At 42.2% G+C, this 1,153,433-nt stretch overlaps 3 protein-coding genes, 1 non-coding gene and 1 pseudogene across 6 annotated transcripts; 2 read left to right on the top strand and 3 right to left on the bottom strand.

The window, feature by feature from the left end:
• Window positions 1-270,261: 270,261 nt before the first annotated feature.
• Window positions 270,262-466,499, bottom strand: LOC124606646 (fidgetin-like protein 1). 3 transcript variants are annotated; one of them, XM_047138644.1, is made up of 12 exons: window positions 466,315-466,499; window positions 441,543-441,679; window positions 439,158-439,325; window positions 428,608-428,796; window positions 406,066-406,349; window positions 402,610-402,764; window positions 335,171-335,357; window positions 334,188-334,414; window positions 333,984-334,098; window positions 325,024-325,152; window positions 279,830-280,021; window positions 270,266-270,671 (listed from the first exon to the last, which is right to left on the bottom strand). In XM_047138644.1, the coding sequence occupies exons 1-12, from the start codon at window positions 466,449-466,451 to the stop codon at window positions 270,546-270,548; spliced, it is 2,046 nt and encodes a 681-aa protein (XP_046994600.1). In that variant the 5' UTR covers window positions 466,452-466,499; the 3' UTR covers window positions 270,266-270,545. The 3 variants fall into 3 exon arrangements, with proteins under 3 accessions (XP_046994601.1, XP_046994600.1, XP_046994602.1); XM_047138645.1 differs by lacking the exon at window positions 279,830-280,021 and having other exon boundaries at window positions 270,262-270,671; XM_047138646.1 differs by lacking the exons at window positions 270,266-270,671; window positions 279,830-280,021 and adding an exon at window positions 314,653-314,909.
• A 2,016-nt stretch (window positions 466,500-468,515) lies between these two features.
• LOC124606648 (H/ACA ribonucleoprotein complex subunit 2-like protein) lies at window positions 468,516-501,774 on the top strand. The gene is made up of 3 exons (XM_047138649.1): window positions 468,516-468,878; window positions 469,015-469,087; window positions 501,259-501,774. The coding sequence occupies exons 1-3, from the start codon at window positions 468,671-468,673 to the stop codon at window positions 501,488-501,490; spliced, it is 513 nt and encodes a 170-aa protein (XP_046994605.1). The 5' UTR covers window positions 468,516-468,670; the 3' UTR covers window positions 501,491-501,774.
• Window positions 501,775-503,205: 1,431 nt separating this feature from the next.
• LOC124606647 (rho-related BTB domain-containing protein 1) lies at window positions 503,206-888,226 on the bottom strand. The gene is made up of 14 exons (XM_047138648.1): window positions 888,025-888,226; window positions 679,766-679,921; window positions 621,885-621,988; window positions 617,002-617,199; window positions 607,288-607,495; window positions 600,378-600,614; window positions 598,349-598,440; window positions 586,099-586,219; window positions 585,326-585,490; window positions 540,861-540,974; window positions 539,936-540,106; window positions 531,066-531,323; window positions 522,498-522,646; window positions 503,206-505,644 (listed from the first exon to the last, which is right to left on the bottom strand). The coding sequence occupies exons 1-14, from the start codon at window positions 888,049-888,051 to the stop codon at window positions 505,464-505,466; spliced, it is 2,181 nt and encodes a 726-aa protein (XP_046994604.1). The 5' UTR covers window positions 888,052-888,226; the 3' UTR covers window positions 503,206-505,463.
• A 35,668-nt stretch (window positions 888,227-923,894) lies between these two features.
• Window positions 923,895-924,011, top strand: LOC124608014 (annotated as a pseudogene).
• A 107,541-nt stretch (window positions 924,012-1,031,552) lies between these two features.
• Window positions 1,031,553-1,031,627, bottom strand: Trnat-ugu. Its single transcript has one exon. It is a non-coding gene; the product is annotated as a tRNA-Thr (tRNA).
• Window positions 1,031,628-1,153,433: the final 121,806 nt, after the last annotated feature.

Below are 1,153,433 nucleotides of genomic sequence, written 5' to 3'. Positions count from 1 at the left end.
CGCGTGAGACGACGCTTCATCCAGTCCCAAACATGCTCAATGGGGGACAGATCCGGAGATCTTGCTAGCCAGGGTAGTTGACTTACACCTTCTAGAGCACGTTGGGTGGCACGGGGATACATGCGGACGTGCATTGTCCTGTTGGAACAGCAAGATCCCTTGCCGGTCTAGGAATGGTAGAACGATGGGTTCGATGACGGTTTGGATGTACCGTGCACTATTCAGTGTCCCCTCGACGATCACCAGTGGTGTACGGCCAGTGTAGGAGATCGCTCCCCACACCATGATGCCGGGTGTTGGCCCTGTGTGCCTCGGTCGTATGCAGTCCTGATTGTGGCGCTCACCTGCACGGCGCCAAACACGCAAACAATCATCATTGGCACCAAGGCAGAAGCGACTCTCATCGCTGAAGACGACACGTCTCCATTCGTCCCTCCATTCACGCCTGTCGCGACACCACTTGAGGCGGGCTGCACGATGTTGGGGCGTGAGCGGAAGACGGCCTAACGGTGTGCGGGACCGTAGCCCAGCTTCATGGAGACAGTTGCAAATGATCCTCGCCGATACCCCAGGAGCAACAGTGTCCCTAATTTGCTGGGAAGTGGCGGTGCGGTCCCCTACGGCACTGCGTAGGATCCTACGGTCTTGGCGTGCATCCGTGCGTCGCTGCGGTCCGGTCCCAGGTCGACGGGCACGTGCACCTTCCGCCGACCACTGGCGACAACATCGATGTACTGTGGAGACCTCACGCCCCACGTGTTGAGCAATTCGGCGGTACGTCCACCCGGCCTCCCGCATGCCCACTATACGCCCTCGCTCAAAGTCCGTCAACTGCACATACGGTTCACGTCCACGCTGTCGCGGCATGCTACCAGTGTTAAAGACTGCGATGGAGCTCCGTATGCCACGGCAAACTGGCTGACACTGACGGCGGCGGTGCACAAATGCTGCGCAGCTAGCGCCATTCGACGGCCAACACCGCGGTTCCTGGTGTGTCCGCTGTGCCGTGCGTGTGATCACTGCTTGTACAGCCCTCTCGCAGTGTCCGGAGCAAGTATGGTGGGTCTGACACACCGGTGTCAATGTGTTCTTTTTTTCCATTTCCAGGAGTGTATGTCCTTTAGAAAGTTGTCATCAGCTTGCGGCGTGAGGTTGAACAATCGAACATTGGCACATATACATGCATGTACATGTACGTGGAACACTGCAAATCACATTTAAGTGCCTGGCAGAGGGTTCTTCGAACCACCTTCACAATTCTCTGTTATTCCAATCTCGTATAGCGCGCGGAACGAGTGAACACCTATATCTTTCCGTAAGAGCTCTGATTTACCTTATTTTATCGTGGTGATCGTTTCTCCCTATGTAGGTCGGTGTCAACAAAATATTTTCGCATTCGGAGGAGAAAGTTGGTGATTGGAATTTCGTGAGAAGATTCCGTATCAACGAAAAACGCCTTTCTTTTAATGATGTCCAGCCCAAATCCTGTATCATTTCTGCGACACTCTCTCCCATATTTCCCGATAATACAAAAAGTGCTGCCCTTCTTTGAACTTTTTCGATGTACTCCGTCAGTCCTATCTGGTAAGGAACCCACACCGCACAGCAGTATTCTAAAAGCGGACGGACAAGCGTATAGTGTAGGCAGTCTCCTTAGTATATCTGTTGCAGTTTCTAAGTGTCCTGCCATTAAAACACAGTCTTTGGTTAGCCACCCCCCCCCCCCCCCCCCCACAACGTTTTCAATGTGTTCCTTCCAATTAAAGTGGTTCGTAATTGTAATACCTAGGTATTTAGTTGAATTTACGGCTTTTAGATTAGACCGGTTTATCGTGTAACCGAAGTTTAACGAATTCGTTTTAGCACTCATGACCTCACACCTCCCGGTATTTAGGGTCAACTGCCACTTTTAGCACCATTCAGATATCTTTTCTAAATCGTTTTGCAATTTGTTTTCATCTTCTGATGACTTTATTAGTCGATAAATGACAGCATCATCTGCAAACAACCTAACACGGCTGCTCAGATTGTCTTCCAAATCGTTTATGTAGATAAGGAAAGGCAAAGGGCCTATAACAGTACCTCGGGGAACGCCAGAAATCACTTCTGTTTTACTCAGTGACATCCCGTCAGTTACTACGAACTGTGACCTCTCTGACAGGAATTCACGAATCCAGTCACATAACTGAGACTATATTCCATAATGACGCAATTTCACTACAAGCCGCTTGTGTGGTACAGTGTCAAAAGCCTTCCGGAAATCCAAAAATACGGAATCGATCTGAAATACCTTGTCAACAGCACTTCATGTGAATAAAGAGCCAGTTGTGTTTCACAGGAACGACGTTTTCTAAACCCATGTTGACTATGTGTCAATAGACCGATTTTTTAGAGGTAATTCATAATGTTTTAACACAATATATGTTCCAAAATTCTGCTGCAAATCGACGTTAACGATATGGGCCTGCCTTTCTTGAATATTGGTGTGACCCGTGCAACTTTCGAATCCTTGGGTACGGATCTTTCGTCGAGCGAACGATTGTGTATGATTGTTAAATATGGAGCTAATGCATCAGCATACTCTGAAAGGAACCTAATTGGTATACAGTCTGGACTAGAAGACTTGCTTTTATTAAGTGATTTAATTTGCTTCACTACAGCGACGGTATTTATTTCTACGTTACTCACGTTGGCAGCTGTTCTCGATTCTAATTCTGGAATATTTACTTCGTCTTCTTTTGTGAAGGCATTTCGGAAGGCTGTGTTTAGTAACTCTACTTTGGCAGCACTGTCTTCGATAGTATCTCCATTGCTATCGCGCAGAAAAGGCAATGATTCTTTCTTGTCGATAACATACTTCACATACGACGATAATCTCTTTGGATTTTCTGCCAGGTTTCGAGACAAACTTTCGTTGTGGAAACTGTTATAAGCATCTCGCATTGAGGTCCGCGCTAAATTTCGAGCTTCTGTAATAGATCTCCAATCTTGGGGATTTTGCGTCTGTTTACATTTGTCATGTCTGTTTCGCTGTTTCTGCAACCGTGTTCTAACCCGTTTTGTGTACCAAGGAGAATCAACTCCGTCGATTGTTAATTTATTTGGTATAAATCTCTCAATTGCTGCCGATACTTTGAATTCAAGCCACATCTGGTCTACACTTATATTATTGATTTAGAATGAGTGGAGATTGTCTCTCAGGAAGGCGTGAAGTGAATTTTTATCTGCTTGTTTGAGTAGGTATATTATTCGCTTATTTTTCGAGGATTTGGGGATAACAATGCTCAATCTCGCTGCGACAACCCTGTCTTCACTTATCCCTGTATCGGTTTTGATGCTTGTTATTAATTCAGAATTATTTGTTGCTAAGAGATGATGATGTGTGTTTTCACAACCGTTTACTATTCGCGTGGGCTCATGAACTAACTGCTCGAAATAAATTTCTGAGAATGCGTTTAGCACGATTTCGGATGATATTCTATGCGTACCTCCGAAGTAAACATGTATTTTCGCCAACATATCGAGGGTAAATTAAAGTCACCACCAACTATTATCGTATGAGTCGGTTACGTGTTTGAATTCAAACTCGAGTTTTCTTTGAACCTTTCAGCAACTGTGTCATCTGAACTGGTAGGTCGCTACAAGGATCCTATTATTATTTTATTCCGGTTGCCAAAAATGACCTCTGCCCATACTATTTCGATTTCAGCATGTGCGAGTGACACCATACTAATGGAATTATCGCGATGCTTGAACTGGACTTGAGAACCATGTCGCGACAGCAATGGCTGGTTCAAATGGCTCTGAGCACAATGGGACTTAACTTCTGAGGTCATCAGTCCCCTAGAACTTAGAACTACGCAAACCTAACTAACCTAATGACATCACACACATCCATGCCCGAGGCACGATTCGAACCTGCGACCATAGCGGTCGCGCGGTTTCAGACTGTAGCGCCTAGAACCGCGACAGCAATCTTTCAACGTGAAGGTAATCCGTAAATTTGACGTAAAACACTTACTCGTCTGCATCAAAATAAGCGGTGTGGACCTGATCAGAGTTCGCATGAATTGTATCGACAACTTTAAATGCGAACATTTTTAGGTTGGGCTTTACCGTTACTGTTACTGACATTAAATGAAACAACAAGTTTACTGTTACCAGTCACCGTTTTATTTATTTCCACGACGCGTTTCGAAGGTTTAAACCTTCATCATCGAGTGGATTTACATTAGTTAATATTACATTTGTGTGTGTGTTGTGTTACGATTTTTGCAGGAACTTGTGACACTGCCTAATAGAGAAACAATACACTATTTCAGAATATGTTTTAGGATTACTTTTGACAAAAAATTGAACTGATGTCTAATGGTAAACATTAAATAAGTAAACTAGAGTACCTCCAGTGGTCACAGGTTCCTTTTGCTGTCGTAACACATCACATGTATACTGCCACATTTGTAAACAAATATAGCGTCTGGAATCAGCTGGGTGCAAGGTTCGTATAGCAGAAAAAAAGACATAATCGCAAAGTGCAAAGAATATACATTGTAACAACATTATTACAGAATAATTGTTTAAAGCATTTGGAGGTGTTTATTTTGAGGTGTCGAATAGATGTGCGTGTACTTCACGTGGTATATAAATCCAATTTTGACAAGTTAAAACAGCTAAACATTCGTACTCGTTTATACAATCAGGTGAAATGTTAAAATGGCTTAAACTTCATACTTGTTAATAACAATTAGGTGAAATGGTACAGATCGTATTGGCTACAGCAGTAAAGTCATACATAGAGGACACTCTTTGATTGGGATTAATAAACAGATGTGAGGGGCTGAAGGTAGAAGGAGAGGAAGAGAGAGAGAAAGTGTGTGTGTGAGAGAGAGAGAGGGGTAGAGAGAGAGAGAGAGAGAGAGAGAGAGAGAAAAGAGTGATTATACGAGAGCAAACATTTACATGGCAAGGAGTCTTAAGATTACATGTTGCATATATTAGCTGCCTAAAGGTTGGGGTAATACATTCGTTAATGCTATAAAATATGCAGACAGATATACATTTGTACCAGTAGTTGATGTACATACAGTTTTAAGTTGACAAGGGGTACAAGCTATTGGTGTGATGAATTATCTGTGAATGAGGTCAATCTCTTGTACTCTTGGCGGCTGTCAATATTTATGGTAAATATCAGGATGTGTACACATGTCAGACAACAAGATTGGACAGAAGTTACCCCACAACATCGGCACACGAAACCCACTTCATCACACAGGTGTGTACAAAATTGAATGTTTGGACTGTGACTGCTTCTACATAGGCCAGACAGGCAGATCATTTGAGATTAGGTTCAAGGAACACATGGCAGCAGTAAAAAACAAAAAATACCACACTTCAGCAATAGCTACCCACCTGCATGAAACAAAACACCATGTTAACAACACAAGTATTAGCACCCTACACATCCAACCAAAAGGCAGAAGACTAGACATCCTTGAAACACTCCAAATATACAAACAACAAATGAAACAACCAGAATCCATCTTAAATGACAATATTTACAATAGTATCATCTCTGTTTTCAGCAACTGCCTACACTCTTAAAAATGGACGCACACATACACACACACACACACACACACACACACACACACACACACACACACACACACACACATGCGCACACATCCTAATGTTTACCATAAATATTGACAGCCGCCAAGAGTACAAGAGATTGACCTCATTCACAGATAATTCATCACACCAACAGCTTGTACCCCTTGTCAGCTTAAAACTGTAAGTGCATCAACTACTGGTACAAATGTATATCTATCTGCATATTTTGTAGCATTAACCAGTGTATTACCCCAACCTTTAGGCAGCTAATATATGCAGCATGTAATGTTAAGACTCCTTGCCATGTAAATGTTTGCTCTCATATAATCACTCTTTCCTCTCTCTCTCTCTCTCTCTCTCTCTCTCTCTCTCTCTACCCCTCTCTCACACACACACACACACTTTCTCTCTCTCTTCCTCTCCTTCTGCCCCCAGCCCCTCATATCTGTTTATTAATCCCAATCAAAGAGTGTCCTCTATGTATGATTTTACTGCTGTAGCCAATACGATCTGTACCATTTCACCTAATTGTTATTAACAAGTATGAAGTTTAAGCCATTTTAACATTTCACCTGACTGTATAAACGAGTACGAATGTTTAGCTGTTTTAACTTGTCAAAATTGGATTTATATACCACGTGAAGTACACGCACATCTATTCGACACCTCAAAATAAACACCTCCAAATGCTTTAAACAATTATTCTGTAATAATGTTGTTACGATGTATATCTTTGCACTTTGCGATTATGTCTTCTTTTCTGCTATATGAACCTTGCACCCAGCTGATTCCAGACGCCATATTTGTTTACAAATGTGGCAGTATACATGTGATGTGTTACGACAGCAAAAGGAACCTGTGACCACTGGAGGTACTCTAGTTTACTTATTTAATGTTTACCATTAGACATCAGTTTAATTTTTTGTCAAAAGTAATCCTAAACCATATTCTGAAATAGTGCCTTGTTTCTCTACTAGGCAGTGCCAAAAGTTCTTCCAGAAATTGTAACACAACACACACACAAATGTAATATTAACTAATGTAAATCCACCCGACGATGGAGGTTTAAACCTTCGAAACGCGTCGTGGAAATAAATAAAACGGTGACTGGTAACAGTAAACTTGTTGTTTCATTTAATTGTATCGACAAGCCAATCGTACATTTCTAGAGATCCGGGCAGCACGTGTTGCGTTGTTTTATCTAAAGTAAAGCTCACAATACCTTTTCGTTGAATACACGAGGAAACCATGAAAGCTATTGCGGAGCGGCCGACGCCGCTGCAAGCAGACGAACACAAACAGACAGGCGGAGCGGAGGCGCTACGACTCACTCGGCAGACCGAACAACACTAACGACGAAAACTTCACACAAGCGACGCTGCAGCAAAGAATCTTCCCGCTCGGCGCTCGAAGCGGAACTACCACCTGACCATGAACTCTAACATCCAGCACCTACGCACAGATACATCCGTTAAATAACAGACGCGTAAAACTTCTTTTGCAATTTTTTTGGAATTGCCAGAGTAGTGCACCTTACTAATTGCACATAATGTTCTTTCAATGGTCTACTAAAGGTGTGCAAAGTCTGAAGTAAATCTGTGATCCCAATGTTGTGGCCTCCCCGTGTGAGTCATTCAACGATATTCCAGTCCGAAGATGTCTCTGGAGACGTCCCAGACAGTGGTGGGATATCAACCACATTACCACCCTCCACAAGGCCTACATCTAGGATTGTCATCCGCGTTACCGTTAGAGCACAACGGTACGTCGATCATATTCTACGGCCCGTTTTGTTGACCTTCAAGGCAAGCCATCCTGGGCTCACATTTCAACAAGATAATGCCTGCCTTCATATGGCGAGAGTTTCTCCTTCTTGTCTTCGTGCTTGTCAAAACCTACCTTAGCCAGTAAAGTCGACGGATCTCTCCCCAATTGAGAACGTTTGGAGCATTATGGAAAGAGCCCTCCAACCAGCTCGGATTTTGACGACGTAACGCTTCAGTTGGTCATAATTTGGCCCTATATACTTCAGGAAGAGGTGCACCTCTACAGATCAATGACAAGCTATAGCCGGACCAACGCTTACGTCTATGAAATTCCGTCCCATTCGGGTAATTCCTTCGTGGCGCGTCATTCCTTCCCCTTAGAGAGTACTTATGGAATTACGTGTTCCTTTGTTCATTGCTTATTCTGAGCGTAAGTTTTTTAAAATTGTGTGTCTGTAGCCATCGAAGGAATTCGCAGAAATGGAGTTTTCTGCAACTTCAATTACTTGTTAGGTGACCTGCACCGAGAGACGTGACCAATTAGGTAAGTTACCATCCATTTGGGAGAAGAGTATTGAAATCCCTATCTGATCATCCAGATTTATTTTTGCTATGGATTACTTAGACTGAAATAAAAAATAACAAAATCACGATGACTACTCTGGAAAAGAACGTGGCCGATTTGCTTCCCTATTGTCGACCTATACGAGTTGTAGTACTGTATCTAATGACTTCCTCGTCAAAGGGGCTCTCCTTTTCCAGTAATGTCATGCACCAAACTTCCTGCCTATGGAGCAGGCTGGCAGTACAATGACCTCGCAGATCAAAATCGTATGTTTTGTTATCAAACAACTGCGCTTCAGGTAAAGCATTTTCCTACCATCTTTCTAATCGTGTCTTTTATGGTACATGAAGTGTTTGTATCAAGTGGGATGGCCTACATCTTTCGAAAAGTTCAGCCAAAGGATGTTTGCAATGTTTGACTTGGTCCGATTCTTGGTTCGAAAAGTATGAAGTCACCCATATGAATACTAAAAGGAATCCGATAAATTTCGGTTACACGAAAAATCACACAAATCTAAAAACAGTAAATTCAGCTAAATACTTAGTGACTACAATTACGAATAAATTGAACTGGAATAATCACATAGTTAATGTTGTGGGAAAATCAAACCAAGACTGCGAACACTATAAAATGCAACAGACGCACTAAAGAGACTGCTTACACTAAGTTTGTCCGCTCTCTTCTGTAGTACTGCTGTGCGGTGTGGGATCCGCATCATGTGGGACTGACGGATGACATCGAAAAAGTACAAAGAAGGGCAAATCGTTTTGTAATATCGCGAAATAGGGGAGAGGGTGTCACAGATATGATACGTGGATTTCGGTTCCAAACATTAAAACAAAGCGTTTTTCGTTCAGGCAGGATCTTCTTATGAAATTTCAATCACCGACTTTCTTCTCGGAGGGCAAAAATGTTTTGTTGGCACCCACCTACATAGGGAGAAATAATCATCACGATAAAACAAGAGCAATCAGAGCTCGCACGGAAAGATTTAAGCGTTCGTTTTTGCCGAGCGCTGTTCGAGAGTGGAACGTTAGAGAAGTAGCTTAAAGTTGGCTCGATTAACCCTCTGCCAAACACTTAGTCGTGAATTGCAGAGTAACAATGTAGATGTAAGTGTTGGTCTTCTGGACAACTTAATGGACATAAGTTCATCTTTTATAACAGTTGCACCTTTGCGGCATTTTTCTCAAGGTAATTTGCAATAATATGAAGAGGAACTTTGGTAGGTTTCAGTATCAACTCCGTAAGAAGCGGTCTCATTTGTGTTTTGGGGTCTCCTATGAGTATTGCACCCTTTTCAGTAGTTGCAGGGGCAACAGTCTGGATGATTGACTGATCTGGCTTTGTAACACTAACCAAAACGGTCTTGCTGCGCTCGTACTGCAAACGACTGAAGGAAAGGGGAAACTACAGCCGTAATTTTTCCCGAGGGCATGTAGCTTTACTGAAACTTTGAGGTTCGCCGCTGATTTTGTAATTCTGTCAGAGACAGCAAAGGACCTGGAAGAGCATTTGAACGGAATGGACAGTGTCTTGAAAGGAGGATATAAGATGAACATCAACAAAAGCAATACGAGGATAATGGAATGTAATCGAATTAAATCTGGTGATGCTGCTGGAATTAGATTAGGAAATGAGACGCTTAAAGTAGTAAATGAGTTTTGCTATTTTGGAAGCAAAACAACTGATGATGGTCGAAGTAGAAAGGATATAAAATGTAGAGTGACAATGGCAAGGAACGCGTTTCTGAAGAAGAGGTATTTGTTAACATCGAGTATAGATTTAAGTGTCAGGACGTCGTTTCTGAGAGTATTTGTATGGAGTGTAGCCACGTATGGAAGTGAAACCTGGACGATAAATAGTTTGGACAAGTAGAGAATAGAAGCTTTCGAAATGTGGTGCTACAGAAGAATGCTGAAGATTAGATTGGTAGATCACATAACTAATGAGGAGGTATTGAATAGAATTGGTGAGAAGAGGAGTTTGTGGCACATCTTGACAAGAAAAAGGGGCCGGTTGGTAGGACATGTTCTGAGGCATTAAGGGATCACAAATTTAGCATTGGAGGGCAGTGTGGAGGGTACAAATCGTAGAGGGAGACCAAGAGATGAATACAATAAGCAGATTGAGAAGGATGTAGGCTGTAGTAGGTACTGGGAGATGAAGAAGCTTGCACAGGATAGAGTAGCATGGAGAGCTGCATCAAACCAGTCTCTGGACTGAAGACCACAACAACAACATGAGTATTCGAAGTACAGAATCACGTGCTATGCTACACTCACAGCTGTGGAGTACCCACTGCTGCTGACGACATTGGACCGGTAAGACTAACAGGAAAAAGTGCAACGTTTTTAATTGTATGCTGCTACACAACTTAACTTGCAAGCCTGTATACGAGACCTGTGAGCTCGAGGAGAGGCATTGCCTTCTCAGTGAACAGGTGAAGTATATAGTCTTACCTCACAGAGATCTTTTACACTACTGGCCATTAAAATTGCTACACCAAGAACAAATGCAGATGACAAACGGGAATTTATTGGACAAATATATTGAACTGACATCTCATTACATTTTCACGCAATTTGGGTGCATAGATCCTGAGAAATCAGTACCCAGAACAACCACCTCTGGCCGTAATAACGTAATACGTCTGGGCGTTGAGTCAAACAGAGCTTGGATGGCGTGTACAGGTGCAGCTGCCCATGCAGCTTCAACACGATACCACAGTTCATCAAGAGTAGTGACTGGCATATTGTGACGAGCCAGTTGCTCGGCCACCATTGACCGGACGTTTCAATTGGTGAGAGATCTGGAGAATGTGCTGGCCAGGGTAGCAGTCGAACATTTTCTGTATCCAGAAAGGCCCGTACAGGACCTGCAATAGGCGGTCGTGCATTATCCTGCTGAAATGTAGGGTTTCGCAGGGATCGAATGAAGGGTAGAGCCACGCGTCGTAACACATCTGAAATGTAACGTCCACTATTCAAAGTGCCGTCAATGTGAACAAGAGGTGACCGAGACGTCTAACCAGTGGCACCCCATACCATCACGTCGGGTGATACGCCAGTATGGCGATGACGAATACACGGTTCCAATGTGCGTTCACCGCGATGTCGCCAAACACGGATGCGACTATCATGATGCTGCAAACAGAACCTGGATTCATCCGAAAAAATGACATTTTCCCATTCGTGCACGCAGGTTCGTCGTTGAGTACACCATCGCAGGCGCTCCTGACTGTGACGCAGCGTCAAGGGTAACTGCAGCCATGGTCTCCGAGCTGATAGTCCATGCTGCTGCAAACGTCGTCGAACTGTTCGTGCAGATAGTTGTTGTATTTGCAAACGTCCCTATCTTCTGACTCAGGGTTCGAGACGTGGCTGCATGATCCGTTACAGCCATGCGGATAAGATGCCTGTCATCTCGACTGCTAGTGATACGAGGCCGTTGAGATCCAGCACGGCGTTCCCTATTACCCCCCTGAACCCACCGATTCCATATTCTGCTCACAATCATTGGATCTCGACCAACGCGAGCAGCAATGTCGCGAACCGATAAACCGCAATCGCGATAGGCTACAATCCGGCCTTTATCAAAGTTGGAAACGTGATGGCACTCATTTCTCCTCCTTACACGAGGCATCACAAAAACGTTTCACCAGGCAACGGCGGTCAACTGCTGTTTGTGTATGAGAAATCGGTTGGAAACTTTCCTCATGTCAGCACGTTGTAGGTGTCGCCACCGGCGCCAACCTCGTGTGAATGCTCAGAAAAGCTTATCATTTGCATATCACAGCATCTTCTTCCTGACAGTTAAATTTCGCGTCTGTAGCACGTCATCTTCGTGGTCTAGCAATTTTAATGGCCAGTAGTATATGTACTGTGTGCTATGACCGGCAGAAACAGAACTGCTGAAGAACCAGTCAGTTACAGTTGACAAAGCAACTAGGCTCTTTTTCGGGATACCATTACACTTCCTCGAGAGAATATAGTGCTTGTGACAGGTTTTACCGTAACAGTAGGGCCCGAAAGCTTTATCATGGCTAACCAGACTTCAAATACAGTTAACTTTAGAATTATTTAACCAAGGCTGCGTCACTCGTTCCACTTGGGTCTTGTGAGTAGCTACAGGTCGCGTGGAGATCTTAATGACGAATGGTACGTTCACAATCGATCCTGTAACCAATTTGGATTCAAAAGTTATCATCATCTTTTATCCATGGTCCTGTTTTGGCCATTCCCCGTACTCCTGTCCAAGGTTACCTGCGACTCGGGGCTGCATGGGCTTTTCGACGGTGGTGCTTGCGACCCTTGTTGGTACTACAGGTACGATGAGAGATCGAACGAAGCAGTTTCTCATAGTGGGGTTTTCGGCCAAAGCCTCCCTCACTGCTTATTTACTATCGGCGGCCGTGTTGTGACCCTCAGTCAGGCAGTGCCCTCGCCGACAGCCTTCTTTTCTGTACAGTTTAGTAGGCCTAACTACTTGCATTCCATACACTGTTAGTATGGAAATAAGTACAACAACGAACGGAAAGCCATGTCTTCTCAACGATGCTCATAGGTACCGGGTGGAAAGAAGCTGTGATGAGTATAGGAACTGTTGTACGTCAATTTCCAAAGGAGTAAGCATCAAGGCTGCAGAAACATGTCTGAACAGCTTCATTCCTGCCCATTTGAGGAAACAGATGTACACATTAACAAACAAATGTAGAACTCAGGAAAAGAGAGTCCACGAAGAAAAGACAGTTCCTGTTTCTAAATTTTTAAAGTGCAGTTTCAAGATCTGAAAGATAAAGGTCTAGAATTTAGTTGCAAAAATGTCAAATTATGAGAATTCCAAGACTGCATTGACAAAGCAAAAGGGGAAGCTGTTGGGATGACTGGTGCTAGTTCGGAGATTCAGTTTTTTGAAAACTGATAAGGGGTCTGGCGTTTGATTGTGAAGAAAATCCTGTATGAAAATGGAACTGTTCTTAGGGGCGGGACATTTGACAGTTGTTCGGAACAATTCAAACAGCTGTCCACCACACACACTGACGGCGGAAACACGGAAGAAGAGACGAAGGTATTTTTTGTTTTATTTGCTTTCCTCCGAGACAAAAGTAAAAACACATATGAAAGCCTTTTTGTGGTTTTTAAAAATAGGACACCTGGATGGTCACAGAAACCTGCAGTGCTAAAATCAAAGCTATGAAAGCAGTGTTCCCCGGAACATCTCTCTCCGGTTTGCAGTTTACACTTCAACCAATGTCTATGAAAGAAAATATAAGGACAGAGAAGAAGTTCAGTTATTCTGCCGCATGTGTGCTGCAATGGCGCATCTTCCACCAAACAGTGTTAGTGAAGTATGGCTGGTAATATGGAGGTTAAAATGGCTCTGAGCACTATGAGACTTAACATCTGAGGTCATCAGTCCCCTAGAACTTAGAACAACTTAAACCTAACTAACCTAAGGACATCACACACATCCATACCCGAGGCAGGATTCGAACCTGCGACCGTAGCGGTCGCGCGGTTCCAGACTGTAGCGCCTAGAACCGCTCGGCCATACCGGTAGCCTCATATGGAGGAAAACACCCAGTGCGGAAAGGTATTGAAATTCGTAGACTTATTGTCAGTCAAGAGATGGATAATCCTAGTATTCCAACTGAAATGTGCAATGTTCTTAACCAGCGGTAGAGGACCACAAATGCAGTCGAACGTTGGCATAGAAAAGTGAAGTCCTCAATAAATCAAAAACATCCTGACAAATAAGCTGAAGGAGAACACAGTAAATGCTATATTTGAAATTAAAACAGCTTCCGTTTGGCTGCCTCTTCATAAAACAACAAAAAGGTACATAGATCATGACAAAAGAGTAAAAGAAATTAGAAGACTATATGACGACTTGGGGGTTTTAAGAAGATGATTAAGATTTCTCGCCTTTTACAAGAAACTGAGTGAGAAGTTTAATAACATGCTGTAGCATTATTACAAAAAGAAAAAAAGTTGAAAATAAAATAGTAAAGGTAAAAATAAAAAATTGAGAAATAAAAAAACACCTTAACAAACATGCCTATGTACTATGTGCACAGCCAGTACTAAACCTGGACAAAATCTGAAGTAATGTTCTTGTCAGAAACCGGTCAGCGCAGCTTCCCCCAATGTTGCGGATTTCTTTGACAGTTGGCTAAGACATTTGTGGTCGTAAACACAAAATTGACGCCCGGGATCGCAAAACCCATGGTCGGAAAGCCCACGACACCGTTTTATGTCCTTTGGCTCACACCCCAGATGGCTGTCCGTTTCTATAGAGGGGCGACAGCCTGGGATCCACGACGTGTTTGCTGTGTAACTCCAGCTTCAACGACTGTGACTGACCAAATAATTGGTTAGTACCTCTAGCTACTACTAAAAGATATCAGATAGATTATATAATGGTAAGACAGAGATTTAGGAACCAGGTTTTAAATTGTAAGATATTTCCAGGGGCAGATGTGGACTCTGACCACAATCTATTGGTTATGAACTGTAGATTAAAACTGAAGAAACTGCAAAAAGGTGGGAATTTAAGTAGATGGGACCTGCACAAACTGAAAGAACCAGAGGTGTACAGAGTTTCAGGGAGAGCATAAGGGAACAATTGACAGGAATGGGTGAAAGAAATACAGTAGTTGAAGAATGGGTAGCTCTGAGGGATGAAGTAGTGAAGGCAGCAGAGAATCAAATAGGAAAAAAGACGAGGGCTAGTAGAAACCCTTGGGTAACAGAAGAAATATTGAATTTAATTGATGAAAGGAGAAAATATAAAAATGTAGTAAATGAAGCAGGCAAAAAGGAATACAAACGTCTCAAAAATGATATCGACAGGAAGTGCAAAATGGCTAAGCAGGGATGGCTAGAGGACAAATGTAAGGATGTAGAGGCTTATCTCACTAGGAGTAAGATAGATACTGCCTACAGGAAAATTAAACAGACTTTTGGAGAAAGGAGAACCACTTGCATGAATATCAAGAGCTTTGATGGAAACCCAGTTCTAAGGAAAGAAGGGAAAGCAGAAAGGTGGAAGGAGTATTAGAGGGCCTATACAAGGGCGATGTACTTAAGGACAATATTATGGAAATGGAAGAGGATGTAGATGAAGATGAAATGGGAGATATGATACTGCGTGAAGAGTTTGACAGAGCACTGAAAGACGTGAGTCGAAACACGGCCCCTGGAGTAGACAACATTCCATTAGAACTACTAACAACCTTGGGAGAGCCAGTCCTGACAAAACTCTACCATCTGGTGAGCAAGATGTATGAGACAGGCGAAATACCCTCTGACTTCAAGAAGAACATAATAATCCCAATCCCAACGAAAGCAGGTGTTGACAGATGTGAAAATTACCGAACTATCAGTTTAATAAGTCACAGCTGCAAAAGACTAACGCGAATTCTTTACAGACGAATGGAAAAACTGGTAGAAGCCGACCTCGGGGAAGATCAGTTTGGATTCCGTAGAAATGTTGGAACACGTGAGCCAATACTGACCCTACGACTTATCTTAGAAGAAAGATTAAGGAAAGGCAAACCTACGTTTCTAGCATTTGTAGACATAGAGAAAGCTTTTGACAATGTTGATTGGAATACTCTCTTTCAAATTCTGAAAGTGGCAGGGATAAAATACAGAGAGCGAAAGGCTATTTACAATTTGTACAGAAACCAGATGGCAGTTATAAGAGTCGAGGGGTATGAAAGGGAAGCAGTGGTTGGGAAGGGAGTGAGACAGGGTTGTAGCCTATCCCCGATGTTATTCAATCTGTTTATTGAGCAAGCAATAAAGGAAACAAAAGAAAAGTTCGGTGTAGGTATTAAAATCCATGGAGAAGAAATAAAAACTTTGGGGTTCGCAGATGACATTGTAATTCTGTCAGAGACAGCAAAGGACCTGGTAGAGCAGTTGAACGGAATGGACAGTGCCTTGAAAGGAGGATATAAGATGAACAGCAACAAAAGCAAAACGAGGATAATGGAATGTAATCGAATTAAATCTGGTGGTGCTGCGGGAATTAGATTAGGAAATGAGACGCTTAAAGTAGTAAATGAGTTTTGCTAGTTTGGGAGCAAAACAACTTATGATGGTCGAAGTAGAAAGGATATAAAATGTAGAGTGACAATGGCAAGGAAAGCGTTTCTTAAGAAGAGAAATTTGTTAACATCGAGTATAGAGCTAAGTGTCAGGAAGTCGTTTCTGAGAGTATTTGTATGGAGTGTAGCCATGTATGGAAGTGAAACATGGACGATAAATAGCTTAGACAAGAAGAGAATAGAAGCTTTCGAAATGTGGTGCTACAGAAAAATGCTGAAGAGCAGATGGGTTGATAACATAACTAATGAGGAGGTATTGAATAGAATTGGGGAGAAGAGAAGTTTGTGGCACAACTTGCCTAGAAGAAGGGATCGGTTGGTAGGACATGTTCTGAGACATCGAGGGATCACCAATTTAGTACTGGAGGGCAGCGTGGAGGGTACAAATCGTAGAGGGAGACCAAGAGATGAATACACTAAACAGATTCAGAAGGATGTCGGTTGCAGTAGGTACTGGGAGATGAAGAAGCTTGCACAGGATAGAGTAGCATGGAGAGCTGCATCAATCCAATCTCAGGACTGAAGACCACAACAGCAACAACCTGTAGCCAATACGAACCACACTGTGCAACAAATTCTGGATTAAATTATGGTTTTTCGCTTGTAACGTTTATGGGGAATAACGCTTCCCAAAAGTAGAAGTTTTATTACTTGTGAAAGTACGTAATTTTCAAACCATGGAAAGACGTGGATAAGTGCAGAACATTATTGGACCTTTTCTTTTGTATTCTATCTCTGCAGTGTCGCTATCTAACAAAGAACAATATTCAGCCAGTATGCCGCTGTTCCACCGCCCCACAATTCACTTTTCCATTATTACAAAGTCTTGCTGAAACCTTCCCGTATTCGTTACTTGTATCCTTCAAGCTCTGAGGCAAAAAGTCAGGATGGCAGTCAAGGAAATGTAACTTTGGTGACATCCGTCACTTCATACGCTGGAAATATCATGTTATGCACAATCTGTTTATAGTCGTCAGACTGTGATTTCAAAGATGGTGCGTACACGCTGACCTGAAGACATTTTCGATGGGTCGAAGAGAGATTTGGTATGTTATACCTGTCCTCACATTAGTTTCGTCGTCTTAACTGATGGTCACAGCAGCTGGACATATTATGACATGTGTTAAGTACCCATAGTCTGTTATTATAAGCTTTTGGTTCAGTGTGATTGCTTAAAATGTGTTGCAGAATGTCAATGCAGAAGCAATGACCTATGTCAATAGAGAAGCGAGAGGCAATGATCATACCAGAATCGGTGGCCCACGGTAATAGCAGTTCGAGCGGTAAAGATCCTATAGAATGCGGAAACGAGCCACGAGAAGAAAATACGACGGTCATCTGAAATAACGATTTGATTCTTAAAAGTAATGGTAGCGCAGTATGTTTGTTTGCATAAGTGGTTCCAAAATGGTTTAATATGGGTCTTACGGTCAGTTCTCAGAGGAGGTGGCATGCACATAGTCACAGTTACCCGCTGGTCGGACAGTCACAGCGGACTGCTAGAATTTGCAGTAGCAACAGGATTTGGGGTACTTAAGGGTCAGAGTGCTGACTAGTCTGACATAGTCATAAGTATATTTGTGGGTTTCGTTAAGCCGACTACAAAGAGTGACTACGATTCGCTTTGTTTAGCTCTGCGTCTTAATGCCTATGAATTACTGTCTAGTTCCCGTTATTAATAACTGAATTGCTAGAGAAGGAGCTCTTGTTAAATAACGATGTAAACATATTCTTTGTAAGATAGCAACATTTTATTGAGACAACGGCACTGAGGCTAAGTCTTTATTGTTGGTACATGATTCGTGTTATGTAAGTTACTGTTCGGAACTGTTCCGTTTATTTTGTCTGGTGTTCCTGTTTGGCATACTCTGAGATAATTGAGTGTTTGTATATATATATATATATATATATATATATATATATATATATATATATATATAAACTAGCACGCTCTGTGAGAGTAGTGTGTTTGATATTCTTATTTGGAGAATTAGTACACACTAAGGTGATAGTTTGGTACCCTGACTATGTAGAGAAATGATTGGTGGCTTGCACTGAGCGATAGTGACTCAATATGGAAAATATTTTATTGGACGGGCACCAGAGAATTTCGGAACGGAGCTATACTTGGTCGTACAGTGTGGATTGTCAACAGACTGTCATGATCTTTTCCATAACTGTAAACATTAATCCATTGGAAGCATTTATGGAAGCACGTCACACTGTTATCACTACTTTCAGCTTTAAAGTGGCATGTCATCATTAAATTAGGAAACGAAATTGGGATGTGATTCGTCATCACATGAAAAGGCTTAATTTTTGAACTTCATGAGCCAAAGTGATCGTGATTCTCTTTTTTTCATATTTTTAATTTTACTCGTTGTTCTTGAGGATATTTACCCGCTGGCATCACCGATTTCTAATGTAAACGTAAAAAGCAAAGAAAGCTTCGGTACATCAAAAGGAAAAAAGAGTTCCCGAATATTATTTGAAGGAAAATAGAGTTATCACCAACTCAATTTAAGTCCCAAAAGAAGAGAAATAATAAAATTAAATTAAGGAAACTAAATACTAAAAACTTCAGGAAAGAAAGATATAGATACAAAGATATTATTAGTTTGCCTTTAGTTACTTGAACGACAGAAACAAAGTTCAGAGATGTAGTATATTAATAATATTAATACGTCTAGCTTGGCGATATTATTTGAGCACAATTTGGTGAGTTAAAAAACGAATAGAAAAAGGAAATGTAACGTCTGTAAAGGCTCTTGAGCCCACAGAAATATTTCAGAGTAAACGTTTTGGATAAAAAGGGATGAAAGAAAGAGTTCTATTTTGTTTGTTGAAAGAAAACAGAAAGATTTCGGTGTCGACTGATATTTTATCGCTGAATCGGTGTTCAATTAGCTCTTTGGCTGTAGTTAGCAACATTAACTCACAAATAACCGAGAGGCTACTGTAATTACTTATTGCAAAAGATTGTAAGGAGAACAAATTCCATGAACGGTAAGTTTCTCCGAATTAATTAGTCTTGTTTGCATAAAGACGGTAGCCGAAATATACAGGGCGAATCACCTAAAACTTGCACTGCAAATATTGCGGAAACGAGAAGTGCTATTCACGTGCGGTTTTCACAGGATGGATTGGTAGTCCGGGGTTCGTATTGCTAGCCAATAAACAGGTTGTAATAATACATAGTGTATTTTTTGTCAAACATACACTTTTTTTAAATGGAAAAGTGGCTATTGACATTAACAAACTGAAAGTACGGTAAATTAGAATGTCAGTGGAGTTCGTTGCTGAATTCTAGATCGAGTTGTTTACGAGACATAGTATTTTTAAAAGTTTCGGCACCGATGCTTGTTTGTACCATTCAACCTGCACAGCTGCTAGGTACGATGTGGTTATGTTTGCTTAGAATGTGCTTGCGTGTTCCTTGAGTGTACTGCTACACGCTAGTCAGTTTGTGTGTGACAGTCTGAGCAGAAGGTCGTGAGTGAACGCAGAGAAAGCCAACATGCTTATGGTGTACGGAGAGTGTAGGAAGAATGCAGTTCGCTCTTGTACGGTCTATGTGACAAGATACCCCAATAGACATCAACCATCTCGGCAGTTATTTATCAGTGTCTTCAGCCTGTTATCAGAAAGTGATAGTGTAACACCTGAAGAACGTAAGAGAAGGAAACAAGTGACGACAGAAGAAGGAGAATTACTGGTCTTGCTGTTGTTGCAGTTGATCCGCACATTAGCTCTCGCGCAATCGCACGAGGAAGTGGCATGGTCAGGAAAGTGTTCTAAAAAAGAAAGAAAGATATTACTATTATCATAATATTATCTGATACACCTAAAAAACATCGAATGAGAAAGAAGCCCCGACCAAGAATCGAACACGGTCAGCGATTTGGCTTGACCGCTCGACAGCCGACCTCGCTCTGCTACACACCTTTTAATGAAGGGTACCGAAGTTAAAGCATGAAAACATAAAAACTTTAATAACACAAACATTACTAACGTTGAACCCCATGTTATATCGACAAAAATGTTTGATTTTTTACTATCTTTCGGTGTACTGCATAGGAAATACGATTTTCCGTTTACGTTTGACCACGATTTTTTCAAAAACTATTGAGTGTCTAGCAGAAAGCCAAAATCCTTTATTTTCAGTACAGAACGACGTTGCAAAACTTGATCAAACTAGGTGACCCACAAGTCAGACCCTCCACTTGTAAGCATTATTAACCAGTAACTGAAAAAGTGCTCGCGAACGACACTTGGTACTAATGGTGCAGTCCAGATGCGGTCTTGTGCAGAGTTGCCTGTGAGTATTAAAAACAGTAACTTTAATCTTGTTCTGGAAGTGGTAATATCGGTTCTATGAGCAGGGCACGTAATTATTTCCTCACATATGCACGCCTTGCGCTTTGTCTCCCTATTAAGTTCATGAAGTATAGGTGTCCTCTAGGATTAACTGTCTACCAATACATGAAGTAACTGATGGTCGCTGTTAGGATATTACGTCGTCTACTCAGTTCATAAAGTGTCCCCATAGCCCGCGATAAGTTTTAGACCAAATTAAGTGGGTATTATTCGGACACAGTGCACATTCCATAGTGTGTTGGTGAAATCCGGATCTAGTGTAAGCTGTCGTACTTTGCGCCAATAATCTTTGCACCGCTGACACTGGGAAACTTTGTCTTCGGCCTGCAAAAGCTTGCACTTCTCTATCCAGTGATTATACAAATGTTTTCATTACCACCATTTCAACATGCACGGGTGGAAAATATACATCTTCTGGGTTTTCTATCGGCTCATACGACACACTTATTTTAGCTGGAATTGTGACGTCAATTTCGTTTGTATGCTTTTTAGCAAAATTTTGTGAATTTAAAAGATTGTATACCAAAACGTAAATGCGGCAATCGTTCTGCTATTTATGGTTTATAAGAACGGAATTCCCGCAGTTCTAAGAAAATTATCTTAGTATCTGTCATCCTAGTATGCTACGTGACGTCGTTATTGACCGAGTTTCGTCTTTCCGTTGAAAGTTCTGAAGTGAAGAAATACCAAAACGAAGAAGCATTAAAATATTTACGGGAAATGCCATCAGCTACATCACATGTTGACATTTCCAGAATCATATATATATATATATATATATATATATATATATATATATATAGAATCTGGTGTGAATTCAGAGAAATTCCTCATAGCTGCAGAATCTTGTTGGGAAGTTTAATAGTTACAGGATCGGATGCATGGTTCGATCGTCCAAATTTGTGAGTAAAACCAACACCTAGTAATTTTTCATCTCTGTCACTCTGTATGATCACTTTCCAGGTTCGTTTGAGCAGTTACCAGAAAGCGCCAGACAACAGGCTGTACTGCGCATGCGCAGCTACGATGACGTAGGCTGCCCGTGCTTGGTGCTTGCTCTGCTCATACGCTTTTCGTCGTATTTCTGGTGGGGCATCACGTGACCATGTGTAGCCGTGCCGCCCGTGTGGCATGTTGTTGAGAGGACAACTGAGTTGTACTTAGAGCAATTGTTTTATCATATCCCACACAGATAAAGGATGCAAGTAAGGAAGCAGTTCTTGGCAAAATATCATTTCAAAATTAGACTCCACAGCTCGAAGCACCATAAAATTTAGCTAAGGGGTGACAGACAGATATTTTTTTTTTTTTTTAATTCGTACTCTCCAATATTGTTATGCAGGATTTCCAACAGGTTTACATCTACACAACACTGCAAAAAGCTACTAGTATGGAATACAAGTTACTTGCAACAAAAAAAGAGACAGTTTCTTGTGTAGCTTATACCGGAATAAAGGACAATAAATTTCATGACTATTTCAAAATGTGAAAAAATTAACATGGTTGTCTGTGAGGCAAAGAAACTGTACAACTGACAGTTTATATTCTACCCTAGGAATAAATATGAAGCCATGTGGGGAGTTAGAACGATAAAACATGGTATGCTGCCAGTCTAAAATTTAGCATAGAATGGCATTCTATAAATTTAAGACGTAAACACAAATTAAGAAATAACTTCAGGCCCAGAGGAAGTACTAGACAAGTGCCTTGTGATCGAAAAACACTTTCACAGAAGGCAGATCTATAAAATTCTGCTACAGCTGTCATTATATTTGAAACAAAATATTTAGTTCAAAAATACTGACCAAATTTGCCTACTTAGCTTCAAGTCAATGTTTACGTATGTTCGTACGTATATAGCATTAAGAGATCTTACAGTGTCATAAAAGGAACAGGACATCAGAGACTACTCCAGCAGCATCGGAATTTCATAAACCATTCTAAAATACTTCATTCCGCTCTAATTGCACGTTTCTATGTCCAGATGGACTCTGAAGTACCTGATATTCAGCTTTTCATGTGGTTCTCGTGATACCAATTTTCTTGGAGGTCCCGTACTGTATTCTCATGTTTGGTTCTTTATTATGGTATAACGTCATTCGTCCCAGAAAATGAAAATTTGCACTTTAAACTGAATGAGGTTGAAAGTAGCCAATAGCGCGGAATGAAACACTTCGTTTCAAATAAACTAACTGCCTCAGCGCAAAAAAAATTAACTGAAGCAAATTTCTCCATAAAACAGACAGAAATAGCTTCATTAAGACATTAATGGTTGATTGCTAATAACGTGGAAATAATATAAAATCAGAAAATTGAAACTTCTAACTTAATTTGGTCTTTCATGGTTATGAGAATGTATATTAATTCACTTGATGGCTACCGGCCACAGAAATCTGTTTTGTTTTCATTTGACGTGGGAGCTGTAAACGAAGACACGAAACATATACACGGGTACGGGTCACGTGGGGAAGGACCCCCCACTATAACTCAGCTTGCTCTGCGCATGCGCGAATCTGGCAGCTTGGGCGCGCCAGGAAAATTTTTCCGGGTAGCGTCTGGCTACTTGCTGCTACTGCTCATACACCAAACAGCCACTCTCCAAGTAGCCAGAAGCGCGAGGAAGGCACTGCTCATACACGAATTCGGCTCTGCGCATGCGCACGAGCCCGCTGGCAACTGCTCATACGAAGCTTGGCCTATATTACTTTAAGGTTCTTTTCTTTCTGTTTTTTTTTAGAATAGTTTACAGAGACTACTTGGTTTAATGCCAATCGAATTAAAATCGTATCAAACTTATATTCTCCAGTTACTTGTTCAACAAATATACCATTTGTTATCAAAGTAGTCAGTTGTGCTGTAATAAATATAGTTCTAATTATCTTCTCTTTAATTAGGAGTGATCTTATCTCTGTGTTATTGTGTCCTCTAATTTTAAAGGTTAAAGCTCTTGTTTAAACTGAGAAAATACCATTACGAATATATAACATTTACGTAAAATTGTGCCATTATTAAGGAACATCGCAATATTGCCTATGAATATTATCTTTGGTGGTATTTACTACGATGTGAATTTCACACGTCCATAATCCAGCAAAAAAAAGTCAAAGCTCATTTATTGCAAGATTTACCATCTGGATTAAGATTGGGACTGAACAGCTGATATTCGTCACGCTGTTTCTGACAATGTACGTTCCTATTCACGATTACGGGGGCAACGAATGTATCGATGTAAATGACACGTGCATTCACTACGATTAGAACTACCGAGTGAGACGTAACAAAATACACGATTTAAGGCTACTTCATTCTGGTTGCTACCAAAGATACGCATAAAACAGTACCTATAAAATAAATATTATTTTTTTTATTTGCATGGCATTTCCCAATGTATGCACTTCGCTTGGACCACTCTTTACGCAGGTAATATTCTTTCCTCCCACTTGCACAGAAAGCAGCAGTACTTCGTGTAACCTGGTTGCATGCTAGTCAGTAGCCGAATTACTTTCAGATCTCCGCTCAGTTACTGGTTAAACACATCATAGTCAAGTGAATGAGCAAATCTCACGTAGTTACTGAAGTCTCTATCTTGTTAATTGAATATTCGATGGGAACTGAGGGATATTTATTGCCATTATGAAGGAGGATTGCCTTTAAACTTCATTCCGAAGACTCAATAAAGAGTCTCCATTCCTCACGGTTGTCATAATGACGCAGTGGTCCAAACAAATAATTGAAGTCACTACGGTACATAAACTCGTTGGAGGCTGTGACTCCTACATGAAGTCACTTTAACACCCTGAGCGAGAAAATTCCATCCTGGCAATCGCGAAGCCAGTAACTCAGATTGTGCCTGCGACAGACTAGAGGTCGTTAAGTTCTCCCTGCGTAATGCGATGATGTATGTTGATTACAGTAACAAATGCTCCGGCTCCGGGCCAACACGTGCTGTGTTGGTTGCTGCTGTTTTGTTGCCACTGCTGTTGCATAGCTCCACTAAACGTTTTTCGTCAATTCTCCAGTCACTTGGTGGTTTAGGAACTGAAGAAGCATCATGAGCAACCAGCTGCATGGCTAAGGGTGGGTTTGAATATTGAACAGCATGTTTTGATTTTGCAGAATATCCTTTCAATTCGGTCAAGCAAAAATAGTGGTGTGAAGTTTGAGTCATGTCAAGTTTGCACCCGACTTTCGAGAAATTTTTTTTAGAGTTCTTGACAGCATTGATATAGTTCTAGAGTTCTCTGTGCAAAATTTCAAAAGTTCTGCGGAATTTCGTGAGAAAAACAATAGTAGTCAAGAAAAATGTAATCTTGTAAAAAATAACTGACAAATTTACAAAACAACATAATGAACACATTTCTGAACACACTAGTTCTACAGAAAACAATAGTGACATTTTTTTCTGTAGATGATAGTGTATGAGACAATTGCAGTAATGAGAGACCCATTGTCACTGCTTGAGAAGTTGGCCCTGACTTTCGAGAAGTATACATTTTCCAGAGTGTTTGGTAGATTTAATACAGTTCTAGAGTTCTCTGCAAAAAATTTGAATAGTTACGTCGAATTTCACCAAACAACAAATGATCACTATTGTCAATAGGTGAGTAGCTGTGATGTTGGCATCCAAATTCCGAGAAGCATACATTATTTCAGAGTTCTTTATAGATATGCGATAGTTCTAGAGTTTCCGTACAATATTTGAAGAATTCTGTAGAATTTAGCGGAAAAAAATTATGATCACAATTCTGAATTGCTAAATAGCTGTTATTAGAAATCGGTAAATTCATTATTTTTCGGAACTTGTTCACTGGTTGTCGTTCGTTTTTGGAAACAAGTCATTTTTACTCGTTCCCCGTTCCTTTTCTTTTTTACCTATTTCTAAGCTTATCGATTTAAGATAAATTTCCAGAGAAAATATCAAGTACGCACAAGTACTACTTCTGCATGATAAATTCATTGATTACCTAATGCAGACAGTTAGTTTACTTCTATTTCGTCAGCTGAATGTGTTCTCAGAGAGCATTAGCTGGGAGATATGACAGGCCAGTGACCGCAAACCAGGTAGTGGCCAGGACAAGTTGAACGGAAGTACGGATTATGGAACCTGTTTACGACCCAGCGCGGGCAACCTCAATCGCCATCCACTTCCAGGGAAGCTCGTAGTCGTAGAAAATGCAAAGCCTTGGTTGGCAGCTCGTTTACAGAAAATGCAGAGAGAGAGAGAGAGAGAGAGAGAGAGAGAGAGAGAGAGGGTGGGGCGTTTGCTTTTACAATTTTCGGGCGTGTAAATTCACTACGCATCAAAGTGTCATACCCCGTGGGAAGTTAAATTTGTCTGGAAAATTAACGTTTTCTGACACAAGAACTTAGAAACTACAACTGAAATTACAAGGTTTGTATCAGCAACGGCGGCAGCTGCGTAAGTATGCTGGGAGATCGTCGAAACTTAACATGTAAAAAGAACCAATACAAGTCTTCTTTTCAAAAGTTCGACGACAGAGTACACCATTGATTTGAAGATCTTTAAGTCGAAAAAGATTAGTTTTTTATCAGTCTGCAGCTTGTGTTTACCTTGCAGGCGTAAGGTATGTGAGACGGATTATATGGATAGTTCTTGAATTAATTGCGAATTCTCTTTTCGAAGAATGATCTCATGGAGTATCTTGGGTAAGATGGATGAAGATGGATGACGAAAACTGTTTATGTTTTGAAAAAGTTTATGTTCCTTGATGACGTTGAATTACGGCCACAAAAACGACTGTATTTTGTTCTGTTCGTATTTTTCTTTCCACTGTTTACGTCCATGCGTGAGCCTGTGCAGCTTCACAAGCCAAAGTTCTGTATTAGGATGTCAGAATTCTGACAAACATTTATATATATATATATATTGTACACCCTCACACTGAGTATATCGGCAATCTGATATATACACTCCTGGAAATTGAAATAAGAACACCGTGAATTCATTGTCCCAGGAAGGGGAAACTTTATTGACACATTCCTGGGGTCAGATACATCACATGATCACACTGACAGAACCACAGGCACATAGACACAGGCAACAGAGCATGCACAATGTCGGCACTAGTACAGTGTATAACCACCTTTCGCAGCAATGCAGGCTGCTATTCTCCCATGGAGACGATCGTAGAGATGCTGGATGTAGTCCTGTGGAACGGCTTAAAATGCCATTTCCACCTGGCGCCTCAGTTGGACCAGCGTTCGTGCTGGATGTGCAGACCGCGTGAGACGACGCTTCATCCAGTCCCAAACATGCTCAATGGGGGACAGATCCGTAGATCTTGCTGGCCAGGGTAGTTGACTTACACCTTCTAGAGAACGTTGGGTGGCACGGGATACATGCGGACGTGCATTGTCCTGTTGGAACAGCAAGTTCCCTTGCCGGTCTAGGAATGGTAGAACGATGGGTTCGATGACGGTTTGGATGTACCGTGCACTATTCAGTGTCCCCTCGACGATCACCAGTGGTGTACGGCCAGTGTAGGAGATCGCTTCCCACACCATGATGCCGGGTGTTGGCCCTGTGTGCCTCGGTCGTATGCAGTCCTGATTGTGGCGCTCACCTGCACGGCGCCAAGCACGCATACGACCATCATTGGCACCAAGGCAGAAGCGACTCTCATCGCTGAAGACGACACGTCTCCATTCGTCCCTCCATTCACGCCTGTCGCGACACCACTGGAGGCGGGCTGCACGATGTTGGGGCGTGAGCGGAAGACGGCCTAACGGTGTGCGGGACCGTAGCCCAGCTTCATGGAGACGGTTGCGAATGGTCCTCGCCGATACCCCAGGAGCAACAGTGTCCCTAATTTGCTGGGAAGTGGCGGTGCGGTCCCCTACGGCACTGCGTAGGATCCTACGGTCTTGGCGTGCATCCGTGCGTCGCTGCGGTCCGGTCCCAGGTCGACGGGCACGTGCACCTTCCGCCGACCACTGGCGACAACATCGATGTACTGTGGAGACCTCACGCCCCACGTGTTGAGCAATTCGGCGGTACGTCCACCCGGCCTCCCGCATGCCCACTATACGCTCTCGCTCAAAGTCCGTCAACTGCACATACGGTTCACGTCCACGCTGTCGCGGCATGCTACCAGTGTTAAAGACTGCGATGGAGCTCCGTATGCCACGGCAAACTAGCTGACACTGACGGCGGCGGTGCACAAATGCTGCGCAGCTAGCGCCATTCGACGGCCAACACCGCGGTTCCTGGTGTGTCCCCTGTGCCGTGCGTGTGATCATTGCTTGTACAGCCCTCTCGCAGTGTCCGGAGCAAGTATGGTGGGTCTGACACACCGGTGTCAATGTGTTCTTTTTTCCATTTCCAGGAGTGTAGTTATTGTGCTACTGGTTCCTTTTTCAGCCTTTTTCTCTTTTGGTGAAAGATACGCAACACTTCGACGCGGCACCGATACGCCACTGTGTAATCACACTGCATAGAGCAGTTATCAGATCGCGATATGTAATTTGCACTTTCAAAAATTCCGTGTGTCCACATCTTTAGCTGATCTGCTCCCGACACCAATCCGTCACAATTACAACTCTTAAATTGCTTCGGTGTCCCTTTAGTGAGCGCAGGTGGCAGCCAACTCGCAAGATGTCAACGCTCTGCGCCTGCTTGCTAAACTAAACGTTCTAAATTATCCGACTGATATAGACGTCAAGCTCATGTAATGCTGTAATAAATAATGTACAAAAATAAAACCAGAAACAGAAGCAATCTTTATCTCAGGTTGTGTCTGAGTATCCTCATAAGGTTTCAGGGAAACAAAAAGGGGGAAAACTATCATCGAGTAAGTATGTTTAAAAGAAAACGTATCTTTCTCGTCGTATCTGCCTCTCAGGCCTGGTAAATGGTAGGGTTATATGTCGTATTATTAAAGTTAACGCAGCAACACGGTATTAATAATTAAGTTGAAAGTAATAACATTTTTCGCTGAAAAGGTGCTTCTTTATGAATAAGCATTGAAAGACATGTCATTCAAATCTTCGCCTTTTATTTTAGCAGAATTCTCGTACATAATAAATATTTTGGAGGTGGTGTGTGGTCACGACTGTCCTCCAAACTTGAAAATAAGTTTCCGCTGCCTCCCGTAAATAAAAGAGTACCGCGAATTCTTATTGGAGCTTCTCCATAGTACTTCTGATTTTAGACAACTTCCCATTGCATATTAAATGCATGTTATCACGATCATTTTAAATGGTGCAAAATCAACCTTTGCCACAGTTTTACTTTAAATGGCTAACTTAAATTAAACAACAAATCACTACGTAATCTTGTGAAGATTGCTAACCAGTTGGGGACTGGACTGTGCTGCTACCTGAGGGCAAAGTTCTTTGAGCTTGAGTAGGGGTTCAACTGACAGTTTTCTAGAACTCTTGGGGGTACTATCCGGAACTGTGATCAGAGCTATTGCACGAATTTGTTGTTTTGTCTTGTGAAAATGTGTCCTTCATTATTGCAATCGTCTCTTTGAACTGCATCTGCACAAAAATATCATTAATGTTTTCTGTATTTTCCCGAAATTCTGCTGACAGACAGCTCCAGAAATATGGCATATCTATCAAAAACTCTGAAAAAATGTATGTTTCTCGAAATTTGAGGCGCGCGGGGTAGCCGCACGGTCTGAGACGTTTTGTCACTGTCCGCGCGACTCCCCCGTCGGATGTTCGAGTCCTCCCTCGGGCATGGGTGTGTGTGTTGTCCAAAGCGTAAGTTAGTTTAATTTAGATTAAGTAGTGTGTAAGTTTAGTGACCGATGAACTAAGCAGTTTGGTCCCATAAGATCTTACCACAAATTTACAATTTAAAAAAATTCGAAATTTGAGTGCCAGCTTCACAGCTACTCACAAAAGTGATCATATTGTTGTTTCGCGAAATTCTACAGAACTGATCAAAATCTGTACAGAGAAGTCTAGAACTATAGCATATTTGCCAATAACTACGAAAAAAGTATATTTCTCTAAAGTCGGGTGCCTCATTATTGTAGTTATCTCATTGACTATTATTTTGCACCAAAAAAAATTGTTCGGGTTTTTGTAGGACTTTTTCTCAAATTGGAACTGTTTTTTTACAAGATTAAAATTTTCCTGAATAGAGTTGATTTTTTCGCGTAATTCTGCAGAAATATTCAAATTTAGTACAGTGAAGTCTAGAACTATAACATATCTATTAAGAACTCTGGAAAAAGGTATACATTTCGAAAATCGGGTGCCAATTTCACAAGACTCAGTCACTGGACTGATCCTTCTGCACACACCACACTATTGGCACCAAAATGACATTAATGCTCGAGTACCCTCCAGTCAGTTACGCAACTTACTTGTACATGTGCCACAATAAAGATAAGGAGCAAAAGGCTTATTTCGGTCCCCAACTCTGCAACCAAAGTAAAACTCATGTATCTTCTTAACTACAACAGTAAGATATTCCTCACATATGTAACAAAATATATTGGCTTTATTTACACATTTACTAGACATGGCAGAATTGTGACTTCTTTTTATGATAGCTAACATTACATGGATAAACAAAGGGATCAAAATACACATAGAGAGGAAAGCTTCCATTTTGCATGTGAAGTGAAACTAATTTCATTTACATTAAAGCGTATTTCAGTAACAAAGAAAAACTAATATGCAGAAGAAACCGTACTTAATGGAATAAAACTAAAATCAAATATGAATTCAGCATAGGAAAATTAGCCATAATCACCTATTTTCAGCGCACAGGGCAACAGGTGTGTTGTGCAATGTTGGTAAATCGTAGTTAATGGAATAGGATTGGCACCATTGTCCTCCAAACAGTTCGATTTGACTGGATCCGTAACACCCCCGACAGCAGCAACGACGAAAGACAGTCTCCGGACTTGAAAAGAACTGAAACGACATACATGCACACAAACAGCGAAAAATCTAACTACTAAACTAAAAAAATTGAGAAAGACTGCAGTGGTCAGGCTATTTGAAAAAGCAGCGGTTAAAGTAATTATTTTAGTTAGTGGGAGAGTTTTGTTCAAACCAGGTTTTAAGTCAGTTAGGTAGTATTATCTGAATAGCTGACGCACTAAACATTGATTCACTGGTCACTATTTCTGACAGATGTTACTCACTGCCTGGTAATATTGACGGCGTAGCATCCTTGGCAACAGCAGCTACTGCACACTGGATCCCCATGCGTCCCCATCAATCCCTTGCCTTTCGACGTCTATACGAGTATAACTTGCGTTCTAGAAAGACCCTTCAAACTGAATTTCAAGGCAGATAAGCAAATGAGATAGCCGCGAGTAGATAGGTAATCCTTTTTTAAATCATCCAAAACTGTAGTCGATGTCCAATCAGTAGACATATTAACTCATTTGACCAATCCCCCGTTGGTACATAAAACACTACCACCGAACGGAGTGGAGAAGAAAGAGAGTTCCAGCGAGTTCCTTGCCGTATTACAGGCTCCAGTACTATTGGAACGAGTTAGTTCATAGTTTTGCTCAACAAGTACGTGAACAATATCATTGCTGTGGACGTTCTTTACTCTATTTCCACTCAGAAATCTAGTTTCGAAAGCGCTCAGTTGTGTGATTTTTCTTGGTTCAATAATGTATCGTGGCATTTGAACCCCGTCATTCCCCTGGTTTGTCTGCGCGCTCCTTTTAGTTATTTCCAAAACTGAAAATGGCAATGAAAGGAAAGTGTTTCGACACGATTTCAGATATCCACAAAGCTACGACCAACGTACTACGGGAAATTTGAAAGGCTGAATATCAGAATTGTTTTGAACAATTTTCCTATCGCTTCCAGTTGTGTGGAGCCTCAGAAAGAGAAGATTTTGAATAAAAAATGTAAACTAAAAATAAAAAACGTCTTGTATTTTATTTCACATTAGTCACCTTACGTGCGGGACGTACTGTGCAGACGCTTAGTGACATTCATTGCCCGTAACACCGTACAAGAGGATCGTTACGTCACGTACATTTCAAGAGATATAGTCCTGTATATCTGGCCCTGTCAGCTGATGAGTAAGTACCTATTGTATGTCTACCACGTATTTACTTGTGACCCGCCTCAACAGATGTAGACATCACTCCCACACTCGGAAAACTGCCCGAAGAATCTCTAGCTATCTAACTGCAGCAAACATTGACAACTCATGCATGGATCTACCTACCTACTTAAGCCAATTACTTCTTAGACGATTACGACCAAAATTGGCTGGAGCATGACTCACAAGTTTTGAAATGCGTGTGATGTTCCAAACCAATAAATAAATTACTAGTAATAATTAGTGGTACATGACTTCCGTCATTGCAACAACTTTAATTGCCAATACCCATCAACGAAAGAAAAAAATGGTTGAAATGGCTCTGAGCACTATGGGACTTAACATCTGATGTCATCAGTCCCCTAGAACTTAGAACTACTTAAACCTAACTAACCTAAGGACGACACACACATCCATGCCCGAGGCAGGATTCGAACCTGCGACCGTGGCGGTCACGCGGTTCCAAACTGAAGCGCCAAGAACCGCTCGGCAACTCCGGTCGGCTCAGCGAAAGAAATAAGTACAAAAATGCTATGGGAAAGTCAGGAATACACAATATAAGTCACTTAAGAACGAAATAAATGGGTGAGAGCAGGAAAGCCAGGTGAAATGGCTTCAAGAAAAAGTGAAGAAATCGAAAAAGATTTCGTCTTCGGAAGGACTAATCAACCATACCGAATAGTCGGAACGACCTTCGGTGAATTTAAAAATAAGGGTCTCAACATTAAGGGAGCAATAGAACTCCACTGTTAAACGCAGAGGAGAGAGCAGATAGGTGGAAAGAGTACACTGAAGGCCTCTATGACGGCGAGGACCTGTATGGTGATATGACAGAACTACAAATGGTAGACAATATGGAAAACATGGGTGACCCAGTATTAAACTCAGAGTTTAACAGAATTTTGGAAGACTTCCGATCAAATAAGGCAGAGGAGGTAGATAACATGCTTTCGGAATTTCTGAAATCATTGGGAGAAATGGCAAAAAAATGAAGTTATGTAGAATCTATTACACTGGAGATACACTGCGCAAAAAAAGTATCACTTTCTCGAAACCCCATAATTGTCTCCCACTGCAAACCAAAAATTTGAAATTTGTCTCAAAACATGCCTACAGCTTTCCCCTGCAATGGTGCAAAAGCGTGGCGTTCTATGGCGTCGCCTTCGGCCTTCAGGACGCTTCGAACAACAAGATGTGGAGGCACGCGGAAAAAGGCCACATCGCAGAAGTTCATGTAAGGTGTAAGGTGCGCTAATAATGTCACATTGACACCAAATTTCACAAAAATTGTGCCCAGCACCATCGTGGACATGTCACACTGTGGGAAGGTCGTCACACCCTGTCTTACCCACACTTCACCCGTTATTTCGAAGTCGTCCGCAGCTCGTGGTCTAGTGGCTAGCGTTGCTGCCTCCGATCACGGGGTCCCGTGTTCGATTTCCGGCCGGGTTGAGGATTTTCTCCACCCGGGGACTGGGTGTCCGTGTTGTTCTCATCATTTCATCATCATCATCATTCCTGAAAGTGGCGAGGTTGGACTGAGTAAAGATTGAGAATTTGCACGGGCGCTGATAACCGTGCAGGCCTCATTGAAGGTCAGAACCGCGACACCCAGGGGTTTTAGACGGACCCTTTGCCGTTTTATTTACCTAGTGGTTCCACCTTTGTATACTAGAGCAAAACTTGCAGTCGTACTACACTCCAAAAGCGTCAGATCAGTTCAGTGGGGTTGCAGCCCCATGATGTCCTAAGAGTAGAGTTGAGGCGTTCGGTGGGTGTCAGCAGTGTCGAACCTCGTCAGGGACGTCGTCCTGCTGCTCATCAGACTGCGAACGTCGTTTCCGGCCGCAAAATGTATGGGAATCGATGCTCAGGGGAAGATATGGATTCACTGACGGCCTTTATGCCACCTTCTGAGGGATTGTCGTGGCGATTCTGAGCGGCTGTGTGTCTGAAATGTTTTCCTCGGCCACCCACGATAAAATCTCGTGATTTTAACGCTCAGTGGCACGGTTCTCACCTCCAATGCAGAGGAATCAAAAGGAGGGGTGAAATTTGGGTAAGATGTGTTGTGACGACCTTCCCATAGTGCGACTACGGCGTTGGGGTGAATAGTGGTGAAATTTTCTGCCAGTGTGACATCATTAACTAACCTCACACCTCACATGAACCTCTGTGCTGTGACCTTTTTTTCGCATGTGTCGACACCTTGCTGTTCGAAGCGTCGCAGAGCCCGAGGGTGACTTTGTAGGGAGCCACACTTTTGTACCATTGCTGGAGAAGGCTGTAGGCACTTTCGTGCCAAATTTGGAACTTATACGTCTCAATGGGAGGCATTACGGCGTTTCGAAAAAGTGATTTTTTGGTGTGGTGTATATTATCAGACTTTCGTAAAAATATCATCCACGCAATCTCTAAGACAGCAAGGTCACGTAAGAGAGGGAACTGTTGCACAGCTAGCTTAACTTTACATGCACCCAAGTAGCTGACGAGAATAATGTAAAGAAGAACGGGAAAAATTGAGGATCTGTTAGATGACGTTCGATTGGCTTTAAGAAAGGTAAAGGCAAGAGAGAGGCAGTTGTCATGTTGCGATTGATAAAGGAAACAAGAATTATGAGAAATGGAGCCGTCCGGGGTGGCCGAGCGGTTCTAGGCGCTACAGTCTGGAATCGCGCGACCGCTACGGTCGCAGGTTCGAATCCTGCGTTGGGCATGGATGTGTGTGATGTCCCTTAGGTTAGTTAGGTTTAAGTAGTTCTAAGTTCTAGGGGACTGATGACCTCAGATATTAAGTCCCATAGTGCTCAGAGCCATTTGAACCATTATAAGAAATGCAGACACGTTCTACCAAGAAACAGCTTTCGATGCTGCAGAAGAGTGCAAGAGTTGAAAATTTTCAGACAAATGGATGTACACTATAGTAAAAGACGGGTAATATACAATGTGTACAAGTACTAAGAGGGAACGATAAGAATGGCAGACCAAGAACGAAGTACTCGCGTTAAGTGGTGCGTAAGATAGGGATGCGTTTCGATCCTACTGTTGAATCTGTATTTTGAAGAAGTAATGACAGAAATAAAGGGAAAGTCAAGGAGTGAGATTAAAATTCAGTGTGAAAGGATATCGCCGGCCGCGGTGACCAAGCGGTTCTAGGCGCTTCAGTCCGGAACTGCGCCACTGCTACGGTCGCAGGTTCGAATCCTGCCTCGGGCATGGTTGTGTGTGATGTCCTTAGGTTAGTTAGGTTTAAGTAGTTCTAAGTTCTAGGGGAGTGATGACCTCAGATATTAAGTCCCATAGTGCTCAGAGCCATTTTTTGAAAGGATATCAAAGAAAGATCCGCTGATGACATTGCTATCCTCAGTGAAAGTCAAGATGTATTATAGGATCTGTTGACTGTAATGAAGAGTCTAATAAGGATATACTATACAGGGTGGTCCATTGATCGTGACCGGGCCAAATATCTCACGAAATAAGCGTCAAACGAAAAAAGTACAAAGAACGAAACTTGTCTAGTTTGAAGGAGGAAACCAGATGACGCTATGGTTGGCCCGTTAGATGGCGCTGCCATAGGTCAAACGGTATCAACTGCGTTTTTTAAAATAGGAATCCCCATTTTTATTACATATTCGTGTGGTACGTAATGAAATGTGAATGTTTTAGTTGGACCACTTTTTTCGCTTTGTGATAGACGCCGCTGTAATAGTCACAAACATATGGCTCACAATTTTAGACGAACAGTTGGTAACAGGTAGGTTTTTTAAATTAAAATACGGAACGTAGGTACGTTTGAACATTTTACCTCGGTTGTTCTAATGTGATACATGTACCTTTGTGAACTTGGCACTTCTGAGAACGCATGCTGTTACAGCGTGATTACCTGTAAAAACCACATTAATGCAATAAATGCTCAAAATGATGTCCGTCAACCTCAGTGCATTTGGCAATACGTGTAACGATATTCCTATCAACACCGACGTTTTTGAGTTTCCCGATTCTCGCGCAGTTTGTCTGCTACTGATGTGCAGATTAGCCGCGACAGCAGCTAAAAAACCTACTTGGGCATCATCATTTGTTGCAGGTCGTGGTTGACGTTTCACATGTGGCTGAACACATCTTGTTTCCTTAAATAACGTAACTATCCGGCGAACGGTCCGGTCACTTGGATGATGTCATGCAGGATACCAAGCAGCTCACATAGCACACGCCCATTGGGCATTTTGATCACAATAGCCATACATCAACACGATATCGACCTTTTCCGCTATTGGTAAACGGTCCATTTTAACACGGGTAATGTATCACGAAGCAAATACCGTCCGCACTGACAGAATGTTATGTGACACCACGTACTTATACGTTTGTGATTATTACAGCGCCATCTATCACAAAGCGAAAAAAGTGGTCTAACTAAAACATTCATACTTCTATACGTACTACACGAATATGTAATAAAAATGGGGTTCCTATTTTAAAAAAAGCAGTTGATATCCGTTTGACCTATGGCAGCGCCATCTAGCGGGCCAACCATAGCGCCATCTGGTTTCCCCCTTCAAAAAAATGGTTCAAATGGCTCTGACAAGGGAACCTCCCCATCGCACCCCCCTCAGATTTAGTTATAAGTTGGCACAGTGGATAGGCCTTGAAAAACTGAACACAGATCAATCAAGAAAACAGGAAGAAGTTGTGTGGAACTATGAAAAAAATAAGCAAAATATACAAACTGAGTAGTCTATGTGCAATATATACAACATCAAGGACAGTACGAGATAAGGAGCGCCGTGGTCCCGTGGTTAGCGTGAGCAGCAGTGGAACGAGAGATTCTTGGTTCAAGTCCTCCCTCGAGTGAAAAATTTAATTTCTTTATTTTCGCAGTTATGATCTGTCCGTTCGTTCATTGACGTCTTTGTTCACTGTAATAAGTTTAGTGGCTGTGTTTTGCGACCGCACCGCAAAACCGTGCGATTAGTAGACGAAAGGGGAACCGAAAATATTTGATCGCAAGGTCGTAAGTCAACCGATTCCTCCACAGGAAAACACGTCTGATATATTCTATGCGACACTGGTGACGGCATGTGCGTCACATGACAGGAATATGTTGTCGACCCACCTAACTTGTACACTTGGCGAATAGGTAAAAAGATTCTTCTACCTTGCCCGATTTAGGTTTTCTTGTGGATGTGATAATCACTCCCAAAAAAGTGATGAAAACATAAGAGTTTGTCACATAAACTGCAACAAATGACTGCAACAGTCGCACAGTTTTCCCTGTGCTCTGTCAAAACATATGTTTTTAACGTTTTCAAAATTTTCCGTGTGTAGACCGTCAAATCCTGCATATGTCCAAGCAAATCTGAACATGTCCTGGAATTTTGGAGAACGACGTTGATTGTGTCTGTGTGTGTGCCTGAACTTTGATAATTGTCTGAAAATAAAAAATCAAAATTTTCACTCGGGGGAAGATTCGAACCAAGGACCTCGGGTTCCACAGCTGTTCACGCTAACCACAGGACCACGGCGCTACTGATGTTGTACTGTACTTAATGTTATATATCCTGAGCATGGACTACTCAATTTGTATATTTTGCTTATTTTTTTCATAGTTCCACACAACTTCTTCCTGTTTTCTCGATTGATCTGTGTTCAGTTTTTCAAGGCCTATCCACTGTGCCAACTTATAACTAAATCTGAGGGGGGTGCGATGGGGAGGTTCGCTTGTGAGCACTATGCGACTTAACTTCTGAGGTCATCAGTCGCCTAGAACTAAGAACTAATTAAACCTAACTAACCTAAGGACATCACACACATCCATGGCCGAGGCAGGATTCGAACCTGCGACTGTAGCGGTCGCTCGGTTCCAGACTGTAGCGCCTAGAACCGCACGGCCACTCCGGCCGGCCTCCCCCTTCAAGCTAGACAAGTTTCGTTCTTTGTAGTGTTTTCGTTTGATGCTTATTTCGTGAGACATTTGGCCCAGTCACTATCAATGGACCACCCTGTATATTGACTGTAGACCGAAGAAAGACGAAAGGAATGAGGAGTATCAAAAATGATATTAGCGATAAAAGCAAAAGGTGACTACGAGATAGACGAGATTAAGGAAGTCTGCTAACTTGTAAGCAAAATAACACATGGCGATCGAAGCAAGAATGACATGAACATTAGACTAGCACAGCAAAGAGATCATTCCTGGCCAAAAGAAGTCTGCTCGTATCAAACGTCTCTCTTATTTGGGAGACAGGTTTCTACGGATGTACGTGAGCAGAGCATTGTATGGAAGCAATCACTGACTTTGGGAAAACCAGAAAAGAAGAAAATCGCAGCGTTTGCGATGTGGTGCTACTGAAGGTAGCTGAAAATTAGGTGGACTGATAAGACAACAAATGAAGAGGTTCACCGGAGAATCGGATAGAAAAGGAATATGTGTAAAACACTGATAAGAGGAAGGGACAGGAAGGTAGGCACGTGTTAAGACATCAACTAATAACTTCCAAGGCAGTTGAGGGAGCTGTAAAGGCTAAATGCTGCAGGGGAAGGCAGAGACTGGAATACATCCACCAAGTAATTGAGGATGTAGGATGACCGTGCGGCTCTGTTATTTCAGAGCTACATTCAACAGTACATTCTTCTTAGTTTCTTCTGAACAATACTCTGGATAAATAAAAAATTACGTAATTTCATAAGTAAGTGTAAGAGCCAATCTTAAGAGACTTACCACTTTTCTCATAACTGAGAGGCAGTTCATAAATTTTAATAACAAAAATTGTAATAAGAAAGTGCAAGAGAAATAGGCTTGGAGCCAGCAGCGGGAGAAAAGAACTTAACATACACCCTGTGTAAATGAAATTACATAATTTTCTATTTGTGAAGAATGTTGTTCAAGAAATTAAAGAAGAATGCACCTGGTCAATGTGACTATGAAACAACTGCTTTTTTGTAGGCTGTAAATTGAAAAAAACTGCAAAAAGATAGGAATTTAAGAAGATGGTACCTGAATAAACTGAAAAAAGCAGAGCTTGTAGAGAGTTTCAGAGACAGGGAAAGGTTGACAAGAACGGGGGAAAGAAATATAGTAGAAGAAGAATGGGTAGCTTTGAGAGATGAAATAGTGAAGGCAGCAGAGGATCAAGTAGGTAAAAAGACGAGGACTAGTAGAAATCCTTGGGTATCAGAAGAGATACGGAATTTAATTGATGAGACGAGAAAATATAAAATGAAACACGCAAAAAGGAGTACAACCGTCTCAAAAATGAGATCGACAGGAAGTGCAAAATGGCTAAGTAGGGACGGCTGGAGGGCAGATGTAAGGATATAGAAGCATATATCACTAGGGGTAAGACAGATACTGCCAATAGGAAACTTAAAGAGACCTTTGGAGAAAAGAGAACCACTTGTATGAATATCAAGAGCTCAGACGGAAAACGAGTTCTAAGAAAAGAAGGGAAAGCAGAAAGATGGAAGGAGTACATAGAGGGTCTATACAAGGGCGATGTACTTGAGGCAATATTGTGGAAATGAAAGAGGACGCGGATGAAGATGAAATGGGAGATATGATATTGCGTGAACAGTTTTACAGAACACTGAGAGACCAAACACGAAACAAGGCCCCAGGTGTAGACAACATTCCATTAGAGCTACTGTTAGCCTTGGGAGAGCCAGCCATGACGAAACTCTTCCATCTGGTGAGCAAGATATATGAGACAGGCGAAATACCTTCAGACTTCAAGAAGAATATAATAATTCCAATCCCAAAGAAACTATCAGTTTAATAAGTCACGGCTGCAAAGTACTAACACGAATTCTTTACAGACGAATGGAAAAACTGGTAGAAGCCGACCTCGGGGAATATCAGTTTGGATTCCATAGAAATGTTGGAACACGTGAGACAATACTGACCCTACGACTTACCTTAGAAGATAGACTAAGGAAAGGCAAACCTACGTATCTAGTACTTGTAGACTTAGAGAAAGCTTTTGCCAATGTTGACTTGAGTATTCTCTTTCAAGTTCTGAAGGTGGCAGGGGTGAAATACAGGGAGCGAAAGGCTATTTACAATTTGTACAGCAACCAGATGGCAGTTATAGGAGTTGAGAGGCATGTAAAGGAGGCAGCGGTTGAGAAGGAAGTGAGACAGGGTTGCCTACACTGTTATTCAATCTGTATACTGAGAAAGCAGTAAGGAAAACAAAAGAAAAATCAGGAGCAGGAATTAAAATCCATGGAGAAGAAATAAAAACTTTGAGATTTGCCGATGACATTGCAATTCTGTCAGAGACAGGAAAGGACCTGGAAGAGCAGCTGAATGGAAAGGATAATGTCTTGAAAGGAGTATATAAGATGAACTTCAACAAAAGCACAACGAGGATAATGGAATGTAGTTGAATTAAATCAGGTGATGCCGAGGGAATTAGATTAGGAAATGAGACACTTAAAACAGTCTATGAGTTTTGCTGTATGGGAAGTAAAATAAATGATGATGGTCGAAGTAGAGAGGATATAAAATGTAGACTGGCGATGGCTAGGAAAGCCTTTCTGAAGAAGCGAAAAAAGTTAACATCGATTATAGATTTAAGTATCTTTTCTGAAAGCGTATGTATGGAGTGTAGCCAAGTATGGAAGTGAAACGTGGACGATAAACACTGTAGATAAAGAGAGAACTGAAGCTTTCGAAATGTGGTGCAACAGAAGAATGCTGATGATTATATGGGTAGATCACGTAACTGATGTGGAGGTACTGAATAGAACTGGGGAGAAGAGGAATTGCCGGCCGCTGTGGCCGAGCGGTTCTAGGCGCTTCAGTCCAGAACCGCGCTGCTGCTACAGTCGCAGGTTCGAATCCTGCCTCGGGCATGGATGTGTTTGATGTCCTTAGGTTAGTTAGGTTTAAGTAGTTCTAAGTTCTATGGGACTGATGACCTCAGATGTTAAGTCCCACAGTGCTCAGAGCCATTTGAACTAATTTAGAAGAGGAATTTGTGGCACAACCTAACTAAAAGAAGGGATCGGTTGGTAGGACACACTCTGTGGCGTCAAGGTATCGCCAGTTAAGTATTGAAGAGAAGCGTGGGTAGGGGGGGGGGGGGGTAAAAGTCGTAGAGGGAGACCACGAGATGAATACATTAAGCAGATTCAGAATGATGTAGGTTGCAGTAGTTATTCGGAGATGAAGAGGATTGCACAGGATAGAGGAGCATCAAGAGTTGCACCAAACTAGTCTCTGGACTGAAGACCACTGTTGTTGTTGTTGTGGTCTTCAGTCCTGAGACTGGTTTGATGCAGCTCTCCATGCTACTCTATCCTGTGCAAGCTTTTTCATCTCCCAGTACCTACTGCAACCTACATCATTCTGAATCTGCTTAGTGTATTCATCTCTTGGTCTCCCTCTACGATTTTTACCCTCCACGCTGCCCTCCAATACTAAACTGGTGATCCCTTGATGCCTCAGAACATGTCCTACCAACCGATCCCTTCTTCTGGTCAAGTTGTGCCACAAACTTCTCTTCTCCCCAATCCTATTCAATACTTCCTCATTAGTTATGTGATCCACCCATCTAATCTTCAGCATTCTTCTGTAGCACCACATTTCGAAAGCTTCTATTCTCTTCTTGTCCAAACTATTTATCGTCCATGTTTCACTTCCATACATGGCTACACTCCATACGAATACTTTCAGAAATGACTTCCTGACACTTAAATCAATACTGAATGTTAACAAATTCCTCTTCTTCAGAAACGCTTTCCTTGCCATTGCCAGCCTACATTTTATATCCTCTCTACTTCGACCATCATCAGTTATTTTGCTCCCCAAATAGCAAAACTCCTTTACTACTTTAAGTGCCTCATTTCCTAATCTAATGCCCTCAGCATCACCCGACTTAATTAGACTACATTCCATTATCCTTGTTTTGCTTTTGTTGATGTTCATCTTATATCCTCCTTTCAAGACACTGTCCATTCCATTCAACTGCTCTTCCAAGTCCTTTGCTGTCTCTGACAGAATTACAATGTCATCGGCGAACCTCAAAGTTTTTATTTCTTCTCCATGAATTTTAATACCTACTCCGAATTTTTCTTTTGTTTCCTTTACTGCTTGCTCAATATACAGATTGAACAACATCGGGGAGAGGCTACAACCCTGTCTCACTCCCTTCCTAACCACTGCTTCCCTTTCATGTCCCTCTACTCTTATAACTGCCATCTGGTTTCTGTACAAATTGTAAATAGCCTTTCGCTCCCTGTATTTTACCCCTGCCACCTTTAGAATTTGAAAGAGAGTATTCCAGTCAACATTGTCAAAAGCTTTCTCTAAGTCCACAAATACTAGAAACGTAGATTTGCCTTTCCTTAATCTTTCTTCTAAGATAAGTCGTAAGGTCAGTATTGCCTCACGTGTTCCAGTGTTTCTACGGAATCCAAACTGATCTTCCCCGAGGTTGGCTTCTACTAGTTTTTCCATTCGTCTGTAAAGAATTCGTGTTAGTATTTTGCAGCTGTGACTTATTAAGCTGATAGTTCGGTAATTTTCACATCTGTCAACACCTGCTTTCTTTGGGATTGGAATTATTATATTCTTCTTGAGGTCTGAGGGTATTTCGCCTGTTTCATACATCTTGCTCACCAGATGGTAGAGTTTTGTCAGGACTGGCTTTCCCACCGCCGTCAGTAGTTCCAATGGAATGTTGTCTACTCCGGGGGCCTTGTTTCGACTCAGGTCTTTCAGTGCTCTGTCAAACTCTTCACGCAGTATCATATCTCCCATTTCATCTTCATCTACATCCTCTTCCATTTCCATAATATTCTCCTCAAGTACATCGCCTTTGTATAGACCCTCTATATACTCCTTCCACCTTTCTGCTTTCCCTTCTTTGCTTAGAACTGGGTTTCCATCTGAGCTCTTGATGTTCATACAAGTCGTTCTCTTATCTCCAAAGGTCTCTTTAATTTTCCTGTAGGCGGTATCTATCTTACCCCTAGTGAGATAGGCCTCTACATCCTTACATTTGTCCTCAAGCCACCCCTGCTTAGCCATTTTGCACTTCCTGTCGATCTCATTTTTGAGACGTTTGTATTCCTTTTTGCCTGTTTCATTTACTGCATTTTTATATTTTCTCCTTTCATCAATTAAATTCAATATTTCTTCTGTTACCCAAGGATTTCTACTAGCCCTCGTCTTTTTACCTACTTGATCCTCTGCTGCCTTCACTACTTCATCCCTCAAAGCTGCCCATTCTTCTTCTACTGTATTTATTTCCCCCATTCCTGTCAATTGCTCCCTTATGCTCTCCCTGAATCTCTGTACAACCTCTGGTTCTTTTAGTTTATCCAGGTCCCATCTCCTTAAATTCCCACCTTTTTGCAGTTTCTTCAGTTTTAATCTACAGGTCATAACCAATAGATTGTGGTCAGAGTCCACATCTGCCCCTGGAAATGTCTTACAATTTAAAACCTGGTTCCTAAATCTCTGTCTTACCATTATATAATCTATCTGATACCTTTTAGTATCTCCAGGGTTCTTCCATGTATACAACCTTCTTTCATGATTCTTAAACCAAGTGTTAGTTATGATTATGTTGTGCTCTGTGCAAAATTCTACCAGGCGGCTTCCTCTTTCATTTCTGTCCCCCAATCCATATTCACCTACTATGTTTCCTTCTCTCCCTTTTCCTACACTCGAATTCCAGTCACCCATGACTATTAAATTTTCGTCTCCCTTCACAATCTGAATAATTTCTTTTATTTCATCATACATTTCTTCAATTTCTTCGTCATCTGCAGAGCTAGTTGGCATATAAACTTGTACTACTGTAGTAGGTGTGGGCTTCGTATCTATCTTGGCCACAATAATGCGGTCACTATGCTGTTTGTAGTAGCTTACCCGCACTCCTATTTTCCTATTCATTATTTAACCTACTCCTGCATTACCCCTATTTGATTTTGTGTTTATAACCCTGTAGTCACCTGACCAGAAGTCTTGTTCCTCCTGCCACCGAACTTCACTAATTCCCACTATATCTAACTTCAACCTATCCATTTCCCTTTTTAAATTTTCTAACCTACCTGTCCGATTAAGGGATCTGACATTCCACGCTCCGATCCGTAGAACGCCAGTTTTCTTTCTCCTGATAACGACATCCTCTTGAGTAGTCCCCGCCCGGAGATCCGAATGGGGGACTATTTTACCTCCGGAATATTTTACCCCAGAGGACGCCGTCATCATGTAATCATACAGTAAAGCTGCATGCCCTCGGGAAAAATTACGGCTGTAGTTTCCCCTTGCTTTCAGCCGTTCGCAGTACCAGCACAGCAAGGCCGTTTTGGTTATTGTTACAAGGCCACATCAGTCAATCATCCAGACTGTTGCCCTTGCAACTACTGAAAAGGCTGCTGCCCCTCTTCAGGAACCACACGTTTGTCTGGCCTCTCAACAGTTACCCCTCCGTTGTGGTTGCACCTACGGTACGGCTATCTGTATCGCTGAGGCACGCAAGCCTCCCCACCAACGGCAAGGTCCATGGTTCATGGGGGGGGGGGGGGGGGGGGGTGAAGACCACAACAATAACAAATTGAAAATACATATTCTTTAACATTTTCATCTCTGTTCTTATTTTTTAGAATTATTTTCTTAGACTCTCCATCATTGACGGAATTGCAGGAATGCAGTCGTATGCTAAACTGACAGCAACTGTTTGCCACAGATTGTAATTAAAGGGTCTTAAATTTTATTGTAATATCATCGATCTTGAAGCTTTGAGATGAAGCTAGCAACTTGGAAATCGACCATATTACAGTTAACTTCAGTGTGAAGCAAGTTCATCCTCACTCTCAGAGGAATAATCAGTATAAAGAATGTCCTTTTGTCAAAGAGGAACATCGTCAGTGAGCGGCAAGCAGGTTTTCCAATCCACTGGCCAGTACACGTGGGGAACCACACAGGGGAGATACAGAAGAAGCGATCTCAAGTTACAAATCAGACGACCCATTATCCGCCCAGTGAGTTCGACTCCTATTGCACTATGTGGCGTCGATAGTTACGATGCCACAACGTAGGTGCACGCTCTCGTTAAGTTGACACTACGCGAGAAGACTCCATCTACGCCGACCACAGCGACCTCTGTCCGACGCCGTGGAGCTCAGCGAGTGCCGTCTTGATTTCACCCCATTTGATCAAGAGCAGACGGCCTGGAAACATCGCTTCGACTACCGAGCGGATATATGCACTCGAACGAGATTTACAGCCTTCGAACACGAGCACCACACCTGCACCAACGCTTGCCGACTTCCGCCGACGAGGTCAGTCACCAGAGCAGCCGGAGACGGCCGAGAGAGACGCAAACCCGCAGAGAAAGTGAAGAGTGCCTGTGTGCGGCAGTCACGCAGCAGGAAGAGACAGCTTGCGCGTTTTCTGCCGCCCGCGCCTGTCCTCGCGCTCAGCCAAGGCCACCACACGGCGGCAGCACTTGCGCCAAACGCCATCAGCTGGATGGAGGCAGCACCTGGTGGAAACGCGCGCGTGTAGTAGCCCCAGCCGAGGCGTTGCCTGATCACTGCAGCCGTATCACGCGGTCGACTTGGTGGTAGCTGGTTCGAATCCTTGCTGTAGAACTAATTTTCATTGCCACTGTCAGGTGGGCAAGGGAGTGAGCGGTTGGGGATGAAGTTTCTGGTCGTCACACTTTTGCACCAATATCCCAGTTGAATTTGAAACATTGCTGTTTCGAAAAACTTAATAATAAAGTCCGTCTACTGCAATTGTTCCTGATCTGGAAATAATTATCCAGTGAGGAGTAAAATGAAATTATCTGAGGATTAAAACAAAGGGGTTACATTGTGTTTCGGTCACATAACTAAATTATTTTTAAGTGATCATTACTATTATCAGTCTTTTCGTAAGACTACATAAGTTACCAAAAATTACTTTTTTTTCAAATACTAGTATTCACGCGTTGGAGGTCACTGTGAAATGAATATATGAGCATCTTCCTCACACAGTCCACCCACTGCACACATACTTTGTACTCTGTACCAGTTAAACTGAGATATGTATTTGAACACGTTCCTGATATGGTTCGTAACTCCGCACACAAAAACAGGATTTTTCCGGGGCAAACCTCGGAAAGGTAGAGTCTACTGTTTTAGACAGCTCTTGGGCTAGGGATCATATGTATACCACACGGAAGGATCACCTTACTGTAACGATCCCACAGTACAGAATAAAAGTGTGAATATTGCACAACCTCGAAGTTATGCAAATGGAGCAAATCGATTGGTTCCTTTTCGATTGGACGTGGTCAACGGTGAGTCTTAAGGGGCTTCTGGAGGCAGCATTTAGTTAACGGGCGGTTCCTCTGAAAACCCGTGAGACATGGTTTTTGGGAACCAAAACCGATCCGCGGTTTCCAAGTCCGTTACGCACAGAAAATTGCAGAAACTTTGAGATATATTCCTAGGATCCCCTTGTCGAACGTCCTTGAAAACTTCCTTGATAACTTCTAAGGTGTCAGGCAAATTCAAACCTTCCATGAAAACCCTGACATGATAGCAAATCTGGCAGTATGTCACATAGCTCCGAATAAATCCTGACATTAAATTAACCAAAGTAATACGATCAACGAGTGAGCAAACGGAATGCCACAGACTAACACAAGAACGCCTAAATGCATGTCATACCTTCCCACCGTGAAACAGACGCAGTTCCGAGGGGAGAAACGAGAACAGAAGCCGAGAGCAGAGTCGTGTAAGCTGGAAGGTCCTACGATAAGGGACACCCACATCGCCCGCCGACCACCAAGACCACCCCTCAGCCCATGATAAAAGATAGAGCCCTTCAGAAAAAACAGTATAGATCTTACGATAACACTAAAAGGACCACACCAGCTGAAAGTTTTAGCGTGAGACTACACACGGGTCTGTTACGTTGCAAACATTAAAAACCACCACGAAAAGTATAACGTTTCTCATTGGATAGACAGAATTTTTGTAGGCGAAGCTTAAAGTTAACATTGAGACGATGATTGGTCAGTTGAAAACACAGCCAGATACCTTTTCTTAAACCAACTTCGGCAAAATTGTAGTAAGGAGAGGTTAGAGAGAGTTGCTTCCGAGACGGCGAGGTGTGTGGAGCTGCGCTGCCCGCCGCCCCCTGACGCTGCCTAACCACCGACAAGGTAATGAACACATGCGATGCCGCATAAGAGCGCATAAGGCTGCACTCAGAACTGCAGAAGTCTCATCTGCTACATCCCCTTTTTACGTAATACTAGTGTGGATCGTCAATTAAATTTCGTGGTACTCACATTTGCTATTAGAAGTTAAAATCTGAAATGCGATGATTTTTCTGTTATATAATTATTAAGAAACCACATCAGCCACTGTAATTTACAACAAGTTAAATAAGTAATTAAAGATAATTGAGGATCACAGTAGACCATTTTGATACTTTTCTCTTTTATGAAACTTAATTTAAACCTAGATTATAGATGTGATATGGCATAGGTCATCCCTTCGATCCATTTTGGAAACCCATTCAGGGAATATTCATTCACATTTTTGTTGAACGCAGTTGGTTTTTATCATCCTGTATTAAAATATTTCCTTTTATCAATAGTGCAATTTATAAACAATTTTTTGTGAGTAGAATAAAAATTCCAATGGTAAACTTAACTACTTTCTCGACGTTATTTTACCAGCTAACTAAGAATAGGAAAGCCTTGAACCCTTTCCACTAAATTTAGTTAGTATTAAGATTCTTTTACAGGGAGTGCAGTGGAGCTACGCTGAAATCATTAAGTATTTGATTATATCATCGCTAGTCTCACTGAACTCTTCTGAACTCTACATGTCATGTGTGGTCTGGCGTCTCCTTACCAGCAACATGTCCCAGGTTCAAACTAGTCAATTCCCTAAAAAACACGCTCAGAGCGTCGTTGCGCGAAAGTGGCAGGGAGACACGACTTAGAACAAACAGACACCACGCAGAATGTTAGAAACTTTATCCATTTCTGATATACAGAGGTTCAAAGTTATGCTACCTGTACAAGTAAAATACCCACGTAAAATCCGGTGCGAGGCGCAAACGTAGTTTTAAAGTGACGCAGGACGGAGAAATAGTCCGTAAAGTGTCTCTGTTATCATCAGAAGGGTTGTAGTACCGAAGCACACGCAAAATTTTTGTGTGCATAAAATCCTGTCAGAGGTGTAAAATGATTTAGGTTTTCGTTATTTCAGTTTCACGTAATCTGCTGTAGCAGGGAAAAGACGGGAACCAACGGAAAAACGCTATTACTGGGGCTCATTTTTAAAAGAAGATGACTGAAAAGTATGGCACCAGTTGCCCGTTCTGTCTTCATCAGCACCTTTAAACACATCTCAAACATTTTCGTATTCTAACATATTCGCACTTGTTTATGCTGAGAAATAAGGAGACAGTGGCAGCGGGAAGGAAACGCAATAATAATAAATAATGGAAAACAGTAGGTAGTGATGGTGGCATAGAGAGAGCGACGGGGACAGTGGCCGTGTGACAGAAAGAGAGGGACACAGTGGCAATGGAACACAGCTGACTGTGACAGTACTGTTCGGAGAAGAGTGAAGGATACAGTGTCGGTGGGAGTGGAATAAAGAGAAGGGCAAAGTGGGAGTTGATGAGCTCCAGTGATAATGAGAGACAGAATCTATGACAATGACAACGGGGAAGAGAGGTAGTGACTGTGAGAAGAGAGCAGCAGCAATGGGAAGGAATGAATGAGACGCTAGCTGTAAGAGAGAGCTAGAGGAAGACAGTAAATGTAAGAGGAGACAGTAGTAGTAGCACAGAACAAAGGAGGCTGTGGCTGTGAGACAGGGGACAGTGACAGACGCAAAGAGAAAATGATAATGAGTTGGGCTGAATGAGTGAAAGAGAATGGGTAAATGGGAGTGGATGGGGACGGGCGACTTACAGCCGTGGACCAATGGATGAGGGCGAGTTATAGTTAGGGGAGCTCGTGGGAGTGAGAGGTGAGTAGCGTGTTAAAAAGAGCGTGAATATGTTCACAAAGCAAAATTTTTGGGAAAACTTTTAAAGGCACTGAGGAATGTAGAAAGAAATAACTGGTACCCCCACTCTTCAGAGTCATATTTGCCTTTTTTCTGCTCCGATAGGAGCATTTTCCCGTTGGTATCGTATACGCCTAAACATCTCATGAAAATGCCTTGTTAGAGTTGCAGGTAAATCTCGCAACAGACCAAAAATTGCTTCATTATTAACTGCGTAACAATAAACGCACTAACTGACAGCACAACACAACAGTAACTGCATAATGGCTGCTACTGCGGGACGTACACAGTATTGCATTGTATTTCTATTTGTGGTAGTGGTCAGACACAAAGCATTCTCAGCCTAAGGTCTTCCTATTCCTGCCAGTTCAGAAGTAAGGAATCCAGCAGACAAGTGATTTGTAAATAGTAAGTGTAGCGTACACATTTTAAGTTGGTTGCTTTTAAATGAGGGTGCAGGGTATGGGGGAAGCAAGTCTCGCTGGCAAGAGTAGTGGTGCGCGGGATGCATCTATTGTAACAAGTTTCTGCTCTCAACGTTGATTATTAGCTCTCTGTTCTGTGGAAGAGCTGAAAGTAGCAGTCTCTATACACTGAGAATTAGTTAATGATTCTAAACGAAAGGTTGTTACATATAAGCACTGCGAATTGTTTCATTGGTTCATTAGTTCGTGATTTAATAAAAGACCTACAAAAACTAAATATAATTCATCTTGCGTCATTTTAAAGGTAAAAGTGTTCACAGAAAATTCGTTTTCTCTTTAAAGTTTAGTTAGGCGTAATATTGATAAGATAAGGGCCAAAAGGGATGGTGGGGGTGGGGTGGGTGGGGGAGATACTAGCTAATATTTGATTGCACTTTTGTATGAAGTCTCCAAAAAGATTGGCAACCACTTGCCTACTTTATTTTCCGTAGCATTTTTAATTCACCAATATATTACAAACTGATCCCAGATATATTTATGACTAGATGACCGTGCGCTACACTGAGTAGCACAATGATTGATGTATGTAGATGCTATATAATTCGCGTATTTGGAAAAATATTTATCGTTGTAACATAGATTATTAGATGTTTAAATATTTTGAAAAAATTGTACCACTCTTTCAGATGTGAAGATGGTTGTTTAAACTGCGGAAACCAGTTGCCCGTTTATGTATACTACTGGCCATTAAAATTGCTACACCACGAAGATGACGTGCTACGGACTCGAAATTTAACCGACAGGAAGAAGATGCTGTGATACGCAAATGATTAGCTTTTCAGAGCATTCGCACAAGGTTGGCGCCGGTGGCAACGTACAGACATGAGGAAATTTTCCAACCGATTTCTCATACACAAACAGCAGTTGACCGGCGTTGCCTGGTGAAACGTTGTTGCCTCTTGTATGGAGGGGAAATGCGTACCATCACGTTTCCTACTTTGATAAAGGTCAGATTGTAGCCTATCGCGATTGCGGTTTATCGTATCGCGACATTGTTGCTCGCGTTGATCGAGATCCAATGACTGTTAGCAGAATATAGAATCGGTGGGTTCAGGAGGGTAATACGGAACGCCGTGCTGGATCCCAACGTCCTCGTATCACTAGCAGTTGAGACGACAAGCATCTTATTGGCATGGCTGAAACGGATCGTGCAGCTGCGTCTCGATCCCTGAGTCAACAGATGGGGACGTTTGCAATACAACAACCATCTGCACGAACAGTTCGACGACGTTTGCAGCAGCATGGACTATCAGCTCGGAGACCATGGCTGCGGTTACCCTTGACGCTGCATCACAGACTGGAGCGCCTGCGACGGTGTACTCAACGACGAAACTGGGTGCACGAATGTCAAAACGTCATTTTTTTGGACGAATCCAGGTTCTGTTTACAGCATCATGATGGTCGCATCCGTGTTTGGCGACATCGCGGTGAACACACATTGGAAGCGTGTATTCGTCGTCGTCATACTGGCGTATCACCCGGCGTTATGGTATGGGGTGCCACTGGTTACACGTCTCGGTCACCTCTTGTTCGCATTGACGGCACTTTGAAAAGTGGACGTTACATATCAGATGTGTTACGACGCGTGGCTCTACCCTTCATTCGATCCCTGCGAAACCCTGCATTTCAGCAGGATAATGCACCACCGCCTATTGCAGGTCCTGTACGGGCCTTTCTGGATGCAGAAAATGTTCGACTGCTGCCCTGGCCAGCACATTCTCCAGATCTCTCACCAATTGGAAACGTCTGGCCAATGGTGGCCGAGCAACTGGCTCGTCACCATACGCCAGTCACTACTCTTGATGAACTGTGGTATCGTGTTGAAGCTGCATGGGCAGCTGTACCTGTACACGCCATCCAAGCTCTGTTTGAATGCGCAAGCGTATCAAGGCCGTTATTACGGCCAGAGGTGGTTGTTCTGTAATCACATGTCAGTTCTAGTACATTTGTCCAATGAATACCCGTTTATCATCTGCATTTCTTCTTAGTGTAGCAATTTTAATGGACAGTAGTGTATTTACTGCGATCTGGGCATATAAAACGTCTCTACTAAGAAAACTAAATTTTTCACATTCAGAAAACGCTCTCCTCTGACAGTGTCAAGATTGTTCTTCACAAAGATACGTGATTTTATAGATATACAGTCATAAAATTGTCACATATCTTTCGACTACTCTGCGGAGAACCTCCGCATTTCTTAACAGTCCACTTAATTTTCAGCATCCTATTACAGCAACTCTTGGTTCTTGTACACGTTGTGTATTACCTGTCCTTCCCTGTAGCTTACAACCATCTGTCTGAAAATTTTGATTTTGCACCATTTTACATTGTCGAACGCTTTTACTATGTCGACAGATCCGAAGAACGTGTCTGTTACGAAGTGCTATGGTAGAAATTCTTCTCTGGTGCCTTTACCTTCCCTAAAGCCAACCTGACCATCATCAAACAGTTTCTCGCGCATTTTTCCATTCTTCTGTGTAATATTGCGATCAGCAGCTTTGATGCGGAGCCATTAGGCTTATTGTACTATAGTTTTCGGACTGATCTGTCCTAGCTTACTTTGGGACTGTGTGGATATTATCCTTCCGAAAGTCTGATGGCATATCTCCAACGTCACTGTTCCTACACACCAACTTGAATGGGTATTTGGTTGCCACTTCCCCCAATAATTTCAGATATTCCGCTGGAATGTTTGGCTTCTCTTTTATTTATTTGACTCTGATATTGGATCACCTAAGTCATCCATATTGACTCCCATTTCTTCTTCTATCACGTCATCAGACAGTTCCTCCCTCTCGCAGCGGCCTTCAATGTACTCTTTCCGCCTACCCGATCTTTCCTCTGCGTTTCATAGTCGAGTTCCGCCGTTGTATTTGATTTCACCTAAGGTTGTTTAGATTTTCTACATTAGTTCTTCCAAAAACCATTTCTTATTCGATTCATCCACATTGGCTCCCGTAGCAATTTCGCTTTATCTTCCCCGCATTTCTTTTTAATTTCACTCCTAAGTGACATATATTGCAGTAATTCTGTATTTTCCTGAAAATTTTTGTATTTCCTTCGTTTACTGCTCCTCCGCAGTTGCCTTCCTTGCACCTATATTCGTCTGTACAAATTCTATGATTGCCATTTTTAGAAATATTCATTTCTCTTCAGCTGAAGTACAGCAGTACCTGAAGCCTTAGAGAATTTTAGACTCACCTCATCATTTGTTAGGCGTTCGTAAATCACATGTTTCCATTCTGACTCGTATGGACGGTTTTCTTAAACTTAACTTCACAATTACTAAACTGAGATCTGAACTTGTATCTGCTACTGAGTACGCCTTATAGGCCAGTATGATGCATTCTAGTAACACATTAAAAAGTTCTTTTTATGATTTTTTTAAAGAGTGAACCGTCATTTGACTGAGTGTTGCCATATTTACCTTCTGCACTATCTACTTTTCGGCTTCTATACCCTTATCAAGTACAATGCTAGAAATTGTTAGACGATTATTATCTCTAACAACTTTTAGCACTATACTTGATAATGGCATAAAAGCCGATATCTAGATAGTATAAAAGATAAATATAGTAATAAACTGTCAAACGTCCGCCCCTGGTAGCTGAGTGGTCAGCGCGACAGCATGTCATACCTAACGGCCCGGGTTCGATACCCGGCTGGGTCGGAGATTTTCTCCGCTCAAGGACTGTGTGCTGTGTTGTCCTTATCATCATCATTTCCTCCCCATCGACACCCAAGACGCCGACGTGGCGTCAACTCGAAAGACTTGCACCAGGCGAACGGTCTACCCGACGGGGAGACCCTAGCCACACGGCATTTCCAACAGTCAAATGGCGGTTTACTCTTTTAAAAAATTGTAGCACATTGATGTAATTCACCTGGAATCTTCTCGTATTTCCAGCCCTTGTCCATGCCTTCTCATTCTTCTGGTGGCTTTTTAAAATTGTATTCGATATCATTAGCAGAAATTCATTGAAGAACTCCATTAATCTTTCTCTGGTTTATTCTGTCTTCTGTATCCTCCCTCACCCCTACAACATCGTTCCAATCCTCCGTGATTATTAGATTATAATTTCGCTTTACAAACTGAATTACCCGTTCAGTTTCATCTTATACTTTCTCTATCCCTTCATCTTCTACTTGTGACGTCGGCATTTATACATAAACTATTTTTGCTGGCGTTGGTTTGCTGTCGTTTCTAATGAGAAAAATCCTATAGCTGCGTTGTTCTCGGTTACTCATTCCCTCCTCTGCCTTCCTTTTCATGACGAATCTTACTCCCGTTACACCATCATCTGGTATTGTTGATATTATCCTACATTCGTCTAAACAGATATCATTACTTTCTTTCTGTCTCATTGACACCCACTGACCCTATGGATTTCCCGTTTCAGTATTTCTAGCTTCTACCACACTCAGACTTCTGGTATTTCACACACTGATCGGAAGAAGCTTAATTCACTATTTTTCCCATGTCCACCTTCCAACTGACAGTCCTCTGCTGAATATTCAAGAGGGGGCAAATCCAGAATAAGGAGAGATCATCATGATATTTTTTTTCAATTAGAGGCCACACGTCCCACGGATATATATTATCCATTGGTTCCTGTTGTCTTCCTCATTCTCATGCCGTTGATCATCGCTGCTACTTCTGCCTTTTACAAGGGGGGGTCGCCAATTGTGAAATTCAGATTCGATTCATGCTGCGCACAATAAAAGCTCATGGCCAGAGGTGTAATGTGGCAAAGCACCAAGAAGCACTGCTCAGCCGTTGTCGAGAAAATCGACAGTTAAAAGAAACCGTTGCGGTGAAATACTCTTTACGATTACTTTCTTTCTACAGCGTCGTGGCGCAGCAGTAAGAGCTCGGGTTCGTAATCCTAAGGTCGCCGGATCGAATCTCGCGCCATGCAATTTTTTTATTATTAGTTTTTTGTAATATATATATATATATATATATATATATATATATATATATATATTACAAAAAACTAATAATAAAAAAATTATATATATATATATAAACTATTAATGAATTGCTTATGCATTTTGGTGAAGGCGGATCGCTCTCCAATTGTACCGCCTCCATTTTTCCGTTTGTTTAACAGGGTGTACCAAAGCTCTCACGTCCGCACTGATTTTCAACGATGTTATAAGTTGCGCTACGGACCGCATCTACCTTCTTTCGAAGTTAGCAGGTTACTACGCTGTTATGCGGCAGCCCGTTTCGGCCCATTCAACATCTGTCCTTCAAGTGTAACGAGCGAGTAACGGAGTTTATATTTCATACCTGCCACAGCAAATTTGTGTTCGTTGGGTCTCTATTCCAATTCGAACGTTTGACTTACGCTATACGTATTCGCTTCGGAATATCGTTTCTACGTCTTCCGTTAACTATACGTGTTTAACATTATGAAGACAATTAGTAACATTTGTGAAATACAACCTTGTTTGCGGAAAACATAATGATGTTCGAAGTCGCCAGTTTTTCCACGACAAACGACGTTCAACAACTTATTATATGCATAATCGTTGCAACTGATTGCCGGTATATATACACTCCTGGAAATGGAAAAAAGAACACATTGACACCGGTGTGTCAGACCCACCATACTTGCTCCGGACACTGCGAGAGGGATGTACAAGCAATGATCACACGCACGGCACAGCGGACACACCAGGAACCGCGGTGTTGGTCGTCGAATGGCGCTAGCTGCGCAGCATTTGTGCACCGCCGCCGTCAGTGTCAGCCAGTTTGGCGTGGCATACGGAGCTCCATCGCAGTCTTTAACACTGGTAGCATGCCGCGACAGCGTGGACGTGAACCGTATGTGCAGTTGACGGACTTTGAGCGAGGGCGTATAGTGGGCATGCGGGAGGCCGGGTGGACGTACTGCCGAATTGCTCAACACGTGGGGCGTGAGGTCTCCACAGTACATCGATGTTGTCGCCAGTGGTCGGCGGAAGGTGCACGTGCCCGTCGACCTGGGACCGGACCGCAGCGACGCACGGATGCACGCCAAGACCGTAGGATCCTACGCAGTGCCGTAGGGGACCGCACCGCCACTTCCCAGCAAATTAGGGACACTGTTGCTCCTGGGGTATCGGCGAGGACCATTCGCAACCGTCTCCATGAAGCTGGGCTACGGTCCCGCACACCGTTAGGCCGTCTTCCGCTCACGCCCCAACATCGTGCAGCCCGCCTCCAGTGGTGTCGCGACAGGCGTGAGTGGAGGGACGAATGGAGAGGTGTCGTCTTCAGCGATGAGAGTCGCTTCTGCCTTGGTGCCAATGATGGTCGTATGCGTGTTTGGCGCCGTGCAGGTGAGCGCCACAATCAGGACTGCATACGACCGAGGCACACAGGGCCAACACCCGGCATCATGGTGTGGGGAGCGATCTCCTACACTGGCCGTACACCACTGGTGATCGTCGAGGGGACACTGAATAGTGCACGGTACATCCAAACCGTCATCGAACCCATCGTTCTACCATTCCTAGACCGGCAAGGGAACTTGCTGTTCCAACAGGACAATGCACGTCCGCATGTATCCCGTGCCACCCAACGTGCTCTAGAAGGTGTAAGTCAACTACCCTGGCCAGCAAGATCTCCGGATCTGTCTCCCATTGAGCATGTTTGGGACTGGATGAAGCGTCGTCTCACGCGGTCTGCACGTCCAGCACGAACGCTGGTCCAACTGAGGCGCTAGGTGGAAATGGCATGGCAAGCCGTTCCACAGGACTACATCCAGCATCTCTACGATCGTCTCCATGGGAGAATAGCAGCCTGCATTGCTGCGAAAGGTGGATATACACTGTACTAGTGCCGACATTGTGCATGCTCTGTTGCCTGTGTCTATGTGCCTGTGGTTCTGTCAGTGTGATCATGTGATGTATCTGACCCCAGGAATGTGTCAATAAAGTTTCCCCTTCCTGGGACAATGAATTCACGGTGTTCTTATTTCAATTTCCAGGAGTGTATATATATATATATATATATATATATATATATATATATATATATATGTGTGTGTGTGTGTGTGTGTGTACACACATTTGAATTAAAAAAAAAAAAATACTAAAACAAAAAGGTTGCATGGCGTGAGATTCGATCCGGCGACCTTCGGATTACGAACCCGAGCGCTTACCGCTGCGCCACGACGCTGTAGAAAGCTATTAATCGTAGAGAGTATTTCACCGCAACGGTTTCTTTTAACTGTCGATTTTCTCGACAACGGCTGAGAAGTGCATCTTGGTGCTTTGCCACATTACACCTCTGGCCATGAGCTTTTATTATGCGCAGTATGAATCGAATCTGAATTTCACAATTGGCGGCCTCCCCTTGTTAGTGCCAGTTTTCCTACCCCAAGGATGAGAGATTGCCCCGAAACTGTGTCGGGTGTTCTGCAGAATGAAATGGTCATGAGTTTTACTCCAAGGGTATGCAAAAACGTAAGTAGAAAATATAGCAGAATTGAGGCGATAAACTTATCATCAAAAATGGTGACCACCAAGTAGCCGAAGTTAAAGATTCCTACCACCTAGGAAACAAAATGACACACAACAAACGAATCAAAGATGACATAAAAAACATACCATCGCAGGCGAAGAGGGCGTTCCCGGCTAAAAGAAGTGTACTCGCACCACATTTCAGGAAGAAAAGTCTGAGAATGTAATTTTGGTGCACGGCATTGTATGGTAGTGAACCATAGACTCTGAGAAAACCAGAAAAGAAGAGAATCTAAGTGTTTGCGAGGTGATGGAATAGAAGAATGTTGAAAATTAGGAGGAATGATACTGTACGGAATTAAGAGGTTCTCTGCAGAATCGGCGCGGAATGGAAAACGTTGACAGAAAGAAGCGACACGTTGATAGGACATCTGTTAAGACATGAGGGAATAGCTTTCGTAATACTGGAGGAAGTTGTAGATGGTAAAAACTGTAAGAGAAAACTGACACTGGAATGTTGTTGTTGTTATGGTCTTCAGTCGAAAGACTGGTTTGATGCAGCTCTCGATGCTACTCTATCCTGCGCAAGCTTCTTCATCTCCCAGTACCTACTGCAACCTACATCCTTCTGAATCTGCTTAGTGTATTCATCTCTTGGCCTCCCTCTACAACTTTTACCCTCCAATACTAAATTGGTGATCCCTTGATGCCTCAGAACAGGTCCTACCAGCCGATCCCTTCGTCTCGCCAATTCTACTCAATACCTCCTCATTAGTTATGTGATCTACCCACCTAATCTTCAGCATTCTTCTGTAGCACCACATTTCGAGAGCTTCTATTCTCTTCTTGTTTAAACTATTTATCGTTCACGTTTCACTTCCATACATGGCTACAGTCCATACAAATACTTTCCGAAACGCCTTCCTGACACTTAAATCTATACTCGATGTTAACAAATTTCTCTTCTTCAGAAACGCTTTCCTTGCCATTGCCAGTCTACATTTTATATCCTCTCTACTACGACCATCGTGAGTTATTTTGCTCCCCAAATAGCAAAACTCATCTACTACTTTAAGTGTCTCATTTCCTGATCTAATTCCCTCATCATCACCCGATTTAATTCGACTACATTCCATTATCCTCGTTTTGCTTTTGTTAATGTTCATCCTTCTTTCAAAACACTGTCCATTCCGTTCAACTGCTCTTCCAGGTCCTTTGCTGTCTCTGACAGAATTACAATGTCATCGGCGAACCTCAAAGTTTTTATTTCTTCTCCATGGATTTTAATACCTACTCCAAATTTTTCTTTTGTTTCCTTCACTGCTTGCTCAATATACAGATTGAATAACATCGGGGATAGGCTACAACCCTGTCTCACTCCCTTCCCAACCACTGCTTCCCTTTCATATCCCTCGACTCTTATAACTGCCATCTGCTTTCTGTACAAATTGTAAATAGCCTTTCGCTCGCTGTATTTTATCCCTGCCACCTTCAGAACTTGAAAGAGAGTGTTCCAGACAACATTGTCAAAAGCTTTCTCGAAATCTGCAAATGCTAGAAACGTATGTTTGCCTTTCCTTAATCTATCTTCTAAGATAAGTCGTAGGGTCAGTATTGCCTTACGTGTTCCTACATTTCTACGGAATTCAAATTGATCTTCCCCGAGGTCGGCTTCTATCAGTTTTTCCATTCGTCTGTAAAGAATTCGTGTTAGTATTTTGCAGCCGTGGCTTATTAAACTGATGGTGCGATAATTTTCGCACCTGTCAACACCTGCTTTCTTTGGAACTGGAATTGTTATATTCTTCTTGAAGTCTGAGGGTATTTCGCCTGTCTCATACATCTTGCTCACCAGATGGTAGGCTATCAGTAGTTCTAATGGGATGTTGTCTACTCCCTGGGCCTTGTTTCGACTTTGGTCTTTCAGTGCTCTGTCAGACTCTGGAATACATTCAACAAATAATTGAGAACGTGTGCTGCAAGTTCTACTATGAGATGAAGAGGTTGGCATAAGAGATAAATTCGTGGCGAGCCGCATCGACCACTCGGAAGACTGATACAAAATCTGTGACTGAGATCAAATCCGGGCCCAAGAACGTTTGATTACTAGGCAAAGAGCCGGCCGAAGTGGCCGTGCGGTTAAAGGTGCTGCAGTCTGGAACCGCAAGACCGCTACGGTCGCAGGTTCGAATCCTGCCTCGGGCATGGCTGTTTGTGATGTCCTTAGGTTAGTTAGGTTTAACTAGTTCTAAGTTCTAGGGGACTAATGACCTCAGCAGTTGAGTCCCATAGTGCTCAAAGCCATTTGAACCATTTTTTTACTAGGCAAAGACCCAAATCATAGAAAACGGGACCTCTGAAAACACAACAGACCGACTTTCTTTCTTTTTTTTTTTTTTTAGTTTTTCCATTCACTTCACCATCTCAGTTTTGCCAAGAATAGGCACTGTAGAACCTGAGGGAAGCAGGCGGTAGAGTTATTGTTTCATACTGCAGATCTGAACATTTAGATTGATGGACATGTTGACGTAATAGAGAGGAGTTGGCTTTGTGCTGCAGCATTCTTTACCATCCCCCTGCTATGACGCGATCAACAAAAAGACGGGACGCTAAACTCTACAAGCATCCATTATATTCATCGATATTGTGCAGTTACGTAGTTGTCGCGTTAGCACATAGCCTCCAAAATGGTCTACGTGGAAGTCTAGTCATCTCCTTTTTACTACTTACTTCGATCCAGAGCTGCTGTAGGTTACAGTGGGCAGGGTCGAACGCGTCATTGGGATCTCACTGGTATCTGGAGCCGTGCTGATCTCAGACCTCTCGTGGTTGTACAAGAGTGCGTGGAAAGAAATCGCTAAATCTACACGGCAGTCGACAGTTGAGCTTGTACCAATGAAATTAAAGGATCGTGATGGTGCTTGGAAGCCTCCAGTACATTTTCCAACCTCTGTAGAATTTGTTGACGTAGTCACTCCTCCGAACCTCATCAGAGTGTATGCTTTGATTTTCTGCAGAAACTTAATTTTTGCTGCCCGTGTATGCGATTTTTCTTCTTGAGAGGGAACATTATCGAAAGCGTTGTCATTTCTTACGGAAGTACAGTAATACGTCCTTTCCGAACTTTGGGTCTATTCGGTGGCTGACCTATACACACAATATCCAACAAAAAATGTGAAACACCATGAACACATGGTCTGCTGTCTATGTAACACAGTACATGTAAACATCATCGACGTGTATGTGAAAGATAAGTTTGAAAAGGACCTCATTGCGGGTTTCTATGTGTCCAGCTGGTCGAATCCTGCAATGTCCATATTTGTGGGGCATTCGGATGTGGCAGTTACCCGATATTAGACTGTATGGAAACGTGAGAGCAAATATACTCGTCGTCAAGGATCTGGTCGACCACGTCTGATAACCACAAGAGAGGGTCACCGTATAGTGCGCCAACCACACCGTAACCCCTTCACATCTGCTTCTGCCATCCGATAAGTAATGGATTCCGTGCAACATTTTGTGCCCACCCAGCACCGTTGGCCATTGATTAGCAGCGGCAAGACTAAGAAATTACTGCCTAATGCGTACGCTGCCTATAACGCAACAAGACACATGGCTGCGGCTGGAGTGGTACCGTGGCTGGGATGCTTCGAATGATGATGAATGGTATCGAATAATGTGCAGCGATAAATCGGGGTTCTGCACTATCCCTAATGGCCATCGTCGGCGATTATAGCGACGACTTGGGGAGAGGTCCCATTCTTCCAACGTTTTGGAGAAGAAGAACGGTCTTATTCCTGATGTCATGGGGTGGGGAGCCATCGCTTATGACTTCGGGTAGTAGTGACTGAGCGTACTCTGACGGCACAACGGTACGGCATAGACATCTAGCGCCCTCACGTGTTACCTCTCATGTGACAGTACTGTGGTGCCATATTTTAGCAGGGCAATGCTCCTCCACATATGGTGCGTGTGTCTATCAATCGACTGTGTGGTACTGTGATATTCCCGTACCGCGGAAGTTCGCCAGATGTGTCCCCTATATAACATTGTAAGATGTCGTGGTCTCGTGACCTTCATTGCTTACATATTCTGCCCTCACAAAAAAATGGTTCAAATGGTTCTGAGAACTATGCGACTTAACTTATGAGGTCATCAGTCGCCTAGAACTTAGAACTACTTAAACCTAACTAACCTAAGGACATCACACACATCCATGCCAGAGGCAGGATTCGAACCTGCGACCGTAGCGGTCGCTCAGCTCCAGACTGTAGCGCCTAGAACCGCACGGCCACCTCGGCCAGCCCGCCCTCACAATCATATTCCACACATCAAGACGCTTCATTCGAACCCAAACTCGATAAGATAAAGTCAATGTTGTATGAATTCATGTAAACGATATGCAATTAACAAGTAAGCACACCATGGTTGAAATACTCGAGGCTGGCGTACACACATACATTCCAGACACGACGGTCACAAAAGATTTTAGTTTGGGAGAGAAACCGCACAACGGGACGCCAGTCCCTTCAGAGGACGAACCAGCCTATGTCGGCCGGTGACCGCCCGTGTAGCGGACAGCGTGGGCCCGAGTGAAAGGGGGGAACAACCCCGTGTTCGACTTAAAAGCAAATTCCGCTACACTGTGTGGGAGTGGCCAGCCTACGAATTCTTTACACATAGCACGCAATTTCAGAGAATTTCACAGGGAGACAGCAAACGCCAAACGCCAATGCTACAGGTTTCTGGATTGGTCGCCTTAAACGAAACGTCATTCTCCCGTTTTAGAAGAGCAATGCTGATTGGCAGACGATATTTCTGACGCCTTGAGCTAAAGGAATAATGGAAGAGACCGAAAGATATACCCCTTCACGTCTGGCATGGAGAGGCGCCGTTCCCTTGCCGCTCTTGGAGCGAGGAACAAGTCTCTCGTCAGTACTTCACTGGGAGAGCACCTCTGTCGAGAGCGAATCGATATGCTACTCTATATTGAGTCCTTGTGATTAAGCGTTGTTCACTGTGTTGGCCGACACACTTATTGTGCGGTGTGAATGGACAGAGTTATAGTTAAATGCCTGCAAGCGAATTTTGAGTGGCATCGCGGTGGACTGGCTATATGACCGGTGTACCACACCAATAGTTAGACTAGGAGCGAATAGGAATCCTTGACTTCATCAAGGCATAGGGAGAGTTTGATTGGCGAAGGTCAATCCAGATAGAACGAGAGTTATCTTATTTGTAAGCAGCGAGCGGCGCAGACAGCAGTCATCGCAGCTTACGGTATTGTGCACTACAGCTATTGCGAGCCCCATATGTCCTCCACAACAGTACACTTCACTGCATTTCGCACGCGACAGCCTCGACCGTACCTAGCAACATTCTAAAGGATAATTGAGTAGGCACGCCTCTCAGACATTCTGCCAAGTCAACAACCATCTTAAACTTCGTATAGAAATTTCATTAGCGAATCCTATCCTTGAGAGGTAACTTCACATTCCGAAAAGTACCAGGATATAACTTGTTCAATTCATAACTAAAAGTGCCATTGTGATTTCTCAGAATTTTTGCAAAATAAATAATAACTTTCGTTAGTTTCATGTTTTTCTTACCATAAATAGCACTACTTCAGTACCCAAGTATCCCACTACTTACGTAAGAAATTTTGTGAATTTTTGTATCATTTCCTTACAGCGGACGACTCCAGAAGATATTTATTGCTGAAAGTTTTTCAGGCATTTCTCTTTAGATCGTTAGGAGCGTCTGTCTGACTTCTGTAGTAGTGTGGGGGTGGAAATTGCATCTTGCAGGAGCCACAGGGTAAAGGGTACATCTCCGATTAATCCGTTGTGCAGAATAACAGAATGACAGATCAACCCCACACACCTCAGAACATGTGTGCGTGTACCTTGAACGTCAATTCCGTCCCATTACCAATATCCAGGATATCAAGGCCTTTTACAACAGTTATGGGCCAGCTTGCCTCACAAGAAGAGTCAAGACCTCACGACACCCTTCCGAAACGAATCAGTGCATCCAGGCCTATCCATATTGATAGGGGGCTAATACTGCCAAGTTCTTCATAAATTCCATTCGATTTCGTAATCACTGAAATAACATTGCATACCCTCTCACCTCGTGAAATTTCGTTCCCTCTTCCCATTCTGGGTGCTGCACTTTTTTTTCAAATAGTGTATGCTGAAATCAGTGCGATTGTTTCTATGCCGCAATTTCGGTCGTGCACTGACGTGACAAAAGTCATGGAATTGCGATGCGTACATATACAGATGGTAGTAGTATCGCTTACACAAGGTATAAAAGGGCAGTGCATTGCAGGAGCTGTCATTTATACTCAGGGGATTCACGTGAAAAGATTTCCGACTCGATTATGGCTGCGCGACGGGAATTAACAGACTTTGAAGGCGGAATGGTAGTTAGAACCAGACGGACGGGATATTCCATTTTGGAAATCGTTATGGAATTCAATATTCCGAGATCCACAGTGTCAAGAGTGCGCCGAGGATATCAAAGTTCAGACGTTACCTCTCAGTGGCCAACTGCTTCACGTAACGACCGACAGCAGCGACGTTTGCGCTAACAGAGAAGCAACACTGCGTGAAATAGCGGCAGAAATCAATGTGGTACGCACGACGAACGTAACCGCTAGGACAGCGAGGCGAAATATGGCGTTAATGGGCTATGGTAGCAGTCGACTGACACGACTTCCTTTGCTAACACCACGATATCGCCTGCAGCGCCTCTCCTGGAGTCGTGACCATATCTGTTGAAACTTAGACCACTGGAAAACAGTAACGTGGTCAATTTTGCAGTTTTTTTTACTATTGTAGTCAATTAAGGGTAGATTACATCTTAATTTATGTATTTTTGCGAATATGCCTGATACCTTTCAGCAATTGTTTTGGAAAACATCTCACATCCGTGATAACTTCCATCTACGAAATTTAGGGCACTGGAAAACTATAACGTGGTCAATATGCAGTTTTTTCTATTGTAGTCAATTAGGAGTAGATTTTTCCGCGATTTGAAATTGAATTTAAAGGTGGGGCTGTTGCCTATAACCCATCCAAATACGAGCCCTGTCTGATTATTAATTATAGATAAATTTACAATGTAGCTAAAACAGAACCTGCGGGTTTTAATCCACAAAATGCGATGAAGTCCCGCATTGCCGGTTTCTGCCCCATACGATATAAATATTGATAGAAATCAATGACTGCATAATAAAATCGTTGAAATAACCCTTTGTAATATCGTTTATTGTGTCAAAGTTATCCTACACACTATTGATTAAAATTTGTCGTAAATTTGAAGATAGCTACTAAAAATAGTAGTACACAAGTAACAGTTTCTTCTCCACTGAAGGATTATTAGCTGGATAACCTGAAAGAGTTGAAGTACTGAAACTAAGCTATCTAGTATATTTTGTTAGGTCGTTTGATTCTTCCTTTGTGTCCTAGGCTATTCTTCATCTTACTATTCTTCGGATACTTCCTCGCCAAATAGTAAATCCATATCTATATCTGAGATGCTGTCAAGATGTGAGAAGTCTGAATCTGATTCTGAGAAATAATCAGCTGGCTGTTTGATCTGTTTTTTTTCTTTTTTGACATACATGTAATGAAATGAAGCTTACGTCGTCTTGTTTTTGTAGCACGCTCCTTTCTTTATTTAGCACGTTTTTCCTTCTCCATAGCAAGCTTATCTTTTCCCCTGCATTCTTCTTCCACACATTCTTTATTCGGTTCGACGTTGAGAGGACAGATTTCAGTGCTTTACCATAAAGTAGTAGAAATCACGCTTACCTCTTTTTCTCACCTCTAGAGCTACCTGCCTGGACAAACTTTTATGGAACAATAACTTACAATAAGACAAACCTGCCAGCTAGTTGTCAACACCTGAGTCGATGGCAGTCAATTCAAAAACTCGGTTCGGGTTTTACCCCACGCAGTGCTTTATCCCCACCTGTTCTATACATTCAACAAATATTTTTGACAGCGAATTTTATTTTCGTTGTATTGCACTTGGTTTCTGTTCAATACTTGCAGTAGTACAGGATCAGTCTGCATGCGCCACCGTCGAAGGTTGTTTCCGTTAACTTGGTCTGCCTCCTACTCCGCTCCCTTGATGTGATCCTCCTTCGCGAAATGGTGACCACTAAAGAATTTCTTTGTGGAAAGTAATTAAATCACATGGCGCCAAGTAAAAGCTGTAGAAGAATGCATAAATTTGTCCTACCCAAATGAGTTTACCAAATTCCTTCTCTGAGTGTTTTTTCTGGAAACTTCTCGTTTCGAACTGTAGATTAGTATACTTCGTGACCCACTTCCCGACCCCTGTAACTCTCATTGCATGATCTTCACGGACATCATACAGTTCATGGCAGACAACTTTTTACAGCAGGTAAGGCGCCTATATTTCTTAGTCATTTTGAAACCGCCCAACAATCCTGTGTCAATCGGCTAGCAATAGCTTAGTAACTAACGAAGAAGTCAGCTACAGTAGACTCTCATGTGTGACCTGAATTTACTGATCCATAGCATCTTTGCTAAAGAATATCTACCACATAGATTAATGCCTCTATAAAATGCTACAGCCGGCCGTTAGGCCGAGCAGTTCTAGGCGCTACAGTCTGGAACCGCGCGACCGCTACGGTCGCAGGTTCGAATCCTGCCTCGGGCATGGATGTGTGTGATGTCCTTAGGTTAGTTAGGTTTAAGTAATTCTAAGTTCTAGGGGACTGATGACCTCAGCAGTTAAGTCCCATAGTGCTCAGAGCCATAAAATGCCACAGAAAAGTTCTCTACACGACAGTAATAGTACCGTCAGTTTATAAACCTTCGCCAATATATGCAGTTTCTTTTCTGGTCTTTCTCGACCGGTACGTCAATGAGCATCTTTTTGACAATATAAAGGGAGCCTATTTGAAGAATGTCACTCTTTATCAGTTGGTAGAGTTACAGTTTCGATACTGCATTCAGACTGTAGCCTCTTCCGGAGATACACCATCGTTAGCGTAAGTGTTTCGTCGCTTCGTTTGAAGTATGATTATTTGACGTGGCATTTCAGAGAACACGTCGGTGATTTGAGTACTGGACTCGCATTCGGAAGTACTGGGGTTCAAATTCGAGATAATCCGCATAAGTAGGCGGGAAAATCTGGTAGCTTTTGAATACGTTAACGTAGTCTAGGGCTGCAGTGTGCCTTCGGCAGTGCTATGGTGCGGACACGTGCCTCTGTTCCATGCGCAAGATGATGCTCGCCTGTGTTACACGCGCTGCACCACGTGGCGAACCAATACCGTAAAGCAACGCTACGATTCACATTTTGCCACGACCTGGAGCACTCGAGATGGAATGGTTCATAAGAGACGAGGTCAAAATACCAGTTTAGACATCACAGGCATAGACTTTTCCATCGTCGGCAGCACAGTGTACGTGAAGCTTATCAGTTACACCACGTGTGACAAGACCATGAGGGAGGCAAGTCACACAGATGGTAACGTAGGCACTGTGACGGTCGATTACGCGGATTTGGGCATCCGAACATCTAGAGTCTTCCAATTGCCTTTTGAACTACCTACTAAAGCTGTAATAACCACCCTCTGCCCCTACAGCTACGGTTCTCCAACACATGGCCGAGAAGTGGGCACAGTTCAGGACGTATCCTGTCTTGAAGGATGTCCAATGAGTGCGTATTGATCTCCATACCCATGTGCCCTCCAACCTCCATATCAAGGGCTGCAGAATAATTACCACGTATGCTTGGGATGCAGGAAGGTTGGAATGTATACAGCACCACATAGCTCAATTACCGCCTATGGACGTGACGCCCCCACCTAACGTGAACCACTCTGCCAGTGACTTATGCAATGGAGCTTACTGCAGCCACGACTTCACGAAGCCTGCGACTTAGACGCTCCAGTCCACAACTGCCACCACAAAACGACTCTTTGGACGATGTAATGGGACCAATAGACAGCGAGGCCACGACGAGACTGCCTCCTGCATAACCCATGTCAGGGGCTTGAAGATGGCGTAATGTATCTCCGAAACTGGTTGCTCAATAACATAACAACTGGAAATTTAGATAGCTGAAAGGTGTTTTGATTCGAAATTATGAAGAAGATACGTCGGTGATCCCACTGGAGCTGACACACCCAGTTAGCACCACCAGCCAATGACTTACAAGCGTGCCACTGCCCCCATTCGAGGTGATGTCACACTTTAACTACAGCCATGTCCTCTCTCAGCGATGATGGGTCAACATTCAACGACCCTGCAACAAGTGGAAAGAGTAGTTACAGTCAACATCAATATGATTCACAGTATAGTGAGGATACAATTACCCCGAGAAATGATTCACGTGTCAGACATCGACATTGGCCTATTAAAAGAGGTGCATATTGCAACAATTCTGGATATTTATGGATACAGCTTGTACCACTGGAGATCAGGCTGTATGTAGGGTAGCCATCTGCATCCGAGAAGGACTACTGGTCATGGATATGATTATGCACCCATTCGCATGGGGCATAGCCCTACCATATTTGTAAAGCATGTCATCAATCTATACGCCCCTTCGGGCACGTCAAACCGACATCAACATTCTGTTTTTTACTCCAAAGACATCTCCCCCATTCTTTGGTCGCTTCGACCATACTATTGCTGGAGGCAACATTAACTGCGTATTGCATCGAAAAAACCTATGTCCTGGCTCCTTACCATGTCCAGTTGTACATACAATGGTGGAGGAACTACACTTTGTTGATGCATGGCTGAAGGTCCCGGCGACGCCTCCAGCCATTCGCATCTTACAAGCCATTCTGCAAGAAGAACAGATGGCATCTCTGTCTCCAACACCCTCCAGTCCAGAGTGACTGCTGCAGAAAAGTGACAGCTTGCCTTTCCCGACCATTCCGCGCTCGTCAGCTCCTCCTACTTCCACCAAAATGAGTCTGGTGCAGCCGTGGGACATGGAAGCTTAACATGTCCCTCCTCTGTGACCCAATTTGTCGACAGCGCGTCACAGTGGTGTGGACTTACTGTGAACGTTGCCTTTCCAGGCACCCCTCTACACTGATGTGGTGGCTCACCTTCACCAAACCAAAGATCACGAAGGAGTTTGTCCAACGCAGGAAAGAATCAGTCATGTGACACTAAGACACCCTGAACTATTACTACACCATGCTACGAGAAGTCGACGAACAACCCTCGTCACCTGAAACGCACAGGGAAAGACAACGAATTAAGGCCGACCTACTTTCGTTGATGTGCAATAAAGTACAGGGTATGGTGGCGATATCGCACAGGCAGGACATCGCGCCCAACGAACCACCATCTATGCCCCATAGGAGGTCTGATCAGCAGAGTCATCGTCACCAGCTTGTCTCCACCCTCCTCAAACAAGATTGTAGACGGGTCATTACACTGGCAACTATCGCCTCCACCTTTGCTGACCGTTATCGATTATTTTACGACAACGTACCGTGGACGATGTGACATCTGACGATGTTCTCCAACATGTCGCAAATATTCTCAACGCTACAAAAATGGTTCAAATGGCTCTGAGCACTATGGGACTTAACAGCTGAGGTCATCAGTCCCCTAGAACTTAGAACTACTTAAATCTAACTAACCTAAGGACATTACACTCATCCATGCCCGAGGCAGGATTCAAACCTGCGACCGTAGCAGTCGCGCGATTCCGAACTGAAGCGCCTAGAACCGCTCGGCCACCGCGGCTGGCCTCAACGCTACAAAAGCAACATTCTTGGTGGTGGCAGTCGCTATGGAAGAAGTGGCGGACGTTATCGCCAAAGGTACGAGAAAAACGCCAGGCCCAGACGGCCTAGCCGGCCCTTCTGGCCGAGCGGTTCTAGGCGCTTTAGTCTGGAACCGCACGACCGCTACGGTCGCAGGTTCGAATCCTGCCTCGGGCATGGATGTGTGTGATGTCCTTAGGTTAGTTCGGTTTGAGTAGTTCTAAGTTCTAGGGGACTGATGACCTCGGATGTTAAGTCTCAGTGCTCAGAGGCATTTGAACCAGACAGCCTTTCGGTTGAATTCTACCAGGTTTCCATCATCTGATGATGCATCGGCGAACTAAAATGTTCCAAGAGCTGCTCCGTTCCAACCTCCACGTGCCTAGAGCTTTTGTCGTCAGCATTTTAATTCCGGTGCATAAGGCATCCAGAGGTCTGGAGATGACCAGATTTTGCATGCGTACTCTTCTCAGTGAGGATTATAAGATCTACCTGTGCCTAGAGGCGGCGCGCATACACACGGTATTGCCTTCAATCCTTTCATCAGAGCAGACGTCGCACGACCTTGGTGCCAATATACAAACTGTCACAGGTGAATGCTGGGATCTCATCTTGCTCGCTCTCTCCTGCTGTCTCCATGCAGCGATGGTATCAGTCGACTTCGATACTGCCTTTGATAATGTCCTCCGCCAGTTTCCTTTACCACTGGTGATACTTATGGGTTCCCTCTGTCATTCGTCAAAGGCCTGTGATGATTGTACGCCAGTGTCACATCAAGTACTGAAGTCAACGGGTGACTGATCCTGATATGGTGTTCCATCAGAGAGGGCTGTCCCATATCAGAAGCCTCCTACCCCACCTTACTGGACTCACTCCTTGCAGCCATACCTTCCATTGCCGGGGTATGGGAACGACCTCGTTCTCCAGGTATGGACAGCAACAGAAATACATAACGTCATCACATCGATCCGACAGTATGGTAGAACCTCAGAAAACATCCTCGCTGTGGCCAAGTCAGCGGCTACGAGCATCGGTCATGGCCTCCAAGATGAAGTGCCTCAATGGACGAACTCTGTTACTTACGCATCATGCACACACCAAAAAAGTTTTGCATCACCTCGGTTCTGAGAGTTCCGGAACCAGTACAGAAAACTGGAATAGAGATAAACATAAACATCATTTCCGCCCTTTTTGTTGCTCGTGAAAACCACACATTGCATGTTTACCACCATACAGCGAGACCTTCAGGGGTGATGGTCCAGATTGGTGTACACACCAGTTCCTCTAATACTCAGTAGCACGTCCTCTTGCATTGATGTGTGCCTGTATTCGTCGCGGCATACTATCCACAAGTTCATCAAAGCACTACTGGTTCAGATTGTCCCACCTGTCAACGGCGATTCGGAGTAGATCCCTCAGAGTGGTCGGTGGGTCGCGTCGTCCGTAAACAGCCCTTTTCAATCTATCACATGCATGTTCGACAGGGTCCGTGTCTGGAGAACATGCTGGCCACTCTATTCGAGCGATGTCGTTATCCTGAAGACAGTCATTCATAAGATGTGCACGATGGGGACGGGAATTGTCGTCCATGAAGACGAATGCCTCCCCAATATGCTGCAGATATGGTTGTACCATCGGTCGAAGGACGGCTCACACGTATCGTACAGCCGTTAAGGCGCATTCCATGACCACCAGCGGTGTACGTCGGCCTCACATAATGCCACCCCAAAACATCAGGGAACCTCCACCTTGCTGCAGTCGCTGGACAGTGTGTCTAAGGCGTTCAACCTGACCGGGTTGCCTCCAAACACATCTCCGACGATTGTGTGGTTGAAGGCATATGCGACACTCATCGGCGAAGAGAACGTGATGCCAATCCTGAGCGGTCCATTCGACATGTTGTTGGGCCCATCTGTATCGCGCTGCATGGTGTCGTGGTTGCAAAGATGGACCAGGCCATGGACATCGGTAGTGAAGTAGCGTATCATGCAGCCCATTGCGCACAGTTTGAGTCGTAACACGACGTTCTGTGCCTGCACGAAAAGCATTATTCAACATGGTGGCGTTGCTGACAGGGTTCCTCCCAGCCATAATACATAGATAGCGGCCATCCACTGCAGTAGTAGTCCTTGGGCGGCCTGAGCGATGCATTTCATCGACAGTTCCTGTCTCTCTGTATCTCCTCCATGTCCGAACAATATCGCTTTGGTTCACTCCGAGACGCCTGGACACTTCCCTTGTTGAGAGACTTTCCTGTCACAAAGTAACAATTCGGACGCGATCGAACCGCGGTATTGATCGTCTAGGAATGGTTGAACTACAGACAACATGAGCCTTGTACCTCCTTCCTGGTGGAATGACTGGTACTGATCGGCTGTCGGACCCCCTCCGTCTAATAGGCGCTGCTCATGAATGGTTGTTTACATCTTTGGGCGGGCTTAGTAACATCTCTGAACAGTCAAACGGACTGTGTCTGTGATACAATATCCACAGTCAACGTCGATCTTCAGAAATTCTGGGAACTTGGGTGATGCAAAACTTTTTTTGATGTGTGGTTTTACCAGACACACCTACCATAGGGCGGCGTACGTCTAATGCCATTTGCTTCAGATGAAAGAACCCCACATCCAACACAACCTCCACGGAAGCTTTAATCTGATCCAGCAAGTAGTCTACATCGGTACCTATGTAATGGCCAAGTTGGTACACGTTGCCAAAGCTCTTGGGACGACAATTCTGTCGGCCTTTGGGTATTTCATATCGACGGAAACCATCTTTAAGATCCACTACGACACCCTCACCCTTCCCACTTCAGAGGAGAACTCGCTCTCGTCCATTAGAGCCAGGACATCCGCTTTATGCTTAACTACTGTGACAAGGAGTTGGCCATCCTTTATACGCAGCTTGTTGAAGGTTTTTATGCCGGCCTTCTCTGTCTCGCCAGTCTGTGTGTCCTAAATTGCCCCAACACGTTGCCACGTATCAACATACTTTGAGAACTCAGCTATGAAGCTCTTCCGACCACGTGCACACCATGAGCAAAAGATTTTTACAAGTTGCTATGTACCCTCCACAATAAGTTTCGGAACTTCTGCCCTGATATCAGTTGGACAACCATGTGGAGCAACATCCATGTGCCCTTCTTCACAACCAAAGCACGAGCACCATGATACCGTGTCTTTAACAGCAAATACCCGACAAACCAGTGACTTCACCATATTGCACTGGCTGAATAACCATTATGTACTCGCTGTCGTAGTAAGGATACTGAAGAGCACCGTCTTGAATGTCTGCCAATACACAATGTCCGGCAACTCGCTCAGCGGATAAGCCCCGCCAATGACGGTCAGTCTGTAATTCCTTCTTCTTCCGGAGGACACGCATTTTCCTCTCACCGAACACCATGCCGTCACATGGTTCAATGGCCTGACGACTGCCTACTTTTCCAGCGACGGGCGGCACTCCAAGTTCGACTTTTGGTACTACGTTTCAGGTGCTCACCCCCTCAATTTGGGAGTACCCGACATTCGACGTGCCTGACATCTCACGATACCCTTTTCAAACGTTATGGTGTACCAGCTTATTCCCGGCCAGTGAGCGGGAGACGCGCTTGCAGAGTTGTGCACTACGCCTCCCAACTCACCTTTCTTAGTTTTATCCTTTATCCTTCCTCTTTGTTTCCGTTTCTTGTCATGTTTCTCGTGTTTTTGGGCCTTGAGTCGTTAGGGAAGTCTACCCATATTGAGCAAAGCCAGATTAAAAATAATTTTAAAAAATGGTTAATATCTTTTACTAGTAAAGAAAACGTCGTCGTCCAGGGTCCAAATCCCACCACTTCTTAATTTTTGGATAAAAATCATCACCAATGGCGATCAAAGACTTCTGCCTCAAGAAGGCACACTCATTCTGCCAACAGCCCTGTGAAAGAGGACAAAGGAGTGGGCAGAGATTCAGGGCACTCTCTTGCCCTTGTAGTGGGCAACTGCCCCTAAAAGGCGAAACAGTTACCTATGATCAACGGCATGAGGATACAGCAGGCAATGGAAGCCACTGCATTTAAGACACATAATATGAATTCATAGGACATGTGACCTGTAATTGAAATACAGTCGTAATAGCTCTCCATTGGCAAAAGATTCCAGACTAGTCCCCCATGCGGATCTATGAGAGGGGACTGCCAAGGGGGAGATGACCGCAGGAAAACATCGAATAACCAAGGAAAGTATAATGTTCTACGAGTCGGGGTTTGGGATATCAGAATTTCGAACGTGGTAGCGAAGCTGCAAAATCTGAAAAAGGAAATACTAAGGCTCAATGTAGATATAGTTGGGCTCATTGAAGTGGAATGAAAAAAAAAAATCGGCTGAGTATAGGGTAGTATTATCAACAGCAGTGAATACTATAACGGGAGTAGTATTCGTTACGAATAGGAAGGTAGGGCAGACCGTTATATTTGAATTTGTCATTGTGTGTGTGTGTGTGTGTGTGTGTGTGTGTGTGAACGCGCGCGCGCGCGCGCGCGCGCGCGTGCGATTGATTACTTTTTTGCTCTTTATAATAGCTTTCTCGATGTATTAATATTATATTTTAGATGAGGTGATCTACAAATGTGGAATGTGTTCTGCCATTTTTCAGTGCCTTTAAATACTCTAAGTATTTTATCCCGGAATTTCTAAATGTGTGTCCGACATATACTGAATCAAAGTCTTTGCATTTAGTTGCTACATACCTGCTTTCTTGAATTTATGTATGGTGGCATTAGGTATTTTTAAACTTCTCTGCAAGAGTGTTGTTTGTTTTATATGCCACATTTATACCGTGTTTCTTCATGATGTTTCCTATTCTGTGTGTTATTTTCTTGTCGAACGTCAGGGTGTGTCATGTTTTCTTTGGTAAACTTCTGAGTGTGGGTGCCCTGGGGTTCTTCAGACAAATCATAAGAAAGAACAAAAATTCTATCAGCGATAAAAAGATATTCAAAGAGGAGAATACACCCAAAGCCAAATACAGAAAACTGAAATCACACAATGCAATGGTCTCAAAGGCAGACAAGGGCTATACCGAGAAAACACTACGTTTCGTAATAGAAAACCATATAACAAAGGTAGAGAATGACTACTAAAAAACATAAAATCTACATTCTCACCAAGTCAAATAAAGAGAACAACACTAAAAAACCCAGGGCACACAGACTCTCAAGCCCGGTACTCCAATCAGGTCAGTGACCGATTTCACAACTGCATCAGCATACTATGTAAGCCAGAGACATGCACACATTTCTACAAAAACACTACACTTACGCAAACAACAGGAGCGTTGAAAACACTAATGACCTAATCAATAAAATCAAAGATATGAATGTATTCAACACAGCTACACTACTCTCATTCGACATAACATTAGTGTACACCCACACAACGCAAAATAAAAGGTAAAGTGCACGTACAGTTGAAATGACAACAAAATATGATGTATCATATTCCTCAACCTAAAAACAACCTCTATGTATGTACGGCTGAAAGCAAGGGGAAACTACAGCCGTAATTTTTCCCGAGGACATGCAGCTTTACTGTATGATTAAATGATGATGGCGTCCTCTTGGGTAAAATATACCGGAGGTAAAATAGTCCCCCATTCGGATCTCCGGGCGGGGACTACTAAAGAGAACGTCATTATCAGGAGAAAGAAAACTGGCATTCTACGGATCGGAGCGTGGAATGTCAGATCACTTAATCGGGCAGGTAGGTTAGAAAATTTAAAAAGGGAAATGGATAGGCTAAAGTTAGATATAGTGGGAATTAGTGAAGTTCGGTGGCAGGAGGAACAAGACTTTTGGTCAGGTGAATACAGGGTTATAAATACAAAATCAAAAAATGGCTCTGAGCACTATGGGACTTAACATCTATGGTCATCAGTCCCCCAGAACTTAGAACTACTGAAACCTAACTAACCTAAGGACAGCACACAACACCCAGCCATCACGAGGCAGAGAAAATCCCTGACCCCGCCGGGAATCGAACCCGGGAACCCGGGCGTGGGAAGCGAGAACGCTACCGCACGACCACGAGATGCGGGCGAAAATACAAAATCAAATAGGGGTAATGCAGGAGTAGGTTTAATAATGAATAAAAAATAGGAGTGCGGGTTAGCTACTACAAACAGCATAGTGAACGCATTATTGTGGCCAAGATAGACACAAAGCCCATGCCTACTACAGTACTACAAGTTTATATGCCAATTGGCTCTGCAGATGATGAAGAAATAGATGAAATGTATGACGAGATAAAAGAAATTATTCAGGTAGTGAAGGGAGACGAAAATTTAATAGTCATGGGTGACTGGAATTCGTCAGTAGGAAAAGGGAGAGAAGGAAACATAGTGGGTGAATATGGATTGGGGGGAAGGAATGAGAGAGGAAGCCGCCTTGTAGAATTTTGCACAGAGCATAACTTAATCATAGCTAACACTTGGTTCAAGAATCATAAAAGAAGGTTGTATACCTGGAAGAATCCTGGAGATACTAAAAGGTATCAGATAGATTATATAATGGTAAGACAGAGATTTAGGAACCAGGTTTTAAATTGTAAGACATTTCCTGGGGCAGATGTGGATTCTGACCACAATCTATTGGTTATGAACTGCAGATTGAAACTGAAGAAACTGCAAAAAGGTGGGAATTTAAGGAGATGGGACCTGGATAAACTGAAAGAACCAGAGGTTGTAGAGAGTTTCAGGGAGAGCATAAGGGAACAATTGACAGGAATGGGGGAAAGAAATACAGTAGAAGAAGAATGGGTAGCTCTGAGGGATGAAGTAGTGAAGGCAGCAGATGATGAAGTAGGTAAAAAGACGAGGGCTAATAGAAATCCTTGGGTAACAGAAGAAATATTGAATTTAATTGATGAAAGGAGAAAATACAAAAATGCAGTAAACGAAGCAGGCAAAAAGGAATACAAACGTCTCAAAAATGATATCGACAGGAAGTGCAAAATGGCTAAGCAGGGATGGCTAGAGGACAAATGTAAGGATGTAGAGGCTTGTCTCACTAGGTGTAAGATAGATACTGCCTACAGGAAAATTAAAGAGACCTTTGGAGAGAAGAGAACCACTTGTATGAATATCAAGAGCTCAGATGGCAACCCAGTTCTAACCAAAGGAGAGAAGGCAGAAAGGTGGAAGGGGTATATAGAGGGTTTATACAAGGGCGATGTACTTGAGGACAATATTATGGAAATGGAAGAGGATGTAGATGAAGACGAAATGGGAGATAAGATAGTGCGTGAAGAGTTTGACAGAGCACTGAAAGACCTGAATCGAAACGAGGCCCCGGGAGTAGACAACATTCCATTAGAACTACTGATGGCCTCGGGAGAGCCAGTCATGACAAAACTCTACCATCTGGTGAGCACGATGTATGAGACAGGCGAAATACCTTCAGACTTCAAGAAGAATATAATAATTCCAATCCCAAAGAAAGCAGGTGTTGACAGATGTGAAAATTACCGAACTATCAGTTTAATAAGTCACAGCTGCAAAATACTAACGCGAATTCTTTACATACGAATGGAAAAACTGGTAGAAGCCGACCTCGAGGAAGATCAGTTTGGATTCCGTAGAAATGTTGGAACACGTGAGGCAATACTGACCTTACGACTTATCTTAGAAGAAAGATTAAGAAAAGGCAAACCTACGTTTCTAGCATTTGTAGACTTAGAGAAAGCTTTTGACAATGTTAACTGGAATACTCTCTTTCAAATTCTGAAGGTGGCAGGGGTAAAATAAAGGGAGCGAAAGGCTATTTACAATTTGTACAGAAACCAGATGGCAGTTACAAGAGTCGAGGGGCATGAAAGGGAAGCAGTGGTTGGGAAAGGGGTGAGACAGGGTTGTAGCCTTTCCCCGATGTTATTCAATCTGTATATTGAGCAAGCTGTAAAGGAAACAAAAGAAAAATTCGGAGTAGGTATTAAAATTCATGGAAAAGAAGTAAAAACTTTGAGGTTCGCCGATGACATTGTAATTCTGTCAGAGACAGCAAAGGACTTGGAAGAGCAGTTGAACGGAATGGACAGTGTCTTGAAAGGAGGATATAAGATGAACATCAACAAAAGCAAAACGAGGATAATGGAATGTAGTCAAATTAAGTCGGGTGATGCTGGGGGAATTAGATTAGGAAATGAGACACTTAAAGTAGCAAAGGAGTTTTGCCTATTTAGGGAGTAGAATAACCGATGATGGTCGAAGTAGAGAGGATATAAAATGTAGACTGGCAATGGCAAGGAAAGCGTTTCTGAAGAAGAAAAATTTGTTAACATCGAGTATAGATTTAAGTGTCAGGAAGTCGTTTCTGAAAGTATTTGTATGGAGTGTAGCCGTGTATGGAAGTGAAACATGGACGATAACTAGTTTGGACAAGAAGAGAGTAGAAGCTTTCGAAATGTGGTGCTACAGAAGAATGCTGAAGATAAGGTGGGTAGATCACGTAACTAATGAGGGGTTGTTGAATAGGATTGGGGAGAAGAGAAGTTTGTGGCACAACTTGGCTAGAAGAAGGGATCGGTTGGTAGGACATGTTTTGAGGCATCGAGGGATCACATATTTAGCATTGGAGGGCAGTGTGGAGGGTAAAAAGCGTAGAGGGAGACCAAGAGATGAATACACTAAGCAGATTCAGAAGGATGTAGGTTGCAGTAGGTACTGGGAGATGAAGAAGCTTGCACAGGATAGAGTAGCATGGAGAGCTGCATCAAACCAGTCTCTGGACTGAAGACCACAACAACAACAACATGTATGTATTTCACGAAAATAATAAAAATCCCACTGAGGATGCCACAACTGTGGTGAAACATGGATGAGTGATAAATCAAACAATAATTTGTGTACTTGCAAAAAGGTGGACGCACCTTGGTCTGTTTCGAACCACGCTGTGTTGTCCTGCTGGTAGATGCCATCGTGCCGAGGAAAACCAAGCTGCATATAGGGGTGGACAGATGCACACTTGTGTTGATCCAGTGTGCCTTCCAGAATGGCAAAATCACCCATGGAATACCCTCCGGCCAGAGCCCTTCTCGATTGTTGGAGGTTTTTGCTTTCAGACGTTTCACGCCATACACGCCAGCGGCATCTGTTCTACAGAGTATAAAACGTTATTCTGTAAGTAGGCTGTTTAGGTTTTTATGTTGGTAACGCCATATAGCGCTCTATACGAAAATCACTGACTGTGCTGTGTGCAGTCTGTGGCTGGTTTGCATTGTTGGAATTTGCCATTGTAGTGTTGGCCAGTTGGCTGCTAACAGCGCGTAGCGTTACACTATTAAGGTAAATACATTGTTTGTTCTCTATCAAAATCTTTGATTTGCTAACTATGCCTATCAGTAGTTAGTGCCATCAGTAGTTTGAATCTTTTATTCAGCGGGCGGTATTGGTGCACACTGTATTGCAGTCGTTTGAGTAACGAAGATTTTTGTGAGGTAAGTGATTCATGAAATGTATAGGTTATTGTTAGTCAGGGCCATTCTTTTGTAGGGATTTTTGAAAGTCAGATTGCGATGCACTAAATATATTGTGTGTCAGTTTATGCACAGTCATTTATAACTTTTCTGAGGGGACGTTTCAATTCAATTGAAAAGGCATCTGCCGCCAATCAGTGGACGTCCAGTGGCGGTATTGGCGTGCAAATCCCAGCCTTCGTTGGCGATGAACAGAAGTCATCATAGGTGCATGAGCCAGGTGCCTGCTGCAGAGATACATACGCAGCAGCCTTCGCTGAACGGTAGTTGAGGAGACACTGTCGCGCCGTAGTTCATGCGGGCCGTCAGTTGCTCAACAGCTGCATGTCTATTCGCCGATACACGTCTCCACGGCCGTCTTTCACCGCTGCCACTGCAGTTGCCTCGGCTCAGGTTTTGGATAGCGTCATTTTGCCATGCACGGTATACTTCCACCATGGCGGCACGCGAACAGCTTACAAACATAGCCGTTTCGGAAGCTCTTCTACCTTTCGCTCGAAAGCCAACGGTCAAGCCCTTTTGGACTTCAAATAAATCTTCCTGCTTCTACATTACAACAACGACTGCACTGTTTCCCGCGTCTCCCCGTCACGCATTTTATACCATCCAGTGCTATCGGTGCCACCTGCGACCTGTCAGTGGTTACTGCACCTTGACTACGAACGTAGGTGGGAGTCGCTTTTAGTAACTGGACCGTGAATAATTGACTGTTACGTTCATCTGAGATCAGTCTGTGGTGAAGTTTTCACTTATGATGTTGCCGTTAGTTACGTGCGAAGAGTTCCTGCTAACCGTGGCAGGATATTCGTTTCGTGAGCAAATATGGTTTTTACTCACGACTGCGGGATTGATAGTGTACACGTGGCCGTATGGCCACATTGAAATGCGTTTCCTAACACAATACAGCAGAATAGTATCCGTCCCCGGTAGCTGAGTGGTTCGCCGTGACGGCAGCTCAGCGTGTTCTGTCAGAGGGTTAGCTGTCCTCTGTAATAAAAAACAAAGACTGAGTCAACAGCTCAACACTGAACTTGAACGGGAGTCATGGGACATCCGCACCGAACAAATGCAACGAACAAAATCGAACAAAAATGAGAACAATAAAAAAAAAGTGGTCAGCGCGACAGAATCTCAATCCTAAGGGCACGCGTTCGATTCCCGGCTGGGTCGGAGATTTTTCTCCACTCAGGGACTGGGTGTTGTGTTGTCCTAATCATCATCTACATCTACATCTACATGATTACTCTGCAATTCACATTTAAGTGCTTGGCAGAGGGTTCATCGAACCACAATCATACTATCTCTCTACCATTCCACTCCCGAACAGCACGCGGGAAAAGCGAACACCTAAACCTTTCTGTTCGAGCTCTGATTTCTCTTATTTTATTTCGATGATCATTCCTACCTATGTAGGTTGGGTTCAACAAAATATTTTCGCATTCGGAAGAGAAAGTTGGTGATTGAAATTTCGTAAATAGATCTCGCCGCGACGAAAAACGTCTTTGCTTTAATGACTTCCATCCCAACTCGCAGATCATATCTGTCACACTCTCTCCCCTATTACGTGATAATACAAAACGAGCTGCCCTTTTTTGCACCCTTTCGATGTCCTCCGTCAATCCCACCTGGTAAAGATCCCACACCGCGCAGCAATATTCTAACAGAGGACGAACGAGTGTAGTGTAAGCTGTCTCTTTAGTGGACTTGTTGCATCTTCTAAGTGTCCTGCCTATGAAACGCAACCTTTGGCTCGCCTTCCCCACAATATTATCTATGTGGTCTTTCCAACTGAAGTTGTTCGTAATTTTAACACCCAGGTACTTAGTTGAACTGACAGCCTTGAGAATTGTACTATTTATCGAGTAATCGAATTCCAACGGATTTCTTTTGGAACTCATGTGGATCACCTCACACTTTTCGTTATTTAGCGTCAACTGCCACCTGCCACACCATACAGAAATCTTTTCTAAATCACTTTGCAACTGATACTGGCCTTCGGATGACCTTACTAGACGGTAAATTACAGCATCATCTGCGAACAACCTAAGAGAACGGCTCAGATTGTCACCCAGGTCATTTATATAGGTCAGGAACAGCAGAGGTCCCAGGACGCTTCCCTGGGGAACACCTGATATCACTTCAGTTTTACTCGATAATTTGCCGTCTATTACTACGAACTGCGACCTTCCTGACAGGAAATCACGAATCCAGTCGCACAACTGAGACGATACCCCATAGGTCCGCAGCTTGATTAGAAGTCGCTTGGGAGGAACGGTGTCAAAAGCTTCCCGGAAATCTAGAAATACGGAATCAACTTGAGATCCCCTGTCGATAGCGGCCATTACTTCGCGCGAATAAAGAGCTAGCTGCGTTGCACAAGAACGATGTTTTCTGAAACCATGCTGATTACGTATCAATAGATCGTTCCCTTCGAGGTGATTCATAATGTTTGAATACAGTATATGCTCCAAAACCCTACTGCAAACCGACGTCAATGATATAGGTCTGTAGTTAGATGGATTACTCCTACTACCCTTCTTAAACACTGGTGCGACCTGGGCAATTTTCCAATCTGCAGGTACAGATCTATCGGTGAGCGAGCGGTTGTATATGATTGCTAAGTAGGGAGCTATTGTATCAGCGTAATCTGAAAGGAACCTAATCGGTATACAATCTGGACCTGAATACTTGCCCGTATCAAGCGATTTGAGTTGCTTCGCAATCCCTAAGGTATCTACTTCTAAAAAACTCACGCTAGCAGCTGTTCGTGTTTCAAATTCGGTAATACTCCATTCGTCTTCCCTGGTGAAGGAATTTCGGAAAACTGCGTTCAATAACTCCGCTTTAGCGGCACAGTCGTCTGTAACAGTACCGTTGGCACTGCGCAGCGAAGGTTTTGACTGCGTCTTGCCGCTTGTGTACTTTACATACGACCAGAATTTCTTCGGATTTTCTACCAAATTTCGAGACAATGTTTCGTTGTGGAACCTATCAAAGGCATCTCGCATTGAAGTCCGTGCCAAATTTCGCACGTCTGTAAATTTTAGCCAAACTTCAGGATTTCGCGTTCTTCTGAACTTCGCATGCTTTTTCCGTTCCCTCTGCAAGAGCGTTCGGACCTGTTTTGTGTACCATGGGGGATCAGTTCCATCTCTTACCAATTTATTAGGTATGAATCTCTCAATTGCTGTTGCTACTATATCTTTGAATTTGAGCCACATCTCGTCTACATTAACATAGTCAGTTCGGAAGGAATGGAGATTGTCTCTTAGGAAGGCTTCTAGTGACACTTTATCCGCTTTTTTAAATAAAATTATTTTGCGTTTGTTTCTGGTGGATTTGGAAGAAACGGTATTGAGCCTAGCTATAACGACCTTGTGATCACTAATTCCTGTATCAGTCATGATGCTCTCTATTAGCTCGTGATTGTTTGTGGCTAAGAGGTCAATCATGTTTTCGCAACCATTTACAATTCGCGTGGGTTCGTGGACTAACTGCTCGAAATAATTTTCGGAGAAAGCATTTAGGACAATCTCGGAAGATGTTTTCTGCCTACCACCGGTACTGAACAAGTATTTTTGCCAACATATCGAGGGAAGGTTGAAGTCCCCACCAACTATAACCGTATGAGTGGGGTATTTATTTGTTATGAGACTCAAATTTTCTCTGAACTGTTCAGCAACTATATCATCGGAGTCTGGAGGTCGGTAGAAGGAGCCAATTATAACTTAGTTCGGCTGTTAAGTATAACCTCCACCCACAACAATTCGCACGGAGTATCTCCTTCGACTTCACTTCAAGATAAACCACTACTGACAGACACAAACACTCCACCACCAATTCTACCTAATCTATCTATCCTTAACACCGTCTGAGACTTTGTAAAAATTTCCGCAGAACTTATTTCAGGCTTTAGCCAGCTTTCTGTACCTATAACGACTTCAGCTTCTGTGCTTTCTATTAGCTCTTGAAGCTCAGGGACTTTCCCAGCAGAAGTACAACAATTTACAACTACAATTCCGACTGTTCCTTGATCCAAGCACGTCCTCTATTTGCCATGCACCCTTTGAGATTGCAGCCCACCCCGTACTTTCCCGAGGCCTTCTAACCTAAAAAGCCGCCCAGTCCACGCCACACAGCCTCCGCTACCCGTGTAGCCGCCAGCTGAGTGTAGTGAACTCCTGACCTATTCAGCGGAACCCGAAAACCCACCACCCTATGGCGCAAGTCAAGAAATCTGCAGCCAATACGGTCGCAAAACTGTCTGAGCCTCTGATTCAGACCCTCCACCCAGCTCTGCACCAAAGGTCCGCAGTCGGTTCTGTCAACGATGCTGCAGATGGTGAGCTCTGCCTTCATCTCGTAACAAGACCGGCAGCCTTCACCAAATCAGATAGCCGCTGGAATACAGAGAGAATTTCCTCAGATCCAAAGCGACACACGTCATTAGTGCCGACATGTGCCACCACCTGCAGCTGGCTGCACCCTGTGCTCTTCATGGCATCCGGAAAGACCCTTTTCACATCAGGACTCCACCCAGAATGCACACTGGATTTCTTCCCCTCCTTAGCCGCCATATCCCTAAGGGGCCCCATTACGTGCCTGACATTGGAGCTCCCAATTACCAATAAGCCCACCCTCTGTGATTGCCCGGACCTTGAAGGCTGAGAATCATCCTCTGAAACAGGGCAGGCTGCTGCATCTGGTCAGCCAGAGACAGCACCTGAAACCTGTTTGTCAGACGCACAGTGGAGGCTTTGTGATCAGCCTCCGGGGACGTCTTTCGCTGCCTGCCACGCTTTGGAACAACCTCCCAATCAACCACAGGCGAGGGCTCAGCCCCACTGCGGGCAGCAACCGGGGAAACCACAGTGGCAGACCGATCTGGGGACAAACAGGACGAGGTTGATATCCCCGTGATACCCAAGTCCGGCTTCCCACAGTGGTGCCCATCGGCAACAGCCTCAAGCTGCACGACCGAAGTCAGCACTGCCTGCAGCTGTGAGCGAAGGGATGCCAACTCAGCCCTCATCTGAACACAGCAATCACAGTCCCTGTCCATTCTAATTGCTGATGAACAACAGCTACTGAAACACGAGTCCGTGCCTAGATAACGATCATCATCATCATTTCATCCCCATCGACGCTCAAGTAGCGGAAGTGGCATCAAATCGAAAGACTTGCACCCAGCGAACGGTCTACCCGACGGGAGGCCCTAGCCACACGACATTTACTTTTTTTTTTTTCAGTGTAGTCCAAGGTTTTTGTCGACTGTATCGCCACGTGTCATAAATCTTCCATTTCGATGGATCTAGCGAAATGAAAACACCAAGGTGACTATGTAGAAAAACGATCTTATTGTACATTTTTCATATTTGTTAGAGTAAATTATAAATATTGAGTGTAGATACTCATTGGTATACTTCCGTACTTAGTGTCAAACTCGAGGCCAATCTATGCCGTTCTTCCATCAGCATTCCGGTTTTCTAATATTTTCATCCTGTAATTGTTACGATATTATTGCCCCTTGTTTAGATACAAGAAGGGACTGTAGATGCGCTAAATATTGCTACTGTTATACAAATGTGATCTGTATTCTACTTTAAATACTTTGCACGTTAATTGTGACTTGGCACGCCGCTGAAAGGGACGAGATAGCTACCTCCGGACACCATCCTACTTGGGACACGGAAGACTTGTCCACGGCCCACCATCAGACTGGCGCAGGCTAGACACGCAAAGAACGCCAGCGGTTGCCAGCTTTCCATTAGTATGCTCCGCCAATCAATGCTAGTGAACCGCAGACACGGGTCGAGCGAGATATCTGGCTGGCTGTACCTCCGGAGTTCATCCAACTCATGTTCGACACGGCGCCTCGACGTAACTGATGCCAGCACAGCTGAAACCTTTCTCAGTAACATCTTTCGTACTGCCGATATTCGCAAAGAATAGAATTCTGAGTTGAGGTTAGAAATGAAACTTTGGCGAAACAGATACGTTAAGACAATTGCTCAATGTCAAATCACAATGAATCAAAATAAAGAAGAACTACAATTGCCGCAGCAACAACTGGAATGGAGCAAGGATCTAGGTTGAGCGGTAAGTGTCCAGGCCACGAAAATATTAATCAATACTAAACAGTCCCTGTATCGATACTTGAGAGTATTTAGTACACCCATCACAAGTGAATCAATGAACAAAGGGTGCAAAATCTTATTACCAAATTTAGCACTTCTTAACAGGAAGAACACTTCAAATTTAAGTTCACAATAATGCAGTTCCGAGCCACAGGTAACGGATTCTCAGATTGGCCTCTTGGACAGTTGAGGCACAACTAAAACAGAGAGAAGGTACATTGTAAAAGATGTAAAACATACAGACTTAAGGCTAGCCAGAATCGACCACAAATAATTTAGTTAATGAAATTCTGAAGATTCCTTTTAACAGCTGAGCAATTGGACCTTAAATATTTAAGTCATTAGGTTTAGCTCCAGATACTAAAAGAAATCTTTAAAACAAGGAACCCTAAAAAAAACTAAGTGATAAGAAAAGTTTAAGACTTCTGATCTTAACTGTAGGTAACGAACTCATTAAGAACATTTAAACAACACTGAGCTACTGGAAAACTTCAATTTCGTGAATTTAACCAAGCTGAACTTTACAGCACACCTCATAACTCTGTTGCTGCACAACAGCAGATAAATGATTTGTAGCAAACACGTTACGTGCTTGTGATACTGCGCATCAGTTCACAATGAGGTAAACAAGAAATCCGACTTCCACAACTTACACTTCGTTGTAAGGTTAGTATTCAGCAACTTAGAAGTTAAGTAGAGAACAAATGACCATCAGATGCTGATAATTAAAACCACAATCAAATATACAAATGGTATTCAGGCTGAATCTTAGGACAATAACACGCGGAGTAAGTGGTCCAGGCACACAGCTCGTTTTCACGGGAACAGCTGACGCATCGAACACACGTGATGCTCACCTTTTATTGCACTCTGCCAAACTATGCGTCAAGCGGTTGGGGTCAACAGTTTCCGGAAATGTCCTCCTCACCTGAGGCCATCATACTGCAGAGTGTACCAGGTCACACCTCCTCCCAAAGTAACCAAGTACGTTCGACATCCAACAAATCACTCAGCTCTGGCACCATCGCGTCACGTACATCACAAGTGATGCTGGGCACAACAACACAAAGGCCATCCATAGCACATTGTCAGTGAGACCCTAAGTCTGTTACAGCAACTGGAGATATACCTCCACAAAATCAAAAATCCAGAATCTATGTTAAATGAACAAACAGATTTCGCAAGCCAAAGTTATTTCAGTAATTTTAAAGGCCTATTCTAAAGTTATTTCTTGCATATGTCAATTGTTTACTAGTTATATCTTTAGCACTACGAATAAATTCATCTTTAACAACACCATGTACAAATACATCTGTGAAGTGTTTGTAAACATGTTTGCGCAAATGTACATCTTGAATCAAGTGACATGTACTAAATCGACAGAGAAAAGGATATTTGCCGGTACTAAAACGTTAACAATGCTTTCCTTGGATGATGTGGTTAAGTTTACACTGTTCATTTTCCACTATTTTGCACATATTTTCCTCGTTCGACTTACTAAATTCATAATTTAACAGTAAACCTTTTCGTGACAGGAATATGCATTTCACCTCATTCAGGAGAAGAAATAAAACATGTATTAAGACGAATTGCACCTGACGATGGACCGACAGTGTCCGAAATGTATCGTGTAGTTAATAAAACACGAAAAAGTTGTGGCTGAAGGCGTTGTTTAATTCCTACCTCCAATGATAGTCCATTGCTTTTAAACAAGACGAAGAGGTCGCTGAACTCAACTTTTCACCTCGGCAGAAGTTATTGCAACAGTGTCCTTCATTGCGAAACTCTGCGAGAAGAGTTGCACAAAGATGAATGGTGCTCAGTTCCCTAATCATCACGTCAGGCGTTACACGTCGTCTGAATTGAGGCGATGCAAGGCCTAACCACTGTGGGTCTAGGCGCCACCACGTGCCTCCATATAGCGACGCAGGCCACGGAGGCGGACCAGTACAATGCGACGAGTGTTACAACACGGCAGAGGCCAGTAGCCTCTGGAAGCGGCGGTGGCGGCAGCACGTGGCAGGGGGCGGTACTGCACTTGCCCCAGTTGAGTCGTGCCGCTGCAGTCAAGGACTGCTAAATGAGCGCAGCGTCTCCACAGCACGCACTTCCTGCACGCTGCTCCAGATCGCCGCTCCACACCTTCCCCGTCGAACACTGTACCGCGACATAACAGCGTTATCGATTCGATTCTCGGTCGCATTCGGTGTGACCTCTACCTCTGCTTAAGCCTAACAAGTAGAAGGAAACACGCAGATGTTTGCATAAGAAGACAACGGTCGTATCGTTTCCGCGCCACTGCGCATGCGCGCCGCGCGTTTGCGCAACTCGTTGGTGAAACTAAACACTTTCGGTGTGTTCCAACTTTGGCGACACTAGCTGCATGAGTTTTGAGGTTATGTGTGTTCGTAGAGTGTGGACAAATTGAAATATGAAGTGGGGAACGGAGAATAATGTTCGCTTTTTGGATACCTATGCTTTGCATAGGTGTTTGTGGGATTTCAGTGATAGTGATTACAAAAATAAGCAACATATTGCTGCCTCTGAGACCGTCATCATACTTAGATGGTTTGACAATACCGGTGCTGCAGGGCAAAATTTATTGACTCAGGGACACATATACAACAGTATTAAGAAAAATACAAGCAAGTGTAATTCTAGCTGTGGCAATGCTCTCGTCTACAATACTAAAATCCCATCGTTCGAGTTAGCCAACTCCTTGTTAAGGAATATTGTTGACAGGAGGGAAGGCTATACAAATTCAAGAAGCTGCATTCTTTATTCAATATTCATCTATTTAAAACGTCGCTGCAGTGTTCCCCATCTACATCTACATCTATACTCCGCGAGCCACCTTACGGTGTGTGGCGGAGGGTACTTATTGTACCACTATCTGATCCCCCCTTCCCTGTTCCATTCACGAATTGTGCGTGGGAAGAACGACTGCTTGTAAGTCTCCGTATTTGCTCTAATTTCTCGGATCTTTTCGTTGTGATCATTACGCGAGACATATGTGGGCGGTAGTAATATGTTGCCCATCTCTTCCCGGAATGTGCTCTCTCGTAATTTCGATAATAAACCTCTCCGTATTGCGTAACGCCTTTCTTGAAGTGTCCGCCACTGGAGCTTGTTCAGCATCTCCGTAACGCTCTCGCGCTGACTAAATGTCCCCATGACGAATCGCGCTGCTTTTCGCTGGATCATGTCTATCTCTTCTATTAATCCAACCTGGTAAGGGTCCCATACTGATGAGCAATACTCAAGAATCGGACGAACAAGCGTTTTGTAAGCTACTTCTTTCGTCGATGAGTCACATTTTCTTAGAATTCTTCCTATGAATCTCAACCTGGCGCCTGCTTTTCCCACTATTTGTTTTATGTGATCATTCCACTTCAGATCGCTCCGGATAGTAACTCCTAAGTATTTTACGGTCGTTACCGCTTCCAATGATTTACCACCTATGGCATAATCGTACTGGAATGGATTTCTGCCCCTATGTATGCGCATTATATTACATTTATCTACGTTTAGGGAAAGCTGCCAGCTGTCGCACCATGCATTAATCCTCTGCAGGTCCTCCTGGAGTACGTACGAGTCTTCTGATGTTGCTACTTTCTTGTAGACAACCGTGTCATCTGCAAATAGCCTCACGGAGCTACCGATGTTGTCAACTAAGTCATTTATGTATATTGTAACCGATAAAGGTCCTATCACGCTTCCCTGCGGTACTCCCGAAATTACCTCTACATCTGCAGATTTTGAACCGTTAAGAATGACATGTTGTGTTCTTCCTTCTAGGAAATCCTGAATCCAATCACAAACCTGGTCCGATATTCCGTAAGCTCGTATTTTTTTCACTAAACGTAAGTGCGGAACCGTATCAAATGCCTTCCTGAAGTCCAGGAATACGGCATCAATCTGCTCGCCAGTGTCTACGGCACTGTGAATTTCTTGGGCAAATAGGGCGAGCTGAGTTTCACATGATCTGTGTTTGCGGAATCCATGTTGGTTATGATGAGGGAGATTTGTATTATCTAAGAACGTCATAATACGAGAACACAAAACATGTTCCATTATTCTACAACAGATTGACTTAAGCGAAATAGGCCTATAATTATTCGCATCTGATTTATGACCCTTCTTGAAAATGGGAACGACCTGCGCTTTCTTCCAGTCGCTAGGTACTTTACGTTCTTCCAGCGATCTACGATAAATTGCTGATAGAAAGGGGGCAAGTTCTTTAGCATAATCACTGTAGAATCTTAAGGGTATCTCGTCTGGTCCGGATGCTTTTTCGCTACTAAGTGATAGCAGTTGTTTTTCAATTCCGATATCGTTTATTTCAATATTTTCCATTTTGGCGTCCGTGCGACGGCTGAAGTCAGGGACCGTGTTACGATTTTCCGCAGTGAAACAGTTTCGGAACACTGAATTCAGTATTTCTGCCTTTCTTTGGTCGTCCTCTGTTTCGGTGCCATCGTGGTCAACGAGTGACTGAATAGGGGATTTAGATCCGCTTACCGATTTTACATATGACCAAAACTTTTTAGGGTTCTTGTTTAGATTGTTTGCCAATGTTTTATGTTCGAATTCGTTGAATGCTTCTCTCATTGCTCTCTTTACGCTCTTTTTCGCTTCGTTCAGCTTTTCCTTATCAGCTATGATTCGACTACTCTTAAACCTATGATGAAGCTTTCTTTGTTTCCGTAGTACCTTTCGTACATGATTGTTATACCACGGTGGATCTTTCCCCTCGCTTTGGACCTTAGTCGGTACGAACTTATCTAAGGCGTACTGGACGATGTTTCTGAATTTTTTCCATTTTTGTTCCACATCCTCTTCCTCAGAAATGAACGTTTGATGGTGGTCACTCAGATATTCTGCGATTTGTGCCCTATCACTCTTGTTAAGCAAATATATTTTCCTTCCTTTCTTGGCATTTCTTATTACACTTGTAGGCATTGATGCAACCACTGACTTATGATCACTGATACCCTCTTCTACATTCACGGAGTCGAAAAGTTCCGGTCTATTTGTTGCTATGAGGTCTAAAACGTTAGCTTCACGAGTTGGTTCTCTAACTATCTGCTCGAAGTAATTCTCGGACAAGGCAGTCAGGATAATGTCACAAGAGTCTCTGTCCCTGGCTCCAGTTCTGATTGTGTGACTATCCCATTCTATACCTGGTAGATTGAAGTCTCCCCCTATTACAATAGTATGATCACGAAACTTCTTCACGACGTTCTGCAGGTTCTCTCTGAGGCGCTCAACTACTACGGTTGCTGATGCAGGTGGTCTATAGAAGCATCCGACTATCATATCTGACCCACCTTTGATACTTAACTTAACCCAGATTATTTCACATTCGCATTCGCTAATAACTTCACTGGGTATTATTGAATTCTTTACTGCTATAAATACTCCTCCACCATTGGCGTTTATCCTATCCTTGCGGTATATATTCCATTCTGTGTCTAGGATTTCGTTACTGTTCACTTCCGGTTTTAACCAACTTTCCGTTCCTAATACTATATGCGCACTATTTCCTTCAATAAGAGATACTAATTCAGGAACCTTGCCCTGGATACTCCTGCAGTTTACCAATATTACGTTAACTTTTCCTGTTTTTGGTCTCTGAGGACGGACGTTCTTTATCAACGATGATAATGTCCTCTCTGGTAAGCCGTCAGGTATTTTATCGTTTCGCCCAAGGGGGGGTCCCTCTAACCTAAAAAACCCCCGTGTGCACGCCACACGTACTCTGCTACCCTAGTAGCTGCTTCCGGTGTGTAGTGCACGCGTGACCTGTCTAGGGGGGCCCTACAGTTCTCCACCCAATAACGGAGGTCGATGAATTTGCAACCATTATAGTCGCAGAGTCGTCTGAGCCTCTGGTTTAGACCCTCCACACGGCTCCAAACCAGAGGACCGCGATCGACTCTGGGCACTATGCTGCAGATATTAAGCTCAGCTTGCACTCCGCGTGCGATGCTGGTTGTCTTCACCAAATCAGCCAGCCGCCGGAAGGAACCAAGGATGGACTCAGAACCCAAGCGGCAGGCGTCATTCGTTCCGACATGTGCTACTATCTGCAGCCGGTCACACCCAGGGCGTTCAACAGCTGCCGGAAGGGCCTCCTCCACATTACGGACGAGACCCCCCGGCAAGCACACCGAGTGCACACTGGCATTCTTCCCCGACCTACCCGCTATTTTCCTGATGGGCTCCATAACCCGCCTAACGTTGGAGCTCCCTATAACTAATAGGCCCGCCCTCTGTGACTGTCGGGACCTTGCCGGAGAATCGGCCACTGGCCCAACAGGCGAGGCATCCTGTGGTGGCTCGGAAACGATGTCATCACCACTAGGAAGCACCCCGTACCTGTTGGAAAGGGGTAAGGCAGCTGCCACGCGGCCAGATCCCGCCTTCGCCTTTCGGCCAGGCACGCGCGAGCCCACCACTGTCCGCCATTCACCCTGGAGTGATGGCTGACCGGTAAGATGCTCACTGCCGGAAGACGCAGCGACATCACATATGATAGAATTTTGAAATATTGCCACTACGCAGATCTGTCTTCAAGAGAGTAAGTAGTTTGAAAACCATTCTCTTCTTAATGTGGCCTGCTTCGAATAATTATTATTGTTGCTAATGTTAATAATTATTACTGTTAATGTTAATAATTATTGGTGTTCATAAAATAGCGTCATCACCAACTAAAACCGTATCTTATAGCATGCCGAGTGTTCACGATTGTAAAGCAGGCAATATGATATATAATTTCAGTTCTGGTGACAGTGCTTCATGCATAACAGTACCTTTATTCCTTATCGCATAATTAACTCTATTTAGAAGAAACGTGAACAGTTCTGGTGGAATTCTAAGATAATTAAAAGAACTTCTGGGATCTTCCGTTATAAATTATTTCAGCAAGGATGCTGAGCAACCGAGCTGACGTCTTTTCTTAATCCAGTCACGAATCGAAACACGTTTCTTATTTTTTTCTTAAGCACCGATTCCACGCAACAAACTTTAACCCCATCACATCTCGTGCGACGTGCAGTTGCCAAAACTTTTATTTCAGACACAACTCAGGGAACCACAAAACGACGAAACTGAAGAACACACTGGTTACGCCGTGTCTACAGTCAAATATGAAACCACATGCGTGTAACTCATTCGACGCAACGAGTGGCGCAACCCAATGTCGTCGTGTAAACTAGGCTTTAGCTACTGTCCCGTCTCTGAATGGGCGTCAGACTCTAGCCGTCATTCCCCATATAACGTACATCTACGGTGAACAATTTTTTTTAAACAAAATAACGGAGATACATCCTTGACAAAAAGCAAGGCGAAATTTCACCGAAAATCAAAGCAGTATTTGAAAAGGATAACGATTTAATTACACATCGCAAATACTTACACATATTTTGCAACAGATTTTGCCTCAGTCAGTAGTTTTATATCATTTTTAGCAAATTCAAAGAATTCACTGCATAAGGAAAATTCATGCAAATCGCAGTTCAGATTTAATTAGGTTTGTACTACTTCTATTCCTTACATCTGTCCACTTATTATTCATAAGAGAAAATACTCTCTGGGTGTGAGCATTACTTCCTGGTGTACTCATAACGTAACCCACAGCTTACCCAAGTTTTCAGAATTCACATTATTTGATTTAAAAGCTGTTAAAACTTTTATTCGTTCCCGGCCAACGCAACCCTCTAAAGAGACAACACATTTAATTGCATCATTCGAACTATAAAATTCATCTTCACTCACATAATCCAGCTCGACACATTCCACAACTTCATGCATGTCATTGAATGACAACTGTCATCAAGTTTGCTAACTAAATAACAATTTAAGGAATCATCGAATTCAATGAAGTTGTTCTCACTGGTAGATTTCAAATTTAAATCAATAACAGTGGCTAACAATTCATGAGTACCACTTCTAAAAAATCTATCTTCCTTTTTCTAACCTTTCTAACTAATAACAGTACAGCGTCACGAAATTCCATAATACTATCGTCGGAATTCCCCAAATACTTTGCTTTTTGAATGAAAACATTTTCAATATTAACAAAGAAACTAACACAAGCCTGAAAAATTGTCTACTTCTGTGTTTTCATTGCAAAAACTCTTTTTCAAAACTTTAGGACACTCTGAATCATCTATGCTTTTAAAACAGCTTTTTGTAGGGTCCCATTTTTTTTTAAAAGCCAGCCTTTCTACAGCAGGTCTGAGAGATAACCATCTAGTATTCACATTTCGCCGGATGTCTCATCCTTCAACATCAACAAATTAAAAAAAAGAAAATGATTTTAACGTTTCCCTTCGTTTGGAAGACGTCGAAAAGTAACTATACCAACACTTCAACATCTACACATTGTAAACATTTGCATGCACGTTTCATAGCAATATGAAGCACATGGTTAATACAACTGACTTTGAGGATTTTTTCATTCTCATTACTTAATAGTCTCATGACTGAACGGTGCTTGCTATAATTTATATTGGCACCATCAGCGCTGTATGATGATATAATATCGTCACTCAAATTATTTGACTTCAGTAAGTTTTTAACAACCTACAGACATTCATTGCAATTTCATCTGCCTGTTCTATGAAATCCAACGATTTGTTTTAAATTACTCTGAAGTAGTCAAAGTATCGTGTTATAACTGGAAACATTTTCCTGTTTAGGTGATTGGAAGCTTCTGTTGCTAAAGAAAAGAATATGCTACACTTTTCGGGGTCATTTAAAACTTCAAAAAAAAAAAATCTTTCACACTTCTTGGGGCCTATACGTTCATTATGATCATTTCAGTTTTAGTCCGCCCGCAAGATGCTTTCTTTGACACATTAGATTCACTGAATACGTTTTTTGAAAGTTTGATCATACAGTCCAAACTCCTATAGCTTAGACTGTGTTGTACTGTGTGGTAGACTAATGAAAGTTCACCAGCAATGGTTTTGACGTCGTCGTTTGTTAGGTCGTCGCTCAGGTGAGGAGAGCTGAAGGAAGTAGTTATCTTGGATGAAGTAGTAATGAAATCATTTGCTTTGCTTTTGTGACCTACAAGCAAATACAAAAAGTTAACACAGAAAACTGCCAATTACTAATTACTTCGTGCTGAACAGTACAAGGTGCGTTCCATAAGTAATGCGATCAAATTAAAAAGAAAATCATTTATTGAATATATTCGTACAAATAATCAAAAATTTTCAAAATGGCGCCCTCTTGCGTCGATACACTTCTGGAGGCGGTGTTTCCATGCCTGGAAGGCATCCTGGAATGCCTTTTCCGGAATGTCCTTTAGAGCTGATGTAGCATGCGCCTGGATGCTTTCAATCGTGTCCCAGTGTTTTCCTTTCATGACTCCTTTTAACTGAGGAATCAAAAAAAAGTCAGCGGGAGCCAGGTCAGGACTGTAGGGAGGCTGGGAAACCAATGGGGTCTTGGTCCTGGCTAGGAAGTCGTTGACAATGAAGGCGCTGTGACTCGGCGCGTTGTCGTGGTGAAGTCTCCACGTGTCCTTGATGTCGCTTCGGCAGTGCGAGACCCTCCTTTTCAGTCTTTTGAACACTTCCAAGTAGAAAGCTGAGTTCAGTGTAGTCCCGCTAGGTACGAATTCGTGGTGGACAATGCCTATGACGTCAAAGAAGACAGTGAGCATGGTTTTGATCCTGGACTTGCTCATGCGTGCCTTCTTGGCACGGGGCGACGATGGGATGTGCCACTCTGAATTCTGCTTTTTTTCTCAGGGTCGTACTCAAATATCCACGACGCGTCACCAGTGATAACTGAGTTTATAAATTGAGGATCATTTTCACACACTTCCAACATTTCTCGGCACCGAAGCACTCGCATGTGCTTGTGTTCGTCGGTCAACACTTTTGACGAGTTTGGCACACACCTTTCTCGTGTTCTAGTCTTCGCTCACAATGCAGAAAACGGTTGTTTTTGACATGTTTAGAGTTTGTGCTACCAATTGAAGGCTCAGCCGTCTGTCAGAGTTCAAACAATCGCGCACACGCGTCGCTCGTGCGGTTGATGGCCGTCCACTGAGAGGTTCGTCGGTGATCTCCTCTCGGCCCTCTATGAACGACTTGTGCCATCGGAAAACTTGTGATTTGGACAAGAAATCAGTCCCAAAGGCATGCTGAAGTAATGGAAACGTTTCGGTGGCGGACTTCCCAAGTTTAAAGCAAAATTTGATAGCGTACTGTTGCTCTACAGAATGATCCATTGTACCGTGTTACATAATTTCAAAACGGGGTTGACGGAAACGCAAGTCCTGACTCTCCAGCAGCTCGCAGCCGAATGAGACAAAGAGCGTTTGAAGCTAACACCTTAGCCCAGCCGGTTACAAGACGCTGTGGTGTACCGTTGCGTCAGAAAAAAATTGGTCGCATTACTTATGGAACGCACTCTGTAAGATACACTACTGGCCATTAAATATGCTACACCAAGAAGAAATGCAGATGATAAACGGGTGTTCATTGGACAATTACATTATACTAGAACTGACATGTGATTACATTTTCACACAATTTGGGTGCATAGATCCTGAGAAATTAGTACCCAGAACAACCACCTCTGGCCGTAATAACGGCCTTGATACGCCTGGGCATTGAGTCAAACAGAGCTTGGATGGCATGTACAGGTACAGCTGTCCATGCAGCTTCAACACGACACCACAGTTCATCAAGAGTAGTGACTGGCGTATTGTGTCGAGCCAGTTGTTCGGCCACCATTGACCAGACGTTTTCAATCGGTGAGAGATCTGGAGAATGTGCTGACCAGGGCAGCAGTCGAACATTTTCTGTATCCAGAAAGGCCCGTACAGGACCTGCAACATGCGGTTTTGCATTATCCTGCTGAAATGTGGGGTAGAGCCAGGGGTCGTAACACATCTGAAATGTAACGTCCACTGTTCAAAGTGCCGTCAATCCGAACAAGAGGTGACCGACACGTGTAACCAATGGCACCCCATACCATACTGGGTGATACGCCAGTATGGCGATGACGAATACACGCTTCCAATGTGTGTTCACCGCGATGTCGCCAAACACGGATGCGACCATCATGATGCTGTAAACAGAACCTGGATTCATCCGAAAAAATGACGTTTTGCCATTCGTGCACCCAGGTTCGTCGTTGAGTACACCATCGCAGGCGCTCCTGTCTCTGATGCAGCGTCTAGGGTAACCGCAGCCATGGTCTCCGAGCTGATAGTCCATGCTGCTGCAAACGTCGTTGAACTGTTCGTGCAGGTGGTTGTTGTCTTGCAAACGTCCCCATCTGTTGACTTAGGGATCGAGACGTGGCTGCACGATCTGTTACAGTCATGCGGGTAAGATGCCTGTCATCTCGACTGCTAGTGATACGAGGCCGTTGGGATCCAGCACGGCGTTCCGTATTACCCTCCTGAACCCACCGGATCCATATTCTGCTAACAATCATTGGATCTCGACCAACGGTAGCTGCAATGTCGCGATACGATAAACGGCAATCGCGATAGGCTACAACCCGACCTTTATCAAATTCGGAAACGTGATGGTACGCATTTCTCCTCCTTACACGAGGCATCACAACAACGTTTCACCAGCCAACGCCGGTCAACTACTGTTTGTATATGAGATATCGGTTGGAAACTTTCCTCATGTCAGCACGTTGTAGGTGTCGGCACCGGCGCCAACCTTGTGTGAATGCTCTGAAAAGCTGCTCATTTGCATATCACAGCATCTTCTTCCTGTCTGTTAAATTTTGCGTCTGTAGCACGTCATTTTCGTGGTGTAGCAATGTTAATGGCCAGTAGTGTATTTCAGACGAGTTTAATAATTCTTGACTGCGTCTTTAAAGGCATGCAAGCACATGAAAAATTTAAGACCTTTAGTGGGTGCGTTTGTATTGACATATTGATTTCCCGTGTGCCTCCTACAAAGCCGACCGTTGGCGATGTATGTCGAACAAGGCAACTAGTTTGATGTCACAAGTTCGTTGTAGGGCCTGTATTTTTCGTGACCCCCGAACTGAACTATGGGTCGTACGATAACACAATTTTGCACGTACGTTTAGTGGTAAATGTGGATACTGTCTGCAAAATGCCTTGCGACTGGAGTTAGTAGTATAGAATTAACAAATTAAAACGTCATAACCGATGTCGAAGTTTCACTGTGTCAACAGCAAAATATAGTAAGAAGTTTCGAAAGTATTTTAAATTGCGTGTAAAGTTTGTTGGAAGTCAACAAGTACTCTCATTCTCTGATAGTCTACTGGATGAGTATAGTCCAATAATTTCGTGCCATGAGTTACGCTGTCTCAAAACGTATACATAGTTTCTATTTGTAACATTTGACTTGTTTTATACCATTAACATGAAACTGTACTTCTTAAAGAGTAGACTATGACCGCCTTTTGGAATTTCATATTCGGCCAATAATTACATGAAGTTAGGAAAAAAACTTTTGTTGCCCCTGCAAATCGTTGGACAGGGAATCTGCAAATGGGACCGAGTGACGGTTTTATCTGTTTAGTAAGTGAGGAGTACTTGAACAGGGGCGTGTTCATTGTGTCATGGATGCTTATCATGATAACGTAAATGAGAGAAAGGTGGAGGGGGAACCCTAGTGTCGGGACGTAGCCAATGACTCACGAATAGCAATGACCTAACAAGGGAACTGTCGAATCCGACATGTCGGAACCCGCCCTGAAATTTTTTATACAGGAAGAATACACCGAAAGGAACACAACGTAATAATTTTACCTGCAGGACAAGCTGTAAGTATTTTTTTTCTAAAATGTTGAAATTTTCCTAATTCTTAGTTTTACAGGCGGCTTGAGAAATATACATCTCTGCCGTAGCTTAGCAACAATACATGCTGCTCAACACAACACATCGGTGAACAGATAACACGGCATGACATGACTGTAATTTGTAGAGTGAATTTCGGTTTCCCTTGATAATTTCTCTGACAGTTATTCACGGTTACTATCTGCTCGAATCTGCGATTCGTTTAATACCCACAATAATCAGCAATTGCCTTTGCGTTATCCCCAAGTGTTAACAATGGAGATAAAACTACATAAATTTTCTTTGTGTTTTCTTCGTATATGTTTGCTAATAGCATGTCTTTGTACACGTTCTAGAGTTTCGCAGTAACGTGGAATCTAAGTAATGTTTTCAACCTTTCAAAGATGAAATATGAAGAACGTGGTATGCAATCAAAATCACTCGCTTCTCCTGAAGACCTATATATGTTTTATTTATTAGTTAATTTCTTGGACATTCATTCCAGTGATTTCGACATTTTGTTAGAGATTGTGGAAACGTTAGAAGAAATAGGAAATAACGATTCTGAGAATTGTATTTCGAAAGATCATAGTTGTGCTAGTTACAATCTACGACAAAAACAATGTACCTACCAAGAAGAAAGAAAACATGTGCACTAATAGCTTTCAGTGAGAAAGGAACGACTGTAAGTTTTTTGATTAAGCAAAGGAGGGAGAAAACGCTTAACCTTAAGCAGTGTGCGAAGTCAGTTTCGTTCCGTAAAATCTGAACATGAATTGTGTAAATGGAAGAAAGCTTTACGCAAAGTATGAAATATGCGCCGCAATTAAAGTCGCGTAAAGCGTGAAAGGAAAACAATTCGAAAGATTTAGATCTGCTCACGAGAGTCAGTTCACCGTTACCGCGGGACATCTATGAGTCTGGGCGCCCTGAATTGCAAGTGTGATGAACATAACTGATTTCTAGACTTCTTCGACCTGGTTAAACTGATTCGGGAAATTATTCGAAAAAGGAAGTCTCAAAATTACATAATTTACTTTAAGTTAACATGTAGAGATGTCATCAATAGATAATACTGTTTAGAAATTCGTAGCTGACGTGAACATGAAGCGTCTTATTACAACTAAAACCTATGTCTGAACCCAATAGTGAAGCCAGCACTTTACCATTTTGAGCGGAAAAACGACAGAGTCGCTTGCGCAGTCGATGAGTACTATTGCCGTTCGTGTACAACAAAGCCAGTGGTATCAGTGGATTACTGTTCGCACAGCTTCGTCTCAGTCTTCAGGAACATTAACACAAATTAGAACCAAAAATTTAAAAAAAGTACTCTGTTTGCAAAAGTCTCGCATCGACGTAGTAAAAATTGGAAATGTGGTAGAGTATAATTTTCGATGTTCAGTGGATTACTGTTCGCACAGCTTGGTCTCTGTCTTCAGGAACATCAACGCTAATTAGAACCAAAAATTTAAAAAAAAGGACTCTGCTTGCAAAAGTCTCGCAATCAACGTAGTAAAAATTGGAAATGTGGTAGAGTATAATTTTCGATGTTCATCCGAAATGTCTTCTCACCGTTTGCAGAAAGTTATTTACTGCTTTTGTTTGACTTACTGTACAATTGAAAATATAGATGAAGCAGCGAGGGTAATAAAAGAAACGATCAACAACAAATAGCTTCACTGATGACATTGTTATCCTCTGTGCAACTAAGGAAGATTACAGGATCTGATCATCTTAGTACAGACTATGGACTGAGAATAACCCAAGGAAAGACAAAAGTGTTGAGGAGTAGTGGAAATGAGATGAATGACAAACTTGATGTCAAAATTGGATCATATAGTATACGAAGTGAATGAATTCTGCTACCTCGTAAACAAAATAACGCATGGCGTGCGAACCAAACAGGGCGTAAGAAGCAGACTATTACACTCACAGTGCGCATTCCTCGCCATAAAAAAGACTACTAATATCAAACACAGGCTTTAATTTAATGTACATCTGGAGAACATTTTACAAAGATGAATAATGAACTGTGGGAATAGCGGAAAAGGAAGAGAATCGTAGAGTTTAACATGTGGCGTTCCAAAACTCTGCAGAAAATAGGTAAACTGATATAATGAGGAGGGCTCCGCAGAACCAACAAGGACATAAATGTGTGCAAATCACTAATAAAAAAAATTGAGAGGATGGTAAGACTTGTGTTACGACGTCAGATATTCCATGCTATTATAGGTGGCTGCAGAGAATAGAAAAAAATGAAGAGAGAGAAACACATGAGGCCACCTTCAACGATTAATTACTGAGGACGCTGGATGTAAATGCTACCCTTAGATGAGGAGACGGGCACGGAAGAGGGAAACATGGTGGCTCGCATCAAATCTCTCACAAGATCGACGTACCACAAAAAAGGTGTAAAGTTTATCAGTGTGTCCCTGTAGCAATATACTCGCTCATTTGCCAGTTATCATTTGCCAGAAACATGTTTCGATTTCTTCATTGGTTCCGAACATATTTGACGCTAATATAGGTGACTCAATTTTATGCTGATTTGCTTGTATGATTTTTTCATTGATATTAGTAGTAACCTAGTCGCAGCTTTGTGAATGTATCATTCAGAATATCCTCTTCCGGAAAGCTGTTAATAATTTCTTTCTCTCATTGGGGTCAAGAAAACATTGCAGGGCTTCACATTGGCGTCCTCGGCTGGCTAGGATCAAGGAGCTGTAATTCATTGGTTCCTGCCGACGCGACGCAGAGTGGCGGTAGCAATCCATTCGGGGAGCAGCTTCTCAGGATCACTGGTCACTTCATTGGAAGTGTGTAATCTTTGTGGTAACTCTTCGTAACAGAACTAAATAATACTAAACTAAGCTAAGTCTGAACAGGTCTCCGAAGGCTCAACGGTACCGACCGATCGCCGTGTTATCCTGAGTCAATAGGCGTCACCGGATGTGGATGTGGAGGAGCATGTGGTCAGCACACTGCTCTCCTAGCTGTTGTCAGTTTTCGTGACCTGCACTGCTATAATCTGCTTATCATAAGAATAAACCTGATGTAAACATTGCACTATATATTCTTCCGCGTTTGTTGGAACCTCATTGGATTTCCGTTTCACGTGGGACTCCAGCCAAGCTGTCTCGAGTAAGATCAAGTACGATAATAAGGGTGCGTTTTGTGCTGTGCGTTATGCGCACATCGACTTAGCGATAATACAGGACAACAGCTTTACCGGCGCATTTGACTTGGGCAGCACTGGCGGGTCAGCTGTTACAGCTAGCCTGCAATGACGTAGCCAGCTGCAGTTCACACGTAAAAAGAGACGAGCAGAGGAGCAATACAGCTTTGAATGTCATTTAATTTTTAAGCAGAATGAAATGATACACTGCAAATCTCCTACAATACGCTCCAAGCCCTTTAGCGCCTTGCATTGCCATATGGCAACGTTTGTAGCACTTTTTAAAAATCGTTGATTCCACGTGATCAACGAAGTGAGGGTGTTGGCAGCACTGGATTCCGTTCCGCAAGACTGTAAAGACCACTACAATGCAACAGTTTTAACAATACATTTTAATTCTGCGGCGTAAGCAGTGTTGGAAGTCGTTGTTTGCTGAATGACGAAGGAAAATGTATAAGTTCGAGTATGTTTTACACAGTAACTTACGATATATAACTTGCTTTTTAGTATGATTGTGCTTTAAATACTCAAATATATATTCTTTGGAGGTTACTGCTTGCTGTGAAATAAATTACGTTCATTTAGGCCATTTGAATGTCAGTGTTGCCATATGGCAACGCTAGGCGCTTGTACTCAGTAAAAGGACGAATTTTCTCTTTTTTGTTTTAGATGAGGTTTCTCGCTTGCTGAGGCGCTGGAGATTCTTTATAATGACGATATTGAAGGTGATGTGTTTGTTGAGCCCCCAGATCCTAATAGAGAACATGATGGATTATTGTTTGTGCAGTGGCTGGGCAACGCAGTTGTCGTAATGATCTCTTCTTCATGTGGTGCACAAGAAGTTGGCAAAGTCAAGAGATTCTCGCAACTAAAAAAGCGAAATATAATGATTCCCAGACCAAAACTGGTAGCCAAATATAATACATATATGGGAGGTACTGAACAGATGGATCAGAATCTAACATGTTATCGCATTGCAATAAGAAGCAAGAAATGGTACTGGTGTCTCTTCGCATGGATGTTAGATGTCGCCATACAAAACAGTTGGATTTTGTATACTAAAGAAAGAAACCAAACTATTCCTCAGGTTGATTTTACGAGAGAAGTAGCAACAGTATACTTGCAAAGACACCAACCTTTACCAAAAGGAGCCAGGAGACCATCTGCATCAAGGGCATGTTCCGACAGCCGCATATCAGATTCAATTAGGTTTGTTAAGACTGACCACCTCGTCCAGCACACAGAAGGAAAGAAGAAGAAAAGGTGTGCACACAAGGACTGTAAATCTATTGTGAGAACAATGTGTTCAAAGTGTAATGTGGGATAATGTATTGATTGTTTTATTCCATTTCATGTAAAATAGTGCTGAATTCAAGGTTTGATTATTGATTATTAATTGTACTGTGTAATAAAGTATCAACTGTATGATGAAGACTGAATAATAAATTTCCACAAAACTTGTATATGTAATAAGAAATTTCAATAACCTACTTAATTTAGTTGAAGTTGTAATCCATATAAATATAGGTAGTGAAAGCGCCTAGCATTGTCATATGGCAACATCATATATCTCGCTAATGGCGGTAATCACTTTCGTCGAACAACTCTGTTGTGTAATTTATGCCTTTTACAGACATAATAACGCAATATTTTTAAAAAAATCACGAAAATATTAATTCCGGCTCTAATGGGTTAGACGACTAGACTAAAACCACAACACGTTATCGTATTAGATAACTTACTGTGTCTCCCCTCCCCCCCCCCCCCCCCCACATTAACCATGGACCTTGGCGTTGGTGGGGAGGCTTGCGTGCCTCAGCGATACAGATGGCCGTACCGTAGGTGCAACCACAACGGAGGGATATCTGTTGAGAGGCCAGACAAACGTGTGGTTCCTGAAGAGGGGCAGCAGCCTTTTCAGTAGTTGCAGGGGCAACAGTCTGGATGATTGACTGATCTGGCCTTGTAACACTAACCAAAATGGCCTTGCTGTTCTGGTACTGCGAACGGCTGAAAGCAAGGGGAAACTACAGCCGTAATTTTTCCCGAGGGCATGCAGCTATACTGTATGACTAAATGATGATGGCGTCCTCTTGGGTAAAATATTCCAAAGGTAAATTAGTCCCCCATTTGGATCTCCGGGCGGGGACTACTCAAGAGGACGTCGTTATCAGGAGAAAGAAAACTGGCGTTCTACGGATCGGAGCGTGGAATGTCAGATCCCTTAATCGGGCAGGTACGTTAGAAAATTTAAAAAGGGAAATGGATATGTTACAGTTAGGTATAGTGGGAACTAGTGAAGTTCGGTGGCAGAAGGAACAAGACTTTTGGTCAGGTGAATACAGAATTATAAATACAAAATCAAATAGGGTTAATGCAAGAGTAGGTTTAATAATGAACAAAAAAAAATAGGAGTGCGGGTAAGCTACTACAAACAGCATAGTGAACGCAGTATTGTGGCCAAGATAGACACGAAGCCCACGCCAAGTAGGGTAGTACACGTTTATATGCCAACTAGCTCTGCAGATGATGAAGAAATTGATGAAATGTATGATGAGATAAAAGAAATTATCCAGGTAGTGAAGGGAGACGAAAATTTAATAGTCATGGGTGACTGGAGTTCGAGAATAGGAAAAGGGAGAGAAGGAAACATAGTAGGTGAATATGGATTGGGGGTAAGAAATGAAAGAGGAAGCCGCCTGGTAGAATTTTGCACAGAGCATAACTTAATCATAGCTAACACTTGGTTCAATAATCATAAAAGAAGGTTGTATACATGGAAGAATCCTGGAGATACTAAAAAGTATCAGATAGATTATATAATGGTAAGACAGAGATTTAGGAACCAGGTTTTAAATTGTAAGACATTTCCAGGGGCACATGTGGACTCTGACCACAATCTATTGGTTATGAACTGTAGATTAAAACTGAAGAAATTGCAAAAAGGTGGGATTTTAAGGAGATGGGACCTGGATAAACTGACTAAACAAGAGGTTGTACAGAGTTTCAGGGAGAGCATAAGGGAACAATTGACAGGAACGGGGGAAAGAAATACAGTAGAAGAAGAATGGGTAGCTCTGAGGGATGAAGTAGTGAAGGCAGCAGAGGATCAAGTAGGTAAAAAGACGAGGGCTAGTAGAAATCCATGGGTAACAGAAGAGATACTGAATTTAATTGATGAAAGGAGAAAATACAAAAATGCAGTAAGTGAAGCAGGCAAAAAGGAATACAAACGTCTCAAAAATGAGATCGATAGGAAGTGCAAAACTGCTAAGCAGGGATGGCTAGAGGACAAATGTAAGGATGTAGAGGGTTATCTCACTAGGGGCAAGATAGATACTGCCTACAGGAAAATTAAAGAGACCTTTGAAGAAAAGAGAGCCACTTATGTGAATATTAAGAGCTCAGATGGCAACCCAGTTCTAAGCAAAGAAGGGAAAGCAGAACGGTGGAAGGAGTATATAGATGGTCTATACAAGAGTGATGTACTTGAGGACAATATTATGGAAATGGAAGAGGATGTAAATGAAGATGAAATAGGAGATACGATACTGCGTGAAGAGTTTGACAGAGCTCTGAAAGACCTGAGTCGAAACAATGCCCCGGGAGTAGACAACATTCCATTACAACTACTGACGGCCTTGGGAGAGCCAGTCCTGACAAAACTCTACCATCTGGTGAGCAAGATGTATGAGACAGGCGAAATACCCTCAGACTTCAAGAAGAATATAATAATTCCAGTCCCAAAGAAAGCACGTGTTGACAGATGTGAAGATTATCGAACTATCACTTTAATAAGTCACAGCTGCAAAATACTAACGCGAATTCTTTACAGACGAATGGAAAAACTGGTTGAAGCCGACCTCGGGGAAGATCAGTTTGGATTCCGCAGAAATGTTGGAACATGTGAGGCAATACTGGCCTTACGACTTATCTTAGAAGAAAGATTAAGGAAAGGCAAAGCTGCGTTTCTAGCATTTGTAGACTTAGAGAAAGCTTTTGACAATGTTGACTGGAATACTCTCTTTCAAATTCTAAAGGTGGCAGTGGTAAAATACAGGGAGCGAAAGGCTATTTACAATTTGTACAGAAACCAGATAGCAATTATAAGAGTCGAGGGGCATGAAAGGGAAGCAATGGTTGGGAAGGGAGTGAGACAGGGTTGTAGCGTCTCCCCGATGTTATTCAATCTGTATATTGAGCAAGCAGTATAGGAAACAAAAGAAAAATTTGGAGTAGGTATTAAAATCCACGAGGACGAAATAAAGACTTTGAGGGTCGCCGATGACATTGTAATTCTGTCAGAGACAGCAAAGGACTTGGAAGAGCAGTTGAACGGAATGGACAGTGTCTTGAAAGGAGGGTATAAGATGAACATCAACAAAAGCAAAACGAGGATAATGGAATGTAGTAGAATCAAGTCGGGTGATGCTAAGGGAATAAAATTAGGAAATGAGACACTTAAAGTAGTACAGGAGTTTTGCTATTTGGGGAGCAAAATAACTGATGATGGTCGAAGTAGAGAGGATATAAAATGTAGACTGGCAATGGCAAGGAAAGCGTTTCTGAAGAAGAGAAATTTGTTAAAATCGAGTATTGATTTAAGTGTCAGGAAGTTGTTTCTGAAAGTATTTGTATGGAGTGTAGCCACGGATGGAAGTGAAACATGGACGATAAATAGTTTGGACAGGAAGAGAATAGAAGCTTTCGAAATGTGGTGCTACAGATTAGTTGGGTTGATCACATAACTAATGAGATGGTATTGAATAGAATTGGGGAGAAGAGGAGTTTGTGGCACAACTTGACAAGAAGAAGAGACCGGTTGGTAGGACATGTTCTGAGGCATCAGGGTATCACAAATTTAGCATTGGAGGGCAGCGTGGGGGCTAAAAATCGTAGAGGGAGACCAAGAGATGAATACACTAAGCAAATTCATAAGGATGTAGGTTGCAGTAAGTACGGGGAGATGAAGAAGCTTGCACAGGATAGAGTAGCATGGAGAGCTGCATCAAACCAGTCTCAGGACTGAAGACCACAACAACAATAACTATTGTAATTAAAAATAAGAATGATGAAATTCCTTACTTAACCACAGGGTAATTTGTCTGTATAAGCTGTGTGTAGCGTAAGAGAGTATTGAAGGATTTCACCGTGGAGATAAATATTGCAGCCATTGAAGGTATTACTTACAGTCAATCGTCTGGTAATCTCTTATTTCCTACCTTATCCGAATCTGAGAAATACATTTCAGTTCTGGAAGTGTTACCTACTACTTTGATAACGAGCCTATCAACAACAGAATCCACGAAGCTAACCAGGTGCAGCATTTTCTCTTCTTCTTTTATGACGAGCCGTTCTATGTCCAGCCAGCATTCGGCAATGACGAGAAAAAGCTGCGTGCGTTAGTTCCAGTACGTCTGGCAGCCTAACAGTCTTGTTACTTCTTGGGCCAAATCCCGCATCCTGGCTCCAGATCAGTTCTGTTTGGTTCATATCGTAATGGTACAGAAGCAAATGCAGCATTTGTATTATGTGCTCGATGCTGTGAAAATTTTTGTTTTTCATGTTTCTACGACACTTATCCACAATGTGGTATGAAACTATGGACATAGTCCAAATAAAGAGGATTTGGTTTTTCACTTTTGCCTTAAAAATTAAATTGTTATGTTTTCTTAATTTAAACAACTTTTATGAACTGTCTTTCATAAATCATCGATAGTAAAGAATCTGTATTTGAAATGGAAACAGGAATTTCGCGTCCAATATGTAATTATAAACAAGAATATGTCCATTATTCATAAAAAATGATATTGAGTTTTATAATTACGAGATGTAGATATTTCAAATTGAACGAGAAAAAAATGCTTGCAAGATTTGAACCATCGAACGAATTACTGCATTTGGTTTACATTCCAATTCGCTTCCAACTCTGCTATACGTTCAATGTGAGTATGATTATCAACTGCATTACGCACGATCGCTGCGGAAACTTCAAAGCCGATTATCTCCGTAAATTTATGAAAAACATTAAGAATAACCTATTTCTCGGCACTTTTTAACCGTGTTCCACGCGCGTGTTTCACTGCGGAAGAGAAAGCAGCCTCAGCCATTTTTATAATGCGCATTAGAGTACAAAGCTGCAGAGGATGTGACTGTACACGGTTTTTGAAATAAAAACTACGTAGCTAGAGCGTGATTAAGAAAAACGTTGATGACTGTTAATACATTTGAATATCCTGAAGTTTCATTTAACGTAACTTAGCAATAAGATACCTACTACGTACGTAGGACCTAATTCCAAGAGCGTAACAACACCAGTGAACGTGTGATAGGCTTCTGACCAACCATCGCGTTTGTGTTTGTTTACATCAGGTTTATTCTTATGATGAACGGATTATGGGCTGAGTGCACCTCGCTTGCCAACGGCGCCAGCAGACTCAGACAGACATCCATCCAAGTGCTGGCCAAGCCCGACAGCGCTTAACTTCGGTGATCTGACGGGGACCGGTGTTACCACTTCGGCAAGGCCGTCGGCAACTAAAAATGGTTTCTCTGATTTCAGGTCATACTGCCATGCTCGATCCGTAGACCTTTCCAGTTTTCTGGATGAGATTATACAGGTATCTAGAATGCTGTTCGTCTGTTAAACTGTCATTGGATGGATCGATTCTTCGTAGTATTTCATTCATAAAGGAAAGATGCATTTCATGTGGCTTACAGCGTGGTTGCAAATTGAACGTACAGTATCAGATAACTTGTATAGGTGCTGTATAGCCCTAGTAATTCGAGACATGCATTGTAGATTCGGGCCGGCCGGGGTGGACGAGAGGTTCTAGGCGCTACAGTCTGGAACCACGCGACCGCTACGGTCGCAGGTTCGAATCCTGCCTCGAGCATGGATGTGTGTGATGTCCTTAGGTTAGATAGGTTTAAGTAGTTCTAAGTTCTAGGGGACTGATGACCTTAGAAGTTAAGTCCCATAGTGCTCAGAGCCATTTGAACCATTTGAACCTTAGGTTAGTTAGGTTTAAGTAGTTCTAAGTTCTAGGGGACTGATGACCTTAGAAGTTAAGTTGGGGTTGTTTTGGGGGAAGAGATCAAACAGCGAGGTCATCGGTCTCATCGGGTTAGGGAAGGAAGTCGGCCGTGCCCTTTGAAAGGAGGCATCCCAGCATTTGCCTGGAGCGATTTAGGGAAATCAAGGAAAATCTAAATCAGGATGGCCGGACGCGGGATTGAACCGTCGTCTTCCCGAGAGGTTAAGTCCCATAGTGCTCAGATCCATTTGAACCATTGTACATTCGGTACATGAATGTCACATGCGCACTGGATCGTTTGGCATTGACAGATTCAAGGTTCTGCGACTGGAATTTGCCGCCGTGTTGCTGGAAAGCAGATAAGCAGAAATATTTCGTGGTCCTCGTGCCTTTAATTTTTTCTGTCTCTCTAACATTTTTATAACGTGATCGCATGAAACCTGTAATGAGTGAGACTTTGTCCCTCGTAGATACTGACCAGTTATACTTTCTTCCCTCCAAGTATTACTTGCACTTAATAGTGTAGCGTCACCTTACATGAAATTCTTGACCTGAAATTAATATGTAACGGTACGAATCTTTACTGAAGAATGATTGTGTGTCTAATTTCTGACGTACAGCTTATTTCGGCATTTCCTTCATGACACTGTGCTGTCTTTCCTTTTTATTTTTTGTAGTGATTTATTTTAAAGCTCGTCGAAAAAATTTTTAAAGCCTCAAAACATAGATCTGAAATCTGTCATTATTAAACTCTCTCGGAATGTTTCCTCCAGATTACGAGGCCAACATTTTATCACTCGCATAACGTAAGATCTAAGCATTATAGAAGCACTGATGTTGAACATTTTTGGATAAGTCAATATTGTATTCCAGTGTGCCCCCACGCCAATCAGTTCTTGGAGATACTTCGTTGATGTAAAACATAGAATGGCAAAAATAAAAGTGTTCTCGAATTGCACACAAAAAACAGCTATAACTTTTTGCTACGGCTTTTCAACGTACGTATTCCGCTACATAATGGTGCATTTTTTGTGCGTTGAAATACACGAGGTGGCTGAACTAAACCTCATATGAAGAAATGGAGAACTAAGAATCCAAATACAACTTCATTCAGAAATTATCGGTATAATCGGACATATGCACGTTGGTCTACAAGTTTTATCACAGGGATACCAGAAAATTGTTGAGAATGAAGATACTGGTCATGTTTTAACAAGATCGTCTCTTAACTTTCATTTGTACAGCTAGCCGGCGTCGTGACTTTGTCGAGCTTTTTCAGGAACTACTTTTCACATCAACAATATTTTACGATTTTCGAAGTTGTTTCGGATAGTTCGCTAATTGGCTACTTACTTCTTTTATATTGGGTTGTCTCTATACATCGATAAAACTCTTTGAACCACTTTTCTTTTCGCTACCTTGTATATTATGTGAAACTAGACAGTAACCCTCGCTCCTCTAACGTCTGCCGATCGGTAGGAGTCTATGGAGTGTCGTACCAAATATTCTCAGATTCTAAGCCATAGTTAAAATCAACTTCGTCCAATCTGTCTCTTTTGCTGTTGTGACCTCCTCGAGATGTTATTTTCTGCATGCAACTGTTTCTAATTCACAGTCCACTATTTAACTTAGTTCCTAGCATCTGCACTGATTTAACGCCACAAAAAAATGGTTCAAATGGCTCTGAGCACTATGGGACTCAACTGCTGAGGTCATTAGTCCCCTAGAACTTAGAACTAGTTAAACCTAACTAACCTAAGGACATCACAAACATCCATGCCCGAGGCAAGATTCGAACCTGCGACCGTAGCGGTCTTGCGCATCCAGACTGCAGCGCCTTTAACCGCACGGCCACTTCGGCCGGCTTTAACGCCACACTACAACTCATGATCATCATCAAAATTCAACTGTGCTTTATACGGTTCTTTTTGCTGGCTTTTCCAGTGATAAGTGTATACCTTGGAACATGCAGCACAAAGCTACTCTTTCTTCTGATAAGGGTTTACTAAGTACATCTTTTAACTGTCATTTCCAACATTTGTTTCTCCTTTGCTTCGTAGACAGGAGACATGCTTCGTTTCTTCTCCACTTTCTATCCTAGATATCTCTCTCTCTCTCTCTCTCTCTCTCTCTGTTTTTCTCTTTTTCAAGTTCAGTAGCCCAAACAGGATGGCGCAGTGGTAACTGGACTCCCATTCGGGAGGACAGAGGTTGAAATCCTCGCCCGGCCATCGACTATACGTTTCCTGCAGTTTCTGTAAATCGCTTTTTTTATTTTTATGGTTATGAACTTTAAAAGGTAAATCAACGTTTTAGATTGGAAATGATTTGATTCTTGACACAATAATTAAAAAAAAAGAGACAACAAAAAAAACTTCTGGGAACTCTTTCGATTTTCCATATTTATGATCTATTTATATTGCAGCTGGAGGTTCATAGTGGCTGAATGTTTCCGGGAGGCCGACTTCGTTAAGAAGGAGAACTCGATCATCAGACTGATGCTGCTCCCTTCCTAGTGTTGCTGCATCCTGGGGCTGATACGGGACCATCGGTTTTTTGATGTTGTTGCTGTTGGCCGGCTGACATGTACAAAAGATTTTTGAAGGCTGTGTGTAATGCAGTGATTAAGCAGTTCATAAAGATTCCTTTATTTTTCCGTGTTATTCGTGTTTTCTTATGACCATGCCATACATAATTTAGAATTTTTAATTTCTCAGTTTATCGCAGGTAGAAGATGAAGTGCGCTGCGTGGGCGACTATCCATGTGGTGGCTGATCTCTTGCTTCTGCATCTACATCTACAGACATTCTCCTCTGGCCACTGTACAGTGCGTGTCGGATATTACCCTGTACCGCTACTGTAAGTGGGCTGTTTCTGTGTTGGCAGCGCAGTGTAGCGCTTTGCATTGGATCTCTGACTGCGCTTTCTTCGTAAGAGGCTCTGGCTGGTTGGACTCGTTGGAAGTTAATCGCCAGTAGTATAGGGCAGTTTGAAGTTAGTCGCCAGCAGTGATGGAAGTACTGTTGGGCAGTTGGCGGTGAACAGTCAGCAGTGATGGATGTTAGATGTGAGAAGTTAGCATTGATGGAGGGTAGAGTTCTGAAGTGTTAGCGTAGGCTAACGATTTGTACATGTTCGACTTGGAGATTGAATATTATTCATGATTATATACCTTTGTACTAGATGTCAATGACGATTTATATTAGTGTCTGAACTGGATGTCACATTATTAAGGTTAAAAAATTCATTATTTGGTTTGCAACAAAATCTTTCGTTTGCTAATCACATGCCTATTAGTAGATAGTCTCTTCAGTAGTTAGAATCTTTTATTTAGCTGGCAGTATTTACGCTCGCTGTATTGCAGTAGTTCGCGTAATGAAGATTTTTGTGAGGTAAGTGCTTAATGAAACGTATAGGTTATTGTTAGAATTTCTTTTTAGTCAGGGCCATTCTTTTGAATTAATTGTTTGAAGTCACGTTATCTTTTTTTCTTGAGCAGTCAGATTGCGTTGCGCTAGGATATTGTGGGTCTCAGTCATTCAGCAATTTAAGTACAGCCACACTCATCTAAATAAAGAAGTTTCACTACTAGTCTTTTCCTTTCCTGTTCCACTCTCAAACAGAGCGATGTAAAAACGACTGTCTATACGTTTCCAATGGGTCCTTATTTCTCGTATCTTATCTTCCTGGTCCGTAAGCGAAATGTATGCTGGCGGCAGTAGAAACGTTATGCAGTCAGCTTCAAATCCTGGTTCTCTAAATTTTCTTGACAGTGTTCCTCGAGAAGAACGCCACCTTCCCTCCAGTGATTCGCATTTCAGTTCTCGAAGTATCTCCGTAATGCTTGGGTGTTTTTCGAACCTTCGATAAGAAATATAGCAGCCCACCTCTAAAATGCTTGCATGTCTTTCTTTAGTCCGACACCGGTGAGAATCCAGTATCCAAGAATAAGTCACACTAGCGCTCTATATGTGGTCTGTTTTACAGATGAAACACACTTTCCTACAATTCTCCCAGTAAACCTAAGGCGACTATTTGCCTTCACCACAATCCACACATGCTCGTTTCATCTCGCATAGCTTTGAAACATTACGCCAAGATATTTAACCGATGTGACTGTGTCGAGCAGAGCACAACTAATGCAGTATTCGAACATTACGGGTTTTTTCTCCAACTCATCTGTATTAACTTACATTTTTCTACATTTAGAACTGTCTGCTATTCATCACATGAACTAGAAATTTGGTCTAGATCACATTGTATCCTCCTACAGTGACTCAACTTCGACACTTCCCTGTACACTACAGTATCGTCAGCAAACAACGGCAGATTGCTGGCTAGTCTGTATGTCAAGTCATTTATGTATACAGAAAATAACAGCGGTCCTGTCACACTTCCCTGGGACACTCCTGATGATATCCATGCCTCTGACGAACACTCGTCGTCGAGGACACCATACTGGCTTCTATTATTTAAGAAATCTTCGAGCCACTCATATATATCGGAGCCTATTCCATATGCTCCTACATTCGTTAACCGTCTGCAGTAAGACACCCTGTGAAATGCTATCCGAAGATCTAAGAATATGGAATCTGCCTGTTACCCTTGGTCCACAGTCCGCAACATATCATGTGAGCAAAGGTCAAGCTGAATTTCGCACTAGCGATGCTTTCTACAATCGTGCAGATTCGTGGACAGAAGCTTTTCCGTCTCGACGAAATTTATTATATTTCTAACCCAGAATATGTTCAAGAATCTGCAGCAAACCACTATTTGTGTGTCCGTTCAAATGGTTTAAATGGCTCTGAGCACTATGGGACTTAACATCTGAGGACAACGGTCCCCTAGACTTAGAACTACTTGAACCTAACACATCAATGCCCGAGGCAGAATTCGAACCTGCGACCGTAGCAGCAGCGCGGTTCCGGACTGAAGCGCCTAGAACCGCTCGTCTACAACGGCCGGCGTGCGTCCGTTCCTTTACGCTTCTTAGGGTATATACCAGTCACTTTGGTCTTTGCGCTGGGCGAGAGATTCGTGGTAAATGCAAGCTAAGTAAGGGGCCAATGCCGAAGAGTAATCTTTGTAAAAGCGAATTGGGATTCCATCCGGACCTGGCGACTTATTTCACTTCAACTCTTTCAGTTGTTTCTCTGCGCCAGCGATGCCTATTAGTAAGTCGTCCATACGAGAATCTGTGCGATTGTTAAACAACGGTATGTTTGTAAGATTCTCCTCCGTGAACGATTTCTCAAACGCGAAATTTAGATCTTCGGCTTTCGTTTTGCTACATTCTACTACCACACGAGGCTGGTCAATGAATGACTGGGTGGAAGTCCCCGACCCGCTTAACGATTTTACATAGGACCAGAATTTTCTCGTGTTCTCGGCAACATGTTTTGCTAAGGTATGACGGCGGCAGTTGAATGCTTCGCACATATAGCTTTTCAGAAACGCACGAATCTCAGCTAACCATTTTGCCTGTCGTTATTTGCGCAATTTCTTTTGAACAGAGAGTGCAACAGCCTTTGCTTCCTCAGCATAGTCTTCTTAACTGATTTATTAACTTTCTAACCACATTCGCTACGATGACATCAGGATCACTGATCCCCGTCTCTACACTGACGCTATCGACAAGGTCCGACCTTCTTGTAGGTACGAGGTATAAGATATTTCCATTGCGTGTGGACTGCCGAATTAGCTGCTCAAGACAGTTTTCGTAAAACGTGTTCAAAATTACTTCACAGGATCATCCTTCTCTACCCCTTGCAATGAATCCATAAACGTCCCAGTCTATACTCTGTGTCCGCCCCTCGTGGTCTCGCGGTAGCGTTCTCGCTTCCCGCGCACAGGGTCGGGGTCAGGGATTTTTCCTGCCTCGAGATGAATGGGTGTTGTTGTGTCGTCTTCATCATCATCATTCATCATCAAGCATGGGACTTCATTTCCATTTTCTATACTCGGTAGGTTAAAGTCGTCTCCAAGAATTATTGAGTGATCTTGGTATTTAGTGCTTCTGGCTGTAGATTGTCTTTGAATGACTGTGTAACTCTTGAAGCGGAATCGGGAAGCCGGTAAAAGCAACCAACAATTAACTTGGTTTCACCTAGATTTGTTATGCGATTACATAGCGCCGACCGTGTGGCCGAGCGGTTCTGGCGCTTCAGTCTGGAAACCCGCGACCGCTACGGTCGCTGGTTCGAATTCTGCCTCGGGCATGGATGTGTGTGATGTCCATAGGTTAGTTAGATTTAAGTAGTTCTAAGTTCTAGGGGACTGATGACCTCAGAAGTTAAGTCCCATTGTGCTCAGAGCCATTTGAACCATTTGATTACATAGCTTCACTGTCACACTCAATTTTGACCTCAATAGAGACAATATTTTGGTCAACTGTTATAAAGATTCTCTCTCCGTCTAATCTGTCTTACCGACATATGTTCCATGACTCGCTAGCTATCTTTCTACTTCGGGTTTCAGCCAGCTCTCCGCCCCCAAAAATAATATGAACGCGAGAACTTCCCTGGAAGGCAGTAAATTCGAGAATTCTATTATAATGCTTTAAAAATATACTGATAAAATTTTGACTGTCGAAGTGTCTTTGCTCTGAAAGCGGTCTGGTTTCACTATCTGCCTATTAACTGGCGAGTGTTCATTAGAGTGGCTCAAACTACCGTCTAGCCTAGAGAAAACTTCCACAAGTACTATGCTTCTTTTGTGTAGTGCACCCCCGACCTATGAAGAGGAATCCTAAAATCCCCCACCCGATAACACAGGTTCAGAATTATGCTGCAAAGACCGTCACAGAGTCCACGAAGCCTTTGGTTTAGACCCTCCACTTGGCACCAAACCGAAAGACCCCGAAAACTCTGGGAATAACGCTGCAAATCGCGAGCTTTGCTTGCACCTCGCACGCTAGACAAGCAGCCTTCACCACCTCCGCCAGCCGCCTGTATGAACTAAGGATAGCCTCAGAAGCGATGCGACAGGCGTCGTTGGTGCCCACGTGAGCCACAACGTGTATATGACTGCACCCTGTACGCTCGATAGCCGCGAGCAAGGCCGCCTCCACATCACGTACGTGGCCCCCGACAGACATACCGAGCACACATTCGCTTTCTTTCCGATCCTGAACGCTACTACTCCTATGACCTCGCCATCGATGGGACGTTACAGCTCAATCTTCCTTCCTTTATGTTCACAAAATCTTTTTTTCTCCTCCCTATAGCTCTCCGTCGCTTTTCTCTCTGGTTTGTTAATCCTCTACACAAATTTCTACTAAGTAGTCTGTTCCATTAGGCACTTCAGAGACTTTCTCTCTTTCAGTCATGAGAACAGTCTCTTTTGAGAACTTTAAGATTGGTATCTTTTCCCCTCCAAATTTTAGTCTTAATGTGAAAATTTAATTTTATTTATTGCTCATTCGATATTCTCGTTACTTAAGTAAGTATTCCAGAAAGAATTACACTACTGGCCATTAAAATTGCTACGCCACGAAGATGACGTGCTACAGACGCGAAATTTAACCGACAGGAAGAAGATGCTGTGATATGCAAATGAGCAGCTTTTCAGAGCATTCACACAAGTTTGGCGCCGGTCGCGACACCTACAACGTGCTGACATGACGAAAGTTTCCAACCGATTTCTCATACACAAACAGCAATTGACCGGCGTTGCCTGGTCAAACGTTGTTGTGATGCCTCGTGTAAGGAGGAGAAATGCGTACCATCACGTTTTTCCGACTTTGATAAAGGTCGGGTTGTAGCCTATCGCTATTGCGGTTTATCGTATCGCGACATTGCTGCTCGCGTTGGTCGAGATCCAATGACTGTTAGCAGAATATGGAATCGGTGGGTTCAGGAGGGTAATACGGAACGCCGTGCTGGATCCCAACAGCCTCGTCTCACTAGCAGTTGAGATGACAGACATCTTATCCGCATGGCTGTAACGGATCGTGCAGCCACGTCTCGATCCCTGAGTCAACAGATGGGGACGTTTGCAAGACAACAACCATCTGCACGAACAGTTCGACGACGTTTGAAGCAGCATGGACTATCAGCTCGGAGACCATGGCTGCGGTTACCCTTGACACTGCATCACAGACAGGAGCGCCTGCGATGGTGTACTCAACGACGAAGCTGAGTGCACGAATGGCAAAACGTCACTTTTTCGGATGAATCCAGGTTCCTTTTACAGCATCATGATGGTCGCATCCGTGTTTGGCGACATCGCGGTGAACGCAAATCGGAAGCGTGTATTCGTCATCGCCATACTGGCGTATCACCCAGCGTGATGGTATGGGGTGCCATTGGTTACTCGTCTCGGTCCGCTCTTGTTCGCAATGACGGCACTTTGAACAGTGGACGTTACATTTCAGATGTGTTACGACCCGTGCCTCTACCCTACATTTCAGCAGGATAATGCACAACCGCATGTTGCAGGTCCTGTACGGGCCTTTCTGGATACAGAAAATGTTCGACTGCTGCCCTGGCCAGCACGTTCTCCAGATCTCTCACCAATTGAAAACTCTGGTCAATGGTGGCCGAGAAACTGGCTCGTCACAATACGCCAGTCACTACTCGTGATGTTCATCGCTTATCGTGTTGAAGCTGCATGGTCAGATGTACCTGTACACGCCATCCAAACTCTGTTTGACTCAGTGCCAAGGCGTATCAAGGCCGTTATTACGGCCAGAGGTGGTTGGTTTGGGCACTGATTTCTCAGGATCTATGCACCCAAACTGCGTGAAAATGTAATCACATGTCAGTTCTAGTATAATATATTTGTGCAATGAATACCCGTTTATTATCTGCATTTCTTCTTGGTGAAGCAATTTTAATGGCCAGTAGCGTAATTATTGTTTTATTTTCTGTAATATTCCTCCTGTGGTCTTTACATTACACATAACTGTCACGTTAAATGATTACGTTACAAATAATTCCGTTTTGAACTTGTGCAATTATCCATACTATGTTACCTCCGTTTCATACCATTTACTTTAGTCGGAATGTTTGTTCTCATACTGGTGGAACTCTGGCTCTTGTGGCCAGCTTCATGTTAATCTACACCTACGATGTTGACAAGAGCAATACTTGCGAAAGATGCAATTCATTATACACTTCCAGTCGTACTACAGGTTCAGTAGTATTTAGTTTGGAACTGACCTGACACTGTCATAAATACTTGCCAAATTCCACCTTCTCATACCTATTAGATTTCTTACACCAATTTTCTAAGATAATCTTCTCTGGTTTGCTAAAATCTGCTATAGTTTCGTTGTGGAAACGTTAACAGTGTTGTTTCAATTAAGGGGAAAATTGTGCGAAACAGAATCGTTCTAGTGAGGTAGAGCATCAGGTACGACAATGGCCGCATACTCAGGATGAGCGAGTTTCAAATCCACATTTAGTCATCAAAATTTAGGTATTGTGGCTTCCCAAAAATCGTTTTAGATAAATCCCGGGCGTAAACATTTAACAAGATACATTCTCTCATCCATGCGAGCCATAGACAAATGAAAGTGACTTGTTAACCGATTGGCCTTAGAAGCCGATTCCTGCACCCAGAGCTCTCAACTCGCTATTGCGCCACTGTAAAGCTCCAGTCACTGACAGTTTTCAGTGAGTTGAGGTATCGTGTGAGATTCATTATCAGCATGTTTAACCTACGCGGGAGCGCTATCTGCCCGAATTGGCAGCCTACTCACAGTTCATGTAATGGTTGTACGGCATGGTTCATTGTTCGTTATACAGAACAATATCCACAAAATCCCACTTACCCTCAGAATCGACAGTAAACACTTCTTCACCAGAGCGCTAAGACTTTTAATTATACAGGATGGTCAGAAGCAGTCTGAAAGGCTTGTAAGCTTGTTGCAGGGTAGTTATGTTAAAAAAGAACCATTTAGAAAAAATTCGATATGTTGCGCAAAAAAAATGGTTCAAATGGCTCTGAGCACTATGGGACTTAACTTCTGAGGTCATCAGTCCCCTAGAACTTAGAACTACTTAAACCTAACTAACCTAAGGACATCACACCATCCATGCCCGAGGCAGGATTCGAACCTGCGACCGTAGTGGTCGCGCGGTTCCAAATTGTAGCTCCTAGAACCGCTCGGCCAACCCGGCCGGCGATATGTTGCTCAGTTTTCGTGTTAATTAACATTGAAAATTTGGCCATTGAGCGCGCAAATTCAAGCTGCCCACCAGAGATGGTGTCGCTAAACGTGTTCTTCGTTTGACTTCCTAAAACCAAACAACAGAGTGATATAAAAACTTGGAATGTGACGCTAGAACGGATCGAACCCGACACTAATATTGCATGTGGCAGGCTACTTGAATTTTCACGCGCAACGATGTGATCGACTAACTTCATTGCTAATTAAATCGGAAATGGCGCTACGTATCGAATTTTTTCTTAACATTATTTCTCAGCACAGCCTACTCTGTAACACCCTTACAAGGTTTCCAGACTGTTGCTGACCACCCTCTATATTCTGACATTCTTTTAACACGCAGAGCAATAAATATCCTTCTACAAACGCATAGTTCCGCATCTTTAGCAAACCACGCATGCACGCAACGTCTCTATCTCATCGTAGCTACCCGACCCATTGTGTGTTTCCTTCCCCACGCAATCGTTGCGTTCGAAGTTCCGATAATCGATATGTAAAGCAGCGATCTGCATACAAATGGAAACACGTAATCCACTGCATTTGTCACAGTTAGGCAGAAACTGCTAGAAATCGCTCTGCGATACTGTATATAAAATGACATTTAATGGCACAAATAGGGATTTAAATATTGCGAAAATAGTTGTTCATACTGAATGACTTTCAGTGTACAGGGCCGTGCTGGCTACATAGATAATGGCCACTGATACAGACCTGTAGTTTTTACGATTATCTGACGTTAAATTACGAAATGCTTCTACAAGCATTAGTACCAATTACACTCAAGAGCCAAGGAAACTGGTACACCTGCCTAATATTGTGTAGGACCCCCGCGAGCACGCAGATGTGTGGCAACACGAAGTGGCATGGACTCGACTAATGTCTGAAGTAGTTCTGGAGGAAATTGACACCATGAATCCTGCAGGGCTGCACAAAAATCCGTAAGAATACGACGAGGTGGAGATCTTTTCTGAACAGCACGTTGCAAGGCATCCCAAATATGCTCAATAATGTTCATGTCTGGGGAGTTTAGTGGCCAACGGAAATTATTAAACTCAGAAGAGAATCCTGGAGCCACTCAGTTGCAATCCTGGACGTGTGCAATGTCGCTTTGTCCTACTTGAATTGCCCAAGTTCGTCGGAATGCACAATGGACATGAATGGATGCATGTGATCAGATAGGATGCTTACGTACGTGTCACCTGTCAGAGTTGTATCTAGACGTATCTGGGGTCCCATATCACTCCAACTGCACACGCCCCACACTATTACAGAGCCTCCACCAACTTGAACAGTCCCCTGCTGACATGCAGGATCTATGGATTCATGAGGTTGTCTCCGATATCCGTACACGTCCATCCACTCGATACAATTAGAAATGTGACTCGTCCGACGAGGCAGCATGTCTCCAGTCATCAACAGTCCAACGTCGGTGTTGATGAGACGTAAAGCTTTGTGTCGTGCAGTCATCAAGAGTATACGAGTGGGCCTTCGGCTCCGAAAGTCCATATCAATGATGTTTCGTTGAATGGTTCGCGCGCTGACACTTGTTGATGGCCTGGCATTGAAGTCTGCAGCAATTTGCGGAAGGGTTGCATCCCTGTGACGTTGAACTATTCTCTTCAGTCGTCTTTGGTCCCGTCCTTGCAAGATCTTTTTCCGACCACAGCGACGTCTGAGATTTGATGTTTTACCGGATTCCTGATATTCACGGTACACTCGTTGTAATGTAATAAAATAAAATATGAGCCGTGACTTATATAAAAAGAAACACACATTAACGCAATGGCTCAGCATAAAAGGGAAATAACTAATATGTTGCAATGGTCTTCAGTCCTGAGACGGCTTTGATGCAGCTCTCCATGCTACTCTATCCTGTGCAAGCATCTTCATCTCCCAGTACCTACTGCAGCCTACATCCTTCTGAATCTGATTAGTGTATTCATCTCTTGGTCTCCCTCTACGATTTTTACCCTCCACACTGGCCTCCAATACTAAATTGGTGATCCCTTGATGCCTCAGAATATGTCCTACCAACCGATCCCTTCTTCTAGTCAAGTTGTGCCACAAACTCCTCTTCTCCCCAATTCTATTCAATACCTCATCATTAGTTATGTGATCAACCCATCTAATCTTCAGCATTCTTCTGTAGCACCACATTTCGAAAGCTTCTATTCTCTTTTCAGTCTAGAACCGCGTGACCGCTACGGTCGCAGGTTCGAATCCTGCCTCGGGCATGGATGTGTGTGATGTCCTTAGGTTAGTTAGGTTTAAGTAGTTCTAAGTTCTAGGGGACTGATGACCACAGATGTTAAGTCCCATAGTGCTCAGAGCCATTTGAACCATTTTTTTTTCTATTCTCTTCTTGTCTAAGCTATTTATCGTCCACGTTTCACTTCCATACATGGCCACACTCCATACAAATACTTTCAGAAACGACTTCCTGACATTTAAATCTATACTCGATGTTAACAAATTTTTCTTCTTCAGAAACGCTTTCCTTGCCATTGCCAGTCTACATTTTATATCTTCTCTACTTCGACCATCATCAGTTATTTTGCTCCCCAAATAGCAAATCTCCTTTACTACTTTAAGTGTCTCATTTCCTAATCTACTTCCTTCAGCATCACCCGACTTAATTCGACTACATTCCATTATCCTCGTTTTGCTTTTGTTGATGTTCATCTTATACCCTCCTTTGAAGACACTGTTCATTCCGTTCAACTGCTCTAATATAGGAATATTATTAACAGTCTAATATGTTGTTTAATTTAGCCCGACGTGTATAAGCACTCAGTAAACTAGATCAGTTCTCAGGGCAGTTACGTAATCATCGATAGTTAATTGTCCTTTTCTTATTTATTCAACACTAGAGAATATTTGCCAAGTCTGTTCGATGTACACTACTGTAATACGTAACTTAATGTCGTGGTTTCGTCTAGATTCCCCATTATAAGATAACAAGAGTAGCATCTACAAATGACATCCTAGAATGGAACTGGAATCCTGTGACCAGACCTTTTTCTGCCTGGGTTCAAATGGCTCTGAGCACTATGGGACTCAACTACTGAGGTCATTAGTCCCCTAGAGCTTAGAACTAGTTACACCTAACTAACCTAAGGACATCACAAACACCCATGCCCGAGGCAGGATTCGAACCTGCGACCGTAGCGGTCTTGCGGTTCCAGACTGCAGCGCCTTTACGGCACGGCCACTTCTTTCTGCCTGGGATGTTATCTCGTTATATAAAGAAAATCTGTAAGTAAAATTGTTAAATTATTAGTAGCTGCCTCCGGTCTCGTGGGATCTGAAATAAAATTAATTGTCCTAACCGACGGCACGTCTCGTAGATGAGCTAAAAGAAAAATGTTAAAGATTTTCTAAGATGGTGCCTAACAATGAAAATTCTTTGTTAAGGCCCATATCTACTTAAGACAATAAAGGTATCAGATTTACAATAGATTGACCACATACACAAATTCTTTTGACAAAATAACCATTATATTTTTCGAGTTTTAAGTACAACTTACATTATCAGCTGGTAGAGCAAGATGAGCTTTACACAAGAACGTCCTCTTAGGTCCGAATCCAAGCAGATAAGATAAGTGAATGACAAAGGAAAGATATTTCATGCATAGAAGCGCAAGAGTCGATGGAATAACACGTCCATTGTAGTTCTATCTCTTCTTCTTTGGCGTACTTGTCGATTATTTATAAAATTTGTCGTAATATTTAGTTTACTTTTTTTTTAACCGAAGTCCACGCAGGAGAAACAGTACATCGTGAAATGATTGTACGGGAAAATCCCCACTTCATCGCTATCTCGGAGATGCTGTGTCCCATCGCTCGTGCGCCGACTGTAACACCACATTCAGACTCACTTAAGTCTTGATAACCTGCCATTGTAACAGCAGTAATCGATCTACCAATTGCGCCAGACACTTGTTATCTTGTATAGGCGTTGCCGACCGCAGCGCCGTATTCTGCCTCTTTACATATTTCTGTATTTCAATACGCATGCCTGTACAGTTACTTTGACGCTTCAGTGTATTATTCTGTAGAATCATTAATTATCAAAGAGCAGATGAAATATAACGTTACTGAATCTTAACAACTAAATCAGAAATGTGAGGTGTCAGACTTCGAGTGTATAATACAAGTCACCAGCATTTTAATTACGTGTTGGTTTGCAGAACGACATGAAACTGTGCATGTGGCCTTGCTCCCGATGGAGGTAGTGGTCATAATATTCAATGGATATGCCGTTTTCAAGAAAGACTTTTGTTGGTGTTTGTTTACCTCTGAACGTCGATATCATTTAGAAGCACGCTGAAACGACACTGTGAAGCAAAATTACATAACAACGGGAAGAGTTCTAGGAACTAATGAACCGTAACTTCGATTATAGAAACATTGTGGCATTCGCCTACAATAGTTCACGGAAACGTTGCAGAGGTTGGATTAAAACGGCAGTACTGGGAACCGAATCCGGAGCTTCTCATATAACAATAAGGCATGTAATTGTCCCTCCGCCCTTGAGTTTCCGAGAACCAACAGACTAGCTTTTAGAGTGGCGGCAGCTTTGTGGGGAATGGCCATGGTGGAGGGGGGGGGGGGAAGGGGGGGGGGGCGGTGCAGCACGTGCAAGTATAGAAGAGGACAACAGATGAGCAGAAGGCTGCTGTAAAACGGTTGCTAGGTCCATCGCTTGTCTGTGGAAGTGTGTTTTGCCAGTAACAAGAATGCTCTCGCAAATAGTGACGATGAAATGTCGTAGGCTTCTACGGCCGGTGGCATTTTGAATAAAGTAATTTTTCTTGTTGTTTGAGCGGTTTATAATGACGCAGAGCAGCACTCAAAATTATTTTATTCAAAAAGTAACGATGGAACTTCGAGTATGAATGAACATGTATTCAAAACTGAGTGCTTAAAAAAAAGTGTAAAAACGGTTACATTTAGTGCATGAAAAAGAGCTTCTACATTACTTGACTGTTTGTATGTCTGTCTGCGAGAGCAGCCTTAAGTCCAGTCTACACGTTACGTTTTGTCGCTAGTCTTGCACGATCACACAAGACTGACACCAATCTCGCAGCTACACTATTCAAACTTGCGCTCAGTCTTTTGTCCAGTCTTTCGCTCAGTCGCTCCGAAATCGTCTTGGACCAAGAGCTTTTTTAGTGACGATGGCTGCACAATGTGCTCTTTGATTGAGGAAAAAAGGTCCCGGGATTGGTTAATGAAGAAAGGGACGTTCTTCCATATAAATCTCCTCCGAGAGCTACAGCAGAAACTAGGAAGATTGGCACGATTATGTATGGACACAGAAACGTACTGTGAACTGTCTGCGTTTGTAACCCGAGAAACTCAAAAAGAAGATGTGTATTGGGGGCAGCTATCAGCCCTCGCGACAGACTCTTTGCAGTGTTGACGTTTTATCGACTGGTAGGAGCTATAACGAAATTGAATTGCCTAATTTCGTATGAGGGCTGCAATAAATAATCCGATATTTCATTGTCTGTTTTATTCTGATTACGATGTAAAGTTCCTTTGGTCATGCACACTTTCAAGAGCAACATCTGACCTGTACGGGAATATACATAATGGATGTACGAGCACTGGTCCTACACGCATGGTTGACGACGTTTGGAAGTTTAGGTGTGGCCGTGAATCGTGCACGGATAACCAAATGGTACGCCGGCACGGTAGCTCAGCGTGTTCGGTCAGAGAGCTGGTTGGCCTCTGTAATAAAAAACCGAGTGGAAGGATCAACAAAACGAACTTGAACGGATGTCATGTGACGTCCGCAACGACCAAACACAACGAACAAGATGAAAAAAAATGGTAAGGCGACCGCTCGCGATAAGCAGAAAATCCGGTTTCATTGTTGTCATTCCATTCTACAGTTGACGGTTGTACTTATTCGCAATTGCGAATGCATTTAATGCAATAAATTATCGTTTTTGGCCACGAAATTTTAACTGATTTATGTTACTTAGCGTATTGTCAGAGTCTTCTATGTCTGACCGTGATCTTCGACATTCAAGAAGGAAAATAAAACAAAATAACACAAAAAAGTTTTATAAATTTCTCCCGTTCCAGCTCCAGATCTCGTGGACGCTTTTACTTTCGCACTCGCTTTGCTGTAAATTGGTCTAAATGAGTTGATCTTTAAGGTGACCAACTTTTTCGTTGCTTCACGATTCACTAAAATTAAAACTAAATTCCTCCCGAACAGGCCATGAAGGCCCAACGGTACCGACCGGCCGCCGCGTCATCCTCAGCCCATAGGCGTCACTGGATGCGGATATGGAGGGGCATGTGGTCAGGACATCGCTCTCCTGGCCGTATGTCAGTTTCCGAGGCCGCAGCCGCTACTTCTCAATCAAGTAGCTCCTCAGTTTGCCTCACAAGGGCTGAGTGCACCCCGCTTGCCAACAGCGCTCGGCAGACAGGATGGTCACCCGTCCAAGTGCTAGCCCAGCCCGACAGCGCTTAACTTCGGTGATCTGACGGAAACCGGTATTACCACTGCGGCGAGGCCGTTGGCTTTCACGATCCACTGCCCTGTATTTATTAACCAAAGCGGCGTGTGTGTGGTTTTTCTTGTCTGGATTGCTGTGATCGTTAGATTTTACTGACAGAGGCAAGGAAAACTTCGCTCCAGCTCTATGGACTCCGTGAGTCCAGTGTCGTAAGTCTACCATTGTCTTTCACTACTACACGCACTAAAACGACAGCTGCAGGCTCCAGTGTCACGGAGAGTTGACTGGTAGCGGAGCCAACTGTGAGAGATAAGACTGACGCGCGTCTACATGCACAGGCTTGTCAGCAGTATTGCTTCTACACAAAGCTCCAGTCCATTAGTCTTTTACGACTTCGAAAACCCTCATTCAGTTCGTGCAAGACTGATAAACTTCCATGCCCACGTACAGTTTCATTTGAAAAATCTGGCATGGTTATGCAAGACTGACGACAAAACGTTACATGTATACCAGGCTTTAGTCTGTGCGCCGGGTGGTATATTGAGTCAAACTATACTGTGTCCTTTTCCTATTTTATTCATGGATGATATGCAGGGATGCCGACTATCAGTACTTCTCCGTGTAGTAATGAGTTTCTCAGACCTTCAGTAACGTTCTTTTCGACAGATGTCTGTAACAGGAAGTACGTACGGACTTCAGAAAATAAGTTAGTCATGACGTCCCGCGCTAATACCAACGCGCAAGTAGAGTGCCGCATTGTCAGAAGAAAATACCCATTCTGGGCTCCCTGCAGACTTAGTTTCTGCGATGCGGGGAATAGGTGCATCAAAGTGGGAGAGTGAAATGGAGCAGCAACTGGAAACGTACACTGAAGGCGCTGAACCAAATATGTTAGTAATCTGGCGTCCTGCCGTAATGAAATAATGCCAATAATTTGATCAATGCCGCACCAGCGTGTGATTCTGGACGCGAAGTCCAGATCTGGCACCATGTGGTTTCCATCTTTTCGGCAAGCTGGAAGAACATCTGAGGTGGAAAGAGATTTTCCAACGATGAGTACACTCACACAGCGGTTCTCGAAAGGCTCTGTGACAAAGAAGCGGACTTCAACATTCGAAGAAGTGAACGATCGGTAAAATGTTCGCTCGTTGTTTGGTGACGTTTAATGACTAGGTCGAAAAATAGTCTCATACACTGGATTGACTAAAGTCATGAGACAGTAATATGCACTTATATAAATGTAGCTAACATGGCGCACACGAATTGCAAAACGGAAGCGCATTGACGGAGCTGTCTTTTGTGCTCATGTGATTCATCTGAAAACATTTCCGGCGTAATTGTGACCGCACGACGGGAATTAAGAGACTTTGAATGCGGAATGGTAGTTGGAGCTGCATATATGGGACATTTCATTTCGGAAATCGTTAGGGAATTCAGTATTCCGAGATCCACAGTGTGAAGAGAGTGCCGAGAATACCAGGTTTCAGGCATTCCTCTCACCAAGGACAACGCAGTGACCGATGGCCTTCACTTAACGACTGAGAGCAGCGTTGTTTGCGTAGAGTTGTCAGTGCTAACAGACAAGCAATATTGCGTGAAATAACCACAGAAATAAATGTGGAACGTGCGACGAACGTATGCTGTAGGACAGTGCGGGGAAATTTGACGTTGATGGGCTATGGCAGCAGCGCCTACAGCGCCTCTCCGGCGCTCTTAACCATTATCGGTTGGACGCTAGATGACTGGAAAACCGTGTCCTGGTCAGATGAGTCCCGATTGGTCCCGAAATGGTGTTTGGAGCTAGAAGCGTGGGACATTATTTCGGAAATCGTTAGCAAACTGAATATTCAGAGATCCACAGTGTCGAGAGTGTCCCGAGATATCAAATTTCAGGCATTGCCTCTCACCACGGACAACTCAGTGGCCTTCACTTAACGGCCAGGAGCAGCGGCGTTGGTCAGTGCTGATAGACAACCAACGCTGCGAGAATAACCGCAGAAACAATGTGGGACGTACTACGAACGTATCCGTTTGGATAGTGCGGCGAAATTTGGCGTTAATGGGCTATGGCAGCAGACGACCGAAGCGAGTGTCTTTATTAACAGCAGCACATCCCTTCATCGACTCTCATGGGTTTGTGACCATATCGGTCGGACCTTAGATGCCTCGAAAACTGTCGGTGGCTCGGTTAGATGAGTCCCGATTTCAGTTGGTAAGAGCTGACGGTAGAGTTCGAGAGTGACGCAGAGCCGACGAAGCCATGGACTCAGTTTGTCAACAAGGTACTGTGCAAGCTGGTGTTGAGTCCGTAATGGTGTGGGCTGTGGTTACATGGAATCTCTGGCCCACCTGAGCCGAACATTGAGTGGAGCGGGTCATTTTCAGCCGTTCATAGACTTCACATTACCAAATAACGATGGGATTTTTATGGATGACAATGCGCCATGTCACAGGACCAAAATTGTTCGCAACTGGTTTGAAGAACATTCTGGACAAGTCGAACGAATGATTTGGCCATCCAGATAGTCCAACATGAATCCCGTCGAACATTTATGGAACATAATCGAGAGGTCAGTTCGTACACAAAATCCTGTACCGACGACACTTGCGCAGTTATGGACGGCTATAGAGGCTGTAGGACTCAATATTTCTGTAGGAGACTTCCAGTGACTTGTTCAGTGCATGCCACGTCGAGTTGCTGCAGTATACCGAGCAAAATGAAGTCCGGCACGATTTTAGAAGATATCCCATTACTTTCTTCACCTCAGTGTTCTTTCTGAGGTCCTCTCTTAATTCATTGCCAGACTGTTCTTGCAATGTACGCTCTCAAGAATTTTAACCTCTCTGTGATGGCCAATATCTCTCTTATAGTGTCTGGCACCAGAATTGGATGTCTTTGTGACGCTCTCATGCTTACGAAATGTAGTGGTGAAAAAAACAGCCGCTCTGGATGCAGGATTCTTGCTTTTCAAGGTAACACTCTTACAAACTGGAATATCTGGGGTATCTCACGGTCCACTCGAGGCTTCCATCTGTCAGTATTTCTCTATTACCTTCCAAGTTCTGAAGAACTTCTCCTGCATACGTTACGGACAGTATTTCTATGAGGAAGCGTACACGTGAGCTACAGCTTAGCATTTGTTTGCGGAACGCAACTTTCACTCTGTTGCAGAGTGTGCGACGTTGTAGGGTAAGAGCAATGCACCTAAAAGGCGTTGTCCGCATTCTAGTCCAGAAACAACAAAGAATAATCTTCAAATCAAATGGCTCTGAGCACTATGAGACTCAACTGCTGAGGTCATTAGTCCCCTAGAACTTAGAACTAGTTAAACCTAACTAACCTAAGGACATCACAAACATCCATGCCCGAGGCAGGATTCGAACCTGCGACCGTAGCGGTCTTGCGGTTCCAGACTGCAGCGCCTTTAACCGCACGGCCACTTCGGCCGGCAAAGAATAATCTGTCAGGAAGTTTCTGCTCGCTGTAGATTGCACAGTGAAAGTTTCATTCTGAAGGTAATGGCTCTGGCATGCCACGTACCCGCTGCGACACACTCCACGGTGGTTTGCAGAACACAGCTTTGCACATGCATGTACTACAAGGGCTAGCCATAAAGTAGCCTCCGTTTGGGTATACTTAAAATACTGGAATAGTTAGAGTACATCTTTAGAAAAACGTTAATATTAATCCTTATTATTATTTTCTTGGATAATCACCATACAACTTAATGTATTCATTATCTCCATGTCTAAGGTTTAAGTGCCAGAATGCAGAGTAAGTCAGTTCAAAGGTCTGAGGAAGAGAAAGACATATCACTTCCAATACTACCGCGCCTAATAAAGTACTGTGGTGCTCACCTAACGTTCGGATTGATGACAGCCTAAACATTTTTGTCATATCTCTTAACCAGTCGACAAATTCCCTCCGTACAAAATTCTATCGCCTGAGACTGCAGCCAGTGTAAGATCACGTCTTGAAGCTCTTCGAGTCACAGCGTTGGGAGCCAAGCTAATTTTTCATGTCCGTGAAGTCGTGGATATGACTTGGGCTGTTGCACAGAAGTTCAGTGAATGTTCAAAAATGTTCCATTTCAAAGTACGCAAAAATTCTAATGGTTGCTGGAAAGAGTGTGGCTGACTATTGTGCAAAAATACGACACGGATAGTAAAGAGATCGTATTGCTTATTTTGAATAACTCTTCTCAGTTGACCGAGCGAGGTGGCGCAGTGGTTAGACACTGGACTCGCATTCGGGAGGACGACGGTTCAATCCCGCGTCCGACCATCCTGATTTAGGTTTTCCGTGATTTCCCTAAATCGCTCCAGGCAAATGCCGGGATGGTTCCTTTCAAAGGGCACGGCCGACTTCCTTCCCCGTCCTTCCCTAATCCGATGAGACCGATGACCTCGCTGTCTGGTCTCCTTCCCCCAAACCAACCAATCTTCTCAGTTTTATTGATGTCTCAGTAGGTTTCAGAAATGACTGGCGTTCCAAGTTCCATAAAATTCCCAAACAAGATACCTTCAGAATGTCGAGAAACGATACCCATAACCGTTTTGTCTGACAGAATTTGGTGTGCTTTTCAGGATTATTTGGCGAAGCGATATGTTCCCACAGCAAACCCATGACACCGGTCGGAATTGATGTTGGTTGGTTGGTTAGTTTGGGGAAGGAGACCAGACAGCGTGGTCATCGGTCTCATCGGATTAGGGAAGGAAGTCGGCCGTGCCCTTTCAGAGGAACCATCCCGGCATTTGCCTGGAGTGATTTAGGGAAATCACGGAAAACCTAAATCAGGATGGCCGGACGCGGGATTGAACCGTCGTCCTCCCGAATGCGAGTCCAGTGTCTAACCACTGCGCCACCTCGCTCGGTATTTGATGTCAGGAGACCACTTTCCACATCGTAACGAAAAATAAACGCCAGAGAAGCAGTCATGGGTCGAAATTTGTGGTTCTCAGAAACGAGTTTAGAAACATCTAGGCACAGTACTTGTGGTGAATCTCATTCAAAAGATGCTGAAAAATCTGTAGAAAGTTGAGTGAGAGTTGACATATAGTGAAGGATTATATGGAAACCTCACAGAACCATTTTTCAAAAATATTGATTACCTGTAATGTCATGTAAATTTTCTGTGCATTAATGAAATTACCAATTCCATCGTGTAACAGGAAAAAAAGTTTATCATTCATACAAGTAAAGACATTTTACACAACACACAAGATAAACAAAGGTAACGCGAGGGAATTGGTGCCTTCAACAGTTCACGAAAAATTTAGATGGCTTTGCAATAATAAGAATTTAAAAAAAAAATAGTCTTATGATGTTTCCATCCAATGTTTCACTATGTCTCAACTGCCGGTCAACTTTCCGCGGATTTCTAGAAGAGTTTTGTACCAGTTAGTAAATAAAAAATTAGGCTACTATTGGGCCGTTGCTTTTCGAGAATTTTTTCACCAGTCTTATTCACCAATTTTCGGTTGAATGCAAACAGACCGTTACTTTTATCATTATAAATATTCACCCTTGAAATTTTAAACAAAGAACAGAATAGGTGCATAATACCTCCATCGCCGGCCGCGATGGTCTCGCGGTTCTAGGCGCGCAGTCCGGAACCGCGCGACTGCTACGGTCGCAGGTTCGAATCCTGCCTCGGGCATGGATGTGTGTGATGTCCTTAGGTTAGTTATGTTTAAGTAGTTCTAAGTTCTAGGGGACTGATGATCACAGCTGTTAAGTCCCATAGTGCTCAGAGCCATTTGAACCATTTAATACCTCCATCCATGACATTCGGTTCGTAACAGGCATTGCCAGGCATCTCGATTTAAGTGAGACTGGGCTGATTTTCCTGTTGAAAGCCCGATCCCCGATTAAAGCTTGTCGGGACACGGAAAAATCTCGATGACACTAAACTTGCTAATATATCAAAAGCATAATGTGTTCATTATGCAGGTATTTAAATTAAGTGGTAGTCTTGCAATTAATAATTCAGTTTTTAGCCCGAAGAGAACTAAGTTGGCAAACCTGTACTCAACATCCGTTACCTCGAAGTTCCTCGTATTCGACAGCAAGTCAGAAGTCGATCAAAACAGTTGGTGCTTGTTACTCTGCACTTTAAAGTTCATGTAGCAGTTTTACAAATGAATTCGTCCGCAAACAGTGAAGCTAATGAATTTCCAGCGCTGAAAAAGGACCAAAAGTTGAAACTGAAAGCAATGTTTAATAAACATGGCGTAAGGTCGACTTAATGCTTAAAAACGGTAAAGATAATCGTAACGCTCACTGTACTGCGTGCACCTCACGTTTTTATGTGTCTCATCGAGGCAAAAAGGACATTACAAAAACATTCAACGACAGGAGCACACAAAAACCATTAGTTCAGTTTAGAAGTTGAAGTTTCGTAAAAAATATTCCTGAGATCGCTCAGAAAAAAAAACCTGGCAATCTGGTCCATAAAGAGCACAGATTTAGAGTGGGATATCAGCAGTTTTGAGTTTTTTGGTTTTTTTTTTGTTTTTTTTCTAAAACTGATATGACTGGATACATTTCACCCTTGGCGAGATTTTCAGTTGCAGTGCTCGTTTGGAAGGCCTATTGCCATCAGTATCATTATGATAATATATTCTGCTTATTGGCAAGTTTCTCATGCCACTGCTGTCTCCATCTGACCCCGTTTCAGGCTAACTGCTTTGTAGTCTGGTATCTTTCTCTTTCCACTTTCATCCGCCTTCCTTCTTCACCTTCCTGACTTCTTCCGTTCTTCCACAGTACCTTCGATAGCTGCTCTCAGAATTTATTTTCTTCACAGTATATGTTCCACCCAGTTTGCTTCCTCTTAAATATGTTTATCAAAGTTCTTTGTTCTCTTACGCTTTACATTATTTCTCTGTTCTTCAGTTTATCCACACACTTCATTTTATCCATTCTCCTCCAAATGCACACCTACAATGCTTCAAACTCGTCTCTTTCTTTCTTCTACAATATGCAGCATTCACACCAGTCCAGAAGGGCACTCAACACGAAACACTTAACCAACCTTTTTTTTTTTTTAACTCCAATCCATTTCTTTTGATGGAAATCTTGTTTTGCCATTACAGTTCCTCATTTTAATTTCTTTGTCGCTCATCCAGTTATGAGTTAGGAAGGTCCACAAATATCTGCACTATGCAGAGATGAGATAGAAGCAAGGAAAATGGAACTTCAGTCCTGGCATGTAAAACAGGAAAACGGGATAAACGAAATGACTACATATAAATTTACTGGACTGGCTAGTGTTCATATTAAATTATTACATTTTATAGATGAAAAAGACGTAGCAGAATTGACAAGTTTGTGCAATGCTATGTACGAAAATGGTACATGGTTACAAGACATTTTCAATAGTGTGCTGGTTCCAGGACCCAAAAAATCGGGTGCTAGAAAGGCACAGAACACAGAACAATAAGAAGAATTCTGCCAAAATTATGCTTTGGAAATTGAATCATAGATTGGTACGTATGATGGAACAGAATGCAAGATACTAGAGAAGAACAATTTGGTTTGAAGATCTTATTTTATAACATCTCCCTTCCTAGTATATTTGTTCACAAAGCATGTTTAATCAGTACGACCACTCTCCTTAGCACGATGCTTCACAGCCGGGTGACCAAATTCCCCCTTCATCCACCCCCAAGCCTTCCCTTCCCAATTTGCTTTTGTCTTTCAATATGCGCAGTTTCTGTGTCACAAAGTGTCCTTTGATTGTTTCCAGCATAACAGGGGCAATTGAATACGTCTGCTGTTGGGCCTCTTATACAATGATAACGTTCCTTGAAGTGGTTTTGCTTTGATACTCATGCTTTTTATGCACGTATATTCCCGCACAAGTGCTTCTCAAACATTTCGTAAAGAATCGAGTCTGTTTATTACCTGAGCCTGTGGGCTCTTTGTAAGCTTACTTTAATGACATTCATTTTATCGCCCCCTCTTTCCTCTACCTCTTTTCAACTGTTTAGTTAACATGTTAAATCTGTTAATGATATGTACACTAGTGAAATTGTTGCAGCTACGAGCATATGGGACGCACAGGAACGCTACCTACCAGAGGTAAGTTAAGGCTAGTGTCTCTACCCTTTAGCTAGTCGGCACGAGTCAGTAGCTGTGAGCGTGACACGTTTACGCTCTAAAGGATCCGAAGCCACGTTTTATATTTAAATGTCAGTTTTATACAAATCTTTCAAGTGGCATACTATATGTTGTTGTATCCAGCTTCAAATATGTGATATTTTAAAAAATTTCTTAAAATGTTTTAAGATAAAGACCTGCAGTAGACAGCTACTTCTTTCATATGTACTTTAAATGATGAAAGTGGATGACATGTACTAGACAGAGTCAACGACTCCCACAATGACACACTGACTACATATAATGTAACTTTACGTGAGTATGCTTCACTAGAAAAAATTGTAAACATTTCATGTAATTATGCTAACTTTAATGTTACTATCTTTGTTCCATACACAATGTCGTACTCTTGTTAACAGGTACTAAATCTTCTGAAGAGGACGGTTTAAAACCATCGAAACCATGGTCAAGGTTCAATAAACCTGTATTTTGCAAGTGATTTATAATCTATTGAATTCGTTTTCAGAAAAGGGGGAGCAATTAGGAGATGCTGCTGCACTAAGTAGAACGATGAACGATTGGTGAAAGATATACCGGACATCTCTCCTATGGGTCGTCAGGCGTACTTTCTCTGATGTTTCGGCAGATACTTGTGATTTGATTTTTGCAGCGTGATGCTGGAGTCATCCCAAACAAATTTTTTCATACGACATCCAGCACCCACGGGAAGTATCGGTTTGTTTCCCTTTACAAACAAAATTATTTTTAAAGTGGAATTTTGTGTGCCTATTCGTTTGAATGATCGCACATTAGTCTAGAGCTGCGTTATTCTTTTTATTGGTATGTATTAACAGGAAAAATAAAACAAGAATAATAATTGGTACTACAGCAGCGACTGATCAGCACTTCTGCATGGCGGTAGCAGTCAGAGGGGTCAGGGCGATGTTGTACTGGCCGGCGTACTGGTTATTCTTCGTGTTTTACTGTTACTGTTAATACATCACATAGATAATATTGTGAGGAAGGCGAAACAAAGACTGCGCTTTGTTGGCAGAACACTTAGAAGATGCGACAAACCCACTAAAGAGACAACCTCCATTACACTTGTCTGTCATCTGTTGGAATACTGCTGCGCGGTGTGAGATTCTTACCAAGTAGGATTGACGGATGACATCGAAAAAGTGCAAGGAAGGGCAGCTCGTTTCGTGTTATCGCGCAATAGGGGTCAGAGTGTCACTGGTATGATACGTGAGTTGGGGTGGCAGTCACTGAAACAAAGGCGGTCTTCTTTGCGGCGAGATCTATCACCAACTTTCTCTTCCGAATGCGAAAATATTTTGTTGACACCCACCTACGTAGGGAGAAATGATCATTATAATAAAATAAGAGAAATCAGAGCTCGAACGGAAGGATTTAGATGTTCCTTTTTCCCACGCGCCATTCGAGAGTGGAATGGTAAAGAACTAGTATGAAAATGGTTCGATGAACCCTCTGCCAGGCACTTAAGTGTGAGTTGCAGAGTAACTATGAAGATGCAGGCAGATGTAGACATACCGATAAAATGAAAAACGCAGCACTAGACCAATGTGGAATTGCTCTATCGAATAGCCCACTTTAAAATCATTTTCTTTGTAACGGGAAACAAACAGATGTTTGACATGGACGTTGGGTGCACTACGAAGGTTGTGATGAGGACTATTTGTTTGACTGACTCTAACTACACGTTACAAGAAATAAAACGCAGATAAGTGCCGAAATACCGGAGGAAATACGCCTAATGTCTTTTAGGAGAGACGTCTTGTTTAGAAAGAGGAAAAGGAATGAGTCTGTGCTATGTACACTTCGAAAAGGCTGTAGACCAAGTGAAATGGGACAAGATGACCTAAATACCAAAACTGCAGAAGGTGAAACGGCAGATGAATGAAAGAGCTATAAATAAGAAAGAAAGTAATTATGGAGTTAAGATGTGGTACGACTGACTGGTTTGAAATAGGAAGAGGAATAAGAAAGGTTTGTTGTCTTTCACGAAACCTGTTTACGTACATATCAAAGACTTGATAACGAAGACACTGCAAGTAGAGAAGGAAGGCTTGAACATACGTGGACAGAAGACTTGAACATAGGTGGCTAAGCCATGTCTCCGCAATATCCTTTCTTTCAGGAGTGCTAGTTCTGCAAGGTTCGCAGGAGAGCTTCTGTAAAGTTTGGAAGGTAGGAGGCGAGGTACTGGCGGAAGTAAAGCTGTGAGGACGGGGCGTGAGTCGTACTTGGGTAGCTCAGTTGGTAGAGCACTTGCCCGCAAAAGGCAAAGGTCCCGAGCTCGAGTCTAGGTCCGGCACACAGTTTCAATCTGCCAGGAAGTTTCATGACAGCGCACACTCCGCTGCAGAGTGAAAATCTCATTCTAGAAGACCAATTGCTTCAAATAACATTATCAGACTTTAAGAAGGAATGCAAGAGTGCGGAATGAAAACTGACAGAAAGAAAACTAAGGTGACGAGAGTGCATGACAAGGAAGCGGTAACATCCGTCAAGTATCTGCGTGTGACTATTCGAAATGATCTCAAATGGAATGATCAGGCCGGCTGGTGTGGCCGAGCGGTTCTAGGCGCTTCAGTCTGGAACCGCGCGACCGCTACGGTCGCAGGTTCGAATCCTGCCTCGGGCATGGATGTGTATGATGTCCTTAGGTTAGTTAGGTTTAAGTAGTTCTAAGTTATAGGGGACTGATGACCTCAGATGTTAAGTCCCATAGTGCTCAGAGCCATTTGAACCATTTTTGGAATGATCAGATTACACAGGTAACGGGAAATGCGAACTGTAGATTGCGGTTTATTGGTAGAATCCTGAAGCGATGTAGTCCTTCAACAAAGGAAATTGCTTACAATACGTTATTTCATCTAGTTTTATAGTATTGTTCGGCTGTATGGGACCCTTACCAGTTGGGTCTCATTCAAGAGATTGAGAAGATCCAAAGATGAGCAGAAAGATTCGTGACTCGTATATTTAGCCATCGCGAGAGCATTACAAATCTCATAAAAAGTTTGAAGTGGGATACACTTGCAGATAGACGACGCGCTAAACAGAAGGGGCTGCTCACTAAATTCCGAAACCCGATGTTCAGCGAGGATGTAGAGCATATACCCGGTGATCAAAAAGTCGGTATAAATTTGAAAAGTTAATAAACCACGGAATAATGTAGATACAGAGGTAAAAATTGACACACGTGCTTGGAATGACATGGGGTTTTATTAGAACCAAAAAAAAAAAAAAATTGCTAGATGCGTGTAAGATCTCTTGCGCGCGTCGTTTGGTGATGATCGTGTGCTCAGCCGCCACTTTCGTCATGGTTGGCCTCCCAGGTCCCCAGACCTCAGTCCGTGCGATTATTGGCTTTGGGGTTACCTGAAGTCTCAAGTGTATCGTGATCGACCGACATCTCTAGGGATGCTGAAAGACGACATCCGACGCCAGTGCCTCACCATAACTCCGGACGTGCTTTACAATGCTGTTCACAACATTATTCCTCGACTACAGCTATTGTTGAGGAATGATTGTGGCCATATTGAGCATTTCCTCTAAAGAACATCATCTTTGCTTTGTCTTACTTTGTTATGCTAATTATTGCTATTCTGATCAGATGGAGCGCCATCTGTCGGACATTTTGTGAACTTTTGTATTTTTTTTGTTCCAATAAAGCCCCATATCATTCTAAGCATATGTGTCAATTTGTACCTCTCTATCTACATTATTCCGTGATTTATTCAGTTTCCAAATTTATACTTAATTTTTTATCACCCGGTATTATTACCACCAACTATCAATTCGCGCAATGATCAGCATTCGAAGATAAGGGAAATTAGAGCTCGTACTGGGGCGTACAGACAGTCGCGATCGGCGAGTGGAAAAGAGGAGGGGAAATATGACTTTGGTGCGAATTGTGCCCTCCACCACACACCGCTTGGTGGCTAGCGGAGTATTGTGTAGATGTAGATGTAGAAGATATGAAAGTGAACACAACAGAAAGTCTACTGTAAGTCGCTTTCTCACTGTGAGAGCTTTAAGCATACTGACGTGCTGATGAGTCACTGCATCGATTTACGTGAAAACGGGAGCTATTTTGCAGGCAGCAGCCGTACAGAAGGTACGCTGTTGCAGAGACCACTTGTCTGAGCTGCGGCGCTGCCACAGCAAATAAGAAGCCATTTGCCGCCACCGACGCGGGAGGAACTTCACCTAGCAGCGGCAGCGGCGGCGGCCAGTGGGGCGGCCGGGTCCTGCGTGTCCTTGGCGCGCCGCGTCTTTTCGCGATGGAAATCGCAACCGGAACAGTGGGGCAGCGGGCCGCTGCCGGCTGCCACCTGCAGGATTTCCCTAATTTACAGCGCCGCACCACGCCGCATATGAATAATGATCGGCGCTCTTCCCTGGGCAAGCCCGCACATTCCGCGGCGCTGTGGAGCGTGAAATCCGCCTGTGGGGCCCCGGCCCCACCCCGCCGCCAGCGCCGGTGAGCGGGCCCGGGTTTCCCTGCTCTCCCACACGGGCACGGCATGGCACACGGCGCGGCACGCACGCCACCACTCGTTCCCCCGTCTGGCCGCAGCCGCAGACGCTAATGTCACTGCGCGTCACTAGCCAGTATCCTGCTCCGACACGCGGCGCCTTTATGTCCACCGTGGGCTCCCTGTGTTACTGTTATTGCTGCTACTCGTGAAGGCCGCCCAGTTCTCGACCAGAGGCTCTCAACCTGTGCAGAGCAGCAGCAGTAAGTCAATACTTTGCAAGTCTGAAGGTATCGAACGGATTAATACACAGCAAGCGAAAGGTTATCCGCAACTTGTAAGGTAACGGGTCCTAACGTCCCTCCCTCTAATTTCGTCCCACTAGGAGTTTTCGGTTTCCACAATTGGTAAGATTTGTCTAACTGCGCGTGCGCTCGTGGACCTCAGTCCATAGTTTTGTTAAAAGAGTCAACAACGTAATGTATTGCGAATACATAGAAAGAAGGATCCTTTATTCTATGATTATATGATAGCGGAACAAACACTGGTAGCAGTTACTTCTGTAAAACATCTGGGAGTGTGCGTACGGAACAATTTGAAGTGGAATGATCATATAAAAGTAATTGTTGGTAGTGCGGTTGCCAGGTTGAGATTCATGGAGAGAGTCCTTAGAAAATGTAGTTCATCAGCAAAGGAGGTGGCTTACAAAACACTCGTTCGACCTATACTTGAGTATTGCTCATCAGTGTGGGATCCATTCCCGGTCGCCGGCCGGTGTGGCCGAGCGGTTCTAGGCGCTACAGTCTGGAACCGCGCGACCGCTACGGTCGCAGGTTCGAATCCTGCCTCGCGCATGGATGTGTGTGATGTCCTTAGGTCAGTTACGTTTAAGTAGTTCTAAGTTCTAGGGGACTGATGACCTCAGATGTTAAGTCCCATAGTGCTCAGAGCCATTTGAACCATTCCCGGTCGGATTGACAGAGGAGATAGAGAAGATCCAAAGAAGGGCGGCGCGTTTCGTCACAGGGTTATTTGGTAAGCGTGATAGCGTTACGGAGATGTTTAACAAACTCAAGTAGCAGACTCTGCAAGAGGGGCGCTCTGTATCTCGGTGTAGCTTGCTGTCCAGGTTTCGAGAGGGTGCGTTTCTGGATGAAGTATCGAATACATTGCTTCCCCCTACTTATACCTCCCGAGGAGATCACGAATGTAAAATTAGAGAGATTCGAGCGCGCACGGAGGCTTTCCGGCAGTCGTTCTTCCCGCGAACCATACGCGACTGGAACAGGAAAGGGAGGTAATGACAGTGGCACGTAAAGTGCCCTTCGCCACACATCGTTGGGTGGCTTGCGGAGTGTAAATGTAGATGTAGATGAACAAAAGCAAAACGAGAATAATGGAATGTAGTCATGATGCTGCAGGAATTAGGTTACGAAGTGAGACGCTTAAAGTAGCAAATGAGTTTTGCTATTTGGGGAGCCAAAATAACTGATGATGGTCGAAGTAGAGAGGACATAAAATGTAGACTGGCAATGGCAAGGAAAGCGTTTCTGAAGAAGAGAAATTTGTTAACATCGAATATAGATTTCAGTGTCACGAAGTCGTTTCTGAAAGTATTTGTATGGAGTGTAGCCATGTATGGAAGTGAAACGTGGACGATAAATAGTTTGGATAAGAAGAGAATAGAAGCTTTTGAAATGTGGTGTTACAAAAGAATGCTGAAGATTAGATGGGTAGATCACATAACTAATGAGGAAGAATTGAATAGAATTGTGGTGAAGAGAAATTTGTGGCACCACTTGACTATAAGAAGGGATCGGTTGGTAGGACATGTTCTGTGGCATCAAAGGATCACCAATTTACTATTGGAGGGCAGCGTGGAGGGTAAAAATAGTAGAGGGAGGCCAAGAGATGAATGCACTAAGCAGATTCAGAAGGATGTATGCTGCAGTAGGTACTGGAAGATGAAGAAAGAAGCTTGCACAGGATAGAGTAGCATGGAGAGCTGCATCAAACCAGTCTCTGGACTGAAGACCACAACAATAAGAGAGTCTGCCGGGTTCAGCACGTTTAGCTTCCTTTCACGACAGGATTGATCTTTTTGCACTGAGTTGAGTTAGCGTATTAGTCAAATTAACAGCCTGCTATTCCTAGTATCCGCAACGGTTTGCATTCCAATATTGGGCTTTATTTCAGTCGTATGTTGTAATTTCTGGCTCGTAATCGCTGTTGTTAACAGTTCGGCCTGTTGCTCTAGCGGACATTATAACAAATCTGGGGCTGCTCGAAATTTCGTCACACTTCAATTCCTATTTTCACTCCAGGGAAAAAAATTTGAAACTGTTTTTAGAAATTCTTTTTATTTGGTTTTTACAGAGATTTGCTACTTCTTCCTACCGAAAATGGCAGAAGAATGAATCCGTTGCAGATAGTGCTTGGTTTTGTTATCACGAAAGATTCTCTTCGTCTACCCAGACATACAAACTTAATGTCACATGTTTAGAAGGCTGAAAATCACTCGAAAACATTGCTCATTTAGGGCCATCAAATTATTCATAATAGTGGAAGGTTTGGCAATGTTACAATGATAAAAATATTTAAATTGTGAATGTAGGCTTTCCCGGTGTATACTGCTGATGAAATCTTCTCGGGCTTCCATCCGGGTAGCTGCGTCGAAAATCCGAGAAGTTTTGATGAGTTTCATTCTCATCATCTTCGCCAGAAGATCTTCTCGCGAAGATGATGAAAATGACACTCATCGAAACATCGCGGATTTTCGATGCAGCTACCCGGATGGAAGCCCGAGAAGATTTCATCAATATTTAAATTAATTGTATTATTGAGAATCTTTATGGGAGATGAAAGTGAAAACGCTTTTCTTATTTCTGTTTTTGCAGCGTTAGCTTTTCTTTCAAATAGTGGCTTTAATATGTTATAACAATTTGACTGTAAGTTGCCTACAAGTCTCAGGAATGTATATACAAATTGGTGGTCTTTTCCATAACCTACGAGGACTTATAAACGTCTTAACCTACTAAGGTGACGACGTTTGGTCCCCGTACAAACAGAAAAGTGACTGCAGCTATAAGAGTCGAACGACTTGGAAGGGAGGCGGCAGCAGCAGAGAAGTGAGACAGGCTTATTTAGTTTGTACATGGAGCAAGCAGTAAATGAAAGCAAGGAGACAGAGAAAAAAGAAATCCTTCGCACCACGAAGGAATCATCCGAATAGAACGGAAATCGGTAGATGTGGTGTAGAATTTCAGAAACATTGGATGATTTATTCAAGAGAAAGAGGTTCACAAATTGCGAAAGTCAACAACGCGTTGGTCCACATCTGGCCTTTATCCAATCAATTATTCGGCTAGGTATTGTTTGATAGAATTGTTGAGCGTGTTCCTGAGGGATATCGTGACAGATTCTGTCCAACTGGCGTGCTAGATGGTCAAAATCCCCACCTGGTTGGAGGGCCCTGCCGTAGTGCTCCAAACGTTCTAAACTGGGGAGAGATCTAGCGCCCCTGGCTCGACAAGGCAGAGTTTGGCAAGCACGAAAACAAACAGTGGAAAGTCTCGCCGTTTGCAGGCGGGCATTACATTACTGTAATGCAAGTCCAGGATGGCTTGTCATGAAGGCCAACTAAACGTGGCGTAGAATATCGTCGACGTACCACTGTGTTATAAGGATGCCGTGGATGACAACTAGTCCTGCTGTGAAATGACATGCCACCCCAGGCCATCACTACTGGATATGGGGCCGTATGGCGGGCGTCAGGTTCGTATCCCACCACTGTCCGGGGCGTCACCAGACACGTCTTCAATACGACGCGGGGTTCATCAATGAAGACAACTCTACTCCAGTCAATGAGAATGCAGGCCGTATGTGTCTGCACTACTGCAAAAGGACTTGTTGGTTTACAGAGGTCAATGGTAGTCGGCGCAAGGGGCATCGCGAGTTCAGCCTCTTTCAGTAAGCCACGTATTAATGGTCCTTGTGGCCATTCGAGCACAATTTGCACGTCTAATCGATGATAATGATGAATCCGGAGCTCTAAGTGCCTCTCTAACGATTGCTCGGTCCTCGCGTTCTGTCGTCTCTCTAGGTAGACAGCTTCCTTCTTGACGCTGTGCTCAGCCATGGTGCACCCATTCCTGACAACACTGTCGAACAACGGCATCGCTCCTATTCAAATGTCAAGCGATTCGTCGATTATTCCAACAGCCTTCTTTGAGCCCAACTACGCGTCCTCTCTCAAGCGCTGCCATTTCCGTATATTGTTCACGCGGCTGACTGCGAGACGTAGTTACTGTCCAGCTGAGTACATCGAATGAAATTCGCAAAGGGTTTAAGCCCTGATATCGACATGTCCCATGTTTAGCATCCCAGCCAGCTGCGTGGTGAAATTGTGCTGCAGCGTCACACATTCATCCATCGGCCGCCAGTGTATACACTTCTGCATTTTCCGTCGATAACTGTATGAATATCGATTTGCATAACTCCTTCATGAAAAAAAGGGGAGACTTAAGACAGAGATCTTACGTGGCAAGACACCAGTGAAGATTTTATTGCACTTCCACGCCGCGGCAACCGTAATAGTCACAGTCATCATCTTTACAGAAAGAATACCTTCCGCTATGTGCATCAGCTGGCCAGAAGATGGAACAGAGTGTTTTGTTGTCGTCCTTGTCCTGTTCTTCAGTCCGAAGACTGGTTCAATGCAGCTCTCAACCCTGGTCTATCCCGTCTAAGCTTCTTCCTCTTCGAATAGCTACTGCAACCTACTTCCATTTGAACTCGCTTCTGCATTCATACGTTGGTCTCCCCCTAAAATTTGTATACCCTCATCCATACACCTCCCTTCAGCATCAAACTGACGTGATATGTCCCATCAAGCAATCCCTTCTTTTAATCAAGGTGTGCCATAAATTTCTTTTTTCACCATGTCGATGGGGTACACGAAAAGACCCTGTCAGAAGATGGCGATGATTTGTGATCAGGGCAATAAAAGCAATCAGGTGCACCATGGGAAACATCAGGGAATGACGGCTAAGTCTTTCACACCAGAAACATCCACATCTGAGCCATTTTTAGGGGCACATTTAACTATTACTTCTATTATCATAGAAGGCATAATACCAGCCACAGAAAAACTGATGCAAGAACTATGCAGTCATCACCAGTGTCATATACTGTGCATACAGGAGACACACAGAAGTTGTGACACGCGTAGACCGAAAATAGATTCAATGGATTCAGTTCTCTGAATGTTATCTGCGAAAAGTGCAAAGTCAGGCAATAACGTTCTGTTCGAGACGGCAAAGACCTTGAACGTAATGAAAAGTGTTTTGAAAAGCAGTTACAACATGAAGGTCAATAAAAGCTAAACAAAAGTGATAGAGTGTAGCTAAGGTTATTAGAGTAGGGAGTGAGACACTTAAGTGAAATGACAACAGTTTCTGCCTTCGACTACAATTGTTACTTGCTTTTCGCTGTTAGCCAGTTTCTATTGTTGAGCAGTTTTCACGTGGTAGTGGACGAGCAGTGACACAAGCCACTAAGTTGTCCAGCCACCAGCGTATGGTACGCAAAGTGAAAATACTTATTGCTACAATCAATATCTCGCATGAGTACCTGTCACCATCGAAGTCTAGGGGTACCGGGTTCGGTTCTAGACACGCCAAGGTTTTGAATAAAAATAATCTCCAATGAAGGCTGAAGGCTTAGAATATAAGAAAGAAGTCACCCTCATTCTGCCAACAGCCTTGCCAAAGAGAGAGGAACAGTATGTAACAGTTTCAAGGCGTGTTCTCGCCCTTGGGGTTGGAAACTGCCCACACACGTCAAATACCACTTTAAAATGTCAGTCGCAATTGGTCAAACGGGGAAAATCAATCTAATAGTTATAGTTGAAAGCAGAAAATCACGTTTTGCACGTTTTGCACGTTTTGTATGGCTTTGCTACATGCCCGAAGAAAAAGAATACGACAAGTAGAAGACGAACCTTAATTTTTGGAAAGCGTTATAGCGAGACTGAAAATCGTAACACCCAAATTCACCACAAAGAAGCCCAAAATACACCCATTTAAAAAAGCAGATACAAATTAGCTTGATGCCTTCCTAGGAGACAGTGTCCCTTCGTTCCAATCTGACTATGCAAGAGTACACAAGACGTGGTTTCAATTCAAAGAAACGGTATCGACGGCAACTGAGAAATATACACCAAATAAATCAATAAGAGATGGTACTGATTCCCCATGATACACAAACCAGGTAAGAATACTGTTGCAGAAGCATGCCAAATTAAAAAAAATGGCAAAATCTCCAAGATTGATGAAATTTTGTAGAAGCTCGAAAATTTAAATGGTTCAAATGGCTCTGAGCACTATGCGACTTAACTTCTGAGGTCATCAGTCGCCTAGAACTTAGAACTAATTAAACCTAACTAATCTAAGGACATCACACACATCCATGCCCGAGGCAGGATTCGAACCTGCGACCGTAGCGGTCGCTCGGCTCCGGACTGTAGCGCCTAGAACCGCACGGCCACTCCGGCCGGCTCGAAAATTTATTTCGAACTTCAATGCGAGATGCTTTTAATAGTTCCCACAACGAAAATGTCTCGAAATCCGGCAGAAAACCCAAGAAGAAACTGGTCGTACGTAAAGTACATCAGTGGCAAGACGCAATCAATACATTCACTGCGCGATAACAGTGGTGATGTTATCGATGTGAACACCACTAAAACAGAGTTACTAAACACGGTTTTCCAAAATTCCTTCACAAAAGAAGGCGAAGTAAATGTTTCAGAATTTGAATCAAGAACAATACTCGCTATGGTGAAGCGGCTTAGAACACTTAAGAAAGGCAATGCCTCCAGTCCACATTATATATCAGCCAGGTTTCTTTCAGAGTATGCTGATACAATAGCCCCGTACTTAGCAATCATACACTACCACTCAATCGTAGAAAGATCCGTACAGAAAGACTGGAAAGATGCACAACTCACGCCAATACCCCAAAAAAAGAAATAAGAGCAATCCGCTGAATTACAGATCCACAACACTAACGTTGATTTGCAGTAGGGTTTTGAAACATATACTGTGGTCGAACATTATAAATCATTTCAAAGAAAACGATTCATTGGCATATTACCAAAACGGATTCAGAAAATATCGTTCTTATGAAACACAACTAGCTCTTTATTCTCAGGAAGTAATGAGTGCCATTAACAGGGCATGTCAAATTCGTTCCCTGTCTTTAGATTTCCAGAAGGCTGTCGACACAGCTTATAACAAACGACTTCTAATTAAACTGTGTGCCTATGTAGTGTCGTCTCAGTTCTGTAACTGCATTCGTGATTTCCTGTCAGAAAGGTCACAGTTCGTAATAACTGACGCAAAGTCATCGAGCAAAACAGAACAAATATCTGGCGTTCCGCAACGAAGTGTTATAGGCCCTCTGTCATTTCTGATCTACATCAACGATTTAGGAGACAATCTGAGCAGCCCTCTTAGATTGTTTGCAGATGATGTTGTCATTTACCCTCTTGTAAAGTCATCAGATAATCAAAAAGAATTGCAAAATGATTTAGACAATACATCTGTCTGGTTAAAATGTGGCAACTGACTATAAATCATTAACAGTGTGAAGTCATCCACTTGAGTACTAAAAGGAATCCATTAAATTTCAGTTACACGATAAATACACAAATATAAAGGCTATAACCTCACCTAACTACTTAGGGACTACAATTACGAATAACTTAAACTGGAATAATCACACAGGTAATGTTGTCGGGAAGATAGACCAAGGACTGCGATTTGTTGGTAGAACGCTTAGAAAATGCGACAGGTATACCAACGAGACAGCTTACACTACACTTATCTGTTCTCTTCTGGAGTATTGTTGTGGGGTGTGGGATCCGCATCAGATAGGATTGATGGAGGACATCAAAAAAGTTCGAAGAAGGGCAGCACGTTTTGTACTATCGCGAAATAAGGGAGAGAGTGCCACGGATATGATACACGAATTGGGGTGGCAGTGATTCAAAAAAGGCGTATTCGCAGGGCCTTCTCGTGAAATTGCAACCATCAGATTTCTCCTCAGAGGGTGAAAATATTTCGTTAGCGCCTACCTACAGAGGGAGAAATGATCATCGTAATAAAATAAGAGAAATCAGAGCTCACTTGGAAAGCTTTAAGCGTTCGTTTTTTCCGCGCGCCGTTCGAGAGTGGAACGGTAGATAAAGAGATTAAAGGTGGTTCGACTAACCCTCTGCTAGGTCCGAAAGTATGATATGCAGGGGAATCATGCTGATGATTTTGGTTTGTGGGGCGCTCAACGGCATAGTTATGAGCGCTCGTACAAATTCCTAATCTTTTCACTTTTCCATCTCGCCATTTTTCTGAATGATGATGAAATGATGAGAACGACACAAACACCTAGTCTCCGGGTGGAGAAAATCCCCAATTCATCCATGAATCGAACCCAGGACCCCGTGCCAGAGGCAGCAACGCTAACCACAAGACCATGAGCTGCGGACGCAGAGTAATCGTGTGGATGTAGATTGTAACCTTCCCACCGTAATTTTAAAAGAAATAAAGCAATACTTAATAGAAATGGGAGCCAAGTGTAACCTCCCCACAAAAATTTTTAAAGAAAATAACGATACTAATTAGAAATGCTGATGGACATGGCTCTATGAGTAACCTGCCCACAATCAAATGTACTGACAATGGCAACAAATGTGAAATTCGCAATCTGACTCAATTATAAATCCTTCAAAAAATTAAAGTCCATTCAGTGACAAGAAAATTCAATTAAACCGAAATATCGGTCTTTGGCCCTGTGTAAAAACAATCAGAATTAAAGTCTTACCTCAGAATAAATGGATGTCACATATCTGCTCTTGTTGTTGCGCACCACTTGGAGGAACTGCATTGCAAATAATAATATTCTCTTTTTTTTGTGATTTTAGTGGAATTTTTCTTCAAAAGAAGTGGAATGAAATGGGAAGTGCAACGAAATCTTGAGTTCAATAAAAAATTAAATTTTTGAGAAAATGCTTTTGAAATAAAAAAATTATTATTGGGAGACTTGTTGGAGAATAGTTACAATAAATAAAATTTTTCATTATCTAATAATTATATTAATTAACAGTATACCTTATTCCTCATCTTGACCAGTGTTGCCGACCGCCTACATCACACAACCGCACTGGGCTGCTACTACTGACCTACCGCTCTGCATGACGACTACAGACTCAGTTCTGCTCTCAACTAGACAGAGCTACAGACTCGCAACGACTGACTGACAGACTCGCAACGACAGACTGACTGCTACTGACTGAGAACCGCTCGCAACACTCGCGCGGTCAAGCGCATACTCTCTGGTCACAGATGCTACAATGCCTCGCCATCGCTGCTGCGTTACATACGTGTTTCATAACCCTCCACTGGGGGGGCAAAAATTTGGCAGCGATGGTGAGTCATTTGGACTTGCCAAGCGCGGCAAAATTTTTCTTTAATTAACAAAATCCTACAACTTACAGAATATTTAAATGTTGTGCACACGCACTAAGTACAAAATATATCAGACAAAGGCAAAATGTGAATACAAAACATAGTAGCAAATCAGAAAAATGTATATACAAATTTTTTGACAGATAAAGTGCACAGGCACTGAAAAAATTCTTTAGCATATTCAGAACAAATAAACAGACTGGCAAAAAATATTATGTTGACAAGTGTACATGCACTGAAAAATGTCTTTAGCATTTTCACAAGAAATAAACATAATGGCAAAAAAAAAAATCATGTCCAAAGTGCACATGCACTGAAAAATGTCTTTAGTATTTTCACAAAAAATAAACATAATGGCAAACATCATGTCGACCAGTGACATAAGTGTACTCACACTGGAGTTTAGCGAATCGAAAAATGTATAACCTATGAACATAAATGATGTTACCAAAAAAATTTTTTTCTTTATGTGACAAGAATCAGGATAGGAAAGGGAAGGATTGCATCATGGTTGTAGCACTTTAGATTGCACACAGCTGCTCTGAAAGTCCATATCTTTCCACAGAAGTACAACACCAAGTGACACAACTTGAAGATCTTTTCCCATCAGAATTTATCAGTGTAGCAAAGACACTGAACTGTCGTAGTAATGTTCCATGTTTTCATTTTGGCAGTACATTAGGTACACCAAACAGTGGGACCATAATAATGTCTTCATCGCTCATGGTGGTGGACAGCATGTCGTGTCAACACCACACTCTTACAAGGCACACCAACGTAGAATTAGTGCAAAACCAAAGATAGTGCTCCATGATCACTAGGATAAACAGGACAAATGGACATCGCAGTAATTCAGGGTAGTCAGCTTATGAGGTGAAGGACATCAAGTCACATAATATTGACAATTACAGACTTAATTAGTGGTTTGTGGCATTCATAGCCCAGTTATTGAACATTTCTGTACCAAGTATGTAGTATTACAGAAAAATGTTCATTAATTGTTGTACATAGAATCAGTAGCCTTCTTTTCCTGGTTACAAAGCATTATGAAATAATCGCATTCTTTTCAGTTACAGAGTATAATTAAGAATCATTAACCTTTTCCTAATTACAGTTAATTAATCATTTGTCATTCCAATAATCATTAGCCTTTTCCTAATTACAGTTAATTAATCATTTGTCATTAATTGATCATTTGTCTAATTACAGTTAATTAATTGATCATTTGTCATTTCAATATAGTAAGAATTATTAGCCTTAATTAATTACAAAGCATTATTAAACAGTACCATAGTTAATTAATTATGTGTCATTCCAATCTATTAAGAATCATTAGTCTTTTCCTAATTACAAAGCATTATGAAACAGTCACATTCATTTCCAATAACAAAGTATGGCATCGTTAATTAATCATTTGAAATTCCAATATAGTAAGAATTATTAGCCTTCTCCTAATTACAAAGCATTATTAAACAGTCACATTCTTTTCTGGTTACAAAGTATCAACATTGGAAACAAGAGCTAATCAATGGCATAATTAATCACAATTCTTCAAGTGACATTAATTATTGGCACTCAGTGGCCAGCAAGTATTGAATAGAATCATCATTCAGCATTATTCAGATTATTACGAAGTCATTATTAAAAATCAGTTAATTACAGTCAAATCATTAATAATCACAGGCATTATAAGTGGTATCATTACGATAAACAGTGGCAGTTATTAGCTAGTGACAAAGCATTATTTTGAATATAGTCTCATTAAGAGGTCATTACTCAAGTGACATGCTATTCAGAGTTGATCAGTATTATTCAGAATTTTCTCAAACTGGTATCACTATTTGGGACTGTTAATACATTTTATATTTTTTTTTTTTTTTTTTTTTTGTTAGCAATGCATTGCGTTGGGATCGATAATTAATTGCTGAAACATAACACTATTTGCTTTTGACCTATTGCAGCAAATGAGGATAGGTAACGTCATTCGTCATGAGTCAGCTGTAGCAAGATTATGTAACAAGGCAGTACATGTGATCACATTTAGAAGTGATAAACACAAATGGGTAAAAAATAAAAATGCAAGTACTAGAACAGGTATAATAACTAACAGGTTTAGTAAGTGTCATGAAAAACTTCTCCTGGAAAAAATACAAAAACGGATTATTGACCTGAAAGAAGAAACGCACACTATGCTGAAAAGTAGTGAACTTTGAATTAACAGGCAGTGAAGTGTGTATAAAAATGTATTCCATAGCTGTCCTTTCCAAAACTTTCCGTCATCCTACTATGCAATAGTACACCTGCTGTCAAAGCAAACTGCAACAAATACCTAAATAACTACATAACATAAATACATAACTTCAACATTATCCTCATCTGTAAAGAAAACTTCACTATCCATATCATCACAACTTCACTATTATCATCATCTGTAAAGAAAAACTTCATTATTCATAACATCATATCCTTCATCATTATTCATCAGTATTCATTATCATCTGCAAAAAATCACTTCATTACTCATTATACAATTATTCCTTATCTCTAGCATATTTCATCACTAAAACTAAGATGTGTAGTTCTCTCTGACAGCCTGCATCAATCACCTTGTATTCTGAAAGAAAAAATTAGTTAAGACTGCTATTCTGTGATGAGTATAGTATATTCTTGTTAATGTTTGTTAATCCTGATCCATTTACTCTTCCTCATAAAGTTATTGCATCTCCTTTCGTTTATTCCGTAGGTGAAATTCCCATTTATGTTAAATTTATTTCTTAGAATCATCATTCCTTTCTGAAATTGATGAACAAAGATTAATGTCCTGCATTTAAATCATATACCCTCTAGATAATGACTGGTTTATGGTAACATAATTAACCCTACAGCATAACATGACAGAAAACGTAATATGTCAAAAACATTGACAGTGTTCAAAAACAAAATTATACACAGAATAATACAATGCAGCAGCAAAAAAAAAATGTGAAACAGTCACGATGTTGAGATGTCATAAGGCAAAAAAAAATGTCAAAGTCGACTGGTGTGTGTTATATCTTAACTATTTCATAGTCCATACAAACAAAACTGGAGTACAGTCATACACACAAAAAAGTGGAAAATGTGCACGGTCTGATGTGTAACGACAAGAAAAGCGACCTGCTAACCTTACCTTGCCGGGCACTTGCCAAGAAAAAATACGATAATCATCAGTAATTAGTCAGGTGAATTAATTGCATTAGTAAATGGCATCATAGTGTGTTGAATCATACAGTGGTTTCACTCAATAAACGGTTTAATGTTTGAGATATGGTGATTGCCTTTCGATTTTCTGGTTCTCAAAGTTTCGACGTGTACAACATTGGGGTGAGGGATGCTGCGAATCCGATACGGACCTGCGTATAGAAGTTCAAATTTACTGCACTTACCTTTTAATTTGCTGGATAAATAGTGTGTACGTACTAGTATCTTCTGTCCAACGTGAAAGTCGCGGCGTGTACAAACCTGTTATTGCTGTCTTCTCCGGCGCTCTGCGGCACGTTTGATGTTGTTCAGCGCAATGTCAATTATTTCGTGGTGTCGTAGGCGACGATTTTTGGGGAATTCTATTAATTCTTTAATTTTGTTCGGTGGTTCAACGTTTTTCAGTATAACAGTCGGAGATAGCATAGTGGATTCATTTGGAATGGAATTAATTACATCTTGGAATGAGAGTATGTGTGTATCCCAATCAATATGTCTTTTGTGGCAGTATATTCTACACAGTTTACCAATTTCTTTCATTAATCTTTCACAGGGGTTCGAAGAAGCGTGGTACTTGGATATATAAATCGGAGAAATGTTTCTAGCTCGTAACATGCGTGTCCATACGCTACTACGAAATTGAGATCCATTGTCAGAAATTACTTTCATTACATGCCCTACATGAGATAGAAAATGTTTTATAAATGCATTTCGAAACAGTTTTAGCAGTAGCTTTGCGTAACGGAGTGAAAGTAACAAATCTTGAAGTGAGCTCAACAGCGACAAAGATGTAGCAAAAACCTCTGTTAGTTCTCGGAATCGGACCAAAAATGTCTACTGCGGCCATGTGTCTTAATTTCACAGGTATAATGGGATATAAAGGAGGAATATGTGAAGTGGTGTCTGATTTAGCTTTCTGGCAAATTTTACAAGACGCTAAAACTCGTCGTATACGTTTCTCCATGTTGGCAAAATAACAGTTCTGTCTCAGTATAAGAAAACATTTTCGTGCTCCGTAATGTGCGTAACTTAAATGAGTGTACCAAATTAATTTGTTAACCAGTTCGTCAGGAATGCATAATAACCAATTGTTGCTGTCAGGATGAGAGCGGCGAAACAGAACGTCATTGCGTACAGTGTAGTGGTTTCTAATCGTAACATTATTCTTATCTTGCCAAAGCTGTTTAATTTCTTTCCACACATTATCTTTATTTTGCTCCTTTGCTATGTCCTGTAATGACGATGAAATAAAGTTTTCAAATGCAACTTGTTGAATGTACATGACACTGAAATTTGTTTTGCAGAAGTTGGTTGCTACGTCTTGCTGATTGTTGCCGAGAGAACGCGATAGTGCGTCTGCTATAACATTTTGCGTGCCGGGAATGTGAACTATTGTAAAATTAAATTCCTGTAAATAGAGTTTCCATCTGCTCAATCTGTCGTGAGTGAATTTAGCCGAAAGTAAAAATTGTATCGCTCTGTGGTCTGTGTAAACGGTGGTATGTCTGCCATAAAGAAAGTGCCTAAATCTCGTGAAAGCCCATACAACACATAATGTTTCAAGTTCTGTAACAGAATAATTTCGTTCAGCGGGTGACAAATGCGGCTTGCAAATACGATGTTTTTAATTACTATAGAACCATCTTCTTCGATTTCCTGGAAAATGTGTACGCCTAAAGCGGTGTTGGAACTGTCGGTAGCAATGGAAAAATTTCTAGTAAGATCTGGGTGCGATAATAGTGGAGCATTCAACAGACCATTTTTCAAATAACATTCTCGTGAGCAAAATTCTGCGTGTCAAAAGTAATGTTTGCGTTACTGTAATATAAAACCTGTACTGTGTCTGGTGAAATTCTGTCGTACGTACTATTATTTACGGGAGAATGTTGTGGCATATCCACTATATGAATTGTTCTGTTATTTCTTACTGACGTGTTACGCTATGGATGACACCTATTGTCTGTTTCATTCATGATTATTTGTTGTTGCTGATGTTGTTGTTGCTGATAAGGTCGACTGTTATTAAGTGTACGCTGAAAATTGTGCTCGTTATTTTTTTTTTTACGTGCGTCATGATAGTAATTTTTATACGGCGCATTGCGATACGAGTTGAAATAGTGTGTTATCTGTACGTAGTTATTTCTTTGCTGCCATGCGTTACTATTTGTTGGATCTGGGACTATACGTGCACGCGGCGAAACATTAAAGTTTGGTTGACCTTGTAGACTGCATTGTTGGTTAGGCATGCTAAGCGGCTTACTTTCATGCTGTTGTGGTGAAAAACATCTATTGTTACAAAAATATGGTTCCTATTGCTGATAATTTTACACATACTGATGATTACGATTTTATCTGTTATTAAAATTACGGCGGTAGTTGCCATTACGGGAGTGCCTACTGAAAATTGTCACATTCGGTAAAATATTTGTCATATCGGGTTTTCATTACTCGTTTCTTAATACTACGTAGAGCAATAGTTAAAGAGGAGTTTTGATAGATATAAAGGATAGTAGAAGAAAAGGCAGCAGTGCAGAAAACTAAAGATGAAATAGCACTACTACAGCTCGGGGCCCTATGCTCGCTACGGCACATATTCATTAAAGCGTAATGAATCCCCTGAGGTCATTTACGCACTGCAAATAAATTTTGGCTTTTGCGTTACAGGCAATTGCTGTATAAATCCAAAAGCAAATAGTTGTATCCATGTTAATTCAAGTTTCCTCATTACAGGCAATGCTGTTGTAAATACAAAAATAAATTGTCGCATCTGGTTCAAAGCTAGTTTCTGCATTACACGCAATAGCGGTGAAAGCATAAAAACAAATTGTCGTATACACCTCAAAGCGTGTACCTGTGTTCTGTCATTATTAAATTCCTTACATTTTCTTACAAATGCAAATTGCTCGAAATCTACGTTCTCGTCACTCAGTTTGATAACACGTTCAGGTTTGTGTGTGAATCTGTTTGTCTGTGTCGTTACGGATTTCAAGTTGGATAGCTTTTCAGATTTTAAGTCGCGTGGTTGCTGTAAATTGTTCAAATTATACACGCTGCGTAAGTCTGACACATGTTCATAAAGTGGCGTCTGTTGTGACGTATTGGTGACTGAAATAGTTTTCAACTCTGTTACGGTAACACTTTCGTCAATTTGGTTGATCTGTCGTGCAAATTTCTCGTCAGCTTCCGTATTCGGAGTGTGTGAAACTTCCACTGACTCTAAATTAACTTCGTCGCGAATCTGTACTACGTTTTTAGGGCATTGTTCGGTGACTGTATTAATTTCGTGTATCTGTGTTTCGTTCGCCAAACATTGTTCAGTGATCGCATCAATCTTGTCTTTATGTAATTCTGTTGTGCCTACACGTGTGCTACTTGATTCTTGTGCAACAGTGCCAACTTCTTTATTACTGTTTTTAGCACAAGCCTCAGCATCCTCACGTAATTGTTCTTTAATGTCCAGGCATTGCACGGTAATAGCTGTATTCTGTTCATTAACTTGTCTGCTCCGTTCGTCAAGGTTGTCTTGCTTTTCTTTCGTCAGTTTGAAACTTACATTAACTGCTTCGCCAAGTTGTTTGTAATGGTTGTCAAAACTTCCATTAAGTTGTTCGAAATAATTATTCATCATTTCCTTCCGCTGTTTGTACTGTTCACTAAGTTGTTTGAGATCTTCGGCATAATTGTCAAGTTTTTCATTTAAGTGTTGTTTGAGTTTTTCATTATCTTGTTTGATATCTACACCAAGATCGTTCTTAAACTGTAGCATTATTGTCATAAATTGATCCAAACTTAAAGTAGCTGTTGCATTCTCAGTACTGTTTAATGGTGTACCTGCAGTTGTCGCGCTTTGTGTGACCATTTGGTCATTTTGCAACTTACAAAAAGGATTATCAGTCCGATGTACACTGTCAGACATTATTTCGGAATTAAATGGATCCGTCATACTCTCACTACACTGATCATTTTCATTCGAAAAATTTGTCTGTACATTACTTGGATTTTCTAAATCGGGTGTGTTAAACTCGGCAGCGCTCATTACCATAGAGCATTCTGCGTCATCAATTGTCGTCAAGTTAACAGACGAGACAATTGAGTTCGTTTGTTCATCATTAAGGTGAAAGTCATCTTTAGTGGTTGGAATGCACTGATTGTTAGTGAACGCAGGATTGTCATCATTACGTTGCGTATCACAATTACTATCGGTCACGTTGTTTAAGTCGGTAATTTCATTCACAATACTTCGCGATACGCTATTCACAGTCTTTCGCGGCATTTTTACAATAGTCAAAATTTTTCACAAAACAAACCAACACAATGCAAAAGCAACACACAAATACAACAAAGCAACAAATTGCCGTTGACCTGTAGAGAGAAAGTCACAAGATTAATAAAAGCGTAGCGCCAAATCCTAATTATACTTAAGCAAATAAGAGCAGATATCTGACTGTTGTTCAAAAGACTCTCAACGAAATACGATCCTGGACTGGGTGTCGCCAAGTGTAACCTTCCCACCGTAATTTTAAAAGAAATATAATGACAATACTTAATACAAATGGGAGCCGAGTGTAACCTCCCCACAATATTTTTGAAAAAGTATGGGCAATATTATTTAAGAATGCTAATGGACACTGCTCTAAGCGTAACCTGCCCACAATCAAATGTACTGACAATGGCAACAAATGTGAAATTCGCAATCTGACTCAATTATAAATCCTTCAAAAAATTAAAGTCCATTCAGTGACAAGAAAATTCAATTAAACCGAAATATCGGTCTTTGGCCCTGTGTAAAAACAATCAGAATTAAAGTCTTACCTCAGAATAAATGGATGTCACATATCTGCTCTTGTTGTTGCGCACCACTTGGAGGAACTGCATTGCAAATAATAATATTCTCTTTTTTTTGTGATTTTAGTGGAATTTTTCTTCAAAAGAAGTGGAATGAAATGGGAAGTGCAACGAAATCTTGAGTTCAATAAAAAATTAAATTTTTGAGAAAATGCTTTTGAAATAAAAAAATTATTATTGGGAGACTTGTTGGAGAATAGTTACAATAAATAAAATTTTTCATTATCTAATAATTATATTAATTAACAGTATACCTTATTCCTCATCTTGACCAGTGTTGCCGACCGCCTACATCACACAACCGCACTGGGCTGCTACTACTGACCTACCGCTCTGCATGACGACTACAGACTCAGTTCTGCTCTCAACTAGACAGAGCTACAGACTCGCAACGACTGACTGACAGACTCGCAACGACAGACTGACTGCTACTGACTGAGAACCGCTCGCAACACTCGCGCGGTCAAGCGCATACTCTCTGGTCACAGATGCTACAATGCCTCGCCATCGCTGCTGCGTTACATACGTGTTTCAAGATGTAAATGAAGAAATGGCTGGCTACGATTTATTAATATTTTATTAATATCCACGGAAATTTCATTAACTGTTCTTTCTAAAATTACATAGTAAGAGCTGCGGCCGGCCAGAGTGGCCGAGCGGTTCTAGGCGCTTCAGTCCGGAACCGCGCGATCGCTACGGTCGCAGGTTCGAATCCTGCCTCGGGCATGGATGTGTGTGACGTCCTTAGGTTAGTTAGGTTTAAGTAGTTCTAAGTTCTAGGGGACTGATGACGTCAGATGTTAAGTCCCATAGCGCTCAGAGCCATTTTAAGAGCTGCGGACGGCGAGAAAACCTCTATGTAGAAAATGGGAAAGCAGCTGAAATGCAGCAGGCAGTATTGCATGATTTTTTTTTCATGTACTTTGCGAGTGGTTGTGTAATTAGAGGACGATAACGATGAGAACTGCAGTGAGAATATTTTTATTGAAAATTTCAGACCATAGGGAGTAAATTGCTCTATGGAGCTTCATTTCACTTCCTTAGCACTGTGACGGACTCACTGGTTTCTGAATGCTTTTTGCATACGTGAGAAGACAGTGGATTGGAGTTAAGACGGAACCAAGAGAGATTGCTAGAGAAAAGAGCGCTTTCCTAGTAGCGGAGACCGGAGCCTCAGGTGGACTTCAAGGAACCGAGGCTGCCGAGGCTCCCAGGGGATAGCAAATCAATGTCTAGCTTAAAAATCTCACCCAACCTAGTGTCTGCCCGGAGGGTGAAGAGCCGCCACGAGCAGTCGATGAGGGTCGTTGCCTCATGTTTTGCGGATAAAAATGGTTCAAATGGCTCTGAGCACTATGGGACTTAACTTCTGAGGTCATCAGTCCCCTAGAACTTAGAACTACTTAAACCTAACTAACCTAAGGACATCACACACATCCATGCCCGAGGCAGGAATCGAACCTGCGACAGTAGCGGTCGCGCGGTTCCAGACTGTAGCGCCTAGAACCGCTCGGCCACCCAGGCCAGCCTTTGTGGATAGCCATCGGTCGCGTTAGAAACCACGGGCTGCAGAAAATAATATACTAGCCCCGTGAGCTATCATTCATAATTTCAGAGGCCCTACGATGCGAGGCTAGGGAAATTGGCACGAAAACGCGCGATTGGTGTGTTAGGATGTGACGTCACGAGCACAGAGCCGAGGCCCACGAGAAAGAAAGGCCGCGGCGTGTACGTCACAGCACGTGACACTGCAGGGCTTACGAGTGCCAGCAGCCGTCTGCGGCTGGAGCGAGTAACTATTTCAGATGAGTTTAATGATTCTTTACAACGCGTTTAAGTGCATGCAAGCTCTCGATAGCACACGACAAAGTTACGACCTTTAGTTGGTACCTTTTCAGTTTCATTTGACTTCCCGTGGGCCCTGCATGGAGCCAAGTGTTCTCCAATTGTGACGGACAAGCCAACTAGTGTGACGTCACTAGTTCTTTGCATGGCCCGTATTCCTCGTGGGCTCAGCACAGAGGTGGAGCGGACGTTTTTTAATAGCAGAGCGTGGTTATGCTATATTATTGGCACCTGATCGCGATACACCGGTTTGGCAGGATTCTCAATGGTGAAGAAACGTTGCCGTCGGGCAGCATCGTTTTATATCTTCGCTTTTGGTGACTGGCACTGTTTGGCGGAAAAGGGGAGCAGGGCGTAAGAGAGAGCTAAAAATACTAAGGTTGCCCAGAAAGTAATGCACTTCATTTTTTCTTCAACAATTCTTTATTGAACACAATGAGAATTACACACACGAAAGAATGGTGTTTTATCTACACACCCTATTTTTCCACGTAATCTCCATCACGTTCTCTGGCCTTCCTCCAGCGCGAAACACGAGCGTGTGTGCCCTGTCGGTACCGCTCCTTGTCTTGATGGCTTTAAATGGCTCTGAGCACTATGGGACTCAACTTCTGAGGTCATTAGTCCCCTAGAACTTAGAACTAGTTAAACCTAACTAACCTAAGGACATCACAAACATCCATGCCCGAGGCAGGATTCGAACCTTGTCTTGATGGCGGAGCCAGTACTTCACTGTGCGAATCACATCCTCATCGTCCTCAAAATGTCGTCCACGAATGGCATCCTTTAATGGTCCAAACAAGTACGACGTGGCTAGATCAGGACTGTAGGGTGGATAGGGTAACACTGTCCAACCCTGTTTTGCGATGTATTCAGCAGTCCTCAGACTTGTGTGGGGCGGAGCGTTATCGTGTTGCAGCAAATTATCTCTTGGGTTGCTGTGGCGCCGAAGTCGCCGGAAGCGGGTCTTGAGTTCTGTTAATATGTTGACATATGCTTCTGAATTAATGGTAACGTCTCTTGGCATCACATCAGTGAGAATCACACCTTCACTGTACAAGAACACGGCGATCATGACCTTACCGGCGGAAGCAAATGCTTTAAATATTTTCTTCTGTGGGTAGTGGGAATGGCGCCATTCCGTCGACTGTCGTTTTATTTCGGGCTGAAAATGGTGAACCCATGTTTCATCACCTGTCACAATCCGGAACAAGAGGGCCTCCCACTCAGCTTCAAAACGTTGCAACAAATCAAGACAAATGTTTTTTTTTTCTGTGCGATTCGTAATTCACCGTTACACACCGCGGGATCCATCTTGCAGATACTTTTGAATATCCAAGAGTGCGGATAATGGCATCCATACTTCCTTTGCTGATTGACAGATGCAACGCCAACTGCAGAGTCGTGATGCGTCTGTCCTCGCGAATGACAACATCAGCTCGCTACAACATGTCAGGTGTGACAGCCGTGGATGGTCTCCCCCACAGCTACAAATCGTGGAGCTCAGTCGAACCGCCTTCTGATTGACCTCACCCTCCGTGCTCAGCGACTAACTGTACTTCTGCCGGCGTCAGATGGTCTATAGACCTTGCACATGCGTTTGTGAATATTCCCCACATTTTCTTTCTCTGCAGTGAGAAATTCAATGACGGCACATTGCTTGTAACGTACATCACCTTCAGACGCCATTTTGAAACTGTCTTGCAGCTACGCTATCTGTGGGAATTGACGCAAAATTGGCGTGCGCACTCATGTGACTTCAGATAATACATACGTAACGTTTGGCATTCGTAGCACTGTTTTCGGCTGAGAAAAAAAATGCGGTGCAATACTATCTGAGCAACCCTCGTATAATACTCGGAGTTTAGACATGGTGGAGGTAGCTTAGACTCTGCATCGAGGCCAGGCGGAAGAGGCATAGACTACGGGTGAGACACGGTCTAGACAGCATCGACTCGGAGTTGAGACGACGTACGGACTGCATGGATTTCGAGCAGAGACGTGGAGCTGAGCACAGTGACTTTAGGAGACGTCCAGGGAATGGTGTTGCAGTTGTAGCGAAGGGCCGTCGTCTTCTCGAGCGTGACTGCACGACAGCTTCAACGTACCTGCGTCGAATATATGAACCGTTAAATCAGTCGACAACCTTTCAGTCACTGTTTTACGTCAGGAAATAGCGAGTTTTGAAATTGAGTTTCAAACCTTCAGTTTTCAGTTAACAGGGTGTAATTTCTCATGCGGTCGAGCCATACTGATAATAATAATCACCAATAAAAAAAATGGCTCTGAGCACTATGGGATTTAACTTCTGAGGTCATCAGTCCCCTAGAACTTAGAACTACTTAAACCTAACTAACCTAAGGACATCACACACATCCATGCCCGAGGCAGGATTCGAACCTGCCGGCCGGTGTGGCCGTGCGGTTCTAGGCGCTTCAGTCTGAAACCGCCTGACCGCTACGGTCGCAGGTTCGAATCCTGCCTCGGGCATGGATGTGTGTGATGTCCTTAGGTTAGTTAGGTTTCAGTAGTTCTAAGTTCTAGGGGACTGATGACCACAGATGTTAAGTCCCATAGTGCTCAGAACCATTTGAACCATTTGATTCGAACCTGCGACCGCAGCAATCGCGCGATTCCAGACTGTAGCGCCTAGAACTGCTCGACCACCTCGGCCGGCAATCACTAATACAATCACTAATCAAAATTTTCATATAGATGAGATTAGTCACCTTTTGATTGTCTCCCATTCATGAGTTCTGATCATCTAAATTTTAATGAATAAATTAGAGTGTTTAAATGAAAGTTTTCTATGTCAAACACCTCCCTGTCACTTTGAATTATTGTGTAAATCAACCTCTACGTCTGGGGCCTAAAAATCATGTTATTAAATATAAGTTTTGCACATTAAATTCATAGGATAAGTCTCAAAGGTGTGTAATGCCCACAGTTAGTCTTCTGTGTTAGAGAAATTTCGACGAAGAGGAGATTTTACACAGCTAATTTAAGCGACAAGGACAAGTACACTAATGGCCATGACGTGCTACAGACGCGAAATTTAACCGAAGGAAGAAGATGCTGTGATATGCAAATGATTAGCTTTTCACGGCATTCACACAAGGTTGGCGCCGGTGGCGACACCTAAACGTGCTGACATGACGAAAGTTTCCAACCGATTTCTCATACACAAACAGCAGTTGACCGGCGTTGGCTGGTGAAACGTTGTTGTGATACCTCGTGTAAGGAGAAATTCGTACCATCACGTTTACGACTTTGATAAAGGTCGGATTGTAGCCTACCGCGATTGCGGTTCATCGTATAGCGACATTGCTGCTCGCGTTGGTCGAGATCCAATGATTGTGAGGAGTATATGGAATCGGTGGGTTCAGGAGGGTAATACGGAACGCCGTGCTGGATCCCGGCGGCCTCGTGTCACTAGCAGTCGAGATGACAGGTATCTTATCAGCATGGCTGAAACGGATCGTGCAGCCACGTCTCCATCCCTGAGTCAACAGATGGGGACATTTGCAAGACAACAACCATCTGCACGAACAGTTCGACGACGTTTGCAGCAGCATGAACTATCAGCTCGGAAACCATGGCTGCGGTTACCCTCGACGCTGCATCACGGACAGGAGCGCTTGCGATGGTGTACTCAACGACGAACCTGGGTGCACGAATGGCAAAACGTCATTTTTTCGGATGAATCCAGGTTCTGTTTTCAGCATCATGATGGTCGCATCCGTGTTTGGCGACATCTCGGTGAACGCACATTGGAAGCGTGTATTCGTCATCGCCATACTGGCGTATCACCCGGCGCGATGGTATGGGGTGCCATTGGTTACACGTCTCGGTCACCTCTTGTTCGCATTGACGGCACTTTGAACAGTGGACGTTACATTTCAGATGTGTTACGACCTGTGGCTCTACCCTTCATTCGATCCCTGCGAAACCCTACATTTCAGCAGGATAATGCACGACCGCATGTTGCACGTCCTGTATGGCCCTTTCTGGATACAGAAAATGTTCGACTGCTGCCCTGGCCAACACATTCTCCAGATCTCTCACCAATTGGAAACGTCGGGTCTATGGTGTCCGAGCAACTGGCTCGTCACAATACGCCAGTCACTACTCTTGATGAACTGTGGTATAGTGTTGAAGCTGCATGGGCAGCTGTACCTGTACACGCTATCCAAGCTCTGTTTGACTCAATGTCCAGGCGTATCAAGGCCGTTATTACGGTCAGAGGTGGTTGTTCTGGGTATTGATTTCTCAGGATCTATGCACCCAAATTGCGTGAAAATGTAATCACATGTCAGTCCTAGTATAATATATTTGTCCAATGAATACCCGTTTATCATCTGCATTTCTTCTTGGTGTAACAATTTTAATGGCCAGTAGTGTATTATGGATACGGCTGAATTTGTCGGACGTATACGTGCTGCCGTCATTACCAACTTATTTATCTGAAGTGAACGAATAGTGAAAAGCACGAGTCCAAGTTGTTGGGTGCCCATACCTCTTCCAATAATGTAAATGTTGGAAACTTCTCGTCCTGTCAATCAGAATATGTGGCAGTTTGCACCGCAAATAGCAGATAAGTATGAGGCTGGTGTAGATTGGAGTTTTTCACTCGGAGCACATTGCTGCAAAAGCACGTCGCTGCTAATGACTCGCACGTGTTATGTTAACAGGAAGCCATCGCATCTTAAGATTGCAGTTGGCACAGCACCGTCGTGATTAGTCCATAGAATAACTGAAACGCTTTTTCTGATCTAATGGGTCGTGCTTCGTGTTACCCCGCAAGGAGGAAGAAAAGATAACGAAGGAAGTAACAAAAGAAGAATGTAAGACAAATGATTACTTCACAAGGATATCGTAATTTCCACTCATTTTCTACATTTTAAAGCACTATGGCTTTATGTTTCACAAATAAGACTCTTTTGTTCTTTATCAACGCCATAATGATACATGGAGAAATAATGTGGCAGTTAAGCTGAAAATACAGCATGTTAGGGAAATTTTCGAATTAGAAGTCTCTAATGATACATTTCAGTTCGTGCACAAAATCATGCATTGATAACACTTTCGAGGTTTTGGACGACTATAGAGCCGGCGATATGGTTTAATATTTCTCCAGAGGACTTCCAACGACTTGTTGAGAGCGCGCCACAACGAGTTTCTGTACTACACCGGACAAAAGGGTATCCGACACGATATTAGGAAATATCCCATAACTATTGTCGTCGAACATCGCCGATGTGAATACATTTACGATTCAGTTGTGCACATCACAAATAACGGTGATAATTATTTCAGAAACAGCTCTGTCTAAGAGCATGGGACAATCTAGACTAAGACGAACTTTGATAATGACCGAAGTGAATAAATGAATTAAGATTCGTGTCATGACTGAGACTTGAACCCTGGTCACGTTCTTACTAGGCAGATGTGTTAGCCAACTTAGCAGTATAACTAACACAGCTACACAGAGCACCCAAGTCCAGTGCCCTAGTCTGTCAGTTGTGTTAGCCATACTGCTACGGTGGTGTAACGGCTAACACATCTGCCTAGTAAGCACGTGACCAGGGTTCGAGTCTCAGCCATGACACGAATCTTAATTCATTTATTCAGCTTCGGTCATTATCGAAGATAAAGCTAAGACTCATATGTCTCAAGGAAAATTTAATTCCACTAGATAAATAAAAAGAACTTGTTTAAGAAGGATGTAAAAAGCACCTGTTAAGTAGCGCATTCTATAGAGTGAAGAATTAGTCAGATAAAACAGAGCAGGGGTATGATTAAAAATATAACACAGGTCAAGAATAATGACGACAATAATAACAAAACATCTACCATTTCTCACAATACTTTCACACTATTCTTTTTCTTATTTTTTTCTTTTTGGGAAACCTTACTCTCAAAGCTACGCACTGTATAGTACTCGTAACATCTAATCTTCTTTCTGCACTCAGCATCTCACTCATTACAGAGAGAAGCTGACTCAAATTTTCAGGCTAGCAAATGGGAAATTCTGCTACATAAAATTGCAACATCGTCGCCATGGTCTTGATGTCAGCTGATAATGTGCGTAGTGTTACGTTATGGAATAGTGTGTATACAGGGTGTTTCCGCAAGGGCGTGCAAGAACTTAACAGGACATAGATAATGTTCCACTGAACTATTTGAGGTAGAGAGCCTGGGGTCGGAGAAGCAAGCTTAAGGACATAATAGGAATAAAATGAAATTAGTGTGTACTTTTTTATTTACATTAGTTACAGTTAACTGCAAATACCATCATTGACACAATGAACTTACCATTTGTACTGTATCCTACAAAATGTGCTGAAACTGACGGCCATCAACCTCAATGCAAGCATGGACATCGATTAACAAGATTCTGACGCACCTTGACAAATATCCCTAGTGTGTTACGAATGACATCATAGACAGCTAAAATTCTGGCAGCTAATTCCATCAGCGTATCCACTGGGGTCTCATAGACAAGTGACTTCAGATATCACCATAAGAAATAATCAAGAGGTTTCATGTCAGGTGACCTCGCAGGTCATGCAATAAGACTTCCCCTTCCAATCCAATGATCACGAAATACAGCACTGAGCAATAGCTGCCTGGTCATTTCATCCCCATCCGGCGCCCAAGTCGCCCAATGTGGCGTCGAATGTAATAAGACCTGTACCAAGGCCCCGTAAGGGGCCTTCTGGCCAATGACGCCAATCGCTCATTTCATTTCCATAGCACTGAGATTGTTGCAGACATCCACTCTGAAGTGAGGCGGTGCACCGTCATGTTGAATCCACAACTTCTCACGAACAGCCAAGGGGACAATCTTAAAAGCAAAGTAAACAAAACCTGCATCATGACTTCCCTATAATCAGGCTCGTCCTCCTTGTTTCCTTGCAGAAAATAAAGAATGTACATGTAAATGAACATCAGTGTACGTGTGAACTTGTACGCATGTTAGTTGTAATAAAGCTGGAAAGCAGTAATGCTAGACAAAGCGGTAGACAAGTTTGCTTCCATATCACCTTAAGCTGGCTTCTCTGACCCCAGGTTGGTTGGTTGGTTGGTTGGTTGGTTTTGGGGAAGGAGACCAGACAGCGAGGTCATCGGTCTCATCGGATTAGGGAAGGATGGGGGAGGAAGTCGGCCGTGCCCTTTCAAAGGAACCATCCCGGCATTTGCCTGGAGCGAATTAGGGAAATCACGGAAAACCTAAATCAGGATGGCCGGACGCGGGATTGAACCGTTGTCCTCCCGAATGCGAGTCCAGTGTCTAACCACTGCGCCACCTCGCTCGGTTCTGACCCCAGGTTCCCTGCTTCAGATTGTTCAGTGAAGCATTCTCTATGTCTTGTTACGTTTTTGTATGCTCTTACGGGAACACACTGTATAGTCGTGTAGTGTGTGCTACGGCCAACTACCTGTCCCATGCTTGGGAAATTAGATCTGTAAGTATGTAAATTCCTATATATATGAATTACGTTATTTTTGTTGATCTTAAAATTGCAGTACCATAACATGTCCAATACCCTTTTAATTATGATTTATGGATGAATAAAGAACAACTACTACTACTGTAGACGGCATTACTTCGAAACACGAGGTGGATTCTACTTCGCGGGCAATGTTCTTGCAGAGAAACTACCCAGCATGGTTCCCTCCAGCTGTGTCCCTCTGTCTGGAATCTTTAGAAATGGTTAGAGAGCAAGCATTGCCTGCAGGGGAAACAGCGACTGTTGAAATTGAATTTTTCAGGACAGCTACAAGTCGCATCCGGTATGTTTTATTGACTGGTTTCGCTCCTTAATTCAACAAGAGCAGCATCAGAAACTCTGAAATTTACGCTTCAAAACACAGTAGTTGCCTGTGACACGCTTGTTAAATTAAAGAGCGAAACTGGCCAATAAAACATACTGAGTGCGACTTCCGGCTGCCCTCAAAAACTTACCTTCAGGAAAAGATTTCAGGGCGCTAAACTCGCCATGTTGTCAGTCTTTCCCCTCAATCTGTCTGTCCATATTGGAAAGTAATACTTTCAGTTAAACCACTTGTAAACAGAACATTTTTAAAAGTTTGATCAACAGTAATAATTGTTAGGCTTCATTAGTAATGCTGGTTTGGCACACTGTTTTTCGTGTAATGAATTCAGAGTATCGGCTTCATTTCACTCAAACAAGAATGCCGAAGCTTAACAATCACTACAGGACAACTTTCCGAAATCCAGTACGAGGCATCCGTTTGGCCCTTTTCTTTTCTAACATGGCAATAGCCTCATACATTAAGCAAAGACGATAATCTACTATTTTAAAACGTAGGTACTATCCTTGGATCCACAATTGCTGCGCTGTGTCACCGGCAGTAAATTATGCTGCTTCGATCTGGAAAGCCGGTAACCTACTTAGGTTTCCCTGGCAGCCACTAACAAAAGATGTAATCACACCGCACAGAGGCAAACGAGTCCATTGCATCGCCGCTGCCAAACGTGTCGCTATAGTGGCCGCACACTTCACGAATCGACTGCTGGCTGCTCCCAAACAAGATCTGCGGCCTTGGTGGATGTATCATAAGAGAAGGTGCTATTTGAAAAAGACGTGAGAATCGTTATGCAATCTTGATCCAGCACTTCGCTAACTCGCTTACGAGCGTACACCGGCTCTCCGCTTCGTCCACTTGACGGCTACTGTGTAGGAGAGACACTTGAACGCATACCGGTTGCAACATGTTCCGAACTTGGTGCTACAGCTGAATACTGGAATATTATCCGGAAAGAGCCGAGTTAAAAATCCCTGTGTTACTATCTTCGTTCATAGCGTTTATTGAATATTGCGTTGGTACACGGAAGAACACAGACATATTAAAAACTGAAACATACAGTGTCAATTTTCCACAATAATAAAACTTCCTGGCAGATTAAGACTGTGTGATGGACCAAGACTCGAACCCGTGACCCTTACCTTTCCCAAGCAAGTGGTCTACTAACTTTTTTTTAAAAAATCTTCTTCCGGGGACATCCACAGCAGCCAGATGGAGGGGTGTCCAGGTCGCTTCTCGTTCAGCGAAGATTAAACACCCTATAATTACCATTGCTGTATCTCCTCAGTGGCCGCGCGGAGTGGCCGTGCGGTTTGAGGCGCCATGCATGGATTGCGCGACCCCTCCCGCCGGAGCTTCGAGTCCTCCCTCGGGCATGGATGTGTGTTGTTCTTAGCATAAGTCAGTTTAAGAGTTAGTTTAAGTAGTGTGTAAGTCTAGGGACCGATGACCTCAGCAGTTTGGTCCCGTAGGAATTCACACACACATTCTCTCCTCAGCCCATACTGTGCTATATCTTCAACTTCTTCCCACACCCGGCACGCCCCAATGCTGTGGAGGGTGCGTAAACAACGACCCCAAGTAATTTGCGAACCATAAGACGCCATGCGACGTAAAACCGTGTGCTTGCTCGTTAAACAGTGACAAAAATCTAGGAACACGGTTTTAACGCAGCAGGAAGTTTCATAGCGGCGTACTCTCCACTGTACAGAGAAAATTCATTCCACAATAGTTTTTGTTTTACATTTTGTTGTGTATCAGCTTTCTGCATTCTAGGCAACCATCAGATAAATTAAAACTGAACAGCGAGAGCTTCTGGCTGTACATAAATTGTTATTTCCAATTACACTCCTGGAAATTGAAATAAGAACACCGTGAATTCATTGTCCCAGGAAGGGGAAACTTTATTGACACATACCTGGGGTCAGATACATCACATGATCACACTGACAGAACCACAGGCACATAGATACAGGCAACAGAGCATGCACAATGTCGGCACTAGTACAGTGTATATCCACCTTTCGCAGCAATGCAGGCTGCTATTCTCCCATGGAGACGATCGTAGAGATGCTGGATGTAGTCCTGTGGAACGGCTTGCCATGCCATTTCCACCTGGCGCCTCAGTTGGACCAGCGTTCGTGCTGGACGTGCAGACTGCGTGAGACGACGCTTCATCCAGTCCCAAACATGCTCAATGGGGGACAGATCCGGAGATCTTGCTGGCCAGGGTAGTTGACTTACACCTTCTAGAGCACGTTGGGTGGCACGGGATACATGCGGACGTGCATTGTCCTGTTGGAACAGCAAGTTCCCTTGCCGGTCTAGGAATGGTAGAACGATGGGTTCGATGACGGTTTGGATGTACCGTGCACTATTCAGTGTCCCCTCGACGATCACCAGTGGTGTACGGCCAGTGTAGGAGATCGCTCCCCACACCATGATGCCGGGTGTTTGCCCTGTGTGCCTCGGTCGTATGCAGTCCTGATTGTGGCGCTCACCTGCACGGCGCCAAACACGCATACGACCATCATTGGCACCAAGGCAGAAGCGACTCTCATCGCTGAAGACGACACGTCTCCATTCGTCCCTCCATTCACGCCTGTCGCGACACCACAGGAGGCGGGCTGCACGATGTTGGGGCGTGAGCGGAAGACGGCCTAACGGTGTGCGGGACCGTAGCCCAGTTTCATGGAGACGGTTGCGAATGGTCCTCGCCGATACCCCAGGAGCAACAGTGTCCCTAATTTGCTGGGAAGTGGCGGTGCGGTCCCCTACGGCACTGCGTAGGATCCTACGGTCTTGGCGTGCATCCGTGCGTCGCTGTGGTCCGGTCCCAGGTCGACGGGCACGTGCACCTTCCGCCGACCACTGGCGACAACATCGATGTACTGTGGAGACCTCACGCCCCACGTGTTGAGCAATTCGGCGGTACGTCCACCCGGCCTCCCGCATGCCCACTATACGCCCTCGCTCAAAGTCCGTCAACTGCACATACGGTTCACGTCCACGCTGTCGCGGCATGCTACCAGTGTTAAAGACTGCGATGGAGCTCCGTATGCCACGGCAAACTGGCTGACACTGACGGCGGCGGTGCACAAATGCTGCGCAGCTAGCGCCATTCGACGGCCAACACCGCGGTTCCTGGTGTGTCCGCTGTGCCGTGCGTGTGATCATTGCTTGTACAGCCCTCTCGCAGTGTCCGGAGCAAGTATGGTGGGTCTGACACACCGGTGTCAATGTGTTCTTTTTTCCATTTCCAGGAGTGTATATTTGACTGTTTGAAGATACGCATCTATGCGAAAACAAAAAATGCAGTGTTTCAATCTGGCATGGGTACAAAACAAGAAATATTATTTAGTAACGTGCTCAAAGTCTTAAAACTCTATAGATATGAGTGTAAAACTATATGACATTACAGCTAAACCCATGCCATTTTGTGGAGCAAATGCCAGACTACTTGTTTGTCCGTTATAACTATTGTAGCCAACCCAAAACAACCCTTGGCTCACAGCACTCCAGACTAGTTGCCGTAGGGTAACTATTACTGACATCGTCAGACTGTACATTTACGCGTTGTAATTAGTATATTCAAAGTAAAACTACCCAAAATTGACGGCATTCGACGCTATATCTGTAGTTTACAAGTGAGTGTGAAGTGGCCGAGGACATTGGAGGGTCGCCGTAAATTTATCTTCTGTTCCATGCACACGCATGGGTGGATGGCTTGAGCCGTCCCTTATTTACTGTAATTGTAAATGTCGTATCTCACCTTTACTGATGTGTCTGCTGCCTTCACTCAAGCGTTTATCAGCTTAGGAACGATATTACTTCAATTTCTGTCGCCCTCTAAAATGACCTCTTCGAAATATTTATATTCAGTGTCTTTCATAATGTGTAAAACATTTTGCCTTCAGCTTAATTTCCCCTTCATGCCGGAATTTTTTAATCCGCAGTGCCTTAGAAGATACTGCAGAAAACTTTCCGTTTTGTAAAAATTCAGCACAGACATCTTTCCTCGCCACTTTAGAAACTGTTTAGGTAGTGTTTAACCTGTCCACTTACTTCTCGACATTCCTCCGTATCATCACATGTAAGCTTTCCTCAGTTATTTCTTCTCCAATACTTGCGGAGTCCAGGCTTCACTTCCAAGCAGTGCTTTCCACCAAAGGTACAACCTGAAATATCTTCTTCAATTGCAGGCTAATTCTCTTCTCCAACATATTACCTATTAATACGAAAGTTTTCTTCATCTGTATCAGTGAGCTTCACCTCTTCACATCTTCCTACCACCATTAATTTTGTCTCTATCTTTCTCTCCGCTTACAATTCTGCGAGATGATTCGTGTCCGCAAAACATGAAAATGAAAGCATTTCACTTCTATCTCTCTGGGCATTCCATGTGAATTTCTGATGTCAATATCTTCCTTCCCATCTTCCCCACACTGTGTTAAATTCTCTTGCTCGTGGCTTAGGATCTTCAAAAATCCCCTATTACGTTTTTTCACTTATTACTCATTCCGTTTCTAAGCAATATTTTTCTACTTTCTGTGCATTCCTATATTTCATTCTTTTATCACTTATGGTCTTCCTTACACTTGCAGTATTCACCTCCACCTTTACATATTTCCTTTTTCAATACATTTCTTTACATAGTTGTCAGTGTCCAATTCACCCCACAAAATCATAATTTGTCAGTGCTCGAATTACTGTGATGGCGTTTCTTTTTTGTTTATCATTTTGAAAGGCAACCTGCTTCAGCATAATCCATTTGATCAGATACACAAATATTTCGTTATCAGACTTCAGTACTAAACATAAAACTCAACGTATTACATAAAACCAAATTATATAAAGATAATCTAATAATTATGCTAGATAAATAGTGACTGCATCATTACAATAAAAACCGCAATTTGTTACACATGACTACTCTGCTATTCACTGTTACGTGCTTGACAAAGGGTTCGTCGAACCACCTTCAAACTGTCCCTCTACCGTTCCGTTCTCGAATAGCACGAGGGAAAAACGAACACTTAAATCTTTTCTGTGCGAGCACTGATTTATCTTATTTTATCACAATAAGTATTTCTCCCTAAATAAGTGGGTGTCAACAAAACATTTTCTCATTCGGGGGAGAAAGTTGGTAACTGAAATTTCGTGGAAAGATCTCGCCGCTGCGAATAAAGCCTTTGCTTGAATGACTGCCACCCCAACTCGCGTTATCATACCCGTCACACTCTCTCCCCTCTCTCTGTGTTCTGTCACACTTGCCCTATTTTTAATACACAAAGTTCATTTTCTTTTAAATTGAGAGCATATCGCGTGATGGCATTTAAGAAACCTAGGGAGCTATCTATGAGTGATAGTGGCATCTGTGATAAAGAGAAGACCAGTTTGATCAATATTGGGATCCATAATTTCAGTTTAAGAAAGTTGCATGCTTCCATTAATAATATTCTTGTAATGCAAAACCAAAGTGCTTCGCGTACAATACTTACATAATGAAATGCATTTTTGTGAAAATTCGAGAGTTCATTAGGGAAACGTTAATTTCCAAAAATGGAGTCATTATCATGCAGAAGAAAGGACACTTGCTTTATGTTTTGTATCTGTATGTCATGTTCCGTAGGACCAAATTGAGGAGCGAATATCCATGATCATGCATCGAGTGCGTATATGAAATTGTGACAGAAAAGTAATAATGGATAGAATGAAAGTACATCAATCTTATACAGACGATAAGCCATCAGTTTGAATAAACATCATCAGCACGTGACGTAAGAATTAGCTTATTTTTTTAAATGTTTCTAGGAGTTCCTAAATAGAACATGAGGAGTGGACCATGAGGAAATTCTTCAGTTTAGACTTCAAAGTTCGCAGATTGCTGCTAAGATTTTTAATTGTTGTGGCAGCTTATTCGAAAATGGATGCAGCAGAATATTGCACGCCTTTCTCCACAAGAGTCAAGGAGGTGCGTTCCAAATGCAGATAGGTTTTCTGCCTAGTATTAACTGAGTGAAAGCTGCTAACTTGTGGGATTAAGCTGATACCGCTGACAACAAGCGACATTAAAGGAACCTATTGGGAGGCCACTGCCAGAATTCTCAGACTCCTGAATAGGGGTCGACAAGAATACCACATATTGCTCGAAGCGCCCGTTTCTGAGCCAAAAATATCTTTTCTGAATCAGAAGAGTTATCCCAAAAAATAATACCACATGACATAAGCGAATGAAAATAAGCAAAGTAGCCTACATTCCGTGTTGAACTCTCATTTCCCTCAGATACTGTTGTAATGGTAAATAAGGCAGTATTTAGTTTTTGAACAAGATCCTGAACATGGGCTTACTATCTACGTGGATGCTAAGAAATTTGAACGGCTCAGTCTCACTAGCCATATGCCAATTCTGTGTAATCAAAATGTTAGTTTTTGTTGACTTGTGTGCTAAAAAAGCCTTAAAAATTGAGTCCTACCGTGATTTAGCATCTATTTATTTTCTACAAGCCATGAACATGACTTGAATTGCCGTACTTGATACTATGTCTATATTGCACACAACATCCTTCACTACCTAGTTAGTGTCCACAATAATCACAAATATTTTACAACCAACTGTAATACTAGCAGACATATCACTTGTATAAATAAGAAAACAGTAGCGGTCCCAGCACCGATCCCTGGCGCATCCTCCACTTAATTATGCCCCATAGGGCCTGCACGTCGTAGACACACTCAATTCTGGGGACAATGACCGTCTGCTGTCCGTTCTTAAAGTAAGAGATGAACCAGTTGTGAGCTACTCCCCTTATTCCATAATGGCCCAACTTCAGCAGAGATATTTTATGACCAGCACAATCAATGGCCTAAATCAAAGAGGACGGCTAGATTTCGCAACCTTTTATTTAATTCATCTAAAGCCTCACAGAGAAAAAAATATAGGATTTTCAGTTGTTAAACCACTTTTGAAACTAAATTGTATACCTGACAGCGAATTACGTGAACTGAAATGATAAATTGCCCTCGTATATACACGTCTTTTAAATAACTTTAGCATAGAGAGAGACCATAAATTGTCTATACTAAAGTGTCTTCACTCCTGAGTACTTTAATCGGTCATGGAACTAACCATTCCGAAAGGAAAATTACAGATATGGCCAAGTACTGGGCTAACATCAGTAGAACAGTACTTCAGTATTCTGCTAGATACGCCGTCATATCCATGAGAGTCATTAGTCTTTCGTGATATAATTATTGACTCAATTTCCCCTTTTTAGGATCACAGAGGAGTATTTCAAACAACAGTCTCGGAAAGCTATTTCCTAAGAGAGTTATGTGATTCCCTGTAGGAACTAAGCTTCTATTTGGTTCACCTGCTATATTCTGAAACTGGTTATTAAATACAGTACATAAAGCCGACTTGTCATTAACTCAAACATTTTTGTTACCCACTGACTTTATATTCTCAACCTGATGCTGCCGACTATACACTTCATGACTGGCCATATGGTTTTAATTTTATCGTAATAACTAGCTACTCTATTTGCGTACCACACACTTTCTGCCTTCCTAATAACATTTTAAGCACCTTAAAATACCGTTCGTAATGGTGCTACAGCTCAATTGTGACTGCTTCAAAAATTTGCTATAATTTCCATTTTGCCCCACATAATGTTCTCATCCCCCTAGCCAGCCACCCAGACTGCCTATTAGTGATAGTAATTTGTTTTGAACATTCTACTGGTTCGTAACTTTCAAAGAGCATGAGAGTTGTGTTGAGGAATGCTTTATATTTTTCGTCTAGGTTGTCAACACTATAAACATCCTGCCATTTTTATTCCTTAATGACGTTTAAAATTGTATCTATTGCTACTAGATTAGCTTTTCTAAATAGTTTATATTTAACATGTGACTGAGTACAAAAACCTTTAAGCGTTAAAATTTGTCAGTTCCGTTTCAGCCGCGCTCGCGAGTGGCCGCTGTTAACTGTTGCGCTGCACTTCAGTGTTTACATCGCTGTACTTGTGCTTCGCCGAGTGCCGTCCGTCCGTTAATCTCCGTGTTCGTTCCTGTTCCTTGTGATCTGATCGCTCTTTCTGGTCTTGCTGCTGCTACTTGGAATTTCGGTTGTTTAACCGAAATTGCTTCGCTGGATTAACCATGGCTACAAACCTCAGGAAGAATACTCTGGTATTTGCTTTTGACAAAGAATCCCGTCCTGTTCAGCCGACATCCCTGGAAATAGATGACTGGATTACACAGGTAATTGGTCTAAATTCTGAAACCGTTCATACCTGGCAACTGGATCAGGAAAAATACTGTGTTTTTGTCAAGTTAATCAGTGCTTCGACTGTTGATAAAGTGTTACGAAAGTGGGGCTATGAAGTAGATTTTGTGCATAGAAATGGTTATAAAAGTAAGGTTTCCATCTATAGAGCGGACATTCATTACAAAACCGTTCGTGTCTTGAATCTCCCCATTGAAATTGAAAATGATAAGATTAAGGAAGCTCTTTTAAACTACGGAGACGTTAAATCAATTGCAAATGAAAGATGGTCGCCTCGCTTTAAACTGCAGTGTTTTAACGGGGTCCGCTGTGTAGAGATGGACGTTAAGACGAATATTCCGTCTCACATAACTGTTTGTGGGTATAAGGCACAAATTGTTTATACAGGTCAGGAAGCTACATGTCATGTATGTAACGAAACCGGCCACTTCAGACAGGAATGTCCGCGGCGAACTGTTGTGCTTAAAAGTAATTTGATACAGCGTCAGAAGCTTACCTTAAATGATCTGTTACCAAAGAATAGCCCGGAACAACTGGTTGAGGATGTTAACGCAGCGGGACAAGCTGATGTCTCCCTTCACGATAACAGTCAATTTCCCCCGTTAACAACAAAAGGAAACCCCGTTGCCACTACTCGTGAAACTGAAATGCAACCGAAAAAACGACCTCTGGAGATAACTGATAGTTGTTCAGAGGACGAGCTGTCTTGTCCCACTCCCTCACTTCGCAAGCAAAAACAGTGCGATGAGAAGGCAGAGGAACCTGAAGGCAAAATGCGAATGGAAACTAATGAACAGAAAGATAATACACATACGGTACCAGAAAATGAAAGGGGTGTAAGCAGCATTAATTTGCAAGAAACAACAGGTGCAGTAGCCGATTGCAAAGATCGGAATCTATCTGTTAATAAACAAATTCAGGGAGAGGATGCAAAACTGCAGTCTCCTTTTGTTTCCCTCGATCAGAAAGTGAGTGAAATTAATAAAGAACGAGGAAGTGGTGGCCAAACTGAAATCACGGTCAACACCTCAGGGCAGGCGCCGGCAGCCGAAATTGCTAAAGCGTCTGCTGCTGCTCCAGATAAGCCGCGAAGTAAAATACCGACGCAACCAAATGAGAATGTAGCTCGTAACCAAGGGAAGGGAAAATCCAGTAGGGGCGACCCAAGCCCAAAGAATGTTCAGTCCGAAACGGTCGTACACGAATCACTGGAGGAAAAATCAGAAAGTTTACCAGGAAATCAGTCTGCTTGCGGTACAAGAGAAAACATCAGAAGTAGAAAAAAAACGGGACAGTAACCAATAAACTGATTGAAGTGTTATTCCATGTTCAGCCTTCCGAGAAAACTGTTACAGCTTAACTGAACCCTGAACCACAGTAAACTAAATTAGTTCAACAAAACAACTACATAGTGACAGCACAATGACGCAATCTTATTCTGTCACCACTATAAACATAAATAAAATCACGACCGGTTTGAAATTATCGGCCCTTAAGGAATTTTTGTACGAATCCGCGACTGATATTGCCCTGTTACAAGAAGTACTAATTTCGGATTTGGTAATTCCCGGTTTTGTCAGTTACATAAATGTGTCTCCCGAAACAAGTGTTGGAACAGCTATTTTGGTGAGGGAAGGGATTACAGTAAGCGAAGTGGAACGACTGGAATCCGGAAGGGGAATAGGACTAAATATCTATGATGTGACTATCATCAACTTGTACGCCCCTTCAGGAAGTTCTCATCGAGCTGACAGGGCACGTTTCTTCAAAGACGACTTGATACACTTGTTAAGGAAATCACCAAGACAGTTATTACTTGGAGGTGATTTTAATTGTGTTTTAAATCGAAAAGATCAGTTACCTAATTTTAATTTCTCAAGTGAACTAAAACAATTAGTTACTGGTTTAGAATTAAAGGATATATGGGAAATCAAATACCCCTCCATTGTTGAGTTCACTTATGTCACGGCAACATCACGTAGCAGGATTGATAGACTATATATTTCTAAAAATCTTGTAACTTCCGTGACAAAAGTAGAAACCATTCCTACGTACTTTTCAGACCATTCAAGTGTCTTAGCTTGCATAAATCTAACAAGACAGCCGGTTTGCCGATTCAAGAATCAGTGGAATTTGAACACTTCCTTGTTAGTTAATCATGATTTAGAAGATCTGATTAAAGAAACATGGGCAATATGCCTGCGAGCCCGTAGTAGATATGCCACTGCTATTGACTGGTGGGTTAAAATGGCAAAGCCAAAGTTGAGGAAAGTTCTTATTCAATACAGTGCCCAGAGCGCAAGGGAAATGAAATGCACTATAGAGTATTACTATTCCGTTTTGAGAGATCTATATGATCAAGTCTCAGCAGGTTCCTCACTTCGGATAGCAGACATCAAAAAAGTCAAAGCCAAGTTACTTAATATCAAGAGAAGTCAAATGGAAGGGTTGAAAATAAAATCGAAGGCAAATTCGGTGTCAGCGGATGAAACTACTTCCCTATATCATTTAGTGAAGCATACGAAAAACGGGAGAAGGACTTTTATTGAAGAAATTCGAACAAAACACGGCACGATTCTCAGAACCCAGCAGGATATCATGAACGAGATTTATCGCTATTATTGCGAGCTATATTCTGTACATCAAAGTAGTGATGCTTCCTTGGAAGAATTCCTTGACATCCTAGCCCCACAGCTGACAGAAGATGACAACGAAAATTTTCTCGAGGTTGTCAGTGAAGAAGACGTGTATGAGACTCTGTGCGCCTCGCCACCAAAAAAATCCCCAGGACCGGATGGTCTGCCAGCAGAATTTTACATCCGTTACTGGCCAATAGTGGGTGCGAAAATCACGGACATTGTAAATGAGGTTATTCAGGGTAACATGATTCCGGCTGAGTTTAAGGAGAGTAAAATTGTTCTGGTGCCAAAAAATAATGGAAACAAAGATTTAAATAATTTTCGTCCAATTTCACTGCTGAATTCTGATTATAAATTAATAGCTAGAATAATAAACAAGAGAATTTCATGCCTTACAGATAAAATTATTAGTCAACATCAGAACTGTACGCAAGGCAGAACCATTTTTCAAAATCTAGCGGAATTCAGGGATATCATTGCAATAACTTCTGTAACAAACATAAAGTGTGCTTTATTGTTTTTAGATTTTTATAAGGCGTTCGATGTAGTAAACCATGAATATCTTCTACAGACATTGAAGAAAATAGGTTTCAACGATAGGGTTATACAGTTGATTAAGAACATAGCAACTGGAATAAATGCTAAAATAGCGGTGAATTGTCAACAATCCAGGCCGATGCAAATACAACGAGGTGTTCCTCAAGGAAGTCCTCTGTCCATGTCGCTCTTCGCAATTTCGCTGGAACCTTTCCTCCGACATGTCAATGCTACATTAAAAGGCTTAACATTATCAGGAAACAAAACAGTTATAAGAGCCTATGCTGACGATATAGGGGTCATTATAAGGAATAATGACGAGGTAACCACGCTAGCAACAGTGATTGATTCGTACTGTAGAGCATCTGGAGCCAATGCAAACGGAAAAAAAAGTAAGATGTTAAATCTCAGAGGTTTTGATAATATCAACGTCGAGTGGGCAAACTTAGTCCGACAACATAAAACACTTGGGATCACCCTGACAGCATGCCCTATGAAAATGACGGCTTTAAATTGGAAAGTTGCAGCAGATAAAGTGCAAGGAGCCATTGTAGAGAATTTAACTCGATATATGAACCAAGTTCAAAGAACACAGTATATCAACTCATGCATCCTTGCTAAGGCTTATTATACTGCCCAGCTGTTTCCAATACCGAGAATGATAGCGAGGAGAATAATGTCCAAAATCACAAAATTTTTGTGGAGAGGTGAAGTGTTCAGAGTACCTGCTAAAGTAGCCACTTTAGATCCTAAAAATGGTGGACTAGGAGTAACTGATATAACGGATAAAGCCTCTGCTCTTTGTATCAAAAGGCAAGTTAATTTAATAAGAGACTCACGAGAAAGCATAACCAGCCAACTTTTCGACATCATTAAACCTCCAAGCCTGCTACCCCCGATTGACGTGCAGAATATCAACAGTCGCTTACAGCACGTGAGGATTTTCTATGTTGAGTTTAGTTATGTCAGTGTCGAACTCAGGCAGTCCCGACACTTAACATCGAGAGCCATAATGCGGGAACGAAAGAAAAGCGAAGGAAGAAACAAATTAGAACGACAGTTTCCAAACATTGAGTGGACTGAGATTTGGAAAAACATTAGTTCTAATGTGCTCACGTCTAATATAAAAACGTCATGGTACAAGACAGTTAACAACATAGTTAGCACCAATGAAAGACTGCACGCAATCGGACTCTGTGAAACAAATTTATGTCAACAATGTCATCTAGTTGACACAGTAATTCATCGATATACTTGCAGTGGTCACATGAATAGTTGGAAGTGGATCCGGGAGCAAATAGCTCTGATTACAAGAACATCCCCTGAGTATATATCGCTGTCATTGATACACAGGCCTGAAGCACGCTATTTCCCAGAAGCAAAAAATAACGCTGTGTACTGGTTGCTGGGAAATTTTGTTAACTACGTCCTTAACAAATTAGGATCCGATAGCATCATAGAGTTCAAGGTACACATGCTGTGTGAGTTCCACAAAATTAGAAGCTATTCGAATCACAAGAAAAAGTTCGGTAATATGCTAAAAATTGTATTTGAAAGAATGGGCATTGGTTAATATAAAAAAGAAGACTGTGTTGACAGTGATGTATTGTAGTTACCTTAAGGATACTATTTAAGATTTTACAGTATATTTATGATGTGTGCTTTCTCTACTTCAGAGAGTAGTTTTTTGAAATTTATAATCTAATGTACAGAACTTATGTGACATTGAGATTGTGTGTCTAATAGTGCCAAACACAAATCATGAAAGGTGCACTATTGGCTTATACTAGAAATTTGGAAATAGACAGTTTTTATAGAAATCTCCTTATCGATTTGTTAAAACCATAAGATACTATCCGATAAATGTAATATTCAATGGCTGGCACATTGCCCTGTTCATTTTTGCAGTGAAAGACTGATTATATAGATCTGATCACTTCAAATACTTAGATTCAATTAATGTCCAGAAAGTGTAGTTGGAAGGCTAGTCAACTTTATTATATATCTCCTTTCCGCCATTCTCAAGTATTTATGTATAATTTAATTCTTTCTGGTGATTTAGTCAGTAACACAATCTTCTGTTGTCTTTCCTTAATGTCAGCGCAATTGAAATGATCAAACCGCTTTGTTTAAATAACTTCATGTATGTATAACTTAGTATGTATTTGCAATGTGTAACATTGTTTTTTTAATAAAGGTTTTATAAAAAAAAAAAAAAAAGATGGTAGAGCACTTGCCCGCGAAAGGCAACGGTCCCGAGTTCGAGTCTCGGTCGGGCACACAGTTTTAATCTGCCAGGAAGTTTCGCTTCGATTCTCTTCTGTTCCGGTTTTCCCACAGTCCATGTCTAACATTGTCAGAAATTTCTTCCTTAAATAAAGACTTTCCAGTAGACTTCTCTCGGACAGGAATGCCCTTTTTGCCTGTGCTAGTCTGCTTCTTATGCTGTCCTTGCTCCGTCCGTCATGGGTTATTTTGCAGCCTAGGTAGCAGAATTTCTTAACTTTATCTACTGTATGATCACCAATCCTGACGTCAAGTTTCTCATTGTTCTTATTTCTTTTACTTCCCATTTCTTCAGTCTTTCTTCGAATTACTCTCAGTCCATATTCCGTACTCACTAGGCTCTACGTTCCATTCAACCGACCCTGTAATTCTTCCTCACTTTCACTGATGAAGACAATGTCATCAGCGAATCTTATCATTGATATCTTTCACCTTGAATTTTAATCCTACCCTTCAAGCTATCTTTTATTTCAGTCATTGCTTCTTCGATTTATACATTGAACACTAGGGGGCGAAAGTCTACATTCCTGTCTTTCATTCTTATTGTTCCCTCTTGGTTCCTGTACATACTGGATATCACTCTTCTTTCCCTGTAGCTTAACCCTATTTTTCTCAGACTTTTGAACATCTTGCACAATTTTAAATTTCCGAAAGCGTTTTCCTGGTCGACCCCATGAACATGTCTTTATTTTTCTTCAGTCTTGCTTCTATTATCAACCGCAACGTCAGAACGGTCTCTCTGGTGCCTTTGCCTTTCATAAAACCAAATTGATCGTCATCTAGAAGATCGTCAGTTTTCTTTCACATTCTTCTGTATACTATAACTGCCAGCAACTTGGACGCGTGAGCTGTTAAACTAATTGTGCGATAGTTCCTGACTTGTCGTCCCTTGCAGTCTTCGGGGTTGTGTGGATGATGTTTTTCCGAAAGTCTGATGGTATATCGTCCATCTCATATACTCTACACGCCAACATGAATAATCGTTTTGTTGCCACTTCTCGCAATGATTTTAAAATTCGGCCAGAATGCCACCTATACCTTCCGCCTTACTTGAACTTACGTAATCCAAAGCCCTTTGAAATTCTGATTATAATACTGAATCCTCCATCTCTGCCCTGTCGACTCCTGTTTCTTCTTCTCTAGCGCCATCAGACATGTTCTCCAGGTCAATAAAGGCCTTCAGTCTAGTTTTTCCACCTATCTGCTCTATCTCCTACGTTTACCAGTGGAATTCTCACTGCACTCTTAATGTTACGGCTATTGCTTTGAATTTCACCTCAGGTTGTTGCGAATTTTATATTTTCTGAGTCAATCCTTCCAATAATCATTTCATTTACGATTTCTTCACATTTTCCATGCAGCTATTCGGCTTAGTTTCCCTGCACTTCCTATTTAATTCATTCCTAAGTGAACTGTATTTCTATATCCCAGAGTTTCCCTGGACATGTTTGTACTTAATTCTTTCATCGACGTCGGAGGTTCGAGTCCTCCCTTGGGCATGGGTGTGTATGTTGTCCTTAGTGTGAGTTAGTTTAAGTTAGATTAAGCAGGGACCGATGACATCAGCAGTTTGGCCCCATAGTACTTACCACAAATTTCCAATTTATTTCTTTCATCGATCAGCTGAAGTATTTTTTTTCTGTTACCCATGGTTTCTTCGCAGTTATCTTCTTTGTACCTATGTTTTTCTTTCCATCATTTGTGACTGCCCCTTTTAGAGATGTCCATTCCTATTCATCTGAACTGCCCAATTAGCTATTCCTTATCACATTATCTATAGCCTTAGATATCTTCAAGTGTATCTCTTCATTCTCTAGTACTTCGTTATCCTATTCCTTTGCACATTGATTCTTCCTGCCTAGTCTCTTAAAATTTAGACTACACTTCATCATTAATAAATTGGGATCTGAGTCAATATCTGCTCCTGGGTACACCTTACAATTCAGTTCCGATATTGGAATCTCTGCCTGAAATGACGTAATCTAAGTGAAATTTTCCCGTATGTCCCGAGCTTTTCCAACGATACCTCTTCGTCTTGTGATTATTGACCAGAATATTCGCTATTAGCCCACTAGCCGAGATTTATTGTAGAGCCCAATTATCTTTCCCACCTCTCTCTCCAAGTACAAAGCCCGTATTCTGGGACGTATCCGGCTCCAAATGTCCACTGCATCCAGACTACTTCGCGAAGTTGGCTCAGTAACTTACTGAGTTGGTCTGCAATTGCTGTCGGGTTGAAGGCGTCACACTCGTCTCTGGTCCCTATTAGTTTGGGTCCTTTTACGATTACTGTTCTTAACCTGTGTTACATGGTTGCGAGTGGTACACCATTCCTTGTAGGCAGATTGGACAATCCGCTAGGATACACCAACGAGTTGGGCGACATTGTTCACGGTGCGGTCATGGACACGTCCAAACACGACAGCTCGTTTCTGCCATTCGGCCACGTCTCCACATCGGCCATCTAAAGCGCCCACAGCGACCGAAAGTGACCAGTGCGCTCTTTCAAGGGCGTGACTAACTTCGTCTGATGATCTTATTTCTGGGTGAGCGAATCAGTGGTATTCGGGGAATGTGATGGCCTTACCCCGGAACGATCGTTCCCATTTAGGTATTCAGTGGAGTCTAAGAACGTCTGGTGAAAGTTGAGGCCAGGGCCCTTGAAACTCTCAAGCCGCTAATTGGCGTGATTTCACAGGATGTTACGCACAAACAAAACAATGAAAAAAAAAAAAGGTCACTAGTTACTGTTAACACAGCGGAACCGCTGAGTTGTGAACGAGACATCGGTCAAGGATTTGCGTTCGCCAGCGGTCACTGGCGCAGTCACCCTCCGGTGGCCTTGAACGTCGGTTAACCGCAAACTGCGCCTGCAGCCCACGCACCAGTGCACCAGCCGTCAGTGCGAGGCTCGATGCACGCGCCCACTCGTTCGCTCGCGGCTGCGACTGATCGAAGGGCAAGACCGGGGAAGAAGGCGACGCCCAGCCGCGAGCGAAACAGGACGGTAGGCGGGTCTGTCCCGTACATCTGTAATGCGCTCTACCTGTGCACCAGAAGCGTTTCCACAACTCGTCCACGATTTGCACTATAAGCAAAGCCCGTAGTAAAGACATGTGTTTCGAAACTGCTGTGTAAAAGGCCAGTGTTTTGATGTGCACAATTAACACAATCTGATGATCTTTTTAAGTTGTGACATAGCATTTGTGGACGGGCAGTCCTCATAAATCGTAACTGATTTTCCACCATTTAAATCATGAAGGTTGTTTCTCTTCATTAAGTCCGGTTGCAGTGCTCTTCGAAAACCGACATCAGATCGAAGCGGAAAAACTGAGCACAGACTCAGAGAATTTTACATGACTCAAATGTAGCATACAGCACAGCATACACATACATATAATACAGGACATAACACCATAAGAACAGAGTAAATTACAATTATCAGTCATGGAAACAATGTCTATTGCAATCCTTGTAGTACTCATTAAGCTGACAACAGGTCTACTTTCAATTGCAGAGTAATCACTTTGCTGTAGGCACAGCTGTAGATTTAGACAATGCGGTCCGTGCATCATGTGCAGTACTTCGATTTGTGGTCAACAGGGGAAAGCAAAATCACGTGATTTATTGTCTATGAGCTTGACAGCGCATTGTTGTACTCAATACATGAAACAAAACCATAAAATTAGATAGGGAAATATCATTCGATTGTCTTCTTCTACATCTGTGCCAATAACAAAACTATAAAACAGTTATCTGTTTGAACACGCTAATCTCGCAAACCACTTGGCAAATTTTCATGGGCTTTCCACATGTAACTTGGGCAACATATAGAATTTATTTCTTCAGAATCGGATCACGGGAAAAAAAGATATCCTGCTTTAAATTGTTATCTAAAACTGTCCTGTCTGTTTGAACACGTTAATATCCAAAACTACAACATGAATTTTCACGGGGTTTTCAAAGGTAATGTCAGCGTAGCTTGAGGCAACATAAAGGCTTCTTTTAATCAAAATCGGATCATGGGAAAAAATATTTCATAATTTAAATTTTTAAGAGTTTGCTCATCTTATTAGTTAGGATGCTTAACTTAGTGACAGCATAATACACCAAAGAAGCAATAAATGGCGCTGTTAGTTTTGTAGAACACCTAAGAACCAGTAGATGGCTAGTTTCCTTGTTGTTGTTTCTTTTTTTTTTTTGCCTTAGTGATGGAAGTATTTTCAGAAGTTTACGTCAGTGACAGAATTAAGCGCCGCAATCTTATGTTTACGAATACAAACTAACATTAAATTTACTTGTCTAGGATATGCGGATTCGCTGATTTCGCTTTGTGTATTACAAACTTAACGAAATTGCTTAGCTTCTTGCGACAGGTTTCATTTATATATCACTTCTTGGTTCGGAAAAACGAATTTATTGGCAAACTGATTCTATAATGATTCGTGCTTTTACCGTCTGAGGTACTTACTTAACTTTTGTGTTCTGCTGACGGCAGGTCTTGTCATGGGGGAAGCCTCGTCAGAGAGGTCCACCGTATGAGCGTCTAGGGAAGTGATTCCAGTGGTGGTTTCCCGTTGCCTTCCACTGGTGATGATGAAATGACAATGAGGACAACACAACACCCAGTCCCTGAGCGGAGAAAATCTCCGACCCAGCCGGGAATTGAACCGGGACCCGTTGACGTGGCAGACCGATTCGCTGACCACTCAGCTATCGGGGCGGACGACTGAGGTACAGAATCCTAAAAACCGACGGTACGCAAAGGCCCTTCTTTAACTTCCGTTACGAAGCACGGCGTATAGCTATTTTTGTACATAAAATACATTACCTTAGTAAGTCTTGCAAATTTACACGTACCAGTGGTTTGGCTTACGATTCGTGCGAGACTATCCCGGACAGTCTTGGTTTTTTAGTGCTGACCGGGATAATATCCAAGGTTCCGAGAATGCCTGGGGTTTGAGAATTTTAGGTAATCAACCCCCACGATAGACAGTCATGCTTGGTAGTTACCCGTTCGTCCTTGTCATCTCTCTAGTGAACGCTGTAAACAGTATCCATAACTCCAGCCACCAATATAAAGTGCTTTATCAGAGAGACTAAACTTTTCTTCCATCTTGAATAAAGGGGGAAGAAGCACTTGCGGGATTCTTTTTCAATGCCACCAAATATCCAAATATGTTCAACTTCATTTTTCAACGTTCGTCCTCTCTGATATTTCCTAGTAGCTATATGCGATTCGTCTATTTCGACAACCTTTTTTGTCCGCCGATTGGGACACTCTCATTCGTAACTATGACGTAACAGACTTCTGTAGTAGTCGCACACGATGTTCGTTGACAATTGTGTTCCAGAAGCTGTCGATTGTAGCGTATAGTCTTCTATCCAACAAGAAATTAAAATGGTGCTATTCTCGACGGATAACTTGAACTGTAAAACCATGTACCCTTTCTTATAAATGTTCTCTCCTGACAAGTCGCAAATTTACACGTACCAATGCTTTTGCTTACAATCATCAGCACGTTTATTGCTATGTTTTACGTAGTTGAGTCCATGGCATTCTACACAATTCCTGCAAGCCTCACTTGGAAGTAATCCGAAATCTCAACAAATTTTCAAATAACTTTCTGCACTACATACCCGAGGAATTAGATTTCGCCATGTGAGATTATCGGCACTCGAAACAGCAACGCTTTGGCTCATTGCTTTCACAATCGAAAACAATAAACTATGTTCCCCTGGCAACGTACCAAACATTTACCATAATGTGCGCCACCAGAGTCTTGTCGTCGACGCGAGTCGCACGTTCGATGTATATCATTGGAGCCTGCGCGTTCGATGGGCGACCATTCTTGGAAATTACCGAATTTTGCGACTGGCGAGCATTATTTCTTTTTTTAATTTTAGTGCTATATCTTCGATATCGCGTTTTTAAACATTGTTTTACGGCCATAGTTCTCGCAGTCTACCGTGGGCCAAGCGCTGACCTCGATGGGAAGGCATAGCCACCAGTTCTGTCACGCCTTTTCATTTAGTCATTTGATTATACAACAGGGGAATGTGTTTATGCTGTTTTCATGTTTGACGTAAATCTTCTACACGTTTTGATCGTTTACTTCTTTTCATTTTTTGCATCATCGTTTAGCGAGGGGCAAACGAAAGTGTGTCTCGAATGTTAGCCTGAAGCAGGAATACAAATTTTTGAAATTTTATCATTAATTCAGAGCTTTCTTGTCGTGAATTTTATGATGTAATTATAACAAAACATTTCTGAAAGTAAGTCATGTCTAGTGACAAATACAACTGAATAAATAAAGTTCAATGATTCAGTAAACTTTTAAAAAAATTCAAAAAGATATCCTGGGTTGGACCCAAAAATAAGGTAAATGTCCTGTATTGAGCCCAAAAACAGTATAGTAAGCCGACCAATGGCTCAAAGGTCATTAGATAAGCGACAAACGTTTACACACGTCGACCTGTAATAAAACGTGATCTCAAAGTAAAGCGAACTGTGAATAAAACCACATTGTTCTGTACAATCATTGTGTTTTGCTATACATTCAACGTATTTTCACTGGCTGATGAAACTGAAGCGCCTATCTTAACAGGATAGGAAGAAAGTGCAACTTTTTATGCCGAATTCCTTTCATTGCGACGAATCTCCATTTCAGCTTTAAGCAGATAGTAATTTCCAGACAAGCAGGGAGCAATAAAACTAACATCAGAAACACAGAACGCGTGAGGAAGAGTGCTTGCGAACAGAATAAAAAAGGTAACAAAATATTATTTTACCAGCTATTTAGTCGCTATAGGTGTAATTCATACTGTTAAATTCCAGGGGAGGTATACAAAGATCTCAACAAAGACCTGCATCTTGTGTTTATTGATCTGAATAAATCTTCTGAACAAGTGCCACGAAAGCTTATAATATATAGCACGTAGTGTCTCTCAGAGTACTACACCTATCTTCTCGAGGTGACATGAAAATTCAAGCAAAAAGTTCTAGTCGTCACAGGTGTCAAAACAGAATTCGAGGTATAAGAGGTTGTCCGTTAAAAATCTACTTTAAGTCCACTGCTGTTGTCTGGTAATGAACTATGTCACAGAAACAACTTTTAATTGCTGACGAAATAGCTCTAGTAGTAGAATCAATACCAGAAACTCAAAACGACTTTAATGCTTGGTGCACTTGATGAATTTTATTACTCATTACTGATTAGTTATAAATTGCTTTCAAATTTTTGAGGCCTTGGAGTAAGTAAGAACAAAACAGAGCATATACACAAACGGGAAAAAATCGCAGCAGCAAAAAATAGTTAATGTAGAGTAAAGAAGCTTTGGAAATATGTACGTCTAGGTAATATATTTAAGTGATTAACATTGCAAGACCACAGGTCAATGTAAGAGCGAGATAAGCCATGTTGTGTTGTTGTGGTCTTCAGTCCTGAGACTGGTTTGATGCAGCTCTCCATAGTACTCTATCCTGTGCAAGCTTCTTCATCTCCCAGTACTTCCTGCAACCTACATCCTTCTCAATCTGCTTAATGTATTCATCTCTTGGGCTTCCACTACGATTTTTACCCTCCACGCTGCCCTCCAATGCTAAATTTGTGATCCCTTGATGCCTCAGAACATGTCCCACCAATCGGTCCCTTCTTCTAGTCAAGTTGTGCCACAAACTCCTCTTCTCCCCAATTCTGTTCACTAACTTCTCATCAGTTATGTGATCTACCCATCTATTCTTCAGCATTCTTCTGTACTACCACATTTCGAAAGCTTCTATTCTTTCCTTGTCCAAACTATTTATCATCCATGTTTCACTTCCATACATGGCTACACTCCATACAAATACTTTCAGAAACGACTTCCTAACACTTAAATCTATACTCGATGTTAACAAATTTCTCTTCTTCAGAAACGCTTTCCTTGCCATTGCCAGTCTACATTTTATATCCTCTCTACTTCGACCACCATCAGTTATTGTGCTCCCCAAATAGCAAAACTCCTTTACTACTTTAAGTATCTCATTTCCTAATCTAATTCCCTCAGCATCACCCTACTAAATTCGACTACATTCCATTATTCTCGTTTTGCTTCTGTTGATGTTCATCTTATAACCTCCGTTGAAGACACTGTCCATTTCGTTCAACTGCTCTTCCAAGTCCTTTGCTGTCTCTGACAGAATTACAATGTCATCGGCGAACCTCAAAGTTTTTATTTCGTCCTCGTGGATTTTAATACCTACTCCGAATTTTTCTTTTGTTTCCTTTACGGCTTGCTCAATATACAGATTGAATGACATCGGGGAGAGGCTACAACCCTGTCTCACTCCCTTCCCAACCACTGCTTCCCTTTGGTGCCCCTCAACTCTTATAACTGCCATCTGGTTTCTGTACAAATTGTAAATAGCCTTTCGCTCCCTGTATTTTACCCCTGCTACCTTCAGAATTTGAAAGAGAGTATTCCAGTCAACATTGTCAAAAGCTTTCTCTAAGTCTACAAATGCTTTCTTCTAAGATAATTCGTAAGGTCAGTATTGCCTCACGTGTTCCAACATTTCTATAGAACCCAAACTGATCTTCCCCGAGGTCGGCTTCTACAGTTTTTCCATTCGTCTGTAAAGAATTCGCGTTAGTATTTTGCAGCTGTGACTTATTAAACTGACAGTTCGGTAATTTTCACATCTGTCAACACCTGCTTTCTTTGGGATTGGAATTATTATATTCTTCTTGAAGTGTGAGGGTATTTCGCCTGTCTCATACATCGTGCTCACCAGATGGTAGAGTTTTGTCAGGACTGGCTCTCCCAAGGCCGTCAGTAGTTGTAATGGATTGTTGTCTACTACCGGGGCCTTGTTTCGACTCAGGTCTTAAAGTGCTCTGTCAAACTCTTCACGCAGTATCGTATCTCCCATTTCATATTCATCTACATCTCTTCCATTTCCAGAATATTGTCCTCAAGTACATCGCCCTTGTATAGACCCTCTATATACTCCTTCCACCTTTCTGCTTTCCCTTCTTTGCTTAGAATTGGGTTTCCATCTGAGCTCTTGATATTCATGCAAGTGGCTCTCTTTTCTCCAAATATCTCTTTAATTTTCCTGTAGGCAGTATCTGTCTTGTCCCTAGTGAGATAAGCGTCTACATCCTTACATTTGGGTTCTAGCCATCACTGCTTAGCCATATTGCACTTCCTTTCGATCTCATTTTTGAGACGTTTGTATTCCTTTTTGCCTGCTTCACTTACTGCATTTTTGTATTTTCTCCTTTCATCAGTTAAATTCAGTATCTCTTCTGTTACCCAAGGATTTCTACTAGCCCTCGTCTTTTTACCTACTTGATCCTCTGCTGCCTTCACTATTTCATTCCTCAAAACTACCCATTCTTCTTCTACTGTATTTCTTTCCCCCATTCCTGTCAATTGTTCCCTTATGCTCTCCCTGAAACTCTGAACAACCTCTTGTTTAGTTAGTTTATCCAGGTCCCATCTCCTTAAATTCCCACGTTTTTGCAGTTTCTTCAGTTTTAATCGACAGTTCATAACCAGTAAATTGTGGTCAGAGTCCACATGTGCCCCTGGAAATGTCTTACAATTTAAAACCTGGTTCCTAAATCTCTGTGTTACCGTTATATAATCTATCTGATACCTTTTAGTATCTTCAGGATTCTTCCATGTATACACCCTTCTCTTATGATTATTGAACCAAGTGTTAGCTATGATTAAGTTATGCTCTGTGCAAAATTCTACCAGACGGCTTCCTCTTTCATTTCTTACCCCCAGTTCATATTCACCTACTATGTTTCCTTCTCTTCCTATTCCTACTCTCGAATTCCAGTCACCCATGACTATTAAATTTTCGTCTCCCTTCACTACCTGAATAATTTCTTTCACCTGACCAAAAGTCTTGTTCCTCCTGCCACCGAACTTTACTAATTCCCACTATATCCAACTTTAACCTATCCATTTCCCTTTTTAAATTTTCTAACCTACCTGCCCGATTAAGGGATCTGACTTTCCACGTTCAGATCCGTAGAACACCAGTTTTCGTTCTCCTGATAACGACGTCCTCCTGAGTAGTCCCCGCCCGGAGATCCGAATGGGGGACTATTTTACCTTCGGAATATTTAAGCCAAGAGGACGTCATCATCATTTAACCATACAGTAAAGCTGCATGCCCTCGGGAAAAATTACGGCTGTAATTTCCCCTTGCTTTCAGCCGTTCACAGAACCAGCACTGCAAGGCCGTTTTGGTTAGTGTTACAAGGCCAGATCAGTCAATCATCCAGACTGTTGGCCCTGCAACTACTGAAAAGGCTGCTGCCCCTCTTCAGGAACCACACGTTTGTCTGGCCTCTCAACAGATACCCCTCCGTTGTGGTTGCACCTACGGTACGGCCATCTGTATCGCTGAGGCACGAAAGCCTCCCCCACCAACGGCAAGGTCCATGGTTCATGGGGGTAGGAGATAAGCCATAGTAAACGTGAAATGCTGGTACGTTAATAACCGGTGTAACCGTCAGAATGTTGGATGCAAGAATACAAAAGAGCATGCATTGTGCGAGATGTCAGTTTTTGGGAAGGAGTTTCATGCCTGTTGTCTTGGTCGGCCAATATATGGACGGTTAATGTTGGTTGTAGATGACGCTGGTGTTGATGTCCTATGATGGCTGGAGACAGATCTGGCTATCCGGTTGGCCAAGGCAACATGTCGACGCACTGGATATCATACTGGGTTACAACAGCGGTACGTGGCCGAGCGTTATCCTTTTGGAAAACACCCCCTGGAATACTCTTTATGAATGGCAGCACAACAGGTCGAATCTCGAGAGTGGCGTACAAATTTGCAGTCAGCGTGCGTGGGATAACCACGATAGTGCTCCTGCTGTCATACTAAATCGCACCCAAGACCATAACTCCAGGTGTAGGTATAGCGTGCTTTAGCATGCCAACAAGTTGGGTGCAGATTTATAACCAAAACTCAGCCATCACTCGCACCGAGGCAGAACCAGCGTTTATCATGAAATACAACAGCCCCCCATTACACCCTTTGCTCAGCGCTCTCTTGACACCACTGAAGTCAGAAACAGCAGTGGTTTGGAGTCCGTGGAATTCACGCCATTGGGCATCTAGTTCGGAGCTGTCCTTGAAGTAACCGATTTGTAACAGTTAGTTGTGTCACTATGGAGCCAACTGCTGCTCAGATTTCTGTCGCAGGTGCAGTAGGATGCGCCGAAGCCCCACGCAGAACACGATGGTCATCCCTCTCTGTAGAGCCACGTGGCCGCCCGGAGACCGGTCTTCTTGTGACCGTACATTGTCGTGACCACCTCTGCCAGCAATCAGTTACAGAGGCTACATTGCTGCCAAGTCTTTGCAGAAGGGGCAACCAGTTCCTCGTAGCCATATTACACGACCTCATCCAAACTCAGTGAGGCATCTTTGTCGCCTTAAACGTATTCTTGAATCATAGAACTCACTCAGTGGTAACTAACGCTCACGACCCTTACAGCGTGTGTTTAAAACAAACCTGATTGGCATCCTCGTAGTGGCACTACTAACGCCTTTCTCACGCCACAGGCGTGAAATTCGAATAGACATCGTCTTGCAGACGTATAAACACACCTACCAACTTTAATTTGTGTCCTTGGTGTTGACATTTTTTTCCGTCAGTGTATGGATGCACGTGTAACACCAACCGATTTGTTCAAGTATTTCGAACCGGTAATAAAATCTATAGTTAAAAAAAAAGATACAGAGGAGTGATAAGATCAACTCTAACGTACGGTTCAGAATTTTGGAGCATGCTCAAATCAGACGAAAGGAAGATGAAGGTAAAAAAAAAAATGCTGAGAAAAAATGCTTTTCTGGTCTTATGAGCGTAACAGACAGTAAGAAATGACCATATTCGAGGCTCGTTTGAAGCAGGAAGCATAGCGAGAAAGCTTCAAGAGAATCGCGAACGCTGGAAAGAGGATATCATACGGCGTGAACATAACCGTTATTTGACCTAAATGAACCCAAGAAGGCCCTCGACGTCCATCGAACACTTACTGTATATTAGGATCCTAAAGAATAGCCTGCAAACGATGAGACTGCGGCCCGAAAAGACACAAAGACGTTCATAATGGATTAATACGACTAGAGGAGCCGACCTCAAGAGATAGGAGAGATGAGAAACTGAAGCAGAGAGTGGAGGCTCATTTCTAATGTGCCAGGATACCTACATATTTCCACAAACATTCCTCAAGCACTGTCGACGGATGGCACCTACTGCGTACAGGTGAGTAACCTGCTGCCTTTTTGTCAGTGTAGTAGCAGCTATGAAATGAAACTATAAGGTTCCAGATACCTTTTCAAGTCTCAAACGTACATATTTACGTAGACTGAAGCGACGAATGAGAAATTATACCAAGGAAAGGATTCGAAACCAGTCTCCTGGGCACTAGGCAGATACGCTAACCTCTAAGCCACCCAGTCACAGTGGCTTCGCACAACTGCACGGACTACCCTAGCACGGCTCCTTCCTCAGTCCAAATTCCCATTCACGCCTCAGCCAACTTTGTATTCCCGATAACTCAAATAGCATTCCAGAGCCTCTCCAATTGTACTGGAATAGCATCTAAGCTGGAGGGCAGCCAGGATCCCTGGTTTCATTCGATACTAAGGTGCTATTCCAGTGCAATTGGAGAATCTCTGCAAATTCTATGTGAGTTTAGGGGTAATACCAAGTGAGCTGAGGCGAGAATGGGGATTTGGATTGAGGAAGAAAGTGTGTTAGAGTAGTCAATCAGTTGTGAGAAGCGACTCTGCCAGTAGTGATGTAGTGGCCAGCGCATGTTCCTAATGAGCAGCAGACCTGGGTTCGAATCCTGGTCTTGCTACACAGCGAAGATGACGTGCTACAGACGCTAAATTTAGCCGACAGGGAGAAGATACTGTGGTGTGCAAACGATTAGGTTTTCAGAGCATTCAAACAAGGTTGGCGCCGGTGGCGACACCTACAACGTGCTGACATTAGGAAAGTTTCCAACTGATTTCTCATACACAAACAGCAGTTGACCGGCGTTGCCTGGCGAAATGTTGTTGTGATGCCTCGTGTAAGGAGGAGAAATGCGTACCATCACGTTTCCGACTTTGGTAAAGGTCGGATTGAAGCCTATCGCGATTACGGTTTATCGTATCGCGACATTGCTGCTCGTGTTGGCCGAGATCCAATGACTGTTAGCATCTGTGGGTTCAAGGGGGTAATACGGAACGCCGTCTCGATCCCAACCTCGTATCACTAGCAGTCGAGATGACTGGCATCTTATCCGCATGGCTGTAACGGATCGTGCAGCCACGTCTCGATCCCTGAGTCAAAAGATAGGGACGTTTGCAATACAACAACCATCTGCACGAACAGTTCGACGACGTTTGCAGCAGCGTGGACTATCAGCTCGGAGACCATGGCTGTGGTTACCCTTGACGCTGCATCACAGACAGGAGCACCTGCGATGGTGTACTCAACGACGAACCTGGGTGCACGAATGGCAAAACGTCATTTTGTCGGATGAATCCAGGTTCTGTTTACAGCATCATGATGGTCGCATGCGTGTTTGGGGACATCGCGGCGAACGCACATTGGAAGCGTGTATTCGTCATCGCCATACTGGCGTATCACCCGGCGTGATGGTAAGGGGTGCCATTGGTTACACGTCTCGGTCACCTCTTGTTCGCATTGACGGCACTTTGAACAGTAGACGTTACATTTCAGATGTGTTACGACCCGTGGCTCTACCCTTCATTCGATCCATGCGGAACCGTACATTTCAGCAGGATAATGCACGAACGCATGTTGAAGGTCTTGTACGGGCCTTTCTGGATACAGAAAACGTTGGACTGCTGCCCTGGCCAGCACATTCTCCAGATCTCTCACCAATTGATAACGTCCTGTCCATGGTGGCCGAGCAACTGTCTCGTCACAATACGCCAGTCACTACTCTTCATGAACCGTGGTATCGTGTTGAAGCTGCATGGGCAGCTGTACCTGTACACGCCATCCAATCTCTTTTTTACTCAATGTCCAAGCGTATCAAGGCCGTTATTACGGCCAGAGGTGGTTGTTCTGGGTACTGATTTCTCGGGATCTATGCACCCAAATTGCGTGAAAATGTAATCACATGTCAGTTCTAGTATAATATATTTGTCCCTTGAATACCCGTTTATCATCTGCATTTCTTTTTGATGTAGCAATTTTAATGGCCAGTAGTGTAGCATTGCAGAGCCTCTCCAGTTGTACTGGAATAGCATCTGAGCAGGAGGGCAGCCAGAATCCTCGGTTTCGTTCGATACTAAGGTGCTACTCCAATGCAATTGGAGAGTCTATGCAATTCTGTTTGAGTTTAGGAGGGATACCAAGTGAACTGAGGTGTGAATAGTGATTTGGATTAAGGAGGGACGTGTCTTAGAGCAGTGCAATCAGTTGTGCGAAGCGACTCTGCCAGGGTGGTGTAGTGGCCAGCGCATATTCCTAATGAGCAGCTGACCTGGGTTTGAATCCTGGCCTTCCTACAAATTTTCATTTGTCGCTTCAGTCTGTGTATACACATCATAGCAGCAGCTTGCTCTTCCTAAAGCCAACATTCCCCCTGGGAATTCGGGTATCTGCGGCGGGACGACGAGGTAGCCAGCCTGGTATTTAGCCATTTTAATGTGGGAAATGCCTAAAACCGACATCCGGGCTGGGCGATTCAGCGGTCGTCGTCGTTAACCCGCGAGACGAATTCGATCCGGAACAGGCCCTTTAACGCGTTCGGCCGTCCGAGCAGGTAATAGCGTGTTTTTACCTGTGAGAATAATTTCTTATGCGGTGTGTATGGAGAGTTTCGCAGGTTTTCCCTGCCCTCTTAGAATCACAGTACCCGTAATGACGTCGCTAGTGTGACGACACAGTTGTCACTTTGACGACGATGGGATAGGAGCGCGGGTGGTCGGCCTCGTCTCTGTCTTTCTGCCCGCCCACTTGCACTCAACCTTGATATTTCGCGCGTTCAACCTTTCAGTTTCGCGGAAGGTGGTTCGTCGGTATTGCGGTCAGTACAGTGTACCCTTCACCGGCGCGGAGCATTCGCAAGGAGACGAGATGCTATCTGAGGCGGGAGGGCACATTTTCGCCGATACGTCCGTGACCTTTCGCCGGAGCCACCCCGACCGCCGATCATCCCCGAAGCGGACGGTTCTTCCCGCAGCGCTCTGGCCGCCCGGCGGTTCGCGGAAGCGCGCGCGTCCGCAGCCGGACGCGTGGTTTCGGCTCGCGGGTGAGCGGACGGCCTTGTCGGGAGGAACGGGTTCGACTCCCGGCAGCGGCAGCCCGGAAATCCTGGCCGTTTACCTCGCGGTGCCTTTGCCGGCGGCCTCGGCCGCCTTTCCGCGGAAACGCCTTCACATTTTCAGCTAACAGCGGCCGCGCTCCCTGAAAGCGGCGGCGGCGGCGGCGGCGGCTGCCGCTATCGCGTTGTGCGATCAGTCCTTCGCGTCGCGCTGTTCTGCGCCAGTCGCGTGTGTAAACGTCGGGTCCGCAATGGCGTGCTCGTCTGGCCAGCCGGTCTGATCATGTAATCCGTCTCCATGTGCGGCGCTCCGTCTCAATTCGCATATCTCCTACTGCGTGTCTAGCCACCAACAACACAACGCTGTGTGTAAAGCATCTTGTAATATGCTCCACAGATATTACCCTATTATTTCCGTCGACGGTGCCCCGTTTGTCAGCCGTACTGTACAGTGTCGGATGGGGTAACGGGCGGAATCTCTCATAGAGTAGAAATATTTCTGAAGTGAGCAGTCAGATGCACAAAAGTGATTTTTGTTGTCAACATGCGTTGCCAACATGATAACACGATCTAGAGATGGCGTAGGTTTGTCCGCAATGCGTCGTATGAATTTCGAATGTCATTATATCGCTTGTACAGGCAAGAATCTCTTCGTATCTGGTATATGCGTTTTGAAGACACCATAAAAATTTGCATTTGATGCCTGGAATAAAGTGGGCTCTTAGCTTTGAAGAGCAAAAGGAGCGGCCATCTCATCACAGCACCGTCGCTCCAGCGTGCGTTTACCCTATCCGTCACGTCGTGTCACGTCATATCAATTTGCTTAGCCCAGGACCGAACGGCGAAAGTGAGGTTATGAATCACCATCCCTGATAAAAAAAAAGTTAAATTTTATTACGTGAATCGAGGAACTAACAACGAAAAGTTTATTAATGACCAAAGCAAATTTGGTAACGTATGTTCATCAGTTTTGTTTGTTAAAGTATGAGATATGAAACATTTCAAAACATCAGCATTTATTTGACACGGAAACTATAGCCACTGAAGAGCCGAAGAAACTGGTACACCTGCCTAATATCGCGTAGGCCCCCCGCGAGCACGCAGAGGTGCCGCAACACGACGTTGCATGGACTTGACCAATGGCTGAAGGAGTGCTGGAGGGACCTGACACCATGAATCCTGCAAGGCTCTCCATAAATCCCTAAGAGTACGAGGGGGTGGAGATCTCTTCTGAACAGCACGTTGCAAGCCATCCCAGATATTCTCAATAATGTTCATGTCTGGAGAGTATGGCTGCCACCGGAAGTGTTTAAATGGTTCAAATGGCTCTGAGCACTATGGGACTCAACTGCTGTGGTCATAAGTCCCCTAGAACTTAGAACTACTTAAACCTAACTAACCTAAGGACAGCACACAACACCCAGCCATCACGAGGCAGAGAAAATCCCTGACCCCGCCGGGAATCGAACCCGGGAACCCGGGCGTGGGAAGCGAGAACGCTACCGCACGACTGGAAGTGTTTAAACTCAGAAGAGTGTTCCTGGAGCCACTCTCTAGCAATTCAGGACGTGTGAACTGTCGCATTGTCCTGCTGGAATTGCCCAAGTCCATCGAAATGCACAATGGACATGAATGGATGCAGGTGATGAGACAGGATGCTTACGTACGCATCATCCGTCAGAGTCGTATCCAGACGTATCAGGAGTCCCATATCACTCCGACTGCACTCGCGCCACACCATTACAGAGCCTCCACCAGCTTGAACGGTCCCCTGCTGACATCCAGGGTCCATGGATTCAAGAGGTTGTCTCCATACCCGTACACGTCTATCGGCTAGATAAAATTTGTAACGAGACCTGTCCAACCAGGCAACATGTTCCCAGTCGTCAACAGTCCAATTTCGGTGTTGACGGGCCCAGGCGAGGCGTAAAGGTTTGTGTCGTGCAGTCATCAAGGGTGCACGAGTGGGCCTTCGGCTCCGAAAGCCCATATCGATCGTTGAATGGTTCGCACGCTGACACTTGTTGATGGCCCAGCATTGATATCTGCAGCAATTTGCGGAAGGGTTGCACTTCTGTCGCGTTGAACGATTCTCTTCAGTAGTCATCGGTCCCGTTCTTGAAGGATCTCTTTCAAACTCACTGATTTGACGGTACGGTTGGCGCGTACGTCTGCGAGGCATCCTGCACGTCTTCTTAAGTCGCACTGACCCATTAACTTCTGTTTATAGCGACAACAAGAGCCGCGGGCACATTTTACCGGTAGGTAGTGTTGCACCGCGATATCGATGCTGACCTTGAATCTGCGGGCCAACATGTTTCAAATGCTAATCGTTTCTGCAGAACATACTAATGCACAAGTCCTGTCAGTATGAACGTTCTATCTCTAGTCGTTTGAGATATTCTATTTTTTCTGAAAGTGAGTGTATATCAGGAAAGAGGAGCGGCGAACCTTGCTCAGCCTCTCCTGCACATGACTGCTGCCTTTTAATCATCCTCATCAATTGAGTTCACTTTGACAGAAATGGGGCAATCCCGTAAGAGCGATCCCATAACTGGAAGTTAGAATTAGCGCGTCGTCTATGTGGTCAACTTAGTGGAGCAGCGGAATACATTTCCTGGCGGCAGCGTCATTGCCTTCTGGCACAGATAAAATGCCTCTGAGATTCTATAGAGAATCTTCAACCGAAGTAGACCTTCTCTTAGCCATAACATACCGCAGATTCCACAAACAGAAAACTTTGCCCAGTGGTTGGGAGAGAGCACAGCTCACACGCGTCCACAAGAAGGCTGACGGAAGTATCCCATAAAATTACTCATTAGTATCTTTGACATTTAATTGTTACAGAATCTGAACAAATATTTTGAGATCAAATAAATGTGATAAGCTGTCTGCAACAAAGTGACCCTCCCCATGCCAACCAACATGGATTCCGAAAACATCCATCATGCTAAAAGCAACTCGCATTTTTCTCACATTAATCCTGAAAGCCATCCATCAAATCAATCCTTGATTTCCAAACGAATTACACTCAGTAATAGCAACTTTTATTGACTTAAGTACGGCCATACAGGGAACCAAAGCGCCTGTAATGATGGTTCTCACGACGAAGGACGCCACATAGGATCTTGAATGGAAGGTGGTCAACAGATGTAAAATTAACTTTAGGCGTACTGCATGAAAGTGTGCTGCGACCCTTGCTGTTCATGTTATATGTTAATAACCTGTCAGCCAGTATTATGAGTAACTTCAGACTTTTGTCAGATAATGTAGTGTTTCATAATAAAATATTATCTGAAAAAGACGCACAAATATCCAGATATATAGCGTTCAAAGTTCATAGTGATTCAAAGATTCGTAGCTTTCTTTAAATGTCAGGAAATGTGAAATTGTGCGATTCACGAAACAAAGAAACGTAATACGCGATATCTGCCATAGCGATAAGTCACAGGTAACGCACCCAGGACTACTGCCAAAAACCATCATTTTTGTACCCCAGGTATTATGCTGTTGGCTGGCATAATGTTGCAAAGGCATTCTGACTTCCAAATCTTTGAATACGGTACACTCAGCGGCCAACTACGATATTAACCATACTGTGATGATGTACTTCTTACCAGTGCGCATCTTTTCTGGGTCGCATTCGGCCCCGACTTCAATTTTAGGGATGGCAGTGTGCGACCACATCGAACAGCGCACATGGAGCAACTCTTGGAACGAGAGGATATGCGGCGAATGGACTGGCCCGCCTGCTTGCAGCATTTAAATCCTATCGAGCAAAAGTGTGTAATGATCTTTGATTGGTGCCAGCAGGAATTTATGGAAGAGGCAAGCCCCAGGTTCAACATGACTCGTGATTGACAACATCTAGATTTATTTCGTGAAAACATTTAGTATTTTCCTTTACAGTGGAATGAAGCGGAAAGCCAGTTAACAACAACAAATAATCAGAGCTCCAGAAGCGCTTACAAATCTTCTTTGAAATTTATCCCAATTTCTTTCTTAAAAATTATTACACCAAAATCAGCATCAAGAATCACATAGCGCCAGAAGGCTTAGAATTTACTTTAAAATTCTGTCTTAGCAAAAATTACAACAAGATCAAAACGAATCATCACCAAGCGCCAGAAGGCTTAGAAATTGTCTTGAAATTTCTTAGTATTACACTACTGGCCATTAAAATTGCTACACCAAGAAGAAATGCAGATGATAAACGGGTATTCATTGGACAAATATATTATACTAGAACTGAGATGTGATTACATTTTCTCGCAATTTGGGTGCATAGATCCTGAGAAATCAGTAACCAGAACAACCACCTCTGGCCATAATAACGGCCTTGATACGCCTGGACATTGAGTCAAACAGAGCTTGGATGGCGTGTAACCAACGGCACCCCGTACCATCACGCCGGGTGATACGGCGGTATGGCGATAACGAATACACGCTTCCAATGTGCGTTCACCGCGATGTCGCCAAACACAGATGCGACCATCATGATGCTGTAAACAGAACCTGGATTCATGGGCAAAAATGATGTTTTGCCATTCGTGCACCCGGGTTCGTCGTTGAGTACACCATCGCTGGCGCTCCTGTCTGTGATGCAGCGTCAAGGGTAACCGCAGCCATGGTCTCCGAGCTAATAGTCCATGCTGCTGCAAACGTCGTCGAACTGTTCGTGCAGATGGTTGTTGCCTTGCAAACGTCCCCATCTGTTGACTCAGGGATCGAGACGTGGCTGCACGATCCGTTACAGCCATGCGGGTAAGATGCCTGTCATCTCGACTGCTAGTGATACGAGGCCGCTGGGATCCATCATGGCGTTCCGTATTACCCTCCTGAACCCACCGATTCCATATTCTGCTAACAGTCATTGGATCTCGACCAACGCGAGTAGCAATGTCGCGATACGATAAACCGTAATCGCGATAGGCTTCAATCCGACCTTTACCAAAGTGGGAAACGTGATGGTACGCATTTCCCCTCCTTACACGAGGCATCACAACAACGTTTGACCAGGCAACGTCGGTCAACTGCTGTTTGTGTATGAGAAATCGGTTGGAAACTTTCATCATGTCAGCACGTTGGAGGTGTCGCCACCGGCGCCAACCTTGTGTGAATGCTCTGAAAAGCTAATCACTTGCATACCACAGCATCTTCTTCCTGTCGGTTAAATTTCGCGTCTGTAGCACTTCACTTCATCTTCGTGGTGTAGCAATTTTAATGGCCAGTAGTGTACAACAAGGTCAAAATCAATACAGAGCTCCAGAAGGCTTATAAATATTCCCTTTTAAAAAATTTAAAAAAAGAAACACTTTAATCGAAATAGATCAAGATATTGTACAATTCTTCCAAAACAATTTAAGAGAGTAAACGACACACTTCATAACAACAAGGCGACGGTAGTGGCTGCCAGGAATACAAGTGTAAAAACAGTGACAGCAAGCAGACCTGTAGGGAGTTAAACGTTTGGTAAATTAGCAAAAATTGGTGAACTTAACTTACAATCGAGTTTCTGGAATTTAGTAACCGTCTGATGGCTTGAAGCTTTCCAGTTTGCACAAGTTTGAGGCTCAGTCCCGGGAAGGAAAAGCAGGCAAGTGTAAATTTAACGACGAACGAAAAACTAAGATCCCCGGGACAGAGCGTCGCAGTAAGTATAACAACTTACGTGACTGACGACCCGCAACGACAACTTGGCACGGAACAGCGGTTCCGAAGAGGTTCTAGGACCAGACTCCTCCCACAACCGCCCCCGTTTCCTTTCCTGTCATCAAGTCGGCCGGTTGGTGAGGCACTACGGAACAATTTGTTGGCCGGTCGGACAACCAGGAGCTGGGACAGCATACGATATGGATAACTAGCGCAGCCTGCAAAACTAACAAGCTGATATTACTGTTAGATCAGCTTAGACAGTAACTACGTAAAGCACGAGAATAATTCACCACTTGGATCTTTTGCAAATTTGTTCCCTCTCTTTAAAGAAAATTCCAAACACTTATATAAGATTATAACACTTAAGCCCAAGAAATAATCAAAGTAACTGCAATAGAACTATTATTTGTACCCAGAACCATAATAATATATATATATATATATATATATATATATATATATATATATATATATATATGTGTGTGTGTGTGTGTGTGTGTGGGTGGGTGGGTGGTTCTGGGGACAAATAATAGTTCTATTGCAGTTACTTTGATTATTTCTTGGGCTTAAGTGTTATAATCTTATATAAGTGTTTGGCATTTTTTTTAAAGAGAGGGAACAAATTTGTAGAAGATCCAAGTGGTGAATTATTCTTATGTTTTACGTGGTTACTGTCTGAGCTGATCTAACACTAATATCAGTTAAACAAGAGGGTAATATTTAAACATAAGATTAGTCCGAGGTAATTGCAACAAATTGCCTCCACAGATCCAGTACTCTGACAGCCTTAAGACTGACTGCTCATTAAAAAATTTCACTGGACACAGATACTGCACCATACCGATATAGGGCATTCATCTACAGGCCACAGGCATCTCCCTGTGTGGCTAAGGCTAGTGGACACCCCACTGGCTCGTCAACGTAATTCTAAAATACTATTTTTCAAAAAAGTAAAAGATTTTAACAGCTCGGCATAATAATTGTCCTGTCTTTCCCAGTAGAACTATTAATTGGACCCCTTCACAGACCTACCCAGAAAACAATACCACAACCAATTCAAACAACACTAAAACCATTCTCTGTGGAGCTACGGCGACGAACTGCAAGTAAACAGGGGCACACAGAACCCAGAAGTGGGCAAAAATCCAATACACATCGTCCGCTGCGACGACTGACAACCAACCCCACTCGCCAATAGCGCTCGCCACACGGGCAGACCGGCCGCCGTGTCATCCTCATCCCACAGGCTTCACTGGATGCGGATATGGAGGGTCACGTGGTCAGCACACCACTCTCTTGGCCGTACGTCAGTTTACGAGAGCGGAGCCGCTACTCCTCTATCAAGTACCTCCTCAGTTTACCTCACAAGGGCTGAGTGCACCCCGCTTGCCAACAGCGCTCGGCAGATCGCATGGCCACCCATCCCAGTGCTAGCCTAGTCCGATAGCGCTGAACTTCGGTGATCTGACGTAAACCGGTGTTACCGCTGTGGCAAGAACGTTGGCCATTCAGTCTGAAAAATGGTTCAAATGGCTCTGAGCACTATGGGACTTAACAGCTGTGGTCATCAGTCCCCTAGAACTTAGAACTACTTAAAACTAACTAACCTAAGGACATCACACTCATCCACATTCAGTCTGAGAACGTCTTGATAATTACTTTGTGATACACACATTTTTGACACGTTATCAAGTCTGTGACGACAGCACAAGAAAACAGGACATGAAGATCAAGCGTATTCTCTAAATTGTGATTAAATATTAAAATAAATTTACAGTAGTCTTCTAAAAACTTAAAGAACTGAATGTTATTACCATATAAACACAAGTTGCCATCACCAAAACAGTACCCAAAAAGAGTGCTTTTTGGTCGCATGGACTTAAGAGAGACGTTGCTTTGTGCCCAGTTTTCGTTTGACGGAGTACGTATGTTTTCTCACTTGAGAGATGGAATAAACGAGAATACGACGACTTCATTTGCACTGGGCGTAATTTGTATCTTTTTGTCTGAAGCTTGGACTATAGCACCGAACTCATTCCAGACATCACTCTTCCTCTATTGGAGCAAATTATTGTAATTGTACTCATCGCATCATTTAATTTTCGTCTGACACCCTCCACAGTCACACAAAACACAGTTTTGTTACAGGCCATCTGATCCCGACAATCGGTCATTTCGCCCTGTCACCGCTACTTCACAACAGCAAGATCGTGCACTCTACTTTCGCACTAAGTCACGACTCACCTGACACTCCTGCACGCTTCAGTAAGAGAGAACGAGTAAGAAGCGACCGCAAACGTCACCGTTCTCAGACAAAACAAAAGTTCTGCGAACGTGCTGGAAGCTACAACCAAAGATCGTATGTATAAAGTAAGAGGCACATTTTTACATAATTTTTGTTGTGCCGAAACATTACAACTCCCCATCGTGAGACTGATTCCTGCCTGGTGTCGTTGCAGGCACGTGACACGGTCAGGAAAGCCTGTAAGCGCAGCAGAGACGAATGACGAATCATTCTAGCGACCATGCTGGAAACCAATGGAGAAATCGACTGACATGAGCGATTTTGACAAAGGGTTGATTGTTATGACACGGAGACTGGGAACGAGCATCTCGGAGTCGGCGAAGCTGGTCGGCTATTCGCGCACTACTGCCGTGAGCATCTATAGTAAGAAAATGAAGCACACTAAAGCCACGAGCATCGTAAGCGACAAGATGTGGACGTCTACGTTTCATCAGCGAACATGGAAGAGGCTTTCCAGCTCCGTAAAGTAGGATGGGTGGCGATATGTAGCAGACCTGACCAAAGAAAACATTGCTGGTGTGGCCACAATTGTTTCGGAGAAAATCATTCAGCGCACATTGTTAAATATGGCCCACAGCAGATGACTCTTACGTATTCCTATGTTGAGCCAACGACATCAGTTACAACTGCAGTGGGCACCGCATCATCGAGGTTGGATCGTCGATTAATGGAAACACATCACCTGGTCGGATGAACCACGTTTCTTGTCACACCATATTGATGGTCGCTTCCAGACACGCCCCCATCCAGGCGAATGGCGACTGGAAACATGCACCGCGCCGAAGACGCAGGCCGGTGGTTCAGTGTTGTGCTGTGGGGAACTGTAACCTATGATTCCATGAGACATGTGGTAGTGACCGAAGGCACCTTGGCAGCTGTGCACTCCAAGAACCTATTGAGGACCACACGCAGCCCTTCATGCTTGAATTCTTCCCTGAGAACGATGGCTTGTTCCAGCGGATTAACTCTCTGTATTACAAGACCAGAATCGTGCTACAGTGGTTTGATGTGCATGACAGTGAACTCACATTTAATGTATTGGTCTGCAAATTTGCCTAATCTGAACTCGATAGAACACATCTAGCGCGCTATTTGGCGACAACTTGATGCCCAGTGGCCCATCATCTGCAAGAACTGCGTGACCACATATGCCCAGAAACCTACCAAGGACGTGTCGAATCCATGGCACACAGATTCGCTGCTTTATTGCGATCTGATGATGGTCGAAGTAGAGAGGATATAAAATTTAGACTGGCAGTGGTAAGGAAAGCTATTTGAAGAAGAAGAGAATTTTGTTAACATCGAGAATAGATTTATGTGTCACGAAGTCGTTTCTGAGAGTATTTGTATGGAGTGTAGCCATGGATGGAAGTGAAACGTGGACGATAAATAGTTTAGACAAGAAGAGAATAGAAGCTTTCGAAATGTGGTGCTACAGAAGAATGCTGAAGATTAGATGGGTAGATTACATAACTAATGAGGAGGTATTGAATAGAATTGGAGAGAAGAGAAATTTGTGGCACAACTTGACTAGAAGAAGGGATCGGTTGGTAGGACATATTCTGAGGCATCAAGGGATCGCCAATTTAGCATTGGAGGCCAGCGTGGAGGGTAAAAATCGTAGAGGGAGACCAAGATTGAATACACGAAACAGATTCAGAAGGATGTAGGTTGCAGTAGGTACCGGGAGATGAAGAACCTGTAACACCTCCGTTTTTATCCCGACCTGATCTGATCGAATAGCAGCCCAATATTTATTATTAACATGACCGTGAACCTAATGGAGCTGGTAATCGGGTTTGACTGCTACGGAAGTTTGGTTCTTTCCAGTTCGTCCTGTTCAATACTATAATACTGAATGTATGGTAATAAGGAACACCAACACAGTTTTACTAATTATTATATTATTCTCAAAACACAAAAAGGAGACAGCCACTGCCTTCGTCATACATATCTAATTACGGCCAATCTCAGCACAGGCTTTTTTCATTTGCCATTATCGTCACACGCTAATCCATCATTGCATCCAACACTGCAATCCAAGGTTAGGCCGGCGCGGTAGACGCGAAACTAAATATCGGCACTGATCACTTTTATAAAGATACTTCATCACTTTCCCGGTATTCATTTATTATTTAGGGGTCTAACCACGGCGATGGTGACACCCTTCTCAGTTACAAAACCCTGTATTCCAATAATGGCCTTCACGTATACACCATTCCCGTCAACCATTCTGGCGCATCTCGACACTCGCTCTCGCAACACGTCACAATCGATTGTTCGCCCTATCGATCTGTGCCGAGTGAAAAGTTATAGTAAGGGCCTACGGACCCCTTACAAACCCTGCCCAGGATAGTGTATCATGGAGAGCTGCATCAAACCAGTCTCTAGACTGAAGACCACAACAAAAACAACAATTGCGATCTAAAGGTGGACCAATACGCTATATAAGCAAGTGGTCATAGTGTTTTGGCTCATCAGTTTGTGTCATTTAAAAGCTTACAATTTCTTTAAAACTGTGTTAATTCTAAAAGGGAGGAGCGAGAGGATCTTTATTTATCACGAAACACAAATTGCATTAAACTAATGGCACTCATATGCTAACACAATCATTCGTATATATATATTTTTGTATTCAGTATGGATTCGATTCTTGTTCATGATATTACATCTCAACAATATTATCAACCCTAAAAAGAACCAGTTACACATATAGACTAGTCGTTATTAAATAAAATCTCATATAGCAGCAAAAACCTTTTTTAATACAATAAAAGAAAATATTGTATAAGATGCATGCACATCCTACACTGTTTACACTATCAGTTCTTTGACAGCTTATCTAAACAATATGACCACTGTCCATCGTTATGTTGGATGCCTCCTGGCGGCGTTGCGCGCATGTGACACGATAACAGGAGTATATAAGCAGAGCAGACATGGCCAGAGGATCACACTAGCTATGATATAGACCACGAATGGAGAAATGCATTGGATAAGCGACTTTAACAAAGGACAGATTATTATTGCCTAGAATCTATGAACGAGTATCTCAAAAATGGCGAAGCTAGTCGAATGTTCACGTGCTACTGTCGTGAGCATCTACGGAAAGAAGTAGAAGGGCAGTGAAACAGCCACCTAGGCGCTAAATATTTGGACGCCCACGACTCTTTACAGAACGCGGGGTTCGAAGGCTTGTTTGCTCTGTAAAGTAGGATAGATGGTGATCTGTGGTATCTCTGCCGAAAGAACACAATGCTGGTGCACGCACAAGTGTTTCGGAGAACACCGTTCACCGTACGTTGTCGAACTAGCAGCTCCGCAGCAGACCGCCCTTACGTGTTCACGTATTGACCCAATGACATGGTCAAATACGACTGCAGTGGGCACGTGACCATCGGGGTTCGACCGTCGATCAATGAAAACGTGTCAGTCCTTCGGGTGAATCACATTTTTGTTACCCTAGCTCGATGGTCGTCTCCATTCGAGGTGGACGGCGCTTCTAATTGTGCAGCGCGCCACAGACGCACACTGGTGGGAGCAGTATTATTCTACGGGAGACATTATGCTGCGCTTGTATGGGACCTGTAGTGCCAATCGAAGACACAGTTATGGCTGTGAACTACCTGCATCTCTTCATGCTTGATCTCTTCCCCTACGGCGATGTCATTTTTCAGCAGTATAATTGTCCGTGTCTCGGAGCCAGAACCGTGCTACAGTAGTCTGTGGAGCACTACTGTAAACTCACATTGATGTCTCGGCGACCAAATTCACCTTATGCAAATCTTATGGAACCCATCTGGGTCGCTACCGGCCGCCATCATCACGTACGCAGATCAGCGACCCGTTGTTTACGCGAATTACATGACCTGTGAGTAGACATCTAATGCCACATACCTCCACAAAACTGCCAACAAACTGTTGGATCTTGATACGAAGATTCGGTGATGAATTTCGTTCCAAAGACGGACAGACAAGCTATTAAGCGGGTGGGCATTACGGTTTGGCTCATCATCGTGTGTCCGGCTTCGAGCCGGTAATTTAATTGATTTATTCTAGCTAAAGTATTATTTTTGCCATGAGTGAGAAGTGCCTGACTTGCTGTAGAATTGTTAGTTCCGGGGTTTGGTGTGATGGATGCAGTAGTTTTTTTCATTGTTGGGACTGCAGTGGCGTGGGTGTCGGGAAAGTGGATTAGGCTCATCAGTGGTTATGTAGGATTTGCAGCAGAGATAGGAAGATAGTGGAACAGGAGGGAAAAATTGCTGCCCTTCAGGCTGAGCTAGATCAGGCTAGGGAAGATCTGGACAGGTTAAGGAGGGAGAAGGGCAAAGAGAGGTGGGAAGTGGCAACAGGTAACAGAAGGAACAGGCCTAGAACTAAGTCTGACCGTTTTGTGGTGAATGTCAAAAACAAGTTTGACCTGTTGCTTCAGTTAGAAACTGATGAGCCTCAAGCAGAGGTAGGTGTAGACAGGACACAACAAACTTTCAATACGAAATTGAAAAAGAATGTAAGAAAGTCATCGAAAAGGAACAAAGTTTTGTTGTTACGCAGTTCTCATGCCAGAGGTGTAGGCCAACTTCTGCAGGAGGAATTAGGACCAGAATACCGGGTCACAAATTTTTTCAAACCAAGTGATAGTCTGGATCAGGTGACAGAGGATTTAGGTTCACTCTGTAAAGGATTTACCAGGGAAGACACCGTCGTTATTGTGCGAGGGCCAGGGAACAGTATCGACAGAGATCCTGGGTACAGTATAGAGTGTGACCTGGTAAAGATTGCGTCGGCATCGAGACACACCAATGTTGAATTTGTATCTGTCCTGAGACGCCATGACCGGCCTCATTTGAACTCTTCTGTTGGGAGAGTTAATTTGGAGTTGGAATGGCTGCTTGGGTCGGGTGCGGGGGCTCATATTGGTGTGGTTCCTGTTGATTCTCTCAGTAGGTGGGACTATACCAGGCACGGCCTACATCTCAACAGGAAAGCGAAGGGTAAACTGGCTGGGGTAATAGCAGGAAATCTAAGGGGGGAGGCACTGCCATGAATGGAAAAATACCAGTGGTTACAGGTGTTGGAGCAGCACCTTTTTTAGGGTAGGTAAGACAGAAAGATGTCAAGTTCAACGAGAGGTCAGGATTGAAACAAATCTTCAGTTTAGGAAAGAAATTAAACAGCACAATTCTAGCACTTTGGATCACCAATCACAGCTGTCAATTATAAATTTTCACCAATCACCAGAAATTTTATCTCAGTCGTAGGTAATTGCATTGATGAATTAAAATCACCCAACCCAGTTGACATAATCTGCCTCTCTGAACACCATGTGACCACTGGTATAGGAACTAGGCCTAAGCACAATGAGAAACTCAGACAGGAGAGTACTGCAAATGTTAGAATAAGGAAAGGTTCTCATAAAAGTATAATTAAAAATAATGTAAGTATATTTCATAAAAATATTGGGAGTTTAAAGAATAAAATAGATGAGCTTCTGGTTTCTTTTGAAGATTTAGAAGCTGAGGATGAAATAGATACACTATGCCTGTCTGAGCATCACATTGTTACTGATATGGATAAGGTAAATGTAAGTGGATATAAGCTTCCTGCACATGTAATTAGAGAAAATATGGAGAAAGGAGGAGTTGCCATATATGTCAAAAGTTATCATTGTGCAAAAAGTATAGAAACAAAAAAGTTTTGTGTAGAGAAACATATAGAAGCATGTGCCTGTGAGCTTAAATTAAATAAAGGCACATTTATAATTGTAACTGCATATAGGTCCCCATCAGGAAATTTTCATCTATTTCTGAAAAATTTGGACTCCTTGTTGTGCTATCTGTCAGACAGGGGGAAGCAAATCATTATTTGTGGGGACTTCAATGTAGATTCTCTGAAAGAGGGTAATAGGAAAAATGACCTTGAAGTATTACTCGGTTCTTTCAGCTTGACACCCATTATTGATTTTCCTACTCAAGTGGTAAAGGATAGCAGCTCACTGATAGATAACTTCTTTATAGACCAAGATAAGTTTAACCAGATAAATACTCAGCCTGTTGAGAATGATCTTTCTGATCATGGTACACAGCTAGTTACAATATATGACATAGCTCCATCCAGCAGTACTAAACAGTCCTCCAAAGTAGTATGTTCAGTCAACGATTTAACAATTGCAAATTTCAGGGAAATCCTACAGCAGTTAGACTGGGATGAGGTGTACCGTGAACCTGATGCCAATTTAAAATATAATTTATTTCATGACACTTTTGTAAAAGCATTTGAAAACTGCTTCCCCAAGAAAATAGTTAAATATACTCGTCAGAAACCATGTAACAAACCTTGGCTTACTGAGGGTACTAAAATATTTTGTAAACGGAAAAGGAGAATGTATCTGACAGCAAGAAAGAGTAGTGACCCAGAAACTATCAAACATTATAAAAACTACTGTGCTATATCAAGAAAAGTTGTTAAAAAATCCAGAAGTATGTGTATCATGTCTGAAATCAGCAACTCTGATAATAAAATTAAAACAATTTGGAATATTATTAAAAGAGAAACAGGTCAACCAAGAGCACAGGAAGACAGTATTACCATCAAATTGAATCAAAACTTTATGAACAAAAAGTCAGAAGTTGAAAATATTATTAATAATCATTTTCTAAATGTTGTGGATATAGTAGGATCCAGGTGTTCATTAGAAGACGCTAGGCAGTTAATGGAAGAGGCCATACCTATGCAATTTGATACAATTGAAATTTCACCCACTTCTCCCTCTGAAATTAGGAAAATAATAAACTTGCTTAAAAGCAAAAACTCACATGGATTGATGGCATTTCCAGCAAAATACTAAATGCTTGTTCTCAACAAATAAGTAAGATTCTCAGTCACCTGTATATCAGCTCTCTGGAACAGGGCATTTTCCCTGATAGACTGAAATATGCTATTGTTATACCTTTGCATAAAAAGGGGGATAGATCTGATGTCAACAATTACCATCCAATCTCCCTTCTAACAGCTTTATCCAAAATTTTTGAGAAAGTGATGTATTCAAAAGTAGCTTCACATATCTGTAAAAATGAAGTACTAACAAAATGTCAGTTTGGTTTCCAGAAAGGTTTTTCAACAGAAAATGCCATATATGCTTTCACCAATCAAATTTTGAATGATCTGAATAACCGAAAACCACCCGTTGGGATTTTTTGTGGTCTCTCAAAGGCTTTTGATTGTGAAAATCATGAAATTCTGCTAGACAAGCTCAAGTATTGTGGCATGAGTGGGACAGTGCACAAATGGTTTAATTCATACCTAACTGGAAGAGTGCAGAAAGTTGAAGTAAGCAGTTCTCATAATATGCAAAGATTAGCACATTCCTCAAACTGGGGAACTATCAAGAATGGGGTTCCACAAGGGTTGGTCTTGGGTCCTTTGTTGTTCTTAATATATATTAATGACTTGCCATTCTATATTCATGAAGAGGCAAAGTTAGTTTTTCTTTGCTGATGATACAAGTATAGTAATCACACCTGAAAAACAAGAATTAACTGATAAAATTGTCAATAATGTCTTTCAGAAAATTACTAAGTGGTTCCTTGTAAACGGACTCTGACTGAATTTTGATTAGACACAGTACTTACAGTTTCGTACAGTAAATGGTATGATGCCATTAATAAATATAGACTTTAATCAGAAGCATATAGCTAAGGTAGAATGTTCAAAATTTTTAGGTGTGTCCATTGATGAGAGATTAAATTGGAAGAAGCACATTGATGATCTGCTGAAACGTTTGAGTTCAGCTACTTATGCAATAAGGGTCATTGCAAATTTTGGTGATAAACATCTTAGTAAATTAGCTTACTACGGCTATTTTCGCTCATTGCTTGCATATAGCATCATATTTTGGGGTAATTCATCACTGAGGAATAAAGTATTTATTGCAAAAAAGCGTGTAATCAGAATAATAGCTGGAGTCCACCCAAGATCATCCTGCAGACATTTATTTAAGGATATAGGGATATTCACAGTAGATTCTCAGTATATATACTCTCTTATGAAATTTGTTATTAACAACCAAACCCAATTCAAAAGTAATAGCAATGTGCATAGCTACAATACTAGGAGAAAGGATGATCTTCACTATTCAAGATTAAATCTAACTTTGGCACAGAAAGGGGTGAATTATACTGGCACTAAAGTCTTTGGTCACTTACCAAATAGTATTAAAAGTCTGATAGATAACCAACAAGTATTTAAGAAGAAATTAAAAGAATTTCTGAATGACAACTCCTTCTACTCCATAGAGGAATTTTTAGATATAAATTAAGAGAAAAGAAAAAAAAACTATTAAAAAACTAAAATAAAATAAAAAAGTTGTTGTATCAACTTAATTATTGTTAAACTAACTTAATTATGTCATGTACTGGAAAATTTGACTCGTTCCACATCATTACGAAATATCGTATTCATGATCCATGGAACTAGTATTAGTCTAATCATAAAACGACCTCCCTGTTTAACGGCAACAGACGATGGCTGAGTTCTGATGTTGTCCTACTACCCCTAAGCTGAAAATCAGCTTTAAATCATCGAAATCTAGATGTCTGAGGGTGTGATGTCACCCATTGTAAACCCTTGTTGCTGATATGTCACCTTGAGTCGTCAGTGACGCATAACCTTGGTGAGACACGCTCTCGATACATATGACACCCAAGTCGCCTTTCATTCAGAGGCTCCAAAGCTAAATATGCTCCAGTCTCCCTCCGAAACTCATAATTTACCTCATGCCTCTGCGAACACGTAACGCTCTGAAGATTAATTTTCCTCTCTACTGTAATGTACCTCAGTATCATAAGAATGTTTAGTCTTTCTAACTCTCAAAGTGTTAAAATTCGTATTCGTGCTAGTAGCAATAGTTTTGTTTATCCATGGATCACTATTACAAGCATATTGGACATGCCATGTTATTAAAGATTGGGAGCAAAAAATAGAAGTTGTTCATACTTACAGGCCTAGCTTGCCAAGGACAGCACAGATAGTCGGCTGTGGCCTTACATAAGGGTCAGTCAAATGAAAACCGAACACTCGCCACAATGAGACCATAGAATGGTGCCATTATGTCGACCATTGAAGGAAACACAATCGCACCACTGCTGTAATTCCTCGTCAGATTGAAACCGACGACCACACACGTCTTTCTTTACGTGACCAAAGATGTGAAAATCACATGGTGAAAGATCCTGGCTGGAGGCAGCGTGTTGCAGTGTTTCCCAACCAAATCGCTGAAATGTAGCCTTCGTATGATTGGGAGTGTGGGGGTGGGCGTTATGGTGCACCAGGAGGATTCCATCCGACCTCATTTCTGGGCGTTTTGAATTTATGGTGCGTCGCCGTTTCGGCAAAGTGTCTTCGTGGCGCTGCAGATTGATTTTGATTCCACGCTCGAGAACTCGACGAGGAGAGGAAGCATCCTGTTGCACGATAACGCCCGCTCGCACACTTCCAATCGGACGAAGGACATGCTTCAGCTATTTGGTTGGGGAACAGCGAACATCCTCCATGCAGCCAAGATCTTTCGCAATGTAATTTTCACATCTTTGCCGACCTGAAGAAATACATGTGTAGACATTGGTTTCAGATGGATGAGGAAGTGCAAGTGTGCATGCGGTTGTTGATCCGTCACCTACCGATTGTTTTCTGCGAAACAGGAATTGAACGTCACGTCTCCCAGTGATACAAATGTCTCAACGCGTGTGGCGATTACTTTTGAATGGAACTATTCCATGGTCCCACTGTGTCACGTGTTCGGTTTCCATATGACTGTCCCTAGCAGTAGATTCTATCCTATCATTTGTCTCATGTAAACTTAAATCAAGATTGCCTGATGGGGAAGAGCCTCCATGTTCTCAAGTACAGTTGTAGTTTCTTAACAACGGTGTAACGCCATTCGTCTTATGTCTAGTGTTAAATGCTATTTTGTTTAAATTTTCTTGCATAGAAATTATTTCACAATGTAAAAAAACTAGTGCTACCTTTTCATTCATTGTTCAACATCGTTCACTAGTCACACTTCACACCATATAAATACTCTTCCAGTTGTCAACAGTCAAACAATGATTATGTTTGGTTTGCATTTTGTGTACCAGAATTTCCCAATAGCTTGCTTGAAAAATTACATTAGGAACCCCGCTCCCCCCCCCCCCCCCCCAACAAAAAAAACCACTTAATAGGAGCCTATCTGCCATTAATAGAGACTTACAACCCACCAAAAAACACTTATCGTCCCTTGCCCTGTCACCATAAAAAACTACAAAATGAATCATTAGTCATCGTTGAACACATTAACCAATTATTCTCCACAGTTTTTGAAAGTATTTCGTTCCCATCCGGCACGCAGGTCGCCCAATATGGCGTCGAATGTAATAAGACCTGCACCAAGGCGGCCGGACCTGCCCCGTAAGGGGCCTTCCGGCCAATGTCCCCAAACGCTCATTTCCATACCAGTATGAGGAAGTTATCTGCGGAAATTCCGCTGTGACAGTATAGGCAATGGCTATTTTGAAGGATTGAGAGTACAGGAAATTGTATTGAGGGCAAAACTATCTTTTTAACAGATCTCAGGCTGCAGTCATAACCCTGAAAAAAAAAAAAGACAGTTTCCACAAAACCCAACAACCCTGTGGTCTTTGAAATTATGGAAGAGGCTAGTATTTGCAAAATCAGCACAAAGAAGTCACTTAATCTGAATCAAAGGCAAATGTGAGATTCCTAGCAAAGAACGGGCTGACCAACCGGCTAAACAATGTGTAACGTCAGGCACACCATGTCGCCCAAAGATACCACACATTGATTTTCAACGTCTTAAAATGATGATGTGAGTGATGTGGAATTCTGAATGGGAAAGGAGGACTAACACAATGGGAAACCTTATGGAAAAATACGCCCTTTGATCCCAACAACTCATTGGTATTCAGGTATTGCGATTCATTTTGCCCAGGCATAGTGAACAGCTCTTGCAACCAAATCAACTAAATATTGTCATAAGGAGGGTGTCAAGGGCATCTCAGCAACTAGACATCCTGGCCCAAGGACACACATTCAATATGCAAGAACAAGTATTCAGTAAGCTGACATTGCCGCCCGAGTCAAGAAAAATCCACATCGATGCCAAACTATGGCAGTCTAATTTCAAAATTATGGTAGAGTAAAAGGTGGAAACCAGAATGGAAAATATTGTTATCGTAGCACAAAAAAGGAGAATATGTCCTGGTCAGAGTTAGGGATATAAAAGAAGGGAACTAGCTTTTCGGCTTATCTGGTAGCTTCAGAGACATTTAAATCAAATCATTTTGACATATTCGTGCTTCGTTTACAAGTTAATCCTACTTTTCTTCGCAATGAGCTCTCTTAGCTGCAAGGTGTTGGCACACATGCATCTGTAATTTACAGGCTAAGGTCCCTGATCCTGTGCCCAGAATACTCGCCAGCCTTAATAAAGAATATATAGGTACAGTATCATATGGCTGAAGGGCACACATATAATGACTAAAATGGTTATTTTTTTGGGGGGCGGGGGTGTAACTTCCCCCTCACTTATCGACCTTAATGACAGTGAAAAATTAAACCGCGTGTACCTAATAGAAATTTGGGAAAAGCAATCCTCACCGAAGTTAATCTGTCGGTAAAGAGGGAGGAAAGGGTTACATCTAAATGAAAGGAAAAAACCAAATGAAACTGGTGGAAATTAATTTTGAAAAGGGGTAAAGTTAATAAAGAAAGTAAATGTGCGGTCGTCACGTTAACAATTAATTGTCGCTAATTAGATATTTGAGATTTGGGGGAAATTACGGTCGCCAGTCCTAAGGACAATTACTATAGTAACTAAAAAAGAAAGGTTATTACACATATAATTAGCAATTAGCAACTGAAGGTTGACACGTGTAGTGTGAAAACTGAAAGTTTGTCAGAAGTAATAAATTTCGCTACACTTTGACTTAATTTAGCAAAAGAATTAATTAAACCGGAAAATCGAAAGTTAATTTAGTGACTAAAGTTAATAGTGAGCTTTCTTTCTGAAGCACATCGAAATTCAGTAAGATACGGTTAGTCTTGGACTACCTCAACAATCATTTCAAAAGCTACTTGAATCTACGCAATTTAGAAATAAGAGATTTAACTTTGAACTTGAATTAAATGATTCTGGACAATTCACAATAGTAAAATTTAGTACGTACCAAGCTGAGCTGCAGTCACAGGTAAGCTAAAATACGGTAACAAAACTCGCACTCTTAATTTGTGCTTGTATAATCTAAATATTGTAGCCAGCTATGAATACCTTAACTGAACTTTGAAATTAAAGCAGTGAAATCGAATGATGCTGGCGTTTGAATTTCAACGACACTCGGGTTCATTCCGGAAAAGGAAGGGACCCTGCTTGGTAATGCAATTGGGACAATGAGCAACAAAGGTTCATGCTACGTTGCTGTAATTTTGTGATTTGAACAGTTTGAAAAGCTGAGGTCTGCCATACAGTTCTAAAACTTTACGTGCTTCCAGTCTTCCTTGTTGGTTGATTGAAGGTTTGAAGCCGTCGATCGAGGAGGTGGCGACAGTCACTCATTGCCGGCCGTCGCTGTTGCAGAAGCTGGATGTTGGCGCGCCTTCTTCTCGACACGGTCACCAGGCGAAACGGGCTCTTGAAGTGCGCCAGCTAATGCTTCCCGTCCGCGACACCGTGTCAGAAACTATCATAGCAAGTCGAGCACAATTACATGCTGCCCAACCCCGAAAGCGCGGCAACTCGCGGGAGCGTCACACAACACACTTACTCCACTGCACTACCCCAGCCAGACCCTGCTCTGACCGCGCTCCACGCGGCAGAGTTAACACTCCCAAAGATCCTACACACTTTGGTTCTCCACACGACCTATCGATGTAATCGTTCGATAGCATAGTTTTCCCTAGGCCAGACCCAGCGAAAAAATACAAATAATATTTACAAAACAAACCAATTATACATCGACATATATATATATATATATATATATATATATATATAAAATAGTAAAACAATTACAATACATAAAGACACAGAAACGTCATCTCTTCAGGTAACAAAATACGGAAAACTCTATAGTACAGTAGATGGAAATAGAAGGATATGCATTTCCGGCCTTACACGTGCCCCACATGGTCTGAGGATGTTCGTGTAACGTAAACAGACTCAGAAAATGTCCCAAAAAAGAAATAGCGGAAATGCATATGCTCAAAACATCAACAAAATTTAGCATTCGTCTAATTGAAATCAATTTTTAGACCATAATAATTGAGTGGAGACACTCCTAATCTTATCCCACTCTGTCATCTTGCACAAAATAAAACAGGTTGACAACATATTAAAATTCATAGAAAACATAGAAAATGTTTTAGCTATTCCAAAATCATTAAAATTCGTAACACTATCAAGAAATGGAATAATATTTACAAAATTAATCAGAGTACATGGTCATAAAAACAGGTAGATCAACATACGCAAATTAATAATTAATTACATAGAATATACATTTTTATGTAACCTTTTCATAATTAATATTCTCGCCATGAGAGTCCACTTGACGCTAAACAACAAAATAATACACAGCGGATCGACAAAATCATAAATATTGACAGCAGGATTCTTTCACATCAGCTGTCCGGGAAGAGAAACAACTCCGCCTTCCGTACCCGCAAGTTCAAAGAATGCCGACAGCGGCACAAGAGCCGACAGCGACTACGCCTCGCCAGTATTGTTGCGCCCGCCTGTGCGGCACGCTTGATCTCGCTCGCCCTTGTAATGGCATTTCCAGAACGTCCGTCTCACTGAATTCTTTCGGAAAAACTCACTCCCGAGTAATCTCAAGGAGTCCATTAACACTATCACAGTGGATAACTCAACACTGTCCATCATCACACGCATGTACTAGCCTGAAACTTAAAACAGCGTCTAAGTACATCGGCAATGACTAGTAAATCACATATTTATAAAATCTTACAGCTAGTAACAAAATCACATTTACATTCCTTAATCTACTGTGACTCAGCTGAAAACTTAAACTAGCAGCTTGGATTTATCAAATGATAAATAATCACTCTCTCTTAAATCATTTAGTAAAAATTAATTACTTATTAATTACAACTTCTTTAATGTCCTCTTGGTCAGGCAAAAGCATGGCAATCTAGCAAATCGTTTAAATCTTACACTCTATATTTACATACTGTACAAATTACCCGTTCTGTGGTATCAATCAATCCTTGGTTGGTACAATTTCAAGTCTACAATATTCCGTATACCTAATAGTTTTCCAGAGCTTGGGTACTCTAAGCAATAAGCATTTGTGTGAGGTATACCAATGACTTTATATGGTCCATTATAAACAAAGTTAAATTTAGAGATTTCATTGTCTATCTCGCTCGATTTCTCATTGGCCTTTACAAGTACTAAGTCTACGATTGCAAACTTAGTGAAACGCGCTTTAGCGTCATGACGACGTATGCGAGCATCGGCTTTTAGCTTCATTATTTCTGTCAAACGATCTTTTTTCACACCAATACTCGGTTTGTCTGGAAACACACTCTTATTCCTCATTATTACTTCATACAGGCCTCGTCTTTGTTCGTGTGTTACGTTTGACACACCGTCTACAATACTTTCCAATTCACTTTCTACAATATCGTCAATGCCGAGATTCCTCACGTTACAGTAGTCCAAATTCATACCTACGTCAACAGCATCCGGCCAGTTAACAATGTGTATAGGCTGATATTGTCTATGCACACCGTCTCCTGCCTCGTCAAAACTAACTACTATTGTTTTATCTTGTGACGTACATGTCAAAGTTTTGCTTTCGCAATTAATCACTGCACGGTACTTTAATAGCCAATATAACCCGATAATTACTTCTGTAGTTAAATCTGGCACGACGACAAACCCTTGTTCAAATCGTGCCCCACATATATCGAAGTAGACAAAAATCTGTTTTGTGACCGGTTTACTGGCCTTCCCAGTAGCACCGATAATTTTCGCTCCTGTTACTGGCATAACTACGATGGCGGGTCTGTCTTTCAGTAACTCAAATATTATCCCACATACAGCACTCAATTCTGCACCGGTGTCAATCAACACGTTTAGTTGTAGGCCGTGCATATTAACAGACACTACTATCTGTCTACACTTGTTCACGACTGTTTCCTTATTTTCCCGCAGTAAATCCTCGTCTATATCCAGGTCATTCCAGAAAAAAACCATCCGGCTTTGATCCCAAATCCGGCTTATCTGGCGGCTTTTTCAACCTCTGTTCACATACAGTTTTAATTTCAACACGTTTGTCCTGAGGCTTAGTCTGTAGCTTCGCCTCCAATACCGAAACCTTTTCCTGTAACTCGTCAACTATTGAGTGTTGCTTTGCTATCAGTTTACTAATTGTCACCTTCGTTGATTCATCTTTGGCCAGATTGATCTCATCTGCCAATCTACCTGGAGGAATGTGCCCAGTAGTATCTGCAATTACTTCCTCTGGGTCTGCGCAACCCACACTGCTATCGTCCGACCGTATAACGTCAGCTCTAACCTCATACACGCTGTAATCTACGTGCTTTTCTACCAATCGTGTCCGGCTGCCACTAAAATTCTCGTAATCTTTCTCCTTAATACTTTCGCAATGTTTAAACTGGAGTTTTGCGTCGGATGGGTCGGCCACTTCTCCCACTATAACTTTCGGTAAAGTCTGCCGGTCAGTGCCAGAACTTTCCGTTACTACTTCAACATCCAACTCTTGCGGGACGAAACACGACGGATCTTGCTCGTGCTCCCCATTAAGATCAACTATTTCTGGTAAAGTCTGCCGGTTAGGGCCAGAACTTTCTATCACTTCACAAACACCACCTTCCTGCGGGACGAGACGCGGCAAATCCTGCCCGCGCTCCCCATAAACACTTCTCCCGTACAGGCCCCTATAATCTCTTAGTTCGTCGTATAAGCGACCGAACTGCCTTAACCAGACCTCATCCCTCTCTGCATCCCCTCGCTCGATGACGGACGTGTTATCCGACACCTGATAGTACAATAGATGGAAATAGAAAGATATGCATTTCCGGCGTTACAGGGGGATAAAATTTCTGGGGAAGGATTTGTTTCTGGAGGTGACATCACATATCACGTTATTTCAGTTGATTCGAAGCAGCAAATTCACGACATGCCTACTAATAGTAACAAGTTAAACAGCGCGAATACGTCAAGATGTTTTGATTGAAATGTCTGTGAAGCTGCCATATATGTCGAAAAGCTAGTCCCCATCTTTTACGCCCCTAACTCTGCACAGGACATATCTACCTTTTTGTTGTATGATAGGAACATTTTTCATTCTGGTTAACATGTAAAAATATGGATTGCTTTATGACCGTGAAAACGACGGCCAAAACAAATAAGAAAAAGTCTCTATTCTGTGTTTCACAACAGCCAAGGCGACAGATAGTAAGACGCTCATCAAAACAGCAAGGTATTTTTATACTTCTAAGGCGTAAAGAAATTTGGCACCTAATTCCTGTCAAGGTTAGCAAGCGTCTTTTATCTGCTGAAATGGTCTGAAGTAGTATCATTTATGGACTTTAGAATTAACGCTCGAGTAAATTGAAGGTGTGATCCAGCAGTGGTCCAAAAATATCTAAGCTAATATCGATGTCAGTTACTGAGACAATACCTGTTTCACCAAGAAAGTAAACTTTTCTTTTCCTCCACGGCAATCATAAGCGTCACACATTTTGTAACAGACTGCTTGAGCGGTTTATTGCAATCAGTAACTGGTCGCAGCTTTTTTCGCCTCTTTTTTTTCACGCCCTAAATACCATTGCGGCTGGTAACGACACATTTAGATTATATCCAACCTATAATAATAGGCTGACGTTTTAACGAGATTGCAAATGATAGAATGTTGAGATAAGAGCGGAGAAAAATCCACAGTACGGCAGCAACGGAACAAAATTGAAACGCCGCCCATTGTCTGCGATGGCAGCGCGCATTACTGTGAGCCACCTTGGCTTTCCAAAAAAGGACTCACCAATCCGGTTAGGAAGATGGATATCTCTAAATGAAGCGGGTGTGCGCAGGAAATCATTTACTATCCACGTGTTATCCAACTATTGCCAATTTATGCGTAAGATGTATGTTTGCATTACCCTCACTCGAAGCTGTTGTTATACAAGAATCATTATTTTCTTCTCGTATTAAGTGACCGCAGTTTAAGAGTGTTTCACACCAGACACGTGACGCTTTTATTTACAAAGCTTCACCAGCGGTCCTACCGTACATATGGCACACACAATACGTTCTACATTTTGTTGTTGTGGATTAAACAGTTTTCCTAGTAAAATTTGAGTTGAATTTACTTACGGTGTTTACTCCTCTTTTTTCTTTTTTTTCTTTCAAAGCCGACAGGTTTTTCCCTCGTCGTTAGCAAAAGGTTAAAATGGAGAAAATTTTGTTGCAGTTTCAACATTTGCGATTTTTAGAAACGCGCTTTTAGAAACTGCTTTTTTGCTGCATTTACGTTTTCTGCACTTCACTTTTGTAAAACTTCACGAAGGTTTCTTCGTAGAAATATTACTATGATTTTTCTGCTTTGAACTTTGATGATGTGTGTTTGGTATTCATTTGTTTCTCGTGTAGGTTGTGCAAAACAGTTGGAATCACTGTAATATATTTATGAAGACAACTTTTGTGAAGTGTTAATAAAAGTCAACTACAAACAACGAAAATGCAGCAATGAAAAGCGGGTTCTAAAAGCTGAAAATCGCGAAAGGTGAAAATGCCATTAAGTTTAAATTGTTGATGGTGCGCAGCAACCAGCCACAAATTGATTTCAGGTCACTTTATTCCAAAAGTAACGTTACCGATTTCAAATTTTTTTACAGTTCATCGCCAGACTTTTTTTCATGCTTTAATCAATACATATTACACAATGTTTTCCGGTTAGTTTCCCTAAGATTAACAATAATTTAAAATACAAACGTGTAACCAAAATGGTTGCACTACGTATTTGTGTTGTAACGCAACGTGCTTGAAATGTCCTACTGGCGCTTTTGTATTAGCAGTTTTCTTGCATTACAACACGAATACGTAGCGCAACCATTTTGGTTACACGTTTGTAATTTGTAAATTATTATTTATCCTGGAGCAGCTAACAGGAAACCAATGCGTAATACGAATTGATGAAAGCATGAAAAAACCGTCTGATGATGAATTGTAAAAAATTCGAAACCGGTAACAGTACTTTTAGAATAAACTAACCTGAAACCAATTTGTGGCTGGTTGCCGTGCGCCGTCAACAATTTATTTACATGACAGACACAGTCTACGACCATGTCTACATATGAGAAAATTACATTCAGTTTACCTCGCCAGGTAGTGAGAAATACGCATGCTTTCAAGAAACACAAAATTAACCTAATGAAAACGTCTGTTGACATCAAATTCAACAAGTAATGTGTCTCTCTAAACGTATTCCGAAGTATATGAAAGTCAAAGTCAAGTGCGATCCTATAGCTGCCTGGTTAGCGAAACAAAAATTTAAAATTATTTGGCGAAAACTGAGATAAAAATGCAACACAAGAAGAAAAAAACTTAAGCGATCTCATGTACAAACTGCATCTGCAGAGAGGAAACAGCCTCTCGCCTTTACAACTGTCACACATCCTCCAGCCCACAGATGGTAAAGCACATAAAGAACAACAAATAATCTCATGTAAACAGAAGAAGAAATAAGAAGCATTAAGATCTTTTAATAATTCTGATTGGGATAAAAATAAACAAGCAGGCCAACACAAATTCTTTGACATGGTAGTTAACTCCACTGACATCCAGTGAACTTAATCTGTTAAATAAGAGTCTGAAACATAATCTTGCAACAAAACTCAACAGTCACAGTGTCAAATATCTCATATTCTGTACAAAACTTGCATATGACACAGCTAAAGTAGATGCATGTGAGAAAAATGCAATAGCTTTTAAGTCAAATAAACTGATAATGAAACAGCTAAAAGTAAATAATACTCACAGAAACACTGAACTAAAAGACTTGATAAATATCAATATCAGATTATCTGAAAGCAAAGCACTCTAGTAAAGGCTGTTAAAGGAAGCTCCGTTATCATATTGCACAGAAAGGAACATATACACAAAACATTACAGTTTTTCCACTCTAACAACATTACCGGAGTAAAGTCTGATCCCACAATGAAATTCCAAACCAAAGTCCATAAGCTTTTAAATAACTGTAACTTTTTATTGAACACATGTGAAATGCATAGGCTTTACAAACAATGAATCCCTCAGCAGCAAAACTACGTGCACAGCCAAAGATACATAAAGAACGATGTCCTTTTACCCAATAGTGAACTCCAGAAACAGTCCTTCATATTTTTTAAACCATGAGCTTTAAGATCTCATTGTCAAATATTATATACCCTCTACTGAAGAGATCCACATCCCATCCACAGCTAAATTTGTATTAGCTGACATGGTCAATCTCTACACAAATATCCCTGTTAAAGAAACTATAAACAGTATAAGAAAAAAATCTGCATAGGTATAAGGAAATTAGTACTGCAGATACCCATGAACTCATAAAAATACTCACACTCATCCTAGAGCACAATTATTTTAGCTTCAACAATAAGTTTTACCAACAACATGATGGTTTGCCAGTGGGAAGTAGCTTAGCTGGGATATTAGCAGCCATCTACGTCAACCACATAGAACAAAAATACTTCTCAACTAATCATCAAATCAGAAACAAAATAATATACTACAAAAGGTGTGTTGATGATAAAATCCTGATTTGTGATGATACAAACAGTGAAATTGATAAATTGATACACTGGCAACAGACTTCAGCAAAATGTATAAAAACATTAAATTCACGGTTGAGCATGAAACATATAAGAACACAAATTTTCTTTATTTTAAAATCTGTGGCGTTAACCATAAACATTAGTTTAGTATCTACAGGAAACCCGTCACAACATATGTCAGCTTTGACAACACCTCATATTATCCCAGCCAACATAAAATATCATATTTCAAAGTCATGGTACACTTAATGCTAAAAGTACCTATGAATCACACAGATCAACAGAATGAAATCAATTTAATTAAAACAATTGCCGACAATAATTCCTATGATCCCATGACGCCAGACATACTCCACAAAAAACAACAAGAAAGCAACAGCTCCACAGAACAGCATTTCACAAAAATTAAACCAAAAACAAAGCAGCCTCCTGCAGAAGCCAACCCTAAATATACTGTTATCCCATGTGTAGGCCCAACATCATACAAAACTGCAAACTTATTTAATAAGAAGAATATTAATATCAGCTTTCTACTAGCAATAAATTACAGCAAAAAGTGGCCTATGATGTAAATCTTTCCAAAGCCCCCTCCAGTAAATCAGCTCCAATGTGATTCATGGCCAAAATTTTACATTGGTCAGACAGGCAGAAGTTCTGAGGTTAGGTACAAGGAACACCTCAATGCCTTAAGGCTTGGAAACTTGAATAAATCTACATTTGCAGCCCATATTGTGGAGGAAAACCATTCAGTGACAAACATTGAAAGCAATATGAAAATATTACATTCAGCAGAAAAAGGATCCACTATGAATATACTAGAGGAAATAGATACACACAAAAACGCTTCCCCTGATAACATCCTTAATTAGCAGACAGACTTGCTTAAAGCACCTTTCCTGCAAAACTTCCTAAAAGTACTTTCTGTGCTCCAATATAAATAATGTTTGTACACCTATCTGCAGATCAGATAATATTTTATGTACCTACAATAGTCAGTATTTTTATGACACTAAATACTGATGAGTTCTAATATGTTTTCATCATTGATGTTCAAATAGCACATAAGTATTCACACACTTCTTGCCCACATATGTGTCTCAATTGTTGTATAAATAAGTTTGTAGTGCTGTAATTCATAAAATACCATGTGTTTATCGTATCTGTCTGCATTTAATATCCTAAATTTAATGTAAAACACTATTTCAATATAACATACAATTACGTTTCCTTCCACCTAAAAAAATGGGTGATGTCTTTGTGTGATTGCATTGTAGCATCTTTGATACTCATGTACTTTGCAAACTGTCTATTTGTGTTCGGGAGCTATAACGCAAAACATATGGTGCACAGTGAAAATTCGTTTTGTGACCAAACAAAATGGTTTACAACGCAGAGCCTCGTTTTTGATTGTGAAAATACAAACATCCGTCAGAATGTGCTTCATTGCAAGAAAATTGCTAATACAAAAGCGCCAGTAGGACATTTCAAGTAAGTTGCATTACAACACAAATATGTTGCGCAACCATTCTGGTTACACGTTTGTAATTTGTAGATCATCGTTTATCCAAGACCAACTAACAGGAAACCAATGCGTAATATATATTGATGAAAGTATGAAAAAACAGTCTGATGATGAATTTTAAAAAATACGAAACCAGTAACGGCAGTTTTTGAATAAAATAACCTGAAACCAATTTATGGTTGTTTGCTGTGCACCATCAACAATTTATTTATGTAACAGCCATGGTTTCCAACCATGTCTAGATATGACAAAACAGCAGTTAAGTTTTCTTCGACTTCAGCCTGTGCTAACAATTGAAAGATCTGTCGATATCAGAACATCCAAGAAGAAGGTATAAACACTTGAGTAAATTGTACACCAAATTTATGAAGGAAACGCAAAACATAGGAAATCAGTATGACACTACCTGATCTGAAGCGGCTGGACACCTACACTACTGGCCATTAAAATTGTTACACCAAGAAGAAATGCAGATGATAAACGGGTATTCATTGGACAAGTATATTATACTAGAACTGACATGTGATTACATTTTCACGCAGTTTGGGTGCATAGATCCCGAAAAATCTATACCCAGAACAACCACCTCTGGCCGTAATAACGGCCTTGATACGCCTAGGCATTGAGTCAAACGGAGCTTGGATGGCGTGTACAGAGAAAGCTGCCCATGGAGCTTCAACACGATACAACAGTTCATCACGAGTAGTGACTGGTGTTTTGTGACGAGCCAGTTGCTCGGCCACCATTGACCAGACGTTTTCAATTGGCGAGAGATCTGGAGAACGTGCTGGCCAGGGCAGCAGTCGAACATTTTCTGTATCCAGAAAGGCCCGTACAGGACCTGCAACATGCGGTCGTGCATTATCCTGCTGAAATGTAGGGTTTTGCAGGGATCGAATGAAGGGTAGAGCCACGGGTCGTAACACATCTGAAATGTAACGTCCACTGTTCAACGTGCCGTCAATGCGAACAAGAGGTGACCGAGACGTGTAACCAATGGCACCCCATGCCATCACGCCGGGTGATACGCCAGTATGGCGATGACGAATACACGCTTCCAGTGTGCGTTCACCGCGATGTCGCCAAACACGGATACGGCAATCATGATGCTGTAAACAGAACCTGGATTCATCCGAAAAAAATGACGTGTTGCCATTCGTGCCTCAGGTTCGTCGTTGAGGATACCATCGCTGGCGCTCCTGTCTGTGATGCAGCGTCGAGGGTAACCGCAGCCATGGTCTCCGAGCTGATAGTCCATGCTGTTGCAAACGTCGTTGAACTGCTCGTGCGGATGGTTGTTGTCTTGCTAACGTCCCCATCTGTTGACTCAGGGATGGAGACGTGGCTGCACGATCCGTTACAGCCATGCGTATAAGATGCCTGTCATCTCGACTGCTAGTGATAAGAGGCCGGCGTTCTGTATTACCCTCCTGAACCCACCGATTCTATATTCTGCTGACAGTCATTGGATCTCGACCAACGCGAGCAGCAATGTCGCGATACGATAAATCGCAATCGCGATAGGCTACAATCCGACCTCTATCAAAGTCGGACACGTGATGCTACGCCTCTTTACACGAGGCGTCACAACAACGTTTCACCAGGCAACGCCGGTCAACTGCTGTTTGTGTATGAGAAATCGGTTGGAATCTTTCCTCATGTCAGCACGTTGTAGGTGTCGCCACCGGCGCCAACCTTGTGTGAATGCTCTGAAAGCTAATCATTTGCATATGACAGAATCTTCGTCCTGTCGGTTAAATTTCGCGTCTGTAGCACGTCATCTTCGTGGTGTAGCAATTTTAATGGCCAGTAGTGTATTTGTGGGTCTTAATATGTAGTGTGTTCACCTTTCGCCTTTAAGATGGCTTGAACTCTGCTGGGAACATTTCCAGTGACGTGTCTGTGTGGCTGCAGAGGAATGGCCGCCCAATCTCCTTAAGAGTCGAAATCACAGATGGTAGTGGTGCTGGATGCTGGGGTCTGGAACGAAGTCGACGTTGCAAGTCATCCCAAAAGTGTTCCATGGTTTCAGGTCGAGGCTCTGGGCAGGTCAGTTGATTTCAGGTAAGTTATTGTCTGCAGATCACTGCTTCGCAAATGCTGCTTTATGACAGGATTCGCTGTCATGCAGATAACAAACAACCATCGTCTCTGAACTGTTCTCTACTGTACACAGTACACAATGCAGTAAAACTTGTTCATTTCCTTTTGCATTTTATTAAGTGCAATAAGTGGACCACGCCCTAACCTCCATCTCCTCTGTACTTCACTGTTGGCACTTCACATAATGAGAGGTGAAGTTCTCCAGGCATTCACCAAACCCAAACCCTACGCTCGGATTCTCTGCCTCGAGATGACTGGGTGTTGTGTGCTGTCCTTAGGTTAGTTAGGTTTAAGTAGTTCTAAGTTCTAGGGGACTGATGCCCATGGATGTTAAGTCCCATAGTGCTCAGAGCCATTGAGCCTACGCTCGGATTGCCGCACTGTATAGTGTATTTACCACCCAAATCACTTCAGTGACGTACCTCTTTACACCTCCTCAAGCGTCGTTTAGCATTGACTGCAGAAACGTGTGGATTATGAGCAGATTCTCGACCACTGCACACCAACCTTTTCAACTCCCTACTCACACTGTGGACTGCTTCGGAACTCACGAGTGAGTCCTTCTGCTGATTTCATGCGATGTTTTACAGCCTCCCTCAGCAGTACTGGACTGTCCCTGTCCGTCAGTACATGAGGTCTGCCAGGTCTTGTTTTAGCTGTGTTAGCGCTTTCGCGTTTTCGCTTCAGAATCACATCATCGACACGCGATTTGGGCAACTTTAGAAGGGTAAAATATCCCTGATGGATCTGTTACTCAGTTGACATCCAATGACTAGTTCACGTTGGAAGTGTCTGAGCTCTCCTGACCGATCCATTCTGCTATTACTGCTTCCATATTGAGAACACAATGCTCCCCACCCCCTTTTATACTGGTAGGTCCATCTCTCATCACATCTAGTGGCGCCGGCCGCGGTGGTCTAGCGGTTCTAGGCGCTCAGTCCGGAACCGCGCGACCGCTACGGTCGCAGGTTCGAATCCTGCCTCGGGCATGGATGTGTGTGATGTCCTTAGGTTAGTTAGGTTTAAGTAGTTCTAAGTTCTAGGGGACTGATGACCTCAGATGTTAAGTCCCATAGTGCTCAGAGACATTCTGAACGGTGGCTTCGTGTGAATCGTTCTGTTGTTTCTCGGATGTGCCGACGGTTTATAGAGACCGAAACTGTATTCCGAAGACCAGGGCAGGGCCGACCACATGTGACTTCAGAAGAGAGGACCGTCATTTGGGTGTAAGGGCAGGACATTACCGCCTCAGTACTGCATGGAAACTGGCATGCGAGGTCGCAGCATCCACTGGACGTGTCGTATCGAGGCAAACGCTGTGCAGAAAACTTCGACAGAGTGACCTTTATCGTCGGAGACCTGCTGTATGTCTACCTCTGACGCGTCTTCACAGGAGGGAACGTCTATAATGGAGTCATCAACATCCCGCCTGTGCGATCGAACAGTAGGCCAATGTTGTTTTCACAGATGACTCCCGATGTAGTCTGGAGAGTGGTTCTCGATGGATTCGCATCTGGAGGGAACGTGTATCACGACTTCGGGACCGAAACATTGTGGAAAGAGACCGATATCGAGGAGGATCCCTAGTGGAGTGGGTAGGGATTATGCTTACACTCGAACCCCTATTCATAAAATTGTACGGGTGAATCGGCAAGGTTTAACTGTTGTCAGGTATCGTGGTGAGATCTTGGGACCTCATTTGGTGGTTGCGAGGTGCTGTGGGCCCAGACTTCGTATTGATGGACGATAATGTCCGACCTTATAGAGCACATAGAGACCTAAACTGCATCCTGAAGACCAGGGCAGGGCCGACCAAATGTGACTTCAGAAGAGAGGACCGTCATTTGGGTGTAAATAAATACTTTATATTGTACACTGATGGACAGTATATAGCAACAGCATGATATATGTGTACCAACAGGGAGGGCGGTTTAGGGGGATGGGTTGGTGGGTCATTCCCGGACAGCGCGCATACCTAGTAAGATTAGGTATCGTGATGTGATCTTGGGACCTCATTTGGTGGTTGCGAGGTGCTGTGGGCCCAGACTTCGTATTGATGGACGATAATGCTCGACCTTATAGAGCACATGTGGTTGATGCTTTCTTGGAAACGGTAGATACTGCACGCTTGGCGTGGCCTCCTCGCTCTCCCGATTTGAATGCCATAGAGTATGTCTGGGAAACACTAGAGAGATGGCTTGCATCACTTCAGCATCCACCAACCACTCACTAAGACTGCGAGCAGCTCTGCAGGAAGGATGGGCGTTATTGCCTCAACATGAGACTGATGACATCATTCACAGCATGCTCTATCGTCGTCAGGCCTGTATTGATGGCAAAAGGGTTCACTCCCCCCTCCTTCCCCTCCCCCCCCCCCCCTTACTGAGCACATTAACACATTAACTAGTTGCCGGAACATGTGTGCAAATCCGTTAAGTTGGAAAAACGGATAACTTTTTGGCTACCCTTATGCATGTTGCAGTTGTTTACGTTCTGAATTCTTTGCAGTGTTTCTACTTTATTACCACATGTTTATACTGTTTTGTGGCAAAAAAAGCCACCTTACAAAATTTCCGTTTTTTTGCTTTAATTTTGGAAGCCAGTGTATTTACAGAACGACTATTAAGAATTCATTGTAAATAAAACCGAAGCAGTGCAAAACATTCTTAAACTGCAGTACGCTTAAGACGAAAAATAAATAACAATTTGCACATTGGCAATTTGTTTCTTCCTAGGGAGAAACATACTGTAAGTTGTAACTACAAGTCTGCGCATATAGGAAAAATACTGTCCGCATCAGTACAGCATCCGTACGTCCCTTGATCGCAGCCGCACCAAGAAGTATTTTCCCACATCTGTTCGCTATCTCGGAGTTCTCGACGGTGGGCTTGCACCCGGATTGAATTTTCGTCCGCTGAAGTCGAACCTCGTAATTCTAATTCCACACTGCTGCCAGTGCTTTCAATGGTTTTCGGGAAACAGAGAAGTGGCAAATCTCGGTACACATAATTTTCTGTCAAACTCGCAGGTTAGCTGGAGGAAAGGAGTATCCACAGAAAATGCGGTTTACTTTTTAATGTGAGGCACTAACAGGGCTGAATAAAAGGTTGACAGCAGTAGATAACGGAATTTTCTTTGATTTAACAAATCTATTTGTACGGACCATGTAATACTTTTCTACAAGCTAAAACATTACGAGATATGGAAATAGAGTCAACAATGGTCCGTTTCCTATCTGGAAAATAGGAAGCAAAAGGTGTGAGGTGCCTGGGTTGAGAGGTGGATATGTCAACCAAATTCATTAAAGAAGTCCGTGTTAGTTGGCTAATATACTCAACTACCTCTTTAACTACCACAGTTTCTATCACACATAAGAGATTTTGTACTGGAAATTAAGATGTGGCCCTGTTTGGACTCGTATCTGGCAAAGGGCCCTGATGTTAAACGGGAAATTCAACTACCAAATAATACAAAGATTTTGGTATCACACATTTAATTGCGAGACTTCCTAAAATATTTTTTTCTACTTTTGTGATCAGTCTTCTGACTGGTTTGATCCGGCCCGCCACGAATTCCTTTCCTGTGCTAACCTCTTCATTTCAGAGTAGCACTTGCAACCTACGTCCTCAATTATTTGCTGGATGTATTTCAATCTCTGTCTTCGTCTACAGTTTTTGCCTCTACAGCTCCCTCTAGTACCATGGAAGTCATTTCCTCATGTCCTAACAGATGTCCTATCATCCAGTCCCTTCTCTTTACCGTGTTTTCCACATATTCCTTTCCTCTCCGATTCTGCGTAGAACCTCCTCATTCCTTACCTTATCAGTCCACCTGATTTTCAACATTCGTCTGTAGCACTACACCTAAAATGCTTCGATTCTCTTCTGTTCCGGTTTTCCCACTGTCCCTGTTTCACTACCATACAATGCTGTACTCCAGACGTACATGCTCTAAAATTTCTTCCTCAAATTAAGGCCTATATTTGATATTAGTTGACTTATCCTGGCCAGGAAAGCCTTTTTTGCCATAGCTAGTCTGCTTTTGATGTCCTCCTTGCTCCGTCCGTCATTGGTTATTTTACTTTCCAGGTAGCCTAATTCCTTAACTTCATCTACTTCGTGACCATCACTCCTGATGTTAAGTTTCTCGCTATTTTCATTTCTACTACTTCTCATTACCTTCGTCTTTCTTCGATTTACTCTCAACCCATACAGTGACTAATTAGACTGTTCATTCCGTTCAGCAGATCATGTAATTCTTCTTCACTTTCATTCAGGATAGCAATGTCGTCAGCGAATCGTATCATTGACATTCTTTAACCTCAAATTTTAATTCGGCTCCTGAACCTTTCTTTTATTTCCATCATTGCTTCTTCGATGTACAGATTGAACAGTAGGCGCGAAAGGCTACATCCCTGTCTTACACCCTTTGTAATCCTAGCACTTCGTTCTTGGTCGTCCACTCCTATTATTCCCTCTTGGCTGTTGTACATATTGTATATGACCCGTCTCTCCCTATAGCTTACCCCTACTTTTTTCAGAATTTCGAACATCTTGTACCATTTTATGCTGTCGAACGCTTTTTCCATGTCGACAAATCCTATGAAGGTGTCTTGATTTTTCTTTAGTCTTGGTTCCATTATTAACCGCAACGTCAAAATTACCTCTCTCGTATCTTTGCTTTTCCTAAAGCCAAACTGATCGTCATCTAGCGCATCCTCAATTTTCTTTTCCATTCTTCTCTATATTATTTCTGTAAGTAACTTAGATGCATGAGCAGTTAAGCTGACTGTGCGATAATTTTCGCACTCGTCAGTTCTTGCCGTCTTCGGAATTGTGTGGATGATGCTTTTACGAAAGTCAGATGGTATGTCGCCAAACTCATACATTCTACACACCAACGTGAGTAGTCGTTTTGTTGCCACTTTCCCCAATGATTTTAGAAATTCTGATGGAATGTTATCTATCCCTTCTTCCTTATTTGACCTTAATTCTTCCAAAGCTCTTTTAAATTCTGATTCTAATACTGGATCCCCTATCTCTTCTAAATCGACCCCTGTTTCTTCTTCTATCATATAAGACAAATCTTCCCCCTCTTTCCACCTATCCGCTCTCTCCTCTGCATTTAACAGTGGAATTCCCGTTGCACTCTCAATGTTAGTACCCTTGCTTTTAATGTCACCGAAGGTTGTTTTGACTTTCTTGTATGTCTGACCTTCGAACAATCATTTCTTTTTCGATGTCTTCACATTTTTCCTGCAGCCATTTCCTCTTAGCTCCCTTGCACTTCCTAATTATTTCACTCCTCAGCGACTTGTATTTCTGTATTCCTGAGTTTCCTGGAACATTTTTGTACTTCCTCCATTCATCAACCAACTGAAGTATTTCTTGTAAATTATAGAGTGCAGCAATCAGTCGTACTTCTTTAGATTTTATTACATAAATTCAGATTTCAGCCAGTAGCTAGCCATTCTCAATGCACTATTTTCAATTCTCAATGGATGTAAGTCGCTGTTGTTCGGACGTCAGTCACAGATTCAAAGAACTGAGACTAACGCCCTAACAACAGGGACTTACATGCATTGAGAATAGAAAACAGAGCATTGAGAATGGCTAGCTACTAGCCGAAATCTGAATTTACGTAATAAAATCTAAAAAAGGACGACTGATTGCTGCACTCTATAAGTCACATAACAGTCGCTGAGGGCACCCACTTTCCGGATGGAAGGTAACCTGATGAAGTATTTCTTCTGTTACCTATGGTTTCTTCGCAGTTACCCTCTTTGTACCTATGTTTTCCTTCCCGACTTCTGTGATGGCCCTTTTTAGATATGTCCATTCCTCTTCACCTGCCTTCAAAAATGGTTCAAATGGCACTGAGCACTATCGGACTTAACATCTGAGGTCATCAGTCCCCTAGAACTAAGGACTACTTAAACCTAACTAACCTACGGACATCACACATAGCCATGCCTGAGGCTGGATTTGAACCTGCGACTGTAACAGCAGCGCGGTTCCGAACTGTTGTGTACATAGTTCCGCGTAGCCACCGCATACACAACTTTCCCACTAGAGCGCGCCCCGCTAAGTACAACAGCACAGGCGCAGCGCTCGTCTGTCTCCGCACTACGAGATGGCGCTGCCTACGAGACGGACCAAATTCTGCTTCCTCTGATCCACGTATTAATATTTAATGCAGCCAGTGAGATTGCTGCTAACATAGAACCTTTTCTCCTCGCGGATCACACTCGCGCAGTGATACCCGAACGCGCGAGGTATTATAACGAGTGTACAGACCTCCGATTAGTCAGTCTGCATTAGTCTGCACCAGTCTATAGTCAAGTTTCAGTCTGCACCTAATAAGATTATCATATCCCTGTACATAACCATGAAGAGCAATGTATAGACACTTTGTCAAGTATCAGAGATATGTGAGAATAAGATTAACGTGCCAATACCAAAGGAACTTCCGATTGTCAATTATAATAGCATCCAGAATCAAGTTAAGTAATTTTATGTTGTTATTATTCTAATAAATGTGAGCGAAAATTAATCAAGTTCTGTTTAAAGTTGGTCACCGTCAATCTGCTACTCTAAGCGTGCAAGTGGTATTTCTACTGTCTGACCTAACGGCAGAAGATAAACACGCCACGATAAGACCACGAGACATATTGCTGACACTCGCCTACTTCATTAAAGCGACAAGTCAAATAATCTGATGGTGTGTGTACCGAAGGTCTTACAGTACGCACACCACACGAACTGTAGTGCCTAGAACCGCTCCGCCACAGCGGCCGGCTTGTCTTTTCCGATGAATGACGTTTTATGCACCATTGGACAGATAGCCATTGGTTAGTATGGTCCTGCAACAATCGTCAGAAGGATCCTGCCTGGAGGAGGGACTGTCATGGTCTGGGGAAGTTTCACTGGCATTCACTGGATGATCTCTTCATTGTGCATGCTTCAGGACGAAGTCCACCCTTACCTGAAGTTTGTTTTCCCTTCAGGACGTTGGCACCTACCAGCAGGACAATCGAATGTGACACAAAGCTCTCAGGGTATGTGTAGGGTTGGAAGAACACCAGGATTTTACAGTACTCCCTGACCACCAAACTCCCTGAAACCCAATCAAGAATCTGTGAGACCATCTTTGATAGGGGTGTTTGCGCCATAGATCCTTAAACGAGAAACCTAACGCAGCTGGTCATGGCACTGGAGTCAGCACGGCTCCACACCCCTCTTGGTACCTTCCAGAATCTCAATGACTTTCTTTTTCCACGTCTCGCAGCCGCCTGTGCTTTTGACAGGTGGTCATATTAATGTGACTGGACCATGTATTAAGAATACAGGTAGATGGAAAACTATCTTGTAAGCATAATGTTCAAAATATTAAACAGAAATCGAATGCTGCTATCTTCATTCTAAGAACAATCTCCACTGTCTGCCACTAAAATGCGAAGGTTCAAATGGCTCTGAGCACTATGGGACCCAACATCTGAGGTCATCAGTCCCCTAGAACTTAGAACTACTTAAACCTAACTAATTTAAGGACATCACACACATCCAAGCCCGAGGCAGGATCAGAACCTGCGACCGTAGCAGTCGCGCGGTTCCGGACTGAAGCGCCTAGAACCGCTCGGCCACCGCGGCCGGCGTCATGAAGGGGTGTACATGGTCTGCAACCAGAGTACGATACACCTTGGCCACCATGTGCCTTGCACCATCTCCACTGGGCCCATGGATATCCACATGAATGTTAACCAGAGCGTAATGGATTCATCGAACCATGCACTGCTCTGCCATTGCGCCAATATCCGGTGGCGATGGTCATGTGCCCATTTCAGTTGTAATTGCTATGTCGTGATGTTAACATTGGAACATGCAAAGGTCGTCGGCTGCGAAGACTCGTCGTTAGGTGTGTTTGGTGCACTTTGTGTTCAGACTCACTTGTCCTCTGCCCAGTATAAAAGTCTGATGTTAGTTCCGCCACAGTTCGCCTCTTGTCCTGTTTTCCCAGACTGCCCAGCCTACGACGTCCAACATCTGTAATGAGGGGGTGGCTGCCCAACCCCACGACGTATGGACCTGGTTTACCTTGGTTTCACCATGTGTTGAAGACGCTTACCACAGAACTTCTTGAACACCTGACAAGTCATGCAGTTTCCGAAATGCCTGTGCCGAGCCATCACAATCTGCTCTCGGTCAAATTCAGACAGATTGCGTGCCTTTTCCAGTGTACTCCCGGACCTCTCACTGATACTACACGCAACATGTGTGTGTCTAACTAGTAGTCATGGTTGCAAGGTTTCCCTGTGGTACACTCCTATTCTGTGTAGGATACTTCTCAGGATTTAGAGACTCTTCTGACTAACGAGTGATTTATTAACATAATAACTCACAATTTTCTTTAATCATTCAGTTTATAAAATTTCTCATTAGCATTCTGTAAACATGGCCAGGCATACTAGCATTTGGTTGGCATGGTCCGACGTAGCCTGACAAAGAATTGAAAAACATTAAAAGTATAGACACCGATCATGACCACATTTTAATACGCGTCCCTCTGCCTTGCTGTGCCAACCAGTTCATCTCAAAATAGCATTTGCTTCAGCGTCCTCAGTTATTTGCTGGATATTATATTCTTCTTCCCCACAGTGTTAACCCCTGTATATGCCTCTAGTGCCATGGAAGTTATTCTCTACAATCCTGCCGCTTCTTCTCGTCAGTGGTCTCCATATGTTACTCCCTTCGTCGATTCCGCAGAGAACCTCCTCATTTCTTACCTTATGAGTCTACTTAATTTTCAGCATCCTTTCAAAGCAACACATTTCAAACGCTTCGATTCCCTTCTTTTCTGGTTTTCCCACAGTTCACGTTTCACTGACTCACCAAGCGTGCTCCAAATCACATTCTCAGAAATTTCTTCCTCAAGTAAAGGCTGATGTTCCATATTAGCAGATTTTCTTTGCCAGGAATATCCTCCTAGCCTATTCTAAGTCTGTCTTTTACGACCTATTTGCTTCGTCCATCATGTATTATTTTGCTTCCAAGGTATTCCAAGGTTGCAGAATTTCTTTACATCATTTACTTCTTGATCACCAATTTTTGTCTTATGTTTATTGCTAATATCATTTCTGCTACTTTTCATTAAATTATTCTTCGGTTTACCCTAAACCCATATTCTGTACTCACTACACTGTTCATTCCATTCACCATGTCCAGTAATTCTCATTTACTTTCACTGAGGATAATATGTCATCAGAGAATATTACCATTGACTTCCTACCACCACGAATTTTTTCACTCCTGAACTTTTGTTTCCTTTGCATCATTGCTTCTTCGATGTACTGACTGAACAGCAGGGGCGAAAGGCTGAATCCTTGTCTTACGCCCTTTTTAATCTGAATACTTCGTTCTTGAGCTTCCATTCTTATTGTTCTCAGTTGCTTAACATACTCTATATTACCTGTCTTTCCCTATAGCTTACATTCATTTTTACGAGAATTTCGAACATCTTGCACCATATCACACGGCCGAACGATTTTTCCACGTCGACAAATCCTTGGCACGTACCTTGATTTTTCTTCAGTCTTGCTTCCGTCATCAACTGCAACGTCAGAATTGCCTCAGTGGTGCGTGTACCTTTCCTAAAGCATGTGGATTTTTGTAAACCGTTTTGGTGCGTGAACTGTGAAGATGATTTTACGGCAGTTGGCCACACTTACCTGCCATTTCTTCGGGACTGTAGACGATTTTCTTCCAAAAGGCTGGCGGTGTATCTCCTGTCTCATAGATCTCACAAACCAACTTGAATAGTCGTTTGGTTGCCACTTCCATTAATGATTGTAGAAATTTAAGGGAGTGTTATCAATGCCTTCTGCCTTTTTTGTCGCAAGTCTTCCAAAACACCGCTACGCTCTGGATATTTGATTCCTTATGCCTTCCATACCGACGCCCTTTTCTTCTTCTATCTTGTCATCAGAGAGCTCAACCACTCGCAGAGCCTTCGGTATACCCTTTCCATCCATCCGCTCTTTCCTTTGCGTTTAATAATGGAATTTCTTTCTCACTCTTAATGTTGTCGCCTTTGCTTTCATTTCACAGGAAGTTGTTTTGACTTTTCGGTATGCTGAATCAGTCTATCCATCGACCTGATTTCTTCACATTTTTTCTGCAATCATTTCACTCTAGCTGCCCTGCATTTCCTCGTTGCTGTTACCCAATGTTTCTTCGCAGTTACTTTCTTTGTGCCTATGTGTGTCTACCCAGCTTCTCTGATTGCCCTTTACAGGCATATCCATTCCTCTTCAACTAAACCAACAACTGTGGCATTCATTTTCGCAGTATCTACAGGCTTAGACAATGTCAAACATGCCCCAGCATTCCACAGTATTTCAGTATCCTACTTCTCTCCAGTTTGATTCTTCGGACGATTCTCTTAAACTTCAATCTACTTTTCATCATTACTAAATTGAGATCTGATTGTATATCTGCTACCGGGTATGCACTTAAATCCAGTGTCTGATTTCGAGATCTCTGACTCGCCATGCTGCAATCCAGCTGGAATCTTCACGTATCCCCAGGCCATTGTCAAGTACACCTCCTTCTCTGATGACTTTTGAACAGGATTTTCGCTACTATCAGTCTAAATTTATTGCATAAATCAATTATTCTTCCTCTTCTCTTATTCCTTTCACCGAGCCCTTATTCTACTGTAACTCATATTCCTTCCACCACTACCGCCTACCAATTATCTTCTTTACATAATGTATTACCCGTTCAATGTCCTCACATTCTCTCTCTATCCCCTAGTGTCCTGCTTGTGACATCGGCATACACGCATGAACCGTTTGTTTTCTGTCGATTCTTCGGACAATAACACTACCAAGCGAACTGTCCAGAGTAACTCACTCTCTCCCATTAATGACGAATCTTACTACTATTACACTATTTTCTGCTACTATTGATAGCACTCTGTACTCGGCTGACTTCACTGAACCCCAAATGATCTAGACTGGGTCTTTGCATTTCCCTTTTCAGATTTCCTAGCTTCCCTACATTTACACGTCCGACATTCCACGCTCCCACTAGTAGAATATTACAAATTCGTTAGTTATTCCATCTTTTTGTCATGCTCACCTCCTCCTTGACAGTCTCCTCATGGAAGGGTTAATCTGTATCTCTTGCCAATGGAAAGATCAAACAAAACTTTACCAATTATAGGCGGGTGTCCTGCGGATGTGCATTGTGCATCTTTAATTCACTGATTTCCATTGCCTTCTGCGTCTTAATGCCGTTGATCGTTGCTGATTCTTCCGCCTTTTAGGGACAGTTTCCCATCCCAAGGGCAATAGAGTGCCCTGAGCCTCTGTCCGCTCCCCCGCCCTCTTTGACAAGGCCGTTGGCAGAAAGATAGAAAGACTTTGGAATCTATTGCCCAAGATTTCATTCAAAATGTCGTCACTGGCTGGGACTGAATTCGACACACAGATCGTTCAGTTTATTACTCAAAAGTGCTAACCCATTTCTTGTGCTGGGCATCAATCGTCTTCGTAGGCATTGGTTCTTTGGCCTTACTCGTACGCTTTCATTAGTGTTAACAATACTGCCTTCTATCTTGTGTGTCTTCTTGAATGTTGGATACAGAAACATTACTAAAACGAAATTTTCCTCACGATATTTTGTTACCTCCCGAAACAATAAGTTGTCCGTAAAAGATGAAACAAAGGATATAGATAAACTGAAATCTTTCTTTACGATTTTAACATTTCTGTAATTGAATCTCCAAATTATAGCATTAACAAATAACGGGAACTAAAACCATTGAGGACATTTGAGCATTTTGAGAATACGTTCCCCTGTTTGTTCGATGCTTTTGAATAATCTACATTTCTGTGGTTTGGTAACAGATTAAATTGCTAATAATGATTTATTATTATTATTATAAAACATAGTAATAGTAAGTTTGTTTCTGTACAGTTTCATAAACTTAAACTCTTCCTTGATACAGTGCTATTGTTAGGAAATTTCAATTCCAAGCCACATGTCCTGTGGATAAAGATTATCCATCCTTAACGCAGTGGTTTCCAAGGCCTTCATTATCCTCAAGCTGATTCTTCCGCAGGTTAGAGAGTGTTCCCTGCCGCAAGAGCACGAGGGTATCCCTAACCTCTATCCACTCCTCCGGCCTCTTTGAGAAGGCTGCTGGCAGGAGGAGGAAGACTCCTTATCCAAAGTTCTTCAGTCTCCATTGTTAAAGGTTTTAATTCAAATTTAAACAGTGGCTGGGATCGAACCGGTGATTCAGATTGTTCTGAATACTAAGACATTATCCCTAAACCACAGAGTCTTTGTACGACATGTTACGTCATGATCTCGATACAATTCCTTATTACATAATGTCTATCGTAATAACCAAAGGCTGTTTGCGAAAGTTTCTACAGAATATTTCCTCGGCATTGGGAAGTCAAATGAAGTACAATTACAGGTTGTCATCAAATCCTACATACCGTTAAATGTTAGCCCTATAGTTTGTTTATTAAAAGTAGTTTAATTCACGATAATGTTCAGTCATATTAACATGCCACATTCCTCAATGTACTTGAAACTATTTTTAAGACAAACGTTGATATAATCACTGATTTTATACCGAACATTATTTACATCGTATGTGATACACTCAGCGAAGCCAAGCTTCTAGTGGCTAGAGTGTCCTAGAACATTTCGATTTACATAGGCTTTTTCTGTCTGGTTTGAGAATATCGAAGAACAAACAAATAATAGTAAGTAATGATACTAGTATGCGATCAGTTTTTACAAACTTTGCGCGCTTGACAATGGCTTTTTGCGTAAGGTCCGTTCGTTGTAAGTTTGACCGTGAGTGATTTTTCTGAAAATATTTCTTTGCCGGACTTCGTAGATTGAATAATACCAAAGCTTTGGTTCGTACTGGACCTTTGATATACTTTGAAACACGGAACCGTTAGCCTTGGGAAGACGCAGTTTAATTGGAACAATAGCTTGCTACATAAATGAAACACTGGATTAAATAATATCATTGTATTCACAAAATATTATACTAAATTAAATTACACAGACACTTACATTAATTCGGTTGCTGTGTGCACTATGAGTACGCCTAGTGAGATTGCATCTCATAGAATAATGGCGGTGTGCCAAATAATTATCTGCAGAGATGGCTTCCAGAACAAAAAAGGTGCCGTCTTCTCGACAAGACAACTGAACAACGTAATTATTCTAATGTTTTAGCGGTTGCACGCCACAGTCGATATAACTGCTTATACTAATTAATATCTCAAGTAATTATTTATTTATATTCTTAACTTATGTCTACGATTTTTCTGTCTATCCTCGCCCATCCTGCAAATGTGCCTTTAAAACGTCCCTCGATTTGTTTTTCTAATGGCTTTCGGTAATTACTAAGTGACTTCTGTTAACGTAAACAAAACAGGAGGGACTCAGCTGTAAGACAGCTTGTAATACGACGGAAGCAGCACCTACCTGTAATTGTAGGAAAAACAGGAAAGATCGCCATACTGTCTGTGGCTCTTGCACATGTCAACAAGGATACTAAACATTCAAATCAGTATAAAGGCATTGCGACGAGAATGGTGATAATAACGATTTTATTGTCCATCATTTGTAATGCAAAAATAGACTGAAATTTTATCATTGGCGCCGCCATTTAACTTTTATCCAGGAAGTAATTATTACTGCGAATATCCGCGCGCGCACACACACACACACACACACACACACGCACACACACACACACACACACACACACACACACACACACATGTGGATATCCGCATCGGTATAGGCTTCTATCCGCAATGTCAGTATCACTGTGAATTTCCTCGGATATATCAGAAGAAACAGTCAAGAATGCTGGCACAGGGCTGAAGGAACTTAGGCTTTCTAGGACAATATTTTACTTCAGGCAGAGCAAGGCCCGTTCGTCATTTTTCTGAGAAATCATCAGCTTCTTAGTAGGGCGCAAAACAGAATTGGAAAAGTCGTGACGACGAAGTCTAAGGGCAAAGTACGATGATATAATTCCGGAGCGGGAAGGAGCGCCTGGTCCCCGGCACGAATCCGCCCGGCGGACTTGTGTCGAGGTCCGGTGAGTGGCCAGTCTATATGATTTTAGGCTGTTTTCCATCTGCCTCGGCGAATGCGGGCTGGTTCCCCTTATTCCGCCTCAGCTACGCTATGTCGGCGATTGCTGCGCAAGCAAGTTCTCCACGTACGCGTACACCACCATTACTCTACCACGCAAACATAGGGGCTACACTCGTCTGGTGTGTGACGTTCCCGGGGGGAGGGGGGGGGGGGTGTCCATCGGGGGCCGAACGGCACACAATAACCCTGGGTTCGGTGTAGGGCGGCGGAGGGGTGAAGTGAACTGCGGTAGTCTTCGTGGAGCACTGCGGCTGGGACGGAGCCTCTCCGTCGTTTCTAGGTCCCCAGTTAATATACACACATAAATAAATACATACATACGATGATAAACTATAACTGAGATAAACTATAACTGAGATATGGAAAACACAACCCTCCCAGAGGGCCGCGCTTGTTAGCGCGCCTCTTCTGGGACAGGGAGATGCGCTGGTCTCGTATCGAATCCGCCCGGCGGATTATGACAAGGACCGGTGTGCCAGCCGGCCTGAATGTGGTTTTTAGGTGGTTTCCCACATCCCACGAGATGAATACAGGGCTGGTAGCCAAATCCCTCTCAGATACACGATTCGCAAACATTTAGAAAACTTTCGCTCACTTACACGTGAGTAACACTACAAGCAAACAGTTGGGTATACATACTCCGTCACTGGGAGTAGCTGGGTGGTGATAGGGAGGGCATCAGACCACCCCTTAAACTAACCAAGCCAAATCCGTTAACGAACATGCCGATCCTGCACCTATGCAGGACAACGCAAAAGAAGGAGAGACATGGGGAAACAGCCTCCTGTATAATTTTTTCTCACTTCCTTACTTTTCGTATAGATTCTTCCCAGAAACGATGCCCATACTTCTACCCTGTCAATTTGATGGAGTTTCATAGGTAGGAGGAGTTTTGTTATTATTTCTCAGCTTCGAGATTCTAAGCATGTATTCTCTGAATGTTTGCCCTGCGAGTAACGACTAGTATTATGATCCGTCAGACTGCTGTTATTTCATTTATAGAACATTAATTTTATAGGTACGAATCGTGCAGTTTTCTGGTGTATTTTGTGCCACACGATCATAGAGCAGGAGTATCTATGGCGCAAAACAGATATTTGTGGCCAACGCGTATTGCCTCCAAAGTCACACGACTCTGTACCATTTACTTACTAATAGTAGTTCTTATTCCTTTCACGTATTTCGGTTTGCATTCTCATCCCTCCTGTAGGGGTCGTGATCACAAGATTAGATTAACTACAGCACGTACGGAGGCATAAAAGAATCATTCTTGCCGCGCTCCATACGTGAATGGAGCGGGAAAAAAACCCACTGATAACTTGTACAGAGAGTAGTGCACAAGACAGTGATTTGCAGAGTAGAGATGACATTTATTTGCCTTTGCTGTTGCTTATAAATAAGTATGTAAAACAGTACACATATTTGTAATAATAAAGTTTCGGTCTTTCATTCATAATGTAAACGACAGCCAATTACCAAACGTCACATGACATACTCGTATACCGCTTATTTTAGCGTCATCTGCAGTACGCTCCACGAATATTCCTCCTCTCTGCACACAAATATAGACACACAATATCTTTCAGACAGTCATCTGTATCCAAGGCTTTCTCTCTACATTCGAAGTCTCCTACTCTCTCTCTGAACTTACAGGTACTTGGCGTAGGTGCGACTGTGACTAAATACAAAGCATGAGTATTCTTCGAAGTATGTCCCTTTAAAATTGCAAACCAGCAAGTAGACAAAACATTTGAAAACCCTACGAACGTTCCAACCGCCGACCTTCAAGCGTTGTCATCAGATTAAAGGCATTTATTTTCATAGCATACATTCCTAGTTCTCTACAACATCTTCGAGCACTTGTTTCGAGAACAACTGAATAAAATCGGATATAGTCAGCTCCTTTTCAAACAACTGTTTATACAGAAAGGCTCCCACAATTTGAAGTTAAGATTTTGCATGGATTTTTTTTTCGTACTGACCAACTAGGATCACGTAACAACTTCAATTTCTTTTCTTGTTGTTTTCTATTTTTCGAGTACTCCATCAACTTCTCCACATGTTGTCTTTTCCTTTCTTCTTTCCATGTTGTTCCGATTTCCTATGTCTTTTCCTTTCTTCTTTCCATGTTGTTCCGATTTCCTTTTTCGTCTGCACTGAAAGCCTTCTAATATTAATATTTTATTCTTAAAAAGATTTGTCTATTATTTCCGATTCTATAATGATGTTTCTTTCTAGAACTTTCCTTATTTCTGTAATCCATGATATTGTCGATTTCTGTTCTCATTCATTCGTTAGAGGTGTTCAAATAAAATTAATCTTGTTTTAGCCATTACTTCTGATATTATCTCTACATTTTTGTAGATATCCTCATTACTTCATACTTTTGTATGTGCTACTTCTTGTTACTTTTCTTCTTTTTGTATCCACGCCAACGTGTCTCAGTATTTTAAAATGAGGTTTTTTTTCTTCAGAGAAGCAGAAGTCTTCAAAGATTACAACGTAAGACACTGATCTTGCTGACCGCAACTTGTATCTGCATCTACCGATTACTCTGCCGGTCCCTGGCACGAATCCGCCCGGCGGATTAGTGTCGAGCTCCGGTGTGCCGGCCAACCTGTGGATGGTTTTTAAGGCAGTTTTCCATCTGCCTCGGCGAATGCGGGCTGGATCCCCTTATTCCGCCTCAGTTACACTATGTCGGCGATTGCTGCGCAAACACTGTTTCCACGTACGCTTAACCATAATTACACCACGCAAACATTTGGGTTACACTCGTCAGGTATGAGACGTTCCCGCGGAGGGTCCACTGGGAGCCGAACCGCTCAATAACCCAGGGTTGGGTGTGGGGTGAAATCATTAAAAACTGTTACTTGTTCAGTTCGTTCAGGCATAAATGAGAGTTAAAAAGTTATTTTCATCATATACCAGGTGATCAAAAAGTCAGTATAAATTTGAAAACTGAATAAATCACGGAATAATGTAGATAGAGGGGTACAAATTGACACACACGCTTGGAATGACATGGGGTTTTATTATAACAAAAAAAAAAAAAAAAAAATACGAACGTTCATAAAATGTCCGACAGGTGGCGCTTCATCTGATCAGAATAGCAATAATTAGCATAACGAAGTAAGACAAAGCAAAGATGATGTTCTTTACACGAAATGCTCAATATGTCCACCATCATTCCTCAACAATAGCTGTAGTCGAGGAATAATGTTGTGAACAGCACTGTAAAGCACGTACGGAGTTATGGTGAGGCATTGGCGTCGGATGTTGTCTTTCAGCATCCCAACAGATGTCGGTCGATCACGATACACTTGCGACTTGAGGTAACCCCAAAGCCAATAATCGCACGGACTGAGGTCTGTGGACCTGGGAGGCCAAGCATGACGAAAGTGTCGGCTGAGCACACGATCATCACCGAACGACGCGCGCAAGAGATCTTTCACGCGTCTTGCAATATGGTTTTTTTTTTTGTTCTAATAAAACCCCGCGTCATTCCAAGCATGTGTGTCAATTGTTACCTCTCCATCTGCGTTATTCCGTGGTTTATTAAGTTTTCAAATTTATACTGACTTTTTGATCACCCGGTACTATGAATGAATTGTTAAGTTTTAATTTATTGCTGTTACCACAATTTCCTTCCTTTTTTTATTATTTCATAGAAATGATAAACAGCTCTTTAATCTTGTAAAGCAAATGAAGCGATGTATTTCATTGCAACGTCAGTTGCTACGATTCGTGCCATTCTGCAACCCAGCGGATGTCCGGCCTCGACAGTGAGAACCTACCGTATAGACCAGGTGGGGGCAAGTCTTGCACACCACACGTACATGCGTACCTTATGCCTCGACACACGACAACATAGCTATACCAATTCTTACGTCATGTGTTTGTTGTTCGTTTCTGTTGGCATTGTTATTAAAATAACACTGATCGCTTTTCCCGTATTCTATAATAACGCATTATTTTAAACCAGTGCCAATTTCTTTTTAAAAAAAGGTTTATTTAAAAAACGAAAACGTTTTGCACTGCTGCTATGGCTAATTCATATTTCGGTTTCTTTATTCGGTTATTAGTAAAAATATGTTATAACCGACACTAAACAACTACCGAAAAATACGTTATTAACTAAAATACCGAATCGGTTTTGACTGGTCGTTTTTTTCTCATGCCTTGTTGGGGGGGGGGGGGGAGGGGGGAGGAACTCGGCATGTTGCCGTGGTCCCGCGCTGGGCAGTAGCGCGACTACTGTTCAACAGCGGCTTAGCGACAGCGTGCGGCGCGCAGCTCGGCGCTGAGCACTGCTGGCGGTACAGGAAGTGTGAGAGGTGGCGGAAGCGGTCGGTGCGGTTCACTGGGGCAAACAGTCAACGACCGGCCCGGGATGCTGGCCAGCGACACCGTGCACCGCCGCACGACACGCCGCTTCCTGGTTACCGCCGCGCCTCCGTCACTTGGTGTTCCTATCACCTCCCCTGCCTACGCAGGTACACAGCTGACTTGACATCAACCTAAAACTAGCATCTATTAAAAAAAAAAAAAAAAGGGAGGATATAATTAGGACTTAACACTCCGTTAGAGACGGATTGGGAAAAGAAGTCAGTGGTGTCCCCATTCAAGTAAACCACTGCAGAAGAAACTGCAATACTTTCGAGATAAAAAAACCTAACAAAGACAACGTAACTAAATTCGGCACAGTTGTTAAGAAATGTTATATGCATACAATCACAAGTTTTCGTGCTTATTGACTTCGTGCATTTTTAATTATAAAAAAATTGGAATTTTTTTTTCAACAAGGTGGGTACAAATCTTCATTGGTCTACCAGAACGAAATTAATGCATTTTTGTACAAAATTTAATATACCGTTATTACAAATATCTGCGGAACAGAATTTTGACATCTTCTTTTGCTGGATTTTTACAGCTGTCTTAAATATCTGAGGAAAAATGCAACAATTTTTAGGGTTTTTCTCTTATATGCCTTACTATAGTATTAAATGAAAATTTATTGCACACACATGTGACTATAATATTCACAAGTTGCGTGCTAAATTTCAGTACAGCCGGCCGCTGTGGTCGAGCGGTTCTAGGCGCTTCAGTCCGGAACCACGCGGCTGCTGTGGTCGCAGGTTCGAATCCTGCCTCGCGCAAAGATGTGTGTGATGTCCTTAGGTTTAAGTAGTTCTAAGGTTAGGGGACTGACGACCTCAGATGCTAAGTCCCATAGTGCTTAGAGCCATTTGAACCATTTGATTTAAGTAGACTAACGTCAGTGGTTTGCCAGGCAAAGGCACATAAACTTTCCTAAACGTAAGTTATGGGAAACATGAATTACAGATGTGATGGTGTTTGTGTGAGGCCTTACCTTTCCGTAGGATGAACTAGTGCAAACCATATGCATATTCCTCATCATTCTCAGGCAGTTTCTTCTTTGCTTGTCTTCCTCGGTTATTCTGATTTTCAAACTAACTAGCAACAATGCCAGTTGCAGCAATTCTTACGTTATCGATTTCCTTCAATATCGACAATGTGAAAGCTCCTGAATCAGATCCCAGCCACAGTAGGGTTCGTAATATGCCAAGATTATTAAATTGTAGTAATTACTCGTTACCGGAACGAGGCATGCTGAAAATTGTAACAACACATCTACACACGACTTTCGCAGAGTTTACACTACTCCTTTGCAACCACTTGTAAACAAACACCATAATAGAAAATCAGTGGCAGTGATACTATTCCACAGCCTTGTTGATATACCACACTATATTTCCTGCGTGGTAATTGCATAAAGTGGAGGAAAATGCCGCAACAATAAGTAGTATGGGGAAATACAGAACAAGAAAGGGGTAGCGTTCCGTGCAAAATTTTGTCAGTTACTATTTTTATCTTGTTCAGGAGTGGAATTGGATACCAATGTTCAGAAACTGAAATTTCAATTCCATGTAGTAAATGAAGAGGAAACAAAAAAATTACAATTTTGATTGCTTTTACGTACGTGCTCTCCTAAGCTATTTACGGAATCCATGGAAAACCTAAATCTGCGTGGCGGGATGGGGACTTGATCCGTTGTCTACATTTATATTCCACTAGCCACGTTACGGCGAGTTGTGGAAAGTACTTCTGGTACTACTTCTCCCGCCCCCTCACCCTTTTCCTCAGTTTCATTTCTGAATTGTAGGTGGGAAGAACGACTGTCGTAGAACTACCGTATGAGTTCCAAGTTCCCCGATTCTCTCTGCGTGATCATTTCGCCCGACTCTTCTTGGAACGTTCGCTTTCGGAATTTCAACATATACCTCTCCGCGAAACACAAGGCCTATTATGTAGCTTCTGTCACGAGAATTTATTAAGCATAACCGTAGCGCTCTCGTGCCGAATACACAAACGTGCGACGCTCTTCGTCAAATCTTCTCTATCTCTTCTTTTAATCATACTTGATAAGGGTATCAAGCTTATGAACGGCGCTCAAGAATTTGGTTTTGTAAGCCATTTCTTTCGTGGATGAATTGTATTTCCTAAAAATTCTCCCAGTGGACCTCAGCGTGGCATCTATTTCTTCTACTATTGGTTTTATGTGATCACTCCACTTTAGGTAGCTCCGGAAGGTCACTCTTACGTATTTTACTGTTGTTACTGTTTCCACCAATTTGTTGACAACCGTGTTATCGAACAGTAACGGATCCCTTCGTGTTTTTACGCGAACTACGTTCTTTTTTTTCGTTCAGGATCAACTGCCAGTCTCTGCAACAATAATCGATCCTCTGCAGGTCTTCCAGCATTTTACCAGTGTTCAGGCGTTGCAACTACAGACAACGCCGTTGTCTGCAAATAGCCTCATGGAGCCTCCGGCGTAATCCATTACTTCATTAATATAAATGATAATTCTCCCTTGGGGTACTCCCGAGTTTAACTTTCTAATCTGATACTCGGCAAGCACGTAGTTTGTTCACTGTCCTCCCAAATCGCGTCCATTATTGTAAGCACAGCGCCACCTCCCTCGGCAGGAGCGTCTAGGCTAGCCCATAGGTTCGACGGAGCGTCAGATTCTACGCAGTGTGTCACTGGTTACTGCAAGGCTCGGTCAACATAAACGCATGTACAGGGCGGCACGCATCTAGAGGTAGCATTTTTTAAAGTAAAAGTAGTTTCAGGAAAAATAGGCCTAAGAGAACAAAATAAATGCTAACTTTGTCTATCTTAATTACCAGGTGATGTGCCATATTGCTTATGTCAAACGTGCCGTGAACCAGGGGGTATATAGTACAGCCACGAGAGCCCCTCCCCACTCCATTTTGATCTCAACAAAACGTCGCCAACACATCGTCCTCTACAGCCAGGCCCACGCCATGTCCCCTCATACACACACAAACTACATTTTCCATTATTCCGGTTACTCTCCTACCTGAGTGAAAATGCTAACAGGTAAGAACAAATGAAAAAAAAACCAGTTTATTTTATTTTAAATATTTTTGCACATCTTAACAATTTTTTCCCCACTTACGCATGAAACAGATATTTGTCCCCACACATTACCCAAGGCACATTTTAATTAAATACAAAACAAAATTCTTTCTTATGAGAATCTTCTCACGTTCAGGATAAAAATAAAATATAAATTGTAAGGTGGGCATGTTCTTTAGATTTTTTTGTAAGTTATCGATGTACACTACAGAGAGAGGGCAAGATGTGTTACTGTTTAACAATCTTTGGTCTTGTTGTGGCACAGTCCTTGCCTCTGCGCCGTCTGGTACATTTGCAGGTAGTGGGGAGCGGGCATGGTAATTACGACGATAGGTAATCACTCGCACTCCCGTCACTTACAACGAATACCTTTATTCTCGCAGCGTATACACAACAAGTGTAGCATAGAACGCTTACTGTAGAGGACTGATGTGGCAAAGATACGGTTGTTCTTGCTGAGGTAGGACAGCGATATTATTGAGGGTACAGCCAGAGTATAAATATCAATTGAGTGAACATAGAGTACTGCGAATGAACTCAACACCAAACTGGGCTAGTCACGTGGTAATAGGACGTCGCTGCATGTGTGCAATTTGTGGTAACAGCGAAGCTTTAATATTACACGTACTCACCTGTTTTTAGATACGTTTCTACACGTTTTAGTAGTAATAACAACTGGCCGCAGTGGACGAGCGGTTCTAGGCGCTTCAGTCCGGAACCGCGCGACTGCTACGGTCGCAGGTTCGAATCCTGCCTCGGGCATGGATGTGTGTGTGATGTCCTTAGATTAGTTAGGTTTAAGTAGTTCTAAGTTCTAGGGGACTGATAACCTCAGATGTTAAGTCCCATGGTGCTCAGAGCCATTTGAACCATTTTAGTAGTAATAACAGCGATGGTGCAGTATTGTTGTTGCTACAAATATAAAGAGGAGTACGAGAAAGGAGGACCAGTTACTTTTCAAGGTACGCACAACAAATCTCTAATAGTGAATATCATATTGATGCGAGGCACTTTATATCTTTAAAAATATCGAGACGCAGTATTGTAATTATCTTGTATTGTGAGCAAATTTCTGCGATATTTGACAATATGAATAAGTGCAATAGAAAACAAAACAAAAAAATGTTGGCTGTCAAATAAATAAAGCAGATGGTGTAAATTGCTTATTTACAGTAACGATTTCATTGCTACAAATGAGTTTCCACCCCCCCCCCACCCTTTCCCTGTGATGCGCCGACGCCCGATATAGTGTCACCGTGACGTACTTAATTAGAATGGAGATTCGAAAACACGAATAAGTGCAATAGTAAACCTAAAAAGGGATTGTTGGCTGTCTCTTCTTTTCCACACACGAAAAAACGTGAGTGGAACTGAGCTCTGACACAGTGGCGAAAAAGCACAATACCCTTGCTCTTCACAGCTTTAAAACTATTTCAGTTCCAGGTATAAAATTGTTAAGATGTCTATAAAACGCATATACAAAGTTTTAGGACACTTCTGAAGGTGATCTATCTGTTCTAGGGAAGTAATAACACTAAAAATACGCTAAGCTCTGCACGGGCTAACATGCGCCGTCCCAGTACCACGTGACTTGGGCGGCAGGAGATGTCGCGGACAGATTTCTCGTGCTGCGCATCCGAATGCTCACTCCATAGATATTTTATACTCTATGGGTAGAGCCAGTGGTTCTACGCCCCCACACATTCTTAGCTGAAGTGTGGTAGGTGATGGACATGTTCAGTAGTGCTGTGTTGACTTGCGGTTGTATCTGTTAGATGATGAAAGATATATTGTACAGGACAGCAAATACGAATATGATGTATATACTGAAAGGCGAAAAGAAATTTTGAACAATGTTATTATTTTTGAAGAGAAGAAGTTTGAGGTAAGACTGGAAAACTGCACAGTTAGTTTGTCGGACTGATTATTGTGAGCTAGTTAACTTGCTCAAGCTGAAAGGCCACCCTACTTCCCTGAGTCATGCTTAAGATATCAACTGATTAAGCCGTTTGGTTTTTATAGAAGTTCTCTGTTAACATTAGACCTTTTTAAATCATTGTCAATCCGTTAAGCACAGTATTGCTCAGACCACTGTTATGTGCAAAGATCCAAGAATGTAAAATTCGAAATTTTCCCGGAGACTCAACTGTTCAAAAAGATTTCGAGCTTGCTGCCGCTCGTCGTGAACTTCATTGCACGATATTTCGGCTGGACAACTGCCAGCCATCATTAGGTGAGCGAACGAGGATTGACGAAGACTTTTTTTCCTTTATTGAGTTTCGATTACCCCCGAAGGGGCCGGGCTGGCAGCAGCTTAGTACGCCGCTCTTCAGCCTATAGAATTTTTAAAACACAAGAAGAAGATAATAAACAATAAAAGCAGGCGATAAAAACGGTGACTTAAAATGAAAAATGGCGGAAAATTGTGGAGTTAAGACATAAAACAAAGGGTTGGCGATGCTAATAAGATACACAGGAAGTAGACAGCTGAAAAAAAAAAAAAAAAAAAAAAAAAAAAACGGCGACCGTCTGGTTTCTGTTCGCAAGACACACAAAAATCACACCCAGTGACAGTACGATTTCTGTTCACAACACTTTGGAAAAGATGCACAACACTTAACATTCACTTAAAACACTACACTAAAAAGTCGGCACGAAGATGACACACCACAGCCAAGGGCATGTCGGGGGAACCTTGACAGATGAGGGAAAAATATGGGGAGGGGAGGAGAGGAAAAACGAAGTGGGGGGGGGGGGGAGACTGACAGAGGGAGTGGGGAAAGGCAGAGGAGGGGAATGCAAAAGGACTCAGGGGAGAGAAGGGAGGCAGAGAAAGGGTAGATGGGGGAAAAAACAGGATGGAAGGGGGGTAAAGGGAGCCCGGGAAAAGGACAGAGGAAGGGAGGGGGAGGTGAGGATTAGAGTTGGTAGGAGTGATAAATGGAGGGAGAGAGGGCATCATCCGGGAGGGGGAGTCTACGGAAGCCACCTTGAGAAATGCGACGAAGGGTGTAGATGTGGAGGGTAGGGGGGACACAACAGTGAAGGCACGGCAGAGGTTGGCTCTGAGCACTATGGGACCTAACATCTTAGGTCATCAGTCCCCTAGAACTTAGAACTACTTAAACCTAACTAACCTAAGACCTGTGACCGTAGCAGTCTCGCGGTTCCAGGTTCCAGACTGAAGTTCCTAGAACCACTCAGCCACCGCAGCTGGGCATGGCAGAGAGCGGGGGTTGGAGAGGAGAGGAGCAACCAGGGGATGAGGGGGATCAAGGCAGCGGGAGGTGTAGAGTATGCGGATATGTCTGAGGAAAAGGAGCTGATGGGAGAAAGAAATCAGGTCATAGAGGATCTGCATGGGGGACGGGAGGCGTATAAGGATACGGAAGGTGAGGCGGAGTGCATGTTGCTCGAGGATCTGGAGGGACTGATAGAACTTTTGGGGGCAGATATCCAGGCGGGACTGGCATAGCAGAGGATGGGACAGATTAAGGATTTGTAGGTGTGGAGAATGGTAGAGGGGAGTTTGAGGAGTCGGAGGTGGTTGTGGGCTTTAGAGTGGATAGAACAGAGATGAGAGATCCAGATGAGGTGACGGTCAATGGTGAGGCCAAGGTAGGGTGAGGGTGGGGGAGAGGTGGGACATTCTGTTTATCGTAACCCCACTCACACTGATTTGTACTTGCATTCTTCAAGTTGCCGTCACCCATCCCAGGCCATAAGTGTACTTAAAACCCTTGTGCACAGGGCACATACAGTGTCGGGTGCAGAGAATTTACCTAAGGAGCTTGCACATGTAAGGACGGTGTTCAGAAACAATGGATACTCGACCCGGCAAATTAACAGGGCCTTCTCAACTAGAGCCAGGAACCAGGAAGTGGATAAAGAGGAGAGTGCGCACCAGCCGGGTCCCCCAGCTTTTCTCCCCTTCGTGGGAAATATCTTCTTCAAAATAGCGAGGATTCTTAATAATTTTCATGCGAAAGTGTTTTTCGTCCACCTTCTAAGATTTCGGATTTGCTGGGGTCGGTGAAGGATGATTTGTTACTGCGGAAGGCGGGAATTTACAAAATACCGTGTCAATGTGGTATGGTCTATATAGGACAGACAACGCGTACAGTGAAAGAGCGTTTTACAGAACATCAACATTGCACTTGCCTACTGCAACCCAGTAAGTCTGCAGTTGCAGAACATTGTATTTCTAACGGACATTCAGTGGGGTACGACAAAACTTCGATTTCGGCCACAGCAACAACTTTTTGGGACACCATTATCAAAGACTCCATTGAAATACGTACTGCGGGAAATCTAATGAACCGTTTTTTGTATTCCCAGTTTTAGTCATGTCATGTTCCGTAGATCATTTTCCCGATTATTTTATCGATATGACGTGGAACAGTCAGATTACAAGATATATATATATAGACATATGAATAGTGCTAATATTAATACTACTGAAATTTTTAGTTCTACACATGAAACTACATTCAGAGGTACAATTTTTTTTCTTTTTTTTTTTTTTACCGTTTCTGAAACAGAAACTCGTCCATGGAGTAGAAGGAGTTGTCCAAAAGATATGATTTTAAGTTAGATTTGAAACTTGATCTGCTGCCTGCCAGACACTTTATGTTGTTGGGCAAATGATCAAACATTTTTGTTGCTGATTAATGTACTCGTTTTTGAGCAACTGACAGCTTCAATAACGAATAGGAAAGGTCATTTTCCCCTCTAGTGTTGTATGTACGACCATCACTGTTCTTCACGAATTGAGATGGATTATTTGCAACGAATTTCATTAGCGAATATATGTATTCTGATGGTGCAGTTAAAATACCTAACTCATTGAAAAGGATGACGTCCTTGGGTGAACACCACTGATTATTCTCACTGCTCTCTTTTGTGCAATCAATACTTTTGTCTAAGTGGTGAGTTACCCTAGAAAACTATTCCATAAGACATTACTGAGTGGAAATATGCAAAGTACGTTAAGAGGCTGATCTGTTTATTACCAATACTAGCGATTATACGAAGAGCGAAACAAGCTAAACTTAGTTGTTTGAAAAGCTCAGTAATACGCCTCTTCCAGTTCAAGTTGTCATCAATTGGAGAAATCTACCCTGTTTATATGCTACATCAATTGTCGGTATGACTCTATTCGGTGTACAGAACTGGATATAGTGAGAGGTTTTAAAATTAAGGGAGAGTCCATTTTCTGAGAAACACTTAATAATTCTTTGAAAGACATCCTTAACAATATCCTTCAGCTACTTTTTCTGGAATAGGATTTATTATAACACTCGTGTCATCTGCAGAAAGTACTAGTACCGCTTGCTGAACGTTAAATGGGAGGTCATTCACATGAATAATGAACAGCAGAGGACCTAAAATTGAACCCTGTGGGACTCCCTTTGTGATAACTCCCCATTCACTAGAATTTACCACACTCCTTGTGCTATTCAGTACAACTTTTTGCTTTCTGTTCATTAAGTATTATTCAAACCAGCTGTGTGTATAGCCTTCAGTTCCATAAAACCTGAGTTTTTCTAAGAGTGTGACATGATTCACACAGTCAAATGCCTTGGAGAGATCACAAAAAATACCAACTGGCGATAATTTGTTATTTAGGGCTTGTACTATTTGATGGGTAAATGTGTAGATAGCATTCTCAGTCGAGTAACCCTTCCAGAATCCGAACTGTGACATGCTGAGTAAGTTATTTTCAATTAAATGTGAGACTACTTTTGAATACAGAACTTTTTCGAATATTTTAGAAAATAGAAGTCAGCAACGAGATTGGTCTATAATTATTTAAGTCACTCTCGTCCCCTTCCTTACGAAGAGATTTCACAATTGTGTATTTCAATCTGTCTGGAAAAATTCCCCGTGCCAGCGAAGCATTACATATATCGCTAAGGACTCCACTTATTAAATTAGAACAACACTTCAAAATTCTGTTAGACTCTCCATCAACACCACATGAGTTCTTGTTTTTCAGTATATTTATAATCCCCTTAATTTCAGTGGGGGATGTTGGTGCTATTTCTAAAGGCCTAAAGTCCTGGGGAATGACATTTTTAACATATTTTTTTACTTCTTCAACTGAACCTTTTAACCCTATTTTTGCTCCTACAATCATAAAGTGATTGTTAAAAGTACTTGCAACTTGTGAATTATCACTCACAACATCATTTAGCTTTATTTTTATGGTATGTTGTACACTGTCAGGCTGCTCCGTCTCCCGTTTGACAATATTCCATATAGTTTTAATCTTACTATCCGCATTATTAATTTCTGTCAGAACACACAAGCTTCTCACCTTCTTCATGACTTTCCTTAAAATATTACAGTATCTTTTGTAGTAAGCAAGTAACATCAGATCCTGACTTATTCTGGCCTATATTTCCCTTTTCCTCTTACACGATATCTTAATTCCCTCAGTAATCCATGGCTTACTTGACTTTGTAATGGCTTTTTTGGGTAACATTTCTGGAAAGCAACTTTCAAATATTGAGACAAATTTCCGGTGGAATAAATTGAATTTGGCACCAGCATCATTTTCTGTGTATACTTCATCCCATTCTACCTCTTCTAGGCTTTATCTAGCTCTGTATCCTGTGCGCATTAATAAGCCTCCCCGCCTTGTATGAATCTGCCTGAATCATGTAAGGTGCTATATGTGTTATTTCCATTAACTGTGCATCATGATCAGATAGCTCAATAACAACTGGGTACACATTAATTGTTTCTGTACTTAACCTTACATTGAAGCCTATTCTATTTTCGGATGGAATCCCTCTGTGGAAAATGTTATGTCCATAACTTTATCTGCACGATATCTATGAGACAGACACATAGGAGGCAGATGTACATTCATGGTTTCGGCACAGAGAGATTAATCTTGGAGATTTTTAAGCATGCATGCATTAAATACAGTCCTTATCAGTATGAAAATGTTATCAGTAAGTGACCTACTATCCTGCTGCACATGAGTAGGAAAATGTACAACAGATTACTAGATTGTAACAACCAAACAAAGATTCTAGCTCATTTTTCCTATCTGTGACAGTGGTTACCAATTGAATAACGCATCGAATCCCGTGATCTCCGAAATGTATTCGTGAAAATCATGAAATGGTTGTACACAAAGAAATGTGCATAATATGCAAATGTATAAGTACAGTATTCACATTAAGAAACATGATACCAGACCGTTTCTGTACACTGGACACAGCAGTTTCGCGTATCTAAAATGCAATATTGTAAACATCTCTTAGCTCTATAGATGGCTATCATTCTTGCCTACAGCCATTTGCACTCTGAAGTTTAAAGCTATCAAAAGCGTTGCAAGTTGTCATTTATTTCCTTAAGTTGACTTGACTGTAGGAGTGTCTTAACAGTAAATATATTACAACTTCATGTATGAATGTGGAAGTTTTTCACGCATCTCATTGTTTATGAAATTATCCCTCCAGAACTATGTGCGGTACCATGATATACTTTCGTAGGTGCATTTAGTGGCACATGTGGATACTAGTTGCGAAATTTATTGTGATTACAGTAAGTAGCACAGGAGTAATACATTTAAACGTCATGGATGATGCAATAGTTTTTCATGCGTCTCATTTATATGGCGTCATCTCTCCTGAACTGTCACAGGCAGGTGGTTCTTACCACCACAGCGTCTGCTGCGTCACAGTAAGGGATATGTGTACCAAGTTAGGTTGAAATCAGTCCATGGTGTAGGAGAAGTGGAACAACCACCCCCCCCCTCCCCCCCCACACACACACACTAACAAACATATATGCAAGCATTTTTATAATGTGTATGGATATCTTCACCTTCACTTTGTGTCTCGTTATAAACTGCGTGGCAGAGTTGTTTTTACTTAACCTTACATTGAAGCCTATTCTATTTTCGGATGGAATCCCTCTGTGGAAAATGTTATGTCCATAATTTTATCTGCACGATATCTATGAGATAGACACATAGGAGGCAGATGTTCATTCATGGTTTCGGCACAGAGAGATTAATCTTGGAGATTTTTAAGCATGCATGCATTAAATACAGTCCTTATCAGTATTAGATGTGATGGAAAAAGAAGGAGAAAATGAGATACTGTCACCAAAAACTTAAGCGTGTTATTTTTAATATATTCACAGACGGTAAATATGAAGAAAGGTTAGACTATCTGATCCAAATTATCTGGACATCTTTGTGTAATGTGAATTGGCCACTAGATAACATGAGGGTCAGAGCTCCCATTATAAAAGGAGGTGGGAGGAGGGGGGGGGTATTGTGTTATCAGCAGAGATGCTGTAGCAGCAGAATGCATTGGCCAGGTGAGCCCAGTGGCTTCGAAGAGGATTAGCCAAGTGATGTCATCCGAAGTAGTAAGTGGGCAGGCTGAGTGTACTAGGAGATAAATTACTGAGCAAACCCAAGTCACCCACAAAATAAGATATAAAAAATTAAATCAATAAAAATTTATTCAAACAATGAACTCTAGAGCATGAAATTCGTTAGCATTATTTTTGGTTCTCTTCATTCCTTTATACTATGGTTTAATAATACCATCTTCAAAAAATTGAAAGTCCCAGTCACTTATTATTTTATTAAATCTGTCTGGCAAAATAATTTTAAATTTAGTATCAAGCTCCATACAAATTTTCTCCCCATATCTAGTTTTTAAATGTCCACAGCCTGTAATGTAATAGAATTCCTTTACTTCTAGTTCACTAATCTTTTTAAACAAATTAGAATTGCTTGCATTATTTAGCTTCTTCAGTAGAGTATCCATTTATATATAATGAAATGTAACGATATTAAAAATTTTCACTCAAAATTCTATGCTGAGCATCATATGTTAAATTTTTCTTACCATACATGACTATGTAGGCAACTGTATCTTTTGGAATTTTATCATTAAAAGTGGCAACTAATTTCATTGTAGTTTTCTGTGTGTCTAACACATTCATTCTCCTAGACGTACCTATGACAAAAATTGGATAATTTTCAACAAAACTGAATGGAATTACATTAACATCCTCATTCAATTGAGTGACTCTTAAAATCGAGGAAAGCATCATATGCTTTCAGATAATTATTTGGTGGATCAGGATTCCAAAATTCTTGAGGAAAAACTCCATTTCTTCCATTTTTCTCATAGATATTTTGTAATTTAACATGATCGAATAAAGAAGAATCAGTTACGAGATTATTTTTTCGATTAGTTTGGAAAAAAACGAAAATAAAGTAAGGTATATCAAAATTTCTTTTTCCTTTTAATCTGGCTATTTCAACTGTTTGTGACTCAAAGGAAGAAATTGGAATTTTTGAATTTTTTAATCTTTCTTCTTCTAGTTCTAATGAATATTCTGGTTCATACTTTTATTACACATTTTAATTATTATTAGAGAATACAACTCACTTAGGAACAAGTACTGTAGTTTAAGGACGGATACTGTAGTTTCGAAATTGACTTTGGAAAATAATTCACTTAGAGCATTTAGCAAGGGCATAATACAATATCTTCTCACTCTATCTGAGGGTTCTGAATGGTGCCCTCCTGTTTTGCCTTCTTCTCATTGGGCTCTCTGATTTCTGCGTCAACAATCTTCATTTTAATCAGATCATTCTTTGTTCTGGACTCCACATCTTTTAGCTTTTTGAGATTTTCAATATACCCATCACTTGAGTTTCTCGAGGAGTGAATAAGGGACTTTGTTGTAGGCACATCTTCGATCCTGTCGTAAGTCATTACTGCATCATAGACCATTCTTTGACTCCCTCGAAGACGCTCTTTGTTGACCAAAAATGTTTGCTCCACAGCTGCTTGCCCATGTGACAAAGTGAGTGCAATTTCTATTGCTGTCTGCAGTTCATGGCACACTGCATTCTAGTTCTTGAGACAGTTCAGACAGCTGGTCCTCCTTTTTGTTGAATGTCTCGAATTTTATCTTGCCATTCCTGTTTACAACAGAAATGTATCATCCATCCAATTGCTCTCTACCAAAATCTGTAGAATGGAATGGAATTGTTTGGGACCAAGCTACCTGCAAGCTAAGACAGGATTAGAGTAGCTAACAGTTTCTTAAGTGTAGGGGAGATTTCTTTTTCAACTCTGACACAAGCTTGATTGTTGTTCTTCTGCAGTCATTCTGGAACTTCATGATTTCAAGTGGGGTTGGAGACTTGCACTATCTAAACTCATTTTTGATGGTGAACCAAAACTTAATGTGGTTTTCCCCCAAAGGATTGGATTCTTTTCCCAATTAACTGATGATTAGATCTTCATTGGCTAGACAAATTGTGTCACCGTTGTCTCCATTACCTCCGTCAAAAAATAATGTAGGTACGGTCGTAGCGGCCAATCGTATTGGAAATTGTTTAGAAAAAGTGTCAAGTCTTCAGCAAGGGTCTTGAAAAGGGGGATTTTTGGACCAAGCAGCTTGTCCTAGAGGTGATCTTCAACTACCATGTAGCTAGCACATTTTGATTTGTTTTTGTCTTCTGACTATGCAACAAATATTCGCAGAAACAGAAGCATTACTAGAGCTCGCTCAGCCACTTCTACCTTCTACAGCCATTGGATCACCCAAACTTTCAGGGAAATAGTTCACATTCCCTTGTTGAAATACACAGATCTCTTCTGGCAGGGAGTCCTTAGAAAGGTTGCATAACACATGTAAAAACTTGATCATTAGTCAGCATGTTTCTGTACTGCAGACTTGAAAACACTGTGAATGATGTGAAGCCCACACATTTCAATCCAATAAAACAGTGTCTGATCCTTCACTTTCTTTCAAAAACTTTTCATGCTCCCTTAAGAATGTGAGGTTGACGTTAGGGCCATCCATCAATATTTGGAAAAGTTTTTTCACTGCTTCACTGGGACTTTTTTCCCTTGAAGGCCTTAAGTAGCTTAGCTGCTGTCTAACTGCGTAGAATAGCCAATGCATAATAAAGGGTGCACACTAGATTTTTTTTAATGACCCAAAACCACACTAAAATGTCCATCTGTATTCTTTTGCACACCCTGGTCAAGGATTCAGGAAGCAACAACCCATGACACATTTAGGAGGTCAGCTTTAACTTCAGTCTCAAAGAAAGGGAGCTAATCCTTATTGCACTACATAACTGATTTTGTCCTATAAACGCATACTTTTGGCCACTGCACTATCAGAGAACATGCCAGGGAAAACAACATAATTCGCAGCACTACATGCTGACTTACGTGGAGCGATGTGCTCAACACGGCACTGTATTTCCATTTTTGAAACTTCAGGTTTATCATCATTCACTGGAGTCCTCTCAATTTATTCCCGGGTTTTGATGTTGCAGTGATGTGCAACAATTGGAGTGGCCAACATCACTGTTGGTTGCATACAGACATAATTTGCTGTGCTTCTCATTGCAGCTGCTTTCCCTGTGTGTTTCTTGCATTTTCTCATGTGACTTGCAAGAGCTGATCTTCCCATAGTATGGATGTTGATGAGGGTCCTTGGACATGACCATATTTAGCATTATGGAAGTCTGTAGATATTTTCACCAACCAGTACTTGAGTGCTGGGTCTGAAAGCTAGCTGTCTTGAAAATAATTCAACATGGTGCTGTTGGTCAGCAACCTGTATTGGAGAGAGAGGAAAAATATAAATAAGGTTGCACTTCATCATTATGCACGACAAAATATAACACAAATGAGCAATACCTGCCATGTAAATTAATAAAACTTTGCTCCGCCTGAGCACAACTGAACTCATCGGATTAACCCAGGGCACTGACTGACTACTGAGTAACTGGGTGATTATAGAAATGAGAGAGGGCAGTTTGGCAACCCTGTACCTGCCAAGCAACAATTAGCACAAGCTGATGACTTATTAGTAGTTCTGCATTTCCTTGATCCTTTAACACATTGACTGCCACGTGAGTCAATGTTGGCTTACAGTTACAAGGATTGTGACGCCACGTGAGCCATATTTGGTTCACGTATACATTGTACTGTGGACTCTGTGAGCCTTAACTGGCTCACATGCAGAGTTGTGTTTAGAGGCTTCGTGAGCATCGTAGGGCTCACAGATAATGCGTTTCAACTATGGATTTAAAAGTGGTGGCTCCACTGAACACACTCATGTTCGTAGCACTTAATATTTTTTACAATTGGTAGCCACGGTGATTCCTAACTTCGGCATACAGTTAAATGGTACAGAAAGATCACTTTTGAAATCCTTTTTGGAACATCTGTTATAAATGCTCAAGTGCTGTACAACTTTGCGAACAAGGGATCAAAGTCTTGCATACAAATAATTCCTTCCAGGGAGCACTTGCCTCTACTGCTATTGAATCCCAAAGATCCAAATCCACGAGTGACACTACAGACGTTCCACAAAGATAACAGCCATCGCCTTGTGACACGAGAGGGACCAAAGCAGAGCAGTGGAAGATGATGTTTGGGCTGTTATAAGTGCCTGCGAAGAATAGAAGAAAGAAAGGATGCTGCTAAGAAAGTGAAGAGGGTGTGCAATAAATGTGACAGTTTTATGTGCAAAGAGTGTTTAAGTGACGTTGACAATGCTGTGTTGAAGAAGTAGAATATTCTAAAATGTTTACTCATGAACATTGTCAGACCAAGTAAAAAACATTGTAAATAATATCATATATAGCTAAGATAATCAAATAAACTAAGTGTTTGAATCATTTCTTGAAAAACAATGTTTTTATACCTATTGAGGAAGGAATTATTTGTATGCCAGACTTCGATCCCTTGCTTGCGAAGTTGTACAGCACTTGAGCATTTACATGGTTTTAGATCATGTGAGCCACATGTGGCTCATGTGGCCACAGATTCTAATTGTGTTAAAATGTTGTTGTTGGGCTATGTGAGCCATATTTGGCTCACGCCTATTGTCAGTCCAGATCAGTCATAAATTGACACTTTATCAAATAACTTAATTCTACATGTTCAGAAGAAGACATCTGATGCAAAAAATCAATTTGGCTTCAGGAGTAATATTTGTGATTTAAATGTGGCATAGGAATGCATGGTCCAAATTTCACCATGGCAGTCAATGTGTTAAGAAACTATCAGTGGCAAGACTTACCTACCAAACTTAATCCAGAAGACTGGTACATGTGCAGTACAATGGAGATGAAAGATATGCTCTCCGACCAAAGTTGTGAAGGCTGTGCGGGATATCCATTCCCCACCCTCTCATCCTCTCTCACTCCTACTCACCATGAAATTTCTCCCCCCCCTCCTCTTCACTTCCCTCCTCTCCCCTCTACAATTCTCCTCCCTTTTGTCCTGTCTCATTCCTTCTCTCTCTCTCTCTCTCTCTCTCTCTCTCTCTCTCTCTCTCTCTCTCTCTCTCTCTCTCTCTCTCTCTCTCTCTCTCCATTGGTCGCTACTTGCCACTTTCCCTCTTCTCCCATGCATGATCTTAAAGTTATGAAGTCTACCGATTATGAAAGACTTTGCCTCCATGTTACCTCAAAACTGAGGCTCCGAAGTGCTTTAGGGCGTGTTAGACCCTTTTTTGTACATATACTGATTTTAATTTAATGCCTAGATTTTATGCCAGTGTACATAATGGTTTACTTGTAGAAGCATGATTTACCCACTTACATTTGAAATATGGTGTTACTTCACATCCACCATATTGATCATCTCACTTTTATTGTGTAGCCGTCCATACTTGAAAACATAACAAACACTATTAAGATATTATTGTGTTCACATTATGTTTGCCTGCTGTTCTTTGATGTACTTGCTCTCCAACCTCTCTATATATTCCTACCTAAAATAAAATGTGTGGGCTTCACTTTGTTAACAGCTCCTTCAAGTCTGCAATAAAGGAAACAGTCTGGATAATAATTCAGTTCTTACATGCCTCATACAACATTTTTAAGGATTTCCATGCCAGAAGAGCCCTGTTTATTCAGACTACCGATGCTGAACTGCGTCCCTTGAAGTTTTGCATGATCCGATGGCTGGAGAACATTTTTGCAAATATTTGTTGCAAAGGTAGAAGACATGAACAAACATAAATGTGCTAACTACACAGTAGTCATAGGCATATAGTGTCAACATTTTCTTTACTCTCTCTCTCTCTCTCTCTCTCTCTCTCTCTCTCTCTCTCTCTCTCTCTCTCTCACACACACACACACACACACACACACACACACAGAGAGAGAGAGAGAGAGATAGAGAGAGAGAGCTATATTTTTTTGTAGTGGATGGAAAATGACATTTCACTATTGGGATTTTGAGGAGGCATGTAACAAAGTTAGCTGCTAAAAGTGACACCTCATCTCACTTGAGACCGATTGTTGGCTCACTTACCTCTCCAGCTTGCTGCCATGTTCCTTCTCACTTCATCCAGTCACTACATTGCTTTGCATCGAATAGCTGATGGCGTAGAGACTGCACCTATTCCGCACCATTCTTCATTGCCACTCCCATAACAGTCAGGCAGAATGCTGAATTCTCACACAGATCCTTAGATCTTGCAGTGGGTGCTCACAGTCTCATGTCACTGGACATTCACATATTGTACAGTATATTTGGAGATTTGAATAAAAACAGTGTAAAAGTTATTGCATCGCTCTTCATGAAAACATGACACCAAATAAATCTAAGTGTAAATATTTATCATAAAGGTTATCCTAAATCGCTGCAGCCACAGAGAAGGAAAGGGGGGGGGGGGGGGTGGAGGAGGGTGAAAACCGAAAAAAAACACGACCATTTTGGAAAGATCTTTCATGTGCAATAGCATGTGAACTGCATATTTGTGTAATGTGAAAGTAGAAATTTGAATTGCACCAAATATGGCCCGTTAGCTTCCAAAGCACTGAATCGAGACTTTAATGCACTCAGGTCATGTGATTTCGCTAGCCTATGACAGCCCATGCCATCAGATAGTCATTAAATTGCAAAATCACTATTCCTCTGCGCTAACACCCAAATGCCTTGGAAAACAGTAACTTATTTTCAGGAGGTACACATCCCAACACAGCTGACACAAACACTCCTCACATGCATAAATGTTAAGTACGCGGTGTTAAATTGTTAAATAATCATCAAATGAGTAACACAACTGATAAAGAGCATGTTGTCAGCAATGCATCATCAGTATTTTATTAGTATAGTATATTTAAAAAATTACCCTGTAAGAAAATGGCTTTAGCATGGTTGTGTACACTGGCACTAAGAAGATCAGTTTTAATGAAACTTATCACAGCACAAGGACTTAGTTCAAGGCTCGCAAAGAAGTCCCACACTAATATAGTATTACAAACTGTGTCTTAATATTAGGAATCTAGTTTCTTTCATGTCAAGTTAGTACAACTAATCAACATCACTAGTTGTTAGTGTAGAGTGTAAACGTAGTACACAATAGCTCCTTTCTCTACTCATGTATTCTCTCACCACTTTCAAATCCTTAAGATTCTTTCTCATTCATCAAAGGGATATGATATATGCATGCATTCATTCAATTGTAGATACTGTTACCAAATAAACAATGACCATGATATAACACTCCTCACGGGGGAAAAAAAAAAAAAACCACTCGTAGTTACCAAAAAAGAAGCAAAAGGGAAAAAGAAACCTGTCATCTCTCAATTGGTGTGACAAAAAGTTTAATTCAACACATGCAGGTATTCAAATTATATAACTGAAAAGTCAGTAAAAAATCTCAGTTCTAGTGCAAGACTTACCAGTAGTTTTCACAAAATATCTAAGTTCATAAAGAACATAATATTATGGCAACTCTCTTTCAAAGAGACCACATGTCTTAGCCATGCATAATGTAACAGGAAAGCATCACACACAGGGTTAGAGCAAAGTCTACAAAGATGCCATGGATTACTCAAGGAATAGGGGTATCTTGTAAAACAAAAAGAAAACTGTATCTGTCAATCCGAAACAGTTCCTATGTTGATGCTATAGCACATTACAAGAAATACTGCAAAATATTAAAGACTATTATACGGACATCAAAGCAAATATATTACAAGGAAAAGATAGACATATCAGTTAACAAAATGAGGAGACCGGCAGAACCGGGCATGAAGAGGAACAAACAGAATTAAGAGTAAATGATACATTGGTGACAGATGTGTATAGTGTTGCAGAACGTTTTAACAAACATTTTATAACTGTTACTGAAAAGGTGGGGTTGTCAGGTTAGGTAGATGCTGCTATGGAATACTTCAGGCCAGACATTTCAAGTAACTTCCATAATATGAATTTGACCCTCACTACCCCAGCAGAAATAATGTCCATCGTAAAATCTTTAAAATCAAAAACATCTAGTGGGTATGATGAAATATCAACAAAGTTAATTAAAGAATGTGATTCTGAGCTAAGTAACATTTTAAGCTATCTGTGTAACCAGTCGTTTATCAGAGGAACATTTCCTGAATGGTTGATTTGATTTGATTTGATTTATTTCGTGTTCCATAGGTCAACTGTGTTGAATACACAAGGACGTGGAACGAGTCAGTTTTTTACAAATACAGTCTGATAATCTTATAGCATATACAGAAATTTGAGTACATAATTATATAAAAACTTATACAGTAAATTCTTTGGGCAGCAATATAGAAAAAGAAAATACATATTTTCTTAGAATTATTAAAACACTACAGAAAACAGATACGGAGCACACACAGATACAGATCTCAGGTTAAATAAAATTCGTAGTGGCATTATGTCAACTTGTATTATATAATATTAAAATATTACAATTTATTTAGTTAAAAATTCATCTAGACTGTAAAAAGCTTTTTCTAGCAGAAATATTTTTAGTGCTTTCTTAAACTCGCTATTGTTATGAATCTTTGTCTTTATTTCGGGAGGAAGAGCATTGAAGAGTTTTGCTCCAGTGTAATGGACACCCTTTTGTGCCAAGCTCAAATTTCTGAGTTCACTGTGTATGTCATTCTTCCTCCGTGTGTTATGCTCATGATAATTACTATTTGGTTGAAATATATCTATATTTTTACAAACAAAACACATGAGAGAAAAAATATATTGGCATGTAGTTGTGTATATTTTAAGATTACGGAAACTATTTCTACAAGAGTCTCTTGGGCGCAATCTACATATAATTCTTAAAGCTCGCTTCTGTGCAATGAACACTTTCCTTGCTAATGGCTGGTCGCCCCAAAAAATAATTCCGTACTCAATGAGACAATGAAAATAGCCATAATAGGCCACTTTTGCAGTGTTAGGTTCAACACATGTAGTGACAACCCGTAAAGCATAGGTAGCAGAGCTAAGCCTCTTACAGAGATCAATAATATGTGAAGACCAGTTCATTTTCTTGTCAATGTGCACTCCAAGAAATTTTGTTGTTTCCATTCTGACTATTGGTTGATTACCACATGTCACACTTATCTCTCTCTCTTTTTCTGTTTTTGTACAGAATTGAATAAAGCTGGTCTTACTGGAATTTAATGAGAGACCATTCACCTTGAACCAATTAACCATATCTGAGAGTATGTGATTACTGAGTTCCTCAAGATTGTTGACTGTTCTACTGCTCATAAAAATTGTGGTATCATCAGCAAATAATGTAAATTTACACGGCAGGCTTGTACATGATGGTAGATCATTTATAAAAATCAGGAATAATAGTGGCCCAAGAATTGAGCCCTGGGGCACTCCACATGTAATGGAACTCCATTCAGAATCTGAGGAAGTGTCACCTACTCCACCCGAGCTATTCAACACAACTTTTTGTTTTCTGTCTTGGAGGTACGACTGTAGCCAATTGCCTGCAACACCACTTATTCCTACTAATTTTGCTTTTTGCAAGAGAATCTGGTGATCAACACAGTCAAACGCTTTGGATAAATCGCAGAAGACACCAAGTGCTAGCATTTTTTCATTAAGGGTTTCTAGAACTTCATTTGCAAGTGCGTAGACTGCGTCTTCTGTTGAACGGCCCTTTTGAAAGCCAAACTGGCTTTTGCTGAGAACTCCATTCTTCATGAGATGATCAGTAATTCTTACATGTATTAGCTTTTCTAGAATTTTGGAGAAAGCTGTCAGCAAAGAGATAGATCGATAGTTAGTTAGTTCAGCTTTATCCTCCTTTTTGTACAGGGGCTTCACAATGGCATACTTAAGTCTACTGGGAACAACACCTTTCTGAAGGGAAGCATTGAAAATATGACAGAGAATGTCCCTTATCCACACACAAGAATATTTCAATAAGTTACTAGATATATTATCAACCCCTGCAGAATTCGTACTTTTTAGAGACATGATGATTTTTTGAATTTCTTCTACAGTGACAGGATTAAGGTGCATTTCTGAAATTGTGTTAGAATATACAGCTTGACAAAGAGTTACAGCTTCATCAACATCGGGCTTGCAACCAATCTGTTGAGATACTGATAGGAAGTGTTCATTAAAAATCTCAGCCACCCTTTTGGGGTTATCTATTAGGATACCTTCATATCTGATATTATTTATATCTTCTTTACTTGTTGCATCTCTTCCAGTTTCTTTTTTTACAATGCTCCAAATTGCTTTTATTTTATTATTAGAATTATCTATTTTCTTCTCATAATAAAGGGCTTTTGATTTCTGTATTAGTTTCTTCAAAATTTTACAGTATATTCTATAGTGTTCCCATTTTTCTACATCTTTACAGAATCTTATTGCAGCATAAGTTTCCCTTTTGGTTTTACATGACTGTTTTATACCTTTTGTAATCCAAGGCTTGCTTACAGAATTGGAAGCACTGTTTCTGACCCATTTCTTGGGAAATATTTCTTCAAAAAGAGCACAGAATTCATTTATAAAACAGTTAAATTTAGTATCAACATCATCATGGCTATATACTAAAGACCAATCCATTTGCTGCAACCTGTGGTTGAAAGTTCCTTTCGCCTTTTCATTAATTACTCTTATGACTTTCCATCGAGGAAATTCTTTTTTGAACAGATTAACGTCATAAATAGTGAGAATTTGTCCATCATGATCTGAAAGCCCACTTATAACCTGCCTGACAATATAGTTCTGATGTCTATTTACATCTAAAAAAACGTTATCTATCATAGTTTGGCACTCGGATGTAATTCTTGTTGGGAAATTTATTACTGAAGTCAGATTGAGTAAGTTCATCACAATCTCAAAGTCTATTTTATTCTTATTTTCTGTCAAAAAGTTTATATTAAAATCACCTAATACTACAATATGCTGAAGTTAAGCCACTGTTTAAGAAGGGAGATAAAGAAATAGCATCAAATTTCCGTCCAATTTCACTGTTGCCAGCATTCTCAAAAATTGTAGAAAAAGTTATGTACAATTGGCTTTATAACCATATTATCTCAAATAACATACTGTCAAACTCACAGTTTGGATTTCTAAAGGGTTCTGATATTGAGAAGGCTATTTACACTTACAGTGAAAATGTACTTAATTCATTAGACAAAAAACTGCAGGCAACTGGTATATTTTGTGATCTGTCAAAGGCATTTGACTGTGTAAATCACAATATCCTTTTAAATAAATTAGAATATTATAGTGTAACAGGAAATGCTGCAAAATGGTTCAAATCTTATATCTCTGGCAGGTAACAAAGGGTGTTATTAGGAAAGAGACATGTATCAAGCTATCAGGCATCATCCAACTGGGAACTAATTACATGTGGGATCCCACGAGGTTCCATTTTGGGGCCCTTACATTTTCTTGTGTAGATTAATGACTTTTCATCAGTAACATTACCAGATGCCAAGTTCATTTTGTTTGCCGATGATACAAACATTGCAATAAATAGAAAATCAAGTGTAGTCTTAGAAAGATCAGCTAATAAAATATTTGTGGACATTAATCACTGGTTCCTAGCCAATTTTTTGTCACTAAACTTTGAAAAAACACACTACATGCAGTTCAGAACTTGTAAGGGGTGTCCCACGAGTATATGCCTAACATACGGTGACAAGCAGATAGAAGAAGTGGACAGTGTTAAATTCTTGGGATTACAAATTGATAATAAATTCAACTGGGAGGAGCACACCACAGATCTGCTGAAGTGTCTTAACAAATCTCTATTTCCGATGCGAATTGTGTCAGACATAGGGAATATAAAAATGAAAAAGCTGGCATATTATGCTTACTTTCATTCCATAATGTCATATGGGATTATTTTTTGGGGTAATTCATCAAGCCAAGCTAAAGTTTTCCAGGCACAAAAACGTGCAGTAAGAGTTATATGTGGTGTGAACTCAAGAACATCCTGCAGAAGCCTGCATCCTGCAGAAGCCTGTTTAGGGAACTAGGGATACTAACTACTGCTTCCCAATATATTTATTCCTTAATGAAATTTGTCATTAAAAATATATCACTTTTTCAAACCAACAGCTCAATTCATGGAATCAATACTAGATATAAGAATAATCTTTACAAGGATTTAAAGTCACTTAGTCTTGTACAAAAAGGTGTGCAGTGTGTGTGTGTGTGTGTGTGTGTGTGTGTGTGTGTGTGTGTATTACATGTTTATTACCTTATAAATAAATAAAAAACTTTTAACTTTTTTATTTTAAATTCAGTGCATTAGTATTTGTAAAATGCCTCTTTCATATAGTGTTCATTAAAAAATGACGATCATTGCACTTGGGACCTGTGGAATGGTACATTAGCTTATTTGTTTTAGTTGTAAATATTTGTCATGTATTGTTGTCTTTCTGACATGTTCTACATCCTGGAGGACCTCCTCACTACGGATCAACTGGAATGAAAGTAAATCTAATCCAAGTTAAACATTTCATTTCAAATACATTGACTGCCTCTGCAGAAAAGATTAATAAAAGAAAAATTTCTTTAGCAGACAGACAAAAATAACTTCATAGTTCTGCAAGGCGGAAAGGTGGAAATAAAATCTGAGCCTTCCTTAATTATGTGAATGTATTTTAATTCACTTGATAGCTCTTGGCCACAGATATCCATTTGGTTTTCATTTGACATGAGAGTAAATGAAGGGGAAACAGCAAAATCACTAAATGTAAACACCGGTCACGTTGAGACTACCCACTGTAACTCAGACTGCTCTGCGCATCAACCCCGGATCTACGACATTTGCGAACCGGGTCAGTACTAAAAAAAAAATCGAATTTTCAAAAATCTGTTCATCTTGTAGCGCACATCTTTCTGAAAAGTCTGAAACATAAAACATAGGTCTTTGAGGAAATGTAAGACATATTATTTGGTCTTAAGTGTGCCAAAGTGCTGTGCCACGCCTCTTCATAAAGCGTTCTTCTACCGCACATCACTGTATTTCGCTTTGTGGAATTGAAACATGTATATTTTGTAATGGATGCCATCAAACTATATTCAGGACAGTGGAAATTGAAATGTCCTGTGGTGCCTCTCCTGATCCCGGTTGACCGGTTTGACAGCCTGACCCTCTTAAAAAAAAAATCTCGCAATTAACAGCGGATGGGATTATTTGTAATTGAGAGAACAAGAACTCTTCAAAAAATCTGCACTCTTTATTGCCTATTAGCTAATAACTTGCCGTTTTGTGTGACATAGAATTAAATACAGGATACATAAAACCAATAAAGACAAGAGATTGGCAAGAAAGTACACATTTATTCAATCCTTAGCTCTTAGAGTTTATTTCTCTCTAATCTTGCTACAGCTTTACAAGGTGTGCTTTCCTTTCTGCGAAAAGATCTATTACCTCATCAAAGTTCGTTAAACGTTTTGCTACAAGAAAAATCTAAATGTCGCTATGTAACACTGAATGTGCTGTTAACACAAATAATACCGAAGACTGGTGTGGTTTCTCGATCTGATTACGTCTATTTTGTCACTGTCTTGTAGATAAAACAAAATAGGCCTTTCTAATATTGCAGCAATTTTGTAACACACACTAAATAAACGAGACTGTTTGGTACAAATGGCCATTTTTACAACACGACAGAATATAATTCGTGAAGTACCAATATCAAATGCCTATTAGGCCTACTACAAGCAAAAAGCTTTATGTAGGAAATAGTTTCACATTTCATTCACATGCACCAGTTTTTCAAGCATGAAATCAAAAGTAGTATTACGAAATTTTTACATAAATTCGGAATTGTCTTATTCTTGCATAATTTGTGTAATGTCCCTGTTTCTTTTCCTTCCTCGTTCTAACAAACAATCTTGTCATCACCAATACTGTAGCTGTTCCTGCCATTGTCAAAATTTGTTCGCCGTTAACTTCACTAACCCTGCCAGAATCACAGGTTTAGTTATCCCATGATTATTTTCCAGTTAGGCACTATTACGTGTTCGTACAACATGTTTTCCACGTTACTTCCAGAATAGAACTTAAGCGGCTGCTAGCCCGGGGACTGTACAACTGGTCCTTACTAGTGTAGCGATCTGGCCAAAACTTTTCTGGCAAAATTTCAGTTCCTCAGACACACCGAGAAGATAATACATAATCTTTCTCACCTGTTATTTCTGTCAGTCATTTATTTCCATTCTGGTAGTCTGAATCTATGGATTTCACTAGTAATTATAACAATGCTGATCATTCGCAAATCCAATCAACCACATAATCAGACAGCAATTGGCATTCATGCGTTTGGCTTTACTCCGCTCAGCTCGTATAGCCCCATCCCCTTTTGTCTGCGGAGAGATTATTTCTAGATGCGACGAGGATTCTCCTGACAGAGACATCACGAACACTATGCACGCATTCAAAAATCAGCTTATGATTCATTCAGAAATCAAGTTAAAATGTGTACAAAAGTGTTCAAAAACCAACAGGGAATCATTTCAAAATCATATGAATAATCTGGTTATAATAGAGGGAAACATTCCACGTAGGAAATATATATCTAAAAACAAAGATGATGTGACTTACCAAATGAAAGTGCTGGCAGGTCGACAGACACACAAACAAACACAAACATACACACAAAATTCAAGCTTTCGCAACAAACTGTTGCCTCGTCAGGAAAGAGGGAAGGAGAGGGAAAGACGAAAGGATGTGGGTTTTAATGGAGTCTTTGTCTTTAAATATGTCTGCTTGTGTCTGTATATGTGTGGATGGATGTGTGTGTGTGCGCGCGCGAGTGTATACCCGTCCTTTTTTCCCCCTAAGGTAAGTCTTTCCGCTCCCGGGATTGGAATGACTCCTTACCCTCTCCCTTAAAACCCACATCCTTTCGTCTTTCCCTCTCCTTCCCTCTTTCCTGACGAGGCAACAGTTTGTTGCGAAAGCTTGAATTTTGTGTGTATGTTTGTGTTTGTTTGTGTGTCTGTCGACCTGCCAGCACTTTCATTTGGTAAGTCACATCATCTTTGTTTTTAGATACATATGAATAATCGATAGATAAACATACACTGGATGCTAAGCACTTTGTGAAACAAGTTTCTTTCCTCAAGAATACAAATTTGGCACCCCCTTTCCCCGGTAGCATCTAGCTGCTTGCTCCGACTGCTTGCACAGCCAACAGCCACATTCCTGTAGCTAGAAGTGGGAGAATCTAGTACTCAAACGCAACTCAACTGCACATGCACATGAGCCCACTCGTAACTGCTAAAACGAATCTAATGTAAACAGTAATGACTTCACACTCGTCGGACGCAATTTGTTGTTATGAAGCATTACATAGTCTTCCTAAAGCCTTTGACACATTTTGCTGTTGGCAGACGCTTGCATGAGCACTGCGTGTCATTGCTGTATATGGCGCATTTCCTTTGCAATTTAAGTTATTTCCATTTTTTCTCTCGTTTATGTTTTATTGTTGAAGTATTATTCTGCAATAGCAGGATACAGTGATATACTTTGTTAAAGTATTGGTTCTTAACAGTCAAAATTACAAAAATTTAACTGAAAACTAAAACAATGAAAAATTCCTGGAATTCTAAAAATTCCTGGGGTTTCCCCGGTTTTCTCCTGGATGAAAAAATTCCCGGGTTTTTCCCAGGTCTCCCAGTTGTCCTGGGTCATATACACCCTATTATATTAAATTAATATTATATTGAATCTTTAAAATGTCTCAATTTATAATTTGTATGCTGTACTTATATTTTTAAACATGGAAATAAAATTACTTCAGTTTTTCACTATAGGCAGATTTGATTCCTTTTCCTCTCTAATGGAAGATAAGGATAAATAAGTAACTAGAAAATGTCAGGCAATCAGCTAGTGAGGAAGTCTAGGAAATGTCGGGCAATCAGCTAGTGAGGAAGTCAAGAAAATGTCAGGCAATCAGCTAGTGAGGAAGTCCAGGAGATTGCAGACTGTAAATGCAGGTTAGGAGCGATATTTCCATCATGTGTAATTCAGAGAAGCTGGTGGTGGTGGCACAGTGGAGAAAAATGGGACAAGTTGTGAGGCAACCATACTCTAGCACTGTTTTATGCCATTGATTGGTTGTTCTTGTACTTGACCACAGTCTGGCAATGACTGGAAATGTAGGTGGACAGCTGGCTGATGATCATACTTACAGAGAACTATGTTGTTATGCAGTAAAGTTGATATATATGATATGGCTACTTTCACACACAGACCTGCCTCTAACAGGTTAGGATGTGTAGTTACTTACATCTTGCAGTTTTTCTGTATAATGTCCATTTATTACATTACAACTGATCAACACATAAATTAACAAATTTTCAAAATAGCAGAATGATAACCATTGCTATTTCAACAAGAAAACATATATCCTTTGACTCGAAACTGAGACACAGAAATTTTTCTGTTATGCCTTAATAAGTAACAAAACTAACATATCCACATAAGCTATTTCTCAGCTTACAAAATAGCTTATTTATGTTAAAACCTTGTGTTTGCTTGTACCAAACACAATAACATATTTCCGCTCTCATGGAAACTGGACAAACAAAGTTTGTATTCAGCCTCAATTAATAATTCTCACAAAAACCTCATATTGGGCCTCCTGATCCATACTGTTTATCCCATGTCACGTATTGTATCAGGTCTGTCTGTGAAACACTAGCTCTTACCCTCCTTAAGGCAGTCTTGAAATCCTCTACAGTCACGGGCCGAACCTTTAACAATAAAAGAGAAATGTGTGAACATAACAAAATTAAAAATTTTAAGTGTAGCAGGGAAAAAATGTATTTGGTATTTTCATTACTTCATTACAACAGTATGTTATGAAACTTGAGTTTAATGACAGCGCTACATTACCAATTCATGTTCAAGTGTCATTTGATAAGAAATATCTACCACTTCCAAATCTGCAAAATATTCTTTTGGGTTGATCCCTAATAGCCTAGCCACATTTTGATGACTTTTATGCAAGTGATCATCCAATTACTGAACTGACATCAGAGGCGCCACTGCCGCCGCCGCCGCCACCACCACCACCACTGCCTTCAACTTTTTCAGCAATATAGGAGCACACTCCACATGAATGTCTTGACAATTTGTTTTTGCTTTCCTATACTAAATGACGTATTCACTATTGCTTACCTTTGTTCATTGAAAGTATGTTTAACTGCTACAGTATATTGAGTTCCATGCTGTATCTAGTATATCCTGTAATGCCTAAACAACAAACTTTATTAACATTCTCTATCTTATTCCTTCCAATAATGATGTCAGGTGGTCTTTTCATTTTTTATTAGATTACTACAAAATTTTTTAGTTTTTCATAATTGCTGAAAAATTACAAAGCAAATTCTGCATGTTTACCACTATCAGTTACGGTATCATCATCTGCAAATCTTCTGTTCACTTTAACTTCAAACAATTTTCCTTCTGAGATTCCTAAGTAATGAACATCCTTATCTGAAACATTTTCTAATTCTTCAGACTATGCAAGAAAGTTCACTTTGCATGCTGCTTGCTCAATGGAAAACAGTCACCAGTAAATGTGTGTTAGCTCAGTTCTCCAGATTAGCATGCATGCTGCCGTTCTTAGGTTTCAAACGAAAGTGTAATGTGTTCGTAGTGCACTGTACCAGAAATCTCGGTGTAAAAAGATAATCTTGTTTCATATATGTAACAGCTACAGTAGAAGCAGTAAAAAGGCTTCACAAAACTATAACAACCGGGACCAGCTACATCCCACATTTTGCCCTGAATTATTTATGTACGTGAACTGACTCAAGCACTTTTCTTTTAATGTCCTTCCAATATCACAGCCATCTGAGTATCAATATCTACAATCTGTTTCTCCTCATACACATGACAGATGGTTCTGTATCATCCTGGGATCTAGGTAGCCTGCCACCATTTCTTCCCTTACCCAGTTACCTTTTCTCTTGTAGTGCCCCCAGAATTTTTTACGAAGTCTGGAGACACTTGCGTTCCAGCCGTTTCGAACACGCGTTATTTTAAAGCAGGGCGTAAGGATGAGCATGGGATATGGCACCCATTTATTGTTTGTGCAGGCGAAACTGGAAGGGAGATAATTCATCGGTGCTGGCAAGTGTTCAGCGTGACCTGACAAGAATAAATAACTACGGCCCGGAAGCTCCGTGGCCGGCTGCAAAGAGTAATGTAGCTTTGTATTGTTGAAAAACAAATGGAGTGACTCGAGATAGAGACTGTTTAGTAAATGTTGAACTGCTGTTGAGAGTATGTGGACTGGATGTGGATAGTCAGCCTTGATAAAAGCTTATGTATTAATTGTGTTCAAAAATGTGTAATTAACTGATCTTGGGTGCCCAGTAATGTGTGGGCTTACGTCATAAAGTTTAGTTGTTTTTTTGTACAAAGTGGAAATAAATATGCTCTGGTGCATTGAATGATATTCGACGAGTAGCATATTTTTAAATAAGAAGAGAGAGAGAGAGAGAGAGAGTGAGAGAGTGAAAATTTCCCCTTCCTAGCAGTGAAATCTTCGGAGAAGCGTCCAGTGCTAGCAGAAGACATCGGCGCTGCAAGAAAGCAGAACCAGCATTCTTCAACAAGTAAGTCCACGAAAACGCTTAAGCTGTACAGATGGAGCTTAACATTACACCGGGTCACCACAAGAACGTGGCAACTGTAAAGAAAGGACCTGAGAAAGAAGGCGAAATAGTAAGGAAGTTATAACAAAAAAAAAAAAAAAAAACAGTTGGGAGTTGCCATAGCACCGATAAAAGCGAGGCTGAGGAGTGATTCCACAATACTTATCCAGAAATATCGTGTTGATAAATGGTGAAATGATTAAGGGAATCAAGAAAATCGCACAACGCTGCAGTTAGGCTCAAATCGCCGACGCCGCCGTCTACAAACGCTGCCGCTGCCGCACACCAACACCGACGCCGCATCACACTAACGCCGACGCCGCCGTCCACCTACGCCGACGTCCATCGACGCTGACGCTGATGCTGCCATACACCGGTGCCGACGCCGCCTTCCACTGATGCCGGGTGAGCTACTACTGACCTTTGATTGTTTGTGAAGTGTGTGGTGTTGTGGAAATAAGCGAGTGTACTTTTAAAGATAACTAGATTAAAGGCAAAACAAAACACAATGAAAAAGGAACATCAATCCGTAGAGTCTGTTGGGGCAATGGGAATTGAAAAACAGGGGCCAGATTTAGGCGAATTAATGAGGTTTATCAAAGCGCAGTTTGAATCACAACAGGACAAACTGAAGGCAGAATTAAACTCTAAGTTAGTTTTGCAAAACACAAAACTAGAGGCTCAAGTTGATATCCTAAGTAATCAGATGCAAGAATGGAAAAAAGAATTGAAAAAAGAATTGTCCGTTTCCCTGAGTGAACAGACAAATATTTTATTTAAAGATTTAGAACAAAGAAATGAAGCTAATATAAAAGGATTAATTCAAAAATTAGAATATGATGTAGACTGTAGATGTAGTAATTTGGAAACACAATTTAACGAAAAATACGACTCTTTGAAAAATGTATGTTATGTTACATTTGATGTGGTCGAACAAGAATTAACTACACTAAAAACCAATGTCCAGATACAAGATAAGTTGCTCCCCCTAGTACAGGCGCAAATTTCAGGGGTCAAATCACGGGTGGAAACCGTAGAACAGAACTTCAAAGAAAAGTTAATGACTGCACAGCTTATAAATTTGAATGGCTTAGAAGAACAAGGATGAAAGGTTGAAGAGAAACTAAGTGTTGATATCTCTTCGCCTATAGTAACTTCTGATTTAGGTAACACCAAGAAAGACTTAGAAACGTTGAGGAAAGAATTCAAGCTTATGCAGGAGAAACTAGAGAAAGGCACAGTTCCCCAAAATATTATATTAAATAAGGACATGATAACTAATTTGCAATGGGGATCAAGTTCAAGCTTGTCGAGACAGTTTCCTAAATTCAAACCAGACGGGGAGGTACTCCCCACCCATTTCTTAAAACGGTTTAACCAAGCCATACCTAAAAGTTGGGAGGATGCTAAGAAAATAGAGTTTGTGGTAGGTTATTTGGAGGGTGAAGCTTCAGAATGGGGCACAGTAAATATTGAAAACTTCACATCCTGGGAAGATTTTCAGAGAAAGTTTAAGGAAAAATATTGGTCATCAAGTGCACAAGAAAAGTTGATCTCAGGTTTGAGGGCTCCTAAATACTATAGTAATGTCTGGGGTAAAATGTGCAAGTATTTTGACTGGCACTTGACAAAGGCAAAATATTTAGTAGATCCTGTGATGGGAGAGGAAAAGGGAATGTATAATGTTAAGGATATAAAATGATATGTACAAAACCCCCAGGGACGTTGACGTTCTGTGTCAACGGGCGGAGTGACGTCCGCTGGTTCCTGAGTTGGGTTCGGTGTTACTTCCACATTAGTTTTCCTACACCGAACTCTCTTCAAATCTTTGACTATCCTGTAATCTATTTATAGCCCTTAAGCTATCCTATCATATTAGTATTAAAAGAGACCAATTATGACCAAACAATTATGACTAATTTAAGGAGTCACAATAAACAGTAACCACTAAGCATGAGATAAAACTAACAGGGTAACATTCTAACAGGAGATATAATATGATGGTACTGTTTAGGAAGAATGATACCTAGATGACATAAACTGAACATGTGTATGAAATATAAAGTGAAGTGACTAACTGAATAACTATTTGATTATAGTGTATATATTTTTCTATTTTTATAGAATGTTTTATATTTTTTGTAAAGTATGATGTGATTGGGGAGGATTTATATCTAATTTTGAAAGGGGTGGGTAGCATAGGCACAGACACGACCTACACACCATGCCCTTCATACAACCCTCACAAACGAGTGTGACTGGTTCTTCATCATTTGCCATTCCATAGGGGTTGCGTTGTAGCCTCTCCCCGATGTTATTCAATCTGTATATTGAGCAAGCAGTAAAGGAAACAAAAGAAAAATTCGGAGTAGGTATTAAAATCCATGGAGAAGAAATAAAAACTTTGAGGTTCGCCGATGACATTGTAATTCTGTCAGAGACAGCAAAGGACTTGGAAGAGCAGTTGAACGGAATGGACAGTGTCTTGAAAGGAGGATATAAGATGAACATCAACAAAAGAAAAACGAGGATAATGGAATGTAGTCAAATTAAATCGGGTGATGCTGAGGGGATTAGATTAGGAAATGAGACACTTAAAGTAGTAAAGGAGTTTTGCTATTTAGGGAGTAAAATAACTGATGATGGTCGAAGTAGAGAGGATATAAAATGTAGACTGGCCATGGCAAGGAAATCGTTTCTGAAGAAGAGAAATTTGTTAACATCGAGTATAGATTTAAGTGTCAGGAAGTCATTTCTGAAAGTATTTGTATGGAGTGTAGCCATGTATGGTAGTGAAACATGGACGATAACCAGTTTGGACAAGAAGAGAATAGAAGCTTTCGAAATGTGGTGCTACAGAAGAATGCTGAAGATAAGGTGGGTAGATCACGTAACTAATGAGGAGGTATTGAATAGGATTGGGGAGGAGAGAAGTTTGTGGCACAACTTGACTAGAAGAAGGGATCGGTTGGTAGGACATGTTTTGAGGCATCAAGGGATCACAAATTTAGCATTGGAGGGCAGCGTGGAGGGTAAAAATCGTAGAGGGAGACCAAGAGATGAATACACTAAGCAGATTCAGAAGGATGTAGGTTGCAGTAGGTACTGGGAGATGATGAAGCTTGCACAGGATAGAGTAGCATGGAGAGCTGCATCAAACCAGTCTCAGGACTGAAGACCACAACAACAACAGGGGTTGCTAAGATCTTTTCTTCGGGGACTTCAAAGGTGACGGTGAGAATGTTCGTTCTGCAGGAGACGCCGAACACCATACCTCCTCCAGCTTCTCACTGAAGTACCAGCAAAGTGGGGATCCTGGGGATGGGGGGTGGGAAGGGTTTCCTGTCTTTGGGGCTGTCTTCTTTCTTTCTTCGATCTTAGCAACCAATTCTTTTATTTCCTTTCTTACTTCTCTTAAGAGTACCAATCTATCTTTCCCTCTGTCCACATTCACATACTTCTATCGCTGCAGTCCTTCTCTTTTCTGTGATTTCTAAAAATCTTCAACTAAGAACCTTAGTGGGCTGAAGAATCAGGATGCATGATCACACTTCCACACTCAGACAATTAAATAAAAGACACAGACAGGTAATACACAGGGAGATGTAACAACCGTCACAGATAAGGGGGGAGGTAGTGCTCAGGAAGGGCTCGAGCACATGTGCTAAGTAATGACGGTTGCACATCTCAAGTGAAATGGTATAGTAAGCTTAAGCTAAAGGAACAAGGGGGGACAAAGTGTATATCCACCTGTGTTCATAGCTATAGTAGTACAGATATTAAACCGGAGGTATCGAGCCAAATAAGTTTCTGATGAATAATAGGATAGTGCAGACCAAATAGCCTGATGAAAAGAAATAAAGTTACAACAATGGACGAAACACATTTAGTTATTAAGGCTATATAAGTGAGCTGTAAGCAATGAACAAGCGAAGAATTTAAGTGGGTAGGCTGAAGGACTCAGGAGGAGGAAAGGAGAGGTAGATAGAAATTTTACCAGGAAATTTTAAATAAAGTAGTGTGCAGTACGAAAGAGGCAAGATTAGGAATCATTGTTAGAGAAGATAGGGAGGGCGCATCAGATGTAGATGAAATGAGGGAAAGAGAGGCAGGTAGGCAGACCCAGAGGAGGCTGACCTATACTGTGTGGGCAGGGGTACCAAAAAGGGGATTGACCTGTACCATAGTTTAGTATAAATGGAAGGGGCGTACCTACCCAAGGTGAAAAAGAAGATGTTTTCATAGTATCAACCCTTATGTAGATTGGATCCCAGAGGGATCGGGTGGTATAGTCACCTGAGATTGTAGTGGAAAGTTTCTCCGGGTAAATTTGAATTCAAAATTTTTTTAAATAGAAAAGACGAGTCCTGCACGAAGAGACAGAAACAAGAGAAAACTCCCCAGTACAACAAATTTTTTTTCAGACCCGGAAAACCGGTGATTATCATTGCATAAATCTATTGGAAATAGCTAATACTTGTTGTACTATTCGTCTATCATACTACTATGTCTATGAAAGATATTACCAACAGCTTAATGAAATACCGGAGATGGAAGAGAGATTTTGTACCTAATGTTTCTATGTAGTATAAATTGACAAGATAAGTGTTAAGAAAAAAATTATTAAAATACATGTTTTGTGCAAAATAATAAGTGTTCGAGGTAAGGGGAGGGATATGTAGTGCCCCCAGAATTTTACGAACATCTGGAGACACTTGTGTTCCAGCCGTTTCGAACACGCATTATTTTAAAGCAGGGTGTAAGGATGAGCATGGGATACTGCGCCCATTTATTGTTTGTGCAGGCGAAACTGGAAGGGAGATAATTCGTCGGCACTGGCAAGTGTTCAGCGCGACCTGACAAGAATAAATAACTACGGCCCGGAAGCTCCGTGGCCGGCTGCAAAGAGTAATGTAGCTTTGTATTGTTGAAAAACAAATGGAGTGACTCGAGATAGTGACTGTTTAGTGGATGTTGAACTGCTGTTGAGAGTACATGGACTGGACGTGGATAGTCAACCATGATAAAAGCTTATGTATTAATTGTGTTCAAAAATGTGTAATTAACTGAGGGTGCCCGGTAATGTGTGGGCTTATGTCATAAAGTTTAGATGTTTTTTTGAACAAAGTGGAAATAAATATGTTGTGGTGCATTTAATGATATTCCACAATTAGCGTATTTTTAAATAAGAAGAAAGAGAGAGAGAGAGAGAGAGAGAGAGAGAGAGAGAAAATTTCCCTCTCCTAGCAGTGAAATCTTTGGAGAAGCGTTCGGTGCTAGCAGAAGACATCGGCGCTACAAGAAAGCAGAACCAGCATTCTTCAACAAGTAACTCCACGAAAACGCTTAAGCTGTATAGAGGGAGCTTAACATTACACTGGGCCACCGCACTCCCTCAGGAAGGAATTTGACATTCCAAAAGCAAAGATACTTCTTTGTACTTTCATGTGTGTGTAATTCTCTGTACTTTCATGTGTGTGTGTAATTATCTCGTGTGAATTTTCCTTTTGAAACAACAAATACCCATAAAATATCTTCACCTCCAAATGAGATTACAAGCTGTCAGTATCCTGACAAAAACACCAATTGGGCGATGTCTGTTTGGGAAACCTCACCCCACGACTTCTTCCATTAGAGCTATGTTACTGAGGGCAGAATGGTACATCCTGAAAACACTCTAGTTCATACTTAACAGACATTGAAGAGTTCCCCCCCCCCCCCCCCCCCCCCCCCCCCGTGAAATTAGGGAATCATCTGCGAAGAGTACAATGCCCTCATCAGATTTATTGGGGTACTGCCACAACTGTTTCAGGATACAATACAACTAATCAAACAGAACAAGGGCTTTTTTAAATATGAAATTAAATTTCAATATATATTGTATTACTTGTCATCTGCACTGGATGCTGTATCACTAGCCATAGACACTGCATTCTAAATGAAGATGCCTCCTCCTCCTCCACCTTCTCCCCCCCTCCCCCCATCACCACCACCACCACCTCCACCAAATACAGGAACTACCTACTACTCATAATGATGCTGCTGGTGGTGGTGGTGGTGGTGGTGGTGGTGGTGGTGGCAGCAGCAGCTTGCATCAGTTTAGACATTGAAATATCATTAGGTTTCTGCAGATGCTTACCTGTAAACCTGCACAGTTTCCCCCTTCTTTCCATTACAGGCATATATTTCTCATTCTCCCAATGAGCAGTGTAAGAGATGTTGATACTGCTACGGTAGCAACTTCACGGGCAATGCAGTGAACTATCTCTTTAGCAGGCGTCTTTTTCTTTGTGTCAATTATTCACCTTTCTTCACCCTGCCTCCATGGCCAAGATCGTGCTTGTGCAGTGGTGCTTGACTCTGAGGTAAGCCAGTTTGAATCCTGGTAGTGATAGAAATTGTCATTGCCAGCATTTGGCTGTAAAGGGGACGAGAGGCAGTAGCAATAAGTTCATGATCACCAGTCTTCCCGCCAATGTCCAGGATTACATTCCAAACCTCTCCACAATGTCTAATGAAGTGAATGCCTGTTACATTGTTGATAGTGATCCATCCATCAGATGGGGATGTTAAGCTCGGTCACCGCTTTGGTGCTTTTGTGAGAAGTAGGCTACCTTCCTTTCATCCATAACAACACGAATCCAGCACTATACCGTACAAACACTCATCACAATCACCCACATGACACGGATACACACTTAACAGTTTGTAAAAGAAGGAAGAAAGGCAACAGCAAATCACCTCCACTGAGACCTTGTCATGAGCGGTAGTGCAGGATTCCTGCATTCACTCCCCTACACTCATATCCTGAGTGTGGGACTACTTATTATTAATCCTTCTGGTAGATGAACATAAAACTGGAAAGTCTGCAGTGAGTTTAAAAAACATATGAACACTGCCATCATTCCTTGAGGTTCATCTTATTTGTCAGCATACAACCTGCTAAGTATGGTTCTCCCCCACTTGGGCGCATAAGCACAACTACAACATGCACAAGCAAGCACGCTCCCCCCCCCCCCCCCCCCCCCCCCCCAAACTATCTGGATCTTTTGTTTCCAAACACTTTGTTGTACAGACAAGTGATGAAAATGAGAAAGATTGTGTCAGATTAAAAATCTTGTCAATAAAATTTAATGTCTACATAAGCATTTGCTCATTAATTTTAAATTATTCTACACCAGAAATTTCAGACTGTAACACAAACAAATGTAGCAGAATATTTCTACAGAAAAGAACACTGATAATACCTGGTCTGAAGTAATGTTTTCAATATGTAGGAAATTCATTGACCTAATAGGTCCAAGAGAGGCTTCCTGACAAAGATTTTTCATGTCTGCTCCTGAGTACCCCTCTGTTAGTGATGAAATTTCATTTACTTCAGCGGGTGATAAGCAATGTTTCTCATTTGACATAAGACGTTCCACAATTTGCTTCCTTGCCTAATTGAAACAAAAGAGAACCAAAAAAAAAATTAAAATAATTTTGAAGAACTCATTACAAACTAGACATAGAACAGCATGAACTTGATGAAGATATTTTTATATTAAAGAAGAGTTGCAAAGTCTATTCACAACTTTAGATTTTTGCATTGTAACAGCAACAAACTAAATCACTACACTGACATAAAACCAAGAAAGCAATGGCTAAAATTGTAAAAGTAACAGATAAGGCTTGTTTTGTGCATATACTTTCAAATGTTGCATACTGAATGTAATTAATGAAAATTTTATCATTCATCAAACACACAGCACTGGCTGATAAAATAAACTACGTCACCCAAACTCTCCAAATTCCCATTCTACATCCACATCTACATAGATACTCTACAAGCCACCATGGTGGAGGGTACCCTGTACCACTACTTGTCATTTCCTTTCCTGTTCCATTCGCAAATAGAGCGAGGGAAGAACAACTGTCTGCATGCCTCCATATGAACCCTAATTTCTCCTATCTTATCTTTGTGATCCTTCTGCACAATGTATGTTGGCAGCAGCAGTAGAATCATTTGGTAGTTAGCTTCAAATGCTGGTTCTCTAAATTTTCTCAGAAGTTTTCTTGAAAAGAACGTCGCCTTCCCTCCGGGGATTCCCATTTGAGTTCCCAAAGAGTCTCTGTAACACTTGTGTGTTGCTCAAACCTACTGGTAACAAATTTAACAGCCCACCTCTGGTCCCAAACATTCGAGCAGTACTGAAGAATAATTTCCATCAGCATCCTATATGCACTCTTCTTTACAGGTGAACCACTCTTTCCTAAAATTCTCCCAATAAACCGAAGTCATTCATTTGCCTTCCCTATCACAGTTCTCACATGCTCGTTCCATCATCAAGGACAACATACTGGGTTCTATTATTTAAGATGTCTTCGAACCACTCACATATCTGTTAATTTAACCCGTATGCTCATGTCGTCGTTAACAGCCTGCAAAGGGGCACTGTGTCAAATGCTTTCCGGAAATCTAAAAATATGGAACCTGCCTGTTGCCTTTCATCCATAGTTCTCAGTATATCATGTGAGGAAGGGGCAAGCTGAGTTTCGCATGAGCAATGCTTTCTAAAACCAGGCTGTTTCATGCACATACACTTCCTAGTCTCAAGAATTTTTAATATATTCAAACTAAGAATATGTTCAAGGACTCAGCAGCAAACCAAAATTAGGGATATTGCTCTGTAATTTTGCAGGTCCGTTCTTTCACCATTCTTATATAATGGAATCACTTGTGCTTTTTTCCAGTCGCTCAGTACTTAGCACTGGATGAGAGATTTGCGATAAATGCAAGCTAGGTAAGGGGCCAATGCTTCAGAGTACTATTTGTAAAATTGAACTTGGATTCCACCCAGATCTGGTGATTTATTTGCTTTTAAATCTTTCAGTTGTTTCTCTATGCCAGGCATGCTTATTACTATGTCATCCCTACGGGAGTCTGTCCGATGGTGAAATGACAGTACGTTTGTGCTATTCTCCTGTGTGAATGATTTCTTGAGTGTGAAATTTAAAATGTCAGCTTTCATTTTGCTATCTTCAACTGCCACACCAGACTAGTTAACAAGAAACTAAATGGAAGACTTAGACGCACTTAGCAATTTTACACATGACCAGAATTTTCTTGTGTTCTCTGCCAGACCTCTTGCTAAGGTGCGACGGTTGTAGCAGTTGCACGCTTCACGCATATATATCTTTTCATAGATGCACATATCTCTACTAACCTTCGCTTGTCGTCAATTATGTGTTCCCTTTTGAACCAAGAGTGCAACAGCCTCTGCTTCTTCAGCATCTGCCAAATTTCGTTATTAAACCATGGTGGATCTTTTCCATCCTTTATCCACATATTAAGCACATAACTCTCCAGGCCACAATTTTCAATACTTTGCTCATAGTTCATCTACATTCATTTTACTGCAACTAAGTGATGCCAATTCACTGTCTAATTGAGATGTTAATAACTGCTTATCTCCTCTATCTAACAGAAACACTCTCCTAGTCTTCTTGACTGATTTATTAATTCTTGAATCATAGTTGCTATAATGACATCATGATCACTAATCCCCATTTCAATACCCGACACTGTCGATAAGGTCCCGCCTATTTGTAGCTACAAGGTCCAAGATATTTCCACTGCATGTGGGCTGCCAAGCAAGCTGCTCAAGACAATTTTCAGAAAATGTGTTCAAAAGTATTTTGAATGACTGTCTCCTCCTCACTCGGCAGTCGCCTCCAACCAGTATTGCATGATCTGGGTATTTACACGCTACTGACTGTAGACTTTCTTTGAATGACTCAAACTGTCACAGCAGAACTGGTGTCTGGTAAAAACATCCAACAATTAATTTGGGTTCACCTACACCTGTTATACGTGACCAGATGACTTCACTGTCACACTCCATTTCGACCTCAATAGAAAGAATATTTTTGTCAACTGCAATGAATACTCCCCCTCCTAAGGCCTCTAAGCTGCCTTTCTGATAGATGTTCCACAACTTGCTTAATATCTCAGGGCTTTCCACTTTGGGTTTCAGTCAGCTCTCAGTCCCAGGAATAATCTGAGTGCAAGAACTTTGAGAACTTTCCTGGAGGGCAGAGATTCAGGAACTTTAATATGAATACTTCGACAGTTTACTGATAAAATTGTGACAGTCTTAAGTATCCTTATTCTGAGCGCTATTTGACACCATTGCTGCATATTAACTGGTCAGTGTTCATCAGAGCACCTCAGACTACTGCCTAGCATAAAAAACCCTGATGTGCAGTTCACAAGTACTCTGTTACCCGAGTAGCTGCCTCATTTGTGAACTGCATCCCTGGCCTATCACGGGGAGTTCAACAAATCTCCACACGATAATGCATGTCTAGAAATCTGCAGCCAAGACTGTGACATAGTCGACAAAGCCTCTGTTTGGGGCCCTCAATTCGACTCCAAACCAAAGTACCCCGATCAACTCTGGGAACAGTTCTGCAAACTGCGAGCTCTTGTTGTACCCTGCACATGAGGCCAGCAATCTTCACAACCTCTGCCAGCCAGCTGTAAGCACTAAGGATCGCCCCAGAACCCACGCAGCAAGTGTCATTGGTGCCAGTGTGAGCCACAACATGCACACGACTGCACTCTGCATGCTGGATAACCACAGGTAAGGCTGCCTCCACTCCTCGGTTGAGGCCTCCCAGCACACACACCGAGCTCACATCGGCTTTCTTTCCAGCCCTGAATTCTACCTGTCAAAGAGGCTCCATAATACACCTAACATTGGAGCTTCCACTAACTAGTTAATTCCTTCTCCCATGTGCCTGCTCACTCATAGGGTGCATGGGCGAGGCCAGCGACCAGTCTCCACATTGGCCCTCCGCCTTGTGCGATGCAAACACGTTTCAACCCGCCACTCACCTGCTGTGAGGGTGGATCCAATGCGTCAGGTGCACTTGGAGGTGCCTCAGAAGCAGAGCCCATGGGCAAAATAAATGACACATGATGTGTCCCATGTGATGTGCCAGATTCTCTGCCACCTTGCCCAGAGGCAGCAGCCTGAAGGTGACTGTAGCCAGAGGCACATCCAGCTGTTCGCGAACTGTGGCCAGCTCCTCCAGTGCCCACACACAACACTAACTGAAGAAGTGAACTATGCAAGCAGACAATCCTAGATATGTAACTTGCTGCCCTCCTGGTGTGTCACCAATGAAAGCTGATGCAATGTGTTAATGAGCTAGGTAGCTGGCTGTTCAGTGACCAACTACTGCGCTACAGACTGATTGAATTTACACTTTCAAAAATACGAGATTAACCTCTTACACAGAGAAATACGCACAAAATTCAATAAATATACTATGATGAAAACACAGAAAAAGATAATGTTTAACTTGCCACTCTACAGATGTGTATTAGCTGAGAGCTTGAGCCTTACTGAGGTTTGCTCCAAATACATTTGCCATATGTGATAACTATTTTGTTATTTATGTATCAAAGCAGCCAACAATGATTTGCCCCTAAGATGTTTGATAGAGGTTTGGCTTCGAGTGGGTTAATCCAGCAAATTCTTTAGAACATGATACTAAATTCTCTTCTTTCTGAACAGAAACACCATGTTCATACAGAAAAGGTCTGATACCTAACTACTGTTGGACTTATTTATTGTTTGGAGGTCCTAATCAGATAAATACTTATGCCAGCTTGGGCAACAACTTATTTAGTGCTTTCCTTAAATTTCCGCTTGACAATAACATTGCTCTAACAGTAGGTATGCTCACATGTAACACAAGTGAAATTTCAGCTCGAAGTCTTGAAATTGTTGGTCCCTGTAATCATCTCCCATTAGAATTCATTCAGTTCTCCCCTTTGACATATTCTAACAGGAAATATGCCTATGTTAACAAAGTATTGTGTCAGAACTTGCAAGCCCCCTAAAAACAAAGTCTGATGCTACATAGAGGATATTCAGTGGGGTATCTGGAGACTTTTAACCATATTGTGTAGTTGATACAGTTACAGGATTTCTTCATGCTTTTACAAGCAATGACAAGAGTTTCTGCTAGTGTTTGAAAGCTAATTAACACATTTTTTTATAATATTATAAAAAATGGGGCATTTCAGTAACATACTTGTAAACATACAAAACAGCAGTTCCAACGGTGTACAGAGCAGTGATAAAAATATCACCATCAAAAGTAGATCCATTAGCTTTACTTAGACAGGCATTGCATACTCAACCACAAGAAATCAGTTTTGCCAAATCATCTGTCAGAGAGATTATAAAATTATTACATCAATGGAAAGAAGTAACTCTTCTGGCAATGGTGGTATTTCAACAAAAGTACTAAAATCTTTTCTTTGCTATCAGTCAATGAGTAATACTGTATTTTCTGAAAGACTGAAATCTGTGCTATTAATACCCATTTATGAAAGCTGCTTCTGATTATATACCCATCTCCCTCCTTCTCATAATCTAAAATTTTTAAATTTTTATTTTGAGAAGGATGCATACAATGGAATATTGAACCACCTTCCTGCAAATATTTTAACAGCAGCTCAGATTAGTTTCTGAAAAGGCTGCCTGCTGAGAAACAATATGTGATCTCGCAAATACCATTTCAGTAGGACTAAACAAGAAACCTTAATCTGCTGGAATTTTTTGTGATCTTACCAAAGCCTCTGATAGAGTTGATCAAAGTTATACTAGAAAAACTAAAATGGTATGGAGTTAAAAGTATTTCCTTTTCACGGGTGGAGTCGTATCTTGACAACAGAAAATGAAGGATCAAATTAATAAATTATACAGTTGAGATAAGACTAAATTTGATGTGGGGACACACTGAATGTGGCATTCCACAGAGTTTTTGATGCTTAGCTCACTCCCGTTCTTAGCTTACATGAACACTTTACCTATGATATTGAAGGATTGTTCAAAAACCGTGATGTTTGCTGTTGACATTAATACACTGATAAATATTACACACACATCCACACCAGGCACAAGTAAATGGAAAACCGAACAAGCTTACAACTGGATCATAACAAACAGTTTAACCCTTAATCTTAAACAGACCTTTGTTATGTTGTTCCAAACAAATTAAATTGGGTTCCAGAAGTATAGACCAATGGGCACATACTGGATGAGGTTCCATGTTTGAAGTTCCTGGATGTCCAGATGGATAATAAACAAAGCTGGCACCAGCACACAGATAAACTAACCAAAACAACCAATTCTGCCTGCTTTGCACTTACAAATCTCTCTCATTGTGATGAACTGCAGACGAGTTTGCTAGCAATTTTGCATACTTTGGCTCACAAGAGGAACCTCCCACAGATCACTCTTTGACATAGTTGAGTCTTGACAGGATGATCAAAGGATGAGAATAAGGGGACATCTATTTTTGGCTTAATTGCCAACACACAATAGCATCTGAGAAAATGATGGTCAAAGTTTAAACATGACTTCATAAGGCTACTGGTGTGGCGTGTAACGAAGTGCATTAGTATCACAGTGGCTGAGAGCACAATTCATTTTGTACTCCATGTTCAAATCCAAACTTAGTTTTCTTTTCGTTTCATTTTGAGGAAATATGTGACATTCTATTTTTTTATGATTTCGTAAGATACAATGGAATTAATGGCAAAAGAAAGATTTCAAATCTCATTAAAAACAGATTTTATCATCACAACTTATACAGATTAACACCTTCCAGATAACTGCTACCAACAGTTTTCATTTGTCTCCAAGAAATTAGTGAAAAATTTGATCTTCAAATCCATCGAGATGTAAACCAATTGGTGAAACAATATCAAAATGTGCATGTAACAGTACCAAAATGTGGAAAACTCACACAACACACCATTTTTAAACTATGGAAAAACTTGGTGCCATGCACTCCAATTGGCCGTGGGATTGTCCTGTTGCCATTCGTTGGTTGACAGGCAGTACTATGGTTGCCAGTTCACACAAACAAACATCCTTTGCTCCATCGCTGCCCCAATATGATACGCACACATGTTGAATAGAACTTGCTGTTTGTTTCCACCTCATGTCAGAGGCATTCACATGTAAGCTTCGCTTCAGAGCACACATACACATCACCTGCAATTTCGTCATACAGTAAGCATGGCAGCACAGTGTTCATTTGAAGAACAACAAGATACGTTTTTTGCTTATGGACTAGCCAATGGTAATGTGCATGAAGCTCAACAGTTGTATGAGGAACGGTATGAAGCAAGATGCCACCCACACCCGCAAACCTTTACAGCAATTGTGAGGTAACGGGTGAGTTGTGGCACCCTGAAAATATTCTAAGTTCGGAGTTGGCATGGCCGCACGGGCCGCTCAGCAAGCCAGGGCTCGTCAGCAACCGTGTGGCGCCGAACATTAGCCGGAGAGAGGGGTAGCCCCAGCACGTGGTCCAGGCCAACCATGTGGCTCAGAATTCCATGCTGACGTAGTGTCGAGGACTGTGCTTTGTGTCGATGAAGGAGATTTGTATGCCGAGAGTGCCAAAGATGGCAGACTTTGTGAAACCATAATGGCAGACATTTCACAGTTCATGTAGAAATTAATAATAGCCAGAGATATCATGATACCTTAAAAAGAAACATGTACATTACCATTATTTGCACGCCGATTCTGATGGTGTAATCAGATTTTCAATATCTTTATTAGTTTAAAGTTTCGTATCTGACTGTAAATTATACAAGTAACATCCCAGCAATGAATTTCCAAAATCTAAACGGCTCATCCAATTTTGTCGAATGATGTGTCTTTAGAAAGCCATTAGTGTAATCCTAAATTGGTATGAATTACATCCATGTAACTTGAATAGTACCCGAGTTATTGGAGTTCAAAGTGGCCAATTACTATTGATCGCGTCAGGCCATAAGTACTCCACAGTTACACGAAAAAATGGTAGCAGCATGATTATACATGTATTTATTCGTCTATGTCATTGTTTATACCCATACATACTATTCATGAAGAAATTGATCAAATATTTACTGTGTTTTAGAAAGCACAGAGACATTAGCCTACTGGCCTACTCCTGTTTCTATTCGTTTGATATATGTTTATTTCATTTGTTTATGTCTGCCCCCGGTACCTGAATGGTTAGCGCGACAGACTGTCAATCCTAAGGGCCCGGGTTCGATTCCCGGCTGGGTCGGAGATTTTCCCCGCTCAGGGACTGGGTGTTGTGTTGTCATCATCATCATCATTTCATCCCCATCGACATGCAAGTCGCCGAAGTGGCGTCAAATCGAAAGACTTGCACCAGGCGAGCGGTCTACCCGATGGGAGGCCCTCGTCACACGACATTTCATTTCATTTTTCATTTGTTTATGTATTTAATATGTGTGTTAGAGCATGTTTATGGTCCAGCCGTAGGAATATTTATCTCATTTCAAGTTATTTAAATATAAATCCAGTATTTCATACGTGTTTCAATATGTCTGTGAGTGTGCGTTGGCTTGGAGACATGGCGGGAGTGCTCTAGCCAATCACAGCGCTCATTACTGCTGTAGGTGACTACCGAAGTCAATGGAGAAACTGTATGGAAGTTGTGGAGGAGCATTGGGTCGCACAGGACACAGGGACTGCTGGACGGGAAGGCGCAACAGGCGGTCACAGGAAATACTTGGAGAGTGTTGAGCAGTTTGCGCGTGGTCGCAGGAGATGGAAATATTTCATAGTGCCGACTTGTGCACTTGTGAGATTTCCGTAGTTTCTGCAGTGAAGACGTAGTATGCATTTAGAAGTGAATATCTTGCAAGCTATGTTGTTGTTCATAACTAATTACATGAAGTAGAAATCTATAGTTTCTCTGTTATTCAACTTATATTTTATTTAATTGCTGGATCATCAACACCAATAAGTGTTTTGCAGTAATAAATGGCATTCTTAAAGCTACTTCTCCTATTGTACTCATCATTTAAAGTCGTTAAAAATAGTACCTGCAGCTTTATTTAATTGCAATCTTTTATTTATAAATTTCTATGTTAAATTCAAAATTCGCAATTGCCGAGTGATAGGAACCTCCGACCATTCAATTCATGTCTATATTCATGTTGTATATTGTAGACACAGCAGTATTTGGCTTGTAATGCGGCAACTACGTATCCCAGCCCCTAGACAATGAAACCAGCCACAGCTTTTAACATTTCAACTCTTGAGTCTGAGGGCATACAGTTGAGGGCCACCACTATTATTTTTAAATCCCGCAATTGTGGGCTCATCTGGGATTTGTGTCCTTCAAAGTCAACTTCCACTACAACTGACGGCATCACCATGGCAGAGGGAACCATCTCAGATCAGGTAAGTGCCTGCGCAAATAGTGAGATAGTGTTTAACTCTGAAGTTCAAGCTCCACTTATAGATCTCATGAATATAAAACAGTCACCTAGTATGTGTAATTCTGAAAACAGAAGTGAGCCAGTTAGTCCGAAATCAGAGCACGGAAGTGTAACTAGTAGGAATTCAGGCAAGGGGAATGAATGTGGGGGATATATGATGTCTCAGCTAATGCAAATGATGCAGGGATTGGGAAATAATATGAATACAATGGCAAATAATATCAGTACAATGCAAACAGATATGGGTACATTGCGAACAGATGTGGGCACATTGCAAACAGTTACAGATACAATTCAGACTGATATGGGTACAATGCACACTGAAATAGGTTCCGTTATGAAAACACACTGAAATAGGTTCCATTATGAAAACACATTGAAATAGGCTTAGCTATGAAAAAGGAAGTTGAAAAAATTATGGGTAACCTTGAAAACACAATTGATGATAAATTAAAATGTGTCGGAGTGGATATGGGGAAAATTACAGATGAAGTTGTAATAGAAAAATCTAAAATTGAATCAGTGGAAAAAAATCTAAGGGAAAAAATGGATAAGATACAGACGGAACTTGGGGCCAAGGTAAGCGACTGTATAAAAGTGCAAGATGCTCATAAAAGCAATATAAGTTTAGCAATTAGTGACATTGCCAATCATGTACATGAGGGGGGAGAAACAAGTGGGCGAAATTAAAGATAAAACAGAGTCCAATATCACTCGTGAAAACGAATTTAAAAAACAAAGGAAACAGTTAAAAAGTGATTTAAATTTGTTAGCCTCCCAACAGGCTACGCCAATTATAAATACCCCGTGGGCAAATACCGGATCTGTGAAATGTTACACAGATGACGGAAGATATCGCCGAGTAAATTTCTTGGGTCTTTTGTTCACAGCATGACGGACAAAGCGAAAATAAAATACGTTAAACGACATTTGGAGGGAGACCCACAGTCTTGGGCAAATGTTACGTGTAGTTCATGCGAATTGTACAAAGAGTTCAAAAGGTGTTTTTTGAATAAATTTTGGAGCGAGGCAAAACAGACGCAGATCCAAAATGAATTTTTAAACAGGCCAAGTTACAGGTACAGTAATGGGACGATGAGAGATTTTTGCAAGCTCGAATTTGGCAAGCTTATTCATGTGAAACATCCGTTGGGGGTTTTAACGGATATCACCATGTTCACAAGGTGATTACCCAAAAATTTGCAGTGGGATCTTGTCCATAGTCCAAGTGATTCCATGGACGAATTTCTCGAACTTGTAGAAAAATCAGAGAGGGCTTTGAAGTTCAAAGCTCAGAGCAAACTAGGTGGTAGTTATCAAAATGGGAATCCAAATAATCATCACCAAAATAATAATCATGAGAGAAATCAAAGGAATGCTCAGGAGATAGTAGCTAGAATGAGCAAAATGGTCGGAGAATGAACGGAAGTGATAGCTTCTGTGAACAGGACCCAAGTAAAGAACGCAGTAACGGGGGAAATTTGCGCGAAGTGCAATCTATAACAACCAGTCGGGAAACTGATGTTCACCACATCTCAGGGCCGGGGATGGCGATCTGAACAGGTGATGAAAAGAACTGGAGATAATGGTAATGGTAGAAATGTTGATAGGTTTGGCGAAAGGCAACAAATATGTAATATGGAGTATGTTAAAGAGGAAGACTATATAGGTGGCTCTTTCCATAAAAGCAGGTGCGAACGGCAGAAGCATAGATTTGTGAATGATTTAAGTAAAAGTAATGGGAATAAATTTGTGGGGAATGATGTAAGTCATGAATATGTAATGAATGAGTGTGTGAATGGTGATGAATGGAATGATTCAGTGGTTCAAAAAGGAGTTAGTCAGGAGATGAATTTTGTGAAAGCAAATTGTGTGGAGACTTCTGAAGAGGTATTAGCAAATAATAGCAGCAATTACAGTAAGGAAGGTGTTGTAGTAGCAAGTATTTGTGAGTCAACAGAAAGCATCGATGTTAGTAAAGGCGGCATAGCTTTGGTCTCGCCAGCTGCAAGTGAGGGTGATTTTGTTTCGGCGGAAAGCATCAATGTTACTAAGGGAGGCTTAGCACTGGTCTCGCCAGCAGTTGAAGTTAAAAATGGACCGGCGGAGGTAGATGATTTCTGTTTAAAGGGACAGAGTAATGGTAATTTATGTAATGATGTAAAAGCTACTGGTATTGATAATTCGGAGGAAGGAATTTACGCATTTCTAGTCACAAATGAAGGCAAAACGAAACTTATTGATGAATGTGTGGATCTAAAACGTTCGTCAGAGTGTGAATGTGACAATGTATATAAAGTAGGATCGGGGATTAATCTGGATGAAAAAGTGTAGAAATGGCAGCGTGTGCTGATTTTTGTCCGATCACAGTGGAATGTAGCAAGTCTGGAAGTCCTGAAATTGTACGAAAAGGTAGCAGGAATTTGTGTAAAGTAGTGGTGGAGGATAAAGTTGTGTATGATTCAAGTAAAGTTAATTTGTCAATGGAGGAAAGTAAGGTTTCTGGTGTGAATTTATGTAGTAATTTAAATGGTGTATCAGCATCTCGCAAACTTTCGCTGAGATGAATATTTATGGTGATGATGGCTTAGGCATTGATGTATTATTTCAGGAAGGTAAAGTGTTTAACAGTGAATTGATGTAGCTGCAAGTGTAGATATTTTGGAGGGGAAAAAACAGTAAAGTTGTGCATGCTGTGGGTAGTGAATCGTCGAAATGTGTGGAAGAACTAACAGAAAATTTAGAGAGGGCTGAAGTAAATAGTGTGGATGGGGATGGTTTGTGTAATGAAATTCGTACGAATTGGTATATGAAGGAGTGTGATTTTAGTGTGACTGATTGGCACTGGTATGGTAGAATGTTACGGCCATTACTGTCGCATGTGTGGAAATGAGAGAAGTTTATAATTTCTAGAGGTTTAGAAAAAGGAAGGAATGAATTTGGGACAAAGGAAATACTTAATGAATTATTTTGGGATAAACATGAGATTGAGGGATGGATAGAACAGGATGTGTGTACACTAGAAATGGAAGAGAAGGGACGAGACATAGAAAATGATTAATTAAGGGAGAAATATTTAGAACGAAAGGAAATGGTAAGTGTACAGCCAATTATTGAAACTGAAGCTGGCAAAGAAATGGTAGATGCACTTCTAGATTCAGGCAGTAATGTGTCAACGGTGTCAGAAAGTTTTATGAACATGATCAAAAATAGGAAACTAGTAATCCTCCCAGTGACTTGTGTTCAGATTAAAACGGCAGTTGGTGGTATGAGTAAGCCAATAAGACAACAAATACTTTTAGAATTAAAATGTGGAGAAAATAAATTCGAGATAGAATGTTTTGTAGTGAGTGGTCTGGTAAAGGAGGTAATTTTAGGAACTGATTTCCTGTGCAAATACAATGCTTTGTGTAATGGTGTACGGAAATGCCAAGAATTTGAATGTCAGAATGAAAAAAGGCAGGTAAAATTTAAAAGACTTAACAGGTGAAAATCAGATTGCTCATGCCATAGTTACTGAGGGTTGGAGTGAGGAAGTCGATATGCATAACAGAATTAAGGAAGTGATTGATGCAGTCAAGGGTATATCAGAAGGGGAAAAGAAAGAGTTGTGTGGGTTGTTGTACCGCTATGAGGATGTATTCTCGGATCGACCTGGTAAAGTCACCGATTTCGAGTACTCTATAAAAGTGAAACCTCATGAAGCAATTAAGTGCAAACTGTATGTAATACCTATAGCTGATCAGGATGCAGTCAGATTTTGATAAAAACAAATGTTGGATTAGGGTATAGGCAAACAATGTAGGAGCGATTATTGCAATCTTATCGTTATTCTTAAAAAAAAAAAAAAGTTCATTAAACTGTACCCGATATGGAAAGTGAATACCAAAATTCTGTCGCCAAACTGGAGAAGGATTTCTTCAAGAATATTGTAAAACCAATAAGGCTGTTGTCTGACAACGGATCATAATTTACTTCGAACGATTGGAACACGTTCATGAACAACCAGGGTGTGCAACATATCCGTATATCCGCCTACCACCCACCGAGCAACCCGTGTGAATGGTATATGCGGGAAGTAGGACGTTTACGTAGGATGTATGCCAGCAATCGTCATTCCAAGTGGGTGGAGTGCATGAGCGCGTTTGAGGACATACTCAACAGTGTAAAAAGTAAGGCTACTGGGTACTCACCTTTGGAAGTCAAGACCTATTCGCAGAAATGGTAGAATTCCCACCGCAAAAAGCTGAATCGCCTGCTGAAAGAGAGCAGGCAGTAACAGCCTGCATGAAAAAGTTAGCCGCTGACAGGAAAAGATGACACAATGGGTGATACAAACCGATGAAGTACAAAGTTGGGGACAAAGTGCTTGTATGCACAAAAGAGTGTTCTGGTGAAGTGGACGGGGAGTTTAAGAAATTATTCGAGTTATACTATGGACCATTTGTTGTAGCAGAGTGCCCACACCCAAATGCATACTGTTTAAAATGTCCTATTTCACGAAAACCTTTAGGTCTAAGAAAGGTGACAGAGTTGAGGCTGTATATAGAGAAAGGGGAGAGATGAAAAGCTGTTCTAATTTCTAATTAGCAGTATTAATTTTGGAGGGATAATTTTATATGTTTTACTTGGTGAGTCATTAGTTTTGTAGCACTGTACATGTGCAAGAGGGGGAAGTTTAAGCACTGAGGGTGCATGGAGGTCAGTGACCTCGTGGATTTAAGTAGAATATGTATTGATTTATGCTTTCTATCACTTATGGTCCAGCTGTAGGAATATTTATCTCATTTCAAGTTATTTAAATGTAAATCCAGTATTTCATATGTGTTTCAATACGTCTGTGAGTGTGTGTTGGCTTGGAGACATGGCGGGAGTGCTCTAGCCAATCACAGCGCTCATTACTACTGTAGGTGACTACCAAAGTCAATGGAGAGACTGTATGGAAGTTGGGGAGAAGCATTGTGTCGCACAGGACACAGGGACTGCTGGACGGGAAGGCATGCCAGACGGTCACAGGAAATACTTGCAGAGTGTTGTGCAGTTTGCGTGTGGTCGCAGGAGATGGAAATATTTCATAGTGCCGACTTGTGCACTTCTGAGATTTCCGTGGATTCTGCAGTGAAGACATAGTATGCATTTAGAAGTGAATACCTCGCAAGCTATGTTGTTGTTCTAAACTAATTACGTGAAGTAGGTATCTATAGTTTCTCTGTTATTCAACTTATATTTTATTTAATTGCTGGACAACACCAATAAGTGTTTTGCAGTAATAAACAGCATTCTTAAAGCTACTTCTGCTATTGTACTCATCATTTAAAGTCGTTAAAAATAGCACCTGCAGCTTTATTTAATTGCAATCTTTCATTTATAAATTTCTATGTTACATTCAAAATTTGCAATTGCCAAGTGATTGGAACCTTTGACCATTCGATTCATCTGTATATTCATATTATATATTGTAGACACAGCAGTATTTGGCTTGTAATGCGGCAACTACATATCCCAGCCCCTAGACAATGAAACCAGCCAAAGCTTTTAATATTTCAAACGAGTCTGAGTGTACGTAGTTGAGGGCCACCATTAAATTTGTTTGGAAGTCCGCACAATTCAATTCACCGGCGACTTGGCAAAACAGGCTCATTAGTGGGATATCATGGCGATGCTGGAAGATCTCAAACACTCAAACATGACAGGATGCTACATTTGAAGAGACTGTCCTTGAGTGCTTTGAGGAAGCACCAACGACAAGTACTCAAGCAGCTGGGCACAACATGGAGGTCACTCATTGTCTATCGCTCTAGACAACAAGAATCGATGTGGAGCTGATTTATCAACTTCAATCTCCAAAAACTACTACTCTGAAGAATAAAGCTGGTTAAGGGAATTTACCCGACTCTCACTCTCTCTCTACTCATGAAATAAGTGGATACTCACAGAATACTTTTAGTTTAGTCTTGGTATATTTCAACTTCCACAAAGAAAAAGAACAAATTCACCATTTCTCACACAAATATTCGAAAGTTTGCAAGTCGACCGATGCATCTTGCATTAGACTTGATTAAATACATTTACAATAACGTTGGTTTAACAACCATGTAATTTATGAACATGTCTTGCTTCTAGCAAGTCCAACATATGAATTACTTGAAAGTCTAACATCATTTCTTCAACTGTCCTAATAGGTACTTGTCGGCTGCCGTTCGGCTGCGGCGTCCACAAGTTGCTCGTGACGGTTTTTAGACCTGCACACACAAACATGCAGTGCGCAGTATGTCGGTTTCGTCATTCTCACACTTCTATTTAAAATATCTTGTGTTCGAGTTGGAGGAAGGCGAAGTCGTTCTAGAATTTACACAGCAATTCTCGAAGCACAACATATTCTCCCCCCCCCCCCCCTCCCCCGAGTTCGAACATGCTATATTTTATATACAATCATTATGTACATTTATATCACGCATAATAACAATTCATATTTCAACAGTATACCTTGTTCTTTTCATAACCGTGAACACTCTTTTTCTTATTATTTAGCTATTCCTTATTGTTTTCATTTTACTTTAATTATAAAATGTAAACATTTCAATCAATGTTGGAGTTCGTTTTCTTATATCTAGGAATTGTGAGGACTAAACCTTTAGTTTCCAATCATAAGCTCCAGGAGAATTTCTTGTCCTATATTTTCCTTAGTACGTACTAGTATCATTATTTATAGTAGTGTGAAGGAACTCTGAGAAACTGAAAGTGTTCTTTTCTACACTTGTAAATTCACGTAAAACATAATAATGCTAGTGATATATAGAATTCAAACTTACCAGAATAATTCCTATTAAATGTGTGACTTCTATCATGATACTGTCCTTTTCCCCTAGGATCATTACCTATACCTTACATGTGGGTTGGCCCTATGAGTTCACTTCCTCCTTCCATTCTGGTAGGTACGCCTTTTTATAAAACATCCCTATGTATCAGGCCACAGGTCGCCCTCTCTCTATATAGGTACGCCTGCCCTATATCCTTAGCAAATGCCGGGTATGCCATCTTATACTTTATGAGTAGGCCTCATGGATGGTACATTGCCCTAGTATACATCTTTATGTACACTATAATTGAATATTTCCTGGTAAAATAAAAATCTATTTTACACTTCACTCTCACTTCTTAGTACGTCATTTAATACCCTAGAGTCCTCTTCTATTTTTCAACTTCAAATGGTTCAAATGGCTCTGAGCACTATGGGACTCAACTGCTGTGGTCATTAGTCCCCTAGAACTTAGAACTACTTAAACCTAACTAACCTAAGGACATCACACACATCCATGCCCGAGGCAGGATTCGAACCTGCGACCGTAGCAGTCGCACGGTTCCGGACTGCGCGCCTAGAACCGCGAGACCACCGCGGCCGGCTTTTCAACTTCTATAATCTTAGTAGATACAATGTCTATACATAATATTCAACTCAAGGTAGATACTATGTCTACTTATTTTGTTCAAGCCCCACTATCGTACTATTTATCCAAGTATTCGCTACACTGACTTTTCTTAAGTATGCATCACAATTTACTCCAATCTGGCTTGCATTCTCCTTCATTACTCATGCTTCCTGCTTATGTATGCTCGTTCTAAGATCATCATAGTTTTTCTATACTTACGTACATACGCAATATGGAATCTTAATTGTTCAATGGCTTTTCATGTAAATAGTCGATGCAGAACTGTCATAATAAAAACAATGTGTGCATCTTTCTAGATGTACATATATCTTCTTGACGGTTCTTACAGCCTTCTAATCTGTAACTTCATTGTTTGTGTATTTGTATTTCTTTGTGTGTGTTTGAGTGTTCTGATTCTTCAGCCTTTGTAAGTGAAAATAAATTATAGGTTACTGGAAACAATGGAGACTAGGAAGTACTTCTGCAATAGAAGTATATGAATATGGAAAGAGGGAAAAAATAGTTAGGTCTTCAAAAGAGAAGTAAGAAAGGAAAAAATAAAAATGGTTGGTAAGATTGAAGAAGAGAAAGAAGACAGCCCCAAAGACAGGAAATCCTTCCCACCCCCGTTCCCTAGGATCCCTACCTCGGTGGTACTTGAGTGAGAAGCCGGAGGAGATATGGTGTTAAATCGTCTCCTGCAGAATGGACATTCCCACCTTCACCCTTGAGGTCCCTGAAGAAAATCTTGGCAACCCTATGGAAATGGCAAATAGAGAAGAACCAGTCACAAATGTTTGCGAGGGTTGTTTGAAAGGTGTGATGTGTGTTCTGTGTTAGCCATGATTTATCTGTAGGTGTAAATCATGCTCTTATTTACACTACCCACCCCTTTCAAAATCAATACAAACCCTCCCGTCTACATCACATCTCATAAAAGGTATAGAATATTCTAAACGAAATAGAAAATTATTGCTATGGTACCATCATTATTTAATTAGTCATCCGATATTATACGTTCTGCTAAAGTAATATTCACTTATGTTCATTAAGATAAATATGCATTAGGAAATATAAATAAGAAATCTGGACCGACTATCACGGTCCATCCGTCAAAGAATAATGCAGTAGTTGTAAGGCCAGTTCAGCGAGGACGGAAACCTCGTGTAGAGCAAAATGGTAAAGGCTGGCTTGACTATATTAGATTCTACTTGAGAATAGTATTCCCATGACCAAGGGAGATAAGAACTGACCAGGAACCTAATATATCCTGTCCCAAGGCTGTGCCAAATGACTAAGATCGGAAACATGTGTGACTTACTCCGCCTCATGCTGCAGCCGAGCAAAGTCGAGACATATGACTGGAACAAGAACATCTCTTACCAGAAGCAATTTTGGATGATGTAATAACAAATGCTCACTGGTATGTTTCTCTCACAACCGAAGACAACACAATCAAAAATTCATAGGGAGTTATAGGTTGTTAGTAGTCTAAATGACTGGAACAAATAAATCTCTTACCAGTAGCAATTTTGGATGACGTAATAACTAATTCTTGCTCGTGAGGTTTTTATCAGTAGCTCTAAGCGGAGGATAGAATAGTTTAAGAGTTTGGGAGAATTCAGTGCAGGAAAATTATTGCAGAAGCAACACCGAAAACAACTTGGGACCCAACGGTCGTCACTCTGCCCGTTAACTAAGAATGTTAAAGTCCATGGGGGATATACAACTTTATGTCTTTTACATTGTATTTTCCCTTTTCTGATCCAGTTGTTGGATCCACTAAAAATAATGTCCGAAATGGACTACCGTTTGTACTCAGTAAGGTCCTTCATATTTTTGGAAAAACTTACGTGTTTCTTTCTTTAGGACTGAGCTTTGAAGATGTTGTTTTACTAGAACTAGGTCATCGATCTTTTACTGAGGTTCTACAGCTTTCTAATTATGCTTATTCACCCTTTGTTGAGCCTTTTCAACTAAATTCTTAAAAACGAATTCCTGTTTAAGTTCGTAATCGTCATCAGGCTGTTCGGTCCAAATAAAACATTTAATAAGAGGTTCTCCAACAAAGGGTTTGCCTATTATTTCTGAAGGTGTTAATCCAGATGATAAATGTGGAAATTCATTTAAAATAAGTTCAAAGTCTTTAATTTTCATTGCTCATAAAGTATGTTTTTTATGGCAGTAGGTGCGGCATAATTTCCCAAATTCTTTCATAACCCTTTCACACGGATTCGAGGTCAGGTTCTAGTTGGATATTAACACTTGGCGAATATCTTCCCGAAATTCTTTAAATTCATTACTCACAAACTGTGGTCCATTATCTGTGAGAAATTATTTTGGTTTACCTACCTCCAGAAAGTATTGTTGCAAACAGTGTATCGCTATTGGCGTATTTGTTTTTTTGATAGGGTATAGCTTAACATACTTTGACCAGCACTCTATGACGCTCCTCCCTTTCCTTTGGGAACTGGTCCATAAAAATCCGCTGCTGTGATATCGTGTAACAACTTACGAATAATCGGGTACATTTTGTACTTCGCATGAATGTTACTCTCTTTCACCTTCTGACAGATCTCACAGGTTCTGATTAAAGATGCTACTTTACGCCCTAGCTTCTTAAAATGATAGAACTTATTCATGTGAGCTATACACTTTTTTATTCCGAAGTGTCCATTTCCCATATGAATGTACCACACAATTTTGTCTTCCATTAACTTTGGAATACATATGCGCCAATGTTGCAATGTTATACTGTCTCTCCAAAACAAATTATGCCCTATAATTTTCCACTTCCGTGATTGATTAGGAGGTAAGGAATTTCTGACACACATAGCAAACAATTCTGTAAAATAGGGATCATGATGGATGTTTTCTGTTATTCTTTGAGCCATCTCTTGTACCCTGGTGTGTGTATATTTTACTGTCATAAAATTAATTGCCAAAATTACGCCGGGTCCTTTCATACGTTTTAATTCTTCCATGCCTATTGGTAATCCAGACAAAGCGCCTGGTACAATATTCTCAGAACCTTTTACGTACTGTATCATAATGTCATATTCCTGTAGGAACAACACCCATCACATTAATCTACTAAGTAACAACCGACTACTCATTAAAAAAGCTTGATGATTTGTATAGACATGGATTTTTGAGCTCCATACTAGTGTTTGGAATTTCTGGATACTCCATACTATTGCCAATAGTTCTTTTTCAGTAGCTGTGTAGTTTAATACATGTTTATTAAGACTACGGCTAGCAAAAGCTATGGCTCTATGATTTACATTATCTAGACCCCACTCTCCTTGATATTCTGCTGCAATACCATAATCAGATGCATCGGTTGAAATTTTAAATGGCTCACCCATACTTGGATGATGTAATATGGGTGATTCTACCAGTGCTTTTACATTTTCAAACGCAACATTTGCCTCTTGATCCCAAATCCACAGTATTCCCTTTCTTATTAAATGTAAAATTCTTGCGTCATTCAGTTCTTGACCTTGTATATACCGTCTGTAGTACCCAGCCATTCCTACAAATCCCTTCAACTGTCTTACGTTTCTAAGGGGTTGACATTCTTTAGTAGCTTTTATGCACTCAGGATCTGGTCTAAATCCCTTCCTAATGCCTCATCTAGAGCACATATAAATACAGATACTGAGATTTTTAGCCAGAACGGTAATACATTGAAATGATATGATTTACCATCAAACAGAAATGCTGTATACTTCTTCGATTCAGGATGTAGCCTAATTTGCCAATATCCCACCGTCAGGTCCATCATGCTACAAATCCCTGCTTTTTCAAATTTGGATAATAATTCATCGATGTTAATTGGTATGTCTCATTCTGTCTCTAAGTGCTTATTCAATGTACGCAGGTCTAGCACCAATCGCACACCTCCTGTAACCTTTCTTACCACTACTAAAGGGTTATTCATGACACTAGAACTACGTTCTATTATATTCTTGTCAGTCATTTTGTCAATTTCCTCCTTAACTGCTTCTTTCAAACTTACCAGTACCGGATATGGCTTACAGAAAAATGGAATGTCATCTTCGATTTTAAACTTACATATGTAATCGCTGATATTACCTGGACGATCGGAAAATACTACTTCATATTCCATTAGAATTTTATATAAATCTTTTTTTTACTGGTTAATATTAGAGACTGACTCACTTTTTTTTGTATGTCAGCTTGATGCGATACATGCTCTACATTATCAATCTCTGGTGACAATCGTGCTGTAGCAGTTAATCGTAAACATTGACACTCAGTTGTTTGTTTTGCAATGTAATTATCGGTCACAAATGGTATCCAACATCTACTGTCATCTTTACCAAAACAAAGATTTTCCTCAAAATTCAATATTATGTTAAATTCTAATAACCAATCTAAGCCAAATAACACATTCCTATTGATATTTTCTACTATTAACAGTGTTTGACGAAATTGAATATTTCCAATGTGGCAGTTCACTTGGGTTTCGTGTTTCACAATATTACTTTTCGTCCCAGTTATACCGACTATGTATATTCTAGTTACTGGTAACAGTGGTAAGAAATGTTAAGTCTGTAATGTGTTAAAGAACGCACTAGAAATGAGTGACACCTCACTCCCTGAGTCTATAAATATGTTAACTTCAGAAGTCTCCACAGTTCCTGCTACTATTGGTTGTGGATTATTGGTAGTCAAGCTTGGTTCCTCCAGTAACAATCACTCTTTCTTAGGTATTTTGTACATGAAATTCACATACTTATTATGAACCAGCCCTCCTAGTGTATCTCTACAACCTGGGCCCCAGCTCTGGATCCAGATCGCACTAAGTTTTCCTCATTATTAGTAATCACTGGTTGGTTACCAAATCAGGGTACTATGTTACCACTTTGTGTTCTATTATTACTTGGCACAAATTCCTGCGAAGTTACTGGACCTAAATTTGAAGGTGGATGCTTCTTATGATAATTACTGTTGCCATTATTTCTGTTGCAGTGGTGTACTCAAGCTAAGTTGGCCTCATGTCTTTATTTAAGGCATAAAGTGCACCCACAAAGGACAACAACTCTTCTACTGTTTTCCACCCACTACACAATATATCTTTCTTCACATAAATGGGTAATCGTCTTATTAATATTCTCACTAACCAGTCTTCTTCCATTGTCTTATCTAAGTACTTTGCTCATGTTAAATTCCAGTCGAAATACTTTCTCATTGTTCCCTACGTATTATTGTAATACTTCGGGTCCCACAAATCTAATATCAGTTTTTCCGGCGCACTAGCGGACCAGTATTTTTCCTTAAATTTCTTCTGGAAGTCTCCCAAAGAAAAAAGTTCTCGATATTTACAGTACCCCACTCTAAGGCTTCCCCTAAAAGGTACCCCACAGCAAATTCAGATTTCTTAGAATCTTTCCAGTGGTTTGGCAAGGCATGGTTGAATCTTTTCAAAAAATGTGTCGGGTGTACATCCCTTCCTTACTCAATTTCATAGCCATGGCTGGTTCTGAAGTTTCCCCAGTTCTCTGTGTATTATCCATATTCCTATTAACTTTAGATCTAGTAATCATTTAACGAATTAACTATGTATAATAACTACACCAATAAAAGTCACTCTACTGTTTCTATCACTTCTTGCTAAGGTACTTATGTTCTATTTTGCGCTCACCCCGTACAGAATTCTCGTAACGTAGGCAAGCGGATGTGACGGCAAGTCAGCACTGTTGAACAGCAAGCCGGCGACATCAGACGTTGGTGTCGACGTCGGCAGGCAGCTGTGGAAGCGGGTCAGCACCAGTGAATCGCAACTGGTGCCAGTTGCGTCAGATGTTGTTTCCGCTTTGGCACTGCCGTGATGTGTGTGAGAGCTGTATACTCCCCCCACTGGATCTTCTAAGTTGAATTATTCTCGTCGTATCTCCTCTTAGTCTAATACGTCGAGGTCTTCTTTCCGTTCTTTTAATGTTATTACTTCCGTATGTCTTCCATTTTGTTGCATCCAAAAAAAATTTCCATTTGATTTTTGGATTTAATCCAATTACACGAAACAGTTCTCGTCTTGTTATATGTGGTTGCTATGGCAACACATCAATCTTCTTCTTCTTCTTCTTCTTCAATTTCTTCTCAAAATTCCTGTTTTTTCGAGTCTTTTCCACTCGTCACCACACACACACTAATGCTTTAGACGACAGGAATCGATGTGGAGCTGATTCGTCAACTTCACACTGCTCTCATATCAGTTGACTTATTTGGTATGCATAGCCAATCTTCCTCTCTGCTTTGTCATCCATGTCAATCTCCAAAAACTACTACTCTGAACAATAAAGCTGGTTAAGGGAATTTACCCAACTCGCTCTCTCTCTACTCATGAAATAAGTGGATACTCGCAAAATACTTTTAGTTTAGTCTTGGTATATTTCAACTTCCACAAAGAACAAATTCACCATTTCTCACATAAATATTCGAAAGTTTGCAAGTCAACCGATTCGTCTCGCATTAGACTCAATTAAATACATTTACAATAGCGTCGGTTTAACAACCACATAATTTATGAACATGTCTTGATTCTAGCAAGTCCATCACACGAATTACTTGAAAGTCTAACGTCATTTCTTCATTTGTCCTTAACAATCATCACAGTCACTAAAAGCACAGAATAATACATAAACACTCCTTGTTCTTCTCTACACATACACTGACATTCTATGTATCGTGCAGCAGGTACTTGTCAGCCCCCGTTCAGCCACCACTTCCACAATTTGCTTGTGACTGTTTTTAGACCTACACACACAAACATGCAATGCGCAGTAAGTCAGATTCGTCTCTCACACACTTCCATTTAAAATATCACGTGTTTGAGATGGAGGAAGGCTAAGTGGTTCTAGAATTTACATAGAAAGTCTTGAAGCACTACAATTGGTTAGCCTGTGAGGTTTATAGGGATGACCGTCACCATCCATTTAGTTTCCACCCTATCCAAGACCTAAATCCTGTGGCGGACTATGCACACAAGCTAGGGTTTTGCCAGTGGTTTCTGCGATGTGTTGCACAAGATCCCGACTTCCCCACCATTGTTTTGTTTACTGATGAGTGCACCTTCCATTGGAGTGGCCTTTACAACACTCGAAATGTTCATCACTGGGCAAGGGAAGTCCTCACTTTCACAGATACCAGGAATGATTTTTGCTCAACATTTGGACAGGCATTGTGGATGACCATCTGATTGCCCTGGTCCGTCTACCTCCTCAACTTACCAGGGCAAATTACCTTCACTTTTTGCGAGAAACTTTACCCGGCCTGCTGGAAGATGTTCCCCTGGACATTCAGCTACGCATGTGGTTGCAGCATGATGGGGTGCCCGCACGTAACAGTCGTGCTTTGCACGGATATTTACGTGAAGTCTTTGATGTCCAGGTAATTGGCAGAGGTGCTCTTAGGACATGGCCCACGCAATCACCAGACCTTACTAGGGTGTATACAAGGACAAGGAAAAAAAAATTCCCGGATTTCCCGGTTAAAAATACGCTTTCTCCTGGGTGGAAAGATAGTTTTTCCCTGTTAACTGACAGTATATTTTCTCTCTCGGAATTGTGTAACTTATCAATCCTTTGAATGGTTATGGTTCTATGCACGGGTGTAGAATTTCCTGGCACTTTAGAAAACGAAACTCAGGGGAAAAAAACATCTTTTGGAAAGATGTTTGATGTGCAGCAACATCTACGCTGCATATTTTCTTATTACGAAAGTATAAATTCGAATTCCACCAAACACCGCATGTTACTTTCTGAAGCATTGAAATCGAGATTGCGATGCGTATTTGTAAGCCAGTCATAGCTCATGTCACCTGATCTTGCCAGCTGATGACAGCGGATATTCAGAGCTTCGGACACATGGTGTAGTCTGTCAATAGCAACATCACTGTTAAATAGCGTGAACACATGAACAGGAACAGTTAATGGTTTAAATTAATATATATATAATGTTGCTACAAGAAAAGAAAAGCTTTCACATATAATATTCATCTCCAAGGCCAATATGCAGCAAGAGAAGCTAAGCTTTCACATATAATGTTGGTCTTTTATGCGCGTATTACATTTTAGGATATATCGCACAAATGTGCCAGTAAATATTTTAATAATGACATAAATGTGTGATCTTCTGGGCTCTAAATTCTTCTAAATGGCTCGTCATCAAAGACCTGATTTTTAAATGAGTTGCAGATTCCCAGTGAAGTAGTCTTCGAGCTGATATTAAGCTCTTCAATGTGGTTTTCGGGATGTAAATTTTGTTGAGTACCAGTACTTTGTTATCTCATGTTTGGTTCTTTGTTATGGCATAATGCCATACATGCTAGAAGATGAAAACATACACTTGAAATGCACCGAACAGTTGAAACTAGCCAATAGTGTCGAATTGAACACTTCGTTTCAAATATATTGACTGCCTCAGCGGAAAAGGTTGTTGTTGTTGTTGTTGTTGTCTTCGTCTTCAGTCCTGAGACTGGTTTGATGCAGCTCTCCATGCTACTCTATCCTGCGCAAGCTTCTTCATCTCCCAGTACCTACTGCAACCTACATCCATCTGAATCTGCTTGGTGTATTCATCTCTTGGTCTCCCTCTACGATTTTTACCCTCCATGCTGCCCTCCAATACTAAATTGGTGTGCCCTTGATGCCTCAGAACATGTCCTACCAACCGATCCCTTCTTCTAGTCAAGTTGTGCCACAAACTTCTCTTCTTCCCAATCCTATTCAACAGCTCCTCATTAGTTACGTGATCGACCCAACTAATCTTCAGCATTCTTCTGTAGCACCACATTTCAAAAGCTTCTATTCTCTTCTTGTCTAAACTATTTATTGCCCATGTTTCACTTCCATACATGGCTATACTCCATACAAATACTTTCAGAAACGACTTCGTGACACTTAAATCTATATTCAATGTTAACAAATTTCTTTTCTTCAGAAACGCTTTCCTTGCCATTGCCAGTCTACATTTTATATCCTCTCTACTTCGACCATCATCAGTTATTTTGCTCCCCAAATAGCAAAACTCCTTTACTACTTTAACTGTCTCATTTCCTAATCTAATACCCTCAACATCACCCGATTTAATTCGACTACATTCCATTATCCTCATTTTGCTTTTGTTGATGATCATCTTATATCCTTGCTTCAAGACACTATCCATTCCGTTCAACTGCTCTTCCAAGTCCTTTGCTGTCTCTGAAAGAATTACAATGTCATCGGCGAACCTCAAAGTTTTTATTTCTTCTCCATGGATTTTAATACCTACTCCAAATTTTTCTTTTGTTTCCTTCACTGCTTGCTCAATATACAGATAGAATAACATCGGGGAGAGGCTACAACCCTGTCTCACTCCCTTCCCAACCACTGCTTCCCTTTCATGCCCCTCAACTCTTATAACTGCCATTTGGTTTCTGTACAAATTGTAAATAGCCTTTCACTCCCTGTATTTTACCCCTGCCACCTTCAGAATTTGAAAGAGAGTAGTCCAGTCAACATTGTCAAAAGCTTTCTCTAAGTCTACAAATGCTAGAAACGTAGGTTTGCCTTTCCTTAATCTAGCTTCTAAGATAAGCCGTAGGGTCAGTATTGCCTCACATGCTCCAATATTTCTACGGAATCCAAACTGATCTTCCCCAAGGTCAGCTTCTACCAGTTTTTCCATTCGTCTGTAAAGAATTCGCGTTAGTATTTTGCATCCGTGACTTATTAAACTGATAGATCAGTAATTTTCACATCTGTCAGCACGTGCTTTCTTTGGGATTGGAATTAATATATTCTTCTTGAAGTCTGAGGGTATTTCGCGTGTCTCATACATCTTGCTCACCAGATGGCAGAGTTTTGTCAGGACTGGCTCTCCCAAGGCCGTCAGTAGTTCTAATGGAATGTTATCTACTCCCGGGGCCTTGTTTCGACTCGGGTCTTTCAGTGCTCTGTCAAACTCATCACACAGTATCATATCTCCCATTTTATCTTCATCTACATCCTCTTCCATTTCCGTAATATTGTCCTCAAGTACATCGCCCTTGTATAGACCCTCTATACACTCCTTCCACCTTTCTGCTTTCCCTTCTTTGCTTAGAACTGGGTTTCCATCTGAGCTCTTGATATTCATACAAGTGGTTCTCTTTTCTCCAAAGGTCTCTTTAATTTTCCTGTAGGCAGTATCTATCTTACCCCTAGTGAGATAAGCCTCTACATCCTTACATTTGTCCTCTAGCCATCCCTACTTAGCCATTTTGCACTTCCTGTCGATCTCATTTTTGAGACGTTTGTATTCCTTTTTGCCTGCTTCATTTACTGCATTTTTATATTTTCTCCTTTCATCAATTAAATTCAATATTTCTTCTGTTACCCAAGGATTTCTACTAGCCCTCGTCTTTTTACCTACTTGATCCTCTGCTGCCTTCACTACTTCATCCCTCAAAGCTACCCATTCTTCTTCTATTGTATTTCTTTCCCCCATTCCTGCCATTTGCTCCTTTACGCTCTCCCTGAAACTCTGTACAACCTCTGGTTTAGTCAGTTTATGCAGGTCCCATCTCCTTAAATTTCCACCTTTTTGCAGTTTCTTCAGTTTTAATCTACAGTTCATAACCAGTAAATTGTGGTCAGAGTCCACATCTGCCCCTGGAAATGTCTTACAATTTAAAACCTGGTTCCTAAATCTCTGTCTTACCATTATACAGGGTGAGTCACCTAACGTTACCGCTGGATATATTTCGTAAACCACATCAAATACTGACGAATCGATTCCATAGACCGAACGTGAGGAGAGGGGCTAGTGTAATTGTTTAATACAAACCATACAAAAATGCACAGAAGTATGTTTTTGAACACAAACTTACGTTTTTTTTAACTGAACCACGTTAGTTTTGTTAGCACATCTGAACATATAAACAAATACGTAATCAGTGCCGTTTGTTGCATTGTAAAATGTTAATTACGTCCGGAGATATTGTAACCTAAAGTTGACGCTTGAAACCTCCGACATTCAGTTGCGTCTTGTAACAAACATGGGCCACGGTCGGCGAGCAGCATCTGCAGAGAGATGTTTACAATGACGACCGTGTTTACGAGTGTGGCTATAGTGCACTGTTGTGGTTTGGTCTAGCTGTCGCAGTGTCCGCATGTAGCGCTTGCTGCTATTGTTATTCTGCATTCGTCTCCGCACGCAGACCAACTGTAGTACACCATGTTACCAGACGTCTGTGACAGTGTAGTTCAAATGGCTCTGAGCACTATGGGACTTAACATCTGTGGTCATCAGTCCCCTAGACTTAGAACTATGTAAACCTAACTAACCTAAGGACATCACACACATTCATGCCCGAGGCAGGATTCGAACCTGCGACCGTAGCAGTCGCGTGGTTCCGGACTGAGCGCCTAGAACCGCTAGACCACCGCAGCTGGCGATAGTGTAGTGTTGTAGGAACTGTGACCATGGTGTATTCGAACTCTGAAAAGGCGGAGATGATACTCATCTATGGCGAGTGTCGACAAAATACAACTGAAGCCTGCAGGGTGTATGCAGAACGGTACCCGGACAGAGAGCATCCAACGTGCCGCACATTGCAAAACATCTACCGCCAACTGTATGCAACAGGTATGGTCGTAGCACGCAAACGGGTCCGTAACAGGCCCGTCACAGGAGAAGCGGGTGCAGTTGGTGTGTTAGCTGCTGTTGCCATGAACCCACACATGAGTACACGGGACATTGCGAGAGCCGGTGGACTGAGTCAAAGTAGTGTCATGCGCATACTGCATCGTCACCGCTTTCACCCGTTTCATGTGTCGCTACACCAGAAATTACATGGTGATGACTTTAATCATTGAGTGCAATTCTTTCAATGGGCATTAACAGAGAATACGTTGCAGTTCTACCTGTTTACCGATGAAGCGGGTTTCACAAACCACGGGGCAGTGAATCTACGGAACATGCATTACTGGTCCATGGACAATCCTCGCTGACTCAGACAGGTAGAGCGACAGCGACCGTGGATTGTAAATGTATGGTGCGGAATCATTGGCGACCACGTCATTGGTCCTCACTTCATTGCAGGGGCCCAAACAGCTGCAACATACATTGCGTTTCTACAGAATGATCTGCCAATGTTGCTCGAAAATGTCCCACTGGAAACGCGTTGACGTATGTGGTATCAGCATGATGGTGCACCTGCACATTCCGCAATTAACACTAGGCTGACCCTTGACAGGATGTTCGACGGGCGTTTCATAGGACGTGGAGGACGTATAAATTGGCCAGCCTGTTCTCCTGATCTTACACCTCTGGACTTCTTTCTGTGGGGTACGTTAAAGGAGAACGTGTACGGTGATGTGCCTACAACCCCAGAGGATATGAAACAACGTATTGTAGCAGCCTGCGGCGACATTACAGCAGATGTACTGCGGCGTGTACGACATTCATTACGCCAGAGATTGCAGTTGTGTGCAGCAAATGATGGCCACCACACTGAACATCTATTGGCCTGACATGTCGGGACACACTCTATTCCACTCCGTAATTGAAAACGGAAACCACGTGTGTACGTGTACCTCACCCCTCATGGTAATGTACACGTGCGTCGGTGAAAAACACCAATAAAAAGGTGTTAGCATGTGGACGTAATGTGCTGTTCCAGTCTCTTCTGTACCTAACGTCCATCACCGTTCCCTTTGGATCCCTACGTAATCCGGTGCTCTCCGATACACACGATCGAACAGCGAAGGAGTGGTACTCAAGCGTCAACTATAGGTTACAATATCTCCGGATGTAATTAACATTTCACAATGCAACAAATGGCACTGATTACGTATTTGTTTATATGTTCAGATGTGTTACCAAAACTAACGGGGTTCCATTTTAAAAAATGTAGGTTTGTGTTAAAAAACTTACTTCCGTGCATTTTTTTATGGTTTGTATCAACCAATTACACTAGCCCCTCTCCTCACGTTCGGTCTGTGGAATCGATTCGTCAGTATTTGATGTGGTTTACGAAATACATCCAGCGGTAATGTTAGGTGACTCACCCTGTATAATCTATCTGAAATCTGTCAGTATCTCCAGGCTTCTTCCATGTATAACACCTTCTTTTATGATTCTTGAACCAAGTGTTAGCTATGATTAAGTTGTGCTCTGTGCAAAATTCTACCAGGCGGCTTCCTCTTTCATTTCTTAGCCCCACCATATTCACCTACTACATTTCCTTCTCTCACTTTTCCTACTACCGAATTCCAGTCACCCATGACTATTAAATTTTCGTCTCCCTTTACTATCTGAATAATTTCTTTTATTTCATCATACATTTCTTCAATTTCTTCTTCATCTGCAGAGCTAGTTGGCAAATAAACTTGTAGTATTGTAGTAGGCGTGGGCTTTGTGTCTATCTTGGCCACAATAATGTGTTCACTATGCTGTTTGTAGTAGCTTACCCGCATTCCTATTTTTTTACTCATTATTAAACCTACTCCTGCATTACCCCTATTTGACTTTGTACTTATAACCCCGTTTTCCCCTGACCAAAACTCTTGTTTCTCCTGACACCGAACTTCACTAATTCCCACTATAATTTTAACCTATCCATTACCATTTTTAAATTTTCTAACCTACCTGCCCGATTAAGGGATCCGACATTCCACACTCCGATCCGTAGAATGCCAGTTTTCTTTCTCCTGATAACGACGTCCTCTTGAGTAGTTCCCGCCCGGAGATCCGAACGGGGGACTATTTTACCTCTGGAATATTTTACCCAAGAGGACGCCATCATCATTAACCATACAGTAAAGCTGCATGCCCTCGGGAAAAATTACGGCTGTAGTTTCCCCTTGCTTTCAACCGTTGCAGTACCAGCACAGCAGGGCCATTTTGGTTAGTGTTACAGGGCCAGATCAGTCAATCATCCAGACTGTTGCCCCTGCAACTACTGAAAAGGCTGCTGCCCCTCTTCAGGAACCACGCGTTTGTCTGGCCTCTCAACAGATACCCCTCTGTTGTGGTTGCACCTACGGTACGGCTATCTGTATCGCTGAGGCACGCAAGCCTCCCCACCAACGGCAAGGTGCATGGTTCATGGGGCGGGGGAAGATTAATAGAAGAAAACCGATAAAAATAACTTTATTGTTCTGCACGGCAATTAATGCTCGACTGTCAGAAAGGTGGAAATAAAATCAAATCTGTAACTAATAATGTATTTTAGTCTTCCATAATTACATGAATGTATTTTAATTCACATGATAGTTCCCAGCCACAGAAATCAATTTTGTTTTCATTTGATGTGAGTACAGTGGACAAAGAGGAAACAGCAAAATCACTAAATGTAAACACAGGTCACATGGAGACTACCCGCTTCCCTATTATAACTGAGGCTGCTCTGCACATCAGCCCATATCTACAATATTTCTGAACCAGGGCAATAGTAGATAGTGGCTTCCCTCAAGCATTTGAGATAGGACATCAGAAATTTTAAAAAAAATCGAACTTTCAAAAATATGCTCATTTTGTAGTGCACATCTTTCTGATGAGTCTGATACATAAAACATATGAGTCCGAGGAATTGTAGGACATGTTATTTGATCTTAAGTGAGCCAAAGTGCAGTGCCACACCTCTCCACACAACATTCTTCTATCGCACGTCACTATTTCGGTCTGTGGAATTGAAATGTGTATATTTTGTAATGGATGCCATCAAACTATATTCAGGACAGCGGAAATTAAAATGCCCTATAGTGCCTCTCCTGCTTCCAGTCAGCTGATTTGACATCCTGCCCCCCCCCCCTTTTTCTTTTTTTGAAGGAAAAATAAAAAATAAAAATAAAAAACTCCTCAGAAAATTTGCACTCTTTATCCCTAATTAGCTAACAACTTGCCGCTTTGTGTGACATAAAATTAAGTATAGGATATATAAAACCATTAAAGATAAGAGACAAGCAAGACAGAACACATTTCTTCAATCCTTAGCTCCTAGAATTTTTTTCTCTCTAATCTTGCTATAGCTTTACATGGCGTGCTTTCCTTTCTGCGAAAGAATCTGTTACATCATCAAACTTCGTCGAACGTTTTGCTACATGAAAAATCGAAATGTGTTGTCTAATACTGAGAAAGCTGTTAATACAAATAGGATCCAAGACTGGTGTGGTTTCTCAACCTGATTACGTGTATTTTGTCACTGTCTGCAAGATAAAACAAAACAGGCCTTTCTAAAACTGCAGCAATTGTAACACACGCCAAATATACGAGATTGTTTTGGCACAAATGGTCATTTTTATAACACGGCAGAATATAATTAACAAAGTACCAATATCAAATGCCTATTAGGCCTACTACAAGCAGAAAGCTTTAAGTTAGTAAATAGCTCCAGTTTCTCAAGCACGAGATTGAAAGTAGAAGTGCAAAATTTTTATATAAATTTAGAATCATCATATTCTTCCATAATTTAAGTGATGTCCCCGTTTCTTCTCCTTCCTCATTCTAACAAACAGTCTTCTCATCACTAATTCTGTATCTATTCATGCCAATGTCAAAGCTTATTCACCGGTTAACTTCACTACCTCTGCCAGAATCACCAGTTCAGTTATCCCACAATTATTCTCTGGTTAGGCATTGTTACATGTTCGTACAACGTGTTTTCTGCGCTACTTCCAGAATAGACCTTAAGGTGGCTGCTAGCCGAAGACTGTACAACTGGCCCTTACTAGTATAGCGATATGGCCAAAAATTTTCTGTCAAAATTTCATTTTCTTGGATACACCGAGAAGATAATACATAATAATTCTTACCTGGTATTCCTGTTAGTTGTTTATTCGCACTCTGGCAGTCTGAATCTATGGATTTCGCTGGTAATCAACGCTCATCATTCGCAAACTGAATCAACCACATAGACAGTGGTTGGCCTTCTTTCGTTTGGCTATGCTCTGCTCAGCTCGTATAACGCCTTTTGTCTGCAGGAAAGTTTATTTCTAGATGTGACGAGGATTCCACTGACAGAGACATCATGTACACTAGGCACACATTCACAAATCAACTTATGATTCATCCAGAAATCAACTTAGGATATGTTCAACAATGTTAAAAAACCGGCAGGGACACGTTTCAAAGTCATACGAATAATCGATAGACCAACTTGTGTTGGATGCTAGGTGCTTTGTGAAACAAGGTTTTTTCCTCAAGAATATGAGTTTCCCCCCCTCCCATTCCTAGATCCATGGCTGCTGCGCATGCATGAATCTGCCAGTTTGGGCACGCCAGTAAAATTTTTCCCGGTAGCACCTAGCTCCTTTTTTTTGCTGTGACTGCTTATACAGCCAACAGCCACGTTTCTGTAGCCAGAAGCGGAAGAAGATACTACTCAATCACGCATGCGCATGATCCCACTCGTAACTGCTAAAACAAATCTAATGTTAACAGTTGTGACGTCATGCTCATCGGAGGCAATTTGTTGTTACAAAGCATTGCATAGTCTTTCTAAGGCCTTTGACACACTTTGCTGTTGGCAGACGCTTGTATGAGCACTGTGTTTTGTTGTTGTATATGGCACATTTCCTTTGCAATTTAAGTTTTATTTTTGTTTTCTCTCTCGTTCATGTTTTATTGCTGCAGGATTATTCTGCAGTAGCAGGATACAGTAATATCCTTTGTTAGAGTATTGGTTCTTAACAGTCAAAATTAGAAAAATTTAACTGAGAACAAAAACAATGAAAAATTCCCAGAATTCAAAAAAATTCCCAGGTTTTCTCTCGGATGAAATAATTCCTGGGTTTTTCCTGGATCTCCTGGTTGTCCCAGGTCATAGACACCCTGCTTGCACACCAAACTTTTTCCTGTGGGGATTCTTCAAGGTTCTAGTTCACCCAACCAGATGCAAAAGACCTAGAAACAAAGAGGAATAAATGGATCGCATTCAACATGCCGCCAATCACATCAGGGCAATGATAGGAATCTTTGAAAGAGTTCGGCAAAATACCGTTCGATGTTACCAAGCTTGTGTTGTATCAGAGGGTCGCCAGTTCGAGCACCTGCTTTAACTAAACAATGTCCTAGCTACACAAAAGGCCCTTTTCAGGGCCGACACAATTTGTAAAAGACTTTCTGTACACAAATTAACAGCTGTTGATGAGTTTGCCCCCAGTACGTCTCATCATGAAACTACTATGGGCGTGTCGGGACCCCAGCAGAGTGGTCCCCAGAGTGGAAGGTTGGCGTGCTGCCACTGAGCATGGATACATCATGATCGCCAGCAGGCAAAGCATTTGCAGTCATGAGTTGTCCAGAGCATCTGGCAACAGGGCAATCCCACGACCAATCGGAGTGCATGGCATCAAGTTTCCGTAGTTTAAAAATTGTGCATTGTCAACCTACACAATATTAGTAACTTTGTTTCCCACTGGCTGGCACCAGCTGTCCAGGGTTAAAATTTCATGACACATTTTTTCTCCACCCTGTGTGTGTGTAACACACACACACACACACACACACACACACACACACACCCCTCCGGAGTTTTGATAGGTTGGTGTTGCCCTTCAATATATTCTCTCTTCCCGTTACCCACCAGGCCTCAACCTCAGTTAATTTCAAGTTGCCGCCACTCGTACCTCACCTGTCATTCAACAACATCTTTGCCTCCGTACTTCCACCTCGACTGAGATCTCTGCCCAACCTCTTTGCATTTGCATATGTCTGCCTGTGTCTGTATATGTGCGGATGGATACGTGTGCGCGTGCGAGTGTACAACTGTCCTTTTTTCCCCCTAAGGTAAGTCTTTCCGGGCCCGGGATTGGAATGACTCCTTACCCTCTCCCTTAAAATCCACATCCTTTCGTCTTTCCCTCTCCTTCCCTCTTTCCTGATGAAGCAACCTTGGGTTGTGAAAGCTTGAAATTTGTGTGTGTGTTTTTTATTGTCTCTATCAACATACCAATGCTTTCTCATTTGATAAGTTACAGGATCTTTGTTTTTATATATATTTTTCCCATGTGGAATGTTTCCCTCTATTATTTTGAGATATTTACACAAAAAATGTGACTGGTGTGTGTGTGGCTTTGCACATTCCCCATCGTGCTCCAGATTTTTATATTTTTAATATTTTTACGAATGAATTGGTTCTCTTGAAGCACAAAAGTAAAATACACCAAAAACTGAAATACTAGACTAGTTATATTTTTAATTTTCAGTTATATTTAACTATATAAGATCTGAGATGATTCAATCTACTTTCAATAAGATTTGAAATAGCTATTTGTTTTCTCATCAATTAAATTGTAATTTACGATATCACAAGAAATATTTATATGACATTTCTGCAACAACAAAAGAGCAACAAAACATGAGATTGGATTTGAAATGGGGCATGAAATTTTAAAACTGCACTCTTAGCCTTTGTGCTACCAACTCACTTGGTTTTACAAGGCGCAAGTGGAGTGATTATGTCACATTGAAAGCCTGACTGTCATTTTCTTGAAAGCTGTCGAGTGTTGCGGGCTAACCCAAAATAGGTGTCCCTGTATTTTCACCTTTTTTTCATTGTTCCAAGATTCAGCTGTATCAGAGAGTCACCTACAACAGATTCCCATTGTCAGTACTTTCCTATAGCATAATATTCTGAGGCACTGAATCTAAGTAAAAAATGCATTTGGTTTCAAAAAGCATGCAGTACAAATATTGCATAAAATTCGTAACCAAATATCTTAAACAGGTCTCGTAAGGGTTCTAGGGATCCTTACAATTATGTGTCAATGCGTATATTCCTAATGGTAAAATAGTATTTGTTGTCAATAACAAGTAATTCATAGCTACAACACAAGAAGAAGAAATAATTTCCATTAAGTTTTATAATCTGGTGCAAAAGTCTGTAACAAGTTGCTGTCAGATATGAGACAGGAAAACTGATAATCATCAGATACATAAAATTACAGTAAAAAAGTGAGTCATTAGCAACTTTTATCATTTCTACCAGAATATTTGGACTCAGTGATGTTTATTCTGCATAACTCTACTGTTTTGTCAATATACAGTCAGCTGTGATGTGTTCTGTGCAAAGTTACAGGACAAGGTAGATGTCAACTTTGTAAATATAAAACAAAATGAAAGCCTCAAAACATTCACAAAAATTACCAGAAAAATGTAAAAGATGCTGTAGTGTCTTTAAAAAACAAGAATTCAGCCAGGCGGAATGAAATTCCAACCACTGTAGTCAAGATTGTTTATAACATTATTTCTCATCCATTGGCTAAAATTATTAATCACTCATTTGACGAAGGATATTTCCCGGATGTGTTAAAATATGCTGAAATAAGATCACTGTTCAAGAAAGGCTCACCAGATGACATGGGAAATTAGTGCCCTATTTCCCTGCTGCCAGTTTTTGCTAAGGTGATAGAAAGGATCTTTGTAAAACATCTTGAAAACTTTCTTATAGAGAATAATGTTATAGTTAAAAATTAATTTGGATTTCAAAAGAGGAAATTTATAATAAATGTTATCAGGGAATTCACTGTAAAGATAAGCTCTGATTTTGAAATTGCAATTCTGTGGTAAGTTTTATGGGACCTAACTGCTGAGGCCATCGGTTCCTAGGCTTACACACTATTTAATCTATCTTAAACTTACGCTAAGGACAACATACACACACACACCCATGCCCAAGAGAGGACTCGAACCTCCAAGGGTGGAAGCCGCACAAACCATGGCAAGGAGCTGTAGACTGCACGGCTACCCCACGCAGGTCTCCGCTTTAGACATGGGTAAAAGGGTCACAGGTATTTTTTGTGATTTGACCAAAGCTTTTGACTCTCAATCGCTTACTACTTCTTCACAAGCTAGAGAGATATGGGATTATGGACAGGGCATTACAGTGGTTAAAGTCTTATTTGTCAGAAATAAAACAGAGTGTTATTCTAAACCCAAAAGGAAAAAAATCATTCTCGGGCTGGAAAAAGATTTGTGCAGGCGTCCCACAGGGCTCAATTTTAGGGCCTTATCTTTTCTGCTGTACAAAAATTATTTATCTGTAAGCATTGATGTTCACTCCATTTTATTCGCAGATAACACCTCGGTTTTAATTGAAACTGACAGTAAAAAAAAAAAAAAAAATAAAAAAAAAAAAAAAAAATAAAAAAAAAAAAAAATAGAAAATAAAAAATCATGATACTGTAGAGAATATAATGGGAAACCTCGAATTATGGTTTCAGCAAAATGGATTAAAACTCAATGTCACAAAAATCACAATTAATGCAGTTCAGTGCTAGAACATCATCAGCATTTCCCATAAAATTAGTGTGCGGCGATCAGGAAATGACTGAAGCAAGTTATGTGAAATTTCTAGGTCTAAATTGTGACAAAAATATAAGTTGGAAGACACATGCAGACTTCTTAGCAAACAAACAGTCTAGCTTATGCGATGAATGTCTTATCTGCTCCACACTCATGGACACCAGGAAGACAGTCTACCACATCTGCTTTGAAGCTACAACTCATATACCAAATAATTTTCTGGGAAACTCTACGAACAGCCGAAGATTACTTACACTCAAAAGAGAATCATAAGAAACATGTGTTTAGACCAAAAAAGATCATCATGTCGATCCTTATATAAAAAATTAAAAATACTAACTATTCCTTCTCTGTACATCTGTTGTTGTTGTTGTGGTCTTCAGTCCTGAGACTGGTTTGATGCAGCTCTCCATGCTACTCTATCCTGTGCAAGCTTCTTCATCTCCCAGTACTTACTGCAACCTACATCCTTCTGAATCTGCTTAGTGTATTCATCTCTTGGTCTCCCTCTACGATTTTTACCCTCCACGCTGCCCTCCAATGCTAAATTTGTGATCCCTTGATGCCTCAAAACATGTCCTACAAACCGATCCCTTCTTCTAGTCAAGTTGTGCCACAAACTTCTCTTCTCCCCAATCCTATTCAATACCTCCTCATTAGTTACATGATATACCCACCTTATCTTCAGCATTCTTCTGTAGCACCACATTTCGAAAGCTTCTATTCTCTTCTTGTCCAAACTGGTTATTGTCCATGTTTCACTTCCATACATGGCTACACTCCATACAAATACTTTCAGAAACGACTTCCTCACACTTAAATCTATACTCGATGTTAACAAATTTCCCTTCTTCAGAAACGCTTTCCTTGCCATTGCCAGTCTACATTTTATATCCTCTCTACTTTGACCATCATCAGTTATTTTGCTCCCCAAATAGCAAAACTCCTTTACTACTTTAAGTGTCTCATTTCCTGATATAATTCCCTCAGCATCACCCGATTTAATTTGACTACATTCCATTATCCTCGTTTTGCTTTTGTTGATGTTCATCTTATATCCTCCTTTCAAGACACTGTTCATTCCGTTCAACTGCTCTTCCAAGTCCTTTGCTGTCTCTGACAGAATTACAATGTCATCGGCGAACCTCAAACTTTTTACTTCTCCATGAATTTTAATACCTACTCCAAATTTTTCTTTTGTTTCTTTTACTGCTTGCTCAATATACAGATTGAATAACATCGGGGAGAGGCTACAACCCTGTCTCACTCCTTTCCCAATTACTGCTTCCCTTTGGTGCCCCTCGACTCATATAACTGCCATCTGGTTTCTGTACAAATTGTAAATAGCCTTTCGCTCCCTGTATTTTACCCCTGCCACCTTCAGAATTTGAAAGAGTATTCCAGTCAACATTGTCAAAAGCTTTCTCTAAGTCTACAAATGCTAGAAACGTAGGTTTGCCCTTCCTTAATCTAGCTTCTAAGATAAGTCGTAGGGTCAGCATTGCCTCACGTGTTCCAACATTTCTACGGAATCCAAACTGATCTTCCCCGAGGTCCGCTTCTACCAGTTTTTCCATTCGTCTGTAAAGAATTCGCGTTAGTATTTTGCAGCTGTGACTTATTAAACTGATAGTTCGGTAATTTTCACATCTGTCAACACCTGCTTTCTTTGGGATTGGAATTATTATATTCTTCTTGAAGTCTGTGGTATCTGTACATCTACAAAGTTTTATTTTCATATATAAAAATAAAAACTTGCTTGAAAATTTTCAATTCAACCACAATTACAGTACTCGTCACAGACACAGCTTCAAACTTCTCTCTCATAATTTAAAACTTTATGCTCAAACACTATTGTAAAAGGGATTAAAAATTTACAATAAATAAAATAACAAAAATCTGTTATTTAACAAATGGACTTTGACACACTAAAAGGATTGTTATTTAATACACTAGTGGAAAAATGTTGTTATTCAACTGAAGAATTCATGCAGGACAGTTTGGCAACTTGAAAAGAAAAGAAACAATACAGATTATGCATTGTATAATAAATTGTTAATACACTGTATAAATTGTATTGCAAGCTGCAAAATTACCACAAGTGTTACATATGTTCTCATTAAATCGTTCCTGTCTAAAAATTCAGAAATGCCTGCTTAAATAAGCTAATTATTATAACCTTATTTTTTTAGAAGTAATTTGATGTGTCTACAGTACAAAAATCTTTGATTTTTAACTGCACGTTATGAGACGAATAAACTACATTCTACATAAACAGCTGTTTTCCTCTGAATTGACATATCCTTTCTTTTTGGTGCTCTGTATCCAGCCAATGTTGGGTCAGAACTGATATGACCAACTTTCATGCAGAATTAACCCCCCTTCTCATCAAGGTATCCATGAACACTTTCTGCCTGCATTTGGTGTACAGTCGATTCCTGAGAATTTGTGACTCAAGGTACCAACGAAAAACTTCAAATTACCGCGAGTTCACATAATTAAGAGGGCAACAGGAAACTCCAATAAATGAGAGTCTGACTGAAAGTAAGGTGTAGTACATACATATTACATAATGTCTACATTCATCTTTATTTTAACAATGTGCATACACACACACATAAGGTATATGTACACAGCATACAGAGTGTCCCAGAAATGTTGTGACATACTTCAAAGGGTTGTCAAGACTGTCTTCAACAAATCACAGGTACGAACCCATGATTGGAAATGTCATCCAATGACGTGTCGAAGTTGTAAACACCGGTGCCCTCCGCTAGGCTTCCTCTTCGGCAACAGAAGTGCTTTTGTAAATTGACAGCCTGTAGAAGGAACATCTCGCGATGTTATTGATTATTCAGTGATTGCAACTGATTGCCGTGATCAACAGTGGACAGTAGCTAGATCCTGTCTCCTATTGATGTGTGTGTCTCCTATTGATGTGTGTGTCTCCTATTGATGTGTATGTCTCCTATTGATGTGTATGTCTCCTATTGATGTGTGTGTCTGTTGCCTTGTTGTATGACACTTTATGACACAGGTTTCCCTCCGCAGTTTATTTTTCTCCTGCAACCCGCTAAATACAGGAGAAAAATAAAGTGCAGATTAAAACCCATCTCTAAAACTGTCATCCAATGAAGCAACTGACCATCGCACTCTTAGGAGATACGGCTGTGCATGCAGCAGCTAGCTCCATCTTCTCCACTAGCGATCCTGGCAATCCTTCTCCACTGGCAATCCTGGCAATCAGTGGCGATCAATGAATAATAAGCAACGTTACAAGGTATTCCGCCTATGGGCTGTCAGCATACAAAGTCACATTTGCTGCTGAAAGGGTGGCCTAGAGGCAGGCACTAGCGCTCATTATTTCAACGCTCTGTAGTATTGTTGGATGATGGTTCCAGAAACAGGTTCCTATCCTCTATTTGCTACACAACACACCCTCTACGACCACTCGTAGTTTGTTGCACCATTTCCAGGCCATCCTGTATGTGGGAAGCTTACCAATAAACATGTTACATGTCATTCTGAAAAATAGTTGACAATTTTCTTTTGAGAGAGCAACTACCATCAAGCATCGTTTAACGACTTTTCGATGGTGGTGAGGGCTGAGAAGAAATTATCATCATTACCATTGTGAGGGTTGTGGACAGACGACCTTGCCTCACTCAATGCAACTGGAGTTGGTCGTTATTCTTCAGTATCTTCCTTGACCGCATCCTGACAGGTCAACAGTTCAGCATCAGTTAGAACACCAAGTACACCGATGTCATCATCAACATGAATGAAACCATTACAGAGTAAATCATCTCAGCAGAGTAGAAGTTACAAATTTGAATATGTAAGGATTCAGTTCATTAATTCTCATGACTCTGATGGCTGTTCTGCTTTTCTTCTTTGAATTAAAAATCCACTTTCAGAAGTAGTTATAAAGAGCAGTAGGGCTGATATTTTTTCAGGCCTTATCAGTAGTGGTTATACAATTCAAAACTGATACACTCGCCTTCTCACCTTTTAGTGTTATCCAGCACAATTGAAACAACTTTTCCATGGTAGAGAGTTTTAAAATGCATTATGCCCTACTCTAATATTTCCAATGTCGATGTCATGTTGAATGGAGAAAATCAGTTTTACATTACTTATGATGGGCTGTTACATACAACGCTCACGTCCAAACAGTAAAATTTTGCATTCTGCCTTTTCACATCATTGTTAACTGAGGTCAGTCATTCATTAAACAATTCTGTCATCATCCATAATTTTTTATTCGTGTGTCACAAGTTGTGGGGAGCAATATTAATACCTTGAAATAGAATGGATTCACTGATTTCCCTACTGTAATTGGATTCAGTTTCTGAGATCTGTCCATGATCCAAGCTAGGACAGTTGTTCTGTCCTTGTTCAGTTTTCCTCCACGACAGTCAACCTTTCAATGATAGGGAGTGATCAGGAAGACATTTATTTCAAAAAATAATAATAAATAAATAAATAAATAAAAATAAAAAATTTAAAAAAGGTTAATTTTCATCTGTGTGGAATGTAGATGTTGAAATATCGAACTGCTTTGTAAATTCTTTTTCGAAATTACACTCTCCACAGCATCAGTAACAAGCTTTCTTCATTAACTGAAAGTCACTCGTTCCTTCTAGCACTTGTGGCACTTCACAGTTTCAAGAAACAAGGATTGACTACAAAACAGTATGAAAGCAAAATGCAGAAGAGTGGGCAGAAAGTAACTAGGTATCATTAAATGGCTGTTACTTTTTTAATATTGATGGAATAATATTGGAAATAGCACAGACATACAGAACAGTAAACAGGATAGTGATTTTTCCATGCCAGTTAGTACAGACGGTGGCCACGACAGGCAGTACACTCAGAGAATGAGCACAGATTGCTTCACGGTACAAGAGAATGAGCACAGATTGCTTCACGGTACAATGTGTGGAATTTGATCGTTCTTATGCAAACATGGTGGTATACAGTAAAGAGAGGGAATGCCACAATTCGCCCGGAGACAATAAAGAACGGTCACATGAAGCTGATGACCACAGGTTTGGTAAAGGATGCAGCAAAACAGGTCATCCATCCATGTCTCCATGTCCCGAGAATGTGGCAATTGTGCAGAACATGTTCAGTCGTAGCCTATGGAAATCAACATGCCAGGTAGTTCGTGAGAAAGGACTCACAAGGCACGCTATGCAACAGGTATTCAAATATAATTAAACTTTCAATCAAGGACACCCCGTTATGTGCAGACTTGACACCATAAAACAGTGATTGCAGAATGGAGCATGGAGGATTGGCCTAAACTGTTTCACAACATCCTCCGAAGCGGTGAGGCCGTATTCCATGTAGGAAGTTTTGTCAATCAGCACAATTGCCAGGATCCTGGAGTTACTGTGGAGAAGATGCATTCTTGTCCAAAACTGATCGAGTGGTGTGGAATAACAGCTGAAAATTTCATCAGCCCATATCTCATGTATGACACAATGAACATGGATTGCTACCTTCAAATTCTTCAGGATTATGTTTGCCCCATGCTATCTGGATGGGAAAATACTGATGACATTATCTTCATGCAAGATGGCACACTGTCTCAATTTTCAAATGTCATGTAGAGCTTGTCAGATGATAAGTTCCCAGGACATCACCTGGGGAGACATGGACCTCATGAATGGCATGCAAGAAGTCCAGAGCAAATACTCTTAACTTTTTTTTTCCTTCTTCAGAGAGCTGGGAAAAAGAGGGGGCGTACTGAATGAAATATCACACACTGGACAAATTGGAAGCAGGGATTCGAAATGTTCTTACCAACATCCCATACAACTTCCTCCAGGGAGCTGTGGATTCCATTCCAGGTAATTGGAGGAGATTGGTCGATGCCCTAGGTGCCTACATCGAAATGTAATGGACATATGCAATCATATTTGCATATAATAGAGTACGTACTGTCTCAATTTCAAATAAGTAATTCTGCAAAGATAAAAGTTGTGTGTCAATTTGAATATCTAGTTACTTCCTGCCCACACTGCAGGTTGGAGAAACAGATGAGAGGTGGTGTGAGCCTGTACTGAGAATAACAAAAATATGGGACTTCAAATTATAAAGAATACAGAACTCCTGTCTTAAAATTAGAAAGTGTTGGCGAGATGCCCTCACTACTATTACTTCCAATTATTGAAAGGACCAATACACAACTAACCCCCCTACCTCAAGGAACCAGAAAAAAATTTCATATTACCGAGAGTTGAATGTTATCAAATGTCAAATTATCAAGAGTCAAATGTACTTTGCAAGTTCAACTGTGAAAACATTTTTCAGAGTGTTTGTATGAGACGTATTTGAGGCAGGATGTGATAATCAGCCTGGTATTTACTTAGAAAGATGCAGGATGCCTCTCTACACACCACCACCACCTGTGGCAGGCACTACCTGCATTGCCAGCCCTCCTGTTGGTGGGCCCAGTCAATGCTGTCACAATTTTGGCCAGCTCTGTCATTGCTGAAGCTCATCCATCTGCCATCAGCCTGATCACCACCAGCCCTACTGTGACTGGCCTCGGCATCAATGCCACCCATTTTGCTGCCACCATCTTCACCACCGCCAGCCCTGTGGCCAATCCCACCACCAAAGCTGTCACTGCAGCTTGCCCCACTGTAGCCGAACTGGCAGCCAGTCTCTCAGACCCTGTCAGGTTGCCCATTCCTCGGGCACTCTCGGGTTCATTCTGCATCTTCTTCTTTGTGCCTCTTGGGCTTAATCTGCATACATGCTCTGGGGCTTCTCCCTTTCCTTCCACGGTGCTCCATTCTTTGGCTGTGATGATTGCAAGTTGTTCCTCTCTGCCGTCACACTTGGTTTTGTCACGTGTGAAATTTTGCCACAAACCTTGGATGGTGCCATGCTCTGCCATGTCGCATACCCGCCTTCCCCCACAACTGGATGGTCCTTCTCTATGCTGCTGACCCTGTCTGTCTATGGTTTCTGACGTTCCTAGTCAATACAGCCTTTTCTTGGCAATATTAGATGCCTCAACAGCCTGTTGGTGTCTGCACAGTCTGCCCAGCCATTGCTGATGGAGCATCGATCTCATCAGACACCGATACCTCTCAATGCTGTTGGCAGCTCTCCATCCCCAAGGTGCCTACTCCTGGCAGCAGGCACTTTGCCCTCAAGCTGGCGGGACCCTGCAGCTCTGCCACCTCTACACAGGAGGCCCTATGTAAACAGCTCACATCAACTAAACTCATTGATCTATTTACAAGCGCAGTCTTGCATGGCTCACGCTGTTTTCACTCATAGCTTCACACAGCTACATGGTGTTCGGCAGTGCTAATCTCACCAATAAGCAGCAAGCCGTGCCTATTGTGTCAGAGCACTGTAGTCTGGGCACTACATTCTTATGCTTCATCAGGTGCTCATTCAGCGCCACGCTGGTGTCCCTCCATTGCAGAGTATTTAGGCTGCTGCCAAACTGTGCTTCAGCCAGTACCATTCTAGGCTTCATGCTGGTCACACCAACAGCTGACCAATCAAAATTATCACCCATGCCATGAGCACTTTCCACCAATGCTACGCTGGACTGTGGTCCGCCACTACCGGATGCCACACCTCGCTGCACATTGCCCCTGGTTAGCGTTGTCGTCACGCCATCGTCTCCGATGTCTTTCGACACCCAATGTCCCAGAAGCCCACTGTCCTTGAGGGCACACTCCAAGTGCCAGGTTGTAGTCTACCATCCATCATCCTCAGCTCCTTCTGCTCTGCTGCTTACTACGACACCTGGACTCAATGTGTAGGCATGTCTCACATCTCAGGCAATGTCCAGGAGTGACATTTCTATTTGTAATTTAGAAGTGTGGACATTCATCCATGGTCACTGTGTTTGAGCTCTGTTTCTTATATTGATAATAAACAGTTATTCTGGCACTTGCACATTTTGTTGGCAGGCCTTAGCACTCCTCACCCACCAACATAGAAGAGATAAAAGTCAACTTTACTTTATGCAAAGCTACACTGCATCACCAATATACAATCTCAAGTTTGATACATTTCTTTCTTTTTTCAGAACCTCACAGTGTCATTACAATAATGTGATATATCATTGTTCTTGATAAGCTCTCTAACACCATTAAATATAGTAAATGAGGTAATTCCAGTAAATAAGAAATAACATTTGCTTCAATATCCCAACTCAGTAAGTTACAAATATTAACTGAAGAGCTAAGTACTGGTCCCCTTGGGTACTAAAATTTGTTGTAAAACTGGATTCATTACCTTGAATCATTTGTGAAAAATTACAGTGGTGTACGATACCCTAATGTAAGTCATGCACATAGAAACACATAATGAAGTTCAATATACTGTAAGTTTAGCAAATGTTACCTATCGAGGTTACCTGAAACTCGGGCAGCGGAATGTAAAGACGTTTCACAAGTCTGCGGCGCGCTGCCTCATCCAGTTCCTGAGGCCTATTTGTTGCCCCTATAACTAATATACGATCTTCTTCTCCAGTTGCAGCACCATCCTGTTAAAATTAATTTTTGACATTGGTTTTTTTTTCTGCTTTAGGAGTGATAAGTTACATCTTGCATGGATTCAGTCACAAATCACATATAGTTGTAGGTTAGGACATGAGATTAAAGATACATGAAACTTAGGAGGGATCAAACAAATAAACAATTATGAAAAGAGATGTATCTATGCAAGAAGATACTTGCTCAAAATTTTACAATGACGCCATGAAATGTGAACAACAACATAGTCTTTGTATCAAAAGCCTCTCATTTGTTGCCTCTGAAATCTGTCATTTGTCATAAGTGCCTCATGCTGTTGCTTCAAATGGACATCTGGTGTTCAGAATGAAGTTTTATAATCTGTTACCAATGTTATCAAAGTCTAACAGGTTGTCAGTAGACATCAGGCATCAAATTTGAATCCCCCCCCCCCCCCCCCCCCCTTCTTTAAGCCTAAATAATACCTTATCAGCCACTTCCCTTATAATTTATCAGAATAACTGGACTCCGGTAAGTAATTTCCAGTGAACATTAATGTTCTTTGAAGTTAGTATAGTTATGTAAATGCTTGGTGTGAAGTAGCAGAAGGAATTCGTATAATTACATAACAGTCACACTGTCCTCCGATTGAAAAAAAAACACCCTCCCTAGCTTTTGCATGTTGCTTCTCTAAAATAGAGTTGTTAAATATTTATTTGCAACTCACATTTGATGAAACAACCAAACACATATTGGCAATAAACACACCAGTACTACTATAAGCTTCTGTGTTATGGCACAGTGAGCATACCTGTAATTTTACAACAGTATTTAAAACACACTGCAATCCAATTAAAGTTTTTTGATGTTTGCACATCTGTCACTTGCCACTGCAGTGTTACCACATCACCTGCTGCTTGGCTATAGGTGACACACAAACATAGCAGTTCACTTCACAAATGCTGCTAATGTGTAACGCGAACAAATGTTGAAAGTGCCCGCCGTGAGGTGTATCGGGAATGTGAGACGCTCTGTCAATGGATGATTTTAAGTGACAGATGACTGAGCTCCCAGTTGGTGCACATCGACAGCACAGAAAGATACGTATATAGCTTCTTTTCTGTGTTTACTTTGTAGATTCTTACTTAAATTGCATGTGAGTTTCGTATAGGAGGTGTAATTTCGAGTTTTAGTTACTGTAATTGTAAATTCAGGCAGATTGTAGCGCAGTCGTTAGGCATTTGTACAGGTTAGTTCATACATTCTTTGCGTGTTTCCCTTGCGTTATCTAGGCACGGACTCGTGTTTCAGTAACTGTTGTTCAACATCGATTAGAATGGACAGGGACTGTGATTGCTGTGTTCGGATGAGGGCTCCGTTGGCATCCCTTCGCTCACAGCTGCAGGCAGTGCTGACTTCGGTCGCGCAGCTTGACGCTGTTGCCAATGGGCACCACTGTGGGGAGCCGGACTTGAGTATCACGGGGACATCAACCTCGTCCCGTCTGTCCCCAGATCGGTCTGCCGCTGTGGTTGCCCCGGTTGCTGCCCGCAGTGGGGCTGACTCCTCGCCTGTGGTTGATTGGGAGGCCGTTCCAAGGCGTGGCAGGCAGCGAAAGACGTCCCCGGAGGCTGATCAGAAAGCCTCCCCGGTGCGTCTGACAAACAGGTTTCAGGTACTGTCTCTGGCTGAGACAGATGCAGCTGCCTGCCCTGTTTCAGAGGATGATTCTCAGCCTTCAAGGTCCGGGCAATCGCAGAGGGTAGGCTTATTGGTAGTTGGGAGCTCCAATGTTAGGTGCATAATGGGGCCTCTATGGCGGCTAAGGAGGGGAAGAAATCCAGTGTGCGCTCCGTGTGCATTCTGGGTGGAGTCATTCCTGATGTGGAAAGGGTCCTTTCGAATGCCATGAAGAGCACAGGGTGCAGCCAGCTGCAGGTGGTGGCACATGTCGGCACTAATGACGTGTGTCGCTTTGGATCCGAGGAAATTCTCTCTGGATTCCAGCGGCTATCTGATTTGGTGAAGGCTGCCGGTCTTGCTTAGGAGATGAAGGCAGAGCTCACCATCTGCAGCATCGTTGACAGAACCGACTGCGGACCTTTGGTGCAGAGCCGGGTGGAGGGTCTGAATCAGAGGCTCAGACGGTTTTGCGACCGTGTTGGCTGCAGATTCCTTGACTTGCACCATAGGGTGGTGGGGTTTCGGGTTCCGCTGAATAGGTCAGGAGTTCACTACACTCAGCTGGCGGCTACACGGGTAGCAGAGGCTGTGTGGCGTGGACTGAGCGGTTTTTTAGGTTAGAAGGCCTCGGGAAAGTATGGGGTGGGCTGCAATCTCAAAGGGTGCATGGCAAATACAGGACGTGCTTCGATCAAGGAACAGTCAGAATTGCAGTTGTAAATTATTGTAGTTGTGCTGGGAAAGTCCCTGAGCTTCAAGCGCTAACAGAATGCACAGAAGCTGAAATCGTTATAGGTACAGAAAGCTGGCTAAAGCCTGAAATAAGTTCTGCAAAAAGCCTTAGATGGTGTTCAGGAAATTTAGATTAGGCAGAATTGGTGGTGGAGTGTTTGTGTCTGTCAGTAGTGGTTTATCTTGTGGTGAAGTCAAAGTAGATACTCCGTGCGAATTGGTATGGGTGGAGGTTATACTTAACAGCCAAACTAAGTTAATAATTGGCTACTTCTACCGACCTCCAGACTCCGATGATATAGTTGCTGAACAGTTCAGAGAAAATTTGAGTCTCTTAACAAATAAATACCCCACTCATACGGTTATAGTTGGTGGGGACTTCAACCTTCCCTCGATATGTTGACAAAAATACTTGTTCAAAACCGGTGATAGGCAGAAAACATCTTCCGAGATTGTCCTAAATGCTTTCTCCGAAAATTATTTCGAGCAGTTAGTCCACGAACTCACGCGAATTGTAAATGGTTGCGAAAACACACTTGACCTCTTAGCCACAAACAATCCAGAGCTAATAGAGAGCATCATGACTGATACAGGGATTAATGATCACATCTACATCTACATGATTACTCTGCAATTCACATTTAAATGCTTGGCAGAGGGTTCATCGAACCACAATCATACTATCTCTCTACCATTCCACTCCCAAACAGCACGCGGGAAAAACGAACACTTAAACCTTTCTGTTCGAGCTCTGATTTCTCTTATTTTATTTTGATGATCATTCCTACCTATGTAGGTTGGGCTCAACAAAATATTTTCGCATTCGGAAGAGAAAGTTGGTGACTGAAATTTCGTAAATAGATCTCGCCGCGATGAAAAACGTCTTTGCTTTAATGACTTCCATCCCAACTCGAGTATCATATCTGCCACACTCTCTCCCCTATTACGTGATAATGCAAAACGAGCTGCCCTTTCTTGCACCCTTTCGATGCCCTCCGTCAATACCACCTGGTAAGGATCCCACACCGCGCAGCAATATTCTAACAGAGGACGAACGAGTGTAGTGTAAGCTGTCTCTTTAGTGGACTTGTTACATCTTCTAAGTGTCCTGCCAATGAAACGCAACCTTTGGCTCGCTTTCCCCAAAATATTATCTATGTGGTCTTTCCAACTGAAGTTGTTCATAATTTTAACATCCAGGAACTCAGCTGAATTGACAGCCTTGAGAATTGTACTATTTATCGAGTAATCGAATTCCAACGGATTTCTTTTGTAACTCATGTGGATCACCTCACACTTTTCGTTATTTAGCGTCAACTGCCACCTGCCACACCATACAGCAATATTTTCTAAATCGCTTTGCAACTGATACTGGTCTTCGGATGACCTAACCAGACGGTAAATTACAGCATCATTTGCGAACAACCTAAGAGAATGGCTCAGATTGTCACCCAGGTCATTTATATAGATCAGGAACTGCAGAGGTCCCAGGACGCTTCCCTGGGGAACACCTCATTTCACTTCAGTTTTACTCAATGATTGCCGTCTATTACTATGAACTGCGACCTTCCTGACAGGAAATCACGAATCCAGTCGCACAACTGAGACGATACTCCATAGGCCCGCAGCTTGATTAGAAGTCGCTTGTGAGGAACGGTGTCAAAAGCTATCCGGAACTCTAGAAACACGGAATCAACTTGAGATCCCCTGTCGATAGCGGCCATTACTTCGTGCGAATAAAGAGCTAGCTGCGTTGCACAAGAATGATGTTTTCTGAAACCATGCTGATTGCGTATAAATAGATCGTCCCCTTCAAGGTGATTCATAATGTTTGAATACAGTATATGCTCCAAAACCCTACTGCAAACCGACGTCAATGATATAGGTCTGTAGTTAGATGGATTACTCCCACTACCCTTCTTAAACACTGGTGCGACCCGCGCAATTTTCCAACCTGTAGGTACAGATGCATCGGTGAGCGAGCGGTTGTATATGATTCCTAAGTAGGGAGCTATTGTATCAGCGTAATCTGAAAGGATCCTAATCGGTATACAATCTGGACCTGAAGACTTGCCCGTATCAAGCAATTTGAGTTGCTTCGCAACCCCTAAGGTATCTACTTCTAAGAAACTCATGCTAGCAGCTGTTCGTGTTTGAAATTCTGGAATATTCCATTCATCTTCCCTGGTGAAGGGATTTCGGAAAACTGCGTTCAATAACTCCACTTTAGTAGCACAGTCGTCGGTCACAGTACCATCGGCACTGCGCAGCGAAGGTATTGACTGCACCTTGCCACTTGTGTACTTTACATACGACCAGAATTTCTTCAGATTTTCTACCAAATTTCGAGACAATGTTGCGTTGTGGAATCTATTAAAGGCATCTCGCATTGAAGTCGATGCCAAATTTCGCGTGTCTGTAAATTTTAGCCAATCTTTGGGATTTAATTGCTGTTGCTACTATATCTTTGAATTTGAGCCACATCTCGTCTACATTTGCATAGTCAGTTCGGAAGGAATGGAGATTGTCTCTTAGGAATGCTTCTAGTGACACTTTATCCAATTTTTTAAATAAAATTATTTTGCATTTGTTTCTGGTGGATTCGGAAGAAATGGTATTGAGCCTAGCAACAACGACCTTGCAAGAGACAATCTACATTCCTTCCGAACTGACTATGCAAATGTAGACGAGATGTGGCTCAAATTCAAAGATATAGTAGCAACAGAAATTGAGAGATTCATACCTCATAAATTGGTAAGAGATGGAACTGATCCCCCCATGGTACACAAAACAGGTCCGAACACTGTTGCAGAGGCAACGGAAAAAGCATGCGAAGTTCAGAAGAACGCGAAATCCCGAAGATTGGCTAAAATTTATAGACACGCGAAACTTGGCTCGGAATTCAATGCAAGATGCCTTTAATAGGTTCCACAACGAAACATTGTTTCAGAAAACATCGTTCTTGTGCAACGCAGCTAGCTCTTTATTCGCACGAAGTAATGGCCGCTATCGACAGGGGATCTCAAGTTGATCCCATATTTCTAGATTTCTGGAAAGCTTTTGACACTGTTCCTCACAAGTGACTTCTAATCAAGCTGCGGGCCTATGGGGTATTGTCTCAGTTGTGCGACTGGATTCGTGATTTCCTGTCAGGAAGGTTGCAGTTCGTAGTAATAGATGGCAATCATCGAGTAAAACTGAAGTGATATCAGGTGTTCCCCAGGGAAGCGTCCTGGGACCTCTGCTGTTCCTGATCTATATAAATGACCTGGGTGGCAATCTGAGCAGTTTTCGTAGGTTGTTCGCAGTTGATGCTAAATAACGGAACGTGTGAGGTGATCCACACGAGTTCAAAAAGAAATCCATTGGAATTCAATTACTCGATAAATAGTACAATTCTCAAGGCTGTCAATTCAGCTGAGTTCCTGGATGTTAAAATTATGAACAACTTCAGTTGGAAAGACCACATAGATAATATTGTGGGGAAGGCGAGCCAAAGGTTGCGTTTTATTGGCCGGACACTTAGAAGATGCAACAAGTCCACTAAAGAGACAGCTTACACTACACTCGTTCGTCCTCTGTTAGAATATTGCTGCGCAGTGTGGGTTCCTTACCGGGTGGGATTGACGGAGGACATCGAAAGGGTGCAAAAAAGGGCAGCTCGTTTTGTATTATCACGTAATAGGGGAGAGAGTGTGGCAGATATGATACTCGAGTTGGGATGGAAGTCATTAAAGCAAAGACTTTTTCATCGCGGCGAAATCTATTTACGAAATTTCAGTCACCAACTTTCTCTTCCGAATGCGAAAATATTTTGTTGAGCCCAACCTACATAGGTAGGAATGATCATCAAAATAAAATAAGAGAAACCAGAGCTCAAACAGAAAGGTTTAGGTGTTTGTTTTCCCCGCGCGCTGTTCAGGAGTGGAATGGTAGAGAGATAGTGTGATTGTGGTTCGATGAACCCTCTGCCAAGCACTTAAATTTGAATTGCAGAGTAATCATGTAGATGTAGATGTAGAGCTGTGGCAGATGATGCGTTTTGTTGTCCTGAATTCAAACTCGTGTCCTAATCCAACCAAAACCTCACGATGTGCAATGTACCCAAGAAAATGGCGGTCAACGATCTGCAGCAGAACTAAAATCATGATTACTTTGTTCATGCTGATTAAAGCCAATCTCTAGGAGCAAACTCAAGACAGAAAAAAAAATCAGTTAAGGCACCAATATCAAACTGTAATTCCTCGCTGTCATTTCTTACCTGAAACTGTCTTCACACTGGCTGCACAAGCAGCTGCCTTACCAACCAATCAGCAGTCCTTGTTGATAATTGGCTGTCATTGGGTGTACCACTGTCTGAGTGCCCCTCTCTGCTGCCGCGTCAAGGGAAGCCATAACAATTGTAGACATGCCAACAGTATGTGGCGTGCGAGACATTGCACTGTCTGTGTCGTTACCTGTCTTGCTGTAAACAAGGCCTGACTCAACCCGTGTGAGGTACCTGTGCGATCCTGCTGACTGAACCAACAATCCTCTGAGGTGATAGTCACGTGGCACCATTGAGATACTGTATGGTGTTGTGTGTGGCCCTCCTGAACCTGTTGATTCCATTTTCGCATGACAGTTGTGGAATTCTGATTAACAAAAAGTATAAAGTGTAGTTCTGATACAACACAACTCTGCTGCTCCCAAATACCAACACAGGCTGGTAGACAGTTCTCTTTCTCACATAAAGTATAACAGTATATTCTTGCAACAACTAACATTCAAATGCAATTTCTGAATGAGAAACCTGCTGTGTAATCTTGTACATAGAATGTAGATGGCGTTACTCCTGCTTGCTTTGTATAGATGTCCTGAAATGCTCATTATCTGCATATCCAATCATGTAGTATACTTCGTGCCAACTCAATTCATTGTTTGTTCCAATTTTAATGGCCAGCAGTGTATTAGCCAATCAGGCTTCACTATGTATCCAAATTGTCTTTTACTAATAATGCTATTTTTACCATTTTTATACCTGATTTAGACTTATTTTGCGTACTGTTGTGCTGTGCTATTGCTGATCTTCGTTTGTATCTACATTTTATCAGGTTCGTTCTGCTATATCAATCGTATATGCAGCCTGCACAAGTAGGAACTGTTTCATAAAAGTTTACCTCCAACAGAAGAAATATATACGATATGAAAGGACAAAGGTGTATAAGGGAATAAAAAAGGATTGGTAATCAGATGGAGAATAGAATGACCACATTGATCCTGCTGCAAGGTCACAGCATGCTCAACAATAAAATATTCAATATTTATGATGCATGCAGCTTGTCTGTACTCATTCATTCTGAAAGATAACTTGTTAGTGCTCTTATATCAGCATAATCTCTTGATTAAGTAAATTATGCAAGTAGTGTGACCAGAGTATGTGATATTAATGGGCTGGTGTAGAACAGCTCTTACCAAAATGATCATTCATGTGAGCAAGAGGCACTTAATAAGAAGATGTGATTAGGAATGTATTGGTTCATTACTAAGAATGATTGAAGTTTGGTGCATCACTCTCAGCATAGGGGGAAAATTTTGGGATGATGTTCCCACCAATCTTATTTCACAGTACTCATGAATGTAGAATAGCTGCCAAGAGTAGATTTTGGTCCAAAATGGTAGTCACCGAGTTCAGCTCCCGTCTTTGATCTACTGATAACTAGCAGTTAATAATAGTAACCTGAAATTTGAATCTTCATTATTAGTTGACTGCTATTATCAAACTGTCTCCTGGAGCTTCTCTCTTTCCAGACCCAGGTTTGGATAAGCACCTGTCAGTTTTATCTCTTCTTTATATCATTATTTCCATCAAAATTTTAAATGTGGTGTGTAACATTCATGTGTCATTTATTGATCTTTCAGCAATTGTTACACATACATACATCTTTTGTGACAAATACTCTTAGCTTGTAAAGGTTCTAGAACAGATGTACCACGAGTTTCACTTGTTGTAAACTTGCCTACAGCCTTCTACCAGGCACAACCTGTTTTCGTCTTCCTCTTTCAGAGCGGTTCTTCTAAAGATGTATTTTAACGCTACCATACCAAGTCAAAATTAAGTTCTCTGAGAAGGAATTCTACACTATATTTTCCCCAATGTTGCCAAAATGACTACTATTATGACATTTGTCTCTACAATGCTAGGAAGAACAAGCAAAGACAAAAATCTACTGGAAATTCTTACCATAAGAAGGTACAAAGCTAAAGCATCCACGCAGTATTTAATTCAATACTCAAGTAGTAGTAGTATGGGAAGACAGTATAGGCAGACACAAATTTGAGTTTTTAAGCACGGATGAAACCGAAATAAGTGTGGAACACTTGCAAATGGGTGTATAACCATAATTATTCAGATAACATAAGCGCACAGTATTCTTTAACTCAAAAAATATAAGTGGAGTATTCTTACCAGCTGAACAAGGAATTCAGTTTTTATGCGCCGAGAGCTTTCATGTTCAGTCTCACTTCTTTGACTTAACAGAGAGTCAATTTCATCTATGAAGACAACAGATGGTTGATGACACCTACGAATATTACACATGATAATTTAAAAAATTCCTTATTTAATAGTAAATCAAGATATTCATAGAGCTCTTGTGAACAATAAACATACCTCGCCACAGCAAACAAAGCTCTAACCATTTTTTCTCCTTCACCAATCCACTTTGATGTCAGGGAAGATGCACTTATACTGAAGAATGTTGAACGTGATTGTGAAGCAATACATTTACCAATAAGTGTTTTGCCTGTACCAGGTGGTCCAAACAGAAGAATCCCTTTTGGTGGCCTACGCAGACCAGTGAAGATATCAGGTCTGAGCATAGGCCAGACAACAATTTCCTGTCGATATCAGAGCCAGATGAGAAAGCATATGATAACACATTATTCAGATATAATATTTAGACAAAAATGTATTAATTATAGTGCTATTAAATATACACTAGGAACTTTGAAAATAAGTTACATGTGTTGTCTCGTGCTAAGATCACTGTGCAATATGAGTGGCTCATTGATGTGTGTATATGTTAATTTCCTGCAGAGACATTTCTGCTGTGGTGCAGATGGCAGATGCATCACAGCGTGGGAGTGAAATGGTGCAACAACAGAAAATGTACTCCAAAGTTAAAGAAAACTTAACAGTATGATTCTTGTGGGCAAAATGTCTAAATTGCATACACATTCACCATGAAATTCTGCCATTATACGAACCAAATGCATCATCTCATTCAGTTGTAGAGAAATGATGTCAGCAATTTGACCACTGCCGCATAAACGTGGGAGGTGGTGGTGATCAGGATGGAAGGCCATCAACGTCGACCACAGAGGACAATGTCAGGGATCGAGGGGTGAACATCTGAGAGGAAACATTTTCCATGATCAAGTAGCAGATTTCTATTGCCAAAGAAATGAACGATTTGTAGAACTTTTCAACTGCTGTTTAGGGACTTGGTGACTATGTTGAAAACTAGTGTCATTCAACTGTGTCACTTTTGAAGTGTTTTGCAGCATTCAATAAAAGTTATCTGACCTCAAGCAATAATCTGTAACTTACTTTCTGAAGTCCCCTCAGTGTTCTATAGGTAAGTGAAATTCTACCTGGATTGTAGACTTTGCAAATTCAAGTCCAGCTATGTCATCCCATGTGATAGGGGCTCCACAGTCCATAATTTCATTTCGTATTAACTCAATCATTTTCGGGTCAATGTTTTTCAGTCTTTCATCCTCTTCTTGTACCATTCCCTGGTTATAATCATTTCTTGGATGCCTTTCCAGCATATCTCCTCTGTAACAAAAAATTGTCAGATTCTTTTCTGCAGTTATTTGTCTGTTATCTGCTCAGAAATAGTATAGGTGTCCCACATACAACGGGTATGCCTCATGTACTGGTTAATCATCCCTAATCGAATCGCTTGTGAAGTGGCACACTGCCTCAACAGTTGGTTATACTGCATTTTATCAGAAAGTTGAGTGCAGCTGTGTGTTCGTGTGTCAGGTGTTGTGAGAAGCATGTATTGTTGATTTGTTACAGAAATGGGGCAGTTTAAATTAGAACAGCAAATTGATAATGTGGAGTGTTACATAAAGGCAGGTTCCATCCAGAAATGTAAAGAAATGTTTCAAGTAAAGTATCCTGGCAGGGAACACCCCATGACCAGCACTATTCAAGATCTGTACAGGAAATGGAAGGCTGTAGGGTCCATTTACAATGTGCAAAGGAATATTCAACCTACTGTCAGGATCCCTGAAACTATAAACAGAATTCCCATGGACATTACAAGAAGTTCCCACAAGTCGGTAAGGAGGTTGTTGTACAGGTTGGTTTACATTGTGTCATCATGTACTAAAAAATATCAAATTAAATGCCTATCATGTGAGTGTGAGTTGAAATTTGAGGATCAGGAAAAAAAGAGAGTTCATTATTGTAACTGGCTGTTAACATTGATTGCAAACTGTTACCTGGGTCCATTGTTTTACTTTATGTTCTCGTCAGGTTATGCAAACTCCCAGAACTGCACATACTGATTAAAGGACAATGCTCATATGCTACATAAAGAACATCTCCACCCAGAGAAAATAGGTGTTTGGTGTGCATTGCCCAGTGTGCACATTATTGGCCCCACATTTTTCAATTACACCTTACACAACACTAGATAACTAGAGATCTTTAACTCTTTCTATTCACGATTAACAGATGTAGAGAAGCTTTATGCAGTTTTCCAACAAGATGGAGCAAGTGCTCAAACATCCAAGACAGACTCTGGCCCCCAAGGTCCCCCAGACATAACATTGTGTGATTTTTATTTCTGGGGCGCACTAAAAAGCAAAGTGTATGCTGACATTCCTTGCACAGCAGATGATCTTAAACGAAACATTACTAGAGAAATTAACACCAGCCCACAGAATTACAGCGTGTTGCTGGTAACGTCATCACACAAAATCAACAATGTCTGGAAGCCCACGGTCACCACTTCCAGCATCTCTTACAATCAGGTAACTAAATGTTTTTTCACTTTTACTATTATCTGCTATTTTTTAGTTAGTTCTCTGTTACTTCAATCTTGGGCAGAAGGCATAATAGTTTTATGTGGGAAACCCTGTATAAGAATGTGCATATTAGAAAAAAAAGAAAGTAAGTTGCTAGTCACCACATTGCACTAGAGGCAGCCTACATTACAGAACATATGGGAATGGCACATTAAATGAGCAAACGATTCAGATACGATTATAATATCCCAGTTCAGCTGCTGGAAGCAAACAGTGTGACATGTATTAACAGCTCAAAAAAGCTCTAAATGTTTGTTGAAGATAGCTCTAATCAAACAATAAAGGATGCAGCACTGACACGGATTGCATGTCCTTCTACAATTTTCATTTTGTTTAGTTAGATACATTTAGGTCATTTGTATATTTTAATGATGTGGAATGAGTTACGTAACAAATATTTAAATTATGCAATTTTGTCAGATGTAGATATGGTTGGAGACTGTGGCTGTTATATAAATAAATTGTTGATGATGTACAGCAACCATCCACAAACTGGTTTCAGGTTATTTTACTCAAAAAGTACCATTATCAGTTTTGAATTTCTTTTTTACACTTCATCATCAGACAGTTTTTCATGCTTTCATCAATACATATTACACATTGGTTTCCTGTTAGCTGCCCTACGATAAACAATAATTTACAAATTATAAATGTGTAATCAAAATGGTTGCAGCACATTTTTGTTGTAATGCAATTTACTTGAAATGCCCATCTGGCACATCTGCTAATACAAATGCACGAGACGAACATTTCCCATAAGCTGCATTTCAACATAAATATGTAGTGCAACCATTTCGGTTACACATTAGTAATCTGTAAATTATTGTTTATCCTACAGCAACTAACAGGAAACCAATGTGTAATATGTATTGATGAATATATGAAAAAAAGTCTGATGATGAATTGTAAACATTTCCAAAATGGTGACAGTACTTTTTGAGTAAAGTAACCTGAAACCAATTTGCAGCTGGTTGCTGTACACCATCAACAATTCATTACGATATTTAGTTTAATAACAAATTTGGCTTGGAATCCATTTGCACAGTATAAGCTGCAAGGGACTGAATGTAATTCTTCCAAATGCCTGGATATACATTTTCAGCTTTGCTATTTGTCTTGCATCATCAGGTGATCTCAAAGATTGTAGTAATGACATAATTCACCCCTTTCTCAGCCAGATGTTTTTAATGAGGTAACAATGTTCATTTTTCTTTACACCACTTGTGCACCTAATGATCTAACCATCCCCATGCAACAGATGCAAATGAGTTAATTATCTCATTATCTAACATCCCCCCAAACTGGAACAACTTAACATCATTTGCCTGGGTGTTGACTACCTATAACTGTGCCTGGCAATTGGGAACATGCTTTCCACAATTCTTCCCACATCTCTCAAAGTGGTAATCTCTTGCTCATCCAACCAACAAAATATCCTGATTTATCCTTATGCAATACCTCAGATTTGAGAGGACGAAGGTTCAAGCTCTGTCCAGCCATCCTAATTTAGGTTTTCCGTGATCTTCCTAAATCACGTCAGGCAAATGCAGTATGTTCATATGACTGTATAGACGAATCATGTTTTTCTTGCATTAACTCTTAACATCCCAGATGCAGTTTCACAGAGTGCATTTATTGTTACTCTGTCACTAATGTGTGTGGGTGGGATAGGAGATTACAGCCTTGCCCAGTTGTTCTTCCCTGAAGCTGCCATAGTTTCCTTTGTCAGTAGTCATTTGAATGTGACATGGACTAGTGCTATCACTGCTTCTTTTGTGCTAACAGTCTCTGATATTGCACCTGGGGCTTTGCATTATGGATTCAGTAGGCAGGTCTTCGACTGCTTACTTCAAGGATACTGTTTTGAAATGGTCTGAGGACAGTTTAGGAAATGATGTTGGATTAGAGAGTGACAATGAAATTTAAAGTGAACATAATTCAGAACAGGAACAATGTGAAAGTGAGGACAAATTTGTTTTGCCATCTCTGAATTCTTTGAAAGAAACAGGTGATCAAAGTGATTAAGAAAGAAGTATAGAGACTGAATCTTTACCTAAAGCTTCCACTACAAATAAATTTTGTTGAAACAGATACCGCTGGTCGTCAAAGTCTCTTCCAATGATGGCCAATGACATTATTTTTCCGCATGTAGGGTAAATGTGTTTGTCCTTCACAATTCCTACAAAGATGATAACTTAGGTGAGACACTTCAATTTTCTGAAGAAGCTTGCAAACTCATTGGTGATACCACAGATAAAAAGCAAGACAACAACTATCTCATAATCTGTGAACTTCGTGCAACACTTATCACGTTTTGCGTGTAGCTGAACCAAGAGCAAAATTCATTGCAGAAAGAGTGTAAAAACACAGAATATGCACCACCAGTGACTCAAAAAAGAAGAGAGAAGTGGCTTATATTTGTGATCGTTGCAGGAGCCAATCTAAATTTATTCTTCTACAAAAATGTCCAGCGAGTGCAAAGAAAACCTCTGAGAAGAAAACTGAAAACCTGAAAAGTACTAGCATAATTTTCATTTTTTGAATGTTTTATGGAAATTTTTATGATTTTATTGTTACATGTATAATGAACAATAAAAATATAACAAAAAGTAAAATTTAGAGTGCAAGGTATTTGAGTTTCCACACTATTAAAATTATCATGTAACATTAAGTCCATTTTGTGCAGTTTCTTGTTGAAATGCATTTTTTTGTAAAAATAAACTTTAAAACTTATTTGGATACATTTTTGTGTGGTATTAATGTAACCTTTCACATAAAAAACTGAACTGTTTTGCTGAAATTGCTGGATGCAATTTTTATGGCTATTTAAATATAGCAGTCTGTCAGACCACACGTGGGACAAAGGGCAACAAAAAACTGACCTGGGAAACTACGGGTTAACCTGAGAGATTCTGTATCATTGTAAAATGATCCCTGGACAAAATGCATCACTGATACTATAAGAGCTGGAACAACCAAGAATTCAGCACACAAGTAGGTTTTCTTGTGCCGTAACTCTATCGCCTGATTGCACACTTCCCTCACTGCTCTGCCACGCTGTCTGAGATTCAGGAAGTGGAAGAGAGGGAAACTGGAAAGTGTCACATTTAAATGGCAATGCAATCAGGCTGCATAAGACTGTTTCATATTTTATATTTCTCAACATAGATCACAAACAAAACAGATTTTCAATATTATTTATTTATTTTTGGAGCAATGAAGATATAATATGTTGATCGACATATTTTCTTACATTTCCAACCTAATTATGGAGACGTGGAAACTCTTTCTTAAAAATCAACATAGACATCCCAGACAGTTTTAACATCAAAGAATTTATCTTTCAAAAGGAATTACACTGCAGATCAATCAGCTACAGCCGCACATGACAGGTGTGCTTTACACTTGCACATGTACTGCTGTGCTTTCAACTGAAATGCAAATGGTCTCAAAAACAGATGTAAGACTGGCAGTGTCCTCAAAGGTTTACAAAACTATCCTTGTAATTTTTTCAAGGCCACAATGAATTTTTCAGACCTCGGGTTTGCTTTAATGCCATTGAGTTTAGGAAAACAGATGGTGATTTTTTATAAGAATTTGTGCCTTCTTTAAATGCACCCCATATCGGAAATAAGTTGTTTCTCACCTTGCAATATCTTACTGTGGACAGTGTGCAGTCAAGCTGCAATCCATTCCAAATGTTCTAGTCTTCTCATTCTGCTCTCCTCCTCCATTCATAAATTCAAAGGTGGTGGTTGTTGTGGTCTTCAGTCCAGAGACTGGTTTGGTGCGGCTCTCCATGCCACTCTATCCTGTGCAAGCTTCTTCAACTCCAAGTAACTACTGCAACCTACATCCTTCTGAATCTCCTTAGTGTATTCATCTCTTGGTCTCTCTCTATGATTTTTACTCTCCATGCAGCCCTCCAATACTAAATTGGTGATTTCTTGATGCCTCAGAACATGTCCTACCAACCGATACCTTCTTCTAGTCAAGCTGTGCCACAAACTCCTCTTCTCCCCAATTCTATTCAATACCTCCTCATTAGTTATGTGATCTACCCATCCAATCTTCAGCATTCTTCTGTAGCACCATATTTCGAAAGCTTCTATTATCTTCTTGTCTAAACTATTTATCGTGCATGTTTCACTTCCATACATGACTACACTCCATACAAAACTTTCAGAGACTTCCTGACACTCAAATGTCTACTCGATGTTAACAAATTTCTCTTCTTCAGAAATGCTTTCCGTGCCATTGCCAGCCTCCATTTTATATCTTCTCTACTTCGAACATCATCAGTTATTTTGCTCCCCAAATAGCAAAACTCCTTTACTACTTTAAGAGTCTCATTTCCTAATGTAATTCCTCAGCATCACCTGATTTAAGTCGACTACATTCCATTATCCTTATTTTGCTTTTGTTGATATTCATCTTATATCCTCCTGTCAAGACATTGTCCATTCCGTTCAACTGTTCTTCCAGGTCCTTTGCTGTCTTTGACAAAATTACAGTGTCATCAGCAAACCTTCTCCATGGATTTTAGTTCCTACTCCAAATTTTTCTTTTGTTTCCTTTACTGCATGCTCAATATACAGATTGAATAACATCGGGGATACTCTATAACCCTGCCTCACTCCCTTCCCAACCACTGCTTCCCTTTCGTGCCTCTCGACTCTTATAACTGCCATTTGGTTTCCGTACAAATTGTAAATAGCCTTTCATTCCCTGGATTTTATCCCTGCCACCTTCAGAATTTGAAAGAGAGTATTCCATTCGACATTGTCAAAAGCTTTCTCTAAGTTTAGAAATGCTAGAAACGTTGGTTTGCCTTTCCTTAATCTATCTTCTAAGGTAAGTCAGTATTGCCTCACATGTTTCAACATTTCTACTGAATCCAAACTGATCTTCCCCGAGGTCGGTTTCTACCAGTTTTCTGGTAGGGTAAGTCCCTGCAGGTGCATTATCCTCTGCGCCCTCAGTGGCTCAGACGGATAGAGCGTCTGCCATGTAAGCAGGAGATCCCGGGTTCGAGTCCCAGTCAGGGCACACATTTTCAACATGTTCCGACTGATGTATATCAATGCCTATTTGCAGCTAGGATGTTGATTTAATTATCTCATTCTAGAGAAGCTTCACGGTCATCAATTGTAGCTGTTCTTTCGGGAACAGATACTACCTTCATATATAAAAAGCTGAATTTACAATGAAATGAATACCCCTAGCTGCATACAGGTGTTGATATAAGTCAATGGAGACAGTTGAAAATGTGTGCCCCAATCGGGACTCGAACCCAGGATCTCCTGCTTACATGGCAGACGCTTTATCCATCTGAGCCACCGAGGACACAGAGGATACTGTGACTGCAGGGACATATCTCTGGCATGCCTCCCGTGAGACCCACATTTGCAACTTACTGTCCCGCACTATATTCATAGTGCCCCTGCCCATCATACTCATTACTCATGGCTTTACCGGCAATTCCCATAAGAGTTCAGGCACTGTTTGTTCATCCACACAGAAGAAGGTGGTCAAATAGACATAAAAATAGGATATCAAATTAGAATTTTCATTATTCTGACAACAGTTAGAAACTGATAAAGCTCCAGAGCACCCCAAAAATAGACCCTGAACAGAAGATAAACTATATGGTCATGTACTATAACTGTTGTTGTTGTTGTGGTCTTCAGTCCTGAGACTGGTTTGATGCAGCTCTCCATGCTACCCTTTCCTGTGTAAGCTTCTTCATTCCCAGTACTTACTGCAACCCACATCCTTCAGAATCTGCTTACTGTATTCATCTCTTGGTCTCCCTCTACGATTTTTACCCTCCACGCTGCCCTCCAATGCTAAATTTGTGATCCCTTGATGCCTCAGAACATGTCCTATTAACCGGTCCCTTCTTTTTGTCAAGTTGTGCCACATACTCCTCTCCTCCCCAATTCTATTCAATACTTCATCATTAGTTATGCGATCTACCCATCTAATCTTCAGCATTCTTCTGTAGCACCACATTTCGAAAGCTTCTACTCTCTTCTTGTCCAAACTATTTATCATCCATGTTTCACTTCCATACATGACTACACTCCATACAAAACTTTCAGACTCTTCCTGACACTTAAATCTCTATTCGATGATAACAAATTTCTCTTCTTCAGAAACGCTTTCCTTGCCATTGCCAGTCTACATTTTATATCCTCTCTACTTCGACCATCATCAGTTATTTTGCTCCCCAAATAGCAAAACTCCTTTACTACTTTAAGTGTCTCATTTCCTAATCTGATTCCCTCAGCATTACCCGACTTAATTCGACTACATTCCATTATCCTTGTTTTGCTTTTGTTGATGTCCATCTTATAGCCTCCTTTCAGGACACTGTCCATTCTGTTCAACTGCTCTTCCAAGTCCTTTGCTGTCTCTGAAAGAATTACAATGTCGTCGGCGAACCTCAAAGTTTTTATTTCTTCTCCATGGATTTTAATACCTACTCCAAATTTTTCTTTTGTTTCCTTTACTGCTTGCTCAATATACAGATTGAATAACATCGGGGAGAGGCTACAACCCTGTCTCACTCTCTTCCCAACCACTGCTTCCCTTTCATGCCCCTCGACTCTTATAACTGCCATCTGGTTTCTGTACAAAATGCAAATAGCCTTTCGCTCCCTGTATTTTACCCCTACCACCTTTAGAATTTGAAAGAGAGTATTCCAGTCAACATTGTCAAAAGCTTTCTCTAAGTTTAGAAATGCTAGAAACGTAGGTTTGCCTTTCCTTAATCTTTTTTCTAAGATAAGTCGTAAGGTCAGTAATCCATCACATGTTCCAATATTTCTATGGAATCCAAACTGATCTTCCCCGAGGTCGGCATCTACCAGTTTTTCCATTCGTCTGTAAAGAATTCGTGTTAGTATTTTGCAGCTGTGACTTATTAAACTGATAGTTCGGTAATTTTCACATCTGTCAACACCTGCTTTCTTTGGGATTGGAATTATTATATTCTTCTTGAAGTCTGAGGGCATTTCGCCTGTCTCATACATCTTGCTCACCAGATGGTAGAGTTTTGACAGGACTGGCTCTCCCAAGGCCATCAGTAGTTCTAATGGAATGTTGTCTACTCCTGGGGCCTTGTTTCGACTCAGGTCTTTCAGTGCTCTGTCAAACTCTTCACGCAGTATCGTATCTCCCATTTCATCTTCATCTACATCCTCTTTCATTTCCATAATATTGTCCTCAAGTACATCACCCTTGTATAGACCCTCTATATACTCCTTCCATCTTTCTGCTTTCCCTTCTTTGCTTAGAACTGGGTTTCCATCTGAGCTCTTGATATTCATACAAGTGGTTCTCTTTTCTGCAAAGGTCTCTTTAATTTTCCTGTAGGCAGTATCTATCTTACCCCTAGTGAGATAAGCCTCTACATCCTTACATTTGTCCTCTAGCCATCGCTGCTTAGCCATATATATAACTAGGAATCATTAAAACAAATAAGGCAATGACAAAAAGCATTGAGTATCTTCTGTTAGGTAATGACCTAATCTCATGGTGTGTTGCGCACTGAATTCTTACCTAGCATCATGGTTTTTCTAAACACAGCTTTGTCACGTTGTGATTTAGTTATAAACTAGAAAATTCGTTATACACTTATCACTGGAACGAGAAATTTAATTTTTCAATATGAAGCATAAACTCTTTATTGTATAGGGTCACACCTGGATACACTGTCATCCAGCATGGAATGTGCAACACATCAAGGGCAGAGGATGGTAGGGGCAGTATTATGTTATGGCGAATATTCACCTAAGCTTCCATGTGACAAGTCATAGTAATCAAAAGCACCATGACAGCTGTGAACTATGTGACCATTACTGTAGACCACATGCATCCCTTTGCACTTGATGTCTTCCCCAATGGTGATGGCATTTTCCAGCAGGATAACTTCCTTGTCACATGCTGGAATCTTGCTACTGTGGTTAGAGGAGCATAATAGTGAATTCACAATATCCTGACTACTAAATTTGGTGACCCGAATACATCTGTGATTCTATCAGGTGCCAAACACATGCCCACAGCACACCTACATATGATTTAAGGGAATTACATTTCCAGGGTACACATCTGGTGTCACGCACCTCCATTAACTTGTCAAGGACTTTGTATTGTTTTCCAAAGGTGAGCCTTGTTGGTATTAAGGCAGTCATAATATTTAGGATCACATGTATAACCTGAAACATTGAAAAAATTTGGTGGAGAAAGAGAGAAAAGGGTGAAGGTAAATGTCTGGGGAGAGGACAGCCAAGAACAGGAAACTGCTTTAATCAGCGAGAACTGCAAGAACAGAGAATGTGCAGGAGGAACAGCATTGAGTAGCAGAGTTCTGGAGGTATCAGTGTTATGTGTAGTGCAGTGTGAAAAGTTTATTTTAATGGAGCCATCTGATAATTTAGACATTAATGATAAAATCTCCTTCACAAATGACAATAATCAGGTATGTACTTACAAAACTTGTTAAAAATAGCCTGTGGAGATTATATATTCCAAACATGGAACTACAGAAATACTGTTGTAAACTCAAGTAATCATTTGCGACATAGTGACACTTAACAAGTGGTAGCAAAGAGCAAAAAATCAATATAGATGTACTGTTTAAATCCATGAATAAATTCAGTGCTACAATAAATCATTAAAAATGAAGGAAGGCAACCATCACTTACAATTGATTGGAATGTTATTTGTATACACAACGAAACACCGACTTATCTCACTTTTGAGATACTATTCATAAGTTGGCATTACTGAACTTTAAATGTTGCCCTACAGGCACTTTAAACAGGTTTTTGAAATAAATTTCTGCCACCTGACTACAGCTTACTGTTAATTTATTTCACATAATCATGATTTCAGCTTTATAGCCATTCTTAAGTGCATATTGAACTGAAAATTAATAAAGCGCACATTTCATATGGTGCATATCGTAGGAAAAAGAAGTCATTATATATTTGAAAACATTACCCACATGTTACAATATATTCGATCTGTCTACATGACATGTCATTGTTGAAGAAACAAATTTCGGGTCTAACAGATTTGTTATCGTATTATACAATACAATAACATATTGAAGATACATAAGACAGCTAACATTATTGCACAGTGAATAACCATTAACACACAGTATGACGTATTTAATAGCCACTACATTGCTGTTACCTGCTTCCATCATATCCGTGCATTAACTGACAACTGACATTAACATTTGTCAAAACAGGGTGCAGGACCCTGCTAGCAAAGAAATTCAGTGTACATAATTTGCAGAAGACAGTAGGAAGAAAAGAGTTTGGCTGCTAGGTAGACGCCATGGGAAGGGTGTAGGCCAAAAGTTACGAGACAAATCAGGAACAGGGTACCAGGTCACAAGTATTGCGAAGAGAAGTGCTAGCCTTAGCCAGGTGACAGAGGACATAGCAAATTTGTGCAAAGATTTTGCCAGAGAGGATCAGGTTATTGTAGAAGGTGGAATGGGGAACAACCTGGCTAAGGAAAGGAATTACAGCATTAGGGGTGATCTAGATGAAATGGGAGTAGCATCTACACACACACACACACACACACACACACACACACACAAATGTAATTTTTGTAGAGGTCTTACAATACCATGACCACCCCTGGTTAACAGTTCCGTCCGCCACGTGAACACTGAGTTGAGCAGGTTGCTGCTGATTCAAATGGAATCTCACATGAATGCAATGCCTGTTGCCAACGTTAGGAGATGAGGATATACTAGATACAGATTGCAACTGAATAGAAGAGGGAAACATAGGCTGGCTGACATTCTTGCAGAAAATTTATGGGATGGGGGTTGGGGGCTGCAAGGGGGATTCACACAAGCTGTTTTGAAAGAAGTCAAAATAACAGAAGAGTCCCCCTAAATGCTTACGAATGACAGGAAAAGTGAGGTTACCGTATTTCATCAAAATATTAGAGGACTGAGTAATAAGATAGAAGAGCTTCTTGTCTATTTTGAAAATTTAGAGACCTCTGAAAAGATAGACATACTGTGCATATCTGAGCACCACATAACCACAGGGTTACGTAAGGACACACAAACAATGGATGAGATATAGGTAGGTTTGAACTTGTCTCATGATCCAGAATGTTGACGTGATACAATGTATCTAATGAACAATTTTACATGACTGACATAGCACTGCCTTTGAAAGCGACACAGCAGAAACACGTAAGTTTGTTGGAAAAATAAAAATGTGGTCAAGACATAACAAAAATTATTAAAAGTGCATCCAAATGACTGTGTCGTCTCTCAGCACTTTCATGCAAATTGCAGCTGATATTTAATAATCATTTTTATAGTAGAAAGTATAGGGGCACACAGTTCAAGAGAAAAATCAAAGCAGTATGTTGAAAAATCTCATAAAATTCAGTCATAGGAATGTATCACCAACATCTCCTTCTGAAATTAGGAATATTATATGTATTTTCTCAAAAATAAAAGCTCATCTGGTTTTTGATGGTGTTACCAATAGAATACTAAAGATCTGAACCCATATAAAAAGCCCTGTCTTTCTGATATATGTAACATCACTAACTCAAGGCATTTTTCCAGAGATACTGAAACAGACCATTGTCAAACCACTGCTAAGAAAGATAACAGAAGAAGTCCATAACTACTGAGCTGTCTGTCTCGGTACCTGTGTGGTCAGTGCAGTGGACTGCTAACCAAAGGGGCCCGGGTTCGATTCATGGTTTTCCAATTATTAAATAATAAAAGGGTGCCGTTTGATATTTTCTGTTATCTATCTACGAATCACAGTACTCTCCTAGATAAATTGAAGTTTTATAGAATTGATGGTATAGCCAACCATCATATAATGTTATACCTAACACAAGACTGCAGAAAGTTGTACTTAGTACTTCAACCACTGTTGTGTGGAGACATTATTCTGATTCTCATTTCATCTTTGCATAATGACAGTGCCACTGACACTAATACTGCAGAGGAAAAGAAGCCAGAAATTATAACAATGTACAATAAGACCAAAACAGGTATGGACACAATAGATGAAATGTGCGCTACTTATTCAACCTCAAGAAAAACTAGACACTGGCCACTTGCCCTACTTTTGACACTGCTTGCATTAATGCCTTCATCATATACACAAATAATAATGAGATGCTGACTCACGATAGGCACAACAAAAAGATTCACACAATTAAAGCTTTCAGCCATTAAGGCCTTTGTCAGCAGTAGACACACATACACACATGCGCGCGCGCGCCCACACACACACACACACACACACACACACGTGCGCGTGTAAAAGCAACTTGCACACACGTCTGTAGTCTCAGAGAGCTGAAACCACACTGCAAACAGCAGCACCAGTGCATGATGGGAGTGGTGACTGGGTGGGGGTAAGGAGGAGGCTGTGGTGGGGAGGGGGAGGGATAGTATGGTGGGAGTGGCAGACAGTGAAGTGCTGCAGTTTAGACGGAGGGCAGGAGAGAAGGTGCAGAGGGGGTAAGTAGTGAAAAGGAGAGGAATAAAAGAAATTAAAAGACTGGGTGTGGCGGCGAAATAACGGCTGTGTAGTGCTGGAATGGTTCAAATGGCTCTGAGCACTATGGGACTCAACTGCTGAGGTCATTAGTCCCCTAGAACTTAGAACTAGTTAAACCTAACTAACCTAAGGACATCACAAACATCCATGCCCGAGGCAGGATTCGAACCTGCGACCGTAGCGGTGCTGGAATGGGAACAGGGAGGAGGCCGGATGGGTGAGGACAGTGACTAACGAAGGTTGAGGCCAGGAGGGTTACGGGAACGTAGGATGTATTGCAGGGAAAGTTCCCACATGCGCAATTCACAAAAGCTGGTGTTGGTGGGAAGGATCCATATGGCACAGGCTGTGAAGCAGTCATTGACATGAGGGATATCATGTTTGGCAGCGTGTACAGCAACAGGGTGGTCCACTTGTTTTTGGCCACAGTTTGTCGGTGGCCGTTCATGCCGACAGACCACCTGTTGGGTGTCATGCCTACTTAGAATGCAACTCAATGGTTTCAGTTTAGCTTGTAGACCACATGACTGCTTTCACAGGTAGCCATGCCTTTGATGGGATCCCCCACCACTGTATACTACAGTCCAGTCACTGACATCACCTATCCCCCAAACTGCTGTTGTATGCTTCTGTCACTGAGTGCACTATAAATTTCATTTTGAAATGAACTGATCTTCCTTTTTTAAAGCCATACTGAAGGGCTCAATTAAAAACTGCTTTCCAGGAAGTTAACAATGCATACATATATTGCTTTTTCAAGGACCTTGAATATATTTGATATGATTGCGATGGGCCTGTAGTTATTAATATCATTTCTTTTGCCTTTTATGAATAGGGGAACCCTGCTTTGAAAATTATAAGGAATTGGCCCGAGAGCAAGGAGCAACATAGATAATAGGTTCTTCTTACATTTTCAGAGATGGTACATCAATATACTATATTAAACAATAGAAAATCCAGGATGAAGTGTAACAGTATTATGAAAAGGGTAGTCGTCACTCACCGTAAAGCAGAGATGCTGATAGGCACAACAAAAAGACTGTCATGAAACGAGCTTTTGGCCAACAAGGCCTGTGTTGAGAATACACACACACACACACACACACACACACACACACACACACACACACACAACTACAGTCTCATGAGAGCATGCAGAGGGATGAGGTGGGGAGAGGGTAGGACAGCTAGTTGCAGTTGGGAGGTTAGATGGAGAGTGGGTGTGAGGGGGCCCAAAAAGGATGGACTAAAAAGACTGTGGCTCAAGCTGTGCCATATGGATCCTTCCCACCTACACCAGCTTTTGTGAGTGGCAGGTGGGAACTTTCCCTGCAATACATCCTACGTTCCCGTAACCCTCCTGGCCTCAACCTTCGTTAGTCACTGTCCACGCCCATCCGGCCTCCTCCCTGTTCCCATTCCAGCACTACACAGCCGTCATTTCACCGCCACACCCAGTCTTTTAATTTCTTTTATTTCTCTCCTTTCCACTTCTTACCCCCTCTGCACCTTCTCTCCTGCCCTCCGTCTAAACTGCAGCACTTCACTGTCTGCCACTCCCACCATACTATCCCTCCCCCTCCCCACCACAGCCTCCTCCTTACCCCCACCCAGTCACCACTCCCATCATGCACGGGTGCTGCTGTCCGCAGTGTGGTTTCAGCTCTCCGAGATTGCAGACATGTGTGCAAGTTGTGTTTATGTATGAGTGTGTATATATATATATATATATATATATATATATATATATATATATATATATACTGCTGACAAAGGCCTTAATGGCCGAAAGCTTTAATTGAGTGAATCTTTTTGTTGTGCCTATTGTGACTCAGCATCTCCGCTATACGGTGAGTAGCAACTTTCCATCTCTGGTATTGTTACAGTCCATCGTGGATTTTCCATTGTTCAAATAATAATGAGAGGATTTCCCGAAGAATGTTTTTACGTGACGTCGGAAGGTCATTAGTAAATCCCATAGTGTGGGAGAGAGCAGCCATTCACTCGTTACCTAAACAACTTAGACAGAAAGCCACTAAAATGGTGGGAATTGAAGACAGCAACAATGCACCACCCTCTGAACAAAGAATACTTAAGCCCAGGTGCTGCACGGTTTCTCCTCGGAGTAAAGATATAAAAGTTAAATTGCACTGTGCTCGATGTTTGAAAGTTATGTGTAAAACACATCAGAAACGTGTGTCACGATAATGCAACCCTTGCAGCCAGTGATAGTGACTGGTTTCATAAAATGTTCGTATGAGTTGACTGGACAAATGTTTAATTACATGTATAATGTCTTATACCTGTAATACAGTATGAACAATAACAGAAATAAATAATTAAGCAAAATGTTGTAAGGAAATGGGAATTATTGCATTTGTTTCAAATAATCCAATTTAATAGTAAAGTAATATTAAACAAAATGATAATGTACCGGGAAATAACATTCAAAATAGCCACTTGTGAAGTAAAGATATTCATATCAGTGATATGCTGCACAACAATGTCATTACAGCCACTTTTATTTGGGGTGTTAGCAACACCCCGCGCGGCTATTAACATTACGAAAAGCTGCCCGACCGAATAAGGGTTAAGGAGCTGGGCATTCTGATTACTACTTCACAGTATATTTACTCCCTAATGAAGTTTTCTGTAAATAATACACTGCAGTTCAAAGAATTATAATACCAGAAGGAAAAATGACATTCATTAATTCACATTAATGCTGTCTTGAGCACAAAAAAGGGTATACAATGTTGCAGGTAAAATTTTTGATAACTTACTCAGTGATAAAATATCTGACAAATACGAAAGAAAAATTCGAAAATGAACTGAAAAAGTTTCTCCTTCACAACATCTTTTACTTCATAAAAGGACACACACACACACACACACACACACACACACACACACACACAGAGAGAGAGAGAGAGAGAGAGAGAGAGAGAGAGAGAGAGAGAGAGAGAGACCCCCTCTGGTTCGCCTTGGCTAGTTTGCCACACCAGTTGATCCAACCACCACACTCGAGCCGAACTTGCCGTAACTCATGGCAGTGACTCACTACCTGTTGCACCATTTTTGTTTACTGTATTGTTGCTTACAGTAATTGTTGCTTACAGTAATTGTTGTTAATGCTCATCTGTTTTATTTCTCTGTCATCTCCTGTACTGTCATTGTCGTGTTTTTTGTACAATACTGCACTGTGAAGTTTTTAGCACTTACTGTTAAGTCATTTTATGACACTGCTCTTCTGTTTTTCTTACAGTACTGTAATATTTGTTTCACATTGTATGTACTGTACAGTTTTGTGTGTGTGTGTGTGTGTGTGTGTGTGTGTGTGTGTGTGTGTGTGTGTGTGTGTTTTCCAACATGTCAGGAGTGAAACATAAACACATTACTCTTTCATTAAATGAAAAATTATTAATGCTACAAAAACTGGACAAAGGGGAATCGCTCCAAAAGTTGTCAAGGAACTCAATGTAGATGTGGTAACAATACAAGATTGGAGAAGAAATCAGAAACACTCTGACTCACGTACAGTGACAACAGATGGTGAAAGCAATCTTACGATTCGTAAAACATTGAAAAAGCCTAAACTTGAACTGCTTGACAACGCATTGTGAATGTGGTTCCACCCAGAAAGAAGGAAAGGAATCCCACTATCTGCAGCCTTTATAAAAGACAAGTAACAGCTTTCCACAAAAAATTAGAAGCCGAAAGTAAGTTCGCAGCTAGTGAAGGCTGGATTTATCACTGGAAAATCCATCACGGTGTTTGGTTTGTTTCAACTCCTCATGAAAAATTATCTGCTGATACCGAGGTGGCTGAGGAGTTTTCTGTGAATCTTCAGGAAATTGTTATCTTGCCAAGTCTATAACACTGACAAGGCAGGACTAAACTATAAAATGCTGCCAAATAAAATGTTTGCTGCATAAAATGAAACCTTAGCAGGAACAAAACTTAAAAAAGATAAGCAAACCATTTCTTCCTGCAGCAATGCTGATGGGACACACAAGATTCCTCTGTTCATTATTAGGCATTCAAAAACATTACTAACTTATCTTCGTTACCAGGTCTATTACCACAATCAAAAATCTGCTTAGATGCACTGTAATCTTTTCAAATCTTGGTTTTTTGATGAGTTTATTCCATCTGTTGAAAAGGACTTGAAACCAAGAAAGGTCCCTGCTCACACTCTATTGCTGTTGGGTAAACCACCACCACATATCTCCGAGGAGGATTTAGCAAAAGGAGACATGAAAGCTATCGTCCTTTCACCCAAATGTCACATCACTTATCCAATAAATGGAGCAGACAGTGATAGAACGGTTAAAGAGGCAATACCTCAGAAAGTACATCAGCTCAGTTTTTGAAAAGTCTCAAGAAGGTTGTAACATATCTGTCCCTTAATGTCAAAGATGCTATTTATAAAATGTATGAAAAAGACAGACTGCTGCTCATCATATAGTGGAGAAGTAGTGTCACAGACAAGTACAACAAAAAGACTGCTACACACGTAATCTTTTGATCAGAAGGTCATTAACACACACACACACACACACACACACACACACACACGACCACTGTATCTGGCTACTGAGGCCAGACTACAAGCAACTGTGCATGATGGCAGAAGCAATCTGGGTGGTGAGGGTAAGGAGGAGGCTGGGGCAGGAAGGGGAAGGGAGAGAAAGATAGTGGTGAAGAATGGTGAGGTGCTGTTTGTGGGAGCATACAGGGATGAGCTGAAGAGAAGAGAGAGCAGCTTGGAGCAGTCGGAAAGTTAGACAGAGGGTGAGAGGGGGCGAGAGCGGAAAAGGAGAGAAGTAGAAAACTGCGAGTGTGCTTGTGGAATAGAGGCTGTGGAATGTGAACAGCAGAGAGGAAAGGTGGGTAAAGAACAATGACTATAGTGGCCGGCACGAAAGTTTTGTGATTCAAGAAGTGTAATGACAGATGGAAATTCTTAATGGAACACAGAGAATTGCACCAGCAAGAGCGAAGTTTTTGCGTACAATGCACTTCTTGCGTGCTGAAGACAGCAGGCCTTTAGTGTACTTGGATGAAACTTAGGTTTCACAGAAACACACCAATTCGTATATATGGCAAGATTCCAAAGGGAAGTGCCTACTGGTAGAGGTGGCCGATTTAATCATCGCCCACACTGGTTCATTAACCACAGGCTTCATACCAGAGGCCAAACTTGTTTTTCGTTGTGGGAAAAGTTCTTGCCAATCTAATTACCATTCAGAAATGAATGGAGAAGTTTTTAAGAATTGGTTTATTCAACTGTTGTCTGCGCTGGAAGAAGGGTCAATTATCAAGATGGATAACGTCAGCTACCATTCCATTCAGATAGAAAAGCTGCCAAGTTCAAACTGGTGCAAGGCAAATATTATGGAGTGGTTAAAGAGACAGAATGTTTCATTTTCAGTCAATGAAACTCCTGTCCAAGGAAGAAATCGTAGGTGCCAAAAAGTCTTACGAATTAGATCAACTGGCAAACGAAATGGGACACCAAATGGTACATCTACCACCCTATCACTGCCAGTATAGTCCTACTGAATTGATATGGGCCCACGTAAAGTGAGAAGTAGTGAAAAGAAATACTACTTTCAAACTTGCTGATGTCAAGAAGCTAACACACAAAGTTCTTGACAATGTTACTCAGCAGGACTGGGAGAGGTGCATAAAACATGCAGAAGCATTGCAAGAAACTGATTTCTTGAACCAGGGTTTAAGAGACGCCATAGTGGAATCTGTGATGATACACCTGGCTGAAACAAGCAACAGTGAATCTGAAGACATGGAACCAGAAGACCCTTCAGTTTAGGTGAGTGCTGTCTATGTAAAAAGCTGACTTGATTTAAATGTTTGTCTATTCATTTCAGTTTTAGAGGACATACTGCAAATGTTTTTCCCTTACAGTAGACATCTGATAAATTTATCACAAGTGGTGGTGATTAGTTTACTCGACAGTAACTGTCAATTAAAATAAGATTGTCAATCCTGCATTAATTAACAACAGTTTTTCCTAAAAACCTGTATTGAATGTCTTTACATTCGGATATAATCTTATTGCATTCAGTTTACTTGTACATTCGAAATTTAAATCCTTTTTTCATAGAAGGATTTACTGGCTGTTTCATAGTAAAGGTAAGGCAGTTCATAAAATGACAAAACATTGTGTTGCTTCTGTGTCGACTGTATATATAAACAGTGCAGTAACATCAGAACAGTCCCAGCACCTATTCTGATTCTTCAAGAACAGCATAGAAATCTATGATATATGATGACTTTATACTTTAGTATGGCAGAGGGTAGTATCCGTTGGTCAGAGAAATATAGGGTAATGTCCATGATACAATTGATTATTCTGGCCAGTCACTTCAATGCACTGTCTTCTCCACCCACTTGGTTTTTAATTCAGAAACTGTAATGATGGACAAAATTTGAAACACAAGACAGGGACATTGAAGTAGTAAGAATGAAGTTTTTGTGTACCAAGCACGTATAGTGTTCTGAGAATAATAGGCTTACAGCAAATTTAGATAAAACTTGGGTTTCACAAAACCTTTCGAATAAATACTTCTCTCGACTTCAGTGAAAATATTGGCTTCAAAATAACTACAATTACTTTTGCGTAGCGTATATTGGCGTTTTGAGTGATGGATGCAATAATTGAGGATATGTATTAGCTGCCAGTAAAATATTTTCGGGAAGTAGGGAATATTCTCGGTCATATTAAAGTGAGCTGTCTGAACAAAACTCTTGGTGACGGCCTACAACGACTCGCGCGCTGCTCCGCATGGAATGTCGCAGAAGTAATTTTCCTCTGTATGTGATACGATACAATAATGATATCTGAAATGTTACCAAAAATAAAAAAAATAATTTTGTAGTTTTCTTAACAACTTTCTTGCGGGAAGTTTCTTCACATTTCTACAGAACAAAAATTAATCAGTGACTACATATTTCACTATGCATTTGGCACAGTTTCGCACCTCTTATAATATTTTATTTTTTTATCTGAGAATACTTTTACGTTTCCGAAATAAAAGACGCAGCATATGCATCTGTAAACTTTGAGGATGTTCTTTTTTTTTTCAGTCCAATTACTTTAGTGATTCTTTTACTACCACGGGTTGAAGTAAAAAATTATTTTCGTCCAAAATTTCTTGTAATGTTAGTTTTCATTTTTTTCTCTAGCAGCTAGTGAGAATTTTGTTTTGGAAAGTACTCCATCATATTCTAGACTAAAAATAGAGTTGCCTCCCCCCCCCCCCCCCCTTTTTTACGAACATTTGAAATTATCGTTGTAAAACCGCATCCCTGTCGCTGATACCAGTTTCCATGTGGACATTCTTAAAGAGTTCAGGTCTATTTCTTGCCATTAGATCCTATATTTTGATCATGAGTGGGGTTCCTATCTGTTCTAGGTAGGTTTCAGAGAAGGCATTTAGCAATGTTTCACAGAATGTCTTATGTCCACACACCAACAAAACTGTAATTATTTCAATTAATTGTTGGATGATTAAAGTCTCTACCAATAATTACAGTGTCAGTGTTGAATATACGTTACAAGATAAATGAGGTTTTCTCTAAAGTTTTCGGTCATATCAGGAGATGAGTACGGTGGGCAACAGAAGAAGAATCTAATTATTTTTATGTCCACCCCTGATTCTGAGTCTTGCCCTAACAGTCTCACTTGCAATTCAATTTTCTCTCATTGGATTTGAGTTTCTTGTCTACTGCGACAAGTACACCACCTCCATTTCCCATTTGGCTATCCTTTTGATATACACCTAAATTTTCCACAAAAATTTCACTGCTATCAATTTCAGGTTTCAACTAGCTTTCCATAGTACTATGTGAATTTCACCGCTTTTCACGAGCACTTCAAACTCTGGTGCTTTGTTGTGAATGCTTCAGCAGTTAACCTTTAGGATTTTAATACTCGCACCTGTGGGAGGCATTTCTTTTGACATTAGGTGACACTTCTGAGTTTCCTACAGCTATCATTCTCTGGATTCGATGAAGAGTTCCCTACTCCAAAAAACCCTTGTGTGTGCCCCATACACAGTCTGCTACCTAGGTAGCAGCCTCTGATGTGTAGGGCACACTTGGACCATTTAGGGGGATCCTACTGTTGTCAACCTATGGCCCAAGTCCAGGACGCTGCAGCCCTATGACCCAAGTCCAGAATATTGCAGTCTAGCTTGTCACAGAATGTTCAAAACCTCTCTTTCATTCCTTCCATTCAACTCACAACCAAACAGACATGATCAGTTCTGGGGACACTGCTGCAAACTGTGAGCTTCGCTAATACTCCATGCACAAGGCTGTTCTCCTCAACTTTCTCTGCCTGTCAGTGGAATGACCCAAGTAAGACCTTGGAGGCCAGGCAACAGGCATCATTTATTCCATGGTGCGCCACAATCTGCAGTTGACTGCACCTTGTTCCCTCAATGGCTGCTGGAATAACCTCTTCAACATGTTGAATGAGGCCCACAGGCATACACACTGAGTGCACCTAGTGTCCTTTCCTGTCCCTTGCTGCCAATTCCTTAAGTGTTATGATTGTTCACTGTATGTTTGAAATGCCGACAGTTAAGAGACTCCTACCCTTTTGTGTTTCCTCCTCTTGACACCAGACAAAATATGTTTCCTCAAAATAAGTGAAGTGAGTCCCACTGGCTCAGTTTCAGTTTCAGTGAAAGCCAGCACCTCAAAACTGTTTCTTATGGGGATCGGTACAACTTCCTGAGTCCTCTCTGGTCCCTGTCCACCCTGTACATGACACATAGATCTACCATTGAGATGTCACTTGCAGTCAAGTTGAGAGTAATGACACATCCACAGGAGGGGCTAGTACTTGAAGTATCTCTCATACCGATATCACAGACACACGATTCTCGGGAGCTCTTCCAACACAACGATTGGCAGTAGCTGCCAGACGTTTGATGCAAGTCTGGGCGATTTGCAGCTGCTGACGAAGATCAATTGGCTCATCCTATGTTTAAGAACAGCATTCACAGCCGGTTGCATTTTGATGGTGCAGTGTATTACAAGGCAGTGAACAAATGTAGTGTGAGGAGGCCTATGCAAGAGGCGTTCAATGAATTCGAAAGTAAAGTTCTATGTACTGACTTGGCAGAAAATCCTAAGAAATTTTGGTCTTATGTCAAAGCGATAGGTGGATCAAAACAAAATGTCCAGACACTCTGTGACCAAAATGGTACTGCAACAGAGGATGACAGACTAAAGGCCGAAATACTAAATGTCTTTTTCCAAAGCTGTTTCACAGAGGAAGACTGCACTGTAGTTCCTTTTCTAGATTGTCGTACAGATGACAAAATGGTAGATATTGAAATAGATGAAAGAGGGATAGAGAAACAATTAAAATCGCTCAAAAGAGGAAAGGCCGCTGGACCTGATGGGATACCAGTTCGATTTTACACAGAGTACGCGAACGAAGTTGCCCCCCTTCTTGCAGCGGTGTACCATAGGCCTCTAGAAGAGCGGGTCCAAAGGATTGGAAAAGGGCACAGGTCATCCCCATTTTTAAGAAGGGACATCGAACAGATGTGCAGAACTATAGACCTATATCTCTAATGTCAATCAGTTGTAGAATTTTGGAACACGTATTATGTTCGAGTATAATGGCTTTTCTGGAGACCAGAAATCTACTCTTTAGGATTCAGCACAGGTTTCGAAAAAGACGGTCGTGTGAAACCCAGCTCGCGGTATTCATCCACGAGACTCAGAGGGCCATAGACACGGGTTCACACGTAGATGCCGTGTTTCTTGACTTCCGCAAGGCGTTCGATACAGTTCCCTACAGTCGTTTAATGAACAAAGTAATAGCATATGGACTATCAGACCAATTGTGTGATTGGATTGAAGAGTTCCTAGATAACAGAATGCAGCATATCGTTCTCGATGGAGAGAAGTCTTCCGAAGTAAGAGTGATTTCAGGTGTGCCACAGGGGAGGGTCATAGGACCGTTGCTATTCACAATATACATAAATGACCTTGTGGATGACATCGGAAGTTCACTGAGGCTTTTTGTAGATGATGCTGTGGTGTATCGAGAGGTTGTAACAATGGAAAATTGTACTGAAATGCAGGAGGATCTGCAGCGAATTGACGCATGGTGCAGGGAATGGCAATTGAATCTCAATGTAGACAAGTGTAATGTGCTGCGAATACATAGATAGAAAGATCCTTTATCATTTAGCTACAATATAGCATGTCAGCAACTGGAAGCAGATAATTCCATAAATTATCTGGGAGTAGGCATTAAGAGTGATTTAAAATGGAATGATCATATAAAGTTGATCGTCGGTAAAGCAGATGCCAGACTGAGATTCATTGCAAGAATCCTAAGGAAATGCAATTCGAAAACAAAGGAAGTAGGTTACAGTACGCTTGTTCGCTCACTGCTTGAATACTGCTCAGCAGTGTGGGATCCGTACCAGATAGGGTTGATAGAAGAGAGAGAGAAAATCCAACGGAGAGCAGTGCGCTTCATTACAGGATCATTTAGTAATCGTGAAAGTGTTACGGAGATGATAGATAAACTCCAGTGGAAGACTCTGCAGGAGAGATGCTCAGTAGCTCGGTACAGGCTTTTGTTAAAGTTTCGAGAACATACCTTCACCGAAGAGTCAAGCGGTATATTGCTCCCTGCTATGTATATCTCGCGAAGAGACCATGAGGATAAAATCAGAGAGATTAGAGCCCACACAGAAGCATACCGACAATCCTTCTTTTCATGAACAATACAAGACTGGAATAGAAGAGAGAACCGATAGAGGTACTCAAGGTACCCTCCGCCACACACCGTCAGGTGGCTTGCGGAGTATGGATGTAGATGTAGATGTAGATGAAATAATTTTAAATTAAGCCCGCTGGTTTTCTTTTAATCTGTTGAGCTAAAAAGTGCTAATTCCCTATAAGAATATAAGCAAATACACAAAACAAGATTTCTATTAAGGTAACACAAAAACCTGTGGTAAAAATTACTAGTTTTAAAAAAAGGTTTTGAGGTTAATTGAAGTTGTTAGCAAACTCGAAAACAGAGTTAATTTACAGTAAATGTAGATAATATAGAGGACTACTCCTTTTCAAGAGATAACTAGATTTAACATAATTTGTTAAGCAGAATATCTGATACAGTAACTAAATCACAAATTCCCATTTACTACAGATTGCTTGTAGATTATGCAGGTAGAGTTTTTGATTTCCGAAATCAATTTGACTCTGTACCACACCTACAATTACTGTCAAATGTACAATCATACGGAATATCAAATGAAATTTGTGACTGGACTGAGGACTTTTTAGCAGGGAGGACACAGCATGTTATCTTGGATGGGAAGTCATCATCAGATGTAGAAATAACTTCAGGTGTGCCCCAGGGAAGTGTCTTGGGACCCTTGCTGTACATATCATATATTACTAACCTTGCAGACAATATTAATAGTAACTTCAGACCTTTTGCAGATGATGTAGTCATCTATAATGAAGAACTACTTAAAAGAAGCTGCATAAGTATTCAGTCAGATCTTTATAAGATTTAAAAATGGTGCAAATATTGGCAACTTGCTTTAAATGTTTACAAATGTCAAATTGTGCACTTCACCAAAAACATAGTATCCTATGCCTATAACACCAATGAATCACTGCTGAAATCCACCAACTTGTACAAATACCTGGGTATAACACATTAAAGGGACACAAAGTGGAATGATCACATAGGCTCAGTTGTGGGTAAAGCTGGTGGTAGACTCCAGTTTATTGGTAGAATAATGGGGAAGTGCATTCAGTTTACAAAGGAGATTGGCTACAAATCAGTTGTGTGCCCAGTTCTAGAATAATGCTCAAGTGTGTACGAACCGTACCAAATAGGACTAACAGGGGATACTGGACATATACACAGATGGGCAGCACAAATGGTCACAGGTTTGTTAGATCCGTGTGAGAGTGTCACAGAGATACTGAACTGGAAGGCTCTTGAATATAGATGTAAACTATCCCAAGAAAGTCTATTAACAAAGTTTCAACAATCGGCTTCAAATGATAACTGTAGGAATATACTAAAATCCACTATGTGTCACTCACATAACAATTTTGAGGATATGATTATAATAATTACAGCATGTACAGAGCTATTTAAACAATCATTCTTCTCGCACTCCATATGTGAATGGAATGACAAGAAACCCTAGTAACTGGTATAATGGGTTGTAACCTCTGCCACAAACTTCACAGTGGTTTGTAGAGTGTAGATGCAGATGTAGATGTAGATGTGGATTTGCTTGTAGATGATTCTTCAAAGGAGAAGTAATTGTGTATGAGGATGTAGTTGGTCATAGTGACGAAGAAGAAGGCTACAGGTTTGGAATCCATTGGTCCTTGGGGCAGATAGTGTATAATTGTGGTTAGGCCACGGACGTTAAAAGGAGTGGCATCACTACTGATGAGCATGGGACTGTGTGGTACGGGAACAGGAACTGTGGAGGTCTGGTGGAGGAAATGGTAGGTACCTTTTATATATGAGGGTAGGATGCGGGTAATAGGCTGAAGGTAATAGATTCTCTCAGCAGGGTCACAGTAACCGGCCGTAATAGGGCGTCTGGTTGGTTGGGTTTATGGACTTTAGGAAGCATTTAGGCGGCAGGACTGCAGGGAGTATTAGGAGTGAGGAGAGGGAGAGAGTCTCTTGGGGAGGTTTTGGGATGGGCATAAGGATTTAAGGAGAGACTGGAGATCCTGCTGGATTTCTGGAATGGGATCTCTGGGGGCAGGGTTTGTACGTGGTCAAATGTGACAGCTGGTGGAGTCCTTTTGCTCATGCAATCCATGTGGTTCAAAACAACAGTGGTGGAGCCTTTATCAGCAGATGGGGTAATAAGGTCAGGGTCAGATTTTAGGTGATAGATTGCAGCTCTTTATGCAGATGTAAGGTTAGCTTGTATGTTGAGGGATTTGGGGAATGATGGAGAGGCAAGGGCATTTGATTTTGCCTAATGGCTTTTCTTCCATCCCATAACCCAGTTGTGTTTACCTTCATTACTATGTTCTAATGCTACTACACTCAGTGTCTGTTCTTTTCTTTCTCTTCTTTCCTGTGTTCTACTTGACAGCTTCCAAACTGCACTGCATGCTCTTACTTACAAGGCTACAGGACTGCGCTCATTGTTGGTGCAGCATCTCACATCCCTCATTACTCCTGTCAACATCATTAATTCAAGACTTTCCAGTTGATCATTCTTCCTGCATCACTCACACATATTTTCACACATTTTTCTTACTGTCCTGTGCCACGAGAACTTGTACCTCTTCCTACCAATCTCTCCCAGTCCCCACTCTTTCTCCTTTCCTATTCCAGGTTGCACATACTAATCTCACTTCCACATACATATGCCCGCACATGACAATCTTTGTATTTCTTTTTGTCTTTGATATCATTGTGTTTTTCAGTTCATTTCACCTTTCCCTCACAGTCTACTCCCTCAGGTTTCATCTTGTTTCCCCATACTTTGCCTGTTTCATCCTTTTTGTGATTTTCCCAAATATTTTGGTGTAACTTCTGAATTTTTTCAGATGTATTTCTATGTTATTTAAATATTTTTGCATGTTTTTTTTCCTCTGTTATGAAACCTTGCTCCCTCCATCTGCATCAATACAGAAAAGTTTCCTTACCTTAGCCACAACCCAGCCCACATACTGTTCCTGTCCTGTTGCTTGGCTCGTGGAATCCGCCAAATGGCCTTACCATTAAATTACCCATCGCCAGCTGCAACCCCTCCTTCCACAATCACCACCATTTGTTCAGATTGTACAAATTCTTAACTCTCACCAACATAGCCATGCAAATATCCTTGCAGTACCTCATCTCCATCCGAAAAACTCTTCTGCTGTGCAGTCCCAAATTCCTGGACCCCATCTCACACACAAACTCTTGCCCTCAAGGAATTAGAGCAGCTTGCACAAAGCCACCTTAAACCTGTTCACTTCCTACTCCTGCCTTGGACTACCACTATTCATCAGCTCTACATGAGCCTCCAAACCACCTCCACATCCCCTCATAGCTAACAAACCTGTCTTGCAGACACACTACATTTACCCCACCCTCATAAACTCCCTCCCCCCACCATACAGAATCCAGAACCTAAACAGATCCTAAACACACTCATGAACCTTTCCTCTTAAAGCCTTAGCCCCACAGAAGTATCAGTCCTCTCCAAAGGCCTTACCTTTTGCCCACTCCAAAATTCAATCACACTGGACTTTTTTCAGATCTTTTGTCGTTCTCTCGGTCCCTACAGTTGAAACACCTTTTTCCCACCAACCCTACCAATCAGACTCAAGCCAAGACCAATGCTGAACTGTGCCTGATTCAGTTCACTCCTCCTTCCAACTGCAGTTGACCTCAATTGCCCCCAAATCAACCCCTATTAACTTTCCAGAATTTCTTAACCTCGAACCTTGCTTCACCATCATTCCCAAAATTCCTCAACATGCAAGCTAACCTTACATCCACACAAAGAACCAAAATCCATCACCTAAAATCTGATCCTGACCTTATTATCCTACCTGCTGATGAAGGTTTCACCGTTGTTGTTTTGACCTGCAAGGATTACCTGGCAGAAGGACTCTGCAAGCTGCCAGATTCATCCATCTACCAACCCTGCCACAATGGACTCATTCCAGAAATCCAGTGGGTCCTCCAGTCTCTTCTTAAAACCTTTGGTCCATTACAGAACCTCGCCCCAGAGGCTCTCTCTCCCCCCACCCCTACCACTCCCTGCACTCCTACCTTCTACTGACTTCCTAAAGTCCATAAACCCAACCATCCACGACACCCCATTGGGGCCACTTACCATGCTCCCAGTGAGGGAATATTTGCCCTTATAGACCAACACTTTCAGCCTATTACCCACACACTACCCTCTTATATGAAAGATACCAAACATTTCCTCCCTCAACTTTCAACATTTCCTGTTCCTTTGCCACATGGTGCCTTGCTCGTCACTATTGATGCCACCTCCCTTTATGCTAAGATCCGTAATGTCCATGGACTAGCCACTACTGAACAGTACCATTCCCAATAAGCAACGGGTTCCAAACCTACAACATCCTCGCCACACTTACTTCCCCTTTGAAGGCATCACCTACAAACAAATTTGGGGTTTGGCAATGGGCATCCACATGGCATCATCCTATGTCAACCTATTCATGGGCCATTTAGAGGAATCCTTCATAACCAGCCAGAATCCCAACTTCCTCACATGGTTCAGGTTCCCCGCTGACTTCTTTGTGATCTGGATTGATGACGAGGACCTCCTATGCACATTCTTCCAGAACCTCAACACCTTCTGCCCAGTTCACTTCACCTGGTCCTCCTCAACCCGACAAGTCACCTTCCTTGATGTTGACCTCTGCCTCAAAATGACATCAGTTCTTCTCTCCACATCAAACCTACCAACCACCAGCATTACCTCCACATTGACAGCTGCCACCTATTTCACACCAAGAAGTTCCTTCCAGACAGCCTAGCCACCTGTGGCTGCCACATCTTAGTGACAAGCAATCCCTCTCAAAATATGCCAAGGATCTCACCAAGGCCTTCACAGACTGTAATTACCCTCCCACCTTGTACAGAAACAGATCGCCCATGACATATCTTTCCAGTCATACACAACATCACAAAGTCCCACAGCCCAGCCACAGAGGAGCATTTCCCTCATGACTCAGTACCAGCCAGGACCTGAGCAACTGAATCACATTCTCCGCCAGGGTTTTGACTATCTTTCATTGTGCTCTGAAATGAGGAATGTTCTACCTTCTATCATCCCCACCCCTCCAATAGTGGTATTCCACTGCTCACTGAACCTAGATAATATCCTCGTCCGTTCCTATGCAACACCCACTCCCAACCCTTTGCCTCATGGCTCATTCCTGTAATAGAGCTAAACACAAGAGCTGTCCCATACATTCTCCCACCACCACCATCACCACCACCAGGTGGGAACACTTCCAACAATATATCCTACATTCCTGTGATACTCCTGCTCTCACCCTTTATTAAATAGTCATAGTCCTTCACCCACCTATCCACTTCCGCTGTTCACACTCCACAGCCTTCTATTCCACAAGTGCACCCACAGTCTTTTTACTTCTTTTTTTTCTGATCCCATCCCTTCTCGACTTCCGACTAACCTCCCAATTGCACCTAGCTACCCTACCTTCTCTCCACCTCGTCCCTGTATGCTCCACAAACAGCGCATTACCATTCCCTACCCCTACACCTCTCTCCCACCCCTCTCTACCCCGGCCTCCTCCTTACCCCCACCATCCAGATTGCTTCTCCCACCAGTGCAGTTACTCGCTGTCTGGCCTCAGAAGTCTGAGACAGTGGTTGTGTGTGTGTGTGTGTGTGTGTGTGTGTGTGTGTGTGTGTGTGTGTGTGTGTTTGTTTTGTCTATTTCAGAAGAAGACCTTCTAGCTGAGAGCTTACTAGTTTAGTAGCCTTTTTGTTATGCCCGTCTGTGAATCAATTACTCCGCTATATGATATGTAGCAATCTATCCGTTTAATAATATTATCTGTATGACTGATGAGTCACCGGAGGAACTAAAACTTGTCATGCTGCAAAAATCTTGGCGCATGTTTTGGCTGTAAGTTACGACCAAAAGTGACCAGATCTAAGGCAATCAAAAAGATGACACACAGTAAAAACTTTATAACCAAACTTCCATGCCAGTGAAGTGGAGGAAAGGACTGCTCAATGTGAAACCAGTGAAGAGCTCAATGACAACAAGATTTAATCCCACTGTTTTGGAAAAACATGGTGAACGAACTGTGAATGAAGACTCTGATGAAGATGGTGAACCCCCTACCCGGATTTCAAGCACTGATGCCAAGAACACTTTTGAAATTTCCCCTCAGTACACTGAGCAGAGCTAAATCACAACATCTACCAATATTCGGTGGATCAAGAAATGGGGGAACATTGCAGCTAAGTCTAGAATTTCTATAACTGACTTTCCATTCGGGAGGACGACGGTTCAATCCCGTCTCCGGCCATCCTGATTTAGGTTTTCTGTGATTTCACTAAATCGCTTCCGGCAAATGCCGGGATGGTTCCTTTGAAAGGGCACGGCCGATTTCCTTCCCCATCCTTCCCTCACCCGAGCATGCGCTCCGTCTCTAATGACCTCGTTGTCGATGGGACGTTAAACACTAATCTCCTCCTCCTCCTCCTATAACTGACTTTCATCCTAAGTAATTTTTATTAGTGTATAGGCTACTTTCAATTTTTTACAGTACTATACATGTGTACTGTATAGACAGTACATTAATTACATACAGTACCATATTGCTCTTTTCAATATGTAATGATAGCTGCTTTTGTGCAGTTTATTGCAATGTTTTTACTGTAGACATATACATACATGCAGTAGTCATTTTGTAGTTCATATATTATTTATTTTGATGTAAATATGTATTTTTAGCTCCTTTCTCATAATCCAAACTATTCTGCATTCTGACTAATAACCCAGCCCCAATGAGACGTGACTTATAAATGTTCATCATGTAGCCCTAGGGACAATTTAATTTGCAATGTGAATGTAAAATGACTAGTTACACATCATTATGATGTATTATGCAACTGCTCCACGGAATATGATACTAACTAACCTCCACCCTAATATTCAATTTACCAAAGACATTAAAGAAAAGTTCATTAATTTCCTTGACCTGTTTACATGTGACGTAGAGGTTATTTTATATATTTTTGTGGTGTACCAGAAGTGGAGTCCAAGCCAGTGAGTCACTAAACTTCCACCGGTTTTGTGTAACATAGGTACTCGGCGTATTACTACACTGAAGTGCCAAAGAAACTGGTATTGGCATGCGTATTCAAATACAGAGATATGTAAATAGGCAGAATACGGCGCTGTGGTCGGCAATACCTACATAACTGTTGTGACTTGCCGATCTTTCAAAGTGCCGCCGCACACTTACGCGTGTCCTCTATATGCGGCGCTGTCTGCCAGCCATGCAGCAGCAGCACCACCTAAGCGGCCAGCCAGCCAGCGGCCGCTAGACTCGGACCTAGTTATGATTTGACTGTTAAAGTGTACACATGTCTTACTCTGTTTACTTGATCTGTGACTTTCATGTGTTGTGTCTTCCTTGAAATATATTTGTTCAACTTGAAGTTATAACAATTGGCCATGAGGTATGATTTTCCTTTTCCATCGTTGACCCACATGTTTCCATGGCTACATTAGAGCAACGATTGGAAGGTCTCATAGAACAGCAAACGCTTCTCACAAATGCGATTCGTGATTTCGTCGCGGCATCAAATGCGGGGCGTCTCTTGTCGTTGTCTCTACCTCCTTACGACGAGACGGTGGGAGACTGGTCTGATTACAAAAAACCGTCTTCAACAGCACTTCTTGGCATTTCATGTTGCGGACAAATAAACATGTAAGTCTCTGTTCCTTTCATGGATTTCACCTCAAATGTATCGGTTGTTGTTGCAGTTGGCTCCTTTGAAAGATCCTGCGTCTTTGTCCTTTGCTGAAATGTGCTCACTTCTGTCCATCTATTTTCAAAAGCAAACGCATGTGGTAGCCTCTCGTGTTGCCTTTTATAGTTGTCAGAAACAACCGAATCAATCCTATTGCGCTTGGGCTGCTGAACTTCACGGCATCAGTAGAATGTATCAATTTGTTACTGAAGTTCACAAAGAATCCTACACCGATTCCATGATATGGAACGCAATTATCCGATCAGAACATGACAAAGAAGTTAGGCAACGTGCCCTTCAGTTGGCAAATCCGACTCTAGATGAAGTCCTATCCATCGCTCAGTCTTTTGAAATTTCTCACACCACTGGAGCACAAATAGAGGCTTGGGGCGACATCGGGGAAATACAACCTCTGTGCGATGGTGACGAAGTGTGAAGTGTGTCCCTGCTGGCCGATGTGGCCGCAGTACGCTCCCAAGTGCAGCCTCGGCCTAACCGTAAACAAACCTATAAGAAACTGCAGCAAAACCCACGGCAACTTCCTTCATGTCCGCAGTGTTTTACAAAGCATTCACGAGAAGATTGTCCACAATGTTGGGCCCTGTGTCACAAATGCAAAAAAAAAAAAAGGGTCATGTGTCATCCGTTTGCAAATCTGACCGCATACATGATGTTCATGAACATGATGCCGATTCTGATTCTGTGTTGTCTGTCAATTGTACTTCTTCCCTTTCAGGGAAGTTATTCCTCACCGTCCAAATACTTGGTCGAGATGTTCGTATGCAGGTGGATACAGGTTCTGCTGCCACTATCATCAATTCTCAGACATATCTTCAGTTGGTTTCTCCAACCCAGTCACCTGTCACTAGGCAATTACGGACTTACAATAAACAGAAGATTTCTCTCTTGGGACAATTTGATGCTGAGGTATCTTACAAATCTGTCATTCGCACTGTTCCCATATTTGCGGTCAACCATAGTAATGTGGAGAATCTTTTTGGTTTTGATGCCTTTCGCATTTTTGGGTTCTCCATAGATGACTCTGTCAATATCGTCTCTGATGCTATTCCTTATGTTCAATTGGATTCCTTGTCGACGACATTTTCGTCTCTTTTTTTCTCCTGGGTTAGGCCGTGCAAACAACTTTGAAGCTCATATCACACTCAAACCCACTGCTCGGCCTAAGTTTTTTCAGGCTCAGCCCATTCCTGTGGCCCTTCGTAATCAGGTCAAATGGGAGCTGGATAGTCTCACTGCTTCAGGGGTCTTGCTTCCTGTCACTTCCAGTGAGTGGTCCTCTCCTGTCATCGTTCCTAAGCCAAATGGTGATATTCATCTCTGTGGCAATTTCAAAGCCACTGTAAATGCTCAATGCCTTATTGACACTTACCCTATGCCTCGACCTGAAGAATTGTTCAATAAACTTGCTGGAGGCGAGTATTTTTCTAAACTTGACCTGTCAGAAGCTTATTATCAACTTCCTTTCGGCACTGCTTCCTGGTAGTTTCTGGTCCTTAACACGTCTTTCGGCCTCTATCAATACCAATGATTGCCATTCGGGGTTGCCAGCACCCCTGCTCTCTTTCAGCGATTCTTGGAACAATTATTGCTCACTGTCCCTAGGTGCATAAATTACCAGGACGACATTGTTGTCACTGACTCCACCACTGACGAACATCTTCAAAATCTCCGCACACTTTTTCATGTCTTACAGACTGCCGGTCTTAAGTGTAATCTTCAGAAATCAAAATTTTTTTCAGGCATCTATCACGTACTTGGGGTTTCAACTCTCTCGGGATGGTATTCGTCCACTTCAGTAAACTGTCGTTGCGATCGATGCCTGAGTTTGAAAATATACCAAAGGAGAATAAAGTAACATTAAAAGCTGGTGTGCAGGTTTCTCACTACACTCTGAGATTGCAAGCTATTAAACAGAAATAAATTTCTCTACACGAAAAATTTACACTAGGAAGCCGCCCTACACAAGGACATTCACAAGACTTATGCAACAACAAAAACTATGATTAAATTTCTAACTATTAGTCTACACCAGGGCTTCCCATCGTGTGGTCCGCGAACCCCTTAGGGGTCCGCCAGCTCTTTCTATGGGGTCCGCAGCCACCTTTCACCAAATCATGTAAAATAATGAGTAAAATTATTGAATAAAAATGTGAAAATCAAATTCATCACTTTTTTTTCGTGTGAAAAACGTGTACTTTTACTTCAGGTCGTATTCCCAAGCAGCATTTGCGGTTCCTAAGTGAAAACGCATACACAGATTAGTGCCGGAGAATGTGGCTTCTCTGATCAAATGTTCTGCAACAATATGGGGGTCGTTTGTGCGCCGGCTGAAACCTTTTAGACATGCGCGGAGTGAGCTCTGTCGACCAATCACAGCGATCGCTGGCAAGTATGCGGACCAGGCATCATTAAATGTGAAACTTGCTTTGTCTATGCACTACCTATTTCATAAATCGATTTTTGACCAGTTTATTACTTCTAACATGGATCGGTGGCTGAAGTCAGGATCAGTGAAGAAGGGTGCAGTTTCTCCATCGCCTTCACAACAAAGGAAGTTTCCAGTTGAAATGAATGAGGAGGGAGGACAACCAAAGGAAGAACAATCACAAGAAGCTCCACAGCCCGATTTATTATGTGAAAACGCTGCAAGTACTACACTGGTTGCAATATCCTGTGGAAGTGGAATAACCAAGAAGCGTAAGTACAACGAAAGCTATTTAGAAATGGGCTTTATGGAGACAAAGGAGGGTAAAGCTCAGTGCGTAATTTGTGCGCGAGTCCTTCCGAACAGTTCAATGGTTCCAGTTGAACTGCGCTGTCATTTTGAAGGTACTCACTCGGATTTCCAGGCTAAAGACATCGATTTTTTCAAAAGGAAGAGTGCTGAACTAGCTGCTTCTCAGCATTGCGTGAAAACTCATGCAAAAACAATTAATGAAAACTCATTAAAAGCTTCTTTCTTGGTTAGTTATCGAGTGGCAAAAACAGGCAAAGCTCATACCATTGCAGAAAATCTCATAAAGCCGTGTGTTAATGATATCGTTTCTTGCATGCTAGACGAAAAGGCAGTAAAGCTTGTATCTTCGGTACCATTATCAAACAATACTGTCAAGAGACGCATTGTTGACATGTCAAATGATGTGAAAGACACTCTTGTGTCTCGAATCCAACACAATTTTCTCTGAAGATAGATGAATCCACTGATGTTGCAGGATTAGCGATTTTATTGGCTTTTGTCAGTTATGAATATTCTGGATGTTTTGAGGAGGGCCTCTTATTGTGCAGACCACTACCTGCCAACACAACAGGTGCTGAAATATTCTGTCTATTGGATAATTTTTTAAGGACTAATGACGTTTCATGGTCTAATTGCATAGATGTGTGCATAGATGGTGTAAAAGCTATGACGGGTCCTACAGTCGGAGCAATAACAAAAATAAAAGAAAACACCATTAATTGCAGCAGTAGGCATTGTGTTCTCCACAGATAAGTTTTAGCTACAAAACAAATTCCTGTTACATTCAAGAAAGTTTTAGACGAATCCACTCAAATCATTAACTACATAAAATCAAGGCCGTTGAAGTCAAGACTTCCCACAATACTGTGTGATGATATGGGAAGCCTTCAGCGTTCCCTGCTTCTCCACACAGAAGTGAGGTGGCTCTCACATGCAAATGCACTCTCTCGGTTGTACGAATTAAGATTGGAAGTCTTAGCTTTCCTTTTGGAGCATAACACTAAATTAGCAGACCTTATTAATGACGAAAATTGGCAGCGTATACTTGCCTATTTGTCAGATATTTTCTCCAAAATAAACGAAATGAATATTTCCCTCTAAGGGCAAAGTGAAACACAGGTCACTGCTATCGACAAAGTTCGAGCATTCAAGAGGAAAATCAATTTTTGGGCAGAGAGTGTCGAGGAGGGGGAGATGGAGTGTTTTCTTCTTCTCAAGGAGTTTTTGAAAAGCAAAACATTGGCGCTTGGGAAGAATTTGTTTCATCAAATCCTGGAACATCTCCGGAGCTTGATGTCATTGTTGGAGCTGAAGATGAGAAACTGCAGAAATGCGAATGGGTGGTCAACCCATTCACTGTATCCAAAAAGCCGAACATTCTATCATCAAATGAATATGAGTTGTTGATAGAAATTGCCACAGAACGTAAGTTGAAATCAAGTTTTGACATTGAAGGTTACTCAAACTTTTGGATCTGTTTGGATAACAAGAAGTACTACCCCCTAGTTGAAAAGGTAAAACGTGTACTTCTTCCGTTTGCCACAACATACATTTGTGAATCTGGATTCTCGATCCATGCTGCCCACAAAACTAAGTACCGAAGCTGTCCAGATGTGAAACCAGACATCTCCAGTTGTCAAGAATTGAACCCAAGTTTTCAAAATTGTGTCAGAAGAAGCACCCTCAACCATCACATCAGGATTCCATTATTACTCCTAGACCCTAATCTATAGTAAAGAAGAAAGCATTTTTCTTTGTAGATGCTCAGTGAACGTACCTGATCTATAACTCTGTAGGAATTTTGTTTCTGTCTTCTATCATTTACAAAATAATTATTAATTGAATTCTGTTGGCATTGATATTTTTGTTACGAAAATTACAATGATCTCTAAAGGTAATTTCTTTTCTTTATAAGATATTCCGTCCTCTCAGTTAAAAATATGGCCTGCCTATACTTCAATTACAATTACTTGCTATTACTCTGACACTATATTGTGGCAGCTGGTTGCGAGCGTAAACAAATGAGGACTTTTCATGTGCCACATTGTAACCTGCCAGAATTGTTTCCTTTGAGAAAAAAAAGTCTTACGTTCTGTCAAATGCTTTGTCTTCTTATATAGAAATAAGAGAGTCTGTTTGTTTTCCTAATTTGTTTACAGTCGAGGCTGACTGCCACGATATAGTGTCCAAGTAGTAGTTGAAGTTGTCAGCTGTTGCTAGAATGTTGCCACGCCGCCTGCCAATTGCCAGCTGCCACCAGACAGTACACTGTTGCAACGCCACCTGCTAGCTGCCGCCTGTGGACTGACAGCTGCCGTTCAGTAGATATGCAAGGACGTAAAAATAAGTAGACTTTCTGAGCTGTTTACATGGGCACAAAAATCGATTGTGGAACTGGAAAACGGCTTTATAAAAGCAAATTTCCAGAATCAATTCTGAAGTGTTAACCTGACCAACCAAAAGCGAAACTGGCACATCGGATTAGGAAATCCAGTTTTGGAAACCCATGTAAACTGGGTGAATGTATTCCCACACATTGCACAACAGATGTCACAATAGTCCTTTAAAGGCAAGTTCTTGGCCTCTTTTCTTTCGTGATGAATTTGTATCCTGAATCATGGGTCTGCATCTTTTCTTCACAGCCGCGCAGAATGGCCGCGCAGTCTAAGGCACCATGTCGTCGTGGATTGCGCGGCCGCTCCCGCCAGAGGTTCGAGTCCTCCCTCGTGTGTGTGTGTGTGTGTGTGTGTGTGTGTGTGTGTGTGTGTTGTCCTTAGCGGAAGTTAAACTTAGGTTAACAGTGTGTAAGACTAGGGACTGATGACCTTAACAGTTAAGGCCCATAGACTTAACATACATTTGAACAATTTTCTTCGGGTTTCATGAAAAACCACACACACACACACACACACACACACACACACACACACACACACACGACTGTTACAAAATATGCATGCTCTTTACACAACAGTAGACAAACAGTGGAAGTGAACAGACCACAAGCAGCAGCTTGTCAACAGCGAACAGTCTGGACGTGATGTTGATTGTTCTTGGAGGAAGGAAGCTCCAACGTGTGAAACGTCAATTACCAAGTTATTTTAATCAGGCTGTAGTGTGTTGAACAAAGGAAGTAAATCCACTAGTAAGTGTCTGGACACAGTGGGAATTCAAATTGGATCGTTAATTTCAAGTTGTTTTCATTCATCTCTAAGCCAAAGACTATAAATACTTCGGGGGAGAGGGGACGGGGGGTGGGGGGGGGGGGGGTTATTGGGAACATGGCACTTGCATTAAGAAGCTTTCAGTTCCCATGGGTTTCACTCTGAAATTTAAAGTTACTGTGCTCTTGACTGATGGGTCTGCCATGGATTTTCGACTGAAGAAGGGGTCCGCCAGCTGAAAAGGTTGGGAAGCCCTGGTCTACACAGTAAAATACACACACACAGTTCACTTCTTTGCAGAAGCACGTGAACAAAAAACAAAGACTAAATTAAGCTACAGTTTATCCTAGATGCAGTGCATAAATTTATTGAAAAGATAGGCAAATCATTGGATCAGAGGAATAAAGTTGCACATATCTTCTGCGATCTCACAAAAGCATTTGACTCTGTGAACCATGACTTGCCAATCTATAAATTAGACAAATACAGGATTAAGGATAATGCTCTAAATTGGCTATCGTATATACGCAACAGAAAACAAAGGGTAACTATCACCTCAAGTGGACTGAATTATTGTTCTAAATGGAATACAGTATCACAAGATGTGCCACAAGGCTCCATTTTGGGGCCAATCCTCTTCCTGTTCTATGTAAATGACTTACCCATAAATATAAATTCCCCAGCAGTTCAGTTTGCACGATACTTCTGTTTTAATTAAAGATGACAATGCAGAAAAAAATTACGAGGTCCATTGTAAGCACACTGGATACCTTAGAAAACTGTTTCCAGTTAAATGGGTTGAAACTGAACATGCAAAAAACACATATGGTACATTTCAAAACGAAACACTCAAAAAGTGTGAAACTTAAAACACAAAATAACAATGAAGTTATAAAATAAGTTGATACGGTCAAAATTCCTGGGACTATATGTGGACAAGAGCTTAAGTGGAAATACACATATTTACTTTCTATCAAATAAACAAAGCAGTTTTGCATCTGCAATGCAAATACTAGCAAATTCCACTGACTTGAGTCCACGAAAAATTGCTTATCATGGTTATTTCGAATCTGTCATTAGATAAGGGATAACTTTCTGGGGAAGTTCAAGTAGTATATCTCGAATACTGAAACTGCAAAAGAAAATTGTCCAATACATGTGTACTGCACAGCAATCAGAATTTTGTCGCCCAATATTTCAGAAACTACAAATACTAACTGTTCCCTCCATAGACATCTATGAAATTGTAATCCTCCTACACAGCAGACAAAAATTATTTGAGGAGAATAATCTTAACCGTACATATAATACAAGAAATAAAAATTATTTTATGCTACCCACACACCAGTTGAAATTATATGCACAGACTTCAGAGTATGTGGGGACGACAACATACAAAAAGTTAATGAGCAAAAATATATTTAATATGAAGCCACAAATTTTAAAACCGAGGTTACAGCACGTTCTGTGGGAGAAATGCTACTATTCAATAGAATAATTCACAGAGGATGAAATGATAATTTGAGCAAGGGGTAATTAAGTGTTAGATTTCATTTTGTGTGTGTGTGTGTGTGTGTGTGTGTGTGTGTGTGTGTGTGTGTGTGTGTGTAAACAATAAAACTGTATTATTATTATTATGCTGTTTGTTAACATAAGCTGTTCTACGTTTGTGGTGAAATTTTACCGCAGTTTGATGTGTCTCCTGTATCTGAATCAAACAATTCAGATTATGTACAGGGTGATTATAATTAAAGTTAAACTTCCAAAACACTGTATAAATAACACCACTGGCCAGAATGAAGTCAAATTGCAACAGAATATTATCGGAGAACAGAGAAAACGTATGGAAAAAAAAGTGTGAAAATAGACCAATAGATGGCACTGTATGTGTCGAATATGTAAATGAAAATACCTGTCATACACACAACCCATTGAAGTTGCTACAAACATGTCAGGTACACGGCTTTCCCTCCTTTAGTGTCTGCGATGATCGCCATGACTGTCTCAATGCAGAATTGCGCTCTGCTTGTAAAGCTGTATCAAAAGATTGATGAGTGTGCACACGTCATTCAGCAGAAGTTCCAGACATTGAAGAGTTTGAATAAAGGTGTTGGTCCGATGACTGCCATGGGTCTGGAGAAAATGATCTGGAAATTCAAAAAGACGCGTTCTTTTGGTGTGGCACCTGTTAAAGGGAGGAAATGAATTGATTCGACGTCAGTGGAAGCAGTGGCCACAGCAATGCAGGAGGAGGAGACAAGTGGTGGTATGCAAATGTGTAGTGTACGGAGAAGTGTCCAAACATTGGACATACCTGTGAGCAAGGCGTGTAAAATCCTACAAAACATCTTTCTTTGCTATCCATTCAACATTACTCATGTGCACGAGTTGCTGCCTGTTGAACTGCCAGCAACAGAGACCTTTGCTTTAGAATTTATTGCTCACATGGAAGTGAACAATGATTGGCCGTGGAAGATTTTGTGACAGACAAAGCCCAATCCCATCTGACAGAATATGTCAATACACAGAATTGTCGAATATGGGCAATGGAAAATTCACACCAAAATCAACCAGTACCACTTCATCCTGGAAAGGTCACTGTTCGGTGTGGGTTTATGGCCTCTTTTATCATAGGGCCATATTTTTTCAAAGAGACAGACGTGCTTCCAGTCCTGTTACATGTACGGTCACTGGTTAGCGCTATGAGTGGCTTTTGCCCAACTGCGTCATTCCAGCTCTCCAAAAGTGTCGATGTGTGGATGGGGTCACTTTTATGCAAGACGGCGCACCTCTGCACAAGGCAAATCCAGTTAAGCAGCTGCTGAAGCACAATTTTGGAAATTCTAGATTTATCAGCCGCCATTTCCCTACAGCCTGGCTGTCCCAATCACCTGATCTTAATCCATGTGACTTCTGGCTGTTGGGTTATCTGAAAGATGATTTGTTCAGTGTTCAGACTGCAAACTTAGCTGTTTATCACTGTTAGCATTTAACTGCGATTCTTATACATATATTTTAACAACGTGTTTCAAGAGACAATGGTCTCATCAGGTTGTAAAGTCTATGTCATGAAATTAAACGGACTAAAAAGACAAAATACCATCACAAATAGTTGGGAAGTCCATAGAGTAAAACAGAATTAAAAGTATATTGGACTGTGGGTCCTCGTCTTACATTGACGTTGTTGACACAAGTCGATGGCCGTCCCACAGCTACCAAGTATGCTGTCGCACTGTGTCGGCTTGGGAGCTGTTGTGGACTGACGTGCCTAGGTGTTGTGGCGTGGTTACAGCCATGTGCTTGACGGTAACGCTATGCTATTGGGTGCCTTATTTCCATATTGCATTGGTCTGCCATCATTAGCCTCTCGCAACTCCGTCAGTGACATGCTACAAGTTTAAAGTCGCATACCTACCCTAAAATAATTCTAAAAACCCGCTAAAAAATCTCATTTCTTTAAAATTATCTTGTGCATTTAGAATATTGCTTTGTTTCTTTTCATGGATAGCTATCTCGAATTCCTCTAGTAAATCAAGTTTCCTCCCTTTCTTTTCTGCATGCAATATTTCTACGTTATCTTCTATGCTATTAAGGGGATGGCCTGTTTCATATATATGGTTCGGAACAGCTGATTTGTCATAGTTTCCTAACTTGAACGCATCTTTATGTTCTTTATACCGGATTGCGAATGATCTTCCTGTCTGCCCTATATATTTTGCATCACAAGTTCTGCACTGAATCTTATAAACTACCGATCTTTCAAACTTATTCCTCTTCTCGCCAATAATGTAGAAATATTGCATGTAGAAAAGAAAGGGAGGAAACTTGATTTACTAGAGGAATTCGAGATAGCTATCCATGAAAAGAAACAAAGCAATATTCTAAATGCACAAGATAATTTTAAAGAAATGAGATTTTTTAGCGGGTTTTTAGAATTATTTTAGGGTAGGTATGCAACTTTAAACTTGTAGCATGTCACTGACGGAGTTGCAAGAGGCTAACGATGGCAGACCAATGCAATAAGGAAATAAGGTGCCCAATAGCATAGCGTTACGTGAAGCACACGGCTGTAACCACGCCACAACACCTGGGCACGTCAGTCCACAACAGCTCCCAAGCCGACACAGTGCGACTTGGTAGCTATGGGATGGCCATCGACTAGTGTCAACAACTTCAATGTAAGACGAGGACCCACAGTCCAATATACTTTTAATTCTGTTTTACTCTATGGACTTCCCAACTATTTGTGATGGTATTTTGTCTTTTTAGTCCGTTTAATTTCATGACATAGACTTTACAACCTAATGATGAGAGCATTGTCTCTTGAAACGCGTTGTTAAAATATATGTATAAGAATCGCGGTTGAATGCTGACAGTGATAACCAGTATAACGACAACTGCTACCTCGACTCCATAATGGATTATATTAAAACTTAGCTGTACTGAAGGCACGTATTGCGCAACACATTCTGAACATGACCACAGAAACACGTCGATCAGTTGTGGAACATGCTGTTTCTTGATTTCAACTTGTTGCAGAAAATGGGTGGCAGCATATTGAACATGTTTTGCACCAGTCACACGGAAATTAGTAATTCGATTTGATTTTGATTGGTGCTTTTTATGCACTTTTTGGCCTCAGGACAATTAAAAACTGAAGTGAGTGATGCTTTTTATGCAGTTTTTGGCCTCGGGACAATGAAAAACCGATTTTTCCGATCCGATGGGATATGACCTAGCCGCGGTGGATGGGCTTACGTAACTAACAGTATCACACCTGTACACTCATGTGCATTGAGAAGCATAGTTTAAAATCAAATGAACACCTTAGCCATTGTTGTATGATTCATTTGTAGTCTATCACAATTAAATTATGATGCTTACAGTGTTATCTAATGTTACATTTTGTAACTATCTATTTTTCTTCTGCCATACGTTTTCCCCCTTCTCTGATAATATTCCATTGCAATTTGAAATCATTCTGACCAGTGGTGTTATTTCTATAGCAGTTTGAAAGTTTAACGTTAATTATTATCACCCTGTACATTATGAGAAAAGTAAACCACAATTCAAAATACATAGTACAAATGTACAAAGATCCAGTACAAATACGATTAAATGTAATACATGTGACACGTACTACACTGGGCAAATGGGGCACACTTTTCTTGAGAGGTTTAAACTGCACATTGAGAAACAGAGATCTGCACTTTACCTTTCAGTAAGTATCTAAGAGAGAATTTTCACCAAGTAAAAGCGATTGATGTAGCTTTGCACATTATTTATATACTTCTCCAAAATCAAGAAAATGAATGTATTACAGGTTAATGGAGATATATAGCTGTGTGATTAACTCTTGAAACAATCCACTGATGATCAACTAGAACTGCACAATACAAAGTTCTTAGATAATTTCAGGTGCAATTGTTTAACCCTTTTGCAGTCAACCATTTTCAGTAGTGAATGCTAAAAATGTAATACTTTTTTTACACTGTCACACAGTGTTCTATTTAAACTGCCATATATCATAGAGCATTCACTTTAAAAATATGAAAAATACCACTTACCTAGTTTATTGTCACACTTCTTCACTTTAAACTATTTACAAGTGAAAAAAAAGCTTTTTTTTAATGAAATTAAAATAAATCTGATTTTGTTGCTGTCTTATTAACATTACAATTGATTTAAGGAAAGCTCACCATCATCAGAAAATCTATACAAATTTCTGAGTAAAATTATGTAAGAAAAGTAAAATTTTTAATATTATTTACATAAATAATAACTATGATAATTGAACAGTACATTACAGTCTGCCCGATGTATGCAGTTCTGCAACATCTAAAAATTATGTTTCGAGCAGAATACTTTTTGATAAACCATGGAAATGCCTTAGCTGTTTTTGCTGTTCAGTATTAGAACAATGTAGCTCTTTTGTTGAGTCCCATATTCAGTAAGTATCCCATAAAACCTTACTTCAACTACTGCGACATTCTTCCATTCTTTTATATGGGCTGGACAAAGTAGCAGCATGTTTGGTTATACATTGCTTAGTTGAACCATTTGTTTTAGAGACCATTAGTTGAAGTAACATTTCAGTGTAAAATAAATTGAAAAATTCAGTTGCAGTAGATCCCACTGGTGGCATATGCTATGGTCCAGGCACCTTCTGGAATGGATGTGGCAGCAGCTGTAGAGTTTCAAGTGCAACCATTTCAGTGTACTGTGTACTTTCCATTCTCTCTTCACTTTCAATCAATACACCAGCAAGAACATCACTATCATATTCTGAACCGCTGTTATTTTCATTAAAATGCTCTGCATTGCTAGTATTTTCCAGTGACTCGCGAATTTAATTATTGGAGATATTTTTATTTTAAAAGATTGCAAAAGTGAGTGCAATAAACAAACTGGAAACATTAACTCAAAGAAAAATAGCACAGAAACAATATTAAACAACAATACTGCACAAAACAATAGATGAAATAACAAAATGTGAACACACTATCAACAAATGAACACTGCAGTAGCAGCGTTATCGATCGTCGATGTTTCACTACAGCGGACACTCAGAATTTTGTAACTGTTGACATGCACGGAAGTCGAAATGTTGAGCATCAGTATTGAGCAGGCACTACATCTAGTGGCAAATTTTAAAAGCTGAGCAAAAGTAAACAGTGTACAAATGAATTCGCATTCTGACAATACTGTCCTCGGTAGGGCGTATTGATTGACTGAAACCTTGACAATCAAAGGGTTACATAAAGACATCAGTAAACCAATGAATGTTGTTCTTGAGTGCACCTGAGCAACACTTCACAAGTCAGTATTAAGGTCTCATATGTCATGTCAGCCATATTTAGGCCTCGTACGTCATGACAGAAATATATCTTTTAGGTCATAAGTTTCTTTCTTTCTTTCTTTCTTTTTTTTTCTTTTTTTTTTTTTTTTTTTTTTTTTTTTTTTTTTTTTTTTTTTTAAAGAAAAAGAAAGAAAGAAAACAGAAGACTGAGGTTATCTGTATGATATTTGATGAAAGTATGTAAAAGCTGACCATTCATCTTCCCGACCACAATCCTCACATGCTCGTCCATTTCATATGGTCTGCAATGTTACCCCCAGATATTTAAGTGACGTGACTGTGTTCAAGCAGGGCAGTACTAATGATTTGTTTTGCCTAATCCTCTACATTAACTTAGATTTTTCTACATTGAGTGCTAGCTATCATTCATTGCTCAAACTAGAAATTTTATCTAAGACATCTTGTATCCTCCTACAAACACCTAAGTTCGACACCATTCCATATACCAAAGCATCATCAGCAAACAACTGCTGATTGCTGTCCACCCTGTCCGTCAGATCATTTATGTGTATAGAAAATAATATCAGACCTCTCACATTTCCCTGGGGCACTCCTTATGATACCCTTGTCTCTGATGAACACTCGCCATCAAGGACAACATAGTGGGTTCTATTATTTAAGAAGTCTTCGAGCAACTCACGTATGTGGAAACCTATTCCATATGCTTGTATCTTCATTAACTGTCTGCAACGGGGCACCATGTTAATTACTTTGGGGAATCTAGAAATATGGAAGCTGCCTGTTGCCCTTCATCAATTGTTCACAGTATATCATGTAAGAAGAGGGCAAGCTGAGTTTTGTACGAGTGATGCTTCCATAAACCATGCTGATTTGCGGACATAAGTTTATCAGCCTCACAGAAATTGATTACACAGATGAGACCAGAAAACTGTAGACACACTTTCATAGTTAATATCTTTGGAACAAAATGACACACTATTGTAATTTTGTGTGGAAGCTTAGACCATTGTTTTCTCAACAGATCTTGGTGTGCATTTTCCAGGATATGACAGTGCACAACATAGTTAATATCTTTGGAACAAAATGACACACTATTGTAATTTTGTGTGGAAGCTTAGACCATTTTTTTCTCAACAGATCTTGGTGTGCATTTTCCAGGATATGACAGTGCACAACTGAATGAAATAAGATTGTCATTTGAGCAATCCAAGGCCACATTGAAGTGGTACTGGAAGTATGAAAATATGATGGAGGTACAATGGCAATGTACATAGCATGTACTGAACTCAGCCACTAACATGTACAATAATTTATTGTATTCGGGATAAATCTGAAGCCGACGGTACTGTTCTGTATGTGCATAAGGAAAGGTCTGGCCGACCTAAAACATCAACACGTCCAGCATCCAGCACTGCTGTGTTGCAACATTTTACTAGGACACCTCAAAAATCTGTGAAGAAGGGTGCATCTGAAAGCAGGGTAAGTCACTTAAGTGTACGATGAATTCTGACGGCTGCAAAATGGAAAGTTTAAATTCCAAGACAAGGATGACCCAGACTGAAGGATGGAGTACTGTGAGTAGTTTGAAGGCATGCTTCATGAGGATGAACAGTTTGCAGGGATGGTTGTCTGGTCCGACGAGGCACAATTTAAACTGAATGGTACTGAAAAGTGCCACAACTGTATGTATCAAGCTCCTGAATATCCTCACATTCTTGAAGACAAACATGTTACTGTACTGGGTTTAATGTGTGGTGTGGTCTGTCACTGCGCAGTTTGATTGCCTGTTCTTCTTTGAAGGTACAGTAACTGGTGAGGTGCATCTTCATATGCTGCAAAGATCGATTTTACCTGCCATCTGAAAGTTGTTTGGAAATGAAAGATTTTACCTAAAGCAAGATGACACTCCACCTCACTACCATAGTGATGTCAGAGCATACTTGGACGAAGATCTACCTGGACAATGGGTTGGTCAAAGAGGAGCTGTTGAATACCCACCACGGTCTCTAGACCTTACACCACTTGGCTTCTACATATGGGAGATCTTGAAAAATGAGATTTATCAACAGAAGCCTGCTACACAGAATGTGTGCTATGTGAATGAGAAACCATCGGTGTCCTTTGTGCTATCACCGCGGCACCACTTACAGCCATAGTTCGGTCAACAGTTCAGCAGCACTGACATTGTTTAGCTGCTTATGGGGGTCACTTTGAACACAAAATTACCTCCCCCCATGTAAGAATTGTAAAGGAGGTGTCATTTTGTTCCATTAATACTGACCATCAAAAAATGTTTGCATTTTTCTGGACCCCTCTGCAATCAGACTCAGAATTTGTTCAAGAATTGTGCAGCAAAACAATGTTAAGGACGCCAGTTTGTAATTTTGCGGACCCATTCTTTTAACCTTATTATACAGGAGTCACCTGTGCTTTTTCTCAGCCACCTAAGATTTTACACTAGGCAAGAGATTCACAATAAATCAAAACTAAGTAAGAAGCCAAAGTCATAGAGTACGCTTTGTGAAACCAAATTGAGATTCCACCCCAGACCTGGCGACTTATTGTTTTCAGCTCTTTCAGTTGTTTCTCTATGCAAGGGATGCTTATTGTTACTATTTAATACCATCCATACAGGACTCTTGTGATGGTAAATGACAATATATTTGTACGTTTTTCTGGTGTAAACAATTTTTTAAATGCAAAATTTAAAGCTTTGGCTTTTGTTTTGCTGTATTCTACTGCCACACCAGACTAGTCAATGGGTGGTTGGTGAAAGACTTAGACCCACTTAGTGATTTTACATAGTACTAGAATTTTCTCGGGTTCTCGGCCAGATCTCTTGATAAGGTGTGATGGTGGTTGTAGTTGTATGTTTTGTGCATATATCTTTTCACAGATGAATATCTACTAACCATTGCCTGTTGTCGTTTGCACATTCTCTTTTGAACTGGAAGTACAACTGTCTTTGTTTCCTCAGCATTTTCTGTATTTTGCCGTTAAACCAGGGTGGGTCTTTTCCATCCTTAATCCACTTACTAGGCACATACTTTCCAGAGCAGCATTTACAAGATGTTTAAACTTTGCCAATAATCCCTCTACAGCCATCACACTGGAACTAAATGATGTCAATTCATTGTCTAAGTGAGATGCTTAACAGTTGCTTATCTTCTCTTTCAAGCAGAAAGACTACCCTAGTCTTCTTGACTGATTTACCAACTTTTGTAATCATAGTCACTATGTGGACATCATAATCACTCATTCCAGTCACCTGTACTGACACCTTTGTTGAGGTCTAGTCTGTTTGAAGCTACAAATATTTCCATTGCTGTGGGCTGCCGAACTAGCTCCTCAAGACAGTTTTCGGAAGACTGTGTTCAAAACTATTTCACAAGACTGTCTGTTCCCCCTACAATGATCCATAGACATCCCAGTCTATACTCAATAGGTTAAATACACCACCAACAGTATTGCATGAGCTGGGTATTTATGTGTGATTGACATTCTTGAATGACTTGAGAACTGTCACAGCAGAAATGGGTGGCCTTTAAAAAAATCCAACACCACTTAAACCTGTTATGTGTAACAATATAACTTCAATTTCACACTCAATTTTGACCTCAATAGAAATAATATTTTTCTCACTGCAGTGAACACTCCCTTCCTATGGTATCTAATATGCTTTTCCAATATAAGTTCCATGACTCGCTATATATTTTAGAGATTTCAGTCAGCTCTCAGTCCCAAGAATAATTGGGGGGGGGGGGCAGTAAATTCAGGAACTTTTTTTATGAATACTTTGACATATTACTGATAAAATTTTAACAGTTGAAGTTCAAATGGCTCTGAGCACTATGGGACTTAACTTCTGAGGTCATCAGTCCCCTAGAACTTAGAACTACTTAAACCTAACTAACCTAAGGACAACACACACATCCATGCCCGAGGCAGGATTCGAACCTGCGACCGTAGCGGTCGCGTGGTTCCAGACTGAAGCACCTAGAGCCGCTCGGCCACTCCGGCCGGCTAACAGTTGAAGTGTCTTTACTCTGAATGTGGTCTGGTTTTACTACTTGCAAATCGACTGGCGAGTGTTCACCAGAGTATCTCAAATTACTTCCTAGCCTAATAAAAACCTCCAATGTTCACTCCACAAGTACTCTGCTACCCAAGTAGCTGCTCCCTTTGAGTAGTCCATGCTTGACCTATCAAGGGAAGTCTTACATTTCCCTGTCCGATAACACAGGTCCAGAAACCAGGAGCCAAGACCATCACAGAGATGACAGAGCATTCAGTTGAGACCCCTCCACTTGGCTCCAAACCAAAAGACCCTGATCAACCCCGTGAACAATGTTCAAAACTGCGGGCTTTACTTTCTCCCCATGTACAAGGCCAGCAGTCTTCACCATCTTCACCAGCCATCAGTGTGAACTGAGGATGGCTCAGAAGACATGCGACAGGTGTCGGGGCCGAAATTAGCCACAACTTGCAGACAACTCCGCCCTGTAAGCTCAATAGCTGCAGACAAAGCCTGCTCCACGCCCCAGATGAGGACACCCAGCAGACATAGTCCGTGCACATTGGTTTTCTTTCCAGCCCTGAATGCTATCATCCTAAGAGACTCCATAATCTGCCAAACACTGAAGCTTCTGGTAACTAGCAAATCCTTGCCCATGTGTGCCTAATTCAAAGAATTTAAAATGTTTATGCAATTTCAAATTATGTAAGCTTCAGATCTCCACACAAAGGAACATATATTAGTGGATATTTGTGTAACACTGCAATGTATGGTCAGGCACACTGCGTATATACTATTGTGCAGTCTTTTTTATGGAATAAATTATGTATGCTTTACATTCATCTTGATGTAATTAGTAAGACCACATCACTACGAAACTAAATGGATGTTTACATAACACTGAAATGTATGGTTAATTATATAGTGTAGTATACCAATGTACCAACTTTCATCCAATCCTTCCCCCTGCCCACCTCTTTTCTCTTCCAAACCTTATCCCCCTCCCCCCCCCCCCCCCTTCTCCAAACCCCTCAATGCAACTGTGTTGTATACACTACATAGTTGTAATTTCTGGTCCACACTGCTTAATACTGAGACCACTGAACTGTGACTATATGTTTTTAGCGGATCCACACAGGTTGAGTTCTTCTAATGCACTACACCTTTATCACATAAATATATGACTTACAGGACCGTTCAACAACAGATAGTAACTTTGGAATTTTCAATAACTTCTAATAGTCTTTATAGTCTTTGATTAACTCCATATTTCAATATTTGTAAAGTGAACATATTGATACGTCACTTTGAAAATATATATTATGTTTGGTTTATCCTTCACACACTTTAAGCAGTAACACTACAGTAATATGTAATTAATTATGTTCATGCAATGTGGCAGTATATGGTTTAGGTACATAATAGAGCATGTTATGAAAAGTATAGTTGCTACTCATCATATAGTGGAGATGCTGAGTCGCAGATAGGCACAACAAAAAGACTGTCTCAAAATGAGCTTTTGGCCAACAGTGTCTTTTTTGATAATAAACACACACACACACACACACACACACACACACACACACACACACACACACACACAAACAAACAAACACGACCACAGTCTCTGGCAGCTGAAGCCAGACTACAAGCAGCAGTGCATGATGGGAGCGGCAACTGGGTGGGAGTAAGGAGGAGACTGGGTTGGGGAGGGGGGAGAAGGTAGAGTAGGGTAGGAGTGGGGGTCAATAAAGTGCTGCTAGTGGGAGTGTCCAGGGACGAGGTGGAAAGAGGGTAGGGCAGCTAGGTGCAGTTGGATGGTTAAGACGGAAGGTGGGGGAGAGAGGTGGGTAGTGGTAAAGGAGAGAAGTAAAAAGACTGGGTGTGTTTGTGGAATAGAGGGCTGTGTAGCACTGGAATGGGAACAGGGAAGGGGCTAGATGGGTAAGGACAATGACTAATCAAGGTTAAGGCCAGGAGGGTTACAGAAACATATGATGTATTGCAGGGACAGTTCCCACCTATGCAACTCAGGAAAGCTGGTGTTGGTGGGAAGCATCCGTATGGCACAGCTTGAGCCACAGTCTCTTTAGTCCATCCTTTTTGCCCCCCCTCACCCCCGCTCTCCATCTAACCTCCCAACTGCAACTAGCTGTCCTACCCTCTCCCCACCTCGTCCCTCTGCATGCTCTCATGAGACTGTAGTTGTGTGTGTGTGTGTGTGTGTGTGTGTGTGTGTGTGTGTGTGTGTGTGTGTGTTTCTTGTTGGCCAAAAGCTCATTTCATGACAGTCTTTTTGTTGTGCCTATCTGCATCTCAGCATCTCTGCTTTACAGTGAATGACAACTATCCTTTTCATAATACTGTTACACTCCATCCTGCATTTTCTATTGTTTAATACAGTATATTGATGTACCATCTCTGAAAATGTAAGAAGAACCTATTATCTATGTTTCAAATCTTCACATGCTCTAAGTAGTGGGATTATAATAACATGAATTTAATTAATATTCATGTAACATCCAAAGTATATGGTCAATTATATAATATAGCTCACTAATGTACCATCTCCTATCCATCCCCTCCCCCTCTATCTCTCCCTCTCCCACTCCCTCTCCACCCCCTCCCAGGCCCACCTCTAAATCTGCTCCACCCCCATCCATCCTCACATCTTCCACTCCCCATCAACTGTTCTCTAAATTCACCTCCCAATCATTCCTTCCACTGTCACCTGCACCCCTCCCCACTGCCACCCTCTTTAACTGATTCCTCACCTCCCTCCCTTTCAATCTTCCTCTCCTGAAGAGTCCTGTGGGCACTGTCTTATTGTAGGAGTGTCTAGTGAACATCATTGAGCAGGTTTTGGCTCAGGATCTTTCAGTTTCTCTATTTTGTGGCATTTCTGTCATTTAATACACATCACGCATGTTGTTGGACATCTGTGATTTCTTTTATGAAAGTCTCCAGGAATCAGTGAATTATGACTTTATAACATTGCATCTACACAATCACCTCTGAGATCACATTTTGTTGTTCATCAAAGTGGGAGTATTTATTGCATTATCTCTCTTTGAGAGTGTGTTATGGCTGTGTACTGCAAGGTACACTTAGCCAAATAAATACCCACCTTCCCTTTACTGGTAATCCAAGGATTATGTGGGTACTACAGTGTTGCTATGTTGTTAATATCTGTGGCACTATTCTGACAAACATTAACACCAGGTGATGCTTGGATGTGATGAATGTAGGTAACAGCAATGTATTAGCTGTTAAATATGCCATATTGTGTCTTAATGGTTATTCACAGTGCTCGCTGCCAATCATATTTTGTATCTTCGATGTTACTTATATTCTGTAATATGACAACTGGCTTATAAGATCAGAAATGTGTTTTTTCAAGAACGTCATGCGACGTAGACTGGTCAGACACATTGTAGCATGTAAGCAATGTTTTCAAATACACAATAATTCTTGTTACTATGCCATGTACTGTATGAAATGTATGCTTTATTAATTTTCAGTTCAACATGCAATTGAGAATGGCTAGAGAGCCTAAACCATGATTGTGAACAGAAAGTTACAATATCGCAGGACCCAATGGCAAGTTTAAAGCAAGTACACAGTCCCCATTTCTGATTTCTACCATACTCTCTGTCTCTGGCTTGGATCAATTCTCTGATGATGCAGGCTGACCTCTGCTTTCCTTTGGTACATTGGAGAACAAAGCCTGCCAGGAAAATTTCAGCCGAAAGATACAATCAGCTGAGCACAATCTGACTTTCAGCTGGTGTGTATTCACAACCAGTACCTAAGTAAACAGGAAATAGGCACAGTGTCAGCATAGTTGTATTGAGGACAAGCTACTCTTCCCATCTGGTCAAACAAAAGGCTACCACAACTGCGTGCACTCTACAATACCTACACTGTCTGCAAACTTATCAGTGAAGTACCTGCAAGGGTGAGATTGTGTTATGGATGGGAAATGAATGCCTAGTGCTGAAAAAACTGCATACTCGGCAAACCACAGTGACGACCATGGCAAAGAGTACATCCCATTGTACTAGTTATTAGGGTTTCTTCCTGTTCCATTCACGTATGGAGCATGAGAAGAATGACTGAATGCCTCTGTGCATGCAGTAATGATTCTAGTCTTATCCTCATGATTATCGCGTGAGCGATACATAGGGGGCTTAGTATATCCTTAGAGTAATCGTTTAAAGCTGGTTCTTGAAACTTTGTTCAGGGTGTCTACATGGACAAGGAAAAATAATTCCCAGATTTTTCTCGGATTTCCCGGTTGAAAATACACTTTCTCCCGGGTGAAAATACACTTTTTCCATGTTAAGTGACAGTATACTTTTTCTCGGCACTTATCAATCCTTTTATGGTTTATGGTTTTATACACTGGAATAGAATTTCCCGGCACTTTAGAAAATGAAGCTCAGGGGGAAAAAAAACACGCTTTGGAAAGATCTTTGATGTGCAGCAACATATACACTGCATATTTCCATGTTACGAAGGTATAAATTCGAATTGCACCAAACACCGCATGTTACTTTCCGAAGCATTAAAATCGAGATTGCGACGCACTTTTGTAAGCCAGTCACAGCTCATGTCACCTGACCTCGCCAGCTGATGACAGCATTTGACACGTGATGTAGTCAGCGAATAGCAAGACCACTCTTAAGTAGCGCGAACACTCAAATAAGAAAAATTAATGTACAATTGTTGCTACAAGAAAAGCAAAGCTATCACATATAATATTGGTCTCTAAGATTAATAAGCCGCAAGAGAAGCTAAGCTTCCACATATATTGTTGATCTTTTTTGCACGTCATACATCACATAAATGTGCTAGTAAATTTTTTTAATAACGACGTAAATGTCTGATCTTCTGGGCTCAAAATTCTTCATATGGTCATCCCCAAAAATTTGATTTTTAAATGAGAGTCAAACGCTCTGTGATTTAAGAAATTCATCGTACACTCTCTCACATTGTTTATCTTACATAAAGGGAAATTTACTTTGAAAGTAACTCTTTTCAAAGCAATATTCGCAATATTTTTTCGTGACCTATTAGAAAGGTATGTTTCAGCAGTTGCCAGGGAGCACCAGATAACAGGCGTCACTGCACTTGAGCAGCTACGATGACGCAGGAAGCCCGCGTGTTCGTACGTGCGAAGCATTAAAAAATCTTGTATTAAAACGAATCTAATGTAAAAAACTGTCACGGCAATTTGTTGTTAAGAAGCACTGCACAGTCTTCCTAAAGCTTTTGACACACTTAGCTGTTGGCAGACGCTTGTATGAGCACTGTGTTTTGTTGTTGTATATGGCGCATTTTCTTTGTGACTTAAGTTTAATTTTCATTTTTTTCTCTCGTTCATGTTTTGTTGCTGCAGTATTATTCTGCAGAAGCGGGATAAAGTAAATTTTTTTGTTAGATTATTGGCTCTTACCAGTCAAAATCACAAAAATTTAACTGAAAACTAAAACAATCAAAAATGCCCGGAACTCAAAAAGATTCCTGGGTTTTTCTCGGTTTTCTCCAGGATGAAAAAATTCCCGGGTTTTTCCTGGATCTCCCGGTTGTCCCGGGTCGTAGACACCCTGTTGTCAATAGACGAACTTCCAGCACGCTGGAGTAACTCACGTCAGTAACTTCTGATAATCAATAAAATGAAAAACCAGTCTGATTCATTCAATGACTAGTTTCACACTGAGACACATTTTCAAATCAACATAACAAAGTCGAAAATGGCATTTCTGAAGATTTCAAAAAATATGTAATGTACACTCACAGTGCATACAGATAACTATATGCACTGTATGTACATCACACATTTTTTGTCTACCGCGACAAGTACACCACCTCAGTTTCCCCAATTGCTTATCCTTTCAATTTACACTTAAATTTTCACACAAAAATCTCATTGCTATGAATTTCAGCCTGCCCCCACGAACCATGGACCTTGCCGTTGGTGGGGAGGCTTGCGTGCCTCAGCGATACAGATGGTCGTACCGTAGGTGCAACCACAACGGAGTGGTATCTGTTGAGAGGAAATACAAATGTGTGGCTCCTGAAGAGGGGCAGCAGCCTTTTCAGTAGTTGCAGGGGCAACAGTCTGGATGATTGACTGATCTGGCCTTGCAACACTAACCAAAACGGCCTTACTGTGCTGGTACTGCGAATGGCTGAAAGCAAGGGGAAACTACAGCCGTAATTTTTCCCAAGGGCATGCAGCTTTACTGTATGGTTAAATGATGATGGCGTCCTCTAGGGTAAAATATTCCGGAGGTAAAATAGTCCCCCATTTGGATCTCCGGGTGGGGACTACTCAAGATGATGTCGTTATCAGGAGAAAGAAAACTGGCGTTCTACGGATCGGAGCATGGAATGTCAGATCCCTTAATCGGGCAGGTAGGTTAGAAAATTTAAAAAGGGGAATGGATAGGTTGAAGTTAGATATAGTGGGAATTAGTGAAGTTCGGTGGCAGGAGGAACAAGACTTTTGGTCAGGTGAATACAGGGTGATAAATACAAAATCAAATAGGGGTAATGCAGGAGTAGGTTTAATACCGAATACAAAAATAGGAGCGTGGGTAAGCTACTACCAACAGCATAGTGAACACATTATTGTGGCCAAGATAGACACAAAGCCCATGCCTACTACAGTAGTACAAGTCTATATGCCAACTAGCTCTGCAGATGATGAAGAAACTGATGAAATGTATGATGAGATAAAAGAAATTATTCAGGTAGTGAAGGGAGATGAAAATTTAATAGTCATGGGTGACTGGAATTCGAGAGTAGGAAAAGGGAGAGAAGGAAACATATTGGGTGAATATGGATTGGGGGAGAGAAATAAAAGAGGAAGCCGTTTGGTAGAATTTTGCACAGAGCATATCTTAATCATAGCTAACACTTGGTTCAAGAATCATAAAAGAACGTTGTATACATGGAAGAATGCTGGAGATACTAGAAGGTATCAGATAGATTATATAATGGTAAGACAGAAATTTAGGAACCAGATTTTAAATTGTAAGACATTTCCAGGGGCAGATGTGGACTCTGACCACAATCTATTGGTTATGAACTGTAGATTAAAACTGAAGAAACTGCAAAAAGGTGGGAATTTAAGGAGATGGGACCTGGATAAACTGACTAAACCAGAGGTTGTACAGAGTTTCAGGGAGAGCATAAGGCAACAATTGACAGGAATGGGGGAAAGAAATGCAGTAGAAGAGGAATGGGTAGCTCTGAGGGATGAAGTAGTGAAGGCAGCAGAGGATCAAGTAGGTAAAAAGACGAGGGTTAGTAGAAATCCTAGGGTAACAGAAGAAATATTGAATTTAATTGATGAAAGGAGAAAATATAAAAATGCAGTAAATGAAGCAGGCAAAAAGGAATACAAACGTCTCATAAATGAGATCGACAGGAAGTGCAAAATGGCTAAGCAGGGATGGCTAGAGGACAAATGTAAGGATGTAGAGGCTTATCTCACTATGGGTAAGATAGATACTGCCTACAGGAAAATTAAAGAGACCTTTGGAGAAAAGAGAGCCACTTGTATGAATATCAAGAGTGTTGATGGAAACCCAGTTCTAAGCAAAGAAGAAAGGTGGAAGGAGTATATAGAGGGTCTATACAAGGGCGATGTACTTGAGGACAATATTATGGAAATGGAAGAGGATGTAGATGAAGATGAAATGGGAGATACGATACTGCGAGAAGAGTTTGACAGAGCACTGAAAGACCTGAGTCAAAACAAGGCCCTGGGAGTAGACAACATTCCATTGGAACTACTGACGGCCTTGGGAGAGCCAGTCCTGACAAAAGGAGCAAGATGTATGACACAGGTGAAATACCCTCAGACTTCAAGAAGAATGTAATAATTCCAATCCCAAAGAAAGCACATGTCGACAGATGTGAAAATTACCGAACTATCAGTTTAATAAGTCACAGCTGCAAAATACTAACGCGAATTCTTTACAGATGAATGGAAAAACTGGTAGAAGCCGACCTCGGGGAAGATCAGTTTGGGTTCCGTAGAAATGTTGGAACACGTGAGGCAATACTGACCTTATGACTTATCTTAGAAGAAAGATTAAGGAAAGGCAAACCTATGTTTCTAGCATTTGTAGACTTAGAGAAAGCTTTTGGCAATGTTGACTGGAATACTCTCTTTCAAATTCTAAAGGTGGCAGGGGTAAAATACAGGGAGTGAAAGGCTATTTACAATTTGTACAGAAACCAGATGGCAGTTATAAGAGTCGAGGGGCATGAAAGGGAAGCAGCGGTTGGGAAGGGAGTGAGACAGGGTTGTAGCCTCTCCTCGATGTTATTCAATCTGTATATTGAGCAAGCAGTAAAGGAAACAAAAGAAAAATTCGGAATAGGTATTAAAATCCATGGAGAAGAAATAAAAATGTTGAGGTTCGCCGATGACATTGTAATTCTGTCAGAGACAGCAAAGGACTTGGAAGAGCAGTTGAACGGAATGGACAACGTCTTGAAAGGAGGATATAAGATGAACATCAACAAAAGCAAAATGTGGATAATGGAATGTAGTCGAATTAAGTCGGGTGATGCTGAGGGAATTAGATCAGGAAATGAGACACTTAAAGTAGTAAGGGAGTTTTGCTATTTGGGGAGCAAAATAACTGATGATGGTCGAAGTAGAGAGGATTTAAAATGTAGACTGGCAATGGCAAGGAAAGCGTTTCTGAAGAAGGGAAATTTGTTAACATCGAGTATAGATTTAAGTATGAGGAAGTCGTTTCTGAAAGTATTTGTATGGAGTGTAGCCATGTATGGAAGTGAAACATGGACGATAAATAGTTTGGACAAGAAGAGAATAGAAGCTTTCGAAATGTGGTGCTACAGAAGAATGCTGAAGATTAGATGGGTAGATCACATAACTAATGAGGAGGTATTTAAGAGAATTGGGGAGAAGAGGAGTTTGTGGCCCATCAGGGGATCACAAATTTAGCATTGGAGGGCAGCGTGGAGGGTAAAAATCGTAGAGGGAGACCAAGAGATGAATACACCAAGCAGATTCAGAAGGATGTAGGTTGCAGTAAGTACTGGGAGATGAAGAAGCTTGCACAGGATAGAGTAGCATGGAGAGCTGCAGCAAACGAGTCTCAGGACTGAAGACAACAACAACAACACATGAATTTCAGGTTTCAACCAGCTTTTTGTACCTAGTAATATGTGAGCTTCACTGCTTTTCATGAGCACTTCAAACTCTGGTACTTTGTTACAAATGCTATGGCAGTTTACTATTAGGATTTTAATATTCTCATGAGTGGGAGGCATTTCTGTCAATCTTGTACTGATACTTCTGCGTTTCCTATGGCCATCATTATCTGGACTGGATGGAGAGTTACCAAATGTAAAAGACCCTTGCGTGCACCCCACACAAAGTCAGCTCCCTGAGTAGCAGCCTCTGAGTGTAGCCACACTTGAGCTATTTAGAGGAACCCTACAGTTCTCAACCCTATGGTGCAAGTCCACGAAGTCACAGTGTAGCTTGTCACAGAACTTTCGAAGTCTCTGGTTCAGTCCTTCCACTCGACTCAGAACCAAAGATCCACTATCAGTTCTGGTGACAATGCTGAAACTCCAGGCGCAAGACTGGTCTCCTCAACCTTCTCTGCCACTCACTGGAATGACCCAAGAATGACTTTGGAGTCCAGACAACAGGCATAATTTGTTCCCATGTGCGTCACAATCTGCAGTTGGTTGCGCCCTGTTCCCTGAATGACTGCTGGAATGGCCTCTTCAACATGTTGAATAAGGCCCCAAGGCGTACATGATCAGTACATATGGTGTGAATCACCACAGTGTTATGGTCAATTATGTGACCAGGGACATCTCTCACTGGGGCTTTGCTGTGCTGATCACTCAACATCTCTAGGTAATTAAGGGGCCAGATATTGTGATATTGTGGCAGTTCAAGGCAGCACAGATTATGTCATTGTGTTAGGGATACCTACAATGCTGGCGCACATCTGGACCTGGACTCGTGTTACAATGCTGAAACTGCCTGTTGTGATACAGCACTTTTCCATTAAGCCACAAGAAATGTGTACTGAGATTGCCACTAATTTCCTATATATTGCCTTCACAACAGCTTTTGAAAACACTAGTAGCAAATAAATTGTTTGATAATTGCCCACATTATCTCTTTCACCTATTTCAGTCTGTCAGGAAATTGGCTGCACCTGAAAGACACATTACACAGATGACTGAATATAGAACTAATGAATGGTGCACTGATCTTGATAATCCTACTTGAAATATCATCAAACTCATGGGACATTTTACTCTTGAATGATGCAATAACCGATTCGGTTTCATCTTTTGCTTGTTTCCTGTAGCTACATGTCAAGTAGTTGTCTTGGAACACCAGATCTCAAAAGTGCTGCATATTTATTTGTACCAATTACATTTGTACTTAACTTGTTGACTAATGATTATTAAATATTTTTCACTAACAGTTTCAGTCTCATATAAGAAAGGTGTAATATTGTTGATCACTCACATTCTGCCTTGTACCGCTTTCACAATTAACCATATAGTTCTAGTTTTGTTCTGAGAGGTTTTTATTCTCTTGGTGTAATACACTGCTTTATCCTGGGTGATGACATTCCTCAGCATTGACTGTCCTCATTTTGATACAGCTCTTGTTTCCTCCTAAATGATATTCTAATGTTAAAGAGTTATCCAGCATTGCTGGTTCCAAGTGACAGGTGCTGTATGCACACAGAGGTGCAGACATCAAACATTTCCGGAGCTTGTGTTTTGGGGGTTGGGCAGAGGAGAAAGTTAAGCCCCACCACCACATGATTACCATAGGGAGATGACTGGTGCAGGAGCAACACGAAACACAATGTTGGCTTACACTGCGTATGTGTTTTGCGTTTTGCCCTCAGAAGCTGTATAACCAAGCATTTACATACACATAAGTATGAATGTTTGTGCCAATGGGCAGACTAAAAGTTTACAGATAATAATTTTCATACAGTATTGAAAGACCAGTTATCTGTAATGCTCTGATAATGCAACAGTTGGCTGCCCCCCTGGACTACATGTTTCATTACCACCTGTTTGTTAACCACATCTTATAAGCTTCTGTGCTTCACGTATGCTGCACTGTCCATGTGCAGTGTACAACTATTTCCAACTTGAATGCAGTCTACCAAACATTATGCATTACATGCCATTCTGAAGCAAACAATTTAAATGCTGCAAAAATATTGTATATAATATGGTGATATATGCCAACTTTTATTACAAAGTGTTACTTATACCAGATGGGCTTTATTTTATTTATAAATCCACAGTTCACTTTTGTGCCCTTTGTCAACTTTGTTCTGTTCAAAATGCACGCAAATGAATTATAAAAATATGATAACTAAAATATATCTGTTAATGAAGTTACGGGTGCTAAAAATTAACTTATGTATGTAGAAGAAAGTACGAAATTGATGTAGGAGCCAAAAAACTGTCCACTGAAGATGCTTTAAAATAATGTGAACTGTGTGGGGTTCAAACAAGACTTTTATTATAGTGGCAAGAGATGGCATATATATTACTTGTAAAGCAGTGACTGCAGGAGAGACACCACAAAAAATAAAAATGACATCATAAATATTGTATGTGTGCCTTACCTTTCATTGTTTTTAGCCACTCCCATTGACATAATTTACATCACTGCAGTCTGTGTCGGTATCTGGTTCATCCCGTGTTAGATTGATGACGATGGGATCAAGCAGGTTGTCGGTTAAATTTTCCCTCTACATGTCCTCTTCCTGTAGCCAGTCTGCATACTGAACACTATCTGCCCAGACTGAAGAAGTTATGTAGTCAAGTGCTTTATCTAAAGGCCTGTCTGTATTGGTAGTTTTAATTAAAGGTCACCGTTCATTTTGCGACATACTCTTTCACTTGTGCCCATAGGAGCTCTATTTGTTTGCACTGGCGAGATATGGTGGCAAACTTAAAATAGCACATCCATGTTCCTGTGGAATACAATCGATCTCATAAATTTTTAAATGAGACTTGTGAAGCGCTACAAGATTCAACAAATCAGCACAAGTTTCGTTGGCAGTATGCAGTATCTTTTTACTTTGTGGGTGCCTTGTCATCAACAGATGAGTGATAACTCACACTTTCTATAACAATCACTGTGTTTTCAGGCACTAAATCATAATTTAAATGTCTTTGATTTAATATCAGCATGATAATCTCCTGAACTGCTCTTTTTGCCAGGAACACAAATTTGCTTTCTGGAAAGAATCCGGAAGCAGAACCAGCATGAAGCACAATTATTATTCCACCTCTACCAACCAGTACTTTAAAACTATCTGAAACATCACTCATATTACAATGCTTTCCTAGTATGATTCTGGTTTACATACTTTTCATTAAAGCAAAAACATGTTCGGATTTCCAGATTTTCTTATTTCAAGAATACTTCTTAAAAACTGTGCCCATGAAACAATGATATCACAATGTTTCACTAAAATTTTTCTTCCTACGTTTGTATGTGCATATCTGAATCCAATTTTTTTTACGTATTCTTTGCATTGAGTTTCGCTCATTTGCAACAGAAATATTTTGACAGTAAGAAATTGAGCACAACACACCTTAGAACATCTTTGACACAATCATCTAAACTTGTGACAGGTTTCTTACAAATGTGATGTATTCCTGGTGATCTGAAAACTGGGCTTCACAGATCTGGACAGATAAATTACCTTCACTGTCAATCCACTGAAGGGTTCACAAGCTGACGCACTTGCTTGTGAAGCCTGTTTCTCAAATCTGGCAATATCTGTGATAGGCCCACCATTTTCTGCTTTGCTCATGAAGAAAGTGTGTTTATGTGGAATTTGTCACTTTCTACCACCATTAAATATGACAGCTCACACTAAGTAAGTCACAACAACCAAGTTTAACACTTGTAGTGGCGATGATGTTCACAGCAGAGAATTCAGAAAACTACTGAATGTGCACTGGCTGTTGGAGAATGCATGATGTCAGATGCACAGAACAAGCCTAAACTCTACGGTCTTCCTTCATCATTCCAACTAAGATACTGCATATGCGCCTACACTTTTTAATGGGAAAGAGCTCAATGTCACACTGGACTGGAACAACTGAAACACTTCCTTTGCCAGGGCTTGAATTACCTCTCACTTCACCCTGAAATGAGAGAGAACACACTCAAGACCCTTCCCACCCCTTCTAATGTGGTGGTTGCAATGCCCACCCAACCTACACAACATTCTAGTCCATCCCTATGTCGCTCTCACTCCCAACCCCAACCCTTTGTCACACGGACCATATCCCTCTGAAAGACCAAGCTGCAAGACCTGTCCAATCCACAAACCTAGCACCTCTCACTCCAGTCCTATCACAGGCTTATCCTACACCATCAGAAGCCAAGCCACTTGTGAACCTAGCCATGTCATATACCAAATCTGCTGCAAATACTGCACAGCCTTTTATCTCAGTATGACTACCAACCAGCTGTCTACCAGGATGAACAGCCACTGCCAAACTATTGCCAAGAAAAAAGTTGACTACCCAGTGGCAAAACGTGTAGCTGAGCACAACATGCTCAGTTTCAATGGCTGCTACACAACCTGGATGATTTGGATTCTGTCTGCCACCGTAGCTGAGTGGACAGCTCGCTGGCTTGTCATGCTGGGGGGGCCCCGGGTTTGATTCCCAGGTGGGTTGGAGATTTTCTCTGCTCAGGAACTGAATGTTGTGCTGTCTTCATCATCATCATTTCAGCCTCACAGATGCGCAAGTCAGTCAGCGAAGTGGCGCCACCTCGAAAGACTTGCACCAGGTGAGTGGGTCTACCTATTGGGAGGGCCTCACCACACAACATTTCATTTCACCTGGATCTTTCCCTCCACCACCAGCTTCTCTGAAGTTTGTAAATGGACGTCCTCCTTGCAACACATCCTACACATCCCACTCCCTCTATCCACCTCACCTAACACTACTCCCACCACAAATCATCCACCTGCCAAGAAATAAAGCACTGACAATATTAGTCCAGCCAGCACCATGTAGATGCAGAAGTGTGTGTGTGTGTGTGTGTGTGTGTGAGAGAGAGAGAGAGAGAGAGAGAGAGAGAGAGAGAGAGAGAGAGAGAGTTAATTCCAGAAGCTAGTAAGTTTTCTTTTTCTCTCTAACAACAACTCAACTCTTCTGTTTTTCGGTGAATGGTCTCCTTTAATCCAAAAGTATTTACAATAACACTAGTCTGCATTGTATCAGAGAACTGAAAACTAATACGTGATACTACCTCAACTTTTTATGCTGATTCCAAATCTGATTTCAGTTTTTTGCTATCACGTATAGTTTTGCCGCACTTTGACTACAAAGATATATAGCTGCACCAGTAGGTCATGTGTATTATTGGAGGGAAGTTTTTCAATACGACTTTGTATACTTTTAGGTTGTTACTCCTATTGATGATTGTTGTTGTTATGTTACCCTGAGTGTCTCACAGGATTGGGTTACTAGTGCTATATTGTGATTATTTTGTATATTTAAGACAGTATTAAGAAAACACTTCACCTACTATTGACAGTTGCTATAATCCTAACGCAGAAGTCTGTGTAGGACTTAAATCTTTTCTGATATATTTTTGGGAATTATTCAGTAGCTAAGCAGACTGTGCAAAAAACTTACCATGCTTATTTTAAAGTGAAACTCTGTGACCAGGACAAGGGATGGGTGCCAGAAACAGTCTGCCACTATTGTATGGAATGGTTAAGATTGGGGACAAAAGGAAAGAAAATATGCACACCATTTGTGATCCCAATGGTGTGGAGGGAGCCTAAAAGTCACATTAATGACTGTTACTTCTGCTTTGTTAATGTTCAGGGGTGCAGCTCAAAAAATAAGAGAGAAATTGTGTATCCAAGCACTGATTCAGTCATCAGGCCAGTTTTCACACGGAGAAGATCTAATTGCTACTCTTCCTCCAACTATTGTAGAGAACGTGGCAGAAGATGATGAAGAAAATGAAGTTGATGGAATTACTGAAGACAATAGTTATGTCCACGATTCTGAATGCGACTTTACTCCACAGCTGTTCTCTCAGAGTGAACTTAATGATCTCATACGAGATTCGAAGTTGCCTAAAGAATCTGTGTAACCAGAGAGAAATAATTAGTTCATTTATTCTCATAGATCAAGTCCTTGGTTTACTGTTTTCATTTTTTTTTTATTTTTTTATGGCCTTCATTGGACCACTGTAGTCAAAAATACAAAGTTCTAAACAAGTTGTTACACATGGATACAATTTGGTTCGACAATAACTTAATATATTTAGGTAATAAAATTATTAGAGGCTATTCTTATATGAAAGGTGTTTTGCTCTTCTGTCTGCCCAATATTTCTTCATTCTTTCAGATATTTTCTTTCTTTCTTCATCTGAGACAACTCTTCCTGTACTCCTTTTATTGATTTTCATTTGTAGTCTGGTTTGCGGGTCTTGCAGTATTCTGGTTTTCTCTGTCTTGTTTTTTAGGTCATCTACTGTAATTTGAAGTTCTTTTATATCTTCCTTAATTTCTGTGATCCATTTAATGTCGCTCTTGCTATTCCACAATTTTTGTATTATTTTTTTACTAATTCTGTTTTCTGGAGTTCTCATCAGATGTCCAAAGAATGAGATGCGTTTCTTCCCGATTGTGCTCATGACTGGTTCTATTTTCTTATATACTGTTTCATTTGATTCTATTCTCCAGGGTCCATTTATTTTATACTGTTTATCTATACATGTCCTAATTATTCTTCTTTCTATTTTTGGTATTCTGTCAATTTCTGCTGTATTAGTTGTTTTGAAAATAGTTTCAGCTGCATACGTTATTTCTGGTTGTGTAACTGTTTTATAGTGTTTTAATTTTGCATCTATAGATAGGCTTTTTTTGTTGTATGTAGTTTTGGTAATGTAATTTGCATAGTTCAGTTTTTTTATTCTATTTTGCCATGATGGCTTCTCATTTAGATTGTATGTTATTATTTCGCCTAAATACTTAAATTTATCAACAATTTTGATTTCCTGTTCTCCTATTGTAATTTTGTTTGCAAGTGGTGGATCAGTTAGCATAATCTCCATTTTTTCAAATGATATTCTAAGGCCTACTTTCTCTGCTATTTCTTGTAGTGATTTCACTTGTTGCCTGGCTTCTTGAACGGTGTTGGCTAGGAGAGCAAGATCATCAGCGAATCCCAAGCAGTTTAAGCTCATATCATCTTTTGCACTTCCAATTCTTATCCTCTTTGGATTGTCCTTGTACCATTCTCTCATTATGTATTCCAGTGCACAGTTGAAAAGTAATGGTGATAGGCAGTCACCTTGTCTTAAGCCTGTTTTTATGAGGAATGGTTCCGAAATTTCTCCTCTAAACTTCACTTTTGATTTGGTGTTAGTTAGAGTGAATTGTATTATTTTAATTAGTTTTGGATGGAGTCCTAGATTTCTTAAAATTTTTAATACTGAAGGTCTGTGGAGACAGTCATATGCCTTCTTAAAATCTACAAATGTTATTGCCAGAGGTTTGTTCCGTTTCTTGTAGTATGCCATAATCAATTTTAAACTAATTATCTGCTCTGCACAGCTTCTCCACGGTCTGAAACCTCCCTGATATTCCCCTAACTCCTGTTCTAATTGCTCCTTGATTCTTTCATATAGGATCTTGGATAGAATTTTATATGTGCAATCTAGGAGAGAGATTCCTCTGTAGTTTTCTGGGTTGCTCTTATCTCCCTTTTTGTGTAGTGGGTGGATGATAGCTGTGGTCCAATGTTCGGGAAATTGTTCTGTTACCCAAATTTTTGTTAGAGCCATGTGTAAGGAGGTCTTGACTGTGTCACTTGCATATTTCCACATTTCAACAAAAACCTGATCTTCTCCACATGCCTTATAATTTTTTTGTTCTTTAAGAATTTCTTCTACTTCTTGGAAAGTTGGAGGGTCTAGTTACTGTAATAATATAAATGAGTTATTGCACTTCTATGGCATTGAACATGATCCTACACAGTGGAGAATTTTCTAGACTCATTAGTGAGGAGCCTGCAAGGGGTGTTACTGCATAATGGAAATGCATATGAGTATATTCTTGTGGCCCATTCAGCTATAATAACATCAATGTATCAGAACATGAAGACACTTTTAACGAGTATCCAGTATGAGGAACGCGCGTGGCTTATCTGCAGTGACTTTAAAGTTATTGGGGTACTATTCAGACAACAAGTTGGGTTCACAAAAGTGCCTTGCTTTCTATGCAAATTGGACAGTTGGTTAAAGCACAGACATTGGAGTGTGGGTATTTGGCCAGAGCAGAGAAATTTTGTGCCCTTAACTAGTAATATCCTGCACTAACCACTTGTAGAAAAAAGAATAAAAAATAGAAGTGTCTTGCTCCCACCTCTACAAATAAAATTGGGCTTGATGAAGTAATTTTTAAAGACTCTACCACAGGATGGACCCTGCGTCAAGTACCTTTCCATGAAATTTTCCTTCCTCCCACAAGACAAACTGAAAGTTGGATTTTTTTTTTTTTTTTTTAAGTCCTCAAATAATGAAATTGATGAGGATGTAAATTCTGAGAAGATGACGAATAAAAGAGAAAAAGGGGCATGACCGCCTTCCGATCAGTTAGAGAACTTTCTGTGGAATAAGAAAGATCTTCTCTCCAAGGCCATTGTTGAAAATGATTGGTTGGTGGGTTGATTCAGCGGAGGTGACCAAACAGTGAGGTTATCAGTCCCATCGATTAGGGAAGGATGGGGGAGGAAATCTGCTGTATCCTTTCAAAGGAACCATCTTGGCATTTGCCTGAAGATATTTAGGGAAAGGGAAAACCTAAATCTGGGTGGCCAGATGTGGGTTTGAACTGTCATCCTCCCAAATGCAAGTCCAGTGTGCTAACCACTGCACCACCTCGCTTGGTGAAAATAGTTGCAAAATTGTTAAATCAGTGAGAAAGTCCACTTTCTGCACTCACAGATTGACTACTTCCTGGAAAATTTAGGACATTACATTGAAGATATATTAAGGAGATGGAGAGGAGGTACCAGTGGCAATGGACTGCAGCTATGATGGCTGACTACTGTTGGATATTGAAGAGGGACAGTCATCATATACCAGGATCTGGAAGGAAATCAAGGAAGGGAAAGTTTAAAAATTAATGGAACACTGCTGACTTCTTGTTTTTATTCAATGTAGTCATGAAACAAGTTAGGGGAGTACTGAGGAGTATTTTTAAATTTAGTTTATTTTTTAAATGTGTTTTGATTAAAAACTTACCTCCTGTGAAATTGTGTTAGAATATATTTGTGGACTCAGAAAAGAAAATCATCAAATATTACTTCTTATTTTGTGTAAAAACCTGATGTGATAGACAAAAACAGTAGTTATTTCTAGACTCAGCATAAAAATTGATTCAAGAACACCTACTTTTAACAAATCATCTGACAAAATGTTTTAAAATGCAGGTTAGTGTAATTTATCTAAATCTGCATTTACTAATTCAAAAGAAAATTTCATTCAGGTAATGTCATACCAAACAAACAACGATAGACTCCATTCCACAGGCATGTGGACTGTTCTCTAGATGGGTCTCATGTCATCTTTAGTTGTATAACTAAGATTACATTCAAAATCGTTAGCTGCTGCACTATTACATATTATTTAATTATTTTTTAGCATTATTCTTTAGTGTGTGTGTGTGTCTTATTGCCTTCTTAACCCCTGTATGCCTTCTAAACTCTTGTATATCACTTATGCTTGATTGAGGTCCCTGTGATTGCTAAAATGTTTCAGTAGCTTGCTATAGAATATACACCACAGAAAAACAAATGTACATCAAAATTCCTCAGGTTTTTTTTATCACATATTTATCTACCGTTAGATATATTTAAAATACATTATTTCCACACTGCTATTTCATCAGAATATGTTCTCATCACACCTATTTGATCAATGTAAGTTTCTAATTAAATAGAACATCATATTTGAAATGTAAATAAGTAACTACAAATTTAAAGCAAAAGAATACTCACTCTTCATTTCTTATTGGAGGAATAAATTTGTTCATAACACCACGTCGAGTGCCAAGGGACCGTTTCTGAGCACCATAGGCATAGGATGGCTGCTGTTCCATTGATGAGGCACTGCCACATCTGCCAGAACCCCACTTCTTCTGATTCTGAAGGCTCTGCAAAAAGAGCAACATTGTAACTGCTACAAAAAATATAATTCAGTAAAAAAAAAACCTCTCAATTTCACATCTACTAAAATATATGTATATCGATTAATAAGATTCTTAAAGGATATTTTCTTACAAACAAGAAAATAAAAGACTTCACAAAATGTGTATCAAAAGATGAACAAAATTAATTAATGATGTAGATCTGAAGAAAGTAAAGCTACAGAACTATCCTGCCATGCTTGCAAATCAAAAGGGTCAAATGAAATACATGGAGAGTCAGAAAGCTCTACCTAATGTAATTTGCACAATAAAACAGTATTCTTCTCAATGCAATTACTTTTGTACACTGGTAAATGCTGCCTATTTACAGATGGTTATATGTGACTTCTGCTTCTATGTTCTGCAAACCGCCATTAAGTGTACGGCATTCCATTCACATACATAGTACTGAAAGAATGATTGTTTGAATGCCTTTTTGCATGATATGCAAATAGCTACAGTATATTCCTAGATTCTAAGGCTGATACTGGATTCCAAAAATTTTGTAAGTAGATTTTTGCAGGGTGATTGGTGTATCTTCAAGATTTGCCATTTCAGGTTTATCAGCATCTCCTGACACTCACCACAAGGTCAAACAAATCTGCGACCACAGGTGCCACCATTCTTTGTACACATTCAAATATCCCTTGTTGAACCTATCTGGGTTCCTTGTTAGACCAATTTGGGTCCCATAAACATTGTGTAAGCAGTCTCCTCTGTAGTCTGACTGCATTTTCCCCATATAGTACCAATGAATTGAAGGCTATCACCTTCTTTACTTACATTGAGCCTATATCATCAGGCCATTTCATATCCCTATAAATTATTGCAACCAGGTATTTGTATGCATAGATCAGTTCCAACTGTGACTCACTGTAATTGTAGGTAACTGACAATTGTCAGTCACTGAAACACTTGGAAATTTTATCACGCTCTGACTAATAACTTAGAAGTAAAGGACACACACACAAAACCTACACTCCTACATTGTGCCGGCTGCAGGTGTGCAGGAGGGGGGGAGGGACGGGTGGCAGCTGCACAGTCTAGGCATGTGGCACACTGGCACCAGAGCTGACGAGATGCAGTGCACACTGAAGATGACATGCAGGCACGGATTTGGAGTGGGTGAGAGAACAGAGTAAGGGGAAACTGTTGGGTAGAAGGTGTGGGTGTAATGGGTTAACAGAAATTGAGACCAGGAGGATTACGGCAGCAAAGGATGTGCTTCAACTGTAACTCCCTTCTACGTGGTTCAGAAAAACTGGAGCTGGGAGGTAGGATCTAGATGGCACAGAATGTGAAGCAGCCATTGAAGTCAAGTGTATTGTGCTCAGCCTGTTGTGTCACTTGCTCTTAACTTTGTTCTTGGCCAGAGTTTGGCAGTGGCCATTCATTCTGGTGGACAGCTGGCGGGTCATCACACTCACATAAAATGCTGTGCAGTGACTGTGGCAGAGCTTGTATATGACTTGGCTGCTTACACAAATGGCGCTGCCTATGATGGGAAAGCTTGTTTATCAGTAGTGTTATTAAGTTATGTTTCTCAGCCAAGTTATACCATTGACAAAACGAACTTCACTGATTCAGAATTTCTGCACGATTGGGAAAATCTTTTCCGATCTGCTCACAGGAGGGAAACAGTAATTGATGAACACAGGGCTTCATTTCTCTACAGTGCTAATGAGAAACCTCAAATAATAATGAAACAACAGAAATGCATTTTCAAGTTTCAGCCGACTAAGCAGACAGACAAAATTTGTTTTCAGTGATTTCCACACAACACATGTGATACTCACGTACAACTAAGAATGCTGTAGAAACAGAAATGACAGGCCAATAATGCAATACTAACTGTTTGCACATCATCTTCAGCTGGGGGAGACAACAGTAACCCTAATTATGTACTTTGTACTGACATTACGCTGTGTTGCCCTGTTCTAGTAGGGAAGCTCAATTAGCCTTGTGTGGAGGCACACACGAACAGCAATTAACTAAAACCTGTCCTGCTGGAAACATCAGTGAAAACAACAGCATTGGTGACGACAGAGAGAGAGGCTACATGCAAGCCTTACATAGCACTCACTAATGTGTCTGGAAGAATAGACACAACTATAGAACATAAAATGGTAAGAAGCCAGGTACTGATGAACTCAATGTAGAGATGATAAAAGCTAAGAAATATATTCAAAGCACTCTTCAGAGAATAACAATGGAGATTCAGGAAGAACAGAAGCACTACAAATCTTTCTTTTTGTTGCAAGTATTTTAATGGAGTAGTACTGGAAACTGGGAAGGAATGTCGCCACAGTATTTCTAGATACAGAAAATGCATGTCACTGTCCCAAGACAGGAGATTAGGAAATGCCCAGGAGATAGAAACATATCAAGCTTTCTTATTAAAAACCTGAAAATGTGCAAGGAAAGTTACAGCTGTGTTTAAATAGAAGTCAGAAGATCCTAGTGCTTTGAAATACACAAAGGAGTGCAACAAGGCAGCGTCTTATCGTAACTAATATTTATCTTGGTTTGTTGGAATAAACAGTTCAGAAAGTTCAAACTTAAAATAAGCAGCACAAATGAAAGTCACTGAGGAAGAAACTATTTCAAATGCTTGGAATATACCATACCCCAGCAAGATAAGAAATACCCAACAGACGTAAAAGACATCATAGCTATACAGCCAAACGAGAAACCGAATACAAGAGAGCAAAATGCTCAAAAAATATAAACTAACCATGTCACACACTCACTTTGTACCAATTCTGATCTATGGACTGGAAATAGATACTCTCCTAGATAAGAACAACAGAAAACTTTATAAGCTAAAGAAATGTAATTCATGAAAATTATATATCAGAAAACTAAGAATAACAATGAGAAAAACAAAATGAACAGAAGTTATGCTGGCACCAAACTGCCCATTATTGTTGGCATATGAAAGTGCAGCCTGCAGTGGTATGGTCACTTGATGAGAATGGAGAAATGTAAAAAAATGCAAGAAGATACTTTGATGTGAGATACTGGGGAAACAACCAACAGGAAGGTCACAGAAACATTTGTTAGAGACAGTGAAATCATATTCAATGACGATAAGGTGAAAGCAGGACATTTTACAGCTATTCATTCACTTGTCAAAATAAACCTAAAAGTCCAAATGTATTCATTACAACCAGTTTGTAGAATAAATTTGGCACCACACACACACACACACACACACACACACACACACACACACACACACACACACACACACACGTCATTTTCTTACCAGTTCTTCTCTAGCAGTATGAAAAGCTGTGTTTTGATGTTGGTTCCCTTCATCAAAATTACTGTAACCTTTCTTCTCTTGCCTGAAGATATTTGATTGATTAGTAGATGATGTGGATGAAGGAAGTGTATCCCTCTGATGCACTGATGGACCCCAAACCACATCTTTCTGCGGATTAAATTTTGGTACTGCTGCTGACATTCTGCTCTGCATAGTTTTTTTGACATCAACAGTGTCTGGGAAACCTACACCTGGCAGATTTTGCCTGCCTGGCATCCACACACCTGAGGAAAAAAAAAAAAGTGGCAACTCTTAAATTGAACCTATTATTATTAACTGTTTATAGGGTCTCATCACAGTTTAAATTGTAATCCTTGATGATTATGTATGTTTATACTAGTATCAGCACAAAAGCAATTTCCACAAATCTGGTTGACACAAAGAATTCAATAAAGTTTCAAAAATTATAAAATTAAATGCGTGCTTGACTTATGTAGCAGTTACCATCATGCCCACTTCGATTCTCCAGAAAACACGCCCACCTCAGACTGGGTTTGAAACACCACAGCATGCATGCAGAGTGGTGTTTTCAGATGCATCCCTTTCCAACATGATTTACAGTTTGATCGCGTACATGTTAGACGCTACTGTGGTGACTACAATCTGCAAGCCAACATTGTTGAGTGTCATGGCGAACACCAAATGTGATCTCTGATTATGCCACTGGGTACAAAATTTGAACATTAGCCACTACTTTAGAAACATTTCAGAGTCTGAAGTACTACCACTCTTCGGTACTCAAATATAGTATTTCAGTCAACTCCCAGCAAGCAATATGTGAATCACAGCATACGCAGACAATGGGATGATTTGGGAAGCCAAAGATCAGAAATTGGAGGAACAACTATATACCTGGCAGAGGGTTCTGAAGGTCCAATACAAACTTAATTACTTATGTAGATTGATCATCTATAGCTTTTGATGAGCGAGATTGCGAATATCAAAATACAAGGCATAAATGGTTTTTGACTGCAGTGACTTAGAAGCTCAACTTTTTAATATTGCCAAGGGACTGTAGACCTTAGTATTTCAACTCAATACCTCTACCCCTTTCTGAGGGGAGGGGAGGGGAGGGGGGGGGGGGGGGGGGAACGGTTCTTAAGAGACGGGCAACAAAGTGATCCTTTAAGGTTCTATTTTTACCAACTGATGTACTAGAACCCTAAAAAATGAAGGATGTAAGCTGCTATGGAAAAAATTATTACAGTATAAGCTTTCAAATATCTAGATAGTAAGCTAACCCAGAAATGAAACACTGAAGATGAAATTTTGGAGATGACAGGAAATTGCTCAAAATTTTATTATTGTTTAGTGGATATAATTAGGAAACTGAAAATACCTGTTAAAACATAGATCATCACGTACAAGTCATATTTTCTACCAATTTTGACCTACAGATCAGAATGTTGGACTTTGACAAAGAAAGATCTGAGCAGAATACAAATGACAAAGATGGGTTTTCTATGAGGGATCATGTGTAAGACGAGAAGATCCAGGATAAGGAATAAAACAATACGAAACACGCTTCATATCAGTCCCATAAAAGAAACTATGGAGAGAAACTGGATGAAATGGTTTGGCCACACTAAAAGAAAGGGATAAAAAAGACTTCCAAGAAGAGCTTTGGAATGGACAGAGTCTGAGAGAAGACCAATCACAAGACCATGAACAAGATGGAGAGACCGGGTGAAGGATGATGTGAACCGAAGAGGCCTACAATGAGAGGAAATTGTGAATGATAGACAGTGGGAGAACGAGAAGACTGGAAGAGGCTCTGTGAATGACCCACATAAGCAGAAATGTTTCAGGAAGAATAATTCTCTACTGTATTTGGTGAGGAATGTGCAAGCCTCATCTCTGATTACATATCACAACATTAAGAGACACTTGTGCAGTATTTGATGGCTTCATATCATACTGAATTTTCATGCCACAGATCACGTATAGTTTCTCTGTTGTAATCACTCGTGTGTTGTCTTGTACTTAATCTGTGGAAGTCATATGTATCCTGCTTGGTGTTCCAGTTTTAATTTGTTAATGTCCATATGGTAGTTAAAACAGCTAATGATGTTTGACTAGCTGAATATCAAAGACAGAGACATGTTTCCCTCGTCAAGGTAGAGAAAGTTGTCAATATTTTCCCTTACTCTTTTCATTGATGAAATCCATTCCTTCCAACAAATATCCAAACATACAAGCTTTTAGCAACTGAACGTTTGTGTGAATTCCAAAAATGGACTCCTATCAATGCATTTAACTTCAGACTGTGGCATCTATTGGACAAGCCAATAACAGCAAAAATCAGAATCACATAATCCAGAAAACAATAGGGCTGCAGCTATTATTTACTAGTGCACAGGACATAAATCTGTTAACTAATTTTGCACTTTTTGAGACTTTTTTTAATAAATTTTAAGAAGTGCTACATAACAAAGAAGAAAATCACTACAGCAACTGAAGGAAACCCTAGAAGAGACAAGGCCAATTAGAAAAATGGAAGAGAGCCTTTCTTCCTATTATTTATACAACAAACCAACAGTGTGTTTCCACATATAATATGACAATCAAAAGAACTTCATCATCTCAAAGGCACAGAATTCGATTGTCTACTATTCAAGGAAGTTTTACTGCAGCAATTTTTTCATTAGTTGAAGAGTTATCAACAGCTTTTATGAAACCCTACAATTGTTCCACAGTAATGCTGCTCTGAAGAGCAAGCTAGAAAACTGTTGAATGAAGCTGCTTTCTCGAAAACTGCTAATTTTTTAGAATACAAGTCAGTAATTTTTACTGCTATTGGCTGTGATGGATTAAAAAAAAAAAAGTCAATTTTTTTAAACAATGTGCTGCATGTTCCTGGCAATTTGTGTACTTTAGAGTGTACCTTACATTGAAATAATCATCTTGGTAATAGGTCAGTGATACCTACTATCCGTACCTCTGAAAGGGACCTTAGCAAAAAAGACAGCATCATACAGAAAGACTACCACAAAACATTTCAGAGAGCAAAAATACAGAAATGCACATTTAAGAAGAGGTTTCAAAACTGTTCAAATGGCTCTGAGCACTATGGGACTTAACAGCTGAGGTCATCAGTCCCCTAGAACTTAGAACTACTTAAATCTAACTAACCTAAGGACATCACACACATCCATGCCCGAGACAAGATTTGAACCTGCGACCGTAGCGGTCACGTAGTTCCAGACTGAAGCGCCTATAACTGCACGGCCACTCCGGCCGGCAAGACGTTTCCTTGACCTCCCACTACTGTCAATCACTCCCAGGCCACCACACACACAAAGTTGTTACCAGAAATGACCCACAGTGACATCATCAGAACTGAGCCCACAGTGATATGTGCCAACAGCAGCCCAAACGCTGCTTCCAGCTCACAAGTGGACAGCACCTACTCACCATCAATTTTGTCCATATTTATTTACAGACTTGGTCAGAAATGAAAGTATCAGCAGTGGGAGCTCGAGATAGCCAAGTACTTAGAAAAAATAACTTTTGGTGCAGGTCGGGTGAGGCATGAGCCACTTACATTAGCGTAGTTTCCAGGCAGCAGTTGGTGCAGCAGAAAAATAACAGAATGGGAATCTGGTTGCCATGGGGTTGAGAATGTACACATTAACTTTTTTCCTTTTCAATTTTTATGTTACATTGTAAATAAAACTGAAATAACATTCAGTACAATGTTTTTTCAGAAAGCAAAGTGTCACCATCTTTATTTTGTCAGAGTGATTTCCATGCATCATAAGCTTTCTGGAACTCCTCAGTTAGGATGCTCTTCAGGAAAGCCATCGAAGTAGCTTGCACAGTGTACAGCGACTCAAGATACTTTCCTATGAGGTCCCTTTTCTGCTGAGGGGGGGAAAAATCTGCTGGGACCAGGATGGGGCTGCACAGTGGCAGGGCACTGTTTTTACACCAATCTGGGTCAGTTACGCCATGACAAGAAAGGCAGTGTGAGCCGGCGTGTTGCTGTGGTGCAGTTTCCACTACGCACAGAACTCCTTTCAGATACGGGCAACCCTGTGATTCAGTCTCTGGAGCACTTCCTCATAAAACTGAGCACTGACAGCCTGGCCAGTGGGTATAAACTCGTAGCGCACTCTCCCTTGAGTATAAAAGAATATGAACCTGGACTTCGCATGGGACTTGCTTATGCGAGCACACTTCTGGCAAAGGTGATGAAATCGTGCACCATTCCGCACTCAGTCCCTTTGAGTCTAGATAGTACCATGAACAACTGTTTTTTTTTGGCAAGTTCAATAATTTTGACATCAAGAGAACAATCATATGATGGTCTGAATTCAATAACTGGCAATAAAAATCTATGGTCATCCGTTTGCATTATTGACACGTGTTTGTAGCATTTCCACGTGCTTTATTTATTTCGTTTGTTGTCCTCGGTGTTGATGTACCGTGCTGCTACACTGGCTGAAAAAGGGGTTGTGGATTCCGACACTGACTACTGTAAATAATGTAGCCAACAGGCGAACAGTTGCATTTCAAAGTGCTTTCATTTCACTTTTCACAACCCCCCAATAATACACATTTATATGTGGCCAGTGCCCTATTGTTCTAACTTCCTATAAGCCTCATTAATAGTTAGCAGGCAAACCATCCACATACTGCTACCATAGTTTACTGTTGAACATCTACGAGCAGTAAAACCATAACCACATAATTCATAGTTCTTGAAGAATACGTATGGAGCAGACACTATCATTGTTTTAACACACGGCCTATTGGTGTAACACTTATTTGACAGTTTAGTTGAAGCATTGTTGTTGTTCTAACCAACATGGGTTCCCCATCTGAAACTCGGCTGTGGATTGACTGTCTCTTGACCAAAAATCGGGCTTTTATGTATCATCACAATAATAGGTACTGAAACTACATATTGTTCAAAATTAAATTTACAGAAATTACAATTAAAACTTAACACATAACATTAACTGAATACATTAAAAAAAATCCGCCTTTTTAACAGTTTCTTCTACTGCAAGGGTTAAGCCGAATTATTTGTTTAAATCATGAAATTAACAAATCTAAGTATGCAAACAATACTTTTGACAAAACTGTTAATTACTTTGGAATTAATTAAGGGCTGGCTCTGCTAAATGTTTTCGAACAGAGCCAAATAAATACTTGAAGATTACTAGGATTTTGTCTTCCAAATGTTTACAATTACTATGTCAATCTTCTTCTTATATGAAAATGTAGATTATACTAATGTATGTTAATGGTAATTAGCTCAAAGTGAAAAAGCGAATTTAAGGAGGCAGATGGCAAAACAAGAGGGGAATTAAAATTATCCCAGCTTGCTTCATCATATGTTCTGCGCGGGTCTCGTCCGTAACCTTCTCCTGACCATATATAAGTATCTTGCACCATCTGTTCGACTGTGGCCTGGACAGGAAATCAGCCATGAAGGCTTTCTTTAAGCATTTCAAAAGCTTCCAGCAGTGTTTTGTTGAGTTTCACACAAAACTTTATGAAACAGTGTTGGTCTAAAGTTTTCTCCATCATAAGTTCAATGCTTGGAACAGCAGTTGAACGGAATGGACAGGGTCTTGAAAGGAGGCTGTAAGATGAACATCAACAAGAGTAAAATGAGAATAATGAAATGTAGTTGAATTAAATCAGGTGATGCTGATGAAATTAGATCAGTAAATCTTAAACTTAAAGTAGTAGATGAGTTTTGCTATTTGGGGAGCAAAATAACTGATGATGGTCAAAGTAGAGAGGATATAAAACGTAGACTGGCTGTGGCAAGGAAAGCTTTTCTGAAGAAGAGAAATTTGTTAACATTGAGTATAGATTTAAGTGTCAGGAAGTCTTTTCTGAAAGTATTTGTATGGAGTGTAGGCATGTATGGAAGTGAAACATGGACAATAAATAGTTAAGAGAAGAAGAGAATAGAAGCTTTCGAAATGTGGTGCTACAGAAGAATGCTGAAGATTAGATGGGTAGATCACATAACTAATGAGGAGGTACTGAGTAGAATTGGGGAGAAAAGGAATTTGTGAGACAACTTGACTAGAAGAAGGGATCAGCTGATAGGACACATTCTGAGGCATCAAGGGATCACCAATTTAGTATTGGAGGGAAGCATGGGGGGTAAAAATCATGGAGGGAGACCAAGAGATGAATATACTAAGCAGATTCAAAAGGATGTAGGTTGCAGCAGTTACTCGGAGATGAAGAAGCTTGCACAGGATAGAGTAGCATGGAGAGCTGCATCAAACCAGTCTCTGTACTGAACACAACAACAACTACAACAACAACCACAACAAGTTCAATGCGACCACTACATAGAGGTTAATGAAAGAAGCAGTCCTAACTCTCCAAGAGTGCAGAAACAATTGAGCAACCTACCACTGAAAAGCAAGGTCCCCCCCCACCCCCCACTACTCTCCCCAGCCCGAATGCACTGTGACATACAGTCCATCACAAAAAAATGAGATGCATTACTTTCTGGATTCAAACTGTGGATTTGGGATTTATTAACATTTTCATACAGGCATGAACAGGAAGGGCAAAGGAAAATGTGGGATTGCCAATAAATTTCAATGAAGGGATTGTAACGTGTACACAAGAACTTTGTATGTAAAATTAGATACTTTTAATTAGTTCACATTTGATGATATCCAAATGCTGCAATGATATTCCTCACAAAAATAGAGACAGTAGTAATTTTCTTGGCACCTTGCACACATTATAGACATGATACTTTTACAATTAAATGGTTGTTTTAAAGCTTCTATAGAAAAAGAAACCTGGCTTACATTCATAAAAAGTTCTCTCTTATTGTGCATTTGGTCAGCAAGCCACAACATGAGAGAGTTGTAGGAGTCACTCTTGGATGTAAAGTATGTGCCTAACCCTGGGGGAAGGGATTTAGTGTCTGCTAGTGCTGTTGGTATGAAACATCCAGAGTACAACTGGTGGTGTTACCCATCAGGCAGCAGCATTTCACACTGTATGGCTCAAGTCCACATCTGTATACAACACATTCAGTAAAATAGGCATGACTAATAGCAGTCCACTGCAAAAATACGTGATTGAAGTGGAGCACATGGTTACTTCTAGTTGTCACATAACTAACTGTTCACCTCCACTAATCAAAAGATGGATTCATCTATGATACAATTTTGGCTACATGGACATCCCCAGAATTCTTAATGCTCATGTTAACGACAGACTGGCTATATACTGATTTCTGAGTGGTAAGAGGATGGTTCCAACTACTGTTAGGCTAATTATCTCTAGACTGTGCCTTGTGACAGGACTGTTTTTCGATTGTGACTTCAACAAAGAGCAGGCCAGTGCCATCATAAAATATTTAATATCCACACCTTTCTGTTGTTTATCTCATCATTTACCATTTTAAGTAAAATGATGCTTGTCATGAATAACTAGAAGACATCTGTCTGAGAAGTTCACTGACCACATTAGTACTCAACTCTTTAATGACAGACTTGAAATGACAAAACAACAGCCCTTTCAGTTTGCAAACCTACTATGTGATACATATGCAAGGAAATCCTCTATTATATGGAATCATAATTATAGATGGACAAATAAAATAAATAGCAACAGCTCAAAATCTTAAAAAGGCAAAAACCACAGCCTATGTTCCATTACTAATCATGTAGGAAAGAATAAGATTGCTACTCACCATAAAGAAGACACATTAAGCTGCAGACAGGCACAATTAAAAGACATTACACAACCTTTCGGCTACAGGCGCCATCAGCAAAAGAGAAACACAAATCATTCACTCACACAAGCAAGCACACCTCACGCACACATGACTACCAACTCCGGCAGCTCCGGCCAGAACGCAGCAATCACATGGGATGGAAGCAGCAATCTGGAAATGGAGTGGAAGGGGTAATGTCCGAATGGGGGAGAGAAGAACGCTGTCTGGCGGAGTGTGCTAGGACTAGTTTCTACATTTCATTATTTATTCATAACCGAGGAAAATGACCAATGTCGGTCATATTTGCTGGGGTAGTGTGATGAATGCTTACAACCTTTTTTTTCTTTTTTTTTTTTCAGAAATAATCCATATCATCATTTACTGACACCAGCTCTCTTATTCCTATCCTTTTAAAAGAAAAAGTCCCTTAATTGATAGCTGTTCAGTAACAAAGATGTGCTTCATGAAGGCATCATTTAATGACAAATATTAGCCTCTCCAAAGTCAGTTTTCAAAATGAAGACCTAGAAAAAAGTTGGATAGCAGAAAGTTTTAAAGATAGAAGGAGACAAGGTAGTTCATACAGTTTGGCTATTGTGAACATCTATATGTGAACCAACTGTTCTGTTGTTGAAAAATCATCTTTTACTTTACAAACTTTTCACCCACAGGCCTTTGAGGAGATCATTGTTGTGGTGTCACTGCCAGACACCACGCTTGCTAGGTGGTAGTCTTTAAATCGGCCGCGGTCCGTTAGTATACATCGAACTCGTGTGTCGCCACTGTCAGTGATTGCAGACCGAGCGCCGCCACACGGCAGGTCTAGAGAGACTTCCTAGCACTCGCCCCAGTTGTACAGCCGACTTTGCTAGTGATGGGTCACTGACAATTACGGTCTCATTAGCCGAGACGATAGTTAGCATAGCCTTCAGCTACGTCATTTGCTACGACCTAGCAAGGCGCCATTGTCAATTCCTATTTATCTTGTGATGCATGTACAGTCAGACCGATGTTCACCAATTATGGATTAAAGTTAAGTATTCCTGAAGCTACGTACTTTTCTTGATAGTATAATTACTTTACCTGTTCCAGACCTCACGCCAGCCTGCGTGAGCTTAAACGCGTGCCTTTCAGCTTCCTCCAAACCCCGTGAATTGGCTCCTGCCAATTCACAACAGTTGTGAAGAGATGCATAATAAGCATGTGTTACCATGTTATACCTTCTTTCAGAAAACTGACAAAAAATCTTGTGTGTCACGAGAACTGTAGCTCCCAAGACCACCAATCTGAACTAAAGAGGAACTTTGTGAGAGTGATTTTGATTCACAAAAAAAATTAGAGGCGTTACAGAACCAAATTGTTCCACCCAACATCTCTTCTAAAACAACAATAAAGACTGCACCGAATGAACTTCATTCCCTTGACACATAAGGAAGACCACAAGCAGGATCCATACTGGATATGGAAGAGATACAAATATGCTCCATAAATGTGAATAAGTTGTTTTTAGCAGAATTTGAGCATTGATATGTTAAGCAGAATATAAATCAAATAGTACATCATTGAAAAATTAGGTCAGATCCAGGAGCTGAGTTGTCTATTTCACTTTGCCACTTACCATTGTCAAGTGAATCAAGAAGCTGGATTCAGTATATAATGCTTTCTAATTACTGCATACAGTTTTTTACTGGCTTTTAGAGTAGTGTGATATTCAGTTTAATGACATGTGTCAATATTGACAGTAGAATATGAAGAATAAACACAGCAATTGACAAGGGGAAACCACCCTCAATAGGTCACACACTGACACAGCCAAAGCTTTTCAAGTTGAAGGAAGGGTGAACATAAAATTACACCTATTTTGGCACTGGTGCCAACACTCAATAGTTTCTGAGAAAATGATTGCTGATGTTGACACCATTTCATCAGTGTGCTTGCACAACACAAAAACGGGTTAGTCAGTAGCGCATTGGGTATGAGCACTGTTTTGAATTTTTGAATCCTGCGTTCAAATCTAATTTCTGCTTTTCTTTTCCCTTTTTTGTCATGGAAGTATGTGACAGAACATATTTTGTGACAGAACAGAATCACTGACAAAAGAAATACGCATTTCAAATCTCATTTATCATGAATATTATCATTCCAAATCTTATATACGTAACAATAAATGAAAACAAAAAGCATACAAATTCTAGTCTTTTAGGTTTTTCTTTGATTTTTACTTTCACATTTCAGGAGAACCAGTGCATTCTCTGGCATGATATCTACCACAAAAACATTAAAAGCATAAAAATTCAGAGCACCTCAAGCAATGTGATAATTTTGTGGCAAACCACAAATCTCAAAGCATTTTCCAAAAGCTGGAGCCTGCAATTTGTTATAGATCAAGCCAAAGTAGGTTTCCCTTTATTTTACAACTTCTTTCAACTTGCAAAGTTTCAACTGTGTCAGAGTGACCTATGGACGGTTCCCCTTGTGAGCAGTGTCACTTTACAGCATTATCAGGCAGACAGTGTGCTGCAGGGAAGAGGAAAAGATGGGGGAAGAATATGTGAGAAACAAGATGTTTGTTGATATGATGTGTGCTAGAAGATACTGGATCTGGCTGACCCTCTCTCCCTTCCCCTTCCCACTTTCTCTGGACATTTGCAAGTACAGTTAATTATTGAGTAATTAAGCTCCAGAAAATTTATAGTATTTTAAAACTGACCACACTGATCTAAATACCCAAATCAAGATTCACAAACAACTAATTTAAAATAAACTAGGGACTTGAGACTTCGACACAAGGTAAATAATGTAAAAGCAAACACTTTGCTGAAGCTGTTATGCTTAAAAGCAATAATGCATATTCACTGTTTGTAGTTCCAACTGAACTTTATAGTAGCCATCCATGATTCTTGCCCTCCATGTTTCACAGTCAGAATCTAAGAACTAGCAAGTTCTAAGGTCTGAAGGGTGAAAATACATATTTGAATTCATGTATTAACAGTTTTTATGAAAATTCAAAGTGACAGTTACTTGGAAAATGAGAAAAGAAGCAATTTAACAATTCAGGAAACTTTACCACTGGAGATCTAAATGATAGAATGGAAATCAATTTTTATTCACCTTTAAGGTTTGTATTTCTTTTAGTGGTGACATCGAAGATCTAATAAGCAATAGTAGTGGGTCTTTTTATAACAATGAACCAAACATGATATGTCCATAATAAGAAAAAATACATAAAACATAGACTGTGTTTATGCAGAGAGAGGACAAGTTCTATTGAGTGGAAACAAAGTTTAATTCAGTCACTACCCGAGAATGAAAACCCAAATTCACTGAGCAACTATAGGCCGATTAGCGTATTGTCTTGTTGTATCCATAACATTGAAGTACATTGTTCATAGGCAGATGTCAGACTACATTCAGACTCACAAAATTCATTACATGCCTTGATCAGGTTTTTGTAAAATGGTACCAAAGGAACTGCATTAACAAAGTGACTGGTGACATCAAACATGCCGTGGACATTTGTGAAGTGATGATGCATGCAGCACTTTCAATATATATTACTTATGAAAGTAGAACAACTGAATTCTAAAATAATGCAATGCTGTGCTTTGACAGCTGCCTTAAAAACAGCCATCAAAGTGTTGCATGTGGGTCGAGGAAGTCATTATGGAAATATCCACTCTAAGGAGCCCCTAAGAGTTCAGTCATTGGTCTTTTGCTGATATATGATATGTCAATTATATTTCATCTTTGGTACAGGCTAACAACACTAGTTGTATTAACTGCCAGCCCTAAGAATATTACTGGTGTGAATGGCTTTATTCAGTGTCATGATGGTAACAAAACCTGAGTCACACTAAACCCTAAGAATGGATATCCTCATATCATAATTCAAGTTGATCATTGAACATTTTTGTGTAACAGTTCCTTCTATACTCCTTGATGGTACTCAACTACCTTGTCATAAAAAACACACTAACAGATCTCAGCATAATCTGGGATGAGCATCTAAACTAGAAAGAACACTATAACAGCATGCAGGAAATCTCTTTTTTGTCTACATGCAATTCACAAATTTAGAAAAATATCAGGGCAGTCAAATGAAAATAAGACATATAAAAATGTATGTAAACTTTTTATTATTTCAAAATAATCAGCATAACTTCATGTGCATTTATCCCACTGTGGCACAAGATGGTTGATGCTTTCATGGAAAAATGTTTGCAGTTGCCTACAAAGCCATGATTATTCCTAGGCATGCACTTCTTTATCCAAAGGAAATCACAGGCAACAAATCTATCTTATTCAGGTTTCAAAGAGTTGAAAAACATGCGGCGAGGGTTCAGGATTGTATGGAGGATACGTAAGGGCTTCCCAGCAAAACTTCTGTAGTGTAGTTGAAAAAACCTTGGAAATATGTGGGACCACCCACCAGTCCAAAATCTAGTTCTGGAGAATCTTTACTTATGTGAGGTAGTTCAAGATGGCACATACTGCAAAAACTCCAGATGATTCAAGCCAGCCATGAATGCTTCCTAAATATGTGCGTATAACTGTCAGTCGGTTGACCACAGTCCTTCCTGTGCTCAGGACGGAGGCAACTGGATAGGCAACATGACTTTCCCATGCTATCATTTCCTGACTGATTTCTTAGTTACTGGTTTCCTCAATATTTCTCCTTGCACATCAATCATGAGCCTTCTCCTCATAACTGCAACTAATGCACCTAGCATCTTGGCTGTACCTACATCTACATACATACTCTGCAATCCACCATATGGTGCGTGGCGGAGGGTACCTTGTACCACAACTAGCATCTTCTCTCCCTGTTCCACTCCCAAACAGAACGAGGGAAAAATGACTGCCTATGTGCCTCTGTACAAGCCCTAATCTCTCGTATCTTTGTGGTCTTTCCGTGAAATGTAAGTTGGCGGCAGTAACATTGTACTGCAGTCAGCCTCAAATGCTGGATCTCTAAATTTCCTCAGTAGCGATTCATGAAAAGAACACCTCCTTTCCTCTAGAGACTCCCACTCGAGTTCCTGAAGCATTTCCGTAACACTCGCGTGATGATTAAACCTACCAGTAACAAATCTAGCAGCCCGCCTCTGAATTGCTTCTATGTCCTCCCTCAATCCGACCTGATAGGGATCCCAAACGCTCAAGCGGTACTCAAGAATAGGTCGTATTAGTGTTTTATAAGCGGTCTCCTTTACAGATGAACCACATCTTCCCAAAATTCTACCAATGAACCGAAGAGCACTATCCGCCTTCCCCACAACTGCCATTACATACTTGTCCCACTACATATCGCTCTGCAATGTTGCGCCCAAATATTTAATCGACATGACTGTGTCAAGCGCTACACTACTAATGGAGTATTCAAACATTACAGGATTCTTTTTCCTATTCATCTGCATTAATTAACATTTATCTATATTTAGAGTTAGCTGCCATTCTTTACACAAATCACAAACCCCGTCCAAGTCATCTTGTATCCTCCTACAGTCACTCAACGACAACACCTTCCCATACACCACAGCATCATCAGCAAACACCCGCACATTGCTACCCACCCTATCCAAAAGATCATTTATGTAGATAGAAAACAACAGCGGACGTACCACACTTCCCTGGGGCACTCCATATGATACCCTCACCTCCGATGAACACTCGCCATCGAGGACAACGTACTGGCTTCTATTACTTAAGAAGTCTTCGAGCCACTCACATACTTGGGAACCAATCCCATATGCTCGTACCTTAGGAGTCTGCAGTGGGGCACCAAGTCAAATGCTTTCCGGAAGTCAAGGAATAAGGCATCCACCTGATACCCTTCATCCATGGTTCGCAAGATATCATGCGAAAAAAGGGCGAGTTGCGTTTCGCAGGAGCGATGCTTTCTAAAGCCGTGCTGATGCATGGACAGCAACTTCTCTGTCTCAAGGAAATTCATTATATTCTAACTGAGAATATGTTCGAGAATCCTGCAACAAACCGATGTTAAGGATATTGGTCTGTAATTTTGAGGATCCGTCCTTCTACCCTTCTTATATACAGGCATCACCTGCACTTTTTTCCAGTCGTTCGGGACTTTACGTCGGGCAAGAGATTCGCGATAAATGCAAGCTAAGTAAGGGGACAATGCAGTAGAGTACTCTCTGTAAAACCGAATTGGAATCCCATCAGGACCTGGCAATTTATTTATTTTCAACCCATTCAGCTGCTTCACAACCCCAGGGATGTCTATTACTATGTCCTCCATACGGGAATCTGTACAAGACTCAAATGGTGGTACGTTTGTACGATCCTCCTGCGTGAAAGATTTCTAAAATGCTAAATTTAAAATTTCAGCTTTGGTTTTACTGTCTTCCATTGCCAGGCCAGACTGATCAGTGAGTGACTGGATGGAAGCCTTCGACCCACTTACCGATTTTACGTAAGACCAGAATTTCCTTGGGTTTTCAGCAAGATCTTTTGCTATGGTATGATGGTGGTAGTGATTGAATGCTTCGCGCATCGCTCTTTTTACAGCAGCACGAATCTCTGCTAACTTTTGCCTGTCCTCATCCTCCCAATCTTTCTTGTACCACGAGTGCAACTGCCTTTGCTTCCTGAGCATTCTCCGAATTCCGCTGTTAAACCACGGTGGGTCTTTTCCATCTGTAACCCACTTTTTCAGCACATACTTGTCCAATGCATGATTTACAGTGTGTTTAAAATTTTCCCATAATTCTTCCACGTCCATCGTACCGGAAGTAACATTAAATCTTTTTCCATCCCCATCACAGCCTTACGACCCTACAACAAACTATCCAGAAGCCTGTCTCTTATCCTAAACCACTCTGCATTCAAGAGGGGTTTAAGGCTTCATCTGTTAACACTGGTGGTGGTGTGATCATACTGCCATTCTACCTTATGCAATACTAGCTGTTACCTGCGACTGCACTCGCATACCAGTACTTTTGTTACAATGAATGTTGGTGAGCAAGTTATTGTACATGTAAAAACATCAGCTGCCCTCATGTGTGTACCTATTTAGGTACACACAGCTTGTGAAATGCGTGACTGCACTGCCCCCCAACTTCCCACATGCCACAGTGGAGGGCACGACATGCTGCCGAGCAAGGAAGGAAGGAAGGAAGATTGGACTGAACATTTCATTGACTCAGAAGTCATTAGAGATGGAGCACAAGCTCATAGTTTGTCAAGGATTGGGAAGGAAATCAGCCGTGCCCTTTCAGAGAAACCATCCCAGCATCTGCCTGGAGTGATTTAGGGAAATCACGGAAAACCTAAATCTGGGTGGCTGGACACAGATATGAACAGTCATTGTCCTGAATCGAGTCCAGTCTTCTAACCACTGTGCCATCTTGCTCAGTACACTGTCGAGCAATGCGTGAGGAAGGGGGGCATGGGCACGAGTGTGCACCTATTCATCAGACTACTGTAGTAGCTGTACATTATGCAACAAATATAATAATTATTTAACTTGGTTTATGTTCACTGAAGTTAAAGTCCCTACTTCATACTCTTAGGGTCCTTTTTGTAATATCCACACCATATTTCATAAAAATTTATTTGGCAATTTAGTCATGAAAAGGTAACAGACAAAGTTACTCTCACATTTAAAAGCTTAGTATGGATTTGGACATTTTGGTAGTGTTGCAGTGCTTGTAATTTGAGGCACTACACTGGAGCCAGTCATAGTCACCAGCGTGGACATAAGGCAGTCAGCCTGTGTCAGGAATTGCGTGAGCAGCTAGACATGCCCTATCGTAACATAAATTGCATTACACAGAAACTGGTGATATTTAGACTTATGCTTCAATGCACTGTGGTTTGAATGTTATGAAGAACTGGATGAAAATATTTTTACAGGAGTGTACTGTAAAGGAAATGCAATACTAACTAGTGAGACTGAAGAATCAATGAAGGAGATGAAAAACAGAAAGGCAATGGGAATTGATGAGATTCCTGTGGAAATGTTAAAGTCGTTGGAGAAAGAAGGGAAAAGGGAGTCGAATGAATTGTGTAATCAAATTACATGACAGGAAAATGGCCAAAGGACTTCACAGAAAGTATCTTAATATCTATGAAAAAGAAAAGCAAAAAGTGTGAGGAACATAGAACAGTGAGCCTGATATCACATGCAGCCAATCTAGCTGAGGACGCTCAACAGAAGGCTATATGGAAAGCTGAATTGTGTAATAGGAGATGAACAATTTGGTTTCAGGCAAGAAGTGGGAACTAGAGACGACATTGGGCTACTGAGAGTGATAGAGGAGAGGTACATGGAGAAGAAAAGGAAGGTGTATGTTGTGTTCACTGATCTTGAGAAGGCTTTTGACTGTATCAGATGGGACAAACTGATGGAAATCCTAAGGAAACATGGAGTTCACTGGAGGGATGGACAGCTAATTGGAAATTTACAATTGAACCAGAGAGCAAGAGTAAGAATAGGAGGTGTGATGAGTGAAGAAATTGAACTGGGAAGAGGTGTAAGACAAGGTTATTGTTTATCACCAACACTGTTCAATATATATCTGGAGGAAATTATTAGTGAAAAATTTGATGGAAGGAGAGGAGTTTGTACAGGGGGTCAGAGAGTGGAGTGTGTAAGATTTGCAGGCGACATGGTTGTGATGGCACAGAGTGCAAGAGAGATGGAACAAATGTTAGACGATCTAAACACAAAATTAGAAGAATATGGAATGAAGGTTAACAAGAAGAAAACAAAAAAGCATGGTAATTGGAGGAAAGGGGAGAAAATGCTGTATGAAAATAGGGGGAGAGGAAATAGAGCAAGTGGATAACTTCAATTACTTGGGAAGTGTAATAATGGATGATACGTATTGCTCTACAGAAATTAGGAAAAGAATTGCAATGGCAAAAGAAGGATTCAAGAGGAAACAGAAATTACTTTGTGGACCACTAAATAAAGATCTGAGGAAAAGACTTGCCAAATGTTACATCTGGAGTGTTGCACTATCTGGTGCAGAGACCTGGACATTGAGGAAGGAAGATGAAAGAAGATTGGAGGCACTAGAGATGTGGATATGGAGAAGAATGGAAAAAGTGAAATGGGGAGACCGAGTAAGGAATGAATAAGTATTAAGAAGAGTTGGAGAAGAAAGAAACATGCTGAAAGTCATCAGAAAGAGAAAACGGAAATGGGTTGGATATTGTTTGAGGAGGGACTATTTATTGAAGGAAGGAAGGAATAGAAGGAATGATGGAGGGAAAAAGGGGAAGAGGAAAAAGAAGATATCAAATGCTGGACAATATCAAAGGAGGCAAATTTTCAGAAATGAAAAGACTGGCTATGGAGAGACAAAAGTGGAAGAGGCTACACCCATGACAAGACCTGCCGTAAGGCAGAATAGCTCACATACACTGTATCCATTAACAAATGGAAAATGCTGTTTGCTTATTGTGTTTATGTACATGTGAACATGAACTTCAATAACATAACTAAAATTATGTGGTGCTTTTAGTTAACAGATGCGCTTACCAACAATATGAAGCCAGTATTTATCAACTTTATTGCAGTACTAGGTCACAAAAATATTAGTTGCACAACAATTAATTAGTTCTGAACACAGATGTAGAATTAACAGTTATCAAATGCAAAGTGCAACAGGTAATTTTCATGTGAGGATTTCCACAGTATATGTAAGTATATTTTCAAGTTTGAAGTATGTTATTCAAAACTTGCCTCACTGCTTAACATAGTTGATGCCTTCAGGTACGATCTGTGGATAGTGAACAGTTGCAGCCTATGTACTGTTGAAAAGCGAGTGATTGATACAAACTGTGTAATAACATTAATAAATCTACAAATGCAATTTAAGTTTCATAACTTGCCATGTACGGGTAGAGGCACTGCAATCAAACAACATTATCAAAACAATACGCAGATAAAAATACCTTTCCAGGATAGTCCAAATGTCTTCATTCTGCCTAACAATGAACCAATTAATTTCTGTCACAGTGTAAATGCTACCAATGATTTCCTCACCCTCATTTGTCTCTGTTTATTTTCTTTCACTTATTTTTCACTCTTTCCTGGACTATCCAAGTTGTTCTCCAGGTTGCGTTCTGTACTGCCCCCAAATTTGACATTAATGTAATGAAGGAGTTATTTACCACACACACACACACACACACACACACACACACACACACACACACACACACCGAGAGAGAGAGAGAGAGAGAGAGAAATTAGTAGTACTGCAAAAATATTAGCTGAAAGCAGGTGTTATCTCAATGATATTCTTCTCATGCCTGCAGACGGATCATGGATCATGCAATCATCTGAATATAATATATACTTGGTCCAGCTGACTGCCATCTCCAGGCGAGAACACTGTACGTTAATCTCACCAGAACCGATTGATACTGTAGATGGTCCTTTTACACACCACGGAAGGTCAACAGCGCATACATCAGAAACCATTGCTGCTGCTCCCTAGAGCAAGTGAACATACAGCACCCTGATGACTAAAGCTGGCAAAAAACTGATGAATTGCTATTGAGTAGCACTGACATTATATTCTGCCGGCTGAGTCAATGACCATTATCTTTTTAATGTCAGGTTAAAAGGGGTTCCACATCTTGCTTAAAGGGTAACACTTACCTCTATTTATAATTTTGTCCGCCGGTCTAATTTTTATAGCTTCCTTTAACACACAGCCCCAATAGCGAGATGCATGGGCAACCATTTGCATCTTATCATAGAATATTTTCTGTCCCTTGGTAAGACAGTACTCTGCAATCCCAGATTTTTCACGCTGCATTAAATGTGTGGCAATGGTGCTCAGCACACAGACTGAATGGTGTGCATTGTCTGGCCAATATTGACTTCCCAAAATGGCAAGGGGTTTTATAAACACTGGGCTTCATAAGTCTGAGGTCATCTTTTGCCAAGCCAAGGAACACACTATTCTTGGCTGGCAGATGAAATACACTTCTGATATTACATATTTTTAAAACCCTTCCTATTTTTGAAGATACGCCCACAGTATACGGCAGAGAAGCCACCAATCTATGTGCATCTTCTTGTGGTTCAGGCACAGATCCAAACTCGAAGGCACGATAGATCTGTTGGTCTGTGTAGCCAATCTGCTCTTGAACACAAGCTTCAGGTGATCCAGCTCTTGGGTCGAGCTCTCTGCATTTGAGATGGCACAAGTGCTCTTTGACAACATCCACATAACCCCCATGGGGATTGGTACAATGGATGGCAACTTCTTGTGTGCAGATACTGGTCTGTGTGTGCCCATTGTTGGTAAACACTATGTCTCGCAGTCATGTCATCCTTCCTATAGACCCTTCAATTAAAATGATCCAGGAAATGCCTCAGACCCTTTTCCATGAACATATCATCAACATACCTCAAAAAATGGGCAAGTTTTAAAAACACTGTCCACAGTAGCCTTTCTTCTAAATCTGTCATAAATAAATTGGTGATTCTGGGGGATAATGGACTCCCCATAGCCACTCCAATCAGTTTGTTCAAAATAATTGCCACTGAATAATAAAAATGTCAACGTCAGCACATGATGGTAAAGACTCATCATTTCCATATCCATTTTTTCACTAATTACCATCGAGGATTCTTCAAGAGGAACCAGGTAAAAAGAGAACCTACATTAAAGCTCACAAGTAAGTCTGGGGGGACCAAGACACAAAGACTTCACTCGCTGGATAAAGATCATAGAACTGGAAATATGATGTTCACATTTTCCGAAGTCAGGGATAAGAACAGACATTTAATAATTACCAAATTCATATGCAGATACACCTAAGTTAGGCACAATATGATGTAGTGGAATCCCTTGTTTGTGAACTTCTGGCAAACTGTATAATCTTGGCAGAACGACAGCACCAGGACAATGCTTTTTAACACTTCTTCAGAACTGACAGACTCTTCTGTTTTATTTATTCAAAGGTTATTCTGCAATCTTCGGCATGGTGAATCCTTAAGTAAAAGATCCATTTTGCCCACATAATCATCCTGTGAAAGAAGAACCATGGCATTACCTCTGTCCGCTGGTGGGATTAATAAATCTGGATCTTCTCTAATGGATGAGATTGCTGGCCACCTGCCATCTGTTGGGACAGAGCCCAGCGCAACATTTGTGAAAACTCTTGTCTGATTTTTTCTGCTCAGTTCTCAGGAAAGCTGGATATCGCTTGCTGCACTGAGCAAATACATTGTGGGAAATTTTATACAGACAGGTAATTCACACCATTTGACAAAGATGAACTCTGTGCCACTCCTCTACATGTTTGATGCAGCCTGAGAAATCTGTGGTGGTGGAATACTGTATTACCGAAGGACACAGAACATTATATGATAACACACAAACGGTTGCCCCTGCATCTCTTTATTGGGTCTGTGTATTAAAGGTAGAAATCGAAATTACACTGGAAGGTAACATTATAAATCAAGACAAGGGTTACCCTATAAGCAAGATTTGGAATTCTGTTTCTTCTGGCAAAAAAAAAAAAAAAAAAAAAAAAAAGCAGCCAGTGGTAATTAACTCAGCCAGAAGAATGTATTGACAGTGGTACTTGATAACAACTCATCCTTTATTACCTGCTTTCACCGCTGGGGCACTTAAGTTCACATGCGCTATGGGACAGCAACTAAGATTTGTAGCGCACGTGATGTTGGCCTTCTGTGGCATATAAAAGGGCTGTCATTCACGCAACCAATAAGTTCCGGCAAGATTAGCATACAGTGTTCTCAACTGAAGATGGCAGCCAGGTGGACCACAGAAATATTTTCATATGACTGTATGACTCAACTGCAGATCTGAAACAAACATCGTTAGTTGATGTCCTGGGAAAGTTTACTTAGCCACAGGTATTACCTCAGTTACCACTTTTATGTCAGCAGGGCTGACTCCATACTACACTGATCCGATACAGTTACCAACAAGTATAATAATTAATCATATTACCAACAGAAAACCTCCAATCATTAATGTCTGCTGTAAACAGTGATGAACTGAATTCTATATTTACTTCAATTATTGTTAATTAGTTGCTTTTTATCACCTTCCATATCAAAAATATTTCAGTGATTCAAAGAAAACAACAAATTTAGACAAATATAGTGATCAGGTGCTCTTCAGCAAACAGAAGTTACTTTGCCTTATATAATGAAACAGGCTGTATTGGGTCATGTGGAGTACCTGATGCAGCAGGTTTTGTAGTATGCAATACATGCTAAAACAGATGTGGGTAGTGTATAAAGACACTTAGTGAATAAGGTCACTTAGTGCAACAGTGTGAAATAGTTGTAACGAAAATGTTAAACTGTGTCACAGACCAATTAATGTATGTTCTTAATCAGGTAAAGTAATGTACAGTTAGAATAAGTCATTATCACTTTGATATGAATTTAGGGATGTTTTGAAGAGAAAGAACAAGTTCTGGAATCAGTGTTAACAATGTATAAATGGTAGTAACCTTTTTCATTCAGTTTTGTAATTATAATTCAATCAGTATAATTCATTGTTTGCCATAATGCAAATTAACTGTGTAAACCATTAATTTTGGAAAAGCTTAACATTTATGTATCTTTGCAAGTCATTATATACAGAAATTCACTGCAATGTCCACATATTACGAAAACTAGAGAAGATTCGTTTAAACTGGAGAAATAATGTTACAAGAATGATTCATTAGTTGTTTTTTTTTTTGTAACACAATTTAAACATTTTGTGATGTACATAATTATTATGCATTTTAGCTTTCAAATGTTGTAAAATGTCATTTTGAACGTTTGAATTGTAATTTTGAAGTTGTAGAAATATTACCAGCTCAAAATTGTTTCATACAACTGCATAATTAATTAAATTAGATAAAGATATTTGAGAATGTTCTGGACTGAATAATAATAACTTTATTGTTAACTGTATGTATGTTTCAAAATTGCACTTGTAAAAGATCGTTAATTTTAGAAATGTGCATTATCATTGTACTTTTTTTAATTTCTACTAAAACTGTGCAATGTCAGTTTTTGCTGGATTAACTTATTGCAACTGCAACATCAAACACGAAATAACATAATAATGTCAAAGATCATAATTGTTAAAAGGTGTATAAATACACCTTGTTGAAAGCCTTTGAGGTGTATGTGGAGTGCAGCTGGAGTACTATCTGGTGGGCACTGGTTCCTGTAAAGTAGTGACAAATAAAAAAGTGTCGCCAACAGATTAATTGGTGTACATTTGATAGAGACCCAAGACTTTCTGCAGCAAAGTTATCACCTCCAAAAATGTAAAACATGGTATGAGTACTATGTTAAACCTGAATTGACAGGATTGCTACGTTAGATTTGGTGAATGGAGCTGGTATGAGAAGTTATGTTAGATTTGACATTGGAGCTGGGCTTCTGGACCTTTTTATGTTTCACTTACCAGTAGCAGATTACTTATTGTCACACGCTGACGGTCAATTATTTATTCTCTTTTGAAGCCAGCATGTTCACTTCTGGAGGCCAATGTGTCTTACCCATAAGCCACTTCTATAGTGACAGAAAATGTCTTAGTTATCTAATCACCATGTTTTACTAGAGACCCAGCAGAAAGTAAACTGTACTGTTCTCATAACAGCCAGAAAACAATTTTTATTGTCCCTCAGTTTATTACTTTCTTACAAAATAAGTTTCTCCATAAATGCACTCATTTAACAGTGTACTTAAAAAAACTAAGGAAATTGATTGTAATAAAAAATGAGATAGTTCATATTACCTGTTTCTTGTTTTTGGAACAAAGGGTGGTTGGGGATTGGTGCTTGCTTCAAGTTAGAATGTAATAATGAGTTGCCACGATTAGCATTAAAGCTATCTTCTACCTCTACGGGTAAATCAGACCCCAAATATTGCTGATTATTATTCCGCAAACCAGTTGCCGATCCATTGTGGGATGACGTACTGGGCACTGAAAAGGTGATAATGTTTAGAAGATTATCCTAATTAAAATAATAAAGTAATTAAAAACTACTACTGCCCAACAAACTCTGTCCTTCCCATAAACTCTGTGGTAGCTGTAAAGCAAAGGCATGTTTCTATATGATACTATCATGTCGTAACAATACAATAGCACAATCAACAGTGAACAATGAACAGCTTAACCCAAGAATGAAACAAAAGAGTACTGCACCAGGAGGTAAAGGCCATGACATTCACAACACACATGCAAGAGTCTAAAAAGGCTGCTGAAATATTAGCAAAACTGTAAAATAAACAAAAAAGTAAAAGAAATTGGGGTGTTCGAAATATTAATGTGTTTGGACCTCAACATTATCATAGAAAATGTCTTAGCCGTTGTTAGGAATTTTGTATAGAATTAGACTTATCAGATCATCTTTTTCAACTTGCAGTCTCTATAAGGCACTCTAAGTGTAGGCATCCAAAAAGGGGGAGGGTGGAAGGGCAAACGGGGGGATGGGGGGGGGGGAGGGGGGGGGGGAGCCCAGGTATACAAATATTTTATTTATTACAGAGTTCTAGGTACAATAGTCTATAATGGTATTCAGTACATAGAAAAGTAAAAACAACCATCAGCGAAATTAAAAGCTAAGGTATCACCATCAAAAGTGCAAGAGATATTCTACTGTTACAAACAGAGCATCTCTCTGGTGTGATTAAGTGCTAGAAGATGACATTGGAGTCATTGTGGAAGACATAAAGGTTCCAGTTTTAGATCAAGAGTTTAAAACAAATTCAAAAGACTTTCAAGCAAAAAAGGCAGAACTTTCAAGCAAATAAGGTGGAAGGTATAGACAACATTCCTTCAGAATTTCTAAAATCATTGGGGGGAGTGGCAACCAAATGACTGTTCAACTTTGTAGAGTCTATGAGGCTGGAGATACACCAATAAACTTTCAGAAAAATATCATCCACAGAATTCCAAAAATACCAAGGGCACATAAATGTGGGAACTATCTCTCAATCTGGTTAACAGTTCAGCACAAAAGTTGCTGACAAGAATAAGAGGCTCTGTTAGATGACAGTCAGTTTTGGTTTTAGGTAAGATAAAAGCACCGGAGAGGCAGTTATGATACTGCACCTGATAATGGAAGCAACACTTAAGAAAAACCAGGATACATTCATTGCACTTTTTATTCTAGATAAAGTGTTTAGCAGTGAAAAATGTTGGAAGATGTTAGACATTCTCTGGAAAAAGAGAGTAATGTATAGGGAAATATGGATGATATGTATGAAAACCAACAGTGAACAATAAGAATGAAAGACCAAGAACAAAGCGCACAGATTAAAAAAGGTGTATAATAAAGATGTAGTCTTTCATTCCATACTGCACATTAAAGAAGCAACGAGAGTAACAAAAGAAATGTTCCAGAGTGGGATTAAAACTCAGGGTGAAAGGAAATCAATGATAGGATTTGTTGATGGCTTTGCTATTCTCAGTGAACGTAAAGATGAAAATAAAGAAGTTATCTCCGAGAAGGTGTGCACTGTAGATATTCTGGACTCACCTGTCTGCCATGTGCATCCATCCAATGTCTAGGGCTTTGTGGGAATTTGAGTAAAGGTGGAATTTTTAACCACAATGCCTCCTCAACCATTACAGTGTCCTCAGCATACTAAACAATTCCGTGTAGTAGGCAGAAAATAATTCTGGGAGCACAGTGAGCCATTTAAAACCACATAAAATTTGCTTGATTGGTTCCCAGGAATTACGCCGGATAATATTGTAAAAACCGCACAATATTTCAGCAGGACAACTGCCCGCCATCTTCAGGTGCTACAGTCGTGTCGCTGAGAAGCTCGCCAATTTATATGTTGGCTTTCTAGAACAGTGCAGGCGCCAGCGGGTGCATAACGTCATCGAAGACCAATCGTAGACGGAGTCAAATACCAGAGCCCTCTGCTGGAGAAATAGGTCGAGGTCTGCGGAAGTGTGCCGCGCCGCGGGAAAATGTGGCCGGGAGCGACTGACCCCGTTCACGCGCACGAGGTGTTAGCGCGCGATTTAAGCATCTGCGTTAAGGTTTCCCATCTGTGCTGACTCAGTGCAGTTATTAATCTGTGGCTGACGATTTCTTAGTGCCGCCAAGGCTGGCTCCCAGGCTTTGCTCAGGTGAAACCTCGTGTCTCTGTTTATTAGTTAACTGCCTATACATATTTTGACTGCCTCTTTGATGATGGAGTCCTAGTATGTGTAAGCATACGAGAGGATCTTGGTTTCTTCATAGTTCATGCCGTGTCCCGTGTCAAGGCTGTGTTCAGCAACCACAGATTTCTCTGGCTGACTCAACCTCGTGTGACGTTTATGTTCGTTGCATCTGTCTTTAACTGTGCAACACGTCTGGCCAATATAAGACTTCCCACAGTGACATGGGATTTTATATATTCCTGGTCTCCTCAGGCCAAGGTTGTCTTTAACACAGCCCAGCACTGATTGCTCTCGTGCTGGAGGCCGGAAAACACATTTAATCCGATATTTCTTGAAAATTCTGCCCATCATCTGTGTTTAATATCACAGATAAACCACTGAGTGAAGCTGCAATGTCAGTGTTAGAAAAGGGACTTAATTTTGCACCTACTCCCAAGACCTTGCCCATCAAGGAGTTCATCAGTGCTTTGAACAAGGTGTTTTAAAACTTCCGAATGATGCTGCTGAAGAAATAAGGCAAGAGGCTTGCAGATCAATAACCAGGATGCCTGCACCCAAGCAGAACGTCACCACTGAAGAAAGAAGAGCGTTCCGTTCTTTAAAAGAAGACAATTATATCGTAATTTTACCAGCTGACAAGGGTAACGCCATTGTTCTTCTGCCTGCTACATCTTATTTTGGCAAGATGATGGACTTATTACAGGATACAGTGTATCGTCATCTCCAGAAAGATCCGACAGATGCTGTACAACGGAAGACATCCGTTCTCCTCAAATCCAGCCAACTTCCTCACCATCTGAAGAAGAGTTTAAGGGAATGAGCACCAGTTCCACCACGACTTTATGGCCTGCCAAAGATACATAAGGAGAATGTTCCGTTCGCCCTATTGTCAGTAATATAGGTGCCCGAACATACCACCTAGCTAAACGTCTGGCTTCTCTTCTGAGTCCCATGGAGGGTAAATGTGAACACCATATTTGAAACTCAGAAGATTTTATACGGTGACTGAAGAACCTGCGCCTTGAATCTACAGACTTACTAGTGAGTTTTGATGTGTTTTCTTTGTTCACACGAGTGCCTCTGATGGACTCATTACAACTCATAGGAGCTAAGTTGGAAGAGGGCAGCTTACACCTTTTCAAACACGTGCTTACTTCGACTTACTTTTTATTCAACGACCAGTATTTTGAGCAGACTGATGGTGTTGCTATGGGTAGCCCTCTGTCTCCAATAGTAGCTAATCTTTTTATGGAAGATTTCGAGGACAAAGCACTTCAGATGGCAGTTTTGAAACACAAATGTTTTTGGAGATATGTAGATGATACGTTTGTGGTATGACCGCATGGGACAGCAACGCTTCCTTCAATTCTGGAACATCTGAACTCCCTCCATCCAAGCATCTGTTTCACCATGGAGATAGAGAAAGATGGTGAGCTCCCGTTTCTGGATGTTTTGGTTCATAGAAAAGGAGACAGCTCCTTGGGTGACAGTGTGTTCCGGAAGCCTACGCACACAGACTTGTATTTACAAGCTACGAACTGTCATCATCCCTCACAGTGCAGCAGTGTATTACAGATGCTAGTGCATAGGGCTAGAGCCATCTCCGATCAGGACAGCTTATTGGCAGAGCTTAGCCATCTTTGCTGTGTGTTTGCCCAGTACAGGTACTCCGAGAAGCAGATCCGGAATGCATTTCGACCAGCACGCTCCAAACCTCAAGAACAGCCTGAAGAAGCAGAGAACACCACGGGGTTGGTTTTTCTACCGCATGTCGGTGGCATGTCTTTTAAGATGGGCAGAATTTTCAAGAAATACCGGATTAAATGTGTTTTCCAGCATCCAGCACGAGTGCAATCAATGCTGGGCTATGTTAAAGACAACCTCGGCCTGAGGAGACCAGGATTATATAAAATCCCATGCCATTATGGGAAGTCTTATATTGGCCAGATGTGTCGTACGGTTAAAGACAGATGTGACGAACATAAACGTCACATGAGGTTGGGTCAGCCAGAGAAATCTGCGGGTGCTTAACACTGCCTTGACACGGGACACGGCATGAACTATGAAGAAACCAAGATCCTCTGGTATGCTTCCACATACTGGGACTCCATCATCAAAGAGGCGATCGAAATACGTATAAGCAGTGACCTAATAAACAGAGACACGAGGTTTCACCTGAGCAAAGCCTGGGAGCCAGCCCTGGCGGCACTAAGGAATCATCAGCCGGAGATTAGCAACTGCACCGAGTCAACACAGATGGGAAACCTTAGCGCAGATGCTTAAATTGCGCGCCAACACCTTGCGCATGAACGGGGTCCGTCACTCCCGGCCGCATTTTCCCACAGCGCGGCGCGCTTCCGCAGATCTCGACCCATTTCTCCAGCAGCGGGCTCTGGTATTCGACGCCATCTATGATTGGCCTTCGATGACGTTATTCTCCCGCTGGCACCTGCGCTGTTCTAGAAAGCCAACATATAAATTGGCGAGCTTCTCAGCGACGTGACAGTAGCACCTGAAGGTGCTGGGCAGTTGTCTCACTGAAATATTATGTGGTTTTTCCAATATTATCCGGAGTAATTCCCGGGAACCTATCAAGCAGAGGCAATGCCGGGAAAGCCTCAAACAGCACACATAAAATTTATTTTTAAATGTTTAATCTGGAGTACTGGTTTTCCTGCAATACAATTCTAAATTTTCTGCAGTTGCTAGCAACAACCATTCCACAGAAGTTCACTCTTCAGGTTTTAACCTATTTTGAGTTAGTCCTGAACACTGACAAAGACCACATGGATGAATCCAACAGTGAAATTAACTTTGCTGACAGCCAAAAAGACACCTTTCATCAACCCACCTACGAAACTGCCATGTGGGGAGAAACCACAGCTGTTCAACATGGCTGGTAAACTTCCACATGTGACATTGTCCTGAGGCAGTTTCACAACAATCAGCAAGCAGCGAGCACAGTGACAGTTATATCCATCACCGATAGTCAACATGACCAGCAAAAGGTAGGAAACAATACTGAAAATTTCTATGAACAATATGATGTTGGTCCTTACACTGCATTCACTGAAAGTGCGCATAAAGAGAGAAGCTTTTGGAGGTTACATCCAACAGCTGTAGGTTGGGAGATATAAGTTCAGTCTGCAGATCTCAAACAGTGCTACACAAATCAAATCATCAAGCCATAACCACGTCAAAACCGAATTAGAGACAGCAGCAGCTGCTATGGTTGAAAATGCTGTTTTCACTCAGGAGGGTCTTGCAATATATACGTCCACTTTCCTTACAAGACAACAGGAAAAATGAAAGATGTAATGACTGGTGAGTTGCCAGAAGAAGAAATAATGGATGTTATCAGTGTCAATGTCCAGTACTCCCAAGTCAAGCAGTATGTTAACAAACTCATAGAAAATGAACAGATTAAGGGATCAGTGTAACCAATATCTCTTGTAACCTTCAAAGTGCAGAAAGGATCCAACTGTTTATGTACACGGTGTGCACTATTCTGTCACACTGTGTGTGAGAACTATTCTGCAATGCTTGAACTACTTATGGTATGCTCACTCCAGTAAAAAATGTCATAGTACGAAATGCTGCAGTCGCTGCTCCACACTGCACAACGCAAGTGTGTCAAACAAACACCTTGCTTTTGTTCCACTCAGGAGGACATCTGTCTAATTATAGTGTGCCCAGAGTACGTTTGACTTAGGAGAATTAACCAGCATATGGCTATAGAAGGCATAACATACCAACAAACAGTCTCAAGGAAATTTAGTAATGTAAGCAGATGTAGTCACAGGAAACTTGGCACCCTCCCAGACAATTGTATTTTCTCAGTCCAATATAGTTGGCCACCTGATACATCAGGCATCACAAAACCTTTAAATGAAAGTAACTAATCTTTGCAAGTCAACCACTTGAACACACATCACGTTTTACCAATGTCGACTACATATTCCTGGGAAAGGCTTCATATGTTTAACAATTCAAGAGGCAATGATGAAGCAAATAGGGCAGAGACAGCAGTGGCACAACAGAGAACTGCACAGGAAAGAGTACATTCGGTACCGGATAATATGTATGAAAGCTTATGGATGCCAGAGTTCACATCACTCCACACACTTTCACAGGCTTCAGGAGGGTCCAGTTGTTAGAACTGCTGAATAGGTAAAACTGATAATGGGTAGCCCACATGCAGGACTGGACAACAGTAACATAAGAGAATTCATTGCAGAATTGCTACCCAGTCTGTAACTCAACAATGGCAAGATATGTTAACAAAATGGTCCACCAGAAAGCTCATTCCAATAAAAATAACAAACACAACCTCCTACATTTTTTACACTCAACCAGATACCAATATGTGCAATGTTTGAAACCTGGTTGCTTCTTGGATTTAATGTAATTCAAGCCAAAAGAGATTATGGATATGAGGGGAGTACACTCTGCATAAGAAAAAGGAATCTCATATAAAATTCGAGGACACTCCAAGCTTCTGAACAAAGAGGAATAAATACACATAACTTCCATTTACAGATTGCAAAGGATGACCGTAATGAAACAATAGCTGAGCATGCTGGTTAGTTTGGTAAGGCATCTGTAGATAACATTGTGAGATTTTAAGGCACCATCACCTTACTAAGGGCTCAGACCAAGAAGGCAACATCCGCAAAACGACAGCGGAGACTGTCAATGTACATAACTTAATCATTTTAAATGATTGTTCCCTGACAAGGATAACTGTATCAAGTGACCATGTAGATATATGACTGGCATCAATGAGTTCTTTAATATTAGACTTCACATGGAAGGGAGTTACATAACCTCTTAGATCTGAGCAGCTAACCACCATTCGCAGATGTGATGCAGGGATGATACATGGTGTCATATGGCTAGCCTACAGGTGGAACATTCTGAAAATGGAGTGCAAGAAGCACAATACTGTGCTTTCAGAAAAGATACAGACTTTTCCAGCATGTGGACAAACAATAACGAGCCACGCTAATTTTATTGCTTGTATTAACGAACCACCAGGGGCAAGTACAGCAACTATTCAAATACGAAATGAAATCTGCAAGGATAAATTTCTGTAACAACCTTAAAGATGACCCCAGCTCAAGCATCTGACAACAAATATACTTTATTTGTGGAGCCTGAAACAAAAATAGTACAAGAGTGCTTCAGAAAAAAAATTAGTGAATGACTTCTTTGAACACTTGGCACCAGACTCATTTGAACAAGACACCGATGAGGAAGGAGATCATTTCCTGACAAACACTTTACTGTTCCAGAACTCAACAGCCTTCTTATTTGGGAGAACAATGTCCCAGGAACTGATAGTACACATTACCACATGCTCTCTTCCTTAATGCAGAAAGGGAGGCCTGGAAAGGAAGGAACCATCCATGTTGTACTTGTAATAATATTTGAAACAAAAGAAATAATATCCCCAAATAGAAGTCATCATGAATAGTGCTGACAGGAAAACATAGTGAACCACCTCATTTTCAATTAAGTTCACTGACCCCATGCACTGAACGACGCATCATGGGCTAGACAGTGTTCTGGGTTTGTGATGGTGGGTTGGGAGGGAGACAGTGTTTGCAAGCTTGTGAATCCCCAAAACTCACGTTAGCTGCATTGGTGCAGTGCTGCTGTCAATTGAATCCAATGTTGCCAGAAGAGAGAGGTTTCCTGAGGCATCAAATACACGGCCATTTTAAAGACTGGTGGGAATCTGAAATCAAACACTGGACATTTTTAGATTAATTTTGAGTATAAGATGTATCTGAATTATGGAGGTAATTTTTTGAAGGAAAAATTACGTCTTATAGTCCATAAAATATGGAAATAACCTACATCCATGAATGTTTCAGGTGTTTACCTTATTGATGTTGGTCGACAAAGTGTGGAGGCAGAATATTTCTGACAGCATCATCAGAAAACTTATCCACTTACTTTCACATCGATCACTGGTTGTAAGAAGTGGAAATAATTACGCGGGACCGAGAATGACAAGCAATGAACTACCACAGGGATCAATTATCTCTCCCCTGATTTTCAATATATTTACACTGGTTCTATATAACAGTTAGTCACAAAAAGTAACAATTTTACGATATGCTGATGACTTATTCAGCAAGTTACACCCTTCCTGGTGAACTGCAGGAGATTGATCAAGCTATGTCTAGACTTCACATGTACACAGTGAAGACTAGTTTGATATATCACCTAGGAAGTCTTAGGTTCTACTCTCTACCAGACACAGGGTTCCTCCTACGGAGGCACTAAAGCTTGGGCAATAAGAACCACCAGTCAAAACAGCAGTCAAATATCGTGTACTCTATACTGACCACAAACATCAGTGGAAGACACATCTTACCAAAGCTGTCATATATTGCAGAAAGTCCGCTGATATATTTATGAGCTATAATGGGTGTAAGACGAGAAGCAGATACAAACACTGGATGAGGACTGTATCGGGCTTCGGTACGTCCATACAGGGATTATGCAAGTCTTTGTTTTGAGTTGGCTCACAACACATACCTAACATAATCAGATAATTGTCAGTGAAAGGCACTCAGTGTATCCCTGGAAGCAATGCAATCTACACCAACTTACACTCAGTTGAAGCAAATGAGTCTCCCTAAATCTAAACCAGGAATACCCAAGTACAAAATTTTTACCTAAACAGTCACAGTGTGCACAAGACCAGATATCACAAACTTAGGCTGGAATTACCCAAATAATTGAATTTTGATGGAGTACCTTTCTCCAAACAACAATGCAAGATTCATCTACATCTACGATTCAAAGAAAGAAGGCAAATGTTGTTGTACTTACTGGGACAGCAACTGTCAAAATGCAATGAAAATAAGTTCCCAAAGGAACTTGCACTTGAATTATTGACACACCTGAACATTACATGATCCAACCATCTAATAACATACGACATCATGAATCTGACTGAACAGACGACAAATAAGAATCAGGAAGTTACCATGTGCTGGGTAGAAGTGCACTTTGGTATAACGGGCAATGCAATAGTAGACAAGCTAGCCAAAGCAACTGTCTACGAAAGAGCAAGAGGACACATGGAATTACCAGTTACATATCTTTCAAACATTATTAAATCAACAATCAGAGAGAACTGGAGCATAGAATGGCAAGAGACCTCCAAATACAAAGATGAAGATTATGTCAAAGTGAATTCTGTGTTGACTGCTAACTTCTGGTACGAGAAAAAAATCTTCGCACCAGAAAACTCATGAACACTATAAGTCACCACACATTCTATGACAGCTGTTACAGGAAGCACCTACATCATATTGGTCTGGTCGCATCCCAAATGTGCAAATGAGGTGATGAAGAGGATGTCACTCATCTTATTTGGCTGCTTGAACAGATACAACACTACAAGCTGCCACCTACATCTGCTCACCATCCGTTACTGTTTGCCGACCGTATCACTGTATTGCTCTCTTTGAAGGAGTTGAGATTATATCACCATTTAGATGCCTTTTTGCAGGAAGAGTAGGTAACCTTCTACATGATATTGTGTTTATTTCTATGAAAAATGTATTAAATCCAATGCACATGTTTAAACTTACATGCATTATGATAGCTGTACAAGTCTGATATCTCTTTCTCTGGGCCTCCTCAGTATTCAATGGGATCCACTATGCCATCCCTGGCTTTGGACATAAATTTCATCAATCTGTACCGCAATGAGGCTGTTCCTCATCTAAATCCAAAATTGCCTCTTTGCCTTCAAATGACTGTTGAATAAACAGTCCAGTGACAGAGTAAATATTCTAGTGCTGGTCCGTTAACAGTGATTGATGCTGGCTATTCTGGAACAGGCAATGCCCTATATGCTAAGCTCACAACGAAGAGAAGCCATCCTGTGGATAGTGATGGCTGCTCAACCTGTGTACATGAGTTAGGAACTGAGCTTTTGTAATAAGCCCCTGTTGATAATGTAATTTCCTCATAAGTGTACTGTGTTCATATCTTAAGTTATGGAGATCTTGCTGACCCATACATCTGGCAGCCATATTCAATCTGGGAGCACAAGGGCTTTATATAATCAAGGCAGCCATTAGCTGCACAAATTTGATAAAGTATGTAATTTCTGTGAAGATTCAGAAGAAACATACCTGAATTTTTGTTCCAGTTCTTCTTCAGGGCTGATCCCAGCATCTTTATGTCACTATCTGTTACTCTGGCAGCCTGACACTCTAATGTACCACTGCAGTCAAGTGGAACAAGCATCCTATTCAAGATTGATTGTGCATCCTTTAGGTCACTTTTCCACTGGAAGCTTTCTATATGATACAGAAGTTCAAATATTTTATAAGGATTTTTTTTTTTTGCTTTGAGAATTAATCAAAGATGAAAATTACTGAAATTACAATTACTAATAGGAATAACAATGTCATTAAAAATAAAAATCACTCTTCGAGAAACAGTGATGGTAATAGAAGAAGTAAAGTTAAACTTCTGAATATAACTGTTCCATCTTCAGAGTATATGTTACAGAAGAAAGAGAACATGCTTTTGCACTATCAAAATTAAGGTCCCGCATTCTGTTTCATGAAACCTGCTTGTCCGTTGGAGTTACTCCCAACGGCCTAACATTGAAAGTCCCTGTTTCTGGATGTAATCCTACTCTACACCAGCCTCTTTTACAGTTTTAAGTACAGCAATCTCCTGCACTTACCCAACTAATCTGTGACCTATATGCCTCATCTGCCTGTTTCCACTCCTGAACGATCAGTCTTTCTTTCTCATCCCATCCGGTAAGTCTCCCCTGACCCGGGGTTCAGGATGACTTTTCTGAACTGTTTCCCTTTCCCTAAACCTCTCCAGTCTTTTCCCCTTACCCCTCTTTCTTCCCCTACAACTCTTTTGCCAGAAGCAGCCACTGGCTCTGAAAGCTTGTAAAGTTAAATCCTTTCATGTGTATGTTCCCCTGCCGCCACTTGGTGAGTAGACTTTTTATCTATCCATTTACATTAAAAGAAAGAGAGGGGAAGATATATCTCAACGGAATGACTATGACAAGGATTGATCTGTAGCATTAGCGAGGATTTTTCCCTTAGTGGGAGGAATGAGGTGATGTCCATGAGAACAACTGAAGAGTTCCATCTTAAGTTAGCACAAAAATCTAGTAGATAAATGTTTTGCCCTTTGGTTCACATTACCATAAGCAACACTGTCACTGGGTTCATATGTATCGTTGACTACTGAATAACTAGCTCACCACAGTGTCAGCATTTGTAACAGGCAGAATCAAAATATGTCTGTTACAGCAGAGGCATTTGCGCAAAACATTTGAAAACACACCCTTCCTGACCACAAAAAGGAAGTAGTCAGCTACGGAACCATTCCAGGAAGGTCCCACAATCTCTTTCACTTATTAACAGTAATGACATGCGCACACAATCCTTGGAACAGAAATATAAATGAAACCAAAAATAAAAAGCAGTAACATTTTAAAAAGTAAATGGAATACATACCAAAAATACAGTTGATTTTCTGTCATATTCTTTTTCTTATCGAGTGTAGGAGTAAAATTACTGTGTACAGCCCTCTTTACATGCATTAATCTCTCTTAAATAAACATTTTAGAATTAAAGAGTGTGTGTGTGTGTGTGTGTGTGTGCGCGCGCGCGCGCTCACTAGCGAGTTTTACTGTAGCTCATCAAAAGATAACTCCGAAAGCTAGCAAGTATTCTTTCTTTTGTATGTACCTATCGACAACTCAACACTTGTACTTTTCAGTAAGTGGTTTCCTTTAATCCTGAAGTATTTACATTCTACACTTTTCCTACTACATTAATTTCTGTTATAGTATTCTCATGATACCTAAGCAAGATACTGATTATGGCAGTATAATGTTCATACAGTCTTCTTCGGATACAGGTTCACTAAATTTTCCTAGAAAATTTCACAAGAAATATATCATCTTTCTTCAAGGATTCCGATTTAAGGCCTCTGAGCAACACTCACAGTGAATTTTAAGGAGAAAAATAATTCCAAACTGGTCTTCAACAAATCTAGGTGTGCTCAATTGGTACTATCTGATAGAAAATCACCATTAGAATCCCCACAAACAATGATTCTCCACTGAAGTCTGCAAAACTTTATTAAAAGTCTCTAGCCGCTGGAGGGAAATTAAGATATTTCCTGCTAGTGGCCTGTAAACTAAAAGCTTGTGTATTTCCAAACTCACAATTGTGGCACAGCATTCATGGAGCTGTTCAACAGCTGTTCATGAATGTGAAGAGTCTAGGACTTGACTTCTTATACAGCCACTAGCCATTTCTTACTGACATCATCTTGTGCCTTTGCATGCCTGTGCATGTGTTTATACACAAACCATCTTATTTCTCACATAAAGTGGAGAGGTTTTTGTAACTCAAATTATTTCAAAAGCCTTAAAAAAATGTCACAGTGTGAGAGTTACAAATTCTTAAGCACCTTAGTTTTGCAATTTTCAGAAACTGCATATGTAACAAGGTTTGGAGAAAATAACTTACCAATTTTAGCACGTGCTGTGAGAGCCTCAATGGGCTTTGCATAGTTATTAACGTCATCATCATCCTGATTGTCAACCAATTTTGCATATTCTTGCAATTGCTCTTCTAGTATGGTGCATGTTGTTTCATTGGAAGACCTGAAAAATAAAAAAAATAAGTGTTACCAACTGTAGTGGAGGGCCCATATTCCTGGCATTTTAACCAGTGTATCAGATTTGGCAAAAAAAAAGTTTCTCCTTCAGTTAAATGAATTGAACCCTGATGTGTTCAGGAAGTTATGAGAACCAAATGTTAGAAAGAAGGTGGCACCCTGCAGCTCACTTCCTTCATTATCCATTTTACAACTCAGCAGTACGCATATCAATGATTCATCTACAACTCAGGAGCCTCTTGCTGAAATTATGTTGTGCTGTGTTTTTCCACTCTTACAGGATACTCTGATTATTCCATCAAGATAATTTCTTGAGATGTATAAGTGAGGAAGTAATATTTTTTGCCTGAAACTTTTTGGAAGGTAAGATCTCTGGAAGTTAACAGTAAACCTCCCTGTGAAGCCCCTCTTATCTTATCTGCCACTGATGTATGATGAGCATCTCCACAATGCTCTTGCATTGCCCAAATGAACCTGTTTGGTGTACTGGCCTGGCACATTCGAAGATCTGCCAGATGGTACGGATATCAGTGACTGCCACTAGGTAGCACTGCTACAATTGCAGGCATTGTGAAGTAAGGGCCACCATAAGCCATGATGTCCGCCCCACTTACAAGGCATCACAACCAACCTTTAAAGACAGCAGTGCAACTGGTCCATCTCTTAGTTGTGATTTCTCTGTATTACCATATTGATCTTGCTGCACATTGTCGTCTTGGTTCTGAATTCACTATGTCTCAGTATTCAATCTCAGATTTCCCCTGGGACGTGTTATTCTGCCATGCCATCTCCATTGTCTGTCATTCTCTCGTATTGTCCGTCTTTTGTTCTCTGGTGACTCACTGTCCACCAGTCACTGCTAGTTCTGAAGTTGTTCCCAAACTTGCCTGATTTCTGTCACTGTAACTGGCAATGAGGTAAAAGGTTAGAGGTGTTCCATGGACGCCAAGCTCTTCCAGCTTGTGGAAAAGCAACAGCTGTTCCTGCAGCAGCAGTTTCTACATCAGTTCCAATAACAATTTCAGCCTGTACTGGATTGCTTACAAGTTCAGGGTTCCCAACCCATCCAGGCTGCAGTCACTCCCCATGCCGAGTGCTGCTCACCTACATTTCTGCCATTTAACAATACAAAAGAGGATTGTGACACACATTTGCAGTGAATGAAATAACATTTCACAAGTTTTCTGGTTTTGGATGACAATCTCCAATGATCGCTCTCCCTTCCTTGGGCTTCCCCAGAGACATTTTTCTTGCTAAAGAAGTTGGCTTTACTGTCAAATCTGGTTGCACTCACATTTGAGGAGATGTATTCATTCTTGTCCAATTATTATTCACAACAATTTCATGTGTCACATTGTGCCTCAAGTTCTGTCAATACCATAAGCAGTCTGATCAGTCACATGGGTGACAGACCTGCAAGGGTTGATCGATATTGGAATATCACTTTTACAAACCCGGCTTGCAAATTTTCATATGCAGATTCACTGATCTGAGGTGACGTGGTGCAATTGGTTCCCAGTCCGGAAGTTAATACTGCAACCCTAAAACTGGACAACCCTTAGATGAAATTTTGAAAATCATACACTCATTTGAGATTGCACAGGCTGCTAACGAACACCTCATGGCTTGACCTCAAGTAGCAATGTTCCAGTCGCCACCTCGGGGGTGGAAGTCTCCTAAGTCTTCCTCCAACCAGCGTTGTCATGATTCATTGATTTCACATGTCTCTATGGCCTCTGAACAACCTATTATGTCCCACTCACATAAGCAGCAGGGTCTTCCATCATGTCCCGACTGCTTCAAGGCAAATCCACTTGCGGACTGTCCAGATCACTGGGCACACTACACCCATTGTGGGAAAGATGGGCATCTCTGCACTGTTTGACGTCAACTGTCAACACAGTCAAATGCCACCCGTCACATGCCTTATGTGATTGTGAATGAGCTTCAGGCAATTGTTTCTTCAACCTCCAAGTTATTTCTCACCCTTACAATTGGAACCTATGATGCCTTGTTATAGGTGGACACAATAGCTACTGTTTCTTTGATCAACTTCCACAGATATTTTCATCTTGGTTCCCCGACCTGGCCCTGCCCTCCGGTACACTGGTCACCTATGGAGACAGTTCAGTTCCTCTACAGGGTCAATTTACAGTCAACAGTACATACTAATAGGTAATCTCACTGATAGCTCTATTTGTTGTCGGTAGACTCTCAGGTGGCAATAATTCTGGTCTTGATGTCTTCTGGCTGTTTGGGCTCTCCATCACTGGCGAGGTTCAGGTCGTCTCCATCATGGTTCCTTTTCAGAAAGTCAGTTACCTCTGTACCACCATCCGCATCTCTGTTTGAACCTGGCCTAAGGTGCATCACGGATTTTCAGGCCCATATATTCTTATGTCCAGATGCTGCGGCCTGTGTGTGCTGAGCACGACCTCTCTTTAACTCTATACAGACTGAAGAGAGAGATCTTGCTGAGACAATTTGCAGATTCCCTTGGATGAGGAATGACAATCCATTATGATCATCAACAGCCCTTTTGGCTTATAAAAATACAGGTGCGCGCCATTTGGGATTTCTTCCACTCCAGCGATTTTCCAGAGATCCCTGAGACAGTTACCCATGTCCCTTTCTGGTTGTACTAACAATCTAGATGGTCTAATTGTCATGGGCACTATGCGCCAGGACCTTCTGCACAACATTTGTATCCTGTTTGATATGTTGCCTGATGCAGGGCTCAAGTGCCAGTTACACAAATGTCAGTTTTTTTCAGGAGCAAGTGGAATAACATAGCCACTTGCTCAACAAAGATGGATTCATCCCACCGACCACAATGTTTCTACCATTGACTTTCTGTCCCAAAATCTCCAGGAGGTGCAGGCGTTTTTGGGGAAGGTAAATCATTAGTCTAATTTCCTTCCATAGAAGGCCCACATCTCAACCAGCTGCAAAAGAAAGGTGGTCAATAAAGGTGGACAGCTGTCTGTGAACATACAATCACACAGCTGAAGCACATGTTGCACTCGGCACCCTGCATTACAATGTTTACTCCATCACATTCACTGGTTTTGTCCACAGATGATCTCCCTATGGCATTGGTGCAGTGCTGGCACAAAGTAACAATGACAGTACAGAGAAGCTGACTGCCTATGCATCAAAGATGCTGAAACCCATTCAAAAGAATTACTCACAGATTGAGAAAGAGGCTTTTGCGATCATCTTTGTTATCAAGCAGTTCCACGTTTGTCTTTTCGGGACCAAGTCTACCCTCATTACAGAAAACAAGCTGCTAGTGATTCTCTTTGGACCCCATCTCAGCTTCCAGAGTGGGTTGCACAACGCCTCTAGAGTTGGGTGCTCTTCCTCATCTCCTGCATTTATACCATTAAACACAAACTCACAGCACAACGGACAAATATGGACAACCTTTCTTGTCTTTCCTCACGGCCTGACCTGGCATTTGACCAACAGGATATCCCCTGTTTTCACATCAGTGAAGAATGACAATACACAATGGATGAGTTTCCCATTACAACTACTCACATTGCTGCGAATACCCACCGCGACACCATCTTGCGGTGTGTCATGCACTATGTGCTCTATGGGTGGCCCACTTCTTTTTCAAAGTCTGCCGAGCCTGAGCTCCAGGCACAGGCTTGTCTCTCCCACATTCTATCAATCATCTCCAGTGTTCTACTTGAAGCAGAGACAAATACTCACCATGTTGTCATCCAACCTACCTTGTGCCCACATGTTCTGCACCTCCTCCATCATGAGCACTGGGTATGTCATGGATGAAGGTCCTTGCGAGGTGCCATGCCAACTGGCCGGAACTGAACAACGATGTGGAGGAAACATCGTGCAGCTGTTCCGTTTGTGCCTGACACAAGGTAGTTCTGCCTTAGTCTTTTGCCCCCTGGCTCGCACCCCATTGCCCCTGGGATGGCATCCATCTGAACTTTGCTGGCCCTTTTCTGGGATCTATGTGGCTCATTGTCATGGATGCTTATTCTAACTATCCATATGTGGCCAGCATGGTATCCACCATCACAGATGCCACTGTCACTGCTTTTGTCCAGATTCTTGCCATCAAAGGCCTACCTCACACCATAGTGTCAGATAATGAGCCCTAATTCATGGTGGCAGCTCTTGAACAGTTCTGCACCTCCATTGGCATCAAACACTGGTTTAGTCTGGCATTTCACCACTCCTCCTATGGTGAAGTGGAGTGTATGGTGCATACGTTTAAGTAACAAATGTTGAAAGCCGTGGGTACTTCCACTTCAACAGCTGTGCTCATGCTGTTTCTCAGCACTTACCGGTCCACCCTGACCATGATCTTAACCCCAGCGGAGATCCTCCATGCATGGCAGTCACGTACTCTCCTCCACCTCCTAGCCCCACAGCCCATGGAATCCTGGACCTGACCCACCAGACGCTTTCTGCCAGGCATAGCAGTGTGGGCAAGTTCATTTGGGGTGAAATCCTATTGGGTGCCAGCCACAGTAGTTGCACCCATGTGAAGCATCTTAGGATGGTGGATACTTCGAGGTGTTTGGAACGCAGTATACCACCAGTCCCATCTGCATCTGCCAAGTGTCCTGCCTGCTGCTGCCTCAGTCTGTCCTGGAATGCGCATCTTTGATGCTCCCACACCTGCCAAGTTACAACTTATGCTCTCATCCACCAGCAGCAGTTCCAGAGGATGCGAGCATGAAACTGGAGGTCTCAGGGAAACCTCCACCCTTTCAACCATTGCCATCCACACTGTCCTTGCTCACACTGCTGGGCACCCCAGAGTTTTCTTCCCTGCTGGCAAGTTTCTATGCCAGGCTTCAAGCCATGCCATCTGTTCACCTTCCCCAGCACTGTTCAGGGCACTTCCAATCCTATGCACCCATTTCAGAGAAGAGGGATCTGGTACCTTCATGTTTGAAGACCTGCTGGGTAGTATGGACACCAATTACAGCTGCTAGGCATCACTGCTGCAATTCTGGTACTGCAGGTGCTGATGGAAGTGCACTGTAAGACACGCCTGTCCAACCAGCCTAACAAGGCTCACAGCCGCCCTTTGAAACCAGCAGCATGGCAGCTCTGTCCATTAGATTTGATTTCTCTGCATTACTGTACTGATCTCACTACATATCTTGTCTTGGTTCTGTAATCGCTATGACTTAGTATTTGATTTCAGTTTGCCCTTGGGACTTGTTATTATGCTGTACCATCTGCATTGTCTGTCATTCCCTTGTGATGTCCAGCTGTTGGTCTCTGGCGACACACTGTCGGCCAGTTGGCCAGCCACAGCAGGATCTGAAGTTGTTTCTGGGCTTGTCCAACTGCAATCACTATACCAGTGTCACAATGCTCTGTTCAGCTTGGAATCTCTCTATCTACACTATTAATTATATCTGCGAAAGGTCCCACATTGATGTGCAATCATGAAGAGTAAGATGAATGGAGATTTTGCAAGCTACTTCACTTCTTTGGTTTCTTCTAATGCATTTCAGTCTAACATCTGCTTTACCTACATTTAATTTTATGTGATTTTCACATTAAGCTGATCTAGATGCTTTCTCCTAGATATTTTACAATTTTTAATGTTTCCACTAACTGGTGGCCAATTATCTAATGACACAATAGGTCTTTCCACTTATTTATGCACAACAAACTAAATTTATTTACGTTCAGATTGAAGTAGCAGTCCCTAAATCAAGCTATATACTCTCCATTTGTATCATATACAAGGTCATTATGAATGACTGAAAGGATTCCACAAAATCACTGTAGCTGCTTAACCGACATATTATCACAAAAGTCAACACTCATATGGAAAAACTCAGTTTTACACTGTTGCAGCTGCATTTCAGACTTCTGCCACTAAGAGCACAGCAGTAACACAGTTACGCACGATAGTGAAAAGTGCTGAGAAAGCATATGTTATGCTTGAAATGCATTCACATCAGTTTGCCTAACAGTGCAATGAAACTTCGGAGCAAAGTTCAACAATGATTTACCAACTGCCAACTCCATTCAGAAATGGTAAGCAAAGTTTAAAACTTCAGAAAGCCTATGAAAAGGGTAATCAATGGAGACCAGCCCATAGTGAGTGAAGAAGTGATTGATTGCGTGCAGGCAAGTTTTGCACGTAGCCCACAGAATTCAACAAACAGAGCAAGCAGAGAGCTGAACATACTGTAACTGACTGTTTGGAAGATCTTAAGGAAACAACTGAGGCTGAAGCCTTACTGTTTGCAATGGGTACAAGCCCTGACTCTTGATCACAAAGTCAGACACTTTGAATATTTGGCACAGCTACAACAGCTTACGGATGAGATGAGTCTTTTGAGAAATTCCTCTTCAGTCATGAAGCAACATTTCTTGTGAGCAGTACAGTGATCTGTGCAGTCTCTCAGTTTAGAGTTTTCCATCAATTTATCCTCTGCAGAAAAACTGTTACTGGAAACAGTGTATCTGTACATGTTGGAAAATTGGGTTATCTACATCGTAGTCCGCATGCCACCTAATGGTGTGTGGCGGAAGATACTTTCAGTATCACTATCTGATCCCTCAAACCCTGTTCCTCTCGCAAATAGTGCATGGGAAGAATGATTATCGGTAAGACTCTGTATTGGTCGTAATTTCTCATTTTCTCCTCGTAGTCAATACACAAGGTATGCACAACGCGTCTCTTGTAACATCTGCCAGTGGAGTTCGTTTAGCATCTCCATAATGCTCTCTCACCAGCGAAATGCGCCACTTTTCATTGGATCTTCTCTGTCTCCTTTATCAGTCCTACCTGATAGAGGTCCCAGATAGATGACCAAAAATCAAGAATAGGACAAACAAGTGCCTTATAAGCTGCTTCTTTCATGGATGAGTTACTTTTTCTTAAGATTCTTCCGATGAATCTGAGTCTGGTATCTGCTTTTCCCACTATCTGTTTTATATGATCATTCCACTTAAGGTCGGTCTGGATAGTTACACCTAGATATTTTACGGCAGACGCTGTCTCCAGCTGTTGATCATCAATAGTGTAGCTGTATAGCAGTGGATTTCTTTTCCTATGTGTGTGCAATACGTTACATTTATTTACATTCAGGGTCAACTGCCAGAGCCCGCACCATTATCGAAACCCCAGTGTGCCCTTGCCCCCTAGTTCCGGGCCTGTTGCGCATACATGAATCTGGCAGCTTAGGCGCACCAGTAAAAATTTTCCAGATAGCATCTCGCTGCTTGCTGCTATTGCTTATACAGCTAACTGCCACACTTCTGTAGCCAGAAGCGGGAGAAGGTGCTACACATATGCGACTCATCTGCACATGCACATAAGCTAACTTGCAACCGCTCCAATGAATTTAATGTGAACAGTTGTGACGTAATGCTCATCGGAGGCAACTTGTTGTTATGAAACATTGCATAGTCTTCCTAAAGCCTTTGACACATTTTGCTGTTGGCAGACGCTTTATGAGCACTGTGTTTTGTTCTTGTATATGGTGCATTTCATTTGCAACTTAAGTTTTATTTTTGTATTTTTTTTCTCTTGTTCGTGTTTTATTGCTGCAGTATTATTCTGCAGTAGTGAGATACAGTAATATTCTTTGTTAGAGTATTGGTTTTTACCAGTAAAAGTTACAAAAATTTAACTGAAAACTAAAAAATGAAAAATTCCTGGAATTCTAAAAAATTCCCGGGTTTTTCCCGGACCTCCTAGTTGTCCTGGGTTGTATACACTCTGTCAATATATCCTCCATGAACATATGTGAAGCCTACGTGACCATCGGCCATTGAGCCGTCAGTGCATACTGCTTCAGAGCCCCAGAACACGTCAAGAATCAAGAGGAAGTGACAGCGGAGAGTGGCAGGGTTAACGGAGTCCCTAGGGCCATGCAAAAGGTCCAGACGAAGCTGCGGCCAAGGTGTACACCATGGAGGTGTACGTGGACAGACCGCAAGTAGAGGTGATAAAGGGAAGGACTCCAGTTCGGAGAGAAGGGACCGCACACAAACCGCACTCGTTAGCCCCAATCTGGGCCGCCGATGGGGGTCATGGACTGCCAAGGGCAGGAAAAGGAGACGGTAATTCGATGCTGAGGGGAACTATGAATGTGTGCTGCATAGCTGGTGAGCAGTTGCGCACGTCTGATCTGCAGTGGAAGGACACCAGCCTCGTCCTAAAAGATCCTGTCGCTAATCGAACCCAACAGTGGTGCACAGGGCTGAGTAAATGCAATGCTGAAGGCGCTGCCGAACCATAAACCACACTCCCATAGTCAATTCGGAATTGGACAAGGGCTCTGTAGAGCTACAGCAGCGTACAGCGATCTGCACCCCAATTGGTGTTGCTCAGGCAACCGAGGGCATTGAGGTGTTGGCAGCACTTCTGCTCAAGCTGACGAAGACGAGGGAGCCAAGTCAATCGAGCGTCAAAAACCAGTCCTAGGAACTGATGTGTCTCCACTACAGTGAGTGAATCGTCATTAAGGTAAAGTGCAGGTTCCGGATGAACGGTACAACGCTGACAGAACTGCATGACACTCGACTTTGCGGCTGAAAACTGGAAGCCATGGGCTACAGCCCATGACTGCGCCTTGTGGGTGGCTCAATGGAGGCGCCGCTCAGCAACAACAGTACTGGAGGAAGAGTACGAAATGCAGAAGTCGTCTGCATACAGAGAAGGTGAGGTGGAGGCTTTGACAGCTGCTGCTAGACAGTTAATATCCACTAACAATAGAGAGACACTCAATACAGAGCCCTTCGGGACTCCATTCTTCTGGATATGGAGGGAACTATGGGAGTCACCAACTTGGACACGGAAAGTATGGAGCAGAGGATGTTTTGGATAAAAATTGGGAGTGGTCCCCGAGACCCCACTCATACAATGTGGCAAGGATATGATGTCGCCAAGTCGTGTCGTATGCTTTAAATAAGTCAAAAAAGACAGCAATCAGGAGTTGCCGTCAGGAAAAGGCAGTTCGGATGGCAGACTCGATGGACACAAGGTTATTAGTGGTAGAGTGACCCCGGCGGAAGTCGCCCTGACATGAAGCCAGCAAGCCACATGACTTTAGGACCCAACCCAACCGCCAACATACCATATGTTCCAGCACTTACAAAGAACGTTGGTGAGGCTGATGGGCTGATAGCTAACCGCATCAAGCGGGTTTTTACCGGGTTTGAGCACCGGAATGATGGTGCTCTCTCGCCATTGCGATGGAAAGACGCCATCACACCAGAGCCGGTTGAAGATGACAAGAAGATGTCACTTGTAGTCAGATAAGAGATGTTTAATCATCTGGCTGTGGATGCGATCAGGCTCAGGAGCTGTGTCAGGGCAATTTGCAAGGGCACTGAGGAGCTTCCACTCTGTAAATGGGGCATTATAGGATTCACTGCAGCATGTAGTGAATGAGAGGACATTCCCTTGCAGCCGCTGTTTGAGTGTGAGAAAGGCTGGGGGGTAATTCTCCGATGCAGAGGCTCAAACAAAGTGCTCGGCAATCGTGTTTGCGTCAGTACATAGCTCGCCATTTATTGTAACACCAGGGACAGCTATTGGGGCCTGGTACCTGAAAAGATGTTTGATCTTTGCCCAGACTAGGGAAGGTGACGTGTGGCACCCAATGGTGGAGAAGTATCTCTCCCAACACTCCCTCTTCCATTGTTGGATACGGTAGCGAACACTGGCTCGGAGCCGTTTAAAGGCTATGACGTGCTCCAGGGAAGGGTGCCGCTTATTCCTCTGTAGGGCTCGCCGACGCTCCTTAATTGCTTCAGCGACTTCCGATGACCACCAAGGGACTGCCTTATGACTCGGGCACCCTAAAGAGCGAGGGATCGCATTTCATGCCACAGAAACAATTGTGCTAGTCACCTGCTCAGCCATCACATCGATGTTACCGTGTGGGGGAGATTCAGAGGTGACAGCAGAGGTGAAAGTTCCCCATTCCGCCTTGTTCAAAGCCCATCTGGGCAGACGTCCGTGTGCCTGACGCTGGGGCAGTGACAGGAAGATGGGGAAGTGGTCACTACCACAAAGGCTCGTCATGTGCTCTACAAGGATAGATGGGAGAAGTCCTGAGCTGCAAATTGATAAATCAATGGCTGAGTAACTACCATAAGCCACAATGAAATGTGTGGCGGCCCCAGTATTTAAGCGGCAGAGGTCAAATTGCGACAGTAAAGTTTTGATATCTCTACCTCGGCCAGTAAGCATGGTACCACCCCACAAGGGGTTATGGGCATTAAAATCTCCCGGAAGTAGGAAAGGTTTAGGGAGTTGATCAATCAGTGCAGTTAATACATTCTGAGGTACTGCCCCACCTGGAGGAAGATATACATTGCAGACAGTTATTTCCTGCATCGTCCTTATTCTGACAGCCACTGCTTCAAGGGGGGGCTTGAAGGGGCACACGTTCACTACAGACCGAGTTTAGGACATAAACGCAAACTCCACCTGACATTCGATTATAGTTGCTACGGTTCCTGTAATATCCCTTATATCCGTGGAGGGCAGGAGTCTGCATTGCTGGGAACCAGGTTTCCTGGAGGACAATGCAGATAGCAGGTGTAAAGCTTAATAGTTGCCATAGCTCAGCCAGGCAGAGGAAGAAACCGCCGCAGGTCCACTGGAGGACGATATTGTGAGACTGGGAAGACATGGAACATTCAATGAGGCAGTTTACGCCTCAGAGTCACCTGCTGCCACCGATTTATTGCCTGAGCAGTCTATATCCATTGTGTCTGAGGTTCTGGCGAGATCTAGGGCCTCAGCCTCCACCCCACCCTCAGCCGCAGAGCTTGTAGGTAGCGGTGGTGTGGGTGTCACCATAATTTCCTTGGTCTAAGGGGTTTTCTTTCTGGATTTCTCTCGCTGCTCCTTGGGTTTCCCTGGCTGGTAGGACTTCACTGCCTCAGTCTCCGGGACTGAGGATGAGCATGAAGCCCTACGACCAGCTGCTTTTGGGCTCTTCAACCACTAGCGGGTGTCATCTTTCCCATTAGAAGAAACCTGGGAAGGGAGTGACCCAAGGGACCCCTTCCTAGCGAGAGAAGCCAAAGAAGACTTATGCTTCTCTGGCTTAGAAGTGGGGACGGGCATCTCTGATGGTTGGGGGTGGGGGGGGGGGGGGGTGGGGAGGGGGGGAAGGGTGTTGCTCCTGAAGTAGGTGGTGCAGGAGCAACAAGGAGGGAAATGCCCCCCACCATCAAGGGGGCAGGTGTAGTCTTCCGGCTCTGAGAGGTGACCTGGATTGGCAGAGCTGCTGGTGCCAGAACTCTTGTAGTGGCGGCGTAAGACGATTTCATATGCACAGGATGCAGGCGTTCAAATTTTCTCTTAGCCTCAGTGTAGGTCAGTCGGTCCAAGGTCTTGTACTCCATGATTTTCCTTTCTTTCTGGAGAATCCTGCAGTCAGGCGAGCAAGGCAAATGGTGTTCTTTGCAGTTAACACAGATGGGAGGCGGATCACATGGAGTATTGGGATGTGATGGGCGTCCGCAATCTCAGCATGTGACGCTGGAAGTACAGTGGGAAGACATGTGGCTGAACTTCCAGCACTTAAAGCACCGCATCGGGGGAGAGATATTGGGCTTTACATCACACTGGTAGACCACCTTGACCTTCTCGGGCTATATATCACCCTCAAAGACCAAGATGAAGGCACTGGTGGCAACCTGATTATCCTTCGGACCTCTGTGGACACGCCGGACGAAATGTACACCTCGCTGCTCTACATTGACACGCAGCTCATCATCGGACTGCAAAAGAAGGTCTCTGTGAAAGATGATACCCTGGACCATATTTCAGCTCTTATGGGGCATGATGGTTACAGAAACATCCCCCGGCTTGTCACAAGCGAGTAACTCCCGTGACTGGGCATAGGATGTGGTTTTGATCCAGACTGACCCAGATCTGATTTTGGACAAGCCCTCCACCTCCCCGAACTTGTCCTCTAAATGCTCAGCAGAAAACTGAGGCCTCATCATCATGAAAGATTCCCCATCAGCTCTCGAACATACAAGGTACCAGGGCAAATAAGATCCACTGCCATCCTTAGCCTGACGTTCCTCCCATGGTGCGGCCAGGGAAGGGAATGATTTGGGGTCGTACTTCTGTGCGTTGAATTGAGTTCGTGATCGCTTAGAGACTGCTGGTGTTTCACCACCAGCAAGAGATGATGGACTACACTTCATTGTGTGTCATCTGCCTTGATGCCACCCACTCCGACCAGGGGCCCTGCTCACGGGCACCACCCAGCCGCAGCAAAGGCCGCCTGGCAGGATGGCCATTGCCAGGAGTCCCGATGACCCAGGGGGATGGGCATCTACCCCTTGGCATACATGGGGAGTTAATGGGGCAGGCATCAGCAGAGCGATCCCTGTGTGGTCAGGGGGCTACAACCAACAGGGTACATGGCGGCCCCTCCACAACAGACTGGCTACCGTGTTGGATATCAGGTGCAAAGAAGTCCATGGTCATCGTCGATGCAGAAATCGACACTGCATAGTGCATGGTGGAAAATTCACCCAGGAAGGTGTCCTTGCCCAAGAGAAGGAGAATGGGCAGGACTGCAATGCGACGATGAGAAAGTGGGCTAAAGATCTCAATGCACGATGGACACGATGCACCTTATAAGGCACCCTTCCCCAATTGGCTCGCTCTTCGGAAATACTTTGAAGAATGGAGGTCAAACCCTACACAGGACCATCACATAAAGGCCGAAATGTGTGAGACTCATTTTAGTCGCCTCGTACGACAGGCAGGAATACCTCGGGCCTATTCTAACCCCCAGACCCGCAGGGGTAAATTGGGTGGAGGTTATAGGACAGAGGGGGCAGAAACTATCGGGCAGAGGGTGTGCGGACAGTAGATTATCATATGTTGATGCTGGGATATTTACGGAAGTGGAGAACATGTTGTAAGGATAACTGCTACCTGTGCAGTTCAGAAAGGCTGGTGGTGAAGGGGAGGATCCAGATGGCTCGGATTGTGATGAAGCCACTAACATCAAGCATGTTATTTTCAGCTGCATGTTGTGTTATAGGATAGTCCACTTTTCTCTTGGCCACAGTTTGACAGTGGCCATTCATCCTGATGGACAGCTGATTGGTAGTCATACCGATCTAAAGATTGGTGCAATGACTGCAGCAGAGCTGGTATAAAACATGGCTGCTTTCACACGTGCCCAGTCCCTGATGCAGTAGGGTAAGCCTATGACATGCTGGAATAAGAAGTGCTGTGTGGGCGAAGGAGAAGTAGTTGTTTGTTAGGATAATTTAGTAAGGCATATGAGGAATGAGACAGCATGTTTGGAGTCTGAATGACGTTTGGAGACCATGGGCATGGGGGATGTTGAAGTATAGGGAAGTGGCATCAACAGTGACAAGTAGGGGTCTAGGAGATAAAGGGATGGGGATGAGTCGATGAAGGAAGTGGTTATTGGTTGGAGGAGTTAGTCAATCAGGGCCAAAATTCTTTCAGTGGGGGCACAATAACCAGTTACAATATGGCATCCAGGGTTGTTGGGTTTGTGGATTTTGGGGAGCATGTGGGTGGGAGTGTGGGGTGTCATGGGGGTAAGGAGAGAAACAGATTCAGAGAAGAGGTTCCTCGAAGGGCCTATGGCTTTAAGCAGGGATTGGATATTATGTTGGTCTCCTGGGATAGGATAATTCTGGCAGTTTCTGGGTGGATGAGTCAGACAATTGGCGAAGGCCTTCCACCAGGTAGTCATTGCAGTTCATAACTACAGTGGTGGAACATCTGAAAAATGCAATACAAAGGCATTTTGCATCTATAGTACATATGTACAGAATTAACACTTCCTTAGTTTTAGTCTAAGCAAGCCTACTCACTTATGAGCAGATATGCCCTGCACTTTTTTTCCAGGACAAATATCTGATAATGGTGACTTTCATCTTGAGCTTCAAGCCATCACAAGGCAGTATCTAAATATGTAAATACTTCAGAAGCAGCCAGTAGGATGACCCGGTGAGACTCTGTTTTCAGGCTGTTTATGGCTGTCCTTTCTTCTGCTGAAAGGTTGGTGTTCTTAGGAAGGCACTTGGGGAAGGATGGTGAGGCCAAGCTGGAGGTAAGAAACTTCTGGAAGCTGACCACAGGGTGGTTGGTTACGAACTGGGGGTGGGGGGTGGGGGTGGGGGGGTTGGGGGATCATGGTTGGATGGTAGCGTGAACTGGTAGAGCCAGGATTCAACAGGGATCGGGAGAAGGTAAGTACATCTTCGATCAATATAACATGGTTAAATTTGGATGCAGAGCTGAAGGTGAGGTCTTTGGATATGACTGAAAATTCCGTGGGGCTGGCGATTTTGATGGCAAGGTTAACAATAGTGTTTCAGGATTGTTCCGGCTTTGGATTTGATGGAGTGTATCGGAGGGGGGGGGTCTGTCAAGTTGAAAAGATCAGGTGTCTGGGTGCTATGAGGGGTTGATGAGGAGGAACACTGTGGGTAGGATAGCAGTTGGATAGTGGCGCCCCAACTTGGCAGTACAATGTCAGCATGTTGGATAACTTATGGAAGTAGTGTCTGGAATGCTCCTGTAAGTTGGATAACTCAAGGAGGTAGTGACTGATATGCCCCTGCATAGATAGTGAGAGATTCAACTTCAAAGATTTTTTTTTTTTTTTTTTTAACTTGCGGTAAGATCCTATGGGACCAAGGTGCTGAGGTCATTGGTCCCTAAGCTTACGCACAACTTGGTCTAACTTAAACGCTAAGGACAACGCACACACCCATGCCCGAGGGAGGACTCGAACCTCCGACGAAGGAAGCTAGGCGAACCATGACATGGCACTTCAGACCGCGTGGCTCAACTTCAGAGATGTGTTGTATGTAGCAGAGATTGCACAGCAGCAGTATCTTGCAGGAGGAGCAGGGGTGGTTCTAGGATGCTTGTGCCATGGAGATGTGTTTTTGCAGTGCCAGGTTTATGAGGGGCAGGGATTGGCAGAATCTGGAAAGGTGAAGATCTTTGTGAAAGGAGGGGTGGGGTCCACAGAAAGGAAATTTTACATTTAGGCCATTGGGGGTGGGGATGAGTGATTCCATGGTTTCGGTAGCATTTAAAGAATAGGATGTCGGACTGGTTTTCAGCCAGGGAAAGCGATACATTTCTGAACTGGTGCAGAGATTTGAAGCATGGGCCCATTGTGGCAGGGATGGCATTGGGGAAACAGGAAATGGTGTACGAAATGGTTAAGCAAAAGCGTTAGGTGGTTGAGAAGGGAGCTGGATAACTGAAAAGGAAGTGCAAAAATAGAAACAAATACATGAATATACGCACCAATAAGTGAAAAAACACACCAATATGTGAAAATATGTAAAGAAAGGAAAAAATTGCAAAAACATGCAGAAAAAGGAAGGAATGGATGAGGTATGGCAATATGCACACCTTGGGATAAGAGAGAAGAGAAGGGTCCTTGGTTAGGTCAAGATACACAAGTTTGTATGGCACAGGTAGTGTGGAAAACATGCGAAAATATGAGAGGATAAGATACGAAATGGGATCGACAGGAACAATTTAATTAGCAGCGAGAAAAATTTGGGCATGAGAATCTGCACTAACAATTTGTACGGTTACGCAACCATGTATTGTTTGAGGAGAAGAACTCTGATATAGTGTGTCTCAGATTTCAGAGCGTGTGCAGTTTGGAATGTGATGAAAAAAGAACAGACAATGAGTAGAGTAATGTTTTAGGGATAGTAACATCTACACATACACTCCGAAAGCCACTGTATGGTGTGTGGCGGAGCATATCCTTTACCACTATTAGTCTTTTCTTTGCTGTTCCTCTTGCAAATATTGTGAGGGAGAAATGACTATATGCTTCCGCATTGACTCTAATTTCTAGTATCTTACTTTCAGGTCGTTATGGAAATGTATGTTGGTGGAAGTAGAATTGTTTTGCAGGCAGCTTCGAGTGATGGTTCTCTAAATTTTTTGTAGCATTACTCAAAAATAATGTCACCTTCCCTCCAGGGATTCCAATTTTAACTATCGAAGCACCTCCAGAACACTTGCCTGTTCTTCAAATCTTCTGGTAATGAATCTAACAGCCTGCCTCAAATCTGATACAATGTCTTCCTTTAATCCGACCTGTTACAGGTCCCAAACACTCGAGCAGTACTCAAAACAGGTCACACTAGTGTCCTACAAGCAGTCTCCTTTACAGATGAACCACACTTTCCCAAAATTCTCCTAATAAACCGAAATTGACCATTCGCCTACCCTACTAGAATCCTCACATTCTCATTCCATTTCATATCGCTTTGCACTGTTACACATAGATACTTACACAATGTGACTGTGTCAAGTAGGATACTACTAACGCTGTATCCAAATATTACAGGTTCGTTTTTACCACTCATCCGGATTAATTTACATGTTTCTACATTTAGAGATAGTTGCCATTGCTCACAATGACCACAAATTTTGTCTAAGTCATCCTCCTAGTCACTCAACTTCAACACCTTACCGTACACCACATCATCATCAGCAAACAAACTGCAGACTGCTGGCAAACCTGTTGATTGGTTTGGGGTATAAAGGGGCCAAACTACAGGGTCATCAGACCCTTTTTCCTGATGCAAGCAAGGCTCAAGGTACAAAAACACCCAACACCACACCTAAAAAGAAAACGAATGGAACAAACAAAAAAGGAGGAAAACATACACCACAAGGAAGTGTGGGAAAAGGTATTAAAACCAAAGAGCATATGGTCTGGGCTGGCTGATCACAATAATAGAAGAGGATAAGCCAGCCAATCTGCAACACATTAAAATGTCCACCCCAGAAAGACAAGGCAAGGCAATGCAAGTAGAGAAAAGATGACCACCAAGACAAAACAATTGCAAAGAAAGTGCGACAGAGTTAAAATGGAGGGAGGGTGGCAGCCTCAGAGAGAAGGCTAAATGCCCACCCTTAGATGGTACAATAAAAAAAACCCCCTCACGAATAAAATGTAAAACTAAATCTGATGTTGAGGCATTGTCACCCTACACCAAAGGTAGGGGCTAGGAAGGTTAAAAATCTGCCACACAGCAGCTAAAGGTGGGTAGTCCAGCAAGATGTGGATGACAGTCATATGTGAGCCACAGTGGCACCGAGATGGTTCCTTGCAACGGAGAAGGTAGTCATGTGTTAGTGACATATGGCCAATGCAAAGCCGGCAGAGTCCCTGCGAGAGGTCCACATGGAGGTCTAGCACACATTCGTAGTCTCCTTAAGGGCACGCAGTTTGTAGCGCGCACTGAGATTATGCCATTCTGTCTCCCAAAGCTGAAAAACCTTGTGGCGTAATAATGATTCCAGGTCAGTTACAGGGATGTCGATCCAGAGAAGCAGTTTCCATGTAGCCTGTATGGCCAGTCTGTCGGCACGTTCATTTCCTGGGATTCCAATGTGGCCTGGGCACCACAGAATGACTGGACCATTCCAGGGCATAGATGGACTCCTGGATGGTCACTACCAAAGGATGGCGGGGGTAGCACTGGTCGATAGCTTGTAGGCTGCTCAAGGAGTCAGTACAGAGACTAAACGAGAATGAGAAATGGCTGCCAGCTCTGCAGTGAAAACACTGCAGCCATGTGGCAACAAGTGCTGTTCAATATGTCCTCCACGAACACATGTGAAGCCAATGTGACCATCAGCCATCGCGCCGTCAGTGTAAACCACTTCATGGTCCTGGCACATGTCAAGAATCGAGAGGAAGTGACAGCAGAGAGCTGTGGGGTAAACTGAGTCCTTAGGACCATGTGAAAGGTCCAGGTGAAGCTTCGGGCTGGGTGTACACCATGGAGCTGTACGTGAATGGACCTCATGGACCTCGAGTATAGGTGGTAAAGGCAATGACTCCACTTCCGATAGACGAGAGAGGACGCGAACTCCAATATTAAGCCCTGCCCTGGGCCTCCGATGCGGGAGATGAACCGCCATGGATGGGAAAAAGAGACAGTAATTCGGATGCTTAGAAAAACTATGAATGTGTGCAATGTAACTGGCGAGCAGTTGTGCACGCCTAACCTTCAATGGAGGGACTGTGGCCTCCACCAGGATGCTGGTCACTGGACTCGCCCTAAAAGCTCCTGTTGCCTATTGAACACTACTGTCGTGCACTGGTTCGAGTAAACACAATGCTGAGGGCGCCGTCGAACCCTAAACCAGACTCCCATAGTCAAGGCAGGATTGAACAAGGGCACTGTAGAGCCGCAGAAGCGTAGAGCGAGCTGCACGCCAGTTGGTGTTGCTCATGCAGCGGAGGGCATTGAGGTGCTGCCAGCACTTCTGCTTCAGCTGACGAAGATGAGGAAACCATATCAATCGCACGACAAAAACCAGTCCTAAGAATCGATATGTCTCTACTACAGTGAGTGCATCGTCATTAATGTAAAGTTCTGGTTCCGGATGAACGGTATAATGCTGACAGAAGTGCATGACACATGACTTCATAGCTGAAAACTGGAAGCCTATGATTGCGCCTTGAGGATGGCTCCTTGTAGGTACTGCTCAGCAACACCAGCACTGGAGGAGCAGTACGAAATGCAGAAATCATCTGCACACAGAGAAGGTGAGACAGACAGCCCAACAGCTGCTGCTAGACCATTAATGGCCACTAAAAATAGAGATAAACTCAATATAGAGCCCTGCGGGACCCCATTTTCCTGGATGTGGGGGGAACTATGGGAGGCACCAACTTGGACACAGAAAGTACGGAGCGATAGGAAATTTTGGGTGCCAAACCTGTCTGTCAGATCATTTGTGTATATATAAAATAATAGTGGTTCTATCACACTTGCCTGGAGCGCTCCTGCGGATACCTTTGTCTCTAACGAACATTCGCCATCAAGGACAACATACCTGTGTCCTATTACTCAAGAAGTCTTTGAGCCACTCACATATCTGGGAACCTATTCCATATGCTCGTATCTTCATTAACAGTCTGCAGTGGTGCACCATGCCAAATGCTTTTCAGAAATCTAGACATGTGGAATCTCTGTCTGTTGCCCTTCATCCATAGTTCACAGAATATTATATGAAAAAAGAGCAAGCTGGCCTTGCTGATTTGTGGACATAAGCATCTCAGACTCAAGAAAATGTATTATATTCTAACTGAGAATATGTTCAAGTTTTCTACAGCAAACCCATGTTAGGGATATTAATCTGCAAAGGAAAACATCACAGGTTCGTGGTATCGAAAAATCAAACTATGGAAAGTCAAGCTTGGAATATCAACAATTATGAAAAGAATACATTACTAGTCATATGAAAAGAATAAATTGCTAGTCACTGTAAAGATGGCATGCCTAGTTGTAGTCAGGCACAATGGAAAGACTTTTACACACTAAGCTTTTGGTAAAAGCCTTCTTCAAAAAAAGAAAATAAAACACATTCACACATTCGCTCCATCAGTGGCAACTTTAGCCAGACTGCAACAAGGAGCGGGGCAGGAAAGGGGGAGGGGGCGGCAGGAGAAGAAAAGAAGAGGAGCAGAGAGAGGAAGAGACAGGTGGGTCTGTTGGAAAAGAGTGAGCTCAATGAGTGAGGGGGACATTAATTGAAAAGAGGTTATGCGGCAGAGGAGGCAGAAGCTGTTGGGTGGAGGGTTATGTGGACAGTACGTTACCAAAGCCAAGGCAAGGATAATTTCGGGAGCTGAGAATATGTTGCAAGGATAACTCCCATCTGTGCACTTCAGAACAGCTGGTGGAACAGGGGGACATCAAGGCAGCACAGGTTGTGATGCAGTCATTAAAATCAAGCATGTTATGTGATAGGGTAGTTCACTCTGCTCTTGAGCACACTCTCGGAGTTGTCATTCATTCTGGTAGACAGCTTACTGGTAGACATACCAATATAAAAATCTGTCCAATGATTGCAGCAGAGCTGGTGTACGACATGGCTGCTTTCATATGTGGCCTGGTCTCTAATGGGGTAGGACAAGCCTGTGAAAGGACAAACAGGATGTGCTGGTGGGTGGATTGGGCTGATTTTGCACCTGGCTCTTCTGCAGGGATATGATGCCCGTGGCAAGGGTCTGGACTCAGGAAAGGTGTAGAGATGGACTAGAATATTGTGGAGGTTGGGTAGATGATAGAACACCACTTTAGGAGGGGTGGGAAAGATCTTTGGAAGGCTGTCCCTCATTTCAAGGCATGACAATAGGTAATCAAAGCCCTGAGGAAGGACGTAGTTCAGTTGTGCAAGTCCACGGTTATATTGGGCAATGAAGGGGACACTCCTTTGTAGCTGGTTCTTGGGTGGTGGTGGAAAGATTTGTGGGGGTGGGGGTGAATGTGATATGGACAGGAAATCTGTGCCCACTCTCTGCCAACCCACACATTGCTTTGTTCCCATCTTTGGTCCCCTCCTTTTCCACTTTCCATTCTTCCCTCCCCCGGAGCCCACTGACACTGCACCTGGCTGCGTTCTAGAAAAAAGTGCACCTTTTACAGTGACCCCATCACCTCCAAGAACCAGCTACCATGACCTGAAATGAGGGATATCCTTCCGAAGGTCCTTTCCATGCCTTCTAAAGTGGAGATCTATCGCCCACCCAACCTCCACAACATCCTAGTCCATCTCTATGCCACGCCCAATACAAACCCCATGCAGGTGCACGGCCTGCCCAATCCACCCATCAAGTAATACCCATCTCAGCTTGTCACTGGCTTATCCTACCCCATGGAGGCCAGGTTACCTGTGAAAGCAGCCATGTCATATACCAGCTCTGCTGCAATCACTGCACAGATTTATACATTGGTATGACTACCAACTAGTTGTCCAGCAGGTTGTACAGTCATCACCAAACTGTGGCCAAGAGTAGACCACCCTGTGGCACAACATGCAGCTAAATATTACATGCTTGATTTCAATGGCTGCCTTAAAACCCTGGCCATCTGGATCTTCCCCTCCACCACCAGCTTTTCTGAACTGCACAGATGGGAGTTATCAAGACATTCTCCGCTCCTGAAGTTATTCCAGCCCCAAGCTCTACTGCCCCCACACAAGAGTTTCCACCCAACAGTTTCTGCGCCCTCTCTCCGATTACTTCCTCCCTATTCTCATCCCTCTCACCCTCACTGTGTGCCACACTCTGCCTGTCTTTCCCCTTCCTTGCTCCTCTCTTTCCCTGCTTCCTGTCTCCCCCTCCTTCCAGCTCCCTGCCCCACGGCCTCTTGACACTGCTCTCGGTGGCAGTCTTGTCATGCCTCCATCTAGTCCCTACACACTCAGCCAGACAACACTCTTCTCTCCCCCAACCGTAAGCTTCCCATTCCTCAACCCTTCCAGATTGCCACTTTCATTCCATGTGACAGCCGCATTCCAGTTTGAGCTGGCAGAGATGGCGGCCATGTGTGCCTGAGGCGTGCTTGCTTGTGTGAATGAATAAGTGTGTGTTGTGCTTTCTAAACAAGGCTTTGACAGAAATCTAAATGTGCAACAGCCTTTTTGTTGTGTCTGTCTGGAGCTCAACGTGTCATCTTTATGATGAGTAGCATCCTAAGAATGAGAATTGGAAGAGGAGGGTTAGAAGTGATTGAGGAATTTACCTATCTGGGAAGCAGGATCACAACATATGGTAGAAGCAGGAAAGAAATTGTGTGCAAAATACAGCAGGTTCAAAATTGCTTTTAATTTCAGAAAGAACTTTGTGATGAGTGTGACCGTACATCAGGCAAAATTAAATGGATAATGGAAGCATTTATTTGGAGTGTGATTCTATACAATTTGACAGTAAGAAAACAACAGAGAAGACTGCTAGACTCCCTGGAGGTATGGTGCTACAGAAGGATGACAAGATAAACTGGAGGGATAAAATTACCAGTAAAGAGCTGTTCAGAAGAGGACAGGAAGCCAGATCTCTCTGGGGGCACATCCAGACAAGAAGGGGCAAACTTGTAGGACACAACAACATCATAAGAACAATAACAAAAGGAACTGTCAAGGGAAGGAACACAGGGGAAGACCAAAGATGTCATAAAGGCAGCAATTATGAGTCTGTGGGATGCGCTGTCTATGCAGCAATGAAGAGGGAGACAGACTGAAGAGTTTATTTGCATACTGCTGCAAACCAAACTCAGATTTAAACACTAAAGAAGAAGAAGAATAGGGATGAGAGAGGAGTAAAATTGAGTTCTGCATAAATTTTGGCGACTAATAGTGAATACACTGTCCAAAAAGTCACAAGAGGATGTATACTTTGAAAAGGCCAGGAGACTGGTAGATTCCAGCCCAGTTACACCATCATCAGCCACAGGTTCCAAAATAATATCAGACTGTAAGGCTTACCAAAGATCAGGTACAGATCAAGATCACAATTCAGTAAAGATGAAGAGGAAACTTAAGGTTAAGAGAATCACCCTGAACAATCAATTTGGAGAGAAGAGGGTACTGAAGTACTGAGGAATGATGAGGTGTCTGAAATTCTCTGAGGCTGTTTGGGCATCTCTACATAGGGCAATCACAGATATTGGACAGACAAACATAGGTGCAAGCTAGGTAAGAGGGAACAAACCTTGAGTAAGAGAAGAAATATTATAACTGATCAACAGAAGAAGAAAGTACACACACCTTCAGGGAAAGATGCGACTATGACAATATAAATCACTTAGGAATAAAATAAACAGCAAGTCACATTAACTGATTCTTCCATTGCTTCATGGTAGGAGAGTACAGGCAAGCTAAGTGAAATGGCTGCAGGAAAAATGTGACAAAATTGAAAAAGAAATGACTGTCCGAAGGACTGTTTCAGCATATAGAAAAGTTAAAACAGCCTTCGGTGAAATCAAAAGCAAGGGCGACAACATTAAGAGGGAAATGGGGATTCCATTGTTAAATGCAGAAGAGAGAGCGAATAGCTGGAAAGAGTACACTGAAAGCCTCCATGACAGGGGACGACTTCTCTGATGAGGGTGACAGAAGATTAAATTGCAACCAATATGGGAAAGAGAGGGTATCCAATATTAGAGACAGAATTTAAAAGCACTCCAAGACACTTGGGATCAAGTCAGGCAGAAGGTATAGCAGACAGTGCAGATATTCTATCAGAATTTCTAAAAGCATTAAGGAAAGTGGCAACCAAGTAACTGTTCAAGTGGATGTGAAGAATCTACGAGACTGAAGACACAATATCAGAAAAATATCATCCATACAATTCCAAAAATGGCAAGGGCAGATAAGTGTGAGAACAATCGCACACTTGGCTTAACAGCTCACACACACAAGTTGTTGACTAGAATAATATTCAGAAGACTGGGGAAAAATAAAAATTGAAAATCTGTCAGATGACAATCGGCTTGGTTTAAGGAGGGTAAAGGCACCGGAGGGGCAATTCTAACATTGTACTTGATAAGGGAAGCAAGACTTAAGAAGATCCACATCACAATCATAGGATTTTTCAACCTAGCTAGAAGAAAAATACAATAGTATAAAATTGAGCAAGAAGTTGTAAATTTTCAGAAAAATAGGTGAAAGCTAAAAGGAATGGTGAGTAATGTTGTACAAAAACCAAGAGGGAGTATTACAAATGAAAAATCAAGAATGAGGAGCTTGTATTATAAAGAATGTAAGACAGTGAAGCAATCTTTCGCCCCCATTGTTCAGTCTATACATCATTGAAGCAATGATACAAAGAAAAGAAAGATTCAGGAATAGGATTAAAATTCATGATGATAGAATTTCAGTAATAAGATTCACTCATGACATTGCTATCCACAGTGAACAAAAACTACCGGACCTGTTGAATGGAATGAATAGCCTAGTGAGTACAGATTGTAGATTAAGAGTAAATTGAAGAAAGACAAAAGAAATGGGGCGTAGCAAGAGTGAGATTAATAATAACCTTATCAAAACTGGAGACTTCGAAATAGGTGAACTTAAGTAATACTGTTACCTTGAAAGCAAAATAAAATGGACAATGCAAGGATAAAATAAAAAGCAGAATAGTGCAGGCAAAGAGGGCATTCCAGGGCAAAAGAATTCAACTAGCAAGTAGTAACAAATTGAGGAAGAACTTTCTGGGTATTTGTGTATGGAGCACAGCACTGTATGTTAGTGTATCATGGACTGTGGGGAAAACCAGAAAAGAAGAGTATAAAAGTGTTTGAAATTTGATGCTAAAGGCAGATAATGAAAAATAGGCGGGCTGATAAGGCGCAGAAAGAGAAAGTTCTCCACAGAATCTGCGAAGCAAGGAACGTATAGAAAACATTGATAAGGTGGGCCATGAAGATAAGCCATATGTTGAGACATAAGGGAATAACTTCCATTATACTAGAGGGATCTATAGAAGGTAAAAACTGTAGAAGACAGAGATTGGAATATATACAACAAATAATGGACGAAATTTGGCAACATTGCTACGATGAGATAAAGAGATTGCCACTAGAGAGATATTCATGGTGGCTACTTCAAACAAGTCAGAAGACAGGTGACTCAAGGGAGGGAAAAAAATATGGGGGTGAATACATACCTCTGTTCACTATACCTCAATGTGTTTGAGCTCAGAATATGTTCTAAGAGTGATAAGTTTGTTATTTACCTCTTACCGAAACATTGCCGAGGTTGTGAAATGAGGAAATTATTAGAATTATACTTACATGGTGACGGATGTTTTGAAACTTTGCGCAAGACATTTTCTTTTAATGCTGCATTTTTCAAAAGAATCTACCTCATCAAACTGAAACGAGAGGGACTGATAATAATGCATATATTCGTCTGTCAAGTCCGACATCATTTCTTCAATTATTCTCAATCAAATCATCATAATTTGGCGCGGCGTCCAAAGACTTCCACAGCGAAGAAACACTCCTTGTGTTACTGTAGGCTCGTTTGAGCAGTTACCAGAAAGCGCCAGACAACAGGCTGTACTGCGCATGCGCAGCTACGATGACGTAGGCAGCCCGTGCTTGGTGCTTGCTCTGCTCATACGCTTTTCGTCGTATTTCTGGTGGGGCATCACGTGACCATGTGTAGCTGTGCCGCCCGTGTGGCATGTTGTTGAGAGGACGTACTGAGTTGTACTTAGAGCAATTGTTTTATCATATCCCACACAGATAAAGGATGCAAATAAGGAAGCAGTTCTTGGCTTTTGAGTCATTGGAAAATTAGACTCCACTGCTCGAAGTACCATAAAATTTTGCTAAGGGGTGACGTTGACAGATTTTTTTTTTTTAATTCTTACTCTGCAATATTGTTATGTAGCATTCCCAACACGTTTACATCTACACAGCACTGCAAAAAGCTACTAGGATGGAATACAAATTACTTGCAACAAAAAAGGGACAGTTTCTTGTGTAGCTTACACCGGAATAAAGGACAATAAATTTCATGACTATTTCAAAATATGAAAAAATAACATGGTTGTCCGTGAGGCAAAGAAACTGTACAACTGACAGTTTATATTCTACTCTAGGAATAAATATGAAGCCATGTGGGGAGTTAAAACGATAAAACATGGTATGCTGCCAGTCTAAAATTTAGCATAGAATGGCATTCTATAAATTTAAGACGTAAACACAAATTAAGAAATAACTTCAGGCCCAGAGGAAGTACTAGACAAGTGCCTTGTGATCGAAAAACACTTTCACAGAAGGTAGATCTATAAAATTCTGCTACAGCTGTCATTATATTTGAAACAAAATATTTAGTTCAAGACTACTGACCAAATTTGCCTACTTTGCTTCAAGTCTATGTTTACGTATGTTCGTACGTATATAGCATTAAGAGATCTTACAGTGTCATACAAGGAACAGGACATCAGAGACTACTCCAGCAGAATCGGAATTTCATAAACCATACTGAAATGCTTCATTCCGCTCTATTTGCACATTTGTATGTCCAGATGGACTCTGATGTATCTGATATTCAGCTTTTCATGTGGTTCTCGTGATACCAGTTTTCTTGGAGGTCCAGTACTGTATTCTCATGTTTGGTTCTTTATTATGGTATAACGTCATTCGTCCCAGAAAATGAAAATTTGCACTTTAAATTGAACGAGGTTGAAAGTAGCCAATAGCGCGGAATGAAACACTTCGTTTCAAATAAACTAACTGCCTCAGCGGAAAAAAAATTAACTGAAGCAAATTTCTCTATAAAACAGCCAGAAATAGCTTTATTAAGACATTAATGGTTGATTGCTAATAGCCTGGAAATAATATAAAATCAGAAAATTGAAACTACTAACTTATTTTGGTCTTTCATGGTTATGAGAATGTACATTAATTCACTTGATGGCTCCCGGCCACAGAAATCTGTTATGTTTTCATTTGACGTGGGAGCTGTAAACGAAGACACGGCCACGGGTCACGTGAGGAAGGACCCCCCACTATAACTCAGCCTGCTGTGCGCATGCGCGAATCTGGCAGCTTGGGCGCGCCAGGAAAATTTTTCCGGGTAGCTTCTGGCTACTTGCTGCTACTGCTCGTACACCAAACAGCTACGCTCCAAGTAGCCAGAAGCGGGAGGAAGGCACTGCTCATACACGAATTCAGCTCTGCGCATGCGCACGAGCCCGCTGGCAACTGCTCATACGAACCTTGTGTGACTTGGTCATGAAGCTCTGTACACATTTGAAAGGCGTATTGTCAGGCCAACAACACTCGACCTACATTTTGACAATACTGAGAATATTTTTTGGATTATCAATACTGCTCGTCAGTATATCTATTATAGACAATACGTCAATACAATCTCTCAGACAGTCAATATATTAATAGTTTGATAATATTATTTAACGTGTGAGGGCGCGTTCGCAAATACAGATGTGATGCTGCATAGCACGGAAAGGTCTTTGGCAATAAATATATGTAGTCTGTGGCGTTTTTTGTTTATCTGTTGTAGGCACGTGTTGTTGTGTTTGTGAGTTTCAGTTGAAAAGTGGGAATAAACAAATGTGCAGTGTATCGTAACTCCTAGCCGGTACTGTTTATTTATTTAGAAAATTTTGTTGAAGTAATGGGCAAAACTAAAAAGATCAAGCAAGAGCCTGGTGCGGAAAATGAACCAGTAGCTGAGGAGCAAGAAACAGCAGAAATTCTCGATGTTTCCACAATTAAGAAGGAAGACTTAAGTTATGACGAGAAGTGCGCATTTGCTACGTCGATTGCAAAACCAATGGCCTCAAGGAAGCTTGCAAAGAAACTGTATAAATTAATTAAGAAAGGTCAGAAGTTGTATCCGTTTGTGTTAAAAATGTTTGTGTTCTATATGTGTGTGTGTGTGTGTGTGTGTGTGTGTGTGTGTGTTGTTGTTGTTGTTGTTGTTGTTGTTATTGTTATGATTTGGGCTTTGTTTTACAGCGGCAGCCCACAAAACATATCTGCGGAATGGTCTTAAGGATGTACAGAGGAGGATAAGGAAGGGAGAATCCGGGTAAGAAAACACTATTTTATTAACTTTCTGGAGTAACGATTGCATCTTATATCGTTGCCACTGTATAAATAAATCTCAGATATTAATATATACTAGAAAAATCAAAAAGGTTATACAGAATGTCGTTGTAGTTTATGCAGATTAACGCAAATAAATGACAGGTAACAACTATTTAAGGGACAAAATAGACTTATGCTTTATTCGCACAACACATATTAATACATTTGACTACCAGATTATATTACGTTGCCTTATCAACAAACACGGAACATGTATATTCCACAGAGTCCAATGCACTCAGCACATCATATCTTGTGCGCCACTATGCACTCTGGAAAATGTTTATTCACATATCCCCAACACTCCCCCTTGAACAAATATTTTTCAGATACTCAACACTATACACTCGAGGTTAAACCATAATGTTTAGCCAGCTTCTGAAATTTATCCTTACTGGGGGGCTTGGTTAGGAGATCATTTAACATTTCTTCTGTGCATATATAACTGAAGTTTATATTTCCCTGTTCCACATGATGTCTTATAAAGTGATGCCTTATGTCAATATGTTTGGATCTTACACTGGTGACATTATTTTCTGCAAGTTTAATAGCTCCCATTTGTCACAATACCAAAGTTGGCTTTAATGTTGGAGGAGATTCAATTTCACTCATCAGTGTACGGATCCAAAGAGCTTCTTGGATAGTGGAGGACAAGGCCATATATTCAGCTTCTACAGTACTCAAAGCAACAGTTACTTGTCTCTTATATGGCCATGATATCAATCCTCCCATTAGTCTAAAACAACTTCTAGTGATGGAGTGTCTGTTTTCCAGCTCATTTCCCCAGTCTGCATCACTGTATCCTTCCAAATTCTCTTGATTGCCATCCAGCGCTTTTCTCTCGGATCACTGCAAAACTTGCTTTATGCATTTGTGGCAAATGCGATGTCTGGTCTGGAAGTCTGTGCTAAGTACAGTAGACGTCCTACAGCTTCCAAATATGGTACACTTTCCTTACATTTCTTGTCATCATCAGTTATTAGCAGTTCTGCATTGTTTTCAATAGGAGTAGAAATAGGTTTACAATTTTCCATATCGAACTTTTTTAATATCTACCTTGTCTTCAGAGATTGATCAATCCATAATTCATCTCTGTTGGCACTTCTTAGAATCTTCATGCCTAAGTATTGATTAATTTCCCCTAAATCATGCATATTAAATTCTTGCCATAACTGTTTTTTAAAAAATTCCATCTGGCCTTTACTATTGGTTAAAATAAAAAAAATCATCTACCCATACGGCCATGATTGCAATTTCTTCATTGCTCCTTTTATGATATATACTGGGATCTGCCTTTGACTGTAACATGCCTAGTTTTATCAAACTTTTATGCAAACATTTATTCCAGCATTGGCCACTTTGCTTTAATCCATATATGCCTTTCTTCAAATGCCAAATGGGTCATTCCATGTCAATTCAACCAATTTGAGAAAATGTTCCAGCTGATAGACTCAGGTTTGGCTGAAATTTAGTGCACCAATGCTACCAAGTGTGGAACACTTGTGTACAAAATTTTAAGTTCCCTTGCCAATTAGTTCCAGAATAAAGGCTTGTAAAAGAAGGTGGCGTGACCCGCATCTGGCAATCTATCTTCAGACCCAACTTCAGGTCTTAATAACTTTGGAACTATTCCACACAGTCCAGTGAAATTTTTACAACCCAGTAACATCCACTTGGAGAACACACTCTAGGAATCAAAATACCAACAACATATTTCTGAGGGAAAATGATAAATTCCAAAATGTGATTAAAAAAATGTAATATGTTAAAAGGCAAATACTGTAGGTGCCCTCTATGCCAAATATAATTCACTCAAAAAGGGTATAAATTTTTTTGTGGTAAGCTTAATGTGCCCTAAACACACACACAACTCATCTTGCCCATATTAGTCACACAGAGTTACATGCACACGAAAATACAAAAATTTGAAAATTTACCTGAAAAACATGGATTTTCTAAGTGTGGTAGCACAAAAAGGACAAGTGATATCCAAGCCAAATTTCAAACACTACATAAGTAGACCATAATATAATATGTGACAAAATTTCAACGTGTTATTGCAAGGAATTTGTGTACAATAAAAGTTGACAGAGATGTATTTGGTTACGTTTCTTTTAACATGATTTAGCAAGTAATAGTGATGATGCAGCCAGCTTGTTTCAGATAAAGCTGCAGCAATTGTTGGGAACCATTAGGCAACAGAAAGTTAAACAATGGTAGATTTCAGGGACAGAATGAGTCATTGTTAGGCAGGAACAACAAAGGAAACGAGCAACAATTACACAGGTTACTCATGTTTTTAAGATTCTAGTTCAGACTGATCAGTAGTGTTGTGGAAAGTCAATATGGAGGCAGAAGACTGTACTAGTGGTGCTTTTATTCAAACAAGTTGCAGTATTGGTAGAGCACAAGCATCTGAATGTCATAAAACAACATATGGAACAAAATGTGGCATTTGCTTTGTACTGTATGATCTGGATGAATCGGACCAAGATTTGTTGCTATTGAGATCTGGGATACACCCAGTGGGCACAAGAAGTACAGTTCCAGGAAACTTTAGTGTTTGTTATCTTCATATGAAAGGGTTTCTGGATAAGTATTCTTTCCTACAAAGAAGTTGTTTTGATCCATTTCGGATTCATAAGAAGACAGTGAAGTGTCAATCAATATTGAAAGTGAATCAGTGCATGGGACTTAACATGAAACCAGGACAAAAGTTATGTTCCAGGTGTGTTATACTGCTAAAAAATGAAGAATATTCTGATAATTTACATGACAGTGACGAAGAGTATCAGCCACCTACAACCACTGTGGATGAGCAATTAAATACTTCAGTGACTGCTCTTGGTTTGTCTCCCATGAAGACACACAAAGTTGGGAAAAGAGACGAGCCCAGCTATGGTAGAAGGAAACTACAAGAAGCTCAAATGGAATTAAAACACTAAATAGCTGACACACTAATGGTGGAAGAGGAAGAACTATCTGCTCCAAAGGAACAGGAATCATGCCACAAATGCTCTGATTTGGACAAAATTGTGCATGATTTGAAAGAAAAAATGTGCCATATCCACACGCCAGAAAAAAGTAGCTATTCTTACCCTTGCACCTTCCAGCTGGTCTATTGACTACACTGCAAAGGAATTCAATGTTTCTACATATATGGTACGGCAAGCTAGGAAAATAAAAGCAACACAAGGAGTGCTTCCACAACTTCAGCAGGCTAAGGGTAAGCAATTGAGTTCAGAAATAAAGGTGCTAGTGTCGGAATTCTATGAAATAATGACTACAGCCAAATAATGCCTGGAAAAAAATACTATGTAACAGTGAGAATGGGAAATGTACGTGTACAGATGCAAAAAAGACTGTTGCTATGCAACATATCAGAACTAGCCCTATATGTAGAATTCAAGGAAAAAGTAACCCAATACCAAAGTAGGTTTATCATCTTTTTTCAATCTTCGGCCAAAATGGGTTGTGCCTGTAAGTGCAAGGGGCACACACAATGTTTGTGTATGTGAGACCCATCAAAATGCTAAGCAGATGTTTGCTGCTATAAAGGATTCTGGTCTGGATTATGAAGGTGCAATGAAGCTGCTAGTGTGTGACATCAGTTCCTACCAGTGCATGATACACAGGTGTGAAAAGTGTCGTGGTAAGGCAAATCTTGCAGAACACATGAATAACAAACTGTATGGTGAACTCCTTATGGATGATGATAAACTTGTTTCTTATAAACAATGGACACACATGGATCGCACAAGTCTTGAAACAAAGCAAAGTACAGTGGAAGATTTTGTTGAAATGTGTTGTCCAAAAATGGACAATCTGACCCCACACAGCTTCACAGCAACAACACAATCAGCTAATCTCCAGTTTTGTAAGGATAATTTGAAACAAGATGAAATTATAGTACTACTAGACTTTTCTGAAAAGTATGCATTTATAGTTCAAGATGCCATCCAAGGATATCATTGAAACAACAGTCAAGCAACTCTCCAGCCATTTGTGATTTACTATAGAGGTGAATCAGGTGATGTGTCTGTTATGAACCTGTGGGTTTTTAGTGACTGTTTAATTCATGATGCCATTGCAGTTCATGCCCACATTTGCACTGTCATGGCATATGTGAAAAACAAGCTGCCTCACATACATTTTGCGAAATACTTCAGTGATGGGGCAGCTAATCAGTACAAAAACTGTAAAAATCTCAAAAATTTATGCATTCTTTACCATGATTTTCAGATTCACGCAGAATGGAATTTTTTTTCGCAAGTCATGGTAAAAATGTATGTGATGGTATTGGTGCTACCATTAAGCGCATGGCATCACGAGCTTGTCTGCAGCACCTTATAGAAGGTCACATTCTAACATCTCTTAAATTATTTGCCTGGGTACAGAAAAATATCTCTGGCATACAATCATTCTATGTTTCAAAAGATGAGGTGAAATCAGTTGAAGAGTTGCTAAAAAGCAGACTAGAACACATTAAAACCGTTGCAGGCACAAGGAGCCATCATCACTTCTCTCCAGCGGACTCTGACAATGTGCAGATGAGCAGACTGTCTGGTTATAACTATAGGTTCATGCAGAACATGTGTCTTCACAGTGTGTTATTCAGGATTCAGAAGCAAAAGCAGCAACATACAACCAGATTGCTACGTTATTGCTGTTTATGATGACAAATGGTACTTAGGATGTGTTGGAGAGTGCTGTGAAGCAGAAGGTGATGTATTTGGGAAATTCATGGCACCAGCAAGATCATTTCATTGGCCACGTTTGGCAGACAGGTGTTGGATTCCTTTTGAACATATTCTTATGACAGTTCCAGGCCCTACCACAGTGTCAGGAAGACAGTACAATTTGCCACTCAATGTACAGAGTACAGTAGCTAAAGTGTGGAGAACTTCTGTTCGAAGCACAATCGACTGGTTTTTAGCAGTTAAGGTGCAGCAAACATTAATGATAGGTTGTGTTAATCTGTCTATATGTTGTTGCTTGGTGATTAAAAAGTTGTGGGAGAGGATAAGAAGAGGCAGAACAGTTTACGATATGTTTTTACAAAATAGTGTTGTGGAACAATGGCCACATCACCAAATACGTCTGTCAACTTCCATTGTACACAAATGTATTGCAATAACATGCTGAAATTTTGAGATATGTATCATTATGGTCTACTTATGCAGTGTGTGAAATTTGGCTTGGATACCACTTGCCCCTTTTGTGCTACCACACTTCGAAAATCCATGTTTTTCAGGTAATTTTTCAACTTTTTGTATTTTCGAGTGCATGTAACTCAGTTTTTGTGACTGATATGGGCATGATGAGTTCTGTGTGTGTTTAGGCCACATCAAGCTTACCGTAAAAAAATTTATACCCTTTTTGAGTGAATTATATTTGGCATAGAGGGCACCTACAATATGTACCTTTTAATGTATTACATTTTTCAAATCACATTTTGGAATTTTTTATTTTCCCTCAGAGATATGTTGTTGGTGTTTTGATTCATGGAGTGTGTTCTTTCTGTAAATGGATGTTACTGGGTTGTAAAAATTTCACTGGACTGTGCGGAATAGTTCCAAAGTTATTAAGACCTGAAGTTGGGTCTGAAGATAGATTGCCAGATGCAGGTTGCAATTTCCGGGTCACACCACCTTCTTTCACAAGTCATAATTCTGGAACTAATTGGCAGGGTAAACTAATATTTTGTACACGAGTGTTCCACATGTGGTAAAATTAGTGTACTGAATTTCAGTCAAATCTGAGACTTATGAGCTGGAGCCCCTGGTTGAACTGACATGGAATGACCCAAATTCTCCTTTTCCCTTGATAGGGTCGCTTAACTTCATCAGGTGGAATCATATATATTTCCTCTTCCAGTCTTCCATTCTGGTAGGCTGTTTTCACATCCATTTGATGAATTAATAAGTCTTCTTTACTGCAAGAGCTAAAAGGTATCTTAATGATGAATACGTCACCACTGTGAGAAAGTTTCATTGTAATCTATTCCTTCTTTTTGGGAATATCCTTTAATTACCAATCTGGATTTGAATTCCCATTAAAAAGAATTAAAGTCAGTGAGAAGACAAACACATGGGTAACACAAGGGATTAAAAAATCGGCAACCATCCTTAGGAACCTAAGCAAACATACTAAAATAAATACAACAATAAAACCATACTATAGGAAATATAGAAGGGTCTGTAGGAAAGTTTTACAGGCAGCAGAAAGGCTAAGCAATGATTCATACATTAATAATGGAAGCAATAAATCAAAATCGATTTGGAAGATTATAAGCAATAGCATAGGAAAATATAAAACCAAGACCTATAATTTCAAAATTAAAAGTGAGGGTAAAGTGATAGAAGATGCTCAACAGGTAGCCAATATATTCAATGAACATTATGTGAACATAGCACCGAATCTAATTAAAAGTCTGTGCAATTCAAACAACAAAAACATGTTAAGTGCCAACTTGTGAAAAGACAATGTTTCTGTACCCAGTAACAGAATGTGAAGTCACAAATGTGATTAATAATCTAAAAAGCTAAATGTCTTGTGGTACTGGCGGAATTCCAGACAAGGTAATCAAACATAGTTCTACCAGTATAGATACTCACCTAACTGACATTATTAATAATTCTTTCAGGACGGGGGTGTTCCCGTCAAAACTAAAACTCTCCATAGTGAAGCTACTTCACAAAAAGGATAGTACAGCTGACGTAAATAATTATAGGCCAGTGTCATTATTGTCAGGTTTCTCTAAAGTAATTGAAAGAGTAATGCATGAAAGGCTAGCTAACTTCCTGAATAAAAATAAAATACTGACGAAAGAACAGAGCCACAGAAACGGCAGTCTTCCAATTCATGAAAATTGCCTTGGACAAGAATGAATTAAGCTGTGGAATATTCTTAGATTTATCTAAAGCATTTGATTTAATCAGCCTTGACTTATTGCTTATGAAACTAGAATGTTGTGGGGTCTGTGGACTTTCCTTCAAATGGTTCAAATCTTATCTCTCTGATAGACAACAGAAAGTACAAATATGTCATGAAGGCAAAGAGTATCTTTCAGATTTTAGAAAAAAAATCTAGCTATGGAGTGCCCCAGGGTTCCGTGTTAGGCCCTCTGTTGTTCTTGGTGTACATAAACAATTTGCCAAACCATCTGACAGTTCCAGAAACAGTGATGTTCGCTGATGACACTAGCATTTTTATAAAAGGATACCCTGAGGATGATCTACAGCAGTGTGTCTCTAGGACAATAAATGAGACAGGAAAATGGTTTAGTGATAATGCTTTGATCATAAATAAGGATAAAACAGTATTGATGAATTTCAGTAATATTAAAAGTAAAGCTAGAAGAGAGTAAAAGCTGAGTTAGGGAACTATGTTATTGCACAAGCTCCATACACAAAATTCCTCAGTGTATGGGTGGATGAGCACTTGAGATGGAAAAAGTATCTACAAGTTTTGAGTATAAAATTAAGTAAATGCTGCTATGTGCTAAGAATGCTTCAGGAATGCTGTCAGATTGAATCATTTCTGTGTGCCTATATGCTTACATGAACAGTTTGCTTAGATATGGTATGATCTGGGGAAATACAGGTATGGCAAAACAAGCTTTCAAACTTCAAAAAAGGGCTATTAGAATAATGAAAGGGGATCCCTGCAGAGTGTCATGTTGGGAAATATTTAAAGAATTGAAGATAATGACTCTTCCTAGCATATACATCTATGAATATGTATGCTTTCTGAAAACTCACCAGGAATTTTCAACATTCAGTAATCAGGTTCATAACCATGAAATAAGGAACAGAGATGATTTTCACAGAGACACCCACAAAGGAGCACTCTACCAAAAAAGTGTAAACTACCAGCGCAAAATACTCTTTAAGTGCATTGCCTTCTACAATAAAGAAAATTAAAGAATTTCATAAATTCAAGGTAGATCTTAAACGATTTTTACTGACATAGTTTTTATAGCATTGTAGAATATCTGAATATGGAAAAGTAATATTATTTATATATACTGATATAAAATATTTGTGTTTATTATCCAAGTTTTTGAAACAAATTAAAGATAAGAAACTATATTGTAATTGAAACTGTGTGCCCGACCGAGTCTCGGTCGGGCACACAGTTTTAATCTGCCAGGAAGTTTCATATCAGCGCACACTCCGCTGCAGAGTGAAAATCTCATTCTGGATATATTGTAATTGACTACATCCATACAATGTATATTGTTAACGGATGAATAAAGAGATTGATTGATTGAATTGAATTTTGGTATAGCACTCTTAGGATTTTTAATACTGAACACCCATCTTGTTCTTAGTGGCTTTTTATTTTCAGGCCTGTCAACCGATTCATATGTATCATTATCCATAAAAGATTGGAGCTCCTTTTCAATAGCCTTTTTCCAATCTTGAGCATTTGAACTTGCTAAAGCTTCATCGACTATGATTGGTTCATTGTTGATTGTTGGGCAGCATACATGTCATAATCTGGATATTCTTTTGTTTTGCTATACGTGAAGACCACCGTAAACTGACTTCCTCTGTTGAATCTTCTTCCTCAATTCGATTCTCAGGTAGCACATCAGCTTCCTCTTTATTCTCGTCTTCCTCTGTTTCAGTTTCCATTTCTGTTTCAGCTCTAACACACATTATGCTTGGTTGCATTACTGTATCATTTTGACTACTTTTCTTTATTCTAGGCCTATAATCCTCCAAAAAATACATCTCTACTACTTATTATCTTCTTATTCACAGGATTATAAAATCTGTAGCCTTTTGAATTCTCACAGTAGCCAACAAAAATATATTTTTGAGATTTTGCATCCCACTTTTCTCTTAATGGTTTTGGAATATGAACCATTGCTTCATATCCAAAGACTTTTAAGTACTTCAGATCCGGCTTCTTCCCAATCCATACTTCGTAAGGTGTATTGTGTCTCACAGCTTTGGTAGGTGTTCTGTTAATTAAATACACTGCTGTTGATGCAGCCTTTGCCCAAAAACACTTAGGTAGTTCAACATCACTTAACATACTTCTTGGCTTTTCTACAATGGTTCTGTTGGCTCGTTCTGCAACTCCATTCTGAGAAGGACTGTAGCAAATGATAGTCTGATGTCTAATACCATTCCATTCAACTGTTCCTTAAACCACCTGTTTACATACTCTGATCCATTGTCTGATCTGATAATTTTAATTTTCTTCCCAGTCTGTCTTTCAACCATTTTCAATAAACAACAAATATATCATTCACTTGATCCTTGCTACTTATAAAATAAACATGCATGTATCTAGAAAAATAATCTATGAATGTCAGGAAGTAGAAGCTACCTTCTAAGGATTTATTCTCCTTAGGTCCACAGAGATCTGAGTGTATGAGTTGCAAGACTTAGATAGATCTGCTCTGACTCGATTTAAATGGCAATCTAGCCTGCTTCCCTTGCTTCATTAAAAGAGTAAAAAACAGAAAATGCCTTACCTTTATCGGTAGTCTTTCTCTCAGGACTACTAGAATTAACATGCTTCTTTTCTTTTATACTTAACTTTTCGTTACACTTTGAAGCAATGTGTCCAATTTTCTGGCATCTGAAACATCTTATTGGCTTCTTCTTCTTGTAATTAGAGTATAAAGCCGACGCTGTTTCTTTTTCTGAAGCATTAGAATCTGGTTCATTCTTCACGTCATGTAGAACCTTTACTTTTAACACTATCCACTGTAATGGTTATTCCCGAACTTTCCAAACCCATAATCAATGGCGAATATTTATCTGATAGTCCAGCTAACAATAAAGTTCCAATCCATTCATCTGCAATTTCAAAACCATTATTCCTCAGATGATTGGAGATTGAAATTATTTTATTCACATATTCATCCACACTTATACACTTATTCAATCTTGTGGTTATCAGCTCACGAAGTAATCCTACTTTTCTGGTTAAACCACCATCTTCAAATCTTTTTCAGTTTGCCCCATACCTCCTTTGCTGACATAGCCTTTTCTATGTGAGGATAAGTCACTGGATCAACCAAAAGGATTTGTTTTGATTTTGCCTTCCGATCCTTAGTAGCAAAACTTGATTCTGTAGGTACCAATTTACTATTTACGACATCCCATAAGTCATCCAAGTGCAAATCCACTTCAACGGAAAATGGTCACGTAATTTTCAAAACTTACAAGCCGCTCTATTTGTGGTATCTGTGTTGTACTCATTTTACAGTTATTTTCTTCTTCATGTAGCATACACAATCCAACTTTATACAAACTTCCGCGCACTTTTTGCGCAAATACACGTCACCTTAAAGCTTGTTATTTCACTTTAATCCAGTAGCTCTGCCCATTACCTGCTGTAGTTTATGCAGATTAACGCAGCTAAATGACAGGTAAAAACCATTTAAGGGACAAAATAAACTTATGCTTTATTCGCTCAGCATGTATTAATACATTTGACTACCAAATTATATTACGTTGCCCCATCAACAAACACAGAACATGTATATTCCACAGAGTCAAATGCACTCTGCACATCATATCTTGTGTTCCACTATGCACACTAGAAAATGTTTGTTCACATACCCCCAACAAATGTGCTTAGGAGGATTATAATTTCTGCGATAGCTGCGAGTGTGCATCCCCAATGAATTGTGTGTACATAAAGGTGCCAGAATTTAGAGCAGAATAACTGTCAGTTGTATGGTTGGCAGATGAAGTCCCTTGAAGCCGCACATTTTTAATTTCCATCACTAATTTCCTTTCATGGTGTGTGATGTAATTGGATGGATAAATAATCTACTCACCAAGTGGTGGCAGGAGAAAACACGTATAAAAGGCATTACCCATGCAAGCTTTTGAAATCAGTGGCTCCTCCTTCTGGCAGAAGGGTTGAAGGGGAAGGAAGAGGGATGAAAAAAGATTTGTGAGGTTTAGGAAAAGGGGTAGCAGTTCAGAAAAAGGACTGATCACTCTTTTGTTCTCATCCTGTCCAGTAACTCTCCCCTGACCTGGGTTTGTGGATGATTTTTCCATGAATCTTTCATCCTCTTCTTCCCATCTGGTAAGTCTCCCCTGAGCTGGAGTTCTATGTAATTTTTGTGAACTCTGCCCCATTTCCTAAACCTCAGCAGTCCTTTTTCTTCCTCTCTCTCCCTTCCCCTTCAACTATTGTACCATAAGAAAGAACAACTGGCTCCGAAAGCTTGTAATACCTTTTATATATGTGGTCTACTGCTGGAACTTGGTGAGTGATTTTTTTTATCTGTCCAATGACAGTGTATTCTCAAAAATTGATCATTTTCTTCAATGGCATCTGTTTAACAGGTATTCACATTTACTCTTTGGTTCCCTTCTTCAGTAGTAGCCATATAGGCTACTTGTTAGATAAGTACATGAAAAAACGACGACGACTTAGTTCTCTCATAAATACAGTGTAAGCACTTTAGGCTGGCTTCCCTGGATTTCATTAATGACATTCTCTTCCACTGCCTGCCCATCTTTTTGTGAAACTTTGTTGTATAATGTAAGTGTGGCAAAGTAAATGGTAAAAGGTTGTCCTACTGCTACACCAGCATATTTTATTATGTCAGTTTGTATTTCGAAACACTGCTTCAACTTGTTGGTGTCACCTAACTGTGATGTGGCTAAACTTGACATTGTGATATCATGCAAAGAAATTGTTTTTTTTATGATGATATAATGAATTTCCAGTGTTAAATGTGAAAAAAAGAGTTGTGTATTTGCAATATGAGGTCTGCTGTCCAGTGGCAATGGCCGACTTTGTGAAATGATATAGAAAGAGTATGATGGAGACCCTACAATAACATTACTTTACAATCTTTTTTGTTACTTGAACTCTATCACAGTGTTCAGAACTGACACTAGAATATATAAGGAATTTTTAAATGTTTCATGTACCAGTAGCCTACTTAGTTATAGACGTTGCTGCTGCTTATGTGTTGTAATATCAGCCGCCTCTAATTGTACTCTCTTCTCACACCTCTAAATTTTTCCGTAAGTTTTAAAGAAAGAAAACTATAGATAGATTCATACATTTTTATTAAAGTTTCTTTTTGTGTCATAAGTGGTTTGAAGTGAAAAAATCTATTTTTTATATCTCAAGTCATTTTGTGGTAGTTAAATAAGGAATATAATTACAGCATTTGCTATGAACTGGCCAAGATTGTGTAGTTCATAAATTTTTGCTTGGGATCCTAAGTTGTCATGGTATCATTGGCACACCAGCTACGCGACTGTAGTAGCATTACCAAGAGGAGATGGAAAAATTTTAATACTGTTGTGGCATATGATGTCATGTATGAGCCATGTGACAGAAGTGCTTTGAAGCAGGTGTGATGCTTCCGTGAGACCTCTGTTGTGCTAAATATATCCAGATTAGAAAAGTTGTTAGTTGTTGTTATTTGTAAATGTCTTTGTATCTGTTGGTTGTGCGATTGATCTGACTGTGAAGTTCAACAAATACGAGACAGGACTGCTGGCTAGTACTGCCCTTACCTTCTGGAGGTGGTATGTGTAGTACTTCTGATGAATGCACATAAAAGAAAAGTCATAGTGATGGCAGTATCCTAGCTTTCAGAAGTATTTTTTCTGTCCTTTGGGAGGAGGGTAGCGGAGAGAGGGGAAGGTCCAAATTGAAAGGCTGATCGCTCCAAAGCCAGGATGAGAGGGACCCATCAGTTGTGAGGATAAGGATATTATCTTCCTTACTGCTGGTGGGTCATTCTCATTCTGGTGACTGAGTGACCTGCCTTTCTTCTTTAACTTTCCCTAGTCCGTCGCTCTCTCCTCCCCGGCCGGCCGGTGTGGCCGTGCAGTTCTAGGCGCTTCAGTCTGGAACCGCGTGACCACTACAGTTGCAGGTTCGAATCCTGCCTCGGGCATGGATGTGTGTGATGTCCTTAGGTTAGTTAGGTTTAAGTAGTTCTAAGTTCTAGGGGACTGATGACCACAGATGTTAAGTCCCATAGTGCTCAGAGCCATTAGCCATCTCTCCTCCCCAAGGAAGGAACTAATAGTTGTTAAAGCTTCACTTACACTTTTATGCATGTCTGTTGGCAGTATTAATCATTTCACCCCCTGAGGTATAGCCAGAAATTCCATCTCGTTTATTAATTTTCTAGATTGATTTTTCCTTTAACACAATTGAGAGTGAACTTTATCAGCCCTATTATGTTGACAGAGGAGATCTACAACGTGCCAAACACCATAACTTTACTACATAAGTAGGGTGCGTTGATGGAATTTTGAAATCTCAGAAATGGCTAAAGTTGGTCCTTCCCATAGCAGCAATGGTTTTATCTACATCTGCATGAGTACTCTGCAATTCACAATTAAGTACATGACCGAGGGTTCATCAAACCACATTTAAGCTGATTCTCTTCTGTTCCACTCCTGAATAGTGCACAGGGAAAACGAACACTTAAATGCTTCCGTGCAGGCTCTGATTTATATTTTGGTATGATGATCATTTCTCCATTTGTAGATGGGCACCAACAAAATATCTTCACACTCTGGGCAGAAAGTTGATGATTGAAGTTTCACGGAAGGTCCTGTCGCAGAGAAAAACACATTTGTTTTAATGACTGCCACCCCAATTCGTATATCATCTCCATGGTACTCACTCTTGTATTTCGCAATAATAAAAAAAACGATGAACTTTTCGATGTACTCCTCCAATCCTATTCGAAGTGGATCCCACACCACACAGCCGTACTCCAGAAGATGGCAGACAAGCATAATGTAAGCAGTCTCTTTAGTAGGCCTGTTACATTTTCTGTGTGTTCTGTCAGTAGATCATAGACTTTGGTTTGCTGACTCCATGTCATTCTCTGTGTGATCTGTCCAATTTAAGTTATTCATAGTTGTTATCCCTAAGTATTTAGTTGTGTTTACAGCCTTTAGATTTGATAATATTATGAAATGCTAGATTGTTACTCACCATATAGCGGATATGTTTATTCGCATATGAGAACAACAAAAAGACAGACAGACAAGTTAGTTTTTAGATTTCTGTGATTTATTGTGTAACTGAAATTTAGTGGATTGTTTTTAGTGTTGGTGTGGATGATTTAGAGCTGATTGCCACTTTTTACACCATACAGATATCTAGCCTAAATGATCTTTCAATTATTTTTGATCATCTGATAACTTTACATGGCGGTAAATGATAGAATCATGTGCAAACAATGTAAGAAGAATGCGCAGATTGTCTCCTAAATGGTTTATGTAGATCAGGAACAACAGATAGCCTATAACACTTTCTTTGGGAATGGCAGATATTACTTCTGTGTTACTCGGTGACTTTCCATCAGTTATTATGAACTGTCATCTTTCTGTCAGGAAATCATGAATCCAGTCACACACCTTAGTCAATACTCCATAGACAAACAATTTAATTAGAATCCGTGTCAGCTACTTCTCAATAAATCATTTTCTGTAAGGTGATTCATTCAGTTCAGGTACAGTATATGTTCCAAAAGCCTACTGTAGATTGATGTTTGTGATATGAGTCTGTAATTCAACTTATTACTCATATTTCAATTCTTGGATATTGGTATGACGTGTGCAACCTTTCAGCATTTGGGTACTGTTGTGACACTGGCACTATTGAGAGGAAAATTTGTGTAAATTGCAGGGGGATTGCTGCTGTCAGCTATAGTGGGACATCAAGTGGAACCGGCGGCAGCGAATGAAAATATGTACCAGACCGGGATTCACACCTGCTTACTAGGCAGGTGCAGTAACCGCTGCACCATTCGGGACACAGTGTTATCGCAACTGCACGGACTACGTCAGCATGCCTCATGGCTGATCCACATACCCACTGAGCCCATCTAGCCACAGCCCCTGTCCATTACACTCCCGTTTGCTACTCAGAGATTCCCACATGAGGACAGATGTATTTGTGTGTCCCCACTGAAGAAGATGGATCCATTGCCCAGCTAGGCTTATCAATTACATGAATGCATTCTGTTCTTTTGACTTGCAGATGCACAAATACGTCCAGCCTCCTGTGGGAATCTTTGAGTGCCGAACAGGAGTATAATAGACTGAGATAGTGTATAGATGGTGCTTTATGGGAATGTGGAGTGGCCGTGAGGCATTCCAAAATAGTCCATTCAGTTGCAATAATGCTGTGTCCTGAATGGCACGGTAGTTATTGCACCTGCCTAGTTAGCAGGAGGTCCCAGGTTTGGATCCCAGTCCAGTAAACATTTTTGCTCGGTGCCGCTGATTCTGCTACTTTATTTACTTGAATCTAAGCCGCACCTGAAAAATGAGACTCGAAATAATGGGGAAAAAAAACCCGAATCTAAGCCGCACCTGAAATTTGAGACTCGAAATTCAAGGGGAGAGAAGTTTTGGCCCGCACCTCCAAATCGAAACAAAGTTGGCCCATTGTAATATGAGACACAATTTAGGTCGAATGAATGACTATACAGCTACAGTAGTTTGGTTCGAGTCGTACGCTTAGCAGTTAAGCTTTACCAGGTAGCCATTGCTGTGCGTCTGGTGCTCCGTCCGTATTTATACGGGTACCCTTCCTTTTTCACGTGCTTTGTCTGGTTTGAATTGATTGCTTATTTTGCTTTGATCTGATCAGTGCCGTTTTCTTTGCTATGGGTGTTTACGTCACTCTAAGCTGAAAATGCGTTACTGTACAGTGTCATGCATTGTTTGCCGCATTGTGATGGTGCGTGTTTATGGCCTGTCGCCGCTCACGGCATGGCTTGCTTTTGTGCGCGCTACCACCGCTTACAATTAAAAAAAATATAGAGGAATCGTCTCATTAGCGAAACAATGGCAAGAGACTGCTATTTGTTGTTACTTACACTGCTGCTTTCTTTGATAATGATCACCAAGAACCAAATAATAGACTGCGTATGATAGAACATGTTCTGACTGAGAGTTAGGCGAAAATTTTTCTCCGTTTGAAAATCTTTGCGGCCATTTCTTTAGTGCATCAAATTCTGCACAGAAATTAGAGTCATCTTAGATTTAAAAATCTAGTCGGTTGCCGTGCTTCATTTCTGACTGTATCACTATTAGGCAAGAATAATACGAATATAAACATATATTATTCCGCGTTTGCTGTTGTCTCAGTCTAGTTTCGTAGTTTATTAGGCATACAGGATTTAAATGAGATAGCAGCAAACACGAAAGAATACATGGCAAAATGTTTATATTCGTATTATTCTTATGGTGAAGAGAATACTGCATGTGATTCACATTTCATCAGGTTCCTATTAGCAACCATCTCTTCTCACAGGTAGGAAACAGTCTTGCCAGTCGGATTTTCGTAGTACATTGAAATACTGCTACATTCGAAGATGAACAATACGGAATTTGTATTTACTTCGTTGGATAATGTATGTAAATGCAGTGGTCGAAACTCGGGGCGGAGAAAAAAAGCTCGTCTTCCACCTTTTTTTTAAATTTATTTACTGATGCAGAGGTTTTGGCGCCAGTTTTATCTTTGTGCCTACAAAGCATGCCTATGTAGCGCTACATATATTCAACGGCAGAAGTTAGTTGTGGCGGCACGTACCAACATTTTTCAGAACATCCGCTTGCTTTGCACTCGATTCTAAGCCCCAGGCAGTTTTTTGGATTACAAAAACAGGAAAAAAAGTGCGGCTTAGATTCGAGTAAATACGGTAAATGTCCTGCTACAGCTGATAGCAGTGATCCCTTTTCAATTTACATATAATGTGTCACAGCTTCAGATTCTGTGTGGTGTCTGTTTTTTCGGACATGTCCGAAAGAACAGTCACCATGCATTCATATAAAAGAAAATCTGTGTGTTTGATTTGGGGGAACAAAATGAGTGCTTTTTAATTTTTTTCACTTAATTTTAGCTTTTATTTTGTGTAGACAAATGGGTATTGATTCATGTGAGGGAGAGTTTCTTGTTTTCAGCTGAAGGAAGATAAGTAAAATGCATGCACTATGTTGTGGCATTTGGTCAAAGTGTAAACAAACTGCTAAAACTTAGACTGCCCAAGGGGACAGGAGAGGAGTAAGGGAACAAGACCTGCCTCTTGCTCTCAGGACTGGCAGCTTATGTCCAAGTTCTGTGTTCCTGTGAAAGCAGAACACACAATGGTCATAGGGATTGTTGATCTATTTTGATGATGTGAGATTCATACTTGAAGCTGGACATGGGCCAAGTTTATCTCTGCAATCATTGCAAAATGAAAAATAAAAAAAAGAACAAGCAATTCACAACACAAAGCAAAGCAGTTACACAAACCAGTCACTAATGGCTACATCACAGTTGTTTGCAGTGGTAAATGTGGAAGTTAAGGCTTGACATCTGCCAGTATTTTAAGCAAGTATTGTCCATTCCCTCCTCCCAACTAAAACTGCCACGATAAAGTGTCAGCATAATAGACACATTTGTTTTGGAGAAGGTAGGTGGGTGAGGTACATTACTTGGATTTATTCATTCTTTATGTTGTTTGGTTTGTTTATTGAAGTGTTTTGTTTATGTTAGGTGTTTTTTCAGGTAATTATGTTGCTAAGACGTGTTTTTTGTAACATATTCTGCATCTATATACATCCTCATCTGCATGATTGTTCTGCAATTCACAGTTGAATGCCTGACACAGGGTTCATCTAACCACCTTTATGCTACTTCTCTACCATGCCATGTCTGCTCAGCACACAGGAAAAATGGACACCTAAATCTTTCCATGTGATCTCTGAGTTCTCTTATTTTATTACTGTGATCATGTCTCACTATATAGGTGCACGCCAATAAAATATTTTCACAATCTGAAGAGAAAGTTGGTGATTGAAATTTCATGAGAAGATCCTTTCACAATGAAAAAGCATTTGTTTTAATGATTGCCACCACAGTTCCTGGAAATACAAAATGAGGTGCCCTTCTTTCAACTTTCTTGACGTCCCGCATCAGACCTATCTGATGTGGATCCCATACTGCACAGCAGTACTCCAGAAGAGTCCAGACAAATGTAGTGTAAGCAGTTTCTTTAGTAGATTTGTCGCATTTTCTAAGTGTATTGACAGTAAATCACAGTCTCTGGTTTGCTTTCCCACAACATTATCTATATGGTATTTACAACTTACGTTATTCGTAAATGTAACTTAATCCCTAAGTATTTAGTTGAATTTACAGCCTTTAGATATTTGTGATATTAAAATTTAGCAGATTCTTTTTAGTTTTCATGTGGATGACTTCACACCTTTCATTATTTGGAAACAGTTGCCTCTTTTCGCACCATACAGACATTCAGTTTGTTTTGATCACCTGATGACTTTACAGGATGCTAAATGGCAGCATCATGAGCAAACAATCTAAGAGAGCTGCTCATGTTGTCTCGTAAATCATTTATGTAGATCAGGAACAGTAGAAGGCCTATACAATTTCATTAGGGAACGCCAGACATTACTTCTGTATTACTCTGTGACTTTCCATCAGTTACTACAAATTGTGACCATTCTGACAGAGAATAACAAATCCAGTCACACAACTGAGACAATACTCCACACATACACAATTGGGTTAGAAGTTGCTTGTGAGGAATGGTGTCAAAAGTCTTCTGGAATGCTAAAACTATGGAATCAGTTTGACATCCCTCGTCAATAGCATTGATTACTTCGTGAGAATAAAGAGCTAGTTGTGTTTCACAGGAATGTTATTGTCTGGATCCTTGTTGACTGTTTGTCCATAAATCATTTTCTTCAAGGTAATTCATAATATTCAAGCACAGTAACTGTTCAAAAATCGTAGTGCAAATTGACATCAGTGATATTGGTCTGTAATTCTCCATCTTTAGGTACAGATCTTTCGATGAGAAAGTTGTTGTGTATGATTGCTAAGTATGGAACTGTTGTATCAGCTTACTCTGAAAGGAACCTGGCTGATATACAGTATAGATCGGAGGAGCCTTACCTTTATTAAGTGATCAAAGTTGCTTCGCTACACCAAGAATATATACTTTAAGTTCCTGAAGTTAGCTCTTGTTCTTGATTCGAGTTCTGGAAAATTTTCTTTGTCTTCTTTGGTGTAGGAATTTTGGAAAACTGTTTTAGTAACTGCTTTAGTGGCATTGTCATCAGTAACATACCATTATTATTGTGCAGCACATGTGTTGATTGCATTTTGTACTTTACATATGACCAGAATCTTTTCAGTTTTCTGTCATACTTTGAGACAGTCTTCCTTGTGGAAACTATTAAAAGCATGTCGCATTGAAGTTTGCACTAAATTTCGAGCTTCTGTAGAACTTCATCAATCTTGGGGATTTTGCATTCTTTTAAATTGGCTTGCTTTTCTCTTGTTTTCTGCAACAGAGTTCTGACCTGTTTTATGTATGATGGGAGATCAGTACCATCTCTTGTTAATTTATGTGGTATACTGTGTATCTCTTAGTTGCTGTCGATACTGTTTCTTTGAATTTAAACGATGTCTGGTCAATGCTTATAATCAGGTGGGAAAGAGTGGACTATCTGTTAGGAAGTTGTCAAGCCAAATTTTATCTGCTTTTTTAAATAGATGTATTTCACAATTATTTGTGGTGGGTTTGAATGTTACAGTATTCAGATTCATTACAACAACCTTGCGATCACTAATCGCTGTATCTGCCATGAGCTCCCTATTTGCTCAGGATTATTTGTTGCTAAGAGGCCAAGTATGTTTTCTCAACTGCTTACACTTCAAGTGGGCTCATGAAATAATTGTTCAAAATAGTTTTCTGAGAAAACATTCAGTATGATTTCGGATGAACTTTAATGCGTACCACCAACTTTAAACGTGTTTTCACCAGCATATCGAGGGTAGATTGATGTCACTACCACCTATAATTGTATGAGAAGGGTGCCTATTTGATATTAGACAATTTCTCTTTGAACTGAATGAAATTTTCACTCTGCAGCAGAATGTGTACTGACATGAAATTTCCTAGCAGATTGAAACTGTGTGCCAGACCAAGACTGAAACTTGGGACCTTTATCTGTTGCTGGCAAGTGCTTGGGTAGCTCAGTTGGTAGAGCACTTGCCAACAACAGACAAAGGTCCTGAGTTTGAATCTCAGTCTGGCACACAGTTTTAATATGCTAGGAAGTTCCTGTGAACTATTCAGTAACTGTATCATCTTAGTGGGGGGAGATCAATAAAAGGAAAGAATTATTTTTTTTATTCTGGTTGTCAAGTATAATCTCTACTCATATTAAGTCACAGGCACGATTTATTTCAGTTTCACTACAAGGTAAACTACTTTTGACAGCAATTAACATTCAACCACCAACTGCATTTAATTATTCTTGTTGAGCAGGGTTAGGTCCCTAGTATAAAAATTTCAGATGAATTTATTTCTGGCTTTAGCCAGCTTTCAATACCTGTAACACTTTGAGTTTCAGTGCTCTCTATTAGTGTTTGGAGCTGCTGTTCTGTCCCAACACAGCTATGACAATTTACAACTCTAGTACTGGTTGTTGCTGGGTCTATCTTTCTCTGTTTTAGGCTGATGCCCTTTCTGTAACTTCCTGAGACTCTCTAACCTAAAAAGACAACCCTGCCCCCTCCACACAGTCCCACTATCCGTGTAGCTGCTTCCTCTGTGTAGTGAATCCCTGACCTATTAAGTGGAATCCAGAAACCCACCAGCCTATGGCGCAAGTCAAGGAATCTGCAGCCTGTGTGGTCACAGAAGCATGTGAGCCTCAGACAGCTGTGTACCATTGGACCACAATCTGTTGTTGACAATGCTACAGATGGTGAGGCTCTGCCCACATCTTTCAAGCAAGACTGGCAGTATTTACCACTGCAGCTAACACCTGAAACCAGAGACAACCTCTGCCAATCAAAAATAGCACATACCACTAGTAGCGACCTGAGCCACCACCTGCAGTTGGCTGCTTCCTGTGCTCTTCATGACATCCGGAAGCAGCCTTTCGACATATGGAACAACTCCTCCCAGTATGCAGACTGGATTCCTTCCCCTCCTTGGCAGCCATATCCCTAAGGGCCCCCATTATGTGCCTAACATTGAAGCTACCAGTAATCTTGCCATCTGTGAATGTCTGTACATTGTGGACCGAGAGACTTCCTGACATTTGATTGACCACCTGGAAAATCTTTTGCTGCCTGGCACTCCTTGGAACAACCTCCCATGCTGCCAAGGCTGAGGGGTCAACCCAGTGCAAACAGTACCCGTGGAGGTCACATTAGTGGACCGATGGATATGTTTATAGTGAATATCGTAGCTTGATGGTTGGTGGGTATCATGGAGTGTGTTAAAGTTAATTTATTAGTATTAGTATTTATGTTTTTTTCCCCTGTGGATATCTCTAGTTCATATTCTGTATTGGAGTCTTACTTGGTGTTTTCAAATTTGCCCATTTCTTAAATAATAATTTCTACAGTAACAGTGAAAAACGGTTACATTAGTCGTTAATATGAACAGTCGTCAGTTGGTGTTGTGGAGTTCATTGTAGCTGTCTGTATAGGTTAGGGGAAATTAAATGACCATAAGGCATTTCTTGCTGGGAAATCCCACCTGGAGTCATTCGGCTGCCAGAGCTATTCTCTTTTATTTGGTGCCACTTGGGTGACTTGCACGCTAGTCACTTTTATTTGGTGCCACTTCAGTGACTTGCACATCAATATAAGTTAGGTGAAGTTAACAATATCAGCATTTGTGTCACTCTCCCTGCAGATATCGGTGTTCCATGGATGGTTGGTACTGTGGAACTTAGCTTAGTTATAAATATTACTTCAAGATAATGATACTAATTTTGTATTACTTTTTGGAAGATTTATCTAATTTGAAGTTAGTTGTTTTTGTGTTTGATTTTTGGACTTGTTTCGTATTTGGGGGAAGGAAGGGTTGTTAGTCCAGTTTGTCCCCACCAAAAACCTCTACATTCCTGCATGTGACTCGTTAGTTACAAATTTCTTTTTTAGATTGTTTAAAATATTTTTTATGATGAAAAGCTTGTGTTTTCATTATGGTTTCCTGAGTGGAATCATTGTTGCCATTTGATTTTAGTTGAGTTGCGTGTATCCACTTATTAGCAACATGCATTTATCACCCTTTTTACTGCCACGTAAACGGTTGCTCCCACAGTGCACCTACAGACAAGCCTAACAATATGCTCTTCTTGTATCTATCTTCATATGGATTCCCACGCACTGAGGAAAGCTGTGCCCCTTCAAAGGAACCATCCTGGCATTTCGTGGAACATTTTATGTAACTATGGAAAACTTAAATCTTGATGGCTGTTCATGGACTTGAACCATCATCTCCCGAATGCAAGTCCAGTATATGAATTACTGTGCTACCTTGCTCATAATTCCGGAAGTTGTACTGATCCAACACTTAAGTTTAAGGTCATTAATAGAACTTCAGGGAGAGGTAGATGGCAGCCTGTTACTGTTGTAATGAGCATTGGAGTCTTATGACCAGTGAGTGATTGCCCAGATTGTGACACAAGATTTTTCTTAAATTACAGTTACCTTCAGCTTAGATTCAGCTTTCGTTTTTTATCAGATAATTACTGACATTAGCAATCGGGCTTCAGTTGCACCAATAGTTTACAACTGCCCTTTATTTACGTGGATATGAGATTCTGTATTATGGCACAAGACACTACGTCAGGTCATGGCAAAATCCACATTATTTTTTAGCAAATTATCAGATCGTTTCAGAAATTCATCTCAATGTTTAATAGGTTCATTGCTTTACCTGTGGAAAGAAGCTATTTTGATTTCCTTTCTTAGTCTTAAAAAGGGCTGTATGTTTCTGAGAAGTTCACAAATTGCTGTTGTTATTAACTGCATAGATGGTGAACTGTTACCTTGCCTGATTCTCAGCCTCCTTTACTATAGGTTCAGGAGATGTTCACAATTGATTATCTGACCTTTCTGAACCTGACTTCTCTGCATAGCAACACGTAATAGATCCTCCTCTCTCTCTCCCCCCCCCCCCCCCCAGCCATCCTCCCACTTCCCCCTCCCTTTATTTTGAAAAAACGAGTAATACTACTCATAGGCATAATACTGTCCATATGCAGCACGAGTCTTCAAGGAAATCATCAGTAAAGGGCCGGCGTCACTGCTGCAGATACATTTTTTCAGCCCTTCTTCCTGTTATCTAGCGAACACATTGCAGTTGGAACTACCAATTAAGAGGCAAGAAAAGTTTATGCAAACTAATGGTTTTCAGTTTTTTTGTAAAAGTAAATTGTGTGTGTATTTAATTGTTACCATGTTATTTTTGATAACTTAGAATGGCGGAATGCAGTGTAGAGGGAGACCAAGGCTTGACTATAGCAGGGAGGTTCAAACAGATATAGGTTACAGTAGTAATGCAAAGGTGAGGAGGCTTGCACAGGATAGATTAGTTAGAGAGTTGCACCATACCAGTCATTGATGTGAAGACCACATGAATGTAGAATGAGTTAAAGATTTAAAAAAAAATCAATATTTACCTGAGTGCTATGAATGATAGACATGAAAGCGTAAACACTATTTTAAATGTAGTAGTTATATGTCATGGGAGTGGACAGGTGATACTTCCATATATCCTTTTTTTTATCCAAATTAATTGTGAATGCATGGTATTTTGATCCACATGTCCAGCATGCCTGAAGATACTAGATGGAATGTTCCAAAAGAGAAGTAAAATGGTTGTTGTACTATTTGTCACCAGTCCTGTTTCTAGGCTCAGTGCCAAGGCTGGTGAGCAGCTACTTTGTTAGGCAACTTCCTCGTGCTACAACAACCATAGTGAACATCCTTTGTAACCCAGCTCCTGCATACCATATCATTGCTCAACCACCCCTAAACAACTTTTCAGTAACTAATTGTTAAGAATAATGCCCTTAGGGATTGTGCCAAAAAGCTGCTCTAAAAATGGGTAGGGTTAATATTAATTTTTAATGCAAACGTTGGAATAAATTTTAGTTACGTAGTGATATCGTGTGAAGCTACTTGCAGATGATGTATGGATGGAAGGTGCGATGCTACAACATTATAGGAGATTACAAGAAGACCTACACAGGATCTAACTGTGATGTAACTGGCAGCTGACTCTCACTACAAATAAATACAATATGTTGCATATAAATAGGCTAAAAGTTATATTAGCGTCCAATGTCACATCAAGCAACAGCCTTAGAATAGTTTGAATATGTGTCCAGACTAAGTTAACATCTGTTGACCGTGCAAAACTAGTTCTAGGAACAGCAGATGGCACACTGAGATTCAGTGTATCATCCATGAAGGAAGTATGTTACAAAACCCCAATTTGACTGATTCTTGAGTATCGTTAGGTTGGTGCACAAGTTTGTACCATTTTTGTTTTGCATATTTGTATTCCAGTTGCTATGAGGATATTTATCAATCATCATTTTTTATTTGTAGTTCAGTGTTGCTATTGGAGTTTACATTTCGTCATATGGGGAGAGTGAGTGCAGCTGTAGGCGCTAGAAAATGGAATGCCAAGTGGAGAAATTGGAACATTTCCGACATATTCTTCTGTTTGAGTTGAATAGATGGATGACAGCAGTGTAGGTAGCCAGAAACATTTATGTCATATGTGGGGATAATTCCATTGGACAGAGCACAGCAAGAAAATGGTTTTCTCATTTTAAGGAGGATCATTTTGGCATTAGTGACTCCACATTCAGGAAGACTTTCAGGGTTTGATGAATATCGTTTAAACCTATTAATCCACAATGATCCATGTTAGTGTACTCAAGAACTGGCAAATGCGTGTGATGGGGAAGGTTCAAAAATTGGGTGTATGGGTACTGCATGCTCTAAGCCAAAATCACAAAAATTGATAAGTGGCCATAAGTGCATCTCTATGTGCTCGTTGTCAGTTGCCTTGTGAACAGCACCGACGGTTCCTATCCTGTATCATTACTGGTGATGAGAAATGGTGCCTTTATGCTAACATAAGGAAAAAAAGAGAGGAATGGTTGAGCTCAAGCAAAGCAGAAAAACCTTGTGTGGAGACCTGTGCACATTCACAAAGGATAATGTTATGCATCTGGTGGAGCTGCGACTGTGTGTGGTGTACCACAAATTGCTTCCCCAAGGTGTAACCATCACTGCTGAAATTTATTGTCAACAACTGAGACGTCTTTCAGATGCAATCCAAGGACAATGACCAGGAACACTGTGTGAATGAAGAGATGCTACTTCACAACTACACCTGCCCATGTCCTACTAGACTGACAAAAAATGCTATACCGGGGTTAGTTTGGTAAGTCATTCCACAGCCATCTTATTCGTCTGAACTTACATCCTCAGATTTCCTGCTGTCAGTCAAACAACCTTCAAGGATCTTCTTTTCTGGGTGGAAAAGTGCTCTGAACATCGGTTGATGAGTCCTTCACCTCAAAACCATGTGATCTCTACAGTCACGGAATCAAAAGGTTACCCCAGCATTTGGCAGGCTATTGTAAATAGTGAAGGGGAATATATTATTGATGATTACAGTCTTTGCTATGTTTATTAAACTCGTGGAAAAATGCTACAAACTTATGAACTAAAACTGTTTTTAAATGTAGGATCCTTACGAAGTAGATGTAATGGAGAGAAAGAAAACATTTGAAAGAGAAGTTGACTGTTTTATCACAAGCTCATTCAGTCGGAGTTTCATAGCATGATCATCTAACTCTGGTAGCAGAATAGCCTTATCCGTCACAGAGAGCCTTCCTGTTAAAATTTGGAGACTGCACGTTTGAAGAAGAGTCACATGACTTGTTCCTTCATCTGACATATAACTAACTGAGTGAGGTAGTACAGTGACAAAACATTGAATTCATTTTTTTTGGGGGGGGGGGGGGGGGCAGGCAATGTCAGTTCAAATCTCCAACCGGCCACCCAGATTTTGGTCTTCTGTGATTTCCCAAAATCGGTTAAGGTGAATGCCATGTTGGTACCTGAGGAAGGACACTTCATATTTCCTTTCCTATCCTCCTCAAAACTGAGGTTGAGCTCCTTCTTTAATGAAGGGGTGTTAAATCCTAATCTTGTTAACTTTTTCCATTCCACAAAAATTCACACAGTTCCATCCTCCACAAACCATAAGGTATGATAATAGATGTACATATGTATTATAACAATGCATTTTATTTTTTTGAGAAAAGTCTTTGTTTTTAGTGAACCCCTGAAGTCATTAAAAGGCTTTTCACCATTGGTAAAAGTATAACTAATAATAGGTCTAAATTGGTTGTAGTCTGATATGGTTAAAATGTAGTGTGCCTAGAATATTTGGTGCATCCATGGTGTCCCATAAAATACATTCTCTGTATGGTGGCAAGCAGCTTCATGAACTCAGCCAGCTCATTTTTGGTGGGAGTTTCACTTCATATTTTGGAAACACTTAGAAAACTTGTTTCAAGAGACACAGATAGTTTTGCCTATCATTAATTTTTGTAATATTTTATTAAGGCCAAACAGTGACAACTCTTAGCAACTTGGCCTTGTCCTGAATTCCTGTGTGAAATAAATTCAACATACCATTGTGTGATCACATTACCTGTTCCTACAGAGATGTATTGTGGTTACATTCAGTCCAATAACTCGATTACCACACACTTCATTTGCCCTCTCTACGCCTTAGTAATCACTAACCAGAATGCTTATGCTTGTATACAGGGAGAAATTGAACTCTGACAAAAATTCAGAGGTTGTGCGGAGCTATTTTCTGAGTATTTTCATATGCATGTGAGAGCTGTGTGATCTCTAGTGACTACATAATTAGTTGTATTTAGTTTGATTTCTCACTCCCATTTACATACCTATGTATCTATATTACACTGAAGATATCTGCACTACAGTGCACTGACTGTTTTGTCTGCAAATAAACTTATTCAATTCATTCATGATATTTGCATTCATTACTATTCAGTTCTTTGTCTGGTTTGTGTTCCATTCAGTGTTAGTTGTACATTAGAGTCATGTATAGTTTCACTGACTGCAATGAAAGAGCGTCACAGTGAGGCTATGCTGAGCTGAAATGAAAGTGCATATGTTTCGTCTGATGGTTGTTGCATTACTCTGTGTTTTGTATTGTATATTGTGGTATTTGCTTATTACAGGTTTTTTCACTGTTGTCAAGGTATTTTCAAGGGAAAAAAATGTAATTGGGGAAAAAACCAACTAAATTGTAATCATATTATTATTCTGTAACGAGCCACCAGAGATCACTGGTCCCTTATACTAAAATACTCAGTAAATATTCTTCCCTGAACACCCTCATATATTTTGTCATTGGGGTTCACATCCATCTTGTATACTGGCCATTTATACTAAATCTTTTGAGTTATTTCAAATGCCAGATGTTTGGGTGTGCTGCAATTACTTGTAATGTTTTGGTATTATCAATCCAAGAAACAAGATTTCTGTCTGCATTTTGTATACATCTTTCTACATCCTGGATCTGGGTATTCACGCTAAATAGAGTATAGAATATCTTGTCTGTATCAAGGATCAGATAATTCTGGAGCTAAAAGTCATCCGGAAAATATCACACGGTGACGTGAAATAAGCATTTATGGCAGTGCAACTTCCCAGCTTTTGATATTTCTTTTGCTGTGGACGTGAAAAGCTTATCAGAAGGAAACACCACAGTACAGAAGCAGAGCATTAAGGCTGCTAAAAATATTTGCTCCTGCAAGTACATTGGCAGAGGAATGGTAGATGAATGGTGTCGGCGGTAGTTTTGCTGCATGTTGATGTTAGTGATAACTCGTGTGGTGAACAATTGGAACTGTCTATGACTTATCGTGAGTCGGTTGTCGGTAGTCAATCAAAATGCTCATTCTTCATTTCCTATGTTTCATAAATAAAATTAGCTGGTATTTTCTTCAATTAGATTAGGTTACAATCAACAGAATGTTTGGAAAAATCAGAAGTAAAGACATACATGTGGGTTATTACAATGACAAATGTATAGCTCGGGCTATGTTAAACGTCAGTCTATTATGAATTATATTTTTGTATTGACATTTGTTGACTTCACCAACTCGCAAGCAAATTATCACATTCCAACCTAAACTAGGCTTTGGGCTTTGCGACAGGTCAATCTATTGGCACATCAATGAAATACTAAACCCATTAACCAACTTTCAAATTCCTAGTAACCAAATCAATAAAATCTATTCTGCTACTCTCCATATCAAAAACAAATGTAATCAATTCGTATCTTCTGAAAGAAATCATGAGAGTTAACGATTCTCATTGGCTACCATACACTATCACCTGATTGGCTATGACTGGTGTCAAGGAATTGCCAACATCAGCACATGGTAGAAGAGCCACCGACACCATAACTGCACATTATCCTATATCTGTATTAATGCTCCACCAAAAATTATGTGTCTGTTCTGCAGGATCAGCAAAAGACATACAACAAGATGACGCAATATGAGTTCCTCAGTCTGACACAAGAAAATATTATTATAGTGAAACACTTTTGTGCCCTGTCTTACTTGTTGAGAGTAAGTGTTCAAGCCTTTGTAAACATTTTTTCATCACAGGTGGCTGCTAGATCAGAACTTTTGGACCAGTATCTGCATGTTTGTTTATTATCTAATCCTATGTAATCTGGGAAACTACTCCAGTACAAAGACTTACAATCTCCACATGCTGCTCATGTATGGATTATTATAAAATAAGTACATGGCCTGGAGATGGTTTAACCACCTGAAAACTAGCCAAAGTTTCCAGAAAATGTGTCATGGTAATTCTGTTATTCAGTTAACAGATTGACAATCAGGTTTAGGATTTGGTTTCTGTTTGACCTTATTCATGACCAGCAAGATGATGCAGTGGTAAGACACTACACTTTCATTCAAGAGGATAGGAATTCATAGCCATGTCTGGTCATCCTGATTAGGTCAGTTTCCTTTCCTGATGCAAGCTAGCACCTCCATCCTAAATGACCTCGTCAACAATGGGATGTTAAACCCAAACCTTCCTTCCTGCATGCACAAAAGCTGACATTTCACCTCAATGCTTTGTGTGAAACAATATATGCTGGTTTAAGTTACATGTAAAGTGAAAAACTTCTACTGCAAAGATAGACACTGTAGTAATTAGGTGCAGTCTGCTGACATTGAGCCAGACAGACAGACTTTTAAGCGGTGTATAGGGCTTCTATATAAGCTCTTCTCCCCCCCCCCCCTCCCGCCCCCCGCCCTCACACACACACACACACACACACACACACACACACACTCACACCTTTATGTATCTGTTTTATTTTTCTGTAACCTTTGTTTCTATATTGTGACAAATATTTGTAAGTTATGATTTTTGAAGTACATTTTTCTTTGTATATTTTCCAATAATACACTACTGGCCATTAAAATTGCTACACCAAGAAGAAATGCAAATGATAAACGGGTATTCATTGGACAAATATATTATACTAGAACTGACATGTGATTACATTTTCACGCAATTTGGGTGCATAGATCCTGAGAAATCAGTACCCGGAACAATCACCTCTGGCCGTAATAATGGCCTTGATACGCCTGGGCATTGAGTCAAACAGCTTGGATGGCGAGTACAGGTACAGCTGCCCATGCAGCTTCAACAAGATACCACAGTTCATCGAGAGTAGTGACTGGCGTATTGTGACGAGCCAGTTGCTCGGCCACCATTGACCAGACGTTTTCAATTAGTGAGAGATCTGGAGAATGTGCTGGCCAGGGCAGCAGTCAAACATTTTCTGTATCCAGAAAGGCCCATACAGGACCTGCAACATGCGGTTGTGTATTATCCTGCTGAAATGTAGGGTTTATTGAAGGATAGAACCACGAGTCGTAACACATCTGAAATGTAACGTCCACTGTTCAAAGTGCCGTCAATGCGAACAAGAGGTGACCAAGACGTGTAACCAATGGCATCCCGTGTAACCAGTGGCACCCCATACCATCACAGCGGGTGATATGCCAGTATGGCGATGACGAATACACGCTTCCAGTGTGCGTTCACCACGATGTAGCCCAAAACGGATGCGACCATCATGATGCTGTAAACAGAACCTGGATTCATCCGAAAAAATGACGTTTCGCCATTTGTGCACCCAGGTTCGTCGTTGAGTACACCATCGCAGGCGCTCCTGTCTGTGATGCAGCGTCAGGGGTAACCGCAGCCGTGGTCTCCGAGCTGATAGTCTATGCTGCTGCAAACATCGTCGAACTGTTCGTGCAGATGGTTGTTGTCTTGCAAACGTCCCCATCTGTTGGCTCAGGGATCAAGACGTTACTGCACGTCCGCTACAGCCATGCGGATAAGATGGCTGTCATCTCAACTGCTAGTGAGACGAGGCTGTTGGTATCCAGCACGGCGTTCCGTATTACCCTCCCGAAACCACCGGATCCATATTCTGCTAACAGTCATTGGATCTTGACCAATGCGAACAGCAATGTCGCGATATGAGAAACCGCAATCTCAATAGGCTACAATCCGACCTTTATCAAAGTTGGAAACGTGGTGGTACGCATTTCTCCTCCTTACACAAGGCATCACGACAACGTTTCACCAGGCAACAGCGGTCAACTGCTGTTTGTGTATGAGAAATTGGCTGGAAACTTTCCTCATGTCAGCACGTTGTAGGTGTTGCCACCGGCGCCAACCTTGTGTGAATGCTCTGAAAAGCTAATCATTTGCATATCAGAGCATCTTCTTCCTGTCGGTTAAATTTCGCGTCTGTAGCACGTCATCTTCGTGGTGTAACAATTTTAATGGCCAGTAGTGTAAATGTGTAAATTTAATGGTTTTCTTTGGATTCCATCTGTCTGTAGTGATTTTTATCTCCTTGTTTTAGTAGGCCTGCTCAGCAATTTAAAAAAGTAATTTAGACCTGTGTTGCACATATTTTAAACACTCTTATATCCCTGCCTGTGAGTTACACCGTTGCTTTGTACCGAGGTCATTGAACATTGCAAAATGAGATTAGAAGTTTGTGGCGTACCAGGATTTGAACCTAGGACCTTTGAGATGTTTTGGAAGATAGGAGATGAGGCTCTGGTGGAAGTAAAGTTGTGAAGGCAAGTTGTTAGTTGTTCTTTGATAGTTCAGACATTAAAACATTGTCCCACATTAGCAAAGATGCAAGGTTCAAGTCCTGGTCTGGCACACAGTTTTAATCTGCCAGGAAGTTTCAAATCAGCACTCACTCCACTGCGGAGTGAAAAATTCAGTCTATTGCAAAAGCTGATTGCTATATTCCATTAAGCTTCGCTCCACCATCTTAATTGAAGGTGCCACCCACCGTGTTAATTCCATGTACTTCTTTGAAAACCTGTTTGTTCTTGTGACATCAGATTCGGTGGCAGTTGAATAAAGCAAGTTCCACCATAGCACAAAAATACAAAGTTGCAATTACCTGTCATGTTCTTTCTTATAGGATGTTTACAGACAGCTGGAAACTGATTTTAATATTGTCTCCTCAAAATCCTGTTAAAGTAAATACAAAGCACCCTTCTTGCAAGTTATCTACAAGTTTGGAAAGTCAGTAGATGGTTGTAATGATGTATTCCGAGTATTTTGTGTAGGTGGCTCAGTTCTTAGGGCAGAATTTTGGCATAGTATATTGCTTTCCATTGTGTTCAAAAGTGCTTGTTGTTCAGATGCTTGGCAGTTTACATACAAGCATCAGTAGGTAAATAGAGCTCAGTGTTCCTTATCTCTTAATGAACTGTTGATTCACTTGGCACCAGACCATATTTGTAACTCACTCACTTGTTGAAACAATAATTTGCTTGTGGTTTCACACTGTTGAATATAAAAATATAATTTCACAAAGCATACATATGTGGAATGTGTTTTTGCCTTTGAGCTATCAGTGCTTATATATTGAGATTAATCTACATGTGAACTATGTCAGTTTTTCTGTAATATAGGTTGCTGCATTTTTTGTTTGTAAATTACTATTCTATTATAATTTTTTCCCATTTTGAAATATCAGAGAAAATAGTTCTAAGATACGGCAATTTTTATCCCCCCCTCCCCTTCCCCTCCCTCCCATTTCTTTGGTAGTTTCAAGATTTGTTATATTTATTTTATACTACTGTATCCTTGAATATGTTGCAGAATTGTGGTGTTGGCAGGGGATGTGACACCAATTGACATAATGTGCCACCTTCCAGTTGTCTGTGAGGATAGAAATATACCATATGTGTATACACCATCACGTCAAGATCTTGGACAAGCTATGGGTGTGAAAAGGAGCTGTATTGTCATGATGGTGCGTGAACATCAAGAATATAAAGATACTTTTGATGAATTAGCAAAAGAACTAAAGACATTGACTTACCCAATTTAAATGCTTTTGCATTTTGTTGGTGAATAATTATTGAATAAAATCTCCGATCTCATTAGAGAGAACAAATATGGGGGAACTGGGAACAGTTACTGTAAATGACTATGCATTTTTCAAAAAATATATATATTGATTTTAATATGAACTATTGCACACAACTTGACTGTGACATTGCTTTGGTAAAGTGAGAGATCTTTGTTCATGAATGTGAGTGCATTATTAATAAAAACTGACTTTGATGTATCATTAATGCGTAAGTCAATGATCAAATAAACCATTAATTTTAACGGAGGATATAAGATTCAAAACATTACAGTGTGGTGAAGAAAAATTAGGCATTGCCATTTGACTTTATTTTGTTGATATTGAGATACCCTGCATAACATAACAGTAATGGTTACCAAACATTGTTACAATACTCATGAAATTAAAACAGAAATTAATTTTCCATTTGAAAGTTTTCTAATTTAGCTAAGTTGGTTAAAAGGTTTATGCAAAATATACATTTCTTTACAGCTTTTGTACAGATTTTTTAATTCTCTCAGTGCAGCTTAACAGCTATTTTCATATCACAAAACAGCTAGTGTATCTCAGTATGTTAAATTTCATTAAGTGTTTCAAAATGAAGGTAATACTTCAGTTATTGACCAACATTATATATGGAATGTGAGCAAATGGATGGCACACTGCTTTGGCGCTTGTAATGAGATCAAAATTCAGTCCAGATGTTACCTTCTGGAAGCAACTTATTTCCAGCAAACAAAGATTATTTCAAAGTATTTATTTTAAATCTGTTTCTAGTATTAACCACTGCACTTTTCCTTTTGCTGCAAATAATTTGGTCCATCAAATTCAGAAAAAAAGGCCAATTATTAGGCTTTAAAAGCAGCTGTTTAACTGCCAAAGATTATTACAGAACAACTATGTGCCATGATGTTGTAAACAGACAATGCATATGTAGATGTAACTATTTGAATTTTGTGCAGGAACTATTCTGAATAATTGCAGTAACCTTCATGGAGGATTATTTGCTGCATAAAGCCTACCTACTCCACTTGTGGAGGAATGCCAAGTATGTTAGCTGACTTTAAATTGAAAACATATTTTATACAAAGTGGCCATTCTTTTAATTTTTTTAAGTCACATCAGTAAACGTAAAAAATAAGTGGTGCAGTTTCCTAAGTACAAAAGCTATGGGAGATCAGTAACAGATCTGAATACGTAATTAAATATGTGGTGTTGCAGTATTTTTTTAATGGGTCTTTTTTCTCCTTTTTCTTTCATTTCCATTCTTTTTTGTAATCAAACCAAAGAGAAAAGGGAAAATATTCATTAACATCTTTTATAGTAAGTGCCTAATTTATTGGTTTGTAGCCATCAGCCAAATCAGTAACCACTGATGTGAGAGAACCTAAGCTTTTGTAAAAAGGTTCATATAGCTAATAACTTATTGTGACAACATTCAGCCTTTGTTAGTTTGCTTTGAGAATACTGCCAGTAATGGATATTGACATTTCTGTAAAATGTCGATATGTACAAAAGTGCTTGTTTTCACCCCTAGTAAAATATTCTCACTTTACTTACCAGCTCTAGTAGCAATATATTGCCTATTCCTACAAACACATATTACTGAGTACTAGTCTGTGTGTGTGTACTTGACTGGTGGAAATAGAAAAGGACAAGAAGTGAATGTTTCATATAACAGGGGCTACACATAATACCAAAATATTTAGTGTATTCTGGGAAATATATTCAATTACAACAGTGTGCATTAATCCATTTCATTATATTATTTGTGCCTGCAGAAAAGTTTAGGCATGGCAGGGTTTGCATGTGGTAGGCATATCTGCTCTAGGTAAGCATTTACATTTTGATATTCACGTGTCCTGCATACACCAGATTCAGTGATCACATACACATTATGCTACTCATGAACAGCTTCCAGCTTCCATTCATTCTACGAACAATTATTAGTATAAAAAACTGTTCAGTTATGTACAATAGCAAGGAATATTTGGAAAACAGAACATGTTGATTTGAATACGTGACTAAGAAAAAGAGAGCTTTCATTCTTTAAAACTAAAATTATGCAGCTTAGGGCTTTGAAATCTCCTTTTCTGTCAACTATGAACTAAACTTAAGTCTGGATTACTGCCAGTTTTCCTGAAAAATGGGAGTTAATTTGAAGAGTACTACAAAATAACTCCACAATTCTTTTAAGCTCTTGAGCAGTATATAAGAACAAAGATACAACAATTTTTTTGTAGCATAAAAATATTTTACAGATTTTATCACAGTGCAAACTTTCCATAAAAACACAGCTTGAAAGTGATGAACATTCATGACTTACACAGTATTGGTAATCAAATGTTTATTAACTAGTGTCCATAATACAGAAAGACTGCCTGAGACGCAGAGCAAGGCAGGTGTGCTATAGCATGTGAAGTGAGATTAAGAAAAACTATACAAAAGCAACATGGAAACATTATTTCAACCCTACATTTCTTCTGTCTGCTCAGAATACTGATGATATTGGTGACACACACAGTTCACTGTATCCATTGTAACACAAAATAGACAAGTTGGTGTACCATTTCGATGCAATACAATTGCCGTAAGTGAAACATTTTCAAATCAGCCAGACCTTTCCCGGATTGGTGCAGCAGAGCTACTTTTTCCCTGTTTACATATTCAGAAACATTTGTTAATGAGTGACACTAATGGGTTTGATTTTTGATTTAAAAGAATAAAATGTGAAGTTATCATAAAGTTGCTAAACTGTTATTTACAAGTGAAATGAATTTTTGTTGCAAAAAAAGACACTGTGAAATGTATCAAATCTATGCTGTGCCATGCACATAGGAGTATAATAATGACAATGAAACATAACAAACCTTTTCATTTTTTTATGTTCTGGCCATGACAAAAATGCAGGACTGACGAAAAAAGGAGAAATAAAGTTCCTTGATTTAAAGTCATTGTTACGATGTTGATTAATGCGAAATGAAATATTTGGAATTACTATGCACTTAAAATTGACTTGTAACAACCACATCAAGACCATACCCTGCGTGATTCATCAGATTATACTGAACAGTACAGAATAGGCCTAAATTTTCAGGTAAGTAATGCTGAGAATAGTACCAGGCATTAAGGTAATGATAGAAGAGAGATTTTTTTATGATTAACAATTTTAACACTCTTGTAGGTTAGGAATTACGAGTAATCTGCACTGATCAAAGCAGACTAAAGTGAACAATGCACATAAAACATTTTCACACTCCAGCAGAAATAAAAAGTAATTTGTAATGACAGAAGTAATTACTATTTTGACTGCTATTGTAGCTACTATGAAGTTCCCTGTAAAGAACACTTTTATCATTCTTTCATTGATTTTTATTATAAAAGTTGTCACAAAATGCATCTAAATACTAAATGCACTGCTCTGTACCTGAATCACACATATGCTTACTTAAGTTCGTTCTCTCTCTCTCTCTCTCTCTCTCTCTCTCTCTCTCTCTCTCACACACACACACACACACACACAAATTCACTCACTCACAGGATGTCACAATATTTCCAGAATTTATATTTTTCTCTTTGGTTGTCACTTTCCATCAGTCATATTAAAGTGCAAGACCACTGTGTGTGATGTATGCACTAATGCATTACAAAGCACTTGCAGTCCTTTTATTCACACTTTCAGTAAAATGTGAATCTTCGGTTTCTGTTACAGTAAGTATAGAATGATTTGCTAATTTCTTGGTCTCCACAAAATGTACTCACTGTTGAAAAAGAAAGATTACCACACAAATGTTTATGCCACTGATATTCAGTAACAACAATTTAGTCCACTGATGCAAAGAATCTACCAAAACTGCACAAGTAATGTGAATGTTGTGACCACTGCACACACAAAGGCTGAAAATCCGAGAGCAAGGGCCAGGGGGCGACCCCCACACCCGGAGCAGCACTGTCATACAGTTGCATGCCTAATATCGGATGCAGCGCCACTCCTAGATGTGTCGCGACGAGCTTTCCCCCCAGTGAAGCACAAGCAGCCACCTGAATTATGTCGGCTCCTCTTCAGAGATGGTTTTTCCTCCCTCTCACGCTCAGCCACACACTTCTGGTAGTAATCATAATCTTTCAAGTACCTGCACATAATTTCAATACAAGTAATTAAAATTTAGCCACAAGGCACTAATGTCAAACACAACACTACCAAAACCCCTGTGCAAAATTACTGCACACATACTAATGTTTAAGGTGTACAAACTAAAATATGAATAGTTTTTGATAAAGCCTGCTGTGTTATCTTGTGATTGCATACATGCAGTTGATATGACAGTATCGTGTATAATGTAACATCAATTTGCCACAAGATAATTATGCTGCCTTCCAATGACAAAAGAAAGGAAAGGTTTGAAGGAAATGAAACTGTTAAGGAAGGAAAAGACTCAAAAGTCAAAGAGTGATCAGGCTGAATGAAAAAAATACGATTTGAAATTCTGATTAGTTTTGTAAGTGGCACAAAGAACAGCCCACAGGTCTCACATAGGTGGGAACTTGTTCTACATGGTACATGGCTCCATTTGACCTGGAAAGCAGGGCAGTTACTACTTCCTCTCCTATTGTTTTCTGCTATTCTTTGACATTTACCTGTTGTTTTTTCCCCTTGTTATCTTTTGAGTGTTTTGTATCATCTCTTGTTATGTTCTTTTCTGCTACTCCTTTTCCATTTCTGCCTGTTACAATTGTGCCCCCCATGAACCATGGACCTTGCCATTGGTGGGAAGGCTTGTGTGCCTCAGCAATACAGATGGCCGTACCGTAGGTGCAACCACAACGGAGGGGTATCTGTTGAGAGGCCAGACAAACGTGTGGTTCCTGAAGAGGGGCAACAGCCTTTTCAGTAGTTGCAGGGGCAACAGTCTGGATGATTGACTGATCTGGCCTTGTAACAATAACCAAAACGGCCTGGCTGTGCTGGTACTGCGAACGGCTGAAAGCAAGGGGAAACTACAGCCGTAATTTTTCCCAAGGGCATGCAGCTTTACTGTATGGTTCAATGATGATGGCGTCCTCTTGGGTAAAATATTCCGGAGGTAAAATAGTCCCCCATTCGGATCTCCGGGCGGGGACTACTCAAGAGGATGTCGTTATCAGGAGAAAGAAAACTGGCGTTCTACGGATCGGATCGTGGAATGTCAGATCCCTTAATCGAGCAGGTAGGTTAGAAAATTTAAAAAGGGAAATGGATAGGTTAAAGTTAGATATAGTGGGAATTAGTTAAGTTCGGTGGCAGGAGGAACAAGACTGTTGGTCAGGTGAATACAGGGTTATAAATACAAAATCAAATAGAGGTAATGCAGGAGTAGGTATAATAATGAATAAAAAAATAGGCGTGCGGGTAACCTACTACAAACAACATAGTGAACGCATTATTGTGGCCAAGATAGACACGAAGCCCACGCCTACTACAGTAGTACAAGTTTATATGCCAACTAGCTCTGCAGATGATGAAGAAATTGAAGAAATGTATGATGAGATAAAAGAAATTATTCAGGTAGTGAAGGGAGACGAAAATTTAATAGTCATGGGTGACTGGAACTCGACAGTAGGAAAAGGGAGGGAAGGAAACATAGTAGGTGAATATGGATTGGGGCTAAGAAATGAAAGAGGAAGTCATCTGGTAAAATTTTGCACAGAGCATAACTTAATCATAGCTAACACTTGGTTCAAGAATCATAAAAGAAGGTTGTATACATGGAAGAATCCTGGAGATACTAAAAAGTATCAGATAGATTATATAATGGTAAGACAGAGATTTAGGAACCAGGTTTTAAAATGTAGGACATTTCCAGGGGCACATGTGGACTCTGACCACAATCTATTGGTTATCAACTGCAGATTAAAATTGAAGAAACTGCAAAAAGGTGGGAATTTAAGGAGATGGGACATGAATAATCTGACTAAACCAGAGGTTGTACAGAGTTTCAGGGAGAGCATAAGGGAACAATTGACAGCAGTGGGGGAAAGAAGTACAGTAGAAGAAGAATGGGTAGCTCTGAGGGATGAAGTAGTGAAGGCAGCAGAGGATCAAATAGGTAAAAAGACGAGGGCTAGTAGAAATCCTTGGGTAACAGAAGAAATATTGAATTTAATTGATGAAAGGAGAAAATACAAAAATGTACTAAATGAAGCAGGCAAAAAGGAATACAAACGTCTCAAAAATGAGATCGACAGGAAGTGCAAAATGGCTAAGCAGGGATGGCTAGAGGACAAATGTAAGGATGTAGAGGCTTATCTCACTAGGGGTAAGATAGATACTGCCTACAGGAAAATTAAAGAGACCTTTGGAGAAAAGAGAACCACTTGTATGAATATCAAGAGCTCAGATGGAAACCCAGTTCTAACCAAAGAAGGGAAAGCATAAAGATGGAAGGAGTATATAGAGGGTCTATACAAGGGCGATGTACTTGAGGACAATATTATAGAAATGGAAGAGAATGTGGATGAAGATGAAATGGGAGATGCGATACTGCGTGAAGAGTTTGACAGAGCATTGAAAGACCTGAGCCAAAACAAGGCCCCGGGAGTAGACAACATTCCATTAGAACTACTGATGGCCTTGGGAGAGCCAGTCCTGACAAAACTGTACCATCTGGTGAGGAAGATGTATGAGACAGGCGAAGTACCCTCAGACTTAAAGAAGAATATAATAATTCCAATCCCAAAGAAAGCAGGTGTTGACAGATGTGAAAATTACCGAGCTATCAGTTTAATAAGTCACAGCTGCAAAATACTAACGCGAATTCTGTACAGACGAATGGAAAAACTGGTAGAAGTGGACCTCGGGGAAGATCAGTTTGGGTTCCGTAGAAATGTTGGAACACGTGAGGCAATACTGACCTTATGACTTATCTTAGAAGAAAGATTAAGGAAAGGCAAACCTACGTTTCTAGCATTTGTAGACTTAGAGAAAGCTTTTGACAATGTTGACTGGAATACTCTCTTCCAAATTCTAAAGGTGGCAGGGGTAAAATACAGGGAGCGAAAGGCTATTTACAATTTTTACAGAAACCAGGTGGCAGTTATAAAGAGTCGAGGGACATGAAAGGGAAGCAGTGGTTCGGAAGGGAGCGTGGCAGGGTTGTAGCCTCTCCCCAATGTTATTCAATCTGTATATTGAGCAAGCAGTAAAGGAAACAAAAGAAAAATTCAGAGTAGGTATTAAAATCCATGGAGAAGAAATAAAAACTTTGAGGTTCGCCGATGACATTGTAATTCTGTCAGAGACAGCAAAAGACGTGGAAGAGCAGTTGAGCGGAATGGACATTGTCTTGAAAGGATGATATAAGATGAACATCAACAAAAGCAAAACGAGGATAATGGAATGTAGTCGAATTAAGTCGGGTGATGCTGAGGGAATTAGATTAGGAAATGAGACACTTAAAGTAGTAAAGGAGTTTTGCTATTTGGGGAGCAAAATAACTGATGATGATGTTCGAAGTAGAGAGGATATAAAATGTAGACTGGCAATGGCAAGGAAAGCGTTTCTGAAGAAGAGAAATTTGTTAACATCGAGTATAGATTTAAGTGTCAGGAAGTCGTTTCTGAAAGTATTTGTATGGAGTGTAGCCATGTATGGAAGTGAAACATGGACGGTAAATAGTTTGGACGGCAAGAGAATCGAAGCTTTCGAAATGTGGTGCTACAGAAGAATGCTGAAGATCAGATGGGTAGATCACATAACTAATGAGGAGGTATTGAATAGAATTGGGGAGAAGAGGAGTTTGTGGCACAACTTGACGAGAAGAAGGGACCGATTGGTAGTACATGTTCTGAGGCATCAAGGGATCAAAAATTTAGCATTGGAGGGCAGCGTGGAGGGTAAAAATCGTAGAGGGAGACCAAGAGATGAATACACTAAGCAGATTCAGAAGGATGTAGGTTGCAGTAGGTACTGGGAGATGAAGAAACTTGCACAGGATAGGGTATCATGGAGAGCTGCATCAAACCAGTCTCAGGACTGAAGACTACCACCACAACAACAACAACTATTGTCTTATCTTTTTTTCTATTGCTTATGTACATGGGAGTTTCTCAACTAGACTTGAAATGTACTTTCTCAGAAGTTTAAGAGTTACGCCTTCACGCAGCGGACAACTTATTATTTGTAGTGTCGTTCATTAGAGTCTGGCCAATATCTCTGGGACACTCTCACTCTTACTAAATGTGGAAAGAAATTGTGCAGCTTCATTTTGGATTTTATTGCTATCTTCCCTTAATCCTATGACTGTGGATAATTTATTAGAGATCACACAAGAACAGCACTAATTTGTATCCAAACTGTCTTTGTCATAGTAATTAAAGTCTAGCCAGTATTAACTTTTATTGTATTCAACAAGTGAGTAAAAAGGACTACACCCAGTAAGAGGATGCTTACGATACTTGGATATCAACTTGTGAGATGAAACACAATTAGAGATTCCCTGATAAGATTACAGATATCTCTACGCTATGTTGGTGGTACGTTCTCATTGAAGGATTGCAGTGTCAAGGAGCCATTAGGGTCTTGTACACTTAATAACTACACATAACTTATTGAATCTAGTTGAAGCAGCATCCACTCAGGAATATCTCATTTTAGATTATTGTACGTGTGTTCAATTAACACTGAGGTGGTCTTAGGAGCTACTAACATTCATAAAGTCAGTGATTCAACTCAGATGTGATGAGGTAATCTACAGTTTTGCTTTCACATAGAGATCCCCAGCAATGTGCTGTTGATGGACAGATTGGTACATATAATTTACTAGTAGAATCTTGTATCATTTTCAGTAGCATGCCATCAGTAGAGAAGTTATTGTGTACAATGGTTTTTATGTCTCAGGGTCAGGAGATAGCGCTAGATGGGATGATCACTATGTATGTATGTATGTAGTACAATTGTTTATGTACATGAGAGAAGTTAATGTTTCTCAACTAGACTTGAAATGTACTTTCTCGGAATTTTGAGAGTTACGCTTTCACACATTGGACAACTTACTAGTTGTAGTGTCATTCATTTTGTTTACTCTGCAGATTTTCTGCACTGTATCCTATTGGAGTACACCAACTATATATGATCTGTCTCATCTTGTAGCTGATGCCAATGGTGACAGATTTACTCAAATCAAAGTAGATCCTTGACTTGATATGCTGTGAAATGTCCTGGGCCTGCATGATTTGACTCTGTCATGACACAATTACTATGTCTCCAACATGACAAATATATCTCATTTTAATTCATTTACTCATATGCACAGCTGCGGAAGCTGAGTAATGCACTGGTTCCAGTTTAGTCTGGCAGCCACCAGGATCCAAGAAGTTCAACACACATAGTTTTATGTACTTTATGACTAAAAGTATGTGTTTATGTTAGCTGAAAATCACCTTAAGTCATCATCATCATTTAAGACTGATTATGCCTTTCAGCATTCAGTTTGGAGCATAGTCCCCCTTATAAAATTCCTCCATGATCCCCTATTCAGTGCTAACATTGGTGCCTCTTCTGATGTTTAGCCTATTACTTCAAAATCATTCTTAACCGAATCCAGGTACCTTCTCCTTGGTCTGCCCCGACTCCTCCTACCCTCTACTGCTGAACCCATGAGTCTCTTGGGTAACCTTGCTTCTCCCATGCATGTAACATGACCCCACCATCTAAGCCTGTTCGCCCTGACTGCTACATCTATAGAGTTCATTCCCAGTTTTTCTTTGATTTCCTCATTGTGGATACCCTCCTGCCATTGTTCCCATCTACTAGTACCTGCGATCATCCTAGCTACTTTCATATCCGTAACCTCAACCTTGTTGATAAGGTAACCTGAATCCACCCAGCTTTCGCTCCCATACAACAAAGTTGGTCGAAAGATTGAACGGTGCACAGATAACTTAGTCTTGGTGCTGACTTCCTTCTTGCAGAAGAGGGTAGAATCGTAGCTGAGTGCTCACTGCATTAGCTTTGCTACACCTCGCTTCCAGTTCTTTCACTATGTTGCCGTCCTGTGAGAATATGCATCCTAAGTACTTGAAACTGTCCACCTGATCTAACTTTGTTCCTCCTATTTGGCACTCAATCCGTTTATATCTCTTTCCCACTGACATTACTTTCGTTTTGGAGATGCTAATCTTCATACCATAGTCCTTACATTTCTGATCTAGCTCTGAAATATTACTTTGCAAACTTTCAATCGAATCTGCCATCACAACTAAGTCATCCGCATATGCAAGACTGCTTATTTTGTGTTCACATGTCTTAATCTCACCCAGCCAGTCTATTATTTTCAACATATGATCCATAAATAATATGAACAACAGTGGAGACAGGTTTTGTCTTACCCCTGAAACTACTCTGAACCATGAACTCAATTTACCGTCAACTCTTTAACTGCTGCCTGACTATCCATGTAAAGACCTTTAATTGGTTGCAAAAGTTTGCCTCTAATTCCATAATCTCATAGAACAGACAATAACTTCCTCCTAGGAACCCGGTCATATGCCTTTTCTAGATCTAGATCTATAAAGCATAGATACAATTCCCTGTTCCACTCATAACACTTCTCCATTATTTGCCGTAAGCTAAAGATCTGATCCTGACAACCTCTAAGAGGCCTAAACGCACACTGATTTTCATCTAATTGGTCCTCAACTAATGCTCGCACTTTCCTTTCAACAATACCTGAGAAGATTTTACCCACAACGCTGATTAAAGAGATACCTCTGTAGTTGTTACAATCTTTTCTGTTTCCATGTTTAAAGATTGGTGTGATTACTGCTTTCGTCCAGTCTGATGGAACCTGTCCCGACTCCCAGGCCATTTCAATTATCCTGCGTAGCCATTTAAGACCTGACATTCCACTGTATTTGATGAGTTCCGACGTAATTTCATCCACCCCAGCTGCTTTATTGCACTGCAATCTATTGACTATTTTCTCCACTTCCTCAAATGTGATCCTGTTTCCATCATCATTCCTATCCCATTGTACCTCAAAATCTGAAACATTACTGATCGTATTTTCACCTACATTGAGTAACTCTTCAAAATATTCCCTCCATCTGCCCACAGGATTCACCAGCAGTTTTCCTGACCTGTCCAAAATACTTGTCATTTCCTTCTTACCTCCCTTTCGAAGACTGATAATTACACCCCAGAATGGTTTTCCAGCAGCTTGACCCAAAGTCTCCAACCTGTTTCCAAAGTCTTCCCAAATTTCTTCTTGGATGCTGCAATTATCTGTTTGGCTTTGTTTCTTTCTTCAACATAACTTTCTCTGTCTACCTGAGTTCTAGTATGTAGCCATTTTTGATACGCCTTCTTTTTCCTTTTACAGGCTGCCTTGACTGTATCATTCCACCAAGCTGTTAGCTTCATCCTACCTTTACACACTACTGTTCCAAGACATCCTTTAGTCACTTCTAGTACTGTGTCCCTGTACCTTGTCCATTCCTTTTCCAATGACTGTAATTGATACATTCAACTAACTGGTACCTTTTTGAGATCACTGTTATGTACTTGTGCCTGATTTCCTTATCCTGAAGTTTCTCCACTCTTATCCTCCTACATATGGACCTGACCTCCTACACTTTTGGCCTCACAATCCCAATTTCACTGCAGATTAAATAATGATCAGTGTCATCAAAGAATCCCCTGAATACACGTGTGTCCCTCCTGATCTGTTATTATATAGTCAATGACAGATCTGCTTCCCCTGCCTTCCCAAGTATACCGGTGAATGTTCTTATGTTTAAAAAAGGAGTTTGTGATTACTAAGCCCATACTGGCACAGAAATCCAAGAGTTGTTTCCCGTTCCTGTTGGCCTCCATATCCTCTCCAAATTTACCTATAACCTTTTCATACCCTTCTGTTCGATTTCCAATCCTGGCATTAAAATCACCCATGAGCAGAACACTGTCCTTGTCCTTTACTCTAACAACTACATCACTGAGTGCATCATAAAAACTATCCATCTTATCACCTTAAGTGCATATAATAATTATCTTAAATTTATTTGCATGTTATAATCATCTTTTATAAAGCGTTGATTCAAGATAGGTCCAATTGCAAACTGTACGAAAGCATACCCTTGTGTGAAGTGTTTTATCTTCATTCATTTTACTATCACATCACCTTCACCACTTTTCACTGTCACCACTCTTCACTCATAGATACCATTCACCTGAGATCTTCCAGGACTACAGATGCCCATCTAAGTTCTACAACATGTACCATGATTCATCACTCCATAAAAACTTCTTCCACTGCTCCACAAAAATCACTGTAGTATGTTCAACTGGAAGAAATGTTACTTTTTTCCCCTTGTGTTCAGTACCTGTTTTGCTGTGGCTTGACCTCGAGGAACGAGTCCTATCACTTCTTAAAGACTTACTCTGTCAAAAACCTCTGTACGTAAATTATGATGGAAATCTTGTGCAATAACTGACAAGGACTGGATAAATGCATCACAGAGTTCTTGCCTCATCAGATTTGTTTGTAATCTCAAGCTTTAGACAGCTACCTCTGTCTTCATTGTCAGAAGTTATCTATGTATGGAGTAGCATTGATAGTGATGCTGACTTCATTGGATGTTGGATAACTTGGCTCATTTCTCTGATGCCTTTCAGCATCAATCACTCATTTACATGCACCATGTAGGGTATAGCCAGTGTCCTGATTAAAATTGTTGCACATTCTGACCTCTACAGTTTTTTTGATGACAGAATCCAATATGTAGATACATGGGATAAGATTTCCATTTCATCAAACATAGTCATATGTTTACAATATAAGGAAAAGGAAGATTGCTACTCCCTGTAAGGATGACACATTGAGTTGAGACAGACACAACGAAAAGACTTCACACATTTAAGCTTTCGGCCACAGCCTTCTTCAGAAAAGGAAACACACAAATTCATCCCACAAGAAAGCACATCTCACGCACACTACACCATCTCTGGCAGCTCTGGCCAGAATCAATAACCCGGCATGGAGTTTCCATTCTTTCATAATCATATATTTGTTCTCCAATAGCAGATTTGTCAAAATCATGATATTTAATGTGGTGTTGCTGCTCTATGCAGCGTTCTGAAATCATTCATATTGACTGACCAATGTAACTGTTACCACATTCACATGGAATTTTATAAATTCCAGGAACACTGATACAAAGTCTGTTTCTATTGGGTGCAGTGGCGCTCTAATTTTCATGAGTGGTCAGAAAATGTGTTGAGTACCATGTCTGCACAGGACTCTAGTCTATTTTATTTGTAGTAGCTCTGAAGAAGGGAAGAAGTTCTATAAGCTGATCATCTTCTGATGATTGAGTATCTCTGTGTTTTCATTTCTTAAAGATTGCTAATTTAATATCTCGTTCACTACAGTAGTTATTCAAAACACCTCTTTCAGATATATGATCTCTCAGTATAGATACTCTCCAGAAATAGTTTGAGCTTTATACACTCCTGGAAATGGAAAAAAGAACACATTAACACCGGTGTGTCAGACCCACCATACTTGCTCCGGACACTGCGAGAGGGCTGTACAAGCAATGATCACACGCACGGCACAGCGGACACACCAGGAACCGCGGTGTTGGCCGTCGAATGGCGCTAGCTGCGCAGCATTTGTGCACCGCCGCCGTCAGTGTCAGCCAGTTTGCCGTGGCATACGGAGCTCCATCGCAGTCTTTAACACTGGTAGCATGCCGCGATAGCGTGGACGTGAACCGTATGTGCAGTTGACGGACTTTGAGCGAGGGCGTATAGTGGGCATGCGGGAGGCCGGGTGGACGTACCGCCGAATTGCTCAACACGTGGGGCGTGAGGTCTCCACAGTACATCGATGTTGTCGCCAGTGGTCGGCGGAAGGTGCACGTGCCCGTCGACCTGGGATCGGACCGCAGCGACGCACGGATGCACGCCAAGACCGTAGGATCCTACGCAGTGCCGTAGGGGACCGCACCGCCACTTCCCAGCAAATTAGGGACACTGTTGCTCCTGGGGTATCGGCGAGGACCATTCGCAACCGTCTCCATGAAGCTGGGCTACGGTCCCGCACACCGATAGGCCGTCTTCCGCTCACGCCCCAACATCGTGCAGCCCGCCTCCAGTGGTGTCGCGACAGGCGTGAATGGAGGGACGAATGGAGACGTGTCGTCTTCAGCGATGAGAGTCGCTTCTGCCTTGGTGCCAATGATGGTCGTATGCGTGTTTGGCGCCGTGCAGGTGAGCGCCACAATCAGGACTGCATACGACCGAGGCACATAGGGCCAACACCCGGCATCATGGTGTGGGGAGCGATCTCCTACACTGGCCGTACACCACTGGTGATCGTCGAGGGTACACTGAATAGTGCACGGTACATCCAAACCGTCATCGATCCCATCGTTCTACCATTCCTAGACCGGCAAGGGAACTTGCTGTTCCAACAGGACAATGCAAGTCCGCATGTATCCCGTGCCACCCAACGTGCTCTAGAAGGTGTAAGTCAACTACCCTGGCCAGCAAGATCTCCGGATCTGTCCCCCATTGAGCATGTTTGGGACTGGATGAAGCGTTGTCTCACGCGGTCTGCACGTCCAGTACGAACGCTGGTCCAACTGAGGCGCCAGGTGGAAATGGCATGGCAAGCCGTTCCACAGGACTACATCCAGCATCTCTACGATCGTCTCCATGGGAGAATAGCAGCCTGCATTGCTGCGAAAGGTGGATATACACTGTACTAGTGCTGACATTGTGCATGCTCTGTTGCCTGTGTCTATGTGCCTGTGGTTCTGTCAGTGTGATCATGTGATGTATCTGACCCCAGGAATGTGTCAATAAAGTTTCCCCTTCCTGGGACAATGAATTCACGGTGTTCTTATTTCAATTTCCAGGAGTGTATATTAGCGTGTTTTGGGATGGGGATGAAAGCTTTGTGCACTAATTATACACTGATCAGCCAGAACATTCTGACCACCTATGTAATAGCCAGTATATCCACCTTTGGTACAGATAACAGTAACAACCTGTCATGGTATGGAAGCATTGAGTGACTAGTACATCGCTGGAGGGAGATGCCACCAAATCTGCATACACGAGTCACTTAATTGCCATATATTCCAGAGGGACAGGGGCTGCAATAAGCTCTGACACCATGTTCCATCACATCCCAGATGTGTTAGATTGGTTCATATCTCGTGAGTTGGGGGGGGGGGGGGGGGGGGGGGCAGCACTTCAACTGGAACTTGCCACTGTGTTCCTCGAACCACTCCATCACAGTCCTGGCCTTGTTATGTGGTGCATTATCTTGTTGAAAAATGCCACTGCCGTCGAGAAACAGGGTCGTCATGAAGGGTTGTACGTGGTGTGGAACCAGTGTATTATACACTGCACGAGCTCCACTGGACCCTTGAATACTCACATGGTGGTTTCCCAGAGCATAATGGAGCCACCACCTGCTTGTCTCCATCCTACAATACATGTGTCAAGAAGCTGTTATCCTGGAAAACGATGAATTCACACCTTTCCATCAGTATAATGAAGAAGATATTGGGATTCATCAGACCATGCAATGCTCTGTCACTGCACCAACATCCTGTGCCATTGGTCACGTGCCCATTTCACTTGTAGTTGCTGATGTCGTGGTGTTAACTCAGGCACATAAATGGTTCATCGGCTACAGAGGCCTATCCTTATAAGTGTTTGGTGCACTCTGTGATCACATACACTTGTACTCTGCCCAACATTAGAGTCTGATGTTAGTTCCCCACAGTTCGCTGGCTATCCTTTTTTCCCAGTCTGCCCAGTCTACGACGACCATTATCTGTTACGAGGGGGTGGCCGCCCAATCCCACAATGTCTGGATGCAGTTTCACCTTGGTCTCACCACATGTTGAAGACACTCACCACAGCACTCCTTGAACACCCAGCAAGTTGTGCAGTTTCCAAAATGCTCATACCGTGCCTCCAGGCTATCACAATCGGCCATCACTCAAACTCAGACAAATTGAAATGATAATTAATCGAAACCCTCAACAGCCAACAGGTGTTGATATACCTCAATGGGGACAGCTGAAAATGTGTGCCCCGAGTGGGACTCGAACCTGGGATATTTGCCTATTCACTCATTACTCGCGCCAACTAAGGAGACGATCCCCTTTAGAAACATTACGAATGTAGGTTGTGGACAGTTGGGAATGTGGGTCTCACGGGAAGTGTGCAAGGGATAAGTCCCTGCAGTCGCACCATCCTCTGTGCCCTCGGTGGCTCATATATTTAGATGGATAGAGCATCTGCCATGTACGCAGGAGATCCCGGGTTCGAATCCTGGTCAGGGCAGACATTTTCAGCTGTCCCCATTGAAGTATATCAACACCACCTGTTGGCAGCTGAGGGTTTCTATTAATTATCATTTCTTTCTAGCGAACCTGCATGGTCATCATTGGTACCTGTTCTTTCAGAACAGTTACTATCTTCATATCAGACAAACTGCGCGCGCACCTTCTCCATTCCAAATACAGACAGCACACTCACATATACTACGTGCACCATGGATATGTCTGACTAGCAGTAATTCCTCACCAGGTGTTAGTGCTATCACCTGGACAGGTTTATATCAATAGTAGGTTGGTGGTCAAAAATGTTCTGGCTGATCTGTGTAGAACAGTATGTATGACTTCCAGTAAACAGAGTGGCCCAGCCTGCCATCTAATTTTTTTTTTTTTTTTTTTTTTTTTTTTTTTTTTTTTTTTTTTTTTTTAAAGCAACATACCTAAATATGCTTGTTTTCCTTTCCTTTCCATCTCAGCAGTGAACTTGATGTTAGTGTGCATACTATTCAGTCAAAGGGTGAAGACCTTTGATCCCATGTGACCAGATCATAAATGTGTCGTCAACATAACAAAAGAAGTAAGATGGTTGAAAAGGTGCTAAATTTAATGTATTTTCTTTGAAACACTCCACAAAAAAAATTAGCCGCTGCTGGAGACAATGGAGAACCTTCATTTAGCTCTTCTGTCAGTCATTTCATAAAATTTAACATTTTTACAAAAAATAGGCAGTTGTCAATGTATGGTAAATCAATTTAATTGTGTCAGGAGGGAAGTGAACTGCTAATAACTGAAAAGCTACAGAGAAATGAGCCAAGTTATCCAGCATCTAACAAAATCAGGATCAATCCCAATGTTTCTCCACCGTAGACTTCAACGTAATATCTGGTGGCATATGAAAGTTCTGTAACTCTGTGACATATCCATGATGTAGTTCAACCAACTAAATAAAGTACCACACAATCTACACATAATTCCTGACGACGACATAGTGATGACATTTCAACAATGATTAGGTCTTTGTGCTTCCTTGATGTTTCTTTCTAAAAACACCACTAACAGTGAACCTGAACATAGGGAAGTTGTGTTCCAATGCAAGAATGTCTGAACTTTATGACCACTGCAATCCTGCACTGTCTAAAGTTAATCAAGTTTCTCCAGTGAATCATGCAGAGAGGCAAACATTTGGGACAACTTAACACTATGGATATTCAGTTCGAATCCCTGGTCTTTCCCTATCAGGAAGTTAATAATGCCACGGTCGAAGCATGCCTCCTGGATCGATTAAATGCTTCGACTTGTCACTACTTCTCCACCTTGTCGTCCACACTCCAAAGAGATTCTCCCACAGCTCCATAGAGCTAGTACCTCTGGATAAAGGATGTAGAAAAGAGTTTGAGTTAACCACAGACTAAGTAAACACTATGGGGCAAGCATTTGCGACAAAAATGTATGTACATTATATTTTACAGGCAGTGAAATGACTCAATCAAGATTTTCTTTGTCCTAATACAAAGCTCTATAAGAAATAGAGTTTGATCTGTTTACAGTAAGTGCTTCCTTACTTATGAAGATGATATTCTGGTAAACTTTTAAAGGTCATCCACCAAGACGCACTGGAGCATTTAGTGTGCCATGTGCTAATAAGCTTTCAAAACAGAATGTTCACTGCTGTGAAGTTGAGAGTGTGGAAGTCATATATAGAGTGCAGTCTCAAAATTTTAAGTCTTGGAATTACAAGTTTCTCGTAAATCCAAGCCTTCAATCATGTATCTATCTCCCCACCCACTCATAGCACAACAACAGTGAAACCACTCACTCCTCTTAGTTGTGTCTGTGTCAATGACAACATGCATATGCTCCCCCCACCTTTTAAATGTTTACACAAGCAAATCTTTAGTTGAAAGTGGTGTTTTAGGTTTTGCCGCTGTTAATACAGTGTACTGTTGTATTCAATTTTCTATGTTTGCCATGCAAAGCTGTTTTGACATTGGAAAATGTGTCCTCACATCCAAGTGCAGAGGAACTGCATTGTGATGGGATCCACACCTTGTTTCTCCCATTAAACATAATTGATTTGATTCAGTCAATGGATAATGGCATTCTGAAATGCCCGAAAAAAAGTATTGTCTGTAATTGCTATAATCAATCTTGCATTTGGAAGACAATGAAAGCATTGCAGGAGCTTTAACCCTTGAACGGGCATGCAACTTTTTATAACATGAGCGGGCGCACAGTCTGCTTTGTACGAATGTAAAGAATACTTGTCTTTATGTAACGAAGGTAAACATGTAAGAACAAAATCACACTTTAATCTTAGTTTAAATAAACAACAATAAAATAAACTTACATTATATGAGCTAAATCACATTTTAATTACACAATGATGAAATAAACTTTAATTATACCCCTCTGATGCCACTTACAAGTATTACCCAACAATAATGGCACTTTTGAAGTATGAAACAGCGCTGTTGCATCAGACCACAGCCAACCGCTTATTCGATTGCTAGTTATCTCAGAGATAACTTCCACATTGTGGGATTGTGCCACTAGCTCAGAATCTAGGTCATTTTCTTACATGGATCGTACATTTTTCCTCCCCTAGTTTGCTGTTTATTATATATTATTGCTGCTCCCTTGGGCATATGATAGCAATGTTAGAAGTGTGTTAGATGATGCAACAATGAAGGAATAGGTACGGGCTCACAGTTTTAAAGTATCAACAGAACTGTACCAGGTAAAGTTACTTGTGGTTGTTGCACTTTATACATGGGCATATCTGCTTGAGGGCTAAAGAAACTGACTGTGAAGTACTTTGTGTACTGTAGCAGTGAGTTTTGGAGTGAGATAAAGTTACATATAATTTATTTCTCAGCCATGGAGAAAAATTCTACAGAAAAGTGGACCTAAGACAGAAACTGAAGAGTTTGATGATGAGAATGATCACCTGTTGTATTATTTAATCAGAAGGTTGGCAAGCTGTGATGAGGCAAAAAATGTGGAAATAAGTGAGCTGTTATATTCAGACAAATGATTGGAACTTACAGATTCTTCTATAATCAATATGGTTAACACCAACACTGTGAGGGCGAAGAGGCAGAGACTGTACCAGTGATGAGTTACACTGATGGCTACATTCACTTGAGGCCACCATGCACTACGTGGGGCAACAGTCTGAAGTGATACCAACCAATACCCCACTCTTCAGGTGGTCGGGTGATATTGCCGGGCAGAAATATTGCAGCTTCACCCAACAAGAGACACTCCAACATTATTTCATGAAGTACATTGTTATCCAGCTTACGACAAAACCTTTATTCTGACAATGTAAATACCTATGCAAACACTTTGTTTTAATAAAATTCATATTTTGATGCCTGTATTCTTTTCAACATCATTTTATCTCTTTTTCCCACATAAATTTCAATAGCCCGAGTCTTCAATAATTAGAGGTGGTCCTGATCCTTTAAGTATCGAGACTCTCCTGAACCACATAAATGTTATGTTATCATGATACATTCATATTTCTTAGAGTGTATTCAATGATTCTGTGGGCCCTCAGGAAAGTGTATGCATTTCATTTAGTGGCACCTTCTGCCGCCCCCCCACCCCATTTTCCCTCACTACTAATTGCTATACATACTGTATATAAATCTTGCAACTGGGTGCTCATCTCAGCTTGATACTCCAAGTGGCCTTGATAATTGTGACATGTCTTGTATAGTAACAATATAATAATACAGTTGTGGCCCTCTGGCGCCCCAAGCAAAGGCTTGTGTTACTTGGGCTTCAATTGGCCATGCCTATATCGTCCTTTGAAGACCTGCTGGCCAGTGGGCAAATGAATAACCCCTCATTTGACAACAAGATAGTGGATAACCAAACCACCTACCAAAAGTAACCAATTATAAAGGCGTCAGGAATTAGTTTCCTTTTTTCCTTCAGTTTTTGGCCTGAAGACTATACAGCCATTAAGTAACAAGTTATGCAGACACTGCAGCAAATATAATACTAGATGTGGAAGTACAAGTTTCTGCAAGAAATTTAAGGAGTCAGTTATTGTCAGTGAGAGTACAGGTGCACTGAGATGCACAAATGACCTGCCTGCCAAGTGGACCAAACCTAAAAAGGAAAAAGGATACTTCCTGCAAGCTGAGACTCCAAGTACTATATATAAACTTGGATACCAATGGCCCTTGTCAATGGAAAGCTAACATTACTATCAGCACGCAGAATATTTAAATTATTCTTGAAACAACACACTGATGCTCACCTGCTCCCTTTCCATGCAACTCACTGTGCTCAACAAGATATACCTCAAAGACTTTCCTGGTGTACATGATTATCTGACTTGATCTTACTCAAGTGTTTGTGTGACACATCTAACAGATGTACAAGTCTGTATGTGCAGACAAGTTATATACATGTGAATTAGTATGCAAAAATAGTACAGCTAAGTACTTACACTGACCACGTAAACATCACACACAGTTATTCGATGAGAATATATTAACTTCATATACTCCACAAATAATGTTAATACACTAAATGTTGAGCAAATTTCAAACTAAACAAGGTGCCCAACAGATATTTTTTCTCACATGGTTGTTGTGACACACACAACCCAAATTACATATGGGGAGATATTTACCAGACTGGTGGCCAGCGATGCTCGCTCAGATAGTCCTGGTTTTCTGGATGGAGAGTTTTGAGCAGTTTTGGAGACATCTTACAAAGTCTGTTGTAGTTTGTACACAAATAATTCATGCACCAGTCAGCTAATTGGTCAGCATTGTGTAACTGCAATACATAAAAGTCTCAAATAAAGAAGATTGCAAAATGTAATTTCTGGGATTTTACACAATATTCCACCAACAAAAAATATTTTTTGACAACAAAGCAATAACAGTTTATACTAGTAATTAAGCAAAAGGGAATGTTGAAATAATAAGGAAAAACTTTCTTTAAATGCGAAAACCAATGACATGTGTTTTTATTAAATTTAACATTAATACTGAACAATGCCTTCAATTCCATGGAGAAATTTTTATTTAAAAACTGGTAGCCTGTAAAAAATAGCCTGGTTTTTTAGTGTAGTTGCATGAGTAGGGCTGAAGAACAATATGCTCATTAATCTTAAATCTTAGTCACTCCACATCATTTCAACTGAACAATCATACAAATGATCTCTGGAACATGCAACTAACCATCCAACACTGACATGTTCAATCACAGAGAAGATGTTTATTTCATGAATACACGAACTTACTGTTGTAATACCGTTTTCTGCTTTAAACTATGCTTATTGGAGAACAAAGACCAACTGAACTTGAGATGCACTTTCAAAAAGAATTCATTACATCAGCTTATTGCAGATCAAACTTTTTGGAGAAGGCCTTGATTAAACAAAATACAGATACATTTCTCTACATGATGCCAGTGAATTAACTCCCAATGGGATTAATGAAGCTTCCATTTGAAGCCAGTTTATTGGACTGAAGAGTCCTGCTTCTTTATTTATTTATTTCCTCAGTAAAACGGTTATAATGCTTAAGAAACTAATGGTCAGTCAATGAAAGAGCTAATGATTATGGTGACTGCTGAAAATTCTCTACTTTGTGTACGTCTTCCCGGCCAGGTTGGATAATTTCTCTGTTCAGGGATGAGTGGTGTTATCCTCATCATCATTTCATCATCATCAACACAAGGCACCAAAGTGGCATCAAATAAAAAGATTTGCACCAGGCGGCTGAACTTATCAAAAGGTGACTCCCGGCCAAAATATGACACATGCATATTTCATTTCAGTGCACTGTATTTTGGTGAAAGAACAGATGTAGACTTATAAATCATATTTGTCCTATATACTAAAGTAGGTAGTGTCCAGTTGACAATATTTTGTCTTTTAAATTTTATATAATCTCATTTGTGAACTTATAAATAATATGTGCTATGGAGAGACCCTTTCAAGATTGAAATTGAGGCTAAATATCATATTTTGAGGAGAGGAGGTAAGTAGTGAGAATAGTCAGTACTTTTTAAAATCTGTACAGGGGTCTGATAGTAGCGTATTTGGAAATATCCCTCATGATAGTGATGTTTGCATATGTGACTGAACACATTTATCTATGTGAAAACAGGGTTTTAGTAATTTACTTGAGATATTATCAATTCAGCGAGCATTTTGCTTCTTAAGGAGGTAATTACATTCTTAATTTCTTTGGCAGAGCATGGAGTAATTATGATTTGCCCGTGTATGTGCAGCATTGGTTCTTACATGTGTTCTACATCTACGTGGATACTCTGCAAATCACACTCCAGTGCCTGGCAAAGTGTTCATTGAACCACCTTCACAATAATTCTGTATTATTCCACTCAGAAACAGTGTGTGGAAAAAAAGAACACCTATATCTTTCAGTGTGAGCTCTGATTTCCCTTATCATTATGATTATCACAATCTGTGACATCGTCGCAAATTGAACAGTGACCCAAAAATACAATAAATTCCCTTTGCTTCACATCTATGATCACAATTTTTTTATGTCATCAGACGTAAAAAAATCTGTGACCATAGATGTGAGCAAAGGAAATTTATTATGGTGATTGTTTCTCCCTATATAGGTCGGCATCAGCAAACTACCCTGATCAACCAGAACATTACGACCACCGACCTACTATCAATATAAACCCATCCAAGTGAAAGCAGCATCACCTGGCAAGGAATGACTGTTAGTCAGACACACACACAGTGCATGTAGTATCAGTGAGCATGCTGTCCATACGTATAATGGGAAAGGTGCACAGTCTATCTGAGTTTGACTGAGGGCAGATTGTGATGGCCTGGAGGCTCAGCATGAGCATTTTGAAAACGGCATGACTTGTTGGGTGTTCAAGGAGTGCTGTGGTGAGTGTCTTCAATACCAAGGTGACACCACATCTAGCCATTGTGAGGTTGAGAGGCCACCCCTCATTACAGATGTCGGACACCATAGGCTGGGCAGACTGGTAAAACAGGACAGGCAGCAAACTGTGGTGCAACTAACCTCAGACTTTAATGCTGGGCAGAGTAAAAGAGTGTGTGTGAACACACAGTGCACTGAACACTACCAGTGGGTCTCTGCAGCTGGTGACCTATACATGCATCAATGTTAACACTACGATATCGGCAACTACAACTGAAATGGGCACATGATTATTGGCAATGGACATTGGTGGAGTGGCCGAGAATTGCATGGTCTGATGAATCCCAATACCTTCTTCATCAAGCCAATGGGAGGGCACAAATCCATCATCTTCTAATGGAACAACTCCTTGACACTTCCACTGTGGGGCAGAGACAAGCTGGTGGCGGCTCCGTTATGCACTAGGGAACACTCATGGTAGCATCCATGGGTCCAATGAGCTCGTGCAAGACACTATGTTGGCCAAGGAGTATCATACACTGGTTGCAGACCACATATACTCCTTCATGGCAATCATGTTTCCCAATAGCCATGGCATTTTTCAACAAAATAAAGCATCATGTCAAAAGGCTATGAGTGCGATGGAGTGGTTCGAGAACACAGTGGCAAGCTCCAATTGATGTGCTTACCTCCAACTTGATAGACCTGAACTCAATCGAACACATCTGGGATTTGATTGAACATGGTGTCAGAGCTAATTGCCCCACTCCCCGCAATTTACAGGAATTTGTTGACTTGTGTGTGCAGATATGGTGCCAACTCTCTCCATTGACCCACCAAGGTCTCATTGCTTCCATGCCATGATGTATCGCCGCTGTTATCCATGGTAAAGGTGAACATAAGGCTATTAAGTAGGTTGTCATAATGTTCTGATTGATCAATGTATTTTGCTTTCGGAGAAGAAAGTTGGTGATTGAAATTTCATGAAAAGATCCTGTCACAGTGAGAAATTCCTTTGTTTTAATGATGTCCACCACAAATCCTGTATCATGTCCATGACACTCTTTCACCTATTTTTCGATAATACAATATGTGCTGCCCTTCTTTGAACTTTCTTGGCATACTCTGTTCAAGCTATCTGCAAGGATCCCACACCATGCAGCACTACTCCTAAAGAGGATGGACAAGCATAATGTAGGCAGTCTCTTTAGTAGAACTGCTGAATCTTCTAAGTGTTCTGCCAATAAAACACAGTCTTTGGTTCGCCTTCCCCTCAACATGTTCTACACAAGCTTTCCAATTTAAGTTGTTCGTAATTGTAACTCCTAGGTATTTAACTGAGTTTATGGCCTTTAGATTTTATTGATTTATCATGTAATCAAAGTTTAACAGATTCCTTTTAGCACTCATGTGGATAACCCCATGCTTTTCATTATTTAGGGTCAACTGCCAATTTTTGCACCATACAGATATCTTTACTAAATCATTTTGCAATTTGTTTTGATCTTCTGATGACTGAATTAGGTAGTAAATGACAGCATCATCTGCAAACAATCTAAGACTGCTGTTCAGTTTGTCTCCTAAATCGTTTATATCGATAAGGAACAGCAGGGGTCTTGGAGAACACCAAAAATCACTTCTGTTTTACTCTCTGACAGAAAATCATGAATGCATTTTGTGTAAATTTTATAATTAATCTATAATACGAAAAAACAACAGTTGTAGCTGCAGAATGAAATTAATCTATTAAAAACTAATGGTCTTTAAGAAGAAAAAAAAGACTTTGTTATTTGAGATTCATAACAGTCACATCTGTAGAATGGACTATCAGCTATAAATTTATAGTACATAAGAAAACATTCAATTTGAGTAGTTTAAATGGACATTCATAAGTCTTCTACTGTATAGATACAGTTATTTTGAAGTAACGTTGCATAGTTATAGATACATCATTGGAATGACAGACCTTTATTTGTTGTGAAAATATGTACATTTTCATGAATAAAACGCTGTTTTGTGGATATAAATACAAGTCACAGGCAGTATATTGAGCCCCTAAAAAGATAATTTTGTGGTGGAGGGGAGATGCACTTGTCTTGTTATGTTACTTATTCTCCTTTGGTTAATAAATATCTCTCTGTGTGTGAGATGTCCCAAAATGGAATGCAAATGTGAGTACTGAGTACAAGTACCAAATATGAGTATTTTTAGTGCTTTGGTGTCACAGATTACTTGAGGACATTAAATGCATAGCACAAACTGCCCAATCTAGTTACTAACTTTTTTATGTATGTCCCGCTGTACTGTGTCATCTACCCAACTATGAGAAATTTAGTGGTTTCCTCTTGGTTTATAGGTACACTTTCAAACCTGGCATTACCTATCCTTGATGAAACTATATGTGGTGGGCAAAAGCTTATATACACAGTTTTGTCATTCAGTAACAGTTTGTGTTTAATCAACTTAACAGCTTGGAATTTGTATCAGAAATTGTGTTTTGTACATCATCAGCACTGTGATATGAATTAGTACATACACTGGAGTCATCAGCAAACATTACGAGGAAACCCTTTCAAATGCTTTGGGGCAGATAACTGATAAATGTGATAAACAGGAGTGGAAGAACCCTAGAGGAATGCCTTGTCTTTTGACTTGGCCCTTTGAGTGTATGCTTCCAACATTTTTTTGAATCGCAGACAGGCATAAGAAAAAGACTCTCACAATTAAAGCTTTCGGCAATTACCACCTTCATCAACAATAGACAAGCACACACACACACACACACACACACACACACACACACACAAAACTGTAGTCTCAGGCAACTGAAACCACACTGTGAGCAGCAGCACCAGTGCACGATTAGAGTGCAGACTGGGTGGGGGTAAGGAGGAGGCTGGGGTGGGGAGGGGGAGGGATAGTATGGTGGGGGTGGCAGACAGTGAAGTACTGCAGGTTAGATAGAGGGCAGGGGAGAGTTGGGAAAGGGGGGGAAGTAGTGGAAAAGGAGAGAAATAAAAAGATTGGCTGTGATGGTGGAATGACAGCCGTGTAGTGCTGGAATGGGAACAGGGAAGGGGGCTGGATGGGTGAGGACAGTGACTAATGAAGGTTGAGGCCAGGAGGGTTACGGGAAAGTAGGACGTATTGCAGGGAAAGTTCCCACCTGCACAGTTCAGAAAAGCTGGTGTTGGTGGGAAGGATCCACATGGCACAGGCAGTCACTGAAATGAAGGATATCATGTTTGGCAGCATGTTCAGCAACAGGGTGGTCCACTTGTTTCTTGGCCACAATTTGTCGGTGGCCATTCATGCTGACAGACCGCTTGTTGGTTGTCATGCCTACTTAGTATGCAGCACAATAGTTTCAGTTTAGCTTGAAGACCACATGACTGGTTTCACAGATAGCCATGCCTTTGATGGGATCCCCCACCATTGCCTGCTCCAGTCCGGTCACTGACATCACCTATCCCAAACTGCTGTTGTATGCACTATAAACTTCATTTTGAAATGAATACAGTGCAGTATTTAATGATCTTCCTTTTTGAAAGCCATACTGAAGGGCTCAATAAAAAACTGCTTTCCAGGAACTTAACAATGCATATATAAATATTGCTTTTCCAAGGACCTTGAGTATATTTGATATTATTGCAATGGGCCTGTAGTTATTAATATCATTTCTTTTGCCTTTTATAAAGAAGCAAACCCTGCTTTGAAAATTGAAAGGAATTGGCCTGACAGCATGGAGCAATTCATTACATCTGACAAGGGCAGATGGCAGGTTTGTTTGAGAAGGTAATCAGATATTCCACCAAAATCACATTAGTATGAGTTTGGTTTCTGTTTTACAACACTGCAGGTATCACGTGGTGTGAGTGTATCAAGAAACTATATTTAGGGGAACAACTAGGTCTGAACCCAGAAGGGCATTAGAACAGCATTTGAGAACATTTGTTGCCAGTGTTTATTAAGTGGTTATTGAAAACTTCACATATCTAGATAACACTATCCTCATACTAAATGCATTCATTGAGTAACACTTGCTTTTCTTCCAAATTGTCTCATTGATAGCTTCCCACATGCCATGAGATTTATTCCTAAAGTTGACTACAAACTGCTGATTATACTCTTTCATAGCTTCAGGACAACATTTTGGCCAAATTGGTAGTACTGTAGAGTCATGTTTGTGTTGTTGTTTTTGTTGGTAGTGGGGCGTATGTGTTGATGCTGATGCTGATGATGATGATGATGATGAGAGAAAGCTATAGAAGATGAATATTTGCTGTTTACTTTAACTTATATTTAAATAACCTAATTTGATAACCACTTCTGTTTATGAGAATAACAGTCATCCTGTTCTTAGTTTCATATTAGCCCTTTGTGTTTCAGTTTCATAATAAGAATGACAGTATAACTAAATAAGCTGCACTAGGACATGCACATACAGTTTAATGTACAGCAGACTAGATTTCGAGTGAAAGGAGGTGAGCCAGATGAGGATCAAATCCACACGGCAGATTAATGACTGTTGGTGTGCTGCACCTGCCAACTGAATAGCGTTTATTAAGCAGTTTTACAATTTCATTTACGCAAATGCTGAGCTGGTCGCCACCTCTTAGAAAATACAATACACCAACAGTTGTGATTCATGCACAACTTCCCTCCCTTGAATTAATTAATGATTGTGGTGGCAGGAAGAGCATACAAGGGGAAGGGGGGGGGGGGGGGGGGAGGCAAAAATAACAACTTTTTCTCTAGCAGTTGATAAAACACTAGTTCTAAATTCTCCTGCTGGATGCCTTTACTAGATGCCATTTTCTACAAATTGCTCTATTGGTGTAGAAAAATTAAAGTGGTCAGAGTAACTATTTTCATGAGCACTGTTTCATGTTCAGCAATTTTTCAATGGCAGACATAACAACATGCTAACATCAGGTCTTGTATCTTGTTAGAGAAACCAGAAGCAGAAACTATCACAATGCTTCAGACAGCACATGTGGAGCAAACTTTGAGCCTGTCAATGATTCACTAGCGGTTTTCTCATTTTAAAAGTGGTTAAATGTCAACTGAAGATAAATAATGACTGGGACATGGACAAAAACATTGCAAAAACATGTTGCAATCATGTTTGACCATCATAGAACAACTTATGAATTGGTGGAATTGACTGGAATATCCTGCAGTGCATTCCAGTTAATTTTCTCTGAAGATGAAACGTGCTGCAGCAAAATTTGTTCTGTATGTGCTTTCTGATGATCAGGGAGCCAATTATTTGCACATTTGCTGGGAAGTGAAAGAACAGTAAGAAATTGATCCAAATTTGGGCACAAAAGTCATCTCGAGTGACGAGTTGTGGTGTTATGCATACAACCCAAGAACTAAGCAACAATCCAGCCAGTGAAGACTTGAACTTCATCACTGAGACGAAAGACAGTAAAACAGATGAGATCTCATATGAAGGCAATGTTTGTTTGTTTTTTTCAACACCAAGGGAACTGTCTGCTGTGAACTTGTTTCTTAGGATACCTCTGATAACCAACATTATTATCTTGAAGTGCTAAAATGATTATGTGAAGCAGTGAGGGAAAAACTATCTGCATTTTGGAAATCAGGAGATTTGCTTTTGCACCACAAAAATGCCTCTCCACACACAGCACTGAATGTTGGACTGCTTTTGCTTACAAGCCCAAATGACAATGATTTCTCACCCACTCTACTCACTGGACATGGTCCTCTCTAATTTTATACCTGAAAGGAAAGTGTTTTTCAAGATTAGAGGAAGTGAAAAAAAATCAATGGTAGCACTACACAGCATAATTTCATAAGAGTTTAAAAGCTGTTTTCACCAATAGAAAAATATTGGGACAAATGTATTATGCCTGATGGATACTGTTTTGAAGGTGTTTTAAGTTTTTAAATTGTTCCATCAAATACATGATTTTTTTGTAAAGCAATTCTTGTTATTTTTTGGTCCCTCCTTGTGTGAAAACACATTTAAAAAAAAATATTATTTCCAAATCAGGAAAAACACTTGGCCTCATATACACATTAAATGCTACAAAAGAGAGAGAGAACTGAATAATCTACGGTACAACCTTCGCCCACAATAATCAAGGAATCCACATAATTTTTCAAAATTGATGCTGTAAAGAATATTGGGTAACTATTTCAGTTTTCAGAATGAGTTAATAAAATTACTTGCTATTAGTTGTGGATCATTTTCTTTGTTAGTCGCATTAACAATGTAATTGTTTACTGCATTTTCAACAACACATATGTAACTGTTAAAAAACTGTGTAAAAAAATAATGCAACAACCTTGCATGGTTCGAGCAGGCGTAAACAGTGCTCTAGCACGGCATCAGATGGAGCACCATCAATGGAAGCTGATGCTAAATGTGACAGTTCCTCAACTACCCGTTTTTCAACTAGATTTACTAATCGTGGCAGGCATAGCCGATTTCCTAGTTCAAGCAGATCAAGGCATCTTGCAGGAGAAACTGGTGGCACATCATCTGTATACAAATACACAAGTAATTGATGAAATGTGTCTTCTCGCACTCCTGGGAACAGGATCTGTTGGCAGAACAAGAAAAGGTGCGTTAAATACTTGAAGACAAGAGACAGTCAACAAAGGGTACAGAATTCAGTCAAAAGTACAGTTACTAAATGTAATGGATATACATTTTGTAATATATGTTTTTATAAAATCTGGATAAAACATTACAGTAAGTTAAAGAATGTACACGATGGATGAATGAGCCCTACATACTTACAGCAGACTAGAAAATTGCCGATAGCAAACTCATTCATACATTCATGATGAAGCAAAAGCTCATGGATGTGGCAATAAATTTTGAGTTGGCGGGAAACAAGAAAACATGTCTACAGGTAGCAGACCTAACAGGAGAAGAACAAGTGAGTAGGTCTCTCAGAATCAAGAAAGATATATAATAGGGTGTCACATATGAGATTCCATGTAAGTTAACAAAACTATAAGACAGTTGAGTGGCCACAGCTGATCAAATATTAATTCAGTTTGATGCAAAGAAGTAAGACATTTTATGCATTTAAATTTATAGTTCAGAGATAGATGTAAACAAAGGCAAATAAGACATGTAAGTAAGAACAATAAAATGTTAAGCTGTTATTGATACAAAAAAGAAGAAAATATATATATATAATGGAAGGAAACATTCCACGTGGGAAAAATTATATATAAAAACAAAGATGAGGTGACTTACCGAACAAAAGCGCTGGCAGGTCGCCATCGACCTGCCAGCGCTTTTGTTCGGTAAGTCACCTCATCTTTGTTTTTTATATATATATATATATATATATATATATATATATATATATATATATAGAGAGAGAGAGAGAGAGAGAGAGAGAGAGAGAGAGGGAAACATTCCACATGGGAAAAATATACCTAAAAACAAAGATGATGTGACTTACCAAACGAAAGTGCTGGCACGTCGATAGACACACAAACAAACACAAACATACACACAAAATTCAAGCTTTCGCAACAAACTGTTGCCTCATCAGGAAAGAGGGAAGGAGAGGGAAAGACGAAAGGATGTGGGTTTTAAGGGAGAGGGTAAGGAGTCATTCCAATCCCGGGAGTGGAAAGACTTACCTTAGGGGGAAAAAAGGACAGGTATACACTCGCACACATACTCATATCCATCCGCACATACACAGACACAAGCAGACATTTGTAAAGGCAAAGAGTTTGGGCAGAGATGTCAGTCGAGGTGGTAGTGCAGAGGCAAAGATGTTGTTGAATGACAGGTGAGGTATGAGTGGCGGCAACTTGAAATTAGTACTCTCTGCTGGAAGTATCACTTTGCCACGAACGTATCTCTGCCTACGTAGATCAACACCTTCAACCCATTACATGCAGTCTCCCATCCTTCATCAAAGACACCAACCACTTTCTCGAACGCCTGGAATCCTTACCCAATCCGTTACCCCCGGAAACCATCCTTGTAACCATTGATGCCACTTCCTTATACACAAATATCCCACACGTCCAGGGCCTCGCTGCAATGGAGCACTTCCTTTCACGCCGATCACCTGCCACCCTACCTAAAACCTCTTTCCTCATTACCTTAGCCAGCTTCATCCTGACCCACAACTTCTTCACTTTTGAAGGCCAGACATACCAACAATTAAAGGGAACAGCCATGGGTACCAGGATGGCCCCCTCGTACGCCAACCTATTCATGGGTCACTTAGAGGATGCCTTCTTGGTTACCCAAGCCTGCCAACCCAAAGTTTGGCACAGATTTATTGATGACATCTTCATGATCTGGACTCACAGTGAAGAAGAACTCCAGATTTTCCTCTCCAACCTCAACTCCTTTGGTTCCATCAGATTCACCTGGTCCTACTCCAAATCCCATGCCACTTTCCTTGATGTTGACCTCCACCTGTCCAATGGCCAGCTTCACACATCCGTCCACATCAAACCCACCAACAAGCAACAGTACCTCGATTATGACAGCTGCCACCCATTCCACATCAAACGGTCCCTTCCCTACAGCCTAGGTCTTCGTGGCAAATGAATCTGCTTCAGTCCGGAATCCCTGAACCATTACACTAACAACCTGACAACAGCTTTCGCATCCCGCAACTACCCTCCCGACCTGGTACAGAAGCAAATAACCAGAGCCACTTCCTCATCCTCTCAAACCCAGAACCTCCCACAGAAGAAACACAAAAGTGCCCCACTTGTGACAGGATACTTTCCGGGACTGGATCAGACTCTGAATGTGGCTCTCCAGCAGGGATACGACTACCTCAAATCCTGCCCTGAAATGAGATCCATCCTTCATGAAATCCTCCCCACTTCGCCAAGAGTGTCTTTCCGCCGTCCACCTAACCTTCGTAACCTCTTAGTTCATCCCTATGAAATCCCCAAACCACCTTCCCTACCCTCTGGCTCCTACCCTTGTAACTGCCCCCGGTGTAAAACCTGTCCCATGCACCCTCCCACCACCACCTACTCCAGTCCTGTAACCCGGAAGGTGTACACGATCAAAGGCAGAGCCACGTGTGAAAGCACCCATGTGATTTACCATCTGACCTGCCTACACTGTGACGCATTCTATGTGGGAATGACCAGCAACAAACTGTCCATTCGTATGAATGGACACAGGCAGACAGTGTTTGTTGGTAATGAGGATCACCCTGTGGCTAAACATGCCTTGGTGCACGGCCAGCACATCTTGGCACAGTGTTACACCGTCCGGGTTATCTGGATACTTCCCACTAACACCAACCTATCCAAACTCCGGAGATGGGAACTTGCTCTTCAATATATCCTCTCTTCCCGTTATCCACCAGGCCTCAATCTCCGCTAATTTCAAGTTGCCGCCACTCATACCTCACCTGTCATTCAACAACATCTTTGCCTCTGCACTTCCACCTCGACTGACATCTCTGCCCAAACTCTTTGCCTTTATAAATGTCTGCTCGTGTCTGTGTATGTGCGGATGGATATGAGTGTGTGTGCGAGTGTATACCTGTCCTTTTTTCCCCCTAAGGTAAGTCTTTCCACTCCCGGGATTGGAATGACTCCTTACCCTCTCCCTTAAAACCCACATCCTTTCGTCTTTCCCTCTCCTTCCCTCTTTCCCGATGAGGCAACAGTTTGTTGCGAAAGCTTGAATTTTGTGTGTATGTTTGTGTTTGTTTGTGTGTCTGTCGACCTGGCAGCACTTTCATTTGGTAAGTCACATCATCTTTGTTTTTAGATATATTTTTCCTACGTGGAATGATTCCTTCTATTATAACCATATCATTAATTTGAACCCAACAATTACGTTTGTTATTGATGCTGTTGCATTTCGAAATCTTTCCTGTCGTCTTATTTTCTCTTTATTTTCTCTTTCTGTTTTTACCAGTAGTCTCACTTTGTATTCACCTTCCCCTCTTTACGGTAATACAATTTTATCCCGCCTATATATACTCAATAATACGTAACCCACTTCCAAACCATAACCAAAAAATTTTTATTTTACGCTTTCAACACTTTCGCTGCTATAAAATCCACAGTTTCTAGTTCAATAACAGCTGTTTTCATGTATTAAACAACCATTTCGGCTAGTTCTGATAACTTTCACTTTATTTCCACTTCCGTTTTTCGCACATCGCTGATCATTTTTAGCCGCTCCCCACAGGTTTTAACGTCATTATTTCTTCGTCAGACAATTGTTAGCCCCATTTTCGTAATCTTTCACCACAACACCACTCCTTTTAATACATTTACACGTTTTTTCGAAATTTTCCCGAATTTATCCATCCTTTAACGTGTTCTAGCGGCAACACAACCACCTAACCTTCATGCACATCGCTGTCTACCAACCCAAGTTCACCACAGGATCAACTTAACTGACACTTTTTCGCCTTTTTTCATACCAGATCTCCAGTTACTTTCCAGTTCACCCTTATCTCTCCCCATATATTTTTATCTTTCATTTTCATTTCAACCTCATGGGTCTTTAAATATGTCTGCTTGTGTCTGTATATGTGTGGATGGATGTGTGTGTGTGTGTGTGCGAGTGTATACCCGTCCTTTTTTCCCCCTAAGGTAAGTCTTTCCGCTCCCGGGATTGGAATGACTCCTTACCCTCTCCCTTAAAACCCACATCCTTTCGTCTTTCCCTCTCCTTCCCTCTTTCCTGATGAGGCAACAGTTTGTTGCGAAAGCTTGAATTTTGTGTGTATGTTTGTGTTTGTTTGTGTGTCTGTCGACCTGGCAGCACTTTCATTTGGTAAGTCACATCATCTTTGTTTTTAGATATATTTTTCCTACGTGAAATGATTCCCTCTATTATATATATATATATATATATATATATATATATATATATATATATATATATATATATATATATGTCTAAAAAGAAAGATGATGAACTTACCAAACAAAAGCGCTGGCAGGTCGATAGACACACAAACAAACACAAACATACACACAAAATTCTAGCTTTCGCAACCAATGGTTGCCTCGTCAGGAAAGAGGGAAGGAGAAGGAAAGACAAAAGGATATGGGTTTTAAGGGAGAGGGTAAGGAGTCATTCCAATCCCGGGAGCGGAAAGACTTACCTTAGGGGGAAAAAAGGACAGGTATACACTCGCACACACACACATATCCATCCACACATACACCATATGTGTGGATGGATATGTGTGTGTGCGAGTGTATACCTGTCCTTTTTTCCCCCTAAGGTAAGTCTTTCCGCTCCCGGGATTGGAATGACTCCTTACCCTCTCCCTTAAAACCCATATCCTTTTGTCTTTCCTTCTCCTTCCCTCTTTCCTGACGAGGCAACCATTGGTTGCGAAAGCTAGAATTTTGTGTGTATGTTTGTGTTTGTTTGTGTGTCTATCGACCTGCCAGCGCTTTTGTTTGGTAAGTTCATCATCTTTCTTTTTAGACATATTTTTCCCACGTGGAATGTTTCCCTCTATTATATTCATATATATATATATATATATATATATATATGCCCATACAGAGAGAAATGAGAGAGTAATAAGCAGAAGTGGGGTTTAAAATGGATGTGGTGCTGTCAGCAGGAATATATGTGAACATATGGGTAAGGAATCATCTGTGTTTGTGTTGTACAATATGTTCTGAATAAAGTGCTACATATCTCCATGCAAAAAATGTATCCATCATATTTCTTATAAAGGCCTCTGAATTGCTAACATTAAGATAGTACATACTGGTGGTAAAATACATGGCATTTTAGTAACCAATTTTGTAGAACAGAGTTTCCAAAGGGAGCTTTAATATATCTTTGGATTATGCAACAGGACAGCACAGTAGTGGTCTCGCATATAATGTAAACTTACATTGAGAGATTACTTAGGTCAGATCTAACTCTCCACCCAAGCTGATTGGAGGATACTGCCCATAATGCTCCAAACTTTCTCAATTGGGGACAGATCTGGACATTTTGCAGGCTAAGGTAAGGTTCAGCAAGCACAAAGACAAGCAATAGAAACTCTTACTGTGTGCAGCACGTCTTCACTGGTCATTGCATCACTGAAGACAATTCCGCTCCAATCAATGAGATTACAGGCTGAAGACACATCTGGAGACTTCCAGGACAGTGGTGGGATACCTACCTGACTATTGCCTGCCACACGGTCTTACAACCAGGAGTGATGATCAGGGGTGTCATTTCTTTTCATAGCTGGACCCCTTTGGTTGTCATCTATGACACTCTTGCAGCACAGTGGTACATTGATAATATTCTACTCCCTATTTTTTTGCCCTCCATGGTGACCCATTCTGGGCTTATATTTCAGCATGATAGTGCCTGCCTGCATATGGCAAGAATTTCTACTGATTGTCTTACCCTTGCCAGACCCTACCTTGGCCAGCAGGGTTGCCAGATCTCTCCCCAATTGAGAATGTTTGGAGCATTATGAGCAGGGCCCTCCAACCATCTCAGGATTTTGACAATCTAACATGCAAATAGGATAGAATTTGGCAAGATATTGCTCAGTAGCTCATCCAACAACTGTATCGATCAATATCAGGCCAAACAACTGCTTGCATGATGGCCGGAGGTGGACCACCAAATTACTGACTTGCTCAATTTTTGGAGCTCTTTCTCTTGCATAAATCCTCCAATTTTTCTGAAATTGAAATCATGTGTTTGTCTGTACATGCACATCAAATCTACTGATTTCTGTCCCATCAGATAATTTCTTCGTGATATTTTTTTTGTCTTAGAATATACATACTGTGAGGCTGCGATTATTATTCCCAAGTATTTTAACAGATACCTGACCATGTGCATATATGAACCCCACACAGTTATGATTACTTTCTTGTACACAATGAATACTAAGGTAGGATTTATCCCAAAATATTATCCCTTACTACTTCAAAGAATGAAAATATACAAAATATGTTAACTTACTGATTTTCATATCTGCTACGACATTTCTGTCGATAGATCAATGATTTTTGGTACTGGCCACCTTAACTGCCCCCAGCCTAATACAAAATTCACAATGGAAATTAGAATAGTAGAACAGCTGTATTCCCTCAATGTATTTATTAAGAGAAGTGTAAGTAGACCCCTTAACCATGATATGTATAGAAAATCTACAAATAATGTCCTCTGTCTCCATGCACACAATAATTTGTCAGAGATTATGAGGACTCTGGTCATAGAGATCACCTACTGTCAAACAAGGAAAGCTTCACTGAAGAACTACAACTCCTACAAACAATGTTCCAAAGGAAAGAGTAATCAAATTGATAAGAGGAACTTGTGCTGCAACTAAAACAATGTCATATTGACAAAAGGAACTTGTGTTGCAGCTAAAGCAATGTCTGTGAAGAGAACAAGATAGCTCACTCCTTGTCCAGGTGGATATTGGTATGTTAAATATGGTATAGACCTCCAAAAATCACGTAAATACCACATTACGTGATTATGTGGCATACTGCATGTGAAACAAACACTCAGAATAGTTGTGAAGAGGTGGAAAGAACATCAGTGATGCACCTGACTTCTCAGTCAAGAAAGTTATCTTATACTGACCACTGGCTGGAATATTAACATTAAATAAAGAGCAAAAATAACACTATTCTGATACTGGGCTCTGCAGAAATTGAATGCCTGCTGAAGGAAATTGACCCAGGTGGCCTATAGAGCACATGGTATCACTGCAGCACTGCACTCGCATAGCGAGCATGCCACCTGCCTCACCCCATGAATATACCAGCCAACTGTGTTCCTCTTGGCTGGTATAAATTTGGCCACCCAGCAAATAGTCAGTCAATTCTGTACTCACCACTGATCTTATCAGTTACTATGATCACTGTTCTATGGACTATTCGATAACAACCCACTTGGCACTTGGCTTTTCTCACTGCTTGTGTTTCAGATTTTGTCTCTCTTTTTCTTAGCCTGCTCACATCATTGTGGAAAGATTTTTGCTTTGCACCTCATTGTTGCAGTGGCTGCTTTGGGCTTGTCTAGGCTGTGCTTTGTCCACCATCAGTCAGTTGTGTTTAGCTCGACTACCACTTGGTATTGTGTCCTCCTTGGCAAGCGGCCCTTGCACCTTGATACTTCATCCATCTCTCTTCTCGGTTCTGCTGATATTCAGCTATTCATGAAAACGGCAAGTATTATGGTTTAGGGTAAGAGTTTCTTGCATTCAGTAATGAAGGTGTCTGTTGAAATAACAGTTTCAAAAATTTTATAAACTAGGGAGGCATTCCAACATAAACAAGGTTTAGGTCCCCGCGCTCAATCTCACTTGTCATAACATTCTCAAGAGCCTGAAAATAATGATGCTATGAGCATTCCATAAAATAACTGCATGGGTTAAAGAAGAATGTATATTAAAGGATGCAACAGAGAAAGGGAGTTAAATTTGGCTGTAAATAGGAGCAGGCATCAACAATATATTAAAAAGATAAAGCCAACTATGTGAAAAATGTGGGAAGACAAGTAAAGAGTCTATTCTGTTCTACTCTACTGTAAAGAGGTTGGTGTCCAAGCAGCAAAGAAACCTATGACTACTGGTTAGAGAACCTGATGTAGTCAGCTAGGTCAGTCATTGAAATGTTGTACGCAAAATTGTATGTTTTGGGTTTTCATTAACTAGTTCATTATTTCCATGTTCCATGAATTATAATTGTGATGTGGAATGAGCCAATTTATATTTATATTACAATTTTGCATCATCATCATCATCATCATCATTTAAGACTGATTATGCCTTTCAGCGTTCAGTCTGGAGCATAGCCCCCCTTATAAAATTCCTCCATGATCCCCTATTCAGTGCTAACATTGGTGCCTCTTCTGACGTTAAACCTATTACTTCAAAACTTTTTGCAGTGAAAAGGAAAATGGCAGAATGCTTGATTGCCATTTATCTGATTGTCTTTTACATAAGACTAGAGCTACCTGTAATTACTTGTGTGTATGCTGCCCCCCCCCCCCCCCCCCCCACACACACATGACTAATGCCGAATGAAGATTCTTAGTTATCCCAAATATCTACTGAAAAGTAAGAGACTCTGTAAATCTTTACAGAATTCAGTGGAACTGCTGGAACTGTTATCTGGTCTATATGTCTGTCATTAGGAGAAAAAAAGAGACATTCAACCATCCAGTAATATTATTTGTTTGTATACTGACCACTTTGGCACTACTTTCCCTGAAGTCCCCTGAAAACATTGCTTTCATCATATCACAACGAGCCATTAACATTGGACGATGGGCACTGTATGAGCCATCATCCAGTTGGAAAACAATGTCAGAGAACAATCCCTGGCCAAGACACAGATCTTCCAACCGACGGCGTACTTCCTGTACAAACAAAGAAAAAAAATGTTTTTAATATGTTTAATGAAATATTAGAAATTTCCAAGTATTGACCATAACAGGCATCCCATGATAAATGTCCACACGTGAAAATAATTCCACCTGAATACCGCAGAAGCTTTTTATTTGTTGTAATGTACATGAACTAGATACTGAGAAACAAAATTTCTGAATTTCAGTCTTGGACCATGCAGTGACCTACATATTACTATTTCGTTTAGGCTTCTGTAAGTGTTCGCATGGCTACTCAGCAGCTATGTCAGCTTGATGGATATATTACCATGAATAATGTGTCACTACATCTGCATGATTCATTATCAACTAAGCAATAAGTGTTTAGTTATGTTAATCATTCCTTCTAATTTCTGTGGCTACGGTTACTAAGCCTCATTCTGTCAGATAAACCATGTGAGAGGTATAAATTTCATTACTCCATTTGCACTTTGACGTCATTATGTCTGAGCTTCATGCACAACTATCCTTTAAGGGAAAGCAGACCCATTTCTCTAAACTCCACCTTTTGACAAGCACAAGAGGAATATAGACTTAAACAGTTATTATTGTGAGGTGTCCTTATATTAACAATGTTGATACTGATGGTTAGCTTTGCCTTTTAAGCCTGCCAGTATTAAGTTCTTAGTTGATTTCACTTTTAAGTTGTGGCCTGTTTTGTTAGATATATCTTAAGTGAGTCATGAACATTAATTTACATTCTTCAGACAAAATTCACAAATATTACCTTCCGATATTGCTGTTTCACATCAGCATTCAGAAATTCTTCATGAGCTTGAATGTTGCTGACAAAACTGAGCAGTTCTGGTAATTCAAGGAATTCAGCTGCCTGTCTTATTTCCTGCACATAAATACATAAGAATAAATAGTTAATCAAGATTTCAGTTTTAATGTAGGTATCAGATAGTTCGCATATATGCATTGAAAGTTTAATGCTAGAGATAAATAAAATATGTGTAATATGAGACCCTGCACTTGTACTGACAAGGCAAAATTTTAATTTTCTATGTATTTAAAAGTTTCATTATAATAATTTATTAGCTGCTTTTTTAATTATCACTTGATTTTGAAAGTGACATTCAGCATTTCTCAGTGACCTCATGCAACAACAATGCATTTCTTATTATAATTTACAATTTTATGAGGGAAATGCAAGTCTATATGTGACCGCTAATTAAAATCTAAGCCCAAGCCATGCCTAAGATGCACACATTGCAAGCAGAATTGTCTATGCCACTAGATTAAAACTACCAACATATTAAAGAAACAGGATGGAAAATATGTACACTAGTTCTTTTACCATAATGGGATTCTTATGATATCTTCCATCGTGTCAAGTAAAAAAAATAATCTAAATATACTGAAACTTCCTGGCGCATTAAAATTATGTAGCCTTGGGCTTGAACTTCATGCTTGCCTTTTGCAGGAAATGCTCCTAAGAAATGTGTTATCCAAGTGCATTTCACATTTCAGTCTATATTTCTGATTTGCTGATATTTTTCAAAGTCCACACAGGCTTGTGTATATCTTACTGAACTACCACTCATAGGAGAAAGGATGTTTGCAGTAAATAACATGGAGACAGTCTATATGTAGTTCACCACAAGATTTAATAAATTTTCATCCATCAGGAAGTTTCCTTACTGTACACATTCTGCTGTGGAGTGAAAGATTTCTACGAGAATAGGAATGCAGTTTAATGAATTCATTGCCTGTATCTCTAATGCATCTTGAAATAAACAAATCTTAGAGTGATATTTATTTCCAAGACAATACACACATGAGATAGAGTAGATTTTTACTAGAAAAAAACAGGTTTTTTCCCCAAAATCCATGAAACATGAGTTAAAAATTGGTTTTAAACATAGATCACCAGAGCTGATTTAAAACTCTTCAGTCAAAACATCAAGGATGGTCATGTAGAACAGTTCACTTAAAAACAAAGACTGTAGACTTTTTGACTTTAGATATAGTTAAAATCCATTCCAGAAAGTGCAAAACATGAAGTAGGAAAAATAAAAACTGGGACACATGAAATACGTATTGATGCATGATCCTAGATCCATCTCGCACAATAAGTATGAGGAGTGAAGCACAATTTGCGCATATGTACACCAATTAATTATCATCTAGAATACCTTAGCTGAGTTATTGTGAACAAATTGAAGGGTATTTCAAAGATTTGTGACAAATGCAGCAGAAATAAACTTGCAGCAAGGTTTATATTCTTAGCATTGAAGAAACTACTGCATGTTAACTCAGTGAACAATTTGTTACAAATTACACAATACAAAGTAAAAATGAAAAAAAATGGAGAAATTAACATATCCAAATGTATCCTTTTAGGGCACAAAAACTCAAATACGAAAATCCAACATAAACTTTAGAAAAAGTTTTGTACCTGTGAAGTGTATTTCACATTAAAAATGCATAAAATACGACAGCCTAACTGAACAGAATCTGAATCTGTAACTTAACAGTCACAATCCATCCTAAGGGAGCAGCATTCTTCTACCAAGCAGTTTTCAGGCAAAGCAGCAGCTGCTGGGAGCAAGTAGTTGGGATATAACTTAAATTGAAGCTGGTTTCCAGAAAGAACTAAAAACGTCAGTAGTGTTTGTGGGCCTAGCTGCTGCTTATAATACAATGTGGCTGGATGGACTAATGTTAAAGCTAAAGCAAATTGTACCTTGCATAAGGCTAAGAAAACTGATATTCTATACATTGAAAATCTGGTATTTCTGAGTCTGTCTTCATGACAAAACAAGCAAGTCATATACAATAAAGAACAGTCTACCGCAAGTATCTGCACTGGCCCCACTGTTGTCAACCTGTTATAAGTGACACACCATAATCTGTATCCGAGAAGTTCTGCTATGCAAATGATACTGCCATTTCATTCCAAAGCAAGCAACTAGAGAAGGGAGAAAATGTGCTCACACAAGATCTGAGACTACCTTGTGGTTATTACAGGAACTGGAGATTGTGCCCTAACCTTACAAAAACTTAAGTGATAGCTTTCCATCCAAACAACAGCTTAGCAAACCAGCCACTAAAAGTCACCTTCCGCAACAAAATGGTTAAGAACAACCTTCCCCTTAAGAATCTTGGAATTCAGTCGATTGTTCATTATCATTCAAGACTCATCTCACATCACTTGCAGAAAAGTTAAAGAGCTGGAACAAAATCATCTGGAAACTAGCTGGAACTTCTTGGGGGGCTCAGACTGACACCCTCTACACAGTGGCTTTGTCTCTTGCATAACCTGTGGTTCAATATTGCACACCAGTATGGTACAAGAGTGTGCATGTCAGTAACACTGATGTTCATTGAATAATACCATGAGAATCACAATGGGCACTTTGCGATCAAGATCAACTCCTTTACCGTGGCTGCCTGCTCTCAGTAATGTTGCTTCCCCAAATCTGAGAGGACAAGCACAGTGAGCCGTGAAGGGGAAAAGATTGCCTGCCTGGGAAATTGTTCTCAGTTCACCCAGCATGTATCTGAAGTTAAGGAAACCATTGTGGACAGTTCCTGAGATCCAGGTGCTGAAGGCTGAAGATGTGTGAAAGGAGACATGAAAAAAACATCAGCAAACACTTTCATGGCCTTTAAGACCCCATAAGTGTATCAGATTTGCATCTGCCTAGAAGAACCTGGTGTCAGATAAACAGGATCCAGAGTGAATATGGGAGAACTAAATCCTTTGTGTATAAATGGGGACTGTGTGACTGTGAAACTTCAGAGCAGACCACTGAATGCATTGCACAGGAATGTCCCACTAGATGTTTCAGTGGAACCTGGTTGCATGTCATCAACGCCTCTTCAAAAAACAATGGAACAGATAGACTCCTTTGACATCACCCTGTAAGGTTAATCAAGACTAGAGCTCTTGCATACTCATTTCATACTTAACTGTGTAAAAAACTGCTATGAACTGTATACGTACACCCATATGATAAATAATAATAACAGTAATAATAATAATAATAATAATAATAATAATAAGCATTCTGTTTTAAAAACTCATTGTGTGCTGAAGTGGACTATTCCTATTCACTCAATGTCCAGCAGTTTCTGTTGTCTGTGTAGTGAAAACAGATTGCATTTCTACTATTAATCAACAGCATTCTCAATCATCCTAGAAGTAGGATAAGTAAAATACTTTTCTTATTAATGAAAACATGGTAGCCACAATGAACAAAATATGAGCTTGTGTGGGGGGAGGTGGGGGGGGGGGGGGAGGTATTAACAACTGCCACTTGTAGCGCAGATGAAATTTAGAGTGAGCAGTACTGAAGAGATTATCTCATTCCATAGGGCATATATTACATGGCCTTGAAGCAGATCTCCCTCTGAATCTATGCTGTCCTGTTACTTAAAAGTGGATATCAGAGGATACTTCCATTTGGGACTGCTTTTCATGAGACTACATATCTGTTAATTCAAATTATTGACACTCTACAATAGCCTCTGGTAAACCAAACAAGTCTTCATCTGTTCTCTCAGTCTTATTTATATGCATTCTTTATGTCCCTGTTAGTCCAACCTCTTACAAGCACCAGTACCATTATACCTTTGTATGTTCATGACATTATGTACATTTTAGGAACCTATAGCAATGCCTGCCAAACAATAGAAAATCCAACCACAAATATTACAAGATATGTCCCAAACCTACTTTTGTTCTTAAATATGGTTAAAATCTATTCACAACAGTCACCATTTCTGCAACTACCAATAAATAAATAAAAACTATTCTTAATACTGTTGACATGCACACATTTAGCATATTCAAATTAAAAACCTTTCTTCTTTCCAAATTCTATCACACGCAGTTTTAATTTTATTATTATTATCCACTGTAAGCTCCTCATCTACTGTATGAAATGCATTATATTAGTTTTCTGTTTTAGATCCCCACTTCACACACTTAAGTTTGTTAAAAAATCTTAGTTGTGAATTTTAACTAACTTTCAGTGCCAAGCAATATGTGAATTATGAATTTCTTTTCTTTTTCTTGAGCATGTGCTTAGCTACAAGAAGTCTGCGACTGTAGGCTACAAATATTTTGAGACAGAGAGTGTTCCAGGGTGTTTGATATGTCTTTTGGTGCTCTTAGTGGCTCATATACATTTAACAAATCACTAGGAAAAGCATTGCAGCAAATGCTTTTTATTACATCATGTACTGTCACATCTTTTCACGGATGTCCCAGTGCAATGAAAAGGAGCATTGTCAGACCAATACAAAGTAGAAAACATAAAACTACAGATCAGTATCACTGATTCCCATGTTCACAATGATTCCTCTTCAACCAGTGATGCTACTGCAGATAGTGTCTTTTTTTCACTAAAACAATCTCATTGCAAAAACTCAACATGGATTTTGAAATAATCTCAACACCAGTACAGCTGTCACATAGTTTTTGCACAATGCTGTGGGCATATTTCTAGATCTTACAAAGACATATCATCTGCTCAATGATGTGCTCCTCCTACAGAAACTGAAAGTATGCAGTATCAGGTACAAATCTCTTGATCTCCTGTCAACTTACCAAAACCAAAAGAAAATGATGCACAGGTTTATATTATCAAAATGGGGTGAGAAAAATCAACATCCAGGCTATGGACAAACTGTATTGCAAAGCATGCCACGAGGGTTAATACTGAGACCAATTCCTTTTCTATTGTATATGAAAGATGTACAATCTTTTAACTCCCATATAATTATGTACGCTGATGGCACATTCCTACTATTTTATGACGACAATGAGAAACAGATAAAACATGTTTCAACCCATGGGGCATGGGAAGTGACTAAATATTTTAGTAACCAGGGCCTAAAAGACCCTAAGACAAAATCATAGTTACTGGAGTCCAAAGCAGGTAGCTCATGCCATATATATACGATAAATTTGTGGGACATTGTCTACAAATAATGAAGGCCCATGGTAGGCTGCAATACTGTGACTTTGCACTTCATTTTTTGGAGTACATGGAAATGGATGACATGTGGCCAGGTAAAATTCTTTGGATGTACAAGGCACATTTTACTCTGCATGATGCCATGAATGCATAGAAGTGTTACATATGTAGTTCTACTCTTCCACATTCTGTGCAGAAACATCCACTGCACCAAGCTTATGTGACTGTGTAGTTTGGTTTCACAAGTACCTTGATTCTCAGTCCATTTCTTTAACGAGATGACACCTATTGGGTGTACAGTGACATTTACATGCCTTGTGCAACACATGCTTCCAGGTTTGCAAGAATACAACTGTGTCCACACAACCAATTTCATGTAATATAGGGTGGTACCACATATCACTTTCCAGGTGAAAGATTTGCTTCGAGGAACAACTGGTAATGACCACACCACCTCTGGGCGATTTGAAGGTTTGTGGCCTTCCAGATCCCCTGACATAAATCCATATGGCTTCTGGTTGTGGTGATATCTGAAACATTGTGTCTATCAGGGGTGCATCCGGAATCTTCCTGATCTGAAGGATAGCATACGGTGACTTATCTCTCTGATTACACCAGATATGCTGCAAGCAACTATCAACCATGCCGTGTTATGGATCCCTCATGTCATTCAGTCATAAGACTATATTCAACACATGTTGCCATTTGTGACTATACCCTAATAAACATGCCAGATCATATGCTTGTCATTCGTCCCTCTTTCCTGCACCCACATTCTAACTGTTTACAGTCCCACATTTTCACATGGTGGTAGAAAGTGGCACTATTACTTTTTTCAGCATACTCAGTGAATTCACTGATTAATGAACGTATTAGTTGACCCCAATATTATTGCACCTGAGAGTGACGGCACTTCAGTCTGTTTATCTCGAGTTTTTATCATAGTATTTTGTGATGACATGCTGAAACACTTGATATCACATGCATAGTTGTCTTGAAATCATCCAGAGTGCAATGTGTTTTCCTTAGTTACCACTGTACTTGTTCACTGCAACATCACCACATGTATCCAGTAATGACCACAAGAGACCAAGTGCAATAATATCATGGCTGGGTAGTACCTACAATGTTTTAGCTTCCTGCAATGTACACGGCCTGTGTTGCAACCGTCAGTTTAATTATAAACATCTGGTACTTATTTAACCAGTTGCCCACAAAATTATGTAATAAAACTCTGAGAACAGTATACTATGGGGCAGTTTTCTCATCTATAAACTGTGGGACAGAACAGTGAGGTTGTGCTGCTGAAATGTGCTTGAATGGAACATTAGTGCTACAAAAGAGAGCTGATACAAGGGCTGGGGTACAGGGAGATCTGTCATGATGCTCTTATCCAAAATAAATATTTCACTGAATACTACTCATGTGCATAAAGATTTACCAATTTTTTGCAATCATCAAGGTGAAATACGTAACAATACAAGAATTAAGCACAGTTATTAAAGAGAATGAAGAATATTAAAACTAACAGAGCACAGCCCATGTATCAGTGGCTTAATGTGGTAGAATAAATCGCAGAAAACCCTAACAGCAAATACTGGAAATGCATTTACAGCAAAATTAAAATATTTTCTTGTAAATAAGTGCCTGAATTCACAGAAAGAATTGTAAAGCCTTCTAGTCCCTTCTCTAGGCTACAAAACCAAATTGAACCTGTCAGCAAAAACTGCAAGCTATTACAGACTGTAGACTTTTGTAAAGGATGAAAGAAGCAATAAGGTCAGCTGCAGAGAGTGAAATAACTTGTGTTGGACAACCATAATTGTTAAGTTAGAAGTACATACAAATATTTGCAAATAACCGAGGGACCTACTACCTCCCTATTCAGTCTACTCTGTTAAAACACTTATATTTATTTATTATATTATGGATTAACCTTTGCAAATAAATATGATACATAATATACCTTTTTATACAAATGCGATATTTATTATACGACATTTGAAGAAGTCATCACTTGATGATTACACACAAAAAAACATAACCTGGAAATAATGAATGTTCATAGCCAATATCTCTGATGTTCTCCCACATGTCAAGTAAGTTGCTGATCACTTACACTACTCTTCTATGTACATGCTCAATGTTCCTTGACAGTGAGATGTGAGACATAAATTACGAACTTCATGTACTGTTATCTGTGTAATAACTTGTATAACAAATCCTATATCATTGTATGTTATGAAATACAAGGGTGCTAAATAAATTGAATTGAACTCAACAGAGTGCAAGCATTTGGTTTTCAGTCTTGTTTATGTGCCTATTGACCATTCAACATCTCAACTACAGCGAGCTGTTATCTTTACTCCTCCCATTATTTATGTTGTACTTAGTCACTCAGACATAGGTACAATGGATTTATGAACTGCCAACCATGGATTTGTATTTCATATTTTTTGGTTTGGATTTTGTTAAGTCATTAGAAAATATGATCTTTCATGGTTTAGCACCTGCAACCACATTGTGAAAACTTGGGAACAGATATTCTAATACCAAGTACTTTCTCTCAGTTTTTGTCAGCAGCTGATGAGTATAAAAGATGAATAAACCTTCATTCAACCAGACAGACTGGCACATAGGTCAAGGTAAATAGCATTTTGTTTAATGCAGTAGGATTTATTTAGAATTACATGTGAAATGCATGTTTATTTGATTCCTTGATAATTTAATAAATTTTGTAAGTGTACCATCAGAAGTCTTAACTAATTAAACATGGCCACAGAGCTTTGGAATTACTGTTTTAGTAAGGTATTTTCATCCACCCTCAAACCAATACAAAAAATTAATAAATGAAGGAATAAGAGCTGAGCATATGGAGAGACTAATAAATGGCAGTGACTTTATCCATTCATGTGAATTATTAGTGATGCCATACAGTGGTTTACTTCTATTTTTTAAATATTTCAGTACAGACTGGCATCAGGGAACATAGTATTTAGCTATTATATCATTCGTACCATTTTCATATGAGTGCAGAATGAAACATCTATGCCAATCTGTTGACCGTAGAATATAGTTTCCTATCTTGGCAGAAAAAATGTTTGAAAGTCATTATAAAAAATCATATTGAATCTTAGGTCGTTATAATTAAGAATGAACAAGTATAGATTTTTTCTTAACATACTAATAAAAGTAGTTTATAAATGTATACTGTAAGGTACTTCATACATATTTTTGTTAAATTTTAGAGCAATGTACAAAATGTTGTGTACAAACAGAAAATAATTGTGTAAGAACCTACAAAAATATTAAAATTTAACAATTTTCTCTAGTATGGCATGCCACATAACTGCTACACATGGCAAAACAACAATTAGCAATACTATCATCTTTGCATATTGAAAATTAACAGAGCTGACTAAGTACAGTAAAAAGCATAAAGGGAAAACACATAAATTAAATTACTATATACAATATACAACAATTCTGGACAGTGTAGAAATAAAAACTACATCAGAAATAGTATATCTGGATGGTTTCTGGGTTTTCTGCTATAAAGCCATGTAAATTTTGGCAACCAACTATTCTGCCATCATTATCTAACCAAATGGAACTCAATATATGGTTGGCAATCCTCTATACATTTTTGGAGAGTATATGGAAATGGCTGCCTAGTTAGCTGATATGAGCAGTGCCAATGCATTTTTGCACTGTTTGATACAACTCAGAAATGCAAAAAATCAATGTTATATTGGGATAAAATGTAAAGCAACAAGTAGGTACATATTAAAAAACTCAGTCTACCCAAAAAAGTCTTAGCTTACCAATGACCATTCTGTCTTAGAGGCATAGGGAAACAATTCTTTCCTGTCCTGGTCAGTAACATCAGTGCAGCCATATACAACTGCCAACACACTTAAGAACACTATTTGGTATTTATAGGGAATTATGAGGAAGATTTACAAAATTCTCAACAGACTTTATTGGTCATTTAAAGTAGCTTCCCTTTAGTGACATTGGTTCCAAGGGATTTTAAGGAAAAGGAAGATTAGGACCTTTACATCCTGTCAACAGTAAAAAATAGGTAAAGCTGTCATCAACATGAAGGTTGGTTTGAACACTACAGCATTTCACTAATAGTGGTCCAATTAGAGATGGTACGTCTTTGCCTTCTTCCAACCTCTGAACTGATCTATCAACCTGCTTTAGATGGACCTACAGTTTAACATGGATTCCAAACAACAATGCAACTTAGAATTCTTCACATTAACAGATACTGTCAAAGGTGAAGGAAGTAAAAAGTGACACATAAAAATGCTACACTCTCCAGGTATTAAACCCAAGAACTTTGAATCCATAATCTGGCACTGAGCCACCAAGCCACACTGACAAATCCATTAGAGATCAAACTGGGGAAGGATGGGGAAAGAAATAGGCCACATTCTTTCCAAAGGAACCAGCCTGGTATCTGCCTTGAGTAATTTGTGGAAACTGCAGAAAACATAAATCCAGATGGCTGTACAGGAATTTGAACAATTTTCCTCCTGAATGTGAGTCCAGTGTCTCATTACTGTGCTACCTCATTTGGTATAGGGAGTTTTAATGCAGTCTCAATGTTCATGTGGACTCTATTAAATGAGTTGGCATAAACAGTCACTGAAAAATTGACAGCTGTATGGTGGACTACTTCATACTTGAATTGACTTAGAAACACACTTCCTGTTCAGTGGGGTGTACTAGGAACAGATGCTGTCAACAAAACAAGACCTGTGTCTTTGGTTGTCAGTAATCTCTTTGTAGTGTACTCTGAAGAGAATGCTGCATTATTAACAGTACTGCAGCCAATTTTGTTTTTAAAATGTGTCTGAGATAAATTCATAGTATAGAGACAACTTATGCTACTGATTTCCCTCTGTTGTCTGGACTCTCTCAATTAAAGTAATACTTTTACTGTGGACGTGGAAAAGCACCATCAGTTATTTTTCCTGGACACCAAAGGGGAAAAAACTAGTACAAACTGACATACAACAATAGTATTTGTATGCATCCAGTTCTTACCACCAATCTGGATGCAATGGCATACTGAGGTGCCTATTTACAGTGCACAAGCCAACAGAAGAAGTTTAGCATCAAATTATCCCAGCTGAGAACAGTTTTCTCCAGAAATAACCAAGTAAGAATGGCTACATAAAGTATCAAGTTCAACATATTTCATAAGAGAGTGAGTACAGAATAAGAAGGAACTGAATGAGTAGGAGAAGACAAAATTTATTGCATACTTATCCTGTGCTGTCAACATATCAGCAAACATATGTATCATACAAATGTATCTTCTGTCCTTCAACCAAGATCTGTGCCTTGCTCCAACAAATCAAAAATGATTTGGACTTTTACAGACCAGATGCTTATCATATCCATAATCAATATGATATGACATACTTCAGCCTGCATAATCAAATAGCAGTACAAGAAACAACATGATAAGTGGCTTCTTCAGCTCAGCAAGCTCATCATTCCAGAACATCATACACTTTTGGGCATGCCATTGACTGTGACACAGTGAAACTGTCACCCAAGCAAAGACTAACTAAAAGTCTGCTTACATTGCAAAAGAGTTTTTGTGAAATTTCATTGTGAAAAATTTATTAGATCAGGATAATCATTTCAGCTGATCAGATAGAAACTTTTCTTACCTTTTCTTTAAAGTCAACAGCCAGTACTAATGCTTTGAAATGGAGATCTTGCTATCATGATATAATAATATCACTACTTTTTGTTTTATTTTCATTGATCGATATTGTGAAGATCCAGGACACATGTGCCTTCTTTCTTTCTCTTCACTTCACACACACACACACACACACACACACACACACACACACGCACATGCTAAAGTATTCTTTGTATCCTGTAATATCATCTGGCAGAACAACCAGAAACCACCCTGTTATTGATATTTAGTATGCCAAGAATGCTTGACATCACATAAAACAGTTTAGCTGCAAGGACAATAGAAATGATTGCTGCAAAAACAACAATAAACACAAGCAAGATAAGATGCTTATTGCTACCCACATTTCATCACAAAACAAACATTTAATACTGCTACAGTAATAACAAGGTGAGATGATTTACCAACAAGAGTCCTAGTGGCACAGTCTGAAACACAAGAGCCACAGGATACAGTGCAAGGATACAGATGAGAGAGAGAAGATAGGCAGGGGAGTTAAATGTAGCATCTTTTAGTACATTGATGATAGGATAGATGCAGCAAGCAAAAGAAAGTTATTTTATCTATATATGCTAATCACTCGCAAACTTCACCAACTGCATGGCTACATTGTGCAGATGTACATGTTTGTTATAAAGTTTATATTTTCATGATGCAACACATAGCAGTCAACAAACAGAACAATCATAATTTTAGCAATGTATATATATTTTCATCACTGTTTCTTCCCTTCAGAATGGAGAAATTTTAACAGTTTTGGGTATTTAGACAAAACATCCACATGTTCAGTCTTTTTATAAGGAGAGCATAATATTTAATACGTTTGTTATTAGTACTGTCATTTTACTGGTGTTATTAATATTATTATTGTTACTATTGTTGTTGTTGTTGTTGTTGTTGCTGCTGCTTCTAGTAAGGAATGAAAGGTTTCATTCAAATTTATATGATTGCTCAGTTACTATACTATCATCATAAAAAGAAATATTTTTATGAAATGTGACACTTTTTTCTTTCCTTGACCTTCTTCCATCACCTTAACTGTTTTCATGATATAGCAACAAATAAGGCAACAGCCCAGAAAATTGAGATTTTAATGTTTTCCACATACTGTATGAGGTGAAATAAATCATAAAGAAGAATGGATGTTTACAATATGTACACAGTAGTTCTGTTTCCAAACAGTCTGGAGGTTCCGAGTACCCAGAAATCCTCATTTTGGAGTTGAGTTTGAAGACAATCACAGAATGCATTTTTCGTAAGACATAGGTATCACAAATATTCAGTTACACACCTCAGCAATACATTTCTTTAAACACATCTCCTCATCATGAACATATCTAAAATACTGAAAAAATATATTCAAGGTCTAGTTACAGCTGAAAGTGTCAAGTTACCTTACATAAAATTTTCAAAATGATAATAGAAACTGCTACAGATGTTCCTGCATTGGTGTCCTAGGATGTTATTTGCTTCCTAAATCAATCATATGGGGTAACAGTTCTAAGAAGTCAACACTAACTGTTTGTGTCTTTCTGTATGATCAACAGAGGTTTCTGCACATTGGAAATTATTGTTTACAGAATTAGTTAATTACAAGAATTGTTCATGATGCTACAGAATAAGCATTAAAATTTTCTTTCCTGTCCTTTTTAAATGGAAAAATCTGTTTTCCTTCACTGAAGACACTTATCAGATGCTATAATCCAGTCAAACATTAGTGTGTTGGCTGACCTGATTACCACCTCTAGACTATTGGCTGAACCAATTCATCTTATGTAGATCAGAAATTAGAAGGATAAAGTATTGGTAGCCTCAAGAATCTGTAATAGGGTCCCACCTTGGTCTATTAATTTGCAAACAATGCCAAAGAGATGAAAATGAGAAAAAGATACAGTATGCAGAAGATACGCCTTTGCTGCATTTAGGCAACTATTTTGAGACATTTGAGAAAAACACTTGCATATGTTTAACAACACAGTACAGTGGCTCATGGAAAACAAACTTATTAATCTAAAAAAGACCTATATATATTGTTTGTGAGAAAAAACAACAAGTACAAGACGTGGCCCTATTTTTGGATGAGGGAGAACTGCACAAAGTAATTTGATTTAAGTACTGAGTATAACAAACAATAGTGAGCTAAAATCAAAACAAAAGTTAACAATGTTTCCAATAAGTCAATCTTAGCGATATTTGTAATTAGACAATGACCTCAGTATGAGTATGAAGAGCTCTTGTGCACTGTCTATCATAGTTATTTTGAATTACATACATAATATAGCTGTTTTGAATTACATATATAATATGGATTCACAGTGTGAGGGAGCTCCATATCAAAACGATGAAAAGAATTTTTTCACTACAAAACTAATGAAATGATTGTGTGGCATTGTGGACCGGGAGGCGCTGTCTAGGGAAGTTCGGCCGCCAGATGTAAGTCTTATTTCAGGTGATGCCACAATGGGCAACTTGCACGTTGGTGATGATGAAATGATGACAAGGACAGAACAACGCCCAGTACATGAGTGGAGAAAACCTCCAACCTGGCTGGAAATCAAACCCGGGCCCACTGCTTGGTAGGCAAGCATGTTACCACTCAGCTAAGCAGGTGGACTTTTCACTACAAATGAAAGTATTTTGGATTATATTAAAAGACACCTGCAAAGAATCTTGTAGAAATTCTTTTAAGCATCTTAATATTTTAATTTTTCAATCACTATACTTATTCAGGACCACAGTGACTGCATTATGAGATACCAAAAATTAACACTATTGTGGTGCCTTTCACATAGGCTACAATTATTTGCAAAAGGGACTTTATATTTTGGAATTAAGTTAATGTAAGCACTCCCAAGGAATCTACAAAGTCTCAAAACATAGAAGAGTTTCTCTACAATCTTGAAAAAATTGCTGATATAAATAGAATTCTATAATCTGATGGAGTATATGGGCAAATAAGTTCAAGAAGATGAGGTTACTTATTCATTTAGCAAATAATAAAATTTGGGTGTGACACTAGGAGGAAGTGCACTAGCACTGACACACAATTAAGAATAATAATGTATGTCATAATATACAGTTTACACAACCTACCTAGATCAGGCAGGTTTTAAAGCGCAGTGTCATGTATTGTAAATATGATAAACAGTATTGTGTGTTATATATAATTGAGTGTCTACTGTAAAGGCTGTACACATGTATTTCCAAGCTTATAACCAAAATGACTTGCCTATTTTATGAGCACACAGATATATTTATATACTTTCCGGGACTGGATCAGACTCTGAATGTGGCTCTTCCACAAATCCTGCCCTGAAATGAGATCCATCCTTCATGAAATCCTCCCCACTCCACCAAGAGTGTCTTTCCGCCATCCACCTAACCTTCATAACCTCTTAGTTCATCCCTATGAAATCCCCAAACCACCTTCCCTACCCTCTGGCTCCTACCCTTGTAACCGCCCCCGATGTAAAACCTGTCCCATGCAGCCTCCCACCACCACCTACTCCAGTCCTGTAACCCGGAAGGTGTACAAGATCAAAGGCAGAGCCACATGTGAAAGCACCCACATGATTTACCAACTGACCTGCCTACACTATGAAGCTTTCTATGTGGAAATGACCAGCAAAAAACTGTCCATTCGCATGAATGGACACAGGCAGACAGTGTTTGTTGGTAATGAGGATCACCCTGTGGCTAAGCATGCCTTGGTGCACGGCCAGCACATCTTGGCACAGTGTTACACCGTCCGGGTTATCTGGATACTTCCCACTAACACCAACCTGTCAGCACTCCGGAGATGGGAACTTGCCCTTCAGTATATCCTCTCTTCTTGTTATCCGCCAGGCCTCAATCTCTGCTAATTTCAATTTGCCGCCGCTCATACCTCACCTGCCTTTCAACAACATCTTTGTGTTTTCTGCTTGTGTCTGTGTATGTGCGGATGGATATGTGTGTGTGAGCGAGTGTATACCTGTCCTTTTTTCCCCCTAAGGTAAGTCTTTCCGCTCCCAGGATTGGAATGACTCCTTACCCTCTCCCTTAAAACCCACATCCTTTCGTCTTTCCCTCTCCTTCCCTCTTTCCTGATGAAGCAACTGTTTGTTGGGAAAGCTTGAATTTAGTGTGTATGTTTGTGTTCATTTGCGTGCCTATCGACCTGCCAGCACTTTTGTTTGGTAAGTCACATCATCTGTGTTTTTAGATATATTTTTCCCATGTGGAATGTTTCCCTCTATATATATATATATATATATATATATATATATATAATAGAGGGAAATATTCCACGTGGGAAAAATATATCTAAAAAGAAAGATGATGAAACTTACCAAACAAAAGCGCTGGCAGGTCGATAGACACACAAACAAACACAAACATACACACAAAATTCAAGCTTTCGCAACAAACTGTTGCCTCATCAGGAAAGAGGGAAGGAGAGGGAAAGATGAAAGGATGTGGGTTTTAAGGGAGAGGGTAAGGAGTCATTCCAATCCCGGGAGCGGAAAGACTTACCTTAGGGGGAAAAAAGGACGGGTATACACTCGCACGCACACACACATATCCATCCACACATACACAGTGTCTGTATATGTGTGGTATATTTTGGATACATGACAATGGATGTAGCTGTTCGTTCTGTCAAATGTTTGGTGTAAATTCACTTGTAGAGTCTTGTCATTGTTTCTCATTCTGGTTTAATCTGTTTCTAAATAACTTGATTGTCTGCTTGTGTCTGTGTATGTGCGGATGGATATGTGTGTGTGTGTGCGAGTGTATACCTGTCCTTTTTTCCCCCTAAGGTAAGTCTTTCCGCTCCCAGGATTGGAATGGCTCCTTACCCTCTCCCTTAAAACCCACATCCTTTCATCTTTCCCTCTCCTTCCCTCTTTCCTGATGAAGCAACCGTTTGTTGCGAAAGCTTGAATTTTGTGTGTATGTTTGTGTTTGTTTGTGTGTCTATCGACCTGCCAGCACTTTCGTTTGGTAAGTCACATCATCTTTGTTTTTAGATATAACTTGATTGATAAGTTGATAATGCTATTGTTACTGTTTTATGCATACAGGCCTGAAGATGACACACTGAAGTGTTGAAACTGGTTGCAACAAAATGTAATAAAATCATAAGGATGGCTGTAGGTGTTTTATTTTGTCACAATAGTAAATGGCCATTGTCCCAGAGACCTCCTGCCGAAAGGATGGACATGTCTGTATGTTCTATTTCCTTGAAATAGTTTGCAATAAATTTATGTGTACACTTAGACAACATCCGTACAATATTTATTACCTATGGATGGATAGTAAAATAAAATTAAAAAATCAGTCTTTTGACAAAGGGTGTTTTCCAGTTTGACTAAGATATGCACAATTTCAGACAGTTCATAAAAAGGTAAACAACATGAAATTGGAAACGGTGGGCCTATCTTGTTGTTGCTAGTTTTCTCAAAAGTATTTGAAAAAACAGTATATGAACAGAAAGAAAATTATAATTCATCCCAGAGCATAATTTTACATAGCCAGTATGGTTTCAGAAAAGGTTGCAGAACAACCCACACACATAATTAATTGGTAACTAAAGTCAGCAGATGTTACAACAATAGAATGTGTGTGTCAGATATCTTTTGTGGTCTTACCAAGTCTTTCAGTACTGTAAATCATAACCTGCTTCACTGAAAACTGACAGTCCGATTTTCAAGGAAAGTCTCTTAGTTGGATGCCATCATACTTAGCGGACAGGAAACAAAGAGCAACTCTTAATAACAGTGACAACAAATTTCTCTCTGGTTTGGAGAGACTCACATAATTGGGTGTTGCACAAGGTTCAATATAAGGGTAATTATTTTTGTATTATATCAATGATATGCCATGCCAGGTTCAGTACAAAACCAACCTTTTATTTATTTATTTATTTATTTATTCATCCTTTGATCACTGTTTAGAGTGAAAATGGGTATGTCAGTATACATATACAATTTCAATTACAAAATAATTAATGAGAACATAGGCAAAACAAAATTTTTAATTCAATTTACTACATACATGCAACCAATTTCAGTGTCTTATATTTAGTTTCTCTTCATTTGTTGTTCTCTTTGCAAGTATTTCCAAGTAGGTTGTTTTCTTTTCATTTACAAATAGATTTTTCCACTTAAATATTCATTCGCCCTTTCTATGTCCATGACAGTTCTTGTTTCTAAGTTATTTATTGAGCTGCTATTTAGAATGAGGGATATATCATTTGCACACACGATTGCATTTTCTTTTACTGATGTTGCCGTGTCATTACATACAATATAAACATTAGCAGACCAAGTATTGAGCCTTGTGCAACCCCATACTTTACCACTTGAAAATCAGAGGAAAAGGTCTCCATCTTATTGTGTACATGATATCCTCAATACAGATGATTCAACACTGATAGTCTACTGCAAAACCAATGAAGACTTAATCCACTGTATTGAGCACACACTTGGAAAAGGAGAGACAAGGGTCAAAAATAATAATTTAAAATTAAACTTTGCAAAGACAGAAACTATTCATTTCAACACAAAACAATCTGCACAGTGTATAAGTGAAATACACTACATGGACAAAAAATTGGACACTGCAGACTATGTCAAATTCCTTGGTGTACTAGTAAACAAAATTATGTAGTGGAGTAATCACATGGACAGTGTACGGAGTCAACTGAACAATCCCATTTATGTTATGGACAGCTTACATAATGTCACTGATTTAGCTGTAAAAAAACTGTATATTATGCATATTTTGTTTTATTCATTAGGCATAGCATTGTTTTCTGGGATTAGAGAATAGTAAACTACTCAAAGCTTTTAGACTAAAAAAGGTTATCTGAGCCACAGTGGGCACTAAAAGAAACAACACTGCAAACCTTTATTTTGAGACTGAAATCTAATGTCCATTACTTGCATGGAGACCCTCATTTTCAATAAGAGAAATCCACAACTTTTTTAGGGCAATTGCTTCTTACATCAGAATGAGACTAAACATAGAGCAAGTTGCATGTTAACAATCCACAGACTAAAACAGCATGAAAAAACTCCATATTACATGGGCATGAATTTTTTCAATAAAATGTGAAAGGGAAAGTGTGACCCAAATCTAAGAAATACTGAAGGAGACCAGGAAAAATCTCTCATAAGTAGCCTACGTGCTACTATAGTGGAGATTATTTCTTTAATGATGACCATAGATAATATTTCCTGTCTGAAGAAGTAACACAGTATGTATTACAACCATGGGTTTTTTAATGACAATCATAAAAAATAGTGGCTGCTGAAGAGGTAACAACATATGTATTATAACATAGGGTTAAGTTTATTAGTCTTATTTAATGTTAGAAGTGATAAGTCACCATGTCACAATCTTTGATTGTACGAAGCATGTTACTACATATGATTATAAAATTTTGAATTGAATTTTGAGAAGCCTGTGTGTGGTTTTAGGCAATTTCTTACAGACAACCAGATATTCTGCTCGGAAACAGAGAGTAAGAAATTGAAAACACACAGAGAAAGACTCATGATTTTCATGGAGATGATATGCAGAATTCTAAATCCCCTCTTAAGATGCCACATTATAATTTTTCCTGTCACCGAAGATAACAACTGCTAAATCTAAGACAGATGTGTGTGAACCTCCTTCAGAGGAATAGGAGAATGGCCTCCTCCTCTTCTGTCACACTTCAGGACAGCAACTGATTCCTGTATAAACTGTTTTTGAAAAAAAGGAAAAATTGAATGCAGTTGAATTAAGGCTATCAGTATTTCAATAATAATGACAGTCAAGAACATATAAACGGAAATTCAAGAATTTGGAATTAATCATTCATTTAATAAGGATTTAATAATAGAACAAAAAACAAAGACAGGATGAAAAATAAATGTATGCATAGCTCCTGTTCAGAGAAGAATAAAAACTTAATTTCACTACAATCTGTGAAACTATGAGGGTATTCAATAAGTAATACAACACATTTTTTTGGACAAATTCGGTTGAATAAATGCAAAATTTGCTGTTGGACATCATCGAATATTCCCACTTCAGCCACTATTGTTTCGTGAAGTTTCAATGGGTGGCAGCACTATATGCTAGCCTTCAAAATAACTTCTGTAAGTTAGGAGTGTTACAAGCAGAGAGTTCTCATTAAGCTTCTTTTGGTGGAAAACTAGAGCAATGTAAATATTCAAGAGTGCTTGCAGAACATCTACAGAGACCTGGCAGTGAACAAAAGCGTGATGAGTTATTGGGCAAGACATCTGTCATCATCACAAGAAGGTCATGCAATCCTGCCCGATCTCCCATGTGCTGGCCAGCCGCATACAGCAGTGAGTTCTAGATGTGATTAACGGACCACAATCAAACACCTCCCTTCACAGCTGGATATCTCTGTTGGTAGTGTTGACACACTCACCCAACAGTTAGAATACTCAAAGGCATGTACCACTGGAAAGATTGGTACCATGCAGGCATAGAGGCCCTGCCAGGATGGTGGTATAAGGCTGTCACACTGAACAGAGATTATGTGGGAAAATAGGGTTTTGTAGCCAAAAGAGTGGGGAATAATATGGTGTGAGCAAATACTGTAAAAGTGATGTTGTATCCGCAACACAGACACAAAATCATTTTTACAGTATTCTGTAGAAGCCAGTTCAGAGGTGTTGACCACTGACGGGATCACGTATATGATTGTGGTTCACCCCCTCAGCATCAGTTAAGGCCTGAAGATGGTGTACTGAGTTGTAGAACTGATTGCAATATAATAATGTAACATGAAAATAATGGCTGCAGGTGTTTTATTTTATTACGTAAGTGAACAGCTGGGGAGAGAGAGAGAGGGGGGGGGTTGGGGGGGGGGGGGAGTGAGGAGAGAGATAATATTGTGAGAAGGCTAGATTGATACTCATCATATAGAACAGATATTGAGTCACAGACAGCACAACAGAAAGAATGCTGTACATTTGAGCTCTCAGCCAAAAGGCCTTCAGCTAAAGTAGAAGACAGACACACATTCCAAGAACACACACATATATGACCACTGACTCTGGCCACCGAGGTTGCACTTGAGCAACTATGCCTGATTAGAAAAGCGAGCTGTGGATGGTGAGCTTGCGAAGTATGTATATAGGTGTAGATGGAGGAAGGGAGGCTGAGGTTGGGAGGAGAAGGGATTGTAGGGTAAGGGTGGGGAATGGTAAAGTGCTGCTTGTGGGAGCATGCAGGGATGTGGTGGGGATAGGAAACGGCAGCCAGGTACATTCAGCAGTTTTGTGAGGGGCAGAAAAGGAAAGAAGTGGAGGAGGGGAAAAAACAGTAGTGGATGCATTGGTGGAACAGAAGGCTGTGTAGAGCTGCAGTGGGAGCAGAGAAGGGGATATATAGGTGAAGGACAGGGACTAGTGAAAGGTAAAAGCCAAGGGGGTTATGAAAACATAGGATATATTGCAAGAAGAGTTGTCAACTGCACAGTTCAGAAAAGCTGGTACTGGCAGGAAGGATCCAGATAGTGAAGGCTGTGAAGCAGTCATTGGTGTGAAGCACATTGTGTTAGGCAGCATATTTATCAACTGGCTGGTCCAGCTGTCTGTTGGCCAAAGGTTATTGGTGGCCTTCAGTGCAGTTAGACAGCTTGTTTGGTGTAATATCAACGCAGAACACAGCACTGTGGTTTCAGCTTAGTTTGTGGATCAATTGACTGCTTTCACAGGTAGATATGGACAATGATACAGGGGTGGAGTAGATATGGACAATGATATTAAGTAGGTTCGGTGGGTAGTGGAATACAACTGTGGGAGGGGAGGGAAGGATAGTTGGGGGAGGATATTTCTCATTTCAGGGCATGATCAGAGGTAGTCAAAACCCTGGTGGACAATGTGATTTAGTTGTTTAGTCCTGGGTGGTACTGAGTTAAGAGGGGAGTGCTCCTTTGTGGCTGGACAGTGGGAATGTAGGAGGTGGTAGGTAACTGGAGGGACAAGACATGGGAGATCCATTTCTGTACAAGGTTGGGAGTGTAAGTTTGGTCTGTGAAGACCTCGGTGACACCCATGGTATATTTGGAGAGTGGCTGCTTGTCATTACAGATGCAAAGGCCACAGGTGGCATAAGAAAATCCCTGACAGCTCCAAGTGCTGTTACCAGTTTGCAGTTGTGAAGCATCAATGGATGCAGGTAAGAACAGTGGCCATCTATGGAACTGTGACAACACTGAGGTGTCTCTATAAGGACGTTTACAAAATGGTGTTAAATTATTGGTTGATTTAGCGAAGCTGCCATGCCTAGCCCACTGCTGCTGTCGGAGATCAACTTACATCGACCTGAGTATGGGCTCTGTGGAAAGGGATTCTTGATGTGGAATGGGTGGCAGTAGTAAAATTGGAGGTATTGGTGGTGGCTGTAGGTCTGATATGGATAGGGGCACTCATGTAGCCATCTTTCCGGTGGAGCTCAACATCGACGGAGGTGGCTTGCTGGACTGAGGAGGACCAGGCTGGGGGACGAGTTTCATGAGGAATGCAGATAGGGAGTCCTCATCCTCAGTCCACATCACAAATATGTCATCAATTAATCTGAACCAGGTGAGAGGGTTGGGATTCTGGAGGGTTAGGAAGGATTCCTCTAGGTGGCACACGAATAGGTCAGTATAGGATGGTCCCATGTGGGTGCCCATTACTGTACCAAGAATTTGTTTGTAGGTGATGCTCCCAAAGGTGAAATAATTGTGGATGACGATATAGTTGTTCATGGTGACCAGGAATGAATTTGTAGGTTGGAGTCTATCAGGCATTGGGAAAGGTAGTGTTCAATAACAGCAAGGCCTTGGGCATTAAGGATGTTAGTGTAAAGTTAGGTGCATCAACAGTGACGAGCAGGGCACCACTGGTAACAGTGGAGGGAATGGTTGGTACATTTTATAGGGGGGGAGGGGGGTAGGTCACAGGTAAAAGACACCAACCATTTCCTATATGGCACCCTGCTCATCACTATTGACGCCACCTCACTCTACACTAACTTCCCTAATGCTTATGGCCCTGCTGCTATTGAACACTACGTTCCCTAACACCCAACTGACTCCAAATCTACCTCTTTCCTGGTCACCATGACCAACTACATCCTCATTCACAATTACTTCACCTTTGAAGGAATCATCAACAAACAAACCCCTGGTACAGCAATGGGCAACTGCATGGCAACATTCTATACCAACTTATTCACGGGCCGTCTAGAGGAGTCCTTCTTAACCACCCAGAATCTCAGACCCCTCACCTAGCTCAGATTCACTGAGGACATCTTCCAATCTGGACTGAGGGTGAGTTCACCCTATCCACATTCCTCCAGAACCTCAACACCTTCTCCACCATCCATTTCACCAGGTCATCCTCAACTCAACAAGCTACCTTCCTCGATGTTCACCTCCTCCTCAATGATGTCTACATCAGTAACTCCATCCATATCATACTTACCAACCACCACAAATACCTTCACTTTGACAGCTTCCACCCATTCCATACCAAGTAGACCCTTTCATATAGCCTTGGCATCCATGGCCATACCATCTGTAGTGATGAGCAGTCCCTCTCCAAATGTACCAAGGGTCTCATTGAGGCCTTCACAGACCAAACTTACCCTCCCATCCTTGTACAGAAATTGATCCCCCGTGCTAGTCTCTCCAGTCACCTACAACCTCCTACATTCCCACCATCTGGCTACAAAGAAACATTTCCCTCTTGACTCAGTACCACCCAGGACTGGACCAACTAAATCACATTCTCCACCAGGGTTTTTGACTACCTCTCTTCATGTCTTGAAATGAGGAATATCCTCCCCCACTATTCTTTACAGCCCTTCCACAGTTGTATTCTACTGCCCACCAAACTTACACAATATCCTTATTCATCCCTACTTCATCTCTGCTCCCAACCTCTCACCTCATGGCTCATATTGCTATAATAGACACATATGCAAGAACTGTCCCATGTCCTTCCATCACCATCTATTCCAGTCCGGTCACAGGAATCAACTATCTCATCAATCGCACAGCTACCTCTCAAAGCAGTCATGTGATCTACAAACTAAGCTGCAACCACAGTACTGTGTTCTATATTGGTATTACAACCAACAAGCTGTCTATCTGCACTAATGGATACCAACAACCTGTAACCAACATACAGCTGGACCACCCAGCTGATGATTATGCTGCCCTTCACAATGTGTTTCACTTCAATGAATGCTTCACAACCTTCACCATCTGGATCCTTCCTATCAACACTAGTTTTTCTGAACTGCACAGGTGGGAAGTTTTCTTGAAGTATATCCTACAGTTCCATAACACCCTTGAAGTCCACCTTCACTAGTCCCTGTCCTTCACCTTCCTTTCCCCTTCCCTGTTCCAACTCCAGCTCTACTCAGCCTTCTATTCCACCAACACAGCCATCAGTCTTATTCTCCCATCCCCTCCCTCTACTTCTCTCCTTTTCTGCCCCCTCCCTTCCATCTAACCTTCAGACTGCATCTAGCCACCCCTGCACCTAGCTGCCCTACCCTGCCCCCACCACATCCCTACATGCTCCACAAGCAGCACTTTATTGTCCTCCCCTCCTCCAATCCCTCCCTCTCCCTGCCCCATCCTCCTCCTAACTCCCATCACCCACAAATTGCTTCTCCCTTCAGGCAAACTTGCTTGCAGTCTCATCTTAATGGCCAGATACAGTGATCACATGTGTGTGAGTTGTACTTTCTAGTTAAGAAGAAGGGCTTTTGGCCGAAGGCTCAAATGTACAACAGTCTTTCTTGTGCCTATCTGGGACTCAACATCACTATGTGGTGAGTAGCAGTCTATTCTTTTCATGACATTGTTGTGATAAATACAGGGTGTCCCAGCTAACTTAGCCACCTCACATATTTCAGAAAAGAAACAAAAAAGAGAAAAATGCAATGGCTGGCTATGTCAGTGGCTCACACAATGGGCAGGAATGCATTATCCAGAAAGGTCAACAAACTCCACTTTCAACAAAGAGTTAGGTGTTTTTTTAAATGACATGCATATTTTTTGTCTACAAGAATGAAAACTAGAGCTACAATTAGTTATGGTAGCCTTAGTTCCACTGTCCAAAACCTCATACAGTCTGAAATACTAAACTTTAATGGATGGAAAAGGTGCCGTGGTTTCTCCTGTAATGTGCAGAGCAATGGTTGCCTGCAGTGTTCTGATGCCTGCTGTAAGCAGACTACTATCAGTATGAATGTTATACCTACACAGTTCAGTCTACTAGTGTGTCTTGCTCAGGCCTGCTGTACTGCTGTCAGTGCCAAACAGCAAAAAACACTGTGATGCAGCAGTTGTCTCATTGATATACTGTTTTTCAATAGTGAAGAGAATCTAGGTATGTTGTTAACTTGTGGTGAATGTCACATAAATGAAACCACAGCTGTAGCAGTCTACACTGAAGACTACTGAGAGCGATGGCATCCTTCACCTCATACCATTTCCAACATCTGCATAAATCTCATGGAAACAGGCAGCTGGGCTCGCAGAAAGCATCACATACAAACACAGAACTAACAATAACAACAAAATTGCTATTCTGGCAGCTGTGGTGCACAACCTAAGGTGAGTGTATGACAGATTGCATGTAGTGCTGGAATGAGCCATAGCAGTGTCAGGAGAATTTCACATAGGCATACATTTCATCTCATTCCATGAAGAACTGTACAGGAATGACTCTCAATCCTCCATTGAATTCTGTTGTTTCGCGATTCAGCAATTGCAAGGTCATCCTGACTTCCTACGTGTTGTGTTGTTTACAAATGAAGCTTCATTTGCATATTAAGGTCATGTGAATCTGCTGAACATGCACTACTGGTCCATGCAAAATCTACTTTGGCTTTGTGCAGTTGCTCATCAACAACATTGGGGTGTCAATGTTTGGTGCGGCATCCCATTTGTGGGTCCCTATTTTCATCAGGTAACATTAACCAGATGGTGATATGCCTTATTTCTGTGAGACACTACCCCTCCTCATGGAGGACATGGCACTGGAAATCCATCTATCAATGTGGTTCCACACGATATGCAGATGTTTCTGGAAAAGTTGTGGCTGCAGTGTTTCCAAATAGGTGGATAGGACATGGAGATTCTGTGAGTTGGTCAGCCTTGGACTTCATTCTCTGGGGCGTAGTAAAAGAGTGTGTGCACCATGACCCCACAACAACACCAGAGGATGTACAACAGTGTGTTACCACTGCTTGTGCAGCAATATCTGTGGAAACACTACTATCTGTGCAACACTCAATTGTTCACCATCTCCACACATGTATTGATGCAAATGGTGGGGATGCATTTTCTGTGCTGGATGTCATGCACAAACTTGTAGCTTTTTTTGGCTGTATGCCATTCATAATTGTGTCTACGACACTAGAACCACATCTTATCACTAAATTGTACCTCTAGTATTCAATTCTGCAGAAAAAACACATATGTGCCATTTAAATCAACATAACTTTGTGCTGAAAGTGATGTTTGTTTGCTTTTAATGATGGTGCATTTCAGCCCAATGTGTGAGCCCATGACAGCAGGCCGCAGGGCAGTACAGGCAACCCTTGCCCTATGCATTATGGATGAAACAGCGGCACTGTTGTGATCCTTTAAAGCTTGATTTTCAGAGCGTATGAGGTTTAGAACAGTAAAACAAAGTCTGCCATCATAAATTGTACCTCTAGTTTTCATTTCTGTAGAAAAAACATACACAGACCATTTACGAAAACCTAACTTTGTGTTGAAAGTGGTGTTCATTGACCTTTGTGGATTGTGAATTCCTGCCCATTGTGTGAGTCCCTGAAATAGATGCATCCCTGGCCAATTGTGTTTTTCACATTTTATTTCAGTTCAAAAATAAATGAGGTTGCACAATCGGGTGGGCCCCCTGTGTGTGTGGGAGGGAGTGGGTGGAGGTTAATTTTTGTGTAATTCATTTTCTTTGTAATTAGTTTGCATGTAGACTTGGACAACATTCACATAATATGCACTGCCCACAGATGATTAGGAAATAAATAAAAGTTCTAAAAGCTCAAGATATTTAATTTGTTACTGCTAACTTTTTGAACTCACAGACCTTTCATTGATATTAGTACATTTAGCTGAGTATACATTAATGAATAACATGGAAGTATACTACAGATAATGTCAAAATTTCATTAGTAATAAGAACTGTTAACTACTGGAAATTACTGCACTTATTTATGTAAAGCAGGGTGCGATTTGTGCTTTTACCAGTGGGGGGGATGTCTTAGGGGGTTATTAGAATTATATATGTTACTAGCTTGGACCGTGGCATTACACATGGTTAAATAGCTATTTATGAATAGATGTTAATGCCGAAACTCACTATTCACACGTATGCACTATCAGAAAAGCCATCCCTTGTTATATCTTTAAAAGTACATTATAGGTAAAGCTTATTTACAAACTCATCTACATACAGGTATACGAGGGGAATTCAAAAAGTAGAGGCACATTTGTGAAAAGCTGTACTTATTCTGATGATAGAAAACTGAAACATATTAATAGTAAGATTTATTAAAAACTTTCAGTGTTCGGCTCCACAAATCTAAATTATATGTAAAGCTTTACTCCAGTGCGTGGGAAATAAACATCCCAGGATGGGACGCATAAACTAAAACCAGAGGAGGGGATGGTCTGATGCAGAGGGGGGGAAATCCCCCCCCCCCCCCCCCTGCAAATCGCACACTGATGTAAAGATATCTGACACTTGTAGTCATAAAAGTGATTTCTATGGCTATTATTATCCTATGAATGGAGAAGTGGTATTTGATAATGGTTGTAATCTTTTCATTATTCCACCCACATGCACAAACTTCAAATAATAATTCACTTATATGTTCTCTCGTGTAGTTGTACAACAACTCTTCATCAACAAAGATGAAGAAATGAAAAGAAGGCTATATTAGATGTAATAGTGACATGACCAGAATAAAATATGTTGGAGTGCAAATGTTTTGCCATTAAATGAATAAATTGTGGGTCTGATTGACAAGACAAACTGATAGTTGACAAGAAGATTGCTTTAGCGATAACAAGTGACTGTAACTTATTTGTAAGCACAGAAACATGCAGTTGGCGAACTCTGCTCTTGTTTAAGCTTTTGGCACTATGTATTTATTTCCATAATTTAAAATGTATATTTTGTAGCAAGAGGGACTATCCATCTGTCACTGCTATTATCTCTATAATTTATAACTAAGTTTCATGTATTTTGCAGTGAAACAGAATCTAAAATTAATTTCAATCACTATTAGCATTTATTAACACTACTTTTTTAAATTTGTACTTCAGGGAGGTCTCAGTTTACTGTAACCACCATATATTCCTTTCCTATTACTTCCTGAGTTACTAAGTTAATTGGTATATGATTCTCCTTTATAAAAAGTTATATTATAAATTTATCAGATTTCTTTCCAAATACTAAATATCACAAGAAAGGGAAAACATTGGAATTAATTTAGTATAAGTTTGTGAGTCACAACTAAAACAAAACTCTCAGCAGCCACATAAGAATTCAAAGAAATTACATTTTTTAATGATTTATGGTTTACAAATATTCTACAGCAAACCAGAGTGAAGTACAAAATAAATCAAAAACTTATATTATAACAAATGAATAAAGTGAGGAGTAAAATACACCTGGGACAGTGTTTTCTTCAGTATCAAGCTAAGCTTGTAGTCAAAACTTTCCAATTAATCATTATAGCAGGAATGAAACATTGTCATAGGGTCATATTTTTGTAACAGTTACAGAATTTTGTCACTAATCTACTTCATAAATACAATAAAATAATACTTCTGCTCTCCTTGTCTGTAGAATTCACACTGCAGTTTTCTCAGTTACATCATCTCTGGCACTTCCTGTCAGTTTACACTTAGTTCTCACCATTTCATCGGAAATGATGGATCTGTGACTGTACAGTACAATGGTTGCTATCAGACATCACAAAAGTTATCAAAACATACACACCTTGACACTTCCTGAGAGGTCAGAACTGTGTGTCAGACCAAGACAAAAATCTCGATCACTATCTTCCAAAGGCAAAGCTTTTGCCAGATGAGTCATCTGAGTATGCTTCAGAGACTGACACAAAATGTTAATGTGACAGTATCTTTCTCATACTGCACCAAAGGATTATTCTATAATTTAGTTATTTTCATGTTCCATGGGTCATATCTTATACATGTCCACTTATTTTCAGATAGTCAGAAAGCCACCTTTTCAAATGGTTTTCACTTAAGCCAGTGTCTTATTGTGTTATGTTTGTTCCTGTCTATTTTTGTAGACATCCCCTGCTTTGTCTTGTTTGCTTGGAATATTTTCATCTGGACATTGCAAATCCAGAACACAATGAAGGAAGTAGGTCTACACAAAACAAGTAACATATAACAGTTGCTACTGATAAAAGAGCAGTTATTCAGTCAATTCCAAGTACCATAGCAGATGGAAGAATGGTGATTTATGACTCTGTCAAATGGTGGATACTGATGCCTAGCTGACAATAAGTATCATTGAAATGGTGACAATATGTGACACAAATGACAGTGAAGTATCCATCAATCATCATTGAAAATGGTACTCCTCAGAGGACAAGCCAAATTTGTGTCATGGGTTAGACTTATTGCCATGTGACTGAGTCAGAACACTCCAACTTCCAAGAGTACAACTTCCTGGCACAGTGGTAGCGGCAGTAGCAGCAACACAATATGAACGCAGGCATTCACCTGAACCTGTACTGCACCTTTGTTTGGTATAAGAGGCCCCAGAAAAGAGTTGTCTACTTTGTTATTATTATTACTGAAAATTTGCACCTTCATAATAGTTGTCTCATACTCAGGAAATGGCATTTCCAGCAAGATTCAATTACAAATGTCACAAGATCTCAATGATTCCCAATGCTTTGAGGAACATTATGGGAAATTACAGATCCTCATATTCATCTGATATTGTGACCAAACAGATCCAGAAAATCATTCAGCTTATCAGCTCTGAACTTGCTATCTGCCTCCTGGTGATCAAAAGGAATTACATGACCTGTGTAGGCCTCTGCTTCCAACTACTTTTCCACATGTGTCAAAAGTTTGAGGAAACTGTGCCAAGGAAAACTGCAACTGTTTTGTGGATGCATCAATACACTAATAAGTAAGTGGCCATAACATTTGGCCAATTAAATATATGAAGTGAATCACTCAAACAAGCTGCATAGACTAATTGTAAACTCCATGCCACCTAGTGTTTTGGTCTTGTATTTTCCTACGGAGGCTCAACTTAAGGAAATCTCATTTCCTGGAATTTGCCAATGTTTTTTCAATAATACTTTTTTAATATCCACACCAAATCTTTGCCCATTAATTGCTGTAATCTTTTGATACTGCGTAAGCTGCTGAGGTATCACAAACCACTATGCAGAATCAACAGTTATGAGAATCAGAATATTAAACAGAAAAAGATGGCCTCTGTGAATGACAAAGAGTGAACTATGTTTACTATGTTAATAAGGTGAGGTAAGAACAAGGGTACATAAAGAATACAAATAAACTGTTCATCATGTAATTATTCTTTTACATTTGCAACTGTTGTATTGCATTGTATTGGCCTGTTATTTTCTGTGTAGTAAAGTTACACACAATATTAGCCGCAAGAACTGAATTTGAAAAAAGGAAAATATCCACTACATCTGACATCATTTACAATTGTGAAGCACAAGTTCATGAAAATATTTGTAATATTATAGCATTTTAGAGTAAACTGAATTTTTATTGAGTTTGACATGGTTACTCAAAGCAAAAACTTTTCAAGTGTGAGGAACATATCTAGAGTGCTTGTATAATAGAGCTAGCTGTGTGTATCAAATACAGCCATGCTCTACTCAGTCATGCAGTTATATTTGTCTTGCACTTCTAGCAGCAGCAGGGGTAATAACTAAGAATAACGCATCTCATATCATTTCATCGCTGGCCCTCTTAATGCATGAGAACAGAGCTAACATTAGCAAATAGCTATGTATATGAGTTCTGTCACTCTACTCAGCTCACAATACATAATTCATGGCATAGTTTCAATATCTCATCTCTGACAAACAGAACTTTCAGATTTAGACATATTTTAATGAATATTAAATCCCTATTGAAATAATATAGACGCTGTACTAATTAATTAGTGTACATTTTTTCATACACCAATATGACATAAAAAAGTGGAGTGATTATAACCTGAGCAGTTTTATACGTATAACAATATACAAAAAAGTATCAAAATTTAAGTGTTTGGAATAAATAGTTTCTTCTTCGTGCGTTAAGAAACAAAACAGAGGAAGTGGCCAGTGAAACCACACTTTGTGAGTGATGTTTTAGTGAGTTGAGTGGTAGAGCCAGGCATCAGCAATTGAGTTCTGTCTCATGCTCCATTTGCTCAATGTGTTGCCTGTGTTGTCAGTGAATGCAGAGCCTTGCCAATGGTGAGTGCAGAGTCTTGCCAGTGGTGTGTTCAGAGCTTTGCCAAGCAGGACACATTACATGAGGTGGATGGGAGAATGATAAACCACAGAGTGAACAGTATTAATCATATAAGCATCTAGCATGCTACGTACTAGGTAGCAAAGCTCCCCCCTCCAATCCCCTCCTCCCTTCCTCTGCCCTCTGACAAAGACATCTGTCAAACTTCCTCTGCCCTCTGACACAGACATCTGTCAATCACAAAGTTATTTTATTTGAGCTATATACACTATTACAAAGCTTTAAGAGGTAGAGCACTAAACTTTGGCTCTGGAGGTCAGGTTCAGACCTGGACAAAGTGGGGATTTTTCCCTCATTACTCTCCCTCCTAGATGACCTCAGCACAAATGAGTACTGGGGTTCTTTCCTGGAGGGTAAAAGGCAATCAGAGTGATGGACTCGCCACCCTCCCCTTCTAGTGCCAGCAGCCGGTCATAGGCTGTGTGCCACAGACTTTACTTTATATGCACTAGTTGAATTACACAGCAATGTAAACTGTGTATCATTGGGAGGAATGTACAGGGGTTAGACAATGTAGAGCAACTGAGAAATTAATTGTCAAAGACATGAAGGTGCTGTGATTAATGTTCATTAGTTAATATGTGACCATTAGTGGGCACAGATACAATGGAGATGAAAAGAATTGATGGGTCAGCAAAGTGAACAGTAAGATACACAATAGGAAGAGGAAAATAAAAATACAGATGAAAATAAAACAATGAAGCAAAACAATAATCATTAATGAAAATGATGCAGGAAAAGAGATACAGGATGGCCAATAGCAAGTAATGTGAGAGAAAAATGAACAGTAGAAGGGCATAGTAAGGTAACTGTGGGGTCATATTAAAATGAAAATAGTGACCGAAAAGTAAATTATTTTTCAAACAGTATGATCACTTGATTTAATAAATATTTTTTCGAAATTGTGTGGAAACGCCCAGCCTGCTACCTTGGCTACATTTTGTTAAAAAAATAAAATAAAAAAAATGGTGAGTTGTGAAATAATTTTTTTGAAAGTAACCGAGTTTTCCTTATTAAATTTAGTACAAAAATACCGCAAAGTGTAAGGAATAGCCCCTCTCAAGTAAACTTCTGACATGATCAAGAAGGACCAATAGAAAAATAAAACATCATGGACACCAACAACAAAAATGCTGCAACTCCAGGTAAAGCTGAAGCAGACAATATCAGTGTTAAATTACTGCCATTTTGGGTGTAGAAACCAGATATTTGGTTTTGTCAGTGTAAAGTACAGTTTCATATCAGTAGCATAACAACTGACACAAAGTAATTTCATGACTCATTATTGCAACTAAAGCCACAGTTCAATGAAAAATTCTGGTTTCTGGTAGTCAGCTCTGAGTCAAATAACTGTTCACTAGCTTAAAAAAAAAGAAGGAATGAAAGAACAATGTTCAAGGACAGTGATGAGCACCACATAAAAATATTATTCAGTGTGCTTGAGTCAGGCAGTCTAAAGGTTATGCAGGAAAAAATGTGAGCAAAAAGTCATTTAAACTTTAAGGTTAGATAACATTCCCAGTTATACTGAAAGCATTCTAACTATTTCTGAAGAATATGACTCTCATGGCAGATCAAATGGTGAAATGTGAAGTTCAGTGAACGCTGACACAGAAGCTGTCATCTGCTGCAGGTTTTTTTTATGCAGTTAGATGAATTACACTTGCTAATCAGAAAACTGAAATGTTGGCTTAGAGAAAATCAAAAGTGACAACATTCCCATAGCAGGAGCAGAAGCCAATCAAGTTAGACTGAAAACAGGAAGTCCTGTTATTAAAATTTTCATTTGGTGTAGATTGTAGACTAAACATATGTCTTTGGCCTTTTAAATATCAAAATCAGGGAAACGAGAAGAGGTAGACATGATAGCAGTCAAATGTTCTGTCACAGATGATGCAGATCACCAATATTGCTTCTTTGACAATGATTACAATTTAGGACAACTGTTTTTGGTAGACAGTGGAGCAGACATCCCTGCCTTACCAGCAAGAGAAAGTGATAACTCAAAAGATGTTGAATACAAATTGTTTGCCATGTATGATTCTCAGATTACAACCTAATGTTCAAAGTTGCTGGCTGTAGAACTAAAACATAATTTTCAATGGTCATTTATTGTTGCAGGCATTTTAAAAGTACATTAGGTGCTGATTTTCTTTGTCATTTTCAACTCTTCGTTGATTTCAAGAACAAGACTGAGTGATAATGACAGTCAGTTGAGAGTGAAAGGGAATGAAGCACCTAGTGAAGCATGTGAGACTGTTAATTCTTTTCATATCTCCGGTAATTTTTTTGAAAATTTTGAGTCATTTTGAGAGTTAGCAAAATCCTATGCTGTCCTAAAAGAAAATAAATACAATGTTAGGCATTATATCTCAGCATCTAGTGGTCCAGCGGTCTTTTGCAAGCTTCATAAAATAGATCATCACAAAATACATATTGTGCTAAATCATTCTAGTATATGTTAAACCATGGCATTATTCAACCTTCAAAATTCTAGTGAGTAAGTAATCTACATGTGGTTGAAAAACCAGATGGGCATAGACATTTTTGTTACACTTAATGCCATCTTAATAACAATATCCTCTCAGATAGCTAGTCAACCAATTGGATAGATGATGTTTACTTCATCCTTCATATCAATAAGGTATTTTCACAGACAGACTTCTCAAAAACTTATCACCAAATCCAACTAGCAGCAGAAGATGAACCTTTAGGTTAAGGAACACATCTAGCACTTTTCAAAGATTTATTAGGTGCTGCAAGGATTAGATTTTTTGTTTTGTCCAGATAGATGACGTACTGACGATCTAGTTTGGAGGAAAAACATTTTCAACATTTATTATGCATCTCAAATGGCATGGGAAGTATTGTCTGCAGATTAATATTGGAATATCTATGTTTGGTACTCAGAAAGTAAAGTTTGAGATGTATTATTAACTCAGAAGGCACCAAACCAAACACAGAGAGAATAGCAGACAATGTAAATACACCTTATCTAGAATTTGTGAAACAATTGTGAGCATTTCTTTGCATGCTCAACTTCTATCGATACCATCTAGAAAATGCTACACAAAAAACAAGCTCTTCTAAGTTATTGTCTGTAGGCAAGTATGAATAATGACAAAAAACGCTGACTGGAGTCCAAAAGCAGCAGGAAAGTTTGAAAAATGCAAGAAAAATCTCAGCAAGTTGCACTAGTGACTTGCATTGTTTGTGGGTGCATTAAATTTTTTCACAGGACCAGCCTTTACAAAAGAAACAAGATGGAATTTGGACTCCTACTGGTTTCTTTTCAGATAAGTTTTCTCATGCCCAGAAGAATTTCTCAGCTTATGACAGGAAACTTCTCAGTATTTACTTACTAATAAAATATTTGAAATATCTACTTGAAGCAAGAAGATTTCCTGTCTACTTAGATCAGACCCCATTAACTGTTCCATCCAAACAGAAGAAAGAGAAAGTTTTGACATTGTAAGTCAGTTATCTCTAGTGCATTTCTCACTTCACAACTGATTTGTGTCAAACGTACAGGATAGAAAATGTAGTGGCTGATTATCTGTCCAGGCTGGAAGAATTAGAGGTGATGGGCAATGATGAAATAGCTGTCTCACATGAAAAAGTTGAGGAACTTTAATGGTTTAAAGTCAAGCTGCAATGCTGATTAATACTGTATCAGGACATATCAATGGAAGCAATTCATCCATATTTACCTAAGCCATTTTGGGATCACATTTTTCAAGCATGATCACATCTTGGTTCACCCCTGCAGTAAAACTTGTACCTTCCAAATTTGTTGGACCAAACTTAAAGAAAGCTGTGCAACAATGGAGTACAGCACGAGCAGCTTTACAGAAGAGTAGACTTGCAAGGCATACTAATTAATGTACTGACAAGTCCCTAAATTTGATTAATATTTTCAGATGAAGTTTTTAACCCTCCAACAGATCACTTACTCTTTAACTTGTATAGACAGATTCACCAGATGGATAGATGGTGTGCTCCTTTGAAACATTGAAGCAGAGACAGTAGCAAAAGTATGTTTTAACAATAATAATATAGTTTCAGGTAGCTGCTTGATTACCAGATATGGAATTGTACAACAGATAGTAACAGAACAAAGAACACAATTTCAATCTAGTATATCTGAGCCTTGCCAAAGATTTGTGTCTGTAAGCTGATAAGAATGACTGAATACCACCTATGGGTTAATGGGAAAAAAAATTGAAAGGCCCTACCATAAGTTAAAGAGTGTCACACAAGACCATGCTATAACTACATGGTGTAACATATTACCCACAAGTATACTAGGCCTCCACAGATCCTTCCACAGTGAAAGCAATCCTACAGTGGTGGAAATGTTGTATGGTACTAGACTGAAGTGATCCAGAAACTTCATCAAAGAATTTGATATTGCTACAGATGCTGGCCTTTCAACTTTGGTCACTAAACTGGGAAAATGGCAAATCACCTAAATCCTGTAGCATATTCCCACAAGGCCAAAGAAATTCCATTCATCCATGAGGGTCTTAAAAGTACAAATCATGTGTTCATTAGAATCAATAAAGTAAAGAAAGAAGTCACATGATTCTATGAAAGCCTATATGAATGGATTCAACAGTTACCAAAGATTTCTACTGACACTCAAACAGTCTATTTTCTCCCTGATGGCAAATCACATGAGGATCCACACCATTAGATCAGCTGCCAGCTAACCAGGTAACAAACTATTCCTAAGTGCCCCACAAAGATGGAAACTTAGAAAGAATGGTGAACATAGATGTCCACAGAAAAGTTTCCAGGAGGACGCATGTTTCAAAACTTGACGGTTTTTATATAACTGATTTGATAAGCCTGCAAACAAGATGTGCCCTGAGAACAAACTTTGACAAACAGTACACAAACCTTTTTCTTTCTCAAATGATTGATAGTTTTCTTTTTAATATTTTTAAAGAATATTACTTTGGTACCTAATTGGTAAGTAAATGTCAATATTACATGCAAGGCACATCTTTTTACATTATTAATGATTCAATGATATGAAATACCATCATCATATGATTAAATTCAGGACATCCAATGAGTTATGAAATGGACCTACAAAATATTCACAAAAATAGTCTTTCATACTCTGATAATGTTGGGTTAAATCTGAAAATTAAATAGGGAAAAAAGTTTTGATGGTTGAGGAAATCATGCTGGATATCAACTACAATGCCACATTAATATTCCTTGAAGTGGAGAAACAGGAAACAAACTTGTAAAACAAAAATTCAACTCTAGTTTCAACACACATTTGCTTGTAAAACTTAATCTATTGTTCACACTAATGGATTTTTTGCATTCCTTTTAAAATTTTCTATTTTTTAGTTTCAAGTGACAGAAATGAACTTGAACAAAATGTGTTTTGAAAACTACCTTTTGTTTTTAGGCTGGTCACGTAAAAAGTGACCCAGGGCCAATATAAGACTAAATAAATGTAGTAAATGTGGAAAAATATCCTCAAACTGGCTAGCAGAGTCTGGGATTGCACCAAGGTAATCTTCGGCTCTCCAGTTTGTTACATAATGGTGCAGCAAGCCAACTGGAATGCAGAATTTCTAGTTCTCTGACTGTTTTGTACCTACAGACTCTGAGAAGGTCTCAGTCTTGAAGAGCACATTTTTTCAACAATAAAATTTCAAACCATTTTCCTTCTCTTCTAGTGCAGAAAACTGTGTCTCCTTTTTCGACTAATATGTTTGGGATTAAGTACAGATGTACACATCTCCACCACACCTGCAGCACAACTGCATCCTCCCAAGTGTACTGTCATGTAAAACTGAAGGCAGAATTGTTGTTGTTGTTCTGGTCTTCAGTCCTGAGACTGGTTTGATGCAGCTCTCCATGCTACTCTACCATGTGCAAGCTTCTTTATCTCCCAGTACCTACTGCAGCCTACATCCTTCTGAATCTGCTTATTGTATTCATCTCTCGGTCTCCCTCTACGATTTTTACCCTCCACGCTGCCCTCCAGTACTAAATTGGTGATCCCTTGACGCCTCAGAACATGTCCTACCAACCGATCCCTTCTTCTAGTCAAGTTGTGCCACAAACTCCTCTTCTCCCCAATTCTATTCAATACCTCCTCATTAGTTATGTGATCTACCCATCTAATATTCAGCATTCTTCTGTAGCACCACATTTCGAAAGCTTCGATTCTCTTGCCGTCCAAACTATTTATCGTCCATGTTTCACTTCCATACATGGCTACACTCCATACAAATACTTTCAGAAACGACTTCCTGACACTTAAATCTATACTCAATGTTAACAAATTTCTCTTCTTCAGAAACGCTTTCCTTGCCATTGCCAGTCTACATTTTATATCCTCTCTACTTCGAACATCATCATCAGTTATTTTGCTCCCCAAATAGCAAAACTCCTTTACTACTTTAAGTGTCTCATTTCCTAATCTAATTCCCTCAGCATCACCCGACTTAATTCGACTACATTCCATTATCCTCGTTTCGCTTTTGTTGATGTTCATCTTATACCCTCCTTTCAAGACACTGTCCATTCCGTTCAACTGCTCGTCCAAGTCCTTTGCTGTCTCTGACAGAATTACAATGTCATCGGCGAACCTCAAACTTTTTATTTCTTCTCAATGGATTTTAATACCTACTCCGAACTTTTCTTTTGTTTCCTTTACTGCTTGCTCAATATACAGATTGAATAGCATCAGGGAGAGACTACAACCCTGTCTCACTCCCTTCTCAACCCCTGCTTCCCTTTCATGTCCCTCGACTCTTATAACTGTCATCTGCTTTCTGTACAAATTGTACATAGCCTTTCGCTCACTGTATTTTACCCCTGCCACCTTCAAAATTTGAAAGAGAGTATACCAGTCAACATTATCAAAAGCTTTCTCTAAGTCTACAAATGCTAGAAACGTAGGTTTGCCTATCCTTAATCTTTCTTCTAAGATAAGTCGTAGGGTCAGTATTGCCTCACGTGTTCCAACATTTCTATGGAATCCAAACTGATCTTCAAAAAATTTTCTTGAGACTGAAAAGCTTACCTTCACAAATCAGCATGGTTTTAGAAAGCATTGCTTGTGCGAAACTCATCTTGCCCTTTTTTCACATAATAGCTGAATTGTGGATGACGAGCAACAGGCAGGTTCCACATTTCTAGATTTACAGAAAGCATGTGATATGGTGCCCTATTGTAGATTGTTAAAAAAGGTACAAGCATATGCAATAAGTTCCCAGATATGTGAGCAGCTCAAAGACTTCTTAAGTTATAGAACCAAGTATGTCATTCTCAATGGCAAGTGTTCATTGGAGACAAGGGGATCATCCAGGGTGCTCCATGGAAGTGTGATACAGCTGCTATTGTTCTCTACATACATAAATGATTTGCCGATCAGGGCAGCAGTCTGTGGTTGTCTGCTGATGACGCTGTGATGTACAGCAAGTTGAGTGAGCACAGGAGGGAACAAGATGACTTAGACAAAATTTCTGGTTGGTGTGATGAGTGAAAATTAACTCTAAATGTAGAAAAGAGTACATTATTGTGGACAGGTAGGAAAAACAAACTTAATGTTTGGATACAGCATTAGTAGTGTACTGCTTGGCATAACGCTGCAAAGTGATATGAAATGGAATGAGCATATGAGGATTGTGGTAGGGAAGGTGAATGGCTGACTCAGTTTATTTTGAGAATTCTAGGGAAATGTGGTTCCTATGTAAAGGAGACCATATATAGGATATTAGTGAGACCTATTCGTGAGTACTGGTTGAGTGTTTGTGATCTATACCACATCAGATTAAAGGATGACATTGAAGCAATTCAGAGGCAGGTTATTAGATTTGTTACAGGTAGGTTCGAACAACACACAAGTTTCACGGGGATGCTTTAAGGACTCATATGGGAATCCCTGGAGGAAAGGCAACATTCTTTTCAAGGACTACTACTAAGAAAATTTAGAGAACCAGCATTTGAAGCTGACTGCAAAATGATTCTATTGCCTCCAACATACATTGTGTCCAAGGACCTTGAAGGTAAGATACGAGAAATTAGGGCTCATATGGAGGTCTATTGACAGTCGTTTTTCCCCTGTTCTGTTTGCAAGTGGAACAGGAAAGGAAATGACTAGTAGTGGTACACCACCACACCCCATACAGTGAGTAGTGGAGTATCAATGTAGGTATAGACGAAGATGCAGAAATGGTAAAGTACTCAGAGCAGTGTGTTGAGGCAAGCTAGAGGCAAATCACAGATAAAGTGTTGCATGTGTGCGGTCCTTCCATGGTACCCATTGATGTCTTCCTGTGTGTTCAGTATTCTCAGAGCAAAGGTATGGTCATAAACACATTAAATCATCTTATGTATTATTGGTATTTCTTTTCACAGGAAACTGAATTTTCTAGTTTTTATAATGTCAATATTTTGTTCCACATGTTTAATCAATCTCCAACTTGTTACACTAAATAAGGCTGCTCTCAAGGCATGCATACAAAAATACTTTTCTAGTGCATCAATGCATCATCTAACAATGACATGTTGTAAACTTTGTTAATTTCACTGATGTCAAGTTTTGTGAAAATTTGGTAAATGTAATTTTAAGTTGGTAGTTTTCTTTGAACTATGAACATAACATTCAGGAGTTGTTTAAAGGGACTAAAACAAAATGCTATTGCAAAATTTCCAAGTTTTCATCATTTTCAAGAAAAATTTATGTCATGAAAAAAATTACTTTTGTAAAGTTACAACTGATAGGAATGGATAAATGAGATGATTGTGCTTCAGAAATTTTGATACTTTCACCTTATTAATATAAATTAGGAAGTTGCAATTGCTGTTTTTGATGAACGTTCTACTTCTGCAATATTTTTTAGTACCATATTTACCTGAATATAAGATGAGATTTTTCCAAAATTTGCTATTCGAAAAATATGGGGTCCTTATATTTGCAGATTAAACTAATGCCACCAAGGTAAACATTTTTACAGTGTTCAGTGTATTAACATAGGGGTCTTTTTAAATTTACAGATGAAGGTTTAGCTATTGTGGTTTCACACAAATTTATTTCGAAGAGTTCCAAAGGGTAGAGCTTAACAAAGAATACTATCATTCGAATGGGCTCAAGATTTTCTGCTGCACAGAAGTGATCTATACAGTATTGATTTTGCTTGGTCGTTTATGTGACACTTGATTTGCAGTGCTAGTGCAACGGATGGATATGTGATAAACTATGAACTAGGCACTACAACAATCTAACGCTCTGCTTAAAAATCAAATCCAGGATGGAAAGCAACAATAAAAAAATTGTCAATTTTGTGGAACACAGGTGGAAATACCATTAAATTTGATCAACTCACAAACTTTTGTTGTATTTGAATAAGTTTGCAGCAGAAGTTTACATACATTTATGTATACCATGTTGTTGTTGTGGTCTTCAGTCCAGAGACTGGTTTGATGCAGCTCTCCATGCCACTCTATCCGATGCAAGCTTCTTCATCTCCCAGTAACTACTGCAACCTACATCCTTCTGAATCTGCTTAGTGTACTCATCTCTTGGTCTCCCTCTATGATTTTTACCCTCCATGCTTTCCTCCTATACTAAATTGGTGATCCCTTGATGCCTCAGAATGTGTCCTCTCAACCTATCCCTTCTTTTAGTCAGGTTGTGCCACAAATTTCTCTTCTCCCCAATTCTATTCAGTACCTTCTCATTAGTTACGTGATCTACCCATCTAACCTTCAGCATTCTCCTGTAGCACCACATTTTGAAAGCTTCTACTCTCTTCGTGTCTAAACTATTTATCATCCATGTTTCACTTCCATATATGGCTACACTCCATACAAATACTTTCAGAAAAGACTTCCTGGCACTTAAATCTATACTCGATGTTAACAAATTTTTCTTCTTCAGAAATGCTGTTCTTGCCATAGCCAGTCTACATTTTCTACCCTGTCTGCTTCGAGCATCATCAGTTATTTTGCTGCCCAAGTAGCAAAACTCTTCTACTATTTTAAGTATCTCATTTCCTAATCTAAATCCCTCAGCATCACCTGATTTAATTCAACTATCCTCGTTTTGCTTTTGTTGATGTTCGTCTTATACTCTCCTTTCAGGACACTGCCCATTCTGTTCAATTGCTCTTCCAGGTGCTTTGCTGTCTCTGACAGAATTACAACGTCATTGGCAAACCTCAAAGTTTTTGTTTCTTCTTCATTGATATTAATTCCTACTCCAAAATGATACCATGTATGTATGTTTATGCTGCTTTTTAAGTAAATGTATCTTTCAATGGCGAAAATATTGTCCTTCAAAAAACATTACATGATTCTGAACCCAAGTCTGTATTTGATTTGGATGTGAGAAACTATGAAGTGCATTGCAAATGAAAGTTTGGTAGCTGTTCATATATTAGAATACTGGGGAAAAACATTACCAGCTTTTAATTAGCTTTAGAACAATATGGTGACATTCAGATGAAATGAGAAAGAAAATTAATCCAGAATTAGACATCTAATAAACAAAACAGATCACTTCAAACTGACTGCAATTGTTATTGCAAGAATAAATTATAGCAGAAAGACCCATTGCGGAAATAATATCAACAGATGACACTAGATCGCAGAATGAGTGAAAGTTTGAGAACTGGACGGAATTGTGACTGCCATCTTTCATTTATGTATTAGTTGCTGTTGTTACATGTAACCTGCGAGTATTGCTCAAGCACAGACCTACAATAGGCTTGGAGGGGGGAACAGTGACAAGAGTTCAGCTGGGAACTATAATGGGTATGGGGAAGGGAGTGGTGAGCAGGCAGAAAATTTCATCTTGCTGCCAGCCATGGGAATCTATACTGCATACTTTGGCTCTTTATGAACATCTGCCATGTTTAAACTGCAGTTTGTCTGAATCCATTTGTACCTGGAATTGAACTGATTTTAAAACTGGAAAGATACTCAACAACAGCATACATTTCTGCAGTAGAAGCAAAAAATCTAGACTGGGAACTGTGGCATACTTAATTTGCTTTGTGCAGCGATGTTGTCAATACTCCCCTTGAGATATTTCACTAATTTCTGGCATTTTTCTTTTATTTCAAGAAATCCTTGCTTCTCATGCATTTTTGGAAACAATTAGTGGTGTACTGATATCAAACCTGTACCTGACAGACTGAATCTGCCTTTACTCATCTCTGCTCTAGTGGGATAATGATGATGATGGAGATGCCTTGTACTACACGCAGGGTGCAGTTTGGCATCTGATGACAGCATTTCATGTGACTGAGCTAGTAACTTCAGACTGAGCTATCATAACAATTGGCTTACAGGTGTGTGCAGTGTCATGAAATTGCATATAAAAGTGTAGAATCGGATTCTTCCGATTCTACACTTTTATATATATGTTTAGTTTCATACCTGATAAATGCATACATCATTAACAGATGACCATACAGAACAAGATGGCAATGGCATACTCTGAAGCACTTTATAAATAAGTGATTGTGATTGTGGAACAATTGTGATTAGGACATATAGAGGCACTTCACTTATGCCTCAATAAAAATAAATTCTGTTAATTTCAACTGTGTATTTTTGCAGGAATACCTATTCATCACATTTTATTATTTTGGTGTAAATTTATGGAATAAGGAGAGAAAGATCTGGCAGGACATGTACCAGTAGGCTAATAATCAGAAACTTTAGTGAATTGGCACATGTACCTTGGGATTAAGTCTGCACTTCAGGTGCTGTCATTATTTGAAGTCTGATGCTACATAACCCAGACAACATAATGGCTCACCATTTCTTAATAGAAAAGGAGGAGGGGCTTACAAGATGCAAAATGCAGACAAATTAAGAGGCAGATCTGACCAGTATTACTAATCAAAGAGTCTTTCCTATATCACTCTTCACCATTTTATTTAAAAAAGAAGCACTCCTGATGTGATGTAACACATTTTAATAGTCATACTCTAACATTTCAGAGCATCATAATTTAAGAATTTACGTACTTTCATGTTTGTGCACAGTTATGCCATTCTTCATATCATAATGTACGACATACTTTAACTATTCTACTGATTTTTATTCATTCTGTCACACTCATGACTGGATGCTGAATTTAAAATATTCCCACTTTAACTCCTTTTATTTCCTACTGCTACTGTTTGTCACTTCTTACTACTCTTAGTCCCACATTTTTCTTTATCATCTGGTTTCACTTCAAACAATGGAGAGTCCAGGATGGAATAATAACAATATGGAAAGGATACATCACTACCCATCACACAGAGGAGGCATTGAGTAGCAGACAGGTACAATGAAAAAGACACTAGAAATATTTTAGTTTTTGCAGTCCTTCTTCAGAAGTAGAAAACCCACAACATATTCAAAAAAGCACATCTCTCACATACATGGCCACTACCTCTGGATGTTAAGGCTGTCATAGCCTACCCATAGTGCTCAGAGACAGTGGCCATGTGTGCATGAGTTGTGCTTGTGTGAATCATGTGTGATTTTTTTGCTTCTGAAGATGTACTGTCTGAAAACTGACAAATTTCTAGCAATACTTCTCATTGTGCCTGTCTGTGACTCAATGCTTCCTCTATATGGTGAGTAGCAACCTATCATTTTCATGTTGTTGTTATTCCATCAAGTTTCACTTATAACTTTCAATACAGGAACAATATTGTAGTTTTCCTCTCATTTAAATGATGATGCAAGTGTGGAAAAAAATTCTGATCTAGTGCCATCATAGTGCCACTTTTCTGCTCCTTGAGTTTCTTAAGGTAAGAAGTTGTAAAATTGTTCTTGTATTCTTTTTGAAAACTGGTCCCTTAAAAGGGCATAATCAGTTTCTCATGCAAAATTAGCATCTCTCACGGGTGATTGGGTGGTAAAATAACATCTTAATGGACAAGATAGATGATTTGATAAGAGAGAATTTCAGATTACAGTGTCATGATAGGAATGTAGGTTTCCTGTAGGTTCAAGTTACAAGGTTCTTGTGTGAGGGTGGGGATGCAATAAAAAAGAGAAATTCCAACTCCATAAAACCAATATTGAAGATTAAATGAAACAGTTCAGAACAATATGTAGATGAGTTCTCCTCTCTCTATTCTACTTATGACAAGCTTTCTGTATCTCTTCAGCCTTAACTCTTCTCTTTCTTCATTCTTGCCCCGTCTTTCCTGTTTCTTTTCTTTAGGTTTTTTCCTAGTTTAAATCTTTCGCTGCTTTTTCATGTTCTGCACCTCTACCAATGATCTTCATAAACCGCTTTTACTCAGTTCTCCAAATATGCAGCAAGTGCCAGTTATGCAATATGACATTTGTCAGTGAATTCCACCCACTGCCCCATCAGTGACTTACTGCTCTGATTTCTGTTGAATTCTTACTAATCTAATATTATTACATGTATATCTTCTTTCTCTTTTTTCATTTCTAAACTTAAATCTGATTTTGCATGGTTGATTCAGAAGATAATTCTGCATACTAGTACTTGATATGCTATTATTTCGTTCATTTTGGTAAACTTCATATTTTATAGCTATTCCCTGGGTTCTGAAATTATTGTTTTGTGCTATTCTATTGAATTATATTTTGATAATACTTTAAACAATATTTTTAAGTTTTTTATGTGATACATCATACAGTTAAAAGACAAAATCCATATTTCTCTTTGTTTCCATTCCTGTATATAACAGACACAACTAAGCTCTGCACAGTGTCATTTCAACATCAACGTACAGAACAAGTTGGGAACAATATATAAGATACCTGGCATTTAAAGAACCTAGGGCTCCTTTAAAGAGTGTTTGTAATTTTATTAATTATTTAGTTCACAGGAAACTGATCTGATTTGCAGTAAATCGCATGAAACTTTGACTTTTTTTGGCAGTAACACGTATAATAACATAATGGAAACTTACTTGCAATTCACAGTACCGTGGGTCAATTGATCCTGTGTACAAAAACTGTAGGCATTGCTGCATGGCTTGTGGTGTTACCAGTTTAGTTAATGTTATTACAGTCTGAACACTGCAGCATGGCCTGTTAGGTCTCTGGCTCCCTCCAACAGTATTGGTAGCCTCACACTGAAAATTGAAAGCAACACACGTGCTAATGAAATTGACAAGATAAGCATTAGATAATAAAAAGGAGTTTTCTCAAATTATTTGAGTGATAGATGAGTGATATCAAATTGTTTTTCAAAATTATTCAGTAGTGCAAGCTCATAAAAATTACAATAAAGGTGGCAGACAAAAGCTACATTTGAAAAGAGAAGACACTGCATGTTTCTAAATAAAGTACTTAACATCTTCATTGCATCACAGTTGCAGATAAATGTATTGTTATTAGAATACTGGAACTTCTGTATGCTCTTATTTTATGTGTGGGAGACGGGAGGAAAGGAGTAGGACAGAGAGGAGAGGGAGGGAGGGAGGAGAGTGAGGGTGGGAGGGAGGGAGGGATTTGGCGGGGGGGGGGGGGGGGGGTAAGACAGAGAAAGAGAGAGAGAGAGTAGTATCATGCAACAGTTCATAGTCAATTGACTTTTTTATGTTCTTTTTTTTTAAGTGACTGAAGTTTCACATCTGTCTGTAATTACATTACGAAAACATATCTTGCTAAAACTATTACTATTTTCTGAAAAAATTCACATCAACACACAGGTGACACAATAGAGAATATTGCACAATACCTGTTCAATTCTAATTGCTTGGAGAGCTGGATGGTTGAGTTCTCGTGAAGATCCTAATCTCTTACTGCTGTCTGTGGTGAGGACCTGGCAACTGGAGCGCCGTTTCAACTGCTCCCAGACACTTGACAAATCAAAAACTTTGTAATATAATATGGGTATTAGTGCTAAATGAATTTTTTCATGCAAGATAACAGAGAGCATTTACTATTTTCAAACTTATTAAAGTAATATGAACAGAGCAACATTACTTACATTTACATATTCCTCTGAAAACTTATGGTTATCAGAAATATTTATGGAGCCTCCACATACAGTCTGCTAATATGCGCTTTTGTGTGGGAAGTTCTGTGTGAGTCAGTTGATAGTTGAAAGAACTGGACACTCTCTGAATCATGAATAATCATTAGTGTATGCTGTAAGTGCTTGAATTTGCAGTACTGTGCCAATAATTGGGGAAATGAAGTTCTTAGAAGGGTATTTTTAACGAACAAATTAATAAAAGTACTCCAGGAGTATTACATTCTTTTCTTCTAAAATTAAACTGGGATAAGTGGAAAAGAGAAAATAACTGTCAACACTATGCCATTAACTGTAAATGTAATTAGAGTGTGACAAGGGGCACTTAGATATAAATAAACACACTAGGGCCACATAGGGAGTCACAATACCCAGAACTCAATTACAAAAGGAACAAAAATAATATTCTCAACAACAAATTTCCAAAAATACTGAAAAAAAGACAACAAGAATCCTTTTAGAAATTGTTTTAAGTATCTTAATATTAAACATTTTCTATCATTATATTTGTGGACAACCATTGAGACTGCATTACAAGATCCCCAAAACTGGAGATCGATGACCCCATTCATAGCCTTAACACTAGAAACGGAACATAACTGAGGAGCCTTTCTTTGTAAAATGACATCTGTATTCCAGTATCAAATTAATGAAAGCACTGTTAAGAAATCTTGGAAGCCCGAAACTGAGAAGAATTTCCCTGCAACACTGAAATAAGCTCTGATAGAAAAACATGGGTAGTAACTGTATGCTGAAGTAGCTGAAGTAACTAATTAATTTTTTGTGTGACAGGAGCAGAAAGTGAAGCGGTATTTTCAGATTATGTCAGTCATGCACAATGAATTTTTAAATCCTGTGGTAACTCTATTATGAGAGTTTACTAGTATAGCAAATTATTGTGTATTGTATATGTGTGTAAAACATTGCATATTATAGATATTATGCATATACTGTGTAGAGTATTGCATGTATATTTCAGAGTTTGCAAGCAGAATGACATCTTACTTGTCAAGTACATAGATGTAAGTACAGTGCCATCAACCTGAAGGTTGCTTTGAACACTATAGTGCTCCTCTGACTTTTGAACTGAGTAACACAGCCAGTTATAGGCGAACCTATGGTTTAACATATGCTCCGAGCCAAGGCGCAGCTCAGCATTTATCACATTAACGAACATACCCAAATGGTAATTGGCAGATGAAAATCCTGGGAGTGATTAGGGATTGAACCCAAGGCCTTTGAATGTATAAAATTTAATTTACAGGCCCTACAAATTTACACTCCAATCACAAGTAATGCCAAATTTAGTAGTCCAAAGGCTACTGACTGGACCATGACTAATGAAGTGACGAGAAATAAATGATATACCAGTATGCAGTTTTGGCCATAATTATGTAACTGGAATCAATAAATTACACATCCAAGGTCTGAGAACATGACAACAATAAGAGACAAAGGAAAAATATATTCATTAGTTGACAGAGGATCTCTTTCAAGTTTTAAGCACTTCTCACAGATATTCATTGCACATTCCTCTTTCTGATGCAAAAATCAATATAAGTCATAACTGATACTAGTGATTGCATTACTGCTTCTTTCTGAAAGCAGTTACAAAGTTAGTTAATTGTTCCATAGATGATATTCACAACAAACATTTTGATGTGGAACATTCAATGGAACAAGCATAGAACACATACACACTTCTAAAAAATGAAAAAAAATATTTTTCTGACTACATGTACAGGTCTTTTTTAGTAAACCTTACATTATTTCTATTCAAGAATTCCTCTATAATATAGAATCTACTGTTAACGATACACATCTTTAATCTACACATGAAAATACTTCTGCTATCTGTCAGACATTTCATTTCCAAGGGTAGATTGTCAAACAGTTTTATAGCCGCCTATTTTTCCCATTTGTGTGCCAAAGCTACATTCATTAAGCAGTAATGAAGATCATTTGTCCTTCTAGTGTTGGATGTGTGAATATGTCTGTTACTTTAAAACTAAGTTGAATTGTCGATGACAAACTTCAAAAATCAATAATTTTACTGTGATGCTGGGGTTAATATGTTAAACTCTTTTTTGCACTTCACAAAATGAAGAAAAAGTGGTATTCTATGACTATAATATTTCAAAGCAAAAATCACAATGTCAACACATGCAATCTTGTATCTAATATTCAAGTGAAGCACTTTTTGGTAGATGGACCCTTACATCCCATTGATTTTACACAGTATTGTAAGGATTGTTTTTTACCTCACTCACCAGATGATATTTCATTTCATTTCATTACGAAAATTAAATTTGTGAAAAAATTCTTGGAAGGGGAAGCTTTGACTTGGGCAAACCAGATTGTAGCTGTGAGGATGACATTTTCAGAATCTGAATCAAAATTTCTGGAAAATTTTTGGTATAATCTTAAACAACCTAGAATCAAAAGTGAATTTTTGAATGGGAGAAACTATGGAGAATCAGATGGGAGCATGAAACAATTTTGCAAAAGTGAACTTCAAAAACTCATTCATTTAACAAAACCTTTGGATGACTTGATCAAAATTGATACCTTAAAGAGAAGATTGCAATCAGCAATGCAGTTGAGTTTAGTTCATTGTCCTGATAGTAATGTTGAACAGCTTCTCAATTATATTGAAAAGTTGGATAGGGTAATAACAAGAACACACAGTGGGTTTACTCAGAAAGGTAGTGGTCAAAATTGGGGAAATGATAACTTTCAAAAAAGGGAACAAAAAAATTATCATGGTGTCTGCCAAAATTCAGGGGGATATAACAATGACTTTCAAAAGAAGGACCATAATTTTCATCCAAAAAATGAACAACATTTTCACGGAAATAATCAACAAAATAGAGAACACTTTATGGATCAAAATCACAGAAATTTTGCTAGAGATCAGTACAATAGTAACTACCAACAAGCAGGTAATGTTAGGCATAGGAATGGGAACAGAAATGTTGATCAGAGACATTGGCAGAACCACAAACAGCAGTCTAAACAGGAACCAGTTGTTATTCAGGAAAAAAAAAATGAGTAGACACCCCCTTGGAGGTCCGCAAGGTTGAGGCAGAAGGTGAGCGTGATGAAAGGACCAATGGATATGGCTATCATAAACCCAAACATGACAGATCCAAATCTAAGCTATAACATGAGGTCATTAGTTGTTACTTATTGAAGAAATTTCAGGAGGAAAATAATGATGATATTGATAAAGATAAAATTTTCAGTACACAAGAAGATACAGTCGCTAAAAGTAATTGTGATTCATTTAATTTAACAGAGTTTGACACTCGGGCAGAAAAGAACAACACTTTGTCAGATGATGTAATTTGTAGTCAGATTTGTAGTAGTTCAGAGACATGTGTGAATGAAAGACAGAGTGCATGCTGTGGGAATAAATGTATTGGTGAAAGGGATCTGGTAACTTTAGAAAGGGGAAATAATATTTTGGGGGATAATTTGAATGTGTATGACCTGAATATGTGTAATGATGATGATGTTGATGATAGTGTTGATGATAAAGTTGATAATGATGGTAATGATATTGATGATGATGTTGAGGAAAGGTGTTTCACTAGTTTAAATAGGGAGTTGGGTATACACATGGTTGAAAATGGATTAAATAGTGAGAATATTATAAAAATTCCCAGGGATGTTACCAGGATGAATAAGACTCGCAAGCAGGGTGTATGTAAATGTGTGAATTTTGATGTTGTTGGTAAAGAATCTGACTACACAAATAATGATGACACATGTATAACTTATAGCCTAAGTGAAACATTTACAGATACTAATGACACACACACATTTCTTATGAATCTATGGCTGAACAATGAAAATATTTCTTTTGACAACTCACATTAATGTCTGCATATAACACTTTGTAGGGATGTGAACTGGAACAATCACATACACAGAGGTGACAAAAGTCATAGGATAGTGATATGCACATATACAGATGGCAGTAGTACTCCATACATAAGGTATAAAAGGGTAGTTGATTGTCAGAGCTGTCATTTGTACCCAGGTGAATCACTTGAAAAGTTTTCTGACATGATTATAGCCACACAACAGACATTAATGGTCTTTGGATGCAGAATAGCAGTTGAAGCCAGATGCATGGAACATTCCATTTGAGAAATTCTTAGGGAATCCAATATTTCAAGTTGCACAGTGCCAAGAGTGTGCCAAGAGCACCAAATTTCAGGCATTACCTCCCACCACAGACAATACAACAGTCAATGGCCATCACTTAATGACTGAGAGTAGCAGGTTTGTGTAGAGTTGTCAGTGCTAACAGATAAGCAACAGTGTCTGAAATAGATGCAGAAACCAATGTGGAACATTCAGCAAACATCTCCATTAGGACAGTGCAACAAAATCTGGTGTTAATGGGCCATGGCAGCAGACGACCGACACAAGTGTTTTTGATAACAGGATTAAATCATCTGCAGTGCCTCTCATTGGCTTGTGACCGTATTAGTTGGACCCTAGATGACTGGCAAACCTTGGCTTCGTCAAATGGGTCACAATTTCAGTTGATAAGAGGTTTGAGTGTGGTGTAGACCCTACAAAGCCTTGGACCTAAGTTGTCCACAAGGCACTTTGCAAGCTGGTAGTGGCCCCATAATGGTGTGGGCTCTGTTTTCATGGGATAGACTGGGTCCTGTGGTCCAACTGAACAAATCATTGACTGGAAATGGTTATGTTCGGCTAGCTGGAGACCATTTGCAGTCATTGATAGACTTCATGTTCCCAAACAACAGTAGAATTTTTATGGATGACAATGCACCATGTCACCAGGCCACAGTTGTTTGCAATTGGTTTGAAGAACAATATGGATAATTCGAACAAATGATTTGGCCACCCAGATCAGCTGACATTAATCCCATTGAACATTTATGGGACATAATCAAGAGGTCAATTCATGCACAATATACTGTACCACCAATACTTTAGCAATTATGGTTGGCTACAGAGGCAGCATGGTTCAATACTTATGCAGGGGACTTCCAATGACTTGTTGAATCCTTACCACAGTGAGCTCCTGCACTATGCTGGGCAAAAGGAGGTCCAATGTGATATTAGGAGGTATCTCATGACTTCTGCCACCTCAGTGCAGTCTCAGGCACAGATAAAGCAAGTGGGTGACTTCATTTTATTGGTAGAATAGTAAGGAAATGCAATAAGTCTACAAAGGAGATTGCTTATAAATCAGTTGTGCGATCCATTCTAGAATATTGCTTAAGTGTGTAGGAGGCAGACCAAATACGACTAACAGGGGATATTGAATGTATACAGAGAAATGAAATGAAATGATTGTATAGCATTGATGGCTGGGAGTCTCCACTCAGAGAAGTTTGGCCACTGAACTGCAAGTCCTTTCAGTTGATACCACAATGAGCAACTTGTGTTTTGATGATTATGATAATGACAACACATCACCCAATCCCTGAGCAGAGAAAATCTCCAACCCGGCCAGGACTCAAATCCAGGCCCACCGCATGGCAGTTAGATGCACTGACCAGGGGGAGGATGTATACAGAGGAAGGCTGCACAAATGGTCAGAGGTTTGTGTGACCCGTGACTGATTGTTACAGAGATGCTGAAGAAAGTGAGGTGTCACATTCTTCAAGATAGAGGTAAACTATTCCTAGAAAGCCTAATTGCAAAGTTTCACGAATCAGCTTTAAATGATCAACTTAGGAATATATACATATCACTTCTGCAGGGGTCTTGATGATAAAATTATATTAATTACAGTGCACACAAGGATATTTAACAGTAATTCTTCCTGTACTTCATACAAGAATGGAGCGGGAAAAGATCCTAACAAATGCTACAATTGGACACACACTCTGCTGTAATAATCCTAATCTACTTAAGAGATGAGAAATGTGAGATGGATTCTGTATGTCAGATGTTGACAGGGTTTAATGGCACAACTCTACTTCAACAAACTCCACACTACATGCACTTGAGAATTAACACATTTGTGGCAGTGAAAGAAAGTGACTGCCAGAATATACTCTGTGTAGCTGATGCTACTGTTTGCTGACATAGCATTCTTGACACTGAATTAATAATACTTTTTACTTTGGCCTGAGATACTGGATTAAAAAGATGTGTTGTCAGAGCAGTTCTAATTGTATTGTGCACAGCAGCCATTACTGAATTAGTTAGGGAATTAAGTTTATTTAAATGCTGAGATATAATATCTCGTGAAAAGAAATACAAATGTGGCTATTTTGTTGAAGAGAACTGCTGTATAAATAAATATGTATTCAAAAGTTACAAATTTAATCATTTTAACAACTTTGGAAATCTGAGTTTCACATTTACATACACGCATGATTAGACATTCATCTCTGCTGCTTTATGAATGTTAGTTCGAGTCTGCATGTGGTCCAGTTCTATACCAACAGTCCATCTTTGCATTGGAACTGCAATTTATTAATATTTTCTCCCCCCAAAACTGAGACAACTACATTCATACATCCCAGAGTGTGCTATGAATGTAGGTAGCCACACATGTCTAACGTGAGAACTAAACTTAACTAAGCTTTTCAAGAGAGTGGAGTGCAACAGCAGCCTTGTAGAGTGCGGTGACTATGGCTTCATATAAATACCAACTGATCATTTTAACAACTGTATGAACCTACATTATACAGGTAAACTTATTAAACATACACATAGCTGGACAGCCCTGAAAGCTTAGATCCATTTAGGGGGAAAAACTTCAATGTGAAGCACATCAACATTTAACTTAACATTCAAGAAACATTTATTCCAGCTTGAAAATTTCAGGTTTAACATACACTGAAGTAAATCACAATTTAAATGTCTCTCCTTTTATATTTCTGTCACCATATAAAACTGCCATGCACAACACAGTGATTTGCAAAGTGTAGATGTAGATTCTCAGTTGCATAAAGAGATGCCTGCAAGATGTATGTGAATGAAACCTACACATAATTCTTATAACTTACTTTTGCTAAAGTAAGGAGCTTCCCCAGAATATCATCCCTCAAGACATCAGTGAAAGTGGAGTGTCATTTGAGGCATGAACATGATTATCTAATATAATCCCGTAACTCAAAAAGAAAAAAAGAAAAAATGGAATTACGTCAGGTGACTATTCTGAACACTAAAGAAGACACTTATAATGAGATGCTTATGATCCCAAGGTGGCAGTGTATACAACAACAGTGCCTTCAACAACTGTGAAAACACAACATTATTGGCCATGTAACTACACCTAATGGCTCACACAATTTTTTCATTGGCATTCTTGGTGAATGATTCTTGCACATAATGCAACTTCTCTGACGATAATTCTGGCTAACATATGGTTTTTTTTCCCCTACTCACAAGCTGTGATACTGAATTTCTTGTACCATTATTAATTGTTCTCTCTGTTGGAACTTCTGATATGAAATCTCCATGGAGTCATGTTAATTGACTCACTGACTTCAGTGAATTTCAGGATGGAAAATGCTTTACCAGTTCCATGTCAGCTATGGTCTCACACTATTATCCCTTTATGAAACACCCTGTAACTGTATCACATATGAATTGCATGTCATGATTTGGGTAGATTTTCTATCAACTCATGTATGTCTTATTTCAGTGTATTATACAGCTGTCATGTAGTATTCTTCTGAAACCACAGTGATTCTTGTGAATAACTCAATGGCTGCACATCAAAAAAGTTTTACTTTGATTCATCATTATCCACAATTAGATACTAAGAACTAATACCTCAGAACTTCAGAGGCATGAGCTTTCTATAGAGACTGCTATCACTGCTTGCCTTCTTTATCCCATTCTTCTCCTTGTACTTCCATTATTCTCTGTTTCCCCAACAACCTGTTATTCATTTTTTCATATCTTTATGTGATGAATCCTCAATTTTTTCTATTCCTCCCCATTTTAATCACATCTGTCCTTTCTGCACCACTGCATTGTTTATTCTCTCTCGTTGGAGTTTCATATAACATCTGTTACTATTATTTTATAGATGTTTCCTCTTGTCCTGGATAGTTTTCCCATTTCATCCTTCAATAGAATTTTTTCTCCAGTGACTTCATATCTTTTCCAAATAAAGCAACTGCTAGCTTAAAAGGCTTTCCCTTCTGTGTATTTTTTGGTGAATATAATTTTTAATTTCAGATATCTTACAGAAAACAACACTACACAATAACATTTGTGATATCACCAACAGATTACAAAAAATGTGACACTATGTCAAAATCACAGATTGTATTTTTACTGGGGCAGTAACATGAGGAACTTGGTGATATGTTCAAAGAAGCAATTCTGTGACAATGTATGCAATGTAAAAAATAAAAAACCAGACAAGTGCAAGCAGAATTTTCACTCTAAGGGTTTCATACAAACTTAATTATTTACATAGACAAATCATCTATAAGTTTTGAGGAATGAATTTGCGAGTATCAAAGTATGTAGCATACATGGATTTTGTATTTTGATTGTATCGACTTAGAAGCTTAATTTTTATACACTGACAAGGGATTGCAGACCTTACTATTTGACATCAATTTCAACTTGATACCTCTACCCATTCCTGAGAAGATAGAAAACAAGGTTATCCAGGCCACCCAAAATGCAATGCCCTGAAGGAAGAATCCAACTCAAGCTAAATATGCAGTATGTACATGACTAGCATTTCAGCACAGGTGCACACCATAGGTGCCAGTAGCACCACTTGCAAGCACTATATAAAGGGGAGCAGACAGCCATGTGGATGTACCGGCACTTTTCTTTTGTGCGATTGTTTTGTGTGAGCAGCTCCAGTATGCCTCATAGAAGTCAGCAAGTGTCTTTTGAGCATGTTTCAGAGTTCAACTGAGGAAGAGTAGTTGCCTGTAGGGATTGTGGATTAGCAGATTATCCTTCATAGAAATTGGTGATTGTTTCAGACGGAACCAAGCAACTGTGATGGGAAACTATAATCACTGGATACAGGAAGAAATAACAGACTGATGGGACTGATTGTGACCCCCTTTGTCCATGTGTATTATTTGAGATCATTTGCAGCAGAATGGACTGTGCCCAAAGCATCCATTGCTGCATTTACCACTGAGTCAATGGCACAGGTGTTTGTGCGGGCAATGGTGTGATGAATGAAGGACATGGGCAATGGAATGGAATGACATTGTTTGTACTAATGAATCCTGTTTCTGCCCACAACACCATGATGGTTGGAGTACAGTCTGGAGACATTGTGGTGAGACATTGTTGGACTGTATGCCTCACCATGCTGATCTTGCACCCCGTATTATGGTTTACAGTGGTATTGGCTTTCACTCCTGCACTCCTCTAGTATGCATTGCCGGTACACTAACCAGCCAGCATTACATCTCTGAAGTGTTTGAGCCTGTTGTCCTCCCATACCTTCAAAATTTGATGACATCCACATTGCAACAGGATAATGCTTCAACACACGTGGCATGCAATGTTAAAGACTTCTCTGTTGTCCCTTGGATTGCATTGCTGCCTTGGCCTCCCTGTTCTCCCAATGTCTCGCCTATTGAAAACATCTGGTTGATGATTGTGGACTGACTGTCCAGGATCCACCATCCACTGCTATGCCAGATCACTTTTGCCAATATGTGGAAGCAGCATCAACTGCTATACCCCAACAACACATCCAGAACCTTTCTGCTTCAATGCCCAAGAATGTAGCAGCAGTTATAGCCAGCAATGGTGGCAACACTCAATACTGATTTCATCATATTTCTCACTTTACATGAGGTTGTATTTTCAGTCATGTGATCTTTGTACAATGAGTTATCTCCCAAATAAATTTGGCTCTGATCAATCTCTCTGGTCATTCTTGGTGTTGCATTTTGAAGGCCAGCAGAGTATATATACATATAAAAAAGACATTAGCTATAAAACTATAAATTGGGTCCTTTGAGACACATAATAAAATGTGAACCATGCAAACTGAAAATACAAAAATAAAAGAGGCTATGGGAAATGTCTGATTAACAAAGGCTGGAAAAGAAACAGCTTTTTAAGGTACCTAAGCTTCAGTTCATGCCAGATATGCCTTCTGATTTTGTGCATGGAAGGTGTTTCCTGTAGATTCATGGGAAAACAATAACGTAACTATTAATTATGTAAATAATTTGAGAATAAACGAGACTACTCACTGAATAGGAGGAGGATTGAGTTGTTGACAGGCACATACAAAACAGAAAAAAAACCTTGCTAGCTTTCACAATAAATCCCTTGTCGAGCTTCAGCACAAATACAAAAACAAGAAAAACGCACACGCGTACACGCACACATGTGTGCAGACACACACACACACACACACACACACACACACACACACATATCTGTGCCCTACACTGCGCAGTCAGGACATACAATATTGTGTGTGTGTGTGTGTGTGTGTGCGTGTGTGTGTGTGTGTGTGTGTGTGTACTCTAGCTTGACAAATGATTTTTCTAACAGGTATTTTTCCCTTTTGCATGTGCCTATTGATGACTCAATGCTTCGGCTATTCGTGAGTGGTCTCCTTTACTCTTAAATCATTTATGTTCTGCTACAACAAGACAGAGAACATCAGAAGAGACAGAAGGAAGAATAACATTTTACATGTCATTGAGATCGAGATAACAGAGGTAGAACAAAGAATAATTCTGATGCTAAGCAGCAGTCAAGTAATATGTGGTTAAATTAACAGGTAAAAGAAATTTAGGGCACCAAGCTTGCATGTTAATAAAAGTGAGTGTCAGGTCTGCACAGATGACAGAATATTTTGAACTATGTGAGTGTTTTGATAAATAAGCTCAACTAATGGTTAACTAGCTGAGCTGCCGAAAGTGTGAGTAAGGCATATACAGTTCTGCCATGCTTAAACCAAGGCCTGTAACACTGATACAAACAAAATTTAATATAGTACTGTTTAAGTTAAAGCCAATTAGAAGTAGGAGTACACACTGCAAATCCTATTCCTGAATATTATGAGTTTAGATAAGTTAGCCAAGTTGGAAGCAGAAAAATACAGGAAATACTACAAATAAAAGCAGTTGGTTTGTTTAACTGGTAGAAACTGGCAACATTTTAACTTAAATTCAAATTGCTGACAGATAGTACAACTAGACTAGCTGAATCTCCCATCACATAAGAAGAGAGACCAAAAGAGAGTCAACTTTCTTGGCTAGAATATCAGATGAATTAAAAAAGAAAGGGAGCACAAGTTGTTTGCTTCAAATATTTCATGAAGGAATCTGATATGGTTTGTCTTTCTGAACACCATTAAAACACAGGGAGCAGAAATGAGCACGCAAGTTGTTATAAGCTAACAGCAAATGTAAGATCAATAAGGAGAGTTTTCTCCAACTCAATAATGTGCATATAAATTTTAAAAAAGTAATAATAAAACAAGATTAAGTAGATTCTGTGTAGATGAGTACACTGAAGTGTGTAGTTATACATTAATTTCCAAAAATACAATATTGTATTTGAATATTTTATTTATTAACGCACTTTGGTTCCCAGCAGCTGACTACAACATATGGAAAAAAAAGCTCTCTTATCAGTTAGTAGGCAGGAAAGAACCAACCTCTGCCAGTGGTTGCTCAACATACCTGACTGTCATATGAAGACCTAAAAAAACAGCTACTACCAACAAGAATCAGAGGCTGATCTAGAGTCATTCCACTTAGCAGTGTAAGGACAAATGAAGTTCTTGAAGGACAAGTAGCAGTCCCTATTTCACAACCTGGTGTTGATGACTGGTACAAAAAGCAGGTATAATGATTTGTTCAGCTAATTATGTCTATTTTGGGAACATCCAGAAAACATTTCACGGTATGGTCTTTGTTCATGCAGTTTCTCTTGGTCTGAAGCAAATACTAGAGAAAAAAATAAAAACATAATCTGGAACCACACTTACCGAGAAGGCTTGAAGTAACTGTCAGACTGACGAATGAGGCATTCTGTATCATCATTGAAGTCACCCACAGTTGCCTCACCAAATGTGCTTACCTGCAATATAAATATGTGATTACTCTAATATTTATCAAGACTCCATATTTGTTCCAACAAAGGAAAATATTTTGACAGCAAGAAATAAATTCTATTAACACAACCAGCAAGTGCACAATATTTTATTTTATTTTTATGGTGTTCAAGCTATTCAAAGATGAAAAATTCTGTATTAGCCAATTCACATCATAAAATTACTCAAATGTTTAAACAATGGAAAGTCCATGATGGAACAACAAAAATATTATGGAAAGGACAGATTTCTACTCACAACATTGAAGAGGCGTTGAGCTACAGAACAGCACAGTGAAAAGAACTGTTAAAATATTTACTCATAAGCTTTGCAACAAAGTCCTTCTTCTGAAGTAGAACACACACATTCACACAAGCACAACTCACACATACATGGTAACTGTCTCCAGGTGCTGGGGCCTGACTGACTCAGCACACAGAGGCGGTGGCTATGTGTTTGTGAGATGTGCTTGTGTGAAATGGGGTGCATTCTATGAAGAAGAACTTCAAAAGCTTACAAGTAAATATTTTAGCAGTGTTTTCCATTGTACCTGCCTGCCACTCAACACCTGCTCTATGTAATGAGTAGCTTTCTATCCTTTCCACAAATTAAATGTTTGTCATTGAAAAACTATGTGACACATCCCTGGAAGACAGGCAGCCTATCTGTAATAAAGAACAAAAGTACAAGAGAAATGAAAAAAGAGGCAAGTAATACAGTTTTATGATGCTGTAAGAAACAAGAAACATGCATAATGTGGCTCTTTTTGGTTTAGTTCAGATGTGTTCATTCTTTTAAAGGAAGGGGATGGAACACAGAATTCTGTCTGTAGCCCTTGAGTGCTCTTTAACTAAGCTTAAAGATGACCCAATTCTGAGGTATGAAATAAAATTGTCTTGGCTCTCATACACTGTAAACTCTAATCATCCCTGATGTGACAGAATATGTTATGAAACACAGCAGGTAGCACAGTTATAGTTAAGATTGTTGCAATAGGTGAGCAGTACCTTGAATGCCTGTTATGGATGTTCAGCACATTGCTGCTGAAATGAAAAGGAAACAGGACCACTGTATTAGCTATAAATTCCACGATATGGTGAGCAGTTCTTCTCATGAGCCACAAAATTGCTTATTGAATTAAAGAGGTATGGAACAACGTAGTCTGGTGAGATGAGTCATTTTACCTCTTGTTTCAGTCTGAGTCATCGTTATGGTGTAGGTCCCAAAAGAACATGGAGCTCTGCTGGCAACAGAAAAAATTGTTACACTGAAATTTGTAGATCCCAAAAGACCATGTAGCTCTGCTGCCAATAAAGCAAGTGACTATGTTTAAACCAGCTGTCTTTATGTATATTAAGTGTCTTTCTCATAATATAGGTTAGATTCAATGGACTTCATGTACTGGCTATTTGATAGTGGCAACTAAAAATGTTACTTGAAGATAATTTGTGGCATTCTATGCTGTTGACAAAGTCCTGAAACATTGGGATTTTGTTGACTCACAAGGCACTGAAGTGTAATGTTACCAAGTTGAGAAGTCAATCCAGTCAGGAATTTTCGCCTTTTTAAATGAAATACTATTAGGAGTGGATGACAAACAACATGTGTCTGGTACATTTATTGATCTTAGTAAAGCCTTCAGTGTTACTGATCATCACATTCTCCTGCAGCTATATTCAGTAACTGTGGAATTAGAGTCCAGTTTAAAAAATGGATCGAATCACACCTTGATGACTGTCAACAAATTACAGATATAATATACAAAGACTGTGAAACACACAGGATATCCTATTTTCACAGTAACAAAGAAAAAAGATAACACTACTTTCTTTGTGTCAGTCAGCGACTGTGCACTACACCTTTAATAAAGTACAAGCTACAGTATTTAAAATGAATGAAATATTTTTGTGTGTGTTGAACTTACCATACTGGACTCACTAGAACTGCGCACTCCCAGATCAAGTCCTGCAACTAGCAGCTTGTGAAAAGTAGGTGAAGCAGCTGCCAAAACAAATCGGTGTGCTGAGAAACCTATACTACCTGCCACAAAAACAACATCTGTGTAGGCTTGATGTAGCCACAGTGCTTGCATATTTTCTGCATAGCCGCTAGCTGTCACATGAAGTTCTGGTGGCAGTGGCTTGGGAGGACGGAACGGTGCCTAAAAGAAAAACATCCAAGCTTAAATAATCTTTTATACCATTTTGACTGTTAGAATATTCTCATTAGAACATAGTATTTTGATGCATTTGTAACAATAATGGAAATTTCTGGATGGAGCAATATGTAGAATAAGGGAAAGGCAACCACTCACCTGTAGTGGTTTGATGCATGGAACACAGTTAACACATAACAGGAAACAGCATTCACAATATCTTTTGAGCACTAGTTCTGTTTCCAACAATAGTACACACATTCACACACAACCACACAGACAACCAAATGCAAACTCCTATGACCAGGCCAGGGCTAGGGGATTGTACATGTATATTTGTATTTGTATGTATTTGGTCCAGTAAATCTTACAGGTACAGTACAGCACATCAGATAATGGAAAAGTTAATGTAAATATGTCATCATGTTCACAGGCGTTTTCTATGTATTAATGAGTATGTTTTTTAGCTGTGACTTTTGATTAAACCACTTCAGCTAGGAAATTACAACTGAAAATATAAATACACAAATATTAATGATTACAGTCTCTACATGCTACAAGTATGTAGTTATATTTACACAATACATTTGCAATTGATAAAGAATGTGGGTTATAAACTTAGCATTAACTTTCTTAGGCACTCAAAGCTTTTGGAGGAACTCATCCACACTGTAGAAGTGATGTGCAAACAGATCTTCTTTTAATACTGCTTTAAATATTTTTAGATCATTTGTTACTTTAATTTCTTTTGGTAACCTATTGTAAACAGCTTTACCGTGGTATAATGTTCCTTTCTGGCACAAATTGTTTTTTATTTGGAGCACATGAAAGTCAGTTTTCTGTCTTGTGTTATGTTGATGCATATATTCATTTTTGAGGAGGACACTAGGATTGGTTATTGCATATTTCTTACTAAACATTGCACTTTCAAAAGTGTACATACATGGAAGAGGAAGAATCCCCATCCTTTTAAATAGTGGCCTGTAGGGTTTGTTTCTTTTTATTTCTGCCATGATTCTCACTATTCTTTTTTTCATCGCGAAGAGTTTTAGTCAGGATAGTAAGTTACCCCACAGAATGATCACATACTTCAGAATAGAATGTATATTAGAATAATTAACAATCATCAGACAGTCTTCATGACAACAGTTTTCAAGCACTCTCATCAAATTTCACATTGTACCTAGTCTCTTGTAAATTTGCTATCAGTGTGAGATTCCCATTTGTAGTTATCATGTAGCCAGATCACCAGAAATTTTGTATTTGGGTGTCCAAGTCGTTGTGTGTGTATATGTTTGTACTATTGCTGTAATAAAAGCTAGTGCCTGGAAGGTACTGTGAATGCTGTTTTCTGTTATGTTTCACTGTGCTCCATGCTTTGACCTTTTAATATGTTTTTAGTCATATATGACACTGAGGTAATCCAAAGGATTCTAATTGCCAAAACTTTTCACGCACCAGAAAAACATTTTTACACATTGAAAACACTCGTTCAAGGAAGCAAGAATTTATAGTGTTTAAAATATAATGCTCCATTAAAATCTATGAAAATCCTGTGGCCCTCATCCTAATGCAATCCCTTTGATTTGACATTACTATGACACCTTTATTTTTATTATTTTAAATTTTTTATGTCCCATTGACATTAAAATTATTAGAGATTGAGTACTGTGTCAGTTCAACTAAGGTGCAGAAAATAACCACGCAAGATTTGATGGAGCTATCCACATGCTCACCTGAAATTAATTTAGTAAATCTTGGAACCCTTAAATCAGGCTTGTCCACTACAAAACATCACTTTCTAATGACATATCAAAAACAGGTTACACAGTCAAAAAGTTTGTGAAATCAATGGAAAGGCTGTAGCCAAAAGTCCATAAATGAAAATATTGTATCTTGTGCACTGGTAGCATTAGAAGAAAAGATGAAACAAGTGTAGGGGAATCCTACCATTGTAGAGACAGTGTTTGTATGTAATCTAATTTTTAAATGTTGTCATCCGAATAGTAAACAAACATCCACTTGATCCAAATGTATGTGTTGCCGCAGGAATCCAAGCAGAGACACTGTAATTGTTTATATAAACAAGCAAATTGAAGAAACTGCAAGTGTTTGAATGGTATAAATGGTTCATGAATGCAACACCAGCACTGAAGATGATCCAGGTGTGCCCACCAGTTCTCTTCATAACCAAAAAAACTACTGATTATACATGTCAAGCCACGTGAGTCAGAAAGATGACTAATGATAACAAACATTAGATGTTAAGTCAATGATCATTTGATCTTGTTCACAGAATTCCGTATCATGTTTTGAACAGAAAGTAAATGCATTTTTGAGAATACTATACACTAGTCACTACTACTTACAAATCACCCCATGAGCAATAATGTTACTACACTGACACACCTACATCATTGTCCTACGTTGCATCTACCAATTACTACATCCTCTCAAAACTGAAAATGAAAGTTAATGGACAACATTTCCAAAAGCCTAAGACAGTGGTGGAAAATGTGAGGTGGTAGCTGAAGATAGTTTCTGACAAAGGATTCCGACAATGTTGGAACATCTGTAACAATTTTGCCACCACTGTGAAAATTCAGGAGGGGTGTATTTTGAAAAATTAATAACTTAAATTATATACAAACAACAAATACTTCCACTTCATCTAATCATGGAAATGGCTTGCTTCTGCCTACTGTTTCCTAGTAAAGCTTTCTCAAAGTCGCTCACACGTAACAAGGTTATGTTCACTGCTCTCAAGCTGTTCTTTCATTCATTCTAAATATAATATTTTATTACTTTTGGCACCATATTTTGCCCTCTACAACAGAGGACACATCCATCTCATTTAGAGTATTCTGAATGATGACAATCTATTTACTGCTACTGCTCAGGACAAAATTTAACTTCAGCAGATGCAGAGCACCTGTCTGAAGTATAATCTGATTGCATTCAGAATCTCTAGTCTACGGGAAAAATGAGAACTTTATAGGTCTAAAATTGTAACATAATAATGATTAAGGGAGCTGTAATCTGTGATTTTCTCAACATTTTCTCAGGAACAAGGTGTCCGGTACTGAAGTGTGTATAAATAGTTCATAACGGAATACAAATTTGTTCTACATTACAAAAATGGTACCATACAGAGTGTTTTGGTGATATTAACTTAAAATTATTTACATTGTGAGTGTTGTGTGTTTACATTTAACTGTCGTCAGTCCACAACTGAAATGTTCGCCAGTGGACAAACGGAAAGCGTATTTACTTCTCTACAGTATGTTGTGGAAATGTGTGAACAGTGTTCTAAAATGCTTAAAAAAACGATGTAAAGCCTTTTTAGCAAATTTAGACAGTATTACTAACAACAACAGTCATGACATGTTAGGTCAATGAAGCAAGTGCATTGCAGAAACACATCTCTTCAAGCAGAAAAGAGTCAGGAAATGATGTAAAGCCTTCGTAACAATTCAGACTGTAATACTAATGACAACAGTTGTGAACATGTCAGATCAATGAAGTTAGTGTATCGCAAAAAGTGTGAAAACATGTGTCATTCAGCAGTTAATGGTCACGGAATTGAGCAGAAATGAGTGCAGGGAAGTGCGAAGTACTTACAGAACACAGTAGTCCTACATACAGTCATGTACTTAAAAACACAATGTTTAATACACAGAGTGTACAGAAGATAGAAGTACCTCCATGTACAGCAAACATTACAAACAAACATGTGCAGATAAACATGAATTTCAATTTCCAGATTTCCAGAATTAAAATAGTGTTGTACTCTGATAGCCATGGACATGGCCTCACTGGAATCTTATATGATGATTTTCACGTAAATGCTACTTCCATCGTAAAACCTGGGGCACCTTTGGATGAAACATAAATGCTGAAAATATCTCCAGTTCATTACAATGTACAATAATTATTGGGGGCACTAATGATGTACATAAAAATGAACTATTCAAAGCCACTAACAATTTGAAATAAATGTTGAACTCCACTAGGAGAGCACCTGTAACTGTCATGAGGGTTCCTCATAGACACAACCTTGCAATCACTTCTATTATGAATGATGAAATTATCAAGGCCAATAGACAGTTTGAAAAGATTTGCAAAGCATTCCGCAATTCGCATTTCTTACTGTAGAGTTCCTTGAGAGAAAGCAGTTTACACAACATGGCCTACATCTAAATATTAAGGGCAAGATGCTACTATGTCATAAAATCTGAAACATCTTAAATTAATTAGGCAGATGCAAGGGGAATGACCCCATTATTCTCCCACATCCTTCTTCCCAGTCAACAGCATGCTCCACTGTACAGCAATCATCTTCAGAAGCAACAAGACATCTTACTACACTGACATCAACAACAAGAGTGTCAACTAAACCACTTGAAGTAAAAACCACCCGCTTGTCAAGCAAAAGAAGAGTGTGACCACCAGGTTACAACAAGGTTTTTTTTTTTATTGAAGACAAGTAGCAACCTAACATCGAGGTGAGCAGTGTGACAGTTCCCAAGGACAATAAATCACTAGTGATTTTCTACCACAGTGTTCGAGGTGTAACTAGTAAAATTACTGAATTAGAAGTACTTTTGCTTGATCAGCTAAAGGATATTTCAGTTTTATGATTGAGTGAACATTGGTTAAAGGAAAACCAACCATGTATTGCTAGAATAACAGGATTTGAAATAATTAGTAGCACCAGTAGAGAGACTGCTATAGGTGGACAAACATGCATATATGTTAGGCAAGGAATTGAATACAAAGAAATTAAGTTCTGTAACATAAATAACATTGAAAAAATGTTTGGTATATTGTGTTTGAAAACTTAAAGTACACAAAATAATCATTGTTTGCCTATACTGATCCCCATCAGGCAACTTTATGGCCTTCTTGGACAGTGTAGAAAGATCCTTTAGTGAATTAAGGAATTTTAAAGAAAATATTATTGTAGTTGGAGATTTCAATGTAAATTTTAACATAACCTGTCAAAATGTGTCTAAACTGAATAATCTGCTACAATGACATAATTTATCACCCATTGTCCATGAATGTACTAGACTTGGAAAGACCACTAAAACTACAATTGATCAAATATTTTTTTGACTTGCAAACATTTGATCATAGTGTAGAAGTGACTGGCACAGGATTCTCAGATCATGAAGCAATAAAATTCAGTGTAAATAAATTACTCAGCACAAATTCCATGAAAAGAGAGAAATACTTCTACAGAAGAGGTATAAATGAGGACAACATTAGGATTTCTAATTCATTATTAAAATATTCAAACTAGGATTTGGATAAATATGACAATGCAGGTATGAAGTTTGAGTCTTTTTTAGCTTGTTATAAACATAACTATGAAACTACATTCCCTCTAAAGAAAATTAAAGTAAAACTCAGAACTAACACTAACACAGGGGATAAGAAAATCTTCAGAGCAATGTAGAAAGTTAAGTAAATCAGCTAGGCAAAATCGTGCTCTGAAACAGTATGTGAACTGTTACAGAGAAGTGTATGCAAAAGTCATTACAGCAGCAAAAAAATTAAGCAATGATTCATACATCAACAGAAACAATGGTAGCAAAAAAATGAAGTCAGTTTGGAATGTGATAAATACAAACTCAGACAGAATGAAAGCAAAAAACACCAACATTGTTCTTAAAAATGAAGGCAAAACTATAAATGATCCTTTACAAATTGCTCCTATATTCAATAGCCACTATACAAGTTTAGTACAAAATCTTATAAAAAAATCAAAGCCACATAAAAGCCAGTCATAATGTCTCTCTAAATCCTAAAACTATGTTTTTGTATCCTGTAACAGTACAAGAGGCAGAGAATACAATCAGCAAAATAAAAAATAAATTTTCCTGTGGTACAGATGACATTCCTGACAAAGTAATTCAATACAGCAAATATATTGTTCCTCAGCTTGTTGATATAATTAATGTTTCTTTCAGCCCTGGTACTTTCCCTAGAGAACTTAAGCTGTCAATAATAAAAACAGTACATAAAAACAGTGACCATTATGACGTAAAAAACTACAGACCCTTATCAAAGTTCTCATGTTTCTCAAAAATTTTTTGAAAGAATAATGTATGATAGACTTTCTGCTTTTTTTGAACAAATGTGGAATATTTGCCAATGAATAAAATGATTTTAGAAAAAATAGATCAACTGAAACTGCTATACATAATTTTCTAAAACTTGTTCTAAATTCCATTGATCACAATGAAATAAACTGTGGATTGTTTTTAGACTTATCTAAGGCATTTTATGTTACTGATTATGAAATTTTGCTTGAAAAACTATACTGTTATGGAGTCCGTGGCACTGCTAATATGCGATTTAAATCATACTTATCTGATAGATACCAGAAAGTGGAGATAGTTCATAGCCAGATTTCTATAGCTTATAATGAAGTACTTGTGCTGACAGAATTTTCAGCAATGGCCAACATCCAAAACAAGAAATATATGGCTCTGTTATGAAAGGCCTTATTGGCGTGGGACTGTATAAAACTAAATGAATCCATATTTTTTCAGTGATTTATTAAAAAAAATATTAATTTTGAATTTTAATATCTTCATTATTTCAGTTTGCTATGTAATTGTTGTTGGCACAAGTTCAGTTAAAATTTTTAAGTACCACCTAGGCTAATTACCTGTAGCAAAGGACGCTGAACTTTCTTCAGATTTGTCATCCAAAATCTCTGCTGTCTCCGAGCAATAAGAGCAGCACGAATTGCATTTTCAAACACTTCATTCACACCATAATAAGTGAGAACACTGGTCTCATAGTAGGGTATACCCAGTTCCTTAGCAATTGTGCGGGCCTGGTCAGGCATCACCAGATCACTTTTTCTAGTTGGCCTGAAAGCAAGGCATATACTCAGATTTTCATTTATTCATTCATTCATCAAAAAAATCTTTCCAGATTGTGGGACGCAGAACAAACATGAAAAAAAACAATAAAATACAGTATTATTTCAGTAAATACATAAAATTTAGCTTTATCCACAGAAGAGCCTGCACTACTTGCGGTAGCTGTATTGTCTTGTTTAAAATCTATTGTACAGTATCTCAGATATTCTAAAAATTCTGCTAATGAATAGAAGCAATGATCGAATAAGAATGCCCTTAGCGTTTTACAAAAGAGTGTGAATGATGATATGATTTTTACCTTGTGTGGCAGACTGTTGTAAATTTGTATACCACTGTTTATTGTGGAAGTTTTGTACAGTGATGTCCTTACTGACTGGACATGAAGCTTATCCTTTTGTCTTGTATCATGCTCATGGGTATTAAAATTTTTATTTATGTCTTTTAAATTCTTTCTAACGCACTTCCAGATTTCTAGTATGTACATGCAGGGAAGTGGGAGGATTGATGACTTGAAAGAGGGGTTTGCAAGAGTCTGTTTGTCAAGCATGTTGCTCTGCTCTAACAGCTATTTTCTGGGTTAGGAAAGTGAGTGAACTAGGTGGTGTATTACACCAGAATATAATTCCTTACAGTAGGATGCTATGGAATTGAGCAAAGTAGGCATTTCAACAGTGCCTAAAACTTGCTTTAACGGAGAGAAACCATAGACTATAACATATTTTATTTAGTGTTGCATTCATTTTGTTTATATGTGTATGCCGCATGAAGTTATTTTGAAGCCATATGCCTAAAAACTTCGTTTTCAAAGAATATGAAATTGTGTTGGAGTTTATTGTCACACAGGAGTTGCATGCACCACCTTTTAAACAAAAGTTTAGAATTTTTTTTTTTGTGTGTTTATCAGTAGTTTATTTCCTTCAATCTATCTGTTTAGATATGCTGTAGTTTTATTTACAGCTGCATGTAGCTGACTTGGGATGTTTGTGCATCTGTTTGTGACTTAGAGTTTAGGTCTACATTGTTTATGTAAAGGAGAAAGAGGGTTGGGCCAAGACTGGAACTTGTGCTCCAATATGTCAAAGGTTTTACTTAAGTCTGCCAATGTCAGTGGCAGTGCCAGTGGCACTTCTGTTTTTTGTCCATTGTTTGCAGAGCATTGTGTATAAAATCATAGATGGCACCAGTTACTGATTTATTTTTCCTAAATCCAAGATGAATATCAGTGAGAATTTTGTTTTTCTCTAAAAATTTCTTTAACCTATTACACATAACTTTTTCTATGATTTTACTAGATCTTGATAACAAGGCAATTGGTCTATAGTTTCCTGTATTTGATGTATCTCCTTTCCCATGAATACAGACCACCTTTGTCATTTTTAAGCATTATGGAAACATGCCCGTCAGAAAAGATGAATTGACTATATCTGCAGGAGGCAGTGAAATGTTTGTAATACATTTCTTTATGACTCACTCAGGAACTGATGTTTATAAACCAAGTACATTTTGAAACTAATATGTATCACATCATGAAGTTTATTATGAACACAATCCATTGAAACATATAAATAAACAATTATTTTAGCGTACTGCTGAGCAGTTCAACACAGACATTATGGTGACTGTTTTGGTATTATATTACATTTCATTTGCAATTATGTTTCTTCTGCTCACTACCATTACAAAAAGAGCAAGAGTAGAACATTTCATCTGTTTAATATAGATACATGTATTTGAACTGAAAGAAAATTCATAAATAGCTCTGCACTATATTTCTATCTTGCAAAATTGTATATCAATATTTATTTTATTTTTATTACATATACTACTCTTCCATACAGTTTATTTATATGGTTATATGGATCTTTAATAAATAAAAATCACTGGTTAACGATAATCTATGCACAGCATAATACTGACGAGCAACGTGAAGTTTGAAAAATAATTATTATATAAGGGCATTCAAAAAAGAAATGAGCTGGAGGCATAATCATAGAAACCAGTACCTGTTGTTAGAAGTATCGACCCTGGCTGTTGAGACACTTGTCCCACTGTCATACGAGGTGGTGAACGGCTGTCTCATAACCAGTTCTGCATGTTCAGCTGGATGTTGTTGTCTGAGGTAAATCATTTGCCCCTCAGAGCCTTTTTAAGGGGACCAAAAATGGTGAAATCAGAGGGAGAGAGGTCTGGACTGTATGGAGGGTGACCGAGAACCTCCCATTTGAATTTCCGCAGGAGTGCCATGACTGTGTTGGCCGTATGAGGCTTTGAATTGTTATGGAGCAGAATGACCCAATGGGTGATATTGCCTGGTCGTTCTGAAGGGTGGTCAAGGTTTGCAATAATGCCGGGCATTCACTGTTGTCCTGTGCTGCAGGAAGTGAATCAGAAGGAGGCCATCTTGGTCAAAGAAGAACGTCAGCATAACCTTTCCTGCACTCATGTGGATGACGACATCCAGCTGTACGTGTGGAACTGGTTAACATCACAGCCGCAGGAATTTTATGAGACAGCCATTCACTGCCTTGTGTCACAGTGGGACAAGTGTCTCCACAGCCAGGGTCAATACTTCTACCACACAGGTACTGCTTTCTGTAATTATGCCTCTGGCTTGGTTCTTTTTGAACGCCCCTTATAGATCATTAATATCAAAATGTTTAAATAAATAAATGTACTTGTTGAAACCTATTAGTTTCTGATAGTGAGCTACCATGAAAAACTGCTGTCTCAGTGGAACCTATGGTGTAATATTATTCTTAACCAACACACAGATTTTAATATTATTTCATACCATTTATATGCAAGAGTCTATGCTGGTCATACTGCTGTTCTTTCAACAATAATAACAAAACCATTATTTTTTCAAGCTACTTCATATATATTTTCTAAAAATAAATGTGAAGCTTTTGCAGCAGGTGTCATTCTCATTAACATCTTTATAGGTGTACTGCCATGACATCTTATAAAATACTTACAAGGTAAAATAATCAAGGTTTTGACCATTCTGCAGTGGCCTTCCTCAAGGCATAAAGGAATTAGCTGAAGAGCAGTTGCTTCAATACAAGGTATGATAAAAAAAGTAACAGGACTTTTTTAATTTCATAGGCTTTTTACATTTGATTTCCAATTTTTTCCAGCTGCTTTGAATATTTAGTTTATTGTTAACAGTCAAAAAGGTTATACAAGTTTTTTAATGCTCAATGAATTTTTACTTTCAAAAAAGATGGATCAAAGAATTTTCATAAAATTTTGCATGAAAAATGGAATCAAGTACAGCACTCCATCGAAATGTTGACTGTGGGTTTTGGTGAATTTACTATGAGTAAGACAAGAGTTTACGAGTGATATAAATATTTTAAAGAGATTTGAGAAGACACTGAAGATGAGAACCACCCTGGATGCCATAGCACATCAGTTACTGACAACAACGAGGAAGAAGTAAAGAAAATGGAACTAGGTAATCACTGACTCACTATCAGAGGGTTTGCTGATGATATGAGCATATCCTCTGGCTCATTGCCATACAGTCAATAAGGAATACTGCATAGAAGTTATGTGCTGTCTGCGTGAAACAATATGAAGAAAAAATGGTGGCAAAATCACTTGTGGAAATTGCATCATAATAATGCTCCTATTTACATCTCAATGACTGTCCATGATTTTTTGGCAAAAAACAAAATCGTTAAGTTGGCTCAGCCACCATATTTGCCAGACATGGCCCCCTGTGACTCCCTTCTATTCCCATGGCTGAAGAGAACCATGAAAGAACATAGTTTTGCCACCACCTATGAGATAAAAACAGAATAACTGAAGGAGCTGAACACCATAATGAAAAGTGAGTTCCAGAAGTGCTTCCAAGATAGAAACAAGTGCTGGAACATGTGTACTGTATGTGAGGGGCATTAATCTGATGTTGATGAATAAATAAAGATCCTTTAAGAAAAATTAAAATTTCTGTTACTTTTTGAGCACAAATTGTATATTGCATTTCTAACGGTGTCATAAGACCACCAGCAACATATTTCTTATATTTTACTGATCCTAAATCACCAACAGTCACTTTTTGGAATGAGGGAGGGGATGCATGGGTTATATTACTTGCTAGTAACAGGTAGGCCACTATAAATTGGTGACAAGCTTAACACTCCATGTTTTCCTGTTAGTTGTAGAGAAATGGCGCCATTTGTGTTGTGCTATTCAGCTACAACAGTACTAACACCAAGGTTCTACCACACAACTGTTTGCTCACAAAGGTTGACAAAGCCTCTAGTGTGAACACTGCCTATGGCTTTTCACCTGCCAATTATGACCTAGGCAGATAAGAGATAAAGAGATAGTAGAAAGTTGCCATAAACAAAAGGGTAGGCCTATTACCACCTCTGATTGAGCATTTGAATCATGCTGCACATTTTCATAGTAGTTAATACTTTGCTTGTAAAGAGCTTTCAGTAGAGCTTGAAAGATCAGCTGTCTGCGTGCATGTTATTCTATTGCCCAAATGGTGCAATAATAGATTTTATGCTTAGGTTCTCTTGATGACAAAAATCAGTTTATGCTGAACTAAGATTTACAGACACAACACAAGACACAAAAATAATTTGGTGTATAGACTTGTCAAATTTGTATATTGTTCAAAGAGGAGTTATGTACTTTGATGGCAAAATATTTAGCAAGCTTCAATATAGCTTAAAGCAAGAAACTAGGAATTACAACAAATTCAGAAGAATATTAAAAACATTTCACTAGCCACTCTTCCTACAAATTATCTGTATATTTAGATTAAGGGCTGAAAATTAATGCTAGCTACATGGCAAGAAGAGTGTTCACTGTAAACCTGCATGACAAGTAGCGATGTGATATGACCAGGACATGTATGTATGTAAGTATTTTCTTTGAAAAATACCAATGGAATCAAATGAACATAAGACTAGCAATATCAGATAAATAGCAGCTACATAGTATTACTGGGGTGGTAGTAGCTTTTTCAAAGTACCAACTTTCTTTCTAATTTTCCTTATTAAATTCAGCTGTCATAAGCATGAATGGAATTCAGCTGCTTAATGATACTTTGTGCTTAATAAAGTTTACATTTGTCTTTTATTAATCCACACCTTGACTCATTCCACATCAACATATGCACTCCACAAACCACTGTATATTGTGTGGTACAGGATACCACATATCACTGCTAGTCATTTCCTTTCCAATACCACTCACAAGTAAAGTGAGGGCAAAATGACTGTTTAAAAGCTTCCATACAAGCACTAATTTCTCACATCTTATCTTTGTGATTCTTACACAAAACGCACACTGGCGGCAACAGAATCATTCTTCAGTTGGCCTCAAATGCTGGTTCTCTAAATTCCTGCAATAGTGCCTCACAAAAAGAGCATAATCTATCCTACAGGAATTCCTATTTGAGTTCATGAAGTATCTTCATAATACTTGCATGCTGATCGAACCTACCTGTTAAAAAGTCTAGTAACATCTTTAAAGGTCTGCCTTTTTTGGTGTATCTATGAAACACTGACTGAATGAATGAGACCACATACACTAAATAATGTTTCTATTTGTTTATTCTGATGAAAATGCACCTGTTACTAGTAAATTAATTTAACTGTAAGTGACTTCCACTGTTAACAAAATACTTGTTGGTTAATTACCTGTTCTACTTCTGATCTGATTCTAGTATCTGTTTTCAGTGAATAAAGAGCAATTAGGTGAGAATGGGAAGTCATTTTATTTGGTTTACTGGAAAAAGTTATCATAATTCCTGAAGTCCCCCTTGATGACAAGACTTCTAGATCATAGTGGGTAAATGAGTGAATAGAAATGAACAAACTAAGTCCATTTTAATCTTAAATTATTGACTTAGAAACATAGTTCACAGCATGAAATTACACTGAGAAACTGCAAAATCTATAGGCTAGTATAAACATATACTTGTTTATAAAACAGATAATATAATACTCAAAATGTTAATCAACAGCTGTCTAAAATTACTAATAATATTTCTAGAAATAGAATACTTATGAATAAAAATTTCATTTAGTAAATATTAAACACAAATAATTACCAAGACTAATAATTAAACAATGGAAACACCAGGTACAAATTTCAACAATGAAGGAAAATACAGATTGCTACTTACCATACAGAAGACATATTCAGTTGCAGACAGGCACAATTAAAAGACATTTACACAAAGTTTCAGCCACAGCCTTCATCAGCAAAACAGAAACACATGCCATTCACACACACAAGCAAGCAGACCTCATGCACACATGACTGCCAACTCCAACAGCTCAGGCCAGAATTGTGAGCATGAAGTATGTTACCTGTGTGCTTGTCTTTTGGTGATGAAGGCTGTGGCCAAAAGCTTTATGTAAATGTCTTTTAATTGTGCCTGTCTACAACTTAACATGTCTTCTTTATGGTAAGTAGCAATATATCTTTTCCTATAAGACTAATAATTACATGTTGCACTTCTTAGAACTTGCCTTAATTATATTTTTTAGCTACTTGCTCGTTATTATCTGTTGCATGAGACATATTGCCAACCTCTTTATGATGTTACTCATATCCCAGTTCATGCACTGTATTGCAATATGCATTTTTATCAAGTATTCCTTCGAAAAATATGCAGGCAAGATATACAAAAACTCTCTGTAAACAGATACAATTTTCCAATATGTGCCAATCCAAAGATGGACACGAAATTTATAATCAATGGTATCTAGTATCTTACTATGCTACACAGGCCAATTGCATCTTCACACCCAGTACTAGTATCCTCAAACCTTATCTCCAGCGTATCCCCTCATGTGACTATTCACATACCCCGTTTCCAAAAGGTGCAATATTTCACCAAGCAATGATACTGTCATCAGCAGGTGTGCTGAAAAATTGACAACCAATTGGTGAGAGCAGGACTTCTACCTCCATGCTCCCCTCTTCCCTCAGTCACCTTCAGTTATCTGTGACTTGTTTGTGACCCCTCTAAACAAGTTTTATGCCCAGGAACAAATCCAATATGTAATATATCTGTTAAAACTCTGCTGATATTAGAAGCCTCTCTGACATTGCTGTACGTAGCTGTTGCCCATTGGTGAAATATATTTACTCTCTTATGAGGTGGTCCCATTGTTTAGCAAACAGTGCCAGACTATAAATCCAAAAAGGTCTGTCATTTATCACTTCTTTCATCTCTGGAAATGATTTGTTAGTGCAAAGAAAGTCAAACGATACTGTGGTGGTTTGGAGTCCACACTAAACTAAATCGTGTAGGACCAAGCTAATAGTCTCTATGGTGAAAGTAGTTCACTCGCAGTTAAAATGGGCTTGGCATGACTGCTTCACACACCTACAACAATCTATCACACAACATATTTTAGAGGGAAACATTCCACGTGGGAAAAATATATCTAAAAACAAAGATGATGAGACATACCAAACAAAAGCGCTGGCAGGTCGATAGACGCACAAACAAACACAAACATACACACAAAATTCAAGCTTTCACAACAAATGGTTGCTTCATCAGGAAAGAGGGAAGGAGAGGGAAAGACGAAAGGATGTATGTTTTAAGGGAGAGGGTAAGGAGCCATTCCAATCCCGGGAGCGGAAAGACTTACCTTAGGGGGAAAAAGGGACAGGTATACACTCGCACACACACACATATCCATCCGCACATACACAGACACAAGCAGACATTTGTAAAGGATTTTTGTTTATGTTTCTATGGCAAGAACTCTATGTTGCCAAAGTAGTAGGTGACTATGGCTTTCAGGTGGTATTGTCAACAGCCTTTTGCAGCTCACAACTGAAAGCCAGAAACTGCATTGGCAGCTGTCAGACTCTTCTTTCATCATACAGAGAATAGTTTGTAGTGTTCAAACTTATCTCCATGCTGTGTCTACCTTCACATTTTCTCTCATCCCCTACCCTCTACTACCGATACCCCTTTTTTATGCAAGGAAGAAATCATAATTTACTCACTCACTTCTTTATTTTCATTTTCTCCTGCCTCCCCTTCCCTCCAGTCACACTCTCTCTAACTTAAAAGGATTCTTTTTGCCCTGTGTTATTTTCTCCTGTCTTCCTAGTCTTTAATTGCATTATTACTTCCACATCTCACTCTCCTTCCTCTTTAATTCATCATTACTTCTCATCCTGTCCTTTTGATTATCTTAGGCTGGAAATGACACAGTACTTCCCAAAGTACTATTTGAGGCCTACTACTCTCTCTGATGACTTCTCCTTTATCTTCAGCTCTCTTTATCCCAGCAATGGGTGAGTCCCTCTCAATCTAGGATCTGAAGTCATGTCACCACTCTTTTACCAAACCTCTTTCTTTTCCAAAGAAGAATGCTCGCATTATTGTTTTCTAATTTAAATGTTTCTGTTGGCAGTACTAGAAATTACACCTCCTGAAGAAGATTACTGAGTAGCAAATCTATGTCTCTTTAATCTTGTCAATCCCCTCAGTTACAAAATTACTACGAGATAACATGGGTGGACAGTACTTGCCCTCAGGAGATGAAATTACAAGACATCTAAAAGACCCATATAAAAGAAAAAAAAACTGTTCTAGCTTGTTGACCTGTTAGTTCCTTCCTCAGGTAGGAAAGAGAAACAGCTCAAGGAATGTTAGAAAAGAAGAGCAGATCACTAAGACCCCAGGTTGAGAGTAACCCAAACATTATTTCTCAGCTGAATACAGTTGTCATTTAGTATTTTTCATTTCCACAGTTCACAGTTCTGTAATTAACTCCACTTATCATTTACGAACTACAACTCAGTAAACATGCTTTAGGTCTGTTCACATATTAGAAGCACAGTTTAAATATCTTCAGGTCCTTTCATGAAAAAAAGGTGAAGATAAGTAGGGTGAAGGTAAATATTTAATGGACTCCTTGTTACTGATATCTGTACACTAGCAGAAAGCATAATGACTTGATGCATTTTAAACCTAATGCTTTTATCTGTGAAACTACCATAACACAAATGGTTTTTATGACAAACGCCTAAAATGGGACTGTGAATCATGTAGCTCTAAAAATTATTATAAGAAAGGTGTCGTCCTGAAATACAGTATAACTAACGAGTTACATACATAAATGGTGTCTGATTAAACAGACATCAGCATAAATGATGTAACACTATAAGCATCACAAATAATTACATATGCTAACAATACATATAACAGTGTTGTAACACTCCTTACAGTACCTCCGTCATTCATTCTTTAAGACCTTGATGGATTTTTTGGTCAAAATTCTTGCTTTTAATTGAAGCATGTCCTCAATTTGCACAATAATGATGAATAAGTCATCAAAAAAAATACCGAGAGTTATTAGAAACTGAACAGCACTACCCACAGGAGGCAATAAACCTTTTAAAGTACTTCCAAAAGTACTGTCAATGTTCCATAAAATGGAACGTGGTAAAAAGAAAATGAGAAGAAGGTGGTTGTGTCTTTAGTAAATACATACCTCACAAAAGGACTACGATCCCTGAAGAAGCTAAGATATGTCTCATCTCTGTACATGTAACGCAGATCACTCTTGCACCCAACAAGCAGAACTGGTGTTTGAGGACAAAATCGCCTTATCTCAGGGTACCACATAATCTTACAGTTTCTCAGTGAAACTGGATTTGTAATGGAAAAACACAACAGCACCACATCTGACCTGCATAAAACATTAATTAAATCAAGTTAAATAAATGTGCTATTCTTATAAATAATTATCTAAATATATGCGTGTGCGCGCGCACACACACACACACACACACACACACACAGAGAGAGAGAGAGAGAGAGAGAGAGAGAGAGAGAGAGAGAGGGAGAGGATCTTTCATGAAGTTAATTTCAGAAAGAAAGTTGTGTTTCTTGCAAGTACATTTAAACAACTCAGCCAAAATGTGTCTGGGCTGTAGAACATAGAAAGTAATACATCGAACAAAAATTAATGATTATCCAACAGAAAGCACTGATCACTTGAAGTGTAACCGTCAGTGACCTGAAACATAATAGAACTAATCACATAGAATACAGGAAACTGTTCACCAGTACCCACATAGGAACTACTAACATGAAATCAGATGAAACTTAAAATAGCAAGCATACGCATTTTTGTTCCTAATGAGTTTATGTCCACTATGAACTAACTTGAGACTGAGACACACGCACATGTCACCTTGTGCTGAGTGCAGGCAGTGGGGTCCACTGTGTATTAATACTGGGAAAGGGATGTTGAGGAGGGTCTGGAGGCCTCTTTAGACTTCCTTACAGGCAGTCTTGACCAGTGTGGCATGTCGACCAGTGCTGGGCAAGCTCCTGATGTTAACACAGAATTTCACACTGTGAACTATGCTGCACTTGTCTCTTGTCAAGATTGTTGTGAATGCTTGCTTCTGTCAATTTTATTGTTGTATTGTATTTTTTATTGGTCTTTTGTACAGCAAGTAAAAACCTATAAAAATTTTGCACTGTCATTATATATTTACAATAAAAATGTACACATATAGGTTACTGTAAAATGTAATGTTATTAAAAGATATCTACATATTGTTACACACTCTCAACATCTATTGGCTCTACACAGCAACTTGGTATTATCAAAATAAGGACAGTATAACAAGTGAACCAATAGAAGTAAGGATTCATGACAATATTGTAAATAGAGAAACGGGATACAGCTTACTTAGTGTCAAATCTCACACTAGCAGCCATATATCACAAGCATGCTTATCAATTGTTGACATGCCAGGCAGGAGAAATTGACTGAATCTCATAGCCCACCTTCCCATCACCCCCTGCTCCAACACCAGTGTAGTTTGGATCCTTGCACATTCACCCAGGAGGATGGGGCAGCTACCCCTAATACATAAATCGAGGAACATATGTGACATCCCAACAGTTCACCAGAAGATGATGAGTGTGATATTCATTGAATTATTGTGCGTTTGCATCATAGATATTCAGCTGTAATTCTTAGAGCTTTTCATCAGCAGTGTAGATTGGTAAAGTCTACATTCAAATATTGAGACCAATACTTGTTGCAGTAGTTCTTATTTCCCTGTATGCTGAACTTTCACAAAAGCATGCATCAGGTTCATAAAATTAGTGATTAATATCACGTTCTTCTTACAATTGAAACCAAGGAAGTAAATTCTTTCACATAAGTTATCAAATACAGCTTGTAAAGAGAAATAAGTGACTATTCTGCCATTTAAATTTTTTACTTATAACCATTTAAGAAAATGTTGAGTATAGCCAATGACTTAGCAATATCATAATCCAACCACATTAATAATCTTGTGATGTTGTAACAACATCAAAGATTGTTGTTCAGCCCATGCATATCCATCCTCATAATGAGATCCATGAATCATGATGTGGGAGTAAAGATGTAGATATATGTGTGGTGAGATTAAGTGTAAATATGTACAATTTGTGCAACATTTTCCCTCATTACTGTAGTGTACCATTGCTGTATTACTGTATATGGAACACTAATAGGTGAAGTTCAATAAAGTTAAGTAATATATGAGCAGATAAGGATGTTATCATCACTCTGGCAGACAGAGATTACAAATTTTGTGTCTCTGAGCAATAAGATTCTATGTTCAGCCTTGGTTTACATGTGTTGCTCACTGACGTTTCTTGAAATTTACTCATACCATTGTTTCTATTCTTCTCATTATTTTTCCATCATATTAATGTGTGGAACTTGGAGTTTACTGATCACTGATACAAACAAATAAAGAACATTCAATGGAAATAAATTGTTTTGCATTAGGGTAAAAATGGAACTGATGTGGAATCACTGTAACAGTTTTGAAAAATTAATCTAAATTCATGTGTTTCCAAAATGTATCTTTGTATCCTCTCAGTGTGGTATCCTTCACTTCGTATGAATTGGTGCAGTATCCAACAGGTAACACCTGGTGAGGGAGATAAGGCAAGATAATTATATGAAGGACAGCTGTTTCAAGAGACATAGAATTATGCCTATAGATGGTATCTTCTACATTGTTGAAAACAAATAAGATCTGGAGAATAAGGTGGATGCAGAACTGTCTGCATTCACAGATTCCAAAAAATATTGCTTTGGCTGCCTCTGAGATCCCACATTACTGAGGAAGAACATCGTTCAGAGGCCAATGTTGTTTCATTTATCTGAGATTAATTTGGAAAACTCGCCAGTTCCTGAACAAAAAAAAGTATTTTATATGGCTGTTTCTATGTTTGATTTTCAAAAGACTTTATCTCATGTCTAAATCTATCATATTATTAATGAACATGGGTATCAGTAATTGCTGAAAAGTTACGATAATAATTAATACTTTCACTCTGAACAAAATTATTGCACAGCAGTATCCAATTGGCTGAAGGCAAATGAACAGCATGGAGAGAATGACTAAACTCCTTCTAGTGGTTCTATTAGTTGCACATTGTCGAAACGTGTAACAATAGAACATCATTGCTTTTTTTGTTTTGTTTTGAAAGTGCATTAATGAACACAAACTTCCTTCAAAAATTTTTCAGAGTGCTCTTCGGAAATGTGCATATTTCATTTTAAGATGCAAAGAGCATCTCAGAATTTCCATATACACTCCTGGAAATGGAAAAAAGAACACATTGACACCGGTGTGTCAGACCCACCATACTTGCTCCGGACACTGCGAGAGGGCTGTACAAGCAATGATCACACGCACGGCACAGCGGACACACCAGGAACCGCGGTGTTGGCCGTCGAATGGCGCTAGCTGCGCAGCATTTGTGCACCGCCGCCGTCAGTGTCAGCCAGTTTGCCACGGCATACAGAGCTCCATCGCAGTCTTTAACACTGGTAGCATGCCGCGACAACGTGGACGTGAACCATATGTGCAGTTGACAGACTTTGAGCGAGGGCGTATAGTGGGCATGCGGGAGGCCGGGTGGACGTACCGCTGAATTGCTCAACACGTGGGGCGTGAGGTCTCCACAGTACATCGATGTTGTCGCCAGTAGTCGGCGGAAGGTGCACGTGCCCGTCGACCTGGGACCGGACCGCAGCGATGCACGGATGCACACCAAGACCGTAGGATCCTACGCAGTGCCGTAGGGGACCGCACCGCCACTTCCCAGCAAATTAGGGACACTGTTGCTCCTGGGGTATCGGTGAGGACCATTCGCAACCGTCTCCATGAAGCTGGGCTATGGTCCCGCACACCGTTAGGCCGTCTTCCGCTCATGCCCCAACATCGTGCAGCCCGCCTCCAGTGGTGTCGCGACAGGCGTGAATGGAGGGACGAATGGAGACGTGTCGTCTTCAGCGATGAGAATCGCTTCTGCCTTGGTGCCAATAATGGTCGTATGCGTGTTTGGCGCCGTGCAGGTGAGCGCCACAATCAGGACTGCATACGACCGAGGCACACAGGGCCAACACCCGGCATCATGGTGTGGGGAGCGATCTCCTACACTGGCCGTACACCACTGGTGATCGTCGAGGGGACACTGAATAGTGCACGGTACATCCAAACCGTCATCGAACCCATCGTTCTACCATTCCTAGACCGGCAAGGGAACTTGCTGTTCCAACAGGACAATGCACGTCCGCATGTATCCCGTGCCACCCAACGTGCTCTAGAAGGTGTAAGTCAACTACCCTGGCCAGCAAGATCTCCGGATCTGTCCCCCATTGAGCATGTTTGGGACTGGATGAAGCGTCGTCTCACGCGGTCTGCACGTCCAGCACGAACGCTGGTCCAACTGAGGCGCCAGGTGGAAATGGCATGGCAAGCCGTTCCACAGGATTACATCCAGCATCTCTACGATCGTCCCCATGGGAGAATAGCAGCCTGCATTGCTGCGAAAGGTGGATATACACTGTACTAGTGCCGACATTGTGCATGCTCTATTGCCTGTGTCTATGTGCCTGTGGTTCTGTCAGTGTGATCATGTGATGTATCTGACCCCAGGAATGTGTCAATAAAGTTTCCCCTTCCTGGGACAATGAATTCACGGTGTTCTTATTTCAGTTTCCAGGAGTGTACATTAAATGTTCTGATTAGTTGCACACAATTTCAATTTTCTTTCAGTACATCACTAACAATTACAAAGAAAATATCAATCAACATGAATGTGATGAGCTAATAGGGTACTTCACATAAGTGAAATCACAAAATTGAATAAACAAGTTTCTTAATTCAACAGTATGTCATAAGTCATGATAAGGTGGTATGTCTCCAAACGTTTACACTATTAGCTAGAAACAAAATATTGATTAATCTCTGCGATTAAGAATATAGAATGAGGTACACTTTGCCATATTTGTTAACATGAACAGTTACGGAATATTAGAAAATATTGAACATGTGTTAAACGTACCTTCCATATGCAAATCTGCGATCCTTCTCATGATCACCAAATGTATCCCACAATCGAAGAGACACATTGACTCCATCAACCACCTCCCAGGACCGTTCCAACACCTACAAATAATGAGTGGGATTAGTATACAGTATGTCATCAACTGTAGATTACAAGAATTCATTTAAGAATAGGGAGCTATCCCAGATTAAATTACACAATACATTCAGCATCTTATAAAATGAAAGCTGTACAGACATACACCAAAGAGATAATTGTATGAACAATGTTATACCAGAGACAGAAAAAATGTGTTAGGCACAAAGAAAGCTCAGGAAAGGAAATATCAAGATGAACAAGGCCACTATTAAAGAGAAAATGTGAGTTCCATACAAATGATAGCAGGACAAGACTGAATATGGTGTATTGAACCTAACTGTTTGGAAATGTCTTTGGAAAAATATAAGAACACATAAAGAAAATTTTACTAGAAAAATAATTCTAAACAATAATGTTATGACTCACATGATCCAGTGAGATATAGTACACCAGATAAAATGTTCTCCATTTTAAGATGTTGCAGATCTGATCATGGATGTGGCTGCCTGGGAGCAGTTCATGCTTTGTGACTGTTGCATCAACATCGAGACATTCAAAATAAACCAGGAGAAGTTCAGGTCTTGTGTAGGTTGCATCAACATGGTGACTCTCAAAATAAAATAACTTTTCTCCATTTCTATAGTTTGCTGTACTCCAGAGTAGAATTTCTAGCAACTACCAAAAGAAGCATTGTTCTAAGACACATACTACAAATGAAGTTGCGACGTGATCACAGTTTTGGTGGTGCAGGTAATATAGTCAGTTACAACAAGGGTGTAAAGTAAATTGTCCTTCAAGACAACCCAGAGCTGTTACATCCACAGCAGTAATCAGTGTTTGTATCTCTACAGCAAATTTCAAACAGTTGTGATCCAGAATGAAATTTTCACTCTGCAGCGGAGTGTGCGCTGATTTGAAACTTCCTAGCAGATTAAAACTGTGTGCTGGACCAAGACTCGAACTCGGGACCTTTGCTTTTCGCAGGCAAGTGCTCTACCAACTGATCTACCCAAGCACACTCACGACCCGTCCTCACAATTTTACTTCCACCAGTACCTTGTCTCCTACCTTCCAAACTTCTCAGAAGTACTCCTGTGAAACTTGCAGGACTAGCACTACTGGAAGGAAGGATATTGCAGAGATATGGCTTAGCCACAGCCTTGGGGGATGTTCCCAGAATGAAATTTTCACTCTGCAACCGAGTCTGCATCGATTTGAAACTTCCTGGCAGATTAAAACTATGTGCCAGACCGAGACTCGAACTCGGGACCTTTGACTTTTGCGGGCAAGTGCTCTACCAACTGAGCTACCCAAGCACGACTCACAACTGGCTGTGAGTTGTGCTTGGGTAGCTCAGTCGGTAGAGCACTTGCCCACAAAAGGCAAAGGTCCCGAGTTCGAGTCTCGGTCTGGCACACAGCTTTAATCTGCCAGGAAGTTTCAGTTGTGATCCATTGTGTAATGTCTTGGTAATAGGAAAACATATCTCCAATACGCTAATGTTGTCAAATGATTTGGTGCCGACAACATGAATCCAAAGTTTCAATGTCTAGTCCAAATGTTTCTGGCATGATGGACTGGTTGAGAAAAATCTATGACGTACTTTGGGGGAAGCTATGCTCATATCAGAAAACTGTGACTGAAGAATGCACTGAGTTCAGCTGGAGATGAATCAGTAAACCAGCAGTTCTTTAAAGAATTAAACTCCCATGTATAAAACAGCTGCAATCTTCTGATTACTTTAAAATAAGTCACTGTGTTAAATATTTGACGTTCATCATCTAAACAAGAAAAAGTTGAAAAAGTCAAAATTTATGTTTGAAATTTGTTGGTAACTGCTAAGGGCTCTCATTGTCAAACACTGGATGAATATAGTCTCAGTAACTTGCACTACACTTTAAACAAAACCATGTTTTCATGCATCTCTGTGATAACCCCAGTATGTATAACTGTACCCTGCAGCACTGGAGTTTCACGAACTACATTTTCCACATGGAAGACCTACACCCTGAAAGAAATTTTTGTTACATCCAAAGGAGAAGCTATGTTAGTGCTCTTCATCAGTTCTTCCAACTGGAGTGTGAAAGCTGCTAGCTCAGCTGTATCGACATTTCTGCCATACTTGGCACTAGCATCTGCTGAACATTTTTCAAAGTAAGATATAGAACTCCCATCTAAGGCGGTCCTGACAGAAAATTAAAGGTAGTGTGTTACTCATGTATGAGAGATCTGTTTCCCATATTATTCAATTAAATAATGTGAGGAAGTCTAGCTTAAACGTCATGGCTTCGGTTAACCCCCCCACCCTTCGCGGTCGCACTGGTATGTAAAGTACGCCAGAATGCAAATTAATTATAATTTTTGCGAGTTTAGATCCTTTGTTGGGTCTGGGCAAAGAGTTACTCCTTAATTATTGCTTCGGCTACCTTGCCGACAGGTTGCATCCATTGTCAAATCCCTGTAGTGCGAGTGCCCGGAAAGATGGGGACACGAAAACTTGTGGACACGAGAGATTTCAGGATGTGTAAGGCTATGTACCAATATGCAATGCGGTAGCGGCTGCAAATAATATTGTTTGAGCTATACACACCACAGTGATTTGCGAGTTACTTCCTGCATGATTAATATGGTTACATATGTATGCACTAGTCAAGTGTTGCACAGCTGCACATTTAATATATAATCTTCTGAAAGTAAAACTTCTTATCAGTTTCGAGAACGGGCCCTAGTCACTATCGTGTAGTGTTACCACTGGCATCGATTAACATCTTGATTTAGTTATTCTTTACATGGCGCCACAAACATTCACAGATATTTAAAACAAATAACATTTAGACTATTTTCTATGATATGGACTAACAATTAATGAAATGGCTCTGCCATTTTTTAACATCGCTAATACACTTGATAGGCGTACAAGTACGATTCCGTATTAATCAGGCTGGAGCGACCTTACGTCACTGTGCTATCTGTAGCTTAAACAATACTATCCTACCGCGAGGCATATTGTTGCGCAACCTAATATATCTTCGTCGGTGTCTGCAATTTTCCGTGTGCGCTTCTTTTCTGGAAACCCGCACTACAGCGGTTCGACGATGGAGACAACTTATCAAGACTGCAGCCAAAGCAATTATGAAGGAGTAGTTGCTTGCCCAGACGCAACAAAGGATCTAAACTCGCAAGAGTTGCACTTAATTTGCGTTTGGCGTGCTTTATACGCGCGCGCACTGAATCGTTAAGCGAGGCCTTGCAAATGTTTTCGCTAGACTTTGTCAAATTATTTCATAGGATAATATGGGAAACAGATCTCACACAATAACATTGTCATTTTACCTCGCTGTAACTTTCTTGTCAGGCACACCTTCAATGAGAGCTCTGTATCTAATTTAGGGAAGTATGCAGCAGATGCTAGCAAGTCACTGCTGTGTGTAGTTGAAACTACTATTAGCTACTGTTGTGATGCATGCTGTTACGTAACCTTACGCCTCTCCCCCACCCTCAAGCACTATATGAACATGCTCACGGATACTAGAATACACTGTAGGGATCACGAGATATTTGCGCATTAGAGAGCCGTGGCGGTGACGTCACAATGAACGCAACCAGCGGTCAGTACCCAGCATTTGTCTGTTGCCAAAAGTATTGTGTTCTAATTGCGTTCCGAGCGAAACCTAGGTGGTTGAATGGTTCAAATGGCTCTGAGCACTGTGGGACTTAACATCTGAGGTCATCAGTCCCCTAGAACTTAGAACTACTTAAACCTAACTAATGTAAGGACATCACACACATCCATGCCCGAGGCAGGATTCGAACCTGCGACCGTAGCGGTCGCGCGGTTCCAGACTGAAGCGCCCAGAACCACTCGGCCACATCGGCCGGCCCATAGGTGGTTAAAGTCAGAGTGAATTTTTATTAGTGACTGGCGATGGAGTACAGTATACTCCGTAATTATCAATATATTGCGAGATTACACTGTTCTACAAACAAAATTCTTTTTCGATTTCTGAAAAAATACATTGTGATCCTAGTTGTACTTCGAGTGCTGAATTCAAAACTGTGTTTAGTTTTTTTCTGTCAGGGATTTTTTATGATTAATCGCAATTTTATTTCTTTTTTCTATTTCTGATACAGTACAGCAAACATGAGGTGAAATTCGATAAACAAATTCAAGTTTTTATGATGTTATAAGTTCATCACATTAATGGAGGATGAAATCTAGCATATAACACAGTAATCTCTGTGTATATGCTTTGTAGCATTTATTTGACGTGAGAAATTATAGAAAATTGACCAAAAATGAGCCACTGTATTGTAATGCACATCACTTCTTTCTCTTGTATTGTGAATCTTTCTTCTCTCGAATGATATTATAGCAATAATCTGCTAACATGGAAGGTACCCACTTCCCTTCATAACGCCTTTCTATGGTAGAAATGTCTTTATGGAATTTTCGCACTGTTCATTCGATACGTCACTACAACTCTGTGAAGAAGTACCTTCAAAGACATATTGCACCCGAGATCTTGATATGCTTTGATCATGTCATTCACCATTGCTTTGTAGTCAGTAGCTCTTCTTCTTCAGAGTAAGTTTCTGACACTATCTTGAAGCAGTCTCATGCTGTCTGTTCTTTGTCAGTTAAATGTACTTCAAAATTTGCATCTTTCTGGAGCTCCTTGATTTGCGAGCCCACAAATCTCCTTCCTTTGCTTATGCAGCTGAAAGACGGAGGAATCTGGTAGCTAGATATGCAAACCAACTGCCTATTGGAACAATGGCCTTTACGAATTGTTTCATTTGGCCAAGTTTAATGTGAAGCGGTGGAAGTAGTACATCTTCAGGAGCTACCAGACTTTCACGTTGTACATTCTTTTCGCCCACTTTCCATCTCCGCCTAGGCCATTTCTTTTTCAAATAATGAGAATTTCTGTCTCGACTAACCTACTCGCAAAGAAAACAGGCATACTTCGTGTAGCCTTGTTGCATTCCCAGTGCCATAGCAATTACTGTGAAATCTGTATATTTTCCATTTGTATTCATTGTATTGTAATGAATTTAGTATCCTTTGTACGAATTCGTAACTCTCTTTGGTCAAGCTGGCGTAAGCTACTGGAATAGAGGGTATTTTATTTCCGTTGTGGAGCAAAACACCTTTGAGGGTTGTTTTTGGCCCATCTATGAAAAGTCTCCACTCCTGTGAAATGTAGGTGAAGTTCTGCACTTTCATTAGGGCAACAATGTCACTACAAAATGTCAGTGCTCCGTCAGTTAGAAAATAGGAAATAAAGGCATGCTCTCTGTGGCTGAACACACTGATTTTAGTACTTTGGTGGAGTAGATTATACTCTTGTAACCTTAAATAATCGGCTGCGCCTTTTGTTTACTTAGCCCTAGATCATGTACTAAATGATTTAAATCTGCTTATGTTAACAAATGTGGCGATGACTCACTTGTGCAGTGATATAAAGGATCACCATCTCTGATTTCTTCAGTACTACTTACTTCACTGTCACTCCGAATTTGACTTGGAGCTATTGAAGTTACTGGAAGGCTGTCAGAATGCTACACTGGCATTCTCGCTGAAGGCAGAGATGGGTAAACAATGTGCCCGAATCCGCCCGGCGGATTTGTGTCGAGGTCCGGTGAACCGGCCAGTCTGTGGATGGTTTTTAAGCGGTTTTCAATCTGCCTCGGCGAATGCGGGCTGGTTCCCCTTATTCCGCCTCAGTTACACTATGTCAGCGATTTCTGTGCCAACAAGTTCTCCACGTACGCGTACACCACCATTACTTTACCACGCAAACATAGGGGTTACATTCATCTGGTGTGAGACGTTCCCTGGGGGGGGGGGGGGGGGGGTCCACCGGGGGCCGAACCGCACAATAACCCTGGGTTTGGTGTGGGGTGGCGGAGGGGTGAAGTGGACTGCGGTGGTCATCGTGGGGTTGTGGACCACTGCGGCTGCGGCGGGGACAGAGCCTCTCCGTCGTTTCTAGGTCCCCAGTTAACATACAATACAATACAATACAATAGAAACAATGAGACTCTTCGATTTTTTGTTTGTAAAACCTTGAATTTTTGTTAGACATACATAACAATCAGTAATGTGGTCTTTGGGCTCTTTCCACACCATGGGCACAGCGAACAACGCCATATTCTCTTTACCTCTCCACCACTGAATTAGTTTGCAGTAACATGTAGCACAACAGAAATGTGGTGCCCATTTTTTATCTTGGTCTCCTACCTCTACTCCAAAGTAATGTTTATGTTCTTTCTTTATGATTGTTGAAATTTTCTTCCTATTTCAGATAAAGGTGAACTTCCCAATGATATAGCAGAAGCTGTCTGGCTTATATCGACATCCATGACAACGTGGCATTTCTGGAAATTTAAAAATACCTCTTCAGTAACGCACCTGCACTACATTAATACTAGAGAACTAGAGAAAAGTTGATATACAAAAACAAGCAGTCAATTTACCTTCAGCACCAGGCTAAATCAGTTTAAACACAGGAACTTATAAGTTCAGCTGTGCTCGAAAATATGACAGAGACGGTTACTTGTCAGCCAAAACACCCACTCGTTAAGATTGACACAAATTACGGCGAACACCACTTTTGTAAACCCGATGCGCCTGCCGCTGGAAAGCGTGAAGGTTTACTGCCGAGGCAGCGACCGGGCTGTCGCCGAACGACTTAATGAGCTATTGCAGGTGGTCTTAATGACATAGGTGCGCTGGGGATAGCCCAATGACGTCTAAATCTTCCCACCTGCTGCTGAACAAGACATTGTCACGTTCCATCACTACTGAATGCGACAACATACCCGTATTTCTCTATAACGCTTGTGCTTTGCCACGAATTGTGGATATACATATATATGTATACGCCTTACATAAAAAGTATTCCTCACAACGATGTTTTGTTTACATATTTGAATTCCCCATGGTAAACTCGTTTAGAAGCACACACTTTAAAATCAGAAATTGAACCCTTGTTCAACAGTGTTATTTGAGAGTACGTTTTTAAGTGAACCCAGGTGCCGATTAAGGGCATATTAATAAGCCTAATAACAAGAGAAATATTTGGGTGCAAAGCGAACCTACCATGAAGGAGTAGATGATATTTTACAGATAAATATATTATCAACTAATGAAGAAATCACTACTAGACAAAACGTTAACTGTGAAAACAAATATTGCTGTGAATGAGACAATGCTTGCTTATGTCAAGAATTAGAAATTATGGAAAGAGAAATAAAAGACATAAGGGAAAAGAATGTAGATTTAAGCACCGTCTCTCCCGATGTAGCGCTAAGTTACTGAAACTAAAATGTGATTCAGGGCTCTTTTTCAGTCAACAGCAAGTGGTTATGGAAGTACAGTGTACTAACTGGTCATCTGAAGATACAGCAAAGGCTACGATTTTACGTTCCCTATCTTATAAAGTGTTGTCTTTTGTCAGGAATTTGCTGTTCAAATGGCTCTGAGCACTATGCGACTTAACTTCTGAGGTCATCAGTCGCCTAGAACTTAGAACTAATTAAACCTAACTAACCTAAGGACATCACACACATCCATGCCCGAGGCAGGATTCGAACCTGCGACCGTAGCGGTCGCCCGGGAATTTGCTGTAATGTGTTTCGTAAGGACACGCACTTTCATCATAATGTAAGGTATCAACAACGCAAAAGAATGCAGAAATAATAGGCGAACTGAAAGTGCACAAAAAAACTGAAAAAAGTTGTAACATAACTTTCCAGAAGAGATAAAAATTGTTAATACAGTTAAAGAGTTCAAAATGCTTCTTCCCACTACAGATCTATGAGGCCTAAGCCTATATGAGAAAAAAAGCAGTGCCCACTGAGATGGTGAAAGAGGTTGACCTCAATAGTGGGACAAAGTTAGTTTCAGTGCATTTTGTTAGTGCAGGTTGCCTACATCAGGGGCAGATATGTACTCAGGGGCAAACCTATTGTTCTCCTTTGATCTTCTCGTTGATGGACAGGTCCTTAACTTATTGTTCCTCTACCTCCCCCTCCCCCCCCCCCCCACCCCCCCACCATCACTCAGAAAACCTCCAACCCACCCCTCTTCCCCACTAGGCACACTCTCAGGTCTGAGTTATTGGAATAGCCCTCCCTCACTCTTATAAATTTCGTTGACTACTTAATTAAATTGATGAATTACTTAATCTCTCCCCCTCTGGTAAACTTCAACCCCAACCACCCTCCCTCTATCCCAGAAATTGGTGGGAAAAAGACTCAGTTGATCGGTCACTTGGAGGGAATTCAATTGTGGTTTATGGAATATTGCTTAAACAATTTAGACAATGTATAGAATATCGTTTAATTATTTATGGTATTGTATCGAATATAGTTTATTTATTTAATTAAAGAATTTGTCTGGAAATCGATTGCAGTGTATGGAATATTGTTTAAACAATTTAGACAATGTGTGGAATATTGTTTATTTAAACAATTTATGGGATTCAAGGCAATGTATGGAATATAGTTCATTTATTTATTTATTTAAGGAATTTTTCAGGAAATCGATTCCCCCTCCCCACTATCCCATTCCTGCCCTTCTTCCCCTCCCCTCTCCACCTCCCTTCCTCTGCCTGGAAACTGGCGGTCCTGTATTGGAGAGGAAGGATCTCACAATGGAAAATTCAAGGGAATATTGTTAATTTATTTTAAAAAAATCAATTTTCTGGGGTCGGATTTCTCTTGCTCATCATTCTCTACTGTTTGGAAAGATGTACGTCTTGTAAGAAGTAATTAAATAGATCGCTTTTCTTTTTATTCCAATCGTGCAAGGAGAACCGTCATGAAACACACATCACGCGTAATTGCACAGTTAAAAATCTTTCGATCGTGATTCACACACTGCCCGCCACCCCCTGTCCACTGGACTGCACAGAACATCACCGCTCACACTCCCAGGAGTCGGAATGCACTGGCAGCCCCCCGCAAAGCGACGATGCGGCTTCAGATGACAAACCACGTGCAGTTGTCCATTCGGGTCCCATGAGCATGAGGCGGCAGCATCCCTTTCATACTTGACACGAGAGGAATACCCGTCGAAACATGTGTCTATCTAGGCCCAGTTGCTGGCACAATGACGCATAGCCTTTGTACCTATTGTCCAGAGAGATGTTCACATAGTGGATCACCCTCAGCAAAATGTTTGCATTGCGGCTCACCCTCGCAGGCACAGCTAAAAGGCTTTCAGTGATATGCTGATGTCATATTTCTATGTGAATAAGATCCAAGTCTACCTCTCGTAACTCGTGAGGTGTCGCAGAAATAGTTAACGGCCGCTTTTGTTGTTGTTGTAGGAAGTTTCGTGATGTATCAGCTTGTCTGCATGGAAATTCTTGCCCTAACAGGACCTGTTTAGCGAAAATAGGCCAGAATGACACCAAATGCATTCTTCCTGCTCTGCCAGTGACGACGGAAACTTGAATATTTCAGCATGAAACCGATCTCCAATCTGGCTATATATCACCACATACCGTTTCGATGTAGTAAACACATGATTCGCATCCTGCACCATACAGAATCACCAGTTCTGCATCCTGCATATAGTTATTGATCATCAGACACTCGTAATGTTCCGCAAAGACTGTTCTATAAAGGCTGGGTTGGTTTCCCATGGCACAAAGATGTTACTGTTTCTGTCCCCGACCTGCTTGCTTGCTTTCTGCACCCATTTTCAGACTCTGGGATTACAAGAACATTTGTATTGACAGAGTATCATAGCATTTTCGCGATACGTCTCGACATCAAGCACATAGCAATATCGCTTGCACAGTATAATTCCTAAGATCTAGACTGGAAATTATTTCTCTGGAAACCAGAAACTTAAACGAGGTGGAGGGTGCTGTAAATCACTGAGTAACTAGAAACTTATTTCGTCTGCAAAAACCTTTACATGAAAACTCGAAAAAAATAGAGGACTGATATTTCCACTCAGGAATACTGATGTTGGTGATATAACAGATTCCAAATAATCCTTACAATTTACAAAGGCAACCAAGGGGTGTCTCATGTCTCGAGAACCATCAAACGTGTCTTCCACCCGTCTTTCACCTGTTAGACTCACACACCACAATCGATGTTCTGTCAACCAAATCAAGATGTGAAACATGCAGAAGCAATCAACCCATATCCATATTGAATCTTCTCAAATTTCCACGCGATCACGAAGGCTGCCCAACACATACTGAGTATCAGTTCGCTATTCAGTTGTCTAGAGGCCGACACAGTTAGGTCAGGTACAAGCCTTTCCATTCAGACAGCTCCTGCCGGTAGACAGAAATGTGCATCATTCCCGCCACCAGCCACCGCCACTGCGCGCCACACACCCCCAGACAGAATTGTCCTAGGAAAATGGCCATACACATATTTGATCGCTGTACTTACAATTAAATATTACTATTGCAGTCTCAATAGGACGACATTTGACAATAACCGAAGTATTGGAAATACCCCCTGTTGACGGCTGTGGCTCTGGAAATAGAAATATCTGAGCCATTCTTATGACCTGATGTACTTTTACAAGTAAAAAAAATCCTTTATTCCCATTGTGGCTATCACAGTATTCCACGTCAAATCCATACCTTCCATTACGACAAGACATAATCATTTTCTTTGCCCATGTCGGAAACACACAAACACACACACACACACACACACACACACACACACACAAACACACACAATTTATAAGTTGAGACTCAAGGCGAACCTATCATGCATCCTCTACTACTAAGGATAATAATTCGCCAATAACTGATTGCTGGAGATACGAAAAAATACCGAGCGAAAATAAAAGACAAATTGCAGCAGACTAGCCATCTCTGGTGGGATACTGTCTCTCATCTGCCATTGTGGCATTAGGACATCTCCAGACCAGCAGCTGTAGGACACCGAAAATTCCAGCCATTTGTCTCTTCTGTTGGACAATGCTTCGAATTCTGTTTGTGTAATTGTTCTGATTTCTCCTGTCTGTGCTTAGACAGTGTTCTCCTTCCAAACAACAAGAATGCTTTTATGATTGACGCTGTTTTCGCAAGCAAGCACGTCTGTGATGAAAGCTTTTAGTAGTGAGAACATTTACCATTTCTGAGACTATGTTGAAAGCAGGACTTCATGATTTCCAGGAAGGGTAGCATGGGATGCCTCATTAGGACCATGAGGAAGAATGCGTTGGATGTCATTCAGGACTACTTTCGTAAACAGGTCTTGTTAGGGCAAGAATTTCCATGCAGACAAGCGGAGACATCACAAAAGCTCCTACAACAACAACAAAAGTACCCGTTAACTATTTCTGTGACACTTTACGATTTCCGAGACGTAGACTTGGCTCTTACTTACATAGACATGTGATGTCAGTATATCACTGACAGCCTTTTAGCTGCGTCTGCGAGGGTGAGCCACTATGCAAACATTTCACTGAGGGTGAACCGCTATGTGAACATCTCACTGGACAACAGGTACAAATGCCATGCGTCATTGCACCAGTAACAGTGCCTTGATAGACAAGTGTTTCAACAGGTGTTTCTCAGGTGTCAAGTATGAAAGTGATGCTGCCGCCTCATGGTCGCGGCACCCGAATGGACACCTGCACGTGGTTTGGCATCTGAGGGCTGCGTTGTCGCTCTGCAGGGGCTGCCGGCGCATTCCGACCCCTGGGAGTGTGAGCAGTGCAGCGTTACACTGTGCAGTCCAGTGGACAGGGGATGGCGGGCAGTGCGTGCTTCATGATTGAAAGATTTTTAACTTTGCAATTACGCGTGATGCGTGTTTCATGATGGTATTCCTTGTACGATTGGAATAAAAAGAAATGCGAACGATTTAATTACTTCTTAGGAGACGTGCATCTTTCCAAACAGCAGAGAATGATGAGTGAGAAAAATCCGACCCCCACAAACTGTTTTTTTTTTAAATAAATAAACAATACACCCTCGCATTTCCCATCATGAGATCCATCCTCTCCACTGCAGAGCCGCCAATTTCCAGGTAGAGGAGGAGTGGTGGAGAGGGGAGGGGAAGAGGGGGCGGGAGTGGGGTAGTGGGGAGGGGGAAATCGATTTCCTGAAAAATTCTTTAAGTAAATAAATAAACGATATTTCGTACACTGCCTTGAAACCCATAAATTGTTTAAATAAACAATATTCCACACATTGTCTAAATTGTTTAAATAATATTCCATACACTGCAATCGATTTCCAGACAAATTCTTTAACTAAATAAATAAACTAAATTCCATATACTACCATAAATAATTAAACAGTATTCCATATAGTGTCTAAATTATTTAAACAATATTCCATACACTGCACTTGAATTCCCTCCAAATGACCGATCAACTACGTGTTTTTCCCGCCATTTTCTGGGAGGGAGGGTGGGAGGGGTGGGGGTTTACCAGAGGGGGATAGGTTAATTAATTGATCAATTTAATTAAGTAGTCAATCAAATTGATAAGAGTGAGGGAGGGCTATTCCAACAACCCAGACCTGAAAGTGTGCCTGTAGCAGCGTGGGGAAGGGGGATGGGTTAGAGGTTTCCTGAGTGGTGGCGAGGGGGAGGTGGGGGAACAATAGGTAAGGATATGTCAATCAAAAGGAAAGATCCTTTTAGCAGAACAATAGGTTAGTGTCCTGTCAATCAAAAGGTAAGATCCTATTAGCAGAACAATAGGTTAATGACCTGTCAATCAAAGGGGAACAATAGGTTTTGTCCCTGAGTGCATACCTGCCCCTGATGTAAGCAATCTGCACTAATAAAATGCACTGAAATGAACTTAGTCCCAATGCTGACGTCCTTCAGAGTCTTTACACCAGCATTTCACCTACTGCAGAAAAAGTAGTCCAACTGACGTAAAGGTTCATAACAATAACAGTAAATACATTGAGAAATGGAAAATCTAGATTACAGTCACAGATGTGTATGAGTTAAACATGTGTGCCAATAAGTTACAGTGCAGCGTCGTGTGGCGAGTGTGTTCACTGTGATGTCACAGCTCACTCCATCCCTGCACGTGACCCCCATATATTCTACCACATATTCTAGTATCTGTGGTCATGCTGGAACGAACTTAAGTCCCTGTGCTTACTTTACTGGCGAAATTCCTAGCGTGGCAGTCAGTGTGGAAATTGTTACAACGATCAAGCGTCATAACAGTGGAAATGAATATTGTAAATTTAGGGAATCTAAAGAAGGTGTTGTTCCATGGGTGTGCTTATACAAAAAGTATGATCACTGCAAGGGGAAGATTCCTTCGAAGAATGGAGAAGTGTTCTATATGTCCAAACATCGCTGTGGCCCCCTGGAAGTGAAGAAGCAAATGGAGAGGACGAAGAAGCGGTCTTGAGAAGAAATTATCCAGTTATCTGGAGAACCTTCATAATAAAAGTCATGGTTTTGTTATGATAATGCGTCACTCAGAAAACATTAAGAGGACCTTGCATTATCACTGAAGTCAAATCAAGAGCCCAAGATCTGTTTCGAAACTGATCTTCATGTGGACCTCTTAATATGATTCATTGCACTTATTTTCTGCTAGGAGACAATGTATTAGAGGAGAGTCATTTTTGGTGGAAGAAAAGCAAAAGAAAGCTTAAAAATTTCTCTCCATGCCTTTATGGATGGAATGTTGAAGAGCTGCAGCAAACAGTTTGCATAAATCTACATCATACACACGATAAAACATATGTTGTTCCTGTTATATTTGCCCTGCTTCCTAGTAAGAACAACGACACCTATGCTCACCTGTTTCATCTGGTTAAACAAGCAGTTCCTCAGTGGTATCCAAGAAAAATGACTGTTGATTTTAAGGGAACTCCAATATCAGGTGAAAAAAGTGGATATTATTTCCGTATGACGAAGAGTTTATGGAGAAAAGTTCACGACCTCAGTCTAACTGACGAGTATCATCAGGATGAAGTTTTATGACTTTATGTCTGCATGTGTGCAGCGCTGGCATTTGTAGAACGTGAGTAATGGAGGTGTTGGGATTCATGCGTAAGCTCCTGATAATGAAAGACCCTGTCAGTTTTTTTACTATGTTGTGGACACCTGGCTACAGAGTGATGAAATCCCAATCATACTGTAGATGCTACAGAAAAAGACATTGGGCGACGAATGCTGTTGAAGGGTGCCACAACGAAATAAATAATAATATTGGAAACCCTCACACTAGAATCAAGGCCGGCCGGTGTGGCCGAGCGGTTCTAGGCGCTTCAGTCTGGAACCGCGCGACCGCTACGGTCGCAGGTTCGAATCCTGCCTCGGGCATGGATGTGTGTGATGTCCTAGGTTAGTTAGGTTTAAGTAGTTCTAAGTCTAGGGGACTGATGACATCAGATGTTAAGTCCCCTAGTGCTCAGAGCCATTTGAACTAGAATCAACTATTTGGTGGAATGCCTGAAGAAGGAAGTGGAGTTCACAAACTGCATGTGCATGAAGTTGAAGATGAATCCTGAGAGGAAGAAAAAAAATACTTGCAGCTGAACGACAGGATACAGAGAACTGTAAGAAGTTATGAAGAAACTAGTAACTTTAGGGCCTGCTTGAAAGCCATTGCTCACATTCAGAAACTGGAGTAAAATCTATTCACAAGTAATATACAAAGGACGATCGTAATGTTTCTGTTTGAGGGCATTGCTGCACAGTAATGCAACGAAGCTTGACTCCAGTGTGGGTATATAAGCATCAACATACAGGCAAAGGATTAGTGCGTCATTTGTGTTTTTCCAATGTGCGTGTGGTAAATGCAGAACCGCAAACTATGGCAACATTATTATCAAATGCTGTTACTCTTTTCTTGGCTGCTGAAGGACAAACGCCAGCACACAGTAATTGGAGAACGAAGGATGAAATGGGCATTGGTGTCATCCATTGTCCCCCGTCCCCAGAAGTTCATTAGCCAGCCATCTGCTGGAAAGGTGATGCTTACCATGTTATTTATTTATTTACACGTCAAGTTCCGTAGGACCAAATTGAGGAGCAAATCCCTAAGGTCATGGAACGTGTCAGTACATGAAATTACAACATAAAACTAATAACAGATAAAAATAAAATGTTTATGAACCCGAAAAAAGTCAGTTGATAAGTTTAAGTAAACGCAATCAAAATACAACTTTTTCAAGGAACTCCTTGAGAGGAATAGAAGGAGTGACCAATTAGAAAACTCTTCAGTTTCGATTTGAAAGTGCGTGGATTACTGCTAAGATTTTTGAATTCGAGTGTTAGCTTATTGAAAATGGATGCAGCAGTGTACTGCACACCTTTCTGCACAGGAGTTAAGGAAGTCTGATCCAAAAAAAGGTTTGATTTCTGCCGAGTATTAATTGAGTGAAAGCTGCTTATTCTTGGGAATAAGCTAATATTGTTAACAAGAAATGTCAGTAAGGAACATATATATTGAGAGGCAAATGTCAAAATACCCAGACTCGTGAACAGGGGTCAACAAGAGGTTCGTGGACTTACATCACTTATTGCCACAACCGCCTGTTCCTGAGCCAAAAATAAATTTTTAGAATGGGAAGAGTTACCTCAAAATATAATGCCATACGACAAAAGCGAATGAAAATAAGTAAAGTAGACTAATTTTCGTGTCGAACGATCAGTCACTTTAGGTACCGTTCGAATAGCAAAAATGGCAGCATTAAGTCTTTGAACAAGATTCTGAACGTGGGCTTTCCACAACAGTTTACTATTTATCTGAACACCAAGAAATTTGAATTGTTCATTTCACTAGTTATATAACTATTCTGTGAAATTAAAACGTCAGGTTTTGTTGAATTGTGTGTTAGAAACTGTAGAAACTGAGTCTTACTGTGATTTAGCGTTAGTTTATTTTCTACAAGCCGTGAACTTAGATCAAGTTGCACACAACATCGTTTAATGGCAAGCTAGTGTCATCAGCAAACAGAAATATTTTAGAGTTACCGGTAATACTAGAGGGCATATTATTTATATACATAAGGAACAGATGTTGCCTCAACACTGATTCGTGGGGCACCCCCCCACCTGACTGTACCCCACTCAGACCCCACATCACAGCCATTCTCAACATTGTGAATAATGTCCTTTTGCTGTCTGTTGCTAAAGTAAGAGGTGAACCAATTGTGAGCTACTCCCCATATTCCGTAATTGTCCAACTTCTGGAGCAATATTTTGTGATCAACGCAATCAAACGCCTTAGTTAAGTAAAAAAAAAATATGCCTAGCGTTCGAAACCTTTTGTTTAACCCATCCAGTATCTCACAGAGAAAAGAGAATGTAGCATTTTCAGTTGTTAAACTACTTCTAAAGCCGAACTGTACATCTGATAGCAAATCGTGTGATATAAAATGATCAATTATCCTTACATACACAGCCTTTTCAATAACTTTAGCAAACACTGATGGCAAGGAAATAGGTCTAAAATTGTCTACATTATCCCTTTTTCCCTTTTTATAAAGCGGCTTTACTACTGAGTACTGTAATCGTTCAGGAAACTGACCATCCCTAAGAAAAAATTTCAAATATGGCTAAATACAGGGCTAACATGTGCATCACAGTACTTTAATATTCTGCTAGGCACTCCATCTTAACCATAAGAGTCCTTAGTCATCAGTGATTTAATTATTGCCTCAATCTCCCGCTTGTACGTATCACAAAGGAGTATTTCAGACATCAGTCTCGGAAAGCCATTTGCCAAGAGAGTTATATGATTCCCTGTAGAAGCTAATTTTTTATTTAATTCACCAGCAACTCTCAGAAAATGATTGGTAAATACTGTACATATATTTGATTTATCAGTAACAGAAATATTTTTACTGCGAACTGACTTTATATCGTCGACCTTGTGCTGCTGGCCAGACACTTCCTTCACAACTGATCATATGGTTTTAATTCTATCCTGTGAATTAGCTATTATATTTGCATACCACATACTCTTTGCCTTCCTAATAACATTTTTAAGCACCTTACAGTACTGTTTGTAATGGGCTACTGCAGCTTGATTGTGACTACATCTAACATTTTGATGTAATTTCCGCTTTGTTCTACATGATATTCTTATCATCCACCTGGGCTGCCTATTACTACTAATAACCCGTTTAGAACGTTCTAATGGAAAGCAACTCTCAAACAGCATGAGAAATGTGTTAAGGAAAGCATTATATTTATCATCTATGTTATCGGTACTATAAACATCCTGCCACTCTTCTAGAACGAGATTTTCACTCTGCAGCGGAGTGTGCGCTGATATGAACTTCCTGGCAGATTAAAACTGTGTGCCAGACCGAGACTCGAACTCGGGACCTTGCCTTTCGTGGGCAAGTGCTCTACCAACTGAGCTACCCAAGCACGACTCACGCCCCATCCTCACAGCATTACTTCTGCCAGGAGAGCTTCTGTAAAGTTTGGAAGGCGGGAGACGAGGTACTGGCAGAAGTAAAGCTGTGAGGACGGGGGTCAGTCGTGCTTGCGTAGCTCAGTTGGTAGAGCACTTGCCCGCGAAAGGCACAGGTCCCGAGTTCGAGTCTCGGTCCGGCACACAGTTTTAATTTGCCAGGAAGTTTCATATCAGCGCACATTCCGCTGCAGAGTGAAAATCTCATTCTGGAAACATCCCCCAGACTGTGGCTAAGCCATGTATCCACAATATCCTTTCTTGCAGGAGTGCTAGTTCTGCAAGGTTCGCAGGAGAGCTTCTGTAAAGTTTGGAAGGTAGGAGACGAGGTACTGGCAGAAGTAAAGCTGTGAGGAAAGGGCATGAGTCGTGCTTGCGTAGCTTAGTTGGTAGAGCACTTGCCCGCGAAAGGCAAAGGTCCCGAGTTCGAGTCTCGGTCCGGCACACAGTTTTAATCTGCCAGGAAGTTTCATCCTGCCACTCTTGTTCACTGACAAGGTTTAAAAACTCTCTATTGCTGTTGGATTAACTTTCCTATATAGTTCGTAATTACATGTGACATTTGTTTGAGTATGAAAGTCTTTTAGTGTTAAATTTTTGCATCATGGTCTGAAAGGCCGTTCACTCTTTTACTAACAGAATGCCCATCTAGTAATGAAGAATGAATAAAAATATTGTCTATAGCTGTGCTACTATTCCCTTGGACCCTCGTTGTAAAAACACAGTCTGCATCAGATCATATGAATTTAGATCTACCAACATCCTTTTTCTTGCACCATCATCCACAAAATTTATATTGAGGTCACCACATATAACTAATTTCTGGTACTTCCTACAAAGTGAATCAAGAGCCCTCTTTAGCTTGAGCAGAAATGCTCTGAAGCCAGAGTTAGGGGTCCTATAAACAACAACAATTAGAAATTTAGTTTCATTAAATTCAACTGCCCCTGCACAACATTCAAATATTTGTTCAGTGCAGTTCTGTGATAGGTCTATGGACTCAGATGGAATACTGTTTTTTTTACGTACATAGCCACTTCCCCACACTGCAAGGAACTCCTTGAAAAACAGCCAGCTAATCTGTATCCTGGTAAAGGAAGCCTCTGAATTGTCAAATTATTTAAGTGATGCTCCGACATACCAAAAATTTCAGAGTCAACATCTGTAAGCAGTTCACTAACTTCATCTGTAATACCTCTTATGTTTTGATGAAATATGCTAATTCCTTCTCTACTTGGAAACATGACATCCTCTGAAAGTGACCCCTTCGTTAGAGGGACTATCAGCTGACTTCAGTCTAAAAAAGGTGCACCTCTAATACCAACTACTACAGGAATTTTTCGATGGGTGATTCCACCATCACCCAATACACTGTCACCTATAAGCTTTGCCAGCCTCCCCTTCTCATACCTCCTGAGGTGCAGGCCATGCCTAGTAAAACCTGATCTGCCGATAGACCCAACTGGCAACACTGCAATGTGACCCATGCCCTCTGCCATTAGCGCACTTTCCATCCCCATGTTAACGCGCCTAACTGCTGCATCAAGATGAGGCCGAAACAGGCTGAGGCTGAAACAGTTGCACGAAACGCACATTAGTGCCACCAGTTTGAGTAGCTATCTTTACCAGGTCACCACCTTCATCATATTCCCAGCCCATATCAAGACTGTTCCCTGCTCCACCCACTACCACTTCCTGATCCTCCTTTGTAAAATTCCTACATAACTCGCCTATGCTGTCAGTCACCTGAGCCAACCCTGCACTGGGCTTCACAATGCTGGTGACCTGGTACCCACTCCCCAACACTTCCTGAAACTGCTGTCCCCCACCTCTAGCATGCGAACTACCTAGTAGCAGAACCTTCTTCTTTCTGACGTTGCAACTAACCTAGGCCTTCTAACTGCTAAGGACTGAGGCATGTTCCCTACATCTACAGTTACAAGAGGCTCCTCTCCACTCAACTCTGACAGTTGGTCAAATCTACTGCATATACGCAAAGTATAACTGTCTGAATACCTCCTCCTCCTAGCTGCCTTCTTGCCAACTGCCAGTTCCCATTTCCCACCACCCTTCACCCTCCTCAACCTATCTAGTTACTCCTTTGGGTGTAGTAACTCCACCTGAAGGGCACAGATCTTACGCTCCTGCTCCTCTATCAACTTATTTCTTCTACAGATTCTGCATTCCCAGGAAAGGATCTCGCTAGAATACCCACTGGCTTCCCCACTGCATTCCACCAATGAAAATACTTCGAACAAATCTCACACCGTAATTCACTACTCACAAACCAACGATAGAGCCTACACTTCTCACTCATGGCAAAATTTTACAGTTACTGAAAAAAACTATACGTCTACATTACCTAAGTTCAGTTACACCAGTAGAACTATTTATAGAACTAACAATAGCGGTCTCGAAATTCTCTGTCTACTAAGAAAGCAACTACTTGTATTAATACTACCACACCACAGCTAATACCAATACCAACAAAACTTCACAAAATTACAAGCTAAAACTAAAATTTCAAGCGGCCACTGGAACACTCAACGAAGTTAAAACTCTGAAAGAGAATTTTACTGAAATATTTCACTAGAAACAATAAGAAACGTCTGCTGAAAACTAAAGCACGAGATTTATTAACCGACTTCAACGCACAGAAAACTCTAAAAAACACAGCGAGCGAACGTTTCCAAAAGTTTATTAAATTCTTATTTCGCCACAAACAGCACGAAACTCCGCTGAAAACTATTAAATTTAATAACTTTTATTAATGGGACCCATTATTTATTCACTTCAAGGAACCGAGTGTCTCCATCACAGGGGAATGGTATGCAACTTTTGTCACTTAAAATGGGCCTTTAAGTTCCTGTCAGATGAGGGTATGCAGCAGCAGTTCTAGACTTCTTCATATAGCAGGACGCATCGTTTAACCAAACCGATATCTTCAACCTGATGCGCCAGTGGGATGATTATCTCTATTCTCACGGCAATTTTGCCTGATTGGTATATCGATTCTGGACTGTACGGCCTTCAGATGGAAACTTTTTGAACACTTCTTATACTAAAAAGCTATAAAGACACTGAGTCTTCTTAGGTAATTTGATTAAAATTATTAATTATGTTGAAGAAACATTATCAGCGTTGATTTTAAGTTATATTAATAAATAAACTGTTATGTGGTTCTGGCATAAAAAAGAAGAAGCCTATGTAAAACGTATGTGGATATTTCGTCATTGATACCAGGAATTTCCCAGAGTGAGGAAAGAGTTTTAAAAATAAATGTGAAGCAATTTACAAAAATTTTCTTCCTGTCATATTTACCTTGAATATATCCCTGATGTGGTCTATCCTTTAAAATTTTTTTTGAAGATTTACTGTTCATATTTTTTGATTGTCATTATAATCTTTGTTTAAAGTTGTTACCAAAAATCTCGAAGAGTACTTGACCAATTTACTTCAAATGTTTACATGATAATCTACTCTACATTTGTATAGACATAGTCTATATATTTATATTTTATGTAATATATAAATACTAGTCTTTTTCCTGTGGATTCCCCTGCATATGTTTTCGACAAAATTTTGCACAGATCTCCTTCCTCCTCCAACCTTTGCCCTTCTTTTCCTTTACCTCCTCCTCCTCCTCCTCCTCCTCCCCCTGTACTCTCTGTCTGTTTCCTCCTCCCCTTCTCTCTGACCATTACATCCTCCACCTCTCTTTGTACATGTCATCCTCATACTTCTTTCTATATCCTCCTCCATCTCTCTCTTTACATCTTCTCCTCCCACATTCTCCTTACATTTCCTCCTCCTCCTCTTTCTGTCCAGTCCTTCCTCACCCTTCTCTCTGTCCACTTCCACTGACCCTCTCTGTGATGTCCACCTTCTCCTCCTGCACACACTCTGTCTGTCTTCTCCCCAAATCTTGATCCTTCTCCTCCTCCCCCATCTCCGTCCCTACCCTCCTTCCTCTTCTCTCTATCCATCCTTTCTTGCCCCCCTCTCTCCCTATCCATTCCTCCATCCAGACTGATACTACACCAATACAACACGCCTTTCATGCAGGCTGTCTACATGGGCCTTGCACTTGCTATAATAGGCTGCCATGCAAAACAGCTTGATAAGGCAGGTTGATACTACTCCAACGCAGCATGCCTGCCCTGCAAGGCTGTCTGCATGTTAGGGCCTAGAAAACTGTTTCTTGTTCTTGTCCCTAATATGTATGTTGCCCTGCAAAGCAGGTTGATTAGGCAGTCGATACTTTTCCTACACAATATACTTGTCACAAATGGCAACCTATATGCCAGGGGCTGGAAAAACAAGTTTTTGCCCTATCTCCACTCCTGTTGGACTTGCAAGTTATACACCCCACATTGCTAATACTTGTGAGGCCTGCTGTTTCTGTACCAAATTTGGCTGAAATCGATTCAGGGATTTGGGAGGAGATCTCAGACATACACATACACACATACACTCCTCTTTATATACATAACAGATATATGTGTTATATAAACAGGAAATATTGCTGCCAAAAGTATTAAAAAGTTCACGACTGATGTGCTTGAAATTTCTGTACGATACCCTTAGAAACATTCAGATGGACATCGTCTATACATTTTTTAAATGCGTATATAAATAGACGTTTAATGTATAGCAGGGAACGATGTTAACGAAAATCACGAGAATTTCTTGATCGATTTACTTCAAATTTCTACATGATACTCTAATAGATGTTCAGAGTGATATAGGTTACAATTTTTTAAACAACCATATACTGGTTTTCTATAAAAATCAACTGTGAGAAAGAAAATGCTGTGTTGTGCTGTGAAGACATGTGGTTTTGTTTCCTTTCTTGCAGTCGGTTTTAGCTATGATAACAAGGCATTTATCCATTAGACAAACTGTTTCTCCCACACATATTCTTTTTCACTATATATATTTTCAAACAAAAATTGTATACACAACAGTGGGCTGTTTCGTTTTCATCATCGCAGTCGGTATTCCAAGGAAACTGAACTTGGATTTATGGCTTATCAGCTTAAGGAAAAACTGTCCAATTGTCACGTCACTTACCACTGTTGTCAGAATAGTGTAGTTGTTGATGTTATATCAGACAAGCCGTTCCGGTGCTTTCTCGAACTAGTCGTATCGTTCCACTGAGTTGGAAAACACAATGTTGGGACGCGCCTGCAAATGTGGTGACAGTTATTATAATTTTATCAAGAAAAGTAGATTTGATTACGAAGCAGAGCGCTCGATATGTAGCTCTTTTATTAGTATCAATCACGGTGGGCGTTCTGACATAGTTGATTCCATCAAGACAAAGAAACACATTAACTGATGTAGTGCATCGAGCTATAGTAAAACTCTCCAAAATTATTTTGTAAAACCTCAATCAAATGAAGACACAAAAGTTCGAGCAGCTGAGCTTACATTAACTTACCACACGGTAAAATTTCAGCAGCCTTTTAGATCTAGGGCTTGAGGCAGATATTAATCCACTCTCAAGTTCAAAGAAAAATCCAAATATTGGCTGCATTTGTCGAGTGGGGCAAATAAAAGTGCCACGGACGAGTGGATTCGATTGGGCGTGAATGTGTGCATGTAACCACAACCCGTGGCACGCACAACACGTGTACGCGAGTCACGTGCTCTGCACGAGCTCAGAGTATAGTACGGACAGTGTGAGTGGAGCAATGCAAAGAGGACGATGATACTCACAGTGGAGCAGCGGGTGTTCGCTGTGGAGACGGTGTGGTCAGTTGTTTGCTGGTAAGTTTAATGATGTCATAGTACCAGCGAAGAATGCCATACAACGCTTAGTCTGAAAATGGCGTCAGCCAAGACCTGGTTTGAACAAGTCAAAAACCATTCGGAAACGTGCCTGCACTCCGGAAAATGTGGTTCCAGTTCACCAGGAAATGCTTCAGAGTCCTGTCAAATCAACCCGACGCCTGTCGATCATGTGGATGAATACTCCAACCGGACCTGCACATGCATCCCTACCGAGCGTCTGTTGTTCATGCATTAAAACCAGTGGATGCTCCTCAGCGTCTCCAGTTTTGTGAGCGGATGCTCACTGAGATAACAATGAATGGCTTGGACATGGATCTGTTCTTTACGTCTGGTGAAGCCTAGTTTCACCTGAGTGCTTAAGTCAACTTAGAGACTCACAGGTTCTGGGCACCAGAGAGTCCGCATAACTTCTACGAAACACTACCGCATTAGCAGAAGTTTGGAGTTTTGTGTTCAGTGCCTGCACGCCGCATTACTGGTCCGATCTTCTTTCATCAGACACTGACTTCGGTACGTTACATTGCTAACATTTTGAAACCATTTGTGGCGGCATTAACGGAGGAGGAAAAGACCTGCAGTTACCGCCAACAGGATGGTGCAACTGCCCATACAGCCGGCCTAACCTTGGAGCACATCCACACAATCTTCACGCCTGACAGAGTTGTTAGCAGAGGTCGGTCTGGTCGCGACCCTATCTGGCCACCGAGGTCACCTGGTCTGTCAGTGGGCGATTACTTTGTGTGGGGAGCCCTCAAGTCTAAGGTGTATCGCAACAATCCAAAAATTGCGACAGAACAGTTCGGATAAGATTGCAGCAATTCTAATAGTCCAGTTACCGCCCGCCTGGTTGGCCGTGCGGTCTAACGCACTGCTTTCCGTGCGGGAAGGACCGCCGGTCCCCGGCACGAATCCGCCCGGCTGATTTGTGTCGAGGTCCGGTGAACCGGCCAGTCTGTGGATAGTTTTTAGGCGGTTTTCCACCTGCCTCGGCGAATGCGGGCTGGTTCCCCTTATTCCGCCTCAGCTACACTACGTCGACGATTGCTGCGCAAACAAGTTCTCCACGTACGCGTACAGCACCATTATTCTGCCACGCAAACATAGGGGTTACACTCGTCTGGTGTGAGACGTTCCCTGGGGGGTTCACCGGGGGCCGAACTGCACAATAACCTTGGTTTCGGTGTGGGGCGTCGGAGGGGTGAAGTTGACTGCGATAGTCGTGCGGTTGCGGACCACTGCGGCTGCGGCGGAGACGGAGCCTCTCCATCGTTTCTAGCTCCCCGATTATCATAACATATCATAATAGTCCAGTTACATTCGCCTTCAGCAACTTGTTGAACGGGGCCCAAAAGTGTCAAGAGGTTAGTACTGTATTTCCTTTCCTCTCGTGTGTTCCTTTGTACCTTGGAACTCTGTTCTGCAGCCCACTTATATTTGCCCCAAACTGTATGTGGTCTAATATGCGCCAGGCACAAATTCGTAGCGACTCCATTTTTCATTGGAAAGTTTTCTAATATCGTGCAGTTTGTTGCTTATATGCGAAATATCGCAATACCTGTGATCCTTAACGATATCTACATCTACATTTGCATACCCGACCGGTTGCGGATCTCAACCAGTGGAGCAGTACTCAAGAGTGGGTCGTCCCAGCGTCATATATATGCAGTCTCCTTTACAGATGAACCTCACTTTCCTAAAATTCTCCCAATGAACCGAAGGCCACCATTCGCCTTCCCTACCACAATCCTCATATGTTCGTTCTATTTCGTATCGCTTACTATGTGACTGTGTCAGGCAGGGCACTTCTAATGATATATACGAACATTACGGGTAAGTGTTTCCTATTCATCCACATTAACTTACTTTTCTCTAAATTTAGAGTTAGCTGCCATTCATCACACCAATTAAAATTTTTGTCTAACAAGGGGACCCTCCACCTTGTAAACCACGGATTTTGATGCGCTTCAAGTATGTTGCAGAGGCATTCACCCTGGCTGCCCGGTTTTTTAGCGACGGGCCTTGGTTTTTGAGAAAATCGATTTTGAAGTTAATTGCGTACTCTGTATACCCGTAATGTTAGATATATTTCCAGCAAGTCAGCCCAGCGCAGTGGTAAGGATTTACAGCTACCGCGTTGGAGGTACCGTGTTCGAATCCTGCTCGTGTACTTTTTCTTCTTTCAAAATCGACCGAATTTTTCAATTTTATCTCAAAGAATATCAACAAACAGTGTAAGGTGTGCGAAATTATAAAGATATATTCAGTTATTAATTTTTTCTAATATTCATTCCGTTTGTGGTTCGCAGTTGGAGTTCCAAATATTCGTACAACGGTCGCTTCTTGTATTCCCTGAAATCGATCTCCGCTCATTATCGTCCCCTCTCCCGTGAATACCGTTAGCCGTAACGGGAACGCCAGGTCCTAGTTACGGCCAATGAGGATGCGAGTTGCATTCCTTTACGTTCGCATCTAACTACAGCGTCAGTTGCTCGCAAACGTCTCTAGTGCCGTGTGTTAGAAAAATTCTGTGAAATGGAAGAACCATGTGTTTCTGCAGTAGTGCAGCCAGAAGAAGATCCACAAGTAGAGGAGTTGAACGAAGAATCAAAAGGCGAAATCACAAATGCCATTAAATACGCCGAAAATATACTCCGCGAGCAGGATTCGAACACGGTACCTCCAGCGCGGTAGCCGCCAACCTTTACCGCTGCGCTACGCTGACTTGCTCAGTATATACCTAATGTTACGGGTATACAAAGTGCACAATGAACTTCAAAATCGATTTTCTCAAAAACCAAGGCCCGTCGCTAAAAAACCAGATAGGCAGGTACCAAGGGAAAGTGCCTCTACAACATATTTGAAGCGCATCAAAATCCGTGATTTAAAGTATGGCGGGTCCCCTTGTAAGTCATCTTGTATCATCTTACAGTCACTCATCTTCGCGTACACCACAGCATCATTAGCAAACAACCGCTGATTGCTGCCCACTCTGTCCGCAGAATCATTTATGTACATAGAACATAACAGCGGTCCTACCATACTTCCCTGGGGCACTTATGGCGATACCCTTGTCTCTGATGAACACTTGCTGTCGAGGACAACATGCTGGGTTCTATTACTGGGCACTTCACAATAAAACTGACTACAAAGCCGTAAGCAACGTAAAACTCGATTTATTTTATCTGCTAGTTTCTGTGAAATCGTGTAAGAACCGCAGAGCCACCGAACCGTGTGCGACGTTCTACTCGTAATGGCACCGTTGCATAGTTAACTCTGTGTGCACCCGTAAGCGCGGATAACAGCTCTGGATAACGCGGCGAGTCGACACGCAGACTACTCGCTTTCTTTCTGTTCTTAACATTTCGAAGAATGCACGCGTTGGCTGGAGGGTTAAACAGCATATAGTCGGTGAAGAAGCAATACCGTGTAAGTAGCAAAGCACGAATTTACAGGAGAGACAAGTACTTTATGGAATACCTGATACCGTTCCTAGGGACGCTAGGCGGCCGGGGTGGCCGAGCGGTTCTAGGCGCTACAGTCTGGAACCGCGAGACCGCTACGGCCGAAGGTTCGTATCCTGCCTCGGGTGTGTGATGTCCTTAGGTTAGTTAGGTTTAAGTAGTTCTGAGTTCTAACGGACTGATGACCTTAGAAGTTAAGTCCCATAGTGCTCGGAGCCATTCTTTTTTTAGGGACGCTAAATTTGCATCGGACTATATCAAAAAGTGAAACAAAGAAAACACTATTTAGGAAGTTTAATAGCGGTAGATGGGCTGAACTCAAAAATGACTCTGAGCACTATGGGACTTAACATCTTAGGTCATCAGTCCCCTAGAACTTAGAACTACTTAAACCTAACTAACCTAAGAACATCACACACATCCATGCCCGAGGCAGGATTCGAACCTGCGACCGTAGCAGTCCCGCGGTTCCGGACTGCAGCGCCTAGAACCGCGCGGCCACCGCGGCCGGCTGGGCTGAACTATCTCGGCATTTATGGCAGGGTATGTTACTTGTTTGTCGGTCTCCTGCACGGCTTAGTGCTTTTACGTCGCTAGTAACAACACCGTTTTCGATCATTAATTACCTTTTTATCGAAAGACTTCACGGAAACAACTTCCACTACATACACCATTCACACAGTCCTGATACTGTCTCTACATTTCTTCAATCTACACTACTGGCCATTAAAATTGCTACACCAAGAAGAAATGCAGATGATAAACGGGTATTCATTGGACAAATATACTAGAACTGACATGTGATTACATTTTCACACAATTTGGGTGCATAGATCCTGAGAAATCAGTACCCAGAACAACCACCTCTGGCCGTAATAACGGCCATGATACGCCTGGGCATTGAGTCAGAGCTTGGATGGCGTGTACAGGTACAGCTGCCCATGCAGCTTCAACACGATGCCACAGTTCATCGAGAGTAGTGACTAGAGTATTGTGACGAGCCAGTTGCTCGGCCACCATTGACCAGACGTTTTCAATTGGTGAGAGATCTGGAGAATGTGCTGGCCAGGGCAGCAGTCGAACATGTTCGATAGGGTTCATGTCTAGAGAACATGCTGACCATTATGGTCGAGCGATGTCGTTATTCTGAAGGAAATCTTTCACAAGATGTGCACGATGGGGACGCGAATTATCGTCCATGAAGACGATTGCCTCGGCAATTTGCTGCCGATATGGTTACACAATCTGTCGGAGGCTGGCATTCACGTATCGTTCAGCCGTTACGGCGCCTTCCATGACCACCAGCGGCGTACGTCGGCCCCACATAACGCCACCCCAAAACAGCAGGGAACCTCCACCTTGCTGCACTCGCTGTACTGTGTGTCTAGGTCGTTCAGCCTGATCGGGTTGCCTCCAGACACCGACGATTGTCTGATTGAAGGAATATGCGACACTCGTCGGTGAAAGAACGTGATGCCAATCCTGAGCGGTCCATTCGACATGTTGTTGGGCCTATCTGTACCGCACTGCATGGTGTCATGGTTGCAAAGATGGACCTCGCCATGGACGTCGGGAGTGAAGTTACGCATCAAAAAAATGGTTCAAATGGCTCTGAGCACTATGGGACTCAACTGCTGAGGTCATTAGTCCCCTAGAACTTAGAACTAATTAAACCTAACTAACCTAAGGACATCACAAACATCCATGCCCGAGGCAGGATTCGAACCTGCGACCGTAGCGGTCTTGCGGTTCCAGACTGCAGCGCCTTTAACCGCACGGCCACTTCGGCCGGCAGTTACGCATCATGCAGCCTATTGCGCACAGTTTGAGTCGTAACACGACGTCCTGTGGCTGCAAGAAAAGCATTATTCAACATGGTGGCGTTGCTGTCAGCTTTCCTCCGAGTCATAATCCGTATGTAGCGATCATCTACTGCAGTAGTAGCCTTTGGGCAGCCTGAGCGTGGAATGTCATCGACAGTTCTTGTCTCTCTGTTTCTCCTCTATGACCGAACAAGATGTCTTTCGTTCGCTCCGAGACGTCTGGACACTTCCCTTTGTTGAGACCCCTTCCTGGCACAAACTAACATTGCGGACGAGATAGAACCGTGGTGTTGACCGTTTAGGCATGATTGAACTACAGAAAACACGAGCCGTGTACCTCCTTCCTGGTGGAATGACTGGAACTCATCGTCCGTCTAATAGGCGCTGCTCATGGGTGGTTGTTCACATCTTTGGGCGGGTTTAGTGACGTCTCTGAACAGTCAATGGGACCGTGATACAATATCCACAGTCAGCGTCTATCTTCAGGAGTTCTGGAAACCGGGGTGATGCAAAACTTTTTTTGATGTGTGTATTTTGAAAAATTCCATACCTACATTTGTACAGTACCTGCGGTAGCGCACATAAAGAACAACAAAAATGCTTACACTAATTATGTGGATTCTGATCAGTAATGAGAAAACTGACCATCACAGATTGTGTTCGAAATTACCAACGGCAGCGGCAATTCACGACTCCAGTCTGATATAGAAAGACTGCTGCACACTTTCTAGCATTTCAGAAGAGATGTCCGAGCAGGCTGCAGTAATAAGTCGTCGCATATCATCGAGTGTATTTGGTATGTCCTTGTAGACAGCGTATTTCAACTCTCTCCACAGAAAAAAAGTCTGTAGAAGTCAAATCCGGGGAACAAACCGTCCAGTGTACAGGACCTCTGCGTCCAATCCAACGAGTTAGGAACAGTTAGTGAAGACATGCTGTACTGTTTCGTGCATCGTGTTGGTGCCACAAGTTCCTCCTAGTTTGTAGAGGAACGTCTTCAAGCGTCCATGGAAGAGACTGCGATACTTGTACGCGTTCAATGTTCCGTATATTAAACACGGATCTATGAGCTGATGGTTCACTATCCCACACCACATGCTTACCCCCCATGGACACTGACGTTCCACCTGACGAAGCCAATGGGAACTTTCAACAGACCAATAATACAGGTTTCGGCGGTATTACCTGGCCATGATTGGTAAATGTGGCTTTATTAAACAAGACACATCTGGAGTATCCTGTCTTAATGCTCATGTACAGAAGTTAACACGATTCTCATAATCGTTTCAGTGCAGTTCTTGATGGAGAGTGACGTGAGCGATGGAACCTTTGTCGACGGAGAATGTGTAGGATGCTTGCCTCACTTGTGCCACTGCCTCCTGTGATTACACGGGAGGTAACGTGCTGATCAATTGCAACAGCAGCAAGAACATCAACGTTTCCCTCTTCTGTTGCGTTGTCTAGGTGTTAAACTACCACATTCACGTAACTGGTTGAAGAGACAGTTTACGTCTATCGGAATATCTTGCAGCATACATCGTACAAGAGCGAACTGTATTCTTCCTACACTCTTCGTACACCATGAGCAAGTCGGCTCTATCTGCATCAGTAAGTCCCATCGTCCACTCACGACCCACTACTTGGACATCACACACTGACTAGCGAGCCACAATGCACTCAAGGAACGCACAATCACACTGTAAGCAAACATAACAACATTGAACCTAGCAACTACGCAAGTTGTATAGCATTAACAGGTGTCGGTGTGGAAACATTTCGAAATACGATATCTCGTAAACGACTCACGCTAAATCTTGCAACAAACACCACTCTCATTTTAATTTACCCTTATTTTAGTTTGTTAATGTCAACAATCATTGTTCCATTTAGATAGGTGTATGTTTGCGCAAAAAATAAACTTTCTAAGTATTGTTACAATCTGTCGATTGGCTAACAATACGAGTCCCTGGCTGTCACTCCATCATCTGAAAACCGCGTATCAATAGCAGATTCGATTTCCGCGACATTTGCGGTGCAAGTTTTACGTGATAAACAAATACTCTTTCACATACACTAGACATATCGTCCTAGAATTAAGAAAAACTCCTTTCCCGCAGTTTTCCGCAGGGTTTCCTTTGTTGTAAGGCAAATTCCAGAACAGGAAATCTCTTCCGAAAATTGTATCTTCCTCTACCCCACTATCAGCTCGAATGGTATTTGGTTGCAAAGTCCCTGACTAAACCTCAGGCAGTTCGTCAGAATATGGAACATGAGTATATGCTATCCGAAATGGCGAGGATTCATTAAAAATTCATGCAGCGAGACCCCGAAGAAGATTTTGTAACAATGTTTTTTGTTTCTACTGGTGCCTTAATGGTTTAAATATCGGTCTCAGTAATATCAGGCTTATTTTCTGGGTCATTTCTAAAATTGACGACACTTTCGTGAATGTTGGTTGGTGTAACTACGCTGTGGTTGGCATTCAAACTTGAAATGATGGGCCCCATGTTACAAGTTACGGGTAGCAAAGACGCACCACCTCCAGCACGCCATAAATGAATTTGGCGTTCAAACTGTCGTAGATTAGATTCAGTTTTCGTTTCATAGACCAAAAAATTAGATGATTCTCGTGGCTGTGAACATGTCACAAAATTCGGATTAATGACCGTTTCACTGTTTTATAAGGGATGATCGAATAGTTTCCGTTTGCTGCAGCGTATATGCAGCGTAGCGCGACTCCGATGCAGGATGTAAACACCGACATGTAGGCATGCGATTATTGTGGTATTCTGGTCTTTCTGATGTGCATGCGGTAAATGCGGAAACGTGGACTACGACGTTACAACCGAATGCTTTCAAACAGAACCAACGTGTCGTTATTATTTTCTTGAATTCCGAAGGACAAACGACGATAGAAATCCATCGAAGAATGAAAAATATGCGTGGAGGCAGCATGTCTGCCATAAACCACAGCGACAAGGGATGCTGCTGCTTCATGATAAGGCACGTTCTCATAAGGCAGAAATTACGCCAGCTCAAGTGTAGACAGTCGATCACTCGCCCTATAGACCTAATCTCCCCTCTCCATTCCCCCCCCCCCCCCCCCCCTTTCACGTTCCTTCTGTGACTATCGATCCCCTAAGAAAGGCGTTGAAGGGTCGGCGATTCCTGTTGGACGAGGACATGCAGCAGGCAGTTACTGAAGTCTTCACGCAGCGGGAGACAGAGCCTTAGCAACAGGGTATCGTCAATCGGGTACGTCGATGGTATGATTGCCTCAATACTCACGATGATTATGGCTGACTAGCATACCGATTCTAGACTGTACTGCCTTTGAACGGAAACTTTTTGATCGCCCCCTTATACACTACTGGCCATTAAAATTGCTACACCAAGAAGAAATGCAGATGATAAACGGGTATTTATTGGACAAATATATTATACTAGAACTGACATGTGATTACATTTTCACGCAGTTTAGGTGCATAGATCCTGAGAAATCAGTACCCAGAACAACCACCTCTGGCAGTAATAACGGCCTTGATACGCCTCGGCATTGAGTCAAACAGAGCGTGGACGGCGTGTACAGGTACAGCTGCCCATGCAGCTTCAACACGATACCACAGTTCATCAAGAGTAGTGACTGGCGTTGTGACGAGCCAGCTGCTCGGCCACAATTGATCAGACATTTTCAATTGGTGAGAGATCTGGTGAATGTGCTGGCCAGGGCAGCAGTCGAACATTTTCTGTATCCAGAAAGGCCCGTACAGGACCTGCAACATACGGTAAACCGCAATCGCGATAGGCTACAATCCGACCTTTATCAAAGTCGGAAACGTGATGGTGCGCATTTCTCTTCCTTACATGAGGCATCACAACAACGTTTCACCAGGCAACGCCGGTCAACTGCTGTTTGTGTATGAGAAATCGGTTGGAAACTTTCCTCATGTCAGCACGTTGTAGGAGTCGCCACCGGGGCCAACCTTGTGTGAATGCTCTGAAAAGCTAATCATTTGCAGATCACAGAATCTTCTTCCTGTCGGTTAAATTTCGCGTCGGTAGCACGTCATCTACGTGGTGTAGCAATTTTAATGGCCAGTAGTGTATTTACAATGGGACCGGGTCTACTTGTCCTAACCGATTTCGTCCCAATTTATGGAATATACAGGGCTTGGACAGAAATGACTGACAGAAGTGGGAACTCCAGATGGCCACACGTGTAGAAAACAACAGCACTTTTGGTACGGCTTGGCGCAGCGATAAGAGTACAGACTGCTAATCGCAAGGTAACCGGATCGAATCTCCATGCGAATAATTAAAGTAATATACAATATATTGTATTGTGGAAAAAAAAGGAAGTGTCAACGAAAATTTGGGATAGTAAATATATTTCCAGGAAGGGATTTTTAAGTCGTACACGTGATCCTGGTAAATAAAATTAGATACTTTTAAAATTTTACAACTGATGATTTAAAGGTCCCGGGGTAATGTTCATCATGACAACAGGGGTAGTAGTAACTTTCTTGACGTGTTGCACACGTTATAAACACTACATTTTTACAGTTACTTGATAATTTTAAAGGTTCTATAGAAAAACAGACTTGGTTTACATTCATAAAAAAATGGTTCAAATGGCTCTGAGCAGCATGGGACTTAACATCTGAGGTCACCAGTCCCCTAGAGCTTAGAACTACTAACCAGCCTAAGGACATCATACACATCCATGCTCGAGGCAGGATTCGAACCTGCGACCTCAGCGGTCGCACGGTTCCAGGCTGAAGCGCCTGGAACCGCTCGGCCACACCGGCCGGCACATTCATAAAAGATTCTCTCTCGTCGCACAGTGTGCCAGCAAATCAGACGCAACACATAATTTCATCAAACATTGGCAATGGAATGTATGCAGTCTTCTGGTCATCGTCATGTGATTTGAGTGAAGTTAAAAAATAAATAAATAAATAAATACATCGCAGGGTTGCACCGGCGAGTGCATTTGCGGGGTGGGTGGGGGGATCGGGGAGGAGGAAATCAATTTAATGCTGCATAATGACAGTCGTTCATTTTGCAGAATCTCGTCACGGATGTTTATCTCCTCCCCACGAGTCAATTAACAGAAGAAATTTTTTCTCCTACTTGCCAACGTATCTTTTTTTGTGTGAGATCATCTTCCAAATTTTCCTTTGTCTTTCCATTTCATGCCTTTTATGGAAATGGAAATGAGCGTTTGGCGTCATTGGCCGTGAGGCTCCTTACGGGGCAGGTCCGGCTGCCTTGGTGCAGGTCTTATTACTTTCGACGCCACATTGGGCGACCTGCGCGCCCGGAGGGGGATGAAATAATGAAGACAACACAAGCGGAGAAAATTCCCGACCTAGCCGTGATTCGAACCCGGGCCCGTAGGACGGCAATCCGTCACCCCGACCACTCAGCTATTGGGGCGGACATGCCTTTTATGAAAATATTAATACTTACGGTACACTGAGATTTATTTCGATGCATTTGCACAGTAAGTAACGTGAAAACTGAAAAAAAAATAAAATAAAAAAAAAATCCGCAGAAGGACTTGAACCAGGTCAACACTCTTTCCCCAGCACCAACCCTTGCCTCTTCGTTACGCTAACATAAAAAGCTCCCACTATGTCACTTTCACCTATGGCTAAGTCCTGCAAATGACAAGAATCTGGACTAAATCGATTATGTTGAGTAGACGCCGTCCCCTTGTTAGTCAACTTGTACCGCAACTTCGCGTCTGCAGCGACAGTGCTAGCTTTGTGTTCGCCCAGTAGCTGTTAATATACGTGTCTGCTGCCCTCTTTTCTTCACTCTTGGAGTCTCACTCTCACTGTGTGTGTTTGTGTGTGTGTGTGTCTGTGTGTGTGTGTGTGTATGTGCGCCCACGTTCACGGAGGAACTCCTTGCTTCGCCAAGGCAAGCAGCGCATAGGACGGGAAAGACGGCTGCGGTCACTAGTAGAACACCAAGTTCCTCGTGCACTGCCCTGGCCCCCTCCCTCCAGCCCGTCCCCCTCCACCACCGGCTACATGGTGCGGGCGATGGCCAGAACGCGGGAACGGAAACGACATAGAGCTTTGCACTATCCCCACTACTTCGTCCCAGCTCTAACCAAGTGATCAATAAAACGTCAGAACTGGAAGGCCAATCGCGAAGTGCTATGTTTCACCCGTGTGCAGGTTTATATTCGTCTTGTTACTACAGTTCTTTTTGGCACATTGAAGATGTCTCACACAAATATCATCCTCGTCAGGATTTCTTATACAGGGTGAAAAGTATTTAAACCGACAAACTCTGGGAGGTTGTAGGGGACATAAAAAAAAAGGTTCAAATGGCTGTGAGCACTAAGGGACTTAACATCTGAGGTCATCAGTCCCTTAGAACTTAGAACTACTTAAACCTAACTAACCTAGGGACATCACACACATCCATACCCGAGGTAGGATTCGAACCTGCGACCGTAGCGGTCGTGCGGTTCCAGACTGATGCGCCTCGAACCGCTCGGCCACACCGGCCGGCGTAGGGGACGTCAAAATAAATATTTTTCCCTAATGTCATTTTTTCGTATGAGGATTATTTAAACCGGAGGAGGCCGTATTACGCTCTTCAGTTGTTAGAGACCGTATTACGATCTTCAGTTGTAGAGGCAACTGCTGTCCACCAGTGTTCTAGTGCATTGTCTCTGTTTACTAATGGAGCGATACACCTGGAGTGAGTACACTGATTTGGTTGGTGCGTACTACGTAGCGCACCACAACGGACGAGGTGCACAGCGGATTTATCAACAACAGTATCCTAATCGCCGTATCCCGCATCATACGACCTTTGCTGCTGTGTACCAACGTCTGCGTGAGACCGGGTCATTTAGCAGATACCTGGACAGGGACGCCTTCGCACGGTAAGAACGCTGCAGTTTCAGGAACCTGTCTTGCAGCATGTGGAGCGGGACCCTTCAATCACCATTCGTGCAATTGCAAGTAACATGGGGACGAATCAGACGAATGTAAGAACAGTCCTTCGAGAGCAATTGTTACTTCCATTTCACTTACAGGGTGTCCACAACCTGGAACCAGTTGATTATCCATCCAGAGCACAGTTTTCGCAGTGGTACCTGGAACAGTGTGAAATGTATCCTACATTTACATCCTCTGTGTTTACCGATGAAGCAACGTTCGGGCGTGATGGAGTCTTCAACATGCACAATTCGCGTTTTTGGAGTGAGTATAACCGACATGCCACAGTTACTAGCGCTCATCAAGTGCGGTTCTTCGATAATGCGTGGGTCGGTGTTGTTGGGGACTGTTTAATTGGGCCGTATTTGCTACCTAGGCCATTAAATGGCAGGCACTATTACAATTTTCTCGCCAGAGCATTGCCAGAATTGCTGGAAGACGTCCCGCTCCCTACAAGACAACGCATGTGGTTCCAACATGACGGGGCGCCGGCACATTTCAGTCATCGTGTGCGTCGATTCCTGGACCGACGGTTCCCAGAAACGTGGATTGGCAGAGGTGATCCTCTCGATCCCCTGATATGTCCCCTCTGGACTTTTTTGGTGGGGAGAGATGTGCAACCTTGTTTACGCAACTCCTGTAGCATCAGAAGAGGATCTGGTTCCCTGGATAGTAGCAGCAGCAGGAACAATTCAGGATACTCCTAGGGTTTTTGCCTGTGTCAGACAGAACATGATCCTACGGTGTAACCTTTGTTTATTTGTCCATGGAGGAATTTTTGAAAATCTACTGTAACTGAAATTGGGTTGTGTTAATGTGCTGTCTCTTGGTCATAAGGAAATGGAAAAGTGTTTGTCGGTTTAATTAGTTTGCCGCCAGAGAAATCTTCCTCTACCGGTTTAAATACTCCTCATAGGAAAAAATGACATTAAGGAAAAATATTTGTTTTGATGTCCCCTAGAACCTCCCAGAGTTTGTCGGTTTAAATACTTTTCACCCTGTATATCAGTTAACGACGCATCGACGAAAAACGCATCAGGAGATCCCAACATGAACTATAACAACGATACTTACACGTGCAACGTTCAGTGTGGCCATGTGGTTAAAAGCATTTGTATTAATGGTGGAATGGACATAGGTTCGCCGGCCGGTGTGGCCGTGCGGTTGAAGGCGCTTCAGTCTGGAACCGCGTGACCGCTACGGTCGCAGGTTCGAATCCTGCCTCGGGCATGGATGTGTGTGATGTCCTTAGGTTAGTTAGGTTTAAGTAGTTCTAAGTTCTAGGGGACTGATGACCACAGAAGTTAAGTCCCATAGTGCTCAGAGCCATTTGAACCATTTTTTTTCTAGGGGACTGATGACCACAGCAGTTAAGTCCCATAGTGCTCAGAGCCATTTGAACCTTTTTTTTTGGACATAGGTTCGCCGCTCGTTGTATGTAAACACTTTTTTTTTTTTTTCATGTTCACGTTTTTAACGGATTCTGAGAGCAACAGTGATAGTTGTATTCTTACTTGTCACAAATATTTGACGGTCTTTTTCGAGTATTTCCATGGGTGTGGTTAGGCAGGAACCTAAGACTACAGCTTAAATTGCTGAGAGTGAACGAGCAGCAATGACATTTAGCGAGGGAAGTGCCTAAAAGCGGACCTCCATTTCGTTTTTATTTAACAAATATAAAGGAGTAAAAAATTATGTTTTAAAAGCATGCTTTATAATGTTGTGCAACATTTAAATTTTAGTAATAGGAAATAAACGAAAAGTTATTATGAAAAATATTTTTAAAAACTTAACACTTAACTAGTTCCAAAAATAGCTGCCAAAATCGGATCCAAGTACAAATAATCAAAACAGCACTAAACAAAATTAGAAGACGATATTAAATCGGAGAAAACATAATTTACTTGCGAAGTAGGTAGAACAAAACATATTCCAGAAAGTTACAGAATTTGTGTGTGTTTCCTTTGCTGAACTAAAGAGCCCTGGTATAGGATATTCCTGTAGGATTTATTTATGACAGTCTGGTTTTATGTCGTTTAAGAACCACACACATTTTCCTAGCAATTTTGTTTTTAAAATGGTTTTCAATATTATTTCTCTCTGCCAGTTGTATAGCCATTCTTCACAAGTCATTGCGAGTAACCAAGAATGTACAAAATCAGCTCTTCTTCGAGAACTTTACCGAAAAGTGTAGGTGTGGCTCTTTTTGTTTTTGCAGCTTCCTCAGGTGTACTGTACGACTTGTTCGACGCAATCATAAGACTTGTTTCTGGAAAATTAAACTGCTCACTGATCTTCTTCCATCTCAACTGCTTTTGAACTACGTCAATGGCTCTAGTCATTTTAGGCAGACTCCACTTTCTTTGATCAACCCTTCCTATTACACTCTCGGAATCAGCAAGAGTGTGTACTAATGCCGGCCGGTGTGGCCGAACGGTTCTAGGCGCTTCAGTCTGGAACCGCGAGACCGCTACGGTCGCAGGTTCGAATCCTGCCTCGGGCATGGATGTGTGTGATATACTTAGGTTAGTTAGATTTAAGTAGATCTAAGTTCCAGGGGACTGATGACCTCAGATGTTAAGTCCCATAGTGCTTTGAACCATTTGTGAACTAATACAGGAAGACTTTAAACATAAAAAAGTAAGGAGATCCAGTTGACGTGACTAAAGCCTAGACTTGGTAGCGGATAAACTTTTTAACTAAACATTTAAATCAAAATGTAACAAGATTTGATACAACAACGTCGAAGTACAATAGATATGCCGTCTGTGAATACCGTACCAAACATGACGACGAAAAATATCAATTTTCCATATAGTGCTGTGCGTTTACACTCTATGTAAAATAAATGAACTTCATATAATTTATTTGGCGCCCGTTTAATAGCATTCACGACACATTGCTTGTTTTCTCCATTGCACTATAAAGTACACCAAACATTTCTGGTAGAAACCATTCCGCAAGCTTCAGATTTCATTTCATATCGACATAAGTTATCTCATTTTGCTATATGAAGCAGCACTCCGAAAAAAGACACTACACATAATTTTCACAAACAAGTACAACTATCTCAAATAAACATAATTTTCAGAGGAAACATTTTTCACTCCTAAGTAGGCAATGGCTCTAGTCATTTTAGGCAGACTCCACTTTCTTTGATCAACCCTTCCTATTACCCTCTCGGAGTCAGCAAGAGTGTGTACTAATGCCGGCCGGTGTGGCCGAACGGTTCTAGGCTCTTCGATCTGGAACCTCGCGACTGCTACGGTCGCAGGTTCGGATCCTGCCTCGGGCATGGATGTGTGTCATGTCCTTAGGTTAGTTAGGTTTAAGTAGTTCTAAGTTATAAGGGACTGATGACCTCAGATGTTAAGTCCCATAGTGCTCAGAGCCATTTGAACCATTTTTTTTAAAGTAGACAAACTTTCAAAGAAAGAGCAGTGCATTAGATGGGCAGCAAAAGTCAGATGTTTTCAGTCCGAAAATTAACTCAGATAGCATGCACGCTGGTGAAACATAGCGCTTTCCCTCTGAGTTTTCAATGGTCGCTTGGTTAGAGACCACGTGGTGGGAATAGTGCAAAACCCTGTGTCGTTTTCGTTCTCGCTAGCCGGAGCCTTCCTAGGCACGGGCAAGCAAAATCACAAACTGCGCTGCACGAGGACAAGGAGAAAATTTCTCGCGTCGGCTCATAGACGGCGTTGATGTCAGTGCTTTTTTTTATTTTGTTATGTTGGTACATACTGTGCAGTACGTCTTGCCTCAACTTCGTCTGCGGAATAGTTTCTCTTACAGATTTTTTAAGCTGATAAATTAGAATGACGTGGCGTTGAATTTTCTTGTTTAGGGCTGTTTATTGGAGATTTGTCGACGATTGTAAGACCAGAAGTGGCGAAGGACCTGTAAAATTAACTGAACGGAATGAAATATGCCTGAAAATGAGGTTCTAAGATGAAGATCAACAAAAAGTAAAACCGAGGTCAGGAATGTGGCCGAATTAAATTAGGTGATCTTGAAGGATTTTGATTAGTAAGTGAGACATTAAAAGTAGTACGTCAGTTTTGCTGTCCGTGAAGCAAAATAACTGATGATGTCCGAAGCAGAGAGAAAATAAAATGCAGATTGGTCTACCGTACGAACAACTTTTTCTGAAAAAGATATATTTGTTAAAATCTATTATACATTTAAATGTTTTCTGAATATATTTGCTTGGAATGTAGACGTCTACGGAAGTGAAACATGGATAACAAGAAGAAGAGAGTAGTAGCTTTTAAAATGTTGTCCAACAGAAGAAAGCTGAAGATTCGATGGGATCATTGAATAGCTAATGAGGAAGTGTTGAACCGAATAGAGGAAAAAGTAATTTATAGCACAATCTGATAGGACGTACCTTGAGGCGTCAAGGACTCGTCAATTTGGTAACGGAGTTAATTGTCGGGGCTAAAAATTGTAGAGTGAGTTCGAATACTGTAAGCAAGTTCAAATGGATTTATGTTGCGGGCAAGGGCGCCCATACGATAGTTTTTACCGTGAAGGAGGAGGGGGAGGGAACAGGGGTGGTATTAATTCTTTTTAAAATCTTAAACATGGCTGCGAAACAGCACTTATGTAAATCTGAAGAGGTTGAAAAAAATCAGCCAGCCAGTTGCAAAACAAAGGTTTATTAGCCCTTGACCTACTTTTCGGTATTTCTATCTTCTTCAGACGTGGGCCCTAAAAATGTATATGATGATGATGATGTCCCATACTCCGAAGAGCGTAGGGGACGATGCGAGAGAATCGCACCGCCGATTAGGTAAGGTCTTAGCAGAGGTGGTTTGCCATTGCCTTCCTCCGACCATAATGGGAATGAATGATGATGATGACGCAACAACACCCACTCATCTCGAGGCACGGAAAATCCCTGACCCCGCCGGGATTCGAACCCGGGACCTCGTGCGCGGGAAGCGAGAACGATACCGCAATACCATGAGCTGCGGAATGTATATTATCAGTTACAAAATTATTTTTACAAACATAAAAAAATATTGATAGAAAAATATTTGCGAGATAAGAGTACTCACTTGTTACACCACATGATGGTACGTTAGATTAGCCGAAGCCGAGCGGCTCTTGTCATAAATTGACAAAACCAGAATTATCCCTAGTCATGGCTTTAGATAGCAGCCAGGTTACATTTAGCGTACTTCAGAATGAATGCCCATAGGTGAGGCTCTTGTCAACATAAAATTGTAACACGAGTCACAGGCTAAGATATTTGCTTAAGTTACGTGTACATCATGCCAGAGACAAAGGCCAACTGTTACGAATATACAGGTTCAAAACTAAACTTCGCACGAACAGGCCATGAAGACCTAACAATACCGACCGGCCACCGTGACATCGTGTCATCGTCAGCCCATAGGCGTCACTGGAGGTGGATATGGAGGGGCATGTGGTCAGCACACCGCTCTCCCGGCCGTATGTCAGTTTACGAGACCGCAGCCGCCACTTCACAATCAAGTAGCTTTTCAGTTTGCCTCACAAGGGAGGCTCAAGCGGCAAGGAAAAACTGGACTGCAGCGAGCGATAAATACATGCGCGTAAAAACTGCTCCTTGCTTGTGTTAAATAACAGCATTTTACATTAAAGTAAACATGAAGCTTCCTCTACAGGGCTACTAAAAATGTTATAGATTTACTGATATACATAACGTATAAAATAACTAATACATTAGCTGACAGAGTAACACCGTACATAAATTCAGCGTGCAGAAGGTAGAGTTCTGTTTGCAAAATTAATTGTTACAAATGAATAGGGAAAGAAGGGCAAATATAAGCTAAAACAATGTCACTAAAAAGAAGAAGCTTCAGCTTAACACTGAGGAAGCTTAAGCCATAAGGAAAATGAGAAAGCAGTGGGCGCTATATACATGCGCGTAAGCGCTGCATCTTGTTGGTTTCAAGTAGCATAGCTTTAAATTAAAGCAATATGGCAATTTCTTATAGAAGGCCACTAAAATGCAGTAATTTTAGACATACACATTAAATATAAAAATTATCTGTAAAACATTTATGGTGCCACGCGCGGGATTAGCCGAGCGGTCTGGGGCGCTGCAGTCATGGACTCTGCGGCTGATCCCGGCGGAGGTTCGAGTCCTCCCTCGGGCATGGGTGTGTGTGTTTCTCCTTAGGATAATTTAGGTTAAGTAGTGTGTAAGCTTAGGGACTGATGACCTTCGCAGTTAAGTCCCATAAGATTTCACACACATTTGAACATTTTTAAAACATTTATGTAGCTTTAGTGTGCAGAACATAACTGTTACAAAAAATTACTTCTGTTACCAAAAAGGGTGGAGTCCATAATAAATGGATAGAGTTATATCACAACATAAAAAGAGAACCTTCTGCTTAACTGTACTAATACCATTTTTGGAATATCAACAGTAGAAACATGTGTTGATAAGGCCACGAAAAATGAAACCTAGTGATACGAAATGTTAGTAGCTCAACAGTAGAGCAAAAATAATTTTAGGATAACGGCACATTCACTGATATTAGCGGAAATCGGTAAAGACGTATTACGTGACCGTGAGCAGCGGTTTAAATCCACCGAGGAAATGCTTACTCGCGAGTTGCAACTGATCGTTCAAAATGTTACCGTCTCTCTTAGCAAGATGTTCATAAATTTAAGTGGCTCCGGAACGCCCTATGCTTGCAATGTTAAAATAACGCTTATAAATTACATCTTTCAAATGGTTCAAATGGCTCTGAGCACTATGGGACTCAACTGCTGAGGTCATTAGTCCCCTAGAACTTAGAACTAGTTAAACCTAACTAACCTAAGGACATCACAAACATCCATGCCCGAGGCAGGATTCGAACCTGCGACCGGAGCGGTCTTGCGGTTCCAGACTGCAGCGCCTTTAACCGCACGGCCACTTCGGCCGGCTTACATCTTTCCTCACAAAGTATTTGAGGTAGGAAGTTGAACTTTTTACAGATTATTTATTGGAATATGGGCTACAACTTAGCACAGGGATTTTACAAAATTTTAGTTCAGTTATTAAAGATGATTTTTTTTCAATTGTAATGAAAATTCACAACATTTTTTTGCAATTTTTTATTTATATATTCAAAAATATACAGTTTTTTGGAAAAAGGCTGTGTTAAATTATGCAGAAGGTACTGTGTAACATTTACTGAAAGTTTGAAACAAATATGTTTGGAAGATCCTTAGAAAACATGTAATTAGTATGAGAAAATAAAAGTTTTGGGAATCGAGCGACAAAGATTGGATTAACTTTTTAGTGCATTCCAGGTCCATAGGATGGATTATCTTCATCCTCTGCAAACTCTTCCTCCAGCTTCCTCTTGTTCCTCCTCCTGTTTCCTCTTGCTTGTATTTCTAGACTCTTTACAGCCCTGTCTGCAGCCCGAAGGCGTTCCTTGTCTAAAGCAAGCATCGCTCGTTGTTGTGTTCGTAGATTTTGCTACCATTTTCTTCAGTTGCAGTTACTGCAACACTGTTCCAAAAGATGGTCATGTATGAACACTTATCACATTTCAGTTGTATTTCACTAGCAAGTCCTACGTGCTTTATTATGGAGAGTTCCAGACCAACTTCACTACAATGAATACATCTTACACAGTTTGAAAAAATTCCTTTGAGAACCGACATATCAAATATTTCATTCACATCCGATTCGCCCATAAAACATTCATAGTTTTCACTCATTGAACCAAGCTTCTTCTGTGAAGTATTTTCTTTCCCACTTTGACTGCTATGGCCATGTGTACTTGAGAGGTTAGGTTCACTCACTTGGTTATCGTCTTTATTGTTTACGGTAATAACACATACCTTTGGCTTTCCAACATTTCTCCTTTTCTTAAAAGCCTTCAGAGGATTTCTAATAACTTTACTTTTACTCATTATTATACTTCAACAAAACAGAGACTCAAGAAACAGAATTAATTACGAATATTTTCGAGATAACGACAGAGTAAATAAACATGAAACAATCGACAATCACACCAGCGATATATATTGAACCATCACAGGTTAGCCACAACACATACTTTATCTCACATCACTAAAATGTACCTGATGAACACGGACGTTAATAATAACACCATTTGACAGCAGTTTAACAGCGCCACAGTGGGTCACGCCCATGTAGAACACATTTCAAAAAAAATTTAAAAATAGTTGTAGTCGTCGGAATTGAATAAATTATATATCTATTAAAAAACGCAAAAAAGTAAAAATTGAACTTTTCATGATTTTGAGCCTTTCCGGAGCCCCTTAATGTTTTTCTAATAAATCCAATTTCCAACTTTTTATTTCCTTACATAAAACTACGGTTTCTTCTAATTCCCTCGGAGAATGGTGTGAAATAAGTAGATGTTCAGCAAATGGAGAAATATGCACGTTTTCCCCTTCTTATTCAATAGGTGCTCCTTATATCTGGCTTTAATAGCTCTATCGGTCTGCCCTATATAATAGCTAGAGCAATCTTCACAGACGATTTTATAGACTATTTTATAGACGCCTGAATTTGTGAAATGATCTTGTTCAGTTTTCAATGTATGTACTAAATTTTTCTTCAAACTATTGTTTGTAGAGAAGCTAACTTTGCAACCGTATTTTCTTGTGAGAAGGCGGCCAATCCTGTAGGACACATTACCTAAAAATGGTATCGAGATAAACTTACCATTTTCTTCTTCATTACTCTTCAGTTTGTTGTCACCTAGTGTTGAAATTTTTTTTGCCCTTTTGTTGCTAAGTATCTGCTCGACTACGTCTCGTTTATGACCATTATTGCTACCACTAGTGTTGATGAAATTAATTTATTTCTGAAAATCGTATGGGGAAAGTGGCGTTTTTAAAGCACGATTTATTGTTGAATTATTTTTAATATTTTGGAAGACGAATTGTGTTTTTCCTTTCCCAGAGATCTACGGGAGGGGCGTGGTGTCTCCCACCACCACCACACTCATTGCCCATAGGTATGGACGCCCGTGGTAGTGGATGTTATGCAGGGATGAAGAGGGTTGCACCTAACAGACTAGCATGAAGTATCAAACGAGTCTTAGGACTGAGGAAAACAACAAAATCGGTGACGGAAATTCAGACTTCGCAACAGATACGACAGCTTGAAGAGAGGGCACTCACCAAGAGAGGATCAACAAAAACACATCAATTATGATTATAGAAAAGTCCCTCTTGCGAATTGTTCAGCATCAAAGTCCAGACTAAGTACTGAAGTCGAGACAATAATGTTTTTTAGCTGTTCAGAAGTGGGTGGTTGCGGTGCCACAACTATAGAATGTGGTAACCGGGCTTGGTTGCCAGTGTTCGGTTTTTTACCGAACTGTTCGGTATTTCAACCCCGCGTTCGGTACCGAAATATGAGTGGCTCGGTAATTTTAGAATACCATTTAGATCTCTGATTTAGCTAGTTTGTGCAAAGAGATCGCTATACTAAATAAAACTTTGAACAACTACAAACTCAGACTTCTATGTCCACAAACTGGTTTCCCTGGTTAGCGTTTTTAAACCGGGAAGAAACACCAAATGTAAAAAAAAAAAAAAAAAAAAAAAAAAAATATCAAAAGGATACGGTGGTTTCATAAAGTAAGGCCTATGTGGAAAGACTCTTCAGTCACATTAATCATTTATGGTCTGCCGGCCAGGGTGGCCGTGCGGTTCTAGGCGCTACAGTCTGGAACTGCGCGACCGCTACGGTCGCAGGTTCGAATCTTGCCTCGGGCATGGATGTGTGTGATGTCCTTAGGTTAGTTAGGTTTAAGTAGTTCTAAGTTCTAGGGGACTGGTGACCTAAGAAGTTGAGTCCCATAGTGCTCAGAGGCATTTGAACCATTTATGGTCTGACGCTAGAAAAAAAAAAATTTAGTGCCACCATAGTAAATGCAGAATTATGCATCCAGTGTAATTTGAAGTTTGCAATATGCAACAGATTTACCAAAAAATTAAGGAAAACAGAAATTGTTGAAAACGTAACTAGCAAAATAAATAAAATTTTTAATGTTTACTAAATTTTTTATCGTGTTAACGAAAATGACTCTGAGCACTATGCGACTTAACTTCTGAGGTCATCAGTCGCCTAGAACTTAGAACTAATTAAACCTAACTAACCTAAGGACATCACATACATCCATGCCCGAGGCAGGATTCGAACCTGCGACCATAGCGGTCGCTGGGTTCCAGACTGTAGCGCCTAGAACCGCACGGCCACTCCGGCTCGTGTTAACCCTCAGCTCAGCAAATCGTTTCGTCAGGAAGTGTTCGGTAGTTTTGTCAATTTGCGAGTTATCTGGCAACCCTGCAGCCAGACTGCGTGCCAGGGTGCCATTCCGCAGAGTGCGCACTTCTGTGACGGGTGAAAATATTAGGAAGGACAAAACAAAAGGGGTAGAGACCTGGGAAAGAACAGGGAAAATATGAAGAAGGGAAGTCTCGGAGGTCACTAAAAAGGGAAGGGGCTAAGAGCTAAGATGTATGAAAGCAAATAATTAAAAGATTCAGGCCGGATAGTCTTGAGCAACAACTGAGTAAATGCCTGCCTCTTCCTGGTACGACTGAATTGTTTATCGGCTGATAGGTGGACCTCCGCCAAGTGAATCAAGGCAATGAAAGTGTAAGGAGCATATTTTGCGTTCGTTGCTTTGTTCGTCACGGCTTTGGATTGATTGGTAATGAAAGAGAGAAAATAGAATCGCATTATTGTTGCATACAATTCGAAGAACTACTCAAATGTATATCTTCACTTCATTGTACGGTAATGTTTGTATCAACAAACGTAAGAGCAGGCGAGGTAGAGACGATTGGCATTACGGATCGACTTCGATGACATCGACCACGAGTGCGCGAGCTTATCGTTGATTATAAAGAACAGCCTTTTCATCGTTCCGCATGTGTTACATACAAGGTGTGCACAACTGAATAAATGTTAATCGTTGTTAACTGTACAGTTATTAATGAGGAAATTTCCTGTCCTACTGAATTTCCCGTAGTGGTGACCTCGCAAAAACGAGAAGAAAAATATTGCGAACGTTTGAAGTCAGTACAACGTTTATTATTGCAAATAAAGGGTTCCCTATCTCAGGCACCTGAAATTGTGCCCGGCCCCGGTAGCTGAATGGTCAGCGCGACAGAATGTCAATCCTAAGGTCCCGGGTTCGATTCCCGGCTGAGTCGAAGATTTTCTCCGCTCAGGGACTGGGTGTTGTGTTGTCCTGATCATCATAATTTCATCCCCATCGACGCGCAGGTCGCCGAAATGGCTTCAATTCGAAAGACCTGCACCAGGCAAACGGTCTACCCGACGGGAGGCCCTAGCCACACGACGTTTCATTTCATTTACCTGAAATGGTAATCGTGAAGTGGCAGAACTTACCATTCAACTCAGGATCATCTCGTAAAGCTATTAAGTCGCCACATAATGGAACAATAGATGACAACGTACAAGATGTTAGTAACCACAACTTTGGTTCATGAAGGCTGGATGCATATTTCAGCAGCATAGGGTATCCAGTAACATTCATAAATTTAATGTAGTGGTTTCTCATCTCGGCTTGGAAGTGACAGAAGAAACTACGTCACAACAAACCTGCGCTACTCTAAAGTGAATCCTTGTACAGTGCTCCACACTGTCACCAGAGCTGCGATTACAAAAAGATTATACATGAACATAAGCGTGACAAGTTTCAGTAATAAGACTTTAAATTCTTACGTACGTTAACAGGCTCTGACTCTACTTCTGCCTGAGCAATTTTCACATGTGTTAGAGTTTCTTACACTTCCAGCCAACATCCGCACTCTCACTACAGCAAAAGCAGACTTAGCAAAAGCAAGCAGACGCCGATGCAATGGTTTTAGTGACATTTCCGAGTGCCAAAAATTAACAACAGCCAGTACAGTGGCACTAGAATGAACATGGTTATGGAAGCTGGCATCGCTGGCTCTAGAATGCGTATGAATGATTCCCACCGGAAGCACTAACCCACTGAACCAACGACTCTAGCAGCTGGCGGTACAAGCGGTAAAACTCATAGTACAATTACCTACACCCCAAAAGCAGCTAAAAAATCGCAGCTGGAGAAAACAAAACAATGCCGCCCCACAAGACTCAAGACGCTGGAATAGTTTTACAGATACGAATGAAGATGGCTCGAACAATGGGCTGGTACCACACACACCTCAGCAGCTGTGTTTGTCAGATTACAGTGAGGTGACAAAAGTATTGGGATAGCGCTGTGCACATATACAGATGGCCGTAGTGTCGCGTACACAAGGTATAAAATGGCGGGGCATTGGCGGAGCTGTCGTCTGTACTCCGGTCATTCATGTGAAAAGGTGTCTGACGTGATTATGGCCGCACGACGGAAATTAACAGACGTTGGAGCTCGAATGGTAGTTGGAGCTAGACGCGTGGAACATTCCATTTCGGAAATGAATAGTGCGCCGAGAATACCAAATTTCAGCCATTACTGTTCACCAAGGATTCACCAAGGACAACGCAGTGGCCGATGACCTTCACTTAACGATCGAAATCAGCAGCGGTTGTGTCGAGTTGTCAGTGCTAACAGACAAGCAATACTGCGTGAAATAAGCGCAGAAATCAAACGATGTAAATGGGATAAGCATTATTGATAGTTAAGAAGCTAATCGATCATTTCAGTTCTTACTTGCAATTGAATTTAATGTAAGATGTGCTGGCGTTTACTCTTTTTGTACTGTGTGCTGTTGTGATAATGTATAATTATCGATGAGTTTGTAACAAACAACAAGAAGAAAACCGATCTTGATTCGTACACCAGCGTTAGGGTAAGTGAAAATTTTGTACACACTACTACAATAGCCTAATTACCTATCTATAGCAGTGTATTGCTAACACTGGGCTCTTTACTTGGGAACTGGTAGTATTTCACAAGGCAGTGGCGCCCTAAATTTCATGAGGAATAACATTAAATTAAAATCAGTGGGTCAAAATTGATTTGGATTTGCCTGTGCTGCACAAAAATCGCGTCGATCAACAAATGATCGCCCAACGGCTATTGTTGCGTTTCTTAAACAAAAAAAAAGTGCTCAAAATAATATCATTACTAGCTCAAATGACAAGATTTCGCCTAGTGTGTGGTCACATGGGTGGTACTTAATTATGATAATCGGTTCCGATACGGAACGATGGGGAGGGGTTTGTGCAGAGCGAAAGGGGTATGTGATGGTAGCACACTATATACTTCATTCCTTCCTAAAAGATTTTTTCAGCAGGTTGCCTTAATTCGTCAAAGTCGACTGCGCCATGTATCTACCTCCTCCTCCGCCACCCCCTTTCCCCTAAATCTAATTACGTCTTTATAGTACTATAATAACTGAGCCTGGAATTCCAAGCGCTCATTAAATCATAAAATATGCATGCATTATCCGCAATCAAACGATTAAAGAAGCACAGTTAAAGGAGAAACATGAAATATCAGAATTCCATCTTTCGATGTGATGCGTTTTATTTGAAAAAAGTCTACACTTTTACCAAATTTTCCACCAATCGGGGTATTTCTGAGCCATGAGGCGCTGAACTGGGTTGAGGCGAATCTGTGAATTCGAGAGGCGAGTTGGTCCGAATCTATCCTCTGACAACCTACACAATGGTTTTCTGTGGTTTCTTCCACATTTTCAGTTTAGGCAAATTCTAGGATTGATCCCTTACTATGGGCCACAGTCAGTTCCTTCCGAGTTACTTTCTTCCCAGACAGAATCAAATTCCCTTGAAGATGCAACGTCTCTGTTTAAACGAAAAGTGCTGTATAAAAGGTGAGCTGAACGTCTCTTTGGAGACTAGGGACACTAAAAGCCATATGCTAACTAAATAATGATCCACATTTTTCTTATTTCGGATTATGCGTTTATCTGCCGGGATACTGTGTAATTCAGAAAATGATCTTCCTACGTTACAAGAAGTGACAGATGCATACTTAAATGAGGAAATATTGGATAGTATTATACTGTATAATTGCAGATTCCTTCCATTTTCGCAGCTTAGCTTCTCTGTAGCACAGAACAATATCAGATCTGTTTATTCCAATAGGCCTGTAAGAACGACGGCGTCCCAAACAATTCACGCTCTTGCATTCCTTATTACTTTCACTCTCAAATCCAGATTGAAAGGAGAGTGATAAATGGCCTTAGAGGGTGAAGGGAGATTGGAGCGTAGCTGCCTTCTAGTGGTTTGCCAAAACTTAGTACTCCTAAGTAATGAGATTCAGTCTCAGTTTGGTGAAAACTCGGAGATCATATATATATATATATATATATATATATATATATATATAAGCTTCACCGGCCATTTGACCATCTTCTTCTGTGCGGATGCACAGTATTCATAGTACCCCTGCCCATCCTATGCCCCTGTAAACAGCTAGGGTTGGTTCAAATGGCTCTGAGCACTGTGGGACTTAACTTCTGAGGTCATCAGTCCCCTAGCCAACCTAAGGACATCACACACATCCATGCCCGAGGCAGGATTCGAATCTGCGACCGTAGCGGTCGCGCGGTTCCAGACTGTAGCGCCTAGAACCGCTCGGCCACCCCGGCCGGCAAGCAGCTAGGGGTATTCATTTCATTGTAATTTCATTCTAACGAGCTGCATGGTCACCGATGGTATCTGTTCTTTCGGACATGGAAAGAACACCTATATATCTAAGCTTCACTGGCCATTTGACCATCTTCTTCTGTGCGGGTGCACAAACAGTTCCCGAACTCTTACGGGAATCGGCAGTAAAGCCGCGAGCAATGAGTATGATGGGCAGGGGCACTATGAATATACGAGGTGCATTCAAGTTCTAAGCCCTCCGATTTTTTTTCTAATTAACTACTCACCAGAAACCGATGAAACTGGAGTTACTTCTCGACGTAATCGCCCTGCAGACGTACACATTTTTCACAACGCTGACGCCATGATTCCATGGCAGCGGCGAAGGCTTCTTTAGGAGTCTGTTTTGACCACTGGAAAATCGCTGAGGCAATAGCAGCATGGCTGGTGAATGTGCCGCCACGGAGAGTGTCTTTCATTGTTGGAAAAAGCCAAAAGTCACTAGGAGCCAGGTCAGGTGAGTAGGGAGCATGAGGAATCACTTCAAAGTTGTTATCACGAAGAAACTGTTGCATAACGTTAGCTCGATGTGCGGGTGCGTTGTCTTGGAGAAACAGCACACGCACAGCCCTTCCCGGACGTTTTTGTTGCAGTGCAGGAAGGAATTTGTTCTTCAAAACATTTTCGTAGGATGCACCTGTTACCGTAGTGCCCTTTGGAACGCAATGGGTAAGGATTACGCCCTCGCTGTTCCAGAACATGGACACCATCATTTTTTCAGCACTGGCGGTTACCCGAAATTTTTTTGGTGGCGGTGAATCTGTGTGCTTCCATTGAGCTGACTGGCGCTTTGTTTCTGGATTGAAAAATGGCATCCATGTCTCATCCATTGTCACAACCGACGAAAAGAAAGTCCCATTCATGCTGACGTTGCGTGTCAACACTGCTTGGCAACATGCCACACGGGCAGGCATGTGGTCGTCCGTCAGCATTTGTGGCACCCACCTGGATGACACTTTTCGCATTTTCAGGTCGCCATGCAGGATTGTGTGCACAGAACCCACAGAAATCCCAACTCTGGAGGCGATCTGTTCAACAGTCATTCGGCGATCCTCCAAAACAATTCTCTCCACTTTCTCGATCATGTCGTCAGACCGGCTTGTGCGAGCCCGAGGTTGTTTCGGTTTGTTGTCACACGATGTTCTGCCTTCATTAAACTGTTGCACCCACGAACGCACTTTCGACACATCCATAACTCCATAACCACATGTCTCCTTCAACTGTCGATGAATTTGAATTGGTTTCACACCACGCAAATTCAGAAAACGAATGATTGCACGCTGTTCAAGTAAGGAAAACGTCGCCATTTTAAGTATTTAAAACAGTTCTCATTCTCGCCGCTGGCGGTAAAATTCCATCTGCCATACGGTGCTGCCATCTCTGGGACGTATTGACAATGAACGCGGCCTCATTTTAAAACAATGCGCATGTTTCTATCTCTTTCCAGTCTGGAGAAAAAAAATCGGAGGCCTTAGAACTTGAATGCACCTCGTAGCGCGGGACAATGAATTGCTAGTGTGGGTCCCATGGGAGGCGTACCAGAGATAAGTCCCTGGAGTCACATGTCCGAAAGTACAGTTACCATCTTCATATATATACGTTTTATAAGTTCAGGATCGGCCAGAAATCTGTAAGTGGGCTTGACAACATCCAGGATATTATCTGGAAGCTTCTCCTTGTTGATGTAGGCGTTGTTATTCCTCTGAGCCTGTATATTGAGTTGTTGCTTCAGAAAGTGGGCATGGCAGGAAGCTCACGTCAAACGTTTAGTTATTCTTCAGTCACTTCGGATGTGGCTTAATCATTGACTCTTTGGGAAACTATTGTCCTTGACTTGTATTATAAATAAAAACAAATTGAAAACTGACGTTTTCGGTCAGTCCCTTAAGCGCGTTTCACACGAGCGACTTTCTGGTCAAAATCGACTGCCCCAAGTGCGTGCGGCCTTCGTCCTGCGTGTAAATCAGCAGTCATCCACGAATGTACCTAAGTCATCGGGGATCTGTAGAATGTGCCTGGAGTGTAGTTCTGAATTTCCGAGTCTGTTGCATATTGCACATGCGCAGAAACAGGGGACTGGGGCGTCTACTAACATCGGTAGTGAACCTATTCTGGCCGAGCTCACTCTTATTATCAAATCGGTTACTTCAAGGACAGCTCCGAGCCAGACGCCCAGTAGCGTGCACACCACTGATCCCAAACCAACGGCATTCGCGACGTCAGTGGTGTCAAGCGAGAGCTCATTGGAGGGCAGAGTGGAGGTCTGTTGTTTTTTCTGATGAAAGCTGGTTCTACCTTGATGCCAGTGATTGGTTAAGAGGAGGTTAACAACCTACCTGTATGCATGTTAGACACACTGGACCTACACCTGGAGTTATGGTCTGGGGTGCGATTTAGTATGACAGCAGGAGCACTCTTGTGGTTATCGCACGCACCCTAACTGCAAATCTGTATGCCATTCACGAACAGTGTTCCAGGGTGGATGAGTTCCCAACTGGGTAACGCTCGCTCGCATACCTCTAATGTAATCCAATACAAGCTCTACAGATTGTCGGCACATTGCCCTGGCCTAATCGATCACCAGATCTGTCTCCAAACTGGCACATACGGGACATCATTGAACAACTCCATCATCATTCACAACCAACATTAACCGTCCCTGTTATTGATCGACCAAGTGAAACAGGCATGGAACTCCATTCCATAACATGACATCCACCACCTCTACATTTGCATTTGTATTCAACATTCTGGCAGTTACATCGGTTCTTAATGTACCAGCAGATCATATTTTCAAAGGCTTATCTCGCGCTTGCATTAGCCTATTATCCTGCAATGTTAATCACTTACATATGTTACCTAGACAAACGTATCTCCGAAATTTCATTACTCTACATTAATTATTTTTTGGTGCTGCGACTTTTTCGTCACCATATATGTAGCACTGGTGAGGGGGTGAAAAAAAGTGTAGCCTACCACACGCAAATGCTCGTACTTTATTCATCCAGTATTTGAGAATGAGAGCTCTTAGTAATTGCTATTAACTTTAGAGATAGCATTAAACCTTTACGAAACTTTTCTCGCTGACAACTCCAAAACTGCCGCATGAAGCATGACGTTTTAATTTATTACTTCTCTACTACTAACTCTATTTGTAACACAGTTCATAGAAAGTAGTCACATATATGGCTGGATGTACCTGCAAAATATGTCATCGTACTACACGTTGTTCAGAAGACAGGACGTGATATTGAGCTGCGTGAAATTGCAGCGCGAAATTCACTAGAAATACAGGTAAATACGCGTGAAATATGCTACATACATGTGAAATAGATTTGACTTGTGCGTACGCGGGCAGTGACATTGTGGTGTGCGTACTGTAAGACCTTTGGTACACACACCATCAGATTATTTGACTTGTCGCTCTAACGAAGTAGGCGAGTGTCAGCAATATGTCTCGTGGTCTTATCGTGGCGTGTTTATCTTCTGCCGTTAGGTCAGACAATAGAAATACCACTTGCACGCTTAGAGTAGCAGATTGACGGTGACCAACTTTAAACAGAACTTGATTAATTTTCACTCACATTTATTAAAATAATAACAAGCATAAACATTACGTAACTTGATTCTGGATGCTATTTACAATTGACAATCTGAAGTTCCTTTGGTCTTGGTACGTTAATCTCATTCTCACATATCTCTGATACTTGACAAAGTGTCTATACATTTCTCTTCATGGCTATGTACAGGAATATGATAATCTTGTTAGGTGCAGACTGAAACTTGACTATAGACTGGTACAGACTAATGGAAACTGGTGCAGACTGGTACAGACTGGTGCAGACAAATGCAGACTGACTATTCGGAGGTCTGTACACTCGTTATAATACTTCGTGCGTTCAGGTATCACTGCACGAGTGTGATCCGCGAGGAGAAAAGGTTCTAAGTTAGCAGCAATCTCATTGGCTGCGTTACATGTTAATACGCAGATCGACGGAAGCAGAATTTGGTCCGTCTCTGAGGCAGCACCATCTGGTAGTGCGGAGACGGACGAGCGCTGCGCCTGCGCTGTTGTGCTTAGCAGGGCGCGCTCTAGTGGGAAAGTTGTGTACGCACTGACTACGCGGAACTATGTACACAACAGACATGGGTAGGAAGTTCGTCCTAAGCCCCTGGAACGATTCAACCAAATTTGGTGGATATATTAGTTACGATATGAAATGAAATACTGTGGGGTTAAGAAACACCAGCCTCCTCTTGGGGTGAGTTTGATAATGTGGTCAGAGAGGGGTGAAGGAGGAGATGGACAGACAATGAGGAGGGAAGGAGGAAATGAGTACAGATAGGGAGAGGAGGAAATGGACAGAGAGAGTGGAGAGGAACAGATAGACAGAGAGAGGGTAGAGGAGTAGATGGATAGGGACAAGGGGAGGAATAGATGGACAGAGAGCGAGAGAGAGCCAAGAGGACATCGACAGAGAGTGGGAGGTGGAGAGGGTGGATGGAGAGGAGCGGGAAAGAGGAGATGGACCGAGAGGGGGGTGGGGGAGGAGGAGGAGATAGACTAATAGAAGAATGGCATAAATTCGTACCCAGGCAATGATTGATACACAGCTATGTCTACATATACGTCTGCAGAGAACAAGCAGTGTCGGAACGTTCTTAAGAGAGACTTGTTGCAGTGATTTCTGGCTCTCCATACGCACCGAGACAATTATGATCTTTGCTCTGCTAAGTATGTCGCAAACAGCCGTAAAATTATTTACGCCCTTGTCCTACACATTGTGTAATTCGTCACTCGATCGCCGTAAAAATGTTTCCCGTGAAGTAAATGAGTGAGTTGCGAGCAGTATAAGTTCTGTCAACTTTTCGCATTGTGTCAAAATTTGATGTCTTTTTTCCGATGTCGCACGGTTTGCTGGCCCGGAAGTGACTCGCGCCGCAAATCTTCCAAGACATAACTTTTGTGATGGCGCATACGCGTGGGTAGTGAGCTTTGGGATTAATTTTTTTGTTATAACTCACTGTTTAACCGAGGGTAACACCGCGGGACGCATCTACAGGCTGGCGCACGAAATGTGTTACCAATTGTTTCTTTCACAATTTACGACGCACATTAGATATCCCGCTGGGATCTCTACAGCAGTACCAGCAGAGCTTGGGAAAACAAATGAGTTACGAAATGACGTGTAATTCACGATACTGCCACTAGGAGACTTGTAAGCAGCAATGGCTGACAATGGAAGACTGATGACACAGCAACGATCGGCAATTGTGTTACTTTTTCATGAAATGAAAAGCCTTGTTGTGACTCAGAGGCGTTTTCGACAACAGTTTAACACACGATGGGTTCCTTGCGAGAAGACCATCTACAGGTTGTACGATAAATGTGTACAGGAAGGAAAAGTATTGGAAGGGAAGCGACCTCGGCCTAAGCCTGTTTGTTCGCCGGAGAATATTGAAGCGGTACGAGTTGCTGTACAGAGAAGTCCCGGGAAATCGTGTAGAAAGGCAGCAGTGCAACTGGGAACATCCAGCCGCTCCTTTCAACGCATTCTTAAAAGTGACCTCCATATGTACCCATACAAGATGACCTGTGCACAGAAGCTCACTGAAGAACACAAGCAGCAGAGACTACTGTTTGCTCAGTGGGCGGAGGATAGGGAAGAAACTCTCAACAACGTTTGGTTTTCAGACGAGGCACATTTTCATTGAGACGATGTGGTTAACAAACAAAATGTATGCTTCTGGGCCACTGAAAACCCACAAGTGCTTCATGAACGACAACATTATGCTCCGAGGATTACAGCGTGGGCAGCAATTTCCAGTCACGGACTTATTGTACCCTTTTTCTTTGAAGAAACTGTGAACAGCGAGCGTTATTTGATCATGCTTCGCAATAGCTTAATCCCACAGCTTCTTACTGCTGCCTTACCCTTCAACACGCAGTGGTTCATGCAAGATGGAGCAAGGCCACATACTGCAAACACTGCATTGGAGTTTTTACACGAGCATTTCGACATGCGGATCATTTCATTCAGGTTTTCAGGTCGCTTCAATGACGGACAAAATTGGCCCCCCAATAGTCCAGACCTCAATCCATGTGACTTTTTTCTTTGAGGGTACCTAAAGGAAAAAATTTTCCCGAAACGTTCACGTGATTTAATGGAGCTCAGAAGATTTATTATTCAAGCTTGCAGTGAAATTGCGGAAGACATGTGCCGTAGGGTAATCACTAACTTCAGTGTTCGTTTGAAGGAAGTTAGGAAACGAAATGGTGGACATATTGAGCATGTGCTGAGTTAGAACAAATCTCCATGGACGGCTCTTCATTGTAGTACATGTTCCTCTCAGATTGTATTGACAATAAAGTTTATATTCAAAAACAAAATGGTAACACATTTCATGCGCCATCCTGTAGTAAACTACGTTTTCATTGCTTGTTCCTAGATTTTGTTACTACATTTCGAACTTTTAGTACAAAGGATAATCACTCATAACCTCATTTTCACTGTTGGGGTGCCTAGCTGCACAGCAGACGCAGTTTTGGAGCTGACGAGTAAAGGAAAATGACCACTCGACATAGACGAGAATCACAAGGGAACCTCCCCATCGCACCCCCCTCAGATGTAGTTATAAGTTGGCACAGCTGATAGGCCTTGAAAAACTGAACACAGATCAATCGAGAAAACAGGAAGAAGTTGTGTGGAACTATGAAAAAAATAAGCAAAATATACGAACTGAGTAGTTCATGCATAACGTAGGCAATTTCAAGGAGGAAGTGATATGACGAGTGCTGTGGTGCCATGGTTAGCGTGAGCAGCTGCGGAATGACAGGTCTTTGGTTCTAGTCTCCCTCAAGTGGAAATTTTAATTTTTTATTTTCAGACAATTATTATCTGTCCGTCCTATGCGAGGTAACTGCGCCGTAGTATGGGGACGCTACACCTAAACAAACTTCGAAACACACGACGTCAGTCGACTACAACGCACGGAAGAGAGAGTATCTATCCCTCCTAACGAGGCTCCCTGGCTGGCAGTTGACTGTTCGCTACTTTGGACGATAGTGCATTAAATACGTGAGATGTATTCCGTGGACAATATGAATCCAGCAAATATAGCGGACGGACGGACAGATAATAATTGCCTGAAAATAAAAAAATTAAAATTTTCACCCGAGGGAAGACTTGCGTATACTGCGCATGGACTACTCAGTTTGTATATTTTGCTTATTTTTTTCATAGTTCCACATAACTTCTTCCTGTTTTCTCGATTGATCTGTGTTCAGTTTTTCAAGGCCTATCCTCTTTGCCAACTTATAACTAAATCTGAGGGGGGTGCGATGGGGAGGTTCCCTTGTCAGTACAGGAACGAAACGCCAGAGGCGCTGGCGTAAACTCACTTGTCTCGACTAGTAAGCTGGAACAATAAGCCTATCGTTTTAGGTAACTGAAAACAGCAACGCGCAGGAAGGACATCTGGCCGCAAAGTTAAACAAAATAAATTTGCCAAAGCTCGAGAACAGCAGAGGCAGTAACTAAATGGGGTAAATAGCTAAATATATCTATTTAGACGCCTTTCGGGTTGCGGCCTTGGAACATCTGTGGTTCGGCTGAAAGTAAAAGCCTGTGACGGACACAGAACTTAGCGGTCACAAAACGCACAAGAGCAGGACGCGCACTGAGTGGTACTCACGTCTTTGTAGATGCGGTACTGGTCGATGGCCCAGACGGTGGGGACGTGCGTCGTCAGCAGCTGCGACAGGGAGACGTGCTTGTTGCAGGCCCGCGCGCAGATGAGGCGCGTCTTGCCCACGGCGGTGTCGCCCACAACCACGCATTTCACCAGCTCCTGATGGGGTTGTTCATTATCCATTATCGACAGCCATTACCTAGGCAGCACCTGCAACAAGTCGAGAAACTACGGTCACTCACACCGTACTACATACTTAGTAAATCACAGTTCGAATTTCAGAAATGCTGTTCCACTGAGACAGCAATATACAGTTTCACTGTCCACATAATAGAGTCTTTAAATAGTAAAATGTCACCAGTAGGAATATTCTGTGACTTATCCAAAGCATTTGATAGCGTGAACCATGACATTATGTTAGACAAATTACAACGCCATGGTACTCGTATAAATGGAACAGCATATGACTGGTTTAAGTCATATCTACAGAACAGGAAGCAAAAAGTCTCTTTATATGCTTCAAGTGATTCAAAGGAGTTTGCCACTTCATCTAACTGGGGTGAAATTACATTAGGTGTTCCACAAGGTTCGACCATGGGTCCCCTCCTGTTCTTGATATATGTGAATGACCTCCCTTCTTATGTGAAACAATATGTTGAACTGTTTGCTGATGATACAAGCATAATTATTAATCCAGTAAAAGAAAGTCCGATAGAAAATGATACAAATAAGGTCTTTGGAAAAGCTATTAATTGGTTTTCTGCGAATGGGCTTGCTCTGAACTTTGAAAAAAACAAAAAAAAAAAAAAACACAGTACATCCAATTTTCTGCTGCAAAAACTATAATTCCGTCAATAAACATAACACATGAAAAGAAGTCTGTAGCCAGGATAGAGCATACAAAGTTTTTGGCGTACATATAGATGAGAATCTCAATTGGAAAAAGTCATATTTTAGATCTCCTAAAGCGGCTAGGTTCACCAACTTTTGCAATCAGAATAATTGCCAATTTTGAGGATGTAGGAATTAGTAAGCAAACATACTTTGCATACTTCCACTCTCTGATGTCATACGGAATAATATTCTGGGGCAACTCAACACTTAGGCAACAGGTATTCACTGCTCAAAAGAAAGTAGTTAGAATAATGTGTGGGGTTCATAGTCGCGCATCTTGTACGCATCTGTTTAAAAAGTTAGGAATTCTTACAACTGCTTCACAGTAAATTTACTCAGTAATGAAATGTTTTCTCAACAACATGGATCAGTTTAAAATCAACAGCGACATTCATGATTACAATACCAGAAAAAAGAAAGACCTACACTATCCTTTATTTAACCTATCTTTGGCACAGAAAGGGGTAAAATATGCTGCTATAAAGCTTTTTGATAAATTACCAGATGAAATAAAATGTCTGCCAGACATAGTTTAAAAAAAAAAATTGAAATCATACCTCCTTGACAACTCCTTCTATACCATGGATGAATTCTTGAATATGAGTAAATGAATCTAGAGATATAATATATGCATTTTGTGCCATTTAATGCAATGGGATAGATAATAGAAATATTTAGGTATAACACTATAATGTAAAAAAAAAAACAACTTGTTTCCTGTGTGAATTTCTTGTGCATTTGACACATTCCACATCATAACGGTTTTTCCGTGCTATTTATCAATGGAACACGTAACTAAGAAACTAACTATCCGTTAGTGTCTTGTTTGTGTTATTATTAATCGTTGTTAATACATTACTGGAAAATGAAATAAGACCACCAAGAGGTCATTGACCCAGCAGAGGGAAATTTTATTGACACACTCTTGAGGACGTACACAACAAATGATCCACCAAGAAGTCTTTGACCAGCAAAGGGAAATTTTATTGACACCTTCTCGAGGACGTACACAAAAAATGATCACAGAGACCGAGCCATAAGCATCTGAGCACATTCAACAGGGCGTGCGAAATATCAGTGCTAGTACCCTGTATACTCTCCTTTTGCAGCTCTGCAGTCGGCTATTCTCCCATGGAGACGATCGTCGTGATGACGAATGTAGTCTTGCGAAATGACTTGCCACGCAGTTTCCACCTGGTGCCTCAATTTGGCCAGATTTTCTGCAAGACTTGCGTACCGCGCAAGGTGTCGTTTCATTCAGTCCCAAACGTGCCCAATGAGGGATAGATCTGGGGATCGTGCTGACCAGGGTAGTTCATGCACACCTTGCAGAGCAAATTGTGGGTGCCACGGGATACGTGTGGATGTGCATTGTCATGTTGGAAAAGGACATTGCCTTGTTGGTGCATGAAACGGTAGCACAACGGGTTTGAGACGTTCTAAATGTACCATGCACTGTTCGATGTTCTCTCTACAGTCGCCAGAGTATGGTTCCCCACACCACGATGCCAGATGTTGGCCCTGGGTGTCTCTGTCGTATACACTCCAGACATTGGCGCTCACCTGCGCGACGCCACACACGCGTACGACCGCCACTGACACCAAGGAAGAAACGAGTCTCGTAACTGAAGAAACAAATCTCCATTCGTCCTTCCATTAGCGCATGGCGACGGGCTGCACAATGTTGAGACGTGGGCGGATGACGCCCTAACGGCCCGAAGTATTGTAGTCCTGCTTCACACGGTCGCGAATGGTCTTTGCTGAAACCCAACAGAACAACAGTGTACCTAATTTGTTATGAACTCGCCGTGCGGCCTGATAGGCACCCCGTTAAGATGCGACAATCTTGGTGTGCATCTATGCGTCCCCCCTGTCCGGACCCATGTTGGCAGGCATATCCACCTTCTGCTAAACACTGTTGACAAAATCCATGCACTTGGAGGCCTCTCGTCCCACGTGTAGCTCAGTTCTGAGGTATGACCACGCAGCCGCCCGCAGAACTTTTTTACATCTCGCTCAAACTCCGTCAGTCGCACAATCGGTTCACATGCACACTGCCATGGCCTACCTACAATGTTGCAGTCACAGACGCGAGCTCCGGATGCTATGGCAAACCGGCTGCTACTAGCTCTGGAGGTGGACGACTGCTGTGAAGCTTGCAACATTCCGTGGCTGATAACGCAGTTCCTGGTTAGTCCGGAGCGCAGCGCGTTTGATCTTCGCATTAACTGCTTTCTCGTAGTGTCCCGGGCAAGTACGGCATGCATTAGTCCTTGCGTCAAGGTGTTTTTTTTTTCATTTTCCAATAATGTACCTTTACTGAGATTCGAGCCGAAGTTTATTGCTCATGGCGCCTTTCGTAACACGTATTGAGATTAGTCATAAAGTTTAAGTACACTACTGGCCATTAAAATTGCTACACCACGAAGAAATGCAGATGATAAACGGGTATTCATTGGACAAATATATTATACTAGAACTGACATGTGATTACATTTTCACGCAATTTGGGTGGATAGATCCTGAGAAATCAGTACCCAGAACAACCATCTCTGGCCGTAATAATGGCCATGATACGCCTGGGCATTGAGTCAAACAGAGCTTGGATGGGGTGTACAGGTACAGCTGCCCATGCAGCTTCAACACGATACCACAGTTCATCAAGAGTAGTGATTGGCGCATTGTGACGAGCCAGTTGCTCGGCCACCATTGACCAGACGTTTTCAATTCGTGAGAGATCTAGAGAATGTGCTGGCCAGGGCAGCAGTCGAACATTTTCTGTACCCAGAAAGGCCCGTACAGCACCTGCAACATGCGGTCGTGCATTCTCCTGCTGAAATGTAGGGTTTCGCAGGGATCGAATGAAGGGTAGAGCCACGGGTCGTAACACATCAGAAATGTAACGTCCACTGTTCAAAGTGCCGTCAATGTGAACAAGAGGCGACCGAGACGTGTAACCAATGGCACCCCATACCATCACGCCGGGTGATACGCCAGTATGTCGACGACGAATACACGCTTCCATTGTGCGTTCACCGCGATGTCGCCAGACACGGATGTGACCATCATGATGCTGTAAAGAGAACCTGGATTCATCCGAAAAAATGGCGTTTTGCCATTCGTGCACCCATGTTCGTCGTTGAATACACCATCGTAGGCGCTCCTGTCTGTGATGCAGCGTCAAGGGTAACCGCAACCACGGTCTCCGAGCTGATAGTCCATGCTGCTGCAAACGTCGTCGAACTGTTCGTGCAGATGGTTGGTGTCTTGCAAACGTCCCCATCTGCTGGCTGAGGGATCGAAACGTGGCTGCACGATCCGTTACAGCCATGCGGATAAGATGCCTGTCATCTCGACTGCTAGTGATAAAAGGCCGTTGGGATCCAGCACGGCTTTCCGCATTACCCTCCTGAACCCACCGATTCCATATTCTGCTAACAGTGATTGGATCTCGACCAACGCGAGCAGCAATGTCGCGATACCATAAACCGCAATCGCGATAGGCTACAATCCGACCTTTATCAAAGTCAGAAACGTGATGGTACGCATTTCTCCTCCTTACACGAGGCATCACAACAACGTTTCACCAGGCATCGCCGGTCAACTGCTGTTTGTCTATGAGAAATCGGTTGGAAACCTTCCTCACGTCAGAATGTTGCAGGTGTCGCCATCGGCGCCAACTTTGTGTGAATGCTCTGAAAAGCTAATCATTTGCATATCACAGAATCTTCTTCCTGTCGGTTAAATTTCGCGTCTGTAGCACGTCATCTTCGTGGTGTAGCAATTTTAATGTCCAGTAGTGTAATTGCCTCGAAAAAATACAGTTACATAATCAATTTTTTGTTTGTTTGCAGGCACGTGTCTGCATCAATCGCACACATTCAGATTGTCGCGCCACAGTAACGCAGCACGCCGCTAGAGGCCCAAAACAAAATGTTACAGCTCATTATCAGAGCGGAGTATCGTGCGCTTGTTAGTGTTTATATACTGAGAGGGCAACGATCCATGTTGCGCTGGTGGAAATGTACAGCAACAATGCACCACAGTGGTCAGGTGGCTCAGACGCTGCCAACGTGGTCAACCAAGTCAGAATGAAGTAGCACACTATAACGGGGAATCGCAAGGGAAATGGAGACCCTACTGGAGTTATACGTTCGAGGCGATAGCGGAAAAGTAAAAACAGTCATGGATCAGTTTTCAGTATCTTACACGACATTTTGAACTGTCACTGTCTACTCACCCTAATCCAAAGAGACCGCCGAACCGAAGCATCAGCGGATAGATTGCGGCTGTCAGGCCAATCTACGAGCGCTGTCTATAAAGTTCTCGGCCTCAAACAGAGATCGCTGCACTACTCGTGTGATTTTTTCCCTCTCACGTTGGTACACGTGTTAGTACACGCCACACAAAATTGCAAGTCATTCCAGGCAGCAGTTCGTAGTAGTTGCGATGCGCGTGGCGTTGCAAATAGAAAAATCAAATATCGTCCAGTGATTAAATTCTTAGTAGAAGAAGCTTTAACACCGACTGAAATTCATTTGCGGCTTGTAAATGTGGTTGATGGTTCTTCACCTTCAGTTTCCACCATGAAGAAACGGACGGCCGAATTTAAACGTGGCCGTGAAAGCGTCCAAGATGATCCACGCGAACGACATCCTAAAAGTGCACGTTCACCGGAAATCATCGACAAAGTGCATGATATGAATTTGGAAGGTCGGCGTATAGAATTGCATGGAACTGATAATGCTCTAGGGATATCAGAGGGCTTCCCGCGCCCGGGTTCCCGGGTTCGATTCCCGGCGGGGTCAGGGATTTTCTCTGCCTCGTGATGACTGGGTGTTGTGTAATGTCCTTAGGTTAGTTAGGTTTAAGTGGTTCTAAGTTCTAGGGGACTGATGACCATAGATGTTAAGTCCCATAGTGCTCAGAGCCATTTGAGCCATCTCAGAGGAAGAACAACATTGTTAGCAACAAATCAATAGAGACAGTAACAATCGTAATAAATATCTTGAGTAAGTCGCTGAAATGAGGTAAAGTGGACTGCCCACATAAAACCGACTACAGGAAAAGCAGATATCAGGCTGAGAGTCAGTAGGAAAATACTGATGAAATATACGAGGACATGCTGAAAAGTAATACCTCCAATTTTTTATGCGGAAACTCTTAAAGCCTTCTTAATAAAACAAACGTAATTAGCAATCTAAATGATCACCTGTGATCACACGATTGAACCATTCGTGGTCATTGGCAATCCTCTCAAGAAGATCAACGCACATATTTCTTCGATAGTCCTTCTGCTCATTTGTGAAGTTTTTCGGCACCATCTTTCGCATGTGCAAATCTTCAGACAAAATTAGAGGTACGGTGGAAGTGTGTAACAGGTCACCCATCATCCTTATTTCAAACGTCGGTGTGATCTCATAACAGTACATACATTTACGACGTTTTCGTCACTTTTTGAAGATGGTCGCCCCGTGTCAGGGTCATCTGCAACATGTTCTCGGCCTTCCAAAAATGATTTGTGCCAGCGGGGAACTGGACCTCTTGATAAGAAATATTCCTCCTAGGCCTGTTTCAGCTTCTTAAAGGTCCCACTTGCTGATTCCTCAAGTGTAACACAAAAACTGATGGCATAATGTTGCTCTAAATTCCGCTGTTCCATTTTCGCAACACACAACAAAAATACATTTTCACTGATGGCGCTCTCAGAAACCTCGTGATGGATGTACGGAGCTGAAACTCGGACTGAGCATCTGGAAGGGATCAACACATCGGTCTACACTAGCATAACAACACAGTGGTGCCATATCACTCGTTGTGTTGTCAGTCTCATTGGTTTTCTCATACACCTCGTAGTTACGTTACATGCCACAATTCTTCATCGGTCTCACCGGATTAGGAAAGGACGGGGAAGGAAGTCGGCCGTGCCCTTTCAAAGCAACCATCCCGGCATTTGCCTGGAGTGATTTAGGGAAATCACGGAAAACCTAAATCAGGATGGCCGAACGCGGGATTGAACCGTCGTCCTCCCGAATGCGAGTCCAGCGTCTAACCACTGCGCCACCTTGCTCGATCACAATTCTTAGCCCTCTAGTGGCACAGGGCTGCAAATAACATTTGTTTTATTTAAAAAGCTTCAAGAGTTTTCGCATAAAAAATTCGGAAGCATCACCTTTCAACACGTCCTTGTACTACATTCATGTAAGAACCGGGTTACAAAATATCCATTCGACCGATTTTTGAGTAGTTTTCGTCACTCTGGGACTTTTATCAGGTACGATTAATCGAAGATATTCAGATATACCAAAGAAGAACGAGTTCATTTAGCAAGCGCGAGAGAGTTACGAAGGGGCTTACCAAACTCCAGTGGCAGTCTATACAAGAGATGCATTGCCAAAAATCACAAAGAGATTTACGGTTAAAATTCCGAAAGACTATGTCCTAGGAAGAGTCTGGTAACGTTCTCCCAGGACGGGAAAATTGGAGAAACTAGCGCTCCTACCGAAATTTACCGACAGTTATTTTTCCAATGCACCGCTTTCGAATAGAACAGAATAAAAGAGGGGAGAATGATACTAGTACCGGAAGCACTCTCCAACACACACTGGAGGCAAAGTATGAAGTCATGTAAATATACAAATTCGGAAATTTTTAATTGATACTGAAACTCCATCGTGGAGAGGCACATAACCTGTTTAAGTTGTCAACTCAATGACATTTTTCCACGATATAATCAACCTATATAAATGTTACAGTTGTTGTCTTGGTGTGATATACGAATGAACGTATCGCATCATCGACTGCTGCACTACTTTCTTCCACAGGACACCTGAGACGCTGCTTGAAAGAGACGTAGTGGCTCCAGTTACGAAACACAACTTTAACGACTGGAAGAGTGTTGTCCTATCTACGAGGGTGGTTTGAAAAGTTCTCGGAATCACCACGAGAGGTCAGCGGTAGCGCAACGAGTTGTTCACGTGGTATTTGTTGGACTGTTGCCCGTAAACATGTGCCACGTCAGTGCTCTTGGAAGAGAGCTGTCGCGGTGGTGTGGCTGTGCTGTTGTTCCCGCGAAGTGATTTGTAAAGATCGAAAAAATCGAGATTCGAGCAGTGATTAAGTACTTCGTAAAGAAAGGCATGAAAGCAAAGGACATTCAAGCCGATTTCCAGAATATACTGGGGGACTCTGCTCCTTCATATTCAACTGTTGCCAAGTGGATAAATGAATTTAAATTTGGTCGGGAGAGCTTAGATGACGATCCGCGAAGTGGTCGGCCAAGATGTGTCACTACTCCAGAAATCATGCAAAAGTGCACAAAATGGTCATGGTGGAGCGCCGATTGAAAGCGCATGAAATTGCTCACGCTTGCCAGATGTCATCCGAAAGGGTATATCACTTTTTAAATGAAGAATTAGAAATGAAAAAATTATCTGCTAGACGAGTGCCGCAACTATTGACGCTGCATCAAAAACATGAGCCGTCGCCATGGCAAAATTACACGAACTAAGGTGTGAATTGTTGCCACACGCCGACCGGTGTGGCTGTGCGGTTCTAGGCGCTTCAGTCTGGAACCGCGTGACCGCTACGGTCGCAGGTTCGAATCCTGCCTCGGACATGGATGTGTGTGATGTCCTTAGGTTAGTTAGGTTTAAGTAGTTCTAAGTTCTAGGGGACTGATGACCAAAGATGTTAAGTCCCATACTGCTCAGAGCCATTTGAACCATTTTTGTCGGCACACCCGCCTTATTCGACTGATATGGCTTCGTCAGACTTCCGTCTCTTCCCAAAACCGAAAATTTTTCTTGGTGGGTGAAGATTCACTTCAAAGGAAGAATTGATAGCCGGAGTCGACAACTATTTTGCAGGCCTGGAGGAAAATCATTTTCGAGATGGGATCAAGGCACTGTATCATCGTTGGACCAAGTGCATTGATCTACAAGGAGGCTACACTGAAAAACAAAAAAAGTTTCTATGATGTAAATACTTTTTTTTTCAATTCCGTTCCGAGAACTTTTGAAATCACCCTCGTACAAGGCACTGCAGGTTATGCTCTCGATTGACGCCTTTGGCACAGAATGAAACTTGAGTCTCGGAAGACTAGAGTCTTACATGAATGAATGACATTAGTTTGTTGTAGAATTACGGAACATATTTTATGCTTGCATAAACAGATTTTGGAGAGCAAAAATCTCTTCTGTAGTAATCAGTACTGATGATAATAATCAATACTGATGACGCAAGCATAGTGTGAAACTTAGTTTCCTCGCTCTGTTCAGTCAGTAGGTGCTTGAGGCTGTGGATAGTGGGACTCAAGTTTAAGCCGCATTTGACCACTTCCGAAGTCTTGTATACAGTTCCGAATCGCCGCTTAGTAATCAAAATACAGTACTGTTCACGATGTACAGTATAAATAACCTGGCAGACAACGTTTTTACCATGCTGGGGCTTGTGTCAATTATTCATTGAAATCAGTTCGTTACACACGCAGATATACATGAAGATGGTCGTTTCTTAGTTTAAAGGTTGAAAGATGATTCTCAACATAAATAATCAGACAAAAACATAGAGTAGGAATATCTGTACCAAGTTATTCAATAAATTGCAAAAAATCGTCTAAGTTGCAATATTAATTTTCCTTATTGATAACTAGATTCGAGCCCTAATCTCTTTATCAAATCATCCACTAAGCCATGCAGTTCCACCTATTATGACAGCCACATGACTGTTCATTTTAGTCCACCGGGGGCCGAACCGCACAATAACCCTGGGTTCGGTGTGGGGCGGCGGAGGGTTGAAGTGGACTGCCGTAGTCGTCGTGGGGTTGTGGACCACTGCGGCTGCGGTGGGGACGGAGCCTCTCCGTCGTTTCTAGGTCCCCGGTTAACATACAATACTGTCAATGATAGGTACCGAAAACGTCTAATTATAGTTATCACGTTGGTGAAAGTGACTTAATATATTGAGAAATGTCTAAACAAATTATAATAAAATAAAAATAATGTCGGGCTAATTTATGTGGCTGTAAGACCATATACACTCTGATCAAAAGTATCCAGACACTCCTATGTAATGCGGAAGTGACCCTAGATGTGAGAAGTGGCAGATCCGCCAGTATAAAAGGAGGCGGGGAGTACTGTGTTGTCAGTAGAGAAGCAGTAACAGCAAAATGAGTTAGTTAGGAGAGCTCAGTGGCGGTACATGGACTTGTCATTGGTTGTCACCTGAGTAACAGATCCACCAGGGACATTTCACTCCTTCTAAAGTCGACTGTTGGTGATGTGACTGTGGAATGTAAATGCGAAGCATCAATCACAGTAACACCAAGGCCAGCCAGACTTCACGTATTGACAAACACGGACAGTCAAGCACTGCAGAGAATGGTTGTAAAAAATCGCAAGAAATCGGCCGAAGGAATTACTCGTGAGTTTCAAACGGCTACCAGCCGTCCAGTTAGCACAATGACTGACCGTAGATTGGAGTACAATGGTCGACCACCTTCTCATAAGCAGCACATTCCTGTAGGTAACGCTCAGCGACGCTTGAAGTGCTGAAGAGTGACATCACTGGACAGTGAATGACTGGAAGAGTGATTCGGATTGGTGCATCACGCTGTACGCTGCGGCAATGCCATGGAATGGTTTGGGTTTGGCGAATGCCTGGAGAATGTTACCTGCCAACATGTGCAATGCAAATACTGCAGTACGGAGGACATGGTTTCCGGTAAGGGCTTCTTTTTGTGATTAGGATGTGGTCCCCAAATTGCTGTTAAGAAAACGCTGAATGTGGAAGGATGTGAACACAGTTTCCATCATTGAATCACTATGTACTACGTACAGCAGAGGAACAGTTCGGAGACGATGACTGTAAAGGAATGACAATGCGCCATGTCATAAAACAGCACATTTGAGACACTGGTTTGTGGGCAATAACATTGCAGAAACGGACTGGCCTTCTCAGAGTCCCGACCTGAAGCCAATGGAACAACGTTGGGATGAGTTAGAATGTCGACCTCGCTCCAGACCTCAGGGTCCAACATCACTACCTTCTTTGGTTTCGGCTCTCGAGGAAGAATGGTCATTCCTCCGCAGACATTCAGGAACTTCACTGAAAAATCTCTGTTGATTCAAAATGGACAGGGGACATCGACTGGTTAAGTGATTGTAAACATCAGTGACTCTCCAACAGCCGTCTAACTGAGCTGTTATTTTATTTTATTTTGAAGGCTACCAGTTTCGGCATTCCACTACGCCATCTTCAGGCCCCCAATGCATTTCTCCGAATAAACGATGTCATGATGATGATGATGAAGTCCCATATTCCGAGGAGCGTAGGGGACGATGCGGGAGACTCGCACCGCCGACTAGGCAAGGTCCTAGCGGAGGTGGTTTGCTATTGCTGTCCTCCGACCGTAATGGGCATGAATAATGATGATGAAGACGACACAACAACACCAACTCATCTCGAGGCAGGGAAAATCCCTGACCCCGCCGGAGCCATGAGCTGCGGATGACATATACTGCCATAAATATCTGGATGTTGTGAACTGAGTCGTTTCACTAGCACTATATGACATTATCGTTTATTTGGAGAGACGCATATGGGACCTGAAAATGGCATAGTGGAATTCTGAAACTTGTAGCCTTCAAAATAAAACAAAATAATAGCTCAGTTATACGGCTGTTGGAGAGTTTAATTGATATTGATAATCACTGAAAAATGTCCTCAGCAAAGTCCAAGCCGTCGCAAAAGCAACATGTGGACACAGGCCACACGAAGTCCACTAATAAGAGTCTGGCTGCTCTAAATTCGGTAGTGTACTGTCAGTCAATCCATTAAATGTATATACATTTCGAGCAACTTTTAGCTGCGACCTAACGGCATTCAAAAGCTTCGGAGCAAACCTTACGTCGTACAGAAGTCATGCGACCTGGGAGACAAGAATCCTGCTCTTGTGCATCTCAGTACTCGCTCCAAAGGAATTCCTACTCTTTGCCTAAGACGATCGGTGATCAGTCTTTAGAATCATTTGTAATAGCGCAGTATCTAAGAGCTTAAGGCGAAACAAATGTAACTATGGATGCCAGACGGGATTTATCGAAAAAATCCCGGGGAGTTCACCCATGAAAGAGATAGCTTACGAAACCAATCCTTATGTATTATTCTATTCGTCGGTCTGGGGCCATTATCGCATTGCTTTAACGGAAAAGAGAAAGAGAGAAAGAGAGTGATAGAGATAGATAAATAGATAGATAGATAGAGAGATAGATAGATAGAGAGAGAGAGAGTTCCGAGAACCCACGTTCCAAGTCAGGGATATGTTCCTTCTTCTAGGAATACCCCGCGTAATGGCCACGAGGCATAAGTTCTAGAAATTATTGCGTATATGGGTGGATGTCGATAGCCTTTTATTCCGCGAGCTGAACGAGAAAGAAGGGGAAGACGAGCGATGTTGCATCAGATACCCTCCGCCAAACACTGTACGGTGGTTTGTGAAACACGTATGTAGGTCTACATTTGATATTCAAGAAACTCATACGTATGACGATAGTGCTAATTTGGTGTTTCGAGCAAAGCAAAGCTTCTTCTTGTCCATAGCTAAGTTTCTTGTGTCTATCACTGCGTTCATTACTGACTGAATATGTCTCCACACAAATTACAACGGTGACAAAACCTGTTTCAAAAAATAGAAGGTACTAAGTTAAGATTGACCTTGAATGCATTTTTTCGTAGTTTTATGGACATGAAATGCTGAAAAGGATTTATACCGGCAACTTCCCTGAGAGGTGTAGCTGTTTTCTTATATGGCTCCAGATGGCTAGGCTTATCATAAGCCGCAAGTAATGTTAACAACAGAGTTTAGAATAGCGTTTTCAGCCTCACAGTTACGATAGCGACTATTAAAAAAATATTAATTTGAATCAACAGTCGCTGTCGAGAACCTGCTAATATGGTTATAAATCACTAAGTAATGCTTCTACTCCTCTTATGGCACTGTAAATGCTGGAAGTTGCTTAGATTTTTGACTACCTAAAGATGTGAGATAACGTTTCTATTGTTAACTATATGATGCTACACGTTTGTTCAACTATGATTTAATTCCTTTTCCTTTAGGAAACATACTCTACTGTAAAGTTGTTTTACATGTCTTTTATGTATACTGTTGAATGTTACACATGATTTTCTCCATCTCCATAAATGCATAAAAATGTTTCTCACAGCTACAAGCATTTGTTCATGTACTTAAGTCGCTGTTATGATCACCATCAATAACCTAGTAATGTTTAGCGTATTACTATGTGAACTTGTTTATTAGTAACTACGATGTATTTGACTCACTCCCGTAATTTTACTTTCAACTTATTTTATTTTGAAGTAGCTTTTCTTATAAATACCAGTTGGTGTGGAACGGGCTCCGTTTCAATGAATAAAGCATGCAGTATACAGCTTGTTTGCCAAGTAAGATGATTTGCTGTTGGTGATCTATGCATGTTAGATACATAATGCTTCTTATGTTTTAAGAGATAGAGTTGGAGAAAATCACTTAATTACTGTTTACGAATAATTATTTATCGCTTTCACCGGTATTGTATGACCTTGAAGATTGATTATAACATCTCTAGATCGAATGAAAGGACTATTTCTGATTACGCGATACTAAATGAAATATCATTTGCAAATATGAAGAATGATACGAACGCACCATCCTGCTTGACACAGTCAAGTCGTTTCAGTATCTGCGTGTAACGATGCAAAGCGATACGAAATGGAACGAGCATGAGAGGATTGTGGTAGGGCAGGCAATGGTCGACTTTGATTGACTGAAGGAATTTTGGGAAAGTGTGGTTCATATATAAGGGAGAGACTGCATATGGGACGCTGGTGCGACCTATTCTTGATTACTTCTAGAGTGCCTGGGATCCGCACCAGGTCTGATGAAACAATTGACAGGCGGTTGTTACCGGTAGGTTCGAATAACACGCAGATACTGCAGAGATACTTTGTGAACTCAGATGGGAATCCCTTGAGTGACGGCGACGTTCTTTTCGAGGAATACTACTGAGAAAATTTAGAGAACTGGAATTTGAAACTGACTGCAGAATGATTTTACTGTCGCCAACATATATTTCGCGTAAGGACCACGAAGGTAAGATATGAGGAATTAGGATTCATACAGAGGCATATAGACAGTCGTTTTTCCCTCGGTCTGTTTGCGAATGGAACAGGAAAGGAAATGAGTACTAGTGTAAAGGGTACCTTCTGCCAAGCACCATACTGTGGCTTTCGGTGTATGAATGTAGATGCAGATGTAGATGTAGAATGTGTAGGTTCCACGCTCCATTGAGCACCCCTTCTGAAACGGAACTGTGATTTACTAATTATTCCATTACAGTCATCATCTAGTTGAGAAAATACTTCACAGCAGATAAGCTTCTAAGAAATTATATTCGGCGATGTTAACAACGACAATAGTTGATAATCCTGTCACCTTTGAAGGAAATGGGTTCGGTAATAGTCTATATTTTGCCTTCCATATTTCAATTATCATGTTATTTTGTATGTGAGAACAAAAGTTGCGTGTTCTGCAGGAAATACCAACGTTCTGTGGAATTCCATTTTAGATATAATCTGGTATTTTTAATTTCAGAAGAGACTTCCAGTTGATTAAATCTTTTTAAAAGTTCTTTTTAAAGACACTTCCTTTTGCCTCTGAGATGATTTGAAGCGAAGGGTAGTCGCTTCAGTGGAGAGTTCCTCCGACAGGGAATTCCCTGACACAAGTAAAATCAAAATAACAAATTAGAGAAAATCCAGATTAACGGTCCATATTCAAACGACGTTCTTGGAGGCTCATTTAAATTTCAAAAGCTTTTAATCCATAGAAAGTCCTTGAGTAAAATCTTAAGACATTATGATGAGCGACAATGATAAAATTCTGAATATATGTTTATAAATAAGGACTAGTGGAAAACTTCAACCGCAGATAGTGCTCTACCAGAAAGTAACTGCCTTTAGGATAGTCATTACGTTGAACCGTTAATAGTTGTCATCTCAACGCACTGAAAGTGAGCATACTAAGAGAAGCAGTATATCAGCACCATCCAGCCAACGATGAAAAAGAAGCATCTCACCATTATATTGCTTTGACTCACGACATAATACTGAGATGAGGTGAACAAATCTATAGGCTACGACACGTGCTTGTTTCGTGATTGCCACTTTCACCTGAAAAATTTTTTTGTTTCATCGCTTGATTTATGAAACATTCTTTCTTATAGTAGCTGGTACTAGGATTGGAGTATTACTTTGTGTCAAGAGAGTGGGGAACATCCTAATTGTATAAAATGCATATTTGAACCATCAGATGTTTTTGTATTTTAAACCCAAATTATACCGCTTTCGGTCTTGGACCATATTCACGGATGAGGGGTTAAAATGGTTTAAGCCACCATACTGCATTAGTCATTACTTAAAATGTGTAGTGAATGCCATGAATGTAAATAGATGAGACGGGACTTTAAAAGCAAGCATCCGAATTCTAAATGTGTACAGAGCAGTACTGCTCTGTATACATTTAGAATTCGGATGTTTGCTTTCAAAGTCCTGTCTCATGGTGTGCACTACACATTGTAAGTAATGACTAATGCAGTCTTCATCAGTGAAGATGGTCCAAGACCGAAACCGGTAGAATTTGGGTTTAAAATATAAAAACATCTGATGGTTCAAATATGCATTTTATACATTACTTAACGGCTGTTGGCGGTCATCTTCCAAAATGTTTATAACATCCTAACTGTCTGTAAGTATTATGAGGAATGTTTATGCTGTTGAGCTGATATTGTAGAGTTTTATTTGTTTATTACGGGACATCTGCGGCGCTAATGGGTTGGATCTTCCGGCGTTAATGCTGTGGTGCAAGGGGAAATTTTACAGTCTGTAATTCATAAGATGTGGCTATTATGCTTATGCTTAAATGTCATAAAGAGCTTTTCCCCAGTGTGTTTTAGGCGTGAGTGGTGAGTGTGTAAAAATATGTGAGCACAGAGCTTGAGTATATCTTGAGGTAATCTCACATGTTTTATATATATACGTGTGCTATAAAAAAAGTGTGTGCACCTGTCGTCATTTCATCTCTGTTAAGTCCCCGTAATATTTGTGATTGTTTCTTAATAGCACGGTGCCGGTGTACGACACTTTGTTGGAGAACGCAAAGTACAAGAAGTCGTAGGATTCAAAGGTTAAACAAGATGGCTATTGCAAGAACGACAACAGAAGCTGATTGGTGTTGGAGCACGTTGATCGCGTTCTATAGTCACTTGCGTCACATTAAGTGTAAGGGTCTTTGCAGCGACCTTCTTTAATATTTGACGATAAGATAACTCAGGAACGGGTTTCGTCCTCTATTACTCATTGCTGATGACGTCTTCTTCGAATCTTGTATCACACTTTCTTTTTGAAACACTGTAAGACTTTTTAATCCAATAGTGTCCAAAAGTTAAGAAAATTCTTCAAAAAGAGGAAAATGACGATAAACTCTGAGCAGTAAGCAGTGATAAACCTCAAACTTGTTTGTTGTTTCATAGCGAGCAAAGGGAGTCTCTTAGGTCAAGTTGGGTTGTTTATGGCATTACATTTTAAAACTTAGTGAGTAGCTGATAGAAAGCTCGGACGCTCCAAAGTAACGGAGGAAGTATTAACAGAAACTTGAATATCTGATTTTTCGATCCCAGACAGGACAGAAACGCGCCAGAACTTAGTTTCCGAAACTGGGGTCGTGGTCGTAAATTTAGCAACAACATAATTATGTTTTGCTATGTAGACACATAATTCAATTATGTTGAAGTAAATAAAGTATTTTTATAATTTCTGTTCTGTACATGTATTTCTTCCATTGCAGTTAGCCTATTCTTTTGGTTTTCATGATGTTTTGTACCCCGTCCCTCCATAAAATTTCAGACTGGATTAGTAAAAAATAGAGAAAGATTAAGATGATCGTTTTAATGCTTCACCTGTTCTACATAGTCTCCTCCACGTGAGTACAACGCACTGAAGGGTCATCAACCCAGGAAAGTCCTTCCGTGGGTTGTTGTTCACCTCGTGCATCACATTCACACCTTCTTCGGCCCTGATGAACCATCGAAGACCCTTTATGCACATCGTAGTTTTACGGTAGATCAGTTTTCCAGAAAAGGACTGTCCGTATTTTTCATTTCAGTCAAGCCGCGGCAGACGTCCACGCATCGTAATTATTGTTCGGGAGTCAAGTTGTGGAGAGCAAACTTTGCATACAGTGTTGTCTTCTTGAAAACATTCTGGAGAATGTCTTGAATACTTGATTTAGTCATCCAGTTGCACCGTGCACTTCTTCTAAGGTGGATCCAAGGTGTATGTAACATGTCACGCAAGCATAAATAGATGTACAAATGCGTACTTTACGGTGTATAGTGCGTTTTAAGAATTAACAAGCCTCTGTGAGAGCTACGTATGCGAACATGCCCATGTCCACAAGCTGCTTTTAACTGTAAGTGGTCTCACTGTCGACAAATCTTTGTATAATGTGCTGTATTTTATCCACCATAATGACAACATGGTATGAGATACTAAATCACAATGGAACACTTTTTATAACAAACATTTTTTGAAGACCAGAAGATCACAGTTACAACTGACGAAACAGATTAATAACATTCAAGACTAATTTATGCAATCTCGGCGATTGAAAGTTTTTTCCAACATAGATCGCTCGTTGTAAGTTCTCAATATAAGAAAATTCTGACTGATTTAGAAGTGTTGCACCATTGTGATTTGTGACACAACAACGTTGACACTCTACGGTCGCACGTCCACTATTTAACACCTCGCGCTCACAGCCTACTGGTCAAATGCACATCTTTCGTTGGGTTGTTATTTCAAGCTACCACCCGTAGATACTGAGCTGACGTTGCTTATAAGCCCGAAATCAAAAAACATGGGTATTTTGGACGGACGGTGTGTATGTTTTATTGTGGTTGAGCATATCCTATTGATAACTTACGGTGTATTTCTCAGGTAAAATTAATGAGCGACAGACCTCCGTGGCTGAAGTAGCACAGGGCTCAAGAAAATCCAGTACACTGACAACCATCGTTTCACTAGTTTGTGAAAGTAAAGCCTGGCTGGCAACCCAGTCCTCGATGTTTAGAGAAGACGAAACAGCTGTAGGATACTTTGTAAGTTTATTGAAGCCTGTGGGTAGTGCCCCAAGAAAGAATACGCGGCGTTAAAGAACATGCCTGTTACAAAATTATAACGGGAGAGGTACCATGTTAGCTGGGCGTACTGTTAAGACCCAGAAGCGAGATTTACAGCTACCACACGTGTGACTTTCCAGAGATGCAGTTTATTTAGAGATCCATTTCCTGAACAATAAGATCCGTCCGTAAAGAGTAGTGGCGGATGAGTTTCCCGCACGTTGTACTGGTTGCACCGGTCAGCGAAATATCCAGATCTGAAACCTGACTCGATTCAAAGATCCGTGCGGCCCTCGATTCTCAGCCGTATTTTATAACAATATGCGTCAAGCGAGTAACAGCCGAATCCAAAAATTTCGACTAACTTAATTTCTAGCACAGTAGCAAACAAAAATAGTTAGAGTGACAGCAATATTTCAAGATGTGCTTAATTTTAATTGACGTTGGTGAATTCGTCCGCGGGCTAAGTAAAGTTTTCCGCTTACAACAGAAGCAGAGCATTACGTAGCACGCCCGCTACAGGCTAAATACACACACCAAAAAAAGTTTTGCATCACCTCGGTTCCGAGATTTCCGGAACCTGTACAGAAAATTGGAACACAGATCAACATAATCATCATTTCTGCCCTTTTTATTGCTCATGAACATCACACATTGCATGTTGTGCCGCCATATAGCGAGACCTTCAGTGGTGGTGGTCCAGACTGCTGTACACACCGGTACCTCTAATACCCAGTAGCGCGTCCTTTTGCATTGACGCATGCCTGTATTCGTCGTGGCATAATATCTACAAGTTCATCAAGGCACTGTTGATCCAGATTGTCCCACTCCACAACGGCGATTCGGCGTAGATCCCTCAGAGTGGTTGGTGGGCCACGTCGGCCATAAACAGCCCTTTTGAATCTATCCCAGGCATGTTCGATATGGTTTATGTCTGAAGAACATGCTGGCCACTCTAGTCTGAAGGAAGTCATTCACAAGATGTGCACGACGGGGATGCGAATTGTCCATGAAGACGAGTTCCTCGCCAAAATGCTGCCGATATGGTTGCACTATCGGTCGGAGGATGGCATTCACGTATCGTACAGCCACTACGACGCCTTCCATAATCACCAGCAGCATACGTCGGCCCCACATAATGCCATCCCAAAACAGCAGGGAAACTCCACCTTGCTGCACTCGCTGGACAGTGTGTCTAAGGCGTTCAGCCTGACGGGGTTGCCTCCAGACACGTCTCCGACGATTGTCTGGTTGAAGGCATATGCGACACTCATCGGCGAATAGAACGTGATGCCAATCCTGAGCGGTCTATTCCGCATGTTGTTGGGCCCATCTGTACCGCGCTGCATGGTGTCGTGGTTGCAACGATGGACCTCGCCATGGACGTCTGGAGTGAAGCTGCGCATCATGCAGCCTATTGCGCACAGTTTGAGTCATTACGCGACGTCCTGTGGCTGCACGAAAAGCATTATTCAACATGGTGGCGTTGCTCTCAGGGTTCCTCCGAGCCATAATCATTAGGTAGCAGCCATCCACTGCATTAGTAGCCCTTGGGCGGCCTGAGCGAGGCATGTCATCGACAGCTCCTGTCTCTCTGTATCTCCTCCATGTCCGAACAACATCGGTTTGGTTCACACCGAGACGCCTGGGCTCTTCCCTTGTTGAGAACCTTTCCTGGCACAAAGTAACAATGCGGACGCGATCGAATCGCGGTATTGACCGTCTAGGCAAGGTTGAACTACAGACAACACGAGCCGTGTACCTCCTTCCTGGTGGATTGATTGGAACTGATCGACTGTCGGACGCCCTCCGTCTAATAGGCGCTGCTCATGCATGCTTGTTTACATCTTTGAGCGCGTTTAGTGACATCTCTGAACAGTCAAAGGGACTGTGTCTGTGATACAATATCCACAGTCAACGTATATCTTCAGGAGTTCTGGGAAACTGGGTGATGCAAAACTGTTCTTGATGTGTGTATAAGTGAGAAGGGGAATGTTCTATTGTTTGTTTTCCAATGCTGACAACTCACGAGCTGTGGTATAAATGTCAAACGAAAGTAACATGCTTTCGTGAATGCGGATTATCGAGGTGGTAATCTTCGAATATGGTACAAATTTGTAGCAAGTAACATGCAATCAAATTAAGGCTGTTGCAACGCAGTGCAATGAGTAAAAGAAAAAGGAATATGACATTCAAAACATGTAATTAACATTTGCTGTCGTGTCTCACATTGAAATTACTGTTATTAATTGATATAACATCCTAATTTGTGATGGTTACCAGTTAATAGTATAAGATCGATACGGGAAGGTGTGGCAAAGTGGCGAGGACGGGAAAAGTGGCCTTTGCATATTTTTTGCCGTATAAAGTGCTGCTGTCTGCCGAGAAATGGTCACACTAGTTTCGACATACAACACCATCGTTGGCAAAGAGGTTGACAGAAGAACCTTGTTCCGTTATTTTTTTGGTAAAAACTTTTTTGTTTTTTGTCATCTAATGTAAGGTAACTCGTTTGCTGCATATTACCCTTGTTACCTTACTTGTATGAAAGTAATATTTTCTACAATATCGATGTTTAAACAACATCTTTTGGTCTAAAAATGTAGCTTCTTGTTACGTATTTTAGTTTGATGGTTTCTTCTGTGGATCAACTGTGCCGACATGGTGCCCGATCGGGAACTGTGGCCGCACTTCTCGTCGGGGAAACAGGGCTAGGTGTTGACCCCAATAATGGTTAGTTACTTCTAAAACACTTACGTAAACAACAGACAAAACTGACTTCTAAACCCTTTTACATACAAAGAAATCATCCCCAATCCTGTCCCATTGTGACAATTGTGAATTAATTAAATCATATTATTTAATACCGTCTCTGTTCTGTTACGTTTCGTCTAAGACAAAAGACCGGTTGAAAACGGTCTGCTGCAGCCGTTTGGTATTCATTCACATGCTACGGCGTGAAGACGCACAGAAAATGTACCGCAAACCAGAAAAACAAACATGGAGTCCTGTTACAATGGTACTGGCCACAGTACCCGTTCAGGTACCGAAAACTAGTCACTATATAAGCCTTCAAAAAATTGCATGTAATTCCAATAGATATTTAATTTTTCACTTAAAATATTTGATGTCATACCCTGTAACATAGTGCTTCAAAATGTGTAAATGGTAAGTTTCTCTCAATAACCATGGTTTGGTGAAAATTAGCCTGAGGTGTCGTCCTGAAATATCAGTACTGGCTCTGAAGGAAAAAAAAAAAAAAAAAAAAAGACGCCCACTGGTACAGAGAATGTCGGGAAAGCATTGGGGAGATGAATCGCACCCCGTCAGCTATGACCAAGAGCTTCTGTATACCTCTACACGTTTCATTATACGTTATAGAGCTACAGAACCTCCTAATAGCGAGTCATTGTGAAGCAAACGTGTCAGACAGCTATTTTGTCATTTTGGAAGAGATTTTTTTCGGATTTGTTACCTATTCTTGAAATGGATACAAGTATGTTCATTTTCAGAGCTAGTGTAATGATGTATTTTAGACACTTGTAAGGCTAATACCTGATAGTTAACACTTACTTCGTTCTCAAGCTTCTGACATCCTGTTCAGGAATTATGGCTCCATTTTTATTTTATGATACCGACTTGTGGACACTGGTACACGTATAGATCTTTCACAAAGTGAGAATCATGCGAAGTGTATCGCCAACAGAGAGTTGAACGCTTCTGTCCAAGCAAGGCAACGAGAGTAAGAATTGCTATGTAAAGAAAATCGTATTTATAAACCACCAAGAGCTGATGCTGAAATAAACCTTCATTCACGCCTTCAAAAGTAAAATGCATTAAAACAGTTATATATTCATATTCTACTCTCCTGTGTGGAGTGTGTGCTGCATATGCAGAGTGCGCTAAACACAAGAGCATGGAAACTAAACTTACACAGTGTACTAAGATTATCTAACTATATTAATGCTTTTTACTGTTGGCAGCAGTTTCAGTGCTGCATGATGATGTTCTGTTTTACTTTACTGACGGCACGTTGCGAATGGTATCGTACACTCTGATGCAAATGATTTTATCTTAGCTGATAATGCCCGGGTGGGTAAACTGGTTGTGAATAAAGCTTCATTTCGCCAGCAGCTCGTGTAGGATCATAGATGCGACTATCTTCAGACATTTTCGAGCGTGAAACAGCAGCTGCACAAACGAATTGCGAACACAATCCGCAGTCAGTCAGTGAGAAGGGACATAACGAGGCTGTAGACTGTGGGAACTGAAAGAAAACGCCACCGACGCATTGCGGCGAAACCAGCGCACGGCGTTAGTGCCGTATTGTTCGCCGGCTTTTGTACCCTGCAAGGCGTCAGAAGAGCCTGCAAACGGTTGCTGCCGAAAGCACTCCGGAAGTATCGGGTTTTATTATTGCGGTAATATTTGCCACGAGTACCTATTGTGCGCGCCGCTGTAAAGTCAGACTCTACCAGGTACGGTTTATATTCGCGGCAGATATTCTTTCCCGACTTCTCTACGTTTAAGCTTGCCTTAATGAAATTCGAATTTTCAGTTTTGAATCGAAACCATACATATTATGAAAACCGATGTACTTATATACGTATGTATATTCCACATTTCCTACTGAACTAATGGACAGATTTCATCCAAACTTGTACACATGTTGTTTGCTGTCAGGAAGATTCGTTGTGGGAGCAAGAACCACCTACGTATGAAAGGGGTGGGCGTGAAAAGCAGTGCAGATCACGACGAGCGAATACCCTTTATTTTATTCATCCAGTGTTCGAAAATGAGAGCACTTAAGTGACGGCCGGCCGGAGTGGCCGTGCGGTTCTGGGCGCTACAGTCTGGAACCGAGCAACCGCTACGGTCGCAGGTACGAATCCTGCCTCGGGCATGGATGTGTGTGCTGTCCTTTGGTTCGTTAGGTTTAATTAGTTCTAAGTTCTAGGCGACTGATGACCTCAGAAGTTAAGTCGCATAGTGCTCAGAGCCATTTTTAAACTTAAGTGACTTGCAACAAACATTACACATGATTTCAAACCTTTACGAAACTTTTTCTCGCTAACAACCCCCACAAAATGCTTGTACACTAAAACTGCCGCATGGAGCATGACGTTTTAATTGACTGCATTTTACTGCTAACTATATTCACAACACGTTTAGCAGACACTCGTCACATGTATCACTGAATATACAAATAAAAATATATCACTGTACGAGACACAATTTAGGAGATATGACTCCAAATATGGAGATACGTCAAAAACTGCAACATCGTATGTGAGGTTTTGATTCATTAATTCTTCACGACGAACTAGTCACAAAGCATTTCGCAGACAGAAGTCACATGTACCACTGGATGTACTTGCAAAATTATATCATTATAGGATACATAGTTCGCGAGATACGACATCATGAATATTGAGCTGTGTAAAAACGAAACTGCAGGGCGAAATTCGCTAGAGATACAGATGAAATACGTGTACAAATATGTAGGTTGGTTGATTGGGGGAGGGGACCAAACAGCGATGACATCGGTCCCGTCGAATTAGCAAAGGAAGTCGGCCGTACCCTTTCAAAAGAACCATCCTGGCATTTGCCTGAAGTGATTTAGGGAAATCATGGATAACCTAAAGCAGGATGACCAGACGCGGGTTTGAACCGTCGTCCTCCCGAATGCGAATCCAGTGTGCTAACCACTGCGTCATCTCGCTCGGTACTAATATTTGTGATATATATATGAAAAATATTTGACACGTGCGTACGGGTAAAGTCACGTGTAAAATGCTCATCCTAAACCCCTGCAACAATTTCATCGAAATTTGGTACATGTTAGTTACGATCTGGAAAGAAATGGTGTACACTAGGGGTAAGAACTACCACCGTCCACAAACAATCCTGTTGGAGGACATCTCTTGCTGTTTTTAGTACGACACCTGAAGATGGTCTTATAACAGCCCAAAACCGCTAGAGTGATAATAAAAGAACTTTACAACTGAAGCGGTATTTTCAACCTCTGGTACCACCTTCCAATTGGGGTGGGGTTGACATCGTGGAGAGAGAAGGAGAGAGGACGAGATGGATACAGGTATGGGGAGGGTGGAGGAAATAGATAAATGGAAGAGGAGGACATGGAGAGAGAGTGGGGAGAGAGGGAGATGGACAGAGGAAGGACAGAGAAGAAGATGGACAAACAGAGGAGGGAGGAGGAGATGAACAGCGAGAGGGGGAGGAAGAGATGGACAGAGAGAAGGGGAATGAGGAGGTGGACAAAGAGTGGGAGGAGGAGGAGTTGGACCAAGAGAGGTGGAATAGGAGATGGACTGAGAGAGGGGGAGAGGAAGAGATGGACAAAGAGAGAGGCAGAGGAGATAAAGGGAAGAGGAGATGGACAGAGAGTGGGTGGTGGAGGAGATGGGCAGAGGGGGGAGGGAAGGAGGAGTTGGACAGAGAGGGGAGGGAGGAGGAGAACAACAGCGAGAGGAGGGGGGGGGGGGAGAGATGCACTTATAGAAGATCGGGATAAATACATACACAGGCAACGCTGGGTGCTAAGTTAGTTGCTTATAAAGTGTGCCACTACTCTGAGTGGTGTGTGTGTGTATGCGTGTGTGTGTGTGTGTGTGGGTGTGTGTTTGAGAGAGAGAGAGAGAGAGAGAGAGAGAGAGAGAGAGAGAGAGAGAGAGAGAGAAAACGCAGGAAATTGGCCATCTGGAATTACGAGGACCGAGTACATACATCTCTAGGACCACTCACATGGACTAGTAACATTTAAATCATTAATAACAACAAATGATAATTTAACCTCATGAAAACAAGAGTAAAACGTGAGAAAACGTACCAAAGTAACATACTTGCAACTACTACATTACGGATTTATTGTAAACAAAAAAAAAAAAAAAACAAATGGTTCAAATGACTCTGGGCACTATGGGGCTTAACATCTGAGGTCATCAGTCATCTAGAACTTAGAACACACACATCCATGCCCGAGGCAGGACTCGAACCTGCGACAGTAGCAGCAGCGCGGCTCCAGAATGAAGCGCCTAGAACCGCTCGGCCACAACGGCCGGCGTACATATAAAAACACACATGTATTAGAGGCCACTGAAGATGCTTCATAACATAACAGAAGCGAAACGCGTATGGCAAAAACAAAGTACCTTCCGTTTTGTTGCAAAGACGGAACAAACCTCCAAGTAACTTTAATTATTTGATAAATTTTGAACTTCTTGTGTCAACATCAAAGTCATAGTTTATGTATACGTTGAGTTAATTTTAACCATGACGTGGGGTAAATTTTCAAAAAATGAGTTTAATTTGGTGGTCGGCGTCAGGGCTAAGACGCCAAGCTTCCGTGTGTTTGATGGTTCATAATGACCTGTTCTACAGCACTTGCGTTACATCTGATTTCATTAGATATGATTAAAACATGTTATTTACGCAGCAGACGATGAGTATCATTACTCGTGTCTTTTTGTGTCATGTCTTCACCTTTGACCTTTATGATCGTTCGTCATTTTGGGCTCAGACCTCGGCGTAGAAAACAGCAGTCATCTTGTCCGTGCTCGTCCATCTCGACGACGCATAAAAAAGGAAGTGCCCTGGTGCACACAACGAAGCGCAACAAACTTACCAGCAACTTTCAAAGAACAGAGGCAAGTGTCAGACCGTAATACCTGAGAGAGGAGGCAATCTGCAGCCGGCAGAGACGCGATAGCGGTACTACTGACGATGGCCAAACGTCAGCTGTAGCGTGAAAACAAAAATTAAGTGCTGCGAATGAACGTTAAGTCCGCCCCCGCGATAAAGACCTTATCTCTGCGATAAAGCGCACGTGTTATATGGCGGCAAACAGCGAACGAGTTTCAAAAGCTTCCTCTCTCGGGCAGCGTAGAGGTTCGGCCTTTGGAAGGCCCTCAAAAAGGAAAACGTAAATAAGAAGAGAAAGGTGAAATAAAACAAGCACAGTAAGCGTTATTGGAAGATTTAGAAAGAATGTATTTTCAGCAACAGTGGACGTAAACACATGATCTTAGCGCCATCTCAGAGAGAGAGAGAGAGAGAGAGAGAGAGAGATCTGAAGTAACATCGTACAAAACAGAAGTAATGGAATTTAGCAGCACATCCTGTAGAGAACTATAGAAGGTGATGAATGTTAGTCGAATTAAATTAGGTGACGCTGGAGGAATTAGATTAGGAAAGTAGACACAAAAAGTAGTAGATGAGTTTTGGTATTTGGACAGCAAGATAACTGACGACGCCTGGAGACGGTATAAAATGCAGATCGGGAATAACAAGAAAAGTGCCCCTGAAAAAAATAAATTTATTAATATCGCAAGTCTTTTCTGAAAGTATTTATCTGGAGTGTAACCGCGTACGGAAGTGAAACATGAATGACAAAGTAATTAGAGGAAAGAAGCTTTTGAAATGTGGTGCTGAAGAGTAAACTAATGACAACGTACTGAATAGAACTGCGGAGAAAAGAAATATTTATGGCACAACTTGCCCAAAAGAAGTGATCGGTAGATAGCACACGTACTGAGAGCTCAAGAATTCTTATTTTTGTAATGAAGGAAAGTGTAAAGTTGAAACTGTAGAGGAAGACCGAGGCTTGAAAACAGTGGGGAGGTTCGAATGGATATTGCTGTAGTTATGCAGAGATGAAGAGGCTTGCGCTGGATAGACTAGCATGGTGAGCTGCATACAACCAGTCTTCGGGATGAAGAGCACAACAACAACAACAACAACACTGGATACATTTCGTTGGGCATGACTTAGCTGTCTCGCCATGTATCAGGACGAGGACAATCGGATGAAAGCTCGTGGATGTATAGTCACTAGACGTGCCCGGAAAAGGAGAGTATTTTATTCGGTTACATCGCCGCGAGACTGTGCATTCACAAACTCTCTGAACCTATTTTCTGTTTCCTACGAGTCTTTCGAATGGATGTTCTACTCACTGACTGTCAGTAGTAACTGATTGAGACTAAGTTTCAAAAGTGTGATTGTGATTACCTAAGAGACAACTTTGAAACAATATACAGACGTCAAATAAATGGTGCATATTGCCGAAGCTTTTAAACTGAACGTTGTGATCCAGCAACAAGTTATAGTATCAATACAGTGGTTTGTTGTCATTCTAGCGGAAAGAGTACATGCTTCTACCGTGGGGGAGGGGGGGGGGGGCGCACTCTGTGCAGTCTGTGGCAACCGTGTCACAACACTGCAGTACTGGTGTTGTGTATCACCACGAGAGTCGTCTTGCTTCAGGATGGTTTGGACAACAATAATGTACGATCAGAAGCTCTGCATATCATTCCAATGGGGGAGCGGTTGAGACAGGTGGACGTCGCAGTGAATGTGGCTGTGAGTCAAAGTCACATCTCTAGAATATGGAAAAAGTTTCTATCGACAGGATCAGTTGAGGATCGTCACAGTAGTGGCAGCGGAAGAAAAACAAGAGGTGTGCGGGACCGATACCAGAGCATATCAGCGAGTAGACACCTTCAAGACAAAGCGACACCTATACGACGGCAGTTCAGGACAGCTACAGCAGTGCACGTGTCAACACAGACGATACGAAATAAGCTCCATGAAAAGTGATTACGTGTCAGAAGATCTCTGAAGACTCCTTCTTCAAGTAGAGTTCGGAGAAGGACTAGTGTCGCGTGGAAACGAAACCACTCTTTGAGGGCAGGGCAGCAGTGGGACACAACGCTCTTTTCTCGAGAGACTCTTATCTTCTCCACCCTGAAAATACTGATATTCGTGTATGGAGGCAACGAGAGCAACTATTAGTATCATAGACCACCACCATATTCAGTCATGTTTTGTGGTGGAATCACGTACGACCGCAGGACAGCCTTTTTGCCAATACGTGGGAAGACGATTGGTGTGAAGTATCGGGATGAATCCTTGCACGCATTGTGACTCCGTTTGGTGAACATACTGGAACGGGTTTCCGCTGATCGCTGATGGACGACAAAGCACGCGCCCATGGTCACAATCTTGTGAGCACCTTTGTAGTGGACTATACAAACAGTCGGATGGAACGGCCCCCATATTCTCCAGATCTCAGCTGCATTGAAGATATGCGGGCGACGCTGACACAAGCGGCTGGCAATCGTCTTGTCTCACCAGAGGCCGCATAGAGGCTTATCTGGACAATCTGGTAAGGGGTACGCCTCGCTGCATGCAAAAGTGTCTTCAATTACTAAAAGGGCTAGCTGATCCACGAACAGTGTGATATGCAAGATGACTGAGAAGAAAGTGTAGTGTATGCAGAGGAAACTTGTTTACATCTACATGTAAACCTACATCTACATGGATACCCTACGACTCACATTTAAGTGCCTCGCAAGGGGTTCATCTAACCATCTTCACAACAATTCTCTATTATTCCAATCTCGTACAGCGCACCGAAAAAACTAACACCTATATCTTTCTGTGCGAGCTCGGATTTCCCTTATTTTATTATGATGATCGTTACCCCCTATGTAGGTAAGTCTCAAAAAACAATTCCGCATTCGGAGGAGAAAATTGTTGATTGAAATTTCGCGGGAAGATTCCGCCGCAAAGAAAAACGCCTTTATTTTAATGATGTCCACCCCAAATCCTGTATCATGTCATTGACACTCTCTCTCCTATTCCGAAATAATACAAAACGTGCTGTCCTTCTTTGAACTTTCCTTATATACTCCGTCAATCTTATGTGGTAAGTATCCCCCACCGCGCAGCAGTATTCTAAAGGAGGACGGACAAGCGTAGTGTAGGCAATCTCCTTAGGAGATCTGTTGCATCTTGTAAGTGTCCTGCCAATGAAACGAAGTCTTTGGTTCGCCTACCCCACAACAATACCTTGCGGAACGCCAGAAATCACTTCTGTTTTACTCGATGACTTTCCGTCAGTTACTATGAACTGTGACCTCTCTGACAGCAAATAACGAATCCAGTCGCATAACTGAGGTGATATTCCATAAGCACGCAATTTCACTACAAGCCGTTTGTGTTGTACAGTGTCAAAAACCTCCCGGTAATCCAGAAATACGGAATCAAACTGAAATCCCTTGTCAATAGCACTCAACACTACATGTGATAAAGAACTAGTTGTGTTTCACAAGAACGAAGTTTTCTAATTCTGTGTTGACTATGTGTCAATAGACCGTTCTCTTCGACGTAATTCATAATTTTCAAGCGCAGTATACGTTCCAAAATTCTACTGCTTACCGACGTTAATGATACGGGCCTGTAATTTAGTGGGTTATTCCTGCTACGCTTCTTGAGTACTGGTGTGACGTGTGCAACTTTCCAGTCTTTGGGTACTGATATTTCGTCGAGCGACACGTTTTGCAAGGTTCTTTTTTGTTTTTCTTTTTTTTTGTTTTTATCAAGCGGAAATGTGTTTCTATTCTTTATTTTCGTTTTATTGTGACTGTATCTGACAGAAAAAAACCAGTTTTGTTTCCCATTATGTCTAGTACTGACAATAAAGCAATGTGCAACATTTGTTCAATGGTTCAAATGGCTCTGAGCACTATGGGACTTAACTTCTGAGGTCATCAGTCCCCTAGAACTTAGAACTGCTTAAACCTAACTAACCTAAGGACATCACACACATCCATGCCCGAGGCAGGATTCGAACCTGCGACCGTAGCGGTCGCACGGTTCCAGACCGTAGCGCCTAGAACCGCTCGGCCACCCTGGCCGGCGCAACATTTGTTTTGACCACTCTATAAATAAAAAAAGTGGGGTGTGCACATAAGCTTCTAACCTCTGTGGCCGGCAGAAGGAATGTGAGCTGTGGCCTGAGGCTAACGTTAGCTCAGTGTGGCCTTTCGTCACGTAAGGTGCGCCCGGAAAGCAAATGTCCGCCTACAGTAGGTTGTTTGTCGCAGCTAATACTGCCGAGTTAATACTCAAAAGAGCTGCGCAATTCTAGAGCTTCCTTGTGGCCCGGGAAACGTGATGTTAAACGCGTTTTAATTTTCAGCTTCGTATCTCGCAGAGCATCAGAGGACTACATTCTCCATGCACGTGACCATACTACTGTGAATGGAGCTGTGCTAGCCGTGAAAACATCAATGTGACACGGATTGAGAGAGTGGACATACACAGGTCGCGTGTCGCAGTGGTTGACTCGACTTCCATACTCAGGATATTGTATAGCAGGCACAGAAAATGGACTAAAACGTTCCGAAATGGAAATTGCAAAGAAATAAAAGCCGAAACATCATGCATTTGCGTGGAACGGCTTAATAGCGTCAAAGAAACTTTTGTTTCTCAACTGTAGTTTTTTATTTCAGACGAGTCCATCTTTACTGATCGTATCGCACCCAGCAAGAAAAGTGACACATTTCAGAAAACGGCAAATTTACGCCACTGAAAAATACGTGGGAAGTGCTCCAAAGTGCACGAAAAACGTCACATTTCTACCTCGCAATTTGTCCACTTCAGGGCCGTTCAGCCAGTTTTGTTGCAGACTACTTCGTGATTCGCCATGGGAGCGGGGGGGGGGGGGGGGGGCAGTGTCGCTTTATCGTTGCTATTGGCAGGTGTGCATTGGTCTTTCTAGAAGAGCAGCACATTCTGAGTTGTGGCACTTCTCATGTCTACGGTAAGCTGTACGTAATTTTTAATATTATTGGTTTATTGGTTATTACAATGTTTGTGTTTACAAAAAGTCTATATCTTACATTACAATGTCCTTCAGCCATGCATGTCTGTTGGAACACATAATGTTTTGACGATTACAGCTGTTGTAAATATTACGAAATTTCGTACGTTGCAGCGTACAAGGAAAAAAAATTAAAATTTCTGCTATAAAAAATGTACATTTTGAATCCCTTTTCTGGGCGAAAAATGTTTCTGCGTTATATAAGCTCATTTATGGTTTTATGTTTTCGTAACTCGTGTTCCTTAAATTGTAGATACCTAATTGGTGTTCCTTACTAAATGATATTAATTTCAACAAATTATAATTTTACACTTTGTATTTTTCTAATAGAACAAGTTCAACCTTTTTCCCATCTTTTATTCTAACTGACGTACTAATTTTGCTGATTGAGGTTCGATGTCGTATTGGGTTACAGTAAGCAAAAAAATATTATTTGAAGTGGAAAGCGCCGGCCGCGGTGGTCTCGCGGTTCTAGGCGCGCAGTCCGGAACCGCGCGGCTGCTACGGTCGCAGGTTCGAATCCTGCGTCGGGCATGGATGTGTGTGATAGGTTAGTTAGGTTTAAGTAGCTCTAAGTTCTAGAGGACTGATGACCACAGCTGTTAAGTCCCATAGTGCTCAGAGCCATTTTTTTTGAAGTGGAAAGCCGCGCTGGATTAGCCGAGCGGTCTGGGGCGCTGCAATCATGGACTGTGCGGCTAGTCCCGGCGGAGGTTCGAGTCCTCCCTCGGGCGTGGGTGTGTGTGTTTGTTCTTAGGATAATTTAGGTTCAGTAGTGTGTAAGCTTAGGGACTGATGACCTTAGCAGTTAAGTCCCATTAGATTTCACACACATTTGAACCTTTTTTTTTTTTTCTTTGAGGTGGAAAAGTGGCAAAACTACTACATCACGAGTCATAACAAAAACAAAGAAATAAATAGAAAAACAAGAAAAATAATAGAATTGAAAAAGTAATTAATTATTAGCTGATAACACTTCACATTCGACAAGAACAGAACTGCATATTCATATTACTGTTGTATAGAACGTAATGGAATTTACCGCCAAATATAGTTGCTTGAAACGTAAAGGAAACTTGTACTACTGGAGTATAAGTTTTAGTTCAATTTTTCTCAAGTATTGCAATTTTGAGTCGTGTCACCCAGCCAGGGTGTGATCTACATCTACATCTACACTTATACTCCGCAAGCCACCCAACGGTGTGTGGCGGAGGGCACTTTACGCGCCACTGTCATTACCTCCCTTTTCTGTTCCAGTCGCGTATGGTTCGCGGGACGAACGACTGTCTGAAAGCCTCCGTGCGCGCTCGAATCTCTCTAATTTTACATTCGTGATCTCCTCGGGAGGTATAAGTAGGGGGAAGCAATATATTCGATATCTCATCCAGAAACGCACCCTCTCGAAACCTGGCGAGCAAGCTACACCGCGATGCAGAGCGCCTGTCTTGCAGAGTCTGCCACTTGAGTTTGCTAAACATCTCCGTAACGCTATCACGGTTACCAAATAACCCTGTGACGAAACGCGCCGCTCTTCTTTGGATCTTCTCTATCTCCTCCGTAAACCCGATCTGGTACGGATCCCACACTGATGAGCAATACTCAAGAATAGGTCGAACGAGTGTTTTAAGCCACCTCCTTTGTTGATGGACTACATTTTCTAAGGACTCTCCAATGAATCTCAACCTGGTACCCGCCTTACCAACAATTAATTTTATATGATCATTCCACTTCAAATCGTTCCGCACGCATACTCCCAGATATTTTACAGAAGTAACTGCTACCAGTGTTTGTTCCGCTATCATATAAACATACAATAATGGATATGTGTCACGATCTCAAATTCGTCCAAGACATTAAGGTTCCGTCCTCTCGGCGCCTGTACAACACAATACATGCTCGTTTGTATGCTTGCATTTAACATTCCGGCGGTTACAGTGATTATTGATGTACCAGCATTTCACATTTGCATTGGCTTATCTCGCGCTTACATTAATCTGTGATTTGCTATGCTAATCACTTAAATATGTTACCCAGAAAAAGGAATTCGGAAATTTCATTAGTCTACATTAATTATTTTTTTGGAGTTGCGAATTCTTTTCCCATCAGTGTCTGCTTGTCCAGGGCAGGCAACAGTGGCCAGTGTGGAAAGGACAGGGGTGGGCGTCGTCATTCCAGCAGCCGATGAGCCAACGCTCCCTTTCTTCTATGCCGATAATTGGAGTGTCGCGGCGCAGCGGTTCGGGGCTTCGGCGGCGGCAGGCAGCCACCTTCTGTCCACCGTCCACCACCTCATGTTGTTTGTTCGCGTGCTGTTCTTCCTCGTGTGCAGAGCCACTGATGACAAATGTATATGCTATTAATCTTTGCTTTATGTTTAACAATATCTGACTGCGGTAGGGGAAGAAAACAAGAGGGTACGGGGAAAAAACAAAGGCTGAGAGAGATGTGAGACGTGTGCACTTCTACTTAAAGGGGGTCCAGTGACCATACTGTGAATGGATAAACAAAGAAATAAACGAAGGTGCGTGTGTGGCGAGGGGGAAAGAGATAGACGTAGAGGTAGAGGTAGAGAGAGAGAGAAATGTGTGTGAAATCTTATGGGACTTAACTGCTAAGTTCATTAGTCCCTAAGCTTACACCCTACTTAACCTAAATTATCCTAAGGACAAACACACACACCCATACCCGAGGGAGGACTCGAACCTCCGCCGGGACCATCCGCACAGTCCATGACTGCAGCGCCCAGACCGCTCGGCTAATCCCGCGCGGCGTAGAGAGAGAGAGAGAGAGAGAGAGAGAGAGAGAGAGAGAGAGAGAGAGAGAGAGAGAGTGAGTGAGACAGAGAGAGAGAGAGAGTAGTGGGGGGACAGACATTAATACTGTGTTGCGTATATGGGCCGTAATTTTATGTAAAGATTGAGTTTATGCTTATTACAGTACCAATAACTGAATAGCAATTGATCACGCCTGCTTTTGAGTGCAAGGGTTGAGATTATTTCGGAATATTCGCACAGCGTTATTAAGTCACTCAAATTGCATTTGATAAAAATGGTTCAAATGGCTCTGAGCACTATGGGACTTAACTGCTGAGGTCATCAGTCCTCTAGAACTTAGAACTACTTAAACCTAACTAACCTAAGGACATCACACACATCCATGCCAGAGGCAGGATTCGAACCTGCGACCGTAGCGGTGCGCGGTTCCTGACTGTAGCGCCTAAAATCGCTCTGCCACTCCGGCCGGTTGCATTTGTTATTAGTGATGCTTGTACATCTGAGTCATAAAATTGTTTTGGGGTAAATCAGGCTTAGTGATAACTGATTCCTTGTCGTTTTGTAATTTGGCAAGGCCTGCGGGCACGAGTAATTAGATCAACTTTCATGTGTATTTTGTGTCTCTTGTATAGTGGGATTTTATTTGGCCTGTCGTTTCATTTGCTTTGAGCTTATTAAGCATCTTGTTTATTTTTTTCTGAATTGCTTTGATCTCGTGCCTTTACCCAGTGCAAATTAATTGTCCAATTTTTAACTTTGTGGTTATCATCCCCTTTATTTTTGTCGCTTTTTGTACCACCTTCGAGTTTAATAGTTTTTGTAATCTCTTCCGCAATCTGTCTTGATTGAGCAAGTCTTGCTCGGATACTAAATATTTGTTTTACTGGACACACTGGTGGGTGACTTCAGGACTTTTTTTAATGAAGATTCTGAATTTACGGTAAAGTGAAAGTTGATGCGTGTTGTTAAACAAATTATTGAAAGGCATGTTCAGTCACAGCTCAACCCAAGCCTACAACTTCCCCGTATCGCAATTAAATTAAAGTGATGAATGTCGGCGCAGTTTCCCGATCTCTGGCGGAAATGAGCCCTACGCGGGCAGGTGAGAAACTGTTAGTAGCGGACATTTAGCAGGCTAGCTCGGTTCTTGGCGACTTGTTATCGAACGAAAAAGTTAAAAGTTTTGTAGTTAAAAGTGATTGGTCGGTTGGTCGATTTGGGGGAGGGAACCGAACAGCGAGGTCATCGGCCCCATCGACTTAGCTGTTTCGGAAATGCTTCCAGCCTTGGCGCGGAAGCCAATGATTATGACCTTTTGGACGTCTGATAAACCGATGAGTTTCCGCAGTACGACGGCAACGACTGCAGTCTTTGGCGCATCCCCCCAGACACACTTTCTATTCCTTCTACTGCTAGTGCTGCCACCTGCCGTCTGAGAGTGATTATTGTACTTTGCAGTAGAACGTGGGCAGTGGTCACATTAATATGACGACCGTGTATATCGCGACAGGAAGACTCCATTCTTCTTGCAAGTCAGGGAATCGCTACAAGAGGTCTGACAATGGCTAGCGCACCGATACCAGTAACTTATTAATGAAAAATAGATGCGATCTGGACTTCAGTTTTATTTACGTAAGCACCTGTCCATGTTAAGGGAGCAAATCTTTCCTTAGAATCATGGCTATTTATTGAGGGGGTTTAACAGCGCACTTGGCTTCCCCCATTTTGTGGCAATGAAAGTCGGAGCCATAGCGCAGGCGAAGTGTCGGGGCATTTAATGCTCAATCTCCAAGGAGCAGCGCCGTAAATAGCCGCGTCCCGTGAGAGCAGTACGGAAGTCGTAAAAGCGTGATCCAAGCCGAGCCGAGCTGAGGAGCAGCACGACGCAGCCTCCCGTCCACGAGCCGTTCACTCGCCTGCCCCCGCCAACAGCGCTAGATTTTTTTCCACCTCATGTGCTCGTTACGGAATTTAGAACTTTATCATATTTTATCCGTCGCTTCCTTTTTGGAGTGAGGAAAGCGACGTGTGAATGTTTTCGAACATCATGGAATATTCGCCTTCGGCCCCTGTAGTTTCACGAAACCCGACTGGCGGCGACGCTATACTCAGCCTTCAAAATGGCCTCCGTAACGGAGGTGCGATCCAAGCAGAGAACTGTCATTGAGTTAGTTTTGACGGAAAACCAGAGCCATGCATATATTCAAAAGCGCTTACGGAATGTCTACGGAGACCTAGCAGAGCACAAAATGACAGTGAGCCTTTGGGAGTAGCGTCTGTCATCATCCCAATAACGTCGCGCAGACCTGTTCGATCTCCCGCGTGCCGGCCTGCCGCACACAGCCGTGATTCCTGCAATACTGGAACGTGCGGACACTCTCATTCGAGCGTGTTCGTCGCCACAAAAATGCAAACGAAGTTCTTTTTATGCATGACAACGAAATGACTCACACAAGTCTGCGAACGCGACAGGAACTCACAAAACGTCACTGGACTCCCTACAGACAGGATCTCGCACCTTCCGATTTCCACTGTTTAGCCCTAAGACGGGTACACTCCGTGGGAAGCTGTACGTGGTCGATTGCGAGATTACACTGCTGGCCATTAAAATTGCTACACCACGAAGATGACGTGCTACAGACGCGAAATTTAACCGACAGAAAGAAGATGCTGTGATATGCAAATTATTAGCTTTTCAGAGTATTCACACAAGGTTGGCGCCGGTGGACACACCTACAACGTGCTGACATGAGGAAAGTTTCCAATCGATTTCTCATACACAAACAGCAGCTGACCGGCGTTGCCTGGTGAAACGTTGTTGTGATGCCTCGTGTAAGGAGGAGAAATGCGCACCATCACGTTTCCGACTTTGACAAAGGTCGGATTGTAGCCTATCGCGATTGCGGTTTATCGTATCGCGACATTGCTGCTCGCGTTGGTCGAGATCCAATGACTGTTAGCAGAATATGGAATCGGTGGGTTCAGGAGGGTAATACGGAACGCCGTGCTGGATCCCAACGGCTTCGTATGACTAGCAGTCGAGATGATAGGCGTTTGCAGCAGCATGGACTATCAGCTCCGAGACCATGGCTGCGGTTACAGACAGGAGCACCCGCGATGGTGTACTCAACGACGAACCTGGGTGCACGAATGGCAAAACGTCATTTTTTCGGATGAATCCAGGTTCTCTTTACAGCATCATGATGGTCGTATCCGTGTTTGGCGACATCGCGGTGAGCGCACATTGGAAGCGTGTATTCGTCATCGCCATACTGGCGTATCACTCGGCGTTATGGTATGTGGTGCCATTGGTTACACGTCTCGGCCACCTCTTGTTCGCATTGACAGCACTTTGAACAGTGGACGTTACATTTCAGATGTGTTACGACCCGTGGCTCTACCCTTCATTCGATCCCTGCGAAACCCTACATTTCAGCAGGATAATGCACGACCGTATGTTGCAGGTCCTGTACGGGCCTTTCTGGATACCGAAAATGTTCGACTGCTGCCCTGGCCAGCACATTCTCCAGATCTCTCACCAATTGAAAACGTCTGGTCAATGGTGGCCGAGCAACTTGCTCGTCACAATACGCCAGTCACTACTCTTGATGAACTGTGGTATCGTGTTCAATCTGCATGGGCAGCTGTACCTGTACACACCATCCAAGCTCTGTTTGACTCAATGCCCAGGCGTATCAAGGCCGTTACTATGGCGAGAGGTGGTTGTTCTGAGTACGGATTGGTGACATTTTACTGTTTAAAAACTCTATTATATGGACAGTGAAATTGTATACTGCTGTCTCAGTGGAACAGTATTTTTGAAATCGAACTGTGATTTACTAAGTATCCCATTACTGTTGAGATGGCTAACCACTCTTGAGTACATTACTTCCTCGAAGATTTTTGAAAATGGTGTAAGTAAGGATACTGTCCGATAATTTTTGACATCTGTGGTGTCCCCCTTATTGTAGAGAGGCCTGAGAATGGCATATTTTAACCTGCCTGGGAAAATATCTTGAGTTAGTGATGCATTACATATGTGACTCAGAACATCAGTTGTAATTGCTGCACATTGTTTTAATATCTTATTAGAGATGTCATCTACTCCAACAGAATATTTATTTTACAAAGATTTAATAATTTTACTTATTTCACAAGAGGTTGTTGGGTGAAACTTAATCTGACTAAATTTTTTCAAAGCAGACTCTTCAATGTACTGCCTGGCTTTTTCTTTTGAACTGTTCTCACCAATTTTTTCTCCTACACTTAAGAAATGTTTGCTAAATCGATTAGGTACTTGTGTACTCTTGGTTAGGATGGCCTCGTTCTCTTTAATAGTAATACTACCTACCCCAGTGGTTACTTTTCCTGTCTCCCTTCTAACAACATTCCATATTGAGAGAAACTGTCATTCGGAGCTCCATCTACCGTTGCTATGATGTGTTTCCGGACACATGTTCAGAGGACCGTTTGTCCTCCATTTCCTGTCAGGAATCCGTCCTTGCAGTCTGTCTGTTTTATAATGTTCACCCTGTATTATTGATCTTGGTTGTGTTTCCATCAGATTTTATGCAACAGTGATTTAAAGCAGCAGTGAAAGACGCTGACAAGTTTCATAATTTAACTATTCTATCTGACCTGCCCATAACTTCAGCAGGAAGAGAGAATATCTAAAAACAAATGATACGTGAGTGAGGCCGGTACAATATCTGTGTACAGTTCCGCAGCTCCGGCCCGGTGGATGTACTCCGGATTAAGGGGACGTTCTGGTTGAGACCGATGAAAATTTTTTTTCTATTTTTTTGCATAATTTGCATCACTGACGTATATAGATTACGCCTGCAAAAGTATTTTTTGATTGTGAAAGTATTTTAGAAGTTAGAGTGTTGAATGGATCCGTGGGCCGACCGAAATCAGGCACCTGTAGGCGTTCTGTGAATTAGCTCAAGAAAAGAATCGACCATTATACGAATTTCCGGCCAATGAAGATGCACCAGTGCCAATATGCAAAATGACAACGAGAGCTTCAACGCGCGCATTTGGAACTGTTACTGAAACATCTTCATTGTGGGGTTGCTGAAATAGTTGCAGGAATATTCAACGGAGGTTATTAATCTATTCTGAAAACCATGAACGTTCTAGGAATCGTCACAGGGACGAACAGCAAAAACTTCACGGAGTTATCTGACAGAAAACGCGTGGCTTCTGTAGGGCAAGGAATGCCTCAGTGTGTTAAAAGAGACCGGACTAAAGAAATACAGCACAAAATTGAGAATCAGAGCATATTTGAGAGAGAGTAATGATGTCTCCACGGTCTTGGGACCGCAGATTAAACGTAAGTGATGAAACAACATATTTTTTCTACACTAAAAACTTTAAACGCGTTTTTCTCGAAACAACATTTTTCAGTGCGCGAAACGTTCCACAGCCTCAACAGATTAACCATTTAATTTCGTTTTTTAAAATGACGGGCAGTTAAGTTTAGGGAGCCTTAGCGACACCCTTTTTATTTGAATTTTAAATATTTCTTTTTAACACTTAACCTTAGAAGGACGTGCCGAGAACCTGAAATTTTTTTCAAATAGTACCCATTTTCTTCGAGTTGTTTTCCTAATCCCTATCGTGATGACCCCGCAAAATTCATTCTACTTTAAGAATGTTCTATTTTTATGGGTTTCAGAAATAGCCACGAGTCAGTACAACGTTTCGTGCGAACCAGGACGCGCCGCGAGGCGCATACTTTGACAAGAGCTGCAGCCGCCATTGTGAATTTGCTATGAGATAAAAATTTTTCACAGACTAATACATGTACAATATAGTGATGAAATCCCAACTTTAATGAAAATAATCCTTGTGAGAAAAAAATTCTAAGCTTCGCCCATTTTTCGTGTCTCTCGACTTGAACCCCCTCTTATGTCGCAAACCCCTCTGCAGTGCTACTGTCGTTGCCGCATCGTGTATCGGATGGGAACGTTAAGTGGTCGGCTCTTTCGGTGCTATCGATAGTGTGTCAGTCCTTGCCTCGTCTCATATATCATCTTTTTCCTTTCCGCTCGGCTGTGCGTTATTGATGACAGGTAATGTACAGTGTGATCGATTTCGGTGTACTGCAGTTTCATCGGCTCTAATAGTCCGACGTCTGCGTAATATAACTGTAATATACTGATATCGATCGCCTTGTAAATCACCTGTTATAAATAAGCTGCATCTGAGTGGAAAGTAACTTGATGCTATACGAAACAGTTCGGAGCTACTACTGCCTTTATCAGTTCATGACTGGAAAGCTATTGCTTTTCAGTGGGTAGCGTAAAGTACAGTCGTATGGCATTATGAAAGTCTGAAGGCTTTCGTGGCATTTGCTCTTGAAGGCAAAGTCTTCTGCGATGTTAGGCAGCGTTATTTTCTTCCTCAGTTTCTTCTACTCGATCGTCGTTTCCACCCTTTTGATGAGATAAACTTTGAGATCTTGTGGTGTTCGGCTAACCGTGAGTACGACAAGATCCTGAGTAAGATTCCAGTAGTCGGGCCGAAACGGCGATCGAGTATGTGACGGAGCCTAACATTCTAGAATATTTTACCATGGTATTACATTGCTGGTTGAGAGACCCCAAGGAGTAAGTTGAGCCACCTAGTCGGAAAGAGTTTTCTTCCGCGGCGTACAATGACCCTTTTCCTTGTGGATATGTGAGGTATGTATCTTACTTGTGTCAGTTGACTGCAGGTGAATGTAATGGTCTACAACTTCATGGATACTCTGCAAATCACTCTTAAGTGCTTGGCAGAGGGTTCATCGAACCACCTTCACAATAATTCTTTATTGTTCCAGTCTCGAACAGCGCGCGGAAAAAAACGAACATCTATATTTCTGTGTGAGCTCCAATTGCCCTTATTTTATTATGATGATCGTTTCTCCCTACTCAGGTCGGCGTCGACAAAATATTTTCGCATTCGGAGGAGAAAGATGATGTTTGAAACCTCGTCAGAAGATTCCGCCGCAACGAGAAACGCCTTTAGTTTAATGATGTCCACCCGAAATCCTTTGTCATGTCAGTGACATTCAGTCCCTTATTTCTCTATAAAACAAACCATGCTGCTCTTCTTCTTTGAACTTTCTCGATCTACTCCGTTGATCCTACCTGGTAAGGATCCCACGCCGCGCAGCAATACTACAAAAAGAGGACGGACAAGCGTAGTGTAGGCAATGTCTTTAGTAGATCTGTTGCATCTTGTAAGTGTTCTGCCAATAAAACACAGTCTTTGGTTCACCTTCCCCACAACGTTTTCTGTGTGTTCACTGCAGTTTAAGCTGGTCGTAATTGTAATTCCTAGATATTTAGTATAAATTATGGCCTTTAGATTAGACTGATTTATAGTGTAACCGAAATTTAACGGATTCCTTTTAGCACTCATGTGGATGACCTCGCACATTTCATTATTTAGGTTCAACTGGCAATTTTCGCAACATAGGGATATCTTTTATAAATCGTTTTGCAATTTGTTTTGATCTTCTGACGACTTTAGCAGACAATAAACGAAAGAATCATCTACAAACAAGATGGCTACTCAGATTCTGTGCAAAATCGTTTATATAGATAAGAAACAGCAGAGGGCCTACAACACTACCTTGGAGAACGCCGGAAATCACATCTATTTTACTCGATGACTTTCCGTCAGTTGCTACGAACTAAGATCTTTCTGACAGGAAATCACGAATCCAGTTATATAACTGTGACGATATTCCATAAGTACGCAATCTGACTACAAGCTGCTGGTGGGATACAGCGTCAAAAGCCTTCCGGATATATACATATATATGAAATCACTTGTCAAGCACTCAACCTGTGTTCCACAAGAACGATGAACGACGTTTTATATGTTCTGAAATCGTGCTGCAAATCGAAGTTAATGATATGGGCCTGTAATTCAGTGGATTACTCCTACAACATTTCTTGTGTGGTGTCGAGTTTGTGTTGTGTGAGGAGGATGATAACAATAATGATATTAGAGAAGAGAGATGGTGAAGCCTTGTAATCTACTCCCCTCGAATAGCACCAAGGGGGCTGTCGGGCTTAACTTCCCATCCGACGGACGGATCACCGTGAACAGTGTCACAAGCCTCCATTCCATGAGACAAAGAGGAGGGGTTTAGGAACTTAACCCGGGACACTGGCACGAAGAACTCTGGTAATCCGAAATTTTACGCCATTACCTCTCCTCACCTGGCTGGCCAAATATTGGCAATGAAAATTTCGTCCATCACCAGAATTCGATCCGACTTAACTCCGAGTCGAGCACCACGGCACAGGCGTGGGTTAGCGAACGCAGATACGGAGGCAGATTTCGCTTAGGTGGTCATCCGTAACAACACAAACACAACACTGCACTGTTCACTCATTCACCACAGGCCTGTTCATAGCTGTGCTTGTCGATGGTTTTTGCACCGGAACGTTTGAAAGAGTGCGGCATCCCATGGAGGCCATGTTGAACATCTGTTGTGATGTGCATGCCCTTCAGGTCTGTACTGTGTTCCGGGACGATTTGTTGCCGTTGCACGTACATTTAGACACTACGAAAAACCCTCATTTGGCAAATCTGTAATAGCAGTAGTTCGCCGTTGCCAACTTCTGCTGTTCTGTGAAGTATCAAATGAGTTTCTCTATTGTCCAGATCTGACCTTATCAGGGGGTGGTTATGTGAGTACGAGCGCTCACGGCCGTTCGCCGCGTGAGTAGTGAGCACTCGCAATGAAATGTGGCTGTCAGACGCCATTATGTAGCGCACGGGAAGTTCAACCTGCGCAATGTTTCCACAGGACTGACAATACATGGTGAACGTTAATAAAACCGACAAACTGCAGGAGGCGTGAGGTTCAAAACACAACAAAAAGATTTTTTAAGACTGGAAGATGACAGCAAAGAACCCGTTGTTGTAAACAAAGGAATATTAATGCGATCTTGGCTGTTGAATGTTTTTAGCAAGCAAAACAGATTGCAGAACAATTCCATATTCAGGGTTGAATAACACTTAGGCAGTTTTTTTGTTCTACTGATTTTTATTTGTATGAACTAGCTTTCGGCTTATTAGGCCATCTACACATAAGTACTGGCTATTGTTTACAAGGAGCTTGTGTTCTTACGAACACAACATTCTGGACTAAGATACAACGCTAGCCCTAAATCCCCAGCTGGTCCTAAATGACCAATTGCAACTGAACGCATCACCACTCTTTACCCAATAAAGTAAACCTGCTACTAACCACAAAGTGTCCCAATAGTAAACAAATTCACACCCCAATATAATGTAATATCCCTTATGTGTTTACATTCCTAACTGTAACTCAACTGTAACAATGTAATATTTGGTATATATTAATGCACAGTTTTCTAATAACAAAATGTAACCCCCAAAGAAAACATCGCTCTTGTACAACCAACAATTAATGTCCAGTGCAGCTGTTCACAAAAATTACCAAAAAACTGTAAATTTGTAATAATGTGCCCGCATCTCGTGGTCGTGCGGTAGCGTTCTCGCTTCCCACGCCCGGGTTCCCGGGTTCGATTCCCGGCGGGGTCAGGCATTTTCTCTGCCTCGTGATGGCTGGGTGTTGTGTGATGTCCTTAGGTTAGTTAGGTTTAAATAGTTCTAAGTTCTAGGGGACTGATGACCATAGATGTTAAGTCCCATAGTGCTCAGAGCCATTTGAACCATTTTTTGTAATAATGTGTATTCAAAATAATTCTAATTGTTATACTGACAAACCATAAAATGTGATTTTTTTATGTTAAAGATCAGTTTTACAGAACAAAAAGTCAAAAGACCAGTTTGACAATTCCAAAGACAATACCATGAATAAAGATCGTATGTAAGTGCGTTGTATCTCGGTCCAGAATGGTTCGTAAGAACACAAGCTCCTTGTAAACAATAGCTAGTACTTATCTGAAGATGGCCTAATAAGCCGAAAACTGATTCATGCAAATAAAAGTCAGTAGAAGAAAAAACCGCCTGAGTGTTTTCCAACCCTCAATGAGAAACTTCTATCTAAAGAAGCTCTTAAGTCTTAACTTTGTAGAATTCACGTATTTGGATTCGGGTATTGATTGCTGTTATAAAATAGGATGATAACCGCGGGCCGCATGACTGCTTGATTCGGGTCGTAGTTTAACGACCACTGGCCAAGGAAATAATGAACAATAATTTGCGGTTAGTAAAACCGACTATTAGAGAGCGACGTACCTCCTTCTGTCTACCGAGGCGACATGAAGCCTTCTGTTGCCCTCTTATGTCCTAAGAAGCGTGGCTTCCTGTTCTGGCGGAAGAAGCATCCCGATGCCTGTACCGAAACGGACGTTCATGGGACCTGTTTTTCCTCCGTTTCTAGTCATCAGCTGGTTTCTCGCTGCGACCGCAACTGTCGCAGGTTCGAATCCTGCCTCGGGCATGGCGGTGGGGGTAGGGGCGGGGGGGGGGGGGGGGGGAAGCCCCGCGAACGGTTGCAAGGTGCTACAGACCGCACGGCTACCCCGCGTGGCCACTGCGTAGAAAAGGAATGTTTGACGACGTATGTAATTTGAACAATTATCACAATTCTCATTTCTCATATGTTCGTGCTTTGTTAGCAGTCGGCTATCACTATTGGGAAATGATTCATTTAAGCTTAAGCGATGTCATCAGTTACAAATAGCGGCGACAAATTAATCGTCATCAAGATAAACATAGCAGGCAAAACAGAACGCAAAAACTTTGCAGCAGTGACGAGACTAATTTAAATGCGCTTTACGACTGCCAGGAATGTTTCGCGAGGAGCCCCGGAGACGTGACGAGCACGATAAAAGTGACATTTTTTATGGTTCAGTAGAGGACAGTCCTGTTAACGTGATGCATTTTTTTAAAAATTTAACTCAAAATTTAGGTTTTCTTTGTTTTAACGAGGCAATGAAGCAACTAAATTGTGCAAATGGTACCCTTTACCTGTACTGGCCTCCGGCAAGGAAGATTAACATTGCTTTTCTCTAACCTACCGTCTTCCATTTACAAAACCCTGTTTCTTAGTCCCTAGTAGAAATGCAAATGTTATAATTTCGCTAACGAGTTTGCTGCGTCACGACAGAAAAAAAGGTGCAAACTTCTCTCCCGCGCTTAAGGCGTCTGTTCGCGAAATACACTCAGAGGTGTGGACATAACCTGTAAAAAAAAGGATAGCATGGCGAGCGAGGATTTATTTAAATAATTTCGTTTTGACAGTGAAGCAAATACACGCCTGCGAACATAATTCAAGGGGTTTGCAGCGCGACTGAAATGTGATCTGTGTCACTCGATTCTTAAGAATGGAGAAGGGTATTTTCCAGAGATAAAAGAGTTTTATCGAAGGAAAAGAGAACTGCGGCTCAGATATAGAGAACATTATTTCGTCAATGCATTTCCAGCTCAGATGTATAAACTACAAAATTTTGAGTAAGAAATAATTACTTTATGTGGTCAGTAACGGTGTAGTATGTTCTAGGTTCTAGGTAGCCCATTTATCCGTGGATAATGAACTAATGTATGCTGAGAGCTTCGTAAAGTCTCTGAATTATGGAAGAGGTACTGGCAGAATTGAAACTGCCAGGGGGGTGGGGGGAAGGAGGAGTGTGGTGAGTCGTCTCAGGATCTCGGGATAGATCTGTGTCCGCAGCTCGTGGTCGTGCGGTAGCGTTCTCGCTTCCCGCGTCCGGGTTCGATTCTCGGCGGGGTCAGGGATTTTCTCTGCCTCGTGATGACTGGGTGTTGTGTGATGTCCTCAGGTTAGTTAGGTTTAACTAGTTCTAAGTTCAAGGGGACTGATGACCGTAGATGTTAAGTCCCATAGTTCTCAGAGCCATTTGATAGATCAGTCAGCAAGAGGATTCCACGTGAAAGGTAAGGTTCTCGATTCGAGAAAGTATTCGGACACTTACTACTGGACATTAGTATAGGATGTGTTCAGCCTTCGCCTTTATTTCAGCTTGAACTCTACTGGGGACACTTTCAACGACGTGATCGGGTGATCGACTTGGGGGAGGGGACCAGACAGCGAGGGCTTCGGTCACACCGGATCAGGGAAGGATGGGGAAGGAAGTCGACCGTGCCCTTTCAAAGGAACCAGGTGGGAATTTGCCTGAATTTAGGGAAATCACGGAAAACCTACATCAGGAAGGACGGACGCGGGTTCGAACCGTCGTCCTCCCGAATGCGGGTCCAGCGTGCTCAACGATGTGTTTGAATGTCTTTGTCAAGAGGCCAAACCAAAGACGATGATGATGATGATGATGATGATGTTGTTTGGTTTGTTGAGCGCTCAACTGCGCGGTTATCAGCGCCCGTACAAATTCCCAACCTTTCCTCAGTCCAATCTCGCCACTTTCATGAAATATGATGAAATGATGAGGACAACACAAACACCCAGTCATCTCGGGGCAGGGAAAATCCCTGACCCCGCCGGGAATCGAACCCGGGACCCCGTACTCGGGAAGCGAGAATGCGATCGCGAGACCACGAGCTGCGGACCTAAACTAAAGAAGATAGTGGTGTTGAACGATAGGGTCTGGAGAGAAGTAGACGATCTAACTTATTCCAGGTTAGGACTCTAGGCAGGCCAGTCCATTTCAGGAATATTATTGTCCACTAACAACTGCCTCACAGATACTGCTTTATGAACGAGTACACTGCGATGATGGTACAAACCGTCATCTTCTCCGAACTGTTCTTCTACTGTAAGCAGTACACAATACTGTACAGTGTGTTGATATCTTTCCAAATTTAGCGTTTTCTTAAGCGCAATAAGGGAACCACACCCTAACCATGAAAAACAGCCATCTCTACTTCAATTTTGGCACTGGGTATGATGGCAGGTAACGTTCTACAGCCATTCGTCGAAACTGAACTCTTCCAGAGGATTGACACAGATTATAGCGTACTTCATCACTCAAAACCACTCATTTCCAGTTATCGAATGCGCAATGGGGACTCTCTTTACGTCATCTCAAGCGTCAATTGGTACTCACTACAGAAATGTGTGGTTTGTGGGGAGTTGCTCGACCACTTTACCCCTTCTTTTTAACTCCCTACGTGCAGTAATTGTGTTAGATGACTGCTGGCAGCGCTTTGAAACTCACTAGTGATTTTTCACAACCACCGTCTGCAGTGCTCAACGGTCCCTGTCCTTCAGTACATGAGCTGCTTGGTCTTGGTTTAGCTGTGGATGTCCCTCGCGTTTCCACTTCGAATTCACATCACCACCAATCGTCTGGGGTAGACTCAGAACGGCAAAATGTCCTTGATGGATTTGTTACTTAAGTGACATTCAATGGTTAGTCGTGCTCGAAATCTCTGAGCCCTCCTGACCGTCACTGCTTCTCTACTGGCAACACAATACTCTCTGCCTCCTTTTATACTGGTGGATCTATCTCTCGTGACATCTGATGGTCAATTCCGCGTTATGCAGGGCTGGCCGGATATATTTGACTGAACACTGCACTCTTAAGGTGTCAAGAAGTTTCGAAACAGAGCGCATTCCGGTGCAGGGTGTAAGATTCACTACACCGCAGATTGTTCGTCCTGCCACTTATCTGTCTCACTGACGTTTCTTTTTTTCCTTGTAGACCAGAAGCTTTACCTCGTTTGCTTGCATTGGTTTTCAGCTGCTGATTCCTTCCGAAAAGAAAGGAAATCATATTCTCTATGACATATGACTCTTCCTAGTCTAGTTAGACAGTATTTTCGTGTCTCATTGTTATGATGGCGTTAAAAATGAAGATGGAATCTCGACACAAGTTGCTGACACAGGGCCTATTCCTCTCTTATAGTACCCAGGGAGCCGCCGAGTGTTATATATTTGTTCGTTAGACGGAACGTCGTAGACAGTGTCGCATATTCTCACTTCACATGTGGAAAGGCTTGGAACTAAATGCTCTACACTCTGGCGAAGTGTTGTATTACGAAATTGTACGACGCTTGCTCTTACTAGGAAACTTGATATGACAACAACTTGTTCCGTTTCATCCGCCAGCAGGCTTCGAACATATCTATGGAAGTGTGGAGATGGCATATCGTGTACCACTACCAATTATCCCCACCCGCTTTTCTGTCCTATTCGCGAATAGCCAGGGAAGTATGACTCTCGCTAAGCCTGACACTCACTTGAATTCCATAATTTTATTCGTAGTATGTGAGGTAACAGGCGAATTGTGGTGCCCTGGAAATATTACATGTTCGGAATTAGACCGGCCGCACAGGACGCTCGTCAATGCCGGGGCCCGGCAGCAGACACGTGGTGGCAAACGTTAGCCGGACGAGAGGGGTAGCCCCAGCGCATGATCCAGGCGCGTGGCTGGGAATTCCGCTGTGACGAGGACGGTGCTTTGTGTCGATGAAGGAGATGTCTATGCCGGGAGTACCAAAGGTGGCGGACTTTGTGAAACCTTAATGGCAGATATTTCATAGTTCGTATAGAAATTAATAGTAGCCAGATGAATCGTGATACCTCAAAAGAAACATGTACATTACTATTATTTGCACGACGATTTTAATGGTGTAATCAGATTTCCAATATCTTTATTAGTTTAAAGTTTAGTATCTGACGATAATTTTTACAAGTAGCACCCAGAAACCAATTTCCAAAATCTAAACGCTTCATCCGATTTCGTCAATAGTTGTGTCTTTAGAGAAAGCTATTAGTGTAAACCTAAATTGGTATGAATTACAGGCATATAACTGAAATAGTGCATGAGTTATTGGAGGTCAAAGTGGCCGATTACTATCGATCGCGTCAGGCCATAAGTAACCCACAGTTAGACGAAAAAACAGTAGCAGCATGCTTATAAATATATTGATTCATCTGTGTCTTTGTTAATATCCGATATATGTTATTGATGAAGAAACTGGGCAATTATTTACTGTGTTACAGAAAGCACAGAGACATTAGTCTAATGACCTACATTTTGTTGCCAGTCCTTTGATATAAGTTTATTTAATTTGTATCTAATAATGTGTGTTAGAGCGTGTTTATGGTCCAGTCGTAGGAATATTTATTTAATTTAAAGTTATTTAAATGTAACTCCAGTATTTCGAATATGTTTCATTATGTTTGTGAGTGTATGTTGGCATGGAGACGTAGAAGGAGCGCTCTAGCCAATCACAGCGCTCGTTACTAAGAGAGACGTAGGGAGGACAGGGGGGTTCTGGCAGTGCGGCAGTTCTGGAGAGTGCGGCAGAGGACACGGGGGGAGTGCTGGACGTGACGGTCGCGGCAGAGACTCGGAGTGGCGCAGTTTGCGCGTGGTTGCGGCAGATAGAAATACTTTGGAGTGTCCACTTGTGCACTTGTGAGATTTCCGTGGCTTCTGCAGTAAAGACGTAGTGTGCGTTTAGAAGTGAATATCTCGCGAGCTGTGTTGTAGTTCGTAACTAATTACGTACTGTAGGAATCTATTGTTTCCCAGTTATTCAACTTATATTTTATTTAATTGCTGGAGCATCGACACCAATAAGTGTTTTGCAGAAATATACCGCATTCTAAAAAGTACTTATACTATCGTACTCATCATTTAAAGTCGTTAAGATAGCACCTGCAGATTTAATTGCAATCTTTCATTTATAAATTAATATGTTACATTCATAATTCGCAATTTCCGAGCGATAGAAAGCTTCGACCATTCGATTCATGTGTGAATTCTTATCGTATACTGATTTTGAAAGCCCGCAAGTATATGGGTGAAGATAGGTGGGACCAAATACGGTGAAATGAGAGAATGTCACATTTTTATGAGGTGCGAAAGCAAGGCTAAAACAATGAAGTTATTTTCTTTTTCCTCTGCATATTTTCAGCTATAAATCGTTATAATCCAAATATAGATGAGCGAAACACTTAGGCACGCTGAAAATAGTAAATCAGTATGATAATATTCTTTACATAATTCAGTATTGCATCAGTATTAAGTTCTGTCATAATCTTGTAGTACAGGGCGGTTATATGTAAACTCTTGCTACCTGGGCCAGTGTAGACGGGAAACTATTTACCTTATGGGTACCCAGCTTTATAGAAATGGTGTTAAGAGTGTGCGCTGCAGGATTTGCGTCGTTAGTGGTGTTAGTGTAATGTGTTGCTGTTAGGCGTTGGCACTGATAAGGCGTCGTAAGACTGAATCAGTGTGCATTATAGTTGCAGACTGTCAACACGGGTCTGGGCATGTGAGCAGGGCTTTACTCGTAAAATCATTTGATGAAAACAACAGCAACAGTACTGCTGCTCTTCGCCAGGATCGACACATCAAAGGAATACGATGAGGTCCTCTTTCCGCACCGGGATTGAAGAACATGATTTGAAACTTTGAATTAACTGGCGATTTGGGAACTGTTCATGGGAGAGGCCGACGCCCAATTGCGCCAAAAATTGTTGAAGAAGTTACTGTTACAATGGCTGAGAATGCTAGGCGCGATGTGCGATCCACGCAGTGCATGGGATGTGCCATGCCCGCTGAACGTTCCATCGTCCACCATTGTCTTGCGCAGCAGTAGATCAAACTCTAGTGCGGCTGCAGGCTGTCGTGGTCGTCACATTGAGCAACGTTTGTGACCTGGAGGGAAATATGGTACGAAATTAACAGGTGTTACCCTCTCATGTGGAGGTTAAAATGTGTTCCTTACAGTGGTTTATTCGTTATATCCCTTCCGCATGTCTTTAAAAATGTTTACATAGGCTTTTATTGCCTCACGATTATTTGCTTTTCGTAGGGGCCCTCTCAAGGGGCGAAAGTTGTATTACAATAACACTGGGTTATTAACATGAGACAGCTGAAAAGTCTAACAAATTAAAGTACAAATATTAAAAAAAAAACATTAGAAATTACTGCACATGTCACAAGTAAAATTTAATCATGCACCTAAGAAACAGACAAAAACGCAGAAGAGCAAATTAGCATAACAGCTATGAATAAAGAGAATAAAGTAACTAGTGCTTACCTGATTTATCGCAGGGCCGCCCAGCAAAATACTAAAATACACATTATGGGCGTGGATTACTTATTTATCAACAAGACAAGCAAAAGTGAAGACCACATTGCCATAAGCGACGAAAAATTATGTTAGCGAAGCGACAATGCTCCACAAGAGGCCAGACAAAGCAACTAACACCAGTAGCAGTTGGCATCGGCATTGCACGCCATGAATACTGCGAGAGATACGCGAAGTAGCCGTGTGGTCTGAGGCGCCTTGTCATGGTCTCCGCGGCTTCCCCCTTCTCCCCCCCCCCCCCCTACCGTCGGAGGTTCGAGTCCTCCGTCGGGCATGGGTGTGTGTGTTGTACATAGCGTAAGTTAGTTTAAGTTAGATTAAGTAGTGTGTAAGCTTAGGGACCAATGACCTCAGCAGTTTGATCCATAAGACCTTACCACAAATTAAAAAAAGAAACAAAATACTACGAGAGATAAGGACATTCCTAGTTCCTTCAGTTGGACGTAGTGTGTAGAAAGATGAGCGCCACGGGTCAAGATTCTATAGTTCACACAAATTCTGTGATAAATCTATAAATGAAATGAGCGTATGGTATTGCTGGCCGGGAGGCCTCAAGCGGGGAAGTTCGGCCGCCGATTGCGAGTCTTATTACAGTCGATGCCACATTGGGCGACTCGCCTGTCGGTGATGAGGATGAAATGATGAGGACAACACAACACCCAGCTCACGAGCGTAATGTTTCAAGCGTAAGTGACTGAATTACAACCGTAAAAACAAAAGTATTACATCCCGCACGTACTTGTCAAAATACACTCCTGGAAATGGAAAAAAGAGCACACTGACACCGGTGTGTCAGACCCACCATACTTGCTCCGGACACTGCGAGAGGGCTGTACAAGCAATGATCACACGCACGGCACAGCGGACACACCAGGAACCGCGGTGTTGGCCGTCGAATGGCGCTAGCTGCGCAGCATTTGTGCACCGCAGCCGTCAGTGTCAGCCAGTTTGCCGTGGCATACGGAGCTCCATCGCAGTCTTTAACACTGGTAGCATGCCGCGACAGCGTGGACGTGAACCGTATGTGCAGTTGACGGACTTTGAGCGAGGGCGTATAGTGGGCATGCGGGAGGCCGGGTGGACGTACCGCCGAATTGCTCAACACGTGGAGCGCGAGGTCTCCACAGTACATCGATGTTGTCGCCAGTGGTCGGCGGAAGGTGCACGTGCCCGTCGACCTGGGACCGGACCGCAGCGACGCACGGATGCACGCCAAGACCGTAGGATCCTACGCAGTGCCGTAGGGGACCGCACCGCCACTTCCCAGCAAATTAGGGACACTGTTGCTCCTGGGGTATCGGCGAGGACCATTCGCAACCGTTTCCATGAAGCTGGGCTACGGTCCCGCACACCGTTAGGCCGTCTTCCGCTCACGCCCCAACATCGTGCAGCCCGCCTCCAGTGGTGTCGCGACAGGCGTGAATGGAGGGACGAATGGAGACGTGTCGTCTTCAGCATGAGAGTCGCTTCTGCCTTGGTGCCAATGATGGTCGTATGCGTGTTTGGCGCCGTGCAGGTGAGCGCCACAATCAGGACTGCATACGACCGAGGCACACAGGGCCAACACCCGGCATCATGGTGTGAGGAGCGATCTCCTACACTGGCCGTACACCACTGGTGATCGTCGAGGGGACACTGAATAGTGCACGGTACATCCAAACCGTCATCGAACCCATCGTTCTACCATTCCTAGACCGGCAAGGGAACTTGCTGTTCCAACAGGACAGTGCACGTCCGCATGTATCCCGTGCCACCCAACGTGCTCTAGAAGGTGTAAGTCAACTACCCTGGCCAGCAAGATCTCCGGATCTGTCCCCCATTGAGCATGTTTGGGACTGGATGAAGCGTCGTCTCACGCGGTCTGCACGTCCAGCACGAACGCTGGTCCAACTGAGGCGCCAGGTGGAAATGGTATGGCAAGCCGTTCCACAGGACTACATCCAGCATCTCTACGATCGTCTCCATGGGAGAATAGCAGCCTGCATTGCTGCGAAAGGTGGATATACACTGTACTAGTGCCGACATTGTGCATGCTCTGTTGCCTGTGTCTATGTGCCTGTGGTTCTGTCAGTGTGCTCATGTGATGTATCTGACCCCAGGAATGTGTCAATAGAGTTTCCCCTTCCTGGGACAATGAATTCACGGTGTTCTTATTTCAATTTCCAGGAGTGTAATATCGTTCACTTATTTCCCTGTATTACTATGGCCCCTTTACATTTCGAGCGACTACACCCGCTCAGCAGATGTGTTCAGCAAGATGCAGCTGTCGTGCTCTGCAGGGGCAAGCGGCAAAGTAGGCAGGACTCTTTGTGTACCCATCAAAAGAGTTGCGGAACTATTTTATTTCACACAATCATCAATGGGAATTTTATACTTTAACGACTAGTAAAACTACAACGCGTTGTCGATATTCGAATAAAAAGTAAAATATATGAAGCCAAACAAATATAAATTACGTAGCGCTACTACAGCTGCTACTACTACTACTACTACTACTACCACCACCATAATCTTTCTCTGATCTACTTCCTTTCGACCACATGCTATTGCTAATATGCAGTTAGCTGAATGAATAAAAATTACTATTTGTGCCGAAGTTATACATAATGAGGACGTAAAACTGTATCAGTAATTTTAAGTTTATTTGTGACGAAATAGCCTTTATAGCCTATTCTATATTTTTTCATTGTAAAAGATGCATCAGAATTTAATATTCATAGTGTAACAAATAAGATTTTCTTCTTTCGCCCCTATTGCTCAATCTGTACATCGAAGAAGCAATGATGGAAATAAAAGAAAGATTCGGAAGTGGAAATAAAATTCAAGGTGCAAGGATATCAGTGATAAGATTCATTGATGACATTGCTATCTCAGTGAAAGTGAAGAAGAATTAAATGATCTGCTGAATGGAACGAACAGTCTAATGAGTACAGAACATGGATTGAGAGTAAATCGAAGAAAGACGAAAGTAATGAGAAGCAGCAGAAATGAGAACAACGAGAAACTTAACATCAAGATTGATGATCACGAAGTAGATGAGGTTACGGAATTCTGCTACCCAGGCAGTAAAATAACCAATCACGGACGGAGCGAGGAGGACATCAAAAGCAGACTAATACTGGCAAAAAGGGTATTCCTGGCCAAGAGAAGTCTATTAGTATTAAACATAGGCCTTATTGGAGGAAGAAATTTCTGGAGCACAGCATTATACGGTAATGAAACAGGGACCGTGGGAAAACGGGAACTAAAGAGAATCGAAGCATTTGATATGTGGTGCTACAGCCGAATGTTGAAAATTGGGTGGACTGATAACGTAAGGAATGAGGTGGTTCTGAGCAGAATGGGAGAGGAAAGGAATATGTCGAAAACACTGACAAGGAGAAGGGACAGGATGATAGGACATTTGATAAGACACGAGGAAATACTTCTATGGTACTAGAGGGAGCTGTAGAGGGCAGAAACTGTAGAGCAAGACAGAGATTGGAATACAACCAGCAAATAGATGAGGACGTAGATTGCAAGTGCTTCTCCGAGATGAGGTTGGCGCAGGAGAGGAATTCGTGGCGGCAGCTTGAAACCAGTCAGAAAGCTGATGATTCAAAAAAAATCTGATTTTGAAAGGGTAAAGAATAATATTTATTATACAGTTTTAATCCGTGCTAAAGGTGGTTTACGTACGGAGATGGAGTCCGAGTGCCGATCGTCGATAGAGAGAACAGAGGAGACTGAAGGGGTGTAGCGGGACATGTTATGTGCGTTTGGGCGCGCCGGTCGTAAGTGTGTATGCAGCACAGTGTGTGCAAACAAGATTTTAGTGACTACTGAATTTGCATACGCCAAGTGACGTGTATATGGTTTGTGGATCAATACAACATTTCGGTAGCGCTTTTCAGGTCTTCCAGCTGATCACTGGGTGTTGTGTGATGTCCTTAGGTTAGTTAAGTTTAGGTAGTTCTGAGTTCTAGGGGACTGACGACCATAGATGTTAAGTCCCATAGTGCTCAGAGCCATTTGAACCATTTGTCTTCCAGCTGCGCGCTCTTGCAGACGCCAACAAACGGCGTGACGTTACAGCACTGACGACCAAAGGAGGCAAGTTGCTCATTTGCCTTGTGGGTAAGGACCAACAGAATGGGTTTCCATCCGCATCCTGTCACCCACCAAAATCTCCAATGCTGTTGGGTATACAGAAGAAAAATAAACTGCAGGTGGAAACCCTCGTCCGAAACCGTTATACAGCGAGGCATCAGAGCATCGCATTCATAGGAGACAAGGCCTTTCTACACATCTAGTAGCTCCATCTTCTCCGCTGGCGATCGTGGCAGTCAGTCGCGGTCAGTGAATAACAACCAACATTGCGAGACGTTCTGCCTATCAGTCAACGTAGACAGGTCTGCTGACCTAGTGGCAGGCGCCGGCACCTTAACGTCGACGCTCTGTACCGTAGTTGGATGACGTTTTCGGACACAGATTCCTTTCCTCGACTTGTTCCTCAAGACACTGTGTACCATCTCAGATTGTCGCAACACTTCTGGGACACCCAGTGCACACTTTCACTTACGTTTCGGCACATGTTTGCCTTTTCGTTTTTGCATTTTGTAGCTGGGGTCAACCCAAACAAATGCAGCTAATCACGTGCGACGCCCAGCGCCTAAAAAGAGCGGTTACAAACAAAATTACACTACTGGCCATTAAAATTGCTACACCAAGAAGAAATGCAGATGATAAACGGGTATTCATTATACAAATATATTATACTAGAGCTGACATGTGATAACATTTTCACGCAATCTGGGAGCATAGATCCTGAGAAATCAGTACCCAGAACAACCACCTCTGGCCGTAATAACGGCCTTGATATGCCTGGGCATTGAGTCAAACATAGCTCGGATGGCGTGTCCAGGTACAGCTGCCCATGCAACTTCAACATGATAACACAGTTCATCAAGAGTAGTGACTGGCGCATTGTGACGGGGCAGTTGCTCGGCCACCGTTGACCAGAAGTTTTCAATTGGTAAGAGATCTGGAGAATGTGCTGGCCAGGGCAGCAGTCGAACATTTTGTATCCAGAAAGGTCCGTACAGGACCTGCAACATGCGGTCGTGCATTATCCTGCTGAAATGTAGGGTTTTGCAGGGATCGAATGAAGGGTAGAGCCACGGGTCATAACACATCTGAAATGTAACGTCCACAATTCAAAGTGCCGTCAGTGCGAACAAGAGGTGACCGAGACGTGTAACCAATGGCACCCCATACCATCACCCCGGGTGATATGCAAGTATGGCGATGACGAATACATGCTTCCATTGTGCGTTCACCGCGATGTCGCCAAACACTGATGCGACCATCATGATGCTGTAAACAGAACCTGGATTCATCCGAAGAAATGACGTTTTGCCATTCGTGCACCCAGGTTCGTCGTTGAGTACACCGTCGCAGGCGCTCCTGTCTGTGAAGCAGCGTCAAGGGTAACCGCAGCCATGATCTCCGAGCTGATAGTCCATGTTGCTGCAAACGTCGTCGAACTGTTCGTGCAATGGTTGTTGTCTTGCAAACGTCCCCATTTGTTGACTCAGGGATCGAGGCGTAGCTATACGGTCCGTTACAGCCATGCGGATAAGATGTCTGTCATCTCGACTCTAGTGATACGAGGCCGTTGAGATCCAGCACGGCGTTCCGTATTACCCTCCTGAACCCACCGATTCCATATTCTGCTAACAGTCATTGGATCTCGACCAACGCGAGCAGCAATGTCGCGATACGATAAACTGCAATCGCGATAGGCTACAATCCGACCTTTATCAAAGTCTGAATCGTGATGGTACGCATTTCTCATCTTTACACGAGGCATCACAACAACGTTTCACCATCTAACGCCGGTCAACTGCTGTTTGTGTATGAGAGAATCGTTTGGAAACTTTCCTCATGTCAGCACGTTGTAGGTGTCGTCACCGGCTCCAACCTTGTGTGAATCCTCTGAAAAGCTAATCATTTGCATATCACAGCATCTTCTTCCTGTCGGTTAAAGTTCGCGTCTGTAGCACGTCATCTTCATGGTGTAGCAATTTTAATGGTAGTGCATTTTTGTAGCGGAAATTTACGTGCCCATTCGATAGCGGGGCCCCAGATTAGTCTGGTGTGAGATTTCTTTTATCAGTATGTTTTAAGAGGGACATCAAACTGAGTAGCAGCGCTGCTGCGCGGCGGTAGCGGTTACCACGGTCCTGGCGCCGCCATCGCTGGGAGTTCCTGGGCTAACGTAACGTAAGGTAACGGAAAAGAGCAGTTGAAATAGTGTGGTCCAGGGATGGTCAACGCAAAAATAAGAAAAAAGAAAATAACTTCTCCGGTGTAATTCATTAGAGGAAGAGCAGGTGCTCTTATAAACTACAGTGGGAGCGGATTTAATCGTAGTACTTCCGGAAAAAAACTAGGTAAAAGACTGCAGCAAAGTTCCCGGAGCGTTCTTAACATCATACTTCTCCTGTTTAAACGTGCAGCGTTGCAACTGCAGCTACTTGTCCAGTGTTCCCTGTTTACGGTGGACAGCGCAGTAGGTTCGTTCCAACTTTCTGCGGCAACGGCTTTTCATCTCCGGAGAGTGCTCCGTCCACACGAATTCCTGCGGGCTGAAATATTCCGGCGACCCTCTCGAGCCAGGTACGGGGCACGCTCCAGCAGCGGTGCTAAATCTAGAAAACTGCCGCTTCCATCCACCTGCCAGCCGACATCACACGAAATAGCCCGCGCGTATCAATATTTCGCTGCGCCTCGTCTGCCACAGCCGAGCCGGGCAGCTCGCCCTTAACGCTATAATATTCCAGCGAACGTACCGTCCAGGCGAGTGGTACAGCCAGCGTCCGCGAGCATCGACGCGCTTACATGCGAAATGCCGACGGCAAAGCTCGCGTCTACTCAGCGACGCGTAAATGTATAGGATGTTTCAGAAAGATTAATCCTGTTTCACATGACTGCACGGGGTAGTAATCAAGTTTTAACTATCACACCGAAAAGATAAAGTTATGTAATTAATGTTTTAATCGTTGTTAGCTGTTTTCAGTCTAAATTATGGGAATGCAGGTCCTCCTTTAATGGAAACAATTGTTATTTATAAATGGCCAAACTTGTTTCCGTCCTAATCTGCATGTTCTCTGTTGTCTTAATGCTCGCAAAAACACGACACACACACACACACACACAAACACATACACACAGAGACAGAGATTATATCTAGGCGTCTCCAAAACACACACACACACACACACACACACACACACACACAGTCAGCGATTATATCAAGGCGACCCCAAAAAACACCGACGGTGTTTAGGAGGAGGTTCCTTATACATAAATAAGTAAAAAAGTTTAGTAAACTTGGGCTCTAAAATGCATGTCTTAAGACGTATGAGCACTTGTTCATCTTCGATGCTGTGAAAGAGATCTCTTCCACAGCAAAGTCTTTCCACGCTTTGGGACGAGGAACTACTGATCAAAACAAGAAAAAAATGACTAGTAAACATACTTTAAGAGTTATGAGCGCTTGTTCATCTTCGCTAGAGTGAAACACATGTCTTCTACTGAATTAGCGCTCAAAGCTTTTAAGGTATACATTTTAGAGCCCATGTTTATTACACTTTTTTTCTTGTTTTGGTCCATACTACATTCTCCAAAAATTTGAAGAGCAAAGAGCTTGCAATACAAAAGATGTGTTTCATGGTACAGAAGATGAAGAAGTGCTTGTATCTCATAACGCATGCGTTTTAGAGACCTTGTTTACCAACCTTTTTTTTCATGTTTTGGTGTAAGGAACCCATTTCTCAAGTCTGTCGGTGTTTTTTTGGGACACCCTGTATGTAAATGAGAGAGAAAATGAAGAGAGTTCAGATTTGTAGCCAGATACATGAAAAGACGTGAACGTCAACAGGGAGTGTATGATGCAGCAACAAGGCGTAACTTGCGAGTTGCTCAAAAACATGTGTCGTGCATTTCAGCAACAGAAGAGCATGCAGATCAAGACGGTTACTTCGATGCTTCGAAAGTAACTGCCGAGGCAGGATTCGAACCTGCGACAGTAGCGGTCACGCGGTTCCAGACTGTAGCGCCTAGAACCGCTCGGCCACTCCGGCCGGCTTCTGACCCTAGACAAGCCACTCGGTCCCGACCGGTCCCCGTGTCATCCTTTGCTAATGGTATCATTGGATGCATTATGCATGCAGCATGTGGTCACCCCACCACTCTCCCAGTCATTGTCGGATTTCTTGACCTTGGGACCGTTGTTCATAGGTCGAGTAGCTTCTCAGATGACCTCACGATACTGAGTACAGCCCACATAGTACTCTCACCAATGAAAAACGCCTGGCCATGCCGGGAATCGAATATGGGAGCGCCGGCCGGGGTGGCCGAGCGGTTCTAGGCGCTACAGTCTGGAACCGCGCGACCGCTACGGTCGCAGGTTCGAATCCTGCCTCGGGCATGGATGTGTGTGGTGTCCTTAGGTTAGTTAGGTTTAATTAGTTCTAAGCTCTATGGGACTGATGACCTCAGAAGTTAAGTCCCATAGTGCTCAGAACCATTTTTGAACCATTTTGAATATGGGAGCCGCGCATGGCAGTCAGCTAAGGAGGCAGACAATCTATACAGTGTAAATTATAATGTAAACGTCCAAAGATGCATGTAACAATGAATTTTTGCACTTACTACGATATGCTGAAGTGTACCGGAAATTTTTTATTACCAGCCTTAACCTGGTACTTCTGAGAACAGTAAAGGGTGTATCAAACAGAATCATCCTGTTTGGCGCATCTATACTTCTGAAACTAATAAACATATAGAATGAATTTTGTTTTTTGATGAACGGGAAACTTAAAAAGTTTTTTCATGCCTTTTCATAGATGTTCAGTATGCCCCCCCCTCCCCCCTCACCAGCGAGAATGTCTTGAATTACAGCTTCCACAGCTGCTGTTACCCGATATCTCAGTTTATTCATTGTAGTTGGTTACAGAGGCACATAAACAGAGTCTTTTATAAACTCCCACAAGAAATAGTCACATACAGTCAGGTCCAGTGACCTTTGAGGCCAGTAATGTAAGGCTGAATCATTTGGTCCAGTGCGACCGATCCACTAATACTTTGATTAAAAAATACCCGCACTTCCAGATGCAGCCGGCCGATGTGGCCGAGCGGTTCTAGGCTCTGAGCACTATGGGACTTAACATCTGTGGTCATCAGTCCCCTAGAACTTAGAACTACTTAAACCTACCTAACCTAAGGACATCACACACATCCATGCCCGAGGCAGGATTCGAACCTGCGACCGTAGCAGTCGCGCGGTTCCGGACTGAGCGCCTAGAACCGCTAGACCACCACGGCCGGCGGTTCTAGGCGCTTCAGTCCGGAACCGCGCTGCTGCTACGGTCGCACGTTCGAATCCTGCCTCGGGCAGGACATTTGAACCATTTTTGAACTTCAAGATGCCAGTGTGACGGTGCCCCATGCTGTTGGTAGAACCGAGCGAGGTGGCGCAGTGGTAGCACACTGGACTCGCATTCGGGAGGACGACGTTTCAATCCCGCGTCCGGCCATCCTGATTTAGGTTTTCCGTGATTTCCCTAAATCGCTCCAGGCAAATGCTGGGATGGTTCCTTTGAAAGGGCACGGCCGATTTCCTTCCCCATCCTTCCCTAATCCGATGAGACCGATGACCTCGCTGTTTGGTCTGTTCCCCCAAACAACTCCAACCCTGTTGGTAGATCGTCGAATCAGTCTCCAACTGTGGGGGAAGAAAGTTCTCAAGTGTATCGAGATATGTGCTTCCTGTAACAGTGTTTTCGGCAAAGAAAAATGGACCACATGCTTTTTCCCGTGAAACTGCACAAAACACATTAAATTTTGGAGAGTCTCTCTCACGTTGTACAACTTCACGTGGTTGTTCCGTACACCATATTCTCACATTATGACGGTTAACCTTTCCATTTAAATGGAATGTTGCCTCGTCACTGAACACTAAGGGTGAAAGAAAACTGTCATCCTCCATCTTGCCAGGAACGAAATTACAGAACGCCACACGTCGTTGTTTGTCATCTTCACGAAGAGCTTGCCGTAGCTGAATTTTGTTTGTTTTCATGTGTACACGTCGACGCAACGCACCCAGACAGACATCGTGGTCATGTTGAGCTGTCGAGCTGCACGGCGAACGGATTTCTGCACACCCCTTGTGAAACATTTACCTACATATACACTGCTGCTCCCTAGCGGGAACCTTGTAAAACTCGAGAGTTTGTTCTATCCAACAGTACGTTGTTCACGCACATATCTCACAATTTTTTTTAAAGCCGGATGATTCTTTTTGATACCCTCCGTAGTTATGAGTACATTTGTAGCAGTGCACCAAAACTGTTCATGACATATTACAAGGGAATGTTTATCCAAAGGTTGAAAGTCCTTTAATTTCAAGTGCTTGTTCTGCCGATTTTACGCAAATGGTATCTGGCAAGCCTAAACCTGCCCCTATCAACTTCTGCTTTCTGAGATCAGACTTCGGCAGAGGAGCGTCTCGCCGGAGGTTCAGTGCCCGCTACACTTGGCTGCCAGTGCCACGCGGGCGAGTTCAGTGGACGCCCCGCCGCCTGCAAAGGCCCTGGGCAGCGCGTCCGTCGCGCTGCCTGTGATGAGAGAGTCGAGCGCTAATGACGGGCCGCCTGATTCCCTCCGTCTCAGCCGAGCCGCGACACCAAAGCCCGGTACTTTTCCCGCTTAGCTGGCGCCCGGTTGCTCCAAGTGAACGGGAAGTTTCCGACGGGGCAGGGGTGATGTGCTGCGACCAACGAGGGCACAAAATTTGCCGGGAACTGGGAGGAGTAAGGCGCATATGCATACAGGGTGTTACAAAAAGGTACGGCCAAACTTTCAGGAAACATTCCTCACACACAAAGAAAGAAAATATGTTATGTAGACATGTGTCCGGAAACGCTTACTTTCCATGTCAGTGCTCATTTTATTACTTCTCTTCAAATCACATTAAGGGGTGCCGGAGGTGCCTATGCTGCCCATGTTAAAATCACAAAGTTTGAGGAACATTTATGAATAAACTACCAAATAGAAAAATTTGAATTTTTTTACATATAGAGTGGTTTAGTATTGCAGTTATGATAGAGGGATTTTGGAGTATCTTTTCTAGTTTCCTTCCAATTACTTTTTTTATTAATGACCCAAATTCTTTTACAAATAATTGCTTTATAATTAAACTGAAATGAAACTACTGAACATATTGCCAAATGGCTGTGTTACAATGTAAGTTTGACCACTAGGAGTGCTGTAAAAAATTTCATCTCCCTAGCTCGAGTGGATTTTCAGAAAATGTTCCTTATATTCGAAAAATTCTAATTTACGGGAAATGGCTATCAAAGTTTCTCAATACATTCCCGCACTATAGGATGGATTATCAGGGTCTTCTTCTTAATCCTCCAAAAGCTTCCTCTTCTCTTTTCTGGCCTGTTGTTCCATCATACTTCATATGCCTTTCTCTTCTTTCTGCTCCTCTTATCCTTCCTCTGTCAATATTTCGTAGTGCTCGTACAGTGTTCACCCCAGCTGTAAATCCTAATGCCTTCAGAACTTCACACTTCACACTGTTGCCTTGGTTGTAGGTTGCTATTGCATCATAAATGCCAAAGTGCAGTGTTTTTATGCTTACAAACACCCTTTTAGGAATCACTTTCCAAATCAAATTGTTTACGCTCTCATTAGGATTCTGTGTCTTTCCGTGTAGACATTTGTGTAACAATTCTGGCTATGCTAAGTCATGAAAAATTGGTTTTATTGCATTTATCACAGCTGCTGGCAAACCATGTTTGTGATCATAGTCCTTTTTTGCATTGTATTTGCACCAGGAATCTTTTGGGCACAGGCTGTGTTGAGGGTATTCATTGGAAGAGGCAGCATGAAGGAACAATGCCCACACTGCTTTTCGCATGCCACTAACATTACTAGTATTTTGCCTTATAGCATACCCATAGTATCTCTGTAGACGTTCAATCACCTCATCAGTAAGCCTGCTTCTCCCTCCTATTGTCTTTCCGTCACTGAGCATACTTGAACCCAAAGTTTGTTTGAGCCTTTGAAGCCGTGCACCCATACGCTTTTGCACATGCCCAATGCATTCCAACTTTTCAACTACAAATTCATTTCCATATGGTTTCAGTTCCTCTATAGTCTTGAAACCATTGGAGTCACCATCCCCAAGGTAGTATTTGTACCTAACGTTGTATCTGGGTACTGAACATTCAAAAATTTGTTTCACTCCATCCACTTCCATTGCTCCACTTGATCCACTAAAATTTGCCTTACAGGTTCCACTGTGCTCTCCTTTGATTTTATTTTTGCACCTATAATGTTTTGATAATATTGCAACATCTATCACTTTTGCAGTATCACCCCAAGTAGCAGTTACAACCCCATTCAGGGATTTATGACCCCTCTTTTGCCAGGAACCATCTAATGCCACTACCAAATTCCTAGAACCACCGTTCAGTTCTACAGATTCCTCCACTGCTTCCTTCATAGTTTTCAAAGCCACATCTTCAACAGAGGATCCTACCAGTTCACAGTAGTACCCAAATTTGCTTGGAGGCGATGGCAAGTTCATAATACCACAAAACAGTTTACCAGCAGCAGACCCTTTTCCAATGGATCGAAGACCATACACAAGTCGAACATTCACATCAAACACTCTAGATCGTCCATTTTCACCAAAGAGACTGGCATGTGAATTGTAGAAAGTCACTTGATACTTGCAACATGCACAGATTATCTTCATCTCACAAGCTAAACCAAAGTGCTTTGTTAACTCTAGTCCCACTCCTACACTTGAACACATTTTGCACAGAACACTTTCTTTCAGCACAGAAGATAATAATCCAATATTCAGTACTTCGTTAATATCATCACTGTCACTAACATATTCACGAAATATGTCACTTCCACCAGTCAGCTTCTTGCTAGAAGATGTCACAGGGCTATGGCCGGCCATGTGTTGCTTAGCAGAAGAACGCACTGTTTCAGTAATTGTAGTATCGCAACTTGGTATTAGTGTTAATTTTCTTTTCCCTACGTTCTTCCTCTTCTTATATACACGGTTACTAAAACGTGGCATCGTAACCAGAACAACGCTTTACACAAGAAGTATAATACTACCAATAACAATTCGGGAGGACGACGGTTCAATCCCGCGTCCGGCCATCCTGATTTAGGTTTTTCGTGATTTCCCTAAATCACTCCAGGCAAATGCCGGGATGGTCCCTCTGAAAGGGCACGGCCGACTTCCTTCCCCATCCTTCCCTAATCCGATGAGACCGATGACCACGCTGTCTGGTCTCCTTCCCCAAACCAACCAACCAACAACAGGCGCAACACTGAACTAATTCGAAACGGTAAACAGCAAAGAAACGATGTTCCGCGCTCTTAGCGCTTCATTTGTCACAGAAAACAACTAGCCAACCCTTGCACACTCGCTGTATGCGTAACATAAGGCGCTGTATGCGTAACAGGACGAGAAAATCCCAAGCAGTTCGCCAGGAAGTCACGAGAGGGTGTTAGATGCATTCAGCGGCCGCCCATTTCCTCTGCAGGCGTGGGGGAAAATGGTAATAACTCCACTTCTAGGGCGAGTAGAACAATAATTCAAAGTTTACATTAAAGAGGAATGTTCCAATTAATTTTCGGTAGCAAAACAAAAATTCGAAATTTTTTGGATTTGACCACCTCCGGCTCCCCTTAATCATGGAATGGAAACACACAGCAACAGAACGTACCAGCGTGACTTCAAACACTTTGTTACATCTACATCTACATCTACATCTATACTCCGCGAGCCACCTTACGGTGTGTGGCGGAGGGTACTTATTGTACCACTGTCTGATCCCCCCTTCCCTGTTCCATTCACGAATTGTGCGTGGGAAGAACGACTGCTTGTAAGTCTCCGTATTTGCTCTAATTTCTCGGATCTTTTCGTTGTGATCATTACGCGAGATATATGTGGGCGGTAGTAATATGTTGCCCATCTCTTCCCGGAATGTGCTCTCTCGTAATTTCGATAATAAACCTCTCCGTATTGCGTAACGCCTTTCTTGAAGTGTCCGCCACTGGAGCTTGTTCAGCATCTCCGTAACGCTCTCGCGCTGACTAAATGTCCCCATGACGAATCGCGCTGCTTTTCGCTGGATCATGTCTATCTCTTCTATTAATCCAACCTGGTAAGGGTCCCATACTGATGAGCAATACTCAAGAATCGGACGAACAAGCGTTTTGTAAGCTACTTCTTTCGTCGATGAGTCACATTTTCTTAGAATTCTTCCTATGAATCTCAACCTGGCGCCTGCTTTTCCCACTATTTGTTTTATGTGATCATTCCACTTCAGATCGCTCCGGATAGTAACTCCTAAGTATTTTACGGTCGTTACCGCTTCCAATGATTTACCACCTATGGCATAATCGTACTGGAATGGATTTCTGCCCCTATGTATGCGCATTATATTACATTTATCTACGTTTAGGGAAAGCTGCCAGCTGTCGCACCATGCATTAATCCTCTGCAGGTCCTCCTGGAGTACGTACGAGTCTTCTGATGTTGCTACTTTCTTGTAGACAACCGTGTCATCTGCAAATAGCCTCACGGAGCTACCGATGTTGTCAACTAAGTCATTTATGTATATTGTAAACAATAAAGGTCCTATCACGCTTCCCTGCGGTACTCCCGAAATTACCTCTACATCTGCAGATTTTGAACCGTTAAGAATGACATGTTGTGTTCTTTCTTCTAGGAAATCCTGAATCCAATCACAAACCTGGTCCGATATTCCGTAAGCTCGTATTTTTTTCACTAAACGTAAGTGCGGAACCGTATCAAATGCCTTCCTGAAGTCCAGGAATACGGCATCAATCTGCTCGCCAGTGTCTACGGCACTGTGAATTTCTTGGGCAAATAGGGCGAGCTGAGTTTCACATGATCTCTGTTTGCGGAATCCATGTTGGTTATGATGAAGGAGATTTGTATTATCTAAGAACGTCATAATACGAGAACACAAAACATGTTCCATTATTCTACAACAGATTGACGTAAGCGAAATAGGCCTATAATTATTCGCATCTGATTTATGACCCTTCTTGAAAATGGGAACGACCTGCGCTTTCTTCCAGTCGCTAGGTACTTTACGTTCTTCCAGCGATCTACGATAAATTGCTGATAGAAAGGGGGCAAGTTCTTTAGCATAATCACTGTAGAATCTTAAGGGTATCTCGTCTGGTCCGGATGCTTTTCCGCTACTAAGTGATAGCAGTTGTTTTTCAATTCCGATATCGTTTATTTCAATATTTTCCATTTTGGCGTCCGTGCGACGGCTGAAGTCAGGGACCGTGTTACGATTTTCCGCAGTGAAACAGTTTCGGAACACTGAATTCAGTATTTCTGCCTTTCTTCGGTCGTCCTCTGTTTCGGTGACATCGTGGTCAACGAGTGACTGAATAGGGGATTTAGATCCGCTTACCGATTTTACATATGACCAAAACTTTTTAGGGTTCTTGTTTAGATTGTTTGCCAATGTTTTATGTTCGAATTCGTTGAATGCTTCTCTCATTGCTCTCTTTACGCTCTTTTTCGCTTCGTTCAGCTTTTCCTTATCAGCTATGATTCGACTACTCTTAAACCTATGATGAAGCTTTCTTTGTTTCCGTAGTACCTTTCGTACATGATTGTTATACCACGGTGGATCTTTCCCCTCGCTTTGGACCTTAGTCGGTACGAACTTATCTAAGGCGTACTGGACGATGTTTCTGAATTTTTTCCATTTTTGTTCCACATCCTCTTCCTCAGAAATGAACGTTTGATGGTGGTCACTCAGATATTCTGCGATTTGTGCCCTATCACTCTTGTTAAGCAAATATATTTTCCTTCCTTTCTTGGCATTTCTTATTACACTTGTAGTCATTGATGCAACCACTGACTTATGATCACTGATACCCTCTTCTACATTCACGGAGTCGAAAAGTTCCGGTCTATTTGTTGCTATGAGGTCTAAAACGTTAGCTTCACGAGTTGGTTCTCTAACTATCTGCTCGAAGTAATTCTCGGACAAGGCAGTCAGGATAATGTCACAAGAGTCTCTGTCCCTGGCTCCAGTTCTGATTGTGTGACTATCCCATTCTATACCTGGTAGATTGAAGTCTCCCCCTATTACAATAGTATGATCACGAAACTTCTTCACGACGTTCTGCAGGTTCTCTCTGAGGCGCTCAACTACTACGGTTGCTGATGCAGGTGGTCTATAGAAGCATCCGACTATCATATCTGACCCACCTATGATACTTAACCCAGATTATTTCACATTCGCATTCGCTAATAACTTCACTGGATATTATTGAATTCTTTACTGCTATAAATACTCCTCCACCATTGGCGTTTATCCTATCCTTGCGGTATATATTCCATTCTGTGTCTAGGATTTCGTTACTGTCCACTTCCGGTTTTAACCAACTTTCCGTTCCTAATACTATATGCGCACTATTTCCTTCAATAAGAGATACTAATTCAGGAACCTTGCCCTGGATACTCCTGCAGTTTACCAATATTACGTTAACTTTTCCTGTTTTTGGTCTCTGAGGACGGACGTTCTTTATCAACGATGATAATGTCCTCTCTGGTAAGCCGTCAGGTATTTTATCGTTTTGCCCATGGGGGGCCCCTCTAACCTAAAAAAACCCCGTGTGCACGCCACACGTACTCTGCTACCCTAGTAGCTGCTTCCGGCGTGTAGTGCACGCCTGACCTGTCTAGGGGGGCCCTACAGTTCTCCACCCAATAACGGAGGTCGATGAATTTGCAACCATTATAGTCGCAGAGTCGTCTGAGCCTGGTTTAGACCCTCCACACGGCTCCAAACCAGAGGACCGCGATCGACTCTGGGCACTATGCTGCAGATATTAAGCTCAGCTTGCACTCCGCGTGCGATGCTGGTTGTCTTCACCAAATCAGCCAGCCGCCGGAAGGAACCAAGGATGGCCTCAGAACCCAAGCGGCAGGCGTCATTCGTTCCGACATGTGCTACTATCTGCAGCCGGTCACACCCAGTGCGTTCAATAGCTGCCGGAAGGGCCTCCTCCACATTACGGACGAGACCCCCCGGCAAGCACACCGAGTGCACACTGGCATTCTTCCCCGACCTACCCGCTATTTTCCTAAGGGGCTCCATAACCCGCCTAACGTTGGAGCTCCCTATAACTAATAGGCCCACCCTCTGTGACTGTCGGGACCTTGCCGGAGAATCGGCCACTGGCCCAACAGGCGAGGCATCCTGTGGTGGCTCGGAAACGATGTCATCACCACTAGGAAGCACCCCGTACCTGTTGGAAAGGGGTAAGGCAGCTGCCACGCGGCCAGATCCCACCTTCGCCTTTCGGCCAGGCACGCGCGAGCCCACCACTGTCCGCCATTCACCCGGAGTGATGGCTGACCGGTAAGATGCTCACTGCCGGAAGACGCAGCGACATCAGGGGTTCCATGTGATTCCAAGGCCACCGAAGTAGGCATAGGTCTCACCACAGTTGCCCCAACGCCACTACGAGCCGACGCCTGCGCCTCGAGCTCGATGAGCCTAACAGACAAAGCCTCCACCTGCCCCCGAAGAGTGGCCAATTCTCCTTGCGTCCGCTCACAACAACCACAGTCCCTACACATGACTATGTTTACCCTACTCTATACGGTGACAAATTCCCAAGATAATCTTCTGATGAGCTACTCTGATAATCAAGAAACACTCACTGAAATACGAGACGCGAAAACTACGCTAGGTTTTCCCAGAAAAACTATTTAAAAGCTAAGCGCAGCAAATAAGCACAAAAACGCTTTATACAAACAGTACTCGCTGCTGCTGGTGCTCTCGCTAATGTTCAAAATGTCCCCCGTTAGCAACGATACATGCATCCACCCTCCGGCGCATGGAATCCCTGATGCGCTGATGCAGCCCTGGAGAATGGCGTATTGTATCACAGCCGTCCACAATACGAGCACGAAGAGTCTCTACATTTGGTACCGGGGTTGCGTAGACAAGAGCTTTCAAATGCCCCCATAAATGAAAGTCAAGAGGGTTGAGAGGTCAGGAGAGCGTGGAGGCCATGGAATTGGTCCGCCTCTACCAATCCATCGGTCACCGAATCTGTTGTTGAGAAGCGTACGAACACTTCGACTGAAATGTGCAGGAGCTCCATCGTGCATGAACCACATGTTGTGACGTACTTGTAAAGGCACATGTTCTAGCAGCACAGGTAGAGTATCCCGTATGAAATCATGATAACGTGCTCCATTGAACGTAGGTGGAAGAACATGGGGCCCAATCAAGACATCACCAACAATGCCTGCCCAATCGTGCACATAAAATCTGTGTTGATGACGTGATTGCACAATTGCGTGCGGATTCTCGTCAGCCCACACATGTTGATTGTGAAAATTTACAATTTGATAACGTTGGAATGAAGCCTCATCCGTAAAGAGAACATTTGCACTGAAATGAGGATTGACACATTGTTGGATGAACCATTCGCAGAAGTGTACCCGTGGAGGCCGATCAGCTGCTGATAGTGCCTGCACACGCTGTACATGGTACAGAAACAACTGGTTCTCCCGTAGCACTCTCCATATAGTGACGTGGTCAACGTTACCTAGTACACCAGCAACTTCTCTGACGCTGACATTAGGGTTATCGTCAACTGCGCGAAGAATGGCTTCGTCCATTGCAGGTGTCCTCGTCGTTCTAGGTCTTCCCCAGTCGCGAGTCACAGGCTGGAATGTTCCGTGCTCCATAAGACGCCGATTAATTGCTTCGAACGTCTTCCTGTGGGGACACCTTCGTTCTGGAAATCTGTCTCGATATAAACGTACCGCGCCACGGCTATTGCCCCGTGCTAATCCATGCCGACCGGAGTGGCCGAGCGGTTCTAGGCGCTACAGTCTGGAACCGCGCGACCGCTACGTTCGCAGGTTCGAATCCTGCCTCGGGAATGGATGTGTGTGATGTCCTTAGGTTAGTTAGGTTTAATTAGTTCTAAGTTCTAGGGGACTGATGACCACAGCAGTTAAGTCCCATAGTGCTCAGAGCCATTTGAACCATTTTTTTGCTAATCCATACATCAAATGGGCATCTGCCAACTCCGCATTTGTAAACATTGCACTGACTGCAAAACCACGTTCGTGATGAACACTAACCTGTCTATGCTACGTACTGATGTGCTTGATGCTAGAACTGTAGAGCAAAGAGTCGCATGTCAACACAAGCACCGAAGTCATTACCTTCCTTCAATTGGGCCAACTGGCGGTGAATCGAGTTAGTACAGTACATACTGACGAAGCTAAAATGAGCTCTAACACGGAAATTAAGCGTTTCCGGACACATGTCCACGTAACATCTTTTCCTTATTTGTGTGTGAGGAATTTTTCCTGAAAGTTTGGTTCAAAATGGCTCTGAGCACTATGGGACTCAACTGCTGAGGTCATAAGTCCCCTAGAACTTAGAACTACTTAAACCTAACTAACCTAAGGACAACACACACATCCATGCCCGAGGCAGGATTCGAACCTGCGACCGTAGCGGTCGCGCGGTTCCAGACTGAAGCGCTAGAACCGCTCGGCCACCAGCGGCCGGCTCCTGAAAGTTTGGCCGTACCTTTTTGTAACACCCTGTGTATACCTATATCCAGTTGCTGGAGGAAAAATCAACTTCTTAAAAAACGTGTACTGTAGCCCGTAAATGACCACACATTATACGGAAAGCATTTTTCTGTTGTTGATGTGTTCCACCTCCTACGCATATTGTTTGCTCAAAGTAAGTTAGTTGAGATCTTTGCTCATTGAGAAATGACTGATACCTTTGCTTAATGTATGGTCTTTGCACTGTGAGCAAACACGTCAAATTTAAAGCACATCTCTGAAGCAGCAACGGGAAGGAGGAATATTATGAAGTAATTGTGTGCCACAGTGGTTTCTTTACAGTATGTGTGTTGTTTATACAACACTTTGTCCAACGTCCTGGAAAACCATCAGTATCAAAGCTAGGCGAAACGAAGTGTACTAAAAAATACCGGGTGTCCCTTCTAAGAATCGCCAGGCGCGTTTTCTTTGGTGTTTCGGCAGATATTTAAATTTTAGTTTTTTTCGTCCCTGTAATTACATATCTATAAAACGAACATCGCAATAAACTAACTTGGGACGGCTCTATAGAATACTCAGGTAAAATTTCCCTTTAAAATTTTTTTATTTGTACTGCGAAACCAACCGGCCCTTTGGGTGACACTGAACGTCACACGAAAAGACGTGAGGAGCAGTATTTGTCTGGGTTGACTCCAGTTACACACTGCAAAAACGAAACTGCAAGTATCTGCCGAAGCACCAGAGAAAACGCGCCTGAAGACTCTTAGGAAGGACACCCCGTATTAAAATGTATACAACTATTTCACCTTATATCTTGTCAAATGTCCGCAGCTCGTGGTCTTGCGGTAGCATAATCGCTTCCCGCGCAAGGGGTCCCGGGTTCGATTCCCGGCGATTTTTCTCTGCCTCGTGATGACTGGGTGTTGTGTGTTCATCATCATTTCATGATCATAGACTCGGAAGTCGCCGAAGTGGCGTCAACTAAAAAGGACTTGCAATACGGCAGCCGAACTTCCCCTAATAGGGCCTCCCGGTCAACAATGCCATACGATCATTTCATTTAATTTTTTCTTGTCAAATGCAGGTACATTAACAAGTTGAAAGTATTTGTGGCTTGTTGCGTTCTTCACCGACAATCCTTAACGGTTGCGGAACCTAGCAAGATCCAGCAAGGATAAAATAAGTTTCTAATTATCATATCAGATCAAGTTATTTAGAGAAAATTCTCTTACACAATAATGAAGCTACGAAGCCATCGAGGGTACACGAGAGAGCCTTCGGCTCCGAAAGCCCATATCGATAATGTTTCGTTGAATGTGTCGCACGCTGACACTTGTTGACGGCCCAGCATTGAAACCTGCAGCAATTTGCGAAAGGCTTGCACTTCTGTCGCGTTGAACGATTCTCTTCAGTCGTCATCGGTCCCATTGTTGAAGGATCTTTTTCCGGCCGCAGCGATGTAGGAGAGTTGATGTTTCACCGGATTCCTGATATTCATGGTACCCTCGTGAAATGGTCGTATGGGAAAATTCCCACTTCATCGCTACCTGCGTCCCATCTCTCGTGCGGCGGCTATAACACCACGTTCAATGTCACTTAAATCTTGATAAACTGCGATTGTAACTGCGATAACCGATCTAACAACTGCGGCAGACACTTGTTGTCTTATGTACTGTTTGCAAATCTCTGTATTTGAATACGTCTGCATATACCAGTTTCTTTGGCGTTTCAGTGTAATAAGACACTCATCGCATACGCAAACAAAATGATCGAAATGAGGAAACACCCGATAAGTATGCAACACACCTAACGTGCAGGAGCCGGTTACGGTCTTGAGTATGGTCTATAGAAATACTATCGTATTCTACGCTTACTTATGGCAGTCTACGGTAGCTGTGGAGTTCTGTAACTCATTTGCAACCCCAAGTGCCATCTAGGGGCATTTTACAAATTAGACGAGTGAGTCTGTCCGGGAAATACTGTAACTCTGTGTGTGCAGAACTGGACTTCCCTGGTCTTTTGTTCAGGTAGGTACTACCAAGGATCCGTTGAGAGCGAATACCTCAGGTAGCCTGGAGACACTGAAGCCAGTATGCCTCGACCAGCCTAGGGCCGCAGCTCACGGGCATCTTGTACTGTATTACTGAGAACCACTTTGTGCACTTGTAAGGTAGTACGGAATAAAGAGTTTTCACGTTAAGATTGTGTTCCGTCTCATGACTGGGGAATGGAAATAATGGGAGGGCAGTGAGTCCTCTCGTATTACATACTCCAAACTCCACTGCAGGACCAGAGGTGTGCAGCAGCTACAGTGGTTTTACAACTCTAGTCATGCCCGATGCTGCAGATCTACTGCATGGACGATGAAAATGTAATAAGCGATAAACTTTTCTCTTTTAATTAGTTTTTGTGGGAGTGTGAGCGACGAAAAGTTTCGTAAAGGTTTGCGATTGTGGGTGAAGTTTTTTGGAAGTCGCTAAATGCTTTGATTCTCAGGTAATTGACGAATACAGTCTGGACTATTTGCGCGCCGCGGGTTATGCTGCCTGAAGACATGTGCCCGTTTCTAATCGTAATACCTTTAACAGAAGATTATGGGCTGTTAGAGATCAGATTATGACAGCGCCTTAAATTTTTAAATTCGATCAGCAACGGGATGAAATCAATCTTTTTGCCCATGGAAGGAGCAACCGGCAACTGGGACGGAGCCCCGTTTAGCCGTTTAGACATATGGATGACAAGACAGTCGGAACCGATGTAGCCACTACGCAGTTTATGTAATGCAGGATTGAAACAAGGATTATAGTCGAAGGTGTTGCAATTTTAATTGGCGGCAGTGTACAACAGCACATGTGGCGGGCAGCTGGCGGCGGAGGCTCGCGCGAGTCCCGTGTCGAGCCGTCATGTGAGGACGGCGTTATCTGGCGCCAAACACAGCAGTGCGCTGCTATGCCTCCCCTCTTCCCCACTCTGTGGCACGCTACCACTACCTCCTCTCCTCTCCCTCGCCGCTTCCAATGCCCCGACACTCGGAAGCCGTCCCCCGATAACGCAATCTGCGGAGGACGACCTCAGCCGCGCGAGTTCACCGCCCGTCGATTGCTTGCTGCGCGGTTGCCCGGGCAAGAAGTTCCGCCGGCTGCTCGAGTAATTTGCTCTCTGGCGCTGAGTCGGGCACGCTGATGTGGCAGGGGCCAATGCACCTGATACACCGCCTTCCATTGTCTGTAATTACTTAACAACTTTAATTGCAAGAGGAGAGCAAAGGAAAATTTATTTGGCGAGACTGTACAGTACGACTCTTCAAAATTAAAGAGTTCCTCTAATTGCACACTTTAACTTCGCCCCTCTCTGATCGGTGAAAGCCCACTGATTTCGGAATGTTTACACTCGTTGCGAACGTTAAGGCCATTTTACACGAACGACTTCGTGGGCAGAATCGAGGACTCTAAATGCGTGGGCCTTTCGAGCCTTTGCGTAAATCAGCAGCCAACCATGTCGCAAGTACGTCTGTGACGTCAATGGTCTATAGATTGTGCCAAGTGAACAGTTCACAATTTTCGAGTACGTCCAAAACTGAGTATGCGCAGAAACAAATGCTGTGGTGGCATCTGCAAACACTGGGAGATAACCAATTCTGACCAAACTCACTCCTACTACAGGAATCAACTTTGTGCTTTCGTGTCTTCTTAACCTTTATTGTGTTGGTCGCTTTGTTTTCGTGACGTACTTAAAAGGAGCACACAAGTCCTTTACTGGCACCCGAAAGTCCCCAATGATCACTCGTCAGTCCCTCGTCCCCACCCCCTAGTCTCATATCCTCACCTGCAAGTCCGTTATCCAGAGTCTCTAGTCCCGTGGTTCCCAACCTTTTTTACAAGGGGAGGCCGCCAATTGTGAAATTCAGATTCGATTCATACTGCGCATAATAAAAGCTCATGGCCAGAGGTGTAATGTGGCAAAGCACCAAGATGCACTTCTCAGCCGTTGTAGAGAAAATCGACAGTTAAAAGAAACCGTTGCGGTGATATACTCTCTACGATTAATAGTTTTCCAGAGCGTCCTGGCGCAGCGTTAAGCGCTCGGGTTCGTAATCTGAAGGTCGCCGGATCGAATCCCGCGCCATGCAACTTTTTTTTAATTATTAGTTTTTTGTAATTCAAATATATATATATATATATATATATATATATATATATATATATATATATATATGAATTGCTTATGCATGTTGGTGAAGGCGGATCGCTCTCCAATTGTACCGCCTCCACTTTTCCGTTTGTTTAACAGGATGTACCAAAGCTCTCCCGTCCGCACTGATTTTCGACGATGTTATAAGTTGCGCTAGGGACCGCATCTACCTTCTTTCGAAGTTAGCAGGCAACTACGCTGTTATGCGGCGGCTCGTTTCGGCCCATTCAACATCTGTCCTTCAAGTGTAACGAGCGAGTAACGGAGTTTATATTTCATACCTGCCACAGCAAATTTGTGTTCGTAGGGTTTCTATTCTAATTCGAACGTTTGACTCACGCTATACGTATTCGTTTCGGAATGTCGTTTCTACGTCTTCCGTTAACTATACGTGGTTAACATTATGAAGACAATTAATAACATTTGTGAAATACAACTTTGCTTGCGGAAAACATAATGATGTTCGAAGTCGCCAGTTTTTCCACGACAAACGACTTTCAACAACTTATTATATGCATAATTGTTGCAACTGATATATATATATATATATATATATATATATATATATATATATATATGAATTACAAAAAGCAAATACTAAAAAAAAAATTGCATGGCGTGAGATTCGAACCGGCTACCTTCGGATTACAAACCCGAGCGCTTACCGCTGCACCACAACGCAGTAGAAAATTGTTTATCGTAGAGAGTATTTCATTGCAACGGTTTCTTTTAACTGTCGATTTTCTCTACAACGGCTGAGAAGTGCATCTTGGTGCTTTGCCACATTACACCTCTGGCCATGAGCTTTTATTATGCGCAGTATGAATCGAATCTGAATTTCACAATTGGCGGCCTCCCCTTGTTAGACCATTACCCCCTCCTTAGCACCTGTTGTCCCCCATTCGGGAGACGGGGGATGGGGGGGTGGGATGGAGAAGGAATCCCGCTATACTGGCTTAAATCTGCAGCATCCTGGAGACGACAGATGCCTGTTGACGTCTGCAAAGGCTGAGAATGACAAGAAATTTTCCGCACAGTTACAACCGCTTGTTTCCGTCGTTACATATGAGTCATTTGTGTTTAGATTACATTAACAGTGTTCATTTACGTAATTACCGATATCTGCTACAAGGTGACATGAAGATTGTTCAAGGACACTCCATTCATTGAAATCTTCAAAAATGGTTCAAATGGCTCTGAGCACTATGGGACTTAACTTCTGAGGTCATCAGTCCCCTAGAACTTAGAACTACTTAAACCTAACTAACCTAAGGACATCACACACATCCATCCCCGAGGCAGGATTCGAGTTTGCGACCGTAGCGGTCGCGCGGTTCCAGACTGTAGCGTCTAGAACCGCTCGGCACCCCGGCCGACTTGAAATCTTCGCTTCATGGCATGACTCCTGTATCACATACGACACAAATAATTTTCGGCGAAAAAATCAGTTCCTCTTACATGTATTTACTATTACTCATTGCAGTGCTTCTTAAATTGAGAAGTTTGGCACGTTAACATGATTTTACATTAGGGTGAATTAATGTACGGCTTTTAAACAAGTCACATGATCGCCACTATGCAAGGTAACGCCGGAGGTTCCTTGAAGCTTTCGCGGATGATGCTGTTGTATACAGAGCATTCGCAACGCTAGAAAATTGTAGCGTAATGCAGACGATCGACGTTTGATGCAGGGACTGACAGTTGACCGTCAACGTAAACAAATTAAACGTGCTGCGCATAAATAGCCAGAAGACTCATTAATGTATGACTACACGTTTGCAAACAGTCACTAGAATACGTCACATTCATTACATACTTGAAGCATGCGTATGGAACGATCACATAAAAGTAATTGCAGGTAAGGCAGATGCCAGACTGATATTCAGTGGAAGGCTCTTAAGAAAGTGTAGTCAAACCGTCATTCTACCAATACTTCAATAATAGCTCGTCAGTCTAGGATCTCCAGCAGACAGGCTTGACAGAGGAAACAGAGTAGTTAAAAAGAGCAGCGCATTTCGCTGTAATTTTACTTAACAAGCCGAAAGCATTACGGAGACGCTCGTTCAACTCCAGATGCTACAAATGAGGCGTTGTGCATCATGATGTGGTTTACAGCTAAAATTCTGAGAGTGTAGGTTCCTACATGAGTCAACTAATATTTTGCTTCCGCCTACATATCTGTCGCAAAAGGACCATGAAAGTAAAATTAGAGAGATTCGATCACACACGGAGTAGTAGGAAAAATCGTTATTTCTGAAGCCCAGCCGCTACTGGAAGAGGAAGGGAGGTTAAGTGACAATGGTACACAAAGGATCCTCCGTCACGCACCATAAGATGGTTCGCGGAGTACAGCTGTAGATGTAGATGTGAAGGTCACTTATAACAGGAGTTCATTCCACTTTCAGAAAGTGTGGAAATGATCCAAAATAAATTTCACAAAACCTGTTTCACTAATTACGAAAGAAATTGTCGCTTACGTAACGTATCAACTACGTCATAGGATATGCTATGTTACAGTGTGCTCATATATAGACTCTACTTTCTTAGTTAACACACTGAAAGTTACGAGGCCTGACTTTGGCAGATGAAAACTCCGATCAGGCGCTAGCCTGCTGTCAATGCTCTGGCGTCCTAAGCGGTTTATAGTGATTTGAAAAGTTTTAACATCTGTGGATGCAAACAAAAGACGTGCAGCTGAGAATATTGGACTAGAGGATGTGGATAAGGGAATTGCAGGTGCCAGTAATGGACTAGAGGCTGTGCATAAGGGACTGGCGAGTGAGGATGTGGGACTAGAGCTGTGGTTCCCGAACTGGGGGTAAAATGAAATTTTCTGAGGGGCAAAATTTAAACGATTCGATTCTGTTTCAGTCACGACACTAAATCATTTTGAAAATATCATTACTATTTTCACAATTTCGTAAGACTCTAATACTGATTATAAATAAATACTAATTATAAACAAATAATGATTATAAATAATTATTTTTACTCAATTCGCAGCATTGAAGCAATGAAGGTAACAGGTTCTCACATTATCCACCCAACCCTCATATATGATGTGCTTTGTGCTGTTCATCACTGATGATAAAGTGAGACATATACATAACAAATGCTAAATATCTCAAGAAAATACTGATTATACATAATTATTTTTTCTCAATTAGCATCATGCTAAATATCATTCATCTTTCATCATTTTAAAAAATAAAAGTGTTCCAAATAAAGTCTTTCATTCTACGGTTTAGTTAGGTGCTGAAGTTGGTGATAAAGCAAGGGAGGGGCAATAATAATTATTATCGACAGACTGTCGCTAAAAAAAACCAATAATCGTAAAACTGGCATTGCCATTTAACGTTTAATAACAAATTAATTTTTATTGCATACGCGGATATTCAGCACAAGATTTTATCCGCAAAGTAATTTTTACTGCGGATATTCGCATCCACGCAGGCTTGTTTGCACAGTTTAACTTGGACCCTGTGCCGAGGACGCTGTGAAAGCTTCTAATCGGCTCGCAGCACAGTTCCTGCTGGGATAAACCCTTCCTGCTCCTCCCCCACCCTCCTCACCCCAGGGGAGCTAAATGAATTTGTTATTTGTTTTAGAAAAAAAAATGTTCAACTGTGTGTGAAATCTTATGGGACTTGACTGCTAAGGTCATCAGTCCCTAAGCTTACACACTACTTATCCTAAATTATCCTAAGGACAAACACACATACCCATGCCCGAGGGAGGACTCGAACCTCCGCCGGGACGAGCCGCACAGTCCATGACTGCAGCGCCCCAGACCGCTCGGCTAATCCCGCGCTTTGTTTTAGAACTCCCGCAACATATTTTTTTCATTTATGTCTACGATACATAGAAATTTTTATTCCACAAAAATTTAAACAAATTTGACAGAAACGCACTTTGAACAATTTTGTACTACAGGAAGTTCTGTTATACTATGTGAAAAGTCTGTAGAAAATTTCACCTTTTTATCTGAAATGGTTCAGCAGAAAATGTTCCTTATACATTGAAAACTGAAAGTTGCAGAAAAATTGGAAAAAAGACTTTTACTAGCATTTGGTATTTTTGGTCCTCATGTAGCTCTTTCCCTCCAGCCTAATCCGTTTGGCATGGCCATTTAGCAATATCCTTCACTGACATTTCGTAACTACCAATACACACATCATCATTCTCCTTCAGTAGGTTTTCAGTGAAGCAACCTGCATATAATCCTATTCTCAGAATGGTCCTGATTCTTCCAGACAAGCATCATATGAGGAAATTTTCACAGTAGTAAGTGAGTAAAATGTTGTTTTTGGGGGTCTGTTCTAAATGAGGTTACTAAAGCTTTCTTTTGGGTTTTGTGTACCACCATGTGACGACCCTTCTACGCTCTAAAGATGCCTTCTGTGACAGCAGGAAATAATAAAATATCGAAAAGAAGGACAGAGGCTACTATGAAAACTAGAGGCAATAATTCCAAAATGCTACAGATCTGTCTGGTGCAAAAAAAATCATCATTTTTGAGCAATTTTACATATATCCCCCCTCAATGCATGAGTAATCGAAAACGGAAACTTATTGCTACGAAATAACTATTACTAATGAATATTATAAGCAGTTAATAGGAAGAAGGCAAAAATTTACGAAAAGACGAATTGCTTCCAACGCTATCGTCTGTGGTCGTGGTTGTATCCGTGCTAAAGCCCCTTTTAAACGATCAATTTTCCTGTCTCAGTTGCTTGCTGGAGACAATAGAGTCTACTGCAGCCCCCCTAGCGTTTAATTCCCGTACAGTCTTGTCTGTTTTGAGCGGTCACTTTCGTTTACACGTCAGCGCCAAAACTGTGTGTCTTGTGAGAGCTGTCTGCTGTGCAGTTTGGCACCTGAACAGGGAAAGTGAGGTAAGGAGGGACAATCCTTTTTACGAATAATCTAAATTTAGTAACAAAATGTAGGAAAAGCCTTCGAAATCTGTTCATTGGTTTGTCTGTCTGCAGGTGCGAATTATTTCGATGCGACATACGGAGCTAGAGCTGCCAAATTTCCAAATGAAAAAACCAGGGGACATTACAAACAATCTTCATGTGAACTACTCGTACAATGAAAAATAAGCTTTTTTTCTTTTTTTTTTTTTACAAAAGCTCGTTTCTATTTTTTTTTTTTTTTTACAAAAGCATGTTTCTCCCTTCTTAACTCTTTCTTGGATTTTATATATCATAGTACTGAGAACAAATGAGATCTTTGTAGTTATAACCGACGATCAACATACAGGGTGTACATAAAGTCCGGGAACACTTTCAATTATTTATTGCACAAGAACTAAATATTGTACAGATGTCATACATATTGCATTTTGAAAAGAAACTCTGAAAATTTTCTTTACAAACATTCGATATGCGAACCATAAGTGACGCGGAAGACGTCAATACGGGAAAAGGATTCTTGCCATACCCGCCCCAGCATGGCATCGTCGACTGTGACAGTCGCTTCCAGTATTCTCTCCCAGAGCTCTGCTACATCACGTGGTAGAGGCGGTACATAAACCAGGTCTTTAACGTGCCCCCACAGAAAAAAGTCGCACGGAGTGAGATCTGGTGATCGGGGAACTCCAACAAACAGAAGGCTCATTCCGCACCTCAACTCGCCATGTTTGCGACTAGCGCAGACTATCGGCAAATTACTAAACTACACTGTGGCGGTATACATGAAAAAAAAAAACTTTAGGGTTTCTCTTCAAAATGACACATGTATGATATCTGTACAAGGTTTGATTCTTGTGCAATAAATAATTGAAAGTGTTACAGGACTTTATGTACACCCTGTATTCCTTACACACTGTACAGAAAGTCTTTTTTTGTTTCATCAGTCAAATGTATACTTAATAAGGAAAATATCCTTTCAACATATGCATTGTAGGCAGATATTGGAAAAGACTATTGTACAGTTTTCAAAAGTTGTGTTTACTTATATCCAGAGCGATCGTTCTTCGGATCACACCGTTTATCAGATAGTTTTCCCTATTAATGCTGAACGGGTTTCCACCATTTACTTCATCAGTCTTCTGCATATTGGAAACATTCCCTACATTCTTAACAGCAAATGTCAATTAGGACGTCAGGACCACAGCCGACTCGATGCGCGTTATGCCCCTCTAGAGGAGCAAAGCTGAGAATCACGTCGCCGCGCCGTGACAGTCGACGATCACTTGAAGGGTTGCCAACCTGCTTTTATCTCTCACAGTTTATGCTCGGTTCCAATTTCAGTCAGGCAAGTGGTACATCTACATCTACGTGATTACTCTGCTATTCACAATAAAGTGCTTGGCAGAGGGTTCAATGAAACACCTTCAAGATGTCTCTCTACCGTTCCACTGTCAAGCGGCACGCGAGATAAAGGAGCACTTAAATTTTTCTGTGCGAGCCCTGATTTGTCTTATTTTATCGTGATGATCATTTCCCCCTATGCAGATGGGCGCCAATAGAATATTTTCGCAATGACATCACAGAACAACAACTTGATATGGAAGTCTAAAAACCAGTTTCTTTTTGATGTTTTATAAATTTGCAATCGAGGGCTGAAACAGAACATTAAAAACCGGGTAGAATCTGGATTAACCTGGCGATCTGGTAACCCTGTAGGAAGCGGACGTTTTGTCTACATGTCCTCACATGCAACTACGGCACAACGCCTATCTTAACTTGGAGAGCTGCTCTCTCCACTGTTGTGAGTGACTTTTCTGTATGTCCAGTAAGATTTGTAGCTGAAGAGATAAATTAAAATTTGTGCCGTGGTTAGGACTTGAACCTGCGTCTCCTGCTTACTAGGCAGATGTGCCTCGGCGATACTGACGATTTAAGAAGAGAAAAATGGGCTGAGAGCGTGAACTGAGGTTCATGGTATGGATGGCACTGGAGTAAGGTAGTTCGTGCAGCTGTGGGTGCCACAGTGGTAAGCAAATTTGCCTCGAAAGCAGGAGACCCAGGTTCAAGTCGTGGGCGTGGCACAAATTTTAAATACATTTCTTCAGCTCCTGACCTTATCGAAGATACATCTACATGATTACTCTGCAATTCACATTTAAGTGCTTGGCAGAGGGTTCATCGAACCACAATCATACTATCTCTCTACCATTCCACTCCCGAACAGCACGCGGAAAAAACGAACACATAAACCTTTCTGTTCGAGCTCTGATTTCTCTTATTTTATTTTGATGATCATTCCTACCTATGTAGGTTGGGCTCAACAAAATATTTTCGCATTCGGAAGAGTAAGTTGGTGACTGAAATTTCTTTAATAGATCTCGCCGCGACGAAAAAGTCTTTGCTTTAATGACTTCCATCCCAACTCGCATATCATATCTGCCACACTCTCTCCCCTATTAGGTGATAATACAAAACGAGCTGCCCTTTTTTGCACCCTTTCGATGTCCTCCGTCAATCCCACCTGGTAAGGATCCCACATCGCGCAGCAATATTCTAACAGAGGACGTACGAGTGTAGTGTAAGCTGTCTCTTTAGTGAACTTGTTGCACCTTCTAAGTGTCCCGCCAATGAAACGCAACCTTTGGCTCGCCTTCCCCACAATATTATCTATGTGGTCTTTCCAACTGAAGTTGTTTGTAATTTTAACACCGACGTACTTAGTTGAATTGACAGCCTTGAGAATTGTACTATTTATCGAGTAATCGAATTCCAACGGATTTCTTTTGTAACTCATGTGGATCACCTCACACTTTTCGTTATTTAGCGTCAACTGCCACCTGCCACACCATACAGCAATCTTTTCTAAATCGCTTTGCAACTGATACTGGTCTTCGGATGACCTTACTAGACGGTAAATTACAGCATCATCTGCAAACAACCTAAGAGAACTGCTCAGATTGTCACCCAGGTCATTTATATAGATCAGGAACAGCAGAGGTCCCAGGACGCTTCCCTGGAGAACACCTGATATCACTTCAGTTTTACTCGATGATTTGCCATCTATTACTACGAACTGTGACCTTCCTGACAGGAAATCACGAATCCAGTCGCACAACTTAGACGTTACTCCATAACCCGCAGCTTGATTAGAAGTCGCTTGTGAGGAACGGTGTCAAAAGCTTTCCGGAAATCTAGAAATACGGAATCAACTTGAGATCCCCTGTCGATAGCGCTCATTACTTCGTGCGAATAAAGAGCTAGCTGCGTTGCACAAGAACGATGTTTTCTGAAACCATGCTGATTGCGTATCAATAGATCGTTCCCTTCGAGGTGATTCATAATGTTTGAATACAGTATATGCTCCAAAACCCTACTGCGAACCGACGTCAATGATATAGGCCTGTAGTTCGATGGATTACTCCTACTACCCTTCTTAAACACTGGTGCGACCTGCGCAATTTTCCAATCTGTAGGTACAGATCTATCGGTGAGCGAGCGGTTGTATATGATTGCTAAGTAGGGAGCTATTGTATCAGCGTAATCTTAAAGGAACCTAATCGGTATACAATCTGGACCTGAAGACTTGCCCGTATCAAGCGATTTGAGTTGCTTCGCAACCCCTAAGGTATCTACTTCTAAGAAACTCATGCTAGCAGCTGTTCGTGTTTCAAATTCTGGAATATTCCATTCGTCTTCCCTGGTGACGGAATTTCGGAAAACTGCGTTCTACAACTCCGCTTTAGCGGCACAGTCGTCGGTAACAGTACCATCGGCACTGCGCAGCGAAGGTATTGACTGCGTCTTGCCGCTTGTGTAAAAGTTGAGACTCACTGCTCTCCAGGAAATATAATTTTCTGCATGTGTTGTAGTATTGTCGTCTTCTGAAGCCAAGGGGTACTTACGAATAACGCCGTATGTATCTGCCCAAAGTAAAAAATAATGTCTCCAAATTTTACGTGGTGTTGCTCGTTGTGTGCAGGCTAGGGCAGTGCGGTGGAAATGCGGGAACAGGTGCATTCGTTTATTTCTTCCGCGCGGAGACCCGGCTGGGGCGGTAAGCGGTGGTGGAGGCGAGCCGTCTCATTACCGCGAGAGCTCTGCACAGCAGACGGGAGGAGCAGGTGTGCGCATCCAGTCGTGCGCAGCAGGGGACGACACGCCCGGGTACCGCACGGTCACAGGGAGGCCCGGAGAGCCCACTCCAGGAATTACACCGGCCCGCGCGTTACGAAACCATTACGCCACCACGTGCTACAGCGTGCTTTCACCTAACGAGTGCTCGTTAAAGCCTGCAGGAAGGAAAGACTACTCGTGTGACACACTGCTTGGTTTATACATACACGACGTCTTACGAACAATACACGGAGATAACAAAAGGCATGGGACAGCGATATGTACATATACAGGTGACAACAGCATCGAGTACGCAAGGTCAGGAATGGTCAGTTTCCTGAACGATTAAAGTACTCAGCAGTAAAGCCGCTTTATAAAAAGGGAGAAGGGGATAATGTAGGTAATTTTAGACCTATTTCTATGCCATCAGTGTTTGCAAAAGTTATCGAAAAGTATGTAAGGTTAATTGATCATTTTATATCACACGATTTGCTATCAAATGTACAGTTCGGCTTTAGAAGTCGTTTGACAGATGAAAATACTATATTCTCTTTTCTCTGTGAGGTACTGGATGGGCTAAACAAAAAGTTTCGAACGCTTGGCGTATTTTTTGATTTAACAAAAGCATTTGACTTGTTGATCTCACAATATTGCTCCAGAAGTTGGACCATTACGGAATAAGGGGAGTAGCTCACAACTGGTTCACCTCTTACTTTAGCAACAAGCAGCAAAAGGTCATTGTTCACAATGTTGATAACGGCTATGATGTGGGATCTGAGTGGGGTACTGTCAAGTGGGGGGTGCCCCAGGGATCAGTGTTGGGGCCGCTCCTGTTCCTTATTTATTTAAATGATATGCCCTCTAGTATTATGGGTAACTCTAAAATATTTCTGTTTGCTGATGACACTAGCTTGGTAGTAAAGGATGTTGTATGCAACATTGACTCGGTTTCAAGTAGTGCAGTACATGACCTCAGTTCATGGCTTGTAGAAAATAAACTAACGTTAAATCACAGTAAGACTCAGTTTTTACAGTTTCTAACACACAATTCAACAAAATCTGACGTTTTAATCTTACAGAATGGGCATATGATTAGTGAAACTGAACAGTTCAAATTCCTAGGTGTTCAGATAGATAGTAAGCTGTCGTGGAAAGCCCACGTTCAGGACCTTGTTCAAAGACTTAATACTGCCATTTTCACTATTCGAACGGTATCGAAAGTGAGTAATACTTCGACACGTAAATTAGTCTACTTTGCTTATTTCCATTCACTTATGTCGTATGGTATTATGTTTTGGGGTAACTCTTCCCATTCTGGAAGGATATTTTTGGCTCAGAAACGGGCGGTTCGGGCAATAAGTGGTGTGAGTTCACGAACCTCTTGTCGACCTCTGTTCACGAGTCTGGGTATTTTGACATTGGCCTCTCAATATGTATATTCCTTATTGTCGTTTCTTGTTACCAATATTAGTTTATTTCCAACAACACTCGGTCAATACTCGGCAGAAATCAAACCTCCATTTGGATCGGACTTCCTTAACTCTTGTGCAAAAAGGTGTGCAGTATACTGCTGCATCCATTTTCAATAAGCTGCCACTCGAATTCTTAGCAGTAATCCACGCGCTTTCAAATCGAAACTGAAGAGTTGCCTCATGGGTCACTCCTTCTATTCTGTCGAGGAGTTCCTTGAAAAATTAAGCTGATTACTGATTTTCTTTCAGGTTCATGAACATTTATTTTTATCTGTTATTACTTTTATGTTGTAAGTTCATGTAATGACACGTTCCATGACCTTGGAGATTTGCTCCTCAATTTGATCCTACGGAACTTGACATGTAAATAAATAAATAAATAAATAAATAAAGGTATAAAACGGCATTGCATTGGCGGTGCACTAATTTATACTCAAGTGAGTCATGTGAAAAAGTTCCCGACATGATTATGGTCGCACAAGGGGAATCAACAGAATATGAATACGGAATGGTAGTGGAGCTGCATGCATGTTACAATCTACCGGGTGATCAAAAAGTCAGTATACATTTGAAAACTGAATAAATCAAGTAATAATGTAGATAGAAAGGTACAAATTGACACACATGCTTGGAATGACATGGGGTTTTATTAGAACAAAAAAAAAAAAAAAAAATAGAAAGTTCAAAAAATGTCCGACAGATGGCACTTCATCTGATCAGAATAGCAATAATTAGCATAACAAACTAAGACAAAGCAAATATGATGTCTTTACAGGAAATGCTCAATATGGCCACCATCATTCCTCAACAATAGCTGTAGTCGAGGAATAATGTTGTGAACAGCACTGTAAAGCATGTCCAGAGTTATGGTGAGGCATTGGCGTCGGATGTTGTCTTTCGGCATCCCTAGAGATGTCGGTCGATCACGATACACTTGCGACATCAGGTAACCCCAAAGCCAATAATCGCACGGCCTGAGGTCTGGCTGGGGACCTGGGAGGCCAAGCATGACGAAAGTGGCGACTGAGCACACGTTCATCACCAAACGACGCGCGCAAGAGATCTTTCACGTGTCTAGCAATATGGGGTGGTTCTAATAAAACCCCATGTCATTCCATGCATGTGTGTCAATTTTTACCTCTCTATCTACATTATTCCGTGGTTTATTAAGTTTTCAAATCTATACTGACTTTTTGATCACCCGGTATTTCGGAATAGTGTGCCGAGAACACCGCATTTCAGACATTACCTCTCAACGCTGACAACGCAGTGGCGAGGCCTTCACTTAACGACCGAGAGCATCGGCTTTTGCGTAGAGTTGTCAGTGCTAACATACAAGCAACACTGCGTGAAATAACCACATGAATCAAAGCGGGTCGTGCGTCTAATGTTTCCGTTAGGACAATGCGGCGAAATTTGGCGTTAATAGGCTATGGCAACAAACGACGGACGCGAATGCCTTCAACTTTGCCCACAGCGCCTCTCCAGAGCTAGAGACAACATCGGTCGGATCCTAGGCAACGCGGTCTGGTCAGAGGTGTCCCGATTTCAGTTGGTAAGAGCTGATGGTAGGCTTCGAATGTGGTGCAGACCCCACGAAGCCACTGACCCCGATCGCCAACAAGGCACTGTGCAAGCTAGTGGTGGCACCATAGTGGTGCGGGTGTGTTTACTGGGTCCTCTTGTCCAACTGAACAGGTAATTGACAAGGAATGGTTGTGTTCGGCTACTTGGAGACAATTTGCAGCAAACAGTGATAGAATTTTTATGGATGACGAATCGCTATGTCACCGGGCCACAATCGTCTGCAGCTGGTTTGCAGAATATTCTGGACAGTTCGAGCGACCGATTTGGTCACCAATCGAGCATTTATGGGATGTAACCGAGAGGTCAGTTGGTGCACAAAATCTTGCACCATTTCCAACGACTTGTTCACGTCACGTCGAGTTGCTGCACTACGCCGGGCAAAAGGAGTTCCAACACGATATTAGGAGGTATCCCGTGACATTTGCCACCTCGGTGTAGACGCAGGTCAACAGGTAGATTCCGGCTCGCTAGATTTCCTAAAGGCGTTCGACGCTGTAATCACATCGTCGTTTACTAACCAAGATGTGATGACTCAGAGTATCTTCGCAAATATGCCGTTATTTCGACGTGTATTTGAAAATTAGAACCCACTGCAGGGCAAATATTAAACACAAACGAAAGTTAAAATCGACTGTTCTCCAAGGTATCGTAATAAGACCTCAATTAAAATCGCTCAAAAGAGGAAATGCCGCTGGAGCTGATGGGATACCAGTTCGATTTTACACAGACTACGCCAAGGAACTTGCCCCCCTTCTTGCAGCGGTGTACCGTGGGTCTCTAGAAGAGTGTAGCGTTCCAAATGATTGGGAAAGGGCACAGGTCATTCCCGTTTTCAAGAAGGGACGCCGAACAGATGTGCAGAACTATAGACCTATATCTCTAACGTCGATCAGTTGTAGAATTTTGGAACACGTATTATGTTCGAGTATAATGACTTTTCTGGAGACTAGAAATCTACTCTGTAGGAATCAGCATGGGTTTCGAAAAAGACGATCGTGTGAAACCCAGCTCGCGCTATTCGTCCACGATACTCAGAGGGCCATAGACACGGGTTCCCAGGTAGATGCCGTGTTTCTTGACTTCCGCAAGGCGTTCGATACAGTTCCCCACAGTCGTTTTATGAACAAAGTAAGAGCGTATGGACTATCAGACCAATTGTGTGATTGGATTGAAGAGTTCCTAGATAACAGAACGCAGCATGTGATTCTCAATGGAGAGAAGTTTTCCGAAGTAACATTGATTTCAGGTGTGCCGCAGGGGAGTGTCGTAGGACCGTTGCTATTCACAATATACATAAATGACCTTGTGGATGACATCGGAAGTTCACTGAGGCGTTTTGCGGATGATGCTGTGGTATATCGAGAGGTTGTAACAATGGAAAATTGTTCTGTAATGCAGGAGGATCTGCAGCGAATTGACGCATGATGCAGGGAATGGCAATTGAATCTCAATGTAGACAAGTTTAATGAGCTGCGAATACATATAAAGAAAGATCCCTTATCATTTAGCTACAATATAGCAGTTCAGCAACGGGAAGCAGTTAATTCCATAAATTATCTGGGAGTACGCATTAGGAGTGATTTAAAATGGAATGATCATATAAAGTTGATCGTCGGTAAAGCAGATGCCAGACTGAGATTCACTGGAAGAATCCTAAGGAAATGCAATCCGAAAACAAAGGAAGTAGGTTACAGTACACTTGTTCGCCCACTGCTTGAATACTGCTCACCCGTGTGGGATCCGTACCAGATAGGGTTGATAGGAGAGAGAGAGAAAATCCAACGGAGAGCAGCGCGCTTCGTTACAGGATCATTTAGTAATCGCGAAAGCGTTACGGAGATGATAGATAAACTCCAGTGGAAGACTCTGCAGGAGAGACGCTCAGTAGCTCGGTACGGGCTTTTTTTGAAGTTTCGAGAACATACCTTCACCGAGGAGTCAAGCAGTATATTGCTCCCTCCTACATATATCTCGCGAAGAGACCATGAGGATAAAATCAGAGAGATTAGAGCCCACACAGAGGCATACCGACAACCCTTCTTTCCACGAACAATACGAGACTGGAATAGAAGGGAGAACCGATAGAGGTACTCAAGGTACCCTCCGCCACACACCGTCAGGTGGCTTGCGGAGTATGGATGTAGATGTAGATGTAGATATTTGTAGTGCACATAAATCATTTGTGAGACAGAGTCAGCAGTATTATAAGATGCCGATGCTACCTTAAGCAGGAAAGTACCGTCGTTGGATGATCGTAAGGTATTACAGAAAGAACTGGAGAAAAAATGCAGTATTCTTTTTAAACGTGGGTAAATTTCTGTAAGAAATAGAAGAACCGGTTGATACAGGGTTGTCATAATTCAGCTTTCACTACTTGAGAAGATCCTCGTGAAAAGAGCGATCGTAGCGAAGTGAAACTATGTGCAAACATATGTAAGAACATGCGGAAGAGCCATAACGAATAAGCCATTTTAATTTCCACGTGAGAGGCCTAACATTTTTTAGCTGCGTACCAAGTTTACGTTTCAGGTTACAAACGTCGTTCAATTTGACGAGCATCTGAATCTACGGCAGCCTGGAACCGCACCAGGAATTGCTCTACTGCTGTCTGAAAGAACAGTGGAGCATGGAACGGTCAGCTGCTGTGGCACAGCTCGTACACTGCTTGAACATCACATTGCGTCCAGCATTCTCAGGCATGGCAACAGTAGCTTCTTTAACAATTTGTGGTCCCATTGGCCCTCCCATGAGCTATTTCCAGTTCGCCAGTTAATTCGAATTGCCGAGTCACATTCTTGGACTCCGATGCGGAAAGAGGACCTCTCCGTATTTCTCTAACAAGTCGATATTTGTGAATAGCAGCAGCTCTGTTGCTTTATTTTGATGAAACAGCTTTACGACTAAAGCCCTGCCCACCTTGTAGAGACCCACGTTGCCTGTCTGCAACTGTAATGCAAACTCATTATCGCGTTGCAACCCTATGTTGCCGTACCAGTACTGGCGCCTAACGGCAAGTCATGACACTAACCCTAATAACAACGCAAATACCGCAGCGCACAGCCTGGACATCAATCGTGCAAAGTTGGGTTCCCATACGCTAAATACTCGTAGTGCTCCTTCTTCGCTGGCGCATGAAGCAAAAGTCTGATTTTAAGCACCCTGTATCTGACTACTAGATTAGTGGTCTGGTGGTTAGCGGCGCTGCTCTAGGTTGCGTGGCCCCGGTTTCGATTCCTGGCTATGTCGGAGATTTTCTTCGGTCGGGGACTAGGTGTTTGTGTCACCCTAATCGTTTCATGTCACCTTCATCACAAACACGTGGAAGTCGCCGAGTTGCGTCAAACAGAAACACTCGCACCAAGCAGCCGAACAATCCCAGACGAGGTTCCCGGCCAACAATGCCATATCACTTCATTTTCGTTTGCTAGATAATGGTGAATATCTTGAACATGTCACATGATGTAAGCATTTTAGAGATGATACAAAGAAGTGATCACGTAAAATTAGTATTACATGGGAGAAGATTTAGATTTCTTGGAAAGGTTCTCGGAAGGGTCCTCGGAAAATGCAATTCTTCTGTGAAGAAAGTGACATACGTAATGCTACGGATACCAATTCTAGTGTATTGGCCCAGTATTTGGAGTCGTTATCAAGTAGATGCGTCAGCAGACTACGAACGAAATGCTCGGAGAACTTAAATGGGAATCCGTGGAGAAAATTGACAAAGTCATTTAGAGAACTTTTCTTGGGCGAAGACTGTGCAAACATTACGTGCCATCATTGTATGAGTAACGTAGTGACCGTGAGAATAAGACACTTAATGATCATGAGAATAAGATGTGAGAGATTAGGACGTGTACACACGCATCCAGTAATTTATCCGTGTTCAAAAATCGAAAGGAATTGGAAAGAAAATCGTTGGATGTACCCTCCGCCATTTATTTTATAAGGGATTGCGGAGTATATACGTAGATGCAGATGCAGAAAGTGGGGGAGGGGGGGCGGAAGGAATTGTATATCTCGGAGAACCAAGCTGCACGGCTCATCCAACCATTTTCATACTAGTTCTCTTCCATTCCACTCTCGAATGGCGTGTGGGAAAAAGGAACACCTAAATCTTTCCGTTCGAGCTCTGATTTCTCTTATTTTATTATGATGATCATTTCTCCATACGAAGGAGCGTGTCAAGAAAATATTTTCGCATTCGGAAGAGAAAGTTGGTGATTGAAATTTCGTAAACAGATCTCGCCGCAAAGAAAACCACCTTTGTTTCAGTGACTGCCACCCCAACTCATGTATCATATCAGTGACACTCTCACCCATATTGCGCGATAACACGAAACGAGCTGCCCTTCTTGCAATTTTTCGATGTCCTCCGTCAATTGTACCTGGTAAGGATCCCATACCGCGCAGCAATATTCCAGCAGAGGGGGGAAAAGTGTAATGTAACCGGCCTGTTTTGTGGGTTTGTCGCATATTCTAAGTGTTGTGCCAACAAAGCCCAGTCTTTGTTTCGCCTTCCCCACAATATTATCTATGTGGTCTTTCCAATTTAAGTTGCTCGTAATTGTAATTCCTAAGTACTTAGTCGAACTGACAGCCCTTAGATTTGTGCAATTTACCGTATACGAAAAATTTCTTTTAGCACCCATGTGAATGACCTCGCACTTTTCTTTATTTAGTGCCAATTGCCAGTTTTCGCACCATACAGTAATTCTCTCTAGATCCTTATGTAATTGCAATTGATCGTCTGATGATTTTACTAGACGGTAAATCACAGCGTCATCTGCAAACAATCTAAGGGGGCTGCTCAGATTATCACCTAGATCATTTATGTAAATCAAGAACAGCAGAGGGCCTATGACACTACCTTGCGGAACGCCAGATATCGCTTCTTTTCTACTCGATGATTTACCGTCTATCACTACGAACTGTGGCTTCTCTGAGAGGAAATCACGAATCCAGTCACACAACTGAGGCGATACTCCATATACAAGCAATTTGATTAATAGTCGCTTGTGAGGAACGGTATCAAAAGCCTTCAGGAAATCTAGGAATATGGAATCGATCTGAGATCTCTTGTCGACATGGGAATAAAGAGCTATCTGTGTTGCACAAGAATAATATTTTCTGAATCCGTGTTGGTTATGTATCAATAAGTCATTTTCTTCAAGGTGATTCATAATGTTCGAGTACAGTATATGCTCCAAAATCCTACTGCAAATTGACATCACTGATATGGGTCTGTAATTCAATGGGTTACTCCTATTGGTTTGACCTGTGCTACTTTCCAGTCTTTAGGAACAGACCTTTCGTCACGCGAGCGGTTGTATATGATTGCTAAGAAAGGCGCTATTGTGTCTGCATCCTCTGAAAATAACCTGATTGGTATACCATCTGGGCGGGAAGACTTGCCTTTCTTAAGTGATTTGAATTGTTTCGCAACACCTACGGTAACTACTTTTATGTAACTTATGCTAACAGCTGTTCTGGTTTCGAATTCTGGAATATTTATTTCGTCTTCTTTCGTGAAGGAATTACTGAAAGCTGTATTTAGTAACTCCACTTTAGTGACACCATCATCGGTAACATTTCCATCGCTATCGCGCAGTGACGCTGCTGACTATATTTTGCCACTGATGTAGTTCACATACGACCAGAATATCTTTGGGTTTTCTACCATATTTTGAGACAATGTTTCATTGTGGAAACTATTAAAAGCATCTCGCATTGACGTCCGCACTAAATTTCGAGCTTCCGTGAAACTTAGCCAGTCTTGGGGGTAACTGGCCGAAAGACGGGAGGCTGCTTTCTATGACTAGGATATTGGAAAGTAGATACAACACTACGACAGCACTCGAAGTTGGAGCGGCGACTATGTAGAGAAGTAGGTGTAAGGTGTACCTAACTGTTGCAAATAAAACGTTTCTGTTTTTCAGTGTGGTTTCCATTTCGCGGCCGATCGGAACTTACTTTCTGGACAACCTTCGTATCATGAGTTTCCCCTAGAACCTCCAGCGGTCTGCTCTCCGACGACAGCCTATCAACCGACGCAGCGACGTTTCGGCTCCGACGCTACATAGAACCGCCAGCGGACATCGTCGTACTAGACCGAGACTTGGTCTCTACCACAGTGGAACTTCCTGACTTTGATAAAATGGCGCGTCGTAATGTTCGTGCAATCAGACATAATTTGTGCATTGTGTGAGACATAAGCTGTGACTTACGAGAACACAAGTGCCATAACCCTGTTTCCCAGAAACTTTGCTCAGTGGAAGAGCAGTCAAAATAAATGAAAATGTGTCTCGACTGTTCCTGAGTAATTTAGATGCCTCTTAGCGTACGACAGTCGTAACTGAAATGGTTGCGACCTTTCACTTTTGGTCCCGTGTTCGAACTTCAGTTACAGGATATTACTAACCGCTTCAGCTCTATTTAGTCCTTTACTACTGGATAACTACCGGTTTCGTGGCACTAAAAGCCACATCTTCAGCTGAACATATGATTAAAACATTAGAGCGGAAAACCTTCGAATCTTTTTACCCAAAATTCGTTGTCCGTAAAAAAAAAAAAAAAAAAAAAAAAAAAACTGCCAGCTTTCAATATCTGTGACATACCGTCTTTTAGCGGTGTTTGTTTTGACGGACAACGAATGCTGGGTAAGAAGATTCCGAGCTTTTCCGCTCTAATGTTTTCATCATATGATCACGTGAAGATGTGGCTTTCAGTGACACGAAACCGATAGTGAACCAGTAATAAAAAACTAAATACAGCTGAAGCGGTAATTAAAACCATAGATGAATACTCATAGCTGTGGTTGTTCCACCTACAAGGTTGTCTGCAGTTTTGTTCATTTATCTACCCTTGTCCGTAGAAGGTTATTAAACTAACGTTCCTTATGAAGTTTGGGGATACAAAAGCGCTATACTAATTGCAAAATTACAACTGGGTTTCACAATAAGCATCATACATTTATTATATAATATATGTGCATATGGTATTTTCAGGGATTACATTTTTTAAAAAAAATTCTCAAATTCTTATATTAATTTTCATATAAATTCTTACATTAATTCTTATACTTTACTCTTATTTTTATCTTTCAGGGAGATTTGCTGCCATTTATTTGGGTGATACACTCGTATAAACATTCCAAACATAGAAATTCGGAACACCACGACCATCGCGCGAAGACAGGTTTGCCACAGTGACATTTCTTCGTATGAATTTCACTTGGGAGAAAGACGTCGTTATCTTTGCTGAAGATTTCACGCGTTGGCAGTAATTTCGTGGCAAACCATGCATAATGGACCACTTCACCGAAGATACACTACAGGAATCTCAGCGAAAACAATCTCAAATAATTTTCTCATTTATTTATTTATTAAATGCATTCACTAGACATACAATTAGTAGACGAATGAGGTTAACATTATTTCAATATACACCGGTAATCATCGTGGAAAACAAAAACGAAAATAACAAACAGGTTTCGAAAACAGGGCGCAAAAGTGTGAAGCCGCTACGCTAGCCACAGTGCCTCCGCTTCGGATGAACTATTTACTCGCTAAAAGAGCACTGTGATCGCCATTTTCTGTGAAGCGGTCGAGTATCTACGGAAAATCCGTGATATATGTTCGCTTGTTTTGACCTCTCTTCAACTGAGCCAAGTTTCTGGGATATCGGGTTATGGCACTTGCGTGTTCTCCTCGTTAGTAATTGTGATTCAATTTCCCGTAGCTGATAGTCCACCGCACTTACCGTCTCTCATATAGTTCAAGACAGACACTTGGTCGAAAACTATATCATGTGTCCGTATAATTAAGATCCAATGAGGCAGAAGATAAGATTTTATGTTTCCTTCGAAAAACCTGTTTTTCAAAGGTACCTGCCTATAAATTTTCTCACGTCGAACACGACGCTGGGCTACAACAGAACTGTGAGTCACATCGTCTGTTACGGTGGAAAAACAAAGGTTGAAAACAAAAAGTAGTTATGGATTAACGTCCCGTAGACGCTAAAGTCATTAGAGAGCTGGAATTAGACAAGCATGGGGAAAAAATCGGATAGCGTCCCCTTTCCAGAGGAGCAAGTTTTAAGCGTTATACAGAAATGACGAAAAATCCAAATCTGTATGGACGGACGGTTAACTTAAATCCCAATCATACTTAATACAGTGCAGTGTCTTAACTCTGTAAAGGAAGGTCGGAATTTGATTTAGGGTTGACGTGAAAGTCCCGAAAGCCGAGGGAATGGCTCAGTCGGAGGTAGACTTGAGAAAGAAGCAGATGCCGTCAGTTCTAAGGAGCGATCCAGTATTATCTGAAGTGATTTAGGGAAACTTAGATCGAGACGGTGCAGTGGAGAACCCGAACTGGCTTAACGTCTCTAGGTACGCATGAAGTTCTACTTGTCGACATGCTGATGCAGTTGGAACCCGTTACCCGAAGAACCACCATCCTGAACTGTTTTTACGAATCTCGCACCACTTTTGTTGAAATACCATCCCTCTGTGAACAAAATCATTTCGTTCTACATGGTGCAAACAAAAATTTACAATACGCCCGAAAATGACATCAAATATACGAAGTCACTAGTAATTTATCTCAGCTAAAAAGAGTTCGAAACTAATGTTATACTGCTGAGAGCCATAATTTAGAGACAAAGAATTGAATCGTGTATGGTTGAAATCATGTATGGTTTGAAACGAAACGTCATCGCAAAACACGCCAAACAGACACATGAGCAATGACTAACTCGGTTGGCATGACACGTTGATTTCTGTGGACTGATTACAAAACAGTGTTGACTTTACCCCAAACTTTTTCCTCCGTCCATGTATACGATACAGTCTTGTGGAATCGGATGAATCTGTTTGAAACTCCATGCATTATACACACACCGCCCGACAAAAAAACTGAAGCATCCGGAAGACATGGCCGAATGTCAATATAAATTCGTTCACGTATAGCCGGCCGAAGTGGCCGTGCGGTTAAAGGCGCTGCAGTCTGGAACCGCAAGACCGCTACGGTCGCAGGTTCGAATCCTGCCTCGGGCATGGATGTTTGTGATGTCCTTAGGTTAGTTAGGTTTAAGTAGTTCTAAGCTCTAGGGGACTAATGACCTCAGCAGTTGATTCCCATAGTGCTCAGAGCCATTTGAACCATTTCGTTCACGTATACACTCTCGGCGGGTAGGTAGCATATCGGAGCTGCTAATCTTTATGACAAGTCGAATAGCCACCAGAGCGCATCAGTGTTGCTCGTATTCAGTGTTGCTAACAGGCCTCGTTCGTTATATAAGGGCCGTCAACAACATCAAATGTTGAGTATCTCTGTGAAGGACACGGAGATGCCACGTACTCGTGCGAGACAGCATTATCAGCACCTGACAGAGTTTGAGACGGGCCTCATTATGGGTTTCCATTTGACCGCTGGTCGAATCATGCAACATTCAGATTTCTGGGGCATTCGGATGTGAGAGCGCCCGGTGTTGGACTACATGGGAACGTAAGGAAAGGTATACTCGTTATAAAGTTGTAACACGTCTGACGACAGGGAAGTCGGAGTCTAGCATCAGCTGGTCTAGGGAATTACCTTCATTTGCGTAGGCTGCCGTTAACACCACAACACAGAAAGCTGTGTTTGGAAAGGTGCCGTGGCCGGGAAGCATTCACTGACTAGTACTGTGCACCAACGACGTCATAAACCATTTCAGCACCTATCATCCGAGAGCAAGTAGCGGACTCCCTGCAACAGTCTCTATCATCCTGTACCACTGGTCGGAGTCTAGCATCAGCTGGTCTAGGGAATTACCTTCATTTGCGTAGGCTGCCGTTAACACCACAACACAGAAAGCTGTGTTTGTAAAGGTGCCGTGGCCGGGAAGCATTCACTGACTAGTAGTTTCACAGTGTGTTCAGCGATCAGTCGCGGTTGTGCACTACCGCAGGTGATCTTTATTGGCGGGTATGGCGGCAAGCTGGGAAGAGGTCTCATTCTTCCAATATTTTTCAGAGGTACAGCGGTGTTAACTCCTGATGTCATGGTGTGGGGAGTCAACGGATATGACTTCAGGTCATGGCTATTAGTGACTGAGGTAACTCTGACGACACAACAGAACATTATGCACATGCTGCATCGTCATGTGTTATGTTTCATGCGACAGTATCGTGGTGCCCTTTTTCAACAGGACAGTGCTCGACCACACATAGCACGTGTTTCTATGATCTGTATGTATGATGTAGAGGTACTCCATGTCCCCAATAGAATATCCTTGGAACGAACTCGGACATAAACTCCATTCCAGTACAAATATCTAGGATATCAAGGACGAATTACAGCAGCTGTTCTCCATCTTGGTACAGGAAAGGGTACAAAGGCTTTATGAAATCCTTGCTAACCGATTCAGTGGCTGTATCCAGGCCGGAGGGGGTACAACATCAAATTGATAACTGGATTCGCACTACCAAGTTCTTTGTAATCACTGAAATGACGTCACGTACCCTCTCAAACTGTGAAGTTTCAATTCGTTTTCTCCTCCCCTTGCGAGTGTTTCACGTTTTTGTCAAGCAGTGTATAGTTACAACATTTTCAGGAATATGGGGACGATTTCTTTGGTCACTTATTGTTACGCAGCCACGCTGATATGTCGAAACAAGCTCTGTTTCCAGGAGCCGCGCTTCGCGAAGCACGCAGTAGCGCTATCCTGTTAAAACCGGTCTCAGACACTCAGCGCGTCCCCACGGACGAGTTTGTAAACAAACGGAAGTTGATGGTAACCGAATCTCTTCGTAACGACGCCGTCGTCGCATGTAAGTAGGTCAGCTGTCCTTGTCCGTCAGCTTGTAGACCTCCTACGCCGTTGGAAGAAGAACGGTGCCTGTAAACACCACATTCGAGAATATTCTTCCTGAAAAATGGTAATCTAAGTTCCAGTTCTGAAGGCATTCGTACGCTAAAAGCTAGACGTAAGGGTCCGACATTTGCAATAGTGCACAACGGAAGCATAGATATGCATCCGAGAAACATTTTAGGGCTGTGAACATAATTAAGTTACGAAACACAATTAATCTGCGAGATCGCCACAATAGGAAGAATTTTACTTCTACGAAAGTTGTACAATGGACTACACAGTTCAACGACTCCTGCATTTAATTCTCTTTATCCGCGCATCCTGTATGTCCGCCTCTGCAACCGAGCCGTTAGCGTGGCCGAAAGCTACCTGGAGTTCAAGGTTTGATACCTCGTCCTGACAAGGTTTTTTCACAGGTTGGAGGACGGTAAAGATGTCCAATGAGCTTCTCGAGAACCACAGAGGTACTATAAGTACTTCAAAGAGAAGTGTCAGTTCTGGTTTCGAACACTAACAGTAACGACCGGGTGAGTGGTGTGCCCACTGTAGTCGCGCAACGACGCCCTGGCCATAGATCGAAGCAGCATGGTGATGTCTCCTGATCCTTGTTCATATATTTTTGGCTTGAGTTCAGTACCTCATCGTAGCCGATATTGTAAGTCACGAATAAGACCGGGCACACCTCAACACAAATCACAAAATTCAAGCAAAGGAGCGTTTTTGTCAAGAATCTTCTGACTGGTTTTGTGCGGCCCGCTACGAATTCCTCTCCTGCACCAACCTCTTCATTTCAGAGTAATACATACACGCAACTTCCTCAGTTTTTTTTAAAATCTTATGGGATTTAACTGATAAGGTCATCAGTCCCTAAGCTTACACACTACTTAACGTAAATTATCCTAAGGACAAACACACACACCCATGCCCGTGTGAGGACTCGAGCCTCCGCCGGGACCAGCCGCACAGTCCATGACTGCAGCACCCTCGACCGCTCTGCTAATCCCGCGCGGCAGCTTGGTTCAAAAAATGGTTCAAATGGCTCTGAGCACTATGGGACTTAACTACTGTGGTCATCAGTCCCCTAGAACTTAGAACTACTTAAACCTAACTAACCTAAGGCCATCACACACATCCATGCCCGAGGCAGGATTCGAACCTGCGACCGTAGCAGTCGCGCGGTTCCGGACTGCGCGCCTAGAACCGCTAGACCACCGCGGCCGGCGCGGCAGCTTCCTCAGTTATTTGTTGGATATATTCCAATCAAGTAATATAATGGAACACTTACAGCCGTCCTTACGACGTTATTTATTATACGGCTACCAGTTTCGGTGCTTCAGTACACCACCTTCAGCCCTTAATTGACACCGAGCGAGGTGGCGCAGTGGATAGCACACTGGACTCGCATTCGGGAGGACGACGGTTCAATCCCGTCTCCAGCCATCCTGATTTAGGTTTTCCGTGATTTCCCTAAATCGTTTCAGGCAAATGCCGGGATGGTTCCTTTGAAAGGGCACGGCCGATTTCCTTCCCCGTCCTTCCCTAACCCGAGCTTGGCTCCGTCTCTAATGACCTCGTTGTCGACGGGACGTTAAACAACACTAACCTAACCTTAATTGACACTGACAGGGATAACTCCAATCGTATACACGATTCGTAAGTGGCCAGCATTTATGAACTGGTTTTCGTAGCCTACCTGTGACAATGATGTGTAACGTTGTTGCTTTAATTTGGTATGAAAGCGGTGCTGATATACAATAAAAGCGGGTTAAAAGCTGTGAGCTGTCTGGGGCAGTTAACCTTGCATTACTGAGCAACTGTTTCACCAGGTATCCAGTCTAGCTTACCAAATTCCCAACCAGACTAACATTAATTATAATCTTTTAATAGTCATACGACAACCGAAATAAAAAGAAATAAATCAGTTTATATTCGGAAATTTATTTTAACATTGATCATTGAAATTTCAGCATATTAAACTTGAGTCATAACTAAGCTGGTGCCTTATTTAGGACTGTGAAAATGTGAGTTTGTAATCTTACGCAACACATCAAATAGGGAGCCAAGATTGGGAGACTACATACAACACTGCATTCATAAAATAACACACGATGAACGTTGAAACATGCAAGAGGAAATTAACCACAACCAACCGATTCATTTTTCACCGAAAGAAGTTACGTTCGTAGCACAATCCTGTCCATCATGTAATTACCACACACTGGTATACTAAATTCATGCTAACTCTCTGTGAAATCTTCCCGAAAAGAATAGCTGAGGGCTACTTTGATGATTACACCACATGCTTCACGTGGTCAACTTGGTTTACACAAAGAGTGTAACTCCACAATAATTTTGATAATTAATACAAATTAGATCGAAAAGCAATTTACAAAAGAAAAACCTCGAACTGGTTACTATCAAAATGGCTGGTTCAAATGGCTCTGAGCACTATGGGACTCAACTGCTGAGGTCATTAGTCCCCTAGAACTTAGAACTAGTTAAACCTAACTAACCTAAGGACATCACAAACATCCATGCCCGAGGCAGGATTCGAACCTGCGACCGTAGCAGTCTTGCGGTTCCAGACTGCAGCGCCTTTAACCGCACGGCCACTTCGGCCGGCGGTTACTATCGTCTTACTATTAACCTGATGGGTCAAACAATTGTATAAGCACGTGGTACTGGTCTCACAAAGTACACCTCATGTGGGTTGAACATAAAGAAAAGTTGCTATATTGAAAAATATTGTCAAGACGAGACCTTATAATCTCACGCACATTCGCATTGAAGATTGATGATGCTAGTTAGAGTTACTGATCAACACGTGGTTCCACTTTACTCACAAAGTAGTGACAAAGCAACTACCGGAATATATTCTGAACTTCACACTCGAATTACACTGCGTTGCAATTTAAGATAACATTAGATATTTTAGAGCTAAACCTGAAATAAAGGTGATTAAATTTTCAGTTAGGCTGAACTTAAGAAATCCATTGTCCTACGGACTTAGCAGACACGCGTTTAGCCGGAGATCTTACCACTTCAGACGCTCACCGCGGACAGACTGCAGTGGTCCCTTCCTGAGGGTGGCTCACAAATACAAACGGAAGTGGCCAGAGGGGCAGCTTCCTATACCAACATGACAAGGGACGGACAGGACCATACTAAGAATAGAAACCTCTCTGCTTTCAGAAAGCGTAGCTACCCGTTCCGACGTTGGTCCTACTGTTCTCTAGCAGACAGGCTTGTCTGCTACCCTCAAGCATGCAACTAGAAATACATTTGCTCATTCATCCTCTCACACAGAAGGGAAGGGGGATGACAGTATCTTATCATATACAGTATATAAAAGAAAGCGGATGTAGGTTCCGTATGAGACTATGTGACATGAATTACATATAAACTGTGTTTTAAAGTGTAGTAGTGTGACAGATCGTTCTTGTTTATGTGTAAAAGTAACACGTTCCACTACTCAGTCTCCTCCCAGATAGTCAGAAATGCCACAGTAAATTTAGAAGAGGAATTTATGCCGTAAATGACAACAGATTTAAGAAATTAACATGAAAGGCATCCAGCAGAGACCTTTCAGATGTTGTATCCCCAACATCAACTAACCCCGCAGCGTTAAGACCTTAAGATGGTGTACTGAAGCACGCCCAAACTGGGAGCCATATAATAAATAACATCATAAGAACAGCTGTAGACGTTTCATTTTACTACAAAATTGAACGTCCGAAGCTCCTCAGAGCTCCAATAAGAAAGTTGGATATACAAAAATATGCCAATCATTTTCTCTTCTACAGTTTTTACCTTCTACGGCCCCATCCAATAACACGGAAGTTGTTCTCTGATACCTTAACATATGTCCTATTATCCCGTCCCTTCCTCTTGTCAATGTTTACCGTATATTCCGTTTTTTGCCAATTCTGTGGAGACCCTCTTCATTTCTTATCAACGCTGCTAATTTTCAGCGTCCTTCTATAGCTCCACATCACGAACGCTTCGATTATCTTCTTTTCCGGTTTTCCCACACAGCGTGTTTCACCACCATCCAGTGCTGTTCTCCAAATGTACAGTCTCAGAAATTTCTTCCTCGAACCAAGCACGATGTTTGATACTAGCAGGCTTCCTTTGGCCGGGAATGCCTTCTTTCCTCGTGTAAGTCTGCTTTTCGTATCCTCCTTGCTTCTTCCGCCTTGTGTTACTTTGCTTTAATGGTAGCAGAATTCATTAACTTCGTTTTCTTCGTTGTCCTCTGGTTTGATTGTAGGTTTCCCACTAATTTCAGTTCTTCAGATCCTCATTGCGTTTCTCTTTCCTCTGTATACTCACAATCCACATACTGTGCGGAGTAGTCTGTTCTTTCCATTCAGTATATGCCGTTACTCTTCCTCCATTCGACTAGCGATAGCAGTATCATCAACGAGTCTTATGATTCATACCCCTTTCACGCCGAATCTTAATCCCACTCCTGAACATTTCTTTTATTTTCGTCATTGCTTCTTCGATATATAGACTGAAAATTTCGGGCGAGAGACTGCATCTCTGTCTTACACCGTTTTTAAAGCAAGTACTTAGACACTAGGCGACCATTACCTTCCTCATCGTGACGGGCGGAGAGGGTGGAAAAGGCAACAGCTGGACGGAGCCTGAACCAACGGTGTCGGGTCCTCTTCTACGGACTAGATTTGTGTAACACCTGAAGATCGTCACAGAAGAGCGCAGACGTGGCTAGGTACCAATGCTTGGCTTTAATGTGGATTTCTATTGGTTCGTCAAGAGGATTGTTTGGAGGGGGGGGGGGGGTTAGTCGCAATTTATGCCGGTAAACTTACGTCTGATTGACTACTGACATCGCTATCTAGCGTCTTTGAAGGTTGTGCAGTATCGCAAGCCTCAAAGCTATTGTTCAGTAGACAATTCGGGAGTGGGTTCGTCTTTCAAGGCGATAACGGACGAGTACAGCGCGCCCATCTACAGGGGGGATGTGTCAATCGAGTCGAATGGCCTGTGGCACCTGCTGACACGAAAGCACGCGTGACATCGGTTAAAACTTGCAGTGCAATCGCAAAACTGCTTCTCACACCCTAGATGACCCCAGAAAGGCCGCTATCGAATAGCGGAATAGGCTGACAAGGAGATCGTACAAACTTCCCCTCACCGATTTGATTCATATAGACAGGCTGTGTGGGGAACGACTAGGTCTTCAACATACGGTTTATAAGGAAGACGCAACTCTCACCGCTTTCGAAAAAATCGAGTTTGGAAATTTTACGCGTGCCTATATTCTTTGTACGGTAGCTGGTACTAAAGGGGCCTCCAGCCGAGCGACTAAGCACTTACGTTCATGAGTCTGACGTCACTGCATCGAATCTAACTGTCGGTCTTTTCCTTAGCACGTAATTCTTATAACAGTTTTATTATGAGTGTGCGGAATAGAAAAGATTGCATAAAAATTCAATCAATCGTACACCATCAGTTGTCTGCACCATTATCCAGTGGTACGCTGCGATGATCGAGAAACGTTAATGATTGTAAACCAAGTTTGTTTTGCAATAGACACACTGAAAAAAACCATGCACGTTAAAAAATTCGGCGTTCTCTATATCTGCTGCATGTGAGTAGTTACACGTTCCGTGGATCATTTTGCATAATAGACCGTAATGATGTTGAACGATTCATTTTATATTCACATCGCAAATTAATTTATGCATATGGTTACATTCTGAACACATCTAAGGATTTTTTTTCCCAAGAAATACAGATGTGAGTTAGTAATTCCCACCCTCCGCCTTCTACACATTATAGTAATAGAAACTCTGCCACAGAATATAAGGAGTTGGCAAGGAGAAACATTCGAAGTTTGTTTTCAAATTATATGCAGCTGTCTGTCAGACATTTTATATCAATGAGTTTTTTTCGAAGCTATTTTGTCGAAAACTGACATTCTGACACCGTGGCTCTGTACAAAATACAAGTTGACTCTTACAGAGAAAATAACAGCAACCAGCCCCTTTTCACAATGCTATTTATTTATTTAAATAGCACCGTAACGTGAACGACCCGTGTGAAGATGAACATGTCGGTTCGAAGCTGGTAACGGCGCTATTTAAATAAATAAATACCATTGTAAAAAGTGGCTGGTTGCTGTTATCTTCTCTGTAAGAGTCAACCTATATATTGTTTTCCATGTTTCTACGATCAGTATCATAGTGATTCGTGCAGTCCCCCACTAATTACACATTAAATTGTCAAAAATGTGGAGGCAATATTATAAATAAAATACCTAATAGATTTGATTGGAAGTTCTCACGCAGCCTTTATTTCTTTCCAATCCCCTTACGAATAAATAAATTTGTTCTCCATTTATGACAAATGTCTTTAAAGTAATAAATGAATAATTAAATGTTGATAATTTGCGTAGTCTGTTACGTGGAAATGCAAAAAGTACCAGTAGCGGAATTCGATCCAGAGACCTCGGGCTTATGAAACTAAGCACCTACTTTCTCGGCTGCGGACTCTAGTCAGTACTAGCGACCATACAAAGTGTATAAACACGCGTTATTTTTTCAAACTCGATTTTCTGGAAACCGTTTGAGAATTGCATCTTCCTGTTTACAAACCGTAGTCGTTCCCTACACCCCCCACCCTCCCCCCATCCACACCTTTTAGCTTCCCCATGTTGCCATTCTTTATTTAAATTCTCTTCTGTCCTAACAGCTACTGTCACAGTCGTTTCAATTTTATCCTCTCAATCTCATCCTCTTTTATTATCCCTTCCGCTTCTATATACAAAACATGTATTCGAATGTGCTAAAGTCATCTGTATCGCTCTTAATGCCTTTTACTGTTATTATCGTTACCACTATTAGTGAAGCTACTATTTTCATTATTATTATTATTTGCAATTATTAATATCATTATTAGTGTCACTTATCGTTACTTATTTATTATTATTATTAATCCTGTCAATGTTTTTGTGTGCCGGCCGGAGTGGCCGAGTGGTTAAAGGCGCTACAGTCTGGAACCGCACGACCGCTACGGTCGCAGGTTCGCATCCTGCCTCGGGCATGGATGTGTGTGATGTCCTTAGGTTAGTTAGGTTTAAGTGGTTCTAAGTTCTAGGGGACTTATGACCACAGCAGTTGAGTCCCATAGTGCAAAAAAAAAAAAAAAAGATGTTTTTGTGATATACTTGGTATGCGTTGTTCCCAGTTAGACGTAAGAGAGGACCTTAAGGCCCTAATATGATCAGGCTAAATAAGTAACAAATAAATAAATATTATGTACCATGTGTTATGGTAGCACTGAAAGGCTGCTCCGACTTGTTGCGAAACTGTGCGAAGTTCCTTGTAGTGCTGCTGTTCCGGACTTTGTGGTTTTCTGGCGGTCCGTCTGATTCAGGAACTTACGTCACCGCGTCCCACGTAAACGGCCAGTTTGTTTTAACTACAGCTGTTCGCCTCGAAAACTGCCGCCTAGCCTTTTACATGGCCGGGCAGTCAGCAGAACAGAAACAACCGCCCAACGATCAGCGCCGCCTGAGTAAATGTTTGTGTGAATCACTAACAAACGTTAAGTTCGCAAGGCGCAACACTGCCTTCCGCCCTTTGAACTACACTGGCTAATTAAAGCCAACTGCAGTTTTCGCAGTGCACTACCACTCATTTAGAAGTGCAACCGTCGACGTGTTATTTTAATGTGTTTACAGACGTTTCTAAGGCACGGAGGATTGTCTAGCTGTGGGCGAGGCGGATGCCGCGATTGGTCAGAGTCGATCAGAAACGCATCCGGCACATTTCAGCACAACGCTGGGGATGTTTAATTGCAATCCGCTAGACTTTTTGAGTAGGTTTGTGGCCGTTGATGAAACCTGGATCCATCGGTACACACCAGAGTCAAAACGGCGGTCAAAACAATGGACAAAGGCTGATGAAAATGTACCTAAGATGGCAAGCACCATTTTGTCAGCTGGTATGGTGATGGCCACTGGTTTTTTGGGGTTCCCACGGAATAATCCTCTTAGATTAGTTGGAAAAAGGCAGAACCATAAATAGGCTCTATTTTGCTTCATTGTTGGATCATTTGAAACTTGTGTTGGCAGAATAAAAACCAAGGTTGGTTCAGAAAAGAGTTCTCTTTCACCACGACGTTTCACCATCCCACACACCAGTGATAGCAAAGTCGAAAATGTATGAAATGGGCTTTCAAATGGTTCCTCATTCGGCCTATTCACCAGACTTAGCCCCAAGTGACTTCTTCCTGTTCCATAACTTGAAACTTTGGCGTGTTGGGAAGAAATTTTTATCAAATGAGGAATTGATAGTTGCAGTCAACGAGTATTATGGAGAGTTTGACAGAACTTATTTTCCGATGCTATGAAAAATCTGGAGGATCGTTGGACCAAGTGGATATCCCTCGGAGAAGACTATATCGGTAAGTAAGGGGAGTGGTTTTACGAAGCAAAATTTTTTCCTGCTTTTTTACAAGGGTTAACAAACCACCCTCATACAATTATTGGACGAAGAAACTGTCTACATCTGCACAAAATTGTATGTAACAGCGTAAATACATAATAATTGGAAAAGTTAGTTCTATTGAAGAACTAAAATAGTTTTGTGTATTATATGACACTTAAAAAGGATGCAACAGACTAAGGGAAATATGATTTTCATGTGTTTGTATGTATATACTTTTTGAGGTACTAAACGTTGTTGTTGTTGAATTTTTTGGACGACAGTTCAGCTATTTCTCACAAGTGTGGACATTTTTCAATAACATCCACTGTGAACTTGACTTAGGTGGTTAATAAACTCTACTATCATTACTGGTTTCGTAATGCTGCTGCTTATCTGAAAGAAGGATGGTTCCTAATAACTCACTTTCACAGCAGACAGCAGCCACAACACACACACTTTTGCGCCGACGTGTAAATACAAACCAGCACGTGTAACACGCGAGACTTAGCACGTGAATAATGCGCCAAGGGCTACAAGCTGACTCACTTGCCATGTGTAGTCGATTAAGAAAAGAAAATCGCTCAGGTGAAAGTGGTTTTAGAGATAGAGCACAGACGCTATTGGGAAAGAATGAGAAAGAATAGTGGCAGTGTTCTTTTCAAAGAAAAGACCCAGGCATTTGCCTTAAGTGCAGAAGATACATTGAAAGTGAAATTTCTTTTTATTGGTGGTTATGCTTTGTGCGAATATAAAAGTATTTTAGATCGAATCCTTTTTTTAATGGTCCTAAATAGTTTAGACGGCAACTTGCAGACTCAGATATGCCCACTTGTTGCTCTGTGACTTCTCTTCTTTGAATTCATAAGTCTACAGAAATTTTTAAAGTTGATTTGAGCTTTCAGTTACTGGATAAACTCATTTTTCTTGCATTCAGTTGTATCCTACAGTAACATCATAAGACGCGTGTTTTTTGTTTCTGAGCAAAGAAATGCCTAGATCGACTTCCAAAGTTGTCATGAAAGGTCTGGAGGACCTAGAAAAAGGCATGCGTACTATTGGAAAGGGATTAACAGGAGGGAAAACTGTATGTGCCACTAATAACGTACTAAGTTTTCCTCCAAAATTTCTGATGTATATTATTTATTGCGAGCTGCTTGCAAATCAGTGACAGATTAAGAGATGCATTAAAGACACTGTAAGTGCAATAAAACTTTAGACGCTACTTCCTGTAACTTTTTTTTCGAGCCTAATGTACCTTTTCTCTGAAACAATTTATCTCAGAGCAATGCAATTCTAACAGTCAATTGTCTTGGTACACGTGCATGTAGTGACATTTTTTTGGCTTTCTATTTTATAAAGGAACCTATCACCTTTTTATTTTAGAAATTTTTCCGGAAAACGGGTCATTATTAAAACATTTATCAAAATTACAGTTTTAATATGCGATCCTTAAAAACTGTCAGCTTGTTAGCAAATAGTGTAAACGTATGTGAAAAAGTTTGTGTTCTACTGTTAATAGTTCCTGAGAAAAGATACATTGAAAACGTTCAGTTTAACATGGCGGAACTAGACAGTACCCTATCCCCTTAAGAAATTTAGCGAAACCACAGAAGCCGTAAGCATGGATGGCAGGACACGGATTCGAACGGCCGTGCTTCCGAAGGCTTAACCACGGTGCAAGCTCGGTCGGTAATAAAGTTTTAAAGTTTCACATTTAATCGGCGTCAATATCATGAAGAGACAGAGGGCTTTCTCGGTTGGACAAAGAAAAGAGACGGAAGTAGTCGACCTTCTAGACGCATGCGCAGAACGAAGGAATCCACATAAATCCAAATTAGCGTGCCCTTTCAGAACACGAGCCCAGTTCTCCAACTGCACCACCTTTCTCGTTCAAAATACAAACCATATTGTCACACATTTCTAAGTCGTGGCTGAGTGCAGTGGGTCCGCATGTGAGAAATTGATTTTGTAGAGGAAGGTAATCCAACATGCAGCTACAGTTTTTATGAGATCTCTGTAGAAGGCGTTGAAGTTGTCTTCGAAGTTAATATAAAAGACACTGATATAAAACCCCAAACACGTAAAAGCAATTTGTTTCATGTTGCAGGGTATCAAGGGCATACTATTCTTTACTTTCATATCCTACTGTGTTTTCCTCTAGTTCGCAAGCCACCTTATGATCTTACGATGTGTGGCAGAGAGTACTTTCTGTAAGACTGTCACGTGTCATTTTTCCTGTTCCACTCGCGAGGTGTGTGCGGGAAGAATTTAATGCTGGAAGGCCTCCGTGTGAGCTCGAATATCTGTTTATTTACCTCATGGCTTTTTCGCGAAGGATACTTTGAAGGAAGCAACATATTGTTTGCCTCTTTTGGGGCTGTACGCTCTCGGAATTTTAACGACAACCCACACAACCGGTTATCATGGTAACGATGTTAAGGGGATATATAAAAGCAAAAAGTACTGCACTGAACTGAAGAATAAAATTAATAAAAACACCTTCGAGAAATTTGTAAAAAAAATGGTTCAAATGGCTCTGAGCACTATGGGACTTAACATCCATGGTCATCAGTCCCCTAGAACTTAGAACTACTTAAACCTAACTAACCTAAGGACATCACACAACACCCAGCCATCACGAGGCAGAGAAAATCCCTGACCCCGCCGGGAATCGAACCCGGGAACCCGGGCGTGGGAAGCGAGAACGCTACCGCACGACCACGAGATGCGGGTGAGAAATTTGTATTTTCCATTACTAACGATCTATATTTCATGTGTTTCAGAATTTAAAAAAGCACTGATTCTGGAAATTTATCATTTAAATTTGTTTGGGGAGAATGTATACAGTGTTTGCGTCAGGATGGACCCTCAAAAAGCCAGTGTAATTTTTTATTGACGCAGATGTATCAGGCGAACAGATCAAATGTATAATGATTGTCCAGTAACCTGTTCTAATAACTCCCGTCGAGTGTTCGCAGGACGTCTACTTTGTCTTAAGCCACGAGTATCAATTAAAATTTGAATCAATACCAAAGTACACGACCACAAGCTTATGGGTTTTGAGAACTGTATGTGGCCTGTGCCAGCGATACCTGAATGCTACAGAGGATATTTAGGAGGCACTGGGGAGACGAACTGCAGCTCGACAGCTATCAGCACAGATACTCTCAAACGGGTGAAATGTATTCGCAGATGCGAATATAAACCACTTTCGGCTGTATGATGAACTGACGACAGTGAAAATTTGTGCCGGATTGGGACTCTAACCCTCTTTACGTGAGTCGTCGCCTTAACCGCCTTGGCTACGTGATTTCCACTAACGGGTAGACCCAAACTTCCATATGTCGTCTTCCATGCGTCATCCCTGTAATCGTACATCTCATTAATGTCATTCCAGTACAGGGGAGACATTTTATTTATAGGTCGCAGGACCGGTATCAGCCAACAAATACGAAATTGCAGTGCTTGTGATTGGAAGAAGTACGATGCAATATTACATCGGATTTGCATGCGAGTATCGAAATATGTGACATAAAGAGCCGTATCTTTTGAGTGCATTGACTTAAAAGCTTCAATTTCTACACCACGAAGGGAGGGTACACCTCAGTATGTAACATAAATATCAGCTTGTTAAGTTTACCCGTTCTTGAGAAAAATCGGTCTTAACTGTCGGACAAACGACGGGCAAACGGGCACAGATGAACAGGAAAAAAGTGCTCCTACGACGGTTCCGTTTTTACCGAGTGAGGTACGGAAACCTAAAATTAGCGAGACTCTGGTTGGTTGGTTGGCTCTGAGCACTATGGGACTTAACTGCTGAGGTCATTAGTCCCCTAGAACTTAGAACTAATTAAACCTAACTAACCTAAGGACATCACAAACATCCATGCCCGAGGCAGGATTCGAACCTGCGACCGTAGCGGTCTTGCGGTTCCAGACTGCAGCGCCGTTAACCGCACGGCCACGTCGGCCGGCAGCGAGACTCTAACGCGGAGCGGGCAGACTACTAGATTGCTGCCTTAGCCTTAGCTGACTGCGCGCTAACACCCCTGCTCGACGATTAGCACTTTCGTGTGTTACTCAACATGCTAGCAAAATTATACTGGAGCACCATCTGCTACATGTAAGTACACTACTGGCCATTGAAACTGCTTCACCAAGAAGAAATGCAGATGATAAACGGGTATTCATTGGACAAATATATTGTACTGAACTGACATGTCATTACATTTTCACGCAATTTGGGTACATAGATCCTGAGAAATCAGTACACAGAACAACCACCTCTCGCCGTAATAACGACATTGATACGCCTGGGCATTGAGTCAAATAGAGCTTCGATGGCGTGTACAGGTACAGCTGCCAATGCAGCTTCAACACGATACCACAGTTCATCAACAGTAGAGACTGGCGTATTGTGACGAGCCAGTTGCTCAGCCACCACTGACCAGGCGTTTTCAGTTGGCGAGAGATCTTGAGAATGTGCTGGCCGGGGCAGCAGTCGAACATTTTCTGTATCCAGAAAGACCTGTACAGGACCTGCAACATGCGGTCGTGCATTATCCTGCTGAAATGTAGGGTTCTGCAGGGATGGAATGAAGGGTAGCGCCACGGGTCGTAACACATCTGAAATGTAACGTCAACTGTTCAAAGTGCCGTCAATGCGAACAAGAGGTGACCGAGACGTATAACCAGTGGCACCCCATACCATCACGCCGGGTGATACGCCAGTGTGGCGATGACGAATACACGCTTCCAATGTGCGTTCACCGCGATGTCGCCAAACACGGATGTGACCATCATGATGCTGTAAACATAACCTGGATTCATCCGAAAACATGACGTTTTGCCATTTGTGCACCCAGGTTCGTCGTTGAGTACACCGTCGCAGGCGCTCCTGTCTGTGAAGCATCGTCGAGGGTAGACGCAGCCATGGTCTCCGAGCTGATAGTCCATGGTGCTGCAAACGTCGTCGAACTGTTCGTGCAGATGGTTGTTGTCTTGCAAACGTCCCCATTTGTTGACTCAGGGATCGAGACGTGGCTGCACGATCCGTTACAGCCATTCGGATGAAATGCCTGTCATCTCGACTGTTAGTGATACGAGGCCGTTGGGATCCAGCACGGCGTTCCGTATTACCCTCCTGAACCCACCGATTCCATTTTCTGCTGTCATTGGAACTCGACCAACGCGAGCAGCAATGTCGCGATACGATAAACTGCAATCGCGATAGGCTACAATCCGACCTTTATCAAAGTCGGAAACGTGATGGTACGCATTTCTCCTCCTTACACGAGACATCACAACAACATTTCACCAGGCAACGCCGGTCAACTGCTGTTTGTGTATGAGAAATCGGTTGGAAACTTTCATCATGTCAGCACGTAGTAGGTGTCGCCACCGGCGCCAACCTTGTGTGAATGCTCTGAAAAGCTAATCATTTGCATATCACAGCATCTTCTTCCTGTCGGTTAAATTTCGCGTCTGTAGCACGTCATCTTCGTGGTGTAGCAATTTCAATGGCCAGTAGTGTATTTACTACAATCGCGGTAAAGATGAGTATAATAAGTGATACTTTTGGTGTGTGCTTCCCTTGTAAGACAACCATTAGATTCACTCATTCCACCTATCAGGGTCCAGGGTAGCTTCTGACTACGGGAAACACTTTGACACTAGCGTAAGTTTGTGTTAGATGCGAAGTGGTGATTAACTAACTGAGTTGGACATTCGACTGTGGTTATAGCTTTATGACTACAAGACAGGATGTGCTCTATAAATGTGAGAGTCCTTCACTTTACGAGCGCATGACAGCTGACACAAGATGCATTGGTCGCACGCGTGGCAGGAAGTCCGATCCGACGGCGTGCTGTGCTGGCCGGGGTACACGTGGCTCCCGGGGCCGGATCTGCCCACTCACGACGCACGCTGCGTTGCCACCAGCACGAGCAACGCTGTGCAGCGGCTCTTCCATCACCAGAGGTCCGACGGCCAGCCGACGCGGCAATAGCGGACAGTGCACCGGACAGGAATTTGGGAAGAGAAGGGTTCGACCCTGGTCCCCTCACCTAGTTTTAGTTTTCCTAAGGTTATTCTAAATGACTGTATACACACATACTTTGCAACCATCAATGATCTTCAAATAGCTCAGTTCAAAAGGACCCAGTAGACTGGACCTGGTACTTTGACGGGGCATTGTATCCCATCTTCCGAAACTTCCTGGCAGATTAAAATGTGTGCTGGACCGAGACTCGAACTCGGAACCTTTGCCTTTCGCGGGCAAGTGCTCTACCATCTCAGCTACCCAAGTACGACTCACGCCCTGTCCTCATTGCCTTACTTCTGCCAGTATCACGACTCGTACCTTCCCAACTTTACGGAAGCTCTCCTGCGAACCTTGCAGAATAAGCACTCCTGAAAGAAAGGATATTTCGGAGACCTGGCTTACCCACAGCCTGGGGGATGTTTCCAGAATGAGATTTTCGCTCTGCTTTTGTAAAGTTTGGAAGGTAGGAGACGAGATATTGGCAGAAGTAAAGCTGTGAGGACAGGGCGTGAGTCGTGCTTGGGCAGCTCAGATGGTAGAGCACTTGCTCGCGAAAGGCAATGGTCCCGAGTTCGAGTCTCGGCCCGGCACACAGTTTTAATCTGCCAGGAAGTTTCATATCAGCGCACACTCCGCTGCAGAGTGAAAATCTCATTCTGGACCCCATCTTCCATTCATACTCACACCGTGCTGCTCGTATAAAGCATAAGAGTTTCCATGCTTGGAAACTGGTGAGTACTTTGTTATTGGTTGCAACAGCTAGAGAAATGAATCGGAATCATTCAATTCACCACAGGAAGGAAACAGCAAGATACAAATATCAAAAAAGTTTTCCATCACCTCGGTTCTGTGAGTTCCGGAACCTGTACAGAAAATCGGAAAAGAGATCAACATAAACATTGCATGCTGTACCACTATACATCGAGACTTTCAGAAGTGGTGGTCCAGATTGCTGCACACACACACTCTAATACCTAGTAGCACGTCCTCTTGCACTGATGCATGCCCGTATTCGTTGTGGCATACTAAGTTCATCAAGGCACTGTTGGTCCAGATTGTCCAACTCCTCAACGGCGATGCTGCGTAGATCCCTCAGAGTGACTGATGGGCCCCGTCGTCCATAAACAGCACTTTTCAATCTATCGCAGACATGTTCCATAGAGTTCGTGTATGGAGAACATGCTGGCCACTCTAACCGAGCGATGTCGTTATCCTGAAGGAAGTCATTCACAAGATGTGCACGATGGGGGCGCGAATTGTCGTCCGTGAAGACGAATGCCTCGCCAATTTGCTGCCAGTATGGTTGCACTATCGGTCGGAGGATGGCATTCACGTATCGTACAGCCGTTACGGCGCCTTCCATGACCACCAGCGGCGTACGTCGGCCCCACATAATGCCACCCCAAAACAGCAGGGAATCTCCACATTTCTGCACTCGCTGGACAGTGTGTCTAAGGCGTACAGCCTGACCGGGTTGCCTCCAAACACGTCTCCGACGATTCTCTGGTTGAAGGCATATACGACACTCATCGGTGAAGAGAACGTGATGCCAACCTTGAGCGGTCCATTCGGAATGTTGTTGGAACCATCTGTACCACGCTGCATGGTGACGCGGTTGCAAAGATGGACCTCGTCATGGACGTCGGGAGTAAAGTTGCGCGTCAGGCAGCCTATGGCGCACAGTTTGAGTCGTAACACGACGTCCTGTGGGAACACGAAAAGTATTATTCAACATGGTGTTGCTGTCAGGGTTGCTCCGAGCGGTCATTCGCTGCAGTAGTAGCCCTTGGGCGGCCTGAGCGAGGCATGTCATCGACAGTTCCTGACTCGCTGTATCTCCTCCATATCCGAACGACATTGCTTTGATTCACTCCGAGACGCCTGGACACTCCCCTTGTTGAGAGCCCTTCCTGGCACAAAGTAACAATGCGGACGCGACCGAACCGCGGTATTGCCGTCTGGGCATAGTTAAACTACAGACAACACGAGCCTTGTACCTCCTTCCTGGTGGAACGACTGAAACAGATTGGCTGGCGCTGCTCATGTATGGTGGTTTATATCTTTGGGCGGGTTTAGTGACATCTCTGAATAGTCAAAGGGACTGTGTCTGTGATACGGTATAGTCAACGTGTATCTTCAGGAATTCTGGGAACCGGGGTGATGCGCAACTGCCGACCGCTGTGGACGAGCGGTTCTAGGCGCTTCAGTCTGGAACCACGCTGCTGCTACGGTCGCAGGTTCGAATCCTGCCTTGGGCATGGATGTGTGTGATGTCCTTAGGTTAGTTAGGTTTAAGTAGTTCTAAGTGTAGGAGACTTATGGCCTCAGATGTTAAGTCCTATAGTCCTTAGAGCCATTTGAACCATTTTTTATGCATAATTTTTTTTATGTGTGTACACAAATATGCCAGCCATAAGAGTACATCGTTTCTCGTTGAGTGTAGACGACAAATTCTGCTGTCTCGGTTTGCTAGTGTCAAAAGATATTTTCTAGACAACGAAATAAACGAGAGGATTGGCAAAACGATGAACACTTTCAGAAAGCTACGCGCAAGAATAGGGGACAACAAACACACGAAAATGCTAGTCTATGAACCGTGCGTGCTGAGCGCACTCTCGTATGATGCTGAGACCTGGACATAACACGCCAAGAACGCAAGCTCAACACCTTTTATCTGCAGTGATTACGAAACATTGTAGGCATAACATGGAGGCGCCAAGTGACGAATGAGACAGTCCTAAATGCTGGGAATCTACCCAGTATCACCATCACTCTCAAGGAACGTCGTCTGCGGTGGCCTTGCCACTTACATCGTATGAAGTGACCCCTCCCGTCTTCCACGACGGACACTATATAGCGAGGTAGCACGTACCAACAGATCCCCTGGAAGACCTGCTTTGCATTTTCAAGACTGCGTCAAGCGCGGTGAAAATGCGTGAAATATTACATGTGGGACGAATGGGAGGAACTCGCCAAAGACCGCAGCAGGTGGAGGAAACTCATCCAGAACCGGCCTTGGTGGTCGAGCGGTTCTAGGTGGTTCAGTCTGGAACCGCGCGACCGCTACGGTCGCAGGTTCGAATCCTGCCTCGGGCATGGATGTGTGTAATGTCCTTAGGTTAATTAGGTTTAAGTAGGTCTAAGTTCCAGGGGACTGATGACCTCAGCTATTACGTCCCATAGTTCTCAGAGCCATTCGAACCAAATATATACATACACAATGTGCATGAAGAAACAACTCTTCTTCAGATCTAAGGTCAAATTGAACAGCTGAGGTCATCAATCCCCTAGAACTTAGACCTACCTAAACCTAATTAACCTAAGGACATCACACACATCCATGCCCGAGGCAGGATTCGAACCTGCGACCGTAGCAGTCGCGCGGTTCCAGACTGAAGCGCCTAGAACCGCTCAGCCACTCCGGCCGGCGCCGCAATCGAGCACTGAAACAAATCCAGTGTCGACAAGTGAGAATTTATGCCGGACCAAGACTCGAACCCGGATTTCCCGCTATACGGGAGCGGTCTGTTTAACCATTCGCCTATCCCAGTACGTTTTCTATTAGACTCAAATTCCCAACTTGTCACACACATATCTACACTGAGATGACAAAAAGTCATGGGATAGCGATACGCACATGTACAGATGGCGGTAGTACCGCGCACACAAGGTATAAGAGGGCAGTGCACTAGCTGAGTTGTCATCTGTACTCAGGTGAAAAGGTTTCCGACTTGATTTAGGCCGCACGACCGGAATCAACAAACTTTGAATGCGGAATGATAACTGGAGCTAGACGCGTGGGATATTCCATTTCTGAAATCGTTTGCGAATTCAGTATTCCGAAATCCACAGTGCCAAGAGTGTCCCAAGAGCAGCGGCGTCTGTGTAGAGTTGTCAGTGGTAATAGACAATGAATAATTCCCTAAATAGCCGCAGAAATCAATGTGGGACGTACGACGAACGTATCCGTTAGGAGAGTGCAGCGAAATTTGGCGTTGATGGGCTATGGTAGCAGACGACCGTTGCGAGTGCCTTTTGCTAACAGCATGCCATCGCGTGCAGCACCTACCATATCGGTTGGATCTTAGACGACTGGAAAACTTTGGCTCGGTCAGATGTGTCCCGATTTCAGTTGGTAAGCGCTCATGGTAGGATTCGAGTGTAGCGCAGAGCTGAGCTCACGAAACCATGGACCCAAATTGTCAAGTTGGTGGTAGCTCCATAATGGCTTGGACTGTGTTTACATTGAATCCTCTGGTCCAACTGAACCGATCATTGACTAGAAATGGTTATTTTCGGCTACTTGGAAACCTTTTACAACAAACAATGATGGAATTTTTATGGATGACAATGCGCCATGTCATTGACCCACAATTTTTCGCGATTGGTTTGCGGAATATTCTGGACAATTCGAGCGAATGATTTGGATAACCAAATCACCCGACATGAATGATAAAAAAAAAAAAAATGAAAATGTCTGTGAAATCTTATGGGACTTAATTGCTAAGGTCATCAGTCCTTAGGCTTACACATTACTTAACCTAAATTATCTAAGCTCAAACACACACATCCATGCCCGAGGGAGGACTTGAACCTCCGCCGGGACCAGCCGCACGGTTCATGACTGCAGCGCCTAAAACCGCTCGGCTAATCCCGCGCCGACAGGAATGCCATCGAACTTTTACGGGACATAACAGAGAGGCCGTTTCGTGCACAAACTCCTCCACCGGCAATACTTTCGCATTTACGGACGGCTGTATAGGCAGCATGGCCCAGTATTTCTGCAGGGGACTTAGATTTGTTGAGCCCATGCCACGTAGAGTTGGCGCACTACGCCGGGGAAAAGGATGTCCGATACGATATTAGGAGGTATCCGAAGACTTTCGTCACGTCAGTTTAATTATATAAGGTTTGAAATAATCTTAATATTTCAGTGCGGATGGACTCTCTCTCCTGAAGTCCTGCAGGAATCCATCGCGCTGCGGCTATCAGTGAGTGTGGTGGACCGGGGGCGCTACGTAGGTAGTGTGCGACAAGACTGGAATTTGTGTCGGAGGGAAAGCGTGCTCGAATAGCCGAAGCGGTTAAGGCGACCGCTCGCGTAAAGTGAAAATCCGGGTAAGAGTTCCTGTCGGGCATAAAGTTTCAGCTGTTGCATCTGCATTCATTTCAGTGCTCAATTGCGGCCCATGTCAGAATTCGTTTCATTTCATCATGTAAAACAATAACAGACAACACAAACAGAACACCGACCTGTTGTATAATTAAATCAAAAAAATGGCTCTGAGCACTATGGGACTCAACTGCTGAGGTTATTAGTCCCCTAGAACTTAGAACTAGTTAAACCTAACTAACCTAAGGACATCACAAACATCCATGCCCGAGGCAGGATTCGAACCTGCGACCGTAGCGGTCTTGCGGTTCCCGACTGCAGCGCCTTTAACCGCACGGCCACTTCGGCCGGCTAATTAAATCATCCCCTGAGCACTTGCACATCAATGAAATGTGTACGTCTTGCCAGAGGATATAGGACACAATTGTGGACAGGGTTCGCCAGCATTCCAAGTAATTGAAGTGGTTCTGTCAGCTTCCGAAGGGCAGCAGCGATGTCAAGCAACCGAGCAGATGCCAGATGGTAATACTAGAATGAAGGAAGCGGCGATGGAAGTATGATTTCAACGAGTCTAATGGAAGCCCCCTTAATTACTTCCCTGGAATTGGACTCAAGGACGGCATTCGGCCCGCCGGTGACCTCGGTCTTTCATCACGCTGAAAGACCTTCCGCAAGGCGCCGCCGGGCCGTCGGATCGAACTCGCTGCGGGAAAGTCGCTCCGCGAAATCATACCAGGCCAGGGGCTCTTTGTCCAAATGAGCTCAGCCTGATGCTCCTGGCCCGGCCGCACTGCTTGTAAAGGATGTATACTACGGAATTTTATATAACAGCGTGTGAAGCCGAAAAGGTTTTTGTCGTCTTTTTCCACTGTCTATGCAGAGCGAGCTATTCGAGATACTATCCATTTTATTCGGGGACTTTTCAGACACATACCGGGAGAGCTGGTAGGGCGGAGGGAGCCCTAATAGGGAAATTTTGGGAAGGAGTTTCAAATTCCGACATTTTCCTTATAACGAAGGAAACTCTGAGACAAGATGAGCCATAGAAAAAAAAATATGAAAAACTAACGTGTGACTGTACAGAAAAACGTCGATGAACTGTTTGACTTGTCCAGATTATGAGTCGCAATTAATTCGCGCTATTTAGCGTTTTGGAAGGCCAGACACTTCATCCGCCTGTCTAAGAAAGTCAAAGAGTTAATACAGAATACAAATGAGAGTCTAGTGAAAACATTCTCTTCAGGAAGCTATTAACAGCGTCATTACATTTGGAAAAATGCGTGATGTCTTGTAAATTATTTATTCACTAACGGTCTTGGTCATAGACCTGCACACTTAAATGAAACAAAATGGAAATAGTCAAGTCCGAAATCAAAATCCATTCCATACAATTACGTTCCCCAGGCGTTCATTCTCAGACATTCATTCTTTCCTCAAAGTAAGATCCAAGTGAACTTCTTCTCATGAGGAATGCTCTCTTTGTATGTGACAGCCTGCTTCTTATAGCTTCAAATCCAGTAATTACGAATTACTGCCAAGCGCGGGACTTCAGTTGGAAATGATTCAGTTAATACGACTTTAAACTGAATCTTTGCAAACTGACGACCTGCGCCTCGGTTTGTCTTTCTGTACGAGGGTTGAAACTTTAATAGCCGGCCGAAGTGGCCGTGCGGTTAAAGGCGCTGCAGTCTGGAACCGCAAGACCGCTACGGTCGCAGGTTCGATTCCTGCCTCGGGCATGGATGTTTGTGATGTCCTTAGGTTAGTTAGGTTTAACTAGTTCTAAGTTCTAGGAGACTAATAACCTCAGCAGTTGAGTCCCATAGTGCTCAGAGCCATTTGAACCAGCCACTTTAATAGTGGCAACTATTTATTTACAGCTCGTACGAAATAGATACGAGTTTCAAAGTTTTACTGACCCTCAAAGTAATCACCAGCATTCTGTATAACCGAGCGGTGTGGAAGTCGTAGGATACTCTTAGCCGTGCCAATTGTGTTGACAGTTCGAACGGCGCGGTCTATTGCCCGACGAATTTGTAGCAGTTCTGAAGCGAATGCCGTGAAGTGTTTCCTTCAGTTTAGACATCGAACTCACGAGTGCTTAAGTCAAACAAATAAGTAACAGCTTGCATTGTACGTGCTTGAGCATTGTCCTGGAAAATGATGGTCAGGTCCTGCAGAAAGTGTCATCAATTCTGTTTCTAAGTTGTTCATTTTTGAAACACAACCTACGACCAGCTTAGAGACAGAAGTGATGACACTTTCCGCAGGACCTAATCACCATTTTTCAGGAAAATGCTCAAGCACGTACAGTGTAAGCTGTTACTGATCTTTTTGACTGATGGGGCTGCTAAGTGCTGTACCACATACTGCACTCCCCTGTATAAGGCCCTCGTGAGTTCAACTCAAACTGAAGGAAACACTTCACGGCATTCGCTTCAGAACTGCTACAAATTCGTCGGGCAATAGACCTCGCCGTTCAAACTGTTAACACAACTTGCACGGCTAAGAGTATCCTTCGTCTTCCACATCGCTGGCAACGAGTTATACACAATGCTGGTGACTACTTTGAAGGTCAGTAAAACTTTGAAACACGTATCTATTTTTTACGAGTTGTAAATAAATAGTTGCCACTATTAAAGTTCCAATCCTCGTACATTGTAAGTGATCATGGTGCTCTATGAACGTTGAACGTTATGTCTCGCTTTGTCCGTCTGCCTTATTTTCCTTGCAGGGTAGCACAATTCGTTTGCTACATGATGTCCAATTTTGATGTTAAATTTATCACTAACTGTATTTCTGCTGCTGCTCAGTACTGTGTTCGGTAGGCTGTTCGTACAATGCAAAAATCCTGTAATTCTTCCTCACTTCAACAGAGGATAGAATACAATAGAAGCATTTCTTCAGTTTATAGTTACCTCATGATCTTTTCCATTAGTTTCGAACGGAAATTCTGCTAGTGTGTTGCTGGTGAAATATTTTTCTGGAAATAGTTTCACATCTCATATTCGTTGTTTTTATATTATTTGTTCTTATTTATCCTATGCGACTAGTTTAGTGATACAGCCCCGGTGTAAAGGCCCTCATGTACAAAAGTAATCCATAAAAACCGAGTCCCAGCATAAAGACACAAATTTTGGTAAACTGCATTATAACAGGATTATGCTATTAATAATTCATGTTGATCTCAAACTTTCCCTTCCTTCATTCTGCATGATCACATAGTTTTGACCGATCTTTGCATGTATATCAGTGTTTGGTAGCATTGTTCCGTATAGGCACCTCAGTCTTACTACAGCAGAATACTACACTACATAACGTGTTGACGACACTGCTTTCATGCCATCGCCTCTTATACTTTATGTTACGTGTTGATATAATGAGCAATGTGCATTATAGGAATAGATGTCCAGGAGAAAAGTTCTGCTCTGAACAACAATTGTTGATCATGTGCTGCCTTACAAACAAATAAATAAATAAATAAAATAAAAAAAAGTAAATGAAAGATTCGGACAGGCATGGTCGGATGTCGATGTACGAGTAACTTCGTACCGTAGACACCATCGGTGGGTATGAAAATGGTCGGACGTCGATATAACTTCGTACCGTAGACACCATCGGCGGATATGTAAATGATACATGTACAATTTCTAAATGATATGATTAAGAGTTGCAAGATTCTGTGGCAGGCAGAACGGCCACCAGCGTTCATTAGTGTTGTCGCCGGCCTGGAAGGTAATATAAGGGACGCGAACGGCGTCAGACGATAAGTGATCATGGTCAATGACACGGAGATGCCACATACTCGTGTAAGACACCATTAGCAGCATCTCACGGAGTTTGAAAGGGGACGCATTGCGGATCTCAATTTGGACGGTTGCTCGAATCGTGCAATATCCATATTTGTGGAGCATTCAGAAGTGACAGCTCCTGCTGTTGGATCGTATGGAATTTTGAGGGCTGGCAAACTCGTCGTCAAGATTCTGGTAAACCAAATTTGATAACAATGAGGGAGGACCGTCGTATCGTGTGCGAAGAACATCGTAATCCCTTCACATCTACGCCTGCAGCCCGAGAACAAGTAATGGGTTTCCTGCACCATTCTAAGTTACAGACACCGCTGGTCGCAGGCATACTAGGGAATTCCTTTTCCATATGTAGGCTGCCGTTTACACCACAACACAAACGGCTATATTTGGAAGGGTGCCGCGAACGGAAAGCATGAACCGGATGATGAATGACGTCACGCTGTGTTAAGCGATGGATCGTGGTTATGCACTACCAAGGTTGACCATCGTCGGTGTGTATGGTGGCGGGCTGGGGAGAGGCCCCATTCTTTCAATGTCTTGGAGAGGCACAGCGGTGTTATAGCGTCATGACATGGGGAACCATCGGGTCACGGCTGGTAGTGATTAAGGCAACCATGACGGCCCGGTGATATGAGGGACATCATGCGTTACTTCTCATGTCACAGTATTGTGGTACCATTTTTCAACAGGACAATGCTCGTCCACACGTGCACCTGTCTCTGTGAACTGCCTGCGTGATGCAGATGTACTCCCGAGGCCAGCAAGATCCCCAAGCCATATATGTCCCCTACAAAACACATATCCGACTATTTGGAACATCAACTCCGTCCCAAGAACGGCATGAAACACACCAAGGATAAATTACAAAAGCTGTGGACTAGATTGTCTCATGGCTGAGCGGTTCTAGGCGCTCCAGTCTGGAGCCGCGCGACGGCTCCGATCGCAGGTTCGAATCCTGCCTCGGGCATGGATGTGTGTGATGTCCTTAGGTTAGTTAGGTTTAAGTAGTTCTAAGTTCTAGGGGACAGATGACCTCAGAAGTCAAGTCCCATAGTGCTCAGAGCCACTTGGATTGTCTCAGGAGAGGATACTGAATCAGTGTTTGCATTCCGGCCAGAGGGGGTGCAACGACTCACTGATAAGTTCTTCATAAATTTGATACGATTTTGCAATCAGTGAAATAACTTACCTTGTCATCTCGACCAGTAAGATTCATTTCGTTTCCTTCTCCTCTTCGGGGTACTTCACATTTTTCGTCAGGCAGTGTATACTAATTTGTTATAACGTAATTTACTGATTTTTTTTCCTTTCTCCTCTCCTATGAGTGGAGTGGGCTGTTCGCCATACGGTCCATAAAGGGTCGCGTTTCTATTCAGAAAAATATCAGGCGAGTCGATAGCGCGGCGAATGGGTGATCCCATTTTAGAATACGTCCTACAATCAAGGGAAACATCCCGAAAACCTTGGTCGGAACTGGCGGGATTGGAACCATGTCAGCCGCGCCTGATTAGCCGAGCGGTCTTAGGCGCTGCAGTCATGGACTGTGCGGCTGGTCCCGGTGGAGGTTCAAGTCCTCCCTCGGGCATGGGTGTGTGTGTTTGTCCTTAGGATAATTTAGGTTACGTAGTGTGTAAGCTTAGGGACTGAAGACCTTAGCAGTTAAGTCCCATAAGATTTCACACACATTTGAACATTTTTTTGGAACCATGTCAAGTTACCTATGAGACACCGTCCTTCTTTGAGGACATTACCCCAGTACAAAATTAAAATGTTGTGTGTGCGTAAAGTGTGCACATATTGTGTGTGTATATGTCTGCGGTACTGAAAGATTGCGGTGTTGTGATGTGATGTGCCGAAATTTGTATCTTTGCGCTTTGTTTTTATACAGGACCATTTGAAAAGGCGGCTCCAAGCTCGATCTGTCCGCAAAGAATGAAATCGAAAGCAATGAAATGAAAACAATATGGCGTAGCTATGGAACTGTCATTTACAGAAACAATACTCGTTACCTGCGTGAATTACGAAATCGCTTCGGTGCCACCTGTTTGTCTTTTATAAAGCGTGCGGAACTGTAAGATAAATTTACATCCCGCAAACAGGGGAACAGATATTCTCTCCATTCCGCCGCGAAGCGACATTCGCGTCTGAGGAGGCGAGAGGAGCGAAGCGTAAGTATAAGGAGGAGATAACCAACTACACTAAGAGTGACGTGGCAAAGCGGTGGGAGAGCCTAGCTGGCAGACAGCGGGGGAGGTTTCTGAGCAGAGTCCGTGTGCGGCGAACAAGTAGCCGCCGAGCCGGAAGGTGGCGCTCTAGAGAAAGGAAAGCAAAGGGCGTGGGCCGGGGTGGGGGAAGGGGTGGGGGTGGGAAGGGTCGCGGCGGCGGGCCAATTAGGACGGGGCCTGCAGCTGTGGAGGACGCAGTCGGCGTCGGCGCAAATTAGCCCGCCTCTGGCGACGCCGGCCGCAAGCGTCTCCCTCCCTCGCCCCCCCTCCCACCCCCATAGCGGCCTTTCTTCCATTCCACCGTCCTTCCTCGGCGGCGTGCTTTTGTTTCGTTTCGTGCGTACGGCCCAGTTCCCACACCGAGGCCGGGCGCCAGCTAGAGGAGACCCGCACGAGCAAGAGTGGTACGCCGCTGTGCCGATTCCGCCCGAATGGGAAGCAGCCGACGTGTAAAGCTGCCACAGAAAGACTTCATTGTTCTCGCTCCTACACCCTCATTGTGTGCGATCCGCGTTCTGAGCTACGACATTCATGTTTAGTTACGGGCGCAAAATGAAATAACAGGCATATTCTAATTGTGTTCCAGTGAGCGTTCACCAGTAGCTATTCCTAAACATCAGTCTGCCAGTGTTGTCAGCCAACGAACTGACAATTTTTTGCCTGCCTTTGGAGCATGAACAGAATAATGGTTCGGGATGCTCTTAAGAAAGCAGTATCATTTAATGGACGACCTCACTACTTAGTTGTTTCCTTGAACTATGTAATCCCATCGTAAACGAATTCAGATATTTAGCGTGCGAGAAGAATTAATACTCGTAGGTACCACTGTTAAAAAATGGTTCAAATGGCTCTGAGCACTATAGGACTTAACTTCTGACGTCATCAGTCACTAGAACTAACAACTACTTAAACCTAACCAACCTAAGGACATCACACACATCCATGCCCGAGGCAGGATTCGAACCTGCGACCGTAGCGGTCACGCGGTTCCAGACTGAAGCGCCTAGAACCGCGACCGTAGCAGTCCGGGACTGAAGTGCCTAGTTCGGGACTGAACCGCACGGCCACCGAGGCCGGCCGGTACCACTGTGTCGCAGGAAAAGTCAGTGACTTTGATTTATTATTTCACGAACAAAAAAGTTCAGACCACATTTCTATTTACTTGCTGAGACCGGTTTCGGCCGAATTAGGCCATTTTCAGATTTAAAACTAGACTAAAGACATCTACGCGGTCCAGTCACATTGATGTAGTCACCAGTCAAAAGCCTAAATAACCACCTTTTGCAGCGTGAGACGTACGGGAAGAGAATCAATGAACGTCTGGAAGTTACCGACAGAAATATAGAGCCGTGCCGTGGCCAGCTTCGCATGGTTTCACGGATACAGGGGCGAACAGTCCTATCAAAGTGGTCCCATAGATTCTCGGTTGGGTTTAAATCCGCCGAGTTTGGTGGCCAGGGGAGTACGGCAAACTCTTCTTGATGCTGAATAAAATGTGTTCGGGTTTCCAACCGCGTCAATTGCTTAAAACTACACGAGCTTTCGGCCAAGCACTCCTTGGTCATTGTCAAGTGTTATGACTGGCAGTGGGCTGTTGGTGCGCTCTTATATACGCTATCTGCCGGCTGTGACGTCACTGGTGCCCGTGACACTGCCATATATGGGCATGTTTTGAGTCGGCGTTCGATGTGCCCTCTTCAACCGCGCGATTGCTGGATCCCACACAGCTCTGAGCTGCGAGTCACCGTCTCTATTCAAGGTGTTTGCGGTAATTTTTATTTCAATAGCTTCCTTTATTAAACTGTCCCAGAAGCCGTTAGTGCGAGCCACGACAGAGGTATCGTCAAATTTTATGTGGTGACCGTTTTCTAACGCATGCTCAGCTAACGCAGATTTCTCTGGATAGCGTAGGCGATAATACCTCTCATGTTCTTTCCTGCGTTGTTCCACAGTGCGCACTGTTTGTCCGATGTACTTCTGGCCACACTCACAAGGTATTTCGTAGACTCCAGGTGTTCTGAGACCTACTGCGTCTTTAACTGGTCTCAGTAATTGGCGGATTTTCGTTGGAGGCCTGAAGATGGATTTGATCTTGTGTCTTTTCAACAGGCGGCTAGTCTTACCCGACACAGAGCCACAGAATGGCAGCAAAGCAAGTTTCTTCTCCTGCTCTTCGTCTGTGGTCTTATTCTGATATTTCCCAGAAATCATTTCTTTCACTTGATGGACGCTGTAGTCGTTATTCCTGAAAACCTTGCGTAGGTGGCTCAGTTCGTGGGGCAGGATGTCGTCGTCTGATATTACTCTTGCACGATGCACCAATGTTTGTAATACTGCGCGCTTCTGTGCTGGATGATGATGCCTGGTGGCGTGCAGGTACAGGTAGTCCCAATCTTCAAGAAGGGTCGTCGAGCAGTTGCGCAAAACTATAGACCTATATCTTTGACGTCGATCTGTTGTAGAATTTTAGAACATGTTTTTTGCTCGAGTATCATGTCGTTTCTGGAAACCCAGAATTTACTATGTAGGAATCAACATGGATTCCGGAAACAGCGATCGTGTGAGACCCAACTCGCTTTATTTGTTCATGAGACCCAGAAAATATTAGATACAGGCTCCCAGGTAGATGCTATTTTTCTTGACTTTCGGAAGGCGTTCGATACAGTTCCGCACTGTCGCCTGATAAACAAAGTAAGAGCCTACGGAATATCAGACCAGCTGTGTGGCTGGATTGAAGAGTTTTTAGCAAACAGAACACACCATGTTGTTATCAATGGAGAGACGTCTACAGACGTTAAAGTAACCTCTGGCGTGCCACAGGGGAGTGTTATGGGACCATTGCTTTTCACAATATATATAAATGACCAAGTAGATAGTGTCGGAAGTTCCATGCGGCTTTTCGCGGATGATGCTGTAGTATACAGAGAAGTTGCAGCATTAGAAAATTGTAGCGAAATGTAGGAAGATCTGCAGCGGATAGGCACTTGGTGCAGGGAGTGGCAACTGTCCCTTAACATAGACAAATGTAATGTATTGCGAATACATAGAAAGAAGGATCCTTTATTGTATGATTATATGATAGCGGAACAAACACTGGTAGCAGTTACTTCTGTAAAATATCTGGGAATATGCGTGCGGAACGATTTGAAGTGGAATGATCATATAAAATTAATTGTTGGTAAGGCGGGTACCAGGTTGAGATTCATTGGGAGAGTGCTTAGAAAATGTAGTCCATCAACAAAGGAGGTGGCTTACAAAACTCTCGTTCGACCTATACTTGAGTATTGCTCATCAGTGTGGGATCCGTACCAGATCGGTTTGACGGAGGAGATAGAGAAGATCCAAAGAAGAGCGGCGCGTTTCGTCACAGGGTTATTTAGTAACCGTGATAGCGTTACGGAGATGTTTAATAAACTCAAGTGGCAGACTCTGCAAGAGAGGCGCTCTGCATCGCGGTGGAGATTGCTCGCCAGGTTTCGCGAGGGTGCGTTTCTGGATGAGGTATCGAATATATTGCTTCCCCCTACTTATACCTCCCGAGGAGATCACGAATGTAAAATTAGAGAGATTAGAGCGCGCACGGAGGCTTTCAGACAGTCGTTCTTCCCGCGAACCATACGCGACTGGAACAGGAAAGGGAGGTAATGACAGTGGCACGTAAAATGCCCTCCGCCACACACCTTTGGGTGGCTTGCGGAGTATAAATGTAGATGTAGATGTCTGTGTGGGTGGGTTTCTGAAGACGAAAACACCCTGAATAGAGCTGGTGGCTTGTAGCTCAGCGCTGCGTGGGGTCTGGCGATCGCGCGGTTGAAGAGGGCACATCGAACGCCGACTCAAAACATGCCCATATATGGCAGTGTCACGGGCACCAGTGACGTCGCAGCCGGCAGCTAAGGTATATAAGGGCGCACCAACAGCCCACTGGCAGTCATAACACTTGACAATAGCCAAGGAGTGCTTGGCCGAAAGCTCGTGTAGTTTTAAGCAATTGACGCGGTTGGAAACCCGAGAACATTTTATTCAATGTTATCGCCGCGAGACTCTGCATTCGTTCATCTTGATGCTCTTTGATCCAAGCACGTACACTGCGAGCTGTACAATTAGTTGCATTGTTCTCTTGGCAGATGTCATCCTGAGGAAAAAACGAACAACATGAAGGGTGGACATAGTCTCAAGGATAGGTGCATACTTGAGTCGATCCGCTGTGCCTTCCAGAATAACGAGATCACCCAAGGAATTCGACAACAGCCCCAGATCATAACGCTCCCTGTTGCGGCCTAGACGCTTCCGCTATTTATTCCAGGGTCGTACACGCAAACGGCCATCTGCCCGATGGAGCATAAAACGTGCTTCATCTGAAAAGGCCAGCTGTCGCCATTCAGTGGACGTCCAGTTGCGGCACTGGCGTGTAAATTGCGGCCTTCAGCCGATGAACAGCAGTCAACACGGATGCATGAACCAGGCACCAGTAGCGGAGGACCGTCCGTAGGCAGCACCGCACACTGAATGGTCGTTGAGGAGACACTGTTGGTTGCCCTTGGTTCATCTGGCCTCAACATCTTGCAGCCGTCCTTCACCCCTATCATCAATGGCTCGTGGTGCACCACAGTTGCCTCAGGTCTGGTTTTGGAGAGTGTCAGTGTGCCGTGCACAGAATACTTGAGCCACGGCGTCATGCGAACAGTGTACAAACTTAGCCATTTCGGAAATGCTTCGACCCTTTGTCCAAAAGCCAATGATCATGGCCCTTTTGGACGTCAGATAAATCATTCTGTATCCACAGTACAACGACAACTGCTGTGTTTTCCGCGTCCCCGTGACACACTGTATATATACTCTCCACTGCTAGTGCTGCCATCTGCTATTTGTGAGTCGTTATTGCACTTTGACGTCGAACATTATTGTGTGTGGACCATATAGAAACATTACCAATTCTGTATCATTTACGTAACGTATAAAAGAAATAAATGTGTAAATGGAACTAGTTTACCTAAAACACAGACTTTTGCTACCAATACCACTGACATACTTACAAATGCCTCTGTTTCATATTATGTATGTTACTAAACGGCTAAAATGGTCACCCAGACCCATTTACGGGTTGCCTATCTAACGGCTCTGAGGTGCAACAAAAATGTGATTTTCAGTATTTTGTGATTCTTGATCGAATTTCAAAACTGAAAATGCTGTCATAATCTAGTCATTAATAGGTATACTCTTAACGTCAAAAGTGTAACACAATAAATCACGTACAAGAGTTAGTAACCATGTATACATTTCAGACAGCGTTAACTGGCAGCACACAAATTACTCAGATTATATGAAGGGCATATTTCAATAGCGGTACAAGTCCATTTTTGTTCATTCTGAGATACAGAGTCCTAAAGTTATAAGAGCGCAGAAAAATACTTGAATATTTGTGGTATCTCAACTGCAGATTTTTGAGCGCTCTTATAACTTTAGGACTCTGTATCTCAGAATGAACAAAAATGGACTTATACCACTATTGAAATAAGCCCTTCATTCATTCAGTATTTGAGAAAGAGAGGAATTAGCTATTAACAACCAACTTTCCACATACTTTCGAATCTTTTTGAGACTTTGCTGGTACCTATCACAAAATAATGGAGGCGCAAAAGTTTGCCACTTATATCTTATGTGTAGAAACGCAGCGAGTACAAGTCAAATGTTGAGGATTGCATACCATAGTAGTCAAGGCGGGACTTAACATCTCAGGTCATCAGTCCCCTAGACTTAGAGCTACTTAAACCTAACTAACCTAAGGACATCACATACACCCATGCCCGAGGCAGGATTCGAACCTGCGACCGTAGCGGTTGCGCGGTTCCAGACTGAAGCGCCTAGAACCGCTCGGCCACACAGGTTGGCAAAGGCGTCTGTGTTACATCAGTGCTGAACCTCCCCTGTTAATACACTCCTGGAAATTGAAATAAGAACACCGTGAATTCATTGTCCCAGGAAGGGGAAACTGTATTGACACATTCCTGGGGTCAGATACATCACATGATCACACTGACAGAACCACAGGCACATAGACACAGGCAACAGAGCATGCACAATGTCGGCACTAGTACAGTGTATATCCACCTTTCGCAGCAATGCAGGCTGCTATTCTCCCATGGAGACGATCGTAGAGATGCTGGATGTAGTCCTGTGGAACGGCTTGCCATGCCATTTCCACCTGGCGCCTCAGTTGGACCAGCGTTCGTGCTGGACGTGCAGACCGCGTGAGACGACGCTTCATCCAGTCCCAAACATGCTCAATGGAGGACAGATCCGGAGATCTTGCTGGCCAGGGTAGTTGACTTACACCTTCTAGAGCACGTTGGGTGGCACGGGATACATGCGGACGTGCATTGTCCTGTTGGAACAGCAAGTTCCCTTGCCGGTCTAGGAATGGTAGAACGATGGGTTCGATGACGGTTTGGATGTACCGTGCACTATTCAGTGTCCCCTCGACGATCACCAGTGGTGTACGGCCAGTGTAGGAGATCGCTCCCCACACCATGATGCCGGGTGTTGGCCCTGTGTGCCTCGGTCGTATGCAGTCCTGATTGTGGCGCTCACCTGCACGGCGCCAAACACGCATACGACCATCATTGGCACCAAGGCAGAAGCGACTCTCATCGCTGAAGACGACACGTCTCCATTCGTCCCTCCATTCACGCCTGTCGCGACACCACTGGAGGCGGGCTGCACGATGTTGGGGCGTGAGCGCAAGACGGCCTAACGGTGTGCGGGACCGTAGCCCAGCTTCATGGAGACGGTTGCGAATGGTCCTCGCCGATACCCCAGGAGCAACAGTGTCCCTAATTTGCTGGGAAGTGGCGGTGCGGTCCCCTACGGCACTGCGTAGGATCCTACGGTCTTGGCGTGCATCCGTGCGTCGCTGCGGTCCGGTCCCAGGTCGACGGGCACGTGCACCTTCCGCCGACCACTGGCGACAACATCGATGTACTGTGGAGACCTCACGCCCCACGTGTTGAGCAATTCGGCGGTACGTCCACCCGGCCTCCCGCATGCCCACTATACGCCCTCGCTCAAAGTCCGTCAACTGCACATACGGTTCACGTCCACGCTGTCGCGGCATGCTACCAGTATTAAAGACTGCGATGGAGCTCCGTATGCCACGGCAAACTGGCTGACACTGACGGCGGCGGTGCACAAATGCTGCGCAGCTAGCGCCATTCGACGGCCAACACCGCGGTTCCTGGTGTGTCCGCTGTGCCGTGCGTGTGATCATTGCTTGTACAGCCCTCTCGCAGTGTCCGGAGCAAGTATGGTGGGTCTGACACACCGGTGTCAATGTGTTCTTTTTTCCATTTCCAGGAGTGTAGATGAACACACCCTAAACGAGCTTGTCAAGTTCTTCAAGCCATTCAAAGATGCAAGTAATAATCTAGAACATACAACTGTCCAACCCTCCGGTACTTCTCTAGCGGTGTAAACTTATGGACGATCACTTGAATCATAGTGATGCTATGGCAATATTTAAATTAGGATGCAAAAATTACATGGACGGAAGAAATGATAAGATCAGACCGCACGTGTACCATAAGATCCTAACATTTTTGTCTGTTCCATATTGTTATCTTTCGGTACTGAGCCACGAAGACAGATACAATGTTCCCAAAAGGGTTTGTGAAATTTGTGTAAAAATTTCAGATAAGTGAACAATTATACAGGCTGATTTTTTCCACCGTGTCAAACTCTAGTGAGTGATCTATGAGAGGATAATGAACAAAAAGTATCTAATAAAATTGCATCCGGAAATGCATGGTCTTCATCCTAGAGACCATTTAATCAATCATACATAGTTGCAGAACTGCGTTCTAATATGCGCTGTACCATGCAGCCACAGTTACAGTATGTAAGGTTTCTTCCTAGAGGGTGCCACTGTTCCTCATACGTCATCCTCTAGCGCCCTCTCCTGCCATAGTAACTGGTAATGTTGTATCCGACTCAGTTCTCTTGTTTACTCACCTTGTAATGGATGTGACACAGCGTTATACACAACGGTTCCGTATTCGAGCCGAGAGCTTGCCAACATGAGTTTACTCACGGAAAGGCAAATGGCAAGGGGCGGCAAACAGCGATGTTGTATCAGGAGACCGACCCCCGCCAACAACCACCACAGCACACAATGTTTGAAACAGTGTTTCGCCGTTTATCTGAGACAGGATCGTTTCAGGAAGCACGAAATCATGAAAGACCTTCTTGAAATGTTCGGACACCAGATTTGGAGGAAAATGTGATTAACACTCTGGAAGGCGACCGTGATCTCAGTACCAGCCAGTTGGCCCGCCAGCACAGGGTAAGCCAGACGACCGTGTCGAACGTTCCACCTGATAATTATTACTACCCTTATCACTTACAGCACGTGCAGGGCTTAATAGCGACGACTTTCCACATCGAGAGCAGTTTTCTCATTGGTTTCTTCACCAGGCAACCACGGTTTCGGAATTTGTGTCACCCATCCTATTCACAGATGAGGCCACCTTTACGCGGAGTGGTATCTTTAACTTTCATAACAGTCATCTGTGGGATAGTACGCAGAACCCCCATGGTATAGTGACAGCGAATTGTCAGCTTCGGTGCAGCCGGAATGTGTGGGCCGGGATAATTGGCGACCGTATTCTGGGACCAGTCTTCCTTCCATTTCGCCTAACAGGCCGGAACTTTCGGCGTGTCTTGCGGGTGGCTTGCCCCCCCCCCCCCCCCCCCCCCCTACTGGAAAAAGTGCCATTGACGATCCGAACGAATGGTTCAAATGGCTCTGAGCACAACATCTTAGGTCATAAGTCCCCTAGAACTTAGAACTACTTAAACCTAACTAACCTAAGGACATCACACACACCCATGCCCGAGGCAGGATTCGAACCTGCGACCGCAGCAGTCCCGCGGTTCCGGACTGCAGCGCCAGAACCGCTAGACCACAGCGGCCGGCTGACGATCCGAATGGTTATGTGACTGTTACATGATGGTGCTCCAGCCCACTTCGCCGTTAACGTCCGGACGCATCTCAATCGTGTCTTTTCTGGTCAATGGATCGGGATCTAGTTACATGGTCTGCTCGTTCACCGGATTTCAACCCGAGCGATTACTGCTTATGTGGCCATCTCGAAAGTATCATGTATGCAGAGCCCATTCCAGATGAGGAGATACTCGAGCAGCGTATTCATGCTGCCTTTGACATTGTTCGAATGGAACCTGGCCGATGTAAACGTGCAAGACAGAACATGCTACGGCGCGTACACGCATGCTATGAGACACTTGGAAATCATTTTCAGCGCGTACTGTAGCTGTGGCTGCAAGGTACAGCGCTTATTAGACCGCAGTCACTGTAACAATGTATGATTGAATAAATGGTCTCTAGCAAGGAAAACATGCATTTCCCGACGTAAGTTCATTAGACCTTTTATGTTCCGTGTCATCTCATCGAGCAGTCTGTAGAGTTTGTACACGATGGCAAAATTCACCCTGTATACGCCTATTTTTCTATGGTCCTGAAACATGGTTATGCTGTTAAAAATAACGATTCTGCTGTTTTTAGGTACTCGTGGTTCACACGAAAGTATTTCAGGCTCATCGAAGATGTCGTAGACGTTGAAATTCCAGGGGTATGCGATAAGTCCGGACCATGTGGACAAGCTCTGCGAAGTACTGCTGTAACTCTCAATGGGTGGTATCGAAAAGGCTGCAGTGAATCAGTCCGTCTATTAGTAAAAACAGTATCAAAATCCCGACAGTTGTTCCTGAGATTAGCCTTCTCATGCATGGGGGACTTGAATTTATAATATCGTTATGCCCAACCGTTGTCTGTGTCGCGTCAACGTCGCGAGACCGCGGCTATACTTGCACACTCGTGCACTACTCTTTTTTCTATGCTGGTAGAGTCCTCTTGTAGCAGAGAAGACTGAAGCGAGATATTTACGACTATGTACGGGCAGCGCGTAGAGTGGCGAGTCGATTCAACTGAGCACACGGAGAAAGCGATTTCGGAGACGACGTCATAGGAACCGTTGGAGAGTTTATATTTTGAGACAATGTTTCATTATGGAAACTATTAAAAGCATCTCGCATTGACGTCCGCACTAAATTTCGAGCTTCCGTGAAACTTAGTCAGTCTTGGGGATTTTGCGTTCTTCTGAATTTGGCATGCTTTTTTCGTTGCTTCCGCAACAGTGTTCTGACGTGTTTTGTGTACCATGGTGGATCAGTCCCGTCTCTTATTAACTTATGCGGTATGAATATATCTATTTCTGTCGATACCGTATCTTTGAATTTGAGCCCTATCTGGTCTAAACTTACATAATTAGCTTGGAAGGAATGGAGACTCTCTCTTAGGAAGGCATCAAGCGAATTTTTATCTGAAGTTTTAAATAGATATATTTTGCGTTTATTTTTAGTGGTTTTGTTTGATATGGTTTTGAGCCTCGCTACAATGACCTAGTGTTCACTAATCCCGGTATCCGTCATTATTTGTGCCTAAGAGGCATGAATGATACCAGGCTTGCCCGACAAATCCTTTATGGCAAGCTCTGCTCTGGCAGTAGATCGCAAGGAGCCGCTCTTTAGAGCTTCAAGCACCTGCTGAAACACATCATGAATAGGACTGGTATAAATACACAAACCCGGGAAGAATGTGCGTGTATCTGCTAGACGCTCGGCGGAGTGCTACGGGGAACGAGAAGTGGCATCCTGTCAGAGCGGATTAGAGTCTGATATCCAAAGAACAAACTCCTTCCTTTCCTGATGATGTCAGAGATTTTCTTTATCTTGGTACCCAGTTCTTGGTTCGCTCGCTCGTAAACTGACCATCTTCCGTTCTTCTACGTCTAAAATCCTGCTGAGACTTTTCCGTCCCACCAGTTCTAGTCTCTTAAGTACTCCTGTTCCTACTGGGTTAAGAATTTCTGCTGTGTGCAAGGCTTCATGGCGGATCACTGTCTGGTAATGTCTCTATTTGGCACTGATCGAAATATTCTTGTTTTTGTAGATGCTCATAATTAGTTTGTATGCTGAATTCATTTTGTTTATTCGTGCTTCCATTTTCAATGTTTGCAACCTGCACTGTATCGCATGAAAATACTGTGACAGAGGCTGAAGATTAGATTAGTAGATCGAATCAAAAAGAGGTAGTAAGTCATGTGGCGAGCAAAGAACTTTATGGTACAGCTTGAGGAAAAGAATGAATCAGTTCATGTGACGTATCCCGAGGAATCAAGCAATAGTCAATTTGGTTATGGAAGAAACTATGGAAGGTAAAAGCGGTAGAGGTAGACCGAGGGTTAAATACAGGCTCAAGTAGATGAAGATGTAGGGTACGCAGAGATGAAGAGTCTTGGGCATGATAGACTAGCTCGAAGGGCTGCATCAAACCAGACTGAAAAAGACGACGACGACAACAACAACAACATGCGAAATTCAGAATCGTGTACTAATCGACCACAATACTGGTTGGCTGATTTGGGGGAGGTGACCAAAGAGTCAAGTCATTAGTCCCATCGGATTAGGAAAGGATGGAGAAGGAAGTCGGCCGTGCCCTTTCAAAGGAACCATCCCGGCGTTTGCCTGAAGCGATATAGGGAAATCACCGAAAACCTGAATCAGGATTTCCGGACGCGGGTTTGAACCATCGTCCTCCCGAATGCGACCACAATATTATTGCACCTGTGAGTAGGGGTGCTTCGGTCCGCTTATCGTGCGTTTTAATCGTGATATTTACGAGGACACGCTGAACCACTGGATGGAATATGCACATCTGTGCCGGCCGAAGTGGCCGTGCGGTTAAAGGCGCTGCAGTCTGGAACAGCAAGACCGCTACGGTCGCAGGTTCGAATCCTGCCTCGAGCATGGATGTTTGTGATGTCCTTAGGTTAGTTCGGTTTAACTAGTTCTAAGTTCTAGGGGACTCATGACCTCAGCAGTTGCGTCCCATAGTGCTCAGAGCCATTTGAACCATTTTTTTGCACATCTGTCTTGAAATAATTCACAGCAGGATACATTTTCCTTCCAAGGGAACCTCCCCATCGCACTCCCCCCCCCCTTCAGATTTAGTTATAAGTTGGCACAGTGGATTGGCCTTGAAAAACTGAACACAGATCAATCGAGAAAACAGGAAGAAGTTGTGTAGAACTATGAAAAAAAAAATAAGCAAAATATACAAACTGAGTAGTCCATGCGCGAGATAGGCAACATCAAGGAGGGTGTTAGCTCAGCAGTGCCGTGGTTAGCGTGAGCCGCTGTGGAACGAGGGGTCCGTGGTTCAAGTCTTCCCTCGCGTGAAAAGTTTAATTTTTTATTTTCAGACAATTATCAAAGTTCAGCTTCGCTCTCCAAAATTCCAGGACATGTTCAGATTTGCTTGGACATATACAGGATTTGACGGTCTACACACAGAAAAATTTGAAAACGTTAAAAAACATATGCTTTGACAGAGCTCAGGGAACACTGTGAGACTGTGAAACTGTTGCATTCATTTGTTGCAGTTTATATGACAAACTCTTATGTTTCACTTTTTTGGGAGTGATTATCACATCCATATGAAAACCTAAATCGGACAAGGTAGAAGAATCTTTTTACCCATTCGCCAAGTGTACAAGTTAGGTGGGTCGACAACATATTCCTGTCATGTGACGCACATGCCGTCACCAGTGTCGTATAGAATATATCAGACGTGTTCTCCTGTGGAGGAATCGGTTGACCTATGACCTTGAGATCAAATGTTTTGGTTCCCATTGGAGAGGCACGTCCTTTCGTCTACTAATCGCACGGTTTTGCGGTGCGGTCGCAAAACACAGACACTAAACTTATTACAGTGAACAGAGACTTCAATGAACGAACGGACAGATCATAACTAAGCGAAAATAAAGAATGTAAACTTTTCACTCGAGGGAAGACTAGCACCAAGGACCTCTCGTTCCGCAGCTGCTCACGCTAACCACGGGACCACGGCGCTCCTGAGCTCAGACTCTCCTTGATGTTGTCTATCTTGCCCATGGACTACTCAGTTTGTATATTTTGCTTATTTTTTTCATAGTTCCACACAACTTCTTGTCCAGTTTTTCAAGGCCTATCCACTGTGCCAACTTATAACTAAATCTGAGGGGGGTGCGATGGGGAGGTTCCCTTGTTAGTCACTACTGTAGTTGTTTATTGTAAGGCCATAGCGTCTTTCCGATAACGGCCACGCGAGACGAAGTGGAATAATATTGTGGTCGACTAGTATTTCACCTGGCCTAGGGAAAGCAAAGGGAAACTAAGGCTATGCATTTTTCGTGAGGTGCAGGAAAATACGGCGTGAAGAATGAATGAAGACGCGGAAGTGTGAATGACGGTCAGACAGCAGCGGCCTTAGGCTTCTTCTACTGAGCGGGCGCCCGCTTGCCCCGGCTATCGCCGTGTAAACACGCCCGTCCTGATATAGACGGACGCGGCCGCGCCGCTGCCAACATTCCGACAAGTGCAAACACATTTAAACTTAGCTGCCGCAGCGAGGCGCCCCGGGAGCACCCACAGGAAGCGGAAGGCGGGGGCAGACACCTTGCGCGCCCCAAGCCAACTCCTGCTCGCTCCCCGCATCAACAAACACGATCATCTCCGTATATACTCCTCATGTCTCTGTGCAGTGCATGACGGACAAGGCAGGCCGGGACATGTTTTAGCGGAATTATTTTCGGCCCGATAGCTTAGTGGTCAGCGTGACGGATTGCCGTCCTACGGGCCCGGGTTCGATTCCCGGTTGAGTCGGGGATTTTCTCCGCTCAGGGACTGGGTGTTCTGTTGAAACTTCCTTGCAGATTAAAACTGTGTGCCGGACCGAGACTCGAACTCGGGACCTTTGCCTTTCGACGGCAAGTGCTCTACCATCTGAGCTAAGTTTGGAAGGTAGGAGACGAAGTACTGGCAGAAGTAAAGGTCGTGAGTCGTGCTTGGGTTGCTCAGATGGTAGAGTCTCGGTCTGGCACGTAGTTGAAATCTGCCAGGAAGTTTCGCATCAGCGCACACTCCGCTGCAGAGTGAAAATCTCATTCTGGGTGTTGTGTTGTCTTCATCATCATTTCATCCCCATCTGGCGTGCAGGTCGCCCAATGTGGCGTCGAATGTAATAAGACCTGCACCAAGGCGGCGGGACCTGCCCCCTAAGGGGCCTCCCGGCCAATGACGCCAAACGCTCATTTCCAATTTCGGGATTCTCAAAACATATGTGGATAAAATTCTACGTCAACATCGCAAATTTTCGTACCGATTACCGGTTTCGGCTCACTACCGAGCCATCTGCAGTTCTACCTAAAATGTTGTTCAGTGCGTGAGACTCATTACACATAGTCGTATTTTTTGGAGCTAAGTCGCCCTAGTTAAATAAAAAAATCCTAAAGTGAAAATCTTAGTTAGTAATGTAAATTGACAACTTTAAGCGCTAATCAAATGATGTTAGTGATTGGGGTTGTTAGTTTACATAAACGACAAATATTTTCACTTTTGGACCTTTTCTTTAACTGGGGCGGCTTAGCTCTAAAAAACATTTTAGATTGATCTGAAGATGGCTCGATAATGAGCCTAAACCTTAATGAGTACAGAAAATTTGCGATCTTGACGTAAGATTTTCATCCACACGTGTTTTAAATCAGCACATCGCATTTCTCCCCCCCCCCCCCCCCTCCCATTGACAATGTCAAAGAATAACAGGAGCTTTGAAATTCTTTTGTTTGGTTTCATTGTGTTTAAATGATTTGGTCTTATAACATCGTTATTAAAGTATAACTTGGTATATTTACTTTTATCTGAACATTACATTTAAGAGCTATGGGAGCACGCTTACGCATATCCTAGAACAAAATAATAAATAAACAAAGCACGCTACTAAAATTTTCAAAATTAGTTTAATAGGCAATAAACAAAATTACAGTCTTACTTACACCAATTAGCATAGTAAAATCCAAAATTTTACTGCCAGTAAACAATTTTCTTGTCGGACTTCCGTCTGTTAACATAATATGGTCTACAAATAAGTTTGAATGTTTCCAGAATGAGATTTTCACTCTGCAGCGGAGTGTGCGCTGATATGAAACTTTCTGGCAGATTAAAACTGTGTGCCGGACCGAGACTCGAACGCGGGACCTTTGCCTTTCGAGGGCAAGTGCTCTACCAACCTTTTTTTTTATTTTTGCGTTTTGTTCGTTGTTGATCGTCGTGTTTGGTCGTTGCGGACGTCACATGACATCCAGTCAAGTTCTTGATCCACTAAGTTTTTTATTACAGAGGCCAACCAGCTCTCTAACCGAACACACTGAGCTACAGTGCCGGCCCAACTGGGCTACCCAAGCACGACTCACGCACCATCCTCACAGCTTTACTTCTGCCAGTGGCTCGTCTCCTACCCGCCAAACTTCACAGAAGGTCTATTCATCATAATTGTTCAAGTTTATGCACACAAAAGATAGTGTGTTTCCCGTGGCACTATTGTCCTGGCCCCACCTTTTACATCGAGGCACTGGACACATTCTTCGCTTCTTTTTGATTGGTTGCATTATTTCAAGCAGTAAACACAAAAGCAATTTTCATCCCCTTCATCAAACTGCCGCACGTTATAAGAGAAAAGAAGAACTGGAAGGGACATTCGTTGAGATGGGAGTGCTTCGATAACAGACACTTTGGAAGGATTAGTTTTTAAGGGAGACTGACAAGAAGGAGAAGATACAAGATGACAAACGACATAAATGGAAGCGAAAATTACGCGGACCTGAAGAAAACTGAAGAACACAGGGGAGTTACGGTGTGAAAATCTGTCCTTGGGTAGAACACTAATGATGACATCAGTAGTAGGCATATTCACATTTCACGTTGTTCTTGCATGAGCCCCCTCTCATATTTCTATCTTACGATTCTCCTCTCTAATTGCATGCGGTGAAAAGTTGCTATTCCTTCACACGCGGACTTCCCACGCAGCGTCCTTCGTCACCCGGGTGGTCCGGTGACAGGCGGGCTCTGCTAAGCCGACGGGTGTGAGGAAGTCGAGTGAATGCTTTGCAGACGCCGACATTGTCAAAAGACACGCCCGGAGGGGTCTGAAGTAGCGGCTGGGCTAGAGGTTCTGTTACTTCGCAGAAGCTTAGCGAAAACACTTTCTGGCGGGCTACCAGCGAGGTGTGGGAATGACTTATGTACCCAGGCAGTTGTGGCGGGAAAATTCCCACGCTTTCTGCAAAATAGTAACTGTGATTGGCTTGCTCAGGGTATAGCTCCGTGACGTAGCAAAATCAGCGCAGAAATTGGCGCCAAGAATCTCCATTGGTGGAATGGTAGTGCTCCGGCAATGGAGTGGAATTTTCCGCCGGTTTTCGAGTTGCTGATTGGAACGTTTAACCATGGCCACTGTGGTGGGGGCGGGAATGTTCGGTGTTCGGCCTGTACGGGTGCTCTGGGTAGTCGGCTCTCGCCTTTCGGCCGAGGACGTCGAAGCAACCAGTCATCGCCTCCGGTACGCCAGATCGTGTTCTGGCAGTTAAGAAGACAGTTTGGTAATGTATGTCCGCAGCACCGGCAGATAGGGATTTTCCTAGGTGATAATCAGAGCTCAGCAGAGCGCGCCTGTTCGTCTTTTTCTAACTTTGTTCTGTCTTGAGTAGCAGCAATTAATGTTGGGTTAGCTGTGTGTCTCTCTTAAGATTTGAGTAGCAAGGAATTGGCTCCACATACCACTTCGTCATAATCCTCACAATCTAGTTTAGGGACAACTTCACATTCACAGCGTTTGTTTGAGTATCCAGTTTGAGTCAATTTGATGTATTGTAAATGTTTCTAGTGTTTTTGTTTATTATTTTGTGTTTAGTCTTAATAAATCATATTGTTATTTTGGACAAAACTTTCATTCTGTTAGTCGGTAGAGCAACCCTATCATTCCTCACTATGTTAATGAAACCTTCGTTTATTTAACTTATTTATCAAATTAAATTATTGAAGGTGCCAAACTCTCTTCTACTCCACTGGCAGGGTTGATTAGAGTCAGTTCGCGTATTTTTTTTATCCTTGTGCAACAGCAAAAGTCGGAGTTAGAATAGGGGGGGCTTAGAGCATCATTTACATATGTGGATTCTAGAAGAATTTAGTGTTTAATACACTTCTAGCCCTGGCACCTCGCACAGATAGCAATTTCTGTCTGTTATTCTGCTGTACCTTCACAATTTTTAGATTGTGATTCCAACTGCTGTTATCTCAAAGTTTGTTTGATTGCGGCATCAGTTAGGATGGTAATGCAAAATAGTGCTTGAACGTGATCCAACAGAACTGTTTATACGTGCCCCGTCGCGACGTTTGCATGAGTAGTAACTTTCAGGGTTTCAAATTATACACGTGTACCTTGCAACGTAAAATAATCTCCTGCAAACTAACATATATTTATCCATACTCAGTTCTAAGAGGTGTGCTCCCTAGCGGCTTCGATATTCGTGTAACAAAGCTTACTCATCTTGCACAAAAACTAAAGTATCTTCTTCGAGCTATGACGTTCACTCAACTGGTGCCGTGAAGTTTGTGAGAGCCCTCAGTAGATGGCTGTACTAACCTTCCACTGAGGGTAGCGGTCTGGTAAGATTTGTTCCCGAGGAAACGGCTCAGCATAAACATGTCTCGTGCGTAAAATGCCCCGCTCTCCACAACTTCTTGCCAATGTTATCAAGTTTCCGTTCTATTCCATTTGCGTATTAAGGGAGGGAAAAAATGCTTCCTGAACGCTTCTTACGCTCTTTAATCTCTTACCTAATTCTCATCATCCGAACGCGCACTACACGTTGGAGGCAGCGCAACGGTTGCATAGCCTTCTTCAATACCGGTTCTCTGAAGTTACTCAACAGGGTTTCGCGAGAACTATAGCGTCTGTCTTCCAAGCTATTCTGCGAACCACCACTGCGAATGCAACTTCCTGAACGGTGCTGTGGCGCCTTGGTTTGACAGACCGCAAGACAACTGACACCATCAAGGCATGGTCCTGAGATAAATATACCACACGTCGATTATATGTATATGTATGTATCAGGTACATCTGAAGATGAGGCTGGAAGCCTAGAAACAGATTATGTTACAATAAACCCTAAATAGCAGAGAAATAATTTTTCCTTCTCCTGCAAAGAATTTGGGAATAATACCGAACCATTACTTAGACTGGACTGAACACACAACTGTAGTCTGTAAGAAGCATCACTCCATTCACTAAAGAAATATAAAAAAGTATTTCTTTTCTAACTTTATTTCGACCATATCACTCTTGCCTATGAACAGTTACCATGGCTATGTACCGATAAGCGTAGAGATTGTCATACCCAGCGTTTGCTGTATCGTCTTCTCGATCATTGCAGTTCTTCCTATTAATCTTCAAAACTTCCATCTGAACAACACAGCAGAAATGTTCTCAACAAAGGAAATCCTCTCTATACCACTGCACAACACTGCCACGTTCTCTAAATCATTTTCTGTATCAGGAAACTGACTTGCTAATACCAAACACGGCTTCAAAAGTGCTACACCATCAATGGCATTCTTAATGCCTCCTTTTATTCATCGTAATAATAATAATAATAATAAATAATAATAATAATTAAGTAATTATTAGTAGTGGTAATAATAATAATAATAATAATAATAATTATTATTATTATTATTATTACCACTACCAAAAATTACTATTCGTTAGTAATGCAAATTATTATTATTATTATTATTGACGCTATAAGCGAAATAATCGTCTAGAGATTCAGCAACTGTTTAGATATTTAAGATAATTCTCATTCACAGCTCCGTCTCAGTTGCAAATTTTAATTAGATACATGTTTCTGCCACTCTGGACCATCTTCAGATCTAAAACAAAGTAAAACTAATAAGTACCATCTAATATAAATACAATATAAATACAATAACTAAAACAGAAAAGAACTGTACATAAACGTAGGATTTACCTAAGTAATAGCGTCAGCACTCAGAACCACATATCACAATACTATATTTTGGAACTGCATTCAGTGTTTTAAATAGGTTTATGTTGGAGATAGGGGGAGGGGTGTTCGTGCTAAAATTATAGAACTCATAATTATGTAAAAATTCTCGTTGAAACACTAATGGTGCAGGACAATGGGTATGTAAAATTACTCAGGTAAAATCTACGTTTATGTACAATTGGTATCTGTTCTACTTATTGTAAAATGTTAGATGGTATACATTTAGTTTTACTTAGTTTTAGATGTGAAGATGATCCAGAGTGATAGAAACAAGTAACCTAATTAAACATGTGAAACTGAGGGAGAACAATAAATTAGAACTATCTTATTATTACTGAGTTTGAGGTATAATAACTAATCATCATTCTTAATTACTCCATTACTTTATCTTCATTATTAGTGTTACTACTACCACTACTTTTATTATTGTTATTATTTCCAAATATTATTTTATTAATAATGCAAATTATTATTATTGTGATTATTATGTAATAGTTTTAGATATTTTGTTACGGTTCAAATGCAAGAGAGGGCCTTAAGGTTCTAATCTGGTCAGGTTAAATAAGTAATAAATAAATAAATAAATGAAACTGACGATAATTTAATTACGGTAAGAGAAATTCATTCTCACTCCAAGAATTCCGAGTTAAGTTCCCCAAGGATCTCTGTTACACTGTCGTGTGGACTATACCGACCTCTCACGTCCCTAACAGCGCGTCTTATTATCTGCTCTGGATGACGACTCCAAATATGGGAACAACACTCTTGATTTGTTCGCTCTAGGTCTTGTATGCGGTCTCCTGTACAGATGCGGTGGAACTTTCCTATAAGCTCTCCAAGAAATTTAAGTCTTCCATTCTCCTTCCCTAATAATAATTTTACTTCATCGTCCCATTTCATAATTTTCTGCATTATCTTTAAATACTGGGTGTCCAGATGGGAACTATCAAAAATAAACTGTAACTTTCAAAATTATTTGTTATCTGCATTTGTGGCTTACAATGTTGCAAAAGTGAATGTCACATCCTCTGTAAATTCCAGTATGGGGCCCCCCTGGAGGCGCTACAGTTATCCAGACGACTTTCCACCTCTTAGCCTGGAGTATGTTTGGTGTAACTGTTGCCATAGCATCCCTTATGGTTTGTTCCAAGTCCTGAAAACTATTGATATTAATCTGGTAGACCATGTTCTTCACATAACCCCATAAGAAAAAATCCCTTGGGGTTAAGTCCGAAGACCTAACAGGCGAAGCAGTTGTCCCATCTCTGCTATTCCACCTCCAGCGCATTTGTCTACTCAGAAATTCCTTAACGATGAGGCTTAAATGTGACGAAGCTCCGTCCTGCTGTAAGACAGTTTCATGTAGGAATTATGGAAGGGTATAGTGTCCCAGCGCATCCAGTCTGAAATTCTAGTCACTGTCAGTTCTAAGAAGAAGAACGGTCCGGTCACCGTGCTCCCCTTTAAGCCGGCTCACACGTTGATTTTCGAGGTGTCTCTCTCCAATTCACAGGTGACAATTGGATTTTCATTGCACCATTTCTACTGTTGTGTCTGTTTTACACACTAACATGAAACATCGCTTCGTCAGAGACCCCTACATGTTGGAAGTAGCCGTGTGACTGATCACTCCTTTGTAGCATTTCTGGTGCAAAATTCATACGTACAGCTTAGTCTTTAGGTTTCAAAGCGTGAATGATTTGAATGTTGTAGGCACTTAGACGGAGCCGTTTCTGCAACACATCATCCACTACTGAACGTGCAATCTGTAACTGCAAACTAGCAGCACGAACAGATCTGCGTGGGCTTTGTTGAAATGTTTTTCTGACGCGATCGACGTCTTCTTCGGAGGTCCGTAACAGACTGCCTGTGGTTTTCAGTTTATTGTTCCAGAACAGAATCCATTTCCTCGTAGGCTGCTAACGTCAACATCGGGTCCTTCTAAGCTCGTTGTACAGATGTAGTAGAATACAACTCTGCCAGCTACATAACATGCTAAACCTGCTCTTTCACTGTAGCCATTTCAACTGTGCGTAACACAAACAAACGAAACGTGTAACCTTGCCAAGCACGCGAAACGAAACTTCTAGAGATTCTCTTTGTAGTGCTGAAACTGTCCGCGTGTATATCAATTACGATATGCGTTCAATAAGTAATGAAATATATTTTAATATCATCATAACCTGAAATCAGGTTAGTTTTATTCATATTCCAACACACTCTCTATTATTCCCCACTTTTTTGGCTACAAAACCCTATTTTTCAGCATAATCTCCGTTCAGTGCAACGGCCTTGCGTCACCTTAGCGGGAGGGCCAGTACCATGGTACCATTCTACTACTTAGCGTCAGTCAACTTCTCGCTCCAGCAATAACCTCCCCGTCATCCACGTACAGCTTCCAGCAGAGTGCATCCCCCATTGGGCCAAACAGGAGGAAGATGCGAGATCCGAGCTGTAGGGTGGATGAGGAAGAAAAATGAAGTTTTGTGAGCTGCTCTCGGGTTCGCAGACTTTTGTGAGGTCTTGCGTTGTCATCGAGAATGAGAAGTTCGTTTGCATTTTCGTGGCGACGAACATGCTGATGTTGTTTTTTCAGTTTCCTGAGGGTTGCGCAGTGGGCTTCGTTTCAACATTAGGGAGGACATCAAACAGAATAATCCCTCAAAATCCCAGAAAAACGTCACCATGATTTTACTGGCTAAGAGTGAGGTTTTGAACTTTCATTCGGAGGACGGATAATGTGGCTCCACTCCATAGATTGCCGATTTTTTCTTTTTTTTGGAAGTTTGTGGGAAGGACTATGGGACCAAACTGCTGAGGTCATCGCTCCCTAGGCTTACGCACTACTTAATCTAACTTAAACTAACTTACGCTTAGGACAACACACACACCCATGGCGAGGGACGACCCGAACTTCCGACGGGGGGGAGCCACGCGAACCGTGACAAGAAGCCCTAGACCGCACGGCTACCCTGCGCGGCGTTGCCGGTTTGTTTCTGGTTAGAAGTGATGAACCCACATTTCATCACCTGCGACGGTGTTCGACAAAAAAGTTATCACGATCAGCCTTGTAATGCGCAAGCAATTCCGCACACGTGAACCTTTTGTTGTTCTTATGGTGTTCTGTTAGGCAGGGACTAAACCAGCGGGCACATACATTTGAGTACCCCAACTGGTGGAAAAGTTACAAGGAGGAGATTATAGATTAACATCTCGTCGACAACCAGGTAACTAGAGACGGAGCACAGGCTCAGATCACGGAAAGGTTAAGAAAGAAAATTGGCCGTGTCCTTTTCAAAGGAAACCATCTCGACATTTGTCAGAAGCGATTTGGGTAATCGCGGAAAAACTAAATCTGGTAGCCGGTCGCGGATCTGAACCGTCGTCCTCTCGAATGCGAGTCCTGTGGGCTATTACCCTAATTACACCAAAAGTTACATTTCTATCTGAAAATTACCCACAGCCTACCCTGTAATATTTTAATAACCGCCGATATGGATAAGACACTTTCGGATGTGGATAAGAGATTTGCAGATGACTTGCGTAGTTCTCTACAGCCTGACCAAGAAGATGAACTAATATAACTAAGCACGACGGTTACTCTTTATAAGATCGAGCATCGTTTCAGGTGGACATCAGAAGCGAAGTTATGTAATAGGGCTGCAGTTGCAGCTTCGCATTGTTATAGTTACATCGTATGCAATTGTCTGGACTGGACTCCATTTCGGTGCCGTGCATGAATCGGCCAGTTGCGGAGTATTATTGCATGGCATTCAGGATTATCCGTGATGTGTTCCCCCTCCTTCATACCGTTCTTTATATTCAGATGTGCAGTTTTATGGTGTCAGGTATATTCGGAATTAGTACCGCTGTGAAGTCGGCCCTAGAGCGCCCGCTTACGGGTTGTTAACGCTGAACGAATACCCGATATCGGCACCTGCAGGGTGTAATGCTAGGGCTTGTGGATTCGGTCAGCTGCTATTACTACATCAGAACTACCGTCAATATTTGTTATTAGATGGCCTAACTGGAGCGGAAAATTTGATTTTAGAAACGTATTTTAATGCTATTCCCATCTTTCACATTAGACCGGCAGTAATGAGCACCTAAGATTTGACAAAGTTAGAGGTCTAACCAAACGAGACACTTCAAGTAGTAAATGTGTTTTGTTATCTGGGCAGCGAAACAAATGTTCAAATGTGTGTGAAATCTTATGGAACTTAACTGCTAAGGTTATCAGTCCCTAAGCTTACACACTACTTAACCTAAATTATCCTAAGGACAAACACACACACCCATGCCCGAGGGAGGACTCGAACCTCCGCCGGCACCAGCCGCACAGTCCATGACTGCAGCGCAGCGAAACGACTGATGATGACCGAGGTAGAGAATATATAAAATGTAGACTGGCAATGGAAAGAAAAGCTTTTCTAAAGAAGAGAAATTTTTAACACCGAATACAGATTTAAACGTTATGAAGTATTTTCTGAAAGTATTTATATGGAGTGCAGCCATGTATGGAAGTGGAACATTGAAGATAAACAGTTTAGAGGAGAAGAGACTGCAAGCTTTTGAAATGTGGTGCTACAAAAAAAAGCTGAAGATGAGATGGGTAGCTCACGTAACTAATAAGGAGGTACTAAATAGAACTGGGGAGACAAGAAATTTATGGCACAACTTGACTAAAGAAAGGGATCGGTTGATAGAACCCATTCTGAAAATCGAGGGATCACCAGTTTTATATTGGAGAGACGTGTGTGTGTTGGGGTGAGGGGTAAAAATGGTAGAGGGAGACCAAGGGATGAATGCAGTAAGTAGGTTCAGAAGTTGCAATAGTCACTCGGAGATGAAGAGGCTTACAGAGGATTAGCATTGAGAGCTACATCAAACCAGTCTTCGGACTTAAGACCACAACAGAAACATCGACTGTCTTGATTAGACAAAAAAAAAAGAATCCTTTTGTAACAACTACAGTTTCTTTATTCAATGGCCACCAATATCTATATTCTCCTAACCACTGTAAAAACCTCATTTCAACTTCCATCAGATCTTTCTTTTGTTTTCGATGGGTATATGCGGAAACTGGTCTCGTTAAGACTGAAAATACATTCTGGATCATCTTTTACAACAAGTCGATACATTTTGTCTTTGACCAAATCATAAAAGTTGTAAATTAGAGATGGACCATGTCTGACATCCGTTCCAGCTTACGTTTCTTCAATGCCAAATCATGGCGTATCTTAAAGTTTTGCACCAATCTTCTCCTCGTTCGTTCTCGATCCCTGAGTCGACAGATGGGGACGTTTGCAAGACAACAACCATCTGCACGAACAGTTCGACGACGTTTGCAGCAGCATGGACTATGAGCTCGGAGACCATAGCTGCGGTTACCCTTGACGCTGCATCACAGACAGGAGCGCCTGCGATGGTGTACTCACCGACGAACCTGGGTGCATGAATGGCAAAACATCATTTTTTCGGATGAATCCTGGTTCTGTTTACAGTAACATGATGGTCGCATCGGTGCTTGGCGACATCGCGGTGAACGCATATTGGAAGCGTATATTCGTCATCGACATACTGGCGTATCACCCGGCGTGATGGTATGGGGTGCCATTGGTTACACGTCTCGGTCACCTCTTGTTCGCATTGACGGCACTTTGAACAGTGGACGTTACATTTCAGATGTGTTACGATCCGTGAATCTACCCTTCATTCGATCCCTGTGAAACCCTACATTTCAGCAGGATAATGCAGGGTCGCATGTTGCACGTCGTGTAAGGGCCTTTCTGGATACAGAAAATATTCGACTGCTGCTCTGGCCAGCACATTCTCCAGATCTCTCACCAATTGAAAACGTCTGGTCAATGGTGGCCGAGCAACTGGCTTGTCACAATACGCCACTCACTGCTCTTGATGAACTGTGGTATCGTGTTGAAGCTGCATGGGCAACTGTACCTGTACACGCCATCCAAGCTCTGTTTGACTCAAAGCCCAGACGTACCAAGGCCGTTATTACGACCAGAGGTGGTTGTTTTGGGTACTGATTTCTCGGGATCTATGCACCCAAATTGCGTGAAAATGTAAACATGTCAGTTCTAGTATAATATATTTGTCCAATGAATACCCGTTTATCATCAGCATTTCTTCTTGGTGTAGCAATTTTAATGGCGAGTAGTGTACATAGAAAATAACAGCGGTATTACCACACTTCCCTAGGGCACTCCTGACGGTACCATTATCTCTGAAGAGCACTCGCCGCCGAGGAAAACATATTAGGGTCTGTTACTTAAGAAGTCCTTGCGCCACTCACATATCTGTGAACCTACTCAATATGTTCGTACCTTCTTAACAGCTTGCAGTGGTGCACCGTCTCAAACGCATTCCGGAAATCTAAAAATATGGAATCTGCCTGTTTCCCTTCATCCATAGTTCACAACATATCATGTGAGAAACGGGCGATGCTTTCTAAACCAGGGCTGATTAGCCGACGTAAGTTTCTCGGTCTCAAGAAAATTTATGATATTCGAACTGAGAATATGATAAAGGATTCTGCAGGAAGCCGATGTGAAGGTTATCGGTCTATGATTTAGCGGGCCCGTTCTTGTCCTTCTGATATACGAGTACAGTAGTCACCTCCGCTTTTTTTCCAGTCGCTTGGGCGAGAGATTCACGATAAATGCAAGTAAGGGGCTTGTGCCGCAGTGTTCTCTCTGAAAATATGGGAGATTCTGGGGAATACGGGAGAGGTGGCCGCCCAAGATGAGCCGGGTACGGGTTTGTGCAGGCTTTGCCCGGGCACGGATGGCACCTGGCACAAGCTAGAGGGAGTCCCCGGCGCAGCTACTACCGCAGCTGTACAGGACGCATGCGCTTAGCTCGCCCTGCTGTAGCGGCAGCGACTGGGCCGACCGGCCGCACACGTGTGGCCGGCAAGCAGGAAGCGCGTGACCTCGCTCGCCTGCGGCGGCCCACGTGCGACAAGGTCACCCGCTGCCGGCCTAAATATAGCGCGCCCGGATGGTGGTGGGGGCAGCCGGGACCGTGGTGGGGGCGCAGCGGGGGCGGGCGCGAGAGGGGGCGATGACCGCCGACGCCCCAATACACAGCAGCCGAGCTAAGCCGCTGCTACTGCTAGCCCAGTGCCCGCCGTCAACTATTTCTATGCGCTGGTGCCGGCAGGCGGCTCTCTACAGTACTCCATGTTGCCAGGTGTATACTGGGAGAGTCATGCTATTAAAACAATTACCAGAGACAGGAATTAGTGTGACATCATTCTGAATGTCTCGTTAGAAAATTACTTTGCGCAGATAATTAGGGAACCAACTCGAGAAGGAAACCTCTTACAACTCCTAGCAACAAACAGACCTGACCTTATCGAATCATTTAATGTAGAGGAAGATATTAGTGCCCATAAGGCTGTGACATCAACTGTGACTAAGGATATTACAAGAAATGTTAAGAAAGGTAGGAAAATATTTTTGCCTAGCAACAGTGAAAGGATACAAATTGCAGAGTAGTCAGCATCAAATTTTCAGTGCTGAGGAGGAAGGTGAGGAGCACATATTGAAAAGACTCAAAAGCATCGTTCAATATGCCTTAGAAAAGTATGTTCCAAGCAAGGTCTTAAGGGGTGCGAGAGACCCGCTGTGGTTTAATACTGTTAAATAACTACTACAAAATTTTCAAATTGCTCTGAGCACTATGGGACTCAACGTCTGAGGCCATCAGTCCCCTAGAACCTAGAACTACTTAAACCTAACTAACCTAAGGACATCACACACATCCATGCCCGAGGCAGGATTCGAACCTGCGACCGTAGCGGTCGTGCGGTTCCAGACTGTAGCGCCTAGAACCGCTGGCCACCTCGGCCGGCTACTGCTACAGATTGACAGTTATTGAACTATAGTAAATTAATTACAAACTACAGCGTGCACACACTTTATTCAACATGTAAACGTCACTACAGATATTCGGATTTAGGGTATGACGTGTTCGATTGCCGGCCATCATTGGCGATGATGTGCCGCAGACAAATTGCGAAATTTCGCATAACCCGCTGAAATATCGGAATATCGACGCTGTCGATGACCTCCTGAATCGCTGTTTTCAGCTCAGCAATGATTTTGGTGTTATTGCTGTACACCTTGTCTTTAATACGACCCCACAACAAGGAGTCGCTAGTGTTCACATATTGAGGCCTAAGCCATTGGCCTCTGGATACCCCACAGCCAGAACGTGGTCCGCAGAGTGCTTCTCCAGGACATCAAACACTCTCCTGCTTCGATGGGATCGAGTTCTGTCTTGCATGAACCACATCTTGTCGAAATCAGAGTCACTTTGGATAAGGGGTATGAAATCATCTTCCAAAACCTTCACGTACCGTTTGGTAGTCACCATTCCATCAAGGAATATCGCACCGATTTTTCCGTGACTGGACATGGCACACCACGCCGTCATCCGCTAGCGTGAAGAAACTTCTCGATCGCGATATGCGGTTGCTCAGCCCCCCACCCTCAAACGCGCCAATTTTTCTTACTGAAGAACCCATCCAAATGGATGTGAGCTTCGTCGTTAAACCAAACAATACAGTGCATACTAATTCCTGTCATGCCCCGCGGCCAACATGCAGTTTGAACTTCCTAACGCAAACCGTTCAGAAGTTATGACGATATTTTTGATATAGTTCAATAATTGTCACCCGGTACATAAACAAAGCGAGCCTCGTCACAACAGTGAAAAAGAAATATGCGACACTGGACGGTCCGACCTCTCGCAGCATAACATCGTTGTACCACTGCATTCAGTTAAGCGATAAAGGAGGAGAATCTCGCCCAACTCTTCTTCAGTAGCCGGCCGCGGTGGTCTCGCGGTTCTAGGCGCGCAGTCCGGAACCGTGCGACTGCTACGGTCGCAGGTTCGAATCCTGCCTCGGGCATGGATGTGTGTGATGTCCTTAGGTTAGTTAGGTTTAAGTAGTTCTAAGTTCTAGGGGAGTGATGACCTCAGAAGTTAAGTCCCATAGCGCTCACAGCCATTTGAACCATTTTTGTAAGTCCACGGTATTGGTGATGTTGAGAAAACCGTCCCGAAACACATGTGCTACAAAACGCCACTGTTTCCTGCGCATGTACCCCTAAATCAATATGGGATATGATCACCATGCACATGTACACACGCCGCACAACGAGTTGCCATAATCTGGATCAGGTGGCCGAGCAGCTGCTAGGGTATAGCCTCCCATTCTTGCACCAGTGCTCCTGAAGTGTCCTAGGGATTTGTGCAGCGATACGTCGACCGAGAGCGTATCAGACGTGCTCGATGGGATTTATGTCTGGAGAACAGGGAGGCCACTCCATTCGCCTGATATCTTTTGTTTCAAGGTACTCCTTCACGATGGCAGCTCGGTGAGGCCGTGCGTTATCATGCATCAGGAGGAAGGTGGGACCCACTGCACCCCTGCAAAGGCGGACATACTGCTGCAAAATGACGTCCCGGTACACCTGACCTGTTACAGTTCCTCTGTCAAAGGCATGCAGGTGAGTACGAGGACGAATCATAAGCCCACCCCACACCATCAAACCACGACCTCCAAACAGGTCCCTTTCATGGACATTAAGGGGTTGGATCTGGTCCCTGGTTCACGCCAGATGAAAACCCAGCTAGAATCACTGTTCAGACTATACCTGGACTCGTCCGTGAACATAACCTGGGACCACTGTTCCAGTGACCATGTACTGTGTTCTTGACACCAGGCTTTACGGGCTCTCCTGTGACCAGGGGCCAGTGGAATGTATCTTGCAGTTCACCGGGCGAATATATCATGTCTGTTCAGTCGCCTGTAGACTGTGTGTCTGGATACAACTGTTCCAGTGGCTGCGGTAAGGTCCCGAGCAGGACTACCTGCAATACTCCGTGGTCGTCTGCGAGCACTGATGGTGTGATATCGATATTCTTGTGGTGTTGTACACTGTGGACGTCCCGTACTGTAGCGCCTCGACACGTTTCATGTCTGCTGGAATCGTTGCCATAATCTTGAGATCACACTTTGTGGCACACAGAGGGCCCGTGCTACGACCTGCTGTGTTTGGCCAGCCTCCAGTTGCTCTAGTATTCTACCCCTCATAACGTCATCAATATGTGTTCTTTGAGCCACTTTCAACACACAGTCACCATTAGCACGTCTGAAAATGTCCGCACACTTGATCGCTGCCCCGTACTCTGACATGCACCAACACACCTCTGTGTATGTGGACTGCTGCCAGCGCCACCTTACGACGACCGCAGGTCAAATGGACCGTATGGTCATACACCGAGGTGATTTAAATCAGCAAACCACCCACCAGAGCGTTGTTTCACCATGTATCAGCATTATCCTTAATTTATGAGCATGAGTGTATGTTAATTCTGTATCAACATTCTGAGGACGACTTGTAATTATGGCATGTACGAATTCAATGTAGTGGCACGTTGATGTTATTATGGGCGTTTTGGGACTCAGTGGAAGAAATAGAACGAAACCGAATGCTGTTACACAACTAGTACTGTAGAACAGCAAAGAGAGAGCCGCCGAACTTAGCTTGTCCAGCTGACGAATGGATAATCAACAGTGTTGTGCGAACTCGTCGCAGTTCAGCGTAGGTCGTTGGCATAAGGCTGACAATGAGGAAATAGATTGTGCTTGAGTGTTGGACACGGCCGTTAAGTATAATGAATAATTAATTTAAATACATTCAACTTTCTTTCGCCAAAAGCACCACGACATTCTTTAGAAGCATCGCTGTAAAATACCAAGGTGTTCATAAATAACCAGCGTGAGAGTAATTAATGTGATATTAGCAGTTGCGCATATGCTTGCCCTGTCTGCAGCTGCTTTTGTGTTTGCTTTACACTCCAAATCACCTCTCTGTGTTATCCCTACGGCGGTGGCGCCGGTAGGCCCACACAACGTCAACCTCAAGGGCATCTTTATGTAATTAGTTGCTGCGCAGTGCAAACATACACAGTAAATGAAACTCCGGTAAGTTTGCTGGTAAAACAGTAGCTCTCAGTCCTAGTCGTAGATAACAACACTATTCTTGCTTATCCACTTCTAGTCACCTAGAGGTCAACGTCTAAATGTGCATTTTGATCTTGTTTACCAGATTGTACAATGCAGCGATTGGGAGGTAATATTCAGCGTTCCACCGTCTGTCATGCACTTTCAGGTAGCACTTCACGAATCGAGGAGCCGGCTGGTGTGGCCGTGCGGTTCTAGGCGCTTCAGTCTGGAACCGCGTGACCGCTACGGTCGCAGGTTCGAATCATGCCTCGGGCATGGATGTGTATGATGTCCTTAGGTTAGTTACGTTTAAGTAGTTCTAAGTTCTAGGGGACTGATGACCACAGATGTTAAGCCCCGTAGTGCTCAGAGCCATTTGAACCATTTTGAACGAAGCGAGGTGCTGCACCAATACATCGTGTAACTAGAGGTGTTTTTAGCATCACAGATAGTTGCACAGTTGTAGTGCTGCTGTATTTATCGCAATTTTCAATCCAGTCTACGATGTAGATCAGGAAGAATCATGACTTACGTACTCCTACCAGAATGTTCTTAACAAAATATCCACAGATAGATACTGTGTTCGTCGTTACACAAGTGATCACAAGTTTCAACCAGTGCAGTTATTCTGCTAGACATTAATACTGCACTCTACCCCATATATCATTGTTTGTACGGTATTACTAACAAAAAGAGAAGGAACTATGTTTAGTGTTTAACATAGCATATCGCGTCTAAGATGATGTCATTAGAGGAAGAGCCAGATTGTGATTGGGGGAGGATGGGAAATGAAATCGATTGTACCCTCCTAAGAGGAACCATCCCGACATTTGCTCCAAGTGATTTTGGGAAGTCACGAAAGCCTATATCTGCATGGTCGTGGGGGTGGTGGTTGCGGGGTGGGGATTTGATCTGCTGTCCTCTACAATACCAGTCCTGATAGCGAGCGGATGCGCCTGTCCTTTCACCTAACCCACAACACACTCTAACTGTTCGTTTGTGAGGTAAATGTCAAACACTGAACGTGCTACAAGAAACAATGGAAAAAAAATTGGTTCAAACGGCTCTGAGCACTATGGGACTTAACTTCTGAAGTCATCAGTCCCCTAGAACTTAGAACTACTTAAACGTATAAGGACATCACACACATGCATGCATGCCCGAGGCAGGATTCGAACCTGCGACCGTAGTGGTCGCGCGGTGCCCAGACAATAGCGCCTAGAACCGCTCGGTCACTCCGGCCGGCAAACAATGGAAAATCCAAGATGGAATGTAACAATATTTTGAAAAGGGTAGTTGCTACACACCATACAGCGGAGATGCTGAGTCGCAGACAGGCATAACAAAAAGACTGTCAGAAAGTGAGCTTTCGGCCAAGACCTTTCTCGGACATTAAAAAAAGAAAAGAAACACACACACACACAATCGCAGCTCACACACACCTCTGACCACAGTCTCTGGCTGGCCTCATATTACTGAATGTGTTGCGTACCTTCGTGAAATGTCAGTGTCAAGACGCGCCCGTTCATTCAACTGAGCGCGGAAGCTTCCTATAATAGAATATATTTTCAATCTGACACGTTTTGCCACCTTATCGTGGTCATGGCATCGTTTGTCGTCGACTGTTCAGTGTCTTGGACGTACAGAATACCCATTGTTTCTGTTGTGTAGTGGATACGCTGCTTGGGATAAAATGCCACTACTGCCTGTGATATAAGCTAACCAGCGCATGAGTTTTGAGCAGTTTCCCCTGGGACATCAAAAAACGTTCATATGTATGTGAAATCCTACGAGACTTAACTGCTAAGGTCATCGGTCCCTAAGCTTACACACTACTTAACCTAAATTATCCTAAGGACAAACACAAACACCCATGCCCGAGGGAGGACTCGAACCTCCTCCGGGACCAACCGCACATTCCATGACTGCAGCGCCTTAAACCGTTCGGCTAATCCCGCGCGGCCCTGGGATATCCCCAGACGCCATTCTGAACATACAACTAATGAATTCAGGCAAAGAAAAAGTTGATAGTTTTGAGTCAAGTTCCACTCTTTTCCCCGAAAAGGATACCAATTTCTAGAAATATCGTGCAAAGAACATGTAATACAACAGCTGTTGTGACGAATCTGTATACTACAAATGGACCAAACAGAGTGTTATGTAGTAACCAGCCGGCGAAATCAGGCAAATAATTGAAAAGGATCATTTTTTGTATAATCCGAACACTGTGTTGGCATTAAGGACAAACAAAAATATTTTAAAACTTCCTGGCAGATTAAAACTGTGTGCCGGACAGGGACTGCAACTGTGTACCTTTGCCTTTCACGAGCAAACACAGCTTTACTTCCGCCAGTGTCACATCTCCTACTTCCAAACGTCACAGACGTTATCCTGCAAAACTTTTGGAGCTTGAACTCATGAAAGAAAGGATATTGCTGATACATGGCTTAGCCACAGCCTAGAGGATGTGAAGTGTTGGCAGAAGAGCCAACACCGTGTTGCTAGAGGAGGCCGAAATGCACGCGTTTAATTACACGCTGACTGGCGCGAGGTCTGGAACAGTTAAGGGAATTAATAGTACCAAATAAAGTACGTAGTTGATATAATACTTAACTTTAATCCACAATTGGTGTACATCGCTCTTGACGGTACATGTTATAATCTCAATATCAAATGCTATGGCGTCTTGCTAGGTCGTAGCAAATGACGTAGCTGAAGGCTATGCTAACTATCGTCTCGGCAAATGAGAGCGTAGTTGTCAGTGAACCATTGCTATGAACGTCGGCTGTACAACTGGGGCGAGTGCCAGGACGTCTCTCTAGACCTGCCGTGTGGTGGCGCTCGGTCTGCAATCACTGACAGTGGCGACACGCGGGTCCGACGTATACTAACGGACCGCGGCCGATTTAAAGGCTACCACCTAGCAAGTGTGGTGTCTGGCAGTGACACCACAGGATGTTTCTAGAATGAATTCACTCTGGAACATTTTATTATATACTAGCTAGAAAGACCCGCACCGCATAGTCCTTATTTTCATTTGTTTCCTGAGAACATTCGCAGGACGTAGTAAAAATGAACATTAAGGAAACCATAAAAAAATAATTCAGACTGAAAAATAGTCTCGAATTCTCAAAAATATTTTGAAGTACTTTTAAATCCAACTGAGAACTCAATTTAGTGATCGCGGTTCGATATAAGACGCTGGTTGATGTGGGAGAGATCAGAATTACGCCAATTGAAGTGGGAGGTACTTGAGCACCCGTACTGTAGTCCTGATATCTCTCCATGCGATAATCAGGCCTTCGGTCTCTCAAAAGAGGCCTCGTAGGCTCGACGATTTCTTTCGGTGGAGGATGTGGAGCAGGCAGTTACGGACTTCTTCACGCAGCAGGACACAGTATTTTACCAAACGGATATCTTCAACCTTGTGAGTCGGTTTGATGATTGTCTCAACGCTGACGGCGATTTTGCCTGGTTGGGAAACCGATTCTGGACTGTACTGTCGTCGAATGGAAACGTCTTGATCACCCCTTCTACATCTTCGCATTAAAAGAACGGTATTTCCTCAATGTTTCGAATTATAGAAGACTTAAGAGCATTACTCACTCAATAAAATTACATGTCCCTCTGCCTGCTAATATTTGGCGAAAAATTCATTTCGATATCTTGAGCCGTTCATGAAATAGTAGCAGTGCAAGTATTACGTGATTCATCCTCTAGTCTAGATGGAGGTAACTAAGAACAGCGCGGTTCTCCGCCACCTACGTATCAACTGTATGTTATGCTATTCACTGCAGTAGCAAGAGACAATGACTCAAGATAGCGGCCAAGAATCCCAGATAAACAGAAAGCAATTGTTTGTGTGTAATTCCGCCAGATCCGCGAGGCGTCGCACGCTTTTTCAAGGTCCGCGAGAAGGGGAAAAAAAAAGAAAAGTTATCGCCCATCAGGCAAACATGACGCGCTGATCGTGAGGGAGAGGCAAACACGCGATGCCGGCGGGAGCACGTCTATTAATGTAAGCCGCGAGATTAATGCGAACAAGTAAGTCCGCGGTCTGCAGGCCGGTTCGCAGTGCCGTTACGTAACGACCCGCCGCGCCGTTTACCTGCTGCTGCCCCGTGGCCCTAAGCTGCGGCAGTTGGCGCCAAAGCTGCTGGTAGTTTTCTCACTGCTGGCGGGAGAGCGCTGGAATCATCAAACGACCTTGTGCTGTATGCCCGGAAGTAGCGAAACGAGCAGGTCACCTAAGCAGGGAAGAGGCGGCCCCCTGGTGGAACGCTCCTCAACCCTTTATTGAAGTGCCGGCCGAAGTGGCCGTGCGGTTAAAGGCGCTGCAGTCTGGAACCGCAAGACCGCTACGGTCGCAGGTTCGAATCCTGCCTCGGGCATGGATGTTTGTGATGTCCTTAGGTTAGTTAGGTTTAACTAGTTCTAAGTTCTAGGGGACTAATGACCTCAGCAGTTGAGTCCCATAGTGCTCAGAGCCATTTTGAACCTTTATTGAAGTTCAATTGAATTGTCTGGGCCGGTTCTAGGCGCGTCAGTCTGGAACCGCGCGACTGCTACGGTCGCAGGTTCGAATCCTGCCTCGGGCATGGATGTGTGTGATGTCCTTAGGTTAGTTAGGTTTAAGTAGTCCTAAGTTCTAGGGGACTGATGACCTCAGATGTTAAGTCCCATAGTGCTCAGAGCCATTTGAACCATTTGAATTGTGTGGATGTGTCATGTGGCAGTGCCTGTTCAATGTAGTGCTGATTTCCTGTTAATGTTACTGAACGCTTTGCTTTCATTTGTTTTTATTTTATTTTTTTAAGAAGATTTCTTAGGCTGAGATGGCTGCAGATGATCAGACAGGATGCTTACGTTCGTGTCACCTGTCAGAGTCGCATCAAGACGTATCAGGGATCCCATATCACTCCAACTGTATTCGCCCCACACCTTTACAGAGCCTCCACCAGCTTGAACAGTCCCCTGCTGACATGCAGGATCCAGGATTCATGAGACTGTCTTCATACCCGTACACGTCCATCAGATAGATACAGTTTGAAATGAGACTCTTTTGACCAGGCAACATGTTTCCAGTCATCAACAGTTCAATGTCAGTGTTGACGGACCCAGAAGTGACGTAAAGCTTTGTGTCGAGCTGTCATCAAGCGCACACAAGTTGGCCTTCAGCTTCGAAAGCCCATATCGATGATGTTACGTTGAATGTTTCGCACGCTGATACTTAGTGATGGCCCAGCACTGAAATCTGCAGCAATTTGCGGAAGGGTTATACTTCTGTCACGTTGAAAGAGTCTCTGAAGAGAATCGCCGTTGGTCCCGTTCTCGCAGGATCTTTTTCCTGCAGCGGGATGTCGGAGATTTGATGTTTTCACCAGATTCCTGGTATTCACGGCACACTCGTGAAATGGTCGTATGGGAAAATCACCACTTCATGGCTACCTCAGAGATGCTGTGTCCCATTGCTCGTGCGCCGACTATAGCACCACGTTCAAACTCACTTAATTCTTGATAACCCGCCATTGTAGCAGCAGTAACCAAGCTAACAACTGCGCCAGACACTTGTTGTCTTATGCATGCGTTGCCGACAGCAGCGCCGTATTCAACCTGTTTACGCACCTTTGCATTGAATACTCAAGCCTATACCAGTTTCTTTGGCGCTTCAGTGTGTTATTGTTCCCTTATAGCATTTCTTGTGTACAAGACCTTGAACGTATTTTATGTTTATTTTATTATTCTTTTTTGACGCCAGGTATACTTATTGTTTATAAGCCAGTTCTTTTTATTATTTTATCTTAGGGTAATATATATTCAGAATACATACTAGTGAACCTGACAATGTTTCGCAATTGCTACATATGTATGGGATTTGGATATACGTCTTCTTCTCTCCCCTCTCTCTGTCCATCTCTTCCTTCTCCCCCTCTCTTCGTCCATCTCCTCTTCCTCCTCCTCTCCCCTCCTCTCTGTGTCCATCACCTCCTCTTTCCTCTGTTCATCTTCTCTTTCCTTTACCTCCCTCCTCTCTGTGTCTGTCTCCGCCTCCCCCTCCCCCTCTGTGCCCATTTCTTCGCCCTCCCCCCTCCCCCTCCCCCCAAGGTCCATCTCCTCTTCCCCCCCCCCTCTCTGACCTTGAGCACTGTTTATTGTTATTGCGAACGAAACCTCAATTGGGAACTGAAGTCACTGAAGATGGATGGGTGAATCGGTTGGGATCATTTGTGTATGGGGGTACGAGGGAACTTTCCTGCTGCTGGATCTGCGAAGACAGTAGCTTCAATCAAAGTATTTTGCATAGTTTTAATCTGCGAATGGGTAGTGTGGTGTCACCGCCAGACACCACACTTGCTAGGTGGTAGCCTTTAAATCGGCCGCGGTCCGTTAGTATACGTCGGACCCGTGTGTCGCCACTATCAGTGATTGCAGACCGAGCGCCGCCACACGGCAGGTCTAGTCTAGAGAGACTCCCTAGCAATCGCCCCAGTTGTACAGCCGACTTTGCTAGCGATGGTTCACTATCTACATACGCTCTCATTTGCAGAGAGGACAGTTTAGCATAGCCTTCTGCTACGTCATTTGCTACGACCTAGCAAGGCGCCATATTCAGTTACTATAATTACTTCAAGAATGTATTCTGAACAGATAATATTGTGAATCATGTACTGTCAAGAGCGACGTTCATCATTAATGGATTAAAGTTAAGTATCAAACTAATTACGTCCGCTTTCTGAATTCTCATTCCTTGTCATGTTCCAGACCTCACGCCAGTATAGTTGTTCCCTCCTCACACAAACCTACGTGAGCTAAAACGCGTGCATTTCGGCCTCCACTCGTAACACGTTGTTGGCTCTTCTGCTAACACAAAAAGTAGGACTTCAAAATTTTGGACGATTCAGATTCCTTAGTAGTATTTTAATCATAAGCCAATAAGTCACAAATACGTCTTTCCTGTTTTGCATCAAAGGATGGAAAAAAAGGGCACATAGTTGTGTATACAATTCTGTTTAAAATTATACAGTGTGTCCCAACAATGTTGTGACAAACTTCGAAGGAGTGTAGATGGTGACTTGAGGAACAAATCGAGAACTGGTAGCCGTGTTCGGAAACGTCATCAAACGACACTACAAAGTGTCGAAGTTATAGGCTCCAGCCCCTGCCACTAGTCCACCCCTTCGGCAGCAAACGTGACTGTACGGCACCCGACTGTCTCGCAATGGTGTTCGTTATTCAGTAATTGCGACTGATTGCCACGATCACCGGTGGAGAAGATAGCCCTAGTTGCTGCGTAGAACGTTGTTCTATGAATGCAATGCTCTGTTGCCTTGCCACCGTCAGGTGGCTTGCGGAGTGCAGGTGTAAATGTAAATTTAGGCGTGACAATTGAAGAAATGCCTGCTGTAGTCTGCAGCTACTGCGGGGTGTTCTTATGAGCAACTGAATTACACGATGTATATACGCAAATTCAAGCGTCGAATTATAACTTTTACCAAGGTCCGCGCTCACGAATACGCCACCCTGGAGCAGTGGTTCTGCACAGCTATACGGGACGCCTCTCTCCTCAATGCAGAAGCCCATTCACCCCTCAGCCCACCTGGTTGGGCAGTGTATCGACTCGTGCTACACCTTGTGTTTAGATTGCATTGGTTTTCCTTTTCTTCCCCTGACATGTTTGTTTGATATGTTGTCTGTCATTAAGTGGCTGCTTGGTTGTCTTTTCCCTCTGCTGTCGATAATTGCGTTTTGCTTCCGGGAAACTGCTATGGAGGAAGTGAAATCTTTGACAGGTGGGAACTTCGTGCGGTGGCGCGGAAGTAAGGGGGTGCGCTCAGAGAGTCTGGTGGACACAGGAGGGCATTGGGGCTCGCCAGCGCGGACCAGAGTTGGTCGGTTGTACCGAGTCGCCACGTGATGTATGTCGGTTGTGAATAACCAGCGAGTCGAGTTGACGGAAGAGCTCCCCGCGTATTGGTTGTATACACAATCGCCCCACGAGAAGTTGCTGTTCATTTCTCCTTGGTGGGACGTAAACAAGCTTCTTTAAGTCCTTCGTTTCAACACTGGAGTTTAAAAAGGAGACACCTAACATGAAGGAGCGGTCACTACCCGTCAACGTTGCAGAGAAGACGTGAACTCCGGTGAAAGAGCGTGCTGTCGCGTGACCGTGGCGTGTTCGGTACACTGGCGACGCGTGCGCGGTCGGATGTGTGGATCCTTGCCATCGGAGGTCGTGTACTAACTGTTCGAGCATAATTGCAAGTTAAATTAGTGGAAGGTTTGATCAAAAAATGGTTCAAATGGCTCTGAGCACTATGGGACTCAAACTGCTGAGGTCATTAGTCCCCTAGAACTTAGAACTAGTTAAACCTAACCTAACCTAAGGACATCACAAACATCCATGCCCGAGGCAGGATTCGAACCTGCGACCGTAGCGGTCTCGCGGTTCCAGACTGCAGCGCCTTTAACCGCACGGCCACTTCGACCGGCGAAGGTTTGATCATTAAGTAATAAGTTTGCGTAACCAGTGTCTCTTCTGCCTTGTGGCCTCCGGCGATCGAGTTTTCTGTCCCCGGCAATGGTGTAATTGAAGACAGTGATCTTTCCTGCTCCTCTCGTTACTTCCCGATGGGAGGTGTAGTTTTGGCAGTTTAATTGTTTCGCTATTCTGTCGTGTGTTATGAGTAAATACATGCTTCTTGTTGGTTGATCGTGTGGTCGCTCATTCAGGACTGTGTAGTGTAATGTTTCCTTGCACGAGGTTAGCTCTAATTCTATCAGCAAGTTAAGCTATCTTATAACAAGTTTTCGCTGGCTAAAAGTCGGTGCAGTGACCTGCCTGAGAGTGGCAATTGTGTTTACGAGCATCCCTGAGCGGGTGATTTGTGGCCGCCTTACACGGGTCGGTCATATCTGTTGTGTTCTAATGATATTCCAGGACACTTTTATTTAAAAACTTTTTTAAATTCCTCCATTCCTTTATTGCCATTAATCGTGTATTTGCTGAGACCTTTGATTTTTTTAGTGGCGGTGTTGGTAGCTTCACTACCTCACCGCATTTTAATAACAAAGTTCTGTATTTACTTTAGAAGCCTGTTTACTAATGTTCTTTAAATTTTTTGAACTGTTGTATTGCTATAAATTATTTGATTGCCGTTAGCGGCGTGTTTTGAAAGGTTGTTTGTTGCCTTACTGCTACCTTTTGTGTCTTTTTAAAAAAGAAAATTTTTTAAATTGTGGTATTGCTATAAATTACTGGATTGCCGTTAGCGGCATGTTTTGAAAGGCTGTTATTGCCGTACTGTTAGCTTCTGTGCTTTTTTTTTAATTTACACTGTTGTTGAAAGGTTGTTTATTGCCGTACTTTTACTTCTATTTTTTTTTAAAAAAGATTTTTTTTTAAACTTGTTATATTGCTATAAATTACTTGATTGCCGTTAGCGGCGTTTTTAAAAGGCTGTTTATTGCCGTACTGCTAGTTTCTGTAAGATATGAATAAAACATTTGTGTGTGTGAAAATCTCAGCCGGCCGAGGTGACCGAGCAGTTCTAGGCGCTACAGTCTGGAACCGCGCGACCGCTACGGTCCCAGGTTCGAATCCTGCCTTGGGCATGGATGTGTGTGATGTCCTTAGTTTAGTTAGGTTTAAGTAGTTCTAAGTTCTAGGGTACTGATGACCTCAGATGTTAAGTCCCATAGTGCTCAGAGACATTTGAACGATTTTTTTTTTAAATCTCAATTCGACAGTAAACTACTAGAAATTTGGCACCGTTTCCCAACTTGTGGTGTGGCTTGTAGTAACCGTAACCACTGTGTGTGTCACTGGTGTTTCCCCTGTTCATTCGTCGCTTCAGTCTGCATGTATACATAACGGATGTTTGAGACTTGAAAAGATCACTGGAACCATGAAGTTTCATTTGGTTAAAGCACCTGGTTTTCTGTCAGGATCCCTCGTATCGTGCCCGCATCTCGTGGTCGTGCGGTAGCATTCTCGCTTCCCACGCCCGGGTTCCCGGGTTCGATTCCCGGCGGGGTCAGGGATTTTCTCTGCCTCGTGATGGCTGGGTGTTGTGTGATGTCCTTAGGTTAGTTAGGTTTAAGTAGTTCTAAGTTCTAGGGGACTGATGACCATAGATGTTAAGTCCCATAGTGCTCAGAGCCATTTGAACCATTTGAACCCTCGTATCGTTCGATGCTGAGGTGCTATTCCGATTGAGTTAGAAAGACCCTGCAATGTTGTTCGAGTTTATCGGGGAATACCAAGTGGGCTGAGGGGTAGATTTGAATGTGGATTGAGTGGGGAGGCGTGCTAGCACAGACAGTGTAAGGGTGCAAAGTCACTGTGCGAGGATGGGGCAGTGGTTAGCGCATCTGCTTAGTGAGCAGAAGACGCAGGTTCGAATCCTGGCCTTGTAACAAATTTTCGTTCGTCACTTCATTCTCCATTATTCATCATAGATGATTTGGAAAGGTCTCTGGAACCATGTAGTTTGATTTAATTACACACTGCTACTGTGTTGGGGACAGAGCGTTCCTGTAGCCGGGTCGAGCCAGAGTTCAGCGTTTCTCACAGACTGACCGCCTGGCTGTTCGGCTTGTCAGGGTGCCGACCGAGCAGCTAGATATCCGCAGTGGGGAGGCGGATCGTGGCCGCGTCGTGGCGAGCACGCGCGCTCGGGATTTATCTGCGGCCGGCGTCTGAGTTCATTAGCAGTCGGCTGCAGGCCGCCTCTAATTGAGACGAATGACACGGCCGGGACCGCGGACGGCTTCGCTGGTGGATGCGAGGCCCCAAACAGTTCGGCGATACAGCAGCGCCGCCTGCTCGCCCGTGACTCATTCGCCAGCCTTCTCTTACCCCAGTGGAGGACAGAACACCCTACAACTACAATGACAGAAAAAAAAACCGCAACACCAAAAATTAATTAATGTAGAGTAGAGGAAAACTGCTGGTGAATCCTGTTGATGCCTTGGGTAGATGGAGGGAATATTTTGAAGAGTTGCTCAATGTAGGTGAAAATACGATCAGTAATGTTTCAGATTTCGATGTAAAATGGGATAGGAATGATGATGGAAATAGGATCACATTTGAGGAAGTGGAGAAAATGGTCAATAGACTGCAGTGCAATAAAGCGGCTGGGGTGGATGAAATTAAGTCGGAACTCATCAAATACAGTGGAATGTCAGGTCTTAAATGGCTACACAGGATGAAATGGCGTGGGAGTCGAGACAGGTGCCACCAGACTGGACGAAAGCAGTAATCACACCAATCTTTAAACATGGAAACAGAAAAGATTGTAACAACTACAGAGGTATCTCTTTAATCAGCGTTGTGGGTAAAATCTTCTGAGGTATTGTTGAAAGGAAAGTGCGAATATTAGTTGACAAATTGGATGAATATCAGTGTGGGTTTAGGCTTCTTAGAGGTTATCAGGACCAGATCTTTAGCTTACGGCAAATAATGGAGAAGTGTTACGAGTGGGTCCGCAGCTCGTGATCGTGCGGTAGCGTTCTCGCTTCCCGCGCCCGGGTTCCCGGGTTCGAGTCAGTCAGCATTTAGAGTTGACGGTAAATTGAGTTCATGGTTCAGAATAGTTTCAGGGGTAAGACAAAGCTGCAACCTGTCTCCACTGTTGTTCATATTATTTATGGATCATATGTTGAAATAAAGAGACTGGTTGGGTGAGATTAAGATATGTGAACACAAAATAAGCAGTCTCGCATATGCGGATGACTTAGTTGTGATGGCAGATTCGATTGAAAGTTTGCAAAGTAATATTTCAGAGGTAGATCAGAAATGTAAGGACTATGGTATGAAGATTATCATCTCCAAAACGAAAGTAATGTCAATGGGAAAGAGATATAAACGGATTGAGTGCCAAATAGGAGGAACAAAGTTAGAACAGATGGACGGTTTCAAGTACTGGGGATGCATCTTCTCACAGGATGGCAACATAGTGAAAGAACTGGAAGCGAGGTGTAGCAAAGCTAATGCAGTGAGCGCTCACCCAAGATCTACTCTCATCTGCAAGAAGGAAGTCAGTACCAAGACTAAGTTATCTGTGCACTGTTCGATCTTTCGACCAACTTTGTTGTATGGGAGCGAAAGCTGGGTGGATTCGGGTTACCGTACCAGTAAGGTTGAGGTTACGGATATGAAAATAGCTAGGATGATTGCAGGTACTAGTAGATGGGAACAATGGCAGGAGGGTGTCCACAATGAGGAAATCAAAGAAAATCTGGGAATGAACTCTGTAGATGTAGCAGTCAGGGCGAACAGGCTTAGATGGTGGGGTCATGTTACACGCATGGGGGAAGCAAGGTTACACAAGAGACTCATGGGTTCAGCAGTAGAGAGTAGGAGGAGTCGGGGTAGACCAAGCGAAGGTACCTGGATTCGGTTAAGAATGATTTTGAAGTAATAGGCTTAACATCAGAAGAGGCACCAATGTTAGCACTGAATAGGGGATCACGGAGGAATTTTATAAAGGGGACTATGCTCCAGACTGAACGTTGAAAGGCATTATAAGTCTTAATTCATGATGATGATGATGATGATGATGATGATGATGTAGAGTAATCAGATTTCGGGAATACATTTGTCTAGCTAACATATCTCAGTGATTGACATTGCAGGACCACTGGGCCGGACGTAGTGGCCGAGCGGTTCTAGGCGCTACAGTCTGGAACCGTGCGACCGCTACTGTCGCAGGTTCGAATCCTGCCTTGGGCATGGATGTGTGTGATGTTCTTAGGTTAGTTAGGTATGACCTCAGCAGTTAAGTCGTGCTCAGAGCCATTTGAACCAGAACCACAGGCTAATGTAAGCGTGAGATAAGCCATTGCAACTGTGAAATGATGGTACATTAATGACGGGTGTAATCTCCAGTACATTGCGTGCAAGCATGCAAACGTCCAGGTACCGGATGTCAGTATGGGAGATGGAGTTATGCCTGTTTCACTTCGTAGGTCAGTTAAGGGACAGTTAATGCTATTTGGGGCTAACGATGGATTTGTCGCCAGATGATGTCCCATACCTGATCCACTGGAAACAGATCTGGGGATCGATGAGGCCAAAGAAACATGACGTCACTCTGTAGAGCACGCTGGGTTACAGCAGCCGTGTGTGTGGCAGCCTTGTCCAGTTGGAATACGCCCCCTAGGATACATATTAATTTGTGTTCAGCGTGCGTGGGGTAACCACGAGAGTGCTACTGCTGTCATGCGAAATCGCACACCAGTCGGCAACACCAGGTGTGGGTCCACTGGATGGTTGCAGGCACTCACCTGGCCTCCTTCTAACCAACATACGGCCGTCATTGGCACCGAGGCGGAACCAACTTTCATCAGAAAACACAACATATCTCCATCCTGCCCTTCAATGAGCTTTGTGTGACACCACTGATGATGGTAATGGCGGTAGTTTGGGGTCAGTGGAATGCACGCTACGGGGCGTTTGGCTCGGAGCTGTACGTGACGTAACGGATTTGTAACAGTTCGTTGCGTCACTGGGGTGCAAACTGCCGCTCAGATTGCTGATACAGATGCAGGACGGTGCTCCAGAGCCATACGCCGAACGCGATGTTCTTCCCTCTCGATAGTGCCACGTGGTCGTCTGGAGCCCGGTCATCTTGCAACCGTACATTCCCATGACCACCGCTGATGACAGTTATGTAGTCACTACGTTCATGCCAAGTCTTCCTGCAATATCGCAGAAGGAACAACAAACTCAGTGAGGTATTGAAAATGGCGTCTTTATCGTCTTAAAGACATTCTCGACTAAGATCAGCTCGCCATGTCCAGTCTCAAAGGTAACTAGCGCTCATGAGTGGCTCAAATGGCTCTAAGCACTATGGGACTTAACATCTGAGGTCATCAGTCCCCTAGACTTAGAACTACTTAAACGTAACTAACCTAAGGACATCACACACATCCATGCCCGAGGCAGGATTCGAACCTGCCACCGTAGCAGCAGTGCGGTTCTGGATTGAAGTGCCTAGAATCAGCTCATGACTGGCGCGAAATCTGACATCATCTTTCAGATGTAGAAACAAGCCTAACATCTTTCGTTTATGTCGCACAACTCCGCACTGATATTGCGATTTTTTTCCATTAGTGTATATTGGATATTTCGAGACAAAAAAACAATTTTTGTTGTGTTGCTCTTATTGCAGTCTTCATTCCGAAGACTGGTTTCATACACCTTTCCACGCTTGTCCATCTCGTGCAAGCCTCTTCATCACGGTATAAGTACTGCAGTCTACACCCATTTGAACCTCCGTACTGCACTGGTGAGAAACAATTGAGGACGAAAGTAAGTTTCGCATGATGTATGAGAGCCAAGCAACATAGCTTGATTAAACTTGGATCATACATAGGAAGAACTGCTACAGTCTACTATCCTTTCTTTCAGGAGTGCTAGTTCTGCAAGGTTCGCAGGAGAGCTTCTGTGAAGTTTGTAAGGTAGGAGACGAGGTACTGGCAGAAGTAAAGCTTTGAGGACGGGGTGTGAGTCGTGCTTGAATAGCTCAGTTGGTAGAGCACTTGCCCGCGAAAGGCAAAGTTCCCGAGTTCGAGTCTCGGTCCGCCACACAGTTTTAACCTGCCAGGAAGGTTCATGTCAGCGCACACTCCGCTGCAGAGTGAAAACCTCATTCTAGAACTGCTACAGTATAGCACAGAAAGCAACTGAAAGAAGTACGCAATGAGATGAGCAGATATGATATTGTTGTTCAAATACAGTTATTACACTGACGACACCAACATTCATGACGGTTCTCTGGACACTACAAAAGACGGAACATGGTTCTTAATAGGGTCTGTGACCACTTCGGACGCCGATGCTTGTTCCGCAAAGTGGGCCCGTGCCGGCCACAAGATTGGTAGGGTGATCTTGTGGTAGTTCGTTCCCTTTCCTCAACCGTGCGGCGGACCGTCGTTGGATTGTCGTTGGTGCAATACGTCTCTCTAATGCATCCCACACATGCTCGATTGGGCTTAAGTCGGTGGAATGGCAGGACAGCCTATTCGTTCAATATCTTCCTCTTCCAAGAGCTCTTCCACCTGCGTTGTTCGAAGCGGCCACGTGTTGTCATTCGTGAGAATGAAGTCAGCGCCGAATGCACAACTGAAAAGACGCATATGGGGAAAGACTACAATGTCACAATAACGTTAGCCAGTAAGTATACCATGTTGAAAGATTTGGAGTTCAGTACGCCTACGCAATATTACGACTTCCCACATCATAAAACCTGGGCTACGAAAACGATCATGCTCGAAATGTTCCGGGGTGCAACGCGTGTTCCCCTCGCATTGTCGAAAATGGTCATTTTGGTGCTCCAGGTGTTATGGTGTGGGGAGGGACAACGTTGCATAGGCGGACTAACTGCCAAATCCTTCAAGCACGGCACACTCATTGGTCAGCGATACTGTGACAACGTCCTTCTTGCCCACGTGTATCTTTTCAGGGTTGCGTTCGGTCCCGACTTGATTTTTATGGATGACAATGCGCGTCCGCATCGAACTGCACAGATGGAGAACATGGTACCACGGAACTATAGGTTTTAATTTTAATGTTGACTGTACCTTACTCTGGCATGTTATAGCAATTTTACGCTTCTGAAGAAGGCTAGATTAATTTAGCCGAAACCTAGTAAAGACCAGAAAATTTGTGCAACTGAGGCTGATTTCTCAAAATATTAGTCCATCACAGTTACTGACGGGGCTGCAATTCTTCAGTATAATTATTGTCTTTGAATAGAAGTGTAATTTTTGTTCGTGTCATTGTGTATGTATTTCAATTACTTCTGTTCTATAATGGGTAGCAGTTCGTTCTATGTATGGTCCAAGATGATCGAGCTATCTTACTTCGCAGTGACACTTCGTGCGAAAGTTATTTTCGTCTTTAAATTTTGCACGCCATTAACCCTCTACTTCCTTCCATTACTCAAGAGACGATCCCACGACGTCTCAAAATGTGTCCTCTCAACTGATTCCTTCTTTTAGTCAAGCTGAGCCTTAAATTACTTTTTTCCTTAATTAGATTCAGTACCTCCTCAATAGTAATTCGATCTACCCATCAAATTATTGCAGTACAGTTTCAAAAAGTAAAAATGTTGGTAGTTGATGTTAGCTTCATTAAGCTTTCTCCGTTGTTTTGTTATTTGTTATACTTTCTTTTCTTTTGTGTCATATTTGCAACTGTGTGACTCAGAGGCGGACTATAAATGAAGAGGAGTTTCGAGTTCTAATTTCGCTTGATCAAAGGACTTTTTTCTGTCATTTGTAGCTGCTTTCACCTCTGGCAGTCATTCGTAGCTTCTTTCACCTCTGGCAGTCGTTTGTGTAGCTGAAAAATCTACATCCACATCTACATGGATACTCTGCTAATCACATTTAAGTGCCTGGCAGAGGGTTCATCGAACCACCTTCACAATTCTCTATTATTCCGATCTCGTATAGCGCGAGGAAAGGACGAACACCTATATCTTTCCGTACGAGCTCTGATTTCCCCTATTTTATCGTGGTGTTAGTTTCTCCCTATGTAGGTCGGTGTCAACAAAATATTTTCCCATTCGGTTGAGAAAGTTGGTGATTGAAATTTCGTGAGAAGATTCCGTCGCAACGAGAAACGCCTTTCTTTTAATGATGTCCAGCCCAAATCCTGTATCATTTCAGTGACACTCTCTCCCATATTTCGCGATAATACAAAACGTGCTGCCCTTCTTTGAACTTTACCAAGATGCGTCGTAAAATACCGAAACACGTGAGTATACCGATTGTAATTCGGACGCTATCCAAGGAAAACCTCGCAGGAGAGCTTGTGTTAAGTTTGGAAGGTAGGAGACGAAATACTCGCAGAAGTAAAGCTGTGAGGACGGGGCGTGAGTCGTGTTTTGGTAGCTCAGATGATAGAGCACTAGCCCGCGAAAGGCAAAGGTCCCGAGTTCGAGTCTCGGTCCGGCATACTTTGTCAGAAAGTTTCAGATACAGGACTATTGCACATGAAATAATATCTATATGGAAACCACGTGCAAGCACAAAATAACTGAGTGTAAAATTAGAACGAGTCGCTCAGCATAAGGACAGCGAACATGTTTAGGTGAAAGTAATAGATAAGGAACGAATCTATGAAGTCGTTACGAGAAAAAGAGCGGGTACCATCACCTTTCCGTATTGTGATTGGATTAAGTAATTCACAGTCATATGTTGTTGTTGGTTGATGTTGGAGAGGGGACCAAGCAGCAAGGTCATCGGTCCCAGCGGATTAGGGAAGGAAGTGGAAGTAAGTCGGCCGTGTCCTTTCGGAGGAACGATCCTGGCATTTGCCTCAAGCGATTTAGGGAAATCACGGAAAACCTAAATCAGGATGGCCGGACGCGGGTTTGAACCGTCGTGCTCCCTAGCGCGAGTCGGGTGTGCGCCACCTCGCCCTATGTTGTTGTGGTTGTGCTCTTCAGTCGAAAGACTGGTTTGATGCAGCTATCCAGGTTACTTTGTCCTGGACAAGTCTGTTCATTTCCCAATAACTACTGCAACCTATATCCTTCTGAATCTGCTTACCGTATTCATCTCTTGGTTACCCTCTAAGATTCCGATAGTGCGGTGTTATGCGATTTGCAGTGAACTGAGCAGCACTCACAAAGCGCACATCCACAAATTTGTTGATTTTAAAGTTCATAACGAAACTAATATTTCATCACATAGAATCACAGCACAAGTCTTCACCATATTTCACGATTTAACAATTTTAAAATTCCTTACGAAATATGGCTTCTCAAGGTTCTGTACTGGAGAGAGATACCGTCATGTGACGTAGATGGTGTTATTCCATCTCTCTAATCTACGCTCAGACGCACATTCAGATATGTGATGGGCTAGATGTTACTCTGCACGTTCGGAAAGACTCAACAACGCGCTTTATCCACACTTTGACGTCAGAAGCTCGGCAGGCTCAAGTTGACGTTCCCTGTGCCGACGGCTTAAGGAAAGTCGCTGCAGTTTCTCAGGTGACAGGCCGATAAGAATATAATACGGTATTCCGAGTAACGGGACAGAAACTTGTGGCGATAGCTTTCTTTACAAGAGGAACCATGTATCTATGGTAACGGGCTGGTCACAATACATTCCGTAAAAGCCCGCGGAAAAAAGCTTCAAGTTACCACAAACGTATGACTGTTTCTTCTAAAGCAATATCCACGGCAAGCTATAGCACACACAGTAATGTTAAATATTTACAACAAGGTGCAGTTGCTACTCTTATGATATTAGATATTTAAGAACTTTCTTCTGAAGAAAGAAGGTGGACCCGTTTCGCAGTCTACAGGTTTCCATCCCTCTCAAATAGTGAAGAGCATAATATGACAATTTCAAAAGTAATTTTTTTTAGACTGGTCGCGTTATTTTTTATTTATCAGTTTTCATTTCACAATAAGCCAAGAAATCTCTCAAGATAGAAATGACATTCTGACATCAGGCTGCCGTCAACAAGCAATCTTATGCTGCGGTAGCTGTATTTACAATGCAAATTCTACAACGCTGTAATCATCTTCAAAGTATCTCTTCCGAAGTATTGCTGCGAGTTATGGGATCGTTAATAGATAGGACTGATTGAGGGCATCGAAAAAGAAAGACATTGAAAAGGTTCAAAGGAGGGCAGCTCGTTTTGCATTCATCGCGAAGCAGAGGAGAGAGTGTCACAGATATGGTTAACGAGCTGAGGTAGCAGTCATTAAAACAAAGGTATTTTCTCGAAATTTCAGTCAAGAATTTTCTCCTCTGAATTGCCAAAATTTTAATGGCTCCCACCTACATACCGAGAATTTCGAGTAAAAGTACAAGTTTTCCTTTTCTTTTTATTTTACAAAACACAGCCAGTTTCAGCTTCCATGGCCATTGGCCAGTGGCTATGGGTCAGAGGTTCTGAGAGAGACAGAAACTGTATCAGAATGCTGGGCCGAAAACAAGAGAAATCAAAGCTCGAATGGAGAGATTTAGCTGTTCATTTTGCCCACATGTTATTCAAGAAAAGACTGGTCGAGAAATTAAAGTAGTTCTATGAACTGTGTTCCAGACGCGCAAATGTGAATTGCAGAGTAATTGTATAGATGCAGATCGCGCAGTGGCTGAAGAACTTATTGGTGTGTAGAATGGTCGCTGCTAAGTGATCTCATTTTTATCGGTGTCAAGAGCATAATCGATATTCACTTATTCATAGAAATGAAACGTTACAGGCGGCTGAAATACACACACACACACATTATATATATATATCGGGAGGGTGGGAAGGAGGGAGGGAGTGAGGGAGAGATATGATATTGCACGATAAAAGAGGTATTAGCCGATAATTAGTATTAGCTTAACCCTGACAAGAGTGACACGCGTCCGTTTTACGTGAGTGATGTGGCGCATTAGTTGCGGCGTTTGGGTTCAAGATAAGCAGGGTGTAAATCTGCATGTGGTCTCACTAAATTAGAAAATTAGATGATTAGATGTCTCGTTGTTTCCCTAAATAATATCAGATAGATTAAAGAACAGATTCCTTAACTAGCTCAGTACCGATTTGCTTTTACATATTTGCCAAACTGAGACATGAGAGCGTCCCTAACAACACCGTTACCGCCCCGACGTTACGTCAACCTGATTGCAACCTCCCCCCCCCCCCCCCCCCCGCCCCAACCCCACAGCTCGCAAACCATTTAATGCTGAAGCCGTATCACACCGAATACCACTGACAAGTGGACAACGCGGTTGTGTTACAGACAACGTCACGAGAACACACAGCTCTGAACAGACAGTTCATCATCGGTAGCGAATGAACGTGGTTGAATCACTATTAATTTTCTTCGAATCAGATCTCTATCCTACCGTAACTATCGTGAATATAGTCGCTAGTCCCCTAAAGCAAGATTACGAAACAAACTCATGGAAAGAGAACTTTCCTGCTGGACACAAGCAAGTCATCGTGAAGGACTACGGGATGATTTCTTTTGTAAGCGGAAATGTAAGCACTTTAAGGTCGAATAAATTTACTCTATTAACAAGCAAGTAAATTAGGTAAATGCTGAAAAAAAATTAAGATCCACAGGTGGCCTGCGCAATAAAGAAAAAAAACTGACCGAGTGCGAGTACGAATCGCGCACTGAGGGTGCCGCAGAAACGTAATTATGTATATACGGAGTTCATCCATCCCGTGAACCGAGAATCTCGCTGATTTTTGGCTATTATCGATACGGACACTGGCAAGATATCGATCCTGGGAATTCCAACAAATTACAAAAATCTCTACAGTGGTTCCTGAGACTAGCCCGGACGTACAAATAGAAGCCAGCAGGAAAATTAATTCTGTACGTGTAGAGAGAGAATATTTAATAAAATACTTTTTATTTACTTACTAAAATATGATTAAAGCTTCCATTTTATGTTTGCATGCAGCAATATTTGTCTATCATGCTGTTGACAGATGGCAAAAAGATATTTTTATGTGATATAATTGCAGCTTAACAATTTTCGGATTCTTTTTACAATTACGTGCACTGTGAAACCTTGCTTCTTGCCAAATTCCATGAGTGTACTGGAAGTACCCTATAGGTTGTGATGAATGAGTTTGTGGATATCAAAATATGTGACATGGGTGGCCGTATCTCTCTATTGCATTGACCTAGAGGCTTACATCTTTTACACCGCCAAGGGATCGTTGACCTTAGTACGTGACATCAGTTTCAAAGTGATATGCTTATCAGTTATCGAGACAAGGGTTCTTAACAGGACGGACAACAAAGCCTTTCTTTAAGGGTTCCGTTTTTACCGGCTGAGGCACGGCACTCTAAGGAGAATTGGAACTAAGCTTGAATTAGGAAAATCTGTAAGAAGGATTGAAAGTTAAATGCTCAGTTGATTCTGGTCTTGGAGCACTAGTTAAGTCGGAGAAAGAACACAAAAGATTTGCTCACAGACTGTGTAAGGGACCATCCTAGCATTCACCTTGGGAACCCTGAAAAACGAAATCGGTTTGGTTGGACTCAGACGTGATCATCTTCTGTGAAAACCAAGAGTTTTCTCCATTGAACAAACTTAATTCGATTGCAGAATCTTTATAGAGTCATTTTTTAATCGGTTCCTTCCGTCGTACGTAAGCCATCGGCCGAATTTTATGCAAGAAAACGATCTCTACATTAAGAGTTTTAGTCACTGTCAGTTAGGCCACCTCCAACAGAACTCGTTTTCACGGAGTAAAGCTGAATTACATCTCACGACAGATTTTCATACCGTGCAATGTTTATGCTCAGATGGGATTTAAATAAGTTTTATTTGGAGACTCACTTGATAAACATGTTTAGAAACATAATTTAAACTTGTGTGTAGTCTGGCGTGGTTTTTTTATCTGAACTTCGTGTGTAAGAACGAATCTGGTTGTGCATTAAAAGCAATTCATTTGGCAGCTGGCGGCGTGCCTGTAAATTATGAGCTTCATACAGAACTTACCAACTGCAGACCACCACTTTAGCAAAAATACTTCATATTCTGTAAACATTGCAGTTGGCGTTGGGAAAAAGTGACGACAAATATGCTCACGTCACAAGACAGTTTTTTTGCAGACCTTGAGTGGAGAAGTTCTTACTTGCCTTCGCACAGTCCAGAGCTCGAGAATGACTCACACTTGTTTACTACACGGGATAAATATTTGCTGGCAACAGACTGCGCCATGAGGACGGGTCACCACGATGAACTCACTGACAACTTTCTCGCTCACGGCGTCCATTACAATTGTAGCGGCACTGATTTACTTCATTATTTTCTTTTGGTTCTCGTTTCTGTTTCTACCTCGAAGAATGACAAGGACTTGTAGCTAAAAGTGACAGGCAAAGCCCGCGCGGGATTAGCCGAGCGGTCTAGGGCGCTACAATCATGGACTGTGCGGCTGGTCCCGGCGGAGGTTCGAGTCCTCCCTCGGGCATGGGTGTGTGTGTTTGTCCTTAGGATAATTTAAATTAAGTAGTGTGTAAGCTTAGGGATTGATGACCTTAGCAGTTAAGTCCCATAAGGTTTCACACACATTTGAACATTTTTGAACAGGCAAAGCGACTAAATAATCATTGGAAAGCAGTTATCACAGAAAGTACTTAACTTTGTGTTCAGCCTTACGGCAGACTTTGTCAGCGGGGAAGCCTCGTCATAGAGGTCCACCGCATGAGCGTATAGGGAAGTGATTCCAGTGGCGGTTTGTCGTTGCCTTCCACTAATGATGATGATAAAACGATAATGAGAACAACAAAACACCCAGTCCCTGCGCGGAGAAAATCTCCGACCCACCCGGGAATCGAACCCGGGCTCCTTGGCGTGGGTTGGGTTGTTTGGGGGAGAAGATCGGATTAGGCAAGGACGGGGAAGGAAGTCGGCTGTGCCCTTTCAAAGGAACCATCCCGGCATTTGCCTGGAGCGATTTAGGGAAATCACGGAAAACCTAAATCAGGATGGCCGGACGCGGAGTTGAACCATCGTCCTCCCGAATGCGAGTCCATTGTTCTAGCCACTACGCCACTACGCTCGGTGCCTTGGCGTGACAGACCGCCGCGCTGACCACTCAGCTATCGGGGCGGACACTGGGGACTGAAATGTATAAGAAAAATATAGAAGTGTGCATTAGAAAAACTTCTACGTACCGCTGTAAGAAGAGGTTTAACATGACCATGTCGCCAACCCATGTAATTATACTCCAATACTAGACGTCTATCTTACTTAGTGGTCGACGCTACTGTCGTAGAACCTTGGCCTCCTTTGTGACCTGACTTATTCTTCTCTGACCATCGCTTTTCTTCTCCAATACCCTACTCCCATTCCTTTGAGATCCTCATGCATATGTTTCATCTAATTTGAGATAATTTTCAACGTGCAAAGAGATCTGTCTGTGAGTGTACTACACACGCTGCGTACAACTACTTATAGCCGTACTCTACAAAGCCGATTACAAGTCACTTCATAATGGTTTACTGCGAAAGAAAAATTTAAGTGGCAAGCTCTGAATGGTAGACTTCATGACAAATACAACCCTTGTCATTTTTTTTATCGTTTTTCCAATTTCAGGGTATTCTTGTAGCCTCCCACAAGACTCACGATTTGTTGTAATCAGATACGGCAGAAACATACCTTGTCCTGAGTTATTTCAGCTTACAAAATTTGATCGTTATACAAAAACTGCCTTTATCAAAACAATTTCTGACAAAAACCCAAGTGTTCATTGTCACCTTCGTAGTACTTGTTGGATTATTTCAATCTACTCAGTGTCTGCGGTTCTGTAATGAAATCCGTAGACAGTTTCCAATGGTCTAAACAGCAGAAACGTCAAGAAACAAAGGAAATGTAAAAAGAAGAGAAAGCTGATGGACGAGGAACACATGAATTTGGCCGGCAAAATGGCTCCCGCCGAACGTGTTGGAGGTGATTGCCGGAAGCACTGTTTACTTTTTTTTAATTTTCACCAGTAATTTTCCATCTGCTCTTCTCGCCGAGTAGGTACGTATGTGACCTGACCTTCGCTCTCTCTGGCTGCAGATGCAAAAGACTGCTGTGCTTTCAAAGGACAAGAACTGAACAAAGGCAGAGATTGCGCTCCGCTTGTGCTAAACTACCCTCAACACTTCTACCTATCTTATTGATACCTACCCGGGATGAGTTTATAAGCATGTGATTTACATTTCTTCTGAAATCCTACTGTTCATCACAGTTCTATGGAATGAAGTCAAGAAATACACAAGGCTCCTATTTGGCTGGTCTTATCACTATTGATAATGTGAAACAAAGAAGGTCGAGCAAAGTAGTGAGTGAAGAGGGAACATGTGGTGATGATGGCACCGGTTCACAGTCCTGTACCCGTTATGCATACAACATTTCTTTTTAATAAAAGTCCAAGTGACTGCTTATCCACTGCAAAAGAGGTACCTGTTTGTACAGAGGCGTCCATGGCTTCTTCACGCAATCTCTCGAGGTCGACTACGCATTGTGTAACAGCATCCCACCTCAAACAACGGTTCTCCAAAGAGTATGAGCGGCAAGCACAGTAAACGACATCGTGCAGTTTCCCGGCCACTCAGAGACCTTGCTGAACAGCACATACAATTATGTAAACTAAGAGTTTGTCCATTACATTACGTTTCACCTGACATTCATTTAGTGCGAAATACAAAATGTATGTCATCAGCTCTTCATGGATTGCTAGCGATTTTTAAACTCATGGAAAATATAAAACAAAAGTAGTTGCAATGTCGGAGAGGCCGGAACTCCTGGGGCCACTAGGTGGGATGTCGTCAGTCCTTCACCATGACAATTGAAAATGTAAACAAGACACGAAAGCAGCATATTCAGTAGTAAGCAAATACGAAAAAAATTAATCATAGTTGGTATTCGCGAGACATCCTGAGTCTCGCTTTTATCTGTGATAATGTTGGAAGCCAAAGCAACGAATTAAAATTTGTACCACCACCAAGATTCGAACCTGGGACTGCTTGCTAGGCAGACGCGCTATCTTACTGGCTCTACCGATATTGCAGCTGCATCGATTACCTAGTACATCACCCTCACTGATGCAAATTCCAACTCACGCCTCAGCCCTTTGCTATTCCCCTTCTGAACTTACATCAGTATTGGCAAGGTTCTCTGATATTCGAGCAGCACCTTAGCAATGAGAGAAATGGAGTTAATCGTTGTCACAGATAAAGGCGAGACTCAATATGTCTCATGAATACCAACTATATATGATAAATGTATCACTTACACCCAAGTTACAGTCAGAATTAACCCATTTCGCTCGTTGCCAATGTGCTATCCCAATATGGGAGAGCCTTGGCAATATTGATACGAATTAGAAGCGTAACAGCAATGGGCTGAGGCACGAACTGGAATTTGCATCGGTGAGTGAGACATACAAAGATAGTTCATGCAGCTGTCGTATCTGTAGTTACAGGATGGCGTAAATGATAGTGCACCTGCCTACTAAGCAAGAGACCTGGGTTCGGATCCCAGTGTTGGTACACATTTTAAATGATTGCTTGACATCCATCATCATCAAAGAAAAAAGGAGAAAGATAGAGGGTTTAACGGCTCGTCGGCAATGAGGTCATTAGCGACAGAGCACGAGCTGATTAGGGAAGGATGGGGAAGAAAATCAGTTATGGCCTTTCAAAGGAACCATGCTGGTATTGGCCTTAACCAATTTAGGGAAATCGCAAGAAATATCAACCTTCATGGCCATATGGAGGTTTGGACAGTCCACCGCCTGAATCGAGTCCAGTGTGGGAACCACTGAGCACCTCGCTCTGTCTGCCACATTGAGAAGGCCCGTAGAATGCGACACTCGATCTCAAAGGTCGTTCAGCTATAAGGATATTCACGTACCACCGAGTCAAGTGCGCACCATGAGTACTTCCATTTCAGAACGAATCTTGGAAAGTCAAGATCAGGCTAGCAGCGCGAAGTTAGTTGATCTATCGATTAAAGAAATAGAACACGTTCGAGAAATAAATGAATTGCACTAAGATACGCCACACTGGTTTTACTGTCGCCTTCTGCTTTCAGTACGAGTAGAGACCAAAATGTACGGTTATAGGCAGCTTTGTTACTGGTTGGAAACAACTAATGGATTTTTGGGTAATGTTCGATAGTTTAGTGGTCTGGTGACACTGTGTCCACCCTTTTAGCAAGACAAACTGCCTACCACTGCATTCGATCTACAAGTGCAGTCTTCATGAACTTCCCATCTCTACCCTAGGTACCGTAGTACGGTAGTGAAACATCGCAAGAATGGTGTTACTAATACGCGAAGCCATGCTTTCCTGGTCTGCTGCGGAAACTGCTTATGCAGACTGTTAAAACAACGCGCTCATTGAGGTCTCCGACATTTGAAATGCAGACTCACCAGAGCGCCGTGACACACATCAGCAACACAAAGGCCTCTACACTACGTGTCTTCTTTTTCTACTGGACTATTGTGCTAGGAACCAGATATTGGACTGCCCTGTACATCCATATGTGCGTATGGATTCGGATCTAAAACAAGACGGACCAACTCCTTTCTCTCCGTCAGAACAGGCCTCGGAAGGCCCCAATCGTACCGACCGACCGCCGTGTCAACCTCAGCTGACCAGGGTCACTGGATGGTCATACGGAGGGGCATGTGGTCAGCACACTTCTCTCCCAGCCGCTGTCAGTATACGAGACGGAAATTGCTACTTCTCAGTCAAGCGGCTCCCCAGTTTGCCTCAGAAATGCTGCGTGCACCCCTCTCTCCAGCAGTGCTCGGAAGACCCATGTCGTCACCCATGCAAGTGATAGGCTAGCCAGACACTTAACTTTGGTGATCTGATGGGAATTGGAGTTACCACTGAGGAAAGGCCTTTGGTTAGCTGTGATTAACAGTAGGCTGATATTGAGAATAAATGTAAATCACATGTTTGTGAACTCATCTAGGGTAGGTATGAATAGGACAGGTATAAGTGTTGAAGGTAGTTCACCCCCCGGAGCGCAATCCAGACAGTCCATTCACATTAATGTGACCACCGCCTATGTTCAACATCAACGTTCAATAATTATTCACAGACGGCAGGCCCAGCACTAGCAGAGGAGGGTATATACGATTAAAGCCTGTCGGGGGGATGGGGAAAACAGTGAAGTCACTGTCGCTATTTCAAGTCCAAAAGCACATGATCTTTGGCTTTCGGGCCAAGGATGGAAGCATTTCCGAAACGGCTAAGTCCGTAAACAGTTCGCGTATCGCCGTAGTTAAAGTACACCGTGCATGACAAATTGGCGTTATACAAAAACCGACGCCGAGACAACCGTGGTGCACCATGGGCCACAGATCACAGGGGTGAGTGACGACTGCGGAGATGTGTATGGGTGAGTAGAGGTGCAGCTGTTGAGCAACTGACCACCGAGATGAACCAGAGGGCTACTAACGATGCCCCCTCAATGAAAGCTCAGCGAACCTTGCTACATATGGACCTTTGTAACGGGTACCTGGTTAATGTACTCATGCTGACTGCTGATCATCAGCGACGAAGGATGGAATTTGCACGCTACTACAACGAATGGACGCCCGCTGAATAGCGACAGTTTGCCTTTAGGAATCACTTTTTGTGCTCCATCTAACAGATGACCGATGGTGTGTATGGCATGAAACGTCTGAAAGCAAACTGTGGTGTCACCGCCAGACACCACACTTGCTGGGTGGTAGCCTTTAAATCGGCCGCGGTCCGGTAGTATACGTCGGACCCGCGTGTCGCCACTGTCAGTGATTGCAGACCGAGCGCCACCACACGGCAGGTCTAAAGAGACTTCCTAGCACTCGCCCCAGTTGTACAGCAGACTTTGCTAGCGATGCTACACTGACAATTACGCTCTCATTAGCCGAGACGATAGTTAGCATAGCCTTCAGCTACGTCATTTGCTACGACCTAGCAAGGCGCCATTACCAGTTTATATTGAGATTGTCATTATGTGCCGTCAAGAGCGATGTACACCAATTATGGATTAAAGATAAGTATTATACCAGTTACCTCCTGTTTTGCTAGTCTTATTTCTCTGACCTGTTCCAGACCTCACGGCAGCCTGCGTGAGCTTAAACGCGTGCCTTTCGGCTACCGGTCATAGTGGATTGGCTGTCTGGCCAGTCCACTACACAAACATCCTACAATAACTAATGGTCTGAGGAAGGTTTTCACGGCACCCCTACGATCTTATTCTGAAAAGCACAATGGATCAACACAAGTATGCATGTATCTTTGGGGACCATGTCCACCTGTCCATGCAGTATGTTTTACTCGGCATGATGGCATCTACCAGAAGGACAATGCAATGTGTCACACAGAACAGAATTAGAATGATTTTACCATATTCCCCAGATTTAAACTCATTCAGGCATCTGTGCTTCTACCTCGATCGCCATGGATCATAAACCCGGAAACCTAGGGCATCTGGTCACAGCACTGGGGTCGATATGTCTCTACATCCCTGTTAGTACATTCCGCAACCTCTCTCACTCACTTCCTGCTCGTCTCTCAGCTCTCTACGCAGTAAAAGATGGTTGTTCATGCTTTTATCAGTTGGCCACAGTAACGTGATTGGACAGTGTAACAAAGGAAACCAATCATGCTTGAGGCGCGACTACGGATATCTCTAACACAGACGTGGAAAAGTTTAGAATAATCAATGAAATTTTGCAGACTTATGACTTCCATAAAGGTCTTCATGTAAATGCTAATCCGCGCTTTTCTTTTTCTCGTCGTACGTACCGGACTGGGTAGCCGTGAGCGTTGAAGCGTCCATTTCCGGGACCGGGAGATGCACCGGCTGTAGTTGGAATTCGCCCGGCGGATTAACGACGATGGCCGGTGTGCCAGCCAGTCTGGATTTAGTTTTTAGGCGGTTTCCCACATCCTACTAGATGAATACCAGGCTGATACCCTCAGTCCAGATCAAGTACACTCTACGCTAACATTTAGAAAACTTTCTCACACTTGCACAATAGTACACTACATGCAGACAGACGGTATACGCAGCTTGCGTTCAGAGGAGTGTGCTTGGGGTAGAGTTAGGGGTGTGAATAGAAGACTGATAACCTCAGATGTTTAGTCTCTTTAAACCGATATTCAACAGTAGCAGCTCATCGTACACTTCAATGTGAGTAATATTTTCTATCTCCCCCCTCCCCCCCCCCTCTCCTTTTCTTCGTTTTCCGGTCGATAAATAAGTTATGAATAGAATATATGATTTTCAGCGTACTATGACCTATTGAAAACATAGTTTTGATACATTGAACCGTTTTACAACGTTATGAATTCCAACGTTACGTGAAAAATCCTTCACACTAGATCCAGTTGTGAACTCAGTGTCGAACTGAGGGGGACACTATTAATAAATTCTCGGTAGTCATAAAATTATAAATAAAACCATTTTGTTTGTTAGTCACTTGCTTATTGTACCACTAAGCGTTTCGATGTTTCACACCATCATCTTCAGGTGGAGTACAGTATGGTTACGTTCTTGGTGTTACTGTAGAAGATAGATGCCTTTTCATACCTGCAGTCGAAAATAAAAGTGACTGGCACAGTTAATTGTTTTATTTATACGAAACTTTCAGTCACAGTTCTTAAGAGTCCGTCCTTTATGGACGAAATAATTATTAGTCATAACATTAGTCCTGCTGTCAACGGTAGTTCAGTTGAAACGTCCTGGTAAATTAAAACTGTGTACCGATCGGCTACTCGAAGCAGGAAAATTTCCTTCCGAGAGTAATACTCTTAATGCCTAAGATACCCAGGCACACTTCGCTGAAGTATCACGGATTCATTGTGGTAGTAGTTCAGTTACGTAACATCAATTCTTTTTCTTTAATCTTTATCTGCAACATCTCCTCTTTTGTAAAAGAACGTCACGATTTACACAGTCAAATCCTTTACACAGACAACAGAAAATACGACTGGCGACATTTTTGTGATTTAAGCCTTTTATTGTTCGGTCGGTGAATACGTAAACACGTGCATAAGAAGACAAAAGCTGTTTCGCAACTAAACGTAAGAGTCTACCTGCTACAGCAGCACAAAGCTAGGTTCTGAATAGAAGGGATTGTCGTCGTTCTCGTTCCTTTTGGAGAAGGCGGGTGGAAGAGGTAGCAACGCACGGCGGGACGCGTGCAGCGGGCAGCATACGAATGGCGGTGCGTTTGTACTGCATCGGTGTCCTGAACGGCGGTGGGCGACGTCTGGCTGACGCAGGAGATTACGGATGCAAACAAGGTTATTTCCACTGGGGAAGCAAACACAGCGGTGCAATGCCCCCACTCTGAATCCAGCTCTTTGTAAGGAAACGAGAGCAGCAAGTCCGTGGCTCTAAACTACGTAAATACTACCGCAAACAGCTAGCTACCGTTCTGAGCGCTTAAGCGTTTGCGACGCACTACCAACAGCTGCATACGTCAATTACGAGAATCGCTTCACGCTCCGATGGTGGAAGGGATGGTCAGGTAAGGGAAAGCAATTCAGGAGAGTTCGGTTGATCAGATTGTGTGACGTCCCAAATGTTTCCATACTGTCTTCCATGGTGTGTTTATTACGCTCGTAAAATTAAAAATTAAAAACAGAAAAAGTCATGTTGGAGATTGACGTCTTATCTATAGTGGCATCATAGAGAACAGTTACACGCAGAGCTCGCTACTGTGTCAGTAGTTACAGCTTCCTGACAAACGAGACCAATAGCTTTCAGCCTATATGCCCGAAGACCTGCAGCGTTAAGTCGCTTGCATGGTCGTACAAGGACGGGCCCGTTTGTACATCTACGTCTACAGGTTCTCCCAGAAATGTTGCGATACACTTCTGAGGAAGGTGGGGCACATCTTAAGGATTGAGAGTTGCATAGCAATCCATGGCGTCAAATATCGTCGTACGCCGCTAGGAGGTGTACGAATACACGAGGGTACTGTTGGGGAACGTGGCAATTTGCTCATTCGGGCGCTAGCCAGCATACGAGGAGCATGGAACGGTGAGCTTGCAGATATGCACTTAATGTACGCAGCAGCTGAGTGCAATGGACGAACCGCTGGGCGTATTTACTGAGGTCGATTCCCACACAGGCATCAACCGCACCGCAGTTTGTTTGCATCTTTGCAGAGAAATTTGTGCGACTACGGCTCGTTAAGAGGTGTCGGGGCTAATCAGAGCAGGCCACTATCGGTGCGTTCGGTTGTTATGGGAAAAAGTGTGTTGGATGCCGTGGAGACTAATCCAAGCACCATCATAGGTGCCATCGCGCCAAACTTAGGTATGTCTCATAACTGCGTCTAATGTGTTTCGAACGCCGAGTGCTTACATGTCTTTCATCTCCACGACCATCCTGCCAGTATGCGTTTCACACAGTGCTTTCTGCAGCAAAGCGAGATGTGCGTTTCCTAGCTAATGTGTTGTTCACTGACGAGGTCGCATTCACTAGGGATGCAGTATTCAGTCACCACAATGAGCATTTGACAGCATCGGAGAACCCCAAGGTGTGCACAACATCGCTTCACAGTTAATGTGTGTGTGAGTGTGACCGGCGACTGCTTAGTCTGGCCGTACCTTTTACCGTCCAGCTTGACCGCCGCGAATTACAAGACCTTTCTGGAATAGGACATGTCCGAAAGTACAGATGCCATCTACATATCGTTTAAGGTTAGCCGGCGGATGACCTCCTTTAGTGCGGATGCACACGAATTGCCTGATCTCTTACGGGACTCGGTGGATTGTCGCCGTATGTAATGGGTATAATGGCAGGGACACTACGAATGTAGTGTGTGGACTATAAGTTGAGAATGTGGGTCTCACGGGGAGCGTAGAAGTGATAAGTCCCTGCAGGCGCACTATCCTCTGTGCCCTCGCTGGCTCAGATGGATAGAGCGTCTGCCATGTAAGCAAGAGATCCCGGGTTCGAGTCCCGGTCGAGGCACACATTTCAACTGTCCCCGTTGATGTATATCAACACCCGTCAGCAGCTAATGGTATTGATTTAATTGTAATTTCGTATCCAGTGGACTCTTAAATGGATCTCATGTGCAAGAATCATCTGTGCAGCTGCTGCAATCAAAGAAACTCCTGGGGCGTTCGAGCGTTTCCGACATGTCTTGGATATCAGGCATGCGTGGCGCCTGTTGGTGCAAACTTCGAGCATCTGTTGTAGCGTCATTATTCACGTCGTACAACATGTATATTCATTATGTCCTGTAAATTTTTCAAACGTATCACTCTCTTGGGTCATTTCTCATCTTCGAACTGCTTTCGTAGCGTCTCTCTCTCCTGGGTTGTCAGTAATTGTTGAGGATTCTTCCAGTGTCTATGTCTGGCGTCTGCCTCTGCTACGATTGGTTTTATGCAGTTATTAGTTATTCCACTTTAAATCGTTCCGTATCCACATTCCCTGATATTTAATGGCTGTCACTGCTTCCAGTGACTGTTTGGCAATTGTGTAAATAAACACTAATGGAGATTTTCGGCTATTTACACTCAGTACGCTAGCTTTGTTTATGTCCTTGGTCAACTACCACTCCCTGGTTGTTGTGGTAGGATCAGCGAAGTACAGAATTAACGAAGTGCGGAATGCTCTTCATAGACCCCTTTAGTTTACTGAATGATTCTCATTGTTCATTCTTTCGGGAGGGGGGGGGGGGGGGAGGGTGCAGTGGGGAGTAACTTATCCAATCCTAAAAACACCTCGGAAAGATGGCGGTTGTGGAGTCTAGACACGAGAACTCAACATGTTGGCTGCCCATTCGGAACTTCACGTCTTTATTATTGGTTGGAGCAGTTCTGCTATCACCGACGGGGAAAGGAATGAATCACTGCAATCACATGTGCGACTTTTTAGACACACAGTTATTTCAAACTTCTTCACGAACGACAATATAGGTCGATTCTGGTGGATAAACTAAGGGGTTTATGGTTGGTTGGTTGGTTTGGGGAAGGAGACCAGACAACGTGGTCATCGGTCTCATCGGATTAGGGAAGGATGGGGAAGGAAGTCGGCCGTGCCCTTTCAGAGGAACCATCCCGGCATTTGCCTGGACTGATTTAGGGAAATCACGGAAAACCTAAATCAGGATGACCGGACGCGGGATTGAACCGTCGTCCTTCCGAAAAGGGGTTTATGTATATGTACTGTATGACCTGATCAGCGAGACCTTGGTGTTATATATCACAATTTCACCATATCTAATAAATGAAAAGCACCACATCTACATGACGACTCTGCAGTTCATACTTGAGTGCCTGGTGTTACTCGAATAATAATATTCTTAGACAACACTAGCTGTTATGTGACACAAAAAACTGTAGAGCAAACACCAGCCGCTAGTTTTGTTTATAAAAAAAACCAAGTCTTTTTTTAATGAAGGTAACCAAGATCAAATGATATATGGTTGCTGCTCTATACTATGAACATCCCGCTACTCAGCTGTTTAGGATGCACTTGGGAATTAAATTGCAGTTCGACAGTCGTTACCATGGGTATGTTCAGATCTCCGCACGGCTTGTCCTCAGGAATGGGGTCGGCTGCCAATGGAGGTCTTAAGCTACATCATAGAGAATATTACACATCACTGTTAAAGATATGTGGACTAGCAGGGAATCATGATCACTGTTGTTTTGTTGTGCTCGAAGAACTGTCTGGTTTTTTTCTTATACTTTCTTTATCTAGCCCATTCAAAAAGCACGACAAATGTTGTTAGTTGGACAGATAATTTTCGTCCATTGTTTCCGTTTCATGACTTTTTTTTATTTTACTTACTTTGTGTCTTCGCTTTCTGAGCTTTTCTATACCGTTTGGCTACTAAATGTCTATCGATGAAGCTTTACCTTGTTCTTTAAGTCTTCTAACACCTTAGTTGCGTTTAATTTGTGGACACGACTGTATAACAATTATGAAACAATAAACATTGGGCTCTTTTCTGAAGGTTGAAAAACTAGATGCAAACGAAGGGCCAATTTATCTAATTTACCCTAGGTCTCTGATGAGCTCCATATCGACCGGACGTTAAATACTTCCTTTAACCAATCTCTATTTTTCACTCAGAATCAACTAAAACCGATCAGCTGCTCGAACATGGAAGTATGGCAGAATAAGTTGACAAAGATTAATTTTTCGTGGCTGGACTTAACAGTAATGCAAATTTTTTTGAAAGACACCATGTTCACCTATGGCCGTTTTTAGATGGAGTACTGCCAAAATTTTGAGCATTAACTCATGTAAGAATTTTAAAAATATCTAACATGTACATATATCGTTGTCACGTCCGTACTCTGTGTATTTAATGTTGTTGCCTTCATTTGCATACATAACATTAAACCACTAGGCATAACACCTGCCATCATGACAAATACTTCTCCGATTGATAGCAAGTGATGGAAGTGTGCGGTAACATAATAAGAGTCATGGAAAACAGTATAAAAACATGAGTTCGTCTGTGGTAGGCCTGTCTAAATTAATTTTACAGAACACGAAAAAATGGTCACGTGGCCGCAAGTGCAACTGAAGATTGTGTGAATAAGTAGTTTTTAAACTTGAAGATAGCCATGATGACCGTCAAAAAAGTGAACAAAGCGTTCTATGAGTGCGAGCTTAGCAAGCTCATACAGTTCCACTCAAAAGTATTTCGTAGTCGCAGTGTTGTGTTGTCGGTACTGTTTGCATGTAGTCACAATACAGCAATGTGTACAACTGTCACTCCATTAAGGTCTTGAAACCGCTGCGGTTACACACCTAATAAACAAGCAACGTCATACAGTAACAACGTAGGTATATATTCCTTTAGTTCAATAGTAAGCTCAATCGTATTTTGAAATTTGCTTTGGCGGTACGGTATTAATCAACTATTGTTACTGAGGAATTCAGACTGTGTTTACTTGTGTAGACAACTAGAAGCATCCAAAAACATAAAGAACACTCGGGTGACGTGAGACAAGTAGTTTTGCATGCTTTAAAGATGGGAAAGTCGTAGTTTATCGTTGCCAGAGACTGTGGCACATCACAACAACTAATAAGTGTGTGGAGCCGACGGCAAAAAACAGGAGCAGTAGCCAATAAGCTAAGATCAGGTTGTCCTCGAAAAACAAGGAGGGAGAACAGAATGACTTCCAAGCAGTCAGCTGCTGATGCAAGAAAATCTCCTCGATAAATTAGGGATGATCAGGAGCAGCATCATGGACTGAACTTACATGTCTCTACTGTAAAAGGTCGTCCGTTAGCCGGTGATGATAGCGACCGCCACACAAACTACTCACAAATTCAAAAAAAGAAAAGGAAGAGGTCAGGATAGAGCATGCAACGAAAAATCATATTTGTGGATTGGTCTAAGGGTTTATGGAGTGATGAAAGTAAATTCAATGTATTTTCTTCTGATGGTGTGCAGTATATACGTCGACCAAAAAATCAAAGGAGTAACAAAATTATCTAATACTGATCATTAAGCACGTTGGTGGAAGCGTCGTGGGGTGGGGAGGCTTTTCAAGACGTGGCATGATCCTCTATTCCAAATACGAGGGTTGGAACTTAAATAGTGGCAACTATTTATCACAACCGATGCTAAAGAGCTACATGTTTGCACCTGTTACTGTCCTTCAAAGTAGTCAACAGCGTTGTGTAGAACCCGTCGCCAGCGATGTGGAAGACGTAGTATATCGTTAGCAGATCCTGTTCTGTTGATGGTGCGAATGGAGCGGCCTACTGCCTGTAGAATCTCTGGAACAGTTCTGAAGCGAATGCCACGAAGTGGTTCCTTCATCTTCGAAATCAAATCAAAGTCACAAGGACTTAAGCCCGGGGAGTATGGAAGATGGCCGGCCGCCGTGACCGAGCGGTTCTAGGCGCTTTAGTCCGAAACCGCGCGACTGCTACGGTCGCAGGTTCAAATCCTGCCTCGGGCATGGATGTGTGTGATGTCCTTAGGTTAGTTAGATTTAAGTAGTTCTAAGTTCTAGGGGACTGATGACCTACGATGTTAAGTTCCAGAGCCATTTGAACCATATGGAAGATGGTACAGTACTTCCCTGTCCCATCGACTGAGCAGAGCAGCCACAGCTTGCGCTGTATGCGCCCGCGCATTGCCGTGCAAAATGATGGATGGGTTGTGCAGAAAGTGTCGCCGCTACTTTCGCAGAGCTGGTCGCAGGTGATGCTCCAAAAACGAATACGACTAACGGTGTACTACGCCTTCCACATCGCTGGCAACGGGTTCTACACAACGCTGGTGACTACTTTGAAGGACAGTAACAGGTGCAAGCATCTAACTCTTTTGTATCGGTTGTGAATAAATAGTTGACACTATTTAAGTTCCAACCCTCGTAGAAGGCAAAAATGGATCGTTTTTCAGAAAAGAATATAATTCCACATGGGAAAAAGAATATGCCACGTAATTGGACATTTCAGCAGGACAATGATTCAAAAAACTCTTCCGGTCATTTAAAAACATTATTTTCAGAGAGAAAAATCAAAAATTTGGAGTGTCCAAGCCGGAGCAAGGATCTATATCCAACAGAACACCTCTCTGATGTATTAACTCAAACAAGGATCAATTTACCGCTGCTTTACTGGACGAATGGTCAAAACTCCCACTTTATGTATCACAAAAAATGGTTCAAATGGCTCTGAGCACTATGGGAGTTAACATCGGAGGTCATTAGTGCCCTAGAACTTTAGAACTACTTAAACCTAACTAACCTAAGGACATCACACACATCCATTCCCGAGGCAGGATTCGATCCTGCGACCATAGCAGTCGCGTGGTTCCGGACTGAAGCGCCTAGAACCGCTCGGCCGACGATGTATCACAAAAGCCTATGGATTCAGTACCAAACAGATATGCAGCTGTGATCAAAGTCCACGGACATGCAAATAAATCCTGATCTGTTGTTCGTATTTCAAAATGGTTTTGTTTTATTCTTCCCTACTTAGACCTGTGGTATCGATAGTTCCGGTGCCACAGCGTAGGTCGGCACTACGAGAGTGGTAGATCTTCGCCGACCACAGCGCCCTCTAGCCGACGCTGCGCAGCTCTACGAGCGCCGCTCCAGTTTCGCGCAGTTCATGAAGAGCAGACGGCCGAGAACCATCGCTTTAGCTTAACTTGCTATTGAGACTTTCTTATCTGGACTTTGGCTGCACACCTACGTGCTCATCACCTAAAGTTATGTAACATTTTTACATATGTTTATTCTATAGTAAAACCACTTTTACTTTATTTGCAGTACCGAAAGCTTTACCTCACCTGCTCCTACTCGCTTCCTTTCATTCGGCCTCTTTGTCAAATTTCAGGAGCAGACCCACGCGCCGCCTTCCAGACGGGATACAAAAAGAGCTACAAATTTCTTTTGAGCCAGAAGAACTGTTCGGTTCGGTTGTTTTGCGGGAGGAGACCAAACAGCGAGGTAATCGGTCTCGTCGGATTAGGGAAGGAAGTCGGCCGTGCCCTTTCAAAAGAACCATCCCAGCATTTACCTGGAGCCATTTAGGCAAATCACGGAATACCTAAATCAGGATGGCCGGACGCGGGATTGAACCGTCGTCCTCCTGAACGCGAATCCAGTGTGCTAGCCACTGCGCCAGAGGAACTGTTATTTCTCTTTTGCTGTAAGATAAATTTTTAACTACGAGGGGCATTCAGTAACTAATGCAACATATTTTCTTCTGAAGGCAGGTTCGTTTTATTGAGGATTCCAATAAACGATATTATTCCCCAGTCCGTTGGTTACAGAACGTTATTTTTCAACGTAATCTCCGTTCCATGCCACAGCATTACACCACCTTATTGGGAGGAGGTCCTGTACGTCCGCGTGGTACCACTCTACTGGTGGACGTGGGAGCCAACGTCGTACTGCATCAGAAACCACCCCCTCGTCCACCTACTGCTTCCCGCGGAGTGCATTCTTCAATGGGCCAGACACATAGGAGAAGCGAGATCCGGGCTCTAGGGTGGATGAGGAAGAACGGTCCAATAAGTTTAATGAACTCCTCTCGGGTGTGCAGGCGTGTGTGAAGCCTTGCGTTGTTATGCAGAAGGAGAAGGTCGTTTGCATTCTTGTGGTGACGGACACGCTGAAGTCGTTTCTTGAATTTCCTGTGGGCAACACGATACACTTCATAGTTGATCGTTGCACCATGGGGGAGGACATCGACCAGGACGGTCGGAGTGGCCGCGCGGTTCTAGGCGGTACAGTCTGGAGCCGAGCGATCGCTACGGTCGCCGGTTCGAATCCTGCCTCGGGCATGGATGTGTGTGATGTCCTTAGGTTAGGTAGGTTTAGGTAGTTCTAAGTTCTAGGGGACTGATGACCCCAGAAGCTAAGTCCCATAGTGCTCAGAGCCACATCAACCAGAACAACCTCTTCAGAATCCTAGAAGACCATCGCCTTGACTTTAATTGCTTTGAACGTTTTCTTCTGAGGATAGGTGGTGTGGCGTCTTTCTGTGGATTGCCGTTTTGTTTCCGGTTCGAAGTGGAGAATCCGTGTTTTACTGCCTGTGACGATGTTCGACAAAAAATCGTCACGGTGAGCCTCGTAACGCGCAAGCAACTCCGCACAGATGGTCTTTCGTTGCTCTTTACGATCTTCTGTTAGTCGGCGAGGAACACAACTGGCACACACGTCTGTGTACGCCAGCTAGTGGACGAGTGAGTCAGCACTACCAATAGAGACATCCAGTTGAGCAGCGAGGTGTTCGATTGTGATTCGTCGATCACCTGAGAGAGTCCGCATGTTCTAAGATTTGAGGAGTCATAGCTATGTGCGGCCGGCCGGATGGGACAGATTTGCTCGATCTTGTTGCGAGGATGACAGACGCCTCGTTCAACAACTCACCGTGCTTTTGTTCACAGCCAGGTCTCCGTAGACGTTCTGCAACCTCCTATGAAAACTCTCTGGTTTTCCGCCAAAAGAAACCTCTCTGCTCGGAACGCGCGTCCGTTACAGATGCCATTTTCGAAGCTATGTATAGTGCTGCCTCCTATCGGAACTTCATGTAATTATAGCGGCGGATGCGGGAATATTCCACACGATGTCCCACAACAAAGCATTTTTTCAATCGAAATTGGCCGAGAAAAAAATATGTTGCATTATTTTGGGATGCTCGTCGTAAACGTAGCTCTGCACTAAATTGATTATAATTACATAGTTATAAATTATTCACTGGCAGTTTTTCCTATTACACACTTGTGTTTCTGTAGTTGTAACTATTGCTTTTTACAAAATACCTTTGATCGCTATTGTAGCAGGCAGCAGGATGCAAGGACTTGTGGTTCCTCTGTAGCGGGGGATCCCCGCACAACGTCAGTGCAATGCACAACGCTTTGGGGAGTGCAGTACTCTGTTCAAGGAAAGTCCCTGGCGCACCACGGTGCTATTTTAAGTCACGTTGCGCATGCGCAGTGTCCGTGTTATAGCTGGCGCTTCCTGCTCCCTCTGCGACTCAGCGACTCCCAGCAAGCCACTCCACGTCTGCGGGGAGATGATGTTCCGAGGCACTCGCACCAGAGGTCTACTGCTGCAACGTTCCGAACGATTTAGCACACTTACCACCTTCTCCCCGCTGCACTCCTCGTTAGACGGTATGAACTGGTACGCCTCTTTCCGACTCGTCCTCGACGCGGCCGTGTCGGTCGCGGCCGGAATCGCACACATAGTGCTGCGTGGCGTTGCGTGCGAACCGAATCTGGACAGTACGGGTTTCGAACGGAAACTCATTGGTCGCCCCTGAAGGTTGCTTAGGAACAGGGCTTTTAATTATTGACTTTTGATTTGTGTAGTTTAATCCTGTCTCGCAGGTCACAGCGGGGCTGGTGAGTCTTATTTAAATTGGTTGGGTAGTGTGTCACAGTAGACAATCAACCTGGATATGCCATAACGTTTCCCATGAAATCCATCACCAAGAGCTCGTGGCCGCTACCGCCAATGAGACTTCGGGCGACTCACCAGAAGATTCTAAGACGGACGATAGACACGTTTCAAATGCGCTGGAAACCACCAACCATCAAGAGAAAGAGACTAGCCCGTAAGTCAGCATAATTGGCCACAATCACAACCCATTTAGAAGGAATATAGAATGACTGACCCATCATTTCCAGGCTGGACATAGCCTCCTTCGTCTAGATACTAGAAATTGTCCCTGGCATCCATCCACAGTAGTCAAGAGGACGAGCACACTGGTACAGTGAAGAATGGTACGTTACAGGGCACCGAACGAATTGATGCTTGGTGAGGTACTGTTTCACTTGTTTACTATCCATCTTAACCATAGATCACCAGCACCAGCAGCTCATTTGCTTCCGGCGCTACAGTTACATTAGAACAAGTGTGCAGCGTAAGAGTGTATCTGTTGCTTATGTCGTCAAGGATGTTTCATAACAGTGACTGCACTACGGTATAATTATACAATATTTGATCAGAATAATCTGAACATCTACATGTAATGCACAATTGACCACTACATGTCATCAGAGGCACACCCTCCAGTATAAAATGAAGTATGCTGTCAGTAGAGAAGTTCCAACAACAGACTGAGTTAGGGAGGAGAGCTCAGTGAGTTCGAACTTGGACGAGTCACTGGATGTCACCCGAGCGCTAAATGCATGAGGGATATTTCAGCTCTTGCCCTCCTGGTGTTTTAATGATGTGATTGCGAAGTGGAGACGCGAAGTAACAACCACAGCTAAGCCGAGTCCAGGTAGATGCCATATACTGACGGACAGGGACCGTCGAGTATTACGGAGGGCGACTGTAAAACATCGGATGAAACCAGCAAAAGGAATCAGACGTAGTTCCAAAGCGCTACCAGCTGTCCAGCTATCGCAATGAGTGTGCGCAGGAAATTAAATAGAATGGGGTACATTGCTAGAGTAGCTCGTCATAAGCCACACATATGTGTAGTCCAAGTTAAGCGATGCTTGAGGTGGTGTAGAAAGAGACGCCACTGGACAGTGGACCACTAAGGAATAATTCGAGAACGTTGAACCACGGTTTTCCTCTGTGGCAATACGAGGAAATGGTTTGGATCTGACGAATGCCTGGAGACTGCTACCTGCCATCAGAGATACTGTATGGGCATCTTTCTCGTTGTTAGAGTGTGATCCCCTTGTTGCGAATCTGGAAACGCCAAATGCCGAAGAACAAGAATACATTTTACTGTATTGTACACTGCGTAGAGTAGAGGAACATTTCGGAGACGATGACTCTATCAGCACGACAATGCACCTTGTCATAAAGCAGCATGTGTAAGGCAGTGGTTTGTGAAGAAAAACTTTTTTGAAGTGGACTGGCCTGCCCAGACCTGATTCCAAAGGAACACCTTTGGCATGAATTCGTCGACTTAGCTTCAGACTCCAGCATCAAACATTACTATCTTCGCTGGGTTGGGCTCTTCAGTAACAATAGGCTGCCTTTTCTCCACAGACACTCAAACACTTCATTGAAAGTGTCCCCTGCAGATTTCAAGCCGTCATAAAGGCGATAGGTGAACACAGACCATGTTATCGTCCACGAATAGCTGTCCAGATACTTTTGGTCAGACAGTATATACACTCATGCTCATATATTAAGGATAATTGTAGAATGTGGTGCCACACAACGTGGCACTACACAAAACTGACGCTAATAGCATAGCCACATAGGGAACACACACGACACAGACCTGTAAGTCCATGGTATTGGTGATAAGTTGAGAAAACTGTCCCGAAACACATGTGCTACAAAACGCCACTGCTACCTGCGCATGTACCCCGACATCAATATGACATATGATCACCATGCATACTCTGGATCATGTGGTCGAGCAGCTGCTGCGGTATAGCCTCCCATTCTTGCACCAGTGCCTTTCGGAGCTCCTGAAGTCCCAGGTATTTCTCCACATTGGCAGCTCGGTGGGGCCGTGCGTTATCATCCATCAGGAGGAAGGTGGGACCCACTGCACCACCGAAAAGGCGGAAAGGCAAAATGACGTCCCGATACACCTGACCTGTTACAGTTCCTCTGTCAAAGACATGCAGGGGTGTACGTGCACTGTCCGCAGCTCGTGGTCGTGCGGTAGCGTTCTCGCTTCCCACGCCCGGGTTTCCGGGTTCGATTCCCGGCGGGGTCAGGGATTTTCTCTGCCTCGTGATGACTGGGTGTTGCGTGATGTCCTTAGGTTAGTTAGGTTTAAGTAGTTCTAAGTTCTAGATGACTGATGACCATAGATGTTAAGTCCCATAGTGCTCAGAGCCATTTCAACCATTTTGTACGTGCACCAATCATAATCCCACCCCACATCATCAAACCACGACCTTCGTACTGGTCCCTTTCAAGGACATTAAGGGGTTGGTATATGGTTTCTGGTTCACACCAGATGAAAACCCGGCTAGAGTCACTCGTCCGTGAACATAACCTGGGACCACTGTTCCAAGGATCATGTACTGTGTTCTTTATACCAGGCTTTACGTGCTCTCCTGTGACAAGGAGTCAGTGGAATGCAACTTGCAGGTCACCGGGTGAATAAACCATGTTTGTTCAGCCGTCTGTAGACTGTGTGTCTGGAGACAACTGTTCCAGTGGCTGCGGTAAGGGCCCGAGCAAGGTTACCTGCAGTACTCCGTGGCAGTCTGCGGGCACTGATGGTAAGATATCGGTCTTCTTGTGGTGTTGTGCACTGTGGACGTCCCGTACTGTAGCGCCTGGACACGTTTCCTGTCTGCTGGAATCGTTGCCATAATCTTGAAATCACACTTTGTGGCACACGGAGGGCCTGTGCTACGACCTGCTGTGTTTGGCCAGCCTCCTGTCGCCCTGGTATTCTACCCCTTATAACGTCATCAATAAGTGTTCTTTGAGCCATTTTCAACACACAGTCACCATTAGCACGTCCGAAAACGTCTGCACACTTACACGCTGTACCGTACTCTGACATGCACCAACACACCTCTGCGTATGAGGACTGCTACCAGCGCCACCGTGTGACGACCGCAGGTCAAATGCACCGTATGGTCATACCCCGAGGTGATTTAAACCCGCAAACCACCCACCAGAGCGTTGTTTCACCATGTACCAGCATTATCCTTAATTTAGGAGCATGAGTGTATTTTACATTTCTAGGACAACTGTGGACAAAAGGGCCCTCGAAGCATAATCCATCCCTTCTACTGGCAGTGTTCTATCTACTGCATCATCCGAGTATGCCAGAAAGACAGAAAGACTCGAAGTTTCATCTTACGACGAGTTCTTCTCATTACCTTCCAAGCACCGTAGGGGCTCTTCCGCAACGATCAGGATGAGCGTCCTCGGACTGTGGTTTACTCGGACTCTCCACTAACCCGATACACGGTATCCATCATAAGCAACAAGCTGGATCTGTGTACTTGAACGCCGACACGTGCAGACAGTGATTCACTAATTGAGCTCCCCATCGTGCCTCACAGACTTACTCAAACCAGACTAATGCAAACGAGACTGTTCGCATTACTGAGGAACTGTTTTTAGTAGTGTCTTATTGCTTGGTTGGTTTCCCGAGGTCGAACTTTGTTATGTGTGTATACCCCAGCCTGCCGAAATGAATTCTTGTTATGAAACTTACGATATTTATTTATTTACGATCCATCCTGTGTTAGCAGCGCTATTACACACGCAGAAAAGCATACAAAAACACTTAAAATAATTTACGTTACTAAGACTATTAACTAAAATATCTGTAGTTGTCGAGTCGCCAGGGGTTTCATTAGGTCCACATCGTATGCCTTCTGTTTCGCTGTGATGAAATTACATCTGTTATCGTTTTGTGGCACATCTCAACACTATTTTGCACTATGTTATTAAAGTTAATATGAAGTACAGCGTATGCTATACGGAATGATGCAGCTGCCACTGATGCTGGGTTTTATACAGCCCACGATGTCTTCAAATACCACATGTAAGATTTCATATTCTCTCGCTCGCTACGTGCAAACTGTTAGTCCTACAGAAAAAAAAATGAAAAAGTCCTTTCTGAAGGAAATTTAATATAATTAAATTTTGTGATGGACTGTGTTTTTCGATAGAGGCAGCAGTTTTCGAATTATTCGAGCAAAACCTACAACAGTGAAATTCAAATTCATTTATCTTGAATAACTCGGAAAATCTTGGCCTCCAGCGAAAATTATTCCAATACAAAATTTAACTACATTAAATTTCCTACAGAAGGTGCTACTCATTTTTTCTGTAGAAATAATAGTTTCTGCACAGCGAGCGAGAGAACATAAAAATCCTGCGTATGGTATTTGAAGATACTGTAGGCTGCATAAAACTCAGAGGTAGGGGCAGCTGTATCACTTCGTATGTAACATCTCTTTGTATATGTGATCGTTACTGAAAATTAAGATATTCGACAGTAGCGAGCATCACAACATGCCCACAGAACAACTTATTTATTAAAGGCATAACACTATGACGAAAACACAATGCCGCCAATATGGCAAATCATCGTCTTGAATTGTGTCTGTACGCTGTGAAAAATTTCATCTTGCTCCATCACTAAGGGGGAAACCACATTTCCAGTTCTTTGATTAATGGCCACAATCTGACAAAGAAAATGTATTCACCAGTGAACGAGCATCAGCACAAAATGGCTCTGAGCACTAGGGGACTCCCCTAGAACTTAGAACTACTTAAACCTAACTAACCTAAGGACATCACACACAGTGTCCTCAGTCTCAACATCAACAGAGACATCACCGTAGCGGTCGCGCGGTTCCAGACTGAAGCGTCTAGAACCGCTCCACCAACCCCGGCTGTAGCATCAGCACACTAGAATATATTAGTGAAGTCTGCTATGGCGGTGGGTTGCAATAAATTACACAAACATTAACTGTACATCTATTCTGTAGCCAAATTCACACCTCGGTTCATACGAGTGCTTGTTTTAATGTATTAGGCCTTGCATTCGTTTATTGGTCATCGCTGCGTTGAGAAAGTCAGTTGCAAGAGACCAGCAGCGCAGGTGAGGAATGAAACATCCATAGAATTCCTTTGCCTTCTGCCGGCGCGCTTCTACCCTGGATTCCGTCCAAGGTCGCTCAGCCGTTTCCAGTCAAAGAAGCTCGTTTGCTGGAGACGCCGTGTTTACTGATCCTCGGCGTTCAGGAAAACGTGGGAAGTGCGGAGTTTCTAGATTCACCAAAGACGAAGCACTACTGATGCAAATGTCTGAAATTTGTTACTTACTGTAAGGTGGACTTTCGCAATTTCTTGCAATTTTTTTCAAGTAAAATTTACTTCCTGCACTCACACGCAAATCTCTACATCAGATAGACGGTCGACGGTTTACATATGTGGATTAAATGTTATTCATCTTGTTTGTGGTTCCGTATTCGATTTCTTCTCAGCATTTCAGATCCTTCTATGGTGGAACAGTGTCCTCAATCTTTTAACATCAACTGAGACACTGCTTTACACTGTAGAACACTCTAATACTACTGAAACTGAAATACGAAATCTTGTTTACATTGCTTATTACCGTCGTGTTACATCCTTTTTACTGATTTTCTACCTCTTTTAGTTTCCTTTTATTTCAGAAAAGAGCTGTCAAAAACATCTGTGGTCTTCGGAACTGTATAATTGTAGCAGTACGAACACACAAATTTTATCGTTGTGAGGGAACAAGTTGGAAAGAAACGCATTTAATCGCCCATTCAGTGCAAGATACAGGAAATGATCTGCACTTCGATAATATTTACTTAGCCGCTGCGATTCACACTCTTTTATAGGTCCTATTTTAACCAAACTTTCAACAGAGGGATTCAACTACCGTGGAGAAATTTACGCTAATCTGTAGGTTTCATTTTGGAACTATACACTTCGAATATTTAGGCATAAGTCGGAACGTTTTCATGCGTAAATGAGTTTAGTCTGTACACCAATTCCTACTGATGTACCTACGCTACGCTAAAAGTCTTGTTTTTCGTGTTTTTTCCTCTTTATAACTAATTTGACGATAAATGCACGCAAGTCAATTTGTAATTCCACAATTTATCGTCATCATCAGAGATTCCCGATCTCAGAGATGCGTCTTATGACTTGTTTTCGCTCCGAATTTGTTTTTAGGACGAATGATAATTTCTCAATACTGTCTTGCACTCCCTTCCGCCGTAGACGTCTCAGTGAACGAATGGAATGAAAGGTGGTGTCTTATGATGTTATTTTAAACAAGCTGAATTACATTAAAATAAATATTTACTTTATTGATTTTTATTATTTAATCAATTCCTTGTCCTCATCTCATAATTTTTAATATTTTCAGCCAATAGTCGTTGTTTGCCTTCTTAACACGATGACGCGATGGATCGGCCGCCACTGTCACAGTCTTAAGTGCTCCAAACACGTTGCAGAAAACGAACCTATCTTCATTCAGCTGCAGGCTAACGAAGTCCGATGCCGATTTATAAGCATCATTTTACTGCAAAGTTAATTCTGACGCGCAAAACGGATTGCTCATCTTTCCACGATCACGCATTATAGAGTTAAAGATATGCTTATAACACAGGTTTCGCCGATTTCAGTCGTTCATCTCCTCATCATACTCTTTCTCTCTTTTGCCTTTGATATTCACTACAACCAATATTAAAAACTTAATAAATGGAAAGAGCGATTCTAACATGCAATTCGCATTACATTTCTATGACGCTAAATGCTTATCCTGCTTTTATTCTTCGATCTGCATGATAGGACGCGTTTCATGGATTTAAGCTTTGAGTTACGTAGTCCATCGTAACATGAATAAGCTCGTCAGGAGACAGGCGATGTAGTCAAAGAAAAATGTGAGCGATATTATTCCTATTTTTCGTATTCAAAACTTCCAGTCTGCTGGAACGTTAACCGCAGGTACCGTGAATTGTATATTCCTGTTGGAAGAAGAGACTGAGGCCAGACTCAGTGTCGCGCTGCATTCTCTTCGCAATCTCCCATCACCGGTTCCTTGCGTGTCGCTATCACCATAACATTCGCCAAAAGGCTGAAATATTCGTGGCGAGTGGAACAGTATATAAACTGATGTGTGTCGTAAGTAACGAAAAATTCGTCTTCTTTACTTCGTGAACAGCAACATCGCGCTTTACATACACCTAAATATATCATACAACAGTTCTCGCAGCAAGCATTCCGGGCGAATCGGAATAAAGAAAAACAGCATCCTGCAGGATCTAAAAATATAAAAAGAGAAAACTATATTTGTCGACACGTGCTGACGAAAGTGAAGGTACGCAGCCAACAGGTTATACAGGTTCCGGGATTGGTTCTGTCCTCTGGTCCACAGCTGGGACCTGCTTTCTCCAGCCTCTATCTCTGACACGTGTTTGTCTGGCTTCTTGTGCTTAAAACAGATTAGTAGCATTATAGAGGCAGCTTGCGGTTAGTAAATGCTGTGAAGCCTAGAGCGCAGAGCTAAAGACGTTACGCAATGCGAAAGCAAGAGCTAGTTTGCAAAATACCACGCCCAAAGGGATCAGAGCAAGCACTACGCGGAAGATGGAAACTTTATCTCACTGCAGTCATTACTCTGTGTTGGTTAAAAGTATCACACACAACGGCTTCAGACGATAATGTCTGAGTAAAATTTCACTGTTTTGTGGTTGGTACTTGAACTCCGTTCGTTTAGGTTTCTTCTTAATCGGATAATTAAGGACCCTTGCCCTTCTGTAGATTACGTGACTCAGTTCCGTCTCATCTGCTCGATTCTTTTCCTCCAGTATTTATTTCATCTTTCCAACATGGCAAATTTTTATTTCTTTTGATCACTTTACATTTAATCTGTTACAACTTCCACCTTTTTCTTTCTCTCACCCTTTCTTTGAGTATTTCTAAGTGTTTTTAACTTCTCTGATCCAGTTTGTTAATTTCTATTCCCATAGATACTTGAAAATCTGATTTGTCATCTTACTGTCTTTCGTCCTTTATATATGCTCAAATAATTGCAGGCTTCTTTCCTTGTCGTTTCTGCTATTTTATTGTATAATTTGGCACAAAAGATGCGTCTGTAGAGTTTGGTGAATGGTCTCAGAAAATAACGGAGAAAAGAGTTAGAAACAAAATACCTTTACTGACCTTCAAGGTAATCTTTATTAGCCACAACACACTTCTGATACCGGCTGTAAGGCCGTTGCAAATCGTCAGGAAACACTTGTTGAGGAATCGATCGAAGCACTGTAGTCACTACTTGTTGGTTATCCGCAGCGTCTGCGAATGATCGTTAACAACAGAGCTTAGACTGTCTGTGCTTGTCTTTAACTCTTTCTCTCTCATTCTCAAAGACAACAGCCGATCATCCGCAAGCATCTATCGCATTAGTGGCATTGCAAAATGGAGCAACGCGTTAACATATTATGATCAAAATATCCACGGGTATGCTGCCGGTCTATAGTGTCCAACGGGCACAATATTTCGGCGATCATACATGTCGCCATCATCAGGTGAACTGGCGGACTGAGCTCCTGTGAACGTGCCGGCACGGAGATCCGTACGCTATGGCTGCTCAGAGGGAACTGGGTTCGGTCGCGCCGGCGGCCGATTTAAATACCCTCCGCCCGCGGCGCGCTCCCTCCGCCGTCCGCGCCCCGCGCCACGGTCGCGCGGTGGAACAGATTGCGACGGCGTCTGAGATGACGTCGGTGTGATGGCTCTGTCCGCCGTGGTCGTCACAACTATACGTTTGCTCGATTTACTCTTGATTAACCCAATCGCTGGTTCCCAAGCCTTGCTAAGATTATAACCACAGTCACGGTTTATGAGGTCGTCATTGGTGCGAATTTCGATGGCCTCTCTAACAACGCTGTCCCAGTATCTCGACGTCTGTACCAGAATCCTCGTGCGGTCATACTCCACGGCGTGATTTTCCGACAAGCAATGTTCAGCGACGGCCGACTTGCTCGGATACATCAGTCGAGTGTGCCTCTGGTGTTCACGGCATCGATCCTCGACGGTACGCATCGTCTGACCAATATATGACTTGCCACATTGACACGGAGTCTAGTACACGCCGGCCTTCCTCAAACCGAGGTCATCTTTGGCGCTCCCCACCAGTGCACGAGTTTTATTTGGAGGACAAAACACAGTTCCGACCCGGTGTTTCTTCAGAATGCGGGCGATTTTCCCCGAGAGTGCGCCTGTGTATGGAATAAATGCAGTGTCTACCTCCTCCCTCGTGACTTCATCCATCTCAACAGGTTGTGCTGCAGTGGTTGGGCGGAGAGCACGTTGAATCTGCCACTCTGAGCACCCATTTTTTCGAAATACAGTTCTCAGATGTTCCAATTCCTGGGGTAGACTCTCTGCGTCAGAGATAGTGCGCGCCCTATGTACTAGAGTTTTAAGTACCCCATTCCTCTGTGAAGGGTGGTGACAGCTGTCTGCGTGCAAATACAGATCAGTGTGCGTAGTCTTCCGATACACCCCGTGACCTAGGGTGCCGTCAGCCCTTCTCTTGACCAAGACGTCAAGGAAAGGTAATTTACCCTCCGTTTCAGTCTCCATAGTGAATTTGATGTTGGGGTGTATGGAGTTTAGATGTGTAAGGAAGTCAAGGAGTTTATCCATACCATGTGGCCAGATGACGAACGTGTCGTCCACGTAACGGAAAAAGCAAGTAGGTTTCCATACGGATGACGACAGGGCTTCCTCCTCGAAGTTCTCCATGTACAAATTCGCTACCACCGGTGAGAGTGGGCTACCCATGGCGACTCCCTCCGTTTGTTCGTAATATTTTGATTATCAAATACGCCGGGAGAAACTCAAGAATCATAGCATATTATGCTTCATAATGTAGGAAACAACACCGGATATTCAAGGAAAGTTAGTGTAAGTGTACAGTGTTGAAGCAGAGAGTAAAAAGTGTTCGTTTGAGTGGTTTAAACACTTCAGAAACGGAAAGGACGAGTAGAGGATGAGCCGCGTTCAGGTCAACATACACAATCTAGACAACGTCGAACGAGTGCGACAGATGCTTGCGCGTGATCGGCGGGAGTCTTTGAGAATGAGGTGGAGATAAACAAAGACAGTGTAAGCACAGTTGTTCATAAAAATTCGCAGATGTTGTGGACCACGATGCTTTGAGCGATTCCAAAATAAGTGTTTGCTGACCGTTTCCCGTAGCTTTACAGCCGATATCATAAGTGTGTTCTTTCTAATGGTGATTACTTTGAGGCCCATTAAAGTAATTTTGTTTGTAACTCTTGTTTCTTTTGTTTCCTGAGACCATTCAGCGAACTTTTCACCTGCATCTTCTAATTTCATCATTGCTTCGTAATTTCCAGACTTCTTTGCTTCATATTAGAAAATTAATTTTCTTCATAATTCTTCTTTCTAGTATTTCTGGTTAGCTTAATTTATAGTTGAATGCAAGGCAATGACTTGCTTAGAGGCTTTCTAATTCCACTACTATCTTGTAATGTCCTGTTTTCGCTTATCTTGACCCTATGCCCTTTCCATTTTGTATATTCTTCCGCTTATAGCAGATTTTTCTCGAATTGTCTTTTATAGATATTTTAACTTAACGAATATTTCTATTCAACATTTTGGTGGAAGTTTTATGTCGGTGGCAAATTTGTTTTTCTCTGCAGAGATTCTTAAAGCTACACCTCTATCTGTACCAAGAGGCAGAGTTGTTAGGACCTCCAATAAATAGAGTACAGCTGTACTAGCTATTTTATTTTTAAGTGCCGATTTCGGTCAATTTCTGATCTTACACGGGACATAAAACACATTCAGCCGCATATTCCACAACTGCAATGATGGCTCATTCTGAAATATTCTATTAAAGTGTACCAGGTTCTCTGTCTTGCAGCTAACACTGAAGTGTTTTACTGTTTACATTGTAAGGCAGAAAATAAGCTGTTTATACCACGTGGTATACTACGAGGGACAGACAATAACTGAAGAGACCACTGATGTAGAAATGACAGAGTTTGCCGAAGAGTTTCATACTTTCATGACTTTCGGTTAGCATCACTGGGATGAGCTAAGAATATCGGATGGACAAAAATAGTTTTATTTACAATCGCAATATTGCATTTAACAATCGAGCGTCCGCTTGAAGTTTCCACATTATTTTAACAACGTTCAATGATCCGATTTCTGGAACTACGAAAAATTTTAGAAGTGGGTAGATTTTTAAAAGTGGGTCGAGCCTCAGTGACTGACGATCAACCTCCTGGCCGGCCAGCTGGAGTGTCAACTCCTTCGGTTGGATCCCGCATTGACGACAAGATCAGCGTGCAATAAACGATGCCTGCTACTCAGATATTCGGATGAACAAAGTGAAGCCACCAGCAAAAGAAAGTCGTCACGAGTCTATATCGAAAAGGCGCGATATTGCTGCACGACAATGCTTGCCCTCACACCGCCCAGCTGACCCAACAAACCGTTGAAGAAATGGTTAGGGAGCAGTCGAGAATCCCGGCTGGTTGGGAAAGGAGGGGGGGGGGGGGAGGAGAGGGCGGCTACATTGCTGAAGGCGCTCCCCCCCCCCCCCTCCCCCAGATATTCTCCTGTTCCACAAACACAGAGGAGAAGATTCTTTACAGCACAGGTATCAGACTTAATAGCCTCGACAATTTTCTCATTGTTTGGTATGATACCAGATTAAGAAAACCTCTTTGTTTTCTGTAGAAAATTTGGAGAGGGCACGATCATACAAATTTTCCCCCCTCTAAAAAAAAAAAGTCTTCATTTCGACTGTGGTTGGGAAATACTACCTCATCCTCCCTACGCTCCAGATTTGGATTCCTCCGATTTTGACTTGTCTGGTGAAAGAACTTGTGGGAAAGTGGCTCAAACAAAAGACGAATACTTCTTTGCATTCGGTATACAAAAAAACCTTGTTCATAGTTGAAACAAGTGTATTCATAGTGGTGTGGATTATTTTGAGAAATATTAAAAGTCTCATTTTGTAAAATTACACTTACTTTTTTACAACAATTTGTCTCTTCAGTTGTTGAATGCGCCTCCTATAACAGATCATTTCACAACGAGTAGTCATTGCAAATATGGAAATGCGCTGTTGAAAATGTCCCGTGGATGGTCTAAAATTGAACTTCGGACAGTTGCTGCATAGGTTTTAGTGATACTGACGTTCCACCTTGTTTACAAGTTCTGTGTTTTGATCTGATGTTGGCAGTAGCGGAAAGAACGCTGTAAGTGAAGGCATATATGAAGGGATCTAGACTGTTTTATTCATAAAATATTCACAATGATCGCTGATTCAACAGGATATTTATTTCCATCTTTAATTGTTTGTGGTCACGGACTAAAATTAAAGGAAGAAATTGTATCGGCTGGTTGTAATTGAAGTGCAGCTACTTACAAGGATTCTGCGTGGGCTACAATTATCGAATGATAACGAAACTTGGTAGTTATTCCCATTCGTTAATGCTGAAGCGATTTACGCCGGGAAAAGTTAGTTCCAATTTTTGGCCATAAGGTGCAAAACTGGGGCTGTGAATCAAGAAAAACGTATAGAAATGTTTCCATATGTCACGGAATAGGAACGGGACGTAGGCAGACAATGTGACACAAGTGAGAAAGGCATAATTTCGATTTAAGTATTAACAGCCGCGTACACAGTTTGTTTAGTATGACAACCGGACACGTCCATGAGATGCAGCCTCTGTAAAACCTCGTGATCAACAGTTACTCGAAGCAATTCCCATGGAATGTGAGCAATGTGTTCCTATGTACTGGCCTTCAGATCAGGTAGAGAACGAACTTTTCCCGATATTCCCACTGCCAAAAGTCCCTTGGATTCAGAACTTGCGACCTTGCAGGCCATGCATCTGCGAAACCTCTGGAAATAACATATTCGTGGAAGGTTACACTAAGCAGATCTTTCACTAGACGAGCGACATGAGGTACTGCCCCATCTAGCATAAAACAGTGGTTTCCCCACAGTCGCGCTCTTCCAAAGCAGGGATCACGTGCCCAGATTTCGTGCAAAATCGCTTGACACGCCCTCTGTTTGTATTCTCGTCAAAGAAGAGCGAACTGAGAATAAGAGAATAAAGGTGTTTGTGAATCCACACCACACAGTCACATACGGCGAGCGCAGTGGCTCCTTGCGGACAAAGCTCAGTTTAACAGCACCCAAAATTCAGCAATTCTGTGGCATTCACCGCATCCTGTACTGTTAAATGCGCCTCGTCAGTTTTCAGAATACCGCCCGACCAGACGCCATCAAATTCGATCCGTGCCAGAAACCGAAGAGCAAACTCAGAATGCTGCTGTGGTTGATGAGGTTTCAGTTGCTGCACTGTCTTGATCTTGTACAGGTACCAGTGTAATATAGACCGCAAAACTACCCGCACTGTTGACCGTGGTATGGACGTGCCTCGTGACACTGCACTACTACTAGCACTAACCGGGGCACGTGCTGCATGGTCAGTTACAGCAGAAGCAACCTTGTCCTCGCCCATGTGCCACACCACTCTCACATTATCATCTCCTTTAAACTATTTAATTACATCGGGCCTCTCCTCGGACACCTTTCAGTCGGCGATACAATCTCAGTGCAGCACTGTAATTGATGCCTTTTACGTAAAAGAGTTTCACGAACAGCGCACTGCCTCTCTTCTCGATAGCCATACTGTTCACTTACGTTACGCCGCATCAAACGATACAGTGTACAGCGCCAGATTTGCACCTGGTGGCTAAAATTGGAACTTTTTTTTTCCAGCGTAAATCGGCTCCCCATTAAAGCATTGGGAAACCGACGAAGTTTCGCTACCGTACTATAATTACAACCCACACCGGTTCTCCATGAGCAGCTGCACAGTAATTACAATCACACGCTGTATGAACACCGAATGAATTCTCAACTGCCAAGATCGCTAAAATTATTTATTTTTATAGATGAACGTTTTCGGGAATTCTGCGCTGCAATCTTCGGATCTACACTACTGGCCATTAAAGTTGCTACACCACGAAGATGACGTGCTACAGAAGCGAAATTTAACCGACAGGAAGAAGATGCTGTGATATGGAAATGATTAGCTTTTCAGAGCATTCACACAAGGTTGCCGCCGGTGGCGACACCTACAACGTGCTGACATGATGAAAGTTTACAACCGATTTCTCATACACAAACAGCAGTTGACCGGCGTTGCCTGGTGAAACGTTGTTGTGATGCCTCGTGTAAGGAGGAGAAATACGTACCATCACGTTTCCCACTTTGATAAAGGTCGAATTGTAGGCTATCGCTATTGCGGTTTATCGTTTCGCGACCATGCTGCTCGCGTTGGTCGAGATCCAATGACTGTTAGCAGACTATCGAATCGGTGGGTTCAAGAGGTTAATATGGAACGCCGTGCTGGATCCCAACGGCCTCGTATCACAAGCAGTGGAGATGACAGGCATCTTATCCGCATGGCTGTAACGGACCGTGCAGCCACGTCTCGATCCCTGAGTCAACAGATGGGGACTTTTGCAAGACAACAACCATCTGCACGAACAGTTCGACGACGTTTGCAGCAGCATGGACTATCAGCTCGGAGACCATGGCTGCGGTTACCCTTGACGCAGCATCACAGACAGAAGCGCCTGCGATGGTGTACTCAACGACGAACCTGGGTGCACGAATGGCAAAAACGTCATTTTTTCGGATGAATCCAGGTTCTGTTTACAGCATCATGATGGTCGCATCCGTGTTTGGCGACATCGCGGTGAATGCACATTGGAAGCGTGTATTCGTCATCGCCATACTGGCGTATGACCCGACGTGATGGTATGGGGTGCCATTGGTTACACGTCTCGGTCACCTCTTGTTCGCATTGACGGCACTTTGAACACTGGACATTACATTTTAGATGTGTTACGACCCGTGGCTTTACCCTTCATTCGACGCCTGTGAAACTCTACACTTCTGCAGGATAATGCACGACCGCATGTTGCTGGTCCTGTACGGGCATTTCTGGATACAGAAAATGTTCGACTGCTGCCCTGGCCAGCACATTCTCCAGATCTCTCACCAATTGAAAACGTCTGGTCAATGGTGGCCGAGCAACAGGCTCGTCACAATACGCCAGTCACTACTCTTGATGAACTGTGGTATCGTGTTGAAGCTGCATGGGCAGCTGTACCTGTACACGCCATCCAAGCTCTGTTTGACTCAATGGTTTGACTCAATGCCCAGGCCTATCAAGGCCGTTACTACGGCCAGAAGTGGTTGTTTTGGGTACTGATTTCTCAGGATCTATGCACCCAAATTGCGTGTAAATGTAATCACATATCGGTTCTAGTATAATGTATTTGTCCAATGAATACCCGTTTATCATCTGAATTTCTTCTTGGTGTATCAATTTTAATGGCCAGTAGTGTACGTTTATATCATAGATCACAGAGAATCACCGAAACCGGTCATCTACTGGTTTTTGCGATCTTGGCAGTTGTGAATTTATTCAGTGTTCATAATACTACATGTCGCCCGCACGCTGACGATGTCAGAAGTGTACACGCCCTGTGTTTTTCCAGGGTCACTGTCTGTAATTGCGACTACATCGGAGCTTCTTAAAAACAGAAAGGCCTGTTCCCGCCTTGCAGTGGTGAGTTTCCACCTTCCGCGGGGTGCGCTGAGCCGGTGCATACTCTTCTCTTGGGGGTGTTGTCCTTCATGGCGGGACAGCGCCGGGCGGCCCCGCCCCCGTGCAGACGCTGGGCTCTGGAGCGGCCCCCGGCATTCACCCACGCCGCCTCCGCCGCTGCCGCCGCCTCCGCCCTGCAGACCGTGGACCGCCGTTTCCCGGCCTCGCCACGCACCGCGCGCCACGCACCGCTCAACGCGCGCCGCAGGAACGCCGAACCGCACGCCGCCCGCGTCCCTTGCCCCCGTGCCTGCTCCTGCCGGGCACACGGCCAACAATCTCGTCACGCCGCGCTGCTTGCAAACAAGCGACGGCAACAAACACTTGGCGCTGCTGCTGCTGCTGCCGCTGCCGGAACCTCTGCTGCTGCGCTGACGCCGCCACTCTTCGTTACGCTGATGGCTTGTCTGGCAACGCTGCTCAGGGTCAGACTGTTAACGAAGGTGCGACCACATAGGACAGTTTCCCGGTCATGTGACGTCCATTAATTTACGTGAGCTCAAAATCGGCGGGGGGGGGGGGGGGGGGGGGGGGAGGGTCCACCTAAATCTCACCAAATCTCACTTAAAGGGAGGGGAGACAATGAAAATCTCAAGTCAACTTTTAATTCGGAGAATATAAATTATTCAAATGGACAATATTTTATCTTATGTAATTAATCCTGAGCAGATAATACTAAAGTGCTCACCAATATTTACAATTACAACCTCCTCTTTCTCTCTTTCTTTCGCTTACGCATTTTCCCGCAGGGTCGGTAGGGTTACAACAGATGGGGCATGGTGTTGTGTACATAGTTCCGCGTAGTCAGCGCGTACACAACTTTCGCACTAGAGCGCGCCCCGCTAAGCACAACAGCGCAGGCGCAGCGCTCGTCCGTCTCCGCACTACGAGATGGCGCTGCCTTAGAGATGGACCAAATTCTGCTTCCGCCGATCCGCGTATTAATATGTAACGCAGCCAATGAGATTGCTCCTAACGTAGAACCTTTTCTCCTCGCGGATCACACTCGCGCAATGATACATGAACGCGCGAGGTATTATAACGAGTGTAAAGACCTCCGATTAGTCACTCTGCATTTGTCTGCACCAGTCTGTACCAGTCTGCATTAGTCTGTACCAGTCTATAGTCAAGTTTCAGTCTGTGCCTAATAACATTATCATATTCCTGTACTTAGCCATGAAGATAAATGTATAGACACTTTGTCAAGTGTCAGAGATATGTGAGAATAAGATTAACGTACCAAGACCAAAGGAACTTCAGATTGTCAATTGTAAATAGCATCCAGAATCAAGTTAAGTAAGGTTTATGCTTGTTATTATTATAATAAATGTGTGTGAAAATTAATCAAGTTCTGTTTAAGGTTGGTCACCGTCAATCTGCTACTCTAAGCGTGCAAGTGGCATTTCTATTGTCTGACCTAACAGCAGAAGATAAACACGCCACGATAAGACCACGAGACATATTGCTGACACTCGCCTACTTCCTTAGAGCGACGAGTCAAATAATCTGATGGTGTGTGTACCGAAGGTCTTACAGTACGTACACCACACAAGGTTAACGGAAAGGGGTGGCCGGATGCCCCTCCTGCCGCCACCCCATACCCCCCCAGGACGGAATCACTGTACCCCAGCTGTCTGTGTTTAGTTTAAGTCAGGAAAGAGTGGTAACGTTTTCAAATGTCTTTGAGTCATGTAACTGAGGTGGAACGTGGGTTCAAAAAATGGCTCTGAGCACTATGGGACTCAACTGCTGTGGTCATAAGTCCCCTAGAACTTAGAACTACTTAAACCTAACTAACCTAAGGACATCACACACATCCATGCCCGAGGCAGGATTCGAACCTGCGACCGTAGCGGTCGTGCGGTTCCAGACTGTAGCGCCTTTAACCGCTCGGCCACTCCGGCCGGCCGCGGAACGTGGGGACCAGCCCGGTATTCACCTAGCAGGATGTGGGAAACCGCCTAAAAACCACATCTAGGCTGGCCGGCATACCGGCCCATGTCGTTAATCCGCTGGGTGGATTCGATCCGGGCCGGCTCGCCTACCCGTGTCCAGGAAGCAGCGCATTAGCGCTCTCGGCTACCCTGGCGGGTCAATATTTACAACCTCTCTGTCACATGCTTTATGTGTGTTCATACCGGGATTCCCTGATTTGAGACAAGTGTCGCTCAAGTGTCAGAATTCATTCGGGCAGTTTTCTGCCGCACTGGGGAAATCACTACGTTTCAGTTAGTGAGTCAGTCGTGATATACTGCAACAGACATAAAGCCGAAATTATTGTGTTCAACATGAATTTGCAACAAAACTTTTACAAAGTGTCTGTTGAGCGGTATGCTGACAAGTCGAAACATATGTGCGAGCATGGAATTAATAATTTTTGGAAGGAAACTAAGCCAAGTTCGCTGACCAGGATTCTCTTGTGAACTATATAAATAAAGACATTGAAAAGTTACGTAATCGTACAGTTCAAAGGAAGATACAAACAAAGTTTTCTTTCATCTCTAAACTAAGTAAAGGTTCAATGACATTTAAAAGAGTGAAAATTTGTGGTAAGGACTATGGGACCAAACTGCTGAGGACATCGGTCCCTAGGCTTACACACTAATTAAACTAAGGACAATACACACACCCATGCCCGAGGGAGGATTCGAACCTCCGACGGGGGCAGCCGCGCGAACCGTGACAAGACGCCTCTTTTTTTTCGATATAGGTCGTTGCGTTATGTCTGGGAGGATGTCACAAGACATCCGTTCAAGTTGATCGTTGATTCCTTGACTCAGTTTTTTTATTACAGAGAGCACGCAGCCCTCTGACCGAACACGCTGAGCTACCGTGCCGGCACTCAGACCTCACGGCTACCCCGCGCGCCTCAGTGCTTTTAAAGTTTATGTTATACACCAATAAAAGCTTAGTGTTCTAGGGATCCGTTAATGCTGCTTTCGTAGCGCCTTTTTGTCCTCCTCTCTCTGTCTGTCCGTCCGTCCTTGTCATGTTTAAAATAGTGCTTTTAATCACGTATTAAAAAGGCTATTTAACACACTTTATAAATAACACATGGTACTATTTAAGTGTTCAAAACAAATAAATAATTCATTTTTACGTATTTTTCCCCACTAGGGGGTAAATCTCACTTGAGGGGGGCGTCTCACCAATATCACCAATGGGGGAGAGGTTCAAATTTTAAAGAAGGCTCCTCACCTAATTAATTAACGTCCCCTTCTATAATAGAACCGAGTACGTTGTCATCGACGGTGAGTGTTCATTAGAGACAAGGGTATAGTTCGGAGTGCCCCAGGGAAATGTGATAGGATCGCTGTTATTTTCTACATACATAAATGATCCGCCGGACAGGATGGGCAGCGATATGCGGTTGTTTGCGGTCGATGCTGTTATGTGCGGGAAGGCGTCGTCGTTGAGAGACTATAGAAGGATACAAAATGACCTAAATTTCTAGTTGGTGTGACGAATAGCAGCTAGTTCTGTAGAAAAATGGCAGTTAATGCTGATGAGTAGGAGAAACAATCCCATAACCTTCAAATACAGCATTAGTAGCGTGCTGCTTGACACAGTTACATTGTTTAAATATCTGGACGTAACGCTGCAAAGCGACATGAAATGGAACGAGCACGTAGTACGATTGTAGTACGGAAGGCGAATGGTCGACTTCGGTTTACAGAGCCATATTTGCACCTGGTGGCTAAAATTTGAACTTTCTTCAGCGTAAATCAGCTCCCCATTAACGCACTGGCATATCTACGAAGTTTCGCTACCGTACGATAATTACAGCCCACAATGGACCTCCGCGGTAGCTGTACTCTATTACTGGGAAAGTGCGCGTCAACCGTTCTCGAGTACTGGCCGAATGTTTCCGATTCACTATGTCGGAATAAAGGAAGACATCGAAGCGGTTCAGAGGCGGACTGCTAGATTTGTTATAGCTAAGTTCAAAAAACACACAAGTATTACAGAGATGCTTCGGGAACTCAAGTGAGAACCCCTGGAGGGAAAGCGACTTTCTCTTCCAGGAACACTGTTGAGGAAACTTAGAGAACCGGCAAATGACGCTGACTGCAGAATGATTCTACTGCCACAAACGAACATCTCTTGTACGGACCACGAAGATAACTCATGCGGAAGCATACATACAGTTGTTTTTCCCTCCCTCTACCTGCAAGTGGAACCGTAAAGGAAATGACCAGTACTGGTATTGTTGCTTTTGGAGTATCTATGTAGACGTAGATGAGACTACGGTTGCCGACCGTCCTATATAGTAGGGGATACCTCATACTGAGCGTTAAAAAATTATCCCCAGTGGACCTTTTCTGAAACACTAATATTGCCCATTCAATATGTTACTGGTAATTCATCTTAGGTGTTTAATTCGTTTATCGAAATTACATCAATTTTAGGCCTATATATCTCTCATCAATATACTGAAATACGAATTTGTCTTACAGCACGTTTGTCAGAATTACGATACAGTACGTAGCATTACTTATCTGTTATCAGACAATGCATTTAAGTATGAATGTGTTTTATTTAAACTGTAGCCTACATCACCATTTCAAGTAACGTTAAGTACTACGGTCTAGGTACTACCAAACAATGCTCTGAAGGTACACTGTAGGAAATACTGCAACCAGCCACAAGTTTTTTTAGAAATAATTTTATTGTACCGATACCAGTTTCGGGTGTCAGGTCATTGTCACATTGTCAGACGCTAGCGTTTATTTCTTGGCAAATTCATTGTTTCTGTCTTCATGAAAAGTCTCCTATGTAAAACTTAACAAGACAATAAAATTGTTTCTAAAAAAAACTTTTGGCTGGTTGCAGTATTTCCTACAGTATAATTTACGAAAACAGCTGCGGTGTTCTCTAATAATAATAGATAAAACAATACTTTGAAGTTTGAAAAGTAGCGACAGCAATGGACGATGCTTTATTTAAACGCGCTAATAATAACTCAGCTCCACTTTCGCGTAGAAAATAGATGTCAGTCGCCAGCTGTTGACATCCGATATCAATCGCTCATAATATTAACGTCTGATTCACCTCCTAAGCGAGTTAAACGGTTATGCGTTTACCTAGAAAAACGAGAAAAGAAATATCCACGCCTAGTAGGAGTCAGTAACAGTTCTTCCAAGTGGGAATGCGTAAGTTGTAACTTAGTTATATTTGTCAGGAATTTTTTTTAAAATTGTTAACGACAACAACGAAACGTTGACCACAGGAAAAGAACTAGGTAAATAAGATTTCGTCAGTGATTAGCCTCATGCTGGGCGAAATATGTTAATATTCAATGTCTAATATTTAGAATGATTTGTAAGTGCTTAAATAAGCTCTAGTACTTACATTCAATGTAAACACAGTATTTTACAATAAACTGATAAATATAAGTTTACTGGTTACAACAAGGGGCAGTCAAATGAAAACGAGACAGATGGAAAAACAGTAGGCAAACTGTTTATCATTTCAAAAGTAATCTCCGTAACTGTTAATTCATTAATCCCACTGTGAGGCAGGACGGTCAATGTGTTCATTGAAAATGTTTGGGGTTGCCTACAGAGCCGGGGTTGTAGCCATGGCGTGCAACTGTTAGTCCGAAGCAAATCGACGGCGACTATGACTTTCTTCATAGCTCTGAAAATATGGAAATCGCATGGGCAGAAACCGAGACTGTATGGAGGATATGTGGGGCTTCCAAGCGAAACTTCTGCGACCTATTCGAAACAGACTTAGCAATATGCTGGCCATTATTTTTTGGCAGGTTGTTTCAATTACGCTTGAAATGTTTCGCTGGGAAGCGTCCACAGTGAGTAATTTCCCAGCGACAGCCGCTTGTTTCCGATGCAGAAAAAGTTCTCTTCTTCCAGAAGGCAGCCCGTTATGGGAGCGAGGAAATGGCTAATGCGGAAGCACACATTCTGTTCCTGATTCTGTCTGGCTGAAACACCTACATGTTAAATAATTTTGTGTAGCGGTTTTGAAGCTCGATAAATTGAGAAGTCGGCCTCGTGGAGTGTAGAAGTAGTATACCTTCTCGGATGGCGCCGGACTTAAAAAGTATAAAATAACATCTCCTAGCCCTATACAGATTTCTAGCCCCATACAAATAGTACCGAAAATTTGTGTTTGTGAACTTTTAATAGCTACGAAAAAGCCTGTACAATTTAAAACAAAGAACGTGGGGTGCATGCAATACATAATGAATGCACCTCCTTGCTATTCTCTATTGCATGCGCGTCAGGTTTTCGTTTTAAATAATTCTAAAATTATTCAACTACTATTTTCATACACTACTGGCCATTAAAATTGCTACACCAAGAAGAAATGCAGATGATAAACGGGTATTCATCCCCAAATATATTATACTAGAACTGACATGTGATTACATTTTCAAGCATTTTGGGTGCATAGATCCTGAGAAATCAGTACCCACAACAACCAACTCTGGCCGTAATAACGGCCTTGATACGCCTGGGCATTGAGTCAAACAGAGCTTGGATGGCGTGCACAGGTACAGCTGCCCATGCTGCTTCAACACGATACCACAGTTCATCAAGAGTAGTGACTGGCGTATAGTCACGAGCCAGTAGCTCGGCCACCATTGACCAGACGTTTTCAATTGGTGGGAGATCTGGAGAATGTGCTGGCCAGGGCAGCAGTCGAACATTTTCTGTATCCAGAAAGGCCCGTACAGGACCTGCAACATGCGGTCGTGCATTATATTGCTGAAATGTAGGGTTTCGCAGGGATCGAATGAAGGGTAGAGCCACGGGTCATAACACATCTGAAACGTAACGTCCACTGTCCAAAGTGCCGTCAATGCGAACAAGAGGTTACCGAGACGTGTAACCAATGGCACCCCATACCATCACGCCGGGTGATACGCCAGTATGGCGATGACGAATACACGCTTCCAATGTGTGTTCACCGCGATGTTGTCAAACACGGATGTGACCATCATGATGCTATAAACAGAACCTGGATTCATCCGAAAAAATGATGTTTTTCCATTCGTGCACCCAGGTTCGTCGTTGAGTACACCATCGCAGGCGCTCCTGCCGGTGATGCAGCGTCAAGGGTAACCGCAGCCATGGTCTCCGAGCTGATAGTCCATGCTGCTGCAAACGTCGTCGAACTGTTCGTGCAGATGGTTGTTGTCTTGCAAACGTATCCATCTGTTGACTCAGGGATCGAGACGTGCCTGCACGATCAGTTACAGCCATGCGGATAAGATGCCTATCATCTCGACTGCTAGTGATACGAGGCCGTTGGGATCCAGCACGGCGTTCCATATTACCCTCCTGAAACCACCGATTCCATATTCTGCTAACAGTCATTGGACCTCGACCAACGCGAGCAGCAATGTCGCGATACGATAAACCGCAATTGCGATAGGCAACAATCCGACCTTTATCAAAGTCGGAAACGTGATGGTACGCATTTCTCCTCGTTACACGAGGCATCACAACAACGTTTCAGCAGGCAACGACAGTCAACTGCTGTTTGTGTATGAGAAATCGGTTGGAAACTTTCCTCATGTCAGCACATTGTAGGTGTCGCCACCGGCGGCAACCTTGTGTGAATGCTCTGAAAAGCTAATCATTTGCATATCACAGCATCTTCTTCCGGTCGGTTAAATTTCGCGTCTATGGCACGTCATCTTCGTGGTGTAGCAATTTTAATGGCCAGTAGTGTGGTACCGAAAATCTGTGCTTGTGAACTTTTAATAGCTACGAAAAAACCTGTACAATTTAAAACAAAGAGCGTGGGGCGCATGCAACACATAATGGATGCACCTCCTTGCCAATATCTATTACATACGCCCCAGGTTTTCGTTTTAAACAATTCTAAAATTACTCTACTACTACTTTCATAGCTATTAAAACTTCACAAGCACAAATTTTTTCAGGACTATCTGTGTGGGATTAGCAATCTGTATGGGGCTAGGAGAAATTATTTTATACTTTTTAGTCTGCTTTAAAAATGCTTTATATTAAAAATGTTGGTTTAATTTAAATAACTTTTTCTTTTCGCCAGACGACAACAATATTTCGTCCGGTGAGCTTTCTTCTGTCGTTGCAAAAGTACCAATGTAATAAACACATAGTTTGACTGACGTATATTAACCGACTGGTACCTAGGCAACCCCTTGGTCGGACTGAGGACCGGCCTGCTCGCCTCGCAGCTAGCGCCCGGAGAGAGGCACTTAATTGGCGCTGTCTGCGCGGCGGCCCGTGGCAGTGGCCATCGATCTCAACTAGCGCGTCGCCCGGTGCCGCTTAGATGCGGCGCCGCGCACGGCGAGGCGTGCTCGAGAGGCGTCCCTGGGTTCTCCACTTGCCGAGCTGGCCGGACGCCGACCAGCCAGCGCTGCTGCACCGCACCGACACGCCGTGCGCACGGCTACGGCGGCCACTTCGTTTGTGGCAGCGCGGATCGACCATTCCTCATCCACGACGTGTCGACATGACAGGTCCAATAACGAATCCCATCTCTTCGTAAGCTCGAAGTTCGGTTCGTTTTAAGTTGGTAGCAAAGCTTTCCACAGATCATCTTCAGATATTTCTTGGCATGCATTACACGTAGACTGCCAGCTGATGGGTGGCACGAAAGTTCCCATCACGTCTGCCAGACACGTTCTGCGTGTGACACATCGGGGACCCTTGCAGGTCAGTCAAGCATCTGTACATTCCTCAAGACTGCAGTGAAATTTGCGTTATCGTGCTGGAAAATGCCGTGTGGTACTTTGGTCATGAAGGACACGATAAGAGGTTTGCCATTCTTGCCACAAATACTGGCGACAATTCATTTTCTGCAACTTCCAGGCAGACTAAAACTGTGTGCTGGACCGAGACTCGAACTCGGGACCTTTGCCTTTCGCGGGAAAGTGCTCTACCAACTGAGCTACCCAAGCACGACTCATGCCCCGTCCTCAAAGCTTTACTTCTGCCAGTACCTCGTCTCCTACCTTCCAAACTTTACAGAAGCTCTCCCGCGAACCTTGCACAAATAGCACTGCTGAAAGAAAGGATATTGCGGAGCCATGGCTCAGCCACAGCCTGGGGGATGTTTCCAGAATGAGATTTTCACTCTGGAAACATCCCCTAGGCTGTGGCTAAGCCATGTCTCTGCAATATCCTTTCTTTCAGAAGTACTAGTTCTGCAAGGTTCGCAGAAGAGCTTCTGTAAAGATTAGAGGGTAGGAGACGAGGTACTGGCAGAAGTAATTCTGTGAGGACGGGGCGTGAGTCGTGCTTGGGTAGCTCACTTGGTAGAGCACTTGCCCGCGAAAGGCAAAGGTCCCGAGTTCGAGTCTCGGTTCGGCACACAGTTTTAATCTGCCAGGAAGTTTCATATCAGCGCACACTCCGCTGCAGAGTCAAAATCTCATTCTGTAATTCATTTTCTATTCGACTATTACCAAACCATTCCTGTTATCACATGTAGTACTGCCGCGCACAGCAGTTTAAGACGTACGCGTTCGAGAATCGCTGCTTCTTGTAACCTTTCACCAGGTTACGTAAACATAGCGATGTCGTTGGTGTGACCGCTACAAACAGAGTCGTCGCCGAGCGAAGCACTACTCAAGGTGTAAGATGACTCTGGCTCTGCACCAGGCAATTCTGTGTTTACCGTTGAACGTGTCAGGCTTCTCGGGGTTTCAAGCCGGCTTCCAGATATCTGTTTCGGATGGTTCGTGGTGACACTCCGCCTGTAACCTCTTCCCGGATTTCAGCTGTTACCATCTTTCTGGGCCGTCTGAACAATCGTACGATTCTCTTGTGGCATAGGCCTTTTGGAAGAATCCATGCCTGTTGTGCTTGCCACGGTGTTGTCTTAACTCCATCTCTCCACCATGTATTCTACAGCAATTGCAGTACAAGCTGCCACATCTACATTTACATCTACATGGCTACTCTGCGATTCACACTTAAGTGCCAAGCAGAGCGCTCTTCGAACGACATTCAGCCTATGTCTCTACTATTCCTCTCTTAAACACTGCATGGGAAAATATAACACCTAAATCTTTATGAAGTTCCAACATGGAGGATAGGGCCAGCGACTTGGGTTCTTTATTTTCGTTCAATTCCATCACAGTTGCGATAATTTTAGTTTCTTTGTGGTGACTAGTCTCGTACAATCACGTCTATTTTCATACCATGGTCCTATATGTGCGTGTAATCAAACATTTCCGACCAGTGCACATGTGAGTAACAAATACACATTATTTCTCACCATAAACAGTTACATAGATACGACATGGTAAACCTCGAATGAGCATATAATTTGAATTATTTCCACTCGAACGCTACGCTGTGCTGCGCTGAACAACTCACGAGGACAACAAATTGAAGCACAGCTGCCATCTGATCAAGTTACGCCTGCTAAACCATTTGCTGTAACGGTGACAGATTTTGCTGGACCACTATTCATCAAAATGGGAAGAGAAATGCACAAGTCACATATCCCTCTTTTCACGTGTGCTTCCACGCGAGCAGTGCACCTCTAACACTCTACACACTTGTCAACAGATAAGTTTCGTATGGGACATCAGCGATTCGCCAGAAGGCGTGAACTACCCCATACGGTTTACATAGACAACACGAAACCATTCCAGTCCGCAAACGTGGATCTAACACAACTTTGGAAGGCGTGAACCACACAAGGACTTACCAATTCCTTGCCCACGACGGTACTGCATGGAAATCATCACCTCACGAGCGGCTTGTTGCGTTACGTGGAGGGAAGGGTTGGAGGGCACTATATAGCTTTACCTGTGTGATGAACAACTCAACTCTATCTTAATTACTTCTGAATCCGCTGTGATCTCTAGGGCTATCACACAAGGAGCCGATGCAGATGCACTGACTCTTTCCCGTTTTCTGACTGGAGAGAAACTCGTAACAATTCCAACAGGACCAGAACCTTCGTCGAACACGAACCAAGCAATGGAACTCCGACTGACACGGCAACTCCGACAACTTTCGGAAAAGAGGACATGCGCCCACAACACATGAGGAGGAAGGCAAGAAAACACTATCCAGGAGAGAAGAAAATGACAATAATCCTCCGCACACCACAGGTTCACACTATCAGTCGTCCTGTGCCGACGGTTATACTCTTAGAGATCGACCAGAGTGGGAAAGATGTCGCTGAATTAGATACCTGATACCTGCTGACCGAGCGGGGTGGCGCAGTGGTTAGCCACTGGACTCGCATTCGGGAGGACGACGGTTCAATCCCGCGTCCGGCCATCCTGATTTAGGTTTTCCGTGATTTCCCTAAATCACTCCAGGCAAATGCCGGGATGGGTCCTCTGAAAGGGCACGGCCGACTTCCTTCCCAATCCTCCCCTAATCCGATGAGACCGATGACCACGCTGTCTGGTCTCCTTCCCCAAACCAACCAACCAACCAACCTGATACCTGCTGCGACTGAGAGACTATCTGATTATTCTTTAGAGAAATATCTCTGACTTGCTTGTATACGTAGTTCTGTGACGAGAAACAAAGTTTGTTGCGGGTCTACTATACTGTTGCTACGATACTTTCACGACACAACAAACCAATTGAAAGCTGGGTGAAAGGCGAAGGAATTGCTTGTCAGTACCCTCTTACTAAAAATTTGCAACCCAGTAGACGGGGTAGCAGCAATAAAACTCTTACCACTACACCATTGACAGCCACAAGGACTGACGAGTGAGTGTTTCATGGTATAGTCTGCATGACCATCAATCTCCGCTCAATTAATTGTTTTGAGTGCGTGGCCCCTTCCGCCGGAGGTTCGAGTTCTCCCTCAGATATGGGTGTGTGTGGTGTTCTTAGCATAAGTTAGTTTCAGTTACTGCTCGCTGTGTAAGTCTAGGAACCGACGACCTTAGCAGTTTGGTCCCTTAGGTATTCACACACATTTGAACATTTTTGAATTAATTGTTTACGTTAAGTTTCAACACAATTATTTGTTAAGATTTCAATGCATTTTAAGGTGCAATTTTACTGTCTACCTTTCGATACCGAGAGAAGAAAGTGTATTCCCCCTTTTACCTGACGATCGACTCAAATAGTTTATTTCACTTTATTTATTTTAATCTAGGATTTCGTTAGTTTTGGTACGATGTTACAAAGCAGGCTCTGAATGGCTCCTTCCCGCTAGAGTGGACAGATGAACTTTCTTAGGAGGCTCTTAGCGGTTGGGAAAAACAAAGAGTGGTAACCTTGCACGTATCTCCAGTTCGTAAAGATGGCTTGGGGATTTCCACAATAGGGTGGGTAAAAAAAAAAAAAAAAAGAAAGGACGTCCACTGGATGGTCTGCGATTTTCTTACGGCACTATGGAGGTAAGAAGAGACCTGCAAAATCTCTTTCTCATTCTCAGTGATGGCTGATTGTCATGTGATAATGAGCTACAGCACACTAAATTTATGTCGTTTCACTTCGATTTCGCGCCGGAAATGGGGCCCAAATTACACTATTTCTCTTCTAATGCATGCTGGTATTCAAATATAATAGATGGAAACATATTTTGTAGCGCTCCCTCCCCTATGTGTCGAGTACTGAAATGAAGGTTAGCCACACCACGATCAGCTCAGAGAACGGACGCATTTGTCTGTTTTCGACTGCGCATGCTCTGATGTGACGTCATCTCTTCCGGGTTGAGGCCCACGAGAAAGACAGGCCGCGGCGCTACGTTTAGCTTCCGTGTGTGAGGGAATTCATCTTTTTACGCTGAAGTAAATTAGTGCAGCAGTCAGATTAACAGCCTGCTATTCCTATTTTGAGCACTGAATTGTGTTCAAATATTGGGCTGTATTTCAATCGTTTGTTGGAGCTTCTGGCATGCGATCGCTGTTCTGAAGGATTTGGCCAATCTTGCTGTAGCGGCCTTTATAATAAATATGAAGATGCTCGTAACTTCGTTCCCTTTGCAGTTCCTATTTTCGCCCCAAGGTCGAAATTTGTAACTGTGATTGAAAATTCATAGTATTTGCCATGAAAAACGCAATCGGAGAGAAACACGCTCTGCGTCTACATAGATACGCAGATCCATAAGTGACACTCAGTTGGGAGGCTGAAAATAATTAGAAAACAGTGTTTATTCATGGCCTTTAAGTGGTTTGTAATAGTGAAAGCGTTTGACAATGTAAGAATGGAAAAATTCAATTAAATTAATTGTATTATTGAGTTTGTGGGGGACGAATTTGCGAACACTTTTTTATTTCTGTTTTTGCAGTGTTAACATTTATGTCAAATACTGGTTTTAGTGTATTGCAACAATTTAATTGAAACCCATCTAGTAATGGTGAAAAACATTCAGGAATGTATACACCAATTTTTAGCCTTTTCAATAACCTTTCAGACAGGTTTTGACCTATTACGGTGCCGAAATTTGCCCCCCCCCCTCCCGCCCTCCCCATCCTCGACGGTAATCTTCACTCTGCCCTAGAGTCCCTAGGCAGACCGCTCATTTCGACTGTGTTTCCAGTAGACGACCACGATGTGGCGTAAATGCACTCTCCTAAATGCACTTGTGTTTTTTATGGCATCGTACTGTCTTGTTTGATAACCGAGCGAGGTGGCGCAGTGGTTAGCACACTGGACCCGCATTCGGGAGGACGACGGTTCAATCCCGTCTCCAGCCATCCTGATTTAGGTTTTCCATGATTTACCTAAATCGTTTCAGGCAAATGCCGGGACGGATCCTTTGAAAGGGCACGGACGATTTCCTTCCTAATCCTTCCCTAACCCGAGCATGCGCACCGTCTCTAATGACCTCGTTGTCGACGGGACGTTAAACACTAACCACCACCACCACCACCACCACCACCACCACCACCTCTTGTTTGATGTGATCTTGCGACATGCTTCGATAGTTGCTGTAATAGTTCAAATGAACAATCAAGTGATATTTCGGATTAAAAGTTCCCGTTAAACTAGCCACGTCAAATTCAGATACAACCCAAAACTTTCGACGATTGTCCCCATTATCGTCAGTGGCTAAGTCATACGCAGTCTCTGATGATGATGGGGGCAGTAATCGAAAGCTTAGCATTTTATCAAACTTTGACACGGCAAGTTAACCGAGAAGTTTTCATGCAAGGATTCCGTAGCTAAGGACTTCGTTGTCACCTAATGAGCTTCAGGTTGTTTCGTTTTTTTAAATAAGCCCAGTCGACGGAAGGAAAGCGGGCTAAGAGCAAGGACTTCCTCGTGCAGAAAGGTCCACAAAACACGCTGCAGTGACAGAGGTGGTCCCAAACCCAAGATTAAATTCCTTCGCCGTGTTGCTGCGACGGATGAAAAGTAAAACACTGCCGACAGCCCGCGAGTCGTTCACCAAAACAGCCGATAAATCAGACAGAAAGCTTACGTGAGAACGTAAGTGGATAAAAGAAAGGACATTCGGTGACGAAGTGATGAACCGTCAAAGGTGGCGGGGGATCGCCACTTAACAAATGGCGATGGCTAAAACGACAATACCCAATAAGCAACCTAGAAAAATGATCTCTTCGCGGCGCGAGGGCCGAGAGCAGGTCGGTCAAGCCGCTGAAAGAGGCTTAATTCCCCAGTGCTGGTTCCCGTGAAGGGAAGACCAGTGGTGATGCCAAAGTGACACCATATGCCGACAGACGACAACACGGGAATCATTCGAAAGGATGGGAGAGCTAGCGGACCGATGTGGGAGGACTTCTGCCTTGGCAGAAGCGTCAGCAGCTTCGTTTCCGGTCAGACCGACGTGACCAGGGACCCACATGAACACCACAGTGGCTCCCTCAACAGCGAGCAAATGGAAGCTTTCTTGGACCCGTTGCACTAAGGGATACACTGTGTACAGCACACAGAAGCTCTGCAAGGCACTGAGAGAATCGGAGCATATGAAACAATTAAAAAAGCCTGTGTAGCCGGATGTACTGGGTGGCCTGGTAAGGAGCGTAGAGCTCTGCTGTAAATATTGAGCAGTGTTCTGGAAGCGGATACTGAAAATGGCCGGTGTGTTATACTTTGCATATTCTATAACTGTCGACATGCAGTTCTTTAACATAAAACCTTCTTTTAAAGAATTAATTTGGTTGTTGCCTCAAGACCACCTCTAGTCCATCAAACTAACGGTCATAAACTGAGGAGAAAATACGTATGCAAGTAAGTTGTACTTCCATCTCACTCCCATCTGCTAATACCGGACGTTATCGGATTTCCGTAGCAGAAGGCCATAGGAAGGATATTAATGCCGATGAGAAGGAAAAAAAAAGAACATCCGTAATGTTCGAAAACAGAGTTAGTAGGATACTGCTTGACACAGTCGCGTCGATTGAATTTCTAGGCGTAATGTTTGCAAAGTGATATGAAATAGAAGGAGCATGTAATAGAGAAGGCTTACTGGGAGAATTTTAGAGAAGTATGGTTCATCTATAAAGGAGACGGCATATAGGACGTTAGTGCGACCCATTCTTGGGTACTGCGAGAATTTTTGGGATCTGTACCATGTAGGATAAAATAAGACATCGAAGCAGTTCATGGGCGGGCTGCTAGATATTTTACCGGCAGGTTTGACTAATATGCAGGTCTTACGAGATGTTTCGGAAACTCATATGGAAATCCCTGAAGGGAAGGCGACGTTCTTTTCGAGGAGTACTACTGAGAAAATTTAGAGGACCGGCATCTGAAGCTGACTGCAGAACGTAGCTTTTTCATAAGGACCACGAAAATAAGGACCCGTGACCGAGACCCGTGGTCTAGGGGTAGCATTTTTTATGCATAATCAAAATCGTCTTCGGTCCCGGGTTCGATCCCCGCCACTGCCTAAATTATGATAAATAATCAGCATTGGCGGCCGAAGACTTCCGGCATAAGAAGTCAGCCTCATTCTGCCAACGGCCTTGTCAAAGAGGGTGGAGGAGAGGATAGAGGTTCAGGGCACTCTCTTGTCTTGGGGGTGGGAAATTGCCCCTAAAGGCGAAAGAATCAGCAATGATGCAGAAGGCAATGGAAACCACTGCATTATAGACACGTAACGTGTATCCACAGGACATGTGGCCTGTAATTGAAGAAGTGTCATGATGATCTCTCCATTGGCAAAAGATTCCGGAATAGTCCCCCATCCGGATCTCCGGGAGGGGACTGCCAAGGGGGAGGTTATAATCAACGAAAGGATAACGTTCTACGGGTCGGGGCGTGGAATGTCAGAAGCTTGAACGTGGTAGGGAAACTAGAAAATCTGAAATGGGAAATGCAAAGGCTCAATCTAGATATAGTAGGGGTCAGTGAAGTGAAGTGGAAGGAAGACAAGGATTTCTGGTCAGATGAGTATCGGGTAATATCAACAGCAGCAGAAATGGTATAACAGGTGTAGGATTCGTTATGAATAGGATGGTAGGGGAGAGGGCGTGTTACTGTGAACAGTTCAGTGACCGGATTGTTCTAACCAGAATCGACAGCAGACCAACACCGGCAACGATAGTTCAGGTATACATGCCGACGTCGCAAGCTGAAGATCAAAAGATAGAGAAAGTGTATGAGGATATTGAAAGGGTAATGCAGTATGTAAAGGGGGCTAAAATCTAATAGTCATGGGCGAGTGGAATGCAGTTGTAGGGGAAGGAGTAAAAGAAAAGGTTACAGGAGAATATGGGCTTGGGACAAGGAATGAAAGAGGAGAAAGACTAATTGAGTTCTGTAACAAGTTTCAGCTAGTAATAGCGAATACCCTGTTCAAGAGTCACAAGAGGAGGAGGTATACTTGGGAAAGGCCGGAAGATACGGGAAGATTTCAATTAGATTACATCATGGTCAGACAGAGATTCCGAAATCAGATACTGGATTGTAAGGCGTACCCAGGAGCAGATATAGACTCAGATCACAATATAGTAGTGATGAAGAGTAGGCTGAAGTTCAAGACATTAGTCAGGATGAATCAATACGCAAAGAAGTGGGATACGGAAGTACTAAGGAATGACGAGATACGTTTGTAGTTCTCTAACGCTATAGATACAGCAATAAGGAATAGCGCAGTAGGCAGTACAGTTGAAGAGGAATGGACATCTCTAAAAAGGGCCATCACAGAAGTTGGGAAGAAAACATAGGTACAAAGAAGGCAGCTGCGAAGAAACCATGGGTAACAGAAGAAATACTTCAGTTGATTGATGAAAGGAGGAAGTACAAACATGTTCCGGGAAAATCAGGAATACAGAAATACAAGTCACTGAGGAATGAAATAAATAGGAAGTGCAGGGAAGCTAAGACGAAATGGCTGCAGGAAAAATGTGAAGACATCGAAAAAGATATGATTGTCGGAAGGACAGACTCAGCATACAGGAAAGTCAAAACAACCTTTGGTGACATTAAAAGCAACGGTGGTAACATTAAGAGTGCAACGGAAATTCCTCTGTTAAATGCAGAGGAGAGAGCAGATAGATGGAAAGAATACATTGAAAGCCTCTATGAGGGTGAAGATTTGTCTGATGTGATAGAAGAAGAAACAGGAGTCGATTTAGAAGAGATAGGGGATCCATATTAGAATCGGAATTTAAAAGAGCTTTGGGGGACTTACGGTCAAATAAGGCAGAAGGGATAGATAACATTCCATCAGAATTTCTAAAATCATTGGGGGAAGTGGCAACAAAACGACTATTCACGTTGGTGTGTAGAATATATGAATCTGGCGATATACCATCTGACTTTCGGAAAAGCATCATCCACACAATTCCGAAGACGGCAAGGACTGACAAGCGCGAGAATTAATGCACAGTCAGCTTAACAGCTCATGCATCGAAGTTGCTTACAAGAATAATATACAGAAGAATGGAAAAGAAAATAGAGAATGCGCTTGGTGACGATCAGTTTGGCTTTGGGAAAAGTAAAGGGACGAGGGAGGCAATTCTGACGTTACGGCTAATAATGGAAGCAAGGCTAAAGAAAAATCAAGACACTTTCATAGGATTTGTCGACCTGCAAAATGCGTTCGACAATATAAAACGGTGCAAGCTGTTCGAGATTCTGAAAAAAGTAGCGGTAAGCTATAGGGAGAGACGGGTCATATACAATATGTACAACAACTAAGAGGGAATAATAAGAGTGGACGATCAAGAACGAAGTGCTCGTATTAAGAAGGGTGTAAGACAAGGCTGTAGCCTTTCGCCCCTACTCTTCAATCTGTACATCGAGGAAGCAATGATGGAAATAAAAGAAAGGTTCAGGAGTGGAATAAAAATACAAGGTGTAAGGATATCAATGATACGATTCGCTGATGACATTGCTATCCTGAGTGAAAGTGAAGAAGAATTAAATGAGATGCTGAACGGAATGAACAGTCTAATGAGTACACAGTATGGTTTGAGAGTAAATCGGGGAAAGACGAAGGTAATGAGAAGCAGTAGAAATGAGAAGAGCGAGAAACTTAACATCAGGATTGATGGTCACGAAGTCAATGAAGTTAAGGAATTCTGCTACCTAGGCAGTAAAATAACCAATGACGGACGGAGCAAGGAGGACATCAAAAGCAGACTCGCTATGGCGAAAAAGGCATTTCTGGCCAAGAGAAGTCTACTAATATCAAATACCGGCCTTAATTTGAGGAAGAAATTTCTGAGGATGTACGTCTGGAGTACAGCATTGTATGGTAGTGAAACATGGACTGTGGGAAAACCGGAACAGAAGAGAATCGAAGTGTTTGAGATGTGGTGCTATAGACGAATGTTGAAAATTAGGTGGACTGATAAGGTAAGGAATGAGGGGGTTCTAAGCAGAATCGGAGAGGAAAGGAATATGTGGAAAACACTGATAAGGAGAAGGGACAGAATGATAGGACATCTGCTAAGACATGAGGGAATGACTTCCATGGTACTAGAGGGAGCTGTAGAGGGCAAAAACTGTAGAGGAAGACAGAGATTGGAATACGTCAAGCAAATAATTGAGGACGTAGGTTGCAAGTGCTACTCTGAGATGAAGAGGTTAGCACAGGAAAGGAATTCGTGGCGGGCCGCATCAAACCAGTCAGTAGACTGATGACCAAAAAAAAAAAAAAAAGACTGACGCATATAGATAACGTCTTTCCCTCGCTCTGTTTGCGAGCGAAGCAGGAAAGGGAATGACTAGTAGTGGTACAGGGTACCCTCCACCACGCACCTTTCGGAGCCTTGCTGAGCATGTTTGTAGTTCTAGACGTAGAGAGATTCTGATAGTACAGGTCCCCCCACTGCTAGGCAAGAAGCTAACTGCAGTGACACATCGAGAAAATTATGTTTGTCTCAGTGCAGCTGAGCAAAATGAAAAGGAGTACTACCAAAATATGAGATAACCAGTAAAAGCTTTGTAACTGTTACAGCCAGAGTTAACTGAACTTAAGCAAGCCATATTTTACAAGTTCTGATTGCGTTTAAATTGCCATATCAGTTTGTAATTTTGCTCGGCGCGGTCGACGAGTCCCATGAATAATATCTGAAAGTGACCTTTTCAGAGGCCTTAGTTAGATAAGCTCCATGGAAAGCGGTTCTCTGGCGCTGCAGAATTTTCTGACGGAGGCGCATTAAATGAAAATGTGCGTCTGGCACTCTGTGCCCTGAGAATCAGCAATGGACCTTTTAGTGACTTCATTTGCGTCACGGCAACAGATTCGAACACCACCATTCGGGGACCGCCAGACACCAACATGTTCTAGTGAAGTTATAGACGAATAATGATTACACTCATATGGTAACTGGCTCTGGCTCTGAGCACTATGGGACTTAACATCCGTGGTCATCAGTCCCCTAGAACTTAGAACTACTTAAACCTAACTAACCTAAGGACAACACACAACACCCAGTCATCACGAGGCAGAGAAAATCCCTGACCCCGCCGGAAATCGAGCCCGGGAACATATGGTAACTCATCTAACTTTTCCACAGACACAGAGCAGTATTTACGCGCTTTGATGTTTCTAGTTTCCTATTTTGCAGCTGAAACCACACTATTTCTTTCCGTTATAACAGATTACTTTGATTTTATATTTACTATACATGTATGAGAAACGCTGTCATGCAGAGTAAGATATACATTTTCTTTCTTAGTATTTTTGTTCGTGCTATACAGGGTGTTCCGAAATTCCCGTCACAAACTTCTAGCACTTGTAGAGGGGAGTGAGTACATGATATTTTGAGTAGGAACCCGTTCCGGAAACGTACCATTTTCGTTCCACGACGGTTACAGTTCAGATGTTTAACTCAACCACTTGTGCTTGAGGATTTGAATTGCAGTACAATTATTAGGTAACAATTCGAAAGGAAGCATAACGAAACACCAATTATCACTTAAGCACATTTCTTCGTATTAACACTTTACGTTACCTGTCTACATTATTCCAAAACAAAAAAGAATCCAGTATACTGTACATACAGACAGTAATGTTTAAGTGTTAGTATAAACATATGTGCTTAAGTGATAAATCCATGTTTCATCTTGTTTTATTCAGAATTGTTACCTAATAATAGTTCTGCTTCATGGGTAATTCAATTCCTCAAGAAATATGGGTGAGTTAAACATCTAAACTGAAACCGTCGTAGGACAGAAACGGTACGTTTCGGCACTTGGGTTCCTATTCAAAGTATTCTGTAATCGATTCCCTCTATAAGTCCTAGAAATCTGTAACGAGAATTTCCGAACTTCCTGTACAACGTTCTCCCTTTAACGAAAGCATTATAGATTTTACTCTTGTTTCTGACGTGTATACCACTTTCGCGTTACGTTCATATAGTTTCTATGTTTAGTCCACAAGAGACGGAGTACTTGAATACACCACGATGCCACGGATACGCGGTGAAAACCTCCCTCGTTCGTCCATTTGTTTGCCAATTTTTTCGCCTGTCTGCATAGCTGCAGTTTAAAACGGATACAGCGTCAAATAATGTCGAAACGTGACTTGTGATTCAGTTTCTACATGAAAATTGCCTTCGATAGTCATTAATAAAGCTCTCAGTAGTTCAGAAAGGAGTTCAATATGCAGCCAGAACAATCATCGATTATTTTCCTAATAACGTAAAATATCTGACAGGTAGCAGAATAAATTTCAAACGTACGCTGACAACATTTCTGCCGGACAACGCCTTGTACTCTATAATCGAATGTTGAATCAATCATGGTAGACTATGTAGTATAATGGAAAATATATTTACTTAGACGATAAATGTAACATGAGTAAAAACAAAGATTAACTTGTTCATTTCTACCAAGAATCGACGGAACAGTCAATCAAAGCCATCGTTCATTTTTATTTAATATAAGCCACTGTGCTATATGGCATTTAGTAAATGCGGCTACGCAAAGGTATACACACACACACACACACACACACACACACACACAGAGAGAGAGAATGTATACATGACCTCCAAAGTGATACGTTCCGCGGAGTGTCGATAGAAATCATGCAGACGATTTATGGAACATGCAACTGACTAACTAAGCTTATGAAAGAGAATATAGGGAGTGATACTACTGATGAAATTTTTAGATTCGAAAATAGTTCAAGAACATGTGAGATTATAAAGAAGTGAGAAGCACTACCGCGCTGCGGCCATATATAACTGAACGAAGACGTTCGAGTGAGTTGCAAATCGCTTTCGGCTATGTTAATTCTTTCGTTTTTTCTCATAAGGAAGTAGCAAACTAAATAATCTACAGAGAAGTTAGAATTAGTCGTAGATCACCGTGCAAGACGCTGCATGGTGAACTTCATAAAGACGGTTATCCATCAAGGAAAATGATTTTTTGGATTTATCGGCCCTTCAGATTGCAGGGCTGTAAAGGGATAGATTATATCCACGTATTATTATTAAGAATAACTGTGAAAGTCGCAACAACAAACCTATTGCAAGAGACCAGAGATATTAGCAAACGGCTTTAGAACCCTCTATAGCAATGCTACTCAGATCATTCTGTGTTGTACAGACTATCTGATCAAAGGTATCCGGACACCAATGAGCAGTACATTAACGTGAATTGTGTCCACGCTCCGCCTTCTTGGCGGCTATAGCCCTGCTGTGGATACTTTCAATAAGGAGCTCGAATATCTATAGAGGAAATTTGTGGGAAGGTGTTATGGGACCAAACTGCTGAGGTCATCGCTCCCTAAGCTTACGCACTACTTAATCTAACTTAGACTAACTTACGCTAAGGACAACACACACACCCATGGCCGATGGCCGAGGGAGGATTCGAACCTCTGACGCGCTGGGGGGGGGGGGGGGGGGGGGGAGCCACCCGACATGTGGCAAGATGCGTGAGACCGAACGGCTACCCCGCACGGCTGTCTGGCTATCTATGGTGGAACAACAGGCCATTCTTCCACAGAAGCGAAACCAGAAAAAGTAGTGATGGTCTGGGGTCTAGAGAGATGTTCAAATGGCTCTGAGCACTATGGGACTTAACATCTGAGGTCATCAGTCCCCTAGAACTTAGAACTACTTAAACCTAACTAACCTAAGGACAGCACACTCATCCACGCCCGAGGCAGGATTCGAACCTGCGACTGTAGCGGTCACGCGGTTCCAGACTGAAGCGCCTAGAACCGCTCGGTCGCAACGGCCGGCCTAAATAAGAAGTACTAGAAAATGGTACATGTTGTCTATAATAGCACCTCCAGCGCTTGCCTTTGCTCTGTTATATGACTGAAGGAAAATTCATTGTAGTTCCCCTACTGACAACAAACGCAGGGAAATTGATATACAAAAAACGTTAATGAGTGATTAGAAGCTGCAGTATTCGTAACTGCGATCAATCTGACATTTGTGTAAACTATGAGCCTTTATACCACCACTGGTCTTACCACAAGACAGTGATTTTTCATATATGTTACACTAATTATTTACTGTACGCACTCAGCTGACGAAAGTCATGAGATAGCAACTTGTAAATATACAAATCGCGGTAGTATCGCGTATGGAAGGTGCAAAAGGGCAATGCATTGGCCGAGCTGTCATGTGAACTCGGGAGGTTCATGTGTAAAGGTTTCCTACATGACTATGCTCGCTCGACGAGAAATTATAGACTTTCAACGCAAAAAGGTAGACGCTTGAGACATCCCATTTCGTAAATCGATATGGAAGACAGTATTCTGAGATTGTCAAGAGCGTGCTGAGAGTACCAGATTTCAGACATTACCTCTCACCAAGGGCAATACGATGGCCGACAGCCTTCACTTAACGACCGAGAGCAGTGGCGCTGTGCAGAGTTGTAAGTGCTAACACACAGGCAATTTTTTTTTTTTTTTTTTTTTTTTTTTTTTTTTCTTTTTTTTTTTTTTTTTTTTTTTTTTTTTTTGGTCATCAGTCTACTGACTGGTTTGATGCGGCCCGCCACGAGTTCCTTTCCTGTGCTAACCTCTTCATCTCAGAGCAGCACTTGCAGCCTACGTCCTCAATTATTTGCTTGACGTATTCCAATCTCTGTCTTCCTCTACAGTTTTTGCCATCTACAGCTCCCTCTAGCTCCATGGAAGTCATTCCCTCATGTCTTAGCAGATGTCCTATCATTCTGTCCCTTCTCCTTATCAGTGTTTTCCACATATTCGTTTCCTCTCCGATTCTGCTTAGATCCTCTTCATTCCTTACCTTATCAGTCCACCTAATTTTCAACATTCGTCTATAGCACCACATCTCAAATGCTTCGATTCTCTTCTGTTCCGGTTTTCCCACAGTCCATGTTTCACTACCATACAATGCTGTACTCGGACGTACATCCTCAGAAATTTCTTCCTCAAATTAAGTCCGGTATTTGATATTAGTAGACTTCTCTTGGCCAGAATTGCCTTTTTTCCCATAGCGAGTCTGCTTTTGATGTCCTCCTTGCTCCGTCCGTCATTGGTTATTTTACTGTCTAGGTAGCAGAATTCCTTAACTTCATTGACTTCGTGACCATCAATCCTGATGTTAAGTTTCTCGCTCTTCTCATTTCTACCACTTCTCATTACCTTCGTCTTTCTCCGATTTACTCTCAAACCATACTGTGTACTCATTAGACTGTTCATTCCGTTCAGCAGATCATTTAATTCTTCTTCACTTTCACTCAGGATAGCAATGTCATCAGCGAATCGTATCATTGATATCCTTTCACCTTGTATTTTAATTCCACTCCTGAACCTTTCTTTTATTTCCATCATTGCTTCCTCGATGTACAGATTGAAGAGTAGGGGCGAAAGGCTACAGCCTTGTCTTACACCCTTCTTAATACGAGCACTTCGTTCTTGATCGTCCACTCTTATTATTCCCTCTTAGTTGTTGTACATATTGTATATGACCCGTCTCTCCCTATAGCTTACCCCTACTTTTTTCAGAATCTCGAACAGCTTGCACCATTTTATATTGTCGAACGCTTTTTGCAGGTCGACAAATCCTATGAAAGTGTCTTGATTTTTCTTTAGCCTTTCTTCCATTATTAGCCGTAACGTCAGAATTGCCTCTCTCGTCCCTTTACTTTTCCTAAAGCCAAACTGATCGTCACCTAGCGCCTTCTCAATTTTCTTTTCCATTCTTCTGTATATTATTCTTGTAAGCAGCTTCGATGCATGAGCTGTTAAGCTGATTGTGCGATAATTCTCGTACTTGTCAGCTCTTGCCGTCTTCGGAATTGTGTGGATGATGTTTTTCCGAAAGTCAGATGGTATATCGCCAGACTCATATATTCTACACACCAACGTGAATAGTCGTTTTGATGCCACTTCCCCCAATGATTTTAGAAATTCTGATGGAATGTTATCTATCCCTTCTGCCTTATTTGACCGTAAGTCCTCCAAAGCTCTTTTAAATTCCGATTCTAATACTGGATCCCCTATCTCCTCTAAATCGACTCCTGTTTCTTCTTCCATCACATCAGACAAATCTTCACCCTCATAGAGGCTTTCAATGTATTCTTTCCACCTATCTGCTCTCTCCTCTGCATTTAACAGTGGAATTCCCGTTGCACTCTTAATGTTACCACCGTTGCTTTTAATGTCACCAAAGTTTGTTTTGACTTTCCTGTATGCTGAGTCTGTCCTTCCGACAATCATATCTTTTTCGATGTCTTCACATTTTTCCTGCAGCCATTTCGTCTTAGCTTCCCTGCACTTCCTATTTATTTCATTCCTCAGCGACTTGTATTTCTGTATTCCTGATTTTCCCGGAACATGTTTGTACTTCCTCCTTTCATCAATCAACTGAAGTATTTCTTCTGTTACCCATGGTTTCTTCGCAGCTACCTTCTTTGTACCTATGTTTTCCTTCCCAACTTCTGTGATGGCCCTTTTTAGAGATGTCCATTCCTCTTCAACTGTACTGCCTACTGCGCTATTCCTTATTGCTGTATCTATAGCGTTAGAGAACTTCAAACGTATCTCGTCATTCCTTAGTACTTCCGTATCCCACTTCTTTGCGTATTGATTCTTCCTGACTAATGTCTTGAACTTCAGCCTACTCTTCATCACTACTATTTATGATCTGAGTCTATATCTGCTTCTGGGTACGCCTTACAATCCAGTATCGATTTCGGAATCTCTGTCTGACCATGATGTAATCGAATTGAAATCTTCCCGTATATCCCGGCCTTTTCCAAGTATACCTCCTCCTCTTGTGACTCTTGAACAGGATATTCGCTATTACTAGCTGAAACTTGTTACAGAACTCAATTAGTCTTTCTCCTCTTTCATTCCTTGTCCCAAGTCCATATTCTCCTGTAACCTTTTCTTCTACTCCTTCCCCTACAACTGCATTCCAGACGCCCATGACTATTAGATTTTCGTCCCTCTTTACATACTGCATTACCCTTTCAATATCCTCATACACTTTCTCTATCTGTTCACCTTCAGCTTGCGACGTCGGCATGTATACCTGAACTATCGTTGTCGGTGTTGGTCTGCTGTCGATTTTGATTAGAACAACCCGGTCACTGAACTGTTCACAGTAACACGCCCTCTGCCCTGTCTTCCTATTCATAACGAATCCTACACCTGTTATACCATTTTCTGCTGCTGTTGATATTACCCGATACTCATCTGACCAGAAATCCTTGTCTTCCTTCCACTTCACTTCACTGACCCCTACTATATCTAGATTGAGCCTTTGCATTTCCCTTTTCAGATTTTCTAGTTTCCCTACCACGTTCAAGCTTCTGACATTCCACGCCCCGACTCGTAGAACGTTATCCTTTCGTAGATTATTCAATCTTTTTCTCATGGTAACCTCCCCCTTGGCAGTCCCCTCCCGGAGATCAGAATGGGGGACTATTCCGGAATCTTTTGCCAATGGAGAGATCATCATGACACTTCTTCAATTACAGGCCACATGTCCTGTGGATACACGTTGTCTTTAATGCAGTGGTTTCCATTGCCTTCTGCATCCTCATGTCGTTGATCATTGCTGATTCTTCCGCCTTTAGGGGCAATTTCCCACCCGTAGGACAAGAGAGTGCCCTGAACCTCTATCCTCTCCTCCGCCCTCTTTGACAAGGCCGTTGGCAGAATGAGGCTGACTTCTTATGCCGGAAGTCTTCGGCCGCCAATACTGATTATTTATCAAAATTTAGGCAGTGGCGGGGATCGAATCCTGGACCGAAGCCGTTTTTGATTATGTATCAAAGACGCTACCCCTAGACCACGCAATACTGCGTGAACTGACCGCAGAAACTAATGTGGGACGCATGACGAACGTGCGCCAAAATGTAGCGTTAGTGGGCTGTGTCAGCAGACGACCGACGAGAGTGCCTTTAATAACAGCACGACACATGCTCCTCTCCTGGGCTCGTGACGATATCGGTTGGGCACTAGACACCGGAAAACCATGGCTGGTCAGATGACTCCCGATTTCAGTTGGGAAGTGCTGATGGCACGGTTCGAGTGTGGTGCAGACCCAACGAAGCTATGGACCCACATTGTCAACAAGGCACTGTGCAAGCTGTTGGTGGCAACATAATGGTGTGGGCTGTGTTTACTTAATGGACTGGGTCCTCTGGTCCAACTGTACCGATCATTTACTGGAAATGGTTATGTTCGGCTATTTGGAGAACATTTGCAGGCTTTGGACTTTGGACTTTTTTAAACAACGATGTCATGTCACTGGGCCAGAATCGTCCGCGATTGCTTTGAAGAACATTCTGGACAGTTCGAGGGAATGTTTTGGCCACCGAGATCGGCCGACATGAATCCCATCGAACATTTATGGGACATGATAGAGAGATCAGTTGGTGCATAAAATCCTGCTGATGCTACACTTTCGCAAATATGGACGGCTATCCATGTCTCATGGGTCAGTATTTCTGCAGGGGACTTCCAACAACTTGTTCAGTTCATGCGACGTCTAGTTTCTGCAGTACTACGGGCAGGTAAGGGTCCGACACGATATTGGGAGGTATCCCATAACTTTTTTCACCTCGATGTACGATAGGTGGCTCAGTGGTTGAGTTCCACACTACAGACCAAAAGAAAAGTCTGTTCGGTTCGAAGTCTACATTAAACAATAAGCTCTCCTCTAATTGGTTGGATAAGTTAGTTCAAAGATGGGAAGAAGGCAAGAGTATACTTTATCAACAGGACGATCAAAGCGTTCCTATACCGATTTAGTAATGTAGCAAGACCAACACTTAGAGAAACTACACTCGTAACTTTTTCTTTTTCTTTTACTTCCGACATGCGAAGACACCAATTTTTGGTCAGAAGACGCGTTGCGAAGTTAAGCACTGCCACGCGGCAGAAAGCAGATAACGACCTATGGCTGTAGCTATGACTGAAAGGAACGTGAGGCAGTCTGAGCACGTATGAATCTGTCGATGACTGTCTGAAGACTAGAAGCATTCCAACACTCTACGCGCCGCGGCTGTAAGCCTCGTGTGCGGCGGAGCTCATGCATAATTCAGACGATCACCGGAGTGTTTCAAGGCCTTCCTCGCGCCCCGTGCACAAGAAGTATATGCAACTCACTGTTTACGCACAGACCGGAATGAAGAATAATCAGGTACAGAAACGTACGATGCCGAAGGTCTGCGTGTTACCGTGTCGCAGATTTTGCAGGCAGCAGACACCTAAAACATTTTCGCAAGAAAGATTTTTCAGAAACTCATATAGCAGTAAGTAAGGACATGATTGACAGATGTTTCGAAGACAGACTAAAAGAATGATGGGAAGTAAACCTAAATTTCTCGAGAGATTGGGACTAATCTGCAGCGACAACAAAACGAATGATTTCTTCTTCAGCGCAGTATTTGCTCGTTCTAAACATACAACAACCTCAAAGTGGTCCCTCAGCCGTAGCAGTGAGCAGTGTGACCTGATGCAGAGCGTTGGTAGCACGAAATCATATCTGCTTGTTAACTTCTTTTACTTCACAGAAGATTTTTTTCTTTTTTAAATTTGCGTAAGTGTATGTATGTGGAGAAACACTGAGATTTTTCGTCATATTTTTCGCTCATAATGCTACACTTTCGCAGTTATGGAGCGCTTTCCATGTATCATGGGTCAGTATCTTCCAACGACTTGTTCAGTTCATGCCACGTCTAGTTGCTGCAGTACTACGTTCCCGGAAATGTAGCCACTAACTCCGAGGGTCTTGGCGGTGCCACTGCCACAGCTCCGTCTAGTAAGGTCATCCGAAGACCAGTATCAGTTGCAAAGCGATTTAGAAAACATTACTGTATGGTGTCGCAGGTGGCAGTTGACGCTAAATAACGAAAAGTGTGTGGTGACTCACATGAGTCCCAAAAGAAATCCGTTGGAATTCGATTACTCGATAAATAGTACAATTCTCAAGGCTGTCAATTCAACTAAGTACCTGGGTGTTAAAACTACGAACAACTTCAGTTGGAAAGACCACATAGATAATATTGTGGGGAAGGCGAGCCAAAGGTTGCGTTTCATTGGCAGGACACTTAGAAGATGCAACAAGTCCACTAAAGAGACAGCTTACACTACACTCGTTCGTCTTGTGTTAGAATATTGCTGCGCAGTGTGGGATCCTTACCAGGTGGGATTGACGGAGGACATCGAAAGGGTGCAAAAAAGGGCAGCTCGTTTTGTATCACGTAATAGGGGAGATAATGTAGGAGATATGATACGCGAGTTGGAATGGAAGTCATTAAAGCAAAGACGTTTTTCGTCGCGGCGAGATCTATTTACGAAATTTCAGTCACCAACTTTCTCTTCCGAATGCGAAAATATTTTGTTGAGCCCAACCTACATAGGTAGGAATGATCATCAAAATAAAATAAGAGAAATCAGAGCTCGAACAGAAAGGTTTAGGTGTTAGTTTTTCCCGCGCGCTGTTCGGGAGTGGAATGACAGGGAAATAGTTTGATTGTGGTTCGATGAACCCTCTGCCAAGCACTTAAAGGTGAACTGCAGAGTAATCATGTAAATGTAAATGTAGATGTAGATGTACTATAATTGTAAAACTGACTCCTTCTACATGATAGTGATAGGTTATAATTATGATCCACATAACATGCAACTAACTAGTTAACACGTAGTTGTTGTAAGCACCATCCCATCTGTGCCCCATAAACGGAAACTAAGAAACTTTCTGGCAGATTAAAACTATGTGCCGGACTGAGACTCGAACTCGGGACCCGAGTTCGAGTCTCTGTCCGGCACACAGTTTTAATCTGCCAGAAAGTTTCATATCAGCGCACACTCCGCTGTAGAGTGAAAATTTCATTCTAGAAACTAAGAAGTAAACGCAAGCTGTCATCGATACATGTTATAACTCTGTTCCCGTAGCTTGCTCTCGTTGGAAATCAGGGAAGTCTCTTATTCGTAATAATCTTCAACTAGCATACTGTGCGGCCAAATACGCACAGTGGAAGTCACGTACAAACACAGCGAGCGAATGATCAGTGTAACCACCTGAAAATAGCTGCAGTGTTTAAATGTGTCATTGTAACCATTGACGAACGTCTTACTGTTGAAAATGTTCCTCATGCTACCAAGCACAGGGTTTCCTTACTTCTGAAAGGGCTGCGGATGTTCTGAAAGTTTCCGATAAGTAATGCCAAGCAGAGGAAATATGTGAGTGTGTATATGTGTGTGTGTCTAGGACGGGCTGCGTCACTGTTCCCGGAAACGCCACAGTCAAGGTAGCATGCCAGCGAACGACTCACAGAGGGATATATTGGCGCGCGTGCGGCCTGCCACGACTGCCAGACAATCATAGGACTCCTTAAGAACCCATTCACATTCCGCTCTGGTTCCTGGAAATGTAGCCACTAACACCGAGGGTCTTGGCAGTGCCACTATGACACGTCACAAGCTATCTGTAGTGCCTGCTGTCGACTAACTGAGGAGGAAGAGGAGGAGGAGATTAGTGTTCAACGACTCGTCGACAACGGGGTAGACGGAGCACAATCTCGGATTAGCGAAGGATGGGGAAGGAAATCGCCATGCCCTTTCAAAGGAACCGTCCCGGCATAGGCCTTAACCGATTCATGGAAATTAAGGAAAACCTAAATCAGGATGGCCGGTCACGTGTTCGAACCGTCGTCGTCCCGTATGCGAGCGCAAAAGTCGCTGTTTCTTCATAACTTCAGGCAATCTGCTTTCGTTGGCAGAGCCATTCGAATGATGTATCTCTTGAAAAACCCAAGGAATGCTTTTATTGAAATTTTAATGGAATATAATTGATTGTCAATGCCGTCTGAGTCATTAAGAATTTTAACAATAGTGACGAAGAAACATCGAAACCGCTGACGTACTTTCATACAAAAAATGATGAACTCTAGTGCATATTTCCAAAGTACTCAGTCATGGTAAATAGGCGCGAATGTTCAGTATACAATGCGCAGGTTATACTGGACCCGAGGTGACGAATAATCGAAAGTAATTTTGCTGTACTCCAATTTAAATTATTTTGCGTCCCTCGTGCGCGACGGATATTGTCTGCAGCCGGCCATCGCAGCGTCCGCGTTATATCTCCAACAAAAACACACAAAAATTCTGTGATGCACTTGTGGTGTAGAGACCCACGGCGTCTCCAACATTTCAAAAGTAAAATTTCTTCCACTCCATTAGGCCGTCTCGTACAGCAACCGCATGTAAAATATTTGGATTAAAAACAGTCTTGATTGCAACTTACTCTTTTAGTAACTGCACGTTTCGCCTTCGTGGGGTATCTTCAGTTTATCTTAAGATTTTCCTTTTACAGCATATTAAAATAATCAAACGGCTCTGTGCTAGACTGAAGCACACGTCGAATCAGATGAACTCGCCGACACTTGCTGGTACGACTTTATTAAAATCTCTGGCGTTAGTTAACAAAAGAATAAGCTGCAACAAGGGCTGTTTTTAATTCAGATTTCAAAAATCGCTTCTTAATTTTAATTAGGGATACAATTAGGTGCATTTTCTTGAAACGGGTAAAAATTTCCCATCTTGGGAACAGTTTCAAACTTATCACGACGTAACTCGTAATGTACTGAACTCGCCAAAATACTTTTTTTTTTTAAATTACGAAAGTACCCCGGTTGAAAATGGTTCTTTCCTAAATCTCGTAACGGATTACGTTTGCTACGCGTGGGCTTCGGAAAATGGCTTTTTTTTTTTTTTCTTTTGCAGATTTGTCGCTGTCTCTTACTAAATACCAAATTTAAAAATTCTATCAGCCACATACAATTACGTAAAAATTCTTAAATTCACGTATAAATCTCCATAGACTCTCGAAGCATGTGAAAAAGCTGCCGGCCGTGTGGCCGAGCGTTTCTAGGCGCTACAGTCTGGAACCGCGCGACCGCTACAGTCGCAGGTTCGAATCCTGCCTCGGGCATGGATGTGTGTGATGTCCTTAGATTAGTTAGGTTTAAGTAGTTCTAAGTTCTAGGGGACTGATGACCTCAGATGTTAAGTCCCATAGTGCTCAGAATAGTGCTCAGAGCTATTTGAACCATTTTTTGTGAAAAAGCTGTTTTTAATTTTAGTTAGAGCTGTAGTTTTTTTTCGCTGAAAAGGCGAAATTTCGCGTTCAGAAAAGTTTCGTACTTGAGAAATGGTGGCAGGCAGAATGCTTTGCGGAGTTTAAGCCAGTAGACATTGGGAGCCGACCGTGCTAGGATCCCATAGGTGTGTAATGGTGGTGGGGGTAGTCCAGCCCGCTGCCTGTCAAATGCCATCTGCTTTAAATCGAGCTAAACGTTATGTTGATTGTCACAGAATTACGAATACAACTATAACCGAAATGAGTGGATTATTATTTAACATTTATTGGAAAAACTGTGAGATCCCTTGTTCTGCGCCGGCCGTTGTGGCCGAGCGGTTCTAGGCGCTTCAGTTTGAAACCGCGCTACCGCTACGGTCGCAGGCTCGAATCCTGCCTCGGGCATGAATGTGTGTGATGTCCTTAGGTTAGTTAGGTTTAAGTAGTTCTGAGTTCTAGGGGACTGATGACTTCAGATGTTAAGTCCCTTAGTGCTCAGAGCATTTGAACCAACCTTGTTCTGCGTGAACAGATGTGGGTACGACGGAATGGCCGTTTCAGCGGTTAATTGTTGCTGTGAACAAAGAAGTGCTAAATCAGGCGCTGTCTGGTTCTGTCCCGTTAAGTTGAATGTAATCTGTGCACTCTTCACTGATAAGCTACTTTCTATCAAGAAAAAGATAACATTACAATGTCTTCTTATCGCACTTTAACCGTCTACACAGATTTCGGCGTTGGGCGAGAAAGCTCACAGCAAATAAAAAGCACCGGATTTCAGAGATCAGTTTTGAACGAATTGTGCTCTCGTTGTACGCTATTAACGTAAAATGTAATCATAACCATTTTCACATAAGCTGTTCGATTGATATAAATACATTACTGAACGGCACTGGTCAATTTTCCTTTTGTCACTGATCTAAGGTCAGTTGGACAGTAGAGCTGTTCAACCGAACATCTCGTGCACCAATGGTTGCGTCTTCCATAGAATTCATGAAGGCTGCAGTGCCCGAAAGGAAAATTCTATTGTTAGTAACATCGGCAGCGTGATTATTAGAGAAGGAAAAAGGGCTGAAGCACAACGACCTAGTGATTTGTTATTTGTTAAATTCAGCAGTCTGTTGAAAATGAATCGGAGGTAGCACGGGATCCCGAACAAGAATGACAAATCCGTATTTTAGCTAGTATTTCGTATACAGCTCGCCGAAAACTCATTCACGAAATTAATGTAACGTGACTACGTAAACAGCCAACTGGATAATTAAAAAATTTGGTGAATAGCTTAGGGAAAACGTAAACGTCTCCATCGAATTCATGAAGCCCGCCAACGATGGCAGATTACAGAACGGTAATATATCATGCCGTGTGCCCAACGCCGTTTACGATTAATCTGGCGAGCATTGTAAACAATTTCGACGAATTATTCGGTCACTTAGAGCGCCACAGATGAGGCCAGTACAGCATCTATCAGACAGGAACAAGCGAGCCATTCGTGCGACATAGCCGCCTGCCTACAATAATCGTTAATGGCCCGCTATCGAGACAATACGGAGCTATAAGACTAAAAAAAAGTCATATAGTCTTCCAAATCTATCATCTGATGCTACTCGTGGTTCTACAAAGTTACGTCAAAATACAAAATAGTTGATAATTATAAACAAAACTATTCTCATTGCTTTCTTAACCTATAGTGAAATACTCCCTTTGAAAAAAATCTAATGAGATTTAATGATACTTCATTTATTGTTTCTCAATACATTCATAATTTATAAGAGGTTTTGCCTTACGTTACGATAATCCCTCCTCTGTGTTCTGATAGAACAAGATATTCATTTAGAATGGTTTTGGTAAACTACTAAGAAATTCAGCACTGTTAAAATATATTTTCTTTCCGACTGTGACATTCAGTTCAACAGGTATTCATCCCTAAGCAATATTTCTACATGTTTTCTGAAACAGTGTTCGTTAGTGTATTCAGATTACACACTGCCGGAAAAAATTTGTACATCATTTTCCAAGGTTCCAATTCACTCAACATTTATTGTTGCAACAGTACACATGCACACCGTATTCAAGCCACAAGTGGCTCTTCGGGACCATCCGACAGCCGTGCCATCCTCAGGTGAGTATGCGGATAGGAGGGGTGTGTGGTCAGCACACCGCTCTCCCGGAAGTTATGATGGTTTTCTTGGACCGGAGCCGCTACTATACGGTCAAGTAGCTCATCAACTGGCATCACGAGGCTGCGTACACCCCGGAAAATGGCAACAGTGCATGGCGGCCTGGATGGTCACCCATCCAAGTGCCGGCCACTCCCGACAGCGCTTCGGTGATCTCACGGGAACCGATGTACCCACTGCGTCAAGGCCGTTGCCAACAGTACACATGGAGGACATGATTACATTTATAGATGAATAGCACAGGCAGTTCTGGGGTATCAGGAACCGACCCATGCTGAAACACCCGTATTAGAACATAGTGTAGCCTCCACGGGCGGTAATGTATGCGCTAACTCTGTTATCTAGTCAATCGTATAAACAGCGAATGTAGTCTAGGGATAAGTTATGCCACGCCTGCTCGACCTGTTCACCTAGTTCTGTAGAATTGTTGGTCGACAAGTCGGACAATTCACTCCTCTTCCAATCATATCCAATACGAATTCAATTGGAGACAAGTCCGGAGATCATACTGGCCAGGGAGGTTGCTGCACGTATTGCAGGGCACTTTCAATTTCACAGGCAGTGTGTGGGCGAGCGTTATCCTGTTGGAACAACGCGTCACCTTCATGTTGCAAGAACGGCAAAAGAACAGGTCTAACAACAAATGGCTCTGAGCACTATGGGACTTAACATCTCAGGTCATCAGTCCCCTAGAACTTAGAACTATTTAAACCTAAGTAACCTAAAGACATCACACACATCCATGCCCGAGGCAGGATTCGAACCTGCGACCGTAGCGGTCTCGCGGTGGTCTAACAACATTCTGCACGTACCGAGCGCTGGTTCGCGTCCACTCCAGAGACACGAGAGTTGTAGCTTATCGCATCCTGGGGTGGGGACAGTGTATCTAGCACGAATACACTCTACGAGACAGCGCTCATCAGGTCAACGTAGTACGCGCGAATGACTATCACTTCCGTGCAGACAGAATCTGCTTTCATCGCTGAAGACCACGGCGCGCCATTCCATCTCCCAAGTGATCCTCTGACGGCACTAGTAGAGCCACACAGGTCGATGGTGTGGCTTGACTGGAGGGGGTTTTGGGGGGTGGGGTTGGGTTGTTTGGGGGAAGAAACCAAACAGCGAGGTCGTCGGTCTCATCGGATTAGGAGAGGATGGGGAAGTAAGTCGGCTGTGCCCTTTCAAAGGAACTATCCCGGCAATTGCCTGGAGCGATTTAGGGAAATCACGGAAAATCTAAACCAGTATGGCCGGACGCGGGATTAAACCGTCGTCCTCCCGAATGCGAGCGTGAGTAGAAGACGGGCTACAGGTGTGCGAGCCCGCAGTCACGCCGCCGATAATCGGTTCGTGTTGTCACGTCTTGGCTCACAAGCCCTCTCACCAGTGGTAGCTGTACGATTTGCAACTGCTGACCTTACAATACGACGATCCTGGGGGGCGTCTGCGCTGCGTAGGGCCCCCAGAACCTCGTCTACGTGTGCGAGAATGTTCACTTGACCACTGATACCAGCATCGTTGTACGACTGACGCGGCACGTCCATCTTGTGTGGCAGTTCTCCGAAAGGACCATCCCGCCAGTCGTAAGGCCACAATTTGACCCATTTCAAATTTGCTCAGTTGGCTGTAGGAAGCACGAGTGTGTCAGCGTGGTGTGGTTGCCTACTTGCTTCACACGTTTGCACCACACTGATCCTCTTGGTTGTGAGCATCCACAGTTACGGGGCAAACACAGATGGCGCTCTGGTCGCTATGGTGGACGATGTTGAAACTATTATCAGTATATGTATTGATCTCCAGGGCAACGGCCTCGCCGCAGCGGCTACACCGGTTCCCGTGAGATCACCGAAGTTAAGCGCTGTCGGGCGTGGTCGGCACTTGGATGGGTGACCATCCAGGCGCCATGCGCTGTTGCCGTTTTTCGGGGTGCACTCAGCATCAGGATGCCAATTGAGGAGCTACTCGACCGAATAGTAGCGGCTTCGATCAAGAATACCACCATAACGACCGGGAGAGTGGTGTGCTGCCCCCACGTCCCTCCTCTCCGCATCCTCCATGAGGATGACACGGCGGTCGGATGGTCCCGGTAGGCCACTCGTCGCCTGAAGACGGAGTGCTTTTATTAATCTCCAGGTGGCCTATGCCGTCATCTGAGTAAAATCGACGCCATCTTCCCAGGTGTACTATTTTTTTCTGGCAGTGTATTTCTCCTTTGAGCATAATTATGGGAAGACTCCAACCTCTGGATATGTACGACTGTTTTTTGCGCTATGTGTCCGCCAATGTCGTTGGTTCTTTCTTTTAAAATGTTTATATTCTGCTTCTGCTTCTACATACATCCTCCGCAAATCACCGTAGGGTGCATGGCGGAGGGTGCCCTGTACCCTGTTAGCCATTTCCTTTCCTGTTCTACTCGCATATAGACCGTGCGAGAAACGACTGTCTAAAGACCTCCGTACGAGTCCTGATTTCTCGCATCTTATTTTAGTGTTCCTTGTATGTATTGTATTGTATGATAACCGGGGGCCTAGAAACAACAAAGAGGCTCCGTCCCCGCCGCAGCCGCAGTGGTCCACAACCCCACGACGGCTACCGCAGTCCACCCCTCCGCCGCCCCAAACCGAACCACTCTTTTTTCAGAGCTATTGTGCGGGTCGGTCCCCGGTGGATCCCCCCAGGGAACGTCTCACACCAGATGGGTGTAATCCCTATGTTTGCGTGGTACAGTAATGGTGGTGTACGCGTACGTGGAGAACTTGTTTGCGCAGCAATCGCCGACATAGTGCATCTGAGGCGGAATAACGGGAACCAGCCCGCATTCGCCGAGGCAGATGAAAAACCGCCTAAAAACCATCCACAGGCTAGCCGGCTCACCGGACCTCGACACAAGTCCGCCGGGCGGATTCGTGCCGGGGACCAGGCGCTCCTTCTCACTCCGGAAAGCCGTGCGTTTGACCGTGGCGGCAGTAGAATCGTTCTGCAGTCGGCCTCAAATGCCAGGCGTCTAAATTTCCGCAATAGTGCTTTGCTAAAAGAACTTCGCCTTCCCTCCAGGGATTCCCACGGAGTTGGTGGGGATCCCAAACATTGGAGAATGCATCGCACTAGCATGGTATGCGCTGTCTCCTTTATGAATGGGCTTTTCCTGCACGTCCGCATTAACTTACATTGTGCAAGGCTGTGCGATTTCGTTCTGCACAGAGTCACACTCCGTCTTAATCTCTCAGCCTTTTTCAGCCGGGACAGCGGCGCGTTTCGCTGATACCGAGCTTCATCTAGAAAAGGAAGATAGCGAGAGCAGTACTAAACGAGTCATGCCCAGTTCTCAGCCTCGGCAGACAAATGCTGCAAGAATAAAAAAATTGAATCTCGGAGCTCGTTCTCGCGAAACACGTGCGACGCATCTTTTTGATACGAAAACAAGCTGCGTCTTTACCAGATATCCGCTATAGCTGTAAAAGTAAAGCTGCTGACGGATATTAATCTCTGACACAGCTTCGTTGAACTATTTCGACTGCTACAGCGCACAACCGAAAGGAGAACAATGAAGTGTCCCTCAGTCCTCTCTTCTCTGTAACGTAGACATTCATAATGGATTAACTGACATTCACATCGCACACGACGCTACTTTGTTTTCGGTTCTCACGGCAACTTCCTGGTGGCCTTCGACGAAGCTGAGGTCGACAGGACGTACTTCGAGGACACCGAGACTATAGATCTTTGTCCTTGAGGCCTGCGTCCCGATTCTATTACTACCACATCGTTACTAAACAGGAAATTGCCTTGAGATGAGCTACTTGAAAAACAGAGAAATATTTTCGAACACCTATGATTAGACACTCGAAGAGATAAAGAGGTCGTTTTTTATATACAAGAGGCGATCAAAAATTTTGAGTTTGAGTGCGGTTGCTGCAGCGTATATGCAACCTAGCGCGACCTCGATGCAGGTGTAGAAGCATCGACATGTAGGTAATGATTCAGTGTTCCATTAGCGTATTTCCAACGTGGGTAGGTAACTATGGCGTCCAAACAGTACCAACGTGTTGTTATTTTTTCTTCTCTCCTTGAGGATAAACACTGTTAGACATCCATCGGAGACTGAAGAACGTGTATGTGGTATCAAGTCTGTCGAAAGTCACAGTTATGGAATGGTGCGCCAAGTGATGATAACCTATGTCCCCATATCGCAAATGTCGTAACTCAGAAATTAAACCAACTCAAGTGGGAGACAATCGAGTACTTGCTCTGTAGTCCTCATCTCTCCCCATACGATTATCGCGCCTTCGATAGCTCAAAAAAGTATTGAGGAGTCGACGATTCCTGCTGGACAATGATGTGCAGCAGGGCACAGTGTTTTACCTTACGCGTATCTTCAGACTGGTGTACCTATGGGGTGATTGCCTCAATGCTCACGGCGATTTTGTCTGATTGTCTTGCAGTTTCTGGACTGTACTGCCTTTGAACGGAAACTTTTTGATCGCTCCTTATAATGATATCGACTGAAGCTGCTTGACATGGATATTTATATACAGTCGTTCCGAGCTAGTATCTGAAGTGACATGTTAACATGAGACAGGATCAACAATCAGAAATATGTAGGCTGCATAAGATGCATTATACGTACGTGTTTCATCGTATTCCACGAAAAAAAAATGGCGGGAGTGTACACAATGGCTAATGCAGTCGCGGCTGTCTGCAATTAGAATATTTCTGCAGATGGGAGTAATGCTCAATGCTAGTTGGGCAACACTGTAAATAAACGTTCATATTAAGCATTTTCATTCGATATTCTTATACCAAAAATGACGTTCATTCGACAGGAAATCGTCATGATCTTTTTTATACAGCACAAACACGATAAAAGTAGTCCTACGTTATAATCTGAAACTTCATTTCTTTTTTCCCCAGTTTCTTTTGTTTGCTTATGGCCTCTATGTTCATTTGAGAGATCCGCAGGTTTTGTCCTATTTCCGATGTTAGGTGATTATGAAAAGAACCTTTCTCTTCGTCTGTTGTGCTTTGTATGAGTTTTAAAGCCAGCAGTGAAATAAATGCAACGACTTTCTTTTCCTATGGTAAAAAGTGCGCAAGTCTTCTCACAGTTGTGGCGAGACACCCAGACCATCAGACTCTGTAACATGCAGAAGACTTCCTGGCTGTGACTAGGCGTGCAACTTATTGGATAGAGAAATTGAATTTGATATTATATACTATTGTACCCCACAGTAAGTTATTTACATTGTATGTTTTATCTATTTTTCATTAGTATCATTGTTTCACATCTCTAACATTATGTGTAATAATACTGCTTTCTGCCACACGATAGATCCGTATATACAATTCGAATTACCTAAAAACGAGTATCGAGAGGCAGTAATCCCCGAGAAAATACAGCCATCTTTCCAAGCTCATTACCCTACAGAGCTACTCTGCACCTCCAATTCCGCATGGTATATGAATGTTTCACATATAAATACAAACACTTCCTCACGGAATCTCACATTATATATACGACAACCGCTTAATTTCGTAAACGAAAAATAGTAGTTGGAATTTGATGGTATATTTTAGTTTAAAACCGGGCTTCGCAATAAGACGCCTGGATTAGACTGTAAATAATGTTAATTTTTTCATAATTTCAATCACTATCCAATGCCCTGTTGCACCTGCCCGCTTCCGTAGCGCAGCGGTAGCGTTACCGCCTACCACGCAAGGAGGACCGGGTTCGGTTCCCCCGAGGGGAGGGACAGGGTGTTGTGTGTCTACTAGCATCATTTTTATGATCATTGACACGCAAGTCGCCGAAGTGGCGTCAACTAAAAAGACTTGCAATACGGCGGCCGAACCCAAAAGGGGATAACCCGCTCAATAAATGCCATACGATTATTTCATTGTTGCACCAAACGCTAGAAACATTCTGGCACATTTATAAAGAGCCTTAATGCAAACAGAAAGTGTAAATGAGTAACATGGCTTATATAAGTGTCTTCTAAACTTGTATGACGACCTAAGGCTTACGGGCGGGGGTCTTAGATACTGTCATGGAGGCCGTACGTACTGGGAATTTAGCACATATTTGAAAAGTAAATTATTTGGATGCTTTTACTGATCTACAGGAAGACGCTTAAGAGAAAATAAATACACCATTTCACTAAAACGTCTCCAGAGACGAATATAATAAATGAACGAAACCTATGTGATACTGTGATATGTTAGCCTAGGCTGAAACACTGTGTCCCATTCTCAAGGGTGTTCGAGGGATACATTGAAATAAAGTAGGGTGCACATTCTATCCAAGTTGCAGGGTTTAAGCATTATGCATTCTTATACAATCAGAAGGATGCAGAAGTTTGGAATATGTTGTTGACACATAAGTATATATATACCAGCTACAGACTTAAGTGAGTGAAGAAATAAGTTTCACTGGATTCGCCGGTTTTCTTACTCAATTAATTAACGAGATTGTATTCACAACGCACTAGATTGCGGTCCCACAATAGCATAAATTATTGTCTTCGAGGCGTATTAAACAGAAATTACTGCGATAAATAGAAGCAAAACTGACACAGGATCCTTAAGCGAAGATAAAATGTCGGCGATTGGTAACAACTACATATGGTATATTCATTGATGAATAACCATATTCAGTGTTAAGTAGCTTGTCGCAGACAGAGAAATGTGATAGTACTAATAAAAAATTATTTCTCTTCCACGTTTACATGTCAGTCATACGTACTAAGGTTTTTCCTTAAAAAAAATACCCTTTCGTTGAGTAGTGTGTACTTGGTTAGTTCGTCCAAGAGCACTCTGAACTATTCTCATGAGTGCAACGATAATTAAATCAAGAACCTAAGCTGTCGACAGGTGTTGATATACATCAACGGGGACAGGTGAAAATGTGTGCCCCGACCGGGACCCCGAAACCGGGATCTCCTGCTTACATGGCAGACGCTGTATCCATCTGAGCCACAGAGGTCAAAGAGGATAGTGCGACTGCAGGGATTTATACCTTGCACTTTCCCCGTGAGACCCACATTCCCAACTTAATGTCCACACACTACATTCGTGGTGCCCCTGCCCATTGCACTCATTACTCGTGGCAGACAATCTTACCGAGTCCCGTAAGAGTTCGGGCAATGCGTGTGCATCCAGCACAGAAGAAGAGGTTAACGGCCGGTTAGCCTTAACTATATGAAGATGGTATCTGTTTTGTCCGAAAGAACAGATACCATCTTTAGATATTCTCAAGGGGGCTCGCGAGACGTAGCGAGACACATTGTCCACTCAGATTAATGTGACCAACTGTTAAAAGCCTGAAAAACCGCTGCGAGATGAGCAGGTTTTAGAAAGTACCAAAAGGCATGTGGAGCCGTGTACGCTCCACTCCCGTGGACAACTGCGCTAGGTTTCTCGGTTGAGGAATCATGGCACAAACAGCCCGATCGAGGTGGTCCTACAGATCCTGGGTAGTGTTTAAATCCGGGCAGTTTGGTGGCCAGGGTAGTACGTTAAACGCATTTTGCTCCTCTTCGAACCACGCATGTACTCTGAGAGTTGTGTGACACGCTGCATCGTTCTGCTGGTAGACGCCATCGAGCCGAGGAACAACGAAATGCGTTTTAGGGGTACACATGATCCCCAAGGATTGATGTATTCCTTTGGTCTTTCCTGTCGCCATTCGGTGGACGTCCAGTTGCGATACCGGCGTGCAGATTCCATTCTTTGTCGATGATGAACAGGAGTCAACATGGGCCCATTAATCAGGCGCCTGCTGCGGAGGCCCATACGCACCAACGTTCGCTGGACGGTCGTTGAGGAGACAATGATTTGCATGTACACATCTCCGCAGCCATCGCTCACCCCTCTCGTCTATGGATCAAATGGCTCTGAGCACTGTGGGACTTAACATCTGAGGTCATCAAAAAATGGTTCAAGTGGCTCTGAGCACTATGGGACTTAACACCTGAGGTCATCAGTTCCCTAGACTAAGAACTACTTAAACCTAACTAACCTAAGGACAGCACACACATCCATGCCCGAGGCAGGATTCGAACCTGCGAACGTAGCAGCAGCGCGGTTCCGGACTGACCTGTCGTCTATGGCTCATGGTTGTACCACAGGTGCCTCGGCGCCGGGTCTGGATTCCGCCATTTTGCCATGCACGGTATACTTTAACCACGGCGGCACAAGAAAAGTTTAGAAACTCAGACGTTTTGGAAACGCGTCCACCCCTGGCGAAAAGGCCAATGATCATTCCCCTGTAGACGTCAGAAAAATCGTCCCGCATTACGACATTATTTTGTTTAAAGGACTCCACAATCGCTGTTGACTGTAGAAACTATGTATTTCACTACTTCATTTTCAGCTTTTGGTCCATTTTAAACTGGTATTCCAAAAGATATTGTTTCAGCACATGTTAGACTTTAAAATCTTCCGACATCTATACATGTCATTTGTCAAAAATAGGCCTCTTCGCCGTAGATATACAGTAACATCAGGCGAGTGTAAAACGTCGTGAAGTGGTGTAAATTACGTGAAATGTTACATCATTTCACGACATACAGAGCTTCATACTCGTCTGACGTTGCTGTATATCTACCGTAAAAAAGACCTATTTTAGACGATGATACGTGTACATGTCGGAGGATTTTAAAGCTTGACGTATCCTGAAGCAAATCTTTTGCAGTAGCACTTGAAAATAGCCCAAAGACCGAATTTGCGATAGCGAAATAAATAATTTCTACAGTCAACGGCGAATTTGATATCTCTTTAAAAAATTTTAAATGACTGTGAATCCCGATTATCAGAAATTAACGATTGCACTTTTTCCCGTAGCCTCCGGACGCGCTTTATATACCCTTCACTGCTAGTGCTGCCACCTGCCGTCTATGAGTGGTTATTTTGCTCGATGACGTCGAACATAGGCGGTGACCACATTAATGTGATTGAGCCGTCTATTTTCTGGAGTTTGCTGGACTTAGCGAAGTACTTCGTCTTTCCTCACGGTAGAGTGTCGCACGTGCTTTTTGTGTCGTGTGGATGGCTGGCGAGTGTTTGTGTAGTGTAGCGTTGTTCCCTTTATAAGTGTGCTGGCGGGTACCGCCCACCTTAACGACTCCGTTCAGTGGATACATCACTGTCAATACGTTGCATTCTTTTAATCAACAAGACTTAATTTAACATTGGGGATCGTGTACATCAGTATCTCTTTTAGTCTTGCTGCCCAAATATATCTCTACCACTTCGAGGATTCCGACCGGCTAGCTCTGGGTCAGGCTCCGGTCCTCTTAAGAGTCCGTTAGTGACCTCGGTTGCGAAGGTCTTAGTAAAGAACTGTCCGGTAGTAAGTCGACAGAGGCTCACGCTTTTCGCAAGCACATGATGGTACACTCTCTTTCTATTGTCTACTGGATCATTTATGCACTACGCAAAACGGACGAACAGTACAGTCCAAATATCTATTTCCTTACTCAGAATTGTGTATCTACGAATAAACAACGGTTTCAACTGCGAGAGTTCACAATGATTTTGTTGTGTCAGTCGCACTCGGGGTGATCTTTGAATAGACCGTAAGCATCTAGGAATCTTTTCCCAAAAAGACAGTTAACGAAATTCCTTTTCAGTCGTTTGTCATTCAGAACGGGTTGGAGCTATCAGAGGATTGCATTACATCGAAGCACTTGCTACTATAATGCCAGTCGTAGCTATATAATGTAATCCAGCAGTTAAAGTGAAAAAAATTTTCTCTTTATAAATGACGCAAGAGTTATTGTGAAAGCAGAACGTAATATAAATACTGCAGCTAATGAAGTAGTCAGTAACATGAACATGTGGCTTTCAGAGAATATACAGCTTCTGCCGCGGAAATCTTGTAAAAGCGTAGTTTTATTATCCCACGGTGGTCAAAATGTAAGTGAAGTCGACCATTTTAGAATCTTAAGCCCAGGGTCAGATGGAAGATTTTCATGGAAGTATTAAGTTCAAGATCTTGTGCAGATACTAAATGTTGCTATCTGCAAGATTAGAATGATTTCCACAGTCTGTGACACTGAATCGCGAAAATATGTTTATTTTGTTTACTTTCGCTCTGTTATCTCGTATGGGGTTGTACTGTGGGGCAACTCTGTGCATTGATCAAGAGTATTCACAGCCAGAAAAGGGCGATCAGACTGATTTGCGGTGTCAGTCCGTGAATTTCGTGTAGACCGTTGTTCAGGTATCTCTAACTGTGCCATATTTTTGCATAAATTCCATCATGAAATTTATTGCTGACAGTATTAACTCATTAAGAAGTAACTAAAATATACATAAGTAAACGCTAAATGGAAAAACGATATACACTTTGAGAACGTTATCTTCGATAAGTAGAAAAACTGAAATAATGAATTAAAATCTGTGACAAGGCTGGTCCTTGAACTCAGTTCTCCCCCTTCCTATGCAGATGTGCTGTCCACTACACCAACCTGTCATTGTAGCCCTGAGCGCTGCAGGAAATACTGTAAACCAAAGTTCTCCCTATCACAAACTTCACACTTCAGCCCATCTTCATTTTTCCGTTCTTAAATCGCCAGTAAGGTGTGCGCTGTTCAGCAGGTTTCATTTTCTGTAGGCCTCCAGGAGGACCGAAAAAAGAAAGACCCCCAAGTAGTCGAATTCAAGTTGAGAGTTATCCTTCTATTCTACACAGTAGTTCCTCACAATTGCTGAGACGTTTCTCAGTAATGTTATTTATTCGTATAATTTCTCACAATCGGATTAGCGTTTTTTGAAGGATATCATATTCGCCATTGACTGTAGAAATAATTTATTTCACAATTACAGTTTCGACCTTTCAAGTAGTACTGCAAAAGATTTTGCTTCAGCACATGTCAGACTTTAAAAACTTCTGACTTGTCTCTTTTTTTGTAACTGAAATGAGCTGAAACAAAATCGTGCGGAGTAGCACTTGAAAATGGTCCAAAGCCTGAAACTGCAGCTGTGAAATAAATAATTCCTGCAGTCTACGGCGAATTTGATGTCCTTTAAAAAGTTATACATGACTGTCAACTCCGAGTTTACAAATCTTCCATCAGCATTCCGCAACTACACTCCTGGAAATTGTAATAAGAACACCGTGAATTCATTGTCCCAGGAAGGGGAAACTTTATTGACACATTCCTGGGGTCAGATACATCACATGATCACACTGACAGAACCACAGGCACATAGACACAGGCAACAGAGCATGCACAATGTCGGCACTAGTACAGTGTATATTCACCTTTCGCAGCAATGCAGGCTGCTATTCTCCCATGGAGACGATCGTAGAGATGCTGGATGTAGTCCTGTGGAACGGCTTGCCATGCCATTTCCACCTGGCGCCTCAGTTGGACCAGCGTTCGTGCTGGACGTGCAGACCGCGTGAGACGACGCTTCATCCAGTCCCAAACATGCTCAATGGGGGACAGATCCGGAGATCTTGCTGGCCAGGGTAGTTGACTTACACCTTCTAGAGCACGTTGGGTGGCACGGGATACATGCGGACGTGCATTGTCCTGTTGGAACAGCAAGTTCCCTTGCCGGTCTAGGATGGTAGAACGATGGGTTCGATGACGGTTTGGATGTACCGTGCACTATTCAGTGTCCCCTCGACGATCACCAGTGGTGTACGGCCAGTGTAGGAGATCGCTCCCCACACCATGATGCCGGGTGTTGGCCCTGTGTGCCTCGGTCGTATGCAGTCCTGATTGTGGCGCTCACCTGCACGGCGCCAAGCACGCATACGACCATCATTGGCACCAAGGCAGAAGCGACTCTCATCGCTGAAGACGACACGTCTCCATTCGTCCCTCCATTCACGCCTGTCGCGACACCACTGGAGGCGGGCTGCACGATGTTGGGGCGTCAGCGGAAGACGACCTAACGGTGTGCGGGACCGTAGCCCAGCTTCATGGAGACGGTTGCGAATGGTCTTCGCCGATACCCCAGGAGCAACAGTGTCCCTAATTTGCTGGGAAGTGGCGGTGCGGTCCCCTACGGCACTGCGTAGGATCCTACGGTCTTGGCGTGCATCCGTGCGTCGCTGCGGTCCGGTCCCAGGTCGACGGGCACGTGCACCTTCCGCCGACCACTGGCGACAACATCGATGTACTGTGGAGACCTCACGCCCCACGTGTTGAGCAATTCGGCGGTACGTCCACCCGGCCTCCCGCATGCCCACTATACGCCCTCGCTCGAAGTCCGTCAACTGCACATACGGTTCACGTCCACGCTGTCGCGGCATGCTACCAGTGTTAAAGACTGCGATGGAGCTCCGTATGCCACGGCAAACTGGCTGACACTGACGGCGGCGGTGCACAAATGCTGCACAGCTGGCGCCATTCGACGGCCAACACCGCGGTTCCTGGTGTGTCCGCTGTGCCATGCGTGTGATCATTGCTTGTACAGCCCTCTCGCAGTGTCCGGAGCAAGTATGGTGGGTTTGACACACCGGTGTCAATGTGTTCTTTTTTCCATTTCCAGGAGTGTATGTACTGATTGTTACAACACCGACTAGCACTTGTTCCGGTGGTCCCACAGAACATGATAGATAAATAAACGATCAAATAAATATATACATACACAATGTGCACGAACCAACAACTCTTCAACGGCCGGTGTGGCCGAGCGGTTCTAGGCGCTACAGTCTGAAACCGCGCGACCGCTACGTTCGCAGGTTCGAATCCTGCCTCGGGCATGGATGTGTGTGCTGTGCTTAGGTTAGTTGGGTTTAAATAGTTCTAAGTTCTAGGGGACTGGTGACATCAGCAGTTGAGTCCCATAGTGCTCAGAGCCATTTGAACCATGTTTAACAACTCTTGTTCAGTTCTAAGGTCAAATTGACAATTCCATTCTACGGCCAGCCTCGGCGTGTTCGGAAACGGTACGGTTTCCTTCGACTTAAAAACCATTTCACTAATGTAAGTCATCGCACTACTGAGTATTTTTCGCTCAAATACATGGAGAATCACCTAACACTTGCACCGCAAATATTTCGGACATCCAAGGCTCTATCGATACGCGATTTTCACAGAACTGAATTGCAGGCAAGAGGGCGTATTGGCAGCCGACACGTAGATTTTGAGACATTCACGAAAAGTCCAGTATTTTACAATATTTACAAATTTTTAAATGGGTCAGTGTCTATTGACAGTAAACTCCTACATGTAGCGCAAATGAGAATATCAGTGGTGTTTTCTGCAGGAAGCTGATGCAAGCAGTTGACGAATTATCGCATTGTGAACATTGTGGCCGGCCGGGGTGGCCGAGCGGTTCTAGGCGTTACAGTCTGGAACCGCGCGACCGCTCCGGTCGTAGGTTCGAATCCAGCCTCGGGCATGGATGTGTGCGATGTCCTTAGGTTAGTTAGGTTTAAGTATTTCTAAGTTCTAGGGCCTGATGACCTCAGAAGTTAAGTCCCATAATGCTCAGAGCCATTTGAACCATTTTTTTGTAAACATTATAAACAGCGACAACTGTTTGTTTCATCCTATTATTTAGATGATAGACGACGACCTTATGTTTATTTACACGGTATCGTGTGTACAATGCGATTTCATTGCGACTGTTCTGTCACTTATTATGTGATAGAGGAGGACGCGGAGGGGATTAGAGTTTAACGTCCCATCGGCAACGAGGTCGTTAGAAACGGAGCACAAACTAGGATTAAGGATGGATGGGGAAGGAAATCGGCCGTGACCTTTCAAAGGAACCATCCCGGCATTTCCCTTAAGCAATTTAGGGATGGTCGCACGCGTGTTTTTACCGCCGTCCTCCCGAATGCGAGTCCACTGTGCTAACCGCTGCGCCACCTCGCTCGGTTACTGTGTGAGAGTGGACGTAGTTGGACGTGCTTGGAAGATAGTGTTACCCAATGCGAAAAAAAGACGATATGCTTGTTGTTTATGGTGAATGTAGATAATTCGATGGACGTCAATCCCTTGAACTTCTTACGGATGATATGAAACGACGTACTACTGCTGCCTAAGCTGCAGTTTCCGGTGAAATGCTAGGACGTGTGGAACAATCGTTACATGGCAGACTGCAAGCTTCTATTGACGCTTGTGGTGGTTACTTTGACCACAGGCTTCGAGGATACATTGGTTCTTACGTGCCGGACTCCACCAGGTTCTGCGGTCATCTCTGTCTTTTGTTTCTCCTAGGGAATGTCCCATTTAGGAACACGACGTCTCCGGAGACTTTAAGCATCTGTGTGGTGTCGCACAGCCGCACGCAAGTGAAATTCACATTCGTTTGTGCCACAACATGGAACAAACAAGTGTCGGTGTTTACAATGTTCAGACTAAGATACCTCGTAATCTGCTTGTGCTGGCCGCTGTGGCCGAGCGGTTCTGGGCGCTTCAGTCTGGAACCGCGCTGCTGCTACGGTCGCACGTTCGCATCCTGCCTCGAGCATGGATGTGTGTAATGTCCTTATGTTAGGTTAAGGTAGTTCCAAGTCTACGGGACTGATGACTTCAGATGTTAAGTCCCATGGTGCTTAGAGCCATAAACTGCTTGTGCTAGACTCCCCTACTGACGTTCTAATTTAGTATACTTTGATTGTTGTACTGTCAATAGGCATTGTTCCACTGAAATATTTGTACCCTTTTAAAATAAATACACATTTGAAACTCGTAACACTGTGTATGGGCTGCAGAAGTGGGGATGCGTCCTTCATTCCAATCTGTGAAATCCACGTAACAATGGCGCCTTCCATTATTGAAATATTTGCGTTGCAAGTTCTAGACGATTCAACTTTTACGCTGGGCATAATATGAAGGCCAGGCTACATCCTGTAATACAAAAACAAATTCTAGAAAGAACGAGGGATTCAGTCCTAAAGTTTAGGTTGCAACTCAAATATTTAATCAGATGAACTAGTAAGTCTAACAGTATGTTAACCTTTGCAGCCATCTCAATGTTCGCCTTGACTATAGGGCAAAACGGCTTCGTATGTAAGCTGTCTTAGTTGACTACTTGTGGCATTTACTACAACGACCTCCGGTTTGTCTTCCGGCGGTGCTTTCGAACGAATCAGAATCGCTTTTAATGAGGCGGCCTCACAGTCACCAGCGCGCCTAACTGGTTTGTCGCGGAGCTGTCGGCTGCCCAAACGGCAGGTGGGAGGCGTGTCTCGATGCCGAGGAAGGCCACTTAGTAGCCGAGCGCCGGCGCAACCCGGACGCCGTTGGGGAAGGTCAGTGTGTGCGGCCTGCCACGGCAAAGAAACCGCTCGCGCACACCGCTACATCCAGTCCGCAAAAAGAAGGTAACGGAATATTGGGCCTTGCGTAGCCTCATCGGGGATACTCATAATGCTAAAACGCATAGAAAAGGAAGATTTTCTTGACGCTGTCATGTTCGTTTCTTATACAAGTAACACACATCAGAAACTTTAAATAAAATACATCAGACAAAAAAATCAGTGAATTGTCGCTTTTTTTAGTGCGGCATAAAACATTCGGACCTTTGTAAAATCCTTGTAAAACATTTTCAAACTATTACCAAAGGGATCTGGAAGAACTTGAACTCTTAGTAAAACGCATTTGCGCTTTTGTGGAGAGATATACGAGGTGCATTCAGGTTCTAAGGCCTCCGATTTTTTTTCTAATTAACTACTCACCCGAAATCGATGAAACTGGCGTTAGTTCTCGACGTAATCGCCCTGCAGACGTACACATTTTTCACAACGCTGACGCCATGGTTCCATGGCAGCGTCGAAGGCTTCTGTAGGAGTCTGTTTTGACCACTGGAAAATCGCTGAGGCAATAGCAGCACGGCTGGTGAATGTGCGGCCACGTAGAGTGTCTTTCATTGTTGGAAAAAGCGAAAAGTCACTAGGAGCCAGGTCAGGTGAGTAGGGAGCATGAGGAATCACTTCAAAGTTGTTATCACGAAGAAACTGTTGCGTAACGTTAGCTCGATGTGCAGGTGCGTTGTCTTGGTGAAACAGCACACGCGCAGCCCTTCCCGGACGTTTTTGTTGCAGTGCAGGAAGGAATTTGTTCTTCAAAACATTTTTGTAGGATGCACTTGTTACCATAGTGCCCTTTGGAACGCAATGGGTAAGGATTACGCCCTCGCTGTCCCAGAACATGGACACCATCATTTTTTCAGCACTGGCGGTTACCCGAAATTTTTTTGGTGGCGGTGAATCTGTGTGCTTCCATTGAGCTGACTGGCGCTTTGTTTCTGGATTGAAAAATGGCATCCACGTCTCATCCATTGTCACAACCGACGAAAAGAAAGTCCCATTCATGCTGTCGTTGCGCGTCAACATTACTTGGCAACATGCCACACAGGCAGCCGTGTGGTCGTCCGTCAGCATTTGTGGCACCCACCTGGATGACACTTTTCGCATTTTCAGGTCGTCATGCAGGATTGTGTGCACAGAACCCACAGAAATGCCAACTCTGGAGGCGATCTGTCCAACAGTCATTCGGCGATCCCCCAAAACAATTCTCTCCACTTTCTCGATCATGTCGTCAGACCGGCTTGTGCGAGCCCGAGGTTGTTTCCGTTTGTTGTCACACGATGTTCTGCCTTCATTAAACTGTCGCACCCACGAATGCACTTTCGACACATCCACAACTCCATCACCACATGTCTCATTCAACTGTCGATGAATTTCAATTGGTTTCACACCACGCAAATTCAGAAAACGAATGATTGCACACTGTTCAGGCAAAGAAAACGTCGCCATTTTAAGTATTTAAAACAGTTCTCATTCTCGCCGCTGGCAGTAAAATTCCATCTGCCGTACGGCGCTGCCATCTCTGGGACGTATTGACAATGGACGCGGCCTCATTTTAAAACAATGCGCATGTTTCTATCTCTTTCCAGTCCGGAGTAAAAAAATCGGAGGCCTTAGAACTTGAATGCACCTCGTACAGACACTTCAGAAAAGCATCTAGATCGTTAGGAAACATGTGTAGACGGTTCACAAACAGGATTTCCACATACTTTCGAGAGCAGTATCTATGCGCTCACACACACACACACACACACACACACACACACACACACACACACTCAAAAGAGTAGTATCCATGCACACACCCTCGGAAGAGCGGTATCCACACACACTAGAGACAGGTATCGAGACACCCGAAACAGATACCGTAATCTCGAGATGCACTATGTGATCAAAAGTATTCCAACACATGGCTGAAAATGACTCACAAGTTCGTGGCGCCCTACATCGGATGCTTTCAATTTGAGGTTGGCCCACCCTTAGCATTGATGACAGCTTCCACTCTCGCAAGCATACGTTGAATCAAGTGCTCGAAGGCTTCTTGGGGAATGGCAGCCCATTCACAGAGTGAAACTTCCTGGCAGATTAAAACTGTGTGCCGGTCCGGCACTCAGTTGTAATCTGCCAGGAAGTTTCATGTCAGTGCACACTCCGCTGTAGAGTGAAAATCTCATTCTGCATTCACAGAGTGCTTCACTGAGGAGAGGTGAGACGTTTCAAAACGTCCCAAAGGTCTTTTGTAGGATTCAGTCTGGACCCCGTGCAGACCAGTCCATTACAGGGATGTTATTGCCGTGTAACCTCTCCACCACAGGCTGTGCATTATGAACAGGTGCTCGATCGTGTTGAAAGATGCAATCGCTATTCCCGAATTGCTCTTCAACCATAGGAAGCAAGATGGTGGTTAAAACATCAATTTTGGTCTGTGCTGTGATCGTACCACGCCAAGCAACAAAGGTTGCAAGCCCCCTCCATGAAAATCACGACCACACCATAACACCTCCGCCTCCAAATTTGCCTGTTGGCACTACACACGCTGGCAAATAACGTTCACCGGGCATTAGCCATACCCACACCCTGCCATCGGATCGCCACATTGCGTACTGCGATTCGTCAGTCCACATAAAGTTTTCCCACCTTTCAATCGTCCAATATTTACGCTGCTTACACCAAACGAGGCGTCGTTTGTCATTTGGTTCAAAAGGCTCCGAGCACTATGGGACTTAACTTCTGAGGTCATCAGTCCCCTAGAACTTAGAACTACTTAAACCTAACTAACCTAAGGACATCACATACATCCATGCCCGAGGCAGGATTCGAACCTGCGACCGTAGCAGTCGCGCGGTTCCTAGCGCGGTTCCTAGAACCGCTCGGTCACCCCGGCCGGCGTTTGTCATTTAACGGCGTGATGTGTGGCTTATGAGCAGCCGCTCAACCATAAAATCCAAGTTTTCTCACTTCCCACCTAATTGTCATAATACTTGCAGTGGAACCTGATGCAGTTTGGAATTCCTGTATGATGGTCTAGATAGTTATCTGCCTATTACACGTTACGACCCTCTTCAACTGTTCGTCGTCTCTGTCAGGTCGGCCGATAATCTCCGTAAATTTACGAAAAACAGTAAGAGCAGCCTGTTTCACGTCACTTTTTAACCGTGTTCCACGCTCTTGTTTCACTACGGAACAGAAAGTATCCTCAGCCATTTTCATACTGCGCATTAACAGCGGGGCAATCAGAGCACAACGCTGCAGAGGCTGTGACTGTACATGATTTTTGAAATAAAAACTACGTACTTAAGGAGTGATTAAGAAAAACGTTGATGGCTGTTAATACATTTCAATATCTTAAAATTTCATTTAACGTAACTTGGTAATAAGATATCTAATACATAAGTAGGACCTACTTCCAAGAGTGTAACAAAACCAGCGAACGTGTGCTGCGGCTTGTGACCAATCATGGCGTTTGTGTTTGTTTACATCTGGTTTATTCTTATGATGAACGGTTTTAGTTCTGACTGCAACTGCCCAGAAAGAATGGTTCAAATGGCTCTGAGCACTGTGGTACTTAACGTCTGAGGTCATCAGTCCCCGAGAACTTAGAACTACTTAAACCTAACTAACCTAAGGACATCTCACACATCCATGCCCGCGGCAGGATTCGAACCTGCGAACGCAGCGGTCGCGCGGTTCCAGACTGAAGCGCCTAGAACCGCTCGGCCACACCGGCCGGCCCAGAAAGAATGCATGTGGCTTCTGTTCAGTGGGTTAGTTTGGATGACAGTTATCGACGAGCAGCAGATTATGTTGTCTTTTGCTTCCAGGAATGACGAATGGCTCCTTGTTTGAAGTGTGATCTGTCACGTCGTCTGTAGCTGAGGGATATTTACTGACTTATAACAGTCTAATAATTCCACGCGCATTTAGAATGTCAGTGGCACTTGTCGTTGTCAATCATGAGTGTCTGGAGAACATTCTTCATGTTAAAGGAAGCAAAATTCCAGTTCACCTCTATCAATTTAGTGAAATCTGTTGGCTGGATATGGAGAGGCGCAGGTATACTGTAGGACTAGATTGTTTGGTGTGTGTGTGTGGGGGGGGGGGGAGGCTGCAGTTTGTTACTGCCTCTGCCTTCCCCTTTACTCAAATGCGTGTACTTTTCTAATAATCAAGCGAAAATGGTCCAATGCACATTTTGAAATGAGCGCAAGGGGAGCAAGTGCAGGAATCTCGCATCGTCGCCCTTGCCAAGGTCCTAGTGGAAGTGATTTGCCGTTGCCTCCCTCCTACCTGTTATGAAGTATCTATGTCGTGTATGACTGTGATAAGTGCGCGTACGGGGTAGTGTTGGGTCTGGGTTATTATGGATCAAGAGAACGGAGAGGGATGAAACTAACCTCCCCGTCAACAGTGTCACGCGCTCTCACTTCATGAAACACTGCGTAGAGGTTTGTACTATAGTCCAGGACGTAGACACAAAATCTGGCCACCACCTCTCCACCGCTTGCCATACAAATACTGGTAGTGAGAATTCCATCCATCACTAGTATTCGAACCGGCTCGCGTCAGAGTCTAGCGCCACCGCACATGCGTGCTATGGCGACCTCGGGTATGGAGGTGAGTGATTTTAATAATAACAACAACAATATTTTACTGCAATAAAAGTAATGATTTATTTGCATATATGAGTTGTATATGGCTTTAGCGTAGCGTCCATGAGACTGCAGTTCAGAAAAATACAATCTTTGAAAAGCATACACCCGAAAATTTGAGAAGTGGTTCCGTCACTCAATTAATTTAAGAACTATAATGGCAACAAACTCTCACAATTTCGGTCCTTTACAGTATAAAACCGAAGTAAAATCACAAATAATGTCAGTATTTCACTAATCACTACCATAGTGAATATTGGTTGGCAGGCTATGGCTAGGCTATATGAGCGTGTAAGTGATGGGAATGTTGCATCTTTTAGTAATTTCTACCTATGTTCGGAAAGTCAGTCTTCCTATGTCCCTGCATTCGCACCTTAATGGAGACCTGAACCTCATTGTCTCAGTTTGCTCAGTGAAGGTGTGAAGGTGTCTGGTTATATACAGACTAGCCGAGGACCCAGCATTACCCGGATACGTATTTATTGCAGTCTTCTATTAATCCATCTCTTCCTTTCCCTCGCTCTGTCCTTTTTCTCCTTCACTCCATCTCCGTGCACCTCCTCCAACCCACCCACTCCCTGTCCATCTCCTCCTGATCCTCTCTCTCTCCACCTTCCCATCCCCTTCTCAGTGTCCATCTGCTCCTCCCTCCTTCTATCCACTGCACTGTAGTTCCTTCTCTAGAGTGTCGCACAGATGACAAAATGGTACATATCGTAATAGGCGACAGAGAGATAGAGAAACAATTAAAATCGCTCAAAAGAGGAAAGGCCGCTGGACGTGATGGGATACCAGTTCGATTTTACACAGAGTACGCGAACGAACTTGCCCCCCTTCTTGCAGCGGTGTACCGTAGGTCTCTAGAAGAGCGTAGCGTTACAAAGGATTGGAAAAGGACACAGGTCATCCCAGTTTCCAAGAAGGAACGTCGAACAGATGTGCAGAACTATAGACCTATATCTCTAACGTCGATCAGTTGTAGAATTTTGGAACACGTATTATGTTCGAGTATAATGACTTTTCTGGAGACTAGAAATCTACTCTGTAGGAATCAGCATGGGTTTCGAAAAAGACGGTCGTGTGAAACCCAGCTCGCGCTATTCGTCCACGAGACTCAGAGGGCCATAGACACGGGTTCACAGGTAGATGCCGTATTTCTCGACTTCCGCAAGGCGTTCGATATAGTTCACCACAGTCGTTTAATGAGCAAAGTGAGAGCATATGGACTATCAGCCCAATTCTGTGATTGGATTGAAGAGTTCCTAGATAACAGAACGCAGCATGGCATTCTCAATGGAGAGAAGTCTTCCGAAGTAAGAGTGATTTCAGGTGTGCCACGGGGAGTGTCGTAGGACCGTTGCTATTCACAATATACATAAATGACCTTGTGGATGACATCGGAAGTTCACTGAGGCTTTTTGCGGATGATGCTGTGGTATATCGAGAGGTTGTAACAATGGAAAATTGTTCTGTAATGCAGGAGGATCTGCAGCGAATTGACGCATGGTGCAAGGAATGGCAATTGAATCTCAATGTAGACAAGTTTAATGTGCTGCGAATACATAGAAAGGAAGCTCCCTTATAATTTAGCTACAATATAGCAGTTCAGCAACGGGAAGCAGTTAATTCCATAAATTATCTGGGAGTACGCATTAGGAGTGATTTAAAATGGAATGATCATATAAAGTTGATCATCGGTAAAGCAGATGCCAGACTGAGATTCATTGGAAGAATCCTAAGGAAATGCAATCCGAAAACAAAGGAAGTAGGTTCCAAAAAAATGGCTCTGAGCACTATGGGACTTAACATCTGAGGTCATCAGTCCCTTATAACTTCGAACTACTTAAACCTACCTAACCTAAGGACATGACACACATCCATGCCCGAGGCAGGATTCGAACCTGCGACCGTAGTGGTCGCGCGGTTCCAGACTGAAGCGCCTAGGACCACTCGGCCAGTCCGGCCGGCGAAGTAGGTTACAGTACGCTTGTTCGCCCACTGCTTGAATACTGCTTAGTAGTGTGGGATCCGTACCAGATAGGGTTGATATAAGAGAAAGAGAAGATCCAACGGAGAGCTGCACGCTTCGTTACAGGATCATTTAGTAATCGCGAAAGTGTTACGGAGATAATAGATAAACTCCAGTGGAAGACTCTGCAGCGGTGACGCTCAGTAGCTCGGTACGGGCTTTTGTTGAAGTTTCGAGAACATACCTTCACCGAGGAGTCAAGCAGTATATTGCTCCCTCCTACGTATATCTCGCGAAGAGACCATGAGGATAAAATCAGAGAGATTAGAGCTCACACAGAGGCATACCGACAATCCTTCTTCCCACGAACAATACGAGACTGGAATAGAAGGGAGAACCGGTAGAGGTACTCAAGGTACCCTCCGCCACACACCGTCAGGTGGCTTGCAGAGTATGGATGTAGCTGTAGATGTAGATCGATGTGGTTCTCCTCCCTCTGTCCATCTCCTCCTCCCCTTGATCATCTGCTCCTAGTTCCTTTCTCTCTTCATCTCCTCCTCCTCTCCTCTCCTTCCCTTTCTCTCTGCACTTTATCACGCTCACCTCAATGGGAAGTGGGTCTTACCACCACTCTTCCCTCCCCCCCCCCCCCCCCTCCCAGTGTTTATTTCTAGACCCTGACTAACCTGTGTACCACATTTGGTTGAAATCATTCAAGAGGTTTAGGGTGAACTTTTTACCCGTTACTTTTCTCGCGTGTACATACGTCAAATATATGTAATATATATTTAACATATTTCATCCACATCTCTACACAGATTTCACCTGTATCTCTAGCGAATTTCGTTCAGCAGTTTCACTTCCACGCAGCTCAATGTGTTTGATGTCCGGTCCCGGTAGCTGACTGGTTAGCGCAACAGAATGTCAATCCTCCGGGCCCGGATGCGATTCCCGGGGATTTTCTCCTGTCACGGAGTGGATTTTGTGTTGTCCTAATCATCATCATTTCATCCCTATCGACGCGCAAGTCGCCGAAGTGTCGTCACATCAAAAGACTTGCACCCGGCGAACGGCCTACGACGGGAGGCTCTAGTCACACGACATTTACTTTTATTTATTGCGTTTGATGTTGTATCTGCTAAAATATGTGCTGTACGATGATGAAATTTTCAACGTAAATCCAGTTTTATATCTGGCTACGCTCTGAGAAATGTGCTGTGAATAGAGTTAGTAGTAAAAAAGTAAAACGTCTTGCTCCATGCGGCAGTTTTACTGCACGACAAGCGAAAAATGTAGTGGGTGATAAACGTTTTGTCTTGGGTTATCAGCGAGATAAAGTTTCGTAAAGCTTTGAAATTATGCGTAAAGTTTGTTCCAAGTCACTAAGTGCCGCCATTCTAAAAGTATGGGTATTCGCGTGCCGTGTGCTACACTGCATTATCAATCATGATCCAAACACCTTCGGTACGTATGTAGTTCTTAACTCCACCGCCATACTTTCCAGACAGTAAGTGACATGTGTACTGAATTTGACTGAAATCGGTAGAGTGGTTTAGGAGGCGATGTAGAAGGGCCTTCAATAAGTACTGCAGTAAATTTATTTCTGAAAGCAAGTTGGTTTTATTCAGGATTCCAACACGCCGTACTATTCTTCAAGCTGTTGGCTACAAAACTCTTTTTTCCATATAATCTTCGTTAAATGCGACGGCCTTACGCCACCTGAATGGAAGGGCCTGTATGCTCTAGTAGTAACCACTGCAGATGGACGTCGGAACCAACGTCTTGTTGCTTTAATAACCTCCCGATCATCCACGTACTGCTTGCCACGGAGTGCAGCCTTCACTGGAGGAAACTCGTTACTCCATATTGTCTTCTGTTAGGCGACGAGGAACCCGGCGGCCACACATCTTTTGAGTTCTGTTGTACAGCCATGTATTTGATTGTGATCCGTCGACCACTTCAAATGAGAGTGTCCGCACGTTCCAACACTGCAGGAGTCTCAAATGGGTGCGGCCCCCGGCACGCGAGTGATCGGACAGCTTTGCGCGGCCTTGTTGCGATGATGACCGGCGCCTCGGCCGACTCACCGTGCTTTTGTTCACTGCTAGGCCTCGTAGATATTCTAGAATTCGTTATGGACATCTGCGGTGCACTGGTTTTCCACCAAAAGAAACTCAATGACAGTTCTCTGCTTGGATCGCACTGCCGTTACAGACGTCATTTTGAAGGGTACGTATAGCGCTGCCTTCTACCGGAACGTCATGAAACAATAGGGGCTGAGGCGAGAATATTCCACGATTTCCTACAGCAAATTCTACATTTTTTGACCGTAACTGGCCGAAAAAAGTGTTGCATTACTTAATGAACGCCCCCCGTATGTATGTACATCAATATTTATATACTACTGGCCATTAACATTGCTACACTAAGAAGAAATGCAGATGATAAACGGCTATTCATTGGACAAATATATTATACTAGAACTGACACGTGATTACATTTTCACGCAATTTGGGTGCATAGATCCTGAGAAATCAGTACCCAGGACAACCACCTCTGGCCGTAATAACGGCCTTGATACGCCTGGGCATTGAGTCAAACAGAGCTTGGATGCCGTGTACAGGTACAGCTGCCGATTCAGCTTCAACACGATACCACAGTTCATCAAGATCAGTGACTGGCGAATTGTGACGAGCCAGTTGCTTGACCACCTTTGACAAGACGTTTTCAATTGGTGAGAGATCTAGAGAATGTACTGGCCAGGGCAGCAGTCGAACATTTTATGTATGCAGAAAGGCCCGTACAGGACCTACAACATGCGGTCGTGCATTATCCTGCTGAAATGTAGGGTTTCGCAGGGATCGAATGAAGGGTAGAACCACAGGTCGTAACACATCTGAAATGTAACGTCCAGTGTTCAAAGTGCCGTCAATGCGAACAAGAGGTGACCGAGACGTGTAACCAATGGCACCCCATACCATCACGCCGGGTGATACGCCAGTATGGCGATGAAGAATATACGCTTCCAATGTGCGTTCATGGCGATGTCGCCAAACACGGATGCGACCATCAGGATGCTGTAAACAGAACCTGGATTCATACGAGAAAATCACGTTTTGCCATTCGTGCAGCTAGGTTCGTCGTTGAGTACACCATCGCAGGCGCTCCTGTCTGTGATGCAGCGTCAAGGGTAACCGCAGCCACGGTCTCCGAGCTGATAGTCCATGCTGCTGCAAACGTCACGAACTGTTCGTGCAGATGGTTGTCGTCTTGCAAACGTCCCCATCTGTTGACTCAGGGATCGAGTCGTGGCTGCACGATCTTACAGCCATGCGGATAAGATGCCTGTCATCTCGACTGCTAGTGATACGAGGCCGTTGGGATCTAGCATAGCGTTCCGTATTACTCTCCTGAACCCACCGATTCCATATTCTGCTAACAGTCATTGGATATCGACCAACGCAAGCAGCAATGTCGTGATACGATAAGCCGCAATCGCGATAGGCTACAATCCGACCTTTATCAAAGTCGGAAACGTGATGGTACGCATTTCTCCTCCTTATACGAGGCATCACAACAACGTTTCACCAGGTAACGCCGGTCAACCGCTGTTTGTGTAAGAGAAATCGTTTGGAAACTTTCTTGATGTCAGCACGTTGTAGGTGTCGCCACCGGTGCCAACCTTGTGTGAATGCTCTGAAAAGCTAATCATTTGCATATCAGAGCATCTTCTTCCTGTCGGTTAAATTTCGCGTCTGTAGCACGTCATCTTCGTGGTGTAGCAATTTTAATGGGCAGTAGTGTAATTTACATGGGTACATCTGAAACAGCACGTTAAGTGCTAGGAAAACTTGTCCACCTGGAACCTCAGTCTGCAAGAGACCCCTACCACTCTCCGAGCATAGTGCGTAGACGACGTGGGCGGCAGCACGTCCTCCAGCGCAGTCCACCTGCGGCTGCAGCGCGTCAAGTCAGCGACGAAGTCGGTACGTGAGCAGCGGCGCGCACCGGGGGCCCGCTCGTTGCTTAGTCAGCCTCCAAACATAGTGGCTGCCACCGCCGCGCTGCGTCACCGACCTCCCGCCTCCCGCCTTTTTGCCGCGCCTCGTTTCATCCCGTCCAGAGGCTCTCGGCTCTCCCGGGACCTGCGCGAGGTGCTTAGCATCACTGCTGGCACTCAGCCACTTGCTCGCTCACTCTGCCTTCCACAGCGGCCGCCCGTCACACATACGCTGCGTCCGCTGCTCTCCGTCGAATAGAAAAACGCTTCTTGCAGTCACGCGCAGGGAGGTACTGCAGTTCTGGGTGTCGTTGCTTATGCGGATGATCGCGTAATTCTAGTGGAAGGTGACACTCGCAATGTGATCGAAGATCGATCACGACTGGTTATTGGTCTGTTAACAAACTGGTGTGGGAAGACTAAAATGTCTATTGCACCACAAAAATCGCTATATATGCTCTTAAAAAGCAGGTTAAATAGGGACCCAATAGTCAGAATTATGGCCAGGCAGTGTCGCGACAGAGATATGCCCGTTACTTAGGGGTATATCTAGATGAGGATTGTAGTTTCATTCCGCATATTGAGCAAATAACGACAAAGTCCTTAGCTCTGTTCAATAAGATAATATCAATTGGACAAAGAAGATTTCATTTGCTGTCAAAAGCAATAAATATCTACCATAACAGTATACTGGCTCCAGTAGTAGGGCACGCATCCAGTGTGTGGGTCCACAGGTTAGCTCTGGTGCGGCCTGCCGCTGCTGTCAGGCGAATACAGAGGAACGTTCTGTTGAGATGTATTGGAGCATTCAACACAAGTCCAACAGATGCACTGTTGGTAACTATGGGTCTATGTCCACTAGACCTAATAATAAGGCAGCACGTAGCCTTCTACTGGCTGCGCAAACGGAACATCGACATGGTGCAAAATATAATGGGCATTCCTCTGGTAAGCGTTAAAGCCATCCGAGGAAAAGTGCTTGACGTTTGGCAGGACGAATGGGATGGGTCTAGTACAGGCCGTAGAGTCCATGGGTTTCTACCCACAGTAAGGGGAAGACTAAAGAACAAGATAATGAAGCCCTCACAGGGCCTAGTTCACTTCCTTACAGGTCACGGTCCCTATCCCACGTACCTGCATAAAATAGGGAAAAGGCCAACACCGGAGTGTGACTGTGGTCTCCTCGAAGGGTCGCCAGAACACACAATGTTTGAGTGCCCAATATACGAACAGGCTGTCTCAGTTGAGAGACAGCTTCTGCAAACAAGGAATAAATGATATACTGACAAACGGTGAATTGTTCAGCAATTTCGCAAAATTGGTGAATAAAATCTCAAGGGAAGCCCAGCGAGCCCACCTTGGGAGAGGGTAAATGCGCTTCAGATCTAATGCGCAATTGTAAATATGTAAATACTACATTTGTTTAAGTCTTTGACTTGTAGTAGCTAGTAGTTGTAGTTAGCTCAGTATGCTGGTGGGGGGAATAAAAGAGCAGTATAAATGGAGTGGTTTCTTCTAGCAGTAGCGGCCCGCCTCCCCGTGGCTAGGGACGGGCAACTCTCTGGGAGGATTCCAGAGAGGCTAAGAGGCCGATCATTCACATATAGCACAATGTTGCTTATTAAATAGATAGTGTGCATGCATTAATAAACCACTTCTGGAGTACTAATAGTAGAGTTAGTTAGTCTTAATACACCCACTCAAAACTGTCAGAAAGTGGGTTATGTATGTTTCATAAAATTGGAAAAAAAAGTCACGCGCAGTGAAAATCTAGTAACGTTTTCTCTGTTTACGGGAAATAATTGCTTCTCAGCCTTGTAAGAGTGCTTGCCAGTGGAAAAAGCTAATATTCTCTTGTTTTTTGACTCTTGACTGGAAAATGGGGTACCAGCTACCTCATTCTATCTTTCAAGCACCTTTAAAAATTTTCCCAGAAGTTTTTGCGTGCCAACATATTCGCAGTATTTTTAATATGCAACTCCCACAAGCCCCCTAAACTCACTAACACCCACTAGCCCGCAGATGTAGGTCGCTCATACCCATCCAAGCTCACTTGTCCATTCTCACTCACTAATTCAGCCCAGCTCATTATCATTATCTCTGTCACTGTCTCAATCTTCCAAGCCACAGTCTCCTCTATTCTACTGTCTCTTCGAACTGTGACCGTCTCCATCTCGCTCTCTCTCTGTTTGAGTCATCACAGTAGCACTTGCAACATACTTTCTTAATTATTTGCTGGATGTATCGCAATCCTTGTCTTCCTCTACAGTTTTTACCCTTCATATCTCCCTCCAGTATCATAGAAGTTATTCCCTGTTGTCTTAAAAGATGTAAATTACACTGTAAGAAATACTACACCCAGGCACAATACTGAATGGAATTATTTTATTATACTATTATTAGTCACGTCGTAGCGTTGACTTCTTTGCAAGTCTCCCATTTATGTCCTAAAATATAACAAAGTTTTTGTGATGCATAGTTTACAAAAGGTTTTACATTTGCGTGCTAAAACGTAACAACGAAAACATTGTAATGTTTTAGGACGCAAATGTAAAACTTCAAAAGTCAACGCTACTATCTGACGATGGGCTCACGCTCATAACAATTAATGATACAATAAAATCTAACTTCCTGGCAGATTAAAATTGTATGCCGGACGGAGACTCGAACTCAGGACTTTTGCCTTTCGCGGGCAACTGCTCCACCAACTGAGCTACCCAAGCACGACTCACGCCCGGTCCTTTACTTCCGCCAGTACCTCGTCTCCTACTTCCCAGACTTTCCAGAAGCTCTCCGCAATATCCTTTCTTTCAGGAGTGCTAGTCCTCCATGGTTCGCAGGAGGGCTTCTGTAAAGTTTGGAAAGTAGGAGACGAGGTACTGGCCGAAGTAAAGCTGTGAGGACGGGACGTGAGTCGTGCTTGGGTAGCTCAGTTGGTAGAGCACTTGCCCGCGAAAGACAAAAGTCCCGAGTTCGAGTCTCGGTCGGGCACACAGTTTTAATCTGCCAGGAAGTTTCATATCAGCGCACACTACGCTGCAGGGTGATAATCTCATTCTGGAGACAATAGAATCATTTCAAAAAACTTGTGGCGGGTTGCAATATATCCTACAGTGTAATTAACGAAAAATGCTGCGACGTTCTCAAACCAAAGTGGATGAGAATATATCTTAACAAATGTCCTACCATCCTGTCCCTTCTTATTGGCAATGTTTTCCATACATTCCTTTCCTTGTCAATTCTCCGGAGAACCTACTTCATTCCTTGTCTTATCAGTCTACCTAATTTTCAACGTTCTTCCGTTGCACTACATCTCAAATTCTTTGATTCTCTTGTGTTTCAGTTTTCCCACAGTTCATGCTTCACCATGCTGCGCTCCAAACGTACAGTCTCCGTAATTTCTTCCTCAAATTAGGGTCTATGTTTGATACTAGTAGACTTCTCTTGGGCTGGAATGCTCTCTTTGCTGGTGTCAGTCTGCTTTTGACCTCCTCCTAGCTCCGTCCGTCACGGATTATTTTGCTGCCTAGGTAGCAGAATTCCTTAACTTCATCTACTTCGTGATCACCAATCGTGGTGTTGCGTTTCTCGCTGTTCTCATTCCTGTTCCTCATTACGTTCGTCTCAACCCATATTCTGTACTCATTAGACTTTTCATTCCATTCAGCACATCCCGCAATTCTTCTACACTTTCACCGAGGATAGCAATATCATCAGAAAATGTTATCACTGATTCCTTTCAACTTGAATTTTAATCCTGCTTTTGAACCTTTCTTTTATTTTCGTCATTGCTTCTTCGCTGTACAGATTGAACAGTAGGGGCGAAAAACTACATACTTGTCTTACATCCGAGCACTTCGTTCTTTGTCTTCCACTTTTATTGTTTCCTATTGGCTCTTAAACATATTGTATATTACTACTATTTCCCTACAGCTTATCTTTATTTTCCTCAGCATTTCGAAAATTTTGCACGATTGTACATAGTCGAACGCTTTTTCCAGGTCGACATTTCCTACGAGCGTGTCTTGATTTTTCTTCAGTCTTGCTTCCATTATCACTCGCAACGTCAGAACTGCCTCTCTGGAGCCTTTACCTTTCCTAACACCAAAGTGATCATCTAACACACCATCAATTTTCTTTTAGACTCTCTGTATATTATTCTTGTCAGTAATTTGGCCGCAGAGCTTTTAAGCTGATTGTACGATAGTTCTCGTACTTGTCGGCTCTTGCAGTCTCCGGAACTGTGTGGATGATGTTTTTCCGGAAGTCTGATGGTATATCGACAGTCTCATACACTCTACGCACCAACTTGACTAGTCCTTTCGTTGCCACTTCCCCTATTGATTTAAGAAATTCTGATGGAATTTTATCCACCCCCTCTACCTTACTCGATCTTAAATTTTCCGAAGTTCTTTTAAATTCTGATTCTAATACTGGATCGTCTATATCTTCTATACCGACGTTTTTTCTTCCCCCTCATAGAGGCCTTCAGTGTACTCTTTCCACCTATCCGCTCTCGCCTGGATTTAACAGTGGAATTCCCATTGCACTCTCAATGTTACCGCTCTTGCTTTTAATTTCACCCATGGATGTTTTGACTTTTCTATGTGCTGAATCAATCCTTGTGACAATCATTTCTTTTTAGATTTCTTCACATTTTTCAAGCAGCCATTTCGCCTTAGCCACCTTGAACTTCCTCTTTATTTCATTCCTCAGCGACTTGTATTTCTGTATTCCTAAATTTCCCTGAACACTTTTATGCTTAATTCCCTCAGCGATCAACTGAAGTATTTCTTCTGTTATCCATGGTTTCTTCGCAGTTAACTTCCTTGTACCTATATTTTTCTTTTCAAGTTCTGTGATTGCAATTTTTAGAGATGACCATTCCTCTTCCGTCTAAGTGCCTACTGAGCTTTGCCTTGTCGCAGTATCTATAGCCTCAGATAACTTCAAGCCTGTCTTCTCATTCCCTAGTATATCCTTATCCCACTTCTTTGCGCACTGATTCTTCCTGTCTAATCTCGTAAACTTCAGCTTACTGTTCATCACCACTAAATTTTGATCTGAGTCTACATCTGCTCCTGGGTACGTCTTACATTCCAGTATCTGATTTCGGAATCTCTACCTGACCGTGATGTAATCTTCCTGTACCTCCCGGCATTTTGCAAGAACACCTGCTCCTCTTGTATTCTTGAACGGAGTTTTCGCTATTACTAACTGAAATTTATTGCAGAACTCAATTAGTCATTCTCCTCTCTGATTCGAAGTACCAAGCCTATATTCTCCTGAAACCATTCTTCTACTCCTTCCACTACAAGCGCATTATCCCCCTTGTCAATTAGATTTTCATCTCTCTTTACCCTATTGAATTGCCGGTTCAATGTCCTCATATACTTTCTCTATCTCCCCATTTTTGGCTAGCGACGTCGGCATGTATACCTGATCTATCGTTGTCGGTGTTGGTTTGCTGTCGATTCTAACGAGAAAACCCTGTCACTGAACTGTTCACAGTAACACACTCTGTCACTTTCCTTTTCATAAAGGATCCTACTCCCGTTAAACCATTTTCTGTTGCTGTTGCTATTGCCTTACACTCATCTGACCGGAAATCCTTGTCTTCTTTCCGCTTCACTTCACTGACCTCACTCTATCTAGATTGAGCCTTAGCACTTCCACTTTCAGAGTTTGTAGCTTCCCTGCCAAAGACAAATACGTAGAAGTACCTTGACTCAAAAACCGCTACCGACAGCTCAATCAGAAACAGCGTTAACATTTGTAGACTTAGAGAAAGCTTTTGACAATGTTGACTGGAATACTCTCTTTCAAATTCTAAAGGTGGCACGGGTAAAATACAAGGAGCGGAAGGCTATTTACAATTTGTACAGAAACCAGATGGCAGTTATAAGAGTCGAGGGACATGAAAGGGAAGCAGTGGTTGGGAAGGGAGTAAGACAGGGTTGTAGCCTCTCCCCGATGTTGTTTAATCTGTATATTGAGCAAGCAGTAAAGGAAACAAAAGAAAAATTCGGAGTAGGTATTAAAATTCATGGAGAAGAAATAAAAACTTTGAGGTTCGCCGATGACATTGTAATTCTGTCAGAGACAGCAAAGGACTTGGAAGAGCAGTTGAATGGAATGGACAGTGTCTTGAAAGGAGGATATAAGATGAACATCAACAAAAGCAAAACAAGGATAATAGAATGTAGTCTAATTAAGTCGGGTGATGCTGAGGGAATTAGATTAGGAAATGAGACACTTAAAGTAGTAAAGGAGTTTTGCTATTTGGGGAGCAAAATAACTGATGATGGTCGAAGTAGAGAGGATATAAAATGTAGACTGGCAATGGCAAGGAAAGCGTTTCTGAAGAAGAGAAATTTGTTAACATCGAGTATAGATTTAAGTGTCAGGAAGTCATTTCTGAAAGTATTTGTATGGAGTGTAGCCATGTATGGAAGTGAAACATGGACGATAAATAGTTTGGACAAGAAGAGAATAGAAGCTTTCGAAATGTGGTGATACAGAAGAATGCTGGGTAAACTGCAGAATTTTGTCGGTAGAGTGTAGGTTCCCCCAGTATGTGCACAGCAGACAGGAACAGTAACGGCACATTTGAAAGCGCAACCCAGTCGCGACCGATTGCAGCCCGCTATCTTGAGTGCTACAAAGTGGCAGCGGCAAGAGCTTGAAGGCGAGGAGCGCGAACCGGATATGGGGGCGCCTGCCAGTGCTACAGAGTCACGTAGGCTATGCATGTAGCTACCTGGCTGGGCTGGAATCGTGACGCAACGGCTAGCCGGGCCGAGCGAGCGGCAGGCCGTATTCGGCTGGGCCTGCGGAATCGCCCACGCGAGTCGGCCTTTCGAAGGCAGCTACCACTTGCCACCTAACTGGCGAACAAACTCACTTTACAGACTGACATAGGACGACCAACTCATCCGTTTTTCCCAGAACGTCTCGTATTAAAGCAATTAATTCTTTAGACCTCCTGGCTCATTTACTGACTGCCTCTTTCCCTCGTATGTATCAACAGTGATCTGTGTTATAAATATTAATCCCGTGAAGTACTATCGATATTTAAAAAGGCCTCAACGACAAATTTCGAAACATTTTCCTATAATTATCGATACTATTGTCGTTAGTTTGTAAAAGCGGAACACTTGTAGGATAGCTTTGTTATTGTCTGCCTGGCTGTACGTCCGACTGTCAACAGCCCTCCTTCTTAGACGTATCACGCTCAAATTTGTGACACGTATTAAGATCTATGGTTCCTTGGCGGTGTAAAGAACCTTTTTAAGTCAATGCAGTCAAAAGATTCGGCCATTTATGGCACATATTTTGATACTCGAAAACTCACTCATTAAGACCTACAAGGTGCTACCCGTTTACCCGAAATCATGAATTTGGCAAGAAGCAAGGTTTCACGGAACAAGTAAACAGAAAAATCCGAAATTGTTACTTTTTAATTATACCAAACCAAAAAATATTTCTGTTGTCGATTGTTACCCGACTTCAAACTTGAAATAAACGTTCTCGAACGTCGGATTCCATAGGACCGATATCTTTCTAGTATCAATGTCTGTATCGGAATGCATTAATTGTCTATACAGGGTTATCCATTGATAGTCACCGGGCCAAATATCTCACGAAATAAGCATCAAACGAAAAAACTACAAAGAACGAAACTCCTCTAGCTTGAAGGGGGAAACCAGATGGCGCTATGGTTGGCCCGCTAGATGGCGCTGCCATAGGTTAAACGGATATCAACTTTTTTTTTTTTTAATAGAAACCCCCATTTTTATTACATATTCGTGTAGTACGTAAAGAAATTTGAATGTTTTAGTTGGACAACTTTTTTCGCTTTGTGACAGATAGCGCTGTAATAGCCACAAACGTATAAGTACGTGGTATCACGTAACATTCCGCCAGTGCGGGCGGTATTTGCTTCGTGATACATTACCCGTTTTAAAATGGACCGTTTACCAATCGATATCGTGTTGATGTATGGCTATTGTGATCAAAATTCCCAACGGGCGTGTGCTATGTATGCTGCTCGGTTTCCTGGACGACATCATCCAAGTGTCCGGACTGATCACCGGATAGTTACGTTATTTAAGGAAACAGGAAGTGTTCAGCCACATGTGAAACGTCAACCACTACCTGCAACAAATGATGATGCCCAAGTAGGTGTTTGAGCTGCTGTCGTGGCTAATCCGCACATCAGTAGCAGACAAATTGCGCGAGAATCGGGAATATCAAAAACGTTGGTGTTGAGAATGCTACATCAACATCGATTGCACCCAGGAATTGCATGGCGACGACTTTGAACGTCGTGTACAGTTCTGCCACTGGGCACAAGAGAAATTACGGGACGATGACAGACTTTTTGCACGCATTCTATTTAGCGGCGAAGCGTCATTCACCAACAGCGGTAACGTAAACTGGCATAATATGCGCTAGTGGGCAACGGAAAGTCTACGATGGCTGCGACAAGTGGAACATCAGCGACCTTGGCGGGTTAATGTATGGTGGGGCATTATTGGCCCCCATTTTATCGATGACAAGCTAAATGGTGCAATGTATGCTGATTTCCTACGTAATGTTCTACCGATGTTACTACAAGATGTTTCACTGCATGGCAGAACGGCGACGAACTTCCAACATGATGGATGTCCGGCACGTGAGGTTGAAGCGGTATTAAATAGCATATTTCATGACTGGTGGATTGGTCGTCGAAGCACCATACCATGGCCCGCACGTTCACCGGATCTGACGTGCCCGGATATCTTTTTGTGGGGAAAGTTGAAGGATATTTGCTATCGTGATCCACCGACAACGCCTGACAACATTACGGAAGGCGAACTACTCACTCTTGAGAGGAATGTCGTTACACGTATTGCCAAATGCATTGAGGTTGACGGACATCATTTTGAGCATTTATTGCATTAAGAGGTATTTACAGGTAATCGCGCTGTAACAGAATGCATTCTCAGAAATGCTAAGTTCACAAAGGTACATGGATCACATTGGAACAACCGAAATAAAATGTTCAAACGTTTCTACGCTCCGTATTTTAATTTAAAAAACCTACCTGTTACCAACTGTTCGTCTAAAATTGTGAACCATATGTTTGTGACTATTACAGCGCCATCTATCAGAAAGCGAAAACAGTGGTCCAACTAAAACATTCATATTTTGTTACGTACTACACGAATATGTAATAAAATGGGGGTTTCTATTTAAAAAAAAAAGTTGATATCCGTTTAACCTATGGCAGCGCCATCTAGCGGGCCAACCATAGCGCCATCTGGTTTCCCCCTTCATGCTAGACAAGTTTCGTTCTTTGTAGTTTTTTCGTTTGATGCTTATTTTGTGAGATATATGGCCCGGTGACTATCAGTGGACCACCCTGTATACATAGCTTAGTTCGTACGAAACCCTCAGGGCGCGAGTCCCAGTCGCACCTGGACAATTTTTGTTTTGTTCGTACTTCTTCTGAGAGAAGACGGTTTGGCTCAAGACAATGCGAGGAGCGGGGAAACAGTGACATAGCCTACGCGTCCAGTGGGGTTGTGAGAGGGGGAATGTTTACTTATTTCTCGGTCAGTACTGGCAAGCAACGGAAGCGTTCCTCTCCTACCGACCAGCAGCTATGTCATAAGTGAGGCACGAAAGTAACAAGAACTCGCGTCAGCATATTCATTTTTAAAAACACTCGTTGCCTTATTTACTTCTCTATATACTCACACAAGGTTACTGGGCGCGATATAAGCGTGGCTTCAGCGTCCCTAAAGTGGTAATGCGGGAGGGAGGAGGGATGCGATTAATGTTTAGCGTCCCATTGACAAGGAGGTCTTTAGAAATGAAACGCAAGTTCGTTTGACGGCAGGATAGAAAAGGAAAGCAGCAGTGCGGCTCCGAAGGAACCATCCCGGCATCTGCCATAAGTGGTTTAGGGAAAATCACGGAAAACTAAAATCAGAATGACCGGACGGGGGTTGGAACAGTCGTCCTCCCGAATGCAAGAATAGTGTACTAACCACTGCGCTACCGCGATCGGTAGGGGTAATGCCGAATGCAGCCCGCATTCTTATATAGAAGTTCATAAACGGAACGAAAAAGAAGTGTTCATAATCGGAACGAAAAAGAAGTCAAGGCGTCCTGAAATTTACTCAAATAATTTGGTAACGGCAGCAAGGACATTAACATCTTTCGCAGGTGAACTAGAAATAGCTTTTCGTACTGTCAGACATAATATCACCTATAGAAATATGGATTGCAGAAATAAATTATCGAAGGATGTTTTCTATGATTCTAAGCTGGGTAAGATAACATGTGGTCGAACTAAGTCAGAAGTAACTACGAAAAGGTTTTGGCTCCAAAAAGGAATCATTACTTCATTGATGCCATGCGGCTGCTACGCTCGCAGGTTCGAATCCTGCCTCGGGCATTGATGTGTGTGATGTCCTTAGGATAGTTAGGTTTAAGTAGTTCTAAATCTAGGGGACTGATGACCTCAGATGTTAAGTACCATATTGCTTAGAGCCATTTGAACTTCATTGATGTCTTAAAAGATCCAGCTAAATCAAGAAATTTTTTTCTCTACTGCAGCCGATTCTCCAACCACAAAAACAGATAGATGTTGCCTCTCGTTGTCAGGCATTTTGATCCTGAAAAGGTAATAAGAAGTAGCCTTCTGTACTTCACTGAACAGGCTGATGAGACAGCTAATAGTGGTCACAGTCTGATCAAGTCTTCAGTGAATTTTCAAAATTCACATGTGAAGAATATCTATGCATACTGTGCTCATAATGTAAATGTAAATCACGGGAAGCACAATTCTGTGTTTAAACTGCTTCATGAAGACAACAGCCTCTTGGTGAAACCAAATGCTCAAATCACATACTGCATAATGCAACAAAACATGCATGTGATACATTCAAGTAGATGCCGAAATGCTTGTCTTGAAAATATATGGACATTTATCTGTGTCATCCATTCCAAGAAAATGCGGTGTAGCTGTGCAGGTGGAATTTATTGCGATTAAACCTCTCTTGATTTATGGCCAGATGTAGGCCGTCTCCGTTAAAATGATCAAATCTTGGGCCGCACACACACACACACACACACACACACACACACAGACACACGCCCCACCGATATGTTCCTATCGTCTTCGTCATCGTTGTTGTTATTGTTGTTGTTGTCGTCTTTATTCCAAAGACTGGTTTGATGCAGCTTCCTGTGCAAGCCTCTTAATCTCCGAGCCGGCCGGTGTGGCCGAGCGCTTCTAGGCGCTACAGTCTGGAACCGCGTGACCGCAACGGTCGCAGGTTCGAATCCTGCCTCGGGCATGGATGTTTGTGATGTCCTTAGGTTAGTGAGGTTTAAGTAGTTCTAAGTTCTAGGGGACTGATGACCTCAGAAGTTGAGTCCCTTAGTGCTCAGAGCCATTAATCTCCGAATAACCACTGCAATCTACATCAATTCAAACCTGCTTACTGTGCACGTCTCTTGATTTACCTCTCCAGTTTTTGGAGTTATGCAACAAATTTCTTGCCTCCCATTCAGTACCTCCTAATTAATTACCCGATGTACCCATCTAATCTTCAGTATACTTCTGTAGCATCACATTTCAGAAGCTTCTATTCTATCCCTCCCTGAACCGCTTATCGTGCATGTTTCACTTCCATACATGGCTACACTCCAGACAAATGTCTTCAGAAAAGACTTCCTAACACTTAAATCTATATTCGATGTTAACAAATTTTTCTTCTTCAGGAATGTTTTTCTTGCCATTGCCCGTCTGCATTTTATATCTTCTCTACTTCGGCCGTCAGTATTTATTTTGCTGCCCGAATAGCAAACCTCCCTTACCACTTTTAGTTTTATTTGCTAATCTAATTCCCTCAGCATTGCCTCATTTAATTACACTACATTCCATTACTCTTGTCTTGCTTTTGTTAATACCTAGGTTCGAACTTAAATAGTGGCAACACTGCTGTGGAGACACTATGCAATGGAATCTACTGTTGTCGCTGATAGCACACGTTGTTGACATACCTATCTTCCCTCCGAGCAAATGGACTCGCCCGTCCCACGTCACCGGCGTGCGCACAAGCGAGGAAAACACAGTCACTTGTGAGTGAGCGGTCTAGCGTAACGGTGGCACTATGTTATCGAAACAGGAACAACGCAGTTGGATCAAGATTTAATGTGCCAGAGGTCGTACAGCACGACAGTGTCATCAAGGTCTTCAAGAGGCGTGCGGGGAATCGGCATTGCCGTACAGAACAGTGGCACGTTGGGAAAAAGTCTTCAACGAAGGTCGGCAAACTGTGGCAGACATGCATCGTGCAGGTCGTACTAGCGTCTCTGAACGCTGTTGCCGCGTTAGTGGACAGTGATCGACGCTATACGATTCTTGAGCTCGCTCACGAAACCTAATAAGCGCATACGACTGTGGTTCGCATCCTGAAGGAGCGCCTGGGCATGAGAAAAATTGCATCACGATCGGTTCCGCATGACTTGACGGAAATGCAGAAATGGATGCGTTACGACGCTGCACAGACGCACTTGGAGCGCTATGAGAGCGAAGAAAAGGCTTTTTTACGCCGTATGGTAACACACTATGAGACATGGGCCACAGCGTACGAGCCAAAACTGAAAGCCAATACAATGAATGGCGTTATTATGGGTCGCCGCAAAAGACGAAAGTGCGTTAGAGCCCCAGTATGGTGAAAGTTTTACTGATTCTCGTGTACGACTGTGATGGTGATATTCTAACGCATTTCTTTCCTCTACGGCAGACCGCCAATCCACAGTATTACTGTTCGTTTTTGGAGCGTCACCTGCGACCAGCTTTGCGAAAGAAGCGGCGACACTTTCTGCGCAACCCACCCATCATTTTGCACGACAATGCGCGGGCGCATACAGCGCGAGCTGTGGTTGTTATGTTTGGTCGATCGGACTGTGAAGTACTGTACCATCCACCATACTCCCCAAATTTAAGTCTTCGTGACTTTGATTTGATTCCGAAGATGAAGGAACCACTTCGTGGTATTCACATCAGAACTGTTCTAGAGATTCGACAGGCAGTAGACCGCTCCATTCGCGCCATCAACAGAACAGGATCTGCTAACGATATACTACGCCTTCCACATCGCTGGCCAAGGGTTCTACACAACGCTGGTGACTATTTTGAAGGACAGTAACAGGTTTAAACATGTAACTCTTTTGTATCGGTTGTGAAGAAATAGGTGCCACTATTTAAGTTCCAACCCTCGTATTTACCTATATCCTCAGTCCGTTCCTTTCCTATCTATAATAGAAGTATAATGTCATCGGTAAACTTAAAAATATTTTTATTTCTTCTCTCTGAACTTTAATACCTTCTCCAAGCCTTTCTTTGGTTTCATTTACTCCTTGCTCAAGGTACATATTGAACAACATCGGAGATAGGCTGCACCGCTGTCTCATTCCCTTCTCAACCAGAGCTCCCTCTCATGCCTTTCGTCTGGTTTCTGTACAAGCTGTAAATAGCCTTTCCCTACCTGCATTTTTCCCCTGCTTCCGTCAGAATTTCAAAGATAGTGTTCCAGTCAACACTGTCAAAAGCTTTCTCTAGGTCTACAATTGCTATGCACGTGAGTCTGCCTTTCTTTAACCTATCTTCTAAGCTAAATCCTAGGATCAGTGTTGCCTCGGCTGTTCCAACATTTCTCTGGAACCCGAAATGAGCTCCCCCAATGTCACTTTCTACCAGTTTTTCCATTCTTCTGTAAACAGGTAAGGTCAGCATTTTGTAATCATGACTTATTAAACTGGTATATCGCTAGCAATTTTTCCTCCACTCGGTCGCTCGATTCGACTGCTGTATGGGTCCTACACGAGCTATTTATCAAATATTTTCAAGCAGTATTTCCATCAGTGGTAGTTGATATCTGCATATCGATCAATACTCACAGAAGAATGGTGTCGAAAGTTCCTAACCTTGCTCTGAGCGATTTTTTGCGAACTCTAGGGCTATGATAGAGAATACATGGGAGTCACGTGCGCTATAGTTCAATTATCGCGTCTAAAAGATAATGTTTCGCAATACATTTTTGTTTATCAACAAGTTCATCTGCAGTTGTGGTAGACAAGTTAATCCCTGCGCCACAATATCGTAGCACGGCGCTGCGGGCGTTCCCCAAGGTCTTGTTATAGGACCATTACTTTTTACAACATATATTTTTGTTTGTGATTTTCAACTAACGAAATACACATATGTGAAAGGTAAACTACAAAAAATAAAAGAAAGTGAATGTAAAATGTAAAATAACAATTTAAAACGAAAAAGTAAAATAAGGAAAACAAATACAGCATTGCAAGACGCTGAGGAGGAAAACAGTGTCGAAAAGGCTTGGGAAAGAATAAGGACTGTAGTAACAGATGCAGCAGAAAAAACACTGGGCTGGAAAAAGAAAACGAAGAAACAGAAAAGGTTCAACAAAAAGTGTCAGAGAGCAGTGGAAAAGAGGAAAGAAGCCAGGATGCTGTGGCTGCACAATAAAGAGAGTGAGGCCAGGAGAGAGACCTTCAAGGCGATTAGAAGAGAAACAACAAGAGTTCTACGAACAGAGAAAGGGGAATAGCTAACGAGTCCTAGAATCTATAGATATAGAAAGCAGGAATGTAAACTCAAAGAAGTTATTTCAGTATACAAGGAAAAGTAAGAGAGGTTATCAAAGTGAAAACCTATTCATAAAAGATAAAAATCAAAATATGCTAACACAGCTGGAAGATATCCTAAATGGAGAGAGTACGTCTCAGAAATGTTAAATTGCGCTGATCCGCACATAATCTTTAATTAAGCAATGTCTGAGAGTGACAGCATTAATAATGACGGATGTAGAATCACAGAACAGGAAGTGATCCACACCATTCAAAAGCTGAAAAACAACAAGGCAGCAGGCGAGGACCAGATATCAGAAGAGATGTTAAAAGAGGGCGGAAGCAAACTGAACAAAGAAATTTAAACCTTATAACAGTGATATGGAAATCTGAAGCACTGCCTGAAGATTGGAGAACTGCAATAATTTGTCCCATAGACAAGAAAGGAAACAGAATGGAATGTGGAAATCACAGAGTAATCATTTTGCAGAACATAACACACACAATCCTTGTAAGTAGGCTGTTTATGTTTTCTCTATGTAAGTAGGCTGTTTATGTTTTCTCTATGTAAGTAGGCTGTTTATGTTTTCTTATTGGCACCGTTACGTAGCGCTCAATATGAAAATCACTGGCTGTGCTGTGTGCAGTCTGTGGCTGCTTTGCATTGTTGTAATACTCGCCATTGTAGTGTTAGGCAGCTGGCTGTGAACAGCGCGTAGCGTTGCGCAGTTGGAGGTGAGCCGCCAGCAGTGGTGGATGTGGGGAGAGAGATGGCGGAGTTTTGTAATTTTTCATGAACTGATATATATATTATGGCATGTGATGATATTAAGGTAAATACATTGTTTGCTCTCTATTAATATCTTTCATTTGCTAACTATCCCTATCAGTAGTTAGTGCCTTTAGTAGTTTGAATCTTTTATTTAGCTGGCAGTAGTGGCGCTTGCTGTATTGCAGTAGTGGGAGAAACGAAGATTATTGTGAGGTAAGTGATTTAGTGATTTGTGAAAGGTATAGTTTAATGTTAGTCAGGGCCATTATTTTGTAGGGAATTTTGAAAGTCAGATTGCGTTGCGCTAACAAAATATTGTGTGTCAGTTCAAGGACAGTCGTATATAAATTGTTCAATGGGGACGTTTCATATGTCGACCCTTAGCCTAGGATACCTCACTGGAATCTTCTGATTTTTTCTTGTAGTTTGTGTAATTAGTGTAGATTTTGTTTATTGCTAGCGCGTAACTGTAGAGAGAATCTCCTTTGTAGTTGCAGTCTTTCATTGTTGTACAGTAAAACAGTTGTGGCATGCATGTAGATTTGCAGCAAGTTTTTCGCAGCTGCGCTTGCAATTAACTAAATATTATTTTCAGTGTTATGTTAATGTGTTCTCTTATTTTTGATCTTCAAATTGTGTTTTTCTGTGTTGTCGTGTGAAATACTGTGACAATTATGGCGTGTGAAAAACGTAATACTAGGCTCCAAAGTAAACTGAGAAATGACAGTGAAAATGAAAGCAGTGTGTTAGCGCCACCGAGTAATGAATTAACTGATGTTCAAAGTAGTAATTTGATAATTGTGCATAGGGAAATGGAGCGGGCGGCAAACAATGGCGTGGACAGTGAAACAATTAGTGAAGAGGGAAGCATTATCGATCGATCGGTCGGCAACAGCTCGCCTCAGGAATCCGAAATGATAGGACACAATTTTGCAAACACTGTAGATTCAGGTTTTGCGTCCTCACCGTTTTCTCAAATGAGTCAAGACACGTTTTCCGCTTGTCAAAATGTGAATGTTGCCGGTGCAAATTCACTGCCGAAAAGCACTGAGGAACATGTTTCAGACACCAGTGCATTGTTATTACAGTTAATGCAACAAATGGGACAAAAGCTACAAAAGTTAGACACAACACTTGAACAAAATCAGAGACAAACACAGCAAAAGCTTGAAAAGTTAGACACAATGGAACAACACCAGAGACAAACACAGCAACAGTTAGACACAGTGGAACAAAATCTCAAAAAGTTAGACACAATGGAACAAAATCTTCAAAAGTTAGACACCACACTTGAACAAACACGTGAAGATTTAACTAGTGAGTTACATAACATTGAATCGAAATGTCAAAAAGTCTGTAATGACGTAAAATCACAAATTTGTGAGCATTTCCAACCTATTTTTTCGCGGCATGAAAATGCATTACAGAATCATGAAGCAGCCATAAAAGAACTGCAAACTATTTTTCATGAAAATCACAACACCTTGCAAGCTAAAATTGACTCAGTTGCATCTACCGATTCGGTTACGCAACTTGCAATAACTCAGGAAAACTTAAAGGACACAGTAGATTCGATTTCAACACAAATGGACATTCTGAAACTTGGTTCAGAAAAACACAATGAGGAAATGTGTTCACTATCGGAGAAAGTAGCCGAACTTTCGGATCAGGTCACTAACTTATCTACAAAGGTAGATGATGATCTGAATGACACAAGACCTGTAGCCTTCACTGACACTGAAGAGTGCGAACAAATTAGGAAATTCAAACAAAATCAGAATCAGATTAATACGCAACACCAAAGAGAAATCCGGGAAGTACAAGATCAGCTGACACAGTTAATACAAGAATTACGTACTTCAGAGGATACTCGCGCCCCAATACGGGAAGAGGGACATACAAATACGGAACAGACACAAAATAACAACACAGGGCACTTCGGAAATTGTGAAAGAAGTTGGCAAGGTACGCCGAATTTTGAGATGGAACCGCCGAAACGACGTAACAATGACCGATATGCGACTCGACGACATGATGATTTTGACTATAAGCTGTTCATTACTACACGTAAATTCAAAACATTTAAGAATTCTGGCAACGACATTCATCCACAAGCATGGCTCCATCAATTCTCGCATTGTTTTCCTCCCAACTGGTCGTTAGAACACAGATTAGAATTTATGTGTGGCTACTTAGAGAATGAACCAGCTGTAAGAATGCGATCGGTCATTCACGATTGCCACAGTGAGGGAGAATTTTACCATGCCTTCCTCTCAGCATATTGGTCTCAAGCCACACAAGACCGTGTAAAACATAGCATCATGATGATGAAACACTTTGAACAGTCTGAATTTTCCAGTCTTGTGAAATATTTTGAAGACATGTTGCACAAGAATCAGTACCTGACAAACCCATACAGCCCCTCAGAACTCATCCGCATTTGCTTAATCAAACTGCCTGAACATTTACGACATATTATTTTGGCAGGACGTTGCAAAGACGACATTGAAGCATTTCAGGGACTGTTACAAGAATTAGAAATTGACACTGACAATCGCGGAACGCGAAACCAGGAACACAACAATTACAGGTCACATCCGTCGCAATTCCGCGATGAAAGAAGTAATAACTTGACACGACAAGGCTATTCTCACAACACAAATCGTGACCAAAACAGACACCACCCGTATGACAACCGTTGGCAGAGTAATAATAGTTACAGAGAAAGATCGCATTTCCGTAGTAATGACTATCACAGAGACAGCCATAGAAACAGACAATTTGGCAACCAGAACTATCATTATCAAGGGAGACAGAATAACTTCAGACGCAACAGTTCAGCGTGCAGTTACGACTCAGGGAGAAATTCTCCACCACATGACCGACAAACAAGAAACTATGTAAACTACCGACAAAACGACAGACCTGAATTCCATCAGAACTGGCGAGCTTTAAACAGAGCTGGGCCCTCTCGGCAAGGCGAATTTGTGGAAGTTAGGCCTCCTAATCCCAGTAACGACGCGCGGCAACAAAGAGACAGACAATGACTCGCGCCGCAGGCACCCACGTGCGCCGGCTGGCTCCGAGAAAAATAACATTATATCTGGTACTGCTAATGAGATTTTAATGCAACATTTTGGTTTACTTGCAAATACATTATGGATTCAAGGTGCTTTCTGAGAGATACCAGATGGCACAGTAGTTAGTTTATGTGACAGCTACACGATTTTTATCACGACGCTACTAATGAGTGACAATTTACAATGTTGCTTTTGCAGTGTATCTGTTTTATATCTGCACAGTTTTCTGAATTCTTCTGGAAATCGAAACATGTTTTAGTAGTAACTTTTGTGGTATAGCTATAAGGAGACAGCCTTTTCCATAGCACAACAATACGTTACAGCACAGTACTTTCATCATCACAACAATAAGCGTAATAACTAAGATATCTCTACGCAAAGCATTTCACTTTTGTTTATCATGAGGTAAGTACATTGACTTCTGCAGAACTTAGCTTTCGGAGGACGATAACTACGACACTTCCACAGAGATTATCTTACAGCAAGACGCACATTTAGCGCTACAGTACACGCATTTGGGTGATTAATCTTATACTTAAAACACTTATTTTTAAAGATTTTTTGAATTACAAAGAAAGTTTTCCGTGATACATTTCATTCCATTGCTGTAATTTGTAACACCTGAGGGTATAATTACATTTATCCCCAGGGGGGTACACGCTTACTTTGTGTACCATGTGTGTGGCAACCACAAGGAACCCTAGCTAATATGGTATTTGCTTATACAACTTTACACATCGGTACCATATTTCTCTAACACACAAATTACACAGCTATCTGATTATTTAACTGAGAGAGACAAACATTTATTTTACTACATCAGTGACACATGTTTACGCAATTATACAGTTGGATAACTTCACACTTATGAAACTGTATTTTGTCTGTACTTTGTGAAATTGTGATACTATGGGAGCTTTGAATGATGTATTTGGTATGAGATCATGATTTTTAAGGTACGTTTGAGGCGGATGACACTTTTGACATGAGCAGAGAATTTTTTTAATTATTGGTGGAAGTTACGACGATTTTGAGATTTGACTTAGGTGTTATGATGTTATTTTTACGACGACGATGTGTATTATGCTGCTGAGGTATGTTTATGATTAATAGGCTGAGGCTATATGAGTTATTTGAATATGCTTCATATTTATAATGACGAAATATTGACGAGTGTCGATGGATACGTATATGTGTAATAAGGTAAGGAGTAATGAATAGTGGGTAGGGACTCTTGACTTGTGAAAAAGGATGTTGGAAACCAAGAATCGTACTTTAAGAGTTATGACATGTGTGAATCATGTGTGAATGTATCACAATGCCACTGAACATTTTTTGGACACTGTTATATTCATGAAATTTTGTACATATGACTGTCACTGTAGCGGTAAATATTTCCGTACGAAAGTTAAGTGACCACCTGCACGTAATGCGTCGCGGGCACCCAGCTGTGTCAGACGCCTGGAGAAAAAGCCATTATTGCGAGCCCTTTTCAGCGGCACAGGTAGAAAAAAAAAAGGGGACGTGGGACGTGTCAAACACCTGGAGAACAAGCCATTAGGGTGTGCCTTTCATCGCTAATGCGACACCCTCGTTACTTGAAAACATATGATTACTCGCACTTTGTGCTAATTACTGAAATGCTTATGAATTGATGGGAAATATTCGTACATCTGCACACCTGATTACGACAAGCGTCTTTCTACGAGAGTTGAGAGCTACTAACTTATGAAATGTCACATGACTACTGAATGATATTTTTATGCTTTGCTTTTCATAGTTGCTTATTTCATTTGATATCTGGTTTCCAGCTGTGTTGCAGCATTGCTTTTATAAAATAAAATGCATTGGCTAATGGGAACACTTTCTGTCAACAGATCTATTAAATAATTATTTTATGATCCACATTCTTTAAAAAAGGAGCACTTGGAAAGGAAAGAACAATAAGAAGGGACTAATACCAGTAACTGCATCTATAATTTTCTTTTCAAGTACATGGTAATATTTCTTTTTACAATCAGTTGTTGTGGTGCACCACTTTAATTACATAGACATTAAGATGTGATTATACATTTCCCTTATCTGCATTGTTGTTTTTACTGTAATATTTTTTCTGCTTGAGCTATGTCATGTTTAGATATAAGTTATTGCATTTGCTGTTGCTGTTTGCCAGGCATAGTGCTACTAAATTTCACATTACATTACTCTGCTAAGCCAATTTTACTACTCATTGATTTTTCATGTTGCTGCACATTGGCTCATATTAGTTGTAATTTTGCATTTTATCTGTAAATTAGATTTACTGCTGCTGGCTTTGCCATTTTGCATTCTTTTCATTGCTGTTTGTATTAATTGTTTTGTGCTGCTGCATTGCCTCGTCCCTTAGTTTAGCATCTGAGCTCAGTAGATTTAAGTTAGCTTAAGAGGGGGTAGTCTATAGAAGAGAATGAGTTGCGATGAATTGGAAGAAATGCATTGAGAATCTATACGAAAACCGTACAGAAAGCAGGTATAGGTAGGATTTTCTTGGAAATAAATAATGAGGTAAGAAATATGTGAAATAAATACAGAAAGCATGCTTGGATAGGATTTTTTTGGTGGAAACAAAGGATGAAATAAGAGGAAAGATATATGAAGTTTTGGGTTGGACTGCAGTACCACATGTTACACTGAAAACGACCCCTGTCCTTTCCTATTGGTGTTATCCCACTATGTGTGTGTGTACCCTTGTGTATTTGTTTTCTTCCTGTCTCTGTGTAGTTTCATAGAATTTTTCTTCTTTTAATATTAAGCTACATTCACTATGATGAGGAATACTTTTATCCTCAAATACAATTGGCATTAATAATATGTTATTTACCTTATAAATATGCTTACACATTATTTATTCTGTTTAATGCTCATGTGTGAAGTTGATGTTTCAAAAATTATGTATGTACTCATGTCATAATTCCACTGATGTATATGTTTATTTCTATTCTTTTGTAAAGCCTGTACTACAAATGTTATCTGTATTATTATGTTTTTAATGATGTTTTCTGTGTCTTTGTAATTGTATTTTTATGTTACCAAATTGTAATTGTTACCAGTTCTTCAAATTAAGTTACATTTCACTGCACACGTTTCTGTTGGTCATAGTATATGGACAATATGTGAGAAGTAGGGACTGATAGTGTTTGCATGTGTGTTAATGATTCAGCAAGGGACTGGATAACAGCATTGCTCGTTCTAAGGACAATTCCAAAAACGTTGTGAGTGCACAAGTGGTGGTTTATGGACTTGCTATATTGTCCGCAAGACTCTTCAGTGGTGATTGTGCACCTGCACAATCGCAACAGATGGCTGCTGGCCATCTCTACAAGGACTACAGTGGGTCTGCAGCTCTGGTGGCCCACCAATACCATTATCTCTACAAGGACTACAGTGGGTCTACATCTTTGATGATCCATCAGTACCATTATTTCTACAAGGACTGCAGTGGGTCTGCGCCTCTGGTGGCCCACCAATATCGTAATATCTACCAGGACTACAGTGGGTCTGCTCTGTGATGACCTACCAATATTCATCAAAACTTCGATTGACTCTGCAGTGGGTTTGCTCTGTTGTGACCCAATACTTGTCTGCATGTCAAGAGTCAGCACTGTCTTTCCGTTGGAAGGACAACACTACTTCTTCAAGACTGCATGGAAATCCACTACTTCCGTGTGCATTTTCTTTTACTGCTCAGACTTTGAGAAAAACACTGCTATTCTCCTGTTATGTACGATTAGGACTGTCTTTATGGACTGTGAGAAAATTTTAGCTTTTGACCAACATAATATCAATAAGTGTGTGCATTTGATTTCTTTGTTATTGTAATTATGAAAAATTTTTCAAATCTGTATTGGCCACTGCCCAATCCCATTTGTAAAATTTTTTGTGGGGAGCATGGGGGCTATGTAAGTAGGCTGTTTATGTTTTCTCTATGTAAGTAGGCTGTTTATGTTTTCTCTATGTAAGTAGGCTGTTTATGTTTTCTTATTGGCACCATTACGTAGCGCTCAATATGAAAATCACTGGCTGTGCTGTGTGCAGTCTGTGGCTGCTTTGCATTGTTGTAATACTCGCCATTGTAGTGTTAGGCAGCTGGCTGTGAACAGCGCGTAGCGTTGCGCAGTTGGAGGTGAGCCGCCAGCAGTGGTGGATGTGGGGAGAGAGATGGCGGAGTTTTGTAATTTTTCATGAACTGATATATATATTATGGCATGTGATGATATTAAGGTAAATACATTGTTTGCTCTCTATTAATATCTTTCATTTGCTAACTATCCCTATCAGTAGTTAGTGCCTTTAGTAGTTTGAATCTTTTATTTAGCTGGCAGTAGTGGCGCTTGCTGTATTGCAGTAGTGGGAGAAACGAAGATTATTGTGAGGTAAGTGATTTAGTGATTTGTGAAAGGTATAGTTTAATGTTAGTCAGGGCCATTATTTTGTAGGGAATTTTGAAAGTCAGATTGCGTTGCGCTAACAAAATATTGTGTGTCAGTTCAAGGACAGTCGTATATAAATTGTTCAATGGGGACGTTTCATCCTGTCAATAATCATTCTGGAAAAACTTATACCTTAAGCAGAAAACATTATTCAAGATTAGCAGGCTGGATTTCGAACAAACCGTTCCACAACTGATAATCTGTTTACTATACGACAGATCTCTGAGAAATACTGGGAATTTAACAAAAACATCCACTGTCTCTTCACTGACTTCCAGCGAGCCTATGACAGCATCCACAGAAGTAACCTCTACAACACATTACGAGAATTTAGTATACCCAGTGAAATCATTAGGATGATACAACTGCGCGTGGATGGCTCCCAGGCAGCAGTGAAGTTCGGAGGATACATATCCCCCGCCTTTCCAATTAAAACAGGCTTACGACAAGGAGACGCCCTTTCAGGTGTCCTTTTGAAACTTGCATTAGAGAAAGCGGTTCGGGAGAATAATTTGCATCTATACAATGGCCTCCGATTCGAACACAGTGAACTAAAACTCCTGGCTTATGCAAATGATATAATGTTGCTGAGTGAAACTGATGAACTACTGAAAGAGATGTACAGAGATCTCAGGCACAGTGCCAGCAAAATGGGGCTTTTGATTAACCAAGAGAAAACAGAATATATGGAAATGTGTCGAGTCATAAACCCAAATCCTTACTTTGAAATTGACCGACATTCTAAATTCAGGAAAGTTCTTCAGTTTAAATACCTTGGATCACGTTTCAACAGTAAAAATATCATAACAATGGATATAAACAAAAGAACAGCCTCAGGGTCAAGATGTCTGTACTAAATAAGCAACCCACTCAAAAGCAAAGCTTTGTCAATCACCACAAAGGTGAAGATATACAACACTATCATCTGCTCCATAGTACTGTACGGTTCAGAAAGCTGGACGCTTAAAAAGAATGAAAGAAAAAAACTGAATGTTTTCGAAAGAAAAGTAATGAGAAAAAATTGGGGACCTGTGTTGGAGAATGGCGCGTGGAGAATTCGAAAGAACAATGAAATTTCTAAGTTAATGAAACAACCCACTATCATCCAGCAGAAATTAAAAGGTAGGAGACTGCAATGGGCGGGACATATGGCTAGAATGGAAATCAACAGAGTCACTACGAAAGCATTTGAAGGAACTCTTCGGGCAACAAGACCATTTGGCCGACCTCGTACAAGGTGGAAAGATGGCATAGAGAAGGACATCGCAGAATTAGGAATTTCCGCAGGGTGGAGACAGACTGCGAGGGATAGAAGGCGGTGGAAAGCAGATCATTGATGCAGCGCGTGGTCTACAGGGCCTGTGATCGCTGAGAGCTGAGAACAGAGAGAGAGAGAGAGAGAGAGAGAGAGAGAGAGAGACAGTAACTACCAGACGTATCTGACAAATTTTGTCACATGACAAACGTCTTGCATTCGAGAGACGACTGCAGAAACCTGTTCTAACATCCAAACATAGACAGGATAGATCGGAGTCTGCTGAAAACCATATGTCATGACTTCAGAATGGAATAAAGTGATCTTTAGCGATGAGAAGAATTTTAATTTATATTGACCGGATAGATTTACTTATTATTGACACGATCTGAGAACGGAGCAGGAGGTAAGAATGAGCAGAAATTTTTTCAATGGAAGTTTCATGATTTGGACTGCCAAGGGTAAATCATACATTGCTTGGCTGAACTCTAGAATTCACTCTAACATGTAAACTGAGATGCTAGAGACAGAACTAATTATAATGTATGAAGACATAGGGGACTACAGTCTGATGGTCGTACAAGGCAATGAAACAAGGCATGTTTCTGCTACAACAAAAAAGTGGATTGAAGATATCAAGGTCTTGCTCTGGCCTGCAAATAGCCTGGATTTGATGCTCGTGGAAAGCCTTTGGAAAATATTTGGAAGGCCTCTTTACCACAATGGAAGGCAGTTTGCGGCCGTATCTAAGTGGTAAAGAGCACTACGAGAAGAGCGGGCGCAATATCACTAACCCTAACAAAATCAATGCTGAAGAGAAGTTTTGGGATACTTACGAAGAATGGAGGTTGGAAAAAATATTAACAATGCAGAAGCACAATTGGACAGGGAGTACCTTTATACCAGTTTTCATGCAGAAAATTCAACTCCTTATTTTGTAACTATTGTCATGGAAAAAATTATGTTATTCCGTCATGGTTTTTTGTGTCTTATACGTATCTGCTACACTCATAATAAATTCGGCAGATGTATACTAAAGATATTGGGACTATTACTTCGTAGAAGCGCTGCCTTTATACAGGGTGTTACAAAAAGGTATGGCCAAACTTTCAAGAAACTTTCCTCACAACAAATAAAGAAAAGATGTTATATGGACATGTGTCCGGAAACGCTTCATTTCCGTATTAGAGCTCATTTTAGTTTCGTCAGTATGTACTGCTCAATGGAGCATGTTATCATGATCTCATACGGGATACTCTACCTGTGCTGCTAGAACATGTGCCTTTACAAGTACGACAAAACATGTGGTTCATGCACGGTGGAGCTCCTGCACATTTCAGTCGAAGTGTTCGTACGCTTCTCAACAACAGATTCGGTGACCGATGGATTGGTAGAGGCGGACCAATTCCATGGCCTCCACGCTCTCCTGACCTCAACCCTCTTGACTTTCATTTATGGGGGCATTTGAAAGCTCTTATCTACGCAACCCCGGTACCAAATGTAGAGACTCTTCGTGCTCGTATTGTGGACGGCTGTGATACAATACGCCATTCTCCAGGGCTGCATCAGCGCATCAGAGATTCCATGCGACAGAGGGTGGATGCATGTATCCTCGCTAACGGAGGACATTTTGCACATTTCCTGTAACAAAGCGTTTGAAGTCACGCTGGTACGTTCTGTTGCTGTGTGTTTCCATTCCATGATTAATGTGATTTGGAGAGAAGTAATAAAATGAGCTCTAACATGGAAAGTAAGCGTTTCCGGACACATGTCCACATAACATATTTTCTTTCCTTGTGTGTGAGGAATGTTTCCTGAAAGTTTGGCCGTACCTTTTTGTAACACCCTGTATTGATTTCGACTAGTGGGTGCAGCAGTACGAGTATAAACTCACGAGCGCCTGGTACACCATCTGCAGCATCCCAAAGCAACCATTGTGCTGTTTTAGAGGGGTAATTAATATTTTGTCCGGTGAGCTTATGAAAAATGCCTGTGTGAATGATAATTATGGTAAGAAGTAATAGAAATGTAGTATATTAAGATTTTTCTAATACATTTTCTTTAATTTTTCCAGTGTATTATTTATAGTGTAAAACGACAGACCTCGTAAGTGGAAATTCCACGACAAGCAAGAACATTCTTAAACTGCTGATGCTGTAGGCCAACAATAAAGTAGAAAAGAAAAAGATTTATTTCAATCTACAGAGTGTGGACGTCGCTCTTTCGTGTGTTTCTAGTAGCCAAATGCTGGGCTTTAGCCCGCGCGCACTTGTGGGCGAACACTTTGGAAGCGTGCGGTTGGAAGAAGTGCATTGCCTCGGGGCTGCCGCTGCGTCGTTGCTCCTCCGCCCACTCGTACGCTGCTCCTCGTCTTGTTTGTGGACACGGACTGGGCTGCGCATCCCGAGGGGCTTCTCTAAGGCTCCGGGCGACAAAGGAAAATAACGCACCTCTCGTAAATCACCCGCCAGCGGAGCCTAGCTGAGCCGACCTACCTGACTACTTACGCACTTGCGCTCTGCCCTGTTGTTGACTCCAAATGTGGCAGTCGCGTCACAGCTCTTATTGCCAACGCACCTCTGCAAAACGTGCGCAGCCCGGATTTTGGCGTACGGTCTGGCACCTAATAAAAATGTTTTCGAGCTCCCATCCGCGTTCAAGTGGTTAAATATCCGCGAGGTTTCGGACGAGTGCTCCTCCGCCATTGTCAAGTGGTAACTGTCAGATGGTTGCTGTATTCATCGTTCAAGGAAGAAATATCTATACTTCCCGGTATCGATTACGTTCATCTCGATAGCGATCAGAGATGTCAGCAGGGGGGGGGGGGGGAGGGGGGCGGGGGGCGGCGCTCGGTGGCTGGGGAAGCGGATGGGAACGGGTTGGCGGGAGAAGTGGTAGCAACTGCCCCAAATGAGATTGCATTGAGCAGGCTTAGAAAACCTTTCAAGAGGGGGGGAGGGGGGGACGACGACATAGAAAATCAGTCGTTATCGTAATGTAGAAAAGGGGCGATTTATTTGACATTCAAAAAGGCATGAGCATTTGCTTTCGGGTGAGCGCTGGAAGCATTTCCGATACGGCTAAGTTTGAAAACTGTCTGCATGTTGCCGTGATTAAACTATACCATAAAAGTCAAAATGGTGCTGCTCAAAACAGCGGCAGAGGCAACTGCGGAGCAGACAGGGATGACCGACGGCTGCGGACAGGTTTACGGGCGAATAAACGTGCAACTTTTCAGCAACTGGCCGACCAGATAAAGCAAGGGGCTACCAACAGTGTCTCCTCAATGACCATTAAGCGAACATTGCTGTGAGTGGGCCTTCGCAGCAGGCGCCCGATTCGTGCACCCTTGCTGACTGCTGTTCTTCAGCGACGGAGGCTGCAATTGGCACGCCGGTACTGCAACACAACGCGACAGGCAGATTTTTCAGATGAATCACTTTTTCTACTCTGTTTACGTTAAATGTCGGAAAGAAAACTCCCTCCAACAATCGTCGAACTGGTCCAGGACGGAGGAGGGAGCGTTATGGCCTGGGGAATGTTTTCGTGGCATTCCCTACGTGATCTCGTAGTTATGGAAGGCACAATGGATCAACACAAGTATCACGTTCCTTGGGGACTATCAAAACAAGTATCATCTATCCAGTTTGTTTTTCCTTAGCTCCATGGTATCTACCAGCAGGACAATGCAACGTGTCACACAGCTCGGAGTGTACGTGTGTATTTCGAAGAGCATCAGCATCAGTTTACCCTACGCCTGTCACCACCAGTCTCCTCGAATTTAAACCAAATCGACAATGTGTAGGGACACCTCGATCGATCCGTTCGCGCTATGGGTTCTCAACCGAGAAATTTAGCGCAGCTGGCCAAGGAACTGGGATCTGAAGAGCTCCAAAGGCCAGTCGGTACCTTCCAGAACCTCGCTGACTCCTTCTGTACATCTCGCAGCGGTCCGCGCTGCAAAAATTGGTTATTCAGGTTTTTGACAGGAGGTCACATTAATTTGACTGGACACTGTATAAAACATACGTCACGTTAATCATAGAAAGAACTAGAGTAAGCCGGCCGTATGGCCGAGCGGTTCTAGGCGCTGCAGTCTGGAACCACGCGACCGCTATGGTTGCAGGTTCGAATCCTGCCTCGGGCATGGCTGTGTGTGATGTCCTTAGGTTAGTTAGGTTTAACTAGTTCTAAGTTCTAGGGGACTGATGACCTCAGAAGTTAAGTCTCATAGTGCTCAGAGCCATTTGAACCATTTGAACTAGAGTAATGAAAAGCTTTCCAGCATGTTGGAACTGAAATATTGAAGCTTATGGCACTGGTTCAAAAGCGCAAAATATGGGAAATGGTATCTGTTTGAAATCAGCTTTGGCAGGAAACGTTTAATCGAGAGAACAAGGTTTACGACGGAACCAACAGAAAATAACGTAAACGGCAGGATAACTAAAAACCTGGTAGTGTAAAAACAGATATTACTATACTTGACTTTAAATGCGAACATTTTAGGTTAGGCTTTACCGTGACTGTTATTGACATTAAATGAAACAACAAGTTTACTGTTACCAGTCACTGTTTATTAATCTCCAGGACGCGTTTCAAAGGTTTAAACCACCATCATCAGGTGGATTTACATTTGTTAATATGACATTTGTGTGTGTGTTGTGTTGCGATGTTTTGGAGGAACTTGTGGCACTAACTCCAGTGGTCACAGGTTCCTTTCACAGTCGTAACACATCATATGTATACTGTAATATTTTGTAAAATATTACAGTATGAATATTACAGGATAAATCTCATACATGGGGAAAATTTTTGCGTCAACTGAGATGAAAACCTGCGACCGCCGCTGATACCAATACGCTTTTACTCGGTACTTTTACTCTATAGCGCCTATCGTACCGAATGATCGTGCTAATGACTTATTACATTTTTGCATTAACTCACTGTTCCGTCGGTTCTTGCTACAGTATTTTATACATATGGTAGACTATCACACAAGTGTCATATTTTTTAATTGTTAATGTATTATATTTTTACTGTTTACTCCAAATTTTGATCGTATGACTCAGTTCAAGCACTTCCAGCAAATGAAACTTTCTGGCAGATTAAAACTTTGTGCCCGACCGAGACTCGAACTCGGGACCTTTGATTTTCGCGTGCAAGTACTCTACCACCTGAGCTATCCAAGCACGACTCACGACCCGTCCTCACAATTTTACTTCCGCCAGTACCTCGTCTCCTACCTTCCAAACTTCACAGAAGTTCTCCTGCGAAACTTGCAGGACTAGCACTCCTGTAAGAGCGGATATTGCGGAGACATGGCTTAGCCACAGCCTGGGTGATGTTTCCAGAATGAGATTTTTTCTCTTTGCAGAGAAGTGTGCGCTGATTTGAAACTTCGTGGCAGATTAAAGCCGGACCGAGACTCGAACTCTGGACCTTGGCCTTTCGTGGGCAAGTGCTCTACCTTCTGAGCTACCCAAGCACGACTCACGACCCGTCCTCACAATTTTACTTCCGCCAATACGTCGTCTCCTAATTTCCAAGCTTCACAGAAGTTCTCCTGCGAAACGTGCAGGACTAGTACTACTGGAAGAAAGGACATTGCGGAGACATGGCTTAGCCACAGCCTGGGGGATGTTTCCAGAATGAAATCTTCACTCTGCAGCGGAGTGTGCGCTGATTTGAAACTTCCTGGCAGATTAAAACTGTGTGCCGGACCGAGACTCGATGGTAGAGCACTTGCCCGCGAAAGCCAAAGGTCCCGAGTTCGAGTCTCGGTCCGGCACACACTTTTAATCTGCATGGAAGTTTCGAATTAGCGCACACTCCGCTGCAGAGCGAAAATTTCACCTTGGAAACTTTCAGCATCTGATCTCATGTGTGGGTGTCAACTATCGATCGAGGAGTGTGTAGTAAGCCTGACGAAAGAAATATAGTACAGGCAGTTGAAGATGAGCTAAATAGGCAAATTGAACGCAGGTTTGAACAAATAAAAGTTAATTATTTGGCTGAAATATCATAATCGCTTTATCCGAGATTCAAATGCATACATTTTTAGGATCCCAGAGCTTGTGATAGAGCAATATCAACAACCAGGTGTTTATGAGAAACTGATTTCGCTGCTACCGCTGGCACCAGCGGCAGATAACCAGATACTGACTGTTCTCATTAAACGGCATGTGACTCCTGGAGTCAAGCTAACACATCAGTAAACCAAGGGCGTTCTAGGAAACAACAAATAAAAGAATAAAAGATAGAGCGTCGCCTGTTTCGAATCTGCTCTGGCTGATAAAAAACAAGGAATGAGCCTTTATTAGGCAACGTTTGTGGTTCAAAATGTTCAAATGGCTCTGAGCACTATGGGACTCAACTGCTGAGGTCATTAGTCCCCTAGAACTTGGAACTAGTTAAACCTAACTAACCTAAGGACATCACAAACATCCATGCCCGAGGCAGGATTCGAACCTGCGACCGTAGCGGTCCTGCGGTTCCAGACTGCAGCGCCTTTAACCGCACGGCCACTTCGGCCGGCCAAACGTTTGTGTCGCCATTGTGGTTGAATGGAAAGATCTCAAAGTTTTATTTCCAAAACTGTATACACAGGCAACGAGTACCTGACAAATCCAGTGACACTTTCCTCCAAGCATTTACGAGTATTTTCAAATGCGCATAGCGCGTTGTTAAAGTTACGTACCAGTTTATCAGCAAAACGACTGAATAAAATATTTTTAAAGTTCCTGTTTTTTAAAAGCTATGATCCGTAATGAAAACAAAAACACTGCTTGATTTAACGCTTCTACATGCGTTGGACAAAAAGAAGTGACAACACTGATATAATTCACATCAAACTTCATTGACAAAGGTTAACCTTATTACGTGCCCTCAATATAATCGACCAGCCTCTCGACCATCTATCTCGATCATCTACGCACACACAGAAGGAAGGCGTCGTACACCATCAGTACGTTCATCTCTGTCGATGTCTTCCAAGGACCGCCCTATGACATTGGTGATGTCTTCTCTTTTGTTGTAATACGTGCCACGAAGAGGTTCCTTCATTTTGGCGAACAGTTCGTAATCGCATGGGCTCAGGCCGGGTGAATAAGGTCCATCCCCAGGTACGTAGGAGCTCCTGATCGGGGCTCGCTGTGTGGCATCGGGCATTGTCAGGAACTTTTGAAAATTGACTCTCTATTACAGATTTTAAAAACAGGGATGGAGAGATTGGAGCTGATACTATCTAAACTTTTTATCAGAATATGGATACTACGAAGTACCAATATTTTTCTTTCGGCAAATTTATGAGTACAGTACTTTTTCTACTATACTTCGCATGAGTAAAGTGTCAGACGATTGGAAACGTATGTGCGGGGTGGCGCTTGAAAAATCCGTATAATCGATGACTGATCCGCAAACCATTCTGACATTTTGGAGCGTGGAGTGGTAAATTATCGCGCTAAAGCCTCAGATCGTTTCATAGTGCTGTGGGAAAATAAGCGGACGTACGTGATTGGACGGTAATTTCCGTGAGCGACGTAGACACGTATATCAGGCTCCTCATGTCATTGCATGGAAACATGCAAATACTTCCACCGCTTCCTGAACGGTGCCATGTTGGCAAATGGGATGCGTACCCTGGCACCTTGACTCAGTGGACCAGGAAATCTTTATCCTTGGATTCTGCGATAGGCGATGCCGTCTCTCTCATCAATAAGAGTACTCATAAAGTCTTATTTATCAAAGTTGTCGGGCTTTCGTGGCCACTTGTTAGCATATTGCCTCTTGGCTTCCGTCTCGGGTTATATGGCCGACGGTTTGGTAACTATTACCGGATGTTCCGTCAACATGAGTAGCTGGCACTGTCCAAGGTTCACCTTCGATTGCTGGTGACACCACGGAAAATGAAGTTACGTAGTTTTGTTGTCTTGCAAGAACAAGTCCGCAGTCTTGGCATTCAACGGAACCGAGGAGCTGGGATTCAGTGAGAACGATGGCTATAGACATGTAGCAAAATTTTTAAAAAATAATCACGTACCTTCATTTTCAGAGGTGCCACTTACAACTTTATTATTTTACTTCGTATGTTGTTTTTCGCAGTAGCTGAATGTGGTGGCGGCGGTGTTCCCCGATTAAGTTACTCAGTCTGCTCAGGAAGGTGCAACCCAACAGTCCGCATGGCCTCTGAGACTACGTGTCCATACACATTCCATTTGCCGTTCGCTATAAAGTGCATTAATGTCCGCTGCCTTGCCCTTGCGCTTGACCGTCACGCAGTCGGGCAGTACAGTGTATGACGTCATCTCGGTCGCGTCAACGCCAAACCACTCCGCGCTCTTATTCTCCAGCTGAGCTGCTTATAAGTGTATGCGCAAAAAATTTAATGCTACGAATAAAAAGTCTAGCCAAAAACTTTTCTCAATACTCACAAGTCTCCCGCCGTCTCAATTTGTGGTTAAATTATGTCTAATTTGATCATATCTTTGTCACTTTACTTGTTAATATTTTTCCAAACAGACGTGCTGAATATTTCGGATCGGATAATACGTCTACAGCAGCAGTGACATTACTTTTGTCAAATGGTTCAAATGGCTCTGAGCACTATGGCACTCAACTGCTGTGGTCATCAGTCCCCTAGAACTTAGAACTACTTAATCATAGCGGTCGTGCGGTTCCAGACTGTAGCGCCTTTAACCTCTCGGCCACTCCGGCCGGCTTTTAAATGTAAACCAAGTTTGTTTTCCGCTGACTCTTCGGAAGGAACAGTGTAGCTGTCGAAAGATTGCATTCATTAGATGTTCTAGTATATATATTTGTTTCGAATGTTTATATGACAAGTACCATCCACCTAGTTGTTCGAAGAAAAGTGAGGCCACGTAACAGTGACTGGAAGAGCCATTGTAAAGGGTCCTGGAGTAACATTTTAGTAGTTTACTATCCAAAGAGGTTTGAGAAATTTATTTGCCTTCCTTATTATTATCATTTCTTATTGATTTACTTACCTTCTTAACCCTCCTATCCCTATCAATTCAGATATGGAAAAATACAAACGAAAAGAATAGCATGCACTCGGATTCTTCGAGATTCGAACCCGGGTTCTCCGATATCCAGCCAGTTACCTTGGCCGTTGCGCTACCTTTTTTTATTTTATTTTATTTATTTATTTATTTTTTATTGTTCTCATTTTGTTCGATTTCCGCTACGGTCGCAGGTTCGAATCCTGCCTCGAGCATGGATGTTTGTGATGTCCTTAGGTTAGTTAGGTTTAACTAGTTCTAAGTTCTAGGGGACTAATGACCTCAGCAGTTGAGTCCCATAGCGCTCAGAGCCATTTGAACCATTTCTTCGATTTTGTTCGTTGCATTTGGTCGCTGCGGATGTTCCAGGACACCTGTTCAAGTTCAGTGTTGAGCCGTTGACTCAGTTTTTTATTACAGAGGGCAGCTAACCCTCTGACCGAACACGCCGAGCTACCGTGCCGGCAACTATCGGTGCTGTCGGCGAAAAGCGTTTACCATGTGGGTACAGACGCGTCAGTTGTAAAAGTTTCTGTCCTCGATTTCTGGAAAAGTATGCGTTTTCGTACCCCATACCTGTTGATAAAAAATGCCCTATTTACAATTGTCTATCGATCCCGCCAACTTTGAGTCGATTGCTCGTCATAACCTTTAGGGGCGATTTTCTGAAAAACGCAGGGGTGTTGACCCAAAATATCTTAGATTCCTTCGTTTTAGGTTGTACACAAGCGACCTGCCAAATTTGGGCCGAATCGGTTGGCAGTGTCTGAGGCCTTCCCCTTGTTAGTGGAATTAGATAATCACGGTGTGACAGCTGATTTCAGCTGTAAGTCCAGTTTAAACAATTTGTCCACTGTCTAATAATAAGAGAGACTTATTAAAATACGAAAAAACTGGCTTAAGAGGCAATCAGTGCTATGATGTGTCATCGTAAAATATATGTTCATTAGCACGCCTCAGTATAATTTTAGTTCAGTTACCGGCGTCGCAAAGCGCACTTTATTTCCTTAAGAAAACAGTACGTGTTTCTTACCCAGACATTATTCCTTAAGGCTGAATGGTCGGTCTTTGTGGTCGAGCGGTTCTAGGCGCTTCAGTCCGGTAGCGCGCTGCTACTACGATCGCAGGTTCGAATCCTGCCTCGGGCATGGATGTTTGTGCTGTCCTTAGGTTAGTTAGGTTTAAGTAGTTCTAAGTCTACGGGACTGATGACCTCAGATGTTAAGTCCCATAGTGCTTAGAGCCATTTGAACCATTTTTTAAGACTGAATGAAAAAACTGTAAGCGCAAAACCTGCGGAAATTTTTAAGAAAAAAGTTCGTAAGAAAAATATCTCCATTATTGCGTTATTTTTACTATGGCTGTGAATTTTTTATGAGATGTTGGGAACATTCAACCTAAAAGAATCACAAGACAGCAAAATCGAAGAACGCTGCAACTTGACTCTGCCATACTGTCTTCCTTTGGAAATATATCATCGTCCAGCCCCCTGATTTATGAAAATCTCTGCGACGCATGCCTTCAGATAAAGTAAAGTTCAAATCCTTGTTCGACCATCATTTCTCAGACCGATTAACGTGAAAGCCGGAATAATTACTTTGTTCACGAAGTAGGCGGGACGTTAAACCCCAGTCTTACTTTATTTTCTCCGAAGACGCGTGCTCTGACATCCCTGGTTTAGGATGTAAGTTGTGAAAAGATCGTTGGGGACACACAGTTCGGTCTGTTTCCTGACTCTGAAGTTATGAACTATGTCATGCTCCACTTCTGAGAGACAAGTCACACCCAGACCAGCAAATGGAGCACGGAGCGTAAAGAACGTGCTTACAAAACAAAACGTGTCCTTTAAGCTCACGACCTTTGTTCTTAACGCCCTTGTCTAAATATGTCAGCAGCTGAACTTCGTGTATATTTCTTGAAAAGCGAGTGTGTTTTCCCGGTTTCTTACTGACAGAAAAGCATCAAATAATGCAGCTTATGCTTCGGTAGCACAAAAATGTTTTGCCTTCAACAACAGGCGCAGTTCGCTGAAGGATGTTGCCTGACAGAGTAAAGATTCTATGCTACGTGAATAATCTGAGCTCGATTATTGGAAAGAGAGCTGAAGGTATTTCGTAAAGAGAGAGTCTGGGTCAACACGTTCGAGCAATCTAATATCGAAACCCATCCTCCCCAAAATGTCGATGCACCTATTAAAGCACAGATGCAATTTATAACATTTTGTTATACTGTAAGCAATTTAGTGCACTATCTTGCCAGGTAAAATAAATGCATAAATAAATAAATAAATAAATTGTAAGCAAACAGAACGTACTGGTATTTAAGAGTTTCGGTATTTTTTTATATTAGACATGATAGCTGCCGATGCTCTTCACGAAGACCCGGACCGCCATACACAGCTTGAACGAACAGCAACTGAACAAACTGTCTAAATTTTCAGTGTGAAATCCGCTTACTAGTTATATGGAGGAAAAACGACCAGTATAAGAGCCCAAAAGTACTGCCAAAACTGAATTTTCCCAGAGCCGGAAAATCCTAACATAAACGGCGAAAATGGTTTTATGTCTCTTTCCGTTCATACTATTTATCATTACACCAAGAAAACCAGGTTTTCCATAAATACACTACCAGATTCAGGTAATACTGTTAATGGCTGTATGTTCAGGCATTTGTAACTCAGGCAAGGCTTGAAAAATTAAATGGCAGTTTTATGTACCTAATTCAATGACTGGAACCGTATCATCATCATCACAAGTCGTTGTGTTCATAGCTTAACTTCGTGAACCCAAGAATCAGGCGTCTACATCTTGGACGATTTTCAGCTCCTCTTAGAACCTGTTCAAGAGGTCGACCAGAGGCGATCTTGATTTGATCGATCCACCTGCTCGCTACTCTTCTCCTCGGTCTCTTTTCCTCCATCTCCCCCTCCATGATTGTTTTCTCTAGGTTCTCTCCAGCTCTTCTCGTAACAGGGCGGAAGAGTTGGATCATTTTTTTTTTTTTTTTTTTTTTTTTTTTTTTTTTTTTTTTTTTTGTTGACGCAGAAGAAAGGCGCCTGGAGATACTGAGCTGCTCAGTAATGAACACATTTGTTCTTCTTTTAGTCCATTTTATGCACAGCATCCTGCTCCCGCATCAAAGCCGAACTGCATCAATAGGCTGCTTATCTCTGACCTTATAGGCCCATGCTTCGCAACCATAAAAGAAGACGGAAACCGTAGCGGCTTAATGTATGTCAAACACAAACGCAGCTATGTAGCTGATTCAAGGATGTCGACTGTTGCCTAGTACGATAAATCAGGTGACCACCGTAATGGTCTGCAGGTTTGCTGGTGGCCTTTTCGCGTTCGCAGACGTAACCGCTGTGTGGATTCTATTTTATACATGTGTATACACCTACGGTGTAAAAATTGAATCTTTCATCTCAAAAATCGCCTACCATGTGAAGTAAATTAGTCATCTCGATTCATCTACACAGATAAAAAATTTCATATAGAAAGTGACTAATACTTTTTCTACGCAGTATTTCGACATAGGGTAATGTAGCAAGTCATCCGAACTTCTGTGACTCCCTATTCTAAAGGTTTCGATCTACAAGAGTATAACCAGGCCACGGAACATTACCGTAACACATATAAAACGCATAGTTGTGATAAAGACCATTTAGAATGAACTTTAGAACATGTAAGGCCAAATCTGCTTCTAAGTCCTACCTTTGAATATATACGAACAAAAGCATAGCTTAAACGCGCGACGAACTTCGTAAACATCTTAAATTTGATAAAGGCGACAACTCCCCAAAGTCTTCGCTTTTGTTGTCAAATGGCGGAGTGAGATGTTCCGTTACCTGTGTCGTTATTTGGACTGCCTTACCCTGGAATCAAATTTATAGTTCCACAGTGTTTACCATTACGTGTTCTGACATCAACTAGTTGATAATTAGATTTGAAGAAAAAACATTACGAACAACGATACGAGTGACAAGTCCATCTTACTCTTCGACATTTTATGCATTTGACGTCGCGGGTCGAATCCTGCTTCGGGCATGGCTGTGTGTGATGTCCTTAGATTAGTTAAGTTTAAGTAGTTCTAAGTTCTAGGGGACTGATGACCTCAGATGTTAAGTCCCATAGTGCTCAGAGCCATTTTTTGCATTTGACGACCGTAGTGTAGTACCCGAGCAGATGTAGTCTTTTCACAATAAGCCGTTTAATGACATCTGTCACATGCGTTCTGCCTGTAAGTCTCATGAAATCTGATGCGTCAACGATAGGATTTTAGACGCAAAGTTGACCTTATATGTCTTAAATTTGAAACGGTATGATCGTTATCACTAGAGGTGAGAAAAGTGATACAATAACAGATTAAAATCCCGGGAGTGACAGGGGATCCAACTCGTGATCTTTGGATATGTAGTCTGACAGTTTACCAATAAGACACTGAGGAACAGTGATAAAAGTACACAGATGCTTCCCAAAGATATTACCGTGTCAAAATGACTTTATCATAATTTGTCGAACCAGGTATTCTGCTCGCAAGCGAGACGAGTGCCGCAAGAACAAGAAACAAATTCATACTAAGGTGTAAGACTTAGCCAAGTTTTCGTTCGTTAAATTTTCATCAGTTATACGACGCTCGCAAGATTCTTCGGAGGAACTAGTTAAATAAGACAATGAATTATCCTTGCACGGGGTCCGTCATAATGATCCACGAAGCATTTGATAATGATTCTAGACATCTCGAGACCAGTAATGTGAATGTGAAAAAATTAATTTTCTACTTGTAATCGTGATATTTCATAAAAAGTAAAGGGTTTTCTCTACTTTCCTCCGTGATATAGCACCAAAATGAAGGAAGGAAGATTATGGTTTAATATCCTTTCGGCGATGAGTTCATTAAAGATGAAGCATGAACTCGAACAAGGCCAAAATGTTGAACGAAATTCAGTACTGTACTTCTCACATGAATCAAGAACAGAACTTTCCAGTCGACAAACGTGCGGAAGCTCAAGGAAGAGCTTCAGGCGATGAGCGTCCATCCAGCATCAATGAAGCAGCCAGCGAAACGTGACTGAAGTCACGGAGCTATCGGGCGTGGTAGAGATATCCCTTCAGTCACCTCTTCAAACAGAGCCTGCATATCTCACAACACGAAGCCAGCCGACGTGGAAAGCCGATGGACTTGCAAACACAATGCTCGTGCCGTCTTCCTTACATGAAAGAGAAGACACGCAACCGATGCAGAAATAGAATTCGTGTGAAACTAGTGCAGATGTCGTAACTTTTCAAGAATTATGTCGGAATGTGTGATGTAGTTTGCCAGACATTCCGGGATCTTACTTGCAATACACTCAACGTAGTTTCGTAAGATCTCTTCTGAGAGTTCATTCACGATTGCACTCCAAAGCTTCGTATGCGGCCCAGTCGAAAGCTACGTCTCATTTGATTTGTGGAGTAAATCCTCACTTTGTAAAAGCGTATTTATTGCACGAAAGAAGATAATTATAATTGCTTGGAAGCATCATCTCTGCAAGCAGATAGAAATGTTAACCACAGCCTCTCAGTTGATTTGTTCACTTATGAAATTTGTCATCAATAGTCCATCTGAGCAACGGAGATATTCACAAGTACGACGCTAGGAACAAGATTAACGACCTGCGTTACCTTTCAATGGATCTCACTTCGACACAGAAAGGGGTGACACAGTGATGTAAGGATTGTATGACGTAGCCACCATTGACAACTGCCCGACGCTATGGATCTGAGAATGGCAATACATACTGCTGAACCTACTAGTCCAGTAATTGTGTTTACATAGCGATGGCAATTTAAATTGGTTTTCGAAAGAAAAGTACAATATAAAATTACAGATTGCCTCCTGCACTAGCAGATCATGTCTGATAGACAGCAAAAGTGTTTTCAAATGTAGGTTACAGATGTTTCTCCTGAACAGTTCCTTTTATGCCACATAGAAATAATCTCATTTATACAGCAGTAACTCGTAAATGAGCAGTACGTAGCTGTATAAATATTTTTGCATCACTTTTCTTTTTTTCCTTTAAAAGGTCTGCCACATATTTATTGATGGAACACGACCGAAAGCTCATTTAATTTGGAAGGTTGCGAGCAACAGAAGGTAAAATTATCATAGACGACGAGAATCAGAACATGCGTAACAGGTTGCAGTGAATATTGAGTGTGGTCCTTACGCGGAAATGAACGGGTCATGTTAGTCCCTGAATATCTTTCTTCTCAGCGATCGGCCAGCCACAGCTATTAGCTGTAATCTTTTATTCCTTTTCCTTGATTTTTCCTCTGTCAACGTACGTGGTGACTTTCGTTTCTGTGTGTGTGTGTGTGTGTGTGTGTGTGTGTGTGTGTGTGTGTGTGTGTGTGGAATTGTCATTCTTTGATGCTACACATATCAGTATATATCATTCCAGAACAAATGTTCATATTCCGTCAGGAAGAAGAATAACATTACTAATGCTAATGGCTGTGCACATAATTCAATATACGTTAGTAGACATAGTGTCACTGCCAGAAAAAAAAAGTCGCCACATTTTCGTCACATCACTATGAAGGTTCATGATTATTCCGAATGCCCGTTAAATATATGCAAATATAACCTGTGACCATTACGTCTGTCCTTTACTGATCTGTCAAAGTATTAAAAAATGGCTCTGAGCACCATGGGACTCAACATCTTAGGTCATAAGTCCCCTAGAACTTAGAACTACTTAAACCTAACTAACCTAAGGAGATCACATACACCCATGCCCGAGGCAGGATTCGAACCTGCAACCGTAGCAGTCCCGCGGTTCCGGACTGCAGCACCAGAACCGCACGGCCACCGCGGCCGGCTGTCAAAGTATTAGTACAGTTCCTTTTAATGGTGCGTACCGAAGCTTCATTTCGTACCAAACAAAATTAGCTCTTTAACAAGGTACCTTAGGAAACTCGATATGCCTTTAAATATGCGTTTGTACTGACAATTCACCAATTAATATCAGCATTTAGTTTAGAGTAATCTGTGCAACTGTTATTTTCATTCCCTATTGTATTCATGTGCGATGCACAGGGAAAAATAAGTTGCCTCTGCTTTTCGGTTTGTTGCCAAATTCTATTATTTTTATCACTACTCTTCTTGCGCGAACACCGTAAAGAATGTGGTCATATGTTACACGAGATACGGAGTGCAGTTAGCTTCTAGTTTTCGGACGCTTCACCTCGATTGAGTAGAAGACTCGGTCAGACTCACAAGGGGAGGCCACGATGTTTGGAACGCGGATTTACTGCAAACTTCGTACACTCGTAGTACTCCGTGAGGACAACAAAATGTGTAAGCAGCAGCGCGTACTTCTCAAGCGTTATTGAGAAAATCGCAAGATAATTTCGGTCGTCAAATATATACACCAGCGCACGGCCATTTTTCTATGAAGCGCCGGCAGCGGAGTGGTTAGTGTTCAAGCCCCGTAATTACTGGGTCGTTGGATCGAGGCCCGCTCGTCAGTTTTTTTTTTTTATTTCTAACACAGTCATTTTCTTTGCTATTTATACTACAATTGATGTAATGGGAAAAATACGTGTAATCGGATGAACTTTTATTAAATTAACAATGTTATTTGGCAGTCTACAAATTTTTATTATCACAAATAATATAATATTCATAACTACCGACTAGTAAACGACCAAACGCATCATGTGATACTGAAAACGTATGCTTGTCCGTGTCTTCAAAATTGTTCGTATTCAATCGAAAGACAACGAGAAATTGCTTCTCGTGAAGACGCTATTAAAATACACTCGATATTGCATGACTTATGATCGGCGCCGATATTTAAGGAAATGCTGCGTTATGCATGGTTTGATTCCAAATTATCGGCTGAAATAGAGGTTTTTGAAAATGTTAGCGAGGTTTGTTTTTCCACGGAAAACCTCAAAAGACCTTGCGTGTGCGGAAACTTAGCATTTATTCAATGCAGCTGGTGCCATTTAACTTTGTTTTTCATGTTTTTACGAAAAATACCAATCCCGAAACTTGTACTCGTAATGACGAAAGCGACGTTTAATTGTACATTTTTCGAAAGCCGTCTGTGCAGGTCAAAACTTGGAGGTAACAAGCCGTTTCGGGCTCCTTCCAGGTATAAGGGATTTCTCAAATCACGGACAAGCGTACATTTTCAGTATCACTTTATGCGTTTGGCCGTTTAATAGTTGGTAGTTATGAATATTATATTTTTGTGATAATAAAAATTTGTATAATTTCAAATAACATTTCAAATTTAATAAAAGTTCATCCGATTACACGTATTTTTCCCATTACATCAATTGTAGTATAAATAGTAAAGAAATGACTGTGTTGGAAATAAAAAAAAAAAAAAAAACTGACGAGCGGGCCTCGATCCAGCGCCCCAGCGATTACGGGGCTTGTACGCTAACCACTCCGCTGCCGGCGCTTCATGGTGAAAATGGCCACGCACCGGTGTATATATTTAACGACCGAAATTGTCTTGCGATTTTCTCAATAACGCCTGAGAAGTACGCGCTACTGCTTACACATTTTGTTGTCCTCATGGAGTACTACGAGTGTACGAAGTTTGCAGTAAATCCGCGTTCCAAACGTCGTGGCCTCCCCTTGTCTGTCGATTTTACGCCCCCATATTGCCACAACCCAAAGTACCTTCTGTCTGTGGATCTGTGGCTCTGAGCACTATGGGACTTAACATCTGTGGTCATCAGTCCCCTAGAACTTAGAACTACTTAAACCTAACGAACCTAAGGACATCACACACATCCATGCCCGAGGCAGGATTCGAACCTGCGACCGTAGCAGTCCCGCGGTTCCGGACTGCGCGCCTAGAACCACTAGACCACCGCGGCCGGCCCAAAGTACCTTAATCGGGTCATGATAGAGCAATCCTTTTAACCATTCGTCCGATATTTCAGGTTGTAATTTCTGATGATCTTGTTTTGCTCGCAGAAACCGTGATGATGATACTTAACGCTCTGAATCAGCAGATTCCTCATACCGACTCTTATATAGTTGTCACGAATCATTCATGCTCTACCACACTGGCTGTCAGTGGGACCCCGTGTGATAATCGTAGCCCGCTCGTGCTCGTCGTTCCGAGTACCGTGCAGTCTACGTTGCTGCGAGTTCTCCCTGGTGCGGCTTGTCTAAGCAGTTGTCTTTGGTATTTGCATAAGAGGATAGCTCATTCACTAGACGGCACTTCGCGCCAGTCTGGCGGGCGGTGCTCTCTGCTCTGCTTTGTACGGGGTGCCCAGAATAACGCATAGCGGTGTAATGGCTGTGTCATATGGCGCAGTTACGTGTGAACGGCCACGGCTGCAACGTAGTTGCGAAGTAAGGCGCTGTTTCGTGACGTGTCGGAAACGTAAGCAATTATAGCATTGTGTGACACATTTGCACCTCGGTTCTAGAGATCCGCACGTGCGCCAAAGGCCGAAAACTACGAGCTAGTTATAGTGCCAGATACGTTTTCGACCGTTTCTACATCCAGATCTTTATCCACATCTATGCTCCGCAAGCCATCTCACGGTGTGTGGCAGAGGGTACTTTGTGCACTAGTGTTGCATCCCGTTTTCCTGTTCCAGTCACTTATGGGCTCGAATCTCTCTGATTTTATTTTGATGGTCTTTTCGCGAAATCCTCCACTAATAAGCCTACTTTTCTGATTTTTGTTTTTACCGTCGTCTCTTCTAATCTGCTTTCAATTCTACGTAGACTAGTTGTCAGAAATATTATTATTAACATCGCATCGGTCCACATTCTTAAACTGAGCTCTATAGTCCATAGCTAAACATAGGCTAGTCAATAGTGGTCCACGAGTTGCGAAATAGTCGCAGTAAAATTTTCCTAGAGATCCCTTTTCCGATCAAATGTATCAGGACCCCTACTATTGGACGTAATATGGCGTTTGTCCACCGCCTTTAAGACAGCTTTAACTCTGCTGGTACTGTATGCAGTACCAATGTTGTAATATGAAATCGATCGTTCCACATTTTGCTTTTATTTAGGTGCCATAAGAGGACCACATCTCAACCACGAATAGCACCTCCATATCATAACATCTCCAACTCCGTACTTGACTGTTGACGCTACACTTTGTGGCGGATAAGGTTCTGTGGGCATTCGTCAAACCCAAATCAGTCCATCGGATTCCCACAGGGTTTAGCACGATTCTCTTCTTCTTCTTCTTCTTCTTTGTATTTGAGTTTTCTACACCATGCGGCGTCTCTCGCGTCCAACTTTCCATCCCCATCTACCTGTTCTGTCCTGCATCGTACGCCTCTGTCCATCGTTCCAATTTAGCCGGCGTCTTCGCCTTCTTGTATGTAGTAGAGCTCTCCGGTGCCACATTCTAGAAGACCATCTTTCCTCTGGCATCCTTTTAAGATATTTTATTTTCGATTGTGACTACAATATCCTTTGTAACTTACATCTTTTCTCGTAGTACTTCATTTTTTATTTTTCGTCTTCATGTTACTTCACAACTACACCTACAAAACTCCATTTCTATTGCCTTTAATTTCTTCTCATTGAGTAATTAACAAAATGAATTCACATTCGGGAGGAGGACGGTTCAAATCTGCGTACGTCCATTCAGATTTAGGTTTTCCGTGATTTCCCTAAATCGCTCCAGGCAAATGCCGGGATGGTTCCTTTGAAAGGCTGGCTTTGAGCACTACGCGACTTAACTTCTGAGGTCATCAGTCGCCTAGAACTTAGAAATAATTAAACCTAACTAACCTAAGGACATCACACACATCCATGCCCGTGGCAGGATTCGAACCTGCGACCGTAGCGGTCGCTCGGTTCCAGACTGTAGCGCCTAGAACCGCACGGCCACTCCGGCCGGCTCCTTTGAAAGGACACGGCCGATTTCCTTCCCCGTCACATATATATTCCGAGCTTGTACTCTGTAATGACTTCGATGTCCATGGGACGTTAAACACTAATCTTCGTCCCTGCCTTCCTGTTTCTTCTCATTTACCCGTGAGACTTCCCATGATTTAGCACCATGCAGAGCAATGCTGTCAACTCTTGTTTTGTACATCTTTCTTTTCTAACTTTTTAACGTATTTTTGTTCTGAATAATAGACGTGGCTGATTAATTGCCACCTTTCTATGTCGTATTTTATACTTTATTTCCTGATTGCTTCCACCCTTGTAGAGTCCGACCGACTCTACACTTTACTATGTATGTATCATCCACAACGTCATCTCTTCCCTTAACTCCGACAACCAATTACTCAGTCTTCATTTTCATTCCTCAATGCTCATATTCTTCTTTAACCATTCCTAACATATAATGTACATCCCGCTCTTCCTCGGCGAAAATGGTCTGATCGCCGGAGAAATTTAGTGAGTAAAGGATGTCATCACATATTATAATTCCCATGTTTTTTGAACTTCATTTAGAATTGCCTAAAATTGCTAAATTTTGTGGAACAAGAAAATCTGGCAATGACATTCAAGTTTTTCGAGGATGTTGGTATAGTGGCTAACGAAAGGTTAAACCTCTTAAATTATTTAATGACGTTGTGAGAGGCAGATTGGCCTTGACTGCATACACAATAGCACTTTGTAACAGGGATTTTAAAATCAGAGACGAATGCCATAAATATTTAACTCACACGGAAAGATGACGTGGTTGAAACAAACAATGTATTTTTGGGTTTATTGTATGTCCTCCATTCCGCTGAAATATGTTTCATGTAGTACACATTATTGAAATAAATTCCGTGTACTACACACTATTAAAAATGCGCTTTTAAAACCGGGTCTCTACCGATGTGGCTGGCAGGGAACGGAAAGAAACGTGAATGTAACAAAAGCACGACGATCCGCGAGCCGTTTTGTTGGAGGAAAAGCTAGAAGAAGGTGACATGAAGCCAATTTCAAACACCACATGACGCGAAAGAGGCGACAGGATTGGATTAAATTGTGACGCAGATGGAAAAAACAAAACAGAAAATACTGGGGAAACTCTTAGTTACGAAACATCCCGCTTCCTATGTCTGCGTTGATTGCAGCTACCCAATTTGAAACACAAATCCCACTAATTGGGTAGCACGTCTCTCTCCCTCTGTGTGTGTGTGTGTGTGTGTGTGTGTGTGTGTATGTGGTATGTGTGTGTGTGTGTGTGTGTGTGTGTGTGTGTGTGTGTGTGTGTGTGTTCCAGAATACTCCTGATGTAGACGAAAGGAAGCACTGTTACGATACGAAAGCGGAAGAGGGGCAACTTGCATGTAGCACGTCTTTTTAACAAGGTATTTCTCTAATTCATTGATTGCTAAGCTTCTTAAACGACAGACGCAATAAATGTATCAACTTATTTAACTTGAAAAGAGGAATGGAATGGAAAAATAAACCAAGCACGAAGAAATAAAGCGCAATCAAAAAGGAAAACTATTTACATCTGACTAAGGGCATTATCTCTGTCGTGTTATGTAAATCTTCAGAGATCAATTTAAACAGATGCAGAATTTTTTAGTTCAAACAGTACATGATGCTCCTTTGAAATTCAGTTCAAACATATGTACAAGAAACTATGCAGTTATTTACTTGACGCATGTCCATAACTTCCAGATAATTTCTCCGCGCTACCATTTCTTCCACGAATGCTAGATCAGCAAGATGTGAGGGAGAAGTTCTGCGAGATTTAGAAAGGTGAGAGGTACTGGGAGAACCGAAGTCGTGAGAGTTGGTTTTGAGTCGTGTCACGTAATGGAAAAAAATATCGTTAAATGTGCTAAATCTGGTAATTAGGTTCGTAGCGTGGTCTCCTTCGTGCAGGATAATGTACAACAAGATCGCATCAAACAGAAAACTGTACTCTAGAATAATCGGCCCGTTCCTGTTGCGCACTTGGAAAAAAAATCCGAGGAACGTTACAAAAAAAAAAAAGAAAAAGCCCTTGAAGGCATTTTTTTCTCTGGGATGTCTGTCTGCCCCAAAATGAAAACCAATGAGTATTACTGGCTCGTGGTGCACTTTTCACATCACGCAACAATAATTAATTGGCACAGCCTCTAAGACTATTAATACTTCTTTATCACGGAGCGCTACAAACGCAAAAGAAAACCTTGTGCCTTTGCCATTGCATTATACACTGAAGCGCCAAAGAAACTGGTATAGGCATGCGTATTAGAATACAGAGACATGTAAACACGTAGGATACGGCGCCGCGGTCGTCAACACCTATATAAGACAACAAGTGTCTGGCGCAGTTGTTAGATCGGTTACTGTTGCTACAGTGGCCGGTTATTAAGATTTAAGCGAGTTTGAATGTGGTGTTATGTTTGGCGCAAGAGCAATGGGACACTGCATCTCCGAGGTAGCGATGAAGTGGGGATTTTCCAGTGCGACCATTTCACAAGCGTACCATGACTATCAGGAATCGGATAAAACATCCGGTCGGAAAAAGATCCTGCAAGAACGGGACCAACGACGATTGAAGAGACAGCGTGACAGAAGTGCAACCCTTCCGCAAATTGCTGCAGTTTTCAATGCTGGGCCATTAACAAGTGTCAGCGTGCGAACCATTCAACGAAACATCATCGATATGGGCTTTCGGAGCCGAAGACTGTTGATGACTGGAAACATGTTGCCTGCCCGGACGAGTCTCGTTTCAAATTCTATCGAGCGAGTACCGGTATGGAGACAACCTCATGAATCCATGGCCCCTGCATGTTAGCAGGGGATTGTTCAAGCTGGTGGAGGCTCTGTAGTGGGGGGTGTGCAGTTGGGGAGATATGGGACACCTGATACGTCTAGATACGATTTTGACAGGTGACACGTACGTAGGAATCTTCTCTGATCACCTGTGTCCATTCATGTCCATTGTGCATTACGACGGACTTGGGCAATTCCAGCAGGACAATGCGACACCACACACGTCCAGAATTGCTGCAGAGTTGCTCCAGGAAAATTTTTCTGAGTTTCGCTGGCTACCAAATTTCCCAGACATGAACATTATTGAGTACATCTGTTATGCCTTGCAACGCGTCGTTCAGAAGAGATCTCCACCCCATCGTACACTTATGGATTTATGGACAGCCTTGCAGGATTCATGGTGTTAATTCCATAGTTCCATAGAGCACTAATTCAGACACAAGTCGAGTCCATGCCTCGTCGTATTGCGGCGCCTCTGCTTTCTCGCGGGGGATCTACGCTATATTAGGTATATGTACCAGTTTTCTTGGCTCTTCAGTGTACTTAGCCAGGAAAAAGGAAAAGAAAAATTGGTTCAAATGGCTCTGAGCACTATGGGACTAAACATCTTAGGTCATCAGTCCCCTAGAACTTAGAACTGCTTAAACCTAACTAACCCAAGGACATCACACACTTCCATAACCGAGGCAGGATTCGAACCTGCGACCGTAGCAGTCCCACGGTTCCGGACTGCAGCGCCTAGAACCGCACGGCCACCGCGGCCGGCTAAGGAAAAGAAAAAAAAATTATAACTCAAGAGTGAACGGTCTTTGACAATGGGAATAATTTTTAGTTACCGCACACTTCTTTAATATTCTTCGATTTCCCACTAGTACTGTATTAACTTCTTTATGTGGAAAAGAACTGGATACCTCCGCAGCATTTGTGAACGTATAAAGAGCACTCAAACTGGAAAATGCTACAAAGTCTTCACATTTCGGTAGAGATTAGAAATAAGATACGGAAATGGATTTCTGTAGGGAGTATAGAAGATATACAGAAACTAACGTCTAATTTAAAGTGTCTGTCACTACTAAATCGCAAACATTAGAATTAAAAGGAAGAAATGAGACGGGTTCGTAGTTCTTTTATGAATATAAAATAAACAATTGTCTTTGACAAAATTGCAGATGACGAATCCCTTAAAGGCTAGTGTATGGGAATGGTTGGAAGAAAGATTAAATATAATGGGGGCTCAGTACAGCATTAGGCTTATGGGATTCTCAAAACTAGGTCAGCCTAATTAAGAAGGAAAAATATAGAGAACTATTTCTTATTGAATATCAAAGTTAACAAGTACGTGATGAAGGAGGTGTTAGCTTTACAATTTGTAGGATTAAACAAGTGTGTGTGGGCGGAAGACACGATTCTCTCTCCCAGGTCAAACTTTCGATCTGCGAGTACACTGGTGTCCAAAATTAAAGGAACAAACAGAGATTTTGCAAGGTTGCGTTTATTTTGCCACAAAACAGTATAACCAGGTGAGAGCTAAGCAGAAACATTGGAAATAATACACGACGTAAGCAACTGCAATATGTATAACAGTAGATGAAAATGTTCTTCGTTTTTTCCAACTTAATATATTTGCACAGACATTGCGACAACAGGTTAATGTGCTCACTGTGGGGTGTGACCACCTCTGACAGCAATACAGGCTTGACAACGACGGAGCAAGCCGTGAATAACGTCATCAATGTCATGTTGAGGCAATAACGCCCATTCTTCCTCCGCAGCTGCTAGCAAGTCTTGGGAAGTGGTTGGTGGATATTGACGTGATGGAACCCGTCTTCCTAGTGAATCCCAGACATGCTCTATTGGATTCAAATTGGGAGAGCAAGCAGACCACGCCTTGAGTGCAGCATCTTCTGTTTCCAAGAAAACATCAACCACTCGTTCTCTATGAGGTACAGCACTATCGACTATCAAAACGAAATCTGGGCGCACAGCATCCCGCAATAACCGTGCATGTGATGCCAAGATCTCGAACGGCGGTCAAACCTTGCCGATTCACCCGTACAGTTTCATGAAGAGGTGATCGAGTGCTTTGCATAATCAGTGCCCACACCATTAGCGATTCTCCTCGATACTGGTGTCTTCTATGTTCGGGTCTCGAAATAGTGTTCCCCACTGCCTTCAGATGCGAATCCGCCGAGAACCACTCTCCAGCCCAAATCGAGACTCATCTGTGAAGAAAACATTGGTCTTCGACTGTCGAGGTGGCATGTTGGCGACTTCACTCTACACGTCCTCTTCTGTGGAGAAGCGTCAGATGCACATACGCAGCAGGTCTCCGACAATAAAGACCACACCGTCGAAGTCTTCTCTACACCGTTTGCCTGGATACAAAACGTCCAGTGGGTCCTGCGAGGTTAGATGCCAGCTGCTGCGCAGTACTAAGGCGATACCATTGCGCCCTTATAGCCAAATTACACTCCGGGAAATGGAAAAAAGAACACATTGACACCGGCGTGTCAGACCCACCATACTTGCTCCGGACACTGCGAGAGGGCTGTACAAGCAGTGATCACACGCACGGCACAGCGGACACACCAGGAACCGCGGTGTTGGCCGTCGAATGGCGCTAGCTGCGCAGCATTTGTGCACCGCCGCCGTCAGTGTCAGCCAGTTTGCCGTGGCATACGGAGCTCCATCGCAGTCTTTAACACTGGTAGCATGCCGCGACAGCGTGGACGTGAACCGTATGTGCAGTTGACGGACTTTGAGTGAGGGCGTATAGTGGGCATGCGGGAGGCCGGGTGGACGTACCGCCGAATTGCTCAACACGTGGGGCGTGAGGTCTCCACAGTACATCGATGTTGTCGCCAGTGGTCGGCGGAAGGTGCACGTGCCCGTCGACCTGGGACCGGACCGCAGCGACGCACGGATGCACGCCAAGACCGTAGGATCCTACGCAGTGCCGTAGGGGACCGCACCGCCACTTCCCAGCAAATTAGGGACACTGTTGCTCCTGGGGTATCGGCGAGGACCATTCGCAACCGTCTCCATGAAGCTGGGCTACGGTCCCGCACACCGTTAGGCCGTCTTCCGCTCACGCCCCAACATCGTGCAGCCCGCCTCCAGTGGTGTCGCGACAGGCGTGAATGGAGGGACGAATGGAGACGTGTCGTCTTCAGCGATGAGAGTCGCTTCTGCCTTGGTGCCAATGATGGTCGTATGCGTGTTTGGCGCCGTGCAGGTGAGCGCCACAATCAGGACTGCATACGACCGAGGCACACAGGGCCAACACCCGGCATCATGGTGTGGGGAGCGATCTCCTACACTGGCCGTACACCACTGGTGATCGTCGAGGGGACACTGAATAGTGCACGGTACATCCAAACCGTCATCGAACCCATCGTTCTACCATTCCTAGACCGGCAAGGGAACTTGCTGTTCCAACAGGACAATGCACGTCCACATGTATCCCGTGCCACCCAACGTGCTCTAGAAGGTGTAAGTCAACTACCCTGGCCAGCAAGATCTCCGGATCTGTCCCCCATTGAGAATGTTTGGGACTGGATGAAGCGTCGTCTCACGCGGTCTGCACGTCCAGCACGAACGCTGGTCCAACTGAGGCGCCAGGTGAAAATGGCATGGCAAGCCGTTCCACAGGACTACATCCAGCATCTCTACGATCGTCTCCATGGGAGAATAGCAGCCTGCATTGCTGCGAAAGGTGGATATACACTGTACTAGTGCCGACATTGTGCATGCTCTGTTGCCTGTGTCTATGTGCCTGTGGTTCTGTCAGTGTGATCATGTGATGTATCTGACCCCAGGAATGTGTCAATAAAGTTTCCCCTTCCTGGGACAATGAATTCACGGTGTTCTTATTTCAATTTCCAGAAGTGTATGATCCTGTCTTTCTAATGTCACACGTGGTCGGTCTGCCCTGGTCTTCGGGATACAATGTCGGTCTTTATAAACTGTCGCCACATCCGAGAAACAACAGAACGATTCGCGTTAGGCCATCGGCCCACATGAGTTCGCGACTGTCCCGCTTCCATTCTTCCCGTGACCCTCCACCGCAGAGAGTCTGGTAGGCGTCTTCTCTGTGCCATACTGCACCATCTATGATTGTGTACACAGCGATTGTGGATCTACATCTACATATATATATATATATATATATATATACTCCGTTAGCCACCAAGCGGTGTGTGGCGGAGGGCACAATTCGCGCCAAAGTCATATTTCCCCTTCTCTGTTCCACTCGCGGATCACGTGAGGGAAAAACGACTGTCTTAACGCATCAGTACGAGCTCTTAGTCCCTTATGTTTGAATGATGATCATTACGCGATTTGAAAGTTGGTGATAATAATATACGCTCTAATCTTCGGCGAAGATTGGATTTCGGAATTTAGTGAGCAGCCCCTTCTGTTTAGCGCGTCGTCTATCTGCAAGTGTGTCCCACTTCAAACTTTCTATGAGATTTGTAACGCTCTCGCGATGGCTAAATGTACCAGTCACGAATCTTGCCGCTCTTCTTCGGACCTTCTCATTCTCTTGAATCAGAGCCAACTGGTAAGGGTCCCATACAGACGAACAATACTCTAAGACTGGACTAACTAACGTATTGTAAGTTACTTCCTTTGTTGAAGGACTGCATCGCTTCAGGATTCTACCAATAAACCGCAATCTAGAGTTCGCCTTACCCGTTACTTGTGTAATCCGATCATTCCATTTGAGATCATTTCGAATAGTCACACCCAGATACTTGACTGATGTTACCGCTTCCAAAGACTGATCATTTATTTTGTACTCATGCGATAATATGGATTTTCGCCTCCTTATACGCAGTAGGTTACGCTTACTAATATTGAGAGATAACTGCCTGTCATTACACCACGCATTTATTTTCTGCAAATCCTCATTGATTTGTTCACAACTTTCGTTTGATACTACTTTCCTGTAGACTTCAGCATCATCGGCAAACAGTCTAAGGCTGCTGTCAATATCATCAACCAGATCGTTTATGTAAATCGTAAAAAGCAGAGGGCCTATTACGCTTCCCTGGGGCACACCTCAAGTTACTCTTGTTTCTGTTGAAGTTATCCCGTTCAGGATGACATAGATGACATAGTAATCCCTGTCTTCCCTGTCTGTTAGAAAACTTTCTATCCAACCGCATATGTCATTGGATAGACCGTAAGCGCGCACTTTTTGTAGCAAGCGACAGTGCGGAACTGAGTCGAACGCCTTTCGAAAGTCGAGGAATATGGGTGTCGGACTACCCGACAAACACTACTCCGTTTGATACCTGTTCAGACGTCATTGTTGGCGTGGTTTTCCGTTGACCGGAATGCTATCTTCTATGCAGAACACGATCCTATGGACATCTGTTGACAGTCTGTATGATTATATCGTGAGTTAGACACAGGACGGGGAAATAGCGATTTAATGCTTTAATTTGTGAAACCAGTGTAGAACTTACAACCAGCCCCCTCAATTACATGCTGTCATCTCCTACAGTTTTTGCTCTCTTCAGCTCGTTGTACGATGGAGACAACATAAGATAGAAGAATGGGAAAGCGGAAGCAGGCAGCTGCCATCAAAGGGAGGCTCTCTTGTTACTAAAACAAGAAAAAAAGCGAGAAATCTACCGCTGTATTCATTCAAACAGAAGTTCCGAACGATGTACGTTTGAGACAGCGCAGTACTGGGGCGGAAGGTGATCGTGGGAAGACTGGGAAGGTATAAACTTGAAATACCTGAAGTTTCCTGCTATGGAAGTGTGCAAGAGAGTTAAATCGCTTCAGTGTGACATGGTAAGATAAAGCTGTCTTCGTCCATAAGGTAGGTCTGAATGCTGCAGTACTTAATTGGCGTGGTCCTATCGGATGTGCTGTGTCACTGCATCAAACTTGGCATTTTTCTCGTTTGCAAATAGTTCGTCGCCAGAGGTGAAAGAAGCGATAAGTGAAAGAAAGAATTGCTAGGATGGACTGAAGACTGAACCCCAGACTTGTAGATTTGTAGTTTGACATTTACCTACACAGTCAGCAAGCTCTACCTTGTGATATGTCCGCCCCCGGCAGCTGAGTGGTCAGCGTGATAGAATGTCAATTCTAAGGGCCCGGATGCGATTCCCGGCTGGGTCGCAGATTTTCTCCGCTCAGGGACTGGGGGTTGTGTTGTCTGAATCATCATAATTTCATTCCTATCGACGCGCAAGCCGCCGAAGTGGCGTCAAATCTAAAGACTTGCACCCGGCGAACGGTCTACCCGACGGGAGGCCCTAGTCATACGACATTTACCTTGCGCTATGAAGAGACATAATTAATTATAATCACCTACGAAGTCGCAATTTCACATATCTTGGGCTAGTTTGATCAGGGCTAGTTTGCCTGGCAATGGATGAATCAGCAAAGAAGAAGCTCTAAAGAGGATGCAAAGACATGAATAGCAGATATGGAGAGAAAAAGATGGTGGAGGAGGTTAGAAAGAAATAGTTCGCCCGTCGGACGGACAGCCTTCTGATCTTTATAATGCTATGGGAAAACATCAGAGTAGTGCCGAGGTGAGGCGGTGGCCACGTTTTTTGAAGCCACTGGGTTCAATTGCCGCTGCAGACGTCCAAAGTTATGTCATCCATGATTTTCTTACACAGTTTATTGAGAATATGAGGATGATCCTTTTAATAAAGGTACGTTCGATTTCTTTGTCTGCATTTGTTAAAGCTGCGTTAATGCTACGCTATCCATGACGCTACCAGCGATGAAGGAACAAAACCGTACATACAGAAACATGAAAACTGGTCCGATACTGTGGCGAAAAATGTAAATAATGTGTTGCTCTTGAACTGACAAGCAAACGACGCTCCTAACACTGTTCCTATAATAATCTCAGTTATGGGCTCCGATTGATAGTGTTGGGTTGACATATGACAACCCGCTACTAGATAAGGTTATTAGACTTGACAAGTTAAAGTCAGCTAAAAACTAAACTCCACCCGGACAGGCCGCGAAGGCCCAACGGCTACCGACCGGTCGCCGTGTCATCCTCAGCCCACAAGCGTCACTGGATGCGGATACGGAGGGGCATGTGCTCAGCACACCGCTCTCTCGGCCGTATGTCAGTTTACGAGACCGGAGCCTCTACTTCTCAAGAAAGTAGCTCCTCGGTTTGCGTCACAATGACTGAGTGCACCCCGCTCGCCAACAGCTCTCGGCAGACCGGATGGTCACCCATCCACCCTGCCCGACATCGCTTAACTTCGGTGATCTGACGGGAACCGGTGTTACCACTGCGGCAAGACCGTGGGCAAAGTCAGCTAACAGTATCGAAATATGTGTTACGGAGAGAGAATGAATCATAATTTATATACGATTAATATACAGAATCAGAAGAATGTAGTGTCCAAGGAATAGTCACTAGAGCGATTTATCTGACGTCCAAAAGGGCATGATCATTAGCGTGCGCGTCAAGGGTGGGGAAGAATTTTTGAAACATGGATTATCAAATGTATGTAGTTGTCGTTGGGGCTCATGTCCATCCGTATGTGCAGTTTGTTTTCCTCGGCACGATGGTATCCACCAGCAGGACAAAGCAACGTGCCATACAGTTCGCTGTGTACAAGCGTGGTTCGAAGAGCACCAGGATGGGATTACCGTACTCCACTGGTCACAAAACTCCTCAGATTAAAAGCCAATCGAGAGTCTGTGGGGCTACCTCAATCAGGCTATTCGCGCCTTGGATCCTCAACCGAGAAAGTCGAGCTTAGCTGGACACGGCACTGGAGTCGTCATGGCTCCACATCCCTGTCGGTACGTTCCAGAACTTCACTGACCCTCTTCCTGCACCACTCGCAGCCGTCCGCGCTGCAAATGGTGGTTGTTCAGACTTTTAACAGGTGGTCACATTGAGGTGAGTGGAGAGTGTATATGCGGGGTGAGTCGCGTAAGATGTAACACCCCCATTATTCCGTTGGCGATTGCACGTATCGACAAGCGGTGTTCGGTGAAGCATAACCGACTATGGGGCACGCACTTTGGTACATGCACAATAATCACAACGTTTATATTGACCGAGATAATGAGGCAAGTACTTGTTTTTTAAATAGGACGCTGTACTTTTTTTGCCATCATTCTAACGCTCCGGAAAAGACACGTATAGTGATATACGCATGTTGCTATTGTGATTCAAACTTCGCTTAAAAGACGCTGGGAAATATTGTACGATTGAAGGTCGAGGCTGTCGGAAGCGGCTGCAGACTGGAAACACGCCTCGCGCGACCCGCAGGCCGAGTTGCCGTGCTCTATGCAGCATGCACGGCCTACGCTACGTAGGTGAATCCTCATCCGTCCTCTTTTAAGCAAAGTTTGAATCACAATAGCAACATGCGTTGCATCACTATACGCGTCTTTTCCGGAGCGTTCGAATGATGGTAAAAAAGTATAGCGTCCCATTTGAAAAACATGTACTTGCTTCATTATCTCGGTCAATATAAACGTTGTGATTACTGTGCGCCGGCCGCGGTGGCCGTGCGGTTAGGGCGCTTCAGTCCGGAACCGCGTGACTGCTACGGTCGCAGGTTCGAATCCTGCCTCGGGCATGGATGTGGGTGATGTCCTTAGGTTAGTTAGGTTTAAGTAGTTCTAAGTTCTAGGGGACTGATGACCTCAGATGTTAAGTCCCATAGTGCTCAGAGCCATTTGAACCATTTTTTGATTACTGTGCATGTACCAACGTATGTGCCCCATAGTCCGCTATGATTCGCCGAAAACCGCATGCCGATACGTGCAATCGCCCCCGGAATAAAGAGGGTGTTACGTCTTACGCGACTCACCCTGTATAACACATACTTGTCGCAGCCCATCTGGTGGGGTAGAGTAACGTGTTATTGAGGTTAGATTACTGAGACTGGACTGCTTAAACTGGAGGTATGGAATGTGGGCAGATGATGAGGTAGTTTTCAGTACAAAGTTTCTGTAAGTGGATGAACAGCTCTATTCCGCTGCTCCTGTGACTATGCACTATCTGATGTAAAAGGTAATTGGTTATTCAGACGAAGCAGAATTTGATGCCATTTTTAGTCCATTTCATAACATTGGCCCAGAGTACCTACGTTTGCTGTGGGGGCCGGATAATAGTTCCTCAACATTACGATTATAAAGACAGTAACAAATCATTACAGTTGATCCTTCACAACATGTGTTCAACTTCATAAATAAGTACTAACCACAGTTCATCCGCAGCCGAGAGATTACCGTTTTTATTCGTCTCACGGTCATTCTATGTCTCTGATAGGATGCCAACATGGTGTTAGAACGGAAGTTCCACCACTACTTGCATTGGTCTTGCATGCTCAATGTCGCTTTGATCACAATGTATTATGTTAAATGCCCCTGTACTGTTTTAAACATAAATAGTGGAAATTAGAGAAGTTACAAGGACAGACTGCCGATATCAGCGAACTCCCTTATTATAAACGTAGAGTAACACTTCAGATCGATAATAGTGTGTCTCTTAGAGAGTTCTAAAATACCGGTGCTACGATTTTATTGATCAGGCAAATGGAGACACTTTGGTAAACAAAACGACCACTTATGGGTCATACAGGCCTCTCTAAAAGTGGTTCCAGATTAGTTCCCTATCGAGGAAATTATATTAAACGCAGACCGAGTACTTGTGACTTAACCAGTTGATAAGAAAATAACAATATCTGTTACTTTGTACTATCCTTTGAAGCAAGAGTGTAAAACGATTTAGCGATATGAAAGAAGTAATAAACTATAAAGCTCATTAGATAATGTAATGACAAACGGGTCGCTCTATTACGTTCACAAGAAAAAGTATCACAGATTTTTTCCACTTACTTGTAAAATTTCACTTCCAGGTAGGTCTGAAAACTTCGGTGAACGAAGTAAGATACAAACGCCACGGTGTTTAACACTACAGTTCACATGGGGAGGAATGTCAAGAAACACCACATAGCGTCGAGTGTAGAAAACCAAGGCAAAGTTTTCTGCTGCGCTAAGTAGAAACTTTCAAAAATCAGAAATTCTCTGAGAAATGGGTGTAAGATTACGGAAAGGGGATAGTAAGCAATGTGTACAAGAAACAAGAGAGAAAAATAAGAACGTAGGACCAAGATAGAAGTGCTAAAATTAGAACGTGTATAAGTCAGGGATGTAGTCTTTCGCACTGTTGTTCAATCTAAGCATCAAAGAAACAGTGACGGAAATAAAAGAAAGGTTCTTAAGTGTAATAAAAATTCAGGGTGAAAGGATATCAATGATATGATACGGTGGTGACATTGCTGTCCTCAGCGAAAGAGAGGAAGAATTTGAAAATTTGTTGAATGGAATGAACAGTCTAATGAATATACAATATGAACTGAGCGTAAACTGAAGCAATGGGGAGTAGCAGACATGAGGACAACTACAAAGTTAATATCAAAATTGGTAACTACGAAGTAGACAGAGTTTAAAGAATTCTACTGACTTGGAAAAAAAAATAACGCTTGAGGTAAGGAAGGCGTAAAAAGCAGACTAACGCAGGTTAAGGTGCTTTCCTGGCCAGGAGAAGCCTACTGGTATCAAACATAGGTCTTAGTTTGAGGCAGAAATTTCTTAGAATGTACGGCTGGAAGAGAGCGTTGTGAAATAGTGAATCATGGACTATGGCACAAGAAGAGAATCGAAGCGTTTGAGCTATGGTGCTACAGAAGTAAGTTGAAGGAAGGAGGAAGGAACATTAAGGTTCAATGTGCCGTTGACAGTGTGGTCATTAGAGACTGAAGAATGCTGATAATTAGGCGGGCTGATAAGATAAGGAATGAAGTTCTCTGCAAAATGGGAGGAACATGAGAGGAGAAAATTATTCAACATGTTCAAGACACAAGGAATAACTTTCGTGGAACCTGAGGGGCTGTAGAGGGTAAAAACTAGATTGGAATATATCAACACATATTTGATGATGTTGGTTGCTGGCGGTAGTCTGATATGACGAGGTTGCCACAGGAGAAGAAACCATAGCGGGCCGCATAAAACCAGTCAGAGGGAAACAAAGAGAACGTAATCACTGTGAAGACGTTCGAAATGCGACGGAGGAATGAGGAAGTATCAAGTTAAACTACAAATAGCGAAAACCGCTAACTGATATCAATGCATTGTCCGTGAAAGTGTAGGAACGAAAGCCGTGAACAAAAATTAGTGGTTTTACGACTGTTCAGAGAGCTTTAGGGATGGAAAGGAAACTGTTGATAGTGCATAATATTCCGGTGGACTGTAATAATGCCACACGAAACAAAGAGCAAAGTACTGATATAAAATCAGTGATCGCTATCGACAATGGGATCAGAAGTAGTGGAGATTATCATGAGATAAGTTAAGGCCATGATTCATACGGATCTCGGTACGTAAATACCGGACGTATTTTCTGACGAGTATAAGGCCACCCGTAAGTGTAAATTATGAGTACAGGGTACATGGCGCAGTCTGTTGAATCCGAAACAAGCGACAAGCAAAGGAACACACGTCGTAAGAAGTATGTTCTCATAATGTCTGGGGTTCATACAAGTTGATTACCGTCATCGCCAGCATTGGAGAGCCATCAGGAAGTCTTACCTGAGGCAGTAACGAAATCAATATTGCAGTTCTGGAATGTTCCGTTTGGAAAACTGAGTTTGGTACACCCTTTCTCGTCCCCACTCCCACATCTATCCCTCATATTCTCCGACTACTTGGCGAAGCGCCGAGTGAACTTTATTCAAGAAGCACGGTATTCCTCGCATCTGGCTCCTTCATACTTCTCCTTGATTCCCTACCTGAAGTGAAGTTGAAAGGTACGCTTACTGCAGACTTGCAGGACATTCCAAAAAATGAAACTGCAATGTTTCGATCGATTCGTAAACGTCAGAACAGAGTTACAGCAGGTTAACATACGCTGACAAAAAAAAAAAAAAAAAAAAATTGTGGTTCATAGGTGTTATCTTGGAAATGAAAAAAAATTATTTTACTTGTATCTTTTTAGACGATACTTGTTTCTCCCCAAAGCCAACCGATTGAAATATAAGTTTCAAGCTATGAATTAAGAATACATTTCAATTAATGTCAATCTTCTGAATATATCTGAGTAACAAAAGTGCAGCAAAGTAATCAAATTCCTAAATTTCCTAAATTCAACGTGTGCTCGTATATTATGTTATTTTATCCATGTCGGATCTTGTGAACGCCGCGGTTCATGATGGTTGATGAATGACGCAACCAGACACGTACACTTTTTAAATATTTATTTTAGTGCCATAACTGATTTCGGGCTACCATGGCCATCTTAGTATGGCTAAAATTTTCAGTTGTTTCAGTAAGAAAAATGAGCTAAAGTGCTTGCATTATATATGGCGCAAATAGTTGCGTTCATCTACAATAGTTCCAGTAGATGGAGATTTGTTTTGTTGTGGTCATGTGGCTTTCTGCCGGTCGGAGTGGCCGAGCAGTTCTAGGTGCTACAGTCTGGAGCCGCGCGACCGCTGCGGTCGCAGGTTCGAATCCTGCCTCGGGCATGGATGTACGTGATGTTCATAGGTTAGTTAGGTTTAAGTAGTTCTAGGTTCTAGGGGACTGATGAACTCAGAAGTTAAGTCCCATAGTGCTCAGAGCCATTTGAACCATGTGGCTTTCTAGCTCGATGTATATGTTCTTGAATTCTACCACAATACACATATTGTAAATAACTTACTATGGCACACTTCATAATATTTTTAAATAGCGTGTTGAGCATTGCAGATGTGTTGTACACTTGCACAAATTTATATACCGTATACAGGTATTTAGTTAGCGCTTCAGTTCATAAGTTAATTGCAGGAAATACAAAATTAAAAAGTTGGAGGGTGGGAAGAGAGCAACACATTTATTCTTTATGGTAGTTCATTTTTATACAGTTATTTACTGGTATCCTTGATGGTTTTCTTTACAATGCAAAGGTTATTAGTAAGCAAAGATACAAAGACAAAATTAATTAAATACTGACCAAGGATGTAAACAGACAAAGATGATGTGTGGGATGTGCAAAATGTAACATTTTAATAACAGAAAAATGTTCACACCTTAAGCGTAAACTTATTATTGAAAGACAGTAGGATAAATTGTTCTTATTAGTTTTTTTTGTGATGACAGTGGAAATTATTCACGAAATACTTCAAAGCCAACCGACTGTGTGTTGTAAGGTAGACATCTAGGTGCACAAATTTATATACCGTATACAGGTATTTAGTTAGCGCTTCAGTTCATAAGTTAATTGCAGGAAATACAAAATTAAAAAGTTGGAGGGTGGGAAGAGAGCAACACATTTGTTCTTTATGGTAGTTTATTTTTATACGGTTATTTACTGGTATCCTAAACTGCAGTGGCGTGACTGTTAAGGTTCAATTTGTGTTTGATTTCTGCGAACAGACAAGCGAAATTATTTAGAATATGTTTATTGGCTGGCTCCAGCTATTTATTTACAATGTATTGGGGTGAGCTGAGGGTATGAATATATAGTTCTAGCTGCTCTAAGAGGTTCATTTTCTTGCCTTTGTTAGTGGTATGTAATATCTGTAAATCGTCGTTAATGTTAGAAACAGAGTTTCCATATTGGTTCATGTGAGTGTCTATTGCGGATTTATTTAATTTTTTTAGTCTAAAGGCAGTCATGTGTTCTCGATACCGTATACTGAAGCTCTTGCCGGTCTGTCCAAGATAAAAGATGGTCAATTGTCTCAAATAATCTTGTAAACTCCTGATTTTTCTAGACATAGGCTGGTAGTTTTGGTGCTGTGAATAATTATGTGTCACTGGTGCGGAAACTTATTTGAACACATTTCCTTCTGAAAAGGTTGGCAGTTTGGTATGAAATGTGCCTGGGAGGGAATTCCTGCAAATAGTTCCTTTTCTGATGCTAGTTGGGGATTTACTGCAGGTGATTTACTATCTTTAATTTTATTGTGTAGGTGGTCAATTATTTGTGGCTTATAGCCATAATTTTTAGCTACAATTTTGATAATATTGATTTCTTTCTTCTTGGCAGATGAACTGTGGGGAATTTTATTTATGTCGTTTAACAAGGATCTGAAATAGGTAGCCGTCCAGTGTGGCCGAGCGGTTCTAGGCGCTTTAGTCTGGAACCGCGTGACCGCTACGGTCGCAGGTTCGAATCCTGCCTCGGGCATGGATGTGTGTGATGTCCTTAAGTTAGTTAGGTTTAAGTAGTTCTAAGTTCTAGGGGACTGATGACCACAGATGTTAAGTCCCATAGTGCTCAGAGCCATTTGAACCATTTTGTAGTCCGAAACTGGTTATGGAATTAAAATAAAACTTTTAAATGATTTTGGCTGGTTACGTCATTCACCAACTATAATATATAAAGCCCTTATGCGAGATAACCGACGCAACGAGTCCGACGAGTACAAATAGGAAGTGATTAGCCCCTTGTTGTTCCCACTAGTTGCCATAGAGTGGTGCACTGCATTAACATTTTAACTTCTTTAAACAAAAAGTAGTACAGTAATCACTGAAAATCCGGTATTGAAAGTGAGCAAAATTTCAGTCTGCCTGAGTTAAAAATACGTTGCCTTGCGCTTTGCCATGATCAAAGGCATACTTCTCCGTGATAATTTCGCATGAAACGGGAATTCAGCCTGAAAAGGTAGCCTAACGCACTTGAATTCACACAGCGAGGTGTTATCAGCCGATCACCATAATCTACAACGAATGATAGTCGAAGAATACATAAATGTATCCATTCAGAAGACCTCTTTAACGCACTTCCAGAAGCAGAACTAAAGAGCTGCATTAAAAGGCTTTGTCCGTGCCCTCGAATAAATCACTGCCGGATTTTGCCAGCTGACTTCCCTGGTCTGCAAAGAACAGCTGCGGCTTATCAGCACACACGCAACTGCATGCACAGATTCGTAAGAGCCCTCGCTGATTAATCTGCAGCCACGCTCACACTGAGGACTTTGAACGCGCCGTACCCTTAAACATGAAAGGAGTCGACAGCTTCATACTGGCTGTAGCGAGCTCGGCGAGAGAGCGCTGATAAGACGACGGCAGAAAACACAACAAAGGCCTGTTAATGGCGTGGGCGGCGCGCGGCCCGATTACACAGGCGGCTGTAACAACGGCTTCCGGCAGCGGCGGGCAGCGGCTGCAGCGCGCAGAGGTGCCAAGCGGCTCTGTCACACAATGTAAATAGCTTCCTGAGCAATTTTCGAGTAGAGTGTTAGGCTCTGTAGTCGTAGGAGACGAGATTAATTAATTATTGAACGAATGGGTTTAAAAAAAGAACAAAAATATGCCAAGCGAGGCTTTCTGACTAGAATCGAAAGCTTCAGAACAAAGAAACAAAAAATAAACTACAAAATTTAAATTAAATTTATCGAGTGATTGAGTTTCTCCCGGCGTATTTGATAATCAAAATATCCACGGGTGTACTGCCGGTCTACAGTATCCAACGGGCACAAAATTCGGAGATCATACATGTCCCCATCATCAGGCGAACTGACGGACTGAGCTCCTGTGAACGTGCCGGCACGGAGATCCGTACGCTATGGCTGCTCAGAGGGAACTGGGTTCGGTCGCGGCGGCGGCCGATTTAAATACCCTCCGCCCGCGGCGCGCTCCCTCCGCCGTCCGCGCCCCGCGCCACGGTCGCGCGGTGGAACAGATTGCGACGGCGTCTGAGATGACGTCGGTGTGATGGCTCTGTCCGCCGTGGTCGTCACAACTATACATTTGCTCGATTTACTCTTGATTAACCCAATCGCTGGTACCCAATCCTTGCTAAGATTATAGCCACAGCCACAATCACGGTTTATGAGGTCGTCATTGGTGCGACTTTCGATGGCCTCTCTAACAACGCTGTCGCAGTATCTCGACGTCTGTACCAGAATCCTCGTGCGTTCATACTCCATAGCGTGATTTTCCGACAAACAATGTTCAGCGACCGCCGACTTGCTCGGATACATCAGTCGAGTGTGCCTCTGGTGGTCACGGCATCGATCTTCGACGGTACGCATCGTCTGACCAATATACGACTTGCCACATTGACACGGAATCTGGTACACGCCGGCCTTCCTCAAACCGAGATCATCTTTGGCGCTCCCCACCAGTGCACGAGTTTTATTCGGAGGACAAAACACAGTTCTGACCCGGTGTTTCTTCAAAATGCGGGCGATTCAACGTGCTCTCCGCCCAACACTACAAAATATACTCTGAAATGGCCACAAGGCACAGGAAGATAACAGCTGGATAACACACTAATGAGGCAGAGATTCCTAAAACAGTGGTAATTTTACCCGGGAACAGATATAGACTCATATCGTAACTGACTAACGATGAACTGCACGCTGAGGGTTAAGAAAGTCACCAAGAAGGATGAGTGAATAATTACGTGATCGTCCGTAGCAGTATTGTTCGTGTAGCTGCATTCGGTGTGGAAAGACTCGGATTCTATTTCCCGTACCTTTTTAGTGTTTATTCCCCTGAGGAAGGGAGGTCTGGTATGGATCCACTTAGCCTCATCAAGCAAAATTAGGAGCTGCTTGAATAAAGAAGTAGTGATATCACCGAGATTCATCTATTGGCAGTAACTGCTGGAGGGACTCGTGTCAAACTGATCACAAGTTCCACGATCATAGATCACTTCTCGTACTGGCTCTTAGGCAGCAGATGGTCACTCGAGAAGACCTTAAGGCGTAATCCGTGATAGGTGTTTACGTTTACTAATGTGTTGATGAATGATGTTGTGATTTCGAAATTCTCTGAGGCTATAATTACTGCCATAATGAATACCACAGTAGGTAGTGCAGTTGAGGAAAAGGTGGAAAGACAGGAAACTGTGAAGAAATTGCGGATAACAGAAGAAATACTTCGGAACATTGATGACTGATGAAAGTACAAAAATATCCAGTAAGAGACAGAAATGCATTAACCTAAAAATCCTTAAAAACTGTATCAAAGATGGGAAAAGGGGATAAAGCGAAATGGATGCGAAAAAAACATGGTGTGATAGAAAAATAAATGGTCGTCAGAATGACATTTTGGCAAATGGCAAAGTTAAAATAACTTTCGGAGAAAATTAGGGTAAAAGAATTCTCTCATGAAACGCAGGTGAGAAGGCGGATAGCTGGTAGGTGAAAATGTACACGGTGACTTGTAGAGGAGGAGTGACTGACTGCTAATGAAATAGGAGAATAAATGGAGGTCGACTTGGAGGACACAGGATATTCAGCATTAGAGTCAGACTTACGAAGAATTTTGAAAGGCTTGCGATAGTACATGGTAGAAGGGATACACAAAATGCCTTTGGAATTTTTGCCTTGTGATCTTTTGCCGCATACGACGAACAATCATGGAACGTATGTCTCTGTAGCTGGTTGGTATAATATATGATCTGTACGATAAAATGCTCTCCGTGAAAGATATGGTCCCTGATGATCCCTGTGATGCCGGCCGCAGTGGCCGAGCAGTTCTAGGCGCTTCAGTCTAGCACCGCGCGAACCCTACGGTCGCAGGTTCGAATCCTGCCTCGGGCATGGATGTGTGTGATGTCCTTAGGTTAGTTAGGTTTAAGTAGTTCTAAGTTCTAGGGGACTGATGACCTCAGAAGTTAAGTCCCATAGTGCTCAGAGCCATTTGAACCATTTTTGATTCCTGTGATAAATCTAATATTACGTAATTTCTGCTTTCATTCGAGTGGACCATAAACATTCCTTGGGTCTGACGAAAATTAATGAATTGAGGGGCTGAAAGTCATAATGGTCTAAAGCACACTGTCAGCGATTTTGAGATTGTAGCACGTACGCATGTTCTTGACATCTGTTGATATTATGATTTATCTATATCTGTTGCCCAATAGTGTATATATGAACATTAGCAAAATGTAGTCCCACTACTTTCTCGGATATTCATTTCATATGGGCCTAAATTACGAGGGTTGGAACTTTAACAGTGGCAACTATTTATTACAGCCTGTACAAAATAAATACAAGATTCAATGTTTCACTGGCCTTCAAAGTAGTCACCAGCATTGTGTATAATCCGTGCTGTTCATTTTTGGAACACAGCCTACGACCAGCTTAGAGACAGAAGTGATGACAGTTTCTGCAGGATCTGACCATTATTTTGCAAGACAATACTCAAGCACGTACAGCGCAAGCTGTTACTGATTTGTTTGACTGATGGGGCTGCTAAGTGCTGTGTGTGTGTGTGTGTGAATCTTATGGGACTTAACTGCTAAGGTCATCAGTCCCTAAGCTTACACACTACTTAAGCTAAAGTATCCTAAGGACAAACACACACACCCATGCCCGAGGGAGGACTCGAACCTCCGCCGGGACCAGCCGCACAGTCCATGACTGCAGCGCCCTAGACCGCTCGGCTAATCCCGCGCGGCAGCTGCTAAGTGCTATACCACCTACTGCTCTCCCATGACTGAAGTCCTCGTTAGTTCAACTCGATTTCTAAACTGAAGAAAACACTTCACGGCATTCGCTTCATAACTGCTACAAATTCGTCGCGCAATGACCGCGCCGCTCGAACTGTCAACACAACTGGCACTGCTAAGAGTATCCTACGACATCCACATCGCTGACAACGGGTTATGTGCTGGTGACTACTTTAAAGGCCAGTAAAACTTTGAAACACGTATCCGTTATTATACGAGCTGTAAATAAATAGTTGCCGCTATTAAAGTTCCAAGCCTCGCACAAAGCGTAACTATGTTGCTCAAGGCTTCTAAATTGTTATCTTGACTGTCAACACAATTTAGTGTCTACATCACGTATACAGCAGTAAAACTTCATAATCGGAGGTGTTTCGCCAGTTTTAGCTGTACTTCAAGCCACAAAATGATGATAACGAGGACCATGAAGTGTTGAAATGGATACTGGTCGTGTGTGTGATGAATTTAGTATCCGCTTTCTTTGTTGTGATTCTAATTTCACATTAATCACAAAACTTACACGTGTCAAAAGACACTGTTCCCACTAGCCTATATATGGAAAATTCGTGAATTAACATTAATATTAAATATAATCTTAAATATTAGTTAATATTCATAACATTAAGTATGTACATTATTTTTTGTAGAAGGAATAGGACGCTGAGACTTGGTTAAAAAAACTATTCAGATCCATGTGACTGGCGATTTGTCTATAAATTCCATTTCCACAAATATCTATTTTTCTCAAAACTTTGTTTTCTGTGGTTAGGCCTTTATGATTCTCAGTGCCTCATAACGTAGCAGTGAAATACTTAAACTGTATTTTTCTTTCTACAAGATAAATATTAAGGTAGGTACTGTTTATTATATTGTCTTGTGTGAATTCCAGTAATGAGCTCTAGTGTTTCTGATAATAATATTACCGATGTAGTTACAATCTGCACTTCAATTTTTTACTATCTTAGTACTGTTGAACATAGAGATTCTCATGAATAATTACTGTAAACCGCAGACGAGACCGGCGATATGTTGGACTTACAAGGTCCGGTCGTAAAATGTGCAGATACTTACTTTGTAAGGTGCTGAAACATTTTAATCAAATAATTCACTACCACTCTGTGAAAGATCCGAAATCGTGGTTGGCCGCATCAGATCATTCTGAAGAAAACAAGAAGAGTGTGTCTATCTCGTCTGGCTACCACTATTTTTATTGTAACTACCATCATGCTCAATGTGATACGCGTGGCATGAACCTTTTAAACCCCTACGGAATTTCAGCGCGGCGCGGAGCTTTCGCAATGTTATGCCTGCAGACGGATCACTTACATACGCGTAACGCGAAAGCAAACGGCGTTGTAACATATACCGGAGGCTGCCTCATTAGTAGGTGTAGGTCGCGCTGGCGCCGCGGGTACAGAAATAGATGGTCGGTTGAGAAATAATGAGACGAGGTCCATTTCGAACGGGAAAATTCGAAACGACGCAACCGGCGGCTGTTGCCCGTGCCGGCACTTTCCTACGTCATAATGACTGCGCCTGGCGCCCACACGCCGTTAGCGCGTTTGACAGGCCTCGTCTGCGCGTGGACAGGTAACAGCCGCGCTGGTGGCGTCCGGTTTCCTTCACAGAGTCTCTCGGAGGCAGTCATGAGTCTCCCACCTGTTACAAGCAGTCTATTTGGTCGTGAAGTAAAAAAACTGACACGCACTTGCACAACAACAATAGTGGAAGCACTTTAATGTAGTTGCCTAACTGCGTAACTGCTAATTTTCAGACGTCTATATGATTTTGCAATGAAGTAAAAGAAACACAAATGAATCATTCTTTCTTGTATGCCATAACTAAAAACTTGTAACCACAAACAGTCTAAAGCCCCATTGCTTTCCAAATGACTCGTTTCCTTTTTCATTTTTTCGTTGTCATCCAATGCAAAGACGTAAAGAAAAAACTTCAATATCAATTTTTTGCTGTATTAGTAGGTCCTTTGCGTTCCCAGATCCTGCGACGCATTTCTTCCTTCTGAATGTTGCAGTACACCGAGGAGACAAAAGTCTTGGGATAGCGATATGCACATATACATGAGGGTTGACTGAAAAGTAATGCCTCCACCGTCGTAACTCTTCAACAGTTGGCAGCATTGGTATGCGGCAGGTACTGGCTTGTTCCGTAGCCTCTTCTCTACAGCTCCAGTTGGCGGGAAGCCTCAGCATTGAACGGTTGTGCTGTTACAGTGTAATGTATGGAACCCTGCGCAGACGGTCGGTCAATGCGATTAAAGCAACGTGCAGTCACTGAATTCTTGATAGCGGAAGGTGTCACCCCAAAGGGGCTTCATCAGCGAATGAAAGCAGTATATGGTGATTGTGTTGATGTGAGTACTGTGCATCCTTGGGCGAGTAAGTTTAAAGATGTTGAGGAGCGAACATCTGACTTGCGTGACAAACAGAGAGTTGGACGTCCTGTGACAGCAGCCACCGAGTTTCACAAGCAAAATGTTGACAGACTGATTCAGGACGATCGTAGTATCATTCAGAAAGAAACTGAAAGTACAATCGGTATATCACAAGAACGTGTGGGTCACATTATTGCTTTGCTCGCCTATCGGAAGATCTGTGCATGATGGTTACCCCGGACGCTGACTCCTGAAATGAAAGCGCACAGACTTGAAATTTCCCAGGAACTCCTCTCGCGTTACGAGAATGAAGATGACACATTTCTTCATTCAGTTGTGACAGGAGACTAAACGTGGGTACACCATTACGACCCGGAGACGAAATGTCATTCTATGGAATATCGACACAAAGACTCGCACCAGAAAAAGAAATTCATGACGCAGCTCTCAGCTGGAAAAATCATGGTCACATTGTTCTGCGATGCAGATGGTGTTATCCATGTTGATTTCCTTGATCGTGGAACAACAATAAGGTCAGAGCGTTACATCACAACGCTGCGAACTCTGAAACAACGGCTAACAAGGGTCCGAAAGGAAAAGGGAAGCCGGCAGCTGTGGCCGAGCGGTTCTAGGCGCTTCAGTCTGGAACCGCGCTGCTGTTACGGTCGCAGGCATGCCTCAGGCATGGATGTGTGTGGTGTAAAATGTTCAAATGACTCTGAGCACTATGGGACTTAACTTCTGAGGTCACCAGTCCCCTAGAACTTAGAACGACTTAAACCTAACTAACGTAAGGACATCACACACACCCATGCCCGAGGCAGGATTCGAACCTGCGACCGTAGCGGTCGGGCGGTTCCAGACTGTAGCGCCTAGAACCGCTCGGCCACCCCGGCCGGCTGTGTGGTGTCCTTAGGTTAGTTAGGTTTAAGTAGTTCTAAGTCTAGGGAAATGATGACCTCAGAAGTAAAGTCCCATAGTGCTCAGAGCCATTTGAACCTTTTTTTTTTTTTTGACTCTGATATCTTCTGCTTCTTGGAGAACATTTGCAGCCATTCATGGATTTAATGTTCCCAAAAAACGATGGTACTTTTAAGGACGACAATGCGCCGTGTCACCGGACCCAAATTGTTGGAGATTGTTTTGAAGAACATTCTGAACAGATCGTGCGTATGATTTGGCCACCCAGACCGCCCGACACGAATCCCATCGATCATTTGTGGGGCATAATCGAGAGGTACGTTCGTCCACAAAATCCTGTACCGATAACACTTCCGCAATTATGGATGCTCAATATTTCTGCAGGGAATTTCCAGCAACTTCTTGAGATCATGCCACGTCGAGTGCAGCACTAAGCCGGGCGAAAGAAGGTCCGACACGATATTAGGAGGTATCCCATGACTCATGTCACCTCTGTGTGTGCGCTGTCACCCATCACATCGTCCTGGAGCTGGAATATCTTCGCCCCTCGCCTCATCATCCTTTCTTAAAAAATGTCCAGTCCAGTTTCGCTTCCTTCTTTTTATTACACATAAAAATTATTGTTTTTCCTCTCCCATTCTTCTCAGTACCTCTTCATTTTTCATTCTATCCATCCAACTTACTCTTCCCCTCCTCCACCACAGCTACATTTAAAAAGCGTCCAGCCTTCCTCTACCATTCTTCCTCAGTGTCCACATTTCAGCACCAAACAGGAAGACATTCTATACGAAATATTTTATTAGCCTTTTACTCATACCTTCGTCCAATTCTCTTTTCTTATAAAATGTCTCTTTTGCCATTGCTATTCTGGTTTTAATTTCTGGGCTACTCTTCCAGCCAGTTGGTTCTACCCTGCTTCCGAGACATTTAAAACTTTGCACGTCTAATACTCCTCCATTCAGTATTATCTTTGCCTTTTTATTTGCTCTTAGTACCATTAGTTTTGTTTTCTTTGTATTTATTTTCATCCATACATTTTCCCTTTAGCTTCATTGATATCCATTACATTCTGTATTTCTTTTTCACCTGTTGCTAAGAGCCCCAAGTCGTCTGCAAACCTCAAACACAGTATTGTTCTTCCTCCAAATGTTACCACCTTATTATCTTTTGAGCAGTGGTCAATCATCTTTTCTACGTATAGACTGAAAATGGTAGGAGACAGACAGCAGCCTTGTCTTCTCCTACACCTTTTCCTAGTTCTATCCAGTAGGTACTTCCTGATCTCACTTTCACGAAGAAAACAACAAACGCAAATTATAGTCTTTACATTGTATCTGCTTTGCCTCGCCTGATACAACGAAAGTGACTCCATCTAGTAGCCGGAAAACTGAACCAAACGTCTCTGTAAGTCCAAATTGCTACAAGATGTTAAGTTAAAGACACATTCAGCCGTCTATATTTTGTACATAATTTATTTATGCGACCACTTTCGGCGACTTCTGGCCGCTTGACCGACGTTTAGGAGGAATCCAATCCTACACGTTGGTCAGGGGGCCTGAAGATGGCATAGTAAAATGGCGAAATTGGTCGCATAAATAAATTACATGCAAAATTTAGACGGCTGAACGTGTTTTTAACTTAACATATTATTAAGAACCAAGTGTCTCTGTACCCGGTGAAAGTTGGTCTTACGGAACCGTTACACAGCAAAGTCTTATCTAATCTTGATCATACAGCTTCAGTCTTTTCCATTTTAGTGCCGTCTAATCAATCAGTCCATTCCACCTCCTTCATCTTCAGCTTCATCTTCCTCCTCCGCCACCCCTCTTCGCCTTTGTTAATTTTTTCCCGCAGAGCGGGGCCCACACGGCAGCGGCGCTCAGGCAAGCGCTCCGGGTGTCACAACACCGCTGCTTTAACATGACGCGTATTCCCCTCAGGAAGAGCCTGCACACATTACACTATGCATTTCTGCTGACGAAGACTCATATAAACCGTCAATCGCAATTTTGAACCATTCTTTTTCGGAGGTGTCACAAATTTAGCTTTCACGGGAAAACAACCACTGCTCATACGCAATCCCTGCAAGCTGATAGCTAAGTACGTCCATGCAGACTTTCTCCATATAACTTCCGCTAATCTTGGGACTGGGCCTCATCTCAGCATTTCACAAACGACTGTTTATTTCTCTACGATTTGGAGGCATCCTGACATCTACCTACTAATGTCGCTGCATCAACCAAATGATATGGCAGTTTCTTATCCACAACTTATGAAATTTTCAGAGCTACACTGAAGAGCCAAAGAAACTGATACACCTGCCTAATATCGTGTAGGGCCCCGCGAGCACGCAGAAATGCTGCAACACGACATGGCATGGACTCGACTAATGCCTGAAGTAAGGAAATGACACCATGCATCCTGCAGGGCTGTCCATAAATTCATAAGAGTACGAGGGGGTGGAGATCTCTTCTGAGCAGTACCTAGCGAGGCATCCCAGATATGCTCAACAATGTTAATTTCCGGGGAGTTTTGCGGGCAGCGGAAGTGTTTAAACTCAGATGAGTGTTCCTGGGGCCACTCTGTAGCAATTACGGACATGTGGGGTGTAACATTGTCATGCTGGAATGTTCCAAGTCCATCCGAATGCACAATGGATATGAATGGATGCAGGTGATCAGACAGGATGCTTATGTACGTCTCATTTGTCAAAGTCATATCAAGACGTATCACGCCCCACACCATTACAGAGCCTCCACCAGCTTGAACAGTCCCCTGCTGACATGCAGGGTCCGAGGATTTATGAGGTTGTCTCCAAACCCTACAATTTGAAACGAGACTCGTCCTACCAGGTATCAGGTTTCCAATCATTAGCAGTCCAGTGACGGTGTTGACGGGCCCAGGCGAGGCGTAAAGCTTTGTGTCGTGCAGTCATCACGGGTACACGAGTGGGCCTTCGGCTCCGATGTTTCGTTGAATGGTTCGCACGCTGACACTAGTTGATGGCCCAGCATTGAAATCTGCAGCAGTTTGCGGGAGGGTTGCACCTCCGTCACGTTTAATGATTCTCTTCAGTCGTCGTTGGTCCCGTTCTTGGAAGATCTTTTACCGGTCGCAACGATGTCGGACATTTGATATTTAACCGGATTCCTGATATTCACGGTACACTCGTGAAGTGCTCGTACGGGAAAATCCGCACTTCATCGCTACTGCTGAGATGCTGTCTCCCATCGCCCTTGCGCCGACTGTAACGCCTCGTTCAAACTCACTTAATTCTTAATAATCTGCCATTGTAGCAGCAGTAACCGATCTAACAACTGCGCTAGACACTTGTTGTCTTATATACGCGTTGCCGATCTCAGCGCCGTATTCTGCTTGTTTACATATCTCCGTACATGAATACGCACGTCTATACCAGTTTCTTTGGCGCTTCAGTGTATTACACCATCGTACGTACCGCTCGTACCGTACCGACTAGGGCATAATAGCCGGGAATATTTTATTAACTGTGACATTTCCGGCCGCGAAAGTTTACATTTTACAGTCTGTTTTCCATATTGCGTGTATGTACGATGGCTTGCTGAAAAGTAATGTCTCAGAATTTTTAAAGTGAAAACTCTTCAAGATTTTTAAGTATTTTTTAATAGAGTAAATCGCCATTTGACTGTATAATACTATATTTATCTTCTGTACTATCTAGATTTCAGTTTTCATTCCATTATCAATTCAATGCCTAAAGTCCTTTCATCCATACATGTATTTTTTCATCATTACTAACATTATGACAGGAGCGGGTATACAATGTAAAAGGCATATTACTATACACATAACTAGGTCTAGATTGAGTCTTAGCATCTATTCCACAATGCCACATTTTGTAAGCGAATGATTCCAATCCAGGTAGAGAGGCATTCTCACATCGGAAAATGGCGAGAGTAAACCATCCACTTCCGGTACTCCCTGTGGCAACGTCAAGACTGAAATTAACTCGACATCCACGGAAAAAAATCGGTCCATTCAATACGACACTTTGTGAAGTTCCATTTGTGCCAAGTTTGTTTTCCAGGCTTATTATGTGTTTGTAGACTGGCATGCGATGGCGACGTTGACGATACACACGTCGACGAGGCATAGTGCTTCAATGCTGTTGCAGATACAGCTCACAGCGGAATGATACCGCTGGTCTGCGTTGGCCGCTTTTATACTGAGCGCATATAATGGTCTAACATCTTCTAGCACTGTACGTGATGCTGACATAAAAGCCGAAATCTAGATAGTACAGAGCATAAAACTGTCAAACGGTGGTTTACTCTTTTAAAAAGTATTGCATGACTGTGGCTCAACACAATTTAAAACTTTATACTTCTTAAATATAACAAACCTTATTAACATTCTACATCTTTAGTTTTCATGTCTACATATTTATTTCTCAACATAGTCACGCTGTCGACAAACACATATCTCCCAACTAGAGGCCATTTTGTTGACACCGTAGAATGTTTGACTTCGTTAACGGACTCACTACCTTACCTCCACCTCCATTGCTTCATTACTATCAAAGTGAAGTTCTCTAAGGCTTTTAAGTGTTGGAAACAGATGAAAATCGGTTGGAGCCATGTCGAGACTGTTTGATGGTCGATGACAGTGAACCTAAGACGTCGCAGCGTTCGTGTGTGGTCACGCTGGAGGAGAGGATCCTCGAATTCGAAACTCAAAGAAGCACGGTGCTTCTTACACACCAACATACACTCCTGGAAATGGAAAAAAGAACACATTGACATCGGTGTGTCAGACCCACCATACTTGCTCCGGACACTGCGAGAGGGCTGTACAAGCAATGATCACACGCACGGCACAGCGGACACACCAGGAACCGCGGTGTTGGCCGTCGAATGGCGCTAGCTGCGCAGCATTTGTGCACCGCCGCCGTCAGTGTCAGCCAGTTTGCCGTGACATACGGAGCTCCATCGCAGTCTTTAACACTGGTAGCATGCCGCGACAGTGTGGACGTGAACCGTATGTGCAGTTGACGGACTTTGAGCGAGGGCGTATAGTGGGCATGCGGGAGGCCGGGTGGACGTACCGCCGAATTGCTCAACACGTGGGGCGCGAGGTCTCCACAGTACATCGATGTTGTCGCCAGTGGTCGCCGGAAGGTGCACGTGCCCGTCGACCTGGGACCGGACTGCAGCGACGCACGGATGCACGCCAAGACCGTATGATCCTACGCAGTGCCGTAGGGGACCGCACCGCCACTTCCCAGCAAATTAGGGACACTGTTGCTCCTGGGGTATCGGCGAGGACCATTCGCAACCGTCTCCATGAAGCTGGGCTACGGTCCCGCACACCGTTAGGCCGTCTTCCGCTCACGCCCCAACATCGTGCAGCTCGCCTCCAGTGGTGTCGCGACAGGCGTGAATGGAGGGACGAATGGAGACGTGTCGTCTTCAGCGATGAGAGTCGCTTCTGCCTTGGTGCCAATGATGGTCGTACGCGTGTTTGGAGCCGTGCAGGTGAGCGCCACAATCAGGACTGCATACGACCGAGGCACACAGGGCCAACACCCAGCATCATGGTGTGGGGAGCGATCTCCTACACTGGCCGTACACCACTGGTGATCGTCGAGGGGACACTGAATAGTGCACGGTACATCCAAACCGTCATCGAACCCATCGTTCTACCATTCCTAGACCGGCAAGGGAACTTGCTGTTCCAACAGGACAATGCACGTCCGCATGTATCCCGTGCCACCCAACGTGCTCTAGAAGGTGTAAGTCAACTACCCTGGCCAGCAAGATCTCCGGATCTGTCCCCCATTGAGCATGTTTGGGACTGGATGAAGCGTCGTCTCACGCGGTCTGCACGTCCAGCACGAACGCTGGTCCAACTGAGGCGCCAGGTGGAAATGGCATGGCAAGCCGTTCCACAGGACTACATCCAGCATCTCTACGATCGTCTCCATGGGAGAATAGCAGCCTGCATTGCTGCGAAAGGTGGATATACACTGTACTAGTGCCGACATTGTGCATGCTCTGTTGCCTGTGTCTATGTGCCTGTGGTTCTGTCAGTGTGATCATGTGATGTATCTGACCCCAGGAATGTGTCAATAAAGTTTCCCCTTCCTGGGACAATGAATTCACGGTGTTCTTATTTCAATTTCCAGGAGTGTAGTTACGTTACACACCGCCATGTTTTACGCTGGAATTCGGAGCCCTCCAGTGGCAGGGGCTGCAAATATGCACACATGAAGAATAAATGTGTAGACCACTAATGACGTTTTTTATTTAAAAAGGGTTTACGAGTTTTCACATAAAAAATTCGTACGAATTTCTTTTCACTGCGCCTTCGTAAGTGATCCATGACGTGGAATGTAGAGAAGCAGACAGAACTGCAGACAACAAACACTTCGTTTCCGATAATGGCTCCAACACTGATCTGAACGACAACATTATGTGCAAGGAAGGAAGGAAGTTTAGAGTCAAACGCACCGTCGACAGCACGGTCTTTTGGGATGGAGCACCAGCTCGTATTACAGAAGGATGGGGGTGAATCAGCAGTGCCTTTTTCAAAGGAACCATTTCGGGATTTACCTGGAGCGGTATAGGCTAATCACGGAAAATCTGTGTGGCTGGAGTGGGATTTGCACCGTCGTCCTCACGAACGCGAAGCGATTGTGGTAACCATTGTGTCACATATAATATGGCTCTATTAACTAGAGAAAAGCTTCAGAAATAAATAAGAATAAAACACATTGCTTGGTAGAAAAGTGTGCACCACAAGTAATAGTTCAAATGTTCAAACGTGTGTGAAATCTTATGGGACTTAACTGCTAAGATCATCGCTCCCTAAGCTTACACATTACTTAGCCTAAATTATCCTAAGGACAGACACCCATGCTCGAGGGAGGACTCGAACCTCCACCGGGACCAGCCGCACAGTCCGTGACTGCAGCGCCGTAGACCGCTCGGCTAATCCCACGCGGCCCAAGTTATAGTGGAATGGCAATGTATGATGGTATAGGTACATGCCTTGGCGGGTATGTGTGTGTTTAGAGCTGTTGTTCTCTGTGACAGATAGTGTTGTTCGTATTTAGCGTAGTTACATGCCCTAGCGCGGTATATAAGGGGTGTAAACAGCGTCAGACGTTGAAGTGCTCATCGTAAAGGACACGGAAATGGCGGCTACTCGTACGAGACAGGCTCATCGACACAAGGCAGAGTTTGATAAGGTCTTCATCGTGGGTCTCCATTTTTTTGGCCGCCTTGTTGAATTGAGCAATATGCCGGTTTGTTGGACACTCGGATTTGACAATGGCCCGATGATGGAATGCAAGGAAACGTGAGGGCAGGCATACTCATTGTCACGACTTCACTCGATCCTATCCAATAACAGACGTATTGTGCACCAAGTACGCTGTAAACCCTAGACATCTGCATCTGCCATCCAAGAACAAGTAATGCACTTCCTGCAGTATTCTGCTTCATCCCGGACCATTGGAAGGTGAGTAACACCAGCCGCACTAGAGAAATACCGCCTCATGTGTATGCTGCCCCTAACATTACAACACAACCGGCTGCATTTTGAGCGGTGCCGTGAACGGATTGCCATTGCAATTGTGCTGAGTGATGAACGGCTCTTCTGAACTATGTGGGATGGACATCGTAGCCGAGTATGGTGGCCACCTAGGGAGAGGTACAGCCTTGCAGCATTTTGGATAGTCACAGCGCTGTTAGCTCCTGACGTCATGATATGGGAAGCAAGGCACTCGAGAAAGACAGGCTGTGAAACGTACGTCACAGCACGTGAAACTACAGGTCTAACGAGTGGCAGCAGTCGTCTCCGGCGGCGGGAAGCGAGGAACTACACTCCTGGAAATTGAAATAAGAACACCGTGAATTCATTGTCCCAGGAAGGGGAAACTTTATTGACACATTCCTGGGGTCAGATACATCACATGATCACACTGACAGAACCACAGGCACATAGACACAGGCAACAGAGCATGCACAATGTCGGCACTAGTACAGTGTATATCCACCTTTCGCAGCAATGCAGGCTGCTATTCTCCCATGGAGACGATCGTAGAGATGCTGGATGTAGTCCTGTGGAACGGCTTGCCATGCCATTTCCACCTGGCGCCTCAGTTGGACCAGCGTTCGTGCTGGACGTGCAGACCGCGTGAGACGACGCTTCATCCAGTCCCAAACATGCTCAATGGGGGACAGATCCGGAGATCTTGCTGGCCAGGGTAGTTGACTTACACCTTCTAGAGCACGTTGGGTGGCACGGGATACATGCGGACGTGCATTGTCCTGTTGGAACAGCAAGTTCCCTTGCCGGTCTAGGAATGGTAGAACGATGGGTTCGATGACGGTTTGGATGTACCGTGCACTATTCAGTGTCCCCTCGACGATCACCAGTGGTGTACGGCCAGTGTAGGAGATCGCTCCCCACACCATGATGCCGGGTGTTGACCCTGTGTGCCTCGGTCGTATGCAGTCCTGATTGTGGCGCTCACCTGCACGGCGCCAAACACGCATACGACCATCATTGGCACCAAGGCAGAAGCGACTCTCATCGCTGAAGACGACACGTCTCCATTCGTCCCTCCATTCACACCTGTCGCGACACCACTGGAGGCGGGCTGCACGATGTTGGGGCGCGAGCGGAAGATGGCCTAACGGTGTGCGGGACCGTAGCCCAGCTTCATGGAGACGGTTGCGAATGGTCCTCGCCGATACCCCAGGAGCAACAGTGTCCCTAATTTGCTGGGAAGTGGCGGTGCGGTCCCCTACGGCACTGCGTAGGATCCTACGGTCTTGGCGTGCATCCGTGCGTCGCTGCGGTCCGGTCCCAGGTCGACGGGCACGTGCACCTTCCGCCGACCACTGGCGACAACATCGATGTACTGTGGAGACCTCACGCCCCACGTGTTGAGCAATTCGGCGGTACGTCCACCCGGCCTCCCGCATGCCCACTATACGCCCTCGCTCAAAGTCCGTTAACAGCACATACGGTTCACGTCCACGCTGTCGCGGCATGCTACCAGTGTTAAAGACTGCGATGGAGCTCCGTATGCCACGGCAAACTGGCTGACACTGACGGCGGCGGTGCACAAATGCTGCGCAGCTAGCGCCCTTCGACGGCCAACACCGCGGTTCCTGGTGTGTCCGCTGTGCTGTGCGTGCGATAATTGCTTGTACAGCCCTCTCGCAGTGTCCGGAGTAAGTATGGTGGGTCTGACACACCGGTGTCAATGTGTTCTTTTTTCCATTTCCAGGAGTGTATTTCAGAGCCATTTGATAATTCGCGACTGCGCGTTTAAATGCATGCAAGCTGTCGATAGCACACGACGAAGTTACGATCTTTAGTGGGTACCTTTTCAATTACTATTGATTTCCCGCGGGTCCTGCACGGGCCTGAGCGTTCGCGAAGTGCGGCGGACGAGCCGACTGGCGCGATGTCACACGCTTGTTTCAGGGCCAGTATACCTCGTGGGCCCCGGTGGGAAGCATAGCACATGACGTCAGGTCATGGCTGGTATACACCCAGATATTCTATCAGCATGGGGGCGATCTGCAACAGTGTGGACTCTGAAGAAGCTTTCAGACGCCGAGATCGCGAGTAAAGGATTTATTAGATTTAGGTAACCGATTTCCGCAAGACTGAGTACCCATATCCGGATTTTATACTTTACAACTTTACACCCTCTTTTTTCTTACTGTAAGTGATGTTACTGAGGCGACAAAAGTCAAGGGACGCTTCCTAATATCGTGCCGGACCTCCTTTTGCCCGGCGTAGTGTAGCAACTCGACTTGGCGTGGACTCAACCAGTCATTAGAAGTTCCCTGCAGAAGTATTGAGCCATGCTGCCTGTGTAGCCGTCCATAACTGCGAAATGTTGCCGTTGCACGATTTTGTGCTCCGACTGACCTCTCAGTTATGTCACTAAATATTCGACTGGGGTGGCCAAGTCATTCTCACGAACTATGACAAATTTTCGTCAAGCCAGTCTACATCCATACTCCGCAAGCCACCTGACGGTGTGTGACGGAGGGTACATTGAGCACCTCTATCGGTTCTCCCTTCTATTCCCGTCTCGTATTGTTCGTGGAAAGAAGGAATGTCGGTATGCCTCTGTGTGGGCTCTAATCTCTCTGATTTTATCCTCATGGTCTCTTCGCGAGATATACGTAGGAGGGAGCAATATACTGCTTGACTCCTCGGTGAAGGTATGTTCTCGAAACTTCAACAAAAGCCCGTACAGAGCTACTGAGTGTCTCTCCTGCAGAGTCTTCCACTGGAGTTTATCTATCATCTCCGTAACGCTTTCGCGATTACTAAATGATCCTGTAACGAAGCGCGCTGCTCTCCGTTGGATCTTCTCTATCTCTTTTATCAACCCTATCTGGTACGGATCCCGCACCGGTGAGCAGTATTCAAGCAGTGGGCGAACAAGCGTACTGTAATCTGCTTCCTTTGTTTTCGGATTGGATTTCCTTAGGATTCTTCCAACGAATCTCAGTCTGGCATCTGCTTTACCGACGATCAACTTTATATGATCATTCCATTTTAAATCACTTCTAATGCGTACTCCCAGATAATTTATGGAATTAACTGCTTCCAGTTGCTGACCTGCTATATTGTAGCTAAATGATATGGGATCTTTCTTTCTATGTATTCGCAGGACATTACACTTGTCTACATTGAGATTCAATTGCCATTCCCTGCACCATGCGTCAATTCGCTGCAGATCCTCCTGCATTTCAGTACAATTGTCCATTGTTATAACCTCTCGATGTATCACAGTATCATCCGCAAAAAGCCTCACTCAACTTCCGATGTCATCTACAAGGTCATTTATGTATATTGTGAATAGCAACGGTCCACGACACTCCCCCGCGGCACACCTGGAATTACTCTTACTTCGGAAGACTTCTCTCCATTGAGAATGACATGCTACGTTCTGTTATCTAGGAACTCTTCACTCCAATCACACAATTGGTCTGATAGTCCATATGCTCTTACTTTGTTCATTATACGACTGTGGGGAACTGTATCGAACGCCTTGCGGAAGTCAAGAAACACGGCATCTACCTGTGAACCCGTGTCTATGGCCCTCTGAGTGTCGTGGGCGAATAGCGCGAGCTGTGTTTCACACGATCGTCTTTTTCGAAAACCTTGCTGATTCCTACAGTTGCGAATAATTGTGGCGTTGTGACAGGGTGCATTGTCATCTATAAAAATTTCATCGTTGCTTGAAAATATGAAGTCCATGAATGGCTGCAAATGGTCTCCAAGTAGCCGAACACAACCAGTTCCAGTCGATGATAAAAAATTCGGTTGAACGAGACAACCCAGCCCACATGATTACGGTGCCGCCACCAGTTTGCACAGCGCCTTGTTGACAACTTGGCTCCATGGTTTCGTAGGGCCTGCTCTCGATCGTTAAGTGAAGGCCGTCGGCTACTGCGTTGTCCATGGTAAGAGGTACTGCCTGAAATTTGGAATTCTAGGCACTCTCTTGACACTGTGGATCTCAGAATAATGAATTTCCTAACGATTTCCGAAATGGAATGTCTCACGAGCCTAGCTCCGACTTGTGTTGCGCGTTCAGAGTATGTTAAATCACGCCATGCGGCCACAATCACTTCGGAAACCTTTTCATGTGAACGACCTGAGTGCAAATGACAGCTCCGTCAATGCACTGCCCTTTTATACCTTATGTATGTGATACCACCGCCATATTCATATGGGGATATCGCTATCCCTCAGAGTATATGTGTGAGTGTCGTGAAATTCACTGGAACTCGCTATGTGAAACATAAAAGAAATACTATGTACAAACATACACCAGCTACGAGTGCTCACTCAAATCAACAGCTGACAACTGATTCATAATCAGCGTAAACAACATATGACAGTATCGTGATGTAAGTTTTCCGAGCCGGCCGGAGTGGCCGAGCGGTTCTAGGCGCTACAGCCTGGAACCGCGGGACCGCTACGGTCGCAGGTTCGAATCCTGCCTCGGGCATGAATGTGTGTGATGTCCTTAGGTTAGTTAGGTTTGAGTAGTTTTAAGTTCTAGGGGACTGATGACCTCAGAAGTTAAGTCCCATAGTGCTCAGAGCCATTTGAACCAAGTTTTCCGATAGAACATGTGTGGCACCAGCTCGGATGTCAATTCTCTCCCAGTGCCAGCACCAGGGTACCAAAGACCAGTTACAATAGTTGTGGGTCAGTTTACCTCAAAAGAGGACATAATGAGCTTTATGATTCCCTTCGCAACCTAATCAGTGTATGCATCCAAGCTAGACGGGCGTGTAGTGTCATACTTACAAGTCTCTCACACCGCCAATCTTACGTAAGTTTGACACGATTCTGTAATCACTGAAATAACATTAGTTATCATCTGTGTCTGTGAAGTTTATTTCGCTTTCTCCTTCCCTTCTAAGTTCTTCACTTTTTCTGTTATGCGGTGTAACAAAAAGTAAAATAACGGAAGTGATATCTCCCATATAGCAAAGAAAAGATGACGCTATTGGAAATATTAGAAGTAAGTAAGGAAGCATATGACAACATTATATACCTTATTAGTTTTAATTGAACAATCAAAATCCACTGGATCTCTCGTTTCGCATGACCTACCTAACGATATGTTTGTAACGATAGTTCAAACCACTTTCCGTCGAACAGTAATTACCAGAAGAGAATGTCTTGACAGAAACGAGTCCAGTCGAATGGTTCGACTACAGAACTGCTTCATAAATTTCGGTAGTCGAAACTTCTTCATAAAATTCGGAAACAAAGACGTTATTAAACAACAATACGTTCGAAAAACACCATTTTCATTTGTCTGTTAAAGTGAAATTGCAACATTACCAAGCCGCAGAGGAAACTGTGGATGTGGGATACGGTCTATGTTAGTGGTATTAGGGGAAACGATACGAATTACTTCATGGCGTCCCGAGCAGTGTTCTGGAAAGGATTTAACGCTTCTACCTGCGAATGCGAAGAAAAACTGTACAGTACGTGAGCTTACTGCTAAGGAATCAGAAAATATGGGCCTGTTACGATTGCAGTGCCCTCAGAGTCACGTGAAGTGACATCGTACGACTGACGCATACGTCTGATTTGTTTGAACTGTATAAACCCCACAACTAAACTAACTAAGATTGACATCAGGTATGCTTCCATAAAAAGAGCCTCACCGATATACTGTAGGCTTGGAGCACACACGGCAGGTGCCAGGTGGAAACGATGGCACCAGAAAGCATAAAACAAACATGCTATGCACATATTTAATAATGATGATTACCTGGTATTCTGCGATCATATCTTGCAGTAACTTCCATAAGAAAAAATGTAGAAACTAAAGAAAAAACCGCTCTTATGTTACAGCAGTGTGTGACTGTGAAGCCGTACTGTTAGGTTTGTAGCTAGATTGGGTGAAAATATAGAGGATACGTGGGGGGTTTCTTGAAGGAGTAGTAACAGCTCGCATTTCTAAAACGGTCATTAACGGCTGGACGAGTGTGCAGTGAAAGGAGAAATACAGGAGATCATCGCCACGTTGTTCTCATTAGATACTGTATAGAAGATATGTATTCGCAAGTGCGAATACAATAGACTTCATCCGCACAGTTTGTTAGTGACATGTAAAACTTTGTGCCGTACTGGGACTCGGAACTCCTTTACGTGGGAGTAATAGATCTGTACGTCAGGTTCTAAAACCTAAATGACATGGTTCGTTCATCAAAAAATTGTGAATAGAACCGTCGTGGTGGCGTATACACTCTCTGTCCACTGAAGCAACGTATAATTCCCGCTTTACGTGAGCGGTCTCTTTAACCAGTGCTTGAAACTATGAAACAGAGGGAAAACTCCTTGTAGTGCCAATAAATGCAGTCGCTTGTTAGAATTGATATCATCTTTCCTATAAGCATTATGAACGATTTTCATTACTTTTAGTTATAACGATCAGATATCTGAGGCTGAAACGACGAGTTTTTCAGTGCGTATCAGTTACTAGTTAACAGCACGATCCCACAATAAATTAACGACCGAATGCGGTGAGCGTTGCGTTTCTTACGATAAACGTTTTCTGTCACGCTAATAGACAAACTTCTGGTGCTCAATGCGAACATGAAAAGTGAAGCAATATTAAAATAAAATAATAGTTATACGTTGTTTCAGCGTGACAGAGGGACTGTATATGGCACGACGACGGTTCTATCACAATTTTTTGATGAACGAAACATATAGTTTGGGTTTTAGAACCTGACCTACAGGTCAATTACGTCACTATTTTCTCAGTATCTGTAAACATCACCGATGCAATCATAAAAAAAAAAGTTTCAGTAGTGCATCAAATTGCAACGAGAAGATGAAAAAAAATCTAATTGAACACATCAACTTCTCCTCTTTTTATTGATTTACCTTGACTTCGTGTACGAGAGAATAATCTGCCAATGGCGACGAGCACTTGCACTGGCGAGTCCCAAAAGCGTCGAGGAGTGCTGTCGCAATGCAGAATTCCTTTGCAAGGAAGCTGTTCGGGCCAAAAACTGAAAACTGTATTTCGCTCACGATGAATTGTTGAAAAAATTGGTTACGCTGCACTCTTTGTTCCTCACATTTACAGATGGCAGTAATTCAATGGGCTGTAGGTACCTGATAATAATAATAACAACTATATATGACGGTAGTATCTGTTCCCGAAAGAACAGTTACCGTTGATGACCATGCAGCTTTGCTAGAAATGAAATGATAATTAAATTGACACCCTAGCTGCAAGCAGGCGTTGATACACTTCATTGGGGACATGTTGAAAATGTGTGCCACGACCGGGAATCGAACCCGGGATCTCTTGCTTACATGGCAGACGCTCTATCCATCTGAGCCACCGCGGGCACAGAGGATAGTGCGACTGCAGGGACTTATCCCTTGCACGCCCCCCCGTGAGATCCACATTCCCAACACATTCCCAACATGTCCACAACACTACATTCGTAGTGCGCCTAATAGATGTTTGCCCATCATACTCATTACTCGTGGCAGATTAATCTATCACGGGGGCCGTGCAAGGGATAAGTCCCTGCAGACGCACTATCCTCTGTGCCCGCCGTGGCTCAGATGGATAGAGCGTCTGCCATGTAAGCAGGAGATCCCGGGTTCGAGTCCCGGGCGGGGCACACATTTTCAACATGACCCCAATGAAGTGTATCAACGCCTGCTTGCAGCTAGGGTGTCAATTTAATTATCATTTCGTAATAATAATAATAATAGGTTATAATAATATCAATAATAATAATAATAGGTTATAATAATAATAATAATAACAATTTACGACAAAGATGTGTGTGTGCAGTATTATCGTTTTAATAGCTCTGTAGTTCAACTGTTTCCTCCTTTATATAAACGTGCTACAGTTGATGCCTTTTTATCAAGGAAGCGGAACGTGCTGACAGTTGGATAACTCTGCATGCTCCTCCCAGGTTGCTGTCAAAAACATGGTAGCATAATTAAAAGAGGAAACACATTAATGAAACTACAACGGCGCAAACCACATTGATATCATACTTGGTAACAGTATGCATGATATGCGACGAGGGAGGCGTCCTGGTCACATTGGTCAAACTGACGCATACTCTTAGAATCCCCAAAGAAAGCTGTTAACACGCGGAAACGAAAACGGCTTGGAATCAGTTCGAAATATGGGAATATTTAATGACATTACTGGGTGATTCAGAAATGAATCCCTACCATTCTGTTTCTACGTGTACATCTACATGATTACTCTGCAATTTACAATAAAGTGCCTGGCAGAGGGTTCGTCGAACCACCTTCAAGCTACAATCATCTTGTCAATGTTGCAGTTCTTCTTGCTTCCGTGCTTGATAAGAAAATAGGAGACGAATTCTGCCTTATGCAAGCCACCTTTATAGCTTTGTTTTCACTCAGAGATGTTTCAGCACATTTTGTGCTAACTTTTGTTGATTTATTTGTTTTTTTTCCTTCTGAAAAATTGTTGTGACATGTTGACCTTTAAACAAACTATTCGTACAAAATATTTACATTTATAAAATCAGCGATTAATGTCAAATATTTTACGTTGCTCTGCATGAACTTCAGCGTTCTCAGTACCGTATGCAAACCAATGTGAAATATTTGACAACAATCGCTGATTTTACAAATGTAAATATTTTTTACGAAAAGATTGTTTAAGGGTTAAGATGTAACAACAGTTTTGCAGAAGGAAAACAAACAAATAAACCAACTGAAGATAGCGGAAAGAATGCTGAAATACGTCTAGGTAAAAAACTACAAAGGTGTCTTGCATAAGGTGGAATTTCTCTCCAACCTTCTGACTATTTCTCTCTTTCCACTCTGGAACAGCGTACTGGTAAAACGAACACTTAAATCGACTCGCGCGAGCTCCGATTTCTCTTATTTTATTATGATGATAATTTCTTCTTACTTACGCGACCGCCAGCAAAATATTTTCGCACCCGGAGGAGAAAATTGGTGATTGAAATTTCTACCGCAACGGAAAATTCCTTTGTTTTAATGATTGTCACCCTAATTGGCGTATAATATCCGTGCCACTCTCTCCCCTATTTCGCGATAATACAAAACGGGCTCCCATTCTCTGAACTATTTCGATGTTGTCCGTCAGTCTCACCCGATGCTGATTCCACACCGCGCAGCAGCACTCCAGAACGTAGTGTAAGCAGTCTCTTCAGTAGATCTGCTGCATTTCCTCAGCGTTCTGTCAATTAACATCAGTCGTTGGTTCTCCTTCCCCACAATACTGTCTACTTGATCGTTCCAATTTAAGTTATTCGCAATTCTAATTCCTAAATATTTAGCTGCTTTCACAGCCTTTAGATTTGGGTGATTTAGCTGATTCATTTTATTACTCTTGTGGATGACTTCACGTTTGTCATTATTTAGAGTCATCAACTGTTTTCGCAGCGTACAAATATCTTGTCTTAACCGTTTTCATTTGGTTTTGATCATCTGATGAATTTAGAGGACGGTAAATGACAGCATCATTTGCAAATAACCTAAGAGGGCTGCTCAGATTGGCTGCCAAATCATTTATGTAGATCAGGAACAGCAGAGGGCCCATAACACTTCCTTGCGCAGCGCCAGAGATTACTTCTGTTTTACTCGATGACTTTACGTCAGCTACTACGAACTGCGGCCTTTCTGACAGAAAATCACGAATCCCAGTCGCACAACTGAATGATACTTCACAGGCACGTAATTTGATTAGAATTCGCTTGTGAAGAACAGCGTCAAAAATCTTCTGGATATCTAAAAATATGGAATCAATTTGACGTCCCCTGTCGTTAGCATTCGTCACTTCGCAGGAGAGTAATGGGCTGCTTGTGTTTCACAACAACGATATTTTCTGAATTTGTGTTGGCTACTTGTGAATAAATCGTTTCTACGAGATAATTCATAGTATTTGATCATAGTATATGTTCCAAAATCCTATAGCAAATCGACGATAGCGATATTGATCTGTAATTCAGCAGGTTTCCTTTTCTTGGGCGTTGGTATGACAACACTGGAATGAATTCAAGGCCATGGCTTGGCTCGTACAGTTCACCCGATCTTAATCTAATCGAGTCGCAGAAACCATGCGTTGACATGTGCACTTTCGAGGGTTACTGGGGAAGCAAGTCGCTACTAACATTGCCTTCCTAGGACATTGCGCACTCAGTGTCAGTGAAGAGACAGTTCAGAACAAATTCATAACAAGGACAATACATCTTAGATGAAAGTAAATGCAATATCTTGGCCACGTTGGTTGGTTGGTTGATTTGGGGAAGGGGACCAAACAGCGAGGTCATCGGATTAGGGAAGGATGCGGAAGAAAGTAGGTCGCGTGCTTTCAAAGGAACCATCCCGACATTTGCCTGAAGCGATTTAGGGAAATCAGGATGGCCGGACGCGGGTTTGAACCGTCGTCCTCCCAAATGCGAGTCCAGAGTGCTAACCACTGCGCCACAGCGCTCGGTCTTGGCCACATTTGTCAGTGTAGAATGTGTATTAATTAAGCGATTATTTTGAAGTATTTAGTATACAGTATACTGATGTATCACTTATTTTATGATAAGACATTTTATGTTAACTGATTCTTCTGTCGCTTCTTGAAAGCCCAGGAAATAATAACAATAATAACAATAATAAAAACCATCTGGCCCACAGTCCTAATTGAATATCAAATAACCATGCGCAGATCAGTACGTCCCCTATTTTACACTTCACTTAATCCTCAGTTTTTCAGCGCTTCCCACTCTGTCTGCTACTTCTGATTCCTTCAGTTTCCTGTATTTATTTATCTTATTGTGACTGCCTTGTACTCCATATATTCTGTTGTTAAAGTCGTCAATTTTTTACTCTGTTTTCTGTATCACTTTCCATGCCATGTGGAATCATACTTAATACCACTTTAAGGCATTCTTGAGCACTCTTGTCAAGTACTAATTTTATTTTCATGGGATTATTAATTGAATTTAAATTGTTCTATAAGTACTGTTTTTCCAGTATAGTGCTAATGTTTGCACTGGTTTGTTCCTTTTTACATGTTTTTACCGTTCACCTACCTATTTTTTTAATTTTATTATCACTGCACTGTAAAACATGGCATTTTCTCCGTGTTCGTGCCTCGTTCCAGATGAGTAACATATTTTCCAAAGTTATTAACAAATATTATAATTTTTTTCATGAGGATGGTAAGTCAAAGTCTGATAATGGCCTTGTAAGACGAAAACTGGTTACCTAAATGAGTTAATCCTGTAGAACATACACTGTATTGCGCTTTTCATTTATAATAAGACAACTTACTGAGAATTTATAGCTCTGTAAGGTTAGCATATGTTCATCACGGAAATAATTACAAGATGATGGCGGGACATTTCAGTTACGCTTTTTGAAGTTAAGATGAATATTAGTCAACACAAGCAGAAAGGCTGTTTTGTATTGTGAAGTTCCTGTCAAATTCAAAATCATGATATGCAGTTAACTTTGAAACAATTCCTGAATTTCAGCAATGCGTAATATGTTCCGTAAATGTACCAGTTACTAAAAATGGTCACTGACAAACCAACTTCATACTTTGATACAACCACTGCACAAAATCAATTAAGATTGTCCGAGACTGTGACGAGAATGTACAAATGATAGTATCGCGAATGAGCTGCGAACAACGCCTAAACACATGAAAATTGCGAAACCAGTTCTGAATAAATGACGGTAGCAATATTTCATGATACAGAAATTTGTCTGAACATCAGGGTAACGTAATTCAAATTTCATACTATTTTTACAGCTTAACGATGCATGGCTGTTAACTCAAAAAGAGCACGAAGAACAGATGCTCTTGCATTCGGTGCAATTTATTCTGTAATACCACTATAATCAATTTTGTATTGCACACCTTCATCGACTCATTTTTAAAATATGCATGCAAAGTTTCCGTAACGATAAGTAGTTGCCGGCATAGCGTTTTTAATGTACCATGATACACATTTCGAGTTGAGAATCATTAGAACACTCTCGACATTCAAACTATTCCTACATTTGAGCACTACAGAGATCACGGATTGGAAGCAAGTTCACAGAATGAACATGCCTCTGACGCATATGGGATACTGACAACGACGTGAATACTTGAAAACCAATTTTTTTATTCCATTAGGAGACTATGTGACGAATAAATCATTCGTTATTGTCAATTCTTAATTAAATACGCTGATTTAATTGAAACACAGAGAATTTACCACAATTCATCTGTTAACTCGTGATACCCAATATTAAATTGCACAGTTGTATCGATCCATTTTTCAGATATGCGTAAAAGGCTTCTGTAAACAAGAGGGTTGTTGCCAATGCAGTTTTCATTTTTTTAATGAAACTGCTGCCATTTGTTTTTGAGTATTTTATTATTCATGTACTTCACACTATCGCGGTTTCGAATTCATAGCCATTACCTAGTGCAAAGATGAAAAAAAAGTCATGAAATATCCGACATATCTGAATGATACTTCGTCGTCTCCATCTACAGCTACATGCATACTCTGGAAAACACTGTGACTTGCATGGCAGGGGGAACATCCCAGCCGGCCGGGGTGTCCGAGCGGTTCTAGGCGCTACAGTCTGGAACCGCGCGACTGCTAGGGTCGCAGGTTCGAATCCTGCCTCGGGCATGGATGTGTGTGATTCCCTTAGGTTAGTTAGGTTTAAGTAGTTCTAAGTTCTAGGGAACTGATGACCTCAGAAGTTGAGTCCCATAGTGCTCAGAGCCATTTGAACCATTTGGAACATACCATTTACCAGTTATTGTTTTTTTTCCCCGTTCCATTCTTGTATGGAGCGCGGGAAGAATGACTGTTTAAATGCCTCAGTGTTTTCTGTAATTAATTTAATCTTGTCCTCACTATCCGTATGGGAGTGACATGTAGGGGGTTGTAGTGCATTTCTGGAGTTATCATTTAAAGCCGGTTCTTGAAACTTTGTTATCAGAATTACGGTATATTGATAATTTTTACTTATGGACCGTCTGACAGCAACTGAATAAAACACAATTTTAGTGTCATACGCGTTTCGCCTTTCTTTTCCGCAAGGCATCATCAGTGGCCTGGAATATGTACGTATGTTAGCTATTTAATTTACATTTTTGTCACTGCGCCTATAGGTTATAACCAGTTCTGGTGGTTGGTATTTCCTATTAAGTAGCAATGTTTTGAACTGTACTTACAGGTTGCGTGGACAATTTCTTACATATTACGCTCCTGTTGCATTTTTGGTGTTGTTCTTCTTCTTATGAATGCCAATTTGCGTGATGTTCCAAATGGTTCAAATGGCTCTGAGCACTATGGGACTTAACTTCTGAGGTCATCAATCCCCTATAACGTAGAATTACTTAAACCTAACTAAGTAAAAATTATCAATATACCGTAATATTACACGCAACTGAGGAAGACAGGACTACAAAAGTTTCTTACCAGAATTTTTCGGGATAGCTTCCGACTACGTTCAAGAGTCCGACAGTTTAGTTCTTTCAACGTCTGTATGACACTCTTCCGCGGGTCAAAAAAACCTGTGACCATTCGCGTCGCCTTTTTCTGTATAGGTTCAATATCCTCTATTAGTGCTATTTGGTAGGTGTCCCAGATGTCCGAGCAACATTCCAGGATACAGGTGATTTGTAAGCAATCTACTTGCTAGACCGATTGCAATTCAAGCAACAAACCGAAGTGGCTGGCTCTGAGCACTATGGGACTTAACATCTATGGGCATCAGTCCCCTACAACTTAGAACTACTTAAACCTAACTAACCTAAGGACAGCACACAACACCCAGCCATCACGAGGCAGAGAAAATCCCTGACCCCGCCGGGAATCGAATCCTGGAACCCGGGCGTGGGAAGCGAGAACGCTACCGCACGACCACGAGATGCGGGCTAACAAACCGAAGTCTCCCACCTTATTTACCCACGACTGGACCTATATGATCGTTCCACTTCATGTCCTTTATAAGAATAGGGATAATCAGTCGTCCGCTGCACAATTTTTTTAATTAACTTCTTGACTAGTTTAGGCAAATTAATTTCCCATCCTCAGGAGATCATACAATTAAGCTTACACCGGAAAGCAATCGTCAAGCAAACTCTGGACGAGTGTTCCTAAAAAAACGATAGATCAAGGAATGAGTTTATTGATTCCAACAGTGCATCCGACGTATAAACATTAATGGAGACATTGTTTACTTTGAACAAATAAACCAATTTCGAGTCGAAACCCACTGTAGCACACTTGATCTTCAGACAATTTGTACATGCCGAGATCGGGAATTCTAAGCAACGTCGCAGATTGAGGTCTGTTGACAAAGCACTGGCCTTGCACACGCGAATATAACCATTGCACAAAAACCACTAACACGAAACTTTGTCGACGAGTCTGTGACTAGCATAGGACGATCGTTGAGGGAACGACGCGACGGCCAGGGCGTAGAGGCGTCAGCGGCAGCAGCAAAGCCGGCATCGGCAGAGGCAGCACTGCCAGGCACGTATGTAGGTAGGTAGAGTGGACTTACGCGCTACGGCTGTAAGCCCCTGCGCTGCGCTGCGGCGTGTGCTGTCCTATAGGCGGGCACGCACGACGCACACTGCCGAGCGCCAGTGTTTACTACTTGTTGCTGGCAGCGGCGGCGGCGGCGGCGGCGGCGGCGCGTGGTGGGGGGTCGGCAGAGGCTGCTGACGCGGCCGCTGGGGAGGGCGGGGCACCGCCGCTGCCAGCGTCTTCTCCACGGCGTCTCCGGAAGACTGCCACCAGCTGCAGCTTCCGAGACTCATCTGCCTCTGGCAGGACGACCGCAGTCTCACACCTGTCAGCCGGCCGCTGTGGCCGAGCGGCTCTAGGCGCTTCAGTACGGAACCGCGCTACTGCTACGGGCGCAGGTTCGAATCCTGTCTCGGGCACGGATTTGTTTGATGTCCTTAGGTTAGTTAGGTTTAAGTAGGTCTAAGTCTAGGGCACTGATGACCTCAGATGTTAAGCCCCATAGTGCTTAGAACCATTTGAACCATCACACCTGTCGTAATTTGCAGAAATCTACATCGTGCGTTGGCTACTTGATGGTGCCTCCTGCATTCAGAACGGGCGCAAAACCCAAGTCTCCCGAACAAGTCCTGAGGTGACAGACATCATGGGATAGAGATATACACATACAGGGTGGTCCATTGATAATGACCGGGCCAAATATCTCACAAAATAAGCATCACACGAAAAAACTACAAAGAACGAAACTCGTCTAGCTTGAAGGGGGAAACCAGATATCGCTATGGTTGGCCCGCTGGATGGCGCTGCCATAGGTCAAACGGGTATCAACTGCGTTTTTTAAATAAGGAACCCCAATTTTTTATTACATATTCGTGTAGTACGTAAAGAAATATGAATGTTTTAGTTGGACCACTTTTTTCGCTTTGTTATAGATGGCGCTCTAATAGTCAAAAACGTATAAGTACGTGGTATCACGTAACATTCCGGCAGTGCGGACGGTATTTTCTTCGTGATACATTACCCGTGTTAAAATGGACCGATTACCAATCGCGGAAAAGGTCGATATCGTGTTGGTGTATGGCTACTGTGATCAAAATGACCAACGGGCGTGTGCTATGTATGCTGCTCGGTATCCTGCACGACATCATCCAAGTGTCCGGACCGTTCGCCGGATAGTTACGTTATTTAAAGAAACAGGAAGTGTTCAGCCACATGTGAAACGTCAACCACGACCTACAACAAATGATGATGTCCAAGTAGGTGTTTTAGCTGCTGTCGCGGCTAATCCGCACATCAGTAGCAGACAAATAGCGCGAGAATCCTACATCAACATCGATTGCACCCGTACCATATTTCTATGCACCAGGAATTGCATTGAACGTCGAGTACAGTTCTGCCACTGGGCACAAGAGAAATTACGGGACGATGAGAGATTTTTTACACGCGTTCTATTTAGCGACGAAGCGTCATTCACCAATAGCGGTAATGTAAACCGGCATAATATGCACTATTGGGCAACGGAAAATCCACGATGGCTGCGACAAGTGGAATATCAGCGACCCTGGTGGGTTAATGTACGGTGCGGCATTATGGGAGGAAGGATAATTGGCCCCCATATTTCGATGGCAATCTTATTGGTGCAATGTATGCTGATTTCCTACGTAATGTTCTACCGATGTTACTACAAGATGTTTCACTGCATGACAGAATGGCGATGTACTTCCAACATGATGGATGTCCGACACACAGCTCGCGTGTGGTTGAAGCAGTATTGAATAGCATATTCATGACAGGTGGATTGGTCGTCGAAGCACCTTACCATGGCCCGCACGTTCACCGGATCTCACGTCCCCGGATTTCTTTCTGTGGGGAAAGTTGAAGGATATTGGCTATCGTGATCCACCGACAACACCTGACAACAAGCGTCAACGCATTGTCAGTTTGTCAATGCATGTGCGAACTACTCGCTGTTCAGAGGAATGTTGTTACACGTATTGCCAAATGGATTGAGGTTGACGGACATAATTTTGAGCATTTGTTGCATTAATGTGGTATTTACAGGTAATCACGCTGTAACAGCATGCGTTCTCAGAAATGATAAGTTCACAAAGGTACATGTATCACATTGGAACAACTGAAATAAAATGTTCAAACGTACCTACGTTCTGTATTTAAATTTAAAAAACCTACCTGTTACCAACTGTTTGTCTAAAACTGTGAGCCATATGTTTGTGACTATTACAGCGCCATCTATCAGAAAGCGAAAAAAGTGGTCCAACTAAAACATTCACATTTCTTTACGTACTACAGGAATATGTAATAAAAAATGGGGTTTCCCATTAAAAAAAACGCAGTTGATATCCGTTTGACCTATGGCAGCGCCATCTAGCGGGCCAATCATAGCGCCATCTGGTTTCCCCCCTTCAAACTAGACGAGTTTCGTTCTTTGTAGTTATTTCGTTTGACGCTTATTTCGTGAGATATTTGGCCCGGCCACGATCAATGGACCATGATCGCCACTCCAATTCATGTATCATGTCTGTGACACTATCTCCCCTAATTCGCGATAATTTTCTGTCATAAATAATAAGGAAAAACGACCCTAATTATCCTGCTGTTGCTTAAACAGGAATTGATGGATATTTCACCAGTTCTTTAGCGTTACCCAGGGTGTACCACAAGGAAAGTAATTTCACATATTGCATTGTTGTAATTTTTCTATTTTTGCAGTTTGTCACCTGTTGCTTCATGAATTTTAAATCCGGGCAAGATCGTTCGGTCCTTTTTTTGGCAGGGGGGGAACTGATTGCAATTTTGTGTCGAGTTAAATTTGCAGCAGTACCTGAAGAAATCTATATTTGGGCTGCAGGAGGGGAATTGTCTTTTGTACTCGCTGTAGAAACTTTCGCAAGTATTGGAGGTTTCTGTCTATTGCAGCTTAGTTCTGTCGGCATGGATGGAGGAAAGAGTGCGGGTTTGTCTATATAAGTATCTACTAAGCAGTCTCAGAACGTTAGTAGTATTTCACACAAAAGCATAGCCGACAGTAAGCCGTCAACAAAACAGCTACCAACTACATCAGGATCCACATTCGCAAATCAAATGTATAAGACATGAACTTACAGATTTCATTTCTGGAACAATAGTCATGCGCCCTGCCTCTGAATTTCATCACCAACTATTTTTACGTTGTTGTGGTGCCTTGACTCACAAGTGCATAGGTATCTTCACTGGTGACATTTAAAAAAAAAAAGCTTTTGAAATTCTTTATCTTGCATGTCCATCAAACTACATTACAATTTAATAATGTCTTGAAACGGAAAGCGTAACCTTTCGGATGTAGCATTTTGTTTCCCGTCTACTCACAGCAACTGCAATAGTTTCGGATCAGCTTTAGGCAGAAACCTGAGACCCCAAACTACCACTCTGAGTAGGCACAGAGGGCTCGGAGCTACTACCTGCTGGTGCTTACACTGAGGTGGCAAAAGTCATTCGATACCGTCTAACAACGCATCGTAACTCGTTTTTTCCGGCGTATTGCAGCAGCTCGACGTAGCGTGGACTCAACATGTCGTTGGAAGTCCCTTGCAGAAATATTGAGTAATGCTACCTCTATAGCTGTCCATAATTGCCGGTGCAGCATTTTGGGCACGAACTGACCTCTCACGTTTGTCCCACAAATGTTCGCGTGTTTTCAAGCTTTGAATTGGATGAATTTTTTGTGGTAAGGTCTTAAGCGACCAAACTGCTAACGTCAACGATCCCTAAGCTTACGCACAACTTAACCTAATTTAAACTAACTTACGCTAAGGACAACACACAAACCCATGCCCGAGGGAGGACTCGAACCTCCGACGGGGGGAGCTATGCGGGCCGTGTGAAGGTGCTCTAGACCGCGCGGTTACCCAGCGCGGTTGAATAGGTGAACTGTTCTCCTTCTGTGACCGCGAGAGGCTTGTGTCTTGTGCCCCAGGAGGACCTTTGAGGGTCCGGGAGGCACAGGTCCCATTTTTCTGACCGCAGGGGGCTTTTATCCTTCGCCCGTCAAAACAGTTGTCAATAATTGCCGTCGTCCATTTGGTACAGGTACGCGACAGACATGTTTTCTTTAGGCGATTGGCTAAGTTTTGCTACACACACACACACACACACACACACACACACACACACACACACACAGATATATATATATATATATATATATATATATATATATATATATATATATATATATATAGGATGGTCCATTGATAGTGACTGGGCCAAATATAACACGAAATAAGCATCAAAAGGAAAAATACAAACAACGAAACTCGTCTAGCTTGAAGGGGGAAGTCAGACGGCGCTATGGTGGCCCTCTAGATGGCGCCGCCATAGGTCAAACGCATATCAACTGCTTTTTTTAAAAACAGGGACCCTATTTTTATTACATATTCGTGTAGTACGTAAGTAAATATGAATGTTTTAGCTGGACCACTTTTTTCGCTTTGTGATAGATGGCGCTCTAATAGTCACAAAAGTATAAGTACGTGGTATCACGTAACATTCCGCCAGTGTGGACGGTATTTGCTTCGTGATACATTACCCGTGTTAAAATGGACCGTCCACCAATCGCGGAAAAGGTCGATATCGGGTTGATGTATGACTATTGTGATCAAAATGCCCAACGGGCGTGTGCTAAGTATGCTGCTCGGTATCCTGGATGACATCATCCAAGTGTTCGCACCGTTCGCCGGATAGTTACGCTATTTCAGCAAACAGGAAGTGTTCAGCCATATGTGGAAGCCACATATGGAACGTCAACCACGAACTGCAACAAATGATGATGCCTTAGTAGGTGTTTTAGCTGCTGTCGCCACTAATCCGCACATCAATAGCAGACAAATTGCGCGAGAATCGGGAATTTCAAATACGTCGGTGTTGAGAATCCTACATCAACATCGATTGCACCCGTACCATATTTCTATGCACCAGGAATTGCATTGAACGTCGTGCACAGTTCTGCCGCTGGGCACAAGAGAAATTACGGTGAAAGGGTACAGTACCGCCCGACATTGAAAATAGGTACAACATACCTCATTATTTTGTCAGAACAACACTTTTTTTTGTAAAATAACTCAATTTCAATTATTACAGCGAAGCCGGATACCAGTGTGGGAAAGAATGACAATTTATTTATTTAATTGATCACATGTGCACTCCCACAAAATAAATCCCTACATCCAGTTTGGTGAGATGTGTGAAATGAGTGAATGTATGGTCATCTGCTAACCGCAGATAGTGAATGTGAATATATGATCATCTTTGAGACGATCCTTTGGTGGGACCAAAGAGATGAAATTTACCTGAGCTTTGAGCGCCTGAAATGTGGCTGACCAATATGGTAGCAAGGTGCTCCCCCACTTCAGCAAAGGTGCGAGAGGACCTGAAGAACGGCCATGTTTCGGCACTCTGCCGCTGGATCTTGTGCTGTTAAGACCTGTCTTGGGTGTGCTCCGTAAAGACAGAAGAGTGGAGACATGGTATGCATGTGGAATATTTAAGAGTAGTTTGAAATAATAATTTCTCTATTTCAGGAACTTTTGTAGGGATAATTAAATGTCAGGCAGGTAATATTAATGGGATCGTAGTAATCTTCGGAAGTGACCAACCGTCACAATGAAACCACGTGTAGCAATAAGTTGAAATACTTCCGTGTGCTTAAGTTAAGCTGAATTACTAGCGTGTGTACTATAAGTTGAAATATTTAAGAAATAGCGTGTTCAGGACTTGAAATTAGAGGCGAGTACTTCCACATGGTGAGTACTGTGTGAGTCTCAATCTGTGTATGAGACAAAGGATAAAGAGAAGTACTCGTCCATGGTATCAGTTGAGGACTCGTGTGTGTGATGAATATGTTCTTAATATTACTTTGCATGATATGTTTCCGTGTGACGCTCGATTCAAACTACACTCCTGGAAATTGAAATAAGAACACCGTGAATTCATTGTCCCAGGAAGGGGAAACTTTATTGACACATTCCTGGGGTCAGATTCATCACATGATCACACTGACAGAACCACAGGCACATAGACACAGGCAACAGAGCATGCACAATGTCGGCACTAGTACAGTGTATATCCACCTTTCGCAGCAATGCAGGCTGCTATTCTCCCATGGAGACGATCGTAGAGATGCTGGATGTAGTACTGTGGAACGGCTTGCCATGCCATTTCCACCTGGCTCCTCAGTTGGACCAGCGTTCGTGCTGGACGTGCAGACCGCGTGAGACGACGCTTCATCCAGTCCCAAACATGCTCAATGGGGGACAGATCCGGAGATCTTGCTGGCCAGGGTAGTTGACTTACACCTTCTAGAGCACGTTGGGTGGCACGGGATACATGCGGACGTGCATTGTCCTGTTGGAACAGCAAGTTCCCTTGCCGGTCTAGGAATGGTAGAACGATGGGTTCGATGACGGTTTGGATGTACCGTGCACTATTCAGTGTCCCCTCGACGATCACCAGTGGTGTACGGCCAGTGTATTAGATCACTCCCCACACCATGATGCCGGGTGTTGGCCCTGTGTGCCTCGGTCGTATGCAGTCCTGATTGTGGCGCTCACCTGCACGGCGCCAAACACGCATACGACCATCATTGGCACCAAGGCAGAAGCGACTCTCATCGCTGAAGACGACACGTCTCCATTCGTCCCTCCATTCACGCCTGTCGCGACACCACTGGAGGCGGGCTGCACGATGTTGGGGCGTGAGCGGAAGACGGCCTAACGGTGTGCGGGACCGTAGCCCAGCTTCATGGAGACGGTTGCGAATGGTCCTCGCCGATACCCCAGTAGCAACAGTGTCCCTAATTTGCTGGGAAGTGGCGGTGCGGTCGCCTACGGCACTGCGTAGGATCCTACGGTCTTGGCGTGCATCCGTGCGTCGCTGCGGTCCGGTCCCAGGTCGACGGGCACGTGCACCTTCCGCCGACCACTGGCGACAACATCGATGTACTGTGGAGACCTCACGCCCCACGTGTTGAGGAATTCGTCCACCCGGCCTCCCGCATGCCCACTATACGCCCTCGCTCAAAGTCCGTCAACTGCACATACGGTTCACGTCCACGCTGTCGCGGCATGCTACCAGTGTTAAAGACTGCGATGGAGCTCCGTATGCCACGGCAAACTGGCTGACACTGACGGCGGCGGTGCACAAATGCTGCGGAGCTAGCGCCATTCGACGGCCAACACCGCGGTTCCTGGTGTGTCCGCTGTGCCGTGCGTGTGATCATTGCTTGTACAGCCCTCTCGCAGTGTCCGGAGCAAGTATAGTGGGTCTGACACACCGGTGTCAATGTGTTCTTTTTTCCATTTCCAGGAGTGTATAATACTCTGAGAGAGAAGCAAGGTGAGTCAGCCGTCTATCCAGCAACGCCACTTGGCTTGCATTCCACAGGAAGACGTGCATATATCTCCAGAGTTCATAGTAGGAAAGTAGAATTACGAAGTGGGGCAGTGTCGTATGAAACTGGGATAAATATTAATTGAAGTGGGAAAGCTGAAAGTGATAATATTGTGACTATTCCCTTTCTTGTATTTCATGTTGCAATGTGGTGTATGTCATGTAATGTAAGTATGTGTGGTTTGCATGGGAGAGTAGCAAGGTAGTTTCAGAGGTAGTGGGTTATGCGTGTTCCTTTTGTACTGCTCGGTCTGGAGGAAAGTTTCGTGATGATGATTGTGAGAGTCGAAGTGTGAGAAACTTTTCCTTCGAATTGTATATTCTCATGATGTCCCGAATTTATAATGTGTGCGCCATTCATATTCAGTGCGGCGGCCACGTGTTGATAAAAGCCGTTAAATAAAAGACAAAAAGAAAATGTGATCTTGCCAGTGCGTAGTGAACAGTCAGAGTTCTGTAAATTACTGATAGTCAGAAGTGCGTTTCCGTTGCGTATTATTCATACAGGAGGATAATTTGTAACTTAATTGAGAGTACGAGAGTTCATGTTACTCGATAAATAAGAATGAATCCACTCGCTTGGCAGACCACTCATCTTGCAGGCCTGACTGCTTGATGCCGCAGTATGAGCAAGACATGTGGGTGCCTCTCAACGGGACGATGACAGATTTTTTGCCCGCGTTCTATTTAGCGACGAAGCGTCATTCGCCAACAGCGGTAACGTAAACCGGCATAATATGCCGCCCAAATTCACGATGGCTGCGAAAAATGGAACATCAGCGACCTTGGCGGGTTAATGTATGGTGCGGCATTATGAGAGGAAGGATAATTGACCCCCATTTTATCGATGGCAGTCTAAATGGTGCAATGTATGCTGATTTCCTACGTAATGTTCTACCGATGTTACTATAAGATGTTTCACTGCATGACAGAATAGCGATGTACTTCCAACATGATGGATGTCCGGCACATAGCTCGCGTGCGGTTGAAGCAGTATTGAATAGCATATTTCATGACAGGTGGATTGGTCGTCGAAGCACCTTACCATGGCCCGCACGTTCACCGGATCTCACGTCCCCGGATTTCTTTCTGTGGGGAAAGTTGAAGGATATTGGCTATCGTGATCCACCGACAACGCCTGACAACATGCGTCAGCGCATTGTCAATTTGTCAATGCATGTGCGAACTACTCGCTGTTCAGAGGAATGTCGTTACACTATTGCCAAATGCATTGAGGTTGACGGACATCATTTTGAGCATTTGTTACATTAATGTGATATTTACAGGTAATCACGCTGTAACAGCATGCGTTCTCAGAAATGCTAAGTTCACAAAGGCACATGTATCACATTGGAACAACTGAAATAAAATGTTCAAACGTACCTACGTTCTGTATTTAAATTTAAAAAACCTACCTGTTACCAAATGTTTGTCTAAAACTGTGAGCCATATGTTTGTGACTATTACAGCGCCATCTATCAGAAAGCGAAAAAAGTGGTCCAAGTAAAACATTCATATTTCTTTACGTACTACAGGAATATGTGATAAAAAATGGGGGTTCCTATTTAAAAAAAAACGCAGTTGATATCCGTTTGACCTATGGCAGCGCCATCTAGAGGGGCCAAACATAGCGCCATCTTGTTTCCTCCTTCAAGCTAGACAAGTTTCGTGCTTTGTAGTTTTTTCGTTTGACGCTTATTTCGTGAGATATTTGGCTCGGTCAAAATCAATGGACCACCCTGTATATTTATAGAAGTGTAGGTTGTAGCTCACATTTAAAGTATATTTCCGGACGTATGTTTATCTGCCATTTTGTTTAGTTTCAACTAGTATATCCTCCTTTAAAGGCACGGTATCCTTTTTTTAAACGCCGTGTTTGTTCTTTATCTTGTCAACACAACCTGAATAAGTACCGTTTACCTCAAGTGCTATTTGCACACTTTTTGCAGAACACAGTAATTACACAGTTGATTCCTTTGTTTGATTAAAATTGAATGTTTTTTCTATATTATTGTTGATAACTTTACGAATATCGCCTCCATGGTGCGCAACATCTAATTAATATTTTAACTCCGTCTGCATTCGGCTTCATCATCTAAGATGTTGGCGACGTCCTTCAGGTCATCGCGGTCTTTGCCCGACATTCAGTAGTAAAGGCTGTATATAATGCGAAAGTTAAAGATTCTACACAATTTGATCAAAAGTATCCGGGCACCTGGCTGAAAATGACTTACAAGTTCGTGGCGCCCTCCGGAATTCAATACGGTGTTGGCCCACCCTTAGTCTTGATGACAGCTTCCACTCTCGCAGGCATACGTAAAGTCAGGTGCTGGAAGGTTTTTTATTGAATGGCAGCCCATTCTTCGTGGAGTGCTGCACTGAGGGGAGGTATCCATGTCAGTCGGTGAGGCCTGGCACGAAATCTGCGTACCAAAATGTCCCAAAGGTGTTCTATAGGATTCAGGTCAGCACTCTGTGCAGGCCAGTCCATTACAGGGATGTTATTGTCGTGTAACCACTCCGCCACAGGCCGTGCATTATGAACAGGTGCACAAAAGTGTTGAAAGAGGCAGTCGCCATTCCCGAATTGCTCTTCAACAGTGGGAACCAAGAAAGTGCTTAAAACTTCGATGTAGATCTGTGTTGTGATAGTGCCAAGAAAAACAACGAAGAGTGCAAGCCCATGAATAACACGACCACATCATAACACCACCGCCTCCGAATTTTACTGTTGCCACTACACACGCTGGCAGATGATGTTCTCCGGGCATTCGCCATACCCACACCCTGCCTCGGATCGCCACATTGTGTTCCGTGATTCGTCACTCCACACAACGTTTTTCCACTGTTCAATCGCCCAATGTTTACGCTCCTTACACCAAGCGAGGCGTCTTTTGGCATTTACCGGCTTAATGTGTGGCTTATCAGCAGCCTCTCGACCATGAAATCCAAGTTTTCTCACCTCCCGCCTAACTGTCATAGTACTTAAAGTGGATCCTGATGCAGTTTGGAATTCCTGTGTGATGGTCTGGATAGATGTCTGCCTATTACACATTACGCCCTCTTCAACTGTCTGCGGTCTGTGTCAATCAACAGACGAGGTCGGCTTGTACGCTATTGTGCTGTACGTGTCCCTTCATGTTTCCATTTCACTATTACATCGGAAACAGTCGATCTAGGGTTGTTTAGGAGTATGGAAATTTCGCGTACAGACGTATGACACAACTGACACCCAATTACCTGACCACGTTCGATGCCCGTGAGTTCTGCGGAGCGCCCCAGTCTGCTCTCTCACGATGTCTAATTACTACTGAGGTCGCTGATATGGAATACCTGGTAGTAGGGGGAACCACAATGCATCTAATATGAAAAACGTATGTTTTTAGGGGTGTCCGGATACTTTTGATAACGTAGTGTATGTTTTAAGTCAGTGGATCTGGGGATCTGGAAATTGGACTACCGCTGAGAAATAAACTTAGTTGTTTTGCAGAACGCATCTACTTCATAGATGTAAAATAGTCGTGTAGAGTCTTGCTGGAGCAAGGTAGCTGGTGGACAACCAGTTAACTGTATTAACTCTAACCTGTCAAGGTAATCTGCACTAGTAATGAGTTTCCTGAAAGAACAGAACGAAAACACATGTCCAATATTAATATCAATCACGAGGCATCTTTAGCTTTTCCGATATTACGTACCACGTCTCTTATCACATGCGAATGTGTTGAGTCTCAGCTGTGGACATACCGCTTATTATTCACATAGGTCAATACTTGACAGAAAAGGTGAGTAGGGCATCTTTCTCCCGCAATGTGGAAAAACCTCGTATGAAATTCTTAGACTGTGGTTTGTCGTTTAGTTTCACTGTCTGCAGAAACCATAGCTAACTGGGGTGGGATGAAAGATGCAGTAGGAATACCCTGCGAGACGTAGCATGAATAATTTGCATGTCCTGTGAGATTCCCTGCGACTGATTGAGCAATGCCCCATTGTACTGGCTGTCCCAGCGCTTATAGTTTCCCACGCACAGAACTTTGAAGACATTGAATGCTGTTTATATGTCTCTAGAAGTTGCTCCGAGTCGTCAACAGTTTTCTGGAGATTCCTAAGTTCTTAGAGGTACTCAGTTTCATTTTTCTGTTTTTGTAAATTCTGTTCTTGGATGTAGTAATTACCTTACAGCTGATACAGTAGCTCGTAGGCTGTCTGAAATTGCTGTACTTTAAGCTTTTTGTGATCGGAACATATTGAGTTCGAATATATTTAGACTAATGAATTATTTTCGAAGGTATGATTCTGAGTTACTCCAGCTGACAAGGCGCTTACCTTTCGATGACCGACAGGGTTGTTTCTTCTCCATGTTCTGAGGTTGGTTTGTGCCTATGAATCTGTCCAGTTTTTGGCACTTACCTGCAACACAGACAAAAATATTTTTTTCAGTGTGCTGCAGTAAGTAACCCTACATTTATTGAAGTTAATGTTAATTCATTTTGAAGTATCTTATCAGATACTAAGTATACTATGACATAATACAAAAGATGTCTAATTTCAAAATTATGTGAATTTTTTTCACTTGCCTTGAGCCGACGAAGATACAGACAACATGCTGGAAAACACAGAAATTTGCTACCTCCAGGATATCAGCCACTGAGTCATAAGGCGGCACTATCATAAGCGAAAACCCCCTTGCAGAGGACAAACAGATGAACTGTGTCACAAGCGTAAATTTTGTGAAATACCTGAGAACACCGAGGGGAAATGACGGAATGCATTCTGTCTCATATTCTTCCACACGAATGCTGTGACAATTAATTTCTCGCTACACCCCCTCCCTCTCCTCTTCCACAAAGAACACTTTCAGGTTTCCCATACTTCCCGCGAGCCTGACACCAACTACCGGTACCTAACCATTTCATCCCTGATTATAAAACCTCGCAGACTGACGGGGTTGTACCCATCTTTCACCATTTTGACAAAATACTTTACAATAAACTGTCTCGCAAGAGCGCACAGCTGCTCACTTCCTTATCAAAATCAGGAGATCTGGTTTCTCATCTACACTTCATCCCTCAAAGTCCAAAAGTCGCGTACCAACGGTGAGAAATGCCAGTGGAAAGCCAGTTTTACTTTTGTAACTATATAAAATAGGTTTCTGTCTTGCAGAAAAATAATGTCATTTAAATCTGAAATTATAGACTTTTAAAAATATACAAAATTGTTAAGTTTCGCAAATCTTTCTGGCTGGTGAGGGTGAATCCAAGCCACTGCTCCAAAATAACATACACAATAATACAAAAGGAAAGTGAAGATTTGTTAGATCGTGATCAGGTTGGCTGCAGGTACCAGACAGACATTTCTGACATTACGGCTAATAATGGAAGCCAGACCAACGAAAACTCGCGACACTTTCGTAGCATTCAAAGGCCACAAAAATATTCGACCTTGTAAAGTGCTCGAAGATATTTGAAGAATTCAGAAAAACAGGCATACGCCATAAGGAAAGAGTATAATCAACAATATCTACAAAAACAAAGGCGAACAATATGTAGACCAAGAGAGACTTGCTCGGTAGCGGAGGAAACAAATGTTCAGAGATGGGTTTAAAATTCAGAGTGACAGTCTTTTAATGATACCAATAATACGGATGTCTGGCACCATTGCTATCTTACGTGAATTTCAGAAATGATTAAACGATTTGTTGTACGGTATGAACAGATTACTGGGCACACTATATATATTAACAGTAAACCAAGGAAAGACACAAGTATTGAGGAGTGGCAGAAATGAGATTTGTGACAAGTTTCTCAGCAAATTGGGGCGTCGCGTAGCAGCTTTCTTGGTATCAAAACAATGCGTGACGAACGAATTAAGGATGATTTAAGAAGCAGACCGAACGGTAAAAGAAGTCAGCTAGTCTCCCAAACATGGGTCTTCAATTGAGAAATAAGTTTCCGAAATTCTGTGTCTGGAGCACAGTATTATAAGGAAGTGAATCATGGACTAGAGCGAAACCGAACAGGGAGAAAATCGAGCGTTTGAGATAATCTGTCAGAGAAGGGTGCTGAAAATTAAATGCACTGATAATAAAGATATGAGGAGAGCAAACTAACACGAAAACATTTATATTCATAGTCTCGGGGCAGCATCTCTGATTAGTAATCAAAACCCCCGCGGGCTCGGGTTCGGAAATTTCCACCGCATAAGTTTTGATTAATAATCAGCATTGGCGGCCTAAGACTCCCGACATAAGAAGTGAACCTCATTCTGCCAACGGCCTTGTAAAAGAGGTCGAAGAGGCAGACACAGGTTAAACGCACTCTCTTGTCCTTGGGGTGGGAAACTGCCCCTAAAGGCGGAAGAATTACCAGTGATCAACAGCATGAGGAAGCAGAAGGGAATGGAAAACACTGCAAAACGTGTATTCACAGGAAATGTGGCCCGATATTGAAAAAATTGTCATTATGATATTTCCAATGGCAAAAGGTTCCGAAATATTCACCCATTCGGTTCTGCTGGAGGGTTTCTGCCAAGGGGGAAGTGACCATGACCAAGAGATTGAATAACCAACGAAAGGATAACGTTTCACGAGTCGGGGCGTGAAATGTCAGAAGCTGTAGATGAAGTAGGGGTCAGTGAAGTGAAATGGAAAGGAGACAAGGGTTTATGGTCAGATGAGAATAGAATAACAGCAACAGAAAATGGTATAACGGGAGTAAGATTCGTTTTGAAAAGGAAAATAGGGCAGAGAGTGTGTTGTTATGAATAGTTCAGTTCTTCAGGTTGTTCTTATCAGAGTCGACAGCATACCAACAACGACAAAGATGGTTCAAGTATACATGCCGAAGATGAGAGATAGAGAAATCATATGGGGATACCAAACGGGTAATTCAGTACGTAAAGGGAGATGAAAATCTAATAGTCACGAGGAACTGGAATACGGTTGTAGGAGAAGGAGTAGAAGAAAAGTTTACGGGTGAATGCGGCCTTGGTACTAGGAACGAGAGAGAACAAAGACTACATTTACATTTACATTTACATTCATACTCCGCAAGCCACCTGATGGTGTGTGGCGGAGGGTACTTTGAGTACCTCTATCGGTTCTCCCTTCTATTCCAGACTCGTATTGTTCGTGGAAAGAAAGATTGTCGGTAAGCCTCTGTGTGGGCTCTAATTTCTCTGATTTCATCCTCATAGTCTCTTCGCGAGATATACGTAGGAGGGACCAATATACCACTTGACTCCTCGGTGAAGGTATGTTCTCGAAACTTCAACAAAAGCCCGTACCGAGCTACTGAGCGTCTCTACTTGAGTTCTGCAACAAGATTCAGCTGGCGGTAGCGAATACTCTGTTCAGGAATCACAATAGAATGAAGTATACTTGGAAGTGACCGGGAGATACGAGAAGATTTCAGTTACTGCTGCGCGGGGTAGCCATGCGGTTTAAGCCGCCTTGCCACGGTTCGCGCGTCTCCCCCGTCGGAGGTTCGAGTCGTCCCTTGTGCATGTGTGTGTGTGTTGTCCTTAGCGTAAGTTAATTTAAGTTAGATTAAGTAATGTGTAAGCCTAGGGACCGATGACCTCAGCAGTTTGGTCCCAAGACCTTACCACAAATTTCCAAAAAAGATTTCAATTAGATTACATCATGGTCAGGCACAGATTCCGAAATTAGATAACTCAGTAGACAGAACAGTTGAAGCGGAATGGACATCTCTAAAAAGGGCGATCATAGAATTTGGAAAGAAAAACATAGGTACAAAGAAGGTAACTGCGAAGAAACCATGGGTACCACAGGAAATACTCCGGTTGATCGACTAAAGCAGGACGAACAAAAATTTGCAGGGAAATTCTCGAATACCGAAATACAAGTCGTTAAAGAATGAAATAAACAGGAAGTTCAGGGAAGCTAAGACGAAATGGTTGCACGAAAAATGTGAAGAAATCGAAAAGGAAATGATTGTCGGAAGAATTGGCTCAGTATGCAGGAAAGTCAAAACAAACTTCGGTGAAATTAAAAGCAAGGGTGATAACATTAAGGGTGCAATGGGAATTCCACCGTTAAATGCAGGGGAGAGAGCGGATAGGTGGAAAGAGTACACCGAAGACCTCTATGAGGGGGAAGATTCGTCCGACGTGATAGAAGAAGAAGCAGGAATCGATCTAGAAGACATAGAGGATTCACTATTAGAATCAGAATTTAAGAGAGCTTTGGAAGACTTGAGATCAAATAAGGCAGAAGGGACCGATAAGATTACATTACATTTTCTAAAATCATTGGGGGAAATGGCAACAACACGACTATTCACGTTGGTATGTAGAATGTATGATTCTGGCGACATACAATCTCACTTTCGGAAAAATATCATCCGCACAATTCCAAGGACTGCGAGAGCTGACAAGTGCGGAAATTATCGCACAAGCAGCTTAACAGCTCATGCATCCAAGTTGCTGACAAGAATGATATACGGAAGACTTGCAAATAAAATTAAGAATGTATTGGATGACAATCAGTTTGACTTTAGGAAAGGCACAAGAGAGGCAATTCTCACGTTGCGGTTGATAATGGAAGCAAAACTGAAGAAAAATCATAGGATTTTTCGACCTAAAAAAAGCGTTAGACAACGTAAAATGGTGCGGGATGTCCGAAATTCTGGGAAAAATAGGGGTAAGCTATAGGAAGAGACGGGCAATGTACAATGTGTACAAGAGCCAAGAATGGACGACCAAGATCGAAGTGCTCGAATTACAAAGGGTGTAAGGAAGGGATGTAGGCTTTCGCCCCTACTGTTCAATTTATACATCGAAGAAGCAAGGATGGAAATAAAAGAAAGGTTTAGGCGTGGAATTAAAATTCAAGGTGAAAGGTTATCAATGGTTTGCTAATGACATTGTCATCCTGAGTGAAAGTGAAGAAGAATTACGTGATCTGCTGATTGGGACGAACATTCTAATGACTACAGAATATGGGTTGAGAGTAAATCGAAGAAAGACGAAAGTAATGAGAGGGATTGATGGTCAAGAATTAGATAAAGTTAAAGAATTCTACTGCCTAGGCAGCAAAATAACCACTGACGGATGGAGCAAGGAGGGCATCAAAAGCAGACTAGCACTGTCAGAAAGGGCATTCCTGGCCATGAGAAGTCCACTAATATCAAATACCGGCCTTAATTTGAGGAATAAATTTCTGAGAATGTACGTCTGGAGTACGGCATTGTATGGTAGTGAAACATGGACTGTGGGAAAACCGGAACAGAAGTGAATCGAAGCATTTGAGATGTGGTGCTACAGACGAATGTTGAAAATTAAGTGGGCTGATAAGGTAAGGAATGAGGAGGTTGTACACCGAATGAGAAGGGAAAGGAATATGTGGAAAACGCTGACACGGAGAAGGGACAGGATGACAGGACATCTGTTAAGACGTCAGGGAATGATTTCCATGGTACTAGAGGGAGCTGTAGAGGGAGAAACTGTAAAGGAAGACAAAGATTGGAATACGTCAAGCAAATAATTGAGGACGTGGATTGCAAGTCCTATTCTGGGATGAGGAGGTTTGCACAGGAGAGGAATTCGTAGCGGGTCGCATCAAACCAGTCAGAAGATTCATGACTTAAAAAAAAAAGTTTGAGACACGCGGGAGTAACTTCCATATTACTAAATCGAGCCGTACCGGGCTATTCTAGGCTATTTTCCTATTTTAAAAGTATGGTTCGGAATGTTGTTTATCTGGATGATTATAACATTGAAATAGCATTTTAGGTCAACAGTATCACAAAATATTAGCTATTCTTATGCAATTAATGCTTAAGAAACATTAAATTTCAACATTTGGCCACATGATCGGAAAGCTCTGTTACTGGCTGAAGTCCTGATGACGTCACAGGCGAGGAGTAAGACGAAGTACGTGGGTTATAGGCGTGTTAGCCGATGTTATTAGTGTTTTACCGTACTTTTTCTTCAAGTAGTTTAGTTATTTAGTGAAGGAAAACGTATTTACGGCTTTTAAGTAACAATGGAAAGGAATCTTGTGGAGGCTGATAATGGAAGCCTTCCGAAAGTTGATGCGTTTATGGCCTCTTCGTTCCTTGTTTTTTCTTTTTTGCCCCGGAAATACGAAACGTGAATGTCGACTGCGACGGAAGTAGTGTGACAGAGCAATAAGTCGCAGAACTGTTTTAAAATTGAGGGAATCTAGAACGGGATTCTTTGTTCGGACCATGCTGAGAAGTTTTTCCAGGGCAACTTGTGAACTCTGGCACAATAAAACGCAGTGGTAACTTTTTCAATCAGAAAATAATTCTGATTGTTAATTGCTGTGGTTGTTACCGGAACTACCACTGTTTTACATGTGCCTCTTTTCTCAATTTCCAAACTTTCATACAGCGTAGGGAACAGCAGAGCGTCATTGTGTTTGCCTTACACATCGCAGTTTTTCTGTTCTTCGAGATCATTAAATTAAATCACCGGAAAATCACGTCCGTAAAATACGTAGCTGACGCCTTCTAGTACATACTTCTACTGAAGCACTTTGATTTAAAAATGCTTAAACAGGAACAGCTTTCATTTTATCTTTATGCCCTGGGCTTGTTACATTTCCTCGTAGGCTTCAAACAGAGCTCAGTTTTTCTCTTTGTCAAAATCATATATCTTTATAACAAGGCCAATGGACGGAATTGGAAGGCGCACACTTATAATATTAAACGATTTGTGTGGGATGAGTAATGTGATCGGAAATAGTTAACTGGTTCCTCAGATTCTTCACAATAAGAAAGACATCAGTCATGAAATACAGTTTCTTAACACCATCCTTGTCCTTGTGGTTCATCTGAAATTGATGAAGTGTAAAATGAAGCTCATAAATGAAATTCGATATTAAAATGTTAGACACAATTTAAAGCTCTTAGATAACTGTATTACGAATAAAGTAACCTTAAGGAGACAGTAGCATTAAGCGAAAAAAACACCTTCCTCCGAATGAGGATCGATCTTCAAAACATTGCATTAGAAATCAGGAGCCTTGCCTATAACGTTACAAGTGTCAACGTGTTCATGTGTAGTGTTTACTTCATCAAACTGATCCTCACAAAAATAATTACACGTGGTTCAAAAAAATGGCTCTGAGCACTATGGGACTTAACTCCTGAGGTCATCAGTCCCCTAGAACTTAGAACTACTTAAACCTAACTAACCTAAGGACATCACACACATCCATTCCCGAGGCAGGATTCGAACCTGCGACCGTAGCGGTCGCGCGGTTCCAGACTGTAGCGCCTAGAATCGCTGGGCCACCTCGACCGGCAATGACACGTGGTGACGACTGTCTCATTTGCATCTCTACGAGCAAGTTGCAGCCACATTTTACGGATCTTCTCATTCTTTGGAATACTCAGAAACCGTTTTCCAGGAGTTTTTATAGATATATCTGTACAATGTGATACTATGCATAATTTTAACCCATTTTCCGAAGCGTAAATTCCGAAACAACGTATTACTGTGAATGAACCTTATGACGGAAGAACCAGCGTGTTTGCAAGTGAAATCACACACATCACATGACTGAAATGAAGTGCTTTAACGAGCTTTCGAATTATTCGAATTTCATTTCCGTTTTTTTAAAAAATACTGAAATTCATGAAGGAAAAAACCACGTGTGAGCATAAAACGAAATAATTAACCGTTGTATCGTTCGAATACCCTACTGTAGGGGAAGACAGAAATTGGAATACACACAACAAATAATTAAGCAAGTTATGTCTAGAGATGGAAAGAGTGGCACATGAGAGCAAATTGTGGTGGTGAGCCACGTTAAACAGGTCAGAAGACTGCCAAAAAATATAAAGAAAATCTTCGTTGTGCATTTTTCTTAAATGTTGGTACTATCGGAGAATTACGCGGTCTGCAGCACATCAGTCTTCAGGCCGTGACGGCTTTCGCAACTGGAACGTCGCGTAACTGCGCAACCGTTCTGACGCCTTTGAGCAGGTGCCACTCCCATTCTACTCGCCAAGTAAATGTCTCTAGCGGTACCGAGCACGGAACGCGGATTTTCCGCCTGGCGTCAGTGTGTGTGACTGTAAGTGCGGATCCACTGTCTCCCTGCACTCGGTTTCCCAAGTACAGTGTCTTGAGGAGTGAGAAACCTCGTGCAGTAATTACGAAGACCTCCTAGACGGATTAATTAGCATCAGAGCCACCAAAGAAGACTAAACAGACGAACGACGTTTACGAGGTGAAAAATCTGGCATTAAAAAAGAAAAAGCGTTAATCAGAGAGTTTTCTAAACACTGCAGTACCCCCTAAGTCTTATTAAATTGGAAGTGGCATGCCCCGTTTGCTACAACCAGGGAACCAGTTCGCGACAGGCGACCCTAAATTCCGAACGACGGAGCAGTTCTAATCACCTACGTGCAATAAGAATTCTTGCTTCATGTAAATGCTCAGAGCTCATTAGATAGAAAACACCTGATTTTGGTCATTTGTATCTATCAACTGTAAAGGTAACCTCTTTATTTTAAAACAGCTAACGGAGAAATTCATAGCAGTAGGAAAGAAGTTACACATTGCCCTCATATATTTAGCAAAAGCTTATGACACGGTTCCTAGAACAAAACTGCGCGAAGCTATGAAAGATATAGATATCAATGATCATCTTTTATAGATTATTGTTGAAATGCGCGCCGGGGTTCGAAGTTATCAGAACTTATTAATGTCACAAAAGGGATGAGACAAGGGTGCAGTATATCATTTGTTAATGATGTTCAGGTCCTTTCCTTAAGTTTTTCTGATGATCAAGCCATTCTAGCACAGGACGAATACGGTTTTGATTTTGTGATACGACATTTATATCGGGAATATGGCAAACAAGTAAGTCTAAAAATTTCACACAACTGGTAGTGAACAGCGACACTAGCAGTTATGAGGCGGGGAGAGAAATTTAATATCTGGGGGCTTGCATTGATAAAAGTGGATTGGGTAATACAGAAGTAAAACACAGAATACAATAATGCAGAAAAGTAATAGGATTCGTGAATTCTTGTTGGTGGGAGAAGAACATTTCTAACAACGATAACAGTGGGTAGACTAATGGTTGAATCTGTCATTTTATATGGATCAGAACTATGCTGCTCTCAAAAGAAGATTAATAGCTGTTTCAATGGATTATTTACGTAGAGCGCCATTTCCAAGGAATGACATGCGATCGAACTTACGCCTTCCAGACATTCTAGCACTACGAAGCCAGTAATTACTCACTGATGCTCAATAATTCACCCCAAGTTCTTAGTAAGCACCACGTTAGTTTGGTCGCTCGTCAAGACACTGTACTTGCATTGGAAAATCGAGCGAGGTGACGCAGCGGTTAAGGCACTGGATCTGCACATTTTTCTTTCAGATCTTCATTTGGCCATCCCCATTTGGGTACTCCGCGGTTTTTCTAAATTTCTGCACGCGAATTCCGGACAGTTTTCTTCACACCTGTACTTGGCCATTACCTCGAATTAGACTTAGGAAAGTCTATACGATTTTTCTAATGCACGTGATTACACAGGTGTATACTTCTTCGCAGCGTCTCTTACATAGTAGTACAAACAACGTATTGTGACAATGCAGGACTCATAATGACCTCCAGCGATTATCCTTCCACGTTTCCGTTTCATACGAATGTGTGCATTAATGCATAGGCTTTATTCACACCTGAGAGGCGCTCGTGTACCTCAGTTATCTAGGTGATTGTATATCCTACGTGTCAATCTTTCGTCAGACTGAACTGGCACAAAAACTAAGTCTTGTTTACAGGCGTACCATGGAAAGCCGTGGGGCCGATGGTCATCACTGGTATCTCTCAGGAAGTTGACCACAAATCCTGCGTCATCATTCAAGCCATGAACGGTGTCTGCCTGGTTAGAGCTTTAAAGCATCTGTGAAACTGTTTGCCAAGTCCGAATGTTCTTTCTGAACCACGCGAACCTTCTGTGTTTCTGATGCTGAAAATCCAAAATTGCAGGAGCGACAAGGTGAAACGTTGATTATGGTAACAAAATGCAAGGAAGGCACTGGATAGTAAAACTAGATTCTCCAATACATGCAGTAAGCAGAGACGAAAATCTCTTTATTTTCATGAGATGTCGGAAAATCAAGAAGAAACATTACTCGGCTTCTGCAGCAAAATCCCGGACGAAAGTATTAAAAATGACGCCGAATCATGAATATTCTTCAGATTACAATAAGACGAATACAAACAGCACTTTCAGTGTCTTTATATTTTCTGGAATTGTAAAAAGTTATTTTCATTTTCGATGTTGACTATGTGAAGTACGTACACTCGACAGAATTGATGAGCGCAATACTGAAAGAGATTTTAGTATAGTTAGTAATTCGTCGTTATCATCATCACCATCATCATAATAATCATCTTCTTTTAAAGCCAACGCCTTACTGCTGCAAGTTCACTTCCCTGTTTTTCTTCATTTCTTGATAATTTTGGCATTTTGTAACGTACAACTGCTCTTCGACTATTGTGAATTTTAAAATCATCAAGAGGTTAAGATCACATGGTTGTGTACCTCAAAGACTGTATGGCCTTCCTAAGATTCATAAAGAGGGTCTTCCTCTGCGTCCAATAGTGAGCAACATTGGAGCTCCTACATATGATTTAGCTAAACATCTCGCTTCCTTACTGAGACCTTTCGTAGGCAAGTGCTCACATCACATACGAAACTCAGCTGATTTTATCAACAGACTGGGGGCTCTTCGTCTTAGCAGTGTAGACCTTCTAGTAAGTTTTGATGTGGTCTCACTTTTTACAAAAGTTCCTCTTGCAGATTCTTTGACACTGATTGGTAACGTGTTTCCTGTTGACATCACTGCTTTGTTCAGGCACGCACTTTCCTCAGCTTATTTTATGTTTAATCAAGAATATTTTGAACAGACTGACGGTGTCGCCATGGGTAGCCCCCTGTCTCCTTTGGTGGCCAACCCTTTTTATGGAGGATTTTGAAGAGAGAGCGCTTGAATCAGCTGCCCTGAAGCCAACAGTTTTTTGGCGGTATGTGGATGACACTTTCATAGTGTGGCCTCATGGAGAAGATAAATTAATGGAGCTTCTACATCAACTCAATTCCATTCATAGCAACATCCTGTTCACCATGGAAATAGAGAAGGATGGTTGTTTGCCTTTCTTGGATGTCCTGGTTCGAAGGAAGAATGATGGTTCTCTAGGGCATTCAGTTTACCGGAAACCCACTCATACAGATTGGTACCTGCAAGCATCGAGTTGCCATCACCCATCGCAAACCATGAGTTTCCTTAAAACACTTGTTCATAGAGCTCATACTGTCTCAGATCTAGATAGCTTACCTCAAGAACTCGCCCATCTAAAGACAGTATTCAGCGAAAATGGGTATTCCATCCGGCAGATTAACAGGGCACTAACAGTTAAAACTAAGAAGCAGAAAGTGAATAAAGAGGAGAACATGCCGGAACAATCTTTAGCTTTTTTTCCTTTCGTTGGCAACACTTCGTTTAAAATAGCAAGAATCCTCCGAAAATTTCAAGTAAAAGTGGTTTTCCGCCCACCATCGAAGACTGCGGACCTTGTGGGATCAGTTAAGGACAATATGTTACTACGAATGGCCGGAATTTACAAGATACCGTGCCAATGTGGTATGGCTTACATTGGTCAAACCCCACGCACCGTGAAAGAACGCTGCACTGAAGATCAACGTTATACCCGCCTTTTGCAGCCAAGCAAGTCCGCTATTGCTGAACATTGTATTTCTACTGGACATTCAATGGAGTATGAGAAAACAATGATTTTGTCCACAGCAACGTCTTTCTGGGACTCCATTATTAAAGAATCCGTAGAAATACGACTGGCGGAAAATCTGTTAAACCGTGACAGCGGCTACCAGCTGGATAGAGCATGGAATCCCATCATCTCCACGATTTGCTCAAATCGAAGACGACAGAGTGCGTCGACGGCCGTGGCAAGCAGCAACGCAGAGGGCGACTGAGTTCCGCTATTCCACCAGCGAGGGCGCTGCCGGCGGGCAGTGTGGTTCAACTATCAAGTTTTCGACGAATGCGCAGAATAGTTACAGTACGCTATATATTGCGGAACGGAGGACGTTTTCGCCAGTCTGCGACGGCTCACCTGAAAATGACTGGCAGGTGCCCAGTTGAAATATCGTGCGAAGTATTGAACGACGACCGGCTGCAAGCCCGAAATTTGTTTTCTTTCTTGGACACCCCCTTGGTTTTCTTTAACAAACTTTTACTTCTACTACTTCTGTTAGAAACTTGTTGTGTCTCAGTAAATGTGCAAAGGTCCTGTTTTCGTTTTTGGATAGTTGCTATGACATTTCTCTGCTAACTTAGCCCTTTTAGATTATCATCATTGGTTTATATTTCTGCTCAGCAGGTCCTTGTCAGCTTTCTTCAAAGCCTCATTGCCATCACTTCTAATCGCTTTAAACCCTTCTTCTATATTGCGCAGCTTTCACACTGATGCAAGAGTACATTGCAGATAAGCGTCTTGATAAATTGTTTTTCTTTCCTACACTACACCACTTGCACACTAGCAGTTGTCTTCGATCAGTGAAAGCGCGTTTAGCTGTTGCAATTCTTTATCTGGTTTCCCTGTTGCCTTCTTTGGTTAAAGTGTGTAAATAAGAAAAATTAAACTTTTTCTAGAATTCTTTCTTTCAATTGCGGTGTCAGGTTTCCTTTCTCATTTTTGATTAACTTACAATAAAATTGGTTTTAATATTAATTTTAGTTACAACTTTTTCATAATACTGAAAACTGGAAACCATATTTTCATCAGACGATGTTGTCTCTAAATCTTATGCAGTGAATTAGAATTCCATTAACTGTAGCTCCAGGTTTTGTGTCTCCATCCCTCTGCTTGTAGCTTTGAGTGAGTAGGTAGTTGATGGTCGGAGACATAACATCGTTGTTACAGGTAGTCTCCGAAAACCAGTTCACAGATGTTGACCACTGGTGAATTGTGTATACGATTGGAGTTAACCCCCTCGGCGGCTGCTATAGTCTGAAGATGGCGCACTGAAGCTCCGAAACTGGTAGCCATATAATAAATAATATCGGAAGGACGGCTGTAGGTGTTCCATTTCTTTACATTAATTCCAGACGTGTTTCCTTCGAAAATCCTCACTGCTTTTTCGAGGAAAGTGTTAAATACAAGTAACAAGGGAATAATGAGTATCGTATTCTTACACTTTTTCTGGTTTTGGGTTTACGTTGTTCTCCAATCATATCTGTCCTTAAACCCTCCTTTACATATATATCTAACATAGTTCTCCTCTCTTTCCGCTGGAAGTGCCTTTCTTTCAAGAATTTGAAATGTTTCTTCCAGCCAATATTGTTAAATGAATTTTTAGATACACGTATGCTTTTAGTTCTAATCTTGCGTCTGAGCTCTATTATGTCTTCCTGGTTCCTATTTTTTGTCTAAAACCAAACAGATCCTCTTCAAATTCTATATGGCGTTTTATTTATTTAATATGGACGTGTTTTTGCGGCATGCGAAGTTAGAATTATGACTCTGCAATCATAACAATCTGTTGTATCCCCTTGTTATGAATGAATATAGTCTAACTTTCTACAAGATCCTTTTACTAACTACGCGTTACGAAACTGGCGTGAAGGACTGTTGACAATCTCGACACACTGGAGATGCGGCGAGATGTTGCGTGTTAGTCAACAGCGAGTATGTGGAGTAGGCTATTTTCGGCTCCTGAACAGGTTTATCAGAACGTAAATAACCCCGTGGGGTTATCTCCAGCTGGTAAGGTTTTATCCGAGTGACCTCGTGTGTCTCGTGACCGAAAGAGAAGCAGGACGCCGCGAATGGTGATGCAATACGGGTTGCAGTACTGCGCTGCGGGCTGCGGACCGCTAGGCGCCAGGTTACTGTTTGTCCAAGCCCAGGCTTAGACGACCATAAAGACGTCTGTGAGTCGGGTTGCGATACGGTTACGATAGGGGTAGGTGCGTACGCACGCTGATGACCTCAATACCAGACGGCAGTCACGACCAGCTATTAAACAAGCGACACTTGCACGAACTATAACGGACGGAGCATGCGTGCTAAGCTGTTACGACAAATACACATTAAGAGTTACGAGCAGCAAATGTCTCGCTGCTGACGTCTGGAGGCTTAATCCGCAACGCATTCTGTTCGTAAAGGGGACCTAAGAGGTGTAACACCACTACTACTGCTGCGTTAATTTCATACTCACACACATGACGTACGAAGCGTTCCAGTTAAATGGAAAAAAAAGCACTTCAGTCTCATATTGAGCATGGTCGTCGAGTAAACGCACGCATCTTTAGGCCTATGTTGGTGACATCAGTCTTCTGTAGAATTTTGGAATCGTTTTACGCTCGCGTACACCTTTTTTATTTTCCGTCTCAATCCAATTCACCGATCGTCCGTCACGATCACTCAACACACACTATAGTGGCCGACGTTTTTCCACTTTCCCTGTAAGCGGTATAAGTAAAGCTTCGATACGATGCCTCTTAAAACACCAAACACTTTGGCTTCCTGGGCTATGGAAGCCTCGTCGTACGAGCACCAACAGTTTGCCAACGTTCGAATCACTTAGCTTCGGCATGATGCATTCTTCTGACTACGATTCATATTTGCAACGTATTGAGGACATTGCACACTTTCCGTTAGTGATCAAATACAACAGCAGAAACTGCAGGCTTGGCTGTCATTTACAGGTAGCTGAAGCTTGCATTTTTCGCGACGTTTCCGTGTTTTTGTCTAGCACTTGTACGTAGTGGCACAAACGCAGACCGAACGTCAGAACTTAACACTTTCTGTAGTTGTGTAAATTGGTACTGAGACGTGTATGAATCTACAGCGATAATGTGCCTGATACTGATTTGTAACAATCTAAACAGTTAACAATTAGGAAGGGTATCATAGCATATACTAGTAGTACTAAATTATTTTCTAGATCTACAAGCGTAGGGACTGAAAGAAAAATTATGGCTTATCTCTGTAAACAGAGCTGCACAGCTTCTATGTACTTATAGAAAGGCCTCTTAGAAAGACCAACAGATGTTGGAGTGAAAATTAATCGACAGTTAACTAGTATTTTGTTTCTCTCTCCCACTCTCATTCTCTCTCTCTCTCTTTCCATGTTGACCATAGAGCCATACATATGGTTTCGGTGAAGTGATTATCTCTAGGTCACGGCTTAACATTACATCAAGTTTAAGGAAAATTCCTTAGCGTCAAATACATCACTGTTTGTTTTTAGTTGTAGCATCTGTATACGAAAAACAAACGTCAGGTGATTCAGTCATCAGTTTATGATATGACTTCGGCCAGACAGTTTGCTGTCGGACTATTGCTTTTTGCACTTGGTGACGAATGAAAATTGTTAATACAACAAACGCACATGTATGCGACAGACGCTACTACTAAAAAAATTGCGTATTTAACGCCAAGTAAGAATGGTAGACCACGAACGAAGTGCTCGAATTAAAAACGACGAAAGAAAGAGATGCATTTTCCTCATCTGCTATTCAGTCTATAGATCGACGAAGCAATGACGCAGATAAAAGAAAGGTAGGATTGAAATTCGGCAGAAAAGGATATCAATGATAATATTATCTGATGACACCTGTTACTCCGTCTCTCTTTGCTGATGACTCAATGCAGGCACGAAATAATTATAAGACGTACTGAGCGAAATGAACGGTGTACTGAGCGCAGAGTGTGAGTAGTATGAGAAATGAGATTAGTGATAAAATTAACATATGAAGGTTTTCTGCTACCTTGGAAGCAAAATAACGTACGACAGACGAAGCAAGGAGGACATAAAAAGAAAATCGTTCTACGCGAAGTAACTTTCAGGCGAAAAGAAGTCTACTAGTGTCAAACATTGGCCAGAGTTTGAGGAAGAGATTTCTAAGAGTCTGCGTCTGTAGCACACAGTTGTATTGAAGTGAATCATGGACTGTTCGGAAGCCAGAAAAAAAAGAGAATCGATGCATTTGAGACGTAATATTGTGAAGAATGTTGAAAATCAGGTGGCGTGATCAGCATGAAAGTTTTCCGAGGACCGGTGAGGTAGGCTCACTGCAAGAAGGGACGGGAAGGCAGGACGTGTTTTAAGACACCATGGAATAACTTCCATGGTATCGGAAATGGTTGTAGAGGAAAAGAACTGAAGGGAAGACCCAGATTGGAATACATCCAAGAAATAATTTAGGAAGTTCGGTACAAGTGCTGCTGTGAGATAAAGAAGTTGTTTAAGGAGAGCAATTCGTGGCGGGCCACATTAAATCAGTCGAAACACTACACCAATTGGAATACTCTCTTGCTTTAACATGATGCAGCCTTAATACGTGACCTGAATAAGATAGCTTGACACTGCGCCATAGAATTAAAGGATCACCTTCCCGAAACCACGTAACAGTCTTCGACTGAGACGCAGAAGTTTTAAGTTTGGCTCAAAGAAGCCTAAAACCTTCCTCTGTAACAGCAAAAAGGTATGGCGCCTTCATATGTCGCCATCGGGCTCGATGACGCTTCAAACAACAACGTGTGGTGACATCAAAAAAATGACTGGTCTCAGAAGTTCATGTGCCGTGTAATGTGGGTTAATTATGTCATACTGGCACCGAATTTCACCGCAATTCTGTCCAACGCCACCGCGAATTTGTCACACGATGAGAAGGTCGTCACAACCCCTTTTACCCACATTTCCCCACTTCTTTTGATGCCTCTGCGACGGATGTCACAACCGCGACGTACAGCGTTGAAATCATGCGAGTTTCTTATGGGCAGCCGAGGAAAACATTTCAGACACACCGTCGCTCAGAACTGACACCAAACAGCCTCAGGGCAGGGCAAAACGGGCATCAGTGAAACCATCGCTTTCCTTGGGGGGTGGATTCCCAGACATTTCGAGGTCAGAATTCATAGTGTAATGAGTAACAGACCTGCTGAGAACACTACCCTCTCCCAGACGATTCAACCCTGCTCTATGGACACTGTGGGGTTGCTTCGCCATTGATAGTGATCGCATCCGTTTGGAATGCAGTGAGACCGCAATTTTTGCCCTCGGCGGACCGTACCAAACCATTCGTTGAAATTTGAACGCGATCCGAAGCAGAAAAGGGTGCGTGAGCTTTTCAGCCCTCCTGTTCCGCGATCACTGGGAGGGGAGGGGGTGCGACATTGAGAAAAGTGTGAATGAATGAATCGGCAAATAGTACATGGAAGACCCCCGCTTCTCCAACCCCAGGTCGGCTCGTTGCCACATACTCATGTTTGTTGGGAATTATAATAATGAACCACTACAGCCAATACCTGTACAGTACACATAGGCGCCTGGAGGCAGGCAACGCCTTGATATTCCTCCGACTCCAGTTGGCTAACTGCGAAGTGCCTAGAGGTACATTATAGGTTGCGTCTGTAACAGTTCATATTTTAAATTCTCAGTAAATTTGCGGGTGGGGGAGAGGGGTGCTGCCGAGGGTTTTGCCGAACTGCGGGCACTTAAGAGGGACCCTTCCTCGTTTTATTCACGCATGTGTCTAAGTCGCAGCCTCCTGTAATCACGCCCCAGGAGGGCTAAAACACCTGAAACATCTTCTGCTGTTTCCGACCACGTTCAAAATCTATCGAATGGTTTCTAACGGTCTCTAGTGGGTCTAATGTGTACAAAAGAGCAAAAGTTGCGCTCGAGATGCATTCCAAGTGAATGGGATGACGTTCAATGGGGATGTTGTTGTTGTTGTTGTGGTATTTAGTCCTGAGACTGGATTCATGCAGCTCTCCATGCTACCCTATCGTGTGCAAGCTTCTTCATCTCCCAATACTTACTGTAACCTACATCCTTCTGAATCAGTGTATTCATCTCTTGGTCTCCCTCTGCGATTTTTACCCTCCACCCTGCCCTCCAATGCTAAATTTGTGATCCCTTGATGTCTCAGAACCAGTCCTACTAACCGGTCCCTTCTTTTTGTCAAGTTGTGCCACAAACTCATCTTCTCCCCAATTCTATTCAATACTTCATCATTAGTTATGTGATCTACCCATCTAATCTTCAGCATTCTTCTGTAGCACCACATTTCGAAAGCTTCTATTCCCTTCTTGCCCAAACTATTTATCGTCCATGTTTCAGTTCCATATATGGCTACACTCCATACAAACACTTTTAAAAACGACTTCCTGACACTTAAATCTATACTCGATGTTAACAAGTTTCTCTTCTTCAGAAACGCTTTCCTTGCCATTGCCAGTCGACATTTTATATCCTCTCTACTTCTACCATCATCAGTTATTTTACTCCCCAAATAGCAAACTCCTTCACTACTTTAAGTGTCTCATTTCCTAATCTAATTCCCTAAGCATCACCGGACTTAATTCGACTACATTCCATTATACTCGTTTTGCTTTTGTTGATGTTCATCTTATATCCTCCTTTCAAGACACTGTCCATTTCGTTCAACTGCTCTTCCAAGTCCTTTGCTGTCTCTGACAGAATTACAATGTCATCGGCGAACCTCAAAGTTTTTATTTCTTCTCCATGGATTTTAATACCTACTCCAAATTTTTGTTTTGTTTCCTTTACTGCTTATTCAATATACAGATTGAATAACATCGGGGAGAGGCTACACCCCTGTCTCACTCCCTTCCAAACCACTGCTTCCCTTTCATGCCCCTCGACTCTTATAACTGCCATCTGGTTTCTGTACAAATTGTAAATAGCCTTTCGCTCCCTGTATTTTACCCCTGCCACCTTTAGAATTTGAAAGAGTATTGCAGTCAACATTGTCGATAGCTTCCTCTAAGTCTACAAATGCTAGAAACGTAGGTTTGCCTTTCCTTAATCTTTCTACTAAGATAAGTCGTAAGGTCAGTATTGCCTCACGTGTTGGGGATGCGGGCCCACAATGTCCTTACAGAAGGGCTGAAACCTGCGGGGGTGTCAGCTCTGTGAAAAGCGACCAAGAACGCCCCTGGCAATCAACGACCCAAGGAAGGAAGCGGTATCAATGAATCCCTTCATGCCACTTCCTGAGCTGTTTTTGTGTCGACTCTGAACGGCGGTGTGTCTGAAATGTATTCCTCGGCTCATACGGAAGCCGCGAGATTTCAACGCTGGGCTTCGCGGTTCTGACTTCCACTGCAGAGGCGTCAAAAGAAGGGGTGAAATGTGGGCAAGAGAGGGTAGAACGATCTATCCATCGTGTGACACGTCTGCGGTAGCGCTGGGTACAACTGCAGTGAAATTTGGTGCCAATGTGAAACCATTAACATGAAATTCTGAACTCTGCCCATTGTTTTTCAGTTTGAAACATCGCCGAGCCTGAGGATGACGTCTCAAGGTGCCATGCCTTTTCACCACTACAGAGTATGGTTGTAGGCACCTCTGAGCCAAATGTGAAACTTCTGCCTCGCAACGAGAGACAATTGCGGAGTTTCGAAAACGCGACCCTTTAATTCTGTTATTCAGCACACCAGCTTTTGGGGCACCCGTGACGCCGTCCTTTAGATTGTAGTGTCTGCTGCGCTGGTTAACTTATAGCTGCGCAGGGGGCGCAGCACGAGCCGGCGGCACCTTTGATGGGAGGGCCAGGTGGCTGCCACGCCACGCCACGCCACGCCACGCCACGCCGCTATCGACCGCCGGCCGCCGGCAGCTCTGTCTGCCCTTACGTCATCGGCGCGCGGCCTGCGGCAAGTTTACAAGCGGCCCTCCCGGCCACAGTTTCGGATGTAATTGGCTTCCACGGGCGCGGCCACAGAGGGCTCGACCGAGGCCAGGGGCGCTGGCTTCGCCCTGGCCGGAGCACAAGCTGCGCAGCGAGAGCGTCCCGCCTTGCGTCTCGACCCCATGTCACTAAGAAAAGTTTCCTCTTTACCAGCGTATATACAGGGGCACTTTTTATAAGTTTACTAAATCAGATACTCGGCGTTGCCCGGCTATTTATTTATTACTACACTACTGGCCATTAAAATTGCTACACCAAGGAGAAATGCAGACGATAAACGGGTATTCATTGAACGAATGTATTATACTAGAACTGACATGTGATTACATTTTCACGCAATTTGGGTGCATAGATCCTGAGAAATCAGTACCCAGAACAACCACCTCTGGCCGTAATAACGGCCTTGATACGCCTGGGCATTGAGTCAGAGAGCTTGGATGGCGTGTACAGGTACAGCTGCCCATGCAGCTTCAACACGGTACCACAGTTCATCAAGAGTAGTGACTGGTGTACTGTGACGAGCCAGTTGCTCGGCCTCCATTGACCAGACGTTTTCAATTGGTGAGAGATCTGGAGAATGTGCTGGCCAGGGCAGCAGTAGAACATTTTCTGTATCCAGAAAGGCCCGTACAGGACCTGCAACATGCGGTCGTGCATTATCCTGCTGAAATGTATAATTTCGCAGGGGACAAATGAAGGGTAGAGCCACGGGTCGTAACACATCTGAAATGTAACGTCCATTGTTCAAAGTGCAGCCAATGCGAATAAGAGGTGACCGAGACGTGTAACCAATGGCACTCGATACAATCACGCCGGATGATACGCCAGTATGGCGATGAAGAATACACGCTTCCAATGTGCGTTGACCGCCATGTCGCCAATTACGGATGCGACCATCAAATGGCTCTGGTTCAAATGGCTCTGAGCACTATGGGACTCAACTGCTGTGGTCATCAGTCCCCTAGAACTTAGAATTAATTAAACCTAACTAACCTAAGGACATCACACACATCCATGCCCGAGGCAGGATTCGAACCTGCGACCGTAGCAGCAGCGCGGCTCCGGACTGGAGCGCCTAGAACCGCACGACCACCGCGGCCGGCAATGCGACCATCATGATGCTGTAAACAGAACCTGGATTCATCCGAAAAAATGTTCTGCCATTCTTGCACCCAGGTTCGTCGTTCAGTACACCATCGCAGGAGCTCCTGTCTGTGATGCAGCGTCAAGGATAACCGCAGCCATGGTCTCCGAGCTGATAGTCCATGCTACTGAAAACGTCGTCGAACTGTTCGTGCAGATGGTTGTTGTCTTGCAAACGTCCCCATCTGTTGACTCAGGGATCGAAACGTGGCTGCAGGATCCGTTACAGCCATGTGGGTAAGATGCCTGTCATCTCGACTGCTAGTGATACGGGGCCGTTTGGATCCAGCACGGCGTTCCGTATTACCCTCCTGAACCCACCAATTGCATATTCTGCTAACAGTCATTGGATCTCGACTAACGCGAGCAGCAATGTCGCAATACGATAATCCGCAATCGCGATAGGCTACAATCGGACCTTTATCAAAGTCGGAATCGTGATGGTACGCATTTCTCCTCCTTACACGAGGCATCACAACAACGTTTCACCAGGCATCGCCGGTCAACTGCTGTTTGTGTATGAGTAATCGGTTGGAAACTCCTACTCTCTCTCTGCCATCTTCTCCTCGCAAATCTTTGTGTTCATCACCAAGTAGTCACCCCCACCCTCGTCTCCATCCCATTGTGATGTTTTTATCCCCAATAATATTTCTTAGCAATTCCCGTGGTCTAGGGAGCCGGCACGGTAGCTCAGCGTGTTCGGTCGGAGGGTTCAACTACCCTCTGTAATAAAAAACTAAGTAAACGGATCAACGAACAACCTGAACGAGCGTCATCGGACGTCTCCCACGAACATATTCAACGAACAATATAGAAGAAAATGAGAACAAAAAAAGGGGGTAGCGTCTTTGATTCTTAATCAAAAGCTCTTCGGTCCCGGGTTCGAATCCCGCCGCTGCTTGAATTTTGATAAATAATCAGCACTGGCGGCCGAAGATTTCCGGCATAAGAAGTCCCTTCCCCCCCCCCCCCCCCCCACCTCCCACCCCCCCCATCCCCATTCTGAACACGGTCTTGTCAAGAGGGTGGAGGAGCGGACAGAGGTTCTTCTCCTAGGGGTGGGAAACTGCCTCTGAAGGCGGAAGAACCAACAATGATCGACGGCATGAGGAAGCAGAAGGCAATGGAAACCACTGCATTAAAAACACGTAACGTGTATCCACAGGACATGTGGCCTGTAATTGATGAAGTGTTATAATGATCTCTCCAATGGTAAAAGATTACGGAAGAGACCGCCATTCGGATCTCCGGGAGGGGACTGCCAAGGGGGAGGTTACCATGAGAAAAATATTGAATAATCAACGAAAGGATAATGTTCTACGAATCGGGGCGTGGAATGTCAGAAGCTTGAACGTGGTAGGGAAACCAGAAAATCTGAAAAGGGAAATGCAAAGTCTCAATCAAGATATAGTAGGGGCCAGTGAAGTGCAGTGGAAAGAAGACAAGGATTTCTAGTCAGATGAGTAATATCAACAGCAGCAGAAAATAGTGTAATGGGAGTAGGATTCGTTATGAATAGAAAGGGAGGGCAGAGAGTGAACAGTTCAGAGGTAGGGTTGTTCTTATGAGAACTGACAGCAAACCAACACCGACAACGATAGTTCAGGTATACATGCCGACGTCGCAAGCTGAAGATGAAGGGATGGAGAAAGTATATGAGGATATTTAAAGAGTAATACAGTATGTACAGGAGAATGAAAATCTAATAGTCATGGGGGACTGGAATGCATCTGTAAGGGAAGGAGTTGAAGAAAAGGTTACAGGAGAATATGGGATTGGGACAAGGAATGAGAGAGGAGAAAGACTAATTGAGTTCTGTAAGTTTCAGATGGTAATGGCGAATATTCTGTTCAAGAATCACAAGAGAAGGGGGTTTACTTGGAAAAGGCCGGATGATACAGGAAGATGTCAGTTAGATTACATCATGGTCAGATAGAGATTCCGAAATAACATACTGGACTGTAAGGCGTACCCAGTGATACAGGAAGATCTCAGTGAGATTACATCATGGTCAGACAGAGATTCCAAAATCAGATACTGGATTGTAAGGCGCACCCAGGAGCAGATATAGACTCAGATCACAATATGGGAGTGATGAAGAGTAGGCTGATGCTTAAGTCAAGAATCAATCAACAAGGAAGTAGATACTGGATGTAGATACTGCGATATGGATGTAGATACTGCGATAAGGAATAGCTCAGTAGACAGTCCAGTTGAAGAGGAAAGAACATATCTAAAAAGGGCAATCACAGACGTTAGAAAAGAATACACAGGTACGAAGGAACTAACTGCGAAGAAACCATGGGTAACAGAAGAAATACTTCAGTTGATGAATGAAAGAAGGAAGTACAAAAATGTTAAGGGAAATTCAGGAATACAGAAATACAAGTCGCCTAGGAGTGAGATAAACAGGAAGTGCAGGGAAGATACGGCGAAATGGCTGCATGTAAAATGTAAAGAAATCACAAAAGAAATGTTTGTCGGAAGGACTGGCTCAGCATACGGGAAAGTCAAAACAGCCTTCGGTGACATTAGTGGCAAAGGTGGTAACATTAAGAGTGCAGTGGGAATTCCACTGTTAAATGCAGAGGAGAGAGCAGATTGGTGGAAAGAGTGTACCGAAGACCTGTGTGAGGGTAAAGTCTGATGACGTGACAGAAGAAAAAACAGGAATTGATGCAGAAAAGGTAGGGGATCCAGTACTACAATCAAAATTTAAAAGTGCTTTGAAAGACTTAAGATCAAACAAGGCAAAATGGATGGATAAAATTCCATCAGAATTTGTAAAATCACTGGGGGAAACAAAACTATTATTTAAGTTGGTGTGTAGAATGTGTGAGACTGGCGACATACCATCTGACTTTCGGAAAAACATCATCCGCACTGTTCGGAAGACTGCAAGAGCTGATAAGTGCGAGAATTATCGCACAATCAGATTAACAGGTAATGCATCCAAGATGCTGACAAGAATAATATACGCAAGAATGGAAAAGAAAGTTGAGGATGTGTTAGATGAAGGTCAGTTTGCCGGCCGGCGTGGCCGAGCGGTTACAGGCGCTACAGTCTGGAACCGCACGACTGCTACGGTCGCAGGTTCGAATCCTGCCTCGGGCATGGATGTGTGTGATGTCCTTAGGTTAGTTAGGTTTAAGTAGTTCTAAGTTCTAGGGGACGTACGGCCACAGCAGTTGAGTCCCATAGTGCTCAGAACCATTTGAACCATTTTTGAGGTCAGTTTGGCTTTAGGAAAGGTAAAGGAACCAGAGAGGCAGCTCCGAAGTTGCGATTGATAATGGAAGCAATACTAAATAAAAGCCAAGACACGTTCATAGAATCTGTTGACCTCGAAAAAGCGTTCGACGATGTAAAATGGTGTAAGATGTTCGAAATTCTGAAGAAAATAGGCATAAGCTACAGGGAGAGAAATGTGCAACATATACAAGAGGCAAGACGGAATAATAAGAGTAGAAGACCAAGAGAGAAGTGCTCGGATTAAAAAGGGTGTATTTCGCCCCTACTGTTCAATTTATACGTTCAAGAAGCAATGCTGGAAATAAAAGAAAGGTTTGGGAGACGAATTAAAGTTCAAGGTGAAAGGATATCAATGAAAAGATTCGCTGATGGCATTGCTATCCTCTGCTGTGGTGCGGAAGAATTACATGTTCTGCTGAATGGAATGAATAGTCTGTGGAGTACAAAATATGGACTGAGAGAAAATCGAAGAAAGACGGAAGAAACGGAAAGAAGCAGAAATGAGAATAGTGAGAAGTAGGTAAAGTTATGGAATTCTGCTACCTAGACAACAAAATTACCCATGACGAATGGAGCAAGGAGGACATCAAAAGTAGACTAGCACGACAAATAGAGCATTCCTTACTAACAGAAACTTATCAGTTAAAACATAGGCCTTAATTTGAGGAAGAAATTTCCGACAATGTACGTTTGTAGCACAGAATTGTATGGTAGTGACACAGGGAAGAGGAGAGAATCGAAGCATTTGAGATGTGGTGATACAGATGAATGATGAAAATTAAGTGGACTCATAAGTTATGGAATGAGGAGGTTCTGCGCAGAATCGAAGAGGAAAGAAGTATGTGGAAAACACTGACAAGGAGAAGGTGCAGGGTGATGGGACATCTGTTAAAGCATCGGGAATAACTTCCATGGTATTAGAGGAAGAAGTGGAGGGTAAAAGCTGTAGAGGAAGACAAGAGACTTGAATACATCGAACAAATAATTGAGGACGTGTGGTGCAAATGCTATTCTGAGATCAAGAGTTTGGCACTAGAGAGGATTTCTTGGCGGGCCGCATCAAACCAGTGAAAGGCGGCACCTTCAGCAGAGACATTCTAACATTTCAATTTATATTCAGTTGTAATGAATTTCTCGTTTTGTAGAAACGGTTTTCAAAGTTTGCGTTACACATGTTCTCTACTTAGGCCGTCGTTGGTTATTTTGGTGTCTGAATAGTAAAACACACTCTCTGCTTTTAACATGTAATTTATTAATCTAATTCGTCAGCATCGTGTGGCGTTTATACCGTTTCGCTGATACAGGTAAGCTTTTGAAGTGTAGATACATAACGTGCTCCAGCACTACATACATTGAGGTGACAATGTCATGGAATATATGGTCTAATGTAGATGACGAGAGTATCGCGTACACGTGGTATAAAATGTCATTGCGTTGGTGGAGCTGTCATTTGTACTCGATTCGTATGAGAAGGTTTCCAACGTGATTACGGACACAAGACTGGATTTAACAGACTTTGAACTTGGAATGGTAATTGGAGCGAGAAGCATTGGACATCCCATTTCGGAAATCGTTGGGGAGATCCACAGTGTCAAGAGTGTGCCGAGAATATCGAATTTCAGTCTCTACTCTCACCACGGACAACGCAGTGGACGGCCTTCACTTAACGACCGAGAGCAGCGTCGTTTGCAAAGAGTTGTCAGTGCTAACACACGAGCAACATTGCCTGAAATAATGGCAGAAATCAGTGTGAGACAGTGCGGAGAAATTTGGCGTTAATTAAATGGTTCAAATGGCTCTGAGCACTATGGGAGTCAACTGCTGAGGTCATTAGTCCCCTAGAACTTAGAACTAGTTAAACCTAACTAACCTAAGGACATCACAAACATCCATGCCTGAGGCAGGATTCGAACCTGCGACCGTAGCGATCTTGCGGTTCCAGACTGCAGCGCCTTTAACCGCACGGCCACTTCGGCCGGCTGGCGTTAATAGGCTATGGCAGTAGGCGACTGGCGCGAGTGTCTTTGTTGACATCACGACATCGCCTGCAGCGCCTCTCCTGGGCTCGTGGCCGTTTTGCTTGGACCCCAGACGACTGAAAATCGTGGCCTGGTCAAATGAGTCCCGATTTCAATTGGCGCGAACCCCACGAAGTCATGCACTCAGGTTGCTAACAGGCACCATACAAGATAAAAGCTTGTGGTGGCTCCATAACGGTAAGGGCTGTGTTTACTTGGAACGGACTGGGTCCTCTAGATGTTCGGCTACTTGGAGACCATTTGCAGCCATTCATGGACATCACGCTCCCAAACAATGTTGGAATTTTTATGGATGACAAAGTGCCACAATTGTTCGCGACTAGTCTGAAGAACATTCTGGACTATGACATGAATCCCGCCGAACATTTATGGGGCGTAATAGAGATGTTAGTTTACGAGGTGCCGGGGCTAGCAGTGTATCTAACACTAAACTCTTCTAGAATATTCACATGGAAATGATGCTCTAAGCCCCCCCCCCCCTCCCCTTTTCTAACTCCGACTTTTGCTGTTGCACATGGATTAAGAAGAAACGCGAACTGACTCTAATCGACCCTGTAAGTGGAGAAGAAAAGAGTTTGGCTCCTGCAATAATTTAATTTGACAGAAATTAATTTGATAAATAAGTTTCATTAACGTGGTGAGAAATGAAAGGATTGCTCTACCGATCTACAGAATGAAAGTTCTGTCAAAATAACAATATGATTTATTATGACTAAACTCAAAATAATAAAAACAACACATGAAACATTTACAATACGTCAAATTGGATACTCAAATAAATGCTGTGAAGGTGAAGTTGTCCGTAAACTAGCTTGTGACGTTTATCACCAAGTGGTTTGTGGAGCCAATTCCTTGCAACTCAAATCTTAAGAGAAACACCCAGCCAACCCAACATTAATTGCTGCTACAATAGTGAGAACTCAGACAATGAACATCCAAGACAGAACCACGTACGAAAAGACGGGAACAGGCGCGCTCTGCTGAGCTCTGATTATCAAAGAGCAAAATTCCCTAATCTCCCGGTGCTGCGGACATACATTACCAAGCTGTCTTCTTAACTGCAGGACACGATCTGGCGTACCGGAAGCGATGGCTGGTTGCTTCGACGTCCTGTCGCGGTGATGATAATGTCGCGAGAATAGCCCGTAACAAATTATCCTGGTCTGGTTGTTCCAGACTAAAGACTTCCTATCAATACAAATGCGCCTCTGAGGGAGACGAAGAAGGCTCGCCACACAATCACTGACGATACAGTGACTGATTTTAACAAGGAAAGTCACACAGTAAGTCCGATACAGTCAACTTTAGCCAAAATTGATCAAGACGGACAACATAGGCCGCTTGTACGCAGAATGCTCAATTGCCAACTGTACTCGGAAAGTTACGCTGAAGTCGAAACTTCAGCAACTACGTCAAACATTTACAATTAAATGAAAATATATTAGACAGCCAACGGAAGGCTCAGTCTTGTAACCCACCCCGACCGAAAGGCGAGAGCCGATGCTGTCAAGAGCACCCGTACAAGCCGAACACAGAACATTCCCGCCTCCACGACAGTGGCCGTGGTTAAACGTTCCAATCAGCAACTCGAAAACCGGCGGAAAATTCCACTCTATTGCCGAAGCATTACTATTCCACCAATGGAGATACTTGGCGCCAATTTCTGCGCCGATTTTGCTACGTCACGGTGCTGTCCCGTGAGTTAGCCAATCACAGTTATAATTTCGCAGAAAACGCGGGAATTTGCCCGCAAAAGACTGCCTGGGAACACAAGTCATTCCCACGCCTCGCTGGTAGCCCGCCAGAAAGTGTTTTCACTAAGTTTCTGCGAAGTAACGGACTCTCTAGCCCAGCCGCTCCATTAGGCCCCTGTGGGCGTGTCGCCCCCGCTCTTATGACAATGTCGGCGTCTGGAAAGCATCCAGTCGACTCCCTCACACCTGTCGGCTTAACCCTTTTAAGATCAGCAGAATCCGCCTGTCACCAGACCACCCGGGTGCCCAGAGACTCTGTGTGGGAAGTCCGCGTTTGAAGGAATAGCAACTTTTCACCGCATGCAATTAGAGAGGAAAATCGAATTACTCAGAGTAAGATAGAAATATGAGAGGAGGCTCATGCCATCTCTCAAGTTCTGCACAAAATTCTGCACTGGCAACACTTTCGCAATTGTGGACGGCTATCACTCAGTATATCAACAGGGGACTTTCAATGACACACGGGGAAAAAAATCGCAACACCACAAAGGAGTTGTGTGACATAAATGAATAAATGATGTCTATTCAAATTTCGCACCAGTCACGTATGAGGATGCTAATCGTGTTTGCTTTAAGTACACGCTGTAAGTGTCGTGAGCGTTAGTTACCTCTGAGACTGGACGTGGTGAGTTGATGTTAGTCAAGACTGTCTTTAAGGCGACAGAGACACGTTATCAACGCCTCACTGAGTTTGAACGAGTTTTTGTAACAGGGATAAGAGAAGCTGGACGTTTCTTATGTGATAATGCAGAAATACTTGACACGAATGTAGCCACTGCACATAACTGCTGGCAGCTGTGGTCACGAGAATGGATGGTCGCAAGACCAGGCTCCGGACGGCCACGTGCCACTACCGAGATGGAGGAACATCGTGTTCGGTGTATGGCTCTGGCGCATCGTACTCCAACTGCAGTAGCAATTTATCCAGCAGTTGGCTCAAAAGTGACAACGAACTGTTACAAATCGATTACTTCAATGAGATCTCCGAGCCAGATATCTTGTTGCGTGCATTCCACAGACCCCAAACCACTGCCATTTGCGACTTCAGCGGTGTCAAGCGAGAGTTCTTTTGAAAGCAGAGCGGAGTTCTGTTATGTTTATGATGAAAGCTGGTTCTGTCTCGGTGCCAGTGATAGCCGCGTGTTGTTAGAAGGAAGCCAATTGAGGACCTGCAACGAGCCGGTCTGCATTCTAAACACTCTGGACCTACACAAGGAGTTATGGCATGTAGTGCGATTTCGTATGACAACAGGAGAACTCTCGTGGTTATCCCACACACCATGACTGGAACTTTGTACGTCAATCTGGTGATTCGACATGTTGTCCAGGGGGTATTTTCCTACAAGATAACGCTCGCCCACATACCACTGTTGTAAGCCAACATGCTCTGCAGTGTGTTGACATGTTGCCTTGGCCTCCTTCAATCGAGTGCGTATGAGACATCATCGGCCGAAAACCCCAGCATCATCCACGAACAGCATTAACCGTCCCCGAATTGACCGACCAAGGCCAACAGGCATGGAACTCTATCCCACAAACTTGTTCGACACAATGCATATGGGTTGGCATGCTTGCATTCAACATTCTGTCGGTTGCACCGGTTATTAAAGTACCAGCATTTACCATTTGCAATGCATTATCTCGCGCTTACATTAACCAGTGACCTTGCAATGTTAATTACTTAAACATGTTACCTAGATATATTAGCGAAATTTCATTAACCTACAGTAATTATTTTTCAGTGTTGCGATTTCTTTTCGTCAGAATGTGATTGTTGTAAAGAAAATGAAATGGAAATGGCCAGAACGCGAAGCGAATTGGCTGGGTTCCAAGAGATAGGAAATCACTGAGATGACGGCCTAATGGAATGTACATTATGTGATCAAAAGTATTCGGACACCCCCTCAAAACGTATGTTTTTCATATTAGGTGCATTGTGCTGCCACCTACTGCCAGGTACTCCATATAAGCGACCTCAGTAGTCATTAGACATCGTGAGAGAACAGAATGGGGTGCCCCGCGGAATTCACGGACTTCGAACGTGGTCGGGTGATTGGGTGTCACTTGTGTCATACGTCCACACTCCTAAACACCTCTAGGTCCACTGTTTCAGATGTGATAGTGAAGTGTAAACGTGAAGGGACATGTACAGCACAAAAGCGTACAGGCCGACCTCATCGGTTGACTAACAGAGACCGTCGACAGTTGGAGAGGGTCGTGCCAGGCAGACATCTATCCAGACATCACACAGGAATTCCAAACCGCATCAGGATCCACTGAAAGAACTATGACCGTTAGGCGGGAGATAAGAAAACTTGGATTTGATGGTCGAGCTGATGCTCACAAGCCACACATCACGGTTGTGTGGAGTGACGAATCACGGCACAAAAATGGTTCAAATAGCTCTGAGCACTACGGGACTTAACTTCTGAGGTCATCAGTCCCCTAGAATACAGAACTACTTAAACCTAACTAACCTAAGGACGTCACACACATCCATGCCCGGGGCAGGATTCGAACCTGCGATCGTAGCGGTCACGCGGTTCCAGACTGTAGCGCCTAGAACCGCTCGGCCACCCCGGCCGACATCACGGTACAGAATGTGGCGCTCCGATGGCAGGGTATGGCGAATGCCCGGTGAACGTCATCTGCCAGTGTGTGCAGTGTCAACACCAAAATTCGGAGGCGGTGGTCCTATGATGTGGTCTTGTTTTTCATGGAGGGGACTTGTACCCCTTGTTGTTTTGCATGCCACTATCACAGCACAGGCCTACATTGATTTTTTAACCACCTCCGTGCTTCCCCTATTGAAGAACAATTCGAGGATGGCGATTGCATCTTTCAACAAGATCGGGCACCTGTTCATAACGCATGGACTGTGGCGGTTACGCGACAATAACATCCCTGTAATGGACTGACCTACACAGAGTCCTGAGCTGAATCCTATAGAACACCTTTGGGATGTTTTGGAACGCCGACTTCGGGCCAGGCCTCACCGACTGACATCCATACCTCTCCTCAGTGTAGCACTCCGTGAAGAATGTGCTGCCTTTCCCGAAGAAACCTTCCAGCACCTGATTGAACTTGTGCATGCGAGAGTTGAAGCTGTCACCAAGGCTATGGGTGGGCCATTACCATATTGAATTCCATCGTTACCGGTGGAGGGCGCCACGAACTTGTAAGTCATTTTCAGCCAGGTATCCGGATAGTTTTGATCACATAGTGTATGTAGGTTTCACGGAACGTGCCGCAGCTACACGGATCCACACATCTGAAGACTGTAAAGGGAGGAATGGATGTCAGACAACTACTGCTGCTGATGTTGTGGTGGGGATTGATTCAGGCGCCATAAACATCAGTAATCCTGAGAATTTCCCATGCGATTCTCGATCCCATTTCATGCGACGAAGCAGATGGTGGAAGAAGAATAGCCTCGGTGATATTTTGATGACGTGACAAAGCAGTGCGCTCTACAGAAAGCCTGAGAAGAGGTGTCGCCTAGCAGATCCGGAAGCCGGTAGCACAATGTAGGCCAAGAGCAGCGTATCGAACGGCACGAGCCAGGCTGCGAGAGGGCCGCTTAGAGACGGGGGCGCCCTTTACGGGCCTTAAAGGCGAGGCTGTGGCTGCCCGCACGTGTAACTGCCCGCCGGACGGCCTCGCTGCCCAAGGTCTCCGAGGAAAGCGGCGACACGGGCACTCGGGCTGAGGCGGTCGCAGTCGCCAAGTTGTGGGGGGGAGGAGGGAGACGAGCGGCAAGTCTAGACTTTAACGTCCCGTCCACGTCGGTGTCACCAGACGCGCATAGGCTCCACTGGAGAAGGTTGTGGAAAGCGGCTCCTGTGGCCGGTGCATTACCTGACAGGAAATATGACTACCGGTACCCGAATGAGGTACTCGTTTATGTTCACTATCTGGACCACAATTCACCAATGTAATGTGACAATATCCTATGAGAAAAATAGTTATCCCCGTTACAAAGTACAACTGAAGTAATAATTTAAGACCTTATTTAGCATAAAATGATAAAGTTGCTGTGTACTGAATGACGGCGAGGGTACCAGAAACTCACAACAACAATAATTAATAATCATACACAAAATATGCAGTGCAAAATCGCAATAAAATGAATAAATACAGGAAAATGAAGCAATAGAACGGTACAGACAGTACGGAAAGCTGTGAACAACTGTAAGGATTACCAGAAGTTGTGAAAAGGGGAAGTATTAAGCCGTATTTGGTTATTTAATATTAAATCAGGACCTCGGGCGAGATGTTTGCCAATTAACAGGACCCAAATAACTTAATCTTTCCCTCTTGTAAGCTTCACTTAATCCTCACAGTCTCCAATTGCTTCCCACACGTTCTGTTTCCCGCTATTCCTGTATTTTTTTGCTGTATTTATTTATGTTAATGTCATAGTCTATGTACTCTTCGAATTCTGTTGCTACAGTTGTCAGTTCTATCTTTCACTCTGTTTCTGTTACCTTCCATATGTAACACATTTTTCAGTATCCTAGTACTCTACTAATTTTATTGTGGTGGTCGTGGTGGTGGTTAGTGTTTAACGTCCCGTCGACAACGAGGTCATTAGAGACGGAGCGCAAGCTCGGGTTAGGGAAGGATTGGGAAGGAAATCGGCCGTGCCCTTTCAAAGGAACCATCCCGGCATTTGTCTGAAACGATTTAGGGAAATCACGGAAAACCTAAATCAGGATGGCCGGAGACGGGATTGAACCGTCGTCCTCCCGAATGCGAGTCCAGTGTGCTAACCACTGCGCCACCTCGCTCGGTCTCTAATTTTATTGTACTGGAATTGTTATTTTAATTTAAATTCTTCTGTGGCCACTGTTTTTATTCGGGTGGGGGGGGGGGGGGATGGTACTGATAATCAGTAAATCCCCGATTCCCACGTATAAAACTGCTTCAAATTTCAGAGTACTTTACAAATGAGTTACAATAAATATTTTTCTTTAAGCATGTAAGCGAGAAAAAGTTAAGAAAAGGTTTGAAATTAAGTTTAAAGTTTGTTGAAAGTCGCTAAGAGCGCTCATTATCAAGCACTTGGTGAGTATAATCTGGTTAATATCAGCTCCGTATTACGCAAAAGCTACATTTTCACTCTTCTCAGAGTTTAAGACATCATGAACCATATGTCGTACAATGACGTACTATTGCAAGTAGACTACATTCAGTGCTATGTGTAGATACTGTCTGGAAAATGAGTTGTAAATACAGTCAGTAGTAAAGTACAGAAAAAATAAAACTTCATGCCTGATACTGCGGTTTTACTGCACGAAGAGTGAAAATGTAGTGAGTGATAAATGTTTTTCCCTCTCGTTATTTAGTGAATGATGTCAGCGAGAAAAAGTTTCCTATAGATTAGAAATTATGTGTAAAGTTTGTTGCAAGTCAGTAACTGCTCTCACTCTCAAATACGAAACGAATATAGCCTGGGTATTTGCGCGCAGTGACTTATGCTGCCTCAAGACATTTACGCAGTTTCTATCTGTAATACTTTGACAACTTCCACTTACGACTACACCACTTAATGAGTTAATTATGTCGGTGTTTTAAATTTTCAATTTCGGTCACTATTTACGTGAAATACTGAAATTCAAATTTTTGTTGCTCCTGGAAGCTATTACATAGGCAACCTGCCCCACGATAGTCGCTTAGTAATATAGATGACGAAGTTGCAGCATACTCGACGACGGCGAGGACGCCAGAAACACACACACAATTAACAATCATGTGAAACTAGGGAATCATTAGTACACGGGGTATGGGAGAGACTTTTACAGCGGCTGGAACTGTGAGGAAATTAGCTTTAATAAGGGTATTTCGTAAGGTTTTAATCTACGAACAGGTAGGTTTATAAAGTTAGCCGTAAACACAGCTTTCCCACTTTTAGTTAAAAATGACTACGAAAAGGAAAAGAAAACAGAACATTTTCACAGCACAGCTTAGCATGTTCTTGCTCGCAGCTTAATAGAAAGTGGTTATTGTATAACATGTCTATATTCCCATTTACGGCTAGATGTGTTGTCTGTCGGTTAGTCAGTCAGTTGGTCGGTAAGGCATTAATTCAACCGAATCTGTCCTTGAATGTGTGTGTGATGTGAAACAAAACAATTTCAGTAAGATCGTGAATTTACTGAAATGAAATAAATCGGAATTCATTGTTCCGGAGTCATATAGGTCGTGCACGAGAAATTCTCTTTTGAATTGCCTCCATAAGCTGTCTTCGCCTTTATCAGTCTCGTTGACTAGAAGATCATGTAGTTGGCTTGAGATGCGGGTACGCCGACCGATATTTCGACGAAATAAACAATGAAATGAACTCCACGAAATGACATAAGTTCAATCTTTGCAACTCACCAGAGATATAACAACCACCTGTAACACACCACAGCCATATATTACTAGACTGGCAATACCGTACACAGTATCATCGGTGTTACTGAAGCAAAAATCGTAAGACATGGGGATCAACTGACTCAACTACGTTACCTTTAGAGTTTTGAAAGAATGGTTAATACATGCGTCGTGTTTGTTTGTTATTTCTCGTACAGCAGACGGAAGATACAAGGAAAGGAACATGTCACAGTGCTAGAAAAAATGGCTCTGAGCACATCCATGCCCGAGGCAGGATTCGAACCTGCGACCGTAGCGGTCGCTCGGCTCCAGACTGTAGCGCCTAGAACCGCACGGCCACTCCGGCTGGCACAGTGCTAGAATAACGAGAAACATCGTCCTTAGTTTTACTTTTGTCCTGCACTTAATCCTAAATAATTACATTACAGTTTGCCTTATTTGAAATACCGGTAGTGATTAAATAGTTTATGTACATTTTAGGGGGTTTCATAAATCTTGTATTAACAAACGTAGCTTTATGATGTGTTCCTACCTAGTTTTTATCAACTTTGATTTTCTTCGAATAGTATGCTCGTTATGAAAGTGCTACTATAATTAGAAGGTGCTATTTGTCGTTGATAACAAATATCTTTATTCATTTCAGTCCTCTTACGAAAACTACCGTCTGCTTTAAACGTGTGAACATGTAACTTGACGTTCTTCTCACAACACGATACTACAATGTGTATGTTAACCTCAACTAGTAAGCAGAATATTTGCTCAACTGCAGAATTTGATCAAACCACCTCGTAAAGGTTACAGCGTCATTTGGTTTCAGAATATCGTAGTAGTACCATACAGAAAATTGCTGACGCCGCCATAATCCCTCACCAAACATCACGCCTCAGTAAAAGATGCATCTTTGCCAGTCTAGTAACGGATGCCTGCGTTTTGATAAATCTTCCGAATTATTTTGCACGTAAACTCCAACTGATCGAATCGAACTCGACTGTATCTGTCATAATGGATCGCGCTTGAGAAATGCTTATTCTATGTGCCTCCATACGCTGCCAACGCTCTTCGTCAGTCTCATTGAACTCGACGATATTGTAGATGGTCTGAGCTGCGTGTATACCGACCGATATGTCGACGCCACACTGGTGGATTTTTCCAAAGAAATACATCACGAACTGAAATCAAATGAATGTTTGCAACACACCAAATTACCACGAAATGACAGCAATTCAATCTTTGCAATACACCAGAGAGGATCAGTATTGATACTACACTGAAATACCGCTTTCAATTTAATTCTTTTTTTTGTAAAATATCAATACTGAACACGGAATTCGTTGTTGTTATGAAAATATGCGACAGCAGAACTAGCCGGCCGGGGTGGCCGAGCGGTTCTAGGCGCTACAGTCTGAAACCGCGCGACCGCTACGGTCACAGGTTCGAGTCCTGCCTCGGGCATGGATGTGTGTGACGTCCTTAGGTTGGTTAGGTTTAAGTAGTTCTAAGTTCTAGGGGACTGATGACCTCAGCAGTTACGTCCCATAGTGCTCAGAGCCATTTGAACCATTTGGACAGCAGAACTAGAAATTTACTTTTATTTATATAGATTGAATAAGAGACATGCCCTGCGCCAGGTTCTGCCCAGTTAACAGCGATGGCACGCCGTTAACTGGGCAAAACGTGACGCAGGACGTGTCTTTTATTCAGTCTATATACACTACTGGCCATTATAATTGCTACACCACGATGATGATGTGCTACAGACGCGAAATTTAACCGACAGGAAGAAGATGCTGTGATATGCAAATGATTAGCTTTTCAGAGAATTCACACAAGGTTGGCGCCGATGGCGACACCGACAACCTGCTGACATGAGGAAAGTTTCCAACAGGTTTCTCATACACAAACAGCAGTTGACCAGCGTTACCTGGTGAAACGTTGTTGTGATGCCTTGTGTAAGGAGGAGAAATGTGTACCATCACGTTTCCGACTTTGATAAAGGTCGGATTGTAGCCTATGGCGATTGCGGTTTATCGTATCGCGACATTGCTGCTCGCGTTGGTCGAGATACAATGACTGATAGCAAAATATGGAATCGGTGGGTTCAGGAGGGTAATACGGAACGCCGTGCTGGATCCCAACGACCTCGTATCACTAACACTCGAGATGACACGTCTCGAACCCGGAGTCGACAGATAGTGACGTTTGCAAGACAACAACCATCTGCACGAACAGTTCAACCACGTTTGCAGCAGCATGGACTATCAGCTCGGAGACCATTGCTGCAGTTACCCTTGACGCTGCATCACAGACAGGATTGCCTGCGATGGTGTACTCAACGACGAACCTGAGTGCGCGGATGGCAAAACGTAATTTTTTCGGATGAATCCAGGTTCGGTTTACAGCATCATGATGGTTGCATCCGTGTTTGGCGACATCACGGTGAACGCACATTGGAAGCGTGTATTCGTCATTGCCATACTGGCGTATCACCCGGCGTGATGGTATGGGGTGCCATTGGTTACACGTCTCGGTCACCTCTTGTTCGCATTGACGGCACATTGAACAGTGGACGTTACATTTCAGATGTGTTATGACTCGTGGCTCTACCCTTCATTCAATCCCTGTGAAACCCTACATTTCAGGAGGATAATGCACGGTCACATGTTGCAGGTCCTGTACGGGCCTTTCTGGATACAGAAAATGTTCGACTGCTGCCCTGGCCAACACATTCTCCAGATCTCTCACCAATTGAAAACGTCTGGTCAATGGTGGCCGAGCAACTGGCTCGTCACAATACGTCGGTCACTACTCTTGATGAACTGTGGTATCGTGTTGGAGCTGCATGGGCAGCTGTAACTGTACACGCCATCCAAGCTCTGTTTGACTCAATGCCCAGGCGTATCAAGGCCGTTATTATGGGCAGAGGTGGTTGTTCTGGGTACTGATTTATCAGGATCTATGCACCCAAATTGCGTGAAAATGTAATCGCATGTCAGTTCTAGTATAATATGTTTGTCCAATGAATACCCGTTCATCATCTGCATTTCTACTTGGTGTAGCAATTTTAATGGCTAGTAGTGTAAATAGAAGTGAAAGTAAAAAGTGACGATGCCGGACCAATGAGGAGCCCTACTTGATTCCACGTATACATCACCCACACTCCAGGAGGGAGCCTGGTAGCAGGCGAGATGGCGAGCCTCGTGTTGTTTTCGACTTACTCATGCACTACCATTAGCGTGTGCCAGCGTACACTGGAACTCATCAGCCCAGACGACCTGCTTCCATTCTTCGAGTATCCAAACAAGGCGCAAGTGCGCTCGTTGTGATCTCTGTTCCCCGTGTGTGGCGGTGAGCACAGAATACGTGTACAGTATCGGCTTTTGCACTCCATAGCGACGACGTAGTTCTGGACGGCGTAGCTGATCAGTATTTGTTGTGGTCCAGCAGTGAACTAGTAAGCCATTTGCTGCACTTTGGGATTATACCCACTATTGTAATCCGTGATTATTAACGTCGACGCCTGGTATCAACACATCATTGAAGATGTCAGCTGATTCTAGCGGCGGTGTTTAACCCAGAACAGAAGTAATCACGGTACAACAAAATTACTTGACGCCACTAGAAAAAATCAGTGCTTGTATTACGTCAGAGATGCAATGATTCGTGGAATGCCACAGAGATGGAATGATTCCTGAGTTGGATATCGACGATCTGGTGCCGCATAACTAGGCTGATACAATGCTTTTCGCGCAATTGAAGTAATAAATAAGAAACACATTATTTAGCTTAAAATGACATATGAAGTGCTGCGTACTGAATGGTGAGGAGGATGTCAGAAACCCACACGTAAAATTAACACTGATAAGCAAATGACTAATTATTACTAGTAATACAGGGTGGCCAAAATGAAAGATGTCCCACTTCCTATAAACAACATACAGACAATTCCCTCGTTTTTGTAAATACAGAATAAAGAGTAGTAAATAATTATTATTATGAAAAACAGCGTACTGAAAATTCAATAGGTCAATAGTTCACAGGAGGTGCCGAAAATGTCCACCGTAAACTTCTATACACAATTCAGCACGTCTCAGCATGTGTCTGGAAACTTTTGCCATTTCATTTGGTGTGATTAATGCAATCGCTTTGAGAATGTTTGTTTTCAGCTCTTCAGTTGTATGCGAGTTGTTACTGTAGACTTCAGTCTTTAAATTACACCACAAATAAAAATCAAAAGTAGACAGATCGGGCGATCTGTGTAGCCGTAAATCTACGAAAATTGTACGTCGTTCTCCGAAAGCTTCATGGACGTATGAAATTAAAAACTTTGAAGTACGCGCCGTAGCGTAATGTTGCTGGAGAAACGCATAAGTTCACGTACTCGCTAAGGTAAAACCATGCTTCTTCTTTGCTGAGGTAAAGATTTGGATCTAGATAACCATCAGCGACAGGCGTAAAAAATCATTCGCAGCAGCGTTCTCGTTGTGCGTAACCTGTAGGTTTTAATCCTTGCATCACTCTTACTTCGTATGCTCGATATGTAACAGCTACAACATGTTCTGGTATGACGTTCATATGATGTTTAGTTGGGAGTACTTCTCACCATAGTCACGTAAACACGTTCAATATTTTCCGGCAAACAAACTTTCTTTTCACGGTTAGGTTTCGCGTTAGCGGCTGAACCTTTTGCTCTAAATGTAGTGATCAGTTTGTCGGCAACACCTTTTTGCACACCACTTTTTGCAGGAGCAGCTGTCTATAGATATTTTGTCGTGAACGTTTCATTCGACGTTACGAATTGTTTCCTCTCCCACCCAACCTCCCTCCCTTCTTTCTGCTAGTTTTCTACACCATACGGCGTCTCTCGCATCAAACTTTCCATCCCCATCTACCTCGTTAGTCCCCGACTTGCTTGGCTCTGTCCTGCATCGCAAGCCTCACTCCATCCTTCCAATGCTGCTGGGGTCTTCAAAAATGGTTCAAATGGCTCTGAGCACTATAGGACTTAACATCTGAGGCCATCAGTCCCCTAGAACTTAGAACTACTTAAACCTAACTAACCTAAGGAGATCACACACATCCATGCCCGAGGCAGGATTCGAACCTGCGACCGTCGCGGTCGCGGTCGCGCGGTTCTAGACTGTAGCGTCGAGAACCGCTCAGCCACTCCAGCCGGCCTGGGGTCTTACTCTTTCTCTGTGTCGTGGAGGTCTCCAGTGCCATATATTAGAAGACCATCTTTCCTCTGGCATTCTTCTAAGATGTCCATACCATATTAACCGTTAAATTTCTGTTGTGAGTACAGTGTCTTTTGTAACTCCCATCTGTTCCAGCACAGTTCAGCGCCATACAGTTTGTGTATCCTCCGTTTACAAGTTTTTTTTTGACATCATTTGATTTCAAATAACGGAGTGTAACAGCTTAATTGACACCTTTCCCTTTCCTGTTCTGTGTTTTATTCCTCTTTGCTTCACACTTTATCCGAAATGGTTGTCCCTAAATATCTATATGAACGACTACACAATCCATTACAAGATCCTTTCCAATACCTTCTACAATCAAGTATTCCGTCTTTGTGAAGTTAATCTACACCCAAAAGACTTTCACAATAAACACTCTGTGTCCGATTGAAAAAAACATTCTGCAGAACTGTATTCACAACAAGTTTCAAACTGACTACTGATAACGCACCATTGATTAGTAAATCGCCGCTCGACATCACGTGGCATCACGTGACCCCGCTCGAGCGCCACAATAGGTCAAGAAATAACATTCACTGTCAGAGAGTTTCAAATACCACATTCAGTATAACAGGGGGTATCCTTTATCTTGGCCATTATTCATTACGTTAAACGATTACAAAGTATTTATATCAACATCCTACGAGAGAAACAAGTTAATTGCTGTTGACAAATAACGAGATAGGTAAGCGGAGGAATGGCTACCATATCCCAGTTGCACATTAAAACGTCAACCCATTGCAATCCAACGAGTAATTTAGAAACTCCAGTTGTCGATTGAATACCTCAGCAAACTATGCTAAAGCACGAATCGGGTTTAGCGCAGTTGTGACAAGGGAACGCTTCCTATATAACATTAACCCCATCTAGTGAGCCGTGCTGCTGTATACTCTCAACAATCTGCTGAGGATCGTGGTCGTGGTGGAGAATCAGAATCTCGCTTGTCAAGACTTGGACACTCCCAAAAAATGTTCAAATGTGTGTGAAATCTTATGGGACTTCACTGCTAAGGTCATCAGTCCCTAAGCTTACACACTACTTAACCTAAATTATCACACACACCCATGCCCAACGGAGGACTCGAACCTCCTCCTGGACAAGCCGCAAAGTCCATGACTGCAGCGCCTCAGACCTCTCGGCTAATCCCGCGCGGCTGGACACTCCCAAGTGCCACGACGTCACGAACCAACGACCATCCATTATCAAACCAAGAGTGTCTCTTTTTCTTCCATCAGCTCACGACTCTGCAATTTGCTCCAGTCCGGCCACGACGCCAATCAGGAAAAACGTTACTGTTTCCAGACAATTGCGTGTCAATGCCACGTTTTACAAATTCCCATACCGAAATGTCGTCAGCGACTGTCCAATCAGAGCGCATCTTCCTCGCTAGGATGTCCCTAAGATTCCCGTCTGCCGTCAGCCAGCGATGGGCGAATGAGAGTGTTATTTAACACTTTTGAATCTAGTTCCTCTTCTGACCTTGCTTTGCCCCAACATTCCAAGACTTTTACATGCTGCCATAAATTGTGGTGGCCCTCGGTCATCTCAAGAGGCGAATCGTGCCACAGGCCGCTAACACGACTTAGTGAACAGACTGGTAGGTTCCGCAAGCTTCCATCGGTGGCCACATGACTCGCACAAGCCACACAAAGCTCTGAGTGCCCACGACACTCCTGCCGCAATCAGAGCAGTGTGCGATCTGTGCATTTATCACGTATTCACAGACTGGAATTATTAGCCCCTTTACTGATGGCCATTGAAATTTTACAAAATACACTTCCCTGTAATAAGTCAACGTAATGAGACTTTTAAGTTGATGCAAACAAGTGCCCTGCCTATCGTCAGTCGTGATAAGGGCAGATAAATTTAGCATAATGGCAAGCCAGACGGCTTTTAAGCTTCCAGCTTTCCCTCGTATGTGGTCTAACCTGAACAACGATCTTACTTCTTTAAAATCCAATTTCTTATGTACAGTGTAATCTCCTATGGACGTATCCCTACACCATGTCCACTGGCGTGGAATAATATTACGACCTCGTTTGAACAACATTAACAAGGGAACCGTACGAACTTCCTGTCACCAATTTTATTCGTATTGACAGGGTGCGTAGGGCATGACTAGGACGTGAACATACGTGAACAGAAAGACGAATTCCTCAATTCTTATCGGGAAAATAGAGTTTGGACATTTTAGACGTACTTATATACTTTACAGGGTGAGTAGTCTTCAAGAAGAACGCAGCTTGGCGAGTAAGCGCTTAGTTTATTATACGCTAGGTCTCTGGATCGAAACTCGCTGCCGGTACTCTGCTTTTCATTCCCACATACTTCTAACGACAGATTTGTTATGACTGTGTAAATTATCAGTATTTAATGAATCATTTCCTTTTCTCAAAATATTTATCCTGCAAAATGAATAAAAAAATTTTCATAAGCAAATTGCTAATAAAAAAGGGACACATGAGAACTTTCAATCAGATCAGAACACTCATTTTGTTTATATTATTGTATCTGCATTTGTGACAAGTATAATGTGTAACTTATAGAGCCCTACACGTATCAGACGGAAAATAATAATTATTGCAACATACAGCACATGTAACGAACGGCGAACTTTTGGACGTGCATGGTTTTTCCGATATGTCTATTACAAGACATACTTTTTTTGCGTTCATAAACGGTTCTCGGTCATCGCACAATTCGCTGCGTACCAGGGATATCGAAGCGTATTACTGAATATTGGTGCAGAGGGCTCATGTACTATTGACTGAATTTTTATGCAGTCTCCTCCAGAAACTATCTCTCTTTTCTGTTAGATGATGTATGCGCAATTTTGAAATCGTTTTGTAACGTTCTTTACCTCCCTGTAAAAATAAACGTCGAAACGCTGCACAAGCAGAGTACTTTTTGGATGAATTATTTTAATACTGCACGTCTGTAGACCATCTTCATCTTGAAAAGTTTACATTGGAATGAAAAACAAAAACATACAGAGGCATCATGCTTACCTAAGTAAGCGCTTACTCCCCTAAGCTACGATCTTGAAAACCAGCGAACTTGCAAGTTTGGGAACATGAAGTCCATGAACAGCTGCAAATGGTCTCCAGGTAGCCGTACATAACTATTTTCAGTCCAAGAGCGGTTCATTTGGCCCGGAAGACCCAATCCTTTCCATGTAAACACAGCCCACACCATTATGGAGCAACCACCAGCTTGTACAGTGCCTTGTTAACAACTTGGGTCCGTGGCTTCGTGGTGTCTGCGCCACACTCGAACTCAACCATCAGCTCTCTGGACTCATCTGACTAGGCCACGGTTTTCCAGTCGTATAGGAGCCGAAGAGAGGCGCTGTAGGCGATGTCGTGCTGTTAGCAAAGGCCCTAGCGTCGGTCGTCTGCCTTCGTCGCACTGTCCTAATGGATACGTTCGTCGTACGTGCCGCATTGATTTCTGCGGTTGTTGCTTGTCTGTTATCACTGAAAATTTTCCGCAAACGGCTATGGTCTCGGTCGTTAAGTGAAGACCGTCGGCTTCTGCGTTTTCGGTGTTGAGAGGTAATGCCTGAAATGTTGTGTTCTCGGCAATCTCTTGACAGTGTGGATCTCGGTATAGTGATTTCCCCAACGGTTTCCGAAGCGGAATATCCCACGCGTCTAGCTCCAACTACCATTCCGCGTTCAAAGTCTGTTAATTCCCGTCCGGCGGCCGTAATGACGTCAAAAATCTTTTCACGTGAATCACCTGGGTAAAAATGACAGCTCCACCAATGCACTGCCCTTTTATATCTTGTTTCCGCGTGCTACCGTAGTCTGCATATCTGCATACCACTATCCCATGATGACTTTTGTCAACTCAGTGTTTACCAGCATGCCTGACATTTTCACACTCGGATTTCTACATCTACATCTACATGATTACTCTGCAATTCACATTTAAGTGCTTGGCAGAGGGTTCATCGAACCACAATCATACTATCTCTCTACCATTCCACTCCCGAACAGCGCGCGGGAAAAACGAACACCTAAACCTTTCTGTTCGAGCTCTAATTTCTCTTATTTTATTTTGATGATCATTCCTACCTATGTAGGTTGGGCTCAACCAAATATATTCTCGCTTTCGGAAGAGAAAGTTGGTGACTGAAATTTCGTAAATAGATCTCGCCGCGACGAAAAACGTCTTTGCTTTAATGACTTCCATCCCAACTCGCGTATCATATCTGCCACACTCTCTCCCCTATTACGTGATAGTACAAAACGAGCTGCCCTTTTTTGCACCCTTTCGATGTCCTCTGTCAATCCCACTGGTAAGGATCCCACAGCGCGTAGCAATATTCTAACAGAGGACGAACGAGTGTAGTGTAAGCTGTCTCTTTAGTGGACTTGTTACATCTTCTAAGTGTCCTGCCAATGAAACGCAACCTTAGCCTCGCCTTCCCCACAATATTATCTATGTGGTCTTTCCAACTGAAGTTGTTCGTAGTTTTAACACCCAGGTACTTAGTTGAATTGACAGCCTTGAGAATTGTACTATTTATCGAGTAATCGAATTCCAACGGATTTCTTCTGGAACTCATGTGGATCACCTCACACTTTTCGTTATTTAGCGTCAACTGCCACCTGCCACACCATACAGCAATCTTTTCTAAATCGCTTTGCAACTGATACTGGTCTTCGGATGACCTTACTAGACGGTAAATTACAGCATCATCTGCGAACAACCTAAGAGAACTGCTCAGATTGTCACCCAGGTCATTTATATAGATCAGGAACAGCAGAGGTCCCAGGGCGCTTCCCTGGGGAACACCTGATATCACTTCAGTTTTACTCGATGATTTGCTGTCTATTACTACGAACTGCGACCTTCCTGACAGGAAATCACGAATCCAGTCGCTCAACTGAGACGATACCCCATAGGCCCGCAGCTTGATTAGAAGTCGCTTGTGAGGAACGGTGTCAAAAGCTTTCCGGAAATCTAGAAATACGGAATCAACTTGAGATCCCCTGTCGATAGCGGCCATTACTTCGTGCGAATAAAGAGTGTGCGTCGCACAAGAACGATATTTCTCGAAAATGGTTGACAGCTGTCTATTCCTGTTCACATATGTAGAAGTCCTAGTCGTGCCATACACATACTGCCACTATGAATCTAAGCGGTGAGGGCATGCTCGTACGGTTCGCTTGTAAGTGACGTTGTTAGTGATCCGTGATAGATACGTGCACATCTCGCACCAAAGTCTTGCGAAACGAATGTCGTTCGTGTTTACAGCGACAAGGAGACCGAGATACCTGTTGAGGTAGCACCTAGACGCAGCCAGCCAGACGACCTTGTGCAGGTCGCTCGTAAATGCGTCTCTGCTGGCTGCCAGGTAGGGATGCCCCAGTCGTCTCTCGGACATGTCTGCCGGGTGGCGTGTCTTGACTCGCGATGCCCCATGACGCACTGGCCGGAGTGCATACCGCCCCTCTGCGTCGCGTGGCGAGGTCGCCTGCTCCATACATTACCTCGAAGGTCAAGTGCAGCACTGGGCAGCCTTGTTCCTGTTTGTTATGCCGGTGACGGACTCTCTAACCTGGGATGGCAAAGTGCCACGCAGCGCAAATAGACGAGTAATAATCTAGCAACTTCTTTACAATGTTACACTTGCAACACTTCTGGAGAAAGACAGCAACGCTCGAAGATATATTTTGCTGTGGTGCAGGAACAGCACGAACGAATTGTGTAACATAAATAAGTGAACCCGACAAAACATTTGTCATCTCCGGAAAACATGACCGCGTAACACCACACCTATACCAGATAATGGCCTCGATTCAGCGAAGAAAAGGGTCAACGAGTTTCTCCAGGTATGGCACACCTAGCAAAAGCCACGCATTGTTGTTTGTACCCCGTAGAAAAAAAAAATATTCAGATGTGTGTGAAATCTTATGGGACTTAACTGCTAAGGTCATCAGTCCCTAAGCTTACACCCTACTTATCCTAAATTATCCTCAGGACAAACACACACACCCATGCCCGAGGGAGGACTCGAACCTCCGCCGAGACCAGCCGCACAGTCCATGACTCCAGCGCCTTAGACCGCTCGCCTAATCCCGCGCGGCGTACCCCGTAGAGCTACCAGGTTTGGGGGATGTTGACTGTTTGATTTTCGTCCACTGTTTCAAATAATTCGAGATGTTTTCTATGGGATTAAAATTACATGCCTTAGCGGTCGAGTCGAGGCGCGAAATCGTGCTTGAGCATTTATCAAGAAAGGTACGTATGCGTACAGCTCAATGGTCGTGCATGTTGCAGTCCTGGAAGGCTGAAGTACCCACAACATACTCATCACAAAGCCGCACAAAAACGCAGCATGTGGGCACTCGAAATATGGAATTAAACATCTTGCTTCTTGTTGACAATAACCTGAAAATTGGTCCAAGTCGTGTGTAATGTGGCAGTTCTGTGTATCGTTTACTGCGGTTCGTGTGACTGGGTTTCGGTAGTGGTGAGTGCAAACTGCCCGTCACACTTACGAATTCAAAACACGATTAACTCTACAAGCTATTCTACGCCTTGTAGGTTTACGACACCCGATATTGGCAATGATAACGAATGAGGCTGCTCAGTGCAGATGCAGGTGAAATTTTATTAACAAAAATAAACTAAAAAATTGATGAAAAAAAGTGAAAAGTTAACTTTTCTGGTTAATCAAATATGTTTATTTATTTATTTATTTATTTATTTATTGTTCCGTGGGACCACATTTAGGAGAAGTCTCCATGGTCATGGAACGAGTCAATACATGAAATTATAACACGATTGTAGAAACAGATAAAATGAAACAAGTCGTTAGTTTAAATAAAGAAAATCAAGAATGTAACACTGGAATTTGCTTAATTTTTTATCTCTTCCAGGAGCTCCTCGACAGAATAGAAGGAGTGAGCCATGAGGAAACTCTTCAGTTTAGACTTAAAAGTGTTTGGGCTACTGCTAAGATTTTTGAGTTCTTGTGGTAGCTTATTGAAAATGGATGCAGCAGAATACTGCACTCCTTTCCGCACAAGAGTCAAGGAAGTGCATTCCACATGCAGATTTGATTTCTGCCTAGTATTAACTGAGTGAAAGCTGCTAACTCTTGGGAATAAACTAATATTGCTAACAACAAACGACATTAAAGAAAATACATACTGTGAGGGCAATGTCAAAATTCCCAGACTATTGAATAGGGGTCGACAAGAGGTTTTCGAACTTACACCATACATAGCTCGAACAGCCCGTTTTTGAGCCAAAAATACCCTTTTTGAATCAGAAGAATTACCCCAAAAAATAATACCATATGACATAAGCGTATGAAAATATGCGAAGTATACTACTTTTCGTGTTGAAATGTCACTTATTTCAGATACTGTTCTAATGGTAAATAAAGCGGCATTTAGTTTCTGAACAAGATCCTGAACATGGGCTTTCCACAACAGCTTACTATCTATCCGTACGCCTAGGAACTTGAACTGTTCCGTCTCGCTTATAACATGCCCATTCTGTCTGATTAAAATGTCAGTTCTTGTTGAATTGTGGGTTAGAAACTGTAAAAACTGAGTCTTACTGTGATTTAGCATCAAATTATTTTCCACAAGCCACGAACTTACTTCATGAACTACATTATTTGATAATGTTTCAATATTACACACAAGATCTTTCACTACCAAGGTGGTGTCATCAGCAAACAGAAATATTTTTGAATCACCTGTAATACTAGAAGGCATATCATTTACATAAATAAGGAACAGCAGTGGCCCCAGCACCGACCCTTGGGGAACGCCCCATTTAACAGTGCCCCATTGGGACTGAACATCATTACCACTCTCAATATTGCGGAGGATTACCTTCTGCTTTCTGTTCTTAAAGTAGGAGGCGAACCAATTGTAAGCTACTCCCCTTACTCCATAATGTTCCAACTTCTGCAGTAATATTTTGTGGTCAACACAGTCAAAAGCCTTCGTTAAATCAAAGAAAACACCTAACGTTCTCAACCTTTTATTTAATCCGTCCAAAACCTCACAGAGAAAAGAGAATATAGCATTTTCAGTTGTTAAGCCATTTCTAAAACCAAACTGTACATTTGACAGCAAATTATGTGAATTTAAATGCTGCAGTAACCTTGTATATACAAGCCTCTCGATAACTTTAGCAAACACCGATGGCATAGAAATAGGTCTATAATTGTCAACATTATCCCTGTCTCCCTTTTTATAAAGTGGCTTCACTACCGAGTACTTTAATCGGTCAGGAAACCGACCACTGCTAAAGGAAAAGTTACAGATATGGCTAAGTACTGAGCTAATATACGTGGAACAATACTTCAGTATTCTGCTAGATACCCCGTCATATCCATGAGAGTTCTTGGTCTTTAGTGATTTAATTATTAACTCAATCTCCCTCTTGTCAGTATCATGGAGGAGCATTTCAGGTAACAGTCTCGGAACACTTTTTTCTAAGAGCGCTATATGATTCCCTGTTGGGACTAGGTTTCTATTTAGTTCACCTGCTATATTCAGAAAGTGATTATTAAGTACTGTACATATATGCAACTTATCAGCAACACGGACATCCCCACTACGCACTGATTCTATATCCTCGACCTGTCTCTGCAGACCAGCCACTTCCTTTACGACTGACCATATGGTTTTAATTTTATCCTGAGACTTAGCTATTCTATCTGCATACCACATACTTTTTGCCTTCCTAATAACTTTTTTAAGCACCTTACAATACTGTTTGTAATGGGCTGCTGCATTTAGATTTTGACTGTTTCTAACGTTTTGGTATAATTGCCACTTTGTTCTACAAGATATTCTTATCCCTTTAGTCAGCCACCCAGGCTGCCTGTTTGTGCTAGTACCCTGTTTTAAACGTTCTAACGGAAAGCAACTTTCAAAGAGCACGAGAAAAGTCTTGAGGAAAGCATTATATTTATCGTCTACTGTATCAGCACTATAAACATCTTGCCAATCTTGTTCCTTGATAAGGTTTACAAAAGTCTGTACAGCAACTGGATCAGCTTTCCTAAAAAGTTGGTAACTATATTTAACATGTGTTGAAGCACAAAAATCTTTTAGACTTAAAATTTGTGCATCATGATCTGAAAGGCCATTCACTTTTTTGCTAACAGAATGCCCTTCTAATAATGACGAATGAACAAAAATATTGTCTATGGTTGTTCTACTGTTCCCTTGCACTCTCGTTGGAAAGAATACGGTTTGCATAAGATTATATGAATTAAGGAGGTCTACCAGCATCCTTTTCCTTGCACAATCACTTATACAATTAATATTGAAGTCACCACATATAACTAACTTTTTGTATTTCCTATAAAGTGAACCAAGAACCTCCTCTAGCTTTAGCAAAAATGTTGTGAAATCGGAGTCTGGGGATCTATAAATAACAACAGTAAGAAGTTTAGCTCCACTAAATTTAACCACACCTGCACAACATTCAAACACCTTTTCAGTGCAGTACTTTGAAACATCAATTGACTCAAATGGGATACCGTTTTTCACATACATGGCTACTCCCCCACACCGCAAAGAGCTCCTAGAAAAGCTGCCAGCCAACCTGTATCCTGGTAAAGGAAGCCTCTGAATTATCTCCTTATTTAAGAAGTGTTCAGATATACCAATAATTTCAGAGTCAACATCTATAAGCAGTTCACTAACTTTATCTCGAATACCTTGTATATTTTGATGAAATATACTAATTCCCTCATTAATCGGATACCCAAGCTTTGTAGAAAGTGGTTTCTTTGTTAGAGAGACTTCCCTTAAGCAGGAATACCTATGAGCTGACTTCAATCTAAAAAAGGTACAGCTCTAACACCCACAACTACCGGAATTTTCCCATGAGTGATCCCACCACCCCCACCTATACTGTCACCTATAAGTTTTGCCAACCTCCCCTTCCCATACCTGTTGAGGTGCAGGCCATGTCTAGTGAAACCCGTCCTACTGATAGACTCCACCGACACCACTGAAATGTGACTCATGCCTTCTGTCATCAGCGCACCCCCAAGTCTCATGTTATTACGTCTGACGGCTATATTAAGATGAGGCCGATCGTGACGCTGAAACAGTTCCACGAAATGCACATTCGTGTTGCCAGTCTGAGTGGCTATCTTTTCCAGGTCACCATCTATGTCATACTTCCCATCCCTATCAATACTATTACCAGCCCCACCCACAATCACTACCTGATCCTCTTTAGTAAAATCCCTACATAACCCCCCTATGTTAAAAGTCACCTGAGCCAATCCTGCATTAGGCTTCACAATGCTGGTGACCTGGTACTCACTCCCCAAAACTTCCTGCAACTGCTGGCCTACACCTCTACCATGAGAAACCTCGCACTGCAATGACATTTGTTTTACATCGAAACGCCGACACAGTGCGTGTACAATTGTCATATAGGAACGACTGATTTATTAAGAAAATCAGATAGTTGTTGGAGAGAAATATGGCAATATTAAACGTTAATTTATTGAATCTTAAAAAATTAATCGCAGACTAAGGTAAAAATACAGTGACAATTCACTATGTCAAGGATAAAAAGTAGTGAGCATGGAATTAGAAACAATATTACATCAATCAGTAGTAAGACAAAATTTTTCTCTATTTTGAAAGCATTGTATAATAAATTCTGAAGGCACCTGACTGCTATGTGGAAGACTGCTACTCAACCAGCAAATGCATTTTCAAAGTCCGAGCATCACACAAATGCAGTAATACTAGAGAAGATCGACTCAGGATCCCAGTCCAAAAACTTTACTATAAAAACCAAACTCACGTTGCGGAATAAACACGCAAATTGTGAGCTGCACAGAGGAAAATCAGCGTAAATGCTGAACACCAGATTTGCTCTAAAAAGCAGCGAAAGCTGGGCGGGACACCCCAAGAGATCTCCACGACGAAACCTCGCCTTTCTGGCTACCACCGGACAATTCGTAGTTCGCACGGCCATGAAAAGGCGCTTTGCGGTACTCCGGCGTGGAAGCACATTAACTGCAGAGGCTTTCTCAGTGGCTCTACAGTCCTTGAGGAACTTTGAGGAAATCTCCGGAAAATCCACTCCTCGACCAACTAACGCCTAAAGTTTGCAGCTGGCACTTCTCCCCACATTGCAGCATTCGGGAATTTATCAAGCTCATACTCAAGACTTCACAAGCCCTGTTCCTCCATCCACAAGATGTAGGATAATACATCAGCAATTAATTTATTTACCGTCATTTAGCGACATGTGACTGACCAGTTATGTCATACATGCCGGCCGTGGTGGCCGTGCGGTTCTAGGCGCTTCAGTCTGGAACCGCGTGACCGCTACGGTCGCAGGTTCGAATCCTGCCTCGGGCATGGATGTGTGTGATGTCCTTAGGTTATTTAGGTTTAAGTAGTTCTAAGTTCTAGGGGACTGATGACCACAGCAGTTAAGTCCCATAGTGTTCAGAGCCATTTGAACATTTTTTTTTTGGTCATACATGGTACGAACAACAGCCCCAAACATAACAGCTGAACTACGCCCTCCACACACCGCTGCCGGTAACTTGGCATTTCGCGCTATTTGAACAGACACATAATGATGACTCGTCGGATCGCAGCACTAGAGGCCTCCGGTCAACGGCTGCCCACTTTCTGTGTCATTTAGCCCATTTAGTCTCTAGAGGAACGGAGGGTTCAAAATGATTGGAAAAGAGCACAGATAGTCCCAGTCTTCAAGAAGGGTCGTCGAGCAGATGCGCGAAACTATAGACCTATATCTCTTACGCCGATCTCTTGTAGAATTTTAGAACATGTTTTTTGCTCGCGTATCATGTCATTTCTGGAAACCCAGAATCTACTATGTAGGAATCAACATGGATTCCGGAAACAGCGATCGTGTGAGACCCAACTCGCCTTATTTGTTCATGAGACCCAGAAAATATTAGATACAGGCTCCCAGGTAGATGCTATTTTTCTTGACTTCCGGAAGGCGTTCGATACAGTTCCGCACTGTCGCCTGATAAACAAAGTAAGAGCCTACGGAATATCAGACCAGCTGTGTGGCTGGATTGAAGAGTTTTTAGCAAACAGAACACAGCATGTTGTTATCAATGGAGAGACGTCTACAGACGTTAAAGTAACCTCTGGCGTGCCACAGGGGAGTGTTATGGGACCATTGCTTTTCACAATATATATAAATGACTTAGTAGATAGTGTCGGAAGTTCCATGCGGCTTTTCGCGGATGATGCTGTAGTATACAGAGAAGTTGCTGCATTAGAAAATTGTAGCGAAATACAGGAAGATCTGCAGCGGATAGGCACTTGGTGCAGGGAGTGGCAACTGACCCATAACATAGACAAATGTAATGTATTGCGAATACATAGAAAGAAGGATCCTTTATTGTATGATTATATGATAGCGGAACAAACACTGGTATCAGTTACTTCTGTAAAATATCTGGGAGTATGCGTGCGGAACGATTTGAAGTGGAATGATCATATAAAATTAATTGTTGGTAAGGCGGGTACCAGGTTGAGATTCATTGGGAGAGTGCTTAGAAAATGTAGTCCATCAACAAAGGAGGTGGCTTACAAAACACTCGTTCGACCTATACTTGAGTATTGCTCATCAGTGTGGGATCCGTACCAGGTCGGGTTGACGGAGGAGATAGAGAAGATCCAAAGAAGAGCGGCGCGTTTCGTCACTGGGTTATTTGGTAACCGTGATAGCGTTACGGAGATGTTTAATAAACTCAAGTGGCAGACTCTGCAAGAGAGGCGCTCTGCATCGCGGTGTAGCTTGCTCGCCAGGTTTCGACAGGGTGCGTTTCTGGATGAGGTATCGAATATATTGCTTCCCCCTACTTATACTTCCCGAGGAGATCACGAATGTAAAATTAGAGAGATTAGAGCGCGCACGGAGGCTTTCAGACAGTCGTTCTTCCCGCGAACCATACGCGACTGGAACAGGAAAGGGAGGTAATGACAGTGGCACGTAAAGTGCCCTCCGCCACACACCGTTGGGTGGCTTGCGGAGTATCAATGTAGATGTAGATGTAGATTTGAGGCGTGCTACGTTATGTGCCGCTATGACCAATGGCCTTTTGCGACGTCCCTGACTCCAAATGTCGATTGCACGCAGTTCCGTTTGCCATGTTTAGTTCGGAAATATCCGAATTTGAAATGCGCTTACTGACAGTAGTAATTTCTGTTGGCCATGATACCGATTGTCCTGATAAGGCACTACACTCAACTCCCGTTCCTGTCGGTTAGGATCTTTTCCATAAGACCTCTGCTTTTACGGTCCATTTGGCTGCGCTCGCTATACAACTGATTTGCATGCACACAGTACTTCACTGGCAGGACTTGCGTCAGTGGTGAAGGGTAATACGAGTGCCTGGTACTAGTTCTGTAGCACCTACTACGCTCCAAAGGTACAGTGTTATGTTTTATAGGGGGTGAGTAATATCTTGTCTGATGTGCTTAGTTATACTTTGTTGGACCTCTGCACCAGGTTCGGTAACGGGACGCTGCGCCGTTACCGTCGGCGGTGCGCACGATACCAGTCAGCCTATCTTATGCGTAAATGATCGACTAGCGACACTTGCGACAGTGTTATGACCGTGTTATTTATTACTATTGTCCAAAAATAATCTGTAAACAACAGGGCATTACTTCGGAGCATTATCACGCTGTTGAAGAAACGTGAATTAAAGAAAATTGCAAGATTGTACAGTAGCCTCTAGTTGGTTACTCCAGTAATTGCTCGTTTAAGGAAAAACGTCAAAGCCACGATGGAATACGAACCACACACAGATATTTACCAAGGAAAATCGCCAGCAGCAGGTTTAGAGGAGTACTTTATTTAGACAACCAGTCTTCAAAGTAAACACTCCTAAAACGAATTTATGGAATCCAGATACTGATGGCTCCATTTACGCAAATATCGAAATATCTGTCTATACATGGTGTGAATATGGAAATAATGATGGCGTTATTGAGATGCCGAAACTTGTTGTCTAAATAAAATACTACTCAAAACATAAGGCTGTTTCAAGATTTTTCTTGGTAAATATTTGACTGGCTGCCGTCCCTTATCCGCAATGGATCAACAGACACACAGATATGGACTCAGCATAGCTTGCAAGGCACCTTGTTTAGAATTAAGATCAATGCAGTCCTCTGTTCTACGTCGTTCCTTGATCATTTACAGGTACTGAGCAGCTAGCACTGTGACTCGTCTATTGATGACGAGACTTTTCCAGTGAACTGTATCTCTGCTACAGAGGTATTCTGTCTTCCATAACCAACAAAATTTCGCAAGTAGATCACAGGTATAAGACATCTATCTTCAAAAACGTCGCACTAACCAGTGCATGTAGAAATAACAAATGTTTCCAGAATGAGATTTTCACTCTGCAGCGGGGTGTGCGCTGATATGAAACTTCCTGGCAGATTAAAACTGTGTGCCAGACCGAGACTCGAACTCGGGACCTTTGCCTTTCGCGGGCAAGTGCTCTACCATCTAAGCTACCGAAGCACGACTCACGCCCGATCCTCACAGCTTTACTTCTGCCAGTATCTCGTCTCCTACCTTCCAAACTTTACAGAAGCTCTCCCGCGAACCTTGCAGAACTAGCACTCCTGAAAGAAAGGATACTGCGGAGGCATAGGTTCCGAGTTCGAGTCTCGGTCGGGCACACAGTTTTAATCTGCCAGGAAGTTGCATAACAAATGCTTTCAGGAAGTGTTAATTTGTTCTCGCTGACGACGATGTTGAAGTAGCAGGTTTTGACTGCTTCGCGCTCCAAAATGATTGGTGATCATAAACAGTCGGTGATACCTTCAGTCATGACACGCCCCCGTTTTATCCTCTCTACAGATGTAGGCTGTAATGTTTATTAATTGTGCGACCGTCCTGGTTCGACGTTTATGTCATTTACAAGCACATGTGAAAGACATGACATGATGATATAAACTTCGATACCAGCCGATCACGTATTTAATAAAGGACATTGTATATACCTTGTTTTCCTTTATATAATTTTAGAAGCTTTTGTAATAAAAATAATGGGGTCATAATCATGTTGCCGTATGCTTGATTCTGAAAAAGAATACAAGATCTTAAGCACACACGGAATGAAAAAAATGACAGCTAAGTTGAATTTTATTTATTTATTTATTCTTTTAGTGTGGTAACAAAGACATTTCATATTTTTCACCGCCAGATGTAGTAGGTCCGTTCCCTATGCATCAAATTCTACAGCAGCCGCTTGCGTTTGATTCTGTCAGGCGTCCTCTCAGTCGCTCCCTTCTGTGCCACCACAAGCACACACACACGGCAGCTCTGATTCGTATCGCCTACACTGCCCTGTTACGGCCGTGCTACCCTAGCCTCTCAGTGCCGCTACACGTTTAACATTTTACCTGCCATCAAGGAACGCTGTATGGCTTGCACATAGAGATAACGAGAGATTTCCAGATCTTTGTAGCGTATTCTATTATTATAAGAGTCCTCCGTTCCTCCATTCCTTCCCTTTTTTTCGTATAGAGAAAGCACCATTTTCTCTGGGTATAACATAAAATTTCAATAAATTTAATGTTTGATAGTGTATATACTGTTGGCACTATACTTCGTTCATAATCTAAACTGAATGTAATTTGCGCGAAAAATTCGTAATATTCTCTGTATATCGGCTTTTGCACACAACTTTCTTTCGCTTACGCCATAGTCCCGCAGCGATCGCAGGGTCGGCGTAGTTACAACGGATTTGGCAAGGTTAGTTTGAGGGATGGCCGAATGCTCTTCCTGCCGCCACCCCATACTACCCAGGATGGAATCAGTGTACCCCAGCTGTCTGCATCTAGTGTAATTCGTGAAGTAGTGCGGACGTGTTTCAAATGTCTGCGACGCGTGTAACTGAGGCGGAACGTGGGGACCAGCCCAGTATTTACCTATCGGGATGTGGAAAACCGCCTGAAAACCACATCCAAGCTGGCCGGCACACCGGCCCTCGTCGTTAATCCGCCGGGCGGATCGATTCGGGGCCGGCGCGCCTACCCGAGTCCAGGAAGCAGCGCGTTAGCGCTCTCGGCTACCCTGGCGGTTTTAAAATGGGACATAGGGGAACTTTCAATCAGATCAGAACACTCATTTTTTATTTAGATTATTGTACCTGCATTTGTGACATGGTTTTTCCGATGTGTCGTTTACAAGACATAATTTTTTGCGTTCGTAAACGGTTCTCGGTCATCATACAACTCGGTGCGTACCAGGGATCTTTCTTTCTTTCTTTTGCTGGTGCCTTTGTCCCGCAATGACGCAAGGTCGGCATGGTTAATCGGATTTGTAAAGGTTAAGCTAAAGGGTGGCCGGATGCCCTTCCTGCTGCCACTTATGCGCACACAACTAGTTGCGTCTAAACAAAGCAGTTGTTCGATTATTTTTTTCGTCGGCGTTATAAATTCAAATTGCACTGGAGTTTTCCAGTTATCAGGGACAAAATGGAACAAGATAATCAGATAGATGTTCAAACACCATTCCACTGGAACACGAATACAATGAGTTGGTTGCTGTGGCTCCTCGGTTGTGTTGTTGACTAGCCATATTCCTTCATGACGAATCAAACTATCTGGAACTGATGGCGAAATAAAGAAGTGGAAAAATATTATAAGGAATGAAACGTCCAGATAAAATAAATGCTGATAACAACCAGGGGTTACCAACATCACTTGAGCACACAGTAGAAATACAGTATAAGAAAAACCGTGGTGTCGGTAAAGAGAAATGCCAACATGTATGTTAATCAGCATTATTATTTACTACTGCAGTACAATATGGGCAGTAAAACGACGCACAGTCCTGAAAAACTTGTTAACACAATTAACCATATATGTGCGAAATCAAGTTACGTCATTACATACCAGTTACACAAAGAAAGATAAAGGCATAGACAGACTTGAAGAGGGAGAAGGGGAAACGGCTTTTTCGCGTGGCGTTGAGGGATAAAAAAGGATCGGAGACACAGAGGGGGGTAACTGGGAGAGGGGGGAGGAAGAGGGATCGGTAAGAAACTAATTTTATGCGGAGTGTGACAAAGAGTGTATTAGCGGAATATCCAGTTGTACTGGCAATTTTTGTTTGTTTTACACACTGCAATGTGTATCACGTGTAATGTCATTTTGACAAACATGCACAGAAAGACAGGTAGTATGAAGTATCCTCCGCCGTCCGAAGTGGCCGAGCGGTTCTAGGCGCTACAGTCTGGAACCGCGCGACCGCTACGGTCGCAGGTTCGAATCCTGCCTCTGGCATGGATGTGTGTGATGTCCTTAGGTTAGTTAGGTTTAAGTAGTTCTAAGTTCTAGGTGACTGATGACCTCAGAAGTTAAGTCCCATAGTGCTCAGAGCCAAGTATCTTCCATCAAGAACCCGGGAACACCTATTATAAGCATGTGCATGAGCCAACTAACACGTAAAACGATAAAGTGGCCCACGCCGGGTTCGGTGCGGAAATACTAACACCCAGGAAAACAATGCTCCGCCTTGGAGCACAAATTAACAGAAACACAAAAAGAGTTTCTGAATGGAAGTCTCTCTCGTACTAAACACAAAGTCACGAACGATACGACAGAGGCAAAGTCTTAACCCTTTCAGACGCTCTGGCTACAATTGTCTATATTAAATTTTTACTTGTCTTAGGTATAACAGAAGTATTTTTTCCCAATGGAAATCTGAGGTACACATCCGTGACAGTTCACTTTTCATCATGCGCAAGTGCTGCCAGCTGTTTCGCATCACTATGAAAATATCAGCAAGTCAATGCAGCAGTGCGCAGCAGCTCGTTAGCACCAGAACACACGGATGTGGTTGGTTCGCTATATTCCACTTTATAGTTGAATGTTGTTATTGTTATTTGCATGGTACTTACTGAATGATCATTTTAATATTTATTGCAATAGGGAATATTTCGTAATTCGTTACTTTAGTCCATAGGATGAAATCAACTGCACAAAGTATCTTTTGAAAACGGGTACATATTTTGTATACATCTTGCATCTAAAATCATTAAAAAAAAGACACCTAAGAGCGTTAATGGGGGACGTTGATGAAAAACACACACTATTTCAGAAATGCACCAAATCCACAGTTTTGGAGATATAGCAATGTAATTTTGTACCACGCTTTATATGAAAGTAACACATTTACATATAAAATTCTTTGATTATATATATTCAACTTTTTTTGAATGAAATTTGAAGTTTCATTTTCAAAAAATAATGTATGTTCCTTTTTCTCAGAATGTATTCAAGAGATTTGTACAAAAATTTCTCTGTTTCATCTCTTTGCAAGATTCTCTCATGACGTTTTAGGAATAGGTGAAATAGGAGAATTTTCATAATTTTTTAATTATAATTCCAAAAGTGCAATTTTAAATTCATGAAAAATTCCAAGCACTTTGCCCCATATCTCAGCTTGAAATCAGGATTTCAAAATTTGCTCTTGAGACAACGTTTATTAGGTTTACAGAAATATGTGTACAAAATTTCATAATTATAGCATTCATAGAATCTCAGGAAAAGGTACATAAACTTTAATAAACAAACTTTTCGGGAAACGCAATTTAAAGTTGAACCAAACTTTTTTCCTTATGCCACTTCTTCAGAAGGCGCCACATTTATACTCTGGATCATCTTTCCTTTCAAGGCTTCAAATGGTTCAAATGGCTCTAAGCCCTATGGGACTTAACATTTGAGATTATCAGTCCCCTAGACTTAGAACTACTTAAACCTAACTGACCTAAGCCGGCCGCGGTGGCCGTGCGGTTCTGGCGCTGCAGGCCGGAACCGCGGGACTGCTACGGCCGCAGGTTCGAATCCTGCCTCGGGCATGGGTGTGTGTGATGTCCTTAGGTTAGTTAGGTTTAAGTAGTTCTAAGTTCTAGGGGACTTATGACCTAAGATGTTGAGTCCCATAGTGCTCAGAGCCATTTTTTTTAACTGACCTAAGGACATCACAAACATCCATGCCCGAGGCAGAATTAGAACCTGCGATCGTAGCAGCAGCGTGGTTCCAGACTGAAGCGTCTAGAACCACTCGGTCACATGGCCGGCTTTCAAGGCTTCTCTTCTGGTTTCTTGTTGTCTGTCTTCTTTCCTTTACCAGGTCTTCAACTGACTTTTTAGCTGCAGAGACGCGCTGTAAACATATTTTTCTCAGGATGTCTTGAGTAAAATTTCCTGTCTTGAAGCCCATTCTTTCTAATACCTTCATCCTCCAGACGTTCCCATCATTAAATACAATAACTGCATCATAAGTTGCAATTCTGAGAACTGTAGCAGATGCAAATGTGTGTTTAGGACATCGTTTCCATATGAGTGAATTTAGAGAGTCATTTGGATTTTTGGTTTTGCCATGAACACACTTTTTGAGAAGTGAAGGATCGGCCAGAAACCTGTAAGAGGGCTTGACAAAATCCAGGATACAATTTGGAAACCTCTCACTGAGCTACTTCAAAACGTGGGCGTGGCAAGGAGGCCGCGTCACACGGTTAATTAATTCACACTTTTAATTAATTTTCAGAAACTTCGGATGCGATTTCAACATTGAAACTTTGTGAACTTATTGTCTATGAGTTGTACTAACAAATAAAAGATAAATCGAAAATCGACATTTTTGGACAACTTCATTAACGTCCCCCCTTAACACATAAACAAAAATTTTCCTTCCTTCAGAAAAAATTCAGGTCTGAAAGGGTTAAGGACCGCACGGTGAGACGACTGTCTCTAAGTATAATCACAGTAACGAGCCGAGATACCGTAGTGTGGGAGGCACGTCCACCTAGAGGCCAAGTGTTGCCTAGCCGAGACGAAGACTGCTGGTGGCTCAACGTGACTGCGGGAGAAGGCGAACTCTAAGGCTGGCCGGCTGGGTGGCTGAAATTGGTGGATACGCGCCAGGCGACGACTTAAGTAATCGGCTGGCATGAATTACTCGCGAACTACACTCTACCCCACATTAATGTAACCACCTATCAACAGCCCGAATAATCACTTTTTGCAGCGCGGACTGCTGCGAGACGTGCAAGAATAAACGAGATTCTGGAAGGTACCGACAGGGATCTGGAGTCATGCCGACTCCAGTGTTGTGGCGACTTCAGTGCAGTGGGATTCTCCTTTGAGGATCCACGGTGCGAACAGCCCAATCGAGATGAGTCCACAGATTCTCGATTGGGTTTAAATGCGATGAGTTTGGTGGCCAGGTGAGTGCGGTAAACTCATCCTGGTGTTCTTTGATCCACGCACGTACAATGCGAAGTGTGTGACACGTTCCATTGTACTGTCAGTAGATGCCATCGTGCAGACGAAAAATAAGCTGCGTGTAGAGGTGGACATCCCCAAGGATACATGCATACTTGTGTTGACCCACTGACGATATCATCCAGGGTTTGTAACGAAAACGTTGCTCAGACCATAACGCTGCCTCCTCCAGCCTGGACCATTCAGACACTTTTTGCAGGCTGTATGCTTTCTAAAATCATTGGGGGAAGTGGCAACAAAACGACTATTCACGTTGGTGTGTAGAATATATGAGTCTGGCGACATACCATCTGACTTTCGGAAACGCATCATCCACACAATTCCGAAGACGGCAAGAGCTGACAAGTGCGAGAATTATCGCACAATCAGCTTAACAGCTCATGCATCGAAGCTGCTTACAAGAATAATATACAGATGAATGGAAAAGAAAATTGAGAATGCGCTAGGTGACGATCAGTTTGGCTTTAGGAAAAGTAAAGGGACGAGAGAGGCAATTCTGACGTTACGGCTAATAATAGAAGCAAGGCTAAAGAAAAATCAAGACACTTTCATAGGATTTGTCGACCTGGAAAAAGCGTTCTACAATATAAAATGGTGCAATCTGTTAGAGATTCTGAAAAAAGTATGGGTAAGCTATAGGGGGAGACGGGTCATATACAATATGTACAACAACCAAGAGGGAAAAACAAGAGTGGACGATCAAGAACGAAGTGCTCGTATTAAGAAGGGTGTAAGATAAGGCTGTAGCCTTTCGCCCCTACTCTTGAATCTGTACATCGAGGAAGCAATGATGGAAATAAAAGAAAGGTTCCGGAGTGGAATTAAAATACAAGGCGAAAGGATATCAATGATACGATTCGCTGATGACATTGCTATCCTGAGTGAAAGTGAAGAAGAATTAAATGACCTGCTGAACGGAATGAACAGTCTAATGAGTACACAGTATGGGTTGAGAGTAAATCGGAGAAAGACGAAGGTAATGAGAAGTAGTAGAAATGAGAACAGCGAGAAACTTAACATCAGGATTGATGGTCACGAAATCAATGAAGTTAAGGAATTCTGAGACGTAGGCAGTAAAATAACCAATGACGGAAGGAGCAAGGAGAACATCAAAAGCAGACTCGCTATGGCGAAAAAGGCATTTCTGGCCAAGAGAAGTCTACTAATATCAAATACCGGCCTTAATTTGAGGAAGAAATTTCTGAGGATGTATGTCTGGAGTACAGCATTGTATGGTAATGAAACATGGACTGTGGGAAAACCGGAACAGAAGAGAATCGAAGCATTTGAGATGTGGTACTATAGACGAATGTTGAAAATTAGGTGGACTGATAAGGTAACGAATGAGGAGGTTCTACGCAGAATCGGAGAGGAAAGGAATATGTGGAAATCACTGATAAGGAGAAGGGACAGGATGATAGGACATCTGCTAAGACATGAGGGAATGACTTCCATGGTACTAGAGGGAGCTGTAGAGGGCAAAAACTGTAGAGGAAGACAGAGATTTGAATACGTCAAGCAAATAATTGAGGACGTAGGTTGCGAGTGCTACTCTGAGATGAAGAGGTTAGCACAGGAACGGAATTCGTGGCGGGCCGCATCAAACCAGTCAGTAGACTGAGGACCAAAAAAGAAAAATAATGCTTTCAGAGGTTTCACGCCGCACACATCAATGGACACACGTCCGATGCAGCGTATAACGTGATTCATCCGAAAAGGTGACTTGTCGCCACCTGCGGTACTGGCGTGCAAAGTCAAGCCTTCGTAACGGATGACCAGCATTTAGTGTGGCTGCATGAGAACCAGGCGCTGCTGCGGAGGCCCATATGCAGCGAGTTTCGCTGAACGGTCGTTCAGGAGACACTGTTGGTAGCTCCTTGGTTCATCTAGGCGCTCAGTTGCTCAACAGTTGCGCGTCTATTCGCCTGTACACATTTCTGCAGCAATTGTTTCCCACTGTCATCTACGGCCCTCATAGTCGCCTTGGCACAAGTTTTGCGCCTTTTTGCTGTGCAAAGTACATTTTAACCATGGCGGCACGCGAAGCTTACAAACTTAGCCATTCCGGAAACGTTTCCACCCTTGGCCAGAAAGCCAATGATCACACTCTTTCGCAAATCATATAAATCGTTCCGTTCCGCGTCCCTCGACATGCTTTATATGCCTTCCACTGCTAGTGCTGCCACCTGTTATCAGTGAGTGGTTACTGCATGTTCACGTCAAACATAGCCGGTGGTCACATTAAGTTACATGCTTTATATATCCTCCACAGCTAGTGCTACCACCTGATGTCTTTGAGCGGTTATTGCATGTTCATGTGGAACATAGCCGTTTTTCACATTAACTGACTGGACCCCCAGGAGCTATGCCACTGTCATCTGCGGCGAGGTGAGCCGCTGGAGTCGCAGCTGTGGCGACCGAGTCGTTGCCTATAACAAAACTTGTTATTGCTGTACTGCCACACTTGCTTTCGATTACGTTGTCATGGTCCCCGCGCTCTTGGGCACAGGCAACACATGGCGCACTACTGTCGAGATGCTGGCGTATGTGCCCCAACATAACACAAGATATTAACAGTCGAAAAACTCCTAACGCTACAGGAAAGTTTTTATATATAACGAGCCATTGCCATGAACGATAAAGTAGCAAATGGCAAAATTAACATAAGTGACAACTCACTCGTCATATTAGCCACTAAAACAACAACATAACCAGACCAACAAAAATCTAATTTCCACTTCTGGCAACTCCGTGGCCTGTGTGCCTCGTACCGATTAGCTGCTATTGTATAAATCAAAAGTAAATACTGTAATGTGGGTCCAAAAACGGCCGTTATAAAGACGGTCATTTTCAAGTGCGGTACATACTTTCGTCAAAGAATATGAAATTAACTTAAGACTGTTGTAACATATCGGATGGAAAAACTAATAGTAGCCGACCTCGGGGAAAATCTGTTTGGATTCGGTAGAAATGTTGGCTAATGGCTCTGAGCACTATGGGACTCAACTGCTGTGGTCATAAGTCCCCTAGAACTTAGAACTACTTAAACCTAACTAACCTAAGGACAGCACACGACACCCAGCCATCACGAGGCAGAGAAAATCCCTGACCCCGCCGGGAATCGAACCCGGGAACCCGGGCGTGGGAAGCGAGAACGCTACCGCACGACCACGAGATGCGGGCTAGAAAAAACGCGAGCCAATACTGACCCTACGACTTATCTTACAAGATGTGTTAAGGAAAGGCAAACCTTCGTTTCTGTCTATTTTAGACTTAGAGAAAGCTTCTGACAATGTTGACTGGAATGCTCTCTTTCAAATTCTGAAGGTGGCTAGGCTCAAATACAGGGAGCGAAAGGCTATTTACAATTTGTATGCAAAACCAGATGTCAGTAATAAGAGTAGAGAAGCACGAAAGGGAAGCATTGGTTGAGAAGGGAGTGAGACAGGGTTGCAGCCTCTCCCCGATGTTATTGAAACTGTATACTGAGCAAGCTGTAAAGGAAACAAAAAAAAAAATGGAGTAGCAATTAAAATCCACGGAGAAGAAACAGAAACTTTGAGGTTTGCCGACGACATAGTAATTCTGTCAGAGATATCAACGGAGCTGGAAGAGCAGTTGAACGGAAGGGAAAGGAGGATATAAGACGAACATCAACAAAAAAACGAGGATAATGGGATGTAGTCTAATTAAATCAGGTGATACTGAGGGAAGTAGATTAGGAAATGAGGCACTTAAACAAGTAGATAGATGAGCTTTGCTTTTTGGGGTGCAAAATAACTGATGATTGTCGGAGAGAGGATATAAAATGTAGACTGGCAAAGGCAAGAAAAGCGTTCTGAAGAAGAGAAATATGTTAACATCGAGTATAGATTTAAGTGTCAGGAAGCCTTTTCTTAAAGCATTTGTATGGAGTGTAGCCATGAGTGGAAGTGAAACATGGACGATAAATAGTTTAAACAAGAAGAAACTAGAAGCTTTCGAAATATATGCCGGCCGGAGTGGCCGAGCGGTTCTAGGCGCTTCAGTCTGGAACCGCGCGACCGCTACGGCCGCAGGTTCGAATCCTGCCTCGGGCATGGATGTGTGTGATGTCCTTAGGTTAGTTAGGTTTAAGTAGTTCTAGGTTCTAGGGGACTGATGACCTCAGATGTTAAGTCTCATAGTGCTCAGAGCCATTTGAACCATTTTTTGAAATATGGTGCTAAGGAATAATGCTGAAGATTATATGGGTAGATCTGTGGCCCAACTTGACTAGAAGAAGCGATCGGTTGGTGGGACATGTTCTGAGGCATCACGGGATCACCAATTTAGCATTGGAGAGCAGCGTGGAGGGTAATAATCGTAAAGGGAGACCAAGAGATGAATACACTAAGCAGATTCAGAAGAATGTAGGTTGCAGTAGCTATTCGAAGATGAAAAGGCTTGCACAGGCCAAAATACTTTAGAATGGAGAGCTCCATCCAACCAGTCTTTTGACTGAAGACTACAACAACAATACATCGGAATGAGAAGAAGAAAACTATCATTCAAAACATGTAGTAAATACTGTATTTGTGATCGTGTCTCATATTACAGAATGCATCTAAATATGAGTACAGTTATTGTTATTAATCATCAGGTCACACAGAGAACACAGAAGTGCTTCGCCAGGGAATTATAGTGTCACAACTTAGTGGTTTCTGCGGGTGGCAGCAGTCTGAAACAGAGAACATTCGACACGAAATTTTTCAATCGTGACGACTTTTAAAGATCGGCGTCTTCGAGGCGGCGGACAAGTTCTCGTACCCTTACTAAAGCTACACTGTTGTGGGCTCATAACATACTAATTTATGTAGGTAAAACTTTTTCCAATCCATTGGCTGGCTGGTGCAGCAATCATTACGAATTATTTCAAAAAGATAACAGTCTTGCTTGCAAAATAATGGTTATTTGATAATGGTTTTCATCCTTTTGGGGTCTCGTCAGATAGTGCAGGATTGTACAAAGAAGCATTCGTCAAAAACCGTGGAGGTACGGCGTGGACCTTAAACGTATCTGTGGGTGTTTGAGGTTCACGCCGTATCTCAACGGTTTTTGACGAATGCTTCTTTGCACAATGCTATATAAGCTGATGACGTACCAAAAGGATGAAACGCGTTAGTAAATAATTGTTATTTTGCAAGCAAACAGTTATGTGAGTTACGAATTAATAAGAGGGTCGGTACGCATGCGACCCGAGATGCCGCTCCACCATGTCGGTCTTGGCTCTTGTGTAAGAAAGTTTGACTACCGCTACTGTAAGCAGTAAACACACACAACCCACACAACTCCAACACACATATACACATACACACACACACACACACACACACACACACACACACACACACATTGACAGATAGTGATGTGTTTAAATTATGTGTGCTCGCAAACTCTGAATATCGGAGATCTTGATGTAAGCAGGACAATTCCAGTGCGATAATTAGATCTCAAAAGATCATAAACAGAACTAAAGACTAATCTAGCGTTATGAAACAGTCGATGAAAAAATTTATTTCTGACTTAGCGATGAGAGAATTACAAAAAACTGTAACTTATCTGGAATCCTTACATAACATATTTATTATATAGATACCACAAAGATATATTACAGACCTCTGAGGATGCTTCATATGTAAAAGCGAAACGCACTTGGCTTGAAGTAAACAGACTTTTATTTAGTTGCATAGACGGATCACCACATCTCCGAGAAGATGACAATAATAATAAAATTGTTTTCGTTGTTTTTCTCTCAAGGGTAGGAGTAAGTAGTAAGTTACAAAGGTAAAATGGGAATAACATTAGCTTTGGGATTTTTTTAAAAGTAGACAACAAGAAATCCACTTCTGAAACTCGCTTTTAAATTCGCCATGATCTACAAAGAAGAACACGTCATTATTTACAAAACTTAGCATCTTTTCTATATTTTGCAGTAAAGGGAAGGTGTGCAGGGCAAGAAAAGGCTAGAGAAATATGCGGAGGAAAAGGGGAGGGGGCAGAAAGATGCCACTGCTCTCAAAAAGTACCAAAATGGGGATTTATTCTGATAATAAATGCAAAACTAAGGACGTTAATAAATTGGCTTCGAAAGAAAAACTGAGTGATGCCAATTTATTTCTCTTACCCTGTTGATGTGTAATCACGATAGTTAAATCAAAAGTATGCGTTTCTGAACGATTTTAACTGGACCAGAGTAACGCTGCACGTGATACATCGCAAACATCACGACTAAAAATATTGTAATACACGAAAACTTGCTTGTTAACAAGAATTACTCAAGATGGAGAAAATATATAAAGGAAAATCGTGACTGGCACTACCAAATGTTACTTCATAACAAACAAAGCCATTCTTTCTACACTTTCAGGCTACCCCAACCATATCTCGTTGATAAAATAAAAAAAAATTGCAGTTACAGTAGCAAATGTAAATAGCAAACGCTTTAAGAAAGATGCTTGATAAATCTGCTGGTTTGTGTTACTGTGTGTCACATGTTTAAATATACTGACCTTTGTCGCTGTTTGTCACAAGCTGTTACAGATGTTAGTATTGAACCGTGTTGCGTGAGTTAGATCGTTAGTAAATAATGAACGAATTAAAGTGAACGACGGACTGTCAAGTTTGTTGGAGTTTTACTGCCGAGTGGGTGGAGTGTGCTGGCGCCGCTGTCCCCTGGGTAGTCCGGGGCTATCAGACGTTTGTGTGGGCGCGTCGACCAAATGAGAGTCACACAGCAGCCACTAAACTTTAAGCTCCACTTTAATTCCTCAGACAGAAGCCCCCGGAGAGCCGACGTACGTCACTCCACTCTGACGTGTTCCGTAACTTGGGCGAAGCTTTTAGTGAGAGCTGGGACAACCACAACTAGCCGCACTCAGGCCATTGCCTTTTAAGTGACGTCTTAACGCATATCTCAAAGGGATCGGACTGTCCTCTGTAAAATGAAATCACATTTTTCATATAGACGATACTGTTGTGAATTAACGTGCAGCTTTTGAGAATACTTTATCTGCGTCTAGTATGGCGCTAGTATTACTCCCATCTATCTGGGATGACTTCCCAAGGGGTTGGCGTAGAATCTGCATTTATTTGTTGCATGAAGTAACTGACAAAGTTGAAGATGAACACTATCAGAATTACCGCCAACAGCGCACGGATATTTAACTGAAATACAAAGAAAGACAAAGTAATTTAAAGATAATTGTAATATTACACTGAAGAGCCAAGGAATCAGGTACTCGTACATCTGCCTAACATCATCCAGGGCCCCCGCGAAGCCACAACATGACGTAGCACGGAGTCGACTATCTGCAGTAGTGCTGGAGGGAACTGACACCATGAATCCTGCACGGCTGTCAATAAATCTGTAAGAGTACAAGGGGCTGGAGATATCTTCTGAACATCACGTTCAAGGCATTCCAGATATGCTCAATAATGTTCATGTCTGGGGAATCTGGTGGCCAGCGGAAGTGTTTAAACTGAGAAGAGCGCGCCTGGAGCCATTCTGTAGGAATTTTGAAACTGTGTGGTGTCGCATTGTTCTGCTGGAATTGCTTAAGTCCGTCGGACTTCACAATGGGCATGAATGGATGCAGCTGATCATACAGGATGCTTACATACGTGTCACCTGTTCAAATGGTTCAAATTGCTCTAAGCACTATGGGACTTAACATCTGAGGTCATCAGTCCCCTATACTTAGAACTACTTAAACCTAACTAACTCAAGGAAATCACACACATCCATGCCGGAGGTAGGATTCGAACCTGCGACGGTAGCAGCAGCGCGGTTCCGGACTGAAGCGCCTAGAACCGCTCGGCCACAGCGGCCGGCCGTGTCACCTGTCAGAGTCGTATCTAGACGTATCAAGGGTCCCATATCACTCCAACTAGACACGCCTCACAGCATTACAGAGCCTCCACAGATTGAACAGTCTCCTGCTGACATGCGGGATCCACCTCCATCCGCTCGATACAATTTGAAACGAGTCTCGTCCGACCAGGCAACATCTTTCCAATCATCAACAGTCCAATGTCGGTGTTGACGGGTTCAGGAGAGTCTGTAAAGCTTTGTGTGGTCCAGTGATCAAGGGTGCACGATTGGGCCTTCGGCTTCGAAAGCCCACATCGGTGATGTTTCATTGAGTGGTTCGCACGCTCACACTTGCTGATGGCCCAGCATTGAAATCTGCAGCAATTTGCGGAACGGTTGCACTTCTGTCATGTTGGACGATTCTCTTCAGCCGTCACTGCTCCCGTTGTTGCAGGATCTTTTTCCGGCCGCAGCGATGTCAGAGATTTGATGTTTTACCGGATTCCAGATATTCACAGTACAATCGTGAAATGGTCGAACTGGAAAATCCCCACTTCATCGCTACCTGGGAGATGACACCATGTTCAGTCTGACTTAAATGTTGGTGTCCTGCCGTTGCAGCAGCTGTAACCGATCTAACAACTGCGCCAGACAGATGTTGCCGACAGCAGCGCCGTATTATGCCAGTTTCCATATCTCTGTATTTGAATACTCACGCCTAAGCCAGTTTCTTTGGCGCTTCATTGTGTAAGAGCTTACTCTTCCACGGATGGCGTCCAATTCAGTAAAACCCCTCTGGTTGTATTAGTGATATTACATATGAAGCGCTCATACGCCCAAAAAAAAAATTGATTGGAGTTAGTAATACACTGGTGTGCAAAAATTAATGACGAATGTAATTTTCACATGGAGAAACTTGGAATCGATCTTGAAAGGGTGTGTGATAGCCACTAACGGCAATGCATGCTATGCAACGTGGTCCAATCCTGACCAAAAGGTTCGTACGGAGAGCTTGTGCTCCACCTGCGTAGTTCGACGTGATCCCTCATTGTCGTCAACAAAAATGAACGGATGACAATGCTCGAGGGCATCGAACACTGCAGGTGCAGGGGTTCTTTTAATGAGAGGAAATTCGGCGACTGGCCTGGCATTCCCGTTTCCCCGGCCTAAACCCCATGCAGTACATGTGGAATGCATTGGATGGAGGTACTGTAACACGTCCACATGCTCCACAGACCACCCAGCAGTTATCAACCGCGCTGGCAGAGGAATGGGAATGGAACGCCCTAGGGCAGGAAATCCTTATGAACCTTGCGGCCAGACTGGAATCACGTTTCAGAGAATGCACATACTCTATGAAGAACCATGCTCCAGCTTTTGTAATGTCCTGAGATCCATCATGGAACGCAGTGATTCCAGTGTAATTATTGTCTTTGAAAAGAAGTGTCATTTCTGTCCGTCCTATTGCGTATTTCGTCAACTTACCTTCTGTGCTATAATGTAGGAGCTCTTTCTATGTGTGGTTCGAGTTCCATCGAGATATGTTACATAGCAGTGACAAATCATGAGAAAGTTACTTTCGTCCTTAAGTTTTGAACACCAGTATATTACACCAATATACATACGAGGGTGAGTCAGATGAAAACCTTAGATTTATAATAACAAATCGAAATGTCGCGTCCTTATCCTGTAAGTTGGCAAGCGTGCTAGAAACAGCGTGCAGAATGGCCTATAGGTGGCAGTATAGTGCAGATGCACACATACCGTCGCAGTATCAGTATAAAGATGGCCGCCCCACTTGCGACTTTTACCAGGGAAGAACAGCACTCTGTTATTCGGTTTTTGCGTAGTGAAGGTGTGAAACCTATTGAAATTCATCGACGAATGAATGTGCTGTACGGTGATGCATGTTTGTCACAGCAGCAAGTCTACGAATGGAGTAGGAAGTTCGCATATTGTGTGACTTCAGTGGAAGATACTCCTCGTCCAGGTGAGGCACAACGAGTTGTGACTCCACAGAACATTGCAGCAGTTGAAGCCATAATGAAGGAAAACTGCCGAATGATACTGAATGACATTGCAGCATGTTTACAGATTAGTCATGGGTCAGCACACCACACTGTGCATGGTGTGCTCCAGTTTCACAAAGCGCCTGCAAGATAGGTGCCACGGCAGCTCACTCCTGAAATGAGTAAACGACGTGCTGATGCAAGGGCAGAACTTCTTCGGTGCTTTGAACGAGAAGGTGATGGCTTCCTTGCAAGAATCGTTACAGGGAACGCAACGTGGGTTCATTTCCACCAGTCGGAAACGAAGAGAGCGAGCAAGGAATGGCGCAATTCCTCATCACCAAAACCAAAGAAGTTTCGAACAGAACCATCAACAGGGAAGGTTATGCTGACTCTCTTTTGGGACAAAAAAGGCGTCATTTTGGAGCATTACATGCCTAGAGGGTCCACTGTCACCAGTGCATCATACACAGATCTCCTGAAAAATCATCTGCGGCCTGCAATCAAATCAAAGCGACGTGGCTTGCTGGCAGCAGGTGTCCTTTTGCAACATGACAATGCAAGGCCCCACACTTCCAGTCCAACAGTTGCAACAATCACAGACCTGCATTTTGAGTGTCTTCCTGATCCACCATGCTCACCAGACCTTGTCCCAAATGATTTCCATTAGTCTGGACCACTCAAAGACGCAATGGGAGGAAAGAAGTTCCGTTCTGGTGAAGAGGTACGCCACGAGGTGCATGAGTGGTTGCGCGGACTACCAAAACAATTTTTTTCTAAAGGAATTTATGCACTTTGCAAGCGCTGGAGGACTTGCATTCAGCGTGGGGGAGATTACGTTGAAAAGTGATACAGCTTTGTACCACTTCTGCACAATACATAATATTTTTAAAAAAATATTTAAGGTTTTCATTTGACTCACTCTCGTATTACAGTATATATATTACACCAGTATATTACTGCCTGATAGTTGGCACTTCAGTTGACTTAAAAGATTGTATAACGGCTTATTATAGTACATAATTGTGTACAAATACATTTCGAATAAGTGAGAAGGTTGTATTGTTTGTCCATAGTAAAGACTCAAGCCACATTAATTCCCGTTTGTAACAGGGAAAACAACTGTTTCAACAAGAACGAGCAGCACGTGTTGATAGAAAACTTCGGTAATGTGGCAATGAATGTTACACTAATTTAATAAAATAACATGACTTTCTAGGTATTTTTCTGGAAATTGAATCACAATACTTGTAATATTCCATTTGTTGATTTTTTAGTTTTCCTATTAGTGTTGAATCAGCCAGTGGTTCTTGCATTCCTAGTGGAACATGTAGAAAACATTTTTACCTGTGAAAAACACATTGCAGAGTTATTCCGTCTGTGTCGGTTGATGAGCGTTATTGACTTGAGTCTGACACACGTTTTTCTACCTTACCAATGACGATGGAATGCAATTTGTCATATATACTACTTCATACATAAGCTAGATGATGATGCATCATTTCCAGCTCATAGAGTAATAACATTTTAATAGGTATATATGATACAAGATGCAAATGTCATTTAATTTACGTTCAGAGCAAATATATTATACATATTTTATACATATTATACTAGTAAAATGTATGTTTGCATCCATTTAAGACTTCGTCCTTTTTGCTTCCTTATTTGCTAAAACAAGAGCGGTGAGGAAATAGGGTTTATGGACACAGGACTGAAGCGCTTTCGAAATAAAGCTGCAAGCCCCAACCTACAGTGTGCTGATAATAAAAAACGTTGATTACGCTAGAAGGCATAAAAACGTTTAGTGAGGGAACCTCATAAAAGAGGGGCAGGTATCACGCTCTAAGTACATCAACAACGCGGTTCAGTCGCACCAACGTGACTGCCACCTACGTTCTACGTTAACGTGAAACAACAAATCGTAGACGGCAGGTGGCTGGCAGCGCTAGCAATAGAGTGTATATAATGCGTCATGGTGCGGGGGCGGTGGAGTGCGGGGGGAGGGGGGGGGGGAAGAGGGAGGGGGTGTGGACGTGGAAGATCTGCGGTCATTGTCTTACTGCGGAAACGAAGCTATTTATGTGACGTACAAAAGGGCATGATCACTGGCTTTCGGACCAAGTGTCGAAGTATTTCCAAAACGGCTAAATCCATAAAGTGTTCGCCCGCAGCTGTGGTTAAAATACACCGTGCATGGCAAAATGGCGCTATCCAAAATGGACATCGGCAACTGTGGTGAAACATGGGCCATAGATGAAAGGGGTGAACAACGGCTGTGGATGCGCGACTGTTGGGGAACTCATCGTCCAGATGGACCAAGGGGCTACCAGCAGTGTCTCCTCAACGAAAGTTGCTGCGGGTCGGCGTTCACAGCAGACACGTCACTCACGAACTCATGTTAACTGCTGTACATCGGCGACGATGGCTGGAAACTGCATGCTAGTACCGCAAGTGGACGTCCACTGAGCGACGGCAAGTGGCAGCTTCAGATGAATCAAGTGTTATGCTCCATCGGATAGGCGGCCGTCGCCGTGTACGGCGAAACATCTGAAAGTAAACACTCTGCAGCAATCGTTGGAGGGTTTTTTTTCCTGGAGAATGATGCTTCCGTGGCATTCGCTAGGCGACATCGTCTTTCTGCAAGGCACAAGGGAACAACACAAGTACACTACTAGCCATTAAAATAGCTACACCTCGAAGATGACTTGCTAAGACGCGAAATTTAACCGACAGGAAGAAGATGCTGTGATATGCAAATGATTAGCTTTTCAGAGCATTCACACAAGGTTGGCGCCGGTGGCGACACGTACAACGTGCTCACATGAGGAAAGTTTCCAACCGATTTCTCATACACAAACAGCAGTTGACCGGCGTTGTCTGGTGAAACGTTGTTGTGATGCCTCGTGTAAAGATGAGAAATGCGTAGGATCACGTTTCCGACTTTGATAAAGGTTGCATTGTAGCCTATCGCGATTGCGGTTTAGCGTATCCCGACATGGCTGCTCGCGTTGGTCGAGATCCAATGACTGTTAACAGAATATGGAATCGGTGCATTCAGGACGGTAATGCGGAACGCCGTGCTGGATACCAACGGCCTCGTATCACTAGCAGTCGAGATGACTGGCATCTTATCCGCATGGCTGTAACGCATCGTGCAGCCACGTCTCGATCCCTGAGTCAACAGATGGGGAGTTCTAAAGGCAACAACCATCTGCACGAACAGTTCGACGACGTTTGCAGCAGCATGGATCATAGCTGCGGTTACCCTTGGCGCTGCATCACAGACAGGAGGGCCTGCGATCGTGTACTCAACGACGAACCTGGATGCACGAATGGCAAAACGTCATTTTTTCGTATGAATCCAGGTTCTGTTTACAGCATCATGATGGTCGCATCCGTGTTCGGCGACATCGCGGCGAACGCACATTGGAAGTGTGTATTCGTTATCGCCATACTGGCGTATCACCTGGCGTGATGGCATAGGGTGCCATTGGTTACACGTATCGGTCACTTCTTGTTTGCATTGACGGCACTTTGAACAGTGGACGTTACATTTCAGATGTGTTACGACCCGTGGCTCTACCCTTCATTCGATCCCTGCGAAACACTACAATTCATCAGGATAATGCACGACCGCATGTTGCAGGACCTGTACGGGCCTTTCTGGATACAGAAAATGTTCGACTGCTGCCCCGACCAGCACATTCTCCAGATCTGTCACCAACTGAAAACTTCTGGTCAATGGTGGCCGAGCAACTGGCTCGTCGCAATACACCAGTCACTACTCTTGATGAACTGTGGTATCGTGTTGAAGCTGCATGGGCAGCTGTACCTGTACACGCCACCCAAGCTCTCTGACTGAATGCCCAGGCGTATCAAGGCCGTTATTACGGCCAGAGGTGGTTGTTCTGGGTACTGATTTCTCAGGATCTATGCACCCAAATTGCGTGAAAATGTAATCACATGTCAGTTCTAGTATAATTTATTCGTCCAATGAATACCCGTTTATCATCAGCATTTCTTCTTGGTGTAGCAATTTTAACGGGCAGTAGTGTATGTATCTATCCTGTCCATGTCCACCTCTACATGCAGTGTGTTTTTCCTCAGCACGATGGTATCTACCAGCAGAACAATGAAACGTGTCAGAGCTCGCAGAGTACGTGAGTCGTTCGTAGATCACGAGGGTGAGTTTACTGTAGTCCCCTGGCCAAGAAAACTGCCGCATTTAAACCGAATCGAGAATCTGTGGGAGCACCTCGATCTGGCCCTCAGGGCCATGGGTCCACAACGGAGAAACCTGGCACAGCTGGCCAGGACCCGTCGTCGGCTTGGCTTCCCACCCCTATCGGTACTTTCCAGAACGTCACTGACTCCCTTCCTCGAAGTCTCGCAGCGGGCCGCACTTCAAACGGTGGTTATTCAGGCCTTTGACAGATGTTCACATTAATGTGATCAGACTTTGCAGGTACACTAATAAGACGCTAACGGTCTTAATATTGCCGCATTCGCTTATCTCGCTGATGACAATGGCAATAAAATACTGAATAATATTTGTATTTATATCTAAGACGCAGAATATTAGATCACTCGTACAGCCCCAAACATTGGCCTCTGAATCGAGGTCAATATTCCAACCTAACACTTTAACTACAATTCTTGTGTGACAAGTCCCATAGTGCTCAGAGCCATTTGAACTATTTCAGTTACATTACATCATGGTCAAGCAGATTTTCCTAAATCACGTACTGCACTGTAAGGCGTACCTAGAGGTAGATACAGACCCAGACAAAAATTTAGTAACGATGAAGAGTAGGGTAAAATTTAAGAGACGAGTCAGGAAGAATCAATGCGCAAAATAGTGGGATACGGTAATACTAAGGAATGAAGAGATACACATGAAGTGCTCTACGGCTATAAAAAAATGGTTCAAATGGCTCTGAGCACTATGGGACTTAACATCTGAGGTCATCAGTCCCCTAGAACTTAGAACTACTCAAACCTAACTAACCTGAGCACATCACACACATCCATGCCCGAGGCAGGATTCGAACCTGCCACCGTAGCGGTCGCGCGGTTCCACACTGAAGCGCCTAGAACCGCTCGGCCACTCCGGCCAAAAGAGGGGTAAGCCGTAGGGAAGAAACGAGTAATATACAATATGTACAAGAACCAAGAGGAAAGCATAAGAACAGAAGACCAAGAACAATGTGCACGGATGAAAAAGGGTGTAAGATATGGATGTATTCTTGCGTCCCTGCTGTTCAATCTATGCAACGAAAAAGCAATAATGGAAATAATAGAAAAGTTCTAGAGTGGCATTAAAAGTCAAGGTAAAAGGATATCAATGTTAAGATTCAGTGATGATATTGCTATCTTTAGGGAAAGTGAAGAAGAATTACGGGATCTGTTGAATGGAATGACCAGTCTGATGAGTACAGAATACGGCTCAAAAGTAAATCGAAGAAAGGCGAAACTTGTGAGACGTAGCAGAAAAGAGAATAGCGAGAAACTTAACATCGGAATTGAGCATCACGAACTAAATGAATACTGCTACCTAGACAGCAGAATAACTCACGACGGACGGAGAAAGGGGGACGTAAAAAGAATTTGAGGAAGAAATTTTTGATCACGCAGGTGAAGTGTTTTGCTTCAAATTAATGTGTAATTATTACTCATTCTCTTTTTCAATAGTTAATTTTTGGGTCTCCAGATCCAAGTAAAGACACCTGTCGATAAATGGTACGAGCCTTTGTACCACTTCCCGATCTTAGCCGAAAGTCTAAGGAAATACGCCAGCTGATCTTGCCGATACAACCAAGACATTATCTGCCGATAGGTGATGCTCCAATAGTCGAAGCTTTTCCGGCACCGACGTTTTCATGTCAGCAACAATTTTAATGTTCAGTTTACTGTTTGGAAAGTGTCAGAAATTCACTGAGAGAATTATAGCATTCGTTTCAAGTCTCATATGCCCGTATTCATTTGTGGAGCGTGTGCCAATTAATAACGCGTGACACTTTAACAGGTTCAGTTAATTACAGAATATCGTCCGTTTTTCGTTTGTTTTCCTGTCAATAAGAAGGGTGCACAATTTTAATGGCAAGCTAGGATACACTATTACAGCAGGCGAAGTTATCATGTTTAGTCAGCTTTCCACTCTTCCTTATCGTCTTATGTCGGCTTATGTTGTACTTTGACTGATGGTTCGGCAGATTTCCATACTCTTGATGAACGATGACTCTATTAATAAACCGCTCATCATCAATCTCAAATCTGAATTCACGCCCCTCTTACTTTTGTGATAACTTCTAAAGAAAATTTCAAAATCCGAACTCTGGATGGACGTTTGGCCTCCACGACAGGGCTAACGTCACATTTTTAGGTATAGCTCTCTCCTGAAAGAAAGAAAGAATATAGGAATGAAGAAAGAGAAACACCTTCTCAGCCGAAATTTATGTTTATAAGATTACCGGTTTTGACTCTTGCTGGATATTATCTTTAGACCCAAATCTAACTACTGCGACTCACAGTTCATCATCAGGGCGAAGCTTCAATGAAACCCAGCAATTTGAATAAACATAAAAGTGATCCAGACTGTGTTTACCGTTTTTCATTGCATGGAAGGTGGTCACGGAGCTCTTAGACGTTATATCAACAGTTATGAAAAATATGGGAGACAAAGTCAGTAATTTAGAACTTAATAGTACTAATGCTTCTTATTATGCAATTCATGGTTTTCAAATAGAAAACTATCAATCTATTAACGTAACATAAGAACAGGTCACTGCTTTACTCAAGTACGAAGTTCAGACCTGCGTGTATCTTTCATAGAATAACGTTTCTGGATGGTTGCTTCCCGCATTACCATTCAAACGCAGCTGATCGTTTTACATTCATCTTCTCACGACTTACGGCTTTTTTGTTCAGTCTATCGCTTTTGTCTTTTTAGAGCTCGTCCTAGGGCCAAGTTTCCCTCATTTTTTTTATTTACACGTATCGAATCTTGCGTAGCAATAAATGTGCTTCAATGGCAATAAAACCATTCGTATCGATGCCTGCTGCAGCTCCACTGCATTCGTTGTACTAGGAAATACTGAGCTATGGGAACAACCGCCTAAATGAGAGTTCTTGCCAAATTTTCACTGACGTCATGCAGGTCCTGCGAGCCTGGCCGATCGTTTACAAAATGCTGGCATGACTGGCAAACAGGAGAGGACGCTTCATTATACTTAATGCTGACAAGTTCTAGTGGTGGTGTCGTACGCCTGTCATGTTTCGGGTGCCATATCGCTAACGCCAAACAAGTCTGACCCCAAAAAATGTGTGTGCCTTGTTCATGCCAGAAAATTTGATAGTACTGATCCTCCACGTTAATATATGATTTCAATAGTGTTACGAGCTATGGAACATTATCGATTCCCAAATTAATTTTTTTCATGCAATATCAGTCTAATAGTAGTTACGCCAAATGCATCGCTACAGGGCGACAAAGACGATCTGCTAACTGAACTACAATGAAGGTTTTATTTAATTAACTTTTCATTTTCGTTTCTGATTCTGAATAATTTGAAAGAAACATATTCAATCAATTCATTTAATTTTACCGGTTATAAGAAAAGTTTTCCTTTGAAGAATAGTTTACGATGTATTGAAACGCCTTTGGAAGGAAAAAAAGTTCTTCTGATAAAATTTTAGCATATTTCAGCAACATATCAAATGTTTTTCAACAACACTGGATTACATAACTATTTACATGCGTATTTGTACTTGAGAGATAACTCTAAACTAGGGGCAATTTATGAAGCGGGATATATTATTTGGGGGTTCATTTACAACAGAAATTACAATTTTTATATGACTTAAATTTTTTTGATCGAAGCAGTGTAGTGATGAAATGACAACTATTATGTTTAGTTTTTGTAAGAAATACGGCCGTTAAACAAGGTTAATCATATGAGATATGAGTGTCGCACAAGTGAGACATGTTGCCATAAAGATACATTTATGTCCGTATGTACAATAGAAGCTCATATATATTCCTGTTTCAGCTGGTGGCTGATTCTTCAAAAAATTTGTGCTTGTGAGTTTTGAGAGCATGCTTTTTTATTACTAACAGATGAAGGAATATTTTCTTATTCTTAATTTTTTCCCGAAACTACACTAAGAATCGAATAGCATTGGTACGATTATCCATCTACAGGAAGAAACCTTTTTCTGATTCTTCTGGGTCTTCATCTATAGGGGACTGATGACCATAGATGTTAAGTCCCATAGTGCTCAGAGCCATTTGAACCATTTGAGCCATCTTCATCTACATCTGCATCTACGTGATTACTCTTCTAAAATAAAGTGCCTGGAAGAGAGTTCAATGAACTACCTTCAAGCTGTCAATTTACCGTTCCACTTTCGAACGGCGCGCGGGAAAAACGAGCACTTAAATTTTTCTGTGCGAGCCCTGATTTCTCTTATTTTATCGTGATGATCATTTCTCCCTATGTAGTTGGGTGTCAAAAGAATGTTTTCACAAGCGAAGGAGAAAACTGAAGATTGAAATTTCATGAGAAGATACCGTCGTAACGAAAAACGCCTTTGTTTTTATGATTGCCACTCCAATTCACGTATCATGTCCGTGGCACTACGTCCCCTACTTCGCGATAATACAGAACGAGCTGCCCTTCTCTGTACTTTTTCGATGTCATCCGTCATTCCCATCTGATGGATCCCACACCGCACAGTAATACTCCAGAATACGGTGGACAAGCGTGGTGTCATCAGTCTCTTTAGTAGACCTGTTGCCAATGAATCGCAGTCTTTGGTTGGCTCTATCCACAACATTATTTATGTGATCGTTCCAATTTAGGGTATTTTTAACTATAATCTCTAAGTATTTAGTTGAATTTACAGCTTTCAGATTTGTGTGACTTATGGCGAAATCGAATTTTAGCGGATTTCTTTTAGTGCTCATGTGAATAACTTCACACTTTTCTTTTTTCAGGGTCATCTGCCACTTTTGGCTATATACAGATATCTTATCTAATTAATTTTGCAGTTCTTTTTGGTCATGTGATGACTTTACAAGAAGTTAAATGACAGCATCATCTGGAGATTGCCTCATATGTCGTTAATATACACTCCTGGAAATTGAAATAAGAACACCGTGAATTCATTGTCCCAGGAAGGGGAAACTTTATTGACACATTCCTGGGGTCAGATACATCACATGACCACACTGACAGAACCACAGGCACATAGACACAGGCAACAGAGCATGCACAATGTCGGCACTAGTACAGTGTATATCCACCTTTCGCAGCAATGCAGGCTGCTATTCTCCCATGGAGACGATCGTAGAGATGCTGGATGTAGTCCTGTGGAACGGCTTGCCATGCCATTTCCACCTGGCGCCTCAGTTGGACCAGCGTTCGTGCTGGACGTGCAGACCGCGTGAGACGACGCTTCATCCAGTCCCAAACATGCTCAATGGGGGACAGATCCGGAGATCTTGCTGGCCAGGGTAGTTGACTTACACCTTCTAGAGCACGTTGGGTGGCACGGGATACATGCGGACGTGCATTGTCCTGTTGGAACAGCAAGTTCCCTTGCCGGTCTAGGAATGGTAGAACGATGGGTTCGATGACGGTTTGGATGTACCGTGCACTATTCAGTGTCCGCTCGACGATCACCAGTGGTGTACGGCCAGTGTAGGAGATCGCTCCCCACACCATGATGCCGGGTGTTGGCCCTGTGTGCCTCGGTCGTATGCAGTCCTGATTGTGGCGCTCACCTGCACGGCGCCAAACACGCATACGACCATCATTGGCACCAAGGCAGAAGCGACTCTCATCGCTGAAGACGACACGTCTCCATTCGTCCCTCCATTCACGCCTGTCGCGACACCACTGGAGGCGGGCTGCACGATGTTGGGGCGTGAGCGGAAGACGGCCTAACGGTGTGCGAGACCGTAGCCCAGCTTCATGGAGACGGTTGCGAATGGTCCTCGTCGATACCCCAGGAGCAACAGTGTCCCTAATTTGCTGGGAAGTGGCGGTGCGGTCCCCTACGGCACTGCGTAGGATCCTACGGTCTTGGCGTGCATCCGTGCGTCGCTGCGGTCCGGTCCCAGGTCGACGGGCACGTGCACCTTCCGCCGACCACTGGCGACAACATCGATGTACTGTGGAGACCTCACGCCCCACGTGTTGAGCAATTCGGCGGTACGTCCACCCGGCCTCCCGCATGCCCACTATACGCCCTCGCTCAAAGTCCGTCAACTGCACATACGGTTCACGTCCACGCTGTCGCGGCATGCTACCAGTGTTAAAGACTGCGATGGAGCTCCGTATGCCACGGCAAACTGGCTGACACTGACGGCGGCGGTGCACAAATGCTGCGCAGCTAGCGCCATTCGACGGCCAACACCGCGGTTCCTGGTGTGTCCGCTGTGCCGTGCGTGTGATCATTGCTTGTACAGCCCTCTCGCAGTGTCCGGAGCAAGTATGGTGGGTCTGACACACCGGTGTCAATGTGTTCTTTTTTCCATTTCCAGGAGTGTAGATCAGAAACGATAGAGGGCCTATAACACTTCCTTGGGGAACGCCGGATATTATTTCTGTTTTACTCGATGACTTTCCGTCTATTACTACGAACTGTGACCTTTCTGACAGGAAATCACGAATCCAGGCGCACAACTGAGGCGATACTCCATAGGCACGCAGTTCGGTTAGAAGACGCTTGTGAGGAACGGTGTCGAAAGCCTTCTGGAAATCTAAAAATATGGAATCAATTTGACATCCCCTGTCGATAGCACTCAGTACATCATGAGTATAAAGAACTAGTTGTGCTTCGGAAGAACGAAATTTTCTGAATCCGTGCTGACTACGTGTCAATAAATCGTTTTTTCTTCGAGGTACTTCATAATGTTCGAATACGGTATATGTTCCAAAACCCTACTGCAGATTGACGTTCGTGATACGGGCCTGTAATTCAACGGGTTACTCCTACTTCCCTTTTCAGGTATTGGTGTGACTTGAGCAATTTTTCCAGTCTTTAGGTACGGATCTTTCTATGAGCGAACGGTTGTATATAATTGCTAAATATGGAGCTATTGTATCAGCATAATCTGAGAGGAACCAGACTGGTATACAATGTGGACTGGAAGCCTTGCTCTTATTAAGTGATTTAAGCTGCTTTGCGACACCGAGGATATCTATTTCTATGTTTCTCCTCTTGGCAGTTGTTCTCGATTGGAATTCAGGAATATTTACTTCGTCTTCTTTGGTGAAGGAGTTTCAGAAAACCGTGTTTAAGAACTCTGCTTTAGTGGCACTGTCATCAATGACATCACCGTTGTTATCGCACAGTGAAGCTATTGATTGCGTCCTGCCACTGGTGTGCTTTATGTATGACCAGAATCTCTTTGGGTTTTCTGCCAGATTTCCAGACAGAGTTTCGTTGTGGAAATTATTGAAAGCATCTCGCATTGAAGTACGCGCCATATTTCGAACTTCTGCAAAACTTTGCCAGTCTTTTAATTCTTATATTCTATGCGGCCCGCCATAATTTTATCTTCAGTTCAACCACTTCATTCCGGAGTAGTACGTACAGCCAACGTTCTGGATTATTTATTGGATTTTTCCAATCTGTATTTTGTCCTACAGCTTTTACCCTCTACAGCTCCCTATAATACTACTAAAGTTGTTCCCTGATGTCTTAAAACGTGTCCTATTATTCTGTCCTTTCTACTCATCTATATTTTCCACATATTTCCTTCCTCGCCCATTCTGCGGAGAAACTGCTCATTTTTACCTCACCAATACATAATTTCAACATCTCAAACGCTTCGATACTCTTCTTTCCCGGCTTTCCCACAGCCCACGATTCACTCCCACACAATGCTCTGCTTCACATGCTGCACATGTCAAGAAGTTTTCCCTAGAATATTTAATAATAGTAGAGTGTTTATAGCGAGGTAAGCCCTGTTTGTCTGTGCGAGCCTGCTTTTATAATCTTTGTCCCTGACGCATAACTGTACTCGCATCATATTTCCTTCATTTGGACTGCTTCGTGGTTCTCAATTTCGATATGAAGGTAAAAGCTAACTTCATTCTGCTACTCATCATTATTTTGTTTACTTTCCATCCATAATCTGTGCTCATTAGGCAGTCCATTCCATTCAAAAGATGCTGTAATTCCTCCTCATATTCACTGGTGAGTGTGATCAGCAAACTGATGTCTTTCCACGCTGATTTTATTCCTATTCCTTAGACTGCCTTTTATTTCCGTCATTGCTTCCTCGATGTACAGTTAAGTTGTAGGTAAGACCACTGTACTCCCCACACCCGATTTTTTAAAGAATCGAGCACCCATGTGTAAAACAGATTCAGACATCTGCATAATACTACGCAAGGGAAGGTTAAGTTGTACCACCGCACGGTACGTGACGGAGATTAAGTTGTACCAGTACTAGGCATTTACTTTCATGTTCCTCTCACATACAGAAAAAGGAAAAAACGACTATCTATATGCCTCCATATGAGCTATAATTTTTCTTATGTTTGCGGTCCTTATGCGAAATGTAGGATCATTCTGCGGTCAGCTTCAAATGCCGGTTCTCTAAATTGTCTCAATGGTGAAAGGGACGTCGCCTTTCCTCCAAGAATTCCCATTTCAATTCACGAAGCATAAAATGTTCAGATGTGTGTGAAATCTTGTGGGACTTAACTGTTAAGGGCATCAGTCCCTAAGCTTCCACAGTACCTAACCTAAATTATACTAAGGACAAACACAAGCACCAATGCCCGAAGGAGGACTCGAACCTCCGCCGGGACCAGCCGCACAGTCCATGACTGCAGCGCCTCAGACCGCTCGGCTAATACCACGCGGCCACGAAGCATCTCCGTATTACTTGCGAGTTGATCGAAGCTACCGGTAACTAATCTAGCACCTGGATTCCGAGTTGCTTCGATGTCTTCCTTCAATTCGACCTGGTGGGGATCCAAAACACACGACCAGTACTGAAAAAACAATCGCACTAGTGATCTACATGCGGCCTCCTTTACAAAGCTGCCACGCTTCCCTAAAACTCTCCGAATAACAATCCTTACACGCTCATTCCATTTCATAACGCTTTGTCAACCAGTGTATTACTAACGCTGTATTCGAACATTACGTGATTGTTTTGTTTACAAATGCGTTACTATGTTAAATATTTGACGTTAAGCGTGTAAGCGAGAAAAGGTTAGAAAAAATTTGATATTAAGTTAAAAGTTTGTTGCAAGTCGGTAAATGTTCTCATTAGGAAACAGTGGATGAATATAATCTCTGTAATTTGTGCTATGTTGTAAGTAAAATCTATTTACCCCATTTCAATACCTATGACATCATGTCTCCTGTCGTACAGGCACGTTCAGCTGTATACGTGGATATTGTCTGAAAACTGTGCTCCGAATGGAGTTTATGTTGACGAAGTAATAAATTAAATAGTTATATCAGAGGCTGAAGTTTTATCGCATTAAAAGCGAAAATGAGGTAAGCAATATAACTTTCTTTCCTTCACCATTCTATGGGAGGTGTCAGCGAGAAAAAGTTTCGTAGACGTTTGAAATTATGAGTAAAATATGTCGGAAGTCGATAAGTGTCCTCATTCACAAATACTGTATGAAATTAGTCTGGGTAATTCGAGCGGCGTGAGCTATTGTGCCTCGAGACATCCAGAATTCTAAGTGTAATATTTATATTACCATGTTAGACGTTTAACGTAAGATTACAACTCTAAATGAACAAATTATGACAGCATTAAATTTTTTTAATTCGATTCTTTAAAGAAATGAACTTACAGTTCTTAAAGCACGCATTTTAAAGCCGAGATTTATTAGACTTCTCGTTTTGAATTATAGGTTCTGTCATATCTCCGACTATTTGATCATTATTCGTGGGACTCCCGGTGTACAGGGTGGTCAGAAAAAGCCTGAAAAGCTTATAAGGGCGTTGCAGGATAAGTTATCTTGAGAATAATTGTTAATAAAAAAATGCGATACACTGCACCATATCCGAGGTAATTAACCAATAAGGTTGCTGTGCGCCCAAATATAAGCAGCTCGCCAGAGACAGTGTTGCCAAAAGTGCTCGTCGTTAGGTTTCCAAACAAACGGAACAAAAGAGCGACACAAAAATTGTGCGTAGGACTGTAGAAGAGATCTAACTCAAGCCAAAGGCTGAGCAGTCTCGTGAGCTGTCATCTACGCTATTAGAACACCTGACACTAATCGTATCCACTGGGGAGCTTGAATTTGCGCGCGCAGCTACATGATTGGCTAACTTCAATGCTAATTAACTCGGAAACGGCGCAACGCATCTAATTGTTTTATTAACAATTATTTCTCAGCACAACCTACCGTGAAACACCCTTACAAGATTTTCACACTTTTTCTGACCACCCTGTAGTCCATTTTCATGCTGTACCTATGTCCTCGACCTGTAGCTACCAGATGCTATAGGCCCGTTTCCGGTATGCAGCGGAAGGAGGCTTATTCCAGCGTGAAGGTGATGACTCGGTGTCTCTGTTATCTCCATAAATAGGTTGCTGGGGAGGCGTACGAGGTGGAAGTAAGGGGAAGTGATTGTCTCAGGATGTTACGTGTTTTCCAGGATCTGTTGGAACAAAACCTTTGAAAAGCACTTGCAGGAAGAAGCATTTTGCAGTGGAGTATTACAGCGCGAGCGGAAAATTGACAATGAAATTGCCGCCTCGCAGCTACTGTATTTGATTGGTCGAAACGCCTGTGTTTTGAAACAATCTTCGTCGAGAGATTTGAAGCTGGCGTTGCGGAACGGGAGTCGGGCGACAGCCCGCGCAAGGTTAAGTTGGCAATTCGTGGACCCTGTAGGACGGAGCTTTTTCTGTGTTTAACTGCAGTCGGGAGTTAGTGAACCTTCGTGATTCAATTACGCCAAGATTAAAAGAATCGAAAGTGCGGTCCCTTGAACGGGCGTGGAATTTTGATTTGTTCTCTTCCGTTTTCTAGGCGACTGTTACCTTTTGGTGAGTGTGAAAGTACTCCATACGAAGAGGCATCTTATGGAACTATTAGCTAGCTGGAGGCACTAAAGACAGAAAGAGACAGACTTCGCAGAGTTTAATTTAAACAGTTCTACTTGCTTCCGCGGAAAATTGGGAACTGTTTTTTTTTATACCGGAGCCAAAGTAGCCCCTGAGGGCTGGCAACCCATATAACAACACAGTGGACGAGGTTGTCTATTCTCATGGTGTACCCAAAAGGACCATGGTAAACACCAGCTATTTACATACAAGATAATGGAAACAGACATTCCGAGCACTACTTCCTGCAGGGGGGGCTCGAGCCACGGCCTGCAGGAAGTATCACCACGCCGAAACCTGACTGGTGAAGACAGGTATTTAGGGGCTAGAACCAGGCCTGAAGTTCAGTTCACGCCAGATGCCGACCTCGTGTACCGCAAACGTTGAAGATTATGTCACGGAATTGGACTGTTACTAGTGTGTGAGTGTGTTACCACGAACCTTCGTGGAAAGTTAGAAGTGAACTTTTGTTTGCCTCAATTAGGAGATTTTTTTTCTTTATTGTTACCTTTCGTTTGTATGTTCAGCCATCAACCTTGTGAACTTACATAAATAAAAGTTGTGTTGTGAAAAATTGCGAATTGTCAGTAACAACAGTTTTCCTGCGCGTATTTGCACTCACTGACGTTGAACTTTTTTCCTACACTGATTAGCCAGCACATTATGACCATCTACCCAGCAGTCGGTATGTCCGCCTTTGGCACGGGTAACAAGGGCGAGGTGTCGTGGCATGGAAGCAATGAGGCCTTGGTAGGTCGCTGGAGGGATTTGGCACCACATCCGCACACACAAGTCACCTAACTTCCTGAAGTCCCGGGAAGGGGGCGATGAGTTCTGAAATCACGTTCAATCACATCCAAGATGTGTCCGATAGGATTCAGATCTGGCGCGTTGGGAGACCAGTAAATCAATTGGAACTCTCCGCTGTGTTCCCCAAACCACTCCATCACACTACTGGCCTTGAGACATGGTGCATTATCTTGCTGAAACGAGCCACTGCCGTCAGGAAGGGATGTAAGTGGTCTACATCCATACTCCTTGCCGTCATGGTGCACGATCTTCACTGGACCCATGGATGCCAACGTGAATGTTCCCCAGAGCATAATGGAGCCGCCGCCTGCTTGTCTCCGTCCCGCAACACAGGTGTCAAGGAGCTGTTCTCTAGAAGGCGGCAAATTCGCGTCCTCCCATTGGCATGATGAAGTTTTTGGGATTCAGCACACCATGCAACGCTTTGCCACTGCGCCAAAGTCCAGTCATAATGTTCAAATGCCCGTTTCTATCGTAGATGCCGATTTCGTGGTATTAACATTGGCACACGCATGGTTCGTCGGCTGCGGAGGCCAATAAAATAGTTCAAATGCCTCTAACCACTATGGGACTTAACATCTGAGGTCATCAGTCCCCTAGACTTAGAACTACTTAAACCTAACTAACCTAAGGACATCACACACATCCATGTCCGAGGCAGGATTCGAACCTGCAACCGTAGCGGAGGCCCATCGTTAGGACTGTTCAGTGCACTGTGTGTTTAGATATACCTGTACTCTGCCCACCAATAAAGTCTGGTGTTAGTTCCGCCACAGTCCGCTACCTGTCCTGTTTTACCAGTCTGCGAAGCCTACGACTTCCGACATCTGCAATGAGGGGCGGCTGGCCAACCGCACGACATCTGGACGTGGTTTCACCTTGGTTTCGCCACGTATTGAAGACGCTCACTGCAGCACTCCTCGAACACCCGATAAGTCGAGCGGTTTCCGAACTCCTCGTTCCGAGCCTCCGAGCCATTAAAATCTGCCCCGGTCAAACTCAGATAGATCGCACGCCTTTCCCATTATACACACGGTCAGCACGCCCATTGATACTACATGCACCTGTAGGGAAGCAGCCTACTCACGCCGTATAAAAATTCACATCCGTCTTTCCATTGTGTGCCAGCATAGTCCGCTGTAACTAGCTCTGACGTCATAAATGTTGCGCAATACTTTAAAAATCAAGTAAATAACCTGAGACGTTTCTAGCATGTCAGAAGTAATACTAAATCAATGTGTGTTGAATATCAGTTCAATAACTTTAACCATTTATTCTGTAAAAATCATTGGTGCAACAGAAAAGAGCTAGAAACTTAAAAATTTGTATTTGGGTTCATTTTGCATAATAATTTAGTAGAAACAGTATTCTGGATCTCACAAATTAAAATTTTAGTTGAAATTCATGATTTTCTGGTTTTTGTCTTAGAAATTAAGGAAGCAAGATAGATTAAGTAGGCGAATAAATAAGGCTAGGATGTTTAAATTTCAGTAGAAGGGAGATCCGCTATAATCATAAAGATGTGAGAAGTTTCAATTGAATAACTATAAAACTATAGCAATAGCGTATCTCCAAAAGGCAAGTTCAGAGCTCGTCTACTGCGTGTAGTGTAATTAAATTAATTCTCTCGCCCAAAATATTTGACTTAGCCACGTCAGACTTTTATTATGATTACTTACCTGTGTGCTGAATGCACATTTAAATTGAGAGCTTCATCGGCCATCAGCAAAGGAAGCAATGATTTATTCAATAACTTAAAGTGGTGCATTACTAGCCCAGCGGCTAGTCGGGAGAGCAATTTTGATCAGGCGTTCCCTTAGCCGTCCGCACCGCAGCTTTGTATATAAGAACGCTGCGCGAGAAAAAGAGGCCCCAGTTCTCTCCAGACGCTGAATAGCACACCATCTGTGTCGGGAGTCGCGTCGCGTCGGTATCATTGCTATAAACAGCCTCGGATGCCGTAATAAGTTACTCGGGATACGCGTAACCATGAAATCGTTTTCGAGTGAAGTGTTAATTCTGGGATGACTTTAATGATCTATCTTCAGTTTGCGTATGTCGCGCCGCGGGACAGACATTCTACCATTATTTAGCGTGGCGTTTGATGAACATTATCATCAAATTATGGCGAGCATTCACTTAAACATTTAATTTGGACAGTTATAGTTGCATCAGCGCATTAGACAGACTATAGTGAACATTTTTAGAGAATCCTTTTGATTATGAATCTCAGACAATCTCCTAATTGCTCAGAGCTATAAGCTGTAGCTATAAGTGTATTTCTCAGATGAAGTGGGCACTAGGAATTCTAATTACAGGCTTCACGTTTTGGTAATCGCTTTCTGGTTGCCAATATTGTAGTCAGAGAGCCAGTGTTGAGAACGGCGAAAGACTGCATAAATAATAGGAACATTTAACAACAATTAATTCCACCCGCCGCCTCACATATGGTTAATCGGCTGGGAAATGCATATTTTCTACATAACACTCTACATTCTACATAACATTCCTAAACAATTAAATTCCACCCGCCGCCCCACAACCGTGCACGTGGTTGACTAGCAGTCATTCGTCGCCAGGTGTCGCTGCTATCGCCTAGACGGGTTTGTATCCATAGCAGGTTGGTGGTCATAATGTTCCCGCTAATCAGTGTATTTTGTTATTGTGGAGGTTATCAGCGGCAGTTGCTAGGGTCTATATGGAGGCGTTCCATGGACTGTTAACGACTCACATATTCCAGTCGAGTGATAGGATACCGGAAATTTTCCTGAGAGTGATTAGATAGCTACAGGACTTTTAATTACTGACACTGAAGTACTGAGAAGTGTAACTCTTTCTCCATAGCCAAGGTGAGGGTGGAGACGCTAAAAAACTAAAAACTCCATCAGAACAGGCTATGAAGGCCAAACGGTACCGAGCGGCCGCCGTATCACCCTAAGCCCACAGGCGTCACTGGATGCGGATATGTAGGGGCATCGCCGGCCGTTGTGGCCGTGCGGTTCTAGGCGCTTCAGTCCGGAACCGCGATGCTGCTACGGTCGCAGGTTCGAATCCTGCCTCGGGCATGGGTGTGTGTGATGTCCTTAGGTTAGTTAGGTTTAAGTAGTTCTAAGTCTAGGGGACTGATGACCTCAGATGTTAAGTCCCATAGTGCTCAGAGCCATTTGAACCAATTTTGTAGGGGCATGTCGTCAACACACCGCTCTCCCCGCCGTATGTCAGTTTCCGGGACAGGAGCCGCTACTGCTCAGTCAAGTAGCTCCTCAGTTTGCCTCACAAGGGCTGAGTGCATCCCGTTTGCAAACAGCACGGGACAGACGGGACGGTGACCCATCCAAGTGATAGCCAAGCCCGACAGCGCTTAACTTCGGTGATCTGACGGGAACCTGTGTTCCCACTGCGGCACGGTCGTTGGCCTGGAGACGCTTGTTTGGACTAATTTAACAGTGTGGCAATGCAAAGGATTAATTAGGTTCTACCAAAAAATATTTGAGTAAATCTGCAGCGCCATACCTCATGTAATTTGCTCGTGTGCCGCACATTACTTAAGCTCAATGCACACGAGAGATTTATCACCGCGAGATCGCAGAGTCACTTGCTCGCGCATTCTAGGCGCATTTCTGACACAGTGCAGCCGCGCGCAGTGAAGCTGCGAAATTGCCGCGAGGACGAAGCGAGAAAATTGTGCTCGGCAACCACTGCTGCTTCCCTGCGATCGGAGAGATTGCAGTCGTTGATAGAGATCTGGGCAACGCGCTCGTATTCGCAACCACAGCAACAGCTATACCATCAGCCCGTCAGCCCGGCACGAATGTAGCTCGTTTGGATTTGGTTTACGAAGAGGTGAAGAGATACCCTAAAATGTGGGACACACTTCGCAAGAAGTATCAAGTCAAGACTGATAAGACAGCTGCACGGCTTGAAGAACGTGAAATGCTTTGTGATGGATTTGCTGCGAAATCTGATGAGGAGAAAAATGATATCGGCAAGTTTAACTCTTTAACTGTTTTGAGTTTGTGTAATTGTGATCGCACTTTTGTTCAAATGTGAATATTCAAATCTTGAAATACACTGCTCAGCGAAATTAAAGGCTCAATTTTTCGAAACCCGGCAATTGTCTCGCGCTGCGCCGCGTGTTTGAAATTTGGCTCAAAAGTGCCTACAAACCTCCTCTGTAATGGTAGAAAAGCTTGGCACCCTGCGGCGACAACCACGACACTACAAACAGCAAGGCGTCGACACACGCGATAAAAAAAGGCCAAAGGTCAGAAGCTTAACGCGAGATATAAGACTGGGATCAAATTTCACAAAAAATCTGTCCAATACCACGATGATCCTGTCAAACGATGGGAATGTCATACACCCTCATAAACACATTTTACTCCTTCTTTTGACACCTCTGCGATGGTAGTCCAAACCACGACACCCAGCGTCGAAATACGCAGTTTTCTGATGGGTGGCCGAGAAAAACATTTCATAGACACAGCAGCTCAGAATCGACACGAAAAGTCCAATTAGGTGGCTTAAAGAGCGTCAGTGAAACCAACCCTTCCCTTGGGGTGTTGATTGCCACACATTTCGCAGTCGGATGAGAAACAGAACAACGTTGTTGACAACGTCCGACGCTGCAGACATCCCCCGGCGACTCAACCCACCCATGGACACTGTGGTGCTGCAACTCCATTGAACCTCACCTGATCCCTTTGGAGCATAGCGGTACCCCAACCTTTGCTCTGGTATACAGGGTGCAACCAATAGGGACCATTCAAAACCATACGAAGAAATCTGTAAGTGATCCTGAGCAGCAAACTGTGTTTATGCTTTTTAAGCCCTCCTGTTGAAAGATCATAGGGTACAGGAAGCGGGTGCAACATTTACATGTCCGTGAATAAATTGAGAATGCGTCGTTCTATCCCCCCCCCCCCCCTCCCACTCCCACCATTTCGGCAGCACCCTCTGTGGAAACAAGCAACTTTACTGGCACGTTAAAAATGGACCTGTCAAACATTTCGACATTTCGAATCAGCGAAGTGGTGCGTCGCGCCTGCTGGGCAGGCAACCTTTTCGACAAAACTCAGATAAATAGGTATCAAAGTGTCTGACAGGTCCATTTTTAAAGTGCTCAAGAAATGTACGTTGTTGCTGATTAGCGGGGGGGGGGGGGGAGGGGGGGGGGGGAAGGTGGGGGTGCTTACTTCGCCATTTCATTCACGAACATTTCAATGTTGCTCCACTTGCCCCTTCCCCTCCCCCGTGATCACTTCACTGGAGGCACAAAAAGAACGGCTGCAAAAGCGTTAACACCCTTTTCTGCTTTGGAATAGTTTTAAATTTCGTCGAATGGTTCTGAACGGTCCATAGTGGTTCAACCGTGCATTCCAGAGCAAAAATTGCGGTCGCACTACACTCGAAAGTGGTCACATGACGTTCACTGTGGTTGCAGCCCCACGATGCCAGTATAGTAGGTCTGAATCGTCCACTTCAATGAAGAAGTTTGTCAAGGACATCTTCATGCGTCTCATCCCACTGCTGACTATCGTTTTCGACCGCGAAACGTATGGGAATCAACGTCCCAAGGAAAGCAGTGGTTTCATTGACGCCATATATGTCATCCCATGAGGCCTGTTCAGAGCGGCGGTGTGTCTGAAATGTTTTCCTTGGCCAACCGCGTGATTTCGTCGCGGTTGTGAACATCGCAGAGGCGTCGAAAGAAGGGGTGAAATGTAAGAAAGTGTATTATGTCCCGCACATTGTGAGACATGTTTACGGTGGTGTTGGACAGAATTTTGGTGAAATTTGGTACCATTGTGACACAATTTTTAATCCATCCTACAAGCCACTTAAACTTCTGAGCTGTGGCTTTTTCGTCGCATGTTTCGACATCATGCTGTCTGAAGCGTTGCAGAGACGGAGGGTGACGTCACAGGTCGAAACGCAACAGCACCATGGAAGGTCATAGGCTCCTTTGTGCCCAGTTTCAAACTTGTGCGTCGCAATGGCTGATAAACAGCGGGTTTCGGAAAAGTTATCTCTTAACTGTGTTGAGCAGTGTAATCATGAATAGTAAATGCTTTGTTCGTTGGCGAGAGCCTTCTCATCTGAATGCACAGACCTTCAGTCGATAATAACAGATTCAAATATTTTGTTATGTAAGGCAGTTCAGCGTAACCGTTGTTTTACCTTATAGCAACTTCTCCCTACGTCCATAGTGGTTGCCTTCTAACCTCTTACTGCTGCGCTAGTATCGCTCCGATGCCTGCGAGTGTATACAGAAGTGATTCCTGACGTAGCGAGCACGCGCGGCGGTTACGCGATCGTGTGCATCGAGTGCGTGGATTCTTGCCGAGGCCCTTTTTAATCCGAAAGCTTAGTTCTAGGTCTTCCATTCTCATTGTGCTTTCTAGTTCCTAAATGTATTGTACGTTACCCGTCCTTCCCTGTTATCTGCATCATTTTGTAACGGAACTAAGTTACCAATAAATGGATTTGATTAGTATAAATGAAAAGCACCAGTTTGATTTTGTTCTACAATATTACTTTTATTGTGTTAACCGGTTTTCGGCTTACAAGGCCATCTTCAGACATTTACTGAGTATTGTCACCAAAGAAGTTACAATGTTTGCAAACAACATTGGAAGAGAAGTTCCCTCAAATGCCTCCATTTTCCTGCATTTATTTATTTCTGTTTATCTTATTGATATTGCTTAAGTTCCTTATGTATTCTATAGTTACATTGATAATTGTTTCTTCTTTTAATTGGTTTGTGTATCACTCTCCATGTTTTATACCTCCTGATGTAGCATTGTCAAATACTAATTTTGTTTTATTTATATTTAATTAGTTGTATTTATTAATAGAAATTGTATTGTAGGCATGCTGTTACTATTTTATGTTAAAGTTTTTCCTGTCTATTCCATTTTTATTTATTTACTGTTCAATTTTTTACATTTTCCTTGAATTACCACCACACTGTCAAAGATGTTACTTACTGTATGTTTCTGCTTCAGTCTAGACGTGTTACTTCTCTTCCAATGTTGTCGGCAAACATTGTAACTTCTTTGGTCACAATACTCAGTAAATGTCTGTAGATGGCCTTGTAAGCCGAAAACCGGTTAACACAATAAAAGTAACATTGTAGAACAGAAACAAACTGGTGCTTTTCATTTATTATAATGTTGTTCTACCAAGAGCCGACGGAAGATTCTTTTAAAAGGATTTGATTAGGTTTATTCAGTACTCAATTACAGTTAAATGATTTATGAACCGTTCATCGCTTCAAAGTAAAGAGTTATATCTATTTTTAGTGCAACTAAGCTACCAATAAAGGATCTGATTGAATTTGTTCAGTGCTCAGTCACAGGAAAATGATTTATGAACCGTTCATCGCTTCAGGAATAACAATTTTTATAAATCACATTAGTTATCAGTAAAACTATTTGGTTGGCTCAAATGAGTAAAACCTTTTGCAATTATCATACTCCAAATTCATGATTTGCTACAAGTTGATTTTGATATCGTTATTTCTATAAGCCTGTTACATAAACGTAGATAGTCAAATTGTCACTGGTCAATGGAGAGTGTTTCCTGTTGTTGCACTACTACAAGCAAAAAAATGTTAATGCTAGTCGACCATCCTCTATATCTACTTTGAGAGGATGTTAGAGGGACGTCAAAGTATACTGCTGGTGTCAGTATCCGGATAAGTAGCTGTGTGACTACGTCAGGCAACTTGTACTGTGGAAGAACGTCAAACGATTGAAATTCGACCTGTTCAATAAAAATACCAACCCAGGGAAGAGAATATACTGCAAATCTTATTTAATTAGTCGAGTAGTTCACTAGCTCTCCGACAGGAAGCGATGGCGCCAACAGATATGTGGGAATCTGTTCATTTTGCGCCCTTCTGGGACCTACTACAACTGAGTTAATATTGTGGTCAGGGACCCTTGTTATGCAAATGATTAATGCGCAAATTACCCCAAGGTACCTCCAGTTAGGATGGTCTTAACTATTCATATTTAACTGGTAAACTATATTTTTAAAGAGGAAAACCTGAAACCTGATTCCCCCCCCCCCCCTCTCTAATAACATACTATTACTCTTATTTTACCTTTATTTTTAGATAACTGTCATTGTATGATTGTCATTAACTTCTTATGACCACATAATACAGAAAATGTAATACCTAAGAGTCACAAAGATTATATTGCATATCAATAGGCGTTGACTAACAAGTTGCCTACTTTTACAAAATGGTTCAAATGGCTCTGAGCACTATGCGACTTAACTTCTGAGGTCATCAGTCGCCTAGAACTTAGAACTAATTAAACCTAACTAACCTAAGGACATCACACACATCCATGCCCGAGGCAGGATTCGAACCTGCGACCGTAGCGGTCACGCGGTTCCAGACTGAAGCGCCTAGAACTGCACGGCCACAACGGCCGGCTCCTACTTTTACACCTTATCTACACTCCTGGAAATGGAAAAAAGAACACATTGACACCGGTGTGTCAGACCCACCATACTTGCTCCGGACACTGTGAGAGGGCTGTACAAGCAATGATCACACGCACGGCACAGCGGACACACCAGGAATCGCGGTGTTGGCCGTCGAATGGCGCTAGCTGCGCAGCATTTGTGCACCGCCGCCGTCAGTGTCAGCCAGTTTGCCGTGGCATACGGAGCTCCATCGCAGTCTTTAACACTGGTAGCATGCCGCGACAGCGTGGACGTGAACCGTATGTGCAGTTGACGGACTTTGAGCGAGGGCGTATAGTGGGCATGCGGGAGGCCGGGTGGACGTACCGCCGAATTGCTCAACACGTGGGGCGTGAGGTCTCCACAGTACATCGATGTTGTCGCCAGTGGTCGGCGGAAGGTGCAGGTGCCCGTCGACCTGGGACCGGACCGCAGCGACGCACGGATGCACGCCAAGACCGTAGGATCCTACGCAGTGCCGTAGGGGACCGCACCGCCACTTCCCAGCAAATTAGGGACACTGTTGCTCCTGGGGTATCGGCGAGGACCATTCGCAACCGTCTCCATGATGCTGGGCTACGGTCCCGCACACCGTTAGGCCGTCTTCCGCTCACGCCCCAACATCGTGCAGCCCGCCTCCAGTGGTGTCGCGACAGGCGTGAATGGAGGGACGAATGGAGACGTGTCGTCTTCAGCGATGAGAGTCGCTTCTGCCTTGGTGCCAATGATGGCCGTATGCGTGTTTGGCGCCGTGCAGGTGAGCGCCACAATCAGGACTGCATACGACCGAGGCACACAGGGCCAACACCCGGCATCATGGTGTGGGGAGCGATCTCCTACACTGGCCGTACACCACTGGTGATCGTCGAGGGGACACTGAATAGTGCACGGTACATCAAAACCGTCATCGAACCCATCGTTCTACCATTCCTAGACCGGCAAGGGAACTTGCTGTTCCAACAGGACAATGCACGTCCGCATGTATCCCGTGCCACCCAACGTGCTCTAGAAGGTGTAAGTCAACTACCCTGGCCAGCAAGATCTCCGGATCTGTCCCCCATTGAGCATGTTTGGGACTGGATGAAGCGTCGTCTCACGCGGTCTACACGTCCAGCACGAACGCTGGTCCAACTGAGGCGCCAGGTGGAAATGGCATGGCAAGCCGTTCCACAGGACTACATCCAGCATCTCTACGATCGTCTCCATGGGAGAATAGCAGCCTGCATTGCTGCGAAAGGTGGATATACACTGTACTAGTGCCGACATTGTGCATGCTCTGTTGCCTGTGTCTATGTGCCTGTGGTTCTGTCAGTGTGATCATGTGATGTATCCGACCCCAGGAATGTGTCAATAAAGTTTCCCGTTCCTGGGACAATGAATTCACGGTGTTCTTATTTCAATTTCCAGGAGTGTATATTGGCAATGGTGTATTGGTGAGTTCGGGCGTGAGCATTCGGGTCTTGTACATTCCAGTACGTCAGCTCAGTGACTCAAGAACATCGTGTCTGAAGCGATATTTTAGGTCATTTTAAGAGGTAAAACAGCTAAGCTTTCTATTAAAAACAGGCAACATTATTGTAATACCAAATAATGGTTCAGAAAGTTATATCTTGCGGGTTATTTTCTTTCAATGTGTCAATAACTGGTCGGATGGTTGATTCGGGGGAGGGGGCCAAACAGCGAGGTCTTTGGTCCCATCGAATTAGGGAAGGATGGGGAAGAAAGTCGGCCGTGCCCTTTCGCTGGAACCATCCCGGCATTTACCTGAAGCAATTTAGGGAAATCACGGGAAAGCTAAATCAGAATGGCCAGACGCTGGTTTGAACCGTCGTCCTCCCGAATGCGAGTCCAGTGTGCTAACCACTGCGGTGTCAATAACTGGACTCAATTATTATGGCAATTGAAATAACACATATAAAGAAGTGAACATCAAACAACAATACGAACTTCTAAATTTTACGGTAATAACTCTATCACCAGGTACGATAAACCAAAATATCTCGAAGTCAGAATGTTATAACTGACTGTCTACAAACATAGTTAAAAATAATTTCGATGAGCAGCATCAATGTTTCTCACTCCATTAAGCATAAAATATTCAGAGTACCAAAGCTGTTAGTGTCAATGATAATGACAATCCTTCCAGAATTCAAATCTGAAAGGACAATATCCAGCACAAGTCTCAGAAAAACAGAGTTCAAGTAGGGCTTTGTACGAAGACTTATCAATCTACAAGCAATCGTTTCCTAGCATTAGAAACACCAAAGTCAATATTTTCCAACGAGGAGATGCACATTTTATAAAAGCTAGGCTACATCTTTGGAAACTCATTTCCTTTGCAACTTACATGTTAGGCTCACTGTTAAGGCAGTATAACACTGGTAAGATTAAGGACTTTGAATTCGTGGGATGAGACGCATATTTGAGGAACAGCTTTCAATATTCACAGTATGTCTCATAACTACGGAAGAATCGATAAGAATTCCTAACTTTTTCAATCAATGGCATGGAAGGATATTGAATTCCCGATTCGGTAAAGCCATTAGAGAGCAAGAGGAGCACCCGAAAAGCTGATTTCTTTCTCTTGGATAAAAAAGAAGAGCTCTCCCTCAAGCATTTACAAATACTCGATGGATAACGATGTTTACAGTAGATGAGATGAAAAGTGTGTGTTTTACCACTGACTGGCAGAAAAAAGATCTCATTCCTCTCATATTACGGCTAACGCTAAAATATTGACCTACTAGACTTCTGTTTAGCGTCTTCTCGTCCTCATTCCATTAACTTTGTTGCTACGGAACACTAGTAACTTCTCGTACGAAATACACTCCTGGAAATGGAAAAAAGAACACATTGACACCGGTGTGTCAGACCCACCATACTTGCTCCGGACACTGCGAGAGGGCTGTACAAGCAATGATCACACGCACGGCACAGCGGACACACCAGGAACCGCGGTGTTGGCCGTCGAATGGCGCTAGCTGCGCAGCATTTGTGCACTGCCGCCGTCAGTGTCAGCCAGTTTGCCGTGGCATACGGAGCTCCATCACAGTCTTTAACACTGGTAGCATGCCGCGACAGCGTGGATGTGAACCGTATGTGCAGTTGACGGACTTTGAGCGAGGGCGTATAGTGGGCATGCGGGAGGCCGGGTGGACGTACCGCCAAATTGCTCAACACGTGGGGCGTGAGGTCTCCACAGTACATCGATGTTGTCGCCAGTGGTCGGCGGAAGGTGCAGGTGCCCGTCGACCTGGGACCGGACCGCAGCGACGCACGGATGCACGCCAAGACCGTAGGATCCTACGCAGTGCCGTAGGGGACCGCACCGCCACTTCCCAGCAAATTAGGGACACTGTTGCTCCTGGGGTATCGGCGAGGACCATTCGCAACCATCTCCATGAAGCTGGGCTACGGTCCCGCACACCGTTAGGCCATCTTCCGCTCACGCCCCAACATCATGCAGCCCGCCTCCAGTGGTGTCGCGACAGGCGTGAATGGAGGGACGAATGGAGACGTGTCGTCTTCAGCGATGAGAGTCGCTTCTGCCTTGGTGCCAATGATGGTCGTATGCGTGTTTGGCGCCGTGCAGGTGAGCGCCACAATTAGGACTGCATACGACCGAGGCACACAGGGCCAACACCCGGCATCATGGTGTGGGGAGCGATCTCCTACACTGGCCGTACACCACTGGTGATTGTCGAGGGGACACTGAATAGTGCACGGTACATCAAAACCGTCATCGAACCCATCGTTCTACCATTCCTAGACCGGCAAGGGAACTTGCTGTTCCAACAGGACAATGCACGTCCGCATGTATCCCGTGCCACCCAACGTGCTCTAGAAGGTGTAAGTCAACTACCCTGGCCAGCAAGATCTCCGGATCTGTCCCCCATTGAGCATGTTTGGGACTGGATGAAGCGTCGTCTCACGCGGTCTGCACGTCCAGCACGAACGCTGGTCCAACTGAGGCGCCAGGTGGAAATGGCATGGCAAGCCGTTCCACAGGACTACATCCAGCATCTCTACGATCGTCTCCATGGGAGAATAGCAGCCTGCATTGCTGCGAAAGGTGGATATACACTGTACTAGTGCTGACATTGTGCATGCTCTGTTGCCTGTGTCTATGTGCCTGTGGTTCTGTCAGTGTGATCATGTGATGTATCTGACCCCAGGAATGTGTCAATAAAGTTTCCCCTTCCTGGGACAATGAATTCACGGTGTTCTTATTTCAATTTCCAGGAGTGTATAATGGTGTGCAAAACTTATGGACGAAAGTTATATCACACGATGCGTCACAGCCAAGTAACATAGCTCGATGAAATTTTTACCATAGACAGAAAGAACAGGTGCAGTATAGTACAGAAGTTAACTGAAAGAAATACTCAATGACACGACAGAAATGGCACTTTTGCTTAAAGATAATAATTACTATGAAGCCAACGCGTTTGAAGATGGTCCTTTGGACATTACAGAGGGCGTGACATGGTACTTAAATGGAGGTTTACTATCTTTGGCTCGACAAAAGCATGTTCTTTGAGAATTTTTTTCTCGGGATATGTTACAGGTATCAATGTCAAATTTGGTCAAAATGTTTATTGATGCTTCCTCTACAAACTGCAATTTTTTCGACCGGTATTGTCGAAGAGCAAAGGCAGAAGTGCCTTCGGATCGAAACAAAATATCGATGTAGACGTCCACGCGCGGTATGTCACAGGTCAGCCGGCTCGTCTGAAATCAAAATTGAGTTGCCGTTAGGGAGGTATATAACATTCTTTAGGAGTTGTACCTCGCTTAAGTTTTTTGGACTATAGGAAACAAAATGTCGGCCATCTGAAAAATGGATTTGTTTATACATTTTTCGACTTCGTCGATCAAGTAAAAATATTTATAGTTGATGGATCGGAATAAAAGTGGTACAGCTCCTAGACAGTTATTTACCTTCGTCGGAAACAAAGAATCATGCCAGTCGTGTCAGTAGATTTGAAGTTACTACACCGCGCGATAAAAAAAAAAAAAAAGTCATCTCGAGAAAAACGCGTTTGAAGTTTTGACTACATATAAATGCAATGTTATGCAACTTACGTTCAATCTGCTATTCCGGGTCCATAAACAAGTCCTTTCTCGTCCTCATAGAGGGCGTTCTGGTCGATCTGGGTCATCCCGCGGTACTCCAGAGCCGCTCGTACGTCCGGTGACAAGCGGTTTTCGGCCGCTTGAATTCGGTAGTCGTCCGAATGCTTGGCGAACTGCGTCGAATAGAGTCCCAGGGTGACGTCTATCGTTGTCATGATCTTCAGAATTTCTGAATACCCTTCGTTGAAGCTGCTAACTGCCAGGAAAGTCGCAATCTCCACTGTCTTCGCACCAGAATGCAAATGCTCGGGGGCTAACTTCCAAACACACGGGTTCAAACCTTCATTTGACTTTTGAGCGTTTCCTCCCAAGCACCGGTACAATAACTCGTCCTCCGAAAGAAAAAAAAACTGGTTCGTAAGAAAGGCCGATTTCAGGCAGGTGAAATTTTTTGTTCAACCGCGAATAACAAACATTTCCGTTCCGTATTCGGAAAAACCGTTTCAGGGGTGGATTCTAAACACTTTTATGGATCCAAAAGTGAAATTTTAAAAAATCGATTTTTTGAACCAAAAGATCGTAAACCTCCCCTTAATAGGGTGTGTGAACATCATGGGTGGCAATGTACGTTCTGCAACGTGCTCCTACCCCGGCCGCAAGGTTGGTAACGAGTTTTTGTGATAAGGCGTTTCATTTCTCCACCAGCGCAGTTGACAGTTGCTGGGAGGTCGTTGGTACATGTGGAGGTGCTGCAGTATATCTTCCCAAGCATCTCGTACGTGCTCGACGGTATTTATGTCGGGGTAACGGGCAGAACATTCCATCGCCGAATACCCACTCGTTTCAAGACCACGTCCGCCTGAGCTGCTCGATGAGGTCGCCCATTACCCATTATCAACCACAAAAGTGAAGTCAGGCCCAAATGCCGTTCTGAAAAGGAGTACAGCGAATGTAGCGTGTTCCAAGATCTGGAGGTCAGAACGCCCAAACATTAGGCCACCTCGCACCTCGCACCATAACGCCTGGACCACCAGAAGGATCATGTTCGACAATGTCCCTGACTGCATTACGTGTTTGCATCTCACGCAATATGAGGGTACGTCCAGAGTACACAGACTGAATTCTTTATGTACATGCGATACCATTCGTCGCAGGTTCACCACTTATATTCTTGGCACCATCGTATTATTTTTTTTAATTTTACACGTCTAGTTCCGTAGGACCAAACCGAGAAGCAAGTTTCCAACGTCAATGAACTTGTAGGTACACGAAATTACAACATAAAAGTAATAATAGATAAAATAAAATGTTTCTGAACCTAAAAAAGACAAGCTATAAGTTTATGTTAACGCAATCAACAATGTAACATAGGAATCAGCTAATTTTTCAAGGAACTCTTCTACAGAATAGAAGGAGTGATCCGTGAGGAAACATTTTCGATTTGAAAGCACGTGGATTACTGCTAAAATATTTGAATTATTGTGGTAGCTTACTGAAAATGGATGCAGCAGTAAACTGCACACTTTTCTGCACAAGAGTCAAGGGAGTGCGTTCCTAAAGCAGATTGGATTTCTGCCTAGTTTTAACTGAATGAAAACTACTAATTTTTGGAAATAAGCTGATAATGTTAACAAGAAGCGCCAGTAAAGAATATATATATTGAGAGGCCAATGTCAGAATACGCAGCCGGCCGGGGTGGCATTGCGGTTCTAGGCGCTACAGTCTGAAACCGCGTGACCGCTACGGTCCCAGGTTCGAATCCTGCCTCGGGCATGGATATGTGTGATGTCCTTAGGTTAGTTAGGTTTAAGTAGTTCTAAGTTCTAGGGGACTGATGACCTTAGAAGTTAAGTCCCATAGTGCTCAGAGCCCTTTGAACCATTTTTTCAGAATACGCAGACTAGCGAAAAGGGGTCGACAAGAGGTTCACGAACTTACATCAGTTATTGCTCGAACTGCCCGTTTCTGAGCCAAAAATATCCTTTGAGAATGGAAAGAGTTACCCCAAAACATAATACCATATGACATAAGCCAATGAAAATAAACAAAGTATACTACTTTTCGTGTCGAACTACCACTTACTTCAGATATCGTTCGAATAGTAAAAATGGCAGCATTAAGGCTTTGAACAAGATCCCGAACGTGGGTTTTCCGCGACAGTTTCCTATCTATATGAACACTTAGAAATTCGAACTGTTCAATTTCACTAATCATATGCCCATTCTGTGAAATTGAAACATCGTGTTTTGTCGAATTGTGTGTCAGAAACTGTAAAACTTAGTCATACTGTGATTTTACGTTAGTTTATTTTGTACAAGCCCACGAGGCGCGGGTGTCAACGATACGCAACGTATTGGTCATCGGGCAAAGAGACCACTCCAAAATAGTCGCCATGCCCCTGTGGAGCGGTGCTTTCCAGTCCTGTTCAATGTGATTGCAATTGCACCTGTTTTACGTGAGTCCCTTCTTGCTTGCGCTCATTTAGTGCTGTAGTTTAACGTGGTCGATCACAGCACAGCGCTTGTGCGTCGGAACGCTGCCTACGCACGTAAAGCAAAGGGAAATACAAAGCCATGCGGCTTATTTCCCAGACTTGGCTCCGTCCGATTATCATCTATTTGCATCAATGGGATACGCTCTCGCTGAACAACGCTTCAATTCGTACGAAAATCGCTCGGCTCACTTGCTGGAGAGGTGGGAGAAATTTATAAATAGCAATGGAGATTATTTTGAATAAAATATTGTTTATCGGTTTCAGACAACAGACGTGTAACTATTGCAACCAAATTATGGTTTCATACTTCATACTTCTACACCTAGTACATAGCCGTATTTCAGGATGTGGAGTACTATTCAGTGCAGTTCAGTCAGGAACACCGAATTATAAATAGAGCTAACGGTCAGACATAGGAAATTCAGAACTCGCCCTTACAGTGCTACAAGAAGTATACAGCACGCGTCTGTGAGAGTTTCAACTTCTTACTGGGTATTCCCAAGCCAATCACAGACAGAGTCTTACCGCCGCTTATACTGCCTGTGATTCGAGGTGTTTTTGTAACATTTTGCGTCAAAAATCTTCCCTCGTTGACCGAGATATTACATTTTGTTAACTGATTTTTCTGTCATTTGTTGGTAGAACAAATTCATAAATATAAATGAAAAGCACAATATTGTGTATTTCCTACAGTATTCATTCATTTTGTTAACAGATATTCGTATTATAAGTCTATGACCAGAAGTTAACTAAATATCGTCAGTTGAAGAGGGATATAAGTGCCAAAAACACACAAAATCACTGTAGAAACGCAAAAATAAAGGTCAAGCACAATATTATTGTGATGTAAATAAAATGATTTCGTTTGATCAGAAGATGACTGAAGTGGAGTATGTCTTTGTTTATAAAAGTTTCAGGACAGTTATCGAAGTTTTAAATAATTGAGGGGCTGAGAGTAGAAGCGACATTTCATAACGAAATGATCTAAATGCATATTTGGAAAGCTAAAGCGTGGATATCTTCTCAGTAAAAGAATTATAAGTGATATCTTGCATAGTGTCACACCTGTGATGATAAAGGTCACCCTCTAAGACAGTGTCTGGACCTCATTTAGAATGAAACTAATGTAACTGAAGTGATAGACAGAAGAAAAGTTGGTGCTGTCTTTAATGAAGATACATATAAATATTTTTTGAAAGTACAGCAGAAGCCTATTGCTGTGATTTTAAGAGTACTTTTAGTAATATTTAAAGTACGTTTAAATAGGTCATATTCTGAAAGACCGCTTGCACATTTTGAGGGAAAATCAGCATTCTGATACAACAGAACATAAGTTCCTCCCACACATACATGGAATGTGATAAAGATTCTAGTCTCTCTGAAAACGCAAAGTGGCACTTCAAACATGTATTTGTTCCTCACGGCAGGATGGAAGCAGTGAAGCAGATCAGAAATACTGGAAATGAAAACAAAAAAATTTCTTTCATTCCAAGCCATCGACGCTATAGCAAAGGATAC

The sequence above is a fragment of the Schistocerca americana genome, chromosome 3, assembly GCF_021461395.2.
Source record: "Schistocerca americana isolate TAMUIC-IGC-003095 chromosome 3, iqSchAmer2.1, whole genome shotgun sequence".
Taxonomy (NCBI): Eukaryota; Metazoa; Arthropoda; class Insecta; order Orthoptera; family Acrididae; genus Schistocerca; species Schistocerca americana.
The sequence above is the reverse complement of the archived record's forward strand: the minus strand, read 5'-3'. Positions and strand labels throughout refer to the sequence as shown.

Bases quoted from the DNA above. Each gene is read 5' to 3' on its own strand.
- LOC124606648 (XM_047138649.1), top strand. From the start codon at position 468,671: ATGGGCAAAACTAAAAAGATCAAGCAAGAGCCTGGTGCGGAAAATGAA. The intron at 468,879-469,014 runs GTCAGAAGTTGT...TTTGTTTTACAG, and splicing joins GTATAAATTAATTAAGAAAG to CGGCAGCCCACAAAACATAT. The intron at 469,088-501,258 runs GTAAGAAAACAC...AATATGTTGCAG, and splicing joins ATAAGGAAGGGAGAATCCGG to AATTGTGGTGTTGGCAGGGG.
- LOC124606647 (XM_047138648.1), bottom strand. From the start codon at position 888,051: ATGAAGGACAACACCCCCAAGAGAAGA. The intron at 679,922-888,024 runs GTATGCACCGGC...CAACCCCATCAG, and splicing joins ACAACACCCCCAAGAGAAGA to GAGCTGGTGAAATGCGTGGT. The intron at 540,975-585,325 runs GTAAGTTTCCAT...ATTTATGTGCAG, and splicing joins CACGGTACTGTGAATTGCAA to GAAATAAGACAGGCAGCTGA.
- LOC124606646 (XM_047138644.1), bottom strand. From the start codon at position 466,451: ATGATGTCGGACTTGACAGACGAATATATGCATTATTATCAGTCCCTC. The intron at 334,415-335,170 runs GTAGAATTTCAC...TGATATCGACAG, and splicing joins TTGCAAAGTCTACAATCCAG to GAAATTGTTGTCTGGCCTAT. The intron at 334,099-334,187 runs GTATGTTTATTG...TAATATTCGTAG, and splicing joins GCTTTGTTTGCTGTGGCGAG to GTGTCATCAACCATCTGTTG.